Below are 1,140,247 nucleotides of genomic sequence, written 5' to 3' on the forward strand. Positions count from 1 at the left end.
TAAACTGTCTAACATCGCTTTTTCTCCTAGATGTGCTGGACTATGTGCTGTATTTATCATGACTTGAACCATAGAGTCAGGGAGAAACCATGTAGATTTTCCCTTCGTCATCCAACCTTGATCTGTCTGGATCCCTCCTAGTTCAATCCACTTCTTTATTTCATCTGCGGTAGCATGTGTCTGAATATCAATTACGTCTAGTGCGGGATCCTTAACTGCCATACACTTTGTCGGTACTATTGTCTTTGTCACATCAGTTGTCTGGGTGTGAGTCAGTGCTGTATGTTTTGCTGTCTGGTCTGCCAGGTCATTACCCTGGGAAACCGAATCTGTGACTTTAGTATGTGCTTTACACTTCATAACAGATATGCCTGAAGGCAGATGTATTGCTTCTAACAGTGCTTGAATGAGGGGACCGTGTTGGATCTTGGCACCATGGGAGGTCAAAAAACCTCTTTCTTGCCATAACATGCCGAAGTCGTGTACGACTCCGAACGCATAACGGGAATCAGTATATATGTTGACATTTCTGTTCTTGGCTAGTATACAGGCTCGGGTCAGAGCAATAAGCTCTGCCGCTTGAGCGGGCAGTGTATCAATACGATGTGTTTTTTTAACTTCGGTTTCAGTGGTCACTGCATACGCGGCCACTAATTCTCCTGTATTAGTTCTCATGCATGAACCGTCCACATAAAGTGTCAGGTCTGGATTTGTCAGTGGGACATCTGTTAAATCTCGTCTGGGCTTTGTTACTGCATTAATGATCTCTATACAATCATGCGGGGCTGGATTTGTCACAATTGAGGGTAACAATGTTGCGGGGTTCAGAATGCTGCAGCGTCTGATTTCTATGTGTGGCTGGAATAGCGTCAATTCGTAACCTGTCAGTCGTGCTATAGTCAAGTGCTGAGTCTGGGTTCTGTTTAACAGAACCTCTACAGAGTGTGGAACTTGTACTGTTAATTGATGGCCTAAAACAATTGAATCGCTCTGTCTGATGGCTAATGCTGTTGCTGCTACTGACTTCAAGCACGCAGGGAGTGCCTGGGCTACTGAATCCAATGTACTTGAGAAATAAGCGCAAGGCTTATGTGAACCTGCTTGATCTTGAGTGAGGACAGACAATGCTGTACCATCACGTTCTGTAAGAAAAAGTGTAAACGGTTTGCTGTAACATGGTGTCGCTAAAACTGGTGCTTGGCATAAGGCTTTCTTTAATTCTTCAAAAGCTTGTGTGTGTTCCTGAGTCCAAGGGAGGACAGTCGAAGTCGCTGCCTCCTGTGTCGTTAACTGGATGAGTGGTTTAGCCAGAAATGCATATTGAGGAATCCATTGTCTGCAGTATGAGGTGAGGCCTATGAAGGCCCGCACTTCCTTTTGTGTCTGGGGTTGTGGCATATTTACAATTAACTGAATGCGATCGGGAGTGAGCTGTCTCCCCACTTTGGACAGCAAGTGACCCAAGTACACAACTTGCTGAACACAGAATTGTAGCTTCGAAGGGGACACCTTGTGTCCCTTGTCGGCCAGAAAGTGTAAAACTGTCAGTGATGCTTGTTCGCATTCGGGCTCACTTCGTGCGGTGATCAGCAGATCATCGACGTATTGCAGTAAAGCGGTGTTAACTGGCATTTGAATACAATCGAGTTGTCTTTTTAATGCTTGACTGTAGATGCTGGGGCTTTCTGTGAATCCTTGAGGTGCGCGGGAAAATTTGAAACTTCGTCCATTTAAACTGAATCCGAAGAGATATTGGCTGTCTGGGTCAATAGGTACACTAAAGAAGGCGTTCTTGAGGTCAATTACAGTAAAGAACGTTGCTTCAGAATCAATAGCAGTCAATAGGGAAGAGATATCGGGAACCACAGGGTACTGTGGTACAATGCATTTATTCAATTCTCTTAGATCAATCACCAGCCGATATACTGGCGGTGCATTGGGGTCGGTACGTTTAAGAATCGGAATGATGGGTGAATTACAGACATTGGAGTCGGTCTCTACGACCACTCCTTGGGCAATGAGTTCCTCAATGATTTTCAGTAAAGCCACTACAGCATCGGGTGGTAACTTGTATTGTCTGATTCTGGGTAAAACAACACCTGTCTTGAGCGTAACACGGTATGGGGTAATATGCATGCAACCTACATCAGTTGGGCCTTTTGCCCACAAGTAATCTGGCACATTTTTCAATCTGACATCAAACTCTCGCAAAACATAATGACCCTTGAAATCCCGCAGAAAGAGTCTAACTCCCTCCGGGGAACAGCATATTATAGCTCCTAGAGCCTTCAGAGTTTTGATTCCTAACAGATTTTCTGGGCATGATTTCGTAAGCAACAAGTCTGTAATACGTGATAATGGACCCACAGCCAGGGGAACGGGTTGTGTTACCTCATTTACAATAGGCTGTCCTGAAAAACCAAGGGAAACATTCTGTGAGCCTGAGAGGGGTGCCCCTGGGACTTCATCATGGCTGATTGTGGTGCGACTTGCCCCTGTGTCAATTAAAAACTTTCTGTCTTTTCCCAATACGTGACTGTGTACATAAGGACCTTCTTGATCTACAGGAATTTCAATAAGAGGCAAGCCACCTTCCCTCTCTAGGCTGTTTCATGTATATCGGGGGTAATCTGGGTATGCAGACTGGGCATACTGGTACATCTGTTGCGAAACTTGCTGAGTCGCGGCAATGGGCTGTGGCTGTGGTACCGCTACTGTCTGTGCTGTGTGTGATGGTGCATGCATAGGCTGTGTATTCTGCATGGGTTGTTCATTCTGTGAGGTCTGTTGATGCCCATGGTCATGTCTAGGCGGATGCGGTCTTTCTTTAGTTTTACCTGTTGCTATATTATGTTTCAGGACTGGGCATTCATGTACATAATGACCTGGCTGCTTGCAGTAATTGCATGTCCCTTTAACGGGAGCGGTAGTGTGACTTGTCTGGGTCCCACCCTTTCTCTGACCGTCGGCTGGGACCGTCTGGGCTACTAACATTTTCATCTTCGTGTCTTTCATGCGTTTCTGTTCCTGATCTTGTTCTTCTCTAATTCTGTTCTGATGGTATTGGAGCATCTGTAACATCTGGGATGGCGTATTTGCCTGCCAAGTACTTTCAACTTTATACACTCGATTCTTAACTAATGGTAGGGAATTCTCGACTAATTTTGATACAAAAAGATGCGGATATGACTCGCTACTTGGTTTGAGACCACTATTAATAATGAAACATTTCTCGAATCTTGAATAGAAGTCACTAGTATCTTCATCATGTTTCTGTTTACAGGACGAGATGGCGTCCCAATCTTCCTTTCTAGTCGTCAATAATCTTGGCAGGACCTGTACTATCAAACTGGGTAATGCTTTAGTTTTCTCCCCAAGGCCTACCCCTGGGACACGTTTACTCTCTTCGTCTTCTATTTCTGCCCATGCAATCTTTTTGTCCCCCACCTCCCATTCCTTTTCCTTTAATTTTTCGTAGATGCCCGTGGGCAGCAGTACCTTCAACATTTTCATGATATCCTCATACGTGTAATCCCCCATTAGTAACATGTCTTTAAGCTCTCTGTGAAAACCTGCAGGGTCTTTATCATGACACGGGACTAGTTTTTTCATTTCTAACAGTTCTAACTTGGTTAGAGGCGTGTGAACATACACGCGTTTCAGGACATGATCTTCACCCATAACAGGGTGCACTTCTCGTAAGGGGTTCTGACTTTCAATGCCACCCAGGCGTTGCATGTGATACATTTTCCTTTCTGGAGGCGGGGCGGGAACATATTCAGAGCTTACAAAAGTGTTATATTTATGTCGTTGTTCCAGAATTATTTGTATTAACTTGGTACTTAAGCCTCTCCATCTATCCATGAGTAGTGCTTCTAGTGTTTCGTGTAATGGACCTGGGTCAGAATGATGGTTTCTGTACTTGATGAGGAGGTGCTGAATCATGTATACACCTGCTAATTTCTGCTCATCTGGGGAAAGGTTCAGAAACGTCTGTACTACGGTGTCATCATTATATATGTCTGGATTTTCGGCCCATAATATGGCGGACCGGACTAGTTCTTGTTCATCCATAGAATTGAGTACATGGTACCCCATTCGGTCTCGAAGTCTTTTATCAGTCTCCTGAAACTGATATTCAGAAGAATTCGGGTTTGTTAAGGCAGAGAAGAAAACTCTCTTGCTTTCTGGACGAATGCCCTTCCTAAGGTAAGTTCCCTTACCTACATACGCTATAGTATCTGTAGTCTTTTCTGGTTCTTCACGTTCCTCTTCCTCCTCGGAGGAAGCCTTTTCTTTCTCCTTTTGGTGTGCTTCTATCACTGCTTTTCTAATTTTCCTGTACATACTGGCTATGCAAGTCCCCTTGTCATGTTTTCCTTCAGATATATTTTGGCCCCACTTGTTTAATGCATCTAATTCACTCTGATCTGTCCCAGGCCTATCTCGTTCTCTTATTAGACAATTTATGAAAAATCGTAATATCTGTGCTTGAATGTCGACTTTCTGATGCTCCATGGCTTCCTTAATACTGTCAGGGTCTACTCCAGTCTGAACAAACTTATATATTTGATCTAGGCGCTCCTTCATTCCTGCATAGCACAGCAGGGAATCAGTAGCAGATCTTAACCGTAGTGATGCCATCATCATTCTATCATTTTTGCCGGGTACTGGATCATATCTGCAAACTGAAAGGTTTTCTTTAAATATGTCAAGGCGGGGTGACCTGAACGTGAGAGGACTCTGCATATCCCTGAGATTGAATCTGTGTGTTAATGGCGGGGTCCGGAGACCCGCAGTCGCACCTCCTGAAGCGGAAGCTTGGGCATCATCTCCCTGTGGAGTCTGTATCTGAACTTGAATTTGTCTTTTAGTAGGGTCAGGTAAACGTGGTTTCGGTAGGTCAATTTTGGGTGCGGGAAGTGGTGGGGCTGGCGGAACAGGGGAAGTCTGTCGTGGTACTGGCGGAATACGATCTGGGGGCAGGTTACCACCCCCGTCCCTGTCAGTAGGCAAGGCACGAACAGGCAGATTGGTGTAAGCCGGTGCTACATCCTCTAGATAAGAATTTAGGAATATATCTTTAGAGGTTCTGTGCATTACTTTAGTTGGGATCAATGGTGACGGTAGGTTTTTCGGTATTTCTGAAATGGCCTCAGGTGAACCCTCGGCCGCAAGATACATGCCGTTTACGAGATTGTTTCGTGCACGGTCTATTTGTTCTGTTTTGACTCGGATCCCTTCAGTAACTAATTCGTTTTCTTGGGCTTTTTCTGATTCTTTAAGTCTGTCTTCTCTACGGAGTGTTTTCTCAGCACGCTTATGTGCTTCCTTACGCCAAAATTCTATGGCGTCTTTCTGAGATTGTCTAGCTTTCTTTTTCCATAATGCTTCTTCTACCTTCATGATGCACTCGGCATCCCATGTTCCGGTAGCGGGCCATCTGTGTCTTTCGTCTAGGTGTTTAGTATAGTCGGCCCATAGATCTAGATATAATATGGCATCTATGCCATGCTTGTGGTACATAAAGTTACCTGGAGTGTCCCTAGGGGGGATAGGAATTTCTTCCTCTAGTATCCCTTTCCTAGTTCCTATCTGCTTTAACTTGTTGAAAAACGGCATTTTGCTTACTTAGTACTGAATGCTCAATCCTTGGTTTACTTAATACTGGGTACAGCTAGTTATACAAGAACACAATAAGACACATTAAAACAGTCACTCACACAACGACATTAATCACATGGCAAAACATTTAAAGGCACATATAACTACCCCCCTACACTAGATGTACTGCTAAACAGCACAGATACACTGCTGAGCACAGTGCAAGAACTGAAAACATCGGATATACTGCTAAACAGTACAGATACACTGTCTAAAACAGTGCAGACCGGACTTGTGTACCCAAACCCGTCTAGATACGTCCCAGCAATGGTACTCACCGGGAAGCACGGAAAACAGAAGGCCTCGGAAAACTCGGCTGGACTCGACTCGACACTTCGGAAAACTTCGGAAAACTTCGGAAAATTTTGGAAACCTGTTGGGCCTCTTGACACCTCGGACCTTGCTTCTTTCGGCTAGGCTCTGGTCGGGATCCTCCGCACTCCTCACCGCCTCGTCTGGGTACTGATCGCAGTCTTCGTCACCTCCGTGGACCAGAGGGAGATGCAGGAAATCCTGCCGGTACGCGTAAGTTCCTTCTAGCTGATGGCAGGGGACAGAGCTTGCAACGCACCTACCGGCGCGTGAGGTGGGGGAGGGGTCCCTATTCGGGCGCCAGAATGACGTAAATAATTAATTTACTATCTTAATTTCTATGCAGGTAAGTACTTAATCAATAATAACTCAGATCGGAAGAAAGAAGACAGAGTCCGTGGTGTTAGAGTTCTTAGGGGTTTTATTCCTTAAAAAGGAATGGTCAAGACCAGGATATCATATTCTGACCACCACAGGGGTGTCAGAAGGGATAGAGCAACATTTTATTGACAATACATAGCTTATATACTTATTTTACACCATAAGAAGTAATGCAGTAGGCGTAACAGCTGAGAGAAGACAAGATAACAGTATCCACGTGTTACTAATACGTAATCAAGAGGCGTGGACTAGGCGTGAACTGGAGGTGTGTGCGAGAAACGTCACAGATAGGTGTCACAGGTGGGTGGCACTAAGCAGAAATGTGGCAATGTCAGCAGAAATTGGAAACTTGGATGCGCGCGCAGCTGCATGACGTGTGAATGACGTGAAGCTGGAGGGTGCTGGGGGCTTGACATTCGAACTGACGGAAAGAGACAGAAGTCTGGCATGTCAGATCAACTTGTACTTTTATCATATCTGATATCTGATGTTGTAGGAACTAAGCTATCTGGGCGGAAAGGTCTCTGGGGCAGAAGTTATTCTATACTGACTGAGAGTGCATGTATAAGCGCCTAAGTGTTTGCAGGAGAAGCGTGGGGGCATGGGCCTTCCATGGGAGCATGGTAACAGAGGCTATGAATTACTTGAATTACTTGCACAGAGACAGGCCGGTCCTTTGGCTCTGCAGCTGGGAGGATGTTTACTTAAACTAGTAGGCAGGAATGCATTTTCGAGGAGCAGATCAGATAATTCGAAGGTTGAAGTCAGTCTTGGCAGAAAGCAGGCTGAGCTGAGTGCGAGGGGCCGCGCTGGAAGTAAGTCAGAGTTCACGGGTACAGAGGCAGCCTGGGCTGAGGCCCTCGGAGTCAGAAGCCAGAAAAGAGGCTCGGTGGCAGAAATTCAGGGCCTACTCAGCTAGAGCTGAAAAACGTAGAAGTACACCACAAAAAGACGTTGGCATGGCATACTTAGGAACGGACTATTCAACCCATTCAGGGTGGGTCTGAAAGAGGACATGTTAGCGTTGGACGCAAATGTGTTTGCGTCTTCATAGCTGACACAGGAGGGAAGTTACATGTACTTTAAGCTGATACATGGAGTCGGTGGGGTACACGATAGGGAACATAACATGACCAAAATTTATATTTCCACAGACTGGCCATTCGTTTAATGATTATTATGTCGTGCCAGGGAATTGTGATTACTAGCCCACACCACCTCCCTTTAATAGGCCTTCGACTGCTCTGCATCAGTACCCTGAGAGTTTCAAGCGCTACAAAGGGATGTTGGTTCTCAGTGAAGGGCATATGTGGATTCATTACTTGTGCAGGCTACACAACTAATGGACTGTTTCTGGACACTGCTGTGCTCTGTAGTCCTGCCTTCTGGGAAAAAGCTGTCCCCTCACCCAAGTAAAGTAGCCATCTACTGGTCTATCTCCCACCGCCATATTTTAGCAGAATCATAGAGAGGTAGGAGACAAGTCAGCTTATTATTATGCAGACCTAACCACTTTCTCAGTCATCACCAGTTTAGATTCATCACTGGAAGGGGTGCCAAAACTACTTTGGCTAACATGTAGGAAACATTCCTACTGCACTTGAGTGAGAACAAAGAAGAGTGTGTGATGTCTTCGGATACAGATTTATTATTCGGATGCATGTCCATGTGATGATGCTCTCGGAATGGGAATGCGGGGAGAATTTTAAGGAGAGCAGTTGTCTTGTGCATCTGAGCTGTAGGTCCCTTACTTGTCATCTTCTGATGAGGAATAAAACCAGTACAGCCTTAAAGGAATCTGCGTAGATTATTACATATGTTTGGCGTCGAGTGTCTGCACAAGGGGCAGATAGTAAATGGTGACCTCCACCCCTGGATAGGTACCTTGATACCAAATAAGAAGGTATCGCAAAGAAGGATTGTGGAACAGGAACAGTTAGTAGCCTGTTGAGTTCCGTAGGGCATTGTTTAGGACATTCAGTCACGTGTGTAAGACATGACACTGTGACTCGATGCCTAGAATTGAATCTGAACTTCCCATGCTAAATGAAATATAGGCATTGTTGTATTTGTTTAAAATAAGCAATGTGCGCTCTTTTCTCCTGCACTTTAAAACAAATATCGGCATCATTGTGTTTGTTTAAGGTAAGGATTGAAAGGAAGTTTTTACTAAAATATAAAATAATATAGTTAAGTCACACACGCAACGTTAATGTGCAACGTATTTTGAACTGACACAACATTAAAATATGTAAAAACGCAGTATGTAGTCAAACCTATTAGTACTAGGCCTCAAAATGTTTAAGCAAGATTCTTTTTATTTATTTATTTTTATTTATTTGTGGTTTTTGTAGAGCGCATCACTCATCCCAAGGGATATCACAGCGCTAATACCAGGTGAACACTACTGAAACTGAAGCTGAGGGGCCTATTGAGAAATGGGAAAAAGGTGGGTTTTCAATTTTTTTTGGAACAGGAGATAATTTGTGGTATGTCTAAGGTCATCTGGAAGCTCGTTCCACCTCCTGGCCTCTAGGTAAGAGAATGAACGGCCGCCGGTTCTGAATCTGTAGATACGTTTTGTCCCTGCTAATGCTAATTGGCTTGATCGTAGGTTCCTAGTAGGGACATAGAATTCAATCTTTCCTTGAAGAATGATAGGGCCTGTCTTGTGTAAGGCTCTGTGGGCATGGCAGAGTAGTTTGAAGGCGGCCCTCTGACGCATCGGCAGCCAATGGAGTGTCTTCAGACATTCCGATGCCGAGTCTAACCTGCCTTTATCACAGATGAGTTTGGCGGCCGAGTTCTGCAGTACCTGTAGACGAGAGAACAGGTGTTCGTTCATCCCTACAAACAGCGCGTTGCCGTAGTCTAGAAGGCTAACCAGTAAGGCCTGTGTAACTGAGCGTCTGCAGTCCAGTGGTATCCAGGGGAACAACCTAGCTAGGAGTTTCAGGATGGCGAAACCCTTGCCACATGGTCTTTCATGGACAGTTCGTCGTCCCTGATAATCCCCAAATTCCTAGCATGTTGTTTGGGAGTGGGGGCAAGACCCAATGAGGGCGGCCACCACGAGGCATCCCACACTTGTTTGGCACCACCAAACAAAAGGATTTCGAATTTCCTTGCATTTAGTTTTAAACAGTGGGAATGCATCCACTGAGCCATTTCTGCGAGGCAACCCTGTAGTTTGGTTTTAATGATCTCAGGCTTCTCATCCAGGGCCACCTTCAGCTGCGTGTCATCCGCATACGAGCACATGCCAATGCCCCACTTCCTTCCAATGTTGGCTAGAGATGACATGTATACATTGAAAAGGGTGGGGCTTAGCGAGGCACCCTGCGGGACCCCGCAGTCGATGGAGGTGGATCTAGACTGGAACTGGCCCATATGAACGGCCTGAGTGCGATTACGCAGAAAAGAGTGTAGCCAATTCAGGGCATTAGATTGAGCTCCTTTGTGCCGAAGTATGTTCAGCAGGCAATGATGGGAGACCATGTCAAACGCTGCTGACAGGTCGAGCAGTATCAGTGCCACCGCCCCTCCTTGGTCTATGGAGGATCTGATACTGTCCGACACTGCCAGCAACGTAGCCTCTGTGCTGTTTTTGGCACATTTACAAATGATTAAACTAAATGTGCTGAGATGAGCTTAAAGGGGCTTATTTACAAGCCCTCTACGCCACCGGTGTGTCAGTTTTTGCCACACACTGCTGGCGCAACACCCTGCCCCATATTTACAAGGACATGTAAAGCCACCCTGCGTGGCTTTCCATGTCCTTGTAAATATGGCCCATTCTCAGGCAACACTTTGTGTGAAAGGGGTGTGACATTGGTGTTGCTGTGGGTGTTCCCACACAACACCCCTGTATTCTGCCACACTTCCAGATTTACAAGAATTTGTAAATCTGGAAATGCGTCAGAATGCTACGCCACCCCTGAGGCGCAACGAGGAGAAAGTTTTACATTTCTCCTCATTTTTTCCATTTTCAAGGGTGCTGCAAAATTTGCAGCACACATAAGAAGAAGAAAACAGCTCTTTTTATTTTTTTTGTAATTGTTTTTGTGCAGGAAGGTAGCCCTTCCTGCACAGAAACAATCTCCCTGCAACCCAGGCACCCTCGCACCATGATGATATGTGTCATATTCTTGTAAATATGATGCATCCCTGTGCTTTAAGAGTGCTGTAGAGTGGCGCAGCCAAAGGGCTTGTGGTGCCGCTCCATCGCTCTTTCTTGCAACTGAGGCCCACATTTTTTAAAAGTTGAAATTACCCTGAAATGCTTTTAATCCCTCCCATGCTTCCGTCACGAGCCTCGGGTGGGCTGTGCTGGTGACGGAACGGTTCCGTCACGGCCCCCGCGCAGCGCCTGCGCTAACGTTCTCTAGAGCGGGCGGGGCCGTGACGAGACCGTTCCGTCACAAGCACAGCTCACCCGCGTGCCGTGACGGAGCAGTTCCGTCACGAGCACGGGACCGCCGCGCGCCCCCCCCACCCCCTTAGCACTTTGGCGGAATAGCCGCCGCAGTGAAGGGGTTAATGAAAGCTCATATTGTATTGCAGAATGTTCCTGATAAACAATAACGTTTTGAAATGTTTTGCTAGACACACTTTATTGTTGAAAAAAATAAATTCTTATTTCACAATCTTAATACAATGCATGAATTGAAAATGTTGATTTCTTTTTATGTAATTTTATAATTTTATAATGAAGCGATGGGAAGCTGAATGATATTAGTTGCAGCTGGTGTTTCTATTTCACATAGCCTATTGTTTAGCTAACATACAATTTATTTCATTCGAATTTTAAGAATATAGTCATGCCCACGGGAAAGGAGGTCTAAGAATCGAAAGGTTGAAGAGGCATACAACATATGTCGTTTTACTTGAGTAGTTTAAACTCTGTTTACCCACTACACGGAGCGTCCCACTGGCTCGGAGGTAAACAGCTACTGACAATTGCTATTTGAACCCTTACCAGTGTCCACTCCATGCACAAGTCTAAGTTAAAACATAACAATTACACATTACACAGAACAGCGCAGGGAACCTGCACGAGAACCATGTTCAATACTGATAGAGCGCACAGGTCACCCGACTCTTTATTTTACCAAATTACGCACACTTGGGCCCATGTAAGTGTTTTATTACTGTTTTCATCAATCCGGCAACCTGCACGCTGTTATCAGTAACCTTGTTCCTTTCGATTTATTTTCGTGTACCTGACTTACCAATCCTGGACCCAGGTACCTAAGATCACAATGGATCAGGAGCTAGTTTTGGGAGCAAATAGATAACACCAAACCATGTACATTTAATATAACGTTTATACTCTTGTAATAACCGCACACGCAAAAGAGTTTCAAAAAACCTTTATCTAATCATTAAGGTTATCTTCATATGCCATGAGAATGAAATTTACACAGATCAAACTATCAATAACTAAGATCAGGAATATAGTGTAGCTATGAATGAGGGTAAGTAACATTTAACTCCAAAAAGCTAAAGGAAACGAAAATAGGGAACACGCTATTCAGTTTAAACAGGCTTTGTCACAATGGTACTAAAGGTAGGTAAAGAAAGGGAAACATACTATTAAAGCAGAGTTCTAGAATCCACTAATGAATTGATGCTATTTTCTCAATTTGAGTGTTTAGATTGTAAAGGGAGGGTAAGAATGGAGCATAATGTATATGCAAGCAATTCAAGATTTGTCTAAAGGTAGGGAGAAAAGTGGAACATGCTAACAGACAAATTTTCATGAAAAATATAGGTTATAGAGAGACAGGGAAAATAACATAGGCAATGATGCTTTATTCAAGACGGGAGAGAGAAAGAGTATAGATAGACAAACACCCTCATGGATTATATTTACCTAGGACAGAATGAAGACTAACCCTGGCCACGGGCCAGTTGGAAAAGGCGGGAAAGGACCCTCAAGGACTTAGGATGCCAGTAGGCGAGCAGGTACAGCTCACGGACAGTCAGGACAGGATAACCCCAGGATTTGGATCAGGACCGGGCTCACCGAAGGGTACGACCAACACCTGCAGCTTCGGATGCAACGCCCTCTATGCAAGGAATCTGCCAATAACCCCGATTGGGTTCTCGAATCTCCCAGCAAAGTGCTTCGCCAGCACTTAAGGTTTTCAAACTCCGACTGAGTTTGTGGAAATTTCGGACAGAGTGCTCCGCAGCTCTCTGTATCAATCACCTATAGAGTTCGTAGGGTCAGTGACAGGTCAGCTATTCGGACAAGTCGGACAATTTCTCTAGCTAAACCTAGGCTAGTTATACTGTTTTTGGGTCAGTGGACCACCCACTAATGTTGCAAGTAAAAGGATCCCCAACTTCGAATTGGACAAGAGAGGTGGTTAGGTCATTGACACCACCTAGACTTTCGACTTTCTCATAATTAATATTAAATTCTCGAACCCACCCCTTGCATTCCAGTTCCCATGGCATAGAAATTCAGAATACAATAGAGCTCACAGCAAGACATTAGCATTGTAACATTTTCAGGTGCAGTTTGGCTCTTCTCGCTGGGTTGTAGTTCAGGTTACCAGGAGCATCTTAGCTTCGGCAGCCAGCTGGCTGGTTTCCACTGCTGTATGACTCTCCTTTCCCCCATCACATGATTAGTACTGCACGAGCTTCCAAGATGGAGTGACACCTCTCTCCCAGGCCCCCGGGGAATGTTACATGGAAAGTAAGCTAAAACAATTTAGAAACATAGAAAAAGTGAATACACTGTATACCATGATTTGCTATACTACTCCCCTTACTTAATAATACCTATAGCTTTACGAGTTAGGCAGAACAAGCGGCTTGGCAAAAAGCAGCGGTGCAAGCGCGGTGCATGTGAGAAAACAAAGCGACCATTGCTATAATACTGCGCATGAGCAACGAATTCCCTCCAGAACTGCGAGTGCGTCACATCACATGGGTATGACCGACGCATGCGCAGACTAGAATCCTGCAAAGCAGCGACCATTTAATATGCAAGCGTAGTTAGGATCAGTAAACACATAGGCAAGCGTTTCTGGGACACCCGCGTGTAGTGTAAAAGTGCAATATTAATAAGACATACATTGTTGGTTATGACGTTAAAGTTATTCGAGGTTTATGATTACAAGCAAGTCGCGTAATGTGCGAATCCTTGCTCCATCAATCCCCTCTTTGATGATATTTACTATCATCACTATTAATGGAACCAGATGCCAACTTCTTTACAGCTCACCCATTTCAATTTCTACGAAGTTTTTATTCAGCCTTTTTTCTGGATCCTTATTAGGATGGAAATTCTTTGCTCTTTTGTAAATTTGATTATTCAGCTCTTCTAATTCAAGCTCCTCAACATTCCGTTTCACTCCTCTTTTATTCACAGCATACTTCTTTTTGCATTTTTGACATTTTCAGCAAATTATTATGATCAGCACAATTAAACTTATTCCTGCTATTGGCATCAGTATTTTACTCACAAGACTTTTACCTATGTTAGAAAACCAACTACCTACAGAGGAGAGACCATCAGTTAGTCTCTTCCAGGCACTGTCAACCTCCAGTGGTTTAAGCTCTTTTTCCAAATTAGTTATGTTTTTCACATATTTCTTAATTTCAACACTTTTATCAGGAATGTAAGTGCAACAATGTTACGCTTTCAACATTCTACAGACTCCGCCCTCTTTTGCCAATAAGTTGTCAAGAGCAAGCCTGTTTTGTAAAACCATAGATCTGATCGCAACCATTTCGGTATTGACCAGCAGGAAACCAGCAGCAGTGTTGGTTGATAACCGATCCACCACTGTAGACCATTTGCAAATTCTGGGTGTATTCAGAACCACTCCCACTGCGGGTATCAATGCACTATAAATATCACCCATTATTTCAGCTACACTTTCTCTCCTACTACGCACTAATCCATTAGTATTTTCATTGCTTCCAGCGACTTCGTTCACATGGTATATTTTCGGGAAGACAATTCAAAAATAAAAGCTTCCATACCAGTGATCTGGCAATTTGAAATAAGCCTTGTTTCCACATATATAATAAATTCCGGGAAACACAGTTTCTGACCCATTTTTGAAACCCCATCCTCCAATCACCTTGTAATTATGCTCGCATTCACTGGAACCGATGAATATGTTATTATAATAACTAGTCTTTTCTCTGTGAAGACACAGTTTCCCTTTTCTTTCGAAATCCAGCAACAAAGCAGGATTAGCTCCACCGGTTTAGGTGTTTCCCATGTTTTCAGCCCATTTGGGAGTTTTCTGTCTTTTATCATTTGCTTTTCTTTGGAAACTTCCTCTTCTCTTCTCTGCCATATTTAGAAACATTTTCTCTTGTTCATGTAATGAACAGGTCAAGTTATTTCTGAGTGCTTCACCTAAGTCTATTGTACCTATTGTCAGAAAGTATTCTCCCATATAACGTGTCACGTCACTTTTCGTGTGTACAATGTTCAGATTTCCACGTATAGGAAGTTCAGAAAAAATCACGTCAGAGTTAGAATAATAGTATTGTAACAAACTTCTATAAAATAAACTAGCTAATATACTACAGGAAATTCCATAAGTCAGGGGAAAATGATGATAGGTCACACCTTCAGCTACAGAAGTTGGAAGCTTCATACAGACATAACAGTCTTCTATTTCCATGGCTTCTACGTAGTGTACTAATAGGTTTGCAAATACGTTTAAATGAGTTCTGTTCTTGATTCTATGATAGTGTAGTCCTCCCTCATCTGATGCATCTAAGTCCATTCCAGTTTGCTTAAGGCTAAGTGTTTTGTCAGGTCTTTCTGCACTTTGTGGTGTCTCTTCTGTCTGTAGAACTTCTGTATCTTTTGTCACTGTCTTAGTAGGGTACAGATTAGTCTCTTTACTCATCATATAAGGAATAGTTATGGTTAGTCCTATCCATAATATCAAAACTATAGCTATACTACACAAACATACATTGCAGCATGTTTTACAACAGTTGCATCTAGGTCTTCCATTCACATTTGAATCAGACATTTTCTTTTGCTCAAAAGAAGTTCTCCAACCCCTCTTTGTTTCTTTTTCCACAGCTTTGCTTACAGGAAGGTAACTTTCAGGTTGGGTCTTCTTCTTCGGAAACCTGATCAGCAATCAGTTCTTCATCACTTTCGTCAGTAATGTCAAGATCTTCAAAATCTTCTAACACCAGATAAGTCCACTCAGGATCCTGATATTTCTCGTTTTGCCTTTTTATTCGGACACTTCTTCTTTTAGGCTTGGCTCCAGCTTTCTCCTTTTCACTGGCGGCCTGTTTTCTGTCTTCTAGTTTTTCCTCTACAGTTTTCAGTCTTAGTCTCAGTCTTTTTACGAATCTTGGTTCACTTTTCTTCTTTTTGAATCTTTTAACTGGCACTGTTAATTTGCTTTCTTCCAAGGGTCTTTTGTTTTCATTCAGTTGTGGCACTTTTATTTCAACGCTGTCTTTCTCCCTTCCTGTCTGACTAGTCCCAGGTCTTACTTCAGTTTCTTCTGCCTGGTTACTAAGCTGGCCTTGTTCAGGTGTAAGCTGATTTTGACTTTGGTTTGTTTCAAATTCTGTTTCCTGAACACTTTTGTCTATTTCTATCTGATCCTGTTCATGCACTTCGAACCCTTGATTTTCTTCCGCATGAACTTCAGCCCTAATTTCGAACTGTCCCTTTTCAGTCTCTGGAGTTCTTGGAGGTGTGTTGATAACCTGTTCTGACCCTATTTGACCTTCCTCCTCATCAGCTTTGACATGGATTTCGATGATCTGAGTATCTTCCTCTATTCCTGTCTCGTCCTCACTATTCCACTCTCTATCTGAGTAGGTGTATCTTCTGGCTCCTTGTGGATCAAGAGTCAGATCAATTATTGGAATCCATTCGTCTTGATTGGTGCTCGGTTGCTCGTCATCAGCTGCTTCAGGACCAACGTCTGGAGACCCTTCAGCTGCACAACCTTCAGCCTCAGTTGCTTCTTCTCCTGTCACCCTCTTCGTGTGACTGGCATGGATCCACTTTGGCAAACCTGCGCACTTCACCGCGGTTGTGGTGACAAGAATCACTTGTCTTGGTTTTCCCCACTTCGGTGCAAGGCAACTCTTCCGGGTGTGTTTCTTTAACACAACCCAATCGCCTGGGTTCAGATTATGGACTGGAGTTGTTGGCCTGGCGACGGCGTCTTCCCCAATCTGGTGAGAGATAGAACGCACTTGGTCACCTAGCAGCTTGCAGTACTCTAGTACCAAATCATCAGAAATACTTAGCAGTTTGTGTCCTGGTACCCATGCTTGCCGCATTACTCTTCCCATTAGTATCTCATGGGGACTCAGGCCTGTTTTTCGGTCTGGAATACTTCTTAGTCCCATCAGGACAAGGGGTAAAGCGTCTATCCAATTCAGTCCAGTAGAGTCACACATCTTCCCCAATCTTGACTTTATAGTGCCATTTATCTGTTCTACTACTCCAGAAGCCTCTGGATGATATGCACAGTGCAGTTTTTGTGCAATTTTGAATGCTTCACAGAGCTGACTTATTATGTCATTGGCAAAATGCCCACCTCTGTCCGATTCAATTGTGACTGGAAAACGGAACATAGGTATCAGTTCCCTAAGTAACAATTTGGCTACAGTAATAGCATCATTTTTCTTAGCTGGGTAAGCTTCCACCCATTTTGAGAATAGGCAGACAATGACAAGGACATACTTGTTTCCTTTGCACAGGGGTAACTGAATAAAGTCAACTTGTAGTCTGACAAAAGGGCCCTCTGCTTTTCCAATTGTACTAGGCAACACTACTGTTTTCTTCCCAGGATTAAATTGCTGACAAGTTAAGCACCTCTGGCAGAGCGCCTCTGCAATGTTCCTTAATTTTGAATTAAACCATTCCTGTTTGAACACTCGGACCATCGCGTCTCTCCCTATATGTGTATCCCCATGGATCAGTCTGGCCATAGGAGCAAGCAAGCTGTCTGGCAACACAGGCATACCACCAGGGCAAACAACGACACCATCCTCATTCCTTTGCCGACAACCAAGCTTTCCCCATCTTTCCTTTTCCTCTTGTTCTGCTGCCTTTTGCAAACCTCTCAGTTCCTCCCAAGTTGACACTTCTTCAAACACCATAAGTTGGCAGCTGTTTCCGACTCCCCCCAATTTGATATTGACTGACATTTTATGTCTCGCACAATGTTGGGCCGATTGGTCAGCATATCTATTTCCGGCTGTCACATCGTCATTTCCAGATTTATGAGCAGCACACTTGACCACGGCCAATTCTTTTGGCAACTGAATTGCTTCCAGTAGGTCCTGTACCGCTTTCCCATTACAGATAGGAGTACCTGAGGAAGTCATAAATTCTCTTTGCAGCCATAACTGGCCGAAGTCATGCACCACCCCGTAACCATACTGGCTATCAGTGTATATGGTTACCCTTTTGTTTTTTCCATTTTTACAGGTTTTTGCCAATGCAACCAATTCGGCTACTTGTGCAGACTTTACTCCAAATAGATAGGATGCTTCTACAGCCTTTTATAGAGTGCACACGGCATAGGCAGCACTTAAACATCCATCCTCATGTCTTAAACATGAGCCATCAACAAACATTTCCATATCTTCTATAGGCAGAGGCATTTCTTTGATATCTGGGCGTGGTTTAGTACTGTATTCAGTCCGATCAACGCAATTATGCTCGATCTCTCCCTCAACTTCTGCACCCTGTGTATTAGGTAACAAGGTAGCTGGATTCAGCAATGTTTACATTTGCTGCACCTACGAGAATTCTCTCATACCTAGTCAGCCGACTAGTTGTGAGGTACTGAGTCTTTGTTCGGGTCAGTAGGATCACAACTGCATGTTGGACATATACAGTTACAGGATGTCCCATGACAATACATTCACTTTGTTCGAGACTCATGAAAGTTGCAGCTACTGCTTTCAGGCATCCAGGCAATACAGCAGCCACTGAATCCAAGGTGGCAGAAAAATATGCTACTGGTCGTCTAACCAAACCATGAATTTGGGTTAGGACTGAAAGTGCACAATTGTCTCGTATGTCGCAAAATAGGGCAAAGTCCTTTGAATAGTCAGGCATTCCTAATGCGGGAGCGGTGCATAGACAGTTTCGCAATTTCACAAAAGTTGTCATGCTTTCAACATCCCATTCCACTGGATCTTTTGCTCCTTTCTTTGTCATTTTTATTAATGGTTTTGCCAGAACTGCAAATCCCACAATCCACTGTCTGCAGTACCCTACAACCCCCAGGAACATTCTTACTTCTTTCTGGGTGTGGGGCAGATGCATATTTTGAATTATCCTAATTCGTTCAGAAGTGACTTTCCTGATACCTTTTTCTATCTGGTGTCCCAGATATTTCACCGAATGGGTACAGAACTGTAATTTGTCTGGAGATACTTTATGCCCTCCCTCACCTAAATGGTTTAGTAAGGCAATGGTGTCAATAACACAGTCTTTCCGACTTTTAGATGCCACCAAGAGATCGTCTATGTATTGGACCAAAACTGATTCTCCAGGTAAGACCAATGATTCAAGACACTTTTTCAAAATCTGATTGAAAATTGAAGGACTCTCCGTGTACCCCTGAGGAACACGATTCCATACGTAGACATGACTGTCGAATTCAAATGAGAAAAGAAATTTGCTGTCGGGATGTAATGGGACTGAAAAGAATGCGTGACATAAGTCGATGACGATAAACCATCCAGCATTCCATGGAATTTGGTACAAAATCACTGCAGGGTTTGGCACTACAGGACAGCAAGGAATAACAATTTTGTTTACCTTTCGCAGGTCCTGCACTACCCTGTACTTCCCACTAGGCTTTTTTATTCCAATTATGGGTGAATTACATGGACTGCTCATCACCTCTTGTATGATGTTTGCTTCTAGCAATCGTTTTATTTCGATGGCAACCCCTGCTTTTACTTCTGCACTCATTTTATACTGCTTGGTATTTGGGTACACTGCATTTGCTTTTATGGCTATTTGGATCGGGTCTATATTTGCCATTAATCCTACATCTTTTCCAGTGAAATCCCACACCTCTGATCTCACTGTCTGTTGCAGCTCTTCAGGTAAGTCCTGTATTGTTAGTTTCTTAATTTCGTAGTCGGGCCTTATTAACATTAATTTGTAAAGTCCATCTTCATCAGGGGTCTGAATTTCAACGCCTTTTGGTGTGAAAAAGATGGTACCGTTCATTTTGCACAGCAAATCACGTCCCAATAAGTTCACAGGACTGGAATCACAGATGACAAATCTGTGCATTTCTTTGAAATTCCCTACAGTGATCTCCATGGGTTCTGTTACAGGGGTACTAATTATCTGATTAGAAACACCCACTACTTGGATTGCTTCTCCCGAGAGGGGTAGGTTTGGAACGTCTGCTGTTCTCACAGTAGAACGTGAAGCACCAGTGTCCAACAGAAAGGTGACATCATTTCCTTCAACCTTTCCTTCAATGTAAGGCCCTGACTGGTCTACCGGTAAGGAGGCACCAAGTACGCACTCCTCGTCCTTCGCAAAGGAATGTATCATTCAACAGGAATTGCAAAGTTGCTGCATTTCTATCCTCCTTTCCTTCCCATACCTCTATCTCCTCGCCCTGCTGTGTTTTGCTTCTATAGTTTGGTCTAGGTGCACGAGGCAACTGACACTGCTTTACCTGTTGCTGAGTCTTTCGTGGCCCCTCTTTCTGCACCTGTGGATTCAAATCATTATGGGGCACATTACCATTCTGTAGCATGGGACACTCGTCTCTCCAGTGCCCTATCTGACCCCACCCGTGACAGGGAAATTTCTTCCGGGCTTCTTCCCGGCTCATCCTTACTCGGGGCTTCCCTCCACCCCCAGGGCTTTGATTCTGGGTATTATTATTTGTTTTATTAAACTGCTTTTCTTGTTGCTCAGCTAATTTCAGCTGTGCCCACATAACCTTTTCCTTTAATGCTTTCCGTTTATTTTCCATCTCATCTTCACAATACTTGGCGTATTTCAGGGCCTCATCTATAGGTTTTCCTTGCCAACAGATTTTATTGTCTCTGATCCACTGCGAAATTTCAGGTCTCAACCTTAACACAAATCGATAGATGAAATGGGTCATGTCCTTCATCTCAATGTTATCTATTCCACTGTACGTTTTGAACACCTGTAACAGTCGTTCATAATATGAATGTACAGTTTCATCACGATTTTGGGTAGTTCTATCTATGCGGGTCCAATCAGTTTCTTTAGCTGGCACCTTTCCTTTTAAGTGCAGTATTACTTTGTCATACTGTCTCATCACCTCCGGAGAGGGGGCTCCTGTTCTTGGGTCCCTAGGGTACTCTTCACTTGGCCAATCGACCGCGATTTTGCATTCGGTCCACAAATCTACCGGGACTACAATGTCGAAGAACCCATCTAGGTCCTTCAGGAGAAATTTTTGAACCTTAATAAATCTCTCGACCTGTCTGTACCACTCTACAGGCTTCTCTCGTAATTTCGGGAAGTCATTTGTAAATGACACAATGTCCTGTCGAGACCAAGGAACATGAACGTATTTTCCTCCTGGCACTTCTCTCATAGGGTACAACGTCTCTGCCATCTCACTTTCCCTTAGAACATATTCAGAGGATGCTTGTCTGGATCTACTGTCTTCCTTTTTCTTTGCCCACCTGGCTTTCTATTTTTCTAGATCTCCCCATTTCTGTAACAGGTTTAACAATTCTCTTATCTGCACCTTTTTCCCTGACACATTCATGTTTTCTAAGTCCTTGTCTGAGAATTCAGCTCTGTAGGGTTTCTGCAATACTTTGGATCTACTGACGTCTATTCCCATATTAGCTGCTGTGTCCATTAGTTTCTCATGGAACACTCTGGTGTTTCTGGTAATGCTTTTACAGATAAATAGTATCTCCTCTTCACTAAGGGTGTTCAGCCTTTCTAGACCCACATTCCCAGCCTTCAGTTCTTCCAATTCTATTCTTAATTTGTAAATATCTAAGGGTTTGGGCTGAGGAGTTACCTTTTCTAATTCTCGGGTCCATTGGTCTATCTCGTCCGGAGTCACTACTGTGGCACTTCGAGTACCTGAAAATGTTTCTATCAGGACTTCCTTTGCACTGGTCTGGGTTCTGGTTCTCTGTGCACTGCCTTCTGGTTCTCTTATGGGCAAATCCATTAGGGAAATTACAGATTCGCATTCACTTGCCTGATCATCAACTATTAAAGGCTCTTTTCTGGGTGGCACTACAGCTGGAGTAATAACTGGAGTTTTTGGACTAGCCTGTCTATCCCCATAGAGGGGAACAACTGGGCCAATGGTTACTGGAATAGTCAGAGCTTCAGGACTAGTATTTAGCTGGGTTATTTTCTGAATGAGTTCAATTCTCTGTTTAGCTAAGGCTTCCTTTTCTCGGTCGTGTAAAACTTTTTCAATTGATGTTTCATGTATTACTTGTGGAACCAAAGGAGGGTACAGATTTGGGGCAGTTGGGACTGTCATACCTGATCTCTCATCACCGAATGGTCTATCAGTTGGGACAGTTGTATCAGGCCTGCAAAATCCGTCTTTACTACTATGCCTATTACTTATACCTGCTGTATCTGTTTCACTGGCCCTTCTACTCTAGGATGTCTGAAGAATGGGTTTTTCGGGCTCAGGGACCTAGACTCCTCATCATAGGGTGGTGGATTTTTCATAAATAAATCCTCCAGGTATTCATCTTCCGAATCACCCATAGTCATTAAGTGTCGGGTTTTCTCTGTCCTTTTTCCTCCAACAGGTTCGTCTACAGGAAGTACTGGAAATAATCCCTCGACCATCATATTCTGTCTCCATTGTTTCATTTTCTTCTCTTTGGCTTCTCGCTGCAATTTCGGGTACCATTTACTTACTCCCTTATCCATTCTGGGTCTGTCTCGCTCTAAGGCCTCAATCTCCCATTCTTCTAAAGCCTCATATTGTGTCAATCTTGGTCTGGGGTGTAAGTCATTCATTCGGGTCCTCAAATTAAACAAAATTCTACTATTAAAGGTACCATCTAACGGAAATGCTAAAATTCCGTCATCTTTGGTGTACTCTGCCCAATTTTCCAACCATACACAGGTATGATACCCTTTATCAAATAACATGAAAGATGCGGGAGTATTAGGTGGTGGAATGATTACACCTTCTCTGGTCTTGACGGGTTTATCTTTCTTAAACAAATTCTTAACCATGTCTGCGAAAGTCATTTTTCTCTTGCTTCCGTACATATTGCAAGGTCTACCTCTTAGCATCTGATCCTTAGCAAACCCTAAATACCTCGGATCAGGCAGAAATTCCGGATACCACATATATTTTGTATAACCTAGTTAGCGTGAGATTTACGTACTTTTGATTACAATATACTTCCAATGCTAGCGCGTTTTTCAGAATTTCAGCAACCAGTCAATACTGAGGTTGCAAACAGTTTCAACCAATGGGAGCGCGGCCTTTCGTGAGACGCGTTCTCACGCTGCGGCACTCACCCCTCCTTTACAATACCAGCTCCGTAGCACACCCGCTGTTTCGACCAATACCAGCGCGGCACAGAGTGACGTCAGCGCAGCTCAGCGACTGACTCCCTCCTTCACAAGGTAACAGAAACTTGATTTCTTTTCTTAAAGTGCAAGTGCTCTATTTAGTTTACAACGTATAACATTCGCCACTGTACTCGAGTGTCTAAAAAGAAAGATTTGTTTCACTGCAAGTAAACCTCTTCTGTCTACTTTTCATACACTACGGATAGACCCTTCTGCCTACCCTTCACCAAAGCATTAGAGAACCTGTTACTTCTTTGACTCATCCACTCTTTCCGGGATATATACTAAGTCTAAAGTTTCACTAGCGAACTCCTTTGCTATCACTCAAGCTCCGATGAACCTACTACTCCTTCCTCGTGTGACCCTTACTAGGTTATATCACAACTGAAGTTTCATTAGCGAACTCGTTGCTATCATTTATTCAATTATTCGTACAGAAACCCTAATTAGTGCTTCCAGTTCTACCTAACCATGCACTAATTTTCCTCACAGCCAGTGACCTCACCGCGGAGTGGATTCTCCTGACCACCCGCTATTCTACCCCCGGGGAATTCCAGACAACATATAACAACCACTAACAAATTGTTAATATACACTTAATTTAGCAGCATTTCATAACATAATACACTTTATAACATTTCACAGCAATAGCATTTTCATTTAGATCGATCGATAACTGTAAAAAAAAATTATTTTAGCAGCACATTCAATTTTTCACGGTTTACCAACAATGACCTTATCTACCTGTCTTAACTAGTCCTAACCATCATACTGCTTCCAGAAAATTACTGATAGAGCGCACAGGTCACCCGACTCTTTATTTTACCAAATTACGCACACTTGGGCCCATGTAAGTGTTTTATTACTGTTTTCATCAATCCGGCAACCTGCACGCTGTTATCAGTAACCTTGTTCCTTTCGATTTATTTTCGTGTACCTGACTTACCAATCCTGGACCCAGGTACCTAAGATCACAATGGATCAGGAGCTCGTTTTGGGAGCAAATAGATAACACCAAACCATGTACATTTAATATAACGTTTATACTCTTGTAATAACCACACACGCAAAAGAGTTTCAAAAAACCTTTATCTAATCATTAAGGTTATCTTCATATGCCATGAGAATGAAATTTACACAGATCAAACTATCAATAACTAAGATCAGGAGTATTTTCATTGCTTCCAGCGACTTCGTTCACATGGTATATTTTCGGGAAGACAATTCCAAAATAAAAGCTTCCATACCAGTGATCTGGCAATTTGAAATAAGCCTTGTTTCCACATATATAATAAATTCCGGGAAACACAGTTTCTGACCCATTTTTGAAACCCCATCCTCCAATCACCTTGTAATTATGCTCGCATTCACTGGAACCGATGAATATGTTATTATAATAACTAGTCTTTTCTCTGTGAAGACACAGTTTCCCTTTTCTTTCGAAATCCAGCAACAAAGCAGGATTAGCTCCACCAGTTGAGGTGTTTCCCATGTTTTCAGCCCATTTGGGAGTTTTCTGTCTTTTATCATTTGCTTTTCTTTGGAAACTTCCTCTTCTCTTCTCTGCCATATTTAGAAACATTTTCTCTTGTTCATGTAATGAACAGGTCAAGTTATTTCTGAGTGCTTCACCTAAGTCTATTGTACCTATTGTCAGAAAGTATTCTCCCATATAACGTGTCACGTCACTTTTCGTGTGTACAATGTTCAGATTTCCACGTATAGGAAGTTCAGAAAAAATCACGTCAGAGTTAGAATAATAGTATTGTAACAAACTTCTATAAAATAAACTAGCTAATATACTACAGGAAATTCCATAAGTCAGGGGAAAATGATGATAGGTCACACCTTCAGCTACAGAAGTTGGAAGCTTCATACAGACATAACAGTCTTCTATTTCCATGGCTTCTACGTAGTGTACTAATAGGTTTGCAAATACGTTTAAATGAGTTCTGTTCTTGATTCTATGATAGTGTAGTCCTCCCTCATCTGATGCATCTAAGTCCATTCCAGTTTGCTTAAGGCTAAGTGTTTTGTCAGGTCTTTCTGCACTTTGTGGTGTCTCTTCTGTCTGTAGAACTTCTGTATCTTTTGTCACTGTCTTAGTAGGGTACAGATTAGTCTCTTTACTCATCATATAAGGAATAGTTATGGTTAGTCCTATCCATAATATCAAAACTATAGCTATACTACACAAACATACATTGCAGCATGTTTTACAACAGTTGCATCTAGGTCTTCCATTCACATTTGAATCAGACATTTTCTTTTGCTCAAAAGAAGTTCTCCAACCCCTCTTTGTTTCTTTTTCCACAGCTTTGCTTACAGGAAGGTAACTTTCAGGTTGGGTCTTCTTCTTCGGAAACCTGATCAGCAATCAGTTCTTCATCACTTTCGTCAGTAATGTCAAGATCTTCAAAATCTTCTAACACCAGATAAGTCCACTCAGGATCCTGATATTTCTCGTTTTGCCTTTTTATTCGGACACTTCTTCTTTTAGGCTTGGCTCCAGCTTTCTCCTTTTCACTGGCGGCCTGTTTTCTGTCTTCTAGTTTTTCCTCTACAGTTTTCAGTCTTAGTCTCAGTCTTTTTACGAATCTTGGTTCACTTTTCTTCTTTTTGAATCTTTTAACTGGCACTGTTAATTTGCTTTCTTCCAAGGGTCTTTTGTTTTCATTCAGTTGTGGCACTTTTATTTCAACGCTGTCTTTCTCCCTTCCTGTCTGACTAGTCCCAGGTCTTACTTCAGTTTCTTCTGCCTGGTTACTAAGCTGGCCTTGTTCAGGTGTAAGCTGATTTTGACTTTGGTTTGTTTCAAATTCTGTTTCCTGAACACTTTTGTCTATTTCTATCTGATCCTGTTCATGCACTTCGAACCCTTGATTTTCTTCCGCATGAACTTCAGCCCTAATTTCGAACTGTCCCTTTTCAGTCTCTGGAGTTCTTGGAGGTGTGTTGATAACCTGTTCTGACCCTATTTGACCTTCCTCCTCATCAGGTTTGACATGGATTTCGATGATCTGAGTATCTTCCTCTATTCCTGTCTCGTCCTCACTATTCCACTCTCTATCTGAGTAGGTGTATCTTCTGGCTCCTAGTGGATCAAGAGTCAGATCAATTATTGGAATCCATTCGTCTTGATTAGTGCTCGGTTGCTCGTCATCAGCTGCTTCAGGACCAACGTCTGGAGACCCTTCAGCTGCACAACCTTCAGCCTCAGTTGCTTCTTCTCCTGTCACCCTCTTCGTGTGACTGGCATGGATCCACTTTGGCACACCTGCGCACTTCACCGCGGTTGTGGTGACAAGAATCACTTGTCTTGGTTTTCCCCACTTCGGTGCAAGGCAACTCTTCCGGGTGTGTTTCTTTAACACAACCCAATCGCCTGGGTTCAGATTATGGACTGGAGTTGTTGGCCTGGCGACGGCGTCTTCCCCAATCTGGTGAGAGATAGAACGCACTTGGTCACCCAGCAGCTTGCAGTACTCTAGTACCAAATCATCAGAAATACTTAGCAGTTTGTGTCCTGGTACCCATGCTTGCCGCATTACTCTTCCCATTAGTATCTCATGGGGACTCAGGCCTGTTTTTCGGTCTGGAATATTTCTTAGTCCCTTCAGGACAAGGGGTAAAGCGTCTATCCAATTCAGTCCAGTAGAGTCACACATCTTCCCCAATCTTGACTTTATAGTGCCATTTATCTGTTCTACTACTCCAGAAGCCTCTGGATGATATGCACAGTGCAGTTTTTGTGTAATTTTGAATGCTTCACAGAGCTGACTTATTATGTCATTGGCAAAATGCCCACCTCTGTCCGATTCAATTGTGACTGGAAAACGGAACCTAGGTATCAGTTCCCTAAGTAACAATTTGGCTACAGTAATAGCATCATTTTTCTTAGCTGGGTAAGCTTCCACCCATTTTGAGAATAGGCAGACAATGACAAGGACATACTTGTTTCCTTTGCACAGGAGTAACTGAATAAAGTCAACTTGTAGTCTGACAAAAGGGCCCTCTGCTTTTCCAATTGTACTAGGCAACACTACTGTTTTCTTCCCAGGATTAAATTGCTGACAAGTTAAGCACCTCTGGCAGAGCGCCTCTGCAATGTTCCTGAATTTTGAATTAAACCATTCCTGTTTGAACACTCGGACCATTGCGTCTCTCCCTATATGTGTATCTCCATGGATCAGTCTGGCCATAGGAGCAAGCAAGCTGTCTGGCAACACAGGCATACCACCAGGGCAAACAACGACACCATCCTCATTCCTTTGCCGACAACCAAGCTTTCCCCATCTTTCCTTTTCCTCTTGTTCTGCTGCCTTTTGCAAACCTCTCAGTTCCTCCCAAGTTGACACTTCTTCAAACACCATAAGTTGGCAGCTGTTTCCGACTCCCCCCAATTTGATATTGACTGACATTTTATGTCTCGCACAATGTTGGGCCGATTGGTCAGCATATCTATTTCCGGCTGTCACATCGTCATTTCCAGATTTATGAGCAGCACACTTGACCACGGCCAATTCTTTTGGCAACTGAATTGCTTCCAGTAGGTCCTGTACCGCTTTCCCATTACAGATAGGAGTACCTGAGGAAGTCATAAATTCTCTTTGCAGCCATAACTGGCCGAAGTCATGCACAACCCCGTAACCATACTGGCTATCAGTGTATATGGTTACCCTTTTGTTTTTTCCATTTTTACAGGTTCTTGCCAATGCAACCAATTCGGCTACTTGTGCAGACTTTACTTCAAATAGATAGGATGCTTCTACAGCCTTTTCTAGAGTGCACACGGCATAGGCAGCACTTAAACCTCCATCCTCATGTCTTAAACATGAGCCATCAACAAACATTTCCATATCTTCTATAGGCAGAGGCATTTCTTTGATATCTGGGCGTGGTTTAGTACTGTATTCAGTCCGATCAACGCAATTATGCTCGATCTCTCCCTCAACTTCTGCACCCTGTGTATTAGGTAACAAGGTAGCTGGATTCAGTTTGTTACATCGAGCAATGGTTACATTTGCTGCACCTACGAGAATTCTCTCATACCTAGTCAGCTGACTAGTTGTGAGGTACTGAGTCTTTGTTCGGGTCAGTAGGATCACAACTGCATGTTGGACATATACAGTTACAGGATGTCCCATGACAATACATTCACTTTGTTCGAGACTCATGAAAGTTGCAGCTACTGCTTTCAGGCATCCAGGCAATCCAGCAGCCACTGGATCCAAGGTGGCAGAAAAATATGCTACTGGTCGTCTAACCAAACCATGAATTTGGGTTAGGACTGAAAGTGCACAATTGTCTCGTATGTCGCAAAATAGGGCAAAGTCCTTTGAATAGTCAGGCATTCCTAATGCGGGAGCGGTGCATAGACAGTTTCGCAATTTCACAAAAGTTGTCATGCTTTCATCATCCCATTCCACTGGATCTTTTGCTCCTTTCTTTGTCATTTTTATTAATGGTTTTGCCAGAACTGCAAATCCCACAATCCACTGTCTGCAGTACCCTACAACCCCCAGGAACATTCTTACTTCTTTCTGGGTGTGGGGCAGATGCATATTTTGAATTATCCTAATTCGTTCAGAAGTGACTTTCCTGATACCTTTTTCTATCTGGTGTCCCAGATATTTCACCGAATGGGTACAGAACTGTAATTTGTCTGGAGATACTTTATGCCCTCCCTCACCTAAATGGTTTAGTAAGGCAATGGTGTCAATAACACAGTCTTTCCGACTTTTAGATGCCACCAAGAGGTCGTCTATGTATTGGACCAAAACTGATTCTCCAGGTAAGACCAATGATTCAAGACACTTTTTCAAAATCTGATTGAAAATTGAAGGACTCTCCGTGTACCCCTGAGGAACACGATTCCATACGTAGACATGACTGTCGAATTCAAATGAGAAAAGAAATTTGCTGTCGGGATGTAATGGGACTGAAAAGAATGCGTGACATAAGTCGATGACGATAAACCATCCAGCATTCCATGGAATTTGGTACAAAATCACTGCAGGGTTTGGCACTACAGGACAGCAAGGAATAACAATTTTGTTTACCTTTCGCCGGTCCTGCACTACCCTGTACTTCCCACTAGGCTTTTTGATTCCAATTATGGGTGAATTACATGGACTGCTCATCACCTCTTGTATGATGTTTGCTTCTAGCAATCGTTTTATTTCGATGGCAACCCCTGCTTTTACTTCTGCACTCATTTTATACTGCTTAGTATTTGGGTACACTGCATTTGCTTTTATGGCTATTTGGATCGGGTCTATATTTGCCATTAATCCTACATCTTTTCCAGTGAAATCCCACACCTCTGATCTCACTGTCTGTTGCAGCTCTTCAGGTAAGTCCTGTATTGTTAGTTTCTTAATTTCGTAGTCGGGCCTTATTAACATTAATTTGTAAAGTCCATCTTCATCAGGGGTCTGAATTTCAACGCCTTTTGGTGTGAAAAAGATGGTACAGTTCATTTTGCACAGCAAATCACGTCCCAATAAGTTCACAGGACTGGAATCACAGATGACAAATCTGTGCATTTCTTTGAAATTCCCTACAGTGATCTCCATGGGTTCTGTTACAGGGGTACTAATTATCTGATTAGAAACACCCACTACTTGGATTGCTTCTCCCGAGAGGGGTAGGTTTGGAACGTCTGCTGTTCTCACAGTAGAACGTGAAGCACCAGTGTCCAACAGAAAGGTGACATCATTTCCTTCAACCTTTCCTTCAATGTAAGGCCCTGACTGGTCTACCGGTAAGGAGGCACCAAGTACGCACTCCTCGTCCTTCACAAAGGAATGTATCATTCAACAGGAATTGCAAAGTTGCTGCATTTCTATCCTCCTTTCCTTCCCATACCTCTATCTCCTCGCCCTGCTGTGTTTTGCTTCTATAGTTTGGTCTAGGTGCACGAGGCAACTGACACTGCTTTACCTGTTGCTGAGTCTTTCGTGGCCCCTCTTTATGCACCTGTGGATTCAAATCATTATGGGGCACATTACCATTCTGTAGCATGGGACACTCGTCTCTCCAGTGCCCTATCTGACCCCACCCGTGACAGGGAAATTTCTTCCGGGCTTCTTCCCGGCTCATCCTTACTCGGGGCTTCCCTCCACCCCCAGGGCTTTGATTCTGGGTAATATTATTTGTTTTATTAAACTGCTTTTCTTGTTGCTCTGCTAATTTCACCTGTGCCCACATAACCTTTTCCTTTAATGCTTTCCGTTTATTTTCCATCTCATCTTCACAATACTTGGCGTATTTCAGGGCCTCATCTATAGGTTTTCCTTGCCAACAGATTTTATTGTCTCTGATCCACTGCGAAATTTCAGGTCTCAACCCTAACACAAATCGATAGATGAAATGGGTCATGTCCTTCATCTCAATGTTATCTATTCCACTGTACGTTTTGAACAACTGTAACAGTCGTTCATAATATGAATGTACAGTTTCATCACGATTTTGGGTAGTTCTAACTATGCGGGTCCAATCAGTTTCTTTAGCTGGCACCTTTCCTTTTAAGTGCAGTATTACTTTGTCATACTGTCTCATCACCTCCGGAGAGGGGGCTCCTGTTCTTGGGTCCCTAGGGTACTCTTCACTTGGCCAATCGACCGCGATTTTGCATTCGGTCCACAAATCTACCGGGACTACAATGTCGAAGAACCCATCTAGGTCCTTCAGGAGAAATTTTTGAACCTTAATAAATCTCTCGACCTGTCTGTACCACTCTACAGGCTTCTCTCGTAATTTCGGGAAGTCATTTGTAAATGACACAATGTCCTGTCGAGACCAAGGAACATGAACGTATTTTCCTCCTGGCACTTCTCTCATAGGGTACAACGTCTCTGCCTTCTCACTTTCCCTTAGAACATATTCAGAGGATGCTTGTCTGGATCTACTGTCTTCCTTTTTCTTTGCCCACCTGGCTTTCTATTTTTCTAGATCTCCCCATTTCTGTAACAGGTTTCACAATTCTCTTATCTGCACCTTTTTCCCTGACACATTCATGTTTTCTAAGTCCTTGTCTGAGAATTCAGCTCTGTAGGGTTTCTGCAATACTTTGGATCTACTGACGTCTATTCCCATATTAGCTGCTGTGTCCATTAGTTTCTCATGGAACACTCTGGTGTTTCTGGTAATTCTTTTACAGATAAATAGTATCTCCTCTTCACTAAGGGTGTTCAGCCTTTCTAGACCCACATTCCCAGCCTTCAGTTCTTCCAATTCTATTCTTAATTTGTAAATATCTAAGGGTTTGGGCTGAGGAGTTACCTTTTCTAATTCTCGGGTCCATTGGTCTATCTCGTCCGGAGTCACTACTGTGGCACTTCGAGTACCTGAAAATGTTTCTATCAGGACTTCCTTTGCACTGGTCTGGGTTCTGGTTCTCTGTGCACTGCCTTCTGGTTCTCTTATGGGCAAATCCATTAGGGAAATTACAGATTTGCATTCACTTGCCTGATCATCAACTATTAAAGGCTCTTTTCTGGGTGGCACTACAGCTGGAGTAATAACTGGAGTTTTTGGACTAGCCTGTCTATCCCCATAGAGGGGAACAACTGGGCCAATGGTTACTGGAATAGTCAGAGCTTCAGGACTAGTATTTAGCTGGGTTATTTTCTGAATGAGTTCAATTCTCTGTTTAGCTAAGGCTTCCTTTTCTCGGTCGTGTAAAACTTTTTCAATTGATGTTTCATGTATTACTTGTGGAACCAAAGGAGGGTACAGATTTGGGGCAGTTGGGACTGTCATACCTGATCTCTCATCACCGAATGGTCTATCAGTTGGGACAGTTGTATCAGGCCTGCAAAATCCGTCTTTACTACTATGCCTATTACTTATACCTGCTGTATCTGTTTCACTGGCCCTTCTACTTCTAGGATGTCTGAAGAATGGGTTTTTCGGGCTCAGGGACCTAGACTCCTCATCATAGGGTGGTGGATTTTTCATAAATAAATCCTCCAGGTATTCATCTTCCGAATCACCCATAGTTATTAAGTGTTGGGTTTTCTCTGTCCTTTTTCCTCCAACAGGTTCGTCTACAGGAAGTACTGGAAATAATCCCTCGACCATCATATTCTGTCTCCATTGTTTCATTTTCTTCTCTTTGGCTTCTCGCTGCAATTTTGGGTACCATTTACTTACTCCCTTATCCATTCTGGGTCTGTCTCGCTCTAAGGCCTCAATCTCCCATTCTTCTAAAGCCTCATATTGTGTCAATCTTGGTCTGGGGTGTAAGTCATTCATTCGGGTCCTCAAATTAAACAAAATTCTACTATTAAAGGTACCATCTAACGGAAATGCTAAAATTCCGTCATCTTTGGTGTACTCTGCCCAATTTTCCAACCATACACAGGTATGATACCCTTTATCAAATAACATGAAAAATGCGGGAGTATTAGGTGGTGGAATGATTACACCTTCTCTGGTCTTGACGGGTTTATCTTTCTTAAACAAATTCTTAACCATGTCTGCGAAAGTCATTTTTCTCTTGCTTCCGTACATATTGCAAGGTCTACCTCTTAGCATCTGATCCTTACCAAACCCTAAATACCTCGGATCAGGCAGAAATTCCAGATACCACATATATTTTGTATAACCTAGTTAGCGTGAGATTTACGTACTTTTGATTACAATATACTTCCAATGCTAGCGCGTTTTTCAGAATTTCAGCAACCAGTCAATACTGAGGTTGCAAACAGTTTCAACCAATGGGAGCGCGGCCTTTCGTGAGACGCGTTCTCATGCTGCGGCACTCACCCCTCCTTTACAATACCAGCTCCGTAGCACACCCGCTGTTTCGACCAATACCAGCGCGGCACAGAGTGACGTCAGCGCAGCTCAGCGACTGACTCCCTCCTTCACAAGGTAACAGAAACTTGATTTCTTTTCTTAAAGTGCAAGTGCTCTATTTAGTTTACAACGTATAACATTCGCCACTGTACTCGAGTGTCTAAAAAGAAAGATTTGTTTCACTGCAAGTAAACCTCTTCTGTCTACTTTTCATACACTACGGATAGACCCTTCTGCCTACCCTTCACCAAAGCATTAGAGAACCTGTTACTTCTTTGACTCATCCACTCTTTCCGGGATATATACTAAGTCTAAAGTTTCACTAGCGAACTCCTTTGCTATCACTCAAGCTCCGATGAACCTACCACTCCTTCCTCGTGTGACCCTTACTAGGTTATATCACAACTGAAGTTTCATTAGCGAACTCGTTGCTATCATTTATTCAATTATTCGTACAGAAACCCTAATTAGTGCTTCCAGTTCTACCTAACCATGCACTAATTTTCCTCACAGCCAGTGACCTCACCGCGGAGTGGATTCTCCTCACCACCCGCTATTCTACCCCCGGGGAATTCCAGACAACATATAACAACCACTAACAAATTGTTAATATACACTTAATTTAGCAGCATTTCATAACATAATACACTTTATAACATTTCACAGCAATAGCATTTTCATTTAGATCGATCGATAACTGTAAAAAAAAATTATTTTAGCAGCACATTCAATTTTTCACGGTTTATCAACAATTACCTTATCTACCTGTCTTAACTAGTCCTAACCATCATACTGCTTCCAGAAAATTACTGATAGAGCGCACAGGTCACCCGACTTTTTATTTTACCAAATTACGCACACTTGGGCCCATGTAAGTGTTTTATTACTGTTTTCATCAATCCGGCAACCTGCACGCTGTTATCAGTAACCTTGTTCCTTTCGATTTATTTTCGTGTACCTGACTTACCAATCCTGGATCCAGGTACCTAAGATCACAATGGATCAGGAGTTCGTTTTGGGAGCAAATAGATAACACCAAACCATGTACATTTAATATAACGTTTATACTCTTGTAATAACCACACACGCAAAAGAGTTTCAAAAAACCTTTATCTAATCATTAAGGTTATCTTCATATGCCATGAGAATGAAATTTACACAGATCAAACTATCAATAACTAAGATCAGGAATATAGTGTAGCTATGAATGAGGGTAAGTAACATTTAACTCCAAAAAGCTAAAGGAAAGGAAAATAGGGAACACGCTATTCAGTTTAAACAGGCTTTGTCACAATGGTACTAAAGGTAGGTAAAGAAAGGGAAACATACTATTAAAGCAGAGTTCTAGAATCCACTAATGATTTATAGGAGACGGTACTTATGCTATTTTCTCAATTTGAGTGCTTAGATTCTAAAGGGAGGGTAAGAATGGAGCATACTGTATATGCAAGCAATTCAAGATTTGTCTAAAGGTTGGGAGAAAAGTGGAACATGCTAACAGACAAACTTTCATGAAAAATCTATGTTATAGAGAACAGGTAAAATAACATAGGCAATGATGCTTTATTCAAGACGGAAGCGAAAAAGATTATAGATAGACAAACACCCACATGGATTATATTTACCTAGGACAGAATGAAGACTAACCCTGGCCACGGGTCAGTTGGAAAAGGCGGGAAAGGACCCTCAAGGACTTAGGATGCCAGTAGGCGAGCAGGTACAGCTCACGGACAGTCAGGACAGGATAACCCCAGGATTTGGATCAGGACCGGGCTCACCAAAGGGTACGACCAACACCTGCAGCTTCGGATGCAACGCTTGCGCTACTCCCTCTCTGCAAGGAATCTGCCAATAACCCCGATTGGGTTCTCGAATCTCCCAGCAAAGTGCTTCGCCAGCACTTAAGGTTTTCAAACTCCGACTGAGTTTGTGGAAATTTCGGACAGAGTGCTCCGCAGCTCTCTGTATCAATCACCTATAGAGTTCGTAGGGTCAGTGACAGGTCAGCTATTTGGACAAGTCGGACAATTTCTCTAGCTAAACCTAGGCTAGTTATACTGTTTTCGGGTCAGTGGACCACCCACTAATGTTGCAAGTAAAAGGATCCCCAACTTCGGATTGGACAAGAGAGGTTGTTAGGTCATTGACACCACCTAGACTTTCGACTTTCTCATAATTAATATTAAATTCTTGAACCCACCCCTTACATTCCAGTTCCCATGGCATAGAAATTCAGAATACAATAGAGCTCACATCAAGACATTAACATTGTAACATTTTCAGGTGCAGTTCGGCTCTTCTCGCTGGGTTGTAGTTCAGGTTCCCAGGAGCATCTTAGCTTCGGCAGCCAGCTGGCTGGTTTCCACTGCTGTATGACTCTCCTTTCCCCCATCACGTGATTAGTACTGCACGAGCTTCCAAGATGGAGTGACACCTCTCTCCCAGGCCCCCGGGGAATGTTACATGGAAAGTAAGCGAAAACAATTTAGAAACACAGAAAAAGTGAATGCACTGTATACCATGATTTGCTATACTACTCCCCTTACTTAATAATAACTATAGCATTACGAGTTAGGCAGAACAAGCGGCTTGGCAAAAAGCAGCGGTGCAAGCGTGGTGCATGTGAGAAAACAAAGCGGCCATTGCTATAATATTGCGCATGAGCAATGAATTCCCACCAGAACTCTGAGTGCGTCACATCACATGGGCATGACCGACGCATGCCCAGATTAGAATCCCGCAAAGCAGCGACCATTTAATATGCAAGCGTAGTTAGGATCAGTAAACACATAGGCAAGCATCTCTGGGACACCCGCGTGTAGTGTAAAAGTGCAATATTAATAAGATATACATTGTTGGTTATGACGTTAAAGTTATTTGAGGTTCATGATTACAAGCAAGTCGCGTAATGTGCGAATCCTTGCTCCATCAATACAACATCACATTACACGCCTTTCTCCCCTTTAAAACGAAAAAGTAATAACAAAATTACTGAACGGAAATCAAGCCACATAAGCTATAGAGGTGTAACATTTAATATCTATTGAAGTCATCAAACTTTTTTATGAACGTTTCTGACCCGAAAATTATTCGTACTTCCCATACTATTATGACTGGGATCAACCCTTTTGGAACCTGGAGTTACCAACTGTCTGGTGCCATCATCCACACCACCAGACACCATCTTACCCTTCACATCAGACTGCAACCAGTGCGCCCAATCTTTGTCATTCAAGCAACACTTCTTCTGTTGCATGATGTTAGCTTGCTCCGACGTAACCTTCACAAGTTGTCTCCTGTTCCACCAACCTTTACCCACCACAAATGCTGCCACCTTGCTAACTGTATTCACTTGCTCTGGCATGGAAAATGTAGATTCCCCTTTCCTTACTTTGAGGGGTTTCTTAATTGAAGTCCAGCCACCGACTGACACGTCCCTGCCCCCAATAAGACACTTCTTGTCAAAATAATTTTTCATAGCAACCTTAGAAGATACCTTTTCAGTAATAGACCTAGTACCACTTCTGGGCACAGTTTTCATCTCACTCATACAGACAGGAACAAAGACGTGTGCACATCCATGCCCCTTAACAGAGCAAATGAAGTAACCCCGGTGGTGCAGTGTGTAGACACACTTTCTGTTCAATTAACTCCCTTACACCCAATCCAAAAGTGATGCCAGTCTGTCTGTATAACCTCTTTCATTCTTTTTACCGCACTCCACAAGGCCATTCGAAGTGGGTGAGTATAATACAACATTTAGGTGTTTTATGTCCTGTGAGCTCATGAATTTACACATCTTTTCTGATAGAAATGTGTGCCATTATCCTCGACTATGACTTAGGGGCGCACTTTCGGATAAAAATATTTTACTCAGGTACTGAATGGTTGTGTCCATAGCTGGTGTTTCCACAAACCTATAGTGAATCCATTTTGAGAAATAATCAACAGCCAGAATTAAATACTTTATATCTGAGGGTAATACTGAATATGGACCTGAAAAGTCCAAACCCACCATTTTCCAATGCTGTGCTTGGAAATTGAGTTGGGTGCAATGGAGTCTGTTCCATCCTGAAATGTTTATTTGATAGTAGGCATTCGGACATTTATCATTTAACATTTTAACCTAAATATCAATAGCTGGCCACCAATAATACTGCTTTATTTTCCTCCCAGTTTTTGTGGAACCAAGATGTCTGAGGTGTGCTTTATTTATGATTACATTACGCAGATCAGCAGGTGGGACAGCCTGTCACCCCACAACACTATGTCATTTTTCACAAATAACTCTTCTGCTATGTGTGCAAAAATGTTCAAATCCCCACCTTAATCAAAGTCTTGTCTTTACTGCAAGACTCCCTGCATCCTCTACAGCTATTCGTGACTCATACTCTGCCAAGGCGTCCACCACTGCTATACACTCAATGTTATCAACATGCAAATCATCCTCATCATCGTCTTCCATAAGAATTCTGGACAAACAATCGGCCCGGAAATTCTTTCCCCCAGGATGTGTTTGATCACAAAATTGGATTCTTGCAGCTTACACACTTATCTTGTGAGTCTGGCAGACATGTTATTGCTCCTAGCCTTACTAAAAATATAGACCAGTGGCTTGAGGTTTGAATATAACTCAGAATTTTAAACTTTTGCACCGCCCATACATATGCATGAGCTACCCGCTCGATCGTGCTGTACTGGCATTCAAATTACTTAAGTGACCTGGATGCAAACGCCATGATTTGCTCATGATCACCCAGCCTCTGGCTGAGCACAGCATCGAGACCATGTACGCTAGCATCAACAGTTATAAGTGAGGTGTAATCCTCATGAAATGCATGCAGCGCTTGTGCCGTTATGATTAACTCCTTCACTTTTCCATACACCCTGTCTAAGTCTTCTGACCAATCAAACACCTGGCCCTTCCTGAGTGAGGTACATAATGGTTCCATCATTTGAGCATAATTAGGCACAAACCTGGCATAGTACTCTGCCAATGCAAGAAATGAATGAGGAGTATTCTTCTCTGTGGATGCCTCAGTATCGCTAATTGCTCTAACAAGAGAAAACTTGGGTTTTATACCAGCGTCCAACACTTTGAGCCCTAAGTAGTCCAACTCCTGCACAGCAAACTTGCACTTGTCTGCTCAACTGTCTTCTTTCTTTAATGTAGATAGCCCTTCCTTCAATATAACATCATGCTCCTCCAAGGTGTCTGCACGAATCAGGATATCATCCAGATATGCTTGTACCCCCCTGGTGCCCAGAAACAATCTATCCATAAGTTTTTGGAACACACTGGCTGCTGAAGCCAGGCCAGATCGGAGCCATAGAAACTTAAAGGCCCCAAAGGGGGTCACAAACATTGTCAAATTCTGAGACTCAAATGCAAAAACCACAATTGATGGACAGAATGCAGAACACTGTCATACATTCACCCCAGTACAGAGATCTGGGCCTAAATCCATCGTTTTTTTGCACTCCACACCACCCCAGTTCAGACATGGCCATATGCAAATCAGTCTGACTTTGTGCCTTATGGGAACAGTCCAGCCCGAACTGCTAAGCCATGCCTTCCCTGTAACCGGAAACAAGCTTCAGAGGACCGGTTTCTGGCATTCCAGCCGTCTTCAGCCGGGCTTGCTTGAATCCAGTGGTGTGGAGTGCATGGGACTCACGTCTGAGCATACCCATCCCACTACCCATCCCACTCAGGGTGACAAATGCAAAAACCACAGTTGATGGACAGAATGCAGAACAATGTCATACATTCACCCCAGTACAGAGATCTGGGCCTAAATCCATTGTTTTTTTGCACACCACACCACCCCAGTTCAGACATGGCCATATGCAAATCAGTCTGACCCTGTGCCTTATGGGAACAGTCCAGCCCGAACTGCCTAGCCATGCCTTCCCTGGACCGGAAACAAGCTTCCGAGGACCGGTGTCTGGCATTCCAGCCGTCTTCAGCCTGGCTTGCTTGAATCCAGTGGTGTGGAGTGCATGGGACTCACGTCTGAGCATACCCATCCCACTCGGGGTGACAAATGCAAAAACCACAGTTGATGGACAGAATGCAGAACAATGTCATACATTCACCCCAGTACAGAGATTTGGGACTAAATCCATCGTTTTTTTTGCACTCCACACCACCCCAGTTCAGACATGGCCATATGCAAATCAGTCTGGCCCTGTGCCTTATGGGAACAGTCCAGCCCGAACTGCCAAGCCATGCCTTCCCTGGACCGGAAACAAGCTTCCGAGGACCGGTTTCTGGCATTCCAGCCGTCTTCAGCCCGGCTTGCTTTTATCCAGTGGTGTGGAGTGCATGGGACTCACGTCTGAGCATACCCATGCCACTCGGGTGACAAATGCAAAAACCACAGTTGATGGACAGAATGCAGAACAACGTCATACATTCACCCCAGTACAGAGATCTGGGCCTAAATCCGTCGTGTTTTTGCACTCCACACCACCCCAGTTCAGACATGGCCATATGCAAATCAGTCTGACCCTGTGCCTTATGGGAACAGAACAGCCCGAACTGCCAAGCCATGCCTTCCCTGGACCGGAAACAAGCTTCCGAGGACCGGTTTCTGGCATTCCAGCCGCCTTCAGCCCGGCTTGCTTGAATCCAGTGGTGTGGAGTGCATGGGACTCACGTCTGAGCATACCCATCCCACTCGGGGTGACAAATGCAAAAACCACAGTTGATGGACAGAATGCAGAACAAAGTCATACATTCACCCCAGGACAGAGATCTGGGCCAAAATCCATCGTTTTTTTGCACTCCACACCACCCCAGTTCAGACATGGCCATATGCAAATCAGTCTGACCCTGTGCCTTATGAGAACAGTCCAGCCCGAACTGCCAAGCCATGCCTTCCCTGGACCGGAAACAAGCTTCAGAGGACCGGTTTCTGGCATTCCAGCCGTCTTCAGCCCGGCTTGCTTGAATCTAATTCTGAGACTCAGCCATCAATGTCACTTGGTGATATGCTGACCTCACATCGATCAGGTAAAACCACTTGGCGCCCTGAGATTTGCCAACAAGTCATGAATTCTAGAAAGTGGGTGGCAGTCTATGATAATATTTTTGTTTTGGCCACGTAAATCAGCACAAAGTCTGATCCCTCATGACCTTTTCCCTGTGACGATAATGGGTATGATCCACTGCAACAAATCCGTAGGTTGAATAATCCCTTGCAAGCATACATTTTGTAAAGTGATTGTCAATTCTTTCCTGACACTCATAAGCACAGGGCATATATTTTGTGCTACTGGCTGTGCATCCGGCATCAACTTAATGTGGTGTTTCACGCCCTTCACTAGTCCAACCTGGTCACTAAACACCGATTGGAATTCAGATAAGATTTCCTTTTTGGAATCACCACACAAGCCACCTGGCAAACTCACAATTCCCACCCCCTTACTGGGTTCTCGTCCCCCAGAACCAGCTACAGGCCCATACGTGCCAAGTCTCTCCAAACAATGATATTCTTTTCCTTCACAGCTACATAAACCTTTGTATTAGTTTCTCTGCCCAATCATTGTACTTTGGTTAAAATCACCTCAATGTCTTTTTCCCCAAACACCTTGGGGTTTACATCTAACTGAGACAAAGGAAAATCCTTCCCCCATTTTTCATAAAAGGTAGTGTCTCTTATGATGGCTATAGGTGACCTCGAATCGGCCAATGCCTTGCAAAAAAATCTTTTTAATGATGGCAGTACTTAATGAACCTTTGACCACCTTCATTCTATCATCACAGTCCAGGGGTAGAACTGCGTTATTAAGAGAATCTGAACATGTATCGATCTCCACATCAACACTGTCAACCCTTACTGGTTTATTATTATTCCTGCAAACTTTCTGAATATGCCCTAATGTTTTACGAATTAAGCAACTTTTGTTAACAGCTGGACACCCAGCAAATTGCTTATATGACTTTTGGAGCTGCATCTGAACCAAAAAATGGGCGATTCCCTGGACAGAAAAGCTGACAATTTTCACATAGCAAATCATCCTGGTCCAAGTCTACTGACGAAACCATACTGATACCATTGATGGAATCTGCATGCATGGCTTCAGTAGAGATAGCAGACATTTTTATATGCAGATCCAAATTAATAACTTCCGACAGTGATGGATGTTTTCAGCTTAGTAATCTTTCCTTAATTTTCCGAGACACACAGTTAAATACAAATTGATCCCTGATTTAGTCGTCCGACATAGGGCCAAAACCACAGGTAGTTGCCAAAACGAGGAGCGCTGAAATGTACTCCTCTACCTTTTCACCCTCCATTTGCTTTCATTTATAAAAATTATGGCATTCCAGCATAATGTTAGGTTCATCTGAAAGCAGTTTCTTAAGTCTTGCTACTGCCTCATTCCATTGACAATCACCAGGTAACATAATCAATTAGCCGATATATTGATAATAAAGTACAACAATATTGCATACCAATAAGACATAAAATGCAAAGAGCGTGTTCTCGAAATATGCTTCCTATTCTAAATAAATGAGGATTGAATGCAATAAGGAAAAAATGAGTCAGTTCAGATACCCATGAAGGTTTTTTTTAAAAGTATTTTTATTGAATTGAACAATAATAAATCACGTAGTAATTTGAAAGATATTTGGCATATTTTATCATACATAACAGTCATCTGGGTAATACAGTCATTGCAATCAGGGTGGATTAAGACGGCGCCTTTCTGTACGTTGCAGTTCTAATTCTGTTGATGGGGACACACATAAATCACCTTGATGCGCATTCCACTTGCCCCACTTTTTATCCCATTTTTTAGGGCACCCACTCACTTTGAGCACCTCTTTTTCCGCAATCATGCATTTGTCATATTCTTCAACCCACGTCCGGAGTGAGGGTTTGTTTGCTACTCCCCATTTCCTCGCTAGCTCCCTCTCCCATGAAGGGTTTTGATGAGAGAATTGAGCATAAGCATTCCTTTGCCCAAAATTGGAAAAGATTCTAAGCTCAAATAACAGCAGCCCAAGAAATAAGCTAAGACTTTTCATTAAGAGATGTCTACAAAAACTCAGTAGAGAGTATCCTTCTCAGAGAGTCAGGAAAGGGACAAACATGAAATGCTGTTCTCAGTCTAAGGAATCCAAAATGGGGTCTGAGCCTTCTAAGTCTAAAGAAGGAAAGGAATGGAGTGGATTTCCTAGTCTAAGAACATACTCTAATATAAATACACATTTTGTATGTAGCGTTAGCAGTAGCAACATTGATGTTCTTTCTTCTTCACGTTGACCGATAGGATTTCAGCATGCTCCTGGGAGCAGCTATACTCCCCAACTTCTCACCAGAGTACAATCTTCTTTCAGACATGTATCCTTGAATGTTACAAACACATCCTCTGCATCTTTTGCGGTGATAACCTCACTATCAGTCATCTAGAACAACAAATGTCGATTCATTAGCTAAGAAACAGCATCTTCCAAAACTGGAACATCTGCAGCAAAGAGAACAAAAACATCTAGCACAATGGTAATTAAATGTGAAAAACAACCATTTTAATAATAATAATACTCTAATACATGACATTGCCAGTGATGTCAAACTTAAAATCCATGCCTCATTTCTATGTTACTAACCTATGGTTTATAAATATGGTGGCCTACTACAATTTTTTCATTTAATACACTTCATTTTTAAATGAAAACTCCGCACATTATGAATTTTAATAAAGCAATCTGCAAATAACTAAATGTGCGTTAGCAGTCACATCCAAAAAGTCAGTATCACTCATTTAAATTGTCCACATGCCCAGTATTTGCAGCATTCCTGAAACATCATCCCTCTCTGTCTTATTTTGACATCTACATAAGTCCTCTGACAGACCTACTTGAACAGTATCAGGTAAACGTTTAAATGTATGGTGATGACATACAAATCTACTTCTGCTTGGAAAGTATTAAAGTGAACCATTCCAACATGTTTTCATGTTTGGATCATGTGTTCCACAGGATGGCGGATAGCTTCCTGTGCATGAAGACCAAGATTCTAATATTTGAAGACACTGCCTGCAACCCACTACCTTTGAGAGGCCCTTATGCCTGGGTGCCCCTCCATCTGCCTTGCCTAAAGTCAGAAACCAAGCCCCTTGCCCCACCACTATGTCACTTTTTTCCCATATTAAAAGTGAAGCACCGGTGGCGCAAGGGGCATTACACCAAATTCTCTTTTTCCTCAGTTGCAAAGACAGAAAATATGCAGCTCTGTCTTCTGCAAAAGATCTCTCTTCTACACACAGACCACTCATTCTCAGTATGCAAAGACTACATAACAGGCAGCCAGAAGGTGCCTCAACTTTTGTAAGTGAGACCACATCTTGCCCTCTTTAAAGCACTCCATTGACCACCGAGCAATGCCTGCAGGGAGTTTAAGGTTTGTCTGCTAGGGTCCTGCATACCTGTGTCAATGCTTTAAAAGGTTAAAAGGATTGATGCACAGGATCGGGCTTGCGCGAAAGTGGCCCTCAAATTGATAAACCTTTTTTTTACATGATTTAAAGTCAAAGCTATAAAAGTTTGTTAAAAAGTGGGGATCGTTACAGAAAGCAAAAATATTTAGATTCATTATCTGCATCAATAAACAATCAAGAATTCAATTGCGAGAGGGTTAACATAAAGTGCAATCATATGTATAGTTAATTCCATTCTCAGCAAAGGAAAGTCTAAGCACAGAGTCAAATAACAATCTGACATGGAGGCTGCCTTCCAAAAAAGAGCAAAATGTACTGAGTATAAAGTCAACAGACAGACTAGCGTGGGTTCTGCCTTTGATAGGGTAATCGAAAAAGTCTGATGCACAGACCAACAAGAGAATATTTTATAGATGTTTAGACAGTCTTAGGCACACTCTTCACATGGTGTGAAGTGAGCTCATAGGGCTAACAACAAATCATCATTCCTATAAACAAGAAACATTTAGTAACACCTCCTTTGAATGCATAATTAAACATTAGGTCATATGGAAATAAATTTGCAACACCAACCAATAAGAGACTCAGGAAATTAATAGGCTACTAAACAAACCTGAGCAAAAGACCTTGAGTTGTAACTGTACTAGTACACCATGACACTGCTTCATTCTAAGGCACACAAGCAAATACATTTTATTCAACACTAGAAAAACAACACCATAAAATGGTTCACTGGAGGGAAAACATACATGTTAGAAAGCTTTTTCACAAAGCAATGAACTGTACATGGATGCCAGAGGGAGCAGGCTGAGGCCCAGTAACGCTAACTTGAGGACTAGTTATATCTAAATGTGGCCTACTGATGTTAACTTAAACATATTGAAATTAGCATTATATTCTAAGCAACAAAAGCGCCCTAACACCTACATACCCTGCACCACGCTACACCCCTACTAACACCCTTAATGTAACACTTAAACAATTGTTCAAAAGAAAGAAACACAGAGGCAGATCACTGGGCATGGAAGGACACAGAATCAGGAACCTCTAACCATTTCACATGATGTTCAGGAAACATCTGAAAACGGAACTGTTCTGCTGTCCTTGAACTAATATCTTCACAGAAGAGGGTTAAAAAGTGATGAATTTTGGACATGGTTCTCTTACCCTGTCCAGTTCGACTCCAATCTCCAATAAAATAAGTAATCTCTAGTTCCATCCTGGAAAGAGCTCTAAAGTAACCGAAATCTGACACAGAATCTATTCTAAGCTCCTACTAAATAACTAAACACATACACTTGTATTTCTTGTCATGCATAGCGAATTGAGATATGAACTATTATTCTAAAAGGGTGTTTTACCCAGTAGCTGCAATTAACTGAGCAGCAATTACTTGGATGCTGCCATAGAGCATGAGTTGGTCCATGCAGGAATCATCACCGTGAGGAGGAGAACTGTCCTGGTACTTTTAGAATCAAAACTTACGACAGTACCATGCATCTCCCCATTTAAAAGGGATTCATCATAATAGCCTAGTTGCCCAACTGTTTGCAGTGAATCCTATTGGGTTCTCCTTGGCGGATTAGTCTGGGGTCCTAAGCTGTCTTGGCGGCTATTGTGTAGGCCAAGGCAAACTCCCCCACTCTGTTGAACCTCTTTACCCTCTCTGTGTGCTTCTTGTCTCAATCCTCACATGTCAAGTGCTGCTGGCTGTGCCTATCTCAGCTCTCCAGTACATCTATGTTACTGGACTGGGGGATGCAGTACTCTCTTGTTAGTGCTACTGTCCTGTTTGAATCTTATGGCAGGCTTGGTAGGAAGTAGCTGGTTCAGTGACAGCAAAACATCATGCACAAGCTCATGGAAAGGGGCACCTAGGTGGGTTGTGCACAGCCACGACCCTACTGGGTTGGGTGTCTGCATGTTTGTAGGTCTGTGTGAAAATTGGTGTCTGTTGGTTTGTTGGTCGGCATTCATGGGTGCAAGCTGTACATATGCATGTGTACCTGTTCACTGTGCAGTTCTCTGTTAATGCACAATACAAAGCAAAACCTGATGGCACTGTTATTTTTAGGTCTGGCTTAACATCACAGCTGTCTGCAACATGCATTTGTACTAACTCTTTAAAATATACAGAATTGTCTTGGACTCCATCCAGCAGAGTATTACTCACTCACCACGTGCTATTGGCTATTTAGCTTACAATTGTGCCTCTGTGTACACATTGAGGCACCATTTTACATCTTAAAAACGCACTCAATCAAAATAAATTCAGTTCATTATCTCATACGTGCATTGAATACAGAAAGCAGTCCATGTTGGTTGATTTGTTTACCGCAGTAGGCTTTCTTACATGTTTTGTCGGGTCTAAAGTAAAAGTTGTTACCACCACCACCTATACAACCACCATCATTATAAACACAGTTCCCAACAGCACCAAAATACCACCTTTGCCACAACTATTACCATCACCACTGTTACCACCCATCACCAACACCAACAACACAATTACCACAAGGCCGACAATTGGAAAAAGTTGAAATGTACTGATCTCTTGGGGTCCGCTTCGATGATAAGGCCTCCTTCCTCCAACATAAGCAGGACCGGCAGAGGAATAGTAACAATTTACTTTTAACATTTAACACATTTCTAAGTAATTTTAACTAATTTCTTCGGACAGTACAAACTCTAACTCAAGGCCACAGCGACCCCCTTATATAAAACCTTCACTTGCACCTTAGCAGCACTCTACACCTGCGTTTGGGAGGCATCTTCACTCTTTTTTATATTCATCTGCACTTCAGTTTACACATTAGCAGCTCTTCACCCCGATGATTTTGTAAAGTACTACACTGATGCATGTGTATGAATTGTTATTGACAGCCACTGATATTTTTAATATCACTCATAGTAGATGCCCTTTACCGCAGAAGCATTTTGACTCATATGAGCTGCATGGTCATGGAGTCTTAAAGCCTAGTGTGTTGAAACTAAGTGTGACAAGTATTTTATTAAGGATGTGTGTTTTAATCATGATCTTAATAAAAATGTTTTGTTCTGTTTTGTACTTTAATAGACTTCATTGTCTAAATAGGGTATTTCTCTACTTCCAGAACAACCCTTACCACACCACTTATTATCACCACCACCGCTCCCACCACATTATTACTGCACTGGATTTGAGAAGGTAGTTGTTTGCATGCTTTACAACATGAAAGCAAGATCAACTGACTGTGTCAATTCTTGTTTTGCTTGTATTTTTATATGTTTGACACAATAAAAATATACACCACATGTGTTATTGTCTCATCAAAAATCGTTATCTATAATTTTCAGCAGTAATTTGAGAGGCCGGCACATCATTCTTTTTAAGATTACCTGAGATTCAGTGCACGTGACGGGAAGCATCGACAGAAGGTGACCCTAAAAGGTAGAGAAACATGGGGTATCTGTATATCGCATGCCCCAATGTCAAATGTACTACAAAGAAAAGAACTGGGCCGAAAACAACACAGTCCATGTGATTTGGGGAGATGTGCTGCCCTTTGCGGTGCCTATTTTTCTCGACAGGTTATTCAGTATTCACCTTCAAGCTCCTCACCCACGCCTACAAATCCCTCAACAACATCGGACCCAAATACCTCAATGATAGATTATCCTTCCAGTTACCCAAGAGGAAGCCTTCACTCTGCAGACCTCGCCCTCGCCGAGGGCCCCCGAATCCGCAGAAACAGAACCAGCGGAAGAGCTTTCTCCTACATCTTGCTCAAGACCTGGAAAAAGCTCCCTGTGAACATCAGACGCTCCCCGACCTTGCACACATCCAGGAAGGACCTCAAGACCTGGCTCTTCGACTGGTCTGGAGCCGCTCCCCTTCCCCTCCCCCGGAGCCTTGAGACCCTCACGGGTGAGTAGCACGCTTTACAAACCCCTGATTGATTGAGTAGTGATCAATAAAGATGAATCGACTAATTAGACCATGCTACCTGATTGAATAAATGAATGAACGACAATTTTTGAAGCGCACAGCTACCTCAGTGGAGGTGTCCCGGTGCTAGCAGAGAACTAACCTGTGGGGCATGTACTGTAGGCTGTTATGTCTGCCCGAAGAGCCAGGTATTCAATGCTTTCTGAAATTCTGTTTCTGTTTCCAGCAGGAGCAGGTGGAGCGAGAGGGAGCTCCAGACTTTTGCAGATTGGTACCGCGAAAGATCTACCACCCAATCGGGCTTTGCGTACTGCACTTGCCTACATCCCGATTCTTCAATTTGTGCTGAGTAATGTCCAAGTGTTTTTAAAGTTCCTGTGGTAATGACCGCAAAAGAAAAATAGCTTTGTTTTAGCAGTTTCAGCAGTGTTTTGCAGAGCTTTGTAAGTGGAGAGGCTCCTCAATTGAAAACATTTGGAAAAGTCTCAGTCATTGCTTCCCGAACCTATTTAAATATCACTGCGAAATCACACAGAAAATGTTATTTACAAACGAGAAAAAAATGCGCTCTGATGTTCTAAACTGAACAATCTAACCAATATGGAGTGCACAAAATGATACCCATTCCTTACAGTTTTGAGAAGTGAAATTGTCTTTCTTTTATTTCTGCACATGATAGCACCAGGTGCATTTTTTTCCAATGGCACTGCAGCTCTCCCCAGTAACTACAATCAATAATTGCATCCCAGGGTCCGGACAGGGGGTCTTAGGGGTGATTGGAACCCTCCTTGCTCCTCCAGGTGTCCCCAACCAATTTTAGAGAGGTGCACTTATCTTGTCACTTGACCAACTAGAACCTACTTACTCGCTCCTTACCCAGCCGTCACAACAGGCTCAGATAATCACTAGTCACTCTGATTTATTACCTTTCACCTGGGTTAGAGCAACCAACGGCTTCACAGCACTCCCAGGTTTCATCACTTATCGTTTGCCCACTGGCCATCACCTAAACGCCTTAAGTGCGTCCTGACTAGTGCTTAATTTGAGCAGGTGCTTTCAGATGCTCAGCACCAGCACTTCTTTCACAGGGCCGGGGCTATAATTTCTGGTCCTGCAGGTGGTGGTCTCAATATTAAATGCCCAATTTAAAATAAAAAGAACCACATACCTTGCATGGTGATGGGCTGCTATGTTTTCATAGGGAGGCACACATCTGTTCAGGCAGGCATGATTGTGTATCATCACTTTAGTGATGATGTCGTCACACCTGTCAGGAATCACTAACGAATGGCTTGCATTCTGTTCCCCGAGTCTGCTGCACCCTGCCACTGCCTGGGCCTAAGCCTCCCATTGTACAATTGTAGTGGGGGCCTGCAGCCCTGCATTGCTACTATCCTCAACGTGCTTGATGTGGCTGTGGCCCACAGCAACTTTTGTGTGCTATGGAGTCACCTGCAGTTTCCGTGCGCTGCCTCCAAGCAGTGACAAGTGTGCTTGAGCCCAGTAGGTGCAACAGCCATACTCAGGTCTCACAGGCATTGCAGCATTACGGTTTGGAGTGCTTTTGCTGTAGCAGGCAGGGTCACAGCAAGTTGAGCAGTGGATGCCTATGCCGTCGTCATAACTGGACCAAACTAATTACAGGCAGCACTAGCAGTGACATGACCTGCTGTGCTCAAGCAGCCTCCTGACCTTCAACAAATTCAGTCAGACCGCACTGATTAATAGGTTAAAAAAAGCATTTTTATTTGGTGTACATTTTGTTTTCGCACTCTTCTGTCGGTGTAGGTAAAGAAGTAAAACACATGTCTTATGGCTCAGAGATAGATAGGGACTGGGGCAGTGCAGGTGTTTAAAGTTGGGCACACCGAAGGTAGAAGTGAGCTGTAGCCTCCTTGGTAGCATTTTCAGCCCCAGCACTTTATTTATTTACAAATTAGGCACTGGTCCTGACAATACTATTCTTCTACATTCTCACCAGCTTCTACCAGTCTCAGAATTCCGCTTACTCACATTTGCTATTATCCTGAAGATGACCTCAAGCCACTGAGATCGAAACGCCCTCGACCCCCTTCAACAACTCCAAGCATTTTGTATAATTTCCTCATAAGGAGTTCTCTTGGTTGTTGTCAATGCAATGTATATATTTTTAAGTCACTCTCACTTATCACATCACGCTTGTTATAACTTTTTTAATGTGAGCACCTGAACTATATCTTTTTGCATATTAAAAAAATAAATAACAAATGTTATTTTGAATTGAATGTGTCCCTGGCTACACATGTCATCGCTCTCTTTCGCATTACTTGTTTTTCCTCAACTCATACCTGGTGTTCTGATTTCTGACACAACCAGTGTGTCTAAGCTTGGACCATTTTGGCCACATAACAACCATTGTCTTACAAATCATTATCATCCTCATAGAGCATTTGCATTGCACAGTACCCCATGGCCACGCTCCGCACATGGCGATACCTGTCCTTCTAAGCTTGAACGCTTTGGCCTCATCAGGTATCATGTTGTCTGTAAGAAAAAACATCATATGACAATATGTAAGGGACTGGACAAACACCAGCTGGTAACAAATCCATCTCATCAGAAATTTACACTAACAGGAAGGTAACCGTTTGTAACACATTTTTGAAGGTTGAAGCTTGGTGGGACCATTCACATGTGTGGTCTTTATCAACTCACAGAGGTGGCCATAGATACCACTCACACCCATAAAAATACTTGTAACAGGTTTGTTTTGCCACCTCTGACATATCTTGCCCTTACTTCACACTGACATGTGTAAATGAACAGACATATGAGGAGAGGTCTACTATGTTTGCTATCATGGATGTGTGTTCACATAAACCTGTGGATTGCACTGTGGTGACATGGGAAATTCCAATGCATACTCCCATTGTGTCAGTACTTCAAGCATATTTGGTACATAATTTGCAGAGGGTGTAGTGTGGTTGAGTTACATACTTCAGTGTTAGGTTCTAATAAAGGACAGACTGCCATTACACCATGCCATTCTTACTTTGGGGCATATTACCAATCCCCATATTGCCAAAGAAGCATCAATTGTTTGACGGTTGGGTGGCGATGTGTCATGTCCAATATTTATAAGGTGGTACAGTGCCAGCTTAAGCGTTGCTTAACGGCACCTTGTAAATCCGGCCCTTACCACTGCAATACACTGCTGTTGCAATGGGGCGGGCAATGGGTGTTGGGGTGGGTGTTTAAACACAACACCCATTTCTTTTGATGCTGCACCAGATTTGCACGTCTGGGACAGCCACAAATTTAACACCTCAGAGAAGGAGGTGTTTGGGTGGTTACACAAGGAGAAATTATTCTGAGATTTTTGGCTACATATGGCCCTATGTGCTGTATGAAGTGACACAACACTTTGCACATATCTATTTGCCACAGAAGACATGGAGGTTTCTGGCTGCATCTGGATGCATCTGACCTATATCAGCATTGTAATATGGTGTGTACATGGGAAACACGGTGCGAAAGCAGACAGAAATTACACTACTTACGACCTTGTCTGCCAGCAATGAGGCCCATGTTATCCAGGAGGTCGTCTTCGCACCCAACGCAATCCTGCCAGCGATACTTCAATTGGCAGACCGTGCTGCCCAATTCAAAGATGCGTTGCATTTGCCTTTTTATCTTATCACATCAAACATCTTAAGGGTCTGAATCTGGTTCTAAAGGTGTGCTCACCCACCTATAATGCTGGCCATATGCTTTATCTCATTTTCACTAATGAGCCCACCCTGAAAGTAGAGGTCCCAATACCGCTAGCCTGGTCGGACCACTGGTTAGTTCCTTTCAGCCTGACTGATATTCTACTAAATAATAGTGCCAGACCAACATATGAGGAAAGGAGAAACTGGAGGAAGGTCTCCCCTGCTACTTTGGGCCGCGTGTTACAACCTGCCCCACTGGAGCTGACTGGAGACCCTAGCAGAGATGCTTCTAATTTCAACGGCAACAGTACAATATATCTATTCCTCTTTCTCCCCAACAGGGTCACCAATGACACAAAATTCTAACTCAGACCCTCCTGGCTTTTAGTCCGAATTCTGCCCGTTGGGCCCGGATGTGTCTCTGTTAGAATTGAGCAAATGTAAATCGGGCTCGCCTGTCGATACATGCCCGACTAAGTTTTTTAAATGGTTGGCCCCTCAGCTCAATCTGCAACTGAACCCTATCTGGAACTCCTCCCTTATAATGGACACTTACCCAACCACTTCTGAAAGTGGACGCTGATCCAGCAGAGCTCAAGAATGTTAGGCCTATTTCTCTTTTGCCTGTACCGGCCAAAATTCTTGAGAAGGAAGTCCAGAAGCAACTATCCAACTTTCTGGAGGCTAACAACTGTCTCCACGACTCCCAATCTGGTTTTAGATCAGACTGTAGTTCAGAGACAGCTCTGTTGGACGTGGCAGAAACTGTATGTAAAGCTTTAGACCATGGCTGCTCCGCAAAGCTCGTGCTGCTAAATTTATCCGCAGCATTTAACATTGTGTCTCATTGGATCCTGTTAGAAAGACTTGAACATCTGGGAATGACGGGAACTATTCTAGCCTGTTACTGCTCGTTTTTAGAGGGTCGGTCTCAGCAAGTATTTCTCGCCCTCATGTTTCCGCACCAAAGCCCCTTCTGTGTGGGATTCCCCAGGGTTCAGCGCTGAACACCACTTTGGTTAATGTATATCTGAACCCCCCCCCTTGCAACGCTAGTCAAGCAATGGGGAGTGAAAGTTGTATCCTATGCTGACGATACTCAGCTGGGGTTCTCTTTTAGAGAACACTCTAAAGCAGCTTTCGACAACTTTAAGCAATGTCTGCTCAACATCTCGACTTGGATGACCGATAGCTGCTTGAAATTGAATACTGATAAAACAGAGGTACTGTTTTTAAATCAATCCTCCCCTCTGCTATCCGATCTTTGGTGGCCGCCGGAGCTAAACCCTCCACCGATCCCAGTTGATTTAGCTAGGAATATCAGGTTTAAGTTTGACACTACCCTTTCTTGTAAGGCCCATATCTGCCAAGTCTCTTTGTCCTATTTCTGGAAACTAAGGGGCATATTATCAAGAGGGTTTATCTCTGCTTTTTTGGCTTTAAAAGCCAAGAAAGCGAAGATAAAATGATCTCCCTATTACCTAGCTGTCGCTAACACCAGTTAGCGACAGCTAGTTGGAGATAGTGACCATCTTGGGCCCCGCTTTGCATGTCAATGATATTTATCACTAATGACATGCAAAGTGGGCGTGCCAAGATGTTAGCGACTGGAAACAGTCGCTAACATCGCTATCTCCTATTACCAACTTTTGGAGATATTCGCGCTAAGCACGAATATCTCCAAAAGCTAACACATGCCCCATAGCAGTTCTTAGCCATGTTATCCAATGGTAGGTGGATAACATGGCTAAGAGCATTGGCTCGGTAATGCATGAATATCGCTGACTTTTCAGCGCTATTCATGCATTTCGGCCGATTTTTATTGCTTAGAAGATAAACCTTGATAATAGCAAGGTTCCTAAGCGATAAAAATCGCCGCAGCTCGGGCGATAAAAATATCCCCGCTAAACCAACATAGCAATAATTATCGCTAGTTGTTGGTAATATGCCCCTAAAAGCCCTGCAGAGATTTCTTTATCTCCTGCCTATGGACTGTAGAAAGACTGTGGAAAATGCTAAGGTCACATCACAGCGAGACCATGGAAATAGTCTATATATGGGTCTCCCAGCCTATCTGATTTGAAAACTGCAAATCATTCAAAATGCTGCCGCTAGACTCATTAGGAATCTGCCATTTCGTCACCACATCTCTCCCCACCTCGGGAGTCTCCATTGGTTGCCTTTCCAAAGAAGGATTAAGTTCAAGGCGCTGTCCATTGCCTATAGAGCCACCAGGGACAGGGGCCGGATTACCTGAGAGAGAGACTCCAGAAATATTGCCAGACTAGTGCCCTAAGATCTAATCAATAGGAACTACCCAGGATTCCTTGTTTCTCTAAAGCCAGGATTGGCGGTTGAGCTTTCTCAGTGAGAACGGCGTCACTCTGGAACTCTATGCCTGACGACCTTCATAAGTCTGAGACTGAACAAGCATTTCGGAAAGCACTGGAGATTTGGCTTTTTAGCCAACCTTAAGTCCCCCCTTCTCTCACTGTCAAATCTGCTGCTAGCGCCGGTACACCTCCGTTGGAGGTAGCCATGTGCTGAACAAATGTCCTCTTGATTAATTGACTGAACATTCCATACCTTGACTGGGTACCCCACCAACACTTCTCCTTAACTGTTTATGTTTATGTTTATGTTTATGTTTATGTTTAATAAATTTGTATTGCGCACAAATACCCGAAGGTGTCTCGGCGCAGAGGATTATACGTTGACGGAAATGATGAAAAGTGAATTTATTGATCAAAGAGCCACGTTTTCAACTGTTTTCGGAAAATTAAAAGAATTGGACTGGTTCTGATGAAGAGAGGGAGAGTATTCCATAGCCTCGCCGTGGCTACCAAGAAACGTCTGTCTCCCCAAGCAACTGTTCTGGTGCGAGGAAGAGGAAGAGGAAGTTGGATGCCGAGCAGAGAGACCTGCTGGGGGTGTAAATCCTGAAGGCATTTATTAAAAATTGAGGACCTGAGTTGTGGATGGCCTTATATGCAATACAGAGGGCCTTGAATTTTATGCGGCTTCTGACTCTGAGCCAGTGCAGTTGACGTATGGCCGCCAAAACGGATTGGTATTTGGGGATGGAAAGAAGTGCCCTAGCTGCCGCATTTTGGACTGATTGCAGTTTATCCACAACTTGCTGTTGGGCATTTAGCAGGAGGGCATTGCAATAGTCCAGTTTTGAAAATATTAGAGTGGCTATCAGTGTTATTCCTGCAGCTGGAGGTAAGTAGGGAAGTAGTTTTTTGATTTTTCTGAGGGTGAAGAAAGAGGATGAGGTCACAGTATTATCATGATGGATAAATGTTAATTTGGTGTCGAATATGACCCCCAGGCTCCTGACCTTGGCAACCGGTGCTGGTGGGGGCCGAAGTCAGTGGGCCACCAGATGTTAGACCATACCGGGGACAGGTTGCCAAAGGTCATCACCTCTGTCTTATCCGAATTTAGTTTTAGGCAGTTCATCAGCATCCAGGAGCCTATGGCTAGCATAGCCTCCTGAAATCTTGATGCAACTGCCAAACCATTCTTTTGGACCGCCAACACCAATTGGGTGTCGTCTGCGTAGGTAGTCAGATTCAGCCCATAAGTTTTTATGACCCTCGCCAAGTCCGACACATAGATGTTAAATAGTGTCGGACTTAGCGAGGATCCCTGGGGTACTCCACAGGGTAGTGTGGATGTGGGCGAGTAGAAAGTACCAAGTTTCATAGATTGAGAGCGGTTGGCCAGAAAGGAAGCTATAAGGTCTCTGGCTAGATGGGTAAACCCCAATGCTGAGACACGGTTGATCAAGATGGAGTGATTGACCGTGTCAAAGGCGGCGGAGAGATCGAGCAATATGAGTGCAGCCACCCCATTATGATCTAAAATAGTTCTGATCTCATCAGCCGCCTTTATCAGTGCTGTTTCTGTCCCATGGCTCTTTCTAAATCCAAATTGGGTATCATCCAGCAAGTGATGTTGATCAATGAAATCTGACAGTTGGTGGTTCATGAGTGCTTCAAAGATTTTTGCTGGGAAAGGAAGGCAGGATATGGGTCTATAACTGGCTAGTTCTAAAGGGTCCAGTGAAGGTTTATTTAGCAGAGGTTTAATTATTGTTTTCTTCCAAATCTGTGGGTACTCACCTGTAAGGAAGATAGAATTGCAAATCTCGGTGAGAGGAGGTGTGATGAGTCCACTGAGTAAATTAAGTACCGATGGAGGGCACGGGTCACCATCCTAGTGAGGTAAAACTGAATCAGCAAGAGGAATGCCCGAAATGCATCCTCCGACATGCAAACCTTCCTTCCATCCCCATACATCTTCTACCAAGGAACTTTGCACACTATAAATTTAAAACCCACCCCAAACTAATGCTAACTACCCAATAAACAACTATATATCCAGTAGACAGACACCCGGCAAGACAAGAGTACAAACGCAAAAACACAACAAATATGCAACACAGGACTTGACAGGAACAGATGGGACAGCAGACTATACACAAGAACTACACTTTTACCACACACAATCACCAAACAACTCCAGACACAACCACAATGCACAAATGAGACTAACAATGTGAGGAAAAGTGAAAGTGTACAACACAATTCCTGGGTACAGGATACATTCTTACATCACTTCCTGGGCGTTTACAGCACGTTTTTGGAGAGTGCATGAATATTTTTGCTGCTAACCGCCTTGAGTCGCTTTTCCATTGACAACCTTGCTAGCTTTTTGTATTTCGGCTATAGAAATTTCCCGCTATTGTAATGTAAAGAATTTCCAGCTAAATGGTATTTGACATGTAATTGTACAGTTTTTGTAGTTGTTGCATGCCTGGCAACAGTCTATGGTTATGGCATGTGACATCTGTTGTGTATTTGGCTTACCTTGGCCATATGCCATAGGTTTAAAATGTGACTAGGCTCTCAACATGAAAACCTTCACAGATTCATGCTATGCCATACATCACAATGTTTGTTTGGCAATGCATGCAATTCTACAAGTTATACTGCATCCCACATGCTGTATGTGTACCTATATACGTGGCAAGTACTTACTCCATTCCAGTAAGGTGTGTACCACTGTCATGGGGTGGAGACACAAACGCGTGTGACAGCCAAGCATTTACTACATGTGCCAAAGATTTGGGGCATATATACGAGCAGAAACACCAACGGAGCATCACTTTTGTGTAGGCTCTGATGGCATTAAAGCCTTCCCCATCTTCACAAGGTGGCGCTAACCCAATTTACTTGGCCTAACCCCACCTTGTTAATATGACTCTTACCGCTGCAATCCACGGCGGAAAATGGGCAGGCAATGGGTGTTGGGGGGGACAACATCCATTGCTTTCAACGCTGCCCCAGATTTACATGTCGGGGACTGTGCTAAATGTAATGCCTCTGAAAAGGCGACGTTAGACAGGCAAAACGAGGATCAATGTATTAAGTTCTCCTGCGTGTTTGCTCTTTCCATTTGTGCTGCATTCTTCAGCACACATTGATAAGGCGATTCCCTTTTTAAGATTTTCTTTTTTTTTTGCTTGAAGGTGTCCCTTCATGCACAAAGACAATCACATCTGCAGTGCAGGCACCCATATAACATGGAACAAGGGTGACTGCGCTGGCACTGGGCAGAATGTTTTGCACCAGTGTACGCGGATGCACATGCATGAGCCGTAAATATTGTATATAAGTCTCATCCCTCTGTGTTAAGACAAGGCAGAGTGATAATAATAATGATAATAATAAGCTTTATTTGAGCTCCGGGATCTTAAAAGCATCATACAATACATAACAAAACAACAATAAATAGTAACACTTACATTTATACATGGCTGCATGCTTAAACCTTTATATCAAATCTTAATGACTAGTCATGCTAGTCATATTTGGATAAAAGCAGAGAGTAATCAATACGCTAAAACGATCGTTTTTCTTTTTTTTTTATTAAGTCCTCATAGCCTGGTAAAGCAGATATAATCTGCCCCAGATCACCTTTTCCCTGGGCACCTCTAGTGATCTTACTGGGAGCAAGGAATGGTAAACTTTATACCTTGCATTCTTACTCAACCATTGGTGCCAATTCCGCCCTGAGATCCGTCGGCTAGCACCAGAGTATTTGCAAAACGATATAGAGGCCTAATCATTGGACTAATTCATATATGAGTGTATCCACGTCTCATAGGGGAGCCAAACGGCATTTCGCCTACATTTATGAGTTCTATCTAAGGTATTTATATACTTTATCGAGGCCAACCATTCAAATTTGCTAGGGGGAGTAGCCTTAACCCATTTCTTACAAATTTCCCTGTGTGCAAGTAATACTAAATAGAAAATCAATTTTTTCACATTATTTGATATAGATTCATTATTATTTGTAAGCCTAAAGAAAACAAGCAATTCGCTCACCTGGAGTGCTTCACCCAGAATGGAAAGGACTGTATTACTTACATCCAGCCAGAACTTAGCATTTGTAAATACTTAAATCTCGAAAGTTGGCCACCGAACAAGTTTTGACACTCTTCCCATGATATTAGATTACCTTCCGGTATCAACTGCTTCCGAATAGTAATTCCTACATCCTTCAGTGGACGTGCCAGACAATCCTTATTTTGTGTTCAAAAGTTTTTATTGGGAGCTTCAGAGATATACAGCTGGACAAAAATAAATAACAGAATAGAATAAAGAGTACATACATAACAGCAAATAAGGGAGTAACAAAAATTGGCGTAAAAGGGCATGCACATAAGTCGTGTCAGAGATCTTGCAGTAAAAATAAATAAACAAAATTTATACACACGTTAACCAAACAAGTATTCAAAGGAGAGTTGCATCCAATGTTACATGACGGAATGCATACAAAGACCTGGAATGATAATGTCACCTCCGCAGTAAAACAGATACAACGTAAGTTATACAGTTACGTGAAACATATATGTATACATAGGAGGGTTGTAATTGATAACCCTTGACGATGAGCGTACAGAGTCATAGAATGGTACCTCTACCACCCCAGCAGGCAAGATAGGGAGGTGAAAATACGAAATGGGCGCTAGGTGGCCAAGCTTCAAGGAGGCTTGTGTAGGTCAAAGTGATCGTCTAACGAGGACCAGATTTTCCTGAGTGGCGAACGCCATGGGGTTGTGGCTAAGGCTATATTGTCAGCACCTCTTAAGTTGGTGACCCAGTTCAACCAATGGGGGAAAGAAGCTTTGTTCGTGCTTTTCCAGTTATTAAGTATGATTTTAACCGCAGCCGTCAGCAATAGGTCTAGTAGGGCTTTGTCATTATCATTGAGTGAGACGGCTTTGGCAAAACCTAGGACGAGCGTTGAGAATTCCCTTGGGAGGGTGATATGGAGGACTTTTGATATAAAATCAAAGATTCTGTCCCAATAGGAGGTTACACAGGGGCATCTGAAAATTAAGTGTTCAAGGTCCCCTCCCGCACCTGTACAGTTCCAGCACGTGCCATCAACCTTGATTTTGTGCAGAAACAGCCTCCTAGGTGTCCAGAAGGCCTTATGAAGTAGCCAGAACTTGGTTTGTGAGAGTGTAGGGCTTATTTTGTGGCAAGTGGTGGACTCCCAAGTTCTGGCCCAGTCTGTCTCTGAGGTAGGTGTGGATGAGAACGAGTCCCAGTAGCGTTGGAGAGGCTCGGTTATGGAGGATGATTGTGGGCCCATAAGTTTATATATTCTAGAGACTTGGTGGCCCTGTTTGTTAAGTGAGGTGAGCAAGCCGGGGAGGGAGGGGGTGACGTCCTTCAGGTTAGCTTTTGCTAGTGCTACTTTAATGTGTAAGGAGTTATAGAATTCAACGTGGTGTAGAAGGAATCTATTCTGTAGTTGACTAAAGGTAAGTGGTAACAAATTTTCGGTGAGTTGGTGGGGGAATAGTATACCTCTTTCTATCCAAGTGGAGTAATTTAGAGGTTTCCCTTTGTATGTTACGGCGGCATTGTGCCAGAGCGACTCCCACTTTGAGTGCCGGAATTGATGTGGTAGGTGTTTACTAACTTGCAGAAGAGCCATTTTGGTATTCTTGAAGATAGGGCCCGAGCCTAAGGTGGGACGGAGTTTAATGGTGAGTAGGGCACAGGGGTTGAGACCTTTTAATATTGACCTTTCCACAGAGAGCCACATAGGGGTATACTCAGTCTGTGAGGTTAGCCAGTACGAACCCTGTTTTGCTAAAAAGGCAATTTGGTAAATTTTGAAGTCCGCCAGGTTGACTCCTCCTAATTTTTTATCTAAACGTAGTTTCTTTAAACTAATTCTGGCTTTCTTGCCCTGCCATAGAAAGGACGAGATCAGTTTATCCAATTTACAATGAAACTCTTTGGAGAGCATGAGTGGAGCATGAGTGGAAGCATTGTGATGAGGTAGTTGACCAGGGGGGATATCATCATTTTTATGGTTTCTATACGGCCCCACCAGGTAATGAAACGGGGTGACCAACCGTCTAGCAGTCGTTTGATATTGGCCAGTGTTGTGTTTTCATTATGTTTAAGGGTACTTAGAAGGTCATCGGTAAATTCTATCCCCAAATATTTAATCACGTCAGTTTGCCAAATTAGGCCTGAGTCGCACAGCACTTCTCTACAGGTGTGGACATTTAGAGGTTTTACCTTGGATTTATCTCTATTTAATTTGTAGCCGGATAGAGGAGTATTTGCCAATTGAGGACATAAGCCCAGCGATGGAGTTAGTAGGGTCTTCTGTAGTGATTAGGATGTCGTCAGCATACGCTGCTAACTTGATTCGTGTGTCACCGAAGGAGATACCCGCAGTGTCTTTATTATTTTTGATGTCTGTAAGGAGGGGTTCAAGGGCTAAGAGAAAAAGAGCTGGGGAGAGAGGGCAGCCTTGTCTGGTACCTTGGTGCAGACGGAACGGGTCGGATAGGGTGCCGTTTATAGCTATCCTGGCAGATGGGGCAGAGTATAGGGCCATCACCATCTTGGTAAAGGAGTCGCCAAGGTTGAAAGAGTGCATGCACTGCCGTAGGAAGGACCACGAGACCTTGTCAAAGGCCTTTTCCGCGTCCAAGGTTATCGCTACCATTGGGGAGGAGGAGGTCTTTGCTTTTTCTAGAAGGTGACACAGCAGTCTCGTGTTGTCGTTTGACATCCGGTTGTTAAAATCTGGTTTGCGATGTCAACATTATCGGCGCCATCTTGTCCCTTTTTAGGCCCCTTCGTGCGCGTAAGTGGCAACCATTTTGAAACCCATGGACTCTCTGCCCACTGCTGGTAGCCAGCGCGTCTCTCTTTCTCTCCTAACCTCGCTAGCATCCCCTGCGCGCTGACAGCCCCCGCTCTCACATGCTTGGGCCATAAACCCCTCTCCAGCGCCACCCTGCCTCGGAGCCCCATCCTGTTCTCAGCTCAACACCTCCCTTCATTCCTTTCATGGGCATCCCTCCTTTGATAACCCCTTCCTCTGTGCCCGATTGTCCGGGCCGACCCCAGACCGTCACCTAGCCCCGCGGATGCTGTTTATTGCCCCCATACAGTAGGAAGCTCCCCCATCAAAGGATCCAACTGATCAAAGCCCCCACCCCATGAGATCCGATCAACCAAACGCTTTCCGGGAATTGGCGGAACACCCAGCTGCGTGACCATCGTCACCTGTTATGACCGGGGTGGGGACTTCTACTGTGAATATGCGTGGGAACGGGCTTGAAGCGGGATTCTGAGGGTGTCTTTCGGTACATCAAAGTATTAACAAGAATGTGTTTTATGCAATAAAGCCATAAACCTGTGTATAAGAGGCCAGGCCTCGAGGATGCGTTTAGAGCACCTCCCGAAGACATTCAGTGTGTGTGTCCGAAAGGACAGGCTCTACTCATGAGAAATAAAACCTGTTCTTGCGTTCCAGCTTCCAGCGCCTGTCTCTTTATTTTGGTAATTACTTACTATGGGAAATTAGGGGCGTCTTGCGCCAGCAGCCTGGGCACTCGTTATTAGTTGCCTGTTTTTCCTCAATTGGCGCCCAACATGGGACCCATCAGCGGCATATGGGTTCAGTAAGAGAGGTCCTGACGACGGGGTGAACATCTAAACGATCGGAATATACCTGCCTAGAAAGGACCCTCGTCTGGCTGCCGATCTGTAAGGAGGGGTTCAAGGGATAAGAGAAAAAGAGCTGGGGAGAGAGGGCAGCCTTGTCTGGTACCCTGGTGCAGACGGAACGGGTCGGATAGGGTGCCGTTTATAGCTATCCTGGCAGATGGGGCAGAGTATAGGGCCATCACCATCTTGGTAAAGGAGTCGCCAAGGTTAAAAGAGTGCATGCACTGCCGTAGGAAGGACCACGAGACCTTGTCAAAGGCCTTTTCCGCGTCCAAGGTTATCGCTACCATTGGGGAGGAGGAGGTCTTTGCTTTTTCTAGAAGGTGACACAGCAGTCTTGTGTTGTCGTTTGACATCCGTTGTTAAAATCTGGTTTGCGATGTCAACATTATCGGCGCCATCTTGTCCCTTTTTAGGCCCCTTCGTGCGCGTAAGTGGCAACCATTTTGAAACCCATGGACTCTCTGCCCACTGCTGGTAGCCAGCGCATCTCTCTTTCTCTCCTAACCTCGCTAGCATCCCCCGCGCGCTGACAGCCCCCGCTATCACATGCTTGGGCCATAAAACCCTCTCCAGCGCCACCCTGCTTCGGAGCCCCATCCTGTTCTCAGCTCAACACCTCCCTTCATTCCTTTCATGGGCATCCCTCCTTTGATAACCCCTTCCTCTGTGCCCGATTGTCCGGGCCGACCCCAGGCCGTCACCTAGCCCCGCGGATGCTGTTTATTGCCCCCCATAAAGTAGGAAGCTCTCCATCAAAGGATCCAACTGATCAAAGCCCCCACCCCATGAGATCCGATCAACCATACGCTTTCCGGGAATTGGCGGAACACCCAGCTGCGTGACCATCGTCACCTGTTATGACCGGGGTGGGGACTTCTACTGTGAATATGCGTGGGAACGGGCTTGAAGCGGGATTCTGAGGGTGTCTTTCCGTACATCAAAGTATTAACAAGAATGGGTTTCATGCAATAAAGCCATAAACCTGTGTATAAGAGGCCAGGCCTCGAGGATGCGTTTAGAGCACCTCCCGAAGACATTCAGTGTGTGTGTCCGAAATGACAGGCTCTCCTCATGAGAAATAAAACCTGTTCTTGCGTTCCAGCTTCCAGCGCCTGTCTCTTTATTTTGGTAATTACTTACTATGGGAAATTAGAGGCGTCTTGCGCCAGCAGCCTGGGCACTCGTTATTAGTTGGCTGTTTTTCCTCAATTGGCGCCCAACATGGGACCCATCAGCGGCATATGGGTTCAGTAAGAGAGGTCCTGACGACGGGGTGAACATCTAAACGATCGGAGTATACCTGCCTTGAAAGGACCCTCGTCTGGCTGCCGATCTGAAAGGAGGGGTTCAAGGGCTAAGAGAAAAAGAGCTGGGGAGAGAGGGCAGCCTTGTCTGGTACCTTGGTGCAGACGGAACGGGTCGGATAGGGTGCCGTTTATAGCTATCCTGGCAGATGGGGCAGAGTATAGGGCCATCACCATCTTGGTAAAGGAGTCGCCAAGGTTGAAAGAGTGCATGCACTGCCGTAGGAAGGACCACGAGACCTTGTCAAAGGCCTTTTCCGCGTCCAAGGTTATCGCTACCATTGGGGAGGAGGAGGTCTTTGCTTTTTCTAGAAGGTGACACAGCAGTCTCGTGTTGTCGTTTGACATCCGTTGTTAAAATCTGGTTTGCGATGTCAACATTATTGGCGCCATCTTGTCCCTTTTTAGGCCCCTTCGTGCGCGTAAGTGGCAACCATTTTGAAACCCATGGACTCTCTGCCCACTGCTGGTAGCCAGCGCGTCTCTCTTTCTCTCCTAACCTCGCTAGCATCCCCCGCGTGCTGACAGCCCCCGCTCTCACATGCTTGGGCCATAAACCCCTCTCCAGCGCCACCCTGCTTCGGAGCCCCATCCTGTTCTCAGCTCAACACCTCCCTTCATTCCTTTCATGGGCATCCCTCCTTTGATAACCCCTTCCTCTGTGCCCGATTGTCCGGGCCGACCCCAGGCCGTCACCTAGCCCCGCGGATGCTGTTTATTGCCCCCCATAAAGTAGGAAGCTCCCCCATCAAAGGATCCAACTGATCAAAGCCCCCACCCCATGAGATCCGATCAACCATACGCTTTCCGGGAATTGGCGGAACACCCAGCTGCGTGACCATCGTCACCTGTTATGACCGGGGTGGGGACTTCTACTGTGAATATGCGTGGGAACGGGCTTGAAGCGGGATTCTGAGGGTGTCTTTCCGTACATCAAAGTATTAACAAGAATGGGTTTCATGCAATAAAGCCATAAACCTGTGTATAAGAGGCCAGGCCTCGAGGATGCGTTTAGAGCACCTCCCGAAGACATTCAGTGTGTGTGTCCGAAATGACAGGCTCTCCTCATGAGAAATAAAACCTGTTCTTGCGTTCCAGCTTCCAGCGCCTGTCTCTTTATTTTGGTAATTACTTACTATGGGAAATTAGAGGCGTCTTGCGCCAGCAGCCTGGGCACTCGTTATTAGTTGGCTGTTTTTCCTCACGGTGTTTTAGGAAGCCAACCTGCGAAGGGCTAATTAGTTTGTGGAGGATGGAATTTAGTCTGGTCGCCAATATTTTTGCATACATTTTGCAATCAAGATTTATCAAAGAAAAGGGGCGGTAATTTTTAGTGAGGAGGGGGTCTTTTCCTTCTTTGAGTATTACTATAATCGTTGCCTCACTCATCAATGGGGAAACACCGCCGCTGGACCCTGTAGAGTTATAAAGGTTGAAGAGCGGAGGGCTAAGTTGATCTGTAAAGGCCTTATAGAAGGACGCAGTGAAGCCGTCCGGACCGGGGGCCTTATTATTCTTCAGAGTGTTGATTGCTGCTCTGATTTCTGTGCTAGAGACTGGGGAGCCTAGGTGAGTCTTTATCTGTTTCTGAAAGTTTGGGAAGGTGGAGTGAATTGAGGTAGTCGGTGCAGGCTGATTCATCTAGTGGTTTGTCGTTTTTGTATAGGTCTTCGTAGAATGTTTTGAATGTGTCAAGGATATTAGATTGTTTAGTCTGTGTGTTGTTTCTGGAATCTTTAATGGACGATATGGTGGACAGTTTCTGTTTATGCTTGAGATAGGAGGCTAGCAGCTTTCCTGCTTTGATGCCCTCGCAGAGTTTTAGGGCCTTGAAGCGATTGATCCATACCCCCGCTCGCTTGCTGGTGATGGTGTTGTATTCGTACTTTTTTTTGGTTAGTGTATCTAGCAATAGATTATCTAACGGGTTGGCTTGTGCTGGGCTTCTAGTGCACCAATCTGATGTTCCAAAGATTCTAGGGGCATATTACCAACAACTAGCGATAATTTTTGTCTCTAACTTGTTTAGAGACAAAAATTATCGCCGCACATCGGCGATTTTTATCGCAGATAAACCTTGCTATTAGCAAGGTTTATCGCAAATGCGATAAAAAACGGCCGCAATGCATGAATATCGCTGAAAAGTCAGCGATATTCATGCATTATCGAGCAAATGCTCTTAGCCATGTTATACACCTCCCATTGGATAACATGGCTAAGAACTGCTCAGGGTAGGTGTTAGCTTTTGGAGATATTCGCGCTTAGCGCGAATATCTCCAAAATTTGGTAATAGGAGATAGCGATATTAGGGACTGTTTCCAGTCGCTAACATCTTGGCACGCCCACTTTGCATGTCATTAGTGATAAATATCACTGACATGCAAAGCAGGGCCCAAGATGGTCGCTATCTCCTATTAGCTGTCACTAACTGGTGTTAGCGACAGCTTGGTAATAGGGAAATAATTTTATCTCCGCTTTCTCGGCTTTTAAAGCCAAAAAAGCGGAGATAAACCCCCTTGATAATATGCCCCCTAGTTCTTTATTTAGCGCCTTGTTTTCCTTGGCCCTGATGTTGATGATGACCCCACGGATCGTGGCTTTCAGAGCATCCCACAAGGTGTTGGGTGTAGTGTTGGGGTGTCATTTATGGTTAGGTATTCCTCAATGGCATTAGCTATTAGTAATTTGTTTTTGGGATCTGAAAGTGTTTCATCATTAAAACGCCATCTCTTGGGTGGGAGAATCAATTTGGAGCCAGCCAGCTTGGTGCGAATACAGGCGTGGTCAGAGACCAATTTAGGGGCTATTTCTGTTTCCTCTATAAGATGTGTGAAGGGGCTTGAGATCAAGATGAAGTCGATACGTGAATAAGATTTGTGTGGTGCGGAGCAAAAAGTAACGTCCCTACGTATAGTCCCTACTGTCCGGATTTTGGAGGCGCCAGGAATCCTTCAGACAATCCTTTAACCATTCTGGGGATCCTGGAAAATCGAAGATAGGCGCCATCCCACTGAAATAACTAATTTCTAACCCTTTCCTAACTTTATGCGAGGTTATTGCTAGACTGTGTAGGGTCTTTTTTTAAAGTCTTGGATCTCCAAATTTATGGATAAAACCATTTTCTCCCGAAAGAATCTCTACATTCTATAAAAAGATCTAAACTAGCCCCATGGTACTCCCCCACCCTCAGAACCATGAAACAGTTGTGTCGTAAATTGGAGAGAGCTTGGAGGCGAGAATATTCGCAATCTAAGAAAACGAAGTACAGAGCTGCTATTAAATCATATAAGAGTGAACTGAAAACTGCACAAATCCAATTTTATGACTCCAAAATTAACTCAGCAGCAAACTCGCCCAAAGAAATATTCAAAATAGCAAAGTCATTAATCTCCCCCCTCCTGAGTGCCTATCCTCCGTCGGTGCGCTCGCTCGATGCAACAATTTAGCAACCTTTTTCTCTCAGAAAATTCAGACCATTTACTCCTCTTTCCCCACTGATGTAGAGGAGCGGGACACCACTGTTGGCTCTAAATCGGACGCTCCTGCTCACTGTTCGCTCGAAGAGTTCCCTCTTCTAGACTCCATTTCATTGAAGAAATTATTTTCTAAAGTTACCTCAGGATCTCCCAATGACCCCGCACCTCCTCAGACCCTCGTTAAAGTCAGCGAGGCCATATGTCCTGTCCTCCTGGATGTCCTAAATTCGTCCATTATCTCCAGCTTGGTCCCTGCCCAGTGGAAATGTGTGATGGTTAGGGCCCTTCTCAAAAAGCCTACCTTAGACCAGAACAACTTGGCCAATTTCCGCCCTATCTCCCTTCTCCCTTGGATGAGTAAGTTGCTGGAGAGACACATCAATAACATCTTGGTAGATTATTTGGAATTCAATGGTCTGCTATGAGCCTCCCAGACGGGATTCCGCCCTCAACATGGTACCGAAACCGCTTTATTAGCGGTAACGGAAGAAACAAGATCTGTGCTGGACCAGGGAGGGAAGGTGGCCATTATATTATTAGACCTCAGTGCCGCGTTCGACACGGTTAACCATGCCACACTATTACATCGTTTGAGTGGCATGGGCGTGTCGGGCGCGGCCCTGGAATGGCTGACCTCCTTCCTGGATGAGCGCTTCTTCCAGGTGTTTGAGGGCGAGGCAATATCCTCGAAACATCCACTGAGCTGTGGGGTTCCTCAGGGCTTGGCCCTGAGCCCCACGCTCTTTAATGTCTACATGAGTCCTCTAGCAGGGATAGTCCATCCCTTCGGGGTGCGTATTGTCACCTACGCGGATGATACCCAACTGGTGGTCTCATTGGATCACACAGAGGGTTCATCCAACACCCTGGGGCCCTGTCTAGAGGCAGTAGCCAAGTGGATGCATTCTTCATGTCTCAGACTCAACGGGGAGAAGACAGAGATCATGCTACTGGGCAATCTCGCACCGACCACTCTGGTTCCCATCTGGCCCGCCTGCCTTGGCTCTCCTCCTTCTCCGAAACCCCAAATCAAGAGCCTTGGAGTCTGGCTTGATAAAGCATTAGATTTTTCTGTGCAGGCCACCAAAACTACCTCCACTTGCATTGGACTGCTGAGAATGCTCCGGAAGATCCTCCCATTGCTTCCTTTCCAGGCGAGGAGAATCATGGTTCAGGCCTTGATACTCTCCCGCCTGGATTATGGCAATGCGTTATACCTAGGAGCCCCGGCAGCAGTGATCAACAGACTCCAAGTCATACAAAATTGTGCTGCCCGACTTTTGTTTAACATCCCCCGCTGGCAATCAGCAAGGAAGGCCCTAAAAGAACTCCATTGGCTCCCAATAGCTGCCAGAACGCACTTCAAAGCTATGTGCATTGTGCACAAAGCATTTCACCAAACAGGCCCAGCTATCCTGCGCTCTTTGGTTGTACCCTACACTCATCGAGAACCCTTCGCTCCAGCGTCCTACATCTCGCCACCACAACTAAAGTCAATAAGGCTCGCTGGGGAGGCCGGGCTTTCTCACACATGGCGGCAAAGATGTGGAACTCGCTCCCGCCAAATATGCGGGAGATTAGCGACCGGATGGTCTTCAGGAAAACATTAAAAACCCACCTGTTTGCTAAAGTGTGCTAATTCTGCTATTGCTTACCACATTATTCAGTTCAAACGCTGCGAGGCCTTTGGGTATGTACGCGCTATATAAATATAATTTTTCATTTCATATTCTCCCCTATTATGTCTTTTAACATTGCTGTATACATCTTCCCTGCCTCTGAATCATCTGGTGTTTTAAATAACCCTTTCCCACCTGGTAACAGAAACACCCACGCGTAGTAAGATAAATCTGGCAGCCTTAGACGCCCTTTCTCGTATTGTCGTCTGAGCTTTTTCCATGAGATACGCACCCCTTTAGAGGCCCACATAAAACTAGATATTTTAGACTGTATTTTTTTTAACCATTCATCCTTGAAAGACAACGGAATATTCTGCAATAAAAACGTAAGTTTTGGGAGGACTATCATTTTTATGATGTTCACTCTCCCATAGATGGATAAGGGCAAGTGAGACCACACTAATAATAACTTCCCAATCTCCTTACATATCTTTTGATAGTTACTTTTTAATTTTCTCGGTGATTCTGATGATGGAGCAAGGATTCGCACGTAAAGCGACTTGTTCACATTCATGAACCTCGTTAACTTGTAATAGTACTAAACAATCCTGTTTGTCAATGATATTACACTTTTACAGTACACGCGGGTGTCCCAGAGACGCTTGCCTATGTGTCTATTAATCCTAACTCCGCTTGCATACTACAGATTGGCCGCTTCGCAGAAATTCAGTCTGCGCATGCGTCGGTCATACCCATGTGATGTGACGCACTCGCAGTTCTGGAGGGAGAGTTCGCTCATGCGCATTGTAGCTAATATGGCCGCTTGTTTGTAACCACGCGTTCTGTTTGCCCATGCTTCTTTGCATTTCTATCTATTTCTGCTTAACTCTTAACCGCTATAGTTATTATGAAGTAAGGGGTGCAGTGTAGATTATCATGGTGTACAGTGTATTCACTTTTTCTGTGTTTCTAATTTGTTTTCGCGTACTTTTCATGTACCGCGTATCTGGGGGCCTGGGAGTTGGGGAGCTTCTCCATCTTAGAAGTCTATGTGGACCCGATCACGTGATATGAGGACCGGGCCTTGCATCAGTGGAACTCAGCCAGCTGGCTACCGAAGCTGAGACGTTCCTGGGAAGATCACCTCTACCCCGGGAGAAGATGCTGAATTTCACCTAAAAATGTTACATTGTTTCTGTCCACTGTGTACTCTATTGTCCTCTTCTACACGTATGCCTGGGAACAGGAATGTAAGGGGTGGGTACTGTCATTTGAATATTTAATATGGGAACCCAGAATTTTAGGTGGTGACTATGACCTAACCACCTCTCCTGACCAATCGTAAGTTGGGACCTTGTCACTTGCAACATTTGTGGGTGGTCTGGGGACCCAAAAAGGGTATATCCAGCCTAGTTTAGTTAGGGAAAATTGTCCGACTTGTCCGAATAGCTGACCTGTCACCGACCCCACGACTCTATAGGTGATTGATACAGAGAGCTACGGAGCACTCTGTCCGAATTTTCCACAAACTCCAAGGGGTGGAAATAGTCTTAAGTGCTGGCGAAGCACTTTGCTGGGAGATTCGAGAACCCAATCGGGGTTACTGGCGGATTCCGTGCAGAGAGGGGGTAGCGCAGGCGTTGCATCCGAAGCTGCAGGTGTTGGTCGTGCCCTTTGGTGAGCCTAGTCCTGACCCAAAGTCCTGAGGGGTATCCTGTCCTGATTTTCCGTGAGCTGTACCTGCTCACCTACTGATGTCCTAAATCCTTGAGGGTCCTTGTCCTCGTCTTTTCCCGAAGCTGACCCGTGGCCAGGGTTAGTCCTCATTCCTGTCCTAGGTAAATATACTCGTGGGTGACCGTCTACTATCCTTTCCTTCTTGCTCTTTAATAAAGCCTCTATGCCCATGATATTCTCTCTGACCTCTCTAAAATTGCCTATGTTAACTGTTTATTAGTATGTTCCATTTTTTCCCCTTCCCATAGGACATATTGAAACTGCTTTTGCTTGAATAGTGTGATGAATATTATTGATGTTTAGGATCTAAGTTAGACAGTTTAAGATTAGGGTTTGAATCACATGTAGGCTTTGAAGCATTCACTGACTAATGTGGTATAAACTTATCGTCCCCAGTATAAGCCTGAAATTTAATAGCATGTTCCCTGTTACCCTTACCCAATAGAATTCCCATTCGCACTCAATGGTGCTTGCCATTATTCATAGTTATATCATTCTTGTAATCCTGATTATTGATGTTTTGATTTGCATCTGCCTTGTATTCATGTCACTTTAAATTTTAGTCCTTATATAAAACTCTTAAAACCCTTCAGGTGTCTGTGGTCTTTTGAAGGACTTACAAAGTGGTATTTAATGAATAGAATAAATGTTTAGAATCACCTTACTACCTACCCTCTAATAGCTCCTGATCTATCAGGAAGAGTAAGTGCCTGTGGTAAGTCAGGTGCCATGGTAATAGGGTTTCGTAGTACACCCTCAAAATACTGATGGTAGTGCGTAAACTTGCCAGACTCACAAAATATAGTATTCCAATCACGTCATGGGCCCAAGTGCGTGAAATCTGGTAAACTCAGAGCCGGGTGACCTGCGCGCTCTATCAGTATTTTCTGGTAGCAGAGGATGGTTAGGACTAGTTAAGATAGGTAGATAAGATAGTTGCTGTTGAACCGTGAAAGATAAAATGTGCTGCTGAATACATTTTTGCTGCTACATAAGGATTGTTATTTCATTTAAATGTCATAGAATAAGTTTATTATATTTCATGAAATAGTGAGTATATTACTAACCAATTGTGAGTAATTGTTTTTATGTTGTGGGGATCCCCGGGGAAAAGAAATAGCAAGTGGTGAGTAGAATCCACTTGGCTGTGAGGTCACTGGCTAGGAGGGAGATTAGTGCATGGTGAGGCAGAACTGGAAGCGCTAATTAGGACTTTCATAAATTCACGGATGTGTAAATGTTAGCTACCAATACCGTGGTGAAACTCCCGTTGTGATATCACCTAGTAAGGGTCACAGGCGGCAGGAGTAATAGGTTCTTTGGAGCTTGAATGACAGCAAGGGAGGACATTGGTGAAAATTGACTTAGTATATATCCCGGAAAGAAGTGGATTAGTCAAAAGAGTACCAGGTTCTCTATTGCTTGTGTGAAAAGGATAGGCAGAAGAGATCTATCCGTAGTGAATGAAAAGTAGACAAAAGTGGTTTACTTGCAGTAAAAGAAAAACCCTCTTTCTTTTTAAAACCTTCAAGCACAGCGGCGAACGTTATACATTGTTAACTAAAATCCGCATTTGCACTTTAAGAAAAATTCAAAGTTTCCGTTACCTTGTGAAGGAGGGAGTCGGTCGCAAGGCTGCGCTGACGTCACTCCGTGCCGCGCTGGTATTGGTTGAGCCAGCGGGTGTGTAGCGAAGCCAGACTTGTAAGGGAGGGGCGAGTGCCGAAGAGTGAGACCGCGTCTCACGAAAGGGCCGCGCACCCATTGGTCAACAGATTTTGCAACCTCAGTGCTGATTGGTTGCTGTGAGTTGAAAGACGCGTTAGCATTGGAAGCCCATACGTAAACAAAATTAATCAATCCGAGCTTGAGGATAGTTTGGAGAGGTGTATGTGGTATCCCGAATTCTTACCTAATCCGCAGAACCTAGGTTTTCATAAGGAGCAGATGCTAAGAGGTAGACCTTACAATATGTATGGAGGAAAGAGAAAATTGACTCTTGCCGAAAAGATCAAGAATTATTTCAAGAAAGACAAACCCATTAGAACTAGGGAGGGTGTGATCATTCCACCTCCTAATACTCCCGCATCCTTTATGATGTTTGAAAAAGGGTATCATACCTGTGTGTGGTTGGAAAATTGGGTAAAGTACACTGAAGATGACGGAGTCCTGGCATTTCCCCTCGATGGTACTTTTAATGGTAGAATCCTGTTTAACTTGAGAACCCGAATGAATAAATTACACCCCCGACCCAGATTAACACAGTATGAAGATCTAGAGGAATGGGAGATTGAGGCTCTAGAGCGAGACCGACCCCGAATGGATAAGGGAGTGAGTAAATGGTATCCAAAATTACAGCGAGAAACAAAAGAGCAAAAGATGAAGCAGTGGAGACAGAATATGATGGTTGAGGGACTGTTCCCGATGCTTGGGGTAACCGAACAAGCAGGAGGGAAAAAGACAGAGAAAACACGACACCTAATGACCATGGGGGATTCAGAGGATGAGTATCTGGAGGATTTAATAATGAAAAATCCACCTCCTTATGCTGAAGCGTCAGGAACCTTAAGTTCGAAAAATCCCTTTTTTCACCATCCCAGAAGTAGAAGGGCTAGTGAGACAGATGTAATGGGTACTGGCAGCAGACCCAGTAACTTTTGTAGACCTAGTACCGCAGTCCCAAATTACCGACCTTTTGGTGAAGATAGACCAGGGTCAGCCACCCCCACTGCCCCGAATATATACCCTCCTTTGGTGCCCCAAATAATGCATGACAACTCGTCAGAAAGAGTGTTACAAGAACGAGAACGAGATGCCCTGATTAAGCAGCGAAATGATCTAATTCAGACTATAGCTCAGATACATCCCAGTCCTGACGCCCTGACAATCCCTGTAACTATTGGTCCTGCTATACCCCTTTACGGGGATAGGCAGGCTAGCCCAAAAACTCCAGTCATTACTCCAATCCCAGCACCCCCAAGAAAAGAGCCACTCGTCGTTGATGATCAGGCGAGTGAATGTGAGTCTGTAATCTCCCTAATGGATCTGCCCATAAGGGAGCCTGGGATCAGCGAATCTCGGGCAGGGAGTCAGGCTAAGGCAAAGGAAGTCCTAATCGAAACAACATCAGGAATCCGGAGTGCCACAGTGGTGACTCCAGAGGAACTAGATAGATGGACTAAAGAAATGGACCGAGAAACTTCCCCGCCCAAACCTTTGGATATTTACAGGCTAAGGGTAGAAATGGAGGAATTAATGGCCGGAAATGTAGGATTAGACAGATTAAATACTCTTAACGAAGAAGAGTTGCTGTTTATCAGCAAAAGCCTTACCCGGAATACTAGAGTGCTCCATGAAAAACTAATGGACACTGCTGCGGACATGGGAATTGACGTAAGTCGATCAAAAGTCTTGCAGAAACCCTATAGAGCAGAATTCTCAGACAAAGATTTAGAGAACATGAATGTGTCAGGGAAGAAAACTCAGATAAAGGAATTGCTGAATATACTGCAGAAATGGGGAGATCCAGATAAATGGAAAGCCAGGTGGGCAAAGAAAAAGGAAGATAGTAGGGTAAAACCAAAAGCTTCTGAATACGTGCTAAAAGAAGTAAGTCAATCAGAAAAACTGTATCCCATGAGGGAAGTGCCAGGTGGGAAATATGTACATGTCCCGTTGTCCCGACAAGACATTGTGTCTTTTACCAATGACTTCCCAAAATTGAGAGAGAAGCCAGTGGAGTGGTATAGGCAGGTGGAGCGATTTGTGAAAGTCCAGAAATGTCTCCTAAAGGACCTCGATGGGTTCTTTGACATTGTAGTTCCTGTAGATTTATGGACTGACTGCAAGATAGCAATCGATTGGCCCAGTGATGAATATACAAGGGACTCCCGAACTGGAGCCCCTTCCCCAGATGTAATGAGAAAATATGACCAAGTCATACAATACCTAAAAGGAAAGGTACCAGCAAAAGAAACAGATTGGACCCGAATAGATAGAACTACCCAGGATCATAATGAAACGGTGCATTCTTATTATGAAAGACTATTACAGGTATTCAAGACATACAATGGAATCGATAATTTTGAAATGAAGGATATGACTCATTTCATTTATCGATTTGTGTTGGGTTTGAGACCGGAAATATCCGAGTGGATTAGAGACAATAAAATCTGTTGGCAGGGAAACCCCATAGATGATGTCCTCAAGTACGCTAAGTACTGCGAGGATGAAATGGAGAACAAAAAGAAGGCCCTGAAGGAAAAGGTGATGTGGGCACAAGTAAAATTGGCCGAGCAACAAGAGAAGCAGTTAAGCAAATTGAATAGTAATGCTCCAAACAATAACTCTGGGGGGGGAGGGAAACCTCGAGTAAAAATGAGTAAAGAAGAGGCCAAGAAGAAGTTCCCCTGTCACGGGTGCGGGCAGATAGGGCACTGGAGAGACGAGTGTCCACATTTGCAGGCTGGTAATGCCCCCATAAATGGTTTAAATCCACAAGTGCAGAAAGAGGGGCCACGAAAGAATCAGCAACAGGTATATCCGCCTCCATTGCCTCGGGCGCCTAGACCTAACTACAAGAATCAGGCACAACAGAATGAGAGGGTTGAAGTATGGGAAGGACAGAATGAGAGAAATCCAGCAACTTCGCAATACCTGTTAAATGATACATTCCTCTGTGATGAACCATACTGATGGGGCCTGAGGGGGGAGGAAGGGGAGTGCGTGCTTGGTGCCTCCCTACCGGTAGACCAGACAGGGCCATACATTGAAGGAAAGGTTGAAGGAAATGATGTCACCTTTCTGTTGGACACTGGTGCTACCCGTTCGACTGTGAGAACAGTGGACGTTCCCAACCTACCCCTCTCGGGAGAAGCGATCCAAGTAGTGGGCGTATCAAATCAGATAATTAGTACTCCTGTAACTGAACCAATGGAGATTTCCATAGGAAATTTCAAAGAAATGCACAGATTTGTTGTTTGCGACTCCAGTCCAGTAAACCTACTGGGACGAGATTTGCTGTGCAAAATGAACTGTACCATCTTTTGCACACCAAAAGGCGTTGAAATTCAGACCCCAGATGAAGATGGCCTGTACAAATTAATGTTGCTAAGACCCGATGCAGCAGTTAAAACTCTGACCATTCATGACTTACCTGAAGAACTCCAGCAAAGGGTGATACCAGAAGTATGGGATTTCACCGGGAGAGATGTAGGATTGATGGAAAATGTGGACCCAGTTAAAATAGCCATTAAACCCAATGCTACCTATCTGAAAACCAGATAGTATAAAATGAGTGCAGAGGTAAAAGCTGGAGTCGCCCTGGAAGTAAACAGGTTGTTGGAAGCAGACATTATACAGGAAGTAATGAGCAGTCCTTGTAATTCACCCATAATTGGAATTAAAAAGCCTAGTGGAAAGTACAGGGTAGTGCAGGACCTGCGAAAGGTAAACCAGATTGTTGTACCTTGCTGTCCGATTGTGCCAAACCCTGCAGTGATCCTGTACCAGATCCCATGGAATGCGGAATGGTTCACGGTCATAGATTTGTGCCACGCGTTCTTTTCCATCCCATTGCATCCAGACAGCAAATTTCTTTTCTCGTTTGAGTTTGACAGTCATGTCTACGTCTGGAATCGTGTCCCCCAGGGGTACACAGAAAGCCCCTCAATATTTAATCAGATTCTAAAAAGATGCCTTGAATCTCTAGTTCTACCAAAAGAGTCTGTCTTGGTCCAGTACATAGACAACCTTCTAGTGGCGTCTAAGAGTCAAAGCGACTGTGTTACTGATACCATTGCCCTGCTAAATCATTTGGGAAAAGGAGGACATAAAGTGTCGCCTGACAAATTGCAGTACTATAAAAAGTCAGTGAAATATCTGGGGCACCAGATAGAAAAAGGTGTCAGGAAAGTCACTTCCGAAAGAGTTAGAATAATTCGAGATATGGAATTACCCAGAACCCAGAAGGAAGTCAGAATGTTCCTAGGAGTTGTAGGGTACTGCAGACAGTGGATTGTGGGATTTGCTGTTTTGGCCAAACCTTTGATAAAAATGACCAAGAAAGGAGTAGATGATCCAGTCAGCTGGGATGACGAAAGCATGACAGCCTGGATAAAGTTACGAAATTGTCTGTGTTCTGCTCCTGCACTGGGAATGTCTGATTACTCCAAGAACTTTGAATTGTTCTGAGATACACGAGACAATTGTGCACTCTCAGTCCTAACACAAGAACATGGTCTGACCAGACGCCCAGTGGCCTACTTTTCGGCCACTCTGGACCCAGTGGCTGCTGGGTTACCTGGGTGTCTGAAAGCAGTGGCTGCTACTTGCACGAGTTTGGAACAAAGTGAAAACATTGTCCTGGGACATCCTATAACTGTTTATGTTCCACATTCAGTTGTGATCCTGTTAACTCGAACCAAGACCCAGTATCTCACACCTAGTCGGCTGACTAAGTATGAGAGAATTCTTATCGGTGCAGAAAATGTGATAATTTCCCGATGTAATATTTTAAACCCTGCAACCCTGTTGCCCCTCACCCAAAATGCAGAAGTGGAGGGCGAAATTGAGCATAATTGCATTGACTTAACTGAGTTTAGCACCAAACCACGTCCTGATAGAAAAGAAACGGCCCTTCCTATAGAGGACCTAGTGATGTTTGTGGATGGCTCCTGTTTGAGACATGAGGATGGCGGGTTGAGTGCTGCCTATGCTGTAGTCACACTGGAAACGACCCTAGAGGCATCCTATCTAAGTGAAATAAAATCTGCCCAAGTAGCCGAGTTAATAGCATTAACCAGAGCTTGCAAACAAGGGAAAAATAAAAGAGTAACCGTATACACTGACAGTCAATATGGTTACGGGGTTGTTCATGACTTCGGCCAGCTATGGTTGCAAAGAGAATTCATGACTTCCTCAGGTACCCCTATCAGAAATGGAAAAGTGGTACAAAACCTACTGGAAGCAATCCAGTTACCCAAAGAATTGGCGGTAGTCAAATGTGCTGCTCACAAATCTGGAAATGATGATGTGACAGCCGGTAATAGATATGCTGACCAAATTGCCCAGTATTGCGCCCGATACAAAATGTCCCTAAAAATCAAATTATGGGGAGGCGGAAACAGCTGCCAACTTATGGTGTTTGAGAATGTATCAACTTGGAGGGAACTGAAAGAGTTGCAGCATGCAGCAGAGGAGGAGGAAAAGCAAAGATGGGAGACTGAGGAATGTCAGCTCAGGGAAAGAGATGGTGTTATGGTTGATAAGATGGGTGTGCCTGTATTGCCAGATAGCATGGCTACCCCAATGGCCCGGATGATACATGGAGATACCCATATTGGGAGGGATGCAATGTGCCGCATGTTTCACCAAGTGTTCTATAACTCAAAATTCAGGAACATTGCGGATATGCTTTGTCAGAGGTGCTTAGTGTGTCAGCAGTTCAACGCAGGGAAGAGGACTGTAGTAGAACAAAGTACCATTGGAAGGGCAGAAGGTCCCTTTGTCAGACTGCAGGCTGACTTTATTCAGTTGCCCATGTGCAAAGGATATAGATATGTCCTGGTAATAGTTTGCCTATTCTCAAGATGGGTGGAAGCATACCCCGCAAAGAAAAATGATGCCCTTACCGTAGCCAAATTGTTACTCAGGGAGCTAATACCTAGGTACGGTTTTCCAGAGACAATTGAAACAGACTGTTGCGTGTTTATCTAGATTCCTGATCGATACTGTGACCTTATGCCCCTATTCGGCAATAAATCCATTTATTCCCTATATTGGCATAACCGTTCAAGTGCGATATTCAGAAAGTCATCTCTGGCCTCACACGAACAGAGCCACATTCCAGAATAGTTCTCTGCCACTTCCTTTGCAACCAATTAGTGCAATGACAGAGCAGAAGTCACTATCTGATATTCCTAGATTAACACTCCGAGTTCTTCAACAAGATAAAAACTCAGCAAACCTGGAAATCCCCGCTTGCTGTGTTTTGATTAGTAATGGAACTCTAATGAGCAACTGATAGCTATCACTTCCTAGTGACATCTTTAATTGACGTCTTATGTCCAGCAAACTTACGTCAAACCAGGCACCTGTCAGGTATAAATATTACCAATGTTGCCTTAAGCAATCGCTGGTGTCCAATTGCTGTTGTATGCTGTATGCAGTACGCTGATGCTGCTGCTGTCCCGTTGGTGGTGAAGCTACTGATACCATTATCGCTGCTAAAGCGCGAACGATGGTGTGGTGAGCTTAGGAGCTGAACAGCCGTCCCTCTGCGAAGAGCCCAGCAGATGCCAAGCTGCCCGTGGACGCTGTCCCCCCTCCTCCTCCTCGACGCGCTGAAGAGAGACGCTGCCTTTCTCCTGCAGAGAAATCCAGCTCCAGCGTTTCTGGTGTACCCTTGCGGGTGACTGGAATACCGAGACCCCCTGAAGGAGATACCAGACGTCCATCATTCTATTCAGAGGTATGGTGTTGACTAAACCCTTAGTGAGAATTCTTGAAGCAAACCTTGGCAAAACCAACTTAACTTAAAGCTACTTACTTACTCCCCTTCCACGTGTTAGGCTTAGGTCAGGCACACTGGGGTAGGCGTAGTTAGAAGCACCAGTTGAGTATTTTAGCCTAATTATATATGACTGTATATATGTTTTATTACTTTTAAACCATTGTATGGCTAAGAAACCATATCAATGCTTTTACAGTATTATTTCGCAATACTTATCTTACTGTACGTACTTTTTATAATAACAAGTCTTGCAATTGTGGCAATACATTTCTCTTGTACGAGAAGAAAGACTGTTCAATAAATGTTAACCCTTTATTGACAAACGCCCGTCTCTCTATTCTCTACATATTATGAAAGTAATCTGCATTAATCTGACTGAGTGAAATACCTGTCTATTGTTTCACACAACCCTAGAGATTGACTCTTAATCTGAGGAGCAAAGTTGTCATGTTGCACGGTTGTTGGAAAACTGAATCCCTTCTTGTCTGTGCCAGGGAAGCTGATCACTTCCTATGCAGAGAAGAAAGTTTCCAGTGACCTCTGAGCTAGTTGGTAACAAACCCAATTAAGTTTAGCATAGTCAGTAGAGGCCTGGAAGATCCGCACTTCTACGTCGATACTACTGTTTATGTTATTCCAATGCGCAGGGCCTAGTGGGAAACTAGGAACTACACTACATGGCGCCCAACGTTTGGTAAGGCGATAAACTAACGCAAGACGTTAGAGTAACTCAGTTGTGCATATTTCACACAGACCCCTTTCTCCCCTAAATACTCCAATAGACGTCTGGAGTGGGTGAAAGGTTAAAATCCGCCCGAACTCAGTAGGAAGAGATTCCTATGTAAAGCTCTGGTTTATTCAACGTTGAAGGATACAGTGTTCCAAAATATTGTGCACCTAATCTTTGTCTCCTTGGAGACCTATTCTGCAAAGCCTGCATTTATAAAAAATGACAGACAGTGAAGAAGAAAGGGAAGCAGTTAGACTGGCAACCCTACTAATAGAGGAAGACTCGAGTCTCCTACAGACTGACCCGGATGCAATTATCATCCCGGTCCACTTAAGAAAATCTATAACGTTAAAACTTATAGAAAACGGATTGGCACCACAAGGTGGTACAGTAATTTTCGTGATAGAGGCTCACGAATATTGGCAGACAGAGGTATTCTATTCATGGATAAACTTTCCAGCGGCAAACGCTACAACAAAAGAGTTTCACTATTACAAAATAGAGGAACCTCCGGAAGAGTACGCTCCTTTCGAGGAGATTGAAATTCCACTTAAATTCCAAGAGCACCTGCTCTGGTTTAATGGCGCCCTAAAACATAATGATCACATTACCAGGCTCGGTCCACTAGCTAGACCAGGAGCAACGTGGCCGGTTCTAGCCAGCTACACACCACATCCTGACATTGCAAAAATGTCAAAGGAAGAGCTGTTAGTACAGCTAAAAACATTAATTAAAATACATAAGCAATTAGTCCAATATGTAATGCGGACTGCAACAGTCCAACCAGCTGTTAATGTACCACAGCTGACCCCTCATCAGGGGAACACTAATAAAATTACACCACAGAACATACAATCATGTCTTGATAAAACACCCGTAAAACGGGAACAAATTCCTTTCTGGTTAGCACAGAAAATCACTCAAATAGAGGCAGTATTTCCTGATCCTACCCCTATAGAGAAACACAGAATCTTGACAATCTGCCTTCCTATGGGAATCGCACCACACGTGGAGGACTGTGACACTTGGGGTACAGTCTTTGCTTCCATTTACACAAAACACACGGTGTTCCGTCTATGGCGGTAATACCAGAAGTGCTAAAACAGATTCAAAATGAATACGGTCCAGAGCCCGCTTTAACTCTTGGTATGAAATTACTGAAAGACTTCAAGCAGGTCTCGGCTATATTATTAGCCAACATAAAGGGAGAAGCAGCATCTGTGGCGATCCGCCAGAAGTTGAGGGAAACAGATATAAAAGATCAGCCAGTTGAGCTTGCAAAAATCATAGAAAAATGCTATGAAGAATTAGGTAGAGACAGCTTGGGTGGAAAACCGGTAAAGCCCCAACTGCTCGAAAACCCTGAAAAATTATTTATTAAAAATAATTTAAACACTCCTAAAAAGAGCTGGGATGGAAATAAACAATCCACTCCCAAGGAAAAAGTTTTCCAGTCCAGAGGAAGGTCTCCTCGACGGAGGGAAAGAACTCCGATTCGAGAACACCAGTCTCCCCAGAGGGAGCCCTCTGAGAAGAGATATAACCTTAGAAATAGGGATAATTTGAAAAAACCTGATAGATATCAAAGTATTGATACACGTCCCTCTCGATCTTTTCCACAGAATTCGGAAAGAAGAGGACGGTCAGACCCAGGAGAGCACACCAAGTCCAAAGACAACGAACCTGCTCAGAGTAAAAAATCTCAATTTCAGAAAAAGAAGGTAGCGAGTATTAGAGTAATCAACCATGCCGAGAATACTGAGGACACAGTTGAAAAACGGGGAGTGGGCATTGACAATGTTAGACAGTGCAGCAGAAATCAGTATAGCGCGCAAGATCTTGATGAGTCATCTGGAGACAGTGGACACGAATGAATACATTCAGGTTGAAACTGCCGACACCAGACTTAGCGAGCCCCATAAGATACACGAAATAACATTGCGTATAGAGGGTGATAAGACTAGGAAAATAAAGGGTCTATTTTGGGATAAACTCTCAAAAGGCTATGATATTCTGTTAGCTGAAAAAGATTGGCCCCCAGAGTTTGTCAGGGAGTGCCCTCGTGGCGAACAAGTGATTATGCCTGCCTTCTCGAATCACATTCCGATTCACAAAAAATATATTTATGCAAGGAAATGGGCAGTAGCCCAGGCACCTGCATTATATAAAAATCATGTAGGATGGGATGAGGACTCAACTCCTCACAAAATCCAATTACAAAGTGAACCAACTGCCCAACGGCAGTATCCCATTAAGCAAGAAGCTAAAAAACAAGTCAGGGAGATCTTAGATCAACTTGAATACCAGGGGGTGATTGAAACATGCACCTCTCAAATGAACAATCCTTTGTTTCCTGTCTCGAAGCCAGACAATTCATATCGTCTAGTTTTGGACTACAGACATCTTAATGCATGTTGCAAAACTTTTGCAGCACAAAACTCGCATAGTGCAGCCCTAATGAATAATATAGTTAGGAAAAAATATAAAACGACATTAGACATATCTAATGGTTTCTTTTGTCAAAACATTGCACCGGAAAGCAGATATTTGACCGCTTTCTCTGCATTTGGGTCGCAGAAAAAATTCTGTCGACTCCCACAGGGGTTCAAGAACAGCCCAGGACTATTCTCAGCTAGAGTAACAGAGTTACTACAAATATATGATGATGAGGCATTATCTTACGTAGATGATATCTATCTCACAGACGACGACTTGGATACTCACTTGAAAAGAGTGAACACCATTATACTTGGGTTCGCAGCAGAGGGTTACAAATTCAACTTTAAAAAGTCTCGAATTGCCCATCTGACAGTATTATTTTTAGGATACGAATTATCAAGTGAAGGGAAAAGCCTAGCGGACAACTTCTTAGAGAAGTGCGCTGTACTCCAAGCTCCAAAAACACTGAAGAATTTACAATCCATTCTAGGTTTTCTGAATTTCGGAAGAACTTACATTCTAAATTACGCAGAGAGGGTTAAACCTCTCTACGAACTAATTAAACCTGATTTTAAACAAATCAATTGGACTCAAAAACACACAGAAATTTTGAGATCACAGCAAACAGACATGTTAGCAAAAACTAAATTAGATACACGTGACAACACAATCGATCTTGTAATCCGAGTCATCCCAGGAAGATGCGGATTCACGTACCTAACCTCTAATGAGGGAGAAAAGGTACCTATTTCAAATAAATCTCACTTGTACACACAAGCAGAAGAAACATTCAGTCACACAGAAAGAACTGTGAAAGCAGTGCAAATCGCATTAGCAAATGAAAGAGAACTAGCACACGGCAAACGGATTAATATCCTCACAGCGGAATCCGCCTTCGAGGCGCTATTCAGCCCAGTAAACCTGCCTACAGTGTCACTGGATCCGAAATGGATACAGTGTGTAGATTCTCTAGGAGCGGAAGATGTGAAATACTATTTCGCCCCGCAATTCGAAGAACTGAATGATTTAGAATATGAAGAAGAGTATCCTCTGCCAATCGACCTTCTGCCTCTCCCACAGTACGCCTGTATAATCTATACAGATAGATTTGCACAGCATTTCAACGTAGAGAGCAAATCCTACGATGCAGCATGTGCGATTATTAAAGGTCGTTGGCTGTGCGGTAAATTCAGACCGAAAGTAACAAAAACTGAATCATTGAGAAACTGTTCGGTTCAGAGAACTGAAATCAGATGTTTAAAGATGGCGCTCAAAAATGCAGAACGTGAATTCCCGACACTTATCGTGTGCGATTCTCATTTTTGCGTCAACTCTTACAACAATAAACTGCAGAGGTGGATTGAAAACGATTACAAAGATGACACAGGTGCCACAATAAAGCATAAATTGCTCTGGAAACAGGTAGCTCTTTTACACAAAGAACTACAAAAGACTCACATGATTCACGCACAGAGTCTTCAACGTGATGGCGTTCACGTTGCAGGGAATTCATTGGCTAATACAGCCATAGCGGAAGCAACTAAACCGGCTTCCGTAGCCACAAAAAAGCGTACAGAAAAATACATAGACGGGGAAACCATGCTGGCAGTAAAAACGACCGTAAAAGGCGACTGTGCAGCACTACCCGTGAACTATCCACTCAATTATGCATACGTAATCGATGCAAACTCCGTTCCTTTTGCTCGAATCCCTGGAGTGGGGGACAGAGTAATTCCAAACAGGAGCAGGAGGGGCTTCCTCTTACTGGAAGCACACATGGGGTTGGGTCTGACACACCAAACAATTAAGGATTCTCTGAAAGAATTACAATCAGAGTACTGGTGGCCAGGAATGAGCATAGATATTCAATGTTTTGCTCAAAATTGTGAAAACTGCAACAGAGATCGCAGTAATGAACAGGCCAGTGTAGTTTCAGGATCCCTGCTAGACAGCATAAGGCGGTCTATCTGCGCAATCAAAGAAGAGAAGCGCATCCCATTGTACACAGTTAAGGCTAAACACACTTAAAAATGTGGCCTCCAGCGCTCGGCTGACGCTAGAACGGTTATAAAAGATCTGCGAGTCTTTATCGGCACATACGCAATTACCACGTTCCATTCTGACCAGGGTCCTGCTTTTAGCTCTCGAGCTTATAAGGAGGCCATGGCCAGCATGGGAATTGGGTTGCGGTATTCTTGTCCGTCGCACCCCGAAGGGAATAGTGTGGTAGAAAGAAAAAACCGGGACATAAAGCGATCTATAACAGCGAAGGTATTAGGTTCATGCGCTGGGTGGGTCAAACATTTAATAAGTGTCCAGACTAGTCTTAATAACTTGCCAAGAAATTCTCTAAAAGGTTTCAGCCCATACGAACTATTGTTCGGAATTAGAATGAACATTCAGGACCTCGATAGTCAGATGTCAGTGGTACAAGAAAAAACAACGCACTTTGATGTAAAGGATCGTTTGGCTGTTTTACAGGAACTGAATGAAACAAGAAAATCCTTAAGCAACACAAAGTTAAAGCAACAGCCATCTACCACTGACGAGGCACCACAAGCAACAGCCCCAGCAAGGCCTGTCTGGATTCCAAAGATTGGGGATCTAGTCAGAGAAAAGATCGCGGTGAAGAAGGAATTTGGGCCTTCTTACAGAAAAGCAGTACCTGTCTTGGCAGTCACCGGAACAAGATCAGTAGTACTACCGCCCCTTGCTGGTAAAAAGGAGAACAGAGTCGTGTCTATCGACCTGGTAAAACCACAAGCATGTGGCCTATAATCAACAGTAGGCCCAGTGGACTCCCGAGAAACAACAGAATACCCAAACTTGCAACAATCCAAGAGGTTCAAACTGAAAGACTAATCACATTCGATCAGCCTGCAGTGCACAGTGAAGGACTATGCAATAATGCCATGGAACTCGTGCCTCTTGAGACACAGATTGAAACAGTTCGTCAAGAAACACCAGTCTACAATAATGTGGCATCAGAAAATGCTACTGAGAGACAGATTGATAATCCAATCCCAACAATTGACAGAACTGCCTCTGGTTATTTCATCAACTTCGACAAACTTCTCTGAAGATCAAAAGGACCCCGAAGTGATGCCAGAAACAAAAAAGACTTTTAAAGAAAAAGCAACGGAACTCTTTCATCAACTAAAGGAAATCTACCTTATTTCACCTTGGTTAGAGTTCTGGTTCGGTCTAGGTGTATTTTTCCTCCTGCTTTGGCTCATCATGGTACTTTGTTTGGGAAAATTCATTGAGGGAAAATATAGTACAATGGACACAGCAAATCAGAACATCAACCTAGTCCTCAAACCACACAGATCATCCCATGTGAAGAAAAGAGAACTGTCAACAGTAAATGTCACAGCAATTCCAATACCTGGTGGGGTAGTATGGGAGAAAACTGACTATGAGATCTATGGTCCGGTCGAAATCCTGAAGTATCCCCATCAACTGAAGGTTTCCTTAAGTGACTTTGTAAAACCTAGTACATTCTCTGATGATTGGGACTTTAACAGTATTAATGACATGATGTCTGATTTAGTAATGTCAGCTAGATTCACAGATCATGATTATTTACAAGGTTCATCTAGTTATGAGCAGACATTTTGCTACACACATTATGGTGATCATTACTTGCATAAATCTGCACAGACTAGAAATGTTTTTATGTATAATCAATGGGAACATTGTGCTACACCACCTAAAAGCAGTTCTAAAGCATTTTTTGAGAAATTCAAATACTTCTCAGGGTTTAACACTAGTGATGCAGAAACATTTTATTACAAACTGTTAGATAAAACAGGAATGAAAACAATGCTGACAAATTCTAAATTGATATATTCAGAAGCATTTTATGAAAAAATGATGACATTTGGTTTTGATTATTGGAAAAATAACATTGAAACGAAAACCATTTGGGGTACAAAAGATTGGCAGGTACAAGGCCTTGAAGCACTATTTAGAACCTGCATGATACCAGAACAAATGATGTTTTTAAATGACACAATACACCAAACATCCTGTCTTGGCCTAGCTAAGATCAAAGACCTTAAAAAACTGTCTATTCCAAAGCCAATACCTGAAAATACAACTACAGATATTGTGTTAGACTTGTCACAAATTTTACATTTTAACAGAACACATCCTGATGGGAAAAAGTGATTAATCTGGCCTACTGACACAAACAGCTGTCAAGATAGATTCCTGAATAAAACACAGGGGTTAAAAATGACCAGACAAGACCCGAGATACTCCCAGAGACAACAACCAGGGTATTAATTTACACGGAGCATGTGATGGAAATTCAAACAACCTTTCAGCCACCAGCTTGTCACACCTGCAACTCAGATAGAGCCCTTCTTTATGCAACTCGCAAACGGGAGTTACATTCTTAGAACGGATCACAGATGTTGTGGCCTTGTGCCAGGGAAAAGTTATCTAGTAAGAGTAACATCCATGGTCAAATGTTGTATGCAGGCATTGTTTCCGAGTGGGCCTGCAGACACAGTGACTCCCATCTGGCCTCGTCTGAATCTCTATTCTATACAAATTGATACTTTAAGCAAAATGAAGTCTGTGCTTTTGCAGACGACAGTGCCCATAACGTCATCAAAAGAGACGTATGATCTTCTAGTTGCAAGGACAGCTACTGAAGTTCATGAACTTTTATCAACAAATTGCCCCGTGCATTTCGTAGAAATGCTTAGCCAACTCCTTAACATGTCTAGTGCCACAGGCATCCCAGGCATATTTAAGATTTTTACGGGACTGCTAACACCTTTTCAAGCAATTTTGGGAATCGTTCCTAATTTTGTTCACTCTGTTTTTGGCGGCATACCCTTATTTTTGTGACTTGTAGCAGGGATTTTATTTTTGTCCATCCTGCTTCGTTATGGCAAGCCAAAACTCAGACATATTCCCATGGGAATGGAAGAGACAATCCTAGCAATGCGCTACCGGGACAAGATAACTAACGTCCTTGGATTGGCCAGGCTGAGAGATCTAAACATGACCTGGTTCCTTTCATTCAGACCTATATGGCAGAACTGTATCTTACCGGTACTTAGATGTATGCTATGCGGAGATGAGTGCGTGTTGGACATCTGTCTTTCACTTCCATCAGCAGTACCAATGGACGTCGATACTTTGCACAGTCCGATAACGGCTCACGCATTGTGTTGTCCCCAGCGGCTACCAATCCTGATGACGGCATTCGTTGAGACTCCTGTGCTACGACTAGGTGGTAACAGTGGAGCGAGTGACAAAAGCAACATCACCCAGGTACGACCTTCTGTGAGCATTGCTGATCCCGACTATGATGACAGCAATCATTCTCACACCTGCCAAGTTACAGCACTATCGAATTTGGTTGAACTGTCACCTGAATTTGTAGACCAATTCTTTGAGAGCCTGTCTGATATGATGTTCTCACCCGAACAGAAACAATAACTTTAGAGAAGCTTTCCGACACACAGCGTTCCCATGAACTCTGAATTCGGCCTTCAGTTTTGATCAACAAAAACTGCTAAAAGCGTTGGAACTCTATTTCCCCGTTCAAGCAATTAATTTTTTTGAATTGAACATTTTTAATATTGACCTTTTTTTTTTGTCACGAACAATTCTTTGCTTAAGGTAAAAACTATTCCTAGAGAACAGAAGCTTCACACTTCTATTTCTAAACACATCTAGAGACAAAACAACTTTACATCAGCCTCTAGCACATGTTATTGCAATGCATTTATATGTGATGATTTATCTCGCCCTTCTTCTGTTTCAGAGATATTTCATGTGTAATTCTTTTTGCATAATCGTTCATTGATTTCATATGCAATAATTTTTGAATGATTTCTATGCTTCAAAAACGTACAGTACCTAAATTTCACTTATTACATTATACGCCTATTTCAAATGCATTTATGTATTTTGGGGTGGGCAATGTTACACATGCATCTAATTGCTCTAGTTTTAGTAATTTGATGGACATGAACCCGTGGAGTGGGTGTTGCGTGTTTATCTAGGTTCCTGATCGATACTGTGACCTTATGCCCCTATTCGGCTATAAATCCATTTATTCCCTATTTTGGCATAACCGTTCAAGTGCGATATTCAGAAAGTCATCTCTGGCCTCACACGAACAGAGCCACATTCCAGAATAGTTCTCTGCCACTTCCTTTGCAACCAATTAGTGCAATGACAGAGCAGAAGTCACTATCTGATATTCCTAGATTAACACTCCGAGTTCTTCAACAAGATAAAAACTCAGCAAACCTGGAAATCCCCGCTTGCTGTGTTTTGATTAGTAATGGAACTCTAATGAGCAACTGATAGCTATCACTTCCTAGTGACATCTTTAATTGACGTCTTATGTCCAGCAAACTTACGTCAAACCAGGCACCTGTCAGGTATAAATATTACCAACGTTGCCTTAAGCAATCGCTGGTGTCCAATTGCTGTTGTATGCTGTATGCAGTACGCTGATGCTGCTGCTGTCCCGTTGGTGGTGTAGCTACTGATACCATTATCGCTGCTAAGGAGCTTAGGAGCTGAACAGCCGTCCCTCTGCGAAGAGCCCAGCAGATGCCAAGCTGCCCGCGGACGCTGTCCCCCCTCCTCCTCCTCGACGCGCTGAAGAGAGACGCTGCCTTTCTCCTGCAGAGAAATCTAGCTCCAGCGTTTCTGGTGTACCCTTGCGGGTGACTGGAATACCGAGACCCCCTGAAGAAGATACCAGACCTCCATCATTCTATTCAGAGGTATGGTGTTGACTAAACCCTTAGTGAGAATTCTTGAAGCAAACCTTGGCAAAACCAACTTAACTTAAAGCTACTTACTTACTCCCCTTCCACGTGTTAGGCTTAGGTCAGGCACACTGGGGTAGGCGTAGTTAGAAGCACCAGTTGAGTATTTTAGCCTAATGTATATATGACTGTATATATGTTTTATTACTTTTAAACCATTGTATGGCTAAGAAACCATATCAATGCTTTTACAGTATTATTTCGCAATACTTATCTTACTGTACTTACTTTTTATAATAACAAGTCTTGCAATTGTGGCAATACATTTCTCTTGTACGAGAAGAAAGACTGTTCAATAAATATTAACCCTTTATTGACAAACGCCCGTCTCTCTATTCTCTACATATTGTGAAAGTAATCTGCACTAATCTGACTAAGTGAAATACCTGTCTATTGTTTCACACGACCCTAGAGATTGACTCTTAATCTGAGGAGCAAAGTTGTCATGTTGCACGGTTGTTGGAAAACTGAATCCCTTCTTGTCTGTGCCAGGGAAGCTGATCACTTCCTATGCAGAGAAGAAAGTTTCCAGTGACCTCTGAGCTATTTGGTAACAAACCCAATTAAGTTTAGCATAGTCAGTAGAGGCCTGGAAGATCCGCACTTCTACGTCGATACTACTGTTTATGTTATTCCAATGCGCAGGGCCTAGTGGGAAACTAGGAACTACACTATAAGACAGAGGTGGGCACTTAGCCAACAACATCCTAAAGGAGCTCTATACAGCATTCAAGATTGAGCCTAAGCTACACTGTGCTTATCGTCCAGAGGCTTCTGGAATAGTCGAACAAGTGAATGGCACTATAAAGTCAAGATTGGCCAAAATGTGTAATTCCACAAAATTGAACTGGATAGAAGCTTTGCCCCTTGTCTTGATGGGATTGAGGAGCATTCCAAACCGAAAGACAGGCCTGAGCCCCCATGAAGTACTAATGGGAAGAGTGATGCGACTGGCATGGGTACCTGGACACAAACTGCTGAGTATTTCTGATGATTTGGCGCTAGAATCCTGCAGGCAGCTGGGTAACCAAGTGCGTTCTATCTCTCACCAGATTGGAGAGACTGCTGTTGAATGGCCAACCACTCCAGCCCATAAACTGAAACCTGGAGTTTGGGTGGTGTTGAAGAAGCACACCCGGAAGAGTTGCCTTGGACCAAAGTGGGGAAAGCCGAGGCAAGTGATCCTTGTAACTACCACTGCTGTAAAGTGTGCTGGCGTGCCGAAGTGGATTCATGCCAGCCATACCAAAAAGGTAACCGAAGAAGACGCGGCTGAGGCTGAAGGTGGTGCAGCTGAGGAGACTCCAGATGAGGGTCCGGATCTAGCTGACGTAATACTACCGAGCACCAGTCAAGACGAATGGTTACCAGCCGACGACCTGATTCTTGATCCAATAAGAACCAGAAAATATTCCTACCTAGAGAGAGAGTGGGATAGTGAGGACGAGACAGGACTAGAAGAAGAAGGTCAGGTTATCGAGATTCACGTCAGACCTGATCAGGAAATAGGTCAATTAGGGACAGATCAAGTCATCGACACTCCTCCAAAGACTCCTGAGACTGAAAAGGGACAGATAGAAATTAAAGCTGAAGTTCATGCGGAAGAATACCAAGGGTCCGAAGTGCATGAACAGGAACAGATAGACATAGACGAACGTGTTCAGGAAACAGAGTCCAAATCTGTTGAAACCCAAAGTCAAATACAAAATATACCTGAACAAGGCCAGCTTAGAAACCAGGCAGAAGAAGCTGAAGAAAGACCTGGAACTAGTCAGTCAGGAAGGGAAAAGGACACTGCCAAAACAATAGTGCCACAACCGAGCGAAAATAAAAGAGTTCACGAAGAAGGTCAAGTTTCATCAACCACTAAAAGACTCAAGAAGAAAAATTAACCCCGATACATAAAGAGACTGAAACTAAGATTGAAAACAGTAGAGGAGAAGATAGAAGATCGAAAAAGAGCTGCTAGTGAAAGGCAGAAAGCAGGAACTCAGCAAAACAGACGCAGTACCAGAGTGAAAAGGCAAAATAAAAACTATCGGAGTCCTGAATGGACCTATTTGGTGTTGGAAGAGATTGACGACCCTGAAGCGAGTGACAGAAGCGATCAAGATTCGATCGAGGATCAAAGTTCTGAGGTAGAAGACCCGCCTTGAAAAGTGAAACTGCGTAAGCCTCTTGTGTTAAGAAACAAAGAGGGGTTGGAAAGCCACCTGTAAGCTAATATGTCTGATTCAAATGTGAATGGAAGACCTAGAGGGAATTGTTGCAAAACTTGCTGTAAGATATGCTTATGTAGCGTAGCAATAGTAATAGTAGTATGGATAGGATTAACAGTCTTTATACCTTTTATGATAAGTAAAGATACTAACCTGTACCCTACTAAACCCATGACCCCAGACCCAGAAGTTGTACATACGGAAGAAACACCACGAAGGGTAGAAAGACGTGACAATTCAGTCAGCCTGAGACAAACACGACATGACTTAGAAGCACCAGATGAGGAAGGACTACATTTTCACCAAATGAGAAACAGATCACATTTAAATGTCTTTTCAAATCTTTTAGTGCATTACGTAGAAGCTGTGGAAATAGAAGATTGTTATGTTTGTATGAAGCTACCTACTTCAGTAGCTGAAGGCGTGACTTATCACCATTTACCCCTGACCTATGGAATTTCCTGTAGTATATTAGCAAGCTTGTTTTATAGAAGCACTTTGCAGTACTACTATTCAAACACTGACGTGATTTTTTTCTGAACTGCCTATTCGGGGACACCTGAATATTGTGCATGTCAGAAGCGAAGTGACTCGATACATGGGAGAATACTTTCTGACTATAGGTGACATAGATTTGAATGAAGCTCGAAGAGATAATCTGACTTTTTCTTTACATGAGCAAGAGAAAATGTTTTTGAAAATGGCAGAAAAGAGAAGGGAGAGTTTCCAAAGAAAGGCCAATGATAAGAAACAGAAAACTCCTAAATGGCTGAAAACATGGAAAGCACCTCAAATGGCGAAGCAAATCCTGCACTATTGTTGGATTTTGAACGAAAAGGGAAACTCTGTCTTCATAGAGAAAAGACTAGTTATAACAATGTATTCATCGGTTCCAGTGAATGTGAACATAATTACAAGGTAATTGGAGGTTGGGGTTTCAAAAATGGGTCAGAACCTGTGTTTCCTGGAATTTATTATATACGTGGAAACAAGGCTTATTTCAAATTGCCGGATCACTGGTATGGAAGCTGCTATTTTGGCATTGTCTTCCCGAAAATATACCATGTGAACAACGCCGCTGGAAGCAATGAAAATACTAATGGTTTAGTGCGTAGTAGACGTGAAAGTGTAGGAGAAATTATAGGTGATATATTTAGTGCACTGATACCTGGAGTGGGAGTGGTTCTGAATACTCACCGTATCTGCAAATTGTCTACAGTAGTGGATCGGTTGTCAACTGACACTGCTGCTGGATTTCTGCTGGTCAATACTGAAATGGTTGCGATCAGATCAATGGTTTTACAGAATCGCCTTGCTCTTGATACCTTATTGGCAAAAGAGGGCGGAGTCTGCAGAATGTTGAAGGCGCAACATTGTTGCACTTACATTCCTGATAAAAGTGTAGCAATTAAGAAATATGTACAAAACATAACTAATTTGGAAAAAGAACTCAAACCACTGGAGGTTGATAGTGCCTGGAAGAGACTAACTGATGGTCTCTCCTCTGTAAGTAGTTGGTTTGCTAACATAGGTCATAGTATTGTAGGGAAAATACTGATGCCAATAGCTGGAATAAGTCTGATTGTGTTCATAACAATAATTTGCTGCAAATGTCAAAAATGTAGAAAGAAGTATACAGTGAATAAGAGAGGAGTCAAGAGAAATATTGACGAACTTGAATTAGAAGAGTTAAGAAACCAGATTTATAAAAAGGCCAAAGGTTTCCATCCTAATAAGGATGCTGAAAAGAGGCTCAACAACAAATTTGTTGAAATCGAAATGAGTGAAATGTGAGAGAGAGACGAAGTTGGCATCTGTTTCCATTAATAGTGATGATAGTAAATATCATCAAAGAAGGGATTGATGGAGCAAGGATTCGCACGTAAAGCGACTTGTTCACATTCATGAACCTCGTTAACTTGTAATAGTACTAAACAATCCTGTTTGTCATTAATATTACACTTTTACAGTCCCAGAGATGCTTGCCTATGTGTCTATTAATCCTAACTCCGCTTGCATACTACAGAATGGCCGCTTCGCAGAAATTCAGTCTGCGCATGCGTCGGTCATACCCATGTGATGTGACGCACTCGCAGTTCTGGAGGGAGAGTTCGCTCATGCGCATTGTAGCTAATATGGCCGCTTGTTTGTAACCACGCGTTCTGCTTGCCCATGCTGCTTTGCATTTCTATCTATTTCTGCTTAACTCTTAACTGCTATAGTTATTATGAAGTAAGGGGTGCAGTGTAGATTATCATGGTGTACAGTGTATTCACTTTTTCTGTGTGTCTAATTTGTTTTCGCTTACTTTTCATGTACCGCGTATCTGGGGGCCTGGGAGTTGGGGAGCTTCTCCATCTTAGAAGTCTATGTGGACCCGATCACGTGATATGAGGACCGGGCCTTGCATCAGTGGAACTCAGCCAGCTGGTAACCGAAGCTGAGACGCTCCTGGGAAGATCACCTCTACCCCGGGAGAAGATGCTGAATTTCACCTAAAAATGTTACATTGTTTCTGTCCACTGTGTACTCTATTGTCCTCTTCTACACGTATGCCTGGGAACAGGAATGTAAGGGGTGGGTACTGTCATTTGAATATTTAATATGGGAACCCAGAATTTTAGGTGGTGACTATGACCTAACCACCTCTCCTGACCAATCGTAAGTTGGGACCTTGTCACTTGTAACATTTGTGGGTGGTCTGGGGACCCAAAAAGGGTATATCTAGCCTAGTTTAGTTAGGGAAAATTGTCCGACTTGTCCGAATAGCTGACCTGTCACCGACCCCACGACTCTATAGGTGATTGATACAGAGAGCTGCGGAGCACTCTGTCCGAATTGTCCACAAACTCCAAGGGGTGGAAATAGTCTTAAGTGCTGGCGAAGCACTTTCCTGGGAGATTCAAGAACCCAATCGGGGTTACTGGCGGATTCCGTGCAGAGAGGGGGTAGCGCAGGCGTTGCATCCGAAGCTGCAGGTGTTGGTCGTGCCCTTTGGTGAGCCCAGTCCTGACCCAAAGTCCTGAGGGGTATCCTGTCCTGATTTTCCGTGAGCTGTACCTGCTCACCTACTGATGTCCTAAATCCTTGAGGGTCCTTATCCTCGTCTTTTCCCGAAGCTGATGCGTGGCCAGGGTTAGTCCTCATTCCTGTCCTAGGTAAATATACTCGTGGGTGACCGTCTACTATCCTTTCCTTCCTGCTCTTTAAAAAAGCCTCTATGCCCTTGATATTCTCTCTGACCTCTCTAAAATTGCCTATGTTAACTGTTTATTAGTATGTTCCATTTTTTCCCCTTCCTATAGGACCTATTGAAACTGCTTTTGCTTGAATAGTGTGATGAATATTATTGATGTTTAGGATCTAAGTTAGACAGTTTAAGATTAGGGTTTGAATCACTTGTAGGCTTTGAAGCATTCACTGACTAATGTGGTATAAACTTATCGTCCCCAGTATAAGCCTGAAATTTAATAGCATGTTCCCTGTTACCCTTACCCAATAGAATTCCCATTCGCACTCAATAGTGCTTGCCATTATTCATAGTTATATCATTCTTGTAATCCTGATTATTGATGTTTTGATTTGCATCTGCCTTGTATTCATGTCACTTTAAATTTTACTCCTTATATAAAACTCTTAAAACCCTTCAGGTGTCCGTGGTCTTTTGAAGGACTTACAAAGTGGTATTTAATGAATAGAATAAATGTTTAGAATCATCTTACTACCTACCCTCTAATAGCTCCTGATATATCAGGATGAGTAAGTGCCTGTGGTAAGTCAGGTGCCATGGTAATAGGGTTTCGTAGTACACCCTCAAAATACTGATAGTAGTGCGTAAACTTGCCCGACTCACAAAATATAGTATTCCAATCACGTCATGGGCCCAAGTGCATGAAATCTGGTAAACTCAGAGCCGGGTGACCTGCGCGCTCTATCACTGATACCCAAATATCTAATTTCTGTTTTAACGCTGTTATCTAGTGTGATCATGTTCCAGGCCATAATAACCATTTTCCCTTGATTAATTTTGTATCCCGGAATCCTCCCAAACCCTGCAGCCAGGCCATAGACATTGGGTAGTGCTGAACTGAGATTCTAGGTGTATATTACCAGGTCGTCCGCATATAACCCCACTTTCTTCTGCCAACCCCTGGACTGAAAAGGAAGTATCTCTTCATGTTTCCTGATTTTAACTGCCAGAGGTTCGATATAAAGGTTAAAAAGTAGTGGGGAGAGCGGGCAACCCTGTCTCGTCCCTCTAAGGATATTACATTTCTCAGATAGCCTCCCATGAATTAATATTTTTGCAGTCAGGGTAATATAGATTTGTTTTATTGCTCTGCAGAAATTTTCCCCTAAGTTAGAAAGACTCAAAACTTCATGCAGGTAAGACCAGTTCACTCGGTCAAATTCTTTTGTTGCATCTACTGTAATGACCGCTAGTGGACCTTGTCTACTGAGGCTAGGTCAATAGCACCTATGAGGTTGTAGGTTAGATCTCTAAGATTCCTACCTCATACAAACCCTTTCTGGTCTTCGTGAAGGAGTGCTCCCACCACCCCATTCAACCTCTCTGCTAATATCTTCGCAAAGATTTTATATTCTGCGATTAGCAGCGATATGGGTCTGTATGAGTCACAGCAGTCTGTTTTTTTATCGGGCTTGAGAATCAGGGTCACTATAGCATCATTCCAGGAAGGGGGGATCGCTTCACCTGCTTCAAAGATAGCTGAAAACAGTTCGCTCAAGGAGGGCAACAAATACTGACTTAGTTTCTTAAAGACTTCCAGGGGCAGACCATCGGGTCCGGCTGCCTTGCTGGATTTCCCCGATTTTATGTCAATTTCTATTTCCTGCTCGATTATTGAGTTATTAAGAATATCTTTCTGAGGTTTGGATGCTTTTTGTGGTAATTCTTGATCTAACCCCTCTAGGACTTCCGTCCTGGTCATACATAAATCTTCTTTATAAACTTCTTCATAATATTTTAACATAGTATCCTCAATACTAGTCCCTACTGTAATCGGACATCCAGCAGTCCCAAAATGGGACATTCCTGGCTAGATCACTCTTTGCCTTCCAGGCAAGTAACTTGCCACAGCCTTCTCCATAGTTGAAGTGGGCCAATTTAATGGCTTGCCACCTTTCTGGCAGCTGCCTTTCTACTACTGATGACAGCTCTGTTTTAAGAGTTTTGATCAGACCCTTTCCAACTTCATCTCCCACTTCATTTTGCTGAATTTTATGTTCCAAGCAAAGACGATCCTTGTGCAAATAATCTTACTCAATACAGGGTCTTTCTTGTGTCAGAGTATGCTCAGACGGGAGTCCCATGCTCTCCACACCACTGGAGTAAAGCTATCCCGGCTGAAGACGGCTGATAGCCAGAAACCGGTCCTAGGATGCTTTATTCCGGTCCAGGAAAGACATGGTTTGGCAGTCCGGGCTGGACTGTTCCCATGAGGCACAGGTTCAAGGATGATTTGCATATGGCCATGTATGAACTGGGGTGGTGTGGAGTGCAAAAAAAGATGGATTTAGGCCCAGATCTCTGTACTGGGGTGAATGTATGACATTGTTCTGCATTCTGTCCATCAATTGTGGTTTTTGCATTTGTCACCCAGAGTGGGATGGGTATGCTCAGACGTGAGTGGCTCTCCACACCACTGGAGTCAAGCTATCCCGGCTGAAGACGGCTGATAGCCAGAAACTGGTCCTACGATGCTTGATTCCGGTCCAGGAAAGACATGGCTTGGCAGTTCGGGCTGGACTGTTCCCATGAGGCACAGGGTCAAGGCTGATTTGCATATGGCCACGTCTGAACTGGGGTGGTGTGGAGTGCAAAAAAAATGATGGATTTAGGCCCAGGTCTCTGTACTGGGGTGAATGTATGACATTGTTCTGCATTCTGTCCATCAATTGTTGTTTTTGCAGTTTTCTAGACTAACCTTACATATATAATTATATAAAATAAAAAAGAAGGATAATGATCACAGTGCAAGTGTAGTTTAAAATTAAAAAAGTATCCACTTGTAATAAAAACCATTTGCAAGTAAGCAGTACATGATCGCCAGCACCAAGCATGCAGTAGAGTTAAAAAAGACATCCTCTTAGGAGTGCTATTGTGGTTGAAACAGAGCTCAGAGAAAGGCAACAGCTGATGACCTATTGTTTAGTATGTAAGGTCATTAGGGTAGTTAGAAAATAGGAATTGAACAGTTTATGCTCCTATCACAGGCAAAAGGTTTAACATTTAAATATTAAAATATACACTTGGTGAGAGGACCCTTCTAAAAACGAGGTAGCCATATTGTGAGAACAGAAGCAGAGTTACTCTAAAGTCCGTACGTGTTCTCAGTCCGGCAAGACTAGAACGTTGAATTGCTGCGAATCTTAGAACCAACTGGCCAATCTGTTTATTAAGTCAGCGGAAAAATGATAAGAAAACCTCCAGGAAGATCAGGGGTGCTCAGCATGTTGCGGCCACAGTCTGAGGCTAACTGTTGGTATTCTGGTTCCTTGTGATGAACTTTAGTTGGAGGTTGCCGAGCTAACAGGTCGAGGCAGCAGCTACTTCTTGCGATAACCAATTGTTGTGACTACCTGTGGAGGTTACCTCATTTTGCAGTGATTTTATGAATACTAATGGTTTGCTTGAACTTACAATATGTCAGATAATAAAGATCGTAAAGCTAATGATTAGAGCCGTTTTATTTGGATTGAAGGCTGCTATGATACCCTTGGACTCCCAGTTTATTCCACTCAGGCCTCAACTCTGATTGTAGCAAGTCCAACAGTGCTGGGCAGAGGCCTACCACGTGCAAGAGAGATTTGTCTGATTTTCCACAGGCCCTGCACACAAGCTTGCCTGAAGTACCCTGTAAGAGAGGAATGTGCTTCAAAAAATGCCACTCACCCAGCCTAAGGGCCACACATTTCTGTTTTAAGTGTAAGGAGTATGTGCAAGCAAGGTGAGGCAAAGGAGGGTCCAACTTGTAGCGTTCTAGTGGTCCGAGGGTCTCGGCTGAGCCCCGGAACCACTCGCACACTTTGTTGCACCTTCAGGCCAGGCGTGGCCTGAAGGCTATAAATAAACGGTTGGAGGTCGCTCGTGACTTCCTGTCCAACCAGAGCTCCATGTGTCTGTGTCACGTCATTACTCAGCCAGAGTATAGGCCTTTGCATGTAATTCGCCCCTGCCCTGACCAAACCTACACTGGCGACGAGGGTGGGATAGCCCTGTCCCTACCTGAAGCGCCTGCTGCAGAATTGAGAGCGGAGCAGCGAACCGAGCGCAGCTCTTCCCCCGACGACGACGACACACCTGTCTCCGTCCAGAGCTGCAGGCGACCAGGCGCTCCAAATCCGGTAAGCAGCGAGGGGCCAGAGCTGCATCAGGCACCGGGAGGAAGAAAGAAAGCAAGCGCGAGGCCTAGCAGCGCTGCGGAGGCCAACACAGAGACCCGCGCATGCGCACATGCGAGCCAGCACCGCGAAGAGCCGGAAACACACGGAGACCGCGTGTGAAGTCCCGCGCAGGCCCAGCAGACAGTGAAAGCATCGGCAGAGCCGCCGATGAGCAAGAAAAGGTCGCGCACACCCGACAGGTCAAGGCAGCAGACAAAAAGGTTTTGAAAAAAAAAAAAAACAAGCACTGGCAAAACCAAGCGCCATCACGCAAGCAGAGCAAAGACATCACCCCAACACAGCGTGCAGCACCAGGCGACACCTAACAAATGCCTGACGGACCAGACGACAATGCAGCGCCGCAGCAGGCCGCAGCGCCAGGCAACAATGCAGCACAACCACAAAACAACACAGCACAGCCTCCACCCCTGCAACATGCGCAACACGCGCAGGTACAAGCGCTGCCACCATTCAGTGGACTAGCAGACTCCTCAACTGCCGCACCCAGGTGGGCCACATGGCTGGGGAGATTAAACAACTACTTCATAGCTACAAGGGAGAAGGACAACGAAGTGAAACGCTCCCTGCTCATTCATTTTGGGGGTGAGGAGATATACAAGGTGTTCAAACACCTCCCGGACACAGGGAATCAGATGACTACGACGCTGCAGTTCAAGCTCTAAACGCACATTTCGATCCTCAACTAAACCCACATTATGAAAGGTTCAAATTTCGGCAATCTCGGCAACGGGAAGGCGAGACCATGGATGCATTCCACGCTCGCCTACGGGAACTCGTCAGCACGTGCGCCGAGGACGATCAAAACAAGGAAGTCACCGCCCAACTAATTCAGGTATGCCGAAACAAGCCCCTGAGGACGCTGATCCTCCGACAACCCAAAATCACGCTAGAAGAAATTCTACTACTGGCAAGGTATCACGAACTATCCGATGTGCGATCATCAGCGATGGAGGCGGCACTTAACACCAGCACAAACCCTGGAGTGACAATCAAGACAGAAAGAGTCGACGCGATCAGGACATCCGCGAAGGGCGGACAAGGCCGATGGCCAGCACGAACGCCGAGAAAAACCACGTGTGGCTACTGTGGACGGGAGGCACATGACGCAGAAAGCTGCCCAGCACGTGGGAAGACCTGCTGAAACTGCGGGATCCCGAATCACTTCTCCAGTGTGTGCCGAGGAAGAGCCAGAGGGAGAGGACCGTCCAGCAGGAAATCACTGGCGGGGGCGGTCAGGCAACTAGAGATAGACGAAGGACATTCACCGCGAGACATGAGGCCACAGTACCGACGGTACGACAGACTCGATGACTCATCCGACGACGAAGATGACGAATGCTACTTCGTCTCATTCACAAGCGACCTTAAGAGGCGGCGAAGACCACAGCCCAAATGTAACATCCTCATAGACGGCTCCCCGGCTGTTGGAGTGATTGACACTGGCGCAACAGTTAATGTCATGGGGATCCAGCATTACAAAAATCTACACCCAAAACCCAAACTGATTCCATCGAAAGTCCGCATATTCACATATGGCGGGAAGGAGCCGCTCCCGCTGCGAGGCAAAATGGTAGTCCAAGTAAAAGCGGAAGAACACGAAGTTACCACGACATTCCATGTGGTGGACAGAGAAGCAGACCTCCTCGTCAGCAGCCACACGGCAGAAGACCTCCAGCTCATCGCGTTCGCCAACGCGGTGAAATGCACTCAAGTTGACGAGCTACTATTGCAGTTCCCAAACCTATTTCAAGGCTTAGGCATGATCAAGAGGCCGCCAATAAAACTACACATCGACAAGACAGTACAACCCATTGCTCTCCGGCACAGGAGAATACCGTTCCACCTCAGAGCAGCAGTGGAAGACGAGCTAGAAAAGCTGGAACAACAAGATGTGATTGAGAAAGTCACTGGCCCCACCCCGTGGGTCTCACCGATGGTGATTGCCGAAAAGCCCCGCCAACCGGGGAAAATACGAATCTGCATAGACATGCGCATGCCCAATAAAGCCATCAAGCGTGAACGGCACCTAACACCGACAGTCGATGACATTTTAGCAGACCTCAACGGAGCCCAGTGGTTCTCTAAGCTCGACCTTAACGCCGGATACCACCAACTTCGGCTGGCGGAAGAGAGCAGATACATAACGACATTCTCCACACACCTTGGGCTGCGAAGGTATAAGCGTTTGAATTTCGGCATCTCGTCAGCGGCCGAAATCTTTCAGAACACGATTAAAGAAGTGCTGTCTGGATTGCAAGGCGTACTAAATGTCAGCGATGACATCCTCATCCACTCAAAAACCAGCGAGGAACACCACCAAAGGCTGCGGGCTACACTAAAACGACTTTCAGATCACGGAGTCACACTGCACCGGGAGAAATGCAAATTCTTCCAAAAGACCGTCGAATTCTTTGGGTACATCTTCGACAACCAAGGAGTGAAAGTAGATCCACGCAAGTCGCACGCCATCAAACACGCACCAGCTCCATTGACAGCGTCGGAGGTGAGGAGTTTCCTCGGAATGGCGCAATACTGTGCGCGCTTCATTCCCGGGCTCGCAACGATCGCTGAGCCACTCCGTGCCTTAACCAAGAAAGATGCCCTATGGAAATGGGGCTCCGAAGAAGAACAAGCATTTGCAAAAATCAAGACAGCACTGTTGGACACCACGACTCTAGCGTACTTTGATACAGCCAGGAAAACCGAAATCCTAGTCGATGCCAGCCCGGTAGGGCTCGGGGCCTTACTCACTCAAGAAGCAGAGCCAGGGGTCTGGACACCGTTAGCGTTCGCCAGCAAGGCACTAACGGCCACCGAAGCTCGCTATTCTCAAATCGAGAGGGAGGCACTGGCAGTAAAGTGGGCCTGTAACCACTTCCATCTATATGTGGCCGGATGCCCTTTCAGACTAGTCACTGATCATCAACCGCTGATACCTCTCTTCAGAGGAACCGCACCGCATCCACCTCCCAGAATCGAAAGGTGGGCAATTCAGGTACAACAGTACCACATGGACCTGGTCTACCGACCTGGAGAAAAGAACCCAGCGGATTTCCTATCCCGTCATCCAGCAGCAGAAACCATGGAATCAAAAGAAGAAGAGACGCTGTTTGAAGAAGAAATCAACCTCCTAGCACAAGGTGCGTGCCCCCAAGCCATGTCAATCCCCTCGATACTGGAACACTACCGCCAGGACAAGGTGATACAAAAGGTAATAGATACCATCCAGTCTGGGTCGTGGCAAGGATTTCTGAGAGACAATCAGGACTGGCCAGAAGTCGATCGCACTAGGTTGGGACACATCTGGAAAATCCACAACGAGCTCAGCATGGCAGAAAACGGACTGGTCCTCAGAGGACGCCGCATACTAATACCCCTAAGTCTGCAAGAACAAGCCACAGCGCTGGCACACGCAGGACACCAAGGCATACGAAGGATGAAGGGTCGAATGAGGGAAAAAGTGTGGTTCCCAGAAATGGACGCCAGCATTGACAATTTAGTAAAGAACTGCCGGGCATGTCAGCTCACCAGCACCCATGAAGCCCCTACACCCATCATCACCGAGGAACATGCCCCGACACCTTGGTCATGGGTCAGCATGGACTTTGGGAGCTTCCCCGATGGGCGCACAACAGTCGTGCTCATCGATTCTTTTTCCAAGTATCCGATTGTGGAACTAGCAGACTCCACCAGCTTCAAAAATGTCCAGCCAATATTAGACAAAATATTTGCCATGTTTGGACGCCCCCAGATACTCAAAACGGACAATGGGCCCCCGTTTCAGGGAAGCGAGTTCCATGAATTCCTGAAGAACCTAGGAATCCAACATCATCGCATAACGCCGCAGTGGCCCCAAGCAAATGGTGAGGCCGAAAGATTTATGCGAACAATTAACAAAGTACTGAGAATAGCCGGAATAGAGGAGAGTGACCCAGAAAAAGCGCTACAACACTTCCTTGGCGAGTACAGAAGCACACCACATAGCACAACACAAAGGACACCGTGGTCATTGATGTTTGCAGGAAACCGCCAAGACAGCCTCCCGATGGCTGACGGATGGACAACAGAGCAATACAAACCTGAAGAAACCCAAAGAAGGAGGAGAGTGAACAATGACAGAGCAAACAAGAAGTGGAGAACACATAGTCGAACACTAGCCCCGGGAGACACAGTGTTGTTAAGAACTCGGTGGCCGGGAGGAAAATTCAGAACACCATATGAACCTCACCCATGGGTCGTCAAAACCACAAAAGGAACTGCAATCACCGTCCAGAAAAATGGAGAGGAAGTAACCCGCAACATATCCTGGTTCAAACGGATCCCTGCAACATCAACAGCAGATGAAGGAAACTCCGAAAATTATATGGACATCATAACCCCTGATCGAAACGAAGTTCATGAGCAAGCAACACCACCTGAAGGAGAGAAGACCCCAGTAGTTGCCACACCTCCAGCGCACTCCCCAATGCCGACAGCAGTTCCTGCGAGAGGAAGGAACATGTACCACCTGAGGCCAAACCCCAGACCCAGCCAAAAGATGGCAGACTTTGAGTATGAATAATGAGCAACATCTGAACTCGAAGAAACAAGAACTAATTTGGGGAGGGATGTAGCGTTCTAGTGGTCCGAGGGTCTCGGCTGAGCCCCGGAACCACTCGCACACTTTGTTGCACCTTCAGGCCAGGCGTGGCCTGAAGGCTATAAATAAACGGTTGGAGGTCGCTCGTGACTTCCTGTCCAACCAGAGCTCCATGTGTCTGTGTCACGTCATTACTCAGCCAGAGTATAGGCCTTTGCATGTAATTCGCCCCTGCCCTGACCAAACCTACACAACTGATAAGATTTAATTGCTGTTCAAACATGCTTTCGATTGGCTCAAGTATCTCTGTTGGACATACTGGAGCACAGTTGGATTCGCTTCTTGGTGCACACTTTAAAAGCTTTTTTACTCGGGTTGAGAGACCACAGTTCACTTGCTGATAATTGTAGCAGTTGTTCATTAAACAATTGATTGTGTGACCCACCGGGTTTATTGATGCTGATGTCAGTCCATAACAGGGACTCAAATGAGCCAGCTCTAGCCTCCTTTAGATTGTGACACAGGTTAAGAAAGGCCTCCATATGTTGTAAAGAGTAATTTACAAGACCAACCTCCAGGCAAATCTGGGCGGTGGTTGAGGTTTTTCTTAGCCGCAGCTCCTTTTTGTAGATTTTAGTCACATGTTTGTTAAGTGCAATGCTAAGCTTGACCAAAGAGATCTAATAGCCAGGTGACAAGGTAGGACCTATCTTGGTCCACATTACCTCCAGCATTCATGCTAAGCAAGGACCTGTCACTTTTTTAGCGAGTTTAGAAAGACTGGCTTGAAGTGTCAGGGCTTTCATTGGAATTTGCCTACGATGTTTTAATAAAGTGTCCTTTGAATCGATGTAAAAACCCAGATATTTGTAGGTTTTACCCATCCAAATTTGGAAGTTGTTGTACGACCAGCTGCCTCCTCTATAACACTTCCTGCCAAATATACCTATTTGAGGTTAACCTCCAAGTTGTTCAAGGTGGTGTAGCTGTATAATGTATTCAGCAGGCACTGCAGTCCGACTCTGGTAAGACTGAAGAGAGCAAGGTCATAGGCATATGATAGATTGCTGATGTGTGCACCACTGATCCTCGGAGCGTGGCTATTTGTTGCATCCAGGTCTGCTGAAAGGTCAGATAGCAACAGGTTAAAAAGCAGGGGGGCTAACACACATCCCTGTTTTACTCCCCTTGAGGTCGGTATTTTCCTGGAAAGGTGTGAACCGTAACCTATCTTAACTTGAATCCAGGTGTTGATATGTAGCTGGATGATTGAATTCAGTCATTTGGATGGAATTCCCCATTTCGTTACTTTAGCCCACACAGCCTCCCTGGGCACGTGATCAAAAGCAACGTTGAAGTCCACAAAGCAGCAAAAGAGAGCCATAGAAGAAGTGTTTGATTTATCAGTGAGGATGGATAAGGCTAGGAGATCAGTCAGTGTGCCTGAGTTAGCTATAAAGCCCTTTTGATTTTTTGGTATCAGGCCCTTTGAATCGGCCCAGTTTTTCAGATCTTCAAGCAACAAACTGGCAAAAACCTTTGCCTCGGTATCCATTAGGGCTATCAGCCTATAGTTGCAGGGGCTGATCTAGAGCCAGTCTTATGAATCAAGGCAGTGTTTCCACTTTTGGCTTAACACCGTCCTCAAACATGCCTTTATATATTTCCCCAGACAATCTGAAAGCCGATTTGCGGAAAATGCAATGATTTCTCCTTCTATCACCATCCTTATGCCTCCTTTTCCTAGGCATTACATATTTTGGCGCAGCCTTAGACTTCTAATTCTGGGGCTGCACCATGAGGCTATGTGTGTTGTGGCGGAATACCCACTGCAACACCCATTTCATGCCCCTTTCATGCTAAGTGGAGCCTCTACATGTGCCTAAAGTTCAATGCAGCATTCAGCCAAGTTAAGTGGCTTAATGCCACTTTGTAAATCAGGAGAAGGAGAGATCGCCACCAGAACGGCACTAAAAGTGATGTTCTGTTGGTGGTATCCCCTTGTAAATATGGCCCTAAGTAGTTTCCGCAAATTTGACATGTCCTTGTACATGGGGTAATATGTAGATTTGTGTCCTATATGCTTTTGCACGAGTTGCTCCTGTACGACTATGCTTTTGGATCCATATGTGCATGGATGTGTGGAGAGATGGCAGCATAGGATGTTGCGACATTCATTTGATATTTGTGGGTGTTTATGTGTGTTGTGCAGATTTCAGGTGACACATGATGCTAGGTGGCATGAGAATTTCCTAGGAGTGCATGCTGTGCTCAACTATGCAGGCAAACATATTGATATGTTGACAGGTGTAGGGCTAACCAGTGCCTGGATTACATTCATGAACCTATCAATGTTTACAGTGGTTGTGTTGCAGGTTTGAGCTATGTAATGCCTCTTCGTTGTGGTACCATTTGCACTTCGATATTTCCAACTACATAGTATTAGCCTTTTATCATTTGAAAAGTAGTATGTCACCTTGCCTGTTTTGTCCATGCTTGTTGGAATCCCTGACGCTCCCTACTTATATGACTTTCATCAGATGTTTAGTGGAGTGACAGACACAATAAGTGTGCTGTGATGAGGATAGCACCATTTCTCACATTTGAGTTCCATTGCACATCATGGTGGTGGCCATAGGATAGCCACACATTGTCATCATCGCATTATTATCCTATTCGGGCAAAGTACAAATTGTACTGGAATTGTATTGTAATTGCATTTATATCGCTCTTACTACCCCTGGTAAGGCATCAAAGCACTTTTTCGTCGAGTTGCGTGCTGTTTTTTTCTCAGGTATCACATTGATAACCTATGTATCAGTGATTGCCATGAGTGCTGTTGGGTAATATCACGTTAGCACAGTGTGGAATGATGAGTCACACACACTATATTTCAAACATTTGTCAACATATATTTACAGTGACACAGGTGTTAGGTTTAGTGGGAGTATCATGTACAACTCAGGACATGAGGTTAAGAATTTGTGAATGATGTTGTCCCTTCGCTATATTGCTGCAACAGTTGGTCTGGCTACATTATCCTCTTCTTTTTCATCATCATTTTCTGGCTGATCCTGCTCACCACTTGTTATGTAGTCATGTGACATTTGTCCTCACACATATAATATGTAAGACGCAGCACCCCAAGATGATTTTACACACCATTGGCGGTGAGTACTGCAGGCACCAGTAATGGCATTTCAGGACTCCAAAAGCCCACTCAATGATGGACGTGGTTCCGCATAGGGCACTGAGGTTCTTCAGTTTCCGACTTCGTCCCGTATTCGGTCGCCATTTTGTGTCCCGTCACCATTTTGTGTTGCCCTCACTCAGGCAGCACGGCGAACAGAGTGTTTTTGCCTTTCCCAGCTGCTACGTGTCTATTCTGTTAAAAAGTAACCCCCTGCCCTTGTTTACGAAACCGATGTCAGGGTCTGGCCGAGTTCACTAATCCATGTCTGGGTTGATTGATCCCTTTCTCGACTGACTATTTGGCTGCCCCTGTTCTTTCCTTACTTTATCTTATCCGACTGGCCTTCGCTATTCTCTCCTTGTATTCTCTTGTTACACAACTATCCTTTGAGGCACACAAATACGTCCTGCCACCTGCAAATTGGATTGTAGGCACTAGCACTGATTAATTTGTGGGGAGGGGTGACACACAGGGTCTGAAAGAGGGTCCTATTTGGGACACCTGATAGTTTGTTTTCCAACTTTTCCTATTGGCTTGCTTTGTATGTATTGGGAGTATCATTGTAAATATGTGTGCTATAAAAGATTGTGCGCCACGGAATAAAGTGGCAGTCTCCTGAGAACATACGCTGTACTTCTGGAACAACTGTGCTTAGCTGCAGCTAATAAACCTGGTTTTCTACGCCTAACAGAGTGTCTCATGTCTCTGTCCGACAAGGCAGGTGAACACGGGGATTAAGGCGTGCCCTGCGCCGCCAGGCCCATAAGGCCCGGTTCTCCAACTGGCGCCCAACGTGGGGCAGCTTCAGTGGTAGCGGTTCAGCCCGAGGGTCGTGAGAAGCCTCGCAAAAAAATTCCGGAGGATTCGCGAACCACGTCAAGCGACCCCTGCATATCGAAGTCGACGGAAGGTCTTTTGCAGCGCGGCTACTCCTTTCCGACGGCTGCTGACGACTGCTGCCCTGACTGCCGCCGTACCTTGGTCCCTTTGGTGATGACTGGTATCCCGAGATGTTAGACGGACCTCTGTTGGCGTGAGAGTACACTTAGTTAAGTATTTGTGGGTAGCGCCCACTTCTTTGTTTTGTTTTTGGGTTTTGTTATTTGACCAATGCAATAGTCGAAGCCTGGGGATGAGTACGTTTGTGCTGTGTTATTTGATTTAACCTCTTGAAGTTTGAAAACAGACCAGTGAATTAAAGATGCCTGGTTTTAGCAAATTTAGGAAGTTTTGTTGTTTTGGTTGTAGTAGGGATTCCCAACTAGAGGACTCTTGTCCGATTCCTCCGGTTGGAACTCCCAGTTATGAGCTCTATTCCAAACATGGTGTTGGCCCCATTGCCTTTAACGAGGCGTGGATCCGATACAGGAAGAAAGATGGTGCTTTGCAGTGGCCACAAAATGGTAGCTTCGAGCCTGACATATTAGATAACCTAGAAGCAATTTTGTTCAAAAGAAAAGTCCGGCCGGCGATGTTTGACTCTTTCCGCCTTTGGTGTAAAGAAGCCAAGCAGAGAGAAATTAAGCAGGCAAAGAGAGATAAGAAGGCGAAAGATATGACGATTATACAGGCTGCCCAGCAGTTTAAAGAAAATGAGATTGATCGAGCGATTGAAGTCTCAGACAGACAGCATCGTATGGCAATAGATAGATGCTACCCTGTGTTGCCTACTTCTCCACAGAGTAAGGATCTTGACGAAGATCTCTTAATGTCCCATTTGTTAAGATTGCCTCCGCCTTATGTACCAGGTGCTAATGCACCTCCATTGTTTCCACTTGTCCAGCAACCTGTTGTTCAGCCATTTGATCCAGCTCTTCCACAATTGCCCCTTCCAGTATTGCCACCCCCGCCTCCTTTGCCACCGACTTCTGTACCTCAGTCTCCTTTACCCTCGGTTCCTCTTGTAACGATCAGTCCTTCTCCTCCTTTGCTTAATACCTTGTCTCCAGTTTTACTGTCAGATTCTCCCCCAGCTTGCAAACAGTTAGTCGATACTGTTTCTGGCCTCTGTCCCCCTTCTATGGGTCTTTTTCCATGACTGCTGCTCTGTCCCGAAGGCAATCCCGTAGTCAAATCCCAGGTTCCGATGAGCGAATTGCATTGGACTCTCTTGTTCACAAATGGATCATGAGTGGTCCACAGTACAGCGTGCCCAATATCCTGAGCACCTTTATGCAGTGGAATGCGCCCACACAGAGATATGTGTTTAATGTTATGTGTGACAATCTCGTCAAAGGATGAGAGGATTTGGGTTTAGCTCCCCGGGGTCTGTTAGACGTGCAGGCTAAATTTGATAAAGGTCTTATTGTGGATTCTGAAGTTGAAGATGCCGTTAGGACACTTGTCGCTTTCAGGTCTTTATTTTCTTCTCAGACTATTCTTGAACCTGATCCTGCAGTTAGACAGAAAATGAAACATTATCCTATGAGGGAGGTTCCTCCAGTATGGAGGGAAGAGGTTCCACAGGTAGGCGCTGCTCCACGTATCCCTGCTCATTTCCAGCGTATATGGGTACATGTCCCCTGGAAACGATCTGAAGTTCTGGCGCTCAAACAGTCTTTACCGGACCCTCGTAAAAATCTTGCTGGATATTACAAAGAGCTGTCCCAGACTGTTGATGCGTGTATTATGAATTTGGCCGATATTGATATGCTGATGGGGAATGTAGTTCCACAAGCGTTGTGGGCTCGGATTCGTAGGGAGGACCACGACCAAGCTTTAGGTGGTAATTGGGCTGCTATAGCTGCCGCAGATGCAGCACAAGTAGGTGGTGCTAAGCCAGATGATTTGATTGCACAAATGCCCGGTAGAATAATAACTTTAATGAAAACGATGATGCCTGCCTTACGAGTTAATTGGGATAAGTTAGCTGCGTGTAAGCAGAAGAAAGATGAGAGTGTCTCCGATTTCTTTACTCGTTTCGAGGAGACGTTCATCGACCATAGTGGTCAAGATATGAGTACTGAAGGTGGACAGCGATTATTCATGGATAAATTTGTATTTAATTTACTTCCAGAATTATCGCATAAATTGAAAGACTCCGAAAGTTCGTGGGCAGTTTCTTCATCTGCACAGATCTTAGCTACTGCTCAGTATTACGAGAATAGGGATAAGGAGGAAAAGGATAAGATCGAGAAAAAGACTAAAGAATTAAAAACGAAGGTTCTTTTGCAACAGGCTTATCCCCATTGTTCTGCTCAGCGCCAATTTCAACAGCCTCCCCTGCTTCAGAGGTTGTTACAAAAACCTGAACCTTTTGTTCCGCGACCTTTGCTAGGTCCTAATCAATGTGCCTATTGTAAAGAGGAAGGTCATTTTAAGAATAGCTGCCCGGTTTTATTGCAGCGTAATGGTGGATTCCCAGGGCCGGGAGGCCGTGGTGGTTTTCAATCAGAACCTAGAGGCAGAGGGCGGGGTGCGTTGTCTCAAGGACAACGTTCCTTTCCCCCTTAGAATTTTATGAATTATTTTGATCAGCAGAATACTCAGTCTGCGCAATATTACAATGACGATTATTGTATTGAGAGTGAGGCTCAGGACTTTCACACTAGTTAGGACAGCCATGGACAAAGCAAGGGAGTCGTATCAGTTCCAGTGGATCAGAATGGGCCTTATGTTGAAGTTGTTGCATTGGGTGTTTCAGAGCCATTTCTTTTGGATACTGGTGCAATGAGAAGTTCTATCATTCACTCCAAACTCCCTGGGGCACCTTTGTCTGGCTTAACTAAAGTTTCTGTAGGATTCTCTGGCGCCCCAGTTAGGAACCCGGTTTCTTGTCTTTTGCCTATCTCAATTGGTCCTTATAATTTGGAGGCCCGCTCATTTTAACGACTGGTTGCGGCGAGAATTTGTTGGGTTTGGACTTGTTAAAACGGCTTCATGCAACATTGTATTGTTCCCCCTCTGGTGTACATCTTACTTTAGGTGAGAAGTTGGTTTCTCCTATGTATTTGTCTAAAGACCAACTCCCACCCGAATTGCATTCTCTTCCTGCTACGCTCTGGGCTACGGGTCCAAATGATGTTGGTCTGCTCCAGATTCCGCCTTAAGTGGTTACTATTAAGCCTAATGTTAAATTACCACGCATTCCTCAGTATGAAATTTCCAACGATGGTGAACATGCTTTGTTGGCTATTATATATGATCCGGGTCAGAAGGGTGTGGTCGAAGAAACAAGAGGAAATGTTTGCAACAGTCCTGTTCTACCTGTTCTTAAACGCACTGATCCTTCTCAGCCTCCTGTTTATCGCTTTGTGATCGATCTTCGGGAGGTCAACAAAATTGTTGTCCCCCAGTTTCCTGTCGTCCCAGATATCACTGCCTTGCTCACAATGATACCTGCTTCAGCTGCCTGGTTCTCAGTTATTGATCTCAAAAATGCTTTCTTCAGCATTCCTATTGCTGAGGAGAGTAGGGATATTTTTGGCTTCTCTCTCGGAGGCAAAAGTTTCAGATTCAAACGTGCACCTCAAGGCTATTGTGAGAGTCCTTCCATTTATAGTCAGGCTTTGAAATCTCAACTCAATGCTTTCACTTTGCCCCCCGGTGCCACTCTTATTCAGTATGTGGACGATTTGTTAGTTGCTGCTGATTCGGAGGATATTTGTAAGGATGTGACTGTTTCACTGTTGCCTCATTTGTCTTACCTGCATCACAAGGTGTCACCCTCAAAATTGCAATATTGCCGCCAAGAGGTTACCTACTTAGGTCATCTCTTGTCGAGGAGGGGAGACGATTGACCCCAGAACTGTTCAAGCAATCACACAAATGTCTGTACCATCCACACAAAGGGAGGTGCATGCCTTTCTGGGCATTACCTCTTATTGCAGACAGTGGATTCCAATTTTTTCTTTGTTGGCTAATCCTCTGCTGGCACTTACTGTGAAAGATACACCCCAACCTCTTCCTTGGACTGACGAATGTCAGAAGAGTTTTTCTGACTTACGTATGGCCTTGTGTTCTGCCCCTGTGTTAAGTACTCCAGATTACAGTAAGCCTTTCACACTCTGAGTTCATGAAAGAGAAGGTTGCGCGTTGTCAGTTTTAACGCAACAATTTGGAGACAAACAACAGCCATGTGCCTATTTTTCGGCTACATTGGATCCAGTAGCCAAGGCTTTGCCTAGTTGTCTCAGAGCTACAGCAGCAGCAGTGATTTCTATTCGTCAATCTGCTGGATTGGTACTAGATAACACTCTTGTTGTTATGGTACCACATGCAGTAGATACTCTCAACAGAACGAAAACACAACATCTTATGAGTGCCCGCTTGTCTGGGTATGAGCTGACGCTCTTGGCTAGTCATATACACATCAAGCGGTGTAATACTTTGAATTCAGCAACATTGTTACCCATTCCAGAAGAGAAAGACACTCAAGAACAGCATGATTGTCTTCTCCGAACAGAGGAGGAAACGAAAGGCAGAATAGACTTAAAAGACACACCACTTGTGGACCCGGATGGGATCCTATGGGTGGATGGGTCTTGTTTCAAGCTTCCTAATGGTGAGACGACTGCGGCCTATTCTGTTACCACCTTGTATACAGTAGTGGAGATAGCACGCATTACACAGAATTCAGCCCAAGCAGCTAAACTGATTGCCCTGACGAGAGCGTATGTGTTGGCTAAGGGAAAGAGAGTGAATGTTTACACGGATAGCCAATACGCCTTTGGTGTGGCTCATAGTTTCGGTCGTTTGTGGAAGGAAAGAGAATTATTTTCTTCCCATGGGACTAAGATACAGCATGGTCAGTTGGTAACTGACCTTCTCGAATCACTTGCTTTGCCTACCCTAATAGCGATAGTGAAGTGTAGTGCACATAAAAAGATCACTGATGATGTGGGCCGCGGGAATGCTTTTGCAGATGAGGTAGCAAAAGAAACAGCGAGAGATGCTACGAGTCGCATGTGTGTTGCAGGCCCTGCAAGATGGGTCAGAGAAGGAGGATTGTGTGAGGACACAATAGAAAGTGTGAGAATGATTCAAGAAGAGGCTACTGAAAAGGAATTGAGTAAGTGGAGAGAAAGTACGGGAATGTTGGACGCGGCAGGGTGTTGGACGGAATTTTCAGAACATCAGCGTTGGCTGTTACCAGACGCCTATGTACTGCCTGTAGTTACTATGGCGCATGGTGGTCCAGCCCACATCAGTGTGAAAGGAATATGCAAACTTCTGGCTCCTGTATGGCAGAATGAAGGAATTCCTAAATGTGCGGAGAATGTGGTGAAACATTGTATTGTTTGTTTGATGCATAATCCAGGAAAGGGAACCCCAACTCCAGCAGGTCATTTTGCTCCCCCTACGTATCCTTTTGGGGTATTACAAATTGATTACATTCATATGGAACGTTGTAATAACCTCAAGTATGTTCTGGTGGTGGTGTGTGCCTTTTCCAGATGTATAGAGGCCTACCCCCTAAAGGACAATACTGCTTTGTCTATTGCCAAAGTCCTTTTGAAGGAATTCTTCCCGAGGTTTGGTTTTCCGCGAATTGTCTGGAACGACAATGGAAGTGAATTTGTAGGCCAAATTATGCAGAAGGTGTTTGCGGGTCTTGGTATTAGGCAGAAATTCCATGCGGCAAACCACCCTCAGTCAGCAGGTTTGGTGGAGTGCTATAATGGCACTCTCAAGCTCAAACTGGCAAAGATTCAAGCCAGCAAGGGTCTTGCTTGGCCCGTTGCTTTACCTTTGGCACTTTTATCTACGAGAACAACTGTACATTCTCGTTTAGGACTCAGCCCAAACGAAGTCGTTTTTTGGCGCCCAGCTAACGTCTGGGGAGTCCCTCGACCTAAAAAGTACTCTGACATCCCGCATCCTATGATGATTGACTATTTACATGACCTCACCACTAAATTGCGTGTTCTTCACCAACAGGTTTAAAACGCTTTGCCGGAGGCCTCTGCAGATCCAGGTCATTCCCTTCAACCCGGAGACTGGGTTTGCCTGAAGAATTTTCAGAGGAAAAAGAATTTGGAACCTCGTTGGGGCCCGCCTCGACAAGTTCTGCTAGCAACACGTACAGCAGGAAAGGTCGTCGGAAAGAAGAATTGGGTTCATGGTGTGCACTGCAAAAGGGTACCTTTGCCTTTGCCTTTCGACCAGTGGGTCCGTAAGGGTATAGGTGATAGTGAGAGCGAAAGGGTCCCTCGGTTTGTACCATTCAGTAGTGCACGTCTGTATCAAACGAACTGTGAAAAAGAAGACAATGACGTGTTGCAAGAAGCTGTACCATCACATTTGCGATTGAACACAGTAAATTCAGAGACTTTGTTTCGAGAGCAAACGGTACCTGATAAGACTCGGTACAACTTAAGACCCAGATCGATTAAAGACAATTGAACTTTTTCTTTCTCCTTTTTCTGGTTACACTTCTGAGAGACGTTTCTTTTCACTATCCATCAAGTTGCAGGGTCACAGTAGGAGTCTTAGGCTGTGAACTGAATATTGACAGTAGGTCTGCAGGACTTGCAGTGTCATAGGACGGCTAATAATCACAGCTAAGTGATCTAGGAAGATTGCCGTGAGCAAGGCCTTGAAGAATGGATATTAAAGTGGAGAGGAATAATAAGAAGCAAAAAATGAAAAGTAAATATAAGAAATTGTTGGTTAGTCCATGTGGCGTAACCTTATGTATTTTAATATGTTCATGTATTTTATTGGCTTGTGTGAGTTGGGTTGTTCACACGAAGCAGCAAGCACCTGTTCCAACTTCTGTTTCCTTGTCTTTTCCCACTACTGCCTCCCCACATCAGTTCCATACACTCCCAGAACATGAGCAAATTAGGAGAACAGAATACTTCAACAATTCATTTATCCAGTTGTTACATCAGTATCAACTGGTAGTCAATACTACTGACTGTTGGGTTTGTGGGCTCATGCCCCATAACACAGAGAGAGGGATGCCATATTTAGTCCTTCCATTTTTCTACGAAGGTTCTGCTTGGGCCTATTTGGCCATGTTTTCTAATGTACATCAGAACCAACTTCGATATCCTCCTGGTAGTCCATATGGTGGTGGAGCAGATTTTAGTCACAGTTCTTTGATAAAGGGAATAGTGGCCATGGCTAGAATTGCCGAAATTAGTAAGATTCCCGTTGATGAGAAACGAGCGTATGATGGTTGGAACGTGACTCGTTATGTTACTAGCCTTACAGATAAGGCTAGACGAAGGAGATCCCCATCAATTTGGACCATACCTCATCGAGGTAATTTCTGTCTGCAGATAAATGGCCAAAATATAAAAAACCAACAGGAAAAGAGTGTTTGTTCCATCACAAGGCACATAGTTTGTCTGTCATGACAGAGCCTACACGTGGCTTCCTACCTACTTTTCAGGAACTTGTTATGTGGCTTTTCTTCTCCCTCCGACGTATACTGATCCTTCAGGTCATCATAGAAAGAGACATGGCAGAGGGGTTATTGATTCTTAGGACACAGCAGGACAAGAAGGAGGTGACTTTATCAAAGGGTTACTTCATTTCTGGGGCCCAATGGCAAATAGCAGAAACATTAGACAGTTAGTTCGCGTTGTTGAGGCTACCATAAATGAGACTTCTGGAGCCTTGAGTAATCTAACAGCCAAACTTCAGGTGGACCGCCTTATGACTTTGCAGAATAGGATGGTTTTAGACATTGTCCTTGCAGATCGTGTAGGAGTCTGTAAATTTATCGGGTCTAGTTGCTGCATTTATATTCCAGATAATGCCCCTACGGTATACCAAGCCATCTCTAAATTGCATGTAATTTCCAAGTCTATACACCAGGACACAGGAGATTGGACTGTGATGGGATGGTTTTGGGGACTACTGTCCACATGGGGATGGAAGGTATTAACCTTCCTTGGAATGGTTTTTGCCATATTTTTTTCTTGTTGTCTTTGTTTACAGTGTGGCCCTGCCATTTGCGGTCTTTTGACCATCATGTGTGTCCCAAGGCCTGTGTCACAGAAAACAGAGAACATTAAAATGATGTTGCAGAAACAGCTCGACGACCTCATGGCCATTGACATCGACTCAGATAAACTTGAGTTCTTTGTGTTTTGCCTGAGTAATGGCAAAAGGAGGGTCTGAGGTTCTTCGGTTTCCGACTTCGTCCCGTAATCGGTCGCCGTTTTGTGTCCCGTCTCCATTTTGTGTTGCCCTCACTCAGGCAGCACGGCGAACGGAGTGTTTTTGCCTTTCCCAGCTTCTACGTGTCTATTCTGTTAAAAAGTAACCCCATTCTTGTTTACGAAACCAATGTCAGGGTCTGGGTGGATTGATCCCTGTCTCGACTGACTATTTGGCTTCCCCTATTCTTTCCTTACTTTATCTTATCCGACTGGCCTTCGCTATTCTCTCCTTGTATTCTCTTGTTACACAACTATCCTTTGAGGCACACAAATACGTCCTGCCACCTGCAAATTGGATTGTAGGCACTAGCACTGATTAATTTGTGGGGAGGGGTGACACACAGGGTGTGAAAGAGGGGCGTATTTGGGACACCTGAAAGTTTGTTTTCCAACTTTGTGTGCTATAAAAGATTGTGCGCCACGGAATAAAGTGGCAGTCTCCTGAGAAAATACCCTGTACTTCTGGGACAACTGTGCTTAGCTGCAGCTAATAAACCTGGTTTTCTACGCCTAACAGAGTGTCTCGTGTCTCTGCCGGATAAGGCAGGTGAAGTCGGGGATATAAGGCGTGCCCTGCGCCGCCAGGCCCATAAGGCCCGGTTCTCCAGCACACCACATCAAGATCATAGTAGCTACCAATGGTGCCCCATCTGCATTTAGTCATTGGCATGCACTACAAATTTACTAGTGCCAGATTATGTTATAGTTAGTATCATATACTCTGCTAGATGATTAGTCTGCGACAGACATGAGTGGATCAAACACTTAATGTCAGAAGTGTCATTCTCACAAGATAAAAGTGTTGTAAAGGTTGATTTATATACATTCTCACATTTCTGCAGGATGCAACATACAAGGATGATCTTGCAGACCAGGGGTGGGGGGTATAACAATCGGCCCCCAGACACATCCAGACAGCGGAATTGGGACTTAAGGACACAAAAGCCCACTCCACAACAAACCTGGTGCACCCAAGAGCTAGATTGCAGTTCATCTGTGCCTGGGATTCTGGATTTTTCACCAGTGTCATCACCCACGGCATCAGTGCATACCCTTGGAAAAAAAGGTGTTACATTAGTCAGCAATCATGATATGGGCGAGAAGTACATTAGCCACCATTGTGTCCAGTGTCCAGCTTTCTACATTCACCTTGCACACAGTCATGTACATGCCATGAAACAGCATCAAATACATACAACTGTCAATTGGCAATAGCTTACACATTACTACATGGCCAAATGTGTTGTTCCTTGTGATGCCTCCATTTCAGGACATTCAGCTAAGTGGCAATGCCTTATAGGATTTGATTAGTCTCCAATGACAATATGTACTCTAAAATGTCTTAGGCAATTGTCTAACAAGCTTTGATTGTGTGGATATAGAAAACTCATCCTTATAATTACATGACACATAGCAGTAGGTATTGGAGTTTCTTCATTCTGGCACACATCTTTAGTGCAATTTCTAGTGCATTAACATGTTTCTATTTGTCAGGCATGGACATGAAACTAGATGCATGTGACCCTGTGACATGCGTATCTACACATTGTGGTGCACAGTATCAGTTAGTAGATGTGTTGTGAGTTGAGCAGAACATTTGAACAAGTAGACTGCGTACACTGCAATGCACAACACTTTGGGGAAGGTGTAGGCCATAGCTTTTACAGTTATTGGTATCCATTCATTGTGTGTCTGCACTGGCAGTAGCAGTGCAGATTTCCTCTATGACACTCACAATATGCTTTTGGAAACGTTGGTGTTAGCTGTTATAGGGGATGTGGTGTGTGCATGAAGGGGCACCTTGCTGCACAGTCTGAGTCCTTGGATCATCTTCACTGAAGAACTAACCGACCTAATAACTCACTTCTCCCTAACAGACACAGAAGACGTGTTCCTGGGTGACTTCAATATCCACTGGAACAACCCAGAAGACACCACAGCACAGAGCCTCTCCAACCCGCTTGAAATTATCAACCTCAAACAACTATCCAATGAACCAACACACATCAAAGGAGCAACACTGGTTACAATCATCACCAACAAAGAGCTGGTCTCTCTGAGATCGATTTCTTCCATTGACTGATCTGACCACCACCTCATGCTATTTAATATTAACTTACATGTCAGAAACCAACCAATACAATCTGACAAACCAAAGCACTGGACCAGGAACATCAAAGGAGTCCCTATAACCGAACTGGAATCCAGGATTCATGCCCATCTACAACCCCTGAAAGCACCAGACAATGTGGGACGAAGACGAAAACGGTCCTGTTGCAGCACGTAGCAGATGCATGCGCTGACTTGTATCTAGTGGATGTCAGGTACTCGGACTGTCGTGACCTTTCCACATCTTCCTCTCTAAAGCCAATTCACCCTTTCCAACTAAATTGAATAAGGATAACCATTGGGAAGACAGGCCTTACAATACACACATCCTGAGTGTATGAACGATTGATCCAGTGGCTGCACTGAGTTGCAGTTCAGCTCGTCCGTCATCTCTCTCCTTCCCCTCGCTGGGCGCCCGGCTGTGTCCCATGTGAGTTACTTTTGTTTTATCACTCTTCACTTCCTGTGGTGCACACATATCACAATGACAGGCCATCATCCTTTGAGATGTCCCTATATCGTTACATCCTGAAGAGACCCTTCATCCCCACAAGGGTCGAAACGCCATTGACGAAAATAAAGCAAACCATTCCTATCACAGATTTCTTTAGATGGTCGTCTTTAATACTGTTTTGGAAACACTTTATAATTGATACAATTTTGTCACAAAGTGTTGTAGGTTCCATGTTCACTGGAGACACAATGCACTGTTCAGTTTTGTAATTATTTCTCATATCTATCTATATAAAAGTTATTTTTGTCTACATCTAACACTGAGTCATGTAAGGTTCTTCTCATTTTTATATCACCATAACCCAATTGTTCATTACGATTGTGCACAATATTTATTATCATTCCCAGTATTGTTCCACAGGAACCATTGTTTCTGATTATAACACCTACAACCCCAGTATTCCAATATGACGGCCGATGACCTCACAGCCCACTTTAATTCCGCAATGACAGAGGTGTTAGATCAAGTAGCTCCACTCAAACTCAAAGATTTGAGATCTACCAAATCTAAATCCTGGTTCAATATAGATCTTAATAACGAAAGAAGACAATTCAGACATCCGGAAAAGGCTTGGAGACTAAACCCTTCGACTCTCCACCTAGTGCAACTTAGGTCAACCCGGCTGGGATATATAAAAAACAATTTTTTTTAGAAAAGGCCACATTCTTCGGCACACAACTAGACCAGGCGAAGAATAGACCTAGAGAACTCCTCAACATTGTTAAAAGTCAAACAAATGGCACACCCCCACAAGAAATAATAGCCACCAAGGATCGATGCGAACAAATTGCCAGCTTCTTCACATATAAAGTCAAAAAAATTGAGCAATCCTTCAGCCAAACCTCACATCCTCCCTGCAACCTGCCCCCCTTTAACCACCCTTGACCAAACAGATAGAAATCATACCACAGACAACCAGACCAGCTTCCAACTGGTGAATGGTGCTAATTGGTCAAACTTCAAACTCATGTCAGAAATCGATGTCTTCAATATAATTGCCAGCTTAAAGCCTAATCTCACACACTATGGTCCCCCTCCCATCCACAATAGTAAAAAAAACTCAACCACATCATTGACCCTTTCCGGACAAAAATCATCAATACCTCTCTTATAACAGGTTGCTTCCCAGACTCCCTACAACTAGGACAAATCACCCCTACACTCAAGAAACCAGGAGCCAACCCTAACAAGCTCAACAACCTCAGACCGATCTCCAACCTTCCGTTCCTAGCTAAAACTTTAGAGAAGTGTGTTCTCCAACAACTCAACAAACATATTGATGACTTCAACCTGCTTGACACCTTTCAATCGGGTTTCAGGAAAGGTTGTAGCACTGAAACAGCGATACTCAATTTTTCAGATGATATCCACAGAGCCTTAGATGAAGGTGAGGCCTGTCTCCTCATCCTTATTGACTTATCAGCGGCATTCGACAAAATAAATGATCTAGCTCTACTTGAGACTCTGAAGAGGTGCTCTGGCATTAATGGCACAGTACTAGAATGGTTCCCTTCCGTCCTTCAGCACTGTTCGCAGCAAATTAAAATCAACTCCTGCCTCTCGGTACCAACATGAGTTAAACTTGGAGTCCAGCAAGGATCGATCCTCTTACCAGCCTTCTTCAATTTCTTCATGGAACCCCTTGCAATTATTTTGAAGCAAGCAGGGGTTCAATACCACCTTTATGCAGATGACACTCAAATATACCACAAAATCAAATCACCCAATGATGTCCAACACCTCAATGTCACGCTAACCAAGATCCAAACCTGATTTAACACAAACCACTTATAGCTGAACCCGGACAAAACGGAATTAATACTGTTCTCTCCGAAAAGTAATCACCGACCTATTCAAGTTTGGCTCAAGAATCTTGATGCTCTGAACTGCTCCCTCGTCCTATCAGACTTGGTAAAATCACTAGGCATTAACCTGGATAAGAACCTGTCAATGAAAGACCACATCAAGAACTCTGCAAAAGGTGCGCTTTACTCGCTAAAATATCTCAAGAAAATTAAACATCAGGATGATCTCAAGACAATTGTACAATCCTTAGTCCTTTATAAGCTGGACTGCGCAACGCCATCCTAACAGGTTCACAAAAAGCTCACCTTGCCCCACTACGGTCAGTCCTTAACATGGCAGCTCGACGTATAACTGGTGTAAAAATATTTGAACACATGACACCTACCCTCAACTCACTCAACTGGCTTCCCATGGAAGGCCGATGTATTTACAAACTGGCCTGCATCACACACAAGGCCCTTCACGCCCAATCCCCCAACAACCTAAACAGCAAACTGGCAAAAGCAGGAAAAGCAAGAACTCTGAGAAGCACCAACTCACTTCTTCTCATCCCCCCGAAACTGAAAAAGAAAATGGTCAAATGCCTATCCTTCTCTAGTAATGTTCCCAGGAGGTGGAACCTCCTGGGAGCCTCAGATGCAACCCATCCTTCTCTTGCTGCAAAAAGGACCTGACATTCTTGCTCCTCAACCAATACTTTTCTGACCAAGTGAACCAACCTAGGCATCAATAGCCTAATGGACTCCCCTCTCACTCTGACTCTCAAAGATGGTGGTTATCTGACTGTTTCAAACACCTGCCCTTTTCTTCCCTTAACTGCATACATGAGTGTGATGTCTTTGCTTATATATTTATGCATCATCATATCCTGCGATGTAGTGCTACTTTTTCTTTCCTTTGTGTTTGTAAAGCTCTCTGATACCCACTGGTTTAGCTAGCGCTACATAAAACTTTATAAATAAATAAATTGGATGAGAGCTATGGCGATTCCGTCACCACAATTCATTACATATTGAGCACATTGGATGTGATGTGTGTCTTTGATGTGTGATTTGATGCTGCATTGTTGAGACTAACTATTGCAGTATTAATGTATGGCCATGTTTTGCAATCTCACATAAGTGTGTTATATCTTCTCTCCTTTTGCCCATGGGAATGACTTGTGGGACACAGAGAGCACACAGGGAATACCTTGCTTTCTTATTGTCCATGTGTACCTGATTATTACAATGTATTGTTACGTGAGTATCTTAGAAAAGAATTGGATGTGCACATGGGTACTCGTGTTGTTTTTCAGCCACTGTATATCGACGAGTGTGGAAAAGGCTGATCTAACCTGCATTCACAGCAAAGTGGTGGCAGATGCATTTCTTTGACATACACCACATCCCTGTTGTTCTATGTCCAATTCATGACATAATGGTGTGTTTTGGCAAAACAAGCAGCCGCCATTGCACCCTTGTGCACGCAATCTTGTTGTCTGGACATAGAATTATGTTTTGATTTACAGATTCCAAAAGCATTGTCATGGTATGTGTGCTTCTCCCTCTTACAATGTGTGCTACAGAATATGGGTCCAAATCATATTGTAAATGAGAATGAGCCCTAAGGATCCTCTTTTGTGGTACACCACTTACACACTGTAACATGGTCCCTGTAGATTGTATATTGGATGTGTGTAATTATGTTACAGTCTACATTGTGCTTGACCGGAAAGGGGTAGCACATTGTCACTGTATGCAATATTGACATTTGAAAAATGTGTGATGTCCTTTGCAGTGGCCTGCCTTACTTCATACCTATTAGGCCTTGCAACGTTATGCAGTCATATTTCACATTACAAGGTGGACATTACATAGCCATGTGCTCCACCACAGCATCATGATAGATGACAGTCCCTCATCCAATTGGACTGGGTAATGTGGGTAACAGTGGCTTCCCTGTTGTTCTATGTCCAATTCATGACATAATGGTGTGTTTTGGCAAAACAAGCAGCCGCCATTGCACCCTTGTGCACGCAATCTTGTTGTCTGGACATAGAATTATGTTTTGATTTACAGATTCCAATAGCATTGTCATGGTATGTGTGCTTCTCCCTCTTACAATGTGTGCTACAGAATATGGGTCCAAATCATATTGTAAATGAGAATGAGCCCTAAGGATCCTCTTTTGTGGTACACCACTTACACACTGTAACATGGTCCCTGTAGATTGTATATTGGATGTGTGTAATTATGTTGCAGTCTACATTGTGCTTGACCGGAAAGGGGTAGCACATTGTCACTGTATGCAATATTGACATTTGAAAAATGTGTGATGTCCTTTGTAGTGGCCTGCCTTACTTCATACCTATTAGGCCTTGCAAAGTTATGCAGTCATATTTCACATTACAAGGTGGACATGACATAGCCATGTGCTCCACCACAGCATCATGATAGATGACAGTCCCTCATCCAATTGGACTGGGTAATGTGGGTAACAGTGGCTTCTTCAGTGTCAACATGTGTGACTTGTTAACTGTATGTATCCTTATTGACTTATCAGCGGCATTCGACAAAATAAACGATCTAGCTCTACTTGAGACTCTGAAGAGGTGCTCTGGCATTAATGGTACAGTACTAGAATGGTTCCCTTCCGTCCTTCAGCACTGTTCGCAGCAAATTAAAATCAACTCCTGCCTCTCGGTACCAACATGAGTTAAACTTGGAGTCCAGCAAGGATCGATCCTCTTACCATCCTTCTTCAATTTCTTCATGGAACCCCTTGCAATTATTTTGAAGTAATCAATTATTTTGAAGCAGGCCTATTTGAGAATATTTACTGACATGATTAACTGTCTTGTGGTCTGTCATGTGTGAGAGATGCACTTACCAACAAGCAGGCCATTCCCAGAGGTCCTATTCTGGAAACGCTGGTTGATGAAAGATTGGCAACAGATGTAGGAGTAGTGCACACTGCCAGGGTGCTTTGCAAGTACATTTATGAATAAGCCCAGAGGGTCCACAATTGCCTGAACATTCATGAAATAGGTTTGCTCCCTGTTATATGTGCCCAGTTTCTGCAGGAAGCACATGTTGCACATGTGTGCAGACCATTGTCCTCAACACATGCAGGAATCCAGCAATGGCATAAAATCCTTGCTTGTTGTCCTGTTGTTCTTGCACAGTGTTGGGGAAATAGTGGTACTGTGTTGTGAGGCTTATGATGTCATCCTTGACAGTGGAGAGGTAACTGGAGAAGGATGCCTGGGATACTCTTGCCACTCTGGCGGTGATGGGTTGAAATTTTTCTGGCACCAGCATGTGCCGGACAGTGAGTAGATTGGTCTGCAGAGAGATGTTGTGGCAGAAATGGGATGTTGGCTGCAGCTTTGGCGTAATCTGGTTCAGGAGGCAGACAATAGACCCCCTCTTGAGCCTGTAATGAGCTATGGACTCCTCTTGCCTGAGATCAATGAGCGTGGTCCTCTAACGGTATATCCACTCTCTTCTCTGGCATTGCCTTTGTGGCGGTGGTGGTCTCCTTGGTGCTCCTATCTGCAATAGCAGAATATTCATGGTGTAGTTGAGCTTATCAAGGATGATCTAAGTTTGTTCTACTTTTATGCAAGTATGTTAGCATCCTTTTTATGACCAGCTAATTCCTAGCGGTAAAAATCTGCCACTAATGAGACTTAGTTGTAGTTTTTCATTTTTAGCAATGTTCAAGGAAATCCTTGTACATATGGCGTTGTGTGTTTTGCGGGTGTTTTAAACTGGGAACACCTACCATGCATATCATTTTTGGTAAGTCATGCTCGACGAACTGGCATTATTAAGAATAGGTGCTAGCTATATGAAAATGTCGCTAAAGGAGCTTTACGACACTTTGTAAATAGGTAAATTAAAAAAAAGGTGCCGGAGCATCATAAAAAATAATGCTACTGTGGCGTTAAATCCTTGTAAATATGCCGCTGGACAGGCTCCCTTCATACCAGACTACCTGAGTGAATTCAAGGGTCAGTTGACTAACCTTTTGTACTAAGCTAGAGAGGCCTCCCTGCAACTGCCCAGCTGACCTGCTACAACTTGACTTGACTGGACCTGCAACTGAACCTCCCTGAGTCCTGCTCGCCTCTGCTAGAGTGAGTCCCTGATCTCCAAGAACTGCGGCTGGAATCTGAGTGCACTCCTCTACAGGAAAAGGAGATTTCCTAAGGTTCTGGACTCTTTGACCCAGACTTTGAGAAGGTAACTTTTTCAGAGGGACTAACCTGTTCCCTGTATCCAGTCTGGTCCTAGGCATGTGCCCGAACTTATGACTTTCCCCCAGTCTTGCACAACAGCCCTCTGGTAGCTAGCCATAAAAGCAGTCGGGCTTAACTTAGAGGCAATATATAAGTATTTATGCACCACACAAACAGTAATTGATCGAGACCACAACACAAGAAAAATCCCTAACCAATTTAGAAAAATAGTATCCATTTTAATAAAAATTAGATAAAAATGACAAAAATCCGTAGAAGGGGAGATATGCGATTTCAATTTAAGATAAGTATAGTGCCTAAAAGCAGAAAGTGTCACTCGTGGGTATCTGCCCCTGCAAAATCGGGTGAGAGACAAAAGTTAAGGCCGAATGCAACAGAGTGTGGGCTGGATACAGGGACCAGCTGAAAAAGTTACCTTCAAAAAGTTCAGTGTGAAGAGTTCCGTTCACGCTGGCGGAGACTGCGAGGGGCATTGATAGCTTGGCGGATGGTGGACACTGTAGCGTGAAGAGCAGGCCAGGTGTTATGGGTGCTCTTTGCTGTAGTGGAGGTCCTATTGGGCGTCACAGATAGCCTTTACTGGAGATTTACATTGGCGGTTTCTGTGAGCTGTCGACGGTGCAGCACGAAGTGTAGATCTAGCGTTGCCAGTCGTCTATGGCTGTTGCTGCAGTGTGAAGAGTTGGGTTCTCCGGAGCTTCGTGTTGGCGGGGGTGGTGTGGGTGGCAAGATCTTGGTGCAAATGGGACTGCTTCTCATTGCAAAGAGCCCAAAACTTCAGGATTTCTGCTTTTCCTCAAGAAATGAGAGCAAAAACATGGAACCCTACTCACTTGGAACCAAGGTAATGAAATTATTATCAAAAAACAATGGCTCCTGTGGCCAATAAGTGAAACAATCTCATTGTATAAATGCACAATGGCAATGCAAAGGGTTATTATGATGTTGGAAAGAGATGGAGCCGAATACACCTTAGATTTGAATGTCATACACAATCTATATATATATAAAAACGAATGTATGTCTGTCTGTTCGTCCTTTATACATTACTACACCATTCATCCGATCGGCATGAAACTTTGGGAAGTTGTTGAGTACACTCCCGCGGGGGTTTCTGGCAAAAAAATAATAATAATAAAAGAAAAAAAAGAAAAAGAAAATGTTGTTAAAAGTTGTTGAGTACACTCCCGCGAACGTTTCTGGCAACAAAAAAAAATGTTTAATATCGGGCCCGCGGCCCCCCAGGGCCCTCATAATCTTTCCAATACTGAACGTTTACAGTTTCCGGTGCGACTCGCTTTTGCAATGATCATCAACAAAGCACAAGGACAATCGCTGCAAGTGTGTGGACTAGATTTGGAGAATCCGTGCTTTTCACATGGACAACTGTATGTGGCCAGCTCACGCATCGGAAAACCTTCTGATTTATTCGTGTACGCACCAGACAGAAAAACAAAAAAAACGTGTATCCACAAGCACTCGAATAAATAAACAGAATTAAAACAACACTTTAAAAGGTTTTCCATATTAAAATGAATAAGGTTCAATAAAAATGACACAATGTAAATTGAATGTTATCATAACAAGTTTCCTTAAATTTCCTTACTTCTGAGATCGCAGCAACGCACAACGGGTAAGCTAGTTATTTATATAATCGTTTTAAACAAAAAATGCATTGATGGTATTACATTAACCATTTAGTTTTTAGTGGGTGGTGTCCCAGTGAAAAAACGGAACCTGGAGAAATAGGGACATATTTGTGACATATTTACAAGGTTTCCTATACTTCATAAAAATGACCATTAGAGAGTATATGTTCTGTGAACTGCGCTTTATACAATGATAAGTGCTGGTTTTGAATGGTTCGCTTTCAAAAACTGTCGACGGCGTTTCGACCCTGTGTGCAATGTAGGGTCTCTTCAGGACCTAAAATTGTAGGGACACCTGAAGGGTAAATTTGCACAGTCTTGTGTAGATGGTGTGGCACTGTGAAAGAAATAAAGCATAGGATAATCACATGGGACCCAGCCGGGCGCCAATGTGAGGTTTGGGGTGAGCTAGCAAGATTCGAATGAGCATGGCAGGAAAATTCCACGTGTAAGATTTGGAATGCACGGTGAATGTGTTGTCCAGGCATCTACTCCAATGGGTGTCTTAGTGCCTTATGGTAACAGGCCTCTTCTTCGTTTCGTCAGGACTGATTAGAAAGGAGGCACGCTGGCTCTTTGTACCTCCAATGGTAGGAGATACTTCCCTCCAATGCGGGGTCTTAATAGCAGAGTGAATCTGCTGGAGCCTGTATCTGGATTCTCGCATGGCAGAACAGCGTCTGTCTGTCTGCTTGGGTACAGTGACCTCAATGAATAGCACAACTGATGCCACACCAAGAGTTTAGGACCTGGGAGGCATCTATTGGGGGTCATAAATGCACTCCAGCAGAGGCCAGCAGGGCTCAGGCCGGTCCAGCTGCAGATCCAGACTGGTTCAGTTGCAGCAGGTCAACTGGACAGTTCCAGAGGGACCCTGGAGTTTATTGTGTCCTTGTAGCTCAGAAAAGGAGGTCAGTCAGCTGACCCTTGGAGTCACTCAACCTGGGATGAAGGGCCAATCTTTCTTTTCAGAAAGCAGGGCAGGCCTCAAGCAGCGGGGCAGGAGTGCATCCTTCTTATGCAGTATCCACAGGTCCAGGTTGATAAGTGATATTGGTTTGTAGTTTTTGCCTCTTTTAAATACTTCCTTCTTTTGTATGACCACTATGATGTCTTCTGAAGTTGTATCCTATATTTTCCCAGAGAGTGTGAAGTGTTGAAATAAGTCAATCACTAGTTTTCTTAGTTGAGATCAATACATCTTATAGAATCAGGCTATACAAATTGTCTGGAATTTGTACCTGCCTACATTTTAGAGTTGTATTATGTTGTATAAAGTCTTCAGATGAGTCGGCCTGAGCGTTCCAACTTTATACTTGTTGCCCAGTTCGAAGTGGGAGAGCATCTGGAGGTGCCTAGATTTTCCTGCCTCTCTTTCCGTGATTCCAATCTGTTATGGGAAACAATAGGCTACATAAAGGACAATTGCCAACTACACCTAGTAATGTGACCCAGGAAACAGGCTACAAGCACTAAATGGTTAGGACAAGAAAATGCCAACTTTCTAAAAGTGCAATTTTTTGAATTGTGATTTACAATCCAACTTTACAATTACATAGGGTTTTAAATTACAATTCCTCAGACACCACACATGACTTTTCTACCTGCTCCCAATCCAATGTTACTACTTATCAGATGTAATAAGGTGACCTATGTTATCCTATGGGAGAGTTAGGCTTTGCAGTAGTGAAAAACACATTTGAGAGTTTTTCACTACCTGAACATGTCAAACCTAAAAGTACATGTCCAACTTTTTAAATGCAATGCACCCTGCCCTAAGGGCTGTTTAGGGCCTACTCTAGGGGTGATTTACTTGTATAAAAAAGGAAGGGTTAGGCCTGGCAAAAGGTTAATTTTGCCAGGTTGAAATGACTGTTTATATTTCACACACAGGCTGCACAGGTAGGCCTGGGACATGTTTGAAAGGCTACATAAGTGGGTGGCACAGTTAGTGCTGCAGGCCCACTACCTGCTTGGCAGTACAGTCTGTACTGTTGCCATGAAGCATAGGCTCAAGACTAATTTGGATATGGCTGGGTCTAAACTGGGGTGGCATGGTGAGCAAAAGAACAATGGCTTTAACCCAGATCTCTTGACTGGGGGTGAATGTATGATTTATTCAGCATTTCGTCCATCATTTGTTTGCATAGAACTTTTCACCCTAAGTGGGATGGGTATGCCCAGACGTGGGTCCCTTTCTCACTGTGCGGCTGGATTCAAGCTAGCCTGGCTGATGAAGGGTAATACCCAGAAACCGGTCCCAGGATGCCTGTTTCCGGTCCAAGGAGGACCTGGCTTGGCTGTTTGGTCTGGATAGTTCCCATGAGGTACAGGGTCAAGACTGATTTGCATATGGCTGGGTCTAAACTGGGGTGGCATGGTGAGCAAAGGAACAATGGATATAACCCAGATCTCTTGACAGGGGGTGAATGTATGATTTATTCAGCATTCCGTCCATCATTTGTTTGAGTGGCCCACTAATAGCATTTAATTTACAGGCCCTGGATACCTCTACTACAACCTTCCTAGGGACTTACAAGTAAACTAAATGTGCCAACTATGTGTAAGCCACTTTCACCACGTTTGTAGGAGAGAGCACTAGCACTTCAGCACTGGTTAGCAGTTAAAAGTCTACACAGTTTTAAGGCCAGTAAAAAGGAATTCAGCAAAAAGGAGGAGTGATGGCAACATATTTAGGGGGAGATCGTCCTAGGGGTGACAGGTCTAATACAGAGGAAGCAAAACTATTGCATTTTATATGGTAAGCAGATAGCAACATTTTAGAAACTGGGAGTACCACACAAGTTGTTGTTAATGGGCAAAATACAACTTTTACTGTGGCAAGAATGAAATGTGCTAATTTGCAAAAAATCATTGAAACATGCTGACACTCTATAAAGAACATCCGTTGGAACATCTTTTAAATTGTAATGTTATGTGGCAAATGTATTTGTTGCATATGTGGGGTATGGGAAGGATGTTTCCTAGGGAGATTTTGTTTATTGTTCGTGAATAGACCACCCCGAGTGTGGCCTGCCGAGTGAGTGGGTTCTATTTCTAATTGAGTGAGTCCCGTTGCTACTAGTTCCGCTAGGAGGGCTGAAGAGTCATGGTAGTTGTGTGCTTCCATGAGGAAATTGAAGTCCCCTAGTAAGGTAAAGTTCCTTTCTCCAGCTGAGGGTTCTAGGAGATGCACTATGGAGGAGAGGAAATCGGCTCGAGGTCCTGGCGGGCGGTAAAGGAGAATGCCTTCGAAGGAGTATGAATGTGTGAGTAGTATTGTGAAGGCAAAGGCTTTGCGGCTATTGATAGGGATGAATTCTGTCCTTATTGAGTAATATTCACAATAGATAAGTGCCAGTCCACCACCCTTTTTGGTAGATCTGTCGAATCTGCTGACGCAGTAGCCATCCGGGGTTACAATGGAAAAGTCTGGTCCTGAGGATTGAACTCCCCATTTTTCTGTTATGAAAAGGAGATTAAGTTTATAGTTTTCTAGAAGATTTAGTAGTTCATATTTGTGTTTGGGTAGGGAACGGGCATTTATAAGGGCTGAATTGATTGTAGTGTGATTGATGGGGGACGCATGGTGAGTGGGTGCTTTTGTGTGGTGTTTATGGTGAAAGGGCAGTTGGGGCAGTGTGTGGGGGTTTGGGTGGAGAAGGTTGCCAGGTTAAGGAGAGGGCAAGTCTGTTTGTGCTTGGAGGAATCGGAAATGTCTTTAAGTTGTATACTGGAAAAGTATATTATATAATTGTGTAGGTTTAATTGGGATCGACCAGGGTGGGTGGCCCTGGGCCCGATTCAGGCGAGGACTGGTGCTGACGGGCTTGCCTTTGTCGCGCCTTCGGCATGCCGGCGGCGCATCCGCAGCGCGTGGAGAGAGGCATCCCGTTTCTAAAGAGGCAAGATCAGCTGACTCTGCTGAAGTACCCGGAAGTAGTAATCACTTCCTGTGTGCCTTGATTTTGTGAATTGCCTCCACTCAATCCGCTAGTCGGCGGTGGAGGTGGAATACGTGTGAAGCAGGTGAGTGCAGGGAGTAAATGTGAAAGTGTCTATAATATTTTAAAAGCGCAATTTAAAAAGTCAAACAGTTAATACATTTGAGAACGAAGTGCAAGTTTGAGGATCCCTTTACCAGGCACACCTGGTCCCCACAGTCTCAAGGTCTGTCACACCTTAGGCGCATCCGCTGAGCCTGGAGAGAGCCATCCCGTTTTTAAAGAGGCGAGATCAGCTGCTGGTCAGCTGACTCTGCCGAAGTACCTGGAAGTAGTAATCAATTCCTGTGTGCCTTAATTTTGTGAATTACCTCCACTCAATCCGCTAGTCAGCGGTGGACCAGGGAATGAGTGTGAAACAGGTGAGTGCAGGGAGTAAATGTGAAAGTGGCAATAATATTGTAATGTTATAATCTTCCCCAATGATGACGCTGCAGCCTGGTGTAGATTTGCGATATATATTTATTGTTTGTTTGAATAGCTTTATTTCGATATATTAACATATCATAAAAGCATTACATTGCAAAGGTAGGTAAATACATAACAGTATAACAGTGTACATTGTATAAAATCTACAAGATCGATAAAAAATATCATAAAAGTGGATTGATTGCCCAGGCGTAAGAACAAGTTAAAAGCAGGTTCAAGCAAAAAAACACATTACTGAAGCAGCAATTTCTTTGCAAATCTTATCCGCCAAACCCAGCCCAAAAGTTTTGCCATGCAACAGGCGAAGAAGGGACGAGCATCCGATCGTAATATGCATAATGCTTCCAGGTGCGATCTGGTGCCCAGGCTCCTGCATAGTGGCTTCAGCCATCTCGACCTGGGCGCTGCATATGCGGGACACTCAAACAACAGATGGGCAATAGACTCAACCCTTGAATCACAGAAGGGGCAGTATGGAATGGTTTGTAACGGTGGCTTCCAAGTAGAAGTTAACAGCCCTAAGGGAAGTACTCCCACCCTAAATTTAAAGTACAACGATCTGTCACCCGGGTTACAAATCAAGTCCAGGTATGGTTCTCTATAAAGGAGCTCCTTGATTAAAAGAAACTCAACAACAGATTTGCATAGATTAGAGTTGCACATTCTCTCATTAGCTACCCATGACCAGTAAATCTTTTTGAGCATCTGTTTAGGTGGAGCTGTTCTATTGGCCCAAGCGTCTCCTAGACCCAATTCGTAGAGAAGCCGCTTGACTTCCCTGAGCCAACCAACCTTATGCCAGCCCGGTAAGGATAGGAGTTCTCTTAGGGCATCAGCATAACTACACAGTTCTGGTACATTCCATATCCGGGCCCATAATAAGAGGGGGCGTACCCTAGCTTGTTCACATATTGGGCGTGTACCTGCATCAAGTAAGAGAGGGAGTGTAGGGGTACTGTGTGGTAACTTCATAAGATCTTTATGGAAGTTGTTTTCGAGGTAGGTGAAGGTGTCGACTCTCTGTACACCCCACAGTTCCGCACCATACAGTGCCGCACTCACCACCCTTGCCCTGTAGATGTCTAATAGTGCCCCAATGGGTTTGAAATATGAGGCACGTTGTTCTTTTAGCAGGGCCCCTGTGACCCTCTTATGAGTCAAAAAGACCTTTTGGTGATGGGCCTTCCAATTCATGGTGTCACAGAGTCGAATGCCCAAGTAATCGAACTCCTTAACTCTTTCAAGTGGGACTGAGTCTAGGGCAGGAGGAATAACAGATTTCCTAGGGGGGTTTAGGACAAGGAATTTGGTTTTGCTTACATTTATAGCTAGGCCCTTGGTGTCACAGAAGACCTTAAAGCTAGAAAGCAACTTTTGAATGCCTGCTGGAGATTTTGAGATTAGGAGGGTGTCATCTGCAAATAGGAGCGTAGGTATTTTTCTGCCAGCCAGGGACAGTGCGTCTGTTGGTTGTTGAAGAAGATGCTCCACCACTCCGTTAACATAAAGTGAAAACAGAGTGGGGGCTAGCACACAACCCTGGCGGACGCCCCTATCTACAGGAATGCGGGATGTTTTTTGCCCCTGGTCACCCCACCTAATTTGGGCAAAGTTGCTTTCATGGAACTTGATAAGCAATCCCAACAAATAAGGGGGAATACCCAACCCATCTAAGACATTCCACAGTTGGGCTCGTGGGACCAGGTCAAAGGCAGTCCGTAAGTCTATGAAGACTAAATACAAACTGCCCTTGCCCAATACGACCACTTTCCAATACAGCATTAGAAGGCGAAATGTCTGCTCGATAGTGCCTGTCCCTGTTCTAAATCCAGCCTGGAAATCTGACAAAACCTGGTTTTCTTCAGCCCAATGCAGGATCCTACCTAGAACTACTTTGCCCGCAACCTTTTGTGTTGAGTCAAGCAGGCTAATTGGGCGATAGTTAGCTGGGTCGTCCCGACAGCCTTTTTTGAAAATCGGGACGACCTCAGCACCCCTCCAGGAATCAGGAAGACAACCTCCCAACACAGCCTCGTTCAGGAGCGAGGCAATTAGTCTACTCCACACGTATGGATTTTCCTTCAACAGATCGCCTGGGATTCCGTCTGGGCCAGCAGCCTTGTTGGCAACAAGGCACCTGATTGCCCCTTCTACTTCCTTAATACTGAAGGGGCAATCATTGATTGTAATGGCATCCGGGAATCTGGATAAAAGCCCATGTTTGGTTGTAATACACCTGGTGGGACGGAGTATAGCTTGGAGAAATGGGCACACCAGGCCTCACCTGGGATGTTACAGGTCAGTTGTACATCAATGGGCTTATCCCTGGCTCTCATCAGATCCCAAAACCCCTTAGAGTCTTTTTTAGTACTCGCCTCCATTAACTCACTCCAGAAGTTGTATTCATGAGCCTCCTTAGCCTTGGCTATAGATTTTTTATATGATTTCCTGGCAAGTCTGATTTTGTCTGGGTCTTTGGATTTCACTGCAAAGATGAGTTTCCCTTTAGCAACCCGGCATTTTGAGGAATACCACTTGTCTCTTGCCTTGGAGGCACCTCTCGTTGCGGCCCTCGCCCTATTTTGAGGAATGATAAACAGTTCACTTAGGGCCGCAATGGTTTCTGTGAAGGTCATTAGAACAACCTGTTCGGTGATTCCCAAGGCGTCAAGACGAGACCCCACGGCTGTCATTATAGTCCTTGCTTGCGCCATCCTTCCCTCATCCGCTGCTACTTTAGCCCATTTTAACCGCCTACCACAGTTTGAAGGAACAAGTTCATGGGATGTTTTCCACGTGTAAGCGGCCTTGACTGGGTTTCTGTCATGCAACGGCGGGGTGAGGGTTAAAGATAGAGGATTGTGATCGCTGTCGCAAGACAATAAGACTTTCATGTCTTGGTGAAACGGCCATAGGTTGTGGTTCAACATAATATAATCTATTCTGGAGGTGTGTCCCACCCTGTTGTAAGTGTGCGCTCCCCTGAGGTCTGATTTGGAACGACCATTTGTTGCTCTCAGGTCGTATTCCGTACAGAGTGCGTTGATGTCTATTGCACTCTGCGTCCATTTTTGAATCGGTTCTAGGGTCAGCGTGGGAATACCTCTCCTTGTGTCATCTTCCCAAGTGTCCAAAATGTCCTCCCCGGCCAGTGGCTCGAAGCAGCAATTAAAATCACCTGCGAGGAGAACATAGGAATCGATACTGCAGGCTTCTAGTTCACTGTTTAATCCTGTTGAAGATAACGATGATACCCCTCCCCTGGCCCCCCTTAAATAGAGGTTGAACACTTCTAACTTCCTACCCCCCTGACAGTGTATAGTTATTCTCTGGAGATCAGGAGATTGAGTGGTTTTATGGCTTACACTTAAACCCAGTGCGATGCTAACCCATATAAGAAGGCCGCCAGACGGGCGACCTTTACTACCATGTTGTTGGGAAGCTGGAACGAAGTAAGTTGTAAAACCTACTCTGTGCCTAGGTTCTAGGCACCAGGTTTCTTGCAAGAGACAGATGTTGAAAGGATCCACAAAGGCATTCCACTCTGGGATGTCGAAATTGCGAGCAAGCCCTGCCACATTCCAACTTAAGATCTTTAACAGAGTTTTACCTGGGGTAACCTGCCTGGGCGAAATGACAGGTATAGCCGGATTGGGCTCCAATCCTGCCTCCACTGTAACAGCTCTATTATACCTTTGGGGGGGCTCATTCTGTGATTGGATAAGAGACCTGGCTACAGTGATCCGCTTCCCATCTGCTGGAGCCATCCGAAAAGGTGCAAGGGAATCATAGGGGGTACATCCAGCTCCTGCGCTACTTCTTGGGTTTCTAGATTGTTTAAGGTGTTCAATGCCCCCTCTGTTGACAGAGCATGTAGCATTTCTTCTAGAGATGTGGGGTTAATGTCAACAGATTCTGTCGTCAGGAATTAGGATTCTGAGGTCCCTAAGGCTAAAGGTGAAGGAGCCTTTTTCGCTGATCGAGAAACAGCTTGCCTTGGGAGTCAGTCTACATCTTCGAGACAGCCAAACCTGTTCGTAGTTGGTGGCCCATGCCAGCGTCTAGGGAAATCTTGGTATTTGTTCGGATGCCCCCTCCATGTCTGGTGACGTACCAATGACCAGTCACCTTCCTGGGTATGCATGGGGCGTGGCGGATAGAAGAAGGACAACGGCCTAGGTATAATGGGAGAGCCTTCACCAGTGGGCCATGAGCAAATGTGGTGGGCCGTATATGGGTCCTCGAATGTCACCACTATACAGTCCCCGGGACTGGATTTCCTTGAGGGACCCACCCAGGGAACTCGACGAACCATTAGGACTCTGCTTCTCCGACCATCTGGAATCGGTCTGTTCACATTGAGCCAGTGCATTATCTTATTCTTCAGAGACCAATGGTTCTCGTGATGATCATTTTCAATCTGGGGGACGCCCGTCAATACAACCACGTAATCATTGGCCTCCGGAGGAAGATCAATATAGCCCCCTCTAAAATTATTCTTGATGCGTGGGCCCTGGGTCGGTTGGTGAACAGCTTCGCTGGCAGTTGGCCTTAAGGGAACGCCAGCATTGGAATATACAGGAGATTGAGAAGTGGGGAGCTTGGGAGTCCTAGTTGGGAGAGCAGCAATGTTTTGGTCCACACCCACGGTCCGAGGTTTAGGAACCGCCCGTGTTATAGCAGGTGCTGGAGGGGGAAGTTGTGGGGCTTGTGGGGCTGGGTCTTCTACTAGGAGGCCTTGATTTTCTAGACTTCTCAAGCCAAGAGTGGCCAAGGCAATAATGCTCTTTTCCATCTCTAGCAGATTATTTTCAATGCCTGAGAGTCTAAGGTCTAGGGGAGAGAGAAGTTTCTTTAAGGTTTCCCAAACAATACCTATAAATTCCCCATCCTTCCCTTCCCGGCCCTCTAAGTGTAAGTCCTCATCCTCTGCAATTGTGATGATAGATGCAGAGGCTGTTCCCTCTTTGCCCCCCTCTCGTTGTGCCTGTGCCAGAGAGGCACACCCTCCTTTTGCATTAGACACAGGTACACTTCCCACATTCAGCTGGTGTGCCACAGCAATTTTGGCCTTCTTACGATAGTAAGCGGACCTAGAATTGCGTTTCCTTTTGGGTAGTTTACCTTTAGTGTTGTTACATACAGGTGTGTTTGGGATTACCAGAGGAGGGGAATTAGTGGTAACTTGCTGATTGGAAATAGCCACGGATAGGTTCTGTTTGTCTGACTGGGTTGCTGGACACAAGGCTGGGGGAGAAGTGAGTGGGATCGGGGTCTGATGGACGTCTGCCTGCGTAATTACGCAGCGGGGAATGGCCAGACGCTCCGGAGTAACAGCAGATGCTATATGTCCCAAGGAGGATTTTTTTGACCTGGCAATATCCTGGGACAGCCTTCTAGCAGAAGCCAAATCCAAGGAGACACGAGTCTGTAGTTTGGAAATGTCTTTGTCTATGGCTAGATTAGTGCGAGTAATGAAATCGTCCATGGGGCCGTTTGTTGGTGGCCCACCCTTGGCAGCCCTACTCCGGGTTGTCCGAGAGCACATGGCTTGACAAGATAGGCACACCACCGAAGCCGGCAATACAATAAGGGGAGTACAATAATAACCCAAGTAATCCAGGTAGCTGAGCAAAGGGTGATAGGGGGTGGCCCAGTCCAGTCCTCTCAGTCCTCGAACGGCCTCAAACGGCCCGCTCTTTGCCCGGTCTTCGCCCCGAGCTGCGTCCCGCGCTGCGGGAGACTGAGGCTATAATATAGGTAGCGTAATGGACGGGGGGCGGGCCAGCAGGGAGAGCGGACCGGATGCTGGTTCCCGGTCTCGCAGGGACTCCTGGTTGTTGGAGTCCCTGCACACTCGCAGCCCCGCCGAGCCTCACACCCAACCCGCCTTGCTGTGCAGCTCCTTCCGATGACTCACACACCTGGGCGAAGCGGCACCCGCGGAGCGGGTGCGGCGAGATGTGGGTCGTGTCCGCCTCAAAAACGCCGCCTGGTCCGAAGTGCCTCCTGACCGTAAAGAACTAATGTCCCAGGGAGAGAAGGTGGAGGACGCCTTTACAATCCTGCGATGGACGGGGGGCGGGCCAGCAGGGAGAGCGGACCGGATGCTGGTTCCCGGTCTCGCAGGGACTCCTGGTTGTTGGAGTCCCTGCACACTCGCAGCCCCGCCGAGCCTCACACCCAACCCGCCTTGCTGTGCAGCTCCTTCCGATGACTCACACACCTGGGCGAAGCGGCGCGTGCGGAGCGGGTGCGGCGAGATGTGGGTCGTGTCCGCCTCAACAACGCCGCCTGGTCCGAAGTGCCTCCTGACGGTAAAGAACTAATGTCCCAGGGAGAGAAGGTGGAGGGCGCCTTTACAATCCTGCGATGGACGGGGGCGGGCCAGCAGGGAGAGCGGACCGGATGCTGGTTCCCAGTCTCGCAGGGACTCCTGGTTGTTGGAGTCCCTGCACACTCGCAGCCCCGCCGAGCCTCACACCCAACCCGCCTTGCTGTGCAGCTCCTTCCGATGACTCACACACCTGGGCGAGATGTGGGTCGTGTCCGCCTCAAAAACGCCGCTTGGTCCGAAGTGCCTCCTGACGGTAAAGAACTAATGTCCCAGGGAGAGAAGGTGGAGGGCGCCTTTACAATCCTGCGATGGACGGGGGCGGGCCAGCAGGGAGAGCGGACCGGATGCTGGTTCCCGGTCTCGCAGGGACTCCTGGTTGTTGGAGTCCCTGCACACTCGCAGCCCCGCCGAGCCTCACACCCAACCCGCCTTGCTGTGCAGCTCCTTCCGATGACTCACACACCTGGGCGAGATGTGGGTCGTGTCCGCCTCAAAAACGCCGCCTGGTCCGAAGTGCCTCCTGACGGTAAAGAACTAAATTAATATCGTACCTAAAGAGCGCCGAGCGCCACGTCTGTAGCCTCGGCTTTCGCGCCACACAATGCGCGATGCGCGCGCAGCCTAAACATGGCCGCCGGCACGTCACGTCACTACGTGACGTGCTACCACTAGAGCACGCCACCACATATCTCCCCTTTTTTCCCAACAATGAAACTGTTAACTCACAGTCCGCCGATATCAAAGTCTCTGAACCTCGCTGGCTTGACCACCGCTCTACCCCTCCGGGTCAGTCTTACCGGGGTAGGTGGGGTGTTCCTCTCCTGAGTCCTCTCATTCGTCTCTCCACCTCCAAGCGCAGCCGCGCTTCCCTCTGGACTCGTCGTGTCTCTAGCACTCACAGCCCTTTGGTTGCTGTCCTCCACTCTCTCTTCTCGCTGTTCTCCTCTCCTGCCATCTGGTTCCTCCCCTGTTTGTTCTTGCTCCTCGTTTCCTTCTTCCATGTCTCCTAGGTCTGCTCCACCTTGGTCCCATCGTACGACTTACTGTACTTACTGTCTCCTTTTCTTTGTAGTGTGGCCAATTTTACTCATACCCATTCACCCTTTTCCAGTTCTGTCTCTTTCACGTTTTTCCGGTTATTGTAGTGTCTCGAGTAAATGGCTTGTGCTTTTTCCAAATTGGCTCGCACCACAGCAGGGGACCACTCACTCGTTGTGATTTTTTCTTTCCATACACGATTGTCCCGGGTGAAGGGTTCGCGGCCCCTCAATATCTGGAAGGGGCTATATCCAGTCCCTGTGGGGGTGATCCTGTACGCCCACACCATGTGCCATATCTCCCTTTCCCAGTCCTTGTTGTCGGAGATAGCCGCTTGGACCGAGCCCATCACCACTCTGTTAAATCGCTCTACTAATCCATTTCCCGCGGGGTGGTAGATGGACGTGTGTTTGACTTGGATACCATTTCTCTGCATGAAGTCGTTCCATTTTTCCGATCTGAATTGGGGGCCATTGTCACTCAGAATGGACTTTGGGATGCCTTCCCTCACAAAGGTGTCTGAAAGGAACTTTATGATGGTCTCTGTGTCCATCGCTTCTCCTACCTTCAACTCCGGCCACTTCGAGTACCTATCCATTAGGACGCACACGTACTTTTGGACTCCGTGTATATCCAGGATCGGGCCCAGGATGTCCACTGACAACTCCTCCCATGGATTCAGCGGAGGGTCAAATTTGCCTATTGCCGGGCGTAGAGGCTTAAGTGTTTTATCTGCTCCTTGGCACTGTGAGCAGTCCCTGGCAAGTCTCTCGGCCCTCACATCCATTCTAGGCCACCAGTAGTTCTGCTTGGTTCTGAATTTCATTTTTCCTATCCCCAAATGTCCTTCATGGAGCATGCTTAATAACTTGGGGATGATGCCTGCTGGGGGGATGACCTTCTACCCTCTGTACACAAACACTCCTTGGTCGTCCATCGACAACTCATCCCTGATTTCATAGAATGGCTTGAGACCCTCACAGGTTTGTCTTTTGTCTGGCCATCCTTTTGTGATGTATGATTTCACTTCTTCTAAGATTTGGTCTTCGTCGTACGCTTTCTTCCATTCTTGGTTTCCTATCACTCTTTCCAGGTCTTCCGTGAGCGCTACCAGCTCTTCTGCTCCTGCTTGATCTTCCCCGCCTTGCTCCATGGCCGCTGCTCTACTCAGGTAGTCTGCCACTCTGTTCCTACTGCCTGGGATGTATTCCACATCATATCGAAATTCCAACAGTTTTATGGTCATTTTGGAGATCCTGGGCGTTGCATTGGCATGTCCGCTGGACGTCAGCACATTCAGCAAAGGCTTATGATCCGTTCTCAATTTGAATCGCGTGCCCCATAAGAACTGCCTGAATCTGGTAGTTGACCACACGACAGCCAGCATTTCCTTTTCTATCATGCTGTACTTCTTTTTCGTTTCACTCAGTGTGCGGGACGCGAAGCTGAGTGTCTCCATTCTTCCTTGTCCTCTGTCTTGCATCAATACAGCCCCCAGACCTTTGTCACTGGCATCGGTGGTGAGTACTGTCTTGCCTTGGGGGTCATATCCTTGGAGTGGTACTACTCCCGCCACTTCTTTCTTGATGACTTCGAATTCCCCTTGTTTTTCCTCTGTCCAACGGAACTCCGTACTGTCTCTCATCAACTGTCTCATGTGATGGGTCTTGGAAGCAAAGTGCTGCACGAACTTGCTATAATACTCCGCCATGCCCAAAAACGACCTGACTTCTTCTTTGTTGGTAGGCGGTGGTGCTTCACAAATTGCCTTTACGTTCTCTGCTTTCGGGGTCACCCCTCGTACCCCTATTTCGTGTCCCAAGTAGGTCACCGACTCCATTCCTATCCGGCACTTGGACCATTCCGCGGTGAGGCCCTTCCCTTCTAGGATCTTTAGAACCTTGCTGAGTTTCCCATCGTGATCTGGTCTGTCTCGCCACATCACCAGGATGTCGTCCTGGAAGTATTGGACGCCGTCAGTGTCTTTAAACAGTTGGCGCATCAGCTTCTGGAACACCACAGCCGCCGAGCCAGTCCGAACGGCATGCGGCAGAACTGATAGCACCCGAATGGGGTGATGAACGATGTTAGTTTTCGGCTCTCTGGGTGCAGTGCAATCTGGTGATAGGCTGAGGTCAAGTCTATAGTGGAGTAACACTGGATTCCCCTCGTCCTGGCCAGCATTTCCTCGATTCTGGGCAAGGGAAACTTCTCCACCACAATGTTCTTGTTCAATTCGCGCAGGTCGACGCACAACCTGACCTTCATGCTTGGTTTCATAACTACCACCAAGGGCGCCAGCCACTACGCGCACGTGATGGGTTCAATGATCCCTTTCTTTTCTAAGTCCTGCAGTTCTTCCTGTACTGCTTCTCTCACCGCTAGAGGTACATTCCTCACCTTGTGGGTGACTGATACGGCATCCTCCTTCAGGATTATCTTGTGGGAGAACTTCTCCATTATTCCCACCGTGCCCCCGAATACTTTGGGGTATTCGCTTTTCCATTTCTCTAGGTTGGGCCAGTCTTCTAGTTCGGTAAGTAGTATTTGTTCCTTTCCGCCTGGATCCAGCTCGATGCCTAGGTCGCCTTGGTCCAGCTAACCTAGGACCGAGGGTCCTCTCTCTGATATGTAGAGGTTGCAGAACGCCGAACGGCCTCTAAACTCAAATTTTAATGGTCTAAATCCTGCCATGGGTATGCGGTCCCCGTTGTACGTGACTGGGCGGATGTCCAAATTCTCCAGTTCCGGGCCTAGATGTGGGGCGAAGCTCTCCTCCCACACCGCTCTCTGGACAATGGTGTAGGGCGACCCTGTGTCGGCCATCACTTTTATCAGTACACCCCAGATCGACATTTCTAAGACGGGTTTCATCGTTCTTCTGCCGTCCACACTCAGCACTTGTCCATCTACGCTCAGCACTTGGTCGTAAATGCAGAGTACCGTGACAACGTCCTCTTCTGTGCCTTCGTCTTGTTCTTCACTTTCTTGGCCGATGTATTTCACCATGCCTTTAGAAGCCTTCCTCCAACATACTTTCTCATAGTGGCCCGCGATGCCGCAGTACATACATTTGGCGCGGAACGCTGGGCACTTCCTGTTGTGCGCCTCGTGGGACCAACTCCCGCATCTGTAGCATGATTTCTTGCCGCCTCCTGCTTGTTTTCCTGGGGGGCCTGGGTTGCCTTGCCATTTGTTGGGTCCCTTCGCCAACGACCCTTTGTACTTGTAGTCTCTGCGGGGCTCCTCTTCATCTACTTTGTTCACCATGGTGCTAGGCGCCGTCTCCTTCTTCATTGCGTCCGTGCACCTGCGTGCCAGTTCTGCTCTCTTGACGATTACCATCACCTCTTTTAGTGTCGTGTCCTCACTGGCCCATAGCTTGTCCTGAATGCCCGTGCTTGTGGTGTGCATCACTACCTGATCTTTGATGAATTCCTCTTCCCAATTGTCGTATTTGCACATGGACGCTAGTCTCTTCAGGGCCGCCACGTATTCCTCTACCGTCTCACCTTGGCGTAGTTTCCTTTGTTGGAAATTAAACCTGTCCACAGAAACGCACACCGCCGGCCTGTAGTGTTCGTTCAGGTCCTCAATAGCGTGGGCATACACATCATCGTCAGTGCTTCCTCTTTGTTTTGGCACTAGGCTCTTATAGATTCTCAGACCTTCTGGGCCTAGGTTGAGCAATAGGATGCGTTTTTTTCCTCTTGGGGTTGAACTGTTTTTTCATTTTCGTCTTCCAATACTCCTATGAAGTTATCGATATACTCTCTCCAGTCCTCCCACTTCATTAGTGGTTCGCCTGGCCTGGGCAGAAATTGCACTGGCGCCATTGCGTATCCTGCTTGCGCACTCATCTTTTCACTCTTGACCGTGGGTTTTGTGCTCCCTTGGCCTCTGGGACTGCCCGGTGTATTGTCTTGTTCCTCTTTTTCTGCATGGGACCGGGGACTACCTGCGTCAGCCCCCTCGCTCTTTTGTGGGGCAGCCAGCGCGGTTATCCCTGTATGTAATCCGTTGAGTGGCTTGGCGCGCTTTGTTCTGTTCCCCTGGGATCCGTTCGCTCCCCCTTAGCTTAGTTTTGCTTCTATTCGGGGTGATCATGGGCTCTGCTGCGCTCTTTAGGGCAGGGTACCTGTTGGTGGCTTGTTGGTTTCCTCTTGACCGTGTGCCTCCTTTGGCCCCTCTGGCTTCGTGGTCCTGCTTGCTGCTGGGGTTCTGCTGTGCACCGGTTTGGTGATGTTTTCCTTGGTGACCTTTGTTGTAAAGTTCGTCCTCTGTGGCATGCCAGGGTTTAGCATCCCATCCTCGTCGCCATTGTAATGTTATAATCTTCCCCAATGATGACGCTGCAGCCTGGTGTAGATTTGCGATATATATTTATTAATATCGTACCTAAAGTGCGCCGAGCGCCACGTCCGTAGACTCGGCTTTCGCGCCACACAATGCGCGATGCACGCGCAGCCTAAACATGCCCGCCGGCACGTCACGTCACTACGTGACGTGCTACCACTAAAGCGCGCCACCACAAATATTTTAAAAGTGCAATTTAAAAAGTCAAGCAGTTAATAAATTTGAGAACGAACTGCAAGTTTGAGGAGCCCTTTACCTGGCACTCCTGGTCCTCGCAGTGTCAAAGTCTGTCTCACCTTAAGCGCGTCCGCTGCACGTGGAGAGTGGCATTCCATTTTTAAAGAGGCGAGATCTGCTACTGGTCAGCTGACTCTGCCGAAGTACCCGGAAGTAGTAATCACTTCCTGTGTGCCTTAATTTTGTGAATTCCCTCCACTGAATCCGCTAGTCGGCGGTGGACCAGGGAATGCGTGTGAAAAAGGTGAGTGCAGGGAGTAAATGTGAAAGTGGCGATAATATTTTAAAAGTGCAATTAAAAAAACGAAGTGCAAGTTTGAGGAGTCCTTACCAGGCCCTCCTGGTCCCCGCAGTGTCAAGGTCTGTCTCACCTTAAACCTTACGATTCTGTAACTTGTTACCGAATCGCAATTTGCTTTTGTGATTCGGTATTAGGAAGGGGTGTATTTAGGGCATCCGTTTCTGGTACTGTATAGCACTGGTACGTATGATTGTTTTGCTACTGGAATGTGGTCGTAAAGCATTCATAATTTACCGACTCTGTAATCCGAGTCCGTTCCCCTTTGTGAATGTGGGTGAAAATATTTTTTAAGAGCTGGCAGTGGTCCCACGGACCATTGCCTGCTCTTAAAAAATGAAAAGAAAACTTTTCATTTTTATTTTTGTAATGCAGCCTATTTTCCTTTAAGGAAAACGGGCTGCATTACAAAAACAAATATTGCTTTATTTAAAAAGCAGTTATGGAGATGGTGGTCTGCTGACCCCAGCAGGCCACCATCCCTATGATTGTAGCCGTTCCCAATGGGTCGCAAATTGCAACCTGCCTCATGAATATTGATGAGGCAGGTCCATTTGCAACCCATTGGGAATCACAGTGTCTGAGACACTGTTGTACATAGCTGTTTGTAATTTCCTAAATCGCAATTAGGAAAAAGCAAACTGACTGTTTTGTTCATCTAGCCCATAGTCACAACAATACCGGTTTTCCATTGCGTTCTGTTGGCGGGTTATTAAAAATATCTAAAATGCTATGCTTCCGGAACCTTGTGGGCAAATTATCAGGATATAATAAAGCCTTGAGGCTAAAATATTGTGTACCAAAATATTGTGAAGGTAAGTATAGGTTTACTGTAATTACCACATAAATGTATCTTGATGATATACACTCAACATACAACGATCAGGAGAAGGAAACATATTAAAAAATTAAAAGAAAACTTTTAAACTTTATTTTTTTGATGCAGCCCATTTACCTTTAAGGAAACTGGACAGCATTACAAAAAAAATATTCCTTATTTAAAAAGCAATCGCAGACATAGTGGCATAATGACCTCAGCAGGCCACCATCCCTGCAATTATAGATATTCCCAATGGATCGCAAACTGAATCCTACATCATGAATATTAACGAGGCAGGTCCATTTGCGACCCATTGGGAATGACAGTGTCTGAGACAATGTTGCACATAGCTGATTGCGATTTTAAGATGGGACTTATATTGTTTTTACTGTACATCATTGCTATCTTCCATCTCCTTTCATTTAAACATCCTGCCACCATGTTGAGTCATAAATTGTCCTAGAAATTCTAATACCATCTAAATAGAGGAGTGATTTAGCAAGAGCCAGCGACCCTCTTAAAGGAAGAAGGGGTTAGCAATTTTGGATTTAGGGCTTCTGGAAATTTTTAAAGTACAGAAAAGAAGGACTTCTGCAAAAGGTGCTCGGTAGAGGGATGGATTTTGGAATCTATTTGTCCCACTATTGTGGGTCATCCATCCATTTTTATATTGTTAAGCCATAAGGAATCATGGTTAGATTTTTGCATTTTTACTCCGAGTTTAGGGCCATATGTATCAAACCTTTTTCCCGTTTGCAAACAGGCAAATTGCCATTCATTCCTATTGGCCTCCTAGCCCATAGGAATGAATAGGAAGGTATTCCTTAATTGCGAATCTCAATTTGCGATTCGCAGGATTCGCAAAATTTTTAGCAAATCCTACATACATTGCATTTTGCGATTCTCTAATTGCAATTCACTAAAAATCGCAATTTGAGAATCGCAAAACTCTTTTTTGATACATATGGCCCTTATGCCTTAGTAAGAGTGGGACTTAGTCATGATTTCTAAAGTCAGTTTTGAGTGTTTTTTAATGACACATTTTCATTCATTTTGTGGCTTTAATGGCACATTTTTATTCATTTTGTGGTCATAGCGCCATGGGTGAAAGGCATAAACAAAGAATAAGTCAATCGTAATACACACAAAAATACCAAATAGAGAAAACCAATCCGCCTTATCCACCCCCTCCCCGGTGCCCTAACCTATCACCTGAACCCTAATTGGGATCCAAGGCAAAGAAACATAAACCTGTAGAAGTCCTTGTTAATCGAGCCCCACTTGTCTGATACATGGCCATCTGGGGTCATGACCCCTCATTTCAGTATCAGTTAAAAGTGTTATTGGAGGCAATCAATCTATCACAATCTCTCTGTCTTAGCACTAAACTGAACAAATCTTGGAGAGGTTCTGTGGGCAACCTATGGCCATGTATATGGACTTTTCCATGCTCATGCAGAGTTCTAGTCCTTTCACTCCCCTAATGAAGGGGCATTTCCAATTACGGGCAACATCTCTTTTGGCCGCTGATAATACATCTTGTTAGAGGCCTTATCATCCAACTTTTCTACATTAAGGGTATAGCTTTAAGCAAGGGAATATTGTTTGATAGTATTGATCAGGGTAGGAGTGGTTTTGGGGCTGCTAATTATTATTTTCCGTTTTTGATTGTATGATAGAAGAGTCTTGGGTTGTAACTAGAATAATAGTCTGTCATGAACTCTGTTTGTGTTGGGCGCATACTGCTAGAGAAGAGTCTCTCCAATCTGTGGACACCACCTTAGAGTATATCTTGCAGTCTAGATTAATAAGTGATATTGGTCTGTAGTTTTTGGCTCTGTTAAATATTAGCTTTTTTGGTATGACCACTATGATGTCTTCCACTGTTGTATCCTGTATTTTCTCAGAGAATGTAAAGTATTGAAATAAGTCAATCACTTTTGTTCTCAGTTGATTTCAGTTCGTCTTATAGAATCAGGCTATGAAATTGTCTGGGTCTTGTGCTTGCCTACATTTTAGAGTCGTATTATGTTTAAATTTCTGTTTGTTCCATTAGTTTATTTAAAAAGACTGCCTGTCTAGCTCAAAAATCGCGTGAAGGGTGATATTCTGGAGATGCTTCAAATATATTTTAGTGTTTATAATTGAGTTGGTGGCATATAGATTTGAGTCAAATGTTCTGAAGATCTGTGGTTTTGTGTTGATTTCCCCTTTATTGCCTTTCAGGAAAGTGGATGGTAGATCGAGCCTTCTTGAATTCATGGGAGGATGCTAGAGTTACCCACTTTATTAGTGTTGCATACCTATGTTGTTTTTTGTTTTGTGACACATATTCTGGCTCTGAAACTGAGAAATATAATATATTCATATCTTTGTTAGTTAAAAGTTTCTAGTAATGCAGTTAGAGAGATGTATATTTTCTATCTGTAAAAGAGACAGTCTTACATCAGCCTCTATTTTGGCACCCATTAAACCATTCATCGGGCCTCTGACAGTATGATAAAAAGCATCACACAAAATGTGAGAGGAAGAGTGTGATTGTACATTCTCCACAAAGCAGCCTGAGACGAGTTTTTTAATTGAATTTTTATTGCCATGATATTTAGCATGTTTTTGTTCATTCTGTAGTATATATTAATAACAATGTCACCTTCCCACTCTAAAGTCATTAAAATGCACTTGGGTGTTATAGAGGTTTCCTCCAATAGGTTAAGGTGAGGCCCCGGGAGAAGGAGGTAATCTATTAATTTATCCTAGAGTATGTTTGGTTAGTGAATGGGAAGATCTTGAACTCACAAGTGTCAGGTGTTAAAGACTCCATTCTGCCCATAGCGAATCTGTCATCAGACCCATCAAAGGAAAGGGTGTTACCTCCTAGCTCCCTAGGGCATTTTTCATCATATAAGATTTATTTTCTTTCTCAGGGTTGACAAAAATAAAAGGTCGTCACCAGCTGATGAATAGATATTGATTGCCTAGAGTTCATAGGGAGCTTTTAATAAACTTAGATAGGTGTCATCTGCATCACAGCAATTACCTAGATATTGGATTTTGTTTTAGATCAGAGTCACAACACCAATATATGTATTTAGCAGGGAGCCGTTAATATCTTTTAACCAGTTATTTTTGTGTGCCATAGCTTTTTTCAGGCCTATTTTGGTCTCTTGAAGAAACACAATGTCACCCTTTAGTTTGTAGCAGTATTGTGAAATGGTCCTTTTCTTCACATTATGATTTATTCCCTTAGTATTAAGGGACAGGATTATAGCTACGTTCTTTGTAGTATTTATTGAGAAGGAGTGAATACAGTATTTTGAAATGATGAAAACCGCTACTATAGATATTTATGACTAAAGTGGTACATTGCAATAGAGAATGATAACTAAGTCGAGGTGAATCAGTGGACTCTAACGGAATCATCCGGAAACCTTTTCCAGAATAACCATTGCACTCACCTACCCATCCACCACATAGGTATGGGTAAAACAAGTAAGACGTTAGGGTATGAGGAGATTCTTCTTCAGAGCAACTAGAACCAAGGTTTTGCACCCTTGAATACACCTAATGGCTGATGTGGCTAAGTGATCGTTGTACTAGCACAATCTTGAATGGACCTACTGCCCTTGTGCTATTCAAATTTTCATGCCACCAAGATTCAGTTATCAGCAGATTTTGCAGTTCGCAATTTGTATATGTTGGATTAGTGGATTTCAGGGAATCGCCATTGGTTTTGCGAACTATTTACACCAGGATTATGTGGATTGCTTCTATCAGGTGAAGAGTTCCATTGATCTGCCATCTTCTTCTCTTATGTACATATCAGGCCCTGTTTCTTAAACAATCTCTTAAATGTATTTGTAGAAGGGAAAAGTTGATTCATCAATTGTCTTCTATTTTTTCAGTTCTGCCAATAAACAAACCATTGCAAAAACAAATGATTTTACACCTTTATTTCAAGATGTGTATTTTATTTATATAATGAGTAAAAAAAGACTAATATCTATTGTTTCAGAAAATGTGTTATATCCGCTGCTCCTTCCTACACACATTTAAGAAATCACATGAAAAATGCAAGAACATAACAATACTGTGTTTACAATACTGTATCCACATAGAAATGTGGAAAACAAGGCTCATATTTTGTTTTCTGATTTTCTCCTCACTTTCTCTGTTAATGCTTTGCTGTTTTACATTTTCATTTTCTTCCTTCCAATTTTTATTTCTCTGTGTGAAAACTGACCCATATCTGATTTCATCCATTTAGACAAGAAGGCAGGAGTTTGAAATGCATGGACCAACTTGTAAAAATGTATAAAACTTTAATTGTAGAAAGGTAACTGACTCATTCATGCCTTTTGATCTTGATCAAACATGCCGCTGGCCCAGTCTCTCCAGTTTAGTGGCCCGTCTCTCCGGGTTAATGGAACTGCATTACATTTCTCTTTTTTTCCAAAGTTCCCAGCTCTGGAACAGTTGTCTGTCCTCCAATTTCCAAGGAGGCCTTGTGAGAATAGGTTACACATTTGTTTCGAGCTCGTTAATCTCTATGGTGCAGTGGTCCTTACTATTGGAAGGCTCAATATGGTTCTCCACTGGATCAATTTCCGGCTCCATGTCTATGTGATGGGATTCTTTCACTGTATCCTGCTGGGGCATATCACTCATGTTTTTCACACAGCCATTTCTCTGATACGCCATGATCTGGTGGATGCTGATATTTTTTGTTTCGCAGATCAACGGCACCTACAGGTAGAAGTAAGATGTCCATGTTAAATCATCCATCAAGGTTTCAGATCTTTTATATATTAAAGCTATCTGTGATCTTTATAAATTTAGTTAACTTAAAGAAGAGTTTGAAATGTCAGACATCTTGATTCCACTGTTTTTTAACATTATTAGACATACAACACATAGAAGCAAAACACCACAAGGTTTTGTAATGCGTATAACTTATTAAAAATAGAGGGCACCCTTTACGAAGGTATATTTGATTGTTAAAGCATGTTTATAACCAAATTTACCCTTTTTTATAGCTGATATAAATTCCTGGCAGGCTTAAGTTCCCTTATGTATGTGCAGATCTCTGCTCCGAGTATGAAATTCTCTACGCGCATAAATCTCAATCAAGGGCAAGAAAAATGGGTGTTCTAATGCTAGTCATCCTTGGAACTTTGTGAACACTCATAAACATGAACATTTGTCACCATTCACTAAATCCCTCTTTCCCCTTTCTACCATGGAAAGTTCGGATTTTCACTTCAGCCAATGGCTGGCATAAATACCTTTAAGGGGTGGGATGAGGAATGGATTTAATCCAAATTTGGTGACAAGATGTTAGAAGGAAAAAAGTTTTCACTGTGGATTAAAAAAAAATTGCATTTGAACAAGTTCTCCTATTATTCCTTACAAAGTTCTTCACTAGGGTGCCCTCTGCTTGAAGTAATTGGATCTAGCTGGGACATTCACATGGAAACCTGCACCTAGCACATGCCTATTTCTGGGAATACTTGAACAATGGTGCCAATCTGGGAGTGAGGGTTAACCACTTTCTTTGTAAATCAGGCTCTAACATCTTTGTATTACTACCCCAATTTGTTTTGTAGCCCAAGATATCAGTTAATGGATTTGTCTCTGCTTGAGTGTCTTTTTCAAGTTTTATTTGGAGCTGTGACAGCACAGTTTAACATTTTATGGACTAAAACTTCAGTTGTCTAAAGAGGCTGCCATTAAATAGGCAAGGCTTTACATATCAATAGTGCCAGTGGCGTGACAAAATAATGGACCGCCCCCTGCAAAATGTGATGTGGGGCTCCTGAGTCTCCCAAGTGTTAGAGCTATTCATTGACCTTTGGCTGATTAGAGGACCCCTTGAAGGTTTTTGTGGCCCTTTGGAAGGTTGGGTCCCCCGTGCACTGCAGAGGCTGCTAGGGTTTGCATTACACCCCTGCACTGTGCTGAACGACATCACTGTATTCACTCACAGAATTCACTCACAGGTCTCTGGTTGCACTGCAACAGGCAGCAAGGATCTGCGACTCAAGAAGTACTGACATGAGAAGCACCTATGTGCATCTGTGTGTGAATATGTGTGCACTTGTGCGTCTAGGTGTGCTCTTTTAGTTGTAAATGAGGATTATTTAAAGTTAATTGGGAGCCATCTGTGTTTAAGTTCTTAAATTCAATCGAGCGAGGAATGTGGAATTTTTGTGTAAAACAAATGGTCTCACAGACCTTTTGATTGTCACTAAGTAAGAGTCTGATTACTAGTTGGGTGGAGAGGTGCTGGGTCCAAAACTGAAAAACCTGTGGCTGGGCCGCCTACAAGTATTTCTCGTGTTCTGGTGGGCTTTTTTTGATGTTCCCAAAACAGTTCCTGCACAACATGCACTGTAAAGTCCATGTCATGCAGGAACTGGGGTGCATACTCACAGGGGGGCACATGTTGTGCCCCCCTGCATGCACCACAGGGTGCAGAGGCACAATTTCCTCTCGGCCACGGTTTTCATGGAGGTGGAACCACCATGAAAACCGCTTTGGAAAGGAAACGTGTTATATGCTGGGAAGCATATTGGGGCCTCCTGACCGCTGCAACACCACCAGGGAACTGCCGTTCCCTGGCAGCTGCGGCGGTTCCCTGGCGGTCCAACAGCCCTAATTGTAATAGAGCATTTGGAAGATGTTTTAAAGTATCAAAAAATAAAAACACAAATGTTACTGAGGGAGGCAATGTTTTTAAATTATTGTATTAGAAATATTATTTTCAAATTAAAAAAAATAAATGTATTTAATAATTCAAAACACATTTAAATGATAGATAGATAGATAGATAGATAGATAGATAGATAGATAGATAGATAGATAGATAGATAGATAGATAGATAGATAGATTGTTTTATTGCACAATTAATTACAATCATTTCAATCATATTGAATTAAAATCAAATATAAAGTGAAAAATGTCCTATATTATATAAAAATATATATTAGTTTGTCATCCTGTGGATCCTTGAGATTAAAAATGTGGACACCGTTGTGTCAGCTGTGAAAGCATGAAGGTAAAAACGATTGCCGCGGCATTGTGACTTTCAGTTCTGTGTGGTTGTCAAGGTCCGGCATAGCTTTTACTGCTGTCAAGAATTGCATGAAGCTTGCTGCCAGTTGCACTTAGTCACCTTTCATGCACTCTACCAGCGCTTCTTGACATGTTCGCACATTTAAGATGTGGCAAATGGGGCGAAGCCAGTAGATTCTAAAGGTGCGCAATTTCTCACAGATGCACAATATGTGAATTAATGTTTCCTTTTCACCCCTGCATGCACGGCACTGTAAGGCTATATGGCTACATTTCTTTTATGCCGTTGGCCATACTTGTATGCCAATAGCGGAATCAAGCCAAACCGTAGTCTCATTAGTTGGTGCCTCATTGTGGGCTTTAAGGGAGAGGAAAGGTCCACCGCTGTTGTAAAGTTTAGCCACCCAACTTCCGTGACTTAGATTTTTCAAGATTAATGCGTCACTTTCAGCCCACATTATCTTGTCTTGTTTGGTTAATAGTTTAGCTGCCGCCGTTGTAGCTATGGAGGCAGACCATATGTTGCGAGCTTCCAGTGCTTCCACGCAATGTGTTAAGAATTCGTGCCAGGTTGACCCTGGGTTGCTTATCATTAACAATATGTATTTCTTTAGCGTGTGGTTCCATGCTTGTTTGGCTTTCAGGCAATAGTCTATGAACCTGGCTTTTAGCATCCACTTTTGCGATGTCAAATTGAATTCCCTACGGATTTGCGCATGGGAGGTAGAAGTTGGTAAAAAAAGCTCTATGGGAGCAAGCTGACTGAACTTTACCCAACCATGGTGACATGTTCTCTTTAAAGGCAATTGTGCAATGAGCCACTGACTGTAAGAATTCTGCCCCCATAGCTTGAATTAGGGGCGTGAGATCAGGTGAATTCACGGCTTTCCTTGCTCTGCTGAAGGCCCCCTCTAACGACTGTGCCATTCCTTATATTGAGGCGATATGAGTAGACTGCCTTTCTTTGTAGTCGATCCTTTCTCCCAAGTACTTATATGCAGTAACTATCTCAATCGGTTTTCCTTCAACATGCCATGAGCCTCTCCTCTTTATTTGTCTGGGGATAATCATTGCCTTTGTTTTTGGCGTGTTCATTTTCAAGTTGTTTATTTTACAATATGATGTCAATGTGGTCAAAAGCCGCTGTAGCCCAATCAGAGTTTAATCGAGCGGGGGCGTGGCTTGGCGCCGGGTGGTGTTGGCGGTGCCCGAGTGAGGCTCTGCTGAAGCTTCGGGAGACGTACCGCTCACAACCCATCTCTTCCTGATTGAAGGCGATGTACCTGCGTCGGAATACCCCTAGATGCTAACGCAACGCTTGAAACTGTGCTGCAATGCCCAGGACGGAGAACTTTGTTATAGTAAGTTGCTCTGCTTCAGCTCCAAGCGCGGCCGCTATTTTGAGATGCGCATAATCGGCTCCCTTTATCGACGCACGGAGCTCTGAATGTGACTAAACCTATTTTATACTTGGAACCTCTCTGCACCTATGCAACTTCATTCATCACTTTTTTGAGGCATACACACCCCTCCCTCACCTCAGAGGCGCTACGACTTGGTATTACGTCGTGGAATACTCTTGACCGCCATTTTGTGGTGCTTCAGGCGTTCTTTCACCTCACTCATTGTTATGGCGTAGGAGTTCTTACAGTTACGGGTGGCTGCTCGTTCCTCATTTGCTGCCAACTAGCGCTGGATATCTCCTCACTGATGACTGGGTGATTTACTACTCTGTCCTTCAGCGTGATAGTGCGCCCTTGTCTTGACAATTAGCCAGGATCAATCTCTGCTGGCTACGGAGGTGGGGGTGGTTGCCAAGCTGTTTTTCCTTGCCTCTGGATGATGTTTAGATGCCTCACTCCTTGTTGCTGGAGATGCCTTTGGCCTCGTTTATCTCCCTCTCTCGCCTGGTACACTGCATATATGTTCAACTTAAAGGGTGCCACAGCTTCTCCATTTTTGCTGCCATATGCTCCTTACTGGATGCACACTCTCTTATGATCCAGCTCTTCCAACTATATGACGCGCTTCTTCAATCTTTGCATTTAACTTGCTTCTTGTCTGCTATCCTGCCTGTGGCTCATGCACAGCGCCTCCATTAAGTGACTTTTTTCAACACTATTGGTGCTATCCTCTTCTTTCAGGGATTGTATGCCAATAGTCACTGCTTTTTGCCTAATTGTCATCAGCCAATGATGTCTCTGACCCTGCGGATCTCGAGGTGAATGGTGACTTCGACTTCATACATGGTGGTGAGCCCTTCATAGAAGTTTGAGCTGGATGAGACTCTGGTGCTTTCAGCAATGCCTTTTTGGACTATTTACCTCTTCTCAGCTTCATGGTAAACTGCACATTTTTTTTTTACCTGAGGGTCGCTACTCCTCTCCATTATGCGGCTTTTTGGATTTACTTGTGCACATTTATTTATGGATATGCACCTATTAACGACGTCCTTCAACTCAGCGTAGTGACATAATCTTCACCTGGCAAACTCAGCTTATATCCTGTCAGTCGCCCATTTTCACCTTGCGCCTGACATGTTCAGCAAGTGACTCTTCGCAACGACCACACTGCCTCTCTCCTCTCTCCAGGGGTTCTTTTTGCAGCTCTCTCTCGCCTCCTGGTGTCATTGTCCATTCTATTGCGCAGACAGTGCGCGCTGTGCAGGTTGTTTCATTCTTGTTTGCTTTTTATGGGGCAACTCAAATCTTCCAAATCATCAACAAAGGTGGCCTTTGAAAAAAAATCCAAAGTATTTTCTGCTTTTTCTAAATTAGAGGATTCTCCCACCTTATCTGGTTCGGTCACTGCCATGGAACCTCCTCAGCCCACATCGGGGAAAACCAACATCAAGCGACTAAAAAAGGATCCCCCTTCGCCACTCAAGCAGTCCACAACTGTCTCCATGGAACTCTTGTTGGAAGAGATAAGATCTTTCCGCCCTTTTTTGGAGGAAATCGGGACTTTGCGTCCTTTCATGGAGGAAACCAATATCAAGCTTCAAGCTCTTACAGACAATTGGTCCCAAATTGAAACAAGAGTCGCCTCGGTCAAACAGTCCGTCACTTCATTCCAGGAAACTCGCACCACGGTTTCTGATCTAACCTCGCAGGTGGATACTCTCCAGAGACAGATGGAGGAATTGGAAAATAGAAACAGGCGGAACAACCTTCGCATTTACGGCTTGGCGGAAGGTCTTGAGGGCTCGGACTCAATCACTTTCTTGAAATCCTTCCTCCCTAAATTACTCCGCTTACCAGAAGGTACGATTCTTAACATTCAGCGTGCTCATCGACTAGGCCGCCCACCCACATCTGCTTCCATATCACAACGACCAAGAGGCGTTATTCTCTACTTTCTGGAGTACACTGACCTTTTGAAGATTCTTACAGCTGCCAAGGCTTCTCCAAAATTAACATGGTCTGGCTCCTCCCTGTTCTTCGCTCAGGACTATGCAAGGGCGACTGCCAATCGTCGGAAGGCCTTCCTAGGCATGAGAGACGACCTTTGTTCCATGGGTGCTAGATATGGCCTGTATCATCCCTGCCTGTTTAAAGTCACCTATAACAACAAGACGACTACCTATGAAGATCCAGTGCGACTACAGAGCTTCATCAATGCACATAAGACTACCGCCATGGACTCTTCTGGGCCTTCCTCCTCTCGTCCTGGCTGAGCTGTTGTCCTGTTTGTTCTAATAACGCTCCTGTTTTGGTCATGTTTTGTCTTTCTATTACATTTTACTCCCTCTGAGCCGCATTGTTGTTGATTGTTCTCTGCTCTCTTTTGACGTCGGTTTGTAATCTGTTCTCGTACTTCCCCTCTTTACCTTTACAGGAATCCTCCCCCGTCTGACGATGTCTCCCTGGCTTCCTGCCCAGCCGACCTTGGATGTGTGGCCTTACCTCTGTGGTCCCTCCCCCCCCCCCCGGCTCCTTCTCATCTTCTCCTTTTGTAGGTATGTTTTCCTCAGTTTCTTCCTCTTATTTCGTTTTCTTTTGTTTCTTATCCTTCCTCTTGTGTTTCAATTTCCTTGTTTGTGCAGGAGCCATAACTTCTTTTTTTCAGGTTGTACTTATCTTTATATTTGCTCTCTTCTTAATCTGCTCCTTCTGAACTTCTCTCTAGTTTCTACTTTACTCTCTCTTCCTGCACACTCTTTCGTTCTCATTCATTTCTTCCCTTTTTCTCCTCTCTTAATCTCCATTATGTATCTTTCTTCCTTTTATTCATCCTTATTCATGGGTCTTTATCCTCATTTTACTTATTGTGTATTTTTTTAATTGCTGTTTATGATATGTCATTGAATATAGTATTGTGGAATGTTAAGGGTATTAATTCCCCAATTAAGCGTCAACGCATTTTATCACACCTTGCCAAATTGAATGTTGATGTTGCGTTTCTCCAGGAAACTCATCTCTCCGACATAGAGTCTGCAAAGCTTAAGAGAGGTTGGGTGGCTGATGTCTTTTATTCGCAAGGTGATGGTAAACGTAATGGTGTAGCAATTCTATGTCGCAGATCTCTCCCTTTTACAATCATTTCCCAAGAGTCGGATATTAATGGCAGATGGACACATGTCAGACTATTGCTTAGAGGTGTTCCAATCTCTATCCTTAATGTCTACGGTCCTACAAATGGTGAACCTCTTTTTTGGGCTGAGTTTTCTCAATGTATCACCCAATTTATGGATGACAATTTTATCCTCGCTGGGGATTGTAACCAACCCCTAGATCCTTTTGTTGACAGGAACTCTGACGCCACTTATGTTCCTAATAAATCGCACAAACTTTTTACTCAAGCCATCTCCCAACATAAGCTTATCGACTCCTGGCGACTCTGTAATCCGACATACGGGAGTTTACTTTTTACTCTCCGTCTCACCGATCCAAGTTGCGTATCGACTATATTTTTGTCTCTCATAATCTTGCTCAAACGCTTACCGCTGCTGAAATTGGTCTGATTTTACTTTCGGATCGTGCCCCTGTTGTTATCAGCATTGACGTGATTCCTAAGATTGATGGGCTCAAGAGATGGCGCTTTAACAATACCCTCCTCTTGGATCCCAAATTCACCGCTTCCTTCAATGCATTTTTTGATGAATTTTTCCTGTTCAATGATGCCCCACCCATCCCGAAACACACCATTAGGGATGCTTTTAAGGCAGCAGCGTGCGACTTTATTATTGGATATGTCACAAAGAAACGAAGGACTGCACGCCAATTCACTAAAAATCTCCTTTGTGACATTACGAAATTAGAACACGTCTACTTCACCTCACATTCAAAAGATAGTCTGACCGCTCTGGTCGCTGCCAAGATTAAATTTTATGAGAAGTCTACAGAAGATGCCTCTTTATATTTGTTAAAGTCAAGTGCTAAGTTTTATGGTGGCAGGAACAAAGCTGGGAAAATCCTTGCCAATTATTTGAAGGTCAAGCACAACAAGCTGAATATTGAATCTATTTACGACACCAATGCTAACTTACAGCACAAAGACGCTGACATCCTTACTGAGTTCTCCTGCTTCTACAAAACCCTATACACCTCTGAAACCCAACCCTCTCTTCACTCTCTCACACATTTCTTCTCTACTATCCAAAAGCCTGCACACTTTCCTCTTGATCTTTCCTACTTGGAGACTGACATTTCGCAGAAGGAACTGCTCACCGCACTCCAGCATCTCAAACTTAATAAAGCTCCTGGACCAGACAGTTTTACCGTTGAGTTTTATCTCCACTTTTCCAAGTTGTTGATTCCGAAATTGCACTCTCTCCTCAACACTTTTGCTGATCTGGGTAACTCCTCAGGGACCTTTTCCGACGCACACATTTGTTTAATACCCAGAGACGGAAAAGATGCGAAGTACTGTAAAAATTACAGGCCCATTTCCCTTGTCAACATTGATTATAAAATCTTCGCTAAGTCGTGGCGATAAGGTTGGACCATTTACTTCATGACCTCTTAGGCGAAGAGCAGTCTGGATTTGTTAAAGGCTGATACTACACCGACAACACTAGACTTTTATTCAACATATTGTCGAAATCATCCCATCTCCAACATTCCCTTGCAGCGATCGCCCTGGATGCCGAGATGGCGTTTGATAGGGTCGAGTGGCCATGTCTTTTTCCATGCTCACTGATGGTTTGGCTTTGGCCCTACATTTATCTCCCTTGTTTCATTGTTGTATTCTCACCCGCGGGCTGCAGTCTATGCGAACGGTCAGATCTCCTCCTACTTTGACCTCGGAAGAGGTGTTCGTCAAGGTTGCCCCCTTTCACCTTTCCTTTTTAATCCCGCTTTAGAGCCTTTTTTGTCAAATCTTCGCCAGAATCCCGACATACATGGTTTTCAGACCGCGGAATCTCCCATTAAACTTGCTGCCTATGCATATGATATTTTACTCTTCATCTCTAACCCCACAGACTCCATCCCCGCTTTCCGGGAGGAAGTGCGGAACTATTCCTCGATCTCTGGCTATAAGCTAAACGATGACAAGTGTGAGATTTTACCCCTGACGAAGTTCACTTTTAAACCTGATTTCAGTGCTTCCAACTTTGCCTGGAGTCCCTCCCACATTAAATATTTAGGCTTACACATCACCCCCTCCATCCCAGACACCATCTCCCTATGTTTGACTAAGTGCACTCAAAAAATATCTGATCCCTCTTTACTTGTCCTGGTGGGGTCGTCTTGACACCATTAAGATGACGTTATCCCCCATAATTCTCTACACAATCTCTAATATCCCTGTCTCCATCCGAGCCAAATTTTTAAAGAAAATTAATTCGGTCTTATCCTCCTTTCTGTGGCATAACAAAAAACCCAGAATGTCCCTTGCCAGACTAATTCGCCCCGCGTCTGAAGGCTGAGTCAATTTTCCGGACTTTCCAGCCTATCAAAAGGCCTTTTTGTTACGCCAAGCTTCCTTTAGGTTACAAGACCCCGCTTCCCCCTGCCCTCTGTGGACTAAGGTAGAGCGCCTTTTCCTTTCCCCGTTTTCCTTTGCTAAATATATCTCTTTTTCACGCAATCCCTCCTTGATTCCCACTCCTATTCATAAATTTACTGTCAAGCTCCTTTTATCCTCCACTCCTCCCCCCCCCTGCGACTGTTGCTGATTTTCTCTCATCCACCATTTGGCATAACAAGTACCTTTTAATTCGTCACAGACCCTTTTACTGGAAACCCTGGAGGTCCAGGGGACTGATCTGGATTTTGCAGTTATTCTCACATTCCACTTTTCTGCCTTTTCACACTCTCTGTTCCTCCTTTGATTTGCCCTCGTCCTTTGCTTCCAAATATCTCCTACTTAAAGCAGCGGTCATGGAGGTCTACACACGACTCATACACACGCCACCTCTCCCTATTTCTCCTGACCTTGCTCTCCGACTTCACTCTATCCTGCGCGCTACTCCTAAAGCTTCTATTCTTTACAAGCACCTTCATGCCAATGCATCTACTAGGCCTAAGTTAAGGGTGGAGGAGCAATGGGAACATGACCTTGCTACAACATGGCCAGTATCCCTGTGGGACAAGATATGGGCAAAGGTTTGTAAAACATCTAGAGCGGCGTCCTTGACGCAATCCTTGCTCTTCATATACAATAGGCTGCTCCACACTCCTTTTGCCCTTAACAAACGGTTCTCTACTACTCAAGACGCTTGTTGGTCTTGCTCCTTACCTCAAGCTACCCTGTTTCATATGTTATTTCTTTGCAAACACGTACATGATTTTTGGTTGTAGGTCTGGGCTAAAATTAATGTAATTTTCCATACCTGCATTCCCCTGTCTCCCACTCATCTCTTTCTAGGGAGTCTCTCTCCTTGTTGGGAGGGGACTGATCTTCATGTTCGTATTGTTGATTTGCTATTGGCTGTTGCATTCCAGCAGATTACCATTAATTGGAAGACTTCTTCTAACATTTCTTTTAAAGCATGGTGGTACAATGTTTGTCACAATCACAGGCTTGATACTGCTTTTGTTTGTCCTGCCCAAATGGCAGCCAAGCGTGCAGACTTGTGGCTTCCTGTTACGATGTATTTAGATAATTGTACAACTCGTTCATTTTGCCTAAGGCCTGCCCAGCAGGAGGTCCCCAAACCCCCCTGACACCCTTTTCATTTCCTTTATTTTTCTGCATTCTTACTTGTTATGTCCTTATCTGTATTTGCTCTTGATGTATAACCATTGTACCTCTTATTTTGAATCTTAGTGCCCATGATGAGTTTTTTGTCGTTTCATTGCTTGTATAGTATATCCTGATTTTTCTTTCTTTGCTTCCCCTCCCCTTTCCCTTTTTCCCTACAATTCTTTCTGTATTATGTATTGATGCCTTATTTTATGATTAATAAAACCTTTATTGAACTGAAAAAAGAGTTTAATCGAGCAACATAGTGTCATCCGTGTATTGCAGCGATTGAATTTTAGTTCCAGCAAGTTTGGGGGGAAAAGCTTGGGTGTCAGCCAGATAGTCCTGTATATCTGCAAAGTATAGATTAAAGAGCATTGGGCCATTATACATCCTTGTTTTTTTCTTTTTGGGTCGTGGACCAGCCAGAGGAGACTCTTATCTTGACCCATGTTTCTGAGAATGAGCCAACCAGTGCTGTTAGTAGTGTACTGTTGATGCCCCAATTTTTTATTTTAACCACAATCATGGGTGGGCCACACTGTCATAAGCTGGTTGGAAATCTATATATGCTAGATACAGAAACCTCTCTGTTTTTTGCAAGTGTAGTCTCAATCAGGTGGAACATACAACCAAGTTATCTTCATGTGAGATCCCTTTTGGAAGCCTGTTTGCTTTTACAGGATCAATTTACGTGCTTCTGCCCAGGCCGTCAGGTCTTGCAGTAATATACTGGCATAGCACTTCCCATCTACATCTGGGAGTGCGATCATCCGGTAGTTTTCGGGTTGGATCGCGAGCCTTTCTTGTATATTGGGACAAAGAGGGAGTCCCTCCATGATTCGGGGATACTTCTTCTCAACCTATACTCCCAAAATAAAGGAGCCATTAATGAAGCCCATTTCCGTACCGTACCTTTGTACACCGAGGGCGGGATGCTGTTTGGGCCAGGCGCCCCTCCAGATCGTATTTGTTTGATGAGGTCCATAACTGCTTTGGGGGTTATTTGGTTTCGGTCTTGGTGTCACTCTTGTATCTCCCTCATCCTAGGTACGTTGTTAATTTCACTCGTATTGATATTTGCGCCATTATCACTAGATAACTCCACATAGAGAGCTTCTCAGTGGCTTTCCCGAGCGGTAGGAGAGATGTTAGTTGTTATAGGTCGCAAGTTTGATCTAAAGCAATTATTCATCCTGTTCCAAAATTGCTTCTGGTCTCATGATTTTATGATTTCATGAGCTTTCTCCCAGTGTTGTCATGTAGGAGAATCTTGCTTTCCTACAGTTCTGTCAAATTGATGAAACCTTTGCCTATAACGATCTGTGTCCAGAAGGGTTGTTGGTGTTTTTTCGCATGATGTTGTTAAATTTGCATTTTGTTAGCGCCATTAATTCTTTTTGTGCTTTTGGGTGATCTTCTTTTAGGGATAATTTGTTTAATCTTGGCTTCAATCCTGTGTTTAATTTTTCGCTTGGGTTAATGTGCTGTAAAATTGTATTTTATTAGTGCTTTTTCTTTTCTTTTTTTATATTAAATATTTGTAATATATTTTAAAGGAAAATAAACTTTTATAATGTTTCCTATTCTTTCCCATAAGGCCTCCCCACCACAGTGGCAGATATATCCCCTTAAATGTGAAAAATGACTATTAGTAACTTTACACATAGATGTCTGCATTACCTGAGTTTACGGAGAGAAGACCTGTAAGTCTACACTTACTTGCTATTAGCACTAAAGAGTGCATTTGCACCTAAGTGAAGGAGTAGATTTACACAAATTCATTCACACATGTAAACTCACCTTTGTGAATGGCCAGTTCTATTAGGATACTGGTTGCACAAATATGGGTATACCATTTGCTCCATTGTATGCATAATATTCATTGGATGGTTGGAAGGATAATTGCATTGAAACAGGAATATACCTCACCATTCCTGGACCACTCAAAGTCGACATAACAGTCCATTCTCTTACTTGTCACTTCATTTTGTGACACATGCACAGCTCTCATGTGCTTGGGTATTACTAGGGCATTGTAAACACTGTCCCACCTTGCAAAGACAATGAGGCCTATTAACAAAGGTATTATGAAGTATGTAAAGTAGTACGTTTGTAAAACTCTAATTGGCCTTCAAAACACCTAAAATGTGAATATTCAGGAAATATGGATATACATTTAGTACAAATAGAAAGTACAATGTCTTCTTTACATTTTTACTTATAGGGAGTTGGATGTTTCTGGCTACTTGACAAAGGCTTGTAAGAGTACGTACACGTATTCCTCATGTATTAACTCCCATACTCATACATGTTTTTGTCAATCAGCCCCGATAATTCTAAGTAGCTGTTGGACCTGGCCCTTTTTGGCAGGTTCACCCCAAAACTTTTTGCTTTTGCCTAGCCTGTTTCTGTAAACTGGTGTTGGTGATTTTAGCTCTCTGCGCACTTTTTCACTGTGGTCCAGTGTAAAGTGCGTGCGCTCTGTGTGTGTGTGGTGAGATTGACCTGCCCTCCCATAGGAATGCATGGGGAATATGTGTGACCATGGTAGTTTCTGATGTGTGGGGAGTGCAGGGTCGAGTTTGGTATGTGCGAACTCGTGAGATTGAATGCTGCGCAATGATGTATGCGGCATGATTGTGTCTAGTGTGGAAGTGCCACTTCTAGAAGTTAACATGTTTGTGTAATTTGTGTCTAGCGTGTGATTGGCTGGAGCTGGCTGGTGAGCCTGGCTCCAGGAGTCAGGATGGGTCTGCCCCGGTGGTGAATGGAGAGATTAGCATGCTGATGTGAGGGAGGGGTACACCTGGGACCTGAATAGGGCTGGGTTTTCCCTCCACAATGCTGACTCCACCCCCTGTGGTGCGTCTGATGTCCCTAGCCTGGCCAGTGAAAGGGAGTTCCCCATAACCAGTTGTAGCTAGTTCTTACATTGCCTACACCCTGCTAGAAAAAGGATTTTGCTGTATAAATGAGGGGCTGTGACCCCATGTCAGTGTTCTTGTTTCTGACTGGAATCTACCAGGGGCGTGCTGCTGCTGGGGCCCAGGGGAGGGCTTGCCTCCCTGGGCCCTGCCCAGCCCCTGGATATCCTGGAGGCCTGAAGGACTTTGCCTGGACTTGTAGCTGAGGTTCCCTCTAGCGCTTGGGAGCGCTTTATTTTTGACATTAGTGCTGGGGAGCGCTTATATTTTACTCCTTTATCCCCCCTAGCGCTTGGGAGCGCTTTCTTGTTACTCTAGCAGGAGCCCACCCTGCATTTGGCCGTATTTTTATTATTTGTGGCCATTTTGTAGTTTATCTAGCGGGTGGCCAGCCCGCTTTATACTTAAATTGAAGAGGGAGCCTACCCCTCGTGTTGCCCGGTTTCACCGCCGGGCCGGCCCGGGAATCAGGAAGTCAGGCAGCCCCGTCCAGGACGTGGGCGGGGATGCCAGGAGACCCGGAAGCGGAAGAAGTGCTGGGTGAGGGCGGGCGCCCACTCCGCCTCCACCCGACGCCACCAAAGGAAGCCGGCGTCTCTTCCTGGCGAGGCTCTCCCGAGGGAGAGAGCCCCGCCCGCCACCACCAGAAGCCAGCCCAGCCGCACTGGAAGAGGAGCCCCTGTGAAGGGGGGGCTCCACCACGCGGTGCAGAGGTGAGAGGTGACACCCGGAGAAGACCGGCAGCATACCAGAGCCGGTGAGTGGGTTCCGTTGTTGTTTGTAGCAGAGAGGGGCTTTGGGGCACATTGCCGGTGCCCGCCCCTCATGCCAGTGATTTGGAGCCCACAAAGTGCTCCGGGGGCCATTTGTAGTTAGAGGGGGCATCGGGGCACATTGCCGGTGCCCGCCCCCTCCCACCTGTGTTGTCTTGGTTCCTGTCCCGAGCCCACGAGAGGCTCCAACGTGTGGAGCCTATATGTTTTAAGAGCCTGAGAGGCTCGAGGGCTTTAATAGTTTGAGCAGCAGAGGCTCAAGGCGGCATCCCTTCTTTAGAGTCCGAGAGGCTCTTGGCCGCATCATTTATCGCGAGTCCCCCGACATCTGTGGGGGCATGATGATTTTAGGAGCCCGTGCGCTCCACGATGGCAGAGGTGCATTCAGGGCGGCCCCGGATGGCAGTGGGCTGCCCCAACGTTATTAGTGACTTCCAGAGCCCGCATGGCTCTAGCGAGGGGCCTCAGTGGAGGGTCCACCAGGCACCGTGGTGCCAGTTCGTATGTGATGGGCATCATGATTTGAGGAGCCAGAGTGCTCCAGAGGGCATGTGTTTATTTCTAGAGCCAGAGGGCTCCAACCCTTTGCACATTTGTGCGCAGACCTTGTCCTAGGGCCAGTGAAGGCCGATTTACAGCTAACCAGCAAGTAGTGGGCAGCTGCACCGTTTAGGCTTTTTGTTTCTTTTAGGGGGTCCTCTTCTTTTATGAACCCCGGAGTGAGTCGCACTCCCTTCACCCCTACCTTGGTCTGTCACAGCTGACCAGCACTTAGTGCCAGCTGCAACGTTTAGGCCCTGTTGTTGTTCCCAGCTGCCCAGCAATTAGTGGGCAGCTGCAACGTTTAGGTTTGCGCCGGTGGCGCACCCCTGACTGGTGCCCTGGCATTCAGGACACAGGGCATTTGAGCCCCTTCTTGGGATGGCCAGTTGGCCAGGGGGCTGGTATGTGGATAGGGCGCAAGGCCCTAATGTGATTTTTGCGCAAGGTGATTACCTAATATGTTTGGGATGATAATTGCCTGAATGTGATTTATGCGCTAATCTGATTTAAAGATGATATGTGCTTTAAATGTGGTGCTAGGAAATGTAATGCATTTAGTATGTTTTACGCACCCTGTATTGATACCTCTAGAGATGGTTTTACCTGTGGAGGTTTGTGTTAGTGAGATTATGTTTCACTGTGAGTTACGCCCCTAAATGTGATTTATTCTTAGCGGGAGGGTCTAATGTGTTTAGACTAGTGAGGAGATTGCCGACTGTATTTTTACTGGTTAGGTCTAAATGTGATTTATGGGTAATGTGCAATGCCATTATGCCTGTGATACCTCTAACTGTGTTTTCATGTTTAGGAGGTTGTTTTGACTAGTATAGTTTATACTAGAGAGGCTATGTGTCCATGCTTGATCTATGCCTATGGTTATTAGTATTGCGTAGTGTGTACCTACCTGTTGCCAGTGGTTACTGGTTGTGATCTATAATTGTTATTTGGTGTGACAGTTATTCTAAGTGCTAATTCTACTAAGTGCTGATTCTGACAGTGGCCTACGTGGTCCTGTCCTGGTGTAAATAATCCCTTGTGAATATTGCCCGTGCCAGTTGGCACAATGTATATTGTGTAATTACTATCTGCTGTGTTTTGACAATACAAAAGTTATTGTTATATAACATTGTGTTGAGTTCCTTTTTTGGTGTGCCTAGGATGTTGTTGCTGTTGTGTGTGTGCGCAAATGCTTTACACATTGCCTCCGGGATAAGCCTGTCTGCTCGTGCCAAGCTACCAAGGTGGTGAGCAGGGGTTATCTTGGTATGTGACTCCCTTGCCCTGACTAGGGTGGTGGTTTCTGCCTGGCCATGGCGTAAGCCTTAGCCAACCAGAAATCCCAGTTCTAACAGTAGCCAAACATCAAAAAATTGTTTTCCACATTTAAAATACTTTGTGAGTCTGCTTTCTACTCCAGACAAAACTTGCTTTCAAATGTTTGATTTTTATAGAACTGAAAGGCAACAAGCATGTGATAGAATATTATGGAGAGGACACCCTTAACAACAATGTATTTTAGCAGAAAAAAAGTTGATTCCTGGCATAAGATGGTTTGCGTTCTACATCAAGCAGACCTTCTTCATTCCCTTCCGGTCGAGGACCGAGCTCTCCGCCTGTGCAGCTCCACTAACTAAGCTTCCCAGTGGCTGCCCCCTCCACCTCTGTGCCTGGAAAAGGTGTGAGTCTGCTGTTTAAGGCTGTCTGTGCCCTTGTGACTGGTAGCTTTTCACCATATTTTTCTTTTTTTAGTTTTATTTACTCTGCCTTATATTCTTTATTTGCCTCATTTCGCATATTTGCTTATTTCTTTCTTACAGACTATTTTTTACTTCACTTTTGGCCCCAAATCCTCCCCACCTCCGTTCCTGTTTTTCCGTCTGTTTCTTTTGCCACCACAGCCCCCGCGGCCCGCACCCTGCCCCCACCTCCCAACTGCACTTCCCTCCCCCTTCCACTATTTAATGGTGGCTGCTGCGCTGACCTCTGAGCAGGACCTCTGACCTCCCGGTCAAGGACCCAGCTCTCTGCCCATGCAGCTCTGCAGCTCCCCTAACTAAGCCTCCCAGCAGCTGCTCCCTCTACCTCTGTGCCTGGCAGAGGTTCGAGTCTGCTGTTTAGGGCTGTCTGTGCCCTTGTGACTAGTAGCTTTTTGCCATATTTTTCTTTTATCTGTTTCTTTTACTCTGCCATATATTCTATATTTGCCTCCATTCGGATATTGCTTATTTCTTACTTACAACCTATTTTTTGCTTCACTTTTGGCCCCAGATCCTCCCTGCCTCTGCTCCTGTTTTCCCGCCCATTTCTTTGGCCGCCACTGGCGCCGCGGCCCAGCCCCCCTGTCTCCGCTCCCTTCTTCCAGCTGCACTTCCCTCCCCCTTCCCCTATTTAATGGCAGCCACTGTGCGGACTCACCTCTGGTGCACCGAAGCCACACCAAAGGCAAGTTTGTCTGCACCAGTTGGTGACCTGACTGCAGCCAGACCCAGCTACCCTGGATCTCTAATCTTCCTTCGCTATGACCCAGCTGCCCTCCTCGCACTCAACCTGGTAAGGAACAACAACTGCCAGCTATCGACGCCACACACCACCCATGGCCATTTCTCTTGCTGACACTGCTGGCATTCCTTCACCACCCACAGCACCACCATGACTTCCGCTCCCAAACCGGACACCCGCACTGCCAAAGCCCTGAAGTGCATCCTCCTCAATATAAGCTCCCTGCACAGACACTTCATAGAGATCTAGGACCTCCTTGACACCATCTCGCCTTTACACTGAAACCTGGACAAACGCCGCCTCCGCCCCCGACATCGCCACTGCCATTCCCACCGGCTACAAGATTCAGAGGAAGGACCGCCCGGAGGGGGGCTCGCCATCACACACAAAAGCTCCCTTCGACTCTCCACCTCCAGCACGAGCAACTTCCTCACCAACACCGAACACCTCCACTTCCAGATCCTGACCAGCCCCAGAATCATGCTTCGCAGCACCCTCGCTTATAGACCCTCCAAACCTCACACCCCTTTCACCACAGCCATTGCCGATCACATCGCACCCCACACCATCGCCTCTATGGACTACATACTCATCGGAGACCTGAATTTCCACCTCAACAACCCCAGTGAGCCCGACTTGATCACCCCCCTGGACAACCGCACCAACTTTGGACTGAAGTAGCTCGTCACCACCCCCAATAACAAAGCCAGACACATCCTGGACCCTATCTTCACAGGAGGGACCAACATCCATTTCAGCCATAACTCGCAGGCCCCCTGGCCAGACCACCACTGTGTACACTTCTCTTTCAGCACCACCACCGCACACAAGTCCACCCCACGCCCGCCACCAAGGAACTGGCACAAAGTCACCGGGGATCATCTCAACTCCACCCTCATCCTCGGCCCCTCGGCCACGACCGATGCCAACTCTGCAGCCACGGAACTTCACCGCTGGATCACCAGCTGCGCAGACAAACGTGCACCCCTACGCCACCCCGACAGACAATGCCCCCTGAAGGTCACCTGGTTCACCACCGACCTCCAAGAAGCCAGACAGTCCTGCAGGTGTCTCAAAAAACAATGGAGAATCAGAAAAACCATGAAGACCAGACCCTCTACAAGCACGCCATGACAGATTACCATCAACTCATAAGAGCCAGCAAGAGGACCTTCATCCGGAACAAAATCTGCACCAATGCCAGCAACTCATAGGAACTCTTTAACATCATCCAGCAGTTCACCAAACTCCCCAGCCAAAACATGGACATCACACTGTCCCAGGACCTCTGCAACAAGCACGGCTCTGACTTCCATCTGAAAATCAAGACCCTCTAAGACAACTTCAGTGAACAGATTCCAGAAATCCCCCTCCCCTCCAGCAACAACACCCAGCCCACCATCACCACGTGGACACCGGTCCCTACAGAAGATACCAACACAACCATGATGGGGCACCCACTCCAGAGCTGCCACGGACCACCTCTTCCACAGAGCCGCCGCCGCGATTGCACCAGAACTATGCCGTACAATCAACGCCTCCTTTGAATCCGGCATCTTCCCAGATGACTGGAAGCAGGCAGAGGTCAAGCCCCTCCTCAAAAACCCCTCAGCTGACCCGAAGAACCTGAAAAACTACAGACCCATCGCTCTCCTACCCTTAGCAGCCAAAGTCACAGAGAAATTCATCACCTCCCAGCTGAACACCTTCATCGAAGAGAATGCCATCCACAACTCCTCCCAGTCCGGATTCCACAACAAGCACAGAACTGAGACCACCGCCACCGACGACATCTGCAAGCTACTCGACCAGGGCCAAACCGCGGCCCTCATCCTGCTAGACCTCTCCGCAGCCTTCAACGTTGTCTCCCATCGCACCCTGGCAGTAAGACTCCACAATGCTGGCATTCGGGGAACCGCCCTCAACTGGATCCGCTCATTTCTCGCTGGCAGACCCCAGAGGATCATACTCCCACCCTTCCTCTCCAAACCATCAGAGATCAACTGCCGAGTACCCCAGGGATCATTACTCAGCTCCACGCTCTTCAACATCTACATGGCCCACCTCGCCACCATCGTCAGACAGCATGGGCTCAGCATAGTATCCTACGCAGATGACACCCAGCTCATCCTCTCCCTCATGAAGAGCCCTGAAGACACCAGACTCAGCTTCCAGGAAGGAATGAAAGGCGTTGCATCCTGGATGAGCAACAGCTGCCTAAAGCTCAACTCGGAGAAGACAGAAGTCCTCGTCCTTGGACCCTCCCCCACTGCCTGGGACAGCACCTGGTGGCCCTCCATCCTCGGAAGCCAACCCATCCCGACGACTACGCCCAGAACCTTGACGTCATTCTAGACTCCTCCCTTACCATGACTCACCAGGTCAATGCTGTCACCTCCACTTGCTTCAACTACCTTTGCATCCTCCGCAAGGCGTTCAAGTGGATTTCCACGGAAACCAGAAAGACCATCATCCACGCACTCATGACTAACAGATTGAACTTCAGAAACGCCCTCTCCACTGGAATCAACAAATCCCTGCAAAACAAACTCCAGACCATCCAGAACACTACAGCCAGACTTGTCCTCGGCACCCCACAACATGAGCACATGACCCAAAACCTGCGAGACCTCCACTGGCTCCCCGTCAAGAAGAAAATAACCTTCAAACTACTCACCCACGCCTACCAATCCCTCCACAACTTCGGACCCAAATACCTCAGAAAGAATCTCTTTACATGCACCCAAAAGGAACCTCCACTCCGCCGACTTCACCCAAGCAAAGACCCCGCGCATTCTCGGAACCAAGGCAGGTGGAAGAGCCTTCTCCTACATCAAAGCCAAGGCCTGGAATAAGCTCCCAGTCAACATCAGATGCTCCCTCACCCTGCACACCTTCAGGAAGAGCAACAAGATCTGGTTTTTCGACTGACCGGGAGCTGCACCTCCCCTAAACCCCCACCCAGCGCCTGAGACCCTCACGGGCGAGTAGCATGCGTTAAAATCCCCTGATTGATTGATTGATTCGTTGGGGTCTGGCCAACCATGACAAAAAAAATCCTCAATGGCTATCCTTTGCTGACACTAGTGCCTCCATGCCTCATATACATAACAATGGTGCAAGGGGGCTCATCCCAAATGATAACCTTAAATTTGTATTACAGTGTTTAATCAGTACAAACTGCACTGTCAACGTACAGCTATGGAATTACTTCATTTGGTTTGCTAACACAACTGCTACCCAGTCATATCAACAAAGATCACAAACGTATGGAGCTAAATCCTGTCTCTCTACACAGCTTTTTAAAACTTCTTTTGTGATTACATGACCTCTGCAAAACAGCTGTGCTGTCACTCCTGACCAAACATCTATTGGAGGACAGAATTATAGGTGCTTTGGGCGGCTAGTTCAAACATGAATTATAGGTAATTAAAATAATATTATTCAGAACCATACTTGTGTATGGTCAGTTTACATAACAAGTCTTTATGGAAGTGTGAAACATGGAAAGGCCTCTTGCATTCCTATTGAAGAATATATTCCCATTACTATGTCTTGCGCTACAATTGGGGATTTCATTAGGTCTTAAAATGCTTTAAATGAAGTTGCTCGAGATGGTTGGATCAAAAGCAATCATAAGCCACAAAGAAGCTGTAGGGTTTCCAGTTACTTCCAATTTATAGAGCAATTCATAATGAAAGTAAAATGCCTCTAATTTGAATGGTAATATACTAATTCCAGTGTGATATAATATAACTGATACTTTAAATTATTGTTTGCTCTCCTTGCTCGGCCAGCCAATCACAGTTACTTTTTTAAATAACCTAATTCTCAATAGAACATTTAATATTTTTTGGAGTACATGCTTGTGTCAAGAGCTGGATGCTGAGATGTTCCAAGTAACTTGGTTCTAGCTTGTTTGAGGAAGAGGTGACACCTTCTGGAAATCACACTTCCATTGCACTAATGTGAACTGAGTTTGGATCGTGTACAGGAGGAGAAAGCCTTACAGACATAAGAAACTTCCTGAAACAGTCCAATCCAGAAAAGACAGGAGAAAATAAAGTATGAAGAAAAGGCACAAGAATGATCTGGTACAACAGACCTGGAAAAGATCTGCTCCAACAGTGTCAGCCTTGTATATGCTAAAAAAGGTAATTAACTCTTGACCTGGATGTTAAAACAAATGGAGCCATGTTGAATTGGTAATAGTACTCAACAACTTAGTACAAGGGGGCTGGAAGAATGAGTGGAGTCAGAGTAGAGCCAGAATGCCAGCACTCGTTCGTCATGTCAATAAACACCCGAGGAGGCCACCTCCCAAAGGAGGTATGCCCCATACATGCCAGACATGGTGGCAATGCAACATGGAGACCTCAGGTGGGAACACCACAATGAGCCAGAGATCATATGCCTGTAATGGGAAAACTGGAACAACATGCCCTGGCAGCTTTAACTGGCTGCATCCAGGGCAGCAAGCAATAGGCACTTTTGTACTAGGGCCTATTTAGTTTAGTATCTCAAGTTGGTGATTTTGAAAACATACTGGCAGCAATTACAATCAACCCCTCACCCCCAGACCTGGTGAAGGCTTTTAATTCATCAATGCAATAGACATGAAGAGGACGCTTGCTATTCTTTCACTTTCTGTGTCTTATGTCAACCAGAATAAGCAGAAAATAAGTATTGACAAAACCCTAATTAGGATTTTTGGGAGCTCATTAGCAAGAAATACTCATCTTCCTAGCACAGACAAATATAGACACTGGGGGTGTTTATGCTAAACCTGTAATGAAAAATAAAACCTGTCTGCTCCATTTGCTGTGCAATAAATACTATCCACAGATGTATCCTAATTCAACATAGGTTAGCTCTCTGTTAGTTATGATGCCCTGATCTGGCTCCTGGTAATCAACAAGTGCACTGATTATCTGGCAATTCAGTAAGAATTAGGTTTCATGGAGTCAGATAGTATATGGTGCTACGTACCTTAGTTTACTACAAGTAAACCATTAAAAACGTTGATGCCACTATATGCTCCTTTCTTATGGAAACAGCCCCCCTCTGGGTCCACATTGTAAGTTGAAAGACAATATTTTTGGTAGTGGTTGAGGCAAATTGATGTTCAACATTAGGACACTCATGACATGAGCAGACATCTAAGTACAGATTTCAAATATCATTTATTTTATGTATTTGCATCTCATCTCCATCATTTGTAAAGCCTGTATGTCAAGTATGATATTTTTTATAATCAGATGTTGGTGAACATGTATCAAGCATTTTCCTGATCATTTTAAACATTCACACTATCTTACATGGAAGCTTCACTAGCTGTCTCCTGTTTTATTTTTCCTATAAAATCATTGATCTGAAAATGATTGTTACTATACAGAGAGGCTCCATTTGGTAAACTTGGGGATAATCATAAGCAGGCAGTAGAGCAAAATTCTAAGGCAGGAGCTATTTGGCAAAAAAAAAGTAAACAGGCAGAACTCTAAATTTACCTGGTGGTCTTCTTCTGAAGAAGGGGGATACTTTTTCTGCGATTGTACTGCCAAATGACAGGGTTGTCAAATACCAAGGCTACCTAGTTTTGAATTTGTCTCAAGCCTCTTTCATTAACCACTCTACAGTACCTGCCTCTTGATGTCACTCTTGCAGATTATTTTTCACTCCTACTTTCTCCCTTTTTCATTGTTTCCCTCTCTTTCTCTTCCTTGTTCTATGTTTTTGCTTTCTCTCTTACTTTGGGTAAAGTTTGAGGATGAGAAATAATTCCGGTGTTGGCCTGATTTACTGCTCTGTCTTTAGTGACACTTTACTATATTCATAGGGCGATAACTACCTTAGAGTGCAGTTTTGCTTCCCTTTGTCCTACAGAACAAGGTTGCAAAACTTTCAAATGCCATAACTGTGCCCCTGTTGGGCTGATTTGGATGGTCCTGGGTCCATTTTACTCATGATGGCGGGCTTCACTGTAGCAAACACAAGGAGATGATGGACGGAGCGCTGAAACCTTTCAGACACTCACCCAGTCACAGATTTGGGTTGAATACATCAAGGTTCTTTAGCTCACTTCGTCACCCTGGTTCAGACACAGCTATATGCAAATCAGTCTTGACCCTGTGCCTCATGGGAACAGTCCAGCCCGAACTGCCAAGCCATGTCCTCCCTGGACCGGAAACAAGCATCCTGGGACCGGTTTCAGGCTAACAGCCCTCATCAGCCAGGATAACTTGAATCCAGTGGCAAAGTGAACAACGGACCCGCGTCTGGGCATACTCTTCCAAGTCAGGGCAAACAAAGCAAACACAAGGAGATGATGGATGGAGCGCTGTGACTGGGGTTGAGTGTCTGCAAAGTTTCAGTGCTCCGTCCATCATCTGCTTGGATTGTTTCTGTGCAGGAAGGTACCAGTGTCTGCACAAAGACATTCTTGCATGCAATGGAATCAGCCTTGCACCATGGTGCAGGGGTGACTATATTGGTGCTAGACTGCCAAAACTGGGCCAGCGCAGGGAGAAAGGACAGGAATGCACCATATTGTATAAATATGGTGCACTCCTGTCCTTTCACTTTTACGTAATTCCATAAATTAGGCCCTAAGTGAACACCAATAGGGAAAGTCAGTGTGATTTACTGTTTTGTCTATAGTCACACTTTATTATACACATAGGGAGAGAACTGCCTTAGAGTGCAGTTTAGCTTCCCCTTGGCCCTTTAGAGACCATTGATGTCTTGAATTGGGCAGTAACATGTACGGGAAGATGAATTCTGTCATTTCCAAAATGTTAATTGTGCCCTTTATGGGTCATCCAGAGTTGTCATATTTCTCTGTCTCAGCTCAGGATTTCCGCCCATGCCTTTTGTCACCCTCTTGAACCTTGACAAATCCGATAGACTAACTTGATATATTTGTGTAATGACTTTAGGAGGTCAAAGGGGATAATGCAATGTCATACATGGTATTTTCCATCTGCTAATGTACATATTATTGTGTAGTATTTACTACTGTGTGAGCAATAAATGTACTTATCCTTTTTTTTAAATTACTGACTGAAGAATCATTTATTGAGTGTTATTAGTGCGTGCCAGTGAACGGTGATTACTAGCCCACACCACCTCCCCTGAGTAGGCTTGTACTGCACTGCTTTGCTACCCTTAGAGTGTCAGGCGCTACATCGGGGTGCTTGGTTCCCAGCAAAGAGATTGTGGACATATATCTTGTGCAGGCCACACAACTAATAACCCTTTCCAGACCACACCCTACACTTATGGAAAGTTGAATTAGGCACTGCTGGATTTGAATAGGAACAATTCAAAAACTGATGGGTGGAGTCCAACACCTGTACTCATGGGCAAAACAGTGATCGTCCTAGATTATCTTTTAGATTTGCCACAGGTGTCTGTTTCTTCCTATGGTTGGTAAACTAAAGTAAGTGAGGGACAGAGATGCATTGGCAGGATATACATAGCTCCTGGGAGCAGCCAGTGCTGTCATCTACCTCAGTAGTGTGCAAGGGAGGTGTGGCAGATGGGTAGTGTATGGCTGGCATCACTGTGGGACAAGGGCTGCTGCTTTTACTGTGAAAGTTGATGAAAAATGTTGCAAAGAGAATAAGGAGGCACACCATTGAGGGCCACCAGAAGACAAATACTGGGCTGATGATAGCTGATCGCAGGGGCGCTCAACCAATGATATATCCTCTTGTCTGTCACAACTTTACATTGCCTTTAATCGGATCCTTAAACAGTGTAGGTGTAGTCCTGCAAATAACGGATTTGCAGATCAACCATACATGAAAGGATCATATTCAGAATTTCAATAGCAATGAATTGATGGACAGAAGCGAGCACAGGGGGGGCGCTACATCAAAACCGAGCACTAACAAGAGAAACTCTCTCTCGAACGATCTTCATACGTCCTGAGGAGGCCTGATGCCATCAACAAATGAGAGATGGAATAAAGGGCAGTGCACCATCCATAGGCATCTGCTCTTGGAATATAAACGGCCTAACTTCAAAAATGGATGACCCAGATTTCCAAAAGTACATCTCTCTATTTGATATAGTAATGCTGCAGGAAACCTGGCTCACATCCACACAACACATCACAGGCTTCACTGGCTTTTCAACAGCAGCAGTTAGAACCAATAGATTTGGCCACCAGTCAGGAGGCCTGGCCACATAAATATCAAACACAACAATATCGTCGGCAGTCGGCAGTCCTCATGAACTCGTCCACATCCTCAACCTTAACAGTAAAAATAAAACTGAAGCTCGGTAACACAGAAGAAGAGATATGCCTTGTCAATGCATACGTCCACCCCATACACAGAGGTAAAGACTCCAACACAATTTCCAATCAACTCACGGAGTATACCTCCCAGATGGAAAAGCCACTCATTCTCCTGTCAGGGGACTTCAACCAAAATCTCCTTGGTTCATCAGCAGAGGAAGAGGTTCTGGCTCTGAATAACATTTACACCATACCATCACAAAGCTCCCCGCAAAACAGGAGAAAGCACCAACATAATCCCTTTCTCAAAGACTTAGAATATTTAAATCTCCGGGCATTAAATGGCAGATTCATGACAGATCGTCCTCCAGTAGAAACATTCTACTCACATACAGCCAGCTCCATCTTAGACTATACATTTGCCAGTCTAGCACTCTTCCCCTACATCTTGGAATTTAGAATGGGGGACAAGGGAGAAAGTGACCATCGTCCCCAGGAATGCCACCTGACAATAAAGCTGCCTATTACAATCAGGCCAGACAAAATGCTAGGGGCGATCTACACCATCAATCGAAAAAGGATCAAATGCACACCATCTAACCTAACAACTCTGGCCGACACTGCCCTTCAACGATATAATATACACAAACCAATTTCGGCTGGGCATATCCCACACTGGGAGCAATATACAGGATCTTTGCTAAACGAACTGGCAATCAAGACCCCGGCAAAATCTAACGTGCACAATGTGAGCAGTAAAACGAACTCAAAAAAAGGACCAAGAATGGAATTAAGGCAGCATAAAAGGCTAGTAAATTCGACATTACGAATGCTCAGATCAGCCCCTGACAACACTCAGCTTCGGACAGTGTTGAAGAAACAAAGAACTGAGCTCAAAAGCATTAAATGGAACATAAAGAAAGATGTTGAAAATGAGACATGGGCAAAATTACTACACGACAGCAAAAGTAGCAACAGCGCACGCTTCTGGCAATCAGCAAACATGATCCTACGACCACAGCATAAAGAACTAGGCTCGCATATTCTGGAAGAGTCATGGATTACTTACCTCTCTAGCCACTTTAATAACCAGCCAGAATACGCAGGAGCGCAAATAACGAACACCACAGAGCCTAACTCCACAACGTTCGTGCTGAAGGCTCTGATCAAGAGAGAGCAAAGCCCACCCAAAAACATCTTGGATACAACAGCCGACCAGCAAACAGCAATCATAAAAAACAGATTCGCAAGGGCAGGAAGGAAGGCGCTCCGGGTCCAAACGGCATTCCGCCAGCCCTATTCAAGGAAAAAATCACAGAATGGGCTACCAATATGCAACCGCTATTTGCGGAAGTAAGACTCTTAAACAAAATCCCAGAATCTTGAAGAGGGTCGACGATTGTCCCCATATTCAAAAAAGGCGACAAAACGGACCCTAATAACTACCGACTAGTAGCCCTCCTCGATAACGAGGCAAAATACTTTGCGGGAACTCTCTTAGAGGAAATTGCGCAATGGGCGGATACAAATCAGATAATACCATTGAACCAGACCGGTTTCCGGAAAAATACTGGAACAGCTACCAATATTCTGGCCATCTCTCTAATGATCGATGCAGCAAAAACAAAAAAACTGCTGCTGCACATGTGCTACATCGACTTCAGTGCAGCGTTTGATAACATCGAGAGAGGCAGACTTTGGGGGAAACTGACACAATGGGGAATACCGCAGCCGATTCTAAGCATGCTGAAGCTTCTACACTCTGATACTTGGGTGCAGGTGAGGCTAGGAGGCGGCACACACCTGTCATCCAAAGTTCGTACCACCAAAGGCCTGAAGCAAGGGTGCGTGCTTGCCCCAATATTATTCAATCTGTTTATGGCAGACCTATCAGACACACTCAACATATGCAACTCCGACTCCCCGAGGCTGGGGGGGAAAACTTTGAGTAACCTGCTGTATGCGGACGACGTTGTGCTACTTAGCCACACCTACATCGGCCTCCAGCAGCTTCTGATCCAAATGCATAGCTATGCCACGGAAAACAAGCTTAAAATAAATCTGAGCAAGACACGCACCATGTCGATCAACACCAAGAAGAAGTCTCAGAAGACATGGGCATTAGGCGGTCAAAAAATAGAGTCGGCACTTGTTTATAAATACCTGGGAGTTCTCTTCGACAGAGATGGCACCTTTGCACAACAAAAGCAGGAAGCAAAAAGAAGAGGGGCGTGCATCGCTGTCACACTAAAAAACATAGCCAATCAGCTGATGGGGCCAATTCTAACCCCCTATCTGAGAGTTATCCAGGCCAAGCTACTCCCCTCTATCTGCTATGGCAGCGAGGCACTGCGTGGGAGAGACTCCAAGAACCTGGACACAATCCAGACAAAAGCCTATAGAACAATGTTTTCCCTTCCGTCCTACACATCGCCGGCCCAACTTAGGCTGGAATTTGGATTGCGAAAGCAAGCCCTTGCCAGACAGGGAGCGTACATCAACTGCTGCCACAAACTCCGCTCGGCCCCCACCAACACTCTAAACTCGCTGCTATGGCAAGACATCCAAAATAGGGATACATCTCAGGCAAGATCCTACCTGAAGACTGCTCTGGTGGCCACTAATCTAACTGTGATTTGGGACATGCAACTCGGGCACAACTCATTTAAAAAACTAGTCTGGAAAACCGTTAAAACACTATCCTTACTAGAGGACAAGGCCACATTCGCTAAAAGAAACCATGCCTGGATGTCATTAAACTCTTATAAAACGCTGACACCACAACCCTACTTCAGCCAGGGTTATCCTAAGACAATAAAACTGAAGTTCTTGAAACATAGACTAGGGGTTCTGCCCAGCGGAGAGTATTTTCCACCATGGCTCAGGAGAAACGGCCACGAAGTTTGTCCGTTTTGCAAAACAGACAAGGGTGATATACTTCATCTGACCTGCCTCTGCGAAGAGCTACGGCCAGCCCGTCAACAGCTCTTAAAGGCCCAGCTTAAGCAGCTAGGAACTTGCACAAGAAGGCAAGCGGTTCTCGCATGCCTGAACCCTTCGAACACGCAACTGAATTGCAGATACGTTAAGTTCCTTGCAATGATCGAGCAAAAATTGTCAAAACAAAAAACTTCCGAACATTGACACAGACAACATGTAGGCGGCCCACCGGACTCACAGGAATACGCTGCCCCGCCTTAAAGACAATTGCTCCTTGCTAATCAAACTGGGTTTTTCTGTGTATGCTTTTTAACGACGAGAATAATGCACAAATCTTAATGATTTTTTAATGTCTATTTTTTTTTTTTCTTATGTTTACTGATTGTAATACGCTTTGCACTGGTTTTAATTAACTATGCATAATAAACTTACTACTATCTTACTATCAATAGCAATGAATTTAGTTAGTGTCAAGAAGCAGTTTGAGATGCACCTGAACCATCATCTGTCTGCCTCCCTGGACTCCTCTGGATTCCTTGATCAGACTCAACATGGTTTCAGAAAACTACTCAGCACAGAGTCTGCACTCACTGTTGTGACCAACAACATCAGGATGAATGTAGACAAAGGACAGACCACAATGTTGGTCTTATTGGATCTGACCGCTGCATTCGACACCCTTTCTCCCTCAGTATTAACATCTCGACTGAGGGAGTTGGGGGTGGAGGGGCCCGCCCTTAACCTTCTATCCTTCTTTCTAGAGCTTAGGGAGCAGAGGGTCCAAATGGGCAAATACCTCTCCCCTGTAAAGTCCTTGCAATGTGGGGTGCCACAAGGGTCGGCTCTAAGTCTGACCCTATTCAACATCTATGTGGCCCCACTTGCTAGACTAGTAAGATCTCAGGGGATGGAGGTAGTGTCGTATGCAGACGACACTCAGATCATGGTGTCCCTGTCACGGTCTGTCAGCACCACAGCGTTCAGCTTCAGGAGTTGCATGCAATCGGTTGCCGATTAGATGATGCTCAATTCCTTGAAGCTGAATGGCGACAAGACCGAGGTGCTGATATTCGGAGAGGACAGGGACGCCTGGTCGAGTGAATGGTGGCCGCCATCACTGGGAACCTGTCCGACCCCTTCACAGTTGGCAAGAAACCTGGGGGTCATCTTTGACATTGAGCTGGCCATGAACCTACAGATCAATAGAACTGTAGCTAACTGCTGGGGAGTTCTAAAAATCCTTCGCAGAATAGCTCACTACCTATCCCCGCAGGCAAGAAAACAAACAGTGGTAGCATTGGTTGGATCTCGCTTAGATTATTGCAATGCGCTATACACTGAGATTAACAAGGGATTGGTACATCGCCTGCAAGTAACACAGAATGCAGCAGCGAGATTTGTTCTGGACCTTCCTTGCTCCGCCTCCACCACATTAGCCAGGAAGAATCTTCATTGGCTACCCATTGAGCAACGCATCTCTTTTAAAATTACTTGCCTCGTCCATAAGGCTCTTACAGCAGGACCGGCCGACGGACTGGGATCTCTGCTTTCTAACTATGTACCCAGCAGGTGTCTCAGATCTTCTCAACAGAACCTCCTTGTATTCCCCGCACTAAAAAGACAAGATGGGGAGGTAGAGCCTTTGCATCAGTGGCCCCTCGACTATGGAATGCTCTCCCCTGTGATCTCAAGGCCCTTTCATCCTTGCCCCTCTTTAAGAGAGCTCTCAAGACCTGGTATTTTGGGAAAGCCTATTATTAAGCATTGCATGGTTATTCAATATATTATGTTAGGCGCATTGATGCCCATTGGGCTGAGTTCTGCGCGTTATAAATTTATTTTCATTTCATTAATTCAGTTTCCTTGCCAATCATTGACTAATGTGCAATTGAACAAGTGCTTAGCTAATCTGCACTTTAAGGGCCTAACTTTGATGCCAGTCGGAGCACACACTGACAGGCCATTGGAGACGGTCCAACCGCCGACAGGCCTTCGGTCCTACTGCCACATTTCAGTGCAGGCAGTCGGACCCAAAACGGTCAGGGGAAAAACCGCTCCCCTTCAACAGAATCAGTGATCCCTTCGGATGGCGGTCAAAATCGCAACCCAGAATGGAGGCGGTGCCAAGGAAGGCACCGCCATCAGAAATACGATATTCCTTTATGGCAACCTTTTTATGCTGGAAAGGCTGCCATGAAAAGGTTGTTGGAAACTGATTTTGGGCGACCCAAATGGGCCCCCTTCAGTCAGGTGCCACTGTAATGTGGCCCAGCCGGCACCTCTAGTGCCTCCACGTAATTTCATGCACCATGTGCCATGAACCACATGGTTCATTGAAGGCTGTGGAACTACACAGCTTGAAAGTATGAATTCTCACAAAGCTAATATTATCCCTTTTCAATGTAAATGTGCTTCAACTTAGATTTTAGATGTAAAAGATATAAGATTGGGCCTGTCCTTCACAGGGACTGGTGCAGCAGATGTATTTAATTATGTTAAACTTTGCATTTCAATTGCAAAACAGATTTATTCAGTTTTCTTTTCACACTTTTGGACCTAATATGAAGAGTGAAACTGATGTACCCCAGCTCATAGGGTTTTCTCTCAATATAAGCACAAAAGCTTCACTCCAGGCTCGCATAAGGGATTTGACGTAGAAGCACCTGAGCTAGTGACGCACCCATGCCCTATGAGGAAAGTATGCTCAGCCGGGAGGCCATTCTTATACTCACCTGCCTGCTATTTCTCACGCCGCCCGGATGAATCGGCGCTGTCGCACTACAGCCCCCACTTTTGCCTGAACTTCTCTTGAGGCCTCAAACTTGGTCACACTGGCTGCCATCTTGAAATCAGGCTGTGGTCCTCGGAAAGACTGCGCATCTCGGTTTGCCCATGATTGGGCCATCTATTGACAAATACCAGCGGCCACAGAGTCAGACGGCCACTCTTAGTACACCTGCATCCTCTGCTTGTCCACAGCTGGGCCAAACATATGTCCCAACGGCTGCCATCTTGGAAACAGACAGTCGCCTCAAACAATTGAGCAGACACCTGCCCTCCTCTGGAAGTGTCAGTCCCTGCCTGAGGGCCTGTGGTGACCTGACAAGTAGGGACCGAGGACAGGACACTAGGACCCTGTGGGTCATGAGGGAGGTGACCAGGTCACCGGACACCACATCCGGTCAGGGGACAGGGAAAGGACAGATCTGACTAGGGCAACCACGAGGACGGACGTGTGTACAGCCAGCTGCATATGAAAAGTAATAAAGATTCGTGAGTGCACCAACCTGTGTCCTGTGGGTCATTGTACTGTGTGGTGCCCAGTGCGTGGACACGACAACTGGCGACGAGGGCGGGATCGACGTGTGCCCATCGGATAAATATTCGCGACTTCAACTCAGGAGCCCACCCTGGATCGCGTAGTGCAGAAAAGAAGAGGAAAAGTGCCTTGAAGAATCGCATCAACGCGGGAGCTCACCCCGACTGATGCGGAGAAGAAGACTGCTAGCTCCGGTAAGCGCCGTGTAGAAAGCGCGAAGTGAAAGGAAATTGGCGCGAGCTCTCGCGAGAGTCTCGGCGGCCATTTTCAAGTCAGGCGCGAGAACCAATCACCGTGAAGAAAAATACAGCGGCCATTTTGGAGTCAGGCATCGCGTTGATTGGACGCGAAGTCCCGCGAGAACACCGGCGGCCATTTTAAGAACAGGCGCAGGAGCCAATCAAATCAAAGGAAACGTCGGCGGCTATTTTAAAGAGTCAGGCACAGCGCAAAGATCGGAGAAATAAGGGAAATAAAGGTGGAAAGTAGACGAAACAAAGCACATACAAGTATAAAGGGCACCAAAAGAGAAAAATAAAGGCAAGAATGCAAAGAAAGTAAAAAGAAAGAAGAAATAAGGGCCAGAAAGACGCATATATAAGAAAGAAAAAAAAAAGAAATTAAGAAAAGGAGAAGACAAAGAAATAATACAAAGAGACAAAGAAATAATACAAGGAAAAAGAAGAGAATAAAAGGAAAAAGGACCAAGAAAGCCCAGAAGAGGCCAAATAAAGTAAAACAAAGGAAGGAAAAGGGACAAAAGATCACAAAGAGAAAGGACAGAAAAGACAAGGAAAAGACAAGGAAAGCCAAGAAAAGGCTGGAATAAAATAAAGAACAGTAGAAGAAGAAGAAAAGGGAAATAAAAGAAGAAAGAGCAGACAAAAGGAAGAAGGAAAGAATGGCAGATCCAAAGCCCAGTGCACAATACAGGAGACCACTACCGTTCAACTTATCGGAGCCACAAACAGGAATAAGGTGGGAGAAATGGATCAGACGGTTTGAAAGATATGTAGAAGATACAGATGTAGCAGATGGAAAGAAACTAGGTTTACTGTTGAACTTAGCAGGGGATGACGTTGAAGAACTCCTGGTGACACTGCCTATCGAAGAAACAAAAACATATGAACAACTAAAGAAATGTCTAACAGCCAAACTCGACCCACAGCGCAACATTGATTTCGAACGATATACTTTTACCATTGCATGTCAACAAGTCGGCGAAACACTAGACGACTTCGCAACAAGGCTGATAAAGTTGGTAACACATTGTGAGTTTGACAAATTTGATAACGAACAAGCAATAAGACTACGGATCATAGAAAGCTGTCGCGACACCGGATTCAGAGCAAGAATACTAAAGGAACTGACCTCATTGGAGAACATCCTGTCACTAGCGAGAGCAGAGGCGAGAGCAACGGAACATGCCAAAGAAATGGAAAGAGGGAAGAGCGTTGAAATTGAAAACGCACACTTTACGACAAGCAGATATCGCACAGACCGATGGAAGAATGACTGGAGGGAACAAAAAGAGAGGAGACGACCTGAAGGAACATGCTACAAGTGTGGAATGGAATTTCCACACAGAGGTCCATGCCCAGCATTTGGCCAGACGTGCAGAAGATGTGGTGGAAGAAATCACTACGCCAGTATGTGCCAAGGTGCACAATTCAGAGGAGACGACAAGGGGAGAACAGGAAGACAACAGGAATCGACAACAAGACATGTGAGGTATGTCGACAACGAAAGGAGAAGTTCATCACAAGGGTCAGGCGAAGAAGAGGAAGAAGTCAAAGCGGAAAGACTATATCACATGTCGGAGGTGCACACCGAGCGGAGCGAGGAAGGAGAAGCAGGAGAGACAACACAGCCAGCAGACAGAAGCACCAGAGGAAAGACGGACCAGGCAAAGATAAGAGTAGGAGCGCATGAAACAGACTTTGTACTGGACAGTGGTGCAACATGCAACGTCATGTGTATATCGGAATACGAGAGAATGGAAATAAAGCAGGCACTGAGAGCGTCCCAGGCAAAGGTTTTTACCTGGGGGGCAAGGAAACAAATAACCAACTTGGGAAAATTCACAGAGGAACTGAGATACAAGGACACAATAAAAAGGGAGGACATTCATGTTCTACAAGACGATGTCCCAGGGCCATGCCTGATGAGCAACAGCACAGCCCAAACGATGGGCCTTATAACGATGACATATAACAAAGACAACAGACATGCTGAGAGAAAGCAAAGAGAAGACTCAGGGAACAAAGAAAGAGGAAGAGAACAAAAAAGAATCATTGAGGGAACAAATACAACAAAGGGCAGCTGCAGAAAGAAAGGAACACGAAGCACAGCAGAGGGCAGAGAGCAACGGTCAAGACGACGAGAGACTGGCAAAAAGGGAGCAGAAGGAGGACAAAGGAAGAACAGAAACAAGGCCAAAAGGAGAGAGCAACGACAAAGAGAAAGAGCGGCTGGCAAGCTGAGAGCAGACGGAGGACAACTGAAAAGCAGAAACAAAGATGATGACAGAAAACGACGACCAAAGAAGGAGGTCAAGGGGACAAAGAAACTACGTAGAAAAAAGTAGGAAGCAGAGACTGGGGAGAAGGGTCGACGAGACTGACAGAACATCTCTCTCTCTCTCTCTCTCTCTCCCTCTCCCTCCCTCTCCCCCTCTCTCTCTCTCTCTCTCTCTCTCTCTCTCTCTCTCTCTCTCTCTCTCTCTCTCTCTCTCTCTCCTCTCCCTTTTCTTTTCTCACCTCAACATCATGCAAATGCAGTCAAGGGCTGAAGGGTCGGAACTGGTCAAGAAAACAGCATCATGAATATTTTGTTCACAACAAAGGGGGAGATGTGGTGACCTGACAAGTAGGGACCGAGGACAGGACACTAGGACCCTGTGGGTCATGAGGGAGGTGACCAGGTCACCGGACACCACATCCGGTCAGGGGACAGGAAGAGGACAGATCTGACTAGGGCGACCACGAGGACGGACGTGTGTACAGCCAGCTGCATATGGAAAGCAATAAAGATTCGTGAGTGCACCAACCTGTGTCCTGTGGGTCATTGTACTGTGTGGTGCCCACTGCGTGGACACGACAAGGCCTCTAAGCTTTTTAAGATAAAACTCCCTGTTCTGACTACAAAGTTACATTTTAGGTACAAGGAAGTGATATACCATGCCTTATTCCCACATTTATTGATCAAATGAGTTCCTTGTGAACATTGTTTGTTGGCTGACTAGCTTTACCCAGTTCGCAAGGACATATGGCTTGCTCTTGTTCCTTGTTATAACAGATTGCCCAAGTCATCAGTGGCTTGCTGCAAAACCTTAGTTGATTTCTTAGAAACATCCATATCTCGCTACCCACCAGCGACTCCCCAGACACGGAGATTCTATCACACAAGGTGCTGCATTCGTAGTCTTCTTTCGCCCCAATTTTGGCAAACAACTTTCAAAGTAAAACCCCGAATCACCTTCAGGATGCCATTCCTGGTTCTATTGGCAAATCTCTTGCCACACACCTACTCACCATAATGACCAACATGGTAAACTCCTCTCTCCAATAGGACCTATTTCCAGAATGACTAAAAGTGGGTCAAGTTTCTCCTCTCTTTAAAAAACAATCTCTCAATCCAGCGAACATGAGCAACAACCATGCAGTATCCACACTCCCATTTTTTTAAGCAAAGTCATTGAAAATTGTGTAGCATCCCAACTCGGTACAAACAACCTCCTAACACTCTCCAATTGGGTTTCCGCCAGGGTCATAGTACAGAAACTGCAATCCTCCAAATAGTTGACGACTCCGTTTTAATCCGCAACTCCAGTAACTCCTACCTCAAGGTCCTCCTGGACTTGTCCCATATATTTGTCACTGTCAAACGTCTGGACCTCCTTTGCACTCATGAATAACGCATGGGATGTGAAGTTCTGAACTGGTTCTCCTCATACTTAGCCAACCGTTCCCAAATTGTGAAATAGGTAACTCTCTCTCAAGACCAGTCAGTGTACATTAGGGGGGGTCTCTTAAAGCTCGATTCTCTCCCCACCTCTCTTTAACCTGTACCTAGAACTCAGAAATTCTGGGATTCTCTTCTACCTCTACACTACCAGTCAAATATACTTGAAAATCTCATCCCCTGAAACACTGACCTCCTTTCACACATGCTCCTAAAGATTCAGAACTGGTTGTCTTCCACCATTTAAAACTCAACCCAACTAATGGATGGCCAACTTTACCGCCATGGGTGGTAGCCCTGCCATTGTCCAGAGTGCTTGATCACTTGCTATTATCCTTGACAGTCATCTCAATCTCCACACAACATTGCAGCCACGGCATAAAGCACATGACACCAACTTAGGCAGCTTAGGGGCATCAGATAATTGATCCCAGAAGAAGACCTCAAAACAGTGATGCACTCTCTCGTTCTCTCCACGCTAAATAATGTAATAGCCCTTCTCTCAGGCATTTCTAAAGTTCACCTAGGCCCACTGAGAGCAGCACTACATGCAGCAGTGCACCTCATTTTAAGTCTCAGAAATATTGAGACAGACAGCGGATGAGGGACAGACAGCAGCGTTGGTACTTTTAGATCTAAGTGCGGCATTTGACACCGTGTCGCACACCACGCTGCTGACACAGCTGTCAGAGATAGGAATGGTAGGATCAGCCTATGAGTGGATAAAGTCCTTCCTGGAGAATAGAAGCTTTCAAGTCCACTGCCCCCCATTTAAATCTTTGTCTAGACTGCTGAAGCATGGGGTTCCACAGGGCTCCAGTTTGAGCCCACCATTATTCAACCTTTATATGGAACCCCTTGCCCGCATAGTGGAATCATTGGTGTAGATATCATTACCTATGTCGATGATACACAACTAGGCCAGAGTGAGGCAGCTGTAAATTTTTCCACCTGTCTGACAACGGTGGCAAGTTGGATGAACAATAACTGTCTACGTCTTAATAGGAATAAGACAGAGGTGCTAATAATTGGGAGAACCCCTTCCATTTGGTCATCAGCTTTGTGGCCGGCAGAATTTGGTCAGACCCCTGCCCTGACAGAAACAGCAAAGAACTTAGGAGTCCTGTTGGATTCAGAGCTTTCGTTTGGGAAGCATATCACAAAAGTGACACGCAGGTGTTATGCAATTCTCAAAACGTTACGGAAGGTACTAGACCTTCTGCCCATCAGCTTGGTGTCCCGCAGAATTAGGTCAGACCCCTGCCCCGACAGAAACAGCAAAGAACCTAGGAGTCCTGTTGGATTCAGAGCTTTCGTTTGGGAAGCATATCACAAAAGTGACACACAGGTGTTATGCAATTCTCAAAACGTTACGGAAGGTACTAGACCTTCTGCCCATCAGTACTAGGAAATCCTTGATTCACACCCTAGTTACGCCACACTTCTATAGAAATGCTCTGTTTATTGGTCTTAGTCAGAAGGGGCTAAAACAGTTCCAAAGAGTCCAAAATGCGGCTGCACGTTTGGTGCTGAATCTGCAGAGAAAAGCATCAGGGAAGCAAGCTTTAGCGAAGTTACACTGGCTACCCACTAGAGAGCGCATTTTATTTAAAGCATTATGCATCTCCCATCGTATAGCCCATGAGAAAGGACCGTCTTATTTGAAAAAGCTCCTAACTATTCACCGCCCTAAACGAAATCTCAGGTCGTTAGGGAGTATGTTGTTCACAGTGCCCCGCATCTTTAGGGCAAGAATGGGAGGCCGATCATTTTGTTATCTGGCGGCTAGTCACTGGAACAAACTCCCCATTGAACTACGAATGGAACCATCTGAGATGAGGTTTCGCCTAAAGTTAAAGACCCATCTCTTCCCTCGCATATGAGAGAATGTGCTTAGTCTGTCACAGTCTTAATTGCTCTTTTCAGTGGTGGGCTCTCTGGGGCACACTGTTCTGAGTGTAACCAGGTGCTCTACAAATGGCTTTATTATTATTATTATTACTAAGAAATTTGACTACATTTCCCCTGCCCAACTAACCCTCCAATGGCTTCCCATTGAACCATGTGCCCAATTCAAAACTTCAAGAAACTGAAAATCCCTGGGGTACATAGGGGTTCTAGTAATGTCCAATCCTACTCCTGGAACCCCCCACCTTCAGTCACGAATGGTATATAAGCCAGTCATTCTCTGGTAGTGCCATAGGAATATGGAACTCGCGACCTTCCTCCCTCCACCTAACCACCTTCCTGGTCACCTTCAAAATGGACCTCAAGTTCCTCCTAGTTGACAGACACCTTGGTTAATCACCCTCAACCATACTAAAGTATTCTCTCCACCAGGATATGAACTACCTTCATTATGTGAACCCACCATCTTAATTGTTGTGGGGTGATGTGGTGAGCAAAAAAACGATGGACTAAACTCAGATCTGTGACAGGGGGTGAGCATTTGAAAAGTTTCAACACTCCGTCCATCATTCTATTTTGTGATGTTGCTATGTGAGTCCTAAGTGGCTATGGGTATGCCCAGATGTGGGTCCCTTGCTTGCTGAATCACTAAATTCAAGCTATCCTGGCTAATAAGGTGTGATACGCTGATGCTTGTACCTGGTCCAGAGATGACCTGGCTTGGCAGTTTGGGCTGGACTGTTCTCATGTGGAGCAGGGTCAAGACTGATTTCCATATGGCTGAGTCCAAAATGGGTTGATGTGGAGAGCAAAATAATGATGTATTAAACCCAGATCTTTGACTGGGGGAGAGTGTTTAAAAGGTTTCAACACTCCATCCATCATTTTATTTTGTGAAGTTGCTATGTACGTCCTAAGTGACTAAGGGTATGCAGGGCCGGACTGGCTACCGGGCGCTTTTTGCTGGGGTGGCAGGGCGGGGTCCAGATTCACTGCTGAGGGGCTGATTTTGTTCCTGAGGAGTTTCCAGCACTTCGAAATAAACAATGCATAACAAATAGCTTTAAAGAGTACTTTTATAAACATTTGTTTTGCATTGTTTATTAAGGAAAGCACGGTAGCCAGTCCATCCCTGAGGGTATGCCTAGACATGGGGCCCTTGCTTGCTGCGCCACTGGATTCAAGCTAGCTTATGCCACATACCATTCAGGAAGCACGAGACAGCAAAAACAATAGGGTAATGAGTGTCATATTTTAATATCCTGTATGCCTGTAAACAATGCCTGAACCCAAGATTTCTGCATATTGGGGCTAACCATCGTTTGCGTGGTATAGAGTATACAGGGCAGAGGAAAAACACATGGATTTCAAACTCTACCCTATATTTACACGCCGGGCATTCTTCCCTCTTTTCTTTATCCCATTTAATGGTGAACGTCATAAGTGGAAGAGTCCCTAATCTAAATTAAATAAAGAGTATCCTGGCCAAACGAGGATAGATCACATCCAGGTTTCTCTTCTTTTCTGTATTCAGCCTTCACTTGTAGAAACTCTAGTGTCAGCCGGCCACCGGTGGACCTTTCTTGGAGGATTGTTAGATTGTGGTGGTTATTAAACCACACAAGATCTACCCTGGTTATTAGTGGGCACGCTAATTCGGGTGTTTTCCAGAGGTAAAGTCTTCCTTTCTTGGTACTGAGAGCCCTTATGTGGTCAAGCCACAGGATTTTCTTATTAATTAGGCTAGGTAGGACCTCCCTGAGTTCGGCTCTGTAGCAGGACAACTCTGGTGTTGCCCAGAGCCTACGCCAGAATGTAATAGGCCTTAGGGCGATCTCTTCCTCGATGGGTTGCAGGCCCTAATCGATACGGAGGGGGACTAAAGGGGTGCTACGAGGGAGGCCCACCAAATGCCTCATGAAATTGTGTTCTATTTTCATGAGGTTACCACAAATTTAAAGTTGGTGCTAAAATGTGAATGTTTCGCGACTGCATTTCGTTTGCAAAACATGGGAAGGGATGCCCTAAACACTCCCCTTCCAAATACCGAATCGCAAACCCTAATTGCGATTTGGTAACAGGTTACCGAATCACAAATTGGGCTTGGTACATGCAAAAATGCCTTTTTACGTTTGCAAACGGCCCAATTCTGGAAATCAGACCGTTGCAAATGTAAAAATGCTTCACAGCCATGCCCCGTGCAGGTAAGAGTAGTGAGGCTGGGTGGGGGGTGGTGGGGGTATTTCGACAGGGGATGACGAGGGATAATTAAATAAATAATTAATTTCCCCTTGTCATCGTCCATCAAAATCCCCCCGCGACCCTACCGCTCTTACCTGCAGGGGCCGCGGTTGATGCTCCATACATCTGGTCCTTATATCCTTAAATGCACTGCATGACTTCAATAGTTGTGTGGTTTTAACCTTGACTAAATATTGTGCCATGCTCTTTGTGACACTAATAATTAGTATTGATTTGATGTTACCTATTGGTTTGTTTTACTACAGCTTTCTCATGAATGTAGCAAGTAGTCTTATACACAACATGTGCAATGCTAGTAGAGGGCAATGGACACAAGTTTAAACCACTCAACCCATGTAAACTGTAAAGAAATGGCAACTGCAAAATCAATTGCTCAGTCAGATGTCTGTACCCTGCAACACTTGTAGTTTCTGATATGATATGGTTTCTCAAAACCACCCTCACAATGAAAGGTACTTCTGGGTATAGAAGAATATCATCAAATGTATTGTAAATGTTCACATGTTTATAATCTGAAAAGAAAGGAAACATTATGGTAAAGTTTCTAATTGTTGTCGATAGTATAGTAACCTATCCATGCCTTTGGATAATCTGAAGGCAATAAGTTATTTGACTATTAAGAACGTTTGCTTCAATATTAATTAGTACTCTATGGAATAATAATCTGGTTTAAGGTAAAACTCCCACGCTTGCTAACAGGCATCATCTTACCTCATCATTCTGCTTTTCAAAGTCCTTTCTGCAGACGTGGGCCATGATACCAGCTGCCAAGGCATCTCCCAAGACGTTGATCATTGTTCTAAATCGATCTCTGCAAAATAATGCATTTAATTTTATTATCATTAGATATTCCAATGCAATGTTCAATGCCACTAAACTCCAGCCAGAACCCACCCTTTGTTTATAGATAGATCCCATGCTTTCCATAGTATCCCTCCAACTAGATGTACAGTCATCACAATGTATCTTTACTTTGTCCTCAAAATAGGGACACCAATGAAATACAGATTAAGCCAATGGGATTTCAGTTACATTGTTAATAAATAAATGCACATTTCCAAAGTGCACAACCTACATCACTAGATACTTCTGCAATGCCCTTAGCTTTCAAAGACGATATCCTCACTTGCATAGTGACCCAAGGTGAAAAACTGAACATGTAAAATTAATCAATCAAATGTTCTATCCAACATGTTATGGAAAGTTAATGAGGATTTTCTACACACGTTTAGTACAAAATAATACATGAATGAATGAATAATTAAAACTAACCAGCGATCTTTACTAACAGTCTCTATTTTTCTATTTCTGGTGAATCCTGCCCTAACAGCCTGCAAACTACAAAGTGTTATTGCATGATTGATCACAGTGCTAGTCTAGGTGGGGGATAACAGACAGGAGCCTTGTTACTGATGGTGAATTATGCATCCTTACTAGTCAATTTTCCATCAAACTTCAGCTTGTGGTAGTCACCGCTGGAAATTAATGCAGGATTTTTATATTCAGCAGGATGATAAAACTGCCAAATAATTCTACAATTTTGATGCTTCCCTGCAAGTGCATTGGCATATAGATAGAGAAGTGGTCAATCCGTGCATAACCTGATATACAGTGATGTCCCTTACAATGGATACAACCAGATCTTGAGTTAAATAAGTGGTGTACTCATTGTATTTATTTGATGACCTTTGTAAGGAAGACATTTCCAAGCCCTTTGTAGCTGGTAAAGAAAGCTCCTCTTATCTTTACACTGTAGTTTAACTTTGGGGACTACCACCAAGCAATCTGTGGAAACTATAATTTTCAAAAGAGTTGGAAGAGATACAACTGAAATGTGCGATATGAGGGTGATATAGAGAGTGTGGGAAGGTAAGAGGACGTATATTACATTTCAGACCACAAATGACCTTTACACCCCCTTGTGGCCACTCAAGACAATAGATGAGATTTCAAGACATTTAGAAACAGTGTCATTCAATAGACAATGGGTACTGTTTGCTGAACCAACAATTAACCCATTACTGTCTATTGTGAAATCTGTGTTCTTCAACCAGAAGTGAGAATTGTTGTCTAAGGTTCGTGTTACAGTCGATGGCTAACCTCCCCTATATTTTAAGTCCGGTACATTTTACAGACAAACAATTCCATAAAAATACTATAGCTTCATAAGAAAACGTTTTCAAAAGTTTTCTACACAAGAGCACACAAAGTTTTAAAGATTCTCCATTTACTTACAGTGCCCAATCAACGGCAATGATCAGGGTGATGTCATCAGTGGGCAGCCCGACGGAAGTGAGCACGATGACCATTGTCACGAGACCAGCTTGTGGAATGCCTGCTGCACCGATGCTGGCAGCTGTTGCTGTGATGCTTTTGAAAAACAAAAACAAAAAGACGCATTAAGCGTTTAATGTGCATGTTTTCTTTGCAATCATGAAATGCCAAAGGTATGCGAAACAAATGGACAAATTAGTATTTTTTTCATAAATCCTGCTCAAATTAAAGAGGCCAAATCTTCTAAACACGTGTTTGTTTGCGCATTCCCAAGTTCCGAGTTAGTAATAGCCTCTCCTCTCCAAAATGTACAGGAGCGCAGTGCTTAATTATAGCCGGTGGTTGCGAGTGAGGCCACTGTCACTAAGTTTTCAGGACATCTTCATCAGATGTTGACCGCGAGCAAGAAAGGGAAAAAAACACAAACGGGAAAAAGGGGGAACAGAAAGACGGAGAAGCGGCACAGAGGGCGAACGCAGGGATGTCAAGGCTGAGATAAAGGCGGATATAGCCAGTAGCGGTCGGTGGTGGGAGTAGCTGCCGGGCAGTGACGTTGAGAGGGGCAGAGTGGGGGGTAGTAATCTATGGATTACGGAGGATTACAGGTAAGTAAGCATATAAATAAATAAAACACATTTTGTTGCTCGCACTGCATTCCCAAATGCGATGCAGTGCACGCAACAAAATTCGTTGCCTGGCAGCTACTCCCACCACCGACCGCTACTGGATATAGTGTCTGGTAGTCAGTGGTGGAAGTGCATTAAAAAAAGTATGGGAACTGTCATCCTAAATTCAATGGGGGCGGGGTCCGTGAATTTGGGGGCGGGATCAAAGTCATGGTTAAAAAGAACACAATATTCTGTAACTATTTAGTTGGTCTTTCACCTTCAAGTAACTGCATGCAAAATAGCACACACCTTAAATGAAAAAAAAATGCAAGTTAAACTAATCATTAAGAGATGCACTTTTTTGGTAGTGCAGTGGGAAATAGTGACTTGTGAGTTTTAAGTGTTGGGTGGTCCTTGCCTGCAACAAAAGCATGTGAATAGGCACAGAGTTACACCTGGTGTATATAAGATAGCCTTCGGCAAAGTGCACAAAAAGAATTAGGTTTAAGATAAAAAAAAGTGCTTCCAAAATAGAATGATGTCGTGCCCACATGATGGCACTAGGACCCTGGGGCTCAGGGTCAGGGGGACAAGGACACCGGGCACCACATTCGGTCAGGGGAAGGAGTCAGGGGGCAGTACGACGCAGGACCTGGGCGTGAGAGGTCAGGGGACCACGAGCCCAGCCCATGCACAGCGCGACATATATGTACCTGTAGTGCAAACAAATAAAGGAGGACGCTGACCGACCATACCGTCTCTTGTGTGTTTCTTGCGGCGCCGACGTGACAACTGGCGACGAAGGTGGGATCGAGGACCCGGCATGCAGGAGTGGTAACGCGAAGCCAGGAGCCCACCCTGGATCGCATCGGGGTAAGGAAGAGGACCGAAGCATAGCAGGAGTGTCTGCAGCGACGTGGGAGCCCACCCCGATCGCCGCGCAGGAAGAAACATCTGCCCCAGTAAGCGCCCAGCAAAAGAGCACGAACAGAGAAGAGAACAGAAAGCCAGTGCGAGCTCTCGCGAGAGTCTCGGCGGCCATATTGGGGCCAGGTGCCAGGAGCCAATAAGAGCCCAGAACGAGCGCGGCAGCCATTTTAAGGCCAGGCACAGCGCGAAAATGACACAAGACACCCCTGAGAGAACACGAAAACAGTTAAAAAACACTGGCAAAGGCAAAAAGAAGCAATAAAAAGTGCAGAAGAGCATATAACATAGGCAAAAGAACTGAAAGTGAAAAAAAAGCACTGGCAAGGAAATAAAGGCACTGGCAAAGGCAAAAGAAAGCAGAAAAGAGCACATGAACAAATAGCAAAGAGAAAAGACCAGTGAAGAAGAAAAGAAGAGTAAAAGACCAGGGGCAGAAAAGAAAAGAAAGAGAAGTGAAACAAGGAAATACAGAGGACAAAAGTGACAAAAGAGAACAGGAAACAAGAGGAGAGAAAGAGCACAAATGGCAGACCCGAAACCAAGCGCGCAATACAGAAGACCACTGCCATTCAGCTTATCTGAACCGCAAACAGGGATAAGGTGGGAGAAATGGCTCAGGCGTTTTGAAAACTACATCGACGCAACAGACGTCACAGAAGCCAAGAAACGAGGACTGTTTCTGAATCTAGTGGGCAATGAGTTTGAGGACCTGCTGGTGACACTGCCAACTGCGGATGTCAACACCTATGACAAGTTAATAAAATGCCTGACGGATAAGTTCGATACACAAAGAAATGTCGATTTCGAGAGATATAGCTTCACGATCGCCTCCCAACAGGCTGACGAATCGCTAGACGACTTCGCAACGAGGTTGAGGAAACTAGTAACTCACTGTGAATTCGATAAGTTTGATAACGAGCAGGCCATAAGACTACTAATCATCACAGAATGTCGGGACATCGATTTCCGAACAAGAATATTGAAAGAGCCGATAGCACTAGAGAACATCCTAGACCTAGCGAGGGCAGAAGTGCGAGCAACAGCACACGCGAAAGAAATGAAACGTGGCAAAGGAAGAGGTGGGGAACAAATTCATCGGATGGCGAGCAACAACAAAACAGGAGACTGGAGACAAGACAGAGGCGGCCAGGACAGAGGCGGCCAAGCCGGGAGGAAGCAGCAAGAAGGAACGTGCTACAGATGTGGACTAGAGTTCCCACACCGAGGCCCATGCCCAGCGTTTGGCCAGATGTGCCGAAAGTGCAATAGAAGAGATCATTATGCAAGCGTATGTCAAGGGGCGCAATTCAGGAATGATCGCGGAAGAACGAGCAGAGGAAGGATGCAGACGTGCAGACACATCAGGCATGTCGAGACAGGAGTGAGGAATTCGTCTGCAGAATCAGGGGAAGATTGCGAAGAAGAGAAAACGGAGCGGCTATACCTCATGACAGAGGTCAACACAGACTCAGACGAAGAAGAGTGCGATGAAACAATATGCTTGGTAGACAAGAAGAAAATAAAGAAAACAGAATCAGTAACAATAAAAGTGGGGCCACACGATGCCACATTCGTCTTGGACAGTGGCGCAACGTGCAATATCATGTGCGTCTCCGAATACGAGAAGATGGAAGTGAAGCCGACCTTGAAGCCGTCCCGAATGAAAGTCTTCACATGGGGTGCAAAACGACCAGTGATCAACTTAGGGAAATTCAAAGAAGAACTAAGATACAAAGACAAATGACTGACGGACCAGATACATGTACTCAAAGGAGATATCCCAGCGCCATGTTTGCTGAGCAAAGTCACGGCACAAGTAATGGGGCTAATGGAAATGACGTATCGGATGTCAGAAAAGAAGAACATTCTAAAGGAATATCCAAAACTGACAAAAGGGCTGGGGAAGCTAAAAGGACGGCAGATAACCTTGCACATAGATGAAACAATAAGACCAGTCGCGCAACATCACAGAAGAGTGCCCATACACCTACAGCCACAAGTAGAGGAAGAGCTGGAAGCCCTACTAAAACAGGACATCATAGAACCAGCGGATGGACCAACACCGTGGGTATCACCCATCGTGGCTGTCCCAAAGAAAGACAAATCGAAGATAAGAATATGTGTGGACATGAGGATCCCAAACAAGGCAATCGAACGTGAGCGACATCCAGGCCCACATCTAGACGACATGATCAGCTGTCTCACAGGCACAAGACGATTCTCAAAACTGGATCTATGCAAGGGATACCACCAACTTGAACTAGACCCCCAGTCGCGGTATATCACGACGTTCTCCACCCACCTCGGACTATTTAGGTACAAACGTTTGAGCTTCGGGATCTCATCGGCTGCAGAAATTTTTCAAGAGACAATTCGTCAAATCATCAGGCCGGTCAAGAACAGCCTGAACTACAGTGATTATATCTTGGTGTTTGGCAAGTCAGACGAAGAACACGAAATGGCCCTAAGAGAGGTCTGATCACATCTGGAAGAAGCAGGCCTAACGTTCAATGAAGAAAAATGCGAACTGGGGAGGAATGAGCTAGTATTTTTCTGTCACATTTTTTCCAAAAATGGAATGCGGCCAGACCACAGCAAGGTAGAGACACTAGAAAAAGCAAAGAAGCCCACAGACGTGGCAGAAGTGAGATCGTTTCTTGGACTAGCAAGTTACTGCGCGCGCTACATTAAGGACTTCGCCACCGTCAGTGCGCCACTGAGAGAGCTGACGAAACAAGGACAACATTTTAGGTGGACCAGCGAGTGTGACAAAGGGTTTGAGGAGATAAGGAGGGCAGTGACAGCAGTGGATCACTTGGCCTACTTTGACCCGAGACTATGTACCGAGCTGACAGTGGATGCCTGCCCCGTCGGGTTGGGAGCAATTCTAGCACAACATCAGCCCGGGAGAGATTCCCCAAGACACATCGTTGCATATGGGAGCAAGAGTCTGACAGAAGTTGAGAAAGGATATTCACAACCAGAGAAAGAGAGCCTGGCAGTAGTATGGGCCTGTGAACACGATCACATGTTCGTATACGGGAAGCCGTTCACGATAGTAACGGACCATCAGGCGTTGATAACAATGTATGGTAACCCGAATGCAAAGATACTGCCAAGGATAGAGAGGTGGGGAATAAGGCTCATGGATTACAATTTTAAAATCATCCCCAAGCCGGGAAAAGAGCAAAACCCAGCCGACTACGTATCAAGGCACCCCCTACCACAGGATTCACAAGCGACCACAATGGCAGAAGAGTACCTGAATTTTGCAGTAAGACTGAGTACACCTGCGACAATAACAGCGAATGAACTGAAACAAGAAACGAAACAGGATGACACCATGCAAGAGGCAATGAGGATCAACAGGGCACAACGATGGAGACATGCGACCAGCAACATGTGCGTAGGAAGAGGAATAGACAAAGAAGAACTGCTGGCATTCAAAAGAATCAATGAGGAATTGTCAGAATGTGAAAACGGAACAATAATGAGAGACACGAGAATAGTGATACCCCAAACGCTGAGAAGAAGAACAGTGGATTTGGCACACGAGTCACACCGGGGCATGGTAGCAACCAAAAAGATGCTGCGGGAAAAAGTGTGGTTCCCGGGACTTGATAGAATGGTCGAAGAGACGGTGACAAAGTGCCACATGTGCCAAATAACAGGCTCACCGCCAAAACCAGAACCCCTGCAAATGTCCCCGCTACCACAGGCCGTGTGGACAGAGCTGGCAGCAGATTTCTACGGGCCGCTAGAAACAGGAAGCTATTTTCTGGTCGTGATTGACGAGTACTCTAGGTTCCCCCTAGTAAAGCCAGTATCGTCAACATCGGCGAACGCTACGCTACCAGTGCTGGATGACATCTTTGCAGCATGGGGTTCGCCACAAACATTGAAAACAGACAATGGCCCACCATTTTCAAGCGAAGAATTCAAGAGGTTCATGGCGTACCTAGGTATACATCACAGACGAATAACGCCACTGTGGCCGCAAGCTAACGGGATGGCTGAGCGGTTCATGGGGACCATCAAGAAGGCGGTGCAAAGAGCAAAACTGACCGAAATTTTGATTGGACAAGCCCTGTGCCAGGTACTGAGGGACTATCGGAACACACCACACAGTTCCACGGGGAAGTGCCCCGCGGAACTGGTACTAGGGCGAGTAAGCAGAACAAGACTGCAGAAGATAAAAGAAGGAGGAAAAGCGGAACGGAAAGACATCGCCATCAAAGACAAGGGACAGAAAGAGAAAATGAAAGAATACGCCGATCAAAGAAGACACGCAACGGACCACAAGATAGAGGAAGGGGACATGGTGTTTGTGAAACAGCGGCAAGTGAGGAAGTCAGATAGCGCAATCGCAAAGGATCCGCTGAAGGTGGTGAACGGGCCTATGATCACAGCCGCAGCCGGCCAACGCCAGATCACAAGAAACAGTTCTCATTTCAAGGAAGTGAAAACAAAAAAAGAAGAGGACACGCCAAAGAACGAACTGACAAGAGAGATATTGCGGGAAGATCCATCACCAGCCGTCGGAGAGCAACGACCAAGGCGAGAGTGCAAGAAGACCAAGAGACTGATCGAAGAGATGTGAGGGGACTCTCTCTCTCTCTCTCTCTCTCTCTCTCTCTCTCTCTCTCTCTCTCTCTCTCTCTCTCTCTCTCTCTCTCTCTCTCTCTCTCTCTCTCTCTCTCTCTCTCTATCTCCCTCCCTATCTCCCTCTCTCACTCTTCTGCATCTCTCTCTAATATCACTGTCATGAGTCATGGGGACAATTGGTAAGAAACTTTTTCGTGCAACAAGGGGGGAGATGTCGTGCCCACATGATGGCACTAGGACCCTGGGGCTCAGGGTCAGGGGGACAGGGACACCGGACACCACATCCGGTCAGGGGAAGGGGTCAGGGGGCAGTACAACGCAGGACCTGGGCGTGAGAGGTCAGAGGACCACGAGCGCAGCCCATGCACAGCGCGACATATATGTACCTGTAGTGCAAACAAATAAAGGAGGACGCTGACCGACCATACCGTCTCTTGTGTGTTTCTTGCGGCGCCGACGTGACAAATACGGAGTAATATGCAGAACTGTTTTTGTTAACTTCAAAAAGTACGGGCACGTCATGCCCCTCAGATTCTGCCTACTTCGACCTCTGCTGGTAGTGGACTAAAGAGGCCTGAGATGAATCGAAGACTCTACAGTACTTGGTGCGCTGATATTTAGCATCACTACTGCCTGAGCACAGCTTTGGGCACCTGCACTCATTCTTTTACAAATTAAGTAATGCATGAGTGCAATACTTTGGTTCACTGTTTAAGAAAGATAATATCCCAATTAAGAATATATTGTCAACTAGAAATCCAATGTGAAAGAACTCACAAATGACTTACCTTTGAGGTTGCATTGACTGCAACAAAGGCTCTTAAAGTAGGTAAAGTACCAGGACCACACTGAGTCATGCTAGTCCTGGTCAGCTAACATTGCACAGGAATATTTGGGCGTTTAAAAGGATTTTTAGCACTTAGGGGCTGATTACGATAGTGGCCGATCGGAACACCGCCCGCTATCACAGCAGTCAGGAGGCTGCCCGACAAGCAGGCAGTAGTTTGACTCCCACATTACGATGCCACCGCCGGGCTGGCAGTCACAAAGTGCTCCATTACACAGGGTCTTATGATGCGGCCCAGGAAAAGGGCCACAGCAGAAGCCGCTGTGCAGAAGAGCACTTCCTGCTCATTCATGCACCGTGGCCCATGCACCACGTGGTGCATGGCACAGAGAATGGAGGTGAGTGGGGCACTTCTTGTGCCCTGGCCCACGATGAACGGGGGCTCTGTTTGGGGCCCCCTAAATCCATTTCGGACAACCTTTTCATGCGATCCACGCTAACAAGTACCACGCATGGCATTACCACGCAAATTTTACTTCGCAAGTGGCTTTACCACGCTGCTTTTTAGAACGTAGGATTTTACTTCGAGAAAAAAAAAACGTTACGAAACATCTAACGTCCCGTCATTGAAATCTACATAATGATAGTGATAGGCTAAATAAAATATGTCTAACTGCATAACCCAATACATCGATTTTTAAAACAACAAATTACCTTTGCTTTTTAAATTCATTTTCTTTAATGTGCGCTTAAATATATATTTTTTAATATAGATTATATTCTTTCCTGCACGCCTTTCACCAGCAGCCCTTACTTCCATCCATCACGGAAACAAGCGTCAAAACACGTCTACCAAAATTAAAAAAGGACTTCTATTATGACGTCTTTTGGGAGGCTCTTTCCTTTAACGTCAGAGGCACTGAATTCCTTTTTTTAATGTTATTAACCCGCTCGTTATTTTTGGGGGGGGGGGACCCCCCCAAAACCCCTCCATACCCACACACGTTGGTCGACTGGAAGGTTTTTTTTGGGGGGGGGAGAGACCCCCCTCCAGCCCCCCAAGCCCACGCAGATCGTACACGCTGGACGACTGGAAGGAATACCACTTGCGTGGTAAAGACGGTCGTGGAAGGCATACACGTGGAAAAGACGTTTACGTGGTAAGTGCCTCGTAGTAAACGTCACGCGTAGTATTGCCTTCGTTGTAAATTATGTTTCCCGTCGAAAAGGAATAGCATAATCCAGGCGGCAGACCCTGTCTCAACACCGCCTCCATTTAGGATTGCGATTCTGACTACCGCCCCATCGGGATCAGATGATCCTGTCATCCGCGGCGGTCTTCCCTTTAACCGTTTGGGTCCAACCACCTGTATTGAAATGCGGCTGTTGGACGGAAGGTCTGTCGGTGGTCGGACTGCTACCCACGGCCTGTCAGTGTGCGGTCCAACCGGCATCTTAACCAGGATCCGATACCCAGCGCCATTTCTGAACGGAGCGCTGGAAGCAGGAGTGAGGCAGTTGCTGCAACGCCCCCAAGGTCAACTTACAACAATTCAGAAGGCCAATGAGCTACAAGAGGACTTTACATTTTGTTTTTATCTTGTGGCATTTCATGTGAGTTCAAAGCAGAGGTAAAGTGCTGTGCAAACCTGATAAGAAACTGCTACTTATTTAACAGGATGATTGGAGTTGATTTGATTTAATGCAATTGAGGGAATTTCGTAATGTAAACCAAATAACAATCATGCTGGGGTATAGGAAGTATGAACGGTGTGAAAGAAAAGGCTGCAGGACGTCATATGTATTCTACCACACAACTGCATTTATATACATATAAATGAACTTTACAAATACTTAAAAATATACCTACAGCAAGAAAAGTTCAAACAATGAACATCATGCTTTTTTTGTAATTCTGAAGTGTGTGATGAAAAAAACCGATTTTAATGGGATCAAATCATACTAAGACACTTCACTTGTGTGATGGACAAGTGATAAATAATTGCAGAAATAAGATCACCAGAAGCTGTCATTTGTGCACTGCATAGGTTTAGCAGGAAAGCTGCATGACTGATACACAATGGAAATGTGCTCTCCATGAAGGGCAGTAACCTAGCACACAGTCCACCATTCATATACTTGGGACAGTATGTTCTACAATGCACCACTGGACACACACAACTCCCCCACCATAATCCTGCCAGATGGATGTGGCTAATTTTCTATACTGTGAGTCACACACACTGGAAATCGCTCCAGCTCCACCAATGAGAGGTAGTATTAAACACGTACTCTCTTAAGTACTCCTACATGCCCTTGTGATTCGGCCCTGAAAACCTCCATCTCCATGTTAGTAAAAGTTCAAAATGCATAGCCATTTCCATTCATGCTAATTATATATGAACATTCCCAGGATATTCACATGTTCGATGTAAAGCTTGTAAGAGTATGCAAAAGAGTACAGGAGTACTACTTTACATGTTCAAAAATGCGTTTATGAATAGGCACCTTCATCTGTATCACAATCATGGAAAAAGCTATAGTAATACCAGCATTGAACAAAGATCAAACTGATGTTGGGCCTCATTACGATGCCGGTTGGACCGGCCACAGCAGTCCTGTCAGGGGGTGGTCAGACTGCCATGATCTCGTCGAAAGCGATCATTCTGAATGCCGGATTATGATGCATGCATCGTGTACTTCGATTCACCGCTGACTTCGACAGTCTTTCTCCGACTGCGGAGATGGGGTCAGAGAAAAAGAGCATCCATAGGGCTGCGCAGGGATCTCCGACCGATGTCCGGATTGCAATGTGGGTTTCCGATGACCCGACTGTGGTCGTCCGTCTGGCTGCCTTGTGCCATCGGAAATGAAGGATTTGGGGTACAAAATCACCCAAATCCACTTCTCTCCAGCAGTATCCACTGTGATTCCATTCCTCTAGGTACCCCCATACCTGGGCAGCTGAAATCCCAATTACTCTGATCCTGTGGTCGCCAGAATCCAGGTAGGTCTTTCTGGGGTTGGTATCCCCATTGATTGGACTGTGCACATTCAGCCACAATGGGGTACATGGTGCACAAGGCATATCCCCACATATGTCATACATGTGTGTACAATTCACGTTTATTGTGAGTTTTGTACACATTTGCAGCAACATACTCGGGAATATGTGCTCTGCCGTAGCTGCAACTACCTCAGTAGCAGGAGTTACATTGTAATCCGACAGGGGGAACCTTCCCGGCCTCGGCAGATGGATAGGGCTCTACCGTTGGTCCAATTTACCATGATAAGGTGTTTGGTAAAATAGTTCACAGTTTGCTGTAGAGATTGATGTTATGCTCATGGGGTCACTGACCAATACAACTGCAGTAGATCAGTGCACAACCCTGTTCTGTGGTGCTGAAATACGAGTTATAGTGTACAGGAAGAATGTATAAAGGGGATCAATGGGCCTACAAACCACATTTGATATGGTTCATAGAGAAACTCTTTTGGGGCTCTTAAAAGAGATGGAATCGAAGCCTGGATTAGGTTTGGATTAAACACACATTAAACAATGGAATAGAAAGGAATAAGACGAGGTTTTGTTTTTGCACCACTTTCATTTGTGCTATACATAAACTAATTTGAACAATACTATCTAATGTGCCACAATTAGGAGGATTCAGAATTCAATTCTTTTGTTTGCAGATTTTGCCATGATTATCGCAATTACAATCCCAAGACTCTCAAACATTCAATACTGCTTTTCAGGACTGCTGCAATGGTAAGTTCCATAAGATGAATCACAACAATTGAAAAGTAAAGATATTTGAGATACAATTTCATATAAAATAAATTAAATTTGAGTTAGCATATTTAAATGAATTACATATTTATTTCAAAATTATGTTAATACTGCTGCAGCATTTTTATTTTGTTCTACATTTAAAATAAATATATAAAAATAATTTACATTAACAGTTAACACAACAAATATTGCCATTAATACTTTTAAAAAGTTTAAGTAGCTTTTAAAATGTTACCATCAGAAGATCTCTGATCTGGTGGCGGAGAACTTGGCCCACATGTGAAAAGAAAGGTTACTTGTGGTAACTTTACCCTGTTAACTTAATTTTGACATAAATATTTATTAATTAAAATATATTACATTAAAATCATTTTTAAAACTGCATTAGAAATGCCCCACCTAAAGTAAAATGTATATATGTTAAAAATTACAAATATAAATATTAAAAAAATTAAAGGTAGGTTAATTTTTTTATTTAAAAAGTATTACCCATTTTGTCATACAGTAATTTTATTTTTTATTTTTATATATATAAAGCTTTAACATTGAATTAAATGCAAAATTCAATTTGAAAGATTTATAAAAAAATCCCACCTAAAGAAAAATCTTTGAATTCTCTTACTTAATTAAAAATGACAAATATTTATGTACAGGGTAATTTAAATTAATGTAAGTATTTTTAGAGAATAGTTCAATATATTTTTTATTTAAACAGTTATTAAAACATTTTATCATACAATATTTCTTTTTTTATTTATATAAGATTGTTTAACATTGTTTTAAATGGATATATATTTTCAAAGCATCAAAATAAATGAATTTAGATTAACATTATTTGCAATGAGGTTCTGTTTTAAGTCCATTATTTGTTGCAGTACCAGTGCCTGGCCTTGTGTGCTGCTGGACTTACTCAAGGTCTGAGCTGAAGTAAATGTATTACTGTTTTGGGTGCCTTGTGGATGCAATAAATTTAGGGTCAGGGTGGAGACATACAAGTTACACTTTATAGTAAATTTACACTCAGAAATGGTGAAAGCCCAAAGAACCAAATCTACTTCAAAACGGAAGAGTACATTTATTTACATGCTAATTTTCTTTTTTGAATAGGCCCAGTCATGATGAGGTAATTGAGTGGTTCAAGTACATTGCTTTTTAATGTGGTTTTATGGACAAACTCTGAAATAGGTCGTGCTCGCATCGAGTACGCCTTGCAGCGTTTCAAAAACATTAAATGGAGATCAAACTAGGGGTCCACAGTGAGTGCCCATAAAGTTAGGGTACTTGGTAACAAGTTACTAGCCTATGGACCATTCTCCATAAAATATTTCCCATCCTAGTTGATTTGATTCTAACATAGTGTATTTGTGTTGGGGTGTGACACAAAAATCACTGACCTGTGCCTGGCATCCTGCTGCAAATGTCACAAAATCACTTCTTCTCTGGCTTCTGTGGTATGTAAAAACATGCCTTTGTATTTTAGACCCATCTTTAATGTTCCTACCAAACGATATTGTAACAGCAATGCCGTTGTCCCGATAATACTACCCAGATACCACTGTAAGACAGACCAAGAGATTTAGGTAAAGTCTGAATAGACAGACATTGAGAAGAGAGGAGGCCTATAAGACCTTCCTTGTATGTTTCACTTGCTCCAGTGAAACATTCAGAGAGAACTAAACTGCATACTAACTTCAAAATCAAGAAAATCTGTAAAGCCCCTTGCTTCTAAAATGTATGAGTTATATCCTCCCAGAAGCCTTGTTCATCATGGGTCATAATCTAAATGGCACCTAAATAAATATTGAGCCAGATGTATCAAGCCTTTTACCGGTACCAAATGTGCCAATTTGCAGAATCGGCCCGTTTCCGAAAAGTAAAAAGCCTTTTGGGATGTATGATCGCAAAAGACATTAGCAAAATAGGAAATCACAATTTTTGCGATTACCCATTTTGTGAATGTATTTAGAGAATCGCAATTTGCGATTCCCTAAATGCATTGCAGGAAGCAGTTACAAATTGTGACCTTGCTTTAAGTAATTGCAAATTACCGTTAACTTCAAGTTGGTGGTAATTTGCAAATTCCTGGAAAAAAGCAAATTATTGTAAGTGCCATGTGGCGCACACAAACACCCTTAGGACATGTATGTGTGCCCAATGTGCACACTTACCTTTTTTGGGGGTGCATCAGGGTGGCCTTTTGGCCCCCTATCACCATTGTAATTGAATTTGCAATTACCAATTTGGTAATCACAAATTGCGAATTTCTTCCCATTCATTCCTATGGGCCTTAAAGCCCATAGGAATGTCTTCCCATTCATTCCTATGGGCCTTAAAGCCCATAGGAATGAATGGGAAGACATTCCTTAATAGCGAATCGCAATTTGCGATACGCTGTTAAGGAATATGTAGGAATCGCAATTTTTTTGTGAAAGATAAATGCATTGCATTTTGCGATTCTATAATAGTGAATCCGTAAAATTCGCTATTATGGACTCGCAAAATGTAATGTTGATACATCTCCAGGAACCCTGTTTCTCTCTCTCTCGCTCTCTCTTCCATTCAACTCTAGCTGAACTAAACCCAGTGCGCACACCTAGAAGTGACTGATGCAATGCTTAGTAAACAGGTCACAAAGCCTAAACTCTTCTCAACGTTAGTAATTACCTTACCTTACCTTAATTTTTCGCCCGGATAAAGACTTTTCCAAATGAATGCTAAAGGGATTTTGATGGTCACTTTAATTTGGAATACTCTTAATTTCACTTTTTGATGGCAGCAAGCATAACAGTGTGGATCCATCTAGCACAGATCCTTGTGCTCACAACATTTACACAAACAAAAGAGAAGGTAGCCAGGCTATAGTAGGCACTCACAGAATTCTCAATAGTTTAGTGGTGATCTAGAACCAGGCTGGCTACCAAACAGCCTTAACACACAATCCCAGGATGAGGTAATGCACTAATTAAATCATGAAAGTCCTGAGCACTCAAAAAAGTCCCACAAGTTCCAGAAGATTAAATGATTCAGGATTTCTTTATTCAATTCCCCATCCAGTAGTTCTTCACTTATAGGGCTGAAGACAAACACTTCTGTATAACATCACAAGAACAAACAACACATATTTTGTTGTATGGCTAATGAGCTTCCGACTTCCTCAGGGCCGGGTTCATTCCTTCAGTTTTGAATACTATTGAGTCTTTATCAGGTACGATCAGTAAATGCCAAGTGTAAAGATCACAGATCCTTCCTGCAGTGTTCAGAATTGTCTGCACTGACTGCACGAAGTGTGTGGTAATTCAGTATAAAGATGTCCAGTTTCTATAAGGCAACCACTTAGCCACGGATCCCAATGTTGACAAGATGTCTATCGACCGACGTCATTTATGGATAGCACTATACCACGACATGTGATACGAAACATGAAATCCAGCTGAATATATCCTATTGCTATTTGTCATTGTAAACTATAAATGCCAATAAAAATATATTTAAAAAAAATAATAATAATGATGTCAAGTTTCCCAAAAACATTTAAACATCCAGATGCCCAAGTGTTAGGGCCATCAAACGGAGAGTGCACTGCATGACAAGTTTCGGCATTCACCCTTTCATGTAGTGTTGCAGAAAGTGCAGGGCCTGCAATACCGAGGCCACCCATCACACTGAAGAAGTACCTGTACATCCTGTGTGCAGCCATTGGGAGATGAGCCATGGTCTAAGTATGGACTTGAGATATAGTTAAAGAAATCCCTTAGAGTGTCTGGGGAGAAAAAAAAGGGAATTCTAGCATATGTATGGCACATACATCTGCTAGCTTCTCACCCTTGGACAAATGCCTTCTCAAATCATTTGATTTTTTGTATTTTTCTTTCTATACATCTTTATATGTGCATTTTAACATAACTGAATAACAATGAAGGCTCCTTGACCATTCAGGAGCCTGTCACCCGTCACTTTTATCAGTCCCAAGAATCTGCTTCTTTCTTTTTTGAAGGAGGTGAACTGTTGTTGAAAGACACCAGCTTTGACCAGCAAAGGGGCCTTTTACAGGATAAGAGACTTGGATTACTAATGTCTTTGTCATGTCTGGGAAAGGTGAGAATTGCCACAACTGAAGTACAGAGAGGTGTGAATAGCTCTCATGCTTAGGAGGTAACTTACTCCAAGACAAGATAGCATAGGCACTGGAATCACTTAATATTCTTACTAGGATCAGCAATCACAGAAACCACGCCAGGTGTTGCACAACACAGATCAGGCAAAGGAGGTTATGCATGGGATTTGGTAACCCTAAAAATACTGGAAGTTATAGCAGGTGAATCCTTGGCTTCAAGTAGAAGACACCATGCAGCAACTCACTCTTGAATATATGTGTGTATGTATGTGGTATTTATAAAGGCAGCCAAACACTCTACAAGGTCCAAGGCATGGACACAGTAAACCTGAGATTGGAGGGGTAGCAGGTTTCTAAAAGCTAAAGTGAATTGTTACTGCATCATGCTGTAATGTTCTTTAAAAAGATGCGTTTTAATCTCTTTGCTAAACTGGCGATGGGTTGGGAAGTCCTGATGGATATGCGTAAGTCACTTCAGATCCTGAAGGGATACCTTGTTTTTTCTTTTGTGGCCTTATTCGTATCCAGGCTTATGATACCCTGGTTAAGGAAGTGTTGAGCTTTCGGAGATATTGAGCTTGTGAACTTGATAGCAAAGCATCAGCCATAAATTCTTTGTGGTTGAGGCAGCTGGTTTTGAGGATGGTGGGGGTGATGCGGTCATATTCCTTCAGTCCCTTTATGAGATGTACTGCTGCTACATTTATTATGCTTTAGGGGTGGGGAGGAGGTGAGGAGTTCGGGAGACCATGTAGAAGCGCATTGTCAACATCCAGATGTTAGAGTATAAAGGCTTGAACAGTAGTTACAGTAATTCTGAAGTCACTTGCTGTGAGGAAAGGATTAACTTTCTTCAGTAGAAGGAGCTGGAACCATGCCGTCTTAGTTATCTTGATAATGTGTTCCGTAAGGGTGAGATCAGTGTTCAGGGTGAAAGTTGGGGTTTGAATCTTTTGAGGTTCATATTTTTGAGCCTGATCTGGACAAGTTGTTGCTTGGTATACTTTGCAAATACCAAGAATTCAGTTTTGGCGGGGTTAAGCTTTAGGTACGAACTGGACATTCAGATCTGGTTATGGTGCAAGAAGTGTTTATGTTTTGTTACAGAGGTGTATATGTAGGTGTATATTCATTTATATGGCCTTACGGCACTGTCAGAGCTTTCCTACTTCCCCTCCATGGTTGCAAGGATTTTGTCACAGACCAGAAGCTGATTTCTGGTTGTTGATAAGGGCTTTATTATGACTTTAGTGGTCCTCCAGCAGCACCGCCACCGTGCCATCCTCAGGAGGGCGGTCAAGGCCATGGCATGCCTGATAGATTTCGATTGGCATCAATGGCAGGTGGGCAGTGCAGCGGCGGTCTGACAGAATTGGCCTGTTAGACTCATGCCGACCGCCGCAGTGAGAGTGCAGACTACATGTTCTACGTGGTGTGGCATGCAGGCCACACCATGGAGGAACTGGGGGTGGAAATCCAGTGGGCACAAAATGTGTCGCCCTGCATGCACCTTTGGGCCCAGGAGAAGACTTAGTTGTCTCTCTGCCACCCTTGTCATGACAGGCTCACCGCCATGAAATATGCTCTGAAGTGTGACAGCAGCACCACCAACATATTTGAGCACCTGACTGCTGTGTGACTGCTGTAGAATCCTGGTTCCCCAGCGGATGCAGTGGTCCTGTCGCAGTCCGACCACCACAACCGTAATACCTGCAGGACTGCAGTATGGCAGTGGTCAGCCGCTACTGTGAGTACCATTAACAACAGTGGGGTAACCCTATGTCCCTCGGAACCTGGGTAATAGTCATAAGAAGCTACAGGTGGTTCCAAAGAAAACTACGTTTTTTACTCCAAAAACATGTAAAGCCACCCGAATTAATGCAATCAATTATGGTGAGTATTTGCTCAAAAATAAAGTAACACACCCCAGAAGATGTACAATGAATACATATTCAATTTAATTTATCTTTGAAAATAAACTAATTAGAACAGGCTGTCAAACAAACACAAAAAGAACAATGATATCACAAAAAAAAATTATACGTGATTACAATGATAAGTAGTGAAACAAAAAGCAACATGCTAAATTCAGACTAAAAAGAAGAAAGGGAGCACAATAACATAGATGTATCCGTCCTTCCCTAGGTTCCAGCTGTAACGTGCAATGTCTGTTCAGTGTATAGTTATAGTTGACCTGGACATGAGATTGTTATACATCGACGTTTCGACCCTGTAAGGTGTATGTATGTAGATACATCCAGAAGGGTCTTCCTCAGGACAAACAACCAAAAGACAGCCCCAGGGGTCCAGATGGCCAAAGACAAAACGGCTCCTCTATACATGGAAGGAGTATGTTCAAGGAGAGGGAATTATTCACCTCTGGGCAAGCATCAAATGGTGGTGGATTAGAAAAGCGCCTATAGGAGACTTCATGCGCACTATGTTCAGTCTGGCAAGATTGGCACAAGTCACTCCTTTGTGATAAAGGTAAAAAAGTCCCCTGGTGTAGTCCCACAGGTCATAGAGAGGACCAAATCTTAATTAGGCCACAATCTCCATGAAAAGGTTCCTTTAGGTTGGGGGCCAAAAATCCCCCTTCGAATATGAGCACATCTGCATCCCCTGCAGTCAATTCCTTACACCCGATGGCATGGTATGCTTGATCCCGGTCGGTCTTAGCTTAGGACCACAGTACTTGTAATAAGGCCCTTAGTGTGTGTGCTGCCTAACTTAAAGTTTGAGTCTGATATAATTGTGAGCATGGCGCCATTTAAGGAGTACACATGATCACTTTCGCTGGGCATACTGTGGGGAGTGAGGTGGATATTGGTTTTAGTGGTTATACATTTTTATGAAATGGTACATTGTTTTGTGAAGAGTGGGTTGCTGTTATGCTTGGAGACTAGAGGTCTAACTATATAGTACTCTGTTGTATGTCTGTTGTTTATTATTGTGTAAAGTGTTGCAACCTCATTGTTTAAAAAAACATGCAGTGACCGAGCTACATTGGATTGTAGTGCCCGCTAAAGGTTAATAACGTGTATTTAATATTGGTAAGTTATTGAAGGGGCTGCTATTGTGAGTGTGATGAATCTTAGTGTTGGATGTGTGAGATTGACTAAGTCTCATGATACCTCTTGGATGCTGGGAGTTAAGAGTAGAGATAACCAGTTGTGTCAGCTTATTACTTGCCCTAGTGTGTCTCAGTATAAATTCTCTGACAAGAGGTTTGAAGGCTGCCATGATCTCCTGACACTCAGACAGGCAGTCTTTTTGTCCTGGTGCATAAACTTATTTATTCACTCCATCCCCACCACGCAATAACTCTCCCACTGGGGATAGAATATGTGCGTCAGTAGACTGTGTTGCAGATAATGAATGACTAACACGCATTTTGCTCTATTCTGTCATCTCCATGCATTCATGACTGGGCAAGAGCCAAAGCACTGCTCTCCTTCCAACACTATTTGATCTTGGATGGTGTCTCCTTACTTCGTGAATGGCCTTCTAATCCTTTTTCATTTCCCTGATGCAAGTGTAGCTACATCAAAGCCATTTGTTTGGCCTGCAGAAAATTCGTCCTGCCAGCAGATATGAGATCTGTGCAATACCTTCCAGGAAAAGAAGTGAATTAGAGCCCCTTTCTGGAAGGGTACATTTCTTGGCATTTCTCTGTGGCAAGCAAAGAAAAGAGCTAATAATGAGTGAGGAACAAGATCAATAACTTCATGTGAGTCTAGTTAGTTATTTACCCATCACAATATTTGCAATCTATCGTTTTTGGCTCTCTGAGTGCAATATCTATGTTCTATTATGTCTATCTTGGGATGAAATAGTACTTAGCCCATTTCATTTAAGTCAGAGTGGAGACTGTGCAATCCTGAATGTTGACAGGGAGATGAGCAAAAGAGAAGGAGATGGGATTGTTTGGCGTCTGTTGTACTAGTACTGCACCCTTTCATCCCTCTATCCGACTCCTGCGGCTTCTTGCCCTAACAATGGTGCTGATAACTTCTGTTGTAAATCCTAAACTATGTTAACAACTAGAGAGTGAGGGGTAATTCATTCTTCGTCCCCCTTATGAATTTACTTCATAACAACAAAAGAGCAAATGTGCGGGAAGCTAAAGGACAGCACGAGGGAAAACCTCTTTCTTTAAAAGAACCCTCTCTCACCAACCTAGTTGGTGACATGCTTCATCATTGGGTTCCCACCAGCAGGACCGAATGTCCCCCCGGTGTGCTACGACGCCTGAGTTACAGCGGAGCTGGTTTTTTGGGGGGGATGGTGTTAGTGTCTGGGTAGTGCAGATTAAAAGATAACTGGTTTTATCCCAAAACAAATTTTAATGGTGCATGCACTAGTGGAGGAGCCCTCTAGGGCCCCCTTTGTTTCCTTTCCTGCAGGGTTGACATGGAGTAGAAACTCGTAATATGTTTGGCGGTTTTGCCGCTGTCCAGCCAAGCATATTGGAGCCTCTGACCGCCGCGCCATCTTCAGGGAACAGCGGTTCCCTGGCGCCGGTCCGACCGCACAACTTGTAACGGGGCGGTCGGACCGCCAGTGCTGCAGTGGATGGACTGCTATTGCCGTGCCACCACCGGTGTGGTGGTCCTCAGACCTCCAGTCTCATAATTTGGCATTAAGTGATGGATGCAACTGTGTGTGTGTGTGTGTGTGTGTGTGCATGTGTGTCTGATGTAACCATTGGGTGCATGTGTCTTTTTAAGAGAGAGGGTGGGAAGATAGATGGAGAGAAAGAGAGTAAGAAAAGAGAGGGAAAGAAGATGCATTACAATTGATTCTGAGAGCATAACATGTGACTCTGTAGAGGAAAATGATGCTGAGGCAGTTTATATCTACAGATGTAAAAGAAAGGGAAGTGAAATGAAAAACTAAAGAATAAGTAAGACATCTTATAAAGAAAGTCGTGGGTCACTCATAGGCAGAGAGTATAGTTGATATTTCACTTCAGAAATCAATAGGGTGTACAAAAAACTAAAATGTGGTATGCTGAGTAAAGGAGTCAACTGGATCAGATACTGCAGCACTAGGGTCAACATAGAAATACTTTAAGTAAGGTATTGGAAAAGATCTCAAAATAATAGTTAAGAAATCTCTGGAAATCACTGGAATAGGAGAAGAACTGATGCTTTATTTAAATTTGATTCTGGAATTTGCTATAAAGATAGCACAGTACATTCAAGTAAAGTAGTAATCATTGCAGTCTATGTGCATTTAAGTGTGCATTTTAAACTTCCTTTTTGAACTGGCAAAAAAAGACTCTTGCCAGGCCCAACCCTTCCTTGTCACCCCTATGCTAGGTACTAAACAGTCCATAGTGTTTAGTGCATTGTATTTAAAAATGTGTACATGTGCTTTTAAGTGTTACATGTCCTGGTAGTAAAAAAAACAAAAAATGTTTTCACTATTGCAAGGCCTACCTCTCCCATAGGATTACCTTATTACAGTTCATGAATGATCATTCTTGATTATGAACAGGTAGAAATGTCATGTTTGGTCTCTAAATAATTGTAATTTAAAATCCTCTTTTACAGTAATTAAAAGGCACAATTTAGTGGCATTCAGTCACAGTTCTGAAAACTTCACCTTTAGAAAGTAAGCATTTTCTTGTCCTAACCATTTGGTATCTGCAGCCTGTGTCCTGAGTCACATGACTGGGTGCAGTTGGCAGTTGACCTTTGTGTATTCTTCCACGACAGAATCACAAAGGGGCACTGGGTGTTGGCAGGATGGGGCATCAAGGCCTGATGGGAGGGGCAGAGCTGTAACCTACCACACTTGCAGTTCAAAGTAGCTGCCTTAGAGAATATATGATGTTACTTAGCAGGCCATTACCTAGCAAGTTTTTACTACGATGTTTTTACATCACAAATACCATTACTACGCAAGATTTAACTGTGCATGCTTTTAGTTCGCAAATACATTTAAAAGTACTAAATATGCATTAACTTCGCAGTATATTACTAAGTATACAACTTCTATGCATTATTTACTCTTTTACCCTTCCCCTCATACACTATATTGCCCTACACTACCCAAACACCAAAACACTACCCTAAACCCAAATACACTACTCTACAGTACATAAACACAACCCTAAAACCTAAAAGACAACCCCCTGCACCACAACCTTACCCTAAACCCAAATACACTACTCTGCACTACATTAACGCAACCCTAAAACATAAAAGACAACCCCCGGCACCACAAAACTACCCTAAACCCAAATGCACTACTCTACACAACACAACATAAACGCAACCCTAAACCCTAAAAGACAACCCCCTTTACGACCACTTCCCTAAACCCAAACACTACTCTACACTACATAAACCCAACCCAAAGCCCTAAAAGACGACCCCCTGCATGACCACTACCCTAAACCCAAATACACTACTCTACACTAAATAAACACAACCCTAAAACCTAAAAGACAACCCCCTGCACGACCACTACCCTAAACCTAAATACACTACTCTACACTACATAAACACAACCCTAAAACCTAAAAGACAACCCCCTCCACGACCAGTACCCTAAATCCAAATACACTTCTCTACACTACATAAACAAAACCCTAAAACCTAAAAGACAACCCCCTGCACGACCCCAAAGAATACACTGCCCTACTTACCTCATTCTCCTCGTGGTCCCTCGCTTCACCATGCTTCCTTTCTTCTCCTGCTTCAGGCGCTGTCAGAGCTGCACGCCATTGTTTGGAAACGGATGCGCCTTCTTTTCCAAACAACAATGTGAATAGTCAACAATGTGAATAGTCAGCAAAGTAATTGACTTTGCTAAGTAATGGTATATGCAAAGTAGAAGCATGCGAACTTAAAGCATGCAAAGTAAAAGATTCTGCGAAGTAAAAAATGCATAGTAATGGTAAGTCGTAGTAGTGACCGGGAAGTAATGGCAGATTACCGCCTTAGCACACAGAAAGAACTTCAAACAAGGCTTTTGCCTCCCAAAGTCCTGGCCCCTTGGTGGGCATCATAGTTCACTTCTCTAAACCCAAAGGAGAAATCCTGAAGTTCTGGGGTCTTTGTGACCACAAACGGGCCCGTTTGCACCAAGGTCTAGCCACTCACCGTCCGTGACTGCCAACATGAAACTACGGTTGACCCCACTCTTCTCACTACAGCAACTGCCAGCGGCATCCACCAATGCAAAGCTCTAACAACGAGCAACCGCGATGGCAGAGAGGATCTTCACGCTCCACTGATGACCATCTGTGACGTTCTCTCTGCTCCTAGTGGCCTCTGTTCTCCTTGTGGCCTCCTATGAACTGGACTGTTTTTTATTTTTTATTTTTTAGTGGGACTAACCTGGCCCCTGTATTTGGCCCACACTTCATCATGGTCAGCCTGAAATTGAGAATTTCTCCTGGTCTCGCACAGCGTGAAAACTGTGAGTTGTGATTTCTGCTTTAGGCATTATACTTGCCTAACATCTTTGAAATTGCATATCTCTGGGTCTATTGAATGGAATTGTGTTGCTTTGGTGTCAAATAAGGTATTCAATTTTACTCTACTGTTCCAAATTGGTGTGGGATTTTTCTTTTGCAGTGTTTTCACTTTTTGTGTGCAGCATAAATACATTACACATTGCCTCTAAGTTAATCCTGACTGCTTTGTGCCAAGCTACCAGAGGGTTAAGCATAGGCTAATTTAGTGAATTGTTTGTATTTCACCCTGACAAGGGGTTATGTTGTTGCTTGAGGTGGGTTTCACCCCCATTAACCAATATTCCAATTCAGACACATAGCTGTGAATTTTTCCATTATCAATTACTTAGGGCTTTTTTTTTATAAGATTGCTGCATTTAGGGACAGGGATGCCAGAGGTCTGGACTCTTGAATTCTGGCTCGTATCCCCATTCCCCATAACTAAATCTTACCATTATGAGTGAGTTTTTGTCCCTGAAAGGGGGAATAAATGTTCAAGCCAAGAATTATTGGGTCCTTATTGGCTGGTTTTCCCTGATCCCAATAACAAATCCGCTGATATTCAAAAACTGCTCTGAGCAGATGGATAATGAAAGTGTGAGGCTGGTGCAGGTATGGGAGTATGGTTGAGGACCAGAAAGGGCTTCCGAAATGAGTGGAGGCTGTTTCTAGGATGGGGGAGTGCCGTCTGCTAGCCCTGTTGTACTGATGGAGTCAGGGTGGTTGTTTGAGTGGTGTACAGCCTGCGTGGTAAAACTAATTTTGTTAATTTATTTAACTACTTCACATTAAATGGATTACCCAAAATTATTTTTTAAACTTGACCTCAGAAGAGTAGAATTATTTTCTTCTCCATTGGGAGGCAGAGATCTGGAAGCCTAGAACTCCCAGACTGCTTTACACTATCATACAAATGAAATAGTAATCATTAAATAGGCAGCCCAGCATGCGTACATCACCCCTGGGAAGGTAAATCTAATGATTGATTGGTGTCCTGGGTCCACTGAAGCTCAGGGGAGTCTTCTGTTAATATTCCCACAAGGCAGTCCAGCAGGTCCATCTTAGAGAACGGAGGTATCAACATGGTGGCGCTTATACATCCATGCAGGTGTTTGGCCCCTCCCTGTCATTCCCCTGCCATGGCTCTGACCCCCTGTAATTAAGAGAAAATTCCTCCACAGCTGGGTTATAAGAATATTATGGAGGAGGTGTTGATTCAACCTGACTGGAGTAGAAGCCTCCACCAAGGTTGGTCTAACTAGGGAGTAATGGAAGCTAGCTGTGTCCTGATAGCGTGAAAGTCATCATCATTGTAAACTGTATTTAATTATTAGATATTAATCATAAAGAACAATTAATTGCATCAGACATTATGGGCCTTATTACGAGTTCAGTGGTCTTACCCTCACGGTTTCCCACCCACCATTTTACGAGGTTTCAGCTGCCCAGGAGCTGTGTTTCTGATGGTGGTGTACATTCTTTCATTGTGTCGATGCATGTATGTATATTTTGACTGCACAAGTATTATATGTACACATATGCATGGTACATTTGAAAAAATACCTACTACGAGTACTTTTCCATTGCTGAAGTATGGCCCATATGTGCACAGCCAAGTCCAGTCAAGGGGTAAATAGTACAAACAGACTTTCCTGGATTTTGGAGCCAACATGGTCGTTTTCTTAGGGATCAAGAGTGACGCTGCTGTGAATGGGGGGGCTGGAGTAAGGGATCTACGTGGGAGACTTAAGGGAAGAAAAGGAAATTGGTGAATATGCACCCCAATTCCTTACATTCTGCCATCTCGAGGCAGGCAGTCTTCCAGTCAAGGTCGGCTCATCAGAAAGCCATCTTGTAATTCAGACAGCAGTAAACTTCTCTGTGTTGCCTTCTAACAGTGCTTTTCCCCTACCAACGTCGAGGCGGTCGGCGAATGGTTGGCAGTGGTGGCAGCGCTCCAGCGGTCTTTATTCAGCAAACCGCCAACATCGTAATACGGCGGGCAAACAGCCTAGTCGGCGGGTGGTGAATCCGACACCAATGCAACGACGGTCCGAACACCGCCAAAGTCATGGCCCTATATTTCCAGGCTATTTAAAAACATAGCAGTCAATACAGTTAATATCCGTCAATAATAAAAAACAGATAAGAAATACTTAATATTTACCCTAAAATGAATGTGCATAAAAGCAATGAAAACATTTAAGAATATCGGTGGTCTATAGAAGATTTTCAAAAAAGGCATACTCTACTTCATACTTAAAGCAGTAGAAACGTTTAGAAGGAACATTAAGGCAGGTTCACATTCCTTAATGCCTATTCATTTTAAAATCATAATTACAATTTGTTTAAAGAAAGCAAGATAAAAAGTTCCAAAAAAATAGTGAAATGCACTGAACTCTGAGGTAAACATTAATCACAACCTCAAGGCAATTGACTCAGAATCAAATTGTTTGAAGTGAAAACTCAACCTAATGGAGCCAAATCTGAACTTTGTAAGCAAAGAAGGTGCCCTGGGGTTGATTGCCAGATCCAGATAGGCTTCCCAGCCTACAATAGTTTGGATTCCATCCTATTCTCTAACAGAGGATGTTTTACATTTAGCCGTTAGTCTCGCCTTGTGGTGCATCCAAAAAGGCATGTTTTAACCATGACTTGTCTTTATTCTTAACTTTGATTTGAAAATAAAGACACCAGCCCGATCGGTCAAGTCTATTCCTGATATAGGAAAGCCAAGGAAGCTCAAGCCGATGGTCACACGCTGGACAATCTTCATGAATAACAAAATTGGGGCTGCTCAGGGGCACCCAGGAGGCACGGCAGAAAACAATTGTCTTCAACTTGGACGCTGTTTACATCCCTATACCTCCAAATATTAGCTCCAAGGGTCAACACCAGAATACATTATGTGTTATAAATTTCCAACAATGGTGCTAATGGTTTGTTGCCTATGTTCGCGGCCAGGTTAGACATTAAACCTACGGACTGAACAAACAGTTGTTTTCTGCTCATCAGGCATTGCTCCATGTGCCCACACTATGAAAAGTCACGACTGTAAGATGCCTTTGTAAGGTTAGTTTCATTGTTCAATTCCTTCATAAAGTGAACGGAGACTTAGATGCAACGTATTTAAGCCATTTTCAGTTTGGGCGATTAGAACTGCATCGTCTGCATACAACTGAATTGGTATAGGCTTGATCTTGACCACCGGCATCTCGTGCCACTTTTCAATTAAACATGTTTCTAGGTCATTGATATATAGGAGGAACAAAATTGGTGCTAGAACACATCCTTGAAGCATCGCAGGATTAATTTAAAAGAACTGATGCGCTTGCCATTCTCCCCGTATCTGACCATAGCTGATAGATTGCAATTTGAAGCCCATAAAAAGTCCACCTGATCTTTTTTCAAGACCTTTAGCGAGCAAAATTGACCACAATTTGAATCTATTAATACAGTCAAAAGTGCTCAATAGAGCCATAAAGGACAGGTATAGGGGACATGATTTTGATGCTGAGTATTTAATCATTAAAAGATGTAGATTTAAGCATTGTTCAAGTGTCCCAATACCGGTCCAAAACCCAATCGACACAGCCGCACTGGACATAGGGTTTTCACAAACATAGGGGTATTAGTAGCCTTCCAAAAAGCACCTATGTCTCCTGATTTACAAGAGGAGCCCAAATCTTCTCAGGCCTCTATCTGAATTTCTTTTCCTCTGTTTTTTAAGGGATTGTTCATGTGTGGACAAACACTTAATTATCAAATCCCGATCTCTAGGCTCTCTTCTCTATGCCTGGTGTAGCCTTTTATTGGTGAGGCTGCATGCTTTGTCAAACCAGGCACTTGGATCTTGGCAAGCACATCTTATAGGCTTTATTAGTAGTTCCCTTTTTTACGCCCAGCAAAATAAAAGCCTCAATCACCTTCGCTGGGCTTGCATCCCGAAAAAACACAACAATAGATAAGCTCAAGATTGGCTGAAGCCAACGAGTGAGTGAGTGAGTACGCTCTTGTATAGCGCATGGCTACCCGGGGGCATCCCAGCGCTGCAAGACCAAAAGACAAAGAGAAGACACTCAATGGAACAAAAATATCTTCAATCGCTTCCTAAAGGCGAGATGGTTAATTTCAAGCCTGATATTATCTCGGAGTTCGTTCCAAGCCTTGGCCGCTTGGAAGGAGATTTGACGGCCACCCATACGGGCTCGTTTCACCCTTGGTACTACCAGCAGATTACGCTGATTAGATCTCAGAGATCTCTGAGATTGATGGCGTTGAAACAAGGGCTGGAGAATAGTAGGGCCGATATTACAGATGGACTTATGTGCCATGCACGGTGTTTTAAACATGATCCTTTCCTGAATCGGCAACCAGTGGAGCGACCGAAGTGCCGCTTTCACCGAACAGCGTCCGGGGACATTCATGAGCAGCCGAGCTGTGCAGTTTTGCACAGATTGCAAAATATGAATGGAACCTGCTGGAGTCCCCAGATAGATAACATTTGCATAGTCCAACCACGATAGAATCAGCGATTGGACCAGCACGCGCCTGGCTTCAAAAGGAAGGAGGGACAGCACTTTCCTGAGGATCCTAAGCAGTCCATAACAGGTTGCCGCAACCTTCTTGGCCTGGACTTGAAATCCCAAGGAGGAGTCCAGCCACACCCCCAAGCTCTTAATTTGGGTCTTTGGGTGGGAGAGGGGCCCAAACAGTGAGGCCACCATGGATCGAGATTAAGGGGGGCTTTATAACCCAGAAGCATGATGTCGGTTTTGGCCCCATTTAATTTTAGGAAGGAGGCGGTCATCCACTCCAAGACTTTGGTGAGGCAAGGGGTCAAGTTATTAATCCCCTGGTCTATCGCATCAGCCCTTGTCAGGGAGACGATCAACTGCGTATCATCGGCATAGGTGATAAGCTGAATTGCCCACGGAGGCACCACCTCAGCAAGTGGCCTCATGTAGATGTTAAACATGGTAGGACTGAGTGAATATCCCTGGGGAACGCCGTGATACAGTTGCAGTTGGTCTGATGATACCTCCTCCTCAAAGACAGAGAAAAATCTCTCCGCCAGAAAGGACTGGAGCCATTTAAGGGCAATTCCGGAGACCCCTGCCTGGCGGAGACGATAAAGCAGGAGTGGATGATTAACAGTGTCGAAGGCTGCGCTGAGGTCCAACAGGCCCAACGCAGCGCAACCCCCGGCATCCACAATACTCCTGATCGCCTCCACCACAGCCACCAGGGCAGTCTCCATCCCCTGCTTGGCTCTAAATCCCGTCTGAGTGGAATGAAGGGCACCTGTGGTCTCAACAAACGAGGAAAGGATCTGATTGACGTATTTTTCAGCTATTTTACTAAGCCCTGGTAGCAGCGAAATGGGCCTATAATTAACTAAGTCTTCGGGGTTTAAGTTTTTTTTTTTTAATAATGCCTTAACTTTCGCCATCTTCCAAAAAGGGGGCACCACTCCTGATTCCAGGGACCGGTTAATGACCTGCATTAAAGCGGGGCACACCGTCCTCGATACCTGTTTGAGAGCTGCCGGCGGTGCCGCATCCAAAGGAGAACCCGATTTGAGGTTATCGAGGAGCCTTTCCACAGTGGCCAGATCGAGTAGCGGGAAGGAATCGAGTCCTCCAGAGGCGACTGAGGCAACCTCTGCAGGAATCTCAACTTCACTCTCCGTAAGGCCGGTGGGCTGTGCGGTAGGCTCAAAGCCTGAATAGATGTTAGACACCTTGGCAGCAAAGAAGGCGGCCAGGTCATCGCACCGCTTCTGGGGATCGGGTGAGACCCTAATAGCTGGGGAAGGGGTGACCAGAGTTTGGAATATTAAAAACATTTCTCTGGGTGTATTGGCTGCTTTCGCGATTTTATCCTGAAAGTACGCCGATTGTGCAGTTTTTAATTGTTTTTTGTAAAGTCTGAGCTCTGACCTGTATTCATTTTTGGAGGGCGTTGCAAAGTCTTTCCTCCATCTCCTTTCTGCTCTTTTACAGCATTGTTTTAGCTCCTTGAGTTCCCCAGAATACTACGGTTGTTTGTTTGGGCCTATCCGATGGCGAACCACTTTTTTAGGTATAGTGGAATCTAGTGTTGAGGTTAACCATTTGTTGAAGGCCTCATTGGCGGTGACGGGTTCATCATGAGGGACCAGAGGGGATCTCTTCAGGGCAGCCTCCCAATCCTCCACCGATAGCCTCGACCATGTTCGGCTAAATTTCTTTGATAAGCTAACTGTATAATTGTGGCCTGGTGGAGCCTAGACAAAAGAAAGCAGGGAATGATCTGACTATTGTAAATAAGAAGTCCTCAGTAGCCAGATGATGAGTAGATAAATATTGTAGATTTATTGATAAGTTAACAACATCAATATTCATTGGAAGATGGTAAGTCCAAGTGATGCCCCACCAGGAGCAGCCTCTGTCCTGCTCAGCCTGTACACTCCAACTGACACTCCACAGCTCACCAAGCACCCATCATTCCATGACATCATCATTCATCCAACATTCTAGACATCTTCAGGTACACCAACACTCAAACTGGCTGAGCAGTAGAGAAGAGAAACATAGGCAAGGGGAAATGCAACAGTAGATTATAACACATCCCCCTATCTCCCTAAGGAAACCAAACACAATTAAAAGGATTGAAAGTACATAAGTCAATCAAAATAGTAAATACATCAGATTATAAAAGATGCATGAAAATACATTGAGCAATTGAATCAAGAACACATCACAAAAGAAAAACATGACAATTCATAATGCCAATGAAATCACACACCTAGAATCACAATAAAAGAGTTCCCAGGAAAGCATTAAACTTAGACAGTATTAGGATAATCAATCCAACATTACATAAGTAAAACCAGAAAAACCTCAAAAAGAGTCATAACCAGGTAAAACCCAATGTTGCTTCAAGTCAAACATTTCATAAGTAAGAAGCAGAGAAATCTTGCAAGAAAGTGTCCTTTCCAACACAGTCTTATCCGGGATAACACTAAAAAGAAAGTTACAGGAAAAACCATTCACCCACAAACCAAACAGTGAGTGTGCACGCAGAGAAACTTCATGTGAAGGTGTTTTCTCCTACGCAGTCCAAACCACAATAACCAATCAGGAAAAACCATTCACCCACAAACCAAACAGTGAGTGTGCACGCAGAGTAAACTTCATGTGAAGGTGTTTTCTCATACGCAGTCCAAACCACAATAACCAATCACTCATATAATCAAAATAGTGAGTGTGCACGCAGAGAAACTTCAATAGAAGGTGTTTTCTCTTACTAGTGCCACACAATAACCATAGCAGTGTGACATAAGACAAACCACAAGTAAGGAACAAGTCAACCAATAAACAATGAGATAAAACCTCTAAATGACATACTAATGCCAACCAGAGAAGCTTCCTTAGAAGATGTCTTCTCTTCTTACACACCAAACTAATGAGTAACAACCAATAAACAGTGAGATAAACCTCTACTCTCACACACTTAGGTGACATACTAATGCCACCAATAACCACAATAATGTGATTACAAAGCCAAAGGAAACTACAAACAAACTACAAACAACCCACACTCGCCTCCTCCCATTCCTGTGGAAACAATACAATGACAAATAAAATAAAATAAACCAACTTCTCCTAACTGCAACATCCCACCAGACACAGAGCGAGTCAACCCATTTTGTAGACACCCTCACACAAAAAAACTTAGATAGATCACAGCGCTTTCCTCACGAAGAAGGACACAGTTAAATTCATTTCCTTTTAAACTAAACTATTAATCTTCGTTGCTGTGCTTCATTCACGAGTTCAAAGATGAAGCTGCAATCCATTAAACATAGCAGCCAGATTGTGAAGATCTTACAACTAAGAAAAGTACCAATTCAGTAACTTTCCTTTCAACGCAGCATATGAAAGCTGAAACTAAAGCTGCAACCCATTAGACATAACTGCAGTTTTTCCAAAATCCAGGAAAAGTAAAATAGGTAGTACCGGAGGCTTTTTACATCAGACATAACTGCAGTTTTTTCCAAAATCCCGGAAAAGTGAAATAGATAGTACCGGAGGCTATTTCATAGGCCGAATAGTCAAGGCCGAATATTCGTCGCCAGTATTGTAAATAAGAAGTCCTCAGTAGCCAGATGATGAGTAGATAAATATCGTAGATTTATTGATAAGTTGACAACATCAATATTCATTGGAAGATGGTAAGTGCAAGTGATGCCCCACCAGGAGCAGCCTCTGTCCTGCTCAGCCTGTACACTCCAACTGACACTCCACAGCTCACCAAGCACCCATCATTCCATGACATCATCATTCATCCAACATTCTAGACATCTTCAGGTACACCAACACTCAAACTGGCTGAGCAGTAGAGAAGAGAAACATAGGCAAGGGGAAATGCAACAGTAGATTATAACACTGACCAAGGAAGAAAACTAGGCTGGTCACAGATGATGATGCCAAGATTGGTAAAGAAATGGTCTAATAAGTGTCCTGCTACATGTGTAGGGCCAACCACAATTTGTTTCAACTGTACTACTCCCAGAGTGTCCAGCAGACACTGTGATGAAAAGGCATCGGTCTCGTCAAGATGTATATTGAGGTCGCCCAAGATGGAAAAATTAGCTGTCCTACTAATGGACAGAGAGATCTTATCCAGTAAATTGTTACAGAAATCGTGGTGGTCACCTGGTGGCCTGTAAACACGAATACCTGAGAAGGTACAGGAGTGAAAGAAGGAGATTGAAAAGCCTACACTCTCACATTCAAGAAGAGGACTCTGAAATTCTGCATGAAAATGTGTTCTTAAAAATAATAGCCACTCCTCCCCCACGTCCAGTTTGACGGTCCTGCCTAATAATTGAGTAGCTGGACAGTAAAGCCCGGTCAATGTCCGGGTCAGATACCTCCGTTAGCCATGTCTCTGTCAGAAAAAGGGCATCAAAGTCTCGCTTCTCCAAGAGCAGACGGATCTCCACCGCATGCCTCGGAAGCGACCGGCAGTTTAATAGGGCGAATGAGTATAGTTTTGTTTTGCCGTTCGATTGCCCTATATGTTTACAGAGCCGACACGGAGTCATTACCTCCTCTAAATTAATGCCAACAGGACAGCAGACAGTTACGCTGCCTCTAAGTGCTCTCAGCTGCTCCCCACTATAGCGTAGGAGTTCCACAGGGGAGGATCCCATCGTAGGAGCCCCTGGCCACGTCCTAGCCTGACCTGCACGGACGGGCACAGACAGGCTTTCCTTAGGCGCTCCTTTGGCGCGGGAAGGCGCGTCCACTGCTGCGTGCTCTGCGCGTAAAGGACCGTCTGAATATAAGCCCTCTGGCGCGTCGTGTCAGGCGCTTCTACCCGACAACTAGAGCAGCAACCTGCTCCTACCCAATATGGCCACCAAGAGTATTCGGACCCTCTGAATTCAGCTCCTAATCGGCTGAAAGAAAGAACAGACAAGTCACCAATGTGGCGCGAATTGAAGCTGAGCCTACGCGCTCAGAAGTAAAGTAAAGGGTGCAAGGTGGGGGAAATCACAATTTTTAAAACAATGCAGTGCGATATAGCAATATTAAAAACAGTTATTGCAAGCTAGCTTCTAGCTCCCGGCTTCCGCCTCAGGAGCAAGTTAAAAGCAAGTTAAAAGTCTAAAGGTCTAGGTTAGTCACATTTTCTTCAGTTCTTAATCTTAATCTGACAAAAGCCCCTGCTTTTCCCTTCATATCGCCCTTTGGAATAAGGAAGGTGACGTAAAAGAAATTGTGGTGCAATGCTGGGAACATCTGCATATAGGATATAGTTACACAGGTTTTTATATATAAAAACATATAATCAATAATGGACTTTGTGCCATGGCCTCTATAAGTGAAGGCTGCTGAAGCTCTGGGAATAAAAAGCCAACCAACATCATGCCCGAGTCTGTGTACTTTATGGGAAGCTTTAAAGGTGACTGTCCGAGGGGCATGTATTGGCTTGCAAGTTGGTGTGCTCAGATCCCTGCGTGATTCAATGAAAAGGATAGAGCAAGATCTGCTGAGACTAGAACGGCAATACGAAGACGTGCCAGATAATGCTACATTGGCTGCCATATGCTCACAAGTTACTAAATATAACGAACTAGCAGAACAGGAAGTGAGGTATATGTCATGGCGCTGCAGAGCTAGGTACTATGGGGAGGGCGGCAGACCGGGGCGAGCTCTAGTTGCTAAGATTACAGAACCCTGGGCACGGCATTGCACGGTACAGGCGATTACAGAGGGGGATACCACTTATTCTGACACTGCAGGAATCCTTGGTCAGTTCATCACGCACTACAAAGATATGTATGGGAGCAGGCACACAGCTAGCGAGGATGAGATAGCGCAATACCTGGAAGATGTGGCTTTGGTATGGCTGTCAAAAGGCCAGCAGAATTTCCTTATGCACCCGCTGACTGCTGACAAAATTACAGATGCCATCGTCGCCCTGCCTAACGGTAAAGCAACGGGCACTGACAGACTCCCAGCAAAGTTTTATAGAGAGTACATAGAACGGCCATGTATGACGAGGCTTTTGAACAACAGAAGCTTCCTGACATGCTTAGGGAGGCATTAATTGTCACATTATTGAAGCCAAGTAAGTCACCAGATTGCTGTGATTCATACAGGCCACTATCGCTCATTAACACCAATGTAAAGATGCTGGTGAAGGTTCTGGCGACCAGGTTGCGTTTGTTGCTACCAGGAGTTTGTTGCTACCAGTGATGGTGCTACCAGATCAATCAGGGTTTATCCCCACTCGCTCTACGGCGCACTATTTGCGAACGTTGTTTGCTCTAATGCATCTTTTAAATCCTGAGTTGCCAGCAGCTGCGGTCCTGTTGGATGCTGCAAAGGCGTTCTACTCAATTGCCTGGACTTATATGTTTGCAGTGTTGCATCATATTGGTGTACCGTACTTTTTCACCAATTGGATTAAATTGCTCTACAAAGAGTGCGAGTAAACAGGCAGACGTCCGACACATTCCCAATTAAGCATGGTACCCGGCAGGGTTGCCAACTAGAGCCTCTGCTGTTCGCGGTTGTGTTGGAACCGCTGGCCTGTGTGTTGAGACAAAGGCATGTGAGGGCGGCGTTGCGTTTTCTACAGCGAATGAATGAATGAATGAATACATTTATTTGTGTGGTTACTCAAAACCATTACAATAAAACAACGAAGTAGAAAAAGCACATTCCATTTTTAAAACTTGAACGATTAAAACCATAAACATTGTGAATAAAATCTATATTCTAAAAATCAATGATCATTAATTTTCAAGAAAGTTTTTTTTTTAACTCGCCAGCAGTTGTGTATGCTCTCATTGAGCTAGGCCGTTAGTTCCAGATGGTATAGAAGCTCAACGCAGGTACTTGCCCGGTTGCTTAGCTGGGAGTGACCGTCAGCTTCATACGAGTCTGTTGTACAAATTTACCAAACATAGCCATATGTTTCACTGTGTCCAATGTGTACAGTTGATGAACAGCCTCCTTTACAGTTCTAGTCCCCCGTTGTAGCAAGATGGGCCTGAGGTAAAGACTGCGATCTAGGCGCAAGGCCGGGCAGCAAAATAGTATATGGGCCAAGGTCTCACATTTGTATTTGCAGAGCTGACACTCCGTGATCGCTATTTTTGTCGACCTGGAGGGGTATAATTCTTTAAGGGGGAGAGGATGTAATCTAAACGCTACGATCCTGTGTAGGGCTTGTCTCCCCACCGCCTGTGTGAGATGAAGATTGGGGTTGTATTCTGTGTGTGGGAGGCTTTGGGACTCGTGAAAGCCTCTTGTTTCCATTGATTCTAGGTCTGAAGTGCGAGAGCAAAGGCAGACTTGTTTTTTATTGTACTTTTGATAGCAGTATACTTGATTATCTTGGGGTCCCAGTTTTCTATTGCAAGTTTCAAAACGTCTATGGCGGACGAAAGGCTGGCTGACCAGGGATTGCCGGGTTCCAGAAAGATACTTTTTATAATAGACTTCATTGTATTCTCTGGTACCGCCATGGTGAGATAGAAGTATTTGCTCAGAGAGGCCATCTCTTCCAGCTTTTGTTCAGGTTAAATTCTAACTGCACTAGATTATTCCTGGTGCATGCGGGCAGGTGAAATAACTTTTTGTAGGCTAAGCAGTGGATTTTTTCTAGGTCTCTCGCTAGTTTCCCTGGAAATGCCTGTTGTGCGTAATTAAGTGATGGCATTAGTTTCGCCCTCAAGACTCTTTGGATAGCCGTTGTTGTGGGGCTGTGTAGAGTAGCATACAGCTTGCAGAGGACGTAGGTGATACTTTTCCCTTTCGGACGCATTTTATCGAGATGGACTCCTGGCGACCTGTTTCACTGACCCAAACTCCCAAGTAGTAGTAGTGTTGTGTGCAATCCAGAGTCAGCTGGCCTAGCCTCTATTTTACTAGTGTTTTCTTAGGATATTGCCCAAAGATTATGGTTTTCGATTTGGATGGGTTGGCAACCAGTTTATTTTTGGCATTGTAGGTTGCCAGGGCCGTAAGTGCTTTTTGTAAGCCAATTTTAGTATAGTCTAGATGTACCAGGTCATCGGCGTATTGCATTAGTTAAATCGTAGTGTACCCAATCCTAGGTGTTGCTAATGTGGCTCCAGTCAGGGCTTGACCCATGTCTGCAGTGTATAGATTAAAAAGCATCAGAGCTAAAACGCACCCTTGCTTTAGGCTGCGATCCGTGTCAATTTTCTCTATGGCGGATACGCTAGAAAGTTTGATTCTTACCCAGGTTCTTGAGTATAATGAGTGAATGTCTTGTAATAAAGATGGATCGATGTTTCAGTGCGCCAACTTCTGCCAGAGGATAGAACGGTCTACGCCGTCAAAGCTGCTGAGTAGTCAATAAAACAAGCAAAAAGCGGCAGGCTTTGTTTTGCCACGCCTTTTTGAGCTGATATGAGAGCACTGTTATATTGTCCACTGTTGATGCTGCAGGTCTAAACCCTGTTTGAAAAAAGGGCAGGAGACCTTCATTGCTGGCCCAGTTTGAAAGTTTCCCAAGAAGGGTGCTTGCATAGGACTTGCCCTCAATGTCAAGCAGGGCAATCATGCAATAGTTTTGTGGGTTAGATTTTGGCCCTTTCTTATGCATTGGGTGCAATAGCGACCCTCTCCAGGAATCTGGAACGTCCCCATGAACCGGCATTCAGCATATAGCTTGGTAAGGTTGTCCGTCCAGAAATCTGTGTCAGCCCTGAAGAGGGAGCCAGGCAGGCCATTGAGTCCCGGTGCCCCATTGTGTCTGATCTTTTTTAAGGTTGTGTGAACTACAGTTTTTCCTGGAGGTGCTTGATCATCCAATGTTTTTGAGGTGTTGGCAGTGCTGTCTAGTTCTCCACCCTTGTTAAGGTCTTTATTACGCAGAGTTATGCTTCCATCCTCTTTGTACAGTGTTTTCACATGAGCGGCCCAGGTGCCAGAGTCAAGTGAGTTCTCTCTATGGTTGACTCCTTGGGTTAGGGTATTTAGATATCGCCAGAACTCTTGGGACTTGCAGGGTCTCAGTAAGTCGAAGATCTTAAGCCATTTCGCTCCAATGCATTCGCGTTTCGCGGCCCAGACCTCCATCGAGTGGATTTTTGCAGCTTCTTTCAGTAGCCTTTTAGCAGATGCTGAGCCAGTTTTCTGGTAGGCCCTACGTTTAGCACTTAATTGTTTGGCACTCTCTTTAATTGCTGGGACGCGTCCAAAAGTGTGTGATGGATATGGAGGGGTTCTGCTTGTTGTGCCTCCTTGGAGCAGTGAAGCTAATTTGCGGGCAGACCAATCCCATTCGTCTAATGCGCCCCTGTTGTTTTCGCTCTGTTGCCAGCCAGCCCATATTTTTTTTCCATTCCTCAAAGTTGTTAATTGGCACTGGCCCCCATTTGATTCTTCTTGATAGTGTAAACAGTTCTTCTCCATTTAATGCCCCAATACATTGTAAAGTGTGGCGAGTGTCTGCTGTGAGATTTAACGTGATGTTTAGGGCGGTGTGATCGCTTTAGTTTCGTTGGTCTACTTTATAGTTTGCCATGAGATTTTGTATCTGTCCCCTTAATAGGATTATTATGTTTCTTATATAGCGCCTGAATCGACCCCCGAAGGGGTATCTCTGCGCTTGCCTTGGGAACCTGTCCTGGTTTTTTCCCTCTGAGATAGCCCCTACAGGGCATCCCCAAGGTGAAGCCAGGCATCCCGCCGCAGGGGGGCCGTTGTGGAGATTAAGCAAGCTTAATGCCCAGAGTTGCAGAGTGTGAACCCATGATTAGGTCAGGCACCGAAGCGAGAATTATCGAGTCCATGGACATTTGAGCTCAAGACCCTGCCGCGTCGGGAATTGAACCCTGGTCCCGGGTCTGACCTCTGCTTCAGGGTCTGCCTGCTCTAACCAGTGAGCCACACTTCTCCACTCCTCAGGATATAATCTATTGTCGTTTGATTGTTGTATGTGGGAGGGCAGAATGCCCCGGTGCGTCCCTTAAAAACAGAGAGTGGGCTGTTAGCAGATTATAATTGTGCATCAGGGCGTTGAAGACATCTGTGGCCATAGAATGGTTGCTTTGTGCTACAGAGACCCCTATGTTATGTAGGTTAAAGTCCCCAAGGATAATTGATTCCATAGGAGTGAACTGTAGGAGAAGATTTTCTATCTGACTTAACAGCTGGGTCAGCTTGTCCTTCGCACCTGGCCCATGAGGGTTGTGATAAACGTTAATTAAGAGTATTGGGAGCGGACCGTTAGTTGTAGATAGGCCTTTCAGGGTGTCTGCCTGAAACATACTTGATGTTGTTTTTATTTCTGTAAATTGTATTTTCAGGGAGTGCTTGATGTATATAGAAATCCCTCCAGATGGTCTTCCAAATATGTTGTCCTTAATGGCTGGTTTGCAGTATTCCGCGTAGCCTCTTATTGATATTGGTTTAGTTGCCCACGTTTCTTAGGTGCAAATTATATCAGCTCCTTCTAAAAAAGCCAATGTCGCTGGGTTTTGCACAAGCTTTGAAATCTTTTACGCTTTGAGAACTGACCGTCGCGTTACTATGCTTGGCTGGGCCATCTTTTGGCAAATGCGGTGTGATCTCCTTGCTTGCAGGGGGACAGGTGTTAGGAATTGGGATTTTGGACCCTTGACCCCCAAGACCAGTCTTCGCTGGTATTGCTCTTGATTGAGCAAGACAGAATGCCTTGACCCAGATTTGTTGTTACCTTAATTGAGCTGTCACTTGTTAAGTTTATTTTTTTGCCGCTTATAGTCCCGTGAAGAATGGACACAGCAGGTGGCAGTAAATAAAGCGAATTATTCATGGGTAACTTTTTTTGAGTGTTCTGATCCCGAGAAGCTGTTTGTTCCTTCAAGTTACTGTGTTTCAGGAGCATTGGGTATTTTAGCGTAGGCTGGGTCATGATTTTTATGCCTCAGTTTTCCAGTTGCTTCTTGTTTCTTTTAAAGGCCTCAGTCATGGCTAAGTTAGCGAAAAGCAACTCTGTGGTCTCATTGCTCTTGCCTGGTCCTGGAGTAAGGAAGGAGACACTCTCAATGTCTGTTGTTTTTATGGTTTGTAGACCTGAGATATTGGCACAAAGTTTTAGAAGATTGCTGCGGTTAAGGATATCCGACTTGCCCTGTGAGACATATTCAGGATACAGCAGTATTTTCAGGTCTTCGTGATTTGTGGAAGTCAGGTTTTGTTGGATATTAGCCTCCTGTGGTTCATGGCCCTTTCTGTCATTTAGAGTTTTCTGTGCCAGGGTATTGACATTAACCTCTGCCCGGTTTGACTTGGCAACCATCTGCTGGGCTTTCATCTCGATCAGTGATGTGGTTAGCGTAGGTTCCATCTCTCTGCAGTCGGTAGACTTATTATTAACTTGAGATGCCATGTGGCCTGGTGTTAGGATGGTAATTTGTTTATTTATTATTAGAGTATCTCGATTCATACTGCACAAACTTTTATCCACCGGTTTAGTCAGCGAGGGACTCTTTAAGTTGGGTTCCTGGATTCCTTGTAAGTCGTGCTTTCCACCCCAGGCTTGCTGTCCTTGTAGGCGGTTGGAGCACCAGCTGACTTTTTGTTCCCTCATATCCACAGAGTTTAACTGATGGTCCGTGCGGTCATCTGCAATATCGCCAGAGTTAGTTTCGAGGTTGTTTTTACCCTGTATTGCTGAACATGTAGTGTTTTCATTTAGGTTCTGAATCAGTGGAGGAGTATTGGTCTCATATTGATTAACTGTGTGAACCCCGATCTCCTTATTTTCCGGCAACAGCCACTACCGAATGGAGCCATTATTGTTGGATTTGTTTTTTCTTTGTTTGTTCAGCTTTTTTAATTTTTTCTTGTTTTTCCGGGAGAGATGGTGAGTATCTGAACTTGCCAGATTCGAAGTGTTTTGGATTTCTTGGTCTTTGGCAGAGTCGAGGCTGGTTTCTATCGCAGTTTCTTTAGCTCTGCATGGGTACTCGTCCACTGCCCTTGTCATATCTTGCTGGAGTTCTTTATCGTTGGTTTGTGAATTTTGTGAGTTTTTAGTGGTTATAAGATCCTGTAGTGTAGTTCCTAGTTTCCCACTAGGCCCTGCGCATTGGAATAACATAAACAGTAGTATCGACGTGGAACTGCAGATATTCCAGGCCTCCACTGACTATGCTAAACTTAATTGGGTGTGTTACCAACTAGCTCAGAGGTCACTGGAAACTTTCTTCTCTGCATGGGAAGTGATCAGCTTCCCTGGCACAGATAAGAAGGGATTCAGCTTTCCAACAACCATGCAACATGACAACTTTGCTCCTCAATCTCTAGGGTCGTGTGAAACAATAGACATGTATTTCACTCAGTCAGTCTAGTGCAATTTACTTTCACGAGATGTAGAGAATAGAGAGACGGGCGTTTGTCAATAAAGGGTTAACATTTATTGAACAGTCTTTCTTCTCGTACAAGAGAAATGTATTGCCACAATTGCAAGACTTGTTATTATAAAAAGTACGTACAGTAAGATAAGGATTGCGAAATAGAACTGTAAAAGCATTGATATGGTTTCTTAGCCATACAATGGTTTAAAAGTAATAAAACATATATACAGTCATATATACATTAGGCTAAAATACTCAACTGGTGCTTCTAACTACGCCTACCCCAGTGTGCCTGACCTAAGCCTAACACGTGGAAGGGGAGTAAGTAAGTAGCTTTAAGTTAAGTTGGTTTTGGCAAGGTTTGCTTCAAGAATTTTCGTCTAAGGGTTTAGTCAACACCATACCTCTGAATAGAATGATGGAAGTCTGGTATTTCCTTCAGGGGGCACTCAATATCCCAGTCACCCGCGAGGGCAGACCGGAAACGCTGGATTTCTCTGCAGGAGAAAGGCAGCGGCTCTTCTTCAGCGCGTCGGGAGGAGGAGGCGGGGGACAGCGTCCGCGGCAGCTGGAATCTGCTGGGCTTCTGTCGCAGAGGGACGGCTGTTCAGCTCCTAAGCGTACTGCACCATCGTTCGCACTTTAGCAGCGATAATGGTATCAGTAGCTTCACCACCAAGGGACAACAGCAGCAGCGTACTGCCTGCAGCAGCAATGGGATGCACAACAGGGTGCACAGCAGCTTACGACAGCACGACAGCTCTCAGCTCACATTGCTTAAGGCAACGTTGGTAATATTTATACCTGACAGGTGCCGGGTTTGACGCAAGTTTGCTGGACATAAGACGTCAATTAAAGATGTCACTAGGAAGTGATAGTTATCAGTTGCTCATTAGAGTTCCATTACTAATCAAAACACAGCAAGCGGGGATTTCCAGGTTTGCTGAGTTTTTATCTTGTTGAAGAACTCGGAGTGTTAATCTAGGAATATCAGATAGTGACTTCTGCTCTGTCATTGCACTAATTGGTTGCAAAGAAGTGGCAGAGAACTATGCTGGAATGTGGCTCTGTTCGTGTGAGGCCAGAGATGACTTTTCTGAAAATCGCACTTGAACGGTTATGCCAATATAGGGAATAAATGGATTTATAGCCGAATAGGGGCATAAGGTCGCAGTATCGATCAGGAACCTAGATAAACACGCAACACCCACTCCACGTATTCATGTCCATCAAATTACTAAAACTAGAGCAATTGGATGCATGTGTAACATTGCCCACCCCAAAATACATAAATGCATTCGAAATAGGCGTATTTGTAATACATGAAATTTAGGTACTGTACGTTTTTTGAAGCATAGAAATCATTCAAAAAAGTATTGCATATGAAATCAATGAACGATTGTGCATAAGAATTACACATGAAGTATCTCTGACAGAAGAAGGGCGAGATAAATCATCACATATAAATGCATTGTAATAACATGTGCTAGAGGCTGATGTAATGTTGTTATGTCTCTAGATGTGATTTTAGAAATAGAAGTTTGAAGCTTTTGTTCTCTAAGAATAGTTTTTACGTTAAGCAAAGAATTGTTCGTGCCAAAAAAAAGGTGAATATTAAAAAAAAATGTCCAATTCAAAAGAATTAATGCTTGAACGGGGAAATAGAGTTCCAAAGCTTTTTGCAGTTTTTGTTGATCAAAACTGAAGGTCGAATTCAGAGTTCATGGGAACGCTGTGTGTCGGAAAGCTTCTCCAAAGTTATTGTTTTTGTACGGGTGAGAACATCGTATCAGACAGGCTCTCAAAGAATTGGTCTACAAAATCAGGTGACAGTTCAACCAAATTAGATAGCGCTGTAACTTGGCAGGTGTGAGAATGATTGCTGTCATCATAGTCGGGAGCAGCAATGCTCACAGAAGGTCGTACCTGGGTGATGTTGCTTTTGTCACTCGCTCCACTGTTACCACCTAGTCGTAGTACAGGTGTCTCAACGAATGCCGTCATCAGGATTGGTAGCCGCTGGGGACAACACAATGCGTGAGCCGTTATTGGACTGAGCAAAGTATCGACGTCCATTGGTACTGCTGATGGAAGTGAAAGACAGATGTCCAACACGCATTCATCGCCGCAAAGCATACATCTTAGCACAGGTAAAATGCAATTTTGTCATATCGGTCTGAATGAAAGGAACCAGGTCATGTTTAGATCTCTCAGCCTGGTCAATCGAGGACGTTAGTTATCCTGTCCCGGTAGCGCATTGCTAGGATTGTCTCTTCCATTCCCATGGGAGCTATGTCTGAGCCGAGGCTTGCCATAACGAAGCAGGAGGGTCAAAAATAAAATTCCTGCTACAAGTCCCAAAAATAATGGTATTCCGCCAAAAACAGAGTGTACAAAATTAGGAACGATTCCCAAAATTGCCTGGAAGGGTGTTAGAAGTCCCGTAAAGACTGTCTTAAATATGCCTGGGATGCTTGTTGCACTAGACATGTTAAGGAGTTGGCTCAACATTTCTACGAAATGCACGGGGCAATTTGTTGATAAAAGGTCATGAACTTCAGTAGCTGTCCTTGCAACTAGAAGATCATACGTCTCTTTTGATGACGTTATAGGCACTGTTGTCTGTAAAAGTACAGATTTCATTTTGCTTAATGTATCAATTCGTATAGAATAGAGATTCAGACGAGGCCAGATGGGAGTCACTGTGTCTGCAGGCCCACTCGGAAACAATGCTTGCATACAGCATTTGACCATGGATGTTACTCTTACTAGATAACTTTTCCCTGGCACAAGGCCACAACATCTGTGATCCGTTCTAAGAATGTAACTCCCGTTTGAAAGTTGCATAAAGAAGGGCTCTATCTGAGTTGCAGGTGTGACTAGCTGGTGGCATGAAAGGTTGTTTGAATTTGCATCACATGCTCCGTGTAAATTAATACCCTGACACAAAAGTATACCGCTTAGTGAAGGCACTTTTTAAATCGGAAAGTTGTTATCGGAATTGTGATAATTCCGTGTATTATCCATTCAATGACAGGACTCTCTGACATTGTCAATGGTAATCTCTCGAGTTTTTCGATGCTCAGGATTGTATAGTCTGCTCCTTTCTGTGCCAAACTGATCTGTTTATCAGTAAGGTTAAAACTGGAAAATAATGACGTTGTGTTGATTTAACGCCAAGGCACATAGCCTGAACGAAGATTTTGCAGCGTCCAGCCTAGTTCTATAATAGAGCGTAATTGAGATTGGCCATGTTGTAACATTAGCAAGTCTCTATCTATCACATCAAAGGCAGAGGATACAATATTGTCCAACGAATATATTCTGGAAGACAGAGTCATTAACCCATTGTCTACCACAGAAAGTGATTTCTCCAAATTAATACGATCAATTTCTCGTATTTTTTCAGCAGTTTCAATTTGCTTTACTTTCCAAGCCTCGTTGTAAGCAGCATAGATACTGGTCGCTATGAAACGCTTGTAACGCTGTTTGCGTGGTCCAAGAATGAAATCGCGCAAATCAGCACCATCTTTTAGTAAAGACAAGTGTTGCTTAATTTCAGCCAGTGTGGAGGATGTTAGCCATTCAAGGCAGAGTTTCCCTACACTGTATGTTGTTATAATCCCTGGATGTTGTCTCTGGGAGTATCTCAAGTCTAATCTGGTCATTTTTAACCCCTGTGTTTTATTCAGGAATCTATCTTGACAGCTGTTTGTGTCAGTAGGCCAGATTAACCACTTTTTCCAATCAGGATGCCTTCTGTTAAAATGTACAATTTGTGTTACGTCTAACTCAATATCTGTTGTTGTATTTTCAGGTATTGGCTTTGGTATAGACGGTGTTTTAAGGTCTTTGATCTTAGCTAGGCCAAGACAAGATGTTTGGTGTATTGTGTCATTTAAAAATAACATTTGTTCTGGTATCATGCAGGTTCTGAATAGTGCTTCAATGCCCTGTACCTGCCAATCTTTTGTACCCCAAATTGTTTTCGTTTCAATATTATGTTTCCAATAATCAAAACCAAATGTCATCATTTTGTCATAAAATGCTTCTGAATATATCAATTTAGAATTTGTCAGCATTGTTTTCATTCCTGTTTTATCTAACAGTTTGTAATAAAACGTTTCTGCATCACTGGTGTTAAACCCTGAGAAGTATTTGAATTTCTCAAAAAATGCTTTAGAACTGCTTTTAGGTGGTGTAGCACAATGTTCCCATTGATTATACATAAAAACATTTCTAGGCTGTGCAGATTTATGCAAGTAATGATCCCCATAGTGGGTGTAACAGAATAACTGCTCATAACTAGATGAACCTTGTAAATAATCATGATCTGTGAATCTAGCTGACATTACTAAATCAGACATCATGTCATTAATACTGTTAAAGTCCCAATTATCAGAGAATGTACTAGGTGTTACAAAGTCACTTAAGGAAACCTTTAGTTGATGAGGATACTTCAGGATTTCGACCGGACCATAGATCTCATAGTCTGTTTTCTCCCATACTCCCCCACCAGGTATTGGAATTGCCGTGACATTTACTGTTGACAGTTCTCTTTTCTTCACGTGGGATGATCTGTGTGGTTTGAGGACTAGGTTGATGTTCTGACTTGCTGTGTCCATTGTAATATATTTTCCTTCAATGAATTTTCCCAAACACAGTACCATGATGAGCCAAAGCAGGAGGAAAAATACACCTAGACCGAACCAGAACTCTAGCCAAGGGGAAATAAGGTAGATTTCCTTTAGTTGATGAAAGAGTTCTGTTGCTTTTTCTTTAAAAGTCTTTTTTGTTTCTGGCATCACTTCGGGGTCGTTTTGATCTTCAGAGAAGTTGTCGAAGTTGATGAAATAACCAGAGGCAGTTCTGTCAATTGATGGGATTGTTCTTTCAATCTGTCTTTCGGTAGCATTTTCTGATGCCACATTATTGTAGACTGGTGTTGTTTCTTGACGAACTGTTTCAATCTGTGTTCCAAGAGGCACGAGTTCCATGGCTTTATTGCATAGTCCTTCATTGTGCACTGTAGGCTGATCGAATGTGATTAGTCTTTCAGTTTGAACCTCTTGGATTGTTGCAAGTTTGGGTATTCTGTTTAAGCATGGGCGGAAAATCCGTTTCGCTCGCGGATTTTGCGGATTTTGGGTAAATTCGCAATCCGCGAGATTCGCGAATCTCCCGCAAAATCCGCAAACCCGCGAGCAGCGGATTTTGCTCGCACTGTTCGCGTGAGTTCGCGGCTTCCCAGTACAACTTCGCGCCCCGCGAATAAGTGCAAAATTGCAGAAATACGATCTTAGCAAAACTGAAACTACTTACCAGGTTCAAAAGTTCAGGCTCATCATTAGTAGCCATTTCCTGTAGTGCTTCCTGAGGGGCCCCTCCAGAGTTCAGTTGCCAGTTGCAACTATTATGTGACCCTGCTCTGAACCTCAGAATAGTTACACATATGCCACAAAGGTCCTGAATTACAGCTAAGGGAGACAAGCAGGAGCCAGGCTGGAGGTTCAAATCCATTAATCAGCCCCTAATTCATTATTGTCAGTTGGGGCAGGGCAGGTGTTGTAACTAATTTTGCAACAATGAAAGCACTTAGCAAGTTCAAAAGATCACTAATCAGGAAGCACTAAGGAAGCAGGTGCCAGCTAAAAAAATATTCTGTGACACATTAATCAGCCCCAAATTAATTCAGGTCACTTGAGGCAGGGAAGGTGTGCTTGCGTTGCCACAATAATGTACACTGACTGGACAACCAGAGGGTGCTGTGATGAAACAGAGGGTGGCATGGGTGGGCCAGAGGGTGGCATGAGTAGTCAGAGAGTGGCAGTGGTGACAGAGAGTGGCAGTGATGAAGAAGAGTGTCCCAAACAGGCTGGACACGTAGAAACAACAAGTTCGCGAAACTTGCGACCCGACAGGTAAGTTCGCAATTTGCGACATTGTACAAAACCCTCGCGAACTGGCAGAAACCCGAGCAAACACACAAAAAAAAAATCCGCAAATTCGCGAGGATTCGCGGATTTTGCGGATTGCGAGTTCGCAAATCCGCAAAATTCGTGAACGCGAGATTCGCAAAATTCGCCCATGCTTAATTCTGTTGTTTCATGGGAGTCCACTGGGCCTACTGTTGATTATAGGCCACATGCTTGTGGTTTTACCAGGTCGATGGACACAACTCTGTTCTCCTTTTTACCAGCAAGGGGCGGTAGCACAACTGATCTTGTTCCGGTGACTGCCAAGACAGGTACTGCTTTTCTGTAAGAAGGCCCAAATTCCTTCTTAACCGCGATCTTTTCTCTGACTAGATCCCCAATCTTTGGAATCCAGACAGGCCTTACTGGGGCTGTTGCTGGTGGTGCCTCCTCAGTGGTAGTTGGCTGTTGCTTTAACTTTATGTTGCTTAATGATTTTCTTGTTTCATTCAGTTCTTGTAAAACAGCCAAACGATCCTTTACATCAAAGTGCGTTGTTTCTTCTTGTACCACTGACATCTGACTATCGAGGTCCTGAATACGCATTCTAATTCCGAACAATAGTTCGTATGGGCTGAAACCTTTTAGAGAATTTCTTGGCATGTTGTTAAGACTAGTCTGGACACTTATTAAATGTTTGACCCACCCAGCGCCTGAACCTAATACCTTCGCTGTTATAGATTGCTTTATGTCACGGTTTTTTCTTTCTACCACACTGTTCCCTTCGGGTTGCGACGGACAAGAATACCGCAACCCAATTCCCATGCTGGCCATGGCCTCCTTATAAGCTCGAGAGCTAAAAGCAGGACCTTGATCAGAATGGAACGTGGTAATTGCATATGTGCCGATAAAGACTCGCAAATCTTTTATAACCGTTCTAGCGTCAGCCGAGCGCTGGGGCCACATCCATATGAACCTCGTACAGGAATCAACTGCTACCATGATATATCTATAGTTGCCGTCCCTTTGTAGGTGACCACAGTGGTCCAGGTAAACGCATGCAAATGGTTTATCCGAGATGAGAAGGGGTGTCTGCGCTGGTCGTTTTACTGTTGATACTTTTATCCTTTGGCATATGTCGCATTCTAATACATACTTTTTAGTTTGTATTCTCAAGCGAGGCCACCAATATCTCTGTTTTAATAGTGATATTGTTGCGGAAACGCCAGCGTGTGCAGAAGCAAGCCCTTCGTGTGCCGCTTTGATTAGTCCTAATCTGTGTTCCCTGTTTGGAATTACTCTATCCCCCACTCCAGGGATTCGAGCAAAAGGAACATTATTTGTATCCGTTAAGTACAAGTACTTTTCAGGAAAGCCTTTTAGGAGTGTTTTCTTATCATTTTTTACTGACACACTGACAGCTTGTAGAATATTGCTGTCTATTTTTGTTTGTGACCGAGTTATCGCAGCTACGGAAGCCGTTTGCACAGCTGCCTTCGCGGCTTCATCAGCCAATGAATTCCCTGCAACGTGAACGCCATCACGTTGATGACTCAGTGTATGTATCACGTGAGTCTTTTGTAGTTCTTTCTGTAAAAGAACTACCTGTTCCCAAAGCATTTTATGCTTTATTGTGCCACCTTTTGCATCTTTGAAACCATTTTCCACCCAATTCTGCAAGTATTCATTATAAGATTGTACGCAATAAAAAGAATCGCACACTATTAGTGTGGGGAATTCGCGATCGGTATTTTCTAGCGCCATCTTAAATGCTACTAATTCAGCTCGTTGAGCCGAGCAATCTCCTAGAGATTGTGTTTTGGTGACCATTGGTCTAAATTTACCTTTGTGCCAGCGACCTTTAACAATCGCGCACGCAGCACTGTAAGCTTGCTTACCCCCAACTGCGGGTTGTGCTGATCCGTCAGTATATATAATACTTCCGTATTCTTCGAGAGGCAGGATTTCAATTGGCAGAGGACATTCATATTCATATTGTAAAAATTCCTGTGTTTTTAAGTTAGGATCAAATTCGTAAACTACGTCTGTTGCAGCAAGAGAATTAACCCACTGGATCCATCTCGGATGCAAAGCTTTAGCATTAGGAATGCTTGCTTTAGTTACCGCTTCTAAAGCCGGTATAGGTGTTACGATTATTATTCGTTTACCTTGTGCTAGGGGCCTTTCTTTCGCTACAGCAGTCTGAACCGCAGTTAGAATTTTCTCCGTTGAACTGAATTTTATCTCAGCCTTTGTGTACAAATGTGATTTGTAAGCTATTGGTACCTTTTCTCCATCATTAGAGGTTAGGTACGTGAATCCGCATCTTCCTGGGATGACTCGGATTACAAGATCACGTGTGTTGTCACGTGTATCTAATTTTGTTTTTGCTAACATGTCTGTTTGCATTGATCTCAAAATTTCTGTGTGTTTTTGAGTCCAATTGATTTGTTTAAAATCAGGTTTAATTAGTTCGTAGAGAGGTTTAACCCTCTCTGCGTAATTTAGAATGTAAGTTCTCCCGAAATTCAGAAAACCTAGTATGGATTGTAAATTCTTCAGTGTTTTTGGAGCTTGGAGTACAGCGCACTTCTCTAAGAAGTTGTCCGCTAGGCTTTTTCCCTTCACTTGATAATTCGTACCCTAACAATAGTACTGTCAGATGGGCAATTCGGGACTTTTTAAAGTTGAATTTGTAACCCTCTGCTGCGAACCCAAGTATAATGGTGTTCACTCTTTTCAAGTGAGTATCCAAGTCGTCGTCTGTGAGATAAATATCATCTACGTAAGATAATGCTTCATCATCATAGATTTGTAGTAACTCTGTTACCCTAGCTGAGAATAGTCCTGGGCTGTTCTTGAACCCCTGTGGGAGTCGACAGAATTTTTTCTGTGACCCAAATGCAGAGAAAGCGGTCAAATATCTGCTTTCTGGTGCAATGTTTTGACAAAAGAAACCATTAGAAATGTCTAATGTCGTTTTATATTTTTTCCTAACTATGTTATTCATTAGGGCTGCACTATGCGAGTTTTGTACTGCAAAAGTTTTGCAACATGTATTAAGGTGTCTGTAGTCCAAAACTAGACGATATGAATTGTCTGGCTTGGAGACAGGAAACAAAGGATTGTTCATTTGAGAGGTGCATGTTTCAATCACCCCCTGGTATTCAAGTTGATCTAAGATCTCCCTGACTTGTTTTTTAGCTTCTTGCTTAATGGGATACTGTCGTTGGGCAGTCGGTTCACTTTTTAATTGGATTTTGTGAGGAGGAGAGTCCTCATCCCATCCTACATGATTTTTATATAATGCAGGTGCCTGGGTTACTGCCCATTTCCTTGCATATGTATATTTTTTGTGAATCGGAATGTGATTCGAGAAGGCAGGCATAATCACTTCTTCGCCACGAGGGCACTCCCTGACAAACTCTGGGGGCCAATCTTTTTCAGCTAACAGAAGATCATAGCCTTTTGAGAGTTTATCCCAAAATAGACCCCTTATTTTCCTAGTCTTATCACCCTCTATACGCAATGTTATTTCGTATATTTTATGGGGCTCGCTAAGTCTGGTGTCGGCAGTTTCAACCTGAATGTATTCATTCGTGTCCACTGTCTCCAGATGACTCATCAAGATCTTGCGCGCTATACAGATTTCTGCTGCACTGTCCAACATTGTCAATGCCCACTCCCCGTTTTTCAACTGTGTCCTCAGTATTCTCGGCATGGTTGATTACTCTAATACTGGCTGCCTTCTTTTTCTGAAATTGAGATTTCTTATTTTGAGCAGGTTCCTTGTCTTTGGACTTGGTGTGCTCTCCTGGGTCTGACCGTCCTCTTCTTTCCGAATTCTGTGGAAAAGATCGAGAGGGACGTGTATCAATACTTTGATATCTATCAGGTTTTTTCAGATTATCCCTATTTCTAAGGTTATATCTTTTCTCAGAGCGCTCCCTCTGGGGAGACTGGCGTTCTCGAGTCGGAGTTCTTTCCCTCCGTCGAGGAGACCTTCCTCTGGACTGGAAAACTTTTTCCTTGGGAGTGGATTGTTTATTTCCATCCCAGCTCTTTTTAGGAGTGTTTGAATTATTTTTAATAAATAATTTTTCAGTATTTTCGAGCAGTTGGGGCTTTACTCGTTTCCCACCCAAGCTGTCTCTACCTAATTCTTCATAGCATTTTTCTATGATTTTTGCAAGCTCAACAGGATCTTTTATATCTGTTTCCTTCAACTTCTGGCGGATCGCCACAGATGCTGCTTCTCCTTTAATGTTGGCTAATAATATAGCCGAGACCTGCTTGAAGTCTTTCAGTAATTTCATACCTAGATTTAAAGCGGGCTCTGGACCGAATTCATTTTGAATCTGTTTTAGCACTTCTGGTATTACCGCCATAGACGGAACACCGTGTGTTTTTGTGTAAATGGAAGCAAAGACTGTACCCCAAGTGTCGCAGTCCTCCACGTGTGGTGCGATTCCCATAGGAAGGCAGATTGTCAAGATTCTGTGTTTCTCTATAGGGGTAGTATCAGGAAATACTGCCTATATTTGAGTGATTTTCTGTGCTAACCAGAAAGGAATTTGTTCCCGTTTTACGGGTGTTTTACCAAGACATGACTGTATGTTCTGTGGTGTAATTTTATTAGTGTTCCCCTGATGAGGGGTCAGCTGTGGTACATTAACAGCTGGCTGGACTGTTGCAGTCCGCATTACATATTGGACTAATTGCCTATGTATTTTTATTAATGTTTTTAGCTGTACTAACAGCTCTTCCTTAGACATTTTTACAATGTCCGGATGTGGTGTGTAGCTGGCTAGAACCGGCCACGTTGCTCCTGGTCTACCTAGTGGACCGAGCCTGGTAATGTGATCATTGTGTTTTAGGGCGCCATTAAACCAGAGCAGGTGCTCTTGAAATTTAAGTGGAATTTCAATCTCCTCGAAAGGAGCGTACTCTTCCGGAGGTTTCTCTATTTTGTAATAGTGAAACTCTTTTGTTCTAGCGTTTACCACTGGAAAGTGTATCCATGAATAGAATACCTCTGTCTGCCGATACTCGTGAGCCTCTATCACGAAAATTACTGTACCACCTTGAGGCGTCAGTCCGTTTTCTATAAGTTTTAAAGTTATAGATCTTCTTAAGTGGACCGGGATGATAATAGCTTCCGGGTCTGTGTGTTCGGGACCTTGCTGAGTCGCATCTGCTGCGGCCCCAGTGGTTCCGTTTTCTCCTGGCATTGTAAAAAAAATGCAAGGTTTGCAGAGTAGGTCTCCAAGGAGACAAAGATTAGGTGCACAATATTTTGGAACACTGTATCCTTCAACGTTGAATAAACCAGAGCTTTACATAGGAATCTCTTCCTACTAAGGTCGGGCGGATTTTAACCTTTCACCCACTCCAAACGTCTATTGGAGTATTTACGGGAGAAAGGGGTCTGTGTGAAATATGCACGACTGAGTTACTCTACCGTCTTGCGTTAGTTTATCGCCTTACCAAACGTTTGGGCGCCATGTAGTGTAGTTCCTAGTTTCCCACTAGGCCCTGCGCATTGGAATAACATAAACAGTAGTATCGACGTGGAACTGCAGATATTCCAGGCCTCCACTGACTATGCTAAAGTTAATTGGGTGTGTTACCACCTAGCTCAGAGGTCACTGGAAACTTTCTTCTCTGCATGGGAAGTGATCAGCTTCCCTGGCACAGATAAGAAGGGATTCAGCTTTCCAACAACCGTGCAACATGACAACTTTGCTCCTCAGATCAAGAGTCAATCTCTAGGGTCGTGTGAAACAATAGACATGTATTTCACTCAGTCAGTCTAGTGCAGTTTACTTTCACGAGATGTAGAGAATAGAGAGACGGGCGATTGTCAATAAAGGGTTAACATTTATTGAACAGTCTTTCTTCTCGTACAAGAGAAATGTATTGCCACAATTGCAAGACTTGTTATTATAAAAAGTACGTACAGTAAGATAAGGATTGCGAAATAGAACTGTAAAAGCATTGATATGGTTTCTTAGTCATACAATGGTTTAAAAGTAATAAAACATATATACAGTCATATATACATTAGGCTAAAATACTCAACTGGTGCTTCTAACTACGCCTACCCCAGTGTGCCTGACCTAAGCCTAACACGTGGAAGGGGAGTAAGTAAGTAGCTTTAAGTTAAGTTGGTTTTGCCAAGGTTTGCTTCAAGAATTCTCGTCTAAGGGTTTAGTCAACACCATACCTCTGAATAGAATGATGGAAGTCTGGTATTTCCTTCAGGGGGCACTCAATATCCCAGTCACCCGCGAGGGCAGACCGGAAACGCTGGAGCTGGATTTCTCTGCAGGAGAAAGGCAGCGGCTCTTCTTCAGCGCGTCGGGAGGAGGAGGCGGGGGACAGCGTCCGCGGCAGCTGGAATCTGCTGGGCTTCTTTCGCAGAGGGACGGCTGTTCAGCTCCTAAGCGTACTGCACCATCGTTCGCACTTTAGCAGCGATAATGGTATCAGTAGCTTCACCACCAAGGGACAACAGCAGCAGCGTACTGCCTGCAGCAGCAATGGGATGCACAACAGGGTGCACGGCAGCTTACGACAGCACGACAGCTCTCAGCTCACATTGCTTAAGGCAACGTTGGTAATATTTATACCTGACAGGTGCCGGGTTTGACGCAAGTTTGCTGGACATAAGACGTCAATTAAAGATGTCACTAGGAAGTGATAGTTATCAGTTGCTCATTAGAGTTCCATTACTCAAAACACAGCAAGCGGGGATTTCCAGGTTTGCTGAGTTTTTATCTTGTTGAAGAACTCGGAGTGTTAATCTAGGAATATCAGATAGTGACTTCTGCTCTGTCATTGCACTAATTGGTTGCAAAGAAGTGGCAGAGAACTATGCTGGAATGTGGCTCTGTTCGTGTGAGGCCAGAGATGACTTTTCTGAAAATCGCACTTGAACGGTTATGCCAATATAGGGAATAAATGGATTTATAGCCGAATAGGGGCATAAGGTCGCAGTATCGATCAGGAACCTAGATAAACACGCAACAATCCTTGGTGTTTTGCTGGGAGTGTACAATGTTCCGTTGCCTGCTTGTTTCTTCCTTAAGGTCCACAATTAGTGTATTCATTATCTCTGGAAGCTTTTCTAAGTTGAGCAATACAGGACTGCAGCCATAGCCCTCCTGTTTGACTGTTGGTATTGTGTTTGCCTGAGCTCTGTGGATCCGAGAATTCAAATGTTCTAGCTTGGAATCTTTTCCTGAAATCAGGCCTGCAACTGTTTGTAGAATGTTTGTTTGAACGTCCAGGTTGTCTGACTGCATTATTGCAGCATTTGCCATTGAGGTCAGAGCATCATTAATTAATGCTAAATGTTTTCAAGTATGGGCAGCTTCTGCTCCGTTTCTTTTTCCGCAACCCCTCTAAGAGGGCTAGGGATCAGACGATCATTGTCATGTGCAGGGCCACTATGGTTTGAGGAATAGATTTCTGATGTTTCTAGTGGTTCTGCATTTTCACTTTTTATTTGAACGATGATTATACTGGCCCCGTTGGCTCCGTTAACTCCTTTAGCTCCATTCGCTCCATTAGCTGTGAGGCCTGTTTGCATGTCCCATAATCGTTGAATTGCTGAATTGTGTGGGCTATTATGACTAGACATGACTGGTGCTGTAGTTGTTTGTGCTGTTATGCTCCCCCGAACCATGATTATTTCTGGCGAGAGTGGGATAGGCAGGGGTCTAGGTGAGTGGGGTCCTAAAGTGGGTGGGCTTGCAATACTGATGGTTTGTCCTTAACGTGGTGAATGTGGCGTTATAGGGAGCAGAAATTCCCTTATGTCTCTATTGCTTTTTTCTAGAGCTGAGACTGAGACTGTTCTTGTTAGCCGAGGGCTCATGTGGATTGGGAGCCTTTCCTAAAGGAGTTGCAGACGTTAGTATTGGAGCTGAAAGCGAATCTGTTTGCTCGGCCTTCAGGGGGCCATCCTTAGGACTTGACCCCAATTTTGAAATCCCTCTGCCCGAAGGGTAGAGCATTTTTACTTTTTGTCGTCTTGCTGACCTATGGGGGCGAGGCTTCTCTTGATGTTGTAGCAGGTTTAAGTTTCTTGTTCTCATGTTTGTAATTGCACTAACGACGTGTAAGTCTCTGAGCACGGTAATTATTGTGCTTAGATTCTTAGATGCTACTTATGCTGCTTTGGACATGTTGAATACTGCCATGTGGCTCGTCCGAGATCAAATGGCGTTTGCAGTTTTCAGCTGAACAAAAGACAAGAAAGATGCTTCGTAATTCTGGCCTTTGGAAACAGTATTTGTAAGTATTTGTCAGTATTTATTACTTCCACCACGCTGGTAGCGTAGTTCATGTCCCCAGCGTTGCAGTGGGGTTAATGATCACCACTGTGCTGGAGAAGTGACAGGCAGCTCCCTCCAAGCTACCCCCGCGCTGAAGCGAGGGATTTGCAGGGGGTTTTGCGGCTCCAGCCACGCTAGATGGGTCCTGGTGGAAGAGGGATCGCAATCCGCCAGAAGAGCAGCCAAGTGGATCAAGGAGGAGCACCGCGACCAAGCAGAGATGCGGCCCCCCCAGTCCTGATAGCACGTTGGAAGGGCGGGCGTTGAGCAGCGGCTAGCGGCACCTGCGCGATTGAGTTAGAAGTTGCTGTGTTACGTTACAGGTTTCCGCGTTGGGCAAGCCGGGGGCGGCGGCGGCTCCTGCGGCAGCTCCTGCAGCGCCTGTGATCTTCGGCGCACAAGAACGGTGTCAGCGGGATCCCTCAGTCAACAAGCCGCTGAGCCATGGCACTCCAGGGGGGAAGGAGCACTCTGGCGCTCCAGCACCCAACCCCCGGCACCACCACCTGCACCCATACCGCCAGAGCACGACAACGGGCCTCCAGCCCAGGCAACAGGCAACAGGTAAGGCAACAGGTAAGGCGTGGCGAGGCGAGACGCTCCCTCTGCTCTCTCTGCACTCTGCGACCCTTCGAATGTCTGTGAAAGAAGCCGTTTGTTGGCGATATCCATGTATGCAGATGACATGGTCTTGTACGTGAGGGAACCAGCACAATATTTGGAGCAATTAATCAGAGAGTATATCCGATTTGAGTGGTATTTTGGCCTAGCCATTTATTGGATTAAGTCAACAGTATTCTCACTTGCAGAATGCACCGAGCAATTTGAGCTCGGCTACCTCCTAGAGTGGACTGCAAATCCTGTTAAGTATCTAGGGGTCTGGATACACAGGGATCCACAGAAAGTTATACAGTCCAATTATGGTACAGCAATATCTAAGCTTAAGGACCAGGTGGCCCGGTGGATAAGGCTACCTCTGACGTTTGCTGACAGGGTCGCACTGATTAAAATGGTGGTACTACCGTCATTTTTGTATTTGTTTGTAAATGTATCTATTCTCGCACACCACCTTTTTGCTACATTGCGGTCCTTGCTGATTACTCTAGCATGGGGGGGTAAGAAGCCATGGGTTAAATAGGAGACTTTAATGAGACCATATGCGATGGGCGGCTTCACAGGGCCTTACATGCACCTATATTATCTATATGCACAGGCGCAATACGCATTTTACTGGCAAAATGCACCGCCATTCACTCCGCATGTTGCGGTTGAGGCTGGGGCCGTACACCCACTACCTTTAAAAGCAATGATAGTAAATACACACACAGTGTTCGAGCATGACGAGATTGACACAGTACAGTGTACAACGCATGCATGGCAAAACTTGAGGAGGCGTGCTCAGGGACTTCCGCTGTATGCACCAGCTATGCCATTACTGCATCATATGGCGATCTCTGTGACAGGCGAAACTGGCTCCTTTAGGGTGTTGCACAATGCCGGGATGCGAACTATGGGGGATGTGTTTCTTGGTGGAACGTTTATTCGCTTGCAGGATTTCATAAAAATGAGGAGAATGCTGCTATGTCAACATTTATTTACACTAGGCTAAGATCTGCCATGCAAGCTCTATATCCATGTTTTCCGAAGGAACTCTCAACCCTAGGGGCTTTGCAACTCATTTACACTGTGCAAACCAAAATTAAATTAGTTTCACGTTTATACTCTGCCTCGCAACTAGATGAAGGTAGTGGTGCAACGAGCTCTAGGGACTAATGGAATGCTATCCTGCCACGGCCACATACGGAAGAAGAGTGGAGGAATGCTGTGGGCTGACAGGTCGTTTTGCGATTAGTGGCAATCTCAAACTTATCCATTATAAATACGTTCATCAGATGTATTATACACTAGCACAACTTCATAAATATGGTTTGAGGGAATCACATTGCTGTAGAAGGTGTGGTGTTGATAACCCTGATTTTGTACATTTAGCATGGATGTGTCCAAAAGTGGCAGATTTCTGGGGAAAGGTTTTGACAGCCTTAACGGAAATGGTGGGTGAATCAATCGAATGTGATATGAAGATATGCCTGCTTGGTAATGTAATGAAGTTTAAGTCGAGTAATCGAAAATTGGTGGCTATGACTATACAGCTGGCTAAACGTAGAGTTGCATTAAATTGGGATGGTAGGCCGGCGCCCAAACTGTCACAATCGTTGCATGATGTTGCCTATTGTCGTGATCAACTCACCTGTTATGCAGAGGAGCTACCAAGTGCCTCCAGACCGCTGGATGTTTGGGGTCCCTTCACTGCCCACATGTTAAATCATACTGCCGACTGTTGATCTTCAATTTGTGGATAAAGAAGGTATTGATGGATTGGGCTGACTATCTGATCGCATGTTGCATTCCGCCTATCTACTGATTTTGCTGATCAAGGCCGTGTTTGGGGTACAAACTGTATTCATAATGAACAGCTGCATTGTTGTTTATGTTTGAAAATGTATAAATAAAAACACAACAACAAAAAAATTATCGATGAATTACCCTTTTGGTCCTTGGGGAGAAACAGAGGAGGATACGCTCTTCCATAATGTCAATCATTAGAGCTTGAGTCTGAAAGAGGGCAAACCTATTACAGGTGCCAACCTGGAGAAAGGATTCTTCTGAGAGTTGGTATTATTTGTTACACTTGAGCCGCAAAGCTCACCACTTAGGTGCCTGTGAACAACAGCCTTGTGGCAGTGTCCTTATCTGATGATGTCTCGCTTGTTGTCAGAGAGCACTCCTATGGCGAGGTGAGGATATATAACCGTTTATAATCACACAACCCCACTCAAAAGAGAATGCACGGGGGCGTGGCTTGCGCGCCGCTGCAGCATGGCGTGTCGCGCTTGAGCTCCAAGGCGATTGAGGCCCGTTGGAGATTATCATCAGCTTTCTGACTGCCCCTTTTCAACGGAACAGCGTTTCTATGAGGCGGAATATGCAGGGAGACGTTTGACTGCATTTTCGGTGATTTCCGCCGACAGCTGAATGTCTTTCCCGTCAAGCTGCTGTGACGCTCAGTTTCCTCACGGGCGGCCGCCATTTTCCCGCTTGTGACAGAGCCGGCATTCCTCTTCAGAAGTGCCGCTTTGGATACATTCTTGCCGGTTGTGCTGGATATCCAGGACATTTGACCTACGGTGCCTGCAGTTGGTAACATTTTTTCTTTTTTCTGCTCTTTGTGCTGCTTGGCTGGATATTATGTTGCCCACGCTCTGATTTCCTCAGTGCAGATCTCTGTTGCTGGCGCTGCTTTTTTCTCACGATGTCTTTGCTGTGACCTCTTGCTTTATATGAGGCTCTACTATACAATTTTGTGCCTGCACTTCATATAAGTCCGCCACTGTCATTTATTTGGCGCTCCTTACGCTCAGTGTGCTGTATTTCACTTTTTTTGGTGTGGACTATGCAGTTTCTGTCCTCTTCTTTTCCTCAAGTGGCTGTGTATTTTTCTTGGGGACTGTTACTTCATGGCTGCAATTATGGGCCGTTCCTCAACTAATAAAGACTCAAAAGATGTTGGCACCTCGCTTAAAAGACTTAAGCCATTGCACAAACCTCTCTAACTAGATAGCTGTATATTTATTGCAATATGTATTTCCAAGAGCCCAGCAGACAGCTGAAGTAAGCAGGCCAATCCGAATAAAATGATGGGCGCAGAAAAAATGACAAACCATCATGAGGATCCAACAACGCCACAGACAATGACAAAGAGCTGGCCCAGGGCGGAACTGAGACGTAAAATATGAATTCAAATCAGAAAAGACTCCTGGACCCTGACCCACAATCGTTTCAGTCAGCATAACCACCACCAAGGATTACCATTCTAGGAGACTAGAAGAGACCATTAAACATATGTCTACAAAAATGGAACCACAAGCAGTGAAACTTTTCACACTAAAATCTGAGGTCTGGAAGGAAATGGGCAAAGGAAAAAGAACAGAGGTCCAGCATGCAGCAAATAATTGAGGAAACACCCTAAAGAAAACCATAATCACCACCACAAATAGTATGTAAGCCAGGAGATACATGAAGTTCCATTAGCCCAAAAAGGTGGATTTTCTTTCAGATGAGAGAAGCCACTCGGAAGGAAGGGGGGACCTTCTAAACTGTTAAGAAAGATTCGGATACATTCTCCCGGAACCTGAACTTCAAACCAATCAAGTACGTGTCTGCGAATGCAAAAGAAACCCACAGAACCGAAACAACATTGTTGGGCGTCTTGAGATTCACTCACTCTAGTAGTGACAAGCTTCATCATCATCGGGCTCATCGTGGCTGCTAAAATCCAGGGTGGTCTAGACCATACTCAAGGTAGATCTTTGTATATATACTCTTTTTTAAATAGTGACTGGGGATTAATATTAAAAATTACTCATCCACGCCCAGGTATCCTTTTATTAACAGGGTGGATGGACACCATAAAAATAATTATACTAATGATAATTATAGGAATAGGCAATCAAGGAGTACAATGGTCCTATGACGCTCAGCTTGCCAACATGTTTCTGCCCAATTCTTAGGGCCAACATTGACCCCAGGCATTCATCAGGACAAAAAGAAAATCCAGGATGAAAATAGTTTGTGATTATCCTCACAGGTGTATGGGTGTTTACTTACTTTGTAAGGCATTCTTGACCTGGAGGGCCCACTTTCTGCCCCCTTGTGGCATATGTATTTCGACCAGATATTATATCATGCTAGTATGATATGTGTGAGTAAATCGATTTACGAGTGTAAATTGCAGCCGTAAATTTGCTCTCAGAAATCATACTATTTTCATGCCTAAGTAAAACTGACTTGTGAACATGATTTTAGTATTGGGCCCTACTTGTGATATTCATTGACTACACCACCTTGCCTCTCATAAGTGGTACCCTTTAAATATTAAACAACGTGACATCAGTTGCGTTGATGCACCACAACAGTGTCTCCCGACTGCTCTTGGGAAAATTGGAGAGTGGTGAAACGCTGTAAGGTTTGTGAAATCGCATCCAGCGGAACATATTTACAAAAACATGCCAAATTTGTTCCGAGAGGTGCCAGATTTCTGAGGGTGAATTTAGCGATTTCATAATTCTGTGAAGTGTTTTACCCCTCACTACTGCCGATTTGCACAGTGAACCGGTTCTAAACTATTGCAAGAAGCCATGGCCTCTCAAGCAATGAATGGATGCACAGCTGCACGCAACCTGGATCTGATACATATTAACATCTGCAAGCAAGCTTTCGGAATGTAGACGTGGAACAAATAAATATTTGAATCTGGCTTCCTGATGCAGATCAGACATCTCTCGGTTCCTATGCTATTTGTTCATCTATTTCCAGTCCCTGAAGAAGGCTGCCAGTGTTCTGCATTATGTGCCTAATAGTGTATAATTAAAAGATGCACTGCTATACTGTCTCTAAATAAATGTATTAACATAAAGTCATTATTATTATTATTATTATTACTATTATTTTTGGCACTCCATTCACATAGTCCTAGAAAGACACCACCCTGCATGATTCAAAGTTTTAACACGACGCGAGGATGTCGAACTACTGAAGCCATCAGTCAGGTCACATAACCTTTTGGTTAGCGCCCCCTCTCTTGCACCTTATCTTAGTTTTGTTACTTTCCCTTATCACAGGTTCCTACTAACCAAGTTTAGGTTTAACCTGATACATTACTACCTAGGCTCTTTTAAGTGTTGGCAGAAGCCAGACCTAGCGCCACCTTGCAGTTGCGATGATTTTTCGGTGCAGGACACAATGCACTTTGTCATGTTTTGTAGCTTCTATAATGAGCAGAGGAAAAAATACTTGCTCCCTACCCTAAAAGAAGCGGGTTTTACACAGGTACGCCCGGCGCTGCTTCATTTACAGCTTCTGACAAATCCCCGCACAACCTTCTGCATTGCTAATTTTTTAGTGGCTGCAGCTAGGGTGAAAGCTGCTGGTCAAATTTCGCCTTAGCAATTTTTAAGGGTTATCTGGTTTTATTTTGACATGAAATGTATTTGCATTTTCTTAATTTTGTATATAGTATTTTTTAAATGCGTATCTAGTCTGATGTTTTTTAGGATAACGTTGGGTTATGTATGTATTTTATGTCATGTTCTATTGTCTTTTTGTTTCTTTGTATGACTTGGAATAAGTCGAAAAAAGATATCCTGACTGACTAACACTTGGTGTCAGCAGTGGTAGTTGGGAGCCGCACGCGGTAATGGACCCTGCAATTCCAGGTGCTACATATGGCTCTACATTCTGGCTCGGAAATACATGCCATGAACTGGGAAGGAAATAATGGCTGGAATGGATGACTCAGGTCGGTAGCTTCGCATCCAGTGACCTGGGAATGAGGGTGTTGCTGGCTAAATGTGTCAGTAGCTGGGTTATGGTAGTTGAAATAGTTCAACAAGTGTTTGGAAAAATAAATCCCAGAATTTCTTGCTAGTGCGCTTTTCAAGTGTATATTTTTCAAGTGATATTGTGAAGGGTTATGTCCTGTTCAGTGACCTGTTATTGCTTCAAACGTCATCCATACTACTATTATAAAGAGAGAACTGTGTCCTTTGAGCCAGGTAAACTCAAAAAGTACACCACCAATCGCAACACCCAATACAGCGTTGGAAAGGGGGGGTCCTGTAGATGGACATAGGCTATAAAAAAATAAAAATAAACGTTATTTAAAAAATAAACAATAAAAAAAGTAGTCCAGAAGAAGTAGCGCCGGCCGTGTGCGCTAACAACGTGGACGTGCGTGCTGACATCATCTAGCGCGGGGAGGAGCGGCGGACAGCAGCAGTGAAGTCGGCCTGAGATACATGAAGCGCGGGGAGGAGCGGAATGTGTGCGGCTCAGAGAAGCGATGGGAGGAGGCGGAACGAGGAGCAGTGAAGTCGGGCTGATGGGAGGAGGCAGAACGAGGAGCGGTGAAGTCGGGCTGATGTGACGAGGCGGAACGAGGAGCGGTGAAGTCGGGCTGATGGGAGGAGGTGGAACAAGGAGCGGTGAAATCGGGCTGATGTGACGAGGCGGAACGAGGAGCGGTGAAGTCAGGCCGAGGTAGGTGAAGCGGGGGAGCGCTGGGAGGAGGCGGAACGTGTGCGGCTCAGTGAAGTGCTGGGAGGAGGTGGAACGTGTGGGGCTGAGTGAAGCGCGGGGAGGAGTGGAAATGTCGTGGCGGGTGGGGGCCAGGGTGGGAGTGCACTCAAGCCTGAAATGCTGCCCCCAGCCCCCTTCTACCCCGGGCATCGCTGGGGCGGGCTGCTAGTTGTGATATAAATAGAGAGTGATGTCAAAAACAGGAGCCCTCGTGAAAAACGCTCTTAACAGAACAAATGGGCCCCATCTTTTGCGGCCTACAGCGGCCGTAGCGGGCACCGGGCCTTTCCCTGTTGGGCCGGAGGGGTGGGAGCCGGTTTTGTGGCCATAAGGGCCGTTTTTTTCACTGCAGGCCGGTATTGCAGCAGTACTGCAATATCCGCCCCCTGTAACAAAAGCGGGAGGAGTGCTTTCCACTAGCTGGTCGAGCCGCAATCTGCCAGGGCTGGTTGCTGTTCCCAGTCCGGCCCTGATAGCCAAGGCTGAACAATGTCAGTTACTGCCCGCTTCGGAATCTTTCGAGAACACGCATGTTCTTGAATGCGGACATCAACCCTCATATCGTCATTGAAGCCAGGCCAAATGCAAACAAACTTTGGTGACAAAATTCGAGGAAGATGCTGCAACGGTATGCCTCATACCTAATCATTCTATTGGGATGACCCAGCTGGAGGAATGAACAACAATCATTGGAGGGACAGAATGGGGCTGTGGAAAGAGAGGATGTACACATGAAGACTTGCACATGGGGTGTTGGGAGTAGGGCTGTGTATGGAAGTTCATGGCAACGCAGGTGGTCGTTTGATATTCATAGGACAAGTGTAACCCCTAGAGAGATGTTCACCGTACAGATGGCTAGGAAGAGATGTTTAAGTGCCCTATGGGCTGTTGAGAGATATTCTTTTTAAAACATTTTTTTTTATTGTCACAAAGGGAAACACCAATACATTATTCATTATTACATAGCACAACATAAAATAACATAGCCAGTAGCAATACTAGTAATAATACATTCTAGTTCATATCTGCATCTTTACAGAAAATAAATAGATAAACATAAATATCCCTTCTATGTATAGAGGGCAGCCACACAGTCTATGTCATTCCATATCATCGTTAAAAATAAAAATAAAAACACATTCCAACTTCTTTCCAACCCCACCCTAGGTTAATCATTAAATCATAGTGTCTGCCTTCCTTTATTCTTGAAAGATACCCCAAATTGCTCTAGTACTTTTGGCACCTTCAATACAGCTCCATATAGAGTCACATTCCATTACTGAGGGAGGTTTAGGTGATACCCAAGCTCTGGCTATAGCAAGCCGAGCCGCCACCAACATAATTGAAATTATACGTGTATGTCCAAAGCTATCCTCCATGTAACCCAACATAATTTCAGTCGCTGATAAAACCTAATCACCACCTAGTCTCAGCTTCATGACATGAGATATCTTCTGCCAGAATATTCATAAATCAGGGCAAGTAACAACCATAAGCATGAAGATGGCTGCATACAATCCGCCTTTGGGGCATTTACTGTGATCCCCTCCCTGTTCCCCTCCCTGTCTTCCCCCTCTTATGGTGACCTAGCCTGACCTCGTCAGCGCCGGTCGCTCAACCCGCCGCATGGCTCCTGCTGAAGTCACCCGGTCCCCCTGCTGCCACCACCGCTCATATTTGCCGCCTTTTTCCCGCCGTGTTTCCTGTGCTGAGGTGCCCCTGATTGTGTCCTCTGCAATTTGGTCATCGTAGTTGCCTTTTTTTCCACTGTATCTCTTCTACTGCTGTGCCCCTGATTGTGTCCTCTGCATTTAGCCCCCTGTCTTGTGTTTTCGTACTTGTGCCTGTGCCCCTGATTTTGTCCTCCTGCTCTAGCTCTTCTAGCCCCTTTCCCCGCTGTTACACCCCGCTCCCTGCCGCTGCTCCCCCGCGGCCCGCCCCCTCCCCTTCTGTTCCCTCGACCCTCTCCCATTCGCCACCCCACTCCCACCTCCCAGCTGCTCCTCCCTCCTCTTGCCCCCCCCCACTCTCCACTCCGATTGGGTGCCGAAGGCGCGCCAAAGGCAAGCCCGTCTGCGCCCGTCTGCGCCCATCCGCGCCTGGCCCGCGCCCACCCTCCCGATGCCGCCACCCTCAACGCACTCAATGCTGGCCGCAACCCTGCCTGCTACCGAGCCACCCTGAAACGAACCTACGGACCCTTTACCTGCAAAGCCTGCCGCTTCACCTGCTTCCGAACCTGCACCGCACCCGCAAAGGCGAGCACCAGCAACAACCACCTCAAGTGCATCTTGCTCAACGCCCGCTCCATCCACAGACACGCCGTGGAACTCTGGAACCTCCTCGACACAACCTCACCAGACATCGCCTTCCTCACGGAATCCTGGATAATCGCCTCCTCAGCCCCCGCCATCGCCATCCCGGACGGGTACAAGATCACCAGGAGGGACCGCGTCAACCAGACCGGAGGAGGCATCGCCATCGTACACAAGAACACCATCCACATCACGACCCACTCAGACGACACCTCACCGCCGCTGAACACCTCCACTTCCAGATACACACCGACCCCAAGACGACCCTCAGAGGCACCCTCATCTACAGACCCCTGGGACCACGCACACAATTCAGCGAAGACATCGCAGACTTCATCAGCCCTCACGTCCTCCCCTCCACCGACTACATCCTCCTAGGGGACTTCAACTTCCACCTGGAGAACAACAACAACACCAACTCCACCACCCTGCTGGACAACCTCGCCAACCTCGGACTCAAGCAACTGGTGAACACCCCCACCCACTACGCCGGCCACACGCTTGACCCTGTCTTCTCCTCCAACAAGTACATCTCCTTTAGCCACTCCACCGGACTTCATTGGATGGACCACAGCTGCGTCCACTTCAGCTTCAGAAGAACCACGACCCACCACCACCAGCAACAGGTTCCTCACAGGAGCTGGAACAAGATCACCGCCGACCAATTCACCACCTGCCTCAGCCAGAACCCTCCCGCCAGCGTAACGGACCCCAACGAAGCAGCCAGCAACCTCACACAGTGGATCACCAACTGCACAGACAACCTCGCACCACTGAAGACCCCTAACAGCAGACCCGGCAGCAAGAAAGCCTCCTGGTTCACCGATGAACGCTAGAATTCCAAGAAGAACTGCTGCACCCTCGAGAAAGACTGGAGCAACAACCAGACCACATACAACATGACTGCCCTCAAGCACGCCTCCCGCAAACACCACCAGCTGATCTGCACCACCAAGAAGACAGCATTCAAGGAACGACTGGGCAACAACGCCCACAACAGCAAGGAACTCTTCAGCATTGTCAAAGAGCTCTCCAACCCCAGCGCCGGAAACAACTACATCACTCCCTCGCAAGACCTCTGCGACTCACTCGCCTCGTTCTTCCACAGAAAGATCACCGACATACACAACAGCTTCGGCGCACAGACCACGCACCCAACCAACGAGCCAACGCCCCCACCACCACCCTCTGCGCCTGGACTCCGGTCAGCACCGAAGACACCACCCGCATGATGAACACCATCCAGTCCGGACCACCAACCGACCCCTGCCCCACCACATCTTCAACAAAGCCGAATCCATCATCGCATCCCAACTCCGGGACATCATCAACACCTCCTTCACCACTGTCACCTTCCCGGAGAGCTGGAAGCACGCCGAGCTCAGCGCCGTCCTGAAGAAACCAACAGCGGACCCCACCGACCTCAAGAACTACCGTCCCATCTCGCTCCTCCCTTTTCCAGCCAAGGTAATCGAGAAGACCGTCAACAGTCAGCTTGCCGCCTTCCTCAAGACGAACGGATCCCTCGACCACTCGCAGTCCGGCTTCCGAGCCAACCACAGCACCAAGACCGCCCTCATCGCAGCCACAGACGACATCAGATCCCTGCTCAACAACGGGGAAACAGCAGCCCTTATCCTCCTGGACCTCTCCGCAGCATTCGACACGGTCTGCCACCGCACCCTAGTGCAACGCCTCAACAACACCGGAATCCAAGAGAAGGCACTGGAATGGATCATCTCATTCCTCACCGGAAGAACCCAGAGGGTCCGCCTGCCCCCATTCAGATCCGAGGCCACCGAAGTCATCTGCGGCGTTCCACAATGATCATCACTCAGCCCCACCCTCTTCAATGTCTACATGAGCCCCCTCGCCGCCATCGCACGCCAACACAACCTCAACATCATCTCTTATGCCGACAACACCCAGCTGATCCTCTCCCTCACGAACGACCCCGCCACCGCCAAAACCAGCCTACACGAAGGGATGAAAGACGTCGCCAAGAGGATGAAGAACAGCCGCTTGAAACTGAACTCAGACAAGACGGAAGACCTCATCCTGGGATCATCGCCCTATGCCTGGGACGACTCCTTGTGGCCCCCTGCCCTGGGCACCGCTCCCAAGCCAACCGACCACGCACGTAACCTGGGCTTCATCCTGGACTCCTCCCTCTCGATGACCAGACAAGTCAACGCCGTCTCTTCGTCATGCTTTAACACCCTGCGTATGCTCCGAAAGATCTTCCGGTGGATCCCCACCGAAACAAGGAAGACGGTCACCGAGGCACTCGTCACCAGGCGACTGGACTACGGAAACACCCTCTACGCCGGAACCACAGCCAAACTTCAGAAAAGACTCCAACGCATCCAGAACGCCTCCGCACGACTCATCCTGGACATCCCCCGACACAGCCACATCTCCGGACACCTGAGAGACCTGCACTGGCTCCGCGTCAGCAAGAGGATCACGTTCAGACTCCTCACCCACGCACACAACAGAGCCACCACCGGAGGAAGATCCTTCTCCTACCTGGCTGCCAAGACATGGAACTTCCTCCCCATCCACCTCCGACTGACCCAGGACCTCCTTTCCTTCAGGAAGCAACTCAAGACCTGGCTCTTCGAGCAGTAGCAGACCCCCCCCCACCCCGGGGCCTTGAGACCCTTCCGGGTGAGTAGCGCGCTATACAAATGCTATGATTGATTGATTGATAGCAATCCTCTCTGGAGTATAGTAAAATGTGCAGATTGTACGGAACTGCTGAAATCTTAAACTAGCAGAATGTATCAATCTGCCAATAGTACCCAACGCAGTCTCAATTACTTCAGACAGGACATTTATCCCCGGGGTCTCGCTTCATTTTGCTGCCAACTTTTCACACCCATTCGTTCAAAACTGACCCAGTCATCGATACATTATACTAATGGCCGATCTCTGATTCTCGCCATACTAACACTCCCATACTCCAGATCGTGAGAGCTTTAAGAATGCCTGGTGTCTCATAATCTGAAGGTATTTAAAGAACATCTGGCGGGGAATGTCAAATACAAGCTGCAGACTTTCAAATGACCGAAAACCATTATGGTCAAACAGGTGGACCAGTTGGTCAATGCCATAGATTGCCCACCACCTACCCACCAAATCCTGAAATACCTCCGGCAGCATTGGATTACCCCATAAGGGGAGATTGTCATGGAAGAGAGAGATAGAGCACTTGGCTATAATCCCCTGCCATATATATATACACTATCCCTGATGGTCTTAAACCGAATCAGTTTAAACTATTTATGGTAATTAACTCTATATAGAAACATTTGACTGTCGGATCCTTAAACCAACAGATGCCAAAAATATTATTTTTCAGGGTTCAAAAGGGTACGAAGCCGCCGGACAAACGCAGCCCAGTAGTACGTTTTAAAATCCGGGTGCTCTAGCCCCCCTTGATTAAACGGAAGTTTCATTAAACCTATAGCCCATTGCAACTTTTTATGCCCTAAATAAAGCTACTCAGCAACCCATCCAGGGTCCTAAAAAAGGAATTGGTAATACGCAAAGGGATTGACCTGAATAGATACAAAAACTTTGGGAGCACCTTAATTTTTACACCTCCCCATTATGCTAATAGGCAATTTATGCCAGCTTCTCAATTGCTAAGTTACAGCTTCCAACAGTGGGTCATAGTTTAATGCAGGAATGAACTCAATCTTTGGAGAAATGCGTACCCCTAAATAGGTAGCTGTAGCGCAGACCCCTAAAATAGGTTGTTCCACCTGGAAGTTAAGAAGCACTTGCATCTTCTCCACATTCAATCAATAACCTGTAATGTGGCCACATTTATTTGCTTCAGCTTCTATAGCATCCAATGCAGGTGCAGGATCAGTGGTAAAGACGGCTATGTCATCCGCATAAGCAGTGACTTTGAGATGGCTCTCCCCTGTAGCTAGAGGGGATATCTGTACATTATTCTTCAGTGCCCTAATAAATGGCTCAATGTATAACGCAAAAAGGAGAAGGGAAAGAGGGCAGCCTTGTCTACACCAGATTGGGAAGGGAGATGTTTGTAAACTGGCATAATACAGTTTAGCCTAGGGCTTACTGTACAAGGTTTGTACCCATTTACTGTATCTCCCTCTAAGGCCAAATAATGAAAGTATTGCCCACAGAAAATCTCAAGCCACCCGGTCAAAGGCCTTTTCGGCATCTAGCAGAACCATGCCCAGCCTCAGCACTGATTTCCTAGCTAAATCAAAAGCCACCACTGCAGTGATGACATGAGCTGTGGTGTCTCTGCCCTGTATAGAGCCATGCTGCTGTGTAGGAAATAAGCTGGGCATCGTAGGAGGCAACCGGGTGGCTAAAAAGTTTGTGAAAATCTCGACATCTAAATTTATAAGGCATAGCAGCCGGTAAGAGCTACACTCCTCAGGCGGCTTTCTTTTTTTCAAGAAAAAAACGATATTTGTCCTATTCCATGACTTCGGAGCCTGACCCTCTGATCCAGTAAGTTGAATGACCGCCCCCAGGAGAGGAACAAAAGCATTTTTAAAAGCCTTATAAAACTCAGCTGGAAATGAATCTTCCCTAGCCGCTTTCTCCCGATGTTAACCCAGATATTACCCCCCTGATTTCCTCATGCATGATTTCCTGTTCCAGCAAGGCTGCATCCTCTTCACAAAAAGACGGCAATTTGCTCCCCCTTAGATGTTTCTGAAGTCCTCCCTCATTTGCCCCTACCTTTAGTATCTAAAGTTTCTGATAAAAGACAGAAAATTGCTCAGCTATTGCTTTTGGGTGCGTATATAGTATGCCGTTTTCCCCATTAATAGCTTTTATCAATGTTTTAGCTCAATTATCTGCTAGCTGATGGGAAAGTACCTTCCCAATTCGGTCCCCATATTCATATTGTAACGATCTATGCTTATTGTAACTTGTCACAACCTTCTCCCTAAAAGACCTGCTTATTGCCAGTCGCTCACCTATTAAAGAGTTATACAACAAATCCTGATCTAGGGCACCATGCCGGATTGCATCTGCGTGGCGAAGTTCACTTGCTAATAATGTTTGAAGTGCAGCTCTATCCGCAGTATACCACACCCTTTTATGGCGCCACATGTATTTCTGGATAATTCCCCTAATGTACGCCTTCACTGCGTCCCACACTACACAAGGGGTAGCTATCCCCATATTATTCTCAAGGAAGTCCGCAAGTTTTTGATGGGTAAAAACGAAGTAGTCGCTATCAGAAAGTAAGTAACACTGGAATGAAAAAGACTGTTGGATTTTAATCCCGATCGTGACCTGGAAGGATAGTAAAATGGGATTATGATCAAAGACGATCCTAGGGCATACTTCCAGCCAAGCTATTGATAGTATTTTATCCGAAACCCAAGCCATATCTATTCTCAAGCACTGTCTGTGCGGGGCAGAATAGTAAGTATACCCAGGAGCCTCTGCGTGTAGTGAACACCCAGCATCATTTAAGGAGTGCAGCCGCCACAGTTCAAGAATCGAAACTCTCACCTTCCCCATTCTCAGAGTGGCTGCTCGACTTGAGGAATCAATAGCATAATTCATAACACAATTAAAATCCCCCATAATTAGGTGCTCCCTATGCCAGTCTTGTAATTCTAAACTGAATAAGTAAAAAAACGCAGGGTCATCGACATTAAGTCTGTAATTTTAACAAAAAACATACTTCAACCTCTTAATTTCAAGCTGCACCCATCTCCCTCGCTGGTCAGCCAGCATCTTAAGGACTCTATGATCTAATGACTTGCAGACCATTATAGCAGTTCCCCTTATTGGAGCACTCTGGGAAGTGTAGATGATTGTTTGATACCCCAGATGTTTAAATAAGCCTCGATCTTTATAAGCTACTTGAGTCTCTGTAAGAAGCAACATATGGCCTGTATGCTTTCAGCTCCTCCCAAACTAGCTGGCGCTTAACTTCATTATTTAGGCCTGACACATTCCAGGCCATACATTTTATCAGAGCCATAATTATTGATAGTCTATGCTCCTGCCGCTTCCAAGTACTTTAACAATTACTCCCCTATCTATCTTCAGACCTCCTTTGTGTCCCCTAACCTTGCTACCTACCCCACTCCTTTCCTTCCTATGTGATCCCTTTGTGACCTTTTCCCCTATGCCCCCCTCATGTACCCCCTGCTCCCCTCATTCCCCCATACCATCAAGAAGGAATCATCCTTCTTATATGCTGCCATATGATTGGCAGCTATCAGCCCACAGTACACCCCGGGCTGCCCACCGTTCACCCACCACTGAAGTGCCCAATTGGCAAGAGTGGAAAAACAATCCAGAATCGAAATTGCAGTAAGAAAAACAAAATAAAAGGTAAAAAGCATTCCAATTATCAATAGAGTCCTTTTCCAAAGAAGAGAGAAAAACAAAAAAGAAAGCATGCAAAAAAATGCTATTGTCTTGGGCTTCTAAGACCTTTTAGGTAAGTCTGGGCAATGAACTCCGTTGCGCTCGCAGAGTTTGCAGAGTGTTCTACACTCTGCGTTACGCGGCGCTCGTGGAGTTCTGAAAAACTCGCTCGTGTTCGACAACATCAAGGTGGCGAGCACGGGCGAGGAAAATCCACCTCCCGGCGAGATTTTTCCTCGTTCGCGATCGTCAACATCAAATTGGCGAGCATGGAAAATCAACCTCCCGGTGAGATTTCTCAACGCTGGCGGTCAGACTTCTCATTGCGAGTGATCACGTATGCTTGCGGCTCGATTTGAGAAAGCTCCGTTTCGGGTAAAAATCTACTTGAGCAGCAGAAAGGAAGAAGCGTCCACCTGCACTGTGCATGGTGCTGTTTGTGATGATTGCACAGTGCAGACAAGCACCTGGCACTGAAAATCACAGCGAACAGCATTTATCTCATGCACTTCGCTGCTCGCGGGGCTCCGCGTAGCGCAGCGGAACTCCACGAACTCTGCGCAGGCTTACTTTTAGGGGCCCCTTCCAACTGCCATTGGCTTAAAGCTTGCTTGGCTTCTTGATCCATGAGGAAGAACTGCCAATGTCTGCCTTTTATGGCCTTTAGTCAGACCGGCTCTTGTAAGAAGAACCGAGCGCCCTCTGCCTTTAAGGGATCAATAATCTGCCTCAATTTCCACCGTCTATCCATGGTGGCTCCACACAGGTCTGATCTAACAAAGATAGAGAGGGTGTCGAATGCTACAGGACTACAAGGGCGAGCTTTAATGGATTTTGCATGTCTTAATAAGAAGTTACCAAAACAGATCAACAGAGGTCTAGAATAGCGAGGGTTTGGCTTATGCAGGAATATTGGCAGTCTATGCGCTCGCTGAATTTGGCAGTCCCAATCCCAGTCCGCCAGATCTGGGAAGGCCTTTTGAAGTAGTTGGACAACGTAGGTGCGCATGTCAGAGCCCTCCTTGCCTTCTGGGACCTCAAACAGCCTTAAGTTATGCCGACGCTGACAGTTTTCCAGATACTCTATCTTCGTTCGCATAGCCGATATCTGCTCGTCATGGCTGTGTTAAATTATGATTGTTGTAGTAGAAGTCTCTTATGTATTAGCGATCCGTTATTGCAACTCCTCGATATCTCTCGTTAGTGCCCCCACCTTGCTTGTCACCTCAGTTAGAGAATGCGGAATGCTGAGGTTATCAGCCATAGCCTGCACATAATGTTCTTGTGCCTCCATCTTTTGATCCTTCAGTGCCTGCAATATTAAAGAGAGTGATGGCTCCTTGCTGCTTGGAGTATCCTTTAGCAGTTTGTTCTCACCAGAAGCCTCCCCAGCAAGATTGAAATTCCCTGGGAGCTCCGGTGTATCAGGGGTTTGTGCCTGAGAGGCAGGCAGGGCAGGTATGTCTAACCGGGGGCCCGGAAGTGAGCTAGATAGATCCCTTGAAACACCAACTGAAGTCTTATGGTCCAAGCCTAATCCCAAGACCGAGCCTGATATCCGTGAGATTATAGATTTCACTACCCCTTTGATTGAACCCATTTGCGCAGGGGGATGGCATCTACGGTGATCTTTTTGCAGGCACTGAGGCTGTTATGTTGATTGCTACCATGCAGAGACTCTATGCCTTCTTTCCAGGGTTTGCATGACTTAGATTTACCCTTCTTTCTTCCTGAAGGTGAGCTTGAGCCCGAACCTTTACGCATCTTTGATTTGACCAAACCCAGCAAGGGGGAAGTATCAGAGCCTAATCCCAAGGCAGATAATGAGCAGTTATTGGCCTCTTGAGCCTCATATGTTGTGAGCCTTTCATGTCTACCTGGTTTAGCCAGCAGCAGTTCCTGGATGGTTGTTTGTGTTAGGAGTCAGGTCCTTACTAGAACCGTCCACCCCAGCGTTACCTCTCTCCTGGCCACTCTGGGCTGTTAACAATGCCTCCCTCCGGTCGCCTGAGTCGGGTCGTCTATCCTGATGAGCCCTGGGGCTGTGGAGAGAGAGGATGTACACATGAAGACTTGTACATGGGGTGTTGGGAGTAGGGCTAAGTATGGAAGTTCATGGCAATGCAGGTGGTCGTTTGATATTCACAGGAAAAGTGTAACCCCTGGAGAGATGTTCACCATACAGATGGCTAGGAAGAGATGTTTAAGTGCCCTATGGGCTGTTGAAATATATTCTTTTTAAAACACACCAATACCTTCTTGATCTTGCTCTAAGTCCTCCGTTATTTCAAGTCTGAGTGGAGACTCCCCTTGGCTCCCCGCCATGCCTGTACGTCCTGCCTAAGTTGCCCCCATTAATGTGTTAATAATTTTAACACCCACCGTCGACTCTGTAACATTGCTGGCAGAAAACAAGTCTGCAGCCTTTCCTGACTGCTTGTAAAACAACAGTTGATGGACAGAATGCAGAACAATGTCATACATTCACCCCAGTACAGAGATCTGGGCCTAAATCCATCGTTTTTTTGCACTCCACACCACCCCAGTTCAGACATGGCATATGCAAATCAGCCTTGACCCTGTGCCTCATGGGAACAGTCCAGCCCGAACTGCTAAGCCATATCTTTCCTGGACCGGAATCAAGCATCCTAGGACCAGTTTATGGCTATCAGCCGTCTTCAGCCAGGATAGCTTGACTCCAGTGGTGTGGAGAGCATGGGACTCACGTCTGAGCATACCCATCCCACTCGGGGTGACAAAATGCAAAACAACAGTTGATGGACAGAATGCAGAACAATGTCATACATTCACCCCAGTACAGAGATCTGGGCCTAAATCCATCGTTTTTTTGCACTCCACACCACCCCAGTTCAGACATGGCCATATGCAAATCAGCCTTGACCCTGTGCCTCATGTTATGTTATGTTATGTTATCCGGGTTTATTAAGCGCACAGATGCCCCAGCAAAGCGGCGTCCTGGTGCTAGAACAGAACAGAAAACCGGACAGAAAGAAAAAAACGCAACACAACAACAGCAGAACTAAGGTGCTAAGGGGAAGAGGAAGGTTGTGACAGCCTTCCTGAAAGCAAGGAGCCCCTCGATGGCACGAATATGGACAGACAAGGAGTTCCATAGCTTGGCGGCAAGGACTCGGAAGGAGCGTCCACCAATCCTAGATCTCCTAAAACGAGGAACTGTGGCAAGGTGGAGAGCAGAGGACCTCAGAGAGCGAGCTGGGACGTAGGGAGAGATAAGTTGCTGCAGAATCTGAGGGGACGAAAGTTTAAGGATTTTGAAAGTCAAAATCAAAGATTTAACTTTATTCTCTGTGCCACCGGGAGCCAATGGAGATTGTAAATGGTTTTCCTAGCTGAGCAAAATTTGGGCAAGCCAACCAGAGCCCTGGCGGCAGCGTTCTGGACGCGTTGAAGACGAGAGAGCTCGGCCTGATTGACTCCAAGAAAAAGAGAGCTAGCATAATCTAACTTAGACAGGATCATGGCTTGCACGATAAGTTGACGGGTGGGAGCGTCAAAGTATTTAAAGGTGGACCGAAGTTGACGCAAGATCCCAAAGCAAGATGCAGCAGTCTTTTTAGTATGGATGGAGAAGCTCAATTGGGAGTCAAACCACAACCCAAGATTTTTAACTTCAGTAACGGGGATAGGGGTAGGGCCGAGCTCATGAGGCCACCAGCTATCGCCCCACAGATGAGTTTGTTTCCCCACAATGAGCACCTCGGTTTTCTTAGCGTTCAATTGCAGGAAATTGTCATTCATCCAGTGGGCCACGGATATAAGTCCCTCACGGAACTTAGCTGCCTCAAGATCGGAAGCCCCACTAATCGCAACCGCCAGCTGAGTGTCGCCTGCGTAGGACACGATGGAGAGGTTCCCACGCATGGAGACATCAGCTAGCGGCTGAACATAAAGATTAAATAAGGTGGGGCTTAGAGCCGATCCCTGTGGAACTCCCTGGGCAATCGCATGTGGTTTAGATTCGAAGGGGGGAGTGATGACCCTGAAGGAGCGATCAGATAGAAAAGATCTGAACCATTCAAGAGCCAACTTATCCACCCCAGCCTCAACCAGACGTTGGAGTAAAATGTCGTGGGAGACAGTGTCGAAGGCGGCACTTAGATCGAGAAGCACAAGTGCCGCCGTGTGACCCGATTCCTCCAACATGCGAAGATGTTCAGCCATATACAGGAGCGCAGTCTCGGTACTGTGACCGGGCCTAAAGCCATTCTGCGTGGGATCTAAAATATTCGCAGAATGCAGATGGTTTGCTAGAATGGTGTTAACATGAGCCTCAGTCAGTTTGGCAGCCCATGGGAGGAGAGAAATGGGATGATAGTTTTCAGCTTTTTTGGGGTCTAGAGCAGGTTTCTTCAGAATAGGAATTACCTGCGCCTGTTTCCAGGCACAAGGTACAGTGCCCGAGGACAGAGACAAATTAATAAGCTTACAAAGCGGAGGAAAGCAAAAAGAGGAAGATTCTCTGAATTGTGAGGGCCGCAGGGGATCTTTCGGGGAGCCTGATTTCACTCTAATAACAAGTTTGTCGAACTCCTCCATAGAAAGCTCCGGAAGATGGGATAACGAAATGGAGGTTTTAGGAGTGGCTGTGATACACTGCCGAGAGCCTGTAGAGCTGGGAAAAGCTCGATAAATACCTTCCACTTTATTAATAAAAAAGACCGCCAAATCCTCGCAATGGGAGGAAGAACAGATCGCTGTAGTAGAAGTCCTACAGGTGGCAAGATCTTTCAATGCTTTGAAAATAAGTTTACTAGGGTTAGTGCTAGCACTGAACTCACGAGAGAAATAAGAGGCCCGGGCCCTACAGATGGCTCTATGATATTTCTTGATGGGGGCGCTGTTCATGGGAACAGTCCAGCCCGAACTGCCAAGCCATATCTTTCCTGGACCGGAATCAAGCATCCTAGGACCGGTTTCTGGCTATCAGCCGTCTTCAGCCAGGATAGCTTGACTCCAGTGGTGTGGAGAGCATGGGACTCACGTCTGAGCATACCCATCCCATTTCCTGACTGCAGCAGCTTTATTACAGGCGAGGAGCCTCCTTCGCTGTGGTCCCCCCCAGCGCTCCTAATTCTGTTTCCTGCGCTCTCCCTAACGGTGCCGCTCCTCCCGACGTAACTGAGGATCTAGCTGCTCGGCTTCCCTTCACAGCAGTTTTCGGTGGAGCCATCTCTTTGCCGCAGGAGAGAGCCGGGGAGCCTGCCAGACCAGACCAATAGATTCCTGGCGAGTGGGAGCCAGCAGTCCAGAAGGCAAGTTGAATTAAGAACAAAAGTCAACTGGCAGTCCTCGTTGCTTAAGCGAGCATTTGTTCTTGAGACCCATGGGCAAGTCCCTTTCAACTCACTCTTGTTTCTTTTCCCCGCTATGCTTCATTCTCGTTTCCCTCTCTTGCCGTCATTCCGCTATGCCGCTTTCATGCTGTCTACATGGAGAGGACGGGAGATGCTCCCGGTGCCTGCGAGCAGAGGCGGCGTCAGTCCATCATCTTCCTTCCATTTCGGGCTGTTGAAAGATGTTCAAATGACAGGCTAAGCTTGGAGAGAGATGTTTATAGAAGAGGTGGAGGCTGTGGAATGATGTACATGGGAGAACCTGGACATGCTGAGACAAGTTAAGAGTATACAGAGGCTTAGAAGAGGTATTCATGGGAAATGTTAATGTAAGAGACTTGCCTTCTGAGGCAAGACACAGAATTGAGAGAGATGTTCATTGGACAAGGGCTGAGGAGACCTGCTCCTCGGACTCGTTAGCCTATGAAGAGATGGTCGCAAAACAAGTGCTATGAAAGAATATTCTTACTGGGAAGGGGCTGTGAAAAAACTGCAGTCAGAAGTATGTGGAGATGGTCTAATCGGCATAATGTTCTTTTAGAAGGAATTGGTGCCTATCCACAGCAGGTTGGTCTGCTGATACGGATTCTGTTATTGGTAATGGTACCCTTTTTACTGCGACCGATACAGTATGATGTCTGATCCTCGCCACTACCCTTGGGCCCTGAGTGTTTGTCTCGACTGTGGCAAAAATGCCAGCCCCATTTACACCCTGGGTGCTAATGCAGACCAACATTTTCAAGCCAAACACTGTAGCTCAATCAATCAGTCATTTGTTAAGTGCACTACATACCCGCGAGGGTCTCAAGGTGCTGGGGTGGGGAGGTGGGGGCCACTACTGTTCGAACAGCCAGGTCTTTGGTGTCCTCCTGAAGGTCAGCAGTTCTTGGGTCTGTCGTAGACTCAGCACGCAACCTGGGCTTCATCCTGGACTCCTCCCTCTTGATGACCAGACAAGTCAACGCCGTCTCCTCATCATGCTTTCACACCCTACGCATGCTTCGCAAGATCTTCCGATGGATCCCAACCGAAACCAGGAAGACGGTCACCCAGGCCCTCGTCACCAGCCGATTGGACTACGGAAACACCCTCTACGCCGGAACCACAGCCAAGCTACGGAAAAAACTCCAACGCATCCAGAACGCCTCCGCCCGACTCATCCTGGACATCCCCAGACGCAGCCACATCTCCGGCCACCTGAGGGACCTACACTGGCTGCCCGTCAACAAGAGGATCACGTTCAGACTCCTCACCCACGCACATAAGTCTCTACACGACCTGGGCCCCAAGTACCTCAACGACCGCCTGACCTTCTACATGCCCACCCGCCGGCTACGGTCCACTAGCCTCGCCCTCGCCGCCGTATCACGCATCCGAAGAGCTACCGCCAGAGGCAGATCCTTCTCCTACCTGGCGGCCAAGACATGGAACTCCCTCCCCATCCACCTTCGGATGACCCAGGACCATCTCGCCTTCAGGAGACAACTCAAGACCTGGCTGTTCGAGCAGTAGCGGACCCCTTCCCCTAAGCGCCTTGAGACCCTTCCGGGTGAGTAGTGCGCTATACAAATGTTATGATTGATTGATTGATTGATTGATTGGGAGGGTGTTCCATATCTTGGCGGCGAGGTGGGAGAAGGATCTCCCGCCGGTGGTTATTCTTCTGATGCGCGGGACGGTGGCGAGTGAGAGGTCGGCGGAGCGTAGCTGGCGGTTGGGGGTGTAGAAGGAGAGCCGTCTGTTGAGGTAGGCTGGGTCGGTCTTGTGGAGTGCCTTGTGTGCGTTGATGAGGAGCTTGAAGGATATCCTCTTGTTGATGGGGAGCCAGTGCAGGTTTCTCAGGTGGGGGGTGATGTGGCCGTGTCGTGGTACATCGAGGATCAGTTGTGCCGAGGGGTTTTGGATACGTTGTAGTCGATTGATGAGCTTGGTCGGGGCTCCCACATAGAGGGCGCCTAGCATGCCAAGCCTGACACTCTTATAGTGGCCCACAGTTACCTTTGGGCTCTCTCCGATACCGTCACCCCACACAGTGATAGCTCCTGAAATACTGCCTTTACCTGCCTAAAATGACAGCCACAACAAACCCTCCTCCGTCTCTCCTGACCTTATCTCATTCCTCCCCCAAGCCCCCACCCCTCCCAACTCTACTCTTCTCCACTTTCCTGCTACTGACCTTTGCCCTCACCGATCCTGGCCCTTTGTCCCCACCCTGTTCGTCTGTGAATTTTTCTCTCGTCAATTGAGATCAAGCTATTTTTTCTGATGCCCGATGGAGCTACCTGGTTTAGCTATAGGGGAGATGGGCCGTGGATTCCCTCCTTGGTCGTCACCTACCCAGTAGGTCTTTAGACAGACTTCCTTTTGTGTCTCTCCTGTCGTCTCTTCCCGCATCCTCCCTCTATTTCTGCCTCTCCTTCTTTCCTCTCTCAATGTGTTGAGACTGAACTATTTTGTCTGATGCCCGATGGAGCTACCTGGTTTAGCTATAGGGGAGATGGGCCGTGGATTCCCTCCTTGGTCGTCACCTAACCAGTCGGTCTTTAGACAGACTTCCTTTCGTCTCTCCTTGTTGTCTCTTCCCTATCCTCCCTTTCTCACCTCCCCTGCCCCTCCACTACTTTTCTCTCTCCTTTCTCTCCTCTCCTAATGTTTTGCCTATTTTTTAATGTATGTGTAATTGTTGATCTTTTTCAGTTACATTGTTGATTCTCATGTAAAGTGCTCTGATACCTTCGGGTCTAGCCAGCGCTATATTAAACACTTTAAATAAATAAGTAAAATAAATACATTTCTTGTATCTGTGTGGATCCATTTGTAGATCTTGCGGAGCATGCGGGGGGTGTTGAAGCAGGAGGAGGAGACGGCGTTGACTAGCTTGGTCATTGAGAGAGTTGAGTTGAGGATGATTCTCAGGTTGCGTGCGTGGTCGGTGGGGGTCGGGGCTGGGCCCAGTGCCGTTGGCCACCAAGAGTCGTCCCAGGCTGACGGGTTGGAGCCAAGGATGAGGAACTCCGTCTTGTCCGAGTTCAGCTTCAGACGGTTGATCTTCATCCAGTCGCGATGGCCTTTATTCCTTCATGTTATGCTATGTTATGTTATGTTAATAACCTTTTATATAGCGCACGTACACCCAGAGGTTTCAGGGCGCTGACTAGCAGAACCCCAGGTGGATAAAAGGATTATGCCTAGGCCTGAGTGAAAAGCCAGGTCTTAATCTGTTTCCTAAACATTAAGAGGTCAGTGCAAGAGCGGATCTCCAGAGGGAGGGAATTCCAGAATCTGGAAGCAAGGGTCGCAAACCTGCGTCCTCCCTGGCATTGGAGTTTGAAAGAGGAGGTTGGTTTTTGGTGGTGATGGGGTCCTTGGTGAGGGAGAGGATCAGTTGAGTGTGGTCGGCATAGGAGATTATGTTGAGGCCGTGCTGTCGGGCAAAATGTGCAAGCGGGCCATGTAAATGTTGAACAGTGTCGGGCTGAGGGAGGATCCTTGGGGTACGCCGCAGATGATCTCGAAGGCTTCGGAACGGAACGGGGGAGGTTTACGCTCTGGGTGCTACCAGAGAGGAAGGAGGTGGTCCATTTCAGAGCCTTGTCTCAGATCCCTGTGGCGTGGCGGCGTGCCCGTAGTGTGCGGTGGCAGACGGTGTTGAAGGCGGCAGAGAGGTCTAGGAGGATGAGTGCTGCAGTCTCCCTGTTGTCTAGCAGGGTCCTGATGTCGTCGGTGGCAGCGATAAGGGCGGTCTTGGTGCTGTGGTTGCTGCAGAACCCTGACTGGGAAGGGTCCAGGATTCTGTTTTCTTCCAGGTATGGGGTTAGCTGTCTGTTAACAATTTTCTCGATGACCTTGGCCAGAAAGGGGAGCAGAGAGATGGGTCGGAAGTTCTTGAGGTCTCTTGGGTCTGCCTTGGGTTTTTTGAGTAGGGCGTAGATCTCAGCGTGTTTCCAGCTCTCTGGGAAGGTTGCGGTCTCAAGGGAGAGATTAATGACGTTGCGTAGGTGGGGTGCGATGGAGCTGCTTGGTTTGTTGAAGACGTGGTGCGGGAATGGGTCTGATGGAGAGCCTGAGTGGATTGTGCTCATGGTCTTGATGGTGTCATCGACACTCACGCTGGTCCCGGCTAGCAAGGGGACATGGTCGATGGTGTGCGGAGGGTCTTTTGTGTTGCTGTCTGTTGGTCTTAAAGCGGTCATGAATGTCTGCTATCTTGCGGTGGAAGAAGGTGGCGAGGGAGTCGCACAGGGCTTGTGACGGCGGGATGTCGTTGGTGTTGGAGCTGGGGTTGGAGAGTTCCTTCACGATGTTGAAGAACTGCTTGCTGTCATGTGCGTTGTTGTCGAGGCGGTCTTTGAAGGAGGTCTTCTTGGCAGCCCTGATGAGGTGGTGGTGGTTGCGGACGGCGTCCTTGTGTGCTGCGTGGCTGTCCGGAGTTTTTTCACTGTGCCATTTCTTCTCTAGTTTCCGGTAGGCTTGCTTGGCATCTAGGAGTTCTGCGGTGAACCAGCTGGCCCTCTTGCTGGTGTCTCTGTGGGGGGGTTTCTTCAACGGGGCGAGGGTTTTGGCACAGTCCTCGATCCAGCGTTTGAGGTTGTGGGCAACGAAGTCGGTGTTGGAGGGTTCGGTGGGTAGGCTGAGAGCGAGGTTTGCATGTGGTTGGTCTTCTGTGATTTGGCTCCAGCGGCGGCGGGGGTTCTGTTGGGTGCGGTGGTGTGTGGTGAGTTTCTGGAAGGCGAAGTGGAGGCAGCGGTGGTCGATCCAGAGGAGGTTGGTGGTGTGGCTGATGGAGACGTGCAGGCTTGAGGAGAAGTCGGGGTCGAGCGTGAGGCCGGCGGAGTGGGTGGGCACTGAAAAAACAAATAAAGCTAAAGGCCTGGTGAAGACATCAATTTGTGCATTTGTTCACACTGGTGGACTTGTATTTCTGAGGAAAAGTGCATTCCTCTGGGACAGGGGTGTGATGCGGTGTTCTCCAGAGTGCCTCTGATTGGTTACTTAAGTTACCCTCTCTCCTTTTTATCAACCTCCTTTCACCGCCCTCATCCATCGCAGCAGCAACAGGAACTGTAAATTCTATCCCATTTATGCAGAAAACAGAATCAGTTTGCAAGTGAATCACAAAACCAGTAAACTGAAATGTCCAGCTTATTTGCTAAAGGACAGTCTGCTCATGTAGTGCAGCGCTGGCAACCATCCAGAAACTACACGTCATGCAGAGCGTGTCAGGCCCCAGAAGGCATTGGTCCAGCGCACAGAAGGGAGCTTAGGGATAGATACATTTCTCACCTAATCTCTAGAAAAAAATTCACTTGTTTCTTGAACACCACATGAGATAAAGGTTCGCTCGTAAGTACTGATACATTGTTTAAAGTGCATGCCGTGAGAACATTTTACAAGGTAGGCGACTGCGTGGCCACTTAGGGAAAGAGGCAAATTTCCCATTTCGCTATGAAGGAGTAGGCAGCCTACAAGCCGCACTGCATGATAGCATCAAAGGGGGTCTACAGAATGCTTGACAACGGCCACAGTACTTCATGGTGTACGGTTTGCACACTACAGGGGCCCTGTATGGTGGTATGTGTCAAGCAGGAGTTTGAGTTTGTGCTATGCAAAACTACAAAAAACAGCTGAATGGCAGGGCCCCGTGTGCCGTTGAGTTATATTCCCTCGCAGACACTAGTATAGAAGCCTGACGACTTCTGCTTTGCCGGTGCTGGTCCTACTGTATCCGTGTACCTGACTGCCAACACCATAGACCAGCTCCACCTTTACTTGGCGGAATGGAGCGGACTCGTCTGGCCAGCCCTGCAGCGAGATTGATTCAGGGACTGACCTGCACTATCGATATCCCAGATTGCGTTCAGTTCATCAGATGAATGTGCAGGCAGCAGCAGAGGCTGCACAGAAAGAGGTGGCAGGGAGTACGAGGGAAGCAGGGTAGTACCGACCCACAGAAAGACGAAATGAAACGCTGGCTCTGTCCAAGAGTCGAGTCTAGGGAACCCGACAAAAATGTTTGGGGTGGGGGCATGGTTGCTTTTTTTAACTCAAGAGTACAAAAAGTCTTCCCTTATGTAACTGAATGTAAGAAATTACACTGTGAGCCATTGCCCGGCATTTTAACACGTTGTGCTCTATCTTACCAGCTTACACGCTGGTCTCAGACCCCAGTACTTCCAGCGACATCTGTTACGAAGGAAAGAGTTCTGATAATGTGAGGACATCACCACTGCTGTCGCAGCAGATCTGCTGAGTCAGCAGAAAAGCAGCCGCTTCTACACTATATGTCATTATGATACGAATAAAGAGTGATGTCAAAAACAGGAGCACAAGGGGAAAAATGCACCTAACAAGATAAACTACAGCCCAGACCTAAAAAAAGTATTCCTAAACAATGCATGAAAATGAGCAAAGCATATGTTCAGGAGTAGTTGGCCAGTGCACTCATGGAGGGCTAAAGACCAGAAGAGGCATGTGCATGCCCCTGACAAATGCAGAGAGCACAAACTGGAGAGACAATCGTGTCAGCATATGGAAAGCCTAGGGGCTGGCTGGAAGCCTCATAGCAGATACAGCATGTCTCGGTTTGAGGCAGCGCATGCGCGCCGTTTAGAGTTGAGACCTAAAAAGAGTAAATATACAAAGAGCTTCCTGGAATACGGTCGAGCCTATCCTGGCTTTTAGCAGCCAGGATGAACCTGATAATGAAGCATGTTACTACGACAGTGAGTGAGGGTTGTATATACTAAGAAAAGCTTTTCTCTCTCCTGTCTCTCAAGACACCCAGCAACGTTTTTTTGGTTCTGTAGGTTTCTTTTGCATTGACAGTGGGGTAGTTTAGTGGCTTGAAGTCCACCAGACAATACTAGAAGGATGAATTCATATGCAGACAGGAAGATGAAGCATGTCAATTGGACATAGATACACCTGCAAACTAAATTCCGGATAGAAATATGAAAACAATATTATAAAGGGGCATTCAGGAGCAATGGCAGGAACATCCAGCATATGGACATGCTTGTGTATATTGAGGAGCTTCATTCTGAAATGAGGTACGGTAAAGGAGGATCATATTGTATCAAGCACACCACCAAAACCCATGCAGTCAAAGACTGCTCGAGTCACAAAGGGACAGGAATTGCAATAGAGTAAAGTGTACCCTGGAATAGTGGTATACAGCATTCACTCATCTAAAAAAGTACCAGAATTCCCCAGTTTTCCTTGGCTCAAATTCTGGTGGCAGTAGGACTCAGTCCATCTGTTCTGTTGACAAGCACTTTGGAGCACTGAGGAAATGCTTCACTCATGCAGGTATTTAACACTCTGATATCACCTTTTGTACGTTAACTCTTACGTTGGGAGTAGTTCTCTCGGGTTTTTAGAATCCCTTAAATATTCCTGGAATTCTAAAACATGTTTACACTTCTAGTACTCTTCCAATTCACAGGACTTCATTTGGAATTTTCACAAGTAACTTTATTTTTCTGGGATAATATTTTCTCACTTTGCCTGGATCCCCAATAAATTTAGGGATGATATCTTACCTTACCCACACTGGACAGGCACTTGCCCTAACAATTACCCCTCTTTGTGCAAGGTGTCCTACCTAGAAGCACCTTCTTTCCACAACAATAAATGTAGGGCAGTGGAAATTGACCATGCCCATGCCATTGGATTTACTGAAACAGATTGAGGTGACTTACGGCAGGCAATTTCTCTCCTGCAATTGGAAGTAATTCCTTCTGTCGGCTTTCCGAATGTTGAGTGGTGAGCATGGAGCACGGCTGTTGGGGCAGCTCTAGTACAGTGTGAAAAATTGGGAAATTGTTTGTAATATACATATTTGTGTGATGACACTATAGACATAAATATGTTCCAAAGCATTTTTGAACGGCAGTGTGGTCTATGCACAGTTTTCAAGTAGTGTCTGTACTACCTGGTAAATAGTGATTGGTAGACTTAACAGTTTGTGAGCTTCTGAAGTTGTTATATTGGTGGGTTTTTATGGTTTTATAATTTCCATACGAATAAAGATTCTCCATAAGATTTTTTTTTTTAATCCACAAAGATGTGTTTTGCTACATTTGTGGTGATTAGGCTTTTTGGCACATATTTAACTTAATTCAAAAAAGATGAAAAGTATTATTACTTGCGCTTTTTGATACATATTTCACTTAATTCAATAAAGACGAGTCGTTGTGGTAGTTAGGGTTCTGTAACTTAATGTAACAAATATGTGCCAAAAACATAAAAACAACGACAATGTATGAGGGAGCACAACTTTGCAAAAGTGGATTCTCTTGTTCAGACACAGGTCTGTGAGAACGACATGTGCGAAACCATGTGTGAATTCGCAGTGAAATAGTTACTTTCACATTAAGCACTTTTGGGACAGTGATGAATGATAATCACTTTATTATTGAGTTTTGTCTTGAAACTGTTTCTAATACATTTCAGTGGCGCAATATGGTTTTAGGCCTTTATGATACACTTGAATGATGACGACATGGAGAATTACTTGTTGGGAAAATTGGTTGCTTGCCAAAAACACATTATGGGATTAATGTTGTTAGAGCTGGCATGAAGCATCCCATGCTCTCCTTCGCCTTTTAAGCAGAGCCAAGATGTTGTTATTCATTTATTTTATCATTCCCAAACCTTAATAAAGAGTTGTACAGTGAATACAAAGACAATATGGATCTAAACCAATGATCAAGATTTGGTAAATACAGCATAAAAGTAGTCTGAGTAAAAGCACTCCCTGGATGGGTGCAAGAGAGTGCACCATGATCCTTACAATTAGGAGAGAGCATTATATGAAAGCACTCAGTACTCTCAGAACCCACATCAAAGCAGCAAAGGCAGGCAACATAAACAGTGGACATCAAAGGAAAAAAATAGCTATAGACAAGGAGACAAGAGAGGACGCACATGAATATTTCTTCAGTTTGAGGGCCTTATGACCTTGAGATAAAGATGTGATTAATGATCAGACGAAAGTCATGTGTGAAACTGTCAGACACCGCTCAGGGGGAGCAGTTTCATAAGCAAACACCAGACAAAGCACAGATTTAATCACATGGCAATATTTCTGTTTTGTAAATAAACGTTCTAGTTGTGTGCGCCTTCTACATGCTACGGGTATCCGCTTTCCCATGCAACACTATTGCACATGGCCACCTCTCTTTGCATCTGCCTAAGTAAAGACTATTTGGTCTTTTTGATAAGCTCCACCCACAGCCAGAACATACAAAACACAGTTTAAACTTACTACTCTTGTCAAATAAGCCAGCAAAGAATGCCATGTGTCTACTGCAGAAATCCCCACCAAACCAAAAAATGTTAAAAGTGACTTTCTTTGTCACTGTCTTGTAGGCATACCTCCTGATCTGAGGGTCCTTCACATATGTTTTTTAAACCTCGCACCTGCACTCTTGCCCCATCACTGAACTATGTGGTGAAGTGCTGGGTATACACATTCATGGGGGTCTTAAGAAGAATTACCACAGCACAAAAAATTCAGATGAGACACCGCTGATACGAACCACACTTTTTGATGAGATGCATCAGCTAGGATGGCCAGTGTAAGGACTAGTACTAGGATGGAAATTAAAGACTGCACCCTCGTAATTGGTGACCTCAGGGATGCTCATCAAATGCACAGTAGAAATTTTAGTCACTGAACAACCTTGCTGAACAAAAACATAAGACGAATGTATTCCAGCTAACAGTTACAGAAACCGTCCCGCCCAAATCACCCACCTGCTTCAAACATGCCCCCAATGACTAGCCAACAGTAAGGGAATTTCACACCTCATTCCCATTTCATTAATTTACTTGCAGCTCAGATGAGCTGTACACTAAATACATAGACATGTTACTCATTTAATTGCACTTCTTAGCATTTCACATGAATTTACTTTCCAAAGAGGATTTTTCTGGCACAAAAATGTTTCTCTAAAGCATAAGAATGATTGGTGGAATGCTTGCAAAAGTTTCAGACACTGGTGATTACTTGGCCTGCATCTCACTTCTTTGCTTTTTGACCACTATGCTGCTGCAAGTAGGAACTAACCTTATGCCAAAACTGGCCATGCTGTGCTCCAGCACAAACATCCTGGATATCTACCACCTGAAAGAGAATAAATCCTACCCTCTGCTGTTTCTGAGCTTTCTTGACCTTATTCGTGTGGTGTCAATTGAGTCCTGGGGCACAGCGAGTAGAAGTCCCACATCTGGGCATTGCATCACACTCAGGGGTGTAGCTTGGTCTTTAAGACTGGGGGGGGGGGGGGTGGGAGGGGGTTGTGATCTTCAGATTTTATAACAATCACACTGGCATATCATGTTAACTATTATATGTGGAGCAGTGAATGAGAGGGGCATAAGGACCAATGGATCCTCCCCCGCCCCACCCCACCACCCCGTGGCACTCCCTCCACGGGCCACTACTGAGAATATGTGTTTTTGTCTGAGTGAGTATATAAAAATGTATCCCATGTGAAATCGGACAGACAGCTCACCATACCCGACTGAAAGCTCCTATACCCAACTATTTACTAAAAAATATATTTATTAGGGGGTGTAACACCCCAAACACCCTCCTTGAAGCTACGCACCTGATCACACTTAGGGCATAAAGTTGAAAAAAACACAAGTGATAGGTGGGATATTTGCAAACATCTCACCCACTGATTATTGCTTGGGGCCACATTCCAGCCATTACTGTTTGCACTCCCTTTGCCACGCTAGATAGGGGTCAGACCTTATGCAAATCAGAAAAGTTCCTACACTAAGAAGAATAGTTCATTCTGAAATGTGAGGCCATGGTCCATCTGAAAATTGAAACAATTATGACAAACAGTACTCGTTGTTTCAGTAGCGTAGACAAATGTAAATGTTTCAAAACGGTCTGCTAAAGTAATCAATGGCTGCCCACAGAGAATCTAAATGACAATGTATTTATATTGATCTAAAATAGCCCTTTCCTAAGGGTTCCTACACGTTATCAGACATGGTAAGTGAGGCCCCAGGAGATGCAGGGATTTAGCCAGGATCACAACACATTCAAATGCAAAAGGAAAACCTAGAACTCGTTTCTACCTTCACAAACAAATTAAGGGCTAGATAGACCACAGCTCTTAAATTGACTGGTTTTGTCACAAATTCTCAAGAAAAAGTGGAAAATGATGACAAATTAGACTTGGTCATGAAGAAGGCTGATAAAATAAGCAAACTAGGTAGGCAGAGTCATACTTTTCTGTCATCACTTTCCATTTTCGTTGCTTATATTTTTCAAGCATATTGAAAGAAACCATGGCATATCTACAGTCAGTCAGTACTGTTAAAATGCACATCACTACACCATGCCTCCCCTAAAGCAAAGTACTTGACTAAGCCAGCCAGCGAGGCTAATGTATACCTTATGGTAATAATCTGCCCAAAGTCCAGTTCATAGTTGTTCACTTGAGCAATAAAGATGGCCGCCACAGCCTCATAGAGAGCAGTTCCGTCCATGTTGATCGTTGCTCCGACTGGCAGCACAAACCTGGCAACTCTTCGGTCGATGTGATTATTCTCCAGCAAACACTTGAAGGTTATAGGCAAAGTGGCGGAGCTGCAAGAGACAATAACACGAAGCACTTAAAACAATACTTTACTGCTAGAAGTAATATTTACAAGAAACTCAAGCGTGGACTCCTGCCACACATGGTGGAATTTAATAGCTCACTTGGCTGCCATTTTGTTCGCTCTCTCTAGTGAAAGGCTCTTTTCTACTTCGTTAAGTTTTGCAAATACTGCTGGAAGCAGATCAGGACATTGCACAGAGTTGCCAACCATAACAAGATGATGGAAAACACGCTCGGTTTCTGGATTTAAAAATTACTGAAGATTTGCTCTGTTATTTTCTGCATTATCCTCGGTGGGCTTGCTCCAAATGTGTATTGCTTTGAGTTTAATGAGTTTAACTTACGCCAGAACATGTCAATAACAAAAGTAAAAAGGAAACATAATCTAAAAACTTTGGGCTAGGGTCAGCGAGTAATTGGGCGATCTACACCTGTATTTACACTCAAGCCCCAGGGGTTATGGTATTACAGAAACTGGCCGCCCCCTTCTATGCTAATGAGCACAACTCTGTCTCCTGTGGGGCACAGCAAGGTGCCTTCGGAATCATTGCAAAAGTACCTCACATCTTAGAAGATAAACTTGCTTGTTACTGCTCAGAAGTCACCCTGTATGATTTATTTAGGAACAGCTGTAAAATGAATACTTCCAGCTGCTCAATCTGTCGTCCAGTACCTACTGCAGTAAATAATACACACAAATCAACACAGAGCAACATTTATAATACAAAACAAATCAACAGTCAGCAGTTGTCAACCAAACGTTTAAATGAAAACAGATTATTAGGATTCTTTTATAAAGAAACATAATTTCATCTGATGTATCATTTACACGGAATGCATTTTGTTTTCACAGTGAACCAGGGGGGCCAATGTGCTTACTTTTGCGGGGACAAGCCCGGCGATTTGTAAAAGGGGTCCTGCAACTCATTCTGATTTGCAATTAGAAGGGTGAGAGAAAGGGATGGAGCATCCTAATTAAGATCTGCAAATGTACCAATGGCTTGTGACATCAATTGAGTTCGGAAACCCTTGAGAAGTTACCAACCCCAAAATTGATTTGGAAAGGGGAAGCTGTCTACAGGGAGTAAGTAGGTGGTGGTCCTGGGGGGAGCAGACAGTGGTCCTTAGATGTCTTCTGAAATAGTTTTTAAAGCAACACCTGACTCTTTAAAGAACATGGGTTGCTGGAAAAAAATCTTATAAGGATTTGCAATGACAAAGACAGTATTCCACAGTCCCTGTCCTGACCCGATTCTTTCATTTGCAGCCAATCGCAGGACACTACAGCTAGTGACTTTCTTATTCAATATTCATTAGGTAGATCACTTCATGAGCCACTGGAAATGGGCATTTTGCAATACAACCTATTAGTACATAAGATGATTCGCAAATTGACAATCAGTTAGGGAGCAACTTGCACCCACTTTTTATGACCTGCCTGCATCTTAATCAGACCATTCATTTGATGGGATTGGAACCTCTTCTTAAGAACACATCTAAAGGTATTCTGCTGAGCATCATTGTATTGGGTAAAAAAGTAAAACAAACTACCTACAGTTACATACAAAAACACAGACACACAAAGTGAAGAATACACCACATTTAAAAAATAATTTCAATTAAATCCACAAAACGAACTTCTCCACATTTCAAGAAAGGTGCTGACGTTTTGGAATCGAATTTGCCGTGTTGAGATGCCGGAAAAGGATAATGGACTGTGATCTCCAAGGTTGACCCCGCCCCCAGAGGAGGTGACCTGGAGGAGAAATTATCTCTACGAGAAGCAACTCTGATTCTGAAATACAACTCTGCAGTTACTGAATTGAACGAAATGTCTGAATTATACCATCTTTATTGGTGAGAGCGCCCCATTTATCACTTGTAGTAACCTGCAACAACGAGTAAGTCAACCACTCCAAGAAATCCAACACGATCTTTTCCACCTAAAAAACCATTACTCGAATAGGTCCCTTGCAGATAAACATCTTTTCTCTATCAAATGGAACTCGACTGCTTGGGCCTTCATATAAGTACCCACCAACATAACGATTCATTGATGAAAGAAGATCAGGACAAAATTAAAACCCCAAATACCTGGACCACAACTCCCATACAACACAGGGAGAGACATACAGAAAAAACACGCCCAGAAAAAAGCGAAGATTCCAAATTGGCTCGGAAACACGCAAATAACTTGTCGACTCAATTCTGTTCCTACCATAATTAACCACCATTACAGGGATGATTCCGACATTGCACAGCTTTCAAATCCAAAAGTTCACTTTAGAAACCTAACATCCTGGACTACAACTCCCAGACTACCTAGAGTGAGGACGCGACGTTTTAGATGCGGGTGAACGAGAACACGGTAGTGCGCCGGCAGACCGAGAGACGCGATGCAAGGGAGAGAAGACTGGTTCCACAACTAAGGTATGTAGGGCCCCAGATAATAGCGAATTAGAGCAGTCCCACGAGGACACACGCTGCGATGTAGACGAGGCAGTGATGTGACAAGCGCTCACTCCACAACTTGGGACAGAGAGTGATACGCTTTCCTTTTGTCCACGCAGGAATCAGTGGTTTACAAAAATTTACGACCCAGTGCGTTTCCCGTGTAAGAACCATCTTAAAAAGAAAAAGGTACTTCGTTTTTTCATATTTACTTTAGGTCGATTAGATTAGAGTGAACTGTGACTGAAGACTACAGGCTTTCGCCATTATTATTTTTAAACAGTTATTTGATGGATACCTTATTCGATGATACCTTGTGCCAAAGTGGGACATCGTAATACGGCTCATTAAGAAGACAAGGTAAAGACGCTGTCATGCTTGTCCGTTTTCGAGTAGAAGGTTCTCAAAAAATAGGAGAGTAAGAACTGTCTTATCTTTTTACAGGACTGAACCCTCGAGGTCCTGAGGAGAACACCCAAAATAAGGGGCTTCAAAACGCGTCGACCCTTCTATTTGTTCACGGCCAATCCTGAGGAATATTGTTTTGTCAAAAATATGAAATTGTAAAATGGTTCGGATGGCTTGGTAGATTACAGTGAGTCTGTCATCTTTAGGAAAACATATAAAGTAAATTAGTACCCCACCATTGATTAGCTTAGGTTCTGCTGAACCTGTGTGAGGTTACTTCACACTTGTCCTTTTTCCTTTGTGCTTTGCACTTATTTTTCCGTCATGTTGTGTATTTGTATGTTACACGTTGAACATAGGCATCCCTTACTTTGAATGTTAGATCAAGACGTATGAAAGTTTCACTGTGTGTATGAGAATGAGTAAATTAATCAGTTTCTGCATATGATCCCTCCTTGAAATTGAGCCTTCTGTGTCACTCGTTTGTTTTACACAGTATGTATTAACACAAATTCTGTCCTCTCTTGTTCACTTTTGTAGAATTAAAATATTTTAAATACAGTTTGATAAAAAATTATCCATGAATTAACAAAGAAATAAAAAGATTAAGTCTGTCACAATTTGTATTTTGGTTATGCAGCAAATGTTTAATATCTTTGTGCATTCAAAAACTGGTCAAACTAATGGGCAGTACTGGCAACTGTTTTGTTGGGAAAAGGATATGGGCACTTTCTAAGATGTGGAGGACGGTTTCACATCTTTAATGCTGTTTGGGCTTTACTCTTGCCAAAACAGGCTCTCTGTTTGAGGAATCTTACTTTGCTGAACCACATTCAGGCTCTTCATTGGAGGAATATCACCTTCCAAAATCGTTTGCCAATATTGGACTACACAAAAGGTTTTTGGCACATACAGCGGGTGGTTCGTCTCCCTTCACAACTTGTGCGGAAACTGAAAATGTACCTCCAGAGGAGCTTCTCTCCTTCTTGGATGCCCTGAAGAAGCCTGCCACGGGTGAAACGCGTTGGCTGTATTGGCTTTTTATCTCAAACATCAGAAATAAAGGATCAAAAATCTAAAGATTTCCTCTCGTCTCATGTGCCTCTGTCTACCATTTGTGCCTTCTGTATTTGAAAGTCTGTCTATGTTGCCTCTCAGAACTTTTGTTTGAGATTTCAAGAAAGTTTTACTTGAATAGAAAATATCTAAAGTACCCACTTCCCTGTCAACTGCCCCCCGTATCATGAGGGTGATATTCATCGAGTGGTGTTTTTTTTAGGCATCAGCAGTAAGCATGTAAGAAACTCGAAGTTTCACATCTGCGCTCTTGGCTGCAAAAGCGGAACTGTTTATACATGACAAGAAACCAGCTCATAGCTAAATATTAAGTAAATCAAGAAAAAACATTGTTTTTATTTGATTATTTGAAAAACAAACAGCTTGAGAAGATTTTTGTAGTGTTTCTCGAACACTGCACTGATTGTTAATATAGCCTTAGAGCCCGACGTAGCCGGCTCTACTAGCCATTAATGGCCCTCTCCAGTGTTAAAGGCTTGAGTTGAAGGCATAGGCCTTTAACAATGGAGAAGGCCTTTAATGGCCGGTAGAGCCAGCTACAGAGGGCTCTAAGGCTATTAGAACATTTTGCCCCTAGAGGGCAGAATGTTCTAATTTGTAAAACGAAGGACTCACGGAGCCCAAGGGGGTTGAAATCACCTCAGGCTCTGTGAGACCTTTGTCACAGCAACAGCTGTGAACAAACATTGGAATGTTGAGGCTCCAGGCTTCTATCAGCCATAGGAAGTCCGGTGCAACTCTGTTTTTTTAAATGGAGCGCTAAACATTCCAAAGTTCTAATATTTGTTATATAATCCTCATCCTTAAAGAGCTCCTTCATGTCCCCGACCCCCCAAAAAAACTTATGGACCCCAAAGCAGCGGAAGACAAATGTGTCAGATTAGCCACCTTCTTTGATGAAAAAATCAAGAAAATCCTCGCCTCTCTCCCCACTGCCGAATACGTCCCCACTGAAGGAGATAATGACGTCCCCCCCCCCGCAGATGGATTCCCCCGTGAATTCCTCCGCCCCTCACCTGGCATCTCTCGGACCGGTTACCACGGAGGAAGTAGCCACCACATTTGCCTCCGTCAAGAGTGGCGCCCCCAGTGACCCAGTACCGATACGGTTCCTTAAACAAATCACCCACACCATAGTGCACCCGCTGACCGATTTGATCAACACCTCATTTTCCCAAGGCGAAGTCCCTCACAGCCGGAAAGAAGCGGTCGTTAAAGGACTTCTAAAGAAACCTTCCCTAGACCCTGAGGATCTATCAAACTATAGACCCATCTCCCTCCTCCCCTGGATTGGCAAGGTCGCGGAGAAATTAGTAAATAAAAAACTCTCACAGTTCCTTGAAACGAACCATCTACTAAAGAGCTCCCAAACGGGCTTCCGACCAGGTCAGGGCACCGACACCGCACTCCTTGCAGCAGTGGAGAAGGCCAGAGACATTCTTGACACAGGAGGATCAGTGGCAGTGATCCTCCTGGACCTGAGTGCGGCCTTCGACACGGTTAGCCACCAGGTCTTAACCCAACGTCTGGGAAACATTGGAGTGAAAGACATAGCCCTGAAATGGCTCTCATCATTTCTCTGCCAACGCTCCTTCCAAGTCTGGGAAAATGACAGCCGCTCCCCTACCATCCCCCTTCGTTGTGGCGTGCCTCAGGGCATCGTCACTAAGCCCCACGCTTTTTAACGTGTACATGGCCCCACTGGAGGACGTGGTCACCCCATTTGGAGTTACTATCATCAGCTATGCTGATGATACTCAGCTGGTGGTAACTCTATCTCACCCCAAGCAAGAACCCTCCAACCTACACGGATGTCTCTCCAAAATACACCAATGGATGAATGACTCAGCCCTGAAACTTAATGGGTCAAAAACAGAGATTCTACTCCTGGGACAAAAGGAGCCCTCTCTACCCCCGAACATCTGGCCCGCCTGCCTTGGTGAACCTCCTGCCCCCAAGACAGAAGTCAAGAGCCTGGGTATATGGTTAGAAAAAGATCTCACCTTTAGAACGCAGGCAAAGAAGACGGCTGGCGTCTGCTTCGGCCTTCTAAGGTCATGTAGGAAAGTGCTCCCCCTCCTTCCTTTCAACTCCCGGAAACTATTGATCCAAGGCCTGATTGTGTCCAGATTGGACTACAGTAACGCCATATATCTGGGAGCCCCTGAAGCCACCTTCCAGACCTTGCAGAAAATCCAGAACGCTGCTGCCCGGATGCTTACAAACACCCCGGCCAGAACTTCTGCAAAACCTGCTTTGAAGAAACTGCACTGGCTGCCGATCAGGGAAAGAGTGGCATTCAAAGCCCTCTGCCTGGCTCACAAGGTGCTACACAACGAAGGCCCTCCAATTCTTAGGAACTGTATCACCCCCTACAGACCTACGAGAGCGCTCCGCTTGGACCACGGAAACCTCATCGTGATTCCCAGAGTGAAGAAAGCCCGCTCAGGAGGTCGCCGATTCTCGGTTCACACAGCAAAGTTATGGAACGCGCTTCCTCTGAAACTCAGAACTGAGCGGAACCTCCTCCGCTTTAGAAAATCCCTCAAAACTCTCCTCTTCCCATAACCTCCCTAACCTTGCTGCTCTCCCTCCCCTCTGGATTACGAGGTATAGCGCTGGGATACTCTTGGGTGACTACGCGCTCTATAAAAACCTTAAATAAATGGTCATATGTATGTCTGTACGTATATATGTATGACTGCGTACTCAAGAAAAGATTGCAATGCTACATTTCCAGTAATGTACCGTCATTCAAATTTCAATACATTCAACGTTTTCAAACACTATGCAAATACATCACTCCTAAAAAATCTACAATACCAGCTACTCTCATTCATGCAAAATAGCAGCTTGTAAGGGTTCGGTTTTCGTGTAGCTAAGTAGTGTCTCAATCGTGATATAAGAATGGCACATTTGTAGTGTTCTGCCATAATCACCACTAATGGCTGCTGTTGTCAATATATTGGCATACACTGGATCCAGTGTTTGTCCTTCTGTTTGTTTGATATATTGTTATTTGTGAAGTACACACAATTCCAAAATATAATATCATACAGAGGCATACTGACAAACAACCAATCCAATCACAACTGTGCATGAAATCTGCTATAAAGTATCAAACTACAAAGCAGCCCCTAAAACTAATAAGTTAAAAATGTGGCACTAATTTAGGACACATGAGAAAGGGACAAAGAACGACAAGTGCACCATAGAAAATGTGCACAGGGGAAAAGATTCTCATTAGGAGGAAAAAGTCCATAAATCCCATGTAATGAAAAGAACAACTGACAACAGTATTATAATCAGCTGCTAACCACATATACAGTAGATAGGTGATGGACATCTGTAACAAGCAAGAAGAATGACAAGCAATTTGATAAGGCCTTCTAGAATCACCTACACAAATAGTTAAAGGGGCCACATACAAAAGTGGTACTTTTCCACTCACTATATTGACTGCACATTTTCATTGAAAAGTAATCCCTCCACTACTGAAAGCACTACAATGCTATACGAATGGCAGAATGTGTACAATACAAATGGCAATTTAAAATAACTATAACACATTCCATAGTTTGCATCTTCAACTTTCAGGGACCTGCAGTCTAACCTAACTTATGTTAAACTCATGCTTTACAGACTGAGCCAACAGCTTGAGCATGGGGTATTTTGTGACTTGTCAAATATAACACAATTAGAAAGATATGTGGGTGCCTTTAGGGAACCAGACTGCTAAGCTAGGAGGTAGCTGTACGAAGCTGACTCTCTATATAGTGTACTAAAATGATGTGCACTGTGCAGAGAGTCCAGTGGGTCCCAAATTGGTACACAGGGCAAAGTAGATAATACTAATGCTATATTTGTGGTACCTGGGTGAGCAGGTAGAACTGTCAGAGGATAGTATTATGCGCTTGTTTTACTAACAGAGGCAATACATGAGATACACACTCAAGAATAAATCCAAGACCAATTTACAAAAATCACACTGATTTTTATATAATTTTTAAGACTGTTAGACCTGGTATCTTTGGCGTGGTTTTCCCCAATCTTTTTGGCTCTACCTCCTGTATTTTTGATGCTGTGCTGGATTTCGTTTTTGCTGGTTTAGATGCTTTGGACACTCTGCCACTGCTGATCAGTGCCAGAGTGTAAATGCTCTCTGTGTAAATTGTTATCATGATTGGATATACATGATTGGCATATTTGTATCACCACGAAGTCCCTAGTAAAGTGCATCGGGTGTGCCAGGGCTGGTGATGACAAATGCTACTAGTGGGCCTGCAGCACTGATTGTGCCACCCTCAGGAGTAGCTCTAAAATGGTGTCTCAGGCCTGCCACTTCAGTGCCTATGGGCAGTTTAAAAACTGCCATGTCCTCCTGGTCAGTGTCCCCACTGACCAGGCCTAACCCTTCCCTTTTTGTGCACATCAGTCACCCCTATGGAAGGCCCAAGGTACCCCCCTGGGCAGGGTGCAGTGTATGTGAAAGGTAGAGCATGTACTGGTGCAGGTGACATGCTCTGGTAGTGAATTACAGCCATTTTCGTTTTTCACGATTGTAAGGCTATCTTGCTCCATAGATTAACATGGGGGATGCTGGCTACAGTGACTTCCAGCATTTCTTCCCATAGGATCAAGATAGGACATAAGTATCTAGTATCCCTAAACTCAGAATTTAATAACACATCTTTTAGGAAAGGTTGTTTTTAAATCCTGTGTTTGAGAACAGCACTTTTAGAAAGTTGCTGTTCTCTTGTCTGACCCTTCTGTGTGCCTTGGCCTGTTTGTGTATTGACTGTCTGGTTTGAGAGTGACAGGGGCTGGGCATTCCCCAGGAGGCTGGCTGAGTCAGCCCTAGGCTGAATGACTGCATTTGCAACCTGAGTGGTGGGAGGAGTTAGCACCTGGGTCTGAAAGGGCTGTGCCTGCCTGCTCCACCTCCTGCTGGGCGGCTGACGACCCTGCCCCTCACTCTGAAAGGAAAGAAGAAGCCAGCAAAACAAAGTACTCAGGAAGCACCCAGAACTGGTTCAGACCGGGCTCAGGGCCCACATGCACAGAGAGAACAAAGACTTTAGGGGTATAAGTACAGGACCCCTGACAACAGAAAATTAGATCATCCTGGAATCAAGAAGGAACCTCTGCCAAGGAGAAAGCTGAAACTGAAGAAGGAAGACTGTCCTGCTGTTGCTCTGCTGGACTGACCTGTTGCTTTGCTGCCAAGGAGAGGGGAAGGACTGTGCTGTTGTGCTGTGTCACCTGTCTTGAAGGAATCTCCAAGGGCCTGAGAAGAGCTGGCTCCCTGTTCTGAAGTCCCAGGAACAAAAGGACTTCAACCCCCAGCTTCCCTGAACTCTGCTAAGAGAGTTCTGTCCTTCCTAGTGTGCTTGATCCAGTTGTGGGGCCTCTGGAAGTTGTACCTGTGCTGGGAAGCTTGAAACTAAGCTTGAGAGACTTTTGCAATTGAAAAGTGTCGCATCGCTTGCTTGTTGAGCGCATCCCCGACAGTGCGAAAAGTTTCCCGCCACTACGAAGGCCGAGATCGTCGCCAGAGCCGTCACATCCTTCGTTTGCGGGACACACCAGACCGGTGCGGGAAAGTCAAACATCGCTGCGAGTGTCGTCACAGAGCCTGTCGTCGCTGGGTGAGATCGCCGCACCGCTTGCTTGAGGACCTCCTCACGTCGCTGCGAGCATCGTCGCAGAACCATCGCATCGAGGAGCTGCGAGAGAGAGGATCCCCGCTGGACCGCGCATCGTCTCCCCGAAGATCGTCGCAGCCCCTACGAGATCGTCGCATCGTGCCTTTGCGAGAACAAACCTCCTACGGAACCTACGCACCGGAATCCATACAAGTGGCCTTCCTCCCCATACAGACCGGATTCATCGCAACACGCCCGCTGCTCCAGCGGGGTTGTCGCATCGCCTCCCCAGGGTCTCAGGAGCAACGCATCGCTTGTTTTCCACCGCACCAGCTTCTGCTTTTGGAACTTTGTTGCAACTAAAAGGTACTGTGAGTAAACATGACGCAACTATGAACTTTTCACGCATCTGTGGATTATTCTATCGCAACTTAAAGAACTTTGATTACAACCATAAGAACTCTTTTGAAACCATATTCTTGAACTGTGTATGTTGGATTTTTGTCGTTTTGGTCTTGTGTAGTTTAGATTTAATACCTCTATTTTTCTAAACTGTTGTGGAGTCAGTTTGTGGTGTTTTCACTGTGTTACTGTGAGTGTTGGTACAAATACTTTACGCATTGCCTCTGGTTAGCCTAGACTGCTCGTGCCAAGCTACCTAGAGGGTGAGCAGGGGTTATCTCAGAGGGTTATCTCCTTGCCCTGACTAGAAGCAAGGGTCCCTATTTGGACAGTGGTACCTACCTCTGCCAACTAGAGACCCCCAGTTCTAACATTGTTGGTCAGCGGTGTGGATTGAACTTGTATTTGTACTAGACCCACAGTGATAGGTGTACATCACTAGTGAGTGCAGACCACTACGCCACCGCATACTACTGTTTTTTTACGTTGGTTCTATTTTTGAGTAACTCTTCTAAAACATCATGTCTATGTATGGAAAGGTACCCAGGTGGAGGCAGAATTAGAGTTTCGCATTGAGGATCTGTATTCTTACAAAGTTACACAGCTTCAGCAATTCTGCAACAAGTTTGAGTGCCCTATAAAGAGCGGCTACAGGAAGGATGAGCTGCAAAGGATCTTGAAGGCCCATTGGGAGGCACAAGAGGGAAATGATTTTAGTGCAGGAAATGGTTTTCAAGTCACAGATCTGCCAGTAGGCTCAGGAGCTGGCAGCAACCACTCCGGTAGGGGCCTCACCCCAGAAGAGTTACAAGAGAATCAGAGAGTGAGAGAATATGACTTGGAAGTCATGAAAATGAAAATGAGGCAATTGGAGTTGGAGAAAGAAAGGGCAGCGGAAGACGAGAAAGAGGCCCGTGCCCTAGAGGAAAAGAAATTGCTTTTGGCTCATGAGATGAGCCTGAGAGAACTGGATCTTAAAGCCAAGGAGGTGGATGCCAGTTCAAATGGTGGCAGTGCGCAGCCAGTGCATGGGGGTAAAGTATATATTCCCAAAGACCTGGTACAGAATTACCATAGGAGTGAGGATATTTATGCCTGGTTCACTTCGTATGAGATTGCATTGAAGATGAATGGTGTGTCTGATCAGCATTGGGGGCGGGCCTGTGGAAACATTTTGAGGCTTCTGGGAGGAGTGCTCTAGAGCCCTTAGAGTTGGCAGGTGCCATGACCTACCCCAATATGAAAGAGGCCTTATGTCTCAGGTACGGCCTTACTCCAGAGCAGTATAGACTGCAGTTTAGAAACTCCAAGAAGAAAGAGTCTGAGACTTGAATGGAGTGTGTGAATTTGTACTCGCGTGCACTGGAAGGTTGGATGAAGGACAGTAAAGTAACTGATTTTAAGGGGTTGTTGCATTTAATCAGTTGGGAGCACTTGAGTAGTCTTTGTGTTCCAGAGCTGCGCCAGCATCTTTTAGACAGCAAGCTGACAGACCCCTTTGAGCTTGCTAAGGAGGCGGACCGCTGGACCAGTACCAGGGTCCACAGAGGAATTGTGGGTACCACAGCCAAAGGTGGGCAGGGTCCCCAGCAGAAGAGTGGGGGGGACAAGGGGAACAAAAGGAGTTCTCACAAGGGCCCCAAAATAGTTCCCAGGGAAAGGAGTCCCAATCCCCCAAACCTAGACAGCCATGGCCCCCTAAGGGCAGGCGGGACAATAGAGACAGAAGAGATAACCAAGGTCCCCCTACCTGCTATCACTGCAATGAGGTGGGCCACATTGCTCCAAAATGTCCCAAGAAGAAGCCAGCACCCACTGGTGCTCCCGCCCCAGCGTTAGCAAGTGTAGCTTTGGGAGGGGATTTGGTTTCTAGTGACTGGGGGGAGCTATCAGTTATGACCCTTGTCTCTTTAGGAGACCGAGAGATGGTCCAGGACACCCAACTGCCCTCTAACACTAAAAAGTATGGGCAGAAGGTGACCATCAACGGGAGGGAAGTTGAGGCTCTGAGAGACACAGGAGCCAGCGTGACATCCGTGAGGTGTCAATGGGTGTCTGAAGAACAAATCATCCCTGATGTACTCCGCCCTGTAGTGGCAGCTGACAGCTCAGTGCGCCGCTGCAAGCTGGAGCGTGTTCCCTTTGCATGGGGGGGGGTCTCTGGTCTCTTGGAAGTAGTTGTCAGTGATGCCTTGCCTGTAGACAGTCTGTTAGGTAACGACCTGGAGAGTTCTCCATGGAAGGATGTAGAACACAGAACTCACTTGGAGATGTTGGGTCTGCCTGCGTGGATCGCCGTGACCACGCGTGCTATGGAAGCCAGTAAGGGTGATTCAGCAGAACTGGAGCCTGAAACAGTGGCCCAGAGACCTGCCAGGAGAGGAAGAGGCAGGGGGCGCGGGAAACCCACCCCAGTAGTTCCCACGGTCTAGGAAGGAGCAGAACCTGAGGGGGATGCCCTGGAACCTACAGGGGAACAGGTGGCAGAACTGGGAGATCTAACTGAGCTGACCCATTGGCAGCAAGAAGGTGGTCCCTCCAGGGAGGAGTTCTGCCCGTCGCAGAAAGAATGCCCTTCCCTCATTGGTCTGCGGCAACAGGCTGTAGATCAGGCAGCAGGTGGAGCAGCCAGAAATCACTTTATCTACTGGGAAGATGACTTATTGTATAGTGAGCCTAAGTTTGCTGACCCCGGTGCAGCCCATGTGCAGGTGGTACCCGAGCGCTTCAGAAACTTCCTAATGGGTCTGGCTCATGACGTGCCTCTTGCAGGACATCTGGGGCAAGACAAGACCCTGAACCGGCTTGTCACCCACTTCCACTGGCCCCAGATGAGAAAGCACGTTGGTTCCTTTTGCAGATCTTGCCAAACCTGTCAAGCTAGTGGCAAGACTGGAATGAAGTTGAAGGCACCCCTTCAACCCTTCCCAGTGGTGAGCACCCCTTTCGAGCGGGTGGGCATAGACATAGTAGGGCCCCTGGACCCCAAGACAGCCTTAGGCAACAGGTTCATCCTGGTCTTGGTGGACCATGCCACCCGGTACCCAGAAGCAGTCCCTCTCAGGACAATCACAGCACCCGTGGTGGGCCGTGCATTGATGGGCATCTTTTCCCGTGTAGGGTTCCCCAGAGAGGTGGTCTCTGACCGGGGTACCAACTTCATCTCTAGGTACATGAAGTCTCTGTGGGAGGAGTGTGGAGTAACTTATAAGTTCACCACTCCTTACCACCCTCAAGGAAATGGGTTGGTTGAAAGGTTCAACCGGACCCTGAAAGGTATGATTATGGGCCTAGCGGAGCCCATGAGACAGAAGTGGGACGTCTTGTTACCATGCCTGTTGTTTGCCTACAGAGAGGTGCCTCAGAAGCCCTTAGGGTTCAGTCCCTTTGAACTCCTGTATGGCCACCCTGTTAGAGGACCTCTCTCACTGGTGAAGGAGGGTTGGGAAAAGTCCAGTGGTAAAACCCCCCAGGATGTGTTCAGCTATGTGCTGGCCATCCGCAACCAGACACAACGCTTCAGGAAGCTCGCTCAGTTGAACCTGGAAGCAAGCCAGGAAGAAATGAAAAGATGGTACGACCAGAATACCACTCTGGTCGAATTTCAACCTGGGCAGAAAGTGTGGGTGATGGCGCCAGTGGAGCCCTGCGCGCTCCAAGACAAGTGGACTTGGCCATATGAGGTGGTGGAAAGGAAGAGTGAGGTAACCTACCTGGTTAACCTAAGGACTGCCAGGCAGCCCCTGAGAGTCTTGCATGTGAACCGCCTCAAACCACACTTTGAGAGGTCTGAAGTGACAATGCTCATGGCTACAGATGCAGGGATGGAAGAGGATAGTGATCCTCTCCCTGACCTCCTGGCAGTTAAGGAGCAAGATGGGTCAGTGGATGGTGTGGTCCTCTCGCCCACCCTGACCCCAGAACAGCAGAGTGACTGTCGCCAAGTGTTGGGTCAGTTCTCATCCCTGTTGTCCCTGACCTCAGGAGTCACCAACTGGTGCGTCCATGATGTGGACACTGGAGACAGTCTGCCTGTGAAACAAAAATTTTACAGGGTAGCTGACAAGGTCAGGGCCAGCATCAAGGAAGAGGTTTCCAAGATATTGGCGCTAGGGATGATTGAGCTCTCCAGCAGCCCCTGGGCTAGCCCAGTGGTCTTGGTGCCCAAGAAAGCTGCTACGCCCGGTGCCCCTCCAGAACTCAGGTTTTGCGTGGACTACCGGGGGCTCAATGCGGTCATGAAGACTGACACACACCCCATCCCCAGAGCTGATGAGCTCGTGGATCGGTTGGGAGCTGCCCAGTACCTCAGTACATTCGATTTGACGTCTGGGTACTGGCAGATTGCCTTAACTGATGGGGCCAAAGAGAGGTCAGCATTTTCAACGCCAGAGGGACACTTCCAGTTCCGAGTCATGCCCTTTGGGTTGAAGAATGCCCCTGCCACGTTCCAGAGACTGGTTAACCAGGTACTGTCCGGGCTGGAGGAATTCAGCGCTGCATACCTGGATGACATTGCTGTGTTCAGTTCCACGTGGGAGGAACACTTACAACACCTCTGCGAAGTGTTGAAGGCTCTGCAAAGGGCAGGCCTCACTATCAAGGCCAGCAAGTGCCAGATAGGGCAGGGATCTATGGTGTATTTGGGACACAAGGTGGGGAGCGGCCAGGTGGCGCCCCTACAGGCAAAGATTGATACCATTCTGGCTTGGGAGCCCCCCAAGACCCAGACAGAGGTGAGAACCTTTTTAGGACTCACCGGGTATTACAGACGGTTTGTCAAGGGATATGGCACCATTGTCGCCCCCTTGACAGAACTCACTTCCAAGAAGTTGCCCAAAAGAGTTGACTGGACTGACGCCTGCCAAACTGCTTTTGAGGCCCTGAAAACTGCAATGTGCACAGCACCGGTGCTCAAGGCACCTGACTTTTCCAGTGAGTTCATAGTACAGACAGATGCCTCAGAGCATGGTGTGGGAGCAGTACTCTCACAAGTCACTGAGGAGAATGGAGACCAGCCAGTAGCTTTCATTAGTAGGAGGCTACTCCCCAGGGAACAGAGGAGGAGTGCGATTGAAAGTGAAGCTTTTGCTGTGGTCTGGGCTCTGAAGAAGCTGAGGCCCTACCTGTTTGGGACTCACTTCCGTGTTCAGACCGACCACAGGCCCCTCAGATGGTTAATGCAAATGAGGGGTGAGAATCCAAAACTGTTGAGGTGGTCCATCTCCCTACAGGGAATGGACTTTACGGTGGAACACCGTCCTGGCACAGAGCACGCCAACGCTGATGGTCTGTCCAGGTTTTTCCGCCTTAGTGAAGAGAACTCCGAAGAGGGTGGGTAGTTCTCCCCACTTTCAGCTGGAGGGGACACGTGTTAGACCTGGCATCTTTGGTGTGGTTTTCCCCTATCTTTTTGCCTCTACCTCCTGCATTTTTGATGCTGTGCTGGATTTCGTTTTTGCTGGTTTAGATGCTTTGGACACTCTGCCACTGCTGATCAGTGCCAGAGAATAAATGCTCTCTGTGTAAATTGTTATCATGATTGGATATACATGATTGGCATATTTGTATCATCACGAAGTCCCTAGTAAAGTGCACCGGTGTGCCAGGGCTGGTGATGACAAATGCTACTAGTGGGCCTGCAGCACTGATTGTGCCACCCTCAGGAGTAGCTCTAAAATGGTGTCTCAGGCCTGCCACTTCAGTGCCTATGGGCAGTTTAAAAACTGCCATGTCCTCCTGGTCAGTGTCCCCACTGACCAGGCCTAACCCTTCCCTTTTTGTGCACATCAGTCACCCCTATGGAAGGCCCAAGGTACCCCCCTGGGCAGGGTGCAGTGTATGTGAAAGGTAGAGCATGTACTGGTGCAGGTGACATGCTCTGGTAGTGAATTACAGCCATTTTCGTTTTTCACGATTGTAAGGCTATCTTGCTCCATAGATTAACATGGGGGATGCTGGCTACAGTGACTTCCAGCATTTCTTCCCATAGGATCAAGATAGGACATAAGTATCTAGTATCCCTAAACTCAGAATTTAATAACACATCTTTTAGGAAAGGTTGTTTTTAAATCCTGTGTTTGAGAACAGCACTTTTAGAAAGTTGCTGTTCTCTTGTCTGACCCTTCTGTGTGCCTTGGCCTGTTTGTGTATTGACTGTCTGGTTTGAGAGTGACAGGGGCTGGGCATTCCCCAGGAGGCTGGCTGAGTCAGCCCTAGGCTGAATGACTGCATTTGCAACCTGAGTGGTGGGAGGAGTTAGCACCTGGGTCTGAAAGGGCTGTGCCTGCCTGCTCCACCTCCTGCTGGGCGGCTGACGACCCTGCCCCTCACTCTGAAAGGAAAGAAGAAGCCAGCAAAACAAAGTACTCAGGAAGCACCCAGAACTGGTTCAGACCGGGCTCAGGGCCCACATGCACAGAGAGAACAAAGACTTTAGGGGTATAAGTACAGGACCCCTGACAACAGAAAATTAGATCATCCTGGAATCAAGAAGGAACCTCTGCCAAGGAGAAAGCTGAATCTAAAGAAGAAAGACTGTCCTGCTGTTGCTCTGCTGGACTGACCTGTTGCTTTGCTGCCAAGGAGAGGGGAAGGACTTTGCTGTTGTGCTGTGTCCCCTGTCTTGAAGGAATCTCCAAGGGCCTGAGAAGAGCTGGCTCCCTGTTCTGAAGTCCCAGGAACAAAAGGACTTCACCCCCCAGCTTCCCTGAACTCTGCTGAGAGAGTTCTGTCCTTCCTAGAGTGCTTGATCCAGTTGTGGGGCCTCTGGAAGTTGTACCTGTGCTGGGAAGCTTGAAACTAAGCTTGAGAGACTTTTGCAATTGAAAAGTGTTGCATCGCTTGCTTGCGGAGCGCATCCCCGACAGTGCGAGAAGTTTCCCGCCACTACGAAGGCCGAGATCGTCGCAGTGCCTGACGCCGCAGCCAGAGCCGTCGCATCCTTGGTTTGCGGGACGGTGCAGGAAAGTCGAACATCGCTGCGAGTGTCGTCGCAGAGCCTGTCGTCGCTGGGTGAGATCGCCGCACCGCTTGCTTGCGGACCGCATCACGTCGCTGCGAGCATCGTCGCAGAACCATCGCATCGAGGAGCTGTGAGAGAGAGGATTCCCGCTGGACCGCGCATCGTCGCCCCGGAGATCGTCGCAGCCCCTATGAGATCGTCGCATCGTGCCTCTGCGAGAACAAACCTCCTACGGAACCTACGCACCAGAATCCATACAAGTGGCCTTCCTCCCCATACAGACTGGATTCGTCGCAACACGCCTGCTGCTGCAGCGGGGTTGTCGCATCGCCTCCCCAGGGTCTCAGGAGCAACGCATCGCTTGTTTTCCACCGCACCAGCTTCTGCTTTTGGAACTTTGTTGCAACTAAAAGGTACTGTGAGTAAATGTGACGCAACTGTGAACTTTTCACGCATCTGTGGATTATTCTATCGCAACTTAAAGAACTTTTATTACAACCTTAAGAACTCTTTTGAAACCATATTCTTGAACTGTATATGTTGGATTTTTGTCGTTTTGGTCTTGTGTAGTTTACATTAAATGCCTTTATTTCTCTAAACTGTTGTGGAGTCAGTTTGTGGTGTTTTCACTGTGTTACTGTGAGTGTTGGTACAAATACTTTACGCATTGCCTCTGGTTAGCCTAGACTGCTCGTGCCAAGCTACCTAGAGGGTGAGCAGGGGTTATCTCAGAGGGTTATCTCCTTGCCCTGACTAGAAGGAAGGGTCCCTATTTGGACAGTGGTACCTACTTCTGCCAACTAGAGACCCCCAGTTCTAACAAAGACCAACAACTTTGATCACAGATACGTTTATTTTAAGTTATGAATTTTTAAAGTTCGGTAAATAATTCATTGTTGTGCGCAACTATATGCAATGATAGCGTATGCCAGAAAATAACAAAAATGCATGTAAAATCAGACAGTTGGTTCTAGGGGTACACATTCGGAGTTTAGGGAAGCAGCAGGCCAAGGTCCAATGTTCACCAGCGGATTGCCAGAAGTGTCCTGGATTCAGCCAGGTGCAGGGTGCTGGCTACCCCTTGGTAGCTGGAGCGCTAGGAAGAAGAGTCACCAAAAAACAGACTGCACAGGTTGACTTACAGGTAAGTCCGGGGATCCCAAACAAGGGATCAGGTTGCAGGGGCCTCAGTAACACGGGAGCGCAGCTGGTTTGTCGGTACCCAGGCCAGGTGGGCTGGGTGCAGAACAGATAGGTCAGTCGAGCTCTGTGTGTAAAAGCAGTCTTTGCGTTCATGGGGCAGGCAGATTTCCGTGATGATTTATGGACAGCTGGGTCACTCACAAAGCGGGTTTCAGGGGTCTCGATGTACCTTGATGGGTGCTTGCTTACTGGGCAGTTGGTGTCCGAATTGACTCTTTGTCTCAGTTGAAGGTGTTGTGTATTGTTACGGTACGGCTCCAGTAGGGCCTCGTGTCCTCTCACTCATTGATAGGACAGGTCTAACCCTCCGGAGCTGTTGTACTTCTTCGTGCTTTGGTGCTGCATTGGAGTTGTCAGGGAGTAGCAAGTCAGTAAACCCAACTCTGTGAGTTTGGTGCCTGCTGACTGCATGGAAGTAGTATCTCTAAAACAGGACGTTTTCTGGCAATTGGTGAAGATCTGGAGGTACTCCGAGGTTCTTCTAGGCCTCACACCAGCAGGATGAGACAGCACACCACAATTTTTGGGTCCTTAAGGCAGGGGTCATGCCAAAATTCTATAGCAGGTACTCCGTTCTCGGGTCAGCAGCTCTTCTTTGTCTGTTGTCTTCTTAGGTCTGTTGAATCTAAAGTTCAGGGTCTAGGAGTGCCGCCTTAATACTACATTTAGAGGTGTTACAGGGGGTGACAGATAGTAGCCAGTGGGCTATCTATCTGCAGAGTGTCTACAGCCTTTATGTGACCACTTCCTTCTCAATTAACGTAAGAAAGAAGTGGCAGGTTTGCTAGTACAGTGAGCAAGTGTCGGTCCCAAAAGGACCACTAAAATGGAGGGACCGTGAGGTTTCTATGACATCCATGAGTCCTGGCACAGGGAACCAGTAGACTGGGGGTAGTGCTGGCACGTGCTGGTAAACAAAAGGATCGTCAAGGAGATGTTAATGTTCCTATATACATTATTGCAGTTTTTCAACATCTCCATTTCAATAGGCTGGAAAAGGATTATACTTTTATTTCTAAGCATTGTCCCCACAGACATATCCCTGAAGTAGAAGGAAACAGTGCATCAGCTGCTGTTTATTTGCTGAATTTTCCTTCCAATGTCTTCTGTGAGAGTAACCCAGCTGCCACAATTGCTTACCATTACTCGTTCCAGTAATGAGGGACTGGAGGAGTTGCTGGCTCGCACGGCATGCAGACTAGATAACACATCTGCAGTCATTTGGACATATTTTAACAATTTCAACTTTTTCATATAGCTAATTAGCCATACTACTTTCATAGCCATTCTAAGTTAATTTGTCCAATTATTCTGTCAGGGCCCCACTGAGATGTACAAGGATTGAGTCATCCTAAAAAACGCCCATTCCTTCCACATCTGCTGCTTGTTGCACATTAGTCTAAGAAAGAACGGTTCCTGCCGTGTGTTAATTTCACTTGGCACACATCGATGCACAGGCTGTTTCAGTGTTATTTTATGGCCTCTATAGACCACATGATGCTGCCTCAGGATGAGCTTGTCCCTCAACAGTGGAGCACACAAGAAATTCTAAACTTTTTGGCCCTAGTCGCACCAGATTTCCAGATAGTGTATTCGTTGCTTAAAAGAGGCATACAGCGATGGGTGACAGACCACAACTTCACCATCCTAGATTACAACACTTTAAAGACACGTCTTTTAAAAAAAATAAAAACGTCATAGCTTTAGTATCTTAAAACAATCTCAATGAGTTAATTCGGCGTGGGACTCATCTTGGCTTTCGGCTTGTGCGGACAGGACTGCAAGAAATTGGGTTATTAATTGAGAGTGGAGAAAACCCCTCAAAAGTAATAAACACAATCCTTGTCAAGGTGTACCACAAAAGTCGCTAAATAAACCTGTCAATTAACCTTCTGGTAGCATGGCACAAAAGTTGCCGGGTAATGTGTAAAGCATTAACAGCAACACTTAAACAATAATAAAGCAAAAACACAACACAGGAAAACCCCAAAACCAATTTAGAAAAATAAAGAGAATTAAACATTTTTAAATGATACCAAAACAACAAAAATCCAATCAGTAAAACAGGAGTTCTGATTTCTTAAAGTTAATTGTGAAAATATCACTAAAAAGGTGTGAATAGCAAACTACAGGTATCCAATCGTGCCAGGCCAGGACAAATTGAGAAGTTCAGGCTAACCGCAATGGGACATTGGTCAGGTACAGGAACAGGTGTGGCCTGCTGGGAGTGCAGTGCTGCTTTGCGAAGCTCTGCATCGCGCGTTGTCGGGTCCATTGAACCACGGTCAGAAGCTGTGCAGCCCTGAGTCCTCCTGCACCATTCTACTTCAGAACCAGTGAATCCACCTGTCATGAGATATGAGGTGCTGCGATATGAGGCCTTGTGTTGTTCTGCGCTACGCTGCATTAGATCTGGTGAGCAGTAAGGAGTACACTCTGACTTCAGAAAAGGGGCTAGGAGCTTGGGGACAGCATTTGGGGTCAGAGGTGTGTCAGTACTCACTCCTACAGAGGCCAGCAATGGAGACCAGTTCACGTCCAGTTGGGTCTGGTCAGCTGGAAAGCAGGAAAAGCCCTTGGATGTTTGTGGGTGTCGTTCATGTAGCTCAAACAGGAGATCGGCCAACTGACCCTTGAGTCGCTTCTGGGATACAGGGTTCAAGGCAAGTTGGTCCAATCTTTCTTTTTCATAAAACAGGGTAGTCCTCCTTCTGAATCTTCTCACGTTACACAAGTGTTTTGATGGGAGGTTCTTAAGAGTGCCACTTTTATATCCAGTAATGGCCTGTGTGGGTGAACACCCCTTTGTCCAACCTTCCCCATTCCCTGTGCTCAGCTCCAGTCTTTCTAGAAAAACAAAGGGCAAGCATTTGCCAGTGACATGATAGACATCTTCAGAAGTCAGGAAGGGGCTGGGTACAGCCATCAGGTTACACTTTGAAGCTCAGGAAGGGCTGAGATTATCCCCCAGGCCATCCTTCTCGGGAGAGAAAGAACCTTCCCCACACCGAAGGCCCGTTTGTCCCCTGTCTGAAAGGAATCCACATCACATCACTGGAAAGCCATTAAGAGTAATGTGACCCTGGCAGCAAACTGCATTTGGTTTGGGCAGAAAAATATCAACTTTGTAAACATGGCATTTTTAGATTACAAACCGAAGTTACCATTAAAGAGGATATGTAACCTAGTGTTAGATTAGGGGAGAGGTAACCTTGCTGCAGTGAAAAATGACTGCAGGAGATTTTCAGTTCCAGGACATGTAAAACGTAAGAACATATGTCCTACTTTTTAAATACCATTCATCCTGTCCCATGAGCTTTTAAGGCCTATCTTTGAGTTTATTTAAAAGTATTAAAATGGAAGGTTTAGGCCTGAAGAAGGTTTATTTAAACTGCACCACAGGCTGCAGTGGCAGGATTGAGACATGTTTTGCAGTACTACGTTAGTGGGTGGTACAATGAGTGATGCCGCCCACTTGTATCATTGAATTTACAGGTTCTAGGTATATGTAGTTCAATATATTAAGAACCTATAAGTAAATTAAATGTACCAATCAGGTGTAGTTCAATTCTACAATGGTTAAAAAAGGGAGAGCACCAGTACTTCACCACTGTTTGGCAGGAGTAACATGCACTGAGTCCTAAAGCCAAGAAAAACAAGTTCAATAAAGGAGAGCAAAAATCGGTGGGTCCCTGCAGAAAGGGTCAAGTCCAACAATGATGCTAAGAAGAAGAAACATCTTTAAAGTAGAGATCCAATTGCAATGGTCCTATACACATTGTTGTATGGTGGCTATCTCTTATGTAAAATGGTAAATCATAAGTCCAACTTCAATGAGTTCATGTTGACATCACTCACAAATGCACACATGGGTTATATGAAAAAGAGACTGAATTATACACATGGCATCCCTTCGTTTGTTGATGTATTTCAAAGGAATTTGATAGCAAATGGAAAACAAGGAATATGGGCCTTATTCTCAGTGGAACAGAAATCTCGCATTGGGTACAAGCGGGTTTTTGCATCTATCTGAAATTACAAGCTGTGTGTTCTTTGCATACTCCCAAGATTGTGACCATACACATTTTACCAGAAGAAACCTGGTGAATGTTTCACTGGAAAAAAAAGAAAGTAAATGAATCTGATCTCTAGTTATAAAGTTAAGGACATAACTATCCTTAGTGTAAAGGTATAAGGGGACTGCGTCAAAGGGTTGTGAAGACTGAGGGGCATATTCTCAATAAATGTATTTATTTATTTATTTTGAAGTTTATAAAGCTTGCGGCTACCCCGACGGGGGTGTCTCCGCGCTGCAGACAGCTGTGCAACAAGGAAGGCTAGAGGTTGGAGAACAGCCAGGTCTTCAAGCTGCACATGAACAAGGATTCAGTTTTAGTAAGTCGGAGACTTAAAGGTAAACTATTCCAGAGCTTAGCCATAACCACAGCAAATGCTCTACTCCCCATTCTGGAACGTTGGAAACGGGGGGAGCAGAAGGCGGAGGTGATTGGATCTAAGAGCTCGGGAAGAGTTCACCAGCTTCAGTCTCCGTCTTAGGTACGCTGATCCCATGCCCTTCAGAGCCCTGAAAGTCAGGACCAGGGCCTTGAACTGAAGGAGAATGGGCACCGGCAGCCAGTGGAGTTTCAACAAATGAGGGGATATTGAATGGCGATAAGAGATGTTACATATCAGCCTAGGAGCGGCATTCTGAACAATCTGCAACCGATTGATCAGATATGCTGGGGCCCCCACGTAAAGGCTGTTTGAATAGTCCAGGTGGGAGGTGATAAGGGCATGAATGACCGTCCTCCTAGAATCCATAGGGAGGAATGGGAGGATTTTGCTAATCATGCGAAGTTTGCCAAAGCATGCAGAAGTGACCTTATTAATTTGAGCCTTACAAGACAATTCATTGTCAACTTGGAAGCCCAAATTGCGTGCTGATTTTCAACGGGAGAAGGGGGGGTTGAGCTCTGACGGCCACCACAGAGGAGGCGGAAGTGGGGCCCTTTGATTGAAAAACAGCACCTCGGTTTTGTCAGTATTTATCTTGAGGATGTTGACAGTCATCCAAGCTACAACTTTGGAGAGGCAGCATTTAAAGTTGGCCAGGCCACTGTCCGAGTGATCCCTAAGTGAAAACACAAGCTGAGTGTCATCAGCATAGGAGACCACTCTGACCCCACAGGCTTCAACTCTCTCAGCCATAGGTGCTAAGTAGACGTTGAAAAAGAAGGGTCTCAATGCCGACCCCTGAGGGACTCCACAAGTGAGTGTTCTTTTGAAACAAAGGGCCGACAGCAAACCTGCTGAGTTCTGCCAAACAGAAATGATCCCGAGACTGTATAGTCTATCGAGTAGAATGGTATGTGAGACTGTGTCGAATGCCGCGGACAGATCGAGGAGCATCAGCATGGCTACCTCGCCTCTGTCCACGCACTTACGGATGGTCTCGGTTACCTCCAACAGCGCGTTCTCCGTGCTGTATCCGGCTCTAAATCCAGATTGAGAGTCATGAAGGAGTCCTCTAGACTCCAAGTAGTCAGCCAGTTGTTCTTGCACACATTTTCCAGTATTTTGGCTGGTTTAGGAAGGAGTGATATGGGCTGATAATTGCTAAAAACAGAGCGGTCAGCCTCATCTTTTTTCAAAATGGGGATCAACATGGCCTGTTTCCAAATTGTGGGAAACTGATCTAAGGATAAGTAGGAGTTCCAGATTGAAATTAAAGGGGCCGTGATGACCGGGGCCAGAGTGCTAAGTACCTGGGCTGGAACCAGGTCTAACGGTGACCCAGATTTGCACAGCCTCATTTTCAACAGGGCAGTTTCTATCGAAATTGTTTAAAAAGTGACAAACGCCTTCTCTTGGGGGACCTTGATGTCCTGGGCCGGACATACATAAACCTGATTGAAGGAGCAGAAGATATCAGTGATTTTATTGTGGAAGAACTCAGAGAGGCCATCACAAAGATCTTGACTGGGACTGATCGAGCAGGCGAGGGCTGCCGGTTTAGAAAAATCCTTCACAATTTTAAATAAAGTTTTAAGAGAGTTATCAGCGGCATTTATTTTACCAATAAAGTATTCTCTCATTGTAGCGCGTTTAAGTTTGTGGAATTTTTTTATTGCAGCTCTATAAGTGGCTTTAGCGAGAGAATCATAGGTAAGCCTCCAGTCTCGCTCGAGCTTTTTGCATGCACTTCTTTCTTCACATAGAGCCTGGGAGAACCAGGGAGCTGAGGGTTTAGATCTGGCCGAAGAAAGTGGTTGTACTGGGGCAATAACATCAAGGGCAGAGGAGAGGTAGGTGTTAAAATTAGAGACATCGGTGTTCAGATCGCCAGAGGCCTGCCAGCTCGAGTTAGCCAGTATAGGTTTAAGGGCGTCACAAGCAACTTTATGCCATTTCCTGCTCAAATCCCTAGTTTCATAAGAATAGCCGGCGATAGAGAAATGGCTAGGTTAAAAGGGATCAGGTAATGGTCATACCAAGTGAGGGGTAGTGAGGGCAAGGTGGACAGGTCAGAGAAATTTGTAAATAGGAGGTCAAGGGTATGGCCTGCCCGATGCGTGAAACTTGTACCCGCTGAGAGAGGTTCAGGCCCGCTAGAGTATCCAACAGGGATCTAGCCTTGGGGCATTTAGTATCATCTACGTGCACATTAAAGTCTCCCAGGATAATGAAATGCGGATGTCTCGGATAGAGATCCACAATGGTAGCGAAGAGCTCAGTGAGAAAGGATGGGGAGGCGCCAGGGGGATTATATATCAGAACTCCAGCTAAATAAGGTGTGTTGCATCCAAGATGCTAAAATACATAGCTTCAATAGAGCCAGTGTTCATCAATTACCTAGAGGTAATTTTCCAATGGGAGCGAAGGATAATAGCGATCCCTCCTCCCATTTTAGTGCCAGGACGATTAATCCCCACAAAGCGATAATCCGGGGGATAGCCAGACTAATATCAGGGTTGGATGAATCTTTAACCCATGTCTCTGTTAAAAACATGAGGTCCCAGGAGTGGGAGACCAGGGAGAGCCAGATATCACCCGTGTGCCGAGGGAGAGAGCGGCAGTTAAGGAGACAGGCCTTGACAGCAACCGGAGGGTTGTTAGGAGATACATACCTGCCCCGTACGGAACGCCGTACCGAAGGTGGGCTAAGGGAAAATGAACAGTCATTGCAGCTGAAGTGGTTAGTTAACAGCCAAGAGGGGTTGCAATGAGTGCGGCAGCAGCATAGCCTTGTTCTAAAAGCCAGTAGGTGGGACCTAGACCAGCAAAGTCTAAAAGCGCTGGTCGCGGCACAGGCGCGTACGGGCGCAGACGGGCTTGCCCCTGGCATGCCTTTGGTGCGCCAGTGGCACGCTCGCTGCACGCGTCCACTGCGAGCAGGAAATGCCATCCCCTTTTGTGCCTAGAGCGCTGACCCCTGACTCCACCCTCCCAAGCCAAAAGTGGTGATTGGCCGGCCTGACTACCCTCCACATCAATCGGGCAAGCCCGTGGTGGACCGGGGTAGCAGCTGAAGGAATGGAAAAGCGGGGGAGCTCCACAAGGTGCAGGTAAGCGATAGTACAAGAAAAAGTTTTACGTTTTAAAAACGAACAATCAGGGCAAAGTTAAAAAACCTGTCAGCAGCTAGCGCGAGAATCAGTGCTGCGCGCGTGTATCCCCCCATTCAAAAGCTGGTGCTAAAAGCCCATAACACCAGTTTACCTGTGATAGCATCCGCAAAAAACATCGTCACAGATGACCCCGGCAACTAACGCTAATGATATGCAGAGTAGGCGTTCCCGTGCAAAAAAGCTGAAACAACACCATGTCAGAACATTGTAAATGACCAGTCAGATCTGCGATAAGATCACAAAATCTGCGATAATGCGCGTTAGCAGCAGGAACTTAACACCTGCTCTTACCTGGTGTAAAGTCGGACCACAACCTGCACCATAAAAGGGAGCCCAGCCCAGAGCCACACCTGAAGACCAACAGATGCCATAGAGCCAACGATCTTGCAGCTCGGACACCCACGAGGGCCACAACACCCACTGCCACCACCCCCACGACCTCGCCCACCCCCGGGCCCTACCCTGGTCACCCCCACATCCCCCCGACCAAGATATTACACATCAACTTCACAAAATCATGTACAAAATCTATCGCCTGATGTCACACAATTACAACAATTACCATTCATGTGTGGTCCGAAAAAGGAGAATCATTCATTCACCATTGAAAGTCTCAAGAAAATAATACAATCAAATTTGACTCGAAAAAACTATTTGGAAGAGACATGGCGGGTCGTCCCTGGACAATCTGTAGGTCACAGCCTGTAGGACAAAATCCAAGATAAGAAGGTGTGTCAGGCACTCATCAAAGGACAATAGAATAAGGGGCGACATTACGCCCCAAAACCAGTGGCACAGCTAAATTCGAAATTTAGCTGTGCCATTGGTTTTGGGGCGTAATGTCGCTCCTTATTCTATGGTTCATCATTCATGTGCCAAGGGCAAGGCACGATACTAGTGAGCACGCACTCTTTGATGACCTGAGAAAAAAACGGACGATTTCAGAAGAGAATGGTGTGCATCCCAACATTTTTTGAACACTCATCAAAGGACAGACAGAGAGAGAAAGAGGGAGAGAGAGAGAGAGAGAGATATAGATAAAGAGAGAGAGAGAGAGAGAGAGAGAGAGAGAGAGGGGGATAGAGGGAGAGAGAGATGGGGAGAGTGAGGGATAGAGAGGGAGAGGCAAAGAGAGAGAGAGAGAGAAATAAAGAGAGATATTGAACAAGGAGCGCAAGGCCAATCGGGCTCTTGGCTCATACATGCCAACTTTTGTGTGTGTATCGCAATTGGTGCACTCTAAGTCTAAGGCCTGGCATCAATTTCAGAGCAAAGGCCACATCACAGCTCGGAAATGCATGCAGTAGTCAGACTAACATTAGGAATGAAAGCTCCTTTGTCTCAATACACAAGGCGGAAGGACATCTGAACCTACATCCTTTGTCTTGAATGCGGCTGGCACCCCCTGAGTGAGATACCATACCAGATTTAGACGACTCCCACACCACAAACTGCGCTAATGAAAGACCAACGTGTCCACACCCCACACACACTTGTCCCTGCTTGAGGTACACCTGCATGAGATGGCCTTGACACAAAAGTAAAAAACAACCCATGCGTCCAAACATTGCACACATATACAACTCATTGCTCCGAGCTGTGGTATGCCATTCACATAACTGCCGCAGGCCTGAGGCGTGCCGTTGCCACGAGACCAACAAACGCAATAGCAGCCCATCATGGACACATATAAAACCCCTGTCAAGTGGAACTGTACCGTGCACGAATGCTGCATCTGTTGGGATCACTGCCACTGGCAGTGTTGCGCATTAGTTACCCTCTGAGCTTCTGTCTTGCAGACGTCACCTGCGTCCAGCCCTAGTTCCACTGTCGATCATGGAAATTCGAGTGGCCCATGGGCGTCTGCCCATCCAACACAACGGTAGCTGAACTGGATTATGTCTGGTGTGTGCGCCCCCTGTTGGCCCAGTGCATTGGATGCCTTGATATGTGGTGTGTGTGCTGGCAGTAGTGGATGGGAGATTGCACAAGTCCTCGTGTGTAGTGACCACCTCGAGGCGCTCCCCTATTGGACTGTGTTGCGGATTGGTGTAACGGCGTGGACGGAGCACATCTGTCCGGACCAATTAATGGTTTGGCTCGCCCTCGTGTTCGTTGACATCGAGAACTGATTGCCTATGAAGCCGCGTTCGCATTTATGGATGAGTAACTACGTTCCTGCAGCCACAACTGATTGTCACCCAGAGCACAGGTCCCAACACTTTGTTGCATCTTGGAGGAATGGTCACATTTTCCACCATAACAGTGGACATGTCTGCATTCGACTGGACTCAGAATGCATGTGTGGGCACCTACCCGTGTTGGTACACACCAGTGCAAGGTGATGCAGTCCCATGGTTGGAGCTGCACAGAGTCTTTTGGCAAAGTTCACATATCTGACATACTGCTGAAGGGACAGTACACACATGGCAATGTAGTACGACATTTGACCTCATTGGATTCTTTCACCTGCTCACTGTCAGCAGAGCATACAATCTGCGCAGTCCGGTGGTACAGCTCTATGCAGATCCATTGGGCTGTGAGTTGTGTCCCCTGACAAGTGGCAATGGGCAGATGCCAAACATCACATGACTCGTCCAGCAAGGCAGGCTGGGCTGAGCGCCTTGCCATCCATAATGATTTGTGTTAATTTTTGCCTCCCCATTTCTTGCACCTTGACATTTTCCTATGCTGCCTGTAAGTGTCTTACGCTTTTGTCTGTATGTTGTGGCCCTTGCCTTGCCCGTACTGACACGCACATGCTAATAAAGTCTACGCAACTTCACCAGTGTTCAACTGTGATGAGTGTTGATTAGAATGACAAATCGAGTGCCTCAATGAGCATTGTCCGTACACAGGGACGGACTGACTGATGCATGTACATTGGGGGTGAGTCCCTATTGCCAGCTCCACCTCTGTGTGCCAGACATTGTGGTTGGGATTGTTGCTGGTAGACCTGTGCTCTTACCTGTCCTCTGCAATGTGAGTATGGTGTTCAACGTCTTGCCATGTGAATCAATGTGATCAAAGAAAAGTGGCTGTGCCCACACAGATGTGTGTGAGTAGGTTATGTGAAGAGATGTTCTGTTGTCGCATGTCATAAAACAATTCTTTATTTACTGTGGCATCCATTATTCAGATGCTTTTGAAAAATCTCGAGGAAGAAATTCGCTGACTCGTTCTCAAAATGGTGGATCGGACATTTCGAAATGGAAATGTACACAGTGAATTATTGTTTTACTAATAGTAGATGCCCTTTAGAATTAATGCGGTAGTGGTGATGCAGTGTCACTATTTTTCATTTGCATTTAATAACACAGTATTATTTAAGGTGTATAGTAAACATTTTCATTATGTGCACAAGATATTTGCATTTAGGTTAACAAGAATGAGTAGGTTTCAGATAATGATTAACCACAGTTAAAGCATAATCATAAGTTAAAGTGAGTTATGGTAGGCCTTAGAATAACTGACTCAATTTTAAAATGAAATGTTTTATTTCTGCTTTTTGTATATTATCTTTTTCTTGTTGCAGGCACCCAGAACTACTGTGATCATGGTAGTCTGGAATGTTATCATTGAAACTTCATGTCAAGGTTACAGTATCTGCCAGTGGATTCCTCACTGGTCCCTCGTATCAGGAGATCAGAAGATATACAGAGAATTCCATTTAGAGTAGAAACACATAAATTATCTAGGAGTTAGAACCACATTGCACATGCAGAACTTGTGTAAAGCAAACTACCCCTTTCTCCTGAACGATATACGCCGAGACCTAAATAGATGGGCCCCTATTCCTATCCTGGATAGGTCGAATTAATGTAATGAAGATGAATGTCCTTACTAGAGTTCTCTACCATTTCCAGGTGTTACCAACCCAGTTAAATGAAGGATCTTTGCATCTTGAGAAAATGCAGTCAGTAGATTTATTTGGAAGCTTAGCCATTTAAATTTGTTGCCACGAGAAAAAAAAAACGTTTGAGAATGTCTTGCCAGCATATCGTCTCAGAAGGGCCTCATATCTAAGATATATGCAATTCTATAAATAACTAAATCTAATCTTAAATAAATGTTACACATTAAGAGGGATAAGGCGATTGGGAGAGAAGTCACACACAATCAAGAAACTTGCTACAAGTTGCTTTATGTATGGCATTACGACCCCACTAAAGTGCGCAGAAAGTTTCCAACTGTTAAGCTCATGTGCTGTCAAAAATGCTGGTGGATGAGCTCATCGATTCATGTTTGGTGGGAATGCTCAGGTTTACAATACATCTGGAAGGAGATAGCAGGGGCACTTAAGGAGATTTTGGGGTACCCCCTCCAGCACACACTTGACGTGCTCCTGTTGGGATTAAAGCAACCTGGCCTTAGATACTTTACCAAAACCAACAATACTATACAGTGCAGTTGCCCGGGAGAAGCCAGCTATCATGAACCCTATGGTGGGAAACAAAGAATCCAACCTGTATCTTTCATTGGTATGGCTGTATGTGGAATATAGTTGCTGAGCATTTTGAGGGAGGAACATATGAGCGTTGACGGAATCTGGGGCCTACTTATTTATTTATTGAAATTGCAAAGTTTTACATATAGCGCTGGCTAGACCCGGAGGTATCAAAGCGCTTTACATGAGGATCAGTGAGTTACAGGTTCCATCATTACATAGACAAGTATAGACATAGGAGAAAAGATTGGAGAATATATAGGAGAAAGATAGGAGAAATTATATTAAACAACGTTTAACATGGATAAGGCCGTTCAAAACATAATTCAAATCACTATATATATCTAGAAGTAGTCAATTATGCACCCCATCTAATGAGCTGCAGTTAATCTTGGCGAGATGACTGTGCTGGAATATTCCCATCATAAACAGATGGGAATATTCCAGCACAGTCATCTCGCCAAGATTAACTGCAGCTCATTAGATGGGGTGCATAATTGACTACTTCTAGATATATATAGTGATTTGAATTATGTTTTGAACGGCCTTATCCATGTTAAACGTTGTTTAATATAATTTCTCCTATCTTTCTCCTATATATTCTCCAATCTTTTCTCCTATGTCTATACTTGTCTATGTAATGATGGAACCTGTAACTCACTGATCCTCATGTAAAGCGCTTTGATACCTCCGGGTCTAGCCAGCGCTATATGTAAAACTTTGCAATTTCAATAAATAAATAAATATTTTGTAACCCAATGAATTTAATGTTAGCTTTCTGTCCCAGGGAAGAGAAGGAGTCAGGGAAAAAAGAAGCCCTTCCTTTCTTTGACGTCTCTGAAGGCCGTGGGACTGGAACTGGTTGTTAACTTGATCATGGGAAGGAGGCTGACACTGAGCTCACCGTCAATGTTTAATTTTGATAGGTTCTCACTTCGAGAGAACCTGCCCAATGTAACACTTAGATGTACTTTTGTATTTAACTGTGTGGCTCTGTCTTAAGTTAGTTAGACTTGCCTCTCTCCACCTTTGCAGGTGTACAACCCTTTCCATTCCCGTAAGACCTGATGCTCCTTATCTTTCTGCTCAAGAAGTTACTCTCTGGAGCGAGCACGTTCCTTTCTATTATAATCGGAACATCCATTTAGTTCTACTTGTGATTTTGTTTTTGCTGACACCTGCTGCTTCTGAATTTTTCTGGATTCACCCATGACCTTAGATTAGCATCAGGCAGATTCTCTTCAGTGGAACAGAAATTCTCGACATTTGCACTTTCTTTCTTTCAACAAATTGTTCTTGCATTTCCTAATTGACTTACCTGGACTGTATTCACATATGCTGTATTACAGTGATTATTGAACTATGGTTCAACTGATTTGATTAGAGAATGTAACTTTATTAATCTGTTGATAAACTTTTACGGTTTGCAAAATTCCTCCTCTGTTGTTTCTGCGGGGCAAAATCTGTTTCACTGTCATTGATATGTTTCTGAATTTATGGTTTTAGCCTCAGTTTGAGACAAGATACATCACTATGGACAAAGCGAACCTCAGAGTTTGCACCACGTTATCACAGTGCAAACACCCTCCTTATGTTTTTCCTCTATCAGTATCCATCTTGTAATGGTAAAATAATGATATACTTTGTAAATAGCCGATCCAAGATGGCCACTATGTTTAGGATCACATGGTGGCCATCTTAAAATCACTACCACAATCAACATAGAAGCCTTCTTGTTTTTAGTATATAAAACAAGCATTGCCAAAGCCATCAGATCTAGTTTTATTATGCCAACACGCACACCCAGGCACAAATGCACACTGGTGTATGCCTATGTTTGCATGTGTTAGCAAGTACAAGTCAGGCTTGCTGGCATTGCCTATGCTTGTTTATCTCTTCGAGCGCCCTGAACATACTCTTTAAGAACTGTCGAGATTCGAAAACAGTGCATTCTGCAATAAAGCTAATAAAGTAAACATTCGCCTACAGAGGTCACTAACTGAAAGGAGCTGTCGGCATCGTTGACATTTCATCTTTTAATATTCGTTGTATAGTTGGGTGCTCAATGTTGGCATTAACATGAAGAGGCCGTGATTGTGGAACGCTGGCAGTCCCATCGCTCACCCCACTGCTAAACTACCCCGTCTGCACAAGAACGATGCCCAGACCAGAAGGTTCATTGACGCAAACAGTTTCTAAATTTAAAACAATTTTATGTCACAAACCAGACACTATGAGGTTACATTTGTAAAACACAAGGACATGTTCCCCAGTAAAGGGTTAGTTTATTCTAATAAAGCACGGCACAGAATACTTAATGGCAAACACTATGGAAAACTCTTCTGGCAGAAATGCAAGCACCTGCAGTAATTGAACATAAACCGCAGGACATATTTCCTTATGCCAAAACGCGTGTCAGTGGCTGCAGTGAAAACAGCCCCCTGCAGCGAAAAGCTGGGACTGGAACTCTGTGCAAGAGAAACGTTTGGACTAATTAAAGACAGATCTGCTGTTCTACAGGGAAATTTCCATGGCTTTAAGTGTGCCGGGTCCCTTGGGGTCCCAGGCAAGGCAGTAACTAAACACGCACATTGAAACGCTTCCTTATCAGCCCCTATATTCATATCATCAACTTCACTGTCAAGCATTGATCGATTTCTGAACAATTAACGTAAAAAACATAAAGGCACCATGTCAGCGATTTAGTTCCTGTACACATTTCACATGTTTTTTACCTAATGTTGCACCAATATAATGGTCAGTTGGCACACTATAGAGATCACAAAAATGTAGTTTACGTGTTTAGCAATGCCCTTAATTACACAGGCCAAAGACCCCCCTTTTTTTGCATCGCACTAAAAGCCCTGAAAATTGATATTTAGTTCTAGCACTCTTCGATTCCACACGGACCTTTTTGTGGATTTATAACAGCAAACCGTGTTTTAATAACCATCGGATCCATAAATCGGTACTTGTAAATCGAAAAGTGTGCGAAACTCACAGTTTTGTCGCAGAATAAATGAAATTTACCATTGGCAGGTGTCCGCCGTGAAAACTGCATGGAAGCGCACAAATGCCTTGGGTCTAGCAGAACATGTCTGGTTCGAGGATGACATGTCTCTCAGTATAGCACTGTCTACTCGGCCCGGTCTCTCTTGAGCAGAAATCATGCAACATTTTCTGTTATGCAAAACGGCGAAAAGATCACGCTCTGTCACAAAATTCCACAATCATATGAGGTTTCGCGAGTGGAACAGGTATTTCGCACAGGCCTAGAGAAGCCTCTCATGTGTGTTTGAGAAACAAGGGGGGCATTTTGACTAAGATATCATTCAGCGCAGTGCAGCGCAGCGCAGCTGTGCTACGTGCTACAGAAAGGACAGGAATGCACTGTACTTAACACTATACTGTGCATTAATGCCATTTTCCAGCGCTGGGGTATAATGTGGCTGCAAGTCTTTGCAGGCACTCTTGCACCATGGTGCAAAGGTGTCTGCGTTGAAAGCAGGATTGTTTTTCAGCAGAAAGGGTCGCCTTCCTGCACAAAAACAATCCCCTAAGGGATATTCCACTTTCTCTGTGTGCGGCAGAATGCAGCCCACAGAGAGGGAGTGACAGGCACATGCATCAATATTGCATTTTGCGATTCCTTAATTGCGAAAAATAACGAATCGCAATTAAGGAATCGCAAAATGCAATGCATCAAGAAATCGCTAAAAAAATTGCGATTTCTTAATGTTCCTTAATTGCGACTCGCAAATTGCTATTCGTAATTAAGGAATACCTTCCCATTCATTCCTATGGGCCTACAGGCCCATAGGAATGAATGGGAAGACAATCTCAATTTGCGATTAGCAATTAGCGAATCGCAAATTGAGAATGCGATTTCAAGGGTGCAGGGGTGTCCAAAGGACACCCTGTTGCACCCCTGTAATCAATCTGTGCACATATGTTGTGCACACATGTGCCCTAAGCGCATGTGTGTGCACAACATGAAACTTTACAAATGCACAAAAGTGCATTTTTCAAAGTTTTCGCAAATTACCATGAGGTTCAACCTCATGGTAATTTGCTCCCCCTAATTGCGAAATTGCAATTTTTTAAAGTTTCATGCATTGCATTTAAGGAAGCACAAAATGCGATTCCTTAAATGCAATCGCAATTTGAGAATTCGCAAATATTTGCGAATTCTCAAATTGTGAGGGCTTTAACCCTTCATGCATTCCAAACGCAGATTTTGCGATCTCAAACGGTTGATTTTTGCGATTCGCACCTTTTGCGATCGCAAAATCCTTTGATACATGTGCCTGGAAGTAATGAAGATATTTCTCCTCATTACGTCTCACCTGGGAAGGCGTAGCATTCGGACACATTCCCAGGTCTACCAGTAATGGTAAATCTGGGAATGCTTCAGAATTTATGGGTAGATGTGTGGGAATACGCAAGCTCCACCATAGTAATGCCTTCTCCGGGCGGAGTGATCCAATGCAGCGATTTGCACTGCGTTGTGTTACTCTGGATTTACCGAGCCATTCAGGGCCAAGCAAGGTGGCCTTGCGTGGCTTGATAAATCCTTGTTAAGTTTTGCATCGTCTTGAGCCCCCTTGCATGGCGCAAGGGTGATGCAAAACCTACATAAAAATGCCCCAGGGTTTCCTGGATTTCCATAATTTTTCCCACAAGACTTGGTCATAACCGCACACATATGGCTTCACAAATGACCACTAATGACAGCACTCCTGGGCATCACATATCGCGTAATGACATCACTGAAATAAGTCAATGTCTATTTATCTCAAACCTCACCAGATTCAGCATCTGGTCCGGCCTTGCGAGACCCAGAGCACTTCAATTTCCACATACGGTCAAATGTCGCAATTAAGTTTTCTATTGTTGGGGCATCAGTGTGATTTGCTAGAACATTGGCAGGCACGCCTGAAATATAAAGATTAGAAAGAATGGGAGAACCAATACATCCTTGTTCTATGGAAACACCATTCCCTAGTGGTGGCGCAGTGGTCAGGGCCTTTGTAAGATGCAGGTGGTGCAGCTGCTGCACTGCCAAGCATATTACAAGTTTCAGGACTGCTGGTGTTTTCATGGCAGTCTTTCCTCCATTAAAAGGCTGGTGGCGCTGAAACAAAGGGGCCCTGGGGCCCCCTCTGCCCCCTCAGCCTGGGGATGCATGCAAGGGAGGCAACATGTGTCCTCCTGTGTGCATGCGCCCCAGTACTTACATATCAAGGACTTTAAAATCCATGCCATGAAGGAAGCTGTGTTGCGTTTTCATTGGGGTGCCTTGTTCAAAAGCACCGCCTCTTTTAAAAGAAGCACAGCCGCGGGAACCAGCATGCCGCCCGCCATGCCAGAAAATGACTTGTGATCTGGCAGGTGGCAGCAACTCTTGCTGGTGCAGGGGCACGGCAGTGTCAGGCTACCCGCCCCCGTACTGACAAAAGTCGTAATCGGGCTCTATGCATACACACAACAGTGTTCCCTGTTGCAGTCAGCGGCAGATAGAGGAATTTGAAAGTGGTGAGGCGTAAGACCTGTTAACGAATTTTGGTGTGAGGAACGAGCCAGAATTTTATTATGGATGATCTACTATGAGGTAATATTTTCGAATTGGTGTACAGAGGTACAATTTTCAGCACTATTTCTGTGATAAATGGGACAAAAATACAGTTCATATAGGCATTTAATAAGGAAAATTAATAAAATAGTTCATACACAAAATATATCTAAACTCGACCTGAAGGTATTGGAGCGCTTTACATGAACATTTGTTACATTACACAAGATCACATTTCATATTTCTTTAGGCAGAGGGAGATTAAGTGATTGAAATGTGTCCAGAATCACAGGATGTTGAGCCAACAAAGAGACTCAAACCTGGTTTCCCCAAGTTCCAAAGTCGTCAGCTCAGGCCTTAAGGCTAGTTAGTCAAGTACACTGTTATGAAATATATATGCCATATATATATTGCATAACAATGTACTTCAACTATTAACCCATTGAGCGCTGCGCAAATTCCACCCAATGCGTGGGCGGATTAATGAGTGACTGGTGTTTGGATGGTCCCTGGCCGTCCTCCGCACACCGTGACGTCAAACGGCCGGGGGCCATCCGAAGCACACAAGGGGTTAAAGCACTCATTACCAAAACTGCTTTTTTACAATTTGAGAGTGGCGCCTTCTGTTGACTTACAGGTGGTTTGGAGCCCACCCATTGCTAAATATTGGTTTACTCCATCATCACTTTCATTTCCTTGCTTCTCATTGACCTGTATGTGTGTGCTTTATTTCGTCTTATGTTTGTCTCATCTGGGGAGCATGGACCAAGTTCTAATTAGTTCAGGTACCCAGTGTCCTTCCACTGATCATAGTATTTTTATTGTTAAAATGTTCACTTTTTTAACCTTAGACTTCATTGAGCTTTTAAACTCTGATGTGGTTATATATGTTGAAAGAGGTCAGGGAACGTTGATTGATTTTATTATTCCGGCCGATTATTTTAACTCTGAAACTATGGTTTTTAACATATCTAAAAATAATTTTAGCGACCATTACCCACTAACATTACAATTAGTGATCCCACTAGATCCTCCAACCATACCAGTTAAGGTAGTTCCCCTATCCTATACTAAAAATAAAGGGTTAACTCAGAAGTGGTCCACTGTCAAACCAGATATCATTCTGGAAGATATTATAAAGAGCAATCTGGTGCAAGTACTGGACTGTCTGGATGAAAATGTAAGTGTTACATCCATGATCAGATCTTATAATGCAATAACTAAGACGATAAAGGCACTCTTAACTAAAAATCAGCTAAATAGCTCCAAGAAAAATAAAAGGTGGTTTGACAGCGAATGCTCCCAACTACATAATAAACTCATCAAGATCTTAAAAATCAAACCACGAGACAGGGTGGGAGTGAGACAGCACTACAAATGCCCACTGGAGAAACGCAAGAAGGAAATCAGGCAAGAGGCATGGGGCAAATTATATGTGGCATCCCACAGTAAAGATTCCAAACTTTTTTTGAAAACTGTGAATGATAAGTACTTTGGTGACACAAAAAATGGCCTTATTGCTGCAACAATTATGCTCGAATCATGGGTAAAACACGTTTCCGGCCTCTATAGTAACAGCACTGAGAACCACTGTGCTGCCCACTTCCAACATGTGGCATGCCCCTTGGAACCCCCAAATCTAGATGAGGTAAATAGGGCCCTTCCCAGACTGTAAAGAATGAGGCCCCTGTCCTAAACGGCCTACCCACCGACCTATTTTTAGCAAATACCCCCTTGTGACTCCAGCTATTATTTATTTATTTATCCATTTATAGAGCGCCTGGTTACACCGAACGTTGGGTTCCTGCGCTAAGACTCAAAATTCAGCACAAGATGATAGGGAGAGAGATGCCGTCATCTGATTCATCTGTCGATCGGATGAGTACTAGTCATCCTAATAGTCCTTTTTTCAAATAGCCACGTTTTAAGTTGTTTACGGAATTTGCTTTCACACGTCTCTGTTCTCATATTTATTGAAAGGATGTTCCAGATCTTGGCTGCACGGTATGTGAAAGACCGACCCCCCATCCTGTCTCTGTAGATTCTTGGTATGGTGACCATATATTTGTCCATTGATCTTAGATTTCGTCCAGGGATATAATGGGTTAGTAAAGGCTGCAGGTATTTTGGGCTGTTGAGTGACATGATCCGGTGGCAATAGCACATTGCCTTGAAAAGCACTCTTTTTTCAATTGATAGCCAGTGCAGTCTTACCAGTGATTTCTTCATATTGTTTTTTTTAGGTAATCTAAGCACCAAACGGGCAGCTGCATTTTGGACTCTCTGCAGTTTTCCTATTCCTTTCTTTGTGGCCCCTAGGTATGGCACATTGCCGTAGTCCAGTTGGGAGGTGACTACGGCATGTACTATTGTTTTTCTTGCTACAGGCGGGAGGAGATCAATGATCTTTTTCAGGGTTTTTATGGCTCCATAGCATTTGCCAGCTACTTTCCTGATCTGGTTATCAAACGTCATCTTCTCATCTAACCAGATTCCCAGATTTTTGACTCCTGCCTTTGGGGTGGGTGCTGTACCTAGAGATTCAGGCCACCATGCAGAGGACCAGATGGGTGGTGCCTTGCCCACAATCATTACTTCTGTTTTGCTTCAGTTTAATCTAAGGCAGTGGTTAGACATCCACTCTGCCACATGCGTAAGACATTCAGAGAAACAGACTGCGGCAACAGATATATTACGATGTTATGCAGCTCAGGGCCCACCAGAGTCATGGAGATCAGTTACAATAGTTCCCATATTTAAAAGGGTGATAGATCTGATCCAATATGCTATCAACCGATTTCTTTAATCTATAGCACTTGCAAGATTATGGGACAAGCAATACTGGAGAGACTTGAGACTTGGGTTACAGAAAATGGGAAGTTCTCCGCTGTTCAGTATGGCTTCAGGTAGGGCCTGAGCACTGTAGAACAGGGCCTAAACCTGCACCCGTTCATTGGCAAAATACACCATGGCTAAGTCAGGGTCCCTATACCTGGGATTTATGGATCTGACATCCACCTTTGATTGGGTGCAGAGGGGGAAACTGTGGGAAAAAATGCTCCTTATGGGCATTAATCCTTCAATCGTACAGTTTTTAGCTGCAATGCATCAGGGTGCGCTACGGAGCAACTGGCGAGCTAACCGGATCCATAAAGATGGACTGTGGGGTCCGACAGGGATGTGTACTCGCCCCCTTCCTATTCTGTTTATATATAAATGATCTAGAAAGCCGCATCAGAATTGGAAATGTTGATGCCCCCACAATAGGCAACAGGACTTTACCAGCTCTGTTATATGTGGATGATTGTGTCCTAATGTCGGGAACTGGGGTGGATTTACAAAGGCTTTTAACCAGTTTTAATGAATTCATGAGTGATCTTGGGTTAAAAACAAATGTTGCCAAGTCACATGTCTTGGTAGCAGGAAAGGTTCCCTTTAGCACAAAACTTTTTTATATAAAGAATGAAGTATTATGTCAGGTGTCAACTTTTTTTTATTTGGGTATTCTTTTTAATGAAAAAAAATCCTGGTCTCACCTAGTCAATGCCAGGATTGGGGGCTTTAACAAAAATATGGAGGCCATTTTTAGATTTACATAAAAAATTAGGCTCTCGGCGAATAAAAGTAATTGTTGATATTTATAAAGTACGAAGCTGCGCCGTTACACTATATGGCGCTGGAGTTTGGGGTTGCTCAAACGCATCGTCCCTCCGAAGAGCAGGGAACTTAACATTAAAATGTGTGTTGACATTACCCAAAAGCACCCCTGCCTCTATGTGTCATAATGAACTAGGTATCACTCTACTATCTTTTCGTATACAATTAGCACCATTGATGCTGTGGGGCAGCATTTGGGTAAAAGAAGAGCTAGCCCTGAATCGTAACTTAATTTAAGATTGCTTGAAATTGGATCATGTTAAAAAATACGATGGCTCTCTAATCTGCAAAATCAATTGGAGAAGCTGGGATTGCAGGACTGTTTTAACCCCTTCGCTGTGGCGGCAATTCCGCCGCAGCGCTGGGGGGGGGGGACAGAGCGGCGGCCGCATGCTCGTGACAGAGCCGCTCCGTCACGAGCGCGGTTGCGCTGCGCTCATGACGGAGCGGTTCCGTCATGGCCCCGCCTGCTCAATAGAACGCGCCGTGCAGGCGCGAAATCAGCGCCGCGCAGGCGCGACGGCAGGGACATGACGGAACGCTCCGTCATGAGCACAGCTCAGCCGATGCTCATGACGGAACGGCTCTGTCATGAGCATGCAAGGGGTTAAACGTACGGGAAACATATCAGCAATTCCTAAGGCTAAGCTTAAAAGTGACTTTATTTTTGAAGAACAAAAGAGATAGCCTAGAGTTGGTAATAAAAAGGGTAGTAGAGCATTTATTGTTAATTAGCTCCCCACAAATTGAATCCTATCTTTCTTTCTATTTTAACCAAGCAAAGACGTTTTATCTGATCAGGTTCAGGATGGGTATTGCTCATTTATTGCTTTCATACCCACGTGATGCATATTGTGATGCCAAATTAAACCTGTGCTCATGTAACTCAACTTCTGCACAAAGCACTTTGCACTTTATGTTTTTTTGTAAATTGTATTCTAAACCTAGACGCATCTTTTTAAAACCATTATTAAGATTTTTAAATATTAGAAAGTGTCAACCTGCATTATGTCATTTACTTCTTTTAAACAATTAATACACTTGTCTTATGGTCTATAAGTATATCTTCACTGCAGTTCGACTTCGTAATGTTGTTGGAAAATGAATTCCTGGGAAACATTTGAGTCGGTTAAAATCTTATTATGTGTATTACTGTCAAAATATTGTTTTATTCGTTCTTTTATGACTGATATTTAGCGGAATAAAGATTTTTGACTGACTGACTGACACACGCTTAAATTGTATTGATGTAATCAGTGTCACATTTTCTCCCCTCACAGGTAGTTCCAGTACTACCAGGTACTCAACTAGTTAGTTGTATGGCTGATGTGAGTATGTATTCACGTCCCATTTCTGAGTTGTAGATAGATTTCTTTTTTGGTCCTGATGAATCGCCTGTAGACTATACACCAGGCAAGAAACATGTTGACTTGTCACCAACAAGTACGCTTAACCTAAGACTTAGCTGAGCGCCTTATTAATTGTTTTTACTTAGGGTAGGAGACCCATTGACTAAAAGTTGCTGTCGCTGGTACCCCCAACCATATTTTAGATTCACTCAAAAAATATTCATCTACACATACTTGGCCCCTCACCCCCACTTCACCTTCCAGCTGTTGGAAAAAGATCTCCGCTAAAGTGCCCCTACTATAGGGAGCCCGTCGGGTATTGCACTGCCGACCTGACGTGGAGCTGCACAATGATGAAGCATGACACCCTACCGGGTGTGTGAGGGCATTATAATCCAATACATGGATTCCCAACTTTTAACCACTCTGGTCGGGTTGGTTTAGATTCCCTTCCTTCTGACTCTCATCCCATTGGAACAGCATAAACTTTTCTTTATTCCCGCATACTACATCATTGTTTGGCTGTCTTCCCAGGCCCTCTTTTAAAGCTGCTGCTAAAATGCTGCCACAAGGCGCGTCTGCAAGGTACACTCCATCATTTTGAATGCATTTATTGACAGTTTGCATCTTTAATAATGATAACAATAAATAGGGATGAGAAAAAGGAATTGAACATTTCGGACCTCCCGCCTTGCAGAGTGAAGTTGATATCAAACTTTGAGGTTACAGCATAATTGCAGCACATAGGTCGCAATTTTGAATGAACAGTGGGGTCATAACGAGGGTCAAATAAAGGAGATTTCATCTTTCAGAGTTCAAGAGGCTGAAGGGTTCAATTGACTCGGCCTATGATTAAATCTAATCTTTTTATCAATGGCTCACGATGTAATCGGGACTCTTCTGGGAAGGTACACACATTGTGCTAAGTACAAATTAGTATGAGTCAACGCCAAGGTTTTTCACTATCCCAGATAAGAAGCTGATGCCTACGTGACATGTTTTTTATATTAAACTTTTTCATTTTGAACTGTCTGCTTTATAAAAGGTTTGCTTTAACATACCGTATCACCTAAAATACGTGTTGTGATTCCTTTTGCTGTCCCAAAATATGACACGCTGTACAACTGCTGATGCTACTTCTGAAATTGGGATGGATAAACCAACTCATTGTTCAGTTGCCTTAGAATAATGTACATGTTGTAACACTTACACTGCCCGTGAAAAATAGCGTGCTGCCAATAAAAGTGAAACTGCACACATCTCGGGAGCAAGGAAAGCAGCTGTTTCCAGGTAACGCTGTCTAATAGTCACTCATCTGGTGAGTTGCACCAAATGTGGTGAGAGGATGTAGCCTTACGGCCAGAGCTGCCGACTTTGGAGCCGGGGAACCGGGGTCGAACCTCGGCGTCGCTTCAGCTCCGGGGCAAATCACTTGTCCTTGCAACCACAAAGTACTAAAGGCAAAAAACCTCCTAAAGCGGTCAGGTGGTTTAATCGCCAGTGTAGGTCATCACGATTGGCACTGGGCCATGCTATTAGAGAAAGAGATAGGGCCGCAATTAGTGCAGCCAGGAAATTGTATAAAACAAGCATTTCTCAGGCAAAGAGAAAATGGGATGAAGAGCACTGGGCAGAATTAAAGGAGGCTTCCAGTAGTAAGGACTCCAGGCTTTTTTGGAAGATTATAAAGTGGGGTAGAGGCGGGACCCCTGATAGGCCTGATAATAATGTAGCTGAAGAAGCCTGGGTTGAGTACTTTAGACCACAATATGCAGAAGTAAAGAAGGTTGGGATAGGGGAGGTGATATCGCCAGTTTTTGCCACTGATAACCTGTTTTCCCTTAAGGAAGTTGAAATAGCAATTTGCTCTGTCCAAGGGGGGAGGGCACCAGGGTTAGACGGGATACCCTCGGATGTCTTCAAACATGACATGAAGAGGTGGGCAAGGTATGTTTTACTATTGGGTAACGCCATTGCCAAGGGAGGGATGGTCCCTGAGCTGTGGCAAGGTGCCATTATCATACCCATCTACAAAAAAGGAGACCGGTCTCTCCCAGCTAATTACAGGCCAATAAGCTTGATTGCAACCATACAAAAAGTTATGGGGAAAATGGTTGTAAATCAGCTTATGGACTGGGTGGACGATAACAATGCTCTTTCCCCCTACCAAGCAGGATTAAGGCGGGCCACCAGCACAATTGACCAAGTTTTTCGCTTCACCATTTTGCGGTGGAGGACGGTATTGCTTGGCAAAGGCTGCCTGTATGTTGCATTTGTCGACTTGCGGGCAGCCTTTGATTTGGTCCCAAGGTGTAAGCTATGGTTGGTCTTACACAAATTAGGCATTCCAGCTGAACTCCTTACCCTAATCATGCGATTGCATGAATGTAATTTTGCTAGAGTCCAGTGGGGTGGGAAGGGCGAGTCATCATCGGATTTCCCGGTAGAAAGGGGGGTCCGCCAAGGCTGTGCATTGGCACCCCTACTCTTCTCACTATTTATTAATGGGATTGTGGGGAGGATGTTAGATGCACCTTCGTTAGCTGGCGTCAGGGTCCCAAACCTGATGTTCGCTGACGATACCCTTATTATGTCAAAGACTCCTGCAGGTTTACAGCGTGCCCTAAACATATTTGATGATTTTTGTAAAGAGCACGGCCTTGAAGTAAATGTGGGCAAGACAAAGCTAATGGTCTTTTCCCCGCGCCATAAAGCCCACCCTAGAGTATTCCTGAATAATACTAAGCTAGAGGTGGTTAGGGAGTTCACATACCTACGGGTCCAAATAGCAGATGGCCTGGGTTGGTCACATCATCTGGAAAAAACGGCATTAAAACATCAGCAAATCTCAGGGGCATTGCGGGGGGAACATAGAAAATCTAAAACCAAACCCATCAAGCCTGTCCTCATAGTGTATGATGCAAAGGTTCTAGGTGCGGCCCTATATGGTGCAGAGTTGTGGGCCTGGGAAAAGTTATCGACCTTACAGACATCAGAGAACAGGTTCCTTAGAGGAATTACAGGTGTACCCCCGAGCACCCCTCTAATTCCACTGCTTCTTGATCTAGGTAGACGATCAATTAGTGATAGAGCGCGATTGCGCCCCATTCTCTACTGGAGACGTCTTTGGACAACTCCAGAGATTAAGCATTACGCAGATGGATTCCTGGCAATAATTAAGGAAGATAATTTTCATAAGATCAACTGGCTAAAAAATCTAAGGGCCATGTTAACTAAACTGGGCCTTTTTAATCTTTGGACCAATCCACAGGGGGAAGTCTTTCCAAGTAAAGAAGCCCTCAAGTCTCTATATTGGGATTGGGTAGATAGCAGCCTCCTGAGGGGCACGAGATCTGATTCTATGGCTGGCCGCTTTCTGGAAGTCAAAATCTGTCCTATTCTAGAAAACTATTGGGACAGTATTACTGCCCCATTGGACAGGAAGTTAGTCTTCCAGTTAAGGTCTGGATCCCTTCCGCTAAAAATATTAACTGCAGGATGGCAGAGTTCGATCTCTATGTGTTGCCCAGCGTGCAAAACTGCTACAGAAAGTCTAGGCCATTTTTTATTTGTCTGCGATGCTTATTCGTTACCAAGGAGGGTATGGTTAACTCCAGTTTGTAAAAATCTTGGGACACGACACAGTGTAGTGGCTATGAGAATCTTGTGTACATCCACTCATGAGTCGATCGTTCTTGGAGTGGCCAAATATCTGGGGTGGGCTTGGTCAATCAGGCGGAGGTTGATAGGTAGGCTTATTTAATCTAAGGTAATTTTTAATGTAATTCTAACGCAATTTGTTCTTATTTTTGTGTGTAATTCTTATTGTCTAGTATTGTATGAGCTTGCACAACTGTTTTTTAGAATATGTATATGTATAATGATGAATGAATTAACTGTTTTTATCTGTATTGTATTTGATTATATGTTGTGCTTTTATGAGAAGTAATCTCGAATAAAGCTTGTACTACTACTACTACTACTTGTCCTTGTGTAAGGTAACTGGTGCTCATGTAAAGCGCTCCAATACCTTTGGGTCGAATTCGCGCTATATAAATCTGCAAAATAAAAAGTAAACTGAGAGTGATTTATCTTGCACTTTTATGAAAGGAACCAAACCGGTTTGACTCCTTCAAACTTGCTCAGGTACACTAGTAATTGCATATACTACTTGCAGGGGCTGTGTCGGCGATCCACTATTCATTTACACAAAGCGCCTAGAATCCAGGATGAGTCAAAGGCCGCAGGTAAAACTGAGACTCCCCACGAGAGATGGGAAGAATTCTGAAGACCCCCTGCCCCCGCCTCAGTTCGTACTGAGTACAATCAATCAATCAATCATTCAGAGTACTTGTAAAGCGTGCTACTTACCCGTGAGGGTCCCAAGGCGCTGAAGGGGAGGGGGAGGGGTGCTGCTACTGCTTGAAGAGCCAGGTCTTGAGGAGCCTTCTGAAGGTGAGTAGGTCTTGGGTCTGCCGTTTGTGGGTAAGGAGGGTGTTCTAGGTCTTGGCGGTGAGGTAGGAAAAGGATCTGCCGCCGGAGGTCATCCGTTGGTTGCAGGGGACAGCGGCGAGGGCGAGGCTGGCGGAGCGGAGATGGAGGGTGGGGGTGTGGAGTCTGCTTTTCAGGTAGGCTGGTCTGGCATTTTGGAGTGCTTTGTGTGCGTGGGTGAGGAGCTTGAAGGTGATCCTCATGTCTAAGGGTAGCTAGTGTAGGTCTCTCAGGTGGGGGATGATGTGGTTGCGGCGGGGGACGTTGACGATCAGTCGGGCTGAGGTGTTTTGGATGCGTTGTAGTCGTTGTAGGTGTTTGGCTGGGATTTCTGCGTAGAGTGCGTTGCCGTAGTCCAGTCTGCGGCTGGCGAGGGCCTGTGTCACCGTTCTTCTTGTTTCGGTCGGGATCCACTTGTAGATCCTGCGGAGCATGCAGAGGGTATTGTAGCAGGAGGAGGAGACGGCGTTGACCTGTTTAGGCATGGAGAGGGAGGAGTCGAGGATGAAACCTAGGTTGCGTGCATGGTCGGTGGGTGTTGATGCTGTTCCCAGTGTGGTCGGCCACCAGGAGTCGTCCCAGGCTGAGGGTGATGGATCCGAGGATGAGAACCTCCGTCTTGTCCGAGTTCAGCTTCAGACGGCTGCTCCTCGTCCAGTCGGCGACAGCCTTCTTTCCCTCATGGAGGTTGGTTTTGGCGGTGTGTGGGTCCTTGTTGAGGGAGAGGATGAGCTGGGTGTCGTCGGCAGAGGAGATGATGTTGAGGTCGTGATGGCGCGCCACTTGTGCGAGGGGGGCATGTAGACGTTGAACAGTGTCGGGCTGAGGGACGAGCCCTAGGGGACGCCGCAGATGATGTCGGTGGCTTTGGATCGGAAGGGTGGGAAGCGGGAGGGAACTGGCGTGCAGGGCGAAGGGGAGAAAAAAAGAGCCCAGGAGTACACACAGCACTGTTACCAGATACTAGCAAACTTTACGAAAAAGTGAGTATATTAGCAGATGACTATTTAACCCTGATTGTATTAAACAGTGCACATTTACGAGAACACTTTTGAGGCACATGGACATGCTGGGGCGGGAAAGGGGGGGACTTACAGAAGGTGAGACTTGAAACCACTTTACATGATGCTGCCTGCCCGGCATCTGTTCCTTCTTGAAGAGGCGCATGCACTAAAGAAAACAAGTCTGTGCATTTCAAGAATATATTTAGATCTAACTTCATGCAGCAGTGGAGCACTTTACTAACAGTTGTGCAGCAAACACAGCCCAGAAATCATGCCTGTTTCAGAGGACAAGTAACAAAATGCAAATGTCCAGCATGCAAAATGCCATCATTGGCGCTGTGCATGAGGGGAAAGCATTGCATCACCCTTAAAGAAACATAGCCAATCATTGTGTGGCTTGATAATAACGCTACACTGTGATGGGTTATATTCTTTCATTTTCCCGCCCCCACTCTTCTTCCAAGCACGAGACTGCAGGATCAGGCTAAACTCACCGCATCCAATCCTGAATTTGCTCTCATGCAGCTTCATGTAAAAAACGCATGACAGCAATGTCAGGTTTGGTGTGAGCAGGCGAGCCCAGCACCCCAACGGAGACTGGAGGCCTGTGCTGTGTTTCCCAAACCCCATAAAGAAAGTAGGCTTGAGAGGTCCGAGGATGCGAATTTTGGGCTTGACACAGTCAGAACCCTGTCTAACCCCACATGTGCACTTGATCTCAGGGGGCTGCCATTGACAATCATCAGGATTGGTGTCGCCCTGGACCCACCCCGCCAAACACACACATCAGGCGAACCCAGTCCTTTTAAGAGTATAGACTGAATTGGGAAGTTTAAAATGATATGCTTGTGGCTGGCTGGCTGCACTCAGTAGGGGGTCAACACCCCTGCGCCCTGAAGAGGAACCACTGCTGGTTGCAGAGCACCAGCCTCTCTCACATTAGGCAGATCTCTCTTGTAGAACTTTGAGGTTTCCCATGTTCAGATGGGAGAGCTGCTGATCCCCATCCAAACCACCACAACCCCAAAACCTTCAGGTATCTCTCGCACAGAGATGGCCTACTTTGTGTCCTGTTTGCCACTAATGGAAAATGTACACATAATGCAAACTGCAGTGAAATGCTATGGAAGATCCAAAACATGACGGACAGCACATCAAGCCAACGACTGACGAAGGTTGGCATAGAACTCCTTTTTGCATGCTTGTTGTATATGTATGTGGTTTGTTTAGATATATCTGTGAGGTGCTGGCATGAGATCTCGGGACACCAATCTATTTTATTGGCTGAAGCACTGAATAAACCCTGTTTCTAATTATTTCTGACTCTATACACTCTATTCCAGTTTTATGATGCCTGCCTAAGATTGAAATTAAATTGCATGGACTCAAAAAGATTTTGATGGGAAAAAGTCTGGAATGGTAATTACTGGCACATTGCATAAATCATTCTTTGGAACCTACATCTGTTTGGTGAGGGTGCAGAAGTTTACTAATCAAAGTGTTAATAAGTAGAGCTGTTCACTAATTAATCATGAACTAGGAATGTCACGAGAAGCATGAATAATCTGAACTAAATAAATATTACCTCTCTAGGTCTTTGTTGGTCAGTTGTCTTGCTAGAAGCCATTATCTGCACTCTGTTAAATTCAAAATGTAGCACTTTACTAAACCAGAAACATGTTTCGCATAATTGGCATGTTGCTATCATCATATAAACAAAGAGATTCTATCAAGAAAAAAGTGCAAGTGTTTATTTTTAAGGGTTTTTATAAATATATTTTTGAAAGGGAGGTTGGCTCTTCATCTAACCGGTGGGATGAAGGCACTATGTGCTTTTAAAATACCCCTCACACACTAAGGGAAGCGAATAAAATGATTTTTTTCCACTAGCCAGGGAATTTTTAACCTTTTTTAATCACTTCTTTAGGTCCCTACACCTCACCACCTCCACTGTCAATGCACAAACACATAGTCTTTCACCACAAAACTATAGTGCTACCGCGTAGCTCGTAGGTCACAGCACGCCCCGCCCCGTAGAGGGACGGGAAGACCCCCATGATGAAGCATGACACTAAGGGACTCTTAGTGTGTGAGGGGTATTTTAAAAGCACATAGTGCCTTCATCCCACCGGTTAGATGAAGAGCCAACCTCCCTTTCAAAAATATATTTATAAAAGCCCTTAAAAACAAACACTTGCACTTTTTTCTTGATAGAATCTCTTTGTTTATATGAGTCTTCCAGGAGGGTGATTCTATCGCTTCCTCTACACTTCCTCCCTTGACTAACATGTTGCTATCATCACCAAAACCTTTGACTAGATCGAAACAATTTAGTTTATACTGATGTTCACCAACCTGTAGAGAATGCTTAGCTTAGCTCAATGAATCAGATTTCATGTACAAATGCCACTGACTATCGTTTTGTGCCTGCATTCTAATTTCACTGACAGTGTGAAGCCTAAAAGTGATGGGTGAGATTAGGTGGATGGCATCTAACAGGCTAATTGGGCATGGGCTGGAAATTCCCAGATTTAGGGCCTGGTTATTATCTTGGTGTAATGGTCCCCCGTCACATAAAGTTTGATGGTAAGTTGACTTTTGGAGCAGAATTGTCAACACAAGAATGTATCCTGCTCTCGCACCCATTTTAAGAAGCAGAATCTAATTTAAGAATTGAATGGCTTTATTGAAGAGATGAGATACATACAAACCCTAGCAGGCTCTTTACGTCTCTGCAGTTCTAGAACTCCTTCACTTCATTGAAGATTTCCCAGCATTAAAACATAACAACATCGAAATACAATATGTAGGACTGGGAGGCTCCAGCGAAAAGAAAATAGGTATGAGTGTGAACCCATTGTTTGGAGCGACCAGGCTCAAAAATAGCATGGCAGCAGGAAAGTCAGTACCTGGAGCACAGTGACGAATATGTGAAAGAAATCTCAGATCTAGCCACCCACACCTTCAAGAGCCTCTCTAGGTGTTGACTGATGATTCGTCAAATTCAAGGTGATCTTTGGGTGCGAGTACATAACACTTTCCTTTCCCTCTTGCATAAGATAAGTTAAAAGAAATATAACTGAACTGGACCCTATCCCGTTTTCCATTTCCTCTCCTACCTCCCTCCACAGGAGGATCACTGGCATAATATTGATGCATACAATATCAAAACACAAAAATATCAGAGATTAAATATCAATAACAAAAATATAGACTTCCTATACTTAACTAATAAAACCACATACATCGAGAACACAAATATCATTGATAAAAATATAAATTTTTACTTCTTTCGACAACACAAATATTGAAAACCAAAAATATTGTGACCTTTAAATAAACATATATGTCAAAAATATTGATGTACACAATAGCAACCACAATAATATTGCTAATATAATTATTCATTAATATTTAAAAAATCCCTTTTTATGTAAAGCAATTAGGCGAAATAAACCTAAAACAGTTATACACATGCTTAAAATAAATAGAAATATGGTACATCAGCAAAGTAATTGCCATTCACCCCAATCTATATATATAAAAACAAAAGTATGTCTGTCTGTTTGTCCTTTATGCATTACTACACCATTCATCCGATCGGCATGAAACTTTGGGAAGTTGAAGAGTACACTCCCGCGAAGGTTTATGGCAAAAAAAAAAAAATTGTTAAAAGTTGTTGAGTACACTCCCACGAAGGTTTCTGGCAAAAAAATAAAATAATAACATTTAAAAAAAATTGTTTAATATCAGCCCCGGTCCCCCCAGGGCCCTCATAATCTTTCCAATATTGAACGTTTACAGTTTCCGGTGTGACTCGCTTTTGCAATGACCATCAACAAAGCACAAGGACAATCGTTGCAAGTGTGTGGACTAGATTTGGAGAATCCGTGCTTCTCACATGGACAACTGTATGTGGCCAGCTCACACGTCGGAAAACTTTCTGATTTATTCGTGTACGCACCAGACGGAAAAACAAAAAATACCGTGTATTCACAAGCACTTGAATAAATAAACAGGATTAAAACAACACTTTAAAATGTTTTCCATATTAAAATGAATAAGTTTCAATAAAAATGACACAATGTAACTTGAATGTTATCATAACAAGTTTACTTAAATTTCCTTTCTTCTGAGATCGCAGCAACACGCGATGGATAATCTAGTATAATATATAAATAAAATCATAACAATACAACCCAAAAACATATTATCATTAACTGCAAATATTTAGATAACAAACTATTAATAAATATATGCACATAAATACATTTATATTTCATCATAGAAAACTTTATTCGATCTTTCATAAAATCAGATCATAAAAGTACATAAAAAATACATAAAACCACTGTATAAAATCACATCTAAACACAATTCATATCCTAAAAAGTACAAACTTATCAAGTTCACAAATCCAAGCCCCCATTACTACTCACTTAAGGTCATAAAAGATACAATAGATTAAAAAAGATACTAAAAAGTTTTTTTTAAAACCACAAGCAATGTAAGGATGCCCAAAATTCATTCATAAGCCACGTATTTCCTTTTCCATATGCATGCCCACAAGAAGGATGTCACAGAAAAACAAACCAATGGGTTGGGTAATGATTTTTAAAAATATAACGCAACCCGACATGAGCGAAAGTGGTACCTCTTTAAAATTGGGATAATACATTTCTTTCTTTCCTGAGCATACAGACTACAGAAAAGTACCAAGTGTGGATCATTTTGGGATGACATGAGATCACAAGGGCACAGGGACAAATCTGAATGCTTGAATCTTCTGGCCGGATATCCCAACATCAACGGAATCAGGTTCAGACAGAACCTCATCAAGATAAACTGATGGTTTGAGAATGAGACCTCTGCTCTACCAGTGGAGGGGTCAGTTTATACATGCAGACAGTCTGCACTCCATAATTCCTCTCCCTCCGTTAGTATTGAGCCCTCAAGTTAAAAGTCTTAACCAGTCTATGCTTAGAGAACTTTTTACAAAAATTGTGATCCTTAAAAAGATTTAGAAAACCTGATGCGTTGAGTTCACGCTCAACATAGTTTAACCATCTGCTCTTACTATGGTTTTCCAATTTTAGTAAATCATTAATGATTAAGGGGAACAGTAACCCTAGCCCAGATTGATAGCCAGAGCAGCAGTGGGGCCATGCACATTACGTTGGTGATATATGGAAGACCCAGTTCTACATGGGTAACATAATTTGAATATGGTTGTGGCAGGGAAGTTAATGATTTAAAAAATGTATTTTCAGTTGACTGGAGGGTGTCAATGGGGACCATCCCCCATACCCCTGCCCCACAAGTCACAGCTGATACTTTTTTAGTGTGATAAATCTTTTTTATGGGGTCTAGAGGTTTGAAGCCTAGCCTCCAATAAAACAATTTTAATGCCGCTAAACTCCTGTCCATAACCATAACCCTTCCTTCCACCAGGTGTATCCATGAAAGGTTGTTATAAAAAAGAACTCCCAAATAAGGCAACAAATTCGTCACCTCAATTTTTATGGAGTCCATATGGAAATATGGGATTTTTTCCTTTTTTCCTGCCCATGCAAGTAATATATAAGACTTTGCCTGATTAACTTTCAGATCCAAAGTGTTAATAAAGGCTGCATACTCTGTGATGAGGCGTTGGAGGCCCAAGCCAGTTCTGGAAAGGAGTACGGCATCGTCGGCGTATGCCAAAATGGGGATACGTTGGGAATCAGAAATAGGGACGTCCAGTGTTTCACCCATCAGCGCCTCCTCCACACCGTTTGTGTAGATTGAAAAAAGTAGCGGCACGATCACGCAGCCTTGCCTCTCCCCTTTTAAGATGTTGAAGGGGCGGGTTCGCTCCCCATTCTTCAATCAATCAATCAATCAATCACAGTATTTATATAGCGCACTACTCACCCAGAGGGTCTCAAGCCGCTAGGGGAGGGGGGTCCGCTACTACTCGAACAGCCAGGTCTTGAGTTGCTTCCTGAAGGCGAGGTGGTCCTGGGTCAGGCGGAGGTGGGTCGGGAGGGAGTTCCATGTCTTGGCGGCGAGGTAGGAAAAGGACCGTCCCCCTGTGGTGGCTCTTCGGATGCGGGGGACGGTGGCGAGGGCGTGGCCGGTCGATCGAAGCTGGCGTTTGGGAGCGTAGAAGTTGAGGCGGCTGTTGAGGTATCCTGGTCCTTGGTTGTGTAGGGCTTTGTGTGCGTGGGTGAGGAGTCGGAAGGTGATTCTCTTGGTGACCAGGAGCCAGTGCAGGTCTCTCAGGTGTCCGGAGATGTGGCTGCGGCGGGGGATGTCCAGGATGAGTCGTGCTGAGGCGTTCTGGATCCGCTGAAGTCTTTTCTGGAGTTTGGCGGTGGTGCCGGCGTAGAGGGAGTTGCCGTAGTCCAGACGGCTGGTGACGAGGGCCTGGGTGACCGTCTTCCTGGTCTCGGTGGGGATCCACCGGAAGATCTTTCGTAGCATGCGCAGGATGTTGAAGCACGACGAGGAGACGGCGTTGACTTGTCTGGTCATGGAGAGGGTGGAGTCCAGGATGAAGCCCAGGTTGCGTGCGTGGTCTGTTGGTTTGGGTGCGCTGCCCAGGGCTGGGGGCCACCAGGAGTCATCCCAGGCGGAGGGTGAGGATCCCAGGATGAGGACTTCCGTCTTGTCCGAGTTCAGTTTCAGGCGGCTGTTCTTCATCCATTCGGCTACCTCTTTCATCCTTTCGTGGAGGTTGGCTCTGGCAGTGGCGGGGTCGTTGGTGAGGGAGAGAATCATCTGGGTGTCGTCGGCGTAGGAGATGATGTTGAGGTTGTGCTGGCGTGCGATGTCTGCCAGGGGGCTCATGTACACGTTGAAGAGGGTTGGGCTGAGCGAGGAGCCTTGAGGAATGCCGCAGATGACTTCGGTGGCTTCAGATCTGAACGGGGGGAGGCGGACTCTCTGTGTCCTACCGGCGAGGAAGGAGATGATCCACTCCAGAGCCTTCCCCTGGATTCCGACGTTGCTGAGTCGCTGCACTAGTGTACGGTGGCAGACAGTGTCGAAGGCCGCGGAGAGGTCTAGGAGGATGAGGGCCGCTGTTTCTCCGTTGTCAAGCAGAGCTCGGATGTCATCGGTGGCTGCGATCAGGGCGGTCTCGGTGCTGTGGTTGGCCCGGAAGCCAGACTGCGAGATGTCGTGGGATCCGTTCGTCTCGAGGAAGGCGGCCAGCTGCTTGTTGACTGTCTTCTCGATGACTTTTGCAGGAAACGGGAGCAGCGAGATGGGGCGGTAGTTCTTGAGGTCGGTGGGGTCGGCTGATGGCTTCTTTAGTAGAGCGCTGAGTTCGGCGTGCTTCCAGCTCTCCGGGAAGGTAGCGGTGTCGAAAGAGGTATTGATGATGTCCCGCAGGTGGGGTGCGATGACAGCGTCGGCCTTGTTCCCATACTGAACTGTTGCAGAGGCATGTGAACACAGTTGCCGAATGAAATCAGTTAGGGGCTTATTGATTCCCATCTCAGCCGTAATATTCCAGAGCATAGGGTGGGACACGCAGTCAAAAACTGAAGATAAATCCATAAAGTCAAGATATGGCTTCCCACCCTTGGCTCAGGTATATTTGTCCATAGTAAGGGAGAGGTTCAGGCACTGATCAACAGCGCCCTTCCCTTCTAATGCAGACCCATGCTGGGTCTGCATTAGAAGATTCCTGTCTCTGGCCCTGAGTTCAAGTCTAGACAGGAGGAAACAAACCATCAATTTAGCTGTGGTGTCTCTAAGAGATATGGGTCTATAGTTCTTGGGATTCCCCTTATCTCTCTTTTTGTGAATAGGGACTATTACACTCGCCCTCCACAAAGGTAGTGGACCTGTTTGTGCAATCTTGTTAAAAATATTTGTCAGAAGGGGGACCTAGAGATCTTGATCCCCCTGAAAGAAATCTATGGGAACCCCGTCCGGGCCTGGTGCTTTCCTCTTACTACATGCCTCTAAGGCACACTTTACACCTAAGAGAGAGTACACTAATTTATCCTGAGAATTAAACCCTACTGGGTTATGGGGACTGGACGGGGTGTCCATAAGGGAAAAAATACTTGAATAATGTACCACCCAATCTTCTTCACCTACATGGGACTCTAATGTGGGGTCTCTTTGCGTCTTAAAGTAGGGGGCATTAATCGCACCCCAGAACTCTTCACTGTTTCCTGTTTCTTAGGACTCCTTTAATCTTGCCAAAATCTCATCTCTTAGAACCCTTTCCCTGGACTTTCTTGCCAATTTAAACTCCCTACGCAGTGTTGCAATTAATAATGAGTCTCTAGGTTGGGTCCTGAGTGCAATTGCCAGAGCCTTTCTTGATTTTGAACAAGATGTATCAAACCAGCCCTCTGTCCTTTTGGGTTTATAACTGCTTATGTTTTCTAGGATTTTTGTAAACCCTAGTAACATTACGCGGGGAGAGATATTCGAATCCAAGCAGGTTTCGATGCTATCAAGAGAGTTGTTCACCATTTCGAAAAGGAATTTAGAACTATGAATCTGGGCCCACTTGAGCTGGTATCCATTTCTTCTCGCTGAGAGTGGTGGATCAACGTCCTGTTCGGTGGGCACTTCTCTGGGGACAGATTGAAACTCACAGGTTAAGATGGCTTGATCACTAAAAGTTGTGAATTGGGCATCAACATTAGTGCAGGTCTCATTAAAAGGGTTTGAGACCAGGATAAAATCAATAGTTGCTTCATAGTCAGACCGTAGAAAGGTTTTTACCAGGGAGTCAGAGAGGGAAGAATAGTTATTCACAATCTCCAAATTCCTGGTTGATAGTATTCAATTAAGACTGTTACCATGTGTGCAGTGTGAAAAATGACATAGCGGATTCCCCGGAAGGTCCACCAAACCACATACATTATCTAGGTTATATTTACAAGGATGAATGTTAAAATCTCCCAGCCATATAATATTTATAGGTTCCTTTAACCTTGGTAATATTTCATCCAAATCCCTATTTACTTAGTCTACAGCAGGGTACATATTAGGCCCCAAATTGTTATTGTAGAAGTTAACTAAAAGCCATATGCCTTGTTTAGCCACCTCAAAAATAAGGATGTGGAAAAGCTGGCTTTTGTCTATAAACGTCTTTATTTTCAGGGCCGACGTGTTAGGGATCAGTGCTAACAAGCCCCCCTTAGGCCTCCATGATGGTGACGGAGCAGCCCTATTTTGAAAAGAGCGATAGTCATTTGCCCAGGTTTGTTGGAAGGAAATTATGTCGCAATTCTGCCAAGTTTTTACAAACTGGTCATCACCCAACCTATTTCTAATGCCACAACATTCCAAGATGCAAACAAAAACCTACTAGGCTCCCTTGGCTTCTGGTCAGACGATATAAGGGACTCGGTAATGTCATGTGGTACAGATTGTAGTAGGGAGATACCCTTGGTGGCCTTGGGGGCAGTCTGTCACAGAGGGCCATACCTGAGAGAGGGGCAAATCTATTCAAGGTAGGTATGCCCGAGTTTCCCAGGGAGGTAAGATTTGTATGACCCTCCATATAGTTCTTTATTGGTTCCAGAGATATATGAGGTACAGGGGTATAAAAGTGACTCAAAGGGAGGGCTGCAAACAGGGAGACCCTAGGTGGTACCCTGTGTAACTGAAACAAAAGCGATCTGGATATTGATGAGTTATTAAAGTTGAGTACCACACAATCGCCTTCCAGGTTTTTTTGGGTCAGTCCCAACCACCTTACCCTTCTTGCCATAATAATATGACTGGCAAGGCAAGACAACCCCCCCCCCCCCCCTCATCCAGCCTGTTGTATGGATAGCCAACCAGTGAAAAGATTTATCAATTAACTGGATCATGGATTCAAACTGACCTTCCCTCAGAATGGGGACATTACCTAAAACCAATGCAAGGGCAGCCGCTGAAGGAGGTAGATGCAGCAGTTCCGACCTAATATTTTCCCCCTGATTTAAACTGACAACATTGGCTCCCACGGTTTTACTTAAGTGTGGATTACAAATGGGCCAATCGGAGGTATTACTACGGATTAGGGGGGAAGTAGTTACGAGTTACCTCAAATTAGAGGAGTTGCCAGTCCTTTGCACTATGGTGATTAGCCCCTGCGGGGCAAGGGATGGAGCAAGAGTACTCAAGTTCATATTTCGACAAGGTTTCTGAATATTTTCTCTATGAGTCCTTTGTCCTTCTTTCATTAGCGCAGTGGAGTGTGATGTATGAGTGTGACCCTGCAAACCAAGACCCTCTAGTTTGGCCAGCCTCCATTTAATTTCAGATAGCTTCAGCTGCAAGGGGCTTAGTGAAAGCATAACCAGGGTCTCCATTCATTGCCAAAATTCATCTCCGTCCAGCTGGGAGGGTAGTGTTGACTAGTCAGAGGCCAATGAAGTAGGGCTTTGTCCCTGTGCTGGATCACCGTGCCCTTTAGGATTCGTGAGTTTGGCTAAACGAACCTCTTTAGTTGGTTTAGGTTTTTGTGCCCCTGCGTCCTTCCTTCGCCTTACTGGAGGTTCACTCATTAGATCATCATTATGTGACTTGGAAGCCTGGTCTGTTATTCCTGTACTGGACCCATTTGGAGTATCAGAAGAGATAGGGGCAACTGGGTCTGGTGGAGGGTGAGGTGAAGGGGGGTTTATCCCAGCGGTGGGAGATAATTGCAGAATGCTGGTTGAGTTGTCAATGCCTAATGGGTGAGTGGGTCGAGTGAAAGATACCACTCAGTTAACTGTATCTCACGAGTAAGCATTGATTCAGTGCGCGTGATAAAAGCATCCAGCGTTCCCGCTACTCCAGTACAATCTGGACACCCCTTGCGCTTACTCATTTTTGAATTTTTAGTTTCTTAAATAGGTGGGCTGAGGGAATGTTAATAACTGTTTAAAGAAATCAGTAGTGCGGTACCTGAAAGTTAAGGGTTCACTCTCTGCTGGACCAAATGTTAGTGGGGGGGCCCAGCCCAGCCTTTGACGGGCGTGGACTGGCCCACCCTTGGCCCGGGCTTTGCCCAGACGCATCCTCGTGGGCATCCCACACCGGACTCCAGGTGCGCTTTTAAGAGCGTTGACGTTGCTGGCAGTGATGGGGCTGCTGGGACTCAGAGTCCCTCCCAATTCACTGAGCTGCCAGGGGGAGAAAACATCCAGGAGCAGTGGAAACTATCAAACTCTATGTCATGCATTATAATTTAAACCTAAATTAGAATTTACCAAAGAAGGACATAACTGATAGAACAAAATTCAAACTTAAACTATCCCAACCAATAAAATAAAAGTATAAATAACTTTAACCAATAAAATCAAACAATTAAATAAACAATATAAATGGCACACTAATTTAAATACCTAAATACTTCAAAAACGACAAGTAAACTGCTGTATTCTCTGACCAGACCATTAAAGAAGAAATTTATCAATCTCAACAACTACCTAAATAAGTTAGTAAAACGTATTTTTAAACTAAAACGTACTTGTTAATATATTTAAAAATATAAAATATTGACCCATTAGTAAAACACTCTCCAACATATATATCTTTACATAGGCTTCCTGAAAGAAAAAAAAACTGCCAGAAAAAGCACAGGTATCACAAACCAGCTAAAGATATAGGAAAGTAAGTGTAGATACATCAAAAATAAACCTAATGACCTCAACCTCTACAAACTACCAACAAATTAACATTTAAAATGAAACTGACATTTTGTTTTTCATCTAACAGCAAAGAAAGCACCTGCTCCACATGATAACACCCCAATCAGAAAAGCTGCAGTGTGAAACATCTAAACAGAACATACATGTAAAAATACAAAAAAAGATGTTATTGCATATTTTTACACGTAAATAACAAGCGTACAAACTTTAACCCGTTGGCTGCTGCCGTCGGCCATTGGCCGAGGGCAGCACTAACTCGCTGGTGCTGCCGTCGGCCAATGGCCGACGCAACTGCGCCCATTTTTTAAAACGGCTGCACTGCCGCAAAAAAGCAGATACAGATATTGTATGTAAATATGTATACAATTAGACTACTTTCAGATACAAAGACAAAGGCAGCAAAATACACACCATTGCATAAAGGAGAGTACTTGCTAAATCACACAGCCTACACATACAGCCAAGAAAGCGCATCAACAGAAAATATAAATAGGAAATATGGCAAAGCAACAAGCGTCCGACCGCCATTGCAGCAGGAATGAAAGTGCTCGGCATATAAAGGCCTATTAGGATGGCGGACGGACCTGCGTCCGTCCGCCACTCCCGAGGTGGAGGGACCTTCCGCAGGGGCAGCGGCGTTCCCTCCCTTGGAATTAGGATTTGACCGCCACCCTGACGGTCACATCCCGTATAGTTAACATTGCGGCGGGTGCTGCTTGAAGCAGCACCCTCCGCAATGTTAAATATGCATGTTTTCCCTTTGCATGTGCATGCAAAGGCAGGGGGGTACCATAGGTACCCCCCATGTGCACCCCCACCCCCCAACACCCCTGGGGGCCCGCAACCGGCCCCCAAACACAAAAGGCCACATGCTTTTCCACGGCGGAAAAGCCGCCACGGAAAAGCATGTTTTCTGCCCCATCCGAATATGGCTGGCGGTGTCTCATAGACACCGCCACCATATTAGAGCTTTTCCGCCACGGTCGGAAGGCGACCGCAGCTTAAAAGCGGCGGACGGTCTTCCCGTCCGCCGATGACCCCCCAGCCATCCTAATCTGGCGGGGGGTCCTTGAAGGTACCGCAGCGGTGAATCTGCATCCTCCGGGCCGGCTGTGGCTTCTGCCGGCCTGGAGGATGCGGATTCACTGCAATCCTAATCGGCCCCATAGTTAGTAGTTCCACCTGCCTAATTACAATGCAACTGCTGTGTAGGCTTTCGGATAAATGCCTTTTTCCATTGCAGCTTGTGCTGCGGCCTGGACAAATTGCAACGGAAAAAGGCATTTTGCAAACATCCATGAACCATATGCCAGGCACCATGTGGTCCTTGGAAAACGGTGCATGGAAGTTTGAGGGAGGCCCAGGTGTGCCTCCAGGCCCCATAGCGGAGGCCCTGCAGGAATGGGGGCCCTGCTAGGAGCACCCAAAACCCCTTTTTGTCAGCCTTTACATAGTGGTTGGACCAGCATTTAGGCAGAGGGAAAGGGACATCGTAATTCCTATGGAAGTGGCTCCACAGGCACCGCCCCCATTGTAGGTATTAGGGTCAGGCCGATGCTCCATCAGGGTACATGTCCCTGCACCACTACGGGCCCCCAAAACCGTTTCTGCCATTCATTTTGCTGCGGTTTGTATGCAGCAAAGCAAAAGGAGGAAAGGGATATCAGAAATCCTACGGCGGTTCCAGTGCCACAATGTGAGCCAATGTTTTAGTGGCGAGCGGTCTCTACGAAAACAGTATTACGATGGTGAAGGGCCCACCACTGACCAGCTGGCGGTAGCGGAACCTCCGCTATCCTAATGAGGCCCTAAGCCCTCTATGAGAATATTTCCAAGACACTTGGGTGGACAGACTGCATCACTCTGGACACAGACGCCCACCCAAATTCCAAATACAATGGTGGAATGTCTAAGACAGCACCTTGGCACAGAAAGTAAAAAAACAACAACTCAGTAGAAGGATGGCATAATGCCATCCAATCCACCATAGGCTGAACCCAAAATACATTATACACATTTAGAGAAACATTACAAAAAGATTAAAGTTACCAGCAACTACAAATTGAGCAATCTGTTAGCCAGATTGCCCCTATACTTCACAAACAAACCAGAAGAATGTACAACATGTTACACTTTAAAGTGGAACTCTTTATAAATAACAAAGGAGTAGATTATACTTCTGATAGCCAAAAGCATTAAAAAAAATGGTAACCAACCAAAGTTCCTAAAAAAATCACAAAATGTAAACCAACATGACAATTTTTTTAATAAATAATAAATATAATATTTATTAAATCAGTCTAAAAGTTAAATAAAATGTCAATGTTAATAAAGACTAAGATAATAAAATAATACATAAATTATTTAAACAAAATATGTACCCGCAACAAACCAAAAAACTAAAAACAAACTCAATCCATCACATAAATTAATTAGAATATATATAAACACAAAATTCCAAATAACAATCACATAATATTAACACAAACAATGAAACATAACATTTCCCAAAGTAAAACAAACAAAATAAATAAAACTTACTACTGTGTAGCTGCAGATCTTCCTCTGAATCCATGTAGTAAAAAATAATAATCCACCAAAAATAGGAAAAGTATTAACCAAAAGTCCCAAAAATACAACATTAAAATGAATCCAATAGAAATCCCTTAAAGCAATCCAAGGTATATAGGAACCATAAAAAAACAGAAAACATATTAAAAAAAAAGAGAACGCTCCATGAAATCTGAAAAAGGAAATCGATGTAAGAAGCATGGGTTTATTATAAATCAAATTTGATTTCTGAAACTCTCAATGCCCATAGGAAATGTTGGTAGACAAAAACCCATAGAGTAAACAGGAAAACCCACTCGCAAAATTCGCTATTTTTCCAAAAATACATATGCATCACACTTAGAGCCTTATTACGAGTTTGGCTGTCCTGGGGATAGCTGTACTGGCTGGGAGGTCCAAGCATTGAGATCTCGGTGGTACGACCTTCGTATTACGAGTTGGGCAGATTGCTTTTGCGAAGACCATGGGTGTACTGTCGAGACTGCCAGCAGACCGGCGGCAGACTGCCAGGTTCATGGTCGGGCGAACGCAGCCACCATAGGGCGGTACAGGGGAGTTGCACCACCAGGCGTATTATGAGTTGCCTTTTCCACAAGCTGTCCACTAAGGTCCGACCACCTGCTTCAAGGTGGCAGACGGGATGGATTTGGGGTACACACTCACCCTGTTCTTGCTCATCCAAGCAGATGTGGATCCATTTCTCCAGATCCCCCCTTCTTCACCCCAAGGAATACAACCCAGTTTGCGACGATCTACAGGTGAGTCCTTTTCGTACCATATAGCCATTGCCAGAACTGCCCACATATGGGCCAGACTCCGGTAATGGGTAGATTGTATTTTCCACATGTATCATGCATATGTGTGCATCCGACACATATGTAGTTGAACCTCACACATAGGCATCAATATAGTTGGTAAAAAGTACTCACCACCACCACAAGTTCTCTGCATCCACACTGTCGGCATCTTGGTCAACTCGCAATACGGTAGTCTTTATACTGCCAGTGCTGTGGACTACTGGCAGGAGCAGATGCGGTCATCGGGCAGTCGGAGCTCCAAACTTGTTATCAGGCCCATAATCATCAAAATCTAAGTTACATAACACAGTTTAACATAACCTAATGATACATGACTAAAATAATAGACGAGAACCCAAAACTACAAACTAGTGAAAAACTATACTATTATACATCTAAATATACAAGAACCCAGAAACAACACTATCATTATTTTATACCTACCCTCAAAACTCTTAAAAAATCGTTAAACTAGGACTTACTTGTTCGAACGAACAGCAGCACCTTACCGCAACCTGGTTCCAGGAAAATAGAGCAAAAAAATACCAATAGAATACAAAATAGAAGGTAGCTGGAAAAAAAAATGGCCGCTAAATGAAACAAAAAAAAAAAGAATATCTCCCCAAGAAATGAATGTGAAATAATGTATAGATATTAAATAAATGTCTGAATTTTTTAAAAAAAAATTATTAAACATATAAATAATGTCAAAAATGTTGTAAGAAAATGTAAAAAAAACTTGTGAACTGTAAACTAAATGATAGTATAAAATATACACAATTATTTAATACATACTGAGTAAAACTTATGTTAAAATGATGTAGGAAATATATAAATAAAACAATGTAAGATTTAATTAAAAAAATATTAAACAATGCAAAATAAAAGTGTAAAATTTACAATAGTATTTAAATGTAATTTGAATTTTTTGTTTAATAATAAAAATTTATAAAACTGCTTTATTTACTTAACTATATATAAATGTTTAATTTTAAGCTGAAATATATGTTTACAAAAGTAAATATATACATTAAATACATTTTTGACCATATATACAATATCTTTATTCTATAAAAAATATATCTAATAATATTAGTGCTTACAAACATACTACAAAGTATTTTGTATTATAATTCTAAACACCCACAATACTAATGGTATAACACAAACTATTTCTACCACATACAAAAGAAAATTAAACCAAGGGTTTCAAACCGAGATTATAAAATTAAATAAGCACACTCCAACATAAACTATTTTGAAGAAACTGGTGGAAAGTTCGGCCCCGATTACGAGTCCACTGTAGTGATGGTCACCTGACCACCCTTTTAAGAGTCGGGTGGAGGAACTGCCACAGCCTCCCCGCAGCTGCCAGAGAGCCGCCATTCCCTGGCAGAATATGCTGTGCAGCACCGCCGCGGTCCCGCCAAGCGTATTACAAGTTTCCTCTCTGCCGGCGGTGTCATGGAGCTTCCTCCTCCATAAAAACCGTGGCGGAGAGGATACAAAGGGGTTTCTGCAGGGCCTCCTTTGCCTCTTCTGCATGGGGATGTCACAAGATATGCCCCCCTTAGTGCATGCATCCCAGTTACTGCACAGCATGGACTTTGTAGGCCATGCCATGCAGGAACTGTTTTTGACGTTTTTAGAAGCACTGCATTAGGAACGATAAAAAACAGCCTGCCAGACAGGAATAAACTTCTAATCTAGTGGGCGGTCTGACCACTGCTTTGAGGGTGTGGCGGAGGGGTGGATTCAGTGACGCACCGCCCAAGTTATATTCGGGCCCCAAAATGGGGTTACATTTACTAAGCTCATTCCAATCTTAACATATTAGTAGAAGGTGTTAGCACAAAAGGGGTGGCGTTTACTATTCCCACTCCAATTTAAGGCTATTTGAAGAAGGTGTTGGACCCTAAACAGGTGAAGTTTACTATTTTCGTTACAATCAAAAACATTTAAACAAGGTAATACAAATTGAAAATGTTATATGCACAGCCATGCTCACACACATTTTTTAACTATAAAATAAACTACAACTTAATCTAAAAACACACTAACAAAACCACAAACATATATATTGATATTTAAAAATTAACATATAACAAATATCTGTATTAATATTAATAATTAATATAGTTTTACAATACAATGTTTACTACCTTTCCTAAACTTTAAACCATAAAATAAACAATGTAATCATAATCCAAAATTGACAATCATAATATAAAAAATAATATATAAAAACAATTTCTATTTACAGATGTATTTATTTTAAATATGGAATCGTAATTAAAAAAAGTAAAATGCGTTATATTTAAATTAATTTTCAGCAAAGATTTAAAAAATGTAAAACTTTGATTTAAAAACATTCAAATTGCATTGCTTTGTTAAAATGCATGTTTATATATTTGTGATTTTCACATAATTTTTTATTTAAAAAAAATATATCTTTTAATTTTTTTATTTAATACTAATAATACCATTGAATATATTTGGATTATTTTAAAAATAACATTTATGAAATATATTAATGTAATAAAATACATTTAAAAACTGGCATATATTAATTTGCACATCAGTAACATAACATAAAATGTATTTTAAAAAATACATCTGTTTTAAATCAACTCTCCATCATCCCCTAAAAACCCAATAGCCTACCTCAAAAAAAGTATAAAACCTTTATTTGTATACATTAACACAACCAAAAAATATAAATCTCAACAATACATTAACAATATAAAAACACAAATGAAAAAATAATAAACATATAGAATCAAACACTACAATAAATTACATACTAATTAGCACTTACAAATGATACCACATACAGCTATATTTTCTACATCAATATTTTTTACAATGATATTAAAAACACTATTTTTAGCTTCAATATTCCTGTTGGTGATGTTTATGACGTCTCGAAATTCTTGACATGATATTTTTGTATCTTGATAAAGCTTTACCAATATTTTGTCACAACACCCCATGGGATAAGCTGTGCCCGAGACCTGCAGATCCTTCCCTGTCAACCAGAATGTGAGTGGATAATAAGAAAGTCGTGATGAGGGCCGGACAATCTAAATGAGTCACACCTTTTCCGAAAGGACCTCCTGCACTTACTATATGCCGCCAATATTGTAAACGCATTTACAAATACTTAACCACTTGGATGCTAATGACAAGGATAACTCGTCATGACTAATGGGGCCTGGATGCTAATGACAAGGATAACTCGTCATGTATAATGTACTTTTCAATAATCCAGCGCACAGCGGGAAAAGCCTTAGCATCGAAGTGGTTAAAGAAGATGCTTGGGTTTACTAATGAGGATGCAAATAAGTCCTTTCCGGAACATGGTAGCTTCAATTACAAAACCCTATGAATAGATGCCCAGCAGTGACTCTCTTCATACAGTGCAATGAGGAGGCACACAAGCAGCAAAAATATGAATTCAAGGTCCGGAGTATGATAAATACTTAGAAGAAGCTGGAATATTAAATCAGCCACCTTAGGGATAGAGTCAAGGTGCTCTACCTGCTTCTCCTCCTGTATATCTATTCCCACAGATATTTGAGCCACAGGCACAAGGGAAAGAGTGCGACGATCCAAAGGGGAAGAATTTGTTGGACATGTGCCACCAGTGTTGCACCCAGAAACGGAGCAGCGCTTGTGGGACAGGCGCACAAGAGGTTAATGTGCAAGCGAGTGAACCAATTAACTAACAGCAAAGCAACAAGGTCAGAGGGTGATTCTACTTCTACTACACTACTGTGGATCAGCCTAAAGCATGTGCATGATCTGCCCCGAATAGGGACCAGCAAGACTGCAGTCCCACGATCCTTCACGAAAGCTTAGGACAAACTGCAGGTCGACTACCTAGATTGTTTCCTCCTTCCAACCAAGTGATGCTAATGATAAACACTTATTCTCCTCCTTTATCTTTCTCCCTTTGGGGGACTATCCAATGGCCAGAGACAGAGTTGAGGTTAATGTTCCATTGACCACCCCCCCCCCCCACTCCCCCCCCTCTGGCTTAATGAACATAAATAAACAATTCCGGAGCATACAGCAAAATTTAACTCAAACTCGAGAAGAATTACTGACTGTGATTGAGGTGCACAGCCTACATTGGGCTGATGTGAATCAGTTGTGATTGATAGTGCCAAATTAAGTGAGAGAAAGACTGGTGGTGAAAGCTTCATGGCCAAGGCAGGCTCCTGGGAATGATGGGGGGTTGGATGCCACAAAGGATGCCCTGTTGAATGAGATTCCAGAGATATGCCCACAGAAAATCGATTGGACTAAATTTTCCAATTGTAAGCTGAACATGGGGGAGACACCAACTAACTATTTGGACAGACCTAAGGATGTGTTTGAATAGTATTCATATATAGCCCTTCAGATAGAGATGGGTCAGAAAGCTGCCTTTGCTGCTTTTGTGCAGGGGTTGTTGCCAAACGTTAAAAACTAAGGAGCTGATTACGATGGCGGGGAGACCGCCACCAACCTTCTTTCCCCGCCATCGAATTGATGTTTCCCGCACGCCATATTACAATGGCGGGCGGGGGAGATGGTGGTTGCAAAGTCCAACTGCCACGCATCTGACAGGCTCCGTAAGCCCGCCGGTGCATTGTGGAGAATTGTATTCCCTACAATGGTGGCATAGGGATTACAATGTTCCTTTCCACCGGCCTTTTTATGGCAGTTAACCCGCCATGAAAAGGTCGGTGGAAAGAGACACTTTGGGGTCCCGTAGCGAGCTCCCTTTCCCCCCTAGCCCTCAGACATGGGACCTGGGGGGCACCTATGGTGCCCCCCTACATATCACTGCACCATGTGGCAGGCACTGCATGGCACCTGCTACATAGAGCAGGGATACGTAAAATGTCCCTTTTTTACATTGAGGCGGGTTCTGCAGCCAGCAGCACCCACCACAATGTAAAAGAAAGGCACTGTGACCCCTGTGGTGGTGGTCGCATTGTAATGCCTATTGTGGGACCACCACGTTGTAGGCAGGCGGTCCCATTCCCTGATACAATGGCGGACGGACTGAAGTCCGTCCATCATCATAATCAGCCCCTAAATGACAACCAAATGCATTGGAATGCATACTAACAAGCTAGCAGAATTAGTAACAGTCTCCAATCACTGCTTCGCCACTGAGGAGAAAAAGAAAGGGCTTATTGAATCAAAATTATTATCTGTGGAATTGCAGACTATGCAGCCAGTGGTTAAAGGATTGGGATGAGGGACTCAGCAATGGGGGGAATGCAAAGGAGGATAGGAAGTTGTGAGGAATGGTAGGGGGAAATGGGATGGGCTGGAGAGAGGCTGAGGGTCTACGAAGTTCGGACTTTTCATGTGGTCAGCTTGAACATTGAAAATGGGATTTCCCAAATACGACTCCCAATCTTCCCGGATGCTCACACCACCCTAGGTTTCATCAAATTGCTCAGAATCCATACCCTCAATTTTAAGACAGCCCAAGAGGTCCAAACTGCGCCATGAAAATCTTAAGCCTGGAAGATCAAAATGACCCCATGTAGTTTGTGTCATTAATGGTAATTGTACTACTTGTCTTATTGACAAGGGTGCTAGTCACTAGGCTCTTAAAATATTTTAATTTCCATTTTACCTCTCTCAGGCCTGTCCATAGATGCAGTCAGAATTTCTAATCAGAGCATACCCCACCATATTACAGACCCCATGTCCATTTCTGTAGGACCCATTAGTGTTAAGCATGTTTTCCTGCTCACCCAAACATCTCACTTAAACTTGTTAGGTTGAAACAGCTTGTGAACATTAAACAATATTGTGTTTCTATCCTGGAGGTGTGCACTTGAACATACCTCAATGATAAGAGAGTAAGCTGCTTGCATTACTATGTGAAAGCTTGAGTTGTTCAGAAGAATTAGGCCCTATTGTCATATCTCCTGATATAAGTTATTTTCCCTGATACTGACCATATTGTGGTACGCAGGAGACAATGATGTGGGGTACATCTCTGTTCTTGAACCTGTAAAGGTTAATTTTGAAACTAAAAAGAAGGGTTAAAACCTGAGGTGGAGAAATACATCCGCCCTATAATAGCGGATCTGACAAAGCAAAGGGTTCTAGTACCTATTATTGGCATGTGTAGCACCCCGATTCTTATGATATGCAAGACATGGAAAGTCATTGTGTACACATTCATATAGGATCTTAGAGCAATTATTAATGTGGTTATCCCAAATTTCCCTGTGGTCTACAACCCTACTACTAATTCTCTCCTGCATCCCTATGAAAGGCTCCATCACCTACAACTGACCAATGGTCCACCGTGGTTAATCTTTACTCTGCTTTCTTTTCTATGGCAATTCATGAGGCGAGTCAGCTAGCTCTTGTTAACATTCCAAATCTGTCAGTTTTCATGGATCTGACTTTCTCAAGGATTTCTCAAGGATTTACAGAGACTCCCTCAATCTTTTCACACGACCTGTAAAATAATTTGGAACATTGGTTTTTCTCTGGGGGTTTACTCTGATTCAATATATAGATGATTTATTGCTGGCAACTTATACTCTAGATCAGTGCAAGAAGGATTCGATCTCCTCACAGAATTGGCGTAGTTACAAAACGGGCTTAAGACTTCAAATGAAAAGATTTAATTCTGCATTCCCAGAGTGCAATATCCATGTCATGACATTTCCGCTTGAAGGGGCCACTTGTCCTCTACACAAGTTGAAGCCATCCATAAGTTGCCCCACCCTGTAACTGTTTCCCAGGTAAGTGCCTTTTTGGGAATGGTGGGATATTGCTGTACTGCCGGGCTTACTACTGTTTTTTTAAGTAGTAACGTACACTGGGAGTTTGTGACTCCCGAAAAGTTGTAAACATAGTCAAGAGTGTAAACCTACTCAAAGTGTCAGATACCTTTGTGTATCAGGCCCCTATGGTCAAATTCATTCAGATGTTACACAATATGTGCTACTGACCCTCATTACCATCTGTAATCCACATACCTTGAGGATGTAGCCAGAGCTATGAGCAAGGCTTGAAGAACACCCCTGATGAAGACAATTGGGTTCTTCTTGGTGATGAAGAGATACATCATTGGCAAAATGAAAAGGCCATGCACGACTAGTCCACAAACCACGGTGATTGCGTAGAAGCCCAGCTTCTTCCCAATAGCTGTGGGGTCATCCATTTCTAGTATCTTTCCAGCGATGAGAAAAACAATGCCAAATGGGAAATACCTAATGAGAAGAAAAGGATGCCATAATGTTAAAATGTCACACAAACTAGTCAATAAGCAAAGGGCATGCTTCGAGGAGGCCTGGGAGAGGATGACAGTAACAAAATGACAACAAAAAGAAGAAATTGTGATAAATATTCCGCCGTTGGCAAAGGGAGGGAAATAAATGGGCATTTCTAAAGAAACAACTTATCATATGAAATTTGTTAAATTGTAATATGATTTGATAATCCCCTCTCCAGCACAGAAAGTTCACTTTCTAACCACTTTTAAACAAGCTTTGACACCACCAATAGATTGCCAATAGGTCTAGTTTTCTTATGTAAAAACATACCAACACGGTAATGATGGTAATAAAGGTATTATTAATAATGGTGGTAGCAATAGTGAGGGCACTGGTTATAATGGGGATAGTGATAATGATAGTAAAGCTGGTCCAATAATAGTACACACAAGTCCTGACAAAAACAATAAAAAACAGCTTATTACAGTAAATTACAACCAGGCGTTATGAAAGCCAACTGGTGTCACATTTTACAAGCAATTACGAACAATTGATTTCGTTTATTCATTTCTGATTCTATACCATATTGACAAAAAGAAAAAAATGTGGCTCTACCGATGTTGAACTGATTCGACAAAAATCAAAGAAAAAAAGTGTGATGATATGTATGTGTGCATGCCCACCAAAGCCAATGCTGCCCAGTATGATGTAGCCATCATTTAGCCTTTTTTACTTACTGTTCTAAGATGGCAAATGGCTAACTTAAAGAGGCACAGAAAATAAATTACGTTTGTGCAACATGTGTCACAAAAGAAACAGCCCAGCATTAAATTGGTTAGCATTGATGTGATTTACAATTGAACATTGACTGCTTTTTCAATGATCTTGCCAATGAATGGGCGGTAAGTGATGGATTTGTAGTTGGTAAGGTCCTAAGGGTCTTCTTTTGGTGTTGAGTAGTGAAATAGGGAGTTATGGTTGTGTTGCTTGCCATACCTGAGAAATTTCAGTAGGGGTTAATGTTTTGTAATGTATCCTGAAGATTATTTATAATGTTGTTTATGCTCTTGGTAACTCATCATACTTTCCATTAAGAAATGCTGTTTTGTTAATATTCTACATTTTCATATATATTATGAGTAAAGTAACAATACACATTATTGGTATATACCAAAATCTTGTTTTAATCTGGTCCGGGGTAGGTGAGGGAAGTAACTGACTAAACACATTTTACATTCTTGCTCTGAAGGGGTAAGACCAGATCGTCTGAGGATGATGATTTTTAGGAGTGCGCTTAATGAAAGCAGGACATTCTGTAATGGTTTGTGCAGTATTGGAAGGATGCTATCTTTCATGAGTGTGTGTTGTGATGTTGGAACGCAACGAGATCATCATACTTATAGGTCGATTTAGAGAGATGGAACTTTTGTTCTACCTTGGGGGATGGTAATGTATGCAAATGATGACCACAAGATTACAATTAGAGACCAAACTGCCATTTGTTGTTCCTTTGACCGTTACACGTTGACCAACAGTAAGATCATTCACAAAGTAATAGCTATCCCACTCCATCATGGCTCCTTTACCAGAGGTATTTTCCTACTGGTTGCTTTGTTTTTCAAGTGCACGGAAGTTGTTATGGAGATATGCTTTTGTGCACCAGCGGGTTCTACACTCTTGAATCTTGAAATGTTTTCCAACTAATTCTTCTACTTTGCTAAATCCGAAGGTATTTATTTTGCGGTCTGGAAACCTTCCTGACCGAATCAGTTTGGAAATGGTTTCCAACCGACTCGGATCGGGAGAGCCCGACCGACCGATTACGCTTGACCCGGGTGCTTCCAGATATGACTATCATTGACTTCAATGGGAGTCAATGTTTTGACCGAATGCATAGGCTCCCATTGAAGAAAGGGGTGCTATGGGAAAATCGGGCCCCCTTTGGCGGGTACTCCCTGGTTCCTGCCACACGAGGCATGGTTGAAAGGGGGAACCCATGGGCCCGATTGGAAAGGCTCCTGGTGCAGGGGGGTTGTTACAGGCCCCCAGTCTCATTCTGACTGCCGATTCGAGTCGGACGGCACGATTCGGAAAGGCTGTCCAAATCCAGCATTGTAATTGGTCGTTTGGAAACGCTGCCTGTAGAGACCTACGATTCTGTTCCGTTCGGCTCGGTCATTCCGAATGCCGCCGGGTTCAGTTTGGGATATTCCTATCCTCTAACTCGCATCATACTCAGTCAGTCAAAAACCTTTCTGATTCGGTCTGAAAGACACGTACCCGATCCAATTCGGACGGAGCAAATGCCATTAGGAAGTCTTTCAAACCGCATCAGAATTAGGCCCTAGGTGTTGATGTTTCCTGCAATGTGACTTGAATAATGCCTTGCAGACAAATATTGCTACTTTGAAACAAACCCTACTTGAATGCTTACGAGAAGGCCCTTGTTTAATGTAGATCCTTTAAAAATCATGCGATTTATGCATGCCATCCTGGTTCAGTTTTATCTCTGCTTCTTTCAGGTTGATATTGACTAAACAAATGTGTCTTACTTGATAAGCAATCTGACTGGTGTGCCTTTATCATGTACTACACATGTTGGAAATTGAGGATGAGTGATGGGCATCTTCCCTCTGTGGCCTTGTTGGAAAATGTTGGGTATTATCTGATTAAGAGCTGGTGCATCTGATAAGAATGCAGCATCCATGGATCATCCGAATGATGGATCTTGGACAGTTTCTAAAGGCCATATTACGATGGCGGCCAGACGCATCGTTGTGGGATCGAGACCGGCGACAGGTAGTCTGCAGTCTCGCCTGCCAAAAAACGATCTGACTGCTGTGTAGGCAGTTGGAAACTTGCCTTTTGCAATTAAGGCTTTTGTTGCAGCCCGGAAAAGGGCCACTGCACAAGCACCAATGACAAACATTCTTGCACCGAGTGCCAGGCACCATGTGGTGCCTGGCACAGGGTGTAAGGGTGTTTGGGGGGGCACCATGTGTGCCCCTCGGGTCCCAGAGCGGAGCCCTTTCCTTCTGCCTTGTCATGGCAGTCTGACCACCATGAAAAGGCAGAGGGAAATGGACATCATAATCTTGATGGCAGTGCCTGCGCAGCGACTGCCGCCATTCAGGCATTACTAGTTATTGTTATTGTTAAGTACTCTTATAACGCGCAACAGCTACTCCGAGGAGTGTCCGGGCGCGGAACTAAGAAGAGTCACTGAACTACACTACCCTCTTTTACGGAAACAGGTAAGTTTAAAAAAGTTTCTTGAAGGCTAACGGGTCTTAGGTATTGCGCAATGAGAGAGGAAGGGCATTCCAAGCCTGGGCAGCCGTGACAGCCAAGGAGCAACCGCCCAACTTTTAAAGGAAGAAGCGAGGCACTCTAGCTAGAAGAAGAGCTCAAGAGCGCAGTTGTCTCAGCGGGACATAGAAGGAGAACCGCTTCTGTAGATAGGCAGGTCCACGACCGTAGAGTGCTCGATGAGCAATGACCAGGGATTTAAATTTAACCCAATCCGCCACGGGAAACCAGTGGAGTGCGTGGAGATGTTCACGCAAGCTACTCCTCTTAGCAATACCCAAAAGGAGCCTGGGGGCCACATTCTGAATAACCTGAAGTCTATTCAGAGAATATCCAGGGATGCCTTTGTATAACGCATTAGCGTAGTCCAATCGGAGGAGGATCAAGGCCCGGATGACCGTCTCTATGGCTGTCCTAGGGAGGAGAGGTAAAAGACTCCTTAACGTTTTGAGAAGGCCAAAGCAGCTACCTGAGAGCTTTTTCACCTGGGCAGAAAAGGAGAGGTTATCCTGAACCACACTCCCAGCCGCGTAGCTAGGGGGGAACGGGGGGGCCGTCCGCCCCAGGCGGCACAATTTTTGAGGCGGCCGCGGTCGCGCGGCACTGGAGGCCCGTTGCGGCCGCGGCCGCCTTTATAATTTATTTGGGAGTCTTGGGGGAACAACAAGGCGCACAGTGTCCCAGATAAATTATTAAGGCGGCCGCAACGGGCCTCCAGAGCCGCGGCCGCTGCCCGCGTTTGTTTGCACTCACTGTGCCTGACTGCTGCAGTTTAAAAAAAAAAACTTACAAGCAGGTCAGGAGTGTGCAGGCGGCAGCGCGGGCCCGGTCTAAGTCCCGCCGGCGCGTTAATGACGTCCTCCGACCGTTGTGGTTGTTGCCCCCCTCCCCCCCGTCCCGCCCAGGCTTGCTCAGAGTCCTCCAGAGGGGTAGGGCATCAGTAATGCGCAGCTCGTGGGACTGTTCCAGGGCCTCCCGTCTGCCCCAACCGGTCCGCAGTAGGGCCTTCCCGGTGCCCGACATCCAGTACAACAAGGTGAGGCTGAAATCTATGTCTCAGAGCAGTAGAAATATTGTCCCTATTAAAAAATGTAAATTCAGATGTAAAACTTATGTTAATCTTGCTGAAATTCACTAAGTGATTCTTGGCAGATGTAAGAAGGGCTTACATGAGCGCACATACTTACAAACTAGTAAATGCCACTCAAGGGGTGAGAAAAGGTCGTTCCAAACTTACTTTTGTAGGCATTTCCAAACTTCCACGGCAAATATTTACATTTGTGTCCATTTCGAAACTCCTCATCAGACCCTTTCCATCTAGTCTAGCACATGCCTGTAGTAACTCTCATTCCAGGATGGGAAGGGGAACAAATCATTAAATAATTTGTGGGAGAGTACAGGAAAGGCGTTCTTCGTGGAAATAAATATTATTGCTGTAGGAAAAAAGAAAATGCATTTGCTCTGGGAATCCTCTTTTACCTGGTCGACTTCTCTGCTAAGGGAAGTTCTGCACGAGAGGAATAAGAGAGTGCTGGGAAAAGCCACCTAATCTTTTCAGGAGTTTGCCTGGGGCAGGTTTCCAGGTATACAACTTGGAATGTTGGTAAATAAAGAAAAGATGCAAAATATATTAAAAAAATATTGCATTTAAAACCAGTTGTATCTGAATATCAGGTAGGGCAGTAAGGAGGCGAAAAGATTACTTCCGCAACGAGAGCCACTAATTTTATCAGTTTGAAAATGTTAACAATATTCTAAATCTTTCTAGAAATTGTTGTTTTCTGGAACTGATCTATTAAAAAAGATAAGTAAACTACTACTGTGCACATAGTTTCCTACTGGGCTTTGGTCATCTAGATGATAAAGCTAATTACTTAAAAAATAATTTCACTAGTTCTTCATAGCTCAAATACTTTGCATGGCACAAAGACCAAATTCCAGAATGACTCAGTGTGCAAACCTGGTACCTGGCCTGTGCTATGTACCATCTTCATCATGACTAATTCCTTTTCCTCATTTAGTAATATCATAGCATTTTTAGGTCGAGCATTCGAGCCCTCGTGTATATACGACCAGTAGAGGTCAGTAAAATACTAGACTTGCTTTCTGCTTAAGGACTTTCTTTTTCTATTTTTCTGGCAATTGCCTCTATTTAACTTTCTTGATAGAAAACGACCAGCAGAGGTCAGTAAAATACCAGAATCACTTTAGCATTCCATAGATTCCAGTCCATAGACATTGTCTTCCACGCGCACCAGCAGACAACAATATTTTTCTCAAATCTTGTATTTTAAGTGATATAACAACAGAAGGCCCTGATTTTATATTAAAAAGAGAGCTTTGGACTATACCATTTCCTGCTGAACTGCAATATTTCTCTCCATGTGTTCCTAAAGCTGGTTTATTTTACAGCCATCTCTGTTTAATTAAGTCTACCTCCATCGTGCATTTGAAATACTTTTCTGGTAAATTTAGCTTTTTGTGGTACAGATGACATAGTTCAGTTTGTGATATTAACACTGTATATCCTTTGTAATACTACTGTTCCAAAATAATATATAACGTGCTTGTAGGTCTTTGTGTCAAAAGTCATACACATTTGTTTATGAATTACTCGATTTGTAGCTTAGCCAGATACTTCAGAATTGCTGAACCGAAGTAATATATCTCGGACCTGCATTTTACTTTCAGCCCTGGCCCTTTATATTTTACAAATTGAGCATTGTAGGCTTTTATTTGGGACTTATATAGCTGCAGAGTATTGAAGCGTGGAACTTGCAGCTTGTTTGATTTTGCATAAGCAGATCTGGTTAGGAGGTTTTCTCTTCAGCTGAATTGACACATATTGTGTTTGTGTCACTATAAAGGTGAGTCATTTTTTATTTAATTGCAAATAGTTTGAAGATAATTCACCCAAGAGGAGGAGTATTTAGAGTATAGATTTTTATCACATTTTTGATGTGTTTTTGGAAATTTTTTAAAGTTTGCTTTTACCCCCGGCGCTTCATGTTTTACAAATTAAGCACTGGGCTGAATTGAATTGTACGTCCAGAGCCCCCAGTGGGCGCTGCCAGGGGCCGCTTGACGGCGCCCAACCAAGTATGTGGCAACCTTCGTCCGACTCCATGGCTATGGAAATGCCTTCCCAGTGTGTTCTTGTGGTTGGAGTGTTTGCCATTTATTTATTGCAGTATTATCCTTGTACCTGTGTTTGGTACTCTTTTGTAACATGCACACGTCTCTTTTCTCTTGTAAAACACTGTTTGCTACCTCTCACATTTTGTTGGCTTTTGATACTTGCACAAGTGCCACCACTGCCTACTTAACCTTTGTTCTTGTGCCTGAGTGTCTGCCATATATTGAAGTATTATACCTCTAATTGTACTTTGTTTTCTCTTGTAACCTGCACTCTTGTCACTCTGTCCTCCTGTAATGCACCGTTTTCTACCTCTTGTATTTTGTTTGCTCACAATTGTCACTTTTACCTCATGTAATTTAATGTTTGCTTTTGTAATTTGTTCACTTGTAATTTTCTCCTCATGTATCATTACTGTTCCTATTGTGAAGCGGTCTGACGCCTTCGGGTAAAGTGTGCGTTATATAAAAATGCATAAATAAATAAAAATAGGAGCGGCGGTGTGACGCAGCTGACCACCCCATGCAGAATGTCAGGAGGGCCCCATATTCTCCAGTAGCTCACAGATATTCGTTCATTGGCCTGGGGTTGAATAGGGACCCCACTCAAGGGTTGTGAGGCCCCTGTATGTTCGCCCCCAGGTTATGCTGTTAATGCAGGGTGCAGAAACCAGTGTGCAGGGGTTCTCGACGCTGTCCATGTGCAGCCCACAGCTGTGTGGGGTCGCCTTAAAGTGCTTCAAGGTCTTCTCTGCGCTGTTTAGGGAGCTCTCGGTTGCAGTCTCAATTACCAAAGTTGCTTCCTCTAAGAATGCATATTGTCAGTGCACACCTTGGTGCTGTCCTGCCCAGCACTGTAACAATCAGAACATCCCATTCACTGTTCCCTCTGCGAAACTGCCATTAGAGAGCATTGCACACAGAGAATGACACCGTTCTCATTATTTCCTGTATTGCAGGGTCACCAGCTTTATTCCACCTGTTTCAGGGGATATATGATGTTACAACGCGGACTTTTACTCCGCATACTGTTACAACGCGGTTTTTACAACGCGGATACTGTAACAACGCATGTATTTACAACGCATTTTTTTACAACGCAGGTACCTTTACAACGCATACCATTACAACGTAAGTATAGGTAAGTATATGTTAATATTAATAATATAATAGTAACTTAATTTTAAAAATATAATTTAATGTAATATTAAATAATTTAATTTCCGTTTATTATTTTAAATTTAAATTAATATTACTTTATTTTTACCATGTACCCCTGTACCCCAGAAACTGAAAACTGACCCTAAACCCCAAAAATAAATTAAAGTAATTTTATGAAATATAATTTAAATTAATTATTGTAAATTAATAAAAAATATAACATTATTTTTACCCTGTACCCCTGTACCCCAAAAACTCAAAACTGACCCTCAACCCCCAAAAAAATGCAATGTAATTTAATTTAATTTATTTACTATTAAATAATTTAATTTAAAATTAAATTTAATTTATTTTTACCCTGTACCCCAAAAACTAAAAACTGACCCTGAACCCTAAAAATACCCCTTTACCCAAAAACTAAAAACTGACCCTGAACCCTAAAAATACCCCTTTACCCAAAAACTAAAAACTGACCCTGAACCCTAAAAATACCCCTTTACCCAAAAACTAAAAACTGACCCTGAACCCTAAAAATACCCCTTTACCCAAAAACTAAAAACTGACCCTGAACCCTAAAAATACCCCTTTACCCAAAAACTGAAAACTGACCCTGAACCCTAAAAATACCCCTTTACCCAAAAACTAAAAACTGACCCTGAACCCTAAAAATACCCCTTTACCCAAAAACTAAAAACTGACCCTGAACCCTAAAAATACCCCTTTACCCAAAAACTGAAAACTGACCCTGAACCCTAAAAATACCCCTTTACCCAAAAACTGAAAACTGACCCTGAACCCTAAAAATACCCCTTTACCCAAAAACTAAAAACTGACCCTGAACCCTAAAAATACCCCTTTACCCAAAAACTAAAAACTGACCCTGAACCCTAAAAATACCCCTTTACCCAAAAACTGAAAACTGACCCTGAACCCTAAAAATACCCCTTTACCCAAAAACTAAAAACTGACCCTGAACCCTAAAAATACCCCTTTACCCAAAAACTAAAAATTGACCCTGAACCCTAAAAATACCCCTTTACCCAAAAACTAAAAACTGACCCTGAACCCTAAAAATACCCCTTTACCCAAAAACTAAAAACTGACCCTGAACCCTAAAAATACCCCTTTACCCAAAAACTGAAAACTGACCCTGAACCCTAAAAATACCCCTTTACCCAAAAACTGAAAACTGACCCAGAACCCTAAAAATACCCCTTTACCCAAAAACCCTAAACTGACCCTAACCCCTAAAAATACCCCTTTACCCCAAACATATAACATTTAAAAAATAACTATATACTTACCAATACTTACGTTGTAATGGTATGCGTTGTAAAGGTACCTGCGTTGTAAAAAAATGCGTTGTAAAAACATGAGTTGTAACAGTATCCGCGTTGTAATGGATGCGTTGTAACAGTAGTGCGTTGTAAAAAATGCGTTGTAACAGGTGCACACCGTTTCAGGTGATGCATTCAGAGCTTGAAATGCTGCGCTTTCTTCAATCCATTTATTGCTCGCGCATTTTAGGCTTGACGCTCGTTTAAAAAGCTATTTCCTTTACAAAGAATGTCTCTGGCTGTACAATCTTGTTCACTGACTTTTTTCATAACTGTGTTCTATTGACTGTTGACAACTGTGGCATACTAGTGCTTAAGGCCTGACCTGCTCCATAATCCTAGACAAGTGATCCAAGGAAGCTAGGACTCGCCAGAGTATGCATATCAATAAACTTACATGCATTTATTAAGTTTTCCCATTCATCATAATTATCTAATTAATCGATTGTCAGTTAGAAATTATTCCACTGTCTAAAGGCAACGTTGGGAAAACTGCAAAAATGAATACATTCTGAGGTAGAAATACCACCACAGAGGCTGAAGAAGGGCTATTAAGCAGCTGAGACAGGTGGGGGGTGATTATGAGATTTATTTGCGAACTTGTTGCAGCAGTAAACAAGCTAAAAGCGGATGCAAATTATTTGATTGACTCTACCAAAAAGATGTGAATAAAAGGTTTTGCTTTTGACAGTTAACGGGCCATTGGGCTGTGCGGTGGAATTTATTTCAAGTGCTCACCGTCCTCTTTCCCCAGCACCCCCCCTCCGCCCCCCAATGGGGGGCGGCAATCTGAGGGATAGCCCTGGGCGCCACAAGCTCTAGCTACGCCCCTGCACACTCCTAGGTTTTTAGAGGCTTTGCCATTAGAGGGTGGTAGGGGGAACCCAGGAGGCCAGATCGTGTCTCTGAAGCCTAAAGAGAATTTCCCATAGAGTGGTATCTCTGACTTGTCTTCGTTACATTTGAGTTGGGCCGCCGCAAGCCACTCAAAGACTGAAGACAAGCAGTGCTGAGCAAAGGATACAGAGTCCTCATCCTTTTCCCAGGTAAAGAGAAGCTGGGTGTCGTCCGCATAGGCTATCACCTTAGACCCCAAGTCCTCAGCTAAATAGAGCAGAGGAGTGATGTAAATATTCAAAAGAAGGGGGCTAAAGAAAGGCCCCTGTGGGACACCAGTAGTGACCGGCTGCGGAGTTGAGGTGGGCGGTGGCAGCCAAACCTATTGAGCCCGCCTTTCAAGGAAGGACCTCAGCCAGGACCAGGCAGCGCCTGAGACGCCAATCCCCGTGAGTCGGGCGAGCAGCAGGGAGTGTAGTGCCGTGTCAAATGCTGCCAACAGGTCGAGCATTACCAGTGCTGCTCTCCCACGAGCTTCTAGGCACTCGCGAATTGCTTCGGAAATCTCCACCAGTGCTGACTCGGTGCTATAGGAGGAACGAAACCCAAACTGCACTGGGTGCAGAACATCAGACCCTTCAACAAACTCTGTAAGTTGTCTGGTCACCACCTTCTCACAAACCTTCGCTAAGCTGGGCAGGAGGGAGATAGGGCAATAATTCTCCGGGGTAAGGGGATCAAGAGTGGCCTTCTTCAAAAGGGGAAGGATTTTTGTTTGTTTCCAGGCCTCCGGGAACCCGAGCATCATGAAGGGAGGTGTCTGACAGCCGCCCCGAAGGGATCTTTGATCCTGTCGGAGGTGGGGGTCTTTACCCCCAACCACATTACTGTGACCGCCGGCATCATAATCCGGCGATCAGACCACAGCCCTGGATTTCGGGCGTACCACCACTGATGACCTGTCGGTGGCGGACCGTCCGACATTGTAATCGGGCCCTAAGTTCGAAATACAATTCAGGTATGCATTTCTAATGTTCTGGATTCTAAGTGTGCAACAGTTGTACAGAGCTGCCAACACTTTATTGGAGCTGCTGTACCTCCACTTCTGCAAAAAGTCACAACAATATCATAACCTGTATTGTCCCTCAAGACCACTTGTTAGCTCGGTGCCACTGACAGTCTTCTTTTTAGCATTACAGGGGAAAAGTCTCTTTAAGTTATCCTTTTTGGACACACACAAAGGGCTAATTTTCCTACTCAACTTATTGACGTTTTCTTTTTCTTTTCTTAAACACAGAAGACACATTGTACTAGGGAGCAATTGATCAATAGGTAGATCATTCAGTCAGAATGAAAGATTATCAATTTGCTTCGAATTTAAAGGTAATTTGGCTGACAATATGGTATCAAAGTATCTAGGTAGTTGTATTTTGAACTATATTTGCATATAGTTAAACTTACCTGTCACGTCCATTGTGCTGAAATAGGGTGACAAAACCTCAACATACATCCGATAATATTTGTCAAAAAGGCATAATTCACCGGGCAGAGAAAATATGCATGGCTGTGATTTAGGATAGGCTACTAGACCAATAAGGTCGGTGAAGCTAAACTTCTAAAACCCAGAGTGCCTACCCCAAGATGTCTGCCAAAGAAGGATGAGACATTAAGTTGCAGAGCATCAGCTCAAGAGTTTTCCCGGTACTACTTTGTGGTATCTTTAGACCTGAATGACACAGACAAACGCTGAAACAGGCAGGCACCATCCGAATATTCAGGACTTCTGGCTGGCAGGAAATGGAAATGAGAGGTGGTGTGCAACTCCTGAGGGGGGGTGTGCAACTCCTGATGTGCAACTCCTGAGGGGTTGTGTGCAACCCCTGAGTGGTGGCAGGGTGGCTTGCAGCCCTGTGCCACAGCTAGTATGGTTTTCATTGTCACACACAAACTCACATTACAGTTTCTGTTAGTCAACTTCACCAGGTACAGATTGTAAACCTAACAATAGTTTTAAAACATATACAACATGTAGTTGTCTTTGGTCCCTCGGCCTCTTCATCAAGTTTCCTACACTGCTACTTTAGCAAGATGTGTAAAAGGTCCGTGAACTAAGAAGCCGAAGAGGTACTTTGAGCTTTGCAGCACATTTAGTGAGAGATGCCACAGCCTCTTCTACTTGCATTTGTAAGATACGGTCCAGTCTGCAGACGGGCTGCATTCATCAAGTTTATCAACATTGCAATTCTTGCTCAGTGAGCATTCCTCTTTGTAAGGGATTGGCAGGCTTTGAATACGCAGAAAATACATGTCTTGGGTCTTGCTGTAAAACCACGACACTAAGCTGAAATACAACCGATCTATGTGGAACAAAGCTAATCAAACCTGGCAGAGGTTCAAAACACCAGGCGACAGCACATACTCTTACATAAAGAAATACCTTAAAGCAAATACATGAATCATATCAGCCATTAATGAAGATGCTAATCCCAAAGGACTGAGTCACAAAGGCCCGATGACGCAGACTACCATCATTTTGTGGATTCATAAAAGAATCTACAACAGACATATACATTACATTTTATTCATGCAGATTTTCCCACTAGGTGGAATACTTGCTTGAGTTAAGCATACACAAATATGCAACTGCTCATTTAACGTTTTTCTTTCCAGGAGCAATACTTTTTTCACAGGAGAAACACATTCGTGTAGCCCACGGAAGCCCCCCTTTCTTATATGGGAGATACCTACACCTTTTTTAAACAGGACAATCTTATATATGTTGCCCAGGTGTCCCTCCACCTGAAAAAGTTGTCAATACTCCCAAAAATCCATACTTGTGAATGCTCATTGCATTTTTCATGCCCTTGCCTCCTCGCCACTACCTGATTTATATCGCTTAATTTATGACAGTGGAAATTTGCCACACTGGTGGCTTTTTCACCATTGGTAATGCATTTTGTGCTTTTAAATTACTTTAATCCTGGATGTGTGCACTAAAACTAATGGAATCTGAAAGCTCAATGGGCATTCTTTCGCACCTACATAACATTTTCATCTGCATATTCCTTTGTCAATTTAACCTCAACAGACCCCTCCAGTAACACTGTATTTTCCTTACACTTTGGGGGCAGAAACATTTTCTAGGGGTTCTACTACACCTTGTCTTTGAAAAGTCGTTCTAGACTGGTCACCATGCAAGAAAAGTCACAATTATACCTGAATTAGCTACAAAATACTGAGATTAGGATGAAATGAGGCAAGCTATTTCTATCAAGGTTGCAACACAATGGCTTACAGAATACTTGAAGAAAGAAATGTTAGCATTTTACCTCATCATTTATTGCTGATTTAGGGAAAGCCATTGAGATAGAGCATATTTCTGTATCTTTCATAAAATAACACATTATTCAGTCATTAGGCTGCATAAATCGAACCTCTCTAGATGTGATTTTACTTTTGAAAAACATCAAATCACTTCGAAAACAGGAAACGGTTACTTACCACACAGAAACGGCTACTATCTTCATCACAGATTCATTTAGACACTGACAAAAACTGACCACAGGGACACCACTGTTGCCCATCCTTCCCAGCATTATACCTGTAACACAAAAAGAGAGTTGCACTTTTTATAATAATGTGGTTGGAAGGAGGCAACCATGGGGTATTTAGGCAGGTGGTGGGCCAGGCAGGTGTGGGGGAGGGCTTTGACTGACTTGGGTGCTAGGGTTTCTAGGGAAGAATAAGGAGGGAGGGTGCCTTTTTGATCACTGGTCACCCTCAGCAGTTCTTTCTGTTGGAAGGTATGGCTGTGTGCGTTGGAGAGGATTGGGTGATAGTGGCAGGTTGTGAGTAGGGGAGGTAGTAATGGGAGGAAAGCAGTATTATAGATTGACTTGTGGCAGTAGTAAGAGGGTGGTGACTGCGGTGTTAGTGCTGAGGAACTCAGGTTAAGAGGATGTCTTGGTTGCCGCATAGGTGGAGCAAGTGTTGGTGTCCTTTGGTGGGCTGGGTCACAACGACAGTCGCTACAGGGGGTGGGGGCTGCATCTTTGGCCTGTTCACCTCTGTGGCAGTACCAGCATGGGGTCAAGTGGACAGTTATAGCTGAAGCATGGAGGGGTTCCATTGGTTCGACGTTGTGCGGGGAGGACAAAAAAGGAGAGAATGTGAACTAAGGTATGGGAGAACACAATTCCTTCAAAGAAGCCAAAAGATTAAGACTCAGGATGGTACCAATACACAGACCGACATGCCTCAGGCAGCAATTGATGCGCCTCCAGCGCAAAACGCACCTACGCTGCATGACATTCTCTCGGCTGTCACAGCTGTGCGCACATCACTTGAATCTCGAATCAATTCCGTTTCCATAGAAATCGCCCTCATCCGGGCAGACTTTCGCAAAATGGACGAGCGAATGAAAGAAGTGGAAGGAGTAATCCAGAACCTTGCCAAAACCTCTAAGAACCCTGAGAAACTGGTCCAGGAACTGCAAGCTACCAGTCAGGCACTTGCGGACCCGCTCGATGACTATGAAAGGAGGGCTAGAAGGAATAATGTTAGAATTATTGGAGTTCCTGAGAAAGCGGAAGGTCAGGCCGCTGATTTATTTGTGGAGGAGTTTATCACACAACGTCTGCAGCCCAATACTCTCTCAAAAATGTTCTCTATTGAATGAGCACACCGAGTACCTGGGGGCAAACCCAAACCGGTCCAGCCTTCCAGGCCCATACTGGCCCGGGTTTTCAATTTCTGTGACAGGGCTATGATACTTCAGACTGCATCGTGTGCCCCTCCTCTCAAAATCAATAACAGCACCATCAAGTATTTCCCGGATTTTACAATCAAGGTCCAAAGGCAGCACAGAAGTTTCCTTGTAGTCAAAAAAGTCCTGAGAGACAAAGCGTTGCCTTATGCTATGCTATTCTCCACGAAACTCAGGATTGAGTCAGACGGAAAAGCATGGGTCTTCACGGAACCGAAGGCTGCCTAGGAGTGGCTGGATTGAAGGTGGCAGGTGGGTTACCCAAATAACTCAGAGAGGCGTCAGAGGCGGACAGGGAAAGATCGCACAGAGGCTACACAGGATCGAGAAGAAAGTTACACCACCCACGCCGATCGAATGGAGAGCAGACGGATTGGCCCGGTGTGACCAAGTGGCTGTAGTTACTCACTCAAAGACACACATGGACGGCCCAGATACTACGCATACAAATGCGTATGGTTAAACAGTGTCACGTAAGAGACATGACTGACTCACGTCATCGCTTGTCAGTGAACAGACGGAGCAGAAGCGCTCTCGAGCCAGACTGGCTGAGTATACAATTTGTAAACCAATAATTAAAGCCTGTTTGATATAATGGATCGGGGGATGTAGACTCAATGGTTCCCTTCTCCCCTGAAATTGGGAAGGGGGGGCGACGGGTGTGCTGCAAAGTTGGAGTGGCGGGTAGTTTGAAGTCCGTCTTGCAGGGAGGGGGGAGGAATGGGCAAGATAAGAGGGGTTTAGCACTGTTCAATTGTTTTGTACAGGTTTTTGATCTGTCAGAGCACGTACGGCTTACTGGTTCCCGAGCATTCCACCAGACATACATATACCGGTCACATATAATATAGGCATCTACTATACATGCTAACAAGACATATTTGCCCCCAAAACATACTCTAGACAATGAGCCCAGTGCGGGCCTCACGCAAAAGCTATAAAGGCTATCGATGCCCCTGGAGACATAAGAGTTGAGCTGGCACTAAAATTGCTCTCCTGGAACGTCAATGGGTTGGCAGACAAAATCAAAGGGGGTGGGGGGGTGCTCCAGTATATCAAGCTGCAAGCTGCAGATATTATTTTGCTGCAAGAGACTCTCCTCGTTGAACACACCTGCAAGGCACTGAACCGATGGGGATATAAGCTTATAGTCCACTCAGGATACACTACCGGGTCCATAGGGGTGGGGATACTAATGAGGAAATGTCTCCCATTCATAGTGACCCAGAAGGCGAACTAGTGATAGGAGGGGACCTCAACACAACGCTATGTGACCAAATGGACAAATGTCCTCCTAGCGAGACTCGATGAACAAAAAACACGATGGCTGAATTTCTAACAGCTATGGGCCTGATGGACATATGGCGGGCGACTCACCCACAGGCATGGCAATACACTTATTATTCAGTTGCCCATAAAAGCAACTCCCGAATTGATAACATACACTGGCAGATACTGCGCAATATTTTGCTGAGGTCCAACATTTAGCTAGAGGCACTTCAGAACATGCCCCCATAACCACACGATATGCAATACGTACAGAACCCACTCGTAGGGCGATCACAATCAGCTCATGGAGCCTTAAAATCCCGCATATAAGGACCGCCCTGGTCAAAGACACTGACCATTACATTACGGAAAATGTGGGTTCGGTCCAATCATCGCAAGTATTGTGGGAGGCCTACAAAGCCATATTTAAGGGCCAGGCCCTCTCCCTCACAGTGGGCCATAGGAAAGAGAAAGATGAACAACTAAGCGAACTAGAGCAGGACATCTTGGAAAGGGAATAGGCCTTTGGAGGGCACCCGGGATGGGGCTGAAAATCCCATTTTAGAACTCAAAAGGAAAGAATACAAGGACCTAGCAACTGAAACAGCCAGAGGGAAGCACCGGGCCAAAATATATAGAATATATGAATAGGACAACAGAGCCAGTAAGCTCCTGGCATGGCTCGATAGAAGTGAAAGAGCAGAGCGGTGGATTAGAGTAATACATGGGCAGAGTGGGACGTGCCTGCGGAACCCCGAACAAATTGCAGATGGGTTTGCATGTCATTATGCGCAACTCTATTCCACCGGCTCAACCGCCACCATAGATCAGGTAGGGAGATAAATAATTACATACAAATCCCAAAATTGACCACAGATGATCAGCAAACACTGGATGCGGACATCACCACAGAGGAAATTACAGCAGCCATACTCAGCATACAATTCAGAAAAGGGGGGTGGTGATGAACAGAGTGTCTGAATTAAGCAGACCACTCTTACCCAGTCCAAAGATCAGGGCTTGATCCATCACCATTATTTAACTCACTGCCCCATCCCAGCTCAGAACCTGGCTATATGCAAATCAGTCTATCCCTGGCCCAGTGCATCATGGGAACAGGGCAGACCAAACTACCAAGCCAATTCTTTTACTGGAAAGGAAACAAGCTTCCGGGGACCGGTTTCTGGCATTTCAGCCGTCGTCGGCCCGGCTTGCTTGAATCCTGATGGAGCAGTGAGTAAGGGACTCATGTCTGAGTATACCCTGCCACACCTATAGTGGCCAAAAACGAATCAGAAAAGGGGGTGGTGATGAACAGAGTGTCTGAATTAAGCAGACGTCTCTTACCCAGTCCAAAGATCGGGGCTTGATCCATCACCGTTATTTAACTCACTGCCCCATCCCAGCTCAGAACCTGGCTATATGCAAATCAGTCTGTCCCTGGCCCAGTGCATCATGGGAACAGGAATTATAAACAAACAATGGTCCTAGACCTATAGATTATAATATTTGATCAAATCAGAAAATGAATGAATGTTCAAAACAAAAGCAACAATGATCAGTCTGCTATCTGTAACTCAAAACTATATCTTTGAAAAGAAACCTTACACCACGGTTAGAAAAAATATATTCTTGTTTAATTTTTCTGTATTCATTTTTTACATTATTTTTGTCGATAAAAACATAGGTTGCCCCAAGGTGGGAACGTGCAAAAGAAAAGATGTGATTCAGAGAGGTGAAAACAAGTGAGGAGGAGAAAAGGAATTACACAGTAGTGATTAAGAGATGTTTTTTTATAAATTTAACAATCAACACTGGACACAAAATTCACCGTATTGTACACCTGGCCGACAATCCTAATTCATTTAAATTGTGATCAACAACATTGTAGTACACACGTATAAATGTCCTCAATCTTGCACTGTCTACAATGTTGGAAAAACAATGGTCCTAGGTATATATATTGAAAATGCCGACGTTTCGACTCGACTTATTCCCAACCGGTGATTTGGACCTGGGGATTGCGAGTCTTCATCAGGACAAAGAGCAAAAACAAGGCAACCAGGGAATACTGAATAACCCCTCTGTAGTAGAGAAAACGATGTTGGATGATCCGAATTCACCACATCTCAACAGGAGTCCTTGAAATCCTATCTTGGTCCATGTCAAGGAGACGCTATTTCTTATGTTGACATGGCGGGTAGTACCTTGTTATATGGACAATCAATGCCTCCAAGTCGGTAAATTACGAGCTTCCACTCCGGAATTCAACGGACACTGATTTTAAAATATACTGTTTTTTGGATAAGCAATAGCAACGGTACTCCAATTCAAATTCGAAGGAGCCGCTGTATTCACGATCTCAGCGTATACATCCGAGCCTCACGGTGCTTCCGGATGTCCAATCATATTAATGTAGAAAATGCTCCCACACGATTTGGAACACTGTTTTTCCGTGTGAAAAATCGTCTACATCCGAGCCTCACAGTGCTACAGGATGCCGTCCAACGGCTCAGATGTAGACGATTTTTCACACGGAAAAACGGCGTTCCAAATCGAGTGGGAGCATTTTCTACATTAATATGATTGGACATCCGGAAGCACCGTGAGGCTCGGATGTATACGCTGAGATCGTGAATACAGCGGCTCCTTCGAATTTGAATTGGAGTACAGTTGCTATTGCTTATCCAAAAAACAGTATATTTTAAAATCAGTGTCCGTTGAATTCCGGAGTGGAAGCTCGTAATTTACCGACTTGGAGGCATTGATTGTCCATATAACAAGGTACTACCCGCCATGTCAACATTAAAAATAGCGTCTCCTTGACATGGACCAAGATATGATTTCAAGGACTCCTGTTGAGATGTGGTGAATTCGGATCACCCAACATCGTTTTCTCTACTACAAAGGGGTTATTCAGTATTCCCTGGTTGCCTCGTTTTTGCTCTTTGTCCTGATGAAGACTCGCAATCCCCAGGTCCAAATCACCGGTTGGGAATAAGTCGAGTCGAAACGTCGACATTTTCAATATATATACCTAGGACCATTGTTTTTCCAACATTGTAGACAGTGCAAGATTGAGGACATTTATACGTGTGACCTACAATGTTGTTGATCACAATTTAAATGAATTAGGATTGTCGGCCAGGTGTACAATACGGTGAATTTTGTGTCCAGTATTGATTGTTAAAATTATAAAAAACCATCTCTTAATCACTACTGTGTAATTCCTTTTCTCCTCCTCACTTGTTTTCACCTCTCTGAATCACATCTTTTCTTTTGCACGTTCCCACCTTGGGGCAACCTATGTTTTTATCGACAAAAATAATGTAAAAAATGAATACAGAAAAATTAAACAAGAATATATTTTTTCTAACCGTGGTGTAAGGTTTCTTTTCAAAGATATAGTCTTTGAGTTACAGATAGCAGACTGATCATTGTTGCTTTTGTTTTGAACATTCATTCATTTTCTGATTTGATCAAATATCATAATCTATAGGTCTAGGACCATTGTTTGTTTATAATTCCATTTACCCAGGTCGATACCTTATGGGCCACCCCATTCTCGTAATGGTCATCATGGGAACAGGGCAGACCAAACTACCAAGCCAATTCTTCACCAGAAAGGAGACAAGCTTCCGGGGACCGGTTTCTGGCATTTCAGCCGTCGTCGGCCCGGCTTGCTTGAATCCTGATGGAGCAGTGAGCAATGGACTCATGTCTGAGTATACCCTGCCACACCTATAGTGGCCAAAAACGATTCAGAAAAGGGGGTGGTGATGAACAGAAACCGGTCCCCGGAAGCTTGTTTCCTTCCCAGTATAAGAATTGGCTTGGTAGTTTGGTCTGCCCTGTTCCCATGATGCACTGGGCCAGGGACAGACTAATTTGCATATAGCCAGGTTCTGAGCTGGGATGGTGCAGTGAGCTAAAAAACAGTGATGTTTCAAGCCCTGATCTTTGGACTGGGTAGGAGTAGTCTGCTTAATTCAGATACTCTGTCCATCACCACCCCCTTTTCTGAATCATACTCCATACGCCAAATGGCCTCCCAATTGAGCTCCTTAAAACCACTGCATCCTAAGGGGTACCCCATCTCCTAAATATGTACCTTGAAAGTAAAACTGTTGGTGCGCTGTCTAGGGACCAGAGGATTGCCTCAATAGTCCTAATCCGCAAGACAGGTAAACTAGAAGAGGAATTTACCTCGTACCGGCCAATATCCCTGGTAAATGTGCAAGCCAAAATACTTGCTATTGGCCACAAGACAGCTCCCCATAGTCACACAACTGGTCCAACCGGATCAGTCTGGGTTCATGCCTGGCCGCAACACCGCACTAAACCTATGCCGGCTATATGGAGTACTTACGAGGAAAAGCACCATCAGTGGAAACGCAGCCATACTATTTTTAGACGCCCATATGGCTTTCAACACCATCGAGTGGCCATGTTTGTTTGCGGTCCACGAGCGTATAGGGCTCCGTATGACATATCTTGAATGGGTCAAACTCCTCTATGATGAGCTTCTTGCACAAGTGGTAGTAGATGGGCATGTATTCAACATTTACCTTGTACCATGGTACGAGGCAGGGTTGCCCGCTATCCCCCGTTATCTTTGCTCCTGTCAAGAGCCTTTTGCGTGCTGGATATGTGGAGACCCATTGATAAGGGGGCTGAAATGGGCCAACGAGTGGGAGGACAGAATTTCACTTTATGCAGATGACATCCTATCATACGTTGCCTCCCCGTGCCTCAATTAACAGAATACTCCAGATTTGCTCTAATCACGGCAGATATTCCAGGTACATTATCAACTGGTCTAAGTAGGTTGTGTATTTGCTCCAGGGGACAGCGCTGTCCCTGCCAGCAGAATGTGAAGCCATTGTAGTTACGGAAGGGTTTCGCTACCTAGGCATATATGCAACGGCTGCCCCATCACTCTTCTATGACCAAAACCTTCTTGGCCCTTTGACTCAACTGCAGAGCGATGTCCGTCACTGGCGGGCGCTGCCTCTAACGTTGTTAGGACGCGCAGCGCTATATAAAAGTTTGGCTCTGCTTCAGCTCTTCTACACGCTACAGAAGACCCCTTACCCCTTACATACATCTGAGCATGCCTCAGATGTATTTTAAGGCAATAGAGGGGGAAGTTAGAAGCCTGCTTTGGGATGGTAAGCCGCTGTGTACTGCAGGGCCCAAACTGGTCCAGGGGTGATATAACGGGAGAATCGCTTTGCCAGATATTCGCTACTGTTATCGAGCTGCACACCACTCAATCATAAACAAATGGGTATATGGCATACAACTGGACCCAGCGTGTCAGATGGATTTGTGGCAGATGTGGGTAGAGGGATATAGAGAGGGACTATACACAAAACCACGTAGACAACAATTCACCGGCCCTACCACTCTAACAGTCGCACTATGGCACTCCACCACTAAGAAACTAGGTTAGTGCAATAGACTGACACAAATGAGGCCTCTATGGCACGCAGCCATATTGGGCAACTCAAGTTAAAGTAAAGGTTTCGACAAATGCGACATCATAGGCATATCGCAAGTGAGCGACTTAGTAAAGAAAGGGAAAATACTGATGTTTGTTGAACTACAAAAGGAATATAAATTGTCCACACGAGAAACTTTTGATACCTGCAAATACAGCATGCCTAGCAGGAGGCAACTAAAGAAATAGACGAGGTCCCGGAGTCGACACCACTTGAGGATAGACTGCTCGCAGACCCCATGGAAAGTAAAGTATTCTCACTCACTTATAGGAAAGTAGTTAATAATTCACCAGTCCTGCTGGAGAGCCTATATGCACACTGGCAGATCGACCTGGGGGAATTAGAGGATGAGGATTGATGGGATGCGCTCTCCTCACCGCGAGAGGTAGGCATACCAACACAACTGCGACTGGTCCAGCTAAACATTTTGCACCGCACATACATCGCATGCACTACACTGTTCAAGATGGGTCGATACAGTAATGCAGAATGCAAACAGAGGTGTGGTGTGTGGGGCAATGGGCACGTTTTACCATACACGCTGGAAATGCCCAATCATTCAGATATTTTGGGAAGCGGTTAACGAGGGGGTCAGTGAGGTATGTGTGATGACTCAGACTATGTCCCCCAAGACCTGCTTGCTTAATATTTGGAATGCCAACAACTTAAGTCAAATGGACCAACTGTGGGCGGTCACGGGCTATATACTTGCGAAGAGTAACATCGCTCGTAGATGGGAAGTTTCCGTGTCCGCCAACAATAATGGAGTGGGAGCGAGATGTCGATTGGTGCATGTTAGCTGAGTGGGCGGTTTACACAAATAGAGGATACCCAAAAAATGGGATAAGGTTTGGGGGAAATGGAACACATATAGAGGCAACATCTGCACCTCCCCAGCAGCACAGAGGAACAAGCCACTAGAGTAAATGCATGACACAATTCCTGTAGCGGGTGGGAGTGGGGAAAGGGATACTTGGGGTGTTTAGTGACAAAACTGATTGTCTGTTAAGATCCGATGGTTATATATGTGTTTGTTCCGTATTATGGAGTGCCAAAACGTGCAATAAAAAGAGTTTGAAAAAGAAGAAGCCAAAAGGTGACTGACTACGAAGTGGGACAAAGGGAGCAGGGGGTTATCAACAATGCCTGATTTGGAAGCTAGGCAGAGGATTTTTGCTGGCACAACTAAAATCCCTCAGGGTGTGGCTCATGGGACCAGTTGTCAGGTGGTGCTGCAGGCAATAATTAGGCCTGCCAGTGCAGAAGCCCAGGAGTGGCAGCAGGTTGCGCTTTATCAGACAGCGTGGCCCACAAAGAGGATTGGGAGAGGGAACATGGGAGAAAAGTAATGCAACTCCAGTCACCCAGGTAGGAGGAGCCTGGGAAAGACTTTTGGCATCAGAAGAGGCAAAACATTAGCTTAGTATTAGAGGCACTAAGACTGAATGGAGATGATGTATCAAGGGGCAAGAACACTGCTCTTGCTAGTGCAGGGTAGGAGAGTTTTTCCCCACCAATGGAGGAAGTGGTAGGAAAGGAAATCTCAGGGAGGACTTTAAAAAGAAGAGGTATGGGCAAGAATGGGGAGTAGGATGCTTGGGTCTGGAGTACAGGTGTTATGAGGAAGCAAGGTGGAGGACACTATGGTGGGTGTAACTGGGAGGTTGCTTTAGGTCCAGAGTGCAATATAGGGTGGAAGATCGGCAGAGCAAAGCTGGTAGATGCATTTATATTGACGATGCAGGTGCTAAGGCACTTAGAGGTTCGAAAGGGGCCCAAGGTGACAAGGGTTAGGCATGCCCATGAGCTTAGGGGGGCCAGTGGGGTGCAAGGTGTGGTATGATGAGGAAAGTCACAGCTGCTGGGAGAATTTAGTGTGGCTTGATAACCCCGTTTTATTGAGAAGGTCTGGCCCAGTGAAGCAGGCCTGACAGGAGCAGCAGATGTCAGTGACAAGAGGATTGCTGGTCATCGCAGTGGACACGCAGGGAGTTTCATTTGTTTCTAGATGCACACACGACTTTGTGGGTTACTATGTTTGCCATCATCGCATAACCAGGAGGTCCGAGTATAATTGGCAGCAGGTTTTCCCCTGATGAAGGGACTGCTCATCCGGAAATGCATTGGGTGAGGACCATTTCTTTGAAATGATTGTTAATATAGACAGTGAATGTTGTATTATTGTCCACTGTATTCAATATTATAATACATGGATGATTGATTTCTACACGAAACATGATGTTGTTTAAAAACATTTTTGTGAAAATAAATACAGAAAAATTGTTTATCAACATTATGTTATAATTGTGATACAATTGATGTATATCATTTAAAGCAGTGCTCTCTTGAGTCCAGGTCACCTCAAAAACCTGGCCACAACATACAGAGGTGACAAAGAAGACACCTGAACAAGCTTAGAAATTCTAATTTTCGGCCAGCAAGATGGCAGGTTGGAGGTAGCCCTGCAGAGTTCCATCGTGCCCTCAGTTACCCTGATTTATACCTGTGACCCCAGAGCTCGTTACTCCCCTAATTTCACAGAACGGGGGCACACATTGGAGTGAGTTTTGTTGCCCCACTGTGTCTGCCGGGGCCAATTGCTGAACTTCAGCCTATGAGGAGCCACACAAAGAGCCTCAAGATGGTGGCTGCTGGAATTGCTACGAGCGGTGAGCTTCCTCCACCTGCCCGCTGACATCTCGGGGTACTGTGGTGACCCTATTCCTGGACTGCGGTCCCCCCACCTCCCCTGCCCTCTCCCCACCTGACGACTGACACAGGCAAGGGCTGGTGTCTGTGAGGGGTGTGGTGCAGTCTGTGGTGGGCCCTCAGCACCTGGTATTACTTGGCTAGTGGAGTTCCCCTTGAAGGTTTTAGTGCCCCTTTGGGGTGGCTGCAACAGGCAGACCCCTGGCAGAGATGCAAGGTAGGGTGAACTGCATGAGTATGCACATGGGACAGACTCAGAGAAGAAGCCTGCTGCCGGTGTTGATTGAGATGGCAGCATACCAAAACATGGTGCGTGCAGCAGAGACTTGAGGGCCATAAGGGAGGAGATTGCCAGCACTGGATAGTCAGGGCGTATGGTGCCTCCCCTTTATAACCTCCCCGAGAAATTAAACTCAGTGAAGGGGACGCCCCTAGAATTGGTACAATGTCCATTGGCTCTCTACTATATGCAGATGACGTTGCAATTTTTGATTTAACCACCATTGGCTTGCAGCGTCGTCTTGACTAAATATGCGGAGGACCATTGTTTGAAAATTAATATTGCTAAAAGCAAAGTTTTAGTCTTTCGTAAGAAAGGTTCTAGAATAAAGAAAGGGTATAAGTGGCTATTGGGGCAGGAAGAACTTGAACTGGTTAATACGTATTTGTATTTGGGGAAGGTTTTCTCAATAAACGGGTGTGACTCAGAGCACATCAAACGGTGTGTTGGTAAGGCCGCCTTCCAGGCTGGAGCTCTAAATAGGTTTTATAAGATCTGTGGGAGAGGTCATTTTAATCATGTTCTGTCAATATTGAAGGTTAAAATCTCCCCGACATTAACGCATGCTGCAGAAGTTTTGGATATGAATTACTGGCTCTCTTTTGATAAGGCTGAAGGCCGTTTTTTCCGTCAAATTTGTAATTTGAATTCTTTGGCTGCCCCACATGTCCTTCGCTTGGAATTCCATTTAATTTCTTCTTATATTTCTTCTTTGGCAGCGGTCCTGAGGTGGGGGAACTCCCTCTTTTGGGGGGATGAGGGCACTCTAAGGGCCGCCTTGAAGTTGGAAATTTTTGCAAAATTAAAAGTTAAATCAGCCTTTTTTAGATCATTCGCCCAAGCTAACCATTAATTTGGGCTTAATTTAAATTGTGATTTACCCACGCCAAAGCCTGTATTGAAGTCATTTCTAAAGAAGTCAGTAAGCACGACTAGTACATCAAGAGATATAGCTTTAAGTCACCTTAAAACCCGCATTGAGGTGATCTGTGTGAGCACAATGGGGAGTAGACCCCAGCCCTATCTTTCATGGAATGTCCCACACGGAATCAGAAGGCTAATACTACTTTTAAGAACTAACCTGTTGCCCCTGAGAGAAGTAACGGGCATTTGGGAAAAAAACTCCTAGAGAGGAGAGAATTTGTGAACTGTGCTGTTCCCAAATACAGGATCTCAATCATGTGCTATTTGTGTGTCCAGAACTTCTAAGGGCAAGGAGCATGTTTTTGAGACCCTCATTTATCAAATGTAATATTCATTCTGCTCAGGAGGCCCAATCTTTTGTGTTGTCCCCTCCAAATGAAATGTTTTGCCATAGAATATTTCAATTTTTTAAAACATTCCTGGCTATATATTAGAATTTCTTTTTTTAGTTTAGTTGGTATGTGTATAGTTATGCAGACTGCTTAAGGTAGAATTTTGTATTTGTTATAAAGCATGTTTCTTTTATTGTATTGGTGTATTTTTGTGGACCTCCGTAGGAGTTCCATAACAAATAAAAATTAATTGAATTGAATTGAATTGCCTCCCCTTTTGCCCCTCCCATTTGCCTGAATTAAACACTGGATGAGTGCTCTGGATGGTAGAAACTGGCTGATGGTAATATGGGACCGTGCCCGGGCAGGGAGCGGTGAGCGGTAGATCTGAGATGCCAAATCACAGTTGAAGACTAGAACCCCTTTGGAGTGCTGTGTGGTCCTCTGCTGTGGCCGTGAGAGGTCAGGCCCCGGAGGAAGTTCCCTTCTTGGCTGCCCCTGTGTGCCCTCCGTGCTGCAGCATAAGTCTAAGGGGGGCACATATCAAGGAGAATTTAAACCTGTGGGGAGAGTGCACTGCAACACCGAGGCTAGGCTTGTTGCCATGGCACTCACTTGCGAAGGATGGGCCTGTCTGACATAGTGAGTCGGGAGGACTGTGACTATTGCGCTCCGGTGTGGTCGCCTACATTGACTTTTGCTGCGGAGGGAGGCTGCCTGAGCCCCTCCATGTCACAAGTCATCTGACTAGGAACTGTGTTGAGGGGCATCACAGAATGCTCTGCGGAGCCTCTGCAGGAGGTTTTCTCCCTTGTCCCCCTAGGGCTTTGTATGGTGGATGTGAGACTCAGCAGAGTAGAGACTTCCAGGTGACTGTCACCTTGGAGATACGCTCTGTGGGGGGCTGCTCCTTTCCCCCCCTAACTCCCACTTTGCTCCTGCACTTGATTAAGGCAGCGGTAACGGATGATATAGTGAGTGCCTCACTTGACTTTCCACGATGGCATAGGATAAAGATCCCTAACCACTTCGCCAGTGGAAAATTAACAGGTACACTAAGGTGGTTGATCCTCCTCCGGATGACCCAGTGCCCGATAATGCATGGCTGTGATTCAAACATCAAGGGTGCCCCTAGAAGATAGGATTGGTGAAGTACGGTCTGAAGTCTCACTTCTGCAACAGGATCTGCGAAATGCCACAGACTGTCTGACAGCCACAAAGAATAGGGTTTCTGAGCTTGAAGATATAACACATTCCCTAGGAAAAGACCTGGCGGAGGTGAAAGCCATCAGGAAGGGCCTAGTGTGGAAGATTGACGATGCTAAAAACAGGGCACAGCACAACATTTTGAGACTGGTGGGATTCCCAGAGGGGGTTGAAGGCTCTAACATTGTCAGCTTCACAGGAGATTTACATGGATGATATTCTCCTTTTTGTCGCGGAACCCCAAGCCACGCTTCTGGAAATGTTCAGCTATTCTGGCTACAAAGTAAACTGGGGAAAATCTGTGCTTTTCAACCCTTATGGCCACAGGATAGCGCTGTCCTACCGGGTAGACTGGGAGTGTATACCTGAACAACGCATGCATGTACCACGCAGTCTATACCATGATTGCTTCTTTAGCACGCATGACTTTACCACGCATGCCTTTACCACACAATTTCATGGTAAAGACATGATGGGTAAAGGGGCATGTTGGCTAAAGATCATACCCTGCCCCCTGCCCTGTAACCTGTCCCTTTTTCCCTGACTCCCCGCCCTAAGTGCTAAGCTATCCCCCACATCCCGAAACTACCCCTATCCTGCCCTGTAAATTGTCCCTTCTCCCCCTGCCTTGAGCCCTAAAAATGAACCTCATGCATCAAAAATTACCCCAATCCCAGCCCCCTGCCCTGAGCCCAAAAAACAGTTCTCTGCCTCCATGAAGTACCCCACACCAGCTCTGAGGCCAAAAATTGTCCTCTCCTCTGAGCTCTAAAAACTATCCCCTACATCCCTAAACTACCCCGTCCCTGTCCCCTGCCCTGTGAACTATCCCTTCTCCCCCTGCCCACAGCCCTAAAGTGCTCCAGTGCGGCCGTGCGCGATATCTTGTTCCAGGTCCTGACCTGGAACAAGATATCGCGCACGGCCGCACTGGAGTTCGTCTGCGCATTCAACCACCCTTAGAGGGATATTCCATTCACTGGAGTCTACTCGCTCCGCCAACCTCTCTAATACCAGCCCGCGGGATATCCTGTTTGAAATTCTACTCCATTAGCCTACTGAGCCTATATCTCCCCCCGAATCAATCCACGACAGTTCCTTATATATATTGAGTTTTGGAACTGGATTACCAGGACTTGAACCAGATTTTCTGAGACTGGTCAATATCGAGGTCTTTCAGACTTAACCTGGTCTTGAGCCCGGCCGGGTCGGAAGTATCACCGGCTAAGTGACCTTTCTGTCTTTTTCTTTGAACTGCACAGCCCTGATGAGTCACTTATCACTGCGACGAAACACGTGTTGGCTGGCTCCAAAAGACATTAAAAGAAGATGCCTCTCTTAAAACATTGGGGTTTCTCTGACAGCTGTAACCTAAGTGTACTCATGTCTACCAGGACATTTCTTTTTTGCGCTACTCTATTGTTGTGTGCAGTTGGTACCTTGTTTTCTGTGTGTTAACGCACTGTTCCCTGAATAGTACGCCTTTGAGGGGTTATAAGGCTTATCCTCTCTCCAACTAGCACCACCACCAATTTATTATACTCAAAGAACTTATGCGTCAAATACTAGCTGAGCGCCCTTATATTTCCCCCTATTTCAAAAAACCCTTTCTTTATAGCCAAGGATGAAATTTTGTTGGACAATTTTGAGGAGCATTTTACATTAGGCCAGGTTTCTCCAAAGTCGGTCCTGGAGGGACGGACCCATGCCAGACTTTTAAGATAACTACATGTACATAAATGGGAAATGCTAAAAATGTGGCATTGATCCAGCTGTCCAAGACCGACTTTGGAGAACCCTGCTTAGGCTATCAGTAACTGATGGCATGAAGGCATGAAGGTGGACTGCCGCGCCATTGCAGCTACGATAGCAGACGTCTTCCCACATAGACCAAACTTGCAGCCCGCATCCTTCCAGACACACCACTACTTAAAATCTCTCTGACTCTCATACCTTTTCGGTCCACTGCACATCCAGACTCAGTGATGTTTAACACAAGAGCGCAACTGTGGAAATCATGAACAACACCAGAACACTTCCCAAAAGGATCACGAGGCAAATCTACATCCTTCCAGACAAGCACACCCTAAGGAGTAGAGTGCTAACCATTTGCCACCACATTGTGGGTCCTCGTAGGTAGTATGAAGCGGTATGTAATGCATCTGCAAAACAATGGAATTAAAGGTGTATGTGTTTGCAGTCCGGTGTGTGTACTGTACTCAGACATGGTTATCAACAGGTTTCAGTTCCGTTTACTGTGTTTTGTTGTTAAAATATTAACGTGTACTGCATTTGTTAATGAACACACATACCTGCATATTTGAAGTTAGTATACACAGATGGTGGTGGTGACTATACCCTCGTGTTTACCGGACATATAACCACTATACAGCACTTTTAATACGTTTCTCATATCGACATGTTCCTGTACTTAGATCAGTGATGAGAACTGACTTATTCCCTAGACTCATTTCTACTTCCTTTGCAGAGGGAAAATACTATCTCGTGACATTAGGCATTGGAAGAATACATTTTTCATCTGTGTACATTTTTTAAGATTTCACTCTTCCGTTCTTGCACAAATGATGAAAGAATAACATAATACACGTTTTATTGAGATTTGTGTTTTGATAAAGTGCTGCCAAAAGTAGAAAATGCCCTTATTGTCACTTACTCGTAGTACACCTACATGAGGGAAAGAACTAGGCTAAGTACTTAAAGATCTTATAAGAATTTGTCTTTAAACATGGGCTCCCACACTAGGCGTTCTTTAAGGAGGAAACTTCATCTCACACTGTAGCTCCCACTCCCTGTCCTTCATATGACCATCAACACTTTTCTTAGCGCTTGGCTGCAGTATCCTTCCTGCCATCTCGTTTGGTCTTAAGCATTGATGCTCAAATCCTCATGTATGAATGGTGTGAAAGACATGTTCAGATGCAGAAATCTATTGAGCACTGTTAGATTCAGGGCTGCCACGTCATGAAACTCCACCCAAGAGCTCCTCCGCCAATTACAACAATAACCCTCAACTAGAAAACCAAAATGGAGCCGCTCAGTAAGTGCGTGGGATTCTGTCACCAAATCAAGCCACCGGGACACAACTTTCTAATGCCCGTTTTACTTCTACACATCATTGTCATCTAAGGTTACTAGATGACTCTATGCTACCAAGGAGCATTTTAGATTAGAGTACCGTTTACAAATAATTGTTTTTAGTTCCACAAGTTCCTCCCTCACCACTCTGCACTATACTACCGGTGAAAGTCTGTTCACACACATGGATAACCACTAGACACCGTTCTCATGTCCAAACCTTTGCACACTCTCCTCCTAATATCTACCCCTCTTCATCTGACTATGTCATCCTTAAGGTATTAGCTAAAATCTCTTTCAATGCATGCTTACAAAAACAGCCTCATAATCAAATGAACACATCCACAAAGACCTTTACCTTCAGTCTGAAACCAAATGCTTAACAACCGTGAACCACACTTTAACTCCACCTCTTCGGGCAATTTCAAGGGCACACTGAGACCTGCATTTATTTGAGCCAAATCTATGTAACTTCACCCCAGACACCCCATGCCAGCAGTCCAGAGTTACATACAAAATCCACACTATGACAAGAATGTGTGCCGTCCTCTGCAAATGGTGCAAAGATGCGACCTCAGAGCATTTAGATGACTACAAATATGTTATGAAAGACCTCACAAAGGCACTGAACTCTCTCAAATTCAACTCCATTCTTGAATGATTTACTCGTTTTGCTGACATCCCCACAAATCTGCCAGTACCATTCACTTTCCCCCACACTCACCTCTCCCATCTCTCACTAAGCTGACTTTATCTCGCACAGACATTGCCTCTTTAATTGCATTAAACAGGAATACCCTTACCTCATTCTAACAAACCCATCACTTTCCCTCTACTTCCATCTTGTAGCCCCAACAATTGACGGTAAACTTTCTGCACTGCAACCCACATCTGATGACTGTGGCTCCCTATTGAATAGATGGCATACAACGTGCACACTCCCCCCAACACATTAAGGCCCTTTCTCAAATTAAACACCCGAGCATTTTTTGATTTTCTGCAGTGTGCATATTTTTATTAAGATAAGTTAACAGGTCAATTACTTCATTGACCTCCATTTCTTTATTTAAAACTCAAAATTATTTTCACATCACAGTATTAAGATACTCACACTTATATACATATTTCCTCTTTTACAGCCCGTTCTCCAATGGGCTTTTGGTTGACCTTCGGGTTGTGCCAGCAGGCCACAACCAAGTTAGCCTGCTCTCCTTAAGTTAACCACCTTCCGGTCAACAGAGCCGCAGGTAAATAATGTGCCACCACTTGTGGCAACCAGCGGCTTCCAGGGTAGGGCTAGAGAAGCCAGGGCCACCAGCAGGTCAACCCCAACTCTCTCGCCAGCCCGGAGCCCATGATGTTTAAAAACCTGTTCTGAGGTAAAACTGGCACTGCCCAAAGAAGTTCCCGTGATATTCTTGTCCAGGACCCTGCTACTGCCCCTGCCTAAAGCTTTACTTTTGGGATGGGTGGGAGGGTGACTTCCTTCTGCGACGTCCGACTCCTGGGCGGTCAGCAGAGAAAGAGGGGGTCACACAGATGGTCGCTGGCTTTTAAGCCTCGCGCCCTCTGACTGCTTCCGGGGCACTTCCCACGTATTTCCGGTAGTCCCATTACTTACACTTCCGGGTCGGGTGACCCGGAAGTGATTCCCTAATTTAGGCGGCCCTTTGGCTGCCACTAACGGCGCCACGCCCTCAAGGGGGGTGGCGCCCTGCAATCTGCCAGTTCCTCTTGTGCCCTGTCTGATCTCTTCATTCCAGGGTTTGTTAAATCCTTGGCTCTCTCATCTAAGTGTCTGCCTTGCTTAACCTCTCTCAGTTACTCCCTCAACTCTGGTTACTAGCCTTTATGCTTCAAGGAAGATGTACTATTACCTCTACTAAAATAACCAACTACTGACTTATTTATTCCATCTAACAATCATCCCAGGTTCCAACGTGCCAACTTCTCTATAGTTTAGGAACTTTTTGTCTTCAACAGATTAACTTCTTTTCTTACCTACCAAAACCTGTTTGACGCACTTTAATCAGGTTTCTAAGCTCTTCACTGCAATGAAACTGCCCTTTCTCATATGTCTAATATTATCTCATACGCCCACATTACAATCAATTGTCTATTTTATCCTTCCAGACCTCTCAGCTGTCTTTAATATTGTTGATGTCTTCATGCTGATGCCTACCATTATCACTCTTCATATCACTGAAAAAGCACTTATCTAGTCCTGCTCCTGACTTTCAAATAAACTTTATCACCCTCGTAGAGCTCATTTTTATCATCAACAACTCCATAATAAGTTGGTAGGCCACTGGGTTTAGTTCTCAGCCATCATTTTTCTGGCTCTGTTCTACATCCCTTTTTGCTTTTTCATAGCATCTCTATGCAGATGATACAAAAATTGTCTCTTTTCGATCTTTAACTTCGGCCCTTCACGATTCCAACAGGCTCACTGCCACCTAGCACTAATTGGTTCTCCGGTCCCATATGCTAAACTCTTCTATGATGGAAACTAGCTATTTCCCGTCTACAACTGCACTCTACCTCTCACATACTCATAACATTTTCCCCTCACTCCCTCATCCTGACTCCATCATCAAGAAACGTTGGCGTAATATTCAACCTTACTCTGAACCTGGAGCCCTCCATAATAGCCACAGCCACTGCTGCCAGATGTCTCTTCTGAACCTTTGCAAAACCTGCCCTAGGATCCACTTCAACACTGGACTAATGCAACAGCTTATTAGTAGGCCTCCTCCAGCATTATTTTTCCCTGCTGCATAAGGTAATACATTTTGCCTCCAGTTTTCTCGATAAACTCCCAGAAACAGACGTACTTCAAAGTTTCATCCTTCAAAGTATCATTCCCAGGCTAGAAGGAGATCTGCCAAACAAAACAGGGCCTTATATAAACTAGTTGTCCTGTATTTTCAACATTTCAAACTAGACACTTTTTCTAAATTGCACTTAGCTACCTAGTTGACATCCTTGGGTACTCACCCTCAGGGCCAGCTTTAGTGCTGGGGGCACCGAGTTCGACAATCTTTCCGGGTGACCCCCAGTGACTTACTTCTCTATAGATTCCCTCACTACCACCTTCCAACAGTGCCCCTCATCTCTCCATAGACCCTCTCTCACATGTTTTATAGCGCTACTCATACGAGTGCAGAGTGTCAATGCACTTTAAATCACACACACATAATACAGTGACAATGAATCATACGAGTATAAACCAGTATGTAAGAAATGCTACATAAGACAATGAGGGTTACAAGGTGTTGGAATCACGTGTCATCCATATTACCAGGCAGTATATAATAAGACTGTTTGATCTGGAGAAGCAGAAACTCAGTATTTAAAATGTACCAGAGTGGTTAACATTGGCTTTACTAATAAGAATGTATTTCTACCCAAACGTACCCTTTTAAGCAGCATTAGGATAATGAAATACTGGGAAAGAATAGATAATGTTCTAACCGACACCATGCAGTTTTCATGCTGCCCTTTCTTATAGGTGACTGTGCTATATTAGAATTGTAACTCACGAACTGCAAGTAACAAAAGTATCCCTGTGACAAAAGCAGTAACCCACTTAGCTATTCACATAAACTACAGCTCTGTAGTCTGCATGGTACACGTTCTTTGCAGCAGGCATATTAAAAGACTGCACCTCTTTATGAAGAGTCAAAAGTGTGCCTTGACAAGACTCAGATCCCTCTTCTGCAGGAACATTAATCGCCAGGTTTATATTGACATTTTTATTTTTGCTCGAAAACTGCTGGACACAAAAGGAACTCTGAAACAAGTGCTTTTAAACCCATAAGTTATTTTGAAACACAGCACCCTCTGAGCGTGGTGCCAGGTGTGGCTGCACCTGTCACACTGACCTAAAACGGGCCCTGCTCACCCTCCCACAGTCTTCACTCAGCTAATCAAAATCTGCCCTCTCACTATTCAACATAGACATTAGACACCAATCCCTTATGGTATTTACATATGTTCCAAATGAAGAGGCAAGACAACAGGTATAATGAGTTATGGGCAGGAAGCCATGAATTATACAGAATAAGTTATTGATATCCCATGGATAATCGCAATGCAAGATGGAGGCATGGACCACAATGATCATATGAAAGAAAATCTATCTGCATTCTCATGGCTCAATAAATGCCAAGTAACATCTCTGGTCAAATAATGTTTCCACATTATATGGGGTAATTGTTTTAAGTACATGTATTTGCACTGGTCCTAGGGCGTCTTATTTTATACTGGCAAATGATACATCTGTATCAATAATCTCTTAGGGATGGTTACAAACACCCATAATGCATTTGATAGATGTATGACTATCTGTGTTGACAGTCCATGGGTCTGTAATTAGAATCCTTATATATGTGTACATATGAAAGCAGCACTTGTTCAGACAGAGACTTATATCACACAGGTTTCCATAAAACCTTAGAAATATGTCACTAAATTTCATGGATTTTTTTAACTTACCCATTGTTGCAGAAAAGATCACAATGCCCAGCACGTTCATGCCTTCACTGAAGCCTGGCTCAGATTTGTAAATCACCTCTGGAGGGGGAGTGATGTCCAATGCAAAGTTCTGGATGTTTGATCCATTCTCATCCTGGATCCCATAGACCAGGATCCTATGTGTGATGCTTTCAGATTGAGAAGACTTTCCAGCTTTGACTATAGGACTGTTCTTCGTACGGTACTAGAAAGAAAAAAATATTATCATAGGGCATCCAGGAGTCCGAGATTAGTTTAAATTGTTTTTTATTCTTTCCTTGAAACCCACATCTATTTACTATTTTAATGTCTTTCAGTTGACATATTAGTGTTTGCATTAAAAATGAATGAAAATGTAGAACAACAAATAAAAAGAGACAAAATATAGACAAGTAGGGAATTAGACTATAAACATATAGAATATATATAGATGTCAAAACAAATTGTACAAAAAGCATGTGATGGATTGTGTTAGGTTTTAAAATTAAAAATCGATTTTTTTATTGTCATTAAGTAAACATCATTACAAAGTAGAAGGAAAAATCTTCATGAGTAATGCATCGAAACATGTAAAGAGAAAAAAAAGTATTTCTAAAAGAGAACAGAATAGTCCCATACCAATCTTATTATTGCTCAATCCCTGTTTCTTCTTGCAAAAACATTCCCTGCACATTATATATTAAGAGTTTGTACAATCAAATCTATTAATTTTATATAACTAATGCCAAGGATCCCCATATAGTGTCTAACTTTATCAAAGAGCGAGTTCCTCTTACTCGAGCGAGAGCTTTCTCCATCTCGTAAGTGTCCCTTATTTTAGGCCACCATTTACTTATGGTGGGGGGTGCTGGATGATATCCAAGCCCTGGCTATAGTAAGTTAGGGAGCAATAAATAAGATTGTAACCAGCCCCTGCATAACCTGACTCTCTTCTTTATAGCCCAATATAATTTCCATAACTGTAAGAGTGAAATCTACCCCTATTGGTTGCCTTATCAACTGGGATATCTTATGCCAAAACACTTCTAACTCTGGACAAGTGACAAACATATGTACTATGCCTGTAGCATACATCCCACATTTGGGGCATATCTTCCTATCCCCTCCTTGGGCTCTAGGAACCAGGCTAGCAATCTTCTCAGGGGTATAATAGAGCATGCAAACTGTACGGAATTGTTGTGATCTTTAATTGACAGAATGAACTGATTCTTCTATAGTTCCTAATGCCAGCGTAATATTTTGTGGAGTGATCTTTGTCCCCAAAGTCTTAGACCATCTTGCCGCCAGCTTTTGACAACCATTCTGTCTGAGATTGCTAAAACATTGATACATCCTACTAATGTTCAATTTTGCTTTTTCCTCATACAAACAATCCCAAACTTCTGAGTTAGACACTGTCATTAAAGTCAGATGTGTCAATAGCTAATCCCTAATTTGAAAATACTTAAAGTACATCTGTCAGGAAGATTGTAATGAAGTTGCAAGTTTTCGAATGTCCTGAAGCCATTATAGTCATACAAGTCACCCAAATGTTGGATCCGATAGCTAGCCCAACGCCTACTAACAGTGTCATGGAGTACCTCCGGTAACAAAGAATTGCCCCATAGTGGGAGTTTTTCATGAAAAAATTACAAATTAAACTTAACAGACATAGCTTGCCATATGTTCACATTATCTCTAATGGTCTTGAACCTGACCCTTTTAAAATAATCTGGGTCGTTAGTTTTATATTAAAAAATTCCAGATCCCGAGCCTAGGACTAATTTATGAGAAAAGTCATCCAACAACAAGCTACGAAGAGGCTCACAAATGCGGCCCAAAAATACATTTTAAAGTCTGGGAACCCAAGCCCCCCTTAATTGTACGGATGTTTCAATAAGTCTACAGCACGTTGTGCTTTTTTGTACCCCCAAAGAAAACTACCTAACACTCCTTCTAATTTTCGAAAAAAAACATTAGAAACAAGGAGAGGAATTGAATGAAATAAGTATAAAAACCTTGGAAGTATCTCCATTTCAATAATATTACACCTACCTACTATACCGATAGAAAGCTTGTGCAAACTTTTCAATCGTTTAGCCGTGATTTCTAGTAAGGGCTCATAATTCGAGGTATCTGCACTGAAATTCGGACCCTGAGGTATGTAGCGACCAAACACACTCCTGCCATACTCCTACCAGGCTGAAAGTTAAGAATCACTTGTGTCTTTTGGACATTTAGCTATAAGCCTGATAGAAGACCAAATCTGCTTGCTTCCTCTTTGATGCAACTGATTGCTGTCTCTGGGTCAGCGGTGAAGACCGCTATATCATCCGTGTTAGCAGTTACCTTTAAGCAGCTTGCCCCTGATATCTATAGCATGATTTGTATGTTAGAATGTATTGTGCGGATAAATGGCTCGATATATAGAGCAAACAACAGAGGGGAAAAAGGACACCCATCTCTAGTGCCACTACACATCGGAAAGAGATTGAAGAGATTGTAAGCCTAGATAGAGCAGTCTTGCCTGAGGTTTGTTATACAGAGCACATACCTATCGGCAACATTTCTCTCTAAGCCCAAAAGCTATTAATGTGGCCCATAGGTACCTCCAGACCACTCTATCAAATGCCTTTTCGGTGTCTAAAAGTACTGTGCTTAAGTTCTTTGCCGATTTCCTTGCTAAGTCAAAGGCTCCGATTGCAGTGTTAATATGATCAGTAGTATCCCTTCCCTGTAGAAAGCTGTGTTGTTGCTTGGATACTAGTCCAGACATTAATGGGGCAAGTCGAGTAGCCAGGACTTTAGCGTAAATGTTTGCATCTGAATTGATAAGTGAGATCGGTCGATAAGAACCTCGTTCCTCTGGAGGTTTATATTTCTTTAGGAAGAAAATAATATTTGTCATATTCCAGGCCTCTGGTATCTTACCGTAAGAACCAATATTTTGAATAAGGACCACATAGGTAAGACTATAAGTCTTTAAAAACATTTATAGAACTCTGCTGGTATAGAATCCTCCGCCACAGCTTTCCCAGAGGGAAGAGAGGATATTGCTGTGAGTATTTCATCATGTGAAATTTCTCACTCCAAAGAGACAGAGTCTTCCTCCCTTAGAGTGGGTAAGCTTCTACCGCCCAGATATTGCTGTATATCGTCCTCCTCTACTACTATAGGCAGTGCATATAATTTTTGGTAAAACTCGGAAAATTGATTCAATATTGCCTGTGATGTTGTTTGTTGATTTCCGTTTGGCCCCTAATAGATTTTATCCGAGTTTTAGCCCTGATTTCTGCTACTTGGTGAGCCAGGACTTTCCCAATTTTTTCCCCATATTCATATTGTGAGAACTTCATCTTACTATAATTCACAGCAACGTTTACCCTTAATGAACGCCTCATAACTATCCTTGCATTTATCAAAAAGTTATATAATTGATCTTGGTCGCTACAACCCTGTTGGACTACTTCTGCATGTTGTACCTTAGCTGCTAGCAAATCTTGAATGGCTATTCTGTTTAAGGTTTCCCACTCCCTATTCTGCTGCAGGATATACTATTGAGTGACCACTCTTATGAATGGCTTCATGGCATCCCAGACCACTAAAGGAGAAGCTGTTGCTGTATTTTCTATTAACAAAATCTCCTAACTGTTTATGGATAGTAGCCACATATTTGCTATCTGTAAGTAAATACCGTGGGACTGAAAAAGACCTAGCTGTCTTTTGAACTATTTCAACCTTAAAGGACAATAAAATAGGATTGTGGTCAACATTGTGTATGATTTTCCACATTTTTGCCATCACATACATCCACTTTACTCCAAAACACACAAGCTAAAAACGTTTACATTACAACACCAATAGCTCTAACTCTAAAAACAATGCGTGACCTATTGCATTGCAAATGCTTGTTTATATTTTCTGCTCTTTTACCAACTTCCTCCATTAAGGTTTTATGCATTGTATACCCTCATCTGCTTTGATGGCATATGAAGGTGTTTTCATTTTAGCAGGTTTGTCCAGGGCCACTGTCATTCTGAGATCAAAGGATTGCTTCCTTTAGGCCTCAAAGGTGTCCTTTATGAGCACATTTCCATACGTGACGGTGGCCGTTGTGGTCAATGGGTGTTTTTCCGGGAGGCTGGAAGGGTGGGTCTGGTTTTACAGCAGTCTGGGCTGATTTTGCAGCAGTGCTGCAATATCGGCCCAAGTAACACTAGCAGCAGTGCTTCACACTTGGACCCCCCTGCCCCGCCCCACGGCGGAGTGGGGGTGGTCCTATAAAATTGCCAGTGCTGCTTTGGGTTCCGAGTCCAGCCCTGTAGCTGCGTCTACCCTATTGAAAGCTACAGTAGTATGAGAAGAGTGAAAGTCTTTGCAGGTGATCTCAATGTTTTAAACACTTTACTACATCTAGTTGGATATATAATGAAAATATCACTGACCTGTTTAAATGTAGCCTCAACAAGGTTCGACGGAAACATGTTCCTGAAAAACAAAAACATTGTGAAGATTTTTGGAATCCGAAGTTGTCCAATTTTAATAAAGATTTGCGATGTCGCTAAGTTTGGGATGTGAGACACAGTGACTCAACATTATAAGCAGATGGGCAACCAATTCAGGCTAGGAAACTACATTTACATTTAGTGCAGTAATATGTGCATCACCACTTGCTCAGTGGCTGACTTGAAAACAGGCCTTGTTTGTATGAAACTTTGTAGTTTACAAACAGGCTCTAGTAAACACAAAAGTGCAAATACAAGATAACCATAGAAACTGCAATAACGTACATATGTTTCCTTAACCATTATCTTATAATTCAATTCAATTAAACACGTTTTTAAGACACCAGTGACCATTAGATGTCAAGCAGAGTGTATGGTAGTGTATAACACCTGGATGCCATGCTTACATCTTTATAAAAATGCTTTACTTACCAAACACTAACATACTTACATAATGTGTCAATGCAAAGAGTAATGTGTTCCCAGTTGTGCTTTACAGCAAATAAGCATTGACAAAGCCAATTAGTTTGACTTGTATTTAGCGCATACACACATGCAGATAGAGTGGACATCATACTCCATGCCATACATCACACTATTTCGAATCTTAAACATTTACAAGGCAACCAAATACATTTGCGGTGTAGCAGGCTTGTTTTCTTCCATTGAACTAATGAAGAACAGTCTAAAGACCTGTGATTGGGAGGTTAAAATTCTGAACAATGCAGCTCATATTAAAAGCATCAACATTGTGTGAGGTAGGAAACTCCACCATTGATCAGAAAGTAGTCATTTCTATTGCAGCACCCATACTTTTTGTCTCCTCCTGGGAATTCAGCGAATAGGTGTATGAATGGACCACTAGAAACGTTTTAGGAGCCTCTCATATTAATCTGTGCATGTATTACCCTTATCAAGAACAGTAAAGGATGTCGGTCAAAGAAATGAATCAACCACGTCGTTATGTCGTCAGGATGCAACTCACACTCAGAAAACAAAAACAACTAAATACACACTCAGGATCACATTATAGTAGCCCTTTGTGTGGATATGCATCTCAGAAAAACCTTGAAGGCCTAGAAGCAAAGCTAATTGTAGCAGCACAATAAATGCACTGTGTCTCCAGTTAAACTAACACAGTGTGCAGGATTAAGGAAGCAGGTGTCTGAAAAAAGGTTTAACTTCACTCATGATACACTCATCCATCACTAGCAGGACAGCCCTGAGTTTGGGATCCTTCATGGTAAATCAAAGAGATGATATCTCACAATTATTGATATTAGTACAGAACCAATACAACAGTTAACACATTTTGTCAGTGACATTTTACAGTTTTATTATGATAACCTTGGACATGTGAAACAAAAAAGGTTATGAATGGAATGCTTGTAACAGTCTCAGCCACAAGCAATCAGTCGGACTGTATTCTAGTCCATAATTTACCCACTGGGCTACTCAAGATGATGAGCAACAGTATGAAAATCACTCTTGGTTCAGTTCCAACAGTAACAGTCCAGCTTGTACTGCCAGACCATGTTCCATCTGAATGGAAACACAAGCAACCCCAGACGAGATTTCAAACCTGTTGGGTGTCATCAGTGAGGCAGGTCCATCTAGGATAGTAAAGGATAATGAGCATGGGCCATCCTTGACCACACCTCATAGAAGGTAGGGTCTTTCAGTTTGTGATGCTTGAGTCCCATTCCTTTTTAGGTCTGACTGCAGTCAGCTTTAGCTGTCTGGAAATCATTCGTTTGTCAATTCTTTAAAAAGAGAAGGGGAATAGAGATAGAGTGGGCTTTGGATCTTCCCCCTTTATTCCTACGGGGACAGTTTTTTGCTCTGCTATCTCAGCTGACTGATAAACGTGCCTGGATACAATGGGCCCATCACAGGGAGATTAAGCTTCTCTTGGCAAAGAAAGGGGGTAGAATCTTCCTTGGTGTTTGCATACCTCCCTGCAAATTGACTGGGGGATACTCTCACATCAGATAAAGAGTAGAAAGAAAGATTTCTTTGAAGCCCTGAAGGTAAATATTCATGCTTGGTTGGGTGGTGATTGTCTCAAAGAGGCAGATGTGCCCTAGTTTCAGTAAATGCTGTGATTTCGGATTATTCCTGGAATGCTGTGTAGGTGTGGGAGAGCCTATGGTGTCATCTCTGGCTGTGACTGTTAGAACTAGAGGGATGATGTTGTCTCACTGGATTGGGTTAGTGATTCCAGTGTTCTAAAACTCTCTCCCCTATTTAAACCCCCTGCATATGAAGGAACAGCTAAGAAGAGCATGGGCAGGAAGACAGACCAATGCTGCTGATGAACCAGTTTCTGAAGTTTGAGAGCCACTGCTTTGGACTTTTATTCCTGGACTCATGCGGACTGTCTCCAGGGACAGTGGGAAGAGATCCTTTGCTCTGTCTTAGGCCCATTTGAGGCTGGCCTTGCTGGATACCATGAAGGGAGGAGATTTCCTTGGACGTCTGTTGACCTGATACACTTCCTTGAAGAGTAGGCACTATGGACTTATCTATATATATTTATTAAGCAGTTGTATATAACACAGACCAGACTCACGGGTGAAAGAGTACTTTATTTTGTAGGTAGAAAAGCAGTTCATGAGTTACAGTAGTTTGCCGAACACACAGTTACCTTGCAAGTGGAGGATGGCCTCGGTGTCTGGGGATTAAAGTCAAAGAGGATTGACTGCCATGGAAACTTGCTGAGCTGCTTCCAGGAAGGGCCCATGACAGGAGATTGTCAGGGCTAGATAGGAGCACAGGTCCATGACCCTACAGCCAAGTGCTGCTAAGGATGAGGAAGCAGCAACACAAAAGACTGCAGAAAGGTTGCAAAGAATGCTCACATGGAATTCTGGAGTCTAGGGGCCCAGAACCATAGCCCTTTTGGCTGGAGCATTTCACTAGTGCAACATTCAGAAATCCCCATGTCAATTGGCTCAGAGGTTTCTGTGTTATCTTTAAAAATTCTAGTGACTCGTGGCTAGCTTGGACCACAGAACTTGTCCTGAAGTTGAGGAATCCCAAGTGGGATCTTTAGTTGTGCACCAGGGAGACAGTGTGGAATTGGTCTCCCCAAGGGACAATAATCCCGGCCAGCACTCATGTTGTAAATAAAACAGCGATATTGTTAAGCATTCGCTGAAGACATGCTATTGTGTCTTCATTCTAGTTTTCCCGCTCATACTTGAAAATACGGCCAGACTCCATTTTGTTTTCTGGCGTCCATCTTGTATGCTACACTCCGCCATGTGCTCACCACGAGGCAAGTCCTACCTCGCTGACTGTCACCCCTGGAGTTTGCCCAGCAACAGGCTATAAATAGTTCCAGCTTGCCTAGCGCATGCCCAGTACGTGTAACATCTGTTTCTGCTTAGAGGGGATTGGAATGTGCATTAGAGGGGCTACATGAACCGTTAACTCCACCCATGTATCGATCATGTTTGAGAAATGTCCATATATGGTCGTAAATCATGCTTTTGAGCTGTAACCGCCTACTTATGAGCCCCTTCTTTTGTGTATAAAAGGGGACCGCATGTCCGAGTTCTTTGTGCTACCTTGTACAATACTGTAGAGTGTTGTGTGGACTGTAGTACCACCTTTAAAGGTTTATTAAACTATGCTTTTGTATTTCCAGTTTCCGTGCCAATTTCTTGTGTAGTCGGAGGACTTTGCGTACAGAAGGGCGAACCCTTTCGCACTCACGGGCCTTGCTGAGGCCTGTACTCATCAATTGGCGCCCGTCACGTGGGGCTCATTGGCGACTCGGATGCTCGAAGGACTGGTCGTGATGAAGGATGGGAACCTTGCCGGGGACGTGATCAGTGCCAGTGGCGCCTTTTAGTCCTGGCATCCCGAGGTATTCTTCCTTCCCTTCCGATCTGACCATCTGGGTGGCGCCGGTCATCGACTGAGACCTCTTCTGTCGGTTTGCCGCATAGTGGCCGTTTGGGCGAATTCGGAACTTGGCAGTTGGAATCTGGATGCTCTTGATTGGTAAGAATAGTTGTACGATACTTGCTCTGAGCCTTTGAATAGTCTTGTTTGGCAAGGCAGTTTTATACGCTTGCCCCGACTGAATTGTTTGTTTGTTTGGCAGTGACTAGTCATATTATTGGGTCAGTGAATGTATATATGAGTTGCAACCCATATAGGCGGGCAATGTGGGGATATTTCTCCTGATCTGTGAATTTGAGCGGCGCAACGTTTTAAGTGCCATTTAATTATAATATTGCATATTCTGCATTATTTTAGACATGCCTGTTTTTAGCGCACTCCGTAAGTGGTGCTGCTGCTTTGGTAATGACCGGTTGGTACTTGAAGAATCACACCCGGCTCCCCCAGAGGGGACGCCCGATAGGGACATGTACGTGAAATTTGGTCTTTCCACCATAATGTACAGCACGTTGTGGAGGAAATACACAAAGAAGGATCCTGAGTTGCGATGGCCTATGTATGGATCGTTTGATTTGAAGAAGATTGAGTATGTAGAGCAGTGTATGTGTAAGCGGCGAGTGCGACAAGATATGTTTGAATGTATACGAATGTGGGTGAAAGAGGTGCGAGAGCGTGAGAAGCGTGAGCAAGCACTGATTGAGAAAGAGCAGCGAAAGAGTGAGCGTGAGAAGGCGCATGAGGCGAAGAAACGCGAAGCAAAGGAATTAGAAGAGAAGCAGGAGAAAGAACGTCGGTTGCAAATATCTGGCCAGTATCCTGTTCGACAGCCTCTTTATCCTGTCCTTAATAAATCGGACGATGATTTTTCGTTATTAGATCGTTCACCGCCCCACTACGTGGGTCCGTCTGCCCCGAATGGAGGAGATCAAGATTCTAAACCGTCCGGACAGAAAGTGGATACGCGGTCTATGTTATCTCTCGACCGTATGACCGAGCTTCGTAAGATTGCTCATCAGGTTAACAAAGATTCTATTACTCTCACTGACTTGTTGACAGAACTAGAGTCATGGAAAGATAGGGAGAAATTATATTTTACTGATTATGTTTCTAATGAAGTAGTGTCAGCTTTTCGAAAATATTCCGATGTTCTTGAACCGGACGATGTGATAGCTGATGCAAAAGGATTGCGTAAAGGTCTTTTTTCTCCTTCTCAGGTGCTCACTGCGATTCGACGGCTATTTGCGTTACGGGATGAGACGTTTCGGCTACGGGATGAAGCACGGAAACGAAAAGCTGGCGAGGAGCAATTGAATCCGACTGGCGGCGGGAAGCAGTCATCCATCTTTTAATCAGATAAGATCGATGCCGTGCATGCTAAACCAATGCGGGAGGCGGTGCCTTTGTATGTTCCTCCTAAAGGAGTGGGTACTAGTTCAGATAGAGGGTCAGCGGATGCTCAAGGGTATTTTATCTATAATTGGGTTTATACTGCTTGGAATAGGGCAGACGTTATAGCATTGAAGGCAGCATTACCTGATCCTTGGAAGAATCTCGCAGCCTTCTATGAAGAAGTTGAGGGGGCTTTGAATTCTTGTACTATGACTCTGGCCGATATTGACATATTCTTCGGGCTTATATTACCACCAGATATGTGGAGATCAATACGAAAGATTGATGATCTTCCGGCATTCAAAGCTCGATGGAGGGATCTTGAGGATGAGGACAGGGAGAGAAAACCAGCACAGAAGCCGCCCCAGTCGATTTTAGACCTTCCTGCTGCTATTGTAACTAAATTGAAAACTCTTATTCCCCCTAAAAAGATTGATTGGACTATGTTAGCGTCATGTAAACAGAAAGTAGATTAATCGGTTTCAGATTTCTTTACTCGATTTGAGGAAACTTTTTATGATTTTAGTGGGCAGTCGCTTACGGACGACACGGGTCGACATCTTTTTGTTGATAAATATGTTTCGAATTTATTACCAAGTATAGCAGCTCGATTAAAAGCTAGTGAAAGTTCTTGGACGACTTCGACACCAGCATCCCTCCTGACGATGGCTCAGTATTACGAGGGTCAGGAATTAGAAGCGAAAGGTAGTGAGGAAAAGAAATCTAAAGATATGAAAATGAAGGTTATGTAAGCGCAAGTATATGGGCCGCCTCGTAGAGGTAACGATCGGGGCGGAAGGAATTTTTCTAGCTCTCCTTCAGGCCATACTGATTTGGCCCGGGATCAATGTGCGTATTGTAGGCAGAAAGGCCATTGGGCGAACGAGTGCCCGGTGTTGCGTGCACAGCGCCAGGAGCGTGGGCAGGGCTCTATGAGGGGTAAAGGAAATTTTTCAGGCCCTAGAAACAACACGAATGACCGAGTTAGGTTTGAGTCTAATATGCGACCCTGAGATGGGTCCAATGTTTTTGATCGACGAAACCAGTACCAGATGTCTGATTATGCACCTCCCGAACAGCATGATTCACAGTATGCATAGGATTGCGTAGGATGGGGTAAGGAACCAGTTGAAGTGCCAGTGGATCAGAGGGGTCCTTATGTTACAGCACATGTTTTGGGCTCTACTGATCGGTTCCTGGTTGACACAGGAGCTACTCGTAGCGCTTTGTCCAAAAAATTGGTTCCGAGGGCTCCTCTGTCTGGCTCAACAATTACGTCACTAGGGTTCGATGGAACGCCTTCTGTTTGCCCACTATCATAACCTCTTGCACTTTATGTAGATCAGTTTGCTGCATCATGCCCATTCCTACTCTCCCCAAAAACTCCTGATAATATTGGGCCATATGTAGGTAAAAGGCATTTACCGAATCGTAAATACCGAATTTTACCGATTCGGTATTTACAATTCGGTAAATGCCATGTAGGTAATTATTCTGTAAATATTACCGAATCGGTAATATGCGGTAATTACCGAATCGGTATTTACCGATTCGGTAATTGCCATTGTTTCCTATGGGCCTTGAGGCCCATAGGAATCAATGGCAATTACCGAATCGGTAAATACCGATTCGGTAATTTTACCGATTTGTCAAGGGGGACAGGGTGTCACTTTGACACCCTGTTGCACCCCTGATTTTGGCTTGTGTGCAATGTGACACACATACATGCCCTTAGGGCATGTATGTGTGCCACATGGCACAGGTGTACATGCACAGATGTGCATGTACACAGAAATTCGTTATTTACCATGCCATTGTATTTCATGGTAAATAACGAATTTCTAAGGGCCTGTGGCACTGTTTCCAGTGCCACCTACATCCCAAATTACCGATTCTGTACATTTACCGAATCGGTACTTTACCGATTCGGTAAAATTACCGATTCGGTAAATATACAGAATCGGTAATTTTCAGGCCCCCTACATCTGGAATTACGAATACCAGTCGGTAACGGCCGAAATCGGCCGTTACCGACTGGTATTTGGCCACCTACATATGGCCCTAAGTGGGTCTAGATATGCTAAAATATTTCCGGGCCATGATACGGTGCTCGCCTGAGGGAGTACGTGTTATCCTGAACGATAATTATCCACCAATGGAGAGGGTGTACATGATTTCCGTAGAGGCTGCATTGGCCTCTTTGTGGGCCACGTCCGATACCGACGTGGGACAGATGATTATCCCTCCGGTGCACATCAGTGTAAAGGAGGGAGCTGTGCTGCCGCGCCTGCCTCAGTATCGGATATCACAGGAGGGGGAGGAGGCGCTCATACAGATAGTGCAGGACTTGATTAAAGAAGGGGTGGTTGAAGAAGTTCCATACAATGTGTGCAACAGTCCTATACTACCGATTTTGAAGAAAGACACTGACACCAGGATTTATCGATTTGAGGGAGGTTAACAAGATAGTGATACCTCAATAACCAGTGGTTTCTGATATTACGACACTCCTTACCTTGGTCCCGCCAACTGCGACAACGTTCTCTGTTATAGACTTGAAAAATGTTAATTTTCGATCCCTATTCCTCCTGATAGCCGATATCTTTTCGGCTTCACGTTGAATAATAGATCGTACAGATTCTGTAGAGTTCCTCAAGGCTATACTGAGAGCCCCAGCATTTATAGCCAGGCATTAAAACAACAATTGGATTCTTTTGTTTTACCTGAAGGAGTGGCGCTTATACAATATGTTGATTACATCTTGTTGGCTGCCGACACCCCCGAGCAATGTGAAGAGTGCACTTTGTCCTTACTTAACTTTTTGGCATCTCACAATCATAAGGTATCGAAAAAGAAATTGCAATATTGTAGACCAAAGGTAACCTACTTAGGTTACCTTTTGTCTAAGGAGGGGCGTGCACTTACACCAGATCGTATTCAAGCCATTTTAGACACACCAGTACCCTCCACGCAGAAAGAAGTTCGAGCCTTTTTGGGTCTTACCTCCTTTTGTAGACAGTGGATATTAGGGTTTTCACATAGTTAAACCACTGTTAGGCCTGTTGACAAAGGATACTCCAGTTCCCCTTCCATGGACAGATGAATGTGAGAATGCTTTTCACCAATTACGCCAGGCCCTTTGTTCAGCACCAGTGTTAGGCACCCCTGATTACAAAAAAGCCCTTTACATTGTATGTGCATGAGAGAGATGGATGCCCGTTATCAGTGTTAGTGCGGATGCACGGCGATAAGCAGCGCCCTTGTGCATACTTCTCGGCAGTACTTGATCCTGTTTGTCGAGCGTTGCCTGGGTGTTTTCTCTCAGTTGCGGCGACAGCTGTGTCAATACGCCAGAGTGAAGGGATAGTTTTATCTCATAAGCTGTTGGAGTTGGTCCCCCATGCTGTTGATGCCCTTTTGAATCAGACCAAGACGCAGCATTTAACTAGTGCTCGTCTGACAGGATACGAGCTGACATTGTTGGCCCCTCATATAACTTTGAAGAGATGTGCAACGTTGAATCCAGCTACGTTGTTGCCCTTCCCAGCAACTCAGCCTGAGGCGCAAGAAACACATGACTGTGTCTTTGTGACCGAGGAACAGACAAAGGGTCGTATTGATTTACAAGATACGCCCTTTACAGATGTGGATTGAGAGCTGTGGGTGGATGGGTCCTGTTTAAAGTTATCGGACGGAACCACTTCCGCAGCATATGCAATTACTACATTACACACGATAGTGGAGACAGCACGCATACCACAGAAATCAGCGCAGGCAGCAGAACTGATAGTGTTGACACGAGCTTGTGAGCATAGTGCAGGATTATGTGTGAATGTCTACACAGATAGCCGCTATGCTTTCGGAGTAGCGCATGACTTTGGCCTGCTCTGGAAGGAAAGAGGCTTTTTGACATCACATGGAAGTCAGATAATGTATGGAGAATTAGTACAAAATATTTTGACTGCACTGACGCTCCCTAAGAGGATAGCTATAGTGAAATGTAGTGCACACAAGAAAGTGACAGACAAAGTGGGACAAGTAAACGCTTTTGTAGATCGAGTAGCACGTGAAACTGCGATGCAGCCTGGCTCCACTTTGATGTATGTTGTGTGTATGTTATTAGAAATGCAAAAGACTGCTACTGAGAAAGAACAAGACCAATGGTCCCAAGATGGAGAGTTGGATGATGAGGGTTGTTGGAGGAATAAGCAGATGGATAGGTGGAAGTTACCTACAGCCTTTGTACAACCTATGGTTCAGATGGCACATGGGCTAGCACATGTTGGAGCTTCGGCAATTGTGAAATTGCTTACGCAAGTTTGGGAGCATCCAGAAATTGCTAGCACAGCTAAGAGAGTGGTACAGACCTGCATGATTTGCCTTAAATATAATCCAGGAAAAGGGACACGAACTCCGGCAGGAGTATTTGCAACACCCACTGCACCTTTCGAAGTACTGCAAATGGATAATATTCAGCTGGAACGCTGTAATAATCTGAAGTATGTCCTGGTTATGGTTTGTGCATTCAGTAAATGGATTGAAGCATATCCTACTAAGGACAATACTGCCATGCCTACTGCTAAGGTGCTTTTGAAGGAATTCTTTCCTCGTTGTGGAGTGATAACGGGCCCCATTTTGTGGCGGACGTTATTAAGTATGTCCTGAAGGGATTAGGCATTGTGCAGAAGTTCCACGCAGTATTCCACCCGCAATCGGCAGGATTGGTGGAAAAGTACAATGGCACGTTGAAATTGAAAATTGCGAAAATACAGGCTTCCACTTCTCTGACTTGGCCAGATGCTCTGCATTTGGCGTTGTTGTCTATCAGATCGGTACCACACTCTTGGACGGGCTTAACGCCCTATGAAATAGTTTTCGGGCGCCCCATGAATATATGGGGGGTGCCCAAACCAAGTTCAGTGTATGATGTACCTTGTGTTTTAATGAATGACTATTTGGCACAATTAACTGATAGCTTGGTTTCCATTCATCAACAGGTTCGAGAAGCACTCCCTGATCGGTCCACAGGAGAAGGTCACAATCTTCGGCCTGGTCATTTCGTCCTTGTGAAGTCCTTTGAGAGGTCGAGTAGTCTGGAGCCGAGATGGTGTGGCCCTGAACAAGTCCTCCTAGCCACAAGAACAGCAGTACGAGTGACAAATCGCAGGAATTGGATACATTCCATCCACTGCAGGAAAGTGCAACCTGATTTGGTGGAACCTGCTGTACTGACTGACCATCGAGATCCTGACTACGGAGAGAGGCCGTGCTGTGGTACCTGACGATTCTGAGGAGTTCTTCCCGGACCAGACAACACCTGCATCGAGAAGATACAATCTGCGACCAAGGAAAGAATCTGCAATTGTATGAGAAGTTGTCAGAACGGTCCCTAGGTTTGTGAAACGGAGAGCCAATGAGGCAAGGGGGGGGGGGGGATCAGCCATGCATTAGAGTAGTGACACCCGTCTTGGCCCGATGGTGAAGAAAACAACGGCTACCTATGGGGTAAGAGTTCTGACAACACTTTAATTTCAGGAAGATACTGTGTACATTTGCTTGAGATGGATAAAAGAAAGGTTTTTGGTTCTGTAGGATTCATTTTCGTTATAGCAGTCATTGCTACAGTCATGTGGTTTGTCGAGGAGAAGACTCCTGCCCGTAAACTGTATGTTGTTTCTACTCCAGTCCCTGATGAGCACTTTTTCTATACACTCTCATATCAAGAGTTGAAACATCGACAGTCATATTTGAATAATACCTTTTTTCAGATGCTGCATCACACCCACGTTGCTACAAATGCCACAGATTGCTGGATATGTGGGATGAGGCCAGCGCATCAAAAGAAAGGGGGAACACCGTTCATACCGCTTCCCTTTTCTCACAATGGCTCTTGTAGAGCGTGGTACACTTTGCTTTTTGCTACAAGAAAGCCTACAGTAGGACAACTGATTTTCAAACTGAACAAAGAATGTCACCAAGATAAAGACGGTTATCCACAAGCCAACGGAACTATATGGGAGTGGGAAGAATATCGACCGTACAATGAATCAACCCCTTATGTCTTCACGAACACTAGAGACACTGTCGGGCAAGAGAAGTTTGTGATTTCAGTGGCCCAAGCACAAGCTGATTTATGTGTCCAAAGCGTAGGCCATATTCCTGTAGGTGTCAGTGATTGTATTGTTGTATTGAACATTGATGGCCTGAATAACAGTACTTTCCTTGCTTCACATAACACCTATTTTGTATGTGGGAATAAGGGCTATTATCGATTACAAGCCGGATGGTCTGGAGTATGTTATGTATCGTTTTTATTACCACCCGTATTTTTGGCACCTGCATCATACCATAAAGATTTGAAATTGTTGAATAATGTAACTGTGAACAGATTCAAACAGACTTTATCTATAGATGATGTTGATCAGACGGACACTAGTTTGCAACAGTATATAGATTTTAATTTAGGACTGTTTTTCTTTGTGGGAGCTGCCCTGAATAGCAGAAAGATACGGCGATTAACAAGAGTAGTGGAAGCTGTTACCAATCAAACTGCTGCGGCTCTTGGGAACCTTACTGAAGAGCTATAAATTACTAGGATTGGTGCGTTACAGAACCGGATGGTTCTTGATGTGATGTTAGCAGACAGAGGTGGAGCCTGTAGAATTATTGGAAGTAGCTGCTGTGTATTTATCCCCGACCATACTCCTTCTGTGTATAAAGCCATTAAATTACACAAAATTGCAGCTGATATACATCAAGAAAATGGGTCTTGGAATTTCTCTGGGTGGTTCTGGACCTTGATTTCTACATGGGGTTGGAAGGTTCTTAATGGGCTATGTATAACTGTTGCTATATTATTCACCTGTTGTGTATGTATTCAATGTAGTCCTATGATATGCTCGTTGTGTGTCTCACTTTGTGTGCCTAATAAACAAGCTGTTGCGGAAGCTGCCCATAAGAAAACTATAACTAGAGAGATAGCGGATATGATGAGCATCGATATAAACGATGAGTATTTAGATTATCCAAGAAAACCGAATGTCTTCAGCAAATGCTGAAAGGGTCGTCTGTTGTAAATAAAACAGCGATAATGTTAAGCATTCGCTGAAGACATGCTATTGTGTCTTCATTCTAGTTTTCCCGCTCATACTTGAAAATACGGCCGGACTCCATTTTGTTTTCTGGCGTCCATCTTGTATGCTCCACTCCGCCATGTGCTCACCACGAGGCAAGTCCTACCTCGCTGACTGTCACCCCTGGAGTTTGCCCAGCAACAGGCTATAAATAGTTCCAGCTTGCCTAGCGCATGCCCAGTACGTGTAACATCTGTTTCTGCTTAGAGGGGATTGGAATGTGCATTAGAGGGGCTCCATGAACCGTTAACTCCACCCATGTATCTGTCATGTTTGGGAAATGTCCATATATGGTCGTAAATCATGCTTTTGAGCTGTAACCGCCTACTTATGAGCCCCTTCTTTTGTGTATAAAAGGGGACCGCATGTCTGAGTTCTTTGTGCTACCTTGTACAATACTGTAGAGTGTTGTGTGGGCTGTAGTACCACCTTTAAAGGTTTATTAAACTATGTTTTTGTATTTCCAGTTTCCGTGCCAATTTCTTGTGTAGTCTGAGGACTTTGCGTACAGAAGGGCGAACCCTTTCGCACTCACGGGCCTTGCTGAGGCCTGTACTCATCACTCATATAAAAGTCAATTATAGTTACATTTTGACAGATGCAGCAGCCAAATCACAGTGAAGGAATCACCTTTATGCAAAGGAGCCCACCATTAAGACTTGGGGCTAACCAAAAGTTTGCTATGTATATATATATATACTGATGGCCCAGTTGAAGGCTCCGGTCAAAACGCACAGGCTTCTGTCGATCTGCACTATATACTTGGAAAATTAAATATAAAAGAAAATAAATTTGTCAGTGGAGCTCCATACCGGACTGTGCTGTTTTCCTGGTTTCCTGTCTGTATTTATTATTCATATAGGTGATGACTGGGAATCGGCGCAAGGCCAGGTCCCCGGGGCAATCCGTAATCAAGCATCGCAGGCCCGCTCAGGCCCCCTCAGCCCTGGGGACCGCACCTCCCCGGGGTATTGTTAATTATATGTAGGGGCATGCAGCCCACCGCAGCCATCGGGACCGGGGCTTTTTTTATAAATATGCATGGGGGCTCATTCCTCCCCATGCTGCCCCAGGGACCACCACCTCCCTGGGGCTTATACTTATTTTGGGCGGGGAGGCCTCATGGGCACCCAAAGCCCAGAGGACCACCACCTCCCCGGGGCTTCAATAATGTAATTTAGGTGTGGGGGGGCTCATGCCCTCCCTACACTGCCCTGGGGACCATCACCTTCTTGGGGCACTAGTTATTCAAATAAGGGGGTCTGTTGCAGACCCCCGGCCCCGGGGACCACCACCTCCCCGGGGCTATATACATATTAGGAGGGGAAAAGCACGAATCCCCTCCTCGAGCCCTCCATGGCCCTGGGTAACGCCAAAAACTCAGGGCAGGCTCCAGCAATGTCCCGGGGTTCCCACCCCAGGGACATTGCAGTTTGCTATGGCAGGGAGGGAGCATAGCAAACTTTCCATGAAGCAAAGCAGAATTGCTTTTGGGCAAAGAGAGCTGCATGTTAGCAGCTCCCTTTGCCCAAAATCAATGCCGGCTCCTGCAGGAGGCAGGGAGCTGGCAGGCACTGTGGGGGCATTTGGGCTCCCCTTGCGGTCCCCAACGTGAGGCCAGGCCCTGGGGATGGGGTTCCCGGGGCCAAAAGTGGCCCAGGGAAGGGGGGCCGCATGGCCCTACTTCTTTACATTTAAATTACATTTAAAAGAGGAAAAGCCCTGGGGGATGGAGTCCCCAGGGCCGAAAAAGGCCTCAGGATGGGGGTTGCGTGGCCCCACTTCTTTACATTTATTAAAAAAAAAGAAGTGGCCATTTACCGGGGGATGTGTTAGTCTCGAGAGGGGGGCTTTTGCGTTTTTTTACTAACAAAAATGTAAAAAATTCTCAGGACCTGGGGGATGGGGTCCCCAGGGACCAAGAAATATTAAGAGAAGGGGGCCACACAACCCCCTTCTAAAAAAAGAAAAAGATAAGAGAAGCTAGCATCTCGCCGGAGGCCCGCCCCCTCCGTGCACCACTCTGCAAACGCACCTCCTGGCGCGTTCTGGGTTGAGGGATTAAGTGCCCTTGAATCCTAAGGGTCTTTAGGGGCAACTAGCCCACTAGGTACCTCCAGTAAGCCCCACAAAGTGGGATTGCTGAGGGGTGGTCCGAGGCCAAGCCTTTTTTTACACCGCTCTGCACACACGCATCTTGGCACACTGCTGGTGGGGTGATGAGGTCCTCTTGTGTCCTGAGGACCTCAGGACTAAAGTGGACTTCATACCCCGAGCAGCAGTGCACCAAGAGGCGTGTTTGCAGAGTGGTGTAAAAAGGGAGCGTCGCCTTGGACAACCTCTCCGTAATCCCACTGTGTGGGGCTTACTAGAGATAACAGGAGGGCTAGTTGGCCCCCAGGGACCTGCAGGAGGCAAGAGGACTTCATTCCCCAACCAAGAGCATGCCAGGAGGCACGTTTTCCGAGTGGTGAAGAAAGCACTTATTTGACAATAAATAATTGATTGGTATCTGAGGAGTTGCTGAATTCTAAATTCTAGCCCACACTACCTTCTTGAGTCTGTCTTGGGCTGCTCTGCTTCTCTACCCTGAGAGTCAAGTGCTACAGAGTCCTTCGTTCCCAGTTTGAAGGTCTGCAGTATGGGGGCCTCATGACTCAAAGGTGAAAGAATCCAGTTGACACAATTGACAATGGTATTTTCAGCTTTTGTTGGTGGGGTAAAAAAGTTGCCCTTTTGTTAAACTGCAGATGCAACATGATGTGTAGCTTACAATTGAGACCCCTAGTTTGTTCTTCAATGTATTCACTTTTACTGACACAACAACATACCACACAATAACTTCACGCAGCATAGCCCAAAATGACACAACATAACACAACACACAATAAAATAATTCAGCATAGCACAACATAACAGGGCTTATACCACCATGACAAAACATATCACATCTCAACATAATACAGCAGGACCAAACAGAATCAACCCTAACATTACACTGTACAACATGTCACAGCATAACACAAGACACTCTAAAGTAACTCAGCATAGAACAGCATGATATAGCATAACACAGTCTAAGATAACGCAGCATGAGTAGACCATAACTCAACATGTCAGGTTTTCCTCGGCCAGATATGTATCAGTGGTTGCACTGCAATGTTGAAGGATACTCTGCCGATGCAGATACCGGTGGGACCATAAGGGTGGGCCTTTGCTACATTCACAGAGTCCCAGAGGTTTTCCTTCTCTCACTTCCTGGGTCATTTGCACAGAAAGCACTAAGGCAATGAGGACTACATTACAATTGCAGCTACTTTGATGTCCATCTTACCACTGCCCACCCTACAAAAGTGAGACTCTACCTCATCTCGACATGCAATATTCTAGATACTTCCAGGAGGTCATCATGGATCTCCATCTGGTCAACTCTTCCTGTCTGCACTAGGCAGGCCTGCTGTCATGTAATGCCACTGATTCACAACCGAAGTTGGAATCTGGTTGGTAGAGATTAAGACATTGTGGAAGGCCATCAGACTGAATGGTAGACCACCAACCAGAGTAAACTTGCCTAGAAGGCTCTAGAACTAATTTGCTTCTTACCCATAGTCTGTCAGAAAGGCCTTTGCATCCTAGAAAAACATCTGAACCCATATCATCAGGCATACTGTAAACTATCTCTATTGTGTAGTGTGAGGAAATGCAGTTTAATATATGTGTTGATTGTGCGACCTCACTGTGTAATAAACTCACAAACCCAACTTGGATCCAGTCAGGCTAGTTTGTAAAACCTTAGCTCAACCCTGGGTAGTTGTGGCTTTGGGCAGTCAGGCATTCATAAAGGAACACGTGCAAAGGATTAGGAAGTACCAAAACAATTGAATAAAACAGAAATGCAACAAAAAAACTCCAGCACCAATTTATGAAAATAGGTCATATTTTTATGAATTTTTAGATACCAAAATGAACAAAATTCATCAAAGGTTATCATGGATATAAAGTATTAAACAAATAGGAAATTGCTGCTTTTCAATCGTAAATCAAACATGCATTGGCAACTAAAGCAGTTGGAGGTTACTTTGAAAACTTTTTGCAAAGTTCTGTTCGGATACTCCAACCGACTTTGCGTGATTTTTGCCAAATAGGTTGATGTCCCTTGAAGTCCAACCAAAACAATTTGCCACTGATCTTCTGTTCTTTGGTCACAGCAAAACCAGCGACTCCCTTTAACTGAGGCTAGTGCCTGTCTTGGGTGACCAAACTGCACTCCGACAGCTCTCACAGGTCCAGCAGACTCATGTGCAACTTTTGAGTGCTGGGTATTGGCCTCCCAGGCTGTGCTTCAGCGGTCAGTAGTTTTCAAGCGATTGTGGCTACCAACTCGCCAGGGAAGCTTCTTTAGCCTTTGTAGACCTTTAGCTGTAACAGGAAGTCAGCCGACTGACTCTTAGAATTCACTTCTTCTGTCTGGACCTCAGGAATAACTTTCCTTTGAGCAGGGCACCACTGAAAAAGTCTGCCCTGTCTTTGCTAACCTAAAGATCATCAGGTGCAGGCCAGTGTTTGGTTCAGCCTGTCTTTGCCAGGCCCAGGGATTAGCAGGGTAGCCCTCTTTGCAGTGTGACTTGAGGTCTTGGAACCAGGGGTGGCACTTTTATGCCCCAACTCACCCTGGGGGAAGCAGCGGCTACTATCTAAAGAGCGCCCACCGGATGATGACCTCCTGCAATTCGTTCCGGACGGAGTGCAAGGGAAGCGGTCTTACTCACAGTGGCGCATTTATCTAGAAGCACCAGGCTGACAATTGCAGTCTTTACTTCCTTGATGGAATTAATCCAAAATAATAGGAATCTTCACTTGCGAAGTACCATACCAATAAGGATTCTTGATTGACTATATCCTCATTTTGATCTAAGATGTGTAACAGGATACACTCTGAAAAGACTGTCAGATTCCCTCCTATATACAGGGTGCTCGGCTGGGCCACGTGTTAGAAATTTCCCTCCCTATAACTCCTTTTAAATCACTTTTAATGAGGGTGTGCACCTCACCGCTCTGACAGAATACAAGGTGTCTCTCATTGTTGGGTCCTGATGAGACCACCTACTGTATAAACGAAACGAACCAATGTACTCAGCCTTCATCATTGTTACTGAAGGCTGTGAATAACTAATTTATATTAACTAGATGGTCGTTTTTGTATTTTGGAAACCTCAGTGTATGTCACAACTTGTCACGTGTGCATATACGTTGTAATTTCACTTGGGACAACTTATGCCTTTTTTCTATTTTTACATATATTTTCTACATAAATAATAATGCATTTTACTCATTGGCCTTTTTGACTCTTTTTCTGAGATTGTGTACCTTCTCCCATAATTATTGCCATTATGCTCAATAAATACCATTATTATAAGAACTATTGTTACTGTTTTATTTTTTCCACAGTCACCATTGTTTTTTTATATATAACCTATACCCTGGTTCCTTGTGAGTAGGGTGACCCTTGTTTCTCTTGAACACGTTCCTGCAATATGTGGCAGCTTGCTATCCCTTTGTGCAATACTCTGCCTACTCCCAAGATGACAGCACTCTCCTCTCAGTGTCTGGAGCTTGATAGCCCATCCTAGAGGTGTGTATACCAGAGGGTAGACGCCCACAGGAAAAATGTTTGGCAACAGTTTACCCGTCTCTGTACCCTACACCAACCTGTTTACTAAAACAAAAGAACGCCCCTCTCATGTGTGTCCACCATTTGCCCTTCAAATGCAGCTTCCCCTTTGAAGCCCACCTTTTGGGTTTACACCCTGTGTGGTGTCCTGGCAGGGAGAAGAAACACCTCTTCCAACATCAGGCCTCTATTGTTTATTTTCTTGGAGTCAATGACATCTCTCTCCAGGAGGGCAGAAGGCTGTCTTGTGGCCAGGTGCTGTGACTGACCACTGGTTAACTTGGGTAACAGAGTGTCAGTTGCCTTGTACTCAAAAGTTACCTTAAATTCAACTTGGGTATCCAGTTGGGTATAATGTAATGATTCTTTTGATACCTTGAAGAACCAACTTTATTAGTTCCATTCAGAAGTTAGCCTAGCTGAGTTGTCAGACTGTAAACCTATACTTGCCAATGGGTCTACTAAGCTTTTCACAGTAAAAGATTCAATTTGGGGTTTTCACTGTTAGGACATATAAAACTATATGTCCCACTTTTAAATATACTCGACAGGCCTACCTTAGGGGTGACTTATATATATTAAAGAGGAAGATTTGGACTTTGCCATTAGTAAATGGCAAAGTTGAGTTATCAGTTTAAAACTGCTCTACCAGTCTCCTGTGTCAGGGTTAAAACTGCTCTACCAGTCTACAGTGTCAGGGTAAGAGACATGTTTCACTTTGTCACACTCATGGGGGCACAAAAGATGCTGCAACCCATGAGGGACACTTTAACTTACAGGTCATGGGTACCCTTAGTACCCTCTACTAGGGATGTATACATAGCTAAGATGCCAATAGGGTATAAGCCAATTAAACATACACACTAAGGGTCAGAACACTGGCATTGAGGTCTGTTTAGCAGTCCTCAATGTTGGAAAACCAGTAGTATCAGTCCAAAACTTTGGGGGTGATCATGCAAAAAGAGGCATTTCCTTACACATAGACTATTGCAAATGACTTACAATGGTGGACCCCTGTGGTAAATGATAAACACCACTGGTCAAGATGTATTTTTGAAGAAGATTTATTACTGAAACTGCACAGTTAAAAGGAACAACATTACAGATAAACAGCACACAAAGGAGAAAAAGCAAGACACAGATCTGTCGTCTCCCACAGTTCCATGCCAACCGCCCCACATACGCACTCTAACATTCCACCCTAACATTTGAACACTCACTCCTGCCCACTATCCACACACCAACATTCCAGACTCATGCCATGCTATACACCTTCCCCATTTAACAGTAATTCAAAAGGCAAACAACAAAATAGGCTCTCTTCATAGGACAAAGCCTAACGAATGGTACCAACATCCTGACCTTTGACTACTCTACATCATGCTAACTCATAATTTGGTAACCTAACAGGTTTTCTCCTGCTCCTCACATTTCTCTTTTTAATCTACCTTACCCTGCGCACTAGAGACTGGAGACCATCAGATCCGCTGATTTTCTTCTCGCTTCCTTCAATTTCCCCACTCTGTACAGATGCAAATCTTCCTCCATCCAGGAATACATACTCTGCAGCATCTCTCTCATCTTGAACAGATGAAATACTCTTCTCTCCACTTCAACATAAAGACACTCTGCCTAAATTCCTCATAGATTCACTGGCAACCTTCACTGCACCACTCAATACTTCACAAACTCCCACAGAACTTGTCACTTGAATGCTCCTTTTGAACGCCCTTCTGGAAGCCTCAATCTCACAAACTATCCTACACTGTTTCTCCTTGTGGTAGTGCACCCTCTCCTTTTTTCTATTTTCAACCTCATGTTACACTGATTCTCATTCGCTCTTCTACACACTTCGTGGAACATATTCATCTCATATTTATAGTACTTATCATCCAAACCTAACCTTCTTTTTAACCACCAAGGGGATGAACTACAGGACTTCCTACCCCTTATCAATTCAAGAGGAGAATATCCAATAACCAAATTAGAAGTAATTGTGTACACAAGCAAAGTCACAGTGAAAACTTTCCTCCAATCCATTCCACTGTCAACAACCAATTGCACAGATTCTTTGAAGACCAGATTAAACCCTTCCAGTTGAACATTGTCATCTAGGCAATAGATAACAATCCTCTGGAGGTTTATTCAACACCTCGTTAGATTTTCCGCAAAAATGGTGCTAGTAAGTTGAGGTCCATTATCTAATACAAGAGATTCAAGTAACCCTTCTTTCCAAAATATCTCCTCTAAAAACATTGGTAGTTAAATGTTAGACAAGCTTCACATCGGATAACTTTGAAAAATAATTGACCAAGACTACATCTATTCCTCTCTTCCATGGTCCCTCCGGGAGTGCCACAGGCGTAGATTCAGAGATACAAGGCATGGACATCTTCACTAATGGAACAACCATCACAACTTCTAACAGCACTGCCCACCATTTCATGAAGAACAGGTCACCAATAATATTCACATGCATACTTCTTAGATTCTGACGTCTCCATATACCTTTCCACACAGCACCTGGGATATAACAGCTGATCAACCCTCATAAGCATCCCAAATTTCCAGGCTAACTCAGCATGCACCTTGGCAAATGATTTGACTTTGCTAGACAATTTCCGTTTATCTGGCTATTCTGACTATCATAGTGCATCACAGCAAAGCACAACATAACACAAACTAAAATACCACAAAATAAAAATCACAGCATGGCTATAGAGCAGATGGCAATATAGCAATGTAAAAACAGCAAACTGCCTCACACAACCTAACACAATGCACCATAGCAGAACAAACTTAATACAATGCACCACAACATAATACTCCCTAACACTGCACAGCACAGCATAGCCTACCATACCCAACATAGCACAGTATAGAACAGCATTGTACAACAAAACATAACCCACCCTAAAAATGTTAGTAAAGTATATAACAACATAACATACTGTAATGTAATGCACCATGACACAGCAAAACATACATTGACCTACAAAACACATTAATCATAACATACCCTGGCACTGCCTGGCAAAAAAGAATGCAACAGACCCTTAAATAACACAGCCTGTAACTTTCATGCCCTGTAATCAGCAGAGGAATACAAAGTTATTCCTCCACTTCCCTGAAGTGCTAAAATTAACATCAATGAGAAACAGGAAAAGACAGTCTTCAGAGGAAATAGAGGGTAAGGGATGGAATGAATGGGAAACAATGGGCACAGCCACTTATCAGAAAGAAAACTCACATCGTTCAAAACAAGTAGGATGCGGAAATGCCAGACAGAGTAGGATAACTGATGACATTGGACTTGCATCATTTAATGCTTACCCCTTTATATGAAAAGATATGTTCTATGTGTGTTTATTTGTATTAATTTGTGGGTGTTTTATTTAGTTATTGTAGTAGGTGGCTTATATTTACTTTAATGAAAGACACTCATGTATTCAGTTGAGTTATAGTTATGTATTCACCATAAAAGAAAGGTAGGTTTTCCTTAACCTATATTGATATAATCATTTTTGCTGACTGTATTCATGTAAGACTGTCATATACCTAAAGTGACCTAACTTGTAACCAGGCCTCAGTGCACACAATACGTTTTACAAAATGTTCTGCAAATGTTATGTTTTTCTCTTTTCTGCAGGTGTCTTATCAAACCCTTCTTAAGTTAAAATAGCCTTGTTGTTCAACTTGCTAGGGTAAGGAGGTCTGTTTTTCTTTTTAAATCCAGTGTCAGATGCAAAGACAAAGATTGTGGGAAAGAGCCATCCCGTACCAGACAGATGTTGCATTCAAGGTAGTCCAGATGATTGTTCCTTTGTTGAAAGCTTGGAAAGTTCGGCTATTTTGTCCCAGGGAACACCGTTTATGATTGGCTTGCGGTGGAAAGAGATAAAGAGAAGCCTTTTAAAAAAAATTATTTTATTTCCCTTTTTAAGTGTGCGCTGTTTAGAACAGGGACGGAGACCCTTTCTTTGCTGAAAGAAGACTCCTTCCCACGTCCGCTGATTTCCCCTACCAGATGGTTAAACTTCATGCTTGAATTCTCAGAGACTTACCTTTGAACTTTAAATATGGTTAAGATGATGCTGGCACCTTCCTCATTGCATTTTTCCCTTGCTATTTTCTATACTATATTTAGAATAGGGACGTTTCTTTATGGAACCTGTTTAGGTTATATTTTGTTGGCTGTATGTGATATTTATTTTTAATTATCTATTAATTTAGACTGCATGATCATTTGACCCTGTATGCATTAATGTTTACTTAACTTCTATTGATTGATTCATTTTGTAATCTGAATGTATTTGATAATACACCCATAACTTTTGAACATCATCCTCTCAGTTGTTATTGTGAATCCACATTGGTTTGACTGTACTTGAAATGCATTGCTGATGATAGCTCTTCATTTACACATCTAGTCAATAATCAAAGGTCCCTTTATCCAGCGGGAGGTTCTGATGGATGATTTTGCCAAGAGATTAAGATGCTAGAGGCCCTGCTCTAACAACATAATTAAATTTAGGAAGTGTTAGACACAGATTATTGCACCCAAACAATAAATATTGAACTCTCTTCTTCCTGCATTGTTTCAGTCTTCAGCCTCTAACTAACACCCTAAATGAGCTGTGTACAGTACAACCACAATGGTGGAAGAATGATAAAAAGCCATAAAAGCAGAATACTCAAAATGTGACACACAAATCTAGAATATGCTGGGGAGGAACCTATGGGAACTGAAGAAGAGAAACAAAATAATGGTGTTGGAAGGCAGAAATGGGTGTAAACTAGATCATGAAAAGAAATGCGTCTTAGCAAGAACTAAATAGTTATCAAACATGGGCTACTGTGCTTAACTGCTCCTTGTACTAAGTCTTCCCCTTGTGTACAGAGTCTTCCCCTGCTCCCCCAATAGTGTTTTGTGTGGCCTGCAGCTAGGCCCATCTAAGCCTCTTCAACCACCACAGGCCTGTCTCCAGAACTGTACTGTTCCTTTGTCTGTTGCTGTTTTCTTTTATGTAAAACATAGGATTGTGTGCATAAGTTATCTGTGATAGATAAACTAAAATCTCCCTGTCTTTTGTTACATTCTGCTTCCATTGGGTATCTTACAGGTGACAGACAAACGGGTGCATGATCTACCCTAACAGATACAACTCTATCATAGCACAGTAAGACAAAACATAACAAAATACACCATACATTACGCAGCATCATACTGGAAATATATATTTATATATATTCAGTATTCCAGTATATATTCATCAACAAAAACTTGTCACGCACTCCGGAGCTGCTTATCAATCCATTTAATCGAGCCTGCAAACAATAAGCCAGCAAACGTGTTTCAGCCTCCTGGCTTTCCTCAATGTTGATTAATTTTTCTGTCAGTTACATTTTATCATGTAACAAAAGTAACATTGATTGGACAGTCAACTCGGCATAAAAATAAATGGCAGACTATAAATAGTACTGTCTTACAGAACTCCATTAATGTGGCGACCATTTTGTAATGTCATTATTCAACTTAAAATAACAGAAACTTTACATATAGAACATTTTCAATGTTTTCTATTTTAATACTATTTTGCCCTGAAGGGGCCTACCTACACCACTGCATATTCACTGTATCATATTTCATCTGTTATTTGTCATAACTTCATGATCAATTCAATTTATCCTGCCCTGAATGGGCCATTTCATGACTGTACTGCCACATTACTTTATGCTTGGAGGGAATACGGTGGAACATAATTAAATAGACAAATCGATTTCATGTATGGTGTAAATCCAATATGTTGCCTAAACATTATTCTGTGACTGTATCATTTCACCACCAATTTAATTGTTCAAATTCAAATAAGGAGAGACTCCATCATTCTTATTATATAATACAACCAATTTTCAGATCCTGATTATACTACCTCTTACGAACTTGTTTACAAATTCATTTAGCCTACATGAGACCATAATTCCTCTTCACTATTTAGGCCCCATGTTGTACGGGTCCTTAAATCCACTATGTAGCAAGATACTAACTGCCTTAAAGATCTAACCCTATCACCTCCTCTTTCCTTGTGCAGGACTTGATCTATGCAGGAGAATTTCAACAAATCGCTTCTACTCTCTTGTAATTCTGCAAACCCGTATAAATCTACATCAGTTTATTAGAAAGTTAAAATTAAGGAAAATGTTTATGTTATGACCTCAGAAGACGATCGAGCGAACTACCCACGGATATTCTTACTGACAATGATCTGGAAACACTAGCAATTTTGCATGAATTGCAGGAATCACCTACATTCATCACTGTAACAAAGGGAGCAAGAGCTTTGCAACTCCTGGACCAAGCAGAGCAGTCAAAGCACATTAAAGGTGAAATCTCGGTTTATACCCAAAACGCCATATGATGCCAACAACTGTTTTCATGAAATAATTATTACGGAATTGGACTGTCACATGATGAATAACAATCCAATGAAGGGAAAACACAAACATAATCTTACTAAGAATTGGCAGGCATATCATCTCTAAAAATGAGGCCTCTTTGGTGATTAAACCCTCTGATAAAGGCGGAAATGTGGTGATGTTTGACAAGCAGGCCTATCGTAAAGAAGCATTATGACTTCTAAGCGCTGAAAACAGCTTTATGCCCATTACTAGGAGACAATATAACACCAGTATTGAAGCCTTGAACACATTGATTAAGGGTTAGAGGGACAGAGGGATACTAACAGAAGAAGAGTATAATTTCCTGAAGGTGGACCATCCAGTATTACCAATCTTCTATCACATTCCAAAAGTCCATAAATGTAGTGAGAACCCTCCTGAATGTCCGATAGTTTCCTCCAAAGCGAGTCTCTTGGAACAGTCATCGATATATATAGACTCGTTTTTATTTCCCTTTGTAAAGGGTTTAAGTTCTTATATTCAAGACACCATGGACTTCATGAGACTGATACAAAACATCCAGTGGGAAAGTGATTTCATTTTGATTGTAATAAACATCACCAATCTATATATGTGCATAGAGCATGAACAAGGCTTAAGAGCAGTAGAAGCATTTTTGAAAGGCAGATCGCTCAAAATCATGAACACAATATGATGTTGCTACACATGATTTCTTTCTGTCTTAACAACAATATATTTCTGTTTTTCTGTGCAACTGTACCTCCAAATTTGAGGGACTGCCATGGGCACGTGCTTCGCAACCAGCTATGCAAATCTTTCTGTCCGCCGGTGGGAGAAGCACGTTTACATGGGCCTAGCCAAATGATCAATGGGCAAATAAGCTAGCCCTTTTGGGCCAGATATATTGACGATCTTTTTATTATCTGGGTGGGCAAACAAGAGGAAGCAGAAAGTTACATTGCAGTACTCAACAATAACAAATTGAATTAATGATTCACGAGTCAATTGAGTATAACCGAAGTTCCTTTCTTGAATTTGCTAGTCTTCATGAGGGATGGCAAACTATGCACTAGTCTTTATAGAAAACCGACTGTGGGTAATGCAGTCTTGAATGCACAAAGCCAACATCCACGAATACAAAGCATTCCTTATGGTGAACTGCTGTGACTAAAATGCAATTCCACCATGTAAAGTGACTTTAAGGAAGCATAAAGGGAAGCATGTGAGAGGTTAAGTGAAAGAGGTTACTCAAATCACACCCTGAGAGAAGTGAGATATAAAGTCCAAGAGAAAGACAGAAAGGAACTATTAGCCCCACAAACCAATGTCAAAGATCAACAAAGTGCAACTAGGCTGATATAAAATTTTACGGAGGATTCTGGACAAATCTGTAGGCTTATTCATACGCGCTGGGGGGGGGGTCTGAAAACAGATGGAATTCTAGGAAAAGAGTTACCAGTAAAACCTGATATTACATACAGGACAAGTGTATCATTAAATGATCTACTAGTACACAGCCACTACACGGAGAAAAATCTAATTAAATCAGAAATAGTGGGCTTCTTTCCTTGCACCAAGTGCAAGGTGTGCAAGAACAGTAGGAAGGTAAAGAAAATTGAAATACCAGGCAAAAAAAAGAGAAGAAAGATTAATAAATTGCTGAATTGCAATTCAGATTGTGTTGTATATTGCCTGGTGGTGCCTGTAAAAAGAGTTACATTGGAAGTTCTGCCCATCCTGCTAAAAAACAAATCTTGGAACACACTCAAGCAAGAGAGTGTCCAGGAGACCTACCTGCCTGAGAACACTAAAAAATACAGACAGTGGGTTACCATTAATGGGAGGAGTGAGGAGGCTTTGAGAGACACAGGAGCCAGTGTGACATCTGTTGGTTGTCAGTAGGTGTCTGAGGAGCAGGTCATTCCCAATGCACTTTACCCTGTATTTGCAGCGGACAATTGTGTGCCCCTCTGCAAAGTGGCGGTAGTTCCTCTTGAGTGTGGGGGAGTCTCAGGTTCCTTGAAGGTCATTGTCAGTCCATCCATGCCTGTAGACTGTCTGCTGGGAAATGACCTGTAGAGTTACCTATGGCTGGAGGTGGGAAGCCAGGCTCATTTGGAGACGTTGGGTCTGCCTCAGTGGGTTTGTGTGACCACTTGGTCAATCACAGCCATTAGGGGTAATCAAGTGGACCTGGAGCCTGAAACAGTGGCCCAGGTGCCTGCCAGGAAGTGGCATGGACGTGGGAAACCAGACCGCCGCTCCCACAGTCCAGGAGTAAGCAGAACCTGAAGGGGAAATCCTGGAACCTACAGGGGAAGAGTAGCCACACTGGGAGACCTGCCGGAGCAGACCCATTGGCAGCAGGAATGAGGTCCCTCCAGGGAGGAATTCTGCAAGGCGCAGATGGAGTGCCCTTCTATCAGTGGTATGCAGCAACAGACTGTGGACCAGGTGGCAGGTGACGAGTCCAAGACTCATCTCATTTACTGAGAAGAAAGATTACTCTATAGTGAGCCTAAAGTTGCTGATCCTGGTGCAGCCCATGTGCTGGTGGTGCCTGAGTGCGTCAGGATCTTCCCACTGGGTCTAGCTCATGACGTGCCTCTTGCAGGACATTTGCAGTGCGACAAGACCTTTCAGAGGCTTGCCACCCACTTTTACTGCCCCAAATGAAGAAGCACTCAGTACACACTGCAGGATCTGCCAGACTTGCCAGGCAAGTGGCAAGAGTGGCGGAAGTGTAAGGCTCCCCTCCAACCCTTTCCCGTGGTGAGCACCCCTTTTGAGCGGGTGGGCATTAATATTGAGGGGCCACTGGAACCCAAGACAGCCTTAGACAACATGTTTATCTTGTTCTTGGTAGACCATACCACCAGGTACCCGGAAGCTGTCCCTCTCCGGACAATCACAGCCCCCGTGGATGGTGGGCCGTGCATTGATGGGGATCTTTTCCTGAGTGGGGTTCCACCGAGAGGTGGTCTCCAACCGGGGTACCAACCTTATCTCGAAGTACATGAAGTGTTTGTGGTAGGAGTGTGGGGTAACTTACAAGTTCACCACTCGTTTCCATCCTCAAGGGAATGGGTTGCTTGAGAGATTCAACCAAATCCTGAAAGGCATGATAATGGTCCTTACGAGCCCATGAGACGGAAGTGGGACGTCTTTTTGTCAAGCCTGTTTGCCTACAGACCTCAGAAGTCCTTAGGGTTCAGTCCCTTTGAACTCCTGTATGATCACCCTGTAAGAGGACCTCTGAGTCTGGTGAAGAAGGGTTGGGAGAAGTCCCCTGGTAAGACCCCCAGGATGTGTTCAGCTATATGCTGGCCTTCTGCAACCAGACTCAACGCTTCAGCAAACTCGCTCAGGAGAACCTGGAAGCTAGCCAGGAAGAAATGACAAGATGGTTTCAACCTGGGCAGAAGGTGTGGGTGATGGCGCCAGTGGAGCCTTGTGCACTCCAAGAGAGGTGGACTGGACCATATGAGGTGGCGGAGAGCAAGAGCGATGTAACCTATCTGGCTGACTTGCAGTCTCCTAGGAACCCTTTAAGGGTCCTACATGTGAACCTCCTCAAGCCTCACTTTGAGAGGTCTAATGTGACAATGCTCCTTGCTACAGATGATGGGATGGAGGAGAAAAGTGACCCTCTTCCTGACCTCCTGTCAGTAGAGGACTAGTATGGGTCAGTGGAGGAGCTTAACCTCTTGCCTACCCTGACTCCCGAACAGCAGAGAGACTGTCACCATGTGTTCGGTCAGTTCGCCTCCCTGTTCTCCCTGATTCCAGGAGTCACCGATTGGTGCGTCCATGATGTGGACACTGGGGACAGCCTACCTGTGAAATAGAAATTTTACAGGGTAGCTGACGAGGTCAGGGCCAGCATCAAGGTAAAAGTTTCCAAGATGTTGGTGCTAGGGGTAATTGAGCCCTCCAGCAGCCCGTGGGCTAGCCCAGTGGTCTTTGTACCAAAAGCTACTGCACCCTGTGCCACTCCAGAACTCCGGTTTAGTGTGGACTACTGTGTGCTCAATGCGATAACTAAGACTGCCACACACCCCATCCCCAGAGCTGATGTGCTCGTGGATTGGTTGGGCGCTGCCCAGTACCTCAATACGTTTGATTTAAGACCTGGGTACTAGCAAATTACCTTAACTGAGGAGGCGAAAGAAAGGTCAGCGTTTTCAACACTAGAGGGGCATTCCAGTTCTGTGTTATGCCCTTTGGATTGAAAAGCTCCCCTGCCACCTTCCAGAGACTTGTCAACCGGGTACTGTCCAGGCTGGAGGAATTCAGCGCCGTTTACCTGGATGACATTGCTGTGTTCAGCTCCAGTGGGGAAGAATATTCGCAACACCTCTGTAAAGTGTTGAAGGCTCTGAAGAGGGCAGGTCTCACTATCAAGGCCAGTAAGTGGCAGATAGGGCAGGGATCTGTGGTGTACTTGGGACACCAGGTAGGGAACAGCCAGGTGGCGCCCCTACAAGCAAAGATTGATACCATTCTGGCTTGGGAGCCCCCCAACACCCAGACAGAGGTGAGAGTCGTCTCCGGCCTCACCGGGTATTACTGACGGTTTGTCAAGGGGTATGGCATCATTGTTGACCCCTAGACTGAGCTGACTTCAAGGAAGCAGCCCAGGAAGGTGAGCTGGACCGATGCCTGCCAGACCACGTTATATGCCCTGAATGCTCCCATGTGCATGGCACCCATGCTCAAGGTGCTTGATTTCTCCAAAGAGTTTGTGGTGTAGACAGATGCTTCAGAGCATGGAGTGGGAGCAGTACTCTCACAATTGAATGACGAGGGCTTGGACCAACCTGTAGCTTTCATTAGCAGGAGGCTACTTCCCAGGGAACAGAGGTGGAATGCAATTGAAAGGGAAGTTTTTGCTGTGGTCTGGGCCCTGAAGAAGATAAGGCCCTACTTGTTTAGGACTCACTTCCGGGTTCCGACAGACCACAGGCCCCTCAGATGGTTTTCCAAATGAGGGGTGAGAACCCAAAACTGTTGAGGTGGTCCATCTCCCTGCAGGGTTTGGAGTTTATGTTAGAACACCACCCTGGTACAGAACAAGCCACTGCAGATGATCTGAATCAGCCTTAGTGATGAGAACTCCCAAGAGGGTGGGTAGTTCTCCCCACTTTTCAGCTGGACGGAACGCGTGTTAGACCTGGCATCCTTGGCGCGGTTTTGTGAGAATTATGGTCAGAGCGCGCCGCTGTCCGCATTATGCGTGGCATTTGGCAATCCTACATGATAGAACTACATTTCCCAGCCAGCCAAGCGGCTACGCAACGTAGCGACGCAAGCCACGCAATACCAGGAACTAAAGCTCTGTGGCGTCTGCTGTCGGTGCCGATAATTCTTGCCGAGCTGGTGTACTGGTTGGTAAGAGAGTGTGTAAGCGGTACAATGGTGAGTAAAGAACGTTCTTTTGGAACTTGGTTTGGAGGCACCCAGCTTGGTGTCGGGTTTTGTTCGAGTGGTGCCATCTGGAGATACTCGCGGCTGTGTGTATCATACCCTCTCTCCTTTGCATTGTATTCTGTGGAACCAACGTTTGTTTTCCCTGTTGGAGGAGAAGTGCAGCTGCCTTCTCATGCAGGGAAAATCTAGTTACCAGTCCGATGTTATGTTGGAGTTGAACAATTAACAGTATTGGGTCCTGGGTAATTCAACTCTTTCTCCCGGTCAAGGCGGTTTGGGCTCAAACTGCTAGACGATTTACTTGCATCTTTCTAAAGACTACGAAGGAGTTGCAAGGGCCCATTTTGCACATAGACTTTTAGAGCACTTCGTTTCTGGGAAAGAAAGATTTAATGGTGAAGTAACCTACTGTGTTCTTATTTGTTTTTCTGTCAACAACATTTCTTCATTATTTTCTTCAGTGCAGGAGAGAAACTACAGGGGGGGTATCTATCAGAGGGAAAAGTGCAGCCCAAAACAGAACAGAGAACTAAAGTGGTATGTAAGGTGTTGGTGTTAATGTATATACAACCTTTAAGGAATATTGGATCACCTTATGCTATTCATTGTTCTTTTCTAGTTGGTTGCAGTCTCTGGTATTACCCTAAGCCTATCTCTCCTGTAAACAAAGACTTCCTTATTTTCCTTTTCAGGTAGGGGTTCAGAGACACATGTTTTTTGGTATAAAACCAGTTGTTAGAAGGAATCAAGTGAAATAGAAGGGGGGTGTCGTTCTAAACAAATTGTCTTTGTCATTTCAGATCTCCCTCCCCGCTGTCCCCTTCCTTTCCCGCGTTCACGGAACTGTTCTGTGAGTCTGTGTTAACAACTTCAGGCTCCGGGATTGTTGTGTGGGTGCGGGTATAGGCCTTTCAACACAGCCCCGAGGAGCATTGAGACAGTGCCTGACAGGTTTTCCCTGACTTTTTGCATCTACCTCCTGTATTTTATTACACTGTGCTGGAATCCGCTTTTGCTGGTTTAGATGATTTGGGCCCTTTGCCACTGCTGATCACTGCCAAAGGGCAAGTGCTCACTGTGAGAATTGTTATTATGATTGGTATATTTGTTTTACCAGTGGGTCCCTAGTAAAGTGCACTTAGTGTGCCAGGGCTGGTAATTCAAATGCTACTAGTGGGCATGCAGCACAGGTTGCCACCCAATGAGCAGCCCTAAAATGATGTCTCAGGCCTGCCACAGCAGTGCCTGTGCGCAGTTTGTTAACTGCCATGTTGACCTGGCCAGTGTACCCACTTGCCAAGCCTGACCCTTCCCTTTTCATACACATTAGACACCCCTATAGTAGGCTCAAGGTGCCCCCTGGGCAGGGGGGTGCAGTGTATGTGAAAGATACCAGTGTGGGTAACATGTCCTGATAGTGAAATACTGCCAATTTCGTTTTTCACTATTGAAAGGCTATTTTGCCCATAGGACAGAATGAGGAATACTGCGTATCTTCGTATAGAAGCAAGATACAAAATTGCAGTCTGGTGTCCCTGAACTCATAATTTAGTAACACATCTTTTAGGAAGGATGGTTTTTAAATTCTGTGTTTTAAAACAGCACTTTTAGAAAGTGGCTATTTTCTTGTTTAGCCTTTCTGTGTGTCTCTGCCTGTTTGTGGATTGACTGTCTGGTTTGAGAGTGACAGGGGCTGGGTGGCTCCAGGAGTCTGGGTAAGTCAGCGCTAGGCTGAATAGATCTATCTGCATTTGGAGTGGTGGGAGGAGTAGCACCTGGGCCTGAATAGAGTTATGCCTGCTTTCCACAATGCTGGCTCCACCTCCTATGGTGTGTCTGATAGCCCTGGCCCACACTCACAAAAGAAGAAGATGTGCACTGGCCGAGTGCCCCAGAACTGTTTTGAACTGGGTCCAGGACCCCTCACACATAGAGAAAAAAACGTTCGGGGTACGAAAATGACAGCTGAAACCCCTGAACTTTAGACTACTTCCTGATCAAAAGGAATCCCTGCCAACGAAGATCAGCTAAAGAGACTGAGGAGAAATTCTGCCGAAGTGTGTCTAGGGCTGGCCTGCAGTTTGCTGTTTCTACTAAGGAGAGGACCAAGGGCTTTGCTGTGTACTGTGTCTACCCCCTCTTGCCAAGAGGATTTTGTTGTGTGCTGTGTCCTGAAGGAACAAGTCTCCAAGAGCCTGAGAAGAGCTGGAATCCTGTTGTGGAAACTCAGGAACATCAAAGTTTCCATCTCTGTCCCAGTGACACTGTGTGCATGTGCTTTTGCAGCCTGAGACTGCCATGGGATCTGTGGTGCTTATTTTTGAGGTGCACCATGACCGCATTGCCCCGCAGTGTACATCATCGTCCACGCTGCTGTTTTCATTGCCCGGTCCGAGCCGCCACCTATAACAAGGCTGTGAGTGTCTGTCACCGCCACCAACCTGAGCCGCAATGTACAGAAGGATTTCCACGAGCCCGGAGGCTGCACTAGCTGAGAGTGAGCATGATCACTGCTGGTCCAAGAAATCTACCTGAGATCGTCAAAGAAGGCGAGGCAGCACCATAACCCATCCGGCTACAGCATCGCCTAGCAACAGATTGCTTCAGCCGCTGAGCCGCTACTGACATCGGAGCCGCCCAATAGGACGTCAGACGTGTGGAGGGACACGAGTGGAGCAACCCCCAGGTAAAGCTTGGACTCCGGCCCCGAGCCGCTGTGTTTGTCACCTGGGGGCGAGCTGGAAGAGGAAGGAGCATCTCCGATCTCTCCCGCTGCATCACATCACTGCGCTGAGATCCTCTAGTGGCCCGTACTTACAGAATTGTACCGGGGTTGCCCTTGTGCTATCTAACTCTTCTTTCTCATCCATTTGGGGGCTATCTTTGTACGCGCTGACCACGTCGGTCAGCTGGAAGCTAATACGCATATTTTAACCACGGCCGCACCGCGTGCCAGTGCCGAACTGAACTGCATTACAACAATTGAATTACTCCTACGTACTGAGAAGAACCTACAGGTGATTTTTGCTTAACATCCTGAAAAGTCAATGATAAGTATATGTTGGATTTTTGTCGTTTTTGGTCTTGCCTAATTTAGATAAAGTTATCTATATTTTTATAACAACCTGTGTGGTGTCCATTTGTGGAATTTCACTGTGTTACTGTGGGTGTTCGTGCAAATACTTTACACATTGCTTTTGGGATAAGCCTGTCTGCTCGTGCCAAGCTACCAAGGGGGTGAGCGGGGGTTATCTAAAGTGTGTATCCCCCTTACCCTGACAAGATGCAAGGGACCCTATTTGGTCAAAGGTACCTACCTCTGCCAACTAGAGACCCCCACTTCTAACAACTATTTAATTATGTTGCGCCGTATTCCCACCAAGCATAAAGTAATGTTGCAGTACAGTCTTCAAATGGCTCATTTAGGGCAGGATAAATTGTATTAATCATGGAATTATGACATATAGCATTGAAATATGACACAGTGAATATGCAATGGAGTAGGTAGGTCCATTTAGGGCAAAAATAGTATTAAAATAAAAAAAATAGAAAGTGTTCTACATATAGATTCTATGTTACTTTAAGTTGAATAATGGCATTGCAAAATGGCCGCAGCACTAACCTAGTTCTATTTATAGTCCTTCATTTATTTTTGTGTTGAGTAGACTGTTCAATCAATGTTACTTTTGTTACACACAAAAAGTAACTGACAGAAAAATGAATCGACATTGAGGATGGTCAGGAGGCTGAAACTTGTTTGTTGGCTTATTGTTTGCAAGCTCGAATAATTGGATTGATAAGCAGCTCCTGAGTGCGCAACAAAGTTTTTGTGGATGAATATTGTAAACAAGACCGTCCTTGTTGGTTGCCGCACCCACTGCGAGAGAGAGCGGTGACCTTGGCGCTAAATATGAAACGAATATTTATATATATGTATATATTATCTACTGGCGGTCGCCAGTAGATAGTTATAGTTAGGATCTATTATCCATAGGAAAACCGCAACATTCTATTACCAATAAGTTTGGGGTCGATTATTGACATTTTTCAAACTTTTGGCCTGCTCAGTTCCGCTCCTTCCCTGAAAATTTGGGGGTGATTGGTCAAGCGGTGGCCGAGAAAAAGGGGGGTCCCAAAATGTGTTTTCCCCATGCAATTTCCCATAGGACCTTTAGCCACGGCTACAGCCCGAACGGCTGAACGGAATTACACCAAATTACACCAAATTTAGCAGAGAGGTAGTCCTCAGTTCCAACTTGTGCCTTTGGCCTATCTGGTGTCAATCTGTTCAGTAGTTGTTGAGAAAATTGCGGTTAACGTTATTTATACATCTATGGGCGCGGAGGATCCGCGGATTGTGTGAAGATTGGCCTCGTAGGATAAGCGCACCATCCCGATCACGCGCTCAATTCTAATTGGCTGTCAAGCGGTTGTAAACATTCAAAACCAGGAACTGTTGCAGCCATTTTGTGCCTCGGTAGAAGCGAGGCTGAGGAAGTCAGTGAAATATGTGTGCAAACCGCGCCAAAGCGGCAGGGAAGACTCACCCTGACCCCCTAGGCCTGCTCAGGGGGTTACACAAGCAACCCAGGGCCCCCCAAAAAATTGTTTTTTTAAATAAAAATCGCGGGATGCGCGGTTCCTACGCGCATCCTACGATATTTTTAAAAAAAAGAAACGGGGTCTCCTGTGGGAGATATGTCCAGGGGACCGCCACCCCCAGGGCTTCTACAAAATGGGTGGTGGGGGCTCTCAGGCCCCCCAACCCCTGGGACCTCCAAACCCCGGGGCTCGATTATAATGTATGCGGGGGGCTCATGGGCCCCCTGCAGCCCCGGGGACCGCCACCCCGATGTTATTTTGAATTGGGGGGGCTCTCAGCCCCCCCCAGCCCGAGGAACCACCACCCCCGGGGCAAGAATTTAATGTATGTGGGGCTCACGTGGCCCCCCGCAGCCCCGGGGACCGCCACCCCCCCGGGCTTGAAACAAATGGATGGGGGCTCTCAGGCCCCCCCAACCCCGGGGACCGCCACCCCCGGGGCTTCTAAAGAATGTGGGAGGGGGGCCACGCAGCCCCCCTCCTTGAGCCCTGGATAGCCCTGGGGACCGCCACCCCCCAGGGCCGGCTCCTGTAGTGTCCAGGGGTGCCCACCCCTGGGACACTGCTGTTTGCAAAGGCAGGGTGGGAGCAAACTGCAAAACTGCTTTGCTTCATTGAAGCGAGAGCAGGGGAACCTGCTCTCGCTTCAATGAAGCAAAGCCGATTGCTTTTCCATATGGGGAGCAGCATTTAACTGCTCCCCATAAGGGAAATCAGTGCCGGCTCCCGCAGGTGGCAGGGAACCAGTGGGACCGTGGGGGGATTGGGGACCCCCCCACGGTCCCCAACAGAGTGGGCCAGCCCCAGGGGATGTGGTCCCCGGGGCTACAAGAGGCTCGGAGGGGTGCCACGCGGCCCCCCTCCCCATAAATAATTTTTTTTTTTAAAGAATGGCCAGCCCCGGGGGATGGGGTCCCCGGGACCTAAAGGGGCCTGAGGAGGTGGGCTTTGCAGCCCCCCTCCATAAAAATATCAGAAAAATGTGGCCATGTCCCGGGGTATGGGTTCCCCGGGGCCCAGAATTGGCCACTGGAGGGAGGCCAGGCGGCCCCCTTCCCATAAAAAAAATGTTAATTGTAATTGGGGGTGGGGCCCTGGTGGATGGGGTCCCCAGCGCCCCAAAAAAGAAAAAGGAAGGGGGGCTACACAGCCCCCTTCACAAAATCATTTTTTTTTTAACGGGATCGGGCCGGAGGCCACGCCGCCTTCTTGCACCACTCTGCAAATGTGCCCCCTGGCGCGTTTGCAGAGGGGGAACAAATTACCCTTGATGACTGGGGGTCCCTGGAGGCCAACTAGCCCACCAGGTACCTCCAGTATGCGCCAGAGAGCTGCGTTGCAGAGTGGTGTTCCGAGGCCACGCCCCTTTTTACACCTCTCTGCAACACAGCTCTGTGACACTTACTGGAGGTAGCTGGTGGGCTAGTTGCACACCAGGGACCCTCAGTATTCAAGGTGAGTTAATCCCCCAACTTAAAACGCACCACCGGGCGCGTTTGCACAGTGGTGAAGGGAGGGGGGGGGCCTGAGTTCACATGTGTGCAAACACGCCCTGAGGGTCACTGGGGGCCAAATAGCTCACCAGCTACCTCCAGTAAACGCCACTTAGCTGCGATGCAGAGTGTTGTAAAAAGGGGCGTGGCCTCAGAACACCTCTCTGCAACGCAGCCTCCTGTCACATACTGGAGGTACCTGGTGGGCTAGTTGGCCCCCAGGGGACCTCAGGATTCAAGGGCACTTAATCCTGCAACTTAAAACGAGCCACAGGGCATTTTTGCACACGTCACTTCAGGCCCCGCCCCCTTCCGTCACCATTGTACAAATATTCCTCTAAAATCAGTCGTACTATGAATTCCGATTTACTCACCTGTTCTCAGGAGAGAACCCAGTGCAGAATCTTTTAGCCCAGCACTGACCCTGAAAAGTAATTCTAAGCGTACTTACAGTAACTTGTATTTCCTTCCATAGGAATCCATTGTGTGGTTTTCGGCGGAAAAGTTTCTCAGTGTTGAATTTTGAAACGTACAAATATTCCTCTAAAATCAGCGGAACTACGAATTCCGATTTACTCACCTGTTATCAGGAGTGACCTCAGTGCTACTTCTTTTAGCCTAGCACTGACCCTTAAAAATAATTCTAACCATACTTACCAGTGACTTGTATTTCCTTCCATAGGAATCCATTGTCTGGTTTTCCCCAGAAAAGTTTTTAAGTGTCTATTTTCACAAACTACAAATATTCCTAGAAAATCGCCTGTATGACTTAAACGCATTATTCCAACTGTATACAGGAGAAGCACCAGTGCTGGATCCAGGATACACCACTGAGTAAGAAAAAGTAACGATAACACTAATTACCTGCTAAGTGAATTTCCTTCCATAGGGTAACATTAACTGGTTTCACTTGGAAATTCTTCTAAGTGTGGCGTTTTGGAACTTTGAAATATTCACTTAAAATCAGCCGAACAACGAATTCCGATTTACTCATCTGTTATCAGGAGAGACCTCAGTGCTGCATCTTTGAGCCCAGCACTGACCCTGAAAAGCAATTCTAACCGTACTTACATGTAACTTGTATTTCCTTCCATAGGAATCCATGGTCTGGTTTTCACAAGAAAAGTTTCTGTCTATTTTCACAAATTAAAAATATTCCTTAAAAATTGCCTGTATGACTTAAACACATTCTATCAACTGTTTACAGGAGATGCACATGTGCTGGATCCAGTAACCACCACTGAGTAAGAAAAAGTAACGTTATCACTACTTGCCTACTAAGTAAAATTCCTCCCATAGGATAATATTGGTGGATCTATGTGAAAACGTTTCTGTTAACTTTTAAAATACAATAATATTCCTTAAAAATCACTACTGTAACCAAAACGCTTTTAATCAACTGTTTACAGGAGATGTCCAATAACTGAATCTAGAATCCAGTCCTGTGGTTAGAAAAGTAATCCATAAAGTAACTAATTGCATTTGACTAGAAATTCACATTGAGCTCAATGTTGCATTGTGTCTGAAATTGCTTTGTGCATTACAACAACTGTAACTACTGAAGTTAGAAGACTATTGCCTATTTGCAAAGTATTTAAACTAAAGTAATTCATTCTGAGAAAATATATTTTGTAATGTAATATATAATGTAATTTAAAAAATAAAATATCTAAAAATAAATTGTTTAAGAAAATGAAGAAAATCAGTATAAAGAACATGTAATACATTTAAAAATGGTCATTAACAAACCTTTGAAATTCACTGAAAAAACCATAGGTTTCAGACATGTTATAGTTAGGAATTAGCATTTACAAAACCTTTGAAATTCACTGAAAAAAACTATAGGTTTCAGACAAATTATAGTTAGGAATTAGCCTTCAAAAATCCTCAGAAATTCATTGAAAAAAACACAGGTTTTAGGGGTGGACAACAGACTCTTTTACTTGTCGCAATGTACGACATCAAGATGAAATTTATAACTCTCTCTGAGACACCGTTTCTATTAAATTCATAGATACCCTGGACATATTTACATTTGCAATGTTTAAAAATATCCTCTTAAATTTTACATTTTAATTTATGGTTAGAACATTGAAATATAATAACAAAGACACTCGTATTTTGTCTTCTTATTCATTTCGTAAAATTGTGTCAAGCATTACTTCATGTCAACCCATCCCGACCCTATACGCTCAATTCTTTTTATCACATTGCAAAAATATACAAAATGTGCAAATTCATTGATGTCTTTAAAATCCATTTTTTTAGATGTCTTGTATTCATAACAACCAGATGCCGTTTAACCAGATATAAATTCATTTTGTTGATGTGTAAATCCAAACATTAGCTGATCAGGAAATACTGGGCAAGTGCCCTAATACATATCCATTAGGAAATATTCAGTCATATTTCACTCACCAGCCTGTCAAAAGATATGTTCATAGGGAACCAATTATTAGTACATGCATGGAATATTTTTCTAATAGCTGTATTGCATATATATCTACCTGAAAATGTAATAAACTGTTTACTACTTTGTTAGCTAAAAAACTTTCTAAAAAACTTTCTAAAATGTGTACACTAGTAAAAACAATTGATTTACCGTGCAAAGAAAGCATTCAGATAAATAAAGTGCTTTAGGAATATAAAGTGCTAATCAGTTTCAATAACAATGATCTTATGTGCAAAAATACGCATGATTTTTCAATAAAGTGCTAGTGCTACAGTACTTTTTATCTCATGTGCAAAAATGTGCAATGTTTTCATAAAATGCTAGTGCTTCACACATTATGCCTATTACAAAGTTTCATTCTTCAACAATTACTTAAGATATATATTTTTCCTTTTCCCTCACAGCTTTAAGGTTCACTTATAAAATCACCACCTTTTTTGCTCTCCAAATGTAAATAGATGGCTCCCAGCATATCTTTTTTGGATTCGCTCTGGTATTGTAATTAAAAACACTTAAAACACATATTGAAATGGATTCTAATCTACAATAAATGGACGTGCAGATCCTCTTCTATATTCAAACCATGGGGACTCTTTGTGTTGAACAGGAGTATGCATTTTGATTCTAACTTTCTCAACTTTCGCTCACGATCTCCTCCTCTCTGATCTTTCAGGACCTTATCTATTGCAAAATACACTAGCTCATTGCAATTGCCTTTGTGTATCTCTTTGATATGTCTTGCCACTACATAATTCTTGTCATTATTTTTCACTGCTCGTAGATGCTGCAGAACACGGACATACACCATATGGATCGTGCTCCCTATATACATTTTAGGGCATGAACATCTTAAAACATAAACCACGAATTCGCTTTTGCAGTTCAAAGGGAGTCATATTCCACAGGCTATTCAATAAAGGGGAAATTACTGATTTCTCATTTTTCCCATGCTGACAAGCTTTACACTTGTAGCATTTGTGGAACCCCGGACTGACTTTTAGCCATCCGATTTTCTTTTTTACTTCTGGATCTGTTTTAAATAGATCATCCCTCATTGATGTTGCTCTATTGTATGTAATCATGGGTCGTCTTGGTAATTGTCCTTGTAGGACTGAATCTTGTTTCACAAGATACCAATGCCTGCATAAACTGTCTCTTACTTCTTTTTGGTATGCATTGTAGCCCGTGATCATTCTTATTTGACATCTAGAATCTTTCTGTTTTAACGCAACCTTATCTTTCCCTGGTTTCAATAGGTCATCTCTTGGGATTCCCTTTACTTTTTCTTTTGCCTGATTAAGAGTCTCAGTCTTGTAACCCCTCTGCAAAACTCTTTCTGTCATTACATTCATTCCTTGATTCAAAGAGACTGCATCCCTGCAGTTTATTCACATTCTCAGATTCTTTGCATAGGGGATACTCATTTTTAATCCAGGAGGGTGGAAACTTGCCGCATGCAGCACTGTATTGCCGGCGGTCGGTTTCCTATATGCTCGTGTGTGCATTTCTCCGGCAGATATATAGACTTCTATATCGAGATATGTCACTTCAGCAGCGCTTATATTTTCTGTGAATCTCAAATTAAGAGTGCTCTCATTTAGTTTATTAATAAACTCTTGTGCTGTCTCTCTTGATCCTTTACACATGACAAACAGGTCATCTATGAACCGGATCCATTTTATCACATAGTTCGTCCAATCCCTGCCATACTCGACTTTGAGCACCTGCTCCTCCCACCAGCACATATGCAAATTAGCATAGCTGGGGGCGAAGCAGGTGCCCAATGCCGTTCCATTCGCCTGTTTGGAAGTCTCTCCTCCAAAGATAAAAAGATTATTAGTCAGGCATACCCTATATATATATATATATATATATATATATATATCTAGTAACTCAATACACCATACACCATACACCATATGATAGCAAAGCATATATCTTAACACAGGCTAGCACTGTAGGGCACAGCAGATCACTACACATCACAACAAAACATAAGGAACAACATCTCACAGAATAGCATAGCCTTACACAACAGTACATAGCTAGCACTACAGAACAACAGAGCATTCTGTACACGTAACAAAGGGCCATATGTACAGAACGGTATGTAACACCTACAACGCAACTTTTACGTTGCATTCCGTTACAACGCAGATTTTACAACGCGGGATCCATTACATCGGATGTCATTACAATGCATGGCATTACATCGCAGATGCTATTACAACGCATACTATTACATCGTAAGTATTGGTAAGTATTTAATTTTTTTTTATTTTATTTAATATTATTTAATTGATTTAATTATTATTGATTATAAAAAAAAAATTTATTTTTGTTTTTAAATATTATAAATTAAATATATTAATTTAAGTGATTTTTTAAATAAGTATGAGTATAGGAGTATATGTTTTGGGGTACTGAGGTATATGTTTTGGGGTGTTTGGGTATTTATAGGTTTTAGGGCAGGGTTTGGGTTTTGGGGTACAGGGGTGTTTTTAGGTTTTAGGGCAGGGTTTGGGTTTTGGGGTACAGGGGTGTTTTTAGGTTTTAGGGCAGGGTTTGGGTTTTGGGGTACAGGGGTGTTTTTAGGTTTTAGGGCAGGGTTTGGGGTTTTGGGGTACAGGGGTGTTTTTAGGTTTTAGGGCAGGGTTTGGGTTTTGGGGTACAGGGGTGTTTTTAGGTTTTAGGGCAGGGTTTGGGTTTTGGGGTACAGGGGTGTTTTTAGGTTTTAGGGCAGGGTTTGGGTTTTGGGGTACAGGGGTGTTTTTAGGTTTTAGGGTAGGGTTTGGGTTTTGGGGTACAGGGGTGTTTTTAGGTTTCAGGGTAGGGTTTGGGTTTTGGGGTACAGGGGTGTTTTTAGGTTTTAGGGCAGGGTTTGGGTTTTGGGGTACAGGGGTGTTTTTAGGTTATAGGGCAGGGTTTGGGTTTTGGGGTACAGGGGTGTTTTTAGGTTTTAGGGCAGGGTTTGGGTTTTGGGGTACAGGGGTGTTTTTAGGTTTTAGGGTAGGGTTTGGGTTTTGGGGTACAGGGGTGTTTTTAGGTTTTAGGGTAGGGTTTGGGTTTTGGGGTACAGGGGTGTTTTTAGGTTTTAGGGCAGGGTTTGGGTTTTGGGGTACAGGGGTGTTTTTAGGTTTTAGGGTAGGGTTTGGGTTTTGGGGTACAGGGGGGTTTTTAGGTTTCAGGGTAGGGTTTGGGTTTTGGGGTACAGGGGTGTTTTTAGGTTTTAGGGCAGGGTTTGGGTTTTGGGGTACAGGGGTGTTTTTAGGTTATAGGGCAGGGTTTGGGTTTTGGGGTACAGGGGTGTTTTTAGGTTTTAGGGCAGGGTTTGGGTTTTGGGGTACAGGGGTGTTTTTAGGTTTTAGGGTAGGGTTTGGGTTTTGGGGTACAGGGGTGTTTTTAGGTTTTAGGGCAGGGTTTGGGTTTTGGGGTACAGGGGTGTTTTTAGGTTTTAGGGCAGGGTTTGGGTTTAGGGATAATTAAATTATATTTACCATTTTAAAATTAATTAAAATATATTTAATAAATTAAATTAATTATTTTACATTAATTACATTTTTTAATTAAATTAATTAAATTAAATAAATTAATATTATTAATTTAATTTAATTTCATTATAAAAAATATGTACATTAAACTAATTACTTTTTTTTAATTAAATTAAATTAATTACAATTTTTAATAAAATTACATTTATTAAATAGATATTATTTTATTAAATTAAATTAATGACAATTTTTAAATGTCTTTTAATTAAATTATTTAAAAAAATTAATTACAATAAACTAAATAACATTTTTAGAAAAAGGTATACTTACCTATACTTACGAATTACGATGTAATGCCATGCGTTGTAATAGCATCTGCGATGTAATGCCATGCATTGTAATGACATCCGTTGTAATGGATCCCGCGTTGTAAAATCTGCGTTGTAACGGAATGCGTTGTAACACAACGCGTTGTACTGACACCAATCCGTACAGAACATAAGCAAATCATTTTTCAGTTGCAAACTGAATACTGGTCCCCATATCGTAGAAATAACATTTATGGAACCCATTCTCAGTTCTCAAGTTAGCGGTGTAAATGGTAATTTAGCGACTCCAAATAGCGATTCTTAAATAAGAAATCATTAGTTGTGAATCACTATTCATATGTTCAACACAGTTGCAAATTGCGAATAGTCGCAAAACAGCAAATTACACATGCAATAAACCACCACCTCAAACTTTGTGGTAATCAGGTGCAAACTACATAAAGTGCCCCAGATTGCAGCAGAGTTTTCCCAAAATTACTGCTCTATATGTCATGGCACAGAGAATGGGGATTTTGGCTTGGTTACAGAGAAGGTGGAGAAGATAAGAGAGGGTTTTTTCCATACTGAGGGTCTGTTAGAAATGAGCTTTTTGGTAGCCTAGGGTGTGGGCCAAAGCCAGGCAGAAAACACCACTCTAGTCAGGATAAGAGAGTTACACTTCTAAAACAACCCCTGCTCACCCTCTTGGTAGCATAGCACGAGCAGCCAGGCATATCTTAGAGGCAATGTGTAAAGCGTTTGCACATAACCAACAGTAATACAGTGGACACACTACAAAAGGACACCACACCAGTTTGGATATCTACTATTAATATATAATTGAGACAAAACCAAAAACGATAAAAATCCACACTACTTTACTTAAAAGTTCACAGTTCCAAAAATACGCTGATTAAAAAGTGTTCCTTGTGGGGATAGCCCCGTCCACGCTACCACAGCGTTGTGGACAACAAAATCCAACAGTTCTGACTGGTCATGGGGCCGCGGGCCAGCTACGTTGTAGGGAAGACCCGCAAAACAGTACCTGTGAGAAATGCAGGGCGAGGAGGCCCTTGAAGTCACTTGCGTTGCGGGTCAACCTCCTCTCTGGTGAAATCAGGAGCGCTGGCGCCGGCAGGCGTTGGGTGCTGCGGTGCGAGCTGCAGCTTTGGGCTGCCTCAGGTTGCGGTGCAAACAGCGGCTCGGTGGCGGCGTCAGATGACGTCGTTGGTGAGACCAGGGTCGCAGTGCGAGATGAAGGCGGTGCTAGTCACGGTGCAAGCAGGTCATGGTGCAAGCAGCGGTGGCTGCGTTGCTAGAGTCGATGGCACCGGCGTCGGTAAGGCCAAGGCTGCAGTGCGGGGTGAGGGCGGTGCGTAGTGTGACTCGAACCACGGTGCATGCAGAGGCGTCCATTTCGGCGGGAAGAGGCGGCGTCAGGCCGTCCAGGGCATCCTCGTGAAGCAAGGCGGTTTGGACTGTGGTGCCCACAGGTCACAGTGCGAGCAGCCGCTCGGTGGCTGCATCAACAGGAGTCGTCAGTGAGACTAGAGTCGCAGTGCAGCATTGTGGCGGTGCCCTCTGCGGTGCCAAAGCTACGGGGTGAAGCAAGGCAGGGCAGTGTGCGGTGTCCACAGGTCGCGGTGCAAGTACCGGTTGAGTGGCGGCGCCAACAGGCATTGTCGGTGAGACGAGGGTTTCGGTGCCTTCAGTACACGGAGACGGCAGTGGCATTGTAGACGTTGTCGAGTTGGTGTTCTTCTGGTTGCAGCACAAAATACACAGTTCCCAGTGCTGCGGGTCAAAGAACCTGAAGTCTTTGCTGTTTCTGAGACTTTGTGAACAGGGGGCAAGCTCTACCTCAAGCCCTTGGAGAGACTCACAAGTTAGGTTGCAGAAAGTCCAGTCCAGGCCTTTCACTGCCCAAGTCAGAAGCAGCGACTGCAGGTCAGCCCAGCAAAGCACCCAGCAAAGCACCCAGCAAAGCAGTGGTTCCTTTTCGCAGCCTCTCCGGTACTTCTTCTTGGCAGTCTTCTTGATCCAGATGAGTTCTAAAGTTCAGGGGTCTGGGACCCAATATTTATGTCCAAAATTCCTTTGATCTTTCAGGCAGAGGGTGTCTGTGTTCGGCAGGAGGTGGAGACGGCATTTGTCAGAGGCAGACCAGGCCTTTTGAGGTGCATGGAAATCTCCTCCCCCCTTCCCCTTCGGAGCCCAGGTCTATTCAGCCCTCTCCTGACCTACTTAGACTATCTGGAGCCCCCCGGCTCCCAAGCCTTCTGTCATCCAAAACCCAGACAGGCAATCCACATTCCAGCTGAGGCACACAGGATGAATGAGCAAGAAAATACCCACTTTCTAAAAGTGGTATTTTCAAATGCAGAATGTAACAATCACCTTCCCTAAAAGATGTATCTTTAGATTCGGAGCTCAGGCATACTAAATTTTTTTTTTCTTACTGAATTCCTTGGATCAGTTATGTTTATAAGATGTTACAAACAAACCTCCGATTCTGTCCTATGGGGAACTGGTAGTCTTGCAATAGTGAAAAACGAAACTGGCTGTAATTCACTATAAAGACATGCCACACATCCCAGGGCATGTCTTACCTTTCACATACACTGCACCCTGCCCACAGGGGTACCTTGGGCCTACCTTAGGGGCGCCGGACATGTAGGAAAAGGGATGGTTGGGAACTGGCAAGTGTGTGCACTGGCCAAATCGACATGGCAGTTACAAACTGCGCACAGACTCTGCAACAGCAGGTCTGAGGTACCTTTTCAGGGCTACTCATGTGGGTGGCATAATCTGTGCTGCAGGGCCACGAGTAGCATTTGATTCACAGGCCCTGGCACACTCAGTGCACTTTACTAGGGGCTAACAAGTAAATCAAATATCCAACCATGGAAACACCAATCCATAACACAATTTACACAGAGCACCTGCACTTTACCACTGATCAGCAGTGCAAAAAGTGGCAGAAACGTAACACCAGCAAAAACAGAGTCAAAACTGGGAGGTCAGAAAACAAAACAGTCAGGTGAAACACGCCAAAAGATGCCAAGTCTAACAGGATCACAATGTTTGGGCACGTAGGGGAGATATACAGTGAAGCAATCCTAGACCTAATTGCTGAATTAAAGTCTCAGCGTGAGAGACACACCGTATGTAGTAAGGCCATTCGCACCTATGTGCATGTGCTATGCAGTTTGCATCTGTTAGAGTAGGGTAGCTATCAAGGTGGCTGGTAGTGTGTGCTAAAGTTCAGTCTCGTAGTTTTTCTCTGTATTCCTTGATTTCTACATGCCTAGAAATGACCATGAACTGCATAAACCAAGCTTTAAATTTACAGGATAGCAAAAATTCCAAATGTTTTTGGATGTGTAAATGGTACACATGTGTCAATCTCCCTTCCCCCCACCATAGAGTACTTATTCCACAATAGGAAGGACAAATAAACAATCTATGAATACACAAGGTCTGTATGATGCAAAACAAGTGATCCCTGACATAGTAGCATGTTTTCCTGGGAGCACCCATGAGTCATTCATTTTTGTGGCATCCATGCCAGGCTACAAAGTGAAGAGTGCAATTACGCATACATTTTGGGTAATAAACCTGTTGTATTTTTGACATAACATCTTTTTTAAATGTGATGTGCAACAGTATACATTACTATTTCAGGTAATAGTGCATATGCCATATGCCCCTGGATCATGACTCCATATATGAATCCTCCACATGTAGTGAGCGCTGCAACAATGTGGCACATAAGAAAACCTGAAGTGTGATTGAGCGCACATTTGGAATCCCGAAAAGTAGATTTAGATGCCAGAATAAGAGTGGTGGTGCCCTACAGTAAACTCCCGGCATCTGCTGCTAGATTGTTGCAACATGTGTAATTCTTCATGATGTGCCAACGCACAGAGGTTTAAGTATTACTGCATCTGACTCTGAAACTGATGAAGAACAGCTACCACCACGTCTGCAATATGATAAATTGGGAGCAGCAGAGCATCGAAGGTTCCGTGCCAACATTACTGAGAATCATTTTTCTGGGTGAGGGAAATCTTGACAAACAAATAGTGAATAAAACTCAAAGACATTTTGTGCAGGTAACAAAAAATCCTACTTTATTTAGGACTGTAAGCATAGAAAATGCCACCCCCTCCACCACCCTCAACGCCTGGACCCCGATCAGCACCGATGACACCATCCGCACGATGAACTCCATCCACTCCGGATCACCGACCGACCCCTGCCCTCACCACGTCTTCAACAAGGCCGACGCTGTCATCGCACCCCACCTGCGAGATATCATCAACACATCCTTCGACACCCCCACCTTCCCTGAGAGCTGGAAACACGCCGAACTCAGCGCTCTACTCAAGAAACCTACAGCGGACCCCACCGAACTCAAGAACTACCGCCCCATCTCGCTCCTCCCGTTTCCAGCCAAAGTCATCGAGAAGACCGTCAACAAGCAGATGGCCGCCTTCCTCGAGACGAACGGATCCCTCGACCCCTCACAGTCCGGCTTCCGAGCCAATCACAGCACCGAGACCGCCCTCATCGCCGCCACCGATGACATCCGAGCCCTGATGGACAATGGAGAAACAGCGGCCCTCATCCTCCTAGACCTCTCCGCGGCATTCGACACGGTCTGCCACCGCACCCTAGTACAGCGCCTCAGCAACATCGGAATCCAGGACAAGGCGCTGGAATGGATCATCTCCTTCCTCGACGGAAGAACACAGAGAGTCCGCCTACCACCGTACAAATCAGAGGCCTCCGAAGTCATCTGCGGCGTCCCTCAAGGATCATCTCTGAGCCCCACCCTCTTCAACGTCTACATGAGCCCCCTCGCGGCCATCGTACGCAAACACAACCTCAGCATAATCTCCTACGCCGACGACACCCAGCTGATCCTCTCCCTGACCAACGACCCCGCCTCCGCCAGAGCCAACCTGCACGAAGGGATGAAAGAGGTAGCCGAGTGGATGACGACCAGCCGCCTGAAACTGAACTCGGACAAGGCGGAGGTCCTCATCCTGGGCTCCTCACCCTCCGCCTGGGACGACTCCTGGTGGCCTCCTGCCCTGGGCACCGCACCCAAACCGACAGACCATGCACGCAACCTGGGCTTCATCCTGGACTCCTCCCTCTCCATGACCAGGCAAGTCAACAACGTCTCCTCGGCGTGCTTCAACATCCTACGCATGCTACGGAAGATCTTCTGGTGGATCCCCACCGAGACCAGGAAGACGCCCTCTACGCCGGTACCACCGCCAAGCTCCAGAAGAGACTCCAGCGGATCCAGAACGCCTCAGCCAGACTCATCCTCGACATCCCACGAACCAGCCACATCACCAGACATCTGAGAGACCTTCACTGGCTCCCCGTCAACAAAAGAATCACCTTCCGCCTCCTCACCCACGCACACAAAGCCCTACACGACCAAGGCCCGAGCTACCTCAACAGCCGGATCAACTTCTACGCTCCCAAACGCCACCTCCGATCAGCCAACCACGCCCTCGCCGCCGTCCCCCGCATCCGAAGAGCGACTACAGGAGGAAGGTCCTTCTCCTACCTGGCCGCCAAGACCTGGAACTCCCTCCTGACCGACCTGCGCCTGACCCAAGACCACCTCTCCTTCAGGAAGAAGCTGAAGACCTGGCTGTTCGAGCAGTAGCGGCACCCCCACCCCCCCCAGCGCCTTGAGACCCTACGGGTATGTAGCGCGCTCTATAAGTGTCACTGATTGATTGATTGAATGGCATTACTACATATCGCCAGTAGTACAGAAACATCATTTGACATATAATTTATGACAAACAAGGTAATCAACATAAGCACAAGGACATCAGACTATGATTTTCACCTCCAGTAGTGTGACGCCTGGTTTCACGCACACTTATGGTGTCACTGGCAGACATACTACTCACTGTAAAGAGGTCCTTGCTCTCAGGACTTACTACCTGGCTGACACCTGCCTTCTGAGTGGTTTGAAATGTCTTAACAGCATTAGTGGCCACATCCCAGCTGTAGTGTCCCATTTAAACCTGGAGGTTAACAGTATGTCTTGATAACACAGATATTGCATGTGCAAGTCTGTTTATTGCTTTTATTAACCCATCCATGCAGGCAGACTGCTGATGTTCACTACGTCTGTGTTACATGGTCTGTATTGATATCTAGACATAGGGTCTTCACATCTTTTGCCAGATTATCAATCTTAGCATTCAAGTGCTGTTGATTATTAGTCACCAAGGGTGCTGCAATGTTCTTCAGTCCTGTTTCCATGCTATTCTTATTATTAGTATGTTTGTTATTAATGTGCTTTATTTCCCTCTGCTGTAGGCACTGAATTTTCAGCATTGATGCCTCCAATCCACCAAACACTGCAACATTTTGTGCGATGTCACCACTTTCAAGGTTTGTGGGGTGTGGATTTGTAGACACACATCTAGTGTGACGTCTACATCTGCCATACTTTCCTCGTGACCTTCAAGAGGCCCTTTACTGACAGATCTCAGGAGTCTGAAGGTGTGAAAATAAAAATAAAGTAATGATGTTAGAATTCAAAACACAGACCCTCTTTGTTTCAATCACTAGTGTTCAGCTTGTCATATGACGTGATGTTCCTTTGAATAGTTTATAATAATGAGTCAAACAAAGATCGGTCTCCAAAGAGTTTTAAATGAAATGTCAGATTACATCTCATCAAATAAACTTGAAATAAAGACAACAAAGACAAAAACTATGGTGATTGGCAGTCAGCAGAGACGTAAGCAGACAATCTGGCTCAACGGCAGCCAACTGGAGGAAGTTAAAAAATATAAGTACCTGGGATTCTATATTGACAACTCACAAAACCATGCAGAACAAAAAAGTACATGAGCTGAGAACTAGTGCCCTCAGATTCGCCTTCAGTCAACTGGCAAAAAAGTTGAAGGGCCCATCGTATAAACCACTGCTCGCAGTAATGACGGCAAAAATACTTCCTACAATAACATACGCCAGCGCTGCTTTTCATGAAGAAGTCAGAGAGGTCTTAAATCAACTTACAGCATCCATTTATAAAAAGGTATTTCAGATACAAAGGTCGGCTTCGCCGGCTCAGGTCCGTCTCGGCATAATAAACTAAGACATAGGGAGAATGTACGCTACAATAAAAACATGGTATTGGCTGAAACAAAAAGCAGCCACATCACAAATTAATGAAGCCCTATGGTCCAAAGTAGCTGAGGACAGAAACTCGCCTTTTAACCAATACTTAAGTAAATCTCTTTCAGTAACATGTACAAATGATTTATGGAATAATAATCTGCTGTATCAGTCTTTTAAACAAGTAATAAATAAAGCAGCTAAAACCCATTCAGCAGTAATTGATAAAAAAATCTTTAGGTTAAGGTCGCACGCTTGGATAGTTATAAACAACTATAGGTCTCAAGCACTGGCATCATACTTGAACCTGAAATTTTCAATCAACGTAAAACAACAACTAATGGCATTAAGCTTTGGAAAATTACCATCTTTGGTGGATCAGCCAACCTGGGTGCATACAGGTCCTAAGTCATGCCGGTTGTGTGACTATTACAAAGAAGACTTTATCCATATAGATAAAAGAAAAATGAACAAACTTTTGGCTACTGAATTTTAATAATTTCATGTATGGCAAGCAGCAATGAAATGATGAAATGAATATAGTGTGTACTCCAATTTTAATCTGTTTTGTATACACATAAGGTTTTTTTATATATTGTTACGGTTTTAATTAACTAAAAAATAAACATTTACTTACTTACTTCCTTACTTGTCATATGACGTGATGTTTCTTTTGTTTCTTTGAATATTTTGTATATTCACTACTACTTCAGAGCAAATAACTCAGTCACTTAATCTGGAATCCCCTTCAATCGGGCTATTCACAACACATGAGATCTGTCAGTAAAGGACCTCTTGAAGGTGGAGGTATACTAGTAGTACCGAAGTGGTGAGATATTTAATCACTCTAGCATGCTATTTTGAATTTCTTGTCACGTGTGCTGTGACTTGGTGTTTACACCGGTGTTTGTGTACACATACAATGTGGGAAATGTATTTGGTTCATAAACTATGAAATAATTTCTAATGAATGTCCATATCTTTTACAGACTGTGGACTGGTCTGCAGCTGGTACCACATTGACTGATGCCATCGCGATTGAGTATGGTATTTTTCACTTTTTATTTTTCATGAAAATGGCAGAGTGACTACAAGTGGGTGCTGAAGAATGTATGAACCAGTAGGTCGCAAAGGTAGAAACATGTCGACCTTGACTCAATAGGGAATATCCATACCCCTATTTTTCACAGAGCTTTTTAGCTCTAACCATTGGGGACACCGATTAAAGTTATCTTTGTCTCCCATGAGTTAGTTTTAATTCACTTTTTGTATTTTATTTTGCACTCTGCCCTTCACTCCCTCTTCCATTGGATGATTGAAAACACCTCACGCTCCTCTCCAGAGGGATAGCTGTAGCCCACACTGTGTACCTTGCAGTCACAGTTGCAAGAGGGAACCCAATGATGCACCATGTCACCTTTGGGTGAGTGAGGGTTCTCGTCTTAATAGGACTATTGCCCTTTTCCCGACAGTTACACTGTAGTTTTAGAATATATAGTCAAACCACCCCATTACTTTTTTGTGAGTATAGTAACAAGGATATTTTAATCACACTGCCATTTCTGTGTGGGCCACATATCATATGAATTTGGTATTTGAAACAGACACATTTTCACTATCACGTACTAAACGTCAGTGCTTAATATATATTTGGTGTGGTGATTAGAACCTTGTAGTACACCCACATTCAGAGGTATCTGGCATCTCAGAAGAATCAATGGTTCCAAAACCTTCAACTGTCTCTGGATCCAACATTGTTTCAACAGGTCCCTCAAATACAGAGAGGGGGGTGGCAGTGAGAGGGCCTCCTCAAGTTCCTCTGGCCTCAGCTAGCCGGGTTGCAACCTTCTCTTTTTTCCTTGATTTTAGGTTGTACCATCTTCTTATAATCTCCTCAATGGACCTCTGTGTGACTCCCACCATATTTATTTTTCCTGCATTACCTTCCATATTTTTCTTTTTTGGGTACCAGGCACAGCAAGGGAGATTTTTCCAAACTGTTCATCATGGTGCGCCACAATCCTCTATCAGGATCTCCAATTCCTTTCCCAAAAACTTTAATTTCCATTTTCTGGATCCAGGCTCTTTTTCGGTATCCTTATGTGACATGTTTGATTTCTTTAGGGGTGAATGGCAAGCCCTCAGGGAGATTGATAGCGGATTCTCAGCCAGTCTTCCAACAGGAATCCTCTCCAATGTTTACTGGTGAACTTCTTCCTTGATGTGATATCAACAAAGTGGGGCATGTGTATCATTCCCTATTTACGAGCCAATTAGATATTTAGGTAAAACGCTATGTGCGCTTCCCTAAATAGCTATTTGAATAAATAACTAACCGTTAATACGACCCGAACAATTTCTTACAGTCAATATAGCGATTACCTATTTGCAAGTCGCACAAACTCACAAATAGGTCATCGCTATCCTAATATTTCATACATATGCCCCAAAGAACCACATAACTTAGTTTAGAAAAATGAAATATAACCTACTGTGTGTGATCTCTCTGTAGAGATCTTTGGGTCACATGGATCACCCATGTTCAAATCATGTGATGTTTATTAATATTTTCTCCCTTCCAAGGTTGAGAAAAGAAGAAAGAGTGAGTTGTGTAATTGCTCGTCATTGTTGTCTACAGATTGGGCTAGTACCGTGCTATGTGAAGTGACATTTTACAGTCTGCCTCCCCTATTACTAGGTCAACATATGATTTTTTATAGGAACAATCCAAGCCCCTGCTTGTGGCAGCATAGGTGGTCATCTACATATTAAGTTCTTTACAGCTGTGTTTTCTAATTTAGTGTTGCTACTTTATAAGATTAATGTGAACTGTGTTTCTAGATCGAGCTACTGAGGATAGAGGTTGCACAATGTCGAACAGCAGGTGAGCACTTAAAAAGACAAAATGCTCATTAGCACAGAGTGCTGACAATCACAGCAATTTTTCTTCCTAAAAGACTGACTTGAGTTTTTAGAACTGTGTTAATTATTTTCGCCAATTTTATCTACATTTACAACAGTCAAAACAGGCAACTTTAATTACTGGCCAGGCTATTTTCAACACCAATGTTGGTTTGAAGCGAATGCCTGTGAAGGGGTTGAATCAATAACAGCTGAAAGCCTCCTTGAAAAAGCTGGGCATCAGACCTCTCTTGAAGGCTAATAGTACCGGTGTTGAGGGAGGAGCTTGTTCTTGAGTTGAGAGCCTGCCCTCGGCTCCTCTGTATTTCTTGAGATTGGATCTGGAGAGGGAGGTCTGAGATGTATTGATGGGTTCACTTCTGCATGTAATCCAAGTTCATATCAAGGCAGGCGTACAAATGTTGCACATTTTTAACTAAATTCTCCGATTCTCTCGAGCTAAGTGACCTCTTTCAAAGCCCAAGAAATTTCATAAAGTTGTGGAGAAGTCTTTTTCTTCAGTGCAGAGCTTTTTACATCAACAAGAACCACATGAGAAAGAAGAGTCAAATTGTATGCTTCATATAATCTGCTCTGAAAAGAAAACCATACCATCCTGAACTCTGGTCCTCTCATACATGACTGCAGCAAGCCATTCTCACATGCATCCCTGACACCAGCCCATCAACCCTTAATGGCATTCTCCGTGTGGATGAAAGTGTTATCAAGGGTCAGTGAAAACGTAATCAAATACTCTCTAAATTGATTGACAAGCACGGGCATCATTTTTAAGGTCTGCTTCAGCAATTAGAAAGCTGTGACAAACACCCACCTGAGAAGCTATAAAAAAACTCGCAATGTTTGGTGTTTGATGCAATAGAAGATTTCTAAGAATCATCAAATCTGGGCTTTAAGATCGCAAAAGAGAAAAACCCTGAAGCTTTAATTTTCAATTTGTGATCCAACGCTAACAAACAGCAGTGACCGACACAGGGTCACCACTTCTCTGTAAGGGAGTTCAAAATACACTTCTTTAAGGAGGATGGTCATTGCTACTCAGAAATAAAATCTTCCTTAGTCAACCATACCATATTGTAACAGCTCCCCAGACTTCTTCCCCATTATTAGCATAGCTTGCAGTCTGTAAATCTTCCCCCACACCATTCCAGCCTGTCTTGTGCATTGTTCCACATTATACTTCGCTAGTTTTGCCATCTATACATGCAAAACGCAATACAGATTTATACAGGAGCGGCTGGTCCATGGGTGCGTTAGGTTGATGCCTCACCAGAGAAGAAGAGAAGAAGAGATGGAAGTTCCAGAATTATTTGCTTCATGGGCCAGCGTTAGGTTGATGCCTCACCAGAGAAGAAGAGAAGAAGAGAAGAAGAGAAGAAGAGATGGATGTTCCAGAATTATTTGCTTCATGGGCCAGCGTTAGGTTGATGCCTCACCAGAGAAGAAGAGAAGAAGAGAAGAAGAGAAGAAGAGATGGACGTTCCAGAATTATTTGCTTTACTTGTACTCTCATTGACTGAAATGATGTCGGTAACAGTGCAGCAATTACCAATGAGAGTGAGGAGGTGCATTACCAACTGGGCCAACTCACATATGCAGTGTGGCTGCAGGAGTGGTGAGGGTATTGAGCATGGCAAAAACAGCTTTTTGCCAAGCCTTGGGTGCTGTGATATTGATCGCTGTGAGTGCTGGCAAAGAGTTCACCACACCACATGGGTCTCTGGTCCTCAATCAATGGCCAGCCTGACAGAGCCCCGTCCAGAGGGTGAAGAAGGCGGGAACCTAGAGGAGGAGAAAATGATGGACATGGCAGCTCTTGTATCATATGCATGTCATTGCCATGGTGTGATCCTTCCCCAAGTCTCTCGCTGTAGCTCAAGTCCTTTCCTCTAGCTGCCTAGGGTGCGGTATTATTGCTGCACTAGCCCAGTTTGCTCAGATGTCAGAACAATGCAGATAGCACTTTTCTGCTTCCCAACTTTAGAAGACTGGTGCAAGTGGCAAACCATCTGATCAGGGGCTGTATTATGATGGGGGAAGAACATCTTTTTGACATGCAAGGTGTCTAAAGTTCAGACATATAACTCGGAATTTCCCTGAGTTAATAAATTACCGTAAGACAAAACAAGTCAGAAGCCGAGTGAGGCAATTTATGTCCTCCCATTTGTCCCTGCATCAGACACTGTAGGTGCTCTACAGTCTGTTTTGGGCCTGACAAGCTACCCTGCCTACTGCATCTCTGAGTTCGCCATGATCAGCACCCCACTGAGAGAACTCATGTAGTAGAAACGAAGGTGCAATCTGCATTCAAGACTTTTTGGGCAAAAATCACGTCAGCAGAAAATCCGGCCTACTATCATCCATCACTTAGCAATAGCAATAAGTCGTCCTGTGGGTTTAGGTGCCACCCTTGCCCAGAAAAAAACAATGAAGCTCCAAGTCAGATAAGAGCATATGCCAGTTGCAGTTCCAGTAAATTTGATCGTGTTCATCTCTTTTTGTTTTACAAACCATTTACCATCGTTAAAGACCACCAGACTTTGCTCTCCATCTTTGATAACCCTAAAGCAAAAACACTCCCAGGATTAAGAGATGGAATCTGTCTTCATGATTGCAAATGTAAAATTATTCATCTACCTGGCAAAGCTGAAATTCCCTCTAAATTTGAATCTAGGTTTCCAGCTGCCTTATGTGGAACCAAACCATCTCTTGTGGAAGAATATCTTTATTATATCATGAAACAAATGCAAAATTATTCCCCCGTCCAAAACAAAAATAATCTAATAAAGTATCAATGGAGCAATAATCCTTTCTTGGAGGTGGTATCAGACCTAATTGACAGTCAAAGTTGGAGAGATTTAGAACACACAAACAAACTAAGTACAGAGACCCAGCCGCCTGAAAGTTATCAAATGTTTGCAACAGAGAGTGCGGGTGAGTCCTGAATATAGAGTTCAGGTTATCGTCGGATCTCTCATATTGTGGACAAAATATTGAAGGACAAAATAATTAAAGGAATATACAAATTTTCTATGCATAACTCGACATCTATATACCTTGTTATTAACTAAGGAGTACACCCTGATCTTGTATTGTAGTGCAAGCACCTGAGTGTGGAAAAAACACTGATTTTGAGGCATGCATTAATCAGAGTCAAAGTTCTGTGGCTAGATGTACATAGGATTTTTTAAGTCATAAAAATGCTTTTAGTCATGTAAAAGAGCCAACATTCAGTTTGGTAACTTGTTACAGAATTGGAGTTTGGGTTTGCAAACGAAAACAAAATTAAACATTTTATTTTTTATTTTTAAAAGCATCCTGTTTTCCTTTATGGAAAATACACTGCATTTAAAAAAAAATGTATTGCTTCATTTAAAAGCAATCACAGATATGGTGGTCTGCTGACCTACCTCATTAATATTCATGAGGTAGGTCTATTTGCAACTACTAAGAGTCGCTAATTTAGATATCAGGGCCAGATTTAGTACATTGGTAATAGCGATTGCCAAATAGCGATTCGCAAAATATCGCCAATTAGTAATCGCTATTACTAGTGTTCGTACATCTAGCCCTAGGTTTCCTCTGGCATTCAAAATATTCCTTATATTAATAGCATGTTTTGTGCTTCAACACACATATTTCATGAAGGCACACGATACCATGATACTGACTGCATGAATGATGGTTAGAGTAGCTGGCTGCTAGTAAGACGTGCGACGACTGTGGACGTCGGGTGCTTGTAATGGCTCTAAAACCATAGAAACCTACTGCCTACGCTGTCCAAATCTGCTTGCATGAGTTAGTGTTGTTACTGTATAAGCATGCTGCCTTTATTATCTTGGTGACAGGAGATGCTTACAACTTGCAATATCATGGTGTCTATAGTTGCCTGATGTTGCTGCCTGAATTAACCAAGAGACCAGATGTACCAAAGATGTTAGCGGTCAGAAAGCATTCGGTTCAGTAAATCAGAGGGTTTGTGAATGCTAAAACAGTTTTTTTAAATGTACTAAGCCCATTTCATGATTTGGAAAAGGATTTACCAATTGTTAAGTGGATTTCGAAAATTATACTGAATTGGTGTTTGGAAGGGACCTGTTTAGCGCATCCCTTCCAAATAGCAATTTCCTATGGTATGTACTAATGTACTGCGGCTGAAATCAGGTCACAATACATAAAAAATGTATCAACTACACAAATATAGTGGCAACTTATTTGCAAACAGGAAGATATTTATTTAGAAGCAATCACAGACATTGTGGTCTGCTAACCCCAGCAGCCCTCCATCCCTGTGATGGCAATGAATCGTAGTGAGCTATAATTTGCGACTTACCTCACTAATATGCATGAGGTAGGTCAGATTCTGACCCACTATGATTCACTATGATTCAGATTTTTAAGAATCAGCCTCTTAGTTCATAGGTCAGTTCTCAACAATTCTTCACAATCTTTACTAGTCGGAATAATAATTTACAACAATATATAGTTCAAATGGCCCCTAGTGACTTCATGCCTGTGTCCTATGATGCCTTAGGGATTATAGAAGACAAGGCTTATGCATGATTCTAGCGTACTGAAGAAACGGGATCGCCAGTAGAGAGGCCCTTTTAAATTCACTATTAAACATAGTATAGAGGCCCTTTTAAATTCACTATTAATTATTTTGGAATATTTGAGCAGCACCCTTATACTACTGATCTCGAAGTGAAACAGCTCTTGTATACTTTTATTTATTTATGCGTTTTTATATAGCGCTGACTTTACCCGAAGGTGTCAGAGCGCTTCACAATAGGAACAGAACTGATACATGAGAACATTACAAGTGAGCAAAATACAAAAGCAAACGTTACATTAAATGAAGCAAAAATGACAATCGTGAGCCAACAAAATACAAGAGGTAGCAAACGGTGCATAACAAAAGTGACAATCGTGAGCCAACAAAATACAAGAGGTAGCAAATGGTGCATTACAGGAGGAAAAAGTGACGTGTGCAGGTTTCAAAAGCGTACAAAGTAAACATAGAGGTATAATACTGCAATATATGGAGGACACTCGAGCACAAGAACAAACATTACGTAGGCACTGGTGGCACTTGTGCAGGTATCGAAAACAAACAAATGTAAGAGGTAGAAAACAGTGTGTTACAAGAGAAAGTGACGGGTGCATGTTACACACGAGTACCAAACACAGGTAGAAGGATAATACTGCAATAAATGGCAGACTCTCAAACCACAAGAACACACTGGGAAGACACTTCCATAGCCATGTAAAGTAGATTTTTCTATAATGGAAGGGCTTCCTTCAGATAATAGAGAGGGCATGGATTACATTTGGAAGTGTCTTTGAAGGAGTAGAACTTTGAGGTCAGTTTTGAAGGCCTGGGAGGAGGTGGTGGTCAGGAGCTGAGGCGGAAGTGAGTTCCAGATTCTCACTGCGCTACCTGAAAAGGATTGGGCCATCGATCTTTCCTTTGGAAAGTGGGAGGTTCAAGCAGTACATTTTCCGCATTTCGTGATGGTCTAGAGCCTCCAGAGAGTTTCAGTTTATTTGCCATGTAGCGCGGTGGGAAGCCAGCGGAAGGTGGATAACATAGGAGTGATGTGGTCGCTTCTTTTGGCCCCATAAATGAAACGAGCTGCTGAATGGAGAACAGACTTAAGGGGGGACAGGTGGGATTTGGGGAGGCCAGTCAGAAATCGGAATTGTTATGCATAATAAGCGTTCATTCGGGAGTAATTGTGGAATCCTGATATATTTGCCTAAAACTTTTGAGGGGAAAACACTTTAAAGTTTGCTTTGTGTTTTGTTTTTTTCCCAAATGGATGAATAAGTGCTACATTGAATAATTATTAAAAATAGTCTCCATTTAATAAGATCTCTCAACCTCCTTCTCAATATAGAATATTTAATTTTAAAAAAAGTCACAGCCAAAGATATTCTGGAGGGAGAATGACTCTAGAAATACTTTCAAAAGTTTGTCTGCTTGCTTGCTTCAGCCGTTCACTCCAATACTGGCTAATATTTTACAACCTTCCACCCCCTTCTCCTAATCCACCATTTGAAAAGTTCTTAGCTTCCGCTGGTTTTTTAATGTTGTCTGTTTTTATTTTGATTTTGGAATACTGTTTGTGTGTGCCATCGAGGTGTTGTTGTAGTTAGGCTTTTGATTAATAGGTCGACATTCATACATATATATTCTTAATTTTCACACAGAACTAAGGTGATGCATAGCGCTTAAGCCTCACGCTTGGCGCTAGGCCAGCATGGAAATAGAAAAAGCAAATCCATTGAGGAAGAAATTCTGGCTTACTGTCTGATATGTGATAAAAAAAGAGATGCGTGCTCATCAGAGGTTCATCGTGTACTGCTTATATTTCGCATACCAAAGGTTTTTCTTCAAAGTATAGTACCACGCACTGTGCGTGCACTGTTTAGTGATTTACAAACAAACGATGAATGTTGGCATAGTCGTGTTTTCCATCCGGAGACCACGATATGCCTGGTTTTGCTGTAGCTACTTTCGCGGTGTTACTGAAGCCACAATTAGTAGCGTTTAGGTCAATTTCAGATTTCTCTAAAAGCAAATGACATACATCTCCGAGGTAGATTAACTGCTATCCAAATTTGTCGAGGATTGGAGCCTGTGTGTCTTATCCATCACTAGCCCGCACGGACGTGACAGCTGGCTGCTAATACTGGCGCTGGGACAGCCTCCAAAATATGTTAATATGTTGTTCCCATGACCTACTTTGTTGTCCGACTTGGCCGCTGCTGCTATACAATGCCAGCTGGATTGTTTCAGAATTCATTGCATACCTGTGTGTTAAATAAACTATTTGATGTTTTGTTCAGCTCATTTTTTCGTCTGTGTCTGACCCACAGTTTTGTTCTTAAATCAGTGCTTAAAAAGAAACCAACAAACGAAAACAGAGCACTATGGCGGCTTTTTACGCCAGCTCCCAGGCGGTCTACCGTGGGTGTGGAGTACTGGAGAGACAGCCGTTCAGCGACAAGGGGGCTCTACCGTAAGTCTTTAAATGATGAATATCATTGTTTTGTGTTGTGCCCTCGAGTTGTGTCTTTGGCCTGTTTCGGTTCTTGTGGGATTCATGTTCTTGATTGATCGCCCAGGAGAGTCGGGGTCATTATAACAATTGCCAGTGGGGTTTGGAGATTCGTCTTCACTGGATTCGCAAAGAGCCCGAGCTCTCTTTATTCAGAAATGAACTCTACTCAAATTCACCCATTTTGGTGTACGGATCACTCATTACATAACCGCGCAATAGCCACACTAGAAGCTGTTATTGAAGCGTAAAAGGCCATTTTATTAGGAAAAGATTGCAACAATTAAACTTTATTAACAATGCGTCAATGTAAACATATAACTTTATCATAACCATAACTCTCATCTCCCCCAGCCATTCTCAAACTAATTCACCAGTTTCACGCCTTCCCTTTCATTTTGTGACCTCCTTCATATCCCCATTCTCCCCTGTCACTTGCCCTCCAAACATCCTCTCATGAATTTTTTTCTGTGCATCATTTCATCCTGTGCCCCGCCATCAGTCATCTGTATGCCCTTCCTCCCCGTATGTGACTCACCACCCCTCCAAGGTACCACAATATCTATGCCCCACAACCTGTCCTAAACTGGCACACTAAACAACCAACCCTGTACCCTGTCCTACAAAGTGTACGGTGGGTGGGTGGACTAACTTAACCAAAAATCCTATCCTCCAGGAACTACTAGGTGTCAGGAAGAGGCTGGCTCCTCCCTTACCGACACCTTTATACTCCTTCCCTTACTGCCGTCCCTTCACTTGCTCCCAATGAACCCCTCCCCACCATGTCCTTTCGGCCCTGCGCGAAGTGCCCTGAGGGAAGACTGGTCTGCGACCTTCACTTCCACCGTAGGCCGGCATTGGCGATGAAGAACTCCCTAAGAGCCCACCCAGCTGGCCCATTTTGACGCTGGCCCATTTTTTTGAGCAAGGGGTCTGTAGTGAAGACACATCAGTTGATATCAAAGTTTCAAGTTTCAATTCCTGTAATTTCACTGGTGTGAGGTACAGTTTATTATTTATTTTCATTTCGTTTTAGTGTTCTCCATGGCCTCTAATCATCTGCTGCAAATACAACTTTTTCTGCAACCCCAGGAAAACCTTCTGAACACTAGTCTTGATCCCAAAAGGAAAGCAGTGTTATTATTCGGTCATTTGGGTCAGGAGTGTCAGCAATTTTTATTATATTTTACCAATGGTGTAAGCTTGTGTTGGTGTTGGTGATGGCTGGAATGAGTACGAGGAAGCATTCACTAGAATTAAGAACAATTTTTCAGAACAACCGAGTGTGACTTTGGAAAGATTCATTTGTTTCAGAAGAAAACAGGCACCTGATGAAAGTACTGAGGAATTTCTGTCAGGGTTAAGATTCCTGGCTTCAACCTGAAACTTTGGGGCTTCTCTTGATGTTTATATTAGGTATCGATTTTGTACAGCTGTAATTAAAAACTAATTCAGGACGCCTGCCTAACTGTAGAGATCCCACTTTAGCAGAAATTGTAGACATGACCAAACCTATTGAATACTCATTGGTGTCCAGTAAGCTCATGACTTTGGAAATTGATTATTGTGTCTTGCATTTGTCAAATGTAGTGCTCACCATTCAAACAACCCTTTCTTCTGAAAATACTGTCACTTCCCAGGGTAAAATTAAAGGTCTATCGCGTGAGGTACACATTGGTAAAGTCACTCTATCTATGATGGCCGATTCGGATACCATCATACCTAATGATGTTTTTCATTTAATTTGGGCAAGAATTGTCCTCTCAAATTACCAGATATCAACCTCAAAGCCTTTGGTGAGCATGACATCGATTTGATGGGTTATTTTGTTGAATCAATCTGCTGTCTGGGTATGTCTACCATTACTAAAGTGTATGTTGCATTAAAGGGCAGAAACTTAGTGGGTTTGGCGAAAATGGGTTTGATGTTAGTTCCAGGTTAGGAAACACCAGTTAAGATCTCAAATGTTTGTGTTTCTTTAATTGATTCTGCTCCCATGAATATTGTCACAACACTTTGTCAAAAATTTCCTGATGTTTTTAGTGACAGTATTGGGTCTATCAGAAATGTTGAACACAGGATCAAACTCAAAGCTAACGCTATACCAGTAGTACGCAGGCTTGTTCATTTCAGTAGTAGGGATGAACAAAAATCCCTGTTGCAGAAATTGAAATTGGAAGGCACCATACAATACAGTCTAGTGATTTAGATGAATGGGTTAGTCCCATAGTTATTGTTAGGAAAACGTCTGGTGATCCCTGGTTGTGTGCTGACTTCCGCACCCTTAACAGCAACATTGCGGTTGACTGTCACCCTTTGCTTAAGGTGCAGGATCTGTTAGCCAACGTGGGAGGAACCAGATTTTTTTCCCTCATTGACTTGCGATATGTATATCATCAAATTCCCTTATCAACAGAATTGCAGGACTTAATCACATGCATAACACCATTTGGTGCATTCAAATGTTTGCACATACTGTTTGAGCTAGCCTCTGCGGCAAGTGTTTTCCAAAAATTTACAGACACAATTTTGAATAGTAGTACTGGAGTTTAGGCCTTCCAGGATGATGTTTTAATTTTTGCACTTACTGTGGAGGAACATGACACTATCTTGTAAAATGTTTTATCTATTTTCAGGAATGTAAGCATCAGTCTCAGGTGTGAATAATGTATGTTTTTAATGCAAGAATCTGATTATTTGGGTCACAGATGGATATTAATCTAAAGTTTTCATTGATTAAAGCATTTCAGGAGGCCAAGTCACCTAAGGACAAAGATACCCTTAGTTCTTTTTTAGGTCTCAGTTAATATTACTTCAGGTTCATACAGGGCTGTGCATTTATTGTTTAACTGTTGTGTGCCCTACGCAAGAAAGGTGTGAAATGTGTTTGGCACACGTGTTGATGAAGATTTAACAAAATTCAAGGAACTGATAACTTCTGTAACTGTCCCTTTTATGGCTGGATAAAAAACAAACAGTGGCTTTTGCTTCTCACTGTTTAAGTTCAGCTGAGCGTAACTAAAGTACCATTGAAAGGGAGATCCTCTCCTGTTCTTAGGCTGTAGAGAAAAGAAAACATTTTTATGGGGTACTGAGTTTGAAATCTATATGGATCACAAACCATTTATTTACCTGCTGAATGGTAAAGGTGTTGGCAAAGCATCTTCGAGGCTTGTGAGACTGCTCTCATGTCTACAGGAATATTGTTTTCCATTAAATACATTCATGGAGGTAAGAAAAAGAGATCAGACTGTCTTTACAGAATGCCTCTAGAATGAGACTTGTCAACTGATGGTTCTGATGAAGTTGAATGTGTTTTGTCTTAAGTAGATGATTTATTTGAAGGTAATGGAGCTATATCTTTGTCTGATTAGTGGGAATCTTTGCGTGCAGATGGGACTTTTCAAACAGTTATTACTTTTGTTAGGTCTGGTTAGCCTGATGAAAGAAATCTGGACCTGGATGTGAGATGTTTTGCAAAGCTTTCTCAGGAATTGCCTTTCATCAAAGGTGTTCCTATGAGGAATGATGTGTGTGTACCCCCAATTTTGCATTATGATTCCCTGATCAAAATAACCCATGCAGGTCATCTGGTTATTGGGTGTACGTCTAAAAATGTGAAACAAAATTTTTATTGGCCTTCATTGGACAGTCAAGTCAGCATTTGGGTCAATAATTGTCGAACGTGTCTCCTCTCTGATCAATATTGGGAAACTTTTGAGTCACACTTGCCTCCTATACCATCATATACCTGATGATGTTTAGATCAAAATAGCCTTAAACTTTGCAGGGCCTTTTGAGCTGTTACCTGCAGGAAAGTTTTTAGTGGTCTTAACTACTTTTCAAAGTGGGCTTATTTTGAGTTTGTGGCAGCTCCCAATACCACTTCAGCAATCAAGTTTCTAGAATGAGTGTTCCAGTTTGAGGGGGCACCTAAGGAATTGGTTACGAATAACGGAATGCATTTTACTACGATCAAAATGAGGAATTTTATTGCGTGTTACTCAAACAAACATTTGAGTAGCGTTTTATTCACCCACTTCTAATGGCTTAGTGGAGAGAATGAATACATTTCTGAAAGAAGCAGTACAAATCGTGATGGTGACTAGTGTGGATATAGAAGAGTTTTTAGGCAGAAAGATTGAGCATATTCCATTACTTGACAAATCACTACAGGTGTGTCTCCATTCACTTTGTTGTAAAGTACCCAGGGTGGATTGTGTCCTGACTGACTGAACCATCTTGTTTCCAAAGAAGAAGTTGCTTGATCACATAAGAATGTGACTGACAAAGTGTTATGAACACAGACAGCTTCTAAAACTCTTTTTGATAAAAAACATTGAGTCAAAGAAATTTCCATTGATATTGGTGATTGGGTCCTTGTCAGGAAACCGTATAGGTACCCGTATAGGGTAAACAAGGGGGAATCTACGTTCACATCTCCACTTAAAGTGTCTAAGGGTGCTGCTTTGATTGGTGGTAGCGGATGGTGGAGCAGAAGATGTTTGGTGAAGGTGACTTCCAAGAAAGCTCAAATTGTATTGGGTGTTAGGAACAATGAGCTTGTCCCACTCTGTACCAAGTTATATAATCTAGTGGTCAGTTTACTGTGCCAGGGGCTGGTCAGGAGGACAGTCAGGGGCTCCTAATCAGCCCACTTTAGTAGATAGGCTTGTAGTAGATACAGCTCCTGCAAAACACATGCTTATGTTGGGATGTTTCAATCAAAGATTTGTGAATGTGCTGAACAATGTTTGTGGACGCTGACAATGATGGTTGTAATGGAGCAATTGCACATACTATTGAATAGGCTCATTAAGATAGGTTGAACTTCTTTATTTGTTGGAAGCCTTTTTTCTTTAGACAACAATTAGCAATCCTGCATCATTACTCGCCTGAAAGGTGGGAAATCTGTTTAATGTAGGAAGCACATTTGATAAGAACGACTAGCCCCATATGTACTCAAGGTGGCCATCAAAATTCTGCCTCTGGCCCACACAAAACAGGAGGGGTGGTAATCTTTTTAAATCACACATTCTAGGGGGAAGTGATGTACATTTGAGCAAGGAGGGTAGGAGGCCGTTGGCACTTGCCACATGTCAAGGCCATAACAAAAGGACAAATACCTCAATATATGCGCCCAACATTAAACCTGAAAAATACATCAAGCGTGCTCTCGAAGATGTCCTTCAGAGACCTGCAGGTGATATTATAATTAAGGCTCCCAGTTTTATGGTATTTCATTTTTTGACATTTCCATATTTATTTTTGCTAATTTTATCTGTATTTATCCATATTTATTTTGGGTTTTGTGAAAAATATGAAGGTGAAACTGGTGTATTTCCACATGTATTTAACTGATAAATATGCACTCATGCTTGAACGCCTGCCAGAGTCAGTGATATGTATACCCAAATAAGATAAATCAATGCACTTATATGAAAATATATGCAAATTTAACTATCAGTCTTGTGTATATTCACTGCTGTTTAAGCCTCTTTACTAAAATGCTTTTCTTTTTTAATCCCTTCCCTGGCAATCCAGACACTGATATTAGCCTGGCAGTCATGGCAGAGGGTATTTAGAATCACACAAAAAGTAACCCAATTTCTGTTTTTATCCACATTAAAAAATAAATACTGACAACAAATATTTTTTTTGTCTGTAATTATCTGTAAAAATCAGTAAGCACGTAAAACAAGGATCATTAATTATAATGGGTGGTGATTTGAACTTGGTGATGAACGGGAATAGAAACAGGTCTTTGAGGATGACAGGACAGATGGGATACACTTCAGAACAAGCAGCAATGCAATCGTGCTCGGATTTGGGACCTTATATGTATTTAGCTATGCAGCACATTAGCCTGGGTGCTGAAACATTTACTGTTCTTTAACATGGAGGGAAAGTAAGCACCAAACTGCGTGACACACTAGGTATGGGAACACATGGTGAGAAATATTGCCTTTCAGTTGGAAATGGTACAGTCCAAAGCTCTGTTTTAATGTAAAAGCAGGGCCTTTGGGGGTCATATCACTGAAAATACAAGATTTGAAAAAAATTTTATTGTCTACTGGTGCTCGTGGAAAACAATTTCTATGGACTGGAATCTAGAGAATGCTGAAGTGATTTTGGTATTTTACTGACCTCTGCTGGTCGTTTTCTATCAAGAAAGTTAAATAGAGACAGTTGCCAGAAAAATTCAAAAAAGAAAGTTCCCTCAGCAGCAAGCAATTCTGGTATTTTACTGACCTCTGCTGGTCTTTTTCTATCAAGACAGTTAAATAGAGGCAGTTGAACAGAAAAAAAAGTCCCTAAGCGGAAGCAGACAAGTCCTAGGGCTGATCTCCAGAGCCCACAAAGTACATACACATATAACTATAGACAAAAGTATATACTAAAGTATATGTACTAAAGTATATACAAGAGGTCTCGAATGCTCGACCTAAAAATGTAAGATATAGTTACAACAAATTGGATTTATAGATATATAATGGAAACACCACCCAAATAGTATTGGCTTCACACAATACTCTGCAACATGCAAGACCTATGCATGCCTCCATCATTTTCTACAACTAGTTAGATGAAGCCTAGCATAGAGTCAGCTAATACAGGCCCTATAACTTTGCTGGATCATGATCAATCACACCGACAATCCATCTTCCTCCAACTAACTATATGAATAGGGCTTGGAATCTGAGAGTTGCAATTCTGCTCAGTAGGGAGGGTATAACTGCTGTCGAAAAAGTTATCTTGAATTTCCTAGCGGAAAACAGGGAGGGCGAATTTAGTGAGTGGCAGATGGGAAGCCCTGAAAACAGTGATGAGTGGCATTTAATTTCACACACTGCATGACCCAATGAAGAACGGGGAGAGAACTGTATTCCATTAGAAAATCAATTAAAAGAGCTCGGAACAAAACATGACAAACAAACTCATAGAAAACATGTCTTAAACGTATTGCATTAAGAGCACAGGTGGAAGCCTTAGACATTGACAAAGCTGAATACCTCTTACTGAGAACTAAACAAATACTATATAACTATCAATAAGCAAGTTAAGCAGCTGCCCTGCAAACTACATCCCAAATGGAATAAAGATAGGATGCACAGTATATTGAATAAGGATGCTCAAGTTACAATGATGGACCAAGAAGTAGCAAGAACCTTTAGAGACTTTTACAAGAATACTCCTCAGAAAGTGTATCTATTGATGAAATATCTCAATATCTGATGAACTTCCCAATTAATCCTCATGGATGAGCAGGCAAAATCTTTAGTAGACCCCATACAAACTAATTAGGTATTAGGAGTGATTGCTAAGCTCAAATTCAATAAAGCACCAGGCCCAGGTGGCAATACGGCCCTGCTTTATTTATTTATTTACTGAAAGTTTTTGGGGATTGTGCTACAAAGCAAAAAATAAAACAACAGATTCCTGGTTATCTCATGGAAGATCCCATTAATACACAGAGCATGTGCATACTCAATTGCTAAAATCAGCATGATCAGAAAATAATGATATATCAACTACTCCAGTATTCTGAGGTTAGGTTCCCTCTGAGAAAACAAGAATAGACAAAGAGGAATCCGAAATGGAATCCAGCAGTCAAAGTCTATGCTCACCAAAATAAAAGAAAAGCTTTAGCAAAGCAAAAAGGTCCTGCCTATGTAAGACCCATTGGCTTTGCTAATCTGTTTTAGCTTATTGTACACCAGGATGGCTGCAGTTCAGTATGGCTTAAAGCTAATTGGGTAAGGGAGTTTGGCATGGAGTGGAGTGTTGTAAAGTAGAGTAGAGTGGAGTGTTATAGAGTGGCGTAGAGTAAAGTTGAGTGGCATGGACTGGAGTCGGGTTTAATGGAGTAAACCATCATAGAGTGGAGTATCGTTCAGTGTAGTATTGTAGAGTGGCATAGAGTGAAGTGGCGTAAAGTGCAGGGATGCGGAGTACACTGACATATAGTGCAGTGATGTAGAGTGCATTCGTTTTGAGTAAAGTGGTGTAGAGTGCATTGTTGTAGAGTGGTGGTGGAGAGTAAAGTGGTACAGAGTAGGTTGCAGCAGCATAGAATGCAGTGGCATAAAGATTGTTTCAGAGAAGAGTGCAGTGGGGTAGAGTCGAGTGCAGTAGCGTGGAGTGCAGTGATTAGAATAGATTAGAATGATGTGGTATAATGCAGCGTGTAATTGTAGAGAGTGCATTGGTATCAAGTGCAGTAGAATGGCATTGAGTTGAGGGGTGCAGAATAAAGTGCAGTGGCATAGAGTTCCGTGGCATAGAGTTCAGTGTTGCAGAGTAGAGTGGCACAGAGTACAGTGGAGCAGACTAGAGTGGCGCAGAGTAGAGTGGTGCAGATTAGAGTGCACAGATTAGAGTGGCATAGAGAGCAGTGGTGTAGAGTGCAGTGGTGCAGAGTAGAATAGTGCCGTAGAGTGCAGTGATGTAGAATGCAATGGTGTAAAGTCACATAGCATGCAGTGGCATAGACTGCAGTGGTGCAGAGTAGAGTGGTGTTAATTTCAGTGGCGGAGAGTGCAGCAATGTTGCAGAGTAGCAAGGAGTAGAGTGAAGTGAATGGTGTAAAGTAGTTGGCATAGAGTGCAGTGGCATAGAATACATTGATTTTGAGTAAAGTGGTGTTAAGTGCATCGTAGTGTCCAGTGGTTTAAAGTTGAGTGGCGTAGAGTGGTGCATCGTAGAGTGGAGTGGCATAGAGTAGAGTGGAAAAGAGAGGAGTAGTGTTGCATGGCATGCAGTGGCATAGGGTGCAGTGGGGTAGAGTAGATTGTTTTAGAGTAGAGTGTGGCATAGAGCAGAGTGATGTAGGGTAGAGTGCAGTGGCTTAGAGTGGAGAGATAGAGCACAATGGCATAGAGTAGATTGTTCCAAAGTAGAGTGAAGTGGCATAGACTGGAGGTGTGCAGGGTAGAGTGCAGTGGCATAGAGTAGTGGCATAAAGCGCAGTGGTGTAGAGTAGAGTGGTGCATAATAGAATAGACTGCAGTGGCATAGAGTGGAGCTGCGCAGACTGCAATAGAGTGGCATAGAGTGCAATGGCGTAGAGTAGATTGTTTCAGAGTAGAGGGAAGTGGCATAGAGTACAGTAGTGCAGGGTAGAGTGGGGTGGTGCATGCTAGAGTGAAGTTGCATAGAGTAGTGGTGTAGAGTTAGTGTAGTGGTGTAGAGTTAGTGGAGTGGTGCAGAGTAGAGTGGAGTGGCCTAGACTGGAGTGTTGTAGAGTGCAATAGTGAAGAGCCCCATGGTGCATAGTAGAGAGGGGTGGAGTGCAATGGCACAGAGTAGAGTGGGTCAGAGTAGAGTGCGGTAGCATAGAGTGCAGTGGTGCAGAGTAGAGTGGTGTATAGTTCCATGCAGGAAAGTGCAGTGTCAGAGTACAGGGTGCACAGTAGATTAAAGTGGATACAGTGTAGTGGTGCAGAGTTGAGTTCAGTTGTGCAGAGTAGAGTGGTGCAGAGTTCAGTGGTGGAGAATGAGGTGCTGCAGAGTAGAGTGGTGCAGAGTACATTGGTTGTGAGTAAAGTGGTGCAGAGCGTATTGGTGTAGGGTGCACTGGCATAGAATGAAGTTGTACAGACTTGAGTGGAGTATTGCAATGTAGAGTGTAGTGGCGTAGAGTGCATTTGCATAGAGTGGCATGGAGTAGAATGCAGTGGCGTAGAGTACAGAGGCATAAAGTGCTGTGGGGTAGACTAGAGAGGTGTAGTTTAGAGTGGCACAGAATGCAATGCTGTAAAGTAGGCTGTTATGGAGGGCAGTGGTGTTTAGTAATTGACATAGAGTGCATTGACATGGACTGCAGTGGCATAGAGTGGTTCAGAATAGAGTGGCGTAGAGACCAGTGGCATAGAGTATGGTGGTGCAGTGTAGAATAGAGTGCAGTGACCTAGAGTAAAATGGCGTAGAATACAGTGATGTATAATGCAGTGGTGTAAAGTTTGGCTGAGTAGAGTATAGTGGTGTAGAGTGCAGTGGTGCAGAGCAGCTTGGCGTAAAGTTAATTGGTTTTGAGTGAAGCGGCGTAGAGTGCATTATAGTAGAGTGCAGTGATGCACAGCAGAGATTAGTGGAAAAGAGTAGAGTGGAGTGGCACAGAGTAGAGTGGAGTGAAGCAAAGTGGAGTGGCACAGAGTGTAATGGCACTGATTGCAGTAGCACCATGACTTTTGACTGATTGCAGTAGCACCAGGTCGATTATTTTCAGAGTAGAGTGGAGTGGTATACAGTAGAGTGCAGTGACATAGAGTGGACTGAAGTGCATAGTAGATTAGAGTGGCGTAGAGTGGATTGGCATAAAGTGCACTGTCGTAGAATGGAGTGGTACAGAGTAGAGTGCATTGGTGCAGAGTACAGTGTTACAGAGTACAGTGGCATGGAGTGGTTTAGATTCCAGTGACAAAGAGTGCAGTAGTGCATAGTAGAGCACTGTAGGGAAGAGTGCAGTGGCATAGTGAGGTGTAGAGTAGAGGGGCTTAGAGTGACGTGGTGTAGAGTCGAGTGGCGCAGAGTACTGTAACAGTGTGGTGTGGTGTGCAGTGGAGTGGAGTGGGTGGGGTGGCATAGCATGGAGTGGTGTAGGGTAAAGTGAAGTATACATGTTGTAGGGTAAAGTGAAGTATACATGGTGTGGGTAAAGTGAAGTATACATGGTGTGGTATTACATTTGCACAGACATACAGTTTTACTGATAAAAGTATACTGCGCACAAATGATAATGTGTGGAAATGTCATCACCTAGTGTATTGATTTGCTTTGATCGTAATAAAATATTTGTTTCTACCACACATCAAAATTACCAAAAAATTTGCTTCATTTGTTGTCTTCTAATTCCGATATATTCTGAATTATCTGTAAAATGGGAAGGATTGGTCATGGCACGTATTACCCCATTGGTTAGGGGTGCCCAGGAGTCAATACAACCAACTAGCTACTGTGAGGCATAAATGTGGCATCTCCAGGCACTCAGTTCGGAACACCTGGACCTGTGGAAGATCAGAAGAGGACTGTACCTACTGTCTGAGACTCGAGAAGAACCCTAGAGGATGGAACCTGCTATACCTCATGTACCTAGAGCAAAGATGTGGACTCCAAGGGTCATAAGGCTGACCTACTGTTAAAGCTACAGGGACACAACAAGCTACAAGAAGTGTTTTCCTGCAACTACCCAGCTGACCAGTGGTACTGGAACCTGCTGTTTGGCCACAGCCTAACACCCTGTGAGTTTCTAAGTACCTCACCTGAGGTACTGGGGTGCTTTAGAAGTAGACTCCTGTGGTGGATTGGGATTAAAATATTAAAGTCAGAAGGTAAATTATTTGACCAGGAAGAACCTCGTTGGTGTATCCAACCCGTGCAACATAGCGTTCAGTTTCAATTTGTATTTAGCACTCGACTGTCATGACCATTGACTTTCACAGGCACTTTTTACTTCTTGGAGCTATTCCTACTTAACTTCAAAAATTCATATCTCCTGTTCCCTTCATTGGATTTTTGTCACTTCGTGTATTAGATTTTACTCTAATTTTCTTAACCCAGTTTGGGATTTTTATTGTTTGTATTTTGACTTTATTACTGTTTTGGGGCTGCATAATTACTTTACATCTTGCCCTAAATTAAGCCTGTATTCTCCATGCAATAGCTACCAGGGGTTGAGCTCAGGTTAATTTAGTGACTTCAAGGGTGCACAGTGAAAAGGGCTGTGATTATTTCTTGAGGTGGTTAATCCCCCACTCTATAAAATATTCTAATTTCTTACAGTCTGCCCTGGTACTGGTGAAACGGAGAAGGGAGATGGAAGTTGGGGTGCACTATTTTAGTGAAAAACCTCCAGTACCCTACCAGTCAGTAGTTGTAGGCAATAGATGTGTGGCTTGTTCTACTGAAAGCTGCAATTTGATCAAAGTTAAACCATTAGAATATTTGCTGATCCTACTGAGCTTGCCAACTATAGACCTATTTCTCTTCTGTAATTTTCTACTAAAATTCCAGAGAGCTTTGGGAACACTCAGATATCCATCCATTCAGAAGCTAAATCTGTTTTAGGGCCACGTCAATCAAGCCATTTGCGTGCTGCATTGAATGGAAAACATATTGTTCTCCAAGGTCAATAAAGTCTGCATGAAATTGTCAAGGTGAGTACACTTGCACTTCAGCTGCTTTACCTTCCTGCAGCAATTCTCATTGTCTCTCACTCCATTTTACAGGCTTATGGGACTGTATGAGAGGCTGTGCTCTGGTCTGGTTCACTCTGGGAATGAACAGCGATGCAGAGGAACAGATAAACCAATAATTATAATATATAAGGGAAATAATATTCGAGTCCCAATCTGTGAGTCCTAAATCTCTACAATGCTTTATTTCTTTTATTGTCAAGCCAATACTGACTCCAAAAATGGTTGTAAAAAACATATATTGTATCTGGTTTTTACCACAAAACACAAAAGAACAAGTGTGCAAAAATACAAAAGTACATACATATACATATATCTCTATAATCAATCTTTCCTGCCTGTTATATTTACATATTGATGCAACAGCAACATAATTCAAAAAAGCAATCCGTAACAAAAAGAGGTAGTCACATACACATTCTAGGGGATGCATCAATCCTCCACCATCTTTAAGGAAAGTGTACACAAGTTTTTAAAACATTAATCAAGATATGATGGACTCTTCAGTGTTGTTGGGTTGACGTGTTTCGGCCCATTCATTCGGGCCTTATCAGGATGGGAGAGGCAAGAAATGGAGAAGCCCGGGCATATGTATAACTAATTATCACTAGAATCCCGGAAGAGCTTCCAAAATATCAAATGGGGCAGTGTGGCTCCTCCTGAAATCTTCCTTTAGGTCACTATTTGCTTTGCCCACTACCTGAATGCATCCTGCTAACTTAGTGGGAATAGTCTGCTGCTATGCATCACAAAGCCCCGTGTTGTTAAAAACAAATCTCAAGATGTCATACCATTTCCTTACTGGTCCAATTTCAGATCCATTACTTGTGGGATGCCTGTGGACTACAAACTCAGCTTCTCCCTTTCACGCTCTTGGTTGGTCATCTGGCATTAGTGAGAAGCTACTTTGGCCCACTTTGTTTTGCCTATGCCAATGACACGAAATTAATTCTGACCTTTTGATGATAGCTATTGTTTTCAAACAATTTAGAAACAGTTTGTGAGCCATCAAAAACCGGATTAACAGTAAGTCACTGCACCTTAACGCCTCCAAGACTTAGAGGTTGAATTTCAGGAAATCTCTTGACCTGAGGAGCAGACTGGTGACGTAGTGAGCTTGATCTACCACTTTCATTGGTGTTCACAATCTGGGAATGATTTTTCACTTTTATCTTTTAAAGAACATATCTCCAATGTTGCAGTCACTTATTTTTTATTAATAAAGGTGCTATGAGTTTTTCCACTTTTTCCTGATTCCTTTTGTAAAATGTTTGTGCAAGCACACAAGTTTCTAGGCTCTGTTATGACAGCTCCCTCTATGTGGGTCTACCGCAATCTGTGCACCATTCAAGCCCATTGAGTTAGGCATTCTACTACTGGAAAATAGCCTGCACTGGAGACAATGATCTTGTTGTGATTTACTATTGTGTTACACCTAGCGTTCTCCTAGAATTCAAGCATAAGCAAGGACTACAACAAGAATAAGTCACAATTCCCTATAAAAAAATCGTAGCAAACCAAGACCATTGTTTTTCTGGGCATTCAGTGTCTGTGGCTTGATGTTGACTGCTAGAGGAGCTAACCTTTTAGTCCTTCTTTTAATAGGACTAAATTGTCAGTTTCGTATTAACCATTTTTGCCAAACTATGTTACTCCTTCTTCCTAGTTTGTTTAGAAATGAGGGTTGGCTCATGGACAACTAACATTTTAGTCCTACATTCATAGCTAATTTTTGACTACTATTCAGAGACAGTTCCAGGTCTCTTTCTTTATGTCTCTGTTAGAATAGAAAATATATTTTAGCATTATTAACGTAAAGTTAGCATTCGCTGCACCATTTTATGTACGGCTGCCATTTGAAATTGTAAACAAAACAAATCCTTGGCTGTTTTCGAGAAAAATGGCCTTCTCTAGGTTGTTTCTTCATAGCTGGGTTCTGCTACACCAATGAATACACTGTTCTCATTAGCGCATACCTTTCTTGTTAGATGTAGACTTTCTCCCACTTGTCTAGCTGTGGGCACGGGTTGAATGACCATGAAAAGCAGATAATGTGTGCCCGGCCTAGAATCGAAACTTACTCCTTTGTAATTTACTGTCCAACTGCATCTACTTGGAAATTCCGTGGTGGGTGTGCTTTTATTGGTTTCGAAGTGTATATAATGTATCGTTATGCTTGATGATGTCAGTCCCACTGAGGCACTCCTAGGTGACTGGGCAGACTGGGCTCTACTCTGAGTGTATTTGAATAAACAAGTATTGGTTTGTATTCTCTATTGTTTGACCAACTCTTCATTTGGTATGGAAGGTGATCGTGAGTGACCCGGGTGACCCTATTTGGGCCATTTCCTTCATCTACACACTGTGGCTGAAGGTTGGTTAATGCTGCAAACTCTGCCACCTGATGCCTCTGGGAATGGTACAGATCGCTTGGCTTGCCAGGAATTCTTCAAAACATAAGTGTCCCTTCAAAATGTCTATCAAAACACAGCTTTTTCAGAAACTTTGTAGGGAAACTCTGCTGAAAGACGCACCATTTTGAACTGTTGAAATAAACAAAGGGAGGATATCTCCATAACCGCAAACTACCTTTAGGGAGAAGGGGGAATGAACTTGCTCATACAATGTAGCTTATACTCCACCACTTTTCAAATTTGGCTGCTAGTGGTATGGATCAGTCTTTGAAAGATGTATGCTAAAATTAAGAGGCTGGAAAAAGAGAACTGCTTAATGAACTGAAAACTGCAGAAGCAGCTGGTAGAGCAAGAACTTAAGCTGGATATATGTTTATGTGTCTGAGTACCCATTCATTTCAAGAGTATATATTAGCATGGATATAAATGGACAATTACACCATTATATCGAAATCAAACAATTGCTAAGAGAAAAGATAAATGAGGATGTACCCAAGATTCAGATAAATACACCATTAAATCGCTACGAATCAAGATATGTTTTATCTAAAGAGCAAGCTCACCTCAAAAAGTTGACTTAAGGTCACAGACTCTTTCAAATGTTGGGCCAGTCCCCTAAAACAATTCGACGAATGCTTCGATATAGGATACGTTTTCTTCCAGTTATTTGCAATATTAATAACTACAGTAATGGATTCCAGATGTTACTGAAATGCAGCCTAGGTATGACCCAAGATTATTTTTAATATTGAATAAAGAAATCTCAAGAATAATATCCCTATTTGTCTACAAGGCATTCTTCTTTAGAATGTTTGAATTCTTTTTAAAGATGCTGCTCCACTTCGCACAGACAGATGAGGATACAGCGAGCATATGAAGATGAACTACGCCCTCATTATGGCAACCAATGAGAAGTCTATAAATTGGGACAGTGTACCGCAATATACAATGAAATTATGCAGTGCTGCTTTCAATACACACTTACACATTTTTTAAACAACATCAAATGCAAAGGCAAAGGCAGAGCCCCTCATGCTGAAGGGGTAGATGATATTGGGCACAGAAACTTACTCTTAATTCCCTATGTGGGTTTCTTAGAGCAATTCAGAGTTAATGATCAGAGAATGAGGATTCACATGGTCTTTCCACTGGGGAAACATCCTTTACAACGCAACTTTTACCACGCAGTGCCTTTACGACGCAACTTTTACAACGCAAACCATTACAACGCATTGCGCTAGGGGGCGCTCTAGAAAAGGGAATAAGTTTAATTTACTATCCAACACCTTCCCTAGTGTCCACGGAGACTGGAGTTGGAATAGTAAATTAAACTATTCACTATCCAGCACCCCAAAGCGCTATGCGTTGTAAAGGTTTTCGTTGTAAAAACCGCGTTGTAAAGGCATGCGTGGTAAAAGCATGCGTTGTAACGTCATACATCCTTTCCACTGGTATAACCTCATGGTATTCTGCTTTGCCCACTGTCTGGGCCATGACATTTCGTCTAGGTAACAACCAGCCAAATCTGTGATACATTTAACAAAAAAAAGTCGATAAATGCCACAGTCGCACAAGAAAAATTGTTTTGACCAACTTCAAGGCTTATTTGTACATTAGGTGTTTACAGTCATATTGAGAGAGTATCCGGAAACATGGCGTGTGCAGTACGTATTGAAGCTATTGCCAATAAAAGTTATGCATGTTCAGGGAATAGCTATCTAGACTGAAATAGTCATTACACAATAGAGCTCATATGAAGGTCACTTCATTAACTATCTGAAACACATAAGATTGAGTTTAAACAAATGTACATTCCCTCTACTGAATGTTCAGTCTGATAAATGAAGACATTCTATCCAGTGAACATTTGAACCCTTGAATGTCCAGTTGCACCAAACAGGTCAATGAATGGAGATCCTCAGAAGCAAAGGTGCATTCATATAGCATCTGGTTCTGGAGTCAGTAAAGGAGGGGGGCAATTGGGAAAGTGTTCCCTCATTGATGAGGTCCTGGTCTTTTGTGTCTTCATTTAAACATTAATCTTGGAAAGAATGCCTCAATATAGACGGTCTATGGAATAAAGGAGCTAAATCCTCAACAGTCTCTGCGGCGTATGCGTGTGTACTTTTGTAAAGCAGGAAGAAGTGCACTTACCGAATGAGGTCTAACAAGGCATCGGCTGAGCTCATGATGGGCTTTCCACTCTGGTCGGTGTTCTCCTTCTGGGCTGCCCCTCCAGGATGAATGATGGAGACCATCACAATGCCCACTATCACCGCCACAAAGGTGGTCCACAGGTAGTAGGCAATTGTGAATATACCAAGGCGGCTGGAAGTCTTGGCATCCAGAGCAGCCAACCCTGACATTAAGCTGCAAAGAAGAATAAAACAGTTCTGTCAGCATTTATATAGTTATTAAGGTAGTCATACCATATCTGTTAAGAAACAATAACTGAAGTCGATGATTATAGAAAACTGCATGGATTGCGTTGCAAGGAAATAATAAGCCCTAGGCAACCGATCAACGACTATTAAATTGGGCATTACGAATTGCGAATGTAAAGCATAAACTTTGAATCACAAAATGGGAAGGGATAGCAGCAGAGAAATAACATATTATTTGACATCTGATGAAATCACAAGGTTTACAGAGTGTCCTACCATCAGCCCCATAATTTGCTACTGGGACTAGGGTAACAACAAGGAATGGAAACTCCGGAAATAAACAGGGCCCTGGAAGGCCGTTGTCCTTTCCATTCCTACAGCAGCCATCACAATCCTTTACACCATAGGAAAGATAGACAGTGTCAAGGGTACCAAAATACAAAATAGCAGTTATATCTGCTACACAGGGCTAACCCTGGTGTGAATGCCCATGATGCAAAGCATGTTAACCGTACCCAAGATGATGGTGTTTTAAATTGTGGAAGAATAAATAGTAGCTTACGAGAGCAATGTGTGATTGAATGTTACTTCTGAACCTAAATGATACAAAAGTGAGAATATTACAGAGGCTTTTACAGAGCCTCTATAGTTACGATTACGTCTAACTTTACATTGAAAAGGAATATTTGTTTTCTTAAGAAATTGGCCATGACAAATCTGCACAGAAATTTAAAAAAAAAACAGTGGTACAATTTGCGTTTGGCATGCCAAGTCAGGCAGCTCTATCGAGTGGGGGCAATGAAAAGGATAGGTCAATAAAGAGACATTTCCAATTATAATTCCCATAGGATTCATTGCTACCAGATAAAGAAAGGGCTGAACTGAATTTCACCAAACATGACATGACTGTGGAACTTTTCTCAAGGAAGATCCTTGGCTTGGCTTGCTGTCAATCCGTTCAGTAGTTTTTGAGATATTAGCATGGCAGAAGTATTATTTTTAATTCTCAAATTGAGCAGAGCTTCCAGTAGGGATAGAGCTACCTGGAAGTTACTCCATGAATGATTCCTGGACCCACATTAAAAAGTTACTCAAATCCAGTAGGACGAAAGGACCTTTTTCTGGACAGAAAGAGCTTTCAGTATAACCTTTACCAATGGAAAGAAAATATAATAAGTGACTGAGAAAAGTGAAGAAATAGGTAGGATTTATGTAGACAATATGGAGTTAAAGATGAGTAATTCAATAACATATATGTTTATGGTATCACAATGTTCAAAATGGTATCAAGGAAATATTTAGACTTTGGGAACAGTCAATTCTTGTTTTGCCCGATGCAACTTGAAAGCGTGGGCTTCTTTGACGCTTTGTCTGGCACCAGAAGAGGCATGTTATTTGGGATGGCCCCTCTGATAAAATTTCCACCAGCTTTTTACCTGTTAGGTCCATTGTGTACATCATGGGAGTCACTAACATGAAAAGTGCACAAATGTCCCCCACAAGATTGAAGAAAACTCTTAGTCCATGAGACATTATTGTTGTTTCCCAGTACTGCCCACCACAACTTTAGGGTCTGTTTTTGGGAAATCAAAAGTTGCAATTAGTCGATGATTGGAGAAAACTCTTAGTGCATCATGTACATTAGTGTTGTTTCCAAACAGTGCCCCCATTTGGGGGCTCTTCTTTGGGAAAATCAAAAGTACCAGTTGGTCCCACTTGGCTCCAGGCTTTAATAACTTCCTTCCTGGAGGTGGGAATCCCTTTGAGGCAAAGAAAGCTTCAAGCACAGTGGCAACCCCTACACATAACTGATATTGAAAAAGAGATTAGTCCAAGAAAATTAAATACAAGGCCTAGAAGAATAGAGTCTTGATGGCCTCTAAACATAATGAGAAAGAAAACACCAAAAAAATTACTCAAAAGGAGACAATCGCTGCTCCATTTTTAATTGCAAGATAGAATAAGATTGAATTCATAGAGTTCATGACAGTGCAAAACAACAGCTCTTTTAACAGTACGAGCTGTGATTTGGGCAGTGGCTACCCCTTGCTCTAACAGGCAGGCTAGAACTCCCCAAAATTATTGTCCTTTCCCGCCTCCTATATTACTTCATAAACGTACTGGTGTTTCCCTACCAGCGCATCTTCTCGGCTTTGGACCAGATGCTGGGAGACTTGCTGTGCAATGGAGGGAGGCGGTGTGTGGCCCTTCATAAACTCCAATTGCCAGTGGGTCAGGGAGGGCTCGGGTGCCATCCTTTGAAACTTATTACCATTGCAGCACAACTCCAATGGGTATCCCGTGGCTGCCAGGTACAAACCTCTATGAGACAAACACATTGTCTTGTGTATTGGTTTCACCTTGCACTGTGTTAAGTTAGCATAGGCTGGTTAGAAGTTTAACACCATTTTTCCTTTCCTGCTGCCTCTGCACACAACACATTTTGTTATTAATGCTTTTCGCCTAGTTAGGTATTTTGCTTTACACGAGAATAACATGTTTGCTTATAATATCAGTCTTGCTTGGTAAGCTATGCCTGTACAGTGAGTGCCGAGGCCTTCAACGTTATTTAAACACAGCACTTATTGTTTAGATTGATCAGCGCACAGAGTAGACATAATATGGATGCAGCTGTGGCCAACTTTGGTTTTGGGAACGCATAAGAATACGCTGCACAGAGCAGGACACACACTTGATGAATATCCGTATGCAGGAGATGATGTGATCCATTTCCACTGAACCCAAAGGTATGGGCCTGCCCTTCTAAACCCAAACAGACCTTCTGTAGATATAATATAATATACTAGCTAGGGAGGGTAAACCGAGGTTCTATTTAGTCCTGTTTCCTTTAGCATTTTAACATGCTTTCATCCTTTGCATTTTATGGAATAGTAACCATGCTGTTAACCTTGATCTTTATAATAAGTTTGCCTCTATTAGCTAAGATACTGCGTTTGAGAACACTGCATTAGAAATAAACATTTCAAACTTGCACATGTACTCATTGACTCCTCGTTCTGGATTGATATGTTAGTATAACGAAAGAGTGTTCATGTGTTCCACGTTACCTGAGGTGTTCTAAGTCCATGTTCTGGGTTGTCTAAATCATTGGGGTTTTGTTAGTACCAATGAGACACTGATAGCTAGTCTGGTAGGGGATTTTGGATGCTGAGGTGAGTTTTGGTACACCCTAATTCACTGAGGTTCCAAGTCTCTATGCACAGTTCTGTATATGAGCAGAATTCCCTGCTACAACATAAAAAGGACCTTTCCCCCAAAAATGTAGACTGTTCCCACTTGACCTGTATCGCTTCTCATATATCTTACAATTGCTGTTGGTTCTGTTCACAAAATGAATTCATACTACATATATAAAATCTTGTTTACAGACTATGCTAAGTAGTCTTTCATCATATTCATTGGTCATAGTGAGCACATATTATACATAAGTCTACATGTCCATTTCAACATTTTCTTCCATGTACTGTGACATAATCCTGCTTTTTCACAATGCACAAATCGCTGTAATTTTCAACAAAAAGTTACAATAGCCCTCCACACACTCGACTCCACTCATTCATACACTCACCCAAGGTCACTCCCTGCCATACGCTACATTTACTCTGTGACCCAGCATTTTACACATACACTGAACAAACAACAATGAAAAAAACTGTGCGACTGACCAGGAGGGAGTTAGGGTGGGAGTGGAGAGTGGGTGGGGGGAACAATTGGAGGTTTTCTTTATGTCACTGATCTGTCTTTGAATATGCACTACTTTGATTTATGGATATTATACTCTCTGGTCAATATTGGTTTGGAGAAAGGGCCAGGCTATGGATATTCAAGTACGCTTCTCTTACACTGAAAGATCTTGGGCAACTAAACCGTTGTGTACAAATGCACTGGTAAGGTTATGATGGGAGAAAAACAAAAAAGACTGTATTTGAAATGTTTGTACAAAATAGTGCATGATATTTGGCGGTCATCAATAAATTGTGTTAAAAAAAAAACAATGAAAAAACTGAATCGATTTTTTTCTCTTGTGGGCTGGGATCACTTTTCCAAATACGGTCAAGGCTCGTTTTGGTGTGGGCTTTGATAATGTCCAACCACCTTCTTCAGGACCACACAATAGAACTGGAACTTCAAAGGGTGGTCATTGGGAGGGAGGGGGGGGGATTTTTTGTCACAATGACTGGTTTTACAGAAAACGGCTAATGCTGGCCAACAGCATGTCACCTCTAAGTCTGATATTCAATACCACACTTCTCTTTACAAATGTAAGGTAGAAGCCACATACTGATGCGTTCTCAAGCCAAGGCCCTTAGATAGTGTATTACTGGACTGAGAAACCACACAAATACTGCGCCGATCACAGTAGTAAAATTCACTTCAAGAAATCCTGATATAAATGTGATGCGTCCTCAAAATACTTCTACTGATTGCAAATAAATGACATACAGCCCCCTAAGTCACAGTTGGAGCCACTGGTCCTTCTGCAGAACTCCCCTCTCCCTCCATCACACTGCCACAAACTCTGTCCTTAAAGTCTACCCAGACTGTGTTGGCTTTTTATTCCCCACAACTATTCTTCCCATTTCATGTCCCAACCCTTGCGACCCTGAGTTTTACACAACTGCCAGCACCTCACACCCCGAACTCATCCCCCATGGGTGTGTGCTCAAAGCCAAGCTCTTCAGAGCTGAGTCAAAATGCATCACCAGACCTAACATTTACAGTAGGCTTAGGTTCTCCCTGAAGGACTTTTATCAGCTGAACAACACACTTTGTTGTCTGACTTGCAAGCATTAGACAAGCTGGTGGTGGCATTTCTGATTCTGGCTTCTGGAACTAAAGATGACTGGTAGTGCCTCCCATGACACATTCTTCCAATTTCCATTGGTGTCCATCTAATAGTGTGCAATGTCCTGTGTGCCTCCGCCCTTCATAGCAGGATCTCCTTCACCCTCACACAGCTCTTTTCAAGCGGCCTCGGTAAGGAGGCTAAAACACACATGAAGCTGCAGAAAAGTTCAGTCAACCGGACGGTATGTTCTCAGTCATAAATCAGCCAGTGTTTGTTTTTTGGGATACACAGGCTCTAGAACAACAGGTTAGGAGGCCAGTGAATAGATCTGACTGGCAATAAATTAGGTGCCTATAATTTTTAGGTCTCGCATCTGGCGACGCAGCGCGAAGCACTGTCGCCAGCGAAATCTATTGTTGCTGACTGGGGCAAATATGCTGGATACAAATGTATAAAGGAAGATACATACATTGGGGGGAGCTGTCAGGTTGTTTTCGTACTTTCAGAATGTTTACGATTCCCACAGTTTACTAGCCGGACCTGGATTTTCATGTCCTGGCCGGTTAAAAAAGTCAGCAAAAACGTAGGAAACCTAAACAAAAAAAGCAAATTCAAGGAAGAATTCACTTCAGAATGTTTCTGTTGGGGTATATTTGTAGTATAGGTATGTTGTATACCAAAATCAGGTAAGTAACCGTTTATTGAAAGCGACTCGCGCACCCGAATTCCCTCCCACCCCCCTCAAACTGCCCATAAACATTGTCCGCACCAACACATCTTAATCCCTAGAATGTATGCCTGATACTTTAACGTACTATACACTACAGCATCCCTCCACTTCCCATGGTTAATCAAACTTTAGACTAAATATTCAAGTAACGAACGCATATAACGAAAGGTATGTGGCCAAATAAGGTTAAGACTTAATGATCAACTTTCTCAAACATACTTAGGCAAAAGAAAAATTACAACTGCATATACATTTAAAACCTAATACAGTGAAACACTTAATTGAATAGAATCCAAACCCTAATATCAATAACTTCTCAACCATTACAAATCGGCTTGCTGCTCACCATCGATCCACATTGCTATTCATAAATATAATCATTAAAGCTTTTTGAGATTGTATTACTCTTTTAGAGCCACACTGGTACTTCCTTCTTTACTTTTGCTTGGTAAGCTCTGCGCACATGCACTTTCTGAGTCCCACTCCCTTCTGTGGCTGCCTGTATCTAAAAACAAGCATTTGTAATGCAATAGGTCTTGCATTTGCAAGAGTTTCAGCTATTGGCATTGTAAATTACAATGGCTTTTATTCATGTGTTGGTTTTTAAAACATATATAAAAGGCATTGTCATTTACAATGGCAATAGCTCAAACTCTCGCAAATGCGAGACCTATTGCATTGCAAATGCTTGTTGTTAAAAGCCTTGAGGGTGAGAAGCCAGTCTCTGTGGACAAGGCCGTGCACACAATGTGATTCTGAGTTCATATAATTTTTTTAAAGTATATTGTGCAACCCTTAAATTATATCATTCCTTTGCATTCGCAGCACAAATTAACAAATATAGGGGCCGATTTGCAGTTTGGTGGAAAGGGTATTCTGTCGCAAAAGGGGGGGAGTACTCTCTTTGCCAAACTGAAGGTCCAACCGTCTGATTCAGAGATAGACAGGACTTCAGGGTGTTCTTTCTCATACACTTTCTGCTCTTCTGTCTCGTTCTTTCACCACTTCCTTAACAAACTACCTATCCTTCTCTATCTTCCATTCTGTCTATTCTGTGCAGCTCCAATCTCTATCTATTCACCATACCACATAATTCCACTACGCAAATACACTACACACCACACAATTCCACCCCACACAATTCTACAACTAACAATTCAAATACAACCCACATAATTCCACTCCACTCCACACCACATACATCTATTACACTCCAAACCAAAAAACATAGGTAAAAGACATTGTTATTTATAACACCAATAGCTCTAACTCGCAGAAATACGAGACATATTGCATTGCAAATGTTTGTTATTTTATTGTCTTTATTTTCTTGTTTCAATGGAAATGGTGTGTGCAATACAGCCACACATGTTTTTCAACAAGCTGCATAGTTATAATAAATAATCAAAAATAAAGAATAACATAGTAATCAGCTATAGTTCATGATATGGTATACAAGTTGTCCAACACATGGTAGACACTTTAACTTGTGCCTGACATGTGGGATCACTCCATGTGACACTGCAAACATGATAATGCATAAAGGTTGAATTGTCCAGTTGCTTTCTAGTGCATGTGGATTTCACATGTGAAGAAGGAGAGAGATCTAATGGTGCACACAACTTTTCCCATAAAACCTCACACAGCCACATGAATTTTATAAACAAAAAAGCCCACTTAACCTGTATTTTTCCACATCTCTGGACTATAAACATGGTCCTATGACAATCTATCTGACATACATTTTTTCTCATTGTGGAGAGCCACTTCTAACTTATTTATAAACTATTTATAAAAACAACCCTTCTAGGGCATAAGAGCCATGGATACACTATACTGTTGCAACTTCAATGTATGCTGCTACAAGCACCTGGAAAGTACCACCCCAAATGAGCCTTCTATCTCCTGTTTCCTCTAAATATCTCCAACACGGCAACCAGATACTTTTTGGATCACCCAGTACAGACATGTGTAAACTACGTATTTAGCCACTTGATCTTCCAACAAAGAACCCAACAAAGAGGGTAGTCAAGGGCCAGTGCGACACGCACCGCCAGCGCTCTAACGGGGCTCAAAGTGACAATCAAGTGCCAAAGTGCTGATCAAAGGGTGCAAACAAGGGCCAGAGCGGCACACTAAGCGACGACCACCGCTTGCGAACGTGCAGAGGAACACCCAGGAGCTCCAAGGCGGGTGATAACACGGACTCCCTTCGGAAGGGGGGTTATACCTACGCACGAATACAAGCCCGCCCAGCCACTCATAAAAAGCAGCCGGTTAAGGCTGCGAACGAGACAAAGCACACGCTGGCAGGACCAAAAGCCAAGACAAGAACAAGACACATCAGAGAGCCAAGTAGGTACAGAACTCACGCAAATGCCCCGACCTCAAAAGCAATTTTATCCGGCATCCCAACATCTGCCCAAAAAGTGGGGCGCTTAGGCAGCATTCTGTCTAGAAGAGGTATTGGAACAATGGCAAACAATAAAGGGAAAACGGCAGGAGACCAAAAAAAGGTCAAAAAAGACATTCCCGACTCCCCGCTGGAGTCTAAAAGCGAAACGGCCACCCTAGAGACTATCCTTAGAAAGATCAATGAAGGGAACGCGGTGGCGAAGGAAACAAAACTAAAGATTGACAACATGCAACTAGAATTGGTGGCAATAAGAGCCCTAACACCCGAATGGATGCAGCAGAAGGTCGCATAAGCTCCGTGGAGGACGCAACTGTAGAGAACACCAAGGCAATAGCAGAATGTCAGAAAGCTGCGAAGGCCATACAAAGACAGCTAGCAGAGCAGGACGACAGGGACAGAAGAGGCAATGTGAGGATCCTTGGGGTGCCGGAGGGAACAGAGGATAAAGCAGGCTCATGCGCAGCCATGCTTGAAGAATTGATTCCAAAGCTCACAGGCATCAACTTCGACAGGCGGTTCGAAGTATAAAAAGCTTACAGAGTGCCGGCTGGGAAACCGGTGATGGGAAGGGGAACCAGACCAATAATATGCAATCCGCTACAAACGAGCCATACTGATGCCATTTTCGCATTCGCCAGGAAGAATCAGAACCTCACATGGGCAAGCAGCAAGATCGTGCTGACCCAAGACTACTCAAAACCAACGGTCGAGACCAGGAAAGGTTTCTTGGCCCTCAGGGAGACCCTGCGCAAAAGACGCATCAGCTTCAGTTTCGTTGGCCCGGCTCGTTTCAAGATCACGGACAAATGGAGAACAATGGTGTTTGATAACCCGGAAGACCTGAGACGCTACATACAGTGGCCGCCGGCAGAGGAGATGGAAACAAAAAGCCCAGGAGCAGCGAAAAGATGCGCCTCACCTGATGAGGCCGCACACTCGGAGTAAGGAACAACACAAGCAGCAGGACAACACGTCTACCTCAAGCAAGCAACCTCTCCCAAGTGACAAATGGGAAGTATGATCCATGGTCATATAGAGAATGGAACAGTTTACATGCTCGGAACAATCAACCTCAGTGCAGACAAGACCCTACATGGGCGAGAAAGACCAAGCAAGCAGGAAGTCAGAGTTTTTCTTCTCCCTCTTGTCGCCAACAGAGCTGCGGGCCATCAAAAGCCACGTTTACATGTTCGTTCAAAACCTACCTCAACACTGAGAAGGACTAGACTAGAACGGAAACAAACAAGCAAACAAGAATGACTGGGCCTTTTCGATTTTCAACGCTCTACCATCGAAAGAACACAAACTCTACCTCAGGGATGATGCGGAGCAAAGGAACTTTGTCGCCGCACACCCACTCAGCAAGTAAGGGGGGGAGGGGGGAGGGAGGGGAGGGGGAGGGCAGGGGGAGCAGGGGAGGGAGGGGGGGAGCACATACATGGGGTTACTCTTTTTCTCTATCTCTACTACTCTTTCTTCCAACTTTCCACACTTCCATCTAGGAGCAACGAGCGCAGGCATAAGCAAAAGTACCCACAAGCAAGCCAAGGGCTAGGGAGAGGCAGCCATAGAAATCCACACAGAGCGAGGCCACACAGATCGCCAGATGCACACCACCACAAATGACACACAACAACCAAACCAACCTCTCAACTGATATTAAGATGGTATCCCTAAACGTCAAAGGTCTTAACAGCCCGGTGAAAAGAAGGAAAGTACTAGAACACCTGAGGAAACTTAAGAGCGATATCTATGTACTGCAAGAGACAAGATTAGAAGCTGGGGACATAGAGCGCCTCAAGGCCAAGTAAGAGGGTCAGCAGCACAGAACAAGAAAAACGGGGTAGTGACACTAACCAGCAAGAACTCCAAGCTAACAGTGGTGAACTCACAGGCAGACACCGAGGGTAGAACTCTAGTGACTAGCCTAAGGAGAACCATACATGTGGCCAACATCTACGGCCCAAATACTGACGACAGGTCCTTCTGGGACAAGGTAGGAGCACAACTACACACTCTACCACTAGGCGACCTTCTTGTCGTCGCTAGAGATATGAACCAGGTTCTAGACCCAGCCATTGACAAGCACCCGCACAGACCGGGCCAAGCAACACACAAGGGGAACATCCTGAAAAACCTGTGCTCCAAACTTAGCCTCAAGGACCCATGGCGCCTCCAAAACCCAGACGCAAGAGAATACACTTTTTACGCCAACCCACACAACTCCTACAGCAGAATAGATCACATCCTCATATCAGAAACACACACCCACCTCATAGACCACACGGAAATTGGGCCTCGGACCATCTCAGATCACTCGCACATAAGCCTAACCCTATCAGGGAAGCACAATGAGAAGCCAACCCGCAGATGGCGTTTTGACGACAATCTGCTTACCAACATCTCAGCGAAAGCAGAGATCGAAACAGCAATAAAAGAGTACCTGGCAATTAACGACACCCCCGAGATAGACAGAGAACTGCTATGGGACGCCTTAAAAGCCACCATCAGAGGGACCGTTATGACAATCAAGGGAAGGCTGAACAAAGAAAGAAACAAAAAGATTGCCGACCTAGAAAAAGAAATCAAAAACTTAGAGAATGGTCACATAGCCAACTTAGAAGATAGGAACACCCTCACCAGCCTAACTAAATGGAAGTATGAACTTAACAAAATCCTGAGTGAAAGAGCAGGGATCTGGATAAATAAATACAAAGCTATTAACCTATGCACCGCAAACAAAGCAGGGAAAAACCTGGCATCCTACCTTAAGGGGACACAAAAACAGCACTCAATAGAGGCCATCAAAGACAGACATAACAAGTCCCAGACTGCAAACAAAGAGATACTGGAGGTCTTTAGAGACTTCTACGAGAAACTCTACACGCGGGACTAAACACTACGAGAAGATGGGGCAAAGAACTCCTAGAACGCATATCCACACCGACGCTATCAGATAAGGAACGAGACATCCTCGACCTAAATATAACGGAGGACAAAATAGGGAGAGCCACAGCAAGCCTCAAAGACAACAAGGCACCAGGGCCAGACGGCTTCACGGCCGGCTTCTACAAGCAGTGCCTGCACATTCTCAGACCCACAGTGAAGGAAGTTTTCACAAAGTGTGTCCAGAATGGACGCATGACAGCATCAATGGCAGAAGCAAACATAATAGTAATACCAAAGGAAGGCAAGGACACAAACCAGGCAAAGAACTTTAGACCAATCTCACTCATAAACGTAGACTGTAAAATCTACGCCAAAGTACTAGCAACCAGGCTCAACGCACACCTACCGAAGCTTATACACTGCTCCCAAGTAGGTTACCTTAAAAACCGCATGTCCCATGACAATACGAGGCTGCTATGCCACATAATAAACCACTTCTCCAAGACCAGCAACGCAGCGGTCATGATAGCCTTAGACGCTGAGAAAGCATTTGACAGGGTGTCCTGGCCATTCCTTGACCAGTGCATGGTGAAATTCGGGCTCGGACCCAACTATAGGAAGATGGTACTGCCCCTCTACAACGACCCCAAAGCACGGGTGGTAGTAAACGGAGGGACATCAGAACTACTTCACCTAGGATGGGGGACCAGACAAGGGTGCCCGCTCTCGCCAGCCCTGTTCCTGCTGGCGATAGAACCACTCATAAACATGATCAGAACTAACACAGACATAGCAGGGATACCAGTAGAGGGAGAAACTTTTAAGCTAGCGGCATATGCAGACGACGTGCTAATAATCACCGAAGACCCAGAGAGATCAATCAAAGCGCTGATGGAAACGATAGAACAATATGCCCAGGTCTCGGGATACAAATTAAACAGGGACAAATCTGAGTGCAAACCGCTGAACGTCCATACCACTAAAACGGTGTTAGGCTCGTCCGGCCTTACATGGCAACAGAAACCTATCAAATACTTGGGCCTCCTCTTTGAGAGAGACCTAAGATCCACACTAGAACACAATGAGCAAGCCATACTACAGAAAACAAAGGAAAGAGTAGAAGGATGGTCTCCCAAATTCACCACGTGGTGGGGGAGAGTGGAAGCGATCAAAATGATGCTCACACCAATCGTGAATTACATGCTGAACATGCTGCCACTGATAAACACAGAAGACTTCCATAAGAGACTAGACAAAATGCTGAATAACTTTCTGTGGAGGGGGAAAAAGCCCAGAATAAGCCTACATAAGCTCAGACTGTCGAAAGACCTAGGCGGCCTAAACATAACCAACTTCAAAACATTCCAAAAAGCGTGCATAGCCAGACAGGGGCTACACTGGCTCACCCCGAGACCGGAATATACCCCGGCGTGGCTGACACTTGAGCGAGGACTACTAAAAGGGATGAACCCCATCGCCCTTCTCACCGCTACCCGACACCCAGCAATCAAAGACAACTCCGTCCTAAGGAACACAAAAACAGCGCTCCTAAGTGTTGATAAACTAATGGGAACAAGTATAAAGAAAACCCAATTCGAGTCCATTTGGCACAACCCCACAATAAAATACAGGGATAAGACTCTGAACATGCATCCATGGTACAGACACGGCATCTCCACTGCCAGCAACCTACAGAAACAAGGCACAAACTCAACATTCGACACCCTTAAGGAAGAACACAACCCAGAGAGCATAGAACTGTACAACTTTCTGAAGATCAAGGTAGCAATAAGGAAGGCAAACCTCAACGGTCTAACACCATCACTCATACAATACGCCACCAACCTCAACATACTAGGACACCAAGTAGCACACCTCTACAAGGCCCTTTGCCCAAAATCGACCAAACTCAACGATAAAGTCACGATTTATTGGGGCACACTAGCGGGTAGGGTGCTAAGTGAGGACGAGAGATCCGAGCTATGGAGATCCACTTCCAGGAAAAAGGTTACGGCAGCTCTAAACCAGACTAAATTCTGGCTCATACATAAGGCATACTGGACACCCGCCCGCCTAGCATCCATGAGAATCTGCGACAGCGACTCCTGCTGGAATTGCAACAAGGGAAAGGGAGACCTCGCACACCTACTCTTCCACTGCTCCAAGGTTAGGAAATTCTGGAACATAATTGAAACACTAATAAACGATATCACAGGGGTCACCATGCACCTAGACTTCCACAGCCTGGCACTGGGTTTCACATCCCCCTCAATCACAACTAAAGAGGACCGCGACCTCATCGACCTACTACTGACAGCGGTAGTCAAAACAGTTCTGAACAATTGGAAAGACACAGGGAAAGCCACGCCTAAAGCATGGCTCAATTGGGTCACTTTCCTACGAGGGGCTGACAACATCACACACCGACACACTCACCCAAAACACACAGGCAGTCGAATATGTGGGAGTCCCTAGACAATTACCTATCGTCGCACAAACCCCATAGGCACTGCAGCTAGACACAGAGCCTATAGATGCAGTGCACCTTGCCTTTTTCTGATAGTGCACACACCAGGAACGGAACCGGCAATGCTCCTTTCTTCTTCTTCTTCTTGTTCTTCTCTCTCTCTCTCTATTTACTCCTCCGGGGCGTGGGACCAAGGATGACAACCAAGCAAGACAAAGGGACGGAGGACCCCAACGACAAGTCGAGCTCGAAAGACTGGCAATCGGACTAACTCCAATACTCCAATAAGACTGGAAGCTAAGCCGAGAACACCTCCCCCCCACCCCCCCCCCCTGGGCGTTTTTTGTCTTTTTCTTTTTCTTTCACCCTTTTCTCTTTTTTCCTCTTCCCCCACCCATGTATGCTCCATGTAAATATATATTTTTCTACAATAAAAAATTACAGAAATAAATTTAAAAAAGTAACTATGATTACTGCTCTCACTGTTTTAATCATGAAACCGGTTGCTGTTATAGTGACATCGCTTCTACACCCCCTCTGTTCTAGAAAGTGATTTCTACTTACATTACCCGAGCTAATAAGGACACCTGTGGGGGAGTGGCACGCTCACCAAGAGGTCAAGGAGAAGGTAAGATTATAATCATGTCCATCACTCAGCATCTCATTCTGCCAATCTGCACAATCAAAGGCGAAGACTACACAAACACTCACATAGCTCTTGAACAACATATTGATCCTACCTCCTACACATACCATTAACTACTACTCATCCTCAAACTACAGAATACACATTCCTATTCATGCTTTTTAATGTTCACACTGCTGTACTCCACGCACCAGACATCACAGACCGCATTACCTATCACAAGCTTGATGCCCGTTTAATCACATAAATATGGTTCACTCCCCCTCACATCTTCGCACATCCTAGATGTCCCTCTTCCCACAGGCTACAGCATCCATTGTGTAGATGGCCCACATAAGAGGGAGGAGGCCTCCCTGGAATCTATAAGTCTTCCAAAGCAGACATGTAACATTAACTGCATTGAGGTGCTGACATGTCATTTCCCTCTCTGTGCAACTCGGGCTGCAACATTCCATCTAGTTTTCTGACCTCCAAGGCAGAACAAGGACTTTATTGATTAATTCTCAGATCTCCTCACTACCTCCTCCATCCGACAAGCCCACACCGCCTTCTTGTATGACTTCAACCTCCCAGACAATAGAAGCTCCAAAAAATGAGAGACACCTTCTTCTTTTTCATCGATACACTCAACGTGCTACAGCATTTCACACAACCGGCACACTCCAAATGCCACACCCTCGGTCTTGTCTTCTCAACAACACTCACAATCCAATGCAAACCACCTATAAACTCGGACTGGATTGACCACTTTGCCATTCTCATCTCCCTGTTCAGCATACTACAAACAATTCCAACAAACCAAGGTCAACACAAAAAAGAAGACCACACTTTCCGATCCTTCAAAGACTTCTCCATAGACAAACTAATGCTGGAACTCATCTCTCGTCCCGTAAACTCCACGTCAAATGCCAACACCCTTTTAAACAACTTCAGCAATTGAGAAAATGCAATCAAAAGCCAAAGCTCTCAGCGCCCTGGTATCCTACAGCTCTTGCTGACAATACACAATCCATTTGTAGACAGGAAAGAAAATGGAAGAAAAACAGAACGCTTGAGGACCTCTTGATACTGAAGGCCCCCTGTGCAAATTCGGACAGACCATTAATAAGCTGGCTAGCCAGGTGGCTGGGCCATTTAAAGATATACTGAACCAAGTATTGAGTTCATGGTACTACCCCGACATTTGGAAGAGGGCCTCATTTCTTCCTTAGGTGAAGAAACCCTCCTTAGACCCCAAGCGGGTGGACAGTTACAGACCAATCACCCGACTCCCGTCTAGCTCCAAGGTGCTAGAAAAGGCTATGAATGTGGAAACCTTGACATTTCTGGACACCCATCAATTGCTTGACCCCGCTCAATATGTGTTTAGAGCAAACCATTGTACGGAGTCCGCACTGGTGGCCGCATCAGAGGAAATCAGAGTCAGGCAGAACAAGGGCGGCAGAGCTGCATTCAACAGTGGGTTGAGGTGGGAGATGCAAAATCCAGCTCCTTCTCCCTCCCCAGCGGGATGCCTCAGAGATCAGCACTCAGCCCCACACTTTTCAATGTGTACATCACCCCCCTGGTGAAGCTTATTCTGACTTTCGGCCTGACCGTAGTATCTTATGCGGATGACACTCAGATGGTGGTGTCCGTTTCATCCCAGTTTGAAAAGGATGCCAACAATTTCTGCAACTGTATGGCCAAAGTTGCAAGCTGGATGGAGGAGAATTGTCTTAAATTAAATTTGAAAAAACGGAGGTTCCTTTTAGAATGGATCCTGGTGGCCTCGGGAGCTGGGAGACCTGTCCAAGCCTGTGCAGAAGGCAAAAAACTTGCGAGTCATCTTTGACACCAAACTATGTTTCGATGCTCAGATCAATGCAGTGACCACGGGGGGATACTTTATGCTTTGGGTTCTCCAAAAAATTCTGACGTTCATCCCAACGGATTTACAGAAGACCGTAATGTTGGCCCTTATAGGATCCAAATTGGATTTCTGCAAAGCCCTTTATCTGGGCACTTCGAAATATCTGCTCAAAAAATTGCTGTCCATACGGAAAGCAGTGGCCAGAACCCTCCTGAACATCCCCAAGTTCAAACCAGTATCTCACCTGCTACATGGCCTTCATTGGGTACCGGTGGAGAAGAGAATTTAATTTTAGTCTCTGTGTCTAATACATAAGGCTCTTTATTGTACCGGTCCGCTCTATTTTCAAGAACATTTCACCTGGTATACGCCCAGTAGGACACTAAGATCGAGCTCTGCGCATGTGGTCCTGATTCCCAGAATCAAACAAGCAAACTGGGGCAGCAGAACACTGACCTTCCTGGGGGGGAAAGTTCTAGAACTCTCTTCCTCTTTCACTCCGGTCTGAATCTAGCTTGCCGTTATTCAGAAAGCAGGTAAAGACCTGGCTCTTTCCCGCTGGTAACAACTAAGTGACGTAGACATATCTCGGCTTGCTGCCATGTCCTCGGTCCTTGATCCACCTAGCACTAAGACACCTCCGGGTAATGGGCACTTTATAAAATCACCTCATTCATTCATGGTTTGACAAAAGTGTAGATTACTCCTTCTCCACTGTGGTCAAACTTCTCTGACAACAGACGGCGTACGGGCCATCGGAGGCTTGATTGCATGTCCTCCCACCATTTTTCAAATGCCTCCCACTGCCAGAAATTCCTGGCGGTAAGGGGCAATGAAAAGTGCCCATGGCAAGTGGGGCATTGCTTTTTTTCATTTTCAAAAAGAAAATCCAGCTTTGGGATTTTTTTTTTTAAATATAAACAATTGTAAGTTTGATGCAAGACTCTGTCGCGTTGACGGAGCAGTCCATCCACTTTCAATTCATTGACAGGAACTGCTGTGACAACAGTTCCTGTCAATGCTTGAAATGTCTGCTGAGCCATCGGATAATTCACAGTTTTGTGAGTGGCTACTTCATCAGGATAACAGAGTAGTATACTTCATAACCCTGGCAGAGGAAAGGCCGTCATCCAAAAATTAAATCGAGCTTAAAGACAGTCTAATACCAGCTCTCTCTTCTAAAGAAAAGCAAAACCGTTTCTTTCAGAAAGAAACTTCTGAACTGCTTTTCAAGCCCTTGTACTCTTGCATTTGGGTGATGGTACTGCCGTCCCCTAAAGCCTCTTTGATTCCACCCAAGCACCCCATAGGTGCACCCTACATGCCACTATATGTGCCATCCAGGAACTGAAGAAATGTAATTACATCAGCTTCCACACAGATTCCACTCCATTGGCTCTTCTTGTCAGCCCACACCATATTCAAAACTAGCTGATGATTACAAAGCAATCAAACCAGAACCCTGCTTATCTTGCAGACAAGCTCACCATCTCTGGTAGTTCTTGTCACACCCTCAGCCAGGACACCATCAGACTGTATACTAAATAATGTAAAAAAGAAAAACACAAGACAAAAGGTCTTTTCCATCTATGCATTCAGAATCTGAAACAACATCCCTGTATCCTTTAGGTCCACCCCAATACTGCTTCAAAACTAGGAAGGAGTAGATGGCTCCCTTTTTTAAAGAACACCAGGTCACATTGCAATAACCATCCACAACTCAACTTCCTCTCCTATTATTTGTCGACCTTATGCTTGCCTTTGACCATGTACAACGCTCAGCTGCTTTTGGCTAGGTTAGCATTATATAAATAACATGTACATTCATACTGTGAGAAAGTGGATAATTAGTTGGGGTAGATTGTAGTCCTCTAAAAGCAATAAAGCCACTATCCTTGTTAGGCCCGGGAAAGGGTTTGGTCCTTTAAACCGCATCCACGCTCAGAGAATTCTGCTCGCATGCTCAGATTTTCAAAATCCCATGCTTCATGACAAGCGTGGAAGGGGTTAAACCTGAGCTCAAGCCCTAGTAGCCATGGCACAGAGCAGACAGGCTTAACTTAAAAGAATTTAGATGTACCAAAACAGTTGAAAACATAATAAAAATCCCACTCCAATTTATAAAATTAGAGAATAATCTAGTGAACAAAATGATACTAAAACAACAAAAAATCCAATAAAGGGAACCGGAGATATGAATTTTTAAAGTTTGAAATAAAAATAGTGCCAAAAAAGCCTTAAGCGCCAACCGCAGAGGTGCCATCTCTAAGGATCCCGTCTACTCTGTTATGTTGATTTTGCTGTTCTTTGTTTTGACTTCTACCGTGAACCTTGCCCCCACTTCCCATCCACCCCCATGTACTTCTCTTAATGACTAAACGTTCACTCATACAGTAAATAAAATTAGTGTGACCAAATACCAGTGAAGCTTATTGGAATGTCCTTGCACTATTTATTTCAATAAAACTTAACTTACTAATTGTGCTTCTAGCGTGTTGTCCTACAGTCTCTGTTAGACTTGGGGTACACTTGAAGGTACAAACAAGTCTTTTCACCCTCCTGTGACTGTCTACCTGTATACTTGACTCTGCACGCACATGTAACACTCACTTTCAAGAGGTGTCTTGTCTCAAATGACTGCACGTAAAAATAGAGATAGTTTTAACGTTTTTCTGTCTTCCGCTCAGGTTTTATCAAAAGAAAAAGTTATATAACAATTGTAATTCTGAAATTAGCTTTGTGTGAGCTTCTATATTATAGCATTACTATAAGACAAAGTATGAGTTTAATTTAGGTAATTCTAGTACACAAAGTTAACTTGAATGAACCAATGCAGTTGGTCATAAGTAGTGCAGGAGAGTCCATGAGGCAGGGGGTAAATTCTGTTTCACAACTCATGCAGCAGTTTAGTTTCCATCAGCGTTTTAAGAATAATGTTGTTGGTCGACTAGGGTGTGAGCCCTGATCAAGCAGGAACCATAGTCCTTGTCAGGGTAAGGCATAAGGCACGGGGAAACCCCAAATTAACCTGTGCTCAACTCTCCAGTGGCACAGATCAGTCAAACTTAACTTAAAGGCAAAGTGTAAATTATTTGTGCAGCACTTCCAATAGTAACAAAATGACAACACACCACAAAAGGATTCCACACCAGTCTAGAACAATAGAGCAAAATTTAATAAATAAAACAAGACCATAATGACAAACATCCAGTAAGTAGAACCGGAGTTATGAATTTTTAAAGAGTTTAGGTTAAAATAACGCCAAACAGCATAAAGCGCCAACCGGGTATATCTGGTCTAAAGTTCAGGCTGACCACGGTGAGGTGCAGATTGGATACAGTCACCAGGTTAGGCCCTCTGAAGTTTTACCTTCTTAATTTCATACCAAGAGTCCTGTTTGCATTGGAAGAGTCAGCGAGGAGCACGGAGAGCGTCACAGGAGACTGCCGGCCCAGAGTACAGAACAGGCCAGGCATCGCAGGCTGGAGCTTCGCGTTGGCAGTCCCCAGGAATGGTCGGTGCTGCAGTGCGAAAGACGAGCTGCGGCAGCTTTGTGCTAAATCTTGTTGAAAGCAGGCCCTTTCACAGTCACGAAGAGCAAATAAGCGTGAATTTAGCACAGGTGATCCACACCAAAGGTTCAGGACCTGAGCAGCACCACTTGTGGTCAGGAAAGCACTGCAGCTGGTTCCAGGGGCTGGTGCAAGATGTTAGAGTGCCTTTTATGTCCCTGAGGTTCAGATCAGGAGGCCAGCAGACTAGCAGGCAGGCCGTCAAGGTGTGAAACAAACTGGCATGTCTTCGGCAGCATGATGCAATAATCTGCAAACCAGCATGCAACGCAGTATGGGGGATGTTGCATGTGGGGCCTGTTAGGGCGCTGAAAGCCAGCATGATGGTTCAGAGGCGGTGTGGGGACTTTGTGGTTCAGGCTGATTCAACTGCAGCAGGAGTCGCTTGGGAACTGGCCGATGGAAGGCAGTGGTCTCGGGCCTCGCAGTCCTGGGATGGGATGAAGGAAACCGACGAGTGGGATTCTAGCATTTTATGTTTGTTTTCCATGTCCACACCATAGCAGTAGCTACAGCAGCTGCAAAATTGACTGGCTTACATGGAGCAGTGTATGTTTCTCCCGGGGGAAAAGATAACAATGTGGAGAAAAGGCAGGACCCACAGTACAGTGGTGCAAACCTGGGCATATTGGCCTTGCAGAACCTCGTGAGGGGAGTCGTCTGCAAGTATACGGTCATCTTAAATCCATTGCTTCTCAGCTCTGGTTAGGAGCAAGTAGTATCCGCTCTTATCAGTTTCATATCTGTTACATCCTCTATTTGGGGACCATATAGGCCTCATTTACAAGCTCAGCAGGGGGTGACTATCTAAAATCAATTGACTAAGATCAAGTGGTGTTACTTCTTATCAAATTAATATCTGTTACGGCCTCTATCTGGGGACCATATCGGTTTAATTTACAATCACAAACGTTGGGGATCATGTACAGCACCCCGATATTTTAGAACAAAGAGCCTAGTTTGCGCTCCATAGAACAACATTTTTTATCTAGTATGGAAACATCAACTAATTTGCTGTCTTTTCATTGACAGTCATGGCACCAAAACGTGTGCGTTCATCCACCGACAACTGGACAACGCAGGAGGAACTTTGCTCTTTCAGCAGCTGTGGAAGGCGTTCAAATTCTGGGCACTGAAGAGGGTGTTGGCGGCCTCAGGGATAGAATAGCCAGCACGGGCAACACAGCATAGGAGGGTGCCCAAGCGGTACAAGGACGCCCTTCCACCGCCGGCATCAATGGTTGGAAATCAACCTCAGGCAAAGCACAGTGCGAAGGGTGAATCTGCAGGGCAAGTGGCACCTACTCCCCTGGTAAACTGGCACCACATTGCCAGTTTACAATACAAACGTGGGGATGGTGGGGCAAAGTAATGTGGTCATATTCCCAACGCTACAGGTTAAGGCTATATCCGCAGCTGTGACCCCCCCGCCACCACGCAAACAGCACCAACTGCATCCCTACCACCGAATGCGGGTGTGGTTAACCAAACAGTGGGGTGTGCGCCCTCACAGCTGCCCATGCCAGTATCAGGTACAGAACAAGTGGTGTTGGCTGGGATAGTGGTGGAGGGTAGTACTTCCAATGCCAAAGCTGCGCAATTTGGGCACAACCAGGGATGGGTATGCCCCCTGCTAAGGGTGGCAGAGCAAAGGCCTCATTCAACTCCAGCCCTTCCCTGTTCAGCAAGGTATTACCCACTGTGACTCCCTCATTGTCAATAGCATGGTAGATACTGGCAGAGACGAGTTACAAGATTTGCAAGGGGAGGTTCTGTGATGTGTTCGATCTAATTAATGTGAGTGTGATCCCCAGGAAAGGTAAATTGGGGAAGGATGGTGAACAGAAATCAAGGTATGGGTGGAGTGGTCCCTGAAGAACTGAGTGGTGGGCTTCTCCATTTATTCAGCTATCTTTACAGAGAAGTTCCCTCCTTTCGCACCACAGCTATTTGGGTACGTCTTTGCAACACAGTCTGACATCGTAATTCCAAGGCACAGCCTGGTTGCAATTTGACCCAAAACTTGGGCATATGAAGGCAATCATGCCTGAGGTGGCATGGGACCAGAGGGAGATTAATATTTGACATGCAGAATTCAACATGGGGTCCCCTTGAAGGAAGTACTCCCTGCCGGAGCCCTTTCGGGCAGAGAAAGGAGCAGGCGAAATGGAGTTCAGCGTGCTGGAAGTGCAACAAGATGGAGTGTCATAGCGGGTCGGCATGTACGTTTGAGCACTTATGCACATTTTGTGGCACCCTAAGCTCACCCCGGAACCAAGTGTTTTAAAAATCACAGAAGGGCAAGGGAGCAGCCTGTCCCCAAGCGGCACTAGCACCCACATTCAACTAGACATGGCCCGCTCCTCTATTTGCTTGCACATACTGGCACACTTATTGGGTAAACACAAAATTGGTCATGATGCAAATCTGCTTTATTATGGGTTTAGGGATGGATTCTGCATCCTGTCAAGTGCTGCACCTTCCTGAGACCCCCTGGGAATCAACAGTCAGTAGTGAGGCTGTCAGAGATAGCAAGGACAAAGATAATGAAGGAGGAGCATCCCCTTGGGTAGGCGGGGAGTGCGGGAAGCAGTGTTCTCAGCTTCGATTAGGGTTAGTAAGAGGCTCTCAGGAGCCACAATATGGTGGTCAGAGGTGATTCCGAGATAGGTTTGGTCTGGGGTCAAAGGGGGACACCCGCGAGGGCAATGAATAACTCTGTTAAGAAGCTTATTCAATCTGTGGAGAAGATATTGGTACCCTCTTCTATGAACATGACTCGGCATAAGTTGCTTCACAGCACATTTTGAGGATACCGGCGGAGGTAATCCAGCATTGAAAGGGAAGAGGGCAAGTTCACCAATAATTTCATTGCCTTGTGGGGAAGGACAAGATGCAGAGAAAAGGGGGTTACCCCAAATGTGGACTGATTTCATGGACTGATCCCTTGGTGGGGTAAGGATTTGAGTGCATGGGACAGGCAGGTTGGGGACTGACCTGCTGGTAGGCCTGGACTTTTCCATCCTAACCCTGAGATGCCTGGATGTTAATGTTGAAGTGGGGCTATGCTTGGTGTTAGGTACCCTGGCAGGGAGACATCACTATGTGGTGCCCTGGTGCTCTGTGTTGAGATCAAATGAAGGGTATTGCCCATCCCTCTGGGCAGAAGAGGAGTAGTACACTGTCTTTGATGTATATATGTATATGAAATTGTATATGGAATTGGGGCCTCCTGGCGCTGTTTCTAATAACACACAGCACATCCCAGGAGAGCATTCACACCGCTACTTTAAAAAGCAAGTGGCGCGAAAAACAGGTGTTTCCTGGTTGCGGAGAGGGCGGAATAGACTGACTTCAACAGAATAAGAGGGAGCGACAAGTAAGTCTTGCCGCAGCCTGTGGGCACTTGCTTTCTTCTTTTGAATGTAAAGCGTGGCTGCGGTGCATACTGTGTGCTTTTGTTTAAGTATTCATGTTAATTGCAGCGCCATCACAAGCTGCGATTAACATGAATACTTTAAACAAAAGCACACACTCTGCCCACAGCCATGCTTTAGTAGCAAAAGAAATTCAGCAAGTCTACAAACACAGCATGTAAAGCTCGCGCCGTGTTTGTAGACTTGCTGAATTTCTCTTCTTAACAGAGCTGGGCTACGGGGTGATTGTGTGATTTTGTTAAAGTTTTCAGGTTAATTGCAGCTCTAGACGGGCGCTGCGATTAACCTGAAATCTTTAACAAAGGCCCATAATCACCCCACACCTGCGCTCTATTAGGAAAAGAAATGCAGCAACTCTACAAACATGGACTGTAAAGCACACACCGTGTTTGTAGACTTGCTGAATTTCTCTTCTTAATAGATCTGGGCTGCGGGATCATTGTGTGACTTATAAACTTTTTTGTGCTTGGCATAGTGGGCCGCTGACTTGTATTTTCCTGTTTCTGCCATTGCATCCAGATATATGATACAACGAGTAGCATCATACCAACAATAAGTAGGACTATTGGCTTTGTAAGTGGTTGCTAGTTGCATAAGATAAATAAGCAGCAACCATGGCTTGTATAAATTAAATCCATCTGAATTTGAAAACAGCAAAACTCTCCAGCCATCTTTCTAGTTGTTATGAACCTGCCAATGACAGAGACTTGCTTGAGTGTCTGTTATGGTCCCGCTGGTATTATAGTTTTAACAACCCCTTTAGACAAAATGTGACATTTTAACAAGAAGCAGTTTGACTGTTAATGAGATTCCCTTTTTGTACTTGCATATACTAGGGCGAAAGGGGGTGATCTTCTGTACAAAATTCAGCTCTGAAGTTCATCAGGTTAAGCAGACTGTCTTGCGATAGTAGCTTGTCATACATCTAGTAGTGCAGCTTCCTTACTGTGGTTGGGACAGAAAAGTGACTGATGGGAATTCAACAGTTTGCTTGCCTCTAAATATTGTTCAAATTTTAGGGTGATTATTCTTTCCAGGTTTAATGGGGTCAGAAGAAGGAAGACAGGGGAAATGTATGTGGTATTTCTTGTTTTTTTTAATGTATGTGCTCATTATGGCAAGTCTGAAGAATAGACAAGATGAACCTTGACCCAGTGAAACACTGATGATGGTAACGGTAGTCTCGAGCAGTGGAGGAGCAGAGTTTTTTTTAGGGTCTTAATTATTGTTATTGTCTTGAGAAACTGACATCTAAAAAAGTGTGTTTTTTAAGCATGATGAGCTGTGACCTGAGCATTCCACAGGACTAGGTGATGTACCAGTGCAGTGATGGTGCAGGCTTTCACAGATCTCTTGTCAGCGTTGTTATCTTGGTCTAAGTTTGTATTTTTTCAAGGATTTGAAAGTGGCATGGCAGTTCAGTCATCACTTTTCTCACCTATAAAAGCCTCTAAGTGCACTGCCCAATCTAAGTCATCCCATTTCACTTCATCTGAAAGTTTTCTTATTAATTGCAGCTCCAGACGGGTGCTGCGATTAACCTGAAATCTTTAACAAAGGCCCACAATCACCCCACATCTGCGCTCTATTAAGAAAAGAAATGCAGCAACTCTACAAACATGGTGTGTAAAGCATATAGAGCTGGGCTGCGGTGCTTGGAATAGTGTGTCGCCCGACTAGTATTTTCCTGTTTCTGTTATTGCATCCAGATATTTGATACAACAAGTAGCATCATACCTACAACAAGTTGGACTATTGGCTTTATCAGTGGTTGTTAGTTGCATAAGATAAATAAGCAGCAACTATGGCTTGCATATATTATTGAAAAAGCTTCCACTTGAAAACCTGGTGGCACCTCGACAATGTTGCTGCCCCTGAGTTTCTAAAAGAGAAGGGAAGCAAGTGTTAGTGAAGAAGATACTCCTGACAGATGGATCAGTAATTTACACATTTTCAGCTGCCATCGGCTTGGACCTGCATCTTGGCAAGATTAAAACTCTTGGCAAGGCCTAACCAGCCTTCCACCCTTCGTAGTTTGTTCAGGTGAGCACAGTTACATAGAGCGAGCGTTTAGAAATGACAAGATGGTGAAAAATGCTCCATATGGAACCCCCAACGTCGATATGCAGAGACGCTACTTCTGAAGCATTGCCATACCACACTCGCTGTCTTCTCTGACATATCTTTTGTCCTTTTTTCTTCCACTCTTTTTTCTCTTCCTTATATCAGTCCCACTCCACGTTTACCCACTTTTCTCCCCCATCCCATTCGTGTTTCCATGTCCCTCTCACTGCCTGTTCTTTGCTTTCTCTCTTACCATTTTCCATTCTGCCTCCCAGTTCTTCAAAGCCTCTGGCTGCCTTTCTCTTTCCATCCCTCTCTTACCAATTTCTCCATTTCTCGTCTTTGTGCCCTGGCTTTTTTTCTACTTTGTTCCTCACTCCCCCTTTCTCTGCCACTAAATCCTATTTCTCACTAGTCTCCTCTCCTTTTCCTTCTGGGTGCTATGCTACAATTTTGAAAACACATACCACTATCCCTGAATATTAGATGGAAGCACATTTAGAATTTGGACCAGTGTGCCTCTGCAGTGTTGGTGACCTGCCCAAAAAGGACATGAAAAATCTGAAATTGGACCATAAATCCAAAGCTGCTCTGATCAGGGGCCCCAGATATAAGTTTGGCACAGGGCCCTCAAAATCTTTAAGATGTCCCTGTGCACTTGTTAAAGTTTTCATGTTAATCTCAGCACCCATCATGAGCTGCAATGAACACGAAAACCTTAACAAATGCACACAATCACCCTGCAGCCCAGCCCTAATAAGAAAAGAAATGCGGCAACATAGCTGTCAAGGTTTCAAATTGCAATGTGGGAAGTTTTCATAATCTCACTCTAATTATTAGTGCCATTTGAACTTGTTTTGAACACCATTATTTGACGCCTGGTGTAACAATGTTTGTTGGCGCCCCATTGACCACCTCCGCCACAGATACTCTCATTACCAACCTTTAACAGTGCCCTCAAGTCCATAACTCCTCTCTCTTTCATATTTATTTTGTTTAATAGCGCCATTCATACCAGTGTAAGGTGTTAAGCACTTTACATAGCATACACATTACACAGAGACACTGAATCATAGTGTGTAAATCAATGTATAGGAAATGTTACATCAGACAGAAGAATACAATTTGTAGAATGATTCAGAAAAGGGGGTGGTGATGAACAGAGTGTCTGAATTAAGCACATCACTCTTACCCAGTCCAAAGATCAGGGCTTGATCCATCACCGTTTTTTAGCTCACTGCACCATCCCAGCTCAGAACCTGGCTACATACAAATTAGTCTGTCCCTGGCCCAGTGCATCATGGGAACAGGGCAGACCAGACTACCAAGCCAATTCTTATACTGGGAAGGAAACAAGCTACTGGGGACCAGTTTCTGGCATTTCAGCCATCTTCGGCCCGGCTTGCTTGAATCCTGATGGTGCAATGAGCAAGGGACTCACATCTGAGTATACCCTTCCACGCTTATGGTGGACAGAATTATTCAGAAAAGGGGGTGGTGATGAACAGAGTGTCTGAATTAAGCAGACCACTCTTACCCAGTCCAAAGATCAGGGCTTGATCCATCACCGTTTTTTAGCTCACTGCACCATCCCAGCTCAGAACCTGGCTACATGCAAATTAGTCTGTCCCTGGCCCAGTGCATCATGGGAACAGGGCAGACCAAACTACCAAGCCAATTCTTATACTGGGAAGGAAACAAGCTGAAAGAGCAAAGTTTTCTGAATCGTTTTTGGCCACCATAGGTGTGGCAGGGTATACTCAGACATGAGTCCCTTTCTCACTGCACCGTCAGGATTCAAGCAAGCCGGGCCGAAGATGGCTGAAATGCCAGAAAACGGTCCCCGGTAGCTTGTCTCCTTTCTGGTGAAGAATTGGCTTGGTAGTTTAGTCTGCCCTGTTCCCATGATGCACTGGGCCAGGGACAGACTGATTTGCATATAGCCAGGTTCTGCGCTGGGATGGTGCAATGAGATAAATAACGGTGATGGATCAAGCCCTGATCTTTGGACTGGGTAAGAGTGGTCTGCTTAATTCAGACGCTCTGTTCATCACCACCCCCTTTTCTGAATCGTACAATTTGTAGAAGGCACAAGTCATCCATACTGGTAGACAGTATCGTTTAAAAGTTCTTGGTCTGAAGAAGCACACACTGAGAATTTAAAACGTAACACTGTGGCTTTACTGATAAGAATTAATTTCTACCCAAGTAAAACCTTTTTGCAACGTTAGGATAATGAAAGACTGGGGGGAAAATTCATAATGTTCGAATCTATACCTCACAGTTTGCATACAGCTCTTTCATATTTAATAGCTCACTGTTCTATATTAGGATTTTAAACTTGTAAGTGATTCCCCTTGGTTAGTCAGGGTCTGTTGCTCCCCGCGGCTTGCCTTTCTCCGCCGGCGTCGCTGACCGGCTCCGCAGCTTGGCTTGTCTAAGCGTTGCGGCGGTTGTTCCGTTCCGTAGGGGCTTGCCTAGCCTTGCCTTGTTTTGCCTAACCAAGATGGTTGCCGCTGCTTCGCCCCTGCTTAAGATGGCCGCTTCCGCGCTATCTCCTTCCTTCCCCCGTGACCCGTAGCGGGGCGGCTTGGTGGTCTCTCAATACCTCGCGTTTGGGGGTGTGCCCGCGTGGGGGTCCACATGCAGCTTTTATGGCGTTTGCCTCGGAGCGCTCTTACTTGGTCGCTTTGTGATCCGCGTCTCCCGCGTCTCGGGTCCTCCTCTAGGCTCTCGCCGCCATCTTGCGCTTCCCTCTTCCTTTCCTCTGCCAATCTCCTTTTTGCTTCGGTTTGCCTTCCCAGCGGGTGTAACCGGTTCGTGATACTTCTGGCGGGTGCCCCTTATGCTTATGCACTCCTCCTTATGTTTTTTGTCTCGCTTGTTGGCGTTTACTTCTCCTGCTCGCCGTTCGTTTGACTTGGGGGTCGGGAGCTCCGGACTTAGGTCTGCTGCCTCCTTGCCATCCAAGCCACGCTGACTAACCAAGGGGAATCACAGGCGAAGGCAGCGGCCATCTTGGGAGGGGCAGAGAAAGTAAACAAACAAGGCCCTCGCGAGGGGCGAAACGACACGGCACCCAGACCCAATCGGCAAACGTCAGGCTAAACGTGACAAACGACGGCAGAGGCGCAAGCCCTTTCCTAACCGAAGAAGATCAGGTGCACAAGCCAGCGACCGGGAAGCAGTGACGAAGGGGGCGGCCATCTTGGGCAGGTCGCTGAGAAAGTAAACACACGGCCATTTTTAGAGTCAGGAACCAAGCGTAAAAACAGCGTGCAACGCAACAACACCCCACGCAAGGAAGAGGCAGCTCTACACAAGGAAACAAAGCGGACAAGTAGGCAGAGACTGGGGGAAGCGATAACACAAAGCGAGGCGCAAACAACAAGCCGCCAAAACAGAGGCGGCAAACCAAGCCGCAGCAAGGCAGAAGGCGCGGTCAGAGGAGGGCCAGCAAGCAGGAGACCACACCCAACTACGAACAGCGAGGCCTCCGCACCACTCCAGCAACAACTACAGAGTGGGAAGAAGTTAAGACCGGGGGGGGCACAAAGAGGGGAAAGACGCATAAGGGGGTGATACCGCAAGAGGCTGGCGGAATCCAGGACCAAGACCAGAGTGGTCAAGTGGCCACCCAGATTCAGGGACAGCAACATAATAACAGCATCAACCCCAAGCAACAAGGAAGATAAAGGACAAAAAAAAAGAACCCACAAAACAACAACTAACAGAAGGAAGACCCCAAACACACCAGGTCAGAAGAGGCTTTGACACCATGGCGGAAAGAGATGGCAAACAGATCACAAATGACCAAAAAAAGAGCAAAAACAACATAACTGCCTCACCCGCAAAGGAGCGAGGAGACCAAAGCAACGAAACTACCACACTGGACACACTACTGAGGAAGATAACAGAAGGCAACGATCTAGCTAAGGCCACAAAAAAGACAGTGGACAATATCCAGATGGAATTGATAGCAATCAGAGCTGAGCAAAGCAGAGCTAACGGCAGAATTGACGAGGCGGAAAAAAGGATAAGCCAGCTTGAAGACCGCGCCAATATAACCCATAAAGACCTAGGCTTAGTAATAAAGAGAACCACAGCGCTACAGAGATCGATGGCAGAGCAAGAAGATAGAAGCCGCAAAGGGAATATAAGACTCCTAGGAGTGCCCGAAGACGAGGAGGACACCCCAGGAGCATGTGCCCTGATGCTGGAAAACATAATCCCCAAACTGACCGGTCTCAATTTTGACAAACCGTTCGAAAATCGTCAAAGCTTACCGCACACCAGCAAAGAAACTAGCGAACAGCAACACTCCAAGACCAATTATATGCAAACCATTAAGAGACAATCATACAGACGCAATCTTCGCCGTGGCCAGGAGGGGCAAGCCAATGTTGATTAATGGAAAGAAGGTAACGGTTACCCAAGACTTCTCCAGGGTAACAGTGGAGGTGAGGAAAGGCTTCCTAGCACAGCGAGAGACCCTGCGCAAAAACAACATCACTTTCACCTTCGCTGGGCCTGCTAGAATGAGGATTACGGACAGACATGGAAGCAAAATATTCGATGATCCCAACGAACTACACAGATACCTGCAGGGCCCAGCTCCGGAAGACATGGAGCATCAAAGCCCAGGAGCAAAGAGAAGAGCTTCCTCAGACGGAGCAGAAGGGGAGGACATATGATGGCCCTTTCCCAACACGAACTCAAACGAACTTAGCTACCTCAAACAAATGCAACAATGCAACCATACCTACCTCAACCGCCGAGAACAGCGAAGCGACGGAGAAGGAGCAACAATAACAACCATATCCTTCTTTCCTCGATAGCTTCTGCACTCTCCCACCTTTCTAGGCGGGAAACCAACTCAGCGAAGGGACTATGCAAGGACTTGGGGGGGGGAGGGAGTGTGAGGACCCTTGCTGTCGCACACCCGATTTTCTACAGGCGGGGGGAGGGGGGGCGGGGGGAGGACAGGGGGGGAGACGGGACAGGTGGACAGAGAGGCAGATGAGACAGCAGGCATTTGTGTAACTATAACTTCTTTTTACTTCCCTTGCTATATCTTTTCCTTACCTATCACCCCATTTCACACATCCCAGCTCCCGGGGGGGGGGGCCACAGGACACACCACGGAATGTGGACTTGCATTTCAGAAAAAGACCACAAAGAAGATAGAAACACCAGCGACAACACAGCACCTCCATGACAGTCCCAACAAGGGCTAGCCTAACCACGAACTTGAAGGTGGTGTCCATGAACGTTAAAGGCCTGAACCATCCAATCAAACGCAGGAAAGTACTAGAGCACCTGGCCAAACTAAAGGGGGACATATACACTGCAAGAGACTAAACTCTCAGAGGATGAAGCAAAGCTACTCAAAGCGAGATGGATAGGGGAAGTCCTATGCTCACCAGCGAAGGGGAGGAAAAGGGGAGTAATAACCATCCTGAGCAAAAGGGCAAACCTGACCGTACAAACGACAAACGCAGACAACGATGGCCGCATGCTGATAACAAGCGACCAGAAGGGTAACGATCAAATACATGTAGCCAACATCTACGGACCAAATTCTGAAGACAAACAGTTCTGGGAAGTGGTAGATAGCAAGCTAAATGACATACCGGAGGAAGACCTCCTGCTTGTAGCAGGGGACATGAACAAGACGATGGACCAGGCTACGGACAGGCACCCAATCAGACCAAGCCACAACTCCCATAACAACAACACCCTGAAAGACCTAAGCATCAAACACCACCTAGCAGACCTATGAGGCTACAGCACCCAACGGCGCGGGAGCACACCTTCTACTCGCACCCGCACAATTCCTACAGCAGGATTGATTACATACTGATGTCCAACAACCACACGCACCTAATAGAAGAAACGGAAATAGCTCCAATAACGATCTCCGACCACGCGCACATATCGCTTGCTCTAAGCGGCAAACATAACGAGAACCCAACGAGAAGATGGAGACTGAATGACGACATCCTACAGAACAAAGGGAACGTGAAAGAAATAGAGGAAGCACTAAGGAACTACCTTGAATACAACGACAACGGTGAAGTAGGGAAAGGTACCATTTGGGACGCCCTCAAAGCGACACTAAGAGGCAAAATGATCAACATCAAATCAAGAATGAACAGAAGCAAGAACAAAAAAATATCAGAGATAGAAGAGGAGATAGCAGCACTGGAAAGGGGTCACTGCGCAAACATAGCAGACAAAAACACACTCACCACGCTCACAAAAAAGAAATACGAACTGAACAAGATTCTGAGCGAACGAGCGGGCTCTTGGCTGACAAAATTCAAATCTGTGAACTTATGTAGAGCCAACAAAGCAGGGAAACAGCTGGCATCCTATCTAAAAGCAAAGCAGAGGCAGCACACAATTGCAGCGATAACAGACAAAACAAACAAATCGCAAACAACAAACAAAGGAACACTGGAAGTCTTCAGACAGTTCTACCAGGAACTGTATTCCGAAGATAAAAACCTGAGCAAAGACGGAGGACTCGCCCTCTTAAAGGACACTACCCTGCCAGAACTCAAAGAGGAGGAGAGAACCTCGCTCGAAGCAGATATAACGGAAGGAGAAATCGAAGCTGCAATCAGCCAGCTAAAATCGAACAAAGCGCCAGGACCGGACGGATACACCTCCATGTTCTACAAAACCTTCAGCCACCACATAAAAAAGCTACTGTCAGAAACCTACTCAGCCTGCATCCACAACGGAAAGATGACAGAGTCAATGAGCGAAGCCAACATCACAATAATCCCCAAGGAGGGGAAAGACCATCAGTACCCGCAGAACTACAGACCCATCTCACTGATAAATGTTGACTGCAAAATCTACGCGAAGATACTGGCCAACAGACTAAACAAAGTCCTACCAGACATCATCCACAACTCACAAGTAGGGTATATCAAAAACAGACTATCGCAAGACAACACAAGGCTACTATGCCACCTAATCAACCATACCACACAGAGCAGCGAACAAGCAGTCATGATAGCGCTAGACGCAGAGAAGGCTTTCGACAGAGTCTCATGGCCATTCCTTAGGAACTGCATGGCAAGATTCGGTCTAGGGAAGAAATACATAGCAATGGTGAAGGCCCTATAAAACAAACCCAAAGCAAAAATAGTGGTGAACGGAAGCACATCCGAGACGCTCACACTAGAAAGAGGCACCAGACAAGGATGCCCACTATCACCGGGCCTCTTCCTGCTAGCACTAGAACCACTACTAGCAAAAATCAGAGACAACAAGGGGATAACATGCGTAAAGGTCAAAGAGAAGACCGTTAAACTAGCGGTATACGCTGACGACATCCTCATCACGACCACAAGCCCGGCTACGTCAATAACAGCGCTCATGGATACAATAGGAGAATACGCAGCAGCATCAGGGTACAAACTCAACAAAGATAAATCGGAATGCAAACCAATGAACGTCCACACTACAAGAGACGTCCTCGGGGACTCGGGCCTGGCCTGGCAGACAAAACCACTCAAAGACCTAGGGCTGCTTTTTGGAAAAGACCTAACATCCACGCTACAACATAATGAGGACTCACTGCTGAAAAAAATAAAAGAAAGACTGGAACTATGGTCACCAAAATACATCAGCTGGTGGGGAAGAATAGAAACGATCAAAATGATGCTAACGCCGGCGATAAACTACACGCTAAACATGCTACCACTCCCAATGACAGAATGCTTCCACAAGAGACTGGACAAACTGATCAACACCTTCCTATGGAGAAACAAAAGACCCAGAATCAGCCTACTCAAACTGAGACTGACCAAAGAACTCGGAGGCCTCAACCTGACAAACTTTAAAACATACCAAACAGCATGCCTGGCAAGACAAGGGATGGCCTGGATAGATGACACCCAAACTTACAAACCAGTCTGGTTAGAGGTGGAGAAGGACCTCCTTGGAGGCCTCAACCCAACAGCTCTGTTGACAACAAACAGGCACCCCCATAGGTCCAACCCAATACTGAAATACACCAGGGAAGCGTTGATGAAAATAGACAGGAGAATGATGCAGAAGCTGAGAGGCACAACATGGGAATCGATCTGGTTCAACACAAAAGTAACATACCAAGGGGCAACAATGAACAACGACACATGGATTAACAAAGGAATCAGCCTCCCCAAACAGATGGAAATGAAGGGGAAGCCGCTGACATTTCAAAACCTACAACAACTACATCGCCTCCCAAATCAAGAGCTCTACAACTTCCTCAAGATCAAAACTGCCATAACCAGAGCAAACCTACACAGAGAAGAACCAGGCATAATCAAATACATGCAAACCCTAAACCTAGCAGGTCACCAAACTGCAAAGATCTATAAGCTACTCAGCCCATCCACACTGTCGCAAAACATGAAAACGACAATCTCATTGGAAACACTTCTAGGCAGACAGCTAAATGAAAAAGAGCGGGCGAGAATGTGGAGCTCGGCAACAACAAACAAAGTTACCCCACAACTAGCACAAACAAAATACTGGCTCCTCCACAGAGCCTACTGGACCCCATCCAGGCTCCACAAGGTCGGAATTGCAGAGTCAAGCAACTGCTGGAACTGTCAAAAGGAGGAAGGCACCCTTGAGCACCTCATTTTCAAATGCGTGAAAGTCAAGAAGTTCTGGGTGCAGATCAATGCATTCCTAAACGACATGCTCAAAGCAGACCTAACAATCAACTATGCAAGCCTCGCAACAGAACACCTGACCGCAAACCTAAACAACAGAGAAGAAAGAGACCTACTGGACCTGCTACTCACAGCAGCCCTAAAAATAATCCTGACGAACTGGAAGAACACTGCCAAAGCAAACTTTAAAACATGGATCAATTGGGTCACCTTCCTGAGAGGAGCAGACAACATCACAGGCAACTTTTCCAAGGAGCACAACGCCAAAGTACACATGTGGGGCCCACTCGACGAGCACCTGAAGAAAACGCAGTAAAACTCCCCCCCCCCCCTCTCTTTTCTTTCCTTTTCTCCTCCTCTCTCCCCTCTGAGAGCCAAGGGAAAGCGAGCACAATGTACTGTATAATACAAGAAATGCCAAATGTATATTCCACTTATATTTTTTATCAATAAAAATGTATTAAATAAAAAAAAAAGGATTTAAACTTGTAAACTGCAAGAATGAAAAGGGGCTCTCTGACAGAAGCAGTAACACACTGACCTACTTACATTGCATGCAATTTGTGATGTGCATGGTTCACCTGCTTTACATCAGGCATTTTAACCTCCAGCTCAACTTTATGATGAGTCAAAACTTCCACTAGATGAAACTCAGATCTCTCTGCAGCGGGCCCATCAATCTCCAGAGTTATCTTGACATTTTTATGGTTCCCTGAAAATTGCTAGAGGCAAGGAACACAGCAGCAGGTGCTTTTAAAACTGTATTGTACTTGAAAACAAGGCACCCTTCCAAAGATAGCAACCGGAAACATATAAATATCAGAAATACCACCCCTCTCACCTCCTTTGGAATTCATGAGGGATTATTTTAAAACACTGAAAAGTTTGTCATTACACATGCAATTTGGTGTCATCAATGTTTAATAGAGGCACTGAAATGTATTTTAAATGCATGGCTGCAAGCATGTTTTCTTTAGCTGAAGTTAAACATTCAAACATAGTTCTGTTGCAAAAGCTTGCTTTTATTTCATCTGCAACTATTTTTGAGAGGTTTTAGCCTTTCAAAGACCGCCTCAATCACTTATGTCATTCTCCAAGCAGAAACCCTAGTAAAATGCAGGTTGTATCGTCCCTTCTTGCCAAGTACTATTAATGTTGTAAATTAAATTGTCAAAACTCATAAATTACCAGACCTGAGCGCCCAACTCAACAAAGTGAGCTCTTCCTTTCAGCATGGCTCTGGAGGCAGTCACATCTTTTCATCTCCTGCCTCTCTCTTTAGAGAGGACTATGCAACCTCCTCTGCTCTCCCAATAGTCACGCATAAGGTCATGCAGTGGTGTGCAAATAAATATAATTGTAGCTGTGCCTAACTAGTGAGTTCCTGTCTGCAAATGGATACATTCACATGACGCCATTATCACATGATGCTGCCGGCTCGGCCTGCGTGACTCTCAGCAGCAATATGCAGCCAGCCCAAGTCAAGTGGAGAAGGCAGTATTGATCCCAAGTTTTCTGGTACCACAATGTGCAATTTAACTCAAACACTAAGGGCCTGATTCTGATGCAGTTAGGAAAGCATTCCCATCTAGGGCCTTATTCTGATGCGGTTAGGAAGGCCTACTAATGGCATTTGCTCCTTCCAAATCGGAACGGGAACGTGTCTTCCAGACCCAGGGCCCAGTTATGATGCGGTTAGGAACATATGCTCCCATTGAAGTCAATGGGAGTCCAACCAAATCTTTTTATTTTTTATTTTTATTTATTGCGATTTTCTGTAGGTCAAACATTACCCGAAAGTGTCAGAGCGCTTTACAAAAGAACAAGTTGCGTTACATAAGGACTTTGGATTACATATTACAAAGATACAAACAGAAAAAAATTGCAAATGTACAAGGTGTAAAGTCACTCAAGAAAGAGATAAAAACTGGAAAAAACTGCACATGTACAAGTTGAAGTTCACTCAAGGAAGAGATACAAACAGATAAAACTCTAAAATCACATAGGAATGGTAGTAAGAACAAAAGTCTACTACATATACTAGTGGTTAGAGTTCTATATATACAAATAGTAAATTCACACAGGATTACATTTTACAGCAATTAGGCTTGGACAATTATATAATTTACATATACATATAAATTTAAGGCCATCCAGCAAAAAGAGAAAAACGATCAAGGATCATCAGGAGGAGTCGTGAGGGAAGAAGGAAAGGAACAAAGGTCAGAAAAAATGGCGGGTCTGGGTCGTGGGTATAGACGGAGACCATCTAAAAAAAAAAAAGAAAAAAAAGCGGGAAGCACAAAAGTCACCAAAGTCAATAATCCAGAAGAAGAACACTGAGAACAGGATTCCATTGAGTAGAGTCAGAGGAGGGACGCAGCATAGGATTCCCTGGCGAGGGACTGGCTGTTGAGCTGGTCCGGAGTTATCAGGAGGCATTATGTCCTCCGCAGGAGCCATTTTGGAGTCAGGCAGCGCAGATTTCAGAGTGCGGGGCGTTGGTATACAAACATTGTTCTGCATGTCTCGCCCGTTTCTGCTTGTATCCCACCTGAGGGCTCCCTCACAGGCCCCTGCGTGTTCTTCCTCCGGCTACGATAGCCCGGGGCCCTCGTCCCTCAGCCACGTTCGCCGCACATAACACCCCAGGTTCCCAGCAGAACAGGCAGCTCCATACATCATCATGCTTGTGGCCCAGTCGTTCCACTTCTGTCTAGTGCTGCAAGCCTCTTCCGGCGCCAATCGTATTTGGAAGCATCCGGATGCATCGTACTCAGTCGGTCGGACTCTCCCGATCTGAGTGGGTCGGAAACCATTTCCAAACCGATTTGGTCAGGAAGCTTTCCAACCAGCATCAGATTCAGGCCCATAGTCTACATGTCCTGTTCGTTGTTTGTCTGTATGGTATTTGAATTTAAATGGTCCGGTGTGAGTACCCACAAAGACAAAGTAATTTTGTTTACGCTCCTCGTTGGATTGGGGGTTGCTGGGTAAATAATATTCACATTCTGCACCCCTTTTCTTTTGCAGGTTTGTGAGACCATACTACGAATACAATTGCACAGGCAGAACAAACAGGTATTTGTTTGGTAGAGTTAAACTGGTGCATCTTGTACATGGTAGTATAACACCATACCTTACCCATGTTTTATTCTGTTGCAGGTTTCGCAGACAGCACCACACACATTTATACGGGCATACGTGAGTACAAGCAGAACAGGTAATTGTTTTTGGTAGAGTTAAACTGGTGAATCTTGTACATTGTAGTATAACAACATACCTTCCATTTGTTTTCTTCTATTGCAGGTTTCGCAGACAGCACCACCCATATTTACACGGGCATACATGAGTACATGCCGAACAAATAGGTAATTGTTTGGCAGAGTTAAACTAGTGCATCTTGTACACTGTAGTATAACAACATACCTTACCCATGTTTTCTTCTGTTCCAGGTTTTGCAGACAGCACCACATACATTTAAAGAGGCATACTTGAGTACAAGCAGATCAAACAGGTAATTGTTTGGTAGAGTTAAACTGGTGCATCTTGTACATTGTAGTATAACAACATACCTTAAACATGTTTTCTTCTGTTGAGGGTTTTGCAGACAGTACCGCAGTTATTTGAACGGGCGTACATGAGTACAAGCAGAACAGGTAATTGTGTTCGTAGAGTTGCCTTATGGTGCACATGCTATATTGCTGTATCACAATGTGATGTAACAATCTTTGCTTCTATTGCAGGCTGTACGGAGAGGGCAACATATACGTTGAGAAGGGCAGGGCAGAGAACAGAAAAATCCAGGTAATTACACTCTATGTTTTGCCGGCGATGCCTCAGTACTATGTGACAGATAGCATTTATGAGCATAGCATTTATGAGCATAGCATTTATGAGCATAGGCATCAACTTTAGCCATGTTCCTTTACTTTGCAGGCTTTGTGGCACAACACAATGAAGCCGGTTGCACAAAAATGTTTAAGCACAAAGCTGTAACTTCTGCAGAGTGTGGTGCTTCACCACAAAGGAAGAAATGTTGCCTTGTATTCAAGGAAGAGTGGATGAAAGAAATTGTGGAGGCTGAGACACAGAAATCATGAAGTAAGGTTTGCGTGCAACTTGGGGAACTATTTAAATTAAAGTCCAGAGGAGGGCTTGATTTGCAAAGCATGTGCCAAAGCCAAGATTGTTGGGGACTTTTATACAGGAAAGAAATGGAGTAATGGCTGGAAACTGGATTACATGAAACACCATCTAATTAGCAACGTTCACAAGTCTGCCTTGGTGATACTGAGAAACAGAAGTGCTGCTGCCAGGTTTGGTTATGGAGTGCGGACAATGCTGACAGAAACTGCCATTGACAAAGTAAACAGAATAGAAGTGGTTGAATGACAAAGATCCCTGCCTGGGGAGATAAAGATTCTCATGAACAACGTGTTGCTGGCAGTCAAGATGAATACTTCAATGTTGTCTGTCCAAGACATCCAGGAACACCTAGCGTTTTATGTGAAGATACCAGACAGCTGGAGGAGCAAGAACTATGCCTTTGAGTTCCTTGAGGCCATCAATAGCGTGATACACTGTGAAGGTATGGCAGAACTTTGTAACGCTTTGTATCACACATTGATAAGAGCACAGATATTTCTGTTACAAATATGTTCATCCTGTATTTCAAGTTCCGACCTGTAACACCAATAGAGCACAAAACACTGTTTGGGGGCAAAGTGAAGCTGATTAGTTGTGATGCTAAGGCTATCACTACTGCTGTGAAAGAATTCTATGCTGCCAATGAACTGGACCTTATGAAAATGGTCCTGTTGACATCCAATGGTGCGTCCGTGATGCTGGGTAAAAATATTGGTGTTGCTACTCGCCTCAAACAATCTATTCCTCATCTAGTTGAGCAGCATTGTGTTGCCCAGCGGGAAGATTTGGGAGTTGATGATACATTTAAGAGGGTTCCAGTGATTAAAGAGATGGAGACATTATTGAGGACTGTCTACACTGTGTTCTCCAGATCTCCTTCAAGGAAGACCAAGCTGGATGAAATCGCATCGGTCACTGAATGTGAAGTGCCTCTTTTCGACCATTGAATGAAGCCCGGTGGCTTTTAAGGCATTTTGCAGTTGGTGCACTAATTCGGAATTACGAGGCTGTTAAGTCCTTTGAGCATGAGAAAGTTGAGGAGAATGATCCAGTTGCTAAATATTGTTACAAAAAACTATCAAACTCAAACTACCATATTTCCTGTGCATTACTTAATGACATTCTGGGTGAATTTGCATCTTTGTGCAAACTGTTCCAAAAAAGTTATTTGACTACTGTTGAAGCTGTACAGTATGCAAGAGCAAAGATTGGCCAAATTAAGGAACAGTCAGCCTGATTCATCAATCTCCCGTTTTGCGAGGCCCTAATAGTGAATCATAGCGAATCGCTATTAAGGACTCTCAAAACGGGATTCATGTAGGATTAGCAAATTTTTTTGCGATTCCTACTGATTCCTTATTTGCGATTAGCAAATTGCTAATCGCAAATAAGGAAAAACTCCCCATTCATTCCTATGGGCTAAAAGGCCCATAGGAATGAATGGGGAGTATTCCTTATTTGCGATTAGCAATTTGCTAATCGCAAATAAGATTGCGATTTGAAGGGTGCCAGGGGTGTCCAAAGGACACCCTGTAGCACCCCTCAAATGACATTTGACACAGATGTTGCACACACACATGTCCAAAGGACATGTGTGTGTGTAACATGCAACTCAGAAAAATGCATTTAAATGCATTTTTCTGAGTTTTCGCAATTTACCGCGAGGTTTGACCTCGCGGTAAATTGCGGCCAGAAATTGCGAATTCGCAAAAGAAATGTGGATGATGAATTACATTTAAGGAATCTCAAATAGAGATTCCTTAAATGTAATCCATCGCAAATTTGCGAAAACGCAATTACCGATTTTTGCATTTGGGATGATGAATCCCAAATGCAAAAATCTCACTCGCAAAGGGCCAGATTCTCAGAATCTGTACCTTTGCGAGCCGATTTGGCCTTGATGAATAAGGCTGAGTATTTGGGGGACACTGTCTTTTGGAGCAGCACAGTAAGAAATCTGATGGTGTTGTACAAGGAAAGGCATTAGTTTGACAGTGGACCTGTTTTGTCTTTTGTTTCCCCTCTTTGTAAGAACATGCAAAAAAGGTTCCCAGAAGATTAACTGAAAGAATGGGCAAGTTTTGAATTCCAGGCAATTTCAATACAATCACATTTTGATTTTGGGAGTTAGAATAAACTAAGACTTGTTGAAAAGTATAAAAATGCCTCGGTCCTGAGTGATTGTGAAACATCGGAAGATGTTGTTCGAGAGAATATAAATATGTGGTGGTGGAACATGTAAATGGTGGGCTATTTACCACCTTTCAAGACATGGTTAATTTCACTGTACACAATGCACCTCATTATAGTGTGGTGTCTCAGTTTGTTCATGTCTGCGCAAAATTTCAAGCATCTAGTGCAGATTGTGAACCAGGATTCAGCCTCATGAACACTATCAAGAGTAAATCAAGAAATAGACTACCGCAGAAGCATTTGGATATGCTGATGAGGACAAAGGCCTACCTCCTGAATGGGAAAGTTGATATCAACAGAGTTTATCAGCACTGGAAAAATGGCAAGGATCGACGTGAGAAGCAAAAATGACACCCGTCTAGTGATGGCACTTGACTAGTGTGAACGGCCCTCTCCCACAGTCCATGTTTGCCTGGATGTCACACATTTCACAAACTATCTCTTACAGGAGAGCCCGACATTACTCAGTAGCTTGCACATCATATTGTAAATATGTTATGTGATTTTGTAACTTATTGTGTATATGTAATCTTGTATAGGCTCTCAACATTTCCCCACCCAATGAACAGTGCTCCAGTTAAGAATCTTTAGTAACATCCTATGATGGTACCACCCCTGGGGTCTTGTGCTTTTCTAAACCTGAAGTGTACTTACCTGTGTAACCAATTTATGTCATGGCGTGTGTATCCAAATTGCAAATCTGCCTTAAGCTCCTCAACGTGATGCTGTATGTGTGGAAATGCACTGTCTTTTCAGTTTTTTAAGCAAAAGTTTGGAGTGATATTTGGTGCTGCGCACACAGGCCGTCTGGTTCCTGGCACACATAGCCATGGCTGCGGAACACAGAAACCCTACACTGTGGAACACAGAGGAAAAACATAAGAGGGAACACTGCCTACTGGCCCAATGCATTCTTAACGCTTGTGCTCCAATGTAGAAAGTTCAAGACGGTGAGGTTTTGTTTTATAGCCCATGTGCTGTGGCTTCCACTCTATGCAGTATCTAGTGAACCAATGCCAATGTTTCAGCTACTCCTTTGGGGAACCAGGTGAATAATGGTTACATCCCAGTAAACCACCGTAACCGGAGTTGAATTCAGGGCCGGCTTTAGCGCTCGTGGCGCCGGTGCGACAATCACTTTTGGCTCCCCATATACCATTACTGCCTCCTCAGATTCTCTCCCTACCACCTGTAAAAGTGCTGCTCACCTATCTTAAAATATTGCTAAACATAGGGCCCCCCTGAGGTCACAGCACCCCCCTCCACAGGTCAGCACCTGGTGCAGCCACACCAGTCGCACTGCCCTAAAGCCGGACCTGGTTGAATTGTTCCATGGGACAAGGAAGGTAGGGGGCTGAGTCAGCAGGCGAGGGGCAGCGACTTGCTTGTTCTGTGCATACAATCAAGGCAAAGGGAACTTTAGGTATTTGCCTAGGATCAGAGGATGCTGAGCCCACACCAGGATTTGAACTTGCTTACCCAATTCCAAAGTGAGTAGCTCTAGCCACAAGGCCACATCTCCTTCAGGTGTTACCAGGTGTCCAGTCTTGGTAACATGGACGCAGCGGACCAAAGCCTATTTAGGTATTGAGGACACAAACGATAACTTGCAGGTTATAGTGTAGGATATTGTAGCATTTCCATGCTCCTGCAAACTTTGAGGGGAAGGGTGAGGGGAGGGGGAGCCAGGGTCGTATAGGTAACGTGGACACTCGGGATTTGGCCAAAGGACCGGTAGCCGAGTTCTAGCCATGGGCTGCTTTTTTGGACAGGCTGGGGGCTGTCTGTGCTGTTAGGATGCCACCAGCAGCCCAGAGGGCAGCTAAGTGGCCTTTCTAGAGACAGATGGGTGGAGCTATCACTCCCTTTCTCTCGCTGGGCCTGCCCATTAATGTTTGCTGATTGAGCGGGGGCAGGTGGCCTGGGCAGAAGTGGTCTCACTTGCATTCATGTGTGGCTCAGCAGTGTGAACTAATCTGTGATTTTTTTTAAATCTAAGTGAGGTTAATAAAACATGCCACTGACCCCTTTCTTTTCATAAAACTTCGCTGAAGCAGTGTTTTGCTGAAAGGCAATACACAAATGTGAATATGCAAATGTGGGCCACTTTTTTTTTGGTGTCCCCGGGCTGACTTTGATCCCAATCTGACCCTGGGCAGAAACTGCGTACGACTCTTGTGAATGAGGGTATTGTCAATATTGTAATCTGAGTGCAGGTCTGTACTGTTTCATATTATAAATCTGCCTCCGGACTTCGTAATTTGGTCTCAAATTGGTTTTCGTCATTGCAAGAACACGGTGGAAGGAATTTTCAGGATGCCATAAACGCACAATAAACGATGTTTGTATAACACATATTCAGATTATTTTAGCATTAAAAAATATGACGAACGAGTCGCCCACTGAGCAAACAGAATACATTTGTTCCATCGCGTTTTATAAATATTTTGGAAAGTGGTTACTTTTATTCTAAAGCCAAATCGCTATAAGTAAACAGAGCATGTCAAAATGTTTCCTCTGCCTTGTAAAAACTACCCAGGGCTTTCAGGTGTTTCCTGTGCTCTCAATAAGTCCAACAAATTACACAATTTTCTATGAAGCATAGCAACTATTTAGTGCGTAAATAAAAACTGGAAAGGGCAAATGGAGCTAAAACCTCTGCTGTTATCCTGCAGTAATTGACTCGGCCACGTTCTTGTGCAGCATTGCACTTGCAGGAAGCCCTTGTGCGCTACCCGGATGTTATTAACTAGGGGACCAGTGGGTGAGTCCTGAGGTGAAGCTAAGGACAGAATACTCTATTTCAGCGATTTTCAAAGTACGGCCCGAGGGCCGCATGCAGCCCTCCTGACGTTTAATTGCAGCCCCCTGATGAACAGCATCACTGGACTGTTGTTCACTTGAATGAGTAGAAACATTCAGAAAGCTATGAAACGGGCATACTTTATTTACACCTTAACGAAAATAACCTTAGCCGTGGCCGTTATTTCGCAGCAGTGCAGCGGTTCCATGAGGAAGGCCCGAGGTCCCTGCAGGGGACCCCATAGGAGGGGAACCCCGTAGTAGGGCGCAGGGAAACTAGACCAGCCCAGGGGAGGGAGGGGGGGCGGGGTCACGCAAGGTAGGCCAACCCCTTGCTTTCGGGACGGTTATAGGGGGAGCTCCTCCCTCTTGGCGCCCTCTTTGCTGCTGCCCCCTCCATTGCTCGGCCGTGAAGGCTGCTCCTCGACAGCCTCAGGCCCCCTAGCCCCTTTAGGCCCCCTCCCGCTCTCCCCCTCAACACAGGACGCGAGGCCCGCAATTTCTGCTCCATCTAAGGTAAGGGATCGACAGGCCTCCCCCCCCGGGCCCTGTCCTCAGGTTTTCCGTGTCGACAGGGCTCCGTGGTTCCACCACGGGGGGGCTCAGTGATCCTGTCTTGTGGCGTGCAGGATTTAGTGGGTCGAGGGGTGTAGGGAATCGTCTGGAGCGGTATGAGGGGGTGGGCCGTGCGAGTCCGCCACCGCGAGGGATGGCAGCGATGCGGCAATGTTTGTCTGCATAGGGGGACGGCCGTTTTAAAATGTCGCCGTTGTACACCGCATTGTGGCAGCGAGCGGGAGCTGCGGTTGGAGGTCGAGGAACGGGAATATTCTGCAGGTTATGCCCGGCGCCAAGAAGCGGGGAAGGCGCCTCCTACAGCGGGAACATGCAGTTTGCAGTAAGGGGTCTGGATGCAGGTGGGGGGCGAGCGTTAGATCGCGCAGATGCGCGCGGCACTTAGGCTGCGAGAGGAGTCTGCGGAATGAGCGCGGGGTTCGGTAACACCCTGCAGGCCTGGCCCAGTGCAATGAGGCGGGAGATGGCGCCTCCTCTCGCGGGGCTCCGCGGATAAACCCATGCCAATCTTACTCGCTTTGCTGTAAACCCACCGCAGGGCACGCATTGAGGGAAACCGGCCGAGTGGCACGCATTACCCGTCTCCCGCCTAATGGAGAGGGGGTTGCTGCGGCCCCCCCTCGTGCTCGCATGGTCGGGTTACAAAAAGCGGCCGAATTCACTGACGATACAAGTCGGCCACGCACCACCCGCCCCCTCCCCCCCCTCGTGCCTCGCCGCCATTAACGCATTAGTGCCCTCTAACACGATGGCGGCAGTAGCGCAGTGAACAAAGCTCACCTCACCCCAGCGCCCCGCAATTCGGCGTAAATAAGGCTCATGTGGGTCCTCAGTATGGCCCTCGAACACGATGGCAGCAGTGGGAGATTGCCGGTCACGTTCCCTGGAGGCGTGCACGCGCGGTTCTTCACCCGCCGTTTCCGCCCCTCTCTCCTCTGATCACATCACCGCTCCAGCAGTCAATCATGCCCGGCTGCGAGGCGGCGTAACGCGGGCCGGCGCCCCGCCTCGGGTGCCAGAAGGCCAAGGGCTGGGGCGGGGCATGCCTAGCCTGGGTCGGTAAACTTATGCTTCCCCAGGTCGATTATAGTATAGGGAGGGCTGTAAGTTAGATGACACTTGGGGATTTAGTGCCTCGCCCTGATTTTGCATGGCATCTAAATACATGATACAACAACAACCACAGGTACCCACAACTAGTCAGGACTTTGCCTTTGCGGTTGGTGGTTAGCTGCTCAAGAGGAAAGAATAACAACATGATTGTGATTTAACAATATAGAAGTGAGCTTTACCACAGCTAATAGGTAACTACAACTAGACAGGACTTTGGCTCTGCCAATAGCCAAAGGGGGACAAATTGCCAAAGGGTACAGGCCAGGAGGTTGCTATCAATTACAACTTTTAAACTCTGTTATTGGTTGCGCGACGGAACAGGGCAAGAATGCATAGCTTTCTACAATAGGAAAAAATGTGTATGTTTCAAGGTGCCCTCCTTGCTGCATTATGTAATTGCGTGTTCCCCTAATTCTAGGCATTTAAGGATTGCAGCATAACGTGACGGGAGTACAGTACCCCCCCCCCCCCGCAAGTGGAAGGTAAGAACTCAGGTGGGGGGTTGGCCATTGTAAGGGTAGGGGCAACGCTACCTGGGGGGGCCAGTGTTCATGGTCTGGTCCCCCTGGGGGGACTGTCGGTGACTGTGGGCGGGGCCGGAGACCCGGGCCGGGGCCGGGCCCGCCTAGGTATTCGGCTGGTCAAAGGAAAGGGCTGGGGCTAATCCAGAACGATGTTTATATCAATTCATACAGGACCGCTGCACTCGACAGGCGTCGCTGCCACGCACTCGCGGAATAGGATGGTTCCTGCCTACTATTCCCCCCCCCCCCTCGCTCGCCTACAAGTTCGGGTAGAAGTAAGTATTGATAGGATCAAGGAATGCAATGGTGGATTAAGGATATGGATACATGAGGGTTTTAGATCAGTAGTCACGACGTTTTTTCCTTGCAGGAAGTGAGACCGAACAAGATGTCAGGAATGAGACAAGGTGGTACAGGAGCAGGGTCGGCAGTGACGGAAGCTCAAGCAGCACATGCAGCGATCTTCCTCCAGCTAGTCGAGACGAACGGTGTAGCTTGGGCTACTAATCTACTTAAGGGCAACACGGCGAACACTTGTGTGAATAATGACATTATGACAATTGAGGAGGAGGACACAAGTAGTGTGGGACACGTTAGAGTGTCCAAAAGGGTTAAGGTACCCACGAACAAAGACTTTCCGCCGCCTGCTAAAAGAAAGGGCAGTGTTACCCCCACAGCAGCGGTGTGTCATGATGTCCTGAACACTTCCAACTTGTCGCAAAGGGTCCAGGAATTGCCTGGCCCATCTAACTTGCCTGCTACCGGGCAACCGGCAATGGAGTACGCCACCAGAAGCGATCTGGGTAAGATGATGTCTACCTTAGAGGTATTCATGAAGGAGATGAGAGAAAGTGTAATGCCGGGGCCCAATGCTGGGGTACGACCATCCAATGTCTGGGGAAACGGTGCGGCTGCTCCTGGCGCACCGGGAACGGCTGGGGGAGGGCATGAGGGGACCGACCTATCCAACATCGCAAATGCGCCTTCGGGGCCTGGCCCAGCACTACCCGTTGCCCCCCCGGTACCGCAAATTGTACCATCTGCTTCTCCGATATTGCCCACTTCCCCGGCGCCGCAGCCTATGAGCCCGGTCCCCCCGTCCCCTGCTGCTCCAGCGCCCCTCCCCTCCAACTCAACAGTGCCTGCACCTACGTCGCCAGCCCCCTCTCCGGTGCTGCCAGGCGAGGAAGAGGTACAATTTGACGCCCCTTTACTATCAGGTCGCTCCTGCCTATCCTGGGAAGTCCCGCAAGCAGCGAAAGAAATAATATGGAAGAGAGAATTTATAGACATTTTCTCTTTACTCATGCTGGGGCAACAAGGGGCTGACGTACGCAAGGCAGGGCTCAAAGAAGATGAGAAAAATGTGAAATTTCAGGCCTGGCCGGAGAAAAGCATTGACAACTGGTTGGAGGCCTTTGCTATCCTGTCCTCTGTAATCATGGAAAAGTTTAGCGACCAAGGTCCAGCGTTAGTGCAACATGGGAGGCTCATTCATAAGGAAGCAAAGAAGTGGGGAGGCGTAGGTTGGTTGGAATACGACAGGGAATTCAGGAAAAAAATGTCCAGATCTCCCAAAATGCGCTGGGATCATAAGGAGGTGCAGCTGTGGATGGACCATATAGGGTCCAGAGCGCTGCAAGGGATAGCGACAAACAGCAAGGTGCAAGAAACACAGGCGGGTCTAATGATAAAAACAACACTGTGGCCCTGACAGAACAGAGGATGCCGCCCTTTCGTGGGGGACAGAGGGGGAGAGGTCAAAAGAGGGGAAGCGGGAAGTCATCTCCAGGGTCCTGCAGATTATTCAACGGGGGGCATTGCCATTGGGGGAGATCCTGCAAATTCACTCATACGTGCAGCAATTGTGGAGGACAACATCAAGTGGGGTCGTGTAGGTCAAATAAGGGACAAAAGCAAGGTAGTTATCAGGGAGGGAGAGGTGAGTCCTGGTCGAACAAGTAATTCACCCCCTCCCCGATCAAGCCCCCCCCTGCCCCTGCCCCCGCCATCCAGCACCCTCAGCCTTAACAAAACATGCCCCCCCTCTAAGACCCAAGAGTTACTTTCAGATCCGCTTGAGCGAGGTGCAGTGAAAGGGCCCTCGCCTATAGACCTAGAGCGTATGGACCCACTGCTGAACAAATATCCGAACAGAATTGACGGGAGATTGCTCCTGGGGGGTTTTGCAGAGGGTTTTGTTATACCGTATGTAGGTGTTGCAAGGGAGGCAGATAATTTGAAATCCGCAAGGGACAATCCAGAGGTGGTGATAGCCAAGGTTGGCAAGGAACTCGAGCTGGGGAGGGTGGCTGGTCCATTCTCACACCCACCACTAGATAACTTTGTGGTATCCCCATTGGGGATAGTACCGAAGAAGGAGCCAGGGACTTTTAGGCTGATTCACCACCTGTCCTACCCCGATGGAGAGTCAGTAAATCACAACCTGGAGGAAGGGGTATGCTCTGTCTCGTATTGTTCATTTGACGTAGCTATGGACCTTGTGCGAAGAGCTGGGAAAGGGGCCTGGATGGCAAAGGCGGATATCGAGTCTGCCTTTCGCCTCCTGCCAGTGCACCCGCTCAGCCAAAACTTACTGGGCTTCAAACTGGGTAGTGAATATTACTACGATAGATGCATGCCCATGGGTTGCTCCATCTCCTGCGCATTTTTTGAAGCATTCAGCACCTTCTTGCAATGGGTTCTTCAGGGCTTGGAAGGGGTACAGGGCGTGACTCACTACCTGGATGACTTCCTGTTTGTGGGCAAAGCAGAGACAGCTGAATATGCAGAGGCGTTGGCGAAGTTTCAAAGACTGACTAAGCATCTTGGAGTGCCGTTGGCCCCTGGGAAGACGGTGGGTCCTGCGCAGGCGTTAGTTTTCTTGGGTATCCAAATGGACACGTTAACAGGCGAGGCCAGGCTCCCGGCAGACAAGGTCTCTGAGCTAGCAGCACAGATAAACCAGGTGCTAGGGCAGGACAAGGTGACTTTAGATGACATCCAAAGCTTGCATGGTAGATTAAGCTTCGCCACGAAAGTTATTCCAGCGGGTAGGGCATTTGCGCGCAGGTTGGCCAGGACAGCGGCAAAGATTAAGCGCAAGCACCACCAAGTGAGGTTGAGTTTTGGGGTCAAGGAGGACCTTAAGGTGTGGGGGGATTATCTTGAGCACTTCAATGGATCAGTGATATGGAGGGAACCCTGGACCAGCAGCCAGGAGCTGACGTTGTTTACTGATGCGTCAGGCAGGGATGGATTTGGGGCAATTCTTGACAAAGAATGGTGCGCGGCGGGGTGGCCTAATGCTTGGCGAAAGAAAAAGATCACCTCCAACATAACAGTTTTAGAACTGTTCCCAATAGTTGTTGCTTTTCACCTTTGGCCTGCCTTGCTGTCTGCGAAAAGAGTGGTTCTATGGTCAGATAATATGGCTGTAGTCCAAGCCATCAATACACAGTCTGCCTCCTGCGCACTTGTGTTATGCCTACTCAGGGAACTGGTCAAAGTCTGTCTTTACAATAATGTGGAATGCAAAGCTAAGCACATCCCCGGGGCTCAAAACACGGCTGCTGACGCACTCTCACGTTTTCATTGGCAGCGGTTCCGAGAGGCGTGGCCACGGGCGAGGGAGGAGATGACGCCTTTCCCGGCACGGCTTTGGCATCTGCTGCGGTGGCGCAGCGCATCAGAGAATTAGGAGAGATGTCATTGGCACCTAGAACAATGAGGAGATACCAGACTGGTGTAAAGACATTCTGCAGAATAATGGGCCCATGGGAGCGGGAGGCTTTGAGACAAGTGGAAAAAGTGCAGGCATTCATGGTTTGGGCGAGGGATGAGGGGAAGAGCCACTCATGGATGGCGGGGCATTTGACTGCTATCGGGCACCATGCTCGCCTGTTAGGCCAGAAGGATCCCACATCATCATTTTCAACCAGGGCGGCACTCAAAGGTTGGGCGAGAGTTATGCCCAAAGTGGCAGATCAGAGGACCCCCATAGATTATGACACTTTAAAGAACATGATAGACGCCTTGCCTACAGTTACCCACTCCGCCTACGAGGCAGCCCTCTTTGCAGCGACGTTTAGCCTGGCATTCTTCGGTGCATTTAGGATAAGTGAGCTAGTGGCCCGGTCTAAAAAAGAGGTCAACCCCAAGGCCATCTCGGTAAGGGATGTACGTTCAACAGTGGGGTCAGCCGAGATCTTTCTACAAGTCTCCAAGACAGACCAATCAGGCAAGGGTAGGAACATCACATTACAGCGCGTGGGTAATGACAATTACTGGCCGGTGGCCCTGTTGGCCACGTTCCTGTCCCTCCGCCCCCATGCAGACGGGCTATTGCTCATCCACGCTGACTGTTCCCCAGTAACAAAATATCAGGTAGACCATGTGATGCAGGGGTGCCTATTCCTGGCAGGGTACACTACAAACGGGGCCAAGTTTAGTTCACATTCCTTCAGGATAGGAGCGGCTACCACGGCCTTTAGGGTGGGCCTCCCAGCAGAAGCAATAAAAAAAGTGGGCCGTTGGGAATCCAACTGCTACAGGAGAGACATTAGACCATTGAGCGTGATACGCCCGGTGAGCAGACAGGTGTCTAATGACGTGTAAATAATGTATATTACCCATATACCAGGACAAGAATAACATTTATGGTTCTTATTTAGCAGCCAAGTGTTTTGTGTTTGAGGTTGCAGTGCTTTTAGTGTGTCAATAAACAAGAATTTTATACATAATGTGTTTTATTGCAGGGACAGAGGTATGGGTGTTGGGGCACTCTTATGTCACGAGACTGGCGAGATGGGTGAAGGCCAACACATGGAAGCATGGTTTTAACAAAACAAACATATCTTGATTCGGCTTCCCTGGGATGCACTGGGCGGCACTGATAGGAACGCTGCGTAGATTATTGAAGGAGCACAAGCATAAGCCAAACATCCTGGTGGTGCACCTTGGGGGGAACGACCTGGTGGCATTAGGCAAGAGGCGTTTATTGGACACTATGAGGATAGATTTGGGCACCTTGAGCGGTGAATTGGGGCAGTGCAACATATACTGGTCAGAAATTTCCCCTAGACTTATCTGGCATGGAGCAATAACACAGGGGGCATTAGAAGTCACTCGCAGGCGCGTCAACGCAGCAATGCGCACATTCAGCGAACAAAGGGGGGTAGGTTTCATCAGGCATGGCTTGCTGCACGCCAAATCCATTGGCTGCTGGGAATCTGATGGAGTACATTTGTCCAAAGTAGGCATGGCGATTTTCTTATTAGACTTGGGGGAGGCGCTAGAAACAGCCGGATGTAGATAAGGGAGACTAGGGCTAGGTAGTGGGGGCTCTGGGCGCAGCGGGTGCCACGCCCAGGGCTGTGGAGAAGTTACAAGGCGATCCCTCATGCAGGACAGGCGCAGGAACAGGACCTGAAGCCTCAGTGCAAAATGCACAGCGCTGAGTCATATATAAGCTGAGGGGCCCTTCTTGGGTACTTGGTTCAACGGCACCCCGTTAGTCCTTAGGGCGGTTGTAAGCCTGAGCAACCGGGGGTTTGCTAATAACGCCCCGCCTGGCTGGGCAAGGTGTGAGTTGGCTCTCCCTTGTCTGGAGGGTGGGGCAGGTGTGCCTCCCAGGTTCTACACCTGGCTAGGGCCATTGGTGTACGCTTCATTGGCTCAACTTCAGGCGCCCTGTAACAAGGGGTTGCGGGGCATAGTGGGGTCGCCTGTCAGTTAACCCGCTCTGTTATTTGTATCACAAATAAACCTGCAACTTCTTATTCCCAACATGCTTGTCTGTGTATCATTTGGGTGGTGAGGGTTGCGGGAAGAGGTGTACTGATGCAACTACTAAGGAGTGGGCGAGGCCACATCGGCCGTTGGACGTTCGCAGCACCAGCGGGGTAGTGCTTGCGACGGCCAATGGCCGACGGCAGCAGGGAAAGGGTTAAAGATAAAGAACCAAAGCATGTTTCCTAGACATCTCACCCTTAGCATGCATCTGCTTTGCAACCCCCTTTGCGAGTACTCATGCTCTACCTGGTCATTAATGCTGCCAAGTATACAGAAAAAGATTCTTGGCAGTAGTAAATTATTTTACAACTGAGGATTTCATCATGCAGTAGTGAGACGTACAATTCACCAATTTCAAGCAGGTGTTATAAATCAACCATTAGCGGGATTACCACTAAGGCTCCCAGTTGTCAGTTTCTACTTATTTGTACAGATAAATACAGACAGAAAACAATGTGTTTCCTGTCTGTATTTATTTTTAAGTGTGGAAAAATACAGAAAACTGTGTTTCTTTTGAGTGACTCTCTGTGTTGTCCACCATGATTTCCAGGTTAACAGCTGAACTGATAGACAGCATTGAGGATTTAAATAAAGGATGAGATTGTCTAAAATACAGACATATGTTAATATAGATTTGTATATACTGTTAATATTTACCTGCGGTTGTATGGTTTTGTTATATTTGGCTGCTTTATTTGCTAAAACGAAACTGGTATCCATTAATAAGTGCGTGTTCATCAATTCAATACATGTAAAAATATACAATTGTATGACTCCATTTATTCTCAAAAAATATATATATATATATATATATATATATATATATATTAGAAAATAAAATACACTAAAGTTACCAGATGAGTGCATGTCAACAAAGATTCAATATTCCAGTCCCGTGCTTTTCCCAGTGCAAATTATTCTTTTCAAGTGGACATGTTTAATTAGATCCACTGAAATGTATCACAACTACAACTCCCAGAATGCATTAGGCTGTAAACCAAATACCAGTTATTACGCATTGCTGCCTTGATGGTATGAAGTTGTCTTGTAATCTTTGTGAACAGGACGTGGATGCCTTCGTTTCAAGCTGAGCTTCAGATTCGAAATGAAAGCACGCTCCTGAAATGAACTGTGTCCTGGTGCTAAACCCCAATCCCACGCGACAGTGTAAACCTAGTGAGCTGGGGGTATCTGCATAATCACCGCCATCTTTGTCTGCCTAGGTCACACGTCTACCGGGTTAATTTCTTAAAGGTAAACAATAAGCTTGTTCAGTGCTGTACGGTCAAACCTTTCCGTCACTGCATCCCTACACCAGAAAAGTGCTGTAAAGTAGTGTAAATTATATAAATAAATAAATGTATGCACGCACATTTACCCAAAACACCGGCAGCTGCCACAGGTGAGGTAACAGTAGAGAGCCTGTGCAAGGCAGACCTTTGTCCCTCACAATGCGACGCCATCTGGATATTGCTTTGAAATAGATGGATTACGGATAAAGCTATCAAAAGGGATTGCTGTGATTAGGAAGACGTTAATCCTGTCAAGAAGTAACGGTCAAGTATTAACCACCAGTAGCCGTTACCGGCATCATGCCTGCTTTCGCTCACCCCTCCCCCAACGCTCATTTCGTAATTGCTCGCCATGAAAAGCCCTTCCCTAGGGAGGGATCTCCGCCTGGCGAGGCCTGCTGCGCACGCGGGGTGTGCACGCGATTCAGTCCTTTCACCCGCACGCGCCGATCGGATTGTTTAATAGGAATTTCCAGTTGTGTGATAATTATCGCATGCCTGCTGTTTCCCTTTGACCGATTCCAGCAAGCAAACTTTCTGAATGAATCAGAGGGAAAAGCAAGGGAAAAGGCACAATATGAGAATATTTTTTTTAATTAAATACTGATTCCTAGCCTTATGCCTCCTTTCTAAGTGAAAAGCTTGGAACTGTAGGTGTTTATTGCTGCCACTAAATACCTCACGCCTTTGTGACCCACTCAGACTGGAAGGCCCTGGCCTATTTAGATTTTCTTTCACGTCAACAATTGTATGCATCACATTTATGTACACATCAGGCAACTCAGCAACTGTCGGGTGTTTTATTCGATTTTTTCTCTTTGCCCCCATCATTTCCCCTGTATTGATCTTCATTATTTGAAAAACTAACAAAGCTTCTTGAACAAAGATGAGAATGTTGTACTGATAGTCCTACATCAAATTATTTTGCGCTGTAAGAGTAAGGGGTTATTGTGATGTGTGGGACTACTCTGGGATTTGTGACTGGCTAAATGACAAAAGTATGTAACATGTATGTTTCAGGAAGGAAGTTTAGATTTTGCCTGTCACCATGGAGTAGATGTGTTAGTTGCTTTTGTTGATGGTGCAGGCTCATTAGGTTTATGTCCTCCCAGTTGATATGTCTCGGATGTAGACATGTTTTTCGTTTCCTAAAGAGACGTTCATGTTATTGTTTTACAAAGACGCAATTTATGTGCGTCATGATTTTATACTCTCAAATTTAAATGATTGATCGCATCTTTCGAATGCTGGAGGCACATTCTTGTTGAAAATGAAGAACACAGAAATGTTACAGAATATGTCAACTACATTTGCAAGACAAAATTTGAGATTTTTGTTGTATTTTCCACCGATTTATGTGCCAATTTGACCCATGTTTCGTGTGAAACCATACTCTTTTCCTGCTTTTAGTCAAAAATACTCAAACTTCCTATTACACATAATGCTATTAGCTAATAATACAGTTCTGGGCGAAGATACCACATATGACACGTGGCCCCTTGATAGCTATACATGTGCTCATCTGTGCCTGTTATTGAACTGTGTGTGTCCTGAGAGGTGCATGGACATAAGAGAGCTTGTGGGTCTCACTTGTATGTCTGTACAAGCGTTGTCTGTATGTATGGATTCATGGGTGTCTGTATGTGGGCTGGTCTGTGCTTGCACCTGAAAGTCTGCAGTTTCAGTGGCATCTGCAGTCTGTGAGGGGAAGGGCAGTGCCTGGTGTAAAAGACGAGGCTCTGGGCAGTAAGTAAACCTTGAAGTTTATTGGAAGAAGGCACAGCACAACCATTAGAAAAGACGTTGAGGCTATAACTGTAATTCAAGGGAATCTGGAATATAGAACGTGCCTCATACAAAGCAGTCAGGGTGTTCCATATTCCAGAAGGGCAGTGGAAAAAAAGGGATAGAAAGGAAAGAAAGATGCAACACCTGAGTGTCAGGAAAATGCAGTGTGTAGGGGAAAGGGCAGTGTATTGGAGCAGGACAATGTGAAGGTGATGGGCAGGGTGTGTATGTGTGAGAGTGACAAAGGGCGACGTGTGGGGATAGAAGTGTGGGAGGCAGGTGCACATTACAGCAGAGGGATATAAAAGGGGATGATGGACGGAGCGTTTGAGCAAATCAAAACACTCACCCCCAGTCAATTGATCTTGGTTTAATCCATCACCATTCTTTAGCTCACTCAGCCACCCCAGTTCAGACATGGCCATATGCAAATCAGTCTGACCCTGTGCCTCATGGGAACAGTCCAGCCCAAACTGCCAAGCCATGTCTTCCCTGGACCGGAAACAAGCATCCTGGGACCGGTTTCGGATTCATAATCCTCATCAGCCAGGCTATCTTGAATCCAGTGGCCAAGTGAGTAAGGGACTCACGTCTGAGCATACCCTGCCACACTTACAGCAGAGGGGCAGTAATTGTGATACAATGTGCTCAAGGGATTGCTCAGTGTGCATGGCTGGGTTTTTTGTGGAAATACAACCTTGCTGCTGACTCCTCCTTACCCCAATAGCAGACCTGTTGAATGCAGGCCTGCTGCCCCTAGAAGAGAAACAGGTAACATACCTGCCAACTCACACGGTGCCACCGCATGACACACGATATCGGCTCCTATCACACGGTCTCCTGGTGAGACGATATCACACAGAGTCAGGGAAAATGAGCTGGAAACACGATAAATATTGGTTTTCCAGCTCGTTTTCCGAGGCTTTGAACTGCCTACGTTCATTAATGGGGTGTGAAAACACCCCAGGACATCAGCAACATCCTCAGCAAACTTTTTTTGGGGGGAGGAGGGGGGTTAGGGGAGAGGGTGGGGTTCAAAAGTGCCTCATAGGTGCTTCTTGGTACGAGGCCCCGCCCCCTCCTCACACAGTGAGATTGTTCTTCAAGTTGGTAGGTATGGGATAATCTTTTCCTCTATATTAAAACACAAATAAACTGCTCCCATGTTTGATCATACAAACAAATGATTATTTTTAAGCTACTGTACTTATTTTTATTTCCCAGCATGTTAATAGTGCAAGTCAATTGAACGCTGTCAAGCCTTTGGTGATTGGCACCTTAACGGTCCCAACTCTGCTCAGTGTTGCAGATACTATGTCCCCAAGTCTTTGATATCCAAGGGAGAGGACCTAGTATTCTGCACTATTCAGTGAGACATACAGTGGTGTCTCTAGAAGTAGTTTTTAGGAAGGCCACACTAAGGTTCGCAGATCCAACTTTTGTGCCCACCCATCATTGGCACTTATGAAGGATGTGTGTGTTTGTTGACACTCATGCAGGTATATTTATATTAGTATTTTATCATTGCATTTATATAGCACTGAATACCCCATTGTGGGGAGCTGAAGTGTGGTATAAAATGGGTAGCATAGAGAGGCACAGCGCCTGTGTATTTGTTGTGAACAATTTTCTTGTGTTTTGGTGTCATGTGTGGCTCTAATACCAGCAGCTCAGGGCACAAACAACGAGGAAGAGGCAGAGGTGGTAGTTACCAAAATACACCACAATGGTACCCCTATCAACAACAAGGGGGAGGTGGGTTCCACCCTAGTCCTTATAATCAGCCGTTTCTCCCTCCACAAATGGGTTGGAATCCTCATTTTGTACCGCCCCCCCAGTTTCAGCCCAACATGTATCCACCACATTTTTTAGGGTTTGGCCAGAGAGGCCGGGGGAGGGGGAAAAGGAGGGGTGGAAACCAGGTTTTTGGCAAACTCCAGAGGCAGTGGGGGACTTTACGCGCAGCAAGACGAACGATCAGGGGCCGGGTCCCAGCAACACCTAAGCCTGATCACAAATCTATCGAGTAGAATCCTAACCCCCGATGAAACAGCGATCCTGGAAAAAGGACTTGGTTTTATACCTACCCCCCCGTTTGGATTGGTTTAAGCTTTTCTGTGAACTTAGCGAGTTCTTCAGGAAATTAAGATTGAAATCTTTTTTTGAGCACCAGAAAGATGCAGACAATCAAACTCCAGATAGTACTGACCAAACTCCCAACAGTGACACAAAGTTTAGGAATAAATCGAGCTTCACTCCTCCCACACATCTAGTTCCAGCTGAGATAATTGCTTTTGAGCAAGCTGTCTTTCATGATGTAGAACTTATGAGTGAATCTGCACCATTCAAGAATTTAACAGCGGGTCAGTTCAAAGCCATTGATTCTCTACAAAAAGACCCAAATATTGTGATCAAGAGTGCCGATAAGGGGGGCGGGATGGTCATACAGGATACTACCGCGTATGACGCTGAATGCAGACGCCTCCTAGGAGACACCAACAGTTATCTGGTTCTTGATCAGGATCCTACAACATCGCTAAGAGATGAGATCATTGAATTGGTTATGACAGCTGAACGAGATGGATGCATCAGTAAACATGAAGCAGATTTTCTAACAGGCTCTGAAGAAAAAATCCCTTATTTCTATTGCCTACCCAAAACTCATAAAAATCGCCTCCCACCACCAGGAAGGCCCATAGTTTCTGGGATAGGTTCACTACTTGAGCCACTTTCTAAATATTGTAATTTCTTCTTTAAACCTCTTATCCAGACTACTAGCACTTATATTAAGGACACAAAAAGTTTGCTAGCTATGCTCCTGAATGTGAGGTTACCTGAAGAACCTTGCTTCCTGGTTTCTATGGACATAGAAAGCTTATACACATGCATCCCGCAGGATGCTACCCTGAAAGTGCTGGCGGATGTCCTGGAACACACTGATTGGGAGTATAATACTTCACGTACCTTTGTTATTGATTGTGCCACTCTGGCACTGAAACGTAACTTTTTTCAGTACAGAGATCATATCTTTTTACAAAAGACGGGCACTTCAATGGGCAGTACCTTTGCCCCTAGTATTGCTGGACTTTATGTCCACAATTTTGAGAAAACGCACATCCTGACTAGTACCAACCCTTACACTCACAATGTTGTCCTGTGGCAGAGGTACATTGATGATGTGCTTTTAATCTGAAAAGGGTCAGAGGATAGTCTTCTGGCTTTCTTCGAGTGGGTTAATACCTGCGATCCCCATCTCAGATTCACGCACCAGTACAGTAGTGATTCTATTGAATTTCACCATAACGAGGAAGAATGACCACCTGATTACCAAGACCTTCTATAAGCCGACTAGCAGGAATAATTTACTGCATTTTTCAAGTTTTCACCCGCGGCCCTTGCGGGAAAATCTTCCTTTCGGTCAGTACCTTCGTTTACGCAGGAACTGCAGTAATGTGACAGATTTTAAAGAACAGGCAGAAGGTTTGACCCAGAAACTATTGTACAGAGGATACCCACGGAAGATTCTGAAAAAGAGTTGCAAAAGAGCAAGAAATCAGAATAGAGAAGCCCTATTGGAAGACAGAGTAAGAAATATCAAAGCAGAAGTACCACTCACTTGTGTAACAACATACAACAACATTTCCAACATGGTCTCTCGATGTATTAACAGACACTGGAGAATCTTGACGAGTGGTGGCCGCACCTGGGAAAAAACGCTTTTCTCTTATAAACGGGAAAGAAGCATACAGGATGCGTTAGTACACACTCGCCCAAGGAATAATGAAACTGCACAAGAACCGAACGTACTCACATCTTGGAGACTGCCCCCGGTGGTGGGCCATTACCCATGTGGTGGATGCAGTGTCTGTCATTTAACATCAGCAGTAAAGACATTGAATTTGGAAGAAGGGAAGATCTGGCACCTAAGGGGCCATACGAATTGCAACTCGAGTAATGTAATTTATTTAATTGTCTGCCCGTGCAACTTACGTTACGTAGGCATGACCACAAGAAAAATTAAATTACGAATCGGGGAGCATCGTAGTAATGTGAGATGCCGAAAAGCCACTATAAAATTGACAACACATTACCTGGAACAGGGCCATTGCCCAAATGACATAAAATGAACTGTGATTGAACATCTAAAAGAAGGCAGTGAGAGCTCCATTTTTGAGAAAGAGCAACGCTGGATTTTTTGCTTATCGACTCACCGACATGGTCTGAATGATGAAATACCATGGGGTTCGGTAATGCATCGCTGATTTCTTTTCCAGTAATCAAACAACACTCTAAAACTTGAACATTAATTTTACAAACATAATGGCGAGCACTTCTTATCGATCTGATGAAAAATAAACTAGCGGGGTGTAATAAAGGCATCTATTTAGAAATGATGAACCTAATACTATATGTTCACAAAAATTAATAACTTCTCAATAAATAAGCGGCTTGCTCGAGCAATATTTGAGAAATAATCACCTGGCCTCAATACATTGAAACCAGAAGGAATGTCTTGTTCCAAAGTTATAGGCCCAAGGTCTAAGGCACAGTGCCTCTGTTGGTTTCATATACTCCCAGGGTTCCTATGACATGTAGCGGGACCAGATTGAGTACAGGACAACTAAGGGAACCTTGACAGCTCCTGCTATTTTGTTTGATAGGTTTAGAGTTCATCACACAATACATCCATCTTGACTAACGCAACAGACAACAGATTTTATAGATACTCATCCTCTTTGATTAAGAACTGAGTGGTGCTTTCTGGGTGTAAGTATATGTGCCACGTAATGTGTAGACACAGTTAAAACAAACGTCATTTTAAATTGACTGTCTTAAAAAAAAATTCTGTGGTCTAAGGTATATCAATAACAAAATATGGAAATGTTTAAAGACATTTACATTAATATGAACTGTCCGTTATTCACTCGAATAGCCTAGCGCTTCATTTGTGACTGGGATAACGTTTTTTGATTACCACTGTGACGTTTTTAATAAAAAAACAGCACTTTACTTTCTATCTTTGTGTTCACCTTTAATTCACGGAGCCAGGGATGTGACACGTGACCACTAACCAATTAGATTTGGCCCATGTGACCAAACGTAGTCCGTTCACGTTCCTTTAACCTCCCCTGTCCCAGCGTCTTTTCGTGTTTACGGGCCGCGGGAGAGACAGCGTTAGGTTTGCTGCGGGGAGTCGTCAGCAGAAATGTAAGTGATATGGGCGATACCGATTTTGTTAAACCTGGTAATTTAGGCACCCAACTACCGTTTCTAAGCGTAAGCGGCATTACCGTACTAATAATGATGACATGGCTCAAGAAATTCTTTTCGGTAATGGGCCGGAAGGTCAATTGACGAGTGGCTACACACGTTCCTTTTTTTCCCCCTCCACAACGTGTTTTTCTCCCCTCCTTTTCCTCTGGTGGCGGAGACTAATCTACCTGTTCCTAAATACCTTCTCCTCCCCGGGGTTCATAAATGTGTTTGGGAGTGTTTCTTCCTTTTTAGGTTGCTCTCTTGTTGTTTAGTCGTCATGTGTAAGTGATCAGAGAAGAGTGCTTATCTTCTTTTGTCTTGGGACTGTGCTGTTAGTGGTGTGTTGGCAGTGGGGGAGTCCACTTCTGATATTGTCTTTAGCAGTTGGGTTGATCACTGTCAGTATTGCGAGTAACCCTGGGCATAGTTCGCAAAGTAGCTCTAAGTGTAGCTACACGAAGTGCACGTCACATTACACGAGCTACGCGTAGCTATGCGAACTGCGTAGTGCACTGTGCAAAATGCTGTTCGCACAGTGCAAGCAGTCGTTTGCTGCTGCTCGAGTAGATTTATACTCGAGCGGCAGCTTTCTCAACGCGGACTGGTAGCGAGCATACGCGAGCACTCGCAATGAGAAACCTGACCTCCCCGCGTTGAGAATCTCACCGGGAGGTTTATTTTCCACGCTCGTGATCGGCAACTTAATGTTGCTGACCGCGAAAGAGGAAAAAGTCTCGCCGGGATGTCATTTTGCTTGCTCGCTGTTGCCAACTTGATGTTGAGGATCGTGAGCAAGCAAAAAATAACCGTTGCGCTATGCTACGCGTGTTTGCACTGTGCTATGTGCAATTTGCGTAGTGCTAAGTATCGCAAACTTCACAAACTACACGAGCGTAGCGTAGTGCTTCGCCCAAGGTTAATTACGAGTCTGGGAGGGAGGTGCCAAGCAGAGATGGGAGGAAATATGGAAAGGCAGCAATATATATGCAGTACAGGCATTCTTTATACAGCTTAGAGGTAGGCAGTCCTGTTTTCAGTGTTTATTTTTTGTGGATTAAGTGGGGTTTTTACACTGTTTTCCACACCCTTGGAAAAGAGATCGTATCAGTGTTTACTCCTCTGCCTTACCCCCAAAATAGTCAAAAGCGGTGTTTGTCCAGTATATACCAAACGTGTTGATTTTTTTGAAAACAGACTTTGAGTTTCACAAAAGTTGCATGAGTTCATTATGCCACCCCTGTCAGACAGCAAAATTACAATCTGCTAGCTTGAAACACAATTAAGGAAGTATACCAAACGTGTTAATTATTATAAAGCACATATTTAATTTAAAGAGATAGTAATTCAGGGCATGTAGTGTCTTCTAATTTGAAGTGTGTCAAATGGACATATGTTAGACTGCTTCAAGCACATAAAGTGTGTGTATTGCACTTTCAATCACATCTCACTCAGTCTCATTACCCTATTTCACATCTCTTTAACCCTCACACTCAGTGTGTCAGGACTACATGACTATGAATGGATTTAAGAAGTAAGAGTTCTACATTCAAATATTTTAATAAACACATTCTTGGACACATTTGGGGTGTCATTCACATACTCCTTACAGAATATCATGGCATGTTAGGGGTGGTCAAACCTGTAAACAGCGCAGTTCCTTGTGTAACCTTTAAACTTATGAATTACACCAGATTAATTTGTAGCCCTGCAATCTAAGGCACCTGAAACTAGACGTTTTAAGAATGCTCGACGCATCTTTTCTGAACTCTTTACCTGACTACATTAACGTGGTGGTCTGTTGAGTGGACATAAAGAGCTGCCAAGTGTCCCCTTGTCCCCTTAGCAGGTGTCCTACTTTAAGTCAGTCCTGACCTTTTAACAGATATCACATTGCATTAGAACCCCAGCAGTAAAGTGCAGTTAGGTCAAAGCCAGGGATAGCTGAAGGTATCACACATAACAATGGGCCACCTTGCCGCTATGAATTTTTTTGGTATGTGGATAGTCTTATGTTTTGACTGATGTGCATGGTGGCAACAGTCTTTTCATAGGAACCTGTCACTACACCTTGCATTGAATGTTTAAAGTCTGGGGTGTTGGGCAGTTGACCTGCTAGCAATACCGACTTGTTAAAAAAGGGAGCTGATGTATCAAAGTGTAAGCGTGACTGTGGGTATATATATTGGCCAAGATTCGTATGAGCCAGTCATTTCGCTAATCACTGAAAGATTGAAACATAGCCAAAAGATCAACAATTATCAAAGACTTTACAGTGTACAAAATAGTTAGACCTAAAAGATATGTCTAACCCTACAACTTTAATCCAAGCACACAAAACTGGAGGAAACAAAAGGAAGAAAACCAATATTTTAGTGACATTCCAAACAAAACTCAAGTCGAATAATCTTAGACCAGTCTTTCTTGCCCCTACCTTGCATAACACAGTTACATTGTGTTGCTCCTTCAGGAAGAAATTAAAATGGCTTGTTCGCTCTCTTACTTTCCTTTCTTTGAATGGTATTTTAGTTTTTGGTTGTGTAGCTGTTTATCATCAGTGTTTATATGTTTACACTGATGAGGCCTGTTTCCCTTTCATAGAGTTTGATCAGTTATCATAGGCGTAAACTTAAAACAGGATAACCTAATTTTAGAGTTTAAAATGGCTGGGAACAGCAGGAATATACTAAATTAAAGTCCTCTCACATGCACTTTCCACAAGCCGGCACTCATTCACACATTCTGGACTAAATTTACTACGGTTAGAGTTGGCACTTGTGCTGTGCATTTTGATACTGCACAAATCTCTGAAGTACTTGCGGGCCTGTTCAATGTTAAATAAATTGAGCCAATTCTCTGCACCATGCAAGTATCTACACAAACGCTAGTAAATAAAATAACATACCTGTCTCTCTTTCTCTCTCTCTCTCTCTCGCTTACACATACACACCCACTCACTCACTCACTCACTCACTCACTCCCTCTCTTATCAACTCTACCACATAAATATAGTCATAAAAAGACATGGCCTCTAGTAATCTCACACATGCTCTAATACACACTTTCTGACATTGCTGTCTAAATCTTTAGCACACACGTGCATACACACACACATTCAGATTAATGCTAGCTGTCACAATAACTTTCTAGAGTGGCTTGCAGAAGAAAGAGATGGCGGTCATAGAAAATCAAAGAGGGAGAATGAAGGCTGCAGGATTATAATAAATAAAACAGGATAGATTACTATGTCCTTAGAAGAGGGGCAGGCAAGAGTCTAAATGGACTTATATGTACTAGTATGGGCTCCCTGTACAATGGGATGAAATTATGCCCAGCTGTCCAAAGGGAATGCACGCTGTATTTCAATTTCATTGGCAGTTCAGGACAAGCATAGATAGACCAATAGAGCTCACTGCAAGGGTTTTAGCAAGGGGTTTTGCCAGTTTGGTAAATAAGCAATTTACTATCACTGTCAGTCTCACACTGGTCTATGGAGCAATCTGGCAGTTCCAGAAGGACTAACCTGACAGGTTAGTGTGTGGGTCGTTTTTTGGCTGGTTGCTGGCCTGTGTTTATGTCTGGTGAGTACTATTCATTTCACTGATATTAACTCATATATTGCCTGTTGCAAGCACAAATGCATACAGACTCCCATACACTGCAAAACAATTATTCAACGTGTATAGTTCAAGCATGCCCTGATTTGCAAATGTGAGCCACTTTTTTTATTTTTTACCTGATTCGCTAGAGGGTGCTTGTTGCAAAGTCATCCTATGCCATGGGCGCCCCCCCAACTTTTTGCTGACTGATACTGGTGGTAACTGGTTTTGACTGACCCTGGGCTCTGCCTAACCAGGCCCAGGGCCAGTGTTAAGCCGAAAGAGACACATTAGAATACAGTTAAAACACTTAACATACATCAGGGTACACTATGGTATGGTGGGGTACCTCTGTAATTGGCATGACCTACCCCATAAGCCCCTTGTATATAATAGGGCAGGGGATTGAAACCACCTAGAAGTCCCCAGTACCCTGGTGCATGGCAGTTGAGAGGCCAGCAGCTTTTTTTGCGCCTGCATGTGTGCACTGCTGAAGCCCGAGGTCAGTTTAAAAACAGCCCTGGGTGCCAGGACTGCTTTCAAAAAGTAAATTATGCCCAAACTCGACTTTGGTGGTAGGGGCACTTAAAAATGGATAACCTAACATGTTTTGGCATATTAGGGACCCCCAGGGTCTCCCCTAGGAACCTCAGGGGTGGGGGATCAGTTATCTATAAGGTACACCCTTATAACATTTGTTTCTATATGTCTGGGTAAAGTGAAATCTCACATTTCCCTCCCCACATTGTGGTAAAGTGCTGCTCAAATTCGGCTTTGATGCTGGGAGCACAGTAAACGGAGAATCTACAATATTTCTACAGATTCAGAACCCCTAAAGTCTCCCCTAGTTGCTCATGGGTTGGTGTTCCTGTAGATATAAGGCAAGTACTTATAAAATATGTTTGTGTAAGCCCTGGTGCTGGAAAAATGGACCAAGTCATTTTTCCCATTGCAAATCCCTTGATAAATAGGATAGCATTGTAGGAAGTTATTGCTTAATAACTATTGATAGGAGAGGACTAGACTGGCCATTCAAAGACTTCCCAGAATGTTAGTAGTAAATCCAACAATATCATATTGTTGAATTTCTCCTAAAGTGTATATACAAGAAGTTATAGGACTTTCTTGTTTGTAAGTCCAAATTCAGCCTTTCAGTGGTATGCCCTGATTGGTCAGAGTTAAGTGGATTATCCAGGCTGCCTTAAAGAGGCGATAAAGAGCCCCTGGGGTTAACCAGCACTGCTGGCTGGGCAGTGTGTTGTTCAATAGGAATACCAGGCCAGGGGTAGGGGTTGTACACCATTGTCTTCAAAGGCAGAGGGATGGCCACAATGTCAGTTTCCACTGTACACTTTTGACCCCCACCAGACCCCGGATTAGGGAATGTATGTGCAGACGGTAGGGGGAGAGTCTGTGGAAGTAAGCCATCCTAGGCGGTATGTTTAGCCAGCTCTTACCTCCTTGCTGGAAAATCAGCCATAATGGATTTGGAAGATTTGATGCACTCTGGGACAAAATAATGCCACACTCTACAGGATGTGGTCATAACTATGAGGAGTTACCCTGCTCCCATGGGTCAGAAGCGACCTCCTGCTTGACCCAGATAACTCGGAATAAGAATCTGAGAGGGCCAGAGCCCTCCAGATCTGCTGCTTGAAACTTACTGAAGCAAGAAATGCCCTGCTGAGAAGTTTTGCAGTGCAAAGATTTCTAAGGCCTGTGGATTTCACCAACTAAAACTGCAGCCCTGTGGATTTCGTTGCTGCAAAAGGACTAAAGAGTGGACTCCCTGCAAGCTACAGGTTACCAGAGTTCACCTGGACATCCCCACAAAGAATTCCCAGCCTGGAGTACCAGTGAATTTGTAAAGATTTTGTTCAAGTGGATTGGGGAATTGAAGTTTCACACTTTCAAGGACCCTCTTGGAGATTCCAGAACCTTGGACTGTGTGTTGGATTCTTTGGGACCCGCAAGCAGAACTTCAGGAAGGAGTTTTAACAGGACCCCGGGCAGCACAACACATTTGGTGACATTCTCCAGAACAATTTCTTAAGGTGTCCCTGTCAAAGAAAAAAAAATGACTAAAAGGGGCACTGTTGGTTTCTAAGCACTAGAAAATGACTAATCTTTAAACATTCATATCTCTGGTTCCCTACAGTGGATTATTTTCGTTTTGTGTCATTTAAAAGATAAAAATATTGCCCATTTGTATAAATTATTGTTGGATTTTTATTTTGTGTTGTGTCTTAAATATTTACTGAAATTGTGTTTTTAAATGCTTTACATACCTGTCTTTGAAGTTAGGCCTGTCTGCTCACAGCCACGTTACCAAGGGTTGAGCATAGGAATATTTTAAGACCTATGCTGGGTCCTACAATGCGTTAGTGGCCTTATTGCCAGTGGCAGACCTACATTTGCCCCTACCAATAACCCACTTTCCAACAGTGCTACATTAATTTTGGTGCCTGGGATTATTCTCTACCCCAATCCAACTCTGACCACTATCACATAATTTTAACACCCTCCCCTGGAAATGGGTGTAAATTCCCATAATAAAAGTAAAGGTGATGAAAAACCACAAAACCTGAGCTGCTGATGACAAATAGCTAGCCACTATGCTCAAGCCGCCTGTATTATGTTAACTGCCCTCACCCCAAAAAATATCCAGCTCAGCATTTTTGATAATCTGCAAGAGACACTAAATGAAACACGTTGAAGGGGTGGAAGCAGGCATGCCGCCTTCTCCAGATGCAGTCATTCCCACCAGCTGCAGTAGCTCATAAAATGCTGAGAATAAGGCAGTGTCACACTGGTCTGGAACAATCACTCAATCAGGTACCACTTCACCCATCCACATTTGAACAGAAAAAAGACTAACACAAGAGAAATGAGGAGCAGAGAACACATATTGCCACACAAGAGGTAAAGAAGATGGGAAGTGAAAGTGCATGAGAGAAAGATATATAATCTCTGTTAGAGGATAAATAAACTTGTCAAAGAGAGAGTGATGCAGAGAAAAAGAAAGTGAAAGAGTGGGAACGAGGTGCTGAAAGGCAGAATGGAGCTATCTGGGGTCAAGCATGGGCATCACTGAGAAGAGGAGTGAATAAAAGTACGATTGTCAGAAAAGAGGGACTTTCAGGGAGAGTGCTGGAGGCAACATGGCGGAGAAAGGAAGAGGCTAAGAGCCCATATATATTTTGGTGGGAGTCAGGGCAGGGGCAAGTAACATAAAAGTGTCTTTCAAGGGGGATGAGTGAAGGGGGCGAATGAGAGAACCTGCATTTTAAGAGAAGTAGCCTGTAGAATGGAAAAAGGGATACCAAGAGGGAAGGGAAGGGGTGTTGGTGCATTTTATATGGGTAATGAGCGACACCAGGGACAAGCACCAAAAGTGCGGCATAAAGGAGTACAATGATGGTCTTTCTTATGCAATTTACCTCTTCCACGTGTGAGTAGCTGACGCAGACGATGATTTTTCTATGTATTCTCAAAGTTATGGTACTCTTAAACCCATTAGAAAATCAGGACCACAAGTCCCAAAACACAGACACAAAAGTTGGACTGAGTGAGCAACTCATTGGAGGATCTAAGAGTAATAGCAACTCTGCATACCCTATGTTGCAGCAGAGCATGGAGGGAATATACCTACAGTTTTTGTCACTGTTCTGTTGTAGGATCTAAACATGCATTTTAAGGACATATAAGTAATGTTTAACCCATGGAAAACCAAGCTGCCCTCTCCTTCCACACACGTTCCATGTATTATTATAATATTGGATGATCCATGGAAAACCAAGCTTGCCCCTCCTTCTACACATGTTCCATGTATTAATATATTACTGTATGATGTAAAGAAGCAATTCGTAAGCCCCTGCAAACCTCCCCAGCAAACCTGCAGCCGCGATCATTAGTCAAAACAGTACTGATTTGGACCTTGAAGCTTCAACGGCAGTACAAAAAATGTCAAGTTCTTTCAAGTCTTCTTTCAATCCAATCTGATGACTGGCTAATGATAGGCCAATCTTACCTCCTCCTATATTTATTTCTGAAATGCTATCATAAATATTCCTGCTCTCGACTCTCAGGTTATGTAATAAGAGGTATTTTTTTTTTTTACAATTTTTTTATGGGCTTTTCGATTCTACATATTGCTTAAATTTTGACACACGTCATGCAGCTTCTCCACTCTTTGACAGGCAGATTGTTAGCTGCAGAGGCTTCAGACTAGCTTTTATCCTTCCTTGTAGGGTCCCTCAGGGTTCCTCAATAAGCCCTACCCTTTTTAACCTCTATATGACCCCTCTGGCCGAGCTGGAGAGATCTTTCGGATTACAGGTGCTCTCCAATGCGGACGACACTCAAACCATTGTCTCCACCACCAATGATTTGCAATAAGTTGCATAGAAGTTTTATCAGTGTATGTCAAGCATTATTTGCTGGATGAAGGGCAACTCATTAAACATCAATACAAACCAGATGGAGGTGCTAGTATTCAGCTCACAAAATTCCGTCTGGTCTAATGCTTGGTGGCGTGCAGACTGCGGCCCACTTCCCGGTAAGGACAACAAAAAATATGGGGGTTATTTTTGATGAGGGCTTAACCTTTGATGCCCAAGTCTGTCGCACAGTCAGTCCCTGTTTCTACATTCTAAGAATTCTTAGAAAGGTGCTCCCTTATATTCCATCTGAACTTCACCGGAACACCATCATTGCATTACGTCTTGTCTTGACTACTGCAACGCCCTATACCTTAACATCAATGTGGTCTCACTGAATAAGCTCCAGGTGGTACAGAACGCAGTGGCAAGACTTATTCTAAACATTCCCAAACATCAGACCACCAGGGAGGGAATTCGAACCCTGCACTGGCTTCCTATCAGGAAGCATATCTCCATCAAGGTCCTGAGCCCGGTATACAAGGCCAAGGTTCACACCAGCTTAAATCTATGTTTCAATGGTACACTCCTTGATGATTTAATTTTCAACGTTAGTAAAATACTGAAACTAATTTCGGGCAACTAGTATACATATGTGCATACATATCCTTATTTTTGTTTACTATGTATTTCATGCAGTGAAATATGAGATGGTCCCCTGATGAAGGCACCTCAGCCGAAACGCACGTAGCTTCCACCTACCACCAGCCTTCCCATTGTTCACAGCGAATTTGGATCTCCCTACTTGTTCACAACATGCAATGACACAAATTATTACTTGTCTATTTCAATTGTATTCTTTTCTTATGGACACATGATTGTGTTGTATTGTTTTCTATACATTGATGATTTTAACTATTTAAATATTTATCACAAGTTAAGATTTATTTTTTGATATTGGACACAAATGCAAGAAAAAAAAGAAAAACTAAAATAAAAAGTTTTGATAATAAACATATCAACATGGTCATGTTTTTCAACTTACAATAATGCACATTCTTTTATATAATATTATTGTTGTGTTGCCTTGAAATTTATAATTTTTGTTAACTGCATACTTGCTTCAAGCTTTTTTCCCTTTAACCATCTCTTGGATGTAACAGGACATCTTGACTGCATTTTTTGGAAAACATTTTTCCCTAAATGGCTTTGACTTAAAAACAAAATCATTTTCAACACTGACCAAGAAAGATTCCCCAGCCTTAGTTAAAAAATAATGGCAGCTGCGGCAGCTGGCTCCAGGTATGGCTATAAAACCACACAATTATAAACAATACATTAACGCAATACATTAATAAAAAAAAACTAACAAAATAAGTCAAAATGAAAATTTAATATTAACAACGAACAAGACAGACGCCTATAGTTTCAGATGAGTTTTCTCTTAAAGAGCTGTGTTTTCAAGTTTCCGTTCAAGTCTGTGAAGTTCACAAGAATAAACATATTCTTTCTTCACCACCTGCAATTGTTGATGCCAATTTCTCATTTAAACAAAATTCAGCACCTAAAAACAATGACCAGCGTTCCATGACCAGCAGATTGAATTCCAAATTATTGATGGCACACACTTTGGTGTAGACAAATTGGTCAATACAACTCTACAGTGACGGGAGCCTGACCATGCACTGTCAAGTGGCTGAGAGCTGCATGGGCTCACCCTTCTACTTCATACTCTGCTGTACCTAGAATTGTGCTCCTGGTGCTGTAAAAATGTTTTGTGACCAAGTGACTCATGATGATGGCAGGGGTGGCTCCTCCGTCATAGCGGAGGAGTATTCTCCACTGAAATTCCCCCAGAGATGAAAAATAATCATTACCATTTTATTTTTTGTCTGCCCATCCAGAACAGAGTGTCAGGATAGTGCGGGGTCTGCTGCACAGCAGCAGGCAGAAGGGTGGGCTCTCTTTGCACTTGGTGGAAGTGTGCATGTCCCTTTGGCCGGTCACCTTGCAACGGCCAGCCAGACATGCACGCTTAAAACCTCTCAACCCAGCTGTATTAACACAGTTGGGTTGATATAAGTGCATGCTTTCAGTGCGCTGTGGAGCGCGGACACAGGCTACTCCCTCCAATCAGGGTGCTGCATTCATGCTGGTTAACAGCACGAGAGGAGGCCAGGATTGGCTTGGGAGCCTGCCCCGAGGAGAGAAGATGATTGAGGACATCACACTTATTGCAGAAAGGTAAGTGTGTTTTATTTAATTTAATATCGTTTTTATTGTGCCACCCGCCACACCACCATTCTGGACATGCCAGCCACTACTGGATGATGAATGTCTGTGTTTCAAATCTTTCATACAACATCAACACATTAATTATTAACATGGCGCAGTCTGGCCAAATACTCAATGTCCTGTACGTGCTCATGAACAAACACCCACACATGTACTGTCCAACAATAATGTACGATGTGGGGGGCATGGCTTGGACAACAAGGCAATGGAAGCATAATTCTGCCACTCCCGTTAGTGCGGACCTTTGATGTGGATTTACATTTTTTGTTTTTGCATGAATTTGATCACCAATATCTACAGTGATTGGAATCTCCTGGGAATGCAGTAACACAGAGAACTTTTCTGCACCGGTTTATTCTGGGAACTCTGTGATGACTCCAGCTTTTAAATATGCACCACAAAATGGCTGCTGCGCCGATACAGCCAATCTCGACCCTACAAACCTGCAGGTACCCACACTAACTGAAGGTAGCTGCTAACCTTTTTCCTACCTTAGCACAAAACCGCTTCAGCACGTCACATCTCCTGCATTGCCCACGGTGAAGACTCTGGCCGATAGTATTGAACTTGCTGAAGGTTCACTACACTCGCATGCTTGACCCTGAGGTGGTGCCTGTGAGGATCCCGTTTTCGTTCCCGCTCCATTAAATCTAAATCTGGGCACAAAAACATAGGTCAAACATTGCCCTACTAATCCAGCGCGATCGCGCCTAATGTTGACTCATTCATAGGGGCTTTCTCTAAATCAGGATAGTCATGCTGATTTATGCCAGTCTGCCAACTTTGCCTGACCCCAAGATGACGTTGCAGAGCTTATTGAACGTGAGGCCCTAACTTGCTTCCATCTCACGTTTGTCCTCCATGATCTTCTCCTTGACTGGCACCAGGGTGTTCCAGTGATTCTGAGCTACTTTGAAATGATTTGAGGTGAATCAAAACTCCTGAAGGACATGAGTGCCTGATGCTCCCTACGGGTACCCTGCTTTGTGTCTGCTGCTGCACCATTAAATGCTGCGAGTCCTTGAACCATCTATTCATCTATACCTCACCTGCAGCTCCACAACCCATAGATTATCGCACTAGCTCTGAAACTTCACTTTCTACTGCTAACTGAGCATTTTGGGGTGGAAATGTTTTGGGGCATATTTGCTCTTTTCTGCTCATCTTGCGCCATCTCCTGCACCAGCTACCACATTTTGCTCTTGTGTCTGGAAGGCTCTAAACCCCAAACACTAAGCTCCTCTGAGCGCCTTCAAACGCCAGCAAACCTTTACACCATCAGGGAAAAAGACTCCAAAGCATCTCTAAAGCTGATCACCCGGCTCCAGACTCATGGATAAAAGAGAAAATGGACATCAACGCAACCATGAAAATTATTCTACAGAGGCTAGCTGATGTTCATGAGCTGGCCAGGCCAACTAAAATGAACAGGGACACCATTCAATTGAAACGATATACTATAAGTGTGAACATCAGCAACATAATAAACAAACTCTCAAATGCTGACCAATGATTCCGCGTTGTGAAAGGCGCCTCCTCAAAAACAGAAAAATAACTGAAATCACTCCGATAATCCACTGAAACACCACAAAAACACTCCATAAGGAGGTCGAAGGGCTGGAAGACAGGAACTGCTGGGGCAACCTACTTATCTTTGGCGTCCGGGAGGATTCAGAGGCCTCTAAGCCCTCCTGTCTAATTTTCCTTGAGAAATGGCCTCCACAAATTACTGACATACATTTCACCAAGGATTTTGAGCTTGAGAGTGCCTACCGTGCTCCTTCTTTCAAACCAGCAAACAAATCCACAGCTCATTAGATCATCTGCACACTGCTCCTCTTCTAGCACACGTAACTGATCCTCAACTACATGTGCAGCCATAATCATAATGCCCGGAATGGCACGAAAATGACAACTCCAAACAACCATTAAGACAAGGAAAGGCTTCCTGGTCCTGCGCCCTCTTTTAAAGAAACAGAATCTCCAGTTCTCTAATGCTGGCCAAGCAAAATTTAGAGTTCTGGTGCAAGGTACACACCACATTTTCCCAGAAGCAAAATACCTCTCTACTTTTCTAGCAGAACAAGAGGAGTACTCTGTGGAAGTTCCAACAAGCAGAACATTTGGTGGTATTGCTATACTGAATGACTCTTGCTGACCCTAACATCACTTATTGACTGATAAGTTTCTATTCCTTTTGTCTTTTTTGGTTCATTTCAACAAACATGTTGGTTGTTTGTGACCTGCTTAAACTTGTCTAGCTGCACATTGACAGCTCAGTTACAGGTCAGTTGCAGCTTTTACAAGCTCAATTTTCACTTTCTTAGTTTATTCTCCTCTACTTCATTTTTTAGGAGCCTTACCAGACCCCTTCATCACAAATATCCATTGACACATCTTTCGCATGCATATAACAGGTTTTTCCATAAACTTAGTACTGCCTTCAATTCCTCTGAGTGTTCTAACACCTACATCTGACCTCAATTAGCAGCATAAAGCCTTGTCTGTCTCTCATGCTTACAAGCTTTCAAATACCACGTACCACAAAACTCTTGACGCTATTTACCATGCTCTCATCTACGAAACATACTCCGTCATTAAGTATCACTCATCGCATTTGTTAAGCATAATGACCTACAAGGATGTTCTCGGTGACCAATAAAGTTGACTTACAAGGATGTTCTAGCATGAAACTGTTCTTTGATAACGGCTCACTAATGTGTGATTAAGCTCATATACAATACAATTTTTACTTCCAGTTTCCCTATGATCGTAAATCTTCCTTCCAATTTGTTTCCAAAATGTTACTATTTTACTGGTCTTGCAACCGTGAGCTGATGTCATGTTGTCGCCTCCTCCTATTTACCTCTTGTGGGTGAGTTGGGTGGAGGAGAGGGGGGTGGGAAGTTTTGGGCCCTTTTTGAGGTGTTTTTGCAGGCATATACTTTCAGTCACCTTCTTATGTTTCCTTATGTTTTGTTTCCAAATTTTCTTCTTAGCTCATTTCCACTTTACCAAGGACTGTGTAATAAGTAAATATGATGCTTACAAAAAGGAAAGATTTTGTGAATAGTGATATGTAAAATGTTAACAGTTTGGAACAAATTTGGTGTAATATATCAAATGATTGTGTTAAATTATTGTGAACGATTAGTTCAATAGGTACAGTGCACACTAGAGCAGGGTAACTCCTGTTCACGTATAGTTATAATTTAGTGTGGAGCCAACACATGAATATAGTGTAGCACCCTTGTACAAGCAGAGTTAAGATTGCATAAAATTGCACGAATATTGAGTGCGCCTCTCACCCAGCTGTGGGTATTTGACTTAAGCCAGACGCAGTCCACATACATTTGGGAGGGAACGACCTTGCAGAGCTGGGGAGACCTAAACTCATGGAAGCAATGAAAGCAGATCTAACGACGGTTGCCATGTGGTCTGTCCTGCTGACATTGCCTGGTCGGAAATGATAGCGTGATTCAAATTGAAGGGGGCACTGAACCATGGGGCAGGAGGCAACTGAATATCTTGATGAGCAAGTTCTGCAAAGGCATTGGCTGGGAATTCGTCAGGCACTGCCTGGTTAATCTTAGGATTGAGGTCAACTACATGGTGGATAGGGTCAAACTATCTAGGATCGAGACGGACATGTTCCTCTTGACTATTGTGGGTGGCAGGAAAGGGGGGAGCTGACGGTGGTAGGAGCACTGTCTGCAGCATGGCAGAGATAACACCAATGAATGCCAGCCATAATGGGAGAGGAGTTGGCCTAATGGCTAGGGCAGCCAACTTTGAATCTGGGGAACTTCGATTTGAAGTCTCTGCAGTGACGCTTAACATCCTGTGATTCTGGGCAAATCACTTAATCTACCCTAACAAAAAAAAGAATATGTCCTCTTGTAATGCAACTGGTGCTATGTAAAGTGCTCTGATACCCGATTCGGGTCTAGTTCGCACTATATAAAACTCTGTTAAAAAAAAACCCACAGTAGAGCTTGAACAGAGAAGGATGCCTCATGGCATAGATACTGGAGGGCAAAACTAAAGGCCGACAAAGGGTCAGTACAAGGTGGACATGGCTCTTGCAGCCCAGGCATGGCCAGAGGGCCGCAAATACTGGACATCAGTAGCAAGGAAAGCCTAGAAGCCAAGGCAATCAATACCAGGGGGCTATTGAGCAAAAGTGCAGTCAACTGGATGATTTATGGTGATGGACTAACGTGATTATGATGCAGCAAGGAGTGATTTTTGGCTGTGAGGTCTTTTATGACCTCAGATTGACCTGATATACAATGTAATGATTGTTCTATGTTCTAAGTAGTGTATGCTGTATGGTTCATATTAATGACGTTTCACGATAAATTATGACCCAGAATAGTTTGAAAAAAACAGTTTAATAAACTGCACCCATTTACACTCTAAAGAAGGTCTTCCTTGAAAAGGGGGTGCCTGAAGGCTAGAGATTCAGAGAAGAACCTCAGCCATCTGTGGTGTGTTAGGTTCTCAGCTTGAAAAAAACTTTTGCCCTTTTTAAGTTATCATAGACAGGTATGGCTTGCAGCGACGCTATTTTGATTCACATATGTTCCTCCTTGAGAGATTATTTTCCCTCCACAACCCTATGCTTTATTTCCCTGGTAGTGAGTTTTCATGAAACCTGAAAGAAAGACAGAACAGAATGGTCTACCGTTATTCAAACCCCAGATTTAGGTAGCATAACTCAGAAATCTGATGCAGGAAAAGGAAACATTTGAAGTAAAAAACTTTACATATTTTCTGAAACAATGCGCAAGTAGAGTAAGGAAACATGGAAAGTAAACATAGAAAATTCAAGGGATTTCCTTATTGTGTTTGGGTGAACTGAAAGAGGGAGCTTCTCCATCCATGTCATAAGAGTGCATGAGGATGCTGGGGCTGAAGCATCAGAGATCCAAAGCACCACTGGGTGCTTCCTCAGGCTCGTTGAAGTGCTTGGCATGTGGGTAAGAGGATATATTTTGCACTTCATTATCACTATTTCTGAAATTACATTTTGTGATACATTTTCAAATTCCTAATTCTGAAGGATACTATAACCTTGATGGAGTGTGTGTCACATTGTCTATAAAGTATGTGCAAGACTTTTGTGAACAGAAAGACGGTTTACACAAAATACATTCACGAAGGTCAACTTCCACCTCTGCGTGACCAGCATGTCCAGCATCGCCAACTGGATGAAAGACAACTGCCTTAGACTCAACACAGAAAAACAGAAGTAATGACTTTCAGAAACACCGCCTCACCTTAGGACGACTCCTGATGGCCCACCCACCTGGTCCCCCCACCACAGATCAAGCCTGAAACCTTGGTAGCATCCTCAACAACAAACTCACCATGAGGAACCAGATCAACGTAGTCTCCTCTGCCTGCTTCTTCACCCTCTGCATGCTCTGGACGTTCTTTAAGTGCCCCCCAATCTCCTCTAGACGTACTGTCACACAAGCCCTCATCCCCTGCTGTCTGGAGTACAGCAGCGCTCTTTACGCAGGAATTACATCAGGAATTACATCACACCTCCCGAAGAGATTTCAAGTCATACAAAACTCAGCAGCCAGAATCATCTTGAGCTTCTGCAGACAGACCCATATCATCGCACACCAGAGGAAACTTGGACCAGCATACCTCAACCACGACTGAGATTCCACTTTCCCTCCAGACCCTGTGTTCCGCCTCTCTCTCTCCCACCGAACCCCTGCATCTGCTGCTGCAACAGTGGAGGTCGATCAGTGGAGGTCGATCCTTCTCCTACCTCACCGCTAAGGCATGGAACAACCTCCCCATCCACCTCAGAGCTTCCCCCTCTCTCTAAGATTTCAGAAAAGGACCTCAGGTCTGGCTCTTCGACTGATGCATCTAGCATCCATACCATGCGCCTGGATACCCTCACGGGCAATTTGCATGCTCTACAAATCCGATTTTGATTTGATTTGAACACAGAAATAATGTTCAGCGCCTTAGGAGTAGACCCTTTTATTACACATTCATGTAAAAATGACCTGTGATTCCTTCACTGAAGGAAACCAGCCATCTAGTATATAAGTAAATCAAATTAGGTACAAAAAATAAGGCTTCTGAAAGCTGTGTCAAAGTAGCAAAATAATAGAACACAGATGGATTGGATGGGAAGAGGCAGTAATCCAATTGCTAGCGGATCACTTAATATGGAGGCCAGGTTGTAGATAGTGGGGTGTTTTTTTTAATGAGCCAGATATCTTGGACAGATCACAAAAAGGTGTTAAAAATTGCACACCAATGTTTGCGATTCATGTACTAATAGGTCGTGTCGCAAAATCTCTGGTAACAGGGAGTCACAGAACGACGTGGCTAATGACTATAAATTAAGTTATTGGTAACCCATTGGGATTGGCTGGAAACACAGAGCGGGTGGTGTGCAAGGAACATTTCCCAAATGGGAAACCTTTTATTTTAAAGCGTGTGTTTTCTCTCTGTGAATCAGTTTGTTGCTAACTGGTCAATAGTTTTCAACCAAAGTTGCGACTGCAAACCACTGATACATGTCATGCTGAATCGCAATTAAGAAGGAACACCCCTTTTATGCCCCTTCCTAATTGCTAGTCAACACGGGTCGCAAAACCCATTTTGTATTTCCAAAATGCATTTCCAGCTTGCAAAATGGGTTTAGTAAATTTTTTGAAAACAGTTTTCGTTCACAAACCTGTGATTTTGCAACTCACAAGTTTTGCGAATACAAAATGGCTGTGTACATGGCCCCCTTTATGTTCTGGTATTTCTATCCTCACATATGGCTGGCTGTAGATCAAAGAATGGCATCTCGTGACTAATAATCTGCTCCAGTAATTATATGTAATGGGTTCTTAACAAGCCCTGTGGGATCATTTCACAATTATTCGAACCTTCTGCGCATGCTTTTGCTTGGGCAGCTATAGTGAAGTGATTCTGCACAGACTTAAGCGTGAATATTAAGCGAATTCTGTCTCGAAACGACCTAGGGACCTATTCACAAAGGCACTTCGGTGGATATAAAGTTGTAACTCTGTAGTACTCCTTTACATATTCTTGCATGCCTTTCTTTGTGAAGTGGGCTCTAATCGTATAAAATGGGAAAATCCGGGCAAAAGTTATAAACAGCACACATAGAAAGGACTATGTCCTCTTTGCATTATTAATAATAGGGAGTTGGATTTTTCAGAGACAATTCACAAAGACTAGTAAGAGTAAGTAAAAGAGTACTGTTGTTGTACTACTACCTGTGTTCATAATACATGCTTTTGTGAATCAGCCCTTCCTTTACTAACTACTAAGATGCAGACTTACTGGAGAACCAGGCCTATATGACAAAAACAGTCCGAATTTAAAGGAAACTAATAACTATTGTTGTGACATGTCAGCTGTATTGACCATCACAAATAACTCTCCCTCGCCTATTTCCAGTGGTGCCGGTGCCACAGATAGGTCATTTAACAGAAACACTTTAATGTTTTTGCTAAATGTGACCACTTACACTCAAGTAACTTTTGTTACGAGAATGAGAGACTTTGCAATATCAGAAAGGAAAGGAGAGGGGGACAAGTACTTTGAGTAGAAGAAACCATCTTTCTATGGCAGAAAGAAGAAGAGCTGGGTTACAGAGAAGAGCTGGGGTTTTCTTTTTACATGTGCATGGAAGTAGGTGACTTTCTGAAACTTGTGGGACACATAAAAAAGTGATGAGTCTGTGAGGTCTAGGTAGGTTCCTGTGGCACACCAAGGTGGCCTAACTAGGTCTAAGGTAGTTTGTGGTTCTCTTCGAATGGGACTAGCGCTGGAAGGTTGGGATGGAATGTTCCCCTTAGGGTGTGACCAAGGCTGACTTGCACATGGATAGTTCTTATTTGAAATGGTGTGCTGGGCAAAGAAAGCAATGGACTGAGATTGAACCAGACATTTCGTTTTCCTTATATCCTGACACCTGGGCAGAATACGTTGGCATGAGTCCAAGACCACAGAACGAATTTTGATTGGACACTTTTTTCAGTGTAAGAGGCCTGGACCCAGGGAAGATCAAGGACCTTGCACAAACTGTCTGTGTAAAGACAGTGAGAAGATCAGAAAATGCAGCCGCTAATAACAAAGTAAGAAAAACACAGTGGAGGAGATATACCTCCTTTAGCCAAAGACTTACTAAAAAATTCACAGAAAACTCAAACTCACTGAGCCAGCTGGGCATATAAGCTGTCATGGTATTTGAAGAGCAACAATAAAGAACTGGTAGAAGTTGATTTACAAAATGATTGTCCCTTATATATACAGTTCATTATAAAATGGCATGAAATCTTAGGACTGATTCACAAAAGCATTTATGAGTTTGGGAAAGAGTATTACCAGAGCACTTCTTTACATATTCTTACATACTTTTGTGAATTGGCCCAACACATCCAACTCCCTCAGTGAATGTGCAAAGAGAGTGCAGGTATCTTGGTTTGTACAAATTCAAATTGGTTATTAATTTTTCCTGAATATTTTCATTTTATTCCCATTCTAAAAACAAAGTTGGACGCAAGGTAAAAGCATTCCCGAAATCCCTAGTTTTTTTGTTTGCTGTGATTTAGAGCATGTACGGTGCACTGACATCACTGTAAACACAGTAAAAGCAGACCACACAGCTAGGCACAGTCTGCTTTCACTTTGGTGCTTGCAGGGCAGAACTCTGTCTCGCTGTCCTTTCCAGCAGTGCCTCTCCAAAATGGATTCCTGCTGGAGGATCACCACAGGACCACGATCCCCAGCTAGAGATCCAACCAGGATACCAGGGTGGACACATGCTCCCCCGTCCCAATTTTAAAAATCATACAGTCTTTCTTCTGCCCTCGGGGTGTGATTGTGGGAATTTACCGCAAATTGTCTCCCCGGGGGAGCAGCAAGCTGATTCTAGGGAATTGAAGAAAAGTGAAGGTATGGAGGTGGCCCACCCTGTCATCTGGCCGTCCCCCACTCCCCAAAAATGCCACTGGTGCCTGTGTAGCTGGCCTAAGGACCACAACAGGTGATTGTATAAAGTCAATGTGATCTACGCATTGTCCCTGGTATGCTCAGATCCTGGCCTGGCTGCTAGGCCGAGCCACACAAATGGGAGAATTTTTATCAGGAGTACAGTAGGAATTCTGGGTGGTAGGAAGTTTGTGGATTCCAAGTTTTCCAGACGTTTCCCTCATAGAAATGTGAGGAAAATGTGATTTAGCCAAAGTATAGCTTTTGAATGGCATTCTGGGTAAGAAACATTGTGGGATTCGTGCAAGTCACACCACACTGCACTCCTCTGGGCCTCTAGTTGTCAGAAATGTCTATGATTAGTAGGTTTGCTTGGGTGTTGTCTGAGCGAGAGCCCAAATACTGCAGCTACAAACATTGCCAAACTGCTTGTGAAAATGTGAAGCCTCTGTTTTGTATTTTGGGGCCTTTCTTGTGATAAGCACATGGTAAACCCACACTAGTGGGGTAACATTTTTATCAGGAGAAGTGTAGGAACAAAAAAATAGTAGAACATTTATTATTACCAATTTAATTTCTCTCCATTTTTGGCTTCCAAATGGAAGCCGGTGTGCAAGAGAGAACACCTTTTGCAAAATGCCCTCAAAATCTATATGACAGTATGTGTAACTTGTTTTTCTGGAAAATAAACTATGCCTTTCTGTGACCAGAGGCATCTGACAGATTTAATGGTATATTACGTTTGTAAATCAGCCATGTAGGAAATATTAAAATTTTAATTTGTTCTCATGTTTTTATATTAATTTGAATTCAACAATTAGTCTCTTTGGGTAAACGAAGAGTGATCCGCACAAATGACCCCTTGATGAATTAGGAATTTTGTCTTGTTCTCAGGAATTTATACCTTCCTGGATTCACCCATAGATTTTCTCACATGCTCCCATCACACACTGCAAGCAGTTTGAGACCATAAGTGGGAAAAATGAATTACAACTTAGAAAAATGCAAACTCTGTGTTGCCTTTTTACAACTCTGGTTACTCCTGAAAGCAAGGAACATAGGGGCATATTATCAAGAACTACGATAAAATTATCGCTGCTTTAGCGTCAGGAAACTGCCGCTAAAACGGCGATAATGGGCTTGATAATATGTCCTTGTGAATTCCCATAGCAGCCCAGGTTCTGGTGTTAACGTGGGCTGCTGTGGGAATTCGCAAGGGCTTATTATCAAGCCCATTATCGCAGTTTTAGCGGCAGTTTCCTGGCGCTAAAGCGGCGATAATTTTATCGCAGTTCTTGATAATAGGTCCCACAGTGATGCTGGTGCAGCACACCTTTTGTTGATGCCATTTGTAGAAAAAATACACTTTCTTGCACAGCACATTTTACCATTTAAAAAAAGACAAACTTTGCTATATTGTGGATATTTTCTTAATTCCCTCCAGGGGAATCCACATGTAGGAAAAATGGACTCAAGTTTCGCCGGGATACCTTTTGTGGAAAAAAGTTCTAAAAGCTTAAGAGTGAAGTGCCCCAACCTTCAACAAAACAGGGTACAGCATTAGGGATAAACAAAGCAGCAATTATGATTTTCTCTTGACAAAAGCTGCTACATGCATGCCCACTGTAGCTACAGTAAATGACAATTAAACATCCATTATACTAAAAGACCTGGAAGCTTGAGCATGAACTGTGAAACAATGCAATCAATATGTATCCCAGAGGCTCAAATTCAGGCACCAACCAATGCCTTGTTTAATCCTTCTCAGGTCAATATATTCAGATTGTGAGGCGTCTCCTCAGCAGTGACTTGAGCCACCTTTTAACTCCACCTGCCTGAAAGATCACTAGTAGTCTGGATTCCATGGCAGCCCCAGAGTTTTGAAGCATCACAGACGCATCTTGACCTGATCCCCTGCAGCCTGGTGTGACCCTGGCTTTTCCCCTCTCTCAACAGGTCTCCTCATTTTGGAAGTACGGACAGTACTTAATGGTTCTGTCTGGCAGTGTTTACTGCTCACACATGGTTTACACACACAGTAATGTTAAGGCTTGCTGGCACACATATCTTCTCATTTTAACAACAGCTAGCATTCATAAAAGCAGTTTAACCACATGACTGCTAAGCTGATTCCTCTCCTGTGCTGGAAATTGTTACATTCCATGGTTCATGACGAGCTCAGCTCGTCATGAGCACACGACCAGTGTACTGCATAACGAGCTGAGCTCGTCATGAGCAGCGAAGGGGTTAAGGAACAGGAGCTTTCCCTCATCTGCCGTAACAATTATTTTGTGCCTAATGCTCAGTATTGTCATCATTACTACAACAGCACTAACAATAACATTAATTGTGACACCATCTCTATATGACCTTAACAGTGTCTATACGCTATTTAAAACAATAGAACAGTGGGAGCCACACGGAAGATAATGGAGTGACAGGGGGTTAATAATGGCTGCTATAGACCGTCTGCTCTAACATTCCGATGCTTACCTTTCTGTTTCTCCTTTTCTAATGTATTACATCCTACCTTAGTGGGTGGAATGTTCTAGTAGTCTTACACCCATTCTGTTTCATTTTATACCACTATTAAAGGCTCTCTCTCTTTTATTATAGGCCCTTGCCTGCGGCTTGGTCCTATAAATCAGGTTCAGGACCTTTAGCAACCGTTATAGACCCCTGCTGTGTTCATACTTTTTTATTACCTTCTCATCTGCTTCTCCACCCTAGTGCTTACACTGTGAGGTTTGATCTCATGTAATTCAACTTCTTACCACCTTCCAAGATTTCTACTATTTCCATTTTATCCTCCCACAGTAACCTATTCCTGTTTTTAATCTGTTTTTATCTGCTCAAGCCATTCTCTTTCCTTCCGGCTTTAGGGCTGCTGTTTGGGCAATCCTGATGATTTTTAGAAGAATAAAGTTATATGGGGCCCGATGTAGGTGGCCAGTTACTGGTCGGTAAACCCGAAATTCGGTAAATTTCAGGCTTACCGACCGATATTGAGCCATTTCAGATGTAGGGGATGATTCGGTAAATACCGAATCGGTATTTACCGATTCTGTATTTACAGAATCACTATTTACCGATTCTGTATTTACCGAATCGGTAAATGGCATGTAGAAAGCACTTTTAAGAGTGCTAATGTGCTTTAAGGATTTGTTATTTACCACCAACTATTAGTTGGTGGTAAATACTGAATACCTTTGAAGATGCAAATCTGTGCATTTTCAACAGTGCCATGTGGCAGACATACATGCCCTTAGGATATGTATGTGTGCCACATGTGCACACAAGCACTATTCAGGGGTGCAACAGGGTGTCAATATGACACCCTGCCACTCTTGAATGTTTCCCTATTTTACCGAATCAGTATTTACCGATTCGGTAATTCACATTCATTCCTATTCGGCCTACCGAATTTTTGTCTACATAGCATTTACCGATTCTAAAATACAGAATCGGTAAAATTCGGTATTTTAGAATCGGTACATTCGCATTACCTACATCTGGCCCTTAGAGGTTTAAGAGGTCTCTGACTTCTTCATTCACTAGGCAGGGGATCACCCTTCATTTCATCTTTTGTATTTGATATTATACTATACGTCCCGCTCCAGACAGGCACATGTTAAATCGAACCAGTGCGGTGCTGTGATGCTCTGGCAATGTGACCAGGCAGCATAAGAAGCCGGGACTGAGTTTACTCTATTGAGAAACTGGCGCTTCGTCAGGGGCCCACAGTTGACAGATCCAGCACCGGTGCAGGGGGCCGCGCCTTTTTACTTCTTAATGTATCTTCGGAATGTTGACTGCTGAGGCCTCCAGTACAGAACAGAAGGCCCGCTTCACGGTCTCCCTTAATTAAGCCCCTGCCAAGGAAGCTCAGGTGCCTATTGGAGCATGCATCTCCAAAGCGCGCTGATAAGGTGGAGGAGCGCCCATTTTGTTTTCAGATTCACACGGTGCATGCAGCAGCATGCGCTGGGATTGCCTTTGGCTTTGCATTGTCCCACTTAAAAGATTTTCTTTTCAATATATTCAGTGGAAGGTGCTGAGGCAGGTTTTTTGTCTGCCATCAAGGAATCCTTACATGTCAAAGGATACCTGATTTCTCCTTTAATTAGGACAGAGGAAGGTATTGTGCATTTGCAAAGTGGGAGGGAGCTAGAGGAAGAAATTGCAATTCTTTTATTGACCTTTCTGTGTTGTCTTTAAAATTGCCTGCTACCTCCCTCTTTTGTTATAGTTTCTACATCTTGGATATGTAATTAATCTTTTTCCTGTTTCTCCTATATCGATCCAAGATCTCTCAGCTTCGATTGGAGCTCTTGCTCACTTTGTGATGGACATATCTCGGTGCATCACTGGCAAGCATTCCCAGAAGAGATGTCAACAATCCCCTTCTTCACCAATGGAAAGTGTCCTGCATGGGTCCAGGGCCATATCTCATGATAGACCCCACTATTCCCCTTGTCTTAAAAAATGGTTCTCACTGAGTGTTAGATGCTTATAATTGTGACTCAGGCAGACACATTCCCCACAACCTCCTTCTCCTGGTCTTTCTGATGCCTCTCAGTTGTCTGTGTCTTCTCCCTCCTTCGGTTCCACTTGTGCCTCTCCAGAGTATGATGAGTCCAGTGGCCATAGAGGTAAATATCATCGTAAGGAAAAGATAAAACCTGCAATTTTCTATCCATTATCTCATCTCCAGCTGCATCTGATAACGAATAACCTTTTCTAGTGGTAAATGCTTCTGTCAATTCCACAGACCTATAGTTCCAAAACTTCTAGTTATCCCAGCTATTCAGTGATTATTGCAAAGAGAATAATAGAAGGACCCAGACAGGTTCTCAGCTCCACGATTAACGTTCCGACTTAATTTTGTCGCTAAAAGTGAATTGGAGCTTCCGCAGGTGGTAACCATTGACCCTCTTGGCTAAGCTGGTGGGCCAGCCATCTCACCTTACAAAGGATATTGTTGTTTCTGATCCCGTCAACAAGAAAGCAGAAGGTGAACTGAAAGTAGCGTATGCATGTCTTAGTTTATCAATGAAATAAATCTGTTATCCCCATTCTTCACAATTATTATTCAGGAGATTGAGGACTGTTCTCTGTTGCTGCCACGTGTGGAGGTACAAGCTCAATTTCTTCCTGATGACACATTTGATAGCCTGATGGTCTCAGCCATAGTTTCAACTGGCATAGTGATGCTAGGCACCATCTTCACCTAAGAGAATGGAAAGTTGTGCCCTCTCAAAAGAACTGTTTGCTCCAAATACCTTTCTTAGGTAACAGGTTGCTTAGCAGAGAGCTAGAAGAGGTGCAACACAAATCCTTTCATAATCAGGAGAAAATATAACCCTTCTGTCACAAACATGGGAACGTTAGTAAAAACTGGAGAAGGTTTAAAAAGAACACACACAGAAAATGTTATTTCTTTTTCAACAGTTCTTGTTTCCAATCTAAATCAGTTCAGGAGATGGAGGTCTCTCATCAGTCTTCTAGTGCTCCTGGAAACAGTGTTCCTTGATTACGCTGAAAGCTGTGAGCAAGCAAGAGACATTTATAAACTCAGTTACTACGCCTGTTTGCTATGCATTAACACCCCACCCCTACGAAATATGAGAGAATGTCACACACTGCTCACAAATAAATAAATGTACATATTACAGCAAACTGCCCCTTGTCAAAGTTCATGCGCTTCGCATACGTTTTGCATTTTATCACACTTCTATTTATGTATCTGACGTACTCGCAAAGCGCTACATAGTCATAAAACTAATTCAAAGCGCTGCACAAAATATGAACCCAAAGGAAGAATAAAAGATCGGTGACATTTAGTAGTCAAATGGTTTTATGGAACAGAAGAGAGTAAGAAGAATGTTTGGAAAAAACAAGGAGTGTTCTTTTCAATATAGGCAGGAGGAGGGGATAAGTCGTGATTTGCACAAGGTCAATCAATGCAGCTTGTGGAGCTGGGACCTGTCCTGCAAAACTACGTTCAAAGAACCAACAAGCTCTTGGCATTGCTGTGGGGAGGGGGGAGGAGAAATGCGAGACACGGCCTGGTGGCCGTGAAAAGTGTGAAGAGGGGGACGTACTCGCAAATCGCTACGTAGTCATAAAACTAATTCAAAGCGCTGCACAAAATATGAACCCAAAGGAAGAATAAAAGATCTGTTACATTTAGTAGTCAAATGGTTTATGGAACAGAAGAGAGTAAGGAGAATATTTGGAAAAAACAAGGAGTGTTCTTTTCAATATAGGCAGGAGGAGGGGATAAGTCGTGATTTGCACAAGGTCAACTAATGCAGCTTGCAGAGCTGGGACCTGTCCTGCAAAACTACCTTCAAAGAACCAACAAGCTCTTGGCATTGCTGTGGGGAGGGGGTGGGGGGGGGGGGGGGGAGAAATGCGAGACACGGCCTGGCGTCCGTGAAGTGTGAAGCAGTGGGCGGGGGAGCGGAGCCCTTTGAAGTGAAGCTCTCGGAGGCAGGCGGGAGCAAATGGCGAGGCCGTGCTTGAGCACATGCACTCGACGAAATCCGCGATGGTTTAGCCCTTATTTTGCCCCCTATAATCTCGCCTATTTATTCCTTGCGGAATATAATAGACGAGACCTAAAAATAGTATAATAAATAAGGCACCATTAATCTACCATTCAGCATGCAGCTTGAATAGAATGTTAATAGTAGTCTGGATAAAGTCCAGTAATATTCAAATTGTTTGTATTCACGAAATATTCTGCTTGTAAATGAAGACTATGCGTTTACAAATAAGTATGTGCTTAGTATTCTGTTAGTATTCAAGAAGTAAACAAAAAGAAGGAGTATCCCCAGCGTCAGGTTTTTTGAAGGAAAACACTTTCGGAGGGTGAATTGTTTGGCACAAGAAAAGGAAAAAGTCAACCTTTTTGATAGGAAACCCCTCACTCACCACCTAGTGGTGACTTGCTTCATCATCGGGGTCCACCCTGGTGACCTAGCGTCACCAGGATGTGCTTCGACACCTGGATTACAGTGGAGCAGGTGTGACTGTTTGTGCAAAAAAGAACGTGTTAAAAATTGTCCTGGTAATCTTAAAAACAATTTTTATTACAAAGTAATCAGAACAATGTTTAAAAATTATTGGCGAGATGTACCTTGGGGAGTTACGGCCAGGGTGTCTCTATATGTGTGTGGGTGGTTTGGTCAACATGTTTCTACCTTTGGGCAGTAGCCCGGTATTCTTCAGGACCAAAAACAGGTGGATGGGGGGTGTGTGCCCCCTAAAAGGCACACCCTCACCTATCCCCTGTATACCAACTGGAAAAATTACCAGCGGTTGATGAGCTCTTTTGAATTAAGAGCAAAACTGGTTACAAAAAAGACCTGTAGGGGGAAGTAAAATAATACCGGATTCAGTATAAATTCTATACTTTCCTGTTACGTCGTGCAGTGTCTCTTGTGAAATGGATAATCATGCCATGGGACGTGCCCTCCGAGTGATCAAGTATAGTGTTCAATACGGGTGGTTGGCAGGGAAGTATTATCCGAGTGTGCACTCTTATCATAAGGTGCCTAAGTTTATCATGCAGTACGCAATTAATGCCTTCGTGGACGTATATACAGCCACGCATTTCATTTCAAATGCATTCATACTTAATTTAACATATGTCTCATTCAACTATCTGTAGTGCCCAGTGGATTTCTATGGGCGTCTATAGGTGGGCGTGGCAGGTAGTGGCGTGTCCTCGTGAATCCAATGATGCTCGGTAGTGCCCAGAATTATACTAGATTGTGCCACGATTTATATATTTATATATACAAACAAGACACACAAACAAATAACATGTAGGAGTGCTCATAGGTTTCATGGTTTTGAACATGGGGCTTACTTGTCTTAAGTCCTTTGATTACTTCAACGGGCAGGGGGTAGGGTTCTATAACCTCCGCACCTAATTCTGAAAAGGCGCGAAAGGTATGAGTAACAAGAGTGCAGGGTCCGGAGGGGATCGCACACTTTGTCGGTATTGATTCCATCTCATTAGAGAGCTGCGCGGTGCATTTTACTTACAGTTTGCGGGAAATAAAGCGGCCATTCACCTACTCCTATCCTCCTCTGCTCGGCTAGTAATGCCGTGTGGAGGTCCTTCCGTTAAATGTGAAGATCTCTTCCTGGAAGGGCGTGGTGCCGGGCGCCGGAGGGGGAGGGGTTACAGGGCGCTGCCTGATGACGCGGCGAACGCGTATGTTAGTAAACAAAGCGCGTCCCGAGTATTATTACAAAGGGTGGTGCGCGGTAATTAGGTATTTACAGATAACGGATGTTAGTAGATATAGTTATGCTACAAAATCAGGTCGCGCGGAGGCACGCCGATGTTTGTAAACATAAGGCGAGTTGCGGTTTAAAATAGTTGGAGTAGAATTAGGCGCATGCAGTGGTAGCCCACAGTAGTGGGTGCAGCTAGAGGAGGCTCATTAATCTGAGTCTCATAACCTAAGCTAGTATTGGAATATGATAACGTTTGAGGCACGCAGATGTGAGTGGACATAATGCGTGTATCGGAGTGGGGTATTACGCGCATGGAGAAGGGACATTGGTAGTGGTGCAGTTCGATAAGGAAGGTAGTAGTGCAGCATCCCATCGTGGGATATATGAGCTCATTTGAGCACACTGGCCCATGGGATATTGTCATTAAGGCCCACTTTGTGCGTGGAAAGTCTATAAATCCACCTCTGTTCTTTCTCGTACAGGCGTGACTGTATGTTGGGACCATGCTGTACTTGCTCAATGATAGTCCACCACATGTCGTTTGGGGTATGACCCATTGTTAAGAAATGGTCCGTGAGTCTTGTGTTGTTTTTCTTGCACCTGATAGTGCTACGATGTTCAGATATCCGTTGTTTTGCTTTCCGAGTGGTCATTCCGATGTATGGTATATCACAGGAGCATTTGATCAGGTATACCACATTTTGGCTATTGCAGTTTGTGTGGGCCCTCTGTTCCCAAATTTTGCCTTCCTCAAGGTTCAGTGTTTTTGTGTTGGTGGTCAAATGGCAAACACTGCAATCCCCACATCTTGAATGTCCTGTAACACGTGGGAGCCCCCATATTTCTGTGATAGTTGGATTGGTAATGGTCAAGGTGGGTTTGGGTCTGGTGTTCACCAAAGTATCTTTCAGGCTGCGTGCTTTTTTATAAGAAAATAGTGGTTTTTCCCATTTGTAGTTTCCTGTATGGAGTATAGACCAATGTTTCTTTATGCTTTTGCTCACCTGATTGGATACTGCATTGTATGTCGTTACGCAGGCTAGTGGGACCTCTTCCTCGTTTTTAGTTGTGTCTTCCAATAGAACTTGACGTGGCTGGTTACGAGCTCTTTTCTGACATTTGTTGGTAATGTTCTTGGGGTAGCCACGTGAGTGAAGTTTTTTTGTTAGATCCTCTGCCTGGCTCTTATAATCCGTCAGTTTGCTGCAATTCCTTCTGAGGCGAAGATATTGTCCATAGGGAAGGTTTTCCCGAAGGGGACGAGGATGGAAACTCTCGTATCTAAGCAGGTTGTTCTTCGCTGTTGGTTTGAAATGAGTTTTTGTTATTAGGTTCTCATTTTCCCTTTGTATTTCGATGTCCAGAAAGACCATCTTGTTCCTGTCTACGCAGTGGGTGAATCGTAGATTCCTGTCACGGGTGTTCAGCCATGTTATGAATTCCATAAGGGTTTCTTCTGAGCCTTGCCATATGGAGAAGACGTCATCTATGTATCGTCGCCAAAATTTTATATGGCGGCCAAATGGATTATCCTCTGTCAGGATGTATTTCACTTCGAAGTCATATACGTAGAGCCCCGCCACACTAGGGGCAAAAACACTGCCCATAGATGTACCCCCTACTTGTAGGTACAGGGTACCCTCATACTCAAAGTAGTTCCTTTTTAAGGCCAGGGTGGCACATTGTATGACGAACTGTTTGGGTGTGTGGTAGTTCCAGGTGGTGTTTTCCAGGGTTCTTTCCAACACATTGATGGTAGCGTCTTGTGGGATGTTCGTGTAAAGGCTTTCGATGTCAAAGCTGAGGAGAATGTCGTCATGTTCCATCTTGATGTCTTCCAACATTCTCAGTAAGCTTTTGGTGTCACGTAAGTACGTGGATGTTCCCTGTACAATCGGTTTTAGAAAGAAGTCACTGAATCTTGATAATGGTTCAAGTAGTGAGCCGATCCCCGAGACAATGGGTCTGCCTGGTGGTGGGATCTTGCCCTTGTGCATTTTAGGCACTATATAGAAGTAGGGAATCTTATTGTCGGTTTTACACAGATAATCTGCTTCTTGTTTTGAGATGTCGCCCCGTGCTTCTGCTGTTTCCACAAAATTTGTGATCTCAATTCTCAGGTCTTCAGTTGGGTCTCTGGGTAGTATTTTGTAGTTTTTTGTGTCGCCTAGTAGGCGTCTGCATTCTGCGTCGTAGTCGTCCTTATTCATCACAACTAATCCTCCGCCTTTATCCGCTGGCTTTATGATTATGGTTTCATCATTTCTCAGGTCGGATATGGCCTTGTTTTCAGCTCTGGTGTTGTTATGGAACTGGCCTTTTGCTTCCATTTTTTCCACATCATTGAATACTGCCTGTTCAAAAGTGTTAATCTCGACAGGGATCGAGTGTGGTGGAGGTATGAAGGTTGATCGTAATCTCAGACCTGTTTCATTGGGGGAGTCTGTCGGGCCATCGTTGACGTTATCAATGGTGGGGTTCTTTTCGAAGAAGGCTTTCAATTTGAGTTTACGAAAAAAGGAAGCCAACTCACAATGTAACTTGAATTTATCTAGGGATGCAGTTGGTACGAACCCTAGTCCCTTATTAAGCACGTTTGTTTCCGTGATGGTTAGTGTACGTGTTGATAAGTTTGTGACTAACTCCTCGCATTGCTGGGGCCGGCCTTGTTCGCTCCTGATTTGCTCCTGTGTGGAGGTATTTCCACATTTCCAAATGTACGGATGGCAACCGCCCTTCCAGCAATTCCCTTTCCAACAAGACCAATTCCGTCCTCCTTTTCACAACAGAGGCAGGCGCGGGAGGGGACGCAACAGAAGAGGCAACAACGTCCACTGGGAGGAAGAGGACAATACAGGCAGCATCACCAGGAGCAAATCAGGAGCGAACAAGGCCGGCCCCAGCAATGCGAGGAGTTAGTCACAAACTTATCAACACGTACACTAACCATCACGGAAACAAACGTGCTTAATAAGGGACTAGGGTTCGTACCAACTGCATCCCTAGATAAATTCAAGTTACATTGTGAGTTGGCTTCCTTTTTTCGTAAACTCAAATTGAAAGCCTTCTTCGAAAAGAACCCCACCATTGATAACGTCAACGATGGCCCGACAGACTCCCCCAATGAAACAGGTCTGAGATTACGATCAACCTTCATACCTCCACCACACTCGATCCCTGTCGAGATTAACACTTTTGAACAGGCAGTATTCAATGATGTGGAAAAAATGGAAGCAAAAGGCCAGTTCCATAACAACACCAGAGCTGAAAACAAGGCCATATCCGACCTGAGAAATGATGAAACCATAATCATAAAGCCAGCGGATAAAGGCGGAGGATTAGTTGTGATGAATAAGGACGACTACGACGCAGAATGCAGACGCCTACTAGGCGACACAAAAAACTACAAAATACTACCCAGAGACCCAACTGAAGACCTGAGAATTGAGATCACAAATTTTGTGGAAACAGCAGAAGCACGGGGCGACATCTCAAAACAAGAAGCAGATTATCTGTGTAAAACCGACAATAAGATTCCCTACTTCTATATAGTGCCTAAAATGCACAAGGGCAAGATCCCACCACCAGGCAGACCCATTGTCTCGGGGATCGGCTCACTACTTGAACCATTATCAAGATTCAGTGACTTCTTTCTAAAACCGATTGTACAGGGAACATCCACGTACTTACGTGACACCAAAAGCTTACTGAGAATGTTGGAAGACATCAAGATGGAACATGACGACATTCTCCTCAGCTTTGACATCGAAAGCCTTTACACGAACATCCCACAAGACGCTACCATCAATGTGTTGGAAAGAACCCTGGAAAACACCACCTGGAACTACCACACACCCAAACAGTTCGTCATACAATGTGCCACCCTGGCCTTAAAAAGGAACTACTTTGAGTATGAGGGTACCCTGTACCTACAAGTAGGGGGTACATCTATGGGCAGTGTTTTTGCCCCTAGTGTGGCGGGGCTCTACGTATATGACTTCGAACTGAAATACATCCTGACAGAGGATAATCCATTTGGCCGCCATATAAAATTTTGGCGACGATACATAGATGACGTCTTCTCCATATGGCAAGGCTCAGAAGAAACCCTTATGGAATTCATAACATGGCTGAACACCCGTGACAGGAATCTACGATTCACCCACTGCGTAGACAGGAACAAGATGGTCTTTCTGGACATCGAAATACAAAGGGAAAATGAGAACCTAATAACAAAAACTCATTTCAAACCAACAGCGAAGAACAACCTGCTTAGATACGAGAGTTTCCATCCTCGTCCCCTTCGGGAAAACCTTCCCTATGGACAATATCTTCGCCTCAGAAGGAATTGCAGCAAACTGACGGATTATAAGAGCCAGGCAGAGGATCTAACAAAAAAACTTCACTCACGTGGCTACCCCAAGAACATTACCAACAAATGTCAGAAAAGAGCTCGTAACCAGCCACGTCAAGTTCTATTGGAAGACACAACTAAAAACGAGGAAGAGGTCCCACTAGCCTGCGTAACGACATACAATGCAGTATCCAATCAGGTGAGCAAAAGCATAAAGAAACATTGGTCTATACTCCATACAGGAAACTACAAATGGGAAAAACCACTATTTTCTTATAAAAAAGCACGCAGCCTGAAAGATACTTTGGTGAACACCAGACCCAAACCCACCTTGACCATTACCAATCCAACTATCACAGAAATATGGGGGCTCCCACGTGTTACAGGACATTCAAGATGTGGGGATTGCAGTGTTTGCCATTTGACCACCAACACAAAAACACTGAACCTTGAGGAAGGCAAAATTTGGGAACAGAGGGCCCACACAAACTGCAATAGCCAAAATGTGGTATACCTGATCAAATGCTCCTGTGATATACCATACATCGGAATGACCACTCGGAAAGCAAAACAACGGATATCTGAACATCGTAGCACTATCAGGTGCAAGAAAAACAACACAAGACTCACGGACCATTTCTTAACAATGGGTCATACCCCAAACGACATGTGGTGGACTATCATTGAGCAAGTACAGCATGGTCCCAACATACAGTCACGCCTGTACGAGAAAGAACAGAGGTGGATTTATAGACTTTCCACGCACAAAGTGGGCCTTAATGACAATATCCCATGGGCCAGTGTGCTCAAATGAGCTCATATATCCCACGATGGGATGCTGCACTACTACCTTCCTTATCGAACTGCACCACTACCAATGTCCCTTCTCCATGCGCGTAATACCCCACTCCGATACACGCATTATGTCCACTCACATCTGCGTGCCTCAAACGTTATCATATTCCAATACTAGCTTAGGTTATGAGACTCAGATTAATGAGCCTCCTCTAGCTGCACCCACTACTGTGGGCTACCACTGCATGCGCCTAATTCTACTCCAACTATTTTAAACCGCAACTCGCCTTATGTTTACAAACATCGGCGTGCCTCCGCGCGACCTGATTTTGTAGCATAACTATATCTACTAACATCCGTTATCTGTAAATACCTAATTACCGCGCACCACCCTTTGTAATAATACTCGGGACGCGCTTTGTTTACTAACATACGCGTTCGCCGCGTCATCAGGCAGCGCCCTGTAACCCCTCCCCCTCCGGCGCCCGGCACCACGCCCTTCCAGGAAGAGATCTTCACATTTAACGGAAGGACCTCCACACGGCATTACTAGCCGAGCAGAGGAGGATAGGAGTAGGTGAATGGCCGCTTTATTTCCCGCAAACTGTAAGTAAAATGCACCGCGCAGCTCTCTAATGAGATGGAATCAATACCGACAAAGTGTGCGATCCCCTCCGGACCCTGCACTCTTGTTACTCATACCTTTCGCGCCTTTTCAGAATTAGGTGCGGAGGTTATAGAACCCTACCCCCTGCCCGTTGAAGTAATCAAAGGACTTAAGACAAGTAAGCCCCATGTTCAAAACCATGAAACCTATGAGCACTCCTACATGTTATTTGTTTGTGTGTCTTGTTTGTATATATAAATATATAAATCGTGGCACAATCTAGTATAATTCTGGGCACTACCGAGCATCATTGGATTCACGAGGACACGCCACTACCTGCCACGCCCACCTATAGACGCCCATAGAAATCCACTGGGCACTACAGATAGTTGAATGAGACATATGTTAAATTAAGTATGAATGCATTTGAAATGAAATGCGTGGCTGTATATACGTCCACGAAGGCATTAATTGCGTACTGCATGATAAACTTAGGCACCTTATGATAAGAGTGCACACTCGGATAATACTTCCCTGCCAACCACCCGTATTGAACACTATACTTGATCACTCGGAGGGCACGTCCCATGGCATGATTATCCATTTCACAAGAGACACTGCACGACGTAACAGGAAAGTATAGAATTTATACTGAATCCGGTATTATTTTACTTCCCCCTACAGGTCTTTTTTGTAACCAGTTTTGCTCTTAATTCAAAAGAGCTCATCAACCGCTGGTAATTTTTCCAGTTGGTATACAGGGGATAGGTGAGGGTGTGCCTTTTAGGGGGCACACACCCCCCATCCACCTGTTTTTGGTCCTGAAGAATACCGGGCTACTGCCCAAAGGTAGAAACATGTTGACCAAACCACCCACACACATATAGAGACACCCTGGCCGTAACTCCCCAAGGTACATCTCGCCAATAATTTTTAAACATTGTTCTGATTACTTTGTAATAAAAATTGTTTTTAAGATTACCAGGACAATTTTTAACACGTTCTTTTTTGCACAAACAGTCACACCTGCTCCACTGTAATCCAGGTGTCGAAGCACATCCTGGTGACGCTAGGTCACCAGGGTGGACCCCGATGATGAAGCAAGTCACCACTAGGTGGTGAGTGAGGGGTTTCCTATCAAAAAGGTTGACTTTTTCCTTTTCTTGTGCCAAACAATTCACCCTCCGAAAGTGTTTTCCTTCAAAAAACCTGACGCTGGGGATACTCCTTCTTTTTGTTTGCTTATATATTCCTACCAGGGGAATAGGAGATATCTCTTGTCACTTCCCAAGTGACATTATCCCTTGCTCTCTCTATTGTTTTCCAAGTATTCAAGAAGTACCACTCAAAAATCAGTAGTCTTCATGCACTAGCCTTCCCAAAAAGAATACTACTGAATACTAAAATTGGCATAAATTTAGTCTTCAAATTCTATAAAAAGACAGGTTAACCACTAAATGTAGTATTCCACTTTGGTAAGGGTACTCCTGAAAGCAAGGAACATAGGGGCATAATATCAAGAACTACGATACAATTATCGCCACATTAGCGGCAGGAAACTGCCGCTAAAACTGTGATAATGGGCTTGATAAAATGTCCTTGTGAATTCCCATAGCAGCCCAGGTTCTGGTGTTAACGGGGGCTGCTGTGGGAATTCACAAGGGCATATTATCAAGCCCACTATCACCGTTTTAGCTGCAGTTTTCTGCTGCTACAGCGGCGATAATTTTATTGCAGTTCTTGATAATATGCCCCACGGTGATGCTGGCGCAGCACACCTTTTGTTGATGCCATTTGTTTAAAAAATACACTTTCTTGCACAGCACTTTTTACCATTTAAAAAAAGACAAACTTTGCTATATTTTGGATATTTTCTTAATTGCCTCCAGGGGAATCCAAAAACCCTGGGTAGTTTTAGAACCACCAGCATGTAGGAAAAATGGAAAATTGGTGTGGGAGCACACTGCTGATGACAAATAATAATCTAGAAACACGTGTCCAGACATGGCCAGCACTAATCTGCACCCACCTGGTGAAACACTCGAAAGACTTTGCAAGTGTACTCGCTTGTCAGACTGCATCTACCATGATGCTTAGGGGCGACCCTGCTGGGAGGTGAAGCAGTGTGCTCCCACACCAATTTTCATGTAGGAAAAATGGACTCAAATTTGGCGGGGATACCTTTTGTGGAAAAAAGTTCTAAAAGTTTAAGAGTGAAGTGCCCCAAACATCAAAAAAAGGGTACAGCATTAGGGATAAACAAAGCAGCAATTATGATTTTCTCATGACAAATGATGCTACATGCATGCCCACTGTAGCTACAGTAAATGACAAGTAAGCATCCATTATACTAAAAGATCCGGAAGCTTGATCATGAACTATGAAACAATGCAATCAATATGTATCTCAGAGGCTCAAATTCAGGCACCAACCAATGCCTTGCTTAATCCTACTCAGGTCAATATATTCAGATTGTGAGGCGTCTCCTCAGCAGTGACTTGAGCCACCTCCTAACTCCATCTGCCTGAAAGATCACTAGTAGTCTGGATTCCATAGCAGCCCCAGAGTTTTGAAGCATCACAGACACATCTTGACCTGATCCCCTGCAGCCTGATGTGATCCTGGCTTTTCCCCTCTCTCAACAGGTCTCCTCATTTTGGAAGTACGGACAGTACTTTATGGTCCGGCAGTGTTCACTGCTCACACATGGTTTACACACACAGTAATGTTAAGGCTTGCTGGCACACATATCTTCTCATTTTAACAACAGCTAGCATTCATAAAAGCAGTTTAAGGAACAGGAGCTTTCCCTCATCTGCCGTAACAATTATTTTGTGCCTAATGCTCAGTATTGTCATCATTGCTACAACAGCACTAACAATAACATTAATTGTGGCACCATCTCTATATGACCTTAACAGTGTCTATACGCTAATTAGAACAATAGAACAGTGGGAGCCACACGGAAGATAATGGAGTGACTGGGGGTTAACAATGGCTGCTATAGACCGTCTGCTCTAACATTCCGATGCTTACCTTTCTGTTTCTCCTTTTCTAATGTATTACATCCTACCTTAGTGGGTGGAATGTTCTAGTAGTCTTACACCCATTCTGTTTCATTTTATACCACTATTAAAGGCTCTCTCTCTCTTATTATAGGCCCTTGCCTGCGGCTTGGTCCTATAACTCAGGTTCAGGACCTTTAGCAACCGTTATAGACCCCTGCAGTGTTCATACTTTTGTATTACCTTCTCATCTGCTTCTCCACCCTAGTGCTTACACTGTGAGGTTTGATCTCATGTAATTCAACTTCTTACCACCTTCCAAGATTTCTACTATTTCCATTTTATCCTCCCACAGTAACCTATTCCTGTTTTTAATCTGTTTTTATCTGCTCAAGCCATTCTCTTTCCTTCCGGCTTTAGGGCTGCTGTTTTGGCAATCGTGAGGATTTTTAGAAAAATAAAGTTATATGGGGCCCGATGTAGGTGGCCAGTTACCGGTCGGTAAACCAGAAATTCGGTCAATTTCAGGCTTACCGACCGGTATTGAGCCATTTCAGATGTAGGGGATCATTCGGTAAATACCGAATCGGTATTTACCGATTCTGTATTTAACGAATCATTATTTACCGATTCGGTATTTACTGAATCGGTAAATGGCATGTAGGAAGCACTTTTAAGAGTGCTTATGTGCTTTAAGGATTCGTTATTTACCACCAACTATTTTTGGTGGTAAATACCGAATACCTTTGAAAATGCAAATCTGTGCATTTTCAACAGTGCCATGTGGCAGACATACATGCCCTTAGGGCATGTATGTCTGCCACATGTGCACACAAGCACTATTCAGGGGTGCAACAGGGTGTCAATTTGACACTCTGCCACCCTTGAATGTTTCCCTATTTTACTGAATCTGTATTTACCGATTCAGTAATTCACATTCATTCCTGTTCGGCCTACCAATTTTTTTTCTACATAGCATTTACCGATTCTAAAATACTGAATCGGTAAAATTTGGTATTTTCGAATCAGTAAATTTGGATTACCTACATCTGGCCCTTAGAGGTTTAAGAGGTCTATGACCTCTTCATTCGCTATGCAGGGGATCACCCTTCATTTCATCTTTTGTATTTGATATTATACTATACGTCACGCTCCAGACTGGTACATGTTAAATCAAACCAGTGCGGTGCTGTGATACTCGGGCAGTGTGACCAGGCAGCATAGGATTCCGGGACTGAATTTACTCTATTGAGAAACTGGCGCTCGTTCAGGGGCCCACAGTTGACATATCCAGCACCGGTGCAGGGGGCCGCGCCTTTTTACTTATTAATGTATCTTCAAAATGTTGACTGCTGAGGCCTCCAGTACAGGACAGAAGGCCCGCATCAGGGTCTCCCTTAATTAAGCCCCTGCCAAGGAAGCTCAGGTGCCTATTGGAGCATGCATCTCCAAAGCGCGCTGATAAGGTGGAGGAGCGCCCATTTTGTTTTCAGATTCACACGGTGCATGCAGCAGCATGCGCTGGGATTGCCTTTGGCTTTGCATTGTCCCACTTAAAAGATTTTCTTTTCAATATATTCAGTGGAAGGTGCTGAGGCAGGTTTTTTGTCTGCCATCAAGGAATCCTTACATGTCAAAGGATACCTGATTTCTCCTTTAATTAGGACAGAGGAAGGTATTGTGCATTTGCAAAGTGGGAGGGAGCTAGAGGAAGAAATTGCAATTCTTTTATTGACCTTTCTGTGTTGTCTTTAAAATTGCCTGCTACCTCCCTCTTTTGTTATAGTTTCTACATCTTGGATATGTAATTAATCTTTTTCCTGTTTCTCCTATATCGATCCAAGATCTCTCAGCTTCGATTGGAGCTCTTGCTCACTTTGTGATGGACATATCTCGGTGCATCACTGGCAAGCATTCCCAGAAGAGATGTCAACAATCCCCTTCTTCACCAAGGGAAAGTGTTCTGCATGGGTCCAGGGCCATATCTTATGGTAGACCCCACTATTCCCCATGTCTTAAAAAATGGTTCTCACTGAGTGTTAGATGCTTATAATTGTAACTCAGGCAGACACATTTCCCCACAACCTCCTTCTCCTGGTCTTTCTGATGCCTCTCAGTTGTCTGTGTCTTCTCCCTCCTCCGGTTCCACTTGTGCCTCTCCAGAGTATGATGAGTCCAGTGGCCCTAGAGGTAAATATCATCGGAAGGAAGGATAAAACCTGCAATTTTCTATCTATTATCTAATCTCCAGCTGCATCTGATAATGAACAACCTTCAATTCCACAGACCTGTAGTTCCAAAACCTCTAGTTATCCCAGCTATTCAGTGATTATTGCAAAGAGAATAATAGAAGGACCCAGACAGGTTCTCAGCTCCACGATTAACGTTCCGACTTAATTTTGTCGCTAAAAGTGAATTGGAGCTTCCGCAGGTGGTAACCATTGACCCTCTTGGCTAAGCTGGTGGGCCAGCCATCTCACCTTACAAAGGATATTGTTGTTTCTGATCCCGTCAACAAGAACGCAAAAGGTGAACTGAAAGTAGCCTATGCATGTCTTAGTTTATCAATGAAATAAATCTATATCCCCATTCTTCACAATTAATATTCAGGAGATTGAGGACTGTTCTCTGTTGCTGCCACGTACGGAGGTACAAGCTCAATTTCTTCCTGATGACATATTTGATAGCCTGAGGGTCTCAGCCATAGTTTCAACTGGCATAGTGATGCTAGGCAGCATCTTCACCTAAGAGAATGACAAGTTGTGCCCTCTCAAAAGAACTGTTTGCTCCAAATACCTTTCTTAGGTAACAGGTTGCTCAGCAGAGAGCTAGAAGAGGTGCAACACAAATCCTTTCATAATCAGGAGCAAATATAACCCTTCTTTCACAAACATGGGAACGTTAGTAAAAACAGGGGAAGGTTTAAAAAGAACACACACAGAAAATGTTATTTCTTTTTCAACAGGTCTTGTTTCCAATCTAAATCAGTTCAGGAGATTGAGGTCTCTCATCCGTCTGCTAGTGCTCCCGGAAACAGTGTCCCTGATTACGCTGAGATCTCAGTACAGTCAAGCTTCATGGGAGGTCCTCTAGCCTCCTTTCAGGCTCACTGGGAGTCTATTGGGACACACAAATGGGTCTTGCAGGTTGTTTCTGCATGTTATACATGGACTTTCCCCATTGCCTCTAGGATTCAGATTTGTGCCCCTTAGCACAGGGATTGGGATTGAAAGAACACTTTCGTGGACAGTTTCCAACTTTGTGGCAAAAGAGCGCAATCAAACCGGTCCCCTCAGGGGAGCTTGGAACCAGTTGAATTAGATTGTGTTTCTGGTCCAAATGACTGCTGGGAAATACAGAATGAATATACACCAAACGCACCACAACAATTACACCCCCACAGTGCAATTCAGGATAAGCTCCCTTCAGCAGGTGTAAGAAAGGACATTATTAGTTAGGGCGGATGGTAGTCTACCATAAATAATAATGTCCCTTTTCTTGTTTGGTCCCGTTAAGTTTTCAGTAATTTAAACCTGCGCTCAACCCCTGGAATCTATATCATAGGGCTTAACTTAAGAAAATGTGTAAAGCATTTAGAAGTACCAAAACAGTTAAGAAGTCAAAAACGCTACACAATAAAAATGCCACTCCAATTTATGAAAACAGAGATTATTTTAATGATCAAAATAACTCAAAAATATATATTAAATAAGGGGAGTGTGGGATATGGGTCTTTAATTTCTGAATTAAATTTTATCTCCAAAAAGCACAAAGTGTCAGCCATGGGCAAATGGTTTTGCTAGACTGGAAAAGTGTAAGGTTTAAGGCTAACTGTGAAAGAGCATGGGTAGGATATGAATACCAAGTAGGTCCCCTCTCAAAGAGTTACCTCCGCACTTGGAAATTTTTCTGGATAAAGGATGAGTCACTGGCGGGACAAACTGCAAACTGGATTTGAGTCGAATTGCGACAATATCGGGTTGCTGAGGAGGGGGGTCCTAGTGCAGTCATTGACCAAGGAGGAGAAGCTTTGAGCTGGTGAAGTCCATCATCTGTGCCCAAGAAGGTCCCAACATCAATAGGCTTTGGTTATGCATCTCTCTGGGTGAAGCCCTCAACATTTGGACTTGGAAACTTTTCCTGGAAGTCAGATCTCCTTCAGCTTGGCAGACCAGCAAGTTGGATCCGACCAGTGATTTGATTTTGAGGGTTTTGGCTCTCCAGCCGTCACGGCCTCCCGCTGGTTCTTCACAATAAAAGTTGGAAAAAAGATTTAAGTCCCAGTTATTGCAGTTTTGACAGGAAAAGTACACTCTAACACCAGCCAACAGTTCCAGGACCACCGAAACAGCACTTGGTGTCCGTCTCACTCCAACACGCTCAACTGCTAGATCGTCCGACTTTGTAACTGGGGAACCTGGTTCGAGTTTGGCGGGAGGCTCAAACATCCTGTGATTCTGGGCCAATCATTTAGCCTCCGCATGACTAAAAATGAATGTGTCTGTACGTAATGCAACTGGTGCTCATGTAAAGGGCTTTGATACCTTTGGGTCGAGTTTGTGCTATATAAAATTGCAAAAATAAAAAACAAAAAAGCAGGTTCCAGGGCAGGTCCAGTTAAAACTGTTCAGCACGGCTCTTCAGGAAAGTGGGTTTCTTGCAGTTTTTCTCTCCTTGTAGCTTAAAAGGAGGTTAGCCCTTGAGGGCCTTTACTGTTGGAGTCCACTTTTTGCTCATGGTTTCAAATGGGAGTTAGTCCGGCCTATAGGACTCTCCACAGAGGTCACAACAGCAGGTGCCATTCTTCTTTTGTCTTTCACTGGTCCAGCAGTTTTCTGAAGAGGGTACTGTGGGTGCCACATTTATGCCCAATGCCAGCCTTCATGTGGAGGAACTACCTGGCTACTCCCCAACCAATAGGGTAAAAGCTACCAGGAGTGACCGTGCCCATGTTTGCAGCACTTCCTGTGTGTGTTATTGTTAACTATCCCACAGTACCCACTCTACCTAAAGCAACCTTGGCAGAATCTTTATTCATATATTCAGAGCTCCTCGTGCCCACCCTGAGGAATGACTATAATAATGGACAAACTCTTCCTCGTGGTTACTCAAAACCGGACCTGGGGCAGCTCCTCTCCCACTGTGTAGGGTACATGGCTGGCTGGCAGGACAGTAGAAGAGGCAGGCCCATATGTGAGCTAGATCTGGGTAGGCCTCCGTTGAAGTTATTTAGGTTCCTGGGCACAACCCAGATGGCCATCCTGTACGGGGAAGGTCAACCCCTCTCCCTTTGTCTCAGGTCTGGGAGTCACTTCACACTTAATCAAGGAGCCAATCAGCTCCTGGTTGACACTGCACACTGGCAGAAAGGCATATTTGGCTCAGGTAGGGAAATGACAACTTTCTAAATGTGTCATTTTCGAAATAGTAATATAAAATCCGACTTCACCATTAATTTGGATTTGTAACTACAATTAAAATGAGTCTTAGAATATTTTTCCAAGCTACTCCCAAACTGAAGTTAAGCATTATAAAGAGTTATAATGTAAACCTGTGCTTTCCTATGGAAGAGCCAGCATTGTCACAATGAAAAATGACTTTGGAGGTGTTACCTGGCCAGGACACTTAAAACAGGGCCGGACTGGCCATAGCGGGCACCGGGCGTTTCCCCGGTAGGCTGCTAGGGTGGGGTCCGGTTTTGGGCCCCTGGGGGCCGTTTTTGTTACCAGGGGTAGGCAATATCGCCCCCCGGTAACAAAATCGGCCCAAACCGGCCATCGCTAACTGCTCAGATGCACTTCCCCTCACCTCTGGCGGGTGGGGGGGGTCTGAGAAGTTTGCCAGGGCCGGGGTCTGTTCCCAGTCCGGCCCTGACTTAAAACATAAACTGTACATGTCCTCCTTTTTTAAATCCATGCTGGGTATTTAGAGCCTACCTTAAGTTTGTCTTGCAAATATTAAAAAGGAAAGTTTAGGACTGGCAAACAGTTTATTTACGTTGAATTAGCAGTTTTAAACTGCAAACCCAGTCTGCAAGGGCAGGTATGGGGACATGCTTTGCATTGTCACTTTAGTCGTGGCACAATATATGCTGCATTTCACTAGTGACATTTAACTTTCCGGCCCAGTTAACTTTTGTACCATATACTAGGGTCTTGTAGGTAAGTTAAATATGCCAATTAGGAGTATAGCTAATTTTAACATGTTTTAAGAGGCCAGAGCCCATACACTGGGCCCTGGTTAGCAGTACCTCAGTGCAAAAACACAGCAGCATCCACCAAAAATATGGGGTTGAATATGCTGAAAAGAGGCATTTTCTTACCGCAAATTGTTCCTTTTGTATCTAAAAGAGACATTCTGACAAAGATTGACCTGCAAGATGCCTACCTCAGCATTCGTATTTCAAAGGCATATCAATGGGTACTTTGAATTTTGAGTAGGAGAAGACCATTGGCAGGTTCGAGTTCTCACCTTTGGACTAAAAACTAAAGCAAAGGTATATTTTTTTATAAATTTTTTTATTGTTTTTACAGAGTGCAACACCATTGACACAACATGGTATAGTAGCAGTATCGGCGCAATACAGTTGAAGGAACACAGACATTGCATTCAAACCCATCCTCCCACATTGAATACGGAACATTGTGTAGAAGGAACATGCTACTCCACGGCGCACAGCCATTTGCCCCACACCCTACGGTATGTCTTAGGGCACCCTGTGCCTCGTACACAGGTTTTTCCTATGCTGCGCACCAATCCACCCCCTTTCTCCAATTTTTTCAGAACTTGGTGGTGTAGGGAGTTTCCAGGAAGCAGCTATATCCCGCTTTGCCACGACCATGGCTGTATTGTAGAATAGCTTCTCGTTCCTGGACCCATCTAGCCCATCCATAATCCCCAAGAGGGAGTGCCATGGGTCATGGGGAACCTCCCATCCCAGGACCTTGGACAGCGCATTTTCAATCTCTCCTTAGAATTGCACCAGTCGGGGGCATGCCCATACCATGCGGAACAAATTGGCCAGGTATTGACCGCATTGTTAACATGAGGCGGATTGGGAGAGGCAGGCTCGATATAGGCGTTGTGGGGTTAGATATGCCGTATGTATATAGTATAATTGAATCAGACAGAGTTTAGCGGATGTGGTGACCGTCTTGGGCGACATGAGGCATCTCGGCAGTCCTCCTCGTCCAGGGGACCCACCCACTCCGCCCATTGGTCCCTGAGTCAGTCAAGCGTATTGGGGGTGTGTTGACCAGCGTCTTGTAAATGTGGGAAATGCCATCTTCCCCAGGTAAAAGCAAAGGTATTTAAGAAGGTTTTGGTACCTGTAATAGCTCTAATGCACAACTGAGGAATAAGTGTTTATCATTATATCAACAACCTGATACAAGCTCAGTCTTTTTCACAGGCATTGAAACACACCCAGATAGTCTAAAACTTTGCAAGAGTTTGGTTTCCTGATGAATCAGTGAAAATTCCTTCTGATTCCTTCACATAGTCTGTAGTATATTGGAGCATGGTTCAGTATGGACTAGGGGAAGGTATTTCTCCCTCACACAAGGAGAATGAAGTTGTGCAACCACCTGGATCGGATGCTATTGATTCAGAAGGCCACAACGAGGGAACGGCAAATGGGCAAGGAAGATATGGTAATGATTGTGCTATCATATCGGAAAAGAGATCGGAGTCCTCTGTCTTTTTCTAGGTAGTAACTGTGACAATGATTCAATGGGCCTTTGTTCACAGGGGTCTATTGGTTGAACACATTATTCAGCATCGGTCACTATTCAGAGAATTATGAGGACTGTATCTCTGTGACAAGTTCCATCTGGGAACAAATGGCTTAGTGGCTACAAACTCCAACTTTGGAATAGGAGACTCCATTCTACTTCAAAGATGCAAAGACTCTAACTACAGATGCCGGCAGGGTGGAGTGGTGTGCTGTGTTGTGTATCTTTCTGCGAAGGGACTTTGGACAATGCAGGAAGCAGTCCACTCCTCCACGTGGAAAGAACGGATGGAAATTTGGAGGCCTCTTCAGGCCTCTGTATTCTGCCTTCAGTCACCTAATATTTCAGGAGATTTATCTCTGGTGGGGAGTCTCAGAGACAGTTCTATTTGCAGATCAATTACATTGAAAGTTCCCCTGTTCTTTTTTAGATCTGTTGACCGAGAGGCTCTAGGTATTGATGCCTTTGTGCACCCATTGCCGAAGTAACTTCTTGTTTGCATTTCCCACAATCTCTTTACTTACAGGGGGAGAGGCAGTTGATCCTCCGACTATCACCTCAAGGAAGGTGAGGGTCTCCTAGAATATCAGCTGGTGAATTTTAAATTTTGTTTTGTTTTTAAACATAAGTGTTTCTATTATTAGAAGACCAGCATACAGCTCCACTTTAACCATTGTTTTTTCCAGTGAATCTCTAAGGTTTTTTAATGTAAGTTAAAATGTTAGTACCATACTTACATATACCTCCACTTATACTTTTGTTTTATTGAGTGAATACAAATATATAACTATAAATATAGATATACATATGGCAACCAGGGTTTCCACAATTTCCATTCTATGCACCCACATGTGTACACTCAGTAAGTATATGATGCTTTGCCTGTATGCAATAAGAACTTAAAAAATGTTTTGAAGTAACACGAAAAGCAGTAGTGTGGATGATGTTATCAGTGATTTCATCAGTCATGTCATCCACGTTGTTACATAATATGATATAATATATGAGACCATAAGCAATGCATGATGGGTGTAAAAGTCATGGTAACTTCATGAACTATAGCTGGTGAATTTCAGAGGTTTTCAGTTTTTAATTTTAGTTCATATTTCAATACCTGACTATAATTCCATTTCAACCTTAATTTGTTTCCAGTCAATTTCAGTTCCCCCCTAAACTAATCTTCTATTAACACACCTAACTTTAACACCACTTTAACCTTTGTTTTTTACAGTGAATGTCTGTGGGCTTTTGATCATATTCAAACTTGAGCATATGCCCAACCTGTTTAGGCAAGCCTGCTACCTACTCCTCTGCTGCGGGCAGCCTCTGGGCAGGCTCTGCCCTGCACCTATCCCTCCAAGGGCATGTGCCATGTTCAGCGGGGTTTGATCACGGGGTCTGGCCTCCAATCACGCCCTGCGGACTGCCACCCCCAATGGGCACAGCCTTCAGCAGTTCACAGCAGTGTGATGGCCCTTCACACAACCCACTGCAGGCGACCAACCCCCACTGTACACGGTCTACTGCCTGCACATTGGTTTTTATTTAGTACTGCTGTACTATTATCTGACAACAAGGTGTCTATTGGAGGAACTATTACCACCCACGGTACCACACCACTATATAATACACACAAAAGGTAACCAGATGGTTTCCTAACTAGAATGTGAATATAGTGGTGCATAAACCGAACAAAGAAAGAAGAGCATTTGCTTTTTTAAAGACGAGACCCTCACTCAAATCTTTGGGTGACATGCTTCATCATTGGGTTCCCTCTTGCACACAGTGCCCGCAAGGTGCACTGTGTGGGCTACAACTCTCCCTCAGGAGAGCAGCGTGAGGTGTTTTTCACCTCAATGTTTTATGTGTGTGAGGGGCAGGGTGCAAAAATAATATCAAAAGGGCATTAAAACTATCTCATATGGGGAAAAATTATTTTAATGAGTATCCCCAATGGATGGAGTTAAAAAACAGTGTAACAATCGGGGTAAGGATGTTCCCTATCTGACTAGGTCAACATGTTTCTACCAAATGACCAGAGGTTTGTGGTATTCTTCAGGACCAATGTCTTGTCACTCTGCTAATATTGTGATAAAAGAAAAAAAAACATACTTATTTATATGGGTGTTCTCAGGACCAACTCCAGTCTGGTCTGTTTGCTGTAACACACAAACACATTCCTGTGTTATAAACATACTCATAGTCCATGCCCATTGCCTAGTAACCAAGTGTAAGTGAGAAGTAGTGCCAAACCACCACACACGTGAAGGGACACACAGGTGAATTGATGCTTTCACCAGTATCAGGCTAATTGTCTGCCTCTACCTTTAACCAGTCCTCTATATGTGGGAACCTAAATGCAAAATCAAGGTCATAAAGATAACCATAGTTTACATCAACAAATCTGAGGTAATTAAAAACACCTATTGACAGAAATCTCATTCCTGTATAGTACATATGTACTTCATCCTCAGCATCGCTCATGTACTAGGCTGGTCTAGTGTCATTGTTTATATTACACGGCAAGCTTTTATCAAGTGATAACAAAATGTTCCTCTTAATCACTCTTAAGACTAGGGATGTTTATAGAGAGAGATTAGCCTAATGTTACCCCTTTGTTAGCATCACAAATATTCGAAATGCGGGAGGAAGAGGAATAGAAGTGTTCACTAAAAAACACAGTGAATCACACGTTATGTATCTCTCATGAAACGTCTGAATTTGAAATATCTAACCAGATAGATCGTTATGTATACCCCATGCTGTGAAATACAAAACTGCTCAATACCCTTACAGATAAGAGACCTGACTTGTATATCTCATTGATGGTCAATCTGTAACAACGCAAAGGTAACTAGACGGGCGCGTCTATGCCTGGTTGTCTGCCTAACTCACCGATTGTCCCGGCGTGTGTTGCCTGTAAATAGAGGCCAAAGGGAGAGCGTGCCCCTCCTGCCTCTGCTTAAAATCATTTTTTCAGAGTCTCCTGCTCCGGAAGTAAAACACACCACTTCCGGTTTACGGAGTGCGTAAATACCGGTAATTCAGCATACTACAACAGGGTGGCCTTAAAAAGTATACATAACATCCACTCTCATCCATTATAGGATTTGTAGTTGGTCTGATATCCCACATGCATAGGATAGGGATACCCCAAACCTTTCTTCTAGAAATACGTGTACTACAGTCAGAACTAGATCACCTGCCACCAAATAATGAAATTCAAATTAAAATATGAATATAAACGCAAGTTAGGAGGCACTGTTCATGGGAGTCTGTGTCCATAAAGTACTCCATGGTATATCTTCATTCAGTCCTGTGATATGACTCTTCATGCGGAACACCCATCTCTGTTCCCTTCCCAAGAGTACACTATCTAAGGGCCCCATGTTAATGTCATATTTCGGTTTATCAATGACAAACCACACAAAATTGTCCTCTGTGTGTGCCATTTCAAAAAAGTGTCTTATCATGTGGGTATTTGTTTGTCTACATCGAAAAGCACTTCAGTGCTCCACCATCCTGTGTTTCACCTTTCTAGTAGTCATCCCAATATATACGACTAAACATGGACATGTAATCATGTAAATGACCCCACTCGTGTTACAATTTGTATGTGAGTTTAGTACCCAACGTGGTGCTAGGCCCAAGTCCAATTGTGTCACATGTTTAGTGACTGGGCACCCCAAACATGACCCCCACGGGAAGTGCCCTGTCACTGGCAATGCTCCCTATAACGTAGTTAGTCTAGTCTCCTGTTTTTTAAATGTTGGTCGTGTATGCACCAATACATCTCGGAGATTACTGCTTCATTTCAGTGCAAACAAGGTCAAGGGACAATGTCCCTGTATTCAAAATATGCCATGATTTGTTAACTGTCCTTTTAACCTTATCTGTGAAATTGCTTTTTATAAGTGCCCTCACTACGTAGAATTTGTCTAAGGCACTGTATTACAACTATTTATTATGGCCATGTGACCAAATACCCCCTGTTGGATAATCTATTGTGAATAGGTTTGGCCCTTCTCATAGATTTTTGGAATAGGCTTTGGCTTTAAGCCTCAACATACTTTCAGACATACCTCTGCAACCTTCATTAGGTGAGCTCAGACTTTATCTTGTTAATATGGGTGTAATACTTGGACCCTAAATTTGGTGATTGTAAATGGTGCACCACATAACGTTCAACATGCACAATTATGCTCTACTCAAAGTCTTATGATATTTTCAAGGTTTGGACCCATACATGTCCACTTTGTACAATAAATCACAATATTTTGGCCTATAATTTCTCGAAACAACTGAACAAATGGACACCAAATCACTGGGCATGCTTTCTGAGAAAAGATCTAGCTTTTGGCCAAATTTGGTGTAATTCTGTTCAGCCAGTTTTTTCTGTATCCTTTTCTAAAATTCCTATGGGCATTCCATGGGAAAAGCACATTTTGGGACCCCCTTTTTTCAGCTTCCTCTAGATGGATCACCCTGAAACTTTCCGGGAAAGACATGAGGTGGATTCACTTTTTTGTTTAAAGTTTTGTGCAGATTCTTGCAACGGTGTCAAAATATTGGCAAAACAAAAATTGGTCTTTTCTATAAAATTTGACCTAACTATATTCACACCACTGTGTGTGTGCGTGCATGCATGTGTGTGCATGCATGTATATATGTATTTAGGGGAATAAAGGTTAAAGTGACACTGTTAGTTAGGTAAGTAAGTCAATATGTCAGTGCCAACATTATGTGTTGAGCTAAAAAAAAAAAAGAAATGTACCAGTGATAGCAGAGCTAACTATAATTTGTGCCCTACCATGTGTTACTCATGACATGATCTATGATGTCATTTATAACATCACTGATGGCATCTCAAATGGCATCTTTGATGACATCACTGATGACATGATCCAATGAGTGTTAGTCCATTTTACAGTTTACATAGTGGTGAGTAAGTACCATATTACTCCTCTTCCTAATTGTAGACACCCTGTGTCCAGCTAATGGGTGTAGGTGCTAAAATTACACGTGCCCCCAATGCATCGTAGATCTGTAGAGGTATTAGACACATAAATCTTTGTATTCAGAAGTAACTTTGTGTGCAGGTAACAGATGATGACTTGTGTCCAGTATGTTCGACTCAAATTTTTTGGTTCCGCTGAAAAAGTTTCCAATGATGCAAATCTTCGACGTAGCAGATACTAAGTATTGTCTCACCCTTGAGTATTTTGGCTGAATCATCTCAGCGTGACAATTTTCTACATAAAATACAAGATTGTGTCTATCAAGTACTAACCTATGAACATGTTCTTGATTAGCTTCAGAAGATTGGCCATCTGTAAAGTTTTCGCCACAGTATGAAGACTGCAGGTAGTTTGACCTTAACATCTAGCTTTCTGCCAAATTTGGTGTAATTCTGATCAGCCGTTTAAGATAAAAAATCTATTTCTAAAATACCTATGGGCAATTGCATGGGAAAAACACATTTTGGGACCCCCTTTATCTCAGCCCCCCCTTTATATGGATCACTCTGAAACTTTCTGGGAAGAAGCAGAGGTGGATGAACATAAAAAAAAGTTGTGTGAAGATTCTTCAAACTGTGTCAAGGTTATTAGCAAAACTGTCTTCTCATGGAAAATCTGACCTAACTATAAACACAACTAGTGTGTGTGTGTGTGTGTGTGTGTGTGTGTAGTACATATATATTTACTGTAAAAAACAAAGGTTAAAGTGACGCTATAGTTCAATGATTATGCCAATGTCAACATTACTAAAAAAACTCCGAAATTTACTAGTGAAAGCAGAGCTAATTATAACATGTGCCCTACCATGCATTATTGCATCAATCATGGCATGTTCTATGACGTCATTTATAACATCCCTCATGACATCTCAAATGACATCTTTGATGACATCACTGATGACATGATCCTACGAGTGTTAGTTAATTTTATAGTTTACATAGTGCCGAGTAAGTACCATAATATTATGTACCCTCTGTCGAGTTAATGGGTGCAAATGTTAACAAAACACATGTGCTCCTAATGCATCATAGGTGTGTAGAGGTATTGAACACATTATAAATCTTTGTATTCAGCAGTAACTCTGTATGCAGGTGACAGTTAATGACTTATGTTCGACTCAGGTTTTTTGGTTCCGCTGTAAACGTTTCCAATGGGGCAAAGTTTCTACCTAGCAGATACTAAGTATTGTCAACAGCCTTGAGTATTTTGACAGAATCGTCTCAGCATGACAATTTTTATATAAGATAGAAGACTGAACGTATCAGGTAATAGCCTATGCACATGTTCTTGATTAGCTTCAGACGATGGGCCATCTGTAAAGTTTTCACCATTATGAAGGTTGTAAGTAGTTTGACCTTTAGCACCTTCAAATTTGGGGCATTTTAAACAAATTGCCTCTCTTTGGACATCTTTTGCATAGATCGAATACTGTGCTTAATAGATACTTTTTAATTCTCTGTGGTGCATTTCTCATGAGAGTGTCACTGTCTACAAACAGTGTGGTACAGAGTAAACTCTCTCCATAGAGTAAACACTTTTTACGGAATCCATTTTACTACTCGTTCCACCTCATTTCTCACTATAGGTTTGGTGACTGTGCAGGGTTTGACACAGATAAAGGCTGTCTGTAGTAGGCCATTGGCTATGTACCAGAAGTTAAGTATCTTGTGAAGTTGGTCTTCTCTGAACAGTTGTATACAGATTGAACACTGTGTGCAGTTGGAGTTACCCATCTATGTGTGGTTGCTTGTCAATATGAACTCAGCTACCCATGAAGTGTATGGTATAGGGTCAGTTTTTTACATAACACAAGATTGATTCACCTTCGTGGGTTGTTTGTGTTAGACATTAATGATGCTTTATATTTTTCTGAGCTATTTGGTACTTACTTTCAAACCTCTAATTCCATTATCCTTTATAGAGTAATGTTTACAAAAGTTGCTTAGATGTTGATGTCATTTGAGATGTTGTCAATGATGTCATATAACATGTCATGAGTGATGTAATATATAAGGTCATAATCAGCGCATGACCCGGGCGCAAGTAGTAGTTAGCCCGACTAACTATAACTGGTTTATTTCTTTGTTTTTTTAGTTCAGAACATTATGGTGGCACCAACATAATTAGCTAATTACATCACCTTAACCTTTGTTTATTCCAGTGAATTGCCAAGATTTTTTTAAAAACAAGATCAGATCTTTTTATCACACCTACCCATGACACCACTTTAACCTTTGTTTTTTTCAGTGAATTTCTAGTTTAAAAAAAATTAAAGTAATATTTTATTACCATACATAAAGGCAGCTACTGCCTCACATGGCCTGCTGGTTGCATTGAGTCCAACCTCCAGCAAGCACCCACCCTACCACCAGAGGAGGGGGAAGCACAGCCCCCAAGCTACTATTAACATTGGTACCCAACATTATATATTATTGGGCGAGGGGGACACATGGTCTCCCTCACCAAGCCCTAGGAGGCCCCAATTAAACCATGCCCTAGGGCCAAGTACATTAGCATTAGGGGAGAGCGCACTTAGCCCTCATTCCCCAGCCCAAATGGACCCCGGATCCCCTTTAATTATAGGGGTGGGTGCCCCTGGTCCCATCTCACAACCGTAAGAAGCTCCGGAGACCCCATCCTGGGGCCAAATAAATTTACATTAGGGGACGAGGTCCCCCCTACCCAAGCACAAATGGGCCGAGAATCCCATCCACCAGGGCCTTATTTCAACTATAAGTGAAGGGGCACATGTCCCCTCCCCAAACCTTAAGAGGCACTGGGTTCCCCACCCCAAGGACAAATACCTTATTAAAAGGGGAGGGAGCATGTTGCCCCCCTCTCCAAGCACAAATGAGCCCCTGGAATCCCATCCCCTGGGTCAAAATGCAATTAATAAGAGGAGGGGGCAAACTGCCCCCTACAGAGCCTCATCAGGCCCAAGGGACCCCATGCCCCGGGGGAATTACAATTAAAAAGGGGAGGGGGCCATGCAGTCCTTCCCCAATACTCATTAGGCCCCCGAGACCCTAGCCCGGGGGGCATATTTTAATTATAGGTGAGGGGTGGTGCATGGTCCCCCTCACCCCCAGCCTTATGAGGCTCCCGGGACCCAATCCTCTGGGGCCAAACACCTTCTTAAATGAAGACAGGGCACGTTGCCCCCCTCACCAAGTCCAAAAGGGTCCAAGGATCCCATCCCCCAGGTCCAAATGTAATTATGAAGAGGAGGGGCCACATGGCTGCTTCCCTTGAGCACCATTAGGCCCCAGGGATCGCACACCAGGGCCATTTGCAATTGAAATGGGAGGGGCCACATGGCTGCCTCATTAGGCCCTGGGTACTCCATCATCCAGGACCAATAGAAATTAAAAAGTGGAGGGACACACAACCACTCAATAACCTTATTAGGCCCTGGACCCTATCCCCTTGGGGCCAAATGCAATTAAAAAGGTAAGAGGGGCCACTCTGCCCATCTCTCGAGCATCAATATGCCCTGGGAATCCCATGTCCTTGATACAATTATTAAGGGAAGGACAGGCATGCAACCCCCCCCATTCCCCTACCCTTCTTCGGCCAGGGAGACGCCATTCCTTTGAGGCCAGAGGTCAGTGCCCCAGTGCCCATACTCATCACCCACCAATCAGCACGCTGGAGGCCGCAGGGGGGATTCCCAGGGACCTGCAGCCGCAAGCAGCTATCTAGATGGTGCGGAAGCTGGAATTTCTCCTGACCAGAGCTATTTATGCTTGCGTCCTCTAGTTGGGCTGCTCCTTCTCTCTGTGCCAAATCACTTGCCTTTCTTACTGTTTTTATTGTCACACCACTGGTATTTTACTGATACTTGATTGGTTTCACTCCCCAATAGGACACCTCTATTCTCTCTCTTTCTCTTCTACTTACTCTTTTATTGTTATTTCACTGCACTTTCTCTTTATGCCAGTACACTGTGCTGTATCTCTGCCTTTCCACTCCACTATTCCCTAACCCCTTCAAGCTCTTTCACAGTCATCTATATGTACTATACTAATAGTCACTCCTTTCGTCATATTGTAATTCTTTTCATTTATTTGGTCTATTTCTTCTTGCTTCTTTGCTATTTGTAACTCTCTTTACTTCATGGCCACTTTTCTGCCATTTAGTTTCCCTTCAATGCTTTTTCTGCTCCTAGATCAATCTGTTATCACTTATCTTAAACTTACATCTAAAAAATATTAATAATCACATAGGCGAAACCTGTTGCATTTACTAATGCTTGTTTTGTTTGTTCCTCGGGGTCCCCCACACACAGCCTCTTATAATATTTTTATTTTTATTAAGTCCCCAAGTCCTGCAGTGGCTTCCAGCAACATTTTTCTCATATTGCTGGCAGCCAACTAGAGCCTGGCTCCCACAGGCGTGAACAAATTAGTCACAGGGAAAAAGACTCTAACCAGAAGGCTCTATTTTTCAAAATTGTGTTCGAGGGACTCTCTCAAGAGTGCCTTGAGCCCAACTGTCCAGCTATACAAAAATATTTTAACCATAATTTCTGAAAAACTACTAATGGATTTACAACAAATCACCAAGACACACTTCCTGGATCAAGATCCAGCTTCCTAAAAAATTTGGTGTAATTCCAGTCAGAGTTTTGGATAAATTAAGGTTCAAAATCTATGTATATTTCACATCACAGAGAATCTGCAGAGCTGACAGATCTAAAGATAAGATCTGACTGACTGCCACTACCTCAACAAAGGTTTGATCGCAGCCATTTTAGGACTTGAGGATTAAGTCCCCTATCCTTAAAATAAGTATTAAAAAATAAAGGGGAGGTAGAGTATAGCTACTCTGCCCCTCTAGGTGTAGGGCACCAAGACTTATTTAAAAAAATATATATAAATAGCAAAGTTGCAGAGTATCTGCGGATATGCAGTAAAAAATATTTTTTTTTAAAGCGGGCTCCAGCCTTATAAAAACAAAAAAGCGCTGGGAATAGAATAGAATGAGGGGTTGGTGCTACATAATTTGAATGTGTGTTAAGGCATGTGGCCTCCTTCCTCAAACCTTTACGAGGCCTTGGGTACCCCATACATTTGATATTAAAAAGGGCGGGATGGGCAACCCTCTTTTCTGGGTCATTTCTGGGCCCCCATTCCCTGGGACCGATTGATTCAAAAGGGGAGAGGGGCTTGAGCCATTTCCGGTGAGTGTGGGTTAACTGTAACTGGTTAATTTCAGTGTTTTCTTTTAGTTTAAAATGGTATCTTTTAACGGACATTTTAACCTACCTATAATCTCACTTTAACCTCTGTGTTTTTTCCAGTGAATAGTCAATGACCTTAGTGCCAAGGGGCGTAGAGAGCTACTTGGCAATATTAAGAATATTATGGGAGTCATGGCAAAAAACTCACATACACCTAAACTACAAGATCAGAACCATACCAAAAGTACTACACAGAAGCACCTAAATACAACACTGAAATAACAACAAAACAGAAGATACCCCACTCTAAAACAAAAACATAAAACCAAAACCCCACAGCACAACAAACCTAATATATAAAAAAATCACACTGAAAAAAATATCAAAAGAAATAGAACAACTTTACAACAACACAGCACAACACAAAACACAGCACCACAATAGTATAGCAACACAATACCAAGTCAACAACACAACACAAAGGATCAGTAATATTACACAAGAATGGCATAGAATGAAAACAAAACAAATAGGACTCCATAATATAACATCAATTATCATCACAGCACAATAAAAACCTAATGGCATCAAAACAATACTCCACAACATCAATACTTAAAAACACAAAACAAACAGCAGTCACACAATACCTCAACAGGCACAGAGCACGAATGCAAAAACACAATACAACAAAATACCAACACCACAAAATTGTAATGCATTCAACATAACAATATGATAAAAAAACACAAAAGATCAAAGCACCATGTAACAACAGAACACACAAAAAAGATCACAACACGACTACAAGACAGCAATACAACAAAATAATAGGACAAATGCATTACACAACTCCATCCACCTCTGCATCTGTGTTCAGTACGATGTGGCAAAGGAACAGTTTTGAGTTTCACATATGAAATAAGTAGTTCACTTTTTGGTTACATTATGTATGTCTATGGGCCCCCTGAAGCTCACAGTTTTAATATGACTGTGACCACCCTTGAGTAGTTAAAATACAGTCCGTATGTGTATACCAGTCGAAGGCAGTTTTCCGAAATGCATGTGCCTCAAACGATTTTGTAGTGAACGGTATCATGAAATGACAAAAAATATTGGTTAAGTTGAAAGAGACATGTAAGATAGATAGAAAGATAGATAGAGAGACAATCAGACAGACAGGCAGACAGTGGTAGTCATGGTTCGGCCACACTTTCCATTGAAAAGGCATTTTTTGATTTTCCTATCACCATGGCCTCCATCAACGGATCTGCAACAAATTTGGCACTCTCTTTGCCAATTTGTTTGCGGTTCTGCACAGGGAAATTATAGTTAAAGGAGGGTAAAAAAAGATGAGTTTTCCAATTTTAGCCCCCGTAGGAAACTGTGCTCACACCTTCATCCAAAACGTCAAAACTGATTTATACCAAATATAGCATGACAGTAGAACTTTTCTGTGAAACTATGCCTTAGTTGGGTTGGTTTAAGGGAGTTCTTTAGCTTTTGAGAAATTAGCATTTGAAAAAGGTATTGGGTGGGCTTCCAATGTTAACCCTTTTGTGTATCTTGTTGGTTCAAAAGCTGTTTGCTGATTTGCTAATAACTTTGGCACCATTTGGGAATATGTGTGAAAGTTGGCAGACAGGTAGTATATAATTAATGCAGCTCGATGAAGGGGGATCCAGTAAAAAAAGCAGAGGGGCAAAAAGGGTTCTTTTGATTTTGCACAAAATTTCGTAGGAGATTTGAAGGATCACTTTACTATCAATCAGGATTCTTATAAAGCGCCACTACTCACCAGTGAGAGTCTCAAGGCGCTGAGATAGGGGCAGGGAATCAGTGGTTCAGTCGAGGAGCCAGGTCTTGAGGTCCTTCCTGACTTGCAGCAGCGATGGTGCTTGCCCAAGGTGCAGAGACAGGGAGTTCCAAGTATTCGTAGCAAGGTAAGAGCTCCAGCCATGGTCTTGCGGATCTGTCGGATGGTGGCCAGGGCCAGTTGAGTGGAGCGTAGATGTCTATTGGGAGTGTAGAAGGAGAGGCGGCGGTTGAGGTATGCAGATCCGGCGTTGTGGAGTCTGCTGCAGATGAGTGCATGGGTGACCGTTTTCCACTTGAAGATCTTATCGGCGGAGTGTGTGGCATAGGACGAAACAGCATTAATTTGACAGTACATTAAGAGTATAGAGACTAGGATGATGCCGAGGTTTTGTGCGTGGCCAGGGGTGTGGGGGGGGGGTGGAGGGGGGTTCAGAGCGCTGCGGGCCACCAGAGTCGTTCCAGGTGGAGGGGGTGGAGCCCAAGATGAGGACCTTCTATTGGCAAGTTAAGTATTTTGCCACTCAATCAAGGGGAGCAAAGTTAAAAGGGGGGGTGGGGCAGTAAAATTTTCAATTGCTCATAACATTTTGGCACTGTTTGATGAATCTGCATCAAATGTGGCAGGCAATTAGCAACCTACACAAAGTGCAAGTATTTTAGGTATCATGCAGGTGCATGGGGGAGTTAGTTAGGAGGTATGGGGGTCAAAACATGTTTTATTTACTATTAACGCTGGCACCATTTGAGGGGCCATGTATGGGGGACAAGAGTCAAGGGGTGAGTCAAAGAATGGTTAATCTGCTAACAAATGTTTAGCAGGTTTAGCTAAATTATTTATTGGTGATTAATTAAAATCATACCAAAATTACAGACAATAAAAATGATGGTCCAGTTGACAAATACAGTTTTATATTAAAAGAACAATAATTCCTAGATCATTACAATAGGACATAGAGTTCCATGGTCCATGGTGCAACACTATTAATTCCAGTTCAATCTAAAATTATTAATTTATTAAGAGTTCCATTAATACAGCAAAAACAATCTTCATAAACTTCAAAAGTACAAGCTTTCTTCCTTCTGTAAATAAACTTGGTTATGTCAACTTTTAAGCAGATCCATCAAAGAACAGGGACAAAAATAAATGGATTACTAAACGTTTAATTCCCAAATAACTTGGTGCTGGTCAATGAATCTGTATGAAATTTGACTGCTAGCAAATTAAGCTAATTTCCAAATCATGCAGGCCCTGTGTCTAGCCCTCAGTGTGTGGACACTGAAGGGGGTTGGGCACTGGTCCAAGCCAAAGCCCATACACAGAGTAAATTGAGTACATAGGAGGTGATTCATCATTAGCAAACCCCATAAAATTCAATGCATATATTTGTAGACGTGGCCCAATAACACACTGTTTAGCCTTTTCGATGCGTCGGATGGACTCTGGTCGTCTGACGTCACGGGCGCCGTCCGATCTGCGCACGTGTCGGATTCGGCCACACCCGGCAGAATGTCTGCCGCTGTGAATCGTTTAGAGCAACTGTACTAATAAAGACACATTACTGCCTGCACTTATTACTGTTTTGCAATTGTCAAATTCGAGTTTATTTCCCCAATACAGTCAAATTTCCATAAAAAAACCCGTTTTACTGGCTCACAGATTACATGTAACAATACCTATAGACCGGGAATAACTCTCTTAATAATCACAAGTTCTCTTCAGTCGTAGTGCAAAAAATGTAACCCTTTGCATCTTGGTTTTAATTAAATACCTTTTGTTTAAAAAAAAAGAATTACACTTGGAAAAATACCATGGCATTAACCATACATGCACCTATGCACAGTATAATATGCTGTTCTTACCATTGGTATCAGGGGTAGAAGCATCATGATTTACTCGATGCTCTGCCTCTCATGAGTCATGGCCCCTCCCCGCTCTCGACAATGGTAATGAATAGCACTCCATGTGCCATTCCACCCATAGTGATGGAAAGGCTTTGGGCTCATGGGCTGGACTTAGGCCAGGTACTGTGCCCTGTCCCCATCCTACACAGAGCTGCTGCACAGGGCTTTTGTCTCTGTCTCATGGAATTTGGGCTCAGGACCTGGCCTGTGGCCAGTCCCCGAACCTCACTCCTGCCATGAGCCACTATCTCACCCAAAGCAGCTCTGCAGAGCCTTTGGTAATGCATAATGCCCTCTGAGAGGATAGCCTAGCCTAAAGCTGGACCCTGTGCATAGCGCTTATCGAGGCTGTAATGTTTTCATTGTTAATTTTTTGTGGATTTCAGTGGTGTTTTCTAAGTGTTTCCTGAACCTTTTGAAATCTGTGTTTATTTAGCTGCCTAGCCCCTAAAATATACAAAAACTATGTTTTCCCTGCACTTACAAAACATTGTTATTTGTAGTGATTGTTGATTAGCTCATATTTAATTTAAAAGAGAAGTAATGAAAGGTATGTAGTGTCTTACCATTGGCAATGTGTCCAATGGACTTATGATAGATTGTTTTCAGCATAGAAAGTATGTGTATTGTATTCTCCGTCACACTCACATCTAATTACCCTCAGTCTTATCCCATTACCTCTCACACTCAATCTGCCAAGACATTGTCTGGTTTACAGGATTATTAATGAATTTAAAAATTAAGAGTGCTGCATTCAAATGTTTTAATAAACAGATTCTGAGACACAGCTGGGGGCACTCACCTTCCGCTTACAATATTATGACACTTTAGGGGTGGGCCCCCAGGCCAAACATATAGAAACCTGTTGGACATGGCCGTTTTTGCAGGGTCACCCCTAAACGTTTTGCCTTTCTCCTAGCCTTTTTGCTGACATGGTGTTGGTGGTTTTAGGCCTCTGGGCCCTTTAGCACTGCTGTCCAGTGTAAAGTTTGTGTGCTCTCGGTGATAAATGTGGTAAGATTGGTCTACACCTGTTTGGCCTACTTAATTTACCTGTCAGTCCCTTGTAAAGTGGTATCCGCTATACAAAGGGCTGGTAAAATAAATGCTACTGCGGGCTTGCAGCACTGATTGCACCACCCACCAAAGTAGCCTTTAACCTATTTCAGTCCTCTGCCATTGCAGGGTCTGTGTGAGCAGTGTTACTGCCGCTGTGACGTGGCACCTAAAGTGTGTGCCATGTCCGTTACACACCTTTTATCTGCATGTCAGTCACCCCTAAGGTGCGCCCTAGCTAGCCCTATGGGCAGGGTGCATTGTAGGTAAAAGATAGGACATGTACCTTAAGTGTGTGACATGTCCTGTAGTGACAAACTCTCACTACTGTGGAGCCGCCCTCCCATAGGAATGCATTGGGGATTCCCTGCTAAGTGTTTCAGTGGTAATTCCTGATGGAGAGGCGCAGTGTGGTCAAGTTTGATATGTTTGAAATAGTAATAATATATATTACCCAATGGTGTGCACAGATTTATTATAATTATTTTAGAAATGCCATTTTTTAAATTGGCATTTCTGTGTGCTATGTGTCTGCCTGCCTGATATGAATTGCATGTCTGGCTTTTGAGTGACAGGGGATGGTGAGGTGTGTGTGGCTCCAGGAGGGGCAGGGTGAGTCAGTGCTAGGCCAAATGGGACATCTACATTTGGAGTGGTGGGAGAAGTCCCTAGTCCCTGAATAGGATTGTGCCGGCCCTAGTGAATGCTGGCTCCACCCCCCTGTGGTGTGTCTGATGACCAAGCCCCCATATCCCAAAGAAGGGAGTGAGCACTCTAAACAGAGTGCTCCAGAGCCAGTTCTAGCTGGTCCACCAAGCCCCTGTGCCAGCAAAGATAAAGGAGGAATATGTGTATAAATGTAGGGGCTGTGACCCCATGAAGATGTGCTGTTCCTGACTTGGGGGCGTGCTGATGCTGGGGGACCAGGAGGAACCGCCACGAGGGGAAGCCTCCCTGCTGGAGGGCCCTGTGTGCTGGCCTCCCTGGGCCCAGCTGTGACCCATGAACCCTGATGGACTTAGTGTCTTGTGTGCATTTTATTTTTATCTAGGGGAGAGGAGCGCTGGAGCCTGCAGCGCTGTGCTGCACAGCCTTGGAGGAGGGAATTCCCGGGGTAGGGATTCCCTTACGTTGCTGATGAGGCAGGAGCCCACCCTGCTTTTATGCCCCAATGAATCTTTATTTTTATCTTTATGGACATTCCAAGCAGGTGCCCACACCCCAATTGCGTGTTTCTAGGCAGATGCCAACCCGCATTTGTGCCTTTTTAGGGGGGTGCCCACCCCGCTTTATGCACTGGTGATCGGTGGGTGCCCACCCAGCATTGTGATGCCTTTTTCGAGAGTGCCCACCCCACTTATGATATTGACAGCGGGTGCCCATCCCGCAAGTGTCCTTGTGTGAAACGGGAGCCTACCCCGTATTGCCGCCGCAGAGAAGTGCCGCCGGCCTCCGCAGCGTGACCAGGAAGCCAGGCAAGCTGCCTGACTCTGCCTGGCTCTGGGCGGAGCAGCGGCCGGAAGGAGGAAGTCCCGCCCGCCGAGGAAAGCCTTTCGGTGCCTCACGGGCTCCACGCTTGAGTCCCGGCCCCAGGAGAGGGACCGGATGAAAAGGGGCAGAGTCGTGGGCCAGGAGAAGAGCAGGAGAGTGTGAGTCCGGTGGGAGCCCACCCCGCCTTTGTGGTCCCGCCCCGCGAGCCTCACGCAGAAGTCCCGGGTCCCCGGCATGGGGCCCGGGTGAGGTCAGGAGAGCCTCCCCCGGTGAGTGGGGGGCTGCAGAGGGGGGCACACAATGGAACTGAATGATGGTCCCAGGAGGAGCCAGGTGAACGGGGCTCCTCAGGCACCATGAGTGCCAGTGCGAAGTCCGTTTTGGGCCACATCTGTTCTTAGGGCCTGGGGTGCCCGTGCCAGTCTTGTTGATTCACAGCTGCACCGCCATAGCAGGCAGCTGCAACATTGGCTGCATTTTTGTGATAAGAAGTCCCTGAGTGGGACAGGAGTGGCACAGTAGTGCCAGGCCATTTTTTGGGGTTTATTCCCAGCTGCACCGCACTAGCGCGGGCAGCTTCAACAAGTGGGCATACTTGTTTAAGTTAGAGTCCCAGTGGGGCTCATCAGGCACAGTTGGTGCCAGTGTATATCCCTCATTACAGCTGCACAGCAATTAGCAGCAGCTGCAACATTTAGGCTGACATTCCTTTGGGGCATTTTTAGTGAGACAGGAGTGAGGTACATTCCTGTGCCCCAGCGCAATTGCGCGCTTTTGGATGTTGCTGCATTGGCAGCTGAGCCCTGACATTTGGGGACACAGGGCATTTGAGCCCCTAGAGAAAGCCAGATGGCCTCGGGTCATTGTGAGTAAGATGGGTAGAGCGCCAGGCTCAACAAAACTAACAATGTGTTTTATGCCCCTTGTGTTTGTGATTGCATAATGTGATTTATGTGATAGGATTTATGCACCCTGATTTATGCCTCTAATTATGTTTATGCTCATGAGGTTATTGCATAATGTGTTTATGCTGGTGAGGCCTAATGCATAATGTGTATAAGCTTAGGAGGGTGTCTAACGCTAATGTGGTTATGCCTAATGTCATGCTATGATATTTTAAGATGGTGTCTAATGCTAATGTGATAATGCTTAGGTCATTATTGTACCAGTAGTTACTGGTCATGGTTTATATTTACTTAACTGTTCTGATGGTACTGACCATGGCCCGCTTGGCCTGGTCCTGTATATAATCCCCTGTGACTATTGCCTAGTGCCAGTAGGCACAGTGTAAATGTGTGATTATGTTTCTAATGCATTTATGACAATACAAAGGCTATTTTTTATATAACCTTGTGTGGAGTTCCTTTTGTGGTGTGCCTGGTGTGTTGCTGCTGTGTGTGTGTGTTGCACAAACGCTTTACACATTGCCTCTGGGATAAGCCTGCCTGCTCGTGCCAAGCTACCAAGGGGGTAAGCAGGGGTTATCAGTCCCTTTGACCTGACTAGAGTGGGGGTTTCTGCCTTAGCCAACCACAAATCCCATTTCTAGCAAAATCTCTAAGAGTTTAAATTACATCAGACTAATTTTTAGCCCTGCTTTCTAAGCCTCCTGGAACTTGATGCTTTAAACATGTTTGCACTGCTTTTCTGCACTCTTTGCCTGACTCCATTAAAGTGGTGCTGCTGTTGGTGGACCTTCATAACTGCCAAGTGTCCAGTGTTTAACAAACATCACACAGCATTGTGGGACTTGAAATTTTGATTTTGACATTGAAAGCCAGGATTAGTTGAAGGTATCACAGATAGAAATGGGACACCTTGCAGCGATGAATTATAATGGTATGTGGAAAGTCTAGTGTTATGATTTCTCCACTCATGAGTGACAAGTGCGCTAAAAAAATCTACGTAACTATCCAATACCACACTTTTTTCACAGATAGTAGTCACTACACCTTTCATTGAATGTTTAAGGCCTGAGGTGTTTGACTGTTGACCTGCTATCAATAGTGATTTGTTAGAAAAGGAGGCTGATGTATCAAGGAAGTTTACCCATTCAGTCTCTGTGAGTAAATGTGATAATACATATTGGTCAGGATTCCTAAGACCCAGCCATTTCAACAATCTGTGAAATTATTAAACACTGCCAAAAATTCAAATATGATGTTAATATTCACAGGTTCTCTACAGTATATAAATATTTAGATACGACTTAAAACATGCTTCTTAAACTCTGCATCATTAATCTAAGTATACAAAACTGGGGGAAATTAAAGGAAGAAGGAACAATATTTTAGTGATATCTCTAAACAACAAAAACATCAAGAAGAAGAATATTATACCAATCGCTCTTGCTGCTATCTTGTATACCAAAGTTGCATTGTGTTGCCACCTTCAGGAAGAGTTAAAACGATTCATTCGCTCTTTTTTGTTTCTTTTAATAGCATTTTATTTTGTGGTTGTGCAGGTGTTTATATAGTTACACTGATGAGGGCTGTTTCACTTTTCATGAGCTTTTATAATTTATTACAGGTTTAAACCTGATATAGGACAGCCTATCCAACAAACAAAAAGCTACACATAGTCCTTGGCTCTGTGCCGAAACCCCACCCCCTGTCGTATCCAAACGAGTAGCACACATCCTTCAGCCATCCACAATTGATTCTGGGTCTTGGACTTGGGCTTGGTCAGTGGCAAAGTTAAAGAAAGGAATCAAAATGGTGGGAAAAATATTCAAGTAAATAGTTAAGATTGTTCTGGAATTTTGGACCAACAACATAAGATAACTTGCTTTTTCAAAAAAAGAAAATTCTAGATGTTGAAGATAGAGATTGTTGAAGGTATTCTCTAACATTGGGCATGATTGAAATTAGAATGTTCGGGTTCTGTTTAACTTTCATGATATTAATGTTGTTTATCGCCTTAATTGCTGAAGGTACCCTCTCAGTGCTGAGCCATTTTTAGACCAGTGCTAAAGAAACCTTTAGCTGTCTTGTCAGTTTAATTTTTTCCTTAATGTAAGGGATTGCCTTTTTTGTGTGTTCAGCCCCACATTTTTTTTTGACTCCGAGAGTGCACTGCGGTTTGTTGTTTTAGATTCCAAATGAATTTTCCTGATTCATGCCCTTATATAGGTATAATTCACATTGCCCTTCTATAGGCATAGAAATCCAGCCCTTATTTAGGCGTAGCCCATGCTACCCAATTACAGGCATGGCTACTTCCATCCGTTCATCTATGTCACAACGATTTCTTGGAAAACCAGACTCTTAAGCAGAAGGGACTTCCCCTTGCCTGGATATTGATTTCTCCAAGAACTCATTTATTTTGCATGAACAACTATTCCTTAGGGGTTCATCCATGACGTTCATATGCCCGACTTTACGTCAAAGCTGGCATTCCTAAACACCTTCAATGTATAAATATGCCAACTCTCCAGCAGACGCACTGACAAGAAGCTGACATCCTCTTGCCGAGAATCTAGCTCCAGTGTTTCTGACTCCCCTTACGGGGAGTTGGGATATCGAGTCCCAAGATAGAGATACCAACCTCTTTAATTCTAAAGGTATGGAGCTGATTAGAACCTAGATAAACCTTTGCAAATCTTGGCAGAACTAAAATTTATGCTAAGCAACACTTACTTCTTCCCTGGTACTAGACCTAGGTCAGGTACATTGGGGTAGGCGTAATTTAGAAGCACCAGTTGAGTATTTTAGCCTGTGTTATTTATGTATGTATTTTTATATATATATATATATAATAGCAGCAGACAATGATATTACAGTATTATTTTATATTACTGTTTGCGCTGTACACTTCATACTTTGCATTCTGTCTAACAATTGTAGCAGTGTACCTCTCTTGCACGAGAAAGAAGACTGTTCAATAAACCCTTTTATTGATAACGCCCATCTCATTATTTCTCCGCAACTCTATAGAAACAAAGCATGCACAATTGACCGAGTGAAATAGTTATCTATTGTTTCCACAACTCTTAAGATATTTGTTCCATTCCTAGGGAAAAAAAGTTGTCATGTTTATACGGTAGTCAGAAACTAATCCCTTCTTGATTATTCAAGAAAGTTTCTAGTGACCTCTGAGTTAGTCAGCACACACGATTAAGTTTAATATACTCGATAGAGACATACTGACCTCAGTCCTATGTCAAATCTATAGTGTATATTTTTCCAATGCGCAGAGCCTATTGGAAATATAGGAACTACACTACAGCACTGAGGCATGCTAACCAGCCATCAGTGCCAGTGTTCTGTCCCCTTACACAGTACATGTCGACTAGGCTAAACAGAATTGGCAAGTGCTGACTTACTTATAAGTCCCTAGTATACGGTACCCAGAGTATGTAAGACAGAGTGTCCACCCAGGGCTGTAGCACTGTTTGTGCCACCCTGAGTATGACAAAGGACATAAGGCTCCCAACCTACCACTGCAGACTGGAAGGGCAGTGTTTGGGCTGTTAGTTTGACTTTGCCATTTAAAACCAATGTCAAAGCCACCACATCCCTTAACCTTATATGTAAGTCTCCTTTAAGGAAGACTTTTGGAGATCAATGGCAGGGAGCTATATATTTTAAATGTTTTGTTTTTATTTTTAAGTAAGACACATATTTTCATATGCCTTAACAGCAACACTTTAGGAAAGTTAGTAACACCATTTGTTAGCATAGAGTTACCGGTTGGCACCCCAGTCTGGCTAACTTCGGATTGGGACTACCTAACTGGGTAGTGTAAGGTACCAAATTAATTGTGGCATCAAACACAACATGATGTCCAAGTCAAATTTAAAGTCACCATGAAAGTTCTGCAACTTTTAGAAAGTTGCCACTCTGTGCCCAGCGAGTCCAGTGGCCTGCCAACGGCCCTGACACACAGACAGATTTTTGTCTGTATGAGTAGACATGTGAATGGCTCCCAGGCTTAGGACTGAAGGCAGTTGCCACAGAGTGAGGTGTGAAATCCTCTCCCAGAAGGGACACTCAAAGAGCTAGCCCAAAAGGTGAGCTTTAAAGAGGAAGCTGCCTTCGAAGGGTCGCTAGATAAAACACTCCTGAGCAGGCTGCCTTTTGTTCACATAGACAGCTTGGAGACAGGAACAGAGAGGGAAAGCCCACCCCCAAACCGGTTTTCTCGTGGATGTGTAGCTCTCAGGTAGCCACACCTCTATGGTGGGCTACCAAGCTCCTAACAACTGAAGAGGGTTTCCGAAATCTTGTGAGTGGCTACAATAGTGCACTCTTGGATAGCCAGATACTACACATTGAAGGAAACACATCAACAGGCAGGAGGGGACCCAGTAGACCATTGGGTAGTGAGCACGTGGTCCCCTCAGAGCACTTTACTGAGACACATATGGCACTCGTGGCACCCTGCTCTCAGAGTATGTTGCGTTTGCAGAAAGGACATAGAGGGACGGCCCTGTTGCCCTTGAAGCTGCACAAAGTGAGGCTGCACCCTCATAAGAACTGCAGCTGCTGCACTTTGTCCTAATAAAGTTTGGACTGTGCCTGCAGCTCCTGCCTTGGGAAAACGTTGATTACTGGCTCCAGCTCAAAGCAGTGACTCCGAGGATCAGTTGGCTGACCCCGTGGAACCAGCTCCAAGCTGAAGAAGACCAAACCAGCAAGCTGGTAGAAACCACAGAGGTTTTACCACTACCTGCCGCCCCGCGTACAAAGTGACTGATCCTCAATAGCCAAAAGTTGTACCTGAGTTAGATGAATCAGGGAGTGACATCAGAGTCTGGATCGGATACCCAAGATGGACACTTACCCCTGCCAAAGGATTTTGCCCCAGTGGTGGTGCAAGGAGACCAGTAGCCCAGCATCGGCTGGCCAGCTGCTGCAAACAAGAGGACTACGTAGGACTCCGACGTCCATGACCAAAGTTGTCCCAGAACACGCCTGGACCAAACACTCTCCACAAAGGCTCGACCGTCAACCGTACTTTACCAGCGCATCCATGAGCATCTTTTTGCCAGTATCATCAGCATCAGGACTACTCCATTACAGTCTATGGCAGTTGTACTATAAAACTTGCAACTTGACTTAAAAAAACTCTGGTGTCCAGGCAACTGTCCAAAGTATCCGATAGGGCCCCCCAAACCTCCATCCTGTCATATTTGGTAGCCCAAGCTGAGCCGGAGTTGTCCTACTAAGTCTTTCAAACTTTTTGTTGACCAATGCTGGTTTGCAGGTGCATTTAAAAGTATTTAAATCATTAAAAATCTGTATCTCAGGAACCCTCCATTGAATTTTGATCATCAAAGTCTCTATAAATCAACTCTATTTATATAAAGTGTTGTCTGATTTCTTTCGTGTTGTGTGATTTTATCTTTTTGTTGCTTAGTACTCTTAAATGCTTTACACCAAGTTCCTTTGCCAAGATTTGCTGCCCGAAGCTACATCTATCCAGGGTTGAGCAAAGGTGATACAAACAAGGGTTGAGCAAAGGTGATACAAACATGCCTGACTGGACTCAAGACAGTTTTTGTGAGTGTATTTTACAATAAGGCCCCACAGCCATTGTATATAATACATATAAATAATCGTATTGGTGCCTAGCGGAGGGATCCAGAATGTGTCCTTAGCTGTACCAGACAATTATGAAATTAGTACCCACTGAAAGAGATTGCTAAGTTGACATTGAGAAAAATTCCAAATGCACCTGTTTTTCAGAAGACAAAGTTAAAAAGTAGCCAAAAAGTTTTTTTTGTTGATTCTCCAAGGATGGAGAGCAAGGGAATCGACTTGGATGCTCTTCCCAGACTCAAGATTAAATACCCTGAGGTCACTGTGCAGGGGGAGAAACATTTTCTCAGGAAATATTGCATCTAAAGAGGATCTTGAGAAATCCTTCAAAGCTTGTGAGGAATCCAGGAGGGCCCAGGCTCAACTGGAAGAGGGGATCACCCCTACGGGCAGTGGGATGATGGAGATTATGTCGAGATGTTCAAGCTTTGCTGCTCAAAGCCACAGCTACACAGGGTTTAGCAAAGGCAAAACAAATGAGCCTGACTGAATCCAAGACATTTTTTGCAAGTGTATTCTACATTAAGGTACCATATCATATAAAACACACAAATCCTCACTCTAAACAATTCATACAAAAATACATACTCACAGAGAGGCTCCCAATTAACAGTCTTTCACCATGGCCTGTTGACGTTTCACTCAAATTATACTCCCTCACACCGCAGCAGAAGTTCTAGATCAAATGACCAGCCCAGTCCAGCAATTGGATGCTTTCACTTTGACTGACTGCATTTTGCCCTTGCACATTTACAAATACAGCTAAAATAGTTCCTCAAGAAGAGAAATTGTTAGACACTTGCAATTCCCAATAACCAATAGTCCTTATGTATAGTCAGGTTTAATCAACTATTTCCATAACTCAAGCAATTTATTGCAGATCCCTAACTTTAAACCAGCTTGGTATGTTTACTTATCCCCAGATCTTTGACTGGAGCTGAGTGTCTGAAAAGTTTCAGTGCTCCGTCCATCATCTCCATGTGTTTGCTTTGTTCGCCCCAAGTTGGCAGGGTATGCCCAGACGTGGGTCCCTTGCTCATTATGCCACTGGATTCAAGCTAGCCTGGCTGATGAGGGCTGTTAGCCCGAAACCGGTCCCAGGATGCTTGTTTCTGGTCTAGGGAAGACCTGGCTTGGCAGTTCGGGCTTGACTGTTCCCATGAGGCACAGGGTCAAGACTGTTTTGCATATAGCTGTGTCTGAACTGGGGTGGCGAAGTGAGCTAAAGAACGATGATGGATTCAAACCAGATCTGTGACTGGGGGTGAGTGTCTGAAAAGGTTCAGCACTCCATTCATTATCTCCTTGCGTTTGCTATGTTTATTCATCCTACAGAAAATGAGCATCATTCATTAGAGTAGCTAGAGTGTATGAGCAGCTTTTTAGATTGGAGCCAAACCCCCAGGTTTGAAATTTACATTTCAGCCACTTGTACCTCCTCTTAACTAGTAACAGAAAACACCCACTAATTTATACATACCTTACATCCACTTAAAAAATAAACAGTTTAAATTAGTTATCTAAACACTTGGGGCCTGATTCACAAAAGTAATCTGAGACAAAATCCTACCTTTAAGACTTTCGGTATTCACAAAAGGCATTTAGTAGTAGTAAAGTTAGGATTCCTAACTTTACTACTACTAAACGGAGAAAAATCCTAACTTTACGACTTTAAGGTAGCTACTAAATGCCTTTTGTGAATACCGAAAGCCGTAAAGTTAGGATTTTTCTCAGTTTAATACTAGTAAAGTTAGGAATCCTAACTTTACTACTTCTAAATGCCTTTTGTGAATACCGAAAGTCGTAAAGTTAGGATTTTGTCTCAGATTACTTTTGTGAATCGGGCCCTTGAACTTCCCAGTGGAAAAAACTGCTATATATTGTAGAGTGTAATCACTACAGAAATGTATTGAAATCTGTAATTTTGTCTCATTATTATGAACCAGCTTTGGTGAATAATTCTATGAAACACAAGCACAAACCACTAAAATACCAAAAGAGTATATGCAAATGTATACATAAATGTATACACATAAATTAAAAAGGATGGCGCATAGGTAGAGCCCTTGGGAACACCACAGCTAATGGGGTAAGTAGCAGAGAGGAGGGATGCTTGACAGACCTGGATGCTTCTCTTTTCCAGGAAAGCTGCAAGCCAATTGTAGGCAGCGGCTGTAATTCCAGCTTACTTTAACCTTTGATTGTGAATAGAGTGCAGGTCATTTGAAGCAACTGCACCTGACTTGAGCAAGACTTCTATTAGCAACAAGTAGAACTGCAGCTTCATGAAAGAATGCTTAAGCATTTGAGATGAGACAGACACCTAGTTACACTATTGTAACTATGGTTTCATATCAGAATTTCAATGCTTTTGCATCAGACTCGATAGAGACACCTAGTAACGACTAGTGGAACTGCAGCTTCATATAAGAATATCAATGCTTTTGCATTTTACTTGTGAGTGACACCTAGAAACAGACTAGTGGAACTGCAGCTTCAGTAAATAATTTCAGTGCTTTTGCATCTGACTCAATCGGAACACCTAGTAACGACTAGTGAAACTGTAGCTTCATATACCAATTTCAGTGCATTTGCATTTTATTTGTGAGGGGCACCAAGTCACAGACTAGTGGATTTGCAGCTTCATGTATGAATTTCAAAGCTTTTACATTTGAGTGGAAAGGGACATCTAGCAACAAAAGTAAAACTTCATGTAAGATTTTTTTTACGCTTTTGTTTTTGACTCCACAGGAATACCTAGTAAACCCCTAGCTTCAAGAAAAAATGTCAATACCTTTGTATATGACTTGAGAGGGCCGCCTAGTAATGACATGTGGAACTGCACCTTTATGGAAGAATTTGATTTCTTTTGCATCTGACTCAATAGGGACATGTAGTAACTAGTGGAAATACAGCTTCATGAAAGAATTTCAATTATTTTGCATCAGATTCCCTGGAGGCCCCTAGTATCAACTCGTTGAACTGTATCTTGGAATTTCAATGTGTTTGCATCTGACTCAATAGGAACACTTTATAAGGTTGAAGCTTCATGAAAGAATTTGAGTGTTTTTAGATTTGACTGGCGAGTGAAACCTAGTAACAACTAGTGAAACTGCAGGTTTGTGAAATAATTTTAAAGCTTGTGAATTTGACTTGTGAGGGACACCTTGTAAGGACTGGTGGAACCACACCTTCATGAAAGAATATCAGTGTTTTTTCATTTGACTTTCTGAGGGGCCTAGTAACAGACTTGTGGATCTGCGACTTCATATATTAATTTCAATGCTTTGGCCTTTGACTCAAGAGGGGCAACTAGTAACGACTTATGGAACTGCAGCTTCATGAAAGAATTCCAATGCCTTTGCATGTGACTTGAGAGGGACATCTAGTAACCACTATTAAAACTGCATATACACGTAGGAATTTCAATGCTTTTGCATCTGACTCAAGCGGAACACCTAGTAACAACTAGTGGAACTGTAAGAATTTTACTATGAACCAGCTTTGGCAAATAATTAATCCTATGGAAAACAAGCACAAATGATTAAAAAGGCTAAAGTGTGTATGCAAATATCTATATTAAACCCAATCCCCCTCATCTTGGTGCGGTTTGTTTGAAGCAGCTTCATCTGACTTGAACGGGACCCCTTATAACAAGTGAACCAGCAGCTTCATGTAAGTGTGGAAACTAGCTGAAATTGCTGTTAGCATCAGCTGAAGCCATTTTGTGTTTGGCAGCCATTTTAGTTAGCCATGTGCTCGCTAGGTGCTTTCTCCCTGTTGCCTGCCCTTGTTTTCTGCTTGAGTCATCACTTACAGTTAACTCCTTCAGCACTGAGTAAGAGCACTGCACATGCTCAGAAAGGCCAGTAGTTGCTAGGATTCACCTGTTATGCACTGAACTGTCAGGCTATTTAAACTAATGTCAGCAGTTCTGTTACTCCTCCTACTTTGTTGACTAAGTATTTTCTGTTAGTCCATATATGTAAAAATGCTATTTGAGTATATACTTGTACTGCCTCTTTTTGAGTCTTCATGCTAACTCAGCAATAAACTGGCCATAAAAGACACATGGTTTCTGTACTCCTTGGACTGCCTCATACAGTGGCCTGAGGGTACCGTATTGACGCAGTCTCCCTCATATGAGGTTAATAAATGTATTCTCTTTAATATTACAGCTTCTGTGCAAATCTCTTCTTTGTTGGTTTAAGGACTGGTGCATCAGTGAACCCCTAAAGAGGTTTTTTTCTAAATAAGGATTGCAAATGTTTTGCTTGTAATTTGAGGGGCGCACCTAGTAACGACTTGTAGAACTGCAGCTTTATGAAAGAATGTCAATGATTATGCATTTTACCTGTGAAGGGCACCTAGTAATGACTGATGGAACTCAAAGCTTTTGCAGTTGACTTGAGAAGGACAAATAGTAAAAACTGTGGGACTGCAGCTTCATGAAAGAATTTCAATTCCTTTGCTTGTGACTCAAGAGGTACACCTATTAACGACTGCAGCTTCATGTAAGAATTTCAGTGCTTTTGCTTCTGACTCAGTACCTAGTGGAACTGTGACTTCATGTAAGAATTTCAAAGAGAACCACCTGTGGCAAATAATTACACCTATAGAAAACAAGGACAAATGATTAAAGTACCATAATTGTGTATGCAAGTTTATATATTAAACCCACACATCCTCAGCTTGGTGGAGGTACTTTGAAGCAGCTTCATCTGACTTGAGTGGGACCTCTGTTAACCACAAGTAGCACAGCTGCTTCATGAATGAATATCTGTGCTTTTGCATGTGACTTGAGAGGGACACCTGGTAACAGACTAGTAGAACTGCAGCTTCATGAAAGAATTTCAACGCTTTCACATTTGATTTTTGAGGGACATTTATTAAGGATTAGTGGAAATGCACGGTCATGAAAAAATATCCATGCTTTTGCATTTGACTTGTGAGGGACATCTAGTAACCGACTTGTGGAACTGCAGCTTCATGTATGAATATCAGTGCTTTTGCATATAACTCCATAAGGACACCTAGTGATGACTAGCGAATTGCAGGTTCATGTAAGAATTTCAATGTTTTTGCATTTGACTCCAGAGTGTCATCTAGTAATGACTTGTAGAAATGCAGCTTTATGAAAGAAATTAAATTGTTTTGCACTTTATTGTGAGGGTACCTTGTACTATGGAGCTAAAGCTTCATGTAAGAATTTCAAAGCTTTTGCCTCTGACTCTGTAAGGACACCTTGTATATCTAATAAAACGGTAGCTTCTTGTAAGAATTTCAAAGGCGCTCGGAGGTCGAGACCAAGTACATGCATGGATGTGCAAATCCCTGGCTCTGTCGTCACAGCAAGTCACATATGTGCATGTATGAACACATTAAAATGATTTTCCACAGCAAGGCAGTCCTGGGTGGACATGTGACTGCAGAGAGGGCCATTTGTAAAACTCAAAGTGGGACCCTTTATTTGTGCGCACACAGTGAGAGATTGAACCGTGAACCCTGTGCTCCGAAGTCAGCTGCCCTGGCCGCTGCACCACACCTCTTGTGTCAATCTCGTGCCATGCTGTGCTTGACATGAAAATACTCAGCCTTAACCTAACTTTTTTCAGAGGCCCTGGCATGTCATGTGGTGAGGGTAGTGAGGGGGGGGAGGGGTGAGGGCATTGAGAGGGATTCGATTTTCGCTGCTTTCCATTCTGCCGTTGCTTTGTTTTTTCTCCAGCTCCTCTACGTTTTTTCAGATCATTATTGCCTTGTGATTATCATCATGTGAATATTTTTAGTTTGGGCCCAGTTTTAGTTTCAATATAAATGCACCTGAGGTCACCACTACAAATGTTGTCACTTATAAATGTGGCCAAAAATTTCAGCGTGTTCTAAAAAAGCATGTACCCTGCTGGTAGTTAATAGACTTGAGAATCTTCTAGGAAATTGACTAATGCGTGATGTGATTTCCAGTAACACTATCTTCACTTCCAACATGTCTCTTTTTTTAACACCTTGAATGCTAAGGCAATTCCCGCTGTGTGCTGAGAAATGCAGGATCCCATTATTCATGACGAGCTCATCTTGTCATGAGCACAGCTCCAGTGTGCCTCATGACGAGCTGAGCTCGTCATGATCATGGAAGGGGTTAAACCACACATGTGACCATAGACACCTATATTTGACTGCAGATGATTGTTTCAGCTTAAATAAGCAAGCACTCCCAGGTCAGAACTGCACGTAGGGACTACATGCACGTCGCTGCTCGTACCTGCCGCAATACTCCATGGGAGTGAATTTCTCATTAAAGGTGGGACATGCACCCACCATTAGCCCTTTGCAGGCTACGATTTTTAAATGACACACACAGAAACCCAATCGATAGCAGGTAAAAAGAGGGTCTCACTTTTCTTTGGAATAGATTTTTTTTAAAGTGCAGAACTATTCGATTTTCTACAGCAGATAAGCAGGGTGTCATATAATCGTGGAGAGAGTCAGAGAAAGTAGAACAAAGGAAACAGACCTGAAAGTCTGTAGCATAGAAATGAATGGCATACGTCTAAAAAGACTTGATAGAGGCTAATGGAATTGTGTAGAATAACAACCAATGAAGGAGTAGCCCTTCTCCCAGCACATGGGAAGTGACACTTGGTTTATCTCTGTTTTGAAAGTGTTCGTATGTTTTGCTTGTTGATTGCTGTGTCCATTGTTTTGACGATTTTTTGGATGTAAATAAAAAACTCATTATTTTCTCTTTGGCTACATATTAGCTATATATATGCCTTTTAGCTGGTCAACAATCCAAAGAGACAACCAAAGAATAAGAACGATTGACACGTAACAAATAGTTCCAGATGACAACACAAAAGTACATCTTAGATACACCTACAACACATTTTCTCACAAACACCACAACATTAAGAGTCCTACTGCTTGCTATGTGGCACTTTCCAGCATTTAAATGTAATATTGCCAACATCCCTGCCAATGGCAAACGTTTCCTCTCTCTTCTGAAATGTAACATTGATGACCTCTTAGTCACGTACAGCGCCCAATTTATAATTATTTAGGATAATAAACCATGTCCACATAAGAAGTCACAAACAAGCCAACCGAGAGCGGATCGGGTAATACCAATGACAGGCACATGCTACTTGGATTAACATAACACAGATTTCTAAATACATATCATGTCCCCATTATCAGTGCTAAAGAGGGGTCATTTGGCACATTTTAATTGGAAAAGAAACGTATATATGTAAGCAAAATGCAAAATGCATTAAAATGAGTGCAGAAAATGTCATGCACTAATGGACCTGGTTATCGTCAATCTCGTAATTAAGCATGGGCGAATTTTGCGAATCTGGCGTTCGCGAATTTGCGTATTTGCGAATTCGCAATCCGCAAAATCCGCGAATTCTCGCGAATTTGCTGATTTTTTTGTTTTTCTACTGTTCGCAAGGGTTTCTGCCAGTTCGCGAGGATTTTGTACCAGTTCGCAATTGCGAACTTACTTGTCGGCACGCAACGGTCGCGATTATGTTGTTTCTACGTCTGGTTCATCATCACAGGTTCACAGCACCCTCTGTTTCAACACTGCCACCCTCTGTTTCACCCATGCCACCCTCTGGTACATCAATGCCACCCTCTGGTTCATCATCATCACTGTAGATTATGGGGGTAAAAAGCAAGCACACCTACCCTGCTTCAACTGACATGAATTAATTTGGGGTTGATTTATTAATGTGTCACTGTTTTAAAATCCCAGTCTGGCACCTGCTTCCTTATCTGTAATTTGCTTTCTGTTGCAGTGCAATTTTTTTTTCCAGGACCTTTGTGGTCTACTTGTAGCTATTCTATGAGGGTCAGAGCAGGGTCATACAATTGTTGCAACTAGCAACTGAACTCTGGAGGGGCCCCAGTCAGGAAGCACTACAGGGAATGGTTACTAATGATGAATTTGAACTTTTGCACCTGCTGAGTGCTTTCAGTTTAGCAAAACTCGTTTTTCTGCAGAACAGCAAATGTAATGCCCCAAACAAACTTACTTGTGAAAGTTGATTTCTAATCCAAAAGTGATCCAAAGAAATTCAAAAGGCCACAAATCCAAAAAAGGGCAGGCAAATGTCAACCTGAGTAGTTATTCTGATAAAAATCATCATTTTCAGAAGGTCTATGCTGCTTGCTAGTGGATTTCTTGTGCAGAATTGCAAATTTTGTAATTTCGCGAGTGCGAGATTGTTGCTGCCCGCTGCACCTACATGTTCGCAATTGCGAACTTACGCCGCAAAATTGTATCACCAAGAAAAAAAAATCCGCTGCGTGCGAATTTTCGGTAAATTCGCGAGCGTTCGCAGATAGCGAATTTACCGAAAATCCGCAAAATCAGCGAGCGGAACGGATTTTCCGCCCATGCTTACTCATAATGAGGGCCAAAGACTTGTTGAGAATAGGCAGGGGGAGTGCAACTGTATGAAATCATCTGTTCCATGCCCGAGCCCCACATTGCATTACTTGTCTTCAGTAGGAACTTCCCCAACAATTATACATGCTCCCACAAAAAGAGATGTGAATTATCATAAAACCTTTCAGACTCGACCTACCTTTAAATGACTTGTTTAATAGCACTACTTCAGAAGCGCATACTCTTTAGATTCCGAAAGAAGTGAAAGAATAGGAATTATGTTGTGAATGCTGCGACCTCCAGCAGTGGGAAACCATTCTCCCTCATTCTGCTGCTGGCAGAAGTCTGATGTCAAAAGATACGTGTAGGGCACACTTGTGAAGAAACTGCTGCTCAGAAATTAAAACATTCGATCATATTACTGTGGGCAAGGTGAAATGCCAACACAACTAAAACAAGCAGTTGCACGTGTCCCTCTCCTTTTAACCCACTTACTCCACTCATCCTGCTGTTTTTTGACGGTGTTTATATGTGTTGATCGGGTCGATGAAAAATAATGCTAAATCCAGTGATGCATAGCTGCCAAGGTTTCAGATTGCTATGTGGGACATTTTCATATTTTCAGTGTAATTATGAGTGCATTTCAATGACTTGAGTGACAATCTCTCTGGAGCAAAATGGCCAGAAATGTCACCCATTTGAAGAACAAGAAACTCTTGAACTGGTGGAATGCAACTGACCTTTGCAGCATGCATTCAGCTCAGTGCTGCTCTTTGGGTTATGAGTAATTTTTACTGACCTCTTCATTACTGCATTCTCAGAATGGCTGCTGTTCCCAGACCTGCAAAAAGGCTCTCTTGGGCTGATGACGACGTGGTACAGTGGGCGGGCGAAGTTTCAGTTTTATCGATGGAGACAATTTGTAAGCGGTATAATGTACATGGGGCCTCTTGGCTCCCTGGGTGTGAACAACATGACAGAAGGGTGGCCTCACTGACAGTCATTATGTTGTCAGGGGGGAGGTGGGGACAGGAGCATGAGAGCCATGTGTTCACCTGATTTCCCTGCAGTTCAGGCCTTAACAAAACCAAAATAACCTAGAATCACGCACCAGGGCTGCAAGGCATCAACATAGCTGCCAAGGTTTCCTATTGCTATGTGTGACATTTTATAATTTCAGCACAATTATGAGTGCCATTCAATGGTGGTCCACTGCTTTCAGCCAGTTTTACCAAAAGCAGGGTGACAGGCTGGGATTCATCGACCTCAATAGCACTTAAGTGTTGTGGGCAAGGGCCGGGGAACCAAGCAGACACATAAACCTGGCAGTACCTGATCACCTTTGAGGGATGGGTGACCCGATCTGTAGTGTCAACCCTCTCGCAGAAAGGGCTTTACTGCGATGCGTCCCCAGGACACTACAAATCTGTTTGTATTACCGGAAGTTCTCCAAAGAGAGCGCGCCACATACCTACTTTTATCTGACCACTTAATCACTTAAAAAAGGTATTCCAGAGGTGATCCCTGAATAATACTAAAAGTAAACAATTACTGAAATGGCACGTTTCAAATGAATAAATAACATTTTGTTTCCAGTTCTGTTTAGTATCAGCTCTAGGCCTTTGCAGACTTTTTTTAAGAGCAAGTAATGTCTCTCTTCGAAAGGTATCAATTCTAAGATGACTCAACTGAGAGCCACATTTCGACGGTACCTGGGAGTGCATCTCAAAGCTGAGAGCCTAGCCAGTCAGCTTTGTTTACGATCTTGAGCTGCATGTCTTGGTGCTTCAGCCGGGAGGACGGTAAACGGCTACAGTTGCAATGTAAATGTGTCAGAGCACATGGAGAGCCATAGTTCTCTTCTGGAGTTCCTCGCCCTGGCTCTTAGCAGTTTTCACTCCTTTGAGGACCCTCTGCATGCTGTTACACAGAAGCCCGCCAATACCCCAGCATTGCCTATGGTAAAATTAAAAACATGCATTTTAGCAGATCTGCAAGTCGCGCGCTGACAGCACTGTAAGGCCTGGTCAGCACACACAGAGTGGACTGCCGTGGAGCCCCACACAGGCCTTAACATGAGTAAGCAAATGGATAAGTGCTCCCTGGAGCCTCCACCTGTGACCCCAACCCTCATCCCCAAGCCCAGCAGCTCTCACTACCTGCGAGCAGCTCCCAGGTCCCAACTGTAGGATGCACCTTGTCGGGAGCCTCAGCCTAAGCGTGGGAGGCTGCTGGGTGCGATCAGAGATCAGGCGAGCCCCCTCAGCCCAGCCACCTTCAGAACCGCTACGATCCTTCATGTCTGGCGTCCGCCTCCAGTCTCGGAAACAGGAGTGGCTCGCATTCTGTGCACGGACTGTTTACAGTACTGTGTGGCGAACTTAGAAAAAAATATTGAATGTTTCTTTGTGGAATGCTGACACACATACGTCTATCCCCTCCCATTTACTGCATGTTCACTAGTTTTGTGATTCAGTAGTATGTTGTCACAATCTGTAATTTGCTGTTGAAGTTACAGCACAAACAATTTGTGAACTGGATCCTATGTCCTGGTTGTGTGCTGCCAGCGAGGCTTCTCGGCACTGCACACGCCCTCCTCTGTCGGCGCTCACTCAGCTGAACATAAGACAATTCAACCACGAGTCAATGAGCAGTAAAACAATGTGCTTGTGCACCTCTGCAGCCCGGGCGTGCTAAAACTATGTTTACCACAAGCTTCCTAGTAATGCTAGTGAGGAGTTCGACCCATGGGCATGGCTACTGGCAGGACAACAAATGTGCTTGCATCACCTGTGCATAGGGCGCCTGAGGCTTCGGCACGGAGGGGGGTGGGCGGTCGAGAAGGCATCAGACTGCAGGAGGGGGGCATGGGAAGATAGTATTCTGCAGTAAAAGGGCCAGTAGCCATGGAAGGACACAAATGATGACATGGCTGTCAGGAGGAGAGACTATCAAGCCTCCAACCAATCAGAAGGCAGTATTTAGGATGTAAGCCAAACAAAAAGATGGGCGGAGAGTGGGCAGAGCTTCCAGAAAGCTTCCACGCTATAGTGTATATCGCATCCCTCACAAAGCGAGCAGTGCATGCGCAGCAATGCTAGGTGAGACCTAAAAATGAGCACAAAATCCCTAACTAAGCGGGATATGTCACCAACGTGCCTAATAAAGACCTTTACTATCATTTAGAAGCCACTGTCAATTAGTCATAACAGGTTCTAAGCCTAACAGCTGATTTAAAAAAGTTAAGAACAAAAAAGACAGTATCACCACACAAGAATTGTAAATAAATAAAAGCTGGTCGCACCCACTTGAACTTCAGTCTTTTTAAAAATAGGGACGATAAAGGTTTTCCGGGGAGTCACATAATACAATAAAAAGCGCAGCATGTCCTGTCGAGACATTCCATCGCAGCCACAGGACTCTAAAATCTGACCTCTACTACACCCGTGTGGCTGTGCCAACAGAAAGTGGAAGAGATCAAAGTGAAACCTGTCAATAAGAAACGCTCATAGGTACTGAGGCCCTAAATGTATAGCTCAGTTGATTTACAGTTTTCAGGATAATTTAATTTATGGACACTAGGGTTCCTCAGTTTGCACTCTTCCCTGTCTAGTATCCTCTGTTTTTGAAAAGTCTCATGCACCCAGCACAGGCCTTTCTTAGTCACTATGTCTGGGTTAGTAAATAATTTGGCTCTTTTCAGTCTTTCAAATCATCTCTTTATATGGTTAAGCCACGGAATGTGGTGAGCGTGGTCAAGAGCCATACACTCCTTCATAATCAGTTTACTTAAAGACAGACCTTCCTTCAACCATAATGTTAAGGGACGAAGAGCTAACAAGTCGAAAAGATAGAGCACCCCTAGTTCTTCATGTACCACCATGTAAGATGTTCCCTGGTGGCACACATAAAAGAAGTTTAAAAAAAATATTCTCTGCCACTTGTAAGTCATCCATAGCAACATAACCATATATTTTGCTACCATAGGAAGCTTTAATGACGCATTTAGCAGGATATAACTTCAGGGGTGCGGCAATCGGTCTCCTGCCTTATCTTATAGCGAAATTAAATTAGCCAAATTAGTGCCTCCCCTCTTTCTCTGTTTTAGTGGCCCCCATTTCATCTTTTCATCCATCAGCACACCAAGATAAGAGAAAACATCTGTACTGGGAACTTGAGCAGATCAAACTGTAAACCGATAAAGCTTTATAGAGCGATGTCCCACCTGCATCACATAGGATTTGGAATCATTTATTGACAGGTCCAGGTCCACCTTAAAGGAGGAAAAAGAGCTAAGCAATACTTGCAACCCTTTTGCGGTCCGAGACATAAGGACTGCATCATCCGGGTATAATAAAAACGGTAGGCCACGCCAACTCACCTGAGGGTAATCTACCTTTGACTCTAACAGAACTTTTTCCAGTTTGTTGATATACAAATTGAACAGAAAGGGGGCTAGATACACCATTGACATACTCCTCTTTTTATTGAGATCTTGCGGGAGACCCTAAGATCTTGTGAATATCTAACCTCAGCCTTTGTGTCTCTGTTGAGGTCCTCCAAGAAATGAACAATATCCCCATCCACCCCGATGGCCATCATGGTCTGCCAAAGCTTAACTCTGTTCACACGATCAAACGCGGACAACAGATCCATGAAGGCCAGATAGATGGTACCGGGGCGGGCAACCGTATATTTATAAAGAATCATAAATAAGTTAAGGCACTGGGCTACGGTGAACTGCCCAGGATGGAACCTGTACTCAACGTCAATCAAAATATCACTATCCTCTGCCCAGCTAGTTAATCTGTCTAGGAGAACTCGACAAACCATCTTAACCACAGAGTCAAACAAAGATATTGGTCTATAACAATGAGTGCTATCCAAATTTTTAAATACAATGAATGCACCCAGGGCTGTTTAGAGCCTATCTTATGGGTGACTTATATCTATTAAATAGGGAGTTTTAAGCTTGACAAAATGTTTATTTTTCCCATTCAAATTGGTAGTTTAAAACTGCATACAGTCTGTAATGGCTGGCCTGAAACATGTTTTTAGTTTCAAATGTATTTTATTGAATACGTCAACAAGCATATAACGAGACATCTCCGTCATAAGTTCAGGCAAGTGGCATACACAGCGGGCGGGACAGACAAGCATGTCTTCCCTATCATGAAGGAAAATGCAATATAAGTATGTCAGGGGAGCAATGTGACATCGCAAGTGCGGTGAAACCGTTAGGCAGCCAAATAACATAAAAAGAACGACAACAACCAGGAACTCCCCGCCCCCTCCCCCAGACCCTTTCCCCCCGCCCGACCAGTGTGCCCCGAAATGGTAGTGGAATCGTCAATGCACCAGGGACGAACCGTGTGGCCGTCCGGTGGTTCACCGAGGGTCCTCAGTGGTGTTAGTGAGGCGTAGGATTCGAAGATACTTAGGGCATGTAATTTCATTGAACTCTTTGGAGAGGAGATTCAATATAGGAAGCCACGTCTTCCGAAAGGCTTCGGTAGAATTAGTGAGTGTAGCATGGATGCGCTCCATCCCAAGAGTGAACCACAGCTTATGCAGCCAGCCTGTGTGCGTAGGTGTATTTGGGGATCCCCACTGTGACAAAATGTGTTGCGTAGCCGCTTGCATGGCGATGCCCATTTGCCGGCCCCGCAACTACCTTAATGGGAAAGTTAATGCATTAGGTAGACCCAGCAGAGCGTATGCAGGAAATCTCGGGACTTCAGTCTCAAATGTAGAGTCAATATCATCCAAGACAACTCTCCAGAAGTCCCCGAGACGCGTGCATTCCCAAAGTATGTGGGTCAAAGTGCCCCGTTCCCCGCACCCTCTCCAGCAAAGCTCGCTACGCGCCGGGTTTCCCTTGTGCAACCGAGCCGGGGTGAGGTGCCAGTACATTGCTAACTTCACTGCTGTTTCCCTTGCTGTGGTGTTGCGAGTGGTGTGTGAGGCTCTGTAATAGATGTGTCCCCATTCCTTGGGTGTCAGGGCTCTACCCAGTTCAGCCTCCCAGCGCCTTTGGCTTGGTGTTTTGACCGGGGTGCGCGGCGGTGTGAGCATTTGGTATAGGTCAGAGATGAGGTGTTTATCCGTATCCTTAGTTAGCAGCCATTTTTCGAAAGTCGACATGGGGCGGCCCACCAGGGCAGCGATATCGGGGTGAGTGAGCCAGTGACGAAGCTGGAGGTACTGGAAAAGATGAGGCTTCTCTATGCCATACCCTTGTCTGATATCCGTGAAGGGGAGAAATCCCTGCAGGTCAAAGAGGTCACCAGCGGCCCGGCACGCCGTGCCACGCCACTGGGGGAATGTGTTCGCACCGACGCCCGGAGGGAAGTCGGGATTTTCAAAAATGGGAGTGAATGGGGAGGGAAAGGAGGTCAGCTCGTGTTTGCGCGCCACCTTATCCCACACCCGTAGAGTTGTGCGCGTGATAGGCGACCGTAGCATGTATTTTGGTCTATGCTGCTTAGCGAGGAACGGAACCCTCCAGAGTGGTGTCTGTGCCATGGCCCTATCCTTGAAGAGCCATCTCTTCTCAGATTCAGGTCGGTACCATTCTACCAGGTATCGAAGTTGAGATGCATAGAAATACCTCATGAGGTTCGGGACACCCAGGCCGCCCTCGTCCAGGCTCCTATACGCCAGTAACTTGTGGATTCGTGCCCGTTTTCCCTCCCAGACAAAGGCATTCAGGGCGTCCTGCAGGGCCGTCAGGACTCCCGCCGGGGGCATTACCGGGATGGTTTGAAACAAGTATAGGATCCGTGGCAGGGCCGACATCTTCACTGCCGCCACCCTCCCGAGCAGGGAGAGAGGTTGCTTGGACCATCTCGCCAAGTCTGCCCGAATCCGGGCGGTGAGGGTGTTATAGTTAGTGGAGACCGTAAGGTCCGTTGAGTGAGTGAGAGTAATCCCCAAGTACGGCACTTGAGTGGCTAGCTGAAGACCAGTCCCCAGGCCCATGGCGGGGGTCTGCAGGCCCACATTGCTGCCCAAGGGCAAAATCAGGGATTTATCTATGTTAATACGGAATCCCAAAACAGTTCCGAATGAGGCAATTTCCTCCATAAAGGCGGGTATAGAGGAGATGGGCTGGTCTAGTGCAGCAATTACGTCGTCTGCGTAGAGACTGATGGTATGGGGCTCGCGGCCAAACTCAATGCCTTTAATCCGAGGGTTATCCCTGACTTTCTGTGCTAGCGGCACTATATACATAGCGAAGAGGAGGGGGGAGAGAGGACACCCCTGTCGGGTACCTCGCTGAATTTCGAATGGTTGTGAGTGCAGGCCTCCCAGGCGGATCTTAGCCTGTGGGTGATGGTAACAGCCCGCTATGCGGGAGCAGAAGCGGTCGCCAAGGCTGAAGCGACAGAGGACGTGCTGCAGGAAAGTCCAATTGACACGATCAAACGCTTTTTCAGCGTCAACAGCGAGCAGCGCCGAGTCTGAGGCCCGAAAATGCGATTTATCGATGAGATGCAGCACCCGTTTGGTATTATCCCCGCACTGTCTGGTGGGGACAAAGCCCGACTGATCTGGTTCTAAGAGGCCAGGCAGGCATGGGCCAAGACGCGCAGCAAGAATGCCCGTAAAAAGCTTCAGGTCAAGGTTTAAAAGTGAGATAGGGCGAAATGCAGAACAATGTGTGGGTTTCTTGCCGGGCTTTGGCAGTACCACTACCTCCGCGGCCAACATATCCGGGGGTATGGCACCCTCCCCCTCAAAAGAATTAAACAGGCGTGTGAGCACTGGGGCCAGCTGTAGGCTAAAAAGTTTGTAAAAGCCCGCCGAGAACCCATCCGGTCCCGGGGACTTGAGCGGGCGCAGTCGGGATATGGCCGCTAGCACCTCATCTTGGCGAATAGGGGCGTCGAGAGCCTCCGCATCGGCCTTGGAGATCTCGGTCAGAGTTGTCGTGGCCAAATGAAACATGTTTTTAGAGGCTAACTAAGTGGTTGGCACAAAAAATGTAGCAGGCCCACTAGTAGTATTTATTTTACCATCCCTGGTTATATGGTATACCACCAGACTAAGGATTTATAAGTAAATTAAATATGCCAATTAAATGTAAGCCAATGTTACCATGTTTTAGAAAGAGAGCACATGAGCACAAGCACTTTAGCACTGGTCAATCAGTGGTAAAGTGCAGAGAGTCTTAAGGCTAGCAAAAATGACTTAAGCAAAAATTGGAGGGAAGTGGGCAAAAAGCTTGGGGGAAGACAACCCTAATGCTGACAGGTATAGCAATTTCTGATAGTGATGACAGTGAGGCCAGCACTTCAGCTATGAGTTCCAAAAAGGATACGGCTGGTGCTAGCCATAGAAGATCCAGAGAGAAGAAAACTGAGGCACAGTACTATTGAAATAATGTGGAAGCAGCACAATATAAAGATAGTTAAATGATGTTATGTATTTACCCTTTGCTGGCAAATGTTATCCTTACTATTTAATTATACTTGTTTGTTGTACTGTCACTATCCTGCAGCTTCAGTATGTCCTCAGTTATAAATTGAGTTTATGCTTTGCAAGTAAATTCACAATGGCAACTGTTTTTATAAATGTTTGTTTCCCATTCTATTCTGAAAAAGAAATAGGATATTTTCTACTATGTACAATGGATATTCAGAACACAACCTGATTGATAAAGAGTTCAACACCGGGCCACACTGTGTGTTCCTGAGCATTGAACTTTCTCCCTGTGTACAATACACTTTTCAATCAAACGTGAGAGTGCTTACAAAGACTGTATCATGAATTGGACGTTTATATTTGGGGGATATAGTTGGTATGCTCAATTTAGTGCTTGGTATGTTACAAAACACAGCATCCAGTCCAATCTTCAACTAGCAAGGCCAGGTTAAGGAGACCTATTCAGTGCTTTAAAAACCGTGTGACTGATATCGATGGTCTAATTTTTCAGGTTAAGCTACCTGCTTTTCTTTAGGTTAACCACTTGCTTCTAAGTGAAGACACCACCATTAACATCCTCTTTGACTCCTTGATCAAACTTATTGTTGTACCCTTGAAGAGATGGTTCTTGTTGATGACAAACAATAGTTCAAGAGGAATCCAGGTGCCAATGTGCCTGTTCCTGCAACATGGGAATGCTGGATCTCTGAATGTTGGGGTGATTGTGTGAGGAAAGTTAAGAAACATGCTTTCTAGGAAGCATTAAAAAGCTTTCACATGATTGGAGTAAAGTATGACTCGAAAGCCCTTGTATTTCACAATGACATGCTCATACATTCAAAGGTCTTTAACGTTCTGAGAAACAAAAACATGGTTTTAATAGTGTGCTGTTTTGGTGCAACGTTTTGTTACATAATGAAGAACACCAATCATGATCAAGTTTTTTAGGACAAGAATTTGCACAATACCAAGACACTGATTTGGAGAACATATCCAGAAAATGTGCTGCTATGAAAATAAAGAGTGGTACTGGTGAGGTTGAGTGTTATAGGATGGATGTCATTTAGCACTCCTTTGAGGCAGAATTCACGGTTATTGGCACTCAGATAAGTGAGTACTTCCTTCTTTCAAAAGTATTTAAACTTCTCTTCATGCTGCTCTACAGCAATGCTGATTAAGAAGGGGTGTTCTCAAGAACAGCAACGAATAAAACCAAATTCCACCCCAGTTAATCAGTGGATAGAACCTTGGCTGCTACATTATTGTTTCAAATGAACAGGTCTTGTGGTAAAAAGTTGTGTAGATATTCTCATCTGCTAACATGAAAAGGAAGGCCAAAACTAGCTGCGGCTCTTCCACTAAGGTGGTGTAGCGCCGCCTGACTGCTCTTTGAGCAGTGGAAAAAGGAAAAATGAAATGATAATAACATTATGTTGTTATAATTTTATTTTTCTGTTGTCAAGCAGGTTAACGGAGCAGGGTGGGGTTGTGCTGTCGTCACAGCCAACATGGGGGGAATGGTTGAGGCACTTAAGTGTGCATGACGGTTTGGCCAGCCATCTTGGGTTGACCAAACATTCATGCGCACTGTGCATGTTCTCCAGCCAGGTTGTGCTACAGCATGGCTAAAGGACATGCACAGGAGCAGAGTTCCCGTCTGAGCCCCGAACCACAGCCCTCTGACCAATCATGGCTGCTGTCATGGTGACAGCAGCGTCATGATTGGCTTAGGGGAGCCTGTGTGTGCTTGATGCTTCCAGCAGGAACTGAAGAGGATGGACTCGAGGCGGCGGCCTGCAGCAAGGTAAGTCTTTTTTCATTTATTTTTCTGTACCCCCGTCACACCCACACTACTCGGTTTCAACCGCTACTGGCTAGAACTGTGACTCAAGTCTACAAGTTACAAGGAAGGACAAAATAGCACATTAGCATTATGCGTAATTTTGTTTTCAATTTGGTCTCAGAGAGCAAAACTTATTATTTATGGTAATGTAGAGAACATGCACAGTTGCCACCTGAGTATCATTCTCTCAACACCGTGGATGCTGTGACTGAGGTGTTAGCCCCAGGTCCTAATGTGACACCTCCAATGGGGCACATGTTGAAGCCAGTCTATACTGTAATTAATTAATTGATGTACAGACTTTGCAATGCATATGCTCACTTGCAAGTCCTTTTCTCAATTAAACGGTGTATGTTTATGTAGTGCCCATACAACTTAGTAAAGCACTACTCGTCTGTTGATCAATATCATGGTGTCTCAATTATTTACAATATGATCATTTTAGTAGGGGGAAGTAGGTTAGTGATCCTCCGTTTCAGGGGTTTTGCAGGTCCTTCAATTACTTTTTTGAGCTTCTCATTGCTCAAAAGGGAGTCATTTCAGATATTTATCTCTTTACATAGACATCACTGCAAAGTGTCACACATTTGGCAGTAGAATGTCACTCATGCTCAGACTTAAGCCCTGGAAATGTCACATATGAGCAATATGAAAACCTGGCAACAATGCTCTTTTGCTTCTGAGGCTTGCACTACCAAGTGAGCATTTATATACTCCACAGGATGAATACAGTCACTCAACATCCTGGCACTGAAAGCATCCAATGGCTGTACTTTGAGTTGACCCAAAAAGTGGAATATCTTTCACATAAAAAACAAAAGTTGAAATGAGCTGATCCACTGCCCACTGTATACAGGCTTTCCTTTGAGCCACACCAATAAATGATTCACACCAACAAAATTACAGCAAAGGAAGGCTGACATAAAGCCACTTTAATTATGTATTATTACTTAGGCTTTCGTGTATAATATTTTTGAGATTACATTAGGCTGAAAATACAACTAAAGCTCCCTCTACGCCGAAGGAGGTGATGTTTCCAGGGATTCTGTTCCCTAAAGATTCCTACTCCCTTCTGAGTTGGCCCATGGCCATGAATGTCACGTTGCCAGAAAAAGGCTACTTATGTCTGCCTTTTGCGATAAAAACAAAACCTGCTCCTGTCCTCGAGACACAGGAGTTCTTCACTCTGTGTAACACCTAATCCGGGATTCACACGTGGGAGACTGATGGGATTTTGTGAGCTAATCCACTTCTTAGTGCGGAGCCAGGTCAATTGCTGCTTTTGTTCTGGCAGTTCTCTTAACAGAAACAAAACAAAGCTGCCATCTGACTACGGAAAGGCTTCTTTTTTTGGGCGGGTGGGAGGGTTCCCTAATGTCAGTTCAGACATAAGGATTGCGAACGTTGTATTTGTAACTTGTATTTCCAGACATGGTAAAACCATGATTATCAAGCATTTGAAAAAGCAAATAGGTCTGCCTTAATGTGCAAGCCTTTTGGCAATTCTTGTTTTGTTTTGTGGTGGCTTTTGCTAAACTTTATTGTTTGTGAAGCTGCCTGCAGTCTAAACAAAATATTGACCTAAGGCAATAATGTTTTTGGTCTCAAAAAAGCACACATTACCATAGTACTCCCTGGCCCTGAAGGGAACTACTTTGTGTGTGAATGTGCTCCTTGTGAAGGGGCAGCATGGCGTAACTCATAGTGAAGTCAGGCAATGGATTAAGTGATTTGAGGTGTTGCCCCTTCATGCTTGCTCGAGTGGGTTGGAGATTCCTCAATGTTTCTGAACTCGTTTTTGCTGGTAAAAAAAACTCTGTGCAGCTAACCAGTGCTAAAGTGCATGAGCTCTCTCCCCTAAACATGGTAATATTGGTTCATCCCCAACTGGCATATTTACTTGTAAGTCCCTAGTAAAGTGGTACCGCTTGTACCCGGGATCCATAAATTAAATGCTACTGGAGGGCATGCAGCACTGATTTTGCCTCCCACATAAGTAGTCCTTTTAGCTATGTCTAAGGCCTGGCATTGCAGAGCCTGTGTGTATAGTTTACACTGCCATGTCGACCTGGCAAAACAACTCTTTTGCCAGGTCCTAAATATACCTTTTTACACATATACGTCACCCTTAAGGTATGCCCTGTACAACTCACAGGGCAGGGTGCAATGTATTTAAAAGGCAGGACATGTATGTTTAAGTTTTATGTCTTGGTAGTGAAAAACTCCCAAAATCTTTTTTTAACTATTGCAAGGCTATCTCTCCCATACAATAACATTGGGATTTCCCTATTACATTTTATAAGCATAATTTACAATTGGCAAGTGATGGGACCTCCAATTCTGGTGTCTCTGGATTCACAATTTAAAATCACACTTTATGGTAAAGTCAGATTTTAAATTGCAATTCTGAAAATGTCCCTTTTAGAAAGTTGGCGCTTTCTTTTCTTACTTTAGCCATTTGGAGCATGCTACCTGTCTCTGTTCAGCCTGGGGTGTGTGACAGATGAACTTTCTGTATTCCCCCTAGACAGCCACATACAAAGGATGATTAAGTTTGTTTTGATGGGCCATCCTGTGAGGATGGGAGGGAGGAGGTGGACCCTGCCACATTAACACCTGAATAGGCTGTGTTCTGTCCCCAAACAAAGGGCTGCATAACCCCTTGTAGTGAGTCTGGAGCCAGGGCAGGAAGGGAGGACCTCGGTGCACTTCAAACATTGTCTTTAATGTCTCTTCACCCTTCAAAGGCCCAACTGGGTGTAAGTAATGGACCTTTAACACCATGTCCTCAGTACACTACCTGTCTCTGTTCAGTCTGGGGTGGGTGACAGCTGGGCTTTGTGCATCCCCCTAGACAGCCACACACAAAGGGACCTTAGGTGTGACTAGATGGGGCATGCCGGGAAGATGGGAGGTAAGAGTTGGATCCAGCCTCACTTACACCTGAATAGGTTGTGTCTTGTCCCTACATAAAGGGCTGCATACCCCCATGTAGTAAGTCTGGAGCCAGGGCAGAAAGGGAGGATCTGTGCACTTCAAAGCCCTATCTTTAAAATCTCCCCCCAATTTAAAGGCCCAACTAAGTATTAGTAATGGACCGCTAACATAACTTCAGTACAATTCTTGACCTGTGACTACTCTGCCAGGAAGATTTGCGGTGCAGCTGAAAGGACTGCCTCTCTGCTGGACTGCTGGACCGCTGTTTGCTGGACTCTTGTCGTGCTCTGTTGCCCTGCTGCTCTCTCTTGTCTGGTTGAGAAGGGCTGGACCTTTATCACTTGAACCCAGAGTGACTCAAAAAGCTTGCTGACTGGCCTCCTGAGCTGAAGTTTGAGGCACAGAAAAGACCATCAACTTACTTGCTTCTGGACTCAACAATCTGTGAGTCTGTCCTGCCAAGTGGTGCCACCCCAGTCCTACACCTTTGGAAGTGATGCCTAAGGTGCTTGCTTCAGTAAAACCCATGCATCCTCTGTTGAACTGGTGCATCAGCACCATTGCGTGGATCAGAACCAGCGCATCGCCCCTGTTGCATGAATCGAAAGCAGCACATCACTCATGTTGCGTTGATCGGAACCAGTGCATCGGTCCTGTTGCGGGGCCAGAACCGGCACATCACCTCTACTGCTTAGATTGACTCCGATGCATTGCCTTCAGAATCCCCACTGAACAAGGTCTCCCAATCTCCAGAGATGGCATCCTCAATGACAAATCACTACATCGCAGCTCTTTGCTCATTGGAGCCGATGCTGAGCAGATCAGGGTCGGCGCATCATCCGCACTGCGTGAAACAATACCAACGCATCGCTTTGGTGGTGGCCCCCATCTTTGATGTTGATGCAGCCAGGATCAAGGTACTTTTGTTCAGAGGACCTCATTGGGTCCCTGTAGCCATTGCAGTTGGCCTAAAAATTTGAGTTTGTCCCGGTCCAGCGCTACCAGATATCCCAAGTAAGCGCTTATTGCTTCTAAGCTCTATTTTACAGTTTATTCTTTAAAAAAATCATGTCTCAAGTTCTACATAATGGATTTCTGTTGTTTGGGTCTTGTTCTACCTTTTAAAGTAAGTCCTATTTTTCTAACCTGGCGTGGCATCTTTTTGTATGGTGTTTTCACTGTTTTACTGTTTGACGTGTTGCACAAATACTTTACACACTTCCTCCAAGTTAGGACTGAATGCTCTGTGTCAAGATACCAGAGGCTGAGCAAAGGTTAATTTAGGGTTTGCCTGACCCATACCCTGTCTAAGCTAGTGGTTGCTGCTTAACTAAGGTTCACACCCCAGTCAACCAACAACCCAGTTTCTAACAATGTCTTACACATAATTTTAGTAAAATCAAATGTTCTTGGCTAAAACAGACCTAAATCGACCAATACTAGTGCCATTGACTGCCAGCTTTTAAGAAAGAAAGAAAGAAGCAAAAAAAGAAGGAAAGAAAGAAAAAGAAAACAAGTAAAAAAGGAAGGCAAGAAAGAATGAAAGAAAGAAGCAAATACATAAGGAAAGATAAAGGAAAGAATGAGGGAAACAAGCAGTCAAGAGGAAAGAAAATGGAAGGAAAGAAAAAAGAAAGAAAGAAAGTAGGCAATAAGGAAAGAAAGTAGGCAAGAAAAAGACCAGAAAGAAAGAAGGCAAGAGAGAATGTCAGGAAGAAAGAAACAAAGAAAGAAGGAAGGCAAGAAAGAACTAAAGAAGGAAGGCACGAAAGGAGAATAGGAAGGCAAACAGAAAAAAAGAAGGAAAGAAAAAAAGAAAGGATAGAAAGACAGCTCCTTGTGAAAGGTCAAAATGCAGTCACTCAAATTGAAGTCATCCAGTGTATAAAGTGGGTTGATCACTTGCCCCATGCTATACGCTGTAGTGGGCAGAAGCAAAATGCGAATGACACATCAATAGAGCAATGAATGAGAAAGCTGACTGAAACCATCTTACAATAAGTTTATTGTATATATATATATTTTTTTATCAAAAGGTCTTGGCTAACACCAGACATAAAAATGTGCACTCCACTAGCCACTTAAATATAGACCCTGGTTGAGTGACCACCCTACAGGTTATTGATGCTTGAAATGTATATTTAATTTCTGCTGATACGTACAAGGCAGAACTTCATTACTTGAATACATTCTGTGCGGTGCAGGATAACAATTTTTTTTTGCGCAATGCTATCCACTGTGACCTTCATCTATTTCATCCACAATGACCCTCCACCCCCATTCTTTCAATCACAATAACTTTTACATATTTTATTTAGGAGGGTGTTGTCTTTGTTTTGGTCCTGTGTGTCTAGTGTTTGCATGTCATATGTGATGACCACCAAGGTGCAGTTGTCATACTATTGGATGTAGCACTTAGCAGTGTCATGGATGAAGACGTGGAAGAGATAGGAACTCAGAATTGGTTTTCAGTAAACTAGCAGTTTTAATCAGCTGTGCAGGATCATAAGGTATTTCTTATGATTACAGTCCGCTATGCTGACTACTGCACACGGTAGTTCATGCTGAGATTTACAGGGTGTGTTTATGGACCTGAGACATAGGTGAGAAGAAAAGATTGTCAGGAGATCTGCTGGTGTGGACTTTTGTTGCATTCATAAGTTATATGATTGTTACTGTGAAGGGTCAGTGGTATTCTCCTTTAAGGTTTGAACCACTTCGCCGCGGCTCTCATTCCACAGCGGTGCGGGCAAATTTCACACGTGCGCAGATCGGATGGCCCCCGCCCGTCCGACGCACATGCCCACTGTGACGTCGAACGGCCGGTGGCCGTCTGACACATGGAAGAGGTTAAGAGACTTTGAGTTATGCCTTGGTTCGTGAAAGCCTTATTGAAAAGGTAGAACTTTTATGGTCCATGGGCCAATCTTGAGGAATTCTCTAATGCAAGAAATCTGAGACTAATAAATGGATGCCATTTAGGGAAACAACAGCCTAGAGTAAGGAGACGATCTAAATTATGTTTTTCTCTATTCTGTGCTCTTTGTTGATTTTGTGAATCAACAAGTGAATTTAGTGAATAGCGTTACAGGGTTCCACAGTCTATCATGCAATGTGGCCGAACTCTAGCTCTGTGTAAGCTGCATGCATCTGACATTGTGCCTGCCTAACACCCAATGTTTATATACCACTGTCTTCACAACTAACAACCCTTCTCTGCAGGATATTTGCATACACCTACTGAAACTGATTACCATTTGAAATATCCTGTTATAAGCCCCATTCACTTGCCTAGAACACTGATTGTTACTCAACTCCACAGTGCTCCATATGTACACCATTGAACACTGAAGTGACCAAAGGGTGACATGATACAAAACATCCAAATGAATCATTAAAACTGATTGTATACCATCGCATTGTAACCCCCTCCCACGAGTTCCATTCATAAGGACACAATCTATTCCATTCCTGTGTACCATCATCAGTCCAAGCTTTTGCTTTTGATGCACTAGGCTAAGAGTCATAGAGGCTCAGTGCAGCTGATGGCTCAAGGTGACCTTGCTCAAATGTTCAAGCTTCCTTGATTAATTTCATTTACCAAAGTCTCTGCCATGGGAAGCCTGGGACTTGGACGCTAATCAGCATCTTGGTCTAAGCATAAAAGGACACACAAGACGGCCCTTATTCATAAATGGCATGCATGGATTGCTTACCTGTGAGAAAGTGGGTTGTTGGTTGAGGAGAGTGTGAGCCCTTCTCAAGCAACCACCACATCCTTAGTCACTAAAAAGTAAAACACCACTAAATTAGCCTGTGTTTAACCCCCTGGTAACTCTGCACAAAAGCAGTTAGGCTTAACTATGAGGCAATGTGTAAAGTATTTATGCAGCACTTCAGACAGTAATAAAGTGAGAACCCAACACAAGGAAAATCCCACACCAATTTAGAAAAATAGATTTAAATCAGTAGACCCTGAGATATGCAATTTCAAAGATTTATGGTAAGTATAGTACCTAAAAGCACAAAGTGCCAACTGTGGTTATGTTTTCACCCTGGACCGGGAAGAGGACACAAGTTTAGGCTGGTTATGATGGAGCGCGGCCGCATACAGGGACCAGGTTAGACCCGCTGAGAACTGTACCTTATGTCCTTGATGTGAGCCGTTGCGTCGTGCACTGTCGGTTATGAGAAGCGATGAGAGGTCCTGCATCGAGTTGCTTAGCGTAGCATTGGTTCTGAGGAGCAATGAGTCGTCCTGTGTTGAATTGTGTCACGCAACATCAGTTCTGATGAGGAGCTGCAGGGGCAGGATGCGAGGTAGTGTGTTGAGTTACGTTCTGCTGTGTCCATTCCGATGGAGAGCTACGAGGGCTGTGATGTGAAGTCGTGCATCGAGTTACTTCACCCTGCGTCGATTCTGATGAGGAGCTCACAGGGCTGCAATGCGAGATCCTGCGTTGAGTTGCGTTGTGCTATGTTGGTTCTGATAAGGACCACAAATGGGCTCACACAGCACGTTTATCCTGACTTCCAAGGGTCAAGGGTCAGGGGGCACCACTTGGTGTGTCAGATCTTACTGCAGGCAGAGTCCTGGTTCAAGGGTGTTGGAGCTTGTTGTGCCCCTGTAGGTCAGACAGAAGGACAATAGAGCAGTCCTTGCAGCAGAGCACCAGGGCAGTAGCCAGTTTCTCTTGCAGCAGAAGGGCCGCAAGGCAGTCCTTCTTCTGAGTTTTCCACAGGTCCAGAAGTGATCTGAAGTGTGGGTCTGAGGGACCTATTTATATGCCTGGTGCCCCTTTTGAAATAGAGGAAACTTCTGGAGGCTGCCCCCCACAGATGTGCCTGAAAATGTATGCCTCCATGCCCTGCTCTCAGTTTGTATTGGGGTACAATTGGCTGGTGTGAAGTCCTTTGTGTAAGAGCTGGGCCTGTACGTCTGAGGTGCAAGTATGCTGTGCGCAGCTAAGCCCCCCCCCCCCCATTCTGCCTGAGATGCCCCATCCAGGCAACACCTAGTGCCTCTATTGTGTGGCTGTCTGGGAGGAATACATAAAGGCCAACTACACCTAGTAATTTGACCCAGGAACAGGCTGCAGACACCAACAGGTTAAGATAGGAAGATGGCAAAGTTATAAAAGTGGTATTTTCAGAACTGTGGCTTAAAATCTGACTTTACCATTAAAGAGGATTTTAAATTACAATTCCTAAGACACCAAAAATGACATTTCTACCTGCTCCCAATCAGAAATTGTGCTGCGGCAACAAACGATGGACGTAATACTGAATTAATTGAACATTCTACCCCAGTCAACCGATCTGGGTTAAATCCATTGTTCTTTTGCTCACTACACCACCCCAGTTTGTACCCAACCAAATGCAAATCAGTCTGGGCCCTGCTCCTCAGAGGAACAGCCCAGCCCAAACTGCGCAGCCAGGTTCCCCCTGGACCACTAACAAGCATTCTGCAACCGATTTTGGGATATATCACTCCACATCAGCCAGGCAAGCTAGAATCCAGTGGCACAGTGAGCAAGGGACCCATGTCTGAGCATACCCATCCCACTAAGGGCAAAAAGTGCTGCGGAAACACATGATGGACAGAATACTGAATAAATCAAACATTCTCCCCGAGTCAAAAGATCTGGGTTAAATCCATCATTCTTTTGCTTACTACGCCACCCCAGTTTGGGTCCAGCCATATGCAAATAAGTCTTGACCCTGCTCCTCATGGGAACAGTCCAGCCTGAACTGCTAAGCTGGGTCCTTCCTAGACCGGAAGCAAGCATCCTGGAAACGGTTTATGGGTATACCACCCCTCATCAACCAGGCTAGCTTGAATTCAGTGACGCAGCAAGCAAGGGACTCATGTCTGGGCATACCCATTCCATATAGGGTGAAAAGTGCTGCAGCAACAAATGATGGACGGAATGCTGAATAAATCTAACATTCTCCCCCAGTCCAGAGATCTGGGTTAAATCCATCGTTCACTACAGCACCCCAGTATGGACCAAGACAAATGCAAATCAGTCTTGGCCCTGCTCCTCATGGGAACAATTTAGCCTGAACTGCCAAGCCAGGACTTCCCTGAACAGGAAACAACCATCCTGGAACCGTTTTCGGGGTATTTAATCCCTCATCATCCAGGCTAGCTTGAATCAAGTGGCACAGCGAGCAAGAGACCCATGTCTGGGCATACCCATCTGTAATGGCTGGATTTTCTGAGTAGGTGGGATCAGCCCCCAGGGGCCCCTGTGACCCAGCCAAAACGTACTCACCTTCTTCCCTCCCCAGGACTCCTCTATCCAGGCACCTGGTACCTACCTGAGGATGGGGAACTCGCAATATACAAGCTCATATTATTAAGAACACCACTAAATCTATAGGGATACTAAGAATACTCACTGATTACTAGGGATATCCATACCCTACACCACACTTATTCACATCAGTTGGCCTCGCGGTCACCCCGACCCAGACCGTTCTACCCTAGGGCAGATCTGACACACAATCCGGTGTGTCTACACACGGGCCTGCAGAACCCAATGCTCCCTTTTCCAAATTGTTCGCGATCCTGCGAAACTACGCGTCAGTGTCCTTCCTGACGTTCTCACTTATTCAAGCCACAATCTGGTGGATTTACACACTGGTTCAACCCCCCAGTGCTCTCATTAACGCCGCATATCAACGACGACCACATTCCTATGAACACCTATACATATATATATATATATATATATATTGGGATATTATCTCAGCTGTCTACTCGGGATGAAACTACAATAATAACTTTGAATATGGGTCCGGATTGTATAGTGTACTCTCTGCTCTTGGCATCAAAGGTTCACTCACTCCCTATTTATGTGATCACCACTTACCTGATTGGGATTACTCATCCATTCACATATCTAGCAAACACCTAGGAGATTCATTTACCTTCAGTGAACAAGAATAGGGGCTACACACCAGTTTGTTATAAACTGGGGATCTTTTATTATAGTGATATAAACATTTATACAAATCTAACAAAGACTATAGGTAGAACACACCGCTTGAAAGAGAAGGATTACACATAACAGGAACACTCCGCTAAAAGGGGAAAGATTAGACATAAAGTGTAAATGTAGCTAATGTGATGAAAACAATATCACCTGATTAGTGTGAAGTCTTGTTCTAGCTGTCATCTGGGTTCCTCTCTCGTCTGTGCCTTGGCTCATCTCATGCTCTCTCTCTCTCCTGCACTCTTGGGTACACCTCTGTGCTGATCACTCTGTCTCTGGACTCCTCTCCCCCACACGAACTGTCTCTCCACCTTCCGTCTTCAATCTTAATGGTTCCTGCCGCTCTGATCACCGTTCATTCCACTATCTTATTCACTCTGTCTCTGCGCCAATGTCCAATTCCATCTGCTCCCATAGGTTAATCCACGAGCTCTCCTCTATCTCTTTTAAAAGGCATTACTTCAGACTCCAGCTATTCACACCTCCTCCTGATAAGCAACTGCTTCTGACTGCTTCCTTCAGTTCCAGCTCACTATTCAACTCAGCTCTTCTCCAGATTGAACCCTCTCTCTCTCTCTGCCAACTCCACTCCACTGCTGGACTCTCTGCTGGACTCCCTCTCTCCTCGACTGCTTCCTGCTTGACTGACTGACTCCGCCTCTGCACTTCACAAATATAGAATGCTGTTTCCTCATGGAAAGTTCCATCCATCAGCCCGCCGCTTACCAGGTCTCTGCATCACCTCGCATCAAGGACACACACCCAGCCGGCCGGCCTTTTGTTGTGTCTTCTACACAGAGAATAATACAGCCTACCGATAAGGGCTGGCCCAGACCGGTTCTCTCCAAGTGGAAAACAGCCTTAACTATAAACTTCGCCTTTGCCCTAAAAAGCCTCCCTGCTTCCATCAAGATGGAGTCTCTCTAGCTTTAGGCCTGTAGACCTGAAAGGGGTGAAATGCTCCTTAGCTCTGTCAGAATACCTACATAAACCATACCAATATGTCTAATATGTCAAAGCCAATAGGCAATAGACAGGTTAAAGTCAAGAATAAAGGCATATTAAGCAGCTATCCTCTTCTAGGTCTGGAAAAAGGGCTTAAAAGGGCCAACACAGGCTAAGAATACCTATACTAGATGCGAGCAAGAATAATGATCTATATCACTGCTAAATAAAGCCAAAAACTCTGCCATTACACCATCCCACTTAGGGTAAAAAGTGCTGCGACAACAAATGATGGACAGAATGCTAAATAAATCAAATATTAGCACTTGTTAAATGTAATAAGGTACCCCAATGTTTTCCTATGAGAAGGGTAGTCCTCACAATAGTGAAAAACAAATTTGTGAGTTTTTCACTACCAAGATATGTAAAACCTAAAATTACATAGCCTACGTTTTTAATTACAATGCACCTTGCACTATGGGCTGTCTAGGGCCTACCTTAAGGGTGGCTTATTGTATTGGCAAGTCAAATTGACTATTTAAAAGTGCCAACAGTCTGCAATGGAAGGCTTGAGACATGGTTTAGGGAGCTACAGGTAAAGCGGGTGGCACAATAAGTGATGCAAGCTACCAGTCATATTACACTTACAAGCCCTTTCTTTATGGTGTACCACTTTACTATGAACTTATGAGTAAATTTAATATGTCACTCAGATGTAAGCCAATTTTACTATGTTTTAGGGAGTGAGCACAAGCACTTTAGCACTGGTTAAAAGTGGTAATATGCACAGGCTACTAAGGCCAACAAAAACGACTTCAGAATAATAGGAGGGGAAAAGGGAAAACGTTTGGGCGTAACCAAGCAAAGGGTACCAAGTCTATCATTATCACCCATGCACTGGTGGCAGTGTACCACGAGATTGGAGGCAGTTTTAGATTTCTGGATTTTATCACACAGTTAAGTGATATTTCTCTCTTGATTATGGCTCTGTGCTTTTATGTACAAGGAACAGAATCGCTATGTCTTAGACTATAACAAGTGCCTTGCTCTCAATTCACAATACTGTGTACTTTATTTTGGCATCCATTCCTGTTCTATTTCCCGTGTTTTGAAAACAAGGTATAATGTCTATCTTCTTGGTATTTGTGTTTTTCCCTCTCAAAACTGTATTCTTAATAATGTTATATATATTTAGTTGTTGTGATAAAATGCAAATTGCCTCTGTGCACACCTCATTTACTTCATTCATTTAAGTTTATACTAGTCCTATTCCAGTTTTAAATATGGCCTGTACAACACGTAGCAATTCAATACAATTGATGTGTCGTGGTCTAGAGATCTCTGTAGATGCTAGAATATGTATCTATACATCAAAACTCTAACTAAACATTTCCCATGAGGCTCAATTGTGAGTGAGTTGAATTACATACAGATCCCTTTGGGGGTTTCTGGCTGCCCCCTAAGTGTTTACTACTATGCCAGGAGCCTGGACATACTTAACTTAAAACAGAAAAAGAGCAAGAAAGATAGAAAGAAACTAAAGGCTGCCATTCTCATTCGAAGCTTAACAACTCCTCTCTTCAAAGAACACTTGCCACCACACAGTTCCCACCTGTTACCTGCCTCTCTGTAACAATTATTATCTTTCTTGCTGGGCTTCACCCACTGTTCAGCAATCTGTGACTACGTAGACAGGGTAGTGTTATAATCAAAACCTTGCATGCATACATACATACAAACATACATGTATGCATACATATACATAAAACCATGCAAACAAGCATGAACTAGAATACAGATGGGACACACCTTAAAGATAATGTCATAAAATATCATATGAGCAGGTTTGGCTAAAATATGTATATTTTCACTTCAAACACAAAATGCTTTTTCATGTTTTGCATGTATTGTACTAAAAAAATGACTGTCCTTTGATGCACTACTTTACTCTCCAAACAGGCATTCACAGCACCACAAGTTACACTTTTTGGGTACGTTTACACTTTGTAGTAAGTTTACTTCTTTCGGTATTCATAAACTTTGAGTATAAACTTACTACAAAATCATACGTTACATCTCTTGATCCCCCAGACTCATGTATTTTGCTTACTCTTGTGAGAGTGGGTGACGCCCCTCCATATACCCCTCCCAGATCCTCCTCAACCACCACTTGCTGCTCCCTAAGCACAACCCCTTTGGTAGTAAATCTGCCCCTTTTCCTGCCCACTCCCCTGTGTCCCTCCTACATTCGCTAATAAAATCTATACCTGCATGTGCGGTTTCTCTGCAGTCGGGTGGAGAACTCTGTGTGTATTAGTATGGGCAAAACGTACACTTTGTGATACTTTTTGTAGCACTAAAATGTACTACAAAGTGCAGTTTGCGAATTAGCCTCGAAATATCTAACTATTGAAACCAAAGAAAGCTTACCATTAAGATTACCTGTTGTTTGAAGTGGGGTTGTACTTTATTCACAAATCGTACAGCAGCACAATCCTTTATGGAACTCCTATTATGTACCTTGACATTATGTGCACCAGTGGGCAGTATAATAGCACTTCTTAACAATGAGTATTGCATTGTATTGTATTGCAACACTTCAATAGTGCTAACTAACCCATAAGTGGGAAACGGAAGTACTTACCTACATGTGCCCCATCGAAGAGGGTGTGTGGCAAGAAGGGTGTAGTCTTTGATTTGATCTTATGCGAGGAAGTTGCCCTGTCATATGTGAGGATAGCTACTGTGCAATTATCATGTCAACGAAAAAAGAGAGTATAGCACTGTGATGGATGAAGAAGTGTGAGGGATAGGCAGGCATTTTATGGTTTGCAGTAAGATGGCATCTTTGAGTAGCTCTGCAGGTCCATTTATGGTACTTTTTATGGTCAAAGTCTACTTAACTGGTTACTCCTCTAGGTTGTCCTTTCTGAGATACTTTGCTTATGGTTTATACTCCAGAGCAAGCAAAGGTTGGAGGGAGAAATGGTGGTGATATCTGCTGGGATGGACTTTTTAATTTGATCCAATACCTGAATACAATTGTGAGATGCCGAGAAGCAGTATGTTGCTTGGTGGGACCTGCAGTGGTGGACTAAATTAAAATCCTCCATTGGCGAGAAGTATGTGGCATATCTTTTCAGTTGTTCAATGTCTGTTCAGTTGGTGATGGGTGGTTTGTTGCTGTGGATTGACACAGTACTAGGTGATGGCCATGACTAGTAGCATGTTTGTCTTATGTAATTGTAAGAGTGTCAAGCAGTACAAGTGAATTATTATACAGGTTGTATGAATTACATTTCACTGCTTAAACGCTGAGTAATATGGTTTTAGTATTAGTGTGGGGCATGTGGGTTATATGTTCTATTGTATTCATACTTAGATAGCACTTACCACCCCTGACGAGGCTTTGAAGGGCTTTGCATTGGGCAGTAATCTGCTCCAGACCCAAGGTTATTGTTTTTTTCAGTGGTTATTTTTTATTATTGGGATTACTCTTGAGCTCCTAAGTAAACCTTTCTATGCATTTACCCTAGTTCCCATGTGCTAGATTGCATAAATAGTAGTTAGGTGTGATCTTTAGGGTGGTGGGTTATGTAAATTCACCCAAAAGGTTGGTGACATCCACCGCCTAGCCAAAGGTAAATTAAAACATAATAGCTGGTTCCACTCAATTGCCACACATCTAGAGCTGTAGATTGCAGAGGTTTGAGTTAAATACCCTGCCTTGTAGTTGAGACTGTATACAAAAAAAGGTATTGGATCCTACAGCTGACCAGCCCGGATCTCAACAAATGCTAAACAGAACAAGATGGCTGGTCAGGATTGTTTTAAGAAAAATCAGGACCCACACAGCCCATGTGTGCTGCGTGGCCAACAGTTTTATATTAAAAAATAATTTATTTTCATTTATAATCAAGATTCATTAGTTCAACCAAAGATGACATCAAAGGAAAATCCTGTCAAGGCAGTCAGTTCAAAAACATACAATTGTGTGCACAATATATTCAAGTGTACACACATTTACAGTGAATACTCAAAATTTCACAACACCACAAGGAAGCTTAATACAAAATGATTACATTCCAAGCTAATTGCAACATAAAAAACATTTACACAAAGCACAATATTACATATGGGAAGGAACCAGTCCTTTAACTAGAATACCAGTGGACAGGCGGAGCTGAAGGTGGAATAAGGTTGCCTGCCTATCTCACAAAACCTGTGATGGAATGTTTATAAGATTGCCAGCAAGGGCCCACAAAAGTGGTATTAGTTAGTCCCTAGCTGCACCCTTCTTTCTTGTCACAGGCTGGGGGTCAACGCGTTTCGAACCGTAGATATTGTAGGTTCTCCTCAGGACAGGGACTGGGTAAGAGCTTCTCTGCACAACAAGCACAAAGGCTGCAGGAGTGAAGGTGGACAGCAAATCAAAGGAAGTATTCTGTAATTAGTTGAAGAGGTGTCATAAATCAGGGCGCCCGCGAGGCGGTGCGCGATCGATTAGTGGGGCGGCTCACATACTTTTTCTTGTATCAGCTGCACACTGTTTACGAGTGCGGCATTGGAAAGGAATCCTTCCTTCTTCTGCACGACGGCTGTACGCGGTAGAACAATACCCGCCACACCTCCCGGACTTGTCTCGGGTTCAGCCATCCCCCTGCAATTGTAATCGCGTGCAGCTGATACAAGAAAAAGTATGTGAGCCGCCCCACTAATCGACCGCGCACCGCCTCGCGGGCTCCCTGATTTATGACACCTCTTCAACTAATTACAGAATACTTCCTATGATTTGCAGTCCACCTTCACTCCTGCAGCCTTTGTGCTTGTTGTGCAGAGAAGCTCTTACCCAGTCCCTGTCCTGAGGAGAACCTACAATATCTACGGTTCGAAACGCGTTGACCCCGAGCCTGTGACAAGAAAGAAGGGTGCAGCTATGGACTAACTAATACCACTTTTGTGGGACCTTGCTGGCAATCTTATAAACATTCCATCACAGGTTTTGTGAGATAGGCAGGCAACCTTATTCCACCTTCAGCTCCGCCTGTCCACTGTTATTCTAGTTAAAGGACTGGTTCCTTCCCATATGTAATATTGTGCTTTGTGTAAATGTTTTTTATGTTGCAATTGGCTTGGAATGTAATCATTTTGTATTAAGCTTCCTTTTGGTGTTGTGAAATATTGAGTATTCACTGTAAATGTTTGTACACTTGTATATATTGTGCACACAATTGTATGTTTTTGAACTGACTGTCTTGACAGGATTTTCCTTTGATGTCATCTTTGGTTGAACTAATGAAACTTGATTATAAATGAAAATAGATTCTTTTGTAATATAAATCTTTTGGCCACGCAGCACACATGGGCTGTGTGGGTCCTGATTTTTCTTTAAACAATCTTGACCAGCCATCTTGTTTTGTAGTTGAGACAGCAGATATTTCTGAAGAGGTGTGCAGGTGCTTGGGGTTCCAGTATCGAGTACTAGACCGTGCTGTCCCAATCCCAATCCAGGGCCACCAGAATCAGCTATGCTCGGTCCTACCTGATTTGTTTCCGGACCTGCTGAATCAGCAGCAGAGTTGCAAATGCATATATTAGGCCTGAATCCCAACAAAAACCGAATGTGTCCCTTAACAACCCTTGAGGAACAATCTCTAGAGCGTAAAAGGTGTAATGTTCTGTGTTTTACAAGTTACCAAAAGATGTTCTGGGTGAAGATACCATGTGCCACTTTCAGGGGCAGATGCAACTCATGATCTGCCAGAACATGACTACTGAGCTCATCAGTCCTGATGCTGAAGGACCCTGCAGTGTGACTCACTGTTTGAGAGAACTTGTGGAGGCCGAGGTCAGGCAAGCCCCTCCAGCTTATCCTCCCCCCAACCACCCATCCCTCCGCTGGGGACAAACTCCGCTTGGCCCCGGGTTGTGGAGTAGGTTTATTCCAATGCCCCAGCAAACTCGTTAAGGATGCTGCCCGGTTCTCACGTCCAAACTACCTCATTAATCTGTTTGTAAAACCACTAGTAATGCCACACACATATATGGAGGGACCTAAGAAGGATTTCCTGGGTCTACCCAGGTCCATTCGTGGACTGTGCTGATGGGTAAAACCAAGGACTAAGAGTAGCTATTACTTTTTCTCTTGGTGTAAGTGAGGGAGGTGGGAGTTATTGGAGAGCATGGGAGCAGCCCAGTTCTTTCTACACTCCCTTAAACCACCCAAACCAATCCACTAAAAGAAGAACCATGTGATGGGAATTGGAAGGGCGGGACTAGGACTGCCTCTAGTCCTTCCCTTTCATTCCCCACTTTCTTCTTCAGTTCAAGAAAGCTCCTTCCGCTCCCATTACTTCTCTGTCAAAGTGCTGCTCATTGGATTTTTTTAGAATCATAAAGAATCCAAATATAAACTGCACCTCACTGCTTGCTGTAAATAAATGGTAAATATTAGCAGTGCCTGGCTTCTGACTGGTGCTCAGATGCACACATATCTGTGTATCAGTGACAAGCCTAGATGCTGTTTGGATTTCCTTAGAATCAGAAAAAAATTCAAAGAGCACCTGGATACACAGTGTACCTACTTCCTTGCTGGAACACAGACACAAATGTGCCTGCATGCCAGCAAGTATCCCAGATGCTTTTTGGATTTTGTCTTAGCCTCAGAAAAAATCCATACAGTATATGGCTCCTTACTGTGGCTCAGAAACACAGATTTGAGACATCAAGGAGCTCAGACACTGTTTGGAGTTTTCTTAACTTAAGGAGAAATCCAAACAGTGCCCGGCTCCTTGCTGGGACACATCAATACACGTCTCACCATGGGGTCATCCAGAACCCAGGGAAACCAACCAAGTACAGTCCTTCAGTGCCTGGACCGTGCCCAACACCAGAAACCCTGGTTCTTCCCCTACGCACTGCTTCCCTGCAGAGCTCCCCTGTGCTGTCAACCACGCCCACCACTTGCTGCACTGCTGCCACGCCACACCACACCACACAACATGGAAGGGGTGTTCACATGCGCCTCCTTCAAGTTATCATGCACTCTCCCACACCCTACAACCACCACTCCTACACCAACAGCGCCCCACTCATTCACACTCACACAAACCAGCCACCTGCTCAGGCTCACACAGACACAACTTCAATGACACAACATGCCACACTTACATGCATTCTCCTCAACACCTGCTTACTCACTAAACAAGCCACAGAGATGTGAGACCTACTACATGACAATGCTCTGGACCTGCTTGTCTTCACGGAAACAAGGCTAAACGAAACCTCTACACAGGACATCGCTACAGCCATACCCGCCAGCTTCAAGATCATCAGGCAAGACTGTCAGCACAAGTCTGGAGGATGAGTCACCGTCATATTCAAAGATACCATCAGCTGCACCACCTGCACGGACACACCCACAAGCTACATGGAACACCTCATGTTCAAGATACTCATCACAGTCAACTTCTTCCTTGATGAAACCCTGATATACAAACCACCAGAACCCAGCACAAATTTCGATAATGACATCATGGACATTGTCGCACCCCTCATCATCAATACCAGAACCTACACCCTCCTCTGAGACCTTAACTTTCACTTAGAAGACTGCACCGACGCAAACTCCACAGTCAACTAAAAAATCTCAGAAACCTTGGCCTCACCCAATACATTACTGACCCCACCCACCAGACAGCTACTGGACCCAATGTTCTCCTCAATCAGCAACATCACAGTCTACAAGCCAGCAACTATGACCTGGACAGACCAAGCCCTCATCAGTTTCAGCATACCCATCCCGCACCACCAAAGAGCTACCACTACTGAATCCACCCTCTGCTGCTGGAAAGCAACTGAGAAGAGGAGTGAGCATCCACCCTCTCTGTGCTCTTGTCCGAGCACAGCGGCAATTTGCAGAAAGCCACCATGAACCTCAACAGCTGGATCACTGCATGTAATAACACCCTGGCTCCCCCCAAGTGCAACCCAATGGCAAGAGTTGATCACCAGCCAGCTGATACACAGAGGAACTTGGGCTGACAAAACACCATTGCAAGCAACTCGAGTGCAAATGGAGAACAAGTCAAGGCACTACAGATAAAGACCTCTTCAAATCAGCTCTAAGACGGTAACACCAGCAGATACAGAACACTAAGTGCACAGCTCTTGCACATCGCATCAGCACCTGGACTGACAGCAGCAAGGAAATCTTTGCCATTATCAAAGATTTCATCCCACATCCTGCCACCTCCACCCACATTACAAGAACTTTGCAATAAGCTATCGTAAATCTTCTGCAGCAAAATCCCCTCCATATACTTCCAGTTTGACCTTCAACTGGGCACCGCCACAGTTGCAACTCAAAGGATCAAAGGATCAAAATAAGCTTTATTCGGCTTTTGAGTTTAAAAACCATAAAAGCAGCAAAATGAAGTACATTTCATACAAAAATATCTCAACAATACATTTCATAATTAAAATAGGAATTGATTTGAACCCAGCTAAAATAGTTTAACAAAGACTACTATTCAAAGTAATAACCCAAGATACACAGAATCCCCCCTATTTCACCCGATGTTATGGTGATTCGGTGCTCGGGGACCAGGATAGAAATCGTGCAGGTCCCAGATACAGATGGAACCATCTCCAAGTTTGGGTTTGGTAGATCTCAAATAGGGGGCAATGTTCCTGTATTTAAATTTAATTAAGATCAAGTCCCCCGGAACATTTTTGGGTAGATGACCAAGCCACCCCACTCTTCTGACGCTCATTATCCCGCCGTCTAGCGTAGGTGGTAATGATCTATTGTTTTTGAGCCAAAAGATGGCTTTGTTCAGTAGGTCCTGGTGTAGCTCTCGTTTGCCCGGACTGAGAGGAGGGACCCCAGAGAGAACAGTGACGTATGGGGCGGCTTCGGGGGGTAGATCAATACGATGTCTTCTTTCTAGGGGGATCATATGAGCTCTATGTGGGGCATGTTCAGGATTACAAGTAGCTTTTTTTACAGTATGAGTGGGTGGTATCAGAGGGGAGTAGCAAGTTTGAATTATCCTGGGAGCATTGTTAGACCTTTCCCGGGTGTTATGGTGGATGTTAGAGGGGGTAGAACGTGTGGGTATAACAGATGACCCAATTACAGTTTTTTCGATCCTGGCCAGCCTGTCCCCCAAGTCATTTATTTTTGCTACCAGTGGAGATAGAGCAGTGATGAACAGTCGCTCAATTTGGGCCAGGAGGGTCACTTGAAGGGGGGATGCAGAGTCATTTGGTCGAGTCTCTGCTATTTCCAACGTAAATGAGGCTGGGTTGGGGGCAAGTAGAGAGGAGCTGCATTTATTGGATAGAGAGAGGGTTATATCGGGAAATGCCTGGGGAGAGAAATGTACTAAATCAGTGTCTCTGGCCACTATGGGGGGGGGTTAATGCATCCGCGATATAGTTTGTGCCACACAGGTCGTTCAGCTCTTCCCAGATGGACATTATAGTTTGTAGTCTGGATCCGGAAGACAACAGTAAATAGTTCAAAGCGGTAGAGTTTAAATAGATAGAACCTGACTATACCTTATCCTATGATGGAACCAAGAGTGGTGGCCCGTCCCGTCCTCTTTGTGCCTCTGAGGGCCACATAGGGCCCGCCCTTCGCCCGGGCTTAGCCCGGCGCTGCCCGCGCGCTCCCGCGTCGCGGGGGGTGGTGCTGGACTTTATGCGCCGCCTGGCGCCAACTCTCTGTGCGCGGCTTCCGGCCGCTGGTAATGCTGGGGGTTGTGGTCCTTTCCCCGAGTCCCGGTCTCTGCTGCGGCGCTCAGTGGCAGAGAGCGCCGCGGCTGTGTGCAGGCTGAGAGGCTGAGAGGAACCTCCGTTTAGGCGTTGCGTGGCGGTACCCCCTGGTGAGTCCTGTTGTGTCCCCCGCTCTGCCGGGGGTGGTGCTGGACTTTATGCGCCGCCTGGCGCCAACTCTCTGTGCGCGGCTTCCGGCCGCTGGTAATGCTGGGGGTTGTGGTCCTTTCCCCGAGTCCCGGTCTCTGCTGCGGCGCTCGGTGGCAGAGAGCGCCGCGGCTGTGTGCAGGCTGAGAGGCTGAGAGGAACCTCCGTTTAGGCGTTGCGTGGCAGTACCCCCTGGTGAGTCCTGTTGTGTCCCCCCAGTTGCAACTCAACTTCCCATCACAGCCAAAGAATGAACATTGACATTGTGGACCACCGCCACCACCATCAAAATCACTGCTATCATAAAGACCATCCACTAGGAGGGAGGTCTCATCCGACATTCCCCAACCACACTTTACCAAAGGACTCCTACCAGTCAGCAAAGTACTAACACCCATTCTCAATGCCTCCATTGACTGAGCCCCATTCCCAAACACCTGGAACACTCCTCATTCATGCCCCTGCTCAAGAAACCATTCATTGACCCAACCACGATTTCCAACTACAGGCCAATCTCCCTCCTACCATACCCGGCAAAAGTCTTAAAGAAACTATTTAACCAATGCCTCACTGACCACCTCAGTAACCACAAGCTCCTCAATGCCATGCAGTCTGGATTCAGGCCCAGCCACAGTACAGCAACATCACTCATCGCCATGCAGACTACATCCACATGATCGTTCACAGAGAAGACACAGCAGTCCTCAATCTCCTGGACTTCTCTGTAGCATTTGACACGGTCTAACACCTCATCCTCATCAGGCGCCTGCACAAGATGACACCCAGGGATCCTCTCTTTGTATAGAATACAAGCTGTTGCCTTGCATCTTACTCCTTGAAAGCCTGCACACTCATCTTCAGAGTGCCTCGAGGTTCATAGCTCATCCCCGCCCACTTCAATGCATATATGATCCCTTTGGTCAATGTCATCTGTGCACACATCACCATCCACTCCTGCACTGATTACACACAACTCATACTTTCCCTCTCAGACCAGACCCCCAACATAAGAAGAACATTCACAGCCTGCATGACTGAAGTCACTAAGTGTATAAAAGTGAACTGTCTCAAGCTTAACACCGAAAAGACAGAAGTAGTGATCTTCGGCAAGAACACCTCATCATGAGACTCCAACAGGTGGCCGGTTAAACTTGGACCCACACCCAGCAACCAAGCCAGGAACCGCGGACTAATCATCAGCAGCAAACTGGACATCATGGCACTACAAGTAGATGCCATCACTACAGCCTGCTTCCACACCCTAAAGATGCCAACGAATATCTTCAAATGGCCCCAAAGCAACACTAAAAAAAACTGTTACACATGCTCTAGTGCCAGTAAGTTGGACTATGGGAGCACCCTCAATGCCGGGATCACAAGTAACTCACTAAAAGACTACACATCATTCAGTACTTGGCAGCTAGATTCCTCCTCAACCTCCCACCCACCACATAGCAAAACAAAACATTCTGGATTAAACACTTACCAATGAACTGCATGTGGCAACAGTAACTAGCTCCATTGGAAATCCTACTGTGATTCTTACTCGTTCACGACTCTCAGCACAATATTCCTGTGTTTAATGTCTTCATCCAGTCCACTTTCTGTTACTCAGACTGCCCTTATAGATGATCCCCAGGCCAGTGTGTAACTCACGGTAAACACACTCCCACGACCTGTGCATCGATGCATGGTCAAGGACACCCATGGAAGCTGGGTCTGTCCCTGGGTCGCCCGCACTCCAGTCACAGTGTAATATACAAAGTACATATTTTATTTTGAAATGAAGAACGTGTTTCATTTACAACAAGTTTCCGAGATCGAACACAGCTGTTCCATTTTCTCGTTTTCCAAAACTCGCTTTGCGTAGAGCTTGTTCATTTCTAAAAGTAAACTTTAGGCTATTTTAAGCCATAGTACAAAAACATGCGGTTGTGGAATTCTGAATTAAATTGTGCTTCGGGTAGGTGTTCCTTAAGTGCTTAAACAATTCTCTGGGTATTTGCATGAATCCCAGATTCCCAGAATTATGGCATTGGATGTATTTCAGTTTTAGACTGTATTATGTGTGAAATACATTTACAATCACACAGACCTTTAGGTGTTTGAAGGCACATAATACAGTGCTTTGAAAGGTACATACCGTTTGGCTACCTAAAAGAAATTGCAGAACAGAAATAGCACATCTGCAGTTTGGTTCCAGTTTATGAGCATATAAAGCGTGCATATAATAAAACGAGACCCGTGTAGTTTTATGGAAAACAGTGAGAACGTCCATGATTTTCATATTTAGCTTTTGCAAGAGTGCAGCCTCAACGTTTTATGTCCTACATTTATAGAACACAGCAGGGCTCATTAAGAATGTAACGCAAATTCCATTTGTCCCTGGCCAGTAATTAGCACAACCCTCAGAATAACCTGCACTATACTTAATACGTGAAATCGTTCTCCACAAAACTAACTTTTCTAATTTTCTAAAATAAAAAACGGAACTAAGAGGAAGCAACGAGTAACTTTATGCTTCTCTGTCGTGCTGTAAAAGAAACACGTTAGTAGGCAAAACAAACATGCATATGCATAGAATGATACATTCAGTTTAGATGATCATAAATAGATGGATGTTTGTGCATCTTTGTTTAATAATCAACAGATGTGTAAAAAATGAAAGTACAAAAACAGCACACGATCAATACAGAAGAAAAGCTTCTTTTCCTGAAATTGCAGAACCTCATTGGCACTTGGCTTGGCCCAGCGGTGGCTGGACTCACCCATATAGCGAGCCCAACCCGGTTAGTGCGGTTATTGGCAGAAACTGAACTTTCCCACATGGCGGGAGCATCTTCTGCAAAAACAACAGATGCTCTTCCGTACCATGGCATGCTAGTGGGCATTTTGTTGCCCCAAAACAAACCCACATAGCAGATGGTGGCTTTTGGTAAATAAAAAAGCTAAGGACCTGATTTAGATATTGGCGTACGGGTTACTCCATCACAACGGTGACCAGGGCTGGACTGGCCATAGCGGGCACCAGGCATTTCCCCAGTTGGCTGCCAGGGTGGGAACTGGGTTTGGGCCCCTGAGGGCAGCTTTTGTTACAGGTCTGTTTTTGCCGCATCGCTGCAATATCGGACCCTGTCACAATATCATCTGAAACCTGCGGCCGAGCACTTTGCCAGGGCCAGTTTTGGTTCCCAGTCTGGCCCTGACGGTGATGGATATCCCGTCCGACTAAATATAAATTTCATTATATTCTATGGGATTTATATTTCGTCAGGCAGGATATCCGTCACTGTTGCGACTGAGTAACCTGTCCGTCAAGATCTAAATCATGCCCTAAGCCCATAACAAGATATAACATTTCTTCCAACGTGTTTGCATCATGGGCATTGATTCACCAGATGCCAGGGGTAGTGGAAGTGACATCATATACCCTTTGATCGAAAAGACATCACTGGAAGGGACATCTTAGGACCTTGACAGTGATCTTTCCAGTAAGGCACATCATACATTATGGTACTTTTATCACATTAACAAAATGTGGTAATGCCACATTACAAAAAAGAAAAATCAACAACCAGTGTCATGTCGGTCCCCAACCAACCATTAAGCAATTGGACCTGGGCAATGCAGGTCAGTGGATATAACTTCCTTTGTGGAAAGGTGGCAGGAAGTTTTGCAGAGGAAGCGACTAGTTGGCAGGCCTGCACAAGAACACTATAATTAGAGACAATCTTCCTAAGATTTAGAGGAGCCAATACCACTAAGGAACGGTAAGTGAGGACTACTTTTGTGATACTTATTACCATACAGCTGTTGTTTATGGGCGAACGCAGAGACCACCGGCAGAGGAAATGGCTGCAGCAGACATCAATGTGGCATATATTAAAAGTTTGAACTACTGAGGCTTACTTGTATGGAAACAGAAAGCATGGAAATGCCCACATGACATATACATGTTGAAACTTGCAGTACATACAAATATAGTCAGTTTTTCTGTAAACGTCTTTGAAAAACCAGAATCAGGAGAAATATAACTGATTCTAAATATGACAACATAATTACTGCATCACTATGCTATGCCTTAATCACCGTTCACTTCTAAATAAGACCCAGAGGGTACACTAAACTCAGAACAATATTGATAAATGTAATGAAACAGCTTCACATTTCACTCAAACTGTGCGTCTTCCAAGTACTTTCAAAAGAAACTATTTCAAAAATAAACAATGCAAAAACAATACATTTGCAAATGCAAATGGTTCATTACTGTATGTGACTGTCCTCACTCAGGATATAACGTCTTTGTAATGTAAATGCTAAATCCTTAAAACGCTCTCCCCAAATCCGCTTACCTGGAGACGACCAACGGCAGAATCAACATTTTCAGCATCCGCATCAAGAGCTCGCCAGGAAACTGGAAGTAATTAATTTCCTAAAAAACATAAATGGAGGCACTGCTTTGATAGGAGCTGTTGCCAGGTGTGGAGGAGTTTCAAACACATGACCATTAATCAACATTACATTCTGCTTCCATAATACACATATACCATGAATGCACATCACCTGCTTGTGCAATCAAAGACTCTGTGACACTATTAAAACATATATCTGGAAAACTCCTGGTGCCTTTTTGATACCTCCAACTCTAATATCCAACTCTACTTTGCATCATCCTCATCCTCAACTCTTTCCAGTCTGGTGCTTACAAAGCCATTGTCCCCGTTATCAATGGCCTTCTCCATTTGAAGGATTCCAACAGGTTGTTGCTGTTCCTCTTGGATGAATCATGCCTCCACCCCCCAAAGCTCCTTCTCCACCCCTTTGCAGTCTGTCACCTGAATGTCAGATCAATCGTTTTCTGCTTTGGGTTCTATCAGCACAAAAGATACATGAGGCAAGACAAGGTCCTTTTGTGCTTTCCTCTTCAAGCCCCACAGGCAACAGTTCTTCTCCGCTGAACCCACCTGTTCAATTCTCCTTAGCTTTTTGGTCAAATTATTTGGAAATTGTACTGGAAAAAGCACCCTTAGGGCCTATATGTGAAATAAATTCTCTGAGGGAAAACCTTCCAAACCCATCTAGAGAACAAGCTTGGCAATGCCAACGAGTCTGGCTGAAAAAGAATATTGTATGGTACTGTGAAGCGGTACATATAGATGGCATGGGAATGGATATGAATTTGTGTGGAAGCAAAGAACTGTAGTAGAATATTGGTGTAAGTTGAAAGGTCAGGTGGCAGTGGCACTGTCCAGCCAGCCCTAAAAAATAATGTAGATTAATGACGGCCTTCGTCCCATCTGTTTGCTGCCAGAGAAATACACATAAACTAGTTATCTAAGACACTTTAATAGCATTATAATGTCATGTGTGTGCCCCTGAAAGTTTAACCCCAGGCAGCTGGATGAATAAAATGATCACAGTTGTGTGGAGGGCAAGCATTTTATGTAGAAGCAGACATTATTTCTGGCTGATGAAACATGTAGGCCTGACTCCCAACCTGTGGACAAAGACCTCTCCTGATGATTCTCACATAATTGGTGACAACTGTGCTGTCAAGCCAGACCATAAAAAGGAGATTGCTTTGCTCGATCATAGCCATTCCAGATGTGGTTGAAAATGGGGGGTGTTTATTTTTCCTGGCCACTGCCCTGTGTCAGAGGACCCCTTCTTTAGAATGATTTCCAACAGTACCTAAAGATAATACCAACTTCCCCTCTTTTCAAAGACTATTCAGAACTTTTTTTCACTAAAACATTTGAGAAAGTTCCCTTCTCCGTTCCATGCTGTCTCCTCCACGTCTCCAGATTCTACGAGTGTTGCGCTCTAGATTATGCCTTAAATGCGTCTCACCGAATATATTAAATATTATAGAAAGATATATGCTGGTGGAAGAAAACGATGAAAGGTCAATCCATTGCACCAAGTGCCTTTGCCACTGCAATATGCCAATCTTCCTTCAATGCCATGCTTTTCCGAAGCTATCCTCAGATTGCCACCATTTGCACCCCTGACCTTTACTGACTTCATTCCCTTTATGCCAAGCACTATAGATGTATGCAGTTGGCAGACTGCACTCTTCATCAGGCATTGCAGGACCAAAATAATGGCAAAGCACATGTGTAATCTAGAGAGGAGTACTTACTGCAAATATTAATCTAGAACATTGAGAAATGTAATTTTGAGTTTGTCATCCAGATTTTTCACTAATGCTATTGTATGCAACACTACTGGGAACCCTTTGTAATAAAAGTGGTGACCCTCTGGATATCTCAGCAAAAACACCCTTGAGAAGATGACTGACAGGGGCCTTCCGACAACTTGACAACGTCAAACGTTCATGATTCTGTACAAGTAGATACTATGTTGTATGTCGGCCTTGAGAGAAAATGCTTCATAAAGTGAATTTAATGAATGTTTACAGCACTGATATTGACGCAAATTGAGATTTGCATTAATCCAGATGCCCCAGTTCTACTTCTCATGTCACTAAGAGATAATTTTAGTCGGACACATCAATTAACAATTCTAATTGTGTCTCACTTTGGTGTCCCCAAGCGTGTCTACATTCGTATAGCATTATTAAGAATATGAACAAGAACAGACTATATATCCAATAAAACAGCAAAGCACTTGCTATAGAAAATGTGCCAATTAATGAGAATTCCCTTATTACAGTTGCTGAGCAGACAGGTCCCTTTAGATATTTCATCTGAATATACTAAAGGATTTGACAAACAGTGCAGAATAATTGACAATTAGACTGGATGTAGAAGATACATCACAGACTGGAGAGTGACTGCAACCTACTAATTACTACATTTTAAGCTTCCATGATCATTCCCCAGCCTGCATTCCAGACATGCAAGAGTGATTTGACTCTTTCCAGTACCTAAGTCCAGAAATGGGCCAACCTCATTAAAGGTGTTTGGTTACTCGCCATTAGGTAGCCCATTTATTGTCACTATGTAAACGTATACATGTTTCAGATCCCAAGCCCTCCAAAATCCCCTTGGGCGTGTACGATACCTTGAATGACCAAACATGCCATTCCTGAGGAATCGCTTAGTATAACCATAGAATTACCTACTACCAATACATAGTTTAACACTTAGTGAAGGAAAACAGAATGAAATATTGCTTCCATGTCGAAAATTGCCCCACACAACCTAAACACTGACACTTAGTATATACATAGGAGAAGTCGGTCTTTGTGCTAGGACATCACAAAGATGTAAGTTTTATTTTATTTTATTGATTTTTAACGTTTTGTGTAGCACAAACATGACCCTAGTGGGTATCAGAGCGCTTTACATGACGGGATGGTAGGGTATGAATTGAGCTAGCAAAACTATTCACTTATATGAATGAAGGACAGAACATTGAGAGTCAACAGAGTATTAAACTTGATCTCTAAAAGTAGTCAGCAATGAAGAGGTAAGGCATCATGAAAGAGTAGCAAGTATGGTTTCAATCAATAAACATGGGGGTGCTATCTTAGAGCAAAAACTTGTTAATCAGAAATGATGTTGCTTCTTTTTTGAAGGAGGCAGTAGATGTGATTAGGCGAACATCTGGTGGCAGACAGTTCCATATATAAGTTGCGACACCTGAGAAATTGGGATTTCAGTAGCAGGGAGCTTGCGCTTTGTGAAGGTCTGCTACCCTCTCATTTTTCTAGTTCTTAAGCCAAATATCTGGGGTTATTGAAATGTAGGGCTTTATGAGTCATGCACCCAATCTTTAGTGAATTCTTGCCTCATAAGGGAGCCAGTTGAGGGAAATGTGATTATTTCTTTTTGTTCCGGAGACAAGTCTGGCTGACTATTTAAGGGGGGCTCTTAGAGGGACCAACTTGTATCTAAGTATCATAGTGTGGCACTACCGTAGTCCAGTCTAGGCGAAACAGGAGCCTGAACCTCATGCTTGAGGTCGTCATGTGGGAGGTAAGGTTTACGTTTCTGCAGAATGCTCATCTGGTAATTCGTTCCTTCGGTGACCGTACTGATGTGATCCTGCATATTCAGGTGTTTGTCTAATGTCATTCCCAAGGATCTAGCAGAATCTATGACGTGGGGGGGACAGTTAAGAGCTGTAAGATGTTTCATCCAAAGATCAAGCTTGGGAATGTTTTTCGGAGGAGAGATAAGAAGGCATGCAGTGTTGGCAGCGCTGAGCTTGAGATGGTTATCAGTGAACCAAAGATGAGTGTTTTGCAAAGTAGAATTGAGAGATATAATGTCATCTGGGGAGGCGATCTGCATACATGTGATAATGAATCTTAGTGGATTTTAAGGAGTTTGCTAAAGGTTCCAAGAACAGATTGAAGAGAATGGGTGAGTGGGCGGATCCCTGTGGAACACCAAGAGTGACCCCATAGGGCTTAGAAAGGGATTGATTCATCTTAACTCTTCGGGAACTGTTGTGGGGGAATGAAGTAAACCATTGCAATACGACCCCTGATAAGCCCATCCTTTGTTCCAGTAGCTTCAGGAGACTGTCCTGTTTAACAGTGTCAAAGGCAGAAGATAAGTCAAGGAGTATCAGGAGGCATGATTCATTTAAATGCTGCATTTTTAATAAGTCATCCACAACGTGAGTGAGTACAGATTCAGTGCTGTGACCTTGACGGAAGCCTGATTGGTGTTGGGCAAGGAGTTGAAAATTGTCTATGTGGTTGCAGAGTTGGGTCTGGACATGTTTTTCTAGTAGCTTCGCAAGAGTGGGGATGTTGGAGATAGGTCAGAAGTTGTTGGGATCTGAGCAATCTGCATTTGGTTTTGTTAACGTGGGGGTTACCTGTCCTACCTTTAGACAGTCAGGGATAGTGCTTTGACGTTGCGAGGCATTTACAATCTTAGACCCTAAGGGGAGAATAATGGCTTTGATATCTTTGAAGATAGTCAAGTGCTTTACCTTGTGCTAATTTCATGGCACATAACGTGCTATTTGATTAATCGAAGTTCTAAACTGAGGCTATTCAAGACATCAATACATTTTAGATAACATGAAGCACCTTAGGCTAAACAATGAAGACAGAGATTTTACACCATAAAGGTTTATTAAATGTTAAACGTTTACAGAAGGCAACATCATCTAGTTAGTATCATTCAATAACCAATAAATGGAAGCATCAATTAATATGAGGTTCAAATCAGTTCAAAGTTATAAAAGCAGAGGACAAACTAGTAGAGAGTCGCCTCAAAATAAAGGTTTAGAAAGTTAGTTATCTCATAAAGAGAGTACCCTACATCTCCTTCTCCGCTCTTAACTGCATTTAAAAAAAAAAGACAAGTCTATGCTGCCTTGCCTCCGGGATGTTAGGCTGAATAGCTGTGTGCTCTTTTATAATAAAGGTTTTAAAAATTAAAAAAAAAAAAAAAAAAAAAGACAAAGGGTCTGAATACAATCTCAGTGGACATTATAATGTATGAAACTTGTAGTATGACATACAGGATACTCGTCAAATTAGTGACGGAGTATCCCATCCGCAAAGATCTTAACCAGGCCCTAAGTATTTTTGTCCTACAATCTATTTTACGCTAGCTTAAATCACACAAATGTAACATTTGCTACAACTACACACAGTTTCAATAAAATCATCCAATTAGGATAGAGTGAAATGATATAATTGCGGGCTCATTCGTTTCTCAGGATCTCCCACAATAAATCTTTTCTAAATCTTTGCTGCCAAAGTCGGCAGGTTCAAAGTTCGTTTAGCAAATAACTAAAGGTGTGTGATGGTTCTAGGGGCAACAAAGTCCAAGAAGGAACCAGTAACAATCGTTCTGAAATTTCTGATTGTGATAGCCTCATGTTTACTGTGACCCAAAGCTTTTCCATAAACAAAATGATCTGCGCTCTCTAAATAACTTCAGTACCCTTGCACCTGGAAGGTGATCGGCAGTCACAGAAACTGACAGCTTATGAACTCCCATGCCTCCATCAGGCATCCCATAAATCCCTAGAGAAAGCAGATGCAGACCCTGTTTATGCATAGATACGATGATTTCCTGTGAGATGGCTACCTACACATCTATGCCCATCTAGGAGCAGTTGTTTAGCGGTTAGGGATTGTCAAACTCCATTTGGGGGGCACATGGCAGATTTGGGCTATTGGGCTACCACTTTGGGGGTTGGTGTTGTTTGCTTCTGCTATCTTGTCGTCTGTCCTACTGTTTTAGCACAGAAAGTATTGTTAATGCCACAATCATAGATTAAGGTTAAACAATCAAACCCAAGGGGTTTACTAAAATACTGCATTCATCCTGGTTTTCCTTCCCCCCACTCCCTGGTGTCCTCAAGTATCTAGGGCACCCTTATCTCTGCAAAACTAATTTAGGCAAGATTAGACACAGGTGCACATTTTACTAAGCAGCCACTTCTAGACAACAGATTACTCAGTTCATACAGTCTTTTAGCCTAAAAGAGTCTTACCGATACGGATGATACTGTATTGTGGCTCGGATTTGAAGATTGGTGGGCACTGGAGGGCATGCACGTATGCCAGCGAGCCACTTCAGCTGCAGCAGGAGTTCCATTCCACTTCATGTATCAGCTTGGCAGGCTGAAGTGGTGAATGCTGGTCTTCAGCAGTTGCAGCTCTAGGGAAATCATCCTGGGCAGATGCTGCCTCAAGGCTGGGATACAGTTCTCCTGCTTTGGCTCCACTTAAGTTGCACTGAACATTGGAATCTGCATTGGCATTCCTGCACTCATTTATTTTACTACTTGATAAATGTCAGATGAAACAGGGCTAATCAAATGTGCGTCTTCGCAGTGTAACAAGTAAAACCACAATGGGAGACAAGATAGCCCCTCAGAACACAGTTTGATGCCAACATTGCTCCCACTTTGTAGTTACTTCTTCTGTGTGTCCCACACACCAGGGACACAGCTGGACAGTTATTCCTCCTACTGGGCCAGGCTATCCCCGTCCCTCTCTGAGCAGGCAGTCAGGCTTGTAGTTGCTAGGTAGAACCACAACATATCCTCCAAGTTGCACACTTCAGGTGATATCCGGTTCATATCTGGGAGAATGGTTATCAGACAGACACCAATTCTGGTTTCACAGCAACTGTTAGAATTTTCTGCAGAGCACTCTATTCCTTAGAGAAGAAAAACTTGAAACTGGAACAAAGTAAGGTGATCCTGGTCTCACTTTTACACTCATTTTCAAGACAGTGGATGTGGGTCCACTCTGTCTAAGGTTCTGGAACGGGTTTGGATATTTCCCTTTCAAATGTCATTTTATGGCTACAGTCTAGACACAGTCTTTGTTCAAGGTGAGGGCTCTTGCAGCATTTAGTGATGTTGCTAGGTCAAAGTAGGAGCATCCAAAACATGGGCATAATGAAGTGTGAAGACTTTGCACCGGGATGTCATCAGCTTTCCTCGAGTTGCAATCAGGGATAGTCAAATGGTCTGACTCTACTTAGGAACTTCCCCAACTTAAAAAACAAAAACTGCTAGGCATGCGTGGCAGTAACGCAAGATGGCGGCCCCCTGAGGAGCTACGAGACATCAAGCTACGCTCACAACTGAAGGGCTTCTCTTTTGCCGGCGGTTCTGCCCGTAAAGCATGTCTCTGCGCATCGGAAGTTCCCAGGACTGCTGAGGCAAGTTTTCAGACCTCACTATGGTCTGCTTGTCACTTTTTTTCATAATTGTTTTGCCTCTGTGCCCCTCATATCGCGGCTGCCATTTTGTGTGGGTTTTTTTCACACAAATTTTCTTCTGGCTGCTATGGCACATTAAAATCGTTTTGGGACAGTAAAATTATTTCATATTAAGGCATTATAGTTTTTTAATAGCTTACCTCATTGGCATCACCCTCCTTTCTGCCTTTGTTGGATGTACCGCACTCCATATGGTGTTGTGAGTAAGCCTTTTATGATGGTGTGCATATATTTGTAACCTTCACCTTTGGCTCATTTGGCTATCCCTCCCTCCTTTTCACCATATGCTACCTTCATCTACTTCTGTTGGTCATTTTTGCCACACCCTTACTTGAAATATATGCGCAATTTTTGGTTACTGTGAATTGTAACTACGAACTTGCGCACCTTGTGGGAACTATTTCTTCCTTGAGTTTTTGTAGCGCTCCAATCCTCAATTATGGATTCCTCGCTTCCTATCAAGTCCCAAGGAGCATCTGGTTCCATCATTAATAGTCGCAAAGGCTCTTCCAGTAATGCCAACAAACGCATCAAGAAGGATCCGTCTTCTCTAAAGAAATCACCTCTTCCACTGACTTTGGAAGACAACATGGATGAACTACGTACCATTCGGCCTTTTCTGACGGAGACCACTGCTACACTTCAAAGGATTGAAGATAAATGGTATGGCCTAGACTCACGGCTCTCGGATGTTGATTAAAAGATAAGGGATATGGAAGATGTTGTTGCTAAAGTGGATACTCTTTATCGGGAGGTGGAGCAACTGAAAACAACCACAGAGGACTTAGACAACAGAAATAGGTGCAATAACCTAGGCGTCTATGGTATTCCGGAGGGTTCCGAAGGTTGGGATATGATCTCCTTCTTGAAGGCTAATATTCCACAGATAGTTGGTTTGTCCAAAATCCACTGATGTCAACATTCAAAGGGCGATCGAATCATCAGACCAGAACGGGGGCCGACGCTACATTCATTTGGCGCGGAAAGAATTTTTCTAACTGACCCACACTGGAGGTCGAGACAGCTAAGCTTCGGTGGCGGTAACATCGAATTTACCACATCAAACTATTGAGAGCGGTCGACCGCAGACCTTTAGAAAATATAAGGATTTACATGCTAGCTGACTTAGAAAAATTTCCATGAGGATTCGAGTTTTGGAAACCCCGAAATATAAGCAGAAATGAACAGAGATCTATAGGACCCTAACATATGGGAAACATCCTTTCACGACGCAACTTTTACCACACAGTACCTTTACAACGCAGGTTTTTCATTGCAAGTCATTACAACGACTTGCACTGGGGGGCGCTCTTGGATAGGTAATAGTTTAATTTACTTTCCAACACCTTCCCTACTATCCACGGGGACTGGAGTTGGAATAGTAAATTAAACTATTCACTATCCAGCACCCCCCAACGCAAGTCATTGTAACGACTTGCGTTGAAAAACCTGCGTTGTAAAGGCATGCGTGGTAAAAGCATGCGTTGTAACAACGTACATCCCTAACATATTATCCTAGCCTCTGGACAAAAATCAGAGAAGCTTCAGCTGCACTTTAAACAGGGATTGAAAGTATATCTTGCCTTGGAGACAGAATAAAGTGATTGTCTTGAAAAAGATGGTGTAACCAGACAAGAACCATCGAAACGCGTTGACGCAACATATAGTACAATCCCACAAAAAATTCAATTGTTTCCGAATACAAATGATTTGAATGTATAAGAAACTTTGTCTCAGAGAGGAATTTGGATGTACACACAGAAATTGATAATTATTATGTAATATAGTTTGTTTAAGTCTGTCCTAATTATGCTGGTCATAATTATGTCTCATGAATTATTGTAATTTTGAGGATATTGTAATTGTTTATATTATTTGATTTTATGTTTCACAAATTGATTCCTGTACAATCATGATGGTTTTTATTATGCAATTTTAATAAATAAGATGTTTTTTGAGAACTTCAACTTTTTGTGCTAAATAATTGTATATTGTGATTCGAGGGAATACATGTTTTCATTCTTGGTAAGTTACCTCATTTCCCTTGAATAGTTAAGGGGTACCTCTCTTTGCTTTGAAACGTTCAAAGGGCTCACAGGCTTGGCCCCCAGAATTCATATTCCTCTAGTAAACCTGGAGGAATCATCGCTTACTTTCTATTATACTCTCAATGCTGCTTGACAACATAAACAGATGTTCTGGTCGGGTCTAAAAATCTTTTTCAGCCATGAATGCCCGCTATGGACTTATTCACTACTGTTTCTTTAAAGTTACTTACAAAGATAGAACGTATTCTTTTGAAGATCCTGCTGATCTCAGAAAATATATTCATACTCACAAGGGTGAAGATATGGAATTGAGCAAAACTTGAATGTTTTCCTATGTGCTCTCTCTCTTCCTCCACAGGTGTCCCCTCGTCTGTTTTGTTTTGTAATCTTCTTTCATTGTGTTATCCCCCTCACTGTTCGGTAAGTTCCCTTCTTTTATGTACGTTCACGTTTTTATTTACAGTTTATTGTAGATTTTTTTGGTTCGTATTGTTACACTCCTCGATGTCCCTCTTGGGGTTGCCTCTGTTTCTTCTCCCCCGCCTACTTCATTGTCCTTCTTTTTTGTAGTCACTATGGCTGAAGTCCTCTGGCTTTTTGCCATCTTTCCTCTTGCTATCCCTCTGAGGAGACTGTGTTCTCCTCGTATTTTCTTCCACTTTCCTGTTTCTCCTTCCCCTACTCCTTTATCCTTTCCTTTCTTGCTGTTTTTTTCTTGCATTACTTTTCTTCTAGTTCTGCGGCGGTTCATTATTCCTTCTTTGGTATACGTATTTGGTTTCTCCAGTCTAACTATTTCTTTCTCTTACTTCCTTCTCATTTCTCTTTTTTCTATTATTTTATCATCTCCTCTTTTTTTCATTTGCTTCCATTCAGGGCTTGCACTGTCTACTATCATTCTGTTTTTTGCTTTTCCTCTAATCCTTTCCTTCTAACTTTTCTACTTTGTTGTGCTTAACTTTGAATCAGTTTTTTCAATGAACGGTTTACGTGCCATCTCTTGGAATGTCTAAGGTTTCTGCAATCCAATTAAAAAACACTGCGTCCTGTCTTACCTTGCTAGATTAAAATGTCATGTAGCGTTACTCCAAGAAACGCACCTCAAAGAACACGATTTACTTTCTTTACCTAAACTATGGGTTGGTGAAGTCTTTTCCTCCCCATCTGTTAATAACAACAATAGTGTACTAATCCTGTTTCATACATCATTAACGGTTTATTTGCAAAATGAGATCAAAGACACTAATGGTAGATGGCTTTTATTGAATGCTAAAGTTAATAACACTCATCTTTCTTTTCGTAATGTGTATGGTCCCAATGGTATTAATCTAACATTCTGGAATTACGTCTCCATTCTTCTTTCTTCTCATGTATCTGATGATTTGATTTTGGGTGGTGATTGCAATCAACTTATGGATCCATTTCTAGATTGAAAGTCCCAATTCAAGTTTATCCTCAATAAAATGCAAAAGACTTTTCATAAAGCCATTACTTCCAGAGGGTTGTTGGACGCATGGAGAGTTGCCCATCTAGCTGTTCTGGAATTTTCTTTTTACTCCCCTGTTCTTAAATCTCATTCCCGAATCGATTACATTTTTCTTACCCAATCATCTCTTCAATGTATGATGAATATTGAGATTGGCTCTATCCTTATCTCTGATCACACCCCTGTTATCTTGGACATGGATTACCCCACACACACACCTACCTTACGCAGATGGCGTTTCAATAATTGCTCTTCTGTTAGACACTTCCTTTGTTGAACAATTCACACAGTTCATGCAGGAATCTTTTGATAATAACTTATCCTCTGTTTCACATTTCCACCTTATCTGGGACACTTTTAAAGCCATGGTTAGAGGGTTTATAATAGATTTTGTTTCCCGGAGAAAAAAAGGCACTTAAAACCACAACTTTACTTCTAAAACAAATCAAGACCCTAGAACACGAATGTTTCACTACAAATTGTTCCAATACATTGTCCACTCTCATTAAAGCTAAAATGCAAACGAATAAGCTATCCTGGGATGACGTCTGCAGCAATCTGCTTAAATTTTAGGCAAAAATGTATGGTGGCCACAACAAAGCTGGCAAATCTCTAGCCAATTATCTTAAACACATATTACAGACACTAAAATTCTTGAATGTTTTACTGACTACTATTCTTCTCTTTATACCCCTGAATCCACCCCTTCGGCTGACCAAATTGACTCCTTCTTTCAATCCATTCCTAAATCCTATGGCAATCAGACGGATCTCACATCCCTTGACGACCCCATATCAGAACAAGAAATCACACATGCCATTATCCAATTTCCTAAAGACAAAACACCCAGTCCGGACGGTTTCACAGTAAGGTTTTTTCTTCATTTCAAACAATTTCTGGTCCCTCAGTTGATGTCCCTCATAAATCATTTTAGCTTCTGGTTCTTTACAAGTTTCTTTTACTCAAGCTACGCTGTGTTCACTCCTGAAAAAGGATAAAGACCCCTCCTTTTGTAAGAATTACCGACCCATCTCCCTAATTAATACTGATTGCTAAATCTTTGCCAAATTATTAACCCTTCATATCAACCTGGTTATTCAAGATCTAATCAATATACACCAATCTGGGTTTTTTAAAGGACTGTCCATTAGGGATAACTCAAGGACTCTCCTCAACATTATCCATTTGGCCTCAAAGGCAACATTACCGATTGCTGCCATTGGGTTGCATGCTGAAAAAGCCTTCAATAGGGTAAATTGGGAGTTCATTTTTGGTGCATTTAAATGGCATGGTTTTAGCCTTACTATTCTTAGATACATCCAGTTGTTATACTCTACACCTTCCACTTCTAGCTGGGTAAACGGTTGCCAATACAAATGCTTTCCCCCCCACAGAGGAACCAGACAAGGCTGCCCCTTATCCCCTCTTTTATTTATTTTGGCCCTAGAACCATTCTTTGAAAAATTATGTTGCTCCCCACTCTATACAGGTTTCCAATTTAACTACTGCAGGACAACAGATCATGCGGTTAGATACGTCTGCCTGACACTGGATGTATCTAATTGGGGCGGAATCTAACTGTATTTTCGCCCGTTACTTTTCTAACCTTGCAGGTGACGGATACTTGCCGTCTTGGATTACCTGATGCCCATGAAGCGATAGTTACCGCTTCTAGTGTAAGCTGAGCAAGAAGCTCACTCTTCTATAACTTTCACTTAGATAATAACCCGCAGTATTGCGGAACTTTTCCTTAGTTGTCGCTCACTTCCAGCAGTGCCTTGGACACCGCGTTGTAGTAGCGATCGCTCTCCCACACCTCCTCCTCACTTTTCCCGGCGAAACGGCACATTTACATAATGTTGTTTGTTTTTCCTTTTAATCACACCTAGGCTCGAATTAATACCGTTTGAGCACTACCGTCTATCACTACTGATAGACCACGGGTACGACCTGATATATAAGGTGTTCTTCTGTCACCTTATTTTTGGTGAACCCACCAAGCGTACTATTTGTTTACCGTGTACCCTTGTTATGTCTTCCCCAGTACCTTAACCCCACCCTATACGTTTTTTCTCCCACAGGTTTTTTCCTGAATCAGGATCAAACACCCTTTTACACAAGAACACAATTTGTGGTCTTTATATTGAACGAGGGCTGGATGCGCCTTAGCGTGTGCGTACCACCCCGCTCAAGAAACACGGTCCTGACAAAAACCTAATAATTTTTAAAATGGTTGAAACATGTAGACCTATTTTTAATTAACTCACATAGCACACTTCGCTATTTTTATTTCTCTCACACTTCTCGAGACACCGATGCCTTCCTAAATAGGCACAGGTGCCACATTGTTTATAATAGGGTCTAAGCACTCAAGAATAAAGTCTTGGAGTGAGTAGTCTTGGCCCTTTTTAATACACATATCACAGTATTTTTTCTGCACATATAAAAAAACCCTCTCCACTGTAATCAGGTGTCGCAGCACACCCTATGGGCATTCGGCCTATGGGGTGGGACCCCAATGATGAAGCATGTCACCAACCAGGTTGGTGAGTGAGGGGTCTTCTACAAGGACAAACACTGTCCGGTATAGGGCTGGGGTACTTAGTCCTAACCTGAGCCTTAAGCTCTAGATACAGAAGAAATCCTTCTTTGTATTTTTCTTTCCAGGGGGCACTCCTCCATTGTTGTTATATCCTTTTACGGGGACCAGGAGTTCCCACCACACATAACCTGTGCAATTTCCCTGACTCTCTCCATTGTTATACACTTCCAATTTAAACACACAGAAATTAAGTTTACCACTTATGCGGACGACATTTTATTATATCTTTCCAACCTCACTACCTCCTTACCAACGTTTTTCTCTTTTTTTAAAGAGTATTTTCTAGTTTCTGGTTATAAACTAAATCTTGACAAATCTGAGGTTATGCCATTGAACAAACATTGCTCTTCCCATTTGTTTCATGATATTGGCTTCAATTGGAACCCCAACAATATTAAATGTTTAGGTATTCTCTACAATAATAGCATTAAAGAAACCGTTAAAATCAATCATGCAGATATACTCAAAAAACTATCCGCACTTACTGACAGTTGGCCTCCACTATTGTGTTGGTGGGGTAGACTTGCTTCGATCAAAATTATGTTGCTTCAGATCATGAAGTTTTACCTTTCAATGCTCCCAGTTACCCTCCCACTCTCTTTTTTTAATATCATTAACCATTTCCTGACCAAATTTCTTTGGAACAATCGTAAAACTAGGATCTCACTTACTCGACTTCACCAGCCCAAAGATTTTGAAGGGTTTAACTTTCCCAACATTAGGCACTATCATTCTGCATTTACCCTTACACAAGTCTGGACTTTTTTCTTTGACTCGTTACATATACCTCTTACGGCCGGGGGGTCGCTGGAACAATCCCAATATGCACCATTCTCCTTTCCTGTAGCTACCCGATTATCTCAACCCCCCAGATGTTTTTTATCTCCCTTTTTCACATATTCTACTGCATTTATCAATTCCCTGCTTAGAGCTCATCCCTCTCATTTGGATAACTTCATACTCACTCCTATTTGGCATAATAAACACTTAAAGATTACCAATAGAGCCCTGTTCTGGAAAGAATGGATCGATAAATGCATTATTGCATTTGAACACCTGGTAAAAAATGCTTCCTTCATGGATTTCACGGATATCCAACAAAAATACGTCATCTTCTCATTTTTCTACCCTCCAATCATCCATATTCACCTACATTCCCAATACTTTTCCTTCATCACACATACTCAATCACCCTCTCTTCCCCTGGACTTCTCGACTTAACTCAAAGCCTCCCATATATATGAGATATTATCTCCCCCTCTGTTTCTAGAACCAAATCTAGTATTGAACTTTTATGGGAAAAGGATATTGCAAAAAAAAAAAAATGTTTTTCACTTGGGGCTCTATCTGGGCAAAAGTTCACACACCCTCATTCTCCGCAAGCACCACGCAGACTCTGTACTATTTATATAATAGGCTTTTCCTCACCCCTACAGACCTCCATAAGTTCAAATTATTGGATGATACCAAATGCTGGTCTTGTCCTCACACTACAAAATGATTTCCTTCATATGTTCTTTCTTTGCCCTATGGTTAAAGGTTTTTGGTCACTCATTTGGAACAAGCTAAATAAGGTTTTATACATCAATGTTCCTTTTGAAAGTGTACACTTTTTTCTGGGCAGCTTCTCTCCTATTTAGGAGGCTCAGAGAAACGTAGGTAAGTTTGTTGACTTGTTTTTAACTATTACTTTCCAGATTATCACCGCCAATTGGAAAGACACTTCAAAAATTTCATATCAAGCCTGGTGGAACCTGTTATGCCATCACCATTGATTAAAAAAGATGTACCTTGGTTGCACTCACTACATTTCTTTCCAGGTTACCCGTTTGACTTATTTTTCACCTGTTTTGTTAGGAACTGTCTTAATAACATTGTTTAATATCATTATGTTCACTTTCTTCTTTCATGTGATTTTTCCAAGATTATTCAGCTGCAGATTACTATTTCCCCTTGTCTTTCTCTTTTCCCCCTCATATTCCCCTTTATTTTTCCTCCCCTTTTCCTCCTCCCCTTCCTGTTAAAATCTTAAAATTGCTTTTATTTAAGTATTAGTTTAGAAAGTTTTACTTGTCTTTCATCATATATTTCTTATAATAGTCCTAATTTGTTATTTCAATTTTTTAGCTATGATACTGTTTGACCTTTATTGTCATATTGTACACTTTTATTCTACTTTGTATTTCATCTAAATAAAGCATTCTAAACTCATAAAAACAAAAATTGCTGACTCACCTTTTCTCTACCACCATCCACCAAATCTAATTGGTAATCCCCTGCTTAAAAGGCCTTAGAGAATTTCAAAGTTTAGCTCTGTCTCTATAACTCTCTCTCCATCATTCCTCACTTCACTATCTGGCTCTCCACTCCTTTCCATTACAAATGCAAGAAACCCACTACCACTTTGTAAGCAAAGCTGTAACCATCCTTCATTGTGTACCATGCTAAGTCAGGACAGATCTAGAATGGATCCCACTGGCCCCAGCAATTATTTACACATTGCATCTAGTGTCATTCTCATTTGGTGCCACATATATGCACTGTAGACAAGCACTCACCACACACACACACACACAATGTCAACACAAGGGTCCTTGTGCTCCAAGCAAGCGGAACATTTAGCCAAGTATGTCCTCTATACACTGAATGAGTTCACATATCACATCATCACTGGAGAATTACTGGATGATGGAAATGTCTAGTTAGGATATGATTATCAGATAATAGGGTATATTGCTTTTGTTTTTAACTAATTGTGATGAAGGTGTGGAAATTTTATAATAACGGATTACATGTATTTTTGATAAATTTGAATAAAAGTGAAACTTTATGGAAATAAGTATGTGTTAAGTGCTGAGGATTAAGACCTAAAGTAGGTGAGGTCATTATATGACTGGGATAGTTAGCTAAGAGAACAATGAGTTTGCCTCCTTTGTGGTGTGGAATGAGTACCGGGGGTTAATATCCAGAGGTATTTCAGGAATTCAGCAGTAGATTGTCGTGTTTTCTAGCCCCTTGATTCGAGAAGTCGGTATAAGGTAGCCAACAAGGCATGTTGAGGGTATGCCTCTAAGTGGATGGATTCTGCAAAGTACAAAAGGTTTGCCAGTTTGCTCAGGACTTGAACATTTTTGTGGTAGGATCATAAGTAGGGCTCCCGGTTTTATGGTATATTTATTTTGGGTCATTTCAGTCTGTATTTATCTATATTTATTTTTTTATCAGTCTTATCTACATTTATCCACATTTATTTTGGGTGTTGAGAAAAAACATAGCTGAAACTAGTTTATTTCCGCATTTATTTAGCTGATATATGTATACTCTAAGTTGAATGCCTGACAGGATTCAATGATATATGATATAAACAAATACATACAATAAATCGATAAACTTATATGAAAACATAGAAATGTTAGTATCAACCATGGGCATATCTGCTGCTGTTGAAACCTCGTTGCTAAAATATCTTTCTTTTTTATTCCTTTTACCTCTCAATCTGCGAGGCTATTGGCCTGGTATTCAATTAGAATCACGTAAAAACAACTGAACCGTTTTTAGTCATATATAAAATTAAATACAGACAGGAAAATGAATGGTTTTCTGTCTGTATTTATCAGTTAAAATCTGAAAAAACGAAAAATAGTGAGCATTAATCATAAGCACTCATAAATCCCTAGGTCAAACAACCCTATAATTACCAGGCATCATTGCTGGTTTACACTTTACATCTATACAAGCGATTGAGGCTTTCTTAAAACAGGTAGTTGACATTTCACGACACAGGCAATAGTGCTTTGGGTTTCTTCATGACTGAAACGGGACAGGATTTATGTACCTAATGCAGATGTGCATAAAAGCGGAAGCAGTGCACTGCACAGATTTCAGCAAATGGAATTATGAAATATGGTCACAATCTGTCTAAATCGCTCCTTTCGAGTGGCCTTTTAAATGCGATCCGGCCCACAGGAATAGTGAGAAGATCCGCAGTAACTCAGCAGATCGCATGATCTTCTCCCAGAGTCTCCACTTGCTAAAAGAGATGCTCTACTTTGTTTGCTCTTCAGAGCTCAGAACTATAAATCATCCCTATTCACACTTCTTAAACAACAATAGTAGTTTGGTGCTCATTACCACAGTCTCTTTAACTTTGACCTCACAGTTCATACCCAACAGAACATGTACTCACGTGGAAGTCATTATCAACATTCATCAACGTGTCACTCATAGCCTAACTTAATCATCTATAGGGCCTATTGACTAATGCATTTTAGCATAGATAAAGAAGTACTCCTGCACTTTTACGTACTCTTACACGCCTTTGGGAATTGCCGAAGAATTTCAAAAATGTGAATACAATGGAAATGTTGAGAGAATATCCAGATACAAATACTGAAAATAGAAATGACTGTACCCTTTGAACTTTTACTAAAAGGGATTAGGGCATTTTGTGGCCCATTCACTAAGTCATGTAAGAATATATAAAACAGTACTCCTTTGATACTATTTCCCCTGTACTCGTAAATTAATTTGCGAATCAGCCCCACAATGTTTCTGGGTTTTGCTTCTCAAAACCTCAAAATAGAAAGTCAGTGCTTCCACCCTTCTCATAAAGGCCCTTGCTCAATTACAAAATATTGGGCATCTGATACAGACTGTACTTATGTGCTTATTGGGTACTTCCCAACATGGCAGTCTCAGAGTAGAGTCTAGACTACCCAATATGGCAATGTCTGGGTGGGTTGCAGACTCTCCAAAATGGTATCCTCAGAAAGGACAGTCACTCAGAGCGGCAGTCAATGGAAACGAGCAGGGCATCTTCTAAAATGGGGGTGAAGCAAGGTGGGCGGTCACTGTGATAAATTAAGCTGTTGGTTGAGGGGCGTGTGAGCCTTTCGCAAGCTACGCCACAATCCGTGTCAGGTTGAACCACAAAAGTCAGTAAATTACCCTGTACTTAACCCTCTTGTAGCATATTTGGAATGGGGGGTAGCGGAAAGTCCGATGTCTTGAATCACTATCACTGCATTACATGCAGTGGCGGCTCCTCTATAGGGGCGTTTGGGCGCCGCCCCCTACTTTCTCACAGTGCGAGAAGGCAGAAACATAAATGGTAATAACTACCATTTGATTCTGCCTTCTCGCACGGGGAGAGAGCAGAAATTCCTGGTTGGGGGTGGGCAGTGCTGCTCGAGGGCAGGGGGGAGTGGCTTGCCCACTGTTGTTCACACTGACTGTTTGGGCAGCCTAAGGCCGCCCAAACAGTCAGTATGAACAACAGTGGACAAGCCACTCCACCCTGCCCTCGAGCAACACCGCCCACTCTCCCTGTTCTCTATGTATGCAGCAGCATACATAGAGAAAATGGCCCTAGTGGGGCGCGGCCTCACCAATCACAACGCTGAGGTGGAGGGGAGGGAGGCTGCCTGCCTTAAGCAAAAGCGAGAAGGTAAGTTTTACTTTTATTTTATTTATCCCGCCTCCACCATCCCCTCCGCGGCGCGACAACCCTATTTCCACACCCCGCCCACCCACCCGTAATGCCAGCCGCGACTGGCATCTAGCAGTCTTTCTCTTATAGAAGAGTCCGAAGAACCTTCTGAGTCCTGAGTCCTTGGGGACTCCTGCCTTGGACTAAGCATGGGCGAATTTTGCGAATCTCGCGTTCGCGAATTTTGCGGATTTGCGAACTCGCAATCCGCAAAATCCGCGAATTCTTGCGAATTTGCGGATTTTTTTTTTGTGTGTTTGCGCGGGTTTCTGCCAGTTCGCGAGGGTTTTGTACAATGTCGCAAATTGCGAACTTACCTGTCGGGTCGCAAGTTTCGCGAACTTGTTGTTTCTACGTGTCCAGCCTGTTTGGGACACTCTTCTTCATCACTGCCACTCTCTGTCACCACTGCCACTCTCTGACTACTCATGCCACCCTCTGGCCCACCCATGCCACCCTCTGTTTCATCACAGCACCCTCTGGTTGTCCAGTCAGTGTACATTATTGTGGCAACGCAAGCACACCTTCCCTGCCTCAAGTGACCTGAATTAATTTGGGGCTGATTAATGTGTCACAGAATATTTTTTTAGCTGGCACCTGCTTCCTTAGTGCTTCCTGATTAGTGAACTTTTGCACTTGCTAAGTGCTTTCATTGTTGCAAAATTAGTTACAACACCTGCCCTGCCCCAACTGACAATAATGAATTAGGGGCTGATTAATGGATTTGAACTGCCAGCCTGGCTCCTGCTTGTCTCCCTTAGCTGTAATTCAGGACCTTTGTGGCATATGTGTAACTATTCTGAGGTTCAGAGCAGGGTCACATAATAGTTGCAACTGGCAACTGAACTCTGGAGGGGCCCCTCAGCAAGCACTACAGGAAATGGCTACTAATGATGAGCCTGAACTTTTGAACCTGGTAAGTAGTTACTTTCAGTTTGCTAAAATCGTATTTCTGCAATTTTGCACTTATTCGCGGGGCGCGAACTCACGCGAACTCACGCGAACAGTGCGAGCAGTGCGAGCAAAATCCGCTGCTCGCGGATTTGCGGATTTTGCGGGAGATTCGCGAATCTCGCGGATTGCGAATTTCCCGAAAATCCGCAAAATCCGCGAGCGAAACGGATTTTCCGCCCATGCTTACCTTGGACATCATTTTATGAATGACCAACATTTCTGGGGGTGGGGCACACTGGGTAGATTCCCCTAGTCCCCAAAGGAAACTGCAACCTATGCAGAGAAGAGGAAAACTGATCGTTGTTTTCTCACCCCTACTTAAAGTGAACGAGTGCTTAGGATCTGCAAGCTGCAGATAATATGTTGCTCCTACAGAGGAAAGATAGAGGCATCTTAAACTAACTGTCCCGACTAACAGCGGGCCAAACGCTTTGTCTCTGCTCAAAATTGGGGTTTGTTTTTAGGTAGAACATGGTGGCAGCAATGTGCTTTTTAACGCTGGTCGTCGTTTTGGTCCTTTAATCCATGATATCTGTTTTAGGTTAACAAGCGTTGGCTGCCAACTAAGAATCACTGTGCTGGTCCGTTGGTTTACATTGCACATGCGCTCAACCCACCAACCTGCCTTAGCAGACACACTCTTCGTAAAGCACCTTGAATGTGCTTCCAGTTTGGCGCACGTTGCATAGAGAGCTGTGTAGCAGGCGCCCAACCCACCAACCAGCTTTAGAAGAGGAACTCTTCATAAAGCACCTTGAATGTGCTTCCAGTTTGGCGCACGTTGCATAGAGAGCTGTGCAGCAGGTGCCAAACCCACCAACCTACCTTAGCAGACAAACTCTAAGGAACCTGTTGTGTTTTGTGTACTTTTTTCCATTGGCAAAGATTTGCGCATCCAAGACGGATTATTGCATTGCTTCTGCTGATTGTGAATGACAATGTATGGGTTTCTCTCTAAGCATGAAGTATTCCATCGTTCAGGAGCTTCTGGTTATCCCCACAACACTACTTACCAGGCTTTGCTCTAGTAGTTCTTGTCTGATGACATTCCTCTTCCTATGGCGCTAAATAAATAATGCATACTGAGCTTATTGAATGTAGAGGCTTTTAATAAGTCAGATATGCCAATATCTGTCATGAAAAATTAAAACAGACGCTCGTTCCCCACAGTGCAGTATTTATGCCCCGCCACTTTCAAATGTCACCAGCCGCCACTGATTACATGTATATGTATTTCCTTTGCTTGCCACTGGGTGCACACCCATGGTTATGTTCATGAAAAATGTTAAATAAAGTTTATTATAATAAAATCTAAAAAAACTCTCGTAGCTTGCCATAAAAGCAGTCAGGCAATGTGTTAAGGTATTTATGCAGCACACAAACAGTAATGAAGTGAAAACACAACACAAGATTCCACACTAATTTCGAAAAATAGAGTAAAATGTTATAAATTATTTGACAAACAATTGACAAAATCCTATCAGTAGAACTGGAAATTAAGTATTTATGGTAAGTTTAGTGCCTAAAACCATAAAATACCACTCGTGGGTATCTGGAGCCGTGTTACAGTGAGTGCTCCAGGGGCTCAATGGGCATTTGCGCTCGCTTTGCACACCTCGGGGCACTTTGGTATTACAGAAGGGACCACAGATGCTTGTGCGGCCCCTTTTGTAATACCGATAGTGCTGGCGCACATACAGGGCCAACGCTATCTGCAGAGGGCGTTCCCTCATTTGCATGGGGGCGTTTCCCACGCAAATGAGGGAATTCCTTTGCCTCTGCGCCTCTGCCGTATTACAGACCCAGGAAAAGAGGCAAAGAAGCCCTCAGGAGGCTCACTCAGAATGCGCCACTTAAAAGTTGGCACAATGTGAGTGCGCCTCCCTTTGGCAGCCCTCTGGTGGGAGGAAAGGTGGTCCCATGGACGCCTCAGTCAGTGACTGCACCCGCCTGAAAGGGGATCTCTAATCTCCTTCAAAAGTTCAGGCAGGTGCCGCCTGCAGTGAAAGCACGGAGCGGCTGTAAAGCAGCTAGTCCAGTTTTCACCAGTATGCACTGCCTCCAGGGCAGTACGAGTTTACGGCTGCCCGGGGCAGCACATTCATGGCACATTTTAAACGTGCACCCAGTGCAAACAATGAAAATGTGCCTCTACCGTAATCCATCTCCTGGTTGTTTGAGAGTCATAAGTCCAGGCCAACCGCGATAGAGCCCGCGCCTAGATACACGGACCAGGTTAGTTCCCTTCTAAATTCCAGCACAAAGAGTTCTGTTCATTGTGGCAGAGGCCTCAAGGAGCAGGGAGTTTGTTACAGATGGTTGTTTTTGTAGTATGAAGAGCAGGCTGGGCATTGCGGACGGTCATCACTGTAGTGGAGAAGTGTGGCTCAGGGGTTAGAGGCGGCAGACCCGGAAGCTGAGATCGGCCGTGGACCAGGATTTGATTCCCCGCCTCGGCGGGTCTCGGGCTCAAAAATTCCACGGAGTCGACAATTCTCGTTCTGGTGCCTACTCGACTCACGGGATCACACTCTGCGACTCTGGGCAATAGCTTGCTTAATCTCCACTACGGCCCCTCGCGGTGGGATGCCTGGCTTTCACCTTGTGGACACCTGGCCGGGGTATCTCACAGGGGAATACCAGGACGGGTTCCCTAAGCAAGCGCCTAGAGACCCCTGGGTTATAGTGCGCTATATGAATTGAAACACATTTACATTTACATTTAGTGCAAAGATCCTATCAGGCATAGCGGACAGTCATTATTGGAACACATTTGGGTGTTTTTCACTATCAGGACACGTGAAACTTAAAGGTTCATGTCCAGCTTTTTTAAACGCAAGACACCCTTCCCTGAGGGATGTTAAGGACCTACTTTTGGGGTTACTTATATGTATTAAAAAGGAAGGTTTAGACCTGGCAAAAACTTTTCCAGGTTTAATTGGCAGTTTAAAACCTCAGACATGTTAAAAAAGACTAATTTAGTGGGTGGCACAGCATGTTCTGCGCCCACTAGTAGCATTTAAATACCAGCTCAGGGTACAGGTAGTACCACTTTACAGGGGCTCTACAGTTAAATTAAATGTGCAAATTCGGTGTAAACCAATTTTTCCATGTTTGACCCCTTCGAAGCTAATGACGAGCTGGGCTCGTCATGGCGCTTACCTGCCGTGCGCGGATGACAAGGTCAGCTCGTCATGAATAATGGTTATTTTGGATCTTCAGCGCAGGACGGGAAAACGCCTAGCAGCCATGTGGTTAAAGGAGAGAGCACAAGCACTTTATCACTGGTTAGCAGTGGTAAAATGCATAGTGTCCTAAAGGTTAACAAAACCAGGATCCAAAATAACGGGGGGTGAAGGCAAAATGTTTGGGGATCACCCTGCAGAGAGAGAAGTGCAACAGTCATCTTCCACATAGGGGGATAGATCCACTGCAAAGGGTGCTGCCACTGTGAAAGATTGCTGTGACTTTCTTTGAAAGATAGTCAACTCGCCCATGGCTCCTACAGTTCATACCCGGATTCTAAATCTTACATGTTTGTGGTTCTCCTTCCTTCAGAGCCCTGTGGGTTTCTACCAACCCTTGAGTACTTCTCTTTGCCCTTGTAAAAAAAACTTCACTCCTGCATGCTCCGGGAAGGTCCATCGGAAAGGGTCTGTGCATCGTACACCACTTACTAGAGCACGGTTGTGGGTTTTATTAATGTGTTCCCTTATTGCAGGCCCATTCGAGTTCTCTGGAGTTCTGGATTTCTCTCCCTTTCCCCATCTCCCCCTGTTTGTTCGTCCTCTTGTTAGGAGGTGGTCTCCATGTGAGTGCCAAGACGTTTGGGAGGTTGGGGATTGGCAACACTGCTGAAGGCTTGTTTCCATCAGAGTCTGGCACATCCTCTGGTTATAACATGTGTTTTGACTCAGAGAAAGGAGCATTGCTTTCTCAGTGGGGCTGTGAAATTAGATACTCAATGAGAGAAAACATATTTCACAATGAAACTGAAAGGACGTAAACCACCCAATTCGCTAAACTAAGGACACTGTCTCACCAGCTATGATTAATTCCGTAAACCACTGCCCACTGCCACATTTCCGAATGTAAAGTCGTGGGCTCTGAACCCACATACTTTGGAAATAAGAATGACACAGACACATGGTATATGGTACTTAGAACTGCCCACGAGCATGTGCACTCGGACTCTTATTGGCAGGGTCACCTGACTGGTGACGCCTGTGTTGGATGGATATGGGGTGGGTATATGGGCCAGCCCACATGAGAGTGGCTGGTAAAACACTAGACTGTGTCCAACAGGAGCAGAACCCAGACACCACGCCATGTTTCCGAGCAGGTCGCACCAGCGCGAAGCAGGAGCAGTGCAGGAGGAAGCGAGTGGGCGGGAGGACGCCGAAGCAACCACGGCTCTAACCCAGCTCTAACCCAGATTCAAGCAAGCCGGGCTGAAGACGGCTGGAATGCCAGAAACCGGTCCTCGGAAGCTTGTTTCCGGTCCAGGGAAGACATGGCTTGGCAGGTCGGGCTGGACTGTTCCCATGAGGCACAGGGTCAGACTGATTTGCATATAGCCATGTCTGAACTGGGGTGGCAGAGTGGGCTAAAGAACGGTGATGGATTAAACCCGGATCTGTTGACTGGGTGTGAGTGTTTGATTGATTCAGATGCTACGTCCATCACCACCCCCTTTTGTACCGCCCCTCCGTATGGGCGACAGCATATAGCAGGTGGTGCATGGTGCACTGTGTGCGGAGGAAGGTGCTCCAACCCCATCTTTAAGGAGCATCGAAAAGCAATTGCGGAGCATGCTGCGGAGCCCAGGTGAGCTTGTCCCAGGGCCCTTGTTTACGGCCCTTGTTTACAGTAGGCGCCCTGCGCGCCTGCCATCTCCCTGCCCCCCCAACATACAAGTTCATCTAGCCACGCTAACTAAGCCAAGCTTCACCAGAGTTTTTCTTGAATAAAACACAGTAAAATAGGCCCCAAAAAAGAGTCCGACAACACACGACCTCCGAGGACCCTACCAACAGGCATCTGCCTATTAAAAGGATTACCAGGAGCAAATCACTCACAGAAAGTCTAAATGAACTGCCTCAAGATGCATAACCAATGGGGTCGATTAGATACTACTTCAGATCAAATGGTGCTTCCAATACCGGCCAGGGCATTGCTAAGGGCAGACTGGAGCAGGCAGCCAAGAATATACCACAGAAGGGGGCCGACACGTGCCATGCGCAAGAAATAGCACTAAAAGGCTGAGCGTACAGCCTTTACTTTACACGGCTGCATCCAGGGGAGGCACACCACCTCACCTGAAGCCCAGTAATAAACAGGAAATGACCAATCCATACTACAATCAATGCAAAGGCACATCAACAAATGGTCTACCCAGTGCACAGAATCTTCCTACAGATAAAGCTAATGATGCCATCAATGGCACGGATCACGCAACAGCGCTAAGCAAAGCTGCTGACGCTGTAGCGACAAGGGTGCAAATCCATTGGTCAAAAGATCACGATCACAGCTCGGCTAGCAAAAGCATGGAGAGCATGGCGCCAGATGCATAGCCAACAAACACTCAGCTGCAACCAATCAGATTCCCCAGAGGCAGGGGAGCTTACATCTTCGTTTCTCCAAAATCTAGCTGAAAAAATTGAACCTGCTGGCTTGGGGGCAAACAGGACAAAGAGGCCCTTCACGGGTCAGCAATACAAATACCTTTTTTACATTCAATGACAGCCCAGAAGCAGACTTCCGGAAAACACAGATGATGGAATTAAACAGTGACACCAACAGAGCTCTATTGTGGCAGTCCACCAAAATGGAAGTCCAACTAGATCTTTTGCAATTGATTGCAGGCCGCCTAATCAACATAAGCTCCAGAGTGGAAAAGCTGGAAAATAGGATCGACCAGCTCTTGCTATCCAATTGAGGCGAATGTTCCTGTTCCTGCTCAATTCTCATGGAAAAATGGGCATTACTCCCCGAGATCCTGACCGACATAGTCAAGATCGCCAAAGGAAGCAGGGAAACACAGCTCCAAGCAACACAGATGGCAGAACTACAGAAAGCGGCCACCATACGACAGTGAGACAAATGGAAATAACTGATCTCGGCCTAATGATACCAGCAGGACTGGATCAAAAAGGAGCACAAAGGAGCGAGGTTTCTACCCTCAAGGCTGAAATGGCACAAGGAACACAAAGCCCCAAAAATAGGGCAACAGAGAGCAGTGGAGCCCGGGATGTCACAGAAACTGACGTAAAAAACCCTACTCCCTGCAAAATCGGTACGTCTGAACGCCCGCTATCAAGAAGAGAAAAAAAGTAGATTAAGAAACAACAGAAAAAATCTAAGCTAAGAGGAAGGCAGCTGCAGTCAATGAAGATCGATGGCAGACCCCCAGAAGGGGATCCCAAAGCTGGTCAGCTCCACCCAATCATCATTAAAAAAACTGTGGCAAAAAAGCGCATGACACGGTCCTACCCCTTGGAGAACAGCAAAACCAGCCAACCACAATAAGCAACTCACCTTCTCCACCAAACAACAGAGGTCACAAGTCATGCATCAACTGGAAAAATCACACCACAATCAAGGACAACAGCTGCGCCACTGCAGGACGATCTAAAATGACTACAGCGAAGCCCCGGGCACCAGCTCAGCATTAGGAACAGTCATGCCTAGAGTACGAATAACAAAGCAGGATCAGTCATATGCAAACAAGGAAGCCTTAACCCTAGGACTAAGCCAGGCGGCACAAGATCTAGGAAGGAACAAATTGGCCAACAACTCAGGAACACCTACCATTATCTATGAGGTAGTCCTCACCCCGAGATTCTATTGCACGGGACAGCATGATATTTTGAATAGGCGTAACATTGTCCGCCTTTTCAAGCACCTGGCCCCACTCTATCAGCTACAAATGGGGGATATAGAATGAGTGAGATTCTTGAGCATGAAGGGGGATTCACACGGCGATTCAACAGTACTCGGCTTATAGAAAAAGGAAGCAGTACAAACATCTTGAACAATTCCACACAACTCGCCGAGTGGCGGCATTGATGCCCATAACCGACCCAACCCAAAATACCCATACATCCTAGCACCAGACAAGGGGGGCAAGGACCCTTGGTTGGTCCTACATGGGACAATTAGCTCAGGATTCCCCGAGAATAGATGGAAGGGACATAAGGACTGTAAGGGAATCAGGATTGCATGTCAAAACAACCAAAGGGTCATCAGTGCCATGCGCTCTCTCTCGGACCAATCCGGAACCTCAGAAAGTACACAGAAGTATTCCTAATGGCAGAGAGAACAGGCCTGCCAGGCGCGAGCCTAAGGATATTTCACTTCCCAAGAAGAACCTAACTATAATCTCATGGAACATTGCCGGAAGCGGCAAGATCCGCAAGAACAAAAACCTGAGGAGATTCCTGGAAACGAGAGACATTTTCTGCCTCCACGAGACCTGGGCATTATCCAGCACACCGTTAGCTGGGTTCTACGAACATCATGTTCCAGAAATAAAAAAGAACCTTTTCGGTCGCCCGTCTGGAGATCTATCAGTTTACATAAAACACGCAAGCACCCTTGTAGTGACAGGAATAAAATGTAATACACCCGGGCTGCAAACCCTACAGATCGAAGGCCTGAAACACATCTCACAGCCAATGCGCCTCCTAATAATAAACTGCTATGTCAACCCGGAACAGACCATCATGAAAGATCAGTTGGAGGCACTGACACAGGAAATAGATGACCTCCTAAATGAATATAAAATTCATCAGGCAATTCTAGCTGGGGACTTTAACCTGAAGAACCTCGACAATGCCTCATTCCCATATCTAGGTACGGGGAGGGCCACACCCTTTCATTACTTACTCGACAAGCATAATCTTACCTCAACTTACGCAGTGAAAGCAATATACTCGAATGTTGGGCAACTAAAGCCGACCTTCTGGAACATCTCGAGAATTGACTACATCATGGTCAGTGAAGCAATGGCGGCCAGTTTGGAAGACTTTACAATAGAGAACAGGTCAGACAGCGATAACAGGCCACTAATAGCAATGTTTAGGCTGGAAGCGCCATCAGCCTTTAAGTTCCAAGCCATCAGAGTGTCCAGAGGGGATGGAAAGAATAGCCTCCTCAGTAGAATCCGATGGAGAGATGAGGCGGGCGTGAAGCTCCAAAACTGTCTGGATCTAAAACAGGACGAGATGCCAGCTACGTTGTCTTCACCGATAGAAAACTGGGAGACCACAGTCGAGGAGGTACAAGCGTGTTTGGGCCGTCCCAGCCACAACGCTCAAGGTCCAAAAAGCAACCAACAGCTGGAAGCATCCACCCAACTAAGGACATACGTGACAGTAAACGTCTCTTGCGTATGGCACTTGCAATAAAGAAGAGAGGGTGCACACAATCGGATGGGACATCAATAGCATCACTGAGGGCAGCCATAAGAAAGAAATGGTGGGAACACAAAAGAGCCCACAGTGAGAGGGAATGGATCAAAGTTTTCTCCCAAACAGAAGAACTCAGCAGGACTATGGAGACACATAAACCTGTTAAGTAGCAAAGGAGTTCAAAGAGAAAATGGAGTGTCTGAGCAAGGCTGGCTGGTCCACGTAAAACATTTATATTCAATCGCCCATGTAAACACAGGTAACACAGAAGAGTCTAACTGTAGGGTGGACCATTTCCACCATACCAGCACAAAGATCGAAGAAACAACCTTTAGCCCCTGAAATCCATCTGAGGGCCAGGGAGACCAGGCAGAGATGCGTTGTACACCGTCAGCCCTGATAAACCCTCAAATGGTCACCATGATTCTAAAGAACATGAAGAGCGATGGGGCCCCTGGGCCAAACGGGAAACCTTCACTGATTTTTAAAAAGGCACCTGATTTCTGGGCAACCATCCTTACTCCTCTTTACAACCATTTTCTAATGACAGCAAAAAACCCTGATTCTTGGAGGGGCATCGTACTAGTCCCAATCTTCAAAAAAGGTGACCGGTTAAATCCATCAAACTATAGGCTGATTGCTCTGCTTGATCTTGAAGTCAAGGTTTACGCCCGCCTCATACTGAAGGACCTGTAGACATGGGTCGAAGGAAAAATCATCATTTCCTGCTACCAGACCGGCTTCAGACCACAGTCTTTGACAATGGACAACATACTGGCGTTAGCACACCTAGCAACTGAAGCAGCAAAAAAGAACAATCCACCACTCTTTAGCTGCTTCATAGACTACAGCACAGCCTTCGACATAGTGGTACAAAACAGGTTATGGCAGAAATTAGAAAACTGGGGCATTCTGCCAAACCTACTGAAGGTAATCAGATCACTATACGAAGGCAACTGGGTGCGGGTCAAAACCAGTGCTGGCACAGTGTCCCCCAAAATAACAGCAAAGAAGGGGCTGAAACAAGGATGTGCATTGGCCCCCATCCTCTTTAACTTGTAAACTGCAGATTTGGGGGACGCCCTGAAAGGAGCTAGCCTAGTAGCACCAAGATTAGGCAGCATGAAGCTGCCGGTGCCACAATACGCCGATGACACTGCCATAGTGGACCACACGAGGGTGGGCCTACAGAGAGCTCCAAACGCACTGAATCAATTCAACAAAGATAACAATCTTATAGTCAACCAGGGGGAAAAAAAGTCATCATTTTTGGGAGCTACCACCTGAAAAAGAAAGCGCAGTGGCTAATGGGAGATCTGCAAATCAGTACAGTGGCAGAGTACAACTACCTAGGGGTCTGGCTCATGGAACGGGCAAAGGCAAATGTTAATCTGAAACATCAGGCTACCAAGGCCAACAAGGTGATACTCTTGTTAAAGCAATTGAGCTAACACCTGATAAGCCCCACTGCCGGCCCAATACCAACAGCCCTAAAGGCATAATTGCTGCTAGTCATTAGTTATGGCCACCAGGCTTTTTCGGGGGCGCAGGACGACCTTCTCATTGCAACCCAAGCCAAAGCATATAAATCTGTCTTCTCGATCCAAAGGTTGGCAAGGAAGTCAAGGGTAAGATTGGAGCTAGGCCTGGTAAGGCCAGACCTGACGTGCCATGGGGAGATTATAAAACTATACTTAATGATTACAAGGGCCCCAACAAACTCCTTAAGACATCAACTGAGAGTTAGTACGGCACACCAGTCTTGGCAAAGCGCTCAAGATTTTAAAGATCGAGGAAAGGAGCATACCATTGCCGGAAATGCCACTAAATGCCTGGAAAAAAGCCATAAACAGGCAAGTCTGTGAAACCTCATTTGATTAGGATCTTAAATCACTTCGCCTTAGCCCCCCACCTAGTCCTGCTGAACAGCTCCTACATGGTAGGCAAGGCACAACCCTACCTAAGCGAGGCCTTGACATCACAAGTTCGTACCAAAATTCTCTCCAATGAGGCTATGCACACTAGGAATCACCGACTTTAACCCTGCATGGGCTTGCAAGGGGGAATTTACAAATTGCAGACTGTGCTCCTACAAGAGGGAATCCTGGTTACATCTCCTGTGCTGCTGCCCCACCCTGGGGAACGAACGCCGTCAACTTCTTCACCCAGTCTGTATCACCAAGGGAACCAAGTTATGTAGCAAAGCATCAGCCATGTGGTTTTCTAAAACAACAATGATGGCCTTGGCGAGACTGGAGAAATGTATCCATCTGATTAGAATGGCTCTAAAGGCTGCAAATCAGTCACAATCAAACCAGGATGTCCAGCACGGCATAACAAGGGGGGACAAAGCAGCTTGCCCCCAAATAAGTGCTCAGCCCTGACCCTACTCACCCGTCCTACAGAGTCCTTAACATATTAGTGGATCCAAAGGGAAGGGCCAAAGAGAATGAGCTCAGACTGCCGACCTACAGCCTGCCGAAATAGAAAACCACCAAGGTTTATGCAGGTGTCTTAGAAACTCCGTGCAAGGACTAATGACGATGACCATCATGCTGGCAGTCCGAGCGGGAGCCATGGGGAGGGGATATAGCACATGAACAAAATGCCTTATCGGTAGCCTCAATATTTTTTGCTGTGACTATTCTTTTATTTGCTGTTTTTAAAAAAATTTTACTGTAATGATTTTAATTAATTGTACAGTCAATATAATCAATGCCTCAAGGTGTCCAGCAGGACACAACATTCCTCCGATATGTTATTAAAAAAAACAAGTCCAATCTGTGGGAAAAAATTAAAAACAACTAAAACAACACCGTTTCACAGCCTCAAGAGGCAGTCCGCAGGAAAGTGGTGGACAGATGCAGTTAGAAGCACCCAGACATAACCGCACACGTTCATAATTTAACCAGCTACCCCTTAACATGAACACAGCGCTGATGAAGTCCGGATCCTTCAGCATCACATCAGTTGAGTGACATTCCACCTATGTAATGTTGATCAGTCCAGCATGCTCTTGTTGTGATGCAGTGGGTGTTTTACAGTTCAAACTTGGTGCATCAGGTGCATCAGGTGAGTCTATTGCGAACGATTGACGATGGTGTTGTTTGAGCCACTGATGACAGTCTTGGTGTGCTGTGACCTGTTGAAGTCTCCGTTACACTGCCTGGCTACCTCCTGGAATCCATTGGTGGGGAAAAGCCAAATCCATCTCTCACGTTTGGGGGAGGCCTCTTGGTTAGGTTGCTTTGGTCTGCCTGTGGGCTGCACTGGGGCTGCATATATGCAGCCACAATACCACCTCAGAGCCACTACCTAGTCACTTGTGCAACCTCTGGGGTAGATGTGCCTGGTCAGTGGCATCAGGATGCAAGCCAGGTGAGCAGATAATCACTGGTTCTCACTGATCATCACTGGTGTTTCTTGTCAGTTGATATGGAAATGTTGTAGGACTCCAGTCCGGTTATTTGATGCTCAAGGGGTGGTGGTGAGCACATGGTACTGATGGTGTGGTTGCCATTAGACAGCCCATACGACAGGTGGCAAATGACTTGCATGTATTAGGGGTGACTGGATAGACTTTGCAGCGACCTAGCTTGTTGCATAGTTTGTGCAGCTCTTCTTTGGTATGTGTGTTCGCAAGCAGGGATGCCGTTTGCTTCAAGCAGCTGGTGGCAGGTGGAAGATAGTTCACGCATGCAGGTGGCTTAGGGGTTGTCACTCTCGCTGAACTATCTCTCGTGATATCTCTGCACCAAGGTGGCTCACTGTGTTAGTAGGTGCACTCAGATAGTGGTAAGAGTCCTCGGTCTTGTACCCTTGTTAATTCCTCCTTCGTACTTGTGGTTGTCCGTTCTTCAGTTCTTCTCTCCTCTCCTTTACATTTCTTCTTCACAATATGGCAATGTGCCACACTCTTCCAAGGTTCTTGCCTGCATTAGGATGTGGCATCCAGCCACATGTCTTCTCTGCATATGCTGCAAAGTGGCGACAGGCCACGCATAACATGTCTTCTCTGCACATGGTGCGAAATGGCATCAGGCCACATGCATGTTTTCACTGCACATGCTGTGAAGTGGCATCAGGCCACATGTTTGCATGTTTTCTCTTCTTCGTGTTGTGGTGGTCACAGCTTGCCCCTTTGGGTGTGCAACTCTCCTTTTGCCTGTAATGGACCGATGTATGACACAGTCTTAAGACAGTGTTGGGGGCCCTCCCTGTCTAGATTCTTGCCCACTGTGGGGCAGTGCTTCTGCAGTTGAGATGTAGATGCTCTCTTTCCTGCATTCTGGGGGATCTCTGGTGGCGCTGAGCATGCGGAGCGTCTCTTTCACGAGTGTCTAAGAGGCAACCAGGCTCTCTCTGTAAGTGACATTGTCTCTTGGTGGGTGCCCTCTGTTGGCTCCTGATGTCCTTGCTCTTCTATCTTGCAGTGGTGGGCACTTGCCACCAGGGGTGTGCAATGCTCTTCTTGCCACCAGGGACTTGCGATGCTCTGTTTGCCACCTTCAGGTAGAGAGAGATGGTCAGTTTCTCCTTTCAGTTGAAATAGCTTGGGCTGGTGGCTGTTCTCAGAACGCATGCAGTGCTCTTTCTGCCAGTCTCTGTGACACTCGTGTGAACTGCGAAGTGCAGCTGCGGGAATGAGATTTTGATCGATTATCTGATCACCTTGATACCTATCTCACTTGAGTCCCTTTTTGGATCGATTATTGACTGTCATTGAGTAAAAGACAAACCCACAAAGGTTAAATTATCCCCATAGACTGACGCAACTTCTGAAGAACCACTTACGACTGGAAAGGTTTAAAGGTTTATTATAAAACCAAAATCAGTTGCAAGTACAAACACCTCAATATAAGGTTCAACAGGTATACAGGTACAAGAAGGAACATGAATTCTCTAAGGAACCTCAATCTACAGAAGAAAACAATCAAAACCAATTCGAAAATCAATAAGTTGAATATCATTGACACAAGGTGAATCTGAAGCGTCATTTACAGAAAGAAAATGAAACAGGTTAAGCTGTCCCTACACTATGCTAGATGACATCCCTACTCAGCAAGTTCTTTACCTAAAAAGGTGTCAGCAGTTGGACTTCCGAAGAAGCTCAAACTCTTTTAGTCTCAGATGGAAACCTATGTCGCGTAGCAGTACCCTTTCTGCCTACCCATCCGCTCTCTAAGGGTCCTCAGGCCATCTGCTCTACCTTTTCCCCAGGGTGCTGTCCCTAATACAAAATCACAGTATGGGTGGAACGCCCCTTTGAGACGCCCACCACGTATACATTTCACGTGGTCTTGCTTCTGGTTTTTTCCATAGTTTCGTTTCTTTGAGTCGTCTGTTAAGTTGACCTTGCTTCCTAGGCGCCGTCTCCATCGTGCTGGTACCCCCATGACATTCCGGTCGACTCCTCCGGACCCGAGCCTATCTCCTCTAACAGAGCTCTATTCATCAAGCTTGTGATTGGTACCCCCCTCGCACCTGGAAACAGACACTTCGAAACAGGGCCCCAAATTCCAGGCTCCCCTTATCTTACTAGGCCGTAAAACTTCGACCAGCATTGGCAATTTAATTTAACGAGACTTTTGACTCTTGGCTCACACGTGCAGATCAAAGCTATCCCACTATCTCTCCAAGCCCACTAAATTATATGCAGTAGTCTGCACTCTGTGAACTCTTATTTCTTCAGTTTTAAAATAATATGTTAACACACCACTCTAAAATTATACAGTACACTTCTATAAAAATATTGCCTTTAACACACATATATAAGTAAGCAAATCATTGAATAATATCGAATCCATGCTACATGAAAGATACAATGGTATATTTCGTTCTTACACAGTGCCATGTGGCCTGCACGTTTCTTCATTTTACATTTCATCTCTTTTTCCGTTTAGTAACTACATACATGGAATCTGTTTAACACGTCTAATGTTCCTAAGCATTTCCACACATTTCTACATTAGCCCACTCTGTATACGGGCTTTTCTAATTCTAATAAACACTCCAGAGTAAATACAGATACATTTTCTCACTCCTTAAGTTACATAAGCCAACTTTACGCCACAGGCTTGTAAATATGATGCAGACATAATTTTCATTCAAATTGCGCTCTCTCAGTTCCCCCCTTTGATGACCTCTAGGGGTCATCACTAACACCTCAATTTGAATGTGTCACACAGAACTGGTTGCAAGGCTCCCCCTTTTTATCGTTTCTAGAGCTCTCAGACTTCTATATTGATGATCTTGCATAGCAGCTAACCTCCTTTCTTGCTCTCTCATGGACCTTTGCAACCGGCTTGATCTATACCATTTATACAGTCTCACTAAACCCCACAATATAATTATGCAAATTAATATTATGAAGATAGGTTTCAAGATATACCAAACAAAGCTTTTCCCGAGTTTTGCAAACCAACCTCCAACTTTACCCATTCCATGACCTACTTTTTCCCACACATTTATCTTTGTCAAGTCTTTTGATGTATCTTAGTAATATTCTGTATAACCTTCTCAAGGGGTTTTGAATTGTCTGGAATGTAAGTACAACATTCCTGGACCTTCAAAGCCTTACAGACTCCGCCCTCTTTTGCTAACAGAACATCTAAAGCAAGACGGTTCTGAAGAACCATTGCCCTAATCGATTGCATCTCTCCTTCCACCAGCATCAATGACCTTGCAGTACTGGCAGACAACCTATCTACAACTGTAGCTAATCTCCTGATCTTAACATCATTAAGTATCAAACCTAAAAGAGGAAACATGGCTACAAATACGTCTCCAACTACCTCAGCATCTCCTACATCCCGTTTCCCTCTTGCCGACGCCTTTCCCTCTATGATCTCTAAATCCTTTGCATGGTATATTTTGGGGAAGACAATTGCCAAATAACATGAACCATACCAATTGTCAGGCAATTTTACATAGGCATTTCTTCCACATACAAAATATACATTAGGAATCACCTGCATCCCTTTCATGAAATCTTTCGTGTAATATTCTAACCGAAAAGAATGTTCACAACTAACTTCACCTACAAATACACTCTCATAATATGTTTTGCTCCTAGTCAAACATAACTTCCCTTTATGTGTTCTATCTAAAGCTATTGGACCATTACTACCCTTCTTTTTGTGTGCCTTTTCTTCTTCGGTCCAATCTGTTTTCCATTGTCCTGACATTTTCAAAATCTTCTGCCTCCTGTAACGGTCATCAACTTGTCCAATGAACCTTTTCTCAATCTCTGACACTTTGCAAGTCAGATTATTTCGACGTGCATATGAAGTATCTAATGTATCCCAAGGAAGAAAGAATTTTGCCAATCTATCTTCCTTTTTGTAATAGTCCCACTTGTTCATTTGCTTATAATTCGGGACTTCAGGCAGTACCGAATCATAATTTGAAAAGTAGTACTCAAACCCCTCTCGACCATAAAATATACTGAGCAATAAACTACATGTTATCCCATATGTCAATGGAAGATGATGATATCTGATGCCTTCATCAACGGACGCCGGCAATTGCATGCAGACATAACAATCTTTGGTCTCCATGGCATCAATATACTCGTACAATAACTTGGCATATGCGTTTGTTCTGAAATTTCCCTGCGACTCATCTATGTGTAACCTACGGGCTTCAGCTGCCAGTAACGCCTTTTCACGTATCACATTGCTCTCCTCCTTCTTTCCAACAAGAGCAGGTTTCAAAGTCGTTACAGGCTTTACATCCGTTGTCTCAGTTACACTTGCATGTCCCACTATGTATGATACAGTAACTACTATGATTATAAGAGAAATTACTACTGCTATAAGTGTGCCTAATATGCATTTGGCTTTACGGTTTGGACTGCCGGTCTCCATGTTATCAGACAGCTTAACTTTTCCTTTAAAAAAAATCCTTTTGAACTCTTCACCCGGTTTACAAAGATTTCTCAGTCTGTGAAGCACTCTTAACCAACAAAGTCTCTTTTCAACAAAGTCTTATATTTTCAGCAACAGACAGCCCTAACCCTTCTCCGTCCTCTAAATGACATCCCTAATTTTCTTCTTCTTTCCACTCGGCCCTAGGTTATCTTCTTTCTTACTGGCTTAATTACAAAGTTTTTAGGTATCTACAATAATTCTGGTGCCAGCAGCTCTAATGGCATATTCCAACAGTTCTAAACGAAGGATGGTTTCTTCATGTGCTGGTACTGGATGACCCAAGGTTGGAAATTCTAATCTATTCAGCACCAGGTCCTTGATCCGACTTAGGTACAGGGGGACGGGGAGTGTGAATGTCAGTAACCCTTCAGTTTCGATTCCAGGTGTCAACAGCCGTACTTCCACCGTTACAATTGGATCGAGATTGGTCACCTGCACTTCCCTTACCCTCCCGGATCTCTGTCCCCAAGACATCTGCTGCTAGGTAGGTCCACTCAGGAGTGGCGTATCTTCTGCAGGGCACACGTACCCTCCTTGATCTTCTCGGACTCTCAGAGCCTGAGTCCGCTGCACCTTCGTCTAGATCTGAGTCTTCAGAAATCGGGACAAGGGTTCTTTCTGGATTTGCTCTCAAGCTTGACCTTCTCCTTCTTTCCGGCCAGCTAGCTTCTCCACTCCTTGTCCTCCTGCTCCTTGTCCTTGCACTTGACTCTTGACCATTTGCAGCTTGGTCAGTGTCTGACTCGAACTCCCAGCTGCTTTCTCCCTCTGAGGCGACTTCGGTTTCACTGGTGTATTGACCGTCCTCAGCCCGGTCAGACACGCTCTCAGCCTCTTCAATCACCTCTACAGCTTGACTTTTCCCCTCTGTGGCTTCTCCGCTTTCAGCTGGATTTTCAACCGAGAGAGGAGCTGTTTCTTCCAGAGGTGCTGGAACTCTTCGAGTGTGTGAGGCGTGGATCCAGTTGGGCAAGCCTCCACACTTCACTGCAGTGTTCGTGACCAATATGACTTGGAAAGGTCCACGCCAGCGCACGTCTAGACAGTTTTTCCTGACGTGTTTCTTCACCAGGACCCAGTCCCCCGGACACAGGTCATGGCACAGGTCCTGAGCTGATGGAACTTCTGCAGCCTGCACCTGAAGGGACACAGAATGAATGGCGTCAGATAGTCCCTTGCAATAGTCCAGGATCAAATCATCTGTGATGTTCAACAGTGCTGCAGTTGGAACCGATGGCAGTCTCATAGCCCTCCCCATTAGCACCTCATGTGGGGAGAGACCTGTCCTTCTATCTGGTGTGCTACGTATGTGAAGTATCCAAGAAGGAGGGAAACTGACAGTTCTCTATTTTGTGGTAAATAAGGATTTATTGAAGAAGCGAGATCCATAGATGAAGAGCCCACGCCAACCGCTGCACTGGAATCACCGGAATGCCTAGGCACAGGATTCCACATTCCAGAGCATGCGGCGAGGCGAGCTCAGCAGACAGCACGAGGATACAACACATCCTCCTCACCAGAAAAGAAAAGGCATTGATCTTAACAGTTAATACATACAAGCAGAGCAATTAAAACAGTCACATCACACTGAGAACAAATTGGAAAGAAAAGGATTATTCATTGAGAACAATTTGGGAAGAAAAGGTTATTCACCAACAATGTAATCTTTATGCCACACAGGAGGTTTCCTCAGACGGGAAAAACTTGAATGAGGAGATTGGACGGGAATGGATCGAAAGGAACGAGGGAAAACAGGAGGGTGGCGAGAATTGGAACTAGAGGGAGAGGTCCCAGTACGGTTGGGGGCAAAAGAACTGCTAAGAAAGGGTGGGACTTTGACAACTTTAGAGAGACTCCAAACATTCCCGTCTGACAGCTCTACAACCTGCCTGCCCACTCTTACGACTAACAATGGGTCAGAAAAGCGAGATACACCAGATCTAAGAAAACCAGACTTTCTCACACGCACCCAGTCACCAACCTTACATGGATTACTGGAATTGGAAGACACCGCAGGGGAACGACAAGTAGAACGTTTACCATCTACAAGGTTTCGCATCCAGGGTTGGCTTAAATTACATACACCTTTCCTCCCCCGCATTATTTCAAAGGGAGGCAGTTCACCATTAGCCTTAGGAGTATTCCGATAACTCCATAAAAGTTTTTTAACAGCCTCGAGACAATTCTCACCGTTGCACACAGCAAGCTGTAGACCCTCCTTGAGCACCCTAATCCATCTTTCGACCATTCCGTTCCCTTGAGGATAGTAAACAGAAGAGTGCTTGTGTAGGATGCCATGATTGCAACAAAAAGATTTCATCTCGGAGGAGGTGAACTGTGTGCCGTTATCAGAAAGGATGGAAGAAGGAAAACCTTCTTTTTCAAAAATTGAATTGAGAAAGTCGATAACCACTCTGGAAGATACATGTGGGACAAATTTCACCTCAGGCCAACTAGAGAACTGGTCTATCAAAACAATGGCGTACATGGGACCCTGACCAAAGGACATGGGTCCGGCAATATCTACAGAAACACACTCCCATGGTTTAGATGGTCTTGAGATAGAATCGTGGTGATATTTAACAGGCTTTTGGGATTTATCACTCACACAACATTCAACACAGAACCTTACTTTTTTCTCGATTAATTTATCGACACCAGGCCACCAAAATTCACTTCTTATTCTTTTCTTCATGCTGGACATGCCTGGGTGGCCCTCATGAGCCATGTTTAACACGGTGTTCCTTAAACTATCCGGAACCACCAACAGTAAACCTCTCAAGAGAGTTTCTCCCTGGACGGAGAGCTCTTGAGCTACTTGAAAATAAGGCAAAACACTAGAAGATAGACTGTTCTTGGGAGGCCAACCATTTTTGACATAAGATACAACATCCAAATAATCACGGTCACTATTACAAGCCAAAACCCAATCGTCTTCACGAATGCAACCATTGGACACTTCGCAAATTGACACCACTTTGTCAGGGTCATTATCGGGAGCAACATGATTGTCGTCTTCCACGGGAAGCCTGGAAAGGAAGTCAGCAAGGACATTCTTTGCACCGGGGATGTACTCAACGGAAAAGTGAAAATCTTGCAGCTTGTACTGCCATCTTGCGATTCTAGAGGTGGCTTTACCACACCCTTTGGTCGTAAACAGGTCAACAAGGGGACGATGGTCCGATCGTACAACAAAATCTGTACCATATACATACCTGCGAAAGTATTCAATTCCCCACCAACAAGCCAATGTTTCTTTTTCAAGAGTAGAATATTTTGTTTCAGCACCACGTAGTGGTCTTGATGCAAAAGCAATAGTGACAAAGCCGCTGTGTTGCTTTTGCATCAGAACAGCACCAATGCCGACATTGCTTGCATCAGTGACGATGAATGATTTGCAATTAGTGTCAAATGGGGACAAAGCAGGAGCAGAAATTATGCATTGTTTGATGAAATTGAATTGACATTTGCAGTTATCATCCCAAACAAACTCTTGATGATTTTTCATTAAATTACGTAAGTGAGAGGTTTTATCAGAAAAGGAGGGGATAAACTTGGCATAGTATTCGGCTAAACCGAGAAAGGATCTAAGTTGATCCTTGTTGCCCGGTTCAGGTGCGTTTTCAATAGCCCTAACTAAGCTTAATTTGGGAGAGATGCCTTGTTTACTGATGGAATGGCCTAAATAATCTACTGAACTTTTCCCAAATTTGCATTTCTCTTTGGTAAGAGTGAGACCATTGTCTTGTAGGATAGACAAGACTTTAAACAAAATTTCAGAATGTTCACATTCATCCTTGCCGAAAACCAAGATGTCGTCCTGAAAATATAACACGTTGGACACATTCTTAAACATATTGTGCATTACACGTTGAAACACTGAGGACGCGGACACTAACCCAAAAGGCATCCTTTTATATCTTTATGCACCTTCAGTGGTTATAAACGAAGTCAGATGCTTGCTATCATCGTGAAGTGCTATCTGGTGATATGCGTTAGATAAATCCAATGTGGTGAAGATAGATGCATCTTTGAGCTTAGCGAACATTTCACCAATATTGGGTAAAGGATGTCTATCCACCCATACATTTGAATTTAAATCGCGCATATCCACACATAAACGAATTTTCCCGTTGGGTTTGTGGGCTACGACCACTGGCGAGAGCCATTCGGAGGATTCAATTTCCTCGATTACATCTAAGTCGCATAACCTCTGAAGTTCTTTTTTTACAGATTCACGTAAGGCTAAGGGTATGTTGCGTACTTTATGTACTTTGGGAACAGCGTTATGTTTGAGAATAATTTTGTGCTTGAAATTTTTGAGTAGACCCAAAGTAGGAGAGAAAACCTGTGGAAAAATAGTTTCCCATTTGTTGTCACGGGCTACCTCAACAGAATTGATGAAGTCAGAGTAACCTAAAACCTGATCGGGGTGATTGGGATCAAGTTTCATCATCAATTCTCTCTGTTGTGGCCAACCTAGTAAGCATGATCCATCCTTAGCAACATAAACTTTAGCATGAATTGACTTGCCCTTAAATGACAAAGTGGAAGGAAAGTATCCAAATACATCAATGGGTTTTTTCCCATACACCCTTAATTTTATGTCAGAGGGAAATAACGATATGACATCTGGAAATTCCTTTAGCAATACGTCATCACCAATTAGAGTGTATTTAGCACCAGAGTCTGCCATGACTTTTATAGATTTGGACCCAATTTGAAGCATACAAAAGGGTGAGTCTTTTTTATCTTCCCCAACTTCATAGACGTTGCAGATGTCGTCGTACTCATCGTCGTCATCAATGTCTACAGGTTGAACTTCAGAGAATCTGGGGCGTCTCGGGTCAGAATTAGAATACTTCGACCTGTTGCGACTCTTACACATCCTGGAGAAATGACCCCTAGACTTGCAATAGTTGCAAAATTGTCCTATAGCGGGACACCTTTTATCTGTTGCTACATGGCCAGGAAAGCCACATTTGAAACAAACGACATCCTTTCTAAAGCTTTGATGAGAAGTAGAGGCCATCAAAGGTTTGTTGGAAGTAAAAGTGGATGGGTTCTTCTTGACGTTTTGGACCACCGATATACTAGGATTTTCGGAAGAGGATTCTTTCGGTTTTTTGTCGGACAACTCTTTGATGCCTAGCTTCATATCTTCAAATCGGTGTGCGATGTCGAGTGCTTTTGAAAGAGATAAGTCTTTTGCGTCAAGTAATTTTTCTTGAAGTTTCACATCAGAGACATTATGCACAAGTTGGTCCCTTAGCATTTGATCTTGGAATTGTTGATAGTTGCACTTTGCAGCCAGGATCCTTAAATCTTTGATAAAAGAATCAATTGGTTCAACAGGAAGTTGTTTTCTGCTAAGAAACTTGTGACGTGCCACCACTTCATTGACTTTTTTTATGAACTGTTTGTCGAGTTGCATAATTGCATTTTCATAGACATCAACTTCTTCTTCAGATGAATTATCTAATGTCATTGGAGGTAAATGTGACAGAATTTGTCTTCCTTCTGCGCCAAGCGAATGTTTTAGTATTGCAAGTTTGCGTTTGTCCGTGTAGTTCTCACCACCAATGGCTTCGAGATAGGCTTCAAACCCTTCACGCCATTGTTTCCACTCCAAAGGTGGTTCTCCGGGACTGGCCAAAAATGGCGGAGGCGCATTAAAACTTTCCATTGAGATGCAGAATAATGAATGGAAAAGTTGATGAATGTAACTTTACCAGACTACAGAAAATGTCTTACTTAGGTATTGTGATGTCATACACAGTGGTAAAAATTCTTTAGAGGAATTATTCCATGAAGAAGAATGCAAAAATTTCCTTGAAGAAAGCTTTGTGATGTCACAAAAACAGATCGAACAGATGCTGCATGTACTTGCTTGTGCTGACGCTGCCTGCCTTGATGAAAAGCTTTGTGATGTCACAATAGCAAATAGAATAGGCGAAGCTTGCACTTGCTTGTGCTGACGCTGCCAGGCTGGAATGCAGAGAATGTTGAGCGTTGGCTCGCGCTGAGATTTTCAGGCGCGTGGTGGAGCGCACGCGTCAACTCGCGTAGATGAAAGTACAGAGAAAAGTATTAAAATGAAAATAATCTCACCGCTTGATGTGAAGAAAGCGGGATTTTCACCAGCGTGGCATCAATTCGATAATGAAGGCTCGGCAGGCACAGAGAAGAGAATTCAGCATTTCATGTTCACAACGGTAATCATGGTCCGGGGATACCGGGGCTGCAGGCTCAGGAATCGCGTAGGTTCGTTCACACCAAGTCGCCAGTGAAGTATCCAAGAAGGAGGGAAACTGACAGTTCTCTATTTTGTGGTAAATAAGGATTTATTGAAGAAGCGAGATCCATAGATGAAGAGCCCACGCCAACCGCTGCACTGGAATCACCGGAATGCCTAGGCACAGGATTCCACATTCCAGAGCATGCGGCGAGGCGAGCTCAGCAGACAGCACGAGGATACAACAGTATGCTCATAAGGACAAGTGGAAGTGCATCAGGCCAGCTCAAGGATGTCGATGAACAAACTTTGGCAAGTCGGGACTTAATGGTGCTGTTGATTTGCTCCACAATCCCTGAAGCTTCTGGTCGATAGCTACAGTGCAGCTTCTGGTCTATACTTAGGGCTGAACATAGCATTTTTACTATTTCGCTGTTGAAATGTGTTCCTCTATCTGATTCCAAAGAGGCCGGCACCCCGAACCGCGGTATCAGTTCTCTAAGCAATAGCTTTGCTACTGTAAGTGTGTCGCACCTACGTGTGGGGTAAGCCTCAACCCATCTGGGAAATATACAGACAATCACTAGGACGTATCTGAGGCGATTGCACTTGGGCATTTCAATAAAATCTAATTGCATTCTATTGAATGGCCCCCCCTTTTCTCCCTGTGTGGCTCAATGTAACTGGTGTTCTCTTTCCTACATTCAGTTGCTGACAGATCACACAACGCTGACATACTGCTTCTGCCGCTACTCTAAACTTCGGGTTGTACCACGTTTGTCTGAATACCCTTACCATGGCATCTCTACCTATGTGTGCTGGTCCATGCAATCTCCTTGCCATTGGACTAACGAGTTCGTTCGGTAACACTGCCCTCCCATCTGCAGAGATCCAAAAATCCATCTCACTCTTGGTACAACCAGCTGTCTCCCATGCCTTTTTCTCAAAATCAGGTGCATTATCTTGGATACACTTCAACTCATCCCAAGTGTCTACAGTTTCCAACAACATAGTTAATTCAGTCCTTTCCTGTATTCCCCCCACTTCTACCTCCGTGAAGGAATACCCTTGTTCCGCACAGTAACGTGCGACTTCATCAGCATACCTATTGCCTTGTGACACAAAATCAGTATTCTTGGTATGAGCGGTACATTTAACAACTGCGATAGCTGCTGGACCTTGTAGTGCTTCCAACAATAATCTCACAAACTCTCCATTCCTAATAGGAGAACCTGAGGAGGTCATGTAACCTCTTTGAGACCATAACTGCCCATAGTCATGAACTACCCCGAAACCATACTGGCTATCGGTGTAAATGGTGACTCGAATTTTATTAACTGCTAAACAGGCACGGTTCAAAGCAATGATTTCAGCTACCTGAGCGGAATGTACTCCTTCCAGGCAGGCGGCTTCTACAACTCCGGTAATGGTACAAACGGCATATGCTGCTCTCAGCTGACCAATATCGTCTCTTACGCATGAGCCATCAACAAAGAATATCTCATCGGGGTCGGTCAATGGCTCATCTACGATATCTGGTCTTGGTTTGGTGCATAGTTCAGTCACATCAAGGCAGTCATGATCTGTACATACATCATCATCAATGTCATTTGGAAGTGGCATCAAAGTGGCAGGATTCAAAACAGAGCATCTCTTTAGGGTCACGTTCTCGGCAGCCAAAATGACTTGCTCATAGCGCGTGAGCCTGCTATTCGTCAGATGCTGTGTCTTGGTCCTGGTCATTAACAATTCAACGGAATGCGGTACATACACCACTAACTGGTGTCCCATCACTATATTCTCACACCTTCCAATGCTGACACCCGTTGCAGCAACGGATTTGAGACATCCGGGCAACGCTGCGGCTACTGGATCTAAGGTAGCCGAGAAATATGCAACTGGTCTACGGGCATTTCCGTGTATCTGGGCCAAAACTGACAAAGCACAACCTTCCCTTTCACAACAGTAAAGTAAGAATGGTTTTTCATCATCAGGCATTCCTAAAGCCGGGGCACGACACAAGTCCTCCCTCAGCTGTAGAAACGCCATCAAACAATCTTTGTCCCATGGTACCGGATCGCTCACCCCCTTGTGCGTCAGTCTTTGCAAAGGTTTTGCCTTCAGTGAAAAGTTGGCTATCCACTGCCGGCAATAACCGACCATTCCTAGGAACATCCTGACTTCTCTTTGCGTTGTAGGCGAATTCATTTTCATGATCGCCTCTATTCTGTCTGGTGACACCTTCCGCTTTCCCTTCTCGATCCGGTGGCCCAAGTATTGCACTTCTGTCAAACAATACTGCAATTTGCTTGGAGACACCTTGTGTCCGTTTTCTGCCAAGTGATTTAATAGAGTGATGGTGTCTATTTTGCAAGCTTCCTCAGTTTCTGACGCCACAAGCAGGTCGTCTATGTACTGAACCAGAACCGAGTTCATGGGTAGTACTAGACTCTCAAGATTTTTCTTCAACAGCTGGTTAAAAATCGATGGGCTTTCTGTATACCCCTGGGGAATACGACACCATGTTAAAACGCGATTTTCCAGCTTAAAAGCGAAAAGATATTGGCTTTCCTCATCTAAGGGAATTGAAAAGAAGGCCTGGCACAGGTCTCTCACCGTGAACCATTCAGCTTGGAATGGTATCTGAAACAGTATCACTGATGGATTCGGTACCACTGGACAACATGAAACAACTATATTATTAATCTTTCGAAGATCTTGCACTATTCGGTATTTCCCACTAGGCTGCTGCAAACCCATAATCGGGGAGTTACATGGGCTTCCCACGATTTCCTTCAGTATTCCCTGTTTAATCATGGATTCGATCACAGGCTTTATTCCTGCGATCGTCTCCGGTGTCAACTTGCATTGGGGCGTTCTTGGATACTCAGCATTTGGTTTTACCATGATCTTTACTGGCTCTACCCCTTTGATCAGTCCTATTTCTTCTCCAGAGAAATCCCACACCTCAGCTGACACCGCACCTCTCAAGTCCCATGGAAGCTCCTCCACCGTCAAGGTAGGATATAGCTCCATGCATACCTGTGAGTTTGCAACCTTAAAATCGGCATCATCATCGTTAGTTTGCACTTCTACTCCTTGAGGTGTGCAATATATCGTACAATTTAGTTTACATAACAGATCTCTTCCTAACAGACACACAGGACTGGAATCGCAAATCACAAACTGGTGCTCATCACTGTACTTCCCTATTTTTACCGACACTGGTTCTGTCAGAGGATTCGTCATTCTCCTATTCGCGACTCCTACCACCTGGATCGTCTCCCCTGACATTGGTAGACCTGGGACCACCGCTGATCTCAGAGTGGATCGAGTGGCCCCCGTGTCCACCAGAAAGGTCGTAGGACACCCTGCTACTTCAGCCTCCACGTATGGTCCCCTCTGGTCTACCTCTAAGGCGGCCCCTAGGGTGCAGTCTTCTTCTCTATTCACTCGCTGTCCCGTAAGGGGATCAACGTAGTAGCATTCCTCTCCTCCTACGAACAGTGGCAGTTCTCTATAGGTTTTTCCCCCGTTCGCAATACGAGGTGGTTGAGGGAACTGGGCTCGAGGAGTCTGAGTCCCCCCTTTGATAAACTTTCCCTTCGGTATCGCTGTTCCCTTCACCAGACTGCTCTGGACATCGTCTTCCTCCGGTTCTAATTCCCCCGTCTCGACATTATAGGGACACTCGCGTTTCCAATGTCCCACCTCGTTACACTGGTGGCACCTAGTCGTCTTTTTCAGTGTTGCGATATCTATCCTAGGTCTCTGTTTCTCCTCATCGTCTTTACTTTGATTATTCTGTTTTTTCCCTAGGGTTCCTGTTCCCTGTTGCCGCTGTCCACCCTTTCCAGCTGACTGCATCTGTACCAACATCAGTTTCTCCTTAAGTTTCTTTGCTTTCGAGTCTATTTCATCGCTGCAGTACCTTGCATATCTCAGGATTTCATCTAAGGGTTTGTTTTGCCAACAAATTAAATGTTGCTGAATCATCAAGCTAATATCAGGTCTCAACCCCAGAACGAACTTTGACACAAACTGTCCTATGTCTTTAGGATCCATCACATCCAACCCACTGTACTGTTTGAACGCTTTCAGCAATCTCTCATAATACTCATGGACAGTCTCTTTAGGTTCCTGAGTGGTTCGATCTATCTTAACCCAGTCTATGTCCTGCAACGGCACCTTCTCTTTCAACCATGCCATTACCCTCTCATACTTCTCCATGACTTTCTCTGATGGCCCATTCGTCTGGGCATCTCTATCTGGTTCAGAGATGGGCCATTCAACACTAAGCTTACATGCCGTCCACAAATCCCCTGGTACTACAATGTCAAACAGGGTGTTCAAATCGACCCACAGCACTTTGGAGATCTTCACGAACCTCTCTACCTGTTTGTACCACTCCATGGGATTTTCCCTCAGCTTAGGGAAGGAATTGGTAAATGCCGCTAAATCCCCCCTACTCCAGGGCACATGCACGTAATTTCCATTCGCGATTTCTCGCAAAGGGAAAGCTTCCATTCGCGGTGGCCCTCCCTCTGGGGACATTCCAATTGTACTCCTTCTGACGGTCCCCCTCTTGGACCATCTTTCCTCCCATTTATCCAAATCCCTCCACGTTCTTATACCCAGGATCAGTTCCTTTATGTGTATTTTCAACCCAATCGTCCTCCGTTCATCTAGGTCCTGATCCGTGCAATTCAGCCTATGGTTACCCTGTAAGGCTTTTGTTCTTGATAAATCTATCATATACCTGGATGCCAACTCGGATAATTTTTCATGTACTGACCTTGCCTTTCGAGTAACATCTTTTGCCATAAACAGTACCTCATCTTGTTCATACAAGTCGATCCTTTCCATTGGCAATGTGCCGTCTATTATTTCATCTAGATCTGATTTTAGACTGGTTACATCAAGTCTTTTTGCCTTTACCTCAGCTCTCAGTACCTCACTCCTAGGTGGTCCGTTTACATCCCTCTCGTCCCAACTCCGAGTCCTACGTCTAGGCACAGGTGAGCTATGAGGAGTCCTCCTTTGTTCCCTTTGTTCCCATCTTTCTAAGTCCCATGCTCTTCCATCTTCCCTAGGTGTATGGTGGAACAATGTTCTATTTCCCACCACCCCATTCTGTTTCTTCGGCTCTGTCTCTCTAGATGCGAGATAGGATCCCCCGTTATGTTCTAAGTCACCGCAAGTCCCTTGCTGTCTGGTGTCACTCTGTAAACGATAAGGTCCCTCACAGCTCTCCATGTTCCCGCGATCCCGTCCGTGATCACTGGACATATGGTGAGACCCTTCGTGACTCCCCATACTCCTGCGACTCCAATGTTGCACATTTTCGCCCGGCGTATGGTGAGTGCACCTGTAACTATTTCTGTACTCCTGTGTCCTTCTTTCTCCCTCACTAAGGATGGGGCGAGGCACCCCCCCACATCCTGCACTCTTGTCTTCACACATTTGTCTATTGCCACGGATGGTATGGCAAGTATCTCTTTTGCTTTCTTGACTCCCTCCATCCCACTCCTGACTGCTTTCGCCAGCTCCGCAGTGAGAGAGGATCCTGTTATCTTGGCCTCTCCATTCGGCTTCCGTTTCTATTCTTTTATTCTGAGTCTCTACGGCAGCATCCCATTCTTTCAAGTACTCCCTTAACTCCTTAAAGGATTTCGGTCGCGGTCCCCTCAGATCCATCTGTCCTCTCTGACCCCCCTGTTCTATTAAGGGATCCGTTACTGAATCCAATGGGGTACTCCGACCCCTTGGTCCTAGCAACTGCCTTTGGGAATTTATCGTATTGTTCCTACTTTCCATCTCTGCTCTTTCTCTGTCCCAACGTGCCTGTTCCTCCTCCTGTGCTCTCTCTGGGTTGTAGATTGACACTACAGGGCCTATGGTAACAGGTACTTGTAGAGCATCCGGCAGTTGATACGACCTTGCACACTCCGTTTCCTGCACTTTCTGTACCACAAACCTTCCGACTACTCTCTGCACTGGACTAGGTTGAGGTATTTCCTCGCCTTTCTTAGGCTCCCAATCTCATATGGGGAGCGGTCTATATTCCCCTAGTCCGGCTCCGTCCCCCTGCTGTAGTTCGGGACGTTCGGCCTCTCTATTGTACGGAGGTGGTCTGTCTAATAATAACCTATTTATCAGACTATCATCCGTCTCGCTCTCATCATCCTCCTCTGGAGGCTTCTTTTCTCCTGTGACTTCTATCACTGGGTACACTTTATCTGCCTCTATTCTCTGCACCCTCCACTTTTTAGCTTCATCATCTCATTTGGCATCCTGCACTGCTCTTACCGATCGTTTCACTCTTTCTTGGCGTCTGTTCAGGCTTCGGTCGTACGCCGCCCTGAACCATGCGTTGAGGGCTTCGAACTGTGTTGGCCTGGGTAGAGGTCTCGTTGCGAGCATTACTGCTTTCAGCTGATTTAATGCTTCTAACCTAAACGTCCCGTATCTCGGGAACGTCAGTTCCTCATTTCCCTCTGTTATCTTGCTCCACTCGGAGATCCACAGTGTGGTGTGTAACCCAACATTCACAGCCATATAATGGGCTGGTGTACCCTCCGGCGGGGCCTCTTCCCCAGCATACGAATTTCCCCTGTCTCTCTTAAAGATCGCCCTTAGACATTTAAAACACTTCATTTTCAAGGCTCTATGATTTCCTTAATTTCTCTTCCTTATTTACTTCCCGATGGCGAACCACCAATCTCTGCGCGGCTCTCGCTGACCAGCCTATCCCAGCCCGGTTCTTCACCAACCAGCCTATCCCAGCGCGGCTCGCTCTGACGTCACTCGTCCCCTTTGCAGCAGTTCCCCTCCTTTCTCAGCTCGTCTCCCGGTCTTGCATGCGTCCCATTCCTACACCGAAAAATGACTACTTCCGACCAAGCGATCACTTTTCTTGACTGTACGTCCACAGTCTAACTGTAATTGTCACCTCAACTGACGAAGTCTTTCGCAGACGTTCAGACAATCGCCTTAACTGATAGGTTGCTTACACACAGTAAACGTCCGACCAGCGTCCGTTACTCATACACTCACTCTTACGTTCCCCCTATCACGGGCCTACGGGCGATCAATGGTACCTCATGACCCCCTTCACAATGGTAGACAATTACTCTGGATGTCCGATACACCCGAACCACTTAAGCCCTTCTCTGGACTTAAGATTTTCACCGGTTGCGCGCGCTCACAACCGTCTCACAATCACACTACAGGCATTCAACTCCGCTTGACATTACAACACAGGTACAACACAAAACACCGCAATCTGGCAACGCATGACCCTTATACTCACTCTCGACCGACTCTGCTGCTTTTTCTCTCTCGCACCGTCAGCACCTTCTTCGGCAGGTAGCTCTTCTTCTGGTCGTCGATGACTAGGGGCCTTGGGGTAATCTAGACCTAACCTAGGTTGCCTTCCTCAAGAAGCCAACCATCTTTCTCTGCTACCAACTGCGGGAATGAGATTTTGATTGATTATCTGATCACCTTGATACCTATCTCACTTGAGTCCCTTTTTGGATCGATTATTGACTGTCATTGAGTAAAAGACAAACCGACATAGGTTAAATTATCCCCATAGACTGACGCAACTTCTAAAGAACCACTTACGACTGGAAAGGTTTAAAGGTTTATTATATAACCAAAATCAGTTGCAAGTACAAACACCTCAATATAAGGTTCAACAGGTATACAGGTACAAGAAGGAACATGAATTCTCTAAGGAACCTCAATCTACAGAAGAAAACAATCAAAACCAATTCGAAAATCAATAAGTTGAATATCATTGACACAAGGTGAATCTGAAGTGTCATTTACAGAAAGAAAATGAAACAGGTTAAGCTGTCCCTACACTATGCTAGATGACATCCCTACTCAGCAAGTTCTTTACCTAAAAAGGTGTCAGCAGTTGGACTTCCGAAGAAGCTCAAACTCTTTTAGTCTCAGATGGAAAGTACCCTTTCTGCCTACCCATCCGCTCTCTAAGGGTCCTCAGGCCATCTGCTCTACCTTTTCCCCGGGGTGCTGTCCCTAATAGAAAATCACAGTATGGGTGAAACGCCCCTTTGAGACGCCCACCACGTATACATTTCACGTGGTCTTGCTTCTGTTTTTTTCCATAGTTTTGTTTCTTTGAGTCGTCTGTTAAGTTGACCTTGCTTCCCAGGCGCCGTCTCCATCGTGCTGGTACCCCCATGACATTCCGGTCGACTCCTCCGGACCCGAGCCTATCTCCTCTAACAGAGCTCTATTCATCAAGCTTGTGATTGGTACCCCCCTCGCACCTGGAAACAGACACTTCGAAACAGGGCCCCAAATTCCAGGCTCCCCTTATCTTACTAGGCCGTAAAACTTCGACCAGCATTGGCAATTTAATTTAACGAGACTTTTGACTCTTGGCTCACACGTGCAGATCAAAGCTTTCCCACTATCTCTCCAAGCCCACTAAATTATATGCAGTAGTCTGCACTCTGTGAACTCTTATTTCTTCAGTTTTAAAATAATATGTTAACACACCACTCTAAAATTATACAGTACACTTCTATAAAAATATTGCCTTTAACACACATATATAAGTAAGCAAATCATTGAATAATATCGAATCCATGCTACATGAAAGATACAATGGTATATTTCGTTCTTACACAGTGCCATGTGGCCTGCACGTTTCTTCATCTTACATTTCATCTCTTTCTCCGTTTAGTAACTACATACATGGAATCTGTTTAACACGTCTAATGTTCCTAAGCATTTCCACACATTTCTACATTAGCCCACTCTGTATACGGGCTTTTCTAATTCTAATAAACACTCCAGAGTAAATACAGATACATTTTCTCACTCCTTAAGTTACATAAGCCAACTTTACGCCACAGGCTTGTAAATATGATGCAGACATAATTTTCATTCAAATTGCGCTCTCTCACAGCCAAGACACACCTTGTTGCTTGGTGGTAGTGTGTGCGGGCCAGTGAGAGTCCCCAGGGCTGTGAAGAACCTTGTATCCCGTGAAAGCGCTACCAATGATTGACAGCCCTGCGCGCGGCACTGGCGCTGCCTCTTCTTGAAAATGCTTGCTGGGTTGGGGGTGTGACACGCGTTGCGCTCTCTCTTTCGGAGTTTTGGCACGTGTCGGGGCAACAACCCTGGACAACTGCAATGAGGCACAGGGTTGGAGGCACAAGATGGCCGTGGAAGACCGGGCTTCCCGACCTGTGCATCTGGACATAGGAAAGTGCTCGGCTGAGGGGTAGATCGGGCAAGATGAGCAGGGTCCTGTGCTAGAGCTCGGACTCTTCGCACGCCCTCCTTTTGTGTCCTTTAACTGAACATCTGGGCACCTCACGCACCACGCTGCTGGTCATCAACAACCCCAATGCTGAACCGGTGGATGTTCAGGTGGAGCATGTACCAGAGGAGCGAGGCTTCAGTGTGGAAGAGCGCAGGTAAGAGCTCACCATCACAACGCCGGGCGGTGCTGTGCACGGTACGTCCTTGCTGCACTTCTTGCTGTCACAGGACGACTCCCCAACTGGTTCTCGGCACTCCAACACACACTTCTGGGGTGCTGCCTCACTGTTTTGAAACTCGCTAACAGCAGAACAGAGAGCAATACCCACTCCAGCATCCTTCCAAGAACAAAAAATCCCATCTATTGGAGCTGTGTTTATCTGCCTTTCACTGCCAAATTCTAATACTTGGGGCTCTTCTCTTCTCCTCCAATGAATGCCTGCCTGTCGATTGTTACTTACAGATTCAGAAGTTGTCCTTTTGATTGTGCTTAATGATAAAAACTGGTCACCATGTTAATCTATCCTAGAATGATGATATTGTTCACTGTATACTTCATTGGTCCATGTATAACTTTTGGTGCTTTGCGCTATATAAAAATTGTCAAATACATTACTAAATCTTTTAAGTGCTATATGAATGCAAACCTTTCTTCCCCTTTTATCCCTCCGCTATCCTTCTCACTCCAAATAACTGACTAATATCCACCAGTGAAATTACTTTTTACATTTCACCATATTAATTCACCACTAATCCTTTCTGGACATCCGGAGTAGCGTGCTTTAACACCCCATCAGGGGTAACAAGCACTATATAAATACAAACTGTTTCCCTCCTCTATCCTTCTGCTCTCATTCCAAATCCAAATAACTGACTAACCTATCCACCTCTTAAAATATACTTGCATGTTTCACTATACTAATTCAACACTAATCCTCTATGGGTCCCGGAGTAGCGTGCTACTTGCCGGAAAAGCACTTTGACACCTTGTCAGGGGTAGTAAGTGCTATATAAATGCAATTACAATCACAATCCCTTACCATGGATACCGTCAGATGCCTCTCGTATCCCTGCCAAAGAGACCCTTACTTAAGCGGCTCTCTTCCTCGCACTCTGTCATTGCTAGATTCCCTTCTCCAAGAGTCATCCTCCTCTTCCTACGTCCCCTACTGTTTGTCAGTTCTAGTGTTGATCCATGCTTGAAATGGTCCACAAAGTGATGAATGAAATGCTTGAATTAATCCAGTCACTCGTTTTTTTGCTCACTGTGCCACCTCAGTTTTGACCCGGCCATATGCAAAACATGTTTCGCACTGATCCTCATGGGAAAAGTCCAGCCCAAACTGCCTGGCCAGGTCCTCCCTGATCCGGAACCCAAGCAACCCAGGAGGAGTCTCGGCCTAGTTAGTGCTCTTCAGCCAAGTATTGTGTGGTTCGAGTGAGCCTGGGATGAGCATCACACCAGCAGTTAGACAAACTGAACACATGAAGCTCTTTGATATTGTTCAATGTCAGTTAGCCCCCAGATTTTGGTAGAGATGCATATTTTTCTGGAACAGTGTCAAAATATGTTTAAAATGATTCTCAGTTTCTTTTTACATATCCAGAGTATGTATATTTATATGTTTTGGTAAACATACACTACTGTCTCTGGGGGCCAAGAAACTTCATAAATAATATTGTAAAGTGTAAAATATTGGGTTATTAGTTGAGAGCAGTGAAAGCCACAAAAGGCAATAAATACATTTGTGATTACCCCACTGGTAGATTGTCATAAAAGCCATCAGGCTTAACTTGAAAGCAATGTGTAAAATAATTATGCAGCACTTCAGCAGTGATAAAGTGAAACACAATTCCAAATCAATTTACAACATGGAGCGAATTTGAATTAATAAAATGACCAATTAGCAGAACCTAAGATGGGTCTCAGGTTCCCATGGCAAAGTCACATTGAGGACTGGTCTTAAAAATGAGTAGCATTAAGGCAGGTGCCCAGTTAACTCTCTCCCACTATCTGTATATTGAATAGAATGTATATTTGTCCTTAAAAAAAATTCTGATGACTATTTCTGCATAATTTGAGACTTGCTACTTTGGGCTGGTTTTGGGGCTGGAACTGGTCTTGGTTGGGCTGGATTTGGGCATATATTTGAGCAGCTTTGGGCTTGGGATGGGTCTCAAAATCTTGCAACACTGCATACAGCATCACTGAGGCCTCCTGTGCGTGAGCTAAAGTATGTGAGGCACCGCAGGCCCTTTACACGTGCCGGGCAACAGGGAGGCAAGTCCCCACTAAGGTTTGAGCCACATCGGGGCTCCTTCATGCCGGTCACAACTGCCGGGTAGCACTGCAGATTCAGGTGCGGGGATTTCACACCGTGCTGGTGCGGCTTCGGTTTTCTTTTTAAGCTAGCCCCGGCCAGGGCTGCCGAATACAAGGCCCTCAATGCTGCCAGGGCACAGATGGGTCATGTCAGCCGCTCTGTGCATGTCTCTGCTGGGGGAAACAGCAGTGGGCCAATCCGCGCTCTTCTCCCCTGTGGGTGGGGCATCAGCAGGATCCCAGGGCTGCTGAAGCAACCAGCAGGCACCTCAAACACGGTGCTGTGGACGCGCACCACACCGCGACCGGTCGGTACAGAGGTAGGCGGCCGCTCTTGCTTACAGGCCTCACTGGGATTTGCCTGTGGCTATCACTTCATTGGGAGGGCGCTCCTCACCCCTCCCACTGGAACAGATAGTGGCATGCAGGGGTAGCTTGCTGGTGTCTCCCAGGTAGGGTTATGACGGTGTGGGTCCGGTCCTACCTGGAGGGGTCTGGACACTTGATTCTCTGCATTCCGCCGATAACAATATCCACCCTACTCTCTCTCCGAAGCAGTCTCTTTCTTCTCCCCCCTCAACAACAGAGGGCTACAGCCACAGTGCTGAGCCCAATCTCCTCCTCGGGGCAGTTGGTAGTGGCGGCGCAATATTACATGTGTCCTCTCCTTTCACGGCGGATGACCACTCATTAATGCAAATGCATGTAAAGTAGTGGGCTCTATGCCCACGTACTTTGGAAATAAGTATGACACAAATGCATGGTATATGATACTTAGAACTAGCCATGAGCACGAGCAGTTGGGCTCTTTTATTGTCGGGGTCACCTGACCAGTGATGCCTGTGTTGGATCGGTGTGGGGTGGGTGTATGGGCAAGTCCTCGTGGGAGTGGCTGGGAAAACACTGGCCGGTGTCCAGCAGGACACAAAATCGACCACACCATTGTTTACCCAAAATGCAGTATAGCCAAACAAACTCTGCGCTGGGTGTTTTACAAAGGGACTGCACAGAGAGCAACAAAAAAAAAAAACAGTTAAGTTTATTCTATAGTACCAGTCTGTGTGTAGTGGAAAACAAAATTGGGCATTTATCAGGAAAGTACTGTGGGAACTTGTGACTAAAACTAGGTTTCCATATGAGAGCCTCACATGTTTACGCCTCTTTTTCCATTTCACTTCCTTGGAGTTGTGCAACCTCCTCTTTGGATGTAGAGACGCACAGCTTTCCCCTCCCACTCGCCAGCGTAGGCAGGCCCCGGGCCAATGCACATTTGCAGAACACCGCATTTTTCATTGCCAGATGCACAGCTTTGGAAAATACTTGGATTAACTGTACATTTCCTGACGCTCGCATTCCAAAAGGTAGGCAAGAAGTGACATTTTAAACCTGCTAGAAGACAATTAAGACCCTGTCACAATATAAATCTTAAGCTAAACAGAAGGACAGGAATGCTAAATAGAAACTTGACTTGTATTATTTATATAACATATATAACTCTATAAGCTCTCTAAGGGGAGAAGAGTAGTGACACTCAGTGATACTTTTACTCGATGTTTTCTGCAGCTGCAGCTGTGATGCATAAGACCTAAAGAGTATTTGTAGAGCACACTTTACATAGCATGTATCTAGACGTTGTTCAGGTCTGAGATGACTGGATGAAGGTGGTGTTAAGAGTGAAAAGTAGTTAGGCAAACAGATGTAGTTTTTGTTGAACTTTGTGAAAGAGGGTGCCAATTATAAATTTACTGGGCGTGCCTCCTTGAATGAAAGTGTGTGCCCCCCTCGCCCTTTCGCCACAAGCGCTCGATCGCGGGCAGCAGGTAAGGTGGGGGCGGAATGCTGCCCTTTTTGAAAGGCCAACGCCCCCTGCAGTCCTCGAGATGATGTAATCTGTAATATAGGTGCTGTGAAGCCGTTTCACATTTAACAGGGTGCATAGACATTTAAAGTGGTCTGGTCCTCAACACACATCCTATGAATTCTCTGTCTGTCTGTCAAGGTGCTATTGTACTGCCTTATGCCAAGAGCTACACTAACACCCTCGTTGTGGGCCAAGGTACATTTCTGCATCAGTTTCATACGGATGCTCATGCACAGTGGTGTTGCATAGTCTAATCTTGGAGTGACTCCTGAGGTCATCCCTAAGCTTCTAAGAGTTGGTGGAATGGGTTGGGTTACTTTTCTCTTTGACAACAGTAAGCAGAACCTGTTACTTGCTGAGGAGGTCACCAAGGTTCACATCTAAAGGCAAGAATCTAAGAGGCCAGAGACCCCATAGAGAGAACAATGTAACAGGCTATTGAATATTTCACCATACACTTTGCTACATAGTTCAAAATGAGAGCTACAACATTTATTTTTATATTTGTGATAGGGATATTTGGAATAAAATAATAGAATTATTTCACTAGCCCGCAGATGGGTATTCATTCACTGAGCTCTCACACTAGCTCTATTGGATACATCAGAGGGGTACTCTACATGTTTATTATTAAATAGACTTTTATTAAGTGGTTTGAGTTCCTAGAGCAACAAAGTGACCTACTTTGTAAGCTACATAATGTGCTTGTATTTGTTTTTCTCCTCGTGTCGAAATCTGCCTGTGGTCTTGATGTTGCCACTGAGACTGTCCTTTCTGGGGTGGCCTGCTGCTGTTGTCATTCGGTCTTTTGTGTTCAGTCTGGATGGCTCTGTGAGGCCACAGAAGCACCTTCCCTTTCATTGCTTCCAACATGGATTGACAAAGAACAACATGGAAGTGAGGTTTAACACTGTAATGAGGGGCAGATGTTCATAAAAGATGGTTCACGTCAGAGCCTTCTGTCATATAGTGAAGTATAAAATATCATCCAGATGACATAATCTAGTGGAAAATAGCATCATGGCGACGTCATAAAGTGGCCAACATTTTTTAAGGAGAAACCCTTTTATGTAAAGGGAGGGGTTAGGTACTCTAAAACAAAAATAAGGGTTCCCTTTTCATGTACGTTCAGTAAAGAGACTTAGGTCTCTAGGGGGTTCAAACATGGACGTTTCCATGCAGCTACCCACACTTTTTGATGCAAAAATATCTACTAAAAATTAGAGCGTTTTGCTGTAAAATAACGCCTTTTGAAACCAGGTGTTAAAAAGAGAAATGTTGTCCTTTCTCCTTTCTTTTCCAACCTTGCATGTGTGCTGCACTGTACAGCACACATACAAAGTAGGAGAAGTTCTGGGGTCTAGGTATAGCTAGACTCATGCACACACCCTTGCACTATAGCCCAAAGGTGTGTGCATGGTGCATGGCAGCAAAATTCTGTCTCAGCGCTAGGGAGAGGAGAGAGAGTCGTTTTTTAAAAAAATATATTTTTATTGAAGTCCTTTATTAACATTTCTGATTGACATCGCATAATAAATTCATCAAGAAAAATACAAAAGAAAAACAAAAGTAATCAGGCCTTTAAATACAGTAATTAATAACAGATGAGTACACTTCTCAGTATCCCTCCTAAATTTCAATCAAAATAAGATCCCCAAATTTTGTTAAATCTTCTTAACCCCCCTACTCGCAAAGCATACGTTTGTTCACTTTTCTTAACTCTCCTCATTTTCTGTAACCATTCATGCATGGGTGGGATCTGTTCTTATCGCCATTGCTGTAAAAACAAACATCTGGCCACTGCCATTGCAATGTAGACCAATTTAGCTAGCTGGTCGGAGAGCTTAAGATCGAAATCAAAAGCATATAGCATCAATTTTACATTCACTGAAATCAAAATATTATAATAAGTCTGAAAAAAAGCAAATATTGAATCCCAAACTACCCCAATTCGTAGACAGTGGACCATTACATGAGACCAATTAGCCGGGGAGTGATGTAAGCACCTAAAACAATTTGCTGGATAATTAGCGTACATTTTAGAAATGGCAGCGGGTGTCCGGTACAGCAACCATTTACCAAAAAATAACATTCTACGCCAATTGGCGCCCCGGAGCGCGCTACATTTAAATTTATTAATAGTTGTCCAGGTATTCAATGACAATGAATGGTTTTCCTGCTCCTTCCATTTTTTGATAGCTTTTTGACTTAAATCCATCTCCCTAACCTGCGCTAAACACCGCTTCCAATCCCCAGGTTTTCTATCATGCTTGTTCACGAGAAGATCATTAATAACTTGACTTGCTTGGTTCAAGTGTGTAATGTCCAGTTGTACCAAAAATGTATATACCATATTGTAGGACCCTAACAGCATAAAATTCCTATAGTCAAATGTGACATTTCTATCGGGGTTATCCATAATCCATTTCTCAAAAAATCTATAACCTTAACAAAACCTGCCCCGGCCCAATTTTCAGCTAGGTATGTCCCTTGGGTAATCCCCAATACTGGTAATATGCTAGCCAGTAAAGTTGTTGCATTAATGGGGGGAAGTGAGTATCTTTTAAACAAGGCGCAACGTTTAAAAAAAACATAGTAGTGTCTTATAGCGAACTAATTTGGGAGATTTAATTACCTGCAGAGGGGGAGGTATCTGAATTTCAGTGCACATTAAATCAAAAAAGAAATTTATGAATACATTTTTACTTTGGGTTTGACCTTAAATCTTGATAGATACTGTGCGAAGTATGCATTATAGTAGTCCCTAAGATTTGGTAGGGCGAGGCCTCCCTGATCCACCTCCTTATATAGGATGCCTATTGCAACACGGAGTGTCTTCTTTGCCCAACTAAAAGCCAAAAAACATAGATTCTTCTCTCGAAAAAAGGTCCCTGGAAAAAAGCATGAAATAGTAGAAAACAGAAAATTAAATAAAGGAAGAACAGACATTTTTATCAGAGCGACACGACCGAGAATTGTCAGAGGAAGTGAATTCCATCGGGCAAACATTACCCAGATCTTTTGAAGAAGGGGATCAAAATTTAGCCCATACAAGTCTTTGATTGATGCTGAAAAGAAGACTTCAAGATATATCTTAGGCTTAGTATTAATGCAGCTACATATATAGGGGTGCAGTTACGGATCCCCACCCCACATACCAAGATTTCCGTTTTCTTTTTGTTAATGCGATATCCCACCAGGGCCTCAAATTCCTCAAAAATTTGAAATACTCTGGCTTGGGTGCGAATTTCTTGTTTAATTAGAAGTATAATATCATCCGCGTATAATTCAACCTTAGCCATTAATGGAATCGGGGGAAGAATATCCGCACAGTTCCTCAATGTGACTGCCAATGGTTAGATAAAAAACGCGAAGAGGACAGGCAATAGTGGCCAGCCCTGCCTTGTGCCACGCTTAACTAAGACTGACCCAACCTTTGCCGTATTTATAATAACATTGGCTTTGGCACCAATATAAATAATTCAAATTAAGGTTATAATTTTGCCCGAAATACCAAAATGCTCCAAACTAATAAAAAGTGTCTCCCATACCACCAAATCAAAAGCTGCGTCTAATAACAAAACCAAAGCAGGGATCCCTTGTGTCTCAAAATAATCTAAAGCTTCAATCAAATAATGAGTATTTGTGATCAATTGCCTGCCGGCAATGAAACCATTCTGATCCGTGTGGATCAAATCTGTTGTGAATTGATTAAAACGTATTGAAAGAAGTTTTGTTGTAATTTTATAAGCAGTATTCAATAAGGGAATGGGCCGATAAGAATTTGGATCTTTAGCATCTTTCCCCTTCTTCGAAAAACTCACCACCGTACCCTCCTGAAAATAGTCCGGTTTCGAACCACCCTCCAACATAGAATTCAATAATTGTAAAAGTAAATCGGAAAAAGCCTGAAAAAATACTTTAAAAAATTCCGCAGGCAAGCCATCTGGGCCGCATGCCTTACCATTTGGGAGCTCTTTGACAACTAATTCTAATTCTTCCATGGAGAATGAGCTTGCCATTGTCGATTGCTCAGTTTGGGAGAGAGTGGGTAATGCATACTTTTGTAAAAATGTTATTAAGCATTGATGGTCTATGTTATGTTGCTGACTATAGATGTTATTGTAATGACTGAGCATTATCTTCCCTATTTCAACCGGATCTACTATGTCTGTATGGGTAAATGGGCACTTTAATCCTCTTATCAAATTAGCAGCAAGCTTGCTCTCTGACCTGTCAGGCTAGGAACTTCCCTGTGAAATTGCTTTCTTCATATGTTTTCTGGGAATGTCTACGGAAGATCTCCTCACTTTGGGCATAGTAATCTGCACTAAGTTCCCGTTTCGCCTCATCAAGTTGATGTTGAATGGCGCTAGATGGATTCAGATGTCTTAAATCGCTTAATACTTGTATTCTTTGTTCAAGCGAATTCTTCTTAAATCTAGCTGCTTTAAGTATTGCTGCATCCTTACCTATAACGAATCCGCGGATAAAAGCCTTTAAAGCATCCCAGACCATGTTGAGTGGGGCTAACTCAATATTCCGAGAAATAAAATCTCTAATCTCTGTTTTTAAAGAGTCGACCCATGCTTCATCATTCAGATATAGTTTGTTGAACACCAACGTTTAGGAGTTTTTACATTTTTTCCTAATACAAACTCGGTGACTAACATTGTGTGATCAGAGAACCCATTATGAAGAGTCCTCTGTTGATTAAAGTTGAGTTGTCTAGAAGCCAGAAAAAAATCAATTCGAGAGGAGGACATAAATCTCCCTGACCATCATGTAAATTCTTTTTTAGCAGGAAAATGTGTGCGCCATGGATCACAGAGGTTGAGCGTTGTTTTATAGTTCAGGATGGTTTTCAGCGATTTTGGTTTGGCTGTTTTCTTGATTGAGTGATAGAATCCATCACCACCAATGATGTCGTCTCCTATCACCGTCAAAAGGGATTGGAACAACTATTCATAGGCTCTAAAATTGTCTTCTACTGGTGCATAGAAGCTTACAAAGGTAATAGGTCTTTGTCTATTTTTAATTTTGCAAGTAGCCCAACACCAACGTCCTGAACCACCATCTTCAAAATGTATAATTTCCGCCTGGATATTCTTATTTAAAAATAATGCAACCCCCCTCTGAGACTCCGTAGCTGAAGAAAAGCCACGATACTAGGCCCATGCTCAAAACATTGGAAACTCAGCCAGTTTTAGCAATGAGATGTGTGTTTCCTGTAACAATATTACAGAGGGGTTTTCAGTTTTAATCCACATTTCTATGGCCCACATTTTATTTTTATTATTTAAGCCATTAACATTAAAAGAAACTATTTTCAAATACTCCCTACTAGACATCCAGAATAAATAACCAAATTTTCCACCCAACTCTCTCTTTTCACGTTTTTTAGTTGAACCTACCAAGAAAGAAATGATAAGACAGGAAAGCACAAACGACTTCATTTTGTTATTCCTTTTTCTCCCCCAACCGCCCTCTGACCCCTCCCCTCCCCCTCGTGCTCCACTACCTACCCGTGACTCCCACCCCGACCTGCGGCCCTTCCTTCCTCCCCCACACCAGCCACAGAACTCTACCCCCCAACACTTGGGTGTCCTGTTGTTACACCCCTTGGGCCCTGGAATCCCTCCTCCTCCTCCTCACCTCACCCCCCATGATGACCCCTGCATGGATACAGAGAAAATAAACGAGCAATTGCCTTCGGTACACCAAGTACTGTGCGCACCTGAAATCTTCTTCTAGTTTTGAGATAAACCTTCAGTTATAACAAAAAAGAGAGGAGAAGAGGAGAAGAGGAAAAAAGAAAAGAAAGGAAAGAGGAGAAGGAGAACACTTTGTGCTTAGCAAGACAGTAACTTTTTTCTCTCTTTACCCTACCAGGGAATTCTACCTCCTCTCTTCCTTCACTCTCTCCCTCCCCTCCCTCTCCCCCTCCTTCCACCTCCCCCCTTTTACCCTTTATGCCCATGAGAGATTTCCTTCAGTAAGTCTTGTGCTTCATCCAAGTCTGACAGCATATAGAATTTGCCCTTTGCCAGTACTTTCAGTTTAGATTGCTGAGCAATCATGGCCTGGGCACCGTTGGCTTTAAATAGATGGAGCATTTTCACGAACTCCTTCCTCCTACGTGCTGCAGCTGCGGACATATCGGAGAAAATCCGGCACTTAGTTGTCTCATTTACTGAGAATTGTCTTTGTTGAATTGCTTTAGATAGAATAGTTTCCTTTATCCGGGCATCTGAGAAATTTAGCAGAATTGTGCGAGGTAATGTGGAGTTAGGAAAGGGTTGGGCTGGCCCCCGGTGTGCTATGGTTATTGTTAAATCCCCTACATATTCTGGGATTACTTTCTGTTTTAAAAAGGAGGTCACCCTTTGCACCGTATTAGACCCCTCTACCCCCTCAGGAACCCCCACTATACGGAGGTTTGATCTTCTGGTATAATTTTCCAAATCGTCCAGTTTTATTTCCAATGCTCGTCTACTCTTATCCATCACTGTAACATATTTTTTAACCTCCATCATCTGATCTTCCAGGGTTGAGATTCGAGTCTCGGCTTCTTGAAGACCGAGTGGAAAGCTAGAGACTGAGTCCTCGATCTTCTCCAGTCGCTGATGGACTGAGGCCAGCTCTGTTTCTTGGAATCTTTTCAGCTCTCGAACCTCATCCAAAATTAAGTTCAGCATGTCCTTAACTGTCATCTGGATTTCACCTACGGACTCAGTATTATTATCTAAAATAGGGCTGAATGGGTCAATTAAACATGTAGAGAGGGTGTCCACAGCCGATGGTGAGGGTGACTTCTTTAATATAGATTGGGCAGTATTAAGATCAGTAGCGGTTTCAGATCCCAATCGATTACAGTCTTGTGATGTTATTGCCGTTGCTGAATCATCTTCCCTTTGTACTGTCAACAAAGATGTTTGTTCATCTTGATGAAGAATCAAAGCAGGCACTAAGATAGTGTTAGGCACAGGCTTGGACATTACAGGGGACTCAGAGAGACCAGAATTAGTAATGACTGATGTTTCTGGTAATTGGATAGATGCCAAAGGAGTTGCTGATTGAGAACCCCCTAAATTACCATCGATGTGTAGCAAATTTTGAGCTGGACTGCTTATCGAGTGTATACTGAAGTTTTTCACAAACAAGGGGAACTGTTTTGATCCTTTAAGCGAACCGGCCATTTTATCTTTTTTAACTTCGTTTTTAACTTTGTTTGGACCGTCATGGTCGGATTGAGTAGGATGCGCAGATTGAGCAGGTTGTAGAGTGTCCAGACCGATATTCAACCTCCTTGTTTCGGCCGGTACCGGACTTTCAACTGTGCCGGTTTGATTTAATTGTTCAGTGGAAGGTCCCTCTAGCTCATCTGTACTCTCAGAGGACTCCTTTTCAATCAGCTTGGTGGCATCCTTCGCTTCCCTAGCCTGCTGCCGACAAGCTTTTGCTTTAATCCGCGCGTTTAGTAGTTTGCCCATATTATCAAAATTTCAAAATTGCTCCTAGCGATACTAAAAGTTCTCTTCTCTACTCCTTGAAGTCAAATAAATTTCCACTTCTCCCCCCCCAAAAAAAATCCTCTTTATCTGTCAAGTGGATTAGGAGCCTTGGGTTTCCTTTCGTAAAGGAGAGGGGCCGTCTCCAATGCGGGCTAATTAGCTGCTGCTTTAAACAAAAAAAAAAACAGCAAAAAGCACCAACATTTTTTTAACGTTTTTTTTCCCTTTCTCCCTTCTCCTCTTTCTTATGTATCCGGTATCGCTGCATTAATTCCTTGTAAATAAGGCACATAGAATTCAGCAATGCACACAAACAACATTCAATACTTCCAGCTGCAGCCAGTAATACTATGCACAAAATGACCAATATAAACAAATTGGAATTAAATTGGACATTAACAAGTTAAATCCCTCCACAAAGGATGTTGCACAATAACCTAAGGGGAAACTAAGTCCTTATACCTACAACTTGCACTCCTAATATGTATGTGTTAATTTGAAAGACAAAGAGAAAGAAAGGGAATAGAAACATATGCATGTTATTATTGTAATCCTTTGCCAACAGAGAGTGCATAGAAAAGTCTGCTTCCCTTTGTTTGAACCCACATACACCTAGTCTGGTCACCTTATTTCCAAAGTACAATTTGCGTGCTGACAGACCCTAACCCTGGAAACCAGTAATATCTCAGTGCATATCTATCATATGTAGTTTTTCACAATAACAGGCATAAGGCCTACAGCCTTTTTCAGCTGTTTTCACAATTCAAAGGAATGGTACACAGCCTTTAGCAATACATTTTCCACAATTAAATCCATAAGTCTGCTGGCTTTTTCATCAACCTGAGTTCCCGCCTATGGAGAGTAAAATCAACATTTTAGGCAGACCTAAAACCGAGCAACATAGCCATTAACATTGTATCTCTATAGACAACACAACATTCGCAGGGTTGGACTGGAAACAAAAATAATTCCTGGTAAAAATGTTCAACCCTGCCCCCCTCCCCCCCGCCACTGTAAGTGGCTAGAATGCTCCAGATGTGAATGATCATACAGCCCACCCTGCACTGAAATGAGCCCCACAGCCTCATAGCCTATAAGAGAAATGCCAGAGTGGCAGAATGGCCAGTCCATCCCTGCACATTCCCTAAGCCAAAACATAAATATATGGCATATTAGCTTGTGCCCTCTCCATAGTGAGAGTATCCAGCCTTCTAGCCAAAGTAAATTTTTATAAAGCGAGCCCAAGCTCATGAAATGAGTTCACTCTTTGAGGGTTGCTTAGCAACACCACACACTGATTCATTTAGAACATGTTTCCTTGCTTACACTTTTTTAGGTCTTGCTACCAGAAAGTGCATGCTGTCTAGTTGCGAAAGACCTATTGTGGGCTTACCAAAAACTTACATTGGGCTTAGAGCCCACATTTGCTTACCATTGGTTGGCTTTATTGCCACTCACATTTGCCTTCCTCTTCTTCTCTTTATCCCTCTCCTGGAGCATAGCCTCTCTAATAGTCTTTTGGTCGGATGGCTTGTATCTTCCATTGTTCACATTTGGGGAACTCCTTTCTGATTTTTCTTTCAGCACTGCATGAGAGTGCATGTCTTGCTCCCAACCCACAAACCTTCTGTGTTGCTTTCTCTCGTGCGCTGCTCTCTCTTGTTTCCTTCTATCCCCACTCCCTCTGCTCTCTGTGTTGGTCTCTCCCTAGTCTACCACTTTGGACCTTCTCCCTGCAACCTACTGTAGTTTTATTTTATCCACTCCCATTGCTAGTAGGGGTGTGCTAATTTCATGTAATTTGCTTTTGTACAAAATGCAAATTCATTATTTAGTGCTATAGTTTGACATGAAATGCATTCTCGTGTCGATTTTGGACAGGAGGATTCATTTTGTGTAAAAAAATAGCACAAAAACATAAGTGCCAGAACGCACAGCCAATCACATTGCGGTGAATTGCCTTGTTGGCACACTCCATCGCCATAACTTTGCTGCAGTGTAATTATGAATAATGGCAGATTTTTGGGAACGCCACATAAAAGTGTAAAAGAAATTCCCCAAATTAAGCAATTTAGGCCAAAGTAATTGAAATTTCACGCAAGTGTAAATGCTTCCTCCTATCTGCAACTCTGTTGGGCTGCTGCCTCTGTATGTCGCATTCTGTTCTTGAAAAAAAATTATTTGAAGGGAGGGCCTTGCAGCTGAATCTGATATGGGGCCGTTCATCTGTTTTTATTGCTCTTACAAGCTCTGACAAGGTAGCTGCTGCTGCGAGAGCGCTTTGCGCGTTTTTGCAGTAAAACTGCTGTTTTAAAAACGTTGTTTATAATTTGTTGGTTTTGGTCATTTTGACCCTTTTTAAAATTGCCCCTTACTTGCACCATAAATTGTACCCCTTCACCGCCATTTGGGCGGGTCTGGTCCTGGGGTGGGTGCCCTGCTCGTTTTTGGCGGACATCTTGGAGTGGGGTGAGTGGAGTGAGACGTTTCCATCTGACAGCGCTTGAGTGCGCATGTGCCGCCTGGGAACACCTTTTTAAGGCGAGTCCCTCCCGTTCTCAGCCCTGACAAGGCAGCTGCTGCTGCGAGAGAATGCTTCGCGCGTTATTGCAGTAAAACTGCTGTTTTAAAAACGTTGTTTATAATTTGTTGGTTTTGGTCATTTTGACCCTTTTTAAAATTGCCCCTTACTTGCACCATAAATTGTGCCCCTTCACCGCCATTTGGGCGGGTCTGGTCCTGGGGTGGGTGCCCTGCTCGTTTTTGGCGGACATTTTGGAGTGGGGTGAGTGGAGTGAGGCGTTTCCATCTGACAGCGCTTGAGTGCGCATGTGCCGCCTGGGAACACCTATTTAAAGCTCCTCCTCTAGCGCAGCGGGATCGCGCAGCGGGCGCGTCCTCGCGTGGCCGGAGTCGTGCCAGAGTCCTGCCCGTCTGCGCCCGTCCGCGCTCGGTTGCGCTGGTTTCGCGGCGATATTTACATCAGGTGCATCTCTAACTATGCTTATGTATACCAGGGAAAGTCTCCTGGCGATTAACACCTGTTTGCCTCCCTGCGCCGAAGTCCGCGTTGACCCTTTGTGTGGCCCCCATCGCTGTGCTTGTGGCGGCTGGCTTCTTGAAGCTCCTTCTTGATTGGGGTCTTGTATAGTGCAGCCTGCCATAAGCAGTAAAGTCTCTTCGCGACATTTCACCATCTGGAATTTGAACGTAAGATCGGCGGTCAAGCATTATCAGGATATTGCTGATCTTATGGACAATGACCCCCCTGACATCTTTTGTCTGACAGAGACATGGCTGCAAGACACCGATTCTACTGTACTGAATCTGGCGCTCCCCCCTGAGTATTCCATCCACACGCTCAACCGCTCTTCGAGAGGGGGCGGAGTCGCTCTTGCAGTTAAATCGTGTTATCCTTGCGCCTGGAGTGTGCAGAACATCACGGGCTGCGAAAGCGCCCTGTTCAAGGTTGCAGTTACTTCGCATTTTACCTTGTCAGGATTGCTGATTTACCGTCCACCTGGTAGTTCAGTGGCATTTCGGGAGGCTCTTCCTGAGGCAGTTAGTTCACTAGCAGTAGGGTCTGCCAATTTTTCTATCATTGGTGACTTGAATCTCCATTTTGACACTCTGTGTCTTTCTTCTGTGGGAGGGATGGTGGCGGACCTTGAGGCCCTTTAACTGTTCCAGCTGGTCTCGGACCCCACTCATAGTGGTGGCCACATTCTGGACCCCTTTTTTTCTAACTTAGAAGGGGCTACAGGGCCCCCCCCTCCCCCTGACCTGGTCAGACCACTCACTCGTGACTATTTACTGTCCTCTTGAAGAAGCCCCACTTAAGGCGCCACTGCGAGCCATGCCCAGACGGCACTGGAGCAAACTAAAAGCGGAAGATCTCCATCGCCTTCTCACTGACGATCCACTGGGTGCAGTGGAGAACGTGGAGTCTGGTTATGACCATTTCTGCGGATGGGTAACCAGGGCCCTCGACTCCCTTATCCCGATGGTTTCCAGTAAGTGTGGCTCCCGCGCCCCTAGCCCCTGGTATGATGGCAATCTGAGGGCTCTGAAAAGTGTCTGCAGACGTGCAGAGAGAGAATGGAGGAAGAGATATGACAGCAGTAAAAAAACCCTGTATATGGCTGCGATCACGTCTTATCACCGCGCGGTTTGTAGAACCCGGGCTGCATACTACGCTCTGGAGTTTCGCAGTAGTGGGAACCCTGTTAAAACCATCTTTAAGGCCCTTAAAGGCCTTGTGGCAAGGAAGCCTGCCGGTAATTCCATCAGCTCCAATACTCATTGTGAAGCGCTGGCGGCTTTCTTTCTGGAGAAGGTCCAGACCATATATAGGGCCTTCCCCCCCTCCACTGTACAAACCAGTATGGGGCCACCCATCCTGCCGGATCAGGTGGTGCTAGACTCTCTCCCCTATCTCTCTTTGGAGTCTTACACGGCCTTGGCTCTCCGAGTTAAGTCTGGGTCGCCGGTCGACCCGCTCAAGCCACCAATGTTCAGAGACCAGACTTTTGCTCGTCCGGTTTGCGACTTAATCAACACGTCGCTATCTTCCGGCCAGGTGCCTTTGAAATGGAAGCATGCAGTAGTAATGCCCATTTTGAAAAAACCATCTCTCGACCCTACAAAATCGGAGAACTACCGCCCGATTTCGCTTCTCCCGTGGCCAGCCAAACTCGCGGAGGCGCATGTTAACACCGCCCTCACTGATCATCTATCGCGTGCCAACATTCTGGACGACACCCAGAATGGTTTTCGGGCCGGCCACAGTACGGAGACAGCACTGCTATCTATGGTCGAGCACCTGCGGGTAGTTCTGGATGCAGGTCAAACGGCGGCGCTTGTTTTGCTAGACCTAAGCGCCGCCTTTGACACGGTCTCCCATGATATTCTCCTGCAACGTCTTGAGGAGATAGGGGTGATCGGCACTGCACACCAGTGGTTTCGTTCGTTTCTCGAGGATCGTTCCTTCTGTGTGGCGTCCCCGCCCTATCTGTCCAAATGTCATCCTCTGTCTCTTGGGGTCCCACAGGGTTCCTCGCTGAGCCCCACGTTGTTTAACATCTACGTGAGGCCGCTGGCTGAGGTTGTGAAGCTCTGTGGTATGACCATGGTGTCGTACGCAGATGACACCCAGCTAGCGGTCACGATCAGCGGGGACTCTGGGGTGGATGCCCCAAGATTCAGAGAAGGACTCAGGGCGGTGGCTGGTTGGATGACGTCCAACTGTCTCCAACTAAACGCCAAAAAAACGGAGGTGATGATCTTTGGGAAGCGGACGGACCTATGGGGACATACTTGGTGGCCCTCTGAGTTGGGGCCGACCCCCACTCCGGTTGCGGAGATCAAAAATCTGGGTGTTTGGCTGGACCCTTCCCTCAACTTTGTTGGCCACGCCAAAAGGACGGCGGCGTGCTGCTTCGGCATCTTGCGCAATCTGCGCCCTGCCCTTAAATACTTTGATGCCGCAACTCGTCAATTGGTGGTGCAAGCAACGGTTTTGGCTCGGCTGGACTATGCCAGCTCCCTTTTTATAGGATTAAATCAGGCCGAGTTAACCCGACTTCAAAGAGTGCAGAACGCAGCAGCCAGAGCAATCGTAGGTCTTCCTAGGTTTTGCTCGGCCGGTCCATCTTTGCGAGCCTTGCATTGGTTACCCGTTAGGCAGCGGATCCACTTTAAAGTTCTGTGCCTCTCCTTCAAGATTCTGAAGGGCCTATCGCCTCCCTTACTGCGCTAACTTTTGTGCCCTTATATCCCGGGCCGCACTCTGCGCTCGCTGGACCAAGAATTAGCGGTAGCCCCTCGGTTCAAACTCAGTCGGGTGGGGGGTCGCTCTTTTAAGGTGCGGGCAGCCGCACTTTGGAACGCTCTCCCCTTGAAACTCCGGACCCTTGGTGACCTGCTTTCCTTCCGCAAGGCCGCTAAAACCCATTTATTTTCTGAGCTATGTTAAATCCTTCACTCCCCCATTTTTAATAATATTTTCTGTTCCCCTGTTGTGTTGTGTTCGCCACCTTGTCGGTGCGCCGGGACGCTCCTTCGCTGGAGCAGCCGTGCGCAATACAAATAGCACTAACATAACATAACATAACTTAATGCATTTAATTCAGTTTAACTTATGGTTCCAAGAGTGGTGTCTGTCATTTAAGAATGGTAAATTAAAAGTAAAAAGAAAAAAATGTCTGCCGTGTTACGTTACGTTCATACAAATGTGTAATGAAACATTCACACACATAGGTCCCATCATCCATGTGCACAGGAAGCAACATCACTCCTCCCCCACCTCCGGACCTACTTCATGGTGGCCACAGCGCGGACATGCATCAGGTTAGCTGCTAGAGCACCTACTGATGTGCCAAAGGCAAGCCCTTCTTCCCCCATCCACACCTGGACCGAGCACGGTAACAGGACTTCAGGTTTTTCCACCTCTTGCCCCTACCCCACTCCAACCCTCTGCAGCCTCAACCCTGGCCACCGCTCCCCACGCTGCTGCACTGCACACCACACAACACCAAGAGAGCATTCTCCTGCACTTCTTGCAAGTTTTCATGCACTAACCCACACCTAATGCTCATCGCACCCAACACTCCACTCTCTTACATTCACATAGTCCTGAAACCACACACTTTCAACACTATACACTCTCATGCATGTTTTTCAACACCCACTCACTCACCAAACACATCACAGTGATCTGGCACCTAATGTACAACAATGTCCCAGATCTACTTTTCCTCATAGAAACCTGGCTGAACTCCGCATCAGCACGTGTCTGCCACAGCCACCAAGCCCCAGCTACAAGATTGCAAGTCAACTTCAGAGGTCTGCACCCCAACAGCGCATGCTCACATCTATTCTGAACACCTCATTCTCTTCCGGAAATTTCCATAAGCCTAGACACATACAACTGTCCTCCCATTGCTGAAGAAACCCTCCACAGACCCTTCAATGCTTGTCAACTACAGACCGATCTACCTGCGATCATTCACGGTTAAGGCTAACCCCAGCGCTGAATCTGCCCTCATTGCCTATACAGATGATAACCACCTGACTGTGGACATAGGAGACATGGCAGCCCTCATCCTCCTGTATTTCACTGAAACTTTTCACGTGGTCTCCCACCCTATTCTCATCCAACACTTACAAAACTTCAGAATCCAAGGACACACACTCCGATGGATCTGTTCCTTTCTTTCTGGATGGACTTAGTCAGCCTGACATTGTACACCTCGGAAACCCACAACCTGATCTGTGGAGTTCCACAAGGATGCTCCCTGAGTCTGACCCTCTTCAATGCATGCATGATCCTTCTAGCCAGCATCATCTGCTCTCACAACATCAACGTCCTCTCCTACGCTCATAACACACAACCTTTTCACTCCCTCGCGGATAAGCTGGGCAGTACACCGATCAAGTTTAGAAGCTGCCTGACTAAAATCATCCCCTGGATAAAGACAAACTTTCTGAAGCAGAATACTGACTAGAACAAAATCATGATCTTCAGTATGACAATTTCACAGTGGACTCCATATGGTGGCCAGCAAAGCTAGTACCGACACTCACCCCTACCACCAATGCCAAGAACTTTGAGATAGTCATCCAAAGCAAACTAGACCTGACCGCACAAGTCAAGACCATCACCACCTAGTGCTTTCATACATTGAAGATGCTGAGGAAATGTTCGAATGGCTCCCTATCAGCACCTGGAAAACCGTCCCTCATGCCCTCATCACAAGCAAGTTGGGCTACGGGAACGCCCTCTATGTCGGGATCAACAAAAAGCAAAGTTCACCAGAAGGCTGCAAACCATTCAGAATTCAACAGCCAGAATCACTCTCCTCCTCCCATGCCACACTCACACCACACCTGCAGGAGCTCTGCTGGCTCCCCATACATAAACTAGCACAACACAAACTCCACACCTACACTTTCAAGGCACTACATTACAATCGACCAGCATACCGGAACAATCGCATATGCTTTCACAAACCTTCCAGGCATCTCCACTTGTCCTGACTCCTACTCACACATATCCCACACATATGGAAAAGCATCACTGGCAGTCGAGCCTTCTATAGCCCTCCTTAAGTGTTTGACAATATGCCACTACACATAGATGTAGTGTCTTGGTGTGTACACGTTCTAGTGTTCCTGTGTAATGTAACACACTATACACCCACCCACCACAGACGTCATGGTGTCACATGACGCTGCCAATAAAAGAGGCTGAGCGCACGTGCTCAGGACCTTTCCTACCACTCATTCCTGGTGTCCGTGTCCATCCTTGCTGCGCCTAACATGAGGGCCCAGGGCCCATACTTTCAATCATTACAATGGCGACGAGGGTGGGATAGTGCAACCCATGCGTGCCACTACCAAACACTGAGGAAAAGGGGGAGAGAGTTGCCCGCCTGAAGGGCATCCCCTGCAGCAAGGCACAGCGATACGAGAAGCCGGTGAGCACATAGGAGCCCCGCAGTGACCGGGAGCCACACAACGAGCCGACCGGAGTCCACCCGTGTCGACTGCCACCAACGAGTGCCACCAAGTAACGGCGGACCGCCCAGAGCCCACCTGTGACGACCGCGAGGCTGAAAAACCCCACCGGAAAAGGGCAAGGGCCGGTCGGAGCCCACCCGCCGCGACCGCGACGGAGCATCTGGCCTGCCGGCTGAAGGTGAGCCCCAGGGGTGAAGTGCCCGCCATGAACTGTGCCAGGAAATAAGCAGCGCCAGCGGAGCCTACCCGCGGCCTGCCCGAGTCACCCCTTGCCCCCGCCGCGTGTGTAACGGAAGCGGCGGGGCCCAGAGTAAGCCACGGCGTGAAGGGAAGGCGGCCGGACCCGAAAGTGAACAATACCAACGAGGGGGAGGGAGCGGAGTAGCTAACCGCCTCCCGACCCCCCTCGCGACGTGGTCCGGGCCAGCGGAGCCCACCCGCGACCTGTTGGCGGCACCTCCACCGAAGGAAGACTCAGCAGCGCCAGTGGAGCCCACCCGCGACCTGCCGGCACCCCCAGCGAAGAAGAGACTCAGCAGCGCCAGCGGAGCCCACCCGCGGCCCGCCGGTAGCGCCCAGTGAAGGACAGTGTCTGCAGAGCCAGCGGAGCCCACCCGCGACCTGCGAGAAGCAAGGCAGGCCTCCGCCGCGCAGCGTGTGCGTGTTGAAGCTGCTGCGGCGGGAGACCGGCGAAAGTGGGGCCAGCGGAACAGTACATTCAAAAGACAGAGCCGGCGGAGCCCAACCGCGGCCTGCCTCGAGCGTCCCCCGCCAAGGAGGAGTGACCGGAGCGACGTGCTCCCCCGCTGAGTGAAGCAACTCTCCCCCGCCCGCGTGAGTACTGCCGAGGCGGCTGCGGACGGGAAGAGAGAGAGCGAGGGAGAAGCAAGCGTCTGCAGGAGGCCAGCGCCGCCAAGACCAGAAGCCCCCCCCCCTCCTCGTGTGCTCCGTGTGAGGAGCAGAGTGCAGGGGTGAAGTGACCGTCTGCACGCAGCGCCGCCATCACCAGTAGAGCCCCCTCCTTGTGTGCTCAGTGAGGGGCAGAGTGCCGGCAAAGCGGTCAACACCGCCAAAAGTTACATAAGCCCCACCGGGACACTGAACAAGAGGAACCACCGGTGCACCCACAAAGACTGCCAAATTTGCCCCCAGCATCAAAGCTGCACAACACCAGAGGGACACAAACAGTGCTTTTACAATCTATGCCTGACTTCAGCACATTTACAATTCGGTACATTTCTGCAACACTAAAAGCAAAGGAAATCCACTCACCCATTCTCAGCAGCAGCTCCAACCCCCTGTGCACTGAAGCAGTAGAGTGCACACCCGGGAAGGACAAGACAGGCTGCTCAAAAGATCCAGCAACACTGCCACCCAGTGGCCAAAGGCAATAGTGCACTAGCATCCACCAGCACTGAAACAAGCATTGTTCAACGCAAAAGAAGTTACCACCATCTAGAGGCAACAAACGGAGTAGCGCCCCAAGGGAAAGCATCTTAACGCCCGAATCCAGAAAGCGCGCTCTGCGCAGAAGACGCCCACACGCACCAACAAGGAGTCGGCGGCTGCCACTTCTGAAGCGACGTGGGAAGAGGCGCGAATGTCTCACTCAACATCAACACCTCACCAAGCATCCAAGCAAGGACAAAACGTCTGGAGAAAACGACTGCCGAGCACTGGAGGAACGATCAAGGAAAAAACTGCTGAGATCAGAAGACGGAGAGAGCAGTGACTCCTAGTGGCCACAGGGGATCACCGCAGCATCAACTACTCCCGCCAACGGTCCGGAGCAGCAAACAACCTGACGCCAGCCAAAGCAGCAAGTACCCGACGGTCCAAAGCAGCAAAGTACTGGACGTCAGCCAAAGCAACAAGAAAACGACGCCAGCCAAAGCTGCAAATACCGACGACACGCAACAAGTGTCAGAGAAGCCTTGAAAAGTACGGGCGCAGATAACGGGCCACGTGGCAAGGCACAGCCCCCACGAGATGGAAGAAGGGCACAGGTAACGCCACAGTGCAGAACAGTTACCGAAGAAGACCACTAAGCGTGGCACCCCCAGAAGCCGATCCACAGAAAGATCGCGTACCAAGTATGACCCGCGACGGGTTCTCTAAACTACATCAGAAAGTCCGACAGGACGACCGAAGAAACCTGCCAAAACATCAGCAGGAGCGGACCGCCAAATGGTCCAGGACGTTCGACCTAGTCAAGGTCTCTGAACACCATCCCACGAACGTCACCAACAAGAATCTAGAGAAGAGGGTTCGCGACACCAACTCTGGAAGCTGAGGAAGAAGGAGGAAGTGTTCCAGTCGGGGACAAACCAGGACCACACATGCAGCGGGCGCGCCCTGCATGGAGGAGCCAGGTCAGGAGAGAAGATGCAAGATCGGACCGAGTGATGTCGCGAAACAGGAAGGAAGAAGAGGAGAGATCCGAGTGGCACGCTTGCCACCGTGAAAAGAAAGGAAGAAGATGTGTGGCACGTCTGCCACTGTCAAAAGAAAGGAAGAAGAGGAGAGAGCTGTGTGGCACGTCTGCCACTGCGAAAAGAAAGGAAGAAGAGGAGAGAGCTGTGTGGCACGTCTGCCACTGCGAAAAGAAAGGAAGAAGAGGAGAGAGCTGATGGCACGTCTGCCACTGTGAACAGAAAGGAAGAAAAGGAGAGATCTGCGTGGCACGTTTGCCACCGTGAAAAGAAAGGATGAAAAGGAGAGACAGGTGGCAACCCTGCCACTGTTAGAGAGCAAGGAAGAATATCCACGTGGCCGTTGCCACAGTTAAGAATGGAAGGAAGTTATTCCATGTGGCCGTTGCCACAGTTGAAGAGCAGAAAAGAAGTACATCCACGTGGCCGTTGCCACAGTTAGGAGTGAAGAAGATGTCAGTGCAAAATAGGTCCCCACTGTGAGTCCGAGGCCGAACTGGTACGTAACCATCCATTTCACGGCGAGCTGCAGGAACTCCAACCGCACCCGTTACCACGGAAGCCAACAACACAAGGACTGTGAGGTAAAAGGGGCTACCCAGTCGTTTACAGACTGTTTCCATCTAGCCCCACCAACCTGTGCTAAAGCGGACAAAAGTTCCCCGAAACAGACTGAACTCCATCTGCCCATTCCCAAGCTGCGGTGGATAGAAAAGCTTGGTGGAACTGAACACTTCACTGCATCCTGAGATAAGTTAATTCCCCAGATGTGAATTATCAAGTTGAGTTTTTTCATTGATTAAAAAGGGGAGTGATGTAGTGTCTTGGTGTGTACACGTTCTAGTGTTCCTGTGTAATGTAACACACTATACACCCACCCACCACAGACGTCATGGTGTCACATGACGCTGCCAATAAAAGAGGCTGAGCGCACGTGCTCAGGACCTTTCCTACCACTCATTCCTGGTGTCCGTGTCCATCCTTGCTGCGCCTAACATGAGGGCCCAGGGCCCATACTTTCAATCATTACAATAAGAGCCCTATCTTATCTTCTTGAACTGCTGAGAACCTGTCCTTCTAGGCCCTATGTCTGGCTAAGCTCACACCTGCTCAGGGCCAGGGTACCTTTAAACTGATAGTGCACTCTACAAATCTGCAGAACATAACATAACATAACATAACAATGCTGTCGCAGATTTCATTTTGCCAATACTGTTCTGCATCCATAGCATTTTTTTCTTTGTGCGGAACTGCATTTGCGAAAAAAATGCTTGTGCTACAAAGCCTGCACAGTGAAGGGTAATAGGAACTGTGTGTTCCACACATCGCAATATCCTGTCGAGGAAGTGATAGGTGCCTGAAGCTTTGTGCTTTCCTCGCTCCCTCATTACCCCTACTGCTTCCTAAAAACCCCAGCTCACCTGTACTGCATTTCCATGGAAAGCTGCAGAGTTATTTTTTCAGGTCAGACTGGCTGAACTTTGTATTTCCATTGAAAAACATTAGCAAGCTCTCTACCTTTCGGTCCTTGATGCATCATTGTATATCCCTCCCTCCTGCTCGTTTGGCTCCAATCCTGCCTCTTTTTATCCTGCACACAAAGACAATTGCTTTCCTTATCGTACAGAAGCAATGTTAGAAATAGGGTTTCTAGTTGGCTAGGGTATGCACCTAAACCAGGTGGAACCCACCACTCTAGTCAGAGCAAGTAAGTTACACACCAAGGATAGCCCGTGCTCACCCACTGGTAGCGTGACACAGAGCAGTAATACTTATCCCCAAAGGCAATGTGTAAAGCGTTTGCACAAAACACTCACACCAGACACACAGTAAATACACCACAATAGAGACTCCACACAGTGATATGAAAAATGATAGGGGCATATTTACAAGCCCCTATCACCACCGGAGTGTGACTTTTTGTGACGCTCCGAAGGCATAGCGGCATTTCCCATATTTACAAGGTGGCTCTAAGCCACTTAACGTGGCTTAACGCCTCCTTGTAAATATGCCCCTTTCCCCCGCAGTCCTCAGTGCAAAAGGGTGTTGCAGTGGGCGTTCCACCGCATCACCCATTTCTTTTTGACACTGCTCCAGATTTACGTGGCTGGGGCAGCAACCAAAACCTAAGGACAGGGAATACCTGGGCTTAGAATGGCGATTCGAGGAGAAATTATTCTCCTCGTTGTTTGCTCTTTCTATGTGTGTTGCTTCCTGCAGCACACATAGAAAGAGCAAATCACCATTATTGCTTGTTTATGTGCAGGAAGGTGTCCCTTCCTGCACATAAACAATTGCCCCAGCAGCACAGGCACTGTTGCAATATGCCAACAGGGTGCCTGCGCTGGCGCTAGGCAGCCTTTTTAGCACCAGCGCTAGGGGAAATACCAGGGTGCTCAAGCACACCTCTGCATTTGAAAAATGTTAGAGCGCGGCGTTTCCCAATTTGGCGTAACACCGTACTACAAAATGTTTGTAAATATGCCTCATAGTGTATTATGCATATAAACATAGACCACAATGACAGAATCATAAATACCACGCAAATTATGCAAATACTGAGGGAGTACTTGTTACAATGACCAAACAAAAATCAGAACGACACACATTTTAACACCAGGGCATAAAATGCAACAGTTAAGATATAGCTGAAACATGTGAATCACCATGTATTATTAGTACTGTGCTTACCATACAGGTCCCGATATAGTACTCATGTAATGTAATGTATGAGTCTTGTAAAGCCCACTGCTGCCCTGAGGCGTCGTGGCGCTGTAGACCGCTGGGGAACCCGTCCTGGCTATCACTGTGAGATGGTCCCTACTGGGTATCTCCAAGGTGAAACCAGGCATCCCCAGCGAATGTGGGGGGCCGTTGTAGAGATGAGGCAAGCTAATGCCCAGAGTTGCCGAGTGTGATCCCTGGTTAGAGTAGGCACCGAGGCGAGAAATATCGAGTCCGCTGACCCTGGTCCACGACCCTGCCGCGTCGGGAATTGAACCCTGGTCCCGGGCCGTTCTCTGCTTCCAGGTCTGCCGTCTCTAGCCAGTGAGCCGCGCCACTCCACTCATGACCCTGGCTAAGCAAGAATGAACACGGCATACATTACAATCTCAGCCTGGCATGCAGTAGCTTGATTAGGGTCATTATCCATACATCTGTACATCACCATAAGCACCTAGATAACGGTGCATTTGCACTTTTCCTGAACTTGGTATGGTAATCAGGCAAAACTGGGAACCTTGGTTGAGGCTACCCGCTGAGTACCAAGGAAGTACAAACTGATGCCCCTCAAATCTCAAAAAGGCGGGTGATACCAAGAACGGCAGGAGCTTCTAGGCAGTCCCCTCCAACCAGTGAGCAGCCAAAAGTAGTGATAATAGTACCCCCAGTTGTGAGGGGCACAGTGGAACTTCCAAGCACAATTTAACAAGCGGCCTGCTCAGGTTAATGGAAATAAGGGACCTCTCAGGTCAAAAAGTGTCTAACAACTCACCAGGACCACTTGTGGTCCATCGGGTAAAGTCAAGCCGATCTCTGGTGTCGCACTGAGGCTCCTCGGGCTCGGGCTTACGTGTAGGCCCCTCATGCAGGTGCTGTAGTCCGCAGTTCTGTGTGGGAGGAGGGGGCAGCACTGAAGGGGGGTTTCACATGGCTGACATTGGTCTCCTCTAGGGTGGCTTCTCCATAGAAGGGGACCCCACTGGGGAGGTTTGAACAGCCAGCAAACGACAATCCTTGCCAGCAGGGGAATGTTGCCTCACAACAATGCATCCCCATCAGTGGGCATACGCCGCATTCTGATCTGTCCAGGAATGGAAAATGTAGTACCTACTATGTGCTACTTTGTAGTAAAACACAGATGAAAAGGTGCGCTCTTCCCACATACTTTTCTCACCAGAGGTGCTCTTCTCGCGTTGGTAGAAAAGTCAAAGCGCACATCAAGGGCTGGAACACGTGTTGGTTCTGGAGATACTGAAAACACCCGCCATTCTTTACCCCAAGAGCAGCGATGTCCTGAAATTCTTCAGAGATCTTTAACTGTAAAGGGTGAGAGCCAGCACACCCATCCCTGGAGAAGACTTGAGGACATTAAGTGGCAGGCAGACCAGCACAAAAGGCAGATAAGGAGGTTTGCTCCTGGCAGCCCTACAGCGTCTTGGCAGAACAAAGTCAGGGAGCATCTGGCAGAGGTACAACAAACATAATAGCAATCCAGTGAGTACTTTAGGCCACCCAGCAAGTAGCAGGCAGCAGGCCAACAACAGAAGAACAGTTCGGATGAGTCCTTAGTGCAGTGCAGCAATCCTGGCAGAGAATCAGTCCCATTTAACAACGTGTTCTGAAATCTTGGGGTCAGAGCCTATGGACATATACTCCAAATGTGTTTGATCTAAGGGGCACTTCCAAAGAAGCCTTACAAGTGCACAAAACTCCATTTCAATCCCAGCCCCTGCTCCAGGTACACAGTAGGGGGTAAACGAGCCCTTTGTGTGAGGGCAGAACACAGCCAATACAAATGTATGTGCGCCCCGTCTCCCTCGCTCCCAGCCCAGGAAGATTATCAATATGAAGATGGATGCAGATACCTCTCTTGTCACACCTAGCCTTTCCTGTGTTAAGGCTGTCTGGAAAGTATGCACAAAGTGTAACTGACAATCTGTCCTAGTCATGAATTGGAGTCAGGCTGCAAAGCACAAAGAGTTATAAGCACAGAGAAATGGCGACTTTCTAAAAGTGGCATTTCTTAAATAGTAGTAAGTAATCCACCTACACCAGTAAGCATGTTTTTTGACTACCATTCTAAGCAAACCAAACATGGGTGCGCTACTACTTTCAGAACAGGAGTTGCCACTCAAACATAGTTAGGTGAATTCCCAATGCTGGCCTATGAGAGAAGTAGGCCTCACTGTAGCGAGAAACAAAATAGGGTGTTTGCCACTACCAGGACATGCCACAAAATAAGGGCACATGTCCTACCTTTTACTTACACAGCACCCTGCCCATATGGCTACATGGAGTCTACCTTAGAAGTGACCAATATGTAGTAAAAGGGGAGTTTGAAGCTTAGCAAGCAGTTTTAAATGCAAAGTCAGGGTGGCAGTAAACTGCGCATGGAGGCGCTGCAGTGGCAGGCCTGAGACAGGTTTGAAAGCATACTTTGGTGGGTGGCGCAATCTGTGCTGCAGGTCCACTAGTCTGAAAAACTAAGGAGTTACGCCCCTAGGAACATGGACTAGGCATGGCCATATATATATCAGCGAACACAAAAAATGCCTATAACATTTATAATTTTAAACTGTCAGTTTTCAGGTCAAACACAAATACTTTTAGTTTGCACCAGTACATTTATTTATACCTTTAGATTTAAATTTTTTATATCTCTATTTATAACATTTGTGTATGAAAAGGAAAACATAAATGCATTCTATACACAGTTACAAAGAAATACACCATTATTTACAAAAACTCATTTACATTGCACATATTTACTGAGACATACTTCACATCCTACATCCTGAAAACAAAACTTTATACAAACAGAGACTTGCACTTATATCTTTTTAGATTTTAACTGAGTGAATCTATATCCAAATTATGGACATAGTCAGAAAAAGGAGCAAAACCACCAAAAATGACAGATTTCATTGATAGCAGGAATTAATTCGAACTATCTCAAAGCAAAACTAAATTCTTGGTTCCTTATATCGTTATCTGGTCCTTAATTATGCTGACGCGTTTCAAATCCAGGAAAACCAATTCCCAGATCCTCATCAGGGCTTTGTCCCTTTCTGCATAAGATGTAAAAAAAACAATAGAGTTTTATTTACAACTTTGTAAGCACTACTTCTCTCTTTTTCAATTACACTACTTTTACATATAGCTCTATTTTTATACCTGAACAAATAGGCGAAGGTGCCTTCTTGGTCTTAGTAACAGGCTCTTGTCGACGTGTCTCAATCCACTTATTAGAAAAAGTTCACCTTATACGATTGTATGCCCACTGTAATAAATCTCTGAAGAGAAGGAATACAAGTATGTATAAATCAAACTGACTAGTGTTTTGTATTCTATTTAGTTAGGTCAAAGGTTAATTCCTACCTCGAATTTTCATTTTAGTCAGTCCACAGTCACTGATTTGTTCCATATTTTAATAAAGCTGGCGAGAAAAAGATACATTTGAACTCATACTTGCTACATTGTATCTCCTGCTCAACACAATGTGGGGCTGATTGCGTGTGTGTGTATACCTGCTCGCGGTCATCAGCTGATTCCCGGTGCAGTACACAGCTCGTGTATAGATCCAGATAATTCCTAAAACGCAAAGACATGCGTTTCAGTGTCTGTGGTAGCCACCAATGAACTCCGTTACGCTTATTTTAAAATGAGAGAAAAAGCATTACATCTATCTCAACCAGCAGCGGAGTCCAATTTCACTCAGCCACTTGCAGTGGCCATCTTAGAAACAATGTTTTTGACACTACATCCTGCAGTGCGGGATACTGGGAGATGTAATGTGTGTTTTATATAAATAAAATTACATTTGGGTTTCTCAAACTGCAATCTATACTATTCCACAGTGCACAATTCCTAGGAAAAAAACAACACAGCAGGACCTTTCTGCCCCTAAAGGAGGCTGGGGGCCCACACAAGGGTATGTTTAGGGAAATAACCAGTCCCTTCTCCTCAACCACATCAAAGTGGTTCTGAGACCAGCTTCTAACATAATGGGTCTGCGACAGTAGAGCTACACTGTGCCCTGGGATCACAAGGCCTCTCTTCCCCGGCTCTCTCTTTACAATTAACTATAAATGGGGAAGGCCTCATTCTGGTCCCATACAAGGTAAGGAAATTCCTGGACACAGCCAAATTGCCCTTCTTTGGAGAGGATTAGACACAATTCTCAGACCCAGGCCTTCATATAAAAAGGCCTAAGCCATTGTTCCTGCAATGAGAGCATTTCACACCTCATTAATGGGAAAATACTGACAGGCGGTAGCTGCTAGCAAACTAATACTATTTAGCCTGCTTAAGCTTCAGGCAGTTAAAGTCTAACTTTTTAAAAGTTACATTTCCTTTATATTTATCAACCCTCTAAGTTCACCACTGAGCTATATTTTTTTAAACTATGAAAATCAGTGGTTGAATCATTTCTATAGTTTATCCCTAAGCAAAGTTAGCAAAAATAATATATTTATTGCATTTTCATTTCTCCCAAAAGTTCAAATACAGCCATATAAAATGAAAATAGCTTTTTGGGCCAGTGACTTGAGAAGCATGTCAACATAAAATTCTTATACGTTCCACTTTTAAATACTCGGGCCATATTATCAAGAAAGGGCAATACATTATCGCCGCTTTTATTGGCAGTAAATTGCCACTAAAGCGGCGATAATGGGCTGGATTATATGACCTTGTGAATTCCAATGGAAGCCTAGGTTCTGGTGTTAACCTGGGCTGCTATGGGAACTCACAAGGGCAAATTATCAAGCCCATTATTGCTGCTTTAGCTGCAATTTCCTGCCGATAAAAGTGGCGATAATGTATGGCCCTTTCTTGATAACATGGCCCTAGATACTTTTCCAGAACTATGTATTTAATATTTAGAAGAAGGTAGAGCTCTGGCAGGTTTAAATGCTGCAGCAGTTAGGCTACACATGTATACCTCAAGCCATGTTTTTCTTTATCAGTCTAGTTGCTGAAACTACAGGTTCTGCAGTCCCCAGGTAACAGTTAAGTTTCCATACCATTGGTGCATTTTTCTGCATTTTATATTATGGGTTTACTGAAACGTTAAAAATGGCAACTGGGCATTAGGCAGTTTTACAGTGTTTAGGGCCCATAGCACATACAATGGGGACTGGGCAGCAGTGCCACGTGTGTGCATAGTTAAAAAAAAACAGCAATACTAGTCATCATGTAAAAAGAGGGGTTTTCCCACGAGCAATAAACAATCTTTCACTGGTGGACTCCGCCTTTAAATAAGGGCTAACTCTCAAAAGGCAATAGGCTCACACAATGGTCCCTAAGGATGCCTCAACCATAAGCAAGGGAATTTGAAGAAACTGAGGAGGAGTTTTTTACTTAAAGCGAGTCTAGACCTTTTTTTTGTTTAACAAGCTTTATTATGCCATTATTCACAGTGCATCACATCACAACAAATGTTCTCGACATTTTTCATTTTGTTGTAACATGAACCCATTATTCATCATGAGTAAGTGTACAGACTACAAGTTTGGTATCCATCATTTCCATAGCATAGAACTTACAATGTAATAAATGCAACATCAGGGATTCATCCAGAATAATTGCCAATGTCACTAACAGGCTGTGATATGTAACTGTATTTTCTCAACCCTAAACTAAACTAACTACCCTCCCCCTCTCCCTCCCCCCTTCCTGGTCTGTTCATGTGTGGTCGTCTATTATATCTCCTATCTATGCAAGGTCATGAGTCAACCTACACCTTAGGTACACTAGGAGCCTTTCCTCAGAATACCTTGATTATCGCTGGTCATGTGATGAATGGCATAGTGTATCAGGGTGGCGGGTCAGGAAAAGTAAGTAGGATGTCCAATTGTGTGAAGTCTTCAAGCATAACGTCACATTCCATAAAAATGGGACGCTTCCGCAACCCCTCGCCTCTTCTCATCTAAGTGCTGAGCTTTCCGCGCCACCCCATCTGAGTACCTCCTCTCCACATATGTGTAATGGGGGGCTCTTTGTAGATTTCAATCTCATAGTAATTGCTCTGATTGCCAATACAAACGCTTGATCCAGGAATCGTAAGTGCACCTTCTGCGCTTTGGTGCTCCTGCGTAGACCCAAGAGGCCCTCCAATATGTTGTCTGTCATCGGAAGGTGTGTGATTTCTCCCAGCATATCACGAATGTGCCCCCAATAATTCCTGAGATGTAGGCAAGTCCATAACATATGTACAAAACCAGCCTCCTCCTCCCTACATCTCGGACAGTGGCTCTGGACCTCCGGGAACAAGCAGTGTATCCGCTTTGGGGTTAGATACGCTCTATGGAGAACCATATACTATATGAACTTGAATTTTGCGTTTCGGGAGACCCGCTTGGGGTGTTCCAAAATGCCCTCACAGGCCTTATCAGCGATTACCATGTCAGTAGTTTCAGCCCATTTCCTACGGAGATCTGTAAGGCAAATAGAGGCCTGCGCTCGATGCCGGTATATAACCACTTAACTAGGTGTCCTCCCCTCCCCATGTAATAAAGCAGATATACCAGTTCATGTTGTGGAGGCTCATTACGTAAGGTGAGTCTGGACATAATCTTGACTAAAGAGAAAAGCTGCTTTAGCCTACGCAGTAAATAATTATTTTTATTTTTACTACAGAAACATGCAGTTCTATACTTGCCATATCACACTTCTGTAAATAATGCACATAGACCTTGCAGGCAACAATGCACTGCAACGTGCTGCTGACAAGCCACTTAGTGGATGTCGTAAGTCAAAATGGCAGCACATATCTGACACTTGAATTGTAATTACTAATGCAACTGGTATGTCATATTTCTATGATCTTCCCTAATATTCAGATATGTCAATCAGGATTAGCAAATTATTTATCATCCTATGTGTCAGAGTCATGCATGGTACAGGGACAGTGAAGCATTTAGTAGTCTCATAGAACCAAGTGTTCAATCTGCCAGTAAATCCAATATAAAAATAAGGAAACGTTTCTATGTCCAGTCTAGGAAGGGTTATAAAATGAGGTTTATGTGAATTAGAAAAATAACATAAACTCTGAATTTTAAAAGACATTTCTCCCTAAGTGTGGTAGAGTTCTGTAAGACATATGCAATAGAAATGTTTTGGTCTTTGTAAAAGTGACTACAAAAGACCTGTACGCCAGCAAAAGAACAGGACACATTTAACCTTGTGGCTTTTAGAAAATAAATGCAATACAAATTTGAGCATTTTGCCAGAGAACAGCCAGGATTATGAGAAAAACATTATAACATAAGGAATACTTTAGTTTACTAGCTATTGACTAAGATCTAAGGCTCAAACTAAAGAGCGAGTGGTAATTTTTTAGAGAAGGAGACAAGACATTAGAAAGCTAAATAGATTCTGCATGCATACTCAGTGGCCTACTGCTTATATCAGTAGTCCAACATTTTCTTTATGTGCAATGTGCTACTTGCTACACCATAAATCTTGTATCCTCAGTATTCTTTTCTACTTGCAGACACTTTTCAGGTGTGGCATATCCATAAACTATATGTGAGCAGTATACGGAGAGTAGGCTTTGAGCCCCCGCTAGTCAGCTATTGGTTTGTTTGAGTCTGGCTTGTTTCAGCCAGACACCTTCAGCAGTTGCTTGACTCAAGTGGCTGCCACATTTGGATCTGCATACTGTAGAATTTGTGCAGGTATAGATTTTACAGCGTTGATTGGTAAGGGAGCTCTTTTTGTCCTTTAGGCAATGCTACTTTTCGCATTGCCTCATCTCGTCTAGTCCAAGCGTGACCTCATATGCGAGACTGAGAAGGCTGGGAGCAGTAAGTCCTAGCCGCCCCAATCAACTGCTGTGACTGCAGTTGGCACCATTAAAAGGTTTCCGTTTTAATAGCTTGCCACTCAAAAATGGCTAATTCTGAAAAGCAGCCACTATAACCCATCCTCCTGTCCTGATCCAACATCAGAAGCAGCAGCTGCTCTGGAGGCATGGGTAAAGCAGCAGAAAGTAGGAGACAGTGGTCAGTGGATTAATCTGCGATCAAGATGGAGGGCACCAGCCTTGATGGACTGCAGTGGTGAGCAGAGGCAGGAGGCGCAATCTACATCCTCATAGCAGGGAGGCTCAAAACGCATGCAAGGGCATGAATTAGAATGCCACATTCGTAAGGAGCTGGCTGCAATGTCCCATTGAGGTTACATGACATCATAGTCGAGTACCCGCAATGTGGCCCGTCCATGTATGTGACATCCCTGGGGCAGATGATCTCGATGCTGTTTTTTTGATGACTGTACCCTAGTGATGTAGCACAAAAGCTGATTATTGTTTACACGGCACAACTTCTGATTAAGACACAGAACCTTAATGTGCACTTCGCACAGGTTGGAAAAAACAACACAGAAACTGAGAAAAGTGGAAGTAACAGCTCCATAAAAGCATGCATGAGTTCGTAGAAATAGAAGAATTTAAATGCAATAAGTTTAATATGCTTATGAATTGAGTGTAATTACAAAATAGTTGTGAAAATTAATGATGAAAAGGCTTTCACTTATAAAATAGTGCAATTCTTAATGATGAGACTCTATTGCTTTCATTGTAGTGCATCATGAAAAAGAATGTGGTGAAAAATAAATATGCCAAATGCTAAATGAATGACATTTGCAGAATTACATCTTGGCATTATTAGGATCATGAAAATGGAAAATGGAAAATCGATTTTAGTCAAATTAATTTTAAGAATAATTTACATGTATGTACTTTGAAAATCGTAGAAGTAGGCCATATTCAGGTTGGGAAACATCATTTACCACGAAGGCATTACCACTACTCACGTTTACCACGTGACACTTACCACGCAGGGTGCCTTCCACGCAGGGTTCCTTCCACGACGTCTTTACCACGGGCTAGGGGGGAGACGTGGTATTCCTTGAAGTCGATCAGCATGGGCATGAGGGGGCAGAGGGAGGGGGGGGGCTCGGAGGGGAGCTTGGGGGGGCTGGGGGGGGTCTCCCCCCCCCCAAAAAAACAAGCAGATTAGTTTAACAAAAAAAACGGGAAAAAAATTAAAAGAAAGAGGAAAGAGCCTCCCCCAAAGACGTGCCGTGTACGTCAAAAAAACAGTCCTTTTTTTATTTCGGTGTACGTGTTTTGACGTTTGTTTCAAAGGAGGATGGAAGTAAGGGCTCGAGGAGAAAGACGTGCAGGTAAGACGTTTCTACTCGTAGACAAATGCAACGTTGTAAATACCAGCGTGGTAAAGCCACTTGCGAGGTAAAATTCGCGTGGTAAAGCCATGCGTGGTAACTGAAGTCGTGGTATAATCATATAACCATTCAGGTTTAGTCGTTTCTATGCAATAATCACTGACTGTATTACCACTATTACTTTATATGAAATGCATGATTTATTTCATTATGTCTGAATCTGACTGAGTTTAATTTCTTAAATAGGAAATGCTAACCTTAAATTCAGTAACATATAATGAGATGACAAAATGAATGTGCACTTTGTACACATTTTAGAAAATGATTAGGAGAGAAAATATAGTAAAAGCACTGTAAAAAGCATGATTAGGTTGTAGAAGTAGTGGGAAATCATATAAGATGTGTCTAATATAGGTAACAATTGAATTTTATTCAATGATCAATAAGAATCCACATGTGTTATAACTGAAATGCATTGCTAGGCTTTACCTGCAACTAAAATGAGCCATATGCTGCATTATTTTGATAAATGTAAATATAAAATATATTACTGAAAATCGTTCTTTTTCTTATCATTGTAATGTACTAATGAATCATGATTATCTGGTGCAAAACCACCTTGCTAAAAGCTAGAAAGCTAAAACTTTCCAAATATGATCTTCATATGTGTAGCGTCCCAAATTTCCGAAAACGATATTAAGATTCACTTTTATGCCCATGTTACATGTATATGATTTCTAATTGCAGTAATTGACTTCACTTACTATTCAACATTTATATGAGACAAAATATATGACTGACTATCTGATAAATACATAAGTGAAGTTACAAATGCTTAGATTCAGAGATATATTTGCATATTAATAATGCTGTATTACCTTTAAATTAATTTAACTTGACACTCATTTCCAGGCCTGTATGTTCTCATGATGTCAATGAGAAAGTATTTTTTATAGCTCTTGCAGCATTCTTGCACTTTCCCATACGTACCTGGAGGAGTTGCAAAAAAATATTAAAATATTGATACTGTTGTGAAAACTGGACTCCAGTGACTAGCACACAAGAAGCTTGCGAAACTAAATAGCATATTATGATTTAACCTGTGTGCTCATGACGGACACTCATGCCCATACTCTATGTGGGAAAATCCTTGAATGTTGCTAGTTTTGCACCTTGTGAGCGAAAGATCACCTTATGTATGTTGGACGATGATGGTATGACACCGTGGGTGTCTGTAGTGACTAGGTTTTTTGTAGTGAAGTAGTGTGGCTCACTGGTTAGAGGCGGCAGACCCGAGAGCAGAGGACGGCCCGGGACCAGGGTTCGATTCCCGGCGCGGCAGGTTTCTGGACCAGGGTCAGCGGACTTGATAATTCTCTCGCCTCGGTGCCCACTCTGATCAGCGATCACACTCGGCAACTCTGGGCATTAGCTTGCCTCATCTTCACTAACGGCCCCCCAGACTGCCGGGGATGCCTGGTCTCACCCTGGAGATACCCATTAAGGGACCATCTCTCAGGGAAGCCAGGAAGGGTTTCGCAGCGGTCGAAGCGCCAGGACGCCTACGGGTAGCAGTGCGCTATATAAATGCCTACACATTTACACATTTAGAGTAGAATGCACAGTGTGGAACTATAGTATGTCATAGGGAATGTGTATTTAGGATGGAACTTAGAAAGTATGTGGCAGAGAGAGCCTCTATCCTGCTTGGTGTTGCAAGCCCCCTTACTGCCGCACGCACAACGTAAGAATAAAGAATATTAATTATCCAAGATGTGTGAGAGTCTTCACTACAGTTTTGGTGAAGAGGATGGGATACGAACCCACACGTGCAAATTAGCAACTTAGTTAAGGGTTTGTGATCAGATCGGAGAATTAACTTTTTGCCCCAAATACATTTCCTAAAGTGCTTCACTGCCCATATGCAAGTCAACGTCTCCCATTCTCCTCACAAGGAAAGAGAGAACGTGAAGCGAAAGCTATCACTACTTCTATGCCTGGCTCCGACAATTGTGAAAAAACACCACCAAGCCCAGTACCACTCGCATCCGTGGTGACAAAAGTATCTGTTGATGGGTCCAAACCTTGTACGGTTGGCCCATTGGTAATGGCAGTTTTTATATCTTGAAATGCACTTTGGCAAGCCTCACTTCAAATAAATGTGGTCTGTTTTTTAATTAACTGATGCATTTCATATGTTTTATGTGAAAATTAGTTGACAAATTTAGAATGAACTCAGCTAAGCCCAGGAAAGACCTGAGTTCATCCTTTGACTTGGGTGAAGGAATATTGACAATAGCATCAACTAGTTTGGCTTTAGGTTTAATTCCTGTATCACAAATCTCATGCCCCAAGTATGCAACCTTTTTCTCTGCAAATTTGCATTTGCTGCCTTCAGCAGCCAAGCCATTGACTTTTAGTATCCTTAGAACTTCCTTGAGAGTAGCATCATGGTGAGATTTACTCTTTCCCATGATTAAGATATCGTATTCAAAGAAGACTACTTCAGGAATATGACCAAACAGATTAGACATCAACCTTTGGAATACCGCACCCGCAGACGCCAAGCAGAAAGGCATGCGTTTGAATCTGAAACAATCAAAGGGAGTGCAAAATGTGCTCAAATGTCTACTCTCAGGATAAAGAACAACCTGATGGTATGCTGCAGATAAATCCAATGTTGAAAACCATCTAGCATTACGTGTAAGAGACAACATTTCATCAATTCTAGAAAGTGGGAATTGATCTACTAAAATGTTGTTATTCAAATAACTCAAATCAACACATAAGCAGGCCTTTCCATTGGCCTTGCGGGCCACGACCAATGGAGAAACCCACTCATCCGCTTCAACTGTTTCAATTAAATCATTCTCTAGTAATTTGTCCAGTTCAGACTTTACCTCAGATCTGAAAATGAAAGGTATGTTGTGTGCTTTATGTACCTTTGGAACAGCACCTTTCTTTAGATGAATTTGATGAGTAAATCCTGATAGTACACCCATTTGACCAGAGAAAACAGTGGTAAATTCTTCTAATCCCACAACTATCACCAAGGTCATGCGAAACACTGATTGGATGATGGTAGTGTCCGTCACATGAGCCATATCGCACTTGCACGACAACAACATTTGTTGTTGGACAAAGTCTCCAAGGAAAGGGAAAAGGGTGAGGATTACTGGTGGTTAAGTTCTGTCACTGGTTCTAATTTGTTAAATAGACAAGATATCTCATTCAGTGATTCTGACAAAGTCAATTTTTCTGAATTGTTAAATACAGATAGTGATTCTAACACTGGACTAATTTTTGGGGAATTGGATAGTACTGCTGTTCAAGACTTACTTGCTGCTACGAGTGAATCCGAACAAGTTGGTGGGAAAGATGGCATACAGGTGTCCACTAGACCTGGAAGACACATTGTTATGCTACAATCTCTACAAGATTTCATTTGTGAGTAATTTGTCCCCCTCAGGTTGAGAAGGTCTGCCTTTTAAGGCTCTATTATTGTTTCAATTGTTTTTTTTTCAGTTTTGTTTATTTTTATTAGGAAAGGGGATGTGTAGTAACTAAGTTTCATTGTAGTGTAGAATGCATAATGTAGAACTGTAGTATGTCATAGGGAATGTGTATTTAAGATGAAACATAGAATGTATGTGGCAGAGAGAGCCTGTATCCTGCTTGGTGTTGCAAGCACCTTTACTGCCGTACTGCACAATTTAAGAATAAAGAATACTAATTATCCAAGATTGTGTGAGATTCTTCACTCCGGTGTCATCTCTGGACAGATGAGCTATAATACTGAAATCTGCCTAGAGCAGAAGGTCTGGAGTAAGGCTCTCTTGGAGTTTTCTTGTAGGGTGTCAGAGGAGATGCTTGCAAACTTTGACCAGATTCCATTCTAAGCGGAAAGAACTTTGCAGACCTTTTACCTGCCAATGCAATGGCAAAACCTCTTTGCTTAGTGAACTTTCTCTGGAATCCTTGGCTGAACCATAGCTTTGCAAATGCCTTGCCTAGCTTCCCCCTAAACTTGTCCTTTTAGACTATTCCCAATGAACAATTTCTTCATAGACTTAAAGAACTTTTACTCTTTAGACTCTGTTTGATATGTAGTTTATGCTACACCTGTGACTGACTTTTATGAGACTCTCACTGATTAAAGTCTTGCTGTACTGCTATTATTCATTATGAAACTGTTTAAATATCTGAGTCTCTTCTGTTTTACAAATGTTATTCCCACAGGAACTTTGATTGGGGCTATGCATAATAGAAATACCCATAGATTTTTCCCTGAACACCAGGTTCTGGAGCTGCTGTTCTGTGTCACGACAATGTTCAACATTAAGTCCATCATCTTTTTGTGTTGCGTTCTGTTTCACGACAGCAGGGTTGTTATTCTAAGTGATTCTACCTTGTATTAACGTTTTCAGGAGATTAGGACTTCAAGTTGCTATCCTATATCTTTACAGTATGATCCTAAGGGTTGTATATTCGAATCTGATGACTAATCTGTAATCTGCAACATGCTGCTTAGTGTAGTGCTTTATAATAGTAAACCAGGGCCTTACCTGGGTACACCACGGCAACTGCTGGGAAATCTCACACTAACTCTCGCCCAATCCCTGCCCCCAGCTCCTCCGAATTTCACTGGCCAAGCTAAGCCCCTGCACCAGGACTGAAATGAAAGCTCACAACCCAAAAAAACACTGCTGGAGATCACCAGTAGATAGGCATAGTTAGAGAATATCGTGGCCTAAATATCGTCTGTCAATAAAAATAGTGTCCTAAATATATTTTAAAAAATATAAGAATATTGGGCTACTAGAGATCACAATATAAAATATACATCCAGTGGAGTTGTATTTCTGCAAATTGATATGTAGGTCACAAAATGTATGTTAGACTTTTTTTTAATATTCTGACATACAACCGATAGATGAGACCAATTCAAGCTTTTAGACAATGCTATTTGGGTCTATAAAAGGCAGTCTGTTTATGTAAGCAAAGGTGGAGATCCTCAAGTGGGCAACACAAGTTTATGCTGGGGCAAGGGTTGCCTGTGGGAGAAATTAGCACAAATCTTGAAAACCGACTTACTCGCTGTGTTAGAATTGCACTTTAAAAATGCTTTAAATGCTGTAGAAATGTTTACGCTAGAAAATGACGTAAAAAAAAGCATAAACGCATAATGTTTAGAATCCTAGTAACTAAAGTGTGAAAATACTTAATCACGAGTAGGATTAAGAATGTTCTTAGAATGGTTGTAATTTAATACGTGTTTCAAAAATCTTTGCACCAGGCTACCATTTCTTAACGTGTATATTAACAAAGACCTAAAGTCTTTTCACCCGACTCTTGCTCACTGTCACATTAAGAAAACATTTAGTAAAATTGCTTAGCATTAGTAACATCCTTTAGAAATGTGCTGACTATAACATCCTGTTCATCCAGCGTCTCACCCCATGTTAGATCATATGTTGGAATACAAAGAACTGCTTATGTTAAATGATGACTTAGAAATGTTTATGAATGTTGTTCCCGAATAACATTGGTAGTTGCTTTTATATTACGGACTAGCCATTTTTCGCACATCAAGCCCATAGTGCATCCTTTAGCTTAGGTAAGAGGGTTCTCATGAGAACCTTCCCTCATGTAACAGATGTGGTAACAATTGTATTGATCATGGCAAGGAGAGTACAGACTCTGGGAATTGGAAGAAGCATCATCTGACTGATGACACCAACACATGAACTATTTCCATTGGTTCATGTAATTTTTTTGGTAAGCTGAGAATTAAACCACTGAAAAGAAGCTGGCACGGAGAATAAGATTGCATTGAAAGAGGGACATTTGCAGAGTGATGGAGACTAATTGGAGAAGGGAAGGAGAGGTACAGAGGACAGGTACATTGTAGGAACAATCAGAGAGAGGGCAAGAGAGAGAATCAAGCATTCCTTTAAAAGGGAAAGAAATAGAGAAAATGAGGAGGCAAAATTCACCTTAGGAGAAGATGGAGACACGATTATCAACAGAATAGAAAGTGAGCAACCACCGAGAAAAGGCGTGGTTCTAGGGTGGGAGTGGTCATTGGGGTTTACTGGCAAAGCATGCATTCCCCAGAGCTGCTTGGAGCTAAAAAGAAAGAAAAAGCAGGAACATGAGCGTAGAAGAATGTCCATCTGACTAAACAGAAAGGACTCCGGAACACAAACCCTAGAACTAGACAAGCCCATCACACCCAAGGAGACTGGAGTAGCGACACTAGCATTGGCTACTGGCAAAGCCCCGGGAACTGATGGTCTCCTTTCTGACTACTATAAAACGTATGCAAATGTTGTGACAACGCATCTTCAGCAGCAGTATAATGCAGCACTGGATGCAGGCATTCTCCCTCCCTCCATGTGTGAAGCATTATTAGTATCACTACCCAAACCAGATAAAGAGTGACCAACACTGGATCATACCACCCATAAGCCTTGCTAAAAACGGACTACAAAATATTAGCTCGAGTGTTGGCTGACCGTCTGGCCCCGCTGGGGCCATTGCTGGTGGGCACTGATTAGTATGGCTTTGTCCCAGCCCATAACACATCCTTGAACCTCTGCCATTTCTTTAAGGTTGACACCTATTCCCTCGGTAACTGGCCACACTCGAGTTGCCTGATGCTGGATCTGGAGAAGGCGTTTGACTCCCTGTAGTGGCCTTACTTATTTGCGGTATTTAGTAAACTAGGTATCATAGGACGCTTTCTCTGTCAAGCCTAATTGCTGTATACACAACCAACGGCAAGAGTGAAAACATGCACTTGTATTTCCGAACCCATACCGATTGGGCACCGAGCCCGTCAGGGGTGCCCTTTATCCCTACTATTGTTCACCTTAGCGGTGGAGCCACTGACTGCATTGCTTAGAAAGCAGGGTGTTGAGTGCGGCATTCCGCTGGGAGAAGGCATACACTCAGTATCATTGTATGCGGATGACATTATGATATACCCTAAAGATGAGTGCCATCTCCCACTTGCTCTTATGAACATGCTGGCGACCTTTGCTGATTTGTCAGGGTTCAAGGTCAACTGGAGTAAATCCTGCCTCTACCCCTTTAGTCATGAACAACCGGTCCCTCCTGTACTCCGATGAGGTGATGTAGGTATACCCTGGCCGCCTGACACCTTCAGATACAGATACCTTGAGATCCACATATATCACAGTCAGGAGGACTTGTTGGAGGGTAATATAGGCAGGGAAATCCCTGCACTGCATTTGCAAATGTCCTTCTGGCGTACGCTCCCGCTATCGGTTGCAGGCCGCATTGGTGAAGATGGTGGTGCTTACCAAGACTATTATGTCATTTTACAAACTTACCCGTCGACTTGGCCCAAGGCATTTTTCAGAGATTTGAAACTACCCTAAGGGAATTTATATGGAACAGCTCCCGCTGCCGTGTAGGCCTCACAAAACTTTATCTTCCAATTGACCGGGTGGCCTAGCAGTCCCTAACATGGCGCAGTATTATTTAGCTTCACAACTCCAGTGGGTTGCGAGATGGCTGGTGGGACTACAAGTGGCTGACAATGCCGCGGAAAGCCCGCCATGGACTGTGGGAGACATACTTCGCCTATTTCACCCGTGCGCCATGCGCCGTCCATTAAGTTAGCTGCTATTACAGGTTGCATACAAAACTTACCGTAGAAGCCTTTACATAACACACGCAACAACACTGTACGCACTGGCCTTACCATTACAGGGCACGCCTTTTAGTAATGGCTCAATGACTGCTGCAGAATTATGGGGGTGCAAACACTGGGGTTCTTCAACCAGGATGGGACACTTACTTCATTTGAGGAACTGACGGAGGCAAACAAAATTGCCACCCGGGTTGTTTCTAATATATTACTGAGTCCTCGTAATGCTTAGGGGCAGATGGAGAGACATGAGTGCGGAGCATCCAACGCATCACACTATACAATATTTGCATGTTATGGGAAGGGGCAGTCACCACACAAGTTGGTTTGTGGAGTCACTCTACCTCCACATGGCGATCCCAATGACGTCTTTTAGGCAGAAGTGGGAAGCAGATAAGGGGCAGCCATTTACTGACAAGGAATGGTCTGAAATTCTACTTAGTCCCACAAACATCCCTCGCAACTCACGCTTTGGTTCATACAACACTATATACTCCAGAGGGCCTATCTCACTCCAGAGAAAATCAGCAAAATGTGTGGGCGAACAGACGGTGCATGTCCTAGATGCAAGCACATGGGTGCTGAATTGCTGGACATGCTGTGGTCCTATACCTCCCTACATGTATATTGGAGACGAGTCTGTGACATCCTGGGGACGTCCATCGATCTACAACTAGAATGCAATTGGGAGGAGTATATACTACATCTTTTCCCTGGGGGCAAGAAACTAAGAGCAACAACCCGTTTCCTGGATTTGGGTATGGTGACGGGAAAGCGTCAATTAACTAAGAGGTGGAAAAGCCAGACCCGTTGGCAATATCAGCATGGATACAATCATTCTTAGTATGGAACTAGGAGGGTAAGGCGCTCCATGTAGAAGATACCAGGGGCCTTCGCCAAGTGCCCATAGCGATGCAATGGGAAGCAATGCTGCAGGAATTTCATGGGTTATTGGAGGATTGTGGCGGGGACTCAACTACTGCCCCCCAACCCCCTGGGCTGTCGTACAAGACGGGAACACACAACCGGTGGCTCCCTCTAGAATATAATAGACCAGAGGGGTCATCTCTTATGCCGGTTTCTACACCTGGTCTCCGGTGTTCCTTGGATTGGAGAGCTGATGGTTGGGGGGTGATTATGGAGTTGCCCAGGCAAAGGCAATTCAAGCAAATATGTGTACAGTATTCCCTCACAACCCAAAATAACATAGTGGCAATGCATGGTATAATTACTGTACAGGAAGTGCTACTCACCCCTCTCAGTCTTACATCATTTGTAAAAAAAAAGGGAAACAAAACTTCAACAGAAATGTTTTATACATATAATGTCGTTAATTGCATCCATACAGCTACTACAGTACTGTGTAAACGTAGGGGAGAAAATAAAATCTAATGCGATCACATCAGTATGCTCAGAAGTTCTTGTTACACATGTTCAAATCTGTTGCACAATGTTTAACTAGTAGTCCTAGCAATTCAATTAAATACCGGGTCGGTGCCTCAATATGCCATCCTACGGGAGGCCTTTAAGGTCTACATCAGGGTAATTTGCATCGCTAAACAGCCTGGGGTGCTTCAAAAAATTTGCCGTGACCTGGAGGTCGCTGAGCGGGAGTTGCGGGAGTTAGATGCACAGGCATTGACTGGTGGGTGACCGGCTCCGCTACATCTGCACGCCACATTACTGAGTGAGTTCCAGGAATTTGCACAACAGGAAATGTCATATTTGGGGAAGTATGCCTGTGCCCGGGTTTATGGTGAGGGTGAGCGGACGGGGCACACTCTGGCGCGCTTACTTACCCCCAGACACCATGCCACATACATTACAGAGTTCCAAGAGACAAATGTTGCCCATATTATGGACAGTGCTGATATTCAAGCTTGCTTTTTATCCTATTACACTCACTTGTATACAACGTGTTTGCCACCAATTGGTGAGTCGTTGACAGAATATCTCAACGAGATAGCAATGGTGTGGATAGAGGGAGGGCAACAAGACTCCCTGGCCTCGCCTATTAGCGCAGATTAAATTATTGAGGCAATAGATAGCCTGGAGGGCTCACGGGCCCCTGGCACGGATGGCCTCACTGGTTTACAAGGCTTACAAGGAGCAGCTCGTTCCCCAGTTGCTGGAGGTCTACTCAGAGGTGCTGGACTCAGGTGAACCCCCCCAAAATACGCACCTGAATAGTAACTTTACTATTAAAACTGGGTAAACGGGCCGGCAGCTGTGCCTTGTACCGGCCGCTATCCCTTTTAAATGAGGACTATAAAATATTGGCTAAGATGTTGGCCAAGCGCATTTCGCTCATAACCAGGCAGATTATATCTCCCTTTCTGTCTGGTTTCATCCCTAACAGGTCAACCTCAGTGAACCTACGAAAATTATTCTCCATCATTAACCAGAGTAATCCTGAGCTCCCTGTTGCAGCAATTTTATTAAATGTTGAAAATGCATTTAATTCATTGGAGTGGGATTTCTTGCATGCAACGCTGGGTAAACTTGGCTTCACTCAACATTTTCGGTCCCTGGTCTGCCTTCTACACACTAACCCAGTTGCACAACTACGAATAAACGGGGTGCTGTCTAGTAAGTTTGCCCTATCGAAGGGCACCCGGCAGGGATGTCTGCTATCACCTCTACCTTTTATTATCGCAATGGATCTGCTGGTGCGGCAACTGCAAGAACAGCACCTGAAGCGGGGGATAAGGTTCCATCAAGGTCCCGTTCTAACATCCTTCTATTTTACTGTGAACCAGCCCTGAAGCTTCCACCTATTATGAGGGAGGTGGGGCGGTTTGGCGTCTTCTCTGGACTAGTCATCAAATTGTTCCGTTAACTGACGCTACCACGCCATTTACGTTGGAGATCCAGTTGCGCCGGTGTGATGAACCCCCCAAATACCTTGGTGTCACTATACACTGCTTTGCTTTGGAAGTAGGGCGGTTAAATTATGGTCTGGCTATAGATAAACTCTTTGGGCAAATAGTTCGCGGGATTACATTGCCCCTATCAATGGCGGGACGCATTGCCATAGTTGAGGTGCCCGTGCTGTCCAGATATTTGTATCTTTTTTTAAACATTCCCATCCCCCTCACTGTAACCTTTTTTAAAACCCTTAGAGGGATACTGATTCATTTTATATAGGCTGTGAGACAACTGCGAACTGGCTGGAAGACACTTATTCAACCATTCGAGAGGGGAGGGTACGGGTACCTGATTTCTACTTGTATTATTTAATAGCGCAGGTGCATTACATCTACTTTTGGTATCACTCGGACGCTCGCCTTCAATTGCTAAAACCTGAGCACACCCAGGCCTGTCCATACCCACTCTCCTCCATTCTTCCGCTGGGACTTAGGAGAACTCCGGCTGAAATTCATAACCTGCAGACCACGAGTTGGGCCTGGGAGCTCCTGCGTAGCTATCTGGGGACTGAATGCCTGTATACTTCTCACTTACCGATTGTAAATAATCCCCGGATAGCGCCCACGACTGAAATGTTGACACAGAGGACACTCACCCGCTGTCTAGTACACAATGTAGGTGGCATGTTCAAGAATGGCCAACTACGGACAGTGGCAGGTATAACAACAGATCGAGATGTTAGCATACTTGATCGATTTCTGCTACACAGAATGCAGACCGCACTTGCCGCCGCACTTTGCCCCATAACTGGGGAACCTACGAAATTTCCCCCTCTGGCTATAGTTATTGCGACGGTTGATGGCTTGCATTTAGTAGCTAGGTTATACCGGCAGGCACAAGCGCTGCGACCAATGATGGGTGATGGAGCCCGCGTGTACTGGGAGAGGGATTTAGCACACCCTGTGACTGAAAAGATGTTGGCATATTGTTATGGGCAGACAAGGCTGGTGTCCAATAATTATAAACATAAACTCTTGCATTTCAAGTATCTACATAGAATTTATGTATTTATGTCACCCCAGTGTTACTCGCTAAAATGGACCGCTCAAGCCAGATCATTGTCAGAAATGCATGGTGGCACAGGCTGATTTTATCCATTTAGCATGGAACTGTCCTGCATACTGGGAAGCGGTGTTTGGATATATCGAGCAGATGGTGGCGGCTGAGCTTTCACACAAGCCCTGGCTTGCCCTGCTGGGATATGTACTTCTGTTGAATCGGGGGATCAGACGTTTTACTGCCATTGCGTTAGTATTAGCTAAAAAACAGGTCTCACTAAACTGGGCAGGCGCTGGAGTGCCAACAAATGATGTGTTGGCTGCCACTTCGCTCCTATTTTTTTATCACACCCTGAGCTTACTGATTGAAGTATTAAATACAATGTAATGATTATTGGATCAGCCATACGGTCCCGTAGATCGGGCTTGCTAAACTGTCTTTATTTCATGTGCCTGTGTTGTTTTTATACATTGAAATATTATGGATCAATCAGCAATAAATGCGAATACATTTATATCAGTACTTGTCAATTTGTACTTTGAGTAATCCACATTGTCACAATGAAAATGTACCCTTCTTTTTTTAATTTTCTTTTATAATTTGATGAAAACTGCAATTAAAACAAGTTTAAAAAAGAACTAGTACTCCTAGCAAGTCTAGGCTACCAGACTGTAGTGGGAGCGACTGGCAATATCACTAATGTACTGCACTATATGGTCAGTTGGAGGACAGGAGCTGACAAAATAGTTGTAACTAGAGATTGTGCATTAAAGCTGTTAAGATCCTGTATTATTGTACAAACAACATATCTAGAACATGTAAACAGATGCTTATTAACAAAAACTCAATAAACAGATGTTTAAAAAAAATAACAGATAGGACTTCAGATGTTTTCTAAACTGACGAATGTTAGGTTCAGAGCGGAAGCAGGCAGGGAGAGAGCTTTGTGTCTTGGCCATGGTTACTGAGAAAGATCTGTCCATATATTTTAAGCTTGTGATCTTGGGACTGACAACAAAAGTGACTGGGCTTAGAGCAAAGTTTGCTTAGTTGAGCACCATTGAAATATGTGTCAGAATGGGGTCCTGGGGGGGGGGGGGCGACCGTAGGGAGGCCTGCCCCGCCCGGGGGAATTTGGGGCCGGGGGGAGGGGGGGGGGGGGGTAGAGATGGCGCCGTCACGGGGCCGGGGTTAGGTGTTCGGTAGCTTTTGGGCTGGGGGGCGGGGCTGGGTTGGGCTTCCTTTGGGCGGGGCTTTAGGATCCGCCCGGCCACGCGGCAGAGACACCATTTTAAGTGAGGTGTCTCGGCCGCCGGGCGGGGGGTGGCGGGTGGACAATTTTTGTGTGGCGGGGGGGCAAATTTTGGACAATTCCTCAAGTTCCCATGGTTGCGGCACGAGCGGAGGGCCTGCAGCGGAGGGGACTTCACGATTGTGGGTGACGGGACTTTGCGGGCTTTCCGATGGGTCAGGTCGGGCTTGTGAGGAGACTTTTCGAGGCGCGGGACACATCGCTGGACACATCGCTGGACGTGGGAGGAGCTCGGCGAGAGCAGCTTGCGGCTCCACGTGACCGAGCGGATGGGCCTGTTCTGGCTAGTGCGGGCGGTCAGGCTCCCACGTGGGACTAGGTGAGTCACTTCTGCCCCCTACCCGAAGGGTCCGTGCGGCCGCCGGGGTGCCCCAAACAGTACAGCTCGGACAATAAAAGTTTCATTAGAGTGCCAAAGGCCCCCGTCGGGGGCGGATTTCCGAGAGTGGCGAGTCAAAGGTTAAAAAGCGGATTGCTCCTCGAATGCATCACTGGAAATGTTGCTGTTTGATTTCTGTTCCAATGCTCGCTGTGCTGAAGTAGGATACCGTGCCGAGTTGAGCATTCGCACTTGATAATTATCAACTACGCTCTTTTTCAGGCATCTGTGTAAAATATTTAAACAAGCCCTCTTACTTAAAAAAGCAACCAATACTGTTAAATGTATTTATGCATGTGTTTTTAGACTGCTACAGATGGGCTCCTAGACTGTTGTATTGGGGGCGGGGGCGGGGGGTGAAGACCTTGAGTGTTGGTTCAAAACGTGGTTTATTGTCCGGATATTGTTTACAGGGGCTGTTGTCTTTCCCCACAGAGGGTGGGTGGAGGCAGGCTGGAACTGAATATGTGGCTAGCAAAGTAGATAACCACAAAGTCTGCCTTCTTATTGAAAGTCCCCTTCCTCTTCGCGGGTATTGTCTCCATCTTCTAAGTGGGTGCCAGTGACTATGGGTGTTTAATGAGAAAATGAAAAGGTGTGGTTGGTTACCTATTTGGTAGTTTGTAAATTTTCGAATGCACGTTCAGATAACTTGTCGTCTGGTCGTAAGGGGTGCCAGTTTTTACTGATGGCCAAGCGCAGTATAGCCATGCACTGGGGAAGAAAGAAGGCGCCCGCTCTGGAGGACTGGGTTCGGGATGTCACATTTGGTCAAACACAATTAACAACTTATTGGGAGCTGATGCCGTCGGCATCCAGGCCTAGGGGCATATGGTGCCCCCTTTGTGGAATGGGCACGCGCTCATCGGGAGGAGGAGGGGGGCACTTCTGGTGCCCGAGAGGCCTCGAGGGTGAACTCCTGTCAGTCTTCTGTGGTTAGAAAAGCTTGACTGTGTTGTATGATATACACTAGATATGTCTTCATAGTTGTGGAGGTGGCAGGCTAGAGGCTGAATGTGTAGGAGTGGTAAAAATGCGTTATTTATGGTGTTAGATGGTATTTTTGGTGGCGTGCACTCCCTACGTTAACATATATGTGTATTCTCTTTATTCAGTACGGATGGAACTGTACACTCGATTTGTATTTAAGCAATACAATGACATAAAAATGGCTAGACGCTGATACATTGTACGTAAATGGCTGTTGGTGGGAAATGTTTGTTATTAATGGAAATGCTAATAAAGATAAACAAAAACATGACATTTCTACACCTTCACTGGACATGCCTCCTAAGCTGGGCGTGGCCTCCACACCAATAGAGAGTGAACATCTAGGTGAGGTGTGTGCCCGTGAACTGTCCTAGGGACAACAGCTTATTTCGTTTGTGAGGAATGCCAGCTTATTTACCTGAGAGGGATTCTTTATTTTCTACAATGGAATCTGTTGAGACCGGGCATTTGCGGTGCAGTAGGTATCACATTTACGCGGGTTTGAGCGGTTGGCATTGTGGATGGCTGCCTTTTATTTATGTTTTGGTTTTAGGGCATGGATGAAGGGCATTGTCGTTTGCGGTGCTGATGGCTTAGGCTCGCAGGGGCGGGGCCTATTGCATTGCAAATGCTTGTTTTTAATAGATACAAAAAAAAAAAAAAAAAAAAAAAAAGCCTTAATGTTAGCAGCAGTTTTCCCCGTGATCCCTGTAGCTAGTGCCATATAGTGACATGTTGTGAATACTAAGCTAACAAGGCGATAGTTTACCGCGGTATTTAAAATATTTATCGCTAACTGGGGTTTCGCAATTTCTTGAATATCCCCCTGGGTATTTTCTGCCAGCCTGTGGGGAAATTTCAGGACTTTTTATGACCAGAACAACCATAGTTTACATAATTGTCCCAGTCAAACTTCTAAATGTGAGGTACGGTAGTAGTCTTTCAATACACCAGCTGGTCGGGGAAAATAAAAAGAAAAAGGAGCAGAGCCTTTTTTATTACCGTATGGGGAGCCCTTCATCATGAAAATTACTTTTCCCTCGAGCTACAAACATCCTTTTTTGAGCCCCATTAAAGCCGTTTAGACAGGCACTGTGTGGAGGACTTCTTTCTGGGCGCCGGAGGGGAAGCACGGTCCCATGTCGGTGTGGTCATCTCCGTAATGAGCTCGACTCGGTGGCCAGGGAGCACGCCCGCCGAGGGGGGGGGGGGGGGGGGGGGGGGGGTCGCGACGAGGTCACGGTCGCGCGTGCGGGGTACGTGGTGCAGTGGGTTTCTTCCTGGCGGACAGGCTCTGGGGTGACGCACTGTGTGGAGGACTTCTTCCGGGGCGCCAGAGAGGAAGCACGGTCCCATGGCGGTGTGGTCGTCTACGTGGTGAGCTCGACTCCGTGGCCAGGGAGCACGCCCGCCGGGGGACTGGGGGTCTGACGCCGAACGGCAGGGGTTTCTTCCTGGCGGACGGGCGCAGGTGTGGGGACACGCACCCGGAGGGCTTCTCTCTCTGGTGGGGCGGAGCGGCTCTCAGGCCTGGTGTTCACAGGGGTGGGCCTCTGCGCCAGAGAGGGGGCACGGCCCCGTGTTAGTGCGGCATACCTGTTAGGGAGCTCGATTCCGCGGCCAGGAAGCACGCCCCGGGGGGTGACGTCGACTGAGGGCATGGCCCTATACGGTTAGTGGCGGAGGGCATGGCCCTATGCATGGGTGTCGGAGGGCATGGCCCCTAAACATTGGTGACGGAGGGCATGACCCAATACGTTGGTGACGGAGGGCATGGCCCTATACATTGGTGACGGAGGGCATGGCCCTATACGTTGGTGACGGAGGGCATGGCCCTATATATGGGGGACGGAGGGCATGGCCCTATACATTGGTGACGGAGGGCATGGCCCTATACGTGGTGTCGGAGGGCATGGCCCTATACATTGGTGACGGAGGGCATGGCCCTATACATTGGTGACGGGGGGCATGGCCCTATACGTGGTGATGGAGGGCATGGGTGTCGGAGGGCATGGCCCTACACATTGGAGATGAAGGGCATGGCCCTAAACATTGGTGACGGAGGGCATGGCCCTAGACATTGGTGACGGAGGGCATGGCCCTATACATTGGTGACGGAGGGCATGGCCCTATACGTGGTGACGGAGGGCATGGGTGTCGGAGGGCATGGCCCTACACATTGGAGACGAAAGGCATGGCCCTAAACATTGGTGACAGAGGGCATGGCCCTATACATTGGTGACGGAGGGCATGGCCCTATACATTGGGGACGGAGGGCATGGCCCTATACGTTGGTGACGGAGGGCATGGCCCTATACGTGGTGACTGAGGGCATGGCCCTGTACGTGGTGTCCGAGGGCATGGCCCTATTCATTGGGACGGAGGGCATGGCCCTGTGGTTGGGGAGAGGACCTGCCGGCGGTTTTGACGTGTGGATAGGAGCACAGGGTTTGGGGGATTCCGCGGCGGCCATATCATTAGGGGGTGGGCCTGCCGAATGGGCCAGGTGGCGCGCCCCGGGTTTAAGGAGGGGGGGTCCTAGGGGGGGGTCGAGGACCGTTAGCTCGTCCCTCGAGTGGCGGTTCTTCCTAATATATGGGGGAAGAGTGGAGAACTGTTTGGAGTATCGGGGGGTAGGTCTAGCACAATAAAGTATTTAGCAGGTGGAGAGGCAAATTGACGTTATGCTAATTGTTAATGTTTGTGGATTGTGGGAATCAGTTAGGGGAGGGGGTGGGGGTGAGGCAGGAAATTACATATTTATGAGGTTTAGATTGTGCGGCGCAGGCCGAGGATGTTATTGTGTAGGATGCACCTGCTTCCAATAAAGCGGCCTTTATCACACTTACATTGAGTCTCGGGTCGGTGCTTTCTCCCCCCCCCCCTTTCCCCAATGGGCCCCAATGGGGTCCTGGGGGGGGGGGGCGACCGTAGGGAGGCCTGCCCCGCCCGGGGGAATTTGGGGCCGGGGGGAGGGGGGGGGGTAGAGATGGCGCCGTCACGGGGCCGGGGTTAGGTGTTCGGTAGCTTTTGGGCTGGGGGGCGGGGCTGGGTTGGGCTTCCTTTGGGCGGGGCTTTAGGATCCGCCCGGCCACGCGGCAGAGACACCATTTTAAGTGAGGTGTCTCGGCCGCCGGGCGGGGGGTGGCGGGTGGACAATTTTTTCCCTCCCTCCCTCCCTGAGCCATGATTCGGGGGGGGGGGTGCCCGCGGGCAGGCGATAATCTTACGGGGGATTTTCCTTTGCGGGGGAGTTTGGGGGCACTGGGGATTTTGGGCAATTTTTTGTTGGAGGCTGGTGCATGAAGGGGTGACCGGGGTGATAAGTTTGGTGGACGGCGCATCTTGGTGCCTTCGGCTCAATAGAAGCAGAAGAGTTCTTGCTTTGTGGATCATTGCTCTTTATTGTATAGATGAAAATGTGGTAGCCGACAAGTGCTTCGACTCTGTGGCGAATTGCGCCAGGGCTTTTCAAGGCTATTTACAATGTTTTGTATTCTGTGCAAAAAGGGGTTTTAATTTTTTGGATTGGGTGGGGGGTTTTCGCATGTCGCTGGAGCAGGTGTGGGGTGCATTATGTGTGTAGGGCGGTTCTTCCTAATATATGGGGGAAGAGTGGAGAACTGTTTGGAGTATCGGGGGGTAGGTCTAGCACAATAAAGTATTTAGCAGGTGGAGAGGCAAATTGACGTTATGCTAATTGTTAATGTTTGTGGATTGTGGGAATCAGTTAGGGGAGGGGGTGGGGGTGAGGCAGGAAATTACATATTTATGAGGTTTAGATTGTGCGGCGCAGGCCGAGGATGTTATTGTGTAGGATGCACCTGCTTCCAATAAAGCGGCCTTTATCACACTTACATTGAGTCTCGGGTCGGTGCTTTCTCCCCCCCCCCCTTTCCCCAATGGGCCCCAAAGTCTGTAAAATGCTGGAACACTGCCCTGTGAACTTTCACCATTGTTTTAAAAATGACATGATGTTTAATTTGAAGGCAGCATGCCTGGTGCAAAATGAGAGAAATGTGTTATAATGTGGGGTCATTAACAATACACCCAGAAGCTAATTCCCATAATTTGATGGAATTGGATAAGGGTATTTGATTGGGTTAGGACACATAGCGAGGAAGGGACGTACGGACTACGAGTTTTTGATTGTCAAAAATAGAATTTGGCCACATTGGCTGCCTGGGCTTGCAATGATGAATCTGCAATGATGAGAGAACTAAGGTTTTGGACTCAGTTTGGCTGCTCTCGATTTTGCCACTTAACTGGCAGCCAGTCCAGGAAGGATGACTTAAATGGCTCAAGAGGCGCAAGAGGAGTTCCGTTTTGAATTAATAAAATGTTTTTGGCCATTTATCATCAGGTAACCAATGGGCAAATCACTCATAGGAGCCAAAGAAGCCCACCTTACCAATAGTTAAACCAATAGGCAATTAGTCATGGAATCTTGTGGGAAGCCCGCTTCCGCCAATACACCCAGCCTTAAATGGGGAGACGGAGAAAGCAGGAACAAGAACGCTAAATGCAATTACATTGAACAGCAGAGCTGTGGGAGCTTTCAAGTTCCAGTTATCATTGCTCTGTGACAGGAATTAAAATATGCATTTTAAAGTTGGGCAGTATGAGTCATCATGATTGCAGTTCGCAGGAAACCCGAGAGCTATCCTGGCTGCCTAGCCCTCTTTCTACTGTCTTCAGATACGGCTGCAGGTCACCACTTCAAAGACAGGCACACTCTGCTGCAGAACTAGGACACTGGTTGGCCCTGTGAGCAACACTTACACATCTACTGCAGTGGAGAAAGTGAAGCTATCTCTGTTGCCGGTGGTAGAGCATAAGTGTTATCTTTTATCTGTCCCTCCAATTTGAGCCTGAAAAAGATTTGTGACATAATTTTATGATAATGACAAATGTGTGTCAGGTTATCAAGTTTAAGAAAACATAGAAACAAAGCTTTGTTTATATACTGCATCCTAAAAGCAAGCAGAACGTTAGAAGTAGGTTTTGGTAACACTCAACAGTCAATAAGCAAGTGTGAAGTTTAATAATCATATTGATATATGTTTTTATATGCATAGATGAATGAGGTAAACAAACAATATCATAACAATTTCAATATAAGAATAAAACTGCTTTATGTGTGACTAAAATTGGTTAATAATAATACTAGAACGTGTAATGTGAGCACCGACATTGACGGGAAAAATAGATGCTATAATTTGTACTATGTAAAAGCTTATTTTAAATGTGCCTTTCAAACCAGAATGATTATTAACCAATAACGTGCAAAGAGACTTACAAGATTATATGAGAAATAATAGTGGCGTTAAACATATTTATGAGTACCCTATTCTTACGTGAATAAATTACAAATTATACTGAGATGGAGTGGTGAGAGGTGCACTTAAACTTTGTAGGGACTATTGTAAAAATAAAAGAAGGCATTTTACAATAGTACAGATTTTGCTATTTTTGGGGTGATTTAGTGATCACTACATACAATGTCAGACCTACACCAATAGGCCATATTCAGAGATCAGGGAGCCAATCCTACTTTTTTTGCATCAGCAGTATTAGTCATACAGCTAAAGTCCTGCAATTTTGAGTTTCCTTTATTTGTTCTGACCTGAAGGTCGGGAGCCCCATTATCTGCTTTCCCAAGTTTCCCAGGTCTATTTCTGAGTAGCTAAACTACTTAAGGTTTTTTTCTTTGTATTCTGGGCTTTATAGTCCTGACTTTACAATGATATATAGAAGACTACAAGTCCCAGAACGCAAAGAAAGAAACTTGGACATGCTCAGCCACTCAAGCATACAGAGACACAGAAAGTTGGACAGCTCTGTGGCGAACACACTTTGGGGCTGCAAGGAGATGTAGTTTATGATATGCACCTAGATGACGCAGCAAGGGTTCTGGGGGGGGGGGGGGGGGGGGGCAGGAATAATGCAGATGTGTCAGTGATCCCATGCCTCCCTTTGTTTTTCTTCATTGAGTCCATGAAGGAGTCAGAAAAACAAGCAAAGTACAGACTTGTCCTGACCTGTTTGATCCCACTGCTCCAGTCCAGAGGCATCTTTCTTAAATGTCCATACTTTCCTCCCCTTGGGCAGCATTGTTATCATGACCTGGGGAGACTGCCCCTGGCTTGTGTGCAGCAGCGCACACAAATGAAATGCAATGAAAGCTATGCCTGAGCTTGGCTACTGTTGTGTTCTAGTTGTTACACGTCTGTGCCGCAACAGGCGCACAGCTTGGACCCACGTGACCCTGCAAATAAAAAGGGTCTGCGAGCGTGCGTACGCCAGTTGGCGACGACGTGACCAGCAAGCAAACGTAGCCCACAGTGTCCGACTCTTTATTCCTAAGAATAGGACACGTGCATAGTGTATATCATCCCAGAGTGCCCCCGAGTGTAGGTTGCCACTTAACCCTGCCCCGGGGACCCCCACACGACACAACAGCTATCGCTGCAGCCTGCCTGAGACCTGGTGATACTGAACTCTGACTGAGGGGCAAGCTGGATGCGGACCCCAACTGCAGCCTATCCAGCTCATCATCAATGCCTCACACCCACTCAAGTTGTAACAACAAATTGTTACTTTGGATTTCAGGAAGCAGCTCCTGGCTGTCTCACTGACTGCACACAGCACAAGCTGCTGCTGCTTCACGAGGTCACAACAACAGTCAAGTCATGTGACTGAGGGGCCCCTCGCACTGGTGGCCCTAGGGCTGCCTTAACAGCGTTATAGACCCTCGTGCAAAGGAGTGCCCAGGGCCCTGCCTACACGACCACTCACAGGAATAACAGTGTTTAACGGAAAATTAGTGTTAAATTCTGGTCTGCATGGGGCCCCTAATCTCGTGGGGCGCCCGGCCCACTGCCCAGTGGGCTCATATGTTAAAACAGCACTGTGTGGCTCCCCACACTGCAGGGGCAGCAAGGGTGTTTGTTACGTCCCTGCTTGGTCGCAAGCAAAACAGTTAGCGGGAGAATAAATAGAGATGGAAGAGCGGAATTTTCCTTCCAGCACTAGTAGTGGCTTTAGGGCGGTGCGACCACTGCCATTGCCCCGAGCACCAATGTCGAGGGGGCGCCATTTGAATGACAGGCTGAAGAGAGATAAGAGCAACCGACAGATATCTTTACTTTGTGTGTGCTGCATTTTTGAGATGATAATAACAACAGCATACAACCTTTGGTGATTAATGCATTTGTTGGAGAGTTCTGTGACTTTCTAGTGATAGTTTTGAAAGTAGCATAGAGGGTTAATGTACCTTCAGCAAAGCAGAAGTGTGGCATGCATTTCACACATTTGTATTTTTTGTAGAAAGCTCAGTGGGTTACTGCTTTTGTCACAGAGTTTGTTCTGTTTCTTGCACTTCATACATTACCATCTTTCTAACATAGCGCAGTGAGCTATAAACTGAAATCGAAGAGCTCCACATTCATTCATTGTCTGTAAAAAGTGTGTGATGTAAAGTGCTCTAACACTCTGCATTGGTATGAGTAGCTCTATCAAATAAATTAAATAAATGTGAGAGAGGGGCTAAGGAGATAAGAGGGGCACCAGTGGAGAGTTGTAGTGAAGGAATCCTTGGGGAAGAATATCACTGGGGTTTGGGGTGGGGATACCAACAAAGATTGTCTCTGTGGGTTCCACCTACACTAAAACTGGCCCTGCCTCCACTGACTATTTCATGACCACATTGTGCCAACAAGGCCATGATCACTAATCACTGACTGTTGAACAGACAAACAAACAGAAATTTCTTTAACCAAACGCCTCCCAATGAGCAGTAGGCAGCTGAAATCCTGCTGGATGTTCTTAGGGTTTGTGAGTGTGTATCAACCACAACTGCATTTAGGACTTAGCAGGAGTTTGACCTTAGACCAGGCAAAGGCTAGTTGACCGGTCCTAAAGGAATTTGGAAGATAACCATGTGCAGTTGTTAAGACTTCCTCACTAGTGGCAGTAGTAGGTTTTCACAGATCACAAAGTGGACAATAGCTGTGTGAAATCAGAGAACAGTTTGCCAGCTTCCCTCACAATTGACCATCTCCAGGCTACAAGGTTTGCAAAAGTCTTATAACCAGATTCTTCAAATGAAAGAAATCCAGGATTTTGTCCCGAGAAAGGAAAATGTTAAAGACTTTTTTTCATGCAAATGACCAAAAAACACGAACACAGCAACAAGTATTCACTTGTACTCACTATGCAGCGGTGTGTTCCGTTGTTGGAGTTGGACTGTTCTTTTTGGATTATAATAGACCAATTGATCTTTTCAAAGACGTAGATGGACCAGATCACCAGGCATGCACATATGGTGGCTACTACCCAACCAATCAAAATGAGTTCTTGTTTTTTCACCTTTTATGTTCCTCCTTTGTCTTCTTTTATTGTATGTGCACACCTATTTGCTTCTCGTAAATGATTATTACATGATTAAGTAAATGCAAAATTAGTAGGAACTGCGCTTTTTAATGTGAAAGAGGTAAAATATGTCAAATCTGCACTTTGCAACAAAAGCACAAACTGTAGATGTAATAAACTGTAACTAGAACAATGGTTCTTATTAACCTGTGGTTCGGGGACCCCTTGGGGCCCATGAAGCGTCCACAGGGGGGTCTGCCACTGCTTAGAAAATTAAATAATATTAATAGATTAATAAAGTGTATATAAATAAAGCCACAAAATGTACAAATGAACATTTTAAAACATTCTGTTAATGTGAAAGAATTTTATATTGCAGCCTAAACTTTAACTTAGTTTCCTCTCTGTGGAAGCGGTGCAAGTACATCAGGCAGAATATATTATCGGGATCAGTGACCTCAATTGAATTTTGAGAAATCTCCAAACTTCCTTTTGATTTTTTTATCTTTGTGAATTAAGTACTGTGTTTCATTATTTGTATGCTTTTTTGATGAATGCCGGTATATGAATTTGTTGTGTATTGTTTTGCAGGTCAAATCCTTCAAAATGGTTAGGCCGGCGTCCCTGGCTTCCAATAATGGCTCAGTTGGGTCCACAGATTCCAATAGTGATTCAGTGGGGGTCTCTGGGTTATGAGAAAGTATGGGTCCACAGAAGTCAAAATGTTAAGAACCATTGATCTGAAACAAGGATCAGTGAATCAAGCTGTATCACGTAACTACTCAGAATAGTAAAAACATGGCTGCAGAAACCTTACTTTTTATGGTTAATACAATGTGAACAGCTGTGGCTCTGAATGTAGTTAGAAAACCCTGCAAATCTAGCAAAACCTTGGAAATATTTAAACATTGCTCGATTAATATATCAAGAGCCACACCCACACACATCACGGTAGGGCCCCTATTTTGAACTTTAAATGCAATAATGACAGTAATGTGTTCAGGCAGAACTGAAAGCAAAGATTGATGATATATTAGCGAGACCACCAATTTTCTCGTCATTATATAACATTGGCAAGACTGACTACTCAAACATTTCTGTGGTATTTATAAACAGTACGCTTTCATGGATTCTATGCATTAAAAGCAGTTTTCTCAGTAGATTTCCCAGGTTTAGCGCGACCATAATCCATTAAAACGTTCCTAAAGCCTATTGCAACCGATAAAAACTGTTAGACTCCTGCTTATTGGCAAGTGAACAAACCAGATGGCAACAGTGCATGTGCACGCAGGCGTGGCACCATCTTTGAATGTGTTTTTCTTTTAAAATATTTACATTAATTCACAGATGACAACTGCATGTGAAAATAGCCAGGATGCTTCAAGGACACATACACATGATGAAAACATTTATTTGAAGGTCCACTACATATATTTCAAATAAAAGGAGATATATTTGACTAAAATAATCTAGCAATTTGTGTATATTCACACATATTTCGAAGACTATTGTTCTACACAATTTGCATTTTAGGGTGATTCTCTTGTAAAGACTGGTGACCAGAGTTTTGAGCAAGACATATTGAACACAAATATGCAAAATGTTGGCAATAGTTCTTTGAAAGCAAAGTAGGAGTCTAGAGGGAAAGACAAAACTAGGACGCCCTCCACTCAGTAAGTCATCAAGCAACAAATGTCCTAGTTTTCAAAGCAGTTCTCATCTACTGATCTGCAGACATCACTAGTTAAGTATCAATTACACCGGAAAGTCTCTTACCATAGAGATATTCCAGATGTCCCAGTCTATTGCCTTTATAAGAACAGCCCAGCTCTGATCAACACACTTAGACCAACACAAAACCCACAATCACCTTAAGAGACAACAGAAAAAGGTGAGGAAAGCGAGATGGCACCTCATGGGCGCACCACCAATAGGACCCCTGGCTGGTACTCACCAGGATGGCCCTGTTCTCATCATTGGTGCCATCAAGCCTTAACGGAAACGTGTCTTAAACCCAAAGCAAAAGACAGTGAGTGGTGCAGTGGACACAACTTATATGTGACAAAAACTTACAACATTAAACATATAACATATAAGCTACTGTGCAACCAGGACAAAAAACTTTACTCATGTTCCCTTCTTTGTTGCAAACAGTACACACATAAACATAAAAAAGGAGGGATGTGAATACTACCCATCGATTCACACCTTACTTACAGCCGGCATGTTTCATTGCCTTGGTTTCTATCAGGCAATTTCCTCAGGACAAATCAATTAAATGCCACTGCAAAAGACACTGAGCTTTGCGTGCTGTAATAAAAACAAACATTCTCGAGGTTACCTGCTATCCACTCCTATTTTATATACAAAAATGCTTTGCACTGTCAAACACCCATGCTGTTGTAAATAATAGTTACCCTTCAATTAGCTTTGCCTCTCATACCAGCCAAGAGGAATATAAAACTGGAATGTAGCCCCCATAGGTGAGCGTGATCCAATCTCCCATCGGTTCTGTTACTAAAATAGAACGCCAAACAAACAAAGGTTATATACTCAAAGAGCGTCCTTATACCTTGCTTGCTTTTCATAAGTACATGAAAAAATGGCCCATTATGAGGTTACCGGAATAGTATGAAAAAGTATTATGGTCAATCTATCCGACCATCAGCTTACATTGGATGAGGAAAGGGTGCTCAATAAAGGGTTGGGCTTTGTTCCAACCCCTTCTCATGATGCTTTTAAATGTCGCATTGAGTTTCACGAGACTATGAGAAAAATCAAGCTAAAGAAATGTTTTGCAAAACAACCTTTTGAAGAAAGTAAAGGTTTCAATACCAATCTGAGAAAACCGTCTAATTTCTGTCCCCCAATGGGGGCGGTGGGCCCTGAAGTGGCGGTATTTGAGGCTAAAGTTCTGGAAGAAATTGGGAAGATAGAAAGCAACAACAAAGTTAACGGGTTTAAAAAGCGAAAGCGAGATGGCACCAATGATGAGAACAGGGCCATCCTGGTGAGTACCAGCCAGGGGTCCCATTGGTGGTGCGCCGGTGAGGTGCCATCTCGCTTTCCTCACCTTTTTCTGTTGTCTCTTAAGGTGATTGTGGGTTTTGTGTTGGTCTAAGTGTGTTGATCAGAGCTGGGCTGTTCTTATAAAGGCAATAGACTGAGACATCTGGAATATCTCTATGGTAAGAGACTTTCCGGTGTAATTGATACTTAACTAGTGATGTCTGTAGATCAGTAGATGAGAACTGCTTTGAAAACTAGGACATTTGTTGCTTGATGGCAATAGTTCTTTGACAAACTTGCAGCAGGAATGTTTCCACAATGTTGTGCCCAAAAAACAAACTCATAAAGATGTCACTAAAGTTCAGGACACATGCTGATGGGCTTTTATGGCAAAGATATGTGCGACTGGGAAAATTAGTACTTTGTGCAGAGAGTGACGTAATTCAACGGGTGCAGCAAAACTGTTTTCCACATATCAGGATGGCTTTACGATTTTGTTTTCCCTGTCATCAAGATTATGCGTTTGATTCGCACTAATCAAAAGAAGAATATAGACAATGCAGATTTGGAGAGCATTATGGTCCTCATGAATAAAACTTGTTTGCAATTTCAACGCCTTCTAACTGCAAAAACAAGCATTTGCAATGAAATAGGTCTCGCATTTATGAGAGTTTGACTTATTGGCATTGTAAATGACAATGCCAATAGTTTAAACTCTCGCAAAAGCGAGACCCTTTGCATTGCAAATGCAATTTTGAAAAGAACCCCATGCTGCGCTTTCACGTTAAGGTCGGCCACGCCACTTTCGTTGGACAAGCCATGTCTAAAGAACAGGGCCTGGCCGCCATTAAAGTTAAAGCGCCACATGGGGCGCTTTTACAAAAAAAAGCATCTGTTTTTCCAGTTGACAAACAAATTCTTTTTTTTTCTAACAGTGCCCCATGCTGCGGTTTTACTTTAATAGCGGCCGCGCACCTTTCTTTAGACGCGGCTCATCTAAAGAAAGAGGAGTGGCCGCCATTAAAGTGTAAGCGCTGTACGGGGCGCTTTTACAAAAAATATTTGCAATGCAATAGGTCTCGCATTTGCGAGAATTTAAACTATTGTCATTTATAATGCCAATAGCTTAAACTCTTGTAAATGTGAGATCTATTTAATTGCAAAGGGGCAGCCACAATTGTCCTGGGCTGCTTTGAAAGTGAAAGCGTACATGGCGTGCTGAATGTTGCAGGAAAGCACGTCGTGCCTGCAGAACTAGAAACTCTTTAAACAAAATAGTGCCTACGGGCTAAATAAACATACCATGTAACAACAGAATTAAAAGAGCCAGTTGTCATGGGAGGTTACAAATGAAGACAAGACTAACAAGCCTAATAATGAATCAGAAGCCAGCATTTACGAAGGACAATGACACAAGCCAATGAAAAATATGGGTGGAGAGTGGGCAGACTTCAAGTACATACTTGAATACAGCATGTGTCTCAGAGCAGCGCATGCGCTGCCCAAGCTCAGCCGAAAAACAGGTAATGCGGCTGCAAAAATGCCTCTATGCCTACACTGACAGCCGATCACAGGGGACTGAGACTGCAAAGCCAAACCTGTTAATTAATACTCATTAATCAGATTGTTTTATAACACCCTGAGGATAGGTATTTTGCAATGTGATTGTTTAATAGTCCAGTCGCTTTCCAAATCACATACCCATTCCCAAACTAGCGGTGTGCAATTTGCACATCCGGATTTGCCAATGGATCTTAGTACATTAGGCCCCTATATTAATAACTACAAGCTGTTTACACCTTTGCGCAAAAAATTGTGCTAAATGGCATATACCATGACGTCTGCTCTCTAACAGGTCTTGGGGATTCAGGGGTACAGGAATATGCTAGGATTTAAGTGACAGCTTAGGAGGACTGTGTGTATTGTGCAGATCATTCAACCATATGAGGCACTGTATTATGAGGTGCTGTGTTATATGGTACTGTATTAAGTGGTACTGTGTTAGCAAAAGCTAGTAGTAACACATAGTGGTGTTGTAAATGTTATTGCTGTTGTGTCGGCATACGTACTGCAAATGAAAGTATAAAAATGTGTATTCACATTTTGACACACATGAAATTGTTGGGACTGTCAGCAATACATAGGGTGCGGTGGATAAAAATTACCGAACATTCTCTTGGACTCTGTAGGTCTAGTCAAAAGTAAAACAAAACTGCAGTGGTGAGTAAAGAAATAGAAAAACACTATGCAAAAAGAAACCACATATATATACCTTAGTATTCATTGCATTGTGCTCTAGGTAGACACATTTACATGATTAATATGACCATGTTTAATATAGAGAGTGGCTAAAGAGACCCAAAGAAAAACTCTCCACGACCAGAAATTCAAAATCACAAACTGTAAAACTATAAGATTATAAGTTATGTTGGTATGTGCATAGAGAAGAGTGGCAAAATAATAAATAGATAAACTCAGAAAGGCAAAAATGAACGAAGAAACAGGTGAAAGGGAAAATACAACAAGAGCAAAACGTTAATAAAAGTGGGAATTGTTTTTTTTAACAAAAGGGAAAAGAAAAACAAGCATTGGCTCCTCACCCACACACACAAGGCACTCCACAACACTGGAACAGCGTACCTCAACAGCTGACTCAGCCTCTACACCCCCATCTGCCAGCTCCGCTCTGCAGACCGCGCCCTTGCCACCGTCCCCTGCATCGAAGAGTGACCGGCGGCGGCAGATCATTCTCCCACCTCAGCGCCAAGACATGGAACACCCTACGGCAGACCGAAGACCTCCTATCCTTCAGGAGACTCCTCAAGACCTGGCTCTTCGAACAGTACTGTCACAGGGATTCCATTCTCATACAGAACTGTGCATAGAGACTTGGAACCTCAGTAAATTAGGGTGTGCCAAAACTCACATTAGTACCCAAAATCCCCTACCAGACTAGCTACAGTGTCTCATTGGTTATCACAAACTCCCAATGCTTAGACAAACCAGAACATGGACTTAGTACATCTCAGTTAACGTGGAACACATGAACACTCTTTTGTTATACAATCATTCCAAACCAGAACAAGGAGTAAAAGAGGACACATGCATATTTGAAATATTTATTCACTAATGCAATGTTCTCAAATGCAGTATCTTAGCTAATACAAGCAAACATATTATAACAAACAAAGTAATCAGCATATTCACTAGTCCGTAGAACACAAAAGGTGAAAGCATGGTATTATGCTAAAACGAATAGGGTTCAGTAACACCTAATTCTCACTCTCCCTAGCTAGTATATTATATTATATCTAAGAAGGTCTCTTTGGGTTTTAGCAGGTTGACCCCATACCTCAAGATTCTAGTGGTAAGGGATAACATCATCTTCCACCAGCTCTCTGCATGCGAAGCACCATCAAGTGTGTGTCTATGCTCTTGTGCAAAAGCAATATAAAACGCGCCTAAAGCCAGAACTTGGCTGCAGCTGCATGTATGTTATGTCTAGGAACGTGCGAAGATCAGACCTTACAACAACCACTGTGTTGAGATATCCTTGAAGGTTTCTGCACTCACTGTACAGACACAGCTCGCCAAGCAAGGCTGATATCAGAGTAACAACATATTATTCTCGCATGAATCAAAACATTCTACTAGGCTCAAAGCTAAAGCAACAGCTATGTGTCGTGTGCAGAAGCAGCAGAAAGGTAAAATGGCGTTTAAACTCCTAATAAGCTCATGCTAACTTAACACAGCATATAGGCAATGTATATCTATATGACAGTACCAGCGTCCCCCCCCCCAGCGCCTTGAGACTCTCACGGGTATGTAGTGCGCTCTATAAATGCTATGATTGATGATTGGTTGATTAAAAGACTATAAGTCTGTCTATCATTACTTAATACATGCAAATACAGGTGTGCAGAAATGCTATTTGCATCCATTAGCAATGTTAAAGCCAATCGTATTGTCCTTGCCAGGGAGGCAAGGATTTTGAGTGCTCTTCTAGAAAGGAGATTTTGCTGTTTGGTAGCCGTCGTTGCTCTAGCAACAATGGCCTTTCAAAGCCATATATTGTAATTTGGCACCATCCTGTGGCCATCTGTCATGGCACCAGTAGGCACCGGCTTACAATGATATTAATATAGTACATGTTGTGGCTAAATCTGTGCAAATGAAGTGTAGTGCAGGTGATGACATCCTAAAAGAAAAAACTCCACATACATAAAAGTTCGAAGGTGTGTTGCCATTCCTAATGCCCATACATATTGGGGATCGCATGTAAGCACCTATAGTCTGCCCTACAGAGATGCTACAGAGGCAGTAAAACACATGCCTGGTAGCTGGCTCTTTAATCCTACTCCTTTGTTCAAATGAGAAGATTTCAGGCCATATGTACCAATGTGTGACATAAGGCTGTGCATGCATTATATTAAGCATTGATTTTGTACTGGAAAGGGACCAAAAGCTATCCTTTAATGCTCTTCCCAGTTTGTATGTGTGTTGTTCAAAGTTAAAAAAAAATAAGGAAAAATTAAAGCATTTTTCCTCACTACACCTGCCTCAATGAGGCATAAGGGATTAGCTCAAATCCCTGTCAATGAATGCTAATAGATTTGGTTTGCGTCTAAACCTATGGGTGGCTACCTGGTACCACCCATGTACCACCTATGGAACACATCCTTGATGTACAGTACCGCAAAGAGGCACGTAGCGCAACTTTGTATTACTTTGAGATACCTTTCAACACAAATCCTGGTGTGCGTTGGATAGTAAATCCCACTCCAACACATTGCTCTGAGTCTGCATCACAAAAGTGCCACAAATCCGGCACAAAGTGTTAGTAAGTCTCTGCCTAAGTGACTTTGGATCTGAATTATGAGTTGAGGTATTTCACCTTGAGGATTAAGGGTGAAGTGTCTCAACTCTATACTACAAGTCTCCTTAGGACCATAATTATTGGGTTCTAAACCTCTGTACCAGATACCTCAGGCCGAGAGACACCGGCTGCAGGGGCAGAGGCAGTGAGCAGCATCACATTCTTGACCACTTAAACCAATTGCACTCGTATGAACAGTAAAATAATAACTCACATCTCCAACATACAGCTGTAAAGAAGGTGTATTTTGAAGAAGTTTTTTTACCTCTTTAAAACACCATTTTGCACACTACCCCAATTACATTTTGTCTTTTCCTTGCCATGTTTTTCTACTGCTTCGTGAGAACAGCGCGCCCACACACAAATAAATAATAATATTTACTGAATCCAAATTCAATGAATCTTTATCAGTGGGGCTAAAAGCATGAACGCCCTCATTAAATCCTGCTTGGGCTTGACACCTTCAGACAAAATCCAATTTTCTAAGTAGTCTATCTTCATCTCGAAGGATTTGGGTTTATCCTTCCAAATTGTTAAGCCTTGATCTTTTAAGGTACTGAGCATTTTGGCCAGAGTCTTGTTATCCTTTTCTTCTGTATCGGCTAAAATCAGAATATGTTCCCGGAAGACTTGAACGCCAAGAATTCTGTAAACATGACATCCATTACCTTCTTAAATACACTAGCAACTGATAAGAGACAAAATAGCCATCTGAGATGTCTGAAGGCTCCAAAGGTGTCACACACGGACCACATGCCTGTGAGAGTTTTAAGTACCTGGTTGTAAGCAGCTTTGAGGTCTATTATTGAGAAGAATTTAGCATTTCAAAGATGTGCCAACATTTCTTGGATTTTTTCTGATTATTGAAAATCATCTACTTTGCCTCTGATCAAACATCTTAGTTTGTGCATTAACCAAATCTTGGCAGTTTTTTTTCTAGCAATGATGCTCCCAGAAATCCATTCAAAAGAATCTAAAGGTTGAATAATGTTATCAGCGAACATATAAGCTAACAATTCATTAAACTTTACATGCACACTCAAAGGCACATTTCTTATTTTATGGGTAACTGGAAACACTTCTTTCCTCAGAAAAATGTGATGTTCAAAACCCTGACAAAACTGACCTTATTTGCAAAGAATTCACTGTAACTTCTTCTAATCATCCCCACATTCATAATTAAAACATTCTTCCACAAGCATAATGGGACAATTGTTATCTGGCCTCAAACCTATCACTAACTTGCCTTGATCCAGCAGCCCCATATCATCTCTGCCACTAATGGTAACATATATTTTAGTCAAAACATTTCAGTCCTTAAACTGCAAAATGTCATTGAACTACCTCAACATAAATATGTATCATCAGCTAAATAGTAATGGGTGATCTAAAATCTGCCATAATATTGATGGAGCAGGAATATTTAAATCTCAATCTCTTGGTAAAATCATCAAACAGTATCCCTCAATGGTCGTATGGACCTTTGATTGTTGGCTTGAAGCATTGAGAGGAAGCTAACACTGGTAATATATTTCAATCACAGTGAAACCAATGTGGTTCCACAATAATGACATAAAGGTTTATTTACAGGTATTAGTCAAATCATAAATCAGCAAAATTGGTAATGGTTAAGAAAATATAGAAATACGGCCAGAATATTGAAATGCTCACGCATTCTAAATTTTAATTTTATGAAATACAGAATGGTAACAACCAGTATCTAAGAATGCAAAATATCCAAATTAGATGTTCCATAATTCATTCTGTCTAAATTAAGCAATGCAAAGGAGTTGGTGATTTCAAAAAGGGAAAAGGTACCATATCATGCGATCCTCAGTAGAAATTCAGAGCAAACAAAAGAGTGTCTAGCATAGAGCCTATGCTAGACATAGAACCCTACAAAAAGATCAGCTCTCTCAGAGTCAGGATAAGGTCTGCCCTAACTCAATATAGGCAAAAGAAACAATTGATGGACGGAATGCTGGACAATGCAAATATTCACAAGGATATGGGTGTAATCCAACATTATTTTGCTCACCACCCCAGTTTGGATCCAGCCATATACAAATCAGTCTTGACCCGGTAGCCGGTAGATTATCTGGTTCGAGAGCGGTCCCCTGTGCCGAGATCTGGCCTGCTGCGCTCCTGGACCCGACACGGCCCACGGAGGCCCAGAGACAACAGGGGTCTCGGGCGAGCCTGATGATGGGGTCAGGTGAGCATGTGCGGATTTGCTGAGCACCACCTGCTGTAAAGTCTTGATGCTCCTACAGACCTGCCTCGGGAGACCTAGAAGCCTGTTGTGCTGTCCCCGCCCAAATCTTGGTGAGAAAAGGCGAGTGCCGATGCTCTGCGGCCTGGTAGGTCTTATGAATCCAGGCAGATTTGCGGCGACCACAGACAGACATCTTTTTGCCCTGGGCTTACGGTAAATACTCGTCTGTTTGAACCATTTTTTTACTTGAATAAGAGGTACAGCGCAAAAGTTTGATCTGCTGCATAAATGAATCTGGTCACATGGCTGACATAATTGCTACTACTCAGGGAACTCTATAATCAGTGAAGTGCTGAACTTCCACTCAGCGTTTGAGCGTGATAAACCTCTCCATATATTAATTTCGTACTATATGCTTGATGTGAACCGCACAAGGGGCGGAGCCTGGGATTGGTGCATTTGAACCGAACTGATTCCGCGCAACGCTCTGATGATTTTGATTACAACACATCCCGGGGGGCTGTATTCCTACCCCTACAACGCAAAATGGCCTGTAACGATCCCAAACAGTGGCAGATTAATTTTGAGGGTGCGAAGACCCCTAGACATGAAGATGCTGAGAGTGCCACTGAACCGGAGCCGAGCAGCTGGAGGGCACAGCCACCATAATGGCGGAACTCCATGCCGGGTTTCAGTCTATAGATGCCCGTTTGGACACTCTCACCAGTCAACTAGACGACATTCACGGCCAAATGGAGGCTCAGGATACCCAGATTGGCCACGCTGAACAGCAGATTTCAGATCTCGAAGACGCACAACCCTCTGCTCTGAGAAGGTTGGAGAGAGCAGAAGGCCTACTAAAGCAGCTTGCTACTAAGGCGGAAGGTTTAGAGGCAAAAATAACATCCTCATTGGCAGTATTGCCAAAACCACGAACACCGGCCCCTTGGCCAGATTTGTTGAATCCGTCCTCATGGAGATATTTGAGAGAGAGGCCTTTTCCACAACATTTGCAGTTGAGCGGGCGCTCCGAGCATTGGTAACCCCCCCCCCCCCCCAGGGGCAAGGAACTTCCCCGAGGATAATGACTGCCAGAATTCTCAATTATCAAGATTAAGATGTGGTGCTCCGGCTGTCAAGAGAGCGCGGCTCGCTCACTTACCAGGGTTCAAACATTTCTGTATTCCCGGATTTTACGCCAATAGTGCAAGATGTGCGCTGCAAGTACATGGACATTAAGCGATCCCTCCAGAAAGCGAATATCAAATACGCCATGTTGTATCCGGCCCAGCTTCGAATTTAGATTGTTAGCAAAGCACATGTTTTCGACACCCCTGATGAACCGGCCAAATTCTGGAAGAAACAACAGACCATGAATAAACAGCAAAGACAAGATAGTGAATCCGACTCTGGTTCTTGATAGGTAACGGCTGTATTCTACGTTGCCATACACTTAAAACACTTCTCGGCAGTGGCGGGACATTTGAGCAGTTACTAAATCTGGTATGTGATGGGTTGAAGATGTTGCACGAAATTCAGAAGCAGAAGATTTCCTCCTTTGCTTCTTCAAGCAACAAAGACTTACTGTCGAGATGTGGACGCATGGTGGGTGGAAAAGTTCCGGTCATTGAATATCCTACAAACTGATTGCTCTAATGGAGCATTGCCTTCCCCCTCAGGATGTTCTCCTGCTCTTTCCTCCCCTCCCCCTCCCCCTCCGATTCCCCCCTTTTCCCTCATATTTATTACTCCTTGATTGGGATTCACCGGGTGTCTCGTTTTTGAGTATCCGATGGGGGTGGGGTTGGAGTGGGGTTTTCTCGAATGATCATTATTGTTTTGTTATATGTTGGTCTGGAGAAAATCCAATTTACATGGTACGGTATACCACTGCTACATATCCACAGCTTGTAACGATTGGACCAATAGTGGTTAGATGATTCTCGATGACAAAAACAGCCCCGGCCTGCGCCTTAGGTGCCTGTCTTGGAATGTACGAGATGTGGAGTGGTAATCACTTTTTCTCCTGCTATAGTTCATATTTACGTGGGGTGTGTATACTGACTCATCGTTCCCTTCCATTTCAGGCCTCAGAGGTGGTGACGGATTCTGGAGGCAGATATGTCATTGTGCAGGGATTGCAATGAGGAAATTCAGTTCTTTTTATTAACATATATGCTCCAAATTTCGACACCTCAGAATTCTTTCCTAAAATAACGGCACATATTGACCGTCTAGTTTCAGATAATATACTGATGGGAGGAGACTTCAACCTCATGCTAGACCACATCACTGATACTACTGGCCCTGGGCTCCTCACAAAACCACATGCAGGGACTTATCAATTTATTACAAACAGCACTGTTGGAAGATCCCTGCCATGCGAATAACCCGGGAGTTCGTAGCTATTCATTTTACTCTCCCCACATGGTTCATGATCCCGAATAGATCAAAGGTAACTTACGCCACAACTACTTTTGGAGGTGCAAAAGATAGAATATTTGCCCCACACGATATCTGACCATGCCCCTGTCCTTCTTTTGGTAGGTTTCCCTATGATCCCCACTATGGAGGTGCCCCACAGCTGCCCTGCTTGACTCGATGTTTCGTAGTGATGTAGATAACGCCATTAGGGAGTACTTTCTGCTAAACGAAGGGATGGTAGATTCACAACTGGTACTATGGTATGTCTTTAAACCATACAATCGTGGGGTCTGTATCTTGAAACATGCTGGTGTACTTCGCTCTATATGGGGATAGTTGGAGAAAATAGAGCAGAAACTAAAAGACATAGACACAACCGCACAGACTGCCTCATCACTGGAATCAGTACATGACCGCGCAACATTATTGACAGAATTCACTGATGCGCCGCCCGAGAAGTTAAATATCTTGGCAAATATGCAATCGCGCGGGTGTACGGGAGGGTGAGAGGCCCGGGAGGACGCTTGCCCTCCTCCTCAGACCCCAATATCAATAGGCATTCGTTACACATCTAGATACCGAAACTGACGTTCCGCTGACAAATGGAGCAGATATCTCACCCACCTTTCTAAAATACTATACCCATTTCTACACGACACGTGATCACCCTGCGGGACAGGCCCTTACGGACTACTTGCAGGACATAGCTATGGTTTCGCTGGAGGAGGGGCAGTGCGAGTTCCTGGCCTCCCCGATAAATGTAGATGAAATCAAACTAGCAATAAAGGACCTGGATAGTAGCCGAGCCCCTGGTTTGGGTGGTCTTTCCAGGGAATTTTATAAAGCCTTTCATCACGAATTTGCCCCACGTCTATTAGAGGTATATGATGAAGCTTTGAAGAGCAGATCCCTTTCTCCAACTATGCGTGAGGCCATAGTTGCACTATTGCTTAAGACAGGCAAATCCTCAAATCAATGTCAGTCCTATAGGCCGTTATCATTACTCAATCATGACTATAAAATTCTAGCGAAAATATTAGCCACCCATCTGTCACTATTAGTAGACACCACATTATGCCCCTTTCAAGCTGGTTTTGTTCCCGGCAGATCTACAGCACTCAACCTGCGAGCGATTTTCTCAGTAATGAACCAAATGGAGCCTGTGCTGCCTGTAGCAGTCATTCTCCTAAATGCCGAAAAGGCTTTTGATTAATTAGAATGGCCTTTTCTATATGGGGTGATGCAGAAATTAGGCATCCCTATCAGCATTTTTAACCTAGTCTGCCTGTTGTACTCTCACCCAGTGGCTCGACTGAAAGTAAAAGGGGTAATACCAACTCAGTTCCCTTTATCATGTGGCACTAGGCAGGGGTGACTTCTCTCACCCCCATTATTTATTGTAGCTATGACCACCTAGCATGCCACATACAGGAGCGACACCTCCACCGTGGACTGCAGTTACATACGGGTCCTCTTGTCACTCCGTTCTGTGTGGATGATGTAATGTTTGTAAGGAAGCCGGCTGAGAACCTGTCTTCATTCTTGAGAGAGGTGGTCCGTTTTGGGGTATATTCAGGTTTGGTTATTAACTGGACCAAGTCGGAAATGTTTCCACTGACCCCAGCGACTACCCAAGTGGATCTCGAGTTCCCCCTAAAGCGGTGCACTAAGGCCCCCAGATACCTCGGCAATTACTTGCATTGTGTTGCCCCCGAGGTCATTGGTCTGAATTATGGCCCTGCAATAGACCAACCTGTAATGCAAGTTGACAAGTGGATGAAACTTCCCCTCTCCGTGGCTGGCGGGATCGCCATACTAAAAATGGTGGTTCTGCCACAATTTTTATATCTCTTTTTAAACATCCCCATTGCCCTGACTGAAAACTTTTTTGACACACCTCGGTCACTGCTGATTCACCTGATCTGGGCAGGTAAACAGCTGTGTATAACCTGGACCACTTTTTTATGTTTGAAAAGCTTTATTAAGAATAAAATTATAACAATTGACACCAGCATAGGAGAATATAAAGCATACAACTCAAATGAAATTGCAGCTTCGCTAATGTCAACCTAAGTAACGAAAAGCATTTTATAATATTTTGAAGGGAAGAGGGAAAGGGGAAGAGGAAAGGAGCGGAAACGAGAGATAATATGCTATAACAAAACAATACTATAAAAGGTAACGGCAAAGGAAAAAATAGTACAAGCAATAATCAAAAAATTATATAATATAAGCAACACATTGTAATAGAAAAAAGATGTAAAACAGTGTTTAAATACACAAGAAGGAGAGAGTAAAATCATTCAAGGGAGTTTCAAATTTCCGGAATTGATATGGACCGTTTTCTTTTGAGCTAAATGATCTAGGTATGTGGTAAGAGGTAACCAATATAGGTCAACATTACGAGGTGGTTTACAGGAGGAAGCAAAGGAGACATCAAGTCTATGAAAATGACATGTTGTATGGAAACATTTTTAAGGGATTTCCAGTAAGAAGAAATATGTTGAAATGAAAGTGCAAGCATAAGATCAAAGAGACCTTGTGAATGTGGAGAAAAAGTTAGAGAGTCTGATAGACTACCGAGAAAAAGAAGAAGGAGTTAGTATGGGATGGAGAGTGAGAAAACATGAGAAATGCAAGACCAAACTTGTTTCCAAAAAGGAGAAACCTTACGACAGAAAAAGAACATATGCAAAAGATCAGCATTAGGAGATTTACAAGTCCAGCAGTTAGAGTCAGAGGAAGATGTAAAACGAGATAGGGAAAGAGGAGAAAGATAAAGTCTGTGATATAGAAAAAAGAGAGACTGAGTGAGAGAAGCAGATAGAGAAATCTTCAAGGATTTGGACCAGAGTTTATCCCAAAGGGAGATGAGCAAAGTACATCCCAGATCTGTTTCCCACGAAAGTTCATTTTGGACTTGAGACGGTCCGGATTAGGAGAAGAAAAGAATTTATAGATAAGAGACGCTTTAGGGAGAGTAGAGAGCAGTATAAGAAGATGAGATGGGGTAGTAAGAGAAGCTGAGGAAGGAAAAGAATAAGAACGATTAAGAATGATTTCCATAAGGAGTAAATGTAAATGTATAGGCATTTATATAGCGCACTACTTACCCGGAGGGTCCCAAGGCGCTTCGACCGCTGCGAAACCCTTCCTGGCTTCCCTGAGAGATGGTCCCTTAATGGGTATCTCCAGGGTGAGACCAGGCATCCCCGGCGGTCTGGTGGGGCCGTTAGTGAAGATGAGGCAAGCTAATGCCCAGAGTTGCCGAGTGTGATCGCTGATCAGAGTGGGCACCAAGGCGAGAAAATTATCGAGTCCGTTGACCCTGGTCCAGAAACCTGCCGCGCCGGGAATCGAACCCTGGTCCCGGGCCGTCCTCTGCTCTCGGGTCTGCCACCTCTAACCAGTGAGCCACACTACACTAGGAGAGTATATTTCTGTAGAAAGGACCGAGGACAATGAAATTTAAGTTGAAAACGGGGGAAGGAACAAGACGGTACACCATCGAAGAGTTGACGAATCCATGTGATACCCTTAAGTCTCCATGAAGTCCAACAAATAGGTCTATTGTGTAAAAGAATAAGTGAATTGTACCAAATGGGTAAATGTAGAAAGGATTTGTGTGAAATAAACAATGTAGAGAATAAAGGTTTAAGAAGAGAGGATGTATGCCTAAAGAAGGGAAACGACTCATAGGGGGATTTAGAGGAGAAAAGCACTATTTCCTCAAAAGAAAAGGGCGATAAAAAGGATTGTCAAAGAGGAGAGAAAGGGGAAGATTCTGAGGAGAGCCAACCTAAAGCTTGGTGGAGAGAAAAGGATTTGTGATATAGGCGAAAGTCTGGAAAATTAACATCACTATTCGATTTAGGTCTGTGAAGAGATAAAAGTGAAATTCTAGATTTTTTATTATTCCACAGTAATTTTGAGATAGAAGAATCAATACGTTTAAAATATAGAGCAGGAATATGTACAGGCAACATAGAAAGGGTATAAATAAGAATAGGAGCGATCATCATCTTAATGGAATCAAGTCGACCCCACCAAGAAAGAAAAAGAAGGTTCCAAGAAGAAAATAACTGATTAATATGAGAGAGGACAGCAGACATATTTAATTTAACGGAGGAGGAAATAGAATTGGAGAACCAGATACCAAGGTATTTAATCTTAGTACTATTCCAGGCAAAACCAGTGGAAGAAAAGAAGTGAGGAAGACAAAACTTAGGAAAAGGGAGAATTTCTGTTTTATCTGAGTTGATCGTATAACCAGATACAAGGGAGAATGCCTCAAATTCAGATAATAATGGAGAGATAGATGATTCCGGGTCTGAAATAAACAAGAGGATATCATCGGCATATGCAGAAAGTTTAAGTTTCCATAGGGAAAACTGGAAATGGAAGTATTCTGCCGAATGGAGGACAAAAAAGAAACAAGGGCAAAACAAAAAGAAGTGGAGAAAGAGGGCAACCCTGACAAACTCCTTTTTGAAAAGTGAAAGAGGAAGAGAGTTGGCCATTCACTAGAACAGAAGCTTTGGGGGAAGAATATAATAAAGAAATAAGAGAAATAAATCTGGAACCGAAGCCATACCACTTAAGTGAAGCAAATAAAAAGACCAATCTACTCTGTCAAAAGCCTTTTCCGCATCGACAGAAATAGCAGCTAAAGGTATGGAAAGAGAGGGGGCCTTATTTAAAACATTCAGAAAAAGACGGGAATTATCCGAAGTAAGCCTCCCTTTAATAAAACCGCATTGCTCCTTTCCAATGAGATGGGGCATGACGGAATCCAAACGACTGGCAGGTAATTTAGCAAAAAGCTTATAATCAACATTGACTAGTGAAATGAGACAATAATTTTTACAAAACTTGGGGTCACGACCTTCTTTAGAATGAGACAGATGGCGGCATCTTGAAAGGTACCTGCAGCTGTACCAGAGGAAAATAGGGATAGAAAAAGTAACAAAAGTTTGGGTAATAGAAGATCAGAAAAATGCAAATAAAACTCCACAGGGAAATCATTGGGACCAGGAGTTTTACCCTTAGTAAGGGAAGACAGAGCCGTAGAAAGTTCATGAAAAGAAAGATCAAGGTCAAGAGTTGAAAAATTAAGGTGAGATGTAGATGGTTTAGGTAACAACCTGGACCACTTTAATTATGCCTTACGAAAGGGGGGATTCGGGGTCCTTGATTTTCACCTGTACTACCTGGTTGCTCAAGTTCACTTTACATAACATTGGTATCACCCAGATGCCCGACTTCAATATCTCAAACCTGAAAGATCTCAAATACATCTGAACTTGCTCTCCCTGGATATTGCCGCAGATCCTAAGGCGCTGCCCCACGGAAATCCAAACACTACCCAAGACATGTTGGGCATGGACCAAATTGCGATGGTACTTATAATAAAAGTCCTTATACTCTGCACACATACCATTAGCAGGTAATCCGTGGCTACCCCTACCAATGGCACTCTTACCACAAGAAGCAGCCCGGGGGGAGGCCAAATTCCTGGATAGTTTCCTCCTCCATAGAGTCCGGGGATCCATGCTTGAGGCTATACCGGATGCATCGACGGAACCAAATGATTTTCCCCCACTCTCACTTGTTATTAGCTCCCCGGACAGTACTCACTTAGTCACACGCATATACCACCTGTCACAATCCCTCCGCCCTGTACTAGGTGCCAAAGCACGGACAGCCTGGAAAAGGGTCCTTGGCACACCAATAACTGACAGTATGTGGTATTCTTGTTGTGCACAAATACGATACATCTCGAATAATCATAGACATAAATTATTACATTTTAACTACCGCCATAGAGTTTATGTAACCCCAAAGGTATTATCCAAGATGAACCCTACATTATCAAGCACATGTGCTAGGTGAGCTGACTCTGAGGCTGATTTTTCACACCTCGCATGGAACTGTACACCAGTGAGGGCGAATTGGGAATAAATCTTTCACACTTGTCTCTCATGGTGGAACAAACTGTACAACCCACACCACTGATGGCATTATTGGGGTATGTTAAGCCTCCAAAGAGAAGTATTAGGCGATCCACTGCAATTGCCACACTCATTGCAAAACATCAATTTTCTTTGCATTGGGGTAGAGCACAAACACCAACGGTAAAGGCCTGGCCCCATGACCTTATTCATTGTGACACCATGAGTGATTTCTATGCCACATTATTAACCCCCACTTCCCACCCGCTGGAGAACTATTTACATACATACCCCCCTTGATGATAGTTGAAATAGGCATGCATAAGCAACTGTACGAAGTACCATGCTAGGAAATTGGGAATAGGTGCTAACTGGGTGGCTCGATAATAAAAACCACTAAAAATGCGTCGAACTCTAATGGACTGTGGACATTGTTATGATTAATGTAATGGATATACCACATTGTGACTATTTATTGTATATTTGTTTGGGAAATACTCCTCTGTACTCTGGTTGTTAGGATATGAGAGTATTATATATTGTCATTACGGCACTTTATGGACTATACGAGCTGTGAATTAACATGCACTCCCTGATTGATTGTTCGCTTTGAAAAAATGCCATAAAATGAATTTACATAAAAAAAGAAGGTTTCAGAACATCCATATCTCATTCCCACCATCAGGAGCTAATCCCATGATGGCATTTGCTGGGAGTCGGTAACCCCCCTAAATTCCGATCCTCAAGCAATTACGTACACATCTGCTCATCCTTGAAAGTGGCATCATTCTAGTATGATGGGTACAGGAGACTCCTTTTACCGTCATCTCTCCACGCCCATTGCCAGCTTTTCTTTCTCAGAACTCATTATCAGTTTATTACATAACAATAAGCCTTTCTCTAGCTAATGATGAACCAATAATGCACCTGCTGAGGAAAAGGAAACAGCATGTGCAATGCTTAGCTAAGGCCTAACGTCAAGATAAGTTACCTCAAGAAACAAAATGGAAGCACAGTACTGTGTTAATAATCCTTAGTACTTAGATTATTATTAATTAATGTAATAATTTCAGTAAATGCAGTTACATTGATTATTTCTCAATTAATCCCACATTGCATATACAGGTTACAAGTAAATGCTCATAAATGACATATAGAAGGTAAAGCCTGATTTGATGCTACTCCAATATCTTATTTCTATCTCCAGTTCCAATGCCATTCACCCTCATTGAATTATTATGATAATTACTACTTTTGTAAAATGCCCTCATTTTCTTTACATTTGACAAATCTTCTCCCTTTTCTACATTAACCAAATGTGATACCTATAACAGATACTATTTCCATGCCTTGCAAATGGTCTATAGTCACTTTAGGCTTTGCTATGAACATCCCTAACATGAGAAGCCATGTACTATCCTCACAGCCTAGTGCTTTCCCCCAGTGAGTGCTTCTTCCACAGTGGAATTTATTGATTCCAACAAATTGTTCTTATATTTTTTTCGAATAGCAACTCAGAACTATTTGATTTCTTAATAGGTATCAATAGAGCTTTCAAAGTTGCAGGTACCAGTGAGGGCACAAAGATGTGTCAAATACTCCATCCTTCTACTGATTCATGACTGGCTTCTTTCCTTAAGAAGAATCTTTCTTCCATAGCACTGGATTATTTTTCAACATGTTTTCTCCGGCCTGGATGCTGCTTCTTTATGCTCATCTCAATGCTTGGTTTGGTCTAAGGTAAGTGATCAAAATTCTCTTGACTGGCAGCTCCTAAACAATTAAAAAGAAAAACTTACTTCTGCTCTGTCACATATCCTTTATTCATAAATAGCTACTAAATTGTTTTCTAAAGCCCTTACCCAACATTTCTCCTTAGTAGTTTGTATGCCAGGGCACTGGAGGAAGAGTTTAGGTGGGATAGCCCTTTGCTGTGAAGCTATGGTACACAGTGTTCTGTAGTTATATATCATCTAAAACCATTCTTTTCAATAGATCTAGGGCCAGATGTAGGTGGCCATTTACCGACCGGTAACGGCCGATTTCGGCCGTTACAGACCGGTAAATGGTCATTCCTGGTGTAGGTGCCCTATTTTACCGATTCGGTAAATTTACTGAATCGGTAAATTTACCAAATCGGTAAAATACCGAATCGGTATTTTTACCGATTCGGTAATTTTGAAATGTAGGTGGGACTCTTCTGAGTCCAACAGGCCTTACCGAATCAGTATTTTACCACCTAATCCAATTGGGTGGTAAAATACCGATTCCAGGTGTGCATGCACATGTGTGCATGCACACCTATGGCATGTGACAGACGGACATGCCCTTAGGGAATGTCTGTGTGCCACATGTCACACATGCCTTAAATCGGGGTGCTAGAGGGTGTCAAAGTGTCACCCCCTGCACCCTTGCAAAATTCGTTATTTACTGAATCGGTAAATACCGATTCGGTAATGCCCATTAATTCCTATGGGCTTCAATGCCCATAATCGGTGTTTCGATGCCTGTGGTCTCCAAGGGAGATTGCTTGTCAATTTGCGAAGGTTGGCAGTCTCCCGAGGTTCTTGGAAGCTGCAGTACAAGTCTCTGGGTGGCAATTTTCGAGACTTAGTGCAGTAGGCAAGATTTGCTGCCAAAAATCCACAGCAGTCTTACTTTCTTGCTTTTTCTTGTGACTCTTGGTGTCATTCTCTTCTTCATTGATTGAATCTGTATTCCTGGTGTAAGGGTTGTCCACTTAAGTGCTAAATTTAGGGGTGTTCCAGGGAGTGACAGGTAATAGCCAATGGGCTACTTACCTTAAGGGTGTCTACACCCTCTGTATAAACATTTCCAATGGGACGTGGGCATAACCCTGACCCAGAGAGCCTAATTCTACCAAAATTAAGATGTTGGAATTCTGAAAGTTGTGTCCACATCAAGTAGCCCACCTTAGGGGTGAAACTAGCCTGAGTGGGACACGCCTCTTGACTAGCTAATTTTCCCACCTGTCCTGGTGCCAAATTACCCTGGGGCAGGGGGTGGGCACGGAGGTGGAATTTTCCCTGTCTGGGAAAATCTGGGGTCGCATATCAAAGGAGGCAGATGCCTTTGAAGCCTCCTACCTTGATATGCTGATCACTTAGCTGTTCTTCTTGAGGAGTTGACAACACCTTCAGCCGGAGCAGACATTGTTTCTGTCCTCAGAAAGCCCAGGCTCTCACTTGCAGGGGGTCAGAGAGACGTCTGTGGTGGCAGGCTGGTCCACACCAGTAGGCAGTAGGTTTTCAGGGGGATCCTGTAAGGTGCCCTCTGGGTTCATATATTAATAAATCCATCACTGGAAACAGTGTGAGTTTATTAATACGAGATGTTTGATACCAAACATCTGTAGTAACAGTGAAGCCATTATGTAGCTGTTGAACTTGTAAATAATAGTGTCCACCACATGTACTCAAAATGGCTTCCCTGTCCACTTGTAATATCTAAGAATCGACTCAGACATCACCGGGGCATATCTGCTCATCCAGATATGTCCACATATGTGGCATAGTGTACCCTGCCTTAGGGTTGTAATGCCTGCTGTAGAGGTTACTTACCTATGCTGCATGCAGGATCTGCAGGCATGGCACACAGTGTGTCACGTTGTGACTTCACTTTTCTCTGCACAATGGCATGCAACCTGTAATAGTTTTCATGTTGGTGCTGAGGGGTTCCTTGGTGTGGCACAATACATGCTGCAGCCCTTAGAAACCCTATTTAGCCTCCTTGCCCTATGTACCAGGGGTACGATCAACTAGGGATTTACAAGGTGTGCTAAAGGTATTTCCAATTTGGGGATCGATTGTACAGTTTTAGGGAAAGAGATCTGGCACTGGGACCTGAATAGCTAGAATCCAATGCAGTTCTCCCACAAATGCTTCAGATACCAGGCAGAAAGAGGGGTGACCATATCAAAAAGGGGCACTTTCCTACAGGCACCAGATGTTCTGGCAATGGGTGAAGGCTCTGATTACACATAGAGATCACATTGTCAGTGAGTAAAGCAAGGCCAATGAGGTGTCTCAAAGACATAAGTGGGAATAGGAGATCAGTCCTGGGCTCGAGCATGAGTCTGGCAGCTGAGTTCTGATTGATTTGAAGATCATAGAGATACATTTTGGTAATTCCAAGTATAAAGCACTGCCATAGTCAATAAAAAGTAATCGCCGACTGTCCAATTTTCTGGGATCACTACAGTTTTTAACACATTTTGCAATCTCCTTCCAAATACGAATACTACAGTTTTGTTTAATACATTGTATGTCTCAGTGACAGGCACAGGGAAAGACCCAAGAGGGCTGGGCCACAGGTCTCAAATGACACAGATTGAGAACTATTGGGATTGATTTGTGGGTTCTTTCCTGTTTGAGTTTCAGGGAGTTTTTAGTCATCCACAAAGCAACAGAGACTATTCATTTGTTAAACTTTGCACACGTGTTATGCAAGTCATTCTCCATCCAATGGATAAGCTGTGTGGTCTGCACAGGCGTAAACATTAAAACCAGAGGGAATGACCTTGGTGAGAGACACACATCCAAATATTAAATAAGGATTGAGGTAAGAGACTGCCTAGTTGCCCAGTAGACTTCCCAGAGTAAAAATCAGACCTTAATAGAGGGAGTGAACTAGCCTGAAAGTAGCCAGGAATGGAAGATGTATTCCAAACAAGAGTTGTTTTTGATGCCAGGACCACAGAGCATAAAACAAGGACAGAGTGCTGGATATTGTTGAATGCCACTAATTAATATGATCATGAATGCAGTCTCATCTCATCCAGAGTACTTCTGAGGACCTCCAGAGTTGCCTCCAATACTGTTTCAGACCTGTACACGGAGGGGAAGCTAGCTTGTGTCCAGGTAATTGTGAGACTCAAAAAGAAATGTTTCACTTGAGTAGTCACAGATGGTCCAAGATCTTGGCACCCAAAGGGTGAAAATATAGCAGGATCTGCCGAGAGCTTTGTGATCAGAGGTCTTAAAACACAAGTAAATATGGCAGTGATGTTAGATGAATTTAGGCAGGCACTAATTATAGGGGACAGCAGAAGAGGCCACATTTTGTTAGCAAGAATGGAAAGAAATTGTCCATTGGAGAGCAAGAATTAATCAAGATGTACAATTCTGAGGCAGGAAAGGAGGAGAGTCAGGACAATCTCAAGAATTATGCCAATCATAGATTTCTGAGAAAAAACAGACCTACTCAATTCCATTTTTATTTTTAAATTAGGGTTCATTGGACAGGAGGAGAGAAGGATTCATATTCATAGAGAAGCAGGCTGAGTTGAATAGTACTTAGCAGCTACAAAGACCTCTTTTGAACTATTGGAGGGCTGAACTATTCTTCACTAAAAGCAGATCATATGGCCCTGACGATTGGTGATAGAAACTGTGTTTTGCTAAAAACCAAATAGTGAGAATTGGCCATAGTACAATAATGAACCCACCACACTCTTTCTGCCCTTTTACACGAAGAATTAGGAATTGAAGTTAGAACGTGGAACAGGGAACTAAAGAACGTGCTTGGTGGCATGTAAAGTTATCTCACTGCTATTAAATCTATTTCCACCAAAGATTAAGATTGAGTATCAGGGTAGTACATGGTGAGAAGACAAAATTGCCAAGGGCTTCTTGCACGTTATGGGAGAGATTTTCTTCCTAGCACCAGAATTGATTGAGGATTTGTCAATTGACTTGGCAGTAGGTTGGTTGTAAGCAGAAAAGGGGTTGGCCAGGTGGTCCGACCAACAGAGAGGGAAAAACTCCGAAGTCTCAAGCAACATTTTGGAAAAGACACGGTAAGAACGAAGCGCTTAAAATGTGTAAGTAATTCCAGGTGGTGAGCACCAGATTCCATTATTATAGACCTGAAATGAGCAGAACAAGAGAGAGAAAATGCCAAAAAGAAAGAAAGGACTGATAAGAAAACAGTGACAAGGGAAGATTGCAGGATTGAGAAAAAACATGCATGAGTGAGCTAAAGAGACAGGAAAAGATGTGAGATGGATAATTGAAGGTGTATAATTTTTGTTGTCAAACATTGTACACATTCAAAGATAAAGTTAGAAAGTAAGAGTAATAATGTGTGGCAGCTGCTGCTGCCTTTGAATTATTTGTTAAAATACTGACTGCCATGGTATTTATTAAAAGTGTAAAGCTTCAGCCAAGGGTGATATAAAAAGCCAAGGACTGACACTGTGTCACACAGACCGGGAGTAGGCGGCCGTGTGTGGTGAAGTGTCACTTCGGGGAGCAATCAACCTACGGAGGTTTGGAGTGGGATACAGATGGTGCCTGGGAATAAACACTTCTTTGCCTGGAGCTAAGCTGAGCTGACACCTAGAAAAGGGCAGTTGTACAACTGTCCATCGGGGGATGGGCACCTGCCAGGGGGTTGCAGATAGGGCATGTTGAGGATGTAAAGCTGCTTCTTGAAGGCCAAACTTTCATTCGGATAAAGGTTGTAACACCTCACCTCCAAGAGGTGAGGCACAGCTTAATTCTGAAAGTGGGGGACACTGCCCATGTCAGGGGAGGGGCAGGGTGTACCGTAGGGTGGCATGGGTGCTTCTGCTGGAAAGCAGTGCTTAATTTGAGCCAGTGGTGTACGGTGCTCAGCACAGCACTTAATCAATAACACCAGTGCTTTTCATGAGCACTTTTTAAGGACACATTTATTTATGGGAAGATTAAGTGATTTGTCCAGAATCACCGGTTGTTGGGCTGACACTGAGACTTAAATCTGGTTCCCCAGCTCCGAAGTCTGCAGCTCTGGCCATTACACCACATCCTCTACCCACTTTCATGGTTAGTAGTTTGTTCTGTTATAGACGGCGCTAACAGGAGAATAAGGCTGGTGCAAGCTGGCTCTTGACAAGAGCCCCAGCACTTATATTTTTTACAAATTAACCACTGCTGGAAAGTGGGAGAAAATCCAATGCCCAGCACAAGTGCTGTGCAGGTGAAACCTAAAAAGGAAAGACAATCAGAACCTGCAAGCCATTGGGCGCTAACACTGTCTTGTGCTAAATAAAAAATTATAAAGGGAAACATTATATCATGAAAAAAGACCAGAAACAAAATAAAACATGGAAAAACGGTGAATCTAATCTATCTATCTAACTGGAGACGAATCAGAAAATGTCAAATAATAGATTGCCATAAGGTATCCTTATGAGCATTTATCAAACCTGAGTGCCTGGACCTACACCTGAGCTCCAAAGTCTTTCAGCTGAGATTTGCCATGCGAGCCATGTCCTGCTACCTCCTGGTTCTGTCCTGACACTGAAGGCCACAGTTAATGTGGACAGTGATGAAGGAATGCATACACTGTACATTTTGGCATGTGTATCAACATGTCGGCCAGCTTAAAATGGGCTGTAGCAGGACTGCTGCAGGTGCTGTGCCCTGACCATGGAGGAGAGCGCTGGGTAGTGCTGCCGTGAGACGTGCATGCTGCTTGGACAACAGAGCCTCTGCTCTGCCACTGCTAGGTCACAAGAACAGGGGTGGCGCGAGCGGCCTGCTTATAGCTGGTTTTCTCTCCCCATCTCACTATTAAACAAAGGGCACTGTTATATTTGATCTATGTCTCTTTTCCCTGGCTGGGATTTCCCTGTGGCTCACATGGTGTCACTGCTAGACTGCTTTGTGACATCGTGGAATGTTGGGGGCTTGGCCTGTGTGTTAACTGGCAGTTGGTGACAGGCAGGCTGAGTGACAGGGAGGTCACTCCTGGTGGGGTTTTCATATTTACATCTTAAGAACTTGACCGGCAACTCAACTTGAATAAAGATAACCTATTTATTCTCCTGGCTCAAGGACTTCTATTTACAACAGGCACGCAGGATGTACGGGCACAGCGAGTGGGATCTAACCCAGTTCATGGTTCTGTGGAGCAGGGGATGTTCTGGTGAATCGAGCCACACATGAAAGATGGCATAGAAGCCGGGCCAGAATCGGAAGACAAGTTGCTGCACCTGGATAAGAGATCAGGGGAGGAGGGAATAAGCAGTGGTGCTGACGCTTGCTCAGAAAGAAGTTTGATGTGCATGAAAAGGAGTACTTGGACCCTGTGATACTGATAAGAAGAACACACTGAATAATAACAGAAAATGGCATGCCACAACCAATACAAACAAAGGAAAAGTAAGTAGCAAGTACACCAACCAATGAAAAGTAAGGGTAGGATGTTAGCCCTTTTTAAGATTTATATTAAATACAATAGATTTCACAAGCATGTGCAGGTGAAAACTAAAAATGGGGGAAATGAAGGAGGAAGCAATAAAAAATGAAGCCCAAGCAGGAGAATGCACTCAGAAAAACGGGAAGGAAGCAGAGCGGTACAGCAGCACGGGAAAGATGGGCCTGTGCCCATTTATGAGATAAGTAATCACAAGGTCAACACAGTGGCCCCAAAATAGCTTGTTACATGTCCTAAAGTGAAAATAGTTCATTAGGTCCTATTTTTATTTTTGACGCTCACACACGCACTTTGTATGTTATTAAAAGGACTACTTGTCCCAAAAATCAAAGCAAAAATGGGCAGTGGTGTTGTACAAATCCCTTAGGCCAGTAGGGAGCATGACAGCCTCAGGGTGGGCGAGTACAGCAAGAGGTAGCTCAGATCCACCCATTGATCGCCTCCGCTCATCAATCTGCTCACAACATCACATATCTGGTGGAGACAGCAGGTGAGGCAGAACCAGTGTGGGGGGCCGGGGGGGTCCTAAATGAGGCAGGCAGGCAGCCATAAAAACCTTTGTTGTGTTCCCTCCAAATGATATAATACAGTTTCGTCCTTTGGAGGGTGAATTCAGGCAGTTCAGAAGACGAGAACTTTAAGACTAACGATGGTAACAGGTAAGAAGAAACTGAGTGATGTCACAAATCGCCTGTAACAACTCATTCCAGGTTAATTCCAAAAACACACGGCTCATGTCATAGGAATATGAAGTACAGGAGTTTAGACAGTAATAATGGAGGCACATAGTCCTTGTATTAAAACCTGTTTCTAATTCCCTTATTTAATGCATCTCTTCGCCACTAACAAAGAATTGGCACAGTCGCTCAACTGTAATAAGATATTACAGTTGAGTACTGATGCCATAATGCTCGCAGCCAGAGTCAGCAGCCAGGCTGAAAGGCAGGCCATGGAGCATAATTGCTGGTGTAGACAAGGAAAATGTGAACTGTATTTTCCGTCTTCTGCTATGGTTTTTCAAAAATGAAAAGCATTCAGCCAAAGGAGATATTTTACAACGTGTTCCTTTTTCCTGTGCTACAAGTCATTACAGGAAAGATAGAATCTCTGCATGTTTCAACACAGCATTTTTAAAATCATATTTGCATGAAATTCACCCTAACATATTTTGCAACAATTACGAAACTGACTTTTGGTGTGTTTCGCAATACCGAGTATGCTTTTATTCTTCATGTCTGCAATAAACATGAAAAAGCAAGAGACTAAGGGGCACATTCATCAAACAATCACACAGTGCAGGGACGAAGTCACCATGCTGCTCTGCATCACAGGGAAACAATACGCTGCCTGGCACGAACACAGGCCCCCTTGCACCATGGTGCACGAGTGCCTGCGTTAGTGGCAGGATTGTTGTTGTGCAGGAAGGGACACCTTTCTGCTCAAAATTAATCCATTGAGGCATTTCCTCTTTCTATGTGTTTTGCGGAATGCAGCACACACAGAGGAAAAAACAAGGAGATATTAAGATATTTCTCTTCGTTACGCCGTATTTTGACACATTCACAGGTTTACCAGTGTTAGTAAATATGGGAATGCCCAAAAATCCATGGGTGGATGCAGAGGAACATCCACACTCCGCCCATGGAATGCCTCCCTGGGGCGATTTGCACTGCAGTGTGTTACTCTAGATTTATAAAACCACGCAGGGCCGCGGAAGGGGTCTTGCGTGGCTTGAAAAACTTTACTTAGCAGTTGTGTCGCCCTTGCGCCCCATTGTGTGGCACAAGGGCAATGCAACTGCTTGATAAATATGCCCCAAAGATTTAACCTGTTTATTGTAATGGTGATTGTGTATTATATGGAATAAAATACCCTCTGCCGTACAGTGATATGATATTGCAAGTCACCTCAGACTTCCATGGCCTTATAAAAGAACTTGGCCTTTGGTGTCATTCCCTTTCAGGGTCATGGAACTCCTTGATGACTTGCAATATCCTTATATTGGATGGCCATATAATATTGTCTCCTTACTGGAGTTCTATTATTCTGTGTTGTAGCACACCTCACTGAAATGTATTCCTTGTCTTTGTACTGTAGAGAGCAAGGTAAGACTCCAGTACTCCCTCTTAGTAGAGACTGTCCAGTGTTTAGAAGTTCTTTAGAATAGTGCCAGGCTAAATCTTTCCTGGGCTCCACTGCACATGCAGTCTCAAAGAAGAGTCTCTTTTATGTGACAAAACGCACAAGACATTTAAAAAAACACGTTTTTTTATTTATAATTTCTCATATATTATTTGTTCAACAGCTTTTTGTATGATTTCACAGTTTTTCTGAAGAATTATTTTGATACAACAAACCATCACTCACTTCTCTAAATATAAGCTTAATGTTTTAACACAAAAAAACAGCTGATCTTTGTCACCCATGCTGTCAAGACGAGACAGCCTAGAGCAATTGATCCCAAGTGATTTAGACACCCAACTCAGATAAAGATCAAAACACATCAAGAAAAGAAACAAACTCACACGGTATTGATTTATGTGACTTGTAAATGTAGCACAGAACCTACACATGTTGAAGTATGCACAAGTGGCCATTCCCTTTTGCATTTTGTGACATATTCAGTTAAGTCATGATTAACTGAATAATGGATAAGATCAATGTTTGCAGCTACGCTAGGCCTTGTGATACAATTGGGCTAAGGGGAAGCAATAGTAGATGGGTCGCCTATGAACCTTCTAGCTGGACTGCCTAAAGGTCTGTTCTCCTGAGCCTTATGAGGAACTTTTGTGTTTTACTTTTAATGATCTCAAAAAAAATTCATGTTATTTTCAATTTTTTCCTGGAAAAAAAAATAATTTAAGCAAATGAAGCTTTACAATTACATTTTTGTAATGGTAACTATAACAGAGAGTAAGGGCCCAATGTATTAACGAGCTGTGCTGCCCTTGCAGCATGCAAGGGGGCGCAAGAGAAATGCAACTCATGAGATAGATTTATCAAGCCAGGCAAGGCCCCCTTGCGAGACCCTGAATACCGCAGCACAGTGCAAACTGCTGCTTTGCTTTACTCTGCCCCAGGGATGTGTGCCATGCGTGGTGCGTTGGTGTGCCTACGCAACACCCATGGATGTTGGTGCATTTCCAGATTTACTATTACTGGTAGACCTGGGAATGCGTCAAAATGCTACACAACCCTAGGGGAGGTGCAATGAGGAGAAATAGCTTTATTTCTTCTCGTTCTTTCCTCTTACTATTCTGCAGCACACGTAGAAAGAGGAAAATGCCTCAGGAAGTTGTTTTTGTGCAGAAAGTTGTCTCATCCTCCAGAAAAATAATCCAGCTTACAACGCAGACGCTTTTGCACCATGATGCAAGGGTGCTTGCGTTGGCGCTAGGCAGCACATTGTGTGTCAGCATTGGGAAATGGTAGGAACGCACTGTATTATGTTAAATACAATGCATTTCTGGACTTTTTTTGTCATGCAGCTCAGTGCAGCAAGGTAGTTTTCTGTGCTGCGTGACTTTTTGATAAATATGCCCTGCATCTCTGTTACGTATGTTTTATCTTATAGCGGCAACCACCTGATGCACTTAGGGAAATCTTGACCAAGAAATTGATCTTCTGAAGCACTTTCACAATTTTCTTGCACTGATGTGCCCTCATTGCGCACAAGTAAAGGATTAAGCTAAATCTGGGTCAAAATCTGTGAGGCACATTCCCAATTTAGAAATCAACAAACATGCAAGTAGCAAACGTTGCCTAACAAAAAACAGTAACAAATATACCCTGTGTGTAGAAATTGAAAAGCCTTAGTAGATAGAGTCCTACAGAGAGATATCAATTACATTTAATTATTCCACTCAAAAAGGGCAAAGATGAGTCTCATGAACATTTTGGCCCCTAACTCAACACAACATGGCTGTTAGATGTTGCTGCTGCCCACTGACCTGCTCAGAGAGACGCCGAGTCCTCAAGAAGAACCCCAAGAGACACCCAATGATGACCGACAAGACGGACAGGATGAGTAGGCCATTCCTCTTGCAGACATCCTTGACCCGGGCCAGTATCGCTGCCAGAGTCACAGCCATGGCGTCCTAGCGGGTCTTTGGGTCCAGGTCAGCTTCCCATGAAGACGCGCAAGCGGCTCCCCTTATTGGAACGGACAGCTCCCCGGCCGCAGAGATCAGGTCAACGCGTTCCCCGCGCCGCTTAACTGACCCACAAGGTCGTCCTTCTACCAATAGCCAGCGAGCAGGCTTGCTGCTGGTATTATTCTTCCAAATTAATACCGATAATCCTATTATCGACTGCATCATTAGGAACCTGCAGGGAGATTAGCGAGCTCTAGGAAATGAGATGTGGCTCTGCCCTGCTGGAGGGCTGGGAGTGCATCCCAGAAGGTGGACACAAATGCATGGAAAGAATAGTCGAATCAGATAGCTGAACCTTTCCCAGGCAAAGATAAATGGAAAGCAGTGTCTGGGGAATATTTCATTCTGCTGGAGAAATGAAGATGAGATTTATAATTGGTCAAAGGTGAAAAGCTCTGTTGGAAAGCAGCAGGTTAAGTGAGCATGTAACTCTTTCCGACAGGACAACGTGTGCATTGGTGCTTTACAAGCATTGCACACGTCACCCATGTGCACGTGGGTGATAATGTGTGCACCTGCTTGTAAGACACTGATGCATATACCTCTTTAAGCACAAGTTCTAATTACAGAGTGAGGGAGTCAGAGAAAACAAATTCCCATAAACAGAAATGACTGCAGTTTAGCACCGTTTTGCCTCATTCAATCACATTATTTTTTAACGTCACTCGTTTACTCCAACTTTCAGCCACCAACAGACGACAGTGTTGACTTCCTGTCCCTCACACAGATGCCTCCAGTTTATCTAGCTACAAGTTCCAGTGACATTTTGCACACTCTTGTGAATGACACGCTGTCATTTTTCAAGGGCTCTGTCACTTTCTTCTTCATACACATAGGCCCTGCGTATCCCTCAACAACAGCTCATTGTGTAACGTGTATGTTTAAAGCAACAGTGTATGGTTTCTGGGTCAAAAGCAGAAGATAATCTCTCACACGGATACTTTATAGCAATCTCTTATACGGAAAGGCTGGAAAAATTATAACACTGCATAAAAAAAAATCTTGAAGAAAAGTAGCCTATCTCTCTCTTCGTGAAATATAGGGGTAAGCATCACGGCTGTTGTGAATCAGGGCAGTTTCTAAAATGTATGACATTCATTTTCAGTTGTGGGGGAAAATATCCTTTTTAATTATTGTGTAAGCACATGGTAGCCACAAGCATCGTGGCCTACTCAGTCAGCTGTTGCCTGACCTTGAAATAAAAATCCCTATTTTAAAACTGCCCAGTATCCATCTGAAGCCGACGGGCAGCGAGGCCAGTCCCCGGGAGAAGGCTCTGTTCTGGCAGAGTAAATGCACCCCAAATGCACAACACGGGTGATGCCCAGTCCACAGCAGATCGCATCATTCAAGAGCACAAAACGAAAACACAACAGGCGGATGCAAGTTCCTCCTGGTGCCCATCCAGCTCCTGGTGAAAGCCGAACTCCCCAGGTCATGTGGTGATTTCACTATATAAGCGAAACACCCCTCAGAGTTCACCTGTATTGGCATGGCCTTTGCCACGTCAGTGTCGCATCCTATACACAGACTTCGAATCTCTCCCATCGTTGCATGTTCAGCCTCAGAGTAATATAGGGGCATATTATCAAGAACGGCGATAACATTATCGAGCAGTGATAATGGGCTTGATAATATGCCCTTGTGAATTCCCATAGCAGCCCAGGTTCTGGTGTTAACCTTGGCTGCTATGGGAATTCACAAGGGCGTGTTATCAAGCCCATTAGCAGTTTCCTGCCATTAAAGCGGCGATCATTTTATCACAGTTCTTGATTATATGCCCCATAGTTCCTGTCCTCCCTTGGCCAATGACACAAGGAGCCAGGGTGGGGGAAACCATATCAAGCCCCACAGAAATCGAAATAAGTTGGCCTCTTTGTACCCCGCTGCCAGGGCCTGCCACCCTTCGCAGTTGTTGCAGACTGGATTGAGGTGCAGGATGCAGTTTGCACTGGGCGGGCCTTGTGCTGTATATGATGAAGTCAAACGACGATTTATTATTTTTATTTTGCAGTTATTTTATTATGTAGCGTGAACTCGACCCCAAGGTATTGGAGCGCTTTACATGAGCACCAGTTACCTTACACAATGACACATTCCTTTTTAGTAGGTACGGGGAGATTAAGTAATTTGCGGAAAATCACAGGATGATGAGCCAACAGTGGCGGATGGTGACTTTTCCAAGTGGTGATGCGTGAAAATGCACAAGTGCATCATATATGTAAGCTGCATGTGTTTTACACGTGCTCAGACACTACATAATCCTGCCCTCTCTTCTCTGCAGTTTTCCCTCATTTTCACCTCACTGGTCAGTAATTCCAACTTTCCTCTAGTTCAAATAATCCCCACCCTGGTCTCCTTTTAGCAGAATCGGCTACACACTTTCCGCTAGCTGTCCCACCCCATTTCTGTCCTTCTGAGTCTGGTAGACACCGTCTGCCTCCGTGCCATTCAATTGTGCACTGTTTGAAATTATCCCCTTTAGGTAGCAATGCGCAGCTCTGAGTAAACATTCTATAGTTGAACTCTTTGTTATAATCATACTTAAGTACTTTTCATCTGGGTAAGCATAGCTGCCAAGTTTCCCAGGGCCAAGTGTAACAAGTTAGGTCATGCTTGTTTCTTTCTCAGAATTCTGGGACTTGAGTCCCGTATTCTAAGAAACAAGCCCAGACTGGCCTAAATAATTAGGCATGGACCTGGCAACCTTGTAAAAATGGTACCTTCAATGCAGGTCAGTCTGGGCCTGGGGGCTGCAGAATAGTTCATATTGTTAATTTAAGGTTGTATGGTGCAATCCTACGGCCCATGCTCCCCCTCCCCCCAGTGAAAATGTTTACCATCAAGACACAGAAACAAGCTGCATTAATAAATCCGAAGCCAACTGCAGAGAATAAGAACAACAAAGGGGGCCAGCCCTGAAAGAGTGGAAACCCGACCCCAATGCAAAGAGCTGGAAAAAGAAAAAGGAAGGAACTGCTGTAAAGGAAAACCCCAGTGTAAACTCACAATCGATCAAACAATCATCGCATTTCTAAAGCACGCTACATACCCGTGAGGGTCTCAAGGCGCTGGGGGGGGCGGTACTGATCGAAGAGCCAGGTCTTGAGAAGTCTTCTGAAGGCCAGCAGGTCCTGGGTCTGTCGTATGAGGGTAGGGAGGACGTTCCAGGTCTTGGCGGCGAGGTAGGAGAAGGATCTGCCGCCGGTGGTGGTTTTTCGGATACGAGGAACTGTGGAGAGGGTGAGGTTGGCTGAGCTGAGGTTTCGGGTGGGGATGTGGAAGCTGAGACGGTTGTTGAGGTATGTGGGTCCGGTGTTGTGCAGTGCTTTGTGTGTGTGGATGAGGACTTTGAAGGTGATCCTCTTGTTGACGGGAAACCAGTGTAGGCCTCTCAGGTGGGGTGTGATATGGCTGCGTCGGGGACGTTGAGGATCAGACGTGCCGAGGCGTTCTGGATTCGTTGTAGTAGTCTCAGGAGCTTGGTTGTTGTTCCTGAGTAGAGGGCGTTACCGTAGTGGAGTCTGCTAGTGACGAGGGCCTGGCTGACGGTTTTTCTCATGTCAGGCGGGATCCACTTGAAGATGCTGCGGAGCATTCTGAGGGCGTTGAAGCAGGATGCAGAGACGGCGTTGACTTGCCTGGTCAAGGAGAGGGTGGAGTCGAGGATGACCCCCAGGTTGTGTGCGTGGTCTTTGGGTTCCGGGGCTGTGCCAAGTGATGTGGGCCACCAAGAGTCGTCCCAGGCTGATGGGGTGGGTCCGAGAATGAGGACCTCCGTCTTGTCTGAATTCAGCTTCAGTCTGCTGTCCTTCATCCAGTCGGCTACGGCCTTCATTCCTCTGTGGAGGTTGGCTTTGGCGGTGTGGGGGTCTTCCGAGCTAGATAAAACCCTATATAGAAATTCCATCCGGAATTATAAGCTGGAGATCAGTAAAGCTCAATCTAGATACTATACGCAAAACATTACTGAAGCCAGATCAAATTCCAAGGAAATTTACCGGATTGTTAAAAGTCTCACTGTCCTCCCCCAGCCTCCTGTAAATTGTGATAATTTACAAATTCATTGTAATGAGCTGGCGGACTTCTTTTATAACAAAGTTAATCTTATTTATTCCGCTTTTCCAACTACTCATTCTACTATCCCAGTCACCACTCCTGCGTTCTCCAAACACCACATGATTGACAATGTGTCACCTCTGTTGGAGAACTTCCCTTTGCTGCACTTGGACTTATTAGCCACATTAATGGCCCAGGTCAAATCGGGCTCTCCCAGCGATCCCGCTCCTCCAAGCTTTTTAAAGACTGTCAGTCATACCATCCTGCCGGTCATACTGCAGGTACTTAATGCCTCAATTTCCACCAACATAGTTCCATCGGCGTGGAAAGAGGCTAGGGTAAGAGCACTTGTTAAGAAGCCTAATATGGACACCAACAACTTTAGAAATTATCGTCCAATCTCCCTGCTTCCTTGGGCCAGCAAATTGCTGGAAAAATATATCAACAGCCTCTTGACCAACTTTTTAGAGAAGAACAGTCTGCTTGATCCCTCGCAAACCGGCTTCCGCCCCAAGCATGGGACGGAGTCCGCCTTACTGGCGGTCCTGGAGGAAACAAGAGGCATCTAGGATCGGGGAGGATCGGCGGCCGTCATCCTCCTCGATCTAAGTGCCGCTTTTGACACTGTAAACCACAAAATCTTATTGCAGCGCCTCCAGGACATTGGGATTCAAGGAGGAGCGCTGGAGTGGATTGGTTCATTCTTAACCAATAGAAACTTTCAGGTCTTTGAAGGAACCACTATCTCTACCAGCAGACCCTTGAACTGTGGAGTTCCGCAGGGTTCTTCACTCAGCCCGACGCTGTTTAATGTATACATGAGGCCGCTGGCTGGGATCGTCCGTCCATATGGCGTTAAGATCGTGACCTATGCGGACGATACCCAGCTGGTGGTCTCTTTGACGCGGGCTGAAGACCCTGCGGGCACGATGGATCTGGTTAGCTGCCTGAGCGAAGTCAGCAGCTGGATGACCCTGTCTTGCCTCAAACTTAATGGGGACAAGACAGAGGTCATGCTGTTGGGTCGTTCTGCTCCATCTGCGGTCGACCAGATTTGGCCAGCTTGCCTGGGTCCCCCTCCAGTCCCCAAGGATGCTATCAAGAGCTTGGGTGTCTGGTTGGACAAGTCCTTGATGTTTGACCATCAAGCTGTCGTGCTATCTGCCACTTGTTTTGGCCTCATTAGAATGCTGAGGAAGATTCTTCCCTTGCTACCATTTGAGGCCAAACAAATTGTTGTTCACGGATTGATTCTCTCCAGATTAGATTTTGGAAATGCACTCTACCTTGGAGCTCCAGACTTTACACTGAGGAAGCTACAGGTGATCCAAAACTGTGCGGCTCGGACCCTGCTTCAAATCCCCCGTAGGACCTCTGTTAGACCTGGACTAATAAAACTGCACTGGCTCCCTGTAAGGGATAGGATTAGTTTTAAATCTCTCTGTGTTGCTCATCAGGCATTTTGGGAAACTGGTCCAGCAATTAGTCGTCCCTTAATCACCCCCTACCTCCCAAGCAGACAGCTAGGGTCTACCAATGCCTTCTGCGCCGTCGTGCCAAAGGTTAAACGGTCCAGAGCAGGAGGTCGCTCCTTTTCCCTGAATGCGGCTTGGCTTTGGAACAGTTTACCCCTGTCTCTTAGGTCCAATTCAGATCTTACCTCTTTTAGGAAGCACTTGAAAACTTATTTGTTTAATAAATAGTCCTGTTCTTTTTTGTTTCTGTCACTTGCCCAGTTGTCTATACACTGTTAGCTTTAGCGCTTGGACGCCTCTGGGCAGCTAATTGCACTTTACAAAACACATTTTCATTTCATTTCATTTCATTTCATATGATCAGCTGGGTGTCGTCGGCATAGGAGATGATGTTGAGGTTATGTTGACGTGCGACATGGGTGAGCGGTGCCATGTAGATATTGAACAGCGTCGGGCTGAAGGAGGATCCCTGTGGGACGCCGCAGATGATCTCGGTGGTTTTTGAGCGAAAGGGTGGGAGGCGAATGCTCTGGGTTCTGCCGGAGAGGAAGGATGTGGTCCAGGCTGTAGCATCGTGCTACAATAACTACAGACACACGTGGCTGTTACAACTGGAGCTTTATTACATGCTAGTTACTCCTGCCCTGTCCCTATCCTAACTGACCCTTTCCTGTGTCTGCTCCTCCTCTTCCTCTGGCCCCCTAGCTCCGCCCACTCCCAACTACTGGTGTGCTGACTTCACAACATCTCCCCCTTTTGTAACAAAATAAACAAACAAACATACTGACGTCTCAGTCCATCTCCACTAACAGTCTCTGGGGTGGACGTATGTCGTGCTGAGTGTTCGCCAATGGTTCGTCTTTGAATAGACACGCTCTGTTGCTGATGTCTGGAGGGATGGGGCCTTGAGTGTCTGAGGTGCCTATGGTGAGCTCAGTTTGATATCGGCAGTCTGTCCTCCATCGTGACTCTTGATCACGTGACGCTCAGCCTCTTTTCCACGGGGATGTTACTCTAGTTCCCTTCCAAGTATCTGCCTGTATATTTGCTTCATTTTGCCTTGTCAGGTTGAGACCAACACTGTCTTCCTGCTTCGAGTCTGGGATGCCAGCCGGTGGGGTATGACCTGGGGAGGCCATCTTAGTATGACTCGGAGATTGATTGGTTGCCTCGGGTTGCTTCTCCCACTCCTGCTCGCACCTAGACCAGGCAAGCCTTGGAACCGGCTGGGTAGTTGTGCGTTTTGTTCTTATCCGATGATGACTTGGCTCTCCTGGCGTGTCCGACTTCCTTTGCGGATCAACTGGTTGGTCCGTCTTTATTTGAGTGCTACTGGTCACGATATCCGTTTCCATTTTGTAGGACCAGGACCAGGACCTTCGAGTCAACCTTGCTGCCCCTACCCGGGGTGACGGTGTAGTCTTTGCGTCGCAATGCACCTGTGCTCGATGTGGCAGGTTGTCTGGTAGAGTGATCGAGTGTGCATTGGCGTTAGACACGTTGTTCTTGACGGGAAAAGTGTCCCTTGGTTCGCTGATGTGTTCAGGTGCTTGGCGCCATGGCCGTTGTCGGGACCACGACTCTGTCGACTCAACTGATCGGACCGAGATGCTATCTGAGTCAGAGGGGTCCTCCCTCACTTCCCGCTGAGAATGTTTCTTTAAGAATGTTGCGTGTGGTCGTTGTCGGGACCACGATTTTCCCGACTCAAAGGATCGGACCGACATGCTCTCTGAATCAGAGGGGTGCTCCGTTAGTCTCCTCTGTGAGTGTTCCTTTGGGAATGTCCTACCAGGTGGTCTTCGGAACCGGGTAGTCCGTGACGAGCTGCTTTCCGTCTCGGAATTGCCTTTGCAAGGCTTCTCCGTGTGTCTTTGTCGTAACATCTTCAATGTTGTCTCATTTGGGAGATTGTTTGAAGATTCCGTGCTTTTTCCTTGCGCTTGATCCCAGGCGTTTGCCTCTTCGTTCTTCTCGCCTGATGTTACCCATCCACGCTCTGTTCCTACATTGTCGCGGGGCCCAGGGATGCTTTGAGGCCCATGACTGCATGGATCTTTTCTTGCTTGTTGTTGTTGTTGTTGTGCGGGACCAGTCCGTCTTGTGTGATCTGGTTCTCCTCCCCATTTGTTTGGAGATCTAGTGTCTCTGATCTGTTGGTGGTGCATCCTTCTGCCGGCTGTTTCCTCGGACTCATCTTCGCTCCTTGGTGATTGATGTTCCGGCGTCGATTTCCTGTGTTGATCACTGCAGCTCCTTCTATGGTTTGTCTTTCTCCCCCACTGGTTGTGCAGAATGTCATTTTGTCCAGGAGTGCAATCTGTCCCACTGGACGCTCCCTCTTTATCAGAGTGACGTGTGTTATGCGGTGACTGACTTCTTGAGGGACTCCTGGACGATGGATGATTCCGGGGAGTTGTTCTTTGGATGGTTGACTCCGAGTATTCTTTGGTTCTCTCTGAGTGGCCGGACGCTGAGTAATCTGACTCTGAGCATTCCTTGTCACTGTGCCTCCTCCGCTGTCTTTTTTGTCTTTTCTCTGGTCTGCCCTCTCTCTCTCTCTTTTTGTGTTTGTTGAAATTCTGGGTTCTCTCTTCCCAGGTATTTCGAAGTTTTGTACTCAGATGCACATCCCTCCATTTGTCTCTTGTTTGGACTTGCATCCCAATGTCAGCTTTCTTGATGATTTCTTTTAGCGACCAATGTCCTCTCAGTATCTTGTGTCTTGTTTCGGGGTTTTCACAACCTTCAATTATTCGGAGCCGAACAGCATCCTCATTCGTAAACGTGTTGAAATGGCAGCCTTGAACCAGACTTTGCAACCGAATGATGAAATGCGGCAATGGTTCGCCTGGTTCCTGCCGTGCTGTGTTGAAGACCATGCGATTATGATCCACCTCTGCCTGTGCGTTGAGATGGGCATAGAGTTCCTCTTGGAGTCTATCATAAGTGTCTGCTTCTTCCTTGGAAAATGTTCTAATTGGGCATCGGCCCCCGGGACCCACCAGATGGAGGAGTAACACTAGACATTTTCTTTCTCTTTGCTCACCGTTGGCTTTCAAGAAATCGTCCAATGCTTCCAGCCACCAGTGCCGTTTGAGGTCCTGAATCCAATCGTCACTCCGTGCCACTGGGGGCGATACGTCAAGATGTGGATTGAAACATTGAGTTACGTCTCCTCCCGCCCTTAGAGAAGGAGGTCCTGATCGGTCGTAGACGCGGGGCATTGTGCTGTCCACTTTTCCTCGGGTTTCAGGTGCTTCAGTTTGTGTTCTAGCTTGGGCTTGCTCACTAGTCCTTCCTTCAGTGCACTCGACACTTGCTTGTTGTGTGTGTTCATTGGCTACCCCACACGCGCATTGGCTCGTGCTCGTTGCTGATTCTGGTGTAATTACTTATGCTTTGTCCTTGTTTATATTTATTTGAGGCTTCCTCTATTTGATGGACGCGCGTCACTTCCTGACATTCGCCACTGCACATTCGCTTGCGTATCCCACTGTTCGCGTTTCCACCCGTGCTGACCTTTGTTTTGTCAATGCTTGTTCGTTGAGTCACTCTTGTGGTTGCTCGTGCTTGTTGATTGATACACTCTCATGTTAGCATGTGCTTATTCTGTTTGGTTGTCAAGACTTGTGTAGTGTTGTCCACGTGCCGTTGTCCCCGCTTGCTGCTTTGCATTTACCAGCGCTTGTTCAGTTGCACATACCAAGGCTTGTTGACTTGCACGTACCAACGCGTGATTGTTTGCATGCACCAGTGCTTGTTTACTTGTCTCCGCCAGTGTTTGTCCAACGTTTGTTGATTTACATGTGTCAATGCTTGTTGATTTGCGCGTAACAATGTTTGTCTACTTGCATGTATCACTGCTTGTTTGTTTGCAGGTATCAATGCTTGTTCACTCTTTTACATGTGTCAATGCTTGTTGATTCGCACGTAACAATGTTTGTCTACTTGCAGGTATCACTGCTTGTTTGTTTGCGTGTGTCAATGCTTGTTCACTCTTGGCCAATACTTGTCCTTGCAGGCGCCAATGCTTATTTTATTGACTTCCCTTTACCAATGCTTGTTTTTTGGCCTTCGCCAATGCTTGTTTGTTTGTCTCTATCAATGCTTCTTTCCAGACACTGCTTGCCTGACTCCAATATGGCCGCTTCTAGTTCACACATAGGAATGTCCGTGGCTGCCTGACTTAAAGATGGCCGCCGGGCTTGAAATCTCGTGTCTCCCGAGATTTGGATCCCTCCATTGACTTTCAGCAGTCCGGTACCGGCAGGCTTCAGGCACTCACCGGGCACATGAGGTCCACGCCGGATGCTGGGATCTTTGTTCCTCGCAGCGCTCAGGATCTCCTCACCTCAGGTAGGACCGGGGTGGGCTCCCGCCTTACTTTGCAGGGTCTTCGCGCTCCTTCAGCGGGGCCCTGCCAAAGCTCACGCATCGGGGGTGAGGTTTTTCAACGTCGGACCTCGCCCGGGCTCACATTTCTGCGCGCTCAGCAGCGCTTAACAGTAGACCTTCGTGGGGCGATCCACCCCAGGATTCACTCTTCTCTGGCCACTACGGACATCAGGTGAGGTCGGGGTGGGCTCCCGGCTCCCCTCCACAGTTCCCGCTCTTCTTCGCCAAAGACCTCCTAAACCTCACGCATCGGGCGTGAGGTTTTTCCGATGTCCGGTGTCGCCGGGGCTCGGATTTCGGCGCTTTCAGCAGCGCTTGCTGGCGGCACGTCGTGGACGCCGTCCACACCTCTGGGGCACTCTTCCTACCTCTCTGGGCACTTCACAGGGTCGGAGTGGGCTCCCGATCTCTGCACACACAGGCTCTTCACACCGGGCACACGCTTCCAGCGTGAGGCGATTCTTTAGCGCGACGGACTGCTTTGTCTTCAGGCAGTTTGGCGCTCGTGTCTTCGACCCTTCTGCTCCCTCACAGGCCTTGGGGTCACTCTTGACGGCTGCTGGCCTTGATCTCCAGGCGGCAACGCGGTCTCATTCAGCAGCGTTTTCAAAGCTGCAAGCTGCTCAGGACAGGGCGTCTTTGTAGGGCTTTGTGCACAGTGGGGTTTGCTTCATCCCACCCTCGTCGCCAGCTGTAGCATCGTGCTACAATAACTACAGACACACGTGGCTGTTACAACTGGAGCTTTATTACATGCTAGTTACTCCTGCCCTGTCCCTATCCTAACTGACCCTTTCCTGTGTCTGCTCCTCCTCTTCCTCTGGCCCCCTAGCTCCGCCCACTCCCAACTACTGGTGTGCTGACTTCACAACACAGGCCAGGGCCTTCTCTTGAATTCCGGCATCATGGAGGCGTGCTGATAGGGTGCGCTGGCAGACTTTGTCAAAGGCTGCTGACAGGTCCAGGAGGATGAGGGCGGCTGTTTCTCCTTTGTCCATTAGGATCCTGATGTCGTCAGTGGCGGCGATGAGGGCAGTTTCTGTGCTGTGGTTGCTGCGAAAACCGGATTGGGAAGGGTCAGGATGTTGTTGTCTTCGAGGTAGCGGGTTAGCTGTTTGTTGACAATCTTCTCTGTCACTTTCGCCGGGAACGGGAGCAGGGAGATGGGCCGAAGTTCTTGAGGTCCTTGGGTTCCGCCTTGGGTTTCTTCAGAAGGGCGTTGATCTCGGCGTGCTTCCAGCTTTCCGGGAAGGTTGCTGTATCGAAGTAGCTGTTGATGGTTTTCCGGAGGTGGGGCGCAATGGTTGTGCTGGCTTTGTTGAAGATGTGGTGAGAGCAGGGGTCGGATGGGGATCCGGAGTGGATGGAGTTCATGGTTTTGATGGTGTCTTCGTCGCTGACGTTGGACCAGGCGGTCAGGCGGCTGGTGCGAGTAGTGGTCGCGGGGGTGGTGGACTCGGTGGTGGGTGCGGGGGTCTCAGGGCTGAAGCTGTCATGGATGTCGGTGATCCTGCGGTGAAAGAAGGTGTCCAGGGAGTCGCACAGGTCTTGTGATGGTGGTATGTCATTGGTGTTGGAGCTGGGGTTGGAGAGTTCTTTCACGGTGCTGAAGAGCTCCTTGGAGTTGTGTGCGTTGTTGTCAAGGCGGTCCTTGAAGGCGGTCCTCTTGGTGGTCCTGATGAGTTGGTGGTGTTTGCGGGTGGCGCTCTTGTGGGCTGTGTGGCTAAATGGTGTTTGGTCGTGGAGCCATTTCTTCTCCAGCTTCCGACAGGTGCGCTTGGAGATCCGGAGGTCTTTGGTGAACCAGGCGGCTTTCTTGTTGGTGTGGTTGGTTGCGGAGGTCTTGAGAGGGGCGAGGGTGTTGGCGCAGTTGTTGATCCACTGTTTGAGGTTGGGCGCGGCGGTGTTGGGGTCGGCGGGTGGCCTCAGGGCGAGGGTGGTAGTCAGTTGGTCCTTGGTGTCTTTGCCCCAGCAGTGGCTTGGCAGCTGTTGGGTGCGGTGGTGTGTGGTAGGTTTCCTGAAGGTGAAGTGGACGCATTTGTGGTCGGTCCAGTGGGGTTCGGTGATGTGGTTGAAGGAGATGTGGGGGCTTGCGGAGAATATAGGGTCCAGAGTGTGTCTGGCGGCGTGGGTGGGTGTCGTCACGAGCTGTTTGAGTCCGAGGTTGGCGAGGTTATCTATCGGGTGGTGGAGTTGGCATCGTTGTTATTCTCGAGGTGGAAGTTCAGGTCCCCGAGGAGGATGTAGTCCGTGGAAGCGAGGGCGTGGGTGCTGACGAGGTCGGCCATGGTGTCGCTGAACTGTGGTCTTGGTCCGGGTGGTCTGTAAACGAGTGTTCCTCGGAGGGTTGTGTTGGGGTCGGTGTAGATCTGAAGTGCATGTGCTCGGCAGTGGTGAGGGTGTCGTCTGTGTTGGTCGAGACTCTGAGGGTGTCCTTGTGGATAATGGCGATTCCCCCTCCAACTCCGTTGGTGCGGTCTCTGCGGGAGATCTTGTAGCCCTGTGGGATGGCTATGGCGATGTCTGGTGCTGAGGTGGCGTTTAGCCAGGTCTCCGTCAGGAAGGCGAAGTCGGGGCGGTGGAATGTAGGAGGTCCCAGAGTTCGATGGCGTGCTTGCGGGCGGAGAGGGTGTTGAGGAGGATGAAGCAGAGGTCTTTGGGTTCTCTGGTTGGTGGTCTGGCGGGCTGAATGCTGGTGAATCTCCAGTTACAGCAGGTGAAGGGCCCTTGGGTGCCCTTCGGGGTGGCCCGGTGGCAGGGGTGGTCTCGTTCGGTGTTGAGTGCGAGGAGGGTGTTGGAGTCGTAGTGCGTTCTGGCGTTGCTGGGGGCGCGGGGTCCAGGGGTTCTGGTGCTGGGCGCGGTCCAGGCGCGGAAAGGTGCAGACGGGCTTGCCTTCGGTGCGCCAGCGGTGCGCCCGCTGCGCACGGCCTCAATATGTGGGTAGAGGGAGGGAGGAGCAGCTGGGAGGTGGAAGCCGGGCGGCCAATGAGGGGCAGGGGGGCAGGGCCGCAGGGACGTAGCGGCGGGAAACGGCTGGGACACGGGAGGCGGGGGAAGCGAGGGGGCACAGGGGCAGGCGGGCACGGGGTCAGAGAAAGATGGACAGAGGACTAAGCGAAGGATGGGAACAAGAGCAGGCACAAGGTTGGAGACCAGGACAACAGCTATAGGTGATGCAGGCGGCGGAGCACGGTCACACAGGGGACTGCGTGGCGGTGAGGGGAGCGGCCTGCCTGGTGAACAGGGTCAGAGGTCGCTCTCTCTACCTCTGCGCGGCCTCCATATGTGGGCAGAGGGAGGGAGGAGCAGCTGGGAGATGGGAGCGGGGCGGCCAAAGGGGGCAGCGGCAGGAAAAGGCGGGGACACAGGAGGCGGGGGGTATGCGAGGGAGCACAGGAACAAGCAGGCACAGGGGGTCAAAAACAGCAGGAAAACGGCAAGGACACAGGAGGCGGGGGAATCGAGGGGGCACAGGAGCAAGCGGGCACGGGGGGTCAGAGAAAGATGGACAGAGGACAAAGCGAAGGATGGGCACAACAGCAGGCACAAGGATAGAGACCAGGACAACAGCTAAAGGCGATGCAGGCGGCAGAGCACGGTCACACAGGGGGCTGCGTGGCATGAGGGGAGCGACCTGCCTGGGGCGAGATCGGAGCTAATTCAGAACGCTGCTCACGCGCTGGCTTCTCTGAGCATTAACCAAGCAAAACTTTATCTAAGCAGAACTGCACAAACAGGTGCGTGTTGAGGAGCAAAAAGAACCCGTATGCAACCATTACGTCATCCTTCGTTTCAAGACAATAATATATCTATAAAATAAAAGTAAAACTTACTGTCCCCCTTTTGGTTAAATCCCGAGACTCCCAAATCTCGCTGTCCTGCGTTTTGAATTGCTGCAGTGCTTGTCATCAGGAAGGCTGCAGGCAGCCTCCCTCCCCTCCACCGCAGCGTTGTGATTGGTGAGGCTGCGCCACACCCAGGTCATTTTCTCTATGTATAGAGAACAGGGAGAGTAGGCTGTGTTGCTTGAGGGCAGGGGAGTGGCTTGTCCACTGTTGTTCATACTGACTGTGCTGCCCACACAGTCAGTATGAACAACAGTGGGCAAGCCACTCACCCCTGCCCTCGAGCAGGACCGCCCAACCCCAACCAGGCACATCTGCTTTCTTGCAGTGCGAGAAGGCAGAAACAAATGCTAGTTGTTACCTGCGAGAAAGCAGAGGGGGCGGTGCCCAAACGCCCCTATAGAGGAGCCAACATTGTAAGCCGATGCGGAAACTCAAATCTGGTTCCCCAGTTCCAAAGTTGGCAGGTCTGGCTGTTAAGCCATATTAATAATGGTTTACAGTGTCTAAGGACAAAACTTGTCTCTCAACCACTTTAAACAGTTGCAGGAGGCAACTGGTCAATGCCAGTCTATGCTGCATTATAACTTTTGCAAAAACAACAGTTGATGGACAGAATGCAGAACAATGTCAGTCTTGACCCTGTGCCTCATGGGAACAGTCCAGCCCGAACTGCCAAGCCATGTCTTCCCTGGACCGGAATCAAGCATCCTAGGACAGTTTTCTGGCTATCAGCCGTCTTCAGCTAGGATAGCTTGATTCCAGTGGCGTGGAGAGCGCGGGACTCACATCAGAGCATACCCGTCCCACTCAGGGTGACAAATGCAAAAACAACAGTTGATGGACAGAATGCAGAACAATGTCATACATTCACCCCAGTACAGAGATCTGGGCCTAAATCCCTAGTTTTTTTGCTCACCACACCACCCCAGTTCAGACATGGCCATATGCAAATCAGTCTTGACCCTGTGCTTCATGGGAACAATCCAGCCCAAACTGCCAAGCCATGTCTTCCCTGGACTGGAATCAAGCATCCTAGGACTGGTTTCTGGCTGTCAGCCGTCTTCAGCCAGGATAGCTTGACTCCAGTGGAGTGGAGAGCACTGGACTCACGTCTGAGCATACCCGTCCCACTCGGGGTGACAAATGCAAAAACAACAGTTGATGAACAGAATGCAGAACAATGTCATACATTCACCCCAGTACAGAGATCTGGGCCTAAATCCATCGTTTTTTTGCTCACCACACCACCCCACTTCGGACATGGCCATATGCTAATCAATCTTGACCCTGTGCTTCATGGGAACAGTCCAGCCCGAACTGCCAAGCCATGTCTTCCCTGGACCGGAATCAAGCATCCTAGGACCGGTTTCTGGCTATCAGCCGTCTTCAGCCAGGATAGCTTGACTCCAGTGGCGTGGAGAGCACCGGACTCACGTCTGAGCATACCCGTCCCACTCAGAGTGACAAATGCAAAAACAACAGTTGAAGGACAGAATGCAGAACAATGTCATACATTCACCTCAGTACACAGATCTGGGCCTAAATCCATCATTTTTTTGCTCACCACACAACCCCAGTTCAGACATGGCCATATGCAAATCAGTCTTGACCCTGTGCCTCATGGGAACAGTCCAGCCCGAACTGCCAAACCATGTCTTCCCTGGACCGGAATCAAGCATCCTAGACCGGTTTCTGGCTATCAGCTGTCTTCAGCCAGGATGGCTTGACTATAGTGGCGTGGAGAGCACGGGACTCACGTCTGAGCATACCTGTCCCACTCAGGGAGACAAATGCAAAAACAACAGTTGATGGACAGAATGCAGAACAATGTCATACATTCACCCCAGTACAGAGATCTGGGACTAAATCCATTGTTTTTTTGCTCACCACACCACCCCAGTTCAGACATGGCCATATGCAAATCAGTCTTGACCCTCTTCCTCATGGGAACAGGCCAGCCCGAACTGCCAAGCCATGTCTTCCCTGGACCGGAATCAAGCATCCTAGGACCAGTTTCTGGCTATCAGCCGTCTTCAGCCAGGATAGCTTGACTCCAGTGACGTGGAGAGCACGGGACTCACATCTGAGCATACCCGTCCCACTCAGGGAGACAAATGTAAAAACAACAGTTGATGGACAGAATGCAGAACAATGTCATACATTCACCCCAGTACACAGTTCTGGGCCTAAATCCATCGTTTTTTTGCTCACCACACAACCCCAGTTCAGACATGGCCATATGCAAATCAGTCTTGACCCTGTGCCTCATGGGAACAGTCCAGCCCGAACTGCCAAACCATGTCTTCCCTGGACCGGAATCAAGCATCCTAGACCGGTTTCTGGCTATCAGCTGTCTTCAGCCAGGATGGCTTGACTATAGTGGCGTGGAGAGCACGGGACTCACGTCTGAGCATACCTGTCCCACTCAGGGAGACAAATGCAAAAACAACAGTTGATGGACAGAATGCAGAACAATGTCATACATTCACCCCAGTACAGAGATCTGGGACTAAATCCATTGTTTTTTTGCTCACCACACCACCCCAGTTCAGACATGGCCATATGCAAATCAGTCTTGACCCTCTTCCTCATGGGAACAGGCCAGCCCGAACTGCCAAGCCATGTCTTCCCTGGACCGGAATCAAGCATCCTAGGACCAGTTTCTGGCTATCAGCCGTCTTCAGCCAGGATAGCTTGACTCCAGTGACGTGGAGAGCACGGGACTCACATCTGAGCATACCCGTCCCACTCAGGGAGACAAATGTAAAAACAACAGTTGATGGACAGAATGCAGAACAATGTCATACATTCACCCCAGTACACAGTTCTGGGCCTAAATCCATCGTTTTTTTGCTCACCACACAACCCCAGTTCAGACATGGCCATATGCAAATCAGTCTTGACCCTCTTCCTCATGGGAACAGGCCAGCCCGAACTGCCAAGCCATGTCTTCCCTGGACCGGAATCAAGCATCCTAGGACCAGTTTCTGGCTATCAGCCGTCTTCAGCCAGGATAGCTTGACTCCAGTGACGTGGAGAGCACGGGACTCACATCTGAGCATACCCGTCCCACTCAGGGAGACAAATGTAAAAACAACAGTTGATGGACAGAATGCAGAACAATGTCATACATTCACCCCAGTACACAGTTCTGGGCCTAAATCCATCGTTTTTTTGCTCACCACACAACCCCAGTTCAGACATGGCCATATGCAAATCATTCTTGACCCTGTGCCTCATGGGAACAGTCCAGCCCGAACTGCCAAACCATGTCTTCCCTGGACCGGAATCAAGCATCCTAGACCGGTTTCTGGCTATCAGCTGTCTTCAGCCAGGATGGCTTGACTATAGTGGCGTGGAGAGCATGGGACTCACGTCTGAGCATACCTGTTCCACTCAGGGTGACAAATGCAAAAACAACAGTTGATGGACAGAATGCAGAACAATGTCATACATTCACCCCAGTACAGAGATCTGGGCCTAAATCCCTAGTTTTTTTGCTCACCACACCACCCCAGTTCAGACATGGCCATATGCAAATCAGTCTTGACCCTGTGCTTCATGGGAACAATCCAGCCCAAACTGCCAAGCCATGTCTTCCCTGGACTGGAATCAAGCATCCTAGGACTGGTTTCTGGCTGTCAGCCGTCTTCAGCCAGGATAGCTTGACTCCAGTGGAGTGGAGAGCACTGGACTCACGTCTGAGCATACCCGTCCCACTCGGGGTGACAAATGCAAAAACAACAGTTGATGGACAGAATGCAGAACAATGTCATACATTCACCCCAGTACAGAGATCTGGGCCTAAATCCATCGTTTTTTTGCTCACTACACCACCCCACTTCGGACATGGACATATGCTAATCAGTCTTGACCCTGTGCTTCATGGGAACAGTCCAGCCCGAACTGCCAAGCCATGTCTTCCCTGGACCGGAATCAAGCATCCTACGACCGGTTTCTGGCTATCAGCCGTCTTCAGCCAGGATAGCTTGACTCCAGTGGCGTGGAGAGCACGGGACTCACGTCTGAGTATACCCGTCCCACTCAGAGTGACAAATGCAAAAACAACAGTTGATGGACAGAATGCAGAACAATGTCATACATTCACCCCAGTACACAGATCTGGGCCTAAATCCATCATTTTTTTGCTCACCAGACCACCCCAGTTCAGACATGGCCATATGCAAATCAGTCTTGACCCTGTGCCTCATGGGAACAGTCCAGCCCAAACTGCCAAGCCATGTCTTCCCTGGACCGGAATCAAGCATCCTAGGACCGGTTTCTGGCTATCAGCCGTCTTCGGCCAGGATAGTTTGACTCCAGTGGCATGGAGAGCAGGGGACTCACGCCTGAGCATACCCGTCCCACTCAGGGTGACAAATGCAAAAACAACAGTTGATGGACAGAATGCAGAACAATGTCATACATTCACCACAGTACAGAGATCTGGGCCTAAATCCATCGTTGTTTTGCTCACCACACCACCCCAGTTCAGACATGGCCATATGCAAATCAGTCTTGACCCTCTTCCTCATGGGAACAGGCCAGCCCGAACTGCCAAGCCATGTCTTCCCTGGACCGGAATCGAGCATCCTAGGACCAGTTTCTGACTATCAGCCGTCTTCAGCCAGGATAGCTTGACTCCAGTGACGTGGAGAGCACGGGACTCACATCTGAGCATACCCGTCCCACTCAGGGTGACAAATGTAAAAACAACAGTTGATGGACAGAATGCAGAACAATGTCATACATTCACCCCAGTACACAGTTCTGGGCCTAAATCCATCATTTTTTTGCTCACCACACAACCCCAGTTCAGACATGGCCATATGCAAATCAGTCTTGACCCTGTGCCTCATGGGAACAGTCCAGCCCGAACTGCCAAACCATGTCTTCCCTGGACTGGAATCAAGCATCCTAGACCGGTTTCTGGCTATCAGCTGTCTTCAGCCAGGATGGCTTGACTATAGTGGCGTGGAGAGCACGGGACTCACGTCTGAGCATACCTGTCCCACTCAGGGAGACAAATGCAAAAACAACAGTTGATGGACAGAATGCAGAACAATGTCATACATTCACCCCAGTACAGAGATATGGGACTAAATCCATTGTTTTTTTGCTCACCACACCACCCCAGTTCAGACATGGCCATATGCAAATCAGTCTTGACCCTCTTCCTCATGGGAACAGGCCAGCCCGAACTGCCAAGCCATGTCTTCCCTTGACCGGAATCAAGCATCCTAGGACCAGTTTCTGGCTATCAGCCGTCTTCAGCCAGGATAGCTTGACTCCAGTGACGTGGAGAGGCCGGGACTCACATCTGAGCATACCCGTCCCACTCAGGGAGACAAATGTAAAAACAACAGTTGATGGACAGAATGCAGAACAATGTCATACATTCACCCCAGTACACAGTTCTGGGTCTAAATCCATCATTTTTTTGCTCACCACACAACCCCAGTTCAGACATGGCCATATGCAAATCATTCTTGACCCTGTGCCTCATGGGAACAGTCCAGCCCGAACTGCCAAACCATGTCTTCCCTGGACCGGAATCAAGCATCCTAGACCGGTTTCTGGCTATCAGCTGTCTTCAGCCAGGATGGCTTGACTATAGTGGCGTGGAGAGCATGGGACTCACGTCTGAGCATACCTGTCCCACTCAGGGTGACAAATGCAAAAACAACAGTTGATGGACAGAATGCAGAACAATGTCATACATTCACCCCAGTACAGAGATCTGGGACTAAATCCATTGTTTTTTTGCTCACCACACCACCCCAGTTCAGACATGGCCATATGCAAAACAGTCTTGACCCTGTGCCTCATGGGCACAGTCCAGCCCGAACTGCCAAGCCATGTCTTCCCTGGACCGGAATCAAGCATCCTAGGACCGTTTTCTGGCTATCAGCAGTCTTCAGCTTTTAGCACATTGCTCTAGCGGATGCATTGTCAGTCTAGCTATTGCTTATCTCTGAGTTCTGACAATGCGAATTAAAACATCTTTTTATGAAGTCTCTCGTAAAAGAGATACTGCTCTGTGTGCAGTGCACTCCCATAACGACTTCATAATGGGAGTAATATTTATAAACAGCCACAACCTTATGTGATATGGAACCTCCCCCATGGAGTGCACAGAACTCTCTAGTTGTTCAGTTGAATTTGCTTCCCTTGTGAATATTAACAAGACCGTGGGAGGGTCTTTCTAGGCAGGATAGACTTTGTCACCTATGTGGTACCTGTGTGCAGGACTTAAATCATGTCTTATTTGTCTGTCCCCTACAACAACCTTTGCAACATTGTTATCTAGTGCCATTGTTTTTAAAGTATAACATTGCTACAGCCGAGGAGGCCCGAAACTGTCTTCTCTGAACCAGTTTACCTAAAAATGTTTAACTTTTTAAAACAATTTCTAAATATATTTTAGAGCAGGACTATGTTGCCCCGTTTAGATGTAGTTGGCCGTATAGGTTTCCTTCTGAGCAAAATTTGATGTAACTCATAAGTAGTACTTTCAGGGTGTTTTTATCAAAAGGTTGGAATTGTTAGAGAGTATAAGGGTATGATATGTTTTATATTGACTATGTTCTGGTTGCACTTTAAAGGATATTTTGGAATTGGTGCTATAGTTGCACTCTTGCACTTCTATTGGTTCATATGCTGCTATGAATACCGTTATGTATAATTAAATATCTATTAACCAGGAAAATTGTATTGGCTTTGTGTATATAAACTGAATAATAATCAGAATATTTTTAAAGGATTTTGGCATTTATTACTATGCTCGAGCACTTGCACTTTTTATCATCTTGTATGCTGCTAGTTTCTGTGTACTGTATACCGAAATTTAGAATTTTTAAAATCTTTTTGTATCTTAATCCTTGTTGAACTAAATGTATTTTAAAAAATATATTTTAGCGTCATCATAAATGCACAGCAGAAGTCATTTAAGAATCTAACAGTGTAACTTGCTTTGCCCTGCCCGTTTTAGATTTGTATTTGAAAGGATTCCAAAATCGATTTTGTGCTTATATCGCTCCACCTTGCAATTCACGTGCAACTATGAATTTTGCACTATTTTATTAAAACTGTTACTCCCATTGCCTTGTGTTTTTAGCTTGTTTCTAAACATTGCTGATCTGGTAAACTGGAGTTGTTTGTATATGTTTTTATGTGGAACTCCTTAATTGAATTTAATTGAATTGCTTATCTCATTGTCTGTTCATGTGGTGCTCACCAGACACACAAGATGGCATAAAGCCCCCTTCTAATGAAAGGCCCACGTCCTTCTTCAGATTCCCTCCACTAACATCACTTAAGCATTTTCAAACATCAGGTGCTGCAGACTTAAACCATTTATTAATTGTTTAAGGTTTATTCCTTGTTCCCGGAAAGGTGATGCATTGGTTCCTTATTAATACGCAGGGGAGGTGATGCTTAAGTTCATTACTGAGAGAGGAGGTGATGTGTCAGTTTCTTACTGTAAGGTGAGGTGATGCGTCAATTCTCTGGACACACGGCCTCTGTTCCTTACTGAAGCCCAAAACAAAAGTTTCTGTTCCCAGATACCTGAGAGCCTTGCTAGAAGAAAGACAGCCGAAACTCAATGGGGTTGGCTGTTGGGATTGTGTATAATGTAAAAAAAGGAAAAATTGTTCCTTTTTTAGGTGTCCCCTCACTCACCGGGGTTGCCCCACGGTGACATGCTTCATCATTGGGGCCATCCCAGTCCTCTACGGGCTGGGGCGTGCTACGACTTGCGAGATTACGTAGGAGCACTTAATGGACTATGTGTGGTGCATGTGTATTTGTGGGGAGTGGACTATGTGATGAGTTAAAAAATACCTGCCCAGTAGGTTACTAATAAACTTTATTCTGACCTCTAGGTGGTAGTATTAAAAACGGGGTGGGAAGATAGGCTGTCCTAAACTTAATGTGTCCAGATGTACCTATCAACTCCTAAGTCGACATGTTTCGTGCATACCCCAAGCACTTCTTCGGGACTACACAGGGACCAGCCCTGTGTTCGCCACTCCTTAACTCTGTCACTGAGATATTTACAAAAAAGTTTTTCAACTGCAGCAAACTCTACTAAGTGCATGCATTTATACCTACGTATTTTGTTCCAAAAACATGTGGTTCCTGAAAGATAGAAAACAACTTTAAAAATCAAGGGGTGATTAGCCCCATTAGTTATCACACACAGTTTTTTGCAGAAGTGATGTACTCTGTGAATTCGGAAGCGGACTCAATGGCCGTGCTTGTTTTCATGCACAAAAACGTGATTCTTTTCGTGCATTTTTTTGAACGTGGTTTTTAAAAAACACCTTTCTCAGTGAAAACACCCATACATTCTGGAAGTTAAATTGAAAACATACCAATCACCGGCAGAACTCAAGAAAAGACTGGACGAGCTGAACAAGTCAATGACCGAATTCGAGGTATCATTGAAAGACACCAAGTATACAAAATTCTACAAAGATAAAAAAACCTTTTCTCATGAAAAGGTGTATCCATACATTAAAGCTGAGTATGTACTTTCTGGAAGGAACCCAGGCTACAACAGTGACAGCGGAGCTTCAGACACAGGATCCGATTCCTCTGACAACAGTTACAATCGCAATCAACCGCGAAATAGACGAGGCAGAGCGGGGAGGAGAATGAACAGGGGAAACAACTGGCAACCTTACCAAGGACCACCACCGCAGTTCTTCTACGGACCCCCTCCTTTCCAGCAACCGTACCCACAACAACCTTTCCCTTTTTGGGACAACGCCCAGATGTCAGGAATACCACAACAGCCTTTTTTAGGGAGGGGCAAAAGACCAGGCCGAGGCAAAACCAGAGGGCAGCAAGTCCAATGGCCCCAACCTCTGGAAACCAACAGAACACACACAAGGAGCCAAGGACCGGTAACAACACCATCAACCAGCAACATCTAAGCCTAGTGGTAAACCTCTCTGACAAAGTTTTGACACCGGTTCAGAAGAGAGTTTTGGAAAAGGGTTTGGGTTTTGTCCCGACCACAACCTTGGATAAATTCAAGCTGTATTGTGAACTGAAGGAGTTTGTACGCAGCATAAAATTACAGGTTTTTTTCAAAGATAAACCACAACCAATGGGAACTGCGAGTGACACAGGACTAAAGAAAAAATCATCTTTCACCCCCCCTACGAATAGCCTACCAGTTGAGGTATTGGCTTTTGCTGCAGTTGAAAAACTTTTTTGTAAATATCTCAGTGACAGAGTTAAGGAGTGGCGAACACAGGGCTGGTCCCTGTGTAGTCCCGAAGAAGTGCTTGGGGTATGCACGAAACATGTCGACTTAGGAGTTGATAGGTACATCTGGACACATTAAGTTTAGGACAGCCTATCTTCCCACCCCGTTTTTAATACTACCACCTAGAGGTCAGAATAAAGTTTATTAGTAACCTACTGGGCAGGTATTTTTTAACTCATCACATAGTCCACTCCCCACAAATACACATGCACCACACATAGTCCATTAAGTGCTCCTACGTAATCTCGCAAGTCGTAGCACGCCCCAGCCCGTAGAGGACTGGGATGGCCCCAATGATGAAGCATGTCACCGTGGGGCAACCCCGGTGAGTGAGGGGACACCTAAAAAAGGAACAATTTTTCCTTTTTTTACATTATACACAATCCCAACAGCCAACCCCATTGAGTTTCGGCTGTCTTTCTTCTAGCAAGGCTCTCAGGTATCTGGGAACAGAAACCTTTTTGTTTTTGACTTTAATGACTGGAGGGCGAGCCGAGCTAGTAACCCTCTAACTCCCGTCTTCTTTTCCTTACTGAAGCCCAGCATCGATGTAGACTTGCCACACAAGTATGATGCGTAAAATCTCAGGATACTCTGTAATCGATGCAGCAGTTGTGAAACAGGTGCTGCACCAATTCTTCAAGCCACGAGCAGGTGATACGTCAATTCCTTCAGGCGCACAGCAGGGTCGGAGTCTGAGCGTGGGTCTCAGATGGCAGAGACACGGTACACTGAACTCGGGCTGCTGAGGTTCTTCTGTCCGCGAACAGCGATGCTTTGATCTTTTCTGCCGCATCGACCGATGCATTGGTTTTTCAACTGCATGCAGGCTTGTGGCAGGAAAACCAGCACTGAAGGGTGATGTGTGGATTTCCAGCTCTCCTTGCTGTGGAAGCCACCTCCAAGGGCCCTGAACTGGAATTGGCACTACTTGACAGGTCAGAACTCCCAGCAGAGGAGATAAGGGGTAGCAGAGGATGTCTTTGATGGGCCTTAGGCTTCTTAACAGGAGGGACGCACAAACAAGCCCTTGGAGAAACTTCTCAAGCAGGATATGAAAGCAAAAGTCTAGTCTTTAGTCCCTCCAAGACAGAAGCAGCAACTGCAGGCCAACCCAGCGAAGCAAACACAGAAAAGGGGCAGTACTCCCCCTGACAGTTCTCCAGCTGCTCCTCTTGGCAGAGATTCCTCTTGATCCAAATGAATCCCAGAAATGTGGAGTTACAGGTCCAATACTTATACCCCTTTTGGTCTTTGAAGTAGCTTAAGGGGAGCCTTACATGTATGTGGTAAGAGTGAAGGTGTGGGCCTGGCAAGTGGGTGCAGTTGTCAGGTGGACATGGCAGTTTAAAATTGCACTCACAGACACTGCAATGGCAGGTCAGAGACATGTTTACACGACTACTCATGTGGGTGGCACCACTAGTGCTGCAGGCCCACAAGTAGGATTTGATTTACAGTCCATGGGCACACAAAGTGCACTTTACTAGGGATATACCAGTAAATCATATCTGCCAATCATGGATAAACCAATCACCAATACAATTTAGACAGAGAGCATTTGCACTTCACCAATGATCAGTAGTGGTAAAGTGCCCAGAGTCCTAAAGCCAACAAAAACAGGTCAGAAGAGATAGGAGAAACAAGGCAAAAAGTTTGGGGATAACTCTGCAAAAAGAACCAGGTCCAACAATAAACAATATTTTGAGGACTTTCAAAACAGAGGTGAGAGAGTGTGTGTGGGGTTTTGTCTGTGTGTATGTAAACATCCCTGGTAAAATCTGACTGACATCTCACAAAACCCGATTGGAAGCACCTGTACTTAACTATTTATCAGAAAATACATTTATTAGTGGGGTGTAACACCCCAAACACTCCTCCTGAAGCTACACCCCTGTATCTTATACATACTGTGCAAGCTTCATGTTAATGCCTGGTAGAAATTTCATAATGTATTCTGCAAATGCAAAGGACAAGAGTCTCTTTCTCCTTTCAGTTTTGGTAGGGCGGCATCTTAGCACCAGTTCCATTCAATGCTTCAGTGTTATGAGCCTCAATATACCCCGATATAGGCCAAGGTAGTTGCACGACCTTTTAACTACATTTGTCCTACCATTGTTCTACATAATGGTCTAGATCTGACCTTTTACCTAGTTAGGTGCTGAATACATTTTGTGTGGTTTTCTCTGAAAACTAGCCTCATTTATTATGCATGAGATTCTCAGTATCACAGCAGGATTACAATCTTCTGCATAATAACTCTGTATAAGGGTGACCACTAACGTCATTCTTGGCCGTCACGCCCACAGTACCATGACACATCTACGTGGAAACCCTGAGGGTACCTTTTGAGTATATAGGCACTAACCCTGGGTGTAGCAGGTGTAGTGCCTCTACGCGTATTTCCACAGAGTTAAAAAAAACTCAGTCGAAATACGCTAGCTCCCTCCCCCCCTCCCAAAGTCTTTAAAAATGTTAAAGAAGCCATTTATCTGTTGTCTGCCGCCTCCCCTACCTGGCCGCTCTCTGTCTTGCTCCTCGGTTCTCCATTCTGTAATTAAAAAAAGATGTTGTACATCTAACGCGCATGTGCACGCACGTTAGATGTACAACATAGTGTTTTTTTAATTACAGAAGGGGACGCAAGGACTGAGAAGCAGGACGGAGAGTGGCCAGGCAGGGGAGACGGCAGACAGCAGGTTTGTGAATTCGTTAACATTTTTAAAGACTTTTGGGAGGGGGGAGGGAGCGGCCTACTCCGCTCTGCTATGGAGAGTTTTTTGCCTACTCCATGTTTGCCATGGAGCGCGGAGTAGGCAAATCTCCGCAAACTCCGCCTGCAGAGGGGAGTTACCCGCTCTAAGTTAATAAGCACCACATCTTCGCTGGGCAAACCGGAGGAGAAGAAACTTCCATGCTGACACGAGACGCTGAAGTGTCCGCACACAGACAATTCAGCACGCAGTGGTCTGACATTCCTTGCAGGGTGTCCAACTCAAGACCAAGATTGGGTTCTTCACTCTCTCACATCAGGTAATGTAGTTGGGTCTGTCCTAGGGGAATTCTTGGCTATATACCTACATAGATGCAATGTACACTTAGGTACATATAGTTAGGGTTTGCATCGTAATAGTAAGCATTATTACTGTCTTGTATTTATATGCCTGCATATATTCACAGTTTTAGCACTATGGAAGAATTCTACCTTTTATTTACTCTGCTGGTGCTTATAATCTTATATATCTTTTTCTGTCTCATGGTTGTTGCAGCCCATGTATTTTATACTAGAATGACGCTAGTTCAATAAATACTTATTGAAAACGTCCCCACTGTTTATTCTGTGTATCTCCCTGAGACAAATTGAGCACGAGTGACTGAGCGAAAAGTACTGTATTGTTTCCATCATCCCTGAGGGATCAGGGTTGTCTTGTTCGATGGTTGCCAGAAACAATTCGCTCCTTGGTGAGGTTGGGGAGCTCATAGTGGCACTGTGAGCTAGGTGGTCTAGAGGCTAACATATCCTTTGGGGGTGTCTTTAATCAGTCTGGACACCAATTCTTTAGTTTATTTTGTCTAAACGCACAGATCCTATATAGATTTATAGGAACTACACAACATGTTGGTTTGGTTCTTATTTAATGGTCAAATTTGAGTAGTTCAGTCATGCTTTCTCAGAGACCCCTATTCACGTTTAGCCAGAGACGTCTGGAGTGGGAAGGGAAAAATCCACCACAGCTGAGTAGGTATAGATTATGTTTTGGCTGTAGGTTTATACAACCTTGAAGGATATAGTTCCCCGCATTGTGCAAAACCTTATCTTTTTTTCTATAACTTTCACCCATAATGTCTCAGACAGCAAACACTGCTGCTGCTTATGGCAATGCTAGTACTAGTAGGGAGGAAGCTGAGCAGGAAAGTGCTATAACTATTTCAGAAAATTGCAGAAATGCACTTGCTGCAAAATTAGAAAATGTTGGTCTTTCAGCATTAGGTGGGACCATAACCTTAGTGATTGAGGCACATGAAGCATTTAAGACAGAGATATTCTATTCATGGGTTAAATTCCCACCTGCAGATCCATGTCCAAATACTTTTCCTTCTTATACTCCGGATGAAATGCCAGATGAATACTGTCCATAGGAGGGAATAGAAGTTTTGCTCACTTACCAAGAGCATATAAATTGCTTTAAAGGCGCCTCCCACATACTAAGATAAAGTGAGACTTGGTCTGCTCAGTGGAGACGGAGCGACTGAATGCTTACACACCGCATCCAGAAATTTACACACTACCAGTAGTCCACTTCACAAAGAAATAATAAAACTTTACAGAAATCTGATAGTTTGGCATGAGAACACTCGCACTTCAACCTACAAGGGTTCTCCAGCAGGTCAACTACAAGGGACCGCAACAAAAATCACCTCAGAAACACTAAACATGGTTATGGGAAGAATGCCCACTAAACATGAGCAAATGCCATTCTGGATAGCACAGAAAATAGCACAACTTGAGGCAGTGTTTCCACACACAAGCCCACAAGAAAAACACAGAATGCTGACAATTTGCTTGCCAATGGGGATAGCTCCCCCGATAGAGTATTGTACCACTTGGGCTACAGTTTGTGCTGCCATCTACACCAGGATTCATGGCATCCCTTCAATGATGTAACTATCAAAATAGGACTAGCTTGGTTGTGTTCAAAGGGAGACTCAGTACGTATGATGGCAAACCATTTGGTTTGGTTGTTAAGCCCTCACCCACCGACCTAGTCGGTGGCATGCTTCATCATCGGGCCCACCACAGTGACACCGAATGCGTCCCGGGTGTGCTTCGACTCCAGATTACTGAGGAGCTGGTATACTTCTCTGAGTGTGCTGTGAGGGGGTGTATAAGAAAGTGATTTAAAAGCTATGCTGTGGGTCCCAGTGCCCGAGGGTATACAGAACTTTAATAGCTGGGCCCACGCTAGCGTATAAAAAGGCAAGCGGACGCGGTGGAGCGAATTATGAACTCTCGCGTCCTATGTGGTCGACATGTTTCAGCCAGGCCTTTCTTGTTTTAAAACTGGCTTTCCTCAGGACCAAATGAGAGTGTGAGAGTGTGAGTGAAAAATATAATTATTATTAAGTGAAGTGAGTTTTAAAATGTGTCGCACACGCTAAGGTGCTATACGTGTATGGAGGGGGATTCCCTCCGTTTTACTGTACACAGAACATAAAGGACGAAGACAGACGTACATGGTAAAGTCGGGTAAGTACATTATACTGGAAACACAACGTACTGCCGGCAAGTTTAGGGTGTGTGAACGACCTCTACCGGCGGGATTCTAAATCGTGGCCATGAGATTACATGGCGGAAGTGATTTATGAAGCGTTTCTAAACGGGGTGGAAGTGGTGGACTAAACAGCGGAAAATAGTCAATGAGTGAGAATCAAGCATGAATAATTCTGTTTCCTCACACATGCTATTAGCTGTTAAAGCCTCATGGGTCACCAGGCAGGGGAGAGCGGACCCTAGATGTGTGGGGAGGCAGGGGTTAGAATAAAACCTGTCAGGAGAGAAGGTTGCTTACCTATGTAGTCGTGAAGGGTTTATCTCTGTACTTACGAGATTACCGGTCTGAGAGCTCCATGAACCTGTAGTCCTGCTGCGGTGTCCCGAGTGAATGAAGGTCAGGAGCACTCTGGTATTTATACTCAGTCATATGGGGCGGTACCTGCAGAGGGGTGGAGCAAGCGGCGTAGTTGCGCTTGTTGAGTGACGCATATGCGCATGATCAGTGTCAAGTGCTCATAGGCTACGCATGCGCAGAGGTATATGGTCACTTTCAATGGGAAAGTAGCAAAAGTAGCACAGAGGGGTTACAGAAAGGGACAGAACCACGAGTCCAGTCGGGAACAGGGCTCAGCAATTCAATGAATTCCATGGTATGGAATCGTTAAGTCCAGTCAAGTGGGTGGAAAGGCGGTAAATCCACCGTTGTTCTCTTGTGTGAAGAGTTTTTTCATCGCAGTTGTCAAATTTCTCAATGACTGACCACCCCATCAAAAACACTCAATCTTGAAGATGGCAAAGTTTGGACGCAACGCCAGTTCACTAACTGTAATTCCTCCAACTTGGTGTACTTAATCACATGTCACTGTGGCCTGAAATACGTCGGCATGACCACCAGAAAAGTAAGGACCAGAATGACTGAACATAGGAGCACCATGAGATGTGGTAAGAGTATCAGTAAACTGACAGAACACTTCCTGTCCCACAACCACACTCCTAATGATTTCACGTGGACAGTCATTGAGAAATTTGACAACTGATCCCTTCAATGATACCAGAGCTATTAGGACAAATACATAATGATTACGTGGTAGAACCTGCCCTGAACTTAGTGATGAAATTAATGCCAATTTCTTCCAAGTATCTACGATTATGTTGGCAAAACATAAAAGGGGAAGCAGCAATGATGGTTATTCGTCAGTGCCAGAGGGAATGCACTTCTGCACAACAGGAGCGAGAATTACCTAAAATTATCGAAGATACCTGCGCTTGATTGGGTAGAGATAATTATGGGCACTAGTCCTATGAAACCACAATTAATGGGTAATCCTGAAAAGGACAACCCCCAGAACAAGCACCCGATTCTTCCAAAAAGAAATGGGATACTAAATAACAAAAAAATAGGCAGCATGCATCACAATCACAGGGTGAGTCTCCTCAACAGTAGCCCACTGACAGGAGGTATAACTTTAGAAGCCGTGATAACATTAAAAAGTCTGACAGGTATCAGGATACTGATACACGTTCCTCTTGTTCCTTTCAGGGCTCCTAAAATAACACCGTGAGGGAAGGACGTCAGAACACAGATCAGAAGAGCGAGCAAAGTCAAGAAATACACATTGCACTTCTGACTATAATACCAAAAAAGAAGATAAACCCAAGAGCAAGGGTCAATTTAAAAATAAGAAGGTAGTTGGCCTTAAAATAATAAATGCCCAGGCTACTGAGGAATCAACTTCTGAATGTATAATGGGCTCAGATGATAATAAACAGCACAGCAGAAGTAACGATAGCTCACTAGCACCTGATTGAATTTCTGGTGAATGAACATATCACAGTGGAGACACCTGATACTAGGGTAAGTGTCCCACACCAGTTATATGAAATAACACTCCATATGGAGGGGGACATACCCAGGATAGTTAAGGGTCTCTTTTGGGAGAACCTGACTTTTGGACACAATATCCTTTTGGCTGAAAAAGATTGGCCACCTGAGTTCGTTATGGATTGCTCAAAAGGCGAAACAATAATTTTACCAGCTTTCTCCGACCTCTTTCCAAAATCACTTAAATATTCATACGCACAGGGGTAGCACTAGCTCCTGCTTTATACCGTAATCATGTAGGGTGGGATGCTGAGTCACCTCACCATGTAATCCAGTAAAAACTACTCCAACTCCGTCAAGACTGTACCCAATAAAGCATGATGCAAAAAAACAAGTTAGAGAGATCTTAGATCAACTTGAAGATCAAGGTATAATAGAGAATTGCACCTCTTCGATGAATAATCCTTTGTTTCCCGTAATGAAATGGGACAATTCATACTGCCTAGTTTTAGAGTTAAGGGATTTGAACACTTGCACGAAAACATTTGCAGTACAGAATGCACACAGTGCCGCAGTAATGAATAACGTTGTGTGAAAGAAATAAAAATCAACAGTAGATATCTCAAATTGATTTTTTGCCGAAATATAGCACTTGTGAGCAGATATTTGACAGCATTTTCCATAAATTCTGTAGATTGCCCCAAGGGTATAAGAATAGCCCCAGGTTGTTCTCAGCAAGAGTATCAGAGCTGCTTCAGAATTTTGATGAGGAGGCATTGTCCTATTTCCTATGTAGATAATATCTATCTGACTGATAATGAATTATTGGATCATTTGACAAGGATGAACAACATCATTTTGGGGTTCACCTCTAAGGGTTATAAATTTAACTTTAAAAAATCAAAACTCACCCACCTCAACGTTGTATTTTTGGGATGTAAGCTCTCAAGGGAAGGGAAATGCCTTGCAGCTAATTTTTTTGAGAAATGTGCACTGCTGCAACCTCCTAAAACTATGAAAAACTTACAATCCATTTCAAGATTCCTTAATTTTGCCAGAACATACATTTTAAATTACGCAGAAAAAGTAAAAACTTTCTACGATTTGATTAGACCTGATTTCTCAGATTGACATTGGACACAGGAACATACATGAATTCTTTGTTCCCTACAAGCTGATATGATAGCTTCCAAACACTTATATACAGTTGTAAACACTACAAATTCGGTGATCTGTGTTGTCGCAGGTCAATCCGGGTGCACTTACCTAACCTTCAATGAAGGCGAAACTGTACCCTTTGCATACAGAACTCATTTATACACCAATGGCGAAAAGCGTTTTGCATCAACTAAAAAGAATACTGATGGCAGTACAGACTGTTGTGGTGAGAGAAAGAGCACTGGCTCAGGGGACGCGTATAATTGTCGTGACTAAGTACCAACCTTAAAGGCTGTTACAAAAGCAAGCATTCCTAACACAAAGGCACTGCATCCACAATGGATACAATTGGCTAATTCTCTCACAGGAACAGATGTAGACTGCAAATTTGATTCTACGTTAAAAACACATTCTTGTTCATTTTTGCAGTATGAACAAGAATGCCCCCTACCAAATGAAATAATGCCTCTAAATCAGTCAAAAAAATTGGAATCTGCACCCATCAATTGTATAAGCATTTAAAGTATGTTAGACACTGATTGTTTGTGATGATCTGAAGAATATGCCAAGCCGTTATGTTCTCATTTCCTTAATTTCTTTATTGATCTCGATGAACATATAAAGATGTTAAAATCCACTATTCACAATCCTTTTAGCCAACGCGTTTTGTCCCAACAAGGACTTATTCTGGGCTAAAGAGAAACATATATACAAGATACTTAAAATATATACATATCTCAATATATAAACCCACATTCACAAATCTTCATACTATTTACATAAGTACCAAATTGTTTTGTGATATCACCAAGAAACACAGGAGTGTATGTTTTTCATTTGTTTTTAAAGTTGTTATATACTGCAAAGGCTCAAAAGTATTGCATGCGTTGAGAGCACATCCTATACCATTTCCCTGTTGTTACAGGTGACTTTGAAGACACTCTACCTACTTGTGTATTTGGATTCCTCTTTTGACTTGTATCAGAAAACAAACATATACCGTGTTTTATAACTTTGAGGCGTGTCCCAATGCAGATATCTGGCTGAAATTGTATATGATTAAGCAATCTCATCTTCTTTTTCAATTATCATTTGTATTTAAAAAATGATTTGAGACCTTGGAAGCAGCTCCTATGCTGATTTGTACATTAAAAAAATTCTATAACACCTTTGATTAGCTAACTTCAACAATCTGGTGCTTATGTAAATAGTGTGAAGATTTGTGTATGTGGGTTTACATATGTAAATATGTATATATTTTAATTGTCTTGTATATATGTTTCTCTTTAGCCCTGAAGGAGTCCCTAGTGGGATGAAACGCGTTGGCTAAAAGGATTGTGAATAGTGGATTTTAACATCTTTATATGTTCATCGATATCAATAAAGAAATAAAGGAAATAAGAACATAACGGCTTGGCATATTTTTCAGATCGTCACAAACAATCAGTGTCTAACAGACTTTAAATGTTTATACAATTGATGGGTGCGGATTCCAATTTTTTTGTGATTGTTCTTTGGGGTTTTCTGAAACAGGGAGTGGTGAGGGGTGCACTTCGTGGTTTCCCTGCACCATCACTACTTTGCCAAATTATTCTTGTTGGAAGGTGCAGTACCATTGCCTCAACCCTCAGTTGTTCTGATTCATAGTCTCTGGATCAGTATGAATATATTATGTATACTGACGGTTTTGCTCAACCTGACGAAGAAAGTAAACAGCAATACAGCGCAGCTTGTGAGATTGTGAAAGGACGTATGGTGGATGATAAGTTCCATCTTAGCAATACACAGATGCAGTCTCTAGGAGATTGCAGGGCACAGCTGGCAGAACTAAAAGCCCTCATAATGGCACTAAATAATATGGATTGAGAATTCCCCACACTTATTGTGTGCGATTCATTTTATTGTGTCCAGTCTTGCAATGAATATCTTCACTATTGAGGCAAGAATTGGTTTAGTGACTCAAAAGGTTGCACAATAAAGCACAAGTTGCTTTGCGAACATGTGGAGAACTGGAAAAGGGCTTGCCCCAGGCTCACGTGATTCATACCCTGAGTCATCAACGCGTTCGTGTTCATGTTGAAGGGAATTCATTGGCTGATGAAGCCGCCAAGGCGACAGTGCAAACTTCTGCCATAGCTGCAATCACTCGTTCTAGCGCGAGGATATGCGGACATATAATGGTTAATGGTAGCTGTCATCGCTTCGCAAAAAAAGACTCAGCCTTGCCAAAAGGTTTTCCACTCAAATACTCCTACAAGTTAGATGCACAAAATATTCCATAAGTCCAAGTTTCAGGAGTGGGGGATAGAGTACTACCAAACGTGGATCACACTTTATGTTTAATTCTAGCAGCATACAAGGGTCTGTCCGGTTTCACTACTGAAATAACGTTAGTAGAAGCCTCATCTTACCAAGCAGAAGAAACAATTGATGGACGGAATGCTAGACTTTGCAAGCATTCACCCCCAGTCACAAGGATCTGGGTTAAATCCATTAATCTTTTGCATACCTCACCACCCCAGTTTGGACCCAGCCGTATGCAGATCAGTATTGACCGTGTTCCTTGTGGGAACAGTCCAGCACGAACTGCCAAGTGAGGTCCTCCCTGGACCGGAAACAAGCATCCCGGGACCGGTTTCACGCATCACTTTTCATCATTCAGGTTAGCTTGAATCCTGTGGTGTAGTGAGCATGGGGCCCACGTCTAGTCATACCCTTCCCACTTATGCAAATCAGTCTTGACCCTTTTCCTTGTGGGAACATTCCAGCCCAAACTTCCAAGTCAGGTCTTCCCTGGACCGAAAAGAAGCATACTAGGAACGGCTTCCGGGCACCACCCTTCATCAGCCAGGTTAGCTTGAATCTAGTGGTGTAGTGAGCATGGGACTCACACCTGGGCGTTCCCTTCCCACTTAGGGCGACAGATGCAAAAGAAACAATTGATGGACAGAATGCTGACCGATGCAAACATTCACCCCCAGTCACAAGGATATGGGTTAAATCCATCATTCTTTTGCTCACCACACCACCCCAGTTGAACCCAACATATGCAAATCACTCCTTGTGGGAACAGTCCAGCCCGAACTGCCAAGCCAGGTCCTCCCTGGACCGGAAACAAGCATCCTGGGACCGGTTTTAGGGCCAAGCAGACCAAGGGTGTTGTCCTTAAGTGCCATATCTGTCAGCAGGAGAAGAATTCCACCGTAGCATGTTCGCCACATACACCACTACTGAAATCAGACAAACCTCTCTCATGTGTCTATTTGGACCACTGCAGCCCCTTACAATCTGATGGGGCTTACAAGTACATCTTGGTGGCAGTGGATTCATGCTTTAGATTCCTGTGGGTTTTGCCCCAGCGCTAAGCTGACACTCAAACTGTAATGAAGGACTTGTGAGTTTTTATAGGGACATAGGCAGTTAGCACATTACGTTCTGACAGTGGCCCCGCATTTAGCTCTCTGGCTTACAAGGAAGCCAAGGGAAGTTTGGGTGTTGCATTGTGGACTGATGGTACTCCATCTGCTAGAGGTTAAATTTGACCAACAGCTTGGAAGCACCAATTTAGGGTACATTTGCAGATATACTTTATAACACTTCTATATTCAGGTTGGAGTTATACTTTATTTCATGGTAGGCACATTCATTAGAGAGAATGTTGCCTAAGAGCTAGGGCGGAAGATCTCTAATTTGGGGAACCGGGTTCGAGTCTTGGTGATGACGCTCAGGAGTCCGTGATTCTGAGCAAATCACTTAATCTCCAGTGCCTGCAAAAAATGAATGTGTCCTTGTGTAACGCATCTGGTGCTCATGTAAATCGCTCTGATACCTTGGTGTCAATCCCCGCTATATAAAACTACAAAAAAGAAAATTAGAGCTTCTTTTAGTTAGTACTTCTCACTGAGCCGATTGTCGTTAAATACTCTTAAGTAGGGCATTGGCTAAAATAATGAACAGTAAAGGTATATATTAAAATTATGCTTGGTTTTTATTTTATGTGGACTGCAGTAATAAATCTGTATACATTTTTTATTATTTAGCGTTTTTATTTACTTTTATTATGATGACTGTGAAACAATCTGGAATGTGTTGTTTACACCAAGCAGATTAGGCTTCACTGATTCCAGAAAGACCTTAATGACCTTCTACTACTGACTGTGTAATTCAGGACAAAGTCCTAGCAAGCCATGAACCAGGCACTTTACTATGATATAGCTATATTTTCATTAGCCTCATTCTTCCTTTTCTCTGAATTCCTCTTTCCCTCTAGTGCTCAAACTCTCCCTGCTTGTCTTCCCTCGTGTTCCCATTCTCTTCCACTGTCCAATGCCTGAACTACACAGAGCCCAACCTCCAGTCTAGTCTAGGTCTAAGCTCCCAACACTTCCCGGCCCTTGTTCTCCTCTCATTCCCTGGATTATATGTAGCCAGCGACCATCTTTTCTTGCCTGATTTGGTGTCCTGTAAATATGTGTTTCTCCTCTTCCCCCTTGTGAAAGTCAATCCAAGGTCCCACAAAAACAGTTTTTACATACATGTGCCTTCAATGAAGTTTAGGTAAAGACTCCCTCATGCTACTACGGCATTCCACACGGTGCTGCCTGCCATGTATTTATGATCACTTTCAATTTTTGCGCTTGTCAGTCATGTTTTTTTCTCCACTACCACCAGGCAGGAATTAGCTGCTTTTCTATGATGTGTAGGTGGTTTTCATTTGGTTCAAGCCTCATATTTAGGGTCAAGCCTATGAGGGCATGTGCTAGCGTGTCCCTCTTGCCTGTGACACACTGTTGAATACAAAACACTATGGGGCAGATTTACAAGTCCCTTGCGCCACTTTTGTGTCATTTTTAACATGGGAAAAATGATGCAAAAGTGGCGCAAGGGGCTTGTAAATCTGCCCCTATATGTCCAGCTCCAGCGGTGAGGGATTAGCAGCACAGCGCACTAGTTGATTACTAATTTTAGGAAAAATATATTTATTGAATGTTGGTGCTCACTCCTCGTGGTCCACCGCACAACAACCACGGTTGAATACAGTGAAGGGCTTGACGCCTGCCGATGCTTCCCAATTTGTGCACTTCAGCATCACTCTTCTTTGCAGGCTCTTTAATTGGCCATTACTGGTGAAACGTCAACTCCAGACATTTCTGTGGAGCTGGGACCATGCACAGATTAATTCAAGTTAATCAGCAGCGCCCGTCAGCTGCTCTTGACTTGATTGAGGTACTATTTCTTCCCCGCCACTGCCTGCTGCTCCCTCCATAGAGCGTGTCCTTGTGTCTAGAATGTTCCCTAAGCTTCTTCTAAAAAAGTTGTTTCAAGCCTCGCATTCTCGGCCCCAGTGAAGGATGAACTAGATCAAACCCTAACCCAGTCAGAGCAGCTGGCTGCTTACCGTTTCGCAGCGCCACTAACCTCTTGGCCCTTTTAAACAAGAGCCGCAGTAGTTACGGCGATGGCTTTCCAAATGTAAAATCAATTTATGGTGATTATTTTTAGCGCTACAATAAACCAGTCACTATTAAAACAGCCATCACGCATAACGCATTAATCCCAAAGGAAGCGCAGTAAAACTGCTCGCATATCCTTCATATAATGTATATCAAATACATCAAGTAAGAACAGAGTGCAGCAATGCCATTAACATTCCATTATAAACATGAAGGACATTTAAAATAAAGGCACTGCACGCGATGATCTGAGAAATCGGCGTGTGCCGCGGTCGATCAGACCCTTGAGATGGGACATTTTTTAATTATATTACTTATCGTATACATCAGTGTAATGTGCGAGCTGCATAGAATTATTCTTCTCTCTTTTTATGTTTGCGAACCGCAAATAGTTCGTATTAGAAATGTCAAGTCTGTCAAAAACATATCAGATGCTTTTGATGCGAATTTCTATCACAGTCAAACCAAACGTGTGCTGTTCTCCAATTGCTGTCTCTAGTCCATCACAAGCTTCAGCATGGGTCTTTTCATGCTAGTGTCGTCATCTCGGTAACTCCGCCCTTTATAAACCAGATGGTGCTTGAAATAAAGGCTTTACATTGGTCTTTCTCTCTTTTGCTCAGGACGCGTGCCTGCTGAAACTTCTCTCCCGGCTGTAAGTTATTTCCACAAATCCTGCGCCGCTGTGTTCAAGGCACAGCATATTAGTTATGTTTGAATAGTTATTTTCATTGAGTGCTTTGCCAGTCTAGGAGCTACACGTGCCTCGTCCATCAAACAACTTTGTATGTACTTCTGTGTTGTTCGCATTCGTTGCCCTGCTTCGTAATCACTGTGTTATGCATGTCCACTTTCCAAATCTCTTGACTGGGTGAGAGTATTCTGCTTAATTCAGAAACTCTGTCCATCACCACCCCTTGTTGTTAAATATTTTGTCCACCCTAAGCGTGGAAGGGTATACTCAGATGTGAGTCCCTTGCTCATTGCACCATCAGGATTCAAGCAAGCCGGGCCGACGACGGCTGAAATGCCAGAAACCGGTCCCCGGAAGCTTGTTTCCTTCCCAGTGTAAGAATTGGCTTGGTAGTTTGGTTTGCCCTGTTCCCATCATGCACTGGGACAGGAACAGACTAATTTGCATATAGCCAGGTTCTGAGCTGGGATGGTGCAGTGAGCTAAAAAACGGTGTTGGATCTAGCCCTGATCTCTTGACTGGGTGAGAGTATTCTGCTTAATTCAGAAACTCTGTCCATCACCACCCCTTGTTGTTAAACACTTTCCAAATGTCAGCAATACTTTGCTCGTTCGTGATAACTTTATTTCGGTCAACGACCATAAAAGCACAAGCAAAGTATGTACATACAATAAAATACATAAATAATTAAGAACCAGCAGTTAAAACATTATTAAACATTCAGTTATCCACGAAAAATGGCCATCATTAAAAATTAGTCACAATTAATCAGAGTGGACCTTCTGCGCCACATACCGTACAAAAAGCGGGAGACCGAGAACACAATAAGGGGGCATGTATCATATTTTAAAATTCTAACGGCTTGAGCACAATGTTTTAGTCCCAGATTTCTACATAGTGGTACCAGCCAGGCCTTCCGGATTACGCTATAAGCAGGGCAAAAAAACAAAACATGGGCAATGTCTTCTTTGCCATTGTTGCAGACAGGGCAGATTCCTTCCTCTTGACCTGCCCATTTGCAGGTCAGTGTCCCAAGTGGCAGGCAGCCATGCCTTAATTGTGTGTATAATTTTCTTGCAGGGTGAGGTTCTATTTGATCCAGAAATTCCTCCCTGCTGGGCACGAGTTTTACCTGCAAAAACTCCGAAGACAACCTGCCCATACTTGGCGAACGGTGCAGCAGACTTAGGTTGTAGTGCCTCAGAGAGGCCAGCATATATTTACAAAAAGGGGTGGTGAGGGACAGAGTCTCTGAATTAAGCAGAAAGCTCTCACCCAGTCAAAAGATCAGGGCTAGATCCAACACCGTTTTTTAGCTCACTGCACCATCCCAGTTTCAGAACCCAGAGAGGCCAGCAGCACAGTTCTCCTCAGTAAGCATGGGCGGAAAATCCGTTCCGCTCGCGGATTTAGCGGATTTTCGGTAAATTCGCGATCCGCGAACGCTCGTGAATTTACCGAAAATCCGCAAATTAGCACGCAGCGGATTTTTTTTTCTTGGTGATACAATTTTGCGGCGTGCGGGTAAGTTCGCAATTGCGAACATGTAGGTGCGGCGGGCAGCAACAATCTCGCACTCGCGAAATTACCAAATTTGCAATTCTGCACAAGAAATCCACTAGCAAGCAGCATAGACCTTCTGAAAATGATGATTTTTATCAGAATAACTCCTCAGGTTGACATTTGCCCTCCGTTTTTTGGATTTGAGGCCTTTTGACTTTCTTTGGATCACTTTTGGATTAGAAATCAACTTTCACAAGTAAGTTTGTTTGGGGCATTACATTTGCTGTTCTGCAGAAAAACGAGTTTTGCTAAACTGAAAGCACTCACCAGGTGCAAAAGTTCAAATTCATCATTAGTAACCATTCCCTGTAGTGCTTCCTGACTGGGGCCCCTCCAGAGTTCAGTTGCTAGTTGCAACAATTGTATGACTGCTCTGACCCTCACAGCCGGATCATAGAATAGCTACAAGTAGGCCACAAAGGTCCTGGAAAAAAAAAATTGCACTGCAGCAGAAAGCAAATTACAGATAAGGAAGCAGGTGCCAGACTGGAATTTTAAAACAGTGACACATTAATAAATCAACCCCAAATTAATTCATGTCAGTTGAAGCAGGGCAGGTGTGCTTGCTTTTTCCCCCCATAATCTACATTGATGATGATGAACCAGAGGGTGGCATTGTTGTACCAGAGGGTGGCATGGGTGAAACAGAGGGTGGCAGTGTTGAAACAGAGGGTGTTGTGAACCTGTGATGATGAACCAGACGTAGAAACAACATAGTCGCAACCGTTGCATGCCGACAAGTAAGTTCGCAATTGCGAACTGGTACAAAATCCTCGCAAACTGGCAGAAACCCTTGCGAACACTATAAAAACAAAAAAATCTGCAAATTTGCGGGAATTCGCGGATTTTGCGGATTGCGAGTTCGCAAATACGCAAATTCGCGAACGCCAGATTCGCAAAATTCGCCCATGCTAACTCCTCAGCACTGGGCAACTCTCCGCCGGGGTCTCCCATATTTGGGGCATTCCTATTCGATAGGCAATAGTTTTAATATGGAGCAACCAGGGTATTTTCTTGCTCTTCAACGACCCCCAGACAGCAGCGAACTCAGTTCTATAATCTGCAAGCTCCGGTACTGTCCAGAGCCTTCTCCAGTACAGGAGGGGTCGGGCCGCTAGTAGTTCAGAGATGGGCTCCACACCTAGGTCAAATCTCAAGGGTATGAGCGGGGTGCTTTGGGGTAGTCCAATCAAATTCCTCATAAAGGCCCATTCAACCCTGAGAAGGCTTGCTGTACTCGAATGTCCCCAAAGTTCTGCACCATAAGTTACAGCAGGTCTAACTTGAACACTGTAGATTTCAAGCGCTGGGGAGACTGGCTTAAACTGCGTTGTCCGCTGGAACTTACCTATGCCTCCTAAAATCTGTGAGAGCTTTAGGGTAGATTTGGATATCTGAGGGCCCCAACCAAAGTCCTCAGTCAAAGTGACCCACAGGTATACAAAAGTTCTCACCCTTTCGAGCGGGATGCCGTTTAATGTGGGGTTAGGGCGAGTGCTTTTCGGGGGACCGAAGATCATAAATTTTGTTTTCTCTAAATTGATCTCGAGTCCCTGCGAGGCGCAGAATGAAACAAAACCGTCCAGAACCAGCTGAATGCCTGTTGATGTTCGCGACAACAATAGGGTGTCGTCTGTGAACATCAGAGCAGGCACCCGACCTGACGCCAACCAAGGGGCGTCGCTATCTCTGACTCTCTCAAGTTCCCCCACCAGGCCATTTATATAGAGACTGAAGAGCGTGGGAGCCCGGGCGCAGCCCTGGCATACGCCTCTAGTTACAGGGAAACGTGCAGATAGTTCCCCGTTCTTTCCGCACCTCACCCGGGCATAGTTCCCTGCATGAAACCGCTTCAAGACCTCCAATAGAGAGGGAGGAAGGCCAAGATCTTTTAAGACCCTCCATAGACTCTCCCTCGGCACAAGGTCGAAAGCGGCCCGCAGGCCTACAAAGACCAGGTAGAGGCTGCCACCCTCGACACTTACGGTCTTCCAGAAAAGGACCTGCAGCCTAAAGAGTTGGTCCGTGGTCGAGATCCCTGATCTAAAGCCGGCCTGGAGGGTAGTCATTATTTGATGCTCCTCCGCCCATCCCAGGATTCTATCCAGGAGTATCCGGCCCATCAGTTTCTGGGTAGTGTCCAAGAGACTGATTGGTCTATAATTTGACGGCTCCAAAGGGCACCCCTTCTTGAAAATGGGGACGATCTCGGCCCCCGCCCAGGTGTCAGGTATCTTTGCCCCCAATGAGACCGCATTAAACAATACGGTTAGGTATGGAACCCAAATCTTTGGCTGAGAACGAAAAAGGTCACCCGGTACCCTATCCAGGCCTGGTGCTTTGTTAGGGAGTTGTCTGGTAATTGCAGTCTACACCTCCTTTGCTGAAATACTCTCGCCACTTCTCGGGGCCGTCCTCATCTCGATGTCCCCATGGTCTATCTGGTGTTCCATGTCCGAGGCCCCCCGCAGTCGACACTCGTGCGGGGGGCCTCGGGCAGGAGAGACCCAGGAGGGACCTTCTAACTCCGGCATCCCAGACCCATCTAAAAGGTCACTGTAGTTGGACACAGGGCTAGTATAGAGTGCAGAGAAATGCGCCTCCCACATTGAGGGGGGGGGGGATATTTGGTAGAAGGGTCCCCCCACCATCATTTGTACCGGAATTTACTAATGCCCAGAATAGTTTAGCATCTTTTGTAACAAGGGCACCTCTAAGTTCCTCCCACCTGGCTTCTTCCCACTCTCTTTTGCCCCTGGTCAGCTCCTTTTTATAGATAAATCTAGCTGCCCTAATGTTCTCTCAATCTTTTGCCTTGATTGCCGCAAGAAGCTCCTTTTTTGAGTTCCTGCATGCATCATTGAACCAGGGGTGAGTTTTTGGAACATGCTTCTTAATTCTACTTATGGGGTAGAACACATTCCCTAGTACCTCAACTAGCTGTTTATGCGTATCTATTGCCTGCTGCTAGCCAGGCGAGTTACCCATCTGCGCTATAAAGGGGATAGCGAGTTGGTAGATTTTAGCAAGCTTCGAGGTTGAATCTACAAGGTGGGGCCACTTAACCCTCCTTCTATTATTAGTCAGCGTGAGGGGAAGTGACATCGTGGCAGGTATGTGGTCAGGAGTGGTTAGTCGAAATGACCCTGGTTTGAAAGTTACTACCAGGGCATTGTGATCACTGTCCTGTCTTTGAATGACCCTAAATTCTTTCAGCTTGTCCCAATTTTTAGCATCCACCATTAGGTAGTCAATGATGGTTATTTTGTTTGCCCGATTAAAGGTTGCCATTGCTGGGCGGTCAGGGTCCAGTCTCCCATTGCACGCCCGCAAGGATGTCGCAAGGGAGAAACATTTTATTTGGAGCACAAGAGGTGTCCATGCCCTGACGAGGGCAATATTCGGGTCCGGGATATGCCATAGTGCATCTACCTTGTCTTGGTCCCCCAGTTGTAGACTTCCCAGAGGTTCAAATTGGCAGTTAAAATCTCCTCCGAGGATTATTGAGATAGAGGGGTCTAGCCCTTGAATGAAAGAATTCAGGGCTCTAAATGTTGCTGATTCCTGGCCATTCCTAGATGGCCTCGAGTAGGTGTTTATTATTGCTACTGGCGGTTGGCTTGGGGGTTCTATTAAGACACACTGGATGTCCGGGAATTTGTTTGAATCTTGGTTGCTTGGATTCCCAGGTGAGTTCCTATCCAAATTGATAGCCCGCCCGACGGGCGCCCTCTACCTCTGGATACTGCCAAGATATCAAACGTTGCAAAAGTTGCACTCGAGGTCACTTCTAGTGCCCAGGGCTCTTGCATCAGGCAGATATCAAATGCTGCCATAAAGGTGGCCCACTCGGGAGTAAGCAGTTTGTTTTTTAGCCCGGCTATATTCCAGGAAACCAATTTTAGGCATCCTTCTTCTGAGCTTTCTGTTCCTTCGCCTTCCCTAATCCCCCTATTGCTAGTCCTTTCCCTTACTATATTGACAGCTTTTGGAGCCTCCCTCTACGTTGGTGTCAGGATATTTTCCTCTAGTGCCCCTAAACTTCTATGTACTACATTTGTGGCTTCTGAGGGTGACATTCCTCCTTGACTAAGTCAATCTACATTTTCCAAAACACTGAACCTATTCCAATGTGGCTGTATCGGGAGTAATGGACCGTAGGAAGACATGCCCTCCCTAAATACTCCCCCATTTAAAGTTCTATGTGATGTAGAAACCCCCCCCTGTTGTTGTGTGTTAATCTAGGGCGACATGGTTCCAAGCTAGGAGTGGGGTAAAAATACGAGAGGTGCAGAGGACATATTTGCGTGTCTGAACTATAGTGCGGGGCATTACAAATATACCCTACAGCAGAAGCATCCCTAAAATTCAGAATTATCACGTCACCAGCCGCTTTTTTAGGGCTCCTCCCAATCCAACCCACTCTTCTGACTGACAGGATTTCCCCTGAGACATTCCCCGGGAGGGGTCTATTTACACTAAGCCACTGGATGCACTTGTTTTTCAGCTCAGTCTCCCTTTCTCTTTTCCCCTCAGTTAACGGAGGAACTCCTGCGAGTGCCACCACATAGGATTGGGCTTCGGGGGGTAAGTTAATTGTTGGTGGCTGTCGAGAAAAGGTTCTTGATGTTTGGCTTTGTTTCGGTGGCGGGCTAGTTTTGTTAATTCCCTTATCTTCCTCTTTTGTCTTTGGCATATCTTTCACTATGGCATTTGCCAAGTTTCCTGCTGCTTGGCAGACCTGCTTCTGGGTGTTGGTCCTTGGCAGGTGTTGTGGTGGATCGTGCGTGGATTTTTGGTAAGTTGGTGTAGCTACTACATTAGCGGTCTGTACTAGGGGTTTTTTGCTTTCCACTACTCTAGCTATTGGGACACTTTGGGATGGAGTATCAATAACATGGGGTGCAGAGTTTCTCACTTGTTTGGCTGGCTCAATTTTCCCTCCCGCCTTTGTATTAGTGGCAGCAATGAGTTTATCAAGTTTTGAAACCAGAGGCTTGAGTTGGGCAACAATAGTCCGCTCCAAGGATGCTTGTAGATCGGCAACCATGTTTGTGACCCAGCATGGTATTCCTAGCGTTGGGCCAGTAGTACTGGTGGTTGGTGTCACAAGGTCATGGTTTGCCAATTTATTATTACCCAATTTATTTAGGATATTTCCTTTCTTTTTCCTCGTGCATGGTTTACGTACTGCTGTCCTTTTCTCCGGGGAAGGGGAAGACAGGGTGATTGGATGCTCCTGCACGTCTATAGAAGTCTCAACGGGCTTCTGACTGCAGGGCAAGTCTACATATGATGGCGCCAAAAATGAGCTAGTGTCCAAGACATCAGTTGTGGTAGCTGAGATGTCTCTTCCCGGGTTTTGCATACCTAGTGTTGGGGTTATCGATAGCCTCCTCTCGGTGTTCTCAATAGCATTAACCACAACACCGATAGTCTGTTGCAGCATCTTATCGATAGCCGTCAAAGTTGGTAAGGGTTGGGGTTCGGCTGCCAACAGCTTGGTGTGAGATCGTGTTGCGGGGGTTATGGTTTTATTTCCCTGTTTATTCATTTTGGAAGAGGGATGTTTCGAGGTCAATAGCTGGTAGAATATATCCAATAGTCAGATGACCCACCTCAGGGGCTCTCACAACGTTGCTAGTGCGCTATATACAGCTAAGAACTTTAATCCAAATGAAAACAGTACCTTTGTAACTTCAATGGATGAAAGGGGGGAGGCCCAGCCCAGCCACCTTCAGCCCCTGACGGCCACAGACAGCCCGGTGGGCATGTCACCGCCGAGCCTCCTGGGGGCTGTAGTCTCTTGCCGCGTGGTGGACAGAGCGGCGCTCAGGAAGACAACAGCGGGAAACCAGCGAGAGCCCCCAAATGTCCGCCTTTACGCAAGAAGCCCCCGCTTGTCAGGAGTCTTCTCTCCCTTTTCTGCGCCTCTGGGCACGCTTGCCGGTGGATGTGTCACCGCTGAGACTACTGGGGACTGTAGTCTCCTGCCGCGTGGTGGACAGAGCGGCGCTCAGGGAGACAACAGCGGGAAACCAGCGAGAGCCCCCAAATGTCCGAATTTTCGCAAGAGTAGAAATGACAGCATAGTTTAAGAGGTTCCAGCAACCGCTGACTATGTCCCTCATCTTGGAATGAGTCTATCTGGTTGTTACATGAAGAAGCACAATAGATTCGGTCTTATTTAGAAGAGCTGTTGTCAGTAGTTTCGCCATCTCTTACAAGTGCCTCAAATATGCCCATCACTGCGCATCCAAACAACTAGATAATATTAAAGTAAAGTAGCTAATAATGTGAATCAATGAGTTGTTAGTCAACACAATCTTTTAACAGTCTAAGTGCCAGCTGAGAGGCTTGCAGGTCACATATTTAAATCCCAATGTGAACAACTCAACTTGTAATACTTCAGAGGCAGATCTGGGTTATTTTAATTCCTATCCAAGTCTGAGAAACAGTTCAGTTTTTGTATTTGACAAATTACCACTGTGTTAGCCATCATGGGGCAAATTCAGCAAAGAATGGTGAATCCTTGCTGACATAGACATGTTCCTAAGATTGATTTGCTTTATCATGAAGAAAACCGTGTGTGACTGCAAACCCATGGCTGTCAGTGTTTTTAGGTCAGAGCCTACCAGTTAGCACAGCTGTCTGGTTTGCTAAAGATATCTTAGGACATTAAGAAACCTTCCACAGGAATGTAGTCTGCCCTCTGCTGACCATTGGCTCTGTTTCTTTTAGGCTGTCCAGGTTTAATTCATCTGTCTCAATGAGCAAAGCCTTTTCACCCTACCGCTCCTTGTATTCTTCCACGAGTGCTCCTTTCTGTAAACAGACCTGTAAATCTTGTTCCTACTTTGTCTCATTTGATGTGCATTCAAATGCAGAAGTCAAATGTCAGAATATGTCTTCTGAGAGAGCTTGGTGTTTACTTTTCTTTCTCTTACTTTAAAGTCAGAGGATTTATGTTACAATCTTGCCAGATACTGGGGGTAGAGGAAAGGGTTTGTTTCTAGCACACAGCAACATTTAAATAAACTCTGTAAGTATTTCAGAATATATCAGAATTAGCAAAGTACAAATTAAACACATATTTTGTTAAATCTGGAGTGCGTTGGAAACAAATTGTTTAATATGATCAAAACAAATCATTTCACTGGGCTATACCAATTTCACACATTATCATTGGTGCGCTGTATAGTTTTATTATTAAAACTGTATGTCTGTGCTGTATCAATGTGTTGTCTGTAATCGCAGTGAGCTACCACACCATGCATATCCCATTCTACGCCACTGCACTCTACTTTGCACCACTCCACTTTAAACTACACAGATACACTTTGCGCCATTACACTCTACTCCACTCAACCCACTTCATTGCACTCTATGCCACTCTACTTTGCCCCATTCTATGCCCTGCACTCTATACCACGCTACTCTACACAACTTTGCTCTAGCAACTCAACACTACACAACTGCATTCTATGCTACTGAATACTATGCCACTGCATTCTATGCTGCTTTACTCTGCAACACTGCATTGCACTGTCTACCACTGAACTATTTGCCACTCTAATCGACTTTACACCACTGCACTCTATGCCACTTTACTCTGCACCACTCTACACACTGCACTCTATACCATTCTACTCTACACAACTCTACCCTACACAAGTGCACTCTATGCTACATTAGTCTATGCCATTGCACTCTATGCCACTCTACTCTGCATCACTGCACCATACACCACTTCCCTATGCACCTATCTAATCTACACCACTGCATTCTAGGATGCTGCATTGTATGCTACTGAATTCTATGCCGCTGTTCTCTATACCAAAAGCGGTACAAAAGGGGGTGGTGATGGACGGAGCATCTGAATCAATCAAACACTCACACCCAGTCAAAAGATCTGGGTTTAATCCATCACCGTTCTTTAGCCCACTCTGCCATCCCAGTTCAGACATGGCTATATGCAAATCAGTCTGACCCTGTGCCTCATGGGAACAGTCCAGCCCGAACTGCCAAGCCATGTCTTCCCTGGCCCGGAAAAAAGCTTCTGAGGACCGGTTTCTGGCATTCCAGCCGTCTGCAGCCCGGCTTGCTTGAATCCAGTGGCAAAGTGAGCAAGGGACTCACGTCTGAGCATACCCTGCCACACTTATGGCGGCCAAAAGCGGTACAAAAGGGGGTGGTGATGGACGTGAGGCACAGGGTCAGACTGATTTGCATATAGCCATGTCTGAACTGGGGTGGCAGAGTGGGCTAAAGAACGGTGATGGATTAAACCCAGATCTTTTGACTGGGTGTGAGTGTTTGATTAATTCAGATGCTCCTCCATCACCACCCCCTTTTGTACCGCTTTTGGCCGCCATAAGTGTGGCAGGGTATGCTCAGACGTGAGTCCCTTGCTCACTTTGCCACTGGATTCAAGCAAGCCGGGCTGAAGACGGCTGAAATGCCAGAAACTAGTCCTCGGAAGCTTGTTTCTGGTCCAGGGAAGACATGGCTTGGCAGTTCCGGCTGGACTGTTCCCATGAGGCGCAGGGTCAGACTGATTTGCATATAGCCATGTCCGAACTGGGGTGGCAGAGTGGGCTAAAGAACGGTGATGGATTAAACCCAGATCTTTTGACTGGGTGTGAGTGTTTGATTAATTCAGATGCTCTGTCCATCACCACCCCCTTTTGTACCGCTTTTGGCCGCCATAAGTGTGGCAGGGTATGCTCAGACGTGAGTCCCTTGCTCACTTTGCCACTGGATTCAAGCAAGCCGGGCTGAAGACGGCTGGAATGCCAGAAACCGGTCCTCGGAAGCTTGTTTCCGGTCCAGGGAAGACATGGCTTGGCAGTTCGGGCTGGACTGTTCCCATGAGGCACAGGGTCAGACTGATTTGCATATAGCCATGTCTGGACTGGGGTGGCAGAGTGGGCTAAAGAACGGTGATGGATTAAACCCAGATCTTTTGACTGGGTGTGAGTGTTTGATTAATTCAGATGCTCCGTCCATCACCACCCCCTTTTGCACCGCTTTTGGCCGCCATAAGTTTGGCAGGGTATGCTCAGACGTGAGTCCCTTGCTCACTTTGCCACTGGATTCAAGCAAGCCGGGCTGAAGACGGCTGGAATGCCAGAAACTGGTCCTTGGAAGCTTGTTTCTGGTCCAGGGAAGACATGGCTTGGCAGTTCAGGCTGGACTGTTCCCATGAGGCACAGGGTCAGACTGATTTGCATATAGCCATGTCTGAACTGGGGTGGCAGAGTGGGCTAAATAACGGTGATGGATTAAACCCAGATCTTTTGACTGGGTGTGAGTGTTTGATTAATTCAGATGCTCCGTCCATCACCACCCCCTTTTGTACCGCTTTTGGCCGCCATAAGTGTGGCAGGGTATGCTCAGACGTGAGTCCCTTGCTCACTTTGCCACTGGATTCAAGCAAGCCGGGCTGAAGATGGCTGGAATGCCAGAAACCGGTCCTCGGAAGCTTGTTTCCGGTCCAGGGAAGACATGGCTTGGCAGTTCGGGCTGGACTGTTCCCATGAGGCACAGGGTCAGACTGATTTGCTTATAGCCATGTCTGAACTGGGGTGGCAGAGTGGGCTAAAGAACGGTGATGGATTAAACCCAGATCTTTTGATTGGGTGTGAGTGTTTGATTAATTCAGATGCTCCGTCCAGCACCACCCTCTTTTGTACCGCATTTGGCTGCCATAAGTGTGGCAGGGTATGCTCAGACGTGAGTCCCTTGCTCACTTTGCCACTGGATTCAAGCAAGCCGGGCTGAAGACGGCAGGAATGCCCGAAACCGGTCCTCGGAAGCTTGTTTCCGGTCCAGGGAAGACATGGCTTGGCAGTTCGGGCTGGACTGTTCCCATGAGGCACAGGGTCAGACTGATTTGCATATAGCCATGTCTGAACTGGGGTGGCAGAGTGGGCTAAAGAATGGTGATGGATTAAACCCAGATCTTTTGACTGGGTGTGAGTGTTTGATTAATTCAGATGCTCCGTCCATCACCACCCCCTTTTGTACCGCTTTTGGCCGCCATAAGTGTGGCAGGGTATGCTCAGACGTGAGTCCCTTGCTCACTTTGCCACTGGATTCAAGCAAGCCGGGCTGAAGACGGCTGGAATGCCAGAAACCGGTCCTCGGAAGGTTGTTTCCGGTCCAGGGAAGACATGGCTTGGCAGTTCGGGCTGGACTGTTCCCATGAGGCACATGGTCAGACTGATTTGCATATAGCCATGTCTGAACTGGGGTGGAAGAGTGGGCTAAAGAACGGTGATGGATTAAACCCAGATCTTTTGACTGGGTGTGAGTGTTTAATTAATTCAGATGCTCCGTCCATCACCACCCCCTTTTGTACCGCTTTTGGCCGCCATAAGTGTGGCAAGGTATGCTCAGACGTGAGTCCCTTGCTCACTTTGCCACTGGATTCAAGCAAGCCGGGCTGAAGATGGCTGGAATGCCAGAAACCGGTCCTCGGAAGCTTGTTTCCGGTCCAGGGAAGACATGGCTTGGCAGTTCGGGCTGGACTGTTCCCATGAGGCACAGGGTCAAACTGATTTGCATATAGCCATGTCTGAACTGGGGTGGCAGAGTGGGCTAAAGAACGGTGATGGATTAAACCCAGATCTTTTGACTGGGTGTGAGTGTTTGATTAATTCAGATGCTCCATCCATCACCACCCCCTTTTGTACCGCTTTTGGCCGCCATAAGTGTGGCAGGGTATGCTCAGACGTGAGTCCCTTGCCCACTTTGCCACTGGATTCAAGCAAGCCGGGCTGAAGACGGCTGGAATGCCAGAAACCGGTCCTCGGAAGCTTGTTTCCAGTCCAGGGAAGACATAGCTTGGCAGTTCGGGCTGGACTGTTCCCATGAGGCACAGGGTCAGACTGATTTGCATATAGCCATGTCTGAACTGGGGTGGCAGAGTGGGCTAAGGAACAGTGATGGATTAAACCCAGATCTTTTGACTGGGTGTGAGTGTTTGATTAATTCAGATGCTCCGTCCATCACCACCCCCTTTTGTACCGCTTTTGGCCGCCATAAGTGCGGCAGGGTATGCTCAGACGTGAGTCCCTTGCTCACTTTGCCACTGGATTCAAGCAAGCCGGTCTGAAGATGGCTGGAATGCCAGAAACCGGTCCTCGGAAGCTTGTTTCCGGTCCAGGGAAGACATGGCTTGGCAGTTCGGGCTGGACTGTTCCCATGAGGCACAGGGTCAGATTGATTTGCATATAGCCATGTCTGAACGGGGGTGGCAGAGTGGGCTAAAGAACGGTGATGGATTAAACCCAGATCTTTTGACTGGGTGGGAGTGTTTGATTAATTCAGATGCTCCGTCCATCACCACCCCCTTTTGTACCGTTCTCTATACCAAAGCACTCTACACTGTACCCCAATGTACTCTACACCAGTCTACTCTGTTGTACGCCTCTGCACTATACTCTGCATCACTCTTGTCTACATTACTGCACTCTACACCAATCTACTCCACAGCTCTGCACTCTGCTCTGCAACACTATGCTCAAAGCCACTGCATTTTCGCCACTCTTGTCAACTCTACACCACAGCACACTATGGACCCGATTCACAGATAATTTAAGACAAAATCCTAAATGTACTACCATTTTGGTATTCACAGAAGGCACTTACTCATTTTGGTATTCACAAAAGGCACTTACTCATCAATGAGTAAGTTCCTTCTGTGAATACCAAAATGGTATTCACAGAATACCATTCTGTGAATACCAAAATGTTTTTCACAGAAGGCACTTACTCATCAATGAATAAGTGCCTTCTGTGAATACCAAAATGAGTAGGTTCCTTCTGTGAATACCACAATGAGTAAGTGCCTTTTGTGAATACCAAAATGAATAAGTCCCTTCTGTGAATACCAAAATGGTAGTAAGTTTAGGATTTTGTCTTAAGTTAGTTCTGTGAATCGGGCCCAATGCAAGTGCACTTTGTGCCACTCTACACAACTGCACTCTACGACAATCTACTCTGCAACACTGCATTCTATAGTGCTGAACTCTACCCCACTCTATTCTGTACTACTGCCTTCTATACCAATGCACTCTACACCACTCTACTCTGCATCATTCTACGCCACTGCCCTGTATCCACTTTATTCTGTATCACTGCTCTCTAATCCACTGTAGTTTACACAACTCTACTCTACACCACTCCATTCTGCACCACTGCACTATATGTCAGTACACTCTACTACGCAACACTTTAATCTACGTCACTGCATTCTATGATGCTGCATTGTACTTTGCTGAATTCTATGGCCCTGAACTCTATGCCACTGCACTCTATGCCACTATACTCTGCAACACTCTACGCCAATGCACTCTGCAGCAGTGCACTCTATTCTGCGCCACTCCACTGTACGCCACTCTACACAACTCCCTCTTTGCCACTCCAATACATGACACTCTGTGCCACTCCATTATACAACACTCTACTCCACTCTTCGACAGTCCACACTATGACTCTTCACACCACTCTCCTCTACTCAACTTTACACCACTGCACACTATGCCAGAGCACTGTGTGCCACTCTACACCACTGCACTCTACAACGCTCTACTCTGCAACAGATCACTCCAGGCCACTGAACTGGACCCTACTCTATTCTGTACTACTGCATTCTATACAAATGCACTTTATGTCACTCTACTCTGCATAACTCAACTCAATGCCACTTCACTCTGCAGCACTGCACTCTATGCCACGCCACTCTATGAGACTGTACTCTACTCTGCCCCACTCTACTCTGCATCATTGCAATCTACGCCATTGTACTTTACGCCACTCTACTCTGCACCACTCCACACTGCACTCTACATCACTGCTCTCTACTATGTAAGACTGTAATCTATGCCACCACATTCTACAATGCTGCATTGAATGCTGCTGAATTCTATGGCACTGCACTCTTAATCACTGCACTCTATGCCACTATACTCTATAACACTCTACACCAAAGCACTCTGCACCAGTCCACTCTACTCTACGCCACTCCACTGTACGAGACTCTACTCTATGCCACTCAAATACACAGCACTCCGAGCCGCTCCAATATACGATACTCTACTCCACTCTTTGCCAGTACACTCTACAACTCTCCACACCACTGTCCTCAACTCAACTCTACACCACTGCACACTATGCCTGTGCACTTTGCATCACTTTACACTGCACTCTACAACACTCTACTCTGGAACACTGCACTCCATGCCACTGAACTCTACCCCACTCTATGCCACTCCATTATACTAAACGCTACTCCACTCTTCGCCAGCCCACTCTATGACTTTCCACACCACTCTGCTATACACCACTAACTTTTAGCCAAGCTGAACAGCAGCCACGTTGGTGTACAACATGGCTATAACATATTGGCAAAGACAGTAGCTCCTGCCTAGGCGAGACCTATCGCCTTTGCCAATGTTTGTTCTCCCTTTTTTTTTTTTTTATTTGTATTCCTCATATACCAAAAATGGGCATTCTAGATGGGGATGTTCCCACTCTTCCTCCCCCTTGCAATGTTGTTCCGAACTCCTCGATTCAGGCAAGGGTGAAGGAAGGGTATGGATACCCCTCTAGTGCAACTGTTCGCAGACTCCACTCCAATTCTCACTAACTGTACCACCCTTGGATTGAACTGGAGAGCCTACACCCACAGTGCCCCGGTGAAATCATTGGAATACGAAGAAACAATCTCATCGATTCCGCCAAGCCGTTAGGGCCGCCCAGATTTTATCATGGCTAGAGCTGTCACAGGCCATATCAAGTTCACTTATATATATGATATAGTTCAGGCAATCCGAGAATTTGGGAGGCAAGGGGTCTTTCCAGGCCTTGCATATTTCCCGCCTTGCTAAGATCATAACATAAAAAATAAATTTGGTCGCCAATTCTTTAAGTTGATATTCTGAGGCTAAACCAAATAGAATTGCAGTGGGAGTGATAAAAATTTGTTTTCCCAACACATCAGTTATGAAATCAGCTACCCTAGACCAGAAGTCGGAAAGTCTAGGACAGTCCACAAACATGTGAAGATCATCAGCATCGGGAACCTTACATCTTGGACAACAATGTTCTTGATTAGTGATCCTGACCAATTTTTGGGGAGAAATATAGACTCGATGGAGAGTAAATAAATGATTCCTTTTAAGGGGAGCTGATTTAATTATGGTGTTTAACATCGTAAAGGAGTCAGCCCACCTGATGTTTAAACTACCTTCTTCAGCATCTATTATCCCTCCCCACAACTTTAGAAGTTCCTGTTCCGTGACTCCATCTGGGTCTAACATAGCCTCATACCAGAAGGATACCTCTTTCTTCCATTTTCCTTTTCTATTTACTTGGTCTAACTTAGAGTCAATGGTCTCTGGGGCCCATAGTATAGTGGCCCACCAAGCTGACAATTGATAATATTTAAATCTATTAAGGGTTCCTCCCGTCAGCCTAGAGATGGAGTCCCAGTCCATCAACTGTGTATTGTGGGCTAAATCCCCCCAGTGTGTAAGACCCGCCATTTTAAGGGGATTTGACAATTGATCATTAAGACATTCGGGTGTCCCTGGAGAATCCCATATTGGTGCTTTATACACAAAATAAGGGATTCCCAGTTTTTTCCTTATAAATACCCAATTCTTAAGGGCGGTCTCTAAGATCTTTAGCCTAACTTTCTTATAAAATCTGGGATCACCAAATTTATAAAGAAAATATTCACGCCCCTGTGGGATGCCCTGTAATAAAGCCTGAAATAAACGGCCCAGAGATGACATATCAGCCTTATCTGCCAAAAACCTAAAATTTTTAAAATGGAATGAATGGCAATATAGAAGTAGGTCTGGTAACACCAATCCCCCAACTCTAAATTTCCTCCTTAGTTTTTTCCAGGATATGCGAGAAGATTTAGAGTTCCAAATAAAAGTTCCAATTTTACCCTGTAATTGAGCTATATCCCTAGAACAAAAACTCAAAGGAATAGCATAAAATAAGAAGGTAATCTTAGGTAAAATAACCATTTTTACTAAATTAACCCTACCAAAGATATTTAGGGGAAGACCAGACCAACGCGAAAGAAGCCCACATACCTCTTTATAAATTCTATTGAGGTTAATTTTTGATATATCTAAGATGTTTTGCGTCAATACCACTCCCAGATATCTCATCTGTGTTTTGGCTAAGGGGGATAATATTTCCTGATGCCACTGCATGACCTCTGTTTTTTCTTTGTTTATTTTATATCCGGATACTTCAACAAAAGTTTCCGCTTGTTGAAAAAGGCGAGGAATAGAAATCTCCGGGTTAATCGTAAACATTAATAGATCATCAGCATATAATGCACATTTTAAGGCTAATTCATTAAAAAAAAGGGTTTTATCAAAGGATCCGATCTTAACTGTATAACCAAAGGTTCAATATATAAATTAAACAATAAGGGGGAGAGGGGACACCCCTGTCTTGTGCCACGCGATATCTGAACCCATTCTGTAAGGGTTCCATTGACCAGGATTCTAGCCCGAGGATTTACATAAAGTGATTTTATTAAAGATATGAAATTTTTCGGGAGACCGAATCCCGCTAAAGCCTCCCATAAATATGGCCAACTAACCTGGTCAAATGCCTTAGCGGCATCTATTGCCACAATAGTTAGTGGGAGTTTCTTATTTATAGCATAGTCTATCGCAGCAATTACCTGGAAGGTCAATTCATTCAGCTGTCTCCCCGGCATAAACCCCCTCTGATCTTCGTGTATCACAGTTTTAATCACCTTGGCCAATCTCGCTGCCAATACACCCGCAGAGATTTTATAATCGGTGTTTAGCAGCGAGATTGGCCTATATGACTCAACTGTTTGGGGATCTTTATTTGGTTTTAAAACCAGGGTAACCGTTGCTTCCAACCAGACAATACAATGTTTGTTCTCCCTTTTATTTTATTTTCTCTTATATCTTTTCTCTTTTTTTCCTGCAACTTCACATCTTTCCCTCTACTTTTCTGCTTCTCCCTTCTCCCTCTTTTACCCTTACTTTTCTTCAGCTGAAAGGTTTGACAATAAAGGCGTTTTCCTACTGGGTATTATGTGTTTGGGCCTGAGGGGGAAGGGTAATATCATCTTGCTGAAGAACCTTCGTACTCTTATTTCTTAGTTTTATGTAGTGAAAACTTCTCCCAGGGGCATCAGAACAGTTTACAGGTCCACCAGTTCACATTACGCAAGGTCAGTTTCATGTTTTTATGCAGAGAGAGATTAAGGTTGCCGCTCTGTAGCTCCTGGAATACCCTAAAGAGCAGATGCTTTGGGTTGCTCAATGCCAATCCTGTATTGAATTTCCAGAGCACAGGATTTAAAACTTTCATTCATTTGTGTTGCTCAATTAAAATGCAGTGCCAAAAGGTGTGGCGAAGATCTTCTTTTTTTTATGGCTTTGTAAAAACATTTTTACATAAATATAAAAAAACAAGAGAGAGAGTGCATGTGTGTGTGTGTGTAAAAGCCATTGAATGTTTCTATGAATAAAATTGAAGAAAAATGGACGTCCATTGGTGCACATTTGCAACCGGGCACAATCAAGAACATTAAAATGTCGCCATTTTGCAAAGGAGCAAAAGCTAATTTTAAAGGGAAACAGCCTTAACCGCGCAGCGCGAACTACGTAGGGCTGAACCATGCATGCAGTACCACACACATCTAAATCAAGATAATGCCTTAACCACGCATGTGGTTAAGGATAATGCGTGGTCTAGGTGCTGTTGCTGCCAGGCTGAAAAGCAGGAAGGAAGGATCGGGACGAGGCGTAGAGGTAAGTCAGGTTTTGAAGGGGTGGGGTAGTTTGTAGGGGTTGTGGGGTAGTTTTCAGGGCTGAGAGGAGGTCAGGGTAGTTAACAGGGACGACAGAGGATCTGGAGTTTTAGGGCTCAGGGCAGGGGACGGAGGTGGGGGTAGATAATTTGGGTTGGGGTGGTTTTGGGGGTGGAGGTCAGAGTAGTTTTCAGGGCTGGTGGCCTGGAGTTTTAGAGCTCAGGGCAGGGGACACGAAAGGGGCAGTTTTAAGGCTGAGGGGGCAGTTGGGCTGGAGTGGGGGTGTGTGTGGTCAGGTTTTTAGGAGGCTGAGGGGCATATTACCAACGAGTAGCGATATTTATCGCTAACTAGGCTTTGCAACGAATTTTTTATCTCTAAGCATCGCCGGAAATTATCGCTGAGATAACTTGCTATTAGCAACGTTTATCTCAGAAGTGATCAAAATCCTCACGCTAACTGCCAAATGAGAGATTATCGCTGGAAAACCAACGATATTCTCTCAAAGTTTGGCGTTAGCTTGATGATAGGGGCTCACAAACTTAGCCATGATATACACCTTCCATAGGATATCATGGCTAAGTCAGGAAAATACCAGGTGTAAAAAAAGCAGCGCTAACCGTGGTTAGCGCTGCTTTTTTTGTCTCTAACAGGGTTAGCGTGAAGCTTGATAATAGGAGAAATGTCGCTTAGCGACATTTCTCCTATTATTTTGCTCTGGAACGCCCACTTTGCATCTCATTAGAGATGCAAAGGGAAGCATAGTGAAAAAGGGTGCTAACATGCAAATTTGCGTGTTAGCACCCTGTTGCTGATAGGGAGATCATTTTATCTCCGCTTTCTTGGCTTTTAAGGCCAAAAAAGCAGAGATAAATCCATTGATAATATGCCCCTGAGTTTTATGGCTCAGGGTAGGGGACAGGAAAGGGGCAGTTTTCAGGGGGAGGGGCAGTTAGGAGTTTTAGGACTTAGGGCAGGGGATGGAGGTGGGGTAGATTATTCGGGTTGGGGGTAGTTATGGGGGTACTTTTCAGGTCTGGGGAGGTTGGAGTTCTAGGGCTCAGGGCAGGGGACAGGAAAGGGGAAGTTTTAAGGCTGAAAAGGCAGGTGGGCTGGTGCGAGGTAGGTTGAGTTAGGATTTAGGGGGTTGGGGCTTGTTTTAGGGCTCGGGAAGGGGGCTGGGTTTGGAGTGATTTGAAGGGGCTAAGTTGTAGGACTCAGGGTAGGGGACAGAATAGGGGCAGTTTTCAGGTCAAGGGGGCAATTGGGCTGGGATAGGAAGGAGGTAGGCATTTTAGGTTTAGGGTGGTTTTAGGGCTTAAGGCAGGGGGGCAGGATTGTGATCTTTACCACACATGCTCATTTACCAAACATGTTGGTACAAAAGGGGGTGGTTATGGACGGAGCATCTGAACCAATCAAACACTCACACCCAGTCAAAAGATCTGGGTTTAATCCATCACCGTTCTTTAGCCCACTCTGCCACCCCAGTTCAGTCATGGCCATATGCAAATCAGTCTGACCATGTGCCTCATGGGAACAGTCCAGCCCGAACTGCCAAGCCATGCCTTCCCTGGACTGGAAACAAGCTTCCGAGGACCGGTTTCTGTCATTTCAGCCGTCTTCAGCCCGGCTTGCTTGAATCCAGTGGCAAAGTGAGCAAGGGACTCACGTCTGAGCATACCCTGCCAACTTATGGCGAACAAAGCGGTACAAAAGGCGGTGGTTATGGACGGAGCATCTGAACCAATCAAACACTCACACCCAGTCAACAGATCTGGGTTTAATCCATCACCGTTCTTTAGCCCACTCTGCCACCCCAGTTCAGACATGGCCATATGCAAATCAGTCTGACCCTGTGCCTCATGGGAACAGTCCAGCCCGAACTGCCAAGCCATGCCTTCCCTGGACCGGAAACAAGCTTCCGAGGACCGGTTTCTGGCATTTCAGCCGTCTTCAGCCCGGCTTGCTTGAAACCAGTGGCAAAGTGAGCAAGGGACTCACGTCTGAGCATACCCTGCCAACTTATGGCGAACAAAGCGGTACAAAAGGCGGTGGTTATGGACGGAGCATCTGAACCAATCAAACACTCACACCCAGTCAACAGATCTGGGTTTAATCCATCACCGTTCTTTAGCCCACTCTGCCACCCCAGTTCAGACATGGCCATATGCAAATCAGTCTGACCCTGTGTCTCATGGGAACAGTTTAGCCCGAACACACACACACAGAACCCCACACACAGAGCCACACACACAGAGCCCCCCCACACACATACACACAGAGCCACAAACACACACAGAGCCACACACACACACAGAGCCACACACACACACACACACGCTAGCTCTAAAGTAATTGAAGTGAAGTGCTGATCTTCTATACCTAGTTTTGTTATTTGTTTTATAACTCGCATTGACGTACATGCACTTTGTATTGTCAGAACTGTCTCCAGCTAAGACCAATCAACTGTTTTACATGATAATATTCTTTCACATGCGGAACTACTCAAATAGATTATACTACATATTTGTGATAGGCCATACCTGTGTATGTTTTACCCAACCATGTTTATTTTATGTATCCACCCTTGCTTCATTTTTTGCAATCGATTTTAAAAGTAAATGAATTGTATGTAATTTTAGTTGTACTTTTAAGCTCAAATTCACCGAAATAAAGATATTACTGACTGACTGCTAAGAATCAACAAAGGGATTAGATACCAAATGTTTACCGTTTTTAAGAGTTGCACAAAACATGTATTACACAGACCATTGAAGTAATCAATATATCGACCCTTAAATTGTGAAATTTTCGGTTACACATGCCATGATTGAAACTGGGCTCGCCAGGTCACAATCCCCCCGAGAAGGGCTGCCTCACACAAAAGGGGGACATTGATGTGGGGAGAGAGAATTGAGAGGGGGGCTGGTGAAAACAATCAGGCTAAATAAACTAGGGATGCAGACTAACATTAAAAGTGCAGAAGAAGGCCAACGGGGCTGGTGCAGTGAGACAAGGCTAGGGGGGTAGACACGGGTAAGAAAAACACGCGGCATCTGGTGCAGCTCGCTGTCAAGACGGAGTGAATATACACATGGGAAACAAATACTGGGGATTACTTTTCCACCCAAAATAAGCCTGCGTCCGTAATACATTCATACACTACCCACCGCTCTCCACAACGGGGGTCGGCAAACACCACAGCAGAGGCACGCTGCTTTTAGCACTAAACTGCAAGGCGGTGTGTGTGTGAGAACGGGTCGGCCTAGCCCGCGGAACTCTGTAGTAAATAGGCAGGTCCACATGGTGGGGGTGGAGTAAAGCCAGTGGCAGGCTGTCTGGCTAGTCGTGCCTGTAGTAGGAGCAGTGCCGGCAGCCAGCAGTGCCTGCAGGGGTCTGGAGAGCCTCAATCAATCAATCAATCAGAGTACTTGTAGAGCGCACTACTCACCTATGAGGGTCTCAAGGCGCTGAGGGAAGGGGTGCTGCTACTGCTCGAAGAGCCAGGTCTTGAGGAGTCCTCTGAAGGCGAGTAGGTCTTGGGTCTGCCGTATGTGGGTAGGGAGGGTGTTCCAGGTCACAATCAGGGAACAGAGGCAAGAAAAAACTAGCACAATCAGGGGGCAGAGGCAAGAAAAACAAGCACAATCAGGGGGGCAGAGGCAAGAAAAACGAGCACAATCAGGGGGGCAGAGGCAAGAAAAACCAGCACAATCAGGGGGCAGAGGCAAGAAAAGCGTGCACAATCAGGGAACAGACGCAAGAAAAACGGGCACAATCAGGGAACAGAGGCAAGAAAAACGAGCACAATGAGGGGGCAGAAGGCAAGAAGAGCGAGCACAATCAGGGAACAGAAGCAAGAAAAACTAGCACAACCAGGGAACAGAGGCAAGAAAAACGAGCACAACCAGGGAACAGAGGCAAGAAAAACGAGCACAACCAGGACACAGAGGCAAGAAAAACTATCACAATCAGGGAACAGAGGCAAGAAAAACGATCACAATCAGGGAACAGAGGCAAGATAAACGAGCACAATCAGGGCACTGAGGCAAGAAAAACGAGCACAATCAAAGGAACAGAGGCAAGAAAACGAGCACCACCAAGGAACAGAGGCAAGAAAAATGAGCACAACCAGGGAACAGAGGCAAGAAAAACAAGCACAACCAGGGGGCAGAGGCAAGAAAAGCGAGCACAACCAGCGAACAGAGGCAAGAAAAAATTAGCACAACCAGGGAACAGAGGCAAGAAAACAAGCACAACCAGGGAACAGAGGCAAGAAAAACCGAGCACAATCAGGGAACAGAGGCAAGAAAACGATCACAACCAGGGAACAGAGGCAAGAAAAACTAGCACAATCAGGGGGCAGAAGGCAAGAAAACGGGCACAATCAGGGAACAGAGGCAAGAAAAACGATCACAACCAGGGAACAGAGGCAAGAAAAACAAGCACAACCAGGGGGCAGAGGCAAGAAAAACAAGCACAACCAGGGAACAGAGGCAAGAAAAGCGAGCACAACCAGGGAACAGAGGCAAGAAAAACTAGCACAATCAGGGAACGGGGGCAAGAAAAACGAGCGCAACCAGGGGGCAGAGGCAAGAAAACCGAGCTCAACCAGGGAACAGAGGCAAGAAAAGCGAGCACAACCAGGGAACAGAGGCCAGAAAAACTAGCACAACCAGGGAACAGAGGCAAGAAAAACGATCACAACCAGGGAACAGAGGCAAGAAAAACAAGCACAACCAGGGGGCAGAGGCAAAAAAAGCGAGCACAACCAGCGAACAGAGGCAAGAAAACGAGCACAACCAGGGAACAGAGGCAAGAAAAAAATGAGCACAACCAGGGAACAGAGGCAAGAAAAATGAGCACAACTAGGGGGCAGAGGCAAGAAAAGCAAGCACACATCTGAAACTCAATCCCGATAAAACGGAGTTGGTGTTGATAGGTGGTTGCTCCAGTCCCTGGTCCTCTTCCTTTTGGCCCCCTTCTTTAGGTTCTCCACCCATTCCTGTCTCTTCCGTCAAAACCCTTGGCTTCAAAATCAATAACCAACTCTCCCTACACTCTCAAGTCTCTGCTGTTGTATCCTCAGCCTTCCTCTCCCTCAGGACAATTCGCAGAGTCTCACGATTCTTCGCCCCCGACGCGCTCAAATTAATACTCCTGGCCATGGTAACATCCCACCTAGACTACGGCAATGCCCTCTACCATGGCATGCCCGACTATCTTATGAGGCGTCTTCAACTAGTTCAAAACCAGGTCGCTCGGCTGGTTTTTAACCTATCTAAATCACATCATATAACTCCCCTCCTCTTCTCCTTGCACTGGCTCCCTGTCCGGCAGCGCGCCTTATTCAAGCTCGGCTGCACCATCTTTAAAGCCCGGACAGGTTCTGCCCCCTCCTTCATCAACTCGGCCATCCAAAACTACACTCCCTCACGAGATCTCCGATCCTCTTCCCACCACCTTCTCGTGGTTCCCCGTTTCAAAAGGAAGAAGTGGGGTGGTTCCAAGTTTGCAACCGCTGGTCCAGCTTTTTGGAATTCTCTCCCACTTTCTCTCAGAACCTGCACCCAGTACCCCCTCTTTCGCAGAAACCTCAAGACTTTCCTCTTCACCCAAGCCTTCCCATCCTGAATGGTCCCCTTCCCTACCTCTCCTACTCCCCGTGTAGCAGTTGCCAGTTAAGCGCCAAGAAACCGCCAGGTGTACGAGCGCTATACAAATCCCTTCAAATTCAAATTCAAATTCAACCAGGGAGCAGAGGCAAGAAAAATTAGCACAACCAGGGAACAGAGGCAAGAAAAGAGAGCACAACCAGGGAACAGAGGGAAGAAAAACTAGCACAATCAGAACAGAGGCAAGAAAAACGAGCACAACCATGGGGCAGAAGCAAGAAAAACGAGCACAACCAGGGAACAGAGGCAAGAAAAGCAAGCACAACCAGGGAACAGAGGCAAGAAAACCGAGAGCAACCAGGGAACAGAGGCAAGAAAAACTAGCACAACCAGGGAACAGAGGCAAGAAAAACACGAGCACAACCAGGGGCAGAGGCAAGAAAAGCGAGCACAACCAACACTCAACTCCATTCACCTACTGACTCCATCCACACAACCACCAATAAACTCCATTTACCCACTAACGTATACATCCACTGACTCCATCCACCCACCATCTCATGTATCCACTGACCCCATCCACCCAACCATCACCCAACTACCACTCAACTCCATCCACCAACTGACTGCATCCACCCAACCACCACTGAACTCCTTCCACCCACTGACTCCATCCACCCAACCACCACTGAACTCCTTCCACCCACTGACTCCATCCACTGCATAGATTTATACGATTAGCAGGTGCACATTAGAGGCAAAGTCACAACACACAGATTGATATAATGTGGATCTGTCCTTGGAGAAACAGGGTGCAGTTGGAGCCACTTCCAGGATGACACAGCTATCCCGAAGTCCCCTGAGGAGGCGCAAGGAATGTCTCTGTAGCGGAGGAGGGTAAGAGTAGAAGAATGCACCACATGCACATCAACATTGACCCAGAAACGCCTGTAGCGCTCCCTCCCCTGCTGTCCGAGGCCTACAGTGTCAGAGGCACAGGCGGCATGGTGCGGGCCTGTGGGGGCAATCAGTGCCGGCCTCTGCTTCAGGCGCTGGCGCATGCAGAGCCGCCGCTGCCCCTTCTCTGGCCCCGGCCGCCCCTGCTCTGGCCCCCTGGATTGCCTGCCTCACTCACCCCGTGCTGCTCAGCCAGGAGGGAGCTGTTCAGCCTGTGCGCAGAGCGGCCAATCCTTCGGAAGCCGTCTTTCTGCCTGGGAGGGCGGGGGCAGGGAGAGGCAGAGACCGGGGAGGGAGGGTCCTCGACAGCCGCACGTCCTTAAACATGTCACCGCATGCAGCCCGTCAGAAGGCCATTGAAAGACGTAGGCCTGTCCGCCGCTCCCTCTGCAGAGCACACGGCCCGGGTCCGTACTCGTACAGAGGTGGGCTGGCCTGAGGGGAAACGTGAGCGTTTTCTGGCAGGATCCCTGGAAAGCACGCCTGTCCTATTGCAGATATATTAACCCCAGCAGAAAATCTGTCTCCTCTCCCAGTAGGCCACTAGAAGCGCAGCTGCCCTTCAGTCGCTATGGTGTTCGTGAATTCCAAAACACGAGCCGAAGTATTTCACACACTATTGGCTATTGAAAATGACCTAGCAACAAGCACTCGCCATTTGCTCTAAGCCCCGTCCTTTTCAGACTGGGGGGCGTGTTTTTCTTTCTCCCCTCTTCTCCATTGGCTGGAGGAGAGGAGAGAAAGAAACGAAAAAAACACGCCCCTCAATCCGAAAAGGACAGGGCTTACAGCGAAAAGAGAACGTCACAGAGACCTCTTCTCCAATGGCTGGCCGCCGTTTAGGAAGCCAGCCAATGGAGAAGAGGGGCGGGCATTAACCTCGCTACTGAGAGACATAAAATCTCGCCAGCGAGACTGCGCATATGCGCAGCCTACACTAGCTGAGCCCTAAAAAACAGACGCAGAAAGGACAGACACTGGGGAAACAACAGGACAAAAACAAACAAAGGGACAATACAGACGAAAGAGACGCCGCTAAATGTAAGCATGGACATTGACAACACAGTGATTAATTTAACCAACATCGAACTAACTGCAAGAGAAAGAGAAATTTTATCGTTGGGACTTACATATTGTACACATACAAACTTTGACTACGCGCAAACAAGAATCGACCTCTTCCAATTTGTGCGAAAATTAAAATTGCACAAATACTTTATCAATACAAAGAAAAGGGCAATGGAAACACCATCTAACACGGAACAGTTTGGCGCATTAACAACAGCTGACATGGGGTTACTCAGAGATCTAACAGCCTTGGAGCAAGAGGAGGTAATCAGCCAAATCTCGCCAAGTGAGGCAGCGACAAGATCGGAATTGGATATATACCAATCAGTACGGACACCCTTCAAGCCTAAATCAGTATTCATGCCCATGTAACCGAAGGATGGTCTTGACCTATTCGCGGATAATGTAATTAAAGACTTAAAAACACTGTCATTGTTGAATACTAGAGAATTCACCACAAGGAACCATAACCAGAGAGTGGAATACAATAACCTGATCACAAAAATGTCAGCCCGACCAGACATTGTGGTGAGGTGGTCAGACAAGGGAGGTAACATAGTCCTGTGGCCACTCACCATGTACAATAACGAGGCACTCTCTCAATTACAGGACCAGGAATGTTACAACTGGATTAGTCCAACACACATTGTGGGGATTCAAGAGAGATATCACAATGAACTATACCGCTGGAGAGGAATGGAGCTCATTAGCAAACCTGAATTTGACTTTCTTAAGAATGATTATCCCACAACCCCACAGCTGTACCTAATACCTAAGGTGCACAAGAATGCACACCAGACACTAGGGAGACCTATCATCTTGGCCATAGGGAGCCTGTTTGAACATGCAAGTGTTTTTATTGACCATTTCCTACAACCATATGTGCGAGAATTACCAGCCTTTATAAAAGACACTGGGGACTTCCTTACTAAAATTTATGACTATGATTGGAGCGAAAATTATGTTTTAATGACGCTTGATGTACAGTCATTGTACACCAGCATTGGGCATAATGATGGTCTCAGGGCTCTGCAACACTATCTAGGCAGAAGACCTATATCCCTACACCAACCTACATGTATGCTGTTAGAGATGACCGAATGGTGTCTTACAAACAATACTTTAATTTTCAACAGGCTACACTATAAACAAACACAAGGTTCAGCCATGGGTACTTGCTTCTCCCCCAGCTATGCTAATCTGCATATGGGCTGGTGGGAAGAGCAAGTGCTTGGGGGAAAATTCCAACGTCAAATGTCAGACAATGTGGTATTATACAAAAGGTTCATAGATGACATTTTCATCCTATGGAAAGGTTCAAGAGAAAGTGCGACAATATTTGCATCAGAGATTAATGACAATTGCTTGAATCTCACGTTCACCTGCACTACTAGCACAACAACAATCCAGTTTTTAGACTTAGAACTCTTTGTGGCAGACAAGAAAATACAAACCCGGACATTCAGGAAGCCCACAGCGGGAAATGCAATACTACATGCCCAGAGCTTTCACCCTTCTAAACTTAAGGAATTAATACCCTATGCAGAGTGCCTTAGGATGACATGTAATTGTAGCAGGAAGAAAGATTTGAAGGATGCTAAAGAAAACCTCTTCATGAGATTAAGAAATAGGGGTTATAGCAAGGAGACACTGGACAAGGCAGAGAGAAAGTGTGAGGATCAGAACAGGAAAGACCGCCTTTTTCAAGACCGGGAGAGCATAATAAACACCAATGAGAAAACCACACACTTTACCCCTAGATTAATCACAGGCTATAACAGGTATCATGCCAATCTGCGTAAAATTTCGAACAGGCACTGGCCATTGGTACGCAATGACCCGAGTTTAGGTCCCTTCTGTGACAAATCACCTTCAGTCACTTTTAGAAAGGCCAAATCAATGAGGAATCAGCTAGTGTGCAATGCCCCTACAAACATCAAAGGAACCACGTGGCTTAAAGCCCAAAAGGGGTTTAGGAAGTGCGCAAAATGCAAGGCATGCAAGCATGGGATCAACATCAACATAGTCAGGTTACCTTTTAGACAAACACATTATACCATCAGAGGGAGCTTCACGTGCAAGACAGAATTTGCTGTCTACTTGCTAGAATGCACATGTGGAAAAAGTATGTGGGCAGTACTATCTATCAGGCACACATGAGAATACTGCAGCACCTCAGGGCGATCACGAATGACGACCAGACATACCCTGTGGCAAGACACATAAACTCACATCATGCAGGAAATTTACAGGACTTAACGTATTTTGTAATTGACAGCATACCCAAGAGCATCAGGGGAGGGAATCGACAACTGGCATTGAGACGACTCGAGTCTAGATATATAATCCTACTAAACTCGAAAATTCCCAACGGGTTGAACACGGATGAGGCTCTCAATGTGCACCTCTAGTCCTCAGCTGCTTGGCCTGTTATTCTTTAACTACTCCGTAAACATCTGAAACTCACCACTTTATTAGTAAATATTGTATTTGGCACACTACACACGACACACAATTATTTTCAAACAACACCTTTTAACACAAAGCAATTCGAAACACTAGTAGTCCACATGAGCACAATTCACCTGAGTTCACATGTAAACACCTTTCACTAGTATTGGCACACCGCAGACATAGGAGGAGGTGGTCGCTACACCCACTTGGGTAGGATTGAGTGGTCGGATTTCGCATGAGTGAGCCAAGTAACTAGCCATGCCATATGGCTGAGATACCCGCCACCCCCTCTCAACACAATCCCCAAGGAATGGGAAACCGGAAACGGTTCTGAACTTTTGGAAGACGGGAGGGAGTGACCCTCCCGGCCGTATTTATTAAAATATGAAACAAAATTAAAACATTAAAATAACAGTTTCATATTATGTACAATTTCATTTCCACATTGCGATGTTTGGCTAACCTTAACATATTCTCTAATACAAAGGTTCACCTAGCCGAACTAACATCCTACAAAACATTTAACTTGAAATTGTACATCCTAACGTTTAAGGGCCAACGGCAAGGTCGTAACCGGTGTCAGATCCCTAAACCAGAAATATCCCCTTCACTTGTGAGGGGCGACCGCACAGAGGTGTACCTCACGTGCATCTACCAATTTCCCTTGACTTGACGGGGGCCCCAATAAACTCGACGCCATTTAAAGGTCGTCCGAGGACTCGTGTGAGGTGTCTAGAAGGTAGCGTAAACCCCCTCCCAAACCCCACACAACTTACCACATCTGCCGTCGCAGATGTCCTGGCCCCGGGAAATTCCCCAGGAGGGGGCTGTAGCCCCTCCTACCCAGGAAGGGGCCTTGACCGCCTTTCCTTTCCTTTCGGCGGCCCATCCTTAGAAGGGACCGCCTCCCCGTTGAGGGGCCAATGGCCACCTCCCTCGAGCGCTCCCATCCGTAATGGGTGACGCCCACCCATAGGGATCTTCCAATTACTGCTCACCGATCATGACCTTACCGCCACAGGCCGGATAGTTGACCGGCTATCCGGACCCCCCACAACACTCCTGCCTAAAGGTCATGTTATAAACTCTTTAACCAAGCTATGAGGTCTCCTATGAGTAACTCGTTCCCCACCCGGGACAAATGAACACCATCCCCCAAATACATACTGTCCCCTTTAATACAACCATGCGAAACAGAATGCAGTGTACTTGAACGAAACAATCTACTCACTTTGTTATTGTTTTTTCTTACTGAATGATTCAGAGCAGAAACCGAAATAGCCCCCCGCCACACTTTTCGTGGGATCATATGGGACCATGCAATTGTGCACCCTGGAACTCTTCTTGCCAACCAACTTACTGTGGAAAGCATTGCCTCAAGAAGAAGTCGTCTACCAGTGGCCACCAAATCGTTGCCCCCAAGATGGACTATGATTATAGACGGCGGTGACCTTGTCCGCCCTAACAAACCCTCAAAAAATGATTGAAATTGGTCAATACAGAGCCCGCCCTTTCCGTAGAAGGACACCCTGTACCCGTATTCCCCAGCCACGTGAATCATGTCACCTGCTTTGAATACGTCCGCGGCACGCCTCACGTATGAGTGGCCCACGACCAACACCTCCTTTTTCACAGCCGGTGATGTCTGACCGCTGGTCCCCAGGTGTCGGGTCGACTGCACAGTCCGCCCCGCCTCGTAGGCTTGCGCAACTGAAAACCAAACAAAAACAAGAAGCGTGAGTACATCATTACAGCTTCACAACATGTGCAACCGCACATACCTTTTATAACAATTCGAGGACCAACGCCCCACACGTTTTACTTCTTCTACACTCAGACCCCTGGCTGTAGCCTCTGTAGCAGCCCCTATCCGAAAGGAATGGGTCCCAAACTCGCCGGGGTTCAAGCCTGCGGCCGAAATCGACATCGCAAGCACCCGCTGGAACTGAAACCTCGTCAGTGGGGTGGCGTCAGCGTGTCTCAACAAGGTCCCCCCCCATGATGCCACCCTTTGCGCTAAATATTCCTCTACGCAAACCACAGGGCACATGGAAGACCCGGGAATCCTCTGTATGATTATGCAGTCCCCAATCGCACCCTGATCGGTTTTGGACCTGACAAACGAGACAGTCATCGTCTCCCCCTTGACCTGAATGTGCTCTCGGCACAGTCCCCCCATCGTATCCTGCTTGTTCTTCGCCACTAGTTCGCTTACCCGCATAGCCCCATGGAATGCCAGCGCAAAAGCGGCTCGGAATAACACTGTTTCATACTGGGATGAACACGTAGCAGGGAGTACGGATAATAACAGGGCCAACCTATCCAGACCTATCGGGTGCCTCTCATCTACTCTGCGACCCTCAAGGCGTTGCCACCCACGTAGCGCTTTTTGCACAACGAAAGACGCTGTCGGGTCCTGGATCCCGTGAGCCCTTGCCATAAAGGAAATGGCGGCCCGATGCCTCTGGGCCGTAGCTACTGATTTGCCTGCCCGATGTAAAGACAGCAGAAATTTTACTACAAACTCTTCCTGGCCCCAAAGCTCCCCCCTAGCAGTCCCCAAAAAGGCCCAATAGGAACGGAACGCCCCTTCGTATGCCTTCCTCGTCCTGGGTGCTAAACTCTCTCCCACGAGGTTTTGTAGTTCGGGGCACCGAGAGACCAGAGAGCTTCGGGAAAGGGTGCCGCCACCGGGTCCGCTGTGGGCAGAAAACCCCAGAAGGCCTGCATACGGAAACGAGAAAGCGCATCAGCCGCTTGGTTCATTACCCCCGGCACATGTCTTGCCTTAAATAGCACATTCAATTGCATACACAATAACACAATTTCTTTGAGCAGTCTCAGAATCCATTTGCATCGTGCTGCCTGACTATTGATACACTCAACCACGGTCATGTTATCAGACCAGAACACCACAGAGTGATCTCTGAACCCCTCGGGCCAAGTTTTCAGGGCCACCAGAATAGGGAAAAGTTCAAGAAAAGCAATGTTACTTGTCAGCCCGCCCTCGTGCCACCATGTCGGCCATTTTTGAGCCGACCATCGAGTGCCGAATATGGCACCAAAACCAATGCTTCCTGCCGAATCTGTCCACAGCCCCAGCTCCTCGGAGGACACCGCCGGTTTGTTCCAGACAATTCGACCATTGAAATCCGCCAGAAATGCCAACCAAATGCGCATGTCCTGGCGAACCTCTGCCGACAGCCTCGTGCGATGATGACCCTCCTTCAGGCCGACCATGGCTTGAGCGATCGAGCGGGAAAAGGGGCGGGCCATCGGCATTACTCTCAGGGCAAAATTCAGCTGGCCCACCAATTGTTGTAATTGAAGCAGTTTGACCTTAGACTCATTAATACACGTCTCCAGGGATGCCCTGAATCTTAACACTTTTTCTCTCGGTAATCGAAAACAACCTTCCTCTGAGTCGAGCTCGATCCCCAGAAACTCGAGGCAAGTCGAGGGACCCACAGTCTTACCTGGTGCCAATGGCACACCAAAATGCTTCATTAAGACACAAAATTCATTCAAAGCCTGTCCACATTCTGGATCCCCGGCTGCCCCCAGAAACAAAAAGTCATCGAGATAATGCATAACATGTTGAAAACCCGTCCTCTTTGTGAAGACCCATTGCAGAAAACCACTGAATTTTTCAAAATAGGCACAAGATATAGAGCATCCCATTGGCATACATCTATCCATGTAATAGTGACCCTGAAACATGAAACCAAGGAGACGCTGAACGTCTGGGTGTACCGGGAGCAACCGGAACGCTGACTCAATATCTGACTTTGCCATCAGCGCACCGGGCCCTAGGCGATTCAACATGGCAACGGCCTCATCGAAAGATGCGTACCGCACCGAACACACTTCCGGGTCTATCGCATCATTCACGGAAAGACCACGTGGGGCTGATAAATTATGTATCAGTCGAAACTCACCCGGGTCCTTCTTGGGGACCACCCCTAAAGGGGAACAAACAAAGTTAGCCATCGGTGGCACATCAAATGGACCGGCGACTCGACCTCGAGTAACCTCCTTCCCATTTTTTTCCTGTACCACGGTCGTATGTTGCAAGACCGACAGTTGGTTCTTACATTTTGCTACACCCTGAAAATCCCCCACTGGGATGCGGAAACCATATGAAAACCCGTTCCGCAACACCCCAGCGGAAGCATGATCCGGGTATTCGTTGAGCCAAGGAATCATCGCCATGGTATCAATCGGGGTAGGTAAAGGCGCCCCTCGGACTATTTCAGACCTGTTTGGCGCTTCCCCTACCACCGTTATCACCCGTTTTGGCTCTGCACATGGACTCAGGGTGGGATGGCTGCCCACACCCCCCACATTCGTGTCTAAACTTGCACGACCCCTGGGGCCTCGTACATTTACCCCTGTTAAAATTCCAACAAATCCCCCTTTTACCTGCGTTGCCATTCGGCTTAGAGTGGTAGTCGTTACCTGCACCCGATCGAAAGGGTGTCCCAGCGTATTGGCGGGAGTACTCGCCCCCGCTACTTCCTACCAATGGTACTTTCAACATTCCTGTACTCTCCATTTTTGACCATGAAACGGAGTCGTAACAATCCCAAGTCAAGTTTTTGTCGTGTTCTTTCGCTTTTCTAAAAATATTATCATAGCAGAACCACTGATTGCCCCCATATGATACGTAATACTCCATGATCCGTGACTGATAAATAGGCAATTCGGTCAACAACTCGGGCCTACGTTCGCCCATGATGGAGGTAAAGATTCCCCATGCCCTGCCCCAAGTGCCAATGTTTTCGTCGACCTTAAAGGCGGCCATTTTTGCGCGCCAAACACTCGGATGCATGAGCTCCTTTTGGCTCTTAACATGCTCCATCTCATAATGGTCGGTAAGCAACGAAAAAATGTTTACATACTCATCCGCCCAAATCTTTTCCTTAATTGCCAGAGGAACATGCTGAGCCACCTTCTCCCTTCGTGAAGGTGCAGACCCCTCCCTCGCAATCGGCAATGGCCGCTTACCTGAACCAGAAGCTGCATCTGCCGCCAGACCTGGGCCTGTTGCTTTTTCAACCGCCGGAGACAGCGGGGTAACTGACGATGGTGCCTTCACCGCCTCCCTAGTTTCACGCAGTTGTCTCATTAACACCCGGGCGTCGTCAGCCGTGGCGCCCTCGCTATCTTTCCCCAACCACGCTGCCAATTGTGCTGCTAACTCGGGAGGCATATCCTCCACGGACACGGGAGTGACCACCACGGGAATCGGATTCCCCTCCTTCGGTACTGGAGTTGGCTCTTCAAGCGGGATATCGGGAACCGGGGTTTCCCCCCCAGATGCCCCCCTTCTGGACCTCTTGCCTCTCCCTCCAGGGGCTGCTCCCGACAAAGGTCGTTTCGGTCCCCCTTCCCCGTCCTTAGCTGCCATCTGCTTCTTCAGATCGGTTACTTCTTTCATGAGCATGCGGAGCATCTGATCGGTACTGACTCGCTTCCCGACTTTCTTGGGCATTCTCAGACCGAGTATCTGTAAGACAAAAAGAAAGATTACCACGCTCAAAATTGGCTCTTCGTTCCGTCTCGAGCTCACGTGCAGCGAGGAGGTGCAGCTTCAGAGCACAGGAACAAGAGGATGCTTTCTTGGCTTGTTGCTCCTTTTATCCGTCTTCAGGGCGGGCGTAAACCCGCCCCTGCCTGCCCCAAGGGCGTGGCCGGCCGCGTCAGTGTCTAGGCCAGCCCACTCTAGGGCGGGAAAAAGGCGCGCCCCGGCTACGCCGCTACGGGCATACCAGCCGAGACTCGCCTCCCGCCCAAGATGGCTTCCCGGGGGGATCGTGGTACTCCGCCATACGTTCGGGGGGACCGAATGGTCGCCCCTTTCCATTAGTGTTGTAAGCAACTTGGGCAGAGCTACACATGCCAGCCATGACGGCTAGACACATGAGAACGAGTCCAAGCTCTTACATGAAGTGAGCGTATTACGACTGGCGCATGCAGCAATGTTGTTTCAAGAATGGCAAACTACCTCGTCAGCAAGAGACTAGCATCAGGGTCACATTACAAAAACACATCCAGCAATCATAGCTTTATGCAAGAGAGACTATGTTGCATCCAATCATTGAACCACCCCTATGATATAAAACACACACAGTAGGTTTGCAAACTAGCGATATCACCCACCTTGGTAGTAACAGTGAACGCACTGATTGACGTAGGTGTTGAATTGCATGATTTAGTTTAATTTTGTATATAAGTTTCATTGCATGCATAATCTGTACATCACGGAATTGATAAATGTGAAGTAAGATTTATTCTAGGTTTGTATAATGTGTTCATGCATCGCGTAGAAGCCTCCTTTCAGTGATGTAATCCACATATATAATTCTTCTATGTTGTTTGAGGTGACATGACATGGTTGCCATGACAACCTCTAAACCAGTTGTAACCTGTCAAACATACAAGTATATAGCAGGGGATTTGGTGATAACCAGATGTAGTGAGCAAGGCGGTTGAATACCCCCGAAACGCGTCTGGGCTGTAATTCGGAATAAAGTGATCTTCCTTCGGATTTATTCATGGAGTTGGCGCCTTCTTTGCAAAGAAAGTTTGGACTGGTGTTGGATATATATATATATATATATATATATATATATATATATATATATATATATATATATATATACAGCTCCAAACATCCTACAGGACTTCTATATTTTGTATACAAGTATTTGCAATTTTGATGAACTGTAACATGAAATTTGAATTGACCTGAACTAGTTAGAATACATATAATGAGGTACTATTGTATGTTTAATGGATAACAGTTGAACAGTGAGCCCATCCAGGGCGTAAATATGATTATCATGTAAAAAATATATGCATGTAATTTTGCCCATTTCGGGCGGGATTTGCCCATACAGGGCGGTATATTGTGAAAATGAGGGAATATTAAGGTTGTCCCCATTCTCATTATTATATGCTTATGAGACGTCTAATGTTTGCCATAATTATCACGTCTCACAGGCAGGTATGCACACTACAATATGGAGGTGTGTTGAAAGTTGTATCTACAAGTCTTTTTTTTATGTTCATGCTTGATAACATGTGACGCATAAATAATACGAATGGCCGTGGCGCCAACTGTGATACAAATTGATGAAGGCTACACGCCTAAACGCGTCTTTTTGATGTGCTAAAAGGTTTTCAAATAAATCTTTTTTGAAAAACCACCCCCGTGAGTGCTGCATATCCATTACAGGCGGAGTCCTGGAGGATGTCTGGAGCTGTGTGTTTGTGATGGGTACAACCCCGTCAAGCAGGCACCCGCTCGTGAGTGCGGCAGGTTGGTGTTGCTGGAGCCATGGGGGATCTATATATATATATATATATATATATATATATATATATATATATATATATATGTATATATATATATGTTGAGCAAAGAAATTTCAATGAGAAAGACGCCGCACACCACTTCGATGGTTTTATCTTGATTTATTTAGTTTCCTGTAGGTTCCCCACCTACGCGTTTCGGACAAGACTGTCCCTGATCACGGTTACAAACAATTGTCCATTATTTGTTTCTAGTATTTATACAGGAAGTCTCCACATGGCTTATTAGGATGCATTGTGGGCTCTGTAGTTCGATTTGCTATTGCGCTAGTCATGGCACTGTTTATGACCAACCCACTACATTTTATGACATAGTTCGATAATTAATTAATGATTGTTGTTTGGTTTGCGCTCAAAATGTGAACTGCGAGATAATCCCGAACTTCGCCGCCAGCACCAGATGTTCAGCAGCGCCTCTCGTATTGGGATATTTGTTCGTACTATATATATATATATATATATATATATATATATATATATATATATATATATATATATATATATATATAATATATATATATATATATATATATATATATATAAACTATATATATATATGTGATCAAGGGGCGGAGGTCCCGAAACGCGTCATGGCGGCGTGTTCTGTGCACGAAGGATGGAATAAAATTAATTAACTGGCAAAATATCCGTGAGGGTCCGGTTTCGTTTTTTCCTTGCGAGTTTTACTTGAGGGTCTTGGCGAAGTTCGTGGCATATATATATATTGTGCGAAATTGAAATTTTGAAAGTTTACAATGCACCTATCACTTTAAGCGCGTAGCCGCTCCCATGCACTGAGGTATTTAAGCCCCTTGTTGATTTCAATGTACGTCATGTGATCAAGCCTCGTTGGAGGTGAAACGCGTTATGGCGGATGGCTGGTGAAACACTTGAATAAATCACCGAAAATTTGCACCTAATCTGGGCTCACTCTCGTTATTCTATTTGACTGGAGAAAAGAATAGCGTTTCGTTCATATATATATATATATATATATATATTCACTGAAAAAACCATAGGTTTCACACCAGTTATAGTTAGCTGGAAATTTTACTGACATAAAACCATTGAAATTCCCACGTTATAGTTAGTTGGACTCACTATAACTTGCGCTCCTGCAATGCTCTGCTGATGACGTCACATATTACATAACTCATGACATGGTCAGTGACATCACTCATGACATCACTGATGACACCATCCAGGGAATGTGTGTCTTTCTGAAAAATCAATATGTTTTATATTTTAGTTTCTATTTTTGAATATGTTTTTCAAGGGTTACATTACACTGAAAGGAGGTCTGTCACTCGGTCACAAGGATGGTGTCACTGTTTTTTCTTATTCTTTTTTGTTGTTTTATATTTTTTAGTATCAGTATGAGTGTCTGTATGGTTTGGTGGGGGTATTACTTAGCACATAGATGCATCAATGACTGACTCACTCTTTGTATGTGTTTTGAAGACAGCATATGTGCAGGACTGTATGGGTGGATGAGTGTGTATATGTGTGTGTTAGTGAGTGAATGACTGTCTCACTAGTGTCTTAATGAGTAACTACATATGTTTTAATCTAGTATATGTGAGTATTGATGTATATAAGTGAGTATATGTGAGAGTGAGAGATTGTAAGAGTTCCTGTTTAAATAAGTATGTGTTTCTATAAGTGATTGTTTAAGAGAGTAAGTATGTGTAAGTTTCCTTAGAAGTAAGGTGGTAGTGTGTGTATAGCTGTATATGCAAATAAGTGGATGATCTATAGTTTATTTGCATGTGTGATTATGTGTGTGAATAACTTTTGGATGACTGTCGGTGTGTAACAGGATGTATAGGTGTTTCACTACATATGATGAGTGAATATATGTATGAGTGACTATATAGAGCTGTTGGTGAATGAGTGGATGTGTATATAGATGGTGGTATTACTGAATTGGTTGTTGAAACTGGTATGGGTATCTCAATTTTTTTGAAAATTTTTGTTTCTATTTTTGAATTTGTGTTTCAAGGGTTACATTACACTGAAAGGAGGTCTGTCACTCTGTCACAAGGATGGTGTCATCAGTGATGTCATGAGTGATGTCACTGACCATGTCATGAGTGATGTAATATGTGACGTCATCAGCAGTGCATTGCAGGCGCGCAAGTTATAGTGAGTCCAACTAACTATAACGTTGGAATTTCAATGGTTTTATGTCAGTAAAATTTCCAGCTAACTATAACTGGTGTGAAAACCTATGTTTTTTTCAGTGAATTTAATAGGTTTTTTAAATGCTAATTCCTAACTATAACTAGTGTGAAACCTATGGTTTTTTCAGTGAATTTCAAAGGTTTTTTAAATGCTAATTCATAACTATAACGTGTGTGAAACCTATGGTTTTTTCAGTGAATTTCAAAGGTTTTTTAAATGCTAATTCCTAACTATAACGTGTGTGAAACCTATGGTTTTTTCAGTGAATTTCATAGGTTTTTTAATAGCAAATTGTTGGCCTACATCTGGCTGATATTTGGGCTACATTTGTTTTTTTTTGTCTCTGGTGGCCATCTTTGGGCTACATTGGGCTACATTTGGGCTCTAACATATATATAGCCCAATGTAGCCCAATGTATATTTTTTCAAAGTTAATTTTCGTAAAAACCACTGGAGCATATATCGTGAGACATAGCAAGGGCACATCGGGGTACCAGTCCGTACAATTTTGCCAAGTTTGGTGGAAACCCATTCAGCCGTTCGGGCTAAAAGTGTGTTCGACCGCCCTATGGAAATTAACATGGGGAAAACACGTTTTGGGACCCCCCTTTTGATCTCGGCCCCCGCTTGACGAATCCCCCCCACATTTTCAGGGAAGGAGCGGAGCAGAGCGGGCCACGAACTTTGAGAAATTCGCAAAGATTCGTCCACCGGCGCCAAAGTTATTCCCAATAGAATGTTGCGGATTTCCTATGGAAAGTAGATCCTAACTATAACTACTTACTGGCGAGCGCCAGTAGGTAATATATATATATATATATATATATATATATATATATATATATATATATATATATATATATATATATATATATATATATATATATATATATATATATATATATATATATATATATATATATATATATATATATATATATATATATATATATATATATATATATATATATATATCCGAAAGGCTGCTTACACAGGTTAGGTGCAACGACGAAGTCCCAGTCAGCACCAAAGAAGCAGACACGAGCCCAAAGTGAGTGCAAAAGCAAGTAGCGTTTAATCCTTCATGAGTCCGCCATAACGCGTTTCACCACCGGAGTGGCTTGATCACATGACAACGTTAACAGATTTTACTGGACCTTTTAAACAGCTAGCACTTTAGACACGTGATGCAAGTGTAAGTGACATAGAAGAAAGTGTAAACAAGCAACATGTGAGCGCTATTTAAAAGATAGACTGCGCTTTGTAAAATACCAAGAAAATTACAAGTGAAAGTTGCTTTTACCAACTAATAGAAGGGCAAACAAATAATTATATACACAAATGCCAGTAATATCATAAAGGAGATTTTGCATTGAGATAAAAAAGGGAAATTTGTGTTGTTTTCCAAAATATATCCGCATAAATGCATAACTGTCGGTATAAATACCCATAGAAAAATATATAAATATATGTATGTATATACATCTAAGGTAAAAAAAATATATAATTTCATTAACACATATGTACAAAATTACATGATCGTGTATGTACAAGCAATGTTATAATTCATATATTTACACAATGCATATTTGGCATTTACTGGACATTTTAATGAGTATCGGCCTAAATGCCGCTTGATCGAAAAAGAGACCCTTCTGTTGTATTGCTAAGCAATCAATTGCAAAACATTGTTGGATGATATTACAAGAAGTGCATAAAGTGCTCTAAGTGCTCAAAATAAAGGTGAGGATAATTATATATATATAAGAACCTGCTTCTCATCCACCTTGGATAGCTGGACCCAGAAAACGACACACCAGGAAAATCCAGCACAAAACCTTTATTGTGCACTTATGGAACAAGGACGACGCGTTTCGGCGTTAGCCTTTATAAAGGCTAACGCCGAAACGCGTCGTCCTTGTTCCATAAGTATATATATATTTTTTTTTTTTTGACGAAGCCTGCAAAGGCGAAACGCGTCTGTTGAGGTGAGGGGGGTTTGGTGTCAATAAATCTTTAATTTGGATACCAGCATGCCAGCCATTCTTTTTCGAACCTGTAATTGGAACCAGGAACGTGCAGCAATATATATATATATATATATAATATGATTTTTTTTTTAAAGAAATGCCCACACTGGCACACAAGATCCTTTAAGTGAAAGGGACCATTTTCTGTATGGGTGATGACATGTTTAGGTAGAATTCCATCACTCACATAGAAAAGAAAACAATGGCTTAAGTAAGCTAACCCGCTGGTTATGTTATAAGCATAGGCACTGGAAGCAGGGATGCAGGGGAGGGGTTTGGATGGAGCGTGGGGGTTGCAACAGCCCAACAATAACCATGCTGAAATGTTAAACAATTCTAATAGACAATAACTGTTAAATAATGATTTATACACATATATCAGAAAGGAGGAAAGTACAAAGGAAGCACATTTGTTTGTAGTTCAGAAGAATGATGGAAAGAAAGATTTTAATAGGATCAAAACAAATCTAGACACTTTGCTTGGTAAGGAGCAAATGATAAAAAGTCGCTGAAATCCTATTGTCGTTTGTGCGCTGTGCAGTCTAGTCTTACCAGTAAAACTGCATGTCTTTGTAAATTTGGTGGCATTTCAATGGTAAATGTGCTGTCTGCAAATTACAGTGTGCTCCCACTCCAGTGCTCCAAGATTCACCTCAGCCTACATACCACAGCCATGCACAGCGACTCTTGGATTTTTCACAATCCCTGTGACTTTAGTTATATAACATACATTGCACTCCCGCTGTGAAAATGGTTTTTAAGAAGGACTATCTGACTTTTCTGCCAAGTGTGTTGCAAATCACTCGGGCCTAGATTTACTGTAGGTAGCACCGGTGATCACGTAGCGCTGCACAATTTTGTGCTGCATCCACAGCAGGAGCATGCAAGGAAAATGGCTCCTTTGCTGCTGGGGTAGTAAAGTACAGCAATTATCAGGGCTCCGGGCCCCTGTGCACTACACCTGCTGCACTAATGGTAGCTAAGACCCGACAGGCTTTTACAGTGGTGTGTGAACTGACGCCATACACTTCATACCACATGGCAACCACGCTAGATCTTAGTAAATTACCCCTTAAGTGCACTGAGGCTGTTGTGATAGGAGTGACAATGTATTCCCCAAAGGTGTGCAGTCTCCCTCTTCCATCTTCGAATGTCCTGTAGGCCAAGGAGTGATTTTTAGGGTGGAAGAGCACACATACATACCTAGCATTACTATTCAGTTTCAGACTGGAGGGTCTGTCCTGGAGGCACAGTTTAATTTCATTCAAAATATGGGGGCTCATGGTACCTGAGCCCCCAACACATTCCATTCCATGCAGGTCGGTGGGCAGAACTCACCTGTTTTAAGAAAAATTCTAATAGGGCAGATTTACAAGCCCATTGTGTCTCCTTGCGCCACCATTGCGTCACTTTTTTTGATGCAATGGCGGCACAAATAATGTGGCCAATTTACAATGTGACGCATTTAGGGAGATGAGTCACATTGTAAAGCCCTAAGTCCAGGGCGGGCTCTAGGGCGGTGCGACGGGTGCCCCCACAACGTGTGCTGGCTTCCGGGGAGCACCATATTTGCAAGGATATTATATTTTTAAAACACCTGCTGCTGCGTTCCCTTCCTCCAGCAATTACCAGACAACGCAAAAATGTAAAGATAACTTCTATGATTATTGTTCCTCCTGGAAAGAGATCCGAATTATGTATAGTTGGGGTTTAGACTTATGTGAAGGAATTGCAGAGGGTTAATATGCTTGCTGCAAAGAACGTGTACCATGCAGATTACAAAGCGCATATAATGTAATTAGGTCAGCAGGCTACTGCTTGTAAAAGAGACATCCTTTCGTAACTTGCAATTTATAACTTAAAGTCCTAATATAGAACAGTGGGCTATTAACTTTCATCATAGATGTGCATTCACTCTGCAAAGTATACATTAGAGCATAGATTTATGTTGCAAAAAGGGTCAATTTGGGTAGAATTGGATTCTTAATATTAAAGAAAACTACCAACTATGCTTTTACTTTTTCAATTCTGAGTTTGTGTTTATCCACACCAAGCACTCCTAAACTATACTACCTACCAGTATGGATGACATGTGGCTCTTACACCCTGTAGTCCTTTGGCTTATGTAACATTTCCCATACACTGATTTACACACGTAGGATTGAGTGTCTCTGTGTAATGTGTGTGAGGCAAAGTGCTCTGACATCGTTTACTGGTGTGAGTGGTGCAATATAATTAATACAATGCATCTGAAAATAGTGGTTATGGAGACTTTGTAACTGTTAAAGGGTGCTAGCGAGATAATCTGTGGTGAAGATGATTATTGGGGGCGCCACCTAACATTGTCGCATTGGGCGCCACCAGCATTAAAGCCGGCCCTGCAACAGGTATAATGTATGCAGGGTGGCAGTTCCCGCACAAAAAGCCATGTAGAACTGACGACGTGAAATTTACAACATTTCACTGCGTCACCCATGCCTTCACTGCGTCAAAATCCCTACGCCTGCTCAAAGCAGGCGTATGGAATGACGCAGGGCTTTTTGTATGGGACTCACCTATCTGTTGTGGCTCATTGCTGGAGTTGCGTCACTTTCATGAGCAACTCCAGCAATGTGTCACTTTTGTGCCAACAGATGCGTCGGTATTTCTGATGCTTCTGTTAATCCTTGCACCATGGAGCACTGTATTATAAATACAGCGCATCCATGGTGGCGCAAGGACATTTGGCACTGGTGCAAGGAAACTGACGCATCTATGCAGATGCGTCAGTTCCTTGTAAATCTGTCCCAGTGTATGTATTCCAACATGAGATCAGTCACTGGAAGATATTTCACTTTTCGTCACCATTCAGTGACTGTCCTTGTCAAAACCAAAAATGATTTTTTCTGCTTTTCAATTAGACTGCATGATGCCTGGATTCAGTGGAATACACTTTAGATGCAGTTAGGGGTAAAATGATGTCGCTTGTCAAAATCATGATCCTTTATTTAAAACCCCCTTTACTTTCAAAGAGTGAAAACTGGCGCAGTTGAAAAGGCTGATCGTCCGTCTATGCACGAATATACGTATGATTGCAATGCAGCACGAATTTATACCGATTATTTAAGATAAAAGATGTTGGGTATCTTATCTTTTGAATAAAATGCACCGCTGTAAGTAGGATTTCAAAATTAAATCTGTAAAACAAAGGAACATGTTTTTCTTGACACAAAAAACAATTATTAACCCATATCATGGTAAAAAAAACTGCGAAACCTTCTTTTATATTGTATTTTCTCAATTGCATATACTATCTTTAAGATGCACGCGTATCCATATCTGCTTTAACGCAAAACGTGGCTTTCACTGAGAAGAAAAAAGATTCTAACTATGTTGTAGATCCTTGGGTACTTGCAAGCCTCTGACATAACGGACAAATCACGCAATGACGCCGGCCTTTAATGTACACTGCCTTTCCATGCTGTGAGCGACCTCTAGTGACAAACGATTAAACTGCCTGCCTCCGAATTCATATTTTCTTTTATTATTCTTCTGTTTTGTTTTCTTTTGGTATCTCTAGTAATTTCCATCACCCCATTCAGCGCGCGTGGTACTGTACTGCGTTTGCATTTATGGCATTTCATTACCCTGACGAGTAATGAACCGTAGGTTGAGCTGGGCTGGAAGGAGGTTCGTTTGCAGGGGGGCCTATGTGGGCAGTGTTTTGGTGTCACACGTGATAGGACCAGTGGGGACCTTCTTATCCTTTTCAATGTTGCTGCTTACGTGGGTAATAGAGTGATGGAGAATAAGGGGCACAATGCTTGAGTTTGGCTAGAAGACTGCAGGTTGTGGGCGCGGCTTGTTTGGAAAGTGTTAGTTTGGTGTCGCTCATGAGAAGTCCCTACGGTATGGAAGGGATGTGCATATGAACATAGCCACCATTCTTCTGTGGAGATCGGCTTTGTGATGTTGCAGAGGGGGCCACCCTCCTCCTGTCTTACGCTAGCTGGCCTCACAGCACCTATTAAACGCAGCTCCGCCTCCTTTATTTATATACGCACTCACGCTGGCCGGCGTGAGCGCAGAGGCGGGGATTGGCGAACGCGCGCCAGCTGGGAATGCTGGTGCGCTAACTGTTACATCCCATCTTAACTCAGTCCTTGACTGGATTATGAAAAAGTCTCAGAGCTCACTTACCTGGCAAGCAAAGACTCTCAGGCAGGTGCTTGGTGGAGGATTCTCCCGCAGAGCATACCTTTTGGCACCTCGGCTGGTTATGGGTGCAGGAACCGGGGTGCTAGGGACAGGAGGCAGATCTGTTGTGGCCCTGTCATCTCCTGGAGTCCCCGGGAAGGGGGGCACCCTTGGCAGTAGTTCATCGGCCTCTCTGGGGCTCACCCTGGCTGCCCTCGGTTTCCTCTGCGTGGTCTTCGATGGCAGTAGGGGAGACGGGCTTGTCTATCTGCTTGAATCATGAGATGTTACGCTTCACCGTTTCTCCTGCTTTCTCGACCGTCACCATGGTTCCTTGTCTGCTGATCACTGTCCAGTGCCCGTGTTCGTACCGAGTTCGGGACTTCCCTCCGGGCCTTTGGTCTCTTAGGATGACACTGTCTCCTTGCTGGAGTGGGTGAACTATCGCTCTCCAGGTCTGACTGGCATTGTTGTTACGCTTTTCTCTCCTCCTGAATGCCTCTTCTTCGTCGAACGGAGGGGTTAACCAGTATGGGGCGGTGGGGATACCTTCTCGGTGTGTGCCATTGAGCATTAGCGCCCAGGGTTTTTGGCGCGTGGAGCAATGTGGCGTGCTCCGATATTCTCACAAGAATCTCTGGAGTTCTTGCTCGGGGTCACTCTGCTCTGCTATGGCAATACGAAGGGTCTTGTTCATCGTTCTCATGAAACGTTCAAACTCCCCATTGGCTTGGGGTCATTGTGGGGTGATGCGCTAGTGCCAGATGCCGTGGTGGTGCATGAATTCGCGGAACTCATGTCCTTGAAAAAGGAGGTCCGTTGTCACTGCGGAGTTCCTTCGGACATCCGAACATACTGAATATCTTCTCCAGGGCAGGGCCCACAAGTATGAAGGCTGTAAAGGTCACGACTTCTACTAGTGAATATTTGGAGTAGCTTTCAATGAGGGCTAGGGTTACTCGCCCATCAGGGATACTCCCAAAGTCCGCACTCACTTTCTCCCATGGGCTCTGACCGTGCTCTTCTATGTTGACAGGTGCTGGTCTCACGGGGCCGCCTGTTATTTGGCATGATGGGCACTTCCGGACTATTTCCTCTAACTGGGCATCCATCCCTGGGAACCAGACCTTTTCTGTCATTTGAGCCTTCATCTTTTCCATTCCTTGGTGTCCTCCGTGGGTCAATTGTGTTCCCCGCAGTTGCAGAGATGCCGTAATGACGATGCGGGGCCCTCTCAGGAGAATGCCCCCTCGGGTGAAGCTCAGTTTGTTCCTTACCCTCCACATGTGCATCAGGCTTTTTTTCTCTGGGCTTGACCACGTGTTTGTTGACCGCAAGAACTGACGCCATAGCCTCCTTGGATAGTGTCTCGAACTTTGATCATTACGGGGTCTTCTCTGGCTGCGGTGGCTATTTCTTCAAGCGTCAGTGTTCGGGGGCACGTCAGTGCCGCTATCATGTCCAGATGGGCTTCCGTGTCCTCACAGTTCCACTCCTCTCTCTCTCTTCTTCGGCTGTATCCGGCTGCCCTCGACAGGAAGTCGGCCGGGTTCTTGGCGCTAGGCCCGTAGATCACGTCCATATCAAAGTGTTGGAGCCCAATGTTCCACCTTTCAATGCGAGGTGGGGAATGGGGTGTGGATCATCTGAATAGTGGTACCAGGGGTTGGTGATCTGTGACAATGGTGAATGGGTGTCAGCATATGTATAGGTGAAAGTGTCTGCAGCCCCAGCGAATCACAAGGGCTACTCTTCAATTTGCGAGTATCGTTTTTCCGTTGGGGATAGTGCCTTGCTGGCGTACGCCAGGGCAGCCCATCTTCCGGGCTCTTGCTCTTGTGTGAGGACGGCTCCTAAACCCCGGGTCTGGTGTCTACAAGTATTTCGGTTTCCAACCAGGATTTCCTTGATGGCGTTTTAGAATATCTCTGCAGCAGATGATATGACGAAATTTACCCTTTTGTACCTCCGGAGACCTGGGTGAGTGCTGAACGTAGTTATGTACCGGCTGTCCTTGGCAAGTGTCAGTTATTGAAAGCCCGCGGTCAGATCCAGCTTCGAGAACCACCTGGAGCCGTTTAGATCAGCCACGATGTCATCCATTGTCAGCGTTATGTGACGTTCACGCCAAATAGCTTTATTATGTCTATGCAGAGGCTGATCGTCCCTGGCTGACGTGGCTTTTCCGCTATTACCATGGGTGACACCCAGGGTGTGGGCCCTGACACATTCTCAATGACCCCTTGGTCTTCGAGTTTCTGAAGTTCTTCTTCTACCAATGGCCGGAGGTGAAAAAGGACTCTCTGGGGCCTTATGGCTGTCGGTGGGACAGTCGGGATTTTTAATCTGATTGGGGCTCTCCTTATTTTGCTTAGTCCCTTGAACAGCTCATCGAATTGGCTTACAGCTCTTCCGTCTGGTCCGTCTGCAACCTCCTGGCAAATGTCACCAGGCCTAAATCCTTGGCTGCTTGGCTGCTGAGAAGTGTGTCCACCTCCTGGTTAATCACGTGGATGTCGATGGTGATTTCGATGCCTCCGGACCGTACTGGCACAGTCATCTTTCCTTTGAGTGGCAGCAGCTTATCGCTGCGAAGATTTGGGCTTTTGACGCTCTGAGTTCTGGCTTGGGTCTCAGCTTGTTGTACTGCTGGACCCCCATTACCATTGCTGATACACCAGTGTCAATCGCTGCATTGACGCCAGACCCTGCAATTTGGATCATGCAGCGAGGTTGGGGTTGCCGCCTACTTTTCAGGGCTCGGGTGGCTGAGACTAGATAAGTCTCTTCTTCGTCTTCCGATGTGGACTCATACCCTTGGTATGCTGTCTGTTCCCTTTTCTTGCCTCCGGTTGGTGACGTTAGTGAGACATGCGACAATTGGCGGACGAACCTCCGCATTGGTTTGGGCCGGTTTTCTTCCTTGTGCTGGGTTTCCTCCTGCACACTGAGGCAAAGTGGTTCGCGATGCCACAGTTGGTGCAGGTCTTCCCTTGTGCCGGGCACAACTGTGAGGGATGTTCTTTATACCCATAGTATCCGCAGTGACTGTTTGGGGCCTGCGGCTGGCGATCCTGTGGTCTGTGGTTCTTGTCTCTTGTCCTGACTACATCAGTTCTTTCCGATTTGACTGTAACACTCTTATCCGCCCCTCGCACCAATGCCATGTCCATCTCTTCTGCCCGCTGACAGGTCGTAAGACCATTCTAGGATATCGTTCATCAGTATGTTCGGTTGCCTCAGTATGAGGCCACGGAGGACTTTAATACGTATCCCAAGGATCAGCTGGGCTTTGATTTCTTCTGCAGCCCAGTCTCCTACGAGGTGAGTGTCGGCTTTCTCTCAGAGCAGGGCGTGAAAAGCGTCTACTGACTCGCTTTCTCTTTGCTTGGCTTGCCTCAGCTTCAAGTGTTCGAAGTCTGGATTCATTTGGGGATCGAAATAGGCATTGAGTGCTGGGACTGCTGCAGCATAATCATCTGGGGGCCTGTGTTCGGTAGATGCTTGAACAAGAGGTAGATTTCTTCCCCCGCATAATGGAGTAAGAGCGAGCATTTTACTGCCCCATCCTTTTCTCTCGTGGCGATGAAATAGTTCTCCAGGCGGCCAAGCCATGTTTGCCACCTCAGTGCAGCTGTGGAGGAGTCTGCCGACTCACTGAAAGAGGGCAAGACACCAGAGAGGGGGTGTTGTGTGGTCGTTGGCACGACACATCACCCCCTCTGATGGTTGTAGCTTGTGGACAGCTTATGGGCGCAGGAAATGGGTGCAGCAGCACTGGGCGTCGTGTGGGCCCATGTGTGTTCAGGAGCGTGGCACTCACAGGGCTGGTATGGGTCACCAGGGTGTCCTTGTGGCTCTTCGTGGGGTCTGCACGACCCATGCCTTGCGATGTGGCTGCAGTGGTCCACTGGGCGGATGTGGCAGCCAGGAGCAGTTAGGGGGGCCGTATGTGACTCCAGGAGGTAACCTCTTCTGGGCCTGAGGCCTAATCAGAGAGCATGTGATGTGGGCCTATCAAACTCCAGGACAGCCTTGTGTTCCTAGATGGGTGAGACTGTCGGCGGCACACACTTTACAGGGCAGGAGCAGGCGTGTTTCATCCAATCCTCATCACCAGAGTGTTGTTGCAGGGGGGCCACCCTCCTGCAGCATGTTGTACACTAGCGGACCTCGCAGCACATGGCAGTAAACACATGGGCACGCAGTAAGCCTATTAAATTCAGACTTCCGGCGCAGCTCCGCCTACTTTATTTATATACGCGTTCACACCAGCCGGCGTGAGCGCAGGGGCGGGGATCGGCGAACGCACTCCAGAGGGAATGCTGGTATGCTAACTGTTACAGGCTCCAGTTCATGGGCGGGCCTGTTTCTGAGTATCTGACAGCCAAACTATGCTTATGTGGGCGATGGCTTCTGTTGATTGGTTATTTCCATCCTGCAACATCATTTTGTGAAGCACTGGGCCTCTACCACATTCCTAAATTCCAGGTGATCTTTGGATATCTCTTGTCTTTGCCAGGAGGCTGTTCCAAAATGTTTCTTTCATCATAGAAGGGGGTTCCTAAACCACTTTTCTTCATGTACGAGGCAATTATCAGCCAATGCACAAGCGATAAGTGGATGATTTTGTGCTCTGAGTGTGTTTGGAGCTTTACATGGGTGAAGAATGGCCCTTGGCATTAAGGCCCTGTTGGCAACTGAGGGTGGAGCCCCTGGCCACAGGCTGCCAGTGAAGGTCTTGGAGTGCTGGTGTGATCTACTCCCGGAGGCAAAGGTACAAGATTGTCTTGCTGTTGAGTTTTGGATAATTTTTAGGTTGAGCCTGAGCCACTGTGCAAGCGCTGCTCTGGGGATGTGCTGTAGTTGAGTATGGAAGAGAAGTCCCTCCCACTCACCTCCTAAATTTTTCATTGGCTTGTGTCTTTGCCCTTCGTACACGCAGGCTTCTTATTGTTTATTAGGCTTCTTAGTCCCTCCTTAGTACTGCCTTGTCTTAATTTGTATCCTCCCATGGCGACTGGCCCCTTTACTTCGGTTGTTACACAGGACCTGTTATTTAGTCTCGTAAGCACTCTTTTCTTCATTTACCATGGACGTGCTTCACTTGCAGCCACGGACGTACCAGGCACTGTGCTTTTTTCACCATTGCTGCTTGAAGAAGCTCAAATGTAAAAGAGTGTGGCATTTTACTAGCTCTGTGCTTGAATTTTATTTACAGCTTCAAAGCACTGCGCTTTAATTTTATTTGCGCCTGCTATGCTTTTTTCACCATTGCTCGCCAACCTCCATCTTTTTTTGTTAAGAGCTGTGATGTCTACAGGCCGTGTCACATGCTGCATTAAATCACTAAAATAAATAAAATAAGTCACTGAGGCTGACAGTGCCTGCAATGCATTGAAGACTGTGTACTCCCTGGCCCAGGGAGCTTGGATAAAAGACATGTATGACAGCATTTCAGTGCACATGCCCACTCACATAATAAGGAGTACGCATCCAGTAATGATGGAACGATGGTCCCCGTCAGCCTCATGGAGCAGGAGTTTACTTTGGTAGTAGGCGGCCTTCCTGTTACCTTTGGGAGGGAGGGCGAGGGGTGAGAGAAAAGTAGACCAAAAATTGTTTGTGTGTGTAAAAGGCCGCTTTATTAGGAAACAGGTGCACATTACAAATACAAACCTTGGCAAACGCCTTACAAAACTAAACCTCGCTAAATAAATAAATAACTAACCACTCGGGCCCCCAACCCCCACCCCTAACATATTTGGGCCCTCCCCACAATACATCAATACACATTATAACATCATTATACATTACATCATCAATAAAACATTACGTCATCAATAAACATTTCGTCATATATAAAACATACCTCATCATTAAAACTTTATTCGTCAAACCACAACTGAAATAACCTTGGTCATGTCCTCCGTAATCATCGACCCTGCCTGACCCTGCACTCCTGCAGATACCCCCTTTACAAAACTGAACGGTCCAACCATGACCAACATACCCCGGCCCCAGTCAAAGAAATACTCTATCGAAAATTCAACCAACAATCTGCCTAAAACCGTACTGATACACAAAAACCCCGCACTGCACCTGCTCCTAGCGACAAATACAAGTACAAGAAAAACCCCTGCACACCGGTAACCCATAAAAACAGCCTTTTGAAAAAGAAAAAATTGAACAGGAGACCCCAAATGGGGCAAAAAACGAGGGAGCGAGAGGGAGGAAAAACCAGGTAGAAAAAACGGGAGGGAGGGTGGGACAAAAAAGCTAAAGCACCTAGCCACCAGGTCACCAAACCTAAAATGGTGGCGGTTAGCGGGAAAGGTGGGATTTATACTTGGGCTGGCTGGTCCTACTAGACCAGCCCAAAAACTAGAACATTCTGGCAACTTCTGGAAATAACCCCTCGCAGCCCTCCCAAACCGCCCGGGGGAGGAGACCTCCCGTCGGTCGGCTCCCTCCCCCAAGCCCCCCTTGGGAGGGAGGGCGAGGGGTGAGAGAAAAGTAGACCAAAAATTGTTTGTGTGTGTAAAAGGCCGCTTTATTAGGAAACAGGTGCACATTACAAATACAAACCTTGGCAAACGCCTTACAAAACTAAACCTCGCTAAATAAATAAATAACTAACCACTCGGGCCCCCAACCCCCACCCCTAACATATTTGGGCCCTCCCCACAATACATCAATACACATTATAACATCATTATACATTACGTCATCAATAAAACATTACGTCATCAATAAACATTTCGTCATATATAAAACATACGTCATCATTAAAACTTTATTCGTCAAACCACAACTGAAATAACCTTGGTCATGTCCTCCGTAATCATCGACCCTGCCTGACCCTGCACTCCTGCAGATACCCCCTTTACAAAACTGAACGGTCCAACCATGACCAACATACCCCGGCCCCAGTCAAAGAAATACTCTATCGAAAATTCAACCAACAATCTGCCTAAAACCGTACTGATACACAAAAACCCCGCCACCCAGAAAGGTAGGCAAGTGGGGGGGTGAACACACGACGCCTCCCTTTCTGCCCCCCAACACGCGAAGCGAACAGAAAGATAAGGGGAATCAACGCTGCATAGCCAATGCCCGTGCTAACACCTCACGAAGCTCCAATAGATAAAGATCCATGCCCACCCGTGACAAATGGACTCCATCATCCCGGAAAAACTCAACTGACTCAAATTTAATGTCCCTGTGCGAGATCCTGCTGAACCCAAGACCCCTGCAGCAACGAGACACCTCCGAATTCACCTTCTTCCTGGCCCGATCAACAGCCCTGGGGTTCACAGCCCCTCTCCATGTCCTACGCGGTATCAACTCCGTCCAAAACACATGGCACCCAGACCAAAGCTCCTTGATAAGGCCTAAATCCCGTTTCATAGCACGCAGTAAGACAACACCTTTTGTGGCACAATGATCATTTTCTCCCAAATGAATGACCAAAATATCCGGGCATAAACCGCCCACCATGTTATTGTTCAAACAAGGGATTAACTCTCTCCAGAGCATCCCACCTTTACCCTTCCATACAACGTTAAACATTCGATCATTAAAACCAAGTTGTTCTCCAAAGTAGCTCCGTGCCGCCTGGACTCTGGCCCACTTTACGAAGGAATGCCCCACTATCCAGACCGTTACCACTGGGGAGCGAGGTCCAGCAACGGATCCTGAAAAAGAAAACACAATTAGAACACATGACTAAGAGGGGAACGCCTGCGCTTCCTCTGCCGAGCTCCTCACATAACGCTGGAAGCAATTAGAAGACCAACGCCCCAACCGCATAATATCCCTCTCAGTCCAACCTCTGTGAAAGGCCTCAGTGGCTGCACCTATTCGGAAAGAATGAGTCCCATATAAATTGCTATCAAGACCAATGTGTTGAAGAGCTTTGCGTAAAACCATCCTTAACTGATAAGTTGTGACAGGGGTGCCATTAATATGTTGGAATACAAGGGCCTCATCACCACTCCCACATAATGAACGCAAGCGCCGCGCCAGCAATAAAGGGCAAGTGAGCTTTGGAGTACGCGCTTGTAACCAAACACCTTTTCCCTTACCCGTCTGATCAGTTTTGGAGCTGGATAACCAGACATGAACACTCTCATCATAACAAAAAACGTCCTTCCAATTTAAACCACCCTTATGTTTGGACCCCAACAACTCCGAGACCCTAAAGGCTCCAAAAAACATAAACGCCATGAGCATTGAGAAAACACATGCCTCAAAATCATCTAAACATACCAAAGGCAGGACTGTGATTAATCTGGCGAGCACTTGCCAAGAGAGGGGAGCCCTGGATCTAACAACATGCCCCTGTTCCCTGGCCCAGCCCTCAAGCATCCTCCTGCCTATCTCACCCGCTGACGGGGGGTAACCCCACAACAACTTTCCCATAAAAGCAATACCCGCTAGTTTCCCAGCGATAGTTACTTTGGTGAGGCCCTTATCCATGAGGTCCAGTATAAAATTGACGACATCGTCCGACCGCCGAGACAGATCCTCCCTTCTGACAGCACCAGATTCCAGGAATTCCCTCCAAGCCAAGGAATAAGCAGTACGCGTAGACACAGACAAAGAACCTACCACCAATTGTACGACCCGACCTCGCCTACGCACCACAGATGAGTCGGCATCGGAGTCGGGGATCTGTCTGCATCCCTCGCCAGTCCACGGAATCTCCCCCACTGTGAACGAGACAGAGCATCCGCAATGTCATTGTCCACTCCAGGAATGTGCAAGGCACGAAAATGAATGTCGTGTTTCAAACAACCCAGAACGAAAACTCTCATAAGTTTTAACACCTGTTCGTCTCTGGCAGACTGTCGGTTCACTATCTCTACAACAGCCATGTTATCCACACGAAACAGCACCTTCTTGTGGGCCAATTCCTCCCCCCACAGTGTCAAGGCCACCAACAGAGGGAACAATTCCAAGAAAGTGATGCTGCGACCACCATTCAACCATTCATCCGGCCAACGTTCCGCACACCATTTTCCATTCCAGAAGAGCCCAAAACCATCACTGCCAGCCGCATCAGAAAACATCTGTACGTCCCACTGGAAATCAACGTCTCTGACCAAGGGAACACCATTGAAAGAATTCAGAAAGAACTTCCACATTCTCAAATCCTCTTTAACACCAGCAGACAAGCGCACACGATGGTGGGGCAAGTGATGTCCTGCTAAAGCCCTGCCCAGTCTCCTACAAAAAGTCCTACCCGCTCTCACCACTCTGCAAGCAAAATTCAAATGACCCAAAAGCACTTGAATCTCTTTCACCAACACTTTCTTTTTAGACAACATTGACTCCAGCAGTTGCACCATGTTGACCCTTTTATCCTCGGGCAGGCGAGCCGACATAAGTACAGAATCAATTTCAATACCCAAGAAGGAAAGGACCGTATTAGGGCCCACTGTCTTTTCCAGAGCTAAAGGAACTCCCAGATCCTCCATGAGCCCATGGAATGTGTCCAGAGCGTTCTGGCACTCCGCGGAGCCCGGGGATCCGACAAAGAAAAAGTCGTCAAGGTAATGTGTCACCAGGGAATGACCGGACTGATGGGAAAAGTACCATTGCAAAAAAGTGCTAAAACATTCAAACAGAGCACAAGATATTGAACAGCCCATTGGTAGAGTCTTGTCCACATACCAATTACCTGCGAATTGTATACCCAGAAGGCACCAATCGTCCGGGTGGACAGGCAACAGCCTGAAAGCAGATTTGATATCACACTTGGCCATCTCAGCGGCTGCGCCCGCGGTCACAACCAGTGACATGGCCACGTCAACCGAAGAGTAGGAGACCGACACCGCCTCCGGGTCAATAAAATCATTAACAGATGACCCCTCAGGCCACGATAAATGTTGAATGAGTCTAAACTGTCCCGACTCCTTCTTTGGAACAACACCAACCGGGGAAACAATCAAATTGAGTATCGGCCAATCATGGAACGGGCCAGCCATCCTTCCCTCCTGAACCTCCTTAGTAAGTTTGTCTTGGACGACTGCGGCGTGTTCCAACGCCGATTTTAAATTGGCAGACCACCTCCGTTCCCGAGATCCTAGGTAACCCAGCCGGAAACCAAACTGAAAACCTTCTAATAATGTTAGTTTTGCAGACTCATCCTCATAACCTTGTAAGGCAATACGCAACCTGTCCAATTTAACCGGTGTACGAGCCTTTGGCCCCAGAACCCTTAGCACCTCTGGATCCCCGACCCCCTGAAAACTGTGATGACGAATTGGAATTTCCTGACCCCGACTGCTTCCCCTGCTGACTTCCCGATGGCTGATTGTCCCAGCATTTGGATAACGGGTGTTTCCTCCCGCAACCTGAGCATTCATGCCTGAATTTACAGTACTCTCTTGTGCAGGAGCCCCTGTTGAATTCCCAACAGAAACCAGATCCCGATGGCATGGTTGTAGTGGCCCCCACCCCTCCCCGGGTGGGCTTCCCCTGAAAGGGCCGGTAAACTAGCGGTAAACCACTGGCCGTAAAGACGGTCTTTCCCCCAGCTGCTGACCCCATTGTGTGCTGCCATAAATCCATATCGAGCTCACCCCATTTCGCCTCAGGGTCCCAAGCCATCCTGGCCCTAAATTCCTCGTCATATTGAGACCAGGCAAAACCACCCCCGGTGATTTGAGCTTTACGAATCACGTCCATGTATTTAAAAAGGGAAACGCTGCGCTCATGGAATTTTTCGCAATAAACACTAGCATAAATCAAAAACGCAGCTGTCCAGTTCTCGATATTCAAAGGCACTTTAGGGCGTTTAGCCAGCTCAAATTCCTCCTCTTTAGAGCCCTCCTTAGACCGGACTTCCCGGTGTAGAAGCTTAAGGAGCTCCATATACTCACCGTTCCAAATTCTTTCTTTGGTACTTAACATTAGATGAGCACCCAGAGGTTTCGTAACCCCCATGTATGGCAATTTCTTGATTTTCAACTCCTTACTGGCCACTGGCTCTTTAACATTGCTGGAAGCACCAGCCATAACACCACTGTCCACTTTGTCTGTAACTTTGCTGGAAGCACCAGCCATAACACCACTGTCCCCTTTGTCTGTAACTTTGCTGGAAGCACCAGCCATAACACTACTGTCCCCTTTATCTGTAACTTTGCTGGAAGCACCAGCCATACCACTGTCCCCTTTATTTGTTACAACCAGCACTTCGTCAGTGCCCACTGCAGTGTCTTTAACATAACGACCTTTGACCAGACGGCCATCGCCAATGACCACATCAGTTTCACCACCTGTACCCACAGACACCATAACAGGTTTGGCCTGTGGGGCCGTTTGCTCACCTGGCAACAGAGAGACAGCTCTCGATGGCTCCGCCCGCGGCGCCGAGGACAATGCATCCGGTCTGCGAGGCGCCCTACCCGATGGGCCGTGCTCTCTTCTCCCCTGCAGTTGCCTCTGGACCACTGGAGCCTGTAAAACACTATGAGAAGCATGAGAGGGCACCCCCCCCTCAAGATCCCGCAATTCACCTTCCTCAGGACTCTCTTCATCGTAGTCCAATACCACCGAATCCACACTGGTATGCATCAAGTCACCACGGGTCTTACCCAACCCGGTATCAACCACTGTACATTTAAAAGATTTTGAAACTCCAGGGGGGGGGGAGCAGACTGTACGCGCCTGTACCTCCCTGCGCGTTGACTCTGTTGCTCCATAGCCGCCGGCAAGGCCTGCCACCTATACCTGCTACTCGTTGGGGCCAGCGGGGTCACGCCAGACCCTCGTGTGCTGGCCGCGTTGGGCTCCCTCGGTGGAACAGAGAGGGCCGCGCTAGGCACTCTCCTCACTTCCCCTTGGCGAAAAGGGACTGGACCGCGCCCTGCCAAGTCTGGAACTCCGCGCCTAACCTCTTCCTGCAAAGAAAAAGTTTGGACTGGTGTGCTAGGGTTCCTACCATCCACAAACCAACCAGACACATTCCCCCTCCAGGTAGAATCATCAGCCATTCTCCGACCCCTCTCCAAAGAACGGCCACGTGCTTCAGACCTCAAATGAACCTCCCGAACCGGAGAACCACCTACAACCTCTTCGTCTCCACTATGATCCAAATTATCAGGTGCCGGTGCCGAAGAAGAAGAATGTCTATAAGCTCTGGAGACTGACTCCTGGCCTGCTAAGTCCTTCTGGAAACTACGCTGCGCCAGGCCCGCTGCGCCAAAATGTTCCCATCCAGGAGAACCACACATAAAATAAGGACCCCCAGAGGCCCCAGATAAGTGAGGAGCTGTAGTCCTGGGTCCTTGAATAGGCCCGCCACTCACCTGGCCAAAACCCCTATCCGGACCCAACAAAGTGCCCTGAAAGTTAACCCCCGCTGCACTCAAGACCCCAGGAGCCTGAAACCTTCCCAGACCCATTCCTGAAGTGCCAAAAGCCGCAGAACCGAAACCAAAAACTGGCTGGCGATTCTGTAAACCCGATTGAAAAGACCCACCACTCATAAAAGGAACACCCCCACCTTCCGCCCTAAAACCCTCCGCATGCTCCAAACCAGAAATCGCACCACCAAACGAACCACTTTCGCCCATTTGGGCCCATTCGCCCTCACCTCTAGAGCCGCCACCCACAGAAACTACTTCACCAGCCGACGAGCCCGGCGTCGAAAACAATAACGGACTCCCCACATTACCCCCAAAATCACCCACCCCCGCTTCAGCCTCTTGCGCAACAACCTGTAAACCAGAAGACAAACCGGCCCGAGGTCCACCTGCATTCCCCTCATGCCCCTCCCCCACAAGAACATCGTGAGGAATACGTCCTAAAGGGGTTAACAACATCCTTTGACCAGCTTCAGAGACAAACTGAGTCTCATTAACGACCAACATGGCTTCCTGGGCCCCATGCTCAACCTGTTCCCGCTCAGAGTCCTGCAACACAAATTGAACCGAACCCCTACGCCCCCCGCGCACAGAGGCACCTTCCGAAGGCTGCCCCCGCCGCTCAGACAGCGGGTCCGAAGCAGAGCGTTTCTTGCTTCCTCCCCGGCCACTCCTGCCCCCTTTCTTCGACCCCTGCCCCCGCCCCGTCATCAGCGGAAAATCCCCCGCTCCAGAAACAACTCCCAACTGAAGCGCCGGGGCTTGGGAAGGAACACCCCCCCCCCACACTCAACCCCCTTTGAGCCTCCGGAGCCTCAGAAGTACCGGGCTCCCCCCGAGCCGTCCTTTGTGGGGCCGGCTTCCTAGACCGGGAGCGGCCCCTCTCGCTTACCTGACTTGGACGTCTCCTCTTCGGCGACGAACATGCCATCACCGCAGCCACCACACCGGCAGAGGCCTGGCGTTGCGGCCTAGCCTGCCCACCTCCTGCGAGCAAATCCAAACGACCGGCATCCGCCAACAGGCGCATCGCCTCAAGAACTCGTGCGTCTTCCATTACTAAGCTCTAAGTACAATCGCAACTGGCAAAGAATGAAAAAAGAGTCGCACAAACACACAAAACACTCTCACAAAAAAGCTAAAGCACCTAGCCACCAGGTCACCAAACCTAAAATGGTGGCGGTTAGCGGGAAAGGTGGGATTTATACTTGGGCTGGCTGGTCCTACTAGACCAGCCCAAAAACTAGAACATTCTGGCAACTTCTGGAAATAACCCCTCGCAGCCCTCCCAAACCGCCCGGGGGAGGAGACCTCCCGTCGGTCGGCTCCCTCCCCCAAGCCCCCCTTGGGTAGCTGATTGGGGGCGTTCTGCGAGCCGAGCGTGCACGCCACAGCCCCTCCCATCTTCCTGAACTGCTGCGGGCCACAGAAGAAGCAGATTGACAGTTGTCCGAATGAGGGAGACCTCAGTACCTAGAAGCAGCTGCAGTAGGATTGCAAGGGGTGGTGGGATCAATAAGTTACATGGTTTAACAGACTAGCGTTGTGTGACTATACTAATGTATCTTATAAAGTAACAAATCATTAGTCTGTGAATGCGAGAATCGCTCTATGTTAGAGGCTCTTCGGATGCCTTTAATGGCTACTGCTTGAGCCTGCTTACCCGAACTGTGTTTAAAAACGCTGAATTCTCGTGAGTTCCATGTATGGCCTCCTCTCTTTAACCTCAGTCACAGTTCCAAACTTGAAAATGTTTAAATGAAACGCAACAAATACATTGAATTGCGCTTTTGGTGGTGTTGTCCTTCTGTGTCCAAAGGGGAGAGCTTTTTTTATGGCATGTGCCCGATGACTTTTTCCATCCGTGAAATTCACAGAATTTTGCCAAAGAGTTTGCAGAGCTGAGCCAGCAGTATACGCAGTGCTTCTAGTGTCAAAGTCCTCAAAGCCTCGTTTGAGATCACGACATGTGGAAAGGTTATTTTCACAGTTTCGGCCTTTTTACATATCAAAAATGTGAAATGCTCGTATTGTCTTAGCATTTTAATAAACATTTTTTGCTAGTCTGTAAAATATATATTTATATATAGTGGCAGTCATTAACGTTTTCCTTGCACTGCCACAACAGAGCTGCTTTAAGATGTATAAATAGAAGTCGGAATGTATTTTATTAAAGTGCTCTTTTAATATTTCATGTAATAGATCTTGCCATTTGATAAACCCAGACTTCTGAGACCTATTAAAGTGAAGTGTGATGAAAGTGACCAGAGGCACACAATCTTTATAACGTTAATTCTGACTGTTGCAAAAGAGCTCCTCAATTGCAGTGGGTTGTGGAAGAATGCTTTTTGCCAATTAGTAAGGACGCAGACAGTCAATTGTGCAATCCAACCCCTATGCCCATTTTTAGGTCAAGCCTAGAGCAGCGCATGCGCTGCTTGCTCGATATTTAGCAAAGGGGTAAAAAAAGTGCTACCAGATGCTGCCATGGCCGGCTTAAAGCCTAAGTGCATGTTCTCGGGCGCACGCTTTGCTTGCCTTTCTCCGTGCTTCAATTCCCTCCCCCCTTGCGTGCCTCTCTCTATGCTTCCAATTCCACCACAGATGCTGGCCTCCACGCCCACCACCTCTCTATACTGCAGCAGGCAGCGCGATCACTGTCATTAGTTTCACTTTCGCGGCATTCATCAGTTTCACTTTCGCAGCCAATGCTGGTTGAAGGCATGCTGTATGGAAACATCTTACACTCGCGTTTATTTTTACTTTTTTAGAAACGCACCGTTTGTTTGTAGTAACAAGGATTACTGTGTTCGATATATTTACCACATGCATTGATAATTGTTCACTAGTCACATTTGTTCGTTTGCCTAGCTAGGTTGTAACTTTAAACAGTATATTTATTTCCTTAACTTGTTTGACAGAAATTAAAAACATTTTTTAGCTGCTTTTCCGCTGTTTATTTTGTAACAAAAGAGGTAGCTAACTTCGAACAATGCTACAACATTTTGTGTTTGGAGCTACAAATACGTAAATACGTAATCTGCAACAAATAAAGTGCCACCTAAAAGAAAAGATCCTGAAATACAGCTTAATCTGTTATTTTTATTATTACGTGCTGCTGCTGAGCGCCACAATCAACCAGATTATATTTAGTATTGCACTATCCATGCCTAATTTGTTAGGGGAAAGTGCCGGGGCTATGATCTTGCCATAGCTTTACCCAAATTTGTTTGGTACATTGCATTTAAACGCTACAAAATCGGTTTGTTTGTAGCTGCTTTTTCACTGTTTACGTAACTACTTCCGATAGGTTAAAAATAAATGAAATGCATCTTAATTTGTAGTTATTTTTATTATTACGTGCTGCTGCTGAGCGCCACAATGCAACAGTTTATATTTAACATTGCTCTATCCCTGCTTAATTTGTGACTGAAAAGTGCCAGGACTTTGATCTTGCTGCTGCTTTACCCCAAATTCTTTGTAGTTTAGCATGTGTAAAAATGTACATAGTCTTGTTTTAAACCACACTTTTTTTATTTATAAAACTATAACATTAGACAAAGTTATTTACTTTGCTTTAGAAAGCACTGCAACTGGGACTATAGTCATTAAAAGAGGTGCTGTGGCTGTTCTGAGGCGGCAACTTTACACAGCCTGTGTTCTATTTACCCTGCTTGATGCAAAGCTCCCGAATGTTAAGACAAATGGAGAGGGTATGGTGTTTTAAGGCTAAATATTTTGTGTTTTGAATTAGTTTATATTTAGAATTGCGCTATCCCTGCTTAATTTGTGATGGGAAAGTGCCCGTGCTCTGATCTTGCAACAGCTTCACCCAATCATTTTTGTAGTTTAGCCTGTGTAAAAAACTTACATAGACACTTTTTACCCCACACTTGATATTTATAAAACTATAATATTGAACAAAGCTATTTACTTTGCTTAAAAAACCACTGCAACTGGGACTGTAGTCAAAAGGAATCATTAAAAGAGGTGCCGGGCTCTTATAAGGCGGTAACTTTACACAGCGTGTGTTCTATTTAATCTGCTTAATCCAAAAATCACAAACGTTAATACAAATATACAAATGGGGAGGGGATAGTGTTTGAAGGCCAAAGATGTTCTGTTTCGGATTATGCAGCATCTTTACACTGTACATTATTTTTTATTTAGTGAATCTCCTAGCGAACTTTGTTTTTTTCCTAATTTTAGTGGTGCCCTTTGTTACTTTAACAACCTCAGCGTCCTGCTGTCCTTGATTTGCATGCCACAGATGCTGTAGATGACAGATTACAATCTTTCTCGCTCAACTACTTCGCCCTTAATTAGCCTGTTCCCTTTCTCAAGTGTAGGGATTTACACACAAATTCACACTCCAGGCTGCCTTTTTTCCCCAAACAATTTGAGTTTAGTTGCAAACACGTAGCTCCAGCCTTCCTTTTAAGAAAGGAAGTGTTGGTGTTGTAAATAGGCAGCAGCTTTACATTTTATATGTATTTTACTACAAACAAGCATGTAACTCTACATTTGTTGTTTTGTTTCTTAAATAAAAAAGTTTTTTTGTGTCGTTCTTACTTTGAGAAAATAGCATTACTTAGTAAAAAATACACATTGTTAGAACTGGGGGTCTCTAGTTGGCAGAGGTAGGTACCACTGTCCAAATAGGCACCCTTGCTTCTAGTCAGGGTAAGAAGGAAACACTCTTAGATAACCTCTGCTCACCCTCTGGGAAGCTTGGCACGAGCAGTCAAGGCTTATCCAAGGCAATGTGTAAAGTATTTGTACCAACACTCACAGTAACACAGTGAAAACACCACAAACTGACTCCCCAAAAGTTTAGAAAAATAAAGGTATTTTAATCTAAACTACACAAGACCAAAACGACAAAAATCCAACATACACAGTCCAAGAATATGGTTTCAAAAGAGTTCTTAAGGTTGCGTTAAAATCATCCACAGTTGCATCACGTTCAAGCCAACAGTACCTTTAGATGCGACAAAAGTTCCAAGTGAAAGCTGTAGCGTTGAAAAGCAAGCGATGCGTCACTCCTGAGACCCTGGGGAGACAATGTGACAACCCCGCTAGACGCAGTGGGCGTGTTGCTGTGACTCCGGTCTGTATAGGGAGGCATGCAATACCTTGCGTAGATTCTGGTGCACAGGTTTCGGTGAAAGCGGCTCAGCGGCGATCTTCTCTCACGGCCCATCGATGTGATGGCTCTGCGACGACTCTCGCAGCGACGTGATGCGGTCCGCAAGCAAGCGGTGCGACGATCTCACCCAGTGACGACAGGCTCTTCAATGGTCCTCGCAGCTATGGTAATCTTCCCGCACCAGACTGGTGTGTCCCACAAACAATGTATGCGAAGACTCTGGCAGCGGCAAAAGGCGCTGCGACGATCTCGACCCTAGCGGCGGGGAAAATTTCCTCGCACTGACGGGGATGCGCTCAGCAATCGAGCAATGCGTGGAAACTTGCAGAAAGTCTTTAAAATCTTGGTTTCCAGCTTCCCAACACAGGTACAACTTCCAGAGGCACCACAACTGGCCCAAGCACACTAGGAAGGACAGAACTGTCTCAGCTGAGTTCAGGAAGCTGGGGGTGAAGTACTTTTGTTCCTGGGACTTCTTAACAGGGAGCCAGCTCTTCTCAGGCCCTTGCAGATTCCTTCAAGCAAGGGGACATAACACAAAGCAAAGTCCTTCCTGTTTCCTTGGCAGCAAAGCAACTACAGGTCAGTCCAGCAAAGCAACAGCAGGACAGTCTTCCTTCTTCAGTCTTCCAGCTTTCTCCTTGGCAGAGGTTCCTTCTTGATTCCAGGATGATCTAATCTTCTGTAGTCAGGGGTCCTGTTCTTATACCCCTAAAAGTCTTTGTTCCCTTTGTGCAGGAGGGCCCTGAGCCCGGTCTGAACCAGTTCTAGATGTTCCTTGAGCACTTTGTTTTCCTGGCTTCTCCTTTCCTTTCAGAGAGAGGGGCAGGGTAGTCAGCCGCCCAGCAGGAGGTGGAGCCAGCATTGTGGAAGGCAGGCACAGCCCTATTCAGGCCCAGGTGTTACACCATCCCACCGCTCTAGATGGAGATGGAGCTATTCGGCCCAGGGATGGCCCACTCAGCCTCTGGGAGCCACCCAGCCCCTGCCACTCACAAACCAGACAGTCAATTCACAAACAGGCCAAGGCACACAGAAAGGCCAGACAAGAGAACAGCCACTTTCTAAAAGTGCTGTTCTCAAACACAGGATTTAAAAATCACCTTTCCTAAAAGATGTGTTATTCAATTCTGAGTTCAGGGATACCAGACTGTTATGTCCTACCTTTCTCCAATGGGAAGATATGCTGGTAGCCACTGTAGCCAGCATTCCCCATGATAGCCTATGGGCAAGGTAGCCTTACTATAGTGAAAAACGAAAATGGCTGTCATTCACTAACAGAGCATGTCACCTGCACTAGTACATATTCTACCTTTCACATACACTGCACCCTGCCCAAGGGAATAACTTGGGCCTTCCATAGGGGTGACCAATGTGCACAGAAAGGGAATGGTTAGGCCTGGTCAATGGGGACACTGACCAGGAGGACATGGTAGTTCACAGACTGCACACAGGCCCTGCGGTGGTAGGCCTGAGGCACCATTTTAGGGCTACTCATGTGGGTGGCACAATCAGTGCTGCCGGCCCACTAGTAGCATTTGTATCACCAGCCCTGGCACACTTAGTGCACTTTACTAGGGACTTCTAGGTGATACAATTATGCCAATCATGGATAACCAATTACTATCACAATTTACACAGGGAGCACTTGCACTTTGACACTGCTCAGCAGTGGCAAAGTGCCCAAAGCATCTATACCAGCAAAAACGAAATCCAGCATAGCGTCGAAAATACAGGAGGTAGAGGCAAAAAGACAGGGTAAACCACGCCAAAGATGCCAGGTCTAACAAATGTCCCCTCCAGCTGAAAGTGAGGAGATCTGCCCACCCTCTGGAAGTTCTCTTGACTAAGGCGGAAGAATCTGGACAGACCATCAGCGTTGGCGTGTTCTGTACTGGGCGGTGTTCCATCTTAAAGTCCTTTTCTTGTAGGGAGATGGACCACCTCAACAGTTTTGGGTTCTGACCCCTCATCTGCATCAACCATCTGAGGGGCCAGTGGTCTGTCTGAACCCGGAAGTGAGTTCCAAACAAGTATGGCGTCAGTTTCTTCAGAGACCAGACCACAGCAAAGGCTTCCCTTTCAATTGCACTCCACTTCTGTTCCCTGGGTAGTAGCCTCCTACTAATGAAAGCTACAGGTTGGTCCCAGCCCTCGTTGTTGCTCTGTGAGAGTACTGCTCCCACACCTTGCTCTGAAGCATCTGTATGCACTATAAACTCACTGGAGAAATCAGGCGCCTTGAGCACCGGTGCTGTACACATGGCAGTTTTCAGGGCATCAAAAGCAGTTTGACAGGCTTTGGTCCAATTCACTCTCTTGGGCTGCTTCTTTGAAGTCAGCTCTGTCGAAGGGGGAACCATGGTGCCATACCCCTTGACAAATCCTCTGTAATAGCCAGTGAGACCTAAAAATGCTCTCACTGCTGTCTGGGTCTTGGGGGGCTCCCAAGCCAGAATGGTATCAATCTTCGCCTGTAGGGGTGCCACCTGGCCGCTCCCCACCTGATGTCCCGAATACACCACAGATCCCTGCCCTATCTGGCACTTGCTGGCCTTGATAGTGAGGCCTGCCCATTGCAGAGCCTTCAACACTTCACAGAGGTGTTGCAAGTGTTGCTCCAACGTGGAGCTGAACACAGCAATGTCAACCAGGTTTGCGGCGCTGAATTCCTCCAGCCCGGTCAGAACCTGGTTAACCAGTCTCTGGAATGTGGCAGGGGCATTCTTCAACCCAAAGGACATGACTCGGAACTGGAAGTGCCCCTCTGGTGTTGAGAATGCAGACCTCTCTTTGGCCCCCTCAGTTAAGGCAATCTGCCAGTACCCAGAAGTTGAACCAAACGTACTGAGGTACTGGGCAGCTCTCAACCGATCCAAGAGCTCATCAGCTCTGGGGATGGGGTGTGCGTCAGTCTTCGTGACCGCATTGAGCCCAAGGTAGTCCACACAAAACCGGAGTTCTGGAGTGGCACCGGGCGCAGCAGGTTTTGGCACTAAGACCACTGGGCTAGCCCAGGGGCTGCTGGAGGGCTTAATCACCCCTATAGCCAACATCTTGGAAAACTCTTACATTATGCTGGCCCTGACCTTGTCAGCTACTCTGTAAAATTCCTATTTCACAGGCAGACTATCTCCAGTGTCCACATCACGAACGCACCAATTGGTGACACCTGGGGTCAGGGAGAACAGGGAGGCAAACTGACCCAATACTTGGCGACAGTCCCTCTGCTGTTCTGGGGTCAGGGTAGGCGAGAGGACCACATCATCCACTGACCCATCATGCTCTTTGGCTGCCAGGAGGTCAGGAAGAGGGTCACTTTCCTCTTCCATTCCAGCATCTGGAGCCAGGAGCATTGTCACGTCAGACCTCTCAAAGTGGGGTTTGAGGCAGTTCACATGCAAGACTCTCAGGGGCTGCCTGGGAGTCTTCAAGTTAACCAGGTAGGTCACTTCGCTCTTGCGCCCCACCACCTCATATGGCCCAGTCTACTTGTCTTGGAGTCACTGTGGGTCTAGTACAAATACAAGTTCAAATCCCACTGCTGACTAACAATGTTAGAACCGGGGGTCTCTAGTTGGCAGAGGTAGGTACCACTGTCCAAATAGGGACCCTTACTTCTAGTCAAGGTAAGGAGGAAACACTCTTAGATAACCTCTGCTAACCCTCTGTTAGCTTGGCACGAGCAGTCAAGGCTTATCAAAGGCAATATGTAAAGTATTTGTACCAACACTCACAGTAACACAGTGAAAACACCACAAACTGACCCCACAACAGTTTAGAAAAATAAAGGTATTTTAATCTAAACTACACAAGACCAAAACGACAAAAATACAACATACACAGATCAAGATTATGGTTTCAAAAGAGTTCTTAAGGTTGTGTTAAAATAATCCACAGTTGCGTCACGTTTTAGCCGACAGTACCTTTAGATGCGAAAAAAGTTCCAAGTGAAAGCTGTAGCGTTGAAAAGCAAGCGATGCGTCACTCCTGAGACCCTGGGGAGGTGATGCCGCAACTCCGCTGGTCGCAGCAGGCATGTTGCAGTGACTTCGGTATGTATGGGTAGGGATGCGATACCTTGCGTGGATTCCGGTGCACAGGTTTCAGTGGAAGTGGTTCGCAAAAGGTACGATGCGACGATCTCTGGGGCTGCGACGATCTCCTGTGCGGCGACGATGCGCAGCTCAGTGGCGATCTTCTCCTCTCATGGCCCCTGGATGCGATAGCTCTGAGATGACTCTCGCAGTCACCTGATGCGGTCCGCAAGCAAGCAGTGTGACGATCTCACCCAGTGACGACAGACTCTGCGATGATACTCGCAGCGATGGTAATCTTCCCGCACCGGACTGGTGCGTCCTGCAAATAAGGAATGCGACGACTCTGGCAGCGGCAACAGGCGCTGTGACGATCTCGACCCTCGCAGCGGCGGGAATTTCCTCGCACTGACGGGGATGCGCTCAGCAAGCGAGCGATGCGTGAAAACTTGCAGAAAGTCTTTAAAATCTTGGTTTCCAGCTTCCCAACACAGGTACAACTTCCAGAGGCACCACAACTGGCCCAAGCACTCTAGGAAGGACAGAACTCTCTCAGCAGAGTTCAGGGAAGCTGGGGGTGAAGTCCTTTTGTTCCTGGGACTTCTTAACAGGGAGCCAGCTCTTCTCGGGCCCTTAGCGATTCCTTCAAGCAAGGGGACACAGCAAAAGCAAAGTCCTTCCCCTCTCCTTGGCAGCAAAGCAACTGCAGGTCAGTCCAGCAAAACAACAGAAGGACAGTTTTCCTTCTTCAGTCTTACAGCTTTCTCCTTGGCAGAGGTTCCTTCTTGATTCCAGGATGATCTAATCTTCTGTAGTCAGGGGTCCTGTACTTATACCCCTAAAAGCCTTTGTTCCCTTTTTCCAGGAGGGATCTGAGCCCGGTCTGAACCAGTTCTGGGTGTTTCTTGAGCACTTTGTTTTTCTGGCTTCTCCTTTCCTTTCAGAGTGAGGGGCAGGGTTGTCAGCCACCCAGCAGGATGTGGAGCCAGCATTGTGGAAGGCAGGCACAGCTCTAGTCAGGCCCAGGTGCAACCCCCACCCACCAATCTAGATGCAGATGGAGCTATTCAGCCCAGGGATGGCACACTCACCCTCTGGTAGCCACCCAGCCCCTGCCACTCACAAACCAGACAGTCAATTCACTAACAGGGCAAGGCACACATAAAGGTCAGACAAGAGAACAGCCACTTTCTAAAAAGTGCTGTTCTTAAACACAGGATTTAAAAACCACCTTTCCTAAAAGATGTGTTATTAAATTCTGAGTTCAGGGATACCAGACTTTTATGTCCTACCTTGCTCCTATGGGAAGATATGCTAGTAGCCACTGTAGCCAGCATTCTCCGTGATAGCCTATGGGCTAGGTAGCCTTACTATAGTGAAAAACGAAAATGGCTGTCATTCACTACCAGAGCATGTCACCTGCACTAATACATGCTCTACCTTTCACATAAACTGCACCCTGCCCAAGGGGGTACCTTGGGCCTTCCATAGGGGTGACTAATGTGCACAGAAAGGGAAGGGTTAGGCCTGGTCAGTGGGGACTTTGACCAGGAGGACATGGCAGTTCACAGACTGCACACAGGCACTGCGTTGGCAGGCCTGAGACACCATTTTAGGGCTCCTCGTGTGGGAGGCACAATCAGTGCTGCAGGCCCACTCCTAGCATTTGTATCACCAGCCCTGGCACACTTAGTGCACTTTACTGGGGACTTCTAGGTGATACAAATATGCCAATCATGGATAACCAATTACAATCACAATTTGCACAGGGAGTACTTGCACTATGACACTGATCTGCAGTGGCAAAGTGCCCAAAGCATCTATACCAGCAAAAACGAAATCCAGCACTGCGTCGAAAATACAGGAGGCAGAGGCAAAAAGACAGGGGAAACCATGTCAAAGATGCCAGGTCTAACACACATGATCAAAAAATATCACCTTTAGCGGAGCTTCTATACCAACTCAATTTATGTGTACCTACAAACACTCGGCTACAGCCGCTGTCCTAGTACATAACTTGCAAGAAATAAATGGCCGGTGCTTTTATGAGGCAGCACCTTTACACTGTGAATTTTTGTTTAATTAGGAGAACAAAGAGCATATAAGCTAAAAATGTAAACTGTATTAATTACAGTGTTTTTTATATGGCTTAATTTGAAAGGAAACGTGCTGGGGCTATTATAAGACAGCAATTGTTTGCTGCAGCTGAGCGCCACAACCCACCAGTTTATATGTAGCATTGCGCGAACTCTGTTTATTTTGAGACGGAAATGTGCTGTGTAAAAAGACGACCATAGACCTGTTTTACCCCACCCTTGCTATTTACCAAACAATAACTACAAACATAGCGTTTTACTTAGCCTTTCCAACGAGTGCAAATGCATCTGTGCCCAGCTAGCTTGAATAAGTTAAACATGCATGAAGTGTTCTTTTAGGGACTGACAGCGCTTAGGAGAAAATACACATGACCAAAAAAGTACACCTAAAGTGGTGCTACGCTCCAACATAAAATTATGTGTACCTACAAAGACGTGACTACCGCCACTTTAATAGTGCCTAATTTGCAGAATATAAAGGTCCGGTTCTTTAATGAGCCAGCAGCTTTACACTGTGTGTGTTTTGTTTACCTGCTAACACAAAACTCACGAACAGTACAAATGGGGAGCAGGGGATAGTGTTTAAAGGTTAAACTTGCATATGTGTAAATTTTTAAAACATGTTTAAATGTGTAATGGTAATGTATAATCTCTAATTGTAGACGGAGCACTTAATATCTCTTTACACACGCAGAATATATATGGAGGAAACTGGCGTTATGCTATTTATTGTATTTCTGTCTAGCTATGAATATGTTGGTAAAGTCGCCTAGTCTAGTGCTTAATTTGTCTCAAATGGAGAGTCGGTGTTTTCAATAGACAGCACTATTACATTATGACGTTTTAGTGCAAACCAGCTTTTAAAGTCTGAATCTGCTTTCTAGCTCATAATTGTGGAAGAATAATTTTAGAAATATATACACAACATAAATAATTGAGAACTTAAATGCAACTCTATTTTTTTCATAATTATGGCTAAATATTTTGTGTTTTAAATTAGTTTATATTTAGAATTGTGCTATCCCTGCTTATTTTGTGATGGTAAAGTGCAGATGCTCTGATCTTGCAGCAGCTTTACCAAATCATTTTTGCAGTTTAGCCTGTGTAAAAAACATACATAGATGTTTTTTACCCCACACTTGATGCAACCTATTTGTATGGATGTATGACATTACAACGCATGCTTTTACCACGCATGCCTTTACATCGCAAGTTTTAAAACGCATGCTTTTACAACGCCTAGTGTTGAGGGGTGCTGGATAGTGAATAGTTTAATTTACTATTCCAACTCCAGTCCCCGGGGATAGTAGGGAAGGTGTTGGATAGTAAATTAAATGTATTCCCTATCCTAGAGCGCCCCCAGCGCAATGCGTTGTAATGGCATGCGCTGTAATAGTTGCGACGTAAAGGCTCTACGTGGTAAAAGTTGCGTTGTAAAGGATGTTCCCCCATTTGTATACATTTTTCTATATATGTGCCTCACCACTAATGTGTGTCTTACAACTCACACATGTATCCTCTTACAAACGTAGCTTTTAAGCCCACCTATATGTAATCCAAACGGCCATATGTGCTTTGTGTGTTCTTTTACATTCTTTTGTTTATGAGCGCATTTTACTTCACATATAATGCATATGTGTTCAGTTAGCTGCAGTTTATTTTACTCTTTGTCTATCAGTTAAAGTACATAGAAACGTGGGAGAATGACTATTCGCGTGTATATTAATTTTAAAGGCAACTTCCCACACAATGCACGTGGTCTAGGCAGCTGCAGTTACTTGTTGTTTAGTGGTGACTTTTGTTGCCTTAACGACTTTAGTATTCTGCTGTCATTGATTTGCATCCCACAGATGCTGCAGACAAATAGATTCCTATCTTTCTTGGGTGGCTTGTTTACGCTTAATTAACCCGGCTGGTTTCCTTTCTCAATTGTTGGGAATCTCATAGAAAGTCACACTTCAGCAGACTTTCAGGCGGCCTTTTTTTTCACAATACATGCGAATATTCATTACTTTATAGTAACCCAGTTACTAAAGCAACGTGCAAGATGTTTTATAAAAAAATTGTAGCCTATTTTTAGAAATACATTTTTTATTTATTTAACGCTACTAATTTTGGTTGCGTGTAGCTGCAAACATGTGGCTATAGTTGTTCTGTTAGATATGTATCTACTGCTGCATTCCTTGTTAGGTCTTGCTGAGTCAGCGCACATGCGCTGCTCGGAGAGACTTTAGTAGGTGACTTTTCAAAGTGCTGCTGGCTGACCTAGCGCTTGCGTTCACGCGCGAACCGCCAGCCTTCAGCGCCATCTGTCTTTCATTAGCACAACTCGGCTGCAAGTCTTTCGCTTTGATCGCGATTGCGATCACTAAGCTCCTTGAATCATACTTGTTTCATACCTTTCTCAGTAGCACATTGCAACCAAGGTTCATTCGCTCACCATCAAGTTACAATCCATTCAGAGTTAAGAAAGATTCAACGGTGCCCAGGATAAAACATTTATAGGATTTAATTCTCATTAAAGTGAGATTGCAAAAAGTGTGTAACAATAGCAAAATGCCAAGTGCACCATTATTCCTACTGGCATTGAGCCACTAGACCAACAGCATTTATCCCATTAACACACACGCTTTGTAAAAGAAATCTTCTCTTTGCTATTGAGGAAAATTTAATTTGTCTATTTCTAATAACAAACGCTGTGCTGTATTATTTTTCTCAGACTGCCAAGCGTACCTCTTATAATGCTATATATCACTGTAATATTCGAACGTTGCGTACTCTATTAATATGCGAATAAGTTTCACATAGGTTGAACGCTGCACACCTGCCAAACTAACATCTAACCGCGTCAAAGGCATGGTAGAATTATTAGTCATATTGTACCATGCAATTACTGATCCATAGTAATTAAGGAGCGTATGGGAACAATACCTATTATTAGTATCCTAACGTGTATTTAGGTCAACCAGGCTTCTTGGTGTTGACATGATTAAATACAGTGCCAGAGTGCTTCGGATATATTACTTAGTGAATACCCAAGTCTTTACACCGTATGCGCTGAACAGAATTCGGCATGGAATTCTACAACTTGTCTACTTCGTGCAGAAGGTTGATCCTTTCTTGTATAGCTGTCTAGAGAAGGGCGTCGAAACATTATGTGTAAAAAAATGGGGTGATTTAAGTCAGAAAGAGGGGCCTTATCAAGAACTTCCAGATTTATAACAGATGAACCAGGGTCTCTGGGAGTTGGCAAAAAAAAAAACGCACTAGAAATCGAAGCCCCAAGAAGTGCCTGTTCACATTAATAAAGTTTCCCACCAACCAATATGGCAGTGCCAAAAGAATTCAAGTTAAGCAGAACAGGTTCTGGGATATTTTCTGTCGGTCATCAGAAAGATCCAAAGTGCATATGTAAAAGAGGAAACTTTAAGTTTGAATAACGAATGAGGGAAGCTAGGCACACAATCTACTGTACCTGGAATGACAAGCCGAGCTTGCCGAAATGCCAAAGTATGAACCTGCATTTCAGTGGCGGCTGGTGACATTTGAAAGTGGTAGGGCGTAAAATTTTCGTTGGTGTGTACCACGGCGAGCGAGCATAGTGTGCAAGCCCTAACAACCTAAGAGCAATTGTGGAAAATCAATATTTACATAGAAAAACTGTGTCTGTAAAATCCGGTGACTGTCATAAACGCATCGTGACCACCTCTCTCTCTTTGCCCCATTCTACCCCCACTCACTCTCTATCTCTCACACACACACACGTTGGCACGCACGCACACTCACACACACGTCAGACTGTCGTGGCTCCAACAGTGCACATCACTGACCTAATGCAGCTCTCAGTGAGATTATACAACAGGGTTCCTAGCATGGCTCTAGAAATGCTCCCCATGTCCGAACTCTGGGATTCTGCTGCTTGTGTAAAGCTAGGAGTGAAACCAAGACCCCTCTCATGCTGCCCTGAGCAGCAACACAACAGTCCTGCTACCTAGCACTTCATCGCTCTATGCATAACATAACATTATTTCCAGAGGTGTGTGAAACCTCCTCGGGAGTACAGAGTCAGCCTTTGACACACTTGTGTGGTGAGAGGACACGGTCTGTGTGCAGCCGTCTGCGGGAAGCTGGCTCGGCCTCTGGTGCCATTGTGTGAAAAGTCCACACGTTTCTGACCAGGCCTAAAATTAAGCTAGATGCGTGTCTGCTTTCTGCGACAGTGGAATATTCAATTATTTGTTGGGTCTGGTGTAATTCCCTGTACTCCGAGCTTGTTAATGTCATTACAGAGCTGAAATAACGTGATTACGCTAAATGTGTGTTTATTCAATGAGCAAGGCTGCGGTCGCTTCACAGCGACTGCTGGCGGAATAATCATTTATTTTACAAGCATTCATTTAGTGCCCCTGCTTTTTCTCGTCTTCTCCACTCCCACTCACAGAAAAGGCGCCAACACATTGTCGGGGCAGCGGGGCTCTCTGAAATTCTGTCAGATGATATGCAGAAAAAAAAGGCTCCTTCACAGTAGAGCTACAGCTAATGACCACAGGTTCCACTAACTGAAAATGGCATACCTGCTGCTGTGCCGGCCATTTATGTTTTTTCTCTTGACGTGGTTCTCCGGAAGGCCTAATTTTTTTGACATTTGACCATGCAAATTCGAGGCCTGGTACATTATTCTGCATTTACATCCTCCCACTGTTGCTGTTTCAGATGTGCTACATGCTGCGGGAGCCGGCCTAATAGAGGCCCAGACCGAGGGAAAGTTAAATATAAATGTAACGGGAGCTTGAAAATGAGCACTCGAGTTTTTATTAATGCTTTCCTTTATTTGTAGTACAAAAGGGGGTGGTGATGAACGGAGCATCTGAATCAATCAAACACTCAAACCCAGTCAAAAGATCTGGGTTTAATCCATCACCGTTCTTTAGCCCACTCTGCCACCCCAGTTCAGACATGGCTATATGCAAATCAGTCTGACCCTGTGCCTCATGGGAACAGTACAGCCCGGACTGCCAAGCCATGTCTTCCCTGGACTGGAAACAAGCTTCCGAGGACCAGTTTCTGGCATTCCAGCCGTCTTCAGCCCGGCTTGCTTGAATCCAGTGGCAAAGTGAGCAAGGGACTCACATCTGAGTATACCCTGCCAAGCTTATGGCGGCCAAAAGCGGTACAAAAGGGGGTGGTGATGGACGGAGCATCTGAATCAATCAAACACTCAAACCCAGTCAAAAGATCTGGGTTTAATCCATCACCGTTCTTTAGCCCACTCTGCCACCCCAGTTCAGACATGGCTATATGCAAATCAGTCTGACCCTGTGCCTCATGGGAACAGTACAGCCCAAACTGCCAAGCCATGTCTTCCCTGGACCGGAAACAAGCTTCCGAGGACCGGTTTCTGGCATTCCAGCCGTCTTCAGCCCGGCTTGCTTGAATCCAGTGGCAAAGTGAGCAAGGGACTCACGTCTGAGTATACCCTGCCACACGTATGGCGGCCAAAAGCGGTACAAAAGGGGGTGGTGATGGACGGAGCATCTGAATCAATCAAACACTCACACCCAGTCAAAAGATTTGGGTTTAATCCATCACCGTTCTTTAGCCCACTCTGCCACCCCAGTTCAGACATGGCTATATGCAAATCAGTCTGACCCTGTGCCTCCTGGGAACAGTACAGCCCGAACTGCCAAGCTATGTCTTCCCTGGACCGGAAACAAGCTTCCGAGGACCGGTTTCTGGCATTCCAGCCGTCTTCAGCCCGGCTTGCTTGAATCCAGTGGCAAAGTGAGCAAGGGACTCACGTCTGAGTATACCCTGCCACACTTATGGCGGCCAAAAGTGGTACAAAAGGGGGTGGTGGTGGATGGAGCATCTGAATCAATCAAACACTCACACCCAGTCAAAAGATCTGGGTTTAATCCATCACCATTCTTTAGCCCACTCTGCCACCCCAGTTCAGACATGGCTATATGCAAATCAGTCTGACCCTGTGCCTCATGGGAACAGTACAGCCCGAACTGCCAAGCCATGTCTTTCCTGGACCGGAAACAAGCTTCCGAGGACCGGTTTCTGGCATTCCAGCCGTCTTCAGCCCGGCTTGCTTGAATCCAGTGGCAAAGTGAGCAAGGGACTCACGTCTGAGTACACCCTGCCACACTTATGGCGGCCAAAAGCTGTACAAAAGGGGGAGGTAATGGACAGAGCATCTGAATCAATCAAACACTCACACCCAGTCAAAAGATCTGGGTTTAATCCATCACCGTTCTTTAGCCCACTCTGCCACCCCAGTTCAGACATGGCTATATATAAATCAGTTGGTGTGTACCACGGCGAGCGAGCATAGTGTGCAAGCCCTAAAAACCTAAGAGCAATTGTGGAAAACCAATATTTACATAGAAAAACTTTGTCTGTAAAGTCCGGTGACTGTCATAAACGCATCGTGACCACCTCTCTCTCTCTTTGCCCCATTCTACCCCCACTCACTCTCTGTCTCTCACACACACACACGCTGGCACGCACGCACACTCACACACACGTCAGACTGTCGTGGCTCCAACAGTGCACATCACTGACCTAATGCAGCTCTCAGTAAGAATATATAACAGGGTTCCTAGCATGGCTCTAGAAATGCTCCCCAAGTCCGAACTCTGGGATTCTGCTGCTTGTGTAAAGCTAGGAGTGAAACCAAGACCCCTCTAATGCTGCCCTGAGCAGCAACACAACAGTCCTGCTACCTAGCACTTCATCGCTCTATGCATAACATAACATTATTTCCAGAGGTGTGTGAAACCTCCTCGGGAGTACAGAGTCAGCCTTTGACACACTTGTGTGGTGAGAGGACACGGCTCTGTGTGCAGCCGTCTGCGGGAAGCTGGCTCGGCCTCTGGTGCCCATGTGTGAAAAGTCCACACATTTCTGACCAGGCCTAAAATTAAGCTAGACGTGGGTCTGCGTTCTGCGACAGTGGAATATTCAATTATTTGTTGGGTCTGGTGTAATTCCCTGTACTCCGAGCTTGTTAATGTCATTACAGAGCTGAAATAACGTGATTACGCTAAATGTGTGTTTATTCCATGAGCAAGGCTGCGGTCGCTTCACAGCGACTGCTGGCGGAATAATCATTTATTTTACAAGCATTCATTTAGTGCCCCTGCTTTTTCTCGTCTTCTCCACTCCCACTCACAGAAAATGCGCCAACACATAAAGGCTCCTTCACAGTAGAGCTACAGCTAATGACCACAGCTTCCACTAACTGAAAATGGCATACCTGTTGCTGAGCCGGCCACTTATGTTTTTTCTGTTGACGTGGTTCTCCGGAAGGCCTAATTTTTTTTGACATTTGACCATGCAAATTCGAGGCCTGGTACATTATTCTGCATTTACATCCTCCCACTGTTGCTGTTTCAGATGTGCTACATGCTGCGGGAGCCGGCCTGATAGAGGCCCCAGACCGAGGAAAAGTTAAATATAAATGTAACGGGAACTTGAAAATGAGCACTCGAGTTTAAACGCGCAAAGCTATCTAGAAAACAAAGAGTTTAAAATCTGTTTTTATTTATGCTGTCCTTTATTTGTGCGCACCTTCCTCCGAAGAGCCTTTCCCGCATGTGTGAAGAGCCTATAAATATAATAAAATAAAACTTACCTTGGCTTCCGAAGTTCCCGCCTTTCTTAAGTCCCGACTTCCGAGACTTCAGACTCCTGCCGTCCTGGATTTTGAATTCGTCTGAGGGGGCTCTCATCAACAGGAAGGCTGCAGGCAGCCTCCCTCCCCACCATCGCAGCCAGCGCTATGATTGGTTCGGTCAGCTGCCAGAACCACGTCATTTCTCTCTATATGCTGCAGCAAGCAGCATACAGAGAGCACAGGGAGAGTGGGAGGTGGCAGGGGGGAGCGGCTTGCCCACTGTTGGTAATATTGTCTGTTTGGCAGCCTCTGAGGCTGCCCAAACAGACAGTATTAACAATAGTGGGCAAGCCGCTCCGCCCTGCCCTCGAGTACCACCGCCGACTCTAACTTCTGCTTTCTCACCGTGCGAGAAGGCAGAAACAAATGATAGTTATTACGATAATAACTACCATTTGTTTCTGCCTTCTCGCACGGCGAGAAAGCAGTGGGGCGGTGCCCAAACGCCCACATGGACGAGCCGTCCCTGCTGCATTTCTTCGCCAATTAAGGGCAGAGATCTCCACGCACACACACCACCAGACGGCAGTGCATGCTTCCACCAAGCGTACACACCACCAGCTGTAAAGGCACACTTTCACCAGGCACACACACCATCTGTCGTCAGTGCATGCTTTCACCGGACACAAACACCACCCTCCGTCAGTGCACACTTTCACCAGGCACAAACACCACCCGCCGTCAGTGCACACTTTCACCAGGCACACACACCATCAGTCGTCAGTGCACGCTTTCACTGGACACAAACACCACCATCCGTCAGTGCACACTTTGACCGGACACAAACACCACCAGCCGTCAGTGCAAGCTTCCACCAGGCACACAGCACCAGCCGTCAGTGCATGCTTTCACCAGGCACACACACCATAAGCCGTCAGTGCACGCTTTCACCAGGCACACACACCACCAGACATCAGTGCACGCTTCCACCAGGCACACACACCACCAGTCATCAGTGCACAATTTCTACAGGCACACACACCACCAGCCATCAGTGCACGCATCAATTGTTAACGCATTCACAATTAATTATTGTAGCAATTGCAGTATAGCGCACTTTACTTTTAAACATATTCATCTAAAGCGCAGCATGCCACCATTGCTACAAAAATAAATACACATTTTTTAGGCCTACAATTTATAGACTTTTGTTGCAATTGGTGTTGCAATATTTAGCAATACCAATAGCTCAAACTTAATTAATATGAGACCTATTGCATTGCAAATGCTTGTATCATTGTACTTTTCCTTTTTCCACTGGAAAAAATTCAGTGGGGCAGTGCTCCTTCGCCTTAGCGAAGGAGCCGCCACTGCCTCGCACCTATGCTGTAACCAGTAGCAGATGCACAACTTCAATATCAGGGCAACGGTCTCCATCACCTATAAGGCATCATAATAAAACCTGTGACACTGGAGGTACTGAATGCACTTCAATTCAGATATTGGGAATGGAGTACATTTTTAAGTTTAAATAGATGATTTTGCACCTGTGAGATGTAGTTAGGTCAGAGTGGCCAGCACATGTAGGTTACTGTTTACTGGGACCCTGAACACTAGTTTACACAACTGGGGTGGATACCACATGGCTGCATCTTCAACAGAACACCGCTCAAGTGGCTCATTTGTTCTTATTTAGGTAGGTTAACGCCAACAAGACTTTCTACATTCAGCGGGAACAAATCTTGCTAACACACATGTTTAATTGGGTGGGCCATAACAGTAAAGTGTCTTCACGAAAAGTGCGAAAAACCAACAGAACTGTTTTTCTTACCCAATGAACATTGGTTTTGGTGAAAATGCTGCTCTGAGGATTGCAGTGGAATCCACAACACACAAACAAAAGACAATTTATGGTGGAAGGTCCTTAGCATTACAACATATGCAACTCGCAGACACACCCAGCCCAAAAGGGAACCTTGAACAGTGTCAAAGGTTTCTGCTTTTCCGTGTATTCTTCACGTATGTACTGGGAAATCACAACGATTGCAAGTTGAAACAAAGATGCCATCCTGAACTGGAACAGTCAGAGCTTTCGACACATGGCTGATGGCAAAGGATGCGCCGCACCTCGTCAGCCGAAGGTGAGTCACTCCCTCCAAGCCTCGGGAGTGGTTGTTCCACAACCGAGTGTGAAGTCCAGGTAAGGAGCAGGTAACCAGGTCGTTGTGTCTCTCAGACACTTACTATCAGCTCTATGAACACGCTACTTCACTAGAAAGCCTGCGCCTCAACTCCACGACATGTTTGATATTGGCAGCAGGACAAAGAATCCCCCAGACAAATAAAAGATATGCATAGAAGAGGTGTTGCGCAAATGCTATCAAAGGTGTGGCTCTTGAACAAGAGGCAATAGGATCAGACTTGTCAATTCGACGCTCGGGAGAGGGATAAAGGCTCCTCCTAGAAGGAGTGTTGCATGCATGGAACTCGCTTCAACCTGAAGCCCTGAGTGTACGCTTGGAATGTAGCAACCACTGGCTTGGCTGTACTTGTAGGCTCTAGTGTGGTGTGGTATGGGGTATCCACTGGGCAACAGGGCATCACTCGCTGAGGGAAATCGGCATTCACAAACTGTAGCGCAGGGAAATAGTTGGTTCTTGTTTTTTTTCTTTTTAACAGAGGGTGGGAGGAGAAGATAGGGGGTTTGAGGACCTGGGGGACTGAAAGGGTCTCCCACAGATTGATGCTCTCCTGCACAGTCATCTGCAGCAGATGTGCCAGAACATACAGAAGAAGCCCACAACCAATATTTCAGCTCAGGAGAAAGGTTACAACTTCTGATAGCTTACCTTGACTCCATGTGCACAGCATGAGCCTTAAAAGGCACCAAGCAGCAAAAACAGCCAGACCAACATTGGACAGGCCGACGGAGCAATCGCGTGACCATATAGACTTCTAGATAAATTAACATCAACTGCATTGTAGCAGGCAAGGGTATGGGCAGATTAAGTGGGTTATCCAGGACTGACCAGAGTCTTGTTTGGTTGCAGCGATGTAACCAGAGACTGGGTAAGAATGCATCCATGTCGGGTTGGCGGATAAGCTCTGGTGCATTATGAGTGAAAGCCGGGATCATTGTGCAGTACCAAACTCATATTGGAGCCTTCTGTCAGTAAGCGTGCACCTCGACCCACAATTAAAAAATAAAATAAAGAAGGCTACTGTTATTACATGCGTTATGCCTTCTCCTTGCTTACAGTTTTAAGGAAGTCAGAAGCATCTTCGAGCAATGCCTGAAAAGGTCTGCCTCTGCACTTTCCGGGCAAGGGCATCTCAAAGATCGGCCAGCAGGAGGTCTGCCTACACAGAGCCATTCATGCTAAGTCAAAACTGCTCAAAAAATATTACACGACTATGGTGCAGGTACATACACCCGGTTTAGCTTGAACAGCGGTGCCACAGTGGCATATCAATCCTTTTGGCCTTTCCTTTGTCCCCACTCCCTATGTGAACACAATAGTGACAGTGCACTGGAGATGTTCATAGTTTCTCGATGATTTTTTACCCGAAAGTACAGTCTAGACTCTACTCATTTAATGATGCACCCTTCGTGCACCACACCCAGAGTCAAGGGTTGGTATGATCCAGAATGCGGCAGCGCGCCTTCTGTTGAACATGCCAAAAATACAGCACATTAGCCCTCATTTGAAGGACTTCACTGGTTGCCCATTAGGGAGAGGATAACATTTAAGGCCCTGATACTGGTACATGAGGCTCTGTATCAAATGGGCACTGTATACCTAAGAGCCAGATGTAGCTTTTAAACCCAACTAGACAGTTAAGCTCCACCAATAAACTACTAGCGGTAGTCCCAAAGTACCAGTGCCAAAGGTCTGGAGGCAGATCACTAACTTTTATTGGGTGCCTCAGTATGGAGCCAGCTCCAGATTGAGATGCATGCTCTTGGTTGGTAACTCATTGCTGTTCAGGAAGAAACTGAAAACCTGCCTTTTTGTGCAAATTTAACTTTCACCCCCCGCCTGACCTCACTATGTCTGCGCCGGGACACTCTTGGGAGTAGCTGCATGCATTATAAATTACCCATCATATCATATCATATTGTCCTCTTATACCAGGACCTGGTGAGACCGGCTGGTGGTGGCAGATATTTACAGGGTCACAATCCTGTTTATCACGGGACACCAGTCTCTCACTTAAAAAGCTGCTGTGTTGTGCGTGGGTGTCCAAAAGACACTTCACTGGGTGGACAGTTCATCAAGGGCAGTGTTTGGCGTTGCCCAAAATGATGGTTCGTATACAAGTCGCTTCAGCGGTCCTGGGCCTTTGACAACTTTTAAGTCCTTTGACAACTTTTAAGTCTTTCTACCCACGGAAGCTAGCGATGCATTCCAGAAAGCGTAAAGACGAAAACTGAGAAGTGCACACCATGATAAATGGAAGAGTGTTTGGACCCAAAAAAATATCTTCTGGATGGCCCAGGCTCCCTGGCAGTGGCCAGAGCCTTGGATAAAACCTGGCCCTTAGTAATTTGCCTGGACTTCATACGGACTGTGCGCCAGGCCAGAGCATTAATTTGTCAGGGACAGCCCTTGCTGGTGGTAGTCCCCCCAAACCACCCCCTACCCCCCCCACTAGGTCTTGCATTGGTATAGACAGCGGATTCTCCCCTCTTAGTGTGAAATGTCCCCTACCAGGGCAGGAGACCAAACAAGCATGCCAGGAATCCCAATGATCTGCTTTTTTCCCCCTTATTACACTTTAAAAAAACAGGTCCGGGATATAAAAAGATAGCACTGAACTGTCCCTTTACTGCAGACTGATAAAGCAAAGTAAGGAGACCAATGTCATGCACCCATACCTGCATAAGGATTAGCTCTATCGCTCGTCACTCCACCGAGGATAATCCCTCATCCTTCCAATACTTCAAAAGTGTCAAGAGAACGGAGACACCAACTTTCCAAGTCTGCTGTAAGATCTAGCCTTTGTAGAAAAACATGGTGCTAGCAATAACCGAAAAGTGAACAGGCTAACAGGACAAGCCGATCCTGGGGAAAAGAAGGCTGTCACATGCAGAGGGAGCCTTCTCTCTCACTTTTGCTTTTTACACATTTAGTTAGGTTTGTACAACAAGACAGAGACGATAAAAGTTTAGTTCCAGGGATCATCTAATATTAGGGTCTACTTGCACATGGGCCAAGCAGCTAACAAATAAATGATTCATCTTTTCATGGCACTGACTTGTGGTAAAATGAAAAAGTGTTAGTTGTGGAGGGTATTCCACATCGTGTTGGCTTTTAACCACAAGATTCATACGGCCACATGCATCATTGCACCCGTTTGCGATTCCTAAATTGCGAAAATTAAGGAATCGCAATTTAGAAATCGCAAACTGCAATGCATGAACAATTCGCATTTATTTTTGCGATTCGGTATTTTTCCTTAATTGCGATTCACAATTTGCGAATCGCAATTAAGGAAAACCCTTCCCATTGATTCCTATGGGCCAAAAGGCCCATAGGAATCAATGGGAAGGCATACACATTTTGCGATTTTCAAATTGCGATTCGCAAAATGTGATTGCAATTTCAAGGGTGCAGGGGGGGGTCCAAAGAACCCCTCCCTGCACCCCTGAAATGTAACTTTAAATGCAATTTACACACACACATGCCCCAAGGGCATGTGTGTGTGTAAATTAAAACTTTAAAAAATGCAATATGTGCATATTTGAAAGTTTTCGGTAAATTAGCATGAAGTTCAACTTCATGCTAATTTACCACTTCCAAATTGCGAATTCGCAATTAAAAAAGGATCATGCATTGCATTTAAGAAATCTTAAATTGCGATTTCTTAAATGCAATCGCAATTTTAGAAATCGCAACATGGTTGCGATTCCTAAAATTGCGAAATGCATGATGCAGTCCAAATTAGTAAATTGCATTCGCAAACGGCCGAAAATTGCGATTTGCACCGTTTACGAATGCAATTGACTTTGATGCATGTGGGCATTAGTGTTGATTGCTAAATCTATATTTGTAACTCTTTCAACCGAATTAGTATTTCGAACCCATACACTGCAGTAGCAGCAACATCTTATGTACACCTACCCCACATAGATGAATAATTGTGCCACAGCAATCTGTCTGTAATCTGCAGATCACTAGTTTGACAGGCCAGTTGCACTAAACCAGTCTTCCACCCAGGACTGATTAAAAACAAGCATTGGCATAGCCAATAGGTCTCGCTTTTGGGACCTTCTAAGTATTTAGTTATGCGGCACAATATCCTTGGTGCAACAACATTAACTGTTGCGTGGCTAAACACTTATAAGGTCCCAAAGGCGAGACCTATTGGCTAAGCCAATGCTTGTTTATTTTTTCTAAATGAGTTTTATATAGCGCGAACTTGACCCGAAGGTATCGGGTATCAGAGCGATTTACACGTCCACCAGTTGCGTTACATGAGGACACATTCTTTTTTGTTAGGCACGGAGAGATTAAGTGGTTTGCCCAGAATCACAGGATGTTGCGCGTCCCTGCCGAGACTCAGACCAGGTTCCCTAGCTCTGAGGTCGACCGCCCTAGCTTTTATGCCAACTCCTCTCCCCCGGCAGTGCATTGCTTTGTTACCTTGGTGCCAATCTGTTGTGTTAAATCCCCTCTTTACTCTCTGTCTTGAGGGTCCCTCACCTAGATCTTTGTATCTCCCTCTCCTCATTGTCATACCATTGCCTTCAGTTTCTGCTGCCTGTGCTGACCTTCAGCAGAGGGATAAACACCCTGCTTTATCTCACAGTTGTATTGCACAGCTCTGGAAATACATTACTTTTGAACACTGCAAACATGCCAGGCCAGCATCTGGAAGTTTTGCACTGCTATGGATAATTAGGGATCATCTTGGTCTTGCCACTGCCCTGCTAGATTTTGGTGTCTGTGTTTGTGAAGCTGATACCCTTCAGTGTCTACTTATGACATGACATAGGAAAAAGTAAACTTGTGGCAGTGCAGCTTTAATCCTACATAGTTTGAGGATACGTTTTTGTAACAGGAATCAGGGGCGTAACACAGGCCCCCGCAGCCCCCGCGGTGCGGTGGAGCCCAACGCTCCGGGGGGGGGCCCAATCTCACTGCCAGCGGAGGAAGACTGCTGCAAGCAAGGCAGCAAGCCTAGATTATATGGTGCGCACACGCCATGGAACGGTGACAGCCTCTGTTTGAATGTTGAGTAGCAGGGGTGTGGTAACACGGGCCCCCGTGGGGGGGCCCCATGCTCCAGAGGCCCCCTCACGGGCCCCCACACTCCAGCCTCACTCTCGGCAGAACCAGGTCTGTAGAATGCACGCGTACACCACGGACGGTGACGTGGTGGCTTCTCTATTTCATTATTAGTTATGGGGGTGTAGGCACAGGCACCCGCAGGGGGCCCCCACAATCCAGGGGCCCCCTCACTAGTCTCAGTAGAGGCAGATGCAGGCAGACCTATGGGCAGTGAGCACACACCACGTACGTGGTTGAAATGGTCCGTGGGCATGGCTGCGCGCAGTTGTTGTCTATGGGTCTGCGCGCCGCGGTGCCGCGTTCTTCGGGGTGGGGGCGGGGCTGGTGACGAATGCATGCAGTTTTGTCATGCTCATTGTGGGGTGCGCATGACTTTGGTACAGACTTCGAGGAGAGGTGCGGCCGCCGTTGTTGTACCGTGCTAGAGCAGGGATTGTTGGCCTCTGCCTGGCCCTGCCCTGGCGGCTGGCCTCACCCGGCAAGGCCCCGGTGTCGCCCTGTCTTCGGAGCTGCAGGCCAGCCCAGGCCTGGGGAGGTGAGGAGTGATGAGTGTTCGTGTTGGTTGTCCTGCTCTTGTTGATACAGGAACATGTTTTGTGCGACATTTGCTTCCACACGCGAAACTGTAAAATCGGATCCATGCCATCTTCATGGTTTGCGATTTGCTGGATCGTTCTAATGGATTGGGAGTTGGTATGGTTTTCAACGTTTCCCTGTGAGTGTTTGTGGGGCATCAAAACAGGGTGTTTTGGACGTGTTGTGGTCTCTGGCTGCGCTAGTGGAGGCATGTGTTCTGGGTGATGCATGTTCTGATGGTGACGCTGAACCATGGAATGCATGTTTGATGACGTTTTGAGCTGACACACAGTAGATGTGTGATGGAGCGAACCGGGAGGTGAGAGCACTGACTACATTTGGAGCACTGTTTTGGATTCGTAGGAAGGATGAGCTGATCGCATGCATTGTGCTGCAGGTTGTTTTCCATCTGCTTCTTTTTTGGGCCTCTCCTGCAGATACTTCTAGTGGCAGCACTGAAGAGGCAGGCTCACAGGCTTCTTAGCGGGTAGCAAGGTGCACTTTGTTTCCCTATTCCGACTTCTGATGTTGTAGCTTTTGCATTCAGGTGGTGCTTTGCCTGCATGGTCTACATTGCAGTCATGTGTAGTCCAGTCAGGGGGCGTGGGGAAACTAGAATGTACATCATGGACCTATGGAGAGAAGCAGTGAGGTGCTTTGTGTGCGTGGACCAGGAACAGGGGTGAACAGAGAAAGTCATTGTTGTAAAGAGACGAGGTAGACAAAGGTTTGTAGGTTCAAGATGTGATTTAATCTTCTTAGAGGAACAGCTTGACATCCACAAGGACTGGCAACAAGCGCAGTCCAGCACCAACTGACCAACATGGAACTTCCAATAGGGAAGCTAGGTAAAGCATTCTAAATTCTAAGAAACCTGTGTGCTGGGAAGCACACAGGTGGCATACAACACACCTCCCCCCATTGAATAAAAAAAAACAAGAATAAAAAAAAACTAAGAACAAACATAATCTTTCATTCTTACAGGTGGATGAGAAACACGTGAACTTCTTCTAATTACACAATCAGAAGAACCCTGGACAAAATCATCTTGAACAACGGGATTGTCACCAAAATCACCACAATGACCTAAGACTTCTGAAACACCATCAGAGTTGTCAAAATTCGGTGAATCAAGAGTGGTGGTCACAGGTTCATTAGGATAAAGAGAATCATTAGGTAAAACATTTTGAGCATCTTGCAAAGAAGAAAAATTATCCAAAAAGTTCTGATCATCATTAACATCACACAAATGGGGAGAAATTCTCCTAGAGTTAAGGAATAATTTGTCAGATCTAACAATAGATACCCGTCTAAAATTCCAGATCTTCCCCCCTTCAACACGTACAGCTTTACTGAAAACTTCGGTTACTTTGACAGGATCCGACCACTTAGCACAGCCTCTCGAGAAAGAATTTCCAAGTTTCACACAAACCAAATCACCAATTCTAACCTTGTAGCTAGAGACCTTCTTGTTCGCACATCTGCCCATTTTTTCCTGATAAGTCTTCACACGTTCTTTCACCTTCGTAAAATCAGGACCAGAAACAACAGACTTATTAGGTTTCAACCAACAGGGCAACAATTTAGAACCGGCTTTGTGACCCCTCAATAATTCAAAAGGAGAACAACCAGTTACAGAATTAGGAGAAATCCGATAGGTAAGTAAGGTAGCACGTAAAGCTTTCCTCCAATCCAAATTGTTCTTGACAGCTAACTGAATTGACTCCTTAACCACCCTGTTAAAACGCTCAGTTTGACCATTGGCCTGGGGATTATAATTCGAGACCCTCTTATGAGTAATCCCATGTTCTCTAAAAAACACTTCAATCTCCCTGCTTGTAAACTGTGTGCCACTATCAGAAATAATCTCAGAAGGAAGACCCTCACGACTGAAGATGTTACTCAGAAAATCAATGACTTGGCTAGAAGTAATCTTATCAACAATTTTTACCTCTGGCCATTTCGAGAAATAGTCAATTAAGACCAAACCATAAAGTTCCCTACAGCCATGCAAATTCAAAGGGCCAATAATGTCAATCCCTAATCTACTCCAAGGACCCTCAGCATACTCAATAGGAGTGACAGAATTGGAAAGAGGTTTAACAGCCTTATCAATATTAGAGCAACAGGGACAGTTCCTAACCCATCTGTCAACAACAGCGTCCATTGAGGGCCACCAATAGTACTCTCGCAAACGCCTCTTAATAGTAGACATACCCATGTGGCCTTCATGAGAAATGCTAATCAAATTTTCCCTGACCGAAAAAGGAAGAATAATCTTGTCACCTCTGGAGACAATATTGTGAAAACACATAAGTTCGTCACTGACCTTAAAGAAAGAACTCAAATCACCCGAAAGTTTCCTTTCCTCAGGCCATCCACACTTAAGATAAGTATCCACGAGACAGAGAGTGTCATCTTCCAACATGGCTTTTTACCCAAACATCCTCTGAAATAGCACTCAAATCATTCATATTGATATCTTTCAAGGTGTAAGCTACATCACATTCTTCAGAGGGTTCATTGTCCAGATGAGGCAAAGCCAACCTAGACATGCAGTCAGCATGCACATTAAGTCTGCCAGGAATATACTCAACAGAACATTGATACTCTTGTAGCTTGGCAGCTAATCTGGCCAAGCGAGCTGTTAAAATCCTACCACCACCCGCAGCTAGCATATTAACAAGGGGTTTGTGGTCAGTTCTGAGAACGAAGTTTGGTACCCCATAAGAACTGCCTAAAATGCTGAGCAGCCCAAGTACATGCCAGCAATTCTTTTTCAATAGTTGAGTAATTGTACTCAGCACCCTTCAACGTTCTAGAAGCGTACAAAACAATACACTCTTCACCAACACCTCTCTGGAGAAGAACAGCTCCTAAGCCAGTGTTGCTGGCGTCAACAGCAACAATGCATTCCTTACCCACAATGAATGGTTTAAATTTCCTTCTTTAAGTCATCAAATTGCAATTGTTGCTCATTACCCCAGGAAAATTTAGCATTTTTTTTCAATAAAACAAGTCATCAAATTGCCGGTGCAATCAAGGCATGGTAATAAAGGAAAACGGCCGCTGGTGCTATCAAGGCACAAGTAAAGCAAATATAAAATACCTTACTCTTGAAAAGATACGAAGTGAGCGCTGTATCCTCTATAGATCCAGTTTCATGGAACAATGCTCACATCCTCGTCGCCAATGTGTTGTAAAGAGACGAGGTAGACAAAGGTTTGTAGGTTCAAGATGTGATTTAATCTTCTTAGAGGAACAGCTTGACATCCACAAGGACTGGCAACAAGCGCAGTCCAGCACCAACTGACCAACATGGAACTTCCAACAGGGAAGCTAGGTAAAACATTCTAAATTCTAAGAAACCTGTGTGCTGGGAAGCACACAGGTGGCATACAACAGTCATGTAATCCTTATGGCACCATGAACAATGCAGAGATGGTTCCAAATTAGTAAAACGGTGCCACATCGGTCTGAAAGGAAATTGGTGGCATGGGCAGTGTCTGTCCATCTTTGTAGGAGGAGGAATGCTTCCAAGTACTGTGCAGATGCGGCCTCCTGGGTGAGGAGATGAGTGGGAGAGCAGTCACGATTGACAGTCTTGAGCGGAGTTTGCATTGTCCTGGGGGGTCCCATTTTGGCCTACTCCTGCCATGGTGAAGGAGGTCAGCATTTTGAGAGGAGATTCCGGCCTTGAACATCTCATGCTCTGGAGGGCTGTCGGAGAAAGAGATGGATATGTCGGACCAGCCCTGGATGGGTGGAGGGTTGGATGGATGAGTGAGTGAGGGATGGATGGATGAATGAATGGGTGGATGGATGAGTGAGGTGATGGATTGATGAGTTGATGTGTTAAGGGGTGAGTGGATGGATAGATGAGTGAAAGGGTGGATGTGGGGATGGATGAGTGAAGGAGTGAAGGGATAGATGGATGAGAAGGGGGATGGATGAGTGATGGGGTGGGTGGGTGGATGGGTGGAAGGAGGGATGACTGGGTGGAGGGGTATGATGGGGAGAGAGAGGGAGGATGGATGGATGACTGGGGGGTGAATTGGTGGAGGGATATGAGAGTGGGTGGGGGGTGGCTGGATGGCTGGATGGATGAGTGAATGGCTGGATGGATGAGTGGATGGATGGGTGGAAGAGTAGATGGATGGGTGTGGAGATGGATGGGGTGAAAGGGTGGATGAATGGATGGTGAATGGATGGGTGAGGGGTGGATGGAGGGATGGATGAATGAAATGGTGGATGTAGGGATGCATGATGGACGGGTTTCTGGATGGTTGAGTATGTTTGGATGTGGATGTGCTTACTTGTATGCTGTTGCACGGCCTCCTCTGATGTGTCTGTGGAGCGTGCCTTTTGTCCCGAGGTTGCGTCCTGAGTTTTGGCCTCCTGTCCTGAATTTTGACCCGTGGTGGGGCAAGGTGGTGGGTGGTGGGCTGGGACACCGGGGAGGGCCCCCTCTATGTGCTTTGCAGGGGGGCCCCCTCAAGTTTCGTTACTCCACTGACTGGGATGTTGGACATAGAAGGCATTTTCTGAACATACATGACTAGAAGGGAGTAGTAAAGGAAAGTAAAGGAATCACCAACTAAAGCATACACTTTTAAACGGTGCAGTGAAAACCAAAAGTACTCTAGGGTAAGAAGCAACATAGGTACACTGTTGTTTAGTTTTGAAGTTAATTCAGTAGTCCTATGATGTGCAAGTAGTCCACACTTGTTGTATATTCCATGCTCCATGTAAATATATATTTTTTATACAATAAAAAATTACAGAAAAAAAAAAAGAATGATAATTTTCTTCCTAGGCCTACTTTTTATGTAAAAACATTATTGAGTTTTCATTTTCAATCATGGTAAAACAAAACAGAAAATAAACAGGCACGTTCTTGGCTGACAGTATCCATAAAACATAAACGGTGCTACAGAACATTAGTTTGATTTCAAATTTGTCTCTCATTGTTGATCAGCTAGGAATTAAAAGAACCCCCACGTCAGGGCATGTGTGGGTAAGCATATGTCTCTTCATATATTGTGGGCTTCCCTGCATTTGTGGCATTCATGTATTGGTATTCCCATCAAATGTCTCAAATATGTGTGCTTGTGGGGGGTATTCCCTATCCTTGTAAAAAAATAAATCAAAAAATTGAACAGCAATCAATCATTCTGGCCCACTCTTGGGGTAAAGAGGGGAAGTTCATCTCTCCACTTTCGGCAGTATCCCTCTCTGCAATTAAGCAGCCCACTCATTGTGCAGATGCTCCTGATGCTTCCCGTAGTCCCAGGAGAGCAATTCTGACTGTAAGGCTAATGTGTTGTTCCACTGCTTTGGTCTTTCATCAGCTTTAAACGTTTAGACTCCCGGACCATGGGAGGGTTGAGGGTAGCTTTTGTGCCTATTAGTGTCGAAGCCTCCATGCTAAACAACAGTAGATATTACAGCACCCAGCATAATGTGCTGCATCGCTAAATATTTATAAGGTCCCAAAGGCGAGACCGATTGCAGTGCAAATGCTTATTAACCTTTGGAGTATAAAGGCTGGATCTACAGATGAAGCCTATGGATGGTACAGAAGAGACATGACAAGGGGAAAAACGCCCTTCTACTTTTTCGGGAAACTTTTATTTATGTATTTTCTTTTATTTATTTCACCCATTTTTTCACAAAACTCAAAACATTTCGATGAGAAATGCAATAGTAGCAGGACGTACAACATCTAGCAGTTTTGGGTGGCTGCACAGCGATGTGGGTGGGTTAAAATGGCAGCAATACTTGATATCACATTCATTAATCATGATATTACATACATTTGTCACATAGTTACAGTGACAGGGCTGCATGGAGAAGCAATTGGTTTTAATTCTTGTAAAATGAGGTGTTCCTCGGGAGCAGATCTGAGTGTTGCCAGCAGAGAGATTAAGGACATGTCAGCCAGAAGATTGTTCCAGTATAGTTACCCGTAAATGTAGTGCTTTAAATGGGCTGGTACTGAGTACCGGCACTTCCACATTTTCCAACCCCACGGTGCCAGCACTTTTCTAATTAGTCAGGGAGAGTACCTGTACCCTGATTGATGGCACTGCAGGCTCAGGGTCCGTATCCCCTCCAACACAGGACAGGTGCCGCTCTGCTTCCGGATCTCGCAATAACACTGAGCCATGAAGTCGACTTTTGCAGAGGCGCTGGTGAAGTCCTAAGGCGCCCCTTTGCATGTCCTCACACTGCAGGTGTTTGAGAGGGCTTGCGTGACGCTGTAATTAACAGAGCCGGGTCTAGCCAGACCTTGCACTGTTGTTTGGGTGTATAACGACTTTTCAGCTGGAAATGCTTTAACCCCCACCCCTCTCCAACCACCTCCCTCGCCGTCAGGTGCATGAAATAGCCTGGGCTGGTGCTGCACTGGCCACACTTAAGCGAGTGGCAATTCAACACAATCCTCTACCTGCCCCAAAGCCGGTTTTTCTTTTCATGTTTGTTTTTTTCAGCGCAGGGAATGCTGCAGCACTCCAGAAAGGAGCTCGCATGATAACTGGCAATGGATCTGGCTGGGGGGAAACCGAGATGATGAACCTAGCAGGAAGGGGAGGGAGGGATGTAAAAAGGTGAGGTGACAGCTGAAGTTAGAATTGGCACTTTTTTCAGTTAAAAGTACCAGATATTTGTTCAGTCCTGAAATCGGGGCTTAAAAATGGCATTTTAACACAAATTAGTGCAGAGTTCAAAATCTGTTGTATTTCTTGTTAAAATATGTATATATTTATTCACTGAAAAAACCATAGGTTTAACACTCGTTATAGTACGGAATTAGCATTTAAAAAACCTTTGAAATTCACTGAAAAATCCATAGGCTTAACACTAGTTATAGTAGCTGGACATTTTACTCATACAAAACCATTGAAATTCCCATGTTATAGTTAGTTGGACTCACTATAACTTGCGCGCCCGCAATGCACTGCTGATGACGTCACATATTACATCATTCATGACATGGTCAGTGACATCACTGATGACATCATCAGCAGTGGATTGCGGGCGCGCGAGTTATAGTGAGTCCAACTAACTGTAACGTGGGAATTTCAATGGTTTTGTAAGAGTAAAATGTCCAGCAAACTATAACTGGTGTTAAACCTATGGTTTTTTCAGTGAATTTCAAAGGTTTTTTAAATGCTAATTCCTAACTATAACGAGTGTTAAACCTATGTTTTTTTCAGTGAATTTCAAAGGTTTTTTAAAAGCTAATTCCTTACTATAACGAGTTTGTAACCTACGATTTTTAAAGTGAATTATATATTTTTTTAATAGTTGTTTTTTATAACTATTAATTATAATATTTTTTATAAAATTATTATTTTGTATTTTGTTCTAAAATAAATTTTTCAAAGTATTTTTCCATTTTCTTTTTTTTTTACCATATTACCTCGGAGCGCTCTGGGTGCGCGCACCAGTAAACGCACCCGTACACGTAGCGAGAGCGCTATTCCCACGTGTGAAAAAATATATAATTATGTATTTATTTAAAGTAAATAATAATGCAAGACATTCAGTGGCATACTCATAAAAGTACTAATTTTCATTTTTAATAACCATATTTCACCTTTAAACGCATTTCCTAAAATCTAACAAAACGTCATTCAGGCGCGCCGCGTAAGCCCCCCCGGAAGCGCCTATGTACGTGCCGCGTAAGCGCCCCCGGAAGCGCTCCGGAGCGCGTAGCGTAAGAGTGTCAAGTCATGTGACCTTAAAATAACACTTTTCATTGGTTGTGAACAGTTTTTTTTACAACTAATGAAAACCCCACCCATTTCATTCACTACCTCTTTCACTTTGGAGAGAGCAAGACCTATTCCCTTCTTTTCTTCAATTCTTTGCCAAAAGTGAAGCAGCACTTCATCTGGAAGTTTTTTAGCATTCCAGAAGGGGAGAAGAAGGTAAATGCTCCTAAGGTGGAATGTAAGATCTGCCACACTATTCTGTCTTGTGGTGACCCCAGAAAAAAATACAGCTTTGGGAACTCCACCATGATCAAGCAATTAATCAATCAATCAATCAAACACTTGTATAGCGCGCTACTCACCCGGGAGGGTCTCAAGGCGCTTGGGGGAAGGGGGCCGCTACTGCTCGAACAGCCAGGTCTTGAGTTGTCTCCTGAAGGCGAGGTGGTCCTGGGTCAGCCAAAGGTGGATGGGGAGGGAGTTCCATGTCTTGGCCGCCAGGTAGGAGAAGGATCTGCCTCCGGCGGTGGCTCTTCGGATGCGTGGTACGGCGGCGAGGGCGAGGCTGGCGGACCGTAGCTGGCGGGTGGGCGTGTGGAAGGTCAGGCGGTCGTTGAGGTACTTGGGTCCTAGGTTGTGGAGAGACTTGTGTGCGTGGATGAGGAGCCTGAAGGTGATCCTCTTGTTGACCGGGAGCCAGTGCAGGTTCCTCAGGTGGCTGGAGATGTGGCTGCGTCAAGGGATGTCCTGGATGAGTCGGGCTGAGGCGTTCTGGATGCGTTGTAGTCTTTTCTGTAACTTGGCTGTGGTTCCGGCGTAGAGGGTGTTTCTGTAGTCCAGCCGGCTGGTTACGAGGACCTGGGTGACCGTCTTCCTGGTTTCGATCGGGATCCATCGGAAGATCTTGCAGAGCATGCGGAGGGTGTGAAAGCAAGAAGAGGAGACGGCGTTGACTTGTCTGGTCATCGAGGGGGAGGAGTCCAGGGTGAAGCCCAGGTTTCGTGCGTGGTCTGTCGGCTTGGGGGCGGTGCCCAGGGCTGGGGGCCACCAGGAGTCGTCCCAGGCGGAGGGTGATGGTCCAAGGATGAGGACTTCCGTCTTGTCTGAGTTCAGTTTCAAGCGGCTGTTCTTCATCCACTCGGCGACGTCTTTCATCCCTTTGTGGAGGCTGGTTCTAACGGTGTCGGGGTCTCTGGTGAGTGAGAGGATCAGCTGGGTGTCGTCGGCGTAGGAGATGATGTTGAGGTTGTGTTGGCGTGCGATGGCTGCGAGAGGTCTCATGTAGATGTTGAAGAGGGTGGGGCTGAGTGATGATCCTTGCGGGACGCCGCAGATGACTTCGGTGGCCTCGGAGCGAAATGGGGGGAGGCGGACTCTCTGTGTTCTTCCAGCGAGGAACGAGGTAATCCACTTCAGTGCCTTCTCTTGGATGCCCGTGTTGCTGAGGCGTTGGACTAGGGTGCGGTGACAGACCGTGTCGAACGCGTCGGAGAGGTCCAGGAGAAGGAGTGCCGCTGTTTCCCCGTTGTCGAGAAGGGCTCGGATGTCGTCGGTGGCTGCGATGAGGGCGGTCTCGGTGCTGTGGTTGGCTCTGAAACCGGACTGCGAGGGGTCGAGGGATCCATTCATCTCGAGGAAGGCGGCAAGCTGTCTGTTGGCGATCTTCTCAATGACTTTGGCAGGAAAAGGGAGGAGCGAGATGGGGCGGAAGTTTTTGAGGTCAGTGGGGTCCGCTGTTGGTTTCTTCAGTAGGGCGCTGAGCTCGGCGTGCTTCCAGCTCTCCGGGAAGGTGGCGGTGTCGAAGGAGGTGTTGATGACGTCTCAGAGTTGGGGTGCGATGGTGGAGTCGGCCTTGTTGAAGACGTGGTGGGGGCAGGGGTCAGTCGGAGATCCGGAGTGGATGGTGTTCATCGTGCGGGCTGTGTCTTCGGTGGTCACTGCGGTCCAGGTGCGAAGGGTCGTGGCGGGGTGTGTTGGTTCGACGGTAGGGTGCGAGGATGGTGTGCGGAAGCTGTTGTGGATGTCGGCATGTACAAAGAAGGCACCCCCAGAACTATGCCCGGGAGAGTGTCAGGGACCTGGCACGGAATGCACCGACAGATGGCGCCTCGACTTCCACCGGAGGAGCAACATCATCGGGGAGAGGAAGTGCAGTCGAGCTGATACCAAACATTCAGCCTGTTTTTACTAACATTACCATTAGGTGTAAGCAGTGTAACAAACTGCTTTGTTATGGGGAGCAGAGTATCCTACTAATTGTTCAAAAAAGAGAAGAACACCGCTGCCCTCCCCAGCCCTAATTTTTCCCCTTTTTTTTGCTCCTGTTGAGCAGTTTGGCATTCCCTACTTTTTTTTTGTTCTGGAAAAAAAAAAAATTTAAAAACGTTCAGAAAAAGTAAAAAAAATAAATACAACTAAAAAAGAAGAAAAAAACAGTTCTTTTTAGAGCTACCCTACATCTAAGCAATCCAAATTCTTATTTTACACAATTTTCTTTCACTGTTTTTCCCTGTGGTACGCTCTGGGTGCGCGTACCGGTGAGCATACATGGGAACGCACCCTGCACTTACCCCGCGAAAATTGCAAAAAAAAACGTTTTTTTGCCCTTCAGGGTCCTTCTAGGCCCCCCTCAGAAAACCTAGGGGGTCAGGGGGTGTGTACCCTGCCCCCTTTTAATCATTTCCCCCCTTTTATTTTCACCTCTTGTGTCTCGATTCTACCGAGACACAAGATGGCGAACTCTCCGGACTGTTTAGAATGTCGACAGCCAATCAGCTTTCCGCTCGCGCACTCCCGTAGCGCCGGGTGAAGTTAATTTTCAAAAAAACCACTGGAGCAAATTTCACCAAACATAGCAAAGGCACATCTGCGTACCAGTCCCTACAATTTTGCAAAGTTTGGCGTAATTCCGTTCAGCGGTTCAGGCTGTAGCCTTGTCAATTCGTCCTAAGGAAATTAACATGGGGAAAACACGTTTTGGGACCCCCCCCTTTTTTCTCAGCCCCCACTTCACAAATCCCCCCGAAACTTTCAGGGAAGGAGCGGAGCGGAGCTGGCCTAAAGTTTGGAAAATTACACGCAAATTCCTCAACCGGCGCCAAAGTTATTCCCAATAGAATGTTGCTGATTTCCTATGGTAGCTAGGTCCTAACTATAACTACCTACTGGCGACCGCCAGTAGGTAATATATACATATATATATATATATATATATATATATATATATATATATATATATACACACACACATATATATATGTATACATAAATACTTTTGCACTTTTAAAGTGATTGAATGATTTATGCTTTTATTTACTGTTATATATCATAAGCATCATCATGGCTTCCCCTTAGCCCCGCCCCAGCCCCGCCCACTCGACACACCTCTAGCTCATTTCAATGAGTACCTGCACTTATTTTTTCCCATTTAAAGCACTGCGTAAATGAATATAGGGAACCTCGATTTCGCATATGAAAAGTCGGCTGTGGCTAGGTGGTTTCTGTTTGCTAGTTATAGGTCAGGAGTAGACACGTGACAACTAAGGACTGAGGCTTATAGAGAGGTAGTTTATGAAGGGATCATGCATTTGAAATTAAAACTATTTCTTGATACTTGGTTCACGTTGTGGAGTAGGGAAAGCCTTGCTAATGGCAGTTGGTATTGGTGGTGGTAGTTTTAGTTCTTCGAGCTTCACTATGGGGCTGATTTACTGTGTTTTGGGGCAACACATTTCAGCAACCAAAGAAACAAGCATTGGCATAGCCAATAGTTCTCGACCTTTGGGACCTTATAAGTGTTTAGCCATGCAACGGTCGGTGTTGTTACACCAAGGATATTGTGCTGCATAACTAAATACTTATAAGGTCCCAAAAGCGAGAACTATTTGCTATGCCAATGCTTGTTTGTTTAGCAAAAGTATGTGAGCATTTAGCTTTAAAATGCACTATTTAATCCCATGTTCTTCACTTCACTTACTCACTGCAACTCGGTGCAGTGCAAGCATTGCACCTCACCCCTTTCAAAGATCTTCCTCTGCCACTGCACTAGGGCACCTGCAAGGAGACCAATGTTGTTTGGGGAATTTGGGGAAAGAGAAGGAACACCATTCAAGTCCCATAAAGCATATAGCGATGTGTCAAATGAATCACAGAATCAAGTATGCTCTGGATTTTCCAATCAAATGTGTCTGCCTTCTGGGGAGCTTGTCTTTTCCAGCAAATTGCGGATACCAGGGGGTGTGACTAACATTTCTGCCTACAACTGTTGTTAGACAATGGAGAAAGTGAGAGTGGAAAAAATCATTTGCACAACCAATCACTTAACCTTCACAATTGTCCAAAGAAGCACCTACACATTATGAAATGCTAGTACTGACCAAATATTTCTATTATAAAAGCTACAAAATCTGTCTTGGGTTAACAAATATCCATCTTTATGTCTTTAATAATATAGTACAGAATGCAAGGAATGCACTGCTGAAGTTCAGTGGCAGCAACTTCAAAATGGATTGAGCATTTCTAGTTAATTTGCCAAAATACTACGCTCAGATAATGTGCTTTCTTGTATCAATTTACACATAGAAAACGAATGTGTCCTCAAACGAACTTCTGTCCAAAAATGACCAGAATTTTGAGTCATTCCTATTTTTAATACAGGAAACAACATCATTCAAGTTAGAGCGATTCCAATCTGGAGCCTTCTGTCCTAAATAAAGGCATCCAAATAAAGGCTATACAAATCCAAATTACATTTACATTTACATCTTGAAAACCAGGGATCAAAGTTTATATGTGGGAGACTGGTAGTTACATAGGATTGTTTAAGATTATGATTACAGCCAGCAAAATCATACACTGCATACGCATTGTTTGCATTCGTTTTGCAATAAAAACTACCTAAAACCTATGGTGAGAGTCCTTCATAGACTGTCAAGGGGAGCCTTCCCTATAGATTAGACGAAATCCCAGCCTATATTCAATTTATAGAATTATTTGAAACCCACTCCTGCAGGTACATTGTTTTCGCAAGGTGGATAAATGCCTTACCTAGGAACTTTCTCTGTTCAAATAAAAGGTAAATGATTATTATTTCCGCTCTGAGCCTAACAAGCATACAGAGATAAAGCCAAGAAGTCTAACTTTTTGCCATGTACATGGAGAACTTTATTTAAATGCTTAAGGGAGAAGGAAGCAACATATATGGGCTTATGCATGTTGACATTGTTATAACTGAAGCACTGGGTTCATCGTTAAGTATGTTTTTATTGTAACCAGTAATGCGATACCTGTGAAAATGTACAGACATACATATAAATTGAGTAAAAATAAAACATGAATATGTACAAATACGTACGAAGGATATTCAGGAATTGTCGCGTTGTACATTAAAAGCTGTTTGCTTACTTATGCTAATGCTCAATTCACACACATACAAGGAATCTGGTACTGTTGCTGAACATTGTGCACCAGTTCTGAGACCATGAAAAAGCAGGCTCGTGGCGTGGCCCACAGTCATGGGCATGTGGACCAAATCCTCTCAGGCTCCGCTCTCCAATGCACTTATTTGTCACATGCAGGCATGTAGGAGACACTAAATGTGTCAAAACCGAGAGGACTTGTGGCGGGGGCATTAAGGGCGGCTCTGATATCTGGGACTACTTGTCTGAATTAACAGCAGCCTCAACAAAGAGGAGACTTGGACGATATCTGTGACCCGTCGATGATCGCCGCGGTTGAGGTGCTGGGGGGGTGGGGGAGGGTGGACTGAAGACACCCACGGAGACTGAAGAGCACCGCATACGCAATTGCCTGACCCCAACATGGCATGGCACCAACCATGAGACTGATCTACGGGCTCCTGAGGAGGTGAGACACAGGAGCCCGGACCTTTCTAGGCTTGCGCTGTGACGTTTGCGGCTCAGTCTTTGCCAGTCTCCACCCCTCAGTAATAATAAGAGGCCACAAACCCTCCGGGCTTCATTTAATCATCAGATTCCTCGCTTGGGGGAAAATATCCCGGTTTCCACTGAGTTTGACCCGATGGAAGTTGTCTCAAGATGGAACAGCAGGGGTGCCAACAGGTGTGCCACTTCGCACTCCTCCTTCCACCCTTGATTGGGGTAAATTTCCTCCAGAGATGAAAATTTCTTGACCCTTAATCCTTACCCCAATACCTTTAAAAAGGTCTCAGTGGATCTTAGGAGCTTTGGGACCCCTGGCCCAAACGTCTGTTCACTCCATCGAAAGCGGTTCAATTAAAACAACAAAGCAGACTCCCTGGCCTTCTCTCAATCGTTGGAGGGTCAGTGACAAGGGCAGTATCTTGCCCCAGGGGTCACAGTTGGACCTGAGCCCAGGTTCACATATTGGACTGGATGCTGATCCTCAGCAGAAGACTCCTGATGTCATGAGAAGATTCAGGCACAGTGCTTGGCTTCAACATCAAACGACTCAAAGCCAGGGGTCGAAGTGGGGGAAATAGTTGGGTAAATGTGGGCGGAAACTCCGAGGGCGGGGATAACTCAAGGATTAGATCAGTGGGCGGAGTCAGAGTTGTGGCCAGAATGTGCCAAACATCCCAATTTTTAGTATTTGTTCGGCATTTCACTGACCAGTTACAGCTTATTATGTTATTTAATTCAACCAATGGATACACTTGATTATTTAAGGTTTATTAGGAGTTATTAAGCCAGCCTGATGTACTTTATCCTTTGCCCTGCACAAAAACCTCACACTCAGCTCATTATGGTTTTTAAAGCGCCGCATCATTGTTTTTTAATTTCACTCACCACTCGCTGTCTTCACAAGGGCACCAGGCTGCGTCTTCCCCGGTCCACCACGGAGTGTTCCGCTTGAGTGGAGGGAAGGCCACGCAGACCGGAAGTGCTGGTGTGCAACTAGGACGGTTAGCGCTCTAGTTTCAAGCGCTCCTGTATAAAACACAATGCATGCCTCGACGCTCGGCGGACGCTCTAGAGGACATTGCCATGGGTAATATCAGTTCAAGATCGGAGCGCCTAAAGGGCTCCCGAATTGTACCATTTACTTGCTGCATTACTAATATCCACTGCACTGTACCAGCCTGATGTAATTTATCCTTTGCCCTGCACAAAAACCTCATTCTCAGCTCATTCTTGTTATTAAAGCGCCTGCATCATTGTTTTTTAACTGCCACTCACCACTCGCTGTCTTCACACAGGTACCAGGCTGCGTCTTCCCTGGTCCACCATGGAGTGTTCAGCTTAAGTGGAGGGAAGGCCACGCAGAACGAAGTGCTGGTGTGCAACTAGGACAGTTAGTGCTCTAGTGTCAAGTGCTCCTGTATAAAACACAATGCACGCCTCGACGCGCAGCGGACGCGCGGCTGGCGCACCAAAAGCAAGCCCGTCTGCGCCCATCCGCGCCAGACTTGGCCCAGGGACAGGAACCTCTGCCCTTTCCCCCACAGTCCCCCTACGCTATTCCAGGACTAAACTTCTCCTAATCAGGCAGGACCCAAAGCCACTATGCTCCCATTCAATCGTCCTGGAGGAATTGCAAAGCCATTGCACCCACTGTCCTTATGTTCTTTCACCAAAGGGAACTCCACTCCCTGTAGGGAACCTGGTAAGCATGGCCCTGCTGAACTGCAGATCCCTGCCTAAACATTCTCTGGAAATCTCCATATCTCTTCAGGACACAAAACTGGATGTTCTGTTTTTGACAGAGACCTGGCTCTCCCAAAGCTCTGATCCTGACACTGTGCAGGCCCTCCCCCAGGGATACCTGATTCAGCACCTCGACAGAGCCTCTGGTAAGTGCGGCGGAATAGCAATCATCTACAAAAATCACCTTTCCTGTCGCATTCTGGACAGCCCCATCCTAGATTGTGAGAACGCCCATTTTATCATCCAACTCTCCCCCTCGAAATCATTCTCTGGCATTCTCATATACCGCCCCCCGGGAGCACAGGGACAATTCTGTAGCACCCTATTGGAAACTGTTATCGCCCGGGCTAGTACTTCATCCAACTTTACTCTTCTGGGAGACGTTAATCTCCACTTTGACGATCCTGTGGATAAAGTGGCTGGTGAATTAGCACTCAACCTTGCTGCCTACCACCTTCACTCAAGAGCCTTCAAGCTACACATGTAAAAGGTCACCTTTTAGACCCTATTTTCTCAAATATTTCTGAATTAAAAGTTATGGAACCTTTACCCGTCCCATGGTCAGACCACTTTTTAGTACCATTCAGCTGGCAAATTTTTATTGAGGACCCCCATGTGCCAGCCCCATGCATCCTAGAACGTCCTTGGTCCATACTAGCCCCTGATGACTGGAGACGGGAACTCGAACTAGCCATTCCCACATATGATTCAGAACCATTAGTAGCAGACAAGAAATTCTCATAATGGATCGAGAATTCTCTGGACCTAGTACTGCCAATAAAAATCTTACTAAAAAAAAAGCGGAACCTTCTAATCCCCCTTGTTCACTCCTGAACTCCGTGATATGAAAAAACATTGCAAAAAACTAGAAAGAGTATGGAGGAAAGACTTTGCCAGTATTAAAAAAAACTGAATACAAATTAGCCATCACATCCTATACAGCCGCCCCTAAAAAAACTCAAGCGGCCTTCTTTGAAGAAAAAATTAAATCCTCCACTAACTCCTCTAGGGAAACATTCCGCATTGTCAAAAAAACTCTTGAAAGTCCCCGACCCACCTCCAGTTGCTGACCCTTCTGGTCGCCGATGCAATGAGCTAACAGAATTTTTCGTCACCAAAATCCAAAATATCCTCAAAACTCTCCCAAATAATGATTATCCACCAGAGCCCTATTCACTAGAACCCCAAAATAATGCCCTCTGTCTAGACTCATTTTCCCCCCTCACAGTGGAGCTGCTCCCCCCAATTTTAGAATCAATCAAGAGCAGTTCTCCCCTGGACCTGGCACCCCTCAACATCTTGAAGTCAGTGGCATCCACCATCCACTCCCCCATTTCCAATTTAATTAACGCTTCCATAACACAGGGCACTGTACCACCCAATTGGAAAAAAGCCGTAGTAAAGGCACTGTTAAAAAAAAACACCTCGATCCCGCTGAGATGGGTAATTACCGGCCCATCTCCTTACTACCAGGAATTAGCAAGGTGGTGGAAAAATTTGTCAATCAACATCTCTCAGCCTTCCTTGAGTCCAGTGGACTCCTACACTGCTCTCAGACAGGTTTCCGCCCTGGCCAGGGCACTGATACCGCACTGATGGCAGTTGTAGAAGAGGCAAGAAAGATTCTTGACTCAGGAGTATCTGCTGCCGCGATCCTCCTGGATCTAAGCACAGCCTTCGATACGGTGAACCAACGTATCCTGGCTCACCGGCTCAGCAGAGTAGGAGTTACAGGGTGGGCTTTTTCCTGGCTGAAATAATTCCTCCAAAATAGAACCTTCCTGGTCTCTGAAGGCAATATTCGTTCCAGAGCTATTCCACTCCAATGTGGGGTGCCTCAGGGCTCATCCCTGAGCCCTATTCTCTTTAATGTGTATGTCCCCACTGGAGGAAATAGTAGCCCCTTTCGGAATTAAACTGGTCACCTACGCAGAAGACACCCAACTTGTTGTCTCGCTGAATCGGTTGGACCATTCCCCGGAAAACCTGTGCTCTTGTCTCAAAGAAATCTCTAGCTGGATGAACAGTTCTCACCCTCAACTTAACGGCAAAAAAAAGGAGCTTTTGGTGCTGGGTAATCAATCAAAATTCACCCCTAATTCCATGCCGTACGGTATGGGGCCAGCTCCCACTCTTAAAAAAGAGATAAAAAGCCTGGGTATCTGGCTTGACCAGGATCTTACCTTTCAAACCCAAGCAAGGAAAACTCTGGAAGTCTGCTCTGGCCTGTTACAAACCACACGGGAAATCCTCCCCCTCTTACCAGAAAACTCCTCATTCAGGGTTTTATCCTCTCCAGACTAGATTATGGTAACGCCCTCTATCTTGGCACTCCTAAAACAGTTATTTCTAAACTTCAACTAGTCCAGAATTCGGCAGCCAGACAGGCACTAAAAATTGGTGCTCGGCTAAACCCACATAAGTACTCTCCACTGGCTCCCGATTCAGGAGAGAGTTAACTCCAAGTCCCTTTGTATTACACACAAAATCCTCCGAGGCAATGGCCCCCAATCCTCAGAGCTCTGATTAAACCATACAAAGCCAATAGAAAGCTTTGTTCCGACCACCTCTACTTAGCCGACACTCCCGGAATTAAGAAGGCGCGTTCCGGGGGTGCTTCTCTTCTCCTACAATGCCTACAACGCCTCCAGGCTCTGGAACTCCCTTCCCCTTGCCATCTGTAGGGAAACCAACCTATTAAAATTCCGCAGGCTCCTGAAAACCTGGCTTTTCCCTTAAACTCATTTGTTCTCTAGCTAAATCTGCAGCGCTGGGACGCCCCTGGGTAGCCATGTGCTTTACAAATCCTATTCCATTTCATTATTGGCATTTAACTACATTCACAAAGTGGGATATATTTCCAATCACACAATGTTCCAAATACACTTTAAAGTGGAATCACAAGCCATTTGTCTCCAAGCCATGCAGTTTCTCTCATTAGCACTTCTCCTCCCTTCTTCCATAAGAGCAGTTCAAACATGAATGGCAAAATATCCTAGTTTGCAAATGTTTTCTATATAATTTTGTCTCTGTCATATTTGCCACATAATACATCATCCACTGCATAATCTTACAGTTTTAACTAATAATTTTTGTAGCTCAAAAGGATAAAAAGTTACTAAATAAATGTGACTTGAGTTGCTGCAAAGTGGATGGCCCTTTGTAAAGGTTGACTGATCACCTTTCTCACTGCTGTATTTGTATGTTATACTGATACTAATGAGGCAGAATCTTTGCAGACTTAACATGTGTAAAAATGTCTAAATAATAAAGTATAAGAAAATATATTGCACTGAGCTGCACCCTTTTTTTTGTTGCATAATTTAGTCAACTCTGGGCATCATTTCGGCCCCCATTGCTGCATAATTCCAGTGGCTCCAGAGCAGGTAGCACATGTTAAAAGTGCTTGTGCATGAAGCAGAGAGACTGTGAAGTTTGCAAACTTAGTTTGGTGTGCGTGCAAATCCTGCATTGCTGATCCTTGGTGAGTTGCAGCTACTACTGCTGAAACCAGACCAATGGAGGTGATAGAGCGCGCAGGTCACCCGACTCAGATTACCATACTCACCTGGGCCCATAAACAACATATGATGAGATTTAATCAGGTAACCTGTGCACTTACTCTAATCAGTGATTTATAAATTACATTAGGACCTATGCCATTGACTTACCAATCCTTGTCATCGGTACCTAAAGTCCTAAGGGGCTGATTCACAGAACTAACTTAAGACAAAATCCTAAACTTACTACTTTTGGTATTCACAGAAGTTAGGATTTTGTCTTAAAACAGACTTAAGACAAACTTAAGACAGACTTAAGACAGAATCCTAACTTAAGTCTGTCTTAAGTCTGTCTTAAGACAAAATCCTAACTTCTGTGAATACCAAAAGTAGTAAGTTTAGGATTTTGTCTTAAGTTAGTTCTGTGAATCGGGCCCTAAGAGATCAAAGGAGTTAGAAATAGGTAGAATAAGAACATTTGCACTCATAAAATAACCACAACTCGGCAAAGATTTAAACTCGTTATCTAAAATCTTTAAGATGTCATAATCCAAGCATTGAACAATAGAAAATTCTCAATCAGGAAAATAATGATTAGAATGACAATACGCAGTTTTTTATAAAGCAGTCTTTACGCATTTGACATTAGGGTGGGAAGAGAGAAGGAAACAATACAATGACATACCCACATTGAATATTTACCTAGAATGGTGTGAAGAACTAACCCTGGCCACGGGTCAGTTTAAAGGACAGAACCCCGAAAGTGCAGGCACCATAAAGGCAAGCAGGTGCAGATCAGAATCAGGACAGGTAAAGCCAAATTGCATCAGGACAGGACCACCACAGGCTAAGACCAGCACCCGCAATTAAAGTTGCAACACCTGCGTTACTCCCTCTCTGCAACTAACAGCCAGAACCCGGTAAGAGTTATCGATCTCTCCGACAAAGTGCTTCGCCTGCACTTCAGCTATCAAACCCCGATCTGGGTTTCGAACCTTCTGACAGAGGGCTCCGCCAGCACCTCTACTCCCGATCACCTATTGAGTGCGTTGGGTCAGTGACAGGTCAGCTATTCGGACAAGTCGGACAAATTAACTAGTTAAGCCTACCCTAGTTATACTATTTTCCAGGTCAGTGTACCACCCCCCAATGTTGCAAGTGTAAGGATTCCCAATTTTGATTGGACAAGAGAATGAGGAGAGGTCATCACACCATACCAACATGAAACTTTTAGAATGAATATTAATGTTTGCATTACCGCCCATCAATTTATCTTCCCACTTATGTTTTATTCCACCCAACAATGAATGTTCCAATATTGGTTACATGTTCATATTTTAGATCAGCTTCCTTCTCAAGGGTCAGGAGTTGAAGTTCCCAGGCGCATCTTGGTCAAGACTGTCCCTGGCACTTATTCAATGCCATAACTCGATGGTTTTCAGACTCTGGTGCGCAGGCTCAAAGGTTTCAATATGGAGTGCAGTGGGGTTCAAAATGGAGTATCAGTACATTTCATGCTCAGAAGCGTGATTACATGGAAAAAACGAAAATAAACTGTTTTAGAACAAGACTAAATGAATGCACTGTATACCACTTATCTCTACTCTATTCCCATTATTTTATTTTTAACTATTGCGTTAGAGTTAAGCAGAACGAACAGCTTGGCAAAAGCAGCAGTGCAAGCTTTTTGCATGTGAGGACATGGAGCAGCCATCTTAGTTCTAGTGTGCAGAAGCAAAAGATTCCCTCCAAAAGCAGAGAGTACGTCATGTCACATGAGTGTGACAGACGCATGCGCAGTAAGAAATCCCGCGTAACAGCGGCCATATTAATGCAAGCGGATTATCGTTAGTAAAAGCACATATGCAAGCTTCACTTAGATGTCATGTAATGCAATATTAATAAGACAAACACGTTGATTAGTACATTAACGTTATGTTGAGAGGACTGAATTCAAGCAAGTCGCGTTACGTGCGAATCCTTGCACCATCAGAGGTACCAATGGGTGAGGCGGACTGGCCTTGATGGCAGGGCCGGCTTTAGTGCTGGTGGCGCCCTGTGCAACAAAGTTTGTTGGTGCCCCCAATGATCACCTATGCCTCGTACTCCCTCACTACCACCCTTTAACAGTCCCCCTCAAGTCTCCAAAACAACACTCTTTCTCAGATGCATTTAATTTGATTTACAGCACCACTCATACCAGTGTATGGTGTCAGAGTACTTTACATCACACACACTACACAGAGACAATCATTTATACATGTGTAAATCACTGTATAAGAAATGTTACATAAGACAAAGTACTACCCGGTGTAGAAGCCACATGACACCCATACTAGTAGGCAGTACAGTTTAATAGCTCACTGTTCTATGTTAGGATTTTAACTTATAAACTGCAAGTAACAAAAGGATCTCTCTGACAAAAGCTGTAACCTACTAACCTAGTTAACATTATAAGCACTTTGTGATCTGCATGGTACATGTTCTTTGCAGCAGGCACATTAACCCTCTTTGCTACCTTTCCAGGAGACAACTCTTCCACTAGACAAAACTCCGACCTCTCTCTAGGAAGAACATTAATCATCGACGTTATCATGACATTTTTATTGTTGCTGAAAATTGCTAGAGGCCAGGAAGGAGGCAGAAGTTTTTTTTTAAACCATAATATACTTGCAAACACTACGCACCCACCTGAAATAGGTACCCAGTGCGGTCACACTATTCGCACCGCCCTAACCTGCTCAAGGTTCATTTGACCTCAGTGACAGAGTCACAGTGACTGGATCACCGTTGCTCTAGGCTCTGCTGCTTCTTAGGCCTGCCCGCAAAATTAGAGATGAACTTCAGTATATATTGTGGTGGACAGGCCTCTAAGGTTAACCCACAATTGACACCACTAGGGTACACCTTCTTGTGCTAAGACATCAGGCCTTCTAAGGTCCAGTGGGGCCTTCTAAGGTCTAGCATGGGAATATGCTCCCTCAGTAGAGTGGTCTGGTGGACTGGTCATGAAGGCTGAACCTGGTTCCCCAGTTCCAAATTCAATAGCTCTGGCCATAGTGCCACATCCTCTCCGCCACTGAGCACCATACTGCCCCACTGAGAGAAACTCGCACTGCCTTCAACTACAACCTAATTGTGCCCGCTATAAATACTTGGATGTGGCTCAATTAAAATTATGCACTTGATAAGACTAATATGCTGCCTAAAAAGAAAAAGGTAAAAGCAAACACTCATAGGGAATGCAGGATTATGTAAAGCATGTGAAATGTATCAGAAACAACATGGTTACCTTAACGATCTCTCACTCACTATTCAGAAATCAGTGAGTGGTTTTACCTGAAAAGTTAAGGACATGACTACAGGGCCCTGAAGGGAACCGTTTCAATGTCCATTGCTTATATCCATACAAAACGTAAGCAGTATAGTTTAAAAACACCACATCCATAAACCCAGCGCCATGGTACACATTGTGTTTTCTAATCCACCCATGAACCAGGTATTGCAATACATCCAGGAATGGTGCACTTCCCCACCTGGGGACAACATTGCTGTTCAAAGAAAGAGGAGAAAACAACAGTAGAGCTTCACTGCAAAGTCTGTAAAGTGAGGCTGATGTGTTTGGATGTGAATAAAACCAATCTTGCCACTTTGCAACCACCACTCTGGCTTCATTTATTTAGTTATGTGTTTATTTTTCATATTTAAAACCTTTTATTTCTCTCCATCCCGAGGCTGCACTTTGGAATCGAAAAATGTCAGAAAAAGGGCATTTCCCGCAAGAGTGTTTTTCTTTTTTGGATCCATTTCACAGCAAAGCAACTAAATGAAAGAAGGAAAGAGAGGTTGTGAACCATTTCTTCAAGTCACGGTTTTCAGTAAGTGAGGTACGGTACAGAGTACCAGCATTTTTTATTTTGAGTGGAGGAGTACCAGCACTTCTCAAGAGAAATGCTATACTTTCAATTGGAGAGTACCGGCACTTCTCAAAAACAAGCAGGTACTCTGCTACAGAGTACCTGCACTTCTATTTTTCCAGTCAGTCAGTCAAAGTACTTTATTCGGTTCATAACAAAACCACAAAAGTATTCATGTCAGAAAAAGGGGAAAAACATTCATGATATGATAAAATTAGCCATGCGCAACATTACATTAACCAGAGAAAAAAAAGGATATATTTACAAAAGCTTTAAAACAAAAACAATTCATGTAGATTAGAAAACCAGGAATCATTAACTAACAATTTTCAGGGTGTCATCTCGAACTAACTAGTTAATTAATTTTTCCCTCCATCTCATGGCTATATTTAAAAAGGTAGCGACATTAAAAATTTCCCACGTGTTGGACAACAGTTGGAGATATAAAAGCGCAGGTTTCACTTGTTTAAACCCTTTACCCTTTAGCAGCGGTGCAATAAATTTTTTCCGTAACTCCTTAAAGTGACCACAAAAGAACAGAAAATGGACAGTATCCATTATTGAAAAGCCATCACAAGTACAAAGTTTCAGGTCTATATCCTTAGTCCAGCATGGGCTCCCAGATATGGGTAAATGAATTTTGTTTAATCTAAACTTTGTTAATAAAAATCTATGGTTGGCATTATTGACAACTTTCAGATATAATTCTAGGTCATTATCCGATGTTACGACTAACTGGTGGGTTCTCACAGTTGGCTTAGTCAGCTCGGAACCCTCTCTTTCCATCTCTCTATGTAATTTAAAATTAATCTTGACCCATTTTATATCTGCTTTAACCAGTTTAGTTGGCTCATCAAAAAGATCCGGGCGTCCCAATGAAGCTGCAGTGTTTCTCACATAGCTTAACTATGGTATGGAGTCCCAATGTGCTAGTCTAATGCAGTCCAACAGGATCTCATGGTTTACCTCAACCTCTAGGTTTAACCATACCGTGATCCACTTTAAGAGAGGGGCAATAGCAATTCGATCTTCTAAATAACCCACCCCACATTCTTGGTGAACAATAAAACATGAAGTTGATTGTGGTACAGAAAGAATAGACTTTAAAAATGTATCCTCTGCCACTTGTAACTGCTTAACATTCTTAAAACCCCATAAATCTGCGCCATACATTGCAATAGAGACACATTTAGCGTCATAAACTTTTAACACTGCTTCTAGTGGTTTAACCCCAAATTTACGAGAGAAACTCAGGACAGCGGAGATGGATCTTACAAAGGCATTTCTCTTCTCGAACAATTGGGGAAGCCAGGTGGATTTTTCATCAAAAACCACCCCTAGGTATGGAAATTTGGTTACCCTAGATAGCTTGTTTCCATTGCAGTGTAAGGTCATCAACTTCCTATGCCTGCCCTTTGTGCCCACGGCCATGACGTGGGATTTGGTGTAATTAACGCCAAGGTCCAGAGCAGATATAAACTCGTGGAATGAATTTAAAAAACTTTGTAAGCCCACTTGTGTGCGTGAAATAAGTGCGGCATCGTCCGCATATAACAGAGCAGGTAGTAAAAATTTGCCTGCCTTTGGGATATCTTTGCAAACTGTTCCCAGGACGCTTGCTAGCTCATTAATATACAGGGTAAATAATAATGGGGCTAAAATACAACCTGGCCTAACCCCATTAGATATTCCTATATTGCCCGTCCTGTTCCCCTTCCGATCAAATCTCACTGTAGCAGTGAGATCCCGGTGAAGATCCGCAAGAAAGTGTACTATATTCTCATCAAAACCCATTTTAAGAAGCAAATCCCATAGCTTGGACCTGTTTACTCGACCAAAGGCCGAGGACAGGTCCATAAAAGCTATGTACAAATTACCTTGCTTAGCTAGGGTATACTTTCCAATTAGCAATTGAAGATTAAGGCTTTGGTCTATGGTGCTACGTCCCTTTCTAAACCCGTACTGTACGGCTGACAGCGAGTTTGTATCCTCAAGCCAGTTGGATAGTTTACACAGTACCACTCTGCCAAGGACCTTTACTGCAGAGTCTATGAGGGAAATTGGACGGTAATTGCTCGGTTCTCCTCTGTTGCCTTTTTTAAAAATGGGTACAATTACCGACTGCGACCAGGTCTTTGGGATACCAGTTGTTGGGATTCTATTAAAAACATTAGATAACACTTTGGACCATGTCGCTATATCAGACTTAAAAAGGTCGGCTGGTACGCCATCAGGTCCACGGGCCTTATTACTAGTCATTTTACTGATGGCTTCAGCCACCTCAGCCTCATTCCCCTCTAAGGTATAAGAATTAGTAGCCCCCCTGCTTGTATTGTCACCCCCTACAGACATGTGTTCATAGACTGATTTAAAATGGGAAAACCACTCGTCCTCTTGAATTCCACAATCTAAAACATTGTTACTTGAATCTGAGAAGTAGGGTTGATTGATCACTGCCCAAAATTTTGCACTATTTTTTATGACATCTATTGAGGTCAGTTCCGCCCAGCATCTTCCCTAATCTCCCGCCTCCTCTGTTCTACCGCTCCTTTGTAAGCTTTCCTTAATGATGCCACTTGTTTCCTATCAAGGGGTTTACATTTCAGAGCCTCCTTCAATTTACGATTACAAGTTGAGCAGTTGCGATCAAACCAGCCAACAGATCCCGATTCTTTAACTTTACCATTATTTGTTAGGTCAATCATAACCTGACGGCAAACCATTTGATAAGCCTCCACTACCTCCTTGTCCCCTGCATACTTATCCAAACAGATACGCATCTCCTCACCTCTACTGTGGAAAAGGTTGCCTAGGAAATCCTCGGGGATAACTTTACACCATTTAATTCTCCGTGCCTGATCTGTGGCCCGGAAGTCCAGTTTGTCCCCACTGTTTGGTTTCAACTCAGAACTACTGAGGACTCCACTGACTCGTAGAAAAACAGGATTGTGATCACTAAAGTGGGACCATTCCGGCGAGCAATCTACAATATTGCTCCCTAGTGTTAAGCTTGTAAAAATATAGTCAATAGTGGTCCCACTACCATTACCCTTGAAAGTTGGTGTATCGGTGTCATCCCCCATAGGCAGCATCAGACCATTTTCCGCCAAGATACATTCCAATAGTGACCCCTGTTCCGTGTGCTCAAAATGAGAGTCAGCTAGCTCAGGGGGGGCAGAAAGATAATTAGGCGGACATTTATCAGGGCATCTGTGAATATTAAAATCACCCAACAAAATTACATGGCAATCATTCTTTGACAATTTCTTGTAATCTGCTAGAAAGGAATGTAGCGCTGTCAGGTTGCTCGTCGAGGTAGCTCTATCAAAGGAATTATAGAAATTCACAATTAACACGTTCTGGGCCACTTTACAAACGATTTTAACTGCCTAGCAGTAGGGTGAACCTGAATTGATCATTGTATGTTTTCCTGTGATGTTAGCTGCCACTAAGGTTACCAAACCTCCCCTTGCTCTGCCACTAGTAGTAGTGACTGCAGGAAGAAAAAAAGTGGTATAGCCATCCAAAGTAAGTATATTGTTTGTGTCCCAAGTCTCTTGTAGAGCGTTAATATCAGCGGAACCTAATGAATTCCTCCAGATTGGATCATCAATTTTATTCCTAAGGCCGTCAATGTTCCAAGTTCCTACCCTAGTATATCTTCTATCTCTAAGGACATTCCTAAACTCAGGTTGGTTTACTGAGCTAGTCGTTGAAGCATTTCCGGTAACAGGCTCATGGACAATTGGGGCTAGTGCCAGGTTATCTAAGTCTATAACCCTAATGTCCAAGCTCATATTTATTTGGGAAACTGGATTATCCTTTTTTCGCTTATCAAGATCTGAAGTAGTGGCCACCTGTTGTCAATCAACCCAGTCTAGGTCAGTCAGGCACTCATACTGATTTGCCATCGGAACATTGTAGGGATTATTTAATGAATGAGGGACCTCTGCATAATTATGATAATAATTGTAACCAGCAATCATGCCAGTGCCCCTACACCTATCTATTTGGGATCTAGTGTCTTGATTATACCTGCCTCCTCTACGCTGGACTAAATTCCACCCCTCCTCACTAGCCCTGTCCCAGCCATGGGGGTTCCTTTCTCTGGGTACCTCTTGCCTCATACCTCCTTTATGATAGGTTGGGTTTTTAAGCCAACTCCATCTGTTGTCCTGTTTGGATCACTGACAGAATTTCGACCTCATAAATATCGACCTACAAGAATATCGAGTCAACAATATCGAGGGCAAAAATATCGACATCCTATCTACAACATGGTAAGTACAAAAATATCGAAAAAATAATATAGATGTAAAAAATATCGATGTTAAAAATATCGATTTTTTTTCTTTTATTATATAAATGTAAAATTAAGTATATAACACTAATAAATAAAATATATATATTTAAAAGTATCTAATAATGTTTAAAATTAATAAATAATACATATATATAAATAATACATTAATTAAATATATACAGTAAATATATAATATATATCTACTGAACAATAAGTATTAATAATTATTTTACTAATTTATAAATTATTAAAATATATTCTAAATTACTAATACATTTACAAACATAAAACAATAACATAAATAAAATGTAAGTAATATAAAAAATTAAATAAACATTTAATTTTTTTACAATTAATTATATAAAACGTTGGATAGCGTAAGGGGAAAAATTACTATTCCTACTCCAGAGAGTGCAACAGTAGGGAAAGCGTTTGATAGTGTAGGGGTAAAATTACCATTCCCACTCCAGAGAGTGCAACAGTAGGGAAAGCGTTGGATAGCGTAGGAGTAAAAATTACTATTCCCACTCCAGAGAGTGCAACAGTAGGGAAAGCGTTGGATAGCGTAGGGGTAAAAATTACTATTCCCACTCCAGAGAGTGCAACAGTAGGGAAAGCGTTGGATTGCGTAGGGGTACAAATTACTATTCCCACTCCAGAGAGTGCAACAGTAGGGAAAGCGTTGGATAGCGTACGGGTAAAAATTACTATTCCCACTCCAGAGAGTGCAACAGTAGGGAAAGCGTTGGATAGCGTAGGGGTAAAAATTACTATTCCCACTCCAGAGAGTGCAACAGTAGGGAAAGCGTTGGATAGCGTAGGGGTAAAAATTACTATTCCCACTCCAGAGAGTGCGGGCGCCATCTTTGTTGGGGACTAGTTCCTCCCCTCACACTCCTCCCACGTGTAGGGCTATAAATTATGGGTAGACGGTCGGAGCGCAGCGATGATGCGCAGCGGGTGCGCGCCGGAGGTGCGCCAGAGGTAAGCCCGTTTGCGCCCGTTCGCGTCCCGGGCGCTCTCGGTGCATCTACCTCGCACACTTACCGGACGTCGGACCCCCCCGCAGTTTCTCAAAATCACCAACCGGACACAAATAGGGGTAAGGATTGCTCTCCTATCTTAGCCCTTTCTTCAATCAATCAATCAAAGACATTTATAGAGCGCACTACTTACCCGTAGGGTCTCAAGGCGCTTGGGGGGGGGGGGGGGTGCCGTTACTGCTCGAACAGCCAGGTCTTCAGCTTCTTCCTGAAGGAGAGGTGGTCTTGGGTCAGGCGCAGGTCGGTCGGGTGGGAGTTCCAGGTCTTGGCGGCCAGGTAGGAGAAGGACCTTCCTCCTGTTGTCGCTCTTCGGATGTGGGGGACGGCGGCGAGGGCGTGGCTGGCTGATCGGAGGTGGCGTCTCGGAGCGTAGAAGTTGATTCGGTTGTTGAGGTAGCTCGGCCTTGATCGTGTAGGGCTTTGTGTGCGTGGGTGAGGAGACGGAAGGTGATTCTTTTGTTGACGGGGAGCCAGTGCAGGTCTCTCAGATGTCCGGAGATGTGGCTGTTGCGTGGGATGTCGAGGATGAGTCTGGCTGAGGCGTTCTGGATCCGCTGGAGTCTCTTCTGGAGCTTGGCGGTGGTACCGGCGTAGAGGGCGTTGCCGTAGTCCAGTCGGCTGGTGACGAGGGCCTGGGTGACGGTCTTCCTGGTCTCGGTGGGGATCCACCAGAAGATCTTCCGTAGCATGCGCAGGATGTTGAAGCACGACGAGGAGACGGCGTTGACTTGTCTGGTCATGGAGAGGGAGGAGTCCAGGATGAAGCCCAGGTTGCGTGCGTGGTCTGTCGGTTTGGGTGCGGTGCCCAGGGCGGGGGGGCCACCAGGAGTCGTCCCAGGCGGAGGGCGAGGAGCCCAGGATGAGGACCTCCGTCTTGTCTGAGTTCAGTTTCAGGCGGCTGGTCGTCATCCACTCGGCTACATCTTTCATCCCTTCGTGCAGATTGGCTCTGGCGGCGGCGGGGTCATTGGTCAGGGACAGGATCAGCTGGGTGTCGTCGGCGTAGGAGATTATGTTGAGGTTGTGTTGGCGTGCGATGGCCGCGAGGGGGCTCATGTAGACGTTGAAGAGGGTGGGGCTCAGAGAGGATCCTTGGGGGACGCCGCAGATGACTTCGGTGGCCTCTGACTTGTACGGTGGTAGGCGGACTCTCTGAGTTCTTCTGTCGAGGAAGGAGATGATCCAGTCCAGAGCCTTCTCCTGGATTCCGACGTTGCTGAGGCGATGCACTAGGGTGCGGTGGCAGACCGTGTTGAATGCCGCGGAGAGGTCTAGGAGGATGAGGGCCGCTGTGTCTCCGTTGTCCATCAGGGCTCGGATGTCGTCGGTGGCAGCGATGAGGGCGGTCTCGGTGCTGTGGTTGGCTCGGAAGCCAGACTGTGAGGGGTCGAGGGATCCATTCGTCTCGAGGAAGGCGGCCAGCTGTTTGTTGATGGTCTTCTCGATCACTTTGGCTGGAAACGGGAGGAGCGAGATGGGGCGGTAATTCTTGAGTTCGGTGGGGTCCACTGTGGGTTTCTTGAGTAGAGTGCTGAGTTCGGCGTGCTTCCAGCTCTCAGGGAGGGTGGCGGTGTCGAAGGAGGTGTTGATAATGTCCCGTAGGTGGGGTGCGCTGATAGCGTCGGCTTTGTTGAAGACGTGGTGGGGGCAGAGGTCGGTTGGAGATCCGGAGTGGACGGAGTTCATCATGCGGACCGTGTCTTCGGTGCTGATCGGGGTCCAGGCGCGGAGGGTGGCGTTGCTGCGGTCGTGGCGTGCGTCGGTTGGCTGCTGAAGCTGTTGTGTATGTCCGCGATCTTGTTGTGGAAGTAGGAGGCGAGGGAGTTGCAGAGGTCTTGCGATGGGGTGATGTCGTTGTTTCCTGCGCTGGGGTTGGAGAGTTCTTTCACGATGTTAAAGAGTTCCTTGCAGTTGTGTGCGTTGTTGTCCAGCCGGTCCTTGAATGCGGTTTTCTTGGCGGTGCGGATCAGTTGGTGGTGCTACCGGGTGGCGAGCTTGAGGGTGGTCATGTTGTTTGGTGTAGGTTCCCTTCTCCAGACTTTCTCGAGGGCTCGGCAGTTCTTCTTGGAGCTCTTGAGTTCGTCGGTGAACCATGGTGCTTTCTTGCTGCCGGGTCTGCTGGGCGGGGTCCTCAGAGGGGCGAGTCCGTCCGCGCAGTTGCTGATCCACTTCGTGAGGTTGTCGGCGGCCTGGCTGGGGTTCGCTGAGCTGGCAGGTGGGTGCTGGCTCAGGGAGGCGGCGAGTTGGTCGGCTGTGATCTTGTTCCAGCTTCTACGGGCAACCTGTTGCTGGTGGTGGTGGATCGTCGTTCTTTTGAAGGTGAAGTGGACGCAGCTGTGGTCCGTCCAGTGGAGTCCTGTGGCGTGGCTGAAGGCGATGTCTGTGCTGGATGAGAAGACGGCGTCGAGTGTGTGTCCGGCGAGGTGGGTGGGGGTGGACACCAGCTGCTTGAGTCCAAGGTTGGCGAGGTTGTCGAGCAGGGTGCTGGTGTTGCGGTCGTTGTTGTTCTCCAGGTGGAAGTTTAGTTCCCCAAGGAGGGTGTAGTCAGCGGAGTGGAGGGCGTGCGGGCTGATGAAGTCGGCGATGTCCTCGCTGAATTGAGTGCGTGGTCCCGGGGGTCGGTAGATCAGGGTGCCTCTGAGGGTGGTCTTCGGGTCGGTGTGGATCTGGAAATGCAGGTGTTCGGCGGTGGATAGGGTGTCGTCGGTGTTAGTCGTGATGCGGACGGTGTTCTTGTGGATGATGGCGATGCCTCCTCCCATCTGGTTGACGGTGCGGTCCCTCCGGGTGATCTTGTAGCCTTCTGGGATGGCGATGGCGATGTCGGGCGCTGAAGAGGCGTTCATCCAGGTCTCCGTGAGGAAGGCAACGTCCGGGGCTGTGGTGTCTAGGAGGTTCCAGAGTTCGATGGCGTGTCTGTGGACGGAGCGGGTGTTGAGCAGGATGCACTTGAGGTGGGTGCTGCTGGTGTTCGGCTTGGCCGGTGCAGGTGCCGGGCAGGTCCGGATGCAGGTGAACTTGCAGGTGTGGCAGCTGAAGGGTCCGTGGGTGCGTCGTGGGGTGGCTCGGCAGCATCCAGGGATTCGGCCGGCGTTGAGAGCGAAGAGGGTGGCGGCGGTGTACGTCAGGCGGGTCGGCCGGGGTCCTCGAGGGCCAGGGTTCCTGGCACTGGGCGCGGTCCAGGCGTGGACGGGCGTAGACGGGCTTACCTTTGGCGCGCCTTTGGCGCACAATCGGCGCGCCCGCTGCGCGTGACCGCTGCGCGTTCGCACGGTCGCCATATATGGCGAAGTGCGCGGGGGCGGAGCAGCTGGGAGGCGGGAGCGGGGAGGGTACAGAAGGGAAAAAGGGGCGGGGTTAGCGGCGGTGGCGGGAAGCGGGGAGGGAGTACGAAGGGCGGCCAAACAACAGGGCAAACAGGAAGGAAAACACGTTAATACAATCCAAAACTACAATACAGGCACTAAGGAAAGACAAAACAAAACAAAACAAGGCTAGACCAACAGTCGAGCACGGACCACGCTGCTCGAAGGAGGGGGCGTGGTCACGCGGCGGCAGCGAGGCAGGCAAGGCAAGGGGGCGCACGCAGCAGCTGGTGGCCGTGCGGCGCGGGGGTGTCCTACAACTTTCTTGTGGTCTTCTGAACGTGCGATCTCTGGTAAAACACCATGCGGAAATTGCTCTTCTGATAGACTCTTTACATCTAGATGTCCTTTTCGTTACCGAAACTTGGACTAAGTCTGACTGTGCGGTGGAACTTGGGTGGGCCTGCCCTCCGGGTTATCTTATAAAACACTCCCCTCGAACAACTGGCAGGGGGGGTGGTATAGGATACATATTTAGAGATTCTATCTCCTTCACTCCATTGGAGGTGAAGGGCGTACCGGGATTTGAGACCATGGGCTTTTCCATCACGGCCCCGAGTGGTACACTGGTATCACGACTATTATGCTATAGGCCTCCCGTATCAACCGCCACGGCCATTCAGCCATTGATTGATCTTATCTACGACCTCTCAAACTCCCATACTAGATTACTAGTGTTAGGTGATTTTAACCTCTGGCCTTCTGGCCCTCAAGATCTGGCATACAGAGAACTTTGCCAAGCATGTAGCAATATACAACTTGCACAGTTGGTCTCAGCACCTACCCACGTTAAAGGGCATACTTTAGACCTTGTATTTGCCGACAAAGATCTAGTCGCAGTGGGAGAGGTCACGGAGCAATGCTGGACTGATCATGCACTGGTTCCGCTGTCTATCTCTCTGCCTGGCCCTCTAAGGATAGGCGATCCAGGTGCCACTAAGATTAGTAGGCAATGGTCTCGTCTTCTGAAGCTTCCAACTAGACCCATCCTGCTGCCCAGCCCATTTACAGTGAAGGGCGGGGTGGATGAAAGCTATCAGGTACTCTGCCAGCAGATTGTGACATCGCTGGACCAACTGGCTCCTTTAAGGAAAGTGAGGGACAGACCTAGAAGAACTAATGCCTGGTTCACTGAGGAGCTTGGACAGCACAAACTTCGCTGTAAACAGGCGGAACGACTTTGGAGGAGAGACTATAGGGAGACAGATAAGGTAGCGTATAAAGCGACCTTGCAGGAATACAAAATCCAGCTGAAGTAGGCTAAGGCTCAATTTTTGGCAGACACGTTGGCCAAGGCCCCTAACAAATCACAGGCATTGTTTAAAGTGGTCAACAACCTAGCCAAACCGTCTTGTACTGCTCCGGCCATCCCCGTCTCCCAGAAATTGTGTGACGCTGTGGCCACTGCGTTTGAGGAGAAGATTAAGAAAATCCTGAGTGGACTTCAGATCTCTGGTCAGCCTACATCTTTTCTGCCTCTCCTCGCAGAACCTCCTCCCGCGGAGACCCGGTTGTCCTGTTTTCCTAGTCCTTCCCTGGAGGAATTCTGCCTCCTGGTGAACAGTGTGTCCTCAGGATCACCACTCGATCCTATGCCCCACAAGATCTGGAAGGCTTTCCAAACTGAGCTGTTTCCACCACTCCACGCCATTTGCTGCCAGTCACTGAGCACAGCAGTAGTTCCTGAGAGCTGGAAGAGGGCAATTGTTACTCCATTACTGAAGAAGGCCTCCTTGGACCCTTCAAGCCCGGCCAATTACAGGCCTATTTCGCTTCTGCCTTTTATAATAAAGGTTGTGGAGAAGTGGGTCACGAAAACACTAACCAGCTTTCTGGATAAAAACTCCTGCCTGGATACTTCACAGTTTGGCTTTAGGCCAGCCCACAGCACGGAGGCTGCTTTGGTCACCGTGTTGGACGATCTACAAGCGCGAGTCGACATGGGCAAGTCAGCATTTTTAGTGCTGCTTGACATGTCGGCCGCGTTCGACACGGTGGACCATGCAGTACTACTGGACCGTCTCCAGAGTACAGGAGTAACTGGCTTGGCCTTGAGATGGATAACATCTTATCTCAGTGACAGACAGCAGGCAGTGGCATTACCACCTTTTCGTTCTGCCATGCAGCAAGTGGGTCAGGGTGTCCCCCAGGGGTCGGCGATCAGCCCGATCCTGTTCAATCTGTACTTGCGACCTCTGGTTGCCCTGATAAAGTCATTCGGCATATCCGTCATTAACTATGCCAATGACACTCAATTGATTTTTTCATTTGAGGGTACCAGGGCAATATCGAGAGACTCCTTCCATCGCTGCATGGCAGCTACAGCAGAGTGGCTGCGAGCCAACTCGCTTCAATTTAATGGATCCAAAACGGAGGTTCTCCATTGCTCCTTAGACCGTACCCCTCGTCCCCTTCCTGAAAATTTTTGGCCTAATCTATTCCAGGTACGGTAAAGGCTGCTGAGTCGGCCCGCAACTTGGGAGTTTTGTTTGAATCTAATCTGCAGCTTGAGACCTCTGTGAACAGAACCGTAGCGGGCTGTATGGGCGTACTCCGTGCCCTACGCAAGATCCTACCGCTTCTTCCCAAGGAGGCAAGGGCAGAGGTAGTGCGCAGTTCTATTCTTAGTCGATTAGATTACTGCAACGCACTACTTCTGGGAGCACCAAAAACCTTGATTTTAAAACTTCAGAGGATCCAAAATATAGCGGCGAAATTGGCCCTATCCCGTCCTCGATCTGCCTCTTCCTCGGGCGCTTTAGCAGACCTTCATTAGTTACCCATCCAAGAGAGAATTTCCTTCAAGGCGCTCTGTCTCGTCTTTAAGGCCTTGCACGGACAGGGGCCGATACCGCTTCAAAACCTTTTCTCCTGGTATCGCGCTGCCAGACCCCTAAGATCCTCCTCTGCGTTTCTGGTGACGGTCCCCAGGATCAAGAGAGTGAGGATGGGTGGACGTGCTTTTAGCTTCACGGCCGCCACTCTCTGGAACACCCTCCCGTTGACACTGAGGGGTAGACAAGATTTTATCCTTTTTAAAAAAGACCTTAAGACCTTTTTGTTCCCTAGAGCAATGTAATTGGTAGCTTGCCCGCAGGATAGACGCAGTCTCAGCGCCAGGATACCCTTTGGGTGGCAGCCGCGCTTAACAAGTAATTAAATAAATAAAATAAATAAAATAAATAAACAGTAGGGAAAGCGTTGGATAGCGTAGGAGTAAAAATTACTATTCCCACTCCAGAGAGTGCAACAGTAGGGAAAGCATTGGATAGCGTAGGGGTTGAAATTACTATTCCCACTCCAGAGAGTGCAACAGTAGGGAAAACGTTGGATAGCGTAGGGGTAAAAATTACTATTCCCACTCCAGAGAGTGCAACAGTAGGGAAAATGTTGGATAGCGTAGGGGTAAAAATTACTATTCCCACTCCAGAGAGTGCAACAGTAGGGAAAGTATTGGATAGCGTAGGGGTAAAAATGACTATTCCCACTCCAGAGAGTGCAACAGTAGGGAAAGCGTTGGATAGCGTAGGGGTAAAAATTACTATTCCCACTCCAGAGAGTGCAACAGTAGGGAAAGCGTTGGATAGCGTAGGGGTAAAAATTACTATTCCCACTCCAGAGAGTGCAACAGTAGGGAAAGCATTGGATAGCGTAGGGGTAAAAATTACTATTCCCACTCCAGAGAGTGCAACAGTAGGGAAAGCGTTGGATAGCGTAGGGGTAAAAATTACTATTCCCACTCCAGAGAATGCAACAGTAGAGAAAGCATTGGATAGCGTAGGGGTAAAAATTACTATTCCCACTCCAGAGAGTGCAAGAGTAGGGAAAGCATTGGATAGCGTAGGGGTAAAAATTACTATTCCCACTCCAGAGAGTGCAACAGTAGGGAAAGCGTTGGATAGCGTAGGGGTAAAATTACTATTCCCACTCCAGAGAGTGCAACAGTAGGGAAGGCGTTGGATAGCGTAGGGGTAAAAATTACTATTCCCACTCCAGAGAGTGCAACAGTAGGGAAAGCATTGGATAGCGTAGGGGTAAAAATTACTATTCCCACTCCAGAGAGTGCAACAGTAGGGAAAGCGTTGGAAAGCGTAGGGGTAAAAAATACTATTCCAACTCCAGAGAGTGCAACAGTAGGGAAAGTGTTGGATAGTATAAGGGTTAAAATAACATACTTATAAATAAACGATTTTTGTAATTATAAAAAAATAAACTATTAAATAAATATAAACTTAATTATAAAACACATGCTTAGCTAAATATATTTTACCTAATATAAATTTAAAATAATACAATTTATTAATATTTAATTACAAATTAATAATTAATTAACAATTATATTATTAACAATACAATTAGTTTTAATACATTATTAATTAATTAAATTTACTTTACTTCCCACCATATTTCCCTATAAAACCACTACCCACAACATAACACATTTATCCATTTATGAATTAATTAAAAATAATTAGCAAATAATTATAATTAATTAACTATTAATTAAAATTAATTACCAATTAATTAAATTTATTTTATAATTCCTACTAATTATTAAATAATTAACCAAAATTAAATTACTCCCCACCCTATTCCCCTATAAACCCACATCCCGCTACAGAAAATATATATCAATTATTCAATTAATTTATTTTTTTTCTCCAATTAATTAATAATAATTAGCAATTAATTATAATTAATTAATTAATCCTACTAATTATTAATCAACTTACCATAATTAAATTACTTCCCACCCTATTACCCTGTAAACCCACAACCCGCTACAGAACATATATATCAATTAATAAATTAAGTACAATTATTTTCCTATTATTTTCAAATAATTACCAATTAATTATAATTTATTAATAAATTCTACTAATTAATAATCAATTTACCATAATTAAATTACTTCCCACCCTATTCCCCTATAAACCCACAACCCGCTCCGGTACTAAAACATACAATTTTCTTATAAATTAATTTATTATTATATAAAATTAATACACATATAATAGTAATTATTTTAAATACTTAAGTTAAACATATAACACATACATAATAAAAAACTATAAAATAATACAAATATCGATATTAGTGTCATCGAAATTAGTAACATCGATATATATGCTATCGATATTACTAACTTCGATATTACTTACATCGATATTAAGAATTTCGATATTACTTACCTTGGGTCGATATTCTGTCCTACGATATTCTTGACTTCGATATTATGCTCCTTCGATATTTCAGACTCGATATTATGGTAGGTCGATATTTCCAACTCGATATTTTGACTGTGTACCGTCCTGTTTATCTTTGGGCATATAAAAATGAGACAGGGGTCTAGCCGTGACCAAAGAGCCATTGTGAGTACGAGGTTTTCTTCTGCAGATATATTCTATATCATATGGATCTTCAAAGGTCACTACTATACAATCTCCCTGTGTTGTTTTCCGGTTATGGCCTACCCATGGTGTTCTCTCAACCATTAAGATGTTACCACAAAGATTTGGTGGTAGAGGGTAATTATTCATAAGCCAGTGACATACCTTATTTTTAAGTGCCTGAAAAGTTTCTGAGTGTGAGGGAACCAATTCTGTTACCCCCGTCAGAATGATCACATACGGACAGGCGTCTGGCGGGAGATCAATATTGCGCCGTGTTTGTATTGTTTCGGTGGTGGTAGAGTCAGTGTGTTGGGCAGGAATTATGGGGGTTTTAGGATTGGCTTGGACAGTAGGCTTATAGGATGTGTGGGATTGGGCTTGGGAACTTACTTTATTCGTCACAGGGATAGGTGGACTCGGGGTCTGGTTCTTTGTCGTTTTCTTATTTTCTATCACTGTACTCTTGGCTGCAGACCGGGCTTTGGTGTCTGCAGTGGTTATATTGGCGGCCCTATTGGCATAGCTGCTATCATGAAACCTGATATCTTTATGTATGTCATGTAGCACTTTTTCGATGCCATGCAATCTGGCTTCTAGTGGTGCGAGTAAACTTTTGATGATTTTCGTTATGGTACAGCCTATTGTTTCCTCCTCCCCGTCGACTACCCCAGGTGTGTCAGCCTTCGACCTATCAGCTATGGTGCTGTCCTCAAGAATATCCGCCAGGGAATCATCCAAAATAGTGTCATCAATTATAGTCAGTGGTAAACTAACAGTGCCCAGGCCCTTTTGAACTACCCCACTTGACTCACCGGTAAGCTCAGTTCCAGGATCTCTTACCTCTGCTGATACGCCCATATTGTTTATGTCCTCACTAGTTTTCCTAACTTGAGTAGAACGAGCTCTCTTGGCTCTAATGGCACTAACAAATGATTGTTTTCATTTAGGAATTGCCCACTCCCTCTTCCCCCTTCTTTGTTCATCTGTACATGCTGGCTGGGGGACTGCCTGAGGGTTTGTCTGAATTTGCCCCATGCTGGTCACCGTAGGGATAGAAGATTCAGCCTGGGAATTTGGGGGCAATAAATCTAATGAGCCTTGCTGACTGCCATTCATATTGTGAATATCAGCCACAACCTGGACTGGGTTAGGTGTGTGTAAGGATTTGTCTGGGGTGCGGGCCGAACCAATAAGACCCAACGACGATCTCTTAGCTATTGCTAAATCATGAGACAGCCTTCTTTCCATAAGTACAATGCCTTCATTAATCAGGGAATTGGTGCGCACAATAAAATCATCTAGCGTGCCGGTAAGTTTTTTCCCTCCCGCGACTGCCATGCTTCTGGTTTCACGACACTCCATGATCCCTGCCAGAACAAAGAGCAGGGGTGTCGGAAACCGTAATAATGTAATGTAAGAAAGAGTTCTCCCGGATAATTTAAGGTCCAGAGGGGGGAGAGACAAACCAAGCAAAAAGAACAAAACCTCAGTAAGGACCTATAATTTCTTTTAACATTGAATAAATCTAATGAGTTTGTATGAAAGATGCCCAAGAGAGAAACTTTAAAGTATTATTCAAACATGTAAGTTTATTAATCTTTTTTCATTTTTAAAAAATTTTTGAGAAGCATTTGTGCAACTGTACAAATCATTTTGTTATCAATGGCAAGTTAATCATTTTTACATACATATTTTTTCTAAGGAGAGTTTTCATAAAAAGCAGAACATTCAGAGTGCCCTCTAGTAACAACTAGTCTTAACAATCAAACACGCATACTCACATACCAGTCATACTGTTTCCTATTTTTAAAAAAGAAGCATATCTGTCTACATGAACACAAAGACTAAATTTTACAAGACATAGGACTAACACAATTGGCTACTCTAAGGTGCACTTAATGGAATACACATGGGAACCTAGATGATACAGTTCTACTAGTTGTGATGGAGTTAACCAGTTTGTATCCAAAACAGTGGATGTTGGGCCGACGTACGTTTCGGTGAAAGTCACCTTCCTCAGGGCCAAGGACAACGTATACAACAATATAACAAAGTGATCTTAAAAAGTTGAGGGCATAATGCTATTTTCTATGATGTAGTCTGTATAGACACTGGATGTGTTATAGGGTAAATGCTGGTCAGTCTTTATTAAGGCAAGAGCTCAGATTCCAGGGCAAAATCTCTTAGTTATAGGGCCATGTAGTTTGATGAGTCAGGAAGCTTCTGTGAATCGAGGGTTTTTTTCTGATCGGTTGTAATTATCGATGTTTAAAACACGGATAATATGGGTCAAAGCGCCTCTATGTAAATGCTTGTATTAGGGGTTTTACGCCGCAGCTGGGGGTTCCATGGATTTGGCCCAAGGTATGGAGTTAAACGGACATTTGTCACTGGGGCCTTTTCCGTGTTAAGCTGTTGCCGCGACCAGGGGTGTCGGAAACCGTAAACACTATTATAGAGGAGGGTTATAGCGAGGTAACAGCTAGGTAAATCATTAAAGATCCCTACGCTGGTCCGACAACTAAGACTCACAAAGGGCACTAGCACAATGATTTCAAGGAATAACCGAAATTAAAGAGCCTAAGCCCAGTCCAGTCTCTACCGGCCTTGGATGGCCACAGACGGTCCCGCCCTTGTCCCGGGCTTCTCCGGCGCAGCGGGATAGATAGTTAGTTTTGTATGGTCAAGGTAAGAGGGGAGGAGCCTACAGGGAGAGTGGACCAGGTGGTGGCAATTGGGTCTGGCGGGCGCTCCTGGGACTTGAAGTCCTGCGCCCGCCCTCACTCGCAGCCCCGCACAACACAGTCACCTCAAGGAGCTTGATGGAGTCCTCACACGAAGCGGGACCCGCGAAGCGGGTTCCGCGAGCAGTTTCCTTAAATGCAGGTGAGAGCAGGAGATTCCTCTACAGCACGATATCCTCAGCGTTAACAGCGTTGGCGTTTAGCACATCCAAATGGTTTCCCAATCAGCAGCCAGGAGGAGAGGTTTTTTAACTAGAAGTGGTGGGGAGGAGCCTGCAGGGTGGTGGCAATTGGGTCTGGCGGGCGCTCCTGGGACTTGAAGTCATGCGCCCGCCCTCGCTCGTAGCCCCGCACAACACAGTCACCTCAAGGAGCTTGATGGAGTCCTCACACGAAGCGGGACCCGCGAAGCTGGTTCCGCGAGCAGTTTCCTTAAATGCAGGTGAGAGCAGGAGATTCCTCTACAGCATGATATCCTCAGCGTTACCAGCTTTGGCGTTTAGCACATCCAAATGGTTTCCATTTCAAGCACTGCCCCTAGGGCATTTTAGCTCTGAGGCAGATGGGCCTCTATTACCTCCCTTTTACCAATGAGGCCCATGTGTCATTCCCAGTCTTTGATAGGCCGGCCCATTAATATATGCGAATTGAGAAGGGGAGGGGGCTGAGCAGAAGTGTCCTCATTTATATTCAGGTGTGGTTCACAACTATGAACTAATCCCTGCACAAAGAGTCCTGGCAACATTTGCATTTTTTTTTTATCTCGGCAAAGTTAAGAAAACATGCCTCTACTAGTGAACGCACTCCCCCTTTCATAATACTTTAAACACAGGTGCATTGTTTTGTGAAAAAGTGCAATCTGCAAATGTGGGCTGCCAGTTTCTTTATGGTGCCTGATCTAATTTGTAATCTCAATCCAACCCTGTCTGTTGCCAGCACCCCCCCCCAACTCGTTGTCTGTTGCCAGCACCCCGTACTCTCCCTGCTCTTACCTGCTTCTGCCGTCAGTGGGCGGCAAACACAGGGATCGTCCTAGGCAGCAAAAGCTCTAGCCATGACACTGAGTTTCACAGAGACAGTGCAGAGGTCCAGCTCCCGAGCCACACCTGGAGTTAACATCTCAGAAAGTGAGGTGCTCCACAGTTATGCAGCAGCAGTCACACAGGCCTCACACAGACATTTGTGTGACTGTAGTTCGCTTTCACAGGGCAACTGTGGAAGTGAAGCACAAAGGTTTCACAGCATCCCTGGGATCCTAGTTCGGGCTGGGGGGCAGCTGCAGACTCTCAGTCTAAGAAGCTTCTGTCTGTCCAATTTCCATACAGTAGGGATCTGTTACACTGGCCTGGTGCCTTGGCTGCAAAGGAAAGTTCTCCACTCACAGGATGGGCCGCCTGCTTGCCTGCCTTATGTTCAGCATACAGCAACATACTTTCTTCTTTCTATCCTGGAGTGCACGCCTTACCCCTTAGATCTGTGACTGGGGGTGAGTGGTTGAAAAGTGTTAGCACTCCATATATCATCTTGTTGTGTTTGCTATGTTCACCCTAAGTGGCCAAGGGTATACCCAGACATGGGTCCCTTGCTCGCTGTGCCACTGGATTCAAGTTAGCCTGGCTGATGATGTGTAAAACCCTGAAACCCGCCCCGGATACTTGTTTCCGATGCAGGGAGGACTTGGCCTGGCAGTTCTGGCTGGACTGTTCCCATGAGGAACAGAGTCAACTGCTTTGCATATGGATGGGTCCAAACTGGGGTGGCATAGTGAGCAAATAACAATGGATTAAACCCAGATCTGAGACTGGGGGTGAGTGGTTGAAAAGTTTCAGCACTCCATCCATCATCGTTTTGTGTTTACTATATTTGCCCTAAGTGACCATGGGTGTACCCAGACGTGGGTCCCTTGCTTGCTGTGCCACTGAATTCAAGCTAGCCTGGCTGATGATGTGTGAAACCCTGAAACCCATCCCAGGATGCTTGTTTCCGATCCAGGGAATACCTGGCCTGGGAGTTCGGTCTGGACTGTTCCCATGAGGAACGGGGCCAACTGATTCGCATATGGCTGGGTCCAAACTGGGGTGGCATATTGAGTAAAATCACGATGGATTAAACCCAAACCTGTGACTGAGGGTGAGTGGTTGAAATGTTGCAGCACTATGTCCATCATCGTGCTGTGTTTGCTATGTTTGCCATAAGTGGCCAAAGATATGCCCAGATGTGGGTCTCTTGCTCGCTGTGCCACTGGATTGAAGCTAGCCTGGCTGATGAAGGGTGAAACCCCAAAACAGGTCCCAGGATGATTGTTTCCGATCCAGGGAGGACATGGGTTGACTGATTTGTATATGGCTCAGTCCAAATTGGGGTGGCATAGTGAGTAAAAGAACGATGGGTTAAACACAGGTCTGTGACTGGGGGTGAATGGGTGAAAAGTTTCAGCACTCCATCCATCATCTTGTTGTGTTTTGCTATATAGAGTATAGTGTCTGTCAGCCTGCAATGAAAAAGTCACTCAGATTCAATGCTGGCCCCATAATTTTGGAGGAGGCATTCAAAATGCAGTTACCTTTCAAGCTAGAGTGTAGGAACTACCTTGGTTAAGGCACAGTAGCAGAAACCTTTCTCCCTACTCCACCAAACAAAATGTGAATTTCAAATCAGACATGCATATGGCTTTACAATACATTCTACAGTGAGGGCAGAATTAAGAGAGTATATCAGTGGAAGTCACACAGGGAGAAGTAGAGTCAGCGGTACTGTGAGGTGTTGCACAGCAGCCAGAGCAGCTGACTCCTGAGTGCAGGGATCACGGTTCGATCGCCGGTGGCATTTCAGCTCAGCATCATGTGACTCTGGACAATAGATCACTTAATCTACCTGACTGCCCCAGTGCCTTGAAACCTTAAATGGTGATATGTTCGCGCTTTACAGATAGGAGTTATTATTACTATTATTATTATTATTATTATTATTATTATTATTATTATTATTATTATTATTATTATTATTATTATTATTATTATTATTATTATATATGACTAAGCCTTAAGTAGCAAACTACAACCTCAGGGGTTACATTAAAAATGGTGCACTCAACCAGGAGTTCCTCACCTCTCATGCAAATCACATCCAATAAATTGAGTGTGGTGATAGCCTTACAATGATTTGTCAATATTGAAAGTTACATGTCATTTATGTGGGAGTAGTCACCATTGTAAACTTGACAGCTTGATTATTCCAGATTCATCACCTGACTGTTGACATGCATCAAGAAGTGACATGTAGAAATGTAGGAATCATATATGAGTGTTTATGCTCAGTATGAAATGGCAATTGGTGATAGAGTAAAAATGGTAGTGTGACGTGCCATTCCATTAGGACACAAGTGAAAACACCTCTTTTTGTCATAGATATTCACTGAGACACAAAAACCTTCAATGGTCTCCGCGCTAAATTCTGCTGCCTGAAAGACGGCCTCCGGACACGGCTCCACGGACACGTCGCAGTTGCTATGGGATTCGGGGTTACTCAGTGAGAATCCCCCATCTACTCGAGAGCTTTGCTATTCTCCACTCAGAAATAACAGTTCTCGCCACCTCCATGACTACACGTGAAGGATCATTTCATCGCCAAAATATTTCTTTGCCCTGAAGAAGCCCATGTTTGGGTGAAATGCGTTGGCTGGTTTCGTCATCTGCGTACTTTGCATAGCTGAAAATAAAAGATGAAAAACAGCATCTGAATATGTTGTGTCATTGAATGCTTACACTTTGTTCTGTTCTTTATATGTTGCCTCTCATTCAAACTAGCTTGTGTTATATTTTTTGTGATCTACTAGCAGCAGGCCACTTGAGGTGGGCAATATACTGTATCAAAATCTGTTAATAGCCCTGGTAGTGCACTCGTCTAGGACCCAGCTGCTTGGTGCTACTTAAATTCCCACTAGTTTGTCTCTGAATGTGTCCAGGCTTGTTATCTATGCTACATGTGAGACATAGCAGAGCTACTTCAGTACAGCTTTAATTGGGCTATTTTGACAGAGGACATTTGAGGAGGTGTTAACTAAAAAGTGTCATTGTGAAATACCCATTTCATTTTCAGGTCACCTGATTTTTGTTTCTGGACATATTTAAGCAACAGCGCAGTATTAACTGACTCTCATTCCATCATGCTGTAGAATCAGAGAAATGACAAATTGCTGATTTCATGGTGTTGTTTCAAAACTGTGCAAAAGTATTTTTGCCTAGACATTATATTTGGTAACATCAGTTCACTATGCTACACTACAAAGGCCAAAGTATGTAAGGTGATAAACTGTCCCAGTGGATACATAAGGACGGAGTGGAGGCAAGTTAATTCCTGATATTGGAGCTATCTAGGTTAAAGAAATCAGTGTGAGAAAATATTTTAAGAATATGTAGCATGCATGCATGTGCTCAGGCTAATGGTGAAGCCAATTGCGATCACCTTGAAACCCATGTTATCTGTACACTTTGAAAATGGTTTGTGTTCAAAGGTCATGAACAGATGTGTTTACGCAGATTCAATAAATCTATTGTATACTTCATTTCAGCATCATCACAGGCAAGTGAAGGAGAAAGGGCCAACATTGGTGGGGAAGCAGCTGGCCACAGTGGTTTCACACCTGAGTCAATGGACAACAAGGGAGCCAGAGGTCCAGAGGGTGAGGTGGCTGTCACAGAGGAAAGAGGCTCAACATCATCATCAGAGCCATCAGGGTTATCCTCCAGTGAACACTCCCTCGTGGTGGCGGACCTCAGAGGAACTGTGAGAACATCATCCATGTCTGCCACCCCCATACCATCTCCACCCTCTCTGTTGCTCCCTACCCAGTGTCCAGGCTTGCACCCCCAATAGGTGTCCTATCTCCTTCACTCCAGGCACCTCACTCCCTGCCCCTGTCACCCCTGCTGTGCTTAGTGGAGCAGCTATTGACCTCCTGAGAAACATCTCTGTAGGTCAGACAACACTATTGAATGCCACCCTGGAGCAAGGCAGCCAACTGCAACAAATGGTGGTCTACCTGGAAGGCATTCACTGCGCAATTTCTGGCCTACAAAGAACTTTTCAGGCTCTGGGCTCCTCCCTCACTGCAACCTCCCATCTCCCCCAACCTTGTGCCCCTCCTCCCGCCCCTTCCCACTCCCAATTCCCCATGCCCAAACCTGTCCCAAAAACATGAACACATGTGTACGCACCCACTCATACAGACACAAGCAGCACATCCACACATAAACACAAACCACACAAGAAACAGTTACACACATCCAAACAGACAGACACCACCCACACCGCCACACCCACATGCCCCCACCCACATCCACACCCAGCACAGACAAAACCACACCCACATTCACACACCCTTCCCCATCACATACATGCACAGCACAGACGACACCACACCCACATGCACACACCCCACCTCATCACATCCACTCACAGCACAGATGACATCACACACTCATCTCATGCACAAACCACACACTCATCTCATGCACACACCTCAGCTCTACCCTCGCACCCACTCTGGTACAAGCACACATGCACCCCCCAACCACAATCACATCCACACCCGCTGCACACACAGCCACAATCCCCAACACATTGACATGCACAGCATCCACACCCTTCACATCCACAGTAACACCCTTCACAGACACACCAATCCCACAGTACACACCCAATAAAAGAGACTCTAACAAAAACGCACCCAACAGACACATGAGATAGAAGACACACCCATACTTATAAAACATACCACAGACCGCCAGCAACTGCACCCTCAACAGTCACAGGCACATCCCATACTGTCACTCCCTCTACCTCTAATTCCCCACTCCTTCCCAAACAGCCTATCAAATTCCCTACTGAAGGACCTACCTTTTCCCTTGCTCTCACCCCTCAAAACCCTGCCAAACACAGTCCTTTCCCTCACACAACCAAGACTACCCCTCCACATCCATATATACCCCTATTACAGAGCTATCCACACCTTCCACTTCCCAACGCACCCCTTACAAGCGTCAATCAACCCCTTCCACTTCCAAAACCACCACTCCTAAACAAAAGTCCACCTCTTCCAAAACCCCTCCTTCTAAATGAAAGCCTACCTCTTCCTCTTCCCAAGCCCCTCCTCCTAAACAAAAATCCACCTCTTTCTAACCCACCTCTTCCCAATTGAAGGAAACCACTCCGAAACCCAAACACCCATCTCCCATGTAACATCTATGAGGTGCCTGCCCTGCCCAATGGATGCCCCTTCCTGAGGAGGTTCCCCTGCCAGTGTCCTTTGAATGAAGATTGGTGGCACAGCAGTGTACACACCCAAAAAATGTATTTCTGGACTGGCAATTGGTCTTCAATTTTGGGCAGAGATGCTCTTGTTTTTAAAAGAAATATTTTGGTCATATTTGAGCACATTTGTCCTGGCATTACTTTTGTGTGCCTATTGATAGGTACCTAGTAATATTGCTTAGCTTAGATTGTGTAAAATATTCATTTGTTTGCACATTATGGCAGGTTCTACAATGTTTACATTTACAGTGTACTCTGTTATGTACATACAGAGGTTGATATGCTATGTGATGGTCATTAGATTTTAAACTAAGAAATTCATCATTGCACTGACCACTTGCACCACCTAATTGATCTGAGATGATTTCTTGGGCTGTGTGACTACATGTGTGTTTGTGTCACTTTGATTGATATTCACTATGAAGAGATTTGTATCTCTTGCCATTTGATCCAGTGCAGGAGTTACACAGGAAAGGGAAGATATTGCATGGATAGATATGTGGCAGGATTCTAACTCGGGACTGACAAGGATTTGGGTGGTATTTCAAATGGTAAATGTTACAGCTTGTCTAGATCAATGTCAACATCATGTTTCATTGCACTTCTCTCTATGATGTGTGTTGCATATGTGTGCAAGTTAGATATTTGCCTATTTATACATGGAGGGTATTAAACATTTTTCGATCCTCTTTTGTGCATGTGTCCCTTTTTTTAAGGTAGCTTCCACCAACTTTCTACATGTGAATCGCGTGCTGTTACAGGTGTGTTAATTCTGATATCTTGCTCTTCAATATTACCCACATATGCATTGCAGTTGGTTATGCTATTGGTTATCCAAGATATTTTAAAAAGCACGAGTCCTGTCCATCTGTTAACAGACACTTCAATTGAAACAGGTAAGTGTGGGGCTTACCGTCAGGTGAGTCAATGATAGTGTTGGTTTTGGATGTCATCAAGCAGCAGTAGGACTTGTAGGATCGGCTCCATGGTGGTACAAGAAGTGTGAAGGTGAGCAAAGATGAGTTTTCTCATTATCTCCTTCTACTCTGTGAACTCAGGTGTAGAGGGTTGACCGCCACAGTCAAGTCGGCGGGAAGGCACATTGTGATTGGGCCGACGGGGAAACAGGCGGTCCTACCTCCAACAGCCGACTTAGCCTATTCCGCCGTCCACGAGGTAGAGATTTCTTTGTGGCGATGGCGGGACCGTGGCGGTCTTTTGTCTGTGCACCTACATGCATCATAATAATGGGGAGGGCGGACAGCGAAGTCGGCGGACGGGAAATCCCACGCCGTTTCAACGGGGTGAACATCTGGAAAAATAATTAATCTTAGGGAATGCAAGATGAGGAAAACAGGTCAAATGTAAACAGAGACTGCATTAATGACATGGATTACATTAAGGGGTTTGACAATCATTGTTTAGAAATCGATCTGTGTGTTTTCCAGTAAAGGTAAGGCTACAAGGCCTGATAGGGATGAGTTTCAAAGTTGGTGTTCACCTACCGCACCTTAAATAACTGCTGCTTGCCTTTCACGGGCTAAGAAACCCTCCCAGTTGGGACATGATGACGGTGACTAAATGCGCCTGGCTGTCACTGCTGGACAGGGACCCAATTGAGAGATTTATTTAAGGGGAAGGGGATGTTCATCCACATGCACCCCCTTGAGGAAGTGGCCCTGGTGCCAATACACAACAACTGAGCACCGGCATCAGCATCAGCATGCACCATGAATTTTATACTGTCAAACAGTCAAGTTCTGTTCCTACCAGTCTTTTCAATGCAGATCTTCAGCAAGTCAGTACCAAGCAAGTTAATGCATACTTACAACCCTCTCAGTCTTCTGCACATCAGCAATTAGGTGAGGCAAGCTTTGGTTATATTGTGGATAAAACATGTTAATTTGGAGATGTGAGGGTATGCACCTCCGATTGCAGGTTACAAGTAAATTGTGAGTATCACTGTGCCATAGCTGGCAAGTTTCCAAGGCCCATGCGTGATTTATTGCTCCAGTCCAGGGGTTTTCCTTAAATTCTGGAACTTGTAGTCTTGTTTATTCCATTATAAAGAAGCATTTGCAGTGCAAACTGGTCTTGTATTTGTTAGAGGTATTGGTGATGTAAATTACATTGTCTTTTATTCATGTGTTTTGGATCGGAATGGATGTATGTCGTGGGGAGTGGAATAATGTGGGTTGGATTGGAATTGCTAGTTGTGGAATAGTGTGGTGGAATTGTGTGTGGTGTAGTGGTATTATGTGGCATGGTGTGCAGTGAAAAATGTGGATAGTAATTATGTGGTGTTGAGTGTACTGGAATTATGTGGAGTTGAATTATGTGTCAGAGTTAAATTATGTGAAATGGCATTTTGTGCTGTGGAGTTTAATTATGTAGTGTGCTGTTAAATTTTGTGATATGATGTGGAATTCTGTGGTGTAGATTGTATGTATGTGGGGTGTCACTTAATTGTGTTGTTGAGTTGAAATGTGTGGTTTGTTGTTGAATTGTGTGGTGTGGAATGCAAATGTATAGAGTTAATTGTATGGCATGGAAGTGTGCGGCATTGAGTCCAATTATGCTGATTGGAATTATGTGGCATTGTGTGAAGTGTATTTGTGTGGATTGTGTTACTAAGTTTAAAAATGATGAAACATAATTACAAAAGAAGGCGGCTTTCATTGCGCACAAATTTACAAAACCTAATAATAATATATGAAGACTTGTCCGAATATCAAAATAAAAACATGCAGAGTCAATCTCCAGTGACATTTGTGTCAATGAACAATGTGGAGTGCTGCTTTGATTGCTAATGGTCCTAGGTGTCTACACATCTCTGCTTCTAAACTCATTTTACAATGGGAATCCCACAAACCACAGCGGTTGTGCAGTATCTTCTGAGCTCCCTCAAGGCATTGGCAAAGCCAATAGGTCTCGGCAATGCGAGATCTACTAGCTTTGTGCATATTAATGTGTTTCAGCATTGCATGGCTAGCTGGTAAGTGTTCCCCAAGCAGATGCAGCACCCACATCTGAAACACCGTTACTCCTTTGTGTAACACCGGGCATAAACACTGGCATTAGTACCAGCCTATGAGGCACCTGCGTCTAGAATGGAGGTGGATGATGGGCGGTGCTGCAGGGAAGAAGTGCAGAATTGCTACAGAGAACAGAGCCCTGGTGCAAACTGCCATAAAGAAGAAATGACACAGTAAGAGAACTGCCATAGAGAAGAGTTGAAGGAACAGCAGCGAGGAACATGTTAGACGGATGTTATATTTGTTGTTCTGGCAATCAAAGTACTATAAATAATCTTAATTCATTCCATCTGAGATTACCATCAAGTGATCACAAAAACCTAAGCATGGTTTGGGAAAGTAGTGTAAGGTTTCTATGTTTTGTGTTAGACTAGACCTCTAAAGCATACAGCAAGGCCCATTTTAGTTGTAGCCAAGGCCTTTTTGATGTTACTAACAGTATTGTACTTAGTATAGGGCTTTCAAACAGATGTCTTCATCCGTTGGTCTGTCATTCACACTTTTTTCCACTCCCTACAGCATACAGCAGCGGGTCACACTTGAGCCATCGTCTAACTTCACTATGAGAAGGAACATTCTGCTCTTTCAAAAAAAGCACGCTCACCAAATCGAGTTCCCTTCAGTGCCCTGTATTAGGCAATGGGTGCTATGTGAGACAGAAAAATATTTTTGCTTTCAGCCAATTTTATTTAAATTGGACTTTTGAAAAAAAACAAAAGAAGCATTGACAAATCTAAAAGGCTAGTGGCCAGAGCCAAACAAACTGTGTTTGCCAACGGTTGTTTGATTAGCATTGTACCATTTCTTCAGTGAACTCGACAGACAGTTCCCTGAGCAGGATTAATCTTTTTACCCTGCCATACCTCATCAGAGCTGTGGAATGGTCAACACTCTGCAACTTTACTTATGCATATACACTCATATGAATATATGTACACGATGTTGAAAGTCAAAATCAGTAGTTTATGATACATTACAGAAAGTGCGATATTCGGCACATGAAAGTAATTTTGAATACAGGGTGCTTGAGGTTGGTGATCATGTTGTGCTTTTATCAACAAAAAGAAACGTGAAAGCAGTATATGGATATTATCTCACATAAATCACCCAGGAAATGTAAACCTAAAAGGGGGTTAAGCTTGGTATGTTTTCTGAGACGATAGTAAACACCCAGATGAGAGGTGGCTGTGCTTCAACAGCAGGCTTTAGCACTCTCAAGAGGCTGGGTCTGTAAAGTGACACCTTTGCAATAACATTGCCACACCCAGGAAAGGGATGGCATGATATATTTTCTTCAGCTGAACTGGTGCCCATCCCGAGGGACTCCCGAGGGATACTTGCTTTGAATGTAGGTCAGTCCTGCAAAAACCAGTTTAGGACAGGCTACTGAAGTTAGGGCAGAGCAGAATATGGGTGCTTTGTGCAAGCATTAAACAAAGTGCACCACAGTCTTTTTTTTTGTTTAAATCTTTTTTTATGTTCATATAGAGAACAAAGGGAGGGTCGAAGTACACACAGCGCAGGCCCAGAACCCTATGCAGGGCCGGCCGCGCAATTCAGAAGAGCCTCGAGGGATTTCGGAGAGGCCTAGTCAAACAGCTTGTACACAGCATGTCGCCTACAACCCTTGTTTGGCCGGCCATGTGAAGCATGTAGCATAGCAGTAGATTACAATCGTGGGTGTGTTTCAAGACCCATATTTAACATGGACAATAACATAGCAAAAAGAAGCACAGAGGTGTAGGCAAGAGGCCTACGGAAAGAAGGTAGTAAGGAGCAAACAGAGAGGTAGCGAGAAGGGGGTAAAAAGATCAAAAAGGTGAAAGGCCCCTACCTCAAGGGAGCTATGTTGAGACGACGATGATGGGGAGGATGCAGGCGAGCGGGGGGCGGGGGGGAGGGAGGAGAACCAGTGTTGTGTACTGGTCAGGTCATGGGTCGGTACGCGTGTCATACGGGGCTATGAGCAGGGCCATTATGGTTGTGTAAGCAATCTGTCAGGATCAGGCGGCGTTACATCATCTTCAAATAGGCGTAGGGCCCGGAGTTTCGGGGGCAGGAGACGCGCATGTTCTACTTTACAGAGATTTGTAACTAATGGATTCCAGATTTTGGTGAAGTGGGTATCGCGGGACTGCAGTCGCGCTGTGAAGAGTTCCAAAGTCACTACGTGCCATAGGGGCACAAACTCCAGGCAGCAATTGGGGGGGGTCTCGGCTTTTTTCCAATACAGACCTATGAGTTGCTTAGCGGTCCCTAGCATATCAAGAACTATGTGCCATTCACTACGAGTAAGCGCTTTTAAGTTGTCATGTTTAAGACCTAAAAGGACCGTGGCTGTGGATTCAGGCAAAGGGAAGCCTAGTACCCCCTTAATATGACTAAGAACTTCCTTCCAGAACAGGGTCAGGTGAGGGTACGCCCACCAAATGTGAATGAAGTCCCCAGAAGCATTCGAACATCTCCAGCACAATGGGGAGGAAGTGAGGAACATCTTGTGCAATCGAGAGGGTGTATAGTACCACTGCGTCAGGACCTTATACGCAGTTTCTCGTTGTGATATACTATGGTAAACCTTTGGTATGTCTCGCCATAGGCGGCTCCACTGAGATGACTTAATTTCAGTGGGGGACGTTGATTGCCATTGGCACTGATATGGGTGAATGGTTACTAGCGGGGGTGTTGCAGGATCTGGTACGTCCGAGAGATAAGGCCCTTTGACTCATCAAAGGAGTGTACCAATCGCTCAACGGGAGTGAATGGACGATTGACAGCCTGCTGCATCTCAGGCGAGGACTCTTCTCTGCATTGAGCAAATGTTTTGAGTGTGTCCCCCGCGTACATGTCTCTGCTCATTCTGCATCCCCCTTTCAGCCATTTTGAAAACGCCTGCGGGTTAAGGGCCGGAGGGAATAGCGAATTATCTGCAATGGGAGTGTGGGGGGAGGGGAAGTTCATAAGCCCCTTGGGTACGGCCACTTTGTCCCCTATATCCAGTACTGTCTTGGTAGGCACTGCAACGTAAGCGCTGCAAGAGCGTGCAGTCCGATAGAGCCAGGTAAGATCCCATATGGTTCGTCCGGTTACCGCCCTGTTCATTTGGAACCAGATCTTCTCACTCTCAGTCGTTGTCCATTCCAAAACTATGCAAAGATGGGAGGCCCAATAATATTCCAGTAGGTTGGGGCACTCTAGTCCTCCTCTATCTCGCGGGAGCATGAGGATTTTGTGAGAAAAACGTGGTCTGCGCCCGCCCCATATGAAAATGGTAAGATCCCGCTCAAGGCTCTGGATCTGATGTTGCTGGATGGGGGTGGGTAGGCATTGGAACAAATACAGTATTTTTGGAAGTATCAACATTTTTATAGCGTTGAAGTGGCCCAGCCAGGAGAGGGTCAGGGATTTCCAGCCCCTGAGGTCCTCCAAGACAGCTTTCCTACATTCCCGCCAAATTCGTTTGGGTCCATGTGGCCAGAGAATGAGTCAGCTGAAGTCCTAGATATCGAATGGAGTTAGTGGCCCACTGATAGGGGATGAGTGCTTGCAGGGTCGGTATCTCCTCCTCAGGAATTGTAAGGTTCAGGGCCCAAGACTTCCCATGGTTAATTTTAAGGCCAGAGGCCCGCTCAAAGGATTTCAGCAATGAGTGTAGTGCCAAGAGGGAGATATGCAGGCGGGATAGCGTGAAAATGAGATCGTCGGCAAAGAGCGTCACTTTGTTCTGCCGACCCGCAAGGAAGAGGCCATGTATGTCCGCAGCTTGCCTAATCATCATGGCCATGGGCTCTACCACAAGGGCAAACAACAGAGGTGACAGGGGGCAGCCCTGCCGCGTACCCCTTTGTATGGAGATAGGGTCCGTGAGCTGACCGTTGACTCACACCCGAGCATGCGGGGAGAGGTAGGGGGGCCATGATCTTAGCTATCATGTTCTGGCCCAGTCTGATTTTCTTCAGTACCGCTCAGAGGAAGACCCAATCAACCCAATCAAATGCCTTGTCCACGACTAGCGATAGAAGGCATGCTGGTATGTTCCAGTGTTGTGCCTACCCCCAGGATGGGCAATTCTGCATACATTGTCTGCTCCCTGTCAATTCAAGATGATCCCGACCTGGTCCGGCTCTATTAGGCCAGGCATATGGGGATCAAGGCGCTTGGCCATCTGGACCTGGTGATTTCCGAAGATGGAGGTCTTTTAGTGCCGTCGCCAACTCCTCTGTTGTGAGGGGTTCCTTCAACTGTTTGGCATGATGGGGGCTAAGTGGGGTCCAGGGGCATTGGTCTAGGTTAACTTTGACCTGGTCCGGGGACGGCTCGTCCACCGCATAAATAGCTGAATAATAGGCCCGGTCTGTGGTGGCCCTCTCGCCGTCAGGGAGCTGGTTGTTAGCTATGTGTGCCTTCGCAGTGCGCGCTCGCATGCGTTTCGCCAGCAACCTACCCACTTTGTCCCCCCCTCAAAGTGTCGCAGTTTTACCGCTAATAGGGCTCTCTCAGCCTTGTTGGTGCCGAGGGAACAGAGTTGCCCCCTAAGGTTTGCAAGGCGTTGTTTATGTGCAAGTGTGGGACGTTCCTGGTCCTGTCTTTCTAGATCTTTAATATCCTTGGAGAGGCTACCCTCCAGGAGATGGACTTCACGCACCCACGCAATTGCCAGGGATGTGATATGACCACGGATAATAGCCTTGAAGGCATCCCACACTACAGGGAAGGGTGTTTCGGGAATATCCTTGAAGGCATCCCACACTACAGGGAAGGGTGTTTCGGGAATATCATTGACCGCAAAGTAAGAGTCAATGGCAGTCCGTATGCTTTCCACATTCACTGGGTCTCGTAGAATGTGCGGCGGCAGACGCCATCGTGGGGTATGGGAGGGACAAACGGCCGGGTCCTGCAGGTGAAGTTCAACATGAGCGTGATTGGAGAGCGAGATAGCGGACATGGAGGCTGAAAGCGTGTCACTGGTCAGGGCATGAGAGATAAAAATATAATCAATGCGCGAGTACGAAAGATGGACCTGTGAGTAATACGAAAAGTCACGTGTCTCAGGAGAGTGATAACGCCAGGAGTCCAGCAGACCAAGGTCCGCTATTTGTCTCCGGAGGGCCGAGGACATGGTCCTCGTCCCATGTGAGGAGGCTTTGCTGCTGTCTACTGTAGGATCCCATGCCAAATTGAAGTCCACCCTAAGACTAGCGAGGGATCATCCTGTGTCACATGTTCCCACAAAATCGTCCGGAGATAGGAGTCCCGCATCTGGTTGGGTGCATACACACTACATAGTGCAAGGAGGCGTTGTCCAATCCAAACTGGACAATTGGGGGAGTTAAGTCCCTTAACATTAAGGGATATAATCTTCAGGGGGCAAGGGGTAGTCATAGTTGTGTCAAAACCCGGATTAGTCCGTCATGCCACCGTAAAGAGCAAGATGGGATAGTAGGGAGAAGGTGTAGGGGCTCGTCACTCTTGTCAAAAGGAGGGCACCATCAGAAGGGAGTTTCCCGCTCGCCATAGCCAGAAGAAGAAAGAAAGTGGGAAAAGAGAGAAAGAAGACCATAGATATGTAAAAACAAAAAAGGGGTAACCAACATTGGCCAACCGGGCCACAATGTCCTGTTCCAGTTGCGGGTCAGCCTAGACCACAAGGCTCGGGTGATCCCAGAGACGTCACTCTCTCAAGAACAGATAGGGGGCAGGTCGTCATCTGCTCACAAAGTCATCTAGGCGGATAGTCCAGTACCATTCACACTGCAGTTGGAACTGGGGTATGAACGATTTCTGAAAGTGATCACCAACCCCAGAGGGGTCGGGGACGCTGTCTGAGGGCAGTGTGTTCATTCATTTGCAGAGGTGGGGTTTCAGTCAATCTAGGTGATGGAGATCGGGAGTTAGCTGTGGACTTTCCCCCCTCCAGGGATATAATATGTTGGATAATGTTGTTCTTGGCTTGCGAGGATGAGTGCGCATCGGGATGCGCTGAGCATCTATGAAGGCACATGGTAGACCATGATGGCTTGCAGGTGCCCGCGTGAGGGGCAGGAGACGTGCAGGGCTGGCAGGTGGCATTGAGGAGAGATGAAGAAGTTGCTTCGCTGCTTTATAGGACCTTATCATCCGGCGCTTGGATTCCCATTGGAAAATGAGAGCGAACGGGTGGCCCCCTGGTTCGAGATGTCCATGCGTCACAGTTTACCCATTACAGGTTTAAAATCCTGGCGTCTTCGAAGGGTGGTAGGTGCGAGGTCTTGGAATATCTGGATCTTGATCCCGTTGTAGGTGAGGTCCGGCTTGGCATGTGCTGTCCTGAGAATAGCCTCCTTTTCTGTAAAGAAGTGGACCCTGGTTAGGATGTCCGAGAGAACACCTGGCCTGCCAGCGGGGCCAGAGACCTGATGAGCCCGGTCCAGGGCCAGAGGAGAGGCATCATTGTCTCCCGAGACCTCGTGCAAGAGCTGCGCCACGTAAATGTAAATGTAAATGTAAATGTACATGTATTTAAGTCATGATGTCATTCCCCTCCGCCCCAAGGGGAACCCCCCGGATGCGGACGTTGTTCCGGCGACTCCTATTTTCCAGATCTTCCTGCTTCAGTTGCAACTCGAAGTGCTGTTCCTCCAAGGTGGCCAGGCACTGCCAGAGTTGTTCCTGGTCCTTGTTTCGGGCATCTACGGTCTTCTCCAGCCCATCCACTCTTTCGTCAAGGTCTGTGATCTCCTTCTTGAGCTCCCGGACACAGGAGTGGACCTCAGTGCGTAGAGATCCTATTTCATTTTAAAGCTCTGACATATAGGTGGCCATAAAAGCTTGCATGACAGGCAGCAAATCCCCTCCAGTCTGTGAAGCCACCTCTGCAGGGGCCGGTGCGCCAGATTTGCCCCACATAGCGGCAACAGGATTGTCTTTGGGGGCGCCGCTGAGTCCTTTCCCACTTTGGTGCGTGTCATCCCTAGTATATGTGTGACCCTCAGCAGCACCAAGCGCAGGACCCAGTGGGTGGTCGGAGGGTTGCTCGAGGTCGAGCTTGGGTGTCAAGTACACTTGCCTCGCGGTGGTTGATAGAGATTGGGATGTGTCACTTCGAGCTCAACAGTTGATAGAGCAACTTGTGCCAAATGAGGTGAGCAGGGTCACCATTCACAAGGATTCTCTCACCTCAGCTCCCTGCCTTCTCAGGAGGTGTGCTATCCAAAAGTCTAGTAGGGGGCAAGGTGACCAGGGCAGATATCAATGCGAGGTCACATTCAGCCGCTCAGTCACCCAGTCAGTAGGTGTCAATCCCAGAGGTCAGGGACCCTGCCGCGTGCCCTTTTTGTATGGAGATAGGGTCCGTGAGCTGACCGTTGACTTACACCCGAGCATGCGGGGAGAGGTAGGGGGCCATGATCTTAGCTATCATGTTCTGGCCCAGTCTGATTTTCTTCAGTACCGCTCAGAGGAAGGCCCAATCAACCCAATCAAATGCCTTCTCTCCGACTAGCGATAGAAGGCATGCTGGTATGTTCCAGTGTTGTGCCTACCCCCAAGATGGGCAATTCTGCATACATTGTCTGCTCCCTGTCGATTCCAGGTGATGCCGACCTGGTCTGGCTCTATTAGGCCAGGCATATGAGGATCAAGGCGCTTGGCCATCTGGACCTGGTGATTTCCGAAGAGGGAGGTCCTTTAGTGCCGTCGCCAACTCCTCTGTTGTGAGGGGTTCCTTCAACTGTTTGGCATGATGGGGGCTAAGTGGGGTCCAGGGAAATTGGTCTAGGATAGCTTTGACCTAGTCCGGGGACGGGTCATCCACAGCGTAAAGAGCTGAATAATAGGCCTGGTCTGTGGTGGCCCTCTCGCCGTCAGGGAGCTGGATGTTAGCTATGTGTGCCTATGTGTGCCTTCGCACTGCGCCCTGGCATGCGTTTCGCCAGCAGCCTACCCACTTTGCCCCCCCCTCAAAGTGTTGCAGTTTTACCGCTAATAGGGCTCTCTCAGCCTTGTTGGTGTAGAGGGAACAGAGTTGCCCCCTAAGGTTTGCAAGGCATCGTTTATGTGCAAGTGTGGGGCGTTCCTGGTCCTGTCTTTCTAGATCTTTAATATCCTTGGAGAGGCTATCCTCCAGGAGAAGGACTTCACGCACCCACGCAATTGCCAGGGATGTGATATGATAGCGGATCATAGCCTTGAAGGCATCCCACACTACAGGGAAGGATGTTTCGGGAATATCCTTGAAGGCATCCCACACTACAGGGAAGGGTGTTTCGGAAATATCATTGACCGCAAAGTAAGAGTCAATGGCAGTCCGTATGCTTTCCACATTCACTGGGTCTCGTAGAATGTGCGGCGGCAGACGCCATCGTGGGGTACGGGAGGGACAAACGGCCGGGTCCTGCAGGTGAAGTTCAACATGAGCGTGATCGGAGAGCGAGATAGTGGACATGGAGGCTGAAAGCGTGTCACTGATCAGGGCATGAGAGATAAAAATATAATCAATGCGCGAGTACGAACGATGGACTTGTGAGTAATACGAAAAGTCACGTGTCTCAGGAAAGTGATAACGCCAGGAGTCCAGCAGACCAAGGTCCGCTATTTGTCTCCGGAGGGCCGAGGACATGGTCTCCGTCCCATGTGAGGAGCCTTTGCTGCTGTCTACTTTAGGATCCCATGCCAAATTGAAGTCCTCCCTAAGACTAGCGAGGGATCATCCTGTGTCACTTGTTCCCGCAAAGTCGTCTGGAGATAGGAGTCCCGCATCTGGTTGGGTGCATACACACTACACAGTGCAAGGAGGCGTTGTCCAATCCAAACTGGACAGTTGGGGGAGTTAAGTCCCTTAACATTGAGGGATATAATCTTCGGGGGCAAGGGGTAGTCATAGTTGTGTCAAAACCCAGATTAGTCCGTCATGCCACCGTAAAAAGCAAGATGGGAAAGTAGGGAGACGGTGTAGGGGCTCGTCACTCTTGTCAAAAGGAGGGCACCATCGGAAGAGAGTTTCCCGCTCGCCATAGCCAGAAGAAGAAAGAAAGTGGGAAAAGAGAGAAAGAAGACCATACATATGTAAAAACAAAAAAGGGGTAACCAACATTGGCCAACCGGGCCACAATGTCCTATTCCAGTTGCGGGTCAGCCTAGACCACAAGGCTCGGGTGATCCCAGCGATGTCACTCTCTCAAGAACAGATAGGGGGCAGGTCCCCAGCTGCTCACGGGGTCATCTAGGCGGATAATCCAGTACCATTCACACTGCAGTTGGAACTGGGGTATGAACGATTTCTGAGAGTGATCACCAACCCCAGAGGGGTCGGGGACGCTGTCTGAGGGCTGTGTGTTCATTCATTTGCAGAGGTGGGGTTTCAGTCAATCAAGGTGATGGAGATCGGGAGTTAGCTGTGGACTTTCCCCCCTCCAGGGATCTAATATGTTGGATAATGTTGTTCTTGGCTTGCGAGGATGAGTGTGCATCGGGATGCGGCGAGCGTCTATGATGGCACATGGTAACCATGATGGCTTGCAGGTGCCAGCGTGAGGGGCAGGAGACGTGCAGGGCTGGCAGGTGGCATTGAAGAGAGATGAAGAAGTTGCTTCGCTTCTTTATAGGACCTTATCATCCGGCGCTTGCATTCCCATTGGAAAATTAAAGCGAACGGGTGACCCCCTGGTACGAGATGTCCATGCGTCGCAGTTTACCCATTATAGGTTTAAAATCCCGGCGTCCTCGAAGGGTGGTAGGTGCGAGGTCTTGGAATATCTGGATCTTGATCCCGTTGTAGGTGAGGTCCGGCTTGGCATGTGCTGTCCTGAGAATAGCCTCCTTTTCTGTAAAGAAGTGGACCCGGGTTAGGATGTCCGGGAGAACATCTGGCCTGCCAGCGGGGCCAGAGACCTGATGAGCCCAGTCCAGGGCCAGTGGAGAGGCATCATCGTCTCCCCAGACCTCGTGCAGGAGCTGCGCCACGTAAGTCATGATGTCATTCCCCTCCGCCCCAAGTGGAACCCCCCGGATGCGGACGTTGTTCCGGCAACTCCTATTTTCCAGATCTTCCTGCTTCAGTTGCAACTCGAAGTGCCGTTCCTCCAAGGTTGACAGGCACTGCCAGAGTTGTTCCTGGTCCTCGGTTCGGGCATCTACGGTCTTCTCCAGCCCATCCACTCTTTCGCCAAGGTCTGTGATCTCCTTCTTGAGCTCCCGGACACAGGAGTGGACCTCAGTGCGTAGAGATCCTATTTCATTTTAAAGCTCTGACATACAGGTGGCCATAAAAGCTTGCGTGACAGGCAGCAAATCCCCTCCAGTCTGTGAAGCCACCTCTGCAGGGGCCGGTGCGCCAGATTTGCCCCACATAGCGGCAACAGGATTGTCTTTGGGGGCGCGCTGAGTCCTTTCCCACTTTGGTGCGTGTCATCCCTAGTATATGTGTGACCCTCAGCAGCGCAAAGCGCAGGACCCAGTGGGTGGTCGGAGGCTTGCTCGAGGTCGAGCTTGGGTGTCAAGTGCACTTGCCTCGCGGCGGTTGATAGAGATTGGGATGTGTCACTTTGAGCTCAACAGTTGTTAGAGCAACGTGTGCCAAATGAGGTGAGCAGGGTCACCGTTCACAAGGATGCTCTCACCTCAGCTCCCCGCCTTCTCAGGAGGTGTGCTATCCAAAAGGCTAGTAGGGGGCAAGGTGACCAGGGCAGATATCAATGTGAGGTCAAATTCAGCCGCTCAGTCACCCAGTCAGTAGGTGTCAATCCCAGAGGTCAGGGGCCACGCAGACCAGCCCAGCCCCACCAAAGGTCGACAGTCTGCAGTCACCTCCGCTAGTCTGCTGCACCTGTCTGTGCTAAGGGTCGTGCGTTACACCGTCGAGACGCTTTCAGGGCAGGTTGTATAGGAGCCGCAATGTCCAGGTAGGGGAGGCCGTACACCGGGGTCAGTCCAGAGGAGGCTCCAATGGTCACAGGTCCCACACCCGCTTCCTAGGAAAGGCACTGAGAGTGTGGTGCGCCGCCCTAAATGCGCCTGCCCTCTAATGTCAACAAGAGGGTGATTGGAGGCCACAGGTCATGGAGATATTCCGTGCGAGGCTGCGTGCAGCCAGCCCCACCAGCTTCCTCGGGGCAGGCACCACCGGCACGAAGGTCAGTCATCAGGGGCCCCCTGCCGTCAGGTCAATCGCGTTCTCAGTATGTCTAGCCAGGCCCGAATCAGGCGTAGGATGTTGAGTCGCGTTGGGCAGCAAGGCGTGGAGGCCAAGGGGGGGATTTGGAGAGGGGAGTCAACAAGAAGCGTCCTCACTCCTCACCTGTGCCGCGTGTCCATGCTGCCACGATCCAGCGTTGGGCCAGTTGAGGAAGTCGCCACCGCCAGCCGAGTCTACCGCCAGTGCGCCACTAAAACCTCCAGGCGTCCACACTTGCCTCCTCCCGCCTCACGCTGGCACCAGGGAGTTGGATGGTATTCCCAGCTACTCGAGAGGCTGTTGTTTTCCGCATGGCAGCTGAAGCGTCTACTCAGGGCACTTCCTACGTTGCCCACAACGTTTCCCCAGGCCCGCGTGCCGTGCCTCGCAGCAGCTACTCACATCCTCAGGCGTTTCAAGGCTGCCTCAGACAAGATTGCGGCCACCACTTTGATAGGCCCCGAATGAAAGGGGCCCACGCACACTGCAGAGGTTGTCTCCGTCGCCTCCCACCAAAATCCGGGCACCACCATCACTTCTCAGCCCCTACGATGCGTCTGCCAGGCTGGGGAAGACAATCTACAGCATACCACGCCAGCGGACGTCTCGGACACGGTATTCAAAATGGCATCCCAGGTCAGGTCCGGGGTCTGTTCACCCGCTCCGGGCCAATCCCAAGCACTATCCGCTCCAGGGCAGGTGCCCCCACCACTCCATCGTCTGCCCCAGGGCTGTGCCAATCCAGGGGGTCCCAAGTGCCCAGGAGCAGCTCCCGTTGCTCGTCAGGGGAATCAAGGTCTGGGCTCCATAAAATGGCGGGCGCCCCGGTCTGTAGGCCAAAGTGCTGCGGCTGCCTCACCACTGCCGCCTCCGAGCAGCCCTCCTCACCGCAGCAGGTGCCTCTCACCTTTTGATAGCTTAGCACCCCCAGGGGTGGCGTCAAGAAACCCCCAGGTCCGCTATAATTGCTTTGGACAGCAGCGGCTGGCCGGAGCTCCTGCAGCATGCGTCTCACTGCATTACCAGCAAGACCACGCCCCTAGAGTCTTTTTTGAGCCAGTGCAAAGTTCACGTTTACTGGTCCTAAACAAATTTGACATTAGCATGCTTGAATTTTGATCCCATAATTATTAACCTTAAAACAAAACTACAGGTCCCAAACGCAGTGGTGGGGGTACAAAGGGAAGTAAATTATATGGAGTTCAATACTCACACAGTACATTAATGGAGCACAGAAAGGAGGAGGAAATGGTAGAAAAAAGAAAACTCGGTCTAAGAAGGATGGAACCTGGAATGTTTTAGCTGAAGAAAGAAGGGTAGTTTACTAATTTATTTTTCCAGTTGTTGATAGCTAAACACGACCTGGAAGTATTGGAGCCCTCTACATTAGCACCATTACATAAATTCACATTCATATTTTTAAGCACAGCGAAGGTATTTGTCCAGGATCACAGGATGTTGAGCCGACGCCAGAATAAACTTGGTTCCCCAGTTCTCAAGTTGACAGCTCTGGCTAAAAGTCACCTGCTATTCAGTTACGAGGGAGAAAGGAGAAGGTGTAACAATAAAACATCTCCTACCTTTAACCGCTTCATCTCTTCTTTATCACAACATTACAATTTTGGAGGCACTGGATGGGACTCGTCTTCATGCTGCATTTATCACTGTTGTACACCTCAACAAGGCGAGTGGCAGCTCGCTGCAGTGGCGGCTCTAGGCTCATGGCGGCCCTGGGCAGGGAGCATAGGTAGGGGGCCCCGGAAGAGGGGGTCCGGGCGGGGCGGAGCGCAGAGGCCAGTGAAGAGGGGGGGGGGGATCAGGGTGTTTGGGGCCACCACGCAAATATGTATCCATCCTCAGAGGATTGTTATATTAAGGATATATATTGGTGTGGTAATATATTAAGGATATATATTGGTGTGGTGGCCCCTGGGGTTTGGTGGCCCTGTGCAGGTGCACAGCTTGCACATGCCTAAGGCCGCCCCTGTTCGCTGTCACAGCTGTGCGGTGTGAGATGCTGAGTTGGTCGTTTTTTGCTGGCGGACCTCGAGTCATGTAATCGCCCGAAGCATTCCTCCACTTTTGTTTGGGCCAGGGATCCTCGGTGAAATGATTTCCTGGTTGTGTCTCTGACTTTGGGACACTGTCTCTGCTTTTAGCCTGCGCATCTCTTCTGTTCAGACGCTGCTGTTGGAGAACTGGTACGTGCTCTCCCTAAACGATATTGCTAGCGTACATGAATTAAGAGCGTCCCAAGGTACGCGTAATATTCTTGCCCCTGGGCTCAGAGGAATGACTGTTCACCCTCTAGCTCGTTCTTGCATTGACTTTAAGCGTTTGGAGGAACAACTCTTCTCCCTCCGACGCTGTGGCCACTGTGTTCGCTTTGCACATGCGTCAGTCTTCAAGAAAGGAGATAGTTTATTTTTCAGACAACTAGAGCACGTAAAGCAGCAGGAAGCGAAATACCTTCAATTTCACTCATATCTAGAGTGCTCAGAGTCTAGTTCAGAGGAACTACTCTTCGCCCTCCAACTCATCGTTATGTTTTGTAGGAAGTGCATGCTACATTGGCATTGTTTAAAAGTACAGTATCTTAATAATTTGTAGCGCGGAGGAACGTCAAGTTTGCCCTCCAGCTTTTCTTGAACACAGCGTCATTCTGAAAGACAAAAGACAAACTAACTGTAAATCAGAGTGACAGGTCCATGGCACTACTGTAGTCATTGTTGTGCCTTTTAGTTACTCAAAAGGGTTATTAGCTTATACCTTTTCTTTGTATTTATCTGCTCTATGTATGTGTTTCTTTATGCTTAGTTTGGCACACAAATTTATTCCTGCTCTTTGTTCATTAACAGTGACAAAAAAATTATAATTTGTGCAATTTAGATATTTGAAACTAAAGAGGAAAATGCAGAATGTAACATCACCCCCTTTTTTAGGTTTTGCCTACGCAGTGCCCATGCACTGCATAGGAGACCTTTAGCTGTCGTGCAGTTCTTTTTCCAAGCACACACTTGTGCTTGTGGCGGCATACAACTTGTAGGAGTGCGCAGCGGTGTGTCACAAGCACGAGTGTGTGCTTTAAAAAAGAGCCAACAGCTGCTGCTTCTCGTGCGCGCGTGTGCACTCCCCCACCCCTTCTACTTGTTTACTACACGCGAGCGCTCATGTTTTCAGTGTCTACTAAAGAAACGTACCCATATTAGCCAGCAGCTGCTGCTTTGAGCGCGCGTGCACTCCCCCCATCCCTCCCACTTGTTTACTACTCGCGGGCGCTCATGTTTTCAGTGTCTACTAAAGAAACGTACCCATATTTCTTCTTTCCCCTCCCACCTACCACTTCTCCGTGTTGCTGGCCGCCAATGCTACTCTGCAGCTTGCGCTGAGATTTAGGATTTCTTTAATTTATTTCACGTTTTGCTCGAGTCGCCTCCTTCAGTGTCTACTAAAGAAACTTACCCATATTTCTTCTTTCCCCTCCCGCCTATCACTTCTCTGTGTTGCTGTCCGCCGTCACTTCTCTGCAACTTGTGCTGAGATTTAGGATTTCTTTAATTTATTTCACATGTTTTGCTCGAGGCGCTTCCTTCCTGCTCCCACCCAGCACTTCTTTGCCTTGCTGCCCTACCCCACACCCCTCCTTACCAAATCCGCTTGTTTAAAGAGTAGCCTCCTTTCAGCATTTTATTAATTTAATATGTTTTGCTTGTATGTTTGATACCTAAGTATTATGTTTCACAAACCATTGTGACCACATCTTGCCGGTAACGTATGCCTTTATTTCACCTACTACTTTTCCATGTTGCTGGCCGCTGTCGCTTCTCTGCTGCTCGCACTTTGATTCAGGATTTCTTTCATTCATTTTAAATGTTTTGCTCCAGACGCTTCCTTTCTCAATCTCACCCAGCACTTCTCTGTCTTGCTGCCCTGCCCCACACCCCTCCCCACAGTCTCTGCTTGTTTGAAGAGTAGGCAGGCTCCTTGCCGCATTTTACTTATTTAAACAGTTTTGCTCGTATGTTTGATACCCAAGTATTGTTTTTTCCAATCCATTGTCACCACATCTTGCCAGGAACGTATGCCTTCATTTTATCTGCCTCAGGAGTTGAGACATAAATTATGCATATGTTTATTTCAAATATTTGATATACATTTTAATGTATTCTTTCATTATTCAGTTAGCAGCAGCTCTCAATGAAAGCAACTTCACAAATGTATGCCCTCAATTTATGCATAACGCAGGTTAAGCAAAGGAGATGCAAGGCAGATTCCTCCGCACTGCTTGACAATTTGCCTTTTCCATGCTCTTTTCTGTAGCTGTTATTACACTTTCAATTGCTGACACCTAGAACATTCCTGCACATACACAGCATTTGATTAATTGTCCGAGCACTCGCTGCACAGTGCACTCCATTTCATTTCTCGCTATCAATATCTGTAGGTGTTAAATAAGATATAGGGTGCTGAAAAACACCGATGTACTTTTTGTTTTTATAAATGCTGTGTGTGGAATTTGTGTATTCTTTGAATGTTTCTAACCTTTTGAATCCCCTTCACTCATTAGCTTTTTCTCCCTACTTTCCGTGTATTTTCATCTCATTCCCCCTTTCCTGTATATTAATTTCTCTTAATTTTGCAATACTTCTGTCACCCTTTCTCTTATTCATCTTCCTCTCCTCCTGTTTATCTCTTTCCACTCTTCTTCTCATTATTTCCCCTCTCCTCTTTTTAATTTCCTCTTTGTTGCTCTTTTTTCTCTCCGTTGCTAGTCTTCTGCCTTGTGTCTTTCTGTCTGACTATCACATAGGCACTCATCCTCTATTTGTTTTAATCTGCCTGTGATCACTCTCTTTCTGACATGATTTATCTTTTTCCCTGCTCTCAATTTCACTCATTCTCTCTCTCACTTCCCCTATCTCTGTAAAGCATATACACACACATAATGTCTTTCTCTTTTTTCTCTTTCTCTGTCACCCTTTGTCCTTCCTGTGGGTATCATTCTTTCTATTCTGTTGCTCGCTTCTCATACTAGCTCAGACTGCCTTTCTCACGTTTATTTTTCCCCCACACACACCCTATTACCTCAGTGTTTCATTCTCTATATACTTCAATATTTTTGATAACATACTGATTTCAGACCCTGTCCACGCAGTTTCTAATGGACCCCATTCCCATAAATGCAATCAGCCCTCGGAATCTGGCATCCGTTGATTCTGCTCTACTAAGCACTCTCCCCCAATCCCGCAAGCTTTTCTGAGACTTGTTATATAAACATATTTATGCAGCAAAGGGCAACATTTTTATTTTTATAATTTTTCCTTCTTAAGTGGCATAGCCAATAGGTCTCGCCTTTGGGACCTTATAAGTGTTTAGCCATGCAACAGTTGATGTTGTTGCACCAAGGATATTGTACTGCATAACTAAATACTTATAAGGTCCCAAAAGCGAGACCTATTGGCCATGCCAATGCTTGTTTCTCCCTTCCCCTTGTGAACCATTTATAGGGCGGTCTAAGTGAAAAAAGAAATGTGGAAACTATGCACAGGTTTCTGGTACTAATCTAAGTGCTGAATGCAAACATGCTTTGTTGTTACATTGTTTAGGGGCAAATTGGTATCTAAGTGCAAATTTGGGGGTGCGACAGAAGAAAGGATTAGAGATCAGTTTGTGCTGCGCTGCAACAGTGACAAGTAACTTTAGATGAAAGATAAGCCACCTCTTGAGGAGATTCTTATTGTTGCTAAGCAAGTGGAGCATATGATGAAGTGTGTTGGCGAGCTTAAGGCAGGGAAAGAGGTGTATACCTGTAGTGCTTCAGATACAGATAATACTACAGAAGTTAACGCGGTCAAAACTCATAGTGTCAAATCTCAAAGTGTTCCTGTAGTGAAACAGTCCTCAGAGGTCAGAGGTGTCAGGTGTAAGGAACAGAATCTCAATGTTAATTGTTTCAGATGTGGATATGATGGTCATAGAGCCAATGATAGATTCTGTCCTGCTTTGTCCAAAGTTTGCGATTCCTGTGGCATCAAAGGTCATTTTAGTAAATGTTGTAGGAACAGAAACAAAAGATATAACTAGGTCAGTAACAAGGAACCGTGCCAGGAGATTATGTTGCAAGTTAGTGAGCCAAAAAGAACATTTCCTTCAGAAACATTTATTATTGATGGGAAAGATACCATAATGAAATTTAATTCTTGTTCCCACATCACCATCATCTCTAGGCAAACGCCATTGAGTTTGTTTCCAGATGATAAGCTTCTCACCAAAATGGATATACAACTGGAATGGTATGGTGGGAGCAAGATTGATATGATGGGTTATTTTTAAGCAACTATTGGTGTGTGTAGTGAAAGTATGAGTGGTAAAAAATATGGTTCTTGCAAGGTGGATGTCTTTTGGGTTGGTGTCACCAGAAGGAGTTGGGTGTCAGTCTACATCCAGGTAAAAACCCACAGGTACAAGTTGACTAGGTTGATTGTAATGATAACAAGTTTGTCAAGGAGTTCAATGATTTGTTCAAAAACAAAGTTGGAAAGTTGGTTGGTTATAAACACAAGATCAGACTAAGAGACTGTGCTACCCCTGTTGTGGCAAAGGTAAGGAGGATTCCCATGCATTTGCAAGCAGCGGTTGACAGCGAACTGAAGAGGTTGGTAGAGTTTGGAATCATCGAAAAGGTTGAAGCTACAGACTGGTTGGCTCCTATTGTTGTTGCACGCAAGGGCAATGGGGACATTTGCCTTTCTGTGGACTTGAGGGTGCTGACTAAAGAGGTTTTGGTTGGCATGTTAAAGATTGCAAGGATTTGTTAGCATGAGCTGAAAGCCATTTTGTATTTTGGCAGCCTTTTTAGGTAGCCATGTGCTCGCCATGTGCTGTTTCCCTCTTCAGAGCCTTGCACATGCTCAGATGTACCTAGCTAGTAGAATGCACCTGCTCCTCTTATACAGTTGTCTGGCTATTTGTGCTGCTGTATGGAGAAGTAACTCTCCTCCCACTTTGTTGAGCAAGCAGATCTTGGATGCCCATATTAGGCATTTTGCATGCTTACGTGAGCCAGGACTGCCCCTTGGTCTTATGCTGACTATGTAACCCTACGCATATATAAGGCCCCAGGTTTCTGTACTCCTTAGACTGCCTCATTCAGTTGCTAAGGCTTCTGTGTGACGTAGTCTCCCTCATTTGAGGTTATTAAAAATGTTACTTTTATATTACAGCTTCTGTGTCAATTTCTTCTTTGTTGGTTTAAAAGGACCAAGTATCAGTGAGACCCCTGAGAAGGTTTCTATTCTCTTCAGACAGATTCCCACTACCTAACATAGAGGAAATGATCACAACCTTTTCCGATGCAAAAGTATTTAGCACATTAGATCTGATGTTGGCATACCACTAGGTCGAATTACATGGGAGCTCACAGTATCTTACAGCCTTCACAACTCCTTTTGGCATCTTTCGTTTTAAAAGGATGGCATTTGGATTCATTTCTGCTGCTGCAGTTTTTCAGAGGATTATGTCTGTTACTTTGAAAGATCAGTTTGTGTAAAGTGTTATTAGGAAAACATAATTATTTATGGCTCCAATAATAAAGAGCATGACCAGCGTGTTTGGCAGGTGTTATGGAAGCTTCATGATGCTGGTCTAACACTCAAAGCAGAATTGTGCAGGTTTGGCATCAATGAAGTAAGCTATTTAGGTTAATTTAGTCACTTCTACAGGGATTAGACCTAAGAATGAACTTGTGGATACGAAAAAAGCTTTGAAGAACCCCAAGACAAAAGAGTAACTTTCATCTTTTTTGGGAATGGTTGAGTATTACAGTCACTTCATAAAATATTTTGCAAGTCGAACTTACGATATGAGGAAATGTAAAGCAGGAGTTAAGCAATGCTGCTTTGTTGCCATCTTTTGAAGCTTCGTCTGAGACAAAGATTGTGTGTAGTGCAAGTGATAAAGGGTTAGGTGCTGTACTTATTCGAACCAGATATGGCAAGAAAAATCTTATTGCGTACATATCGAGAACTCTCAGGGATGAAGACAGTAACTATTCTGTAATTGAACGAGAGTCATTGGCTGTGTTCTGGTCATAATGAGATTTAAGCACTTTCTCTGGGGCATCAAATTTGGTGTGCAAACTGATCATTAACCCTTAGTGGAGGTATTTGCTAAGAAGGGACTTGATTTCATTTCAACCTGATATGGAGATGGGTTGTAGGTTTGCAGGACTTCTCCTTCACTGTCCAGTATGTCCCAGGTGCGAGCGACTTTTCTGCTGACTGTTTATCTAGACTTGCTGACATTGATGTTTCCCAGTCTGATGGTAGGGATTAACTGGATCAGGAGGAGAGAGTGAGTGTGTGTGAGGTGACCGAAGGATTCATTGGTGAATAGGAGTGGTTGGATGAACTTGAGAAGGATGTGACTTTGTGCAAAATTAGAGATATTGACATTTCGGGTTCGAGGTGTAAATCTCAGATCAAGAAGTATGCAGGAAGTTGGGAGAGGATTGTGGATTAACTTGCAGGTTGACAAAGGGTTTATGTTAAGAGACACAAGATTAATCCCTCCCGAAAAGTTGAGAGGCAAAATATTACATTACGCCCGCACCCGCCCACACCCCCAGCACACAATATGAGACATGGCACGAAGGGCGGAATGTATAAACAACAGTTGATGGACAGAATGCAGAACAATGTCATACATTCACCCCAATACAGAGACCGGGGCCTAAATCCATCATTTTTTATTTTTGCACTCCACACCACCTCTGCCTTGACCCTGTGCCTCATGGGAACATTCCAGACCGAACTGCCAAGCCATGTCTTTCCTGGACCGGACTCAAGCATCCTAGGACAAATTTCTGGTTATCAGCCATCTTCAGCCAGGATAGCTTGACTCTAGTGGTGTGGAGAGCATGGGACTCACGTCTGAGCATACCCATCCCACTCGGTGTGACAAATGCAAAAACAACAGTTGATGGACAGAATGCAGAACAATGTCATACATTCACCCCAGTACAGAGATCTGGGCCTAAATCCATAGTTTTTTGCACTCCACACCACCCCAGTTCAAACATGGCCATATGCAAATCAGCCTTGACTCTGTGCCTCATGGGAACAGTCCAGCACGAAGGGCGGAACGTTCCACACGCCCCCAACATTTGTCAGGCCCCCCCAGCACAAGCCCACAGCACAACGCAGACACGCCCACAAGGGACTACTTTGCTGGCACGGTTCTTTTACTTTTTAAATGTATATGGTGGGCATCTGCATAGCCTATGTCCTTCTGCTGCAACTACCCTTTCCAACGCTGTATTGGGTGTTGTGATTGGTGCTGTGGTTCCTGAGATTGCCCGCCTCAAAGGTTTTTGGCTCTCTCTTTATTATATTAGTATGGATATATATTTTATCCATTTTAAAGTGTCTTATGGCTAAGAAACCATATCAATGCTTTTACAGTATTATTTCATAATACTCCTTTTACTGTACGTACTTTACTTTACATTAAGTATTGCAATTGTGGCAATTCATTTCTCTTGCATGAGAAGGAAGACTGCTCAATAAATAATACCTTTTATTGAAAACGCCCGTCTCTCTATTATCTGTGTTAGGACCCGTAGCTCTTAAGGGAAGTCTAGGCCTTTCGAGTCTGTGCTGAGTGTGTTGTAATGTATTTTTCCGCCTACCATGGACTACATGTCCCAGAATGCCTTGAGGCGTTATATGGAAACCATGCTTCTTTTTGCACCAATCAGCTGCAGTCTGGGAGGTTCATATGCCTCCTCCCTCTTCTTGGCGGTGCTTGGTTTTCATGTTTGGATTCCTGCCTGGTTCCCGACCAGAGTATCGCTGATACTGTTCCTGTATCCCCGTGAACTGTGTTCCTGTTCCTCCCTTCTTTCCCACCCCCGAGATAGCGCTCCTCGAGACCGTGTGGGCTCACGCGGTCTATTTCAAGAACTACTACGGTGTTTTGGTTCGTGTCTCCTGCCTTTGCCTTCGCCGACCTTGGGACCGGATTTACCTTTCCTCCACCCTAACTGTTCACAGGTGCGACGCTTGGAAGCGCTGCCTGGTTCTGTCAGTCTCTCTTTGGCTCCCCTGTGCCTCCGCACCTACACGCTGCGAAATTCTGCTGAGAACTCTCTGCCTTTTTGTTTGAGGACAATTATCCACGTAGTTATTATTTTGCACTAAGGCACGCCGGTTAAATGTAGCCGGTTTTAAGGATCCTTGGTGAACATACGCACGCATTTGGGAACTTTGTGTTTTTTGCCTACGCAGAGAGGATTAACTTTTACCTACAATATCATTTGTTGGATTCTACATATTGGGAATTGATTCGAGACTATTATCTCTTACGAGGAACTACTTATCTTTATTTTGGAGAGACCAAAGTATACACCCTTCTTTTGGTTCGTATATTTCTTTTATTCCTTTTGGGTTTTCTGCACTCAATGGGCAGGTAAGAGCATTGCAGCACACTTGGTACAGAAATATATTAAGCTCCTCATTGGTGCCCTTTTGAATCTACTAAGTCCCTGTTGTGTGTTCTGTTTTCTTTCTCCTCTGCAGGTTACTGCGTCCTCATCGCTTATCATTCCCGAGTGCCCTATCTTCTATTCAGGAGACCTATGGGTTTTGGTCTCTCTCTTTTCTGACGACCTCTCAGGCCTATGTGTGTTGCTATTCACTGGGTGTGTGGTGTCGATTGTAACAGAGAGAGACACTGTCTACACTTCTGAGGAAGCAGGTTTCTGCCTGGAGCCTGTTGTTCGCCCGACAGAAAACCAAGCCCACGTTTTATTTTCCTCCCGAGTGTAGACAGTCATGGATGACGCAGCCATGCTAGGTGAGGCAGATGAGGTAACATTAAGAGAGTTAGCAACCACAGTGGTGAACTTGCAAACTGAACTAAAGTTAATTAGAAATGATAATCAAAGGTTACTAGCTGAAAACGCCCGATTAATAGAAGCAAGTAAAACCCCTGAGATACAAGCTAGACATAGAAAAAGTTATATACAACCTTCTCACTTTCAAGCGTCTAGCGTTAGCTCCTCGGGAGCCTCTCAGGACTCTACCACTCCTGTACAGGTTACTGTAGTTACCCCACCTCAAACTCCCTTAGCAATGCCAGAAAGATTTAGCGGAGACAGTCAGAAATTCAAAGTCTTTATGAATCAATGCCACCTGATGTTTTTGTGTAAAGCCGCTTCATTCCCGGATGACGCGGCTAAGGTTGCTTTTATCATTTCCTATTTAAGCGGGAATGCTGCCTCTTGGGCGGTGGCTTTAGTAGAAAATGACGATCCTGTGTTATATAATCTTGACCTATTTAAAGAGAGGATGAAAAACCTTTTTTCTAGGCACACATATATGCAGGCGAGTGATAACGAGCTTCTTAATTTGAAACAGGGTTCCAAGGATTTATTGACATATATCACTGCCTTCAATAGATTAGTGACAGAGACCCACTGGCCGGACGATAAGAGAACTTCTATATTTTATAGAGGTCTGCGAGACGAACTAAAAGACATCTTATCGCAAATAGTGGACCCTCCCGAAAACTGTTCCGAATTCATTGACCTAGTGGTCAAATTAGACCACAGACTGGCTGAAAGAAAGGGAGAAAAATCTCGTAATGACCTCCCTAAATTCTTAATAACAAAGACGGTAAAAAGCGATCCCAAAGACACAAGCGAACCCATGCAAATAGGAGGTATTCGTGGCCCATTAACTCCCGAAGAAAAGGAAAAAAGGCGTAAGCTAAATCTTTGCTTATATTGTGGAAAGGCTGGCCATTTCGCCCGAGAATGTCCTGTAAAGCCCACAAGTTCCTTGAGTGGGGGGTTACCAAAATACTCTAAGACTATGCCTTCGGGAAACTAGTTGACTTGGGGAGTACCGATGTCGCTCTTCCAAGTCCCTCGCTGTCTCAGACCTCTAAATATGTGGCTAACACATATTCACCCATTCCTAAACCATTTACCATTTCGGTGGTGTTAGTGTTGCCTTCACAGGGAAGACATTCTATGGCTCTTCTTTTGGACTCAGGGGCAACAGGTAACTTCTTGGATATTACTCTAGCTAAATCCTTGGGTATGCAGTTCATAAAAAAATAAGTGCCTGAAAACGTCAGAGCCGTAGATGGGTCTGCCCTATCCTCTGGGATGTTGAAATACCATACCCCTGACATTATTGTGTTATGTGACAATGGTCATAGTGAGAGCATATCCTTTGACCTAATCGATACCCCCAATTTCGGGGCTATATTGGGAGTACCCTGGCTTCAGACTCATAACCCCCATATAGATTGGGTAGCCAGAACTGTTACCCTACGCTCAGCTCACTGTCTTACTCATTGTTATAGAGACATCAACCACTGGCATACTCCTGTGTATTGTGCTTCTACCACTATTGATGGGGCTACCTTACCCTCTGAATATAGACAATTTGCTGACGTTTTTGATGATGTAAAAGCAGTTGCTTTACCGCCACATCGTTCCTACGATTGTAGGATAGATTTAATACCGGGCGCTGATTTACCTGTTAGTCGCATATATGCGCTTACGGAAACAGAGACTAAATACCTGCAAGATTATCTACATGACATGTTGGCCAAAGGCTTCATCAGTCATTCCACCTCTCCAGTGTCTTCCCCCCTTTTTTTTATTCCTAAACGGGAAGGGGGACTCAGAGCTTGCCTAGACTACAGAGTATTGAGTAAAGCCACAATCAAAAACAAATATCCTCTTCCCCTCATTTCCACGCTGCTTGATCAGGTTAGGAAGGCCACTATTTTTACCAAACTCGATTTACGAGGAGCCTATCACCTGATCATAGTTAAAAGAGGGGATGAATGGAAGACTGCCTTCCGAACGAAATTTGGGCTCTATGAGTACAACGTCATGCCCTTTGGGCTATGTTATGCTCCCGCAGCGTTTCAGTTTTTTATAAACGAGATACTGCGGGAGTATCTGGACATTTTTGTCATCGTGTATATCGATGATATACTGATTGATTCCTCTAATGAGTCTGAACATGTGTCCCATGTACAAGCCATATTGGGAAAATTACAAGAACATCACCTGTTTGCAAAACTTGACAAGTGCATCTTCCATACCCACAGCGTAGCCTTTTTGGGGTTTGTTATTTCCTCCAAGGGTATACATATGGATCCTGCCAAAATTTCTGCCATCATAGAGTGGGCAAGTCCCACTTCCGTAAAGGAGATTCAATCCTTCCTAGGATTTGCCAACTTTTATAGAAGGTTTGTTGACCATTTTTCTGACCTGGTAGCTCCCATTACACGCCTGCTTAAAAAGGGAGTTGAGTTTATCTGGGATGCGGAAGCTGAACAAGCCTTTCAGGCTCTTAAGGTCAGCTTCACTTCTGATCCCGTTATGAAACATGCGGACGAAACGCAACCCTACTTCTTGGAAGTGGATGCTTCACAATACGCGGTGGGTGGTGTGTTATCGCAACGTGACTGCATAAAGGGTACCCTCCATCCTATTGCATATTTTTCAAAAACCTTGACACAATCAGAACAAAACTATACTATCGGAGAAAGGGAACTCCTTGCCATCAAGCGAGCCTTCCAAGAATGGCGTCACTACCTTTTAGGCTCACCCCATGTGATCACTGTTTATTCTGATCATCAGAACTTACAATACTTCCGAACAGCTAAAGCCCTTACACCGAGACAGCTACGTTGGGTTGCATTTTTTGGGGAATACGATTTTTTGATTCACTTCAGACCAGGGATAAGACAGGGTAAGGCGGATGCTCTATCCAGACTGGGTAAGGAGAACAAGTGGGTTCAGGAGAAGCCGTTGCCTCTTATGCCTGAGAGTAGACTAGTGGCTATAGGGGAAAGAATTCCTGATTCACATACCTTCTTGGAGCACTTAGAACAGGCTTATGCCCCTTTAGATCCTCTCACCTGGTTACAAGAACCAAAAAACACCATCGTGGACAATCTGTGGTATCATGACAATAAAATCTTTTTACCTACTACAGAATTGCACCACCTTGTTTTACAATGGTGTCACAATGTGCCCTTAGCAGGTCATCCAGGGGAAAACAAAACCAAGAGTCTCTGTCAACGATGGTTTTGGTGGCCACAACTATCGCATGATGTTAAGCATCACGTCAAGACCTGTTCCACATGTGCCCGCCAGAAGGCCTCACATTCTGTACCTGCGGGGTTACTACAACCCCTTCCTGTTCCCAACTGTCCCTGGACTACCCTTAGCATGGACTTCATAACAGATTTACCCAACACTCATGGATATACCACAATTCTGGTTGTCGTGGATCTGTTGTCCAAAATGGCCCATTTTGTACCCCTAAAAAAGATCCCCTCAGCTGTGGAGTTAGCAGCAGTGTTTATCCGAGAAATTGTCCGGTTGCATGGATTACCTTCTGTTATAGTATCAGACCGGGGTCCCCAATTTATTTCTAGATTCTGGCAAGGGTTATGCAAATCTCTCTACATTGATCATAGGTTATCCTCAGCCTATCACCCCCAGACAGACGGTCAAACCGAGAGGACAAACCAAACCTTAGAGCAATATCTCAGATGTTTAATAACCACCACATGTCAGGATTGGGTGCAAGCACTACCTCTAGCAGAATTTGCGTACAATAATTCTACTCACACTGCTTCTAAGATCTCTCCGTTTTACTTCACCACTGGTTATCACCCCAAAATACTCCCTCTTGAGGTACTCCCCTCTGACACGCTAAACCCTGCGGTTCTCGATCATCACCAAACCCTGTTACAGATATGGGAGCAAGCCAAAACAGAATTAACCCAGGCGAAAGAGCAAATGAAGGCCCAAGTGGACAAACATAGAAGACCTGCTCCCGTTTATTCAGTAGGTGATAAGGTTTGGTTATCATCTAAGAACTTGAGACTCGAAGGGCCACATAAGTTACAACCCCGCTATCTAGGGCCCTTTGAAATACTAAAAGTCATCTCCCCTGTAGTTCTCAAATTGGTCCTGCCCCCTGAGATGCAGATACATCCTGTTTTTCATACGTCCCTTCTGAAACCTTGTGTGGCCCCTCTACTCCCTGAACCTCCTCCGCCCCCAGTCATGGTTGAGGGAGACATCGAATACGAGGTGCGAAGGGTTCTAGACTCTCGCAGGCACAGGGGTAGACTCCAGTATTTAATTGACTGGGTGGGTTACCCTCCAGAAGACAGGACCTGGGAACCGGCAGAAAACATTCATGCCCCTAGACTGATACGTAGGTTCCATGCTCTTCATCCCTCCAAACCTCGACCTGTGAGAAGACCTTTAGGGGGGGGTACTGTTAGGACCCGTAGCTCTTAAGGGAAGTCTAGGCCTTTCGAGTCTGTGCTGAGTGTGTTGTAATGTATTTTTCCGCCTACCATGGACTACATGTCCCAGAATGCCTTGAGGCGTTATATGGAAACCATGCTTCTTTTTGCACCAATCAGCTGCAGTCTGGGAGGTTCATATGCCTCCTCCCTCTTCTTGGCGGTGCTTGGTTTTCATGTTTGGATTCCTGCCTGGTTCCCGACCAGAGTATCGCTGATACTGTTCCTGTATCCCCGTGAACTGTGTTCGTGTTCCTCCCTTCTTTCCCACCCCCGAGATAGCGCTCCTCGAGACCGTGTGGGCTCACGCGGTCTATTTCAAGAACTACTACGGTGTTTTGGTTCGTGTCTCCTGCCTTTGCCTTCGCCGACCTTGGGACCGGATTTACCCTGCCTCCACCCTAACTGTTCACAGGTGCGACGCTTGGAAGCGCTGCCTGGTTCTGTCAGTCTCTCTTCGGCTCCCCTGTGCCTCCGCAACCACACGCTGCGAAATTCTGCTGAGAACTCTCTGCCTTTTTGTTTGAGGACAATTATCCACGTAGTTATTATTTTGCACTAAGGCACGCCGGTTAAATGTAGCCGGTTTTAAGGATCCTTGGTGAACATACGCACGCATTTGTGAACTTTGTGTTTTTTGCCTACGCAGAGAGGGTTAACTTTTACCTACAATATCATTTGTTGGATTCTACATATTGGGAATTGATTCGAGACTATTATCTCTTACGAGGAACTACTTATCTTTATTTTGGAGAGACCAAAGTATACACCCTTCTTTTGGTGACCCACTTGTGGGACACCCCCGCGCCGCACGGCCACCAGCTGCTGCGTGTGTCTCCCTCTGCCTGCCTTCTGCCTCGCAGCCGGCCTCGCTGACGCCTGGCCGTTCCCCTCTGGTTTTGCCAGTGTTTTTGCCCAAAATTTGTGCTTGTTTTTTTTCTGTGCCGTCCGATCGCTTTTTAGCTGTTTTTCCACTGTTTTGCCCGTCTATTGTGCCTGTATTCCCTTGTGCTGTACCATCGTTTTTCCTTCCTGTTTTTGCCTTATTTTTGCCTCCATTTGTGCCTGTTAATGTAATTTTTCCTCTTTGCCGTGTCCAGTTTCCTTCCTGTTTGCCCGCCTACCTCGCCGCCCTCCGCTCTCCCTCCCCGCTTCCCGCCTCCCGCCACCGCCTGTGGCCACGCCCCTTTCTCTTCTGTTCCCTCCCCGCTCCCGCCTCCCAGCTGCTCCGCCCACCCGCGCACTTTGCCTTAAATGGCGACCGTGCGAACGCGCAGCGGTCACGCGCAGCGGGCGCGCCGATTGTGCGCCGAAGGTGCGCCAAAGGTAAGCCCGTCTGCGCCCGTCCGCGACCGGACCGCGCCCAGCGCCAGGACCCCTGGCCCACGAAGACCCCGACCGACCCGCCTGACGTACTCCGCCGCCACCCTCACCGCTCTCAACACCGGCCGACTCCCAGAATGCCATCAAGCCACTCCACGACGTACCCACGGACCTTTCAGCTGCCACGCCTGCAAGTTCACCTGCATCCGGACCTGCCTCGCACCAGCACCCGCCAAGTCGAACACCAGCAGCACCCACCTCAAGTGCATCCTGCTCAACACCCGCTCCGTCCACAGACACGCCATCGAACTCTGGAACCTTCTAGACGCCACAGCCCCTGACGTTGCCTTCCTCACGGAGACCTGGATGAATGCCTCTTCAGCTCCCGACATCGCCATCGCCATCCCAGAGGGCTACAAGATCGTCCAGAGGGACCGAAACGCCAACCAGATGGGAGGAGGCATCGCCATCATCCACAGGAGCACCATCCGTCTCACGACCAGCACCGACAACACTCTGACCAGCGCCGAACACCTGCATTTCCAGATCCACACCAACCCGAACACCACCCTCAGAGGCACCCTGATCTACCGACCCCCTGGACCACGCATGCAATTCAGCGAGGACATCGCCGACTTCGTCAGCCCGCATGCCCTCCCCTCCGCTGACTACATCCTCCTGGGAGACCTCAACTTCCATCTGGAGAACAACAACGACCGCAACACCAGCACCCTGCTCGACAACCTCGCCAACCTGGGACTCAAGCAACTGGTGTCCACCCCCACCCACCTCGCCGGACACACACTCGACGCAGTCTTCTCTTCCAGCACAGACATCGACTTCAGCCACGCCACAGAGCTTCAATGGACGGACCACAGCTGCGTCCACTTCACCTTCAAGAGAACAACGACCCACCAACACCAGCAACAGACCGCCCGCAGAAGCTGGAACAAGATCACAGCAGACCAGCTCGCCACCTCCCTGAGCCAGCACCCTCCTGCCAGCTCAGCGAACCCCAGCCAGGCCGCCGACAACCTCACGAAGTGGATCAGCAACTGCGCGGACGAACTCGCCCCACTGAGGACCCCGCCTAGCAGACCCGGCAGCAAGAAGGCCCCATGGTTCACCGACGAACTCAAGAGCTCCAAGAAGAACTGCCGAGCCCTCGAGAAAGTCTGGAGAAGGGAACCGACACCAGACAACAGGACCTCCTTCAAACTTGCCACCCGGAAACACCACCAGCTGATCCGCGCCGCCAAGAAAACAGCATTCAAGGACCGGTTGGACAACAACTCACACAACTGCAAGGAACTCTTCAACATCGTGAAAGAGCTTTCCAACCCCAGCGCAGGAAACAACGACATCACCCCATCGCAAGACCTCTGCAACTCCCTCGCTTCATACTTCCACAACAAGATCGCGGACATACACAACAGCTTCAACAAACAACCAACGCACACCATGACCGAACAACCACCCCCCACCACCACCCTCCACGCCTGGACCCCGATCAGCACCGAAGACACCATCCGCACGATGAACTCCATCCACTCCGGATCACCGACCGACCCCTGCCCTCACCACGTCTTCAACAAGGCCGACGCTGTCATCGCACCCCACCTGCGAGACATCATCAACACATCCTTCGACACCACCATCTTCCCTGAGAGCTGGAAACACGCCGAACTCAGCGCTCTACTCAAGAAACCAACAGCGGACCCCACCGACCTCAAGAATTACCGCCCCATCTCGCTCCTCCCGTTTCCAGCCAAAGTCATCGAGAAGACCGTCAACAAGCAGATGGCCGCCTTCCTCGAGACGAACGGATCCCTCGACCCCTCACAGTCCGGCTTCCGAGCCAACCACAGCACCGAGACCGCCCTCATCGCCGCCACCGATGACATCCGAGCCCTGATGGACAATGGAGAAACAGCGGCCCTCATCCTCCTAGACCTCTCAGCGGCTTTCGACACGGTCTGCCCCCGCACCCTAGTACGGCGCCTCAGCAACATCGGAATCCAGGACAAGGCGCTGGAATGGATCATCTCCTTCCTTGACGGAAGAACACAGAGAGTCCGCCTACCACCGTACAAGTCAGAGGCCTCCGAAGTCATCTGCGGCGTCCCCCAAGGATCATCTCTGAGCCCCACCCTCTTCAACGTCTACATGAGCCCCCTCGCGGCCATCGTACGCAAACACAACCTCAGCATAATCTCCTACGCCGACGATACCCAGCTGATCCTCTCCCTGACCAACGACCCCGCCGCCGCCAGAGCCAACCTGCACGAAGGGATGAAAGAAGTAGCCGAGTGGATGACGACCAGCCGCCTGAAACTGAACTCGGACAAGACGGAGGTCCTCATCCTGGGCTCCTCACCCTCCGCCTGGGACGACTCCTGGTGGCCTCCCGCCCTGGGCACCGCACCCAAACCGACAGACCATGCACGCAACCTGGGCTTCATCCTGGACTCCTCCCTCTCCATGACCAGGCAAGTCAACAACGTCTCCTCGGCGTGCTTCAACATCCTACGCATGCTACGGAAGATCTTCTGGTGGATCCCCACCGAGACCAGGAAGACCGTCACCCAGGCCCTCGTCACCAGCCGACTGGACTACGGCAACGCCCTCTACGCCGGGACCACCGCCAAGCTCCAGAAGAGACTCCAGCGGATCCAGAACGCCTCAGCCAGACTCATCCTCGACATCCCACGAACCAGCCACATCTCCGGACATCTGAGAGACCTTCACTGGCTCCCCGTCAACAAAAGAATCACCTTCCGCCTCCTCACCCACGCACACAAAGCCCTACACGACCAAGGCCCGAGCTACCTCAACAGCCGAGTCAACTTCTACGCTCCCAAACGCCACCTCCGTTCAGCCAACCACGCCCTCGCCGCCGTCCCTCGCATCCAAAGAGCGACTACAGGATGAAGGTCCTTCTCCTACCTGGCCGCCAAGACCTGGAACTCCCTCCCGACCGACCTGCGCCTGACCCAAGACCACCTCTCCTTCAGGAAGAAGCTGAAGACCTGGCTGTTCGAGCAGTAGCGGCACCCCCCCCCCCCCCAACGCCTTGAGACCCTACGGGTATGTAGCGCGCTTTATAAGTGTCAATGATTGATTGATATTTCTTTTATTCCTTGGATACCTTTTGGGTTTTCTGCACTCAATGGCCAGGTAAGAGCATTGCAGCACACTTGGTACAGAAATATATTAAGCTCCTCGTTGGTGCCCTTTTGAATCTACTAAGTCCCTGTTGTGTGTTCTGTTTTCTTTCTCCTCTGCAGGTTACTGCGTCCTCATCGCTTATCATTCCCGAGTGCCCTATCTTCTATTCAGGAGACCTATGGGTTTTGGTCTCTCTCTTTTCTGACGACCTCTCAGACCTATGTGTGTTCTATTCACTGGGTGTGTGGTGTCGATTGTAACAGAGAGAGACACTGTCTACACTTCTGAGGAAGCAGGTTTCTGCCTGGAGCCTGTTGTTCGCCCGACAATCTGCACCCTGGTGAAACTAAGTATGCACATCTGACTGAGTGAAATAGCTGTCTATTGTTTCACACGACTCTAGAGATTGACTCTTATTCTGAGGGAGCAAAGTTGTCATGTTTATGCGGTTGTCGGAAGCTGAATCCCTTCTTGTCTGAGCCAGGGAAGCTGATCACTTCCTATTCAGTCAACAAAGTTTCCAGTGACCTCTGAGCTAGCTGGCACAAACCTAAATTAAGTCTAACATAGTCAGTAGAGACCTAGAAGACCTCAGTCCTACGTCTACACTGCTGTTTATGTTATTCCAATGCGCAGGGCCTATAGGGAAAATAGGAACTACACTACATAGTGAGTGCAGAGTTGTGAGTGCAGAGTTGTGAGTGCAGAGTTGTGAGCGCAGAGTGAGTGCAGAGTATTGAGTGCAGAGTAGTGAGTGTAGAATAGTGAGTGCAGAGTAGTGGATGCAGAGTAGTGAATGCAGAGTAGTGAGTGCAGAGTAGTGAGTGCAGAGTAGTGAATGCAGAGTAGTGAATGCAGAGTTGTGAGTGCAGAGTTGTGAGTGCAGAGTAGTGGGTGCAGAGTAGTGAGTGCAGAGTGAGTGTTCAGAGTGCAGAGTATTGAGTGTGTAGAGTGCAGAGTAGTGAGTGCAGAGTCCAGAGTAGTGAGTGCAGAGTCCAGAGTCCAGAGTGTGAGTGCAGAGTGCAGAGTGAGTGTGTAGAGTTGTGAGAGCAGAGTTGTGAGTGCAGAGTTGTGAGTGCAGAGTTGTGGGTGCAGAGTTGTGGGTGCAGAGTTGTGGGTGCAGAGTTGTGGGTGCAGAGTAGTGGGTGCAGAGTAGTGGGTGCAGAATAGTGGGTGCAGAGTAGTGAGTGTAGAGTGAGTGTTCAGAGTGCAGAGTATTGAGTGCGCAGAGTGCAGAGTAGTGAGTGCAGAGTCCAGAGTAGTGAGTGCAGAGTCCAGAGTGTGAGTGCAGAGTGCATAGTTGTGAGTGCAGAGTTGTGAGTGCAGAGTTGTGAGTGCAGAGTTGTGAGTGCAGAGTTGTGGGTGCAGAGTAGTGGGTGCAGAGTAGTGGGTGCAGAGTTGTGAGTGCAGAGTTGTGAGCGCAGAGTGAGTGCAGAGTATTGAGTGCAGAGTAGTGAGTGTAGAATAGTGAGTGCAGAGTAGTGAATGCAGAGTAGTGAATGCAGAGTAGTGAGTGCAGAGTAGTGAGTGCAGAGTAGTGAATGCAGAGTAGTGAATGCAGAGTTGTGAGTGCAGAGTTGTGAGTGCAGAGTTGTGAGTGCAGAGTTGTGAGTGCAGAGTAGTGGGTGCAGAGTAGTGAGTGTAGAGTGAGTGTGCAGAGTGCAGAGTAGTGAGTGCAGAGTCCAGAGTAGTGAGTGCAGAGTCCAGAGTCCAGAGTGTGAGTGCAGAGTGCAGAGTGAGTGTGCAGAGTGCAGAGTTGTGAGTGCAGACTTGTGAGTGCAGAGTAGTGAGTGCAGAGTAGGGAGTGCAGAGTAGTGAGTGCAGAGTAGTGAGTGTAAAGTGCAGAGTAGTGAGTGAAGAGTAGTGAGTGAGTGTGCAGACTAGTGAGTGCAGAGTGTGAGTGCAGAGTGTGAGTGCAGAATGTGAGTGCAGAGTGTGAGTGCAGAGTGTGAGTGCAGAGTGTGAGTGCAGAGTGAGTGTGCAGAGTAGTGAGTGCAGAGTGCAGAGTGAGTGTGCAGAGTAGTGAGTGCAGAGTAGTGAGTGCAGAGTGCAGAATAGTGAGTGCAGAGTGCATAGTAGTGAGTGGTGAGTGCAGAGTAGTGAGTGCAGAGTAGTGAGTGCAGAGTAGTGAGTGTGCAGAGTAGTGAGTGTGCAGAGTAGTGAGTGCAGATTGCAGAGTAGTGAGTGCAGAGTAGTGAGTGCAGAGTAGTGAGTGCAGAGTAGTGAGTGCAGAGTGATCAGTGTGTGTGCGTGCAGGGTGATCAGTGTGTGAGCATGCCGGGTGATCAGTGTGTGAGTGTGCAGGGTGATCAGTGTGTGAGCGTGCAGGGTGATCAGTGTGTGAGCATGCAGGGTGATCAGTGTGTGAGTGTGCAGGGTGATCAGTGTGTGAGTGTGCAGGGTGAACAGTGTCAGTGTGCAGGGTGAACAGTGTCAGTGTGCAGGGTGAACTTCCAATGCAAACCACATAATTCCATTACACACCACATGCATACACTCTTTAACACATGGCTAAAAGACATTGGCATTTACAATGCCATTAGCTCTAACTGGAGTGGAGAAGTGTGGCTCAATGGTGAGAGCGGCAGACCCTGATGCAGAGATCTAGTCCGGGACCAGGGTTCAATTCCCCGCCTCGGCGGGTCTTGGGCTCAAAATTCCACGGACCTGATAATTCTCGCCTCGGTGCCTATTCCAATCATGGGGTCCCACTCTGCAACTCTGGGCAATAGCTTGCTTAATCTACACAACGGCCCCCACAACGCTAAGGATGCCTGGCCTCCAACTTGGGGGTGCCCAGGAGTGGACGCCTCACAGGGAAAGCCAGGATGGGTTCCACAGTTGTATTCGTACAAGCGCCTTGAGACTCTTGTGGGTAAGTACTGCGCTATACAAGTATCAATTTACATTTTACATTTACATTTACTCAAACAAATCCGAGACCTATTGCATTTCCAATGCTTGTTTAAGTTTTGCCTACGCAGTGCGCATGCACTGCATAGGAGACCTTTAGCCGTCGTGCAGTTCTTTTTCCAAGCACACACTTGTGCTTGTGGCGGCATACAACTTGTAGGAGTGCGCAGCGGTGTGTCACAAGCACGAGTGTGTGCTTTAAAAAAGAGCCAACAGCTGCTGCTTCTCGTGCGCGCGTGTGCACTCCCCCACCCCTCCTACTTGTTTACTACACGCGAGCGCTCATGTTTTCAGTGTCACCAAAGAAACGTACCCATATTAGCCAGCAGCTGCTGCTTCGAGCGCGCGTGCACTCCCCCCATCCCTCCCACTTGTTTACTACTCGCGGGCGCTCATGTTTTCAGTGTCTACTAAAGAAACGTACCCATATTTCTTCTTTCCCCTCCCACCTACCACTTCTCCGTGTTGCTGGCCGCCAATGCTACTCTGCAGCTTGCGCTGAGATTTAGGATTTCTTTAATTTATTTCACGTTTTGCTCGAGTCGCCTCCTTCAGTGTCTACTAAAGAAACTTACCCATATTTCTTCTTTCCCCTCCCGCCTATCACTTCTCTGTGTTGCTGTCCGCCGTCACTTCTCTGCAACTTGTGCTGAGATTTAGGATTTCTTTAATTTATTTCACATGTTTTGCTCGAGGCGCTTCCTTCCTGCTCCCACCCAGCACTTCTTTGCCTTGCTGCCCTACCCCACACCCCTCCTTATCAAATCCGCTTGTTTAAAGAGTAGCCTCCTTTCAGCATTTTATTAATTTAATATGTTTTGCTTGTATGTTTGATACCTAAGTATTATGTTTCACAAACCATTGTGACCACATCTTGCCGGTAACGTATGCCTTTATTTCACCTACTACTTTTCCATGTTGCTGGCCGCTGTCGCTTCTCTGCTGCTCGCACTTTGATTCAGGATTTCTTTCATTCATTTTAAATGTTTTGCTCCAGACGCTTCCTTTCTCAATCTCACCCAGCACTTCTCTGTCTTGCTGCCCTGCCCCACACCCCTCCCCACAGTCTCTGCTTGTTTGAAGAGTAGGCAGGCTCCTTGCCGCATTTTACTTATTTAAACAGTTTTGCTCGTATGTTTGATACCCAAGTATTGTTTTTTCCAATCCATTGTCACCACATCTTGCCAGGAACGTATGCCTTCATTTTATCTGCCTCAGGAGTTGAGACATAAATTATGCATATGTTTATTTCAAATATTTGATATACATTTTAATGTATTCTTTCATTATTCAGTTAGCAGCAGCTCTCAATGAAAGCAACTTCACAAATGTATGCCCTCAATTTATGCATAACGCAGGTTAAGCAAAGGAGATGCCAGGCAGATTCCTCCGCACTGCTTGAAAATGTGCCTTTTCCATGCTCTTTTCTGTAGCTGTTATTACACTTTCAATGGCTGACACCCAGAACATTCCTGCACATACACAGCATTTGATTAATTGTCCGAGCACTCTTTGAATGTTTCTAACCTTTTGAATCCCCTTCACTCATTTGCTTTTTCTCCCTGCTTTCCGTGTATTTTCCTCTCATTCCCCCTTTCCTGTATATTAATTTCTCTTAATTTTGCAATACTTCTGTCACCCTTTCTCTTATTCATCTTCCTCTCCTCCTGTTTATCTCTTTCCACTCTTCTTCTCATTATTTCCCCTCTCCTCTTTTTAATTTCCTCTTTGTTGCTCTTTTTTCTCTCCGTTGCTAGTCTTCTGCCTTGTGTCTTTCTGTCTGACTATCACATAGGCACTCATCCTCTATTTTCTTTAATCTGCCTGTGATCACTCTCTTTCTGACATGATTTATCTTTTTCCCTGCTCTCAATTTTACTCATTCTCTCTCCCACTTCCCCTATCTCTCTCAAGCATATACACACACATAATGTCTTTCTCTTTTTTCTCTTTCTCTGTCACCCTTTGTCCTTCCTGTGGGTATCATTCTTTCTATTCTGTTGCTCGCTTCTCATACTAACTCAGACTGCCTTTCTCACGTTTATTTTCCCCCACACACACCCTATTACCTCAGTGTTTCATTCACTATATCTGGCCTCAATACTTCAATATTTATTATACCATACTGATTTCAGACTCTGTCCTCGCAGTTACTGATTTACCCCATTGCCATACATGCAATCTGCCCTCGGAATCTGGCATTTGTTGATTCTGCTCTACCAAGCACTCTCCCCCAATCCTGCAAGCTTTACTGAGACTTGTTACATAAACATATTTATGCAGCAATGTGCAAAAATTTTATTTTTATTGTTTTTCCTTCTTAAGTGGCATAGCCAATAGGTCTCGGCTTTGGGACCTTATAAGTGTTTAGCCATGCAACAGTTGATGTTGTTGCACCAAGGATATTGTACTGCATAACTAAATACTTATAAGGTCCCAAAAGCGAGACCTATTGGCCATGCCAATGCTTGTTTCTCCCTTCCCCTTGTAAACCATTTATAGGGCGGTCTAAGTGAAAAAAGGTATTTTAAAACTATGCACAGGTTTTTGGTACTAATCTAAGTGCTGAATGCAAACATGCTTTGTTGTTACATTGTTTAGGGGCAAATTGGTATCTAAGTGCAAATTTGGGGGTGCGACAGAAGAAAGGATTAGAGATCAGTTTGTGCTGCGCTGCAACAGTGACAAGTAACTTTAGATGAAAGATAAGCCACCTCTTGAGGAGATTCTTATTGTTGCTAAGCAAGTGGAGCATATGATGAAGTGTGTTGGCGAGCTTAAGGCAGGGAAAGAGGTGTATACCTGTAGTGCTTCAGATACAGATAATACTACAGAAGTTAACGCGGTCAAAACTCATAGTGTCAAATCTCAAAGTGTTCCTGAAGTGAAACAGTCCTCAAAGGTCAGAGGTGTCAGGTGTAAGGAACAGAATCTCAATGTTACTTGTTTCAGATGTGGATATGATGGTCATAGAGCCAATGATAGATTCTGTCCTGCTTTGTCCCAAGTTTGCGACTCCTGTGGCATCAAAGGTCATTTTAGTAAGTGTTGTAGGAACAGAAACAAAAGATATAACTAGGACAGTAACAAGGAACCATGCTAGGAGATTATGTTGCAAGTTAGTGAGCCAAAAAGAACATTTCCTTCAGAAATATTTAGTATTGATAGGAACCATAATGAAATTCAATTCTTGTTCCCACATCACCATCATCTCTAGGCAAACGCCATTGAGTTTGTTTCCAGATGATAAGCTTCTCACCAAAATGGATATACAACCGGAATGGTATGGTGGGAGCAAGATTGATGTGATGGGTTATTTTGTAGCAACTATTGGGGTGTGTAGTAAAAGTATGAGTGGTAAAAAAATATGGTTCTTGCAAGGTGGATGTCTTTTGGGTTGGTGTCACCAGAAGGAGTTGGGTGTCAGTCTACATCCAGGTAAAAACCCACAGGTACAAGTTGACTAGGTTGATTTTAATAATAATAAGTTTGTCAAGGAGTTCAATGATTTGTTCAAAAACAAAGTTGGTAAGTTGGTAAACACAAGATCAGACTAAGAGACTGTGCTACCCCTGTTGTGGCAAAGGTAAGGAGGATTCCCATGCATTTGCAAGCAGCGGTTGACAGCGAACTCAAGAGGTTGGTAGAGTTTGGAATCATCGAAAAGGTTGAAACTACAGACTGGTTGGTTCCTATTGTTGTTGCACACAAGGGCAATGGGGACATTCGCCTTTGTGTGGACTTGAGGGTGCTGAATAAAGAGGTTTTGGTTGACATGTTAAAGATTGCAAGGATTTGTTAGCATGAGCTGAAAGCCATGTTGTATTTTGGTAGCCTTTTTAGGTAGCCATGTGCTCGCCATGAGCTGTTTCCCTCTTCAGAGCCTTGCACATGCTCAGATGGGACTAGCTAGTAGAATGCACCTGCTCCTCTTATACAGTTGCCAGGCTATTTTTGCTGCTGTATGGAGAAGTAACTCTCCTCCCACTTTGAAGAGCAAGCAGATCTTGCATGCCAAGATTAGGCATTTTGCATGCTTACATGAGCCAGGACTGCCCTTGGTCTTATGCTGACTATGTAACCCTACGCATATATAAGGCCCCAGTTTTCTGTACTGCGTAGACTGCCTCATTCAGTTGCTAAGGCTTCTGTGTGACGTAGTCTCCCTCATTTGAGGCTATTAAAGATGTTACTTTTATATTACAGCTTCTGTGTCAATTTCTTCTTTTTTTGGTTTAAAAGGATCAAGTATCAGTGAGACCCCTGAGTATGTTTCTATTTTCTTCAGACAGATTCCCGCTACCTAACATAGATGAAATGATCACAACCTTTTCCGATGCAAAAGTATTTAGCACATTAGATCTGATGTTGGCATACCACTAGGTCGAATTACGCTCACAGTATCTTACAGCCTTCACAACTCCTTTTGGCATCTTTCGTTTTAAAAGGATGGCATTTGGATTCATTTCTGCTGCTGCAGTTTTTCAGAGGATTAAGTCTATTACTTTGAAAGATCAGTTTGTGTAAAGTGTTATTAGGACAACATAATTATTTATGGTTCCAATAATAAAGAGCATGACCAGCGTGTTTGCCAGGTGTTATGGAAGCTTCATGATGCTGGTCTAACACTCAAAGCAGAATTGTGCAGGTTTGGCATCAATGAAGTAAGCTATTTGGGAAACATCCTTTACAACGTAACTGGTACAACGCGGTACCGTTACGACGCAGCTTTAACAACGAAAGTCGTTACAACGACTTTCGCTGGAGGGCGCTCTAGGATAGCGGAAAGTTTAATTTACTATCCAACACCTTCCCTACTATCCACGGGGACTGGTGTTGGAATAGTTAATTAAACTATTCACTATCAGCGCCCCCCAACGCAAGTCGTTGTAACGACTTGCGTTGTTAAAACTGCGTCGTAAAGGGACGCGTTGTAACGGTACGCGTTGTACCGTCATACATCCAGCTATTTAGGTTATAAAGTTACTTCTACAGGGATTAGACCTAAGAATGAACTTGTGGATATGATAAAACCCTTGAAGGAACCCAAGACAAAAGAGTAACTTTCATCTTTTTTGGGAATGGTTGAGTATTATAGTCACTTCATAAAAGATTTTGCAAGTCAAACTTACGATATGAGGAAATGTAAAGCAGGAGTTAAGCAATGCTGCTTTGTTGCAATCTTTTGAAGCTTCGTCTGAGACAAAGATTGTGTGTAGTGCAAGTGATAAAGGGTTAGGTGCTGTACTTATTCGAACCAGATATGGCAAGGAAAATCTTATTGCGTACATATCGAGAACTCTCAGGGATGCAGAACGCAACTATTCTGTAATTGAACGAGAGTCATTGGCTGTGTTCTGGTCCATAATGAGATTTAAGCTATTTCTCTGGGGCATCAAATTTGGTGTGCAAACTGATCATTAACCCTTAGTGGAGGTATTTGCTAAGAAGGGACTTGAATCCATTTCAACCTGATACGGAAATGGGTTGTAGGTTTGCAGGACTTCTCCTTCACTGTCCAGTATGTCCCAGGTGCGAGCGACTTTTCTGCTGACTGTTTATCTAGACTTGTTGGCATGGATGTTGCCCAGTCTGATGGTAGGGATAAACTGGATCAGGAGGAGAGAGTGAGTGTGTGTGAGGTGATCGAAGGATTCATTGGTGAATAGGAGTGGTTGGATGAACTTGAGAAGGATGTGACTTTGTGCAAAATTAGAGATATTGTAATGTCGGGTTCGAGGTGTAAATCTCAGCTCAAGGAGTATGCAGGAAGTTGGGAGAGGATTGTGGATTAACTTGCAGGTTGACAAAGGGTTTATGTTGAGAGGCACGAGATTAATCCCCCCCGAAAAGTTGAGAGGCAAAATATTACATTTAGCCCATGAAGGTCACATGGGTATTGTTAAGACTAAAGGGAGGCTTTGGAGAGATTTTTGGTGGCCTTCACTCGATTGTGATGTTGAGTGTTTGATTAGAGATTGCATTGAGTGTGCGGTTTGTGACACAGGGCTTTAAACCAATCGACTACCCATGGTTTGCAGAACGCTGCCCAAATATCCTTGGGAAGAGGTAGCAATGGATATTCTTGGGCCAATAAGAGGTGAACATACCACACCCTATGTCATTGTTCTCATGGACCTATATTCCCAGTGGGTTGAGGTTTCATGTGTGCAGGACATTTCTTCTTTGGCAGTTATCAGGTTCCTCGAGGGTGTGTTTAAGAGAGAGAGTTTTCCCAGGTATTTATTTACAGACAATGGGGTGCAATTCTGTTCTCGTGAGACGGAGTGATTTTTGCAGAAGTGTGGTGTCGTTCACAAAGAATCAGCACTTTATCATCCCAAAACCAATGGTGCCATTGAGAGAGTCATCAAAAACTTAAAGGGAGGCATCCAACGGGCACAAGTGAATGGCTTGGATTGGAAGAAGGAATTGTCTAATAGACTTCTGGGCTATCGGTTCTCACCCATGGCTCTACCAGGAAGACTCCTTTTGAATTGTTTAAAAGTATATCTCTGTCTACTGCTGTGTTTTCTGGATGGATGTGTTGGGGCAAAGGCTGTGTTGACAATACTCCTGGTTTGTGGAGAGAGAAAGAAATTACTATTCAATGGAAGAGAAAAGAAGACTTTGAATCCCGCAAGTGTGTGAGAAATGTTGAGGCCAGTGTGGGAAATGTTGTCAAAATCAAAGATCCCAAGGGGTGTGCAATTTGGTCAAAATTCACTTGGGAGTTACAAGTGATCAAATGTTTCAAAAATTCTGTTAAGACACATGAAGGTCGCATATGGAACAAGAGTAGAGTTCCTGTTATACGGCAAACACCTAATTCTTCTGACAACCCAGCTTTAAAATCACAACCAGGTGTAAGTTGAGTCTGTAATTCAGGTTTGCAAAATTCTTCTAGAAGTACTCCTCCAGTTCACAGGAGAAGCATTAGGGAGATCAGGAAACCTGCTTATCTCAAGGATTTTGTGGTGTGATATGTTCTTCATGCCAAATTTACTTGCTTATATTGTTTGAGATCTACATTTTCCATTTGTTTCCTCATGCATGTGTTCATTGTGTTATTTTATGTACTTTGTTGTATGGGAGGAAGAAGTGTGCTGTGGAATCTCACTTGTTATGAGGTCCCTGTCAGAATGCTTCAGAAGGCTCTCTTGTGAGAGGATTCCGAGAGTTAACGTTTGCTGCGCCATCATTGATAGATGAGGTGTAAAGATTAAATATCTCCTATCTTTAACCACTTCATCACTTCTTTATCACGACATCACAGAGGGACATTTGACTAGGTGACAGAAGGGTAGGGGAGTTATGAGGGAAGAGGAATTAGTAGTACTGGATAATGGTGCTATGTATTTATGGGCGGGGGAAAAATCAATAATCAATAATCAAAACCTTGAAGTCAACGATTGCCACCAGGAGGCACAGTGAGACTCAGGAGAAAATGAAAATAAAACATTTTGTAGAGAAGGGCTTTAAGAAGATGCTTGCACTAAAAACAAGTGCAATCTATGCTTTTCAGTGTGCATGAAGTTCTATGATGAAAGTTAACAGCTCACTATTCAATATTAGGATTTTAACTTATCAACTGCAAGTAACAAAAATATCTCTCACACAAGCAGTAACCCGCTTCTCTGGTCCCAGGTACCCAGCCCGTAAGACTTTGCCAGGCCTGTGGGGTTCCTGTGCACAGCTGCCACCCACTACCCGCCACCCGCTACCGCTATCTGCCCCCACGTCTGTGGCAACTACGCCAAATATGGCTATTCACTGTGAGTGCAGCTGTCTGTAGTTGACAGCCGTGGAGCGGGGTCTAGAGGTGAGCATTGGAGGTGGTCTGACTAGGCTCGGGTGCGGTCTGCTGCCCCACTCACCTAAGTGAACAGGTCAACAGCGGAGCCACAGCCCTATAGGGCGGGAGGAGGAGCAGAGAAACCCCCAACCACCAACTACCAAACCACAAACAACCACCAACCTTTCAGCCAACCTTCCAGCATTTTGGTGTCGTGGGGCCCCCGTAAGGTCGTGACCAAAGCAGAGGCTCAGGCTGTTGCTGTTGCCATTTATTCAATTAGGCAAATAATCAACTTCAACTGGTCGGCTCCAGACCCCCATCCATGATGGCAGCCCTGTGTGGTGGAGACTGAGTGCGGTTTGCGACTTTAGGTTTATCAACAGTAGCCGTGGGTAGGCAGTGTGGTGAAGAGCCTGACCTCCATTTGGCATTCTGAAAATAGTAACCTGTACCCGGAGTGCCCCCGGGAAGGAGAAATTGCATGCCAGACAGAGATCAGATAAAGCGGCCAGACAGCAGACTGAAAACGACGTAGCGAAGGTGAGGAGGAGGTGAGGAGGAGGGAAGATGGGCCCAAAAGTAAGGGGTATCATTTACACCCTATGCCCTCTGTAATATCTACCACCCCCTAGCCTGAACAGATCAGTTAGCAATCCCTTGATCCCCCTTTTCAGCTGTAATGGCATTAAGGGGGCCCAGGGGAGGATCCTAAACACAATTCATTCAAGCAACTTAAGCAGTGCTGTGGGCGGGGCCAAAAAGCTTCAGGTGATCAGTGACAAGTGATAAGTTAGATTCAGTGGCCTAGCCGACCAGAGGTTCAGTAGCCCAGCAGTCCAGAATCATGACAAACACTGAACATACTTCAAATACAGTTATGAGGTCAGACCGTCTGCGTGGGAAAATACATAAATTACAAATAAAGCAACGGAAGAAGCGATTGCGGAAAAATGGAGCGGGAATATCAGGCAGTGGACCAAGCAGCCCAGTAGGAGACACAATTAATACAATAAGACCATCTCCGATCTCCTCTGTAACTGTTTGGTGGGACAAGTCCCAAAAATGTACAATATCAGTAAACGTACCACGGAAAGCATTACAGATTCTGAAGTACAAACAATGAAGGGTGAAGTTAAAACAATGCAAGATTTAAGTTATAATAAAACGAACGCAACAAAAATGAATGATGCAATTTTCCCAGAGAAAGAAGAAGCAGGCATCAAGCCTATATAAGCTGGTAAGAGCCCCTGCAGGTTACCCAAAGCCCACCATGCAACCTCTATTGTGGAGATGGGCCTTTGCCCAGTGGCGGCCAAAGTGCAGGTACATGCCGCCAGTTCTCCAATAGATGTGATTCGGCTAAGAAGTGCTTCTGGTGGACATGTGAATGGAACAGAAATTGCTCCAATGCATCAATTGGGCTGACGAAAAAGTCAGCAACAGACTACAATGTAGATACAATTTGAGAATGGAACAGGACTGCAGCCAAAATAAGAGCAATACGGTGATTAATTTATCATCCGGCACTGATTCAAATTGAAGTGATGAGGTATTTTTGTCATATCTTATGCGACCAGCCAAATTTTCCCTGTTAAACTTTACAAAAAAGCTGAGGGATGCCAAAATGCTATACCAGAAGCTTTTTCAAGCCCCAGAGATCTTAAGAGAAAAACTGATATAGATCCTTTCAGCCCCATATCAGAAGCAGGAATTATTATTAATGACCTTAAACCGACTATGATCCCGGAGATAATCGATATTGAAAAGGAAGGCTGAACAAGCTGAGTCCATGAACAATACTCTTAATTCAGTTTACCTGTCAATACTAGCTAAATATGATGAGAATTTCTTGTTAGGAGCACGAGTAATAGAGGATCCAACAGAGCCCCAAACAGGAGTTTGGATTAACCTGCTTAATAGTATGGATACTATAACTAATGCTCTTAACTATCATATTCAGATAAATTGAATATTCAAGTTGATTTACTAAACACGCTATCCCTCTATGCTGTCGGGATCAACTCTAAACTACTTAATTTAACACATTTAGTAGTTAGAGCTCAATCTGATAGAGATAGTCAATTGATCACTTGCACCCATATGTTAGATAAAATCTCAGAGTTACCAAGTATAGTCGGTTCTTTGGTGACAGAAGTTAAGACAATGTCGGTACAGAACACAAAGGAGTGAGTAGGCACAGCAGAGCATGGTTACTGCCAGTGCCATGTCATCAAAGCACCTCTGGTCAAACTATGGAAATATTGGATAAGAACGGGATTGGAAATAAGATTAAGAATAAAAAAAGGCCAGCGATTAAGTATAATACAATCAAGAAAGAAAGATCAAAGCAGGGAAAATCATTTAGTAGGGGAAGGAAGTATATTAAGTGGCCTACAAGAAGCTCCTGATCTCATTGAATATAATGAACCCATAGAGTCATCATCAGCACAAGCTGACGAAGATACCCAAATTACTAATAATACAGCCTTATCATCCAACCCAATAAAAAAAAGAGCTAACTAAAAGTGCAAGAAAAAGCGCACAACAAAACAGAGAATTATCTAAAATAAGTTCACTCCATAAACCAAAAGAAAACTATCCAATTTTCAAATCTTCGGAAATATACCAGTGGGAAGTGATGGAGCGCGATAGTGTCCTAAAATTGTAGGAGGGCATCATAATCATGGATAGTCTACATCCATATATATTCTTGTGTTGTATTAATTTTGATCAGTAGCATCATATTGTAATAACGAAATGTGCAAGTGAAGTAATAGAGAAGTATTTTGTGATGATGAAAACCGCACGAAGAAATAATGAGTTATGCTTAACAGGTAAGCTGATACGATGGATTTGGTTACTCTACACTCAACCCACAGCACACGTCATCATCAATAACCATCAATCGGCCACTTTTTCTTTACATCGGGACACGAGGCAGGGGTGCCCCTTGCCCCCCTTACTATTCGCACTGGTGTTGGAGCCCTTGGCTGTCTGGGTTAGGGGGGACCCTGGGATTCAGGGGCTTAAATGGACAGTGGACCATGAAGACTGCATTTCGTTATACGCTGACGATATTCTTTTATATCTAGCCGCACCAGCGTGATCCCTACGGCGTATGTTACACATTTTGCATATCTTCGGTTTCCACTCGGGATACAAGATAAACTGGTCCAAATCCCAGATGTATGCACTGTGGGGTGATCCCCTCAGCAATCCAAGGGGGTATGAGATACCGGTCGCAACACAGGGATTTCGATATCTTGGCCTCTTCATTACCCCAGATGACGGCCTCTTTTGTGAACAAAACTTGCCCGATCCCCTCCAGCACCTCAAATCTGACGCCCTCCACTGGCGTTTTCTCCCTCTCACCCTCCTGGGACGCCTGGCATCCCTGTTTAAGATGCTTGCGCTCCTCCGCTTTCTTTACGTGCTGCAAAATGCTCCCAACCCTATACCGGATTCCTACTTTGCCCAAATCCATGGGCGTCCGCAGGAGGGGGCAAGGGGGGGCACTTGCCCCCCCCCGAATCACCCAGCCTGCCATGTCTGGTGCTGTGGTGGTGGTGTGTTTTCAAGTGTAATTGTTGAGTGGCATTTTCCATTTTTATTTCCATTGTTAGAATGGATGGATGATCGGATCTTTTAATTATGTGAGCAGGTCTCTTCATTGTATATAATTTTAGGCCAGCAGGCAGCAGCACCAAATGCCATCATGACATCATGACGGAGTGCTGCGCCACCTATCTTACACTGCAAAGTATCGCGGCCGCGGGTAAGGTCACACAGCCCCCACAGTGGTGTTTGTTTCCAGGGTCATGACACCCTCAATTTTAGGAGAGGGTTGGGAATTCGGGCAAACTGCTGCTGAGCCTGACCGGCAAGATCACAGAGATTGAAGGCCCGGGCTTGCCTGGTCCCACAGCTTGAAGTTGAAGTAAGTCATCATAACCTCTCTTTTTTTCTGTTTCTGTCTAGCTTCTCATTGAAAACCGTGACTCCAAGAACGGCCTCTTACTCTTACTGTGTCATTGTTTCTTAAGAAATAAAATCCTGTCTGTAGAGGCAATGATGAAGGGAAGCATTTACTTTAATTGGCAGGTGTATTTCACAACATACTTGCGAGTTGTGAATTTTGTATTTTTCCAAAGTGCAGCATTGTTCGACAACTGAATATTTATGCTCTGTCTTCTGTCACAGTAAAATGGCTTGGTGGATGTTTTCACTGCTAGGCCTTGTCACATTAGAAGGGGATTCAATTTCTGAGGGGCCAGGGGTGTTAGCAGACCTACCACGTTTCCTGGCATGGTGTAAATAGCTGCTCCTGGGTCTTTTAAAAAGCTGAACTTCGAACTTGTGTGCAGTTTCCCAAACAGAGTGAAAATTGGGCGGGCTGCTTTGAGTGGCTCTTGCATTTCTTCTCTGATTTGCGTAGTTTGTAGTGGTTTGTTTTCTGGTATTTGGTCTTTTGCTACGCGTTTCTGATTAAGGTTCTTCTGCCCGGGGGTCTGTTGTAATCCTTCACGATCTCATGATCCATTTTTGTTATTTGTGTGTATTCTTTTAAAAAAAGAAAATCATTTTTGTCTTTCTTTTGCACTTCTCCTTTTGAAATTGTGACGATCACCTTTCCACTTGTAGGCGGGGTTGTTGCTGCTGCTGCTCTGTTGCATTGTTTGGTTCCTTTCGGTGGAATCTTACTTAAGAATGGGGTACTTCTTCGGGGTTGGGGTAGAGCTGGGGAGTTGTGTAGAGGGCTGACTCCCTGGTGAGGGATACACTGGTACCCACAGTTCATGGCCTCACTTCTGGTCTATGCGCCTTGTGGCCACTTGTTGAATAGCACCCATCCTCATGTCCTTGGTAGCCCCTCTATTGCTCCTTTTATTTGCAACCCTGTTCCGGGACACCCGTTTTGGAGCAGATGAAGGGGGGTGAGGTGCGAAGTATAGTGGCAACGATGTGATGCAGGCGGTTGAACTCTGCCTTGGGTCCATAAGCCTTAACCACCTTACCCCTGCTACTTCTGCTTCCCGACTTATCTCGGTCCACAGTGGGCCTCAGTAATCTTTTGGCTGTCTTTGTTCCCTAACCCCCAGGGCCGGGTACAGCGCATAAAGGCTGGGGATGGGAGGTCAGTAGGCTGTTGGCCTAGTGGAAGATCTTGACCTCAACCTCGTCCAACCTAGTCCAGACCTGTGCCCATTGTGTGTGTACTGGAAAATGTATCTCAAGCTTCGGAGGAGCTCACAGAACACGTGTCACACTGGCAGCAGCAGTACAGTTTCTTCACGCAAAAGTAGATTGGATTATTGCATGAACCTGGCGCTCACAGAACATGTGTCAAACTGGCTGAGCTCTGCTTTTTTCTTTGACAACTGCTAGAAGGTGTGAATGATATCTACCAAAGGCCAAAAAAGAAAGAGATGGCTGTGGCACAATAACCCTATGGTGTATGAGATCATATGCGGCCTGCTTCCTGCCCCCCATGGCTCCTCCTGCGCCCCTTTTTTTTCTGTACCCCACCTGGCACACATCATGTCGGAGGATGGTAATGACGTTAACATTTTGCCCCCCCCCTGGAAAAATTTCTGCGGACGCCCATGCCCAAATCTATGGCGTTCTTCGTGGCCTCTTGTGGGAAGACTGGGCTCCACACATTGCATTGTCCAGGCTTGCGATGGAGTGGTACGATAGGAGCATAGGACTGCCAGACTTCCCACTTTTCCACCAGGCTTCCCAACTGATAGCGATCAACAGCTGGGTGTTTGGCCCCCATGTTAATCCCAATTTCCGCACAGACCGGTGGCTCATGGGAACGAGTGGATACAATAGGGACACAAATCCCCACAAACTTAAGTTAACTGGTCCCACGGCCCGTGGAAACCTGGCACAGAGTTACAAGAAAGCTGGGGTGGTATAAGTGCATAACCAAGGCGACTTCGTTATGGGAGCCTGAGATCCTGGGTCAACTTAGTCAATGCCCAGAGTTCGAAAAATGGGACAATCTGCATTTCTACAGTGGGAGACATTGGGTGAAGGGGAGGATAGCCTCATTTAGTGACCTCCAGACAAAATACCAACTGGCACCATCGGAGGCATTTAGATATATACAGATAAAACATGCTATTTCAGCAGCCTTGCCAAAAGAGATCCCTCTCCCTGACTTTTCCCCCCTGAGGACAGGTTGCTGCTAGACCCTATGGACCGCAAGGCAATATCACTCACATATAAGAAGCTTGTCAATAATCGGGCAGATCCACTGCAGAAACTTAAAGGGTGTTGGGAGACTGACCTGGGTCCTATGGTGGACGAGGACTGGCGTGATGCACTGGCCTACCCCAGGGAGGTCGCTATTTCCATGCGGCTGCGGCTCATCCAGGTGAAAATCCTCCATAGAGTATACTTCGATACCAAACTTCTATTTAGATTGGGGAGGCACCCTGACCCGCTTTGTCTCCACCACTGTAACCAAACGGGAACTTTTTACCACATCCTATGAGAATGCCCACGTATACAGCACTACTGGAACACAGTCACCCATCAAATAGAGAGAACGTGTGATAAGTCCATTGAGCTACCTCCCCAGCTTTGCCTACTTAATGTTTGGCACGGCTGAACAAGATTGGGCCTCAATGGGCTTTACAATTGCAAAACGCAATATTCCATGGAAGTGGGGAGTGGACGGAGTCTCGTTGTTACGAGACGGGGCTACAGATATGGACGCAGCTATGATCGCAGAGAAAACAGTATTCAAGGGATGGAGATGCCCTAAGAAATGGAACCACAAATAGGGGTGGAACAGGTACAGAGGGGACATTTGTATATCACCCACGATAGAACTATGGCGCGAAAGACAAGCACTGTTGGCCCAGTTATCATCTGAGGTTGTATCTTCTCTCCTTCGCACTTGGTGCTGGCTAAAATGTTTATGCTCAATAGTATACCCCGAAGATCATGGTTCGCTGATCAGAAATGTGAAACTGTTCAATTTAATACTCAAATGTGTGTGATTACACAATGCCGGGGGGAATGTAATCACTGTAAAGATGCTTGATGTATACCGATACTCTGTTGTTGGAAAATAAAAATTGTTAACAAAAAAAATAAATAAAATAGGGATGTCACCATAGAGATAGAGTTGGGATAACCTAATGCTTTTCACTTTTCAGCCACGGTTGAAGTCTGACTTAAATGTTGGAGCAGTCCTTGCTTGTGTTTTAGTTTTGGAGTTGTTTATTCTCTTCATGATTCATCAGAGCAGACTCATTCATAGATTCGGTTTTGTATTAGTTCCCATGTATTTTTACAACCTTGCCTTGAGGTGCTTGTATATTCAGTTGTTTTTGGCTTTGTAATAACCCCCTAAACTGAAGTTTGGAGTCTGTGATCTTATGAGCCATGATTATTATTGGAAGTTGAATTACTTAAATTGAGTAGCTTCTCCCCTTTACACTTCTCAGCAGGTAAATAGAGACATCAACCTAGGGTTCCTAGTTAAAATGTTGGTAGCTGAAACCAGCCTTATCAGAAGTGAAAGATGGGCTGACTGCAAGTTCAAGTAGACCAGACGTGTTACTTTCTTCTGAAGATGCTGTTAATAAGTCATTAAAAACTCATTCCATAGATGCATTAATTTGCCCCGTGTCCAGACGAGACCCTGGACAATGGCCTCTATTAGGAAGCAGAGATCTACAGATAACAGTGCAAGATAAAGAGAGGAGAAAGAGACATAAAATCTCATTTTTATTGGAAAATAAATAAACAAATATTATGCCTCCATTAACCTCATGATCTGGGAAAATTTCAGTTCAAATCAAAAAAGATAACCTGGATAATAACTGTGTTCTAAGTGACATTGGTAGAGTAGATGATTTCTCAGGAGGCCAGAAGATACAAGACTCACCTTCATTACTTTCGAATCATGATCACGCAAAAAATGCAATAACAAAAGGAGATAACAGTTCTGCTTCCTCTGTCAAATTAATATTTATTCCAGGGTACATCTCAAGGGGCCCACATGATATTTTAAATTGTAGTAATATTCTTAAACTGCTAAACTCAATTCCAGAGCTTTACAATCTAACATCGGATGACTTAGACTCAGTCCAATTTAAACAAGATCTAAGGAACTTCACTGAAGGAGTGTCTTGTACTGCTTGGCACAGTGAAGAGATAATTAACAAAATCCTATAAAATGGACCTCAATTTGTGAAATGGGTTATTGAACTCAAGCTATTTAATGATACCCAAAATCCAACCCTATTATTTCCAAAGCCTGTGTTAAAGAGGTCTGTTCAGCCAAACCCCATGACAAGTGGAATACACTAATGTTTTAAAAGGAGCTATAGACCCAATATTCAAACCTGTTCTATCTATCGGCATTAAAATGTCAAGTTGTAACTCTGGCTCACAAATTTGTGAAGAATTTTTAAAAAATCCAGTTTTTAGTGATGATTGTGCCTGGCTTCCAAAAGTTTTTACTAAAGAGAAAGCTGAAGGGAATGACTGAAGGTTGAGCAGCTCAATCAATACAAAAAAATCCATGAATATTTGTTCATCGAATGTTCATGGCCTGATAAGATTGTTAGACGATCAGGACACAGTAATTTTTATACAGAGCTTCAAAGTTCTAATGCTCCAGGAAATTTGGAAAATGTGCAAAGTACCCATGTTTGGTTATAAGGAGTATGCCAATTATGCATCCAGTTCATCTGCTTTTTGTGGAGCAAAAGGGGGATTATCCACTTATGTGCCGTTGGATCTGGATATCAAGCACTATAAAATCGATTTCCAACTAACTTGGCTATTATGTATTAAAATAGATTTTAAGAAAACAATAATATTCTTAAATGTATATTTAAGTTCAAAAAGATCAGATAAGATATCTCAATTCACAGTGCTTTGAGAAATAGCAAAATGTCTTAATTACCAATACCCTGCTATTACCCTAATTATGTCAGGAGACTTCAACATGCATTTACTCTCTAAAAATCGTGCCGATAAACTGAGTAGAGCTTTATTACGGATGTGTTGCTCCCAGCTAAACAAATACAATCTTATACTGCTACAGAAAGTCACTCAAAATAATAAAACTGAGAGCGCCCCAACATTCAAAAATTCACTGCAGCATTCTATTATCGATTATACTATTATTTTAAAGGACCTTGTATCTTGCCTCTTGGAGTACCAAGCGATACCCAGAGTGGAAAGTGACCATAACCCACAAACATTGACATTGACAGTTGATCTTCTGCCAAAGTCAACGTTCCTTGTTTCTGGACCAACTGCATACAATCTGAAAAGGCTAGTGTGCCATCCAACAACACAAACAGAGATACTGTCATACATAGAACCCGCAATAGAATTAGCACTTATTGAGAGCAGAAATGGTATCCTTCCACGTACCCAAGAGGAACCTCCGCTCCGCCGACCTCGCCCTGGCAGAGATACCCTGCATCTGCAGAAACAGAACAGGCGGGAGAGCCTACTCCTGCATCTCAACCAAGACCTGGAACGAGCTTCCTGTGAGCATCAGATGCTCCCCGACCCTGCACACATTCAGGAAGGACCTCCAGACCTGGCTCTTAGACTGATCCTGAGCCGCTGCCCCACGCCCCTCCTCCCCAGCGCCTTGAGACCCTCACAGGTGAGTAGCGCGCTCAATAAACCCCTGATTGATTGATTGATTGATTGATTGATTGAAATGGTAAATCAATGGTTGAAATTTACCCCTGACTCTGTGCTTCTTTGATTGATCACTTCTGGACACAAGCTACAACTCGGGAATACCCTACAAGGCCAGTAAGAACAGGGTGGAATTCACATAGGTTATACCAACAAAAAAATCACTTAATAAAGCATTGCAGGCCATTTTTAAACAACCAAGCAGGGCTTTTAAATCCTCAAAATTGTGATCACTAAAACACTTGAGAAGAATATACAAAAATTATATATGGAAGGCAAAAAGAACATACCAAGAAGAAATGTGGTCTAAATTGCACTTTTCTAGTAAAACGAACAATTAAAAGGCATTTGGGGGATTAATTAATATTCTTGAATATGGCAGTAGAAGAGCTAACAGAACCGACATCTCAGAATCATGCTGGGTGTCCTTCCTCAAAAATCTACATGGGTTACTGTCTTAGACACTAACATCGAACAGTATATGCTAAGGCCGCCGGCCAACACAAGTAGTGAGATGAAGGAAAATGATCAGTAAGTATAACACTACAAGAATAATCATTCAAAATGGCCATACGTGGGTTAGGATCAAATGGGGCGCCGGGCCCCAATGGGATCCCAAATGCTGTTTTTAAAGCAAAAATAGATTTCTGGTCAGAAATGTAACCTCACTATTCAAATGCGTTGTGAAATCTATAACGGTTCCGCAGTCAGGGCAAAGAAGTATTGTTAGAACTGGGGGTCTCTAGTTGGCAGAGGTAGGTACCACTGTCCAAATAGGGACCCTTGTTTCTAATCAGGGTAAGGAGGAAACCCTCTGAGATAGCCCCTGCTCACCCTCTAGGTGGCTTGGCACGAGCAGTCAAGGCTAACCAGAGGCAAACTGACTCCACAACAGTTTAGAAAAATAAAGGCATTTAATCTAAACTACACAAGACCAAAACGACAAATATCCAACATACACAGTTCATGAATATGGTTGCAAAAGAGTTCTTAATGTTTAGCGATAACTTTATCCACAGTTGCGTCACGTTTTAGCCACAGTACCTTTGTTAGCGATAAAAAGTTGCAAGCACAGGAACGGTGCAAACAAAACAGGTGATGGACCGAATGTGGATCAATGTCACACACTCACCCCAGTCCAAAGATCTGGGCCCAAATCCATCGTTTCTTTGCACTCCACACCACCCTGGGTTAGACAATGGTGATATGCAAATCAGCTCTGACCCTGTGCCCCATGGGAACAGTCCAGTCCGAACTACAAAAGCCATGTCCTTCCCAGAGCGGAATCAAGCATCCGAGGACCGGACCGGTTTCGAGGTAAAACCTCTCATCAGCCCGGCTAGCTTGACTCCAGTGGTGTGGAGTGCCTGGGACCCATGTCTGGGCATCCCCAGCGCACTTAGGGCGGAATATGCAAACAAAACAGGTGATGGACCGAATGTGGATCAATGTCACACACTCACCCCAGTCCAAAGATCTGGGCCCAAATCCATCGTTTTTTTGCACTCCACACCACCCTGGGTTAGACAATGGCGATATGCAAATCAGCTCTGACCCTGTGCCCCATGGGAACAGTCCAGCCCGAACTACAAAAGCCATGTCCTTCCCAGAACGGAATCAAGCATCCGAGGACCGGACCGGTTTCGAGGATGCTTGATTCCGTTCTGGGAAGGACATGGCTTTTGTAGTTCGGACTGGACTGTTCCCATGGGGCACAGGGTCAGAGCTGATTTGCATATCGCCATTGTCTAACCCAGGGTGGTGTGGAGTGCAAAAAAACGATGGATTTGGGCCCAGATCTTTTGACTGGGAATAATGTGTGACATTGATCCACATTCGGTCCATCACCTGTTTTGTTTGCAATACCGCCATAAGTGCGCTGGGGATGCTCAGACGTGGGTCCCAGGCACTCCACACCACTGGAGTCAAGCTAGCCGGCTGATGAGAGGTGTTACCTCGAAACCGGTCCGGTCCTCGGATGCTTGATTCTGTTCTGGGAAGGACATGGCTTTTGTAGTTCGGACTGGACTGTTCCCATGGGGCACAGGGTCAGAGCTGATTTGCATATCGCCATTGTCTAACCCAGGGTGGTGTGGAGTGCAAAAAAACGATGGATTTGGGCCCAGATCTTTTGACTGGGATGAATGTGTGACATTGATCCACATTCGGTCCATCACCTGTTTTGTTTGCAGCACAGGAACGGTAGCAGTGAAAAACAAGCGATGCTTTTCTCCTGAGACCCTGGGGAGGCGTTAGCGACAGCCCCGCTGCAGCAGCGGGCGTGTTGCGACGAATCCGGTCTGTATGGGGAGGAAGGCCACTTGTATGGATTCCGGTGCGTAGGTTCTGTAGGAAGTTTTCTCCCACAAAGGCACGATGCGACGATTCTCGGGTGTTGTGATGATCTCCGAGGCGACGATGCGCGGTCCAGCGGCGATCTTTCTCTCACAGCTCCTCGTTGCGGTGGCTCTGCGACGATTCTCGCAGCGACGTGATGCGATGGTTTCACCCAGCAGCAGCAGGCTCTGCGACGATGTTTGCAGTGGCAGAAATCTTCCCGCTAACGAAGGATGCGGCGTCTTTGGGCAGCGCGGCAGGCGCTGCGACGATCTCATCTTCGTAGCGGCGGGAATTTTCATGCTTGGCCGGGTTTGCGATAGATTTTCCATAGCAAAGTCTTTAAAAGCGGGATTTCTAGCTCCCCTCCACAGGTACAACTTCCAGAAGCGCCACACATGGGCCAAGCACTCCAGGAAGGACAGAGCTCTCTCAGCAGAGCTCAGGGAAGCTGGGGGTGAAGTCCTTTTGATCCTGGGACTTCAAAAACAGGGAGCCAGCTCTTCTCAGGCCCTTGGAGATTCCTTCAAGACAGGGGACATAGCACAACAGCAAAGTCCTTCCCCTCTCCATGGCAGCAAAGCAACAGCAGGTCAGTCCAGCAGAGCAACAGCAGGACAGTCTTCCTTCTTCAGATTCAGCTTTCTCCTTGGCAGAGGTTCCTTCTTGATTCCAGGATGATCTAATTGAGGAAATGTATTTTTTGAACGACAATCATTTTTACAGGACTCCATTGATTTTTACATTGCCATCTCGAGGCAAACACTTTCCATACGCCCCACCTGGTAGTTTTTCTTGATGTACGAGGAAAATCAGCACGACAAAAATCCATTTTTGCAGGCCTGCATTTCTGCCCAGGAACTGTCACCCGCCCAAACCCCTGTTCTCTTCAGTTCATCAGAAAGCCACAGGGCCCTCACCCCGAGTGAATGATTCATTTTTCCTCTCCTGCTCCCAGCCTGATAAAACAATGGTCTGACTGCTGGACTCTAATCAGGGTAAATAAACAAATGACTTGAAAGACCAGGCTTTGATCAGGCAATTGAACAATGACCTGAAAGAAAGAGCCCTGATCAAAGCAGAGTGGACAATGCTCTGTGTACCAAGCCTTGACCAGGTCACCAACTACAAGCATCGCCTTGATCAAGCTATCAACTACAAACACTGCCCTGATTGGACAATGGACCGACAGCCAAAAGAATGGTATGAGAAATGTATAAAAGGCTTGTAAGCTACAGAGTAAAGTAGCAGCCTCCTGGGTTTTGTCTCTGACTAGCTTGAGACTCTGTTCCAGAGCCCGGGCTATTGAATAAATCTGGGTTCCTCCTGCAGACGAAGGCTCCTGTGTCTCCTTTTACTACGTATGAAGGGTATGGAAGATTTGGGCGGTTCCCCCGCCGCTGAGACCCTGTAAGTGGGTTAATCCGGTTCTTCTAATGGCGCCCGAATAGGGACTCCACGAGTACGGAGGTCAGGCCCGGTGGACGTGAGGAGGTGCATGGAGAGACTCCGACGGAGGCGCCCTACCCAAGGATTTTTGTTTTATTCCGGTAGACCGAACGACTCACCCGTTGTTCCTCCCCACCCGGTCTGGGCCACTTGACCGCCTTCTCGCTGGAGTTCCCTAGCAAATAATTTCTGGAGCAGGACACAGCCCTACGTCTTCAGAAGAGAACTACCCCTGTAAGGTAAGGGTGGACTGATCATCCACCAAGTCTGTATGATTCAGTTATTGACTTTCGCAAAAGCCAATTTATTATTGACTTTTGCCAAAGCCAAGCAAGCTAGATGAATTTTAAAACCCGCTGGTGTTTGTTCTGTATTAAATCTGTATGAATTATTGTCCTTTGCAAAAGACAAGCAAGCAAGGTGAGTTTTAGGAACCCGCTGGTGTCTGTTATCTGTTTAAAAGCATGCCGGTCAGTAGTAAATTCAAGAGGTTATGTTGTTGTATGTGTACGCAGGACTCCCAGCTGGAGGAGACCAGCTCGCTTCCTCCAGAAGGAACTCCTGGCCACACTATGTATATTAAATATGGCCCGCTGCATAATGTTTTCCTCGTTTTGGTTGAAATACACCAAGAAAAGTAACGCGGAGTTACAGTGGCCGGTAGAAATAGCCGATAGGGAGCATGGGGCCCGGGAACAAAAATGTTATCCAGTCCGTGAGGAAAAAGTAAAGGTCCATATAGAAGAGGGAGAAGAAAGTGATTCCTTGCTTGATACCATGCTAGAAAGCCTTCCTGCATATGCCCCAATGTACCCTGCCCTGACGCTTCACACCCCGCATGTCCCCCTTCCACCACCCGCTCCAGCCCCCACTGCCCCTCCTACCGTTTCCCCTGTCACACCAGCCCTCCCGAGTTTTCCCAGGACTTCGACCACACACATTAACTCTGTCCTCACCGAGGGAATGATAACAAGTCTCCATCAGTCCAACCCTAGCGGCTTTACCCCTACCCGTCCTTCTCCTGCTTCCCCGTGGTCTACAGTCAAACAAGACTTATGTAAATTATTCCCCCCGAATAGCCTCCTTACGCTCAGCAGTCAGATTTTCGTCCCTTCAAGAGAAAGACCTACAGAGGCAACAGTGTGAATGTTGGATGAATAACAAAGATATTTATTCCTTTAAAGAAATATGGTCCACCTTTTCACAATGGACAATTATGGAACAAACCACCTGGGCTGAATACATGTGTGCTTTAGTCATGCAAAAATTTGAAAATGTGTCTGTTCAGATACCAACCGGATTGATAGACATTAGGTCACAAATAAAAAGGGGTGATGTTCAGGGAGAGGGGATGTTTGGGGCTATATCTGTTTTAGTAGCTTACCGTGACATGACTGCCTTTTCAAATGTCCCTTTAGAAACAGCCATGCCAATGAGAGAGGCGGCCCCTGTCTTTGTTAGTGCACTTACCAACACCCAAAATAATGGCTGAGGGGCTGTCGAAGCACACTGGCGCAGGTTTTGGGTTCATGTTCCTTGGAAAAGGTCAGAAGTAATGCAGTTAAAAGGACAGTTACCAGATCCCCGGAAGAATCTGGCTGCCTTTTACAGAGAATTAGGTCAGATTATATCTGCAGGTACTCTCGTTCTTGAGGATATAGATTTACTTTTTGGTGCGGTTGTACCCACTGAAGTATGGAACAAGATTCGGCATACTGATCATGAAGTGGCATTGGGAGGTAAATGGGCTGACCTAGAGGCTATGGAAGAAGCAAGGGTAGGAGGGACTAAACCAGAAGCTGCCATCCTGACTTTACCCGGTAAAATAATGACTTTTATGAAAACACTTTTACCGGAAACTGTCATTAATTGGGATAAAATAAACGCCTGTAGACAGGGAAAAGATGAAAATGTGGCTGACTTCTTTACCCGTTTTGAGACTGAATACAAGGGACATAGTGGTCTGGATCCCCGGACCCCGGGTTCTGGCCCAGTGTTTGTCGACAAATCTCTGCCAGGCTTAAGAAGGTCGAGAGTACATGGCCTGCCCAAACTATGACCGGTATCTTGGCTATGGCTCAATATCATGAGAATAGGAAGAACGGAGATAAAGATAAGGAAAGTAAGAAGGTTAGGGATCTTAAGACTAAGGCACTTCTGCAGCAGGCTTATCCTCCCTGAGGTCCCGATGCCTGCGGAATTTTAGACCGCAATCCCAACCCCCTCCAAGGGCTCACCAGTCCACCCCCTCCAGTCCTCAAGGTACGAGAGCCCTCCAAACCGATCAGTCTTTGGATAGATGAGTGTCCTCTATTAGCAGAAAACATAAAAACAGGGAGAACTCGGCCTCGCGCTCCCAGGGAAGCGAGGCTGACTCGGGATCATGGCCCACCCCATCCACAGGATAAAGAATGTAGGCCCAGGGATGACGCCCCCACCCGGCAGCGCCCGACCTACCGGTTTGATGGGAATGAAGCAACACACACTTATTATAATGATGATTATGACGAAGTTGATGAGACAGGATCCTACCAAGCGTAGGACAGCCAGGAAAGGGGTATTACCAGGGTGCAAATTCCAGTAGATCAAAAGAGCCCGTATGTTAAATTATCAGTTGTGGGGAATGATAAGAATTTTCTTTTGGATACTGAGGCCACCAGGTCTTCTATTGCACGTCTGTCAGTCCCGGAGGCACCCCTTTCTGGCAATATGAATGTCTCCGTGGGTTTTGCAGGGACGCCCATGACCAGTCCTGTCTCTGAACCCCTCCCTCTCGATATTGGCCCTACACATGTTGACGCTTCCTTGGTCCTTACTACAGGTTGCAGTGAGAACTTGCTAGGTTTGGATTTACTAAAAGCCCTGTATGCGACCATATCATGTAGTCCCCAAGGTGTATCCCTAACAATCTCTCCGACTGCAGCTTCCTACATGTATCTGTCCAGTCCCATCCCATTAGAGTTGCAGTCTTTACATTCCTCCCTCTGGGCATCATCAGACACTGATATCGGGTCTCTCAATATACCCCCTTATGTGGTACGCATCCAGCCAGGTGCGCTCCTCCACCGCCTTCGGCAGTATCGACTGCCCGCGGAAGGAGAAATGGCCCTGTTGACAATAATATCTGAATCGATGGACAAGGGCGTAGTGGAGGAGACTTGTGGCAATATCTGTAACAGTCCCATTATTCCTGTTCTTAAAAAGACTAATGGAGATGCTCTCTCCCCTAAAATATACAGATTTGTGATTGACCTGAGAGCCCTTAACAAAATAAAAATATCCCAATATCCTGTTGTCCCCAACATCACTGCCCTCTTGACGATGATTCCCTCGGACGCCCCACACTTCTCTGTCATGTCCTGAAGAACGCCTTCTTCAGCATACCTATACATCCTGACAGCAGACTATTTTTTGGTTTCTCCCTTGGTGGGCGGAGTTTCAGATTCTGCCGCGCCCCTCAAGGATTTACCGAGAGCCCCAGTATATACAGCCAAGCCCTAAAAAACCAACTAGATTCCTTGGAACTTCCTGACAATTCAACACTATTGCAGTATGTAGACAACCTCCTCCTTGCTGTAAATTTTGCCCCAACATGTAAAGAACCTACTCTCTGTCTGTTACGCCACCTTGCCCTCCACAACCACAAAGTCTCTTTAAAAAAGCTTCAGTTTTGTCAAGAGAAGTTGACCTATTTAGGTCATCTCCTCTCGAAGGAGGGACGGCAGCTCACCGCTGTTCGTATAGCCATTATCAATGCTATGACGGCCCCACGAACACAAAAGCATGAGCCTTCATAGGCCTAACCTCATACTGTAGACAGTGAATTTCAAATTTTTCAGCCATGGTCAAACCCCTTCTTGCCCTCACCACCAAGGATGTATCAGACAGTTCCTTTCCATGGACTACAGAGCATGCACAGGCCTTCAAAGATTTGAAGAGGGCCTTGTGTACTGCTCCAGTCCTCGGTACCCCTGACTATAGCAAACCATTTTTTCTTTTTGTACATGAGACAGATGGCTGTGCATGCGCAGTCCTGACCCAGATGTTTGGAGGGCACCAACGGCCATGTGCCTATTTATCAGCCACCTTGGATCCTGTTGCGAGGGCTCTCCCAGGATGCCTACGGGCGACAGCTGCGGCCGCCCTCATGGTCTGTGAGAGTGCGGGAACCATCATGAACTCACCTCTGACGGTCCCCCATTCTGTAGACACCCTCCTTAACAACACCAAGACACAGTGCCTCACTAGCGCACAACTTACAGGGTATGAACTAACACTCCTTGCCAGCCACATTAACATCAAAAGATGCACTGCACTAAACCCCGCCACATACCTCCCACTGGACACTCCAGATGCCCGCTTAGACCCACATGACTGCATATTAAGGACGAGACAAAGGGACGGATTGACTTACAGAATACCCCGATAGAGGACCCAGAAGGTACACTATATGTGGATGGATCATGTCTCAGAAGGCCAGATGGTAACACCTCAGCTGCCTATGCACTCACAACATTAGAAAAGGTATTCGAAACAGCTCAGATTCCGCAGTGCTCTGCCCAGGCAGCAGAACTAGTGGCCCTCACTAGAGCCTGTGAGTTAAACAAGGGTATAACAGTAAAAATCTACACCGACGGTCAGTATGTCTTCCGGGTGGCCCACAACTTCGGAAGGTTATGGAAAGAAAGGAATTTCCTTACTTCCCATGGGACAAAGATCCAACATGGCCCCTAATACACCGACTGTTAGACTCTTTGTCACTCCCCAAAAAGGTGGCCCTTATGAAATGTCAAGCCCATAAGAAAGTGACAGACGATGTCGGGAAAGGCAATGCTCTAGCTGATCAGACGGCCAGACAAACAGCGCTGAGGAAGAGGGAAGGAATGTATGTAGGAGGTCCAGCTGGTGGGTGACAGAAGGGGGCATGGTTTAAAATACAATACAACGTGTGCTTGATATTCAGTCCCATACTACTCCTGAAGAACTAAGAGTGTGGGAAGATCACTTAGCAAAGGAGGGAAGTGATGGTTGCTGGGTCCGTACAACCACGAAGAGACAATGGATGTTGCCTTACATTCACGTGCTGGCAGTAGTTACAATGGCCCATGGTCCTGCCCACATTAGCGCGGAAGGAATTAGAAAACTGTTGGAACATACATGGCACAACTCCAAAATACCAGCATATGCTGAAAATCTGGTTAAAACATGTATGGTTTGCCTAATGTACAACCCCGGAAAAGGCACTGTTACTCCTAAGGGAGAATTCTCTCCTCCTACCTTCCCGTTTGAAGTCCTCCAAAGAGGAGCACTGCACTGTCAAAGACTGCACTGCTATCACTACCACCAAAGTACTACTCAAGGAGTACTTCCAACGCTTTGGTTTGCCCCGTTTGGTCTGGAGCGACAACGGGACACACTTTACAGCTCAAATCATGGACCATGTCTGTACAGCATAAGGATAAAATCAAAAATGTCATGCCACCAACCACCCCCAATCAACAGGCCTAGTGGAGGTATACAATGGCATCCTACAAACTAAAATGGCCAAAATAGTAGCTGAGACCGGTGTCACTTGGGTTAATGATCTGCCCTTGGCCCCACTGTCCACTAGAACAACGGCCCATACCAGGATAGGATTATCTCCACATGAGATTGTGTTCGGGAGGCCTGCCAATGTCTGGGGTGTCCCTCGACCTAAGAAACTGTCAGATGTTGAATACCCTGTATTGACTGATTACCTGTACAATCTAACCAACAACTTTCATACTCTTTATCACTAGGTGCACGAGGCCATATCGGACAAAAGCGAGGGCCCAGGACACGTCATCCAACCTGGCGACTGGGTCCTGGTGAGGAACTTCCAGCGGACCAAGAGCCTCGAGCCCGGCTGGACACAACCCCGCCAAGTCCTATTGGCCACCCGCACCGCTGTGAAAGTGGATGGTCAAAAAAACTGGGTCCACTCTACCCACTGCCGGCGTGTCCCTCTGCCTCTCCCCTATGATCAGTGGGTGATGGAAGGACTGGGAGACACAGAGACAGAGACAGTTCCAACCTTTGTCCCATTCAGCGATGACAGGCTGCATTCCACATCCACGGAAGCGGAGAGTGACAACGTCCTAAAAGGAAGGGTGGAGCCCTCCCTTAACACTGCTCAACATCAAGAACAACTGTTTCCTGATCATACCGTCCCTGCTTCCGACAGGTATAATCTACGTTCCAGAGGGAAGGCTTGCCCTTGACTTCGCCAGGTGCCAAAGGCTGTAGGGCTGTGATCCTCCCAGGCTGAGAGCAGTGTCATTTATAAGACTGAGGTAAACCATAAGGGCCCTCGGCCACTGCATCTGGTGAAACAACCACCAATCACAGACAGCCACTAGGGGTCCCTGGCTTAGCACAATGGCTGCCTTCCCAAACACCTCTATGCAGAAACGAGATGTCAGTCTCCGACTTAGCAGATGCTACCTGGTCACCGTGGTGACGCTGTTTGTCTCCCTCCTCCTATCAATCATTGGTTGGCTCTTACTGATCTACCATCCTGCTACATCACCAACTCCTATCCCGACTCCCGCAGAACATCAGTACTATTCCTTACCAGCCCACGAATTACCCCGCTGTGCAGAATTTTTCAATAACACCTTCATCCAAATGTTGCATCACCACCAACTGATCATGAACACTTCCAACTGCTGGGTGTGCGCACTGATGCCACATTCCATGCTATATCCTGTCCCTTTCTTTCCTTATCCATTTTCCATCTCTGGGTCTTGTCTTGCATGGTGGATGTTGATGCAGGAGGCCTACACTGTCAATGGTACTGCCCATCCAGTACTTGGTACATTCCGTGATGACTTCTGGCGGAACAGATCTGGCAATGCCAATGCTCCTTTTTGCCCGACCAGCTCTTCCACATTGCTACTACCACCAGATGTGCTCGGTGAGATGGTGGTATTCATTCCACCACTCGACAAACATTTTCCAGGTTCCGCACAAGAAAGATACTGCCTAATGAAAGAGACACTTTGAACGTCATAAATGTACAATGCTGTGTCTGCATCCACGGCCTAGGGACTAAGAAAGTTGGCACCAGAATATGTGACATCACTAAGACACTAAACTCCACATCTCCTCCGAAGTTGGTGGCATCCCCCAACACCTATTTTATCTGCGGGACTGCCGCCTACACTTGGCTCCCCGTAACTTGTCTGGTACCAGCTATCTGGCCTTCCTCCTTCCATCAACATATTCCACCCATGGAGGTTACCATCTGACAATGAAGAGCGTCCTGCGCCGCTCACGTAGGGGTGTCATATCGGCAGAAGATACAGCAGGCCAGGAAGCTGGGGACTTCTTTAAAGGTATGCTTCCATTCTGGGGCCTCATGGCAAACAGTCGAGCTATACGAGGAATTACCAGGGTCCTTGAGGCCACCATCACAGTGACAGCTGGTGCCCTCTCCAACATCACTGCAGAGCTGCAGACCGCCTCATAACGTTCCAAAATCGCATGGTCCTGGACGTCATCCTGGCTGATCGTGGTGGCGTATGTAAATTGATCGGCTCCAGCTGCTGCATGTATATCCCGGACAACGCACCTACAGTGTACGATGCCATCAAACGTCTGTATCGTCTCTCTTCCGAAGTGCATCTGGATGAAGGCAACTGGTCTCTCACCGGCTGGATCTGGGGCCTTCTTTCCCAGTGGGGTTGGAGGGTCTTCATCTTCCTTGCCTTAGGAGTAGCTGTCCTGGTGTCCTGCTGTCTGTGTTTTCAGTGCCTGCCAGTGCTTTGTACTATGTGTGCCCAGACCATCAATCCTCCTCCATCAAGCATTCACAACACTAATGTGATGGTAATGGTCCAGCAAGAAACAGATGGGCTTATGAACATTGACATTTCATGAAGTATTTGCCACTCTATAGCAAAAGGAGGGTCTGAGGAAATGTATTTTTTGAGCGACAATCATTTTTACAGGACTCCATTGATTTTTACATTGCCATCTCGTGGCAAACACTTTCCACACGACCCACCTGGTAGTTTTTCCTGATGTACGAAGAAAAATTCTATCAGCACGACAAAAATCAATTTTTGCAGGCCTGCATTTCTGCCCAGGAACTGTCACCCGCACAACCCCCTGTTCTCTTCAGTTCATTAGAAAGCCACATGGCCCTCACCCCGAGTGAATGATTCATTTTTCCTCTCCTGCTCCCAGCCTGATAAAACATCCTTGACACAGTGATCAGGTTATCTAGACAATGGTCTGACTGCTGGACTCTGATCAGGGTAAATAAACAAATGACTTGAAAGACCAGGCTTTGATCAGGCAATTGAACAATGACCTGGAAGAAAGAGCCCTGATCAAAGCAGAGTGGACAATGCTCTGTGTGCCAAGTCTTGACCAGGTCACCAACTACAAGCATACAGTGGACAATGCTCTGTGTACCAAGCCTTGACCAGGTCACCAACTACAAGCATCGCCTTGATCAAGCTATCAACTACAAACACTGCCCTGATTGGACAATGGAATGACAGACAAAATAATGGTATGAGAAATGTATAAAAGGCTTGTAAGCTACAGAGTAAAGTAGCAGCCTCCTGGGTTTTGTCTCTGACTAGCTTGGGACTCTGTTCCATAGCCCGGGCTGTTGAATAAATCTGGGTTCCTCCTGCAGACGAAGGCTCCTGTGTCTCCTTTTACTACGTATGAAGGGTATGGAAGATTTGGGCGGTTCCCCTGCCGCCGACACCCTGTAAGTGGGTTATTCCGGTTCTTCATAATTTTCCGTTGTCAGGGGTCCTGTACTTATACCCCTAAAAGTCTTTGATCCCTTTGTGCAGGAGGGCTCTGAGCCCGGTCTGAACCAGTTCTGGGTGTTTCTTGAGCACTTTGTTTTCCTGGCTTCTCCTTTCCTTTCAGAGGGAGGGGCAGGGTCGTCAGCCGCCCAGCAGGAGGTGGAGCCAGCATTGTGCAAGGCAGGCACAGCCCTATTCAGGCCCAGGTGCTATCTCCTCCACCACTCAAGTTGCAAATGCAGTCATTCAGCCTAGGGCTGACTCAGCCAGCCTCCTGTGGAATCCCCAGCCCCTGTCACTCTCAAACCAGACAGTCAATACACAAACAGGCCAAGGCACACAGAAAGGTCAGACAAGAGAACAGCAGCTTTCTAAAAGTGCTATTCTCAAACACAGGAGTTAAAAAAACACCTTTCCTAAAATGTGTGTTATTAAATTCTGAGTTCAGGGATACCAGACTTTTATGTCCTATCTTGCTCCTATGGGACAATGTGCTGGTAGCCACTGTAGCCAGCATCCCCCATGTTAGCCTATGAAGCAAGATAGCCTTGCAGCAGTGAAAAACAAAAATGGCTGTAATTCACTACCAGAGCATGTCACCTGCACAAGTACATGCTCTACCTTTCACATACACAGCACCCTGCCCAAGGGGGTACCTTGGGCCTTCCATAGGGGTGACCAATGTGCACAGAAAGGGAAGGGTTAGGCCTGGTCAGTGGGGACAGTGACCAGGAGGACATTGCAGTTCACAGACTGGACACAGGCACTGCGGTGGCAGGCCTGAGACACCATTTTAGGGCTACTCATGTGGGTGGCACAATTAGTGCTGCAGGCCCACTAGTAGCATTTGTCATCACCAGCCCTGGCACACCCAGTGCACTTTACTAGGGACTTCATGGTGACACAAATATGTCAATCATGTATATCCAATCATAATAACAATTTACACAGGGAACACTTATACTCTGACCCTGATCAGCAGTGGCAGAGTGTCGAAAGCATCTAAACCAGTAAAAACGAAATCCAGCACAGCATCAAAAATACAGGAGGTAGAGGCAAAAAGATAGGGGGAAACCACGCCGAGGATGCCAGGTCTAACACGTGTTCCCTCCAGCTGAAAGCGGGGAGAACTACCCACCATCTTGGGAGTTCTCTTCACTAAGGCAGAAAAATCTGGACAGACCATCAGCCTTGGCGTGTTCTGTATCAGTATTTAACAACAAGGGGTGGTGATGGACAGAGTTTCTGAATTAAGCAGAATACTCTCACCCAGTCAAGAGATCAGGGCTAGATCCAACACCGTTTTTTAGCTCACTGCACCATCCCAGCTCAGAACCTGGCTATATGCAAACTAGTCTGTTCCTGTCCCAGTACATGATGGGAAGGTGTGGCAGGGTATACTCAGACATGAGTCCCTTTCTCACTGCACCATCAGGATTCAAGCAAGCCGGGCCGAAGACGGCTGAAATGCCAGAAAACGGTCCCCGGTAGCTTGTCTCCTTTCTGGTGAAGAATTGGCTTGGTAGTTTAGTCTGCCCTGTTCACATGATGCACTGGGCCAGGGACAGACTGATTTGCATATAGCCAGGTTCTGAGCTGGGATGGTGCAGTGAGATAAATAACAGTGATGGATCAAGCCCTGATCTTTGGACTGGGTAAGAGTGGTCTGCTTAATTCAGGCACTCTGTTCATCACCATCCCCTTTTCTGAATCGTTTTTGGCCACTATAGGTGTGGCAGGGTATACTCAGACATGAGTCCCTTTGTCACTGCACCATCAGGATTCAAGCAAGCCGGGCCGAAGACGGCTGAAATGCCAGAAACCGGTCCCCGGTAGCTTGTCTCCTTTCTGGTGAAGAATTGGCTTGGTAGTTTAGTCTGCCCTGTTCCCATGATGCACTGGGCCAGGGACAGACTGATTTGCATATAGCCAGGTTCTGAGCTGGGATGGTGCAGTGAGATAAATAACGGTGATGGATCAAGCCCTGATCTTTGGACTGGGTAAGAGTGGTCTGCTTAATTCGGACACTCTGTTCATCACCACCCCCTTTTCTGAATCGTTTTTGGCCACTATAGGTGTGGCACGGTATACTCAGACATGAGTCCCTTTCTCACTGCACCATCAGGATTCAAGCAAGCTGGGCCGAAGACGGCTGAAATGCCAGAAACCGGTCCCCGGTAGCTTGTCTCCTTTCTGGTGAAGAATTGGCTTGGTAGTTTAGTCTGCCCTGTTCCCATGATGCACTGGGCCAGGGACAGACTAATTTGCATATAGCCAGGTTCTGAGCTGGGATGGTGCAGTGAGATAAATAACGGTGATGGATCAAGCCCTGATCTTTGGACTGGGTAAGAGTGGTCTGCTTAATTCAGACACTCTGTTCATCACCACCCCCTTTTCTGAATCGTTTTTGGCCACTATAGGTGTGGCAGGGTATACTCAGACATGAGTCCCTTTCTCACTGCACCATCAGGATTCAAGCAAGCCGGGCCGAAGACGGCTGAAATGCCAGAAACCGGTCCCCGGTAGCTTGTCTCCTTTCTGGTGAAGAATTGGCTTGGTAGTTTAGTCTGCCCTGTTCCCATGATGCACTGGGCCAGGGACAGACTGATTTGCATATAGCCAGGTTCTGAGCTGGGATGGTGCAGTGAGATAAATAACAGTGATGGATCAAGCCCTGATCTTTGGACTGGGTAAGAGTGGTCTGCTTAATTCAGACACTCTGTTCATCACCACCCCCTTTTCTGAATCGTTTTTGGCCGCTATAGGTGTGGCAGGGTATACTCAGACATGAGTCCCTTTCTCACTGCACCATCAGGATTCAAGCAAGCCGGGCCGAAGACGGCTGAAATGCCAGAAACCGGTCCCCGGTAGCTTGTCTCCTTTCTGGTGAAGAATTGGCTTGGTAGTTTAGTCTGCCCTGTTCCCATGATGCACTGGGCCAGGGACAGACTGATTTGCATATAGCCAGATTCTGAGCTGGGATGGTGCAGTGAGATAAATAACGGTGATGGATCAAGCCCTGATCTTTGGACTGGGTAAGAGTGGTCTGCTTAATTCAGACACTCTGTTCATCACCACCCCCTTTTCTGAATCGTTTTTGGCCACTATAGGTGTGGCAGGGTATACTCAGACATGAGTCCCTTTCTCACTGCACCATCAGGATTCAAGCAAGCCGGGCCGAAGATGGCTGAAATGCCAGAAACCGGTCCCCGGTAGCTTGTCTCCTTTCTGGTGAAGAATTGGCTTGGTAGTTTAGTCTGCCCTGTTCCCATGATGCACTGGGCCAGGGACAGACTGATTTGCATATAGCCAGGTTCTGAGCTGGGATGGTGCAGTGAGATAAATAACGGTGATGGATTAAGCCCTGATCTTTGGACTGGGTAAGAGTGGTCTGCTTAATTCAGACACTCTGTTCATCACCACCCCCTTTTCTGAATCGTTTTTGGCCACTATAGGTGTGGCAGGGTATACTCAGACATGACTCCCTTTCTCACTGCACCATCAGGATTCAAGCAAGCCGGGCCGAAGACGGCTGAAATGCCAGAAACCGGTCCCCGGTAGCTTGTCTCCTTTCTAGTGAAGAATTGGCTTGGTAGTTTAGTCTGCCCTGTTCCCATGATGCACTGGGCCAGGGACAGACTGATTTGCATATAGCCAGGTTCTGAGCTGGGATGGTGCAGTGAGATAAATAACGGTGATGGATCAAGCCCTGATCGTTGGACTGGGTAAGAGTGGTCTGCTTAATTCAGACACTCTGTTCATCACCACCCCCTTTTCTGAATCGTTTTTGGCCACTATAGGTGTGGCAGGGTATACTCAGACATGAGTCCCTTTCTCACTGCACCATCAGGATTCAAGCAAGCCGGGCCGAAGTCGGCTGAAATGCCAGAAACCGGTCCCCAGTAGCTTGTCTCCTTTCAGCTGAAGAATTGGCTTGGTAGTTTAGTCTGCCCTGTTCCCATGATGCACTGGGCCAGGGACAGACTGATTTGCATATAGCCAGGTTCTGAGCTGGGATGGTGCAGTGAGATAAATAACGGTGATGGATCAAGCCCTGATCTTTGGACTGGGTAAGAGTGGTCTGCTTAATTCAGACACTCTGTTCATCACCACCCCCTTTTCTGAATCGTTTTTGGCCACTATAGGTGTGGCACGGTATACTCAGACATGAGTCCCTTTCTCACTGCACCATCAGGATTCAAGCAAGCCGGGCCGAAGACGGCTGAAATGCCAGAAACCGGTCCCCGGTAGCTTGTCTCCTTTCTGGTGAAGAATTGGCTTGGTAGTTTAGTCTGCCCTGTTCCCATGATGCACTGGGCCAGGGACAGACTGATTTGCATATAGCCAGGTTCTGAGCTGGGATGGTGCAGTGAGATAAATAACGGTGATGGATCAAGCCCTGATCTTTGGACTGGGTAAGAGTGGTCTGCTTAATTCAGACACTCTGTTCATCACCACCCCCTTTTCTGAATCGTGTTCTGTATCAGGGCTGTGTTCCACCGTGAAGTCCATTCCCTGTAGGGAGATGGACCACCTCAACAGTTTTGGGTTCTCATCCCTCATTTGCATCAACCATCTGAGGGGCCTGTGGTTGGTCTGAACACGGAAGTGAGTCCCAAACAGGTAGGGCCTCAGCTTCTTCAGAGCCCAGACCACAGCAAAAGCTTCCCTTTCAATCTCACTCCACCTCTGTTCCCTGGGGAGTAGCCTCCTACTAATGAAAGCCACAGGCTGGTCCCAGCCCTCGTCATTGATCTGTGAGAGTACTGCTCCCACACCATGCTCTGAAGCGTCTGTCTGCACTATGAACTCACTGGAGAAGTCGGGCGCCTTGAGCACCGGTGCTGTGCACATGGCAGTCTTCAGGGCATCAAAAGCAGTCTGGCAGGCTTCGGTCCAATTCACTTTCTTGGTCTGCCTTTTTAAGGTCAGCTCTGTCAAGGGGGCAACGATGGTGCCATACCCCTTGACAAACCGTCTGTAACACCCGGTGAGTCCTAGGAAGGCTCTCACCCCTGTCTGGGTCTTGGGGTGGGGGGGGTTCCCAAGCCAGAATGGTATCAATCTTTGCCTGTAGGGGCGCCACCTGGCCGCTCCCCACCTGGTGTCCCAAATACACCACAGATCCCTGCCCTATCTGGCACTTGCTGGCCTTGATAGTGAGGCCTGCCCTTTGCAGAGCCTTCAACACTTCACAGAGGTGTGGCAAGTGGTCCTCCCATGTGGAGCTGAACACAGCAATGTCATCCAGATATGCGGCGCTGAATTCCTCCAGCCTGGTCAGTACCTGGTTAACCAGTCTCTGGAAGGTGGCAGGGGCATTCTTCAACCCAAAGGGCATGACTGTGGAGAAGTGTGGCTCAGGGGTTAGAGGCGGCAGACCCGGAAGCTGAGATTGGCCCTGGACCAGGGTTCAATTCCCCCCCTCGGCGGGTCTTGGGCTAAAAATTCCATGGACTCGATAATTCTCGCTCTGGTGCCTTCTCGACTCACGGGTTCACACTCTGCGACTCTGGGCAATAGCTTGCTTAATCTCCACAACGGCCCCTCGCGGCGGGATGCCTGGCTTTCACCTTGTGGATACCCTGCCGGGGTTATCTCACAGGGGAATACCAGGACGGGTTCCCTAAGCAAGCGCCGGGAAACCCACTGCAGGTAGCTGTGCGCTATATAAGCTCAAATACATTTACATTTACATGACTCGGAACTGGAAGTGCCCCTCTGGCGTTGAGAATGCAGACCTCTCTTTGGCCCCATCAGTTAAGGCAATCTGCCAGTACCCAGAAGTCAAATCAAATGTACTGAGGTACTGTGCAGCTCTCAACCGATCCACGAGCTCATCAGCTCTGGGGATGGGGTGTGCGTCAGTCTTCCTGACCGCATTGAGCCCACGGTAGTTCACACAAAACCTGAGTTCTAGAGTGGCATCTGTCGCAGCAGCTTTTGGTACCAAGGCCACTGGGCTAGCACAGGGGCTGCTGGAGGGCTCAATCACCTCTAGCGCCAACATCTTGGAAACCTCTTCCTTAATGCTGGCCCTGACCTTGTCAGCTACCCTGTAAAATTTCTGTTTCACAGGCAGACTATCTCCAGTGTCCACATCATGGACGCACCAATTGGTGACACGTGGGGTCAGTGAGAACAGGGAGGAAAACTGACCCAACACCTGGCAACAGTCCCTTTGCTGTTCTGAGGTCAGGGTGGGCGAGAGGACCACACCATCCACTGACCCGTCTTGCTCCTTAGCTGCCAGGAGGTCCTGACATCACTATCCTCCTGCATCTGTAGCCATGAGCATTGTCACTTCAGACCTCTCAAAGTGTGGTTTGAGGCGGTTCACATGCAAGACTCTCAGGGGCTGCCTGGGAGTCTTCAAGTTAACCAGGTAGGTTACTTCGCTCTTGTGTTCCACCACCTTATATGGCCCAGTTCACTTGTCTTGGAGCGCACAAGGCTCCTCTGGCGCCATCACCCACACCTTCTGCCCAGGTTGAAATTCGACCAGAGTGGTATTCTGGTCGTACCATCTTTTCATTTCTTCCTGGCTAGCTTCCAGGTTCTCCTGAGTGAGCTTCCTGAAATGTTGTCTCTGGTTGCGGATGGCCAGCACATAGCTGAACACATCCTGGGGGGTCTTCCAACGGGATTTCTCCCACTCCTCCTTCACCAGTGTGAGAGGTCCTCTAACAGGTTGGCCATACAGGAGTTCAAAGGGACTGATCCCTAAGTACTTCTGAGGCACTTCCCTGTAGGCAAACAACAGGCATGGCAGAAAGACTTCCCACTTCCGTCTCATGGGCTTCGCTAGGCCCATAATCATACCTTTTAGGGTACGGTTGAACCTTTCAACCAACCCATTTCCTTGAGGGTGGTAAGGAGTGGTGAACTTATAAGTTACCCCACACTCCTCCCACAGAGACTTCATGTACCTAGAGATGAAGTTGATACCCCGGTCGGAGACCACCTCTCTGGGGAACCCCACACGGGAAAAAATCTCCATCAATGCACGGCCCACCACGGGTGCTGTGATTGTCCTGAGAGGGACTGCTCCCGGGTACCGGGTGGCATGGTCCACCAAGACCAGGATGAACCTGATGCCTAAGGCTGTCTTGGGGTCCAGGGGCCCCACAATGTCGATGCCCACCCGCTCGAAAGGGGTGCTCACCACAGGAAAGGGTTGGAGGGGTGCCTTGCACTTCACTCCAGTCTTGCCACTGACCTGACATATTTGGCAAGACCTGCAAAAGGACCCAACATGCTTCTTCATCTGGGGCCAGTAGAAGTGGGCGACAAGCCTGTGGTAGGTCTTGTCTTGCCCCAGATGTCCTGCGAGAGGCACGTCATGAACGAGACCCATTAGGAAGTTCCTGAAGCGCGTGGGTATCACCAGCACACGGGCTGCACCGGGCTCAGCAAACTTAGGCTCACTATATAACAAGTCATCTTCCCAGTAGATGTAGTGATCTTTGGACCCTAGGCCTGCTGCCTCGTCCACGGCCTGTTGTCGCATACTAGCGAAAGGAGGGCATTCTTTCTGCTCCTTGCAGAATTCCTCCCTGGAGGGCCCACCGTCTTGCTGCCAATGGGTCAGCTCAGGCAGGTCGCCCAGTTCGGCCACCTGTTCCCCTGTAGGTTCCAGGGCATCGCCCTCAGGTTCTGCTTGCTCCTGGACCGTGGGAACGGCTGTGGCTGGTTTCCCACGCCCTCTGCCTCTTCCTCGTTTGGCAGGTCTCTGGGCCACTGTTTCAGGCTCCAGTTCTGCTGAATCACCCTTACTGGCTGCCATAGCACGCGTGGTCACACAGATCCACGCAGGCAAACCCAAATGAGTTCTGTGTTCTACATCCTTCCATGGAGAACTCTCCAGGTCATTACCTAGCAGACAGTCTACAGGCAAGCGGTACAAAAGGGGGTGGTGATGGACAGAGCATCTGAATCAATCAAACACTCATACCCAGTCAAAAGATCTGGGTTTAATCCATTACTGTTCTTTAGCCCACTCTGCCACCCCAGTTCAGACATGGCTATATGCAAATCAGTCTGACCCTGTGCCTCATGGGAACAGTCCAGCCAGAACTGCCAAGCCATTTCTTCCCTGAACCGGAAACAAGCTTCCGAGGACCGGTTTCTGGCATCCCAGCCAACTTCGGCCCGGCTTGCTTGAATCCAGTAGCAAAGTGAGCAAGGGACTCACGTCTGAGCATACCCTGCCACACTTATGGTGGCCAAAAGCGGTACAAAAGGGGGTGGTGATGGACGGAGCATCTGAATCAATCAAACACTCATACCCAGTCAAAAGATCTGGTTTTAATCCATCACTGTTCTTTAGCCCACTCTGCCACCCCAGTTCAGACATGGCTATATGCAAATCAGTCTGACCCTGTGCCTCATGGGAACAGTCCAGCCCGAACTGCCAAGCCATGTCTTCCCTGGACCGTAAACAAGCTTCCGAGGACCAGTTTCTGGCAATCCAGCCGTCTTCAGCCCGGCTTGCTTAAATCCAGTGGCAAAGTGAGCAAGGGACTCACGTCTGAGCATACCCTGCCACACTTATGGCAGCCAGAAGTGGTACAAAAGGGGGTGGTGATGGACGGAGCATCTGAGTCAATCAAACACTCATACCCAGTCAAAAGATCTGGGTTTAATCCATCACTGTTCTTTAGCCCACTCTGCCACCCCAGTTCAGACATGGCTATATGCAAATCAGTCTGACCCTGTGCCTCATGGGAACATTCCAGCCCGAACTGCCAAGCCATATCTTCCCTGGACCGGAAACAAGCTTCCGAGGACCGGTTTCTGGCATTCCAGCCGTCTTCAGCCCGGCTTGCTTGAATCCAGTGGCAAAGTGAGCAAGGGACTCACGTCTGAGCATACCCTGCCACACTTATGGCGGCCAAAAGCGGTACAAAAGGGGGTGGTGATGGACGGCTCCAGTTCTGCTGAATCACCCCTACTGGCTGCCATAGCACGCGTGGTCACACAGATCCACTCAGGCAAACCCAAATGAGTTCTGTGTTCTACATCCTTCCATGGAGAACTCTCCAGGTCATTACCTAGCAGACAGTCTACAGGCAAGGCATCACTGACAACAACTTCCAAAAGACCAGAGCCCCCCCCCCCCACTCAAAGGGAATACGTGCCAACTTGCAGAGGTGCACTGAGCTGTCAGCTGCCACTACAGGGCGGAGTACATCAGGGATGACCTGCTCTTCAGACACCCACTGAAACCTCACGGATGTCACGCTGGCTCCCGTGTCTCTCGGAGCCACTATCTCCCTCCCATTGACGGTCACCTTCTGCCCATATTTCTTAGTGTTAAGGGGCAGTAAGGTTTCCTGGACCATCTCTTGGTCCCCTAAAGAGACAAGGGATATAACTGCTAAACCCTCCTCCCCACTGCCCAAAACTACACTTGCTAACCCTGGGGCTGGAGCACCAGTGGGTGCTGGATTCTTTTTAGGACATTTAGGAGCTATGTGGCCCACCTCGTTGCAGTGATAGCAGGTAGGCGGCGCCCTGTTGTCTCTGTTATCTCTATTGTCCCGCCTGCCCCTAGGGGGCCATGGCTGTCTAGGTTTGGGGGATTGGGATTCCTTTCCCTGGGAACTATTTTGGGGCCCTGGCGATAACTCCTTTTGGTTACCCTTGTCCCCCCCACTCTTCTGCTGGGGACCCTGCCCACCTTTGGCTGTGGTACCCCCAATTCCTCTGTGGACCCTGGTACTGGTCCAGCGGTCTGCCTCCTTAGCAAGCTCAATGGGGTCTGTCAGCTTGCTGTATAAAAGATGCTGGCGCAGCTCTGGAACACAAAGACTACTTAAGTGCTCCCAACTGATTAAATGCAACAACCCCTTAAAATCAGTTACTTTACTGCCCTTCATCCAACCTTCCAGTGCACGTGAGTACAAATTCACACACTCCATCCAAGTCTCAGACTCTTTCTTCTTAGAGTTTCTAAACTGCAGTCTATACTGCTCTGGAGTAAGGCCATACCTGAGACATAAGGCCTCCTTCATATTGGGATAGGTCATGGCACCTGCCATCTCTAAGGGCTCTAGAGCACTTCTCCCAGAAGCCTCAAAATGTTTCCACAGGCCCGCCCCCCAATGCTGTTCAGGCACACCATTCATTCTCAATGCAATCTCATAAGAAGTAAACCAGGCATAAATATCCTCACTCCTATGGTAATTCTGTACCAGATCTTTGGGAATATATACTTTACCCCCCTGTACTGGCTGTCGGCTGCCACCATTTGAACTGGCTACCTGTAAAACCTGATGGTCATTTATTGTAATCACTCTTTTTGATTAACCAAGGTACATCAAGTATAGAAGTCGATTGTATATTCATCACCATCTGATGGTCTTTATCACAGCGACCTATAGGTACTATTTTAAATCTTAATATTCTCCATGTAGCCCAGATCAGATATAGTCTTTCTTAGTTAAATTTTTTTTTTTAATTTTCATGTTATATCGGACTAAAGGACCGTTGATAAGGTGCACTTTTAGGTTAACTGTTGTCATTCTCTTTTGAGTTAACTGCAGAACACCAAAAAGTAAGATCTCTCCAATTCTCACGGATTGTTGTTTCTCCTATTTAGTTTAATCATCCACCCAATCAGATTGACCACGACGTCAAGCGTGGTTCCTCTGTTCAGGTATTGAACCCTTCTGGGTCTCCAACCATGGTAAATCAGATTTAATTTATTTTATCTGTGTCTAACCTGTAGATGGGATGATGATCTTCATCCTTACTATGAATTATAGCTAAATACGTGTTTGTATTCTTTTATACAGAATGGCCCCACCTTCCTTCCCCTATTTGACGTCCTGATGAAGACCCCGTAAAAGGACTTCAATTGGCCTATAGATAGGGGTCGAAACGTCGACTGTTCTTTCTTTAATTTGTCCTTCCGGCACACCCCTTAATTCTCTAATAATTAGATGTGACCATTGAATTGCAAGGTTTAGATGTGTTCTTTAATTTGTAGTCCTGATTTGGGACGTTTGTATTCTGATTATCTTTAGATAACCGTTGTCAATTTGTATTGTTACCTCTTTATACTGTGTCATAACCTTTTTACACTTCCTCGAGCACTACCCCTCCCCTTCCTTCCTCCCCCCTTTGGGGCCTCTAATCTACATGATTTTTGTATTGCACTTGATAACCACAAAGCATTGGTCATTAAATAATATATGCCAATCTGATATTCGCTTACATAATTTCTGCTTTATTGATTTTTGAATAATTGCAGTGTATGTAACACACAATACACATTTCTTTCCTATGGGGACCCCCTTTTATATGTATCACAAAATAAAAACCTCCTTGCGACTGGCCAATAGATTACACTATTGTAATAACAATACTTCTACAAAATATTATTTAAATTGCTGTTTATCCATTTCATTGATATTTTATTCTAGGTATGTTTCGCAAGTCTATCTCTTGTTTTATAGTAAAACAACCCTCCCTGCCTCATCAACATGGCAAACCAACCATAGAGGTAAAATCCTGCTCCTCCGACCCCTGAAGACAGGTAGCCTCGCCTACTCCGCTGTTTTGAAGGATAAACAACCCCAGGCTTGCTTTCAATTGTTACTGCTCACGCACCAATGTCTCCACCAGCGTTGTACATGGCCATGGCTCCTCTCATTGCTGCCCTTCAGTGCCGGGTAGTTTAATCCTTCTTTCGTCCATTGTCTACAGCTCCACTCGGGGCCAGGCTGTATTTCCCAGTGAAAACATAAACAAGTAACCCGGGCACTCGAAAATAATAGACCTGTAGGGGTGTCTCAAAAAGATAGCAATATTTCTGATGTATAAAATTAATAAATTCTAATCAACGACTGAGCTTGTTCGCTAACCCTGTTAGTAGTGTCTACAATGACTTGTTAAAATATTTTAGCAAATGATTGTGCTTTCAACTGTTTAATTGTTCGAGTCGCTGTTTTGTTTACGTTTTTTTTAAACAAATATCAACCGTACTCTTATGAACTGCAGCTGTTGCTACGTCCATGTCTTAGTCCAATACCCTGCCTCTTCCTCTCTCTCTCTCCAACTCCCTCTCTCCTCTCTCTTTGTCTATCCCTCTCTCTCTTGCGCTCTCGTTTCCCAGCTCACAGGATGCACAAACATACTCAGGCACAGTTTATATACAATAAGGTACGAGGGGCCCGTTCACGACATTCTATGTGGGTTTACTAGGGAGAGGCAATAGGGTGCCTCCTCACTGGGGTTCACATAAAAAGACAAGTACTGCACTGCTACAATTCAGCTGCCACAAACCCTCAGTTGTGTCACAGCAGTCACCATTGTTTAAAGGAGTACCACCTTGTGAATCTAGCACTCTGCAGCTGAGCAGCTCACCACAGTAATGTAAAGCAATGCTCAGCAGATGTCTTGAATAGAAAAATACTGGATCTACAAGATTGATGAAATGAGGAGCAGGTTGTAACGTGGACACTGCGTGAGGGACATGTGAACAAGGGCAACTACAAATGAAAGACGTAACACGCATGGTTTACCAAGGAACAATGAATGAAAGAATTTTGTGAGTTGTCAACACAGCTGTGTATACATTTTCAAGAAGGAGGAAATGATGCCGTGGAGCAAGAGGACATAAATTCCAGACGATCCATTCATGTCACCCTGCCTAATATCGACCCGGCACGTAGAGCGGTAATCAATTCTTTAAAGGAACATACCTATACTTTCTCATACTGTGTTTATTCTTGACCGATTCCAGTGGTATTTTTTGATTCAAGTTTCGGCTCTACTTTCACAAGAAGCTCCAAGTAGTGTTTGAGAACGTCGTGGTTCAGTAATTCGTTGAAATGAAGAGTCGTGGTTAAGGGCTTCATTGTTCAGAATTCCTTGTTGTTCTGACTTCGTTGTTTAGGTAAGACGTGATTAAGACTTCGTTGTTTAGGATGTTTCCTGTGCAAACCATTGCTGGTAGAAAGTAATGAAGCAAGAGTTTGTAAATGGTTGGAGATCCTATCTAACGGAGAGCCTAAATACTTTTAAGTCTCAGCTCTTTGAACATATGGTCAGATATAAAACATTGTTTAGACAGATGTTACATCAATCAGCAAACTTCTTATCGACCATATTGGATAAGGAGGAGTTTTTAAAAAAAGGCTTGCCTGGTCGGTGATTAACTCATTTAATAAACTAGAGTCACAGCCTTATCTTCTCTCCTATTTAAAACCGTTTGTAAGGGATAAACTTCTTTTGCTACGATTCGGTCGATATCCTGCATAGGATGGAACCCCAAAATGGGTGTAAAATTGTCAACAAATAGTTTTAGATTAGGTGGCTTTTATAATAAATCATTATTGCATATTGTATGCATTTTTCCTCGCTTACACCAAGAGAGCACTGAAAATCTATCTTCAATGAAAACAGAGTGAGAACATGTCGCCAAGAAATTATAACTTGCCTTTCAGGGAAATCAGCTTGTTTAACAACTCCGTTTGTAAAGTTCATCCTAATAGCTGAAAAAAAGATAAACCATGAGTCTCCCCTAGATACAAAGGGCAGCCTGTAATGACCAGTAATCTGTTTTTACTGCTATTTTATTTCTAACTGTGCTGTAAGACCTGAGCATGGCTAGACTGTTAATCCTAATTCCTTAAATATCGAAGTTGAAGATGTTATTTTGGCATAGGAATGGAAAACTTCATATAGTTTTATAACATTGTAATGACCTGTAATAACTTGCACTATTAATGATTTGATCTAAGTGTGTTGAAGATGTTATTTTGGCATAGGAATGGAAAACTTCATATAGTTTTATTACATTGTAATGACCTGTAATAACTTGCACTATTAATTATTTAATTGATTTGGTGTATCTTGACTTATGATAAATAATTGTAATTCCTTTTAATTTTATACAATGATATAGAAAGATGATTCAAGTAAAAACTGCATTTTTTGAATAAAATGCACGATGGCACTTTAAATGTAGGAAACTATAAAGTAATGTAGTAAAGATAGTTTTATGGAAGATTTTATTAGCTCAAAAGAAGTGCTGTTTTAATAAAGAAAGAAATATGATATGAAATATAAATTATAGAATAAAATGCCATTTTAGTGATGGACTGTTGTGACATCAATGAGTTGGTATGTTACGTGATCCCCAAATCACAAAAATACTGGCAATATATTTGTCCTGCACTTGATGATTGATGGAAACAGAATTGCTCCATTATGTTTTTATAAATCTATTCTCTTCACCAATCCAATGTATTGTATATATATATATATATATATATATATATATATATATATATATATATATATATATATATATATATATATATATATATATATATATATATATATATATATATATATATATCCAACACGACCTCCCTCCAAAGAGAAAGACGAGACCACAGCAGGGGAACCGTTTGGAGCCAGCTTTTATTGAGCAACACCTCCGTACAGACGAATGCACTTCGGCATAATGACAGCCTTCTTCAGCGCCTGGGGTATTCTGCAAAAGAGAAGGCATTCATATGTCGGTATAAATACCCGCCTCCCCCTTGCTGTTCTGTGCTTGCTCCACCCCTTCCAGGTACAGTCCATATGCATATGCCTCCCGTTTGGCGCTATATTGTTATCGCCTACAGGTCCCAGAATGCAATAGATTGCGGGGATAGGAGCAAGTACGGCCTATGATGTTATGAAGTATACCCCAAAGTACGAGTGTCCCAAGATTCAGTGAGCTCCTCTGGTCCCCTAAGTCGCAGCGCCCCTCAAGCCAATGGGGTTCTTGTAGCGGGGGCAAAGCGGGAAATACGCCCCGTCCAGAGAGCAGTCGAATGGCTGCTACACCGCACCACATTATCCGCGGATCGAAAAAAAAAAATAATTAAAAAAAAAAAAATATATATATATATATACATATATATATATATATATGTATATATATATATATATATATATATATATATATATATATATATGTATATATATATATATTCTTTGATTGTAGTGATTCTTATTAACACCTTAAGAGCGTCGAACGTTCAGCGCCCAGTGCTGAACGTTCGACGAACGAATGATGGCCCGTCGGCCAACGGTTGTGCGCAGCACTGGGGAGGTAGTGCTCGCGACGACCGTTGGCTGACGGCAGCACTTAAGGTGTTAACTGACAAAGCTGACTACTATTATTAGTAGTAGTAGTAACAATAATAATAATAACAATAATAATAATAATAATAAGAAGAAGAAGAAGAAGAAGAAGAAGAAGAAGAAGAAGACGAAGAAGAAGATGAAATATTATAGAAAGAGTTTATTATAAAGAAAACTAAATAGTTTGGAAGAGTTTTAAAATACAGTTACTGCCTTTTTTAAATAAATAAATAAAAATAAAATATATTGATCTTACATTTACATTATTTTAGTAATATGAAATAATATTGTTAGGAATGACGTTCTGCTACTATGGCTCATAGAGTAGGTGGGTTTTGAAACCCTCATTTCCTTATCCCCGAATAAATTTGAGCAGTTAAAGATGGCCGTTAGATTAGCGAAAGCAATGGAGCAAGTTAGACGTCGTCCATGATGACAGTAGTCCTTCTTTGGTGTTTAAAGCGTGAGTGAGCGGGTGTGTGTGCGAGAGAGAGAGATTATTACCGAGTGGGTCATATCAGACAGCACGGATCAATTGCTAGAAAAGTATATCTTATCGCACCCCAGGGGTACCTTTGGCGGTTTATTTCTGTGTTTCCTCCTAACGAGAGTTGGTCCTTTCTCCATTTCAATAGTAGCTGAGTATTGAAAGGAGGAAGCAGGGTCAAAGTGTTGAAGAGCTGAAACCTCTCACCCATTGGACTGTACAAGGGTCTGTGCGTGTGCATCTCTATTCTCTAGAGTTTTTGGGGTAACTCTTTTCCGCAGTTATGGCTAAGGTATTGATTGCTTCCCAGTTGAACAGAAGTGCATCACTGCTTCTGCCTGTGGCACCTGCTGCCCCTGCTCTGTGCCAGCTTAAGTGGTACAGCAGCCGGGCAGACCCGGAATACCTGTGTAGAAGTATTGTACCTACTATGCACTACCAGAACAGCCTGCCAAGGTAAGAACATTCAGCTGGGGTGTATTCCTAAAAACAGGAAAATGCGACTGCAGTAGTGCTTTTATTTATTAACATGCCGCTCGTGAGCAGTTCAACTGTGCTTTAGTAACTCGTTAATCATATCAATTTTTATTACTTAATAAAGTGACGCCACAAATCCTATATTAATCTGTTTTGTATGTTCGCTAAGCGCGCAGATCAACTTCATGTAGAAGGCAGTGCAGAGCCATGTAGGTGAAAGGTGAAAATGGTAAAGAGCTAGTGCAAACCAGTATGCTCCTTCAAGTATAACTTGCTGTACAAGTCTCAGTCCACGGGTAAAGATGATGTCGTGTAGATATTAATGGGTACTTTATAAGTAAGTCTCCAGTTTAGTATTTTAGTGACCCAGGTTAATTTTACCCTTGTTGGCAGGTGGAAGAGGGATCGAGGGTTTGCTGTTGTTCTCTAAAATATCCACCCCTCCACCTCACCCAAGTACTTGCTGATCACATGCTTCAAATGTACTGCTTCTCCAGCCGCACATAATCCTGACCTGCACACAGATGTTATTCTCCAAGTTTTCTAAAGTGTAAAGATCAGACACGATTGGACAGTTGTTGGTATTGTGGAACCGATGTCTTACTAGCTCCCAGAGCAATTGGCTAGAATAGAAGAGAACGGGCACCAGGACCAGGTATCCCCTATTTAATTATAACCATCTCCTCCTGTTCCTTTTGCTGAAAATGTTGGTTATGCCGCAGTGACACCGAGCATCCGTTCAAACGCTTCATACAATACTAGGTATATGTTTATGTATATGTTATCTATTGTACTGTATTGTAGCGCTAACTGCCCGTATATAAGGCACTGAAGCGTTTGCATACTTGGACCAGCTACGCCTTGTAGGGTGTGTAGTTGGAAAGGTGTTTTTTATCTTACGTGGAAAGTGTTTCCATATCGTTCAGGATGACCACCAAGGTCCGGTTATTGTGTTATGGATGCAGTGTTCCGCATTGTAATGGAGGAAGAAGTGAAGGCAAGATAAGCAGGTTACGGTTTTCAGTAGGCTGATTGCTGCACTGGGTAGTCCAACAGATACTTTGTTTAACGTTTTTGATCCTAAACACAAGGTCACAGTTATACTTTTGTTTTTTGAGGCACATGGAGATCAAGAAAATTGCCCAGAATTACATTGGAGAGAGAAATGGTGCTGGAGATTTGCTGGGATACTCTTTTTTTTTTAATGTCATCCAATGTCTGAATGTCATTGTGACCTGTAAAGAAAGTGTAGTGTAGTGTAGTGTACTGTACTGTGTAGCTAGTCTGAAGTGGTGGACTAGACTAGCAGTATGTGAGCAAATCTTTCAATTATTCCATGCCTGTTAAATTGGCAAGGGCTGGATTATTGGCTGGTAACACTGATTTTTTTTTAAGGAAATATTTTGAATAATGTGCACCAATAACAGTACTCTTGCAGTATTGATCACATGTTTTGCACCTTGAACACAATTTTTGCATGTATGTATTCACATACATGCAAAGACATTTAACTCTTTCATCCTTCAGAAAGCCCCTGGCCCACAGGCCATGAATTATTTCTTGAATTAGCCCTTTCATCTTCTTTTTTTTTTTTTTTTGTTGTTGTTGATTTTTTACAACATTTATTCCCCTAAGTCCACCCCCACCTGCACAGGACATAAGAAAAAAACAAAGAATACAGTCCAATTTCAACCTTCTAGGACATTTGTATATCTCCAGTTTCACTACCTTGGCCTAACATACTATAATGAAGGAAAACCATAAAGATAAAACAGATAAACATAAAACATATCCCAAAGAAAAATACAGCGTACTTAAAATTCCTAATTTACATTAAAGACCCTCCTAGCATCTCTAGAGCGGTTCTATATTTCCCGCCACCCTGTTCTTCCAATCTGTTATTGGTTTCCATATTTGAAGACCAAGTGCTCTGCCCTTCTTCCCTTTCCTGGCGTATAATGCTTTTTCCATGTTGTATACATACAAAAGCCTAGCCAACCATTGCTGCATAGTAGGGGGGAGCTTATCTCGCCATGCTGAGGCTATGCATAAACGGAATACTGCCATGGCTACAAACACCAATTTCTCCATCTGTGATTGTTCTCCAGTCCCATCCAATCCCATCAATATTACTTCATGTGACATTGTTAACTTATAATTCAATGATCTATCTAGAAACTCTTCAATTCACTTTTTCAGGGTACCAGGTTAGGACATCCAGCAACCATATGCACTATATTTCCCTCCTGGCTATCGCATCTTGGGCATGTTATCCCTTATGTGCACCTCCACTGCGCAACCCTAGCCGGGGTGTAATATAGCTAATATAGGGTCTTGTATTATTGGGCTTGCAATGATGAAGAGCGAAGTGTAGGAAGGTGGATATCTGACTATGGCTACCCCCAACTTTTTTGCCTGGTGTTTTGCTGGTTTCTCGACTTAGTTGACATGGGGCCTTGCTATTCAGGACCCCAGGCCCACTGCTCTCTCTGTAAAATGGATTCCATGTACTCTAGGTAAATATCTAATTGGATACTGAGTCACCTTATCAGCCCCTGTACAGTGTACCATAGGTAGCCAGGGCATAGGTGCACCTAAGGCCTACCAGGGTCTGCAGCATGAATTATGCCACCCCTGGCTGGCCATCTAAATCTGACACAACTGGCTGATCAATCAGCTGGGGCAAGGTGGTGTAATCACCCTTTGCTTTAGATATAGTATCCCTATATCTAACCCTAAAATGGACACATATCTTCCTATCAGTCACTCCTATGGCAGGCCTTATCAATCCTGAAGGCAGAGTGCTTGGAATTATGTGAGATGGTGCTCTGGCATGAGCTGAGCCCGTTTGCAGCTTGCTGAACCCAGTCCTAATAGCTGTTCCATGATAACGCTATACCATATACTCTTAAGTGCATTATGAACCTCGCGGTCAAATGCTAACTTTGGCATAGCATTATCAAAACATGTCGAGTAAGGTGTCATATGAATTGGAATACTACCCCCTCGCCAATTCTGGCGACGAGGGTAGCATTCCACCCTAGAGGGACACGACATGTATGTAACTGTGAACCCCGGTTAAAGTTAACTCGAGCCTCAGCATCACAAAATGGATGCTGCCACCACAGACACAAGTCTGACCTCCTGCTGCTGGGAGTCCTTCCAGCGAGGGAGGCTCGGACAAAGGGTTTCCTGCCTTGGGAGGTGCTAGCACCACCCCAGACAGGATTTTGTGTATTAGGTAGGACAGGGATGAAAGGAATGAGACCTGCCTGGGGCACACAAGGCGTCCCTGTGCATACTCCGGTCTAAACCAGTTCCTGGGGCACTCCAGCCACAGAGCTGGCGCAAGACCGGACAAAGGATAGGGGGTGTAACTACCCCCATTTCTAGTCCCACCCAGGGGAGGGACCTAGTCGTAGTGCAGCCCCCTTTAGCTGAATAAAGGTAGGAGCTGGTCCCATTCCAGATTGGATTAATCTTGACAACTTTTACGAGGAACTCTTGACCTTCGACCTCCTGAACATCAGAAGACTGAAGAATCTCCCCTATGGTCAGGGAGTGACCTTCCTGCTTCTCAGGCACCATCAAGCTCTTGTGCGGTTTGCTGCAAGTCCTTCCTTCCAGGAACCCGACGACCCAGCTCAACGAGACCCGGACCTCCAGACTCCTCTGACCTCTACCCACATCTACAGCACAGCTGAGACCCGTGGGTGCGACAAGCAGCTTTGAGAAAGCCATCTTGAGAAACCTGCACAGCGCTTCCAGCACGACCGCCGAGGGATCTTCGAGTGAGTGCATTGGGGTCTGAGAAGCCCCACACTGACGCAGCTCCTGCACCAAAGACCAGCCCCCCAGCATCCACGTGGGGCCCTTTTGCCTGGTTGCTGCTTGTCCTGTTGTCTGGTCACTTGCCGGCTGGCTCGTGACCACTGAGACGATGACCCGAAAAATCCAACACTGCAGGTCTGGTCCCCCAGACTGGCCCTTGCTTCCTTGTGAACGAGAAGCACCCCGGACCCTCCTGGTCCGCACCAGACGCCATCTTTGTTCCACCGCGTGGCTTGCACTTGCCAAGGCCTGTTGACCAGATCGACGATCCAACACCGCCATCAGCAGCAGACTACGTGGGACAGCTCGTGCCTCCAGCCTGGTCGTGAAGAACAGCTCCTGGTCCGCGCAGCTACAGAGAGAAGTGACCCTTCCTCCACCTGAACGCGGCGACAGCATCTGGTTCCCTCCTGGTTCCAGCACCGTCACTGGCTAGTGACCGAGACTCTGTCCCCTTCCCTTTCAGGACTTCTTCTTCCTAGTTCCATCCTTGGAACCACCGGACTCCTCCATCTGGCTGCCTGCCAGCAACTTCTTGTTTCAGGCATCACCGGGATCAACGCAGCAAACCCGACACCACTTCATCCCTATGCACACGCAGCCTGTGGGTTAGGTAACTAAAGCTTCTAGGTGCTGAAGGTAGTGTTCACTATCCTAGTGCTCAGGTCCACTGTTGTTTTCCCTCCATCCAGCCGGGTTCGTCCGGAATCCGTAACTTTGTAAACTGTAACTTCCATAGACGTTGGTACGCATCCCGCGTGAGAGTTTCCACTCTGCACATGAGTCTCGTGGGCCTCCTGCTCCTTACTTACCTAGTTTGTAACGTAGTCCCAGCGATCCTCCAGCCTCTGGATCTCCTTACAGTACTTTCTTTCCTCGCATTCCATTGTTTCCAGTATATGGTTTGTCGTGCCCCTAGGGCACCATTGTAAATCGTGCAACTTGAGTGTATTTGTCCTAAGAGTTTGTCATGTGCTTAGCCCTCTGACCTCCTAAAGAGTTCAGAGATATATGTTAGTTAATAAATACTTGTTTATTTTCATAACTACCTGTGTGGTGTCCTTTCACTTGGTATTCAAGGGGTTATATGTGGTAAAACAGCTGGCTTCACATGCCAATAGAGTTTAGCCTAAGACTGCTTTGTCCATGCTACCATTAGGATAGCTGGTCTATAAGGTTGACTTACAACCAATCACCATAAGGGTTGTTTGGACTGATACAAGGTGATCACTAGAATTAGTGAGCATCGTATATCAGGCCAACTTCTCACACAAAGCACCTCCTGTCCCATCTGTAATGATTTCTCAAAGATCCCCTCAGTAATCCCTAGCGTATCCATTCATTTTGCTTCAAATTTACTTAAATCATCTCCCCTATGTGCTATAAGTTCAGCATAGAACTTTTTATTCGTGCAACCATGTCCCCCTTTTATTACTTGTAATATTGGGTTATTACCAAATCCCGAAGGTCCCCCTCTCTTTCCAGCCAGTAAGCTTCTTATTTGCAGATACTTAAAAAATTTCCTTGTGCTGACCCCAAATATTCTTTGTATTTCTGAGAATTGGCGCATTCTTTCTTCACGTTCATGATAATCGGAGAGATGTTTAAATCCACTAAATTGCCTAGATCAGCAGTAATAGTTATCCCTAAATAGACCCCCTTGACCACCACCCGCGAATCTGTTCATGTTGCGTATGCGTTCTTTATGATTTGTGTTTTAGCCTTATTCAATGTGTACCCCGCAACCATCCCAAATTGCTCTGCCTCCTGCTCTATTATACTAATAGCTTCTGCCGGTGAGGGCGTAATAATCGCAATATCATCTGCGAGTACCTTTATCGGTCCCATTTTAGTAACTATCGGCCTAATTTGTTAATTTAATTCCAGTTTTTTAATAAACGGGTCTATATAGAGTGCAAAGAGCAGGGGTGAACATGAGCACCCTTGTCGTGTGCCCCGCGTAATTCCAAACGGCATAGTACGGCCAGCATTCACCCTTACACACGCCGTTGGTCCTATATATAATGATTGCGTTGATTTTATAAATCCTGCTCCTATATTTCCTTTCCTTAGAACTGCCCACAAAAATTCCCACGCCACGCGGTCGAAGGCCTTTTCGGCATCTAATAACATGGCTGCCATTGGTTTCGCCTCCACCCCTTGCACATCAAATAGCGTGATCATCTTTCTAACATGAATTGTAGTACCTCTTTGTGGGATAAATCCGTGCTGATTAATGTTTACTAATTGTGTTATTATCCTAGCAAGTCTATTCGCTAATACTTTAGAGAAAATTTTAACATTAGCGTTAATCAATGTAATAGGGCGATATGACCCAGGCTCTGCAGCAGGTTTCCCTTTTTAAAGAATAATAACAATCTCTGCCCCTGCCCAACTAGCTGGTATAGAGTGCCCTGTCTGTGCCTCCCTGAGTGTTCTGGTTAAATCTGTAATGATTGAGGCATAGAATACTTGATATAATTCCCCAGGTATCAGATCCGGTCCGGCAGCTTTACCAGAGGGCAGGCTGAGCATAGCTCCCTTTATTTCTTCTACGTCTAAATGCGTCTCTAGAGAATCTCTATCTGTATCATGTAGAACCTTACTTGGTAGTTCTTGCAAACACCTCTGAATATCGGCCAGCTCCCTGTCCTGCTCCTCCTCATAAAGCTTGCTATAAAACTCCCTAAAAACCTCTAGGATGCCTTCCTTATCTGAAACCATGTTACCCCCCCCTATCTCTTATCTCTTTGATCTCACCTTGTGCCAACCTCTGTCTCGTGCGTGCTGCCAATGTCCTCCCTACCTTTTCGCTATACTCGTAGGATTTTTCTTTCTTACTATTATATATCTTGGCTGATTTTATTGCTATGTTCTCCTCTGCATCCGCTTTCGCCACCATAACCTCCATTAAGTATTGTTCCAGCTCCGACCCATCTGCAATAGCCTGTTCAAGTCTCTGCTCTGCGTACATCAGGTCGCTGTTTGCCTGATCCACCTTAGCTTTCTCTTTTTTCTGCTTGGCTAGACTAAAACTCAGTGTTTCACCGCGCACCCAGGCTTTAAATTTATCCCACTCATTTCCTGGGTTGGTGCTCCCTCTGTTAATATCCCAGAAGCCCTTTATCCAAGCATGCATGTGTTTAATATAGTCTGTATCCGTCAAGAGTTCTCTTTCAAAGGTCCATGATTTAGCCTGTCTTTTAAGCCCACTGCCTATTATTGTCAGTAATGGGGGGTTATGGTCAGACAAAATACGGGGTAATCTTGCTATCGTAAGGGTATTTAAAGGTAACCTGGAGGTGAAAAAATAATCCAGGCGAACACACTTCCTATGAGGGGCCGAGTAATAGGTAAAGCCATCCTCACCCACTTTAAGCTCTTCCCAAACATCCGTCAGGGCGTTATTTCTGGCCATGCTTAGGATTGCTCTGCACACCCTCTTTTTCCTCCCTTGATAAATGCCCCTATTGTTCAGTCCCAAGCCTGATGCCCCATCGATGTTAAAATCCCCTGCGAGGATCACTCTTGGTGCCCAGGTGCCCAATTCTATATCCAGGAATTAGAATATTTCGGGATCATCTGTCGACCCATATACCGACCCGATTGTGACCCATTCCTCCCCAACTAAGCACTCAATCAGGGCCCACCTATCCAACGATCTTCTAGTTTTTTCCTGGTATTAATATTAAATAGTTTAGTTAAGATGGCCACCCCCCTAACTATTGCCCCTTGTTTTGAATATGCCAGCACCCGCAACCCCAATTGTTCTAGCAAAAAAGGCTTATTTCCTTCTATATGGGTCTCTTGTAGGCATATAAATTCTGCCTGAGTGTTTTTTAATAGTAAGGCTACTTTTTGTCTTTTCAGCCTATTGTTCAGCCCGCATACGTTCATTGTAAACACCTTAACCTTTGAACTCATCCTGAAACTTTATTATTTCTACAACTCTCAGCCAGAGTGAGATTTCTTTTTTTTTCTTCTTTTTTTTTGCTCTCAGTACCACCCTTACTGCACATTCTGTTATGTTTGCTTTTAGATTTTCAACTGTTCTTTTTGGCCAAATTTACCTCTAGACGTGTATGTAGCCCTTGTTTCCCTTACATGTGTCCTGATTTCCTTTTGAATAGTTTCTTCATTTTTATATGTCCTATTTCTTTTCCCTGTCTTCTGTCTCCCCCCCCCCCCCCACCCACCCCCTCTGTACAGGCAAATAGGTCAATTCTGACCTAAGTGTGACTGCCTCCTAGTCTCTAGAGTGTCGCTCCCCCCTCTCTCCCTTAGTGCCAACATTCCATTAACCAACTTCAACAATCAAACCCCATAAAACAACATGTATGTACCAGGTACCCCAATAGTTCTGGACTCATGTACAACCGGTAGGCTAAATCTGTCTTATTTCAGGCTGCCTATTAAAATGTACCATCCATTTACAATCTGATACTAAAGGTATTATGATCATACTACCTGGTAAGATTATTCATTTAAACATTTTAATCACTTAGTCATTTAGTAGCAGATGTCCCGGCCTCCCCACCGTTTCTCTTTTCCTTTAACTCCGTCAGAAACCCCTGTGCTTTAATTTCAGAGAAAAACATTGTAGTCCGCCCGTTCAATATGACTTTCAGCCTGGCTGGGAACAGAAGATAAGCTTTGCAGCCTAACTTCTGAAATGGATCAATTAATTGCCTTAGCCTCCATCTCCTTTCTATCGTCACGTGGCAAAAGTCAGGTTGTGCGAAAAAAGTTGTTCCCTTGAAGGATCGTTTGTCCTGTGGTCTGGCCTTGTCTATAATTTCTTCCCTAGCCAGATAATTTCGCACATAGATCAGCAAGGCTCTAGGTTTTTCGTTTCGGGAGGCACCATATATCCTCTTTTGGACCAGAGGGAACCTATGTGCCCTCTGGACCTCAACCTCCCAGTCCCAACCAGTGATTTTAGGGAATGCCTCCTTCAATAGGGTGACGACAAAGGCTCTGGGGTCCTGCTCCTCAACTCCTTCAGGAATACCCAGTAGTCTGATATTATTAAGCCTCTGCCTATTCTCGAAATCCTCGAGTTTTCACTGCGTATCCTCATTAAATTTTTCCTGCACGGCTCTGAACTCTTGCCAACGGGACACCTCATCTTCAAGCTTCCCTGTTCTCTCGTCCACCTCCGTCACACGACCCGCCATTTCAGCATATAATTTATTCATCTTGCTGAGAGAGCCCTCAATCTTTTTATTAATCTGTTTTAATCGCTTGGACTCTGACCTTGCCTCTCCTTGCATTTGTTTCAGCGTTGTATATAGTAAATCCATTGTAGTATTTTGCACTTGAGGTTGACCTAGCGTTTGCCATCTGGGGTGCCCACCTTGTGCCCCCTCGTCTTCCCGGTATACATTAGACGTGGCTGAATAGTCCCACACCAGTTTTTTTGCCATCTCCAGCTGTGACGGACTTCTCAATTTACGTCCCGTACGACTCCTGTGAGATTTCCTCTTCGGAGTCAAAACATGTCGCTGAGTTGTGTCCCCAGAGGAAGACTGTGAATATGCCTGGTCATGCTCTGAGTTCGAACCCCCACTTGTAACAGAGTTTTCATCTGTCCCGGTCAATACTGATTCAGTGCCCTCGCTCTCAGAGGATGTGCCTGACTCATCGTTGACCGAATAGAATCGCTCTTCATTAGGTGTGCCAGGCTCAAAGGTTTCTCTTTCTACCCGGGGCTGTCCTTCCAAAGTCTTAGTGCCTTCCTCAATACCCTGCTCCCCCTGAGTGGCTCCTCCATCTAGGTTACTCTGTGTAAGTTCAAGTTCCTTTTCGATTTCATAAACCTCTTTTGTCGGTACCACAGTGTCTTTGCCGCTTTCATCAGGAAGTGGTATACCCTTGTGGTTTCTGTCTCCCAGCGATTCTAAGAAATCGGAGTTCGTAGTTTTATTATTGTTATTGGTGGACTGTTTATCGGGGCCCTGACGTTGTAGTAAGGCCTCGTTGCTGCCGGACCCCTCTATAGTGCTGCTTACCTCTTCGGTCTGGGCGACCTCTGTCAGTGTCGGAGACGCTGCTGGGAGCACCGCAGCTCCATCCACTGCCACAGCCCGACCGCGGCTCGTCAGTCCCTCCGAGCTCCCCTGTTCTGCTCCGATACCAGCTACCTTGCGTTCTGTAGCATCTGCGGTATCTGTGTTCGGCCCATCCGGAGTCTTCCTGCTCTGTGCTCCCGACGCATAGACAGTCTCCACGCTCTGGTCCGCTCTCTGCAAAGGCGAGGAAGCCGAAGCTGCCGCCCCTGCTCCCACCGCCGACGGCCGACGGCGCAGTCTGGTCCACTCCAATTGACTCCACGTCTTGGTTAGCAGCACGATTGCCGGTGAACGCCTCTGGTAGTGTAGGTTGTCTCAGATTGCCCCCCCCCCCCCCCCCGAGCCTTAGGGGTTGCCTTGTTCGTAACACAAGCTGCAGCCTCTTTCTGTGCCTTTTTTCCGCAGCTGCTGCTGCTGTCGCCTTTCGTTCTGCTCTTGCCTCGGCTTTAGCCTCCATGTCCTTTTTAGGGCTCGCCTGCTGTGCACATGTGCACAGCTGGAAGCTCTATAGGGGCTTATCCAGTGTTTACCACCACTGGCGATTCCTTTGAGTGCATGTGCTTTTTAGGTCATTGCGCAAGCCCTAAAAAGCGCGTGCACAATGCCACCAGCCGCCTGCCTGCCTGCCTCGCATTACCACATCAAAGGCAGCCCTCCCAGCGCATTTGTCACCACCTAATTATTCACGGCCGGCCGGCCGTACTTTGTTTCACGGCCGGAGGCCGTGTCTCCTTTTAAAACCTGTTTAACTTGTTTCTTTGAGGTATAAAGAAATTAGAGACAGGCGTTTTATTTAGGGATTGTAGACTTTCATGCATGCTGATTACCCATTCCGGGGACAGTTCCATTTCTATTTTCCACCTACCTTAACAATTGATAAATCAGCATCTCTAACCAACAGAATGCAGGGGCTATTCGGGAGATTTCTCTGTAGAGAGCAGGGCAGAGAAAGCCAAGTAGGGCTATGTCTTCCCGCCTTTCCCGCGCATGTGAAGGGGCACAGACGTCAAACACCATGCCTTTGAAATGCACCAACCTTTCATTAAATCTCAGATCCCTTAAAAGCAGAGGCCGATACCGCACGTTTTCCCTCCAGCTTGCCATATGTCTTGCATTTCCGCCTCGTTTCTGGTGCTTTCTGTTTGTTCTTCCCAGTCAATAACCGCCGCCTGCCATTAGAAGGCTGTAAAGTATTCCATGTGCCATTAAGGCGTCCGAGGGTCTTTGAATGCTGAGTGCACGCATCCGCCTCTTCATTCCAAACTCAGCTGTGACTCCAGCGCCCTAGTGACAGCTCCAATCTCTCAAACAAGTGTATTTGCATCGTAATCGTCACACCGAAAATATCTGCACACAAGGAAGGAAGATGGAAAAGCTACCAGGTTACAATGTCACAGACACACAACTCCCTCGAGATTCGGGTTTTAGCACGAGCTCGGAGTGTGGAGTAGAGTTGTGTGTGAGTGTGCTCCCCAAACATATCGCATCATAATTTGCACGAAGCACACCTGCAGCTCAATTTCTGTGTCACCCTCCCCTATCAAGGCATTTTTTTCTGAACGGTGTCATAGCTAAGTGGGTTAATGTGCATGTTGTAGAGAACTGTGTGCAATTTGAAGATCATGGGTCCTGCGCTCACTGATGCAGCTCTCATTGTTAATGTGCTGTAACTTTCGTGAAAGTTGAGGTGTGTTCTCTAAAGGGAATGACCAAAAAAAGTGTAACTAGAAATCCTCTCTAAGATGCATGGCCTACGTAATATGGCTGTGGTTTAAAGCACGTGACCTGGCATGCATGAAGAAATTGAATGAACGCCACAAAACAGATTTATTTGTACCGTACTGCACAATTGGAACGAAACTAGTCGTTCCATGGTCAGCAGTTTAACCACTCTGATGCTGAGTGAGTAAGCACTCGGGTTCTAATATTGCTAAACAAATTTCTTGAAGTTGATTTCAAATACATCTCTAGATAATGTACTATCCGTTGTTTTATTACAACATGAGTGTTCTGACACCAGGGCCTCCTCGTAATAAGACCATTGAATCCAGCTCCACCGAGGCACCCATCATACAGCTCCACCAATGCACCCACCACACAGCTCCACCGAGGCACCCACCACCCAGCTCCAACGATGCACCCACCACACAGCTCCAATGATGCACCCACCACCCAGCTCCACCGATGCACCCACCACACAACTCCACCTACACAGCTCCACCAATGCACCCACCACACAGCTCCACCAATGCACCCACCACCCAGCTCCACAGATGCACCCACCACCCAGCTCCACCGAGGCACCCACCACCCAGCTCCACCGAGGCACCCACCACACAGCTCCACCGAGGCACCCACCACCCAGCTCCACCGAGGCACCCACCACACAGCTCCACCGAGGCACCCACCACACAGCTCCACCGAGGCACCCACCACACAGCTCCACAGATGCACCCACCACACAGCTCAACAGATGCACCCACCACACAGCTCCACCTACACAGCTCCACCGATGCACCCACCACACAGCTCCACCTACACAGCTCCACCGATGCACCCAGCACACAGCTCCAACGACACAGCTCCACCGATGCACCCACCACACAGCTCCACCGATGCACCCACCACACAGCTCCACCGATGCACCCACCACACAGCTCCACCGATGCTCCAACTAAGCTCCAGCAATGCACCCACCACACAGCTCCACCAATGCACCCACTAAGCTCCACCAATGCATCCACCACACAGCTTCACAGATGCACCCACCACACAGCTCCACCTACACAGCTCCACCGATGCACCCACCACACAGCTCCACCAATGCACCCACCACACAGCTCCACCAATGCACCCACCACACAGCTCCACCAATGCACCCACCACACAGCTCCACCAATGCACCCACCACCCAGCTCCACCGATGCACCCACCACCCAGCTCCACCGATGCACCCACCACCCAGCTCCACCGATGCACACAGCTCCACAGATGCACCCACCACACAGCTCCACAGATGCACCCACCACACAGCTTCACCGAGGCACCCACCACCCAGCTCCACCGATGCACCCAGCACACAGCTCCACCGATGCACCCACCACCCAGCTCCACCGATGCACCCACCACCCAGCTCCACCGATGCACCCAGCACACAGCTCCACCGATGCACCCAGCACACAGCTCCACCGATGCACCCAGCACACAGCTCCACCGATGCACCCACCACCCAGCTCCACCGATGCACCCACCACCCAGCTCCACCGATGCACCCACCACCCAGCTCCACCGATGCACACAGCTCCACAGATGCACCCACCACACAGCTCAACAGATGCACCCACCACACAGCTCCACCTACACAGCTCCACCGATGCACCCAGCACACAGCTCCAACGACACAGCTCCACCGATGCACCCACCACAGCGCTCCACTGATGCACCCACCACAGCGCTCCACTGATGCACCCACCACACAGCTCCACCGATGCACCCACCACAAAGCTCCACCGAACGACCCACCACACAGCTCCACCGAGGCACCTACCACACAGCTCCACAGATGCTCCCACCACACAGCTCAACAGATGCACCCACCACACAGCTCCACCTACACAGCTCCACTGATGCACCCAGCACACAGCTCCACAGATGCACCCAGCACACAGCTCCACAGATGCACCCAGCACACAGCTCCACAGATGCACACAGCTCCACAGATGCACCCAGCACACAGCTCCACAGATGCACCCACCACAAAGCTCCACCGAGGCACCCACCACACAGCTCCACCGAACGACCCACCACACAGCTCCACCGAACGACCCACCACACAGCTCCACCGAGGCACCCACCACACAGCTCCACTGGTGCACCCACCACACAGCTCCACTGATGCACCCACCACACAGCTCCACTGATGCACCCACCACACAGCTCCACTGATGCACCCACCACACAGCTCCACTGATGCACCCACCACACAGCTCCACCGATGCACCCACCACACAGCTCCACCGATGCACCCACCACACAGTTCCACCGATGCTCCAACTAAGCTCCACCAATGCACCCACCACCCAGCTCCACCGATGCACCCAGTTCCACAGATGCACCCACCACCCAGCTCCACTGATGCACCCAGCACACAGCTCCAACGGCACAGCTCCACCGATGCACCCACCACACAGCTCCACCGATGCACCCACCACACAGCTCCACCAATGCACCCACTAAGCTCCACCAATGCATCCACCACACAGCTTCACAGATACACCCACCACACAGCTCCACCTACACAGCTCCACCGATGCACCCACCACACAGCTCCACCAATGCACCCACCACAGAGCTCCACCAATGCACCCACCACACAGCTCCACCAATGCACCCACCACACAGCTCCACCAATGCACCCACCACCCAGCTCCACCGATGCACCCACCACCCAGCTCCACCGATGCACCCACCACCCAGCTCCACCGATGCACCCAGCACACAGCTCCACAGATGCACACAGCTCCACAGATGCACCCACCACACAGCTTCACCGAGGCACCCACCACCCAGCTCCACCGATGCACACAGCTCCACAGATGCACCCACCACCCAGCTCCACCGATGCACCCACCACCCAGCTCCACCGATGCACCCACCACCCAGCTCCACCGATGCACCCAGCACACAGCTCCACAGATGCACCCACCACACAGCTCAACAGATGCACCCACCACACAGCTCCACCTACACAGCTCCACCGATGCACCCAGCACACAGCTCCAACGACACAGCTCCACCGATGCACCCACCACACAGCTCCACCGATGCACCCACCACACAGCTCCACCGATGCACCCACCACACAGCTCCACCGATGCACCCACCACACAGCTCCACCGATGCACCCACCACACAGCTCCACCGATGCACCCACCACAAAGCTCCACCGAGGCACCCACCACACAGCTCCACCGAACGACCCACCACACAGCTCCACCGAGGCACCTACCACACAGCTCCACAGATGCTCCCACCACACAGCTCAACAGATGCACCCACCACACAGCTCCACCTACACAGCTCCACTGATGCACCCAGCACACAGCTCCACAGATGCACCCAGCACACAGCTCCACAGATGCACCCAGCACACAGCTCCACAGATGCACCCAGCACACAGCTCCACAGATGCACCCAGCACACAGCTCCACAGATGCACCCAGCACACAGCTCCACAGATGCACCCAGCACACAGCTCCACAGATGCACCCACCACACAGCTCCACAGATGCACCCACCACACAGCTCCACAGATGCACCCACCACACAGCTCCACAGATGCACCCACCACACAGCTCCACAGATGCACCCACCACACAGCTCCACTGGTGCACCCACCACACAGCTCCACTGATGCACCCACCACACAGCTCCACTGATGCACCCACCACACAGCTCCACTGATGCACCCACCACACAGCTCCACTGATGCACCCACCACACAGCTCCACTGATGCACCCACCACACAGCTCCACCGATGCACCCACCACACAGCTCCACCGATGCTCCAACTAAGCTCCAGCAATGCGCCCACCACACAGCTCCACCAATGCACCCACTAAGCTCCACCGATGCACCCACCACACAGCTTCACAGATGCACCCACCACACAGCTCCACCTACACAGCTCCACCGATGCACCCACCACACATCTCCACCAATGCACCCACCACCCAGCTCCACCAATGCACCCACCACCCAGCTCCACTGATGCACCCACCACCCAGCTCCACTGAGGCACCCACCACACAGCTCCACCGAGGCACCCACCACACAGCTCCACCGAGGCACCCACCACACAGCTCCACCGAGGCAACCACCACACAGCTCCACCGAGGCACCCACCACACAGCTCCACCGAGGCACCCACCACACAGCTCCACAGATGCACCCACCACACAGCTTCACCGAGGCACCCACCACACAGCTCCACAGATGCACCCACCACACAGCTCAACAGATGCACCCACCACACAGCTCCACCTACACAGCTCCACCGATGCACCCAGCACACATCTCCACCAATGCACCCACCACCCAGCTCCACCGATGCACCCAGTTCCACAGATGCACCCACCACCCAGCTCCACCGATGCACCCAGCACACAGCTCCAACGACACAGCTCCACCGATGCACCCACCACACAGCTCCACCGATGCACCCACCACACAGCTCCACCGATGCACCCACCACAGCGCTCCACTGATGCACCCACCACACAGCTCCTCCGATGCACCCACCACAAAGCTCCACCGAGGCACCCACCACACAGCTCCACCGAACGACCCACCACACAGCTCCACGAGGCACCTACCACACAGCTCCACAGATGCTCCCACCACACAGCTCAACAGATGCACCCACCACACAGCTCCACCTACACAGCTCCACTGATGCACCCAGCACACAGCTCCACAGATGCACCCAGCACACAGCTCCACAGATGCACCCAGCACACAGCTCCACAGATGCACCCAGCACACAGCTCCACAGATGCACCCACCACACAGCTCCACTGGTGCACCCACCACACAGCTCCACTGGTGCACCCACCACACAGCTCCACTGGTGCACCCACCACACAGCTCCACTGATGCACCCACCACACAGCTCCACTGATGCACCCACCACACAGCTCCACTGATGCACCCACCACACAGCTCCACCGATGCTCCAACTAAGCTCCAGAAATGCGCCCACCACACAGCTCCACCAATGCACCCACTAAGCTCCACCGATGCACCCACCACACAGCTTCACAGATGCACCCACCACACAGCTCCACCTACACAGCTCCACCGATGCACCCACCACACAGCTCCACCGATGCACCCAGCTCCACCGATGCACCCAGTTCCACAGATGCACCCACCACACAGCTCCACAGATGCACCCACCACACAGCTCCACCGAGGCACCCACCACACAGCTCCACAGATGCACCCACCACACAGCTCCACAGATGCACCCACCACACAGCTCCACCGAGGCACCCACCACACAGCTCCACCGAGGCACCCACCACACAGCTCCACCGAGGCACCCACCACACAGCTCCACCGAGGCACCCACCACACAGCTCCACCGAGGCACCCACCACACAGCTCCACCGAGGCACCCACCACACAGCTCCACCGAGGCACCCACCACACAGCTCCACCGAGGCACCCACCACACAGCTCCACCGAGGCACCCACCACACAGCTCCACCAATGCACCCAGCTCCACAGATGCACCCACCACACAGCTCCACAGATGCACCCACCACACAGCTCCACCGAGGCACCCACCACACAGCTCCACAGATGCACCCACCACACAGCTCAACAGATGCACCCACCACACAGCTCCACCGAGGCACCCACCACACAGCTCCACCGAGGCACCCACCACACAGCTCCACCGAGGCACCCACCACACAGCTCCACCGAGGCACCCACCACACAGCTCCACCGAGGCACCCACCACACAGCTCCACCGAGGCACCCACCACACAGCTCCACCGAGGCACCCACCACACAGCTCCACCGAGGCACCCACCACACAGCTCCACCGAGGCAACCACCACACAGCTCCACCGAGGCACCCACCACACAGCTCCACCGAGGCACCCACCACACACCTCCACCGATACACCCCCCACACACCTCCACCGATGCACCCACCACACACCTCCACCGATGCACCCACCACACACCTCCACCGATGCACCCACTACACATGCCCCCACAGATGCCCCCACCACACAGATCTACCTACACAGCTCCACTGATGCAACCACCACACAGCTCCACCGATGCAACCACCACACAGCTCCACCGATGCAACCACCACACAGCTCCACCGATGCAACCACCACACAGCTCCACCGATGCACCCACCACACAGCTCCACCTACACAGCTCCACCGATGCACCCACCACACAGCTCCACCGATGCACCCACCACACAGCTCCACCGATGCACCCACCACACACCTCCACCGATGCACCCACCACACATGCCCCCACTACACATGCCCCCACCACACAGCTCCACAGATGCCCCCACCACACAGCTCCACCGATGCACCCACCACACAGCTCCACCGATGCACCCACCACACAGCTCCACCGATGCACCCACCACACAGCTCCACCGATGCACCCACCACACAGCTCCACCGACACAGCTCCACCGATGCACCCACCACACAGCTCCACCGATGCACCCACCACACAGATCTACCTACACAGCTCCACTGATGCAACCACCACACAGCTCCACCGATGCAACCACCACACAGCTCCACCGATGCAACCACCACACAGCTCCACCGATGCAACCACCACACAGCTCCACCGATGCACCCACCACACAGCTCCACCTACACAGCTCCACCGATGCACCCACCACACAGCTCCACCGATGCACCCACCACACAGCTCCACCGATGCACCCACCACACACCTCCACCGATGCACCCACCACACATGCCCCCACTACACATGCCCCCACCACACAGCTCCACAGATGCCCCCACCACACAGCTCCACCGATGCACCCACCACACAGCTCCATCGATGCACCCACCACACAGCTCCACCGATGCACCCACCACACAGCTCCACCGATGCACCCACCACACAGCTCCACCGACACAGCTCCACCGATGCACCCACCACACAGCTCCACCGATGCACCACCACACAGCTCCACCGATGCACCCACCACACAGCTCCTCCGACACAGCTCCACCGATGCACCCACCACACAGCTTCACCTACACAGCTCCACTGATGCACCCACCACACAGCTCCACTGATGCACCCACCACACAGCTCCACCGACACAGCTCCACCGATGCACCCACCACACAGCTCCACCTACACAGCTTCACCGATGCACCCACCACCCAACTCCACCGATGCACCCACCACACAGCTCCACCGACACAGCTCCACCGATGCACCCACCACACAGATCTACCTACACAGCTCCACTGATGCAACCACCACACAGCTCCACCGATGCAACCACCACACAGCTCCACCGATGCAACCACCACACAGCTCCACCGATGCAACCACCACACAGCTCCACTGATGCAACCACCACACAGCTCCACCGATGCAACCACCACACAGCTCCACCGAGGCACCCACCACACAGCTCCACCGAGGCACCCACCACACAGCTCCACAGATGCACCCACCACACCGCTCCACAGCTGCACCCACCACACCGCTCCACAGCTGCACCCACCACACAGCTCCACCGATGCACCCACCACACAGCTCCACCGATGCACCCACCACACAGCTCCACCGATGCACCCACCACACAGCTCCACCGATGCACCCACCACACAGCTCCACCGATACACCCACCACACAGCTCCACCGATGCAGCCACCACACAGCTCCTCCGACACAGCTCCACCGATGCACCCACCACACAGCTTCACCTACACAGCTCCACTGATGCACCCACCACACAGCTCCACTGATGCACCCACCACACAGCTCCACCGACACAGCTCCACCGATGCACCCACCACACAGCTCCACCTACACAGCTTCACCGATGCACCCACCACCCAACTCCACCGATGCACCCACCACACAGCTCCACCGACACAGCTCCACCGATGCACCCACCACACAGATCTACCTACACAGCTCCACTGATGCAACCACCACACAGCTCCACCGATGCAACCACCACACAGCTCCACCGATGCAACCACCACACAGCTCCACCGATGCAACCACCACACAGCTCCACCGATGCAACCACCACACAGCTCCACCGATGCAACCACCACACAGCTCCACCGATGCAACCACCACACAGCTCCACCGATGCAACCACCACACAGCTCCACCGATGCACCCACCACACAGCTTCACCTACACAGCTCCACTGATGCACCCACCACACAGCTCCACTGATGCACCCACCACACAGCTCCACCGACACAGCTCCACCGATGCACCCACCACACAGCTCCACCTACACAGCTTCACCGATGCACCCACCACCCAACTCCACCGATGCACCCACCACACAGCTCCACCGACACAGCTCCACCGATGCACCCACCACACAGATCTACCTACACAGCTCCACTGATGCAACCACCACACAGCTCCACCGATGCAACCACCACACAGCTCCACCGATGCAACCACCACACAGCTCCACCGATGCAACCACCACACAGCTCCACCGATGCAACCACCACACAGCTCCACCGATGCAACCACCACACAGCTCCACCGATGCAACCACCACACAGCTCCACCGATGCAACCACCACACAGCTCCACCGAGGCACCCACCACACAGCTCCACCGAGGCACCCACCACACAGCTCTACCGAGGCACCCACCACACAGCTCCACAGATGCACCCACCACACCGCTCCACAGCTGCACCCACCACACAGCTCCACAGCTGCACCCACCACACAGCTCCACCGATGCACCCACCACACAGCTCCACCGATGCACCCACCACACAGCTCCACCGATGCACCCACCACACAGCTCCACCGATGCACCCACCACACACCTCCACCGATGCACCCACCACACACCTCCACCGATGCACCCACCACACACCTCCACCGATACACCCACCACACAGCTCCACCGATGCACCCACCACACACCTCCACCTATACACCCACCACACAGCTCCACCGATGCACCCACCACACAGCTCCACCGATGCACCCACCACACAGCTCCACCGATGCACCCACCACACAGCTCCACCTACACAGCTCCACCGATGCACCCACCACACAGCTCCACCGATGCACCCACCATACAGCTCCAACTACACAGCTCCACCGATGCACCCTCCACCCAACTCCACCGATGCACCCACCACACAGCTCCTCCGACACAGCTCCTGATGCACCCACCACACAGCTCCACCTACACAGCTCCACCGATGCACCCACCACACAGCTCCACTGATGCACCCACCACACAGCTCCACCGACACAGCTCCACCGATACACCCACCACACAGCTCCACCTACACAGCTCCACCGATGCACCCATCACACAGCTCCAGCGATGCAGCCACCACACAGCTCCACCGACACAGCTCCACCGATGCACCCACCACACAGCTCTGCCGATGCACCCACCACACAGCTCTGCCGATGCACCCACCACACAGCTCCGCCGAGGCACCCACCACACAGCTCCGCTGAGGCACCCACCACACAGCTCCGCCGAGGCACCCACCACACAGCTCCGCCGAGGCACCCACCACACAGCTCCGCCGAGGCACCCACCACACAGCTCCGCCGAGGCACCCACCACACAGCTCCGCCGAGGCACCCACCACACAGCTCCGCCGAGGCACCCACCACACAGCTCCGCCGAGGCACCCACCACACAGCTCCGCCGAGGCACCCACCACACAGCTCTGCCGATGCTCCAACTAAGCTCCACCAATGCACCCACCACACAGCTCCACCAATGCACCCACCACACAGCTCAGCCCTGGCACCCACCACACAGCTCAGCCCTGGCACCCACCACACAGCTCCGCCGTGGCACCCACCATACAGCTCCACCGATGCTCCAACTAAGCTCCACCAATGCACCCACCAAACAGCTACACCGATGCACACACCACTCAGCGCAACCACAGCATCACTGGTTCAAATATGTTCTTTCAATTTTTCAAGCTTTCACGCTTTATTACAAATCACAAAAAGATGTTAATATTTCACTTCTGTTCTTGGATTTTCGTCACAACAAAAAACACTTAACATAATCTTCACAAATGTTATTTACAAAAGTTTAAGCTATTGCCATTACAAATTAAATAAATTATTTAAGTATTAATTATTTAAAAAAATTAAAAGCCATTGTTATTTGTAATATCAATACATCTAAGTCACGTAAATACAAAACATGTTGCATTGCAAATGCTAAAGGTGTCACATTTGCGAAAGTTATAACTATTGGCATTGTAAATGATAACGCTATTAATTTAGCTATTTAAAAAAAACACAAATAAAAATAATTCATTTATAACACCAATAGCTCAAACTTTCCTGATGCGAGCCCTATTGCATTTCCAATGCTTGTTCTTTCTCTCTTTTCCTCAGTTCCTTTTTTTTCGAGGCTGATTCCATGGGGTTATCTGCGTTCCTTGATGCCGCTTGCTGCCTTGTGACTGTTTGTGATTCTGTAGTCTTCGCAGTCTCCTCTGTGTCTTTTTGTTTAACACCGCGTGGAGGCATCCTTCTTTGCTCCTTCCCAGTCAGCCTATATTTCGGGATCTCAGTGCCTCTATATCAAGTATTCCGTTGCAGTAGGCACAAGGTCTGTATTAGGAGGTTTTTTTTTCCTTAACCAGCTAAAATGCCTCATCGCCTCGTTGGGTTATGGTCATCCTGTTCATCGTCTCATTTTCAAATAAAAACGGGAGAGAGTGCTCTTAGTGACTTACACTCTCGACTGCTCAGTGGCCATCTTGCCTCTATGATACTGCCTCATTTTTGCGAAATAGCCCTTTCATCTTTATTCTCTCTTTTAAAGTGTTCTTTCTCAAAACCAGGTATCAAACCTGGAGTGTTTAAATTTAAAAAAATAAACATGATGAAAAAAAAAAATCTGCAGTGGACATCTTTGTAGATTGTGGGTTTCCAGCTTGTACATAAGTTGGTGTCCTCAATATACCTTTCCAAGAGCAATTTGGTAAGCTTGTAAACATTGAGGAAAAACTTCTAGTTAATGCATTCAAAATGCAGGCTATAGGATTGAAAGTTGCTGTGTCCATTCAACAACCTATTCCTCACCTCATTTTATGTTTGAGCAGACCTGGTATTTTTTCTAGAGCAGGAGACCCCTGGCACAAGTCTTCTGGTAAGTGATGTTCATGACTTTGGCATATTGTTCATCAACAAGTGAGTGGTCCTCATCCCTTCCAACCCCCCCCCCCCCCCCCCCCCCCCCCCCCCCCATGATCAGGTCAAGGAAATTAGAAATGGTTAGTGGCAGTTGATCATAACAGTGGGTTTTAGTTGTTTTTTTCTGAACCATAGCTGGGAAGAGTGCTTACTGCCCTTCATGGTAAACTTTTATATACAAAGTCATGGTTCGGCCCAAATCCTGGCTCCTGATTGTATGTAGAGTGTGCATGATAGTGCTTGCTTACATGTTAGTTGGGGTAGCAATTGGTAGGTCCGCCAATGATTGAAACAAGGTATTAAAACTCCATTGTATTGATCAGAGCTACTGTTTCTCTCCCCCATTTTCTGTTTTTAGTTCACACTCCCCTCTAAATTCTTTATGAAGCCAGTTACAATTGTCTGGCTTGAATCATTATGTTGGAGGAAGTAGTTAGAAAAGCCTTGTCTTGCTAACTAGTTATGGACTAAGCTAGCTCCAGTAGTTCCGACTGTGGCCTAGCCAGAGGAACACTGTTGTGAGGAAGACACAGAATAAACCTAAACACAGGTCTACTTGCCACAGCCTGAAAGCAATGTGATTCTCCCAAGGCAGCCACGGAGTAACTGCCTCAAGTGGAACCCTCGCCTTCCAAGCAACAATAAAACATAAACAAAGTTCCACTTTCCAAACACCAACCCATTACATTACTACACATCTCCTCACTTAATACATAAACAAAATAAAAATAAGGAAAACTATATAAAATAACGAATGGGTAATTACCATAAATCGAGTACATCAAAAAATACAATAGATGAACAATGCAAAAAGTAAAAACTTAATAATATAACATAGAATACATTCCATCAAGGCCCCTGTACATAATTACTCCACGCTAAGATCTTTGAAAACCTGCTGCTCCTCTCTCCTCTTGGAGAACACTCCTGCCGAATTCCTTAATACTCATGTCTTCCATTGCCCTGTTAACACCTCTCCTCAAACACACATTCAAGCTACCAGTCAACCCATTATCAATCATCAACATATAGCCATTTACATTTTCATTATTGTACCTACCTTTGTCCTTCACATCACCCCCTTTTTAATACAATGCCGCTTTGCATTGATATCATGTGTTGCCATTGCTAAGAACAATGTACTTTTTGTGCTCCTCTTTCATCTTGTAGGGGCCCCAAAACTTTGATAAACCCCTGATGCAGCGCCTCTCCGGAAATAATTTCTAAAATCCTCATCACTTTTCCCTGAAGTCACATTTTACCACATTTACTCATCAGTGGGGCCCATAACACTGATTTCACTTCATGCACTTTCTCTCTACTTCATGGATTGGTGTGATTCAAAGGAGAGCGGCTGGATCATAGCGGAGTGTCTAAATTCAGCTAAACTATTTACAAAATATACATCTGCAGTTTAAATTCTTTCACCATGGTTCTAGTATTACCTTAATTTATTCACACACCACCATTAGTTTCGATGGATCATGCTAGTAAAAATTAGGCTAAGGATGAACAAGACCAGCTTAATTCTCATTTATCTAATTTTTATTTAACAAAGATTCTTTGTCATGACTTATTTTATTAATGCAAAATTAAAGTATACTGAATTCCGGTTTATTAATCGTAACTCTCAAACATTTAATTTATTAAATGTAAGCTCAGAAATTGACATTTATTTAGATTCAAAGGACACTGTTATTTAAGAAAGAAGACATAATAGTTCCCAAGTTCATCATTCTATTTCCCTAACTATTAACCTCACCTAAAGATTCTGTTCCCATTCAGGCTAAGTTTAAAATCTCAAGAAAAACGACAAAGTTCTTACGCATCAGGAATTAATCAGCATGTCAGGATACATCAGGAAAGAAAGTTTTTTTACCTCATCGGAACGCCTTCGTTTATACCCTTTTTTACTAACTAAACTATTTACATTTCTGAAAAATGTGGGGTCTCTAATGTCTCTGATTGGTCCTTTCAAGGGGTTGATGAGCATAACCTCATCTAAGCTTCCGCGACTTCAGCAATTTTCTTTTTTTTTTTTAAACCATTTTTATTACATTTTTAACAAATTTTTTCCCCCTAAACCGGGGGTGAGGAGCACATTGCTATATACAGTCAATCATAATTTCTAAACAGATCTGCTAATAATTCCTACAGAGAAACATATACATTACATACATAGGATGATTAATATCTATATATATTTAAGAAAAAAAAACAAGACCCCATTTCCTGCTATAAACTTAAGAAACACTGCCTCATATCGCAGTACACAATCCATCCCCTATACAACATAGTAAATTATGGTTCCTCCTTCCAATTAAACATTGGCTCCCATATTTTCAATCCCAGCTTCCTCCCCTTTTCCCTTTTCTGGCATAAATTGCTTTTTCCAAATTATATATATTTAAAATCCTGGCTAACCACTGTTGAAATATTGGTGGTGCCTGGTCGAGCCACGCTGAAGCGATACATAATCTCAATACAGCCATTGCTACAAAAATAAAATAACATCCTTCTCCCTGAATGCTGTCTGAATTCACCCCCAATAGCACTATCGAAGGGGTTAAGTTAACTGTTATTTTTAACGCTCCTTGTACACAGTTATTTATTTCTTTCAGTATCGTAAATAGATGTGGACAAGTTGCGACTATATGTATTCTATCAGCCTGAAGACTTCCACATCTTGGACAATTAATTCCAGTAACCACCCCCCATTGTGCAAGTTTTGCCGGGGTATAATAGAGAAGATATAATGTCTTATAATGCTGTGCCTGTAGTGCTGCAGAACACAAAAAATTCTGGCCCAGCTCTAATGATAATTTAAAGCATTCCAATTCTACCTCCAGCTTGCTCGCCCAACTTTCCCCCCACTTATCCATATCATCTTGTCTTGTTTTAATTAGTTCAGCATAAAACCTTTTGATAGTACAAGTTACTCCCTCTTGTATCACCTCTAGTATGGGGTTTTTCTCAAATCCACTAGGGCCCCCCCCCTTTTATTTGCCAGGAAACTTCTTACTTGAAGGTACTTAAAGAAATGTCTTGTTTCTAGACCATATTTCACCTGGATCTCAACAAACTGCTTCATCCCCTGCAGATCCATCAAGTCTCTCACCCTCGTAATTCCCTTTCTCAGCCAATCCGCGAAGACTGCATCAGAAAAAATATCACCGGGGAATACTGGATTATTTCTTATTCTTGTATATTTATTGATTTTCCCCAAACCATATTTTTTAATAAAGGCCTTCCAGATATTATAAGCTGCCATAATGGTCTTAAATCGGGTCCTCTTAAAGTAAGCTGTATCAAAGTGTCTTAAAAGTATATTATTTGCCTCTTCCCCATCAAAAGGCCATATATTGCTAACGTTCCTAATTCATCATCCCCCTCCGCCTCCGCTCCACCTATCAAACCAACCATATATTGTAAAGCGGCAGCCGAATAGTAAGATTTCAAATCCGGTAATGCCCACCCTCCTCGCTCTCTTGGTAATGCCATGAATCTTGCTGCTCTCCTAGTTTTTCCTTTAGACCAAATAAATCTATTGATCATAACTTCTAATTTTTTAAACCAAAAATTGTCAAACAAAAGCGGAATTGCCCTAAAGATATATAAAAATTTTGGTAGGACGAGCATCTTAATAATATTGACCCTGCCAACTATCGTGAGATGGAGATTGTGAAGCCTATCTAAATCTCTACCAACTTTCGTTATAATGGGACCTATATTCAATTCTATTATCTTCTCCAATTCTGCAGTAATTATAATTCTAAGGTATGTTCCTGACTGCAACACCCTTTGATCCTGACATACTGCCTTATCATTTTTAATTATTTGAGTTTTGTTAGTATTTAGGGAGTACCCTGATACTTTCCCAAATTTCTTAGCCTCCATTTCCACATATCTAATAGCCTCTGTGGGTACTGGTGTTACAACAGCCACATCATCAGCATATGTGAGTATCTTGCAATCCCCCCTATGTGTACTAACTGGAGTTATATTCTCATTCATTTCCATCCTGCGAATCAATGGATCCAGGTACATGGCAAACAGGGGGGAACACGGACATCCCTGTCTGGTACCCCTATTAATTTGCACCGATTTAATTAGTCCTGAGTTTATTCTTATTGCCGCCACCGGGTCCCTGTATAATGTCTTTATCGCGGTGACAAAACCCTCCCCAAATCCTGCCCTGATTAAAACACTCCACAGATAGTCCCAGGAGACCCGGTCAAATGCCTTCTCGGCGTCTAAAAGCAATGCCGCGATTGGTTCCCCTGTGACTTCCATTTTGTCAAATAGAGTTATTAGTTTCCGTGTGTGATAAGTGGTTCCCCGCCCTGGTATAAATCCATGCTGACTGATGGTGACTAGTGGTGTTATAACGCTCGCAAATCTTACTGCTAATGTTTTTGAATAGATCTTTGTATTGGTATTCATGAGTGTTATTGGTCTGTAGGAACCAGGGTCCGTAGATGACTTTCCTTTCTTTAGAATGACTACAATTTCTGCACCGACCATGAGTCTGGTATCGATACACCCATCTGCGGCTGTTGCATAGTACACACCATATCCTTCCCCAGTACTTTCCAAAAAACCTTATAGAACTCTAACGGTATCTTATCTGGTCCAGCTGCTTTGCCGGAAGGAAGACTCATAAGAGCTGTTTCAATCTCCTGCAGATCTAGTAAATTATCTAATCTCCGTCTTTCTTGATCTTCCAACTCCACCCTCGGGGAGTCATTCAAATATGCTGTTATTTCCCCTATATCTTTCCCTTGCTGTTCTTCATATTAATTCATGTAGAATTGTCTAAAGACTTCCTAATCTGCTGTGTACCCGTCACCACCTTCTCAGTCCTATCTCTAATTGCACTTATCTCCCCTACCGCTGCTTTTTGCCTTGCGCTCACAGCTAACGTTCGCCCTACTCGTTCACTAAACTCTTAGCATTTCTCCCTATTTGCCACGTATGTTTTTGCTGCCTTAGATGCTATATATTCCTCTGCCTCCGTTCTTAGCTTAACTAATTTAATCATGGCAAATTCCAGTACATTACCAATTGGTGTAGTTGCCTCATTTGCTGCACACTCACTCACTTCCTCCTCGGCTAAAAGTATCTCTCTTCTTAAAGCTTGATTTCTCTGTTGCTCCTGCTTCCTTTTATTTACACTGTAACTTAGGGTCTCCCCCCAGCCTTGAAGCTATCCCAGACCGTACCTTCAGCTGCCGTACCCCTATTTATTGCCAAATATTCTTCAATCCACCGCATCATATGTTGGATATACATCTCGTCTTCTAGGAGTGCTCTCTCAAAAGTCCTAACTGTACCCCCCCCCCTTGACATTATTATTATTATTATTAATTTTATTAAGCGCACAGCTACCCAAAGGTTTCCCGGCGCTGACCAACAAAGGTATGAGATTGCAACAGATTACTGGTTGAATAGCCATGTCTTTAGGTCCCTGCGGAACTTCAGATAGTTGGGCTCAGTCCGAAGACCGAGAGGAAGGGAGTTCCACCAGGATGGACCCAAGAAGGAAAAGGAGCGACCTCCCATTCTTGCTCTCTTGATCCTTGGAATTAGAAGCTTGAATTGGGTGGATGATCTTAGAGTCCGGGAAGGAACATAAGAAAGAATAAAAGATTTAAGGTATTGTGGGGCGTTGCCCACAATGATTCTGTGTATAAAACACAGAGCCTTAAACTTAACCCGGCTCTCAATACGGAGCCAGTGAAGGCTACGTAGAAAGGGGGAGATGGAAGACCTGTTAGGGAGTTTGCCAAGAAGGCGAGCTGCCATGTTTTGAACAGTCTGCAATTTCCGGACAATCTCCTTGCCGGCACCCAGAAAAAGAACATTCCCATAGTCCAGGCAGGAGGTGATTAGTGCCTGGACTACGGTTTTCTGGGTGTCAAGAGGGAGCATCCAGATGATTTTCTTTAACCACTTGAGAATGACCGTACACGTGGCGCAGACTTTCACAACATGGTCCCTCATTGATAATTGGTCATCAAAAATGATGCCCAAATTTCGAGCAGTTCTGGGGGGCAAGGGAGGGGTGCCCATTTGGTCAGGCCAGTGAGAGGGCCCCCATAGATCACAATTAGGTCCAAACAGAAGAAGCTCAGTTTTCCCTCCATTCAGTTTTAATTTATTCTCCTACATCCAAGCAGAGATTTTACTAAGCCCGAGACGTAGGGAAGAAGGGAGGGATGTGTGGCTGGTGGATAATGAAAAGATTAACTGAGTATCATCAGCATACGAGTAGATGGAGAGCTCTGCTTGCTCCGCAATCGTAGCCAAAGGTCTCACGTACAGATTGAAGAGAAGGGGGCTGAAGATGGAACCCTGTGGAACCCCGTATGCTGATGTATGGGTTTTGGATGCTGATGAGGCTGAGAACTTGGAACGTCCTATTGCATTGATGCCGCTGTTAAATTTATAATCAAAGGATTATGATCCGCCAGTAATCTTGGCAACCTTTCAATCTGTATGTTTGAAATACAATTACTGCTAACCAAAAAAAAAATCTAATCTTGCACTCACTCTGAGGCGCAGAGCAGTACGTATATCCCTTTTCTCCTGGCTTGAGAGCATCCCAGACATCTAATAAACCGTTATTCCTTGCCAAGAAGCAAACTGCTCGGAAAACTCTTCTTTTTCTTCCTTGATATCTTACAGGAGGTCCTAACCCTAGTCCCAAACACCCTTCTCCATTGTTATTGAAATCTCCTCCAAGCACAACACAGGGTGCCCAAGTAGCCAACTCTACGTCTATCTGTTCAAAAATTTCTGAATCATCCCCAGTAGAGCCATATATAGAACCAAAAGTTATCCATTGCTCTCCTACCAAACATTCTACCAAAGCCCATCTCCCCCAAGCATCTTCCAATTTCTTCCTAGTGGTGATACCCCTCTGTCTTGATAATATTGCAACTCCCCTATTCCTAGAACCCTGTCTTGAGGAAGCTAAAACTGAGAATCCCAGTTGTTCAAGCAAGTCTACTTCAGATGCCTGGATATGCGTTTCTTGCAGGAGTAAAAAGTCCAATCTCAAGCTTTTTATTAGAGTAGACACCTTCTGCCTCTTTTGTCTATCATTTAGGCCACACACATTCCATGTCATTATTCGAATATTCATTAGGAATCGTCAAATGGACAAACAATCCTCATCACATTCCTCAACTCAAAAATTATATTAGACATATATACAAATTCAACTTTCGTTTATTCTTCATTCTCTTCTGATTTCCTTTTTTTGTTCCTCTGTAGTAAATCCATACCTTTTGCTCCTCACCCCCCTCCCCCACGCCCTTCCCCTGGGTTCGTGTCTCATTTTGCTCCCGCCACCCCCATGTCCTTGTTAGCTTTCTTCCTGCCCCACCTCCCTATGTACTTTCTGTTGGCTCGTGTCAGTGTGTGGTCAACTTTGAGGCTGTCTGTGCTGTCCACCCACCCACCGCTGCTTCTTTGTTATTTTGTTTTTTCTATTGCACTTTTATTTAATAGCACAGGAGTCTGTTTTTAGTTTCTTTCTACATTGTAGATGTGCTTGCGTCTTTTATAAATATCAGATGCCTTCTAGTTTAATTTAATGCGAGGTTGATTTCTCATGTCTTATCTCTGGACACTTGCAGTCTCTGGTTTATGTTGTTCTTCACGTATGCCTCATTCTTGCCCTCCAGTCCCTTTTCCTCTTCTCCTTCTCTCCTTTATCCAAGCCTGATGTGTCTCTCACTCTATCTCCCTTTAGAACATTTTCTTTTCTTTGTTCTTCACTTTGTCTCTTCCTATCCACCTATCCTTCATAATATTTTGTTTTAGTCCGCAGTCTTACTTCGGCACACTCACTCCAGTCCTAAATCTTTCTCAGCTGTCTCATTTCCTACTCCATGACATCTCGCTTTGGGCTATCGCAGCCTTCAGACTGCTACACTCCACTCCCAAACTCTGATCCTCCTCTTTCTCCATAGTGCCCATAGTTAAAACCTCTCTTCCTCTGCTTGCTCCAGTCTCCTGCACTCCGACCTTCTCAAGCTTGGCGTGCCTGAAAGGAGGGTGGAATCAAGGGGTGATGGAGGACCGGTCCATAATAGACAATAGGGATGAAGAACTCTTTGGAGTGTCAAGTTGAGTGTAAGTAGAGAGTGACTCTCCACATGAAGGTAAATAGAGAGGAGCCAACTTAGCCCTCCTTTTGTTCTCCCGCCTTTCTCTAACCAGTTGTCCCTCCTTTTCATTCCATCAACTACCCTCACATCTCTAACCTCAGATCACTATCCCCCCCCCCCCTTCTTTTCCGTCTCACTTCCCCGGCCAGCACACACGTCATCTCATAATATGGATCACTCTCTGTACATCTCCTGCCCCTCTCATCTCCCCTCGGAGCAGTCTCTTGTGTCTTCTTAAATCTCTCACCCACCTGTGTGCAGTCTTTGCCTGTTCTTTATCTTATTCCCCTCTCTCCCCACTGCTCTAGTATCTCACTCTCTTATCTCCCCTATGCAGTTTTCCTCACTCTTCCGCCACTAGCATTTTACTGCAGTCTCTGCCTTGTTCAGTTACTCACTTCTCCCTCACTTCTTTTCTACACTCTCATTTACTCACTCATCCATGCACATCTCATCCCCTCCCTCTGTCACACACAGTCTGTTTGGTAACTCATCCATTGTCTGCTATCTTGCCAGTCTCTCTCCTGTCTCCCAGACCATCAGTCACTCTTTCCTTTCTAGTGTCCCAAATGTCTTCAGTCTCTTATCCCTCTCTCCCTGTCCTCTTGGGGTTTCTCTCTTCTTTACCTCTGTGATCTCTCGCTGCTTCTCACCTCTGCCTCACATTTTTCTCAGTTTAGGAGTCCTAACTTTTTACTACTCATAAAACTGAGAAAAATCCTAATTTTAATACTTTCGATATTCACAGAAGGCATTTAGGAGTCCTAAAGTTAGGACTCCTAACTTCTGTGAATACCGAAATGAGTAAGTGCCTTCTTTGAATACCAAAATGGTAGTGAGTTTAGGATTTTGTCTTAAGTTAGTTCTGTGAATCGGGCCCTCTATTTCTAGTCATGGTCTTTGAAAACTCTCCCGTCCCTCTGATCCCACCTCACACTCTGCTTCGCCTCTCTTGTGTCTCACTCACTCACTCTGTAGTATGAAATGTGTTTGGTCCCTGCCTCAATCTCTAACTCCTTACCTGGCTTCTCTAGTCTCGAACCTAGTGACCCTCACCCTCTCTTCCACCTCTCACCTATTCTTCAATGTTTGATGTCTCATTTGCAGGCTCTGTTTCTGTATGTCTTTTTCTTTCACTCACCCGCCCAATCTCCACATCAACTTGTCCTTCATCTTGAAACCTACTCTCTGCCTCATGGCCCCTTGCTGTCCTCTCCTCTTCTCTCTTGGAGTCCTCCCTGCTTCTGGTTCTACCGTGTTTCCTGCAGCCTCTCTCCCCTCATTGCCCCTTGTTGTCCTTTCTCCTTCCCTCCTCCTGCCACTGGCACTACAGCCCCATGTTTCCTATAGCCTCTCTCTCTCCAGGCTGCTACATCTCTCCCCCTCGTGTCCCCTTGCTGTCCTCTCTCCTTCCCTCCTACTGCCTCTGCTGCCACAGCCCCATGGTTAATGCAGTCTCTCACCCCAGGCTGTTAATATCTCCCTCTCATGACCTCTTGCTGTCTCTCCTCTCTTGAAGTCCCGCCACTGCCTTTGGTGCCACAGCCCCATGTTTCCTGCAGCCTCTCTCCCTCCAGGCTGTTACATCTTTCCTCTTCAAGGGCCCTTGCCGTCATCTCTCCTCTTTTCAGGTCCCTCCTGCATATGGGGCCTGATATCCATGTTTCCTGCAGCCTCTCTCCCCCAGGCTGTTACATCTACCTCCTGCCAGTGCACTCGGCATACCTGCCTCTCATCTCCCTGCCCCTTTTCTTCCTCCTGCCCCCCCACACCTGTTTTGTCCGCTCTCCTCTCCTCTCCCTCCCCAGCCCTGGTCCAGCTGCGTGTAAACTGTTTGCTACGAGGTAAGATAGGTTTCCTAATTTCGGCCCAAATAACAGATGGCTCCTCATTAAAAAGTGAAATATAAACACTGGGCCTGCTTCTCTGTGCCTCTGATAGTTTGTTTCAGTGTTTTCCCACTATCTACCAGTGGTCCAGGGCTTGACAGCTGGATTTCTGGTCTTAGTGTGAGCTTTTCTGTTGTTCATTCATTAGGTGTAGCTGCTTCTCTGGTCCTGTCTATAATTCCTCATTATAAATCATCTAGGTAGTGCAGCTAGCTGCATCTCTGGTCGCAGTGGTAATTCCTCATTCTAAGTCCTGTAGACAGTGCTGCTAACTGCTATTCTGGTCCAGTTGATAATTCCTCCTACTAAATTTTCCAGACAGTGCTGCTAGCTGCTACTCTGGTCCCGTCAGAAGTTCCCACATTTTAAGTCCTCTAGGCAGTTCTGCAGCTGTGTCTCTGTTCCCATGGTAATTCCTCATTCTTAGTCCTCGAGACGGTGATGCTAGCTGCTTCTCTGAACCAGTCAATAACTCCCCCATTCTAAATCCTCTAGGCAGCGCTGCAGCTGTGTCTCTGGTCACATTGGTAATTCCTCATTCCTAGTTCTCTAAGAAGTGCTGCTACCTGCTTCGCTGTTCCTGTCGGTAATTCCTCATTCTAAGTCCTCTAAGTGCTGCAGCTGTTCCTCTGTTCATACATCCACTACATTACAAACTAAAAAACACATATAAAAAACAATGTCATTTACAACGCTAATAGCTCTAACTCTGATAAATGCAAGACCTATTGCATTGCAAATGCTTGTTAACTAGTCTGACTGGGATCCTGCTAATCAGGACCCCAGTTGTGCTTTCTCCCTAAATTTACTATGGTAAGGACTGTTGTACCTCCACAATCGGCTACTGGTGTACCATTGTAAGTCGCTAGTATATGGTACTAAGGTACTCAGGGCATAGATAGATACACCAGGGGTCTCCCATGTGTTGCAGCATATATTGTGCCACCCATGAAAGACCACTCCAACTGTGAATACAGGCCTGTATTGCAGTCTGTGTGAGTTGGTGTTAGCACATCTCACAGCAGGTATAAGTTTCCTTATATCTGAGGTCACTACCCTTAAAACCTATATTCATCCCTCTGGCAGGCCTTTCAGTCCTGAAGGTAGGGTGTTTGGTTATAATGCAGGGGACACCCCTACAAACCCCAGAGTCGATTATGCAGGCTTTGTAAGTGAGGTCAGCCATTTTCATGCATATAGTGGACATTACGAGATGTCTAACTATATAGTAGCTGCACCGAACCCAGTCATGTTTGGTATCAAACCTGTTGATATCATACCCCAACTCCGATTCAAGTGTTGGAGTATGATCTAGTTTTCCTTCACCCCTACCCCCACCCCCGAGGCTACCCCCCTGTACCCACAGTTATAGCCTTTCAGGGTATGACCCCAAGCTAGTGCTGCTGCTGTCGACCACAGACACGATCTGCCCTCCTGCTGCTGAGCCAAGCTCGAGCAAGCAGGGGATGGCAGAATAATAGGTTTCCTGTCACAGGATGGTATGACAACCTCCCGATATAGGACTTGGTGTATTGGGCTGGGGTGGGGGTGCTTGCCAGTGCCACCAGACTGCTCTGAAGGGTACATTTGGTGCCCTCCTTGCCTACTCCAGTTTAGAGAGCCCTTAGCTCCCGCTCTGGCGCGAAACTTGTCAAAGGACATGGGAGTATCCTCCCCTCTGTCCAGCGCCTCTTCTGGGACGGACCCCTGAGTTGTCCTAACCCTTTTCCTAGGGTATTTAAGGGTTTACCATGGGGTGGGTCCTCAGATTCATCATGGGATAAGACTGAAGCCTGAAACCACGTCACTCTTAGACCGCCTTGACTCTTGGACTTCGCTGGACTTCGTCTGGAACTGATACTGCATCAAGTAAGGCTCCTGCTGCTCCTGGTCTCGCTGTTTTGCACGTCTTCTTCGTCGTCTGTGTCTGTGCTTCTTCCAGGATCTTTACTAGACCTTGATGCCCTCAGAACTCCCGAAGTAATCTCACTTGGAGTGAAGGAGTCACTCCCCTGCATCTACAGGCACCGCAGCAAAACTGACCGGTCTTCTGCTCCTGACGTCCCTCGGACTTCAGAAGGCTCAGCAACACAGGTGGTGGTTCTGCAACTCCCTCGAGGCCTGACCTGTCCTCTCTGCAATTCTGAGGCCAGTATCCCTCTTCGGAGCTGCTGGGACCAAATCCCTGTCGACCACGTCGACTTGCTGTTACCAAGGCTTGTTTTCTCTGCTCTCCAGAGAGCTTCAGGCTACAAGAAGCTCCAGTCTCCAGTATCTCTTTCTGCCAAGTACAGCAACTTCACTTTATCCTCCCCACCGTGGATCTTCCTTCTTGGTGAGCTTTTGAAGGTCCTCTTGCGACTCCTGTGCCTTCAGCCCGTGAGTCCTCTTGAGGGTCTTCTCCTGCTTCAGTGGGCTCCCCTGATTGCTTGTAGACACCGATGTGGGACAGCTCGTGCATGGCTTCTGGTCTTCCTGAGTGTCGCCTGGTTCTCACAGCTGCAGTGAAAAGGTCACTGTCAACTCACTTGAACCAGCCTTCTATGCCTCCTGGTCACCTCTGAGTGGCATAGACACTTTCCCCTCTGCTTGCAGATTCTCCTTTTCAAGAACCCACCCTTGGATTCCACTGGACTCCGGCGCAGTCTTCTCCAGTGGTATCTTTCCTGAAGTCCTCCATTAGGGTATACTGTGGTTTCCGACGTCACTTCTCACCTATGCACCCGGCTCCCCTGGTGTAGGTATCCTGGTTCCTAGGATACCCACAGGTGGGATGACTCTCCAACCTTCTGTCTTCCACGTGGTTTCTTCAGAATGCACTGGAAAGGGACCTTCTTCTTCCAAACTGCAACGCGACTTTCCCGTTGACTTCTATTGAACAGGCGGCTGTTTTTCGACTCTTCCCACAGCCTCTGTTGGGTTACTGGGTACCTACCTTGGGTGGTTTCTTGGGTCTCTAGCTCCTCTGAGTCTCCTGTTCCAAGTCTCGACTTTGGTTGCAGTTTGCATTCCACTTTCTTCATATATGGGTTGGTCTTTCCCTGGATACCATTGTGTTTTGTGCTTACCACCAGTTACATTTGAAGTATTGTGTATTTGTGTTTATATTTCCGGGTAGTAGATATACCAATGTGTTAGTGAGTGTTGTGTAAGAAATAGAACTATTTTTATATGCACACTGTATGGTACTTTTTCATTTAACCTACACTACATGATTAGATCTTTTAAAAACAAGCTGCTTAACGCTTCTTTAAGATAAGCCAGAAGGCTGCTCTCCACAGCTACCACTTAGAGAGCTTTCTTTGGTTGTCTAAGACCACTAAAATCATCATATATGTTGCCTGGATTAGTGTAAGGTGCTTCACTTAAATAAGTGTGCACCATACTCCAAGCCAGCCTCCTACACGTATCCTTCTACAGAGAGTAACTGATTGGGCATTACATTTATGAACTGATGTTACATATGCTACCAGACTTACTGCGTTGTGCTCCACGCCACCATCAGGAGTAAGGCTTTACTGGATGACTTAGCTAACTGCTGAAAGTCAAAGCCCAAAGAGGAGGTGCTTGGCAGTTCCACAAGATTGCAGTACTACCAGCTTCCTGTGTTTCCAATGACCATGAAGATACTTGGCATCAGGGTTGTAAAAGTGCCCTTGATTCACACAGGCCACTGAGACCTGCTCTCGCCATGTTAAGGACTGCAGAATGTGCCTCCTCGTTCGTTAACAGGGTGCTTAATTATTGATGTAGTAAGTGGTAGACTTTCTTTGATTAGTATATCTGATAGCTCTTTCAGGAGTTATTCAGTGTTGACAGACCCCACACCGCTCTATTAGTAGTAAAGACTCTTGGACATAGTAAATTGCAGCATCATATAAATGTTGTACTGTACAGTACTCATCCCATGATGTTGTACATCACAGCATTTGACCTATGCTTGGCAGGAGAAGTGCCCAAGGCGTCCCATCTATTGAAGACAGCGAAGCACTGTGTTTATTCTTCTTAGTACCGAGATGGGAGGACTGTTTGAATAGGCCTAATATTTAAACCATTACCAAGAAAGGCCAGATTTCTGTCCTGTGTTGATGACTTGGTGTTTCACCCTTCAGGGGTGACAGGACAGTAGCATTGAGAAGAGTAAGAGTAGCACCTATTAATAGAACGCTTGTAAGCAATCATGTTTGTGACGTGCACCGATAGCATTCTTTAATATTTAAGTTAAAAGCAAAATTGAACTGCAAAAGAAAAGTTCAGTAATTAAGTAAAACAAAATATCGAAGTTATCCTTTATACCGATGTATATTAATAACCTCTAACAGTACATCTTTACAACAGGCCCACTTCTACTTGGTGTGCAAATAAAGCATTAGGTTTAACAGGGTATGCAACACCTACAAAGTCGTCCTACATATGAGGAGAGCAAGAGAGCGTGCTGGCCTTCCTGTTCCCAGTTCTGTGCATCACTTGCCAGCACTGTAAGGGCGAGTCCTGATTATTACTGACTGCTCCAGGCAGGTCCTAGCCTTTCTGGGGCACACACTTATCAGGAATTCCTCGGATTACCGCAAATGCATGCCTGCCTCAGCAACCAATTTAAACGAGACGAAGAAAGCATGTTGGTTTTCATTGATTGTGGAAATTAATAGTAATCTGATTATTCCTTTCTTTTTCAGGTTACCTGTTCCAAAACTGGAAGATTCTATTAAAAGATACTTGACTGCCCAAAAGCCGTTACTCGATGAAGAGCAGTACAGGTGAGTGCCATATATATGTAAGCTATCGTACTGTTATGCAGTAATGGAAGTAGGGCGAAATGAAGATCTGGAATTGTGCCTTCATGCATTCTAAGGAAGATCACCAATTTTCTGTTCCAAGCGTTCCAAGCAAATGGTGAATATAATGTCATGTAGAGGTGTTGTAAGGGTTAATGACCAAGGTAACAGGAGGAAGGTCAATCCTGCACAAGGGTCTTGCCTTCTCTAGAGGCCATCCTCCCCTAACTTCAAATGTTCCATCCCAGCTACTAATTTAGGTTATTGTACAATGTAGCCTACTACTGTATTCAGTACCGGCCTCCTAGTGCCAGATGTGGGAATGGTTGTTTTTTTGGTGGAGGAAAGCTGGCACTTCGGGTATATGATGTTACCTGACTTCACCACCATCTTGTCCCACAGTACTTTCATGAGGCTAAGCGGACGTTCCTAACCCCATTAATGGAGGGTTTAATTGGCTGGTGATGCGGAGGATGAGTTGGGTACGGGCTGGCAGAGAGTTGGTGTGGTCCTGAACAGTGAGTGTGCCACTCAGCAAAAACCGCTGCCAGTGCTGAAGGTAGAGAAAAGTCACTCTTGGGTGATCTTTGCTGCGGATCCTTAGGAGTGGAGAAGTCCGTGTTCCCCTCCAGAGTCTCTTCTTTTGGCAGGACGCCGCCACCATAGAAGCTAAACTTGCATTGACCATATGTTTTGCTTACCTTCAAGGACCGAGTTGAGCAGAATCCCATAACTAGAAAAAGGAGGAGCTTTATCATGGCAGCCTGGATTCTATAACAGAATATGAACCTTGGCAGGATGGCTTCACCCTTTTATGCTACGAATTTGTGTCCAAGTTTCTTTTGCTTCTTCTCACTTGGTTTTTGGTTTTGTGTATGGATGAATGCGCTTTGTGAATTCGTGTTTAAAACTTTATGATCTGCATAAAATCATGGAATGGAGTTTCTCCAGTGCTTATAATTAATTTGGCTTTTTTTCCTTACCTTGTTCGTTTCTATTGTCCTTCCAGTTGCCCTCTCTGTAACTGTTTTCGAGGTAACTTTTCATTATTTTCCTCACCTCCCTATCTGTCTCCTTTCCCGGGACTCCTGCTCCTCTTTCGAGCACTCCAGTCCCACCCCATATCCAGGATGTGCATGGATGAAGATATGTATTCTTCTCATTAAAATTTCAGCCCCCAACAGGTTAATGGTTAGCAGTTTGCACACCATCCTACTGCACAGCAGTTCTTCAGGCAAATGACAAAGATTGACTGAATGAAACTTTTCTACTTGGGACATGGGATATGTAATGTGTGTACTCTATTGTCCCAAGCTTGTGTCGTACCATTATATTCTTTTGTCCCAAAGATCAATTAGATGTATACATTTTGTTTTATGTATTTATTCTAGGCCTGCTGCTGACCTACGTGGTCATAGGGAAGAAGTCTTCTGAGAAGTTAATATGAATACTGATAGTTGTGAGGTCTTTAGTGACCATATACTCAGCTGCACTATAACAAGCATTGGCATAACCAACGGGTCTAGCCTTTTGGACCGTATAAGTGTTTAGAAATGCAGCATGTTTTCAACAAGCATTAGAAATGCAATAGGTCTCGCAGCATTAGAGTTAGTGCTTTTAGAATTGTTTATATATTTTTTGTTGTAAATCTTTAGCATTTTATTTTTTTGTAGGCAATGCAAAAGATTTACAAATCAAAAAAGCAAAAAGCAAATGTAAAAGCTTTAACTAAAAATCCTGCGAGACCTATTGCACTGTGTGAGGGTGAGGTGTTGAGGGTGAGTGAGGGTGGGGGTGAGTGAGAAGTTGAGTGTGAGTGAGGTGTTGAGGGTGAGTGAGGTGTTGAGGGTGAGTTTGAGTGAGAGTGAGTGAGGGTGAGGGTGAGAGAGTGTTATTGTGAGTTAGGGTGAGGTGTTGAGGGTGGATGAGGGTGAGGGTGAGGTGTTGAGGATGAGTGAGGATGAGTGAGTGTGAGTGAGGGGTTGAGGGTGAGTGAGGGTGAGTGAGGGTGAGTGAGGGTGACTGAGTGTGAGTGATGGTGAGTCAGGTGTTGAGGGTGAGTGAGGTGCTGAGGGTGAGTGAGGAGTTGAGGGTGATTGATGTTTAGGGTAACTGAGGGTGAGGGTGGATGAGGTGTTGAGGGTGAGGCGTTGAGGGTGAGGTGTTGAGGGTGAGGTTTTGAGGGTGAGGTGTTGAGGGTGAGGTGTTGAGGGTGAGGTGTTGAGGGTGAGGTGTTGAGGGTGAGGTGTTGAGGGTGAGGTGTTGAGGGTGAGGTGTTGAGGGTGATTGAGTGTGAGTGAGTGAGGGTGAGGTGTTGAGGGTGAGTGAGTGAGGGTGAGGTGTTGAGAGTGAGTGAAGTTGAGGTGTTGAGGGTGAGGATTTGAGGGTGAGGGTGTGAGGTGTTGAGGGTGAGTGTTTAAGGGTGATGGCGAGTGATGTTGAGGGGGTGATGTGTTGAGGGTGTTAGGGTGAGGTGTTGAGGGTGCGTTATTGAGCGTGAGGCTGAGGTGTAGAGTGTGAGTGCGAGGAAGAGTGAGGGCAATTGAGTGTTTTAGTGTTAGTGTGGGCGAGGTATTGAGGGTGAGTGAGGGGAAGGGTGATTGTGGTATTGAGAGTTAGTGAGGGTGAGGTGTTGAGTGTTAGTGATGGTGAGGTGTTGAGACCTATTGTGCACTGCACAGTGTGGGTGAGTGGCGGCTTGCGTGGGTGAGTGGCGGCTTGCGTGGGTGAGTGGCGGCTTGCGTGGGTGAGTGGCGGCTTGCGTGGGTGAGTGGCGGCTTGCGTGGGTGAGTGGCGGCTTGCGTGGGTGAGTGGCGGCTTGCGTGGGTGAGTGGCGGCTTGCGTGGCTGAGTGGCGGCTTGCGTGGATGAGTGGCGTTGCGTGGATGAGTGGCGTTGCGTGGATGAGTGGCGTTGCGTGGATGAGTGGCGTTGCGTGGATGAGTGGGGTTGCGTGGATGAGTGGGGTTGCGTGGATGAGTGGGGTTGCGTGGATGAGTGGGGTTGCGTGGATGAGTGGGGTTGCGTGGGTGAGTGGGGTTGCGTGGGTGAGTGGGGTTGCGTGGGTGAGTGGGGTTGCGTGGGTGAGTGGGGTTGCGTGGGTGAGTGGGGTTGCGTGGGTGAGTGGGGTTGCGTGGGTGAGTGGCGTTGCGTGGGTGAGTGGCGTTGCGTGGGTGAGTGGCGTTGCGTGGGTGAGTGAGTGGCGTTGCGTGGATTTGGCTTTGAATTTTTCCCCATGCTCTGAATACACCTTAAATGCTGGCTTAAAATAAAATCAGCAGCCTTCTAAATACTGAGATGTGTCCTGTTTGTAAGCACACAGTTTTTTTGCAGGTCTACCGAGCAAATTTAACCTTCTGGAGTTAAACTGATAGCCCAGGATAACAGTGTTGTCCCCGAAGTATTAGGTCGGGCTAGAGCTTTAAGGAGAGAGGGAGGGAGAGAGAGAATGAGAGTGAATATATGAGAGAGAGAGAGAGCGAGAATGAATGAATTTGTGTTTTTAATGTTGAGGTGCGGTTAGGTCACTCTGCTGTACTCTTTCTGCATTTGGAGTGTGGGAATGACATTTCTGTATTTCCGTTAATAGAAACACGCTCAAGTCGTAGACCTCTTGAATTTCAGTGGCTGTTTGTTATTTTGTACTAGAACACACTTTGTTGCAGTCTGCTGGCTTATTACACACTTTGGCCGTTCAAAGGATTGGAAAGCACTATACTGCAGTAATGTAATACAATTGACGTAATTCATTTAACATCGCTGGCTTGTGAGCACTTTCCACCTTCACCCTCTTGCCGGTGGCCTGCTCGGGTGGCGTGCAGTACAGGAAGAAACAGTTGGCGAAGCAGCTGCCAGCTCACGACTAGGACCCCTCGAAATGCCACGAGTTGTCCCCCGGCGAGGTGAAGCAAATGGAGCAGTTTGTGAGCAAGTACAAGCACGACGTGCTGGGAGTGGGGGATGTCAAGCTCCCAACCGAGGTGGAGGCCCAAGCAGCGGGGAGGGGGAGGAGAATTGCGACACGGCGGGCAGGGGAGGGGGCCGAGAGGGGAGAGCTGGTGATGAAATCAGTGCACAAGGTAGACTAACACAGGGGTGGGGGGCAACACAGGGGCGGCAAGAGAAGCACATGATGAAAGGAAGAAGGCAGAGTGTGAGGAGTGATAGCAGCACGGTGTAGGGGAGAAAAGCTCATGACAGAACAGTAAGCATGGGGAGAAGGACACAAGAGTGAACCACAGAGGGCAGCAGAGGGGGGCATGTGAGGTGAGCATAGGAGGATGAGAGATGAAAAGGACACGCGCTTCAGTGTAGTCACAGCAAAGGATCCCACACGAGCGCGTCTTGCAGGCCACAATACAAAGTTAGAACGAAACATCAGGATGTCAGTGTATTTCACGCAATGCCTGCACGTTGTATCAGTCAGGGGGTGTGTTTCGTCTTACCTTCCTATCCACTCGGGGATCACGTCTGCACGCACCACGACACAGAGAACAGGAATAAAGGACAAAGAGAACAATGACGAGAAAGAGGCTAAGAAGGCGGCAAACAGAGAAAGACAATGGAAAGGAAAAGGTAGGAGACACAGAAAAGAGGGGAAGACACATGAAGCACGAGTAAGAGATAGAGACAAGGTGGGACATGACTGCGCTGCCCTGGTGCGTAGTCCAGCTGTGTGCAGACAGACACTAAGTCACTGCCACGGCAAGATCCTGCGACACCGTGGGTGGATCTAGATGGGCATCGTCCCTCCCACTGGCGAAGGCCTGGGATGTGTGTGTGGCATGATGGCGGGGCGGGAGGGGGGGGGGATATCAAAGAGCCATCCTTAGGCGGCACTGCGAGGGCCCCCACCGAACAGGGGCTTCACCGCCAGACAAGCACGTAGAGGCCGGCATCCAGGGCTCTCCCTGCTACTGCCAAACAACCAGCCTGCAAGGCCCAGCAAGACTGAAATAGAACCGGGGGAGGAGCCCGCTATAAATAGACGGAGCATGCTCGGGGAATAAGGATTGTTCATGCAAACAGGCAGCGAGAGAGAGGGAGAGTCTGTGTGTGTGTGTGTGCGTGTGTGTGTGTGTGTGAGAGAGAGAGTGTGAGACACAGGCGAGAACGGTAGAGACGAGCGGGGTAGGTAAGAGGCGAGACAGAGAGAAGAGAAAGGCATCGGAGAGAGGCCCTTCCAGAAGGAGAGAAGAGGAGGAAGAGATTCCGACCGGGTAGAGATGGGAAAAGGGTAAAATAAACAAACAAGAACGTTGCTCACAAGCAGAAGATATGGAAATGTGTGCCAGGGGACTGCTTAAATAAGATGCTTTGTATGTGTAAATGTATGTGCTGTTTCGAAATGGAATCAAACGTGGACAGAAGGAAATGAGTGTGTACACAGCTCCAACAAGCCGGAGGGAAGAGAGGGGAGGGGGGAGGAGAAATGCGACACGGCGGGAAGGGGAGGGGGCGGAGCGGGTCAAATCAACAAACAAGCCGGAGGGAAGAGAGGGGAGGGGGGAGGAGAAATGCGACACGGCGGGAAGGGGAGGGGGCGGAACAGGGGAGGGGGCGGAACGGGGGAGGGGGCGGAGAGGGGACATGCACGCGCCCGTGACTTTTAAGGTCAATGCGCATGCGCATAAGCTTAATGCGCATGCGCATTGACCTTAAAAGTCACGGGCACTGCAAGGAATCGCCACGATTCCTTGCAGTGCAGATAAAGTGTGGATAACTCGCAATACTCTCGCCTTGCTCGATGCGCATGCGCATCGACAGGCGAGACCTAAAAAGTGAGTAGCTTTTCTTGCGTGTGTGTTGTTGCTGTCTTTTGCTTTAGGCATCGAATGAGCAACTTCTAACTTGAACTGCCACTGAAACTGCAGATTAAGCTGAAAATATATTAATTTAGAAAATACCTACACCGTGATGGACGCTGGTCAACCCAACGATACATGAAACACGAAATATGGATAATGAGTGGTGTCAGTGGGGGTCACGCATCCATGTAAGTAGCAAGGAAAGGCACAGATATACAAGCAAAGAGCAATGAAGCCTGCTTGTTCCACAATGGCAGCATGGCAAAGCCGGCCCTAACCTTCTGTGACAGTAAGTCTTAGTGTGCTAGTGGATGGGTAGCATAAAAGTTGCAGAAAGTCAGAAATGCCAAAATGTATTCTGAAAAGAAAGACACAATATCGCAATGATGCACATGTTAAGCTTATTTCCTCTGAAACATAAGTAATAGTTTGCTATAAAAAGTAACAAGGGCAACCTACCAACACAGCGTCTATCACTTTAAAGTCCCTTATATAAAGTAACGCCGGGTAAAGTGAACAGAGAGAGCAAGTTTATGAACAATAAATGCAGATGTTTCGTACCTAAACACGGAAACGGATGCTATATAGTTCAAGACAGTTTATTTTTGCTTAACTGCCAGAGACACAAAAGTTACAACAAATGTAGCTTGATATGTACATCAAATAATTTGGGAGGTTGCCAACTGGGTTCCAGTCTCACTGTGAAGTTTTAGAGCCGGTGATACATGGTAATTCATGCCATGTTTACACAGCAAAAAAACACTCAGTTGCTAGTGTGAACAGTGATATAGATCTTGGCAGCTAGTCGTAGGTATTGACTTTCGAAACGGATGTGAGCGCATGGCAATTGGTTTCCATGGCTAAGATAGCCTAAAGGCTTTAAAAAACACATTTGCCCTTTAGAGCCACATGTTGCAAGTTTTTTCTACCATGAACAACAGTAAATTAGCGGCAAGTAGTCTGGCGGGGCGGAAGAGGGTTAAATAGTTTGTAGGATACTTAAAAAGAGAATGTATTTAAAAGAAATAGGCGCAACACTATTTAACGCACCGTACAAACCTTGTCATTTTGTAAAGTTTAAATAAAATATGTATTTATAGCACTCCTCATATATGTACTGTATGGTTACCATTCAGGAGGATACTTTTTTATTTGTTGTTTATCAAAAGAACAGCATTCTATGGCATAATCTTTCCTTTATTTGGTGCACAGCATTAGTTCCTGTTAACGAATCCATGTCATCTGCAAACCTGTTCACACCGCCGATACAAGATTGCCCCTCATCTGAAACAGCTTAAATCTTTAATTCCTCAAGATGATCTCAAGACAATTGTACAATGTATAGTCCTTTCTAAACTGGACTATGGAAACGCCATCCTAACAGGGTCACCAAAAGCTCACCTAGCCCCACTAAAGCCAGTTCTTAACATGGCAGCCCGACTCCTAACTGGTGTAAAAAGATTTGAACACATCTCACCAATGCTCTACGCACTCAACTGGCTTCCCATGGAAGGTAGATGTATTTTCAAACTGGCCTGCATCACTCACAAGGCCCTTCACACCCAATCCCCAAACTTCCTAAACAGCAAACTAGTAGAAGCAGGGAAATCTAGAACTCTGAGAAGCACCAACTCACTTCTTCTCATCCCTCCGAAACTGAAAAAGAAAACCACCCAGTGCCTGTACTTCTCTGGCAACGTACCTAGGATGTGGAACCCACTCCCAATCGACCTCAGATGCAACCCGTCCTTCTCTTGCTTCAAAAAGGACTGAAACTCTTTCTTCTCAACCAATACTTTACCGACCACGGCAACCGTCCCAGGCATCAATAACCTAGTGGATTCCCCACTCACTGTGCCTATTAAGGATGGTGGTTTTTCTGACTGTCAGCCACCTGCCTCATTCTCCCCTCACAGGATACATAAGTGTTATGTCTTTGCTTTTGTCTTTAGGCATCCCCATGTACTGCGATGTTATGCAATTATTTCCTTTCTGTATGTAAAGCGCTCTGATACCCACAGGTCTAGCTAGCGCTATATAAAACTTTATAAATAAATACATTGGTATGAAGCAGTTAGGCACGTACTGACCGGAAGCTGACTCAGAATTTGACTTGCATACCTCAGAATGTGATGTCACATTGAAACTTCTAATGGCCACACTCCAATCGGAATATCCAGAAGAGAAAGCTTTGAAAAGGGCATACATTTGACATGGCAGCTATAATAGAAAAGTAAATACAAACATTTTTAAAGAAAAACTTAACTCTAAAAATTTTAAAGCCATAAAACCCACAAAGGATGAAAGTAAATGAATTTGTTACATGAATAAAATACATGTACTGGATGATTGAGGAAAACATTGTACATACTGCCACCTAATGGCTTGCAAAAACAAAGTATTTCTAGTAATAGCAAAGTCCCACTAAAATGTGTTTAAGATGGAAAAAAACATGTAATAAAACCAGATAAAGCACGGCGATCGTGAAGCATACCAAAAAGTAAATACAAACAATATTTTAGAAACGTAGCTCTGAAATTTAAAAGCCAAAATGCATAAAACCTACAAAGGAAGAAAGTAAATTAATTAGTTACATGAATAAAATACATGTACATGGAGATTGAGGAAATTGTTGTACATATTGCCATCTACTTGCTTGCAAAAACAAAGTAATTCTAGTAATAGCAAAGTACACCATAAATATGTGTGAGATGACAATGTGTACTAAAACCAGATAAAGAGTAGCAATCGTGAAGAGGGCGCCACGTTCAGGATGAAAACAAAACGCGACTACTGCAAAACACGACCACTGATGAGATGAACAAAATGTGTACTAAAACCAGATACATCGCGACGATAGTGAAGCGTGCGCCATGTTGATGATGGAAACAAAACAAGACCACTGATGGGAAGTGCTCGTCCCAATTTAAAACAAGCCGGTGCATGAAGTAAAACCGAGCACTTCTCACTATGCAAGCAGAGGCAGACCTACAAAAAGAGTGCTTTGAAAGCATGTAGAGTAAAAGCACAAGTAAGAGAAGTTACAAAAGTGCAAATGGAGGGACTAGTATGCCTTTTCAACAATCAAAAGCCAGAATTTATGAAGGACAGTTAGAGGAGTCAATAGAAAAGATGGGAGGTCATTGATGCCCATATTCCAGATACAGCATGACCGGCAGAGCAGCGCATGCGCTGCCTAGGCTCGACCTAAAAAGCAATTGCAGTGATGAAACTTTGACTTGCAAGATGACTTGGGTCGTTTGCCAGTACAGCTCACATCATAAATCAAGTTTATTTTGCATTGGTGGGCCATGCCTGTGGGTGTTAGTGTTTTTTTAAGTCAGCACAAGAACCACTAAGCATTAACTATACCAAGCTAAAGAGGTACCCCATCAATGCTAAAGAGGTACCCGTTTCTCGGGACGCTCTAACTGAGTTTTCCTTTCCCGACACAGATCGGTTTTGCCATTTAGCAGCTCCGTCTGGGACGCCCATTATCTCATTTTTACTCGGATATCAATTACTAGCAATCTGATCACCCCCTGACCTGCAACTTTCAGCAGGTAAAGTCCTTAAAGACACATTTGTCCTCATGTGTAGCCCTCAGTGTATATACTTTTTAACTATGTTCCCGGGCGGAAACCCCCGCTACGGTTTAGATAGGGACCAATTGCCCTGTGATAATTAATTTCTGACCTTCATTTTCTGTTCAACCCTAGGAGGTTTTGTCCACCCCCCCATCCCCGCTTGTCCTGAAGAAGACCCGCACTGTAAGGTTCAATCACCCTACGATCAATTGGGTCGAAACGTAAACTGTTTATCTACCCTTCATCAACTCCTATCACCGGCGCGATTTGTACGGCTTCATAGGAGCTTGAAACTTTTGTTGAAAAATTCCCAGATTCTCCTGTTACTGCATAAGACCCTGATTGGATAGGGATCTTTTTGAATTCATACTAGAATCTTTAATGTATGTTTTCTGTCTCTAATGAATGAAAAGTGAGTCACATCTTTTGTGTAAACTTTACTACCTTCCCCTTTTCCTCCCTCTTTCTACTTGGGCACATGAACCAATTCACAATTACGTATGTATTTTGCTCTTTATTGAATAAATTCAACTGTGATGAAAAGAATGCATGATGAATAAAACACTGCATTTTAATTACATCTTTGATTGATTACTTTCTGTTTAAATTGTTTGAAAATTATTTTTGACTTTCTCCGTCTCTTCACCTACTCCATACCTGTTGGGGACCCCTCTGTCTACAATACCTATATACCCAGGTCCCTTTGACTATTTGGGTTCAACCCTGTTTTGTAATATACTTCGGGCAGACACTTGTCTGCGAGGTTCTTCTTTCCTCGTTACACTTAACGTCGCCCCTTTGGGATTCATAACCAATGTTGAATGGCAGACAAAGAAATTTTATCTTACACTGAGGACTACATCAAACAACTTCTTTTAGATCCAACCAATAATTTTCTTTCGTCCAATTTACCCAATCTTGATTTCACCCTCAATGATAAAATTAGTAACCTAGAACGCCTTGAGAAAAAACTCATTAGAACGAAACTGCACGGACATTTTCTTGTACAATGCTTGCAGTCTAATATTATCCCTGTAGGCCTACAGGTGAAAGTGGAACCAGCTATCTTTGTCGACGTCCCCAAGTTTAGGGAAGGCTTCAGCTTTGTCGCGAACAATTGTTCGCGACACTGGATGGTGTTAGGCATTGAAACCGCCAACGAACAGATTTCCATTCTACCTAAACAAATTTCTGACTTAAAGGCTGAGATAACAAGCGACTCAACCCTAACCAACTCGAAGGAAGCTCTCACTAAACTTGTCTCCATGATACAAGACTTCGAGACAACAACCATAAAGAAAACACTGGAGAAACTTGCCAGAGACTTGAAATTATACGACAAGAAAAAGACGTATCCCTACCTCCAGGACGAATACTACCGACAGGATTCGCAGGGTAGATTTACCAACCGAGGTCGAGGTGCCTATAGAGGGAGAAGGAACTTTACAACTTTCTCGGATTCGTCCTATAGCTCGGGGGAAGACTCTGAACAGGCCGGCCCTAGCGGATCCTACCAATTGAAAGTCACTCTAAAATCACATACCAACTGCAATACCACTAATGTGATATATTGCATCATATGCCCATGTGATCTACCTTACATTGGACAGACACAGCAACGTGCAAAGGTCAGATTTCTCCAACATTGCAGTAGAATTAAATGCAAGGTACCAGGCGCCCCAATGGTAGAACACTGTATTGAAAAAAACCATGTACCTGACAGCCTGAGATGGGTCATTTTAGAACAGGTCACACTGGGCCCTAGGGGTGGGAGCCTAACCCCTATCCTGAATGTCAGGGAACTGAAATGGATCAATTCCTTTGACTCCGTAACAAATGGCCTTAATGAGTCTGAGAATACGTTTGCCCAACTTGCCAATTTGTAACTCCCAATCTGTTTTCCAAACATTGCCTTACACATCCAGTATATAACTGTGCCGGTGTGGTGCATTTAACCGCCTTGTTGGCAGGTTCATGCCGATCACCTAATTTTCACACTGTCTACGTCAATCTGCACAGTGTAAAATGTTTTATTTGGGTGTAGCCGTTAAGCAGTTAACCGCTGTGTGGGCAGGTTCCTGCTGATACCAATCTGACTACTAACTTTAACATATGTAATTTGAAATGTATGCCAATGTTCTAGATGCATTCTAGGCTTTCTAGTTTTATCATTTTCTCAATTTTTATTGTATTTCATGTGGGATAATTCTTTGCCGTGGCAAGCGGCCGAGATGCTCCGTTTTTCAATCCAGACAACTAGCACGCATATCTGTTTACCAGGTTCGTTGCCTGGTTACCACACTGGAGTCCTTTCTTAATCTCTTTGAGCCGCGTACTTAAGGCTCACCACGCCCCCTTCCAGGACACTTCCTGGTTACGGGAGACGCTTCTTTGCCACGAGACGTCCCGGCAAGCGCACAGCAGCACTGCGCTCACGGGTAAGCCGGTTCCTCCTACAATAATTTGGTATTCGTCCATCCTTTAGGACGCTTTACTCACGGGCACTACGATCTTCCCTCCCCAGACACGGACTGAAAATCTTTTCAGCGTGACTTCACCCCAGGCCCTTCCCGGATCCCGGAGACGTCCGCCGTCTTGAGAATTCATTTACGAGTCAACTTTTGATGACTTTGGGTAAGCTCTCCTACACGCTTAACACTGCTCACCGAGGGACGTGTTTATGTTTAGATAACTCCTTACAAACTATCTACCGTGTCTCCTCTGCAGATGCGGAATTCTGACACAAGCCTAGCCGTTTCGGACTCATAAGGCAGCCTACCAACCAATTTGTGAATTCATTAATAAATGAGGCAGTACAGATAACTATGGGTAAGCTCATTGACACACCTAACACCGATCTTTTAGAGACGGGCGTTTTCAATTAATTTTCAATTAACTTGTAATTTTTGTAATTTTTCTAAAACTGTCCACCGTGTCTCTCCTTCAGATACGGAGTTCTGACACCAGTTCAGCCGTCTTTTTGACTCTAAGAGGCACCTCTCCTTCTAGAGGCTCATTATATTGCAGTTATTCTCACAAACAAGTAAGGAGTATTGAACCTGTATAAATACCATCAATGCTAAAGAGGTACCCGTTTCTCGGGATGCTCTAACTGAGTTTTCCTTTCCCGACACAGATCGGTTTTGCCATTTAGCAGCTCCGTCTGGGACGCCCATTATCTCATTTTTACTCGGATATCAATTACTAGCAATCTGATCACCCCCTGACCTGCAACTTTCAGCAGGTAAAGTCCTTAAAGACACATTTGTCCTCATGTGTAGCCCTCAGTGTATATACTTTTTAACTATGTTCCCGGGCGGAAACCCCCGCTACGGTTTAGATAGGGACCAATTGCCCTGTGATAATTAATTTCTGACCTTCATTTTCTGTTCAACCCTAGGAGGTTTTGCCCACCCCCCCATCCCCGCTTGTCCTGAAGAAGACCCGCACTGTAAGGTTCAATCACCCTACGATCAATTGGGTCGAAACGTAGACTGTTTATCTACCCTTCATCAACTCCTATCACCGGCGCGATTTGTACGGCTTCATAGGAGCTTGAAACTTTTGTTGAAAAATTCCCAGATTCTCCTGTTACTGCATAAGACCCTGATTGGATAGGGATCTTTTTGAATTCATACTAGAATCTTTAATGTATGTTTTCTGTCTCTAATGAATGAAAAGTGAGTCACATCTTTCGTGTAAACTTTACTACCTTCCCCTTTTCCTCCCTTTTTCTACTTGGGCACATGAACCAATTCACAATTATGTATGTATTTTGCTCTTTATTGAATAAATTCAACTGTGATGAAAAGAATGCATGGTGAATAAAACACTGCATTTTAATTACATCTTTGATTGATTACTTTCTGTTTGAATTGTTTGAAAATTATTTTTGACTTTCTCCGTCTCTTCACCTACTCCATACCTGTTGGGGACCCCTCTGTCTACAATACATATTCCAGATACAGCATGACCGGCAGAGCAGCGCATGCGCTGCCTAGGCTCGACCTAAAAAGCAATTGCAGTGATGAAACTTTGACTTGCAAGATGACTTGGGTCGTTTGTCAGTACAGCTCACATCATAAATCAAGTTTATTTTGCATTGGTGGGCCATGCCTGTGGGTGTTAGTGTTTTTTTAAGTCAGCACAAGAACCACTAAGCATTAACTATACCAAGCCTGTGGAACAATGTTTATTTGAAAGCAGTGTAGGACTGTGATCCTGCTAGGCATGAGGGAGAGTTTCTCATGGCACTTTACCTTTGTGTTCTGTGCAAAATTCACTCTTCTAGTTCATTTTCCGTCTTAGTGGAAAGAGAAGCACAGATAAATAAGTTTCCAATAAATTTGGTTAGTGTAGATTACACAGGTGATTTTACCAAATGTCTAGCCCTGTTTTGGCACCATACATTCCAAGCTTCATTTTCATATGGAATCAGTAGGAATGAACATTGAATGTGCTGATCATGTAGTTGTATCATGAACCTGTTCTAATTTGTTATTCAGGCACAGAATTTGTCCATGCACCTGTTTCTATCTAAATGTGTGCTATATGCAGACATAGAATAGGCAACACAGACCAATGGGTGCTTCTTAATGTTTCTGAGTTGTACTGTCTACAGCACACATACTATCTTGTGGATTTTCTAAGTTAGTGCATGCACTGTAGGCAGCCCAGTTACAGGAAAAGTGCTAGAAGTATTCTTTCTGGGGCTTTTAATGGTTTCTGAAGATGTTCTTGATCTGGGATCTAGGGAGTCATTAGTTTTATTATGGTCAAAAGTGGCTAATTGTTAGAAATGGGGTGTCTAGTTGGCCGAGGTATGCACCTTGTCCAAGTAGGTACCCTTTCTTCTAGTCATGATAAGGGAGTTACACACTTTAGATAACCCCTGCTCACCCCCTTGAAGCTTGGCACGAGCAGATAGACTTATTCCCAAGCCAATGTGTAAAGTATTTGCACCCGGACACACAGTAACAGAGTGAAAGCACTGTAAATGGATACCACACCAGTTTCGAAAAATAAAGTATATTTATATAACCCAAATGAGACCAAAATGACAAATCCAACATACACAATTCAAAATATGACTTTGAAAAGTCTTCAAACAATTCTGTCCATAGAAAACTATGGTTGCATGACTTTTACAAAAAGTATCTCAAATACATCAGAATTCACAAGGCCAAACGGCTGCTGACAATGGAAGGGCTGAAATACATAGCGATGCATCAGTTCCTGAGTACTTGGGGAGGCGATGCAACAGTTCTGCTGCATGCAGGAGAATAGATGCTTCAAATCCAGACTGTAGGGGGGAAGTGATGCATTAATTCTAAGACTGTTCTGGTCTGTGGGTGATGCGTCGAAAAACTTTCTGCACAGTTGTGATGTGTGGAAATCCGTGACGTGCTGGAGGTTGAGATGGCAGTGGCAAACAGACGCGTCTATTTCTTCAGCTGTGGTCCTATGATGCCTTGATTCTTACAACCGCACAGCAGGGTCTGTGTCTGAGTCGGTGCGGTGATCTCTGACTTTTTAGTTGCTGACAGGTGCTGCATCGTTTCTTTGGCTGCACGAAACTGAGCATGGAAATTTCTCCCACTTGGTGGTGGTACGTCTGAAAAACAGGCGCTGGGAGGGCGATGTGTTGATTTCCTTAGTTTCTTCAAGCTTTTTCAGCTCCCAGCAACAGAACAACCTCCAGAGGCCCAGAACTGGAACAGTCACCTCCTGGTAGGCCATAACGTCCAGCAGTGGAGTTCAAGGAAGTTGGTGGTGAAGCCTTTGTGTCCCTAAGACTTTAGAACAGGAGGCATGCCCACACAAGCCCCTGGAGATTCTTCATAGGCAGGTTCACAGAAAGTTCACGTCGTTGTCCTCTCCTTGGGAGAAGCGGCAACTGCAGGCCAACCCAACAAAGCATCAGAGAGCTAAGGGGCAGTACTCCTTCTTACAGCTAATCAGCTGTTCTCCTTGGTAGAGGTTCATCTTGAATCCACAAGTAATCTAGATTTCTGGGGTTTTAGGTATAATATTTATACCTCATTTTCCCTTTGAGGTCTTTGTTGCAAGAGTCTGAGCTCAGTAAAAAACTGTTCTGTTCTCCCTGGTCCATCTTTACTACAGGAGGTGGAGACCGCATTGTGCAGAGAAGACCCAGCCTATTCAAGTGCTAGTGAAAACTGCTACACCACTCTAAATGCAGAAAGGTATATTCAGCCTGGCTATGTGTCACCCAGGAAAAGCAGGGGGCAATCACCTCAACCCCTGGTGACTTTCTAGAGTAATAGCCAGCCTTTCAACGGGGAAAAGCTAAATTAACAGTATTTCACTATAAGGACATGTAAAACACACCAGTACATGTCCTACCTTTCACATACACTGCACACTGCCATTGGGGGCACCTTAGGTATACCTTAGGGGTGCCTTACATGTAAGAAAAGGGAAGTTTAGGGCCTGGCAAGTGAGAGCACTTGCCACGTTGGCATGGCAGTCGAAGACTGCCCGCGCAGACACTGCAGTGGCAGATCTGGGACACATTTACAGGGCTACTCTTGTGGATGGCCCAACCGGTGCTGCAAGCCCACTAGTAGCATTTGATCTACATGCCCTGGGCACACACAGTCCCCTTTACTAGGGATTTAACAGTAAATCAGATATGCCAATCATGGAAAACTTATCAGAATCACAATTTACACTGAAAGAATATGCACTTTAGCAGTGGCAAAGTGGCCAGAGTCCTTAAGCCAACAAACCATTGGACAAAAACAGGAGGGAAAAAAGTCTGGGTATTAACCGCTAAAATGCTAGGTCTACCACTTAACATGGCATGGGTAGGTCATAACAGGAGCTTCCATCACAGAAAACTCCTTAGTGGCATTTAAGCTCCCTCGAGGTTGTTTTTCTCAGTACAAAATACAACTGACAATACGTAAAAGGTGCAACCAAATTTCCCCTTCCTTTGTGCTGTGATTGTCTTCTGACAAGAGGCTTAAGATTGAGTGATTGCACCTTCCATTGGAAGACTTTGATTAAACGTGAATTTTGGCCAAAATACATTCAGGTGCTACTTATGGTGGTGTAGTATTGGGCATCATAATGCAGGGAATCAATACTTCTCTTATCTCATACTGTTAGTTAGTTCTACTATGTAGCTGTGGTCCATGCTACTGTGTCTCACCCATATTAGCTGCTGTCACAGACTTTCAAATCATTTGCTTATTAGGTCAGGCTCTAGGCAGAACTATAGGAAATTAAAAGCTAAGAGGACACCAGCAAGGAGACCCTCTTCATGGATAATATTCAACGTCACTTTTTAACCTTAAACAGTCCCATCTATGATCAAAGGACTAGGATCTATAGAATGTTCGTTCATTTTAAAGTCGCATCCAACACACAATTATTGGTGGAAGCAATGCTTGCAATAAGTCTATTAAGGAAACCATGGTGCACATTACTCTTCTGATGTGGCTGAAATAATTAGTGTTTCAGTTTTGTAAACCAGCTTAACACGGTACACGCATCCAGCTACCCCCAGCGGTTTTGCAAATGTTAGGGGAGATAGAAAAACAACCCATATCCTAGAAGAACCTTGTCAATTAAGGTGAATATCGCCCACCACCATTTTTACTTAGTTATGGTCCAACCAGCTACAGCCTGACCACAGTTAGATAAATTACAAGATGAAGTTAATATATAAATGTGGTGCAACAAGGTCAAATCTATGGCGTAGCTAGCGGTTTTGCCGCCCGGGGCGGTCCCGCAGTTTCCACCCATTGATGGACGTGCATGCAGGCAAGCGTTTGGGAGGGAGGTATGCTAGTGAAGTGAAGAGGTGAAGTGAAAGGGTGAAGTGCCGCCATGCGTGGCGTGGCTCTAAAAAAACAGTTCTGCCCCGGGCGCATCGCCCACACCTCCCCCGATATGCCACTGGGTAAACTAATGGTTCTACCCATGAAGCTGGTGCGATATATGTTTTAATTTGGCTGTCCTTTCCCCAGCAGCTATTGTCAGACCACCCGCCTATCTTGGAGCCCCATAATGAAAGGCGCGACAGCGATTTAGTTTTTGATGGGACAACAGGACTGACATTTCAGGGATTGGACTGAGGAATTTAATGTGTTTCGACAACAAAGCTAGGCCATCTCAAGTGCATGAAACTAAGGAGGGCCTGCATCCTGCTAGCATAAACTAATCTAATTTGATGAATATTATAGATCAATTGCTCTTGGAATGTGATTGGCAAAAATGGTTGGGGTCTACTGGTAGATTATTGTAATAGATTTTTTTACAAGTGTCAACCTCCCGAACCTAAATGGATGCACCCTGGGGGACAAGCGTGGGCACAGTAACTTATCCACCCTCAATTTTTTCATGCCTCGATTTATCCTTTTGTTGAGGGTGAAAACTTGAGGACAAAAAGATAATTTGTAATAAACAATTGTGTAGAGAGTGATTGGCATCTCCCAGCTGTAGATGTTTGCAAGTTTTTTTGTCTCTGGCTACATTCTATAATGATGGTCGGTCTATTTCTTAGTGACACTGGTATGAAAATAGGGTTTGGCACTTTGATCTAATGAAGCAAGGTCAAGCTACTGACTATATACTGGGATGAGGTGATATTAGAATACTGTAATCTAATCTCCTGCTTAATAGAACCTATTGTAACTATCATATGCATGTTAAGTTTAGCATATGGGTGGTAACTTTCACAGAATAACACTAACTTGCAAAAATCAGCCCATATTGCTTTAGTAATTAAACTTGAACTCTACGCAGGGTCGTAATAATAAAGTTAAGGGGGATTTCTGGTAAAGATGTATGCTTTTCCCCATGGCTAATAAGCAAGCACAATGCAAACTTTGCCAGCAATCAAAAAAGTGATACCATCCATGAAGAAAGCTTGCAGATAAGGCTTATTGCAAAATAATGTTAAATCGTGGCAAGTGGCAATACAGAGAGCTTCTGAAAAATAGTTACACTGCTGGTTCTACACGAAACAGCTTGCCTGCAAATATTGACGCCCGCCTTATGGAAAACGTGCATTTTGGCTGTGTAGCAACAAGTCACAAAATGATAATGAAAATTGGAACTCCATGAATTGTCCAGACAAACAAAACACTGATGTCACAGTTATTCGCATACAGAAGTAACCACGTATGGCTTCTTAAAACAATTCCTGGGCAGTTGAGTTGAATCTGATGGTTTGGCTAGTGCTGTTTTAAAGCGAAATCACTGATGGTGGTTGTTAGATCTGGCATCCTTGGCGTAGTTTTCCCTAACTGTTTGCCTTCTGACCTATTACTTTTGCTAATTGTTGAACTCTGTGCACTTTTTCACACCTGGCCAGTGTGAAGGTGCATGTGCTCTGCATCTAAAATGTAATAACAATTGGTTTACCCCTGATTGGCATAATGCTACTGGTGGGCCTGCAGCACTGATTGTGCCACCCACATATGTAGCCCTTTAAACATGTCTTAGGCCTGCCACTGCAGAGCCTGTATGTGTGGTTTTAAACTGCCATGTTGACCTGGCAAGTTAACCTACTTGCCAGTTTCAAAGCTTCATTTTTCTTACACATACGTCACTCCAAGAGTAGGGCCGGGACAGCCCAAGGGTACGGTGCAGTGTACTTAAAAGGTAGGATATTAGCCAATGCAACTCCTGCCGTGCGAGGGTCCCGAGCTCCAGGGGGCCCCCTCCGGCACTGTGCATGGGAGGCGGGCCTCAGGGAGCTCCTGACGGGGTCTGTGGGATGGGGGAAGGGGCCCTCCCGCTACTTTGCAGTAGACCCCATATGTCCTGGTAGTGAAATACTCTTAAATTTGTGCTTCACTACTGCAAGGCCTATCTCTCTCATAGGATAAATTTGAAGTTACCCTGTAACATTTTATAAGTGTAGCTTCCAATTTGGGAAAAGATAGGAAAAACAAATATGGTGTCTCTGCCACTTTTAGAAAGTTTTGGAACAACTAGAGTGGTTCAGGAAATTATCACATAAGCAACGACTACTAATGTTGTATCATAAATAAAACACAATTAAATTTGAAGACAACAGACATAGGGAATTACGAAAAAAAACATACAAGCGTACCCAGAACAATTGGTCAAAAACATATATTATCACTGATATATATTTTTTTTTAAAGGAACAGTTATACAAAAATAGAAATGTACTGTGCAAGGGGTGCTCACTGGGTTGCGCAGCAAACGTGACTGAAAACACAATTTACAGTGTAAACAAAGGAAAAATGGCAGAGGAAAAGATTAAACAAAACAAGTCCAACGGATAACAGGAACAAAAATGCAATATATGCTTTCTCGTTCATTTGTGCCAAAGGAAGGTGTCGACTGCGTTTTGACCTATTCAATTCATGAGGTCATCATCAGGGCTGCCAATCAATAGAATGTGTACCATCTATATCCCCCTGTAGTGAGCCAGGACAGGGAAAGGCAGGGTATTGTGCACTAAAAATACCTTTCTTTGATGTTTCCCAACTTCAAAGACAAAAGTGGGTATAAGTACTGGACCTCTTACACCATGTACTCCGAACACTGCTGGAACTAAGGACATTATGCCAGTAAGAAGAGCTGCTGTGCTGTAGGGGGGACTGCTACTTTGCTAACTGCTTTGCTCTTTGGCCTGCTGATTGCTGTACTGTAGGAGAGACTGGCACTCTTCCACCTGCTTTGCTGTGTTGGCCTGCTGCTTCTTCCTGAAAGTGAGAAGGACTGGACCTGCTCTCTACATCAGGTAGACTTCTGTTTCTCCAAGGGCTTGTTGGCTTGCCTCCTATTGCTGAACTATGAAGGTTATGAAAGACTTCACCTTTGAACTTCATCCCAGCACCTGGACGTTACTTGCTGTATGTCTTGCTCTGCCAAGTGTTGCCAATCCAATCTAGGGCCCTTGGAAGTAAGTTTAAAGTGTTGCATCAGCCAGATCCTGTGATTCGACATCTCTGTGCTGATCGGACACCGATGTATCGGTTGCTGCTACATTGGGATCAACGCATCACCACTGCTGCAAGGTTTGGATCCTTCATACTGAACACATCATTGCTGCAGCGCCTCTGGAATCACCACTTCAGGGATATCAACACATCATCTCCAACGTGGATTAACCTGGTGAGAGAGAAAGATAGAGAGATTGATTTTACACATTGCCAGGCTACCAGAGGGCGAAACCATGCTGAGTGTTTTACAACTGCTTGATAGCTCATAATTTGATCAGGGGATTAAATGTATAGTTTCAGGACCTACTCTATACACTGGAAATGCCCTGTACTAAGAGGGCATCATAGTTGGCTAACTTTCCAATAAAGTTTGGTTAAAAAATGCTCCACTATTTCATACATCTATAGATTTCAAGTAACCGGGCTTTATTGTGGGTATACTGATGTATCTATTTAAGGGTGTTCATAACTGTAGGCAGTTATTTGGTTGGGGGTCTAATGTTCATGGTAGAAAGGCTATGACTAAAAGATAAGGCATGTAGTCATTTGATGCAGTGCTCCATGTTTTCACATTCTTTCTCAATCGGCTGGTTTATATTAGGCACCTCATGAGGTAGGTGGCTGCCAGCCCTTTTTATACCAGCAGTCCCACATTGATAAACTGCGCTAATATTGTTTTTCAACATTGTGATGGGGATAGCTAATTATTTTCCCTCAAATGAACTCAAAATCAATAAGACTAAGACCAAGATTATGGTCTTTGTCAAGCAGACATTCACTTAAAATTTGGTCTGAGGGGTTTCTTTTAAACACAAGTTAATAAGTAGTCTTCTTTTGTATCTTAATGGAAGCAGCGCTTGGCGGGTCCTCTTAATTAATGCCTAGATAACTCTGGCAAAAAACATAATGTGCTTTCATTTATTTTCACTGTAGCTTTTGGGGAGGGCTGTCTATGTATCCTATGGTTACTACATATAATTTTGGAATTTCACCTTAATGTATAAAGCCCCATTGTGTTCGTTCAAGAAGATCTGGAACTATGACGCTGTTTCTCAGGGAAGTGCTTATCCTTGGCAATCCTACTGCCATGCAGTGTTTTTAAACTGGAGTTGTGGGCTCGTACCACCATCATGCAGATCTTCCAGCCTGTTGTACTTACTCTTGGTGTAAGATGTGATCAATGCCAAAGGTGATTGTCTTCTTGAACAGCTGCAAAATGATAATAGATCGGAGTACATTGCCAATAAGCCTGTCAAAACAATTGTGCTTTGTGTGCTAGCCAAAACGCCTATAGCAAAGTCTTTTTACAGGCTTGCTGTAAATCTCATTAGAAAGCTGATCAGCACCCCTCTTTTGGCTAGATTTTATTATTGGTGTTTGGACTCTGAACACTAGGGTGCTGCCTTCCAGCACCGAGTGTATGTGTTCTGATCCTTAAAAACATCCAATTTTGGCTAATATGATTGGCAAACTTAACTTACTTATAAGTCACTTGGAGATGTAACACTGCATACCCAGAGCCTGTAAGTTTAATTTCACTAATGGACTGATTCGGTCTCCCCACTGAGGATTTTCAACTTTCATTTTAGAGACTAAGGGGCTGATTACGATGCTGGGCGGAGCGCCACCGCCGTCCCGGTGGTGGCGATCCGCCCGGCATGGTAACATGAATTACCCGCATCCATATTAAGATGGCCGTGGGTATCGCGGCAGACAGGAAGTCCGTCTGGAGCTTTTCCGCCAGTCGGCAATCGTTACAATTGCCGACCCGTCAGAGCTGTGTCACATATATGGTGGCGGTGCCTAGCAGGCACCGCCATGCATATTATGGTGTTCGTTTTTAAAGGCCTTTCCATGGCAGCATCGGAAAGGCGGGGACTTGCCTAGGGTCCCGTTGCTGGCCCCGAAGGTGGGAGGGTGCACTTGGGGGGTACCTATGGTACCCCCCTGCATGTCCATGCACAAGGTGGCAGGGACAGCGCAGTGCCTGCCACGTTGTGCATGGAAATGCACAACATGGCATTTAACCATTGCTGCAGTTGCTGCAGCCAGCAGCACCCGCCGCAATGTTGAATCGCCAGATGCGTCAGCCGCTGTGGCGGTCTCATAATAATTAGGGTGGCAGGATCGTCGCATGGCAGGCAGGCGGTCTCATTACCGTTAGGGTGGCGGCGGACTAAAGTCTTCCCGCCATCCTAATGAGCCCCTAAGTCTGAAGGTAAAACTTTCCACCGGACCTAACCTGGTCCTGTATCCGACTCGCACTCCATTGTTTTTGGCCTTAAATTTGACTATGACCTTGTTGGTCTAGTGCGACCAGATACCCGTAGTTGACGCTTTGCACTTTTTGTCGCTAGAAATAGCTTGAACTTTGAAAAAGCATATTCCTGGCTTCCTGCATCTGATGTTTGTTATTTTGGTGTCTGTTTGCTCATTATATTTTAATATATTTTTTACATTGGACTGTGGTTTTTATTTTGTTTTGCACTTTTTAACTCTTTTGGTACTGATGCATGCTTTACTCATTCCTCCTAAGTGAAGTCAAGTCAAGTCAGGAGATTTGTATAGCGCGCTACATACCCATAGGGTCTCAAGGCGCTTGATGAAGGGTGGGGAATTACATGTCGAATATCCAAGTTTTAAGTTGCTTTCTGAATGCTAGGTGGTTCTGAGTAAGGCGAAGGTTAGTGGGAAGTGAGTTCCAGGTTTTAGCTGCCAGGTAGGAGAAGGATCTACCTCCCATGGTGGTTTTGTTGATGCGAGGTACAGTGGCAAGGGCTTGGTTGGAGGATCGTAGCTGACTGGAGGGGGTGTAGAAGGACAGTCGTGTGGTGAGGCATTCGGGTCCAAGTTCGTAAAGTGCTTTGTGTGCGTGGGTTAGGAGGCGGAAAGTAATCCTCTTATTTACGGGGAGCCAGTGGAGGTTTTTCAGGTGACCAGAGATGTGTTCTTTACGCGGGATGTCTAGTATGAGCCTGGCTGAAGCGTTCTGGATGCGTTGGAGTTTTTTCTGGAGTTTTGCGGTGGTACCGGCGTATAGGGTGTTTCCGTAGTCCAGGCGGCTCGTGACCAGTGCGTGGGTGACCGTTTTTCTAGTTTCGGTGGGGATCCAGCAAAATGTTTTTTTGAGCATGCGAAGAATGTTGAAGAAAGATGATGAAACGGCGTTGACTTGTCTGGTCATCGAGAGAGAGGAGTCCAGGATGACGCCCAGGTTCCGTGCGTGGTCCGTCGGGATGGGTGCTTTTCCAAGGGCCTCTGGCCACCAAGAGTCATCCCAGGCGGAGGGGGAGGTGCCTAAGATGAGGACTTCTGTTTTGTCTGAGTTCAGTTTCAGACGGCTGTGCTTCATCCACTCGGCTACTTCTTTCATTCCTTCGTGTAAGTTGGTTTTGGCGGTGTTAGGGTCTTTGGTGAGTGAGAGGATCAGTTGAGTTTCGTCAGCGTAGGAGATGATGTTGAGATTGTGTTGGCGAGCGATGGTCGCAAGGGGGCTCATGTATACGTTGAAGAGGGTGGGGCTGAGTGACGATCCTTGTGGCACGCGGCAGATGACTTCAGTGGCCTCTGACTTGAATGGTGGGAGGCGGACTCTCTGGGTTCTTCCGGTGAGGAACGAGGTGATCCATTCCAGTGCTTTTCCTTGGATACCGATGTTTCTGAGGCGCTGTAGAAGGGTGTTGTGGCAGACTGTGTCGAAGGCTGCGGAGAGGTCGAGGAGGATGAGGGCGACTGTGTCTCCATTGTCCAGAAGAGTTCGAATGTCGTCTGTTGCGGCGATGAGGGCGGTCTCCGTGCTGTGTTTGGCTCGGAAGCCGGACTGTGAGGAGTCGAGGGATTTGTTGGTTTCGAGGAAGGCGGCGAGCTGGTTGTTGACGGCTTTCTCAATGACTTTGGCCGGGAATGGAAGAAGCGAGATGGGGCGGTAGTTTTTGAGTTCGGTGGGGTCAGCAGTGGGTTTTTTCAGAAGGGCACTGAGTTCTGCGTGTTTCCAGCTTTCAGGGAAGGTGGCGGTGTTGAGGGAGCAGTTGATGACATCTCGGAGGTGTGGTGCTATGATGGAGTCTGCTTTGTTGAAGATGTGGTGAGGGCATGGGTCAGTTGGGGATCCTGAGTGGATGGAGTTCATCAGGCGGATGGTGTCCTCAGTGGAGATTGGGTTCCAGTCGTTTAGGATGTTCAAGGGCGGTGAAGGACCTGCAGAAGGTTGGGTGGGTTGGTCTCTGGGTCGGTTGTCGAAGCTGTTGTGGATGTCTGCGATTTTGTTGTAGAAGAAGGAAGCTAGGGAGTCGCAGAGGGCTTGGGAGGGGTGATGTCGTTGGAGTTGGCTGATGGGTTGGTAAATTCTTTGACCATGTTAAATAAGTTCGAGGCATGTGGGCTGCTAAATTCACATCTAGTTTATAGATCGCCGCCTAGTGTTGGGTCCGGATGATTGCACATTGTTGTCCTGGAAGAGTCTTCGAAGTATCACGAGATAGGTGGCTCCTCCCCTGGACTACAGTGCGCATGGGCATCGACTCCATCCCCAGATTGTTTTTTTTCCGCCATTTGGTTCGGATGTGATTTCGACGCCTCCTGTTCGGAATCGATATAAAACAGTTTTAAGGCCAAAAGGCTTTTAGTCACTCGTCGGTATTGTTCACGTTCGGTCTCGTGTTCATTCCTACTCTTCAAGTGGGTTTTCGTGGAGTCGGTGACTCTTCGATCATCGAGGCCCTGTCGACGCAGCAAGACCCCGACGATACTGCGATGGAACGGAATCCGTTCAAGTTCTGCCCCGTGTGTGGTTCCAAGTACCCACACATCGACGTGCACCCCGTGTGCAACAAGTGTCTTTCGCCGGACCACGACGAGGCCAACTGTATGGCCTGTTCCCGATTCCGATCGAAGAAGACCATCAAGTCTCGGCGCGTGGCACGTCTTGAGGCCCACCGATCGGCTCCGGCGCCAGAGGACATCTTTGGAGACCCTGATGCAGAGGAGCAGGAGCTTAATCTGCAGATTTCGCCGGCATCGGCGGAGGTCGAGGCCGACTACGGAAAGGAAGTCGGGTACCACGTCCTCGGAGAAAACATCGAGGAGGTAGGGGACGACGAAGAACCGTTTGGGGCCGTGGAAGATAGCTCGGAGGATGAGCTATGCCCCGAAAAGACTTTTATTCCGGCTCCGGTCACGGGATCGCCTCAAGGCCTTACCCACGACCATATGCCTCGTCCCTCCGCCCCGCCTGTCGGCCCGGCTACGGACGCCCCTACGGGACCGTTGTTACCGAAACTGAAACCGAAAGTGGTGGACACCTCTACGGAGCCTCCATCGAAGAAACCAAAACCGAAAGTGAAACCTTCCGGACCGGTCACGCCCAAGGGGGACGATGCTTCATCGACACAAAAGACGGCGGCTGCGTCATCGGCGCCGTCGTCTTCGCACGCCTCCAAGCCGCGAAAGACTGTGGATGCGGCTAAGGGCCCTAAGGTGTCTGTGCCCTCGGGCTCGGGAAGGGCCTCGGTGTGGACTACTGTCAAGCGGGCCGCGTCGGCGACGTTGGAGGCCCCAGTGCCGAAGAAGTCGATGGCCGACCCGAAGACCTCGGGTGGCGCTGGGGACGGTTTGACAACTCCCAAGCCCAAGAAGGTGTCGACCGCGCTCCAGTCTTCGCCGGGGGGCGGATCGAGGGCGTCAGTCGGATCGACGAAGCCGTCCGCTTCCTTTACGAAGCAGGTGCAGGACTCCCTCAAGCGGATTCGTAGTAGGGAGTCGGTGTCGACCCCGGGAGCCCCCTCTGAATCTACTCCGGTGGTGTCGAAGAAGCAGGCCTAGATGCCGATTCACTTCACCCTGCCTCCGAAGGTGGTGCCTAAGGCTTTTGCGCCCAGGTCGGTGTCCGCGGACTCGATGGAAGGCGGGCACACTCAACTGAGTGGCGATTCGGGTCGACGGGCTCCCTCTGATGACGAGTCGGAGCTTTACATCGATGCCGACACGGGGAGGTTGACGCTCAAGAAGAGGAAGATCACTTCTCAGCCTCTGGAGCCGTTTGTGATCCCATTAAAGAAGAAGAAGCCGCTCTCGGGGTCTCCTCAACTGGTGGAGCCTCTTTACCAACCAGTCGCGAGCCCGGAGCCTTCACCCACTGGTTCAGATGTTGCAGAGGGTGAGCAGGAGGAACAGTATACCTTTCCTGAAGGCAATGACCCTGATGAACTGCGAGACTCCTGGGGGCCATCTGGGGATCAGGGGGACGACCAGAATATCCCTGACCCGCAAGCCTATGGGCCTAAGACTTCTCCCACAGAGGATTCAACGGCGTTCAATGCCCTGATTGAAAGGGCTGCTGCTAATCACAGTGTACCTATGCATGCAGACCCAGTAGAGGTGGACTTCCTGTTCGACACTTTCTCTACTGCCGAAAAGTCTGTCAAGATTCTCCCTATGCTTAAGGGTATGCTGAAACATGCCACTGACATTTTCAATTTACAAAAGGGGGTGGTGATGAACAGAGTGTCTGAATTGAGCAGACCACTCTTACCCAGTCCAAAGATCAGGGCTTGATCCATCACCGTTATTTATCTCACTGCCCCATCCCAGCTCAGAACCTGGCTATATGCAAATCAGTCTGTCCCTGGCCCAGAACATCATGGGAACAGGGCAGACTAAACTACCAAGCCAATTCTTTACCAGAAAGGAGACAAGCTACCGGGGACCGGTTTCTGGCATTTCAGCCTCTTCGGCCCGGCTTGCTTGAATCCTGATGGAGCAGTGAGAAAGGGACTCATGTCTGAGTATACCCTGCCACACCTATAGTGGCCAAAATCGATTTACAAAAGGGGGTGGTGATGAACAGAGTGTCTGAATTGAGCAGACCACTCTTACCCAGTCCAAAGATCAGGGCTTGATCCATCACCGTTATTTATCTCACTGCCCCATCCCAGCTCAGAACCTGGCTATATGCAAATCAGTCTGTCCCTGGCCCAGAACATCATGGGAACAGGGCAGACTAAACTACCAAGCCAATTCTTTACCAGAAAGGAGACAAGCTACCGGGGACCGGTTTCTGGCATTTCAGCCTCTTCGGCCCGGCTTGCTTGAATCCTGATGGAGCAGTGAGAAAGGGACTCATGTCTGAGTATACCCTGCCACACCTATAGTGGCCAAGGACACTACTAGGGCACGAGTGGTGAACCCTAGGATTGAGAAGAAGTACAGGCCGGCACCTGGGGACCCTGCTTTCATTCGGGGCCAGTTGCCTCTGGACTCTTTGGTGGTCTCCAATGCTCGCAAGAGGGCGAACTCTCAGACGGCGGGTGAAGCTCCTCCCCCAGACAAAGAGTCTAAAGTGCTAGAGGCATCGGGAAAAAGGGTGGCAGCGCAGGCAGCCAACATATGGCGCATCTCCAACACACAGGCCCTGTTGGCCAGATACGACAGGGCACACTACGACACATTAGAGCAGCTTCTGCAACACCTCCCTGATGAGTTCAAAGAGGGCGCGGAGATGCTCATCCAGGAGGGCAAGCTCATCTCCAACGCTGCTATTAAGTGTGCACTGGACGTTGCTGATACCGCGGCAAGGTCCATCAGCACTAGTGTGATGCTGAGACGCCAGGCCTGGCTCCGCATCTCTGGTTTCAAGCCTGACATACAAACAACTATCCTTAACCAGCCTGTCAATCCGGACAGTCTGTTTGGACCAGAGGTGGACTCCACTCTTGAGAAGATTAAGAAGGATACTGAGACGGCGAAATCCATGGGTGCGCTTCAGTCTCAGCCATTTCGGAGCAGCACTTTTCGTCGCTCAGGCAATCGGGGTGTTGCCAGAGGACACTTGGCACAGCAGACGCAATTTACCAGGGGTGGTGCACAATCCTCGTACTCACCGCAAAAGAGAGGTGGTTACAGAGGGAACAACTCCAAGGGCAGAGGCAGAGGCAACAACAGCGGCCGTTCCTCTGCCGCTAACAAACAGTGACTCCCTGTCACTGCCCCCCGACCATCTGACACCTGTCTGGGGGAGACTCCAGCAGTTCCTGCCCGTCTGGAAGTCCATCACCACAGACAGGTGGGTGCGGCAACTTATCCAATTCGGTTATTGTCTGGAGCTCACATCACCTCCTCCCAATATTCCCCCTAGACACCGTCCTATGTCGGCAGAGCACTTGCACTTATTGCAGCAGGAGGTTCTTGTTATGCTGCAAAAAGGCGCTATAGAGCTCGTGCCGGAAGAAGAACAAGGCACAGGGGTCTATTCCCTGTACTTCTTGGTACCAAAGAAGGACGGTTCGCTCAGGCCCATCCTCGACCTACGCCCGCTCAACATGTACATTCTTTCAGAACACTTCCACATGTTGACACTGCAGCAGGTCCTTCCACTGTTAGAACAGGGAGACTTCCTCGCGACCTTGGATCTCAAGGACGCTTACTTTCACATACCACTCCATCCATCCCACAAAAAATACCTCAGGTTCACCATTCAAAACAGGCATTACCAGTTCAAAGTACTGCCCTTCGGAGTGACCACTGCCCCCAGGGTGTTCACGAAGTGTCTGGCGACCGTGGCGGCGCATCTCAGGAGACAGAACATACATGTCTACCCATATCTGGACGACTGGCTGGTTCAGGCCAAGTCGGCTCAGCAGTGCGCCGCAGATATGTCCAGCACTATTCACCTTCTTCACAGTCTGGGGTTCTCGCTCAATTATCCAAAGTCGCACTTTCAGCCAGCCCTTGTGCGGCAGTACTTGGGCGCGACGATCAATACTCAGACTGCTACAGCTCAGCCGAATCCAGTGAGGATCAACAGCATCCAGTCACTGATTCAGAGGTTCAGACCACGACACTCGCTTCCGGCGAGAGTGTTTCTGCAGTTGATAGGCATGATGGCCTCCTGCATCTTCATTGTCCCGCACGCGAGGTTGCACATGCGTCCTCTCCAGGAGTGCTTGGCGCACCAGTGGACTCAGGCTCAAGGACAGTTGAAAGACCTAGTGTTGGTCACCGGTCGGGCATACAACTCTCTGCATTGGTGGACTCCACATAACCTTTGCAAGGGCCGACCGTTCCAAGAGCCTGTACCACAGATTATCCTGACGACGGACGCGTCTCTGCAGGGGTGGGGAGCGCATGTGCTCCATTACACGGTGCAGGGACTGTGGTCGGCACAACACAGGAGGATGCACATCAACTACTTGGAACTGATGGCAATCTTCATGGCACTGAAGTCCTTCAAGGTGCATCTGTGCAACAAGGTCGTGTTGATCCGGACGGACATGACTGCAATGTACTATATCCAGAAACAGGGAGGAACACACTCTCCGCAGCTGTCTCATCTGGCTCAGAGCATGTGGAAGTGGGCCATTCAGAGGAACATCTTCCTCATGGCGGAGCACCTCCCGGGCAAGGACAATCAGATGGCGGATCTGCTCAGCAGGCACAGCCACCAACTGCACGAGTGGGAGTTACATCCATCAGTACTCCACCCGTATTTCGAAGAGTGGGGTCATCCAGAGATAGACCTGTTCGCGATAAAGGAGAACGCAAAATGCCAAAGCTTCGCCGCCAGGTTCCCACACCCGCAGTCGCAGGGCAATGCGATATGGATGAACTGGTCAGGCAGATTTGCGTACGCTTTTCCCCCAGCCCCTCTCATACCGCTGGTGGCGAGAAAGCTGAAGCAGCACTCGATGACGCTCGTCCTGGTTGCTCCAACGTGGGCGCGCCAGCCGTGGTACACCACGTTTCTGGAGCACTCCGTGGTACCGCATCGAAGACTGCGCCTCACGCCCAGGCTCTTGACGCAGAACCATGGCGACATTCAGCATCCAGATCCGCAACAGCTCAACCTGGCGATCTGGCTCCTGAAGTCCTAGAGTTTGGCTATCTTGGTTTGCCCCCGGAATGCATGGACATTATCCGAGAAGCAAGAAAGCCCACTACCAGAGCTTGCTATGCAGCTAAATGGAAGCGGTTTGTCGTTTACTGTACAGAACATCATATCAACCCGCTGGATGCATCCATTCCTGATATTATTTGCTATTTGTTGCATCTTTACAAATGCAATTTGGCGTATGCTTCCATTCGGATACACTTATCCGCCATAGCGGCCTATCTCCAAAACAGGCAGCACCTCTCTGTTTTCAGGGTGCCTGCCATTAAGGCTTTCCTTGAGGGGCTGAAGCAGGTTATTCCCCCCAGGTCCCCACCGGCTCCTGTGTGGAACCTCAACGTGGTCCTCACCAGATTGATGGGACCGCCGTTTGAGCCCCTACATTCCTGTGAGATTCAGTTCCTGACATGGAAAGTCGCCTTTCTCATTGCCATCACGTCTCTACGGCGTGTTAGTGAGCTACAGGCGCTCACAATACAAGAGCCATTCATTCAGGTTCATCCTAATAGGGTGGTGCTGCGCACTAATCCTAAGTTTCTCCCTAAAGTGGTGTCACAGTTTCATGTCAATCAGACCATTGAACTGCCCACATTCTTTCAGAACCCTCAGACTGTGGCTGAAAGAATGCTTCACACGCTTGATGTCAAACGAGCGTTGATGTACTACATTGACAGGACCAAAGACTTTAGGAAAACACAACAATTGTTTGTTGCCTTCTCAGCTCAGCACAAAGGCAACCCCATTTCCAAGGCTGGAATTGCCAGGTGGATCGTTAAGTGTATACAGATTTGCTACCACAAGGCTAAGCGCACTTTGACGGTTCCCCCCAGGGCCCACTCAACGCGGAAGTTGGGGGCCTCCATGGCTTTCCTGGGTAATATCCCTTTGGAAGATATTTGTAGAGCAGCCACATGGATTACACCACATACGTTTACTAAACATTATTGTGTAGATGTACATTCCAAGCAGCAGGCAGCTGTAGGACAGGCTGTTCTTAGAACTCTTTTTCAAACTTCTGCAGCTGGCACGGGCGGCCGCCGTTAATGGAGGGACTGCTATGTATTCTATGCACTAGATGTGAATTTAGCAGCCCACATGCCTCGAACTGAATATGCTACTTACCAGTATGCATCTGTTCTTGGCATGTAGGGCTGCTAACATTCACATCGCCCGCCCTCCTCCCCGGCGCCCGTAGCGGCTGCAGAGCATTATTGCATTCAATCATTAGCATGGACATCATTTACACTATTTCACTCCATCTCTGACACAATGGCTAAAAACAATCTGGGGATGGAGTCGATGCCCATGCGCACTGTAGTCCAGGGGAGGAGCCACCTATCTCGTGATACTTCGAAGACTCTTCCAGGACAACAATGTGCAATCATCCGGACCCAACACTAGGCGGCGATCTATGCACTAGATGTGAATGTTAGCAGCCCTACATGCCAAGAACAGATGCATACTGGTAAGTAGCATATTCATTCCTTGCTGTTGTGGGCGTTGTTATCTAGTCGGTCTTTGAATGCGGCTTTCTTGGTAGATCGGATTAGTTGGTGGTGTATGCGGGTCTCAATGAAACAACTACCAAGGGTTGAACTGGGGTTTAAAGTACTGAGACCCAACTGGATCTGGTAAGGAATAGTGCCTTTATTATTTAAAGAAGACTGCCACCCACTTCAACTATTAATCCATATTTCACAGCCAGAAGAATAGCCCAGCTGCATAATGCAGAGAGGACTTTGTCTACTCACTTTAATGCTAAGATTGAGTCCCCCAGTCAGGGTTCATTTAGCTTTCATCCTTTAGTCCAGTGTTTCCCAAACTGGGGTCCGTGACACATTCCCTGGGGGTCTGTAGGCAACAGTTTTAAAACCACAGAAAAGTTTCTTGTATAATGAGCAGCTTTCCAGGAAACCATACAAGTGTCAAGATCATGCAAGTGATTAATGTACCTGCTGGTGAGGAGAGTTTTGTTCAGTGGCAGCTTTCACTTAACTAATGTAGCACAGAGGGTTAATGTGCCTACTGCAAAGAACGTGTAACATGCATTTTAAAACGCAGTATTTTATGTGCATAGGTTCGTAGTTACTGCTTTTGTCACAGAGATTCTTTCGTTACTGTGCACTTCACAAGTGACAATTGTAATGTAGCAGAGGGACCTATAAACTGTCATCAAAGAGCTGCTTGCAAACTGCATGGTACCAGTTAGTAACTTATGTTTTTCCCCAGTTATTCATTATCCTGATGCTGCTAAAAAGGTTTATTTGGGTGAAAATACATTTTTTATGTTAAAGTCAGTGCTAGCCACCGTGTTATGTTCTGAATCCTGAGTTTGTGCTTTTCCAGACCAAGCACTCTTTAAACATTTTATATACACACTGATTCACATGTATGAATCAATGTCTCTAAATGTGTGTGTGATGTAAAGTGCTCTGGTATCCTACAATGGTATGAGAGATGCTATAAAACAAATGAAATGCATGTGACAGAGGGGCTATTACTTCAATATTAAATACTAAGGGCCAGATATATGATCCGTTTTTATATGTGCGATCGGGTTCGTGAACCCGTTTGCGCATGCAAAAACCTATTGGGCCATGTGCATTGCCTATTTTGCGAGTTGCAATTTGTTTGCGACTCGCTAAATACGTTTTGCAACTTGCTATTTGGAAGGGGCATTTCCTTCCAAATAGCGAGTCTCAAAACCATGTACAAATGGTTTGCGGTCGCAAAACATTCGCAATTACCACCTACTTCAAGTAGATGGTAATGCATTTGCAAATGGGAAGGGGTCCTCAGGGGACCCTTTCCCCTTTGCAAATGCATGTAAAATTATTATTTAAGGGGAGGCAGTGGTCCCAGGGACCTCTGCCTGCCCTTAGAAAATTAAACAAAAATGTTTCATTTCATTTTTCTTTAAATGCATGGTAAATGGGCTGCATTTTCTGTTTAAAACTGCTTAAAAGCAGTCCCAGACATGGTGGCCTGCAAAGCCCAGCAGGCCACCATACCTGGGAGGGCTGGCATTCCCAATGGGCTCGCAAATTGCGAGAGGCTCAATAATATTAATGAACCTCGCAATTTGCGACCCCATTGGGAATCCCAAGCAGTGTTAAACACACTGTTGTACATTTCATTTAGCGACTCGCAATTTGCCACTGGCCATGTGTCGCCAATTGCGAGGCGCTAAATGAAATGGTCGTACATCTGGCCCAAAAATCCTTAGTACTTTGAGTAATTGTTTTGTATGCACACGTGTGTATTTTTTTCGAATTACGGTTTTAATATTTGAAATGTAACTCTCACAAATTGCTTGGGGGTCCCTGGCTTCAAAAGTTTGGGAACCACTGCTTTAGTCAATAAAATGAGTACCAATTTAATTGAGCAATAACGTCTGTGCCTACCTTTGAACATGTGGACCTATCCACAGATGTCTGCATGGCCCGTTAGAGTGCTTCTGGGGTGAATTGGCTGTGCCTTAATGGGCCACCTCTGCTTTCTACTTTCTTTGGCGTTAACCTTGATGGTATGCGAGGGGACCTCTGCAGTAGGTAGGATGGCCTCCCAGCAATCTTTTTTTGGATTCCCTGCATTTGGGGCTCCTCCCTCTAGAACTGCAGCCCTGCAACAGTTATGCAGCGGGAAGACACGGAAAGGCCTTTAAAGAAGATAGGGGTTCTCCTGATTAGTGATCATTGAGGAATGGTCATATCACTGCATGGGTGGGTCAAAACTATCTCTACCCAATCGTTGGTTGTCTGAGGTCCAGCTAGGAAGGAGTTGGCTACCTGTCTGTTACATGTCCTAGACCAGGGTGAGCTGCAGGAGATACTCAGACATCAGCGTTGCCACACTCCATTTCTCTCCACAGGTATTTAACACCGGAAGGAATGGGAACTGAGGATTGGGAGGAGGAAGACACGGTTGCAGACACACTTCGGATAGCAGCCTTATTCCACTCAATTTCTCCCCACAGGTCATCAGGGTGGGAAGTATTACAGGAGAGAACCTGGCACCTAGATCCTGCACACTCTCTTAAGAGTAAGGACGAGTGATCACTCCCTTAAACTCAGAGGAGAATATCCTCTACACAAAGACTGAGCTACATGATTACAAGAGGAGTAAGGCATTGCTCCCAATACCCCTATGAGGCAATAGGGGCTTCTAGTTACATTTTGAATAAAACTTTCCTGCACAGATTAAAGAATGTACGAGTAAATATTGTTGTGAATGGAAACCAATCCCATACACTGGTTTCTGAGACTACCTCAGGGCTAAGAAACCTAGACTAAGGTATGCAGCACTATATAAATAAAACGCATGGCAGCAGGTCAACACAGGTGGAGCAGCTCTGTCATCTTTGGAAGGCGGAATATGAATTTACCTAAATCTTGTAGCCCAAACGATCCTAAATGCTCCACGGTTTAATTACTGCAAGCCTCTTGGTGTCCAGAGAGGCTCACGGACGCGGCAGTCTTACCTTAACGAATGTGGGATATTAGGGAGACGCTTATACTCGCACACTAATTCGAGCAATTGAATATATGAAACTCGGAAAGACGGCAGTGTGATTACGAGTTATCAGACTGGAATTGGTCAGATCTCAGCCCCTCCACCCCCCTTCTACAGACCTACACACACCTATACACACACACACACACACACACACACACACACACACCCACACACCTACACACACACACACACACACACACACACACACACACACCTACACACACCTACACACACACCTACACACACACCTACACACCTACACACCTACACACACACCTACACACCTACCTACACACCTACACACCTACACACACACCTACACACCTACCTACACACACACACACACACTTTTTTAATCCTGACCAGGAAATCCTTGAATAAAAAATGAGAAGATATTCTTGAGCTACTTTTACCTTATTTCTGCACATTTAATCCCTGAAATCATTTGTTTGTACTGTCGAACCCCCAATCCCATCCACCACACACACTCCTATGCTCGAGCCCAGCATTGGTCAGCACAGGGATGTTGTTAGCAAGCCCAGTGATGAAGCATGCCACAATCTGTGGGTGAGGGCATTTTTAACAAACTGTGTTTGCGCCACATTCCTCATTTTGTTATTCAAAGACAGGTGTCTCTCAAAGATATTCAGCAGTCACAGGTGTGGATTGTTCCGATTTATGGTGGCCTCACTGGAAATCGAGGCATGGCTCTCTCTGCCTCATGATTGTTTTAATTAGAGCTTTAAGCAACATTTTTGAAGAGGGCTGTGGTAAGCTTCAGCAGTATCTCTGAGCTAGGACAACTGGGATAGGAAGGAAAAATTGCTTTGTTAGAGTTTAGTGGGTCTGATCCCCATTAAATTAAAATGTCGCATCTGGAATTTGTGTTGTGGTTGATGTCATGTGATTCTTTCAGAAAAACTGAACAGCTGGCACAGAAATTTGAAAAAGGAATTGGAAAACAATTGCAAGAGCATCTGATTGCGGAAGACAAAAAGAATAAGCACACAAGCTACATCTCAGGTAAAAAAAAATACATACATATTTTAGCTAAAATAAACACTGAGTGATTGTTTAAGAATGTAGCACGAGTGGGCATTTTGATGTGTGTCAGTTTCTGTTTCGGGTGTTCATATGTATCTGACCGTGAATATTAATTTTAAGCTGTAGATAAAGTATGTTTTTTCCAGAGTGCCTCACCAAAAGGAATTATAACATGCGCCAATCATCTAATGCAAAATGGTATCAATCAATCAATTAATATATTTCGGGCCTTAACCCTCGAAAACAGTTAAATAGTACATACATCAACTCGGGTACCTCCAGAAAAAATCTGCAAAATATTATATTTGGATTTTAATCAGAAAAGAGAGCACTTATATGATTAATGCTAGAGTATGCCCTAATTGAGTGCCATTTAGATCACAATCAGGGTCACAGTCTGGAGTAGTTCGAGCAGTAGTCTGTGAACAAAGGATTTATTTAATATACAGATAACAGGCCCGTATGTGCGCCTAAAGAGGAGGGAGCAAACAATCATGTTTCTTTGGTCTGTGCAAATAAAGCAGTAAAGAATGATTAAAAGGTGTGCGGATTACGTGCAAATACGAGATTCACGAGGGACTGAGACTGCATAATTTAAAATTGTTTTGATGGGGGATGGCTGGGACATTATCATCTAAAGCAGAGCATTTACCAATGTGGGATAAATAATTACTTGAATGAGTAACATAATAGATGAGAAGAAAATGTAATCAGACTTTTTTTTTTCTTTATTGATCTGCTGGTGGGGTCTATGCGATTGCTTGGTTTCGGTCACCGGATATATTAAAAGATCTCAGCAGCTCATTATGGCATGTTAGAAAAATCGGTAAAGGGTTACGTGTGGTTGATGATAAGTAAAGGCTTGAGCAGACGAGATTAAAACAGAAAACCTAAATCGTGAAGGGTTAATCTGGTAGTATAACTTCTGCTTTCCCAAACTTCCCTATGCATTTTGTGATATACTGCATAAGAAATTAGTGGTCACATCACTCAGTTTTTTAGCTTGTGCAGAAGAACTATGTAAGGAGCCTGTACAATGTCCTTACCCTTGCACACGGTAAACTTTCCGTCAAGGTTTTTGTCTCACTGTGAGTTTATCCATTTGGTTACCGAATTACAATATAGTTTTTCACTGTAATTTAGACATTATTACTTTTGTCTTCCTTAACGATTTACATAATGTAGTTCTACACTTGTCTAAACCTTCTAAATTCATCTGAATTCACCATCAAGTTTTTACGTTGATTGTTTACGTTGAGATTTTAAAGGGTGAGTAAATGAGAAGAGATTATTGTGCTAATTGGAAGACAGATAACCTTTACCTGTCGACGAAGATCTTCATTTGGGCAGGTGCCTTTGCAGGATGTTACACTTCATTCGAGTGGTCACTTTGAGTGGTCAGGGCCACTGGAAATATGCAACTATGGAGGGTCAAATAATGTGGCTGGTTTGAGTAAATTATGCAGCAAGAAAAGGCTAATTATGCTGCATTATTCGGGCACATTTTTTGATGGTATTACTTGATTACTTTGACAATTTTAAACTTGCACCTTTAAGTGCCAGTTTAACACACCGATACAGCAATAAGAAAGGTAACCAGTTCAACTTTTGCAAAGGGCCTTTGATTGTGCGGTAGCAAGGGTCACTGCATTTTTAGTAACCTGTTCGAACCTATTTAGCTCAAAACTATTTTTTTGTTAAAAACTGCAAATTATGCAGCTGATTGTGTGGCAAATGCGGCAGATTTATAATTCTGCGTAAAACGCTGCTGCCAAATTGTAGGTGGTTTTCCCAGGATGAGTACCTCAGTCTTCCCAGCATGAAGCTTCAAGCAGCTCAGGCTCATCCATTCGGCCACCTCTGATAGACCGGTATGGAGTGGCGATATGCATGGCATACTGATTCTATTCAAACACTGGTGTTAGTGTAGTCCCTCTGGAATCACCAACGTGGCACACTCATCAAACCATACAGTTATACAATCATTCGCCTTATAAATCATAACAGGGAATCGCAGTAGGAGTGTCACGTTGGTGATTCTAACAGTCCCACCGGACAATTTAGGACCACATTACATTCAAGCTGCACATTCGGTGTTAATTGCACTTTCCTATCAATTGTTTCAGAATTAAGGTTGTAATTAATCTTATTGGGTATATGTCCTGCACCCTGACTACAGGACATATGCACTACTGAAAGACATGTTGCATATAAGGTGAACTTGGCAACAGTATTTCCTTCACTGCCGCACCACAAATCTGCACTCCGCCATTGGGCAGTTATTCTGTTCACAGAAATTTGTTTTGGTAGATGAAAGTTATGGCAATTTAGAGTAAACACAATTCTACAACAGAACACTTGTGGCTGAATTCTGATTAGCAGGCCTTCAGCCACTGCAGATGTCAACTTTGATTTTCGTGATGCTTTATGTTAAGGTCTTCACGATATTTCTGTTGTAAATGTTGCAAAACAAATCAGTCAAATTGTTCATGGGTTTCAGATACAGGTTAGGAATGTCACATTTAAAGGAATCCACACAGTACAGATATTATTTCTGGCATAACATTTTGCAATCTGTTCATATTCCAGCATCCTACTGACCTGAATTCTGGCCAATATAAACATGCACGCATCAATCTCTGACCAAAACAACTCGCTCTATTTCTCATACTCTCCTGCATTGTGTCTATCTTTGTTATGATTTTCTTTAACTATCATATTTAAAGTAGAAGTGGGAAAGTCGGTGTTTTTCCCACTAATCCATCTCCTCTTTATGTCAACCCCCGTAAACTCCTAGAATCACTTCCATTAATTTAGTTGTGGGAAACCCGCCCTTAAAGTTAACCACTTGGGGCATCATTACGAAAGTCCACCCGCCACCTTAACGATATACAGGACAGACCGCCGGAGGTGTGGCGGTCCTGATGTGCTCATTAGGATGCGACCGCCACCCTGGTGGTCGCATCCCACATATTGAGCCTTGTGGGGGGCAGTGCTTCAAGCAGCACCCGTCACAATGTCCAAAATGCACTGCGCGGTGCCTGCCACCTTGTTCATGACAATGTTGGGGGGTACCATAGATACCCCCCCTTAGTGCAGCCCCTCAACCCCCCGGGCAGCCCGCAATGGGCCCCCAGAGTGAACACCTCCTGCCTTTCCATGGCGAAGTCTCCGCCATGGAAAAGCTTTGCAAATGGCACATCCTGATATGGAGGGCCTTTTCCGCCGGGTTGCCAAGACAACCGGCGGAAAAGCGGCAGATGGTCTTTCTGTCCGCCGCGGTGCCCCCCGCCATACTAATATGGCGGGGGGAGTACAAGGGACATTTGGCGGGCGGATCACCACCGCTCGCCTGGCGGTGGCGATCCGCCCGCAATCGTAATGGGCCCCATGGTGTGATGTGTGAGATTCTGTCTTTGGCATGAGTCTAAGGCTGCTTTACAACAACATTCTGTTATCCCCCAGATCCTCTCCTTTCATTAACCCCATCACTGTTGGGCTAATTCCCCCGCGACGCGGGGGAGAGGGGGCCACGTGCGGCGCCGCGTTGCTCGTGACAAGCTCAGCTCGTCACGCAGCACGGTGGCGCTGTGCGGATGACGAGCTGAGCTTGTCATGACCACGCCCGTTTTTCGGTATGATCAGCACAGCTGAGGAATTAGCCTCGTGTGTGAACGTCGCGCATGTCATGACGAGCTCAGCTCGTCTTCAGCACAGCACAGCGCAACTGTGCCTCATGACGAGCACGCAAGAGGTTAAAGTAATGAGTCTGAGGTACTGGTCTATGATGACAAACTTTTTTTTATACAAGAGAAGAAACGTGAAGGAGGATGTAAAGATGGTGGAGTGGGCAAGAAGACTGGAACAGTGAGTGAAGGAAATGAATCGGTGGTTTGTGGATCGGACATATTTTTGCGGTATATTTACCTATATTTAAGTATTATAAATCAACTTCAGTGAGAAATACCATACATTTCATCTCAGCGCTATGGCAAAACGCACCCACTTTGACTATGAAGCCCCGAAAATTGTTACCTCCAATCTTTATTTTTATGTTATGTTATAGTGCTCTCATACCAGTTTGGTGATGTCAGGTTTTCTCCTAATTTAAACAACTAGTGTAATTCCGAACTAATTTAGACGAATCTGAAGCTCAGCTGCTTCACCTGCCACAAAATCAAGTGTCAGAAATTCAGAAAATATTGCCTGCTAAACTGGGAGCAGATGTGATTACGTGTCTTGGAGTCAAACTAGCCCACTCCATCGCTAGAGTGGTAACCCCTAATTCTGCTCTTTTAGGGAAATTAAAACATCTTTTAAGGTGGAATCTATACCACTTTTCCTGGCTTGGCAGGATGACTAGAATTAAAATGAATATTCTGCCAAGAATCTTATATTTGTTTCAAACCATACCCATAGCATTACCCAAAGGAACCCTCAATCAATTGCAGTCTCTAATCTCTAATTATACATGAGCAAAATAAACAAGCATTTACAATGCAATGGTCTCGGCATTATTAAAGGTAGAGCTATTGGCATTGCTCATGACTTTTTTTTTTAATCATAAATAAATGGCATTTTCATTTACATTGCCAATAGGTCATGCATTTGCGAGCGATTAAGCTATTGGCAATGTAAATGACAATGCCATTTATTTATGATTTAAAAAAAAAAAAAATCATGAGCAATGCCAATAGCTCTACCTTTAATAATGCCGAGACCATTGCATTGTAAATGCTTGTTTCTTTATACTGGGTTGTAATGACCCCCTTACTTTTTCATTTCACCTTTGCTCTTTTGTTCTGCTTTTTTGATCTTTCAGTCGTATATATTTGGGGTTTCGGCAGATTATCTTTAGGCTGTACTTGAGCTGAACTTGTGCTGGAAACAGCCACCTCCAGCAATAGACCATGTGTGTCTTCTCTTTTGTTAGTGATTTTTTAGTGGTTTTGTATTCTTAGATAAGTTTAGTGTCTGTTAATGTATGTAAGTTTCAGTTTTTGCTTTCAGCTTTTGCTTTTAGCTTTGGCAGCCTTTTAGCAGTTTTTTCAGAGCAAATGGTGATGATGATAGTAATCAAACCAACCCGCTTCTTGCCTGCTCGGTTTTCCCTTTCGAAACCAGCAAATACCCGAGCTGGTTCACTGCTCCCTGTTGCCCCTTAGGGGTTTGCTTTTTTTCTGTTTGTTTTGGTTTTCCTGTGCTGCAGCTTCTAGTGCCTCCTAGTGGAGCAGTCATTCACAAGTGGGTCCAAGTTTTTCTAAGTTTTTCAAAAATCAAGTTTTGGAGATTTTTTCCCTTTTTCTTTTTCAAAAGTTTTAGCGGTGGACGGTCTGGTCTGGTAGTGTGGCAATGAGGCAGCATGTTGGACAGCGCAAAACCAGGAGCGGAGTAACAAAGTAGGGAACACAGACGCAAACACAGGCACAGGGGGTACAGGACTGCACAGGACCGCCGAGCTGCCACACCGACACGCCGTGAACGGCAGTCCACAGCAATCCACCGCTGAGCCTGCTCGTGAGTACGCCCCCCATGCAGCTTCCCCCAGCCTCACCTCACGTCTTGCCTGCGGCCCGTTTACCCCCGGATCAGTTGTCTTTACTCAACCCACGAAGGGGAGTGATCAGCGGGGGGCTGGGGCTGGTGCCGAGGCTGAGGGAGACGAGGGAGAAAATGGCAAAACGGCTTCAGCGCCCTGCGTCCCGCTTGCGGCGCATGTTGGACAGCGCAAAACCAGGAGCGGAGTAACAAAGTAGGGAACACAGACGCAAACACAGGCACAGGGGGTACAGGACTGCACAGGACCGCCGAGCTTCCACACTGGCCCGCCGTGAACGGCAATCCACCGCTGAGCCTGCTCGTGAGTACGCCCCCTGCAGCTTCCCCCAGCCTCATCTCACGTCTTGCCTGCGGCCCGTTTGCCCCCGGCTCAGTTGTCTTTACTCAACCCACGATGGGGGGTGATCAGCGGGGGGCTGGGGCTGGTGCCGAGGCTGAGGGAGTCGAGGGAGCAAATGGAAAAACGGCTTCAGCGCCCTGTGTCCCGCTTGCGGCGTGTCCTCGGCCTCCTCCTCCGGTTGCTGCGGCTACGGTCAAATCAAAAATGCAGCACGTTTGTTCCACAAGCGAAAGCATCCATTGGGGACCTCTAAAATGAGGCCAATGCGAAGCGCGAGGGCATGCTACAGATCTGCATTGTACAGCGCATCCCTGTGCCTATGATCATAGTGCCCTGAAAAGAAAGTAGGGGTTAATACATTTAATACGAAATGTTCGTGGCTAAGGAAAGAGACCAGGCTTACCCAACAGGTTTCACCAACATGATGGAACAAGCAAGCTCCGCCATGAAAAAAACGGCACAAACAGGGAAAAAAATGGCAGACGCAAAGCTCTGAATTTCGGAATCTGGGTTGTGTTTTGGCGTTCTGAGTGACGGGTGACGTCACAGTAGAAAGAATGCAAAAAAACACGCCCCCCGAATCCGAAAGAGACAGGGCTTTATTGGAGTGACGCCTGTCTCCTCCAATGGCTGGCCTCCGTTTAGGAAGCCAGCCAATGGACGAGAGAGGAGGAGAGAGGCGGGTACAAGCCCCCATACTCCAAATCACTAAATCTCCTCCCAGAGACTGCGCAAGCGCAGCCTTCGGTCCTCGACCTAAAAAACGGCAATAGTGGCTAAACATACGTAGGCCACGTAGAAAAGAGTCTTGGCAATACTTCACGTTAAAACTTCTCAAGCTACCCTTTTAGAATATTAGTAGAGTTGGACAAACTCAAAACTGAGAAACTTGTTGATGACTAGTGCCTCTTCATCTCATATGATGAGGATGTTCCTAGGCTGTTTAAGCTACTGAGAATATTGGGGGGCCCTCTGCCTACTCTCCAATCCTCTTTGCTCACCACTACCCATCTTCTATAGACCTGTTGTTCTCCTCGCGGCGGGATGCCTGGCTTTCACCTTGTGGATACCCTGCTGGGGTTATCTCACAGGGGAATACCAGGACGGGTTCCCTAAGCAAGCGCCGGGAAACCCTTTGTGGGTAGCTGTGCGCTATATAAGCTCAAATACATTTACATTTACATTTACATGCTTCGCCAAGCAGGTCATACATTCTCCTGGCTTCTCACCGCTTTGTGCTTCTTTATTCCTCCACAATGTTGTTGCCCTCCATGACTCTGACTTCCTATACCTCACACTCTACATAGGTTCTCAATAGACGGCGAACCTTTATGTCCTGATACACTTCTCAGAGTTATGGTGAGGAAATTGTGTGTTTACAGAATGACTTGTTCGACTGTCTTCAAATGTTATTTACATTTCTTGCAGACTCTTTCGCATATGTATGCTGTATTGCATGTCTTCTATGCTTGCAAATTAAAAAAAAGATTTAAAGACAAAACTGGCAAACAGTGGTGTGGAATAGAACATTAAATAGCAATTACTTCAACGTTGCATGGAGACAATGCAGCTGGGGACATTATTTCTACCCTATGACACGTGCCACACTAGTGGCAAAGCGGCGACACTACGAGGGCTCACATCGTTTATGCATATTTGCTTTAACCCGAATTTCCAACCAGCTATGAACAAACTGACCTTTATAAAATGTAGGTACAGAAAATGTATAATAGTGGACTCGCTATTCAAAGATGGGCATATCAAGAAGTTTGAAGATCTCAAAAATCGATTCAGTTTTTCTAAATGCGAACTCTTTGCATAGGCGCATGTTAGACATTGAGCCCTTCATCCTGTCATGAAAGAAGGAGCATCTAGGCCTTTGATGCCTTTTGAGAAAAGCTTAAAAACAAACATCATAACAAGCATACAATCTCAGCTATATACAACAGCTAATAGACTGCCAGCACTTATCTAATATGACATCACAAGCAAAATGGGAAAGGGAATTGAGGAGTGGACTAACGGACAAACAATGGAGCAAGATATACAATAAGGCACGTATATCAGCTAAGCGCTGCCAAATAAAAGAGAAATCATACAAATTGATTTTCTACTGATATAGCACCTCTCAGACACTAGCAGAATGAGACTAAAGGGGATTATTGGATATGAACTGGAGGCCGTAAATTCGGCCTGTGTTATTGACAGTTGATGAGTAACTGACCCAACATCCTTGACTAGATAGTAACATTGTTAATCTCTGTTTGCTGTAATGTGTCAATTAGCCCTGGACCCTGGTTGGTCTTTGGAAAAGGGCTGAAACATGTTGACGTAGTATACGGCAATTTGGGTAGTAATCCTCCCCTTCAACCACCCAAGTAATTAATTCTTATTTTATGCATATCAGTGGCAGCAAAAATAAAGGGAAACTGGGGTGACCACTAGGTATTCCTAATATTTCTGTTCCCTGTGGGGATTAGAATACTATCCCAAGTGCTCCTTGGAAGATGGTTGCTCCCCCCCCCCCCCCCTTGTTTTTAGGGACCAGGATGCGACCTGATGATGAAGCATGATTCCAGTAGGGTGTGGGAGAGTCCACAAGAAAAATATTTGCTATCCTTTCAGGGAAAGGAGGACTAAGCAGCAGTAATAACATTCTAGGTAAGGTGGTAGGATACCCTTTGATTAGATTGACGCCCAGAAATTGAGAGATTTTCGACGTTCACAGAATCAACCCAATCACAACCACTTACAGGACCTGAGAGCTTTGTGACATGTGCATAATGAATTCCAAGACATCACAGCGGCCTTCTACTGAGAGGAACTTGTTTACTCATCCTGAACAGTCTTTAGAGTAAAGTCGCAGCCTTCGCACATAAAGGCATCGTGGCTACGAAATGACTGCTGCGCCAGTAGGTTTGGTTTCTATTACTTGACAAATCAATGTAAAAGATGGTAGTAGAGTGACATTGCTTCCAAAGTTTTGAAAAGAACGGTCCCTTAAACCTCTACAAATGTCTGCGTTGCTGTGGAGCATCTGTAAAGAAATTGCAATGGACTCTTTGAGATCCACCTTCACAGGGCAGCATCTGCCAGTTGCGATGAAGGAAAGCTCCTGTAATCAAGGTACCGCCACAATACAACAAGTCCCTCACCCACATAAATCATGCGAAAAATCTAAATAAAAATATTGCATCTCCCTGAGTAGCCTGATTATGGACTACAAAGAGAAATGGGACCTGGTTACGCAAGTAGTAAGAAGAAATATAGACATGAATTCAATTAACAAACTAATTGGAGTACTACCAGCCACTTTGGGACTAGTTAAGCTGTTTTGATGCAAAATGATAAACTGTGTATTCATACTTTTTCTGCAGCAGGACCTCTTCCACTTCCTCATGTTCTCTTCCTTTCTCATCCTCTCTGCTTTCCTCTCTATCTGCTGTGCCTCCCTGCTCATCCTCGGCCTAAAATCAGGCATCCAGAACGACTCATTACAATTATGAAGTGAACGTGAATTTGCTTATTTCTTGGAACGGGGGGGGAGGGGTAGATGTAAGGTCTTTTTCAATGACCAAGCAGATACATGGTTTTAAAGCTGCCATTTCCTTACTCAAAATTATATATTTTAACCAAAACAAATTATTTTTTTTCCTAGATCATTGGTTCGACATGTATCTCTCTGCACGTGACTCAATAGTTCTGAATTATAATCCATTTATGTCATTTACTCCTGATCCAAAGGCAGAATATAACGATCAATTAACTCGAGCAACAAATATGACCATGTCTGCCATGCGCTTTCTGAAAACCATACGTGCTGGATACCTGGAGCCAGAGGTTTTCCATCTGAACCCTCAAAAGAGCGACACTCAAGCTTTCAAGAAGTTTGTGCGATGGGTACCATCATCACTTTCATGGTACATGGCTTACATGGTCAATGCCTACCCTTTGGACATGTCGCAGTATTTCAGAATTTTCAATTCCACTCGTTTACCAAGACCAAACAAAGATGAGCTTGTGACAGATGACCAGGCTAAGCATCTGCTAGTGCTAAGGAATGGACACTTTTACATATTTGATGTTCTGGATAGAGATGGAAATATTGTGAAGGCTTCAGAAATTCAAGCACATCTGAAGTACATTCTCTCCGACACCAATCCTGCCCCAGAGTTCCCTCTTGGCTATCTCACCAGTGAACAAAGGGACACTTGGGCCCTGCTCAGGCAAAAGCTAGTAGAGAATGGAAATGCAGAAGCCTTGAAGAAGGTAGATTCAGCTGTGTTCTGCTTATGCCTGGATGATTTCCCCATTAAGGACGCAAATCACTTGTCCCATAATATGCTGCATGGCACAGGTGTCAACCGCTGGTTTGATAAGTCTTTTAGCTTGATAATGGCCAGTGATGGCACCACTGCTGTGAACTTTGAACACTCTTGGGGAGACGGTGTGGCCATGCTGAGATTCCAAAATGAGGTGTTCAAAGACAGCACAGAGAAACCAGCTGTCACTCCAAAGGACCTGCCGGCAGCCGTGGACTCTTCCAAGGCAGTGACAAGGCTCCATTTTCAGCTGAATGATGTCCTGAAAGCGGGAATCGTGAAAGCCAGAGAGAACTTTGATGCTGCCATAAAGACTTTGTCAGTTGGTACTATGGAGTTCAAAGCAGGCGGAAAGAACACTCTAAAGAAATACAAGGTCAGTCCTGACGCAGTGGCACAGTTGTCCTTCCAGGTCGCCTTCTTTCGGCAGTATGGCAAGACTGTAGCCACTTATGAGTCGTGCAGCACTGCTGCTTTCAAGCATGGGCGCACTGAAACAATCCGTCCGGCCTCTGCTTATACTAAGAAGTTCTCAGAGGCCTTAGTTAGAGAACCTTCCAAGTACAGTGTTGGTGAACTCCAAGAAATGATCACACAGTGTTCCAAGTACCATGGGCAACTGACCAAAGAAGCAGCAATGGGTAAGTGAAGATTGTGTAACCAGTGCACGAAAGCTTGTGGTTTTGTCAAATTACAAATCTGTGTTGGAACCCTCTGTGTGTTTGATGAGACTAACTGCTGGTGAAATGATTCGTTTTTGATAGGTCATAAACGATGTATTGGTAAACCCAGTCCTCCGTGCCATCCTATGACAATTTCATTTATTTGGGTAAACTTACTACTAATTCGGGGTTTAAGGCTTAAATCATTATATATAATTTACAAGAACTCCATTTACATCGGTTACTTACAATAGCTTAAATTCTAGTTTGTTTGCAGAACCATCTGAGAAAAGATCATTGTATGGCAGTTTCTTCTCTCTTCAGAGTGTCGTTTTGTTGGCATGTAAACAAACAAAAATGCATAACGACACTGCTCCGAAGGGGGTTTCCGTATAGTTACTTATTCATAATGTTGTATACCACAGTGCTGGTTAGCAACTGATATTCTCGAGATATTGTCTTCATGTTCTCCTTTTTTCACTTGCCCTCCACCCCACAACCCTCACTGGCCCCTCCACAAATAGTTTCCAGTTACTTAAATGTGATGGTAAATATCTGAACTAAACTCCCTGGAATCAGGGAAAAGCCTATGCAAAAGGACCAGGCAATTCTGATTCCAGTGGATTACTCCACATTCCGGCCTTTTTCTTGTAATCCCTGCCGTCTCGCTGGGCAGTAATAGCTGAAATAATTAATTCTGACACTGGTATCACCCTAGGGGGATAAAAGGATATTCCCAATTTAACTCAGTCTTCAGCTCTCAGATATCTACCTCCCTCCAGTGTGGTCCTCCAGGTGAAAGTTGAAGTCGCTAAAGAGGATGAAGTAGCTAAATGCTAGCACCGGTGGGGCAATGAGGTCCATAAGGGTTGTCCATAAATTGTCTCTGGCTGATAGAGTAGATCCTTCTCCCAGGGTGGTGTTGCTTATGATGCTGAGCTTGAAGGCCATGTGCTTGAGATGGTCAATGGAGATTGCGTGGAGGGCTTCGGCTGAGTTGCTTCTCGGACTACGGTGGGAGGGTGGTGGACTAGCGGGTCCTGTCGCTGGCATGAACGGACACAGACAGACTTGCCTTAGGTATGCCAGTGGCACATTCTTGCTTCGGCTGCCATTAAGAAAGTATAGGAGTGGGCGAAGTTCCGGAGGGAGGTGGGCAGGGCTGGACTGACTGATCTCAAGTGTGTGGTGGGAAACGGAGATGCAGCAGGTAAGATCTCAGCACAAAAAAGGCAGGCAAGACAGCAGAAAGCAAAAGAGGTGCAAGAAGGGAAAATAGAAGGCAACAAGGGTCAGAGTGAGGAAAAAAAATGTTAACTAATAAACCTAATCATGAAAAATATGCCCTACAAAATCTTAAAGATAAGGGTGGACCCAAAAGATCATTTAAAAAAAAAGTTATTTAAAGAAAGAGCAGTCTTGTGGGGGCTCTGTCTGTTCCCCCAATCAATCCAATATTCGATTCCTGACATTCTTTGCAAGGTTGATAGGAGAGTTTGGCCCAACTCGTATCCATATAGAGGATGCCTTGAATATGCTCCCAGATCTGGACATTTTTTAATTGCTGTAGGACTCCCTGCAAACAGAGGTAATCCGAATCTGGGGCGCCACCAGGCAGAGCTGCTAACAGGCCCTGCTACTTTTCCTACTTGCAATGAAATAGTTTATCTATTGCAATTTGTTGTACAAATTAGATCAAAACATGATTTTGAATTATCTAAATCCACTTACACATGCAATAAATGGTGCATTCCACATGTCCACCCTAAATCTTTATTTCTGGGATAGATTACAAATCCCTGGTGCTGTGCTGGGGAAAAAAAATTCTTGGCGGAAGCACCACGTATGGTGCTCCTACGGAAGGAAACACCATTTTTTTCTGAAATTAAAAAGGGAAAAAATGCAGAAAAGCCTTTTAGTTTTATATATCTTTTTATTTCTTAAATCTGGTGTTGAGAAGCAATACGAGGGCAAAGTGGGTGTGGGCAAGCAACATGGGTGGGGGGGGGGGCGTGGAAGTAACAGGTGGTGGTGAGGGCTGAAGCAACATGTTGGGCTGGAAACAATACCTCGGGTGTTGGTGGAGGAGAAGCAACAGAGGGCACAAGAGTGGAGTAAATGAGTGAGAGGAAGAGTAAATGGAGCGCGGCAGGTGGGGAGAAGAGCAAAGGGAAGGGAGTAGAAGCACACGGACGAGAAAGGAACACAGGAAGAGCACACGAAGGTGAGCACATCAGAGGAGCGGGGAGGAGAGCCCCACTAAAGAGCAGCTTGGAAAAAGGAAGAGAAGCACACCATGGAGACAGCTGGAAAACGCATACACTCTTGTGAAGTGCATGTGCTGTTTAGTAGGAAAGTCCTATCTATCAATCAGTCAAAGAGCTCCGATTTGTAGATTGCAAGTAATCACCTACAAGGGTACAGGTGCTAGGTTCTTGTTGGGATCAGTTGAAAAGCCAGGTCTTGAGTCCCTTTTTGAACTCTGGGAGTGAGGATGAGGTTTGGAGGTGGGGCGAAGGTCATTCCAGGCCTTGGCGGCAAGGTTGGAAAAGGAGCATCCTCCACTGTGGCTTCGGCGAATGTGGGGAGTGTTGGTGAGGGAGACAGAGTGCAGGTGTCGGAGGCTTTGTGAAAGTTCAGGCAGTGGTTGATGTATGCTGGTCCTTGGTCGTGGAGAAACTGGCATTCATGTTTCAGTATCTTGAATTGACAATTTCTCAGGATGGGGTGCCAGTGGAAGTTCCTATGGTGGAGTGGGGGATGATATGGGTCGAAGATGCATCTGGCAGCTGAGTTCTGTATCATCTGGAGTCTCTTCAAGAGTTGGGTGGTGATCCCTACGTAGAACGCATTGCTGTATTCCAGCCGGCTGGTGAGTAGGGCTTAAGTGATGGTTTTCTTGGTGTTGGCGGGGAGCCATCTGAAAATATTTGGGAGTATGGAAAGGGTGTGGAAGCAGGTGGCGGAGACTGTGTTGATCTGGCACTTCATGGTGAGTTTGATGTTCAGGAAGATGTCAAGGTTAGGTGTGTGGTCTCTTCGGTGTGGGTCTGGGTCCGGGCTCGGAGGGCCACTGGGTGTCATTCCACCAGGAGGTGGTGTTCCCAAAAATCAGCACATCTGTCTTGTCTGTGTTGAGCTTCAGGCAGTTGGTCTTCATCCAGTCAGCGACGCACGTAATGCAGCTGTGAAAGTTGGTCCTATTTGTGTAGGGTCTTCTGAGAGGATGAGTTGTGTGCATAGGATATGATGTTGAGGCCATGGTTTATGACAATGTTGGCCAGATGTGTTATGTAATAAGTGTTAAACAAGGTGGGGCTGCGTGATGAACCTTGAGGGACGCCACAGATGATGCTCTAGGGCTCCAAGGTGAGAGTGGTAGGCGGATTCTATAGGTTCATCCTGTGAGGAAGGATGCGATCCATTTGTAGGCATCTCCTGGATTCCAATGTGATGGAGTCTCATGATTAGTGCGTGGTGAAATACAGTCATTGAATACTGCTGAGTTGTCAAGGAGGATCAGGGCTACTGTTTCTACCAGGTCGAGGACGGTTCTGTTGTCAGTGGCAGTGATAAGAGCGATCTTGGTGCTGTTGTTGGCACGGAAACCAGATTGGAGGGTGTTCAGCAGGTTGTTTCTTTTGAGCTGTTCAGCGAGTTGGTGTTTGATGGCCTTCTCAAGGACTTTGATGAGGAAGAGGAGCAGAGATTTGGGGTGGTAGTTCTCAAGTTTGCTGGAGTCAGCAGAGGATTTCTTTAGGAGGGGTTTGACCTCTGCGTGTTTCCATCTGTCTGAGAAGTTGGCCGTGGTGATGGATGAGTTGAGAATGGAGGTGAGTTTGCAGCGGATTTCCTTTCTCCCAAGCATGAAGATATGGAGTTCCATGCTGTGGTTGGAGCTTGCTTCAATGAAGTCAGCCTCTTTTTGTGTCTTTCAGGTGTTGTTGAGGGGGCTCGGTCTGTGGGATCTTTGCTGGTGCGCCATCTCTTTTCTATCCATTTGCAGTTGTGTTTCATTGTCCTGCGTTTTGGCTTTTGTGGTGGAGCTGCTGGTCTTGGAGGGCTTGATGGGGGTGCCTCTATCAGCGCTGTTGGTGATCAAGGTGGAGACATTCTGGACGGCCTTTTCCAGGTTGGTTGCGAGGTCAGGATGGGTGGTGTTGAGGGCGTCCTTCCATTGAGTCTCTGTAAATTTGCTCCAACTGCACTGGGAGGAGCTGGAAAGCTTGGTGGTGGTGGTGCATGGGGGAGGGGAGGTTCTGCGGCGGTAATGTGGCCGAGGGTGTAGTCGGTCCAAGTGAGTAGTCCGTCCAAGTGAGTTCAGTGAGATAACTGTACGTGACTCTGTTGCTGGCGGAAAAGATCGGTTCAAGCATGTGTCCTGTGTTGTGTGTGGGGTTGGTAACCAGTTTGGTGAGGCCGATGTTTCTTATGCTTTCCAGGATGTTGGCGGAGTTTGCGTCTTTGGTGTTGTTGAGGCAGAAGTTGAGGTCACTCAGAAAGATGTAGTTCTTGGAGTTAGTGGTGGGTAGGGCAATTAATTTGGGTATGGCATTGCAGAAGCCTGGGCTTGGTCTTAGGTGTAAGTAGGCGAAGGTGCCTCTGATGGTCATTCTGCAGTCGGTTTATAGTTGGAAGTTGAGGTGTTCTATGATCAGTGTTGTATCGTGTTCGGTGATGGCGCAGCTGAATGCTTATGTGTGGATGATCGCAATGGTTTGTTGGCGCTGTCACAGTGTATCATCTTGTTTCTGTTGGGGTGAAGGAGGGGGTTGAGCCAGGAGTCTGTAACACCGGGGTGAGGCTGGTGATGGTGTCCCCGATTTCTGTGTCATTTTTGCAGAGTGATCTGGTGTTGAGCAGGATGCAGCTGAGTGATTCTAGGGCCGTTGTGGACGGTGAGATGGGACTGGTGTGTGTTTCCTTGAAGGTGGGAGGTCCTTAGTCGCAGGTGAAGAGGTAGCAACAGCAGGTGAAAGGTCCTACCGTTGATCATAGAGATGCAATATAGCAATTGCCGGCTCCCAGGCATAAAACGACGGGAATAGAAGACAGCAAGGCTAAAGTAAACAAATCACAGGCAGCACAAACGAAAAGATGACAGTCCAAAAATAAACGGCAGCACAAATGACAACCGCATCAAGTCCAAAATAAACAGATCAGGGGAAACACAAATGATAGAGCAACACTGAGGCCAGAAATAAACAGCACCACAAAAGAAATTACAATGCAACACAAGCGTGACACCACCAACTGGCAGGCAGAATCAAGGACACCTACTGGCCAGCAAGAGCAGGAGTGGATTGAGGATCTGCTTAATGGGGTCGCGCTGTGGATCCATTAAGTAGGTCCTGAGCGGGGCGCTGGGAGGCGGGAAGCCGGAGAAGTGAGTAAAGAGAGCGACAGCATGGTGTGCCGGCTCCTGGTCAAAAAACAGCAGGAAGATCAAACAGGAGCAACAATAGGTGAACAGAAGACAGAGGCTAACGCAAACAAATCACTGGCAGCGCAAATGAAAAAATGACAATGAGGCCAAAATAAATATTCTGAGGCAGCACAAATGACAGACCAGCAGTGATGTCAAAAATAAACAGCAGCATGAAAGCAATGGCAATGTGGCACAATCGAGACACTACCAACCAGTAGCTATTGTCTATTTTTTGCTGCTCAACTAAACCACTGCGGGACCCAAGGCACGAGCTAGTCACCTACAAAGCTGCCATAGTACAAAACAACTGTTTGTTTTTATGCAAGGCCCTTATTCCCTCATTGTTGAGTGCAGAAATCCGCACGGAGAATGAGTAGAGGAAATGCCATGACTGATGAGATAAAGAAACTGTTTTTCGTTTTGGTTACATGGAGGACTAACTTTCTTTTTTGTGTTGACAGGGCATGGATTTGACCGTCACTTGTTCGCTTTGCGTTACTTAGCAGTCACAGGAAGCAGTTCGCTACCTGACTTCTTCCAGGACCCAGCGTATAGTCAAATCAACCACAACATCCTATCCACCAGCACACTCACCAGTCCTGCTGTGCAATTGGGAGGCTTTGCACCAGTGGTCCCCGATGGCTTTGGTGTAGGGTATGGCGTGCACGATGACTTGGTTGGCTGCAATGTGACTTCCTACCCATCCAGAGACATTAAACAGTTTTTGCAATGTGTACATAAATCACTGGAAGACATTTTTAATATCTTAGAAGGGAAATCTGTTAAAAGCTAAGCTTAAACGGTAATGATTGCACTAAATCCGCAAATGTTTGTACTCACCTTTACAGGGTTTTCAGATCTACAAATGATACGAAAATGAGAACATGGGTGGGCTTTGCATAGTATCTAGGTTGAGACCGAAAAACACACCATTAATCATTATAGAATGTAAATCTCATGTGCACTAATGACCAGAGATGGTAAATGTTCCTTAATTATTAGTAAACCTTCCAAAACGTGCCTTGTATTCTAAACAGTTGTGCTGGAGCTTCGCAGTGCCAATGGCGGTACACCTTTAGCTGCTCCAGTGTGGAAAGGGAGGCAAGTTATTATTCAGCTTACAGAGTGAACAGTGAAGTTGTGTTTGGGGAATGATGTATTGATAAGCTTGATACTAAAATTGGAAGGGAGACACCCTTGAATTGCTGCTGTCTGCCCATATAAGCTGTAATTACTTCAGAGTTTTTAAACCTCAATACCTCATGAACTATACAGTTTAGCTCATGTTTTTTCTGCTGACGAAGTCCTGAATTACTAAAGATGCTTGTCTGCTGTATTTGATTCTGAAAAAATTATTTCTGTAGGATGTGGAGCATGACCTATACAGCTAGATGTCTTGTCCACCCATTCTTTCCGCTTCTAAGTCTTAGGGACTTTAAAAAAAATATCAGTATGTCTATTCTAAATAACTATTTGATTATTCCACGCACAAGTCATTCATCAATACCAGCATCGGCAGCATGTAGAGTATTCTTCAGCCTAAAAGTGTCACCAGAAGGAGCTACCCTAATCCACCTTTGCTTTGATTTCACTGTGTGGAGATGCCCATGTACCTCAGAGCTCCACAACACACCGGACCTCTCATTGTTTTATCACAGAATTTTTGATTTCAGATAAAATCCACATCAAAGGTTATATTTTCTGGCTTCCAGTTATTTGATAGTAATTGTCAGCATCAGAAACGTTAGCTTGCCATCCTCTTTATTTGTCAAAATACAGCAGACTGACCTCAAACGACTCTGAAGTCCATGCTGATGTGTCTTTGCCTTTGGAGCTGCTAGAATACTTACTCTAATTAGTGTGCCATCTAATTAGATGTATATAATGGTGCAAAGGAACCAGTAAACAAAATTGAGAAATGCTGTGCCTTGTTCATCCGCTTTATACACATTGCGAAATGGGTAATTATTCAACTATACATAGTGTGTTTGCAGAGGTGCTAGAATACTTGAACTTTAATTTATTTGGGTGAATCACCATCAGGCCTCCTTTGAAATTAAGAAAAAGCCAGCATTGGGACTAATTAAAGAAGGTGTTTTTATTGTATGGTCCTTGTTCCCTTTGGCAGTTTATGGCTGGGTTTTGTTTCATATATAAAGATTGCATCCTTCTGTTCTGTGTCCTGACTGTTTTTCGACCAACCAGCCTTCGAGATGAAGACAAGTGAAAATAATTCCGTGGAAAGGTTAAACTAATGTTGCAGTTGCATGGGCTTCTAATATGTTAAGTGAAGAGGCACTGACTTGAATACCCTTGCAACTTAATGATGCTGATTTGTTTAATTAAATAAACATTAATTTTGGAAACGTTTACTTCCTTCGTATATAATTGGGGGACAATTGACTCCTATTAGATGTTTTGCCAGCAAAATGGAGCATGTAATGCGGATTTTGGTGCATGCTGCACCAAAGTCTGCAAGTCTTAATTTTTACCTGGAGTATTTCTCCTGGTTAATAGCGCCCTGTTTGACCTGACAAAATGTATCAGGCGGATGTAGATTTTATCGCGTCCACTATTTTTCAAATTTGATAAAATACACACAACTCAAAATTCCAATATGTGCATTGATATATGTCTAGAGCGCACAGCTACTGAAGAAGAGTGTCCTGGCACTTGTGGACCTCGGAGCTAAGACTGTTGCAGACCCTGAAAGGGGAGAGAAGATCCTTAAGGTTGTTGCTGCAACAGCCAGGTTTTCAACAGCTTCCTGGTGAGTAGATCTGACACCTGTTTAAGAGTCACCGGCAGGATGTTCCTAACGCAGACCACCTGAACTTGGAAAGAACAACCTCCAGTCTGGATGTGGGAAAACTTGGGGACAGCAGCCTGATTCTGGAAGGATGACCTCAAAGTTCTGCAGGGGACTTAATGTGTGACTCTCCTTCTACTATAGTGTGCGCCTGTTCCTTGTAAAGCCTTGAAAGCTAAAAACACGCTTTAAAACTGATTCTTTTTCGGACGGGAAGCCAATGTAGCTCCTTCAGGTGGGGTGAGATCCGGGCTCTCAGTCCAAGCATGAGGACAGCCCTGGCGGCTGCGTTCTGGACCACCTGAAGTCTGTTCAGAAGGGACTCCGGAAGGCCTAGGTGTAGGACATTGGCATAGTCCAGCCTAGAGATAAGGGGGTGGACCACAGTCTTCCTGTGTGTGAGAGGCAGTAGGGGGAGAAATTTCTTAAGCATCCGCAGGAGGCCAAAGCAGGATCCTGCGACTGACTGGATTTGGGCCTTCATGGACAGGGTATTGTCCAACTTAACACCCAGGTTCTTAACCGTGTTAACTGAGGCAAGGGGAGGTGACCTGTTTGATGGCCACCATTGCTTCCACTCGTCCCGAGATGGCGAGCCGAAGAAGATTCTCACTTTTCTCTAGGTTACATTTAAGTTCATTCTCTCTGAGCCATGTGAAAACCCCAGTCAGGCATTTGTTGATCTTCTCCCCTACAAAGTCCTTGCCCTTTTCACATGGAAATAGAAGCTGCGTGTCGTTCGCATAGGATAATATTGTCGCGACGCAAGCTTCAGCCAGAGGAGCAAGGGGGAGACATTTAAATATTGAAGAGCGCTGGGCTCAAAATAGAACCCTGAGGGACACCCACCTTAAGAGGAGGAATGGGGGCAGCGAAAGGAGGGGACCAGACCTCTTGGTATCTATCCTCTAAAAAGGGTGAGAACCACTTAAGCACCGTGCCACCCAGGCCACACTCCTGTAATCTGGGCAGTAGTCTGTCGCGTGGCACAGTATCAAAAGCCGCAGAGAGGTCCAGCAAGATCAACACCGTTTTCCCTCCAGGAGTTACCATACATATCTGAAGTATACGAACCACTTGTAGTAAGGGTCTACATAAATGTTTGACACTGCCGACATGTAAGGGGATAGGTGGAACTATCTATCTTCTGCAACACCTTAAAGTGAGGAGTTTGAGGTTTACCCAGATATTTCATTATTTTAAGAAAAGAAAGACTTTTAATAGTTTTTTCCCCCCCTCCGTTTTGTACCTAGCCTCACACAAATATATGCAAGCGCAGTGGTCTGGGCGCTAGTCTTCTTCCTGACCTGGACATCAGGGGAGTCTGTTCAGTGGATCTTCTCTTCAGCCATTGCTTTGTGTGCTGCTCTTGGTCTACTTGCTCTGGTAGAAGGATAATGGAATGCTGCAAATATTGATCATTGTTGTGGTTGATTTTTCTTAGCTAGTGTGACCCAGCACCACTTTGAGCAGTTCTGTGTCTCGTAGTGATAAAGTCCAGGCCTGCAGCTCGTCGGCTTGTTCCAAAGACCAGATTGTGGATTCTGAATGGGATTAGGCTGAGATTTTGCATGTGTTCTACCTGCCTAGTGCTGAGTACCATATTGTTTCTCCCTAGTAATGTTTGATTTATTGTACTTCTATGGTCTCATTAAGTTAGGAGACCTACAAATGCGTATTCCATGGTTGCGGTTAGATTCAATTCTGTCCATGTCTGTTGCACAGACAACTAAACTTTTTCATACCTGGTGCACAGCGGGCTGTCAATTTTATATCTTTCGGACCCCCGCCTGTGACTAATTTTTAGGTCTCTCCTTTTCCATTCCGAAGGAATGGAAAATGGAGAGAATTCAAGTGCTCAAAATACTCGTCAAACCAAGGGTTTTTTGGTGCGGTTTTCTTCGAGTTCACGTGGCCACAGGCACGCGCTTTTGGGCCATAAACTTTCACGGCCATCTGTTCCCCAGCTCCAGCACCTCCCCTCTCTCTCCCCGCACACAGCCTTACTTGGATTTCTCCTCCCCCTCCCCAAACAGCTTCCCCCAGGCTGTGTTCCCTCCCACCTTTCCTCCTCTCTGTCCCTTCTTTCATTCACAACTTGTGTTAATTGATCTTAAGTATGTGACATTGTCAATGTGTTGCGCCCTTTCCCCCACGCATTCCCAGCCCTTTGATGCTTCCGCCGCACTCCAATTGCTCCCCTCTCCCGTGGTGTTTCTGCCCCCTACGTTGCCCCCTCACCCTCACACTGTGCTCGCATCCTTTTCTTCTTTTCATGTGCTTGTGCACACACACCCAACTCCCAGCCAGGTCGCACGTGAGGACATGGGGCTGCAGTGCTGAGTGAGGTGGGGCAGGTAAAACGGCTATGGTGTTAGCGGTGGGAACGCGGGGAGGGGGGTGCATGGATGTCCGTGTGGGAGAACAGGTAGCGCGAGTCGACCTCAGACTGAAAATGCTAGAATCAGCAATGTCCGCTTTGGTGAAAGAGGCTCCTAATGACGTAAATGGACATGCTCTGCATGGCCAGTGTAATACCCACCACTGACTTCCTCCCAAGCAGATATCTTCTAGGACAGAAGAGGCCCCCTCCTAACCCTTATATTGGCCATAGAATATAGTCCCATGCAGGCTGTGTTCACCAGTGACTTTAAATAGGAAAAACTCTGTCTGAGTCACAAAGATAGTGAAAACATGTCAAGGAATAATTACATGGATGTTAGATAGCAGAGCGCTGTGTTTTTTGTTTTGTTATTGCAGAGCCAGCAAGAATAAAAACAGATTTAGTTTCTAGGTAACAGGAATGTATAATATATGTGGCTGGTACTTTATGATTAGTTTTTTAACATTGTGTAATACTTGATCAAAAGTGGCACTATCAGTACTGTCCTGCTGACAGTTTTCTGAAATCGGGATGGGAGCACTACCAAAGGTCACTCTCGATCTGAGGTCACAATACTGCATAATACCATTTTATACGCTCTAAGCCTGGTAGTAACTAGAGTTTAATCTATTGGCATTGTAAATTAGAATACCTTTTACTTATGTCTTTAAAAACAAAACAAAAATAAAAGGCATTGTTATAGCGGCTTTTTTTTCTACAATACAAACGTTTATTCATTACATTATTAAAACCCAGTTACTAAACATGCCGTTTTCTGTAACAGCTGTTACTTTTAGCACTGCAGCGTCTAAAACATTGGAACATAGTGCTACATAAAAGTAGAATAAATAATGCACCACGGACGCTTTTAAAAATAAATAGATAAAAAACAATGCCATTTACAATACCAACAACTTTAAACTTTGCTAATGCGAGACCTATTGCATTGCAAATGCTTGTTCCAACAGTGAATGGCTGCATCTCTTGTTGCGAATCGGGAAGATCAGAAGATGTAGGAATTAGATTATTCTGCATGTCTCAGTGGTGAGGACTCTGCATAGTTACTTTCCAACCTACATAGAGCCAATCATTTGAGCTGCCTATGGGCAAAATAAAAGAAAATAAGATAAAAACAATCAGACAATGGATGTGAGAAACATACATTTTAAAGCAGCAGTGCTTTATAAAATGGCAGTACATTTGACAGAGTATACTAATTATTTTTTTATATCATGCTAATTGCATCCCTTAAGGCTGGTGAGCTTGGTCTTTTAACCTTTGTAGTATACCTTGTATCAATGTGTCGTCCTGTTTGGCTTCGCATTCTGCAGAAATAATCACATTCCCACCTGGCCCCTTCCTTGTCACAGTCCTTACACTAGAGTGCTTACCCAGGATACAGGCAATTCACTTTTTTTTTCAATAAAAGCCTCTTTTCTTGGGGTATAACTTCCTAACCACCTACAATCGCAAAAATAGAGCAAATTAGTCATTGGAGGCGAGCGCTAGGGGTCATTCTAAGAACTAAGGATTCTAGTTTGCCTATCCCCTTCGGAGGCTGGCATTCACTTCAGGTGCCCGTTAGCATTTTTCGCTTTTTTTCTTATAATGGTGGTTTCCTGCCTTTCTTCTGTGTGACTGCTTACTGACCATGTTTGAATATGCTCTCAGCTGAGTGTCTTTTTGACTTCTGGTTAGATTCCTGCCAAAATATTTGTTGTCACTTTCTTCCCTGCAGCTGGACTCCTAGCCACTGTACTGTAGTTGGCATTGGAGTATTGTCAGTGCTGTCTGGAAGGCATTGCTGGGCAGGTGTTTGTTGGCATGTTGAGCAGCTATTTGGAAATCTGCTTGTCGTGTCTTGCTTCAAAATGGCAAGTTCTGAGAAGCTTCCCAGTTGGTTTCTGCCTGAGCCACCTGAGAAACTAAAATTGCATAAATACCACAATGCCAGTTTTTATTGTTTGGCATCTTACATTCTAGATTTGGGTGAAGCTACATGCGTTTTTAGGTCTTGCCTTGGCAGCACATGCGCTGTCTCAACGAGACATAAATTAATCTGTATGTTTGCTGAAATTTAGTGTAATTTGTCATGCCGCTTGCTATTGGTTTAACTCTGGCATTACTGTTGTAATCTTGCTTTCTGTTGGCTGTTGATACCATATCTAAATTCCGTGTAGTCCGGAAGCAGCAGAGCCTAACTACAGTTTTCGTCTGCAGCAACGCTCTACAGGGCGCCCGGGGAACTTTCTTTTTAAGGCACCATGTGGCTTGTAAGAGGTGGGCGCGCTCTTCAGCAACACCCGCCTTACCAGCCACATGGTGCACGGGCGCGCGCTCCTGCAGCACGTGGAGTTGAATTTGCTTGCCTTTTATTTGGCTTACCCCACCCCCTACTTAGCGCAAGGAGTCTCACACCACAGATTGTTCTTTTTATTTAAAGAACTGTCGCTACGTACTGCTGACTGACAGCCGCAGCTCCCCCACGTTCCCCCCACGGAGGCTGACACCGTGCGGTGATGTCACAGTGATTGGTAGCTCTGCCTGTGCTGTTTCTGAGGAAGGGGCGGGACCGGTCCCTCGCCACAGCTCGAGGAGGCAGAAACTGAGTCGTTGTGTGCGGCCACCTTCCCTGGGCTCTGCCTCCTTCTCTCTAGCTGGCTCTCCGTCAGTTTCTCATCCAGGCTGGTTTTTGTGGCTGTAGGTGAATGTTTTGTGTGCTGAGCGCAAAGTGGTACAAAGATTCATGAGCCTACTAACGCTGTCCCGTTTCACGACTTGAATAATCGATCCCCGGACACCATGATCAGTTCCAAGTTGATTTAGGCTGCCTGCAACCGGAAGTACTTGCGCATGCGCGCTCTCCTTTCTTTCTTTCGGCACTTATCCCTCGGTGGTCATCACAGTAGCTGTCGTACACCCATTGTGTTATGGTGGACTTCTTCCGGGTTGCAGTGAGACTGGAGGTGATTGTGCACCAGAGTTGTACTTCCCGGTTTCTGCTCTCTGTGGAACATTCATTATCCAGGCACTAATTCAGGTTTAACTATCTCAGCAGTCCCTTACCACACGGACTAGTCCCTCAACAGTCGCTTAACTAGGAAGCTGTCCTGTCTGAAACAGTTGCTGCCCCAACTGTAATTCTCTCAGTCATTCACCCCATTCTTTCATCCAGTAGCTGCACCCCTTAGAAATGGCTCCTCTCACACCACACACCCTCTGAGCAGCCTCTTACTTATCCCTCTCATGTCCCAGAAGCCACTCACTCACCACCCACCACCCGTCTAATATGAGCCATCATTTCCTGAACAGTCACTAACTTTTCCAGCTGATGGTTCAGCAGTTACAGAGACAAGATCTCGATCGTCAGCTGTGACTTTTTTTGGCAGACATTCATACCGTGTCCCGGATCGGTCGGCAAGCACTCTATTGTGGTGCCCTTATTTGACCCACTGACATCACAACATTCACCCAACTTAGGGTCACAGATGAAGCTGTCTATCGTTTGTCATTTGCTCACTCAGTCCACTGGCCTTTTAGCGGTCAATTTGTAGGCAGTCCCTTCTCCAACAAGCATTTGCAATGCAATAGGTCTCGCAGTTACGCGGGTTTAAGCTAATGGCATTGTAAATAACAATGCCTTTTATTTTTATTTTCATTTTAAAAACATTTAAAAAAAGGCATTATCATTTACAACGCCATTAGCTTAAACTCGGGTAACTGCGAGACCTATTGCATTGCAAATGCTTGTTACTTTTCGTCTCCATCTGTTGCTTTGGCCACTTTTGAGGAACCTGTCAGCTGTTCATCCTGCTTCCTTCTGTCTCCTTTGTTTTTCTGCAGTGCTTTCATGGAATTCGTGTCCCCGGTGGCACACGCTCTTTGTGCTTCTTGAGTCCCTTCCTAACAATGTCCTGTTTGCTCTTTGGTAGCAGCTGGTAGTTTGGACATTCGGAGTATTGTTGTGCATAGAGTGCCATTGTAGCTCTCTTTTTGAGAGCTCTCTCTTTCCAGAGCTTTGAAGTTCCGGTCACCTGCTGAATGCTGTCATATGTGTATTGTTAGAATGTTATAGTTTGAAGTGTAAAACGGGGGGTTCGCGGTTTGCGTCCCTGACTGTTGCACTGCATCAAATGAGGAGACATTCCTCGCTAGAAGAGTCCATTTATCGTGTTCAGTCCTATTAATTCATTTTCATCCTTAAGCTTTACACCATTTTTGTTGCTTGATATGTTTCAGAAGTAAATCACTCCAGAGGCAGCCTGGTGTAACTTGAATGTTTTTATTTTGCATATTCGAATGTCTAATGTCAGCGTACTTCTTTCTCTGCACAAAAGGCTTCAAGTGTGTGGTTTAACATCATTTACCACAGTTTTTTGGTGACGGAGGGCCAGGCTACTGCTTTTAGCCTGCCGTGTGACGGTGTGAGTGAGGAATATCTCACTCAGTGAACCCAGGGTGTGCAGAGAAAGGAGTACGCTTAGCCAGAGCAGATAAAACAAACATTGGCCTAGCCAATAGGTCTCGCATTTGGGACCTTATTAGGGCCCGATTCACAGAACTAACTTAAGACAACATCCTAAACTTACTACCATTTTCATATTCACAGAAGGCTTTACTCATTTTGGTATTCACAGAAGACACTTACTCATTTCGGTATTCACAAAAGTTAGGACTCCTAACTTTAGGACTCCTAACTTTAGGACTCCTGAATGCATTCTGTGAATACCGAAAGTCTTAAAATTAGGATTTTTCTCAATTTAGTAGTAGTAAAGTTAGGACTCCTAACTTTAGGACTCCTAAATGCCTTCTGTGAATACCGAAAGTCTTAAAATTAGGATTTAGTAGTAGTAAAGTTAGGACTCCTAAATGCCATCTGTGAATACCGAAAGTCTTAAAATTAGGATTTTTCTCAGTTTAGGAGTCCTAACTTTACTACTACTAAACTGAGAAAATTCCTGATTTTAAGACTTTTGATATTCACAGAAGGCATTTAGGAGTTCTAAAGTTAGGAGTCCTGACTTTATTATTACTAAACTGAGAAAAATCCTGATTTTAAGACTTTCGGTATTCACAGAAGGCATTTAGGAGTCCTAAAGTTAGGACTCCTAACTTCTGTGAATACCAAAATGAGTAAGTGCCTTCTGTGAATATCAAAATGGTAGTAAGTTTAGGATTTTGTCTTAAGTTAGTTCTGTGAATCGGGCCCTAAGTGTTTAGCCATGCAACAGTTGGTGTTGTTGCACCAAGGATATTCTGCTCGATAACTAAATACTTATACAGTCCAAAAGGCGAGACCTATTGGCTATATTTAGAATGTTCTTTTTCGAGATCGTGGAAGCTTTTAAAATGTGATGACTTCGCGCAAGACGTAAATAGAGTATCCACTGTCGTTCAGCAAACTCATGCTATAAAAATCAAGAACAAATCCTGGAAGCTGAAATCAAGACTGAGGCTTAGATGCAGTATAAATAAAAGGGCACGTCGTTTATTCCCAAGCACTGCCTGGAAGCAGAAAAAGTAAGAGGATTTCAGAACAAAAATAGCTGTTTGAGGGTTTATGCTCCTTGTGATGGGATGGAGGGGCGTTGTTCTCTCTTAACTGCTGTTGCAATGGACCAAACTATGTAGCAAATGCCTTAATACTCTCTTGGCCCGTTGGGGTCGTTTTGGGGTACATACAGTAAATCCAGCGGAATGCAGGATGAAGTAGCCCGTTTCCGGGACTTTCATGTGCGAGCGCTCGCATCAACTGACTAAGCAAACTGTCCGGCCACATAAGCAGTTGTCAGTAACGAGCAAGACACCTTGGAAGCAGATGTTTCCATCTGAGACCGCCCTCTGAACACGCAGGCAGCTGGACTCAAACGTCTGCTCCAGGTATTATCGTAAACGTTTTCTTTTTGGAATGCCGGCACTTATCAGAAAGTTCTAAAAATTAATCTGTATTGCTTTAACGAAAATGGAATGATCAACTGTGCGCTGAACGGGGTTTGGATAGCGGGGAGGGTCTCTCCACACAGAGCGCCCATGGCTGTGTCGGCTGTTTGCGAACATAAATTAATAAATAAACTTAAACACATGTACACCAGGATTTCTTGTCTGCAGGGCATGCAGTCAACCACATGGTGATAACAAGCTCGCGCGGCAGCAGGGGGGCCTGCACTTGCGGGAGTGATAATTGCTGCCTTGCTGCCATATGGCGGCGCGCACTCCCGCAAGTAGATCGCCTCACGTGCACGCGTTGCCATCGATGGCAATGGAACGCGTGCACGTTTTTGGCTAAAAAGCCAAAACGATCGGAAAAGGTCTTTTTGCCTATGCAGCGCATGCGCACTGCGTAGGCGAGATCTAATAAAAAGGGTTTGGGCTCGACCTTTTCTAAGGTACTGTGTTGCTGTGTGCTGTAACGTCAAGGGAAGCTGTTTTTGCTTAACTGCAGTGCCTGGTGTGAGAGTTAATCGGACTATGAGGGGCCTGTGGCTCAAGCCAGCAGTTTGAGATGAGCAGCACAAGTGTACCTAGTTCCAGGGCGCACTCTAGAATGTTCAGCGCGTGTGGTGAAACTCCCAGCGCGTATGGCAGCCAGCGTGTGCTATCGGCACGACATTGTTGAGGCGACAGTTCATCGCGTATGGGAGCTATTGCGTTGCCTGCATGTGTCCAGCACATGCTGCTGTCTGTTCACAACCACCATCTGAAGTTTTGTACATCCACCTTGTGTATTGAAATTCTCTCCTGCTGCAGCGTTTTAAAGGAGCTGTGTTCTGATTTCATGCACAGCATTGTGGTAGAGAGGAGGGACGCGCACAGCTGTTCATTAAAGGAGTATTGTTTTTTTCTCAACTCAGCAGGGTGCTAGGCATCGCGGTGGCAAGCAAATCAGGTTTTTTTAAAAAAGAAAATTATAATAATTTTTGTGATTTCCATGGGCTTTCACTACATTTTATTATTTGGAGCAGAGCTTTTGTAGTGGCTCTTTTTAAGGAACTGCTGTTATGTCAGGAGAAGTTGGAAGATGGCAACATGGAGCAAGCCTCAATTGCAGCACCACTGCAGTTTTTGCGGCATCAGGGGACACCGGCCATTCAGTGGGAAGACTGGAATGACATGTTCGGCCAGTACTTGTTGGCTTTGGATATTGATGATTATAGTTCTGCGAGGAAAAAAAGCAATCCTGCTCAACTCTTTGGGTTCAGAAGTGCAAAGAAAGTTTAAATTTTTGCCACTGGCATTGTATAACGGTGCAAGGATTGCTGATGTTTATAGAGAAGCTAGATGTAGATTGAGCACTAGGTTTGCGAAAGAAACAAACTTTGTCATGGCCAGGTATATGTTTTTTTACACAACCACAGCATGTAGGGGAGTTGATTGATGAGTTTATGTCTAGGTTGAGATAGTTGTCTGACATGCCAGTTTGGTGGTATGGGGAATGAGCTGATAAGGGACCAACTTATAGTGCAATGCAAGAGTAGGCGGATCCAAGAACGGCTGTGCGCAGCGAAGAATCCTTCTTTTAAGGATGCCACTGGCATGGCAAAAGTGGTGGAAGAGTCACAATTCTGTATGCGGGAGATGAGCAAGCGGGGTACCGGTTTAACTGAGAATGATGGGGTCACTTAGGTGGGAGAGTTGGAGAAAACAAGTGGCAAAGTTGGATCTGTTGTGAAAAGTGCTCAAAGAACCCAGGAGGCTTCGGCTAACAAGCCAAGCTCAAGTAGGTGCAATCATTGTGGAAGTATTTTTCATGGGTCTGAGGCAAACCATTGTTATGCTATTGACAAAGAGAGCAGTAGATGCGGTGGTACGGGGCATTAAGCACACACATGCAAGGAGTGGCCTAAAACCAAAGTGGCAGTGACTAGTGATGAAAGGGATGAGTTGGTGTGCAACCGTGGAGAGTGCAGAAAGTGCATTTTAAGCTTGGGAGATGATTAGGGAGTGGACAGAAGGAACATTCAGCACAAGGTGTGGTTCTCTTTAGGAAGCCCTAATGTAGTACTTACGGTTGACACTGGTTGAAGGTACACCATTTTGCCTTAGGACATTTTTAATGATTCATGGTTTCATTTTGGACTATTGCCCAAAGAAGAGTTTCAAGGGGAGGAAATAAATATCTTTGGGTATTTTAATTCGACAATAAATTTCAACACACAAGAAACACAATGGATAGTATATGTGTCTGACAGTGGACCACCTATCCTAGGGTGGATGCATCAGTATGATCTAAGTATTATTGTGAACCCAAGAGCATTCAAACAGGTCATGGTGGTTGAGAAAAACAATGTGGGAGGGATTTTGAATGAAGTGAATGAAGTCTTTCGAGAAGAGTTAAGGGTCCTGGAGAGGTATATCCACAAGATTCGTGTAAAAACAGGTGCAATACCCGTGAAGCACAAGGTTCGGAAGGTTCCTATAGCTGTAAGGGAGGAGGTCCGTCTTATGTTGCCTGAGATGGTGAAGGAGAGCATAATTGAGCCTGTGGAGACTATTAGTTGGATTTCACCTGTTGTGATAGCTAAGAAATCTGACGGACGGTTGAGGATTTGTGTGGACATATGCAGTGTGAACTAGAACATAATTACGGATAGTTTCCCTCTCTCGAACATCAATGAGTTGCTCTTTTTGCTTAATGGTAGTAAGTACTTTCCAAAGTTAGATTTGAAGAGTGGTTACCATCAAATTAAGTTGTATTAGACCCCTGGGAATGTGACCGCTTTTATCACAATGGATGGAACATTCCGTTTCACCAGAATGCCATTTGGATTATCTTCAGCTGCAAGATTTTCAAAGAATGATGTCGCAAGTATTTGAAGGTTTTACTAACGTGCTACTCTTCCAGGATGTCATTTTGATATATGGAGCAGCTGTGGAGCAGCACAATCAGATTGTATAGAAATTGCTCAGAAGGGTGATGGATGTGGGTCTTACCCTGCGTATGGAGAAGTGAGTTTTTCTATGTGAGGAAAGAGAGTATTTGGGTCTTACCATTTGTGGGAACGAAGTGAAACCGAATAGGGACCTGCTAACAGCAATAAAGTTATCTCCAGAACCCAACGACAAAGATCAGTTAAGGTCGTTCATGGGGCTCATAGAGTATTACGTAAAATTTGTGGATAACTATGCAACCAAGACTTAGGATTTGAGGGTTTTATTGAAAAAGGTGTGTCCTTTCAAGTGGGGTGATGTTCAAAACGGGAAACATCCTAAACCACGATGTTCGAGCAACGACTCACCCGAACAACGAGGAAAGAACAACGAAGACTGCACAACATCGACGTACGGAACCACGACGGCCAGAACCACAAATTGACGCCCACGTCACTTGTAAACGATGTCTTCCGCATACAAAAACCTTTACGCTTACTACGATTGGGCTGTTGGAGTAAAACGTCACTCATCTCTGCCCAATCAGAAACATTTGTATAACGCAGTAGGTTAAGAAGAAAAAAAAAATTGGCATCGTTTAGAAGGCACCCTGGTTGGCGTAATCGGTTGTACGAGCATAGAACATGACAAAGGTAGGTCAAATCTAAAAATGAATGCAATTTAAAAAATATATAAATATTATTTGGAGTATTATTTAAAAAATGAGTTGAATAACGTTAGTGTTTAAAATAACGTATAAACAATTAGACTTCAAGAAAAACGTAAATAAGGGACCTTTGGGGGGTTTACCCCCCACAAATAAAGAATAAATAAAAGATTTTCGTTGTACAGAAAGTCGTACTAAAAAAAAGTAGTTGTAAAGAAAAGATCGATGTATAAACTTTCGTGGTTTAGGAGGTCGTGGTTCAAGCAGTAGTGATTAAGTCATACAACCGTTCAAAACACGTGTTTTGAAAAGATCAAACAGGATGTGTGGGATGCTGGAATCTTGCATCCTGTTTTTGAATACTTTGAAATCAATTCTGACTGTTGATGCTAGTGTATCGGGGCGGGGTCCGGTTTTTATCTCAGATCCATGGTGGAATAGAGAAGAATGTAGCCTTAGCATCGCACTCTGAGTACTGGGTCACTGAGCAAGGAGCATTGGCGGCGCCTTGGGCAGCGGAATATTTCAGAACATATCTGTGGCGTGTAAATTTCATAATGACGAAGGATGATAAACCACTGATGAAAGTCTTAACTCCTAGTGTAACCGGAAAAGGGGTCATCAAGATTAGTGGCTTGCTTACAAGAATTCATGTATTCTGTTGAACAGATACCTAAATGGTGCAAAGCTCAAGCTGATGCCCTGTCCTATTTATCTGTGGATTGGAAGTTGGTTGAAGGTGAGGCTGTTCGCAATAAGGAGGGAGCAGTGGCATGGCTAGACAAAGTTGTGCGCTATGGAGTTGGTGTTTTCTCTAAGGAAGAATTTGTGCAGGAATTGGGTAGAGATTAAGTTTTGCAGGATGTGTGCAAGATGGTGGTGACGGGGTAGGAGGGACAGCAGCATTGCAGTGTTGGTGAGGCCTTTTGTCAAGTTACTGAATAAATTATCTGATTGAGAAGAGTGTGTCTTAATGAGGGGGGGGGGGGGGGCAGATTTATACCACATGAGAATCATAGAAGGAAAATTATCCAGTGTACCGTGGACAGGAAAAATCAAAAGAGGGAAGGAAGAGCAAAATGTTTTAACACAGTCCTAAACCCAAGCTCCTCCCTGGGAAAATACCATGAATCCTAAAATAGGGTCAGTTCCACCTTAGCCAAGGGGGGGAGCCTAAAGGTGGGCCATTGTGGCTAATAGTCCTGTCGAGTCCGATCTTGAAGCCCTTACACACCTCTTAGGGTGTTATGCATCATCATTGGCTGCTCTTAGTCAGGCCGGTGCTGCAATGCCAGACGGGCCTGGGGGCTCTTTGTCGGAGATCATTTTGATCTCAGGATGCCGTAAAGATGAATGCAAGTGAGGGTGCTACCTAACTGTGTAACTAGTGAAGGGTGTGAGAGGTAGACTTTGGGCCTTCAGGGAATGAAACATGTTGACCACACCTCATTAGAAGCTATCCTGGTACTCTATGACCATGTGATAGCACCACTGTTTTTAGCTAGATCTGGAAACTACTCCCAATGAAACTATGGGGCATATTACCAAGGCGGGCGATATGTGATTATCGCCGCTTTAGCGGCCGTTTTCGGCCGCTAAGCGGCGATAATTCTATCGCCCTATTAGCAAGCTATCGCTAACAGCAGTTAGCAACAGCTTGTAGGCAATAACGAGCTGTTTGGGGCCAGCTTTGCATGTCAGCCATATTTATCGCTAATGACATGCAAAGTGGGCGTACCCAACCTGTTAGCGACTGAAAGCAGTCGCTAACATCGCTATCGCCTATTAGCAAGGCAGGCGTAGCGATGGAAATATTCGCGCTAAGTGCGAATATCTCCAAAAACTAACGCCTGCTCAGACCAGTTCTTAGCCATAATATCCAACTCCCATTGGATATAATGGCTAAGTCTTCATTAGCGATAATGCGTGAATATCGCTGGATTACTAGCGATATTCACGCATTTCACAGCTAAGAGATAAACGTTGCTAATAGCACGTTATTCTGCGATAATATCTGGCGATGCTTGACGTTAAAAAAATACTTGCTAAGCCCATTTAGCGATAAATATCGCCAGTTGTTGGTAATAAGCCCCTATGTTCTTTGAATACCAGAACCTATTTTAATCACCACTCACACCCATCACTAGTTATACTGTTAGGTAGCCCCCTCACTTGCATTGAGATTCAGTGCACCTTGGACAGCCCATGACTCAGAGAAGGGTGAAGGAAAGTTTTTGGTGGCCGGAGGTTGAAATAAAACCACTCAATGGGTAGAAAGGTGTTTGGGGTGTAGAGAAAGTGAAGAAAAGACTTAGGTTGGGGGCAGCCTGATATGGGTCATATTCATGATCTAAAAGAAGTGTGGCATACTCTTTTTCTGGATGTTATTGGACCTCTGGGCGGGTGTGAGTCAAGATTTGAGGTTTTCCTTGGTACTGGTTGAATAATATTCCAAATGTCTGGTGGTCATATTCAAGAAGGATGTTTCTACAAGAAGTACTATCATGAATTTGCACAAGATTTTCAGGAGGGAATGTTTCCCTTCATACTTTGTTGACCGATAATGGCACCCAGTGAACTTCTTGTGAAATGAAGGAGTTTTTAACTGTGCATGGAATGAAGCATCACCGTACTACTTTTTATAACCCACAAGGCAATGGCACCACAGACCGGATGAATCGAGGGTACTGTACAGTTGGCCATGCAGAGTGGTATGGATGTTTCTGTAGCGGTCCAGGAAGCTGTGTGGGCACATCGCACCACAGTCCATAAGAGGCTCAGTGGATTCCCATTTGAAGTTATGAGGTGACGCAAGGCAAGAACTAAATTGATTCCTGAGTTTTGGAATGCAGGGAGGAAACAAGTGTACCTTCGAAAGGGTGTAAAGAATCGAAGATTCAGATAGGTGACTGGGTGAAGGTCGAGGACGGTCGCATTGGCAGATGTTTATTCAAGTTTAGGGGTCTGTTCAAGGTCCAAGAGTGTTATGTTGTGTTGGAGACAGATGCAGAGTAGCTTTGTATCAGAAGGGAAATACAATTTAGATTGGTGGTGTAAATTGATGAGGATTGTAGTGGTTTTATGCTGGCAGGAGAGGGAGCACCTAGTTCCATGAATAGAGGAGGCTAGCGGATTGATGGTGCTAGTGGTTTTCGAGGAGCCCTGGAAGGTGAGAGAAGGGATTGTTGTGTGCAGAAAGAAAGGCCCCTGCATATCTACAGGATTATGTGATGGGATCAGCTTGAGTCTTGCTTTCTTTAACTTTGGTTTATATGTATTCCTATGCTTTATTCTAACCTTCCGCAATCTCATTTGCCCTTATTTTTTCCTGTACTTCTCCGAATGCCTTTGAGGAAATACTCTTGTTTACATTTTGTTCAGTTATCTTTGCCTTTATTTGCAGTTCTATGCTCTTAGGGGCTTAGTTATGAACCCTTGTGTCAATTTTACGCCGCTGGTGCGTCACTTTTTGTGACACACCAGCAGTGTAAAAAATGCCCCACGTTGCATCATATTTACAAAGTGATGCATCTAGATAGATGCGTCATTTTGTAAACCCCTGCGCCACATTATACCTGTGCCAGGTATAATATATGCAGGGGGGAGGGTGGGGGGGGGGCGTTCCAGCGCAAGAAAGGGTCGTAGAAGTGACGCAGTGAAATCTATAAGATTTCACTGCCCCACTTTTAGGACACAAATGCGTCAAAATCTTACGCCAGGCCCATGGCAGGCGTAAGACTAACGCAGGCACATTTCACATGGGACTTGCCCATGTGTAATGACCCGTTGCTGGAGTTGCGTCACTTTTGTGACACACTCCAGCAATGTGTCATTTTTGTGCCTACAGATACGTCAGAAATACTGATTATTATTATTAATAAAATTTTTAGAGCGTGAACAATGGCCCATGGGCGTCTCGGCGCTAGGATATCTGCAAAATTTAACCAATGAGGGGAAAAGTGGGTCTACTGATTAAAAAGCCAGGTCTTGAGTTGTTTGCGGAAAGACCAAAGTGAACGGCTTGATTTGATCGAGGGAGGCAGAGTATTCCATAGTTTGGGGGCCGACACAAGAAATCTTCTATCTCCCCATAAAACAGATTTGCTGCGAGGAACCACGAGATCATTTAGACTGGAGGAACGTAAGGTTCTAGAAGGACCGTAAGGAATCAAATTTTGAATGAAGAAAGCAGGTCCCATGTTGTGCAAGGCCTTGAACACTATACAGAGAGCTTGGAATATTATCCTATTCCTGATAGGTAGCCAGTGTAATTCTCTAATGGTTGCAGAAGCAGATTGGTATTTGGGGATTCTGCCCAGAAGCCTGGCTGCTGAGTTTTGGATTATTTGCATTTTATTCAAGACTCTTTCTTGTGCATTCAAGAACAGAGCGTTGCAATAATCCAAGGTCGACAGTACCAGTGAGGTGACCAAGGTTTTGCCAGCTGTATCGGGAAGGAAGGGAAGGATTTTCTTGATTAGTCTCAATTTGTGAAAAGCGGCGGACGTGATCTGGTTAGCATGTGGGAGAAAGGTGAGACGGTCATCAAAAATGACTCCCAGATTCCTCACCTTGCTAACAGGCTCAGGAGGAGGGCCTAATGATGAGGGCCACCAACAAGAGGACCATTCCGGGGTCAGATGACCAAAAATAACTACTTCCGTCTTGTCGGAATTTAATTTTAGGCAATTGGAAGCCATCCAGTTCCCAATTGCCAACATGCCCTGATTGAGATCATCGGCTTTTTTGTGGCCGTCATTCTTAATGGCAAGGACCAAATGAGTGTCATCTGCATAGGAGGTAAGGCTCATCCCATGTGCACGAATGATATTGGCAAGGTCCCACACGTAGATGTTAAAAAGTGTCGGACTAAGGGATGAGCCTTGGGGAACTCCGCATGGCAGAGACAAGGTGGAAGAATGAAAAGATCCCATTGTAACCACCTGAGTCCTATCGGCTAAAAAGGAGGCCAGCAGTTTCTTGGCATTGTGTTGGACACCAATGTTTTCGACACGGTCGATCAAAGTAACATGATCGACCGTGTCGAAAGCCGCTGACAAGTCAAGCAGTATCAAGACTGCTGTCCCTCCGGCGTCACGTATGGATCTGACATCAGCCGCGGCTTTAATCAAAGCCGTCTCCGTCCCATGATATTGGCGAAAGCCAAACTGGGAGTCGTCAAGTAGATGATGTTCCTCTATGAAGGCCGAGAGTTGTGAATTCAGTGCTTTTTCGGCTATTTTTGCCAGAACTGGAAGGCTGGCAATAGGTCGGTAGCTCTTTAATTCTTCCATGTCAAGATGAGGCTTCTTTAACAATGGTTTAATGAGAGTCTGTTTTAAAGTGGCTGGGTAAATACCTGAGGTGAACATGGAGTTGCAGATTGAAGTGATGGCAGGAAGCACCACTTCGATGACAGGAAGGAATACTTTAAGAGGACATGGATCAAGAGCAGAACCCGATCTTATGGTGGATATAATGTCCGCGACCTGAGAGCTAGAGATATCTGTAAACTGAGAGAGGGTGGGTCCAGTCCGGGAAATTATCGACGAATTAGAGGGGGTTTTAATGTTATTTGCGAAGGCGGAATAGATGTTGTTAACCTTACTATAAAAGAAGTTGGCCAGGGTGTCACATAGCGACTGAGAAGGTAGGGGAGTCACGCTAGGAGAGTAACCAGCTAGCTGCTTGGTAGTCTCGTACAGTGCCTTGTTGGAATTTTTGGCTAGTTCGATCCTGTCGCTAAAGAACTTTTTCTTAGCCTCGCTAATCATGGTTTTGTATTTAACCAGCGTTTCTTTATACTTAATTTTGGCCTCCGCAGAATAGTCTTTCCGCCAGTGCCTCTCTTTATTCCTACACTGTTGTTTCTGAGTTCTTAAGACCTCTGAATACCAGGGGGCCGACGGGGCAGATCTATTACGAGATCGTTGTTTAACGGGGGCCAGATAGGTGGCCGCGGAGCCCACCCACTCATTAAATTGTGTAATGGCGGTGTTAGGATCGGCTGATAGGAGGGGAGTGGAATTTGTCAAGAGAGTTTTCAGGCTGGCAGCGTCTATATCGCTCCATGCCAGAAAAGGCTGACGGGGGATGGAGTGTTGTTTAGGAGAACCAGAATCATGAGTAGTCAGCGAAGCCACGATAACATGATGATCTGACCAGGTGAGGGGGAGGATTTGAGAAACATGTAGATCCACTAAATTAGTGAAGATGCCGTCCAATATATGGCCCCCATCATGTGTGGGTGATTTAACCAACAGTGGGAGACCAAAGATTGTCATGTCAGCTAGGAGGGCTGCAGTATCCTTGTCCTCGGTTTTATCAAAATGAAAGTTGAAGTCGCCAAGGACAGTTAGAGAGTTATCAAGGGCTGAAGATTCCAGGATGGCCCTGAGATCCGAAATGAATCCGATCCTTGACCCAGGAGGTCGATATAATAGAATCCCTTTGAAATTATAGGAGGGAGTCAATTTGATGGAGAATTGTAAAGCCTCACAAGATGGTAGAGAAATTATATTGGTTCTGGCAGTAAATGCATCACGTAGGATGACTGCGATTCCACCGCCTTTCTTACGCTGTCTGTCCAATCTGTGGATAGAGAAGCCTTTGGGAACTGCAATCACTAGATCTGGATCGGACGAGCTGTCCATCCAGGTTTCGGTCAGAAATAACATGTCAAGTTTTTTGTCCTCTATCAGATCAGCTATGTCCTGTCGGTGTTTACCGAGCGACCGGACATTAATAAGGGCCATAGAGTAAGATTTATGAGATTTAGAATTATTAGTGAGAGAGGGCTTCAGCAGGAAGGGTATAGAGGATTTACAGCAAGGACAGATGTGGGCAAAATCTCGAACGAAGAGCAGAGGGTCAAGTACAGAACATGACTGATGGTGAGGGGGACGCAGCTGCCGGGAGCATACTCGATGTGTATGTTCCTCGTGAGGTCAAGGGAGCTGGACCAGGGGGAGTGGCCCTGGGCCCGGTCCAGGCGCAGACGGGCTCGCCTTCGGCGCGCCCGCTGCGCGGACGGGCGGGTCTGTTGTTTTTATCCGTGGTAGAGGGGAGTGGGAGGAGGGTGGGAGGAACGATCACCTAGACTGGCAGCCTTCCCCTGCCCGAGATGGCGGCTAAAGTGGCTGGACTAGGTTTTCAGCGCCTAGTAACGGCGGCCCTGTGTCAGGCAGGTCGGGGAGCAGCCACAAGGATCTGTAACTCCTTGCGACATGATACGTCATACTGTAAATATGAAGCATCATTGGTGTCGCAAGGAGGGCTCAATGAAAAGTGATGCATCGCTGTTTTCTTGCAGCGATGCGTCTCTTTTCATAAAGGATGCCTTTATTGTTTATTGGTATGTGAATGGGGTAAGATGTGCCATTTTCTCTATTAGAACAACCTTGATTCCAAGGTTCTGTTCGAATGTTATAGCTTGAAGGTGGGCGGTTTATGCTGAGTCTTGCGAAACGAAAGTCACGCTTCGGTGGGCTGAATTAAAGGACTTCAAAAGGCTTCAAGAGTGATGTTTAACTTCATTTACGGCAAATGCTTTCGAGAGTTGATGTGCTAGCGAAAGGGTTTTTTGTTCAGGGAAATTACTAGGCGCTCTGCTAACTGTAGACGCAATGGTTTCGAACATAGAAAGGTTAAGGTGTGGTGCAACTGGGTGAGGGCATAAGCCCTATAACCCCCCAATTGTGTGATGGAAACAACCAACACACTGTGATATTTCAACTAGATACCCATGCACACAACATTAGAGTATAAAAAAGTGTGTCAGTGTGGACACATATACAATTCAAAGCAAAGCTAACAGAAAATATAAAAGGTTTCTTGTGTGGTTTGTAAACAGTTTGGTCTCTTAATTTCTCAAGCAAGCCAGCTAACACGTGTTTCGTCGCACGTGAAATAGTCTTTCTGCGACTCCTCAGGGCTGTATTTGAAGTGAAAACAAATTGGGTAGTCGCTCCGCCGGTGAAAATTCCGACCCGGCAGGGCCCGAGACTCAAGTGATGATATGCCAGATGGGTGAAAAATGCATCGGATGATAGGGAACGTCAGTATTAAATCCTAAACGTCTTAGAAAGCTTCTGTGACTTGAATAAGTTTCAAAAGCGATGAGCAAGTTGCCGCTCGTTAGTACAAAAAAGCAGTATGTATCTTTATAGTACACCGAGCCCCGCAGGATAGGTAAAGAATGCAAATGGGGAGCGGATAACTCCTCGTGTTAATACGATCTGTATGTAGTATACTGTACGAGTTTCTCTCCTGGGGGTCACCGTGTTCCTGGTTCCTCCACAACAAGCAACTGGCTCATTGCTTGTGAAACCTATTCAAGTCACAGAAGCTTTCTAAGACGTCTAGGATTTAATACTGAGGTTCCCTATCATCCGATGCATTTTTCACCCATCTGGCAGATCATCACTTGAGTCTCGGGCCCTGCTGGTTTGGAATTATCAACGGTGGAGCGACTACCCAATTTGTTTTTACTTCAAATACAGCCCTGAGGAGTCGCGGAAAGACTATTCCACATGCGATGAAAAACGTGTTTTCTGGCTTGCTTGAGAAATTAAAAGAGACCGAACTGTTTACAAACCACATAAGAAACCTTTAGTATTTTCTGTTAACTTTGCTTTGCTTTGAATTGTATATGTGTCCACACTGACACACTTTTTTATACTCTAATGTTGTGTGCATGGGTATCTAGTTGCTTTTGAGAGTTGGTTGCTCACCTTCGAGATTTGCAGGTTTCTCCAGTTTGTGGCTTCATGTTCTGGCTGGGCCTTTCTTCCACTTGACTTCAGGACTACGTTCTATTGGTTGCGTTAGCAGCACCTGCTGTTTCTTCTGTAGTCCCTGTACAGATAGCGTTTTTTGGCATGGTCTTTCATTTTTTCTTTGCCCCATTCCATCTCCATTTTAGGGCTGTTCATTTTTGGGCTAGGACCAATTTGTGTTTTTTTGTTTATTTCTCTTTTGAGGCCATTGGTGTGATTTTCTATTTTTTTTTTACCTGCTGAAAATTGCTGGTCTGATGGAATGCTGCGGTAAGGGACTCATCCAGGGAGCCCTCTGGCATATCTCTGTTCCGACTGGTTCAGTGCCCTTTCATCAGGTGTCTGCTTTTTAGGCAGATCCGTATAATTTGTATTCGATACCTGGGCATTCACTGTGCTTTCTCTTGTTTGCATCGACTAGTTTAGAGTTGCACTATCACCAGGGTTGGAGATCCAGTAGTGTCTGCATCTGTTGTGAGAAGCAGATTCTAATCTCTGCTATATTGGGGAAATTGCTTTCTTTTCATCCTTTTTGCAATGCTTCAGTTGTGAGGTGGCTTCTCACTGGGTTATTCTGAGTTGTGGGTCCACTGTAGTATTTGATGCCCAGGGTGAGCGGGTTTTCTGTAGGTTAGTTCCTTTTGGCGCTCCTTATTTCCTCAGCAGCTCTTGCTTCATGGGTTGTTCACCTACTTAGTTATTGGCTCCCGGCTTTTTTGATGCAGTGGTATGGCAGCCCCGTTTAGGTGGTTCACTGTACTGGTTGCTTGTCTAGCCTTATGTCCTGTCCATTTAGGGAATTAGGGGGTGGGGAAGATGGGTTTGATGCACACACTCATTCACTGGCATCCTTGCTGCGTTTTCTGTTGCTGCAGAATTCCTTCTTCTTTTGCTGCGATAAAATAACAAGTCTCCGAAGCCGGAAAATCGTACTATGCACAAACCCCTGAACCCTTTCATCCTCCACGGTACAGTCTTCAAAAAGGCGGACGCGTCTTCTTATTTACCTAACACTAGGGCCAACATTTCTTAGAGTTTTGCACGATATAAACGATAGCTTCTGTTTACCTACAACTTTAAAGTTCTGCGTCCAAAGGAATACTTAGTATAGTTAGTAAATGTGGGCCGTCGTTTTGTTGAAAAACTTGGCGCAATACATTTGTGTCGTTTTTCCCAAAGAGGCATCTACTACAGTAGGCTTAAGAAACATGTTCTTTACCTGTTGAAATACTTTGTTCTCTTTCTGCTCCATGCCCGGCCTTAGTAATCCCCGTTGTCCCTCAACCCCTTTGAAGGTAATATATATTATATTTTCTTTTCTTTTTAAAGTAACAATTCTGGTTTTTCATTCTTTATTTTTATTAGTGCTGAAATATTCGCTTTTGACTTGATCATAACTACTGAAGCCAAGCCTGGAGTACAGCTCTTGCTACATGGCCCAGTGACGACAAGACGTCGCGACTGAACGTGGTTTACCATCTCCTCTGGTCCGATACCTCACTATGTTGATTCCCTCCTGGGCCTTTGTGATTTGGAAAGTAAAGAAACTGCAAATCATAAAATGAATGCGGACCAGTGTCATCCTACTCTTGTGTTAAAAAACTATTTTTTGTTATGTATAGTCAAAACCTGTCAATCACCCTTCTCTCATTAGGTAAACCTGTTAAAGAGAGAAAGATGTTAAACTTCTATTTTTGATGTAATGGTACATTACCACCACTAATGCAAGTTTTTGTTTGTAATGGGCCACCAGGGACGGAAGTGACTTTGCATCACATGTTGTGTCTTTTGCAAAAACGGATTCTTCCAGCACACATTGCTGTAGTAATGTCGCACTGATCACCTTTTCTGCGAAAAGATGCCTCTTAGAAATCTGTGTTGCTGCCTATCTGGAACAGGATTCACTTGTCAGAATTAAAGCCTGAAGTCTTGAAAAGTACTTGGCCAATGACATTCTGCTACATGTGCAGTCCCAGGTGGTGACAAAGGACCCATCTAGCCCAATCTGACTCAGCAGCCTAGGGTGCTTACTGTGATTGCAGCCTTTCAGAGTCCTGGAACCCCGCCACCCCCCTCCTTCTTAAAGGTGCATACTGATCAAGTGGAGAAGGGGGCCTTCCATGCCAATAAAAAGGCTGTGGGAGTGCTTACGTATAGTCTAGTGCTCCTCTGATATACCTTCTACTCATCATACCTACTACTTGCCTCACAGTCCCTGGCTTCTTTTGCATTCCAGGTAGAATGGTGGTGAACAGGCGAGCCTCAGTAACATGCTGGCATGCCACTGCCTTCTTCCCAGACATACAGCGGGCCACTCAATGCAACCCACCCACAGCCAAAAGTGCAGAGTGGGAGCCCCTGAAGAGAAAGAACCACTGTAGGAGTAGGGTACTCTGGTGCCAACAGAGAAGGAGATGGGCAGAGGAATAGAGGTAGGGATGGCTTGGGGGTGGAGGGAGGACGCCACAGATTCTTGGAGAGAGGGGCTTTTAGTTGGGGGTCATCGGGGGCATACTTTTGAAGGAAGTTGTGTCAAGCTAGCATCACACAACATGGTGCAAGGGTGATGCAAGCCAAAAATACATTTTGAGTGGCTTCATAAATCTGGAGTAATGCAGCTCAAATCACTGCGTTGCGTTACTCTACGCTGGAAAGACGTTCCATGGGCTTTACGTGGGTGTTCCAACACAACTCCCATGGTTTTTGACGCATTCCCAGATTTACCAAAAGTGGTAGATCTGGTAATGCGCCTTCCCAGGGAGGGTGTAACAAGGAGAAATATCTCTTTTTTTTTTTTTTATATCCTCATATTGCGATTTTATGTTTTTGGGAAATGACGGGGTTCAGCCTCTGCATTAACTGTACCAGCACTGCCCCTAAATACGAGTGTGTGAGGGGAGTTTCCCAACCGAAGGATTTTGCAGAGTTCCCCCTCCCTTTGGAACCATCGCATAAATACCTTTTCTGTTTTTTCGTTGATGAGGGGGAGATAGCCACCTTGACTACTCGATGAGTATTGTACACATCAACAGAAGTTACCTTCGCTTAATCATAGGATCATCATTCCATCTCGGCCACTAGGTTAGGGTTAAAATGATTTTCCCATATTTCCCAGAAGTTATTTCTATTGGTACGCTTTCCCCTCCTATCTAGTTTGTTTATTTTCAAGACTGAATTCATCCATTCCCCAACCGTAGGGGGTACTGGGCCAACCCACTTAATACATATCTCCCTTCTTGCGAGGAGGATCAAAACAAAAACCAAGTTTTCTTGCCCTTTTGTTAGCTTACCCGCTCCTATATTGCTGTCAATCCCAAAAAGTACAAGGGTGGTACTTACAGTTAGTTGCTGTTGTAGGATCGAACTTAAGGTCTTACCCACTTCAGACCAGAACTCGTCAAGGGATGGGAACTCTTTAAAGATGTGAATATCATCTGCCTTCTCCTCTCTACATTTCGGACATTTCCTGATTTGGGCGCCTTTAAATTTGGACAGTTTTTTTGGGGTCCAATAGGCCCTATGGATCGTGAAGAGATGATTTCTTTTTAAAGCTGCTGATTTTACTGTAGCCCAGCATTTCTCGATTGACTTTAGCCACACTCCCTCAAGGTCTGGAGTTTGTAAGTTCTTCCCCCAGATTAGTTCTGCAATCTGAGCATCTTCATCTCCTGATGTTATTAGGGCCCAATACCATCTAGCTATCTCTTTCTTTATGGGTAGAACTTTCTGCATTTCTTTCTCCAGCTCTTCAGTATTCTTTTCATGGTATGTGAGGGTTTTTGCCCAACTAGAAAGCTGATATTTAAATTTGGAGATGGTGAAATTAGTGATGGTATGAAGATCCTCCCATGAGATCAATGTTGATCCGCTTAAGGTTTGACCCCAGTACTCGATGTTGGCTGTTTTCAAAGGGTTTGCCAAGCTATCTTTTAGGCAGTCTGGGGTGCCTGGGGAGTCCCATATAAGGGCCAGGGGGCTGTAGTATGAAATATTTAAAGTCCCTCTGATCTGGACCCATAGTCTGGCCGCATCCTTCAGGACTTTCAATTTTATTTTTTTAAAGAATTTTGGGTGGCCGAATTTATATAGGAAATGGTCATTGCTTGAAGATATTCGGGGTAGTAATGGTGAACTCTCAACAGTGGTCTCATGTTTTTAAAGAAAAAGGCTCTGTAATATTCCCACAGGTCAGGGCTAGCTATCCCTCAGTGTTCTTTTCTTCTCCTGATTTTCTTCCACGATATTCTAGTTCCCTTAGAAGCCCAGATAAAGATAGCAATTTCTCCCTGTAATTTTTTCAGTGAATTCCTTTTGAATTCTAAGGGAATTGTGTTAAACAGGTAGGTATATTTGGGTAAAATAAACATTTTTATGTTTGATCTACCTATGAAGCTTAAAGGGAGGCTAGTCCAGATCTTTAAAAGTTTTCTTATTTCGCCTGCCACTCTATTTAGATGTATCTGTGGGATTTTCTCCAGGTCGTGGACTAATGTTATTCCTATATATTTGATTTTCTTCTTGATACTTGGATTGGAAAGATTTGTATTCCACGTCATAATCTCGGTTTTGGAATGATTAACCAAATAACCTGAGACTTTCCCAAAATTCTCAAGGGTGGGTTTGATTTTAGATATGGAGGACTGGTAGTCGTTGGTGAAAAGCATTAAATCATCTGCATACAGGGCAACTTTTTTGGACCAGCCCTGGTGTTTGAATGGAAGTATTTTTTCGTTTTCCCTTAAAAAATTTGCCAATGGCTTAATGTACAAGTTAAAAAGTAATGGCCAGAGGGGGCAACCTTGCCTAGTGCCTCTTTCGATTCGTATGTTATTGGTTAGACCCCCATTCACCAAAGTTTTTGATCTCGGGGTCCTATAGATCTCTTTCACTATGTGCAGAAAGGATTCCCCCAGGTTATTTCTTCTCATTACCTCATTTAAAAAGACCCAGTTCACCCGGTCAAACGCCTTTGCGGCATCAAAGGTGAGTATTGTAAGAGGAGTTTTTTCGGAAGTAACAACGTCTATTGCCCCAAATAATTTGTGAGTCAGGTCTTGAAGTTGTCTTCCTCTGATAAAGCCTTTCTGATCAGTATGAACCAGCTGGGTCATCACTCTCCCCAGCCTTTTTGCCAAGATTTTTGTGCAGATCTTATAGTCACAGTTAAGTAATGATATTGTCTGGTATGATTCACATAATGTCAGCTTTTTTCCAGGTTTTAGAATTATAGTTATGATGGGATCATTCCAAGAGTCTGGGATCTTTTTGTGTTGTTTATACACCAGATTGAGTAAGTCTGTGATTTGTGGCGACAGAGTTTCTCTAAGTGCCATATATAGCTCGTTTGGAAGAGCATCCGGGCCCGCAGCCTTCCCTTTTTTCAATCCCTTTATTGCTTCTTCTACTTCCTCTCTAGAGAATTCTTCATTTAGGACTTTTTTCTCTTCCTCTGTTAGGGCTAGGGTAGAGTGTTCAAGTAGCCTTCTATTTGTTCTTCCGATGGGTTTACATCTTCGGAGTATAACTCAGCGAAGAATTTTGTAAATTCCTGCCTGATTACCGTTTCTTCAGATGATGGTGATGACTGGCTGTCTTGTTGTATACTTACTACCTTATTCCTGGCTAGATCTGACTTTAGTTTCCAGGCCAGTAGTTTCCCACAACCTTCCCCATACTCGTGATGTGCTAGTTTGCTCGCTTCCCACTTCGTCCTTACTCTATCTTCTAGGATGTCAGCAAGGTATTCTTGTTGTCTTTCCTTCTCCGTCTCCTCCCTTTTGTCTGTTCTATGTTCAACCAGTATTTGTGCATCCAGAAGGTTTATAGAATTTTCCAAATCCGTTATCTTGTGTTTTATTGTTCTTAATCTAAATGCTCCTTGGCTTAATAATTTCCCTCTAATGACTGCCTTATAAGTATCCCATGTAATTTGTCTTGTTGTGCCTACCCTGTTATTTTCAAAGAAGAATTCGGTTTCTGACCTGAGCTCCTGTATGCAATGTTGGTCGAGCAAAATAGCCCGTTTGATTGTCATTCTATTTTGTGTTTTAATTTCCGTCCTTTGCACCGTAAGCTGGACTGCAGAATGATCTGACAGGTGAGCAGGAAGATGTTCTAGGTTTATTACATCTTCTGTAAGGCTTCTATCAATTAAAAATAGTCAATTCTTGACCTATGTCCAAGTTTCTTATTGTGTAGGGTAAAAGGTTGTCTTTTATCCCCTTTTATTTTCCAGATATCCAATAGGTCTAGGTCTCTCCTGTAGTTTCCACGCCACTCTCCCCTTTTTGGAAGATTTTTGTGATTTTCCCGGGGGTGATCTGTCTACTTTAGGGTCCATAATTATATTGAAATCACCTCCTAATATTATTGGAGAGGTAGCTGACAACAAATGGGTATATAACTTTTGTAGTGGCCCTGAGTCGTCTGTGTTCGGGCCATAATATCCTGCTATTGTATAGAGGTTATTTCCAATTCGTGCCCTAGCAATTGCCCATCTACCTTTGCTATCTACTTCGGAGTATTCAAGCTTAATTTTGAGAGTTTTCTTGAAAATAATAGCTATCCCTTTTATGTTACATTCCTGATTCGTGCATACATACATGTCCACCCACCCTAGATTTTTCATTATCTGGTTCCATTCTTCTTTCAAGTGGTGTGTTTCACTATCTGATGCCTTTAAATACTCTAAAATCCTGTTTCTTCTGGTTTTCACCCTGAGCCCGTTTACGTTCCATGAGAGTATATTAAACTTTCTACTAATTGACCCCATCTATTACTTGAATAGTATATTGTGTAGTGGCAGTCATTATGATTTTACTGGCTGAAACCTTGATTTCCCAATTTTTCTGAAATATTGAGGATTTGTTTGATTTTTTTTTCCCTAGTTTGCTTCCCACCCGTGTTCTGTTTTATATATTTTGTTTTTGTTTTATGTACATCTTGTTTACCCTCCCTGGGGAAGCCTCCTTCTTTTTTTAGGGCTATTCTCTTGCCCCTTTCAGGCTCCTTGACTTTTCTATTTGCGCCTATATTTTGCTCTTTCTGCTTTTTCCGTGATATACTTTGCAAAAGCTTCTAATGGTTTGCGGGATTTTCAGACCTGATGTTGTCTCGGGCCATCTCAAGAAATTCTTTAACCTCCTCAGGATCTCGTATATTTCACATTTTATTCCTCCACATGATTCTGAGCGACGGAGGGAACTTCATTTGCACCATGGCCCCTAGGGACTTTAGTTCTGTCATGAATTGTCCCAGTTCCCACTGCCGGTCTTGTGAGGCTTTGGACATATCTGACCTTATCCTGAAGGGCCAGTTGTCCTTACTGAAGATTCCCTTTTTTATAGCTTCACCAAGAATTCTCTCCTTCAACGTATATGTTTTAAAATTGACGAGGATTTTCCTAGGTGTTTTCCTTTCTTTGGCTTTTCCGAATGGGTCTCGGTGAACCCTTTCTATGTCTTCTTCTAGCGTTTCTTTACTTGCCCATAGGAAGTGATGGGAAGTGTTCTGCAAGGAGTGTAATTACAAATTTTTTCATATCGGTTCCTTCTTGATTTTCCGGGACATTCAAAATCCTTATATTGTTTTTCCTGGCCTGATTTTCTAGTGATTCGAGTATCTCGCTCATGTTTTTTCCCTCTTGTCTTAAGGTTCTAATCTCTCTTTGATGGACATCTACCTTCTTACTAAGGGCTCCCACCTCTTCTTCCACTGTTGTCACTCTGTCGCCAAGCGCTTTTAACTTGCAGTCCAGTGCCTCACATGCATCTTGAATTTTACCTTGATTGGCCTCTGAAATCGCAAATTTGTCTCTCATTTCATTTAATATTCTCTCCAGGAACTTCTCCATAGGGGTTAACCTGAGACTCTGGGCCAGTTATGGTTATTTCAGCTTCATCTTCTACCTCTACTATTTCCTTTTCACCGCTCGATGGATGTGCTTCTCCTGTCCCTGCTTGATCTGCTTCTTCCATATTTGCCGTATCTATACCTTCGGAATTCACGAGGTCTTTCACGAGGTCTTCACCCTTTCCTGTGTCTTTAGGCTTGGATCTTGCGCTCCTGAAGCAGTGAGAAGGTTGTCGCTTGGTTCCTGTGGGGCAGGTTGCTCTCGCTGTATCTTACTGGGTGGGTTGGTGCCTTGCTGTGTGAGGTGTTGGACTTTAAAGAAGGTTTTCAAAGATGGAGTAATTTTCGCCTTCCCCCTGACCCCCTTTCCCTTCTCCTCTGAGTTTACCTTTTCTGCTCGGGACTTACGTATAGGACGTACCTTATTGGGCTTCTTATCGACTTCTTCGGGGTTATGCCCTTAATTGCGGGGGGGTTGTAGTCCTGCTTGAGATATTGTCTGCTCCTAA

At 45.1% G+C, this 1,140,247-nt stretch overlaps 2 protein-coding genes across 2 annotated transcripts; one reads left to right on the forward strand and one right to left on the reverse strand.

Moving 5' to 3' along the window:
* Nucleotides 1-145,790: 145,790 nt before the first annotated feature.
* On the reverse strand, nucleotides 145,791-768,635 carry SLC1A7 (solute carrier family 1 member 7). The gene is made up of 11 exons (XM_086936195.1): nucleotides 768,427-768,635; nucleotides 628,770-628,849; nucleotides 458,646-458,861; nucleotides 382,373-382,415; nucleotides 377,931-378,153; nucleotides 356,850-356,949; nucleotides 343,333-343,566; nucleotides 274,810-275,004; nucleotides 188,694-188,828; nucleotides 187,170-187,269; nucleotides 145,791-146,623 (listed from the first exon to the last, which is right to left on the reverse strand). Exons 1-11 carry the CDS (start codon nucleotides 768,565-768,567, stop codon nucleotides 146,396-146,398), a joined length of 1,695 nt encoding a protein of 564 aa, XP_086792321.1. The 5' UTR covers nucleotides 768,568-768,635; the 3' UTR covers nucleotides 145,791-146,395.
* A 249,422-nt stretch (nucleotides 768,636-1,018,057) lies between these two features.
* CPT2 (carnitine palmitoyltransferase 2) lies at nucleotides 1,018,058-1,110,755 on the forward strand. Its single transcript, XM_086952458.1, has 5 exons — nucleotides 1,018,058-1,018,537; nucleotides 1,056,187-1,056,267; nucleotides 1,091,945-1,092,051; nucleotides 1,101,630-1,102,934; nucleotides 1,108,845-1,110,755. Exons 1-5 carry the CDS (start codon nucleotides 1,018,365-1,018,367, stop codon nucleotides 1,109,174-1,109,176), a joined length of 1,998 nt encoding a protein of 665 aa, XP_086808584.1. The 5' UTR covers nucleotides 1,018,058-1,018,364; the 3' UTR covers nucleotides 1,109,177-1,110,755.
* Nucleotides 1,110,756-1,140,247: the final 29,492 nt, after the last annotated feature.

Source organism: Lissotriton vulgaris, chromosome 1_1 (genome assembly GCF_964263255.1).
Source record: "Lissotriton vulgaris chromosome 1_1, aLisVul1.2, whole genome shotgun sequence".
Lineage (NCBI taxonomy): Eukaryota > Metazoa > Chordata > Amphibia > Caudata > Salamandridae > Lissotriton > Lissotriton vulgaris.

What these genes read in the sequence shown, in the direction of transcription:
- CPT2 (XM_086952458.1), top strand. Translation starts at nt 1,018,365, where the DNA reads ATGGCTAAGGTATTGATTGCTTCCCAGTTGAACAGAAGTGCATCACTG. An exon ending in GCACACAAGCTACATCTCAG is followed by an intron (nt 1,092,052 to 1,101,629) that starts GTAAAAAAAAAT and finishes TTTTTTTCCTAG; the next exon opens with ATCATTGGTTCGACATGTAT. An exon ending in GACCAAAGAAGCAGCAATGG is followed by an intron (nt 1,102,935 to 1,108,844) that starts GTAAGTGAAGAT and finishes TTGTGTTGACAG; the next exon opens with GGCATGGATTTGACCGTCAC.
- SLC1A7 (XM_086936195.1), bottom strand. Translation starts at nt 768,567, where the DNA reads ATGGCTGTGACTCTGGCAGCGATACTGGCCCGGGTCAAGGATGTCTGC. An exon ending in GCCTTGTTAGACCTCATTCG is followed by an intron (nt 382,416 to 458,645) that starts GTAAGTGCACTT and finishes TTTGTTTTTCAG; the next exon opens with GAACATGTTTCCGTCGAACC. An exon ending in TTGAAAAGCAGAATGATGAG is followed by an intron (nt 146,624 to 187,169) that starts GTAAGATGATGC and finishes TTCTACCTGTAG; the next exon opens with GTGCCGTTGATCTGCGAAAC.